The sequence below is a fragment of the Acartia tonsa genome, chromosome 11 (genome assembly GCF_053477335.1).
Source record: "Acartia tonsa isolate MP-2025a chromosome 11, ASM5347733v1, whole genome shotgun sequence".
In the NCBI taxonomy this organism is placed as follows: domain Eukaryota; kingdom Metazoa; phylum Arthropoda; class Copepoda; order Calanoida; family Acartiidae; genus Acartia; species Acartia tonsa.
This window is the reverse complement of record NC_137270.1, coordinates 12,188,607-13,342,039: the sequence shown is the minus strand read 5'-3', so window position 1 is coordinate 13,342,039 and position 1,153,433 is coordinate 12,188,607. Positions and strand designations below refer to the sequence as shown.

The 1,153,433-nt window shown below is 32.1% G+C and overlaps 38 protein-coding genes and 3 long non-coding RNA genes across 72 annotated transcripts; 15 read left to right on the top strand and 26 right to left on the bottom strand.

Moving 5' to 3' along the window:
- Positions 1-6,265: 6,265 nt before the first annotated feature.
- Sec31 (COPII coat complex component secretory 31) lies at positions 6,266-29,263 on the bottom strand. 3 transcript variants are annotated; one of them, XR_013883964.1, is made up of 37 exons: positions 29,120-29,263; positions 28,734-28,861; positions 28,288-28,351; positions 25,974-26,064; positions 25,673-25,750; positions 24,950-25,065; positions 24,515-24,625; positions 23,870-23,958; positions 22,528-22,751; positions 22,257-22,332; positions 21,923-22,133; positions 21,653-21,727; positions 21,201-21,246; positions 20,822-20,874; positions 19,898-20,045; positions 19,618-19,724; positions 18,643-18,700; positions 18,052-18,200; positions 17,515-17,632; positions 16,324-16,460; positions 16,042-16,133; positions 15,437-15,564; positions 14,313-14,390; positions 13,710-13,811; positions 13,126-13,272; positions 12,877-13,043; positions 12,331-12,466; positions 11,621-11,688; positions 11,206-11,341; positions 10,333-10,477; positions 9,937-9,986; positions 9,635-9,753; positions 9,252-9,364; positions 8,964-9,051; positions 8,414-8,491; positions 7,144-7,798; positions 6,266-6,491 (listed from the first exon to the last, which is right to left on the bottom strand). XR_013883964.1 is itself a non-coding variant. In XM_080176817.1 (36 exons), exons 1-36 carry the CDS (start codon positions 29,174-29,176, stop codon positions 7,757-7,759), a joined length of 3,825 nt encoding a protein of 1,274 aa, XP_080032943.1. In that variant the 5' UTR covers positions 29,177-29,263; the 3' UTR covers positions 6,266-7,756. The 3 variants fall into 3 exon arrangements, 1 of the variants encoding a protein (XP_080032943.1); XR_013883965.1 differs by having other exon boundaries at positions 7,538-7,798; XM_080176817.1 differs by having other exon boundaries at positions 6,266-7,798.
- twr (signal peptidase complex catalytic subunit SEC11 homolog C twr) lies at positions 29,234-34,036 on the bottom strand. Its single transcript, XM_080176819.1, has 8 exons — positions 33,893-34,036; positions 33,490-33,538; positions 32,750-32,823; positions 32,133-32,204; positions 31,655-31,726; positions 31,152-31,225; positions 30,632-30,715; positions 29,234-30,246 (listed from the first exon to the last, which is right to left on the bottom strand). The coding sequence occupies exons 1-8, from the start codon at positions 33,947-33,949 to the stop codon at positions 30,195-30,197; spliced, it is 534 nt and encodes a 177-aa protein (XP_080032945.1). The 5' UTR covers positions 33,950-34,036; the 3' UTR covers positions 29,234-30,194.
- Positions 34,037-35,789: 1,753 nt separating this feature from the next.
- LOC145331945 (glycerol-3-phosphate dehydrogenase [NAD(+)], cytoplasmic-like) lies at positions 35,790-40,802 on the bottom strand. The gene is made up of 12 exons (XM_080176818.1): positions 40,711-40,802; positions 40,117-40,234; positions 39,659-39,721; positions 39,315-39,416; positions 38,758-38,864; positions 38,447-38,541; positions 38,157-38,282; positions 37,750-37,799; positions 37,377-37,449; positions 37,041-37,122; positions 36,592-36,697; positions 35,790-36,085 (listed from the first exon to the last, which is right to left on the bottom strand). The coding sequence occupies exons 1-12, from the start codon at positions 40,795-40,797 to the stop codon at positions 36,036-36,038; spliced, it is 1,059 nt and encodes a 352-aa protein (XP_080032944.1). The 5' UTR covers positions 40,798-40,802; the 3' UTR covers positions 35,790-36,035.
- A 3,671-nt stretch (positions 40,803-44,473) lies between these two features.
- LOC145332643 (uncharacterized) lies at positions 44,474-46,537 on the top strand. Its single transcript, XM_080177653.1, has 3 exons — positions 44,474-44,678; positions 45,366-45,634; positions 46,051-46,537. Exons 1-3 carry the CDS (start codon positions 44,590-44,592, stop codon positions 46,518-46,520), a joined length of 828 nt encoding a protein of 275 aa, XP_080033779.1. The 5' UTR covers positions 44,474-44,589; the 3' UTR covers positions 46,521-46,537.
- Positions 46,520-63,882, top strand: LOC145332642 (uncharacterized). The gene is made up of 21 exons (XM_080177652.1): positions 46,520-47,118; positions 48,108-48,239; positions 48,699-48,798; positions 49,254-49,707; positions 50,523-50,618; positions 50,881-50,973; positions 53,024-53,122; positions 53,568-53,675; positions 54,191-54,279; positions 54,701-54,866; positions 55,107-55,253; positions 56,456-56,554; positions 56,929-57,035; positions 57,613-57,714; positions 58,559-58,661; positions 58,883-58,945; positions 59,475-59,542; positions 59,978-60,059; positions 60,719-60,818; positions 61,686-61,821; positions 62,227-63,882. The coding sequence occupies exons 1-21, from the start codon at positions 46,926-46,928 to the stop codon at positions 62,282-62,284; spliced, it is 2,595 nt and encodes an 864-aa protein (XP_080033778.1). The 5' UTR covers positions 46,520-46,925; the 3' UTR covers positions 62,285-63,882.
- Positions 63,883-130,078: 66,196 nt separating this feature from the next.
- Positions 130,079-132,880, bottom strand: LOC145331127 (uncharacterized). Its single transcript, XM_080175756.1, has one exon. The coding sequence runs from the start codon at positions 132,878-132,880 to the stop codon at positions 130,079-130,081; it is 2,802 nt and encodes a 933-aa protein (XP_080031882.1).
- Positions 132,881-151,883: 19,003 nt separating this feature from the next.
- On the bottom strand, positions 151,884-160,771 carry LOC145331783 (uncharacterized). The gene is made up of 19 exons (XM_080176624.1): positions 160,619-160,771; positions 160,180-160,229; positions 158,789-158,843; positions 158,458-158,519; positions 157,888-157,950; positions 157,353-157,406; positions 156,611-156,727; positions 155,978-156,052; positions 155,755-155,788; positions 155,386-155,429; positions 155,112-155,166; positions 154,864-154,913; positions 154,472-154,498; positions 154,129-154,234; positions 153,568-153,623; positions 153,389-153,427; positions 152,921-153,040; positions 152,411-152,467; positions 151,884-152,079 (listed from the first exon to the last, which is right to left on the bottom strand). The coding sequence occupies exons 1-19, from the start codon at positions 160,644-160,646 to the stop codon at positions 152,005-152,007; spliced, it is 1,167 nt and encodes a 388-aa protein (XP_080032750.1). The 5' UTR covers positions 160,647-160,771; the 3' UTR covers positions 151,884-152,004.
- Positions 160,772-274,087: 113,316 nt separating this feature from the next.
- On the top strand, positions 274,088-320,497 carry LOC145331126 (uncharacterized). Its single transcript, XM_080175754.1, has 9 exons — positions 274,088-274,305; positions 274,737-274,809; positions 281,054-281,166; positions 281,743-281,802; positions 282,320-282,385; positions 288,490-288,614; positions 289,294-289,408; positions 317,933-318,162; positions 320,389-320,497. Exons 2-9 carry the CDS (start codon positions 274,749-274,751, stop codon positions 320,495-320,497), a joined length of 879 nt encoding a protein of 292 aa, XP_080031880.1. The 5' UTR covers positions 274,088-274,305; positions 274,737-274,748.
- Positions 320,498-321,058: 561 nt separating this feature from the next.
- LOC145331048 (uncharacterized) lies at positions 321,059-777,473 on the top strand. 2 transcript variants are annotated; one of them, XM_080175663.1, is made up of 19 exons: positions 321,059-321,124; positions 321,612-321,687; positions 322,236-322,374; positions 323,583-323,695; positions 324,020-324,121; positions 324,308-324,518; positions 324,646-324,740; positions 715,718-715,792; positions 721,027-721,102; positions 725,098-725,157; positions 730,146-730,243; positions 736,234-736,334; positions 736,706-736,773; positions 742,019-742,162; positions 757,431-757,551; positions 773,575-773,931; positions 774,037-774,112; positions 774,390-774,502; positions 774,807-777,473. In XM_080175663.1, exons 3-19 carry the CDS (start codon positions 322,324-322,326, stop codon positions 774,947-774,949), a joined length of 2,004 nt encoding a protein of 667 aa, XP_080031789.1. In that variant the 5' UTR covers positions 321,059-321,124; positions 321,612-321,687; positions 322,236-322,323; the 3' UTR covers positions 774,950-777,473. The 2 variants fall into 2 exon arrangements, with proteins under 2 accessions (XP_080031789.1, XP_080031790.1); XM_080175664.1 differs by lacking the exons at positions 321,059-321,124; positions 321,612-321,687; positions 322,236-322,374; ... (2 more) ...; positions 324,308-324,518; positions 324,646-324,740 and adding an exon at positions 438,431-438,709.
- LOC145331049 (uncharacterized) lies at positions 325,362-328,172 on the bottom strand. Its single transcript, XM_080175665.1, has 2 exons — positions 327,936-328,172; positions 325,362-327,304 (listed from the first exon to the last, which is right to left on the bottom strand). The coding sequence occupies exons 1-2, from the start codon at positions 328,015-328,017 to the stop codon at positions 325,446-325,448; spliced, it is 1,941 nt and encodes a 646-aa protein (XP_080031791.1). The 5' UTR covers positions 328,018-328,172; the 3' UTR covers positions 325,362-325,445.
- On the bottom strand, positions 333,445-335,540 carry LOC145331051 (uncharacterized). The gene is made up of 2 exons (XM_080175666.1): positions 335,438-335,540; positions 333,445-335,133 (listed from the first exon to the last, which is right to left on the bottom strand). The coding sequence occupies exons 1-2, from the start codon at positions 335,472-335,474 to the stop codon at positions 333,506-333,508; spliced, it is 1,665 nt and encodes a 554-aa protein (XP_080031792.1). The 5' UTR covers positions 335,475-335,540; the 3' UTR covers positions 333,445-333,505.
- LOC145331493 (uncharacterized) lies at positions 340,402-344,350 on the bottom strand. The gene is made up of 2 exons (XM_080176185.1): positions 344,290-344,350; positions 340,402-343,877 (listed from the first exon to the last, which is right to left on the bottom strand). Exons 1-2 carry the CDS (start codon positions 344,324-344,326, stop codon positions 340,468-340,470), a joined length of 3,447 nt encoding a protein of 1,148 aa, XP_080032311.1. The 5' UTR covers positions 344,327-344,350; the 3' UTR covers positions 340,402-340,467.
- On the top strand, positions 405,418-410,718 carry LOC145332372 (uncharacterized). Its single transcript, XM_080177372.1, has 2 exons — positions 405,418-405,589; positions 410,362-410,718. The coding sequence occupies exons 1-2, from the start codon at positions 405,485-405,487 to the stop codon at positions 410,716-410,718; spliced, it is 462 nt and encodes a 153-aa protein (XP_080033498.1). The 5' UTR covers positions 405,418-405,484.
- LOC145331053 (uncharacterized) lies at positions 448,851-454,076 on the top strand. Its single transcript, XM_080175668.1, has 8 exons — positions 448,851-448,934; positions 449,760-449,816; positions 450,154-450,323; positions 450,572-450,691; positions 451,714-451,797; positions 452,738-452,809; positions 453,157-453,332; positions 453,930-454,076. Exons 3-7 carry the CDS (start codon positions 450,157-450,159, stop codon positions 453,158-453,160), a joined length of 447 nt encoding a protein of 148 aa, XP_080031794.1. The 5' UTR covers positions 448,851-448,934; positions 449,760-449,816; positions 450,154-450,156; the 3' UTR covers positions 453,161-453,332; positions 453,930-454,076.
- On the bottom strand, positions 491,573-494,407 carry LOC145332250 (uncharacterized). The gene is made up of 4 exons (XM_080177198.1): positions 494,246-494,407; positions 493,698-493,880; positions 493,256-493,405; positions 491,573-492,974 (listed from the first exon to the last, which is right to left on the bottom strand). The coding sequence occupies exons 1-4, from the start codon at positions 494,324-494,326 to the stop codon at positions 492,681-492,683; spliced, it is 708 nt and encodes a 235-aa protein (XP_080033324.1). The 5' UTR covers positions 494,327-494,407; the 3' UTR covers positions 491,573-492,680.
- LOC145332728 (uncharacterized) lies at positions 599,543-599,888 on the bottom strand. Its single transcript, XR_013884287.1, has 2 exons — positions 599,836-599,888; positions 599,543-599,598 (listed from the first exon to the last, which is right to left on the bottom strand). It is a non-coding gene; the product is annotated as an uncharacterized LOC145332728 (long non-coding RNA).
- On the bottom strand, positions 622,875-625,140 carry LOC145332020 (uncharacterized). Its single transcript, XM_080176922.1, has 2 exons — positions 624,960-625,140; positions 622,875-624,497 (listed from the first exon to the last, which is right to left on the bottom strand). Exons 1-2 carry the CDS (start codon positions 625,116-625,118, stop codon positions 623,634-623,636), a joined length of 1,023 nt encoding a protein of 340 aa, XP_080033048.1. The 5' UTR covers positions 625,119-625,140; the 3' UTR covers positions 622,875-623,633.
- On the bottom strand, positions 640,747-642,003 carry LOC145331052 (uncharacterized). The gene is made up of 3 exons (XM_080175667.1): positions 641,574-642,003; positions 641,242-641,516; positions 640,747-641,141 (listed from the first exon to the last, which is right to left on the bottom strand). The coding sequence occupies exons 1-3, from the start codon at positions 641,665-641,667 to the stop codon at positions 641,043-641,045; spliced, it is 468 nt and encodes a 155-aa protein (XP_080031793.1). The 5' UTR covers positions 641,668-642,003; the 3' UTR covers positions 640,747-641,042.
- On the top strand, positions 682,206-698,007 carry LOC145332371 (uncharacterized). The gene is made up of 3 exons (XM_080177371.1): positions 682,206-682,239; positions 682,273-684,105; positions 698,000-698,007. Exons 2-3 carry the CDS (start codon positions 682,383-682,385, stop codon positions 698,005-698,007), a joined length of 1,731 nt encoding a protein of 576 aa, XP_080033497.1. The 5' UTR covers positions 682,206-682,239; positions 682,273-682,382.
- Positions 777,474-779,717: 2,244 nt separating the features above from the next.
- Positions 779,718-786,903, top strand: LOC145331042 (putative methylcrotonoyl-CoA carboxylase beta chain, mitochondrial). The gene is made up of 14 exons (XM_080175653.1): positions 779,718-779,946; positions 780,590-780,708; positions 780,930-781,030; positions 781,168-781,284; positions 781,574-781,681; positions 782,026-782,146; positions 782,333-782,450; positions 783,062-783,202; positions 783,872-783,993; positions 784,636-784,709; positions 784,929-785,030; positions 785,152-785,222; positions 785,844-786,047; positions 786,538-786,903. Exons 1-14 carry the CDS (start codon positions 779,771-779,773, stop codon positions 786,668-786,670), a joined length of 1,707 nt encoding a protein of 568 aa, XP_080031779.1. The 5' UTR covers positions 779,718-779,770; the 3' UTR covers positions 786,671-786,903.
- Positions 786,904-788,621: 1,718 nt separating this feature from the next.
- Positions 788,622-807,348, top strand: LOC145331044 (uncharacterized). Its single transcript, XM_080175656.1, has 12 exons — positions 788,622-789,162; positions 791,239-791,340; positions 792,009-792,061; positions 792,445-792,558; positions 793,094-793,190; positions 796,774-796,809; positions 797,566-797,615; positions 798,458-798,530; positions 798,909-798,971; positions 799,641-799,733; positions 801,654-801,714; positions 806,886-807,348. Exons 1-12 carry the CDS (start codon positions 788,929-788,931, stop codon positions 806,978-806,980), a joined length of 1,071 nt encoding a protein of 356 aa, XP_080031782.1. The 5' UTR covers positions 788,622-788,928; the 3' UTR covers positions 806,981-807,348.
- On the top strand, positions 807,243-811,796 carry LOC145331046 (small ribosomal subunit protein eS12-like). Its single transcript, XM_080175662.1, has 6 exons — positions 807,243-807,380; positions 807,782-807,836; positions 809,073-809,176; positions 809,699-809,812; positions 810,166-810,306; positions 811,592-811,796. The coding sequence occupies exons 2-6, from the start codon at positions 807,791-807,793 to the stop codon at positions 811,616-811,618; spliced, it is 432 nt and encodes a 143-aa protein (XP_080031788.1). The 5' UTR covers positions 807,243-807,380; positions 807,782-807,790; the 3' UTR covers positions 811,619-811,796.
- LOC145331040 (uncharacterized) lies at positions 811,786-819,432 on the top strand. 2 transcript variants are annotated; one of them, XM_080175652.1, is made up of 12 exons: positions 811,786-811,918; positions 812,495-812,609; positions 813,099-813,178; positions 813,740-813,801; positions 814,577-814,755; positions 815,654-815,963; positions 816,272-816,360; positions 816,701-816,847; positions 817,056-817,161; positions 817,428-817,486; positions 818,298-818,386; positions 818,680-819,432. In XM_080175652.1, the coding sequence occupies exons 1-12, from the start codon at positions 811,820-811,822 to the stop codon at positions 819,388-819,390; spliced, it is 2,046 nt and encodes a 681-aa protein (XP_080031778.1). In that variant the 5' UTR covers positions 811,786-811,819; the 3' UTR covers positions 819,391-819,432. The 2 variants fall into 2 exon arrangements, with proteins under 2 accessions (XP_080031778.1, XP_080031777.1); XM_080175651.1 differs by having other exon boundaries at positions 816,701-816,850; positions 817,053-817,161.
- On the top strand, positions 819,419-837,964 carry LOC145331043 (uncharacterized). Its single transcript, XM_080175654.1, has 18 exons — positions 819,419-819,537; positions 823,098-823,235; positions 823,969-824,037; positions 824,932-825,007; positions 825,865-825,925; positions 827,115-827,166; positions 827,869-827,951; positions 828,221-828,348; positions 829,139-829,170; positions 831,370-831,418; positions 832,690-832,743; positions 833,565-833,617; positions 833,888-833,959; positions 834,964-835,019; positions 835,282-835,394; positions 835,738-836,021; positions 836,510-836,618; positions 837,805-837,964. Exons 1-18 carry the CDS (start codon positions 819,452-819,454, stop codon positions 837,874-837,876), a joined length of 1,587 nt encoding a protein of 528 aa, XP_080031780.1. The 5' UTR covers positions 819,419-819,451; the 3' UTR covers positions 837,877-837,964.
- On the bottom strand, positions 829,559-831,070 carry LOC145331047 (uncharacterized). The gene is made up of 4 exons (XR_013883630.1): positions 830,947-831,070; positions 830,510-830,554; positions 829,991-830,068; positions 829,559-829,683 (listed from the first exon to the last, which is right to left on the bottom strand). It is a non-coding gene; the product is annotated as an uncharacterized LOC145331047 (long non-coding RNA).
- A 1,128-nt stretch (positions 837,965-839,092) lies between the features above and the next one.
- On the top strand, positions 839,093-857,097 carry 14-3-3zeta (tyrosine 3-monooxygenase/tryptophan 5-monooxygenase activation protein zeta). Of its 7 annotated transcripts, XM_080175660.1 has the most exons (10): positions 839,093-839,256; positions 839,799-839,910; positions 840,630-840,702; positions 841,140-841,296; positions 841,921-842,004; positions 844,583-844,668; positions 844,944-844,981; positions 849,110-849,273; positions 854,290-854,407; positions 855,843-857,097. In XM_080175660.1, exons 3-10 carry the CDS (start codon positions 840,647-840,649, stop codon positions 855,875-855,877), a joined length of 738 nt encoding a protein of 245 aa, XP_080031786.1. In that variant the 5' UTR covers positions 839,093-839,256; positions 839,799-839,910; positions 840,630-840,646; the 3' UTR covers positions 855,878-857,097. The 7 variants fall into 7 exon arrangements, 5 of the variants coding, with proteins under 5 accessions (XP_080031786.1, XP_080031783.1, XP_080031787.1 ...); XM_080175657.1 differs by lacking the exon at positions 839,093-839,256 and having other exon boundaries at positions 839,804-839,910; positions 855,840-857,097; XR_013883627.1 differs by lacking the exon at positions 839,093-839,256 and having other exon boundaries at positions 839,809-839,910; positions 849,110-849,487.
- A 2,428-nt stretch (positions 857,098-859,525) lies between these two features.
- Positions 859,526-861,147, bottom strand: LOC145331039 (uncharacterized). The gene is made up of 3 exons (XR_013883626.1): positions 860,991-861,147; positions 860,286-860,401; positions 859,526-859,805 (listed from the first exon to the last, which is right to left on the bottom strand). It is a non-coding gene; the product is annotated as an uncharacterized LOC145331039 (long non-coding RNA).
- Positions 861,148-861,978: 831 nt separating this feature from the next.
- Positions 861,979-865,650, bottom strand: LOC145331125 (uncharacterized). Its single transcript, XM_080175753.1, has 5 exons — positions 865,528-865,650; positions 864,270-864,311; positions 863,890-863,983; positions 862,586-862,712; positions 861,979-862,075 (listed from the first exon to the last, which is right to left on the bottom strand). The coding sequence occupies exons 1-5, from the start codon at positions 865,546-865,548 to the stop codon at positions 861,979-861,981; spliced, it is 381 nt and encodes a 126-aa protein (XP_080031879.1). The 5' UTR covers positions 865,549-865,650.
- Positions 865,651-898,669: 33,019 nt separating this feature from the next.
- On the top strand, positions 898,670-903,107 carry LOC145331036 (uncharacterized). The gene is made up of 8 exons (XM_080175648.1): positions 898,670-898,702; positions 899,460-899,545; positions 899,861-899,949; positions 900,543-900,623; positions 901,297-901,374; positions 901,816-901,893; positions 902,780-902,871; positions 903,017-903,107. The coding sequence occupies exons 1-8, from the start codon at positions 898,674-898,676 to the stop codon at positions 903,105-903,107; spliced, it is 624 nt and encodes a 207-aa protein (XP_080031774.1). The 5' UTR covers positions 898,670-898,673.
- A 452-nt stretch (positions 903,108-903,559) lies between these two features.
- LOC145331034 (uncharacterized) lies at positions 903,560-906,689 on the bottom strand. Of its 3 annotated transcripts, XM_080175643.1 has the most exons (8): positions 906,449-906,689; positions 906,265-906,342; positions 905,932-906,002; positions 905,757-905,829; positions 905,614-905,646; positions 905,448-905,480; positions 904,780-904,861; positions 903,560-904,170 (listed from the first exon to the last, which is right to left on the bottom strand). In XM_080175643.1, the coding sequence occupies exons 1-8, from the start codon at positions 906,662-906,664 to the stop codon at positions 903,944-903,946; spliced, it is 813 nt and encodes a 270-aa protein (XP_080031769.1). In that variant the 5' UTR covers positions 906,665-906,689; the 3' UTR covers positions 903,560-903,943. The 3 variants fall into 3 exon arrangements, with proteins under 3 accessions (XP_080031769.1, XP_080031772.1, XP_080031771.1); XM_080175646.1 differs by lacking the exon at positions 905,448-905,480; XM_080175645.1 differs by lacking the exon at positions 905,614-905,646.
- Positions 906,690-912,180: 5,491 nt separating this feature from the next.
- On the bottom strand, positions 912,181-916,018 carry LOC145332370 (uncharacterized). Its single transcript, XM_080177370.1, has 4 exons — positions 915,972-916,018; positions 915,481-915,572; positions 913,765-914,206; positions 912,181-913,154 (listed from the first exon to the last, which is right to left on the bottom strand). The coding sequence occupies exons 2-4, from the start codon at positions 915,544-915,546 to the stop codon at positions 912,181-912,183; spliced, it is 1,482 nt and encodes a 493-aa protein (XP_080033496.1). The 5' UTR covers positions 915,547-915,572; positions 915,972-916,018.
- Positions 916,018-923,296, bottom strand: LOC145331032 (zinc metalloproteinase nas-4-like). Its single transcript, XM_080175641.1, has 14 exons — positions 923,208-923,296; positions 922,955-923,005; positions 922,669-922,731; positions 922,058-922,112; positions 921,868-921,948; positions 920,124-920,191; positions 919,819-919,914; positions 919,622-919,678; positions 919,275-919,329; positions 917,944-918,046; positions 917,734-917,862; positions 917,284-917,361; positions 916,912-917,008; positions 916,018-916,811 (listed from the first exon to the last, which is right to left on the bottom strand). The coding sequence occupies exons 1-14, from the start codon at positions 923,275-923,277 to the stop codon at positions 916,582-916,584; spliced, it is 1,233 nt and encodes a 410-aa protein (XP_080031767.1). The 5' UTR covers positions 923,278-923,296; the 3' UTR covers positions 916,018-916,581.
- A 6,583-nt stretch (positions 923,297-929,879) lies between these two features.
- Positions 929,880-934,841, bottom strand: LOC145331038 (uncharacterized). The gene is made up of 6 exons (XM_080175650.1): positions 934,754-934,841; positions 934,155-934,211; positions 932,375-932,436; positions 931,496-931,576; positions 930,763-930,820; positions 929,880-930,157 (listed from the first exon to the last, which is right to left on the bottom strand). The coding sequence occupies exons 1-6, from the start codon at positions 934,768-934,770 to the stop codon at positions 930,019-930,021; spliced, it is 414 nt and encodes a 137-aa protein (XP_080031776.1). The 5' UTR covers positions 934,771-934,841; the 3' UTR covers positions 929,880-930,018.
- A 5,089-nt stretch (positions 934,842-939,930) lies between these two features.
- On the bottom strand, positions 939,931-945,335 carry Prx2 (Peroxiredoxin 2). The gene is made up of 7 exons (XM_080175649.1): positions 945,206-945,335; positions 944,309-944,361; positions 942,921-943,000; positions 942,122-942,196; positions 941,138-941,237; positions 940,875-940,997; positions 939,931-940,467 (listed from the first exon to the last, which is right to left on the bottom strand). The coding sequence occupies exons 1-7, from the start codon at positions 945,243-945,245 to the stop codon at positions 940,351-940,353; spliced, it is 588 nt and encodes a 195-aa protein (XP_080031775.1). The 5' UTR covers positions 945,246-945,335; the 3' UTR covers positions 939,931-940,350.
- On the bottom strand, positions 945,267-964,801 carry LOC145331029 (uncharacterized). 11 transcript variants are annotated; one of them, XM_080175640.1, is made up of 17 exons: positions 964,731-964,801; positions 964,317-964,425; positions 963,929-963,975; positions 963,374-963,423; positions 962,861-962,916; positions 962,412-962,492; positions 961,445-961,542; positions 961,011-961,084; positions 957,143-957,259; positions 956,317-956,543; positions 955,869-956,015; positions 955,395-955,601; positions 954,252-954,384; positions 948,692-948,906; positions 948,144-948,425; positions 945,509-946,378; positions 945,267-945,390 (listed from the first exon to the last, which is right to left on the bottom strand). In XM_080175640.1, exons 2-14 carry the CDS (start codon positions 964,392-964,394, stop codon positions 948,854-948,856), a joined length of 1,368 nt encoding a protein of 455 aa, XP_080031766.1. In that variant the 5' UTR covers positions 964,395-964,425; positions 964,731-964,801; the 3' UTR covers positions 945,267-945,390; positions 945,509-946,378; positions 948,144-948,425; positions 948,692-948,853. The 11 variants fall into 11 exon arrangements, with proteins under 11 accessions (XP_080031766.1, XP_080031764.1, XP_080031765.1 ...); XM_080175638.1 differs by having other exon boundaries at positions 945,267-945,793; positions 946,091-946,378; XM_080175639.1 differs by having other exon boundaries at positions 945,267-945,793; positions 946,125-946,378.
- Sirt1 (Sirtuin 1) lies at positions 964,798-979,307 on the bottom strand. Of its 7 annotated transcripts, none has more exons than XR_013883624.1 (25): positions 978,939-979,306; positions 978,655-978,761; positions 978,295-978,393; positions 977,929-977,975; positions 977,391-977,501; positions 977,001-977,045; positions 976,471-976,604; positions 976,084-976,128; positions 975,591-975,653; positions 975,226-975,300; positions 974,708-974,780; positions 974,100-974,194; positions 972,818-972,878; positions 972,477-972,542; positions 971,978-972,177; positions 971,205-971,295; positions 970,373-970,456; positions 969,169-969,233; positions 968,861-968,938; positions 968,491-968,544; positions 968,024-968,189; positions 967,348-967,526; positions 966,664-966,755; positions 966,020-966,231; positions 964,798-964,949 (listed from the first exon to the last, which is right to left on the bottom strand). XR_013883624.1 is itself a non-coding variant. In XM_080175624.1 (24 exons), exons 2-24 carry the CDS (start codon positions 978,749-978,751, stop codon positions 966,077-966,079), a joined length of 2,175 nt encoding a protein of 724 aa, XP_080031750.1. In that variant the 5' UTR covers positions 978,752-978,756; positions 978,939-979,307; the 3' UTR covers positions 965,408-966,076. The 7 variants fall into 7 exon arrangements, 2 of the variants coding, with proteins under 2 accessions (XP_080031750.1, XP_080031749.1); XR_013883621.1 differs by lacking the exon at positions 964,798-964,949 and adding an exon at positions 965,408-965,628 and having other exon boundaries at positions 965,743-966,231; XR_013883622.1 differs by lacking the exon at positions 964,798-964,949 and adding an exon at positions 965,408-965,493 and having other exon boundaries at positions 965,870-966,231.
- Positions 979,308-980,084: 777 nt separating this feature from the next.
- LOC145331028 (leucine-rich repeat-containing protein 40-like) lies at positions 980,085-1,079,228 on the bottom strand. 4 transcript variants are annotated; one of them, XM_080175626.1, is made up of 16 exons: positions 1,079,199-1,079,226; positions 986,454-986,572; positions 985,766-985,861; positions 985,292-985,393; positions 984,852-984,968; positions 984,585-984,654; positions 984,230-984,385; positions 983,864-984,099; positions 983,395-983,522; positions 983,083-983,220; positions 982,820-982,918; positions 982,373-982,446; positions 982,118-982,233; positions 981,793-981,955; positions 980,741-980,887; positions 980,085-980,545 (listed from the first exon to the last, which is right to left on the bottom strand). In XM_080175626.1, the coding sequence occupies exons 2-16, from the start codon at positions 986,526-986,528 to the stop codon at positions 980,421-980,423; spliced, it is 1,842 nt and encodes a 613-aa protein (XP_080031752.1). In that variant the 5' UTR covers positions 986,529-986,572; positions 1,079,199-1,079,226; the 3' UTR covers positions 980,085-980,420. The 4 variants fall into 4 exon arrangements, with proteins under 4 accessions (XP_080031752.1, XP_080031751.1, XP_080031753.1 ...); XM_080175625.1 differs by having other exon boundaries at positions 984,852-984,975; positions 985,299-985,393; positions 1,079,199-1,079,219; XM_080175627.1 differs by lacking the exons at positions 980,085-980,545; positions 980,741-980,887; positions 981,793-981,955; ... (10 more) ...; positions 985,766-985,861; positions 986,454-986,572 and adding exons at positions 1,035,364-1,037,815; positions 1,038,722-1,038,808; positions 1,040,187-1,040,228; ... (8 more) ...; positions 1,056,174-1,056,227; positions 1,058,950-1,058,999 and having other exon boundaries at positions 1,079,199-1,079,228.
- On the bottom strand, positions 991,959-1,016,121 carry LOC145331035 (uncharacterized). The gene is made up of 11 exons (XM_080175647.1): positions 1,016,050-1,016,121; positions 1,013,824-1,013,948; positions 1,007,868-1,007,930; positions 1,007,154-1,007,201; positions 1,005,654-1,005,692; positions 1,004,136-1,004,213; positions 1,003,064-1,003,143; positions 1,002,481-1,002,529; positions 1,000,739-1,000,831; positions 998,207-998,243; positions 991,959-992,357 (listed from the first exon to the last, which is right to left on the bottom strand). Exons 2-11 carry the CDS (start codon positions 1,013,928-1,013,930, stop codon positions 992,223-992,225), a joined length of 729 nt encoding a protein of 242 aa, XP_080031773.1. The 5' UTR covers positions 1,013,931-1,013,948; positions 1,016,050-1,016,121; the 3' UTR covers positions 991,959-992,222.
- Strump (WASH complex subunit strump) lies at positions 1,068,651-1,103,601 on the bottom strand. The gene is made up of 48 exons (XM_080175622.1): positions 1,103,485-1,103,601; positions 1,102,899-1,102,931; positions 1,095,374-1,095,399; positions 1,094,959-1,095,042; positions 1,094,523-1,094,585; positions 1,092,949-1,092,987; positions 1,092,654-1,092,712; positions 1,091,374-1,091,418; positions 1,090,782-1,090,842; positions 1,090,390-1,090,473; positions 1,090,094-1,090,187; positions 1,088,904-1,088,966; positions 1,088,531-1,088,604; positions 1,088,018-1,088,091; positions 1,087,769-1,087,809; positions 1,087,581-1,087,675; positions 1,087,045-1,087,108; positions 1,086,804-1,086,901; positions 1,086,438-1,086,533; positions 1,085,877-1,085,948; positions 1,085,422-1,085,513; positions 1,085,095-1,085,145; positions 1,084,648-1,084,715; positions 1,084,129-1,084,207; positions 1,084,017-1,084,044; positions 1,083,642-1,083,690; positions 1,083,175-1,083,244; positions 1,082,847-1,082,934; positions 1,081,370-1,081,469; positions 1,080,688-1,080,750; positions 1,079,715-1,079,801; positions 1,078,779-1,078,858; positions 1,078,602-1,078,642; positions 1,078,149-1,078,186; positions 1,077,660-1,077,726; positions 1,076,831-1,076,920; positions 1,076,004-1,076,083; positions 1,075,514-1,075,589; positions 1,075,020-1,075,072; positions 1,074,312-1,074,363; positions 1,073,916-1,073,992; positions 1,073,388-1,073,497; positions 1,073,029-1,073,081; positions 1,072,497-1,072,583; positions 1,071,946-1,072,030; positions 1,071,470-1,071,545; positions 1,069,722-1,069,760; positions 1,068,651-1,068,821 (listed from the first exon to the last, which is right to left on the bottom strand). Exons 1-48 carry the CDS (start codon positions 1,103,587-1,103,589, stop codon positions 1,068,711-1,068,713), a joined length of 3,360 nt encoding a protein of 1,119 aa, XP_080031748.1. The 5' UTR covers positions 1,103,590-1,103,601; the 3' UTR covers positions 1,068,651-1,068,710.
- A 756-nt stretch (positions 1,103,602-1,104,357) lies between these two features.
- Positions 1,104,358-1,120,697, bottom strand: LOC145331033 (tropomyosin-like). The gene is made up of 13 exons (XM_080175642.1): positions 1,120,634-1,120,697; positions 1,120,142-1,120,195; positions 1,119,658-1,119,695; positions 1,116,403-1,116,488; positions 1,115,662-1,115,741; positions 1,112,510-1,112,577; positions 1,111,968-1,112,037; positions 1,110,028-1,110,125; positions 1,109,330-1,109,366; positions 1,108,476-1,108,558; positions 1,108,074-1,108,122; positions 1,107,725-1,107,796; positions 1,104,358-1,104,897 (listed from the first exon to the last, which is right to left on the bottom strand). Exons 1-13 carry the CDS (start codon positions 1,120,667-1,120,669, stop codon positions 1,104,811-1,104,813), a joined length of 858 nt encoding a protein of 285 aa, XP_080031768.1. The 5' UTR covers positions 1,120,670-1,120,697; the 3' UTR covers positions 1,104,358-1,104,810.
- Positions 1,120,698-1,126,472: 5,775 nt separating this feature from the next.
- LOC145332105 (MFS-type transporter SLC18B1-like) lies at positions 1,126,473-1,146,470 on the top strand. Its single transcript, XM_080177034.1, has 23 exons — positions 1,126,473-1,126,580; positions 1,127,532-1,127,588; positions 1,128,008-1,128,124; positions 1,128,872-1,128,959; positions 1,129,276-1,129,423; positions 1,130,358-1,130,469; positions 1,131,174-1,131,307; positions 1,131,765-1,131,863; positions 1,132,973-1,133,054; positions 1,133,922-1,134,006; positions 1,134,460-1,134,579; positions 1,134,917-1,135,012; positions 1,135,422-1,135,529; positions 1,135,791-1,135,898; positions 1,136,466-1,136,534; positions 1,137,376-1,137,445; positions 1,138,493-1,138,584; positions 1,138,837-1,138,892; positions 1,139,519-1,139,588; positions 1,140,077-1,140,150; positions 1,140,678-1,140,729; positions 1,141,739-1,141,823; positions 1,145,317-1,146,470. Exons 1-23 carry the CDS (start codon positions 1,126,504-1,126,506, stop codon positions 1,145,394-1,145,396), a joined length of 2,079 nt encoding a protein of 692 aa, XP_080033160.1. The 5' UTR covers positions 1,126,473-1,126,503; the 3' UTR covers positions 1,145,397-1,146,470.
- The last annotated feature ends 6,963 nt before the right edge of the window (positions 1,146,471-1,153,433 follow it).

The following is a 1,153,433-nucleotide window of genomic DNA, read 5'->3' as shown; positions in this document are numbered from 1 at the left end:
CTGTGCTAGAATACAAGTTTTTATGAATACAATTAACAATTCTTTTCGTCACAACTGGCTTGAAAATAAAGGCCCAGTGGTTAGATCTGAGTATATCTTTAACGCCAGAAGCCATTTACAGCCAAGAGGGCTGTTTTTACTACTACTTAAAAAATATATTTGGAACTGTAGATGTAATATAACTAACTTGGCCCTAGATGATCTTAAAAAGTTCCTTAAGAAATATCTCGAACCATATTCTAATCAAAAAGTAAGTAGAGGTTGGTCCTTTATTGACAATTTGATCTTTAAAAATGCCCTGCTGTAGGTAGTACAAACCTTTTTTTTTTTTTCTTGCTATGTACCCTGCATTTGTTCTTGGATTACTATCATGCTTATTTCACAAAGTTTACCTTATAATTCAGCCTTTTCTCCTGTAATTTCACACTAACTACCAGTGTTTCCTATTTTAGTTATATTCTGGATCTCTATGCCAACATTTCCCTGTGTTTTTTTAATACCCAAATGAATTTATTTTCTATATGGAATTATTGTCTCCTTTCTTTGTGTTTTTAAAATATAGCTTGTTTGTTATTTCTCCTGGCCTAAATCCTAAATCATAAATGTTTGTTTTTTCCCTCAATCAAAATTAGACTACTGCGGACCTGAACATACAAGCATTGTATTTTCTCTTCTATCCAACAGCTTCATTTCTTTTTTTCTCCCTTTAAAATTATACATATTGAAAGTTGTGCTGCTGAACATTATTGAAGTACTATTAGTTCTTTTTTTCACTTGTTTAAACATACGGATCTCTAATGTTCGTTACTGCCCATTTTTCACTACCCGAAATTCGTCTTTGCTTCGCTAGCTTAAGCCATAAATGGACTACTAATTATCATGGATCACTAATTTGTCTCTTATGTATCTTCAAATTAAGGGTGTCTCTTTAACTCAATCAATAGTTGGATTACTAAAGAATATGGATCACCAAACTGTCTCTATATCTGTTTTTTTTTATTTTTTGTCGCTTATATGCCTACTTCTCTTAGTTATCCTCTGTTTTTTTATTATTCTTGTTAAGGTCCTTGATGTACTGTTTACTACCTTAATTCCTCTACTGCTTCTTATTGTCTGTCTAACTATTACTCTTTAACTTCTCGGCTAAATACTTTATTTTCTTGCTTATTTGTTTTGTTTTTTTATTAGGTACAATGAGTGATATAGCCGATGAAGTTTTGCAAGGCTGGCTGAAACAAAGAGCTGTGGCTGTTCCCCCGCCTTGTGTACCAACTACCCTTCCTTCAACTGACCCAGGGTATTACAAGAATGTTCCGGCTCCTCCCCCCCTAGCATACCTTAACCCTGTCCTACTTGATCATGAGGCTATCACAAACTCCCTGATACCCACTCCTGACATGTGTCCCATCATTGCACATGCTGAGAAAAACATCATCAATTACCTTGATGCTGAAATGAGAGATAATGCCCCGGAGGATTCTGGTTGCACTATTTGTATGTCATCCCTGGGTCCAATAGAGGAGATTAATGACAAGATTAACATAAATCACACTCATGACTCCACAATTGAATTTTTCAAGAGATCCATCTTATCAAATGAAGGTATGTTTAGCTGCCCAACTTGTAAACAATCTCCTCATCTAGCTGTCTGGCCTATCCGTCATGAGGTGATTGTTAGTTCCTCAACGATTAGAGGTTGGAGGAGGTACTCGAACAATGGGGCTCAGTACCTAGGTGATGATACCCATGTATGGGAAATAAACATCCCAGGGGCTAAGATCAAGGATTTGACACATGCAATCTACGTAGAACTCCGGCCCTTTAGGAAACCTTTTAACATATATTTTATCGGTGGCTTGAATGATATAGACCAGTGCCAAGACTTGAACCTGGAGTCCATCATCAGTGACGTCAACAAACTTATTGAGGTAGTGAATGAACTCAACCCTAGCAACAACCTACGCTTCATCACAGTCCCCCTCCCTCCGAAGTTTACCTGTTTAGGGCAAGACCTTTACAGCGACATTATGTCAGCCAATGGAATTGTTGATAAAACTCAATTAGTGTTTGATCTCAACAGGAGATATCAACTTCATAATGAGGGGGACCCATTTTATGGTAGTACCAGTGCTGATAATCCAAAGTTAATTGGCTTGCATTTACGTGGTCTCAAGACTGTTAGAAGTGATGTCAGTTATGGTAGTTACATCTCTGTATATGGTGACAACGCAAGATTTTTTGCTTCCTCATATCATTCAATTAAGGAATGGCGGGTTCCTCCCTCAGATTTTGAGAAGCCAGACTGGTTTGTCAGGGTAATGCATTTAAGCAATGCAATGATCTTTAAAGCAGGTGTTGGGATCTATAGAGCTATATGTAAATCCATTGGGATCGATCCAGATAATTGGTCATCAAGCACTCTTACTTTTAACCTGGAGAGCAACCCTGCAGTCAATGCTGTACGCCATTTTTACAGCATGAAGAACCGCGGATTCCCACTTGCTACAACCTTCGAAGATTTGGTAGACAAGGAATCTCCGGCAGTAAAGGAAATTACTGGTTGGAATGGTGATACCTTTGATGACCTTGAGCCAGTTACTGTTCCTCGTTGCAGCACACCTGACATCCTTATGGAGTGTGACAATTTTTTGATGGAACTTGACCACATCACCAAAGGTTAGGTGGTCCTTGTCTAAAACTCTCCTTACCACTCTTGTCTAGGGACTTCTTATTTTTTTTGCTTATCCAATTACTTATTGTGTGTTGATAAGCTATCAGGATTACCTGTTATTTTTTTCTAATCATGATAAGCGTTATAGAAAAGGTTGTTTCTTTTTCTTTTGTTTCACGATTCTTAGTTTTATCCTGCCGTCATATCAACTCTTTCTGCTAGTGCTGTGATCAGTTTGGGTCTATAGTATGTTATCAAACTAATTTACACCTCCCTCCCCCCCCTTGCGCCCAAGCTGACAATAGTTTTATGCCCTACGCGGCTTTCTTTTTTTTATATATAATGTTTTGTTCCCTTTATTCAGGATTTCCTGGTTTGTTTTTCACACTAAATATGTTAAACTTACGCTAACTTTGTGTTCTTTTTGTCCTTGTCCGTTTTTTTTTCTATCTGTGCTACACTACTTTTCCTCTCTCTACAATGGTTTTCACCCCCTCCCCCCCCTTTTTTTTTTGGTTTGTTTTGTTTTATTTTTGTTTTTTAAAGCAAATTCCTCGTCCTAACTTTGTCTTTTAGTTTCTTTTTAAAGTGTTTTCCTCCAATTCCTACTTGATCTCATTTTAGTTGCAACTTTTGATCTATGCTGTGTTATGTTTTTCTACCTACATATTAATTACTGGCTGTGACTGCTTGCAATGTTGTCTAATGAACCTGTACCTACAGTCATTTGTATTATTGCGGATAATTGTCTCTTTGTTTTCCAGAAATGAATTGTATATATTATTGTTACCTGCTGTTTTTATTAATGTTATATTTTTTTGGAACATATAAATTATCTATGTTTTGTTTTAATAAATTATTACGTTCCTATTTTTCAGTGTTTAGGTTGTGCAAAGTTATCTCTACTAGCTAGTATTTGTCGTATTACTAATGATGCTATATCATTGACCATTGAGACCTATGCCTATTGATCCATCTCCCTCTTTTATATAAAGGCTGTACCTTCCCAGCATACCTATTGACTGGATACTATATTGTTTAATAAATGTGCCCTTTTTAAGGGCTTTAACTCTATAATCTAGGTGCTATGTTTTGTTCCCAATCTGCTGATGGTTTCATGTACACCCCTGGTTCCCAATTTGCTGTCAAGCTGCCTGCTGTCCTGTACTGCCCATGGATCCTGGCTATGAAACCATGCCTCTTATATTTTCTTTACTCCAACTCATCCTTTTCAATTATCCTTGTCCTTGTCTTACTTGTTTCCTCTATAATTGCCTTACCCTTAAAATTTCTCATTCCTCCTTTCCTGGAATCCCCCCCTCCCCGTTTTTCTTTCAACCCGTATCTTATTTTTCCTTCTATTTGATATTATCATTTTTTTGTGCTTTGTTTGTTTTTTGATGCTGCTGTTTTGTTTTTATCTTGTCTAAAAATCATTGTGTAAATTGTAATGCTATAATTTGAATAATGTCTTTTTACCTCACCTGTTCTGTTGTGCTTTATTAAAAAATGTTTATATTTGTACCCGCTGTATTTTAAAAAACCTTATAAAACCTAATAAATAATTAAATTATATATATTCTCTTCGCTCTACGTCATAGATTCGTATTATTCCTATTATTCCTCGATCCCTCTTCTCTCTCCAGTCACTTCTTTACGTTTTCTCTCTAATAAACCTTTCTAAACTTCGGGTGTGTCCTTAAGTCCATCTATAAGAGAGTAAAACACTAGAGGGGGAAGGGGTTAAATAACTGTATCACAATGACCTCGAGCCGATTCTCAATTGGGTCATTGAAAATCAACCAATATGGTGACAGTAATATTAACACAGCCAAGTAGCAGAAAACAATTGGATAGCAGACGAAAAAGGTCATTAGAGGGTAGGGGGGGGGGGGGGGGAGGAGGGATAGTTATCTGTATAAACATCTATTATAGATCTGTTGACCATCTCACCCCACGCAGGGCTCTCATATATAATTTAAAATCTTGGACAATTCAAAACTTAAATGATTATATTTTTAGTCTTTATGTCCATCCATTCTTTATAATTTTGATATGATATATAATATCTGATACATTTCATTTTTGACACATTCACATTGACAATGTCATCCTTGTATTTTATACGTTCTCTTTCTCTCTCACAAAATACGAGAACCTCTCTCTTAATAAAATACGCTCTTTACCAGGGAGGTAGGGGACAGTGGAAGTAAAAATTTCTACGGCACCATCTACGCCCTACTCAAACAAACTACCAAAGGCTGAATATATTTTTTTTGCGGTCGGGGGGAAGGATTATTTTTCTCACATTGTCTAATATCTATCCCTAACTCCCCGACTCTTTATAATTCAACAAGTGTCCTGTAAGTGAAATTATTTTCAGGAATAAAGCAATAGATATAAATCAATATTGTACAAAAATAAAAATAAAATAAACTTAATTTTTTTCAGAATACAATCCCCCACTCAAGACCAATTTCATCAATAAGTATTGCAACATCTACTTAGAAACTGTATTAGATAGTATTTTACAGTGTAAAAGAAGAAATATTGTAGGTAATTTGTTCAGTAAATAAATCATTTAAATCAATGCTAACAAGGGGGACTAAAAGCCTAGAAGGAAAGTCCCAAAATGAAATCTGTAATGGTTCGTTGATTTGGTTATGTTAAAAAATATTATAAAGAAAATCAGGTTGATATCTTTAAAAATAAGGTCAGAACTCATATTTTTAGTGTTTTTGGGGGTCTTTTGCTCCACAAGCCCCTAGAAGGAAAGTCCCAAAATGATATCTGTAATGGTTCGTTGATTCGGTTATGTTAAAAAAGCATTATAAAAAAATCAGGTTGGTATCTTTAAAAATAAGGTCAGAACTCATATTTTTAGTGTTTTGGGGGGTCTTTTGCTCCACAAGCCCCTAGAAGGAAAGTGCCGAAATTCCATTTTCAAAGAAATACGTGTATTGTATATCCAGTCATATAAGAGAGCCTACAAAAAGAATTGGGTTGATAACTTTAAAAACAAGCCCACACGGCCCTCCCAAACTTTGATACTGAATTTCATTTCCTATAAGTGTACAAACTTCCCCCCCCCCTTTTTTATCTAGTAAACTACTTTTACGGATATCATTATAAAAGTTCTTTCGTAAAATATACTAATCAAATACGCAAAAAAATTAGGTAGCTGAACTAATAGAAGAAGTATTTCAGTTGTTATTTGTCCTTGTACTCAACTAGCATACACATCCTCACAGTCCTAACTGATCATGGCGATGAGTTGCACCAGTTTATTGGCCAAGGCATTCCCCCCTAATGTAACTATTTTTGTCGCGCACCTGACAGCAGCAGTAGGAAACATTTTTAACGTCTTTAGTTGGGACGAGTGTCAGGCCGATATTCGAACTTATCACCTCCCCCACGGTCGCGGGTTACTAATCTTTATTTAGTGCATTCTGTATTTGCTAGCTGGGTAGAATGCAGTAGGACATTTTTACCAAAAATAAAAGCTTGCACATTTGAAAAAAATTATCTGAAAATAAAATAAATGATAAAGTTGATACTGAACAATAATTTTAAATATCAAATAATCACTAAGAATAATAAAATGAAAATATATTTTTAAAAACAATAAAACACAATTCTTTATTGAGAAATCACATTATCATATGATGCAAATTATATATTAATTATCATATTATACATGTAAAATAATAAATACTAATATAGTTTATAAATAAATAATAGAATAATTAGACAATATTTTATAACAACAAAGCATTTTCTATTAGCGAGGTGTGTTTTTATTTAAGCAATATTTTTTCTGCTAAAAATATACCATAATATTAAGTTAAAATGATAGGTCAAATGCAGAGAATTATTATCTTAAAGGAATTTAGATATAGTGAGAAAATATTTTGTTCCTATTGACCTATTCCTGTACCAAAAATTAAATAAATTATAAAATAAAAACAACGTAGATATAAAATAAATATAATAAATAACAGAAAAAATATGTTTTAGCATATTTAAAAAGATTAGATCACTCAGATTACTTTTTATTCAAGGTTTACATGGATAGGACAAGGGACGATAAAAAATCTCCCCCCAACGAGAAACTAAATTTGAAAATAATGGCATAGTGTTATTTCCAAGCACCCATATACAAAATTGTTATTTCTCGCATCGTATTATAACAGTTTTCCGCTGATATAAAAATGTACAATTATAAGATTAAAACCAGTTTTTTAGCCCCGAGATGCTTGATGGTTGTACATTTTTATATTCGTAGAAAACTGGATATAATACAATACTAGACATAAAATTTCAGTATAGCGGAGTACCGATTCTAATCCACCGGATATTTATCGGTTTGGAAGCTATACTGGAAAATTGATTATTTTATTTGGAGAAGATTAAATTATCGTCATCTCCCTCCCATTATAATTTTACTAAACTAGCTTACTTAAAGCACTCACCTATTATTACACTGATATCATAACGTTTCTTTATCGATCTAATATTTTTTATAAATATATAAAAATGTTAATAAGATAGATTCTTAATTATAAAGCTTAAAGTATTAATCAAGTGGGGTGTAATATAGTAAGAGGAAAAAATACATTTCGTAATAACTAAAAATAACGTAAAATATTCTATTTAAAGAATATGTAGTACCAAATCTATGGCAATATTCAACAACAAAATAAAATTTAAATGCATAAAAATAATGTTACTTTTTTATAATAAAATATTGAATAACCAGGACTTGAAATGTAATGTATTAATATGATCATAATGCAAATTTTAAATTCAATTAAAATTAAATTCTTGATTGAAAAGAAATTTTGAATTATAAAACTTACAACATACCTAAAATTTTAAATCAAAAGAAAATTTATGAATTTTTTGTCATTTTGTTGTTGTTTATCTTAATTGGGGATGGAAACATGTCACCTGAAGTATGAAAAAACTATTTTGTCTCCGACTTTCCTATCCGTTTGTTTACTTTGTTGCTTAAATTTGAATCTTGGTGGTGTGTTTTTTTGACAGTTTTATTTGAAGTGTAGCTTCTGTATTCCCGACTTGTTACTACTGCTGTTGTTCTAGGTATACTCCTGACTGCTGAGCAACCTAAATATGAAAATAAATAAATTATAAAATGGATGTAGAATATACGTGGATGATATAACAGGAGAAAAATTGTCGTGAATTTAGGTTGCATTTATTGCATTTATTGGTCGGGCCGTTTATCCAGTAGGAGGAAAGAGGATGGGGTAAAGGAGAGGGGTGGGGGGGATCGTAATTTTAGCCCGCTTCAGAGTTCACTTTATCATAGAACATGAAAATCTGGTGAAAGATGCAAGTAAATATACATCCATTGTTATGAATCCTGTTTTATTTTAAACTAAATGTTTAAGAAGTCTTTATCTGAAGACAAATTTACCCCTTCTTTAAATATATTGAATATATTCCATGAAAAGTTTGAACACTACTAGTTTTAAACCTATAAATCAAAACTCAATAAAAGTATGAATAAACGGATAAGATAACGCGGCTATAAAACTTTAGGAACCAGAATGATTAACAGTTCAATATCCCATCCCTGCTAGAATTGAAATTCATTGGTTTTAAATTATAATTAAGGAATATCACTTAAAGAAAAGACTTAAACACCCAGAAAAGTTTTACGAAATTAAACCCAAATTTTATATCATAAGAATGTTATAAATAACTAAAGTATTCTACCTGTATCAGAACTTTAATTCCAGGCATGAAATCTGCCAGTTCTGCAAATGACCCTCCAGCAATTAACCCGGAAATCACCTAAAGTAAGGATTAAAATAATATGATTAGCCTTCAAGAGAAGGTTACTTTATGTTCGTGTCAACTCATGTACAGACAGACGTACAAACAGAACAGCTGTATTTCACAAAATTTGACTGAAACACGGACAATCAGATAAAACAGTGGTTTTTAAAACTTGTCACGAAAAATAAAAAAAATATGAATTGTAAGTAAAAAGAAGTAAATGACAAAACATTTAGGTATGTGGCGCATCATCATATAAAAAATAAATGACAATCTATATTTATGATACATTTATTTATGGCTCAGAAACGTTACTAATCCAGCGGATATTAATCCGTTTCAAATCCATATTGAAAAATTAGTTTATGTTGTTGTATAATTTACTTGTATAAAAGTCTCATTATACAATGAACAGTCCAAAATCACAGAGACACATAAAAGTAAAGCGTAACAGTAATGTAGCTGCGCTGCTTTAACAAAATTCTACCTGTACGCAAGACATGTAGTCGTACTGACGTACTAACATCACAATTTGATGCAATCCTTGCAGCGTTACTTCACTCAAAGTTTCTTTCCTAAAACATAATTCTGTTACAATATGCAGGCATCTTCAGGGATAAGACAATGAACGATAGACTGTTTTACATCCCATGTGATAAAAAACAAAAATACCACGTCTGGAGATCAAAATTTTTGGTTGAAAAGTTTGAACACTTTTGCTTTGAATTAATAAAAAGAGTACATAAAGTATTTGAGTCAACGAAAAATTTAGTACCTGAGCTTATTATAAAGAATCTCTAATTTAGAGTGGACATCATCCAGTTTTCTTTTAGTCTGTGGGTGTGTTGAGGCTTGTTTACATCTGTTCAATAACGCGTCCAATACTTCCTAAAATAAAAAAAATCATCTCTAGTGAAGGAATGGTGGTGAATATAAAAATATATGATTAATTACCTACACAAAACAGAATCAAATTAAAATACAATCACTTAACATCAAAATATCTGTCGGTCTTATCATGAAAATAGTGGGACCTTAGCTGACTATCAATACATGTATATTATGTATAGTTTAATATATAAAGAGATGATAATTAATTCAGTATATTATGGCGATCAGCTATTTTTCGCCAATCGCAAAAAAATGTTTTTCTTTTACCTGTATCTCAATGTGTTGGGCTGGTATGGGGGCCAGAGGGACGGGTTCTGGAGCAGGGGCTGCAGGCTGAGGAGCTACAGGTCCACCCATCTGACCACCAGGTTGTCCTCCCATCATACCTGAGTGCAGTTTAAAATAAATTGTTGGGGGAAAACGATAAAGCTGAACAAAAAAATAAGATTAACCATTTATATTCCTACTTTTACTTTACGGTTTAAAAACGATTTGATTCTTGTAGAAAACTCAATTTAAATTCCTTATATTAAGAAAACTCTTTAAAGCTAATAAAGGTAATGCATTACCTTGACCGTAGGAAGGTTGAGGGGCTGGCTGAAATCCGGCCCAGCCATTGCTAGAAACAGATATAAAGATTAGTTTTCACAAAATTACTTAAAATTTTTTTTTTTAAATCTTACGTTTTTTGGGAATCAGATGAAAATCGACAAAATATCTTTGAAAAATAAAACAACTTTTGGTTGGATTGGATAGGTACCGCTTTCCCTTAATAAAATATTCCCCGACCGACATCGTAGTAAATACACTTTTTCCATCTTTAAATTAGGGACTTATAAAAATTCATCTGCCCGATGACAAGCTTAACTTAACCTAAAATGAGCAATAAATATCCAAAATAAAATCAAAAGCCAGTGTAAAAATACGACGAAACCCACTACTTCGTTTTGTTTCCATCATCCTACCTGGCATTAGCAGGCTGTTGATAATCAGGTGCAGCCGCAGCCACAGCTGCTACCGGCTGATGCGGCTGGAAGCCGCCGGAAGGTGGGGGAACAGCCGCGTTGCTAGAATCCGTACCAGAATTCATCAGTGGGGTGAAGATGGGCCCTGGAAAAAAAAACATAAAGTTTTAATGTTTTTTTTTACACTTTTTCTTTTTAGGTATACAATATACATACACTAGCGGTTTCGCCCCTAGCCTCTAGGGGCTTTTTTCCTAAAGGTTCAGGGGAGAATTTTTAAAATTTAGTTCCTCAAACGTCTGACTTGTGCTTGGTAGATTAAAGAAAAAACATTATTTTAAAATTATTATATTAAAAATATTAAAACATCCAAAATAGTTAAGAATAAACACTTTATGTACTTGAAGTTAAAAAAATAAAATTCATAAAAAGAACACTAAATAAAGATTAAATCTCAAGCTCAATTTTAAATATTAAATTTCATATTTGGTATTTTTAATATATGATATTATATAATGGGAATTTTAATTTTACTAATCAAAATTAACAAATTATAATGAGTGAAAATATCGTGTAGCTATGAAATGAGTTAAACACGTTAATTGCCTCTTGATGAAAGGAATCTACATAAAATAATCCAATGCATATTTCTGAAGGAAGCTAAAAATTTCATTTTTTAATAAGATACTTCGTCTAAACACTAGTTATAAAGTAGCTACACTACTAAGAATCTTAGCATAAAATAAAGAATTATGTTTTTATTTTTTCCCCTGATGATTTCATACTTAAAACTGAAATATTAATCTCTTTAAAATGATTTCTTCTTTAACTTTTTATTTTATCAGTTGTCTCGTATACTGCAAAATCTCTTACCTTGGCTCATATAGCTTGGAGTTGGAGGGTTTTCTGGAAGCTTCGGCTTGCTAATAACAGATGGTGGCGGGTCATTCCACCCGTGACTGTTCGATACAGGTGGTTTCCAACCTGGGCCTCCGTGGTCAGGGGTATACTAATATAAAAAGGGTGATAAAAGAAATTAACAAAAAGTTTGTCTACTTCACTTTAAATTATACTGGTACCCAAAGTTTGATAAAACTTTGGATACTCTTATTGAACTTTGATTGGTCGGTTTAAAACTAGTAATAGACAAACTTTTTAAGCAATAGCTTTAATCTGCGGAAGAAGAAATTTACTTCATTGAGGATGTGTATCAATTTATCGTTTATTGTCTTATCCCTTAAGATCTCTGACGATCTACCAATCTTCGAGAAAAAAACCTCCAGCCTACCTTAAATCCTTGTACAGGTGGCAGAGCACCGCCAGCAGAAACAGATTCACTTGTGTTGCGAGAACGAACTAAAATAACAAGAGAGATTGTGTCAAATGCTTTGTTGCAATCCAAAGAACACTAATGTTAGTTGTGTTAATTGAGGATTATAGAATAACGGGACAAAATTATTAAAGCAACTCAACAATGATCTAAAAGCTTTTTGGTAGAAATAAAGTTTCTGATTGAAGGAAAATACCTATGCTTTAAAATTCTAAGAGTTTTTTAACGAAGAATGTAAAAAGTCAAAGATGATATATTGTTGTAAGGACCATGGGATTGGGGAGCTTACAAAAAAATACCTCTTTCATTTAGTGTGATTATAATATAACTAGCGGCTACGGCCCTAGAGACCCCTAGAGGCACTTGAGAAGAGTCGAATTTTATAACCCAATTTAATATTTTAGATTTCAAAACGAAGTAAAATTTTTTTTTTTTTTTGGGGGGGGGGTATTTTTTTGGCGTTATCCTCTTAAACGGTTAGCGAGATCCTTCGATACGAACACACAGACACACAAACAGACAGATATCCTGTTACTTTAGTATAAGGATAATAATATGCTGCAACTGAGAAAACAATGCAGCATTTTTATTAATTCATATGATAGGTAATACAACAAAACAAGATGATTTTATCTTGTTTTGGTGGAAAAGTTTGGTGCTCTTCATACCTGGAGTGGCCATACTGCTAATAGGTTCAGGAGTGAAAATGGCGGGTTGAGGGGCCAATCCTTGGTTGTTGGCAGGAAACTGGCCTTGTTGATCTCCGTAGCTGGACACACCGTAGCTTGGCTGCTGATATCCTCCCTAAATATATTTTTGTCTTAATCTGATATCTAAAAATCAGGAAGAGGACAATTGCAAAAATATCAATATTGATTGCAAATAGCTTTCATGCAAATGTAAACATTTTGAAATGAAAGAAAAGTATCAGCCAATACCATTAAAATCCCTTCAGTTTTCAAACGGAAACAGTCTTCCTAATACTATAAATACGGACAAACCTCGTTGAATAACTATAAATCAATTTCTTAATTTTTTTAACTCAAAAAAAAACTTTAAATTCAATTATGATAAAAGGCTAAATTCAGAAATATAAAGATAAACCCCACAGAAGTATAGAAGACCAAACAAAGCTTAAAAAGAAACAACAAAAATCAACACATTAATATAGGCTTTGTAAAATGTTAATGATTAAATTTATAAAATGAAAGTACCTGTCCACCGTAATTCTGATAGCCAGGGGCACCAGCCGCAATCGACGGATCAACCGCCCTGGAACGCCTCATCAGTGGGTTGGTGCCGGCGGGAGTAAATGCGGGTAAATCTGCGGCGGGTGGCGGTGGTTGGAACCCACTTGCGGGCTGAGAAGGTTCCATATAACCTACAATAAAAGGATCATATTTAAACAGAAAAAGTTTAATCTAGAGCATGTATAAACATTTTGTCTCAATAGTAATATTTACCATAACTGCTGCTGACAGGCGGCTGTGCATATAACGGCTGTGGCTGACCATAGCTGGAAACTGGCTGCTGCATGGCTGGTGCTCCAAATCCTGCATTGCCAGCACCAGGAAGACCAGTGTTGAAGCTTGGTTGGACAGACGGAAGGCCTTAAAAAATAAATATGCTTTAAGTCTAAATTACAACTACAAATCTTTTTAACTGTCTATCAGATTAGGTATCCTTAGATACATCTATCTATCTAACTGAACCATTTATTGTATTAAATTGTCAGAATAGGTATACTTATAACCATCTATCTATCTTACTGCACCATTGCCTTTATTGAATTGTCAGAATAGCTATCCTGATATCCATCTATTAATCTAACTGAACCAGTAGGTACTTATATTAAATTGTCAGATTGATTATACTAATATCCATCTATTTATCTAACATCCCAGTACCTGTATTAAATTGTCAAGATTAGCTATCCTTATATTCATCTATCTATCTAACTAAACCAGTAGGTACTTGTATTAAATTGTCAGATTAGGTATCTAATATCTATCTATCCATCTATCTATATAACTGCACCACTCCGTACCTGTATTAAATTGTCCAGGTTGGTTGTTAGGAAGTCCATAGCTGGATTTTCTCTCAACAGGCTGATAGGATGACCGTCTGCTATCCGGTCTGGAGCCTGGTCCTGTAAATTTGTTTTAATATCATTTGAAAAGAGGAGCATGCATGAACGGGAGCAATAGATTCTAAGCACCTTCTAGCAGTATTTCTAAATGTTTTTTTTGTGAATAATATTCTAGGGTTTAAAATATTAAGCATTCTTTTGTAAAATATCAAATGTTTTGTTGAGTTCAAAGGTTCAAATAAAATAACACGCCGAAACATAATCAAATGCTGTAAATTACGAAAGTACACTTATAAAACTGTTTATTACAATATTACAAGTTACCATCCCTTTTACTAAATAAACATTTTCATTGAAAAAGTTTACTTTTATTTCACAGCAATTTGAACTCTTTTTGTAAATAAGGAAATAATGAAAATCTACCCCCTACCCTATTATTTTCTTACTGCCTGACGAATGTTACTTCAATCATTTTATCGTCCATTGTCATATCCTTTATAAATTCTAACGCATATTCCTTAACTAATACTAACACATAATTTTTTGCACTTTTTGTATTACCTGAATTATTTCTGTTGGCGTTGCTACCATAGGCAGAAGGTTGCTGGACTGGTTGTTGTCTGCCAGCATTTACTGGTCCTAAATTGATGCAATTTTTTTAGATGTATGTATTCCTTCAGAGTGACTGTTGAGCACTGAACCCCCCCCCCCTCCCCCCCTCTATTGCAATAAATTGAATAAGAGATGTGTGATGTTTCAATTGTTATTATTGAAGGGCATTTTAGGTTAGACTATCCACAGGGATTAAGCATCAGACAAAAAAATTGAAAAAGGGATGAAGGAATGTTGCAGTGCTTAAAAGGCACCGATTATGTATAATAAAGTCATTGCTTCTAGGTTATTTTCTATGGGAAGAGAAAGGGTAAAAATAGGCAAATACATTACTAACAAATATTTAAGGCTTCTCATTTTTTTTCTTCTAAAGGGGTAGTTTCACAAAATGCATTTGAACTTAATTTAGTGAACCGCATATTTTTTCCTAGTTAATTGGTTGAACTACATTTATATGGAATATATTTGAAACAATTTCAATTTTCTACCACGTAGTTTTTAAATAAATAAGACTTGAAAATCGTCTTTTTAAATTGAATTTCATTACAAAAAGATGATTTTCAAGTTTTGACATTTTTAAAACTACGTGGTAGAAAATTAAAATTCTTTCAAATATATGCCATATAAATATAGTTTAACACATTAACTAGCAAAAAATATGCGGTTCACTAAATTAAGTTCAAATGCATTTCGTGAAACTACCCCTTTTAGTTTTTAGGTATTATTTAAAGAAAACGTTGAAATATAATTTAGATAAGATATATTTGTAGAATTTAAACCTATTAAAATGATGAGATTACTAAAATAAAACTCTTACGCTTAAGAGCACTTTTATATCTTTTCATTTTAAGAAATATTTAAGTTAAATGAATTGCAAAAAGAAAACGGCATGGATACTGGATAGGTAAATTGAAGATATTTTTAATCTTCCCTCACTTTCAAAACTATACGTAAAAATTAAAGATTTACCCACAACGAAAAATTGCTTAGGGATTCTTAAAATTAAAACAAGACAGATTATGGGTGGGATGTAAGAATAATTAAGCAGCTACGCTCCCAGAAGAAAAGCTAACCTGCAACCGCCTTTTCCAGCCGTTCCTTGAGTTCCTGTAGCTGCGGGTTGGCACCTGTGTCTCCCAGGTACACCAGAGCTGACTGCAGGCAGCCTTGACTGGCCAACAGGACGGCGTAACTTGCCAATCTGTTAATAACAATATTAGTTTTAGTAGCAAAGTTACTCTATAATTTAATTTAAATGTCCGTCCGTTTGAAACAATTTTGGGGAAACGTGATTTTCTCGGCTCTTTTCCCATAATTTTTGAGCTTCGCTTCTTATGGATGTTGTCATCCTTGTTTTTTAAATATGTGTTTGAAAATAATCATGAATGACATCATCTTTAAAGAGAAGTTCTCTCATACAAAAAATTGTTGTCAAAAAGGTTAAAATCTGCATATCTTAAATGGGCGAACGTGCGGACTTTCAGTAAATAATTATAGAGTTGCAAAGCTTTCTAAACCGTACCTAACATTTACAGGAATCATCATACAAAGTTTGAAAATCATAGGACAATTCTAACAAGCTCAAATTAACAATAACAACATTGTGTTACTTACAGACATACCGTTATTTTGGAAAAGTTACGCTTACAACAGTGACCCTTCATGTTTAATAAATTACCTGGAGGCTAATTTGCTGTCAGCCCCAAGGTTAGCGTTCAGACCTTGAGCTTGAATAGCGGCGCGTAGCATCACTACAACTTCAACCATGTCCTGTATAAAACAATTTTGTTTAGAGAAATATTTAAATAGTAATCAAAAGGTATGGATCCTTTGGGTTATAACTACAAAAACAAGAGTAGTTAACATGAAAAATTCGCCGTTTTGAATTGTAAAAATAAATACAGGTGTGTTTGTATGTTCTAACAAAAAATATTGATAATCAGAAAACGGATAAGCATACCTGTAACTGGTCAGGGGTACAGGTTTCCTTGATCCAGAGCTCCAGAACCTTTTCCATGTCCATTGAGACAATATAACACAGCGTACTGGCAGTACGATATTTGGCTCCTGCCTCAGAAAGGCGAGCTGCTAAAACTCCTAAAGAACATAAGGTTACTTTATGAAAAATGCCGCGTTATTCAGCAAATACATTTAGTGGTAATAAAACACAGAAATACAATAATTTGCAATCTATAATACAAAGTAGCTTGATGTCTGTCCGTCTGAAGCTTAAGATCTCGGTAACCACTGAACCGATCGGATTCTACTCTTCAGGGAATATACCTACTGGTCCTGTGGTGGTTATAGGCTATTTTCTTGGTGGGTGGGACACCTCCAACCCCCCCAAAAATAAAAAAACCACCCCCAAAATTTTTTTTTTTACATTTTTTGTAAAATCTCAGTAACTGCTGATCAAATTGGGCTCTACCCTTCTAGGAATATACCTACTGGTCCTCTGGTGGTTTTAAGCTATTTTCTTGGGAGGGTGGGACACCCAAACCCCCGCAAAAATAAAAAAATCCCCACTTCCAAAATTTTTAATCTTTAAAAATTTTTGTAAACAAAAACCAGTAATTGGGGTGGGGGAACCCCACTGCAACATGGGCGAAGCCCCCATGAATCCTCCCCCCCCCCAAAAAAAAAAATTTTTTTCTTTAATTTTAATTTTTGTGTATGCGAACAACCTGGGTTTAATTTTACCACAGAGTAATTAAACAAAGAATAATTTTTTTGAATATTTCCATTAAGGAGGGTTGACTTCCCATAACTTTATAGGGCGAAGCCCCTAGAGGCTAGGGGCGAAGCCGCTAGTTGTATAATAAAGAAGAAATGCAGAAACTTTTAAAAATCTAGGAAGGAAGAGGACAATGGGATGTTTATTACACTAATCACCAAAGTTTTATAATAATGTTTTCTTATTCATTGGCTTAACATCCTTGGGGCCTTTTATTGAATTTGTTTATTTGTTGGTTCCATAAGTTTAGTGTCCAAACGTTTCCTTCACTATTTGCAATCTACAGAAGGGGTAATTTTGTGTATTTCTATTGGGGTTATATATCAATTTATCGGCCATTGTCTTGTCCCCTTAGATCCCTTAAAAATCTCCGCTTATTCGCAAAAATTCTTATCAAATAAAGTCAAGATATCATACCTGCCAACTTCAATCTCCTGTCCTGCTGACAATAGACAACTACAGCACACAGAACCTGTTTCCAGGACTCCAGGTCGGCATTTGTCACCAGCTTCTCCCAGCTGTCATGGGCTACAGCCTGTTAACAAATTACAGTAATATTTAGAGGGATAATTGTGGTATTAGTACGTTTAAATTATTCTTCTGATATCAGAAAGTAGGCAATATATCAGTTCAATGAATGTATCTCACCCCTATCAGGGAGGGAGGGGACATTAAGCTGTTGATTACACTAGTCCCCTAAGTTTTATAATAAAGTTTTCTTATTAGTTATCTTAAAATCTTTGGGGACTCTTATTGAATTTTGATTTTTTTAGGATGAGTGTTCACTGTTCAAACGTATCAATAACTAATTGTAATGTACAGAAGGGGTAATTTTGTGTATCATCATAAAGGATGTACATCAATTAATTAACCATCGTCTTATCCCCTTAGATCCCTGCATCCCCATACATAAGGAACTATTCTTATTTTTCAACACAACAAGTATCCGCCTACCTCCACGAGGGCTCCATTACCGCCTCCGTTGTTCTCTTGCTGGAAGTACAGAGCCTGTGTGCTGGTGAGAACAGCCTGACCGGCCTGCGCAGACAATATCAACGCGTCGGCCCAGCGACGCTGCTCAATACACAACTTAACAGCCAGCTCTGAAATATTCACAGCGTTAGAAAATCAAATAAAAAAACAATTAGATAAGGTAGTCAAAGTGGAATATGCAAAAAAAAGTCTACTGCAATTTTTGGAAGAAAAAAATACAAAATTGTAAAACGAGTTAGTTGGGTCTAGTAATCAAGGGGGTTCTGATACTTTATCGAAAACAGGGAGCGTGGGCTTTGTATTAGGAGTGAGAGAATAAGTTATTTGGCAAAATAGTTTCCTTATGGGTTGTAGTTTTCCTTTGGGGTCTCTGGACACTTAAAAATTTTAAGAAATAAGTTTGAAGAGTTAGAGGTAAAAAAATAAAACAAAATATGAAACTTTACGCTTAAAATATATAAATTAATTTCAAAATGATGCATATCTTGTTTACATACCTAGTTTTGTCATATTCATCATTTTTTCATAAAAATTTAGCAAAATAAAAATTACCTAAATTTCCAGTAAGGAGTGCAAGGTTTAATTGGCCGCTTGAGGTTTCCACGGAATCCTGCACAGGGTAATATTTATTTAACATGTTTCTCATGAGCACAAAAATGTTATTTCTCGCATCGTATTTTGTGAGAAACTGATATGTTCTTTATAGGTACCTAAGAGGAGCTGACATAGATCAAATGTGTGCCACAGCTAGGATATCAAGTTAGAAGAAGAGAATGAAGGCATAGACCGAATATGGACTCTTCTTATAACTGATGATCATTGACCAAAGCAATTTTATGTATTTTTTATATGTTGTAAGATCATAGAACAAAATCATTTAACTCGTGTTTTTATTTCTTATCTATTTTATATTTTTATATGTCCTAATTCCAGAGTGAAAAATATGTCTTTGGGGTTTTACTTATGTATCATCATTAATATTTTTATATGTATTTTAGAGAGCCCTATAATGATCAGGTTTAGCTAAATGTATGATTACACTGTGTGTGTGCACTTTTGGTGAGTCACCCGGTTTTTAGCGATTTTCTCATATTTTTAGCCCCGAGATGCCGAAGGCACTGGCTTAAAAAACTAGTTTTAATCTTTTGATTGTACATTTTTATATTCGTAGAAAGCTGGATAATATAATACGATGCTAGACATAGTTTTTTCGTATGGATGAGAACCGGTTCCTATCCACCGGATTCGAATGAATACGAGAAAGTGTTTTCTTAATTTTACAATTTAATCGTTGGCAAGTTATGAGGTAAAATTATTTATCATTAGTCTAAACATCCTTCTCTTGTACTAGCACTTGGTTAAGAGAAATATTTTTTTCAGCGACGAATTCTCTTGGGAGGTTGAAGTAACCCCCCCCCCCCTCAAAAAAAAATAATTATAAATTTTCCTTGGACCTATAAGAAGCTCCACTGCAAAGGAAAAACATGTCAGTTAATGAAACTTTCATATAAACAATATAAGCAGTACCTCAATGTCAAAACCAATGTCTAGGGCAGTAGGTTTAACTTCTAGTTCTGATGCCACGGCAGCTATCACTTCAAAATCATCAGTGGTCTGGTCAGCTATCTTCATACCTATAAAATTAATTTGGAATACCAAAACTTGGGTTATTTATTGACACAACCATAAAGATTTTACACAATTATGTTAAAACTAAGGGAGTAGCACCCAAAATAAAATTGCTGCTGTGTCGCATCACCACATTTTACTACCCCTCTTCCCACCTTTGTACCAACTAAATACTTACAAGAAATATCGGCAGCCACGCCATTTACTTCAGGTTTTAGTCCAGAACCGCCGTTAACATTGGCAGCCGGCTTTACCAGGTTTTGGAGTTGATCATTGATTTCATTGAGGTCGATGCCTAGCAGGTTCAGATATTCAGTTGCAGGATCCTAAATGCGAAGATAGATAAAAACATATCAATAAATACATCTATATATCAAAACTAGAGTTGGGCTCGATATAATTATCTCACTATTGGCTAGGTTTATTCAATGTTTTATTTACTTTCTTTTGGTTATCTGAATTCTGACTATTAACCCTATTCTTCCATTATCTTCTCCCTGACGATTTCTTTCTTTAAACTATTTTAGGATCTTAATATTTTTTTATTTCAAATTATCGTCCTGAAAGGGTTAAAATGTTTAATTAACTGTTAAATTTTAGTTCAATATCTGACCACATTATTTTAAAACTAAGTTTTCTTTTATTTACTATATTATAAATTTAAATTTTCTGTTTTAATGATAGAAATTTAATACTTCAATAGGTATAATTCAAATAGCAACATGAAATAAAAAAAAATGAATTTATTCTTCATGAAGTAAAATAATGGGTCTGTCGTTCTGGTCAATGAGAGTTTATTACGGATTATTATATAGACATTTATTTCCTATATAGATCTGTCATAGATCTTGATAGAATTGTAATTGATTAGTTCCAAACTTTGCGGCCAATAATCTTTATCTACAGAAGGGATAATTCTGTTTATCATCATTGGGATTGTTCAATAATTAATTGACTATTTCTTGTCCTTGAAGATGTAAAATATTTTCAAAGATATGACAATATTTTACATTTAGGTAAAAAAAGGCAGAAATATTCAACAAAAAAATTGGTTTGTGATATAAGCTTTATAGAACACAATTCAAAACATTTAAATAAACACCTGACTAAATGAAGCACCAATAAATTTCCAAACTTTAATTTCATCTTCGTTCTATTGAGAAAATAAGTTCTTTCAAAATTGAGATTTCCCTAGAATAGATAATTAAATTTTGAAGAAAAAAGTTGTTCAAATGAGTAGTTTTTAATTTGTAGATTTTCTTTAAGTAAATATTATCTGGGTTTTTTTTCTCTTGTATGTTTTAAAATTCCTTTAAGTAAGAACAATTTTTAATTGATCCATGTTAATCTAAGTATATTGTTAATGGTAGATATGATTTTTTTATTGCCAATAAAAAAATGTCAGATTTAAAAAAAAGAATCTGTTTTTTTTTTCACATGTAAAAAGTTGACGGCATTAGATGAAAGAAACAAATTTTCCTCTAGGTTGTCCAACTTTGCTTGAATAAATTCAGGATGATTGCCACTCTATAAGCAAACACAATGTATTAATATACGGTTTAATTTTTTTGACTTCATTAGGTAAAATCTTAGATATACTACTAAAAAAAACCGGATGAAACCCGGAAATGAAAAACAATCCGCAGCCTTAGTGGTCTGTAACTCGTACATTTGGGCTGTCCTTAAATTTGGTATAGTTTCCACCATAGTTAAAATAAACATAAACTGGAACATTCGTGTCTCACATTAATTTTTAGAAATAGTCCAAAGAAACATTATTAAAAAGATCCCAAAATTAGCAAGTTTAATATATTATCCACGTAAATTAACACGATTTTTTCCCCTCCCCTTATTTTTACAATATCATAGGCTTTAAATTGATGAATATTACCACATTTTTAAATTTGACAACCGTTTATTAACAACAGTGTGCCTGCAAGGAGGTTTCCAACTTTAGAGATCGGCCAACCAAATTTTCTTCTGTAACTACTTGGCTTACATACACCTGGTTAATTGTCAGTCTTAATATTTATAGGGATAGCCTTTATAACATCATCCATGAATTTTGTATAAAAATCACCACCTTTTCACTATTTAAAGTGATTATTAATGACAGCTGATGCCTTTAAGCTCATTTTTTTAAAGGTTTATTTTTGTCTATAAGAGACATTAGGCAAATGTAATTAAGACTGACAATTTCCTGTGGCAAATTTTTTGTCTGTTGAACACCCTGTGCATTTGTAAATGATTGTGACGGATTTTCAAATGAGACCAGTTTCCCGCCAAAACCGAAGGAGGCGCCACATGGTTTGCGCAACCATTTTGGCGGGCTTTTCAGCTGCATGGGAATTTGGGGCGCAGCTGTTTGTGGCTGTTGGAGTCCCTCCATACCAGGACCAAAGCTTTCAGTGATTCTAAAAGTAAAAACGTATTGATAAAAGTAAGATACCGTGCCCTGAAGATTATTTTTCACTTAGTCACAATTAATAGATGTATTTCAAATAATACATAAAAAGTATTATGTAGGTTAAAAATACCTGTTAGTTGGTTGTACTTGTTGTTGACCTCCCATAAGACTGTACACACTCACTCGACCGTCAAAGCTTGAACTTGCTAAAAAAATTAAGGATAAATATGTAACAAAAATACTTTCTAAAAATTCCCTTAATATTTTAAGTTTAAGACATGTGTATTTATTTGAGTGAAAGGAAAGTGTCCTTCATAAAAAGCTCTGAAAAGTAACAATTTAAATACTCTTTTTGAAAATTGCACTGCTTTTCTTTAACAAGGTTCTGTTGGAAAACTCACCAATGACGGCTGGATTTCTAGGGCACCAGGACACATCAAAACTCCATTGATTAGAGGTCGGTAATTCTGCAACTATTTCTCCCTGCGGACTGTTCGGGTTCCACACTAGAATTCTGTTATCTTTTCCACAGGACAACAATAGATCTGAATCATCCTTGCACCAAGCCAGACTAAGGATTCCTTTTGTATGGCCCTCCAATGTCTTCAATGGACTTGAAGCTGCCCTGAAAATTATCATCGCAATTGAAAACAAGATTATATGCGGCCATGACACACAATGATATTATTCAGAAAAAACATGCCATACTTAATATTATGGTGAGCTAATCAGAGTGTAAAAAATAGAAAATCCATAAAAAATGGGTTATTGAAAAAATTAGACATTAAATTAAACTTACGAACATCCATACATTACACACACACACATACAAAGTGATGAAAGCTAAGCTTTATGTAACACATGTAGCATATTAAAATAATATGAATAGTTTTTTGAAAATTCTTTTTTACATAATATTCAATTACTAGGTATTTAATCTTAGGCAAAAATATAAGAAAAATTAAATTCATTACTTTAATTTCAGCAAAGCAATTCAAACTTTATTTTGATTTAAAGATAGGTATAAATACTAAATTAAAAAGTTTTAACTTTTCTTTTAGGATACATAATCTTTCTTAATAGAAGATATAGACCAATGAATTGTAAAATAATCATTATCAATATTCCGAGATAAAATATTTTGTCTAAAACCTTTAAACTAAACTTTGACATATTAATGGAATTGATTTCTTGAGGAGTTGAGTGATTATTCTTAACTAGCGGCTACGCCCCTAGAAGCCTCTAGGGAACTTAAGGTAGAATGGGAAAATTGACCTCCTCCCTTTTTAAATTTGATTTTCAAAAGAGTAAAAAAATAGTTTTTGGAGGGAGGGGGGTAAGGACACCCTCCCCAAAAAAAGTTTAAAACCTTCCCAGGACCTATAAGAAGCTTCACTGTAAAAAAGAACAATATCGGTTCAGCGGTCAGAGAGATCCTTCGGGACAGACAAAAAACGCTTACTACTTTATATAATAGGATTAAATTTACTTATTACAAGTAATAAGGTTTTATGTCTGGAGCTTAAGATTATAATAACTACTAAATCGATTGAGTTCTTCATTTTAGGAAGCTTCATATAGGTCCCGAGATGGTTGTAGGCTAATTTATTTCTAGATTTAAGTTTTGGGGTGGTTTTAAGCTGTTTTTTTTCAATCTTCGAATACTTATCCCCCATTTATAATAAGGGCACGACATCTAGTATTATATAATTCAGTGCTGTGTTAAAAATAATAATGTATTACCTAAGATCCCAAATTTGAATGATGGGTGTGTGATCATCTTCAGATGCCAAGCACAACTGAGTGGCAACGTCCGGGTGCCAGGCAACAATCTAAACAAGGACATTACAAAGATGGGATCATGGAAAGAAAAAGAAGTTGCGGGTTTCATCGTATTTTCATTTTTCACAGTAGCTTTTGAAGGGTTATATTAGGTTAGATTAAGTAAATGTTAATTATTGCCCCGCAGGGGCTAGAAATAGCAGAAAAGCTACTGTGAAAATACGACGAAACCCGCAACTTCGTTTTCTTTTCATGATAACAAAGATGTTTGTCAATGTTCGAGTCCTATGTAATAAAATAGTTAATTGTAACGGTACTTAAAGGATAGCTTCAAAACCGATTAAAATCTGCTGGATAAGAACCGATACTAAGCCATACTGAAAAATCATGTATCGTATCGTATTAAAAACAGTTTTCTACAAAAAAGAAATGTTCAATAATATTAAAAATAATTTTGTTAGCCAGTGCCTTCGGCATTTCGGGGCTAACAAAACTGGTTTTAATCTTATATAATTGCACATTTTTACATCAGCGGAAATCTGTTTATAATACAAAGCGATTAATGACTCTTTTTCACATTGTTTTTATTATACAAATAACACTTACCTTATAACGCATCCTGGAAGTTGAATCAGAAACTTTGATGATAGGATCATTTTTCCTCAAGTCCCAAACTAGACAACGACTGGCAAATGCAGAGGCCAAAATATGCTGAACCTAAAAAAATCAAATAGATTAATACATATCTCGACAACAGGTAGATGGGCCCTAAATTTTCATAAACCTATTTTTCCAAGCAATTCATTTAAGGTTTGAGAATTTGGCAATGGATTTTAATAAAATAAATAATGGCTGGCATATTCATTTATCTCATCCTATTAAAAAGACCTTGGATTTGTATTTCTTAGAAATGCTAATAGCAACATCTTTAAAACAAAAATTTGGACCCTAGAAATTCATTTATTTACCTGCCAATACCAGGCAAAACATTACATCTAACATCAATTAAAAGTTGGTTTTGGGCCCTAAATTTTTATTTACCTGTCTGTTCCAAGAGATGCATCTAACATCATCAAGTGGCTGAGATTTGGGCCCTGGATTCATCGGGGCTGATTTCTTATTTACATCCCAGATAAAAATTTCTGACTCAGAAGCACCTGACAAAAGAAATATTGGACATTTTTATTTTAAATAACATAATATTGTCTGCTAGTTTTTTTTATAAGTAAGCTTCATCTGCTTGGATAATGACTTTTTAGCGTCACTTTGCAATTTTACGCAAAGTATTTAAAAATAGTCAAAATAAGAAAAGTTGCATTACTTCTACAGCTAAAAAATAATTTTAGATCCAATGCCCCATTCCTATATCCATGGAGGGAATACGTAGGTGGAGCCATAAAGTTGTTCGCTCTATGTATTCTTTAGAGTATAAAATATATTCTTTTATTTAGATAATTAACAAGAACACATTAACTGAATATCAAAGGCCACGAGAAAGTCAAACTATCGGTAAATAAATAATATCCTATTATTTAGTAAGTAAAACTCTCGAGACTCACAAAGTCTATGTGCGAATAAGACACTCGTAACACCCGCATTATTAGATGGCACATATTTCTTTAATTTTTCTAATGCATATTTCTATAAACTGATTATGTATTATGATTATGGAGATCTCAAATATGTTAATAATTTTAAAATAAGCTTTTAATTATGACCGTATGAGTTTTATTCTTATTTCAGCAAGAAAAAGGAAATTCTAACCTGATGCAAGTAGATTGCTCTGGAAGGGGTTAAAATCTAATGCAGCCACAGGACCAGTGTGTTTCTCTTCAGTTGAGACTACAAAAAAAACACAAGATTATTTAATGTTTTTATGTAACTTCCTGCATAATTTTCTATCATTTTTTTTAATTAGATGAAAAGCAGCTTATCTACACATTTTATAAGCAGTTTATAACAATCAAACTAAAATAATCCACCCATCATTTATTGTTTATTTGTATCATCCTTTTCAGCACGTCCGTCCGTCCATCAAAGACTGAAAGATAAAACAAAATGTTACCTAAACTATTTTCTCCTTTGATGAGTTTATGAGCATCATACATGTTAATCACACCCCTATCAGAACCTCCCACAATAAGGCCACTTGGCATCTAAATTTAGGAACTTAATTAGTGATGTTTAATAACAAATTATCCTTTATACCTAGTTATTTCAAATATCTTACCATGTGATTTTTTAGAATAATAATGCTAATAAAAAGTTTATAGAATATAAATAGAGGTTTACTAAATCTTTCTTTTTCATTGTTAAGGAAAATTTTAGGTCGTATCATTTCCAGACATTTTGGGGATAAGTAGATGATTAATTGATCAACATTTACCTATCCCCTTTCCCAAAATTATTTATCACTAAGTTGGAATAAACAACATATAAGGAACGATAGGAAGATAAAGGGGGGGGGGGGATGTGGTGACTCGTCACACGACATACCAGCAATTTTATTTTGGGTGCTACTCCCACAGTTATAGAATCTCGACCACAAAGATTTTTTTTTCCAATCTTGACAAGTGAGGTATTTTTGGAAAGAGGAATATACATAGAAAACGCCCATGTAAATTAGAAAATCCGCAGAAATCAAATTTGCAAGTTATTTGCAAAAATCTGCAATGTTAATTTGCAAAATTAATTTAATGCCTTAAATGACTTATTTAGAAAAAAATCTTTTTATGAAATGTGTTTATCTATAAGTTTAGAACATACTTAAGGCAAAAAAAATTTCTTTAGTGTTACTTTTTTCACCTTATAGATGAAAAAAGCAGTTTCTCACAATTTATGATAAAAAAAAGGTATAGGAACAAAAAATATGTTTTGTCTTGATGTAAACACAATAATTGGCATAAAATCTATCATCCTAAATATAAAAATCAGATATAGACTCCTTTTTACAGCAAATATAGAGCAAAAAGTAACCAAGACATTTTTGCAAAGTATGAAAATCTAAAGAAAATAGTTCTTTTTGATTTTGATATACATATCAGATAAATGTATATAAAATTAGTGATCAAAAACTATAAAACAAGTTATAATTTTTTTCAACCCTATCCTTGATTAAAATGCACTTTTATGTTTACTCTTTACCAAAGTTGCACATAAAAACTCTTTTAATTAGGTTATTAAACAAAATAAATTCAAATCAACAATTAGGCGTTTTTTATAATGCAGTAGACCATTTTGTAGTTGGGTTTTTGGCATTTATTTTGTTTAATTACTACATAAAAAGAGTTTTTATGCACTACTTCAGTAATTCTTAAACCTTAAAGTGCAATTTAATCAATGACAGTGTTGAAAAAACTTATAACATGTTTTATAGTTTTTGATCACTAATTTTATATACATTTATCTGATATGTATATCAAAATCAAAAAGAACTATTTTCTTTAGATTTTCATACTTTGCAAAAATGTCTTGGTTACTTTTTGCTCTATATTTGCTGTAAAAAGGAGTCTATATCTGATTTTTACATTTAGGATGATAGATTTTATGCCAATTATTGTGTTTACATCAAGACAAAACATATTTTTTGTTCCTATACCTTTTTTTTATCATAAATTGTAAGAAACTGCTTTTTCCATCTATAAGGTGAAAAAAGTAACACTAAAGAAATTTTTTTTGCCTTAAGTATGTTCTAAACTTATAGATAAACACATTTCATAAAAAGATTTTTTCTAAATAAGTCATTTAAGGGATTAAATTAATTTTGCAAATTAACATTGCAGATTTTTGCAAATAACTTGCAAATTTGATTTCTGCGGATTTTCTAATTTACATAGGCGTTTTCTATGTATATTCCTCTTTCCAAAAATACCTCACTTGTCAAGATTGGATAAAAAAATCTTCGTGGTCGAGATTCCATAACTGTGCTCCCTTAGTTTTAGAGTAATTGGGTGAAATCTTTTTGATTGTGTCACTAATTACCCCAAGTTTTGGTATCTTTAAAAAAAACGGCGGCGGGACCGCCGCTCCCGCCGCAGTTTTCCGCCGCCACCAAAATTTTTTTTTATTGCATTTCTCGCCGAATTAGGCAATTTGGAATCATTTGAGACCATGTTATTTTTTTCAAAAATTTTTCCCCTTACAAGCAACCCTGCGGGGGGAATTTTTTTCAAATTCTCGTTTATTTTGTGGCTGCAGAAAACGGCGGCGGAAGTTTTTTTTTAAAGATACCAAAACTTTGGGTAATTAGTGACACAATCAAAAAGATTTCACCCAATTATCTCTAAAACTAAGGGAGTAGCACCCAAAATAAAATTGCTGGTATGTCGTGTTACGAGTCACCACATTTCCCCCCCCCCCCCCTTTGACATTTTACTCACCGATCCGTTATCCATACCATTTCTTCCCCAGATCACTTTATGAAATCTTTGCTCTACTGGTAAACTAAAAGAAAAGAGGTCTGTTATACAAAGATCTAGGCAGTTTAAAAATAACTTGTTTATATTTATGGAGAAGATGAGATGCCTAAGCCCATAAAATTAAACAGTTGCAAATCATTACTAGCAACAGATGATTATTTTTCTTATCATGTCAAGCTTTTAAAAGTTACTACATGACTCAAGAATCAGGATTTCTGCAGAACGCTTTTTTCTATAGAGGTGATTCAACAGTACCTGGTAACGATTTGAAATTAAACTATTTTCTTAAGGGTTTAGGAAATATTACTATCAAAGTATATAAAAAAAAGACAAAGGCTGTGAAATCAAAAACTTATATGAAGTAAATGAGAACACTACTTCAAATTTAATTAAGGTTATAACCATACCTGGCAACGATTGGCATGTCATGGCCAGTTTCTGAAAGGTTCAAGGAGTACAACTCCAATGTTGAGGTGGTACTGAAGGTGGCATCCAGCTGCTGCGCGGCTGTTCCAGCCGCCAGGTAGATTGGCACCTTAAATATAATAAGCTTTGATAAAAAGGCGTCTACTTTTAGACATCACCTTTTAAAAATTCTTATGTTAATCATCGTCGATTGTTGAAATTAATTTTTGGCGGAAGCATAAGTTGAGTGTCTAAACGTTCCTTTAACTAATTGTGATCCACAAAAGGGGATAATTTTGTGTATTAATTTTGGGGATACACATCAATTTATCGGCCAATGTATTATCCCTTTAGATCCTTGGTCTGTAATGCATGAATGAATGTATACCTGTGTAGCTGGTGACCAAGCAATATTGGCTGTTCTGTCGACCTCTTTCACCTTCATCTTGCGACACCTGTTGTCAAAAACACAAACCAAAAACAAACTCTATAAGAGTTTAAATCTGAAAGTTGTATATAAACCATCAGAAATAAGACATCAACTTTTAAACAATTTTTATCTTGAGGCTCAAAAAAAAAATACCCAAATAAAACCATATTAATACAGAAAGATCAATAAATAATGTTCGCCCAAAATTAAAATTGTTCAAAGGAAATATCTGATTTCTTATAAACAAAACATTAGGAAGATAGTTATAATACTAAAATCTTTTGAAGACTACAGGCATATATAAGCTGTTAGTACTGTCTATAAAAGAATTAGTCCAAATTTTTTAATGCTTTTAAACGATTTTCACTTAAAATAGTGAAAATGTTAGGAAATATTAATCATGGATCTTTTTCAAAAACTACAGAATACAGGGATAGGGAAATTGATTATAATACTACCACTAACTAAAGTTGCTGGGAAGATTAATTTAATTTCCATTTCCCTGTCCCTGTATGCTGGTTAAAATGCACTTAACATCAATAAAATAATACATTAACGTTACAAAACATGTAAAATAACAAAAAAAAATAAATAAGAATCACATTTATAAAAAAATTACCCCTCTAACATAAAAATTCTCACTCTTTGTATAAAAAAAAATGGTCAAAACCTACATTTTTGATTACCCCTACAGATAGGTATTTAGATTTGAATCCTAAAATATTGCATTTATCCCCTCTCCATTTGATTTTAATTTTACACAAATATTACATAATTCAAATTAATTGAAGTCGCTAAATACATGTTTTTAAGTCTGATTTTACTCACAATTTTTTTGGTCCAAAAACTTGCTCTTAATTACTTAGATAGGTATATTTAACCATTTAATTCAAAGAACATTTATTTTGGCAAAGATTAGTATCTCAAGAAAGAATGAAAACTGAATGGGGGGATGAGATACACGTCACTCATGTGTGTATGTGGGGGGGGGGGAGCTCCCGGGAGGTGAGATCTTGTATAACTGATTGTGTCTCTATTCTCTGTGAATTAGAACGTAGAAGCCCAAACACGACAGAACAGCATACCTGAAAAATTCATCAATGTTAATTGTTAAAGCTAATAAGAAATACCTTTAATATTATAAAAATATCTCAAAATTAATAGAATTTGTAGCTTCGCCAATAGCCTATTGCTTTTTTTTCGGGGGGTTGTGAGGTTATATTTTTCCTCGGGGTAGGTGAGATAGGCCTCCGCGAAATAGCCTATGACTTAAAATTTTGAATTACTAGAATCTGCCCGGTCGTTTGCAATAACTTAAATTATCAAGAGTAGCTTAAAATCATGTTTCTCAGAAAATATATTCCAGAAGGAGTTTATTGAGAGTAGTTTCGATACAAAAAAAATGACGTCATGACCTTATCATGACTAATTAAAATGTACAGATATTCCTTGCTTTAAAAATATTCTTACTTGAATTTAGGATAATCATTCATAACAATGGTGACAATTCCTACGTAGGGCAAAAATCCGCGAGCCCTGCCCACCACGTCTTTCCTAAATCAGGAGAAAAGGTTAATTAGTGAGGATGAATAAACTAAGGGTTAAACTGGTTTGTAGATGTTGTATCAAAAGAAAATTGGGATTAGGGGCAAAATAAAGAAGTTGGGAGAAAAAGTTTCAATCAAAATTTGTCCATTTGGTTAAGCATTAAGGGATAGATTAATGAAAGTTTCAAAAATATTTTTAAATAGTACGTCTATTTAAAAAAAAAAGTTTTTTGGTGAACGATTTAAAATATGCAAATACTACCTTTTAATAATTCACAATTAGAAATCTAACATTTGATGAGGTATACTTTAGAGAATATATTTTCTTTGTTTATCTTTAAACGTTTGTTTAACTGGCTTTCCGTCCATAATACAAAGTCTGTACACACCACGTTCATTTCTTTAATAATATACTGTCCGTCTGTCTGTAACTGTCTGCTTACCTGTCCAACCAGAGCTGTCCAGGGGCGTACAAACCACGGTCATCTACTGAGTTGTTGTCTCCCTTTGTCAAGAACTGGAAAGAAACATCAATTTATAAAATCACAAAAAAAATTCATTAAAAATATCATTAAGTATTAATTCTTAAAATTTCTATTGGAGTAAAATTAGGTGTTTCAAAGTTTGAGGGGGTGGGGGGGGGGGGGGGGAAACATCCCTTTCCTCTTCACCCGCTTTGAACGTCTTTGCTCACAGGGATTTGAAACGGGGTTTTAAAGATAAAATTAATTTGGGGGGGGGGGGGGGGGGTTAGACAGCTTACTTTTCGAGTGATAAAACAGAAATTTCATTTTGTGTCTTAGCTTTGTGGATAATAAACTGTAGTCAAAAGAACTGAGAACTAAATTGACTTTTTTTATAATCATTTGTAATGTGCAATAACAGGAAACACACATAAATAAAATTGTTATAACATAAAAACAAGAACATAACATGATATTAATACCTTAATGCTTCCATCTTCCTTCTCGTGAACTTTGAGAACTCTGTGCACAATTGGAATATCCCTACCATCAATCTAGAAATTAAGAATAACGACAATAACATTTTCCATCCCTAACTAGTAGGACTAGGTGATAATCTTGGAATTTCCATCCCTACATTGGCGGACGGAAAATCGTAAAATATTAAATCTACTCTCTTATAAACCTAAGGGATGCGGAAAATAAATCATATTCCATCCCAAAAATATTGATAGGATCTAAGAGAAATTATAAATGCAACTCTTTGTATCTTGTCAAATGAACAAATCTAAGTACGATTTCTCATTTGAAACATTTAAGGGGTTAAAACTTTTAAAAATGGCGGGGGCAAAATAAAGCAGTTGTAAATATCATCGATTTGATAGTCTTTATAATTATCAATGTCAAAAAGAAGAGGTGATACACTGATAACCAAGCCGCAGAAGCAAACATAAATTTTACCTTAAAGACTACAATTTCTCCTACACGAATATCCTCATCTTGATAGTTAGTAAGGAATAATAGATCCCCTCTCTGAAAGTATAGGGATAGTCAAATTGGCTAGGAATCAATGAAGGACCTACTAACAATATGGCTACACATATTAAGAAGTTACTATAGTATATACTGGCGGCTACGCACCTAGGTGTCTTTGAGGCTTAGAGGGGGGGGGGGGGGGTTAATTCTACAACCATCAATTTATTTCAATTCAATTTTGATTTTAAAAAAATTTTCAGGGGGGCGGTTAGTGATTTTTTTCAAAGGGAGGGTGGTGGTACACTTCCCCAAAATAGTTATAAACCTTCATAGGACCTATAAAAAGCGATACAGGAGAACCATATCGGTTCAGCGGTTAGTAAGATCTATCAGTACAGACAGACAGAGATCCTTTTACTTTAATATAGGGATTAAAAATGTAAAAAAAAGTCTAGGTATTCTTTAACCAAATTGTTTTTGCGTTCATAATTGTAGTATCTGTGCATAATAAATAGCATTCTAACATTCCAAATTCTAATTCTAAGTTAAGGTAATGTTTCAACAGTCAAAGAAACCAAATTAATCACTCCAGTTGAACTGACCTTGAAAGCTGGTTCCATGGATCCTGAAAGTACAACAACAATTGGGGATTCAGAACCAGTTACAACCATCAGACCTGAAATATAAACAGGTTTGTCATTGTTTCATGTTGCAATCGACATATTACTTGGATGTTGCACCAGATTTTCATGTTATCTGATAAAGTAATACTCGCAGCTGGCTAAAAGAACGATACTCCCATCCTCACCCTTTACGCCATCCACTCCTACTGGATGATCGAACTGACCCAAAAAAGAGATCAGTATTAGCATGCTAAATTGACAAATTTCCAGTCAATATATCCACGTTTATCCTAAATCTATTCATGTGGTGTAAGGAGAAACATGTTTGTTAAAAACTTGACGCCATTACGAAAAATACAACTGCTTTTCTATGAGAATGAATAGATTAATTTAAAGGCACCTTAAAAAATGAGGGATATTACAAACAATACTAGTTTTCTCATAAGCTTTGCATGGATTATTCGTCAATTGTTTACAAGGCTGCATTTTCAACCCTAACTTATAAAAAATTAGGAACATTTTTTGGAACGGAATATAAAAAATTACTGTAAGAGAAAGATTGTTAATTTTTTTATTTACAGGCAAAAGCATCAGGGAAATTTAGTTTAAAAATTGGGGAACTAATGCAAACAAAAACTTTTTCAAAAATATTTCAGATTCTGATTAAATCTAAATATTCAAATCTTATTCATATGACTTTCTTAGTTTCATTTTCTTACCTTTCCAAATCATTAAAGCTGAAGACACTATCATACCAAAGCTCAAAACCTAAAAATTATAAAAAACCAGTTACCTAACTTTTTAATAGTATGAGGGAAGGGAGAAGACAATTGTCAACCCCAACACCTCCCACTCCCTCCCCCATATTCACAAGCATTCGAATATTTTTACACACAAGAATTGGAGGGGAAAAAAAATCTTTTGTCCATTGCACTATCACAGGACACTGACAACTGAAAAAATCCGCAAATGTAATAAGGGCATTTTCTAATATACGAAAGCTACAAAATAAAGTCTTTTTTAATCATGCAAATAGTGTATTTCAAAACAAGCGTCAAATTTGCAAAAGAGTAGCTTCGCTCAAAAACATTAAATTCATAGAAAAAATAGAAAATTACGCACCTGGTAGTAAAATTGTCGTTTATCCATCCGTTTGACATCATCAAATATTTGATCCATTTTTAGCGGATTTTTTTTGACCAAGTCTGCAAAATTTTATAGATTATAATTACATATAGATGTGATTAGCGGCAGGAATATTGCACCTGAAAAAAAAACTGTTAAGCTTCATAGATTCCTGCATTTTAGTGTATAATTGAAAGCTAAAGATGTTTTTTTGGCGCAGAAAATTTTTAGGGGTGTAATAAATTTTTAAATTCTGGTGCAATATCACTCCATAAATGTGATGTATATAAATTGTATAGATTATAATAGTGCGATATGTTCATTTACAATGATTAGATAGATATATATTGTATTATTAAAGATTTAGATTCATGGATTTTTATTTCTGTTAGTAGATTTTTTTTAAGAAGCATATTTTAATTTTAATATATCTGCAAATAACCTAAATGCTTTAATGGTGTTATCAAGAAAAAAATACTTGTTTATTTTAGAAAAATAAATTTGATATGAACCTAAACCTTTAATAAATGTAAGTTTATTTAGCATATTTAAAAAAAAGACTATTATATTATCATGTGTTAATAATAATAAAAATGTTTATTGGCTTTTTATTGACTATTTTTTTCTCCAGTATAGCAAAATTTTGGAAAAAGATTTAAAAGAAATGTATAATAAATTCAAAGAATAGTATAGGTACATAAATTTTAAATCTTATTCCAAAAATAAAGTAAATAAGCTACTTGTATATTTATATATATGTATTAGAGAAGCATCTTTTGTTTAATATAACATAATAAAATATAAAAACCTTAGGTATACCAATCTTAATCCTGTAAAACCAATATCAAACTTAAAAATATCAAAAGAAAACAATAAAATCTTTGAATATCAAAAAATAAAAACGATAAAATCTTTGAATATCAAAACAAATACATTTAAAATTTCGATTTGAGCAATTGAAATCACTGGTTATGTAAAAAGAAAAGAAAAACTAAAATGCTTCTAAATTAAATTTGGGAGATCTTAAAAATCTTTCTTTAACCTATCCAAGTATACATGTAAGTCTAAAACTACATATATTAATATAATTTTTTTTATATAAATTCAATCTTCTTTAGAGTCACTTTATATATTTCTTTTAATTTCTAGAATTCTAAACTACAAATAAAAGACTACATAAATCATTTCCAATATTTTTTTGGATTGTTCAAATTAATAATTAATAAATTAAAGCTAATTTTGTCTTGTATAAATTTTATATCTTTAAAGCATTTAAATTTTACTTAGTATTCTAAGACATTAGATATTAATTTTACAATATAAGGAGTAGTTCCATAAAAATATTAAGATTGAAAATTAATGATCCTATTATTTTTAAAAAAAATAATAATTTAAATTTTTAGATGAAATAACTTAGTCCGGGAAATTTTGAATAATCAGAACTTAAGTAGCTTAATTGTGTAAACATTTTTAATGGAACCACCCCATTAACTGAACTATGACTACTTTAGAGACTAATAAAGGACTACAAAATGTTATTACACCGTATCATACTTCGGAAGACTACAAAAAGTATAAAAAATATATAAAATGTATGATATATTCTATATTCAGCAGTTTTAAGTTACATTCCATTGGGCTTTAAGGAGTTCCATGTTTTGGGTCAAGACATTTATGAGAAAATTTAAGTAGATTTTTTGACACTTTCAAAAGTGGCACTATAAATGTAAGAAAAGTAAAAACGTCTTATCTTTATATGGCAACTGTAAAGGAAAACTTAGATTGTCCATCCATTCTGATTGTCGTAAAATTAAGGGTTGCTAATGTACCGAACCTAATGTGTTTGTGCTATGCAGTCAGGCTAATTCTGCTTACTTTTAATCATAACAACTGCCTTTAAGTCATTTGTCGGTATAACTTTCATTTTTTTATTTAAATGGAAAAACTATAAAGCAATATTGGTAAATGAGAGATAAATTCATTTCAACAAATTTTCTTTAAGAATTGATTTGTCTGCCATTGACCTATTTATGCATTCATGTTTAAAAGAAGTAGTCTTGGGTCTTTCAAATGATATTTTGATGTCTAAATTTCAAATTTTCCACCAGCAGTTGTTATTTGATTGCTATGCAGTATTCTATCACAAATGGGCAGGGTGATTTCTCAAGTCTTCAATCAGATGTTCAGCCTGTTAATAGGAAAGTTGCAATTCATTATTAGGCCAACTATCGGCGGTGTTATGTAATAGGTTGTCCCAACATTTAGCGTTATTTTTTAATATACAAGGGTTGGAAGATTTTTTTGTTAAAAAAGGACTAGTTATCTACAATTTTAGTTTTCTTTTAAATTAGTTTAAGAAAAACTAAGACAATTTATAAGTTAGTTAAAGGTATGAGTTATTTCTAACTATTATACTTTACAGGTAATCTTGTATGTCAGTCTGTAACAGTCAATACCACTTTTTACTTTTTGTTTGTTTTTTATAGAGCAAGTACTTTTCACTTCTAATTGTTTCAAGGTGACTAATTTGCGTTCTCTTGTTTCTACTATCTATTCTGTGGCAATGTAAATGTTAAGCCATCCTAAGTATTGTTTCTAAAATTCTTCGCTACTAATGGATACAATAGTCCTTGTATCAAATCAAACTCTAGAACTTTCGCCGAGGCTTTGCAGCAATTTTTTTGCAACACTTTCCTTCATTTTTCCAATGCAAATTTTGTGGACAGTGGTGAACAGGGGAAACTGATCCTCGGCTCCCAGCTGGCGCAGCTGATAGTTCACTTCGGCAGCTGTCTCGGGACCCTGTCAAAATTATGATTATAAGTAGCGCAGCAGTGATAGGCTAACTACATTTTGCACGAAAGAGAAAAGTAAATTAATATACAGTACATACTCTTTCGTAAAACACTCAACTGGGTTCACAGTTTTGTAAATAAAGCAGGATGCCAAGTTTATTAGTTTAATTGATCATGGGCGGGAGGGGCGAAGTATAGAATCATAGAGTAGTTACAAAAAAAAGAATAGAAACATATCATAGCTCTTACTTTTCAGAGATATAAAAATGCACTTTGTATTATGGGTTATCTTAACTTCCAATATTTGTAAAAAGTTATTACAGAGTAGCTGCGTTACAATAATGTCCTACCTGTAGCTTCTGACCATTCAGCATTTCAGCTTCTAAATCAGCCAATGGACGTCCGGTTCTGACAAAAGCCTCTGACACGCGCCTGATTCAGCAATTTCCATTTACACAACCGCAAAAAAATGCAAATGACAAGGATAAAAGTAAACATCTGCCTAGTGTACCTACAAATGCATTAAAGATATTTTACTCTTACTTTTTTCCATGCCAATAAAACAGACCTTTTTAAATTGCTAATATTTTTCGCAAATAGGCAAAAAAATAATTTTATTTGCTAAAAGAACGACAAAACTGCAACATTGATAAAATTTTCTGGTTGTAAAAATGGCAGGAACCCGCCTGTTTCTGCCACCATAGCAGGTTGTAATAAGGTCGGCCACCCCACAAGACTCAAGATAAGTTGATAAGCTACCTGAAAAAATATTCCTCATTAAATAAAATTATTTTCTTTTTTATTTGAGGGGGGGGGGGGCAGTTAAATTGCTTCTCGGGTAAATTACTCTGGAAATGTTGAGATTCCTCCCTTCTGTTGAATGCCTTTCCAGATCCCCATTTTGAATACCAATCAAATCGAAAAAAAACAGACATAGACGGACATTCTGTTATTTATAATAATAGGAAACAAAAAGTAAGGAATTCACAACAAAAATCTACCAAAACCAAAAAAATTAAGCCACAGAATAAAAAATCTTCCAAAATAAAATGTATTTACCTCCTGGATAAAATTTCTCGCCATAGGCAATCATTTCTTTCAAACCAAGCCTTAAAAAAAAAAATCTTAACATTTCACTAATTATTTTTTCCCATTATCCATTGAAGAGGATTTCCATTTATTACAACCAAATTAGAACACTTGCCATAATCAGACAAAAGTATTACTGTTTCTATGAATTTATAAAATGGGCAATAATCAAAGATTTATTACAATATCAGTGTCCTTGCTATGCTCATTATTATCAGGAGTATGACAGATGAACTAATTTTTTCTAACATCATATTCTAACAGTAATGCTTTAGGATCCAGTGAGTTAACTCGAAACATAATACTAACAGTCAATACTATCCTTCCTATTCAGCTGGGCCTCATTTAAATGAAGGAAAAAGGACAAACTGTAATACCTGATAACAGCAGCCTTGGTGTTATCACCCATGTCTAAGCCATCACAGAACCCGGCGGCGCAAGCCACAATATTCTTCAAGGCACCACAAATCTCAACAATCTCCTTATCCCCCACAACGCTTACCCTAAAGCGTACAAAAATGATGATTAAGCTAGTGTATATGTATTGTTTCTAAGTGATGTTTTTTTAATAACAAGATCTCGACTTAATCACTACACCATTTTAGACCCAAAACTACTTACCTACCTAGTCCCCATTTAAACAAAATATCAAAAAACTGATAAGTACCTAAAATTTTCAGTTTGGAAAAGTTGTTTGAAGTCTTCCCCGACTTCATTGTCAGTAGCACCAATAGTTGTTTCACAAAACTTTTCATCAGCTACCTAGGATAAACAGTATATATAAAGAAATACAAAAGGTAGATTGGTAGATTGAAAAATATGTAATATATATAAAAGATAATTTATGGAACAGGTGTATATATACCTAGACAATTAAATTAAATAGATAGAAAGATATACATACATTAGTTGTTAAAAAATAGATATATGAATCATTAGATAGATAGTTGAAAGTAATGTGGAAATGATAAAACGTACCTCATTGGCCAGATTTGCCCCCATGAGGACAGAAACAGGCACCTTCATTTCATTTTCTATAATTTGACTAATCAACTGGACACCTCCTTCTGGCAGAATAGCAAAACCTAAAAATAAATCGGGTTGCTGTTCACATGTTTAAGGATGAGATACAATAAAGGAAGACGGTCAATAGCCAGTTGTCCTTGAATTATCTTAGAATAGCGTTAGTGCCTTAGCAGCTGGGGGAAATAGAACGGTAAAAAGGCATAGAAAAGTGCCAATACTTACATTTAGAAATAAAATAGCCTAAAACCAACCGAGACCTATGTTGATCTTCCCTAAAATGTGGATAGGTGCATGTTTTCCTCCCGTATCTTATTTACACTCGCAGGTAATATACTGGTATCTACTTAAAGATCCCTTAACTTTGAACATTAAAAAAATCATAAAACCATCAAATATAAGATTTTGATAGTTTTGCCAATTAAGCATATACATTAAAAACTTAGTTTTACGGGAATCATGTTCTTCTTTTGTTAAGCTACCTGTGGACATATTTGTTTTTGTTACATTACCTTTGACTAGGGACAAAGCTTTGGCGCTACTCTTCAATTTACCCGCCAAGGGTGCACAGGAACGTTTTATAAACTGGTGAGGTAGCACAAATATTAACAAATCTAAAAAACAAAATAAGTTTAGAACTTTAACATTGAGTCTAATATGTACAGTAGGTATATCATCATTCATCATATTACCTACTTACTGATAAAATAAAAATCATATGTTCAATGTTCATTTGGAAAATGTTATATCCGAAAAGAAAATGATATGGTGATAGAGCATACAACTTTTTGAGAGATTTTACTGGACGGACAAGACACACATCCAATTACTTTTGTAATGAAATATAAATTAAAACCTGCATCAAGGGCGGCATCAGAAATATCAGGAGAGGCAACAATGTTTTCTGGCAGCTTGCGACCTTTAAAAAATAGTAGTTATGATATGATCGTTTCAAAGTGGTTTTAACAACATTGGTATTTCAAGTATATTAAAATGAATGGAAATTTTCTCTAATGTTTTGCAATGAACGTGTTATTTGTAACTTATAATCTTATATTTTTACCTTATTTTTATCTAAAATTCATCTTTTTATCATTTTTAATCTTATTATATTTTCAGATTTTATTTAAAAGTTTTTCAAAGTTTAAAAGTATTTTTTTTGTTTTTACTTTTTCACAAATTATGAATAACAAAATGTATTTTTTCTTCTAGATGCTATGCCATTGTTGTATAAGGTACCTAGTTATTTTTAAAAATATCCTTTAAAAATAAAAGAAAAATCCTCGAGGCCAAAGGATAAAAGCAACTATGTACCTGGCAAATATTTAACATTCTCGTGGTCTGTATTGATAATTTCTGTCAAGTTTCTGCCGTCCACCTTCTCCTCGAATACCCACATCTTTACTGTTGGGTCGAATTTGTCGGACAGTCTTTAGGGAGGTTTGTATTCATTATGCTCTTTCAAGGAATTAAGTTTAAATAACTAATATAGGTTTCATGTAACTGTCTACAGAAGTTTGGTTTTCCTTAAGGGCATTTATTTGGTGATACCAGTATTTTATAGATTTTCATATGATGCTTTTACCTAGGTACTTTACTTTTAAGATTATAACCCAATCCTCTATCACAAAAAACAGGACTACTATGTTAAGTAGGTAAACTTCTGAATTACTGCCCATGAAACTACTCCACAATTACTATTTGGGTGGTTAAATGCTGTTTTACTAGTGTGCTCTTGTGTAAAGGGATAATATCATTAAACAGGAAAACTAATACTTTTAATATTATTAAGACTTAAATGCTGTTTAATTTTACTAGTGGGTAGTAAATTGATGTGTTTTTGTGCATCAACCATTGCAACTTCAAGGAATGGAGTGGATCTTAAATTACCATAATGAATATTTTCCTGGCCGCATTTCTTCCGACAAGTCTGGCTATAGCAGATCCCCAGTTTCCTGAGCCTATGATGGCAACTTTCTTTAAACTAGAGGCCATTTTTATACCTGAAAAATAAAGATTTGATTAGGTTTGGTTAAGTAAGATTTATGATATCAGGATGAGGGTTTTGGGGGAACACTGGCAAATTGAAGGATTATACCAAATCTTTTAAAAGCAGGGATTATCCGGCCCGATACGGGTTCTTTTTAACCGCCCGGTTTAAACCTGGCAGTTTAAGGCCGCCTTTTATCAAACCATTAAGGCAGTACAGGGGAACTTACATTATTACATTTTTAGATCAAAATCAGAACATTTATAAAAATTCTAAAAGGGGTAACATGAACTAATATGGTAACAGATATCTAACCTACTATGGTTAATTTCACAACATTACATACGTACATATATAATATACAAAAAAAATTAGGAATAGGTACTAATTATATTTTTGAAGATTAAATGTATTTTTGTGAATATACCCCAAATGATTCCTTTACGACCTGGCCATGTCAGATTTAAAACAGTTATTCTTGAATTCAAATTAACCCTTTAATGTTAGACACTAGTTAAAGCAGATACATAGCTTAACTTGATCGAGATTATTAAAAATTCCCCCATACTAGTAAAAACAAGTTTATTCCAGCTTTCCTAATTATAAATTCAATTTTTAAAGTAATACTAAAATAAATTAAAAATGACAACAAAAATATATTTTATAAACGTGTTTATTTGATTAACAAATGATGAAATCAAAATAAGATTAACATTTTTAAAATTCTCTACAAAAAATTGAAAAAGTTAAGTCTGATGACAATTTGATTGATCTTCAATACTTTCTTTCCCCCAAATTTGCGAGCTTCAAGAGTTGGAATTTTACAATTTTATAAATCTAGATATAATATAAAAGTATCGTTTTTAACAACAAAAAACTGTTTGTTTTAAAACAAAAAAAGGTGAAAAAAACCGGCTTTGAATTATAATTCAAATTAAAAAAAAACATATATAGGTAACAAAAAATAAAAAAAACATCATAAATAAAAATTTTTAACTCTAAAAATTTAAATCTTCTATAAAAATTAATTCAATTTTGCAAATTTAAGAAAAATTTTCTTCACAATAATGAATATTTATGGCTAGCAGAAGGAAATCTTACACGTATTACACATCATCAACAGGGTTGCCAAATATCAAATGATAAAAATACATTTTCCCCATTTATTTTTGATTTATCGCAAATAGCCGTTCGGTTTCCTTCAAGTGCGTAGTCGAGCCCCCCCCCCCCTTAATTAATTATTTAAAATTAATAGATAATAAGAGGGAGGGTAGTTTTTCATGTGTATAGGTTTTACCTTAGGTTAGGTCAGGTTATAATGGGTATATCAAGTAGCTTCGCAGGGTTTGGGTTAGATATGAATCCCGTTAGTCCCTAAAGGAGTTAAGAGATAATTTTTCAAATTTATTACCCTGTATGGGTATAATGGGTTTTAGGCTATTTTTGGGGGGATGGCAAACTGAATTTCCTAAAATTCGACCCCCGACCCAGCTAGAAACGTCGTAAGGAAACTCGCATCCGATATGTAGCATATTATCGCCAAAATCTTATTTAAGATTTTATAGCAAAAATCGAAAAAAATCGCTAGAGATTAATTCGATTTTGTAGTAAAAATCGCGGCAACCACGATTTCCCTAAGATATCGTAAACAATAGCATTTTATGTGTGTCAACACACACTTACAAACAGACACACAACCAACATATAATCAACATCATTCTGTGAGAAATATAGTTTATAAATTGGCCGCTAGAAGTTCACATTATTTTAAAAAATATATTGCATTTTTTCTGTTGTCAAACAAAATAAATATAAAACTGATAACTAAAATTGTCATAATGTGTTTATGTTTAATATTACAAATAAAAGTATTTTTAAAAAGTTTTTTTTCTAAATTGCAACATTTTTAAATGTGTGTCTTTATATTCCTTAAATCATTACCATTCAGTATGATAAACAAAAAAATACCCTTTCAAAGTTAATTGAAAACTGTTGAGAGTATACATTAATTAGAAGGGCACAGAAAATGGTTTCTCTTTATACCATGTCTTTCTCTGTCTCTCACTCTCTCTTTCACTGACTGCAAGCACAGTATGAAGTGAATTCATTATGCAACCTCTTGCTTACATACAATATTTACAATCAAAACTACATGATGTTAAATATTTTTTAAATGTACTTTTTATTCACGATTTTGGCACGATATCGCTTACGAGCCTTACGATATCGCTTACGATTTCGTGGGTGTATCGCGCAGCTCTAAGTACCTTTTCGACCATTTATCGTAACATATCGTCGATGTGCATTGGACGACTATTTAGCGATATCGTAAGAACTCGTGCTCGATTGCTACACAATATCGTGCGCTATAGTAGCGCGATAGTGACGCTACTTTCTGGCTGGGGAACCAACAAAAAATTTATTTTCCAAAAGCTTGGGGCAAAATAGCCTATGTCTTAACAATTTTTAACCAACGGAATGTAAATATTTAGTCGTAAAATCCATGCAATTTTGATGCCGGCGAAAAAATGAAGAAAGAATTATATTTAGTTTGGCAACCATGAAAGCTGCCTTTTCGTGGACATAAAAATGAAAATAAAAGAAAATAGCATTTATTTAAGATAAATAAAACAGATATTGGCTTTATTGTAAATTTAAAACAAGTAATTTTCTTTGAGTTCTTAAAAAATACAATTTATTTGTTTTATGTTAATTTTAAAATTATTTTATCAAAGTTTTAAAAACGACGACATTTATTTTTTTAAAGTTTGAAGTGGCATTGTAAAAATAAAACAGTTTTTAAAAAAAAAATCTATATTTGATTATTCCTTTTTTATATAAAAGAAGTTTTTTTTCATATATTCATTTTTATTATGTTGTTATTTTAAAAAATAAAATCTTAAGTATTATTAGTTTAAGAATGGGAAATTATAAAAATTAAATTTTTTAAAACTGGTTTTCTATTGCAGCATGTACCATAACATGTGAACGTTTCCAAGGATGATTTTTCCAGAAATATTTATAAACATTCCCTACTGGCCAAACAGACCACAATTTGCAGTGAGTTTCAGTGATTGTGGACCAGCTTGGTTTTTTTTTCTTATTCATCATGTGTTTTTTTCTGAAAATATCGTTTAATTATGTTTTTAATGACGAAAAAATGATTTTCATGAAGCCGGTTTGTTCAAAAAATCCACATTTCTTGTATTTTCCTTGTTTTAATTGTTAAATATGAATTGATTTTGTATCTGAGAGATTTGTTGTATTATTTAATTAAGTAAATTTTTGGATATAAAGTGTTTATTTGACGTGACATGTCATTGGAAATTAATCTAAACACATACCTAATTGATTTATTGTATGTATAGTATATAACCTTATGTACTGAAGTTTTAGAGATTGCTGTTAGTATTTCCGTGATAACTAAAGTAAAAATATCTACTCCTAATTTAAAGGCTCAAAACTCACACCTTTTTCGGAATTCTGCTAAATCTACCTTTAATGTCGGTGAGATTTAAATTAGTATTTAGTTGATCTCTTTATTCGTTTAATCGTGGCTAAAACGGCCAAAACCCTTTTAGGTTTTTATTTTAGGATACAATGTTAAGGTAACCTATTACTTTGAACGATAATTTACAACATTTTATGACTTCTAGGCATACGATAACCTAATCATTTATAATATCATATATATTTTCAGAATTAGCAAGCATGGCTAAAGGTCATCAAAATCTCTGATTAACCCTGCAACAAACACTCACATACACACACGCACTCTCATTAACCCTTGCATTAAAATGGAGTCGGGTGGAGGTGGGAGGGAGGAGACTTTCCCTAATTTTCTGGATTTGTCTGAGGGCCTCCATCCTTTGGAGGATAATCACAGGTAAGAAAACTATTTTACGCCAGTCTGTTTAAGAGGATTTTTGGCTATTTTTAGGACAAATCTGTCATCATTTACGTAGGAATCAACTTTTTGAAACATATTTTTGCATTAAATCATGTGAAATGATACAAAAAAAACATTTTTTCGATTTCTAGTGACAGCAACTTCCGGCTAGAACCGTTAAAAAACGTTTTGGAGCGGCATAGAGTATTATGTGGAGAAAGGTTTCGTGACGGATTTGCCCTTAAAATAGCCCAAAAAAAAAATGGCTAAACGACTGAGCCGCCAGCCGTTAGCCGTTACTTTTCTAACTTTTTGTTCAATTTAGGGAAAATAGACCTATCAAGGATTACTCATGCCAAGTTTCGTAAAGAAATTCGGATTCTAAGTGCCATTTTATCATTGATTACGAGATGGTTGGCATTAACCCCCCCCCCCCCCCCCCTTTGGCATGTCATATTGTAAAACAACTAGTTTTTATTTCACAATATTGAACAATTGTATGCTTAAAATTGTTTTCATATCCATTTTAAAGATTTTGATCTTTCTGGCATTACCTTCAATGCATTAAGATACCAAGCAATTACATTTATTAAGGGTTTTCCATTTATCTTTATTAAATCTCTTGCAACCTTAAGGCGAATTGTTATATCAATTGCTTTTTTGATATTTTTATTTTATTTTTAGAAATATAATTCATTCCTTGGTGAAACCGTCTGAATTACCGTTACCGGGAGTTACAGGCCTCGTTTGGGAGACTCCTAAACGGCGGTCACCAGAATGCGAGTTTGGCGAGGCTACGGCCATTCTAAAAACGCTGAAACTCAACCCGAACGCCAGAGCGTTTGAGTTTACATCGCCCACTGGAAGTACAGGGAGTGCCAGCGGAAATGCTTCTTCAGGAGAAAATCCGCAAGTTGCGGAGAGTAGTTTCCCGCCGGCTCCAAACGTTCAAGGTGAGAAATAAATAAATGAAAAAGAAATAAAATTGTACATTTACAAAGAAAAATCAAAAACAACTAGTTTTTTTTATTATCTTTTCATGCTCCAAAAATATTTATGTAGATTGTCATACCTTTGTTATATCCTCCACACCTTATAAAGTATATTCTTACAAAATGTGCAATTAAAATTTTTTATTGTTTTCTCATAATTTTATCTTAATAATCTAAGTTGCAACTTATGATTTAAACCTTTGTTAAAAATGAATACATAACTTTACGAACTACAGAATCTTTGGATTTCAAGAAAAAATTACCTAAACTTAATTCATAGGTATCTAGTTATTTAGCTTTTTGTAGATTTTTTTTATTTTCTTAATTAATCAAAAATATTTAATGAACCGATCCCATTGATTTTGTTGTGTTTGCAGGCATGCCAAGCAGTGTGAACGAGAAGCCGCCACTCGCCAGAAAGCTGAGCGCCTCATCCGCTCCTTTTGTACCCTGCAACAATATTCCTAACATCCCTCTGCCATTCCCCAGTGCTGTCTCACATGCACAGACCATTCACATTAACCAACTAACCGCCAACATCAATTATCACGGGGCAGCGCAACATTCAGCCCCCCAACCGCCGATTATGCCGGCGGCTGCTGTGATCACAACCCAAGTTGGCAATTCTGTGCCAATGATGTCACAACCACCAGTTGGCAAGGTTGTTTCCTCGGCAGCTGTGGTGGCAGGCAGTGGGCTGCCACCACCGTCTCGTGGCTCAGGCGGCCCCTCATTGCCGTTTACCGTTAACGGCGCTTTCCCTGAGTTTATTAACCAACAGCATCATGTTTACCCCAACCCTGGACAGATGGGATTCCATCCGCCTACAGTTGTTTATCAGGAATGAAAATATGACTTAATGATAAGAACCATGGAGTTTAAACGTGATTAGATAATGCCTAAACAAACACTTTATGCATACCATGTTACCATACTTCTAAATTTTGCATAGTAATATTGAACAGCTTTATTAAAAGGCTTTACTGGATAATTTGTTCATTTCTGTAGTATATACCTAAAAATTCTAAGTTAATGCCGGGCAGAAACAGTTCATAGATTGTATTACTATTCATCATGATCAATATATAAAAAAAAGTTATCCTGGGGGGGGGGGGGGATAACTGTAAGGAATAGGTAGAAAACGAATTAATGTCAGTCATTTAGATCAAAAAAATTATCGTTCATTAACATATCCATGGTAAATTGAGTCATAGTTTGAATCCATTAGGGACCCGCAGCAATAAACCACACCATGTACCACTATCCCCTGGTATCAACAGCTCAGCACAACCTCACTCCAACTACTTACACACAACAACATCAACAACAGACTGTGGCCACAGAGCAACAGCAAACTAAGTACACAGGCCCACCAATAGTGTCAGTGAAAGAGAAGCTTGAAGCCCCCGATGCTGACGAGAATCCAAAACAATATAATAATTCAGGGGCGGAGATAAAGATTAAAAGAACAAAAAAGCAAAGAAGTTAAGTTTTTATGGTAGCAATAACAAGCTAACAAAAAACTATCTAAAGTATTTACATTTTTATCAAACATCAAATCCTAAATTACTTAAAATTCTCTACACGAGAATGTTCATTGTGATATTTTTACTCAAGGGTGGGAAGGGTAAGCGCATGTGGAAGAAGGGCATGGACAGTGGACACCTAGGGGGGGGGGGGGGGGTTTAATGCAGTATTCAATGGCACTTAGAATTTGAATTTCGATCTAAAATTCTGCAGGAGTAATCCTTGGTAGGTCTATTTTCCTTAAATCGTTGAAAAAAGTTGAATAAATTTCAGACCAAAATTCGAATTCTAAGTGCCATTTGTACAATGATTACGAGATGGTTGCATTAAAGACCCCCCCCCCTTTTCTTGAAAACAAAATAGTGTATAAATAATATAATAAACCTATACCATTTACCAAAATTTGAAAATACCTTATTTATTATGAACACCACTCTACACTTCATTCTTACCACCCTCTAAATGACCCGTGTAAACCCCAGAAATAAAAAGGGGGGGGGGGGGCGAAAGTGACACTTTTTGAAACCAAAACTAAAAGTCAAAGGAACTCAACTAAAAAAAGAGTTACAGGTCTGACATTTTGCATGGCAGTTGCTTTATAGGGGTACAATATGGAACTGTGAAGAAACGGCGTCGCAACCGCCGAAAACCGCCGAGAAAAGGCAAAAAAAATTTCGGCGGGAAACGGCGGTTTTCGGCGGTTGCGTCGCCGTTTCTTCACAGTTCCATATTTTACCCCTTTAAAGCAACTGCCATGCAAAATCTCAGACCTGTAACTCTTTTTTTAGTTGAGTTCCTTTGTTGACTTTTAGTTTTGGTTTCAAAAAGTGTCACTTTCGCCCCCCCCCCCCTTTAGTGCACCTAAATATATTTACTAACTTATAAAATCTTTACCTCAAATGAACAGACCAATACAACACGGGTGAAGTGTCGTCTCAGTACAACAGTTACCACCAAACCTCAGTGAATCAGCCTCAAATGGTCGGTCAGCAGCCAAAATTGGGCGGTCAGGCAGAAGTTCTGCACTTTATTAATCAAGGTAGATTTAATAAAAAATATTTGTAGGACCAAGTTCTATGCATTTTAAGAATATATGACACTGCAAGCACTTTGTAAAATGTCCAATAGAATCAAGTATTATAGTTAAAATATCTTAATAAATAGGTAGTTTTGGAATTTATTACAAATGTATATTACCTATTTTATTTCAATATTATGAACTACGCTTCGAGAAGCCTCTAGGGGTAGGAGGAGGAAAAGTCGACATCATCCCATTTTAAATTTGAGTTTCTAAAGATTAAAAAAACATTTTTTTTTGGGGGGGAGGGGTGTAGACACCCTCCCCAAAAATAGTTTAAAACCTTCCAAGGACCTATAAGAAGCTTCACTGTAATATCTGTTCAGCGGTTAGCGAGATCCTTCTGGACAGACAAAAAACGCTTACTACTTTATATAATAGGATAATATGTTTTTTTGTTGAATTTCTTATTTTTTTAAGGTTATCACAATACGAGTCCGAACCAAGGACAAGCTGCAGCAGATGTCGGCAATCTACAATATAACATTGTGGCAGCTGCTAGCAACTCTAAAGCCGCGAGGAATATATTTCAAACCTAAATTTTTGATTTATTCATTGCTTTTAAAGTAATCTTTTTTTTTCTCCCCTCATAAATTGAGCTGTAAAAGGCAGCATTTTACATGTTGAGGTTTTTTTTTATTCTCACATTTAGTACCTATATCTGACACGCTGCTTTTTATAGCCTGTCCTTTAGAAAAATGATGGAGGGGGGGGGGGGGAGGAGGGTTGGCGTGGATGTAGTAAAGTAAAAAAGTATATAAAGTAAAAAGGTTATTTGTCTGTAGCTTAAGCTATTATTAGATTTTAGTGTATGTAATAGCTTAAGGCTATTTTTCTGTTCTTCCCTAACCTTTCAAATACATAGCCTTAGATGATATTGGTGCAGCCGCTAGTATAATATATATTAGTAATTGATTCTTCATTGACCTATCCTTTGCAACGAAAGATTTCAAGAAGAAATATAAAACTTTTTAGTATTGATGTCTCTATAACTGGAAACAGTCAATATCCCATGAATTACAATCAAAAACCTTATCTACCACCTTTCCCATTACAACCTCAACAACAACAACAATCAGCTGTTCAACAACAACAATCAGCTGTTCAACAACATCAATCAGCTGTCCATCAACAGCAATCAGCGGTTTATGTGCATCAATCAACTGTTCGTCAGCAGCAACCCGTTGTTCATCAACAACAATCAGCTGTTCAACAGCAACAATCTGCTCCTCATCAGCAACCACAATCAGCTGTTCAACAGCAACAATCAGCTGATCGTCAGCCGCAGCAAAATCATCACCAGCAGAAACAAACAGTTGTTCAGCCACAGCCAGCTGATTATCAACAGCCACCATTTGCCTCTCCGGGCAAGGCTGTTGTTCACACTCACATGTCTCCCAAGGAGATCAGATTTAATGATGTAGACCAGGTAGGGTTCATAGATTTAACTTTAGTTTTTTTCCTTATGTCTAACTCCTGCCGGCAATATACCTGAGCTGGATCTTTAAATGTGTAGCCGTTGCCGTCGCCACTGCCAGAGCTGCCAATAAAACACTGATTTTTAAATGTTTGAAGTTTTTACGTATTATTATTACTTTTTTCTTCATATTTTTACTGAAAATTCAAAAAGTGGTTGTGATTTAAATCCGTGGCCACGCGTAGCCAATTTGATTTCAAGGTCGCTATTAGGTTAGTGGCTGTACCTCTGGCTGCGGCAACGGCTACACATTTAAAGATCCAGCTCTGCAGTGCCCTCACCCTGCAGGGCTACACATTATAAAATGACCAACAATGAGAGGGGGGTTTCAGTGATAAACAAAGCACTTTCAAAGAAATAGCCGTAAAGAGGTAGTTTCACGAAATGCATTTGAACTTAATTTAGTGAACCGCATATTTTATCCTGGTTAAATGGTTAAACTACATTTATATGACATATATTTGAAAGAATTTTAATTTTCTACCACGTAGTTTTTAAAATATCAAGACTTGAAAATCGTCACAAAAAGACAATTTTCAAGTCGTAGTAGAAAATTGAATTTATTTCAAATATATGCTACCTATATAAATGTAGTTAAACCCATAAAATAGGAAAATATATGCGGTTCACTAAATTAAGTTCAAATGCATTTCGTGAAACTACCCCTTTAACATTTTAAATTTGATAGAAGGCTAATATTATTTAAAATACCTATGCTTTTATATTTTCAAAAGTTTGTTTATAAATTACGTATGTATCGTATTTAGGATGTAATTGTTGGACTGACCAGTCCTAAATCAAGAAATGAGGAGCAGCAGCAACATTTTGATACATCCATCTCTTTTGGCAGCTATGATGAACAGGTAAAAAGGACAATCCTGATATAAATAGTTGGATCATGGAAAGAAAACGAAGTAGCGGGTTTCGTCGCATTTTCTTTTGTTAGATTATTTTAGCCTTGGTTAAGGATTGCCCTGCAGGGGCTAGAAATTGGAGTAAGGCTTCTGAAAATACTTCGTTTCCTTTCCATGATCCAAATAGTTTACAAATCTCAAATATCAAATTTTAATAGGTATTTTATTTTACTACTTTTACTATAGAAAATAATAAATATGATGGTTTCAGATGTCTCTAGAAGCCGAGCCAATGAAAGAAGACTCTTGGAGTTTACATGAACAAAATGAGGATAATCAAGATGAGAGTTATATGAAAGAACAGGTATTTTTAAAAGTCTTTTTGCATCCATTTTTGCTCGTTAACGCATCCATCTTTAAACCCTCCTGCTTGCTTTTTAAAAATAAGCTGAAATTTTAAGTGCCCTTAAGAGTCCTCTAGAAGCGTAGCCGTTAGTATTTTATAAAAGAGTCATCCTTATGTAAAAGTCTCTTTGTGTATCTGTCTGTCTGTACTAAAAGATCTCACTAACCACTGACCTCCTATTGAAAATTTTTATTGGTTCCAAACTAGAAGTGTCTTAACATATTAGAAATTCATTTATACAGATGGGGTAATTTTGTTTATCATCATTTAGGATGTTTATCATTTTAATGTCTTGCCTTATCCCTTAACATATTTAAATGAATTATTCGATTTCCAGTATATCCCTTCACCCCCCCCCCCCAAAAAAAAGGGTTATAAAAAAAAGGATAAAACCATTCATAAGAGCAAAGCTCTAAAATCTAAGGAAGGACAAACAAACAAAAACTCTTGAAGATTTGCAAAATTGCGTAAATACAGGATACTGTATTATCAGATAAATAGGATAATTGTTTCATACAAAAAGTTGTTGTCAAAAAGTTAAAAATCTTTTAATGCAGACTTTCTGATAATGATTTAGAGTTGCTACGCTATCCAACTGGTACCTAATTGTTATAGAAATCAGCATTATAAGTTTTAAATCGATGGGACAATTCTAACATGTACTAATGAACGAACAGAGCTGACTGTCAAGGACAAACGGACGTCCAACCATATTAAAAAAAGCTTCGCTCTAAAAAGCATATCGCAATAAATATAAAAGAATCCTATATACCAGAACTAGCGGCTACGCCCCTAGAGGCCTCTAGGGGGACTTGAGGAGAGTCGAATTTAATAATTAAATTAAAGAAAAGAAAAAAAAAATTTGGGGAGGCGACAATTTTTTAGGTATAGTTTTTTTTTCATGTTTTTGCGGGGGTCCTATTTCTGCAAGGTCTATGCTTGCGGTGTCTGAACTCTGCGAGGCTACCCTTACCCAATGTAACCTAATCTAATCTGACCTAAAGTAAAATACAAATACATAAAACTGCCCCCTCCCCCACAATTTAATTTTAATCAATGTTTTTGGTGATAAACTAGGCCTTATCTTCTACCTAACAAGGATGACAACATCCATAAAAGCGAAGCACTGAAACGGTAGGACAAACGGACATTAACACTTGTATAGTATCTGAACTGAATAATCAGAATTTAAAAGTATAAGAGTCGAAGCAAAATTGTAAGTAAATATGTTGAAAAACTGCTTGAAGCAGGACAGGGGTGTATATTCTACATGGGATCCCCTGCTCAGGGGGGGGGGGGGGGGAAATAAAAAGTAAGTGGTTGAAGGGGAAAAAAATGTAAAAATTAAGAAAACTGAAATTATTTTTTCCATTTCCCCCCCTCCTTGGTGAAAAAACCAAAAAAAATGTGTGGTAGGAGGGATAAAATAAATAAAATATAGAGCTCTTTAAATATTTTTCCATTTTCCCCCCTTCTTGGTGAGAAAAAACTAGGGGGGAAAAAAAATAAAAAAATTTGTAGCAGGGGAAAAAAAATAAATCTTGTGCAGAATATACACCCCTGAAGCAGGATAATATTTATGGACATACTTACATTTTTGGACTTGATTATAGAGTTGCTTCGCTTATAATATTGTTCTTTGTTGTCCCAGGAATCAATTTACCAAAAATCAGATCAAACGGATAATTAGAACACTTGAAAATTTGTTGTTAAAAAAGTAGAAAAATCAACATGTTTAAAATGGACGTACGGACATTCTGTTAATGATTATAGAGTTGCTACGCTTTCTAAATCGTACCCAACTACTACAGGAATCATCATGCAAAGTTTGAAATCGATAGGACAATTCTAACATGCCTAAATTAACGAATAAAAGCTATCTATCTCGGACGGACGTACTGACGTACGGACGGACGTACGGACCGACCCTAATTATAGAAAAGCTTCGCTTTTAAAAATACACCTTTAAATGACATTTTATCAATGTCTCAAAATTCTTTTATTTTAGACTGGTATGGATGAGCCTATGCAGCCTCAGCCAGCAGTTGTTGAAAACAAACCAGCAGCAGCTACAACTTGGGCAAACCTACTTTTTACTAAACAACAGGTCAATAAACATATATTTTCAATTTGACGTTTTTTACAGGATGATTTGGCTTATTTAGAAAGGGTAAACTTTACTTAAAGTTAAAACTAAAAGTGAAACCTTGCGATTTAATTTCATATAGTTTCACTTATTCTAACAATTAAAAAATTTTGTAGTGTCATTTGTATGTCCCTTGAAACCTCTAAAAAGATGGTCGCGAAAAAGTTTAATTGTGTTTTCCACTTTTTCACACTATCTAATTTTGGCTATAACTTAGCCAGAAAAAATTACTCTTACAGTTTAAAAATCGTTTCACTATCTCTACACAGTAAGTATTCAACAAACATGGCAATTAAAATACATTATACACACACACATGAATAAAGTTATTCTTGTAAATTTCACAATCCATTTGTCAATAATAAAATTGTCCCACAATGATTAAATATTCTTTTTTTTTCTTCAGGCTGCGTCGGATAAGCCAACTGCCAGAATCCAGCCGTTTTCAACGGCTAATGTTGGAACAGCCAGCCCGAGTGGGGCAACAGCCTCACCTGTACCTCCAGTGTCCCAGGTATCCGTGTTTGATCCAACCCATTCCCTGCGTCTCTTCTTCAATCTCCATTATTTAACACTATTATCATTAAACAGGAGATAATGTGTAATTTACAAAAGGGATATTTGTATGAAGTGCATTTATCGAGTTTGATTGCAAGCTTAAGTTACAAGAATACCATCTAACATATATAATTTTGTATTTCAATAAAAAGCTATCAATTAGGCTCCACAAAAATAGTAAGTTGTTTTTGTGAAAACAGGACAGCCATATAAGTTTCATATTTCCAAAGAATATGATATTCAAGTCTTTATTTTTATAAAAACTACCTGGTAGAAAATTTAAATTCTTTCAAATATATGTCTAATAGATGTAGTTTAAACTATTGAACAGAAAAAATATGCAGTTCACTAAATTCAATTTTAAATGCAATTCGTGCAACTACCCCTTCAAGTTTAACTGCATTTCGTGGAATTGCACCCTTACACTTCCATTCTCATTAAATTGTAATAATATTATTTGTTTTATTTCAGGATGTAGCTGACACAAAGTCTCGTGAATTTGCGGATTTTCTTATGAAATACAAGCTTAACCATCATTCTAGTCCTCTTCTACCCGCAGGAAAATATTATTTCCAGTCTCGCTTTCAAACGTATTAGATGGATTAGAACCGGTCATAAGCCATACTGAAATATTATGTATAGTATGTGTATATCCAGATTTCTACAATATAATTAAAATATGCAATCCTAAGGTTAAAACCAGTTTTTTTAGTCCGTGCTTCGGCATCTCGGGGCTAAAGAAAGTGGTTTTCATAAACACTTGTCAAGAGACTATTGCAATTTTTAAAAGTCAAGAAACTGTTTTTGTATATTGTATAAGTAACATTTATTGGATTTTTTCTTCACCATGTATCTTTTTAATTAATTCAGCCAAAATGGGATTTTCTTCATACTTTAGCAAGCTTTTTTTTGTACATTTACCAATTAGGTATTAGATACCTACACATAGTAATATAAATAATATTAATAAAACCCTGCAGGTCTGTCTAACCGCTCCAACTGGTGCTTTGTTAACGCTATCCTACAAGCCCTGGTGGCCTGTCCACCCTTTTTCAACATGTTTAAATCCATCAACCAACAGTTTGGGGTAGCGGGGCTTATCGGCACAAAGACAGCCATGATTCAGGCTATACTTAATTTTATCAAGGTAAGAATTATAGAAAAGTAGCGCAGCTACCTTCTTAAGATTTTGGCCGGCCGCATGTTTGTAATTCGATTTGTGCAGTAAGTTGTCATATTGTATTCAATTGCTTTTCAGAAAATGAAGTAATCTCTAGTGAGGAATAATACTTGTACATAAACTTTTATAACATTCTAATTAAAATCCAGAGAGATAGCTAGATATCTTATTACTTTTATGTTAGATTAACACTCTTTAATATTTAAGGAATTTTCACCACTCGAGGCCAAGACACGACCATTAATTAGCAAAGTTAAGAACAGAAAAAAGGAAGACATAAATGTAGCCCCGTGTTTGGAGCCAGCTTCGGTCTATAAAATGCTGCTCAACCTTCCTCAGAAAGATTCTTTCCAGGTTAGCTTATTTTGGTTATTTTTTTGCTTGTAGTTCTAACTTTCAATACTCAGAATGTCTTGTCAATAAATTTCATAAAATAATATATTTATTTCTCTGTAATGATCTTTATATTACCAGCGCAAATTTTAGGATACTTTTTTTGCAAGATGGGAGGGGACATTGGACTGTAAAGTTATATTACCACGTTGAGTAAAATTTTTTGGATACTTTTATTGTATTTTGATTGGTTAGTTCCAAATTAATAGTGTCCAACGTTGCAACCACTAATTTTAATCGAGAAGAAGTAGTGTTCTAATCCCTTAAGATCCCTGGCTTAAATTTTACCACTTTACATTTGTATGGGGTTACATATTGATGATATGCAATTTATGCAATTGTGAATGTGTCTTTACATTCTTTATTTTACACATCGTTTTTGACCGTGTAGTGCCATTTTATACTAGCAACAACAAGCTTTTTCTAATAAATAGTATGCCTAGTCATAACCTGCGACCTTGGCTTAACACGTAGCGTATCCGTTCGTCGTCGGGGCGATGATAGGTCTGAGACTTGGCTCAACACCGCGTCAAAACTAAAGACATTAAAAATAAAATCTACTGCTTGTCATATGACCGTCATTAATAGTTAGAATAGGGGTAATGCCTTTGCCCAAAACAGACACAACTCATTAGGACTTCTAGATAAAGGTCGTGCAATCAAAGAGTTGGTTGTCAATGTTTATTTAATGTCACCTTACTTAGTACCCTGGGTGATTGTGCGCGTTACACTGCAATTCACATGCAGAGTTAGTTTAAGTTGGCGTGGAAAGAACTGTTACCCGAAGCGTCATCGTGCCTCCAAGAGGTTATCCCTATAATCATACATGCAGAATTTTTCAGCTCCTCAGTTGCGCTAAGTGGCCCCTCTCCTCCTTTCAAAGGGGTGGCCACTCTTTTTGATTGGGTGGCCCTTTATAAGGAGGACAAAAGTTGGGTTTAACTTGGGTTGCTCTTCATAAGGAGGACAACAGTTGGTTTTTACTTAGGTTGACTTTCATAAGGAGGACAAAAGTTGGGTTTTTACTTAAGTTGGCATTCATAAGGAGGACAAAGTTGGGTTTTAATTGAGTTGGCCTTCATAAGGAGGACAAAAGTTGGGTTTAACTTGGGTTGCGCAAACCCAACTAATTCATGTATGATAATCATATGGAATATATTAAGGTTGTTGAAGGAAGGCAAGAGGATGCAGAGGAGTTCTTAACTTGTCTCCTAAATGGCCTCAGCGATGAGATGACAGAAATTATAAAACTCGTGCCAAAGGAAAATAAAGATTCTATCATATTTTTCCTTTGTTAAAAGCATTAAAGCTTCATTTTTTTCACTCTTTATTATTAAGTCAATAATATTTACTATCCTGGCTCATCGGATACATAATAAAGCAGACACACTCAAAAATTAAAAAGGAATACTTAGCAGAATAATTTATTTTTGTTTATACAGGGTGTTTTTTTTAATGGAACAAAAGTATTGCTTAATATAGCCCACTTGCCTTTCTGGTTCTCATTTCAGTGAAACTTTTAATAGGTCCAAGAAAACTCAAATTGAAAATGGGGGGTCCACTTTTCCTCTCCCAACTTAAGTGCCCCTAGAGGCAAGTTTCAATGCTATAATAAAAGAATCTGTATTGTGACTAGAAGGAGCGTATTGGAGGCGAGGGTGTGGAATGTGATGACTACGAGGCCACTGGATTTGTCCAGGATGAGGTCCACAACAGTATGGAGGAACAGGAGGACTGGAAGGAAAGAGTTTTTACATTCTGTTATTGTGAAAATTTTGTTCAGCTAAATTTTTGTGATGGAAGTAAATTATTAAAGGGCCCCTGAAAATTACAACTCTATTGGTATAGCGGAAGCAAATTCTAAAGGGACATATGGACGCACAAACATTGTTCTACTTTGTATTAAAGATAAAAATATTATATATTATTTTTCAGTGAGAGAAAAAAAGCCTCAAATGTTTTTCTTAAATCAATATAATGCTCATTTAAGATTTTGTTATGCAGGAGAAGCTTACATTTGCATACATTAAGCCTATTTTCCGGAAGCACTTGAAAGGTTTTAGAAATCATGTAAAATAAATATTACAAAATAATAACTTAAAAGATAAACTTGATAAACGAAGCTGTTGAGTTTTAACGCTTTTCAGATGTTAGATCTTGTAGGAGTCCTCCTGCAACGTTATAAATCAAAAGGACAATTATGACATACCTATATAACGTTCAAATCTACTCTTTACGGACGGACCAAACCAAAAATGGATGGAAAAGCTTTGCAAAAAAAACTTAAAACAGAATGTAAAACCTGATTATTTGAGCAGGAGGTATCTGCCCGTGGCAAGCACTGTGTAACAAGGAGGGTTGTCAGCCAGGATACCACCACTAAGGGGACACCCATTCAGAACCTAGCCCTGGGCATGTGCAGGTAAGCTTATAGATAGATAAAAAATATGGATAGATAGACACAGACATACAGACAGACGGTCTAAATAATGTATGTTGAAAATAAAAAATTGGTGTATATCCTAATAATAAAAATATTCATTATAAAATTGCGCAGGGTTAAAGTTTATTTTTTGTCTCGACTCTCGAGTCAAATAATATAATATATTAAAAAAAAAAGGTGCATGTGCGAGAAAAGGGGGAGGCGGATGTGCAACTTTTTGAAACCAAAAGTAAAACGTGCATGATCTCAGCCCATAACAGAGTTACAGCTCTAAAATTCGGCACAGCAGTTGCTTTTGTAAAGAACAATATGGAACTGTGTAGAAACGGCGGCGGAACCGCCGTTTCCGCCGAAAACCTCTTTTATGGGCTGAGATCATGCACGGTTTACTTTTGGTTTCAAAATGTGGCACATCCGCATCCCCCCTTTTCTTAGTGAATTATGGGTCAATATCCAAAGGGGACTAAGCACGAATGAAAGCAAGTGATTTTAAGAACTTTCCAGCATTAAACTTAGAGTATTTTTTGGTGATTAACTTTAAAATGATAAGCATTTCTTTATGAAATATCATTAAATGTTTTGTATGAGTATAAATTGTTGTTTCAAAAGTTTTGACAAAAAAGTATAAATTATGCCAAAAATGTCTAACATTTAAAAAAAATTCATATAAAATCATGGTGAAACTGAATCTTTTAGACTTTAGTCGATACAACACTATTAAACACAAACCGAGTATATTCACTATAAAATGCTCAGGTTCACTGCTGGAAGGTGTGTAGTCCTCTTTCAATTACAGAATTATTCATGTTTATTTTATGTTAAGATCAAGTCTAAGATGTGAAAGTGGAGAGCTTAGTGCTACTCTACAACCCTTCTTCACCCTACAATTGGACATTCAAAATCCTGACGTGAAAACCCTCGATGAGGTAATCTTCTAGTTTTTTAATATCACAGCTGCCAATTAAGCAAGAGTTTAAAGAACGTTCAATATGAGTATATAAAGGGTAATGATTATTTCTTTCACTTAAAAGATTAAAGATCGAAATCGATAGGGCAATTCTAAAGTGTCTTCCTCGCGGTTTGGACGAATTTAGACAACCTTAGTATTAAAAGGTATTTTGTTTATTATCGAATTGTCTTTTTGTAGGCATTGTTGAAAAACTTTGACTCTGAAGATATCGAGGGATATAAAAACCAGAAAACAAACCAAGTAAGTAAACTTTTAACAACAATAATATACAAAATGATATAGAACAAAAAATTGTAGCGAAGCATCTTGACTGAGAAAAAACGAGCAAATCGGTAGAAAAAGAGCAAAACATACATACAAACGGTCAATTTTATTTGTGTAGTACAGATGATCAGCGGTCATTCTAATTAGTTTACCTCGTTAGGGCGGGGGGTACTCCTTTCATTTGAAGAACACATCTGGATAACCCAGGAACAACATCAGCTTGTAATAGGATGAGATAACTATTACCCACTTAGGATATTTGCTTTACATGTTAATAGACAACCAACCCTTTGTTTGCACGCCCTTTGTTGGTAATGCAGGGTAAGAGTTTCACCTGTTTACGGGACATCCCTTCTTTTACATTTAGTGCCATACGCCCAACATATCAGTATTAGGAATCATTTTAAAGTCTCTAGTATGACCCTGTCAGCAAGCATTCACGCTATAATGTACGCAAATGCCGCGTGTTACCTCTTAACTCATTTATTTTTTCGTTTTTGCGTAGGTTGTAAAAGCTACCAGAAGCCTGAACTTGGAGGAGCTACCTGCAATCCTAATTCTACACATGAAAAGGTCAGTATTCTATTTGTTTTACTAGCGGTTACGCCCCCTAGAGGCCTCTAGGGATACTTTAGGGAAGGGGGTATGGTAGGGGATGTTAAAATGACCCCCCCCCTTTCAGACTTCAAAAAGTGAAGAATTTTATTATGGGGAGAGTAGATTTTTTTTGGGGCTCATTTCTCTTGAGAGATTTACCCTTAAGAAACTCCACTTATAAAAAGAACCATATAATTCTAGTGCTTAGTGCGATTCTAAGCTACAAACAGACACACAAACACATATTATAGACATCCTCTTTCAGACAAAAAATCCCCTCAATAAAATTCATTATTGAGTGACACTAGTATTAACTCCGTTACAATAGATTTCTGAAAGTGTGTCCAAAAAAAATAATCTTCGTTCTCAAACAATTTTTACTGGCAATATTTTAATCTTTAATTTTTTTAGATTTGTTTACGATGCCAAGACAGGGGGTGTCCAAAAAATCATGAAGCCTGTAGAGTTGAACCCTGACTTGGAGATACCCAAGGTATGTGGAAATGAACATGTGTTGGGATGTACGTACGGACAAATAATAATAAACCAACGATAGATTTATTACTATAGATAGTCAAGCAGCCATAATAGATTTATCACCTTAGATGGTCAGTCAAATCCAATAATCTTTCTAACATTACAACGTACAGATCATGCCCGCACACTGTTTTAAGCGGCATAAGAACGCCTACAAATAATCTGGAATAGCCATAAATCAATGATGCATAATTAACTCGCAGTGCAGAGAAATGCGCGAAAAGGACCTATTTTGCGCGTTGTTTCTTCAGTGAAGCTTTCCCTGTGCATCATTGGATCTTGGCTATTCCAGATTATTTGTAGGCCTTCTTATGCCGCTTAAAATGGTCCGGGTATGATCTGTACGTTCAGCCGTTTGGCAGCTAGCAGCCTTTAAAATTCATAGATTTTTGGAAATATTGATTACCAGCAATATTTTACCGTGAACTGCAGTAGATCCAAATTTTTAACATTCAACCCCAGGCATTTTTTGAGATGACCCGGGGGAGAAGATTTTGTTTCGTTTTGAAAAATTTTCTCTAAATTAGAACCTTATCGGTTCAGCGGTTACTGCAATTATGGATACAAATCAAGATATAGAAGAAGATTTGAATTACATAATACTGTTTATTTCAGACGGTTCTTTCAAACGAGACTCGGAATAAGTTCAGCCAGAAAGAGCGAAGCTACAAACTATTTGCAGTTGTCTGTCACAATGGACGCGAAGCTACTAAAGGTAACTATTGAGCATTAGCAATCAGCAGCGTTTCGGAGCCGTTTGATTTTGGTGCGGCTCCGGTTCCAGCTCCGCAAAGCCGTCTGTGATGATGGCGGCTCCGGATTTGGCTCCGGCTCCTACCTAAAAATCAAGAAAAACTCGACATATTTTTTCCCACGTCTATTTTTGACTTTTGAAGGTTTTAAAAGTTCAATTTTTGATAAAATTGGACTTGAAAAACATAAAAGGGGCATTTGCACATGAAAAAACAGAGTTACCAAATTATAATTTATAAAAAATCTCTTTATTTATCTAGTCCGGAGCCGTTTTTTAACGAAAGTTACGGCTCCAGCTCCGGCTCGAGCAAAATATGGCGGCTCCACGGCTTCCGGCTCCGCAACACTGGTAATCAGGGATCAAAGGGATAAGACAACGGTCTCAAAATTGTAGAGTAGAGTAGCTGCCGCAACTGAACCTTGATAATTGTAACTAATATTTTTTAGGCCAATCTCTAACTATATCTGAAACAAATGCTTTATTTACTCTTAAATTCCATCGAATGCTTTGTTTTTGTCATGTTTATAATAGAGTGTAACAAATTCTTTGTTAAAGTCACAATTTTAACCAATATAGGTATAACACAATGGCAAGCCACTTATCCTTTCTACATTGTAACAGGGTTGTTAACCCATAACCCAACCAAAAAACAAAACCCGTTTTAGGTAGATTATAAAACCCAGTGGGTCTTGTGGGTTTTATTCTTATTTTTTAACGTTTCTTATTAACCCACAAAAAAACGTTTGCGAACCGGCTGGTTTTGGGTGTTATTTCAAAAACCCAAAGTTTTTAAATACCCTTCAATAATGTAACAAATGGTTTGTTTAGGTCACTATGTAACTGATATCTACCACAGTGGCTTTTCAACCTGGCTGCATTGTGACGACGCACTGGTCACTGAAACCGCTATTGAGAGTGTTCTCACCCCTTCACAAACGAGCACACCTTATATCCTTTTCTACAGGTAATAAACAAAGATTAGAAGTAAAGGTAGCAAGAAAATTAAACAATAGATAGAAAACTGTTTAATGGATTTGGATAGTGTCTTAGTACTTTGATTCGAATTTTTCCACTATTAAAATGTTTTTACAATTGAAAATATTAGAAAAATTCTGTCTTAAACTAAGATCAATTTATATGGAGTTCTTAATTTTAGGCAAGCTTCACATATTCCAGGGGATGGATCTAGTGTATTATATTTTTTTATCACGACTAGGTATCGTTTTAGGCTATTTTTCTAACCATACTTGTTCAAATACAGAGCCCCTTAGTGCAATGGGTTTTACCACTAGTATATAAATAAAGTATCTAATTATAAATCAACCTTTTATAAACGGCAAACATTTATTAAAATATTATTCATTTCTAGGCGACTCGATACAACCCTCAGAAAGGACAAGAAGGATTTAAAGGAAAACACTAATTAAGTGAACAAACATAAACAAAATTGTACGAATTATTATGCCATTGATTGTTAAGTGAACTACAATAAACACTAAAAATGTGTACGTTCTGTGTACTGTCACTACCCTAAAATTGTACCCTATACAGTTTACTAAATGTAAATAATTAAAATGTGTGCTATAATTTAAAGTTTTCCTTCAAAAAGATTTAAATGGTTAACATTTGTTTGTTAAATATGATAGATAGATACTACCTAAGCAAATTTAAAAGGTTTGATTTTTAAAGATAAACCTATTATATTAATTTTGGTCAAAATCATTATTCAATTTGCATAATTGATTGTATTAAAATGTTACTAAAATGTAATAAAAAAACGTACCTGTTAAAAAAAAAAATATTAGAAAGGCCATAATATTAGCCCGAAATTTTATTGTATTTTGATGTTTTTTAGGGATACTTATAAAGCATATCTTTGATTTTAAATGCTACTTTTGCATAATTTTTAATTAGCTTTTCATGATTTTTTTTTTATATCTTATTATATTAATATTTATAATCTTAATTTAATATAAAATGTAAAAATGTAATATTTGGGAAGGTGAATATTGTAGTTATCCCATATTCTAGTGATGAAGAGCAGTTAGAATTTGAGCTTTTCATAAAGATTTATGTATTTTATGGAGTTAAAATTTGATTACGAGATGTTCACAATAGACTACCCCTTTGCTATTTGTATAAAGCCTAAGTTGCCTTAAGTTAATCTTATATTATAAACACAAGTTTTTGTATTTCTGTAAAAATGTAAAAAGAAACTTAGTCCTTAAAAGTCTCCATTAATTTTTGTTGCTAGGTATTAAAAATGTTTTTATATTAAAAATATGTTCTTCTGTTATATTTGATTTGCATATCCTACAGTTTGTGATTAATAAGCTTATTTTAAAAAAAAATACCTATGTAAATAATTCAAATTTTTACAAAGCTTCAATTATGTTCAAACAAAAAAAGAAAAAAATCTTTTTAAAAATAAATTTAAAGAAAATTTAAATTGCCTTTCAGAAAGAAATATTTTTTTACTTTTCTACTCGTATCTTCAAAATATAATTTTATAAATAAAATGGCAATTTAAAAAAAAAAGGTAATAAAGTTGTTATTTATTATAAAAAGCCAATATAAAACTGTGTGATTAACTAGTAATCAGTAATAATGTTTAATGTAACAAGTATAATGTTCATACGTAGCGCCGCAAAAGTAAGCTATAGTCTATATGACATGTAGTTGAGAAATTGCACAGCTAGTGTAAGCTTGTTTATATGTTTGTGTACCATTCTGATCAAAGTGTGTGTGTGTGTGTGTGGGTGTGTGTTCTAACTGGACACAGCAGTAATGATTTGGAAAGTATCAATACACGGATTGAATAACGTCGCGACGTACGTACAGATAACCCTAGTTATAGAGTAGCTACGCTTTCAACACCTGTAAATATATATAAAAAATGTTAAAATTAGTTATATTAGTGGTTTTCTAAATTTTATCTTAATTGAAAGAAGTCATCTTTTTTTTGAAGACAATTTTTATAATCAATATTATTATTAAGCTTATAATATATGTTTGTAATTATTAATTGTTTTAACTTTTATTAGATAGATAAAAAATTTGGGTTGCATATATGGACTTTATTTATTGGTCAGTTCGTTCAAGCTGCAAGCTGGTTAAAAAGAGTATTTCGACTCTTTTTTTTTTTTCATTTTTTTTGTTACTAATTCATTGACTGTTGCTGAACAAAACAATTTGCAATGTCTTTTGTATGACACTGAAGGTCAGCAAGTACATCTATATAAATATGCGGAAGTATAATTTTTGCAGTAACGTTATTTTACGGGTGGGAAAATATTTTTATGTTTTAGTTTTAACACGCAAAATATGTTCAATAAACCTGGGATTCTATTACTCTCACTTCATGGAAAAACTAGCTGCTTAGCCCCTAGCCACTAGGGGCTTTGCCCCAAGAGGTATAATTACATCTTTTATTACGTACCCAGCCAAAAAAAAATGCGAATGGATCTCAAATTTTTGCCATTAAATGGTGAATTCACAAAATTCGTAAAAATTCTTTTTTGTTTTTGAGTAGGTTGGGGGTGTCCCACCCTTCAAGAAAGTAGCCTAAACCACCACAGGACCAGTAGGTATATTTCCTAAAGAGTAGAATCAGATTGGTTCAGTAATTACCAAGATCTTAGGGGACAGACAGACATCGTTCTGACAAACTGCACTTATCCTTGTTTTTGTTCACAAGACTATATGACACTGCTATAGTTCTGGATGCACTTATTCTTGTTTATGTTCACAAGACTATATGACACAGCTATAGTTCTGGATGCACTTATCCTTGTTTTTGTTCACAAGACTATATGACACTGTACTATAGTTCTGGATGCACATATCCTTGTTTTTGTTCACAAGACTATATGACACTGTACTATAGTTCTGGATGCACATATCCTTGTTTTTGTTCACAAGACTATATGACACTGCTATAGTTCTGAATGCACTTATCCTTGTTTTTGTTCACAAGACTATATGACACTGCTATAGTTCTGGATGCACTTATCCTTGTTTTTGTTCACAAGACTATATGACACTGCTATAGTTCTGGATGCACTTATCCTTGTTTTTGTTCACAAGACTATATGACACTGCTATAGTTCTGGATGCACTTATCCTTGTTTTTGTTCACAAGACTATATTTATATATTATGCCTTGGGTAGCCCTATGATGGGCATAGGCTACGGACAAGGTCTCTCCAATTCTTCTTTTCCTTTGCTAAGGCAACAGCATCACTCCATTCCATCTTCAAATCAATCATCTCTTTCTCCAACTCTCTCCTCCAGGTGTTCCTTGGCCTTCCTGGTTTCCTTTTCCCCTGGTGGGGATTAAAGTGTAAGGCCTGCCTAGTAATATCTTGGGGACTTTTTCTTAGGGTATGTCCTAACCATCTCCATTTTCTTTGCTTTATCACTGATCTTATATCTTTCATGTCACTTCTCAGAAGCAAATCTTTATTTGATATGATGTTAGGCCAGAAGATTTTATGAATCCTTCTCAGGCATTTGTTGATGAAAGTCTGGAGCTTAGTCTCATGGGTTTTATTTAGAAACCATGTTTCAGCTCCATAGAGCAGAACAGACATGACATTTGAGTTAAAAAGTCTTAACTTTGTGCGAACAGAGATGGTTCTTGAGTTCCAGATATTGTTTAGGCAAGCAAAAGCTGATCTAGCTTTACATATTCTAGCCTTAACATCTGCATTTGTTCCACCATATTCATCAATTTTACTGCCTAAGTATTCAAATGTGCTAACATCTTCCAAATTAATGTCGCCAATCTTTATTGGTTCTTGAGATGTGGCATTTATTCTAAGGATTTTAGTTTTGGGAACATTTATATTTAATCCAATTTTCTTGGAAGTTTCTGCAATCCTATTCGTCCTTCTCTGCATTTGATGTCTGGTTGTAGAGAGTAAACCAATATCATCTGCATAGTCCAGATCATTAAGATGATCAGTAACGGTCCACTGAATACCATCTCTTGCTTCACACTGTCTCATGATCCAGTCTATAGCAAGGAGAAAGAGAAAAGGGGAAAGGAGACATCCTTGTCTGACCCCAGTTTTAATAACAAACAGATCAGACAGTTTCCCCTTGAACATCACTTTACCACCACCATCTTCGTACATAGATTTGATAATGTTGATGATCTTGATTGGGATGCCATAGTGTCTCAAGATCTTCCACAGTGATGTTCTGTCCAGTGAGTCAAATGCTTTTTTGTAATCTATAAAGTTTACAAAAAGCTGAGAGTTCCATTCCTTAGATTGTTCTATTATTATTCTAAGTGTTGTAATTTGATCAATTGTTGATCTATTTGATCTAAAACCAGCTTGATTTGGTCTAAGCTTTTCATCAACTTTAGTTTTGATCCTGCTTAGAATAATTCTGCTTAGAATTTTGCCGGGAACTGATAAAAGCATGATTCCTCTATGATTTCCACATTGAGTCAAATCTCCTTTTTTTGGTAAAATGGTGATGTGACCATTTTTCCAGTCCTCGGGACAAATCTCATTATTCCAGATTTTGTGTATGAGGGGTAAAAAGGACTTGGCTGAGAGTTCTATGTCGGCTTTTAATACTTCAGCAGGAATATTGTCAGGACCAGCAGCTTTGTTATTCTTGAGAGTCTTTAACGCTTCCTTGATTTCTTGCAGGCTAGGGGGCTCAGTGAGAATATCAAGTGTATCTTCAGAAGGTGGGATATCAACTTCTTCTTCAGAAGAGGGTACATTTAGGATATCATTGAAATGTTCAGCCCATCTGTTCAGATTATCTTCATCAGTTTTCAACAGATTACCTTGTTTGTCTCTGATATGTGAACTAGATTTGTTGAATTTACCAGTCAGTTTTCTGGTGATATCATAGACCTCTTTCATCCTATTTTGTCTTGCAGCATTCTCAGCTTTTGTTGCAAGTTCTTCAGTGTAGGATCTTTTATCTCTTTGAGCGCTCTTTTTAATGGCCTTGCTAAGTCTATTGTAAGAAGCTTTGTCAGCCTCATTTTCTGTATCAAGGACTTTCTTTCTCAACTCTTGTCTTTCATTCATAAGGTTGATGGTATTTTGAGAAATCCATGGTTGCTTTTCATTTTTCTTGAAACCTAGATATTCCTTACTGACTTCATTATAGACAGTTTTGATTTCTTCCCAGGATTCTTCAACAGTATCATCTTCAGTGGGTGTCAAGGCCTCAAAACGATTATGAAGGTTAAGCTTAAAGGTATTTAGCTTGTCTTGATCTTGAAGAGCACTTATGTTGTATTTAATCCTTGGGTTTTGGGCTGATTGTTGTTTTTTAAGTTTTAGCTTAACAATGGAAGAGAGTAGAAAATGATCCGAGCTTACATCTGCACCTCTTTGTACTTTTACATCAAGAAGGGATCTTCTGAACTTCTTGGAGATGCATATATGATCAATCTGGTTTAAAGTAGCTTGATCTGGTGATTTCCACGTGGCTGTATGAATCTTCTTGTGAGGGAAAAGGGTTCCACCTATCACCAACTTATGCTCTGTACAAAAACTTACAAGTCTGTCTCCATTATCATTCATGGAACCAAGTCCATGTCTACCCATTACTTCCTCCATGTTTTCATTGTTATCACCAACTTTGGCATTGAGATCACCGATGAGCATGGTAATGTCCTTCTCTTTTTGACCATCCCTGTAAACTTTGTCAAGTTGGTCATAGAAGTTGTTCTTGACATCATCAGCTTTATCCTCAGTTGGGGCATAGACTAATATTAGCCGCAGATTTATCCTCTTGTTAGAGGTTTTAAAATAAGCTTCCATTATTCTTGGGCCATGTGGTAGCCAACTTATCAGAGCCTTGGAGGCATCGGCTGTTAGGATAAGTGCTACTCCCTGGTGGTGACCTAGTGCCTCATCTTGTTGGCCAGAATATAGTATTCTCATGCCTGAGAGATGTTTGAAGTCACCACTTCCAGTCCATCGTGATTCAGTGATGCCTAGAACATCAATCTTGTACTTCGTCATTTCTCTAATAATGTTTTCTACTCTTCCTGCCTGGTACATTGTTTGTACGTTCCATGTGCAAATTTTGGTTGATCTACTAGAGTTGAGGAGCCTCGGTCTACCTGGTCTGCTAGCAGTTTGCCAGCCGGACGTCATATTGTTGTTGCCAACAGCCTCAGTCATTGGATCAGAAGAATTTCCCATACTTTCCTCTGTTACAAGGGTTGTATGAGGGGTACCTTGTTGTATTTCTGTAATAAAGTTTTTCTACGGGCAGAGTTATTAGCCCTGCGCCAACCTCCATTACTGTGGAGTTTCAGGGATGACTGTTAGACTGGAGCCTCATCACAAACCCGTCTGACATGGTAGGACCTTCTCAGCATGGCTCTGGAACTCATTGACCCTCGGGCAGGTGGAACTACGTGCAAGCCATCATCCATCTCCACCTTTCACAAGACTATATGACACTGCTATAGTTCTGAATGCACTTATCCTTGTTTTTGTTCACAAGACTATATGCCACTGCTATAGTTCTGGATGCACTTATCCTTGTTTTTGTTCACAAGACTATATGACACTGCTATAGTTCTGGATGCACTTATCCTCGTTTTTGTTCACAAGACTATATGACACTGTACTATAGTTCTGGATGCACTTATCCTTGTTTTTGTTCACAAGACTATATGACACTACTATAGTTCTGGATGCACTTATCCTTGTTTTTGTTTACAAGACTATAAGACACTGTACTATAGTTCTGGATGCACTTATCCTTGTTTTTGTTCACAAGACTATATGACACTGCTATAGTTCTGGATGCACTTATCCTCGTTTTTGTTCACAAGACTATATGACACTGTACTATAGTTCTGGATGCACTTATCCTTGTTTTTGTTCACAAGACTATATGACACTGCTATAGTTCTGGATGCACTTATCCTTGTTTTTGTTTACAAGACTATATGACACTGCTATAGTTCTGGATGCACTTATCCTTGTTTTTGTTTACAAGACTATATGACACTGTACTATAGTTCTGGATGCACTTATCCTTGTTTTTGTTCACAAGACTATATGACACTGCTATAGTTCTGGATGCACTTATCCTCGTTTTTTTTTGATAACTGTAAATCTGTTGCATATGCTTACACTTGAATTTGTCCCCCCAAAAAACCTACAATGGTTTAAAAAGTACAAGTTTTAACTCTATATTTTCCTTTCAAAAGCTAAACTAAAATAGGCTGAAACCTGCCAATTATCAATATAAAGCATCTAAAAAAAATTGGAGACTTACTTTTATATATATCTAATTCAGAGAAGGTTCTTGTAAGTTACAAAATTTCTTAAATACTAGATAATATAGTAATGACAATCTTTCATTTTTAGGATTCAATTCAAAGGTGCTTTGCCTATAGTATTGTACTTTGTTGTCCTAGAAATCATTCCAAAAATCAAACAAATTGGATAATTATAACATACAAAAAGTTGTTGACTAAATAAAAAAAACACCATGTTTGAAAAGAACGTACGCACTCTCTGGTAACGATTATAGAGTTGCTACGCTTCCTAATTTGTTCCCTACTGTTATAGGAATCATCATGATTGCAAAGTTCAAAATCAATAGGAAAATTTTTACATGTCTAAATTGACGTAACTAGCTATCCGTTACTGATTATAGGAAAGCTGCGCTATTAAAAATGTCCAAATAATGTTGAAATAGACCATTGTGTAAAATGTTCCATATGATTCAAATCTTGGGTCAATATGTCATCATATTGTCGTGATAGGGCTCAAAAACTTTCATCCCAAGTCACAAAAAGAAATTTCTTTGTTGAACATATTTTTAAAAGCGAAGTTGTTTTTCTATAATTAGGGTCCGTCCGTAACGGATAGCTTTTTTAGATAATTTAGGCATGTTAGAATTGTCCTATCAATTTTAAACTTTGAATGATGATTCCTGTGGTAGTTAGGTACGATTTAGAAAGCGTAGAAACTCAATAATCGATTATCCGATTGATGTAATTTTTGGATTACTGATTCCAATTACAACAAAGTACAATATTATGAGCGAGGCATCTCTATCAAGTCCTAAAAATGTCAGTATGTCCCTGAACAGAATTCTGTATTTAAGAAATTTTGCAACAAATTTACGTATAATTTTGTCAAAATTTGTATATTCAGTTCTTACACTCTACAAGAGTTAATGTTCAGGGAGTAAGGGAGGGGACAATGGATCAAATATTCAATTTTTAGGAGTCTCAGACTTTGGAGACTGGCTTAAAGGGAATGTGCAAGAATTTAGCAGTTTCTGACTGAGTTTGGGGACTTGCGCATAGAATGCCGCTACTCGTTATGTATGTTTTGAATATTGCAGACGGGGAGAAGGGATAAGGGAAGTGGGGGGAAGGGAAATAAACACTCGTTGTGTTAGTTTGGAATGTAGCATACGGGGAGAAGGGAAGTGGGGGGAAGGGAAATAAACACTCGTTGTGTTAGTTTGGAATGTAGCAGATGGGGAGAAGGGAGGTGGGGGCAAGGGGCAAGGAAAAAAAACAGAATAAAAAGGGGCAGTCATATTCTTGCTAGCAGCTGGCCGGGTCCAATAATCTTTTAATATAAAAACCACACCAAAAAACCTCAATATATTTCATCAAAAACAAGTTGTGATTTCACTTTACATGACGCTATGGAAATCTATTATTTAATTAACAATCCCTTTATAATTTCCTACAAATTTATTGAATTAAACTGGATTTCATGCCCTTTCTTTGATAACTCTTATATTGAATTAATTGCCCATTGTCCCCTCCCTTACTCCCTGGTTAATGTTCGTCTGTCATACCCTTTTAGAGCTTCGCTTTTATGGATGTTGTCATCCTTGTTTTTTTTTTAAATTTCTTAAGGTAGCGCAAGGACGACTAAAATGAAGGGAGGAATATGGGTCAATATCTCCTTTAGAAAAAAAATATTTACAAAAACATGTTGCATTTTACCCTTTCCCCATAAAAAATATGTAATCTCATGCTGGATGAGCCAAAGTCTTCCCAACTTTGTTGAGGGTATAATCCAGAAAGGGAAGTAAGTTCGGTATTTTTTCTATGAAAAATTAGTTGAAATGTATTAACGTTTGTAAACAAAATATGCTTAGCTAGCAATACTCTTACTGAATACTACTGGACAGTATTTATAATGTTGTTGGTCTGTCTGTATGTCAGTCATTTTGGTACATGACAGATTTACAACTAGCAAAAATACAGTGATAGTACTGTCATAAACACAGTGATTTGCTGTCATAAACAACACAGTTTTACTGTCAATATTGCCAAAAACACAGCTATAATCGAAATTGACAAAAACACACCCACTTTTTGTCAAAAACACAGTGGTTGTATTTTTGCTAGTGGTAAAAGTGGCAGCACCCCAGTCATTTTTATCAATTATAAGAATAATGCGTCATTGCTTACACAATTTAGCTATAAATCTAACCCATTTTGAGGAAAGCATTTGTTTGTCAGTAAAGGATAGACTGCATCTTAGCATGATGATTCATGTAACATTTAAGTATAAACTCAATTAGACACAATCTCATGATCAAGTTTTAAAGTAAGAGTATGTCCCTATTCAGCAACATTGTGACATAATATAATTTTTAAAAGCAAAGCTTTTCTATAATTAGGGTCGGTCCGTCCGTCCGAGATAGTTAGCTTTTATTCGTTAATTAAAGCATGTTAGAATTGTGGTGACTTCTAAAATGGTGGGTCTGGCTCTCTGACATATCTTAAATTTGGCGAACTTAAAATTTTGCAACGCATTGATAGAAACAAATAATTTCTACTTATGATATTTACATTCCATATTTAAATTTAATACAAATTATTAAAGAATTAAATTTTGTATGACAAAAGCATAGATAATAATTTTAAGAATTAGCGACGGTATCGCAGATTTCTTCGCAAGAAACTAAGTAAAAATTTTGATTAATTCTAGGATGACTTTACAGTTTATTTTTAGTAGCGAATTTACTCTATGTTTTACCTTTATCGGTTGGTCCCCTTTATTGACCTTAATAGGTCGAGGGGAGGGGGGGGGGGGATTGAACGTTCACTCTGTTATTTCGGTTTCTACTAGAGCTAGACGGCTAGAAATTTTTGTGCAAGTCCCCTGTTTGATATTAAATTTCCAACAATAAGTGGATCAAAGTAATTTTTACTTTTTTATTGAACAACCTTGTTTTTTTAGGGCCGTTTTTACTTAGAAATTTCAAAAGGCTGTAATTTCTGTACTCTTAAAGCTAGAAGAAGATTTTTTTTCAGAAAATGTTTACCTTTATGTATATACTAGCGGCTACACCCCTAGAAGCCTCTAGGGGCACTGGTAGGAGGGGGAAAAGTCGACCTTATCCCATTTTAAATTTGCGTTTAAAAAGAGTTAAAAGATATTTTTGGGGGGAGGGGGGTAAAGAAACCCTCTTCAAAAATAGTTCAAAACCTTCCCAGGACCTATAAGAAGCTTCACAGTAAAGGAGAACAATATCGGTTTAGCAGTTAGCGAGATCCTTCAGGACAGACAAAAAACGCTTACTACTTTATATAATAGGATAATATTAGAAATCCCAAATATAAATTTCGGCGGCGGCAGCTATGAAATTTAAATATGTCATGTATACATGTTAGAACAGCTTAGGTTTAAAATTTCAAGTCTCTAAGTCGAAAATTGCGGTCACAAGAGCCTTACAAAAAAAAGTTCATGAAATCAAAAGGTTTGTTGTTTGATTGATATGTGGGGGGGGGGGGGGGGGGCGGATCTGACACTTTTGCGTAAACAGGGAGTATAGGCCTTGTCTTAGGAGTGAGAGGATAGGTTATTTGGGAAAAAAGTTTAGTTTTGGGGTGTATTTTCCTTATATTTAAAATTTTTTTGATAGGTCTCCAGGTTCAGGTGCTGCAGGCTGGAAGGTCACTTCTGGACAGGTATAAATGAAAAAAAAACTAGTTTGAAGAGTTAGAGATAAACTTATTAAACCAAATATGCATCTTTTGGGATGTTATGAGCATATATGAAGAAAAAATAAAAATCAGCCTCCAGGTTCAGGTCCTGCAGGCCTCCAGGTGAAAAAAATAAAAATTTTCACTTTTAAAGTTAGAGCATAACTTCTTTAACAAAAGTTGCTACTTTATAATTAGTATCAACTAATTTAAAGAAAAATTTGAAATTGGGCTCCAGGTTCAGGTACTGCAGGCCTCCAGGTGGATCCTGGACAGGTAAAAAATAAAAATGTTAACTTTTAAAGTTTGAGCAAAACTTCTTTAACAAAAGTTGCTACTTAATGGATAGTATTAACTAATTTGAAGAAAAATTTTAAATCGGGCTCCAGGTTCAGGTACTGCAGGCCTCCAGGTGGATCCTGGACAGGTAAAACTAAAAATTTTCACTTTTAAAGTTAGAGCATAACTTCTTTAACAAAATTTGCTACTTTATGGATAGTATTATCTAACTTCAAGAAAAATTTGAAATTGGGCTTCAGGTTTAGGTACTGCAGGCCTCCAGGGGGATCCTGGATAGGTAGAAAATAAAAATTTTCCCTTTAAAGTTAGAGCATAACTTATCTAGCAAAAGTTGCTACTTTATGGATAGTATTAACTCATTTGAAGAAAAATTTTAAATCTGGCTCAAGGTTCAGGTAATGCAGGCCTCCAGGTGGATCCTGGATAGGGGAAACTAAAAATTTTCACTTTTAAAGTTAGAGCATAACTTATTAAAGAAAGTTGCTACTTTATGGATAGTATTAACTCATTTGAAGAAAAATTTGAAATCTTGCTCAAGGTTCAGGTAATGCAGGCCTCCAGGTGGACCCTGGATAGGTAAAAACTAAAAATTTTCACTTTTAAAGTTAGAGCATAACTTATTAAAGAAAGTTGCTACTTTATGGATAGTATTAACTTGTTTGAAGAAAAATTTGAAATCGAGCTCAAAGTTCATATACTGTATGCCTCCAGGTGGATTCTGGACATGTAAAAATTAAAATATTTAACTTAAGAGTTAAAACTATATCTATTTAACTAATTCAAAGAGAAATTTTAAATCGGGCTCAAGGTTCAAGTTAAATCCAACCATTTTGTTACATTTTGAATTATATCTGCAAAAAAAATAATATCAATTAACTAAAATAAAAAAAAACATATTGTCAACAGGTCAGTCACTAAAGGAAGCCTGCAGGAAATACACTGCTCTAACTGTGGTAAAATTCCAACAAGTAGACACAATACCCCTAATTTAATGAGTTAATACTATCCATAAAGTAGCAACTTTTATTAAATGAATTATTCCCTAATTTTAAAAGTGAAATTTTTAGTTTTTACCTGTCCAGGATCCACCTGGAGGCCTGCAATACCTGAACCTGGAGCCCAATTTCAAATTTTTCTTCAAATATGTTAATACTATCCATAAAGTAGCAACTTTGATTTAATAAGTTATGTTCTAAATTTAAAAGTAAAAATTTTCAGTTTTTAACCTGTCCAGAATTCACCTGGAGGCCTGCAGTACCTGAACCTGGAGCCTGATTTCCAATTTTTCTTCAGATGAGTTAATACTATCCATAAAGTAGCAACTTTTGCTAAATAAGTTATGCCCTAACCTTAAAAGTTAAAATTTTTAGTTTTTACCTGTCCATTATACACCTGGAGGCCTGCAGTACCTGAACCTGGAGTCCGATTTCAAATTTTTCTTCAAATACTATCCTTAAAGTAGCAACTTTTGTTAAATAAGTTATGCCCTAACCTTAAAAGTTAAAATTTTTAGTTTTTACCTGTCCAGAATTCACCTGGAGGCCTGCAGTACCTGAACCTGGAGCCTGATTTAAAATTTTTCTTCAAATTGGTTAATACTAGTTATATTGTAGCAACTTTTGATTAATAAGTTATACTCTAACTTTAAAAGTTAAAATTTTCAGTTTTTACCTGTCGAGAATTTATCTGGAGGACTGTAGGACCTGAACCTGGAGCCCGATTTAAAATTTTTCTTCAAATATGTCAACACTATCCATAAAGTAGCAACTTTTGTTAAATAAGTTTTGTTCTAACTTCAAAAATAAAAATTTTCAGTTTTTACCTGTCGAGAATTTATCTGGAGGCCTGTAGGACCTGAACCTGGAGCCTGATTTCAAGTTTTTCTTCAAATTAGTTCATACAATCAATAAAGTAGAAACTTTTGTTAATTAAGTTCTGTTCTAACTATAAAATTAAAAATTTTCCATTTTTACCTGTCCAGAATTCACCTGGAGAACTGCAGGACCTGAACCTGGAGGCTGATTTTTATTTTTCTTTATATATGCTCATGACATCCCAAAAGATGCATATTTGGTTGAATAAGTTGATCTCTAACTCTTAAAACTAAATTTTTTTTTCATTTATACCTGTCCAGAAGTTACCTTCCAGCCTGCAGCACCTGAACCTGGAGCCCCTTGCCACACATTTATCGGTTGGGGGTAGGGCTCAATGCGCCCCCCCCCCTTCTCTATTATCTCAGTGCATGGCCCTTGTAGGATAATGAATTTCCGACTATAACTGAACCTAAGTCAATTTTCGCTTTCTTCACCCTTTCATTTAACAACCTTTGTTTTTAAGTCCTTTTCTACTTAAAATTTTCATTTTTTATCTTTGAAGCTAGAAAAATATTTTTTTCAGAAAATGTTTATATTTATATAAATTTTATATTAGAAATCTCCAAACATAAATTTCTGCGGCCGCAGCTGTACTTGGCACCTGCCAGCCACCGCAGTCGGCGGTCAGCGGGAAAACGGCGGATCTTAATAGAATTTTGATACGTTATGTAGGCATGTAAGAAAAGCTTAAGTTTAAAATTTGAAGGCTCTATGTTAAAAATTGCGGTCACAGGAGGCTTTTAAATCATTCTGGAGACCTGGAGGATCAGGACCTGCAGGATCATACCTGGAGCCTGAAATTGACTTGAACACCTATATTTCAAATAAATTAACCAGAATAGCTAACTGTCCCATAATGATAAACTCACATACAGACGGACAGACCCTAATTATAGAAAATCTTTGCTTTTAAAAAACTAATATTTATTCACTCACTAACAAAATTCACTTCTGTAGCAAGCAAGATATCATCTAAAATAAATCCTTCTAACATTGATCCGTGTAGCTTTATACCTAATTATAATTCCAGTTTTAAAATGCATACAATAAACCCAAATATAGTTATAGATATTGTTAAAAAAATGGGAAATAAACAAAGTATGGACATTTTTGGCCTGTCAAATTCTTTTTTGAAGAAAATAATTTCTGTTATTGCCCTTCCTCTCTCTCATGTCATTAACCAAACTATTTTAACTGGAAAAATACCTTCTGAATTTAAAATCGCAAAAGTTATACCTATTTTTAAGTTAAAAGGGAATAATTCTAATGAAAAAGCTGATCCATCAAACTATAGGCCGATAAGTTTATTAGCTATTTTCTCAAAAGTTTTAGAAAAAGTCATTTATCAACAACTGTCATGCTATTTGATTAGAAATAATATCATTTTTGAACATCAGTATGGATTTCAATCAAAAAAGTCTACAATACACCCCGTGATACACCTCTTAAATTATATAGCTGAAGCAAAAAATGATAATAAAACTGTAATTGGAGTCTTCTGTGATCTTGCAAAATGTTTTGATACAATTCCACACTCTATTTTAATTAAAAAGTTGTCAAAAATTGGCATTAATGGCGTTGAACTTGAATGGTTTAAAAATTATTTAAGTAATAGACAGCAATTTGTACATGTAAACAACACTGACTCAACAAAGCTGAACATAGATAGAGGTGTCCCACAGGGCTCTATTTTAGGACCAATTCTATTTTTAATCTACATAAATGATCTTAAAAACTGTACTGATTTATTTACTTTATTATTTGCTGATGACAGTAATTTTTTAATTTCTGGTAAAAACTTTACAGAGATAAAACTGAAATTAAACAATGAACTTAAAAAGATATCTGATTGGTTTAGGAGTAATCAAATGAGCTTAAATCCTGATAAAACTAAAATCATGATATTTAATAAAAATGAAAATACTATTGATTGGAATGCTCTTAATATTAAGCTAAACTTTAACAATGAAAATGAGTTTGATCATGAGAAAATAAAAATCTTAAATTACGTCAATTCAAGTAGCAATATTCCTGCAATTAAATTCCTAGGTGTATTTATAGATCCTTCTTTAAATTTTAAATATCATGTAGAACATTTACGTAAAAAGATTTCTAGTTCCTTATTTCTTATAAATAGAGCTAAACATATACTGAATTTAGATAGCAAAAAAATGCTTTTTCACTCACTTATAAATAGTCATTTACTTTACTGTTTACCTGCCTGGAGTTGTGGTCTAAAATCTACTATGGACCCATTAATTAAATTGCAAAAAAAGGCAATAAGAATTGTTTTTAGTAAGAAACACATCTCACACACAATGCCTTTATTTAAAAAAATGAATGTCCTTCCTTTACATGAATCAGCTAATTATTTGAAATTATTATTTATGTATGATTTTATAAACAGTAAGCTACCAAGTTCCTTTCAAGGTACATGGCTTCGCCGTAATCAATTACATACCAGAAATCTTAGAAACTCTAATATGTTTGATGTTAAAAAACCGAAGTTTAAATCTATTGAAAGATTTCCTAAGTATCATTTCCAAGAATTATGGAATAACCATTGTAATAATGATTTATTAACCCACAATCAATCAAGAAAAAAATTTATGAAAAATCTAAAAGAATCTTTGTTATCAAGCTTAACTTTAGTGTGTAACAACCCATTATGTCAAGAATGTAGATAAAATTATATTTCTTTTCAATATTGTTTGAAATCTGATAAATCAATCAAAATCTATTTGTTAAAATTTTTTTTAAATTTCTATTATTGCAATATTGGTGTGAGACTTGTATGTCCTAATCAATCCTTCCTATTATCATTCTTTCCTCTCCAATATGATTTTATTTATTGCTTATTATCTTTTTTTCTATTTTTTTTTGTCTTATTTATATGGCCTGTATGAAAACAATGTGTGAATACACATTACTGCATACTTCCTAGTTTTTAGGAAACTGCCATTTGGGAAGAAAATTTTTTTATAAATTAATCATATCAATAAAATTTGACTGTATATATAAATGTATATAATATTCATTTAATTCATTTATTATTTTGTTGTTTTTTTTTCTATGTATGTACACCCAAGAATAATAAATCTAATCTAATCTAATCTAAAATGTTGGCAGATAAACACATTTTTAAAAGCAAATCTACTCTGTAACTCACTTTGTTTTTCTACCTGTTAATCTGTCACTCTGTTTCAAAAGCTCTGAGGAAAATACAAAAAAATATAAAAATTAAAAATAAAAGCAGAAAAAAAGTTACATTGACAAGCTGACAGACATTTCAAATTATAGATAAACTTCGTCAACAATTTCAAGATCCATATTTCAACTAAATTTATTCCTGTAAACATAATTCACTTTGATACAAACTTATTTAAACACATGCGAACAAATTCAAATTAATAGATACTTAATCTAAAGTTGCTTGTAACTGTTCAAATAAACGTTACTAAGGAATTAAATTTATAACATATATAAAATACATTATTATATAGATTTTTATTTTTTTTAAATCTTAATTATTGGTGGTGAATAAACCACTTTTTTGAACCGCCCCCATAAAACGTTCCCATGTATAAATTAAAGAATTATTTCTCTTAAAGAAAGTACACAAGATTAATTATTTTTTTCTTCTTAGTATTTAAATTAATTTTTGAAACAAAGTTGGAAAAGAAGAGATTTTAATAATCAACTATTATTTCTTTTTAAAAAATCAATTTAAATATCTGAAAATTTGCCGTAAGTTCTTAGTTGGTAAAAAACAAAATGATTTCTAGTAGCGGGGCTACTCTATTACTATTAATATTACAGAAATTTTACATGAGTATTAAAGTAAATATGATAAGATTAGCGCCAGTTTTGTTAGCTCAGGCATTTGGAACCTTGTTTTCACTTATTATCCACGGAAAGATGTCTATAATACGATGTGTTAAATTAATCAACTCAATTTATTTAGGATCTACAATATTTTGATATATAAAATATATTTGTTTTATTTAATGAAAAAAATATATTTCTTTTATTTCATGAAAAAAAATATTTTCTACTTTTCATCCCTTTTGTCCTTGTTAACACAGTATAAACTTTGTACAGCAGAGAAAGAGTGGGCAATGACAATAGTCCCCAAAGTTTTAAAATAACGTTTTTTCATTAGTTGGCTTAATAATTTTGGGGATTGGGTCAATTTAAATTGGTTGCTTCATTAGGTTGATTGTTCACACTTTTCAACCACAAATTTTAATCTACTGAAGGGGTTATTCTAAGTATCATCATTGGGGTATATATTAATTTATCGGCCATTGTCTTATTATCATTATCCCTTTAGATCCATTATACCCACTACTGTATCCCCCTGCTAATTTAATTTGCTTTTGTGTATTGATGAAACAATATGCTGAAGTGATAGCATGCGGAAATGAACGCCCACCGTTGAATTGGTACTTTCCCCCCCAACTAATTTGTCTAACTACGCCTCCCACAATACAAAACTGTATAAAAAGACGTAAGAAATTAAGACCGAAAAAACTCGAGATATCTGTCATGCACGTAATGCGTGGACCCACCATTTTAGGGGTCACCAGAATTGTCCTATCGATTTCAAACTTTACATGGTGATTTCTGTAGTAGTTAGGTACGATTTAGAAAGCGTAGCAACTCTATAATCATTACCAAAATGTCCGTACGTCCATTTTAAGCATGTTGATTTTTCTACTTTTTTAACAACAAATTTTTATGTGATCTAATTATCCGTTTGATCTGATATTTGGTATATTGATTCCTGGGACAACAAAGTATAATGTAATAAACGAAGCAACTCTATAATCAAGTCCTAAAAATGTAAGTATGTCCATAAACATTATCCTGTATCAAGCAGTTTTTTAACAAATTTACTTACAATTTTGCTTTGACTCTTATACATTTATATTAGGATTATTCAATTATGACACTCTACAAGTGTTAATGTCCGTTTGTCCTACCGTTTCAGTGCTTCGCTTTTATGGATGTTGTCATCCTTGTTTATATTCAAAAACATTTTTGAGGATTATCAGAGAAGACAATGGCTAATAATTTTATGTATACATCCCCAATAGTAATACACAAAATTAACCCCTTCTGTAGATTACAATTAATAGTTCAAACGTTTGGACACTCAGCTTAATGAACCAACTAATCAAAATTCAATAAAAAGTCCCCAAAGCTGTTAACCCTTACAGATCGGGCCCCAATTCCCACCTTAATAGACCGGGGGGGGGGGGGGGGCACATTGATCCCCCCCTCTATCTCGGCTCCTGTTACAGTTAGAGACATAAAAATTTTTTCTGGTGGTTCATGTGTATTTTTAGAGAAAATTACTTTTTCTAGTCATAGCGGTCAGACCGCTCCTTAGCCGTTTTTTAGCGGCCAGCCGCTAAATTTTAAAACAGCTGTAGAGCGGCCAATTTTGCAGCTAGGATGACCAAATTTTAGGACGAACTTTTATTTTTCATAACAAAAAAATTACTTTTTCTGACCATCGCCGAAAAACGGCAAATAACGGAAACCGACATTTTCGGCGGTTACGGCGGTAAAACGGCGGTTGGTGGCGCCAATTAATATTTTTATCTGTTTATTGTTGCTAAAGGATTTACCAAAAAAATTTATAGGTCTCTAGCTGTAATAGAAGCCACGATATTCATGATATATGTCTGTAGTAAAAGCCGGACAAAAATCGGTCATAAAGTCGGTCAGGGAGCGGTCAAACGGTCATAACACCACTTTTCTCAGAAGGTCATTGATATCTAAGTATTCACCAAAAAAATTTTAGGTTTCTACCTTATACACCGAAGTCATAATGTAGAAATTAAGATTTATTTATAATTTTTTCTAAATTTGGTGCCACCTAACCGACTTTGACCGGACGCCACGACCGACACAGACCAGATATCCTTATAAGATCAACTCTTACCGACGTATAATTACTAAACTTAAAAAGTCATGAAGTCACAACTCTCTATCTTACCTACAAAAAAAATGACATTGAAAAAACTAGAGGGGGGGGGTCAATATGACCCCCCCCCCGCCCGATCTGTAAGGGTTAAGCCAATGATTAAGAACGTTATTATAAAACTCTTGGGACCAGTGTAACAAACAGCCTAATGTCCCCTCTCTCCCTGAGGATAATGCTTATTATGGAAAAAACGGCTGATTTTTTGTGATGATTCCGCAGATGATTGGGTGGTTAAGGGTTGTTAACTAGTAAAATATGAGATCCTACTCTAATAACTGTTTTGTTATTGTGACCAAAAAACCAATAAAATTGCCAGAAGCTCTGAGAACAACAATTTAAACTAATTATATCTTTCAATGATAGCGATATTTATGGCAATTTCCTATCATGGGTTAAAAGAGCTGCAAATGTCTCTCCCTCCCTAATTTAAAGCTGTAAGTTTACTTTAAAATCATTGTCATGAGACAGATCCTCAGGATAAATAAATAGAAGCGAAGCTAATGTATAATATACGTTGAATAGACGTATGTCTTATTCGCCTGCTAATGTGTATTGGGCAAAACCCTATTATGATTTTTTAAGGCTAGCCTAGAAGTTAGGGTATTCTAAGTCTTACAATTCACTATAAATATATGTAAGACTATTTTATAGGATTAATCCCAATGAATAAAATCTAGCATTGAAACTTTGAATATTTTCATTGAATCTAAAATGGTTGCTTAACCATTTTAGCAAGGTTCTAACGTTTCAACCATTATTTTTAATCTACAGAAAGAAAAAGGTAATTATTAGTATTATGTTCATCAATAAAATTGGCCATTGACGATTCTTCTAAAGCTAAGTGGGGCTATTTCAAGGTATAATTATAAGTTAAAGGGAAAATGAAACTAAAAGTATTATTATTTATTTAACCAAAAACACAGCAAGAATAAATCTATTTTAATTTGTTAATATAACAATTACATGTTTTCATTTTAGCAATGTAGCTCCTCTATAACTAAGGTCTGTCCGTGCGTACGTCTGACGTTCCTTCAACACTCGTTAATGTTCTAGATTTACAGTTATGTTATTTATAGTATATAACGTTAATATGTCAGTCCAAACCACTTTTATTGCAGATCTTTTTGTCTCCATAAAAGATGATAAAAATATAAAATAATTAAAATGCTAGCTATATGACTACACTAGCGGCTACACCCCTAGAGGCCTCTAGGGGCACTTGAGGAGAGGAGAGTCGAATTTGATAACCTAATTTCTTATTTTTAATTTTAGTTGAAAAAATTATTTTGGGGGGGGGTTTCATTTTTTGGGGGGATTTGGGGTGTCCCACCCCCCAAGAAAATAGTTATAAACCCTCCCGGGACCTATGAGAAGCTACCCTGTTAAGGAGAACCCGATCGGTTCAGCGGTTAGCGAGATCCTTCGGTACAAACATACACACAGACACAAAGACATCCTGTTACTTTAGTATAAGGATTTATTTAGTGTCGATATAAAGCATTAAGTTTGTATGACGAATTCTATATAGATTTATTTATTTATTTGTATGACGAATTCTATATAGATTTATATAAGTTTTTCGACGACGTTACTAATGTACAAATGGTTCTCGTTTAAACATAACAATTATGTTACATTATAATGTCATTAAAATAACACTTTTTAGCAGCTAAGCTACTATATAATATGTTTTTTTTTTGCAATAGTCGTGCCATCAAAGGTTGGTTGACTTTTAGTCATTAGATTACATTGTTATACCCTGCTTTTAAAAGTATTCTGTCGCTTAAAGATAAGGCTACCCCCCAAAGATTTTATAAATACATACATGCTTATCTATATTATTACTAGCGGCTACGCCCCTAGAGGCCTCTAGGGGCACTTGAGGAGAGAGTTGAAATTAATAATTCAATTTCTTATTTTAGATTTTAAAAGAAAAAGTAAAAATAAATTTGGGGTGGGGGGCGAAAATTTTTTTTTTTTTGGGAGGGGGTGCCCCCCCCCCTCATTTTTCATTTTAGATAAAAAATTAAAAAAAAAAAATTTTATGGGGGGGGGAATTTTCATTTTTGGGGGGGTTGGTGGTGTCCCACCCCCCAAGAAAATAGTTATAAACCTTCCCGGGACCTATGAGAAGATACCCTGTAAAGGAGGACCCGATCGGTTCAGCGGTTAGCAAGATCCTTCGCTACAAACATACAAACACACAAACACACAGACACACAAACACACAAACATCCTGTTACTTTATTATAAGGATTGAAAGTGATTGGTTATCTTGAAATGAAAATTGAACAAACTTTTAAACAAATAATTCTATTTTAGTTTATCAACATGGAAGATTTACATTGTCTTATCCCTTAAATATCCCTGCTCTACCCTAGGTCCTTAGGTGTATAGAATAAACCCCCCCCCTCTCCTTCTTCAGTCATTGTATTATTAATAGCGTATTCGCCCCTAGCCTCTAGGGGCTTTTCCCCAAGAGATTTGATTAAACCAATTTTTCGTATTTAGATTTAAAAGAAAAATTACATAAAAAAAATTTTTTTGGGGAGGATTTTTTTTTTTGGGGGGGGGGAGTAGTCGACCCCACTATTTTAATTTTAGTTTGAAAAAGAAAAAAAAATTCAGCGGTTAGCGAGATCCTTCGCTACAAACAAACAGACAGACAGACAAACAAACAGACAGACATCGTTCTACTTTGTATTATAAATTAAGTAATTTAAGGGATAGAAAAATGGACAACAATGTACATCCCTACTTATGTTCAACAAGATTACCCCTTTTATAGATAAAAATTATTGGTTGAAAAGTCTGGACACTCCTAGTTGTGAATCAACCTATGAAAATTCAACAAAAGTGCCCAAAACTTTCGGTGGCAGTGAAATTCTCAGTCGAATGTCCCCTCCCTCCCTGAGCACTGTGGTGTGACCCCTGCAGAGATATCACTGCATTTCAACCAAAAACTATTCATTAGGTGTCATAACGTTTATATGGTGGGAACAATCACAGGTATACAGAGATAGGACAACAGATGATTAGTTAATCGTCATTTGAATTTTCATGAGTAATAGGGTGGGTCGATTTTGGACATTTTTTTCTGAGTATAATACACCTCTGAATGATTTAAAATTTATCCTAAGTCTTAAAACCGATGACGACCAGACATTTAATTGTATAGCTTTTTGTGAATGGGTGTCAAAAATATATTGAATCAGAACTCCCAGGAAAGGCATTGAGGAGTAGAATCAGGAACTTTTGACCGTTTAAAAAAATCTCATTCCTAGCCTGAGAAAATCTCAAAAAACCTCCACAAATTGAACAATTCTCAATAAACATTAAAAAATTGCCGATATATTGATGTACATCCCAGGTGATGATGCACAAAATTACCTCTTCTAAAAAACAGTGGTAAAAACGTTTAAACACTCAACCTAATAAATTAACCAATCAAAATTCACGAAAGGCCCCAAAGTTGTTAAATTGTAAAACTTTGGGGACTAGTGTAATAAACAGTTAATCCTCCCCTCTCTATATGGTTCCTTTGTCTCAATTTCTGATTTACTATGCTTCGCTTTTATGAATATTGTCATCCTCTTTCATTAACAGTTATGCGGTTTAAGCTTTTGCTCAAAAATTCATTAAGAATTTTCACTTTTTAATAGTTGTTGACAACTTATTAATTATTTATTTCTTAGAAGCAATAAGGGAAGGGGCATTGGACTAAAAATTACCTTTTTACCCAAAGTGTTATAACAACGTTAACTTATTCTTTGGCACACACACTTTTGGAACTTTTTAAAGGAACTATTATCTGTTATATTTCTTAGGAGCAGGGAGGGAGGGTACATTGGACTGTAAATTACTCTGTTACCTCCAGTTTTATAACATTATATTCTTATTCGTTGGCTCAAAAACTTTGGGTTCTATTTATAGAAATATCATTGGTTGGTCCCATACTAGTAGTGTCCAAACATTTAACTGCCAATCATTTTAACCTACAGAAGGAATAACTTTTATCGCCCATTGTCTTATTCCTTAAAATCCCTGCTTTGGAGTCTTTCAAGGTCTTTTTTCTTTCAGGGATACATATTTGGGGGAAGAGAAGGTTTAAATTGAATTACCACCACGTTCTCTCATTCGTTGCCTTTTGTTTATCGTAACTTGGGCATGCACAATAATCTCTTTATCGCAAATATTTATAGCTAAAAACCGGTTCTAATCTATCGGATATTAATCGGTTTAAAGCCATACTTGTAAAGTTTTTAAACCATAGAATGTCATAGTTTGATGTACCCTCTCTCTTTATTTATATCTGTCTATCTATCTGTATTTCTACAAATATAAAATATACAACTAGATAATATACATTCTAATTTACAAGTTATGAACAACTTCCATATCATGAAGCGAGGCTACAGTTATTTCATAACGTAGGTCAGCCTATCTAATCTTCTTTAAGTGTGCAGAGGAAAAATAGGCCATTAATATTATTTTTTGAAAGTGAAAGGTACTATACCTAAAGAATTACATTTGTTTAAGTTGCATGATCCCTATCTTCGAGCATCAATAGCCTTGTTTAAACTATAGTTACATTATATCGATAGGATTAAAGGGAGAGGTAACCACCACTTGAATTTGGGTGATGAGAGAAATACCCCCCCCCCCCTAACTTTCTCCATCCTACCCAAGAGGCCTCTAGCTCTATCAGAAGTTGAGATAATTTGAGGGGAGAGGTCAACGTTCACTCCCCCCCCCCCCCTCAACTAAAAATCTTAATCTGTTTCTGTGTTTATGTAGTATATACCCTCTAGCAACAAGTCTAATTAATGAATTATATGAATTTAATGTAACCAGAATATGTTTAGACTTTTTAGCTTACTTTTTATATCAAATGCCAGTAATTGATTGGTGATTAGTTTGGCTTTTATAAAAATACTGTTTCTACTGCTTTATAATTTGCGTTTTTTTCTTAATATGGGCATTTGAAGATTACGCAAACTATAAAGCATAATTTTAATAGAATAAGGCTAAATTTTAAATGTGAAGAGATACCTTTTTCTTTGTCTGTTTTAAGTTGATCAAAATAATTTCAATGTAATTAAAAAATGTCTGGTTTTAAATGAAGGGGCTTTGAAATGCTAAAATGTGTACCTTTATAAAAGTCAAGGCTAAAATGTAGACAAAAGATTTTGGTTAACCTATGATGGAACAGAGAAAAAATATAAAATAACTTTAAAGCAGTAAAGAAATATTTATTCAGTTTTATCAAAGTAAAAGTTTATTTTGGATTAAACTATATTCTTTTTTTTTTCAATCTAAATTTTTTTTCTTTTAAATAAAAAATTCTGCATTTAACTATAACATGAAAAATTATTTAAGACATTTCTTCAAATCTCCATATCCTTATCTTTTTGTAATTAAGATTCTCAAGAAAACTATCTAGGTACTAAGATTAAAAATAAGCTAAAAAATCAATAAATTTTTGTTGTTTTATAAAATATTTGCAATACTTATTTTGGCAATGTAAAAATACATATATTCGCGCAGATTTTTGCGTGTGGAGATCTGAATGAACCAATGGGAGACCGAGAGTTAGAGGCAACACCCAAAGTTTCAAATTTTGAAGGCGGACACCATAGCGGACTTCATGGCAGTCCTGGACCTGGAATACAGAGTTGAGATTCAACAATTGACTTGACAAGACCTTCCTCACTCGTTCCCCCATTTGTTCCAACAGCATCTCAAAATAGTTTAAGATGCCTAATTAGTATATTTAAAATGTCTTAGTAAAAATAAAAGGAATTTGGCTAAAAATAGCTCTTTAACATATTTTTTTTATGATAATTTTAATTTCTGTCTTAGTTGTTGATGAGTAGGTAATAGGATGTTTGATTAGTAGCTAAAGATTTCTCTCAAAAATAATATCAAAATGTCTTGGGTTTCAAAGATTTGTAAGTAGCAGGATGTTTGACTAGTAACTAAAGATCTCTACCAAAAATGACATCAATATGCCTTGGTTGTCATAGATTTTTCACAACAAAAAAATTAAGGTTTATTCATTCTGGTGAGAGATACACTAACTAGTGTATAGGATGAATAATAACCCAAAAATAGCCGTAGGATCTTAGGTGAGAGTGTCTGGAGGTAGCAGACAAGGATCTTATGATGCATGTGGTTCCGTTCCAAAAGGTAAGAATTTTTTTAGATTTTTTTCTTTTACTACTCTATTAGATTTTTTTCTCATTTAAAAAGGGTGAGGGCTTTTTGCAGCAATTTTATTTTTTAAACACTAATCCCCTCTCCAATCCAATCCTTTTTGTAACAGGATAACAAGTTAAAGTACAATAGTGTTTCTACAAAAACAAAATCTATGGAGTAGCAAAAAATAAAAATCACAACAAATTTATTTTAACTAAACCAGTAGACCTATCATTATTATTTTTATGTTATTCTCAACTCACAAAGCTATCTATAACATAATATAGTCATACGTCAATAAAATGGATAAAGATAATCCACCTTTTAATTCGTCCTACGGGACAACACTAGGGGCAAGAGCCCCTGAAAATAAAAATATTGAGTTAGTTCCAGCATAGGCTGGTCAAGAGTTGGTTGGGTAAACATTGATTTTTGAAGAACAAGCATATTTCTAAAATAGGGCACATTCGTCTATTTGATTAAATGATTATTGCATTTTTTGTTTTATTTTTCATAAACATATCCCCTCCTACCTTTTTTTGCAAATTGTTCTTGAAATACCAGTATCTACTAATGGTGTGCTTACAGAGTATATAACAAGTTTTATAAAATAGTAGCAATTTTAAATCTATAAAATCTTTACCTATTTTTATTTCCTACCATTTAGACCTATTATAGTAACCATCCTCTTAGACTAATTAAAATTCATTAGCAAATTCACCAACTCAAAATTACCTAAAACTTAAGTCTTAAGTATGTCTGAAACTAGGACAAAATTAAAAGTACTTGCCTAATCTAAATCTCTATTTAGATAGAATAAGTGATTTTAAAAAACTTTTATGTGTTTCCCATGATTTGTTCAATTTCTCATGATATTTTTAACTTTACTTGATAAATCAATATAAAATAATTATCTCCAGTAAAAAATATATGTCTATGTACATGAACACCTTTTTCTCAGACGCGCGTGGGCTTATGTGCAAGCGCTCGCCAGACTGGACTGGACACTTTTTGTTTCAGGGATTAGGGATAGAAAAGAAAAAATTAGTAAGATATCTTTTCATTAAAAATAATAAAATAAGTCAAAAAATTAAATAAAAAGCTTACCAAATAAGTAAGTCAAATGCCTAACATTATGGCAGTAGATTCCAGTTTTAAAGAAACTTAATCTTGTTTAATAGTTTTATAACCAATCAATCCAAAATTTAACTTGATTTATAATCCTTGTTGAATAATTTAAAGAAGCATTAAAACATCTCCAATTGACATATCCCTGTATCCGTGTTTTTTTATGGCAATAGGCTGCAAATCCAGATTTAAAAACACATACTTTGACATTGCAATACAGACACACATACACACATGCACAAACTCACAAACAAATAAATACAATAAACAACACACAAGAAAATAACATCTTTTTAAAGATTGATTTTTAATTTTTACACATGGATTATTCAGAGAAAACTTTTATAAATTCATCTCTTTGCTTGATATTTAGATAAACCATTTTTTAATCTATCACCTAATCTTGTTCATCTATCTATTATCTGTCCATTATACATATACCTACTAATCTGTCATCGAATCTTTCAAACAATCTATTTGTTTAGCTCTCGATTATCTGTCATTATAAATATATCTACTATTCGTTTTTCTAGTCTATCTATCAATCTGTTTGTTTATCTTTCTATTATTGAAATATCAAACTACAATATTCATCCAACTACTAGTTTATTTTTTGACTAAATACATATTAACCTTTTATCTATTAAGTTACAGTCCTAACTACGTGCTTATATTTTTGATTACCTATGTCTATCCAGTAATCTTTCTAGCCTTGTTTACCTCTTTGGCTATAAATCCATTAAACTACAATCTATCTTTCTAGCTACTTGTTTAACTTTTTGGTTATCTATCCAAATTATCTAATTATTCATCCTTTCATCCATTCACCTATCCATCAATCGATATATCTATTAAGCCAACAACCTATAAACAAGTCTATCTATATTTTAATTTATGTAATAACCGCACGCTTACATATCTCATATATTTTTAAGTACGTTTGTAATCTATCTATTTTCAACATTTACAGTATATGTGACTTAAAAACACATATCTTCCTTTTACAATATGCAGGCTTAATAAATTTATCTTTTAAATATTTAGGATTAGAAAATATTAACATATTATTAATTGTGATTTTTCTATTTTTTGATAATGTGAGCAAAATTTTCATTAAAAAATAATCGGCTTTAGATTCTAAACTAGTGTGGTTAATTTTTTCAACAAATAGTTTTATTTGCAGAGGAAAATGATTTGTTTAAAATAATTTAGTATGAATATCAATTTCTAGTTCTTTTATTTGATTCATAACTAAACTTTTTCATAACATAAATGGTTTTACTTTATTTAAAATAATAATGTGAGATATCTTGATAAAATTTTTGGTTTAAAATTGCTACCACTCGGGTGAGAGGCGAGTTTTTTCTCTTTAACCATTTAGATTTTTTTGTTGACCTTTTATAGAATTACTTTTTTTTCTATTACCCCAGTACGATATAATTTTTCTTAGAACAATTTCACCTACTTTCAAATTAAAACAAAAATTTCGTTTCAACATAGTTATTTAAATAAAAGTATTCTATAGACTTAAAAGTTTTTTTTTGACAGTTTTATTCTTAAATATCCTATACCTTTATTATATCTATGTTTTAACCTTTCTGTATTCTTAAAATTAAGTTTATAGTAGCAAAGATTTTCTCCCATTCTAATCATTATAAACCAAACAAATGTTTTTTTTATTCATAAAATAGTACGCACAGCTTACGTATTGAAATTTAAAAACTTTTGATTTAGAATGACCAAATTGATCATTATCTTTTGGACTAGACGGGAGAAATGGTTTTGGTTTAAATCATCAAATCAGGGATTAGGGGACAATACAATACATCAAAATTATCTTTTTAAATTCATATATTTCTATATTCTTACTTTTAATTGTAAATTAAAGCACTTATAAAATATTTTAAATATTTACTTTTTGTACTATCCCCAATATCCCTGATCACAACAGTAGCAAATGTTTTTTTTAGTCTATACAAGTCAAAACGTAGTTCAAGGAGTAAAGCAAATATTAAAATTATAATCTACTCTAAAAATATCTTTTACAACTTCTTATTCTTCCAATTATACCTAAGCCTTTTAGAATAACTTAGACAGTTAATTTTCTTACTTTATATTTCTATCTATCTAATAGTTTTTTCCTTTTCATATAATAGAAATTTTTTGTATGTTTACATCTAACTATTTCTGCTACTATTTCTATATCTAATTTTTGTCTATTTCTCATCTCTAGAGCCAACTATCTATCTATCTTTTTATCTATAAAACTTTTAATCTATCTATCTACCGATCTATCTATATATACTTTTATGCGTCTATCTATCTATCCATATTTTCGTATATCTAACTATTTATCTATCTATCTATAGATTTATCAATCTATTATCTATACTTCTTTACATCTATCTCTCTATCCATATTTCCGTTTAACTATGTACCTATCTTTTTATTGATCTATCTATCGATTTATCATTATATCTATCTATACATCTATACATGTATATCTCTTCGCCTTTCCGTATATCTATATATCTCTCCTTTTATCCATCAATCTATCTTTTTATCTATCTATCGATTTATCAATCTATATGTCTATCCATAGAATTATCAATCTATATGTCTATCCATCGAATTATCAATCTATATGTCTATCCATCGAATTATCAATCTATATGTCTATCCATCGAATTATTAATCTAAATGTCTATCCATCGAATTATCAATCTATATGTCTATCTATCGATTTAACTATCTTTCTATTTTCTTTTATCGATCTATCTATACATCTATCTATAAACTATCTAAAGATTTGTTTCCTGTTTTAAATATCTGAATATCAATGGTCAATTTTATATTTTGTCTTTCTATATGTCAAACTTTTAGCAATTAATAATCGATTTTTCTCTCCAATTTTCAATATACAAGCCTATTTTACTGGTCTATCTAACTAAAATATAAAGCTATAATCCAACTATGATGAATATCTTAAAATTTGTCAGAAAAAAAACTAACTATCTATGGCTATAATCGACACAAAGAGGTTATAATATAAATGTTTTTCATGAGAAACTAAAATTTTGCACCTTTTTATCTAAAAGTGAGTCTAATTTTTTTTCGAGTATTTCTAGTAAAAAGTCTAAACTTTTTAAAAAGTAATATAATAGTAAGTTATATGCTTTCGATAAACTCTTTTTTCCCTCAACAACAAGATCATAAACCAATAATAAGTCTCAAAAGTAAAGAAAATAATGTTTAGTTTTTACAATCATAATATCCTTCTTTTAAAAATAATTGATAACAATATAATCAAAAGATTTGAAAGTTTAAATACATGCTTTATAATTATGTGACTGTTGGGGAAAAATAGGGTTGTAGATTAAAGTTTTACTAGCGATTTACATTTCCAGAGTTATTTATAGCTTAGCTGGATCGGAAGTCAAGATTAATTTCTAGAGTTTTGTACTGTTTAACGTCAATTTATTTTCTAACATTTATGTCATGAAACTTTTAAAATGAGATAAAAATTTATAGTTTTTACAGTTATCAAAACCTTAAAGTTTCTAATCTAAATAATGTGTAAAATTAATGATTAAATCTTTTTAGTATCGAAGATACTATATTATTTCAACTGTCTTTCCGTCTGTCCGTTAGAAATGGGTAGGGAAAACATAACTTCTTTGAGACTTTGATAACATTTCCCGTCATTAAAGAGCAAATCAATTATAAACAATCATAGCGGTCAGATTACCTCTTAGCAGGTTATTGGCGCCTGTTTGTATTTTTCAACATATTTCCCCCATAATATTGGTTTTTCTTGATTCAATTCTTAAATTTTAGAATAAGATTATCAAAAATAAATTTCCTGTCGACTTAAGGGATTTTTGTGTTTGTAGATGCAATTTTAGCAGGTTTTGAGCTATATTTATATTTTTTCAGTCTTTATTCCATAACTTTGGTGATTTTAATCTGACTCACAATTTTTGTTACTATTCAGAAATTGATTTTCAGTCAGATATGATACAAGATATAAATATAAAAACTATGAAAATGATTGAAAGAGTTTTCGTAATTTTCCTCCAGAAATCTATTATTAATTTCAACAAATGCTCTCTAAATCTCTTTTTAGCTTTCTTATTCATGTTTTAATTGTGCTTCGATAGATATCCATAATGTCATCCTTGCTATTAATAAGATTGATTTCATTAATATACAACTTTTAATAAAAACTGGTTGTCTGATTTATTAATTTGAGTTTCCAAACATCTCAACCACTTATTGTGAAATACAGAAAGAAAAATTTATGTACCATCATTGGAGGTACATATATGTATCAATTTATTAGTTTTTAACTATCCCTCAAAATCCCTGCTGTTACCTTATACTATTAATTACTATTACATTTTTTTTATTTCTAGAAATTTTTCAAAATTACACACATATTCTCACAAATAAGCTAAATTCTCTCAAAGTCTTGGTTATTTCTTACAAAAATTTGCTTATTCTCACAAAATCTTGTCACAAAAATTTTGTTATTTTTCATAAAATGTTATCGAAATTCCTCATGTTTTAAAGAACATGAAGTAAAAGAATAAATCCTTCAGCTGTGACTTCAATTATAAATAAAAACTCTCTTTCTTGTGACCCAGCGTTGTCGCCCAACGGCTTGACGAACTAGTCAACAATGTAAGGGAAATACTATTGAAAATAAAAAAATCAATACAAGAAATACTATTTAGAAACCCTTAGGGGAAGGATCATATCTTTTTGCTTAAACCTCTAGTTGATATGGCAAAAGCCCATATCAACAAAATTCTCTAGGGCGTAGCCCAAAATAAATAGGCAGACTAGCTAACTGCTAATATAAAAAAAAAAATGAAACAAACTGTGAGAGAAAAAAGTAAACTCATCACACTTGTTGGGAGGTATCCTATTCTGGAGCTATCCCGGGCCCACAAAATATATCTAAACAAAAACATTATATCAGGGATAAAACATAAATCCTGCATCAAAAAAAATATATTCTTATCTTAAGCAAAAATTCAGTATCTCCTCTATAAGGCTGTTTTATCTTTTATCATCTTGTTTTGAAACATATATCAGATCCAAACTAGAATTAAATAACAAACAAATGAATCTAATCAAAATAAGTAATTCTAAGTTTGTGACACTCTTTTCTACATAAATTTTTAAAAAATAAGCCAACTGATTTATATTTTACTAGTAAACATTATAATTTTTAGAGTAATAAAAGATTTTACTCCTTTTTTCACAGATAAACATTTCAAAAGTTAAGATTTTAAATATACAAAATTTGGAATTAAATATACTGATCTTCAAAATTATGATAATATTTGTGGACAAACTCTCAAAAATCACTTTTGAATTTTTAAGCAAACATTAGAAATTTTAAAATGACGGACGGAGAGGACCCAAATAATTTTATTATAATTTAGAAAGCAACAGGTAGCCAGACACGACGACCAACAGTCAACACCCTACAAAGATGAATGCCAACCATGCAAACGAATAAATATTCTGAGATATTTTTGGAGAATAAGATGGTTAATAACACTACATTTTATTATAGGAACTTTTAAGTATCTACTTAATTATCATAGAAATTAGAACTAGTACAGGTATAATTTTTAAAGAAACAACCTAATCCATGGAAGTAATTTTGGAACTACTATTGTTGGAGTTCGGAGGGAAATAAAATAGAGAAACTATTGGGTGATTTTGTCAATAATACTGCCTTGCGCGCCCTGCCATTATTGTGGTTGGGGGATAACCTCCCCGATTGGTGAAGGATGAGTATCAATACAGACTCAGCCATCAGAAAATCTAGTTTATTCCCTCAAATATTAAATTACCACAACAATAACAAATAACTAAGGGTTTTTTTTCTGTTAAAAAATTTGGATACATTTTTTTTATTTTGATATAGGATACTAGCGGCTACGCCCCTAGAAGCCTCTAGGAACACTGCACTGGTAGGAAAAGGAAAAGTCCTATTTTTGAGTTTCCAAAGAGTAATAAAAATTATTTTTGGGGGGAGAGGGGGGTTAAGACACCCTCTCGAAAAATAGTTTAAAACCTTCCCAGGACCAGAAGAAGCTCCACTGTAAAGGATAACAATATCGGTTCAGCGGTTAGCGAGATCCTTAGGGACAGAAAAAAAAAGCTTACTACTTTATATAATAGGATATATTCAATTAATTATGCATTCTACAAGTTGAGTAATATAAGTATTAATGGGATAACTATTTTCTAGTTTTAAACATCTATTAGAGCGATAAAATTAATTATATTTTTTTTTGCCTAAACTAAATTGTAACAAATAAGAAATAGTTGTCTAAACTCATATGATAAGCATATAGGTTAAAAATATTTTTAGACAGCTATCCCTGAACCCCAACATTCATAAAAGCGAAAAATTTAAGAGAAAAAGAGAAAATACTCTTATATAAATAAAATGAATTTTTGACAATTTTAATTGTTGATAAATAAAAAAATAGCTGCCTAAAAAAGTCATGTGTGTGAGAAACATGCAGTAAGGCCTTTAGTAAACTGGGTAACTATTTTTTTAGCCCAAACATTCATAAAAGCGAAAAATATAAGAAAATAAGAGAAAATACTCTTATGTAAAATGGATTAATACCATATCTATACAATGTCAATAAGTAAATAAAAGATTATAACATTAATTAGTAGCGAAAAAATGCAAAGAATGTGTGTTAAAATTAGATGTTGTTTTTGAGATAACACATACAAAATTTTCTGCTCGATTTTTTATGCATTATTCCAAAAACAACATCAAAGGTTTCTTTTTCCAAAAAATCTCGACCCAGGGAGAAGGGAATAAGAAGGTTTGGGTCAAATGTGTGAGTGTTTTTACTAACTTTTAAGAGATGCCCATATCTTAATTCCTCAAAAAAGCTATGTAAAAGAATATATGAACAATTAAAATTTCTATGTTTATAGTAAATATTAAAAGTTAAAAATATTATTTTTTTTTGTAACTAACCTAAAGAATTTTAAGTGACATATTGACTAAAAATATATAGATATAAATGTATGTATTTGTAAATGCTTTTCATTATTATAATTCTAGTTGTGATGACCGGAAAGTTACGGATCCTGTGCAGGAAAACAGCACCTTTCCAATGGCCAACAACTGTACCATGTCATCCATCACGAGCGCCACAGAGTTTACCTGTATAGACTGCTATCCGCTGAGAGAGACCAGAGAGATTACCTGAAAAGAGTTGGCAAATACAACAGCCAACAAACAGCTGCCAATTATTCCTGGCACACCGTACCTGGATCAACTGTTACCTACTAGAACATGGGGGGTGGAAATGTACCGCCTCCTAAAACATATCTTGTTATTGGAACATCATGGTGGAAAAATTACTCCCCCTACAACAGCGAGTTGTAACTGTATCCATGATATTTCTTCCTTAACATCACCTTGGAATATCATTTCCTCCTCTATGCTGCTGTTCTATCCACCATCCAAAAAGACCTGCAAAACGAAAATCCAACATTGCAGACTTATCTAAAGCACTAGAGGGATACAGTAACCAACAACATCCTAAATCCAGGACATGTATTTTTAAATTATACAATATACCTCTATTAAAACCATGAAATCTCTTTCTCATTAAGTTCACCAGCAGTATGTCTATTTCCTGAATTATTAATCCTGTGGCCGCGAAACGTACAACTGACATGGGGCTGTTAAAATAAGAATGAAAAACTCATGACTAAAAAAGTGAAGAAAAAGGACAAAAAACATATTTTTATAAGTTAGTTATAGTAATCAATATTTCATACATTAATTTAGTGTTTTCATGATCTTTTATGTTTTTTTCTTGGCAAATATAATTAAACCTTTTTAATTTCTTTTTAAGTAATAAAAAGTAAAATTTCATAAAGTACTTCACAATTTTTCAATTCTATTTCTTAAGAAATTTTTAACTCAGCATTTAAAAATCTTAAAACAAAGACGACTTTAATTATCCTCATATTGATAATATCTCTCTCTTCTATTATTAATGTTATTGGTTGTAATGATTACAGTACATAAAGTATTTCAAAAAACTTTACAGAGCAGGACAAAAAATCATTAAAATAGTAAAAGCAAAATAAAAAATACAAAAAATATTGAAAAGAAAAAATTTATATCATTACAACCAATTATACCTTTAAGATATATATATATACATAAAAAGCCAAAAATATTCAGGGTGAAACAAAAGGCCACAATTTACTGGGAAATTGTGTCAATCATTTTAAAAGGGGGGAGCATGCTTTATAATTTGCGTTTTTTTCTTAATATGGGCATTTGAAGATTACGCAAACTATAAAGCATAATTTTAATAGAATAAGGCTAAATTTTAAATGTGAAGAGATACCTTTTTCTTTGTCTGTTTTAAGTTGATCAAAATAATTTCAATGTACTTAAAAAATGTCTGGTTTTAAATGAAGGGGCTTTGAAATGCTAAAATGTGTACCTTTATAAAAGTCAAGGCTAAAATGTAGACAAAAGATTTTGGTTAACCTATGATGGAACAGAGAAAAAATATAAAATAACTTTAAAGCAGTAAAGAAATATTTATTCAGTTTTATCAAAGTAAAAGTTTATTTTGGATTAAACTATATTCTTTTTTTTTTCAATCTAAATTTTTTTTCTTTTAAATAAAAAATTCTGCATTTAACTATAACATGAAAAATTATTTAAGACATTTCTTCAAATCTCCATATCCTTATCTTTTTGTAATTAAGATTCTCAAGAAAACTATCTAGGTACTAAGATTAAAAATAAGCTAAAAAATCAATAAATTTTTGTTGTTTTATAAAATATTTGCAATACTTATTTTGGCAATGTAAAAATACATATATTCGCGCAGATTTTTGCGTGTGGAGATCTGAATGAACCAATGGGAGACCGAGAGTTAGAGGCAACACCCAAAGTTTCAAATTTTGAAGGCGGACACCATAGCGGACTTCATGGCAGTCCTGGACCTGGAATACAGAGTTGAGATTCAACAATTGACTTGACAAGACCTTCCTCACTCGTTCCCCCATTTGTTCCAACAGCATCTCAAAATAGTTTAAGATGCCTAATTAGTATATTTAAAATGTCTTAGTAAAAATAAAAGGAATTTGGCTAAAAATAGCTCTTTAACATATTTTTTTTATGATAATTTTAATTTCTGTCTTAGTTGTTGATGAGTAGGTAATAGGATGTTTGATTAGTAGCTAAAGATTTCTCTCAAAAATAATATCAAAATGTCTTGGGTTTCAAAGATTTGTAAGTAGCAGGATGTTTGACTAGTAACTAAAGATCTCTACCAAAAATGACATCAATATGCCTTGGTTGTCATAGATTTTTCACAACAAAAAAATTAAGGTTTATTCATTCTGGTGAGAGATACACTAACTAGTGTATAGGATGAATAATAACCCAAAAATAGCCGTAGGATCTTAGGTGAGAGTGTCTGGAGGTAGCAGACAAGGATCTTATGATGCACTACCTAAAAATTAGATGTCAAATCTGAGAATTGCCGCGTAATGTTTTTTTATATTTAGATTAGAAAATATATTTATGAGTTAGCTACCTACTTTGTTTAACTGTTCTCTATTTTTTTATTAACCAGATTTAACTCCAGCAAAACAACAGAAACTGTTTAAAAAAATAAAATGGTATAAAATTACACGCTTTTCATAACTGTTAGTTTAACGATACATCCTAAAATTAATGTATCACTTTCAAGATGATTACTGTAACAGATACAACAGACGGACATACTTATAGGTCCTAGTTAAAAAGTAGCTGCACTACTAACAAGTATTAATGGGTGTTGACTAATTAAGGATAAGTACTCTTTATTACAAATACTTTTTAAAAGCGAAGCTTTTCTATAATTAGGGTCGTTCCGTCCGTCACAGTTAGCTCTTTTCGTTAATCTAAACAGGTTAGAATTGTCGTATCAATTCCAAACTTTGCATGATGATTCCTGTAGTAGTAAGGTACAATTTAGAAATCGTAGCAACTCTATAATCAATACCATAATGTCCGTACGTCGATTTAAACATATCGATTTTTCACTTTTTTGACAACAAATTTTTGTATGTTAAAATAATCCGATTTTTCTGATTTTTTGAAAACTGATTCCTATTACAACAAGGTACAATGTTATAAGCAAAGCATCTCTATAAACAAGTCCCAAAAATGTAAGTATGTCCTTAAACAGTATCATCTATTTATGCAGTTTTGCAACAAATTTACCTACAATATTGTTTGTACTGATGCATTAATATTCTGCTAATTCAGTTCTGACAATCTACAAGTGTTAATGTTCGTTGTCCTTCCTATTCAGAGCTTCGCTTTTATTGATGTTGTCATCCTTTGTTTGTCTAGAATTCAGGGAGGGAGGGGATATTAGACTGTAAATTATACTGTTACCCAAAGTTTATAAACACTTTTTACTATTCAAAATAGTGATTGGTTGGTTCAAACTTTTAGAGTCTAAATTTTTCAACTAATTTAATCTACAGTAGAAGCAATTTTGTTAGTTATTATTAGGGATGTACATCAATTTATCGTCCAATGTCTTTTCCTTTACGTTGAATGGTAACCGAATATTTTTCCCCTGAATAACCTATTACTGTATCCCTTTTACTCTTTTGAAGTTATGTATGTCAGTGTTTGGGGTTATAGCTATTTCTATAGAGCAAAGATGTTTGACTAATTACAATGTCTGTCTGTCAGTATGTACAGTTCCTTAGTGTTCTTATATAATACTTGTAGCCAAACTACTTTATAAGTGACGTATGATGGTCATAACTTGTCTACTCTATAACTAGAACATATCTGTCAGACTGACTGTCTTAAACACTATTAAAATGGATATAGAATATACCTGGATATTATGGCAGATGAAAAAGTGTCGTCTATTTAGGTTGCTAACATGGAACTCATAATTTGGTCAGTTCGTTCATCCATTATGAGGGGAGGGAACGGGGCACCGTTATTTTAGCCCTCTAAGAGTTTCACTTTTTAAGAGAACATGAAAATCTGGTGTAACATCCATTTCTGTTAAATATAAAGTGATTACTCAGTTTCTCTTTACAGCACACACATTTATTCTTTTTATTAATACTCTAGAGGCTACGCCCCTAGAGGCCTCTAGTGGCACTTTAAATGTTTGGTGTTTAAAAAAAAATACGATACCTTACAATGTTTCGAAGGAGTCTCTTTTGAATCTCTACGATACTTTGCAATGTTACGTAGGAGTCTCTATTAGAGAAGAAAAAATTTCGATCTATTGTGATTTCTCTTGGGAGGGTGGTGGTACCTTCCCCCAAAATAGTTATAAACCTTCCTGAGACCTATGAGAAGCTACCCTGTTAAGGAGAGCCCGATAGGTTCAGCGGTTAGCGATTTCCTTCGGTACAAATATACAGAGAAACATCCTGTTACTTTATTATAAGGATTTTGTAACAAATACATGTCTTTAAATTTATTTTTCGTTATGGCTTCGAAAAACACAAATATTTACTGGTTTAGAACCGATTCTCAGAAATACTAATAAATCATGGATAGCATCGTATCTCAGACAATTTCCACGAATAATAAAATCAAAACAAATATCAGTGTTTTCCCGGATCTTCGAACCCTCGGAGGAAAACAAAACTGGTTTTAATCTTATAATTTATCAGTTCTATATCCGCGGAAAGCGGGCTAAAATATGATGCGATAAATGGCTATTGTTGTTTAACCTTTTTTTTAACAAACTTATAAATATTTTTAGAGTTTTATTGCTACGCTTCTCTTGAATTTGATTGTCCTTCTTGGTGTTATACTTAGACTTTGCAAGATTAAGCTTTTAATAAAAGATAAATGTTAAAAGACCTCTGATAAAAATTAGCCTATTTTGAAAATACAAATTGCTAATCTTTTAAAACAGTTATAAAGCATTGAAGTAATAAAAACATTTTTAATAAAAGTACATTTGTCATAAAAACAATTATTTTTATAACAAATGTATTTTTTTATGACAGATGTACTTTAATGGAAAATGTACCTCTTATGAAAAATGTACCTTTTATGACAAAAATTACTGAACCCGGGAAAGGACATACTTTCATTTTTATAATTTAATTATAGAGATGTTTCGTTTATAATATTGTACATTGTTGTCCTAGGAATCATTATGCCAAAAATCAGATGTTTAGGATAATTATAACATACACAAAAAGTTGTTTTCAAAAAAAGTTACAAATAAGCATATTTTAAAGCGATTATAGATTTACTACGCTTCCTAAATCGTACCTAAATGTTATAGGAATCATCATGCAAAAATTGAAATCGAAAGGACAAATCTAAATTAATGTAAGATCTATCCGTATCTGGCGTACGAAACAACCCTAATTATAGAAAAGCCTCGCTTAAAAAAACAGGGGAAAAGTATAATTTTGATTCTCTAATTAGCAATTATCTTAATGGCCAAAAAAGCCATTTAAAAATTATCATAAATGTTTAAAAATACAGTCGGTCTAAAGGATTACTTAAAAGTATCCTCCTTGATGAGATCTCAGCGTATTAGAGACAGCTTTTCTTGGATATTAAAATGTAAAATCATAAGTTTAAAACCAGTTTTGTTAGCCCCGAGAGGCCAAGAACCGGGTTTACAAAACTGGTATTAGTATTTTATTTTAGTATTAATATTAGTAATTCATTCTATTTTTCATTTGATGATTGGAATATTACATCGGTGTCTTTACTTTGCGGTGCTACCCAGTACTCTATTTAACCTAACCTAACCTGACCTAAAATTATAAACAAACAAACGAAAAATAAGCCCCCTCCCTCCACCTTATTTTGAATTTATTTTTAAAAATAAGAAATGCTTTATGTGAAAGCATTCTTTCCATGGAAATTGATATGAAATAATGATAGAAGGGTTTTCAAATTTGCTGAAATTAAGTAAAGAAATAAAGGCGAACCAAGAATCTTTTGAACGCTCAGTCTATATTTCAGGAGCAGCTGTGCTATAAAAAATAAAAAATTAAATAAGAGGATCCTTTTACAGTTAGGGAGTTGAATCCATTTTTATAGAAGCAGAAATATAATCTATGATTATGGTTTGGACCCTCTAAAACTGTAATCTACCCTTCCACTTTCCCCTCTCTTGGTGAAGATATCTTCAACGCCGATACGATTTTTGAAATATAAGATTCCACTTTTGTCTCTCTTGTTGAAGATATCTTCACCAAGAGAGGCTATAGTGTAATCTTAAATTTCAAAAAACGTATCGGCGTTGAAGATATCTTCACCAAGAGAGGGGAAAGTGTAATCTTACATTTCAAAAATCGTATCGGCGTTAAAGATATCTTCACCAAGAGAGGGGAAAGTGGAAAGGTAGATTACAGTTTTAGAGAGTACTAACCATAATCATAGATTATATTTCTGCTTCTATAAAAATGGATTCAACTCCCTAACTGTTTTAAGATTTCATAAATAACCAAATGTGTTAAAAATACGTAAACAAATAAAGTGGATTGGCCTCTTTTTGGGATAAATAATGATGGAATGGATATAAGATATATGTGGATATATTGACAGTGGAAAATATGTCGACAGTTTAGCTTGCTAGTCTGGGCCTCATTTATTAGCTAGTTAGTTCATACAGTAGGAGGGAAGGAAAAAGAATAAAAGGAATGGGTTTATTTATTTTAGTCAGCTTCAGTATTACCTTATCAGAGTTCATGAAAATCTGGTGCAACATCCAAGAAATAGTAAATCGATTATTAATGGACATAATATTATAATTATAGAGCTACTCAATAACTCATTTTAGGACTAGATAATATTTTCAAAAATGACATGACAAAAACCTATTCCTTAAAAAAAGACCGAATTTTAAAGGATAAAATTCATGTTTATTGCCCTATCCACACAAAAAAATCCGTGATCATAGTGGCCACGACAAAGTACCCAAACGAATGAGACACCGCGTTTAAGAAACTTTGGGTACCAGAGTAATAAACAGACCAATGTCCCCATCCTCCCTAAAAAAATAGATTTTTTGAAACCAAATGAGTAGGTTGTTTGGTTAGCTTGGGAAGAGAGACATAAAGACAATACATACCTAAAAACAGACCGACATAAAATAAATCTAGAGTTGCTTTGATGGTAAAAATATCTCAAAACATTGATCTTATATTTTTCATTATGGCTTCGAAACCGATTAATATCCGCTAGAATGAAACCAGGTTTCCAGCCATATTAAAATATAATGTATAGAATCGTATTAGACAATTTTCCACGATTAAAAAGATAAAAATCATAAGATCTAACAAGTTTTAACCAAGCAAACAAAACTGATTTTAATCTTCATTCTAATATCTGCGGAAAACTGTCTGTAATACGATGCGATAAATAACTATTATTATTTTTATTCATAGCTATACAATACAAATGCTTTTATTCTAGATATATTTTTTTTCTCCAAAATGATATCAAGGAAACATAAGGAATTATTATTATCACTGACTTTATCAAGCCTTGGGATAAAGAAAAAAATGAATTGGCTAAAAATGCGAAGCTTTTCTTATGTTCACTTCAGTCTGTCTTCCAGTCTAAAATGTTGTATTCCCTACTTCCCTACTATTTTACCCAAAATATTTTAATTTTCTAGTTAATAATTGGTGCAACTACAAGACAGATCAATACATATAAAATTTGTAAGTTTCACAATCTATCGTTGGCTAATATAATCTCTTGGTCTATTGTTGGACATCTCCCCCCCCCCCCCCTCCCACCATCACTTTCTTAAAATGTGTTCTAGCATCTTATTTCGAATATATCTTAACTATAACTTAATCTAACATTAAAATAAGTTTTTAAGAATAATAAGTTTTGGTGGAAGAAAAATTTCCTTTATCCCTGACCAGAGCGGAATTGATCATTTATCCCATATTTGGTTTATCCATCAGGGATGAAGGGATAAGATAATTGATGGAAATTGCTTCCCCCCCCCTTAAATTCTTTTATGTAAAAATACTTGAAGCTTTACAATAGAGAGTTTAAAGATAAATATGTGGAAGATAACCTATCCATGTTTCCATGGTGCTAAGGAATTAAAAATTTTGATGGATTGGACTTAAAAATGGATTTTATACTTTAAGGTTCATAATTTTGGAAAGATTAATTTCAAGAAAAACTGACAAAAGAACATTTTTCCTCCCAAAACATTTACTCTTAGAAGCTTGACAAATGGTAAAGCCACTGCATACAATTAACATAAAAAGGCCGTGTTTTAAGTGTTCGGTCTGTCTGCCTGTTTGTCTGTCGGTAATGCTTTTCCTTAACTTATTTTATCCTTCCCAACTCGATACCCATCTCCTTCTACCCTTCCATTCCTCTCACTATACTATAGACTCTCTTATATTTCTCTTTCTTTAATTCTGTTCATTTACTTTCCAATTATTTCTTTTTCTGTCTCTTAATGTTAGCTTATACTGTTTTACTATTGAATGTAATCATCCTTGTTTAATTGTCATATTATTTTCTCTGACGTTATTAAAGATAGATTGCTGTTTTTGTTTCTTAAGACCACTGGATTTTTGCTTGATTTTCACTTCATCCGTTTGTTTGTTCATGATTTTTATGTGCTTCTCTACTTATGGATATTGGCATTCTTGTTTTTTTTTCAAGTGATTGACAGTTTAACTCTTATTTTTCAACTTTTTAGTATACCTTTGACATTGTGTATTACACCCCCACACTAACAAACAAATTATCAAAATAAAATAGGAATATCAGATTCCATAGTATGATATTATTTAACAGCATACTAGGTAGGGAGGGGGCTGAAAAATAGCCTAAAACCTGAAAAATAAATTAATTTGGTACGGTTAGTTACAGACGTCAAATATCTTATCTCGCCCCAATGTTTAAAATTCGTAAAACAAAATATGTCTTCCTTTTTTGAAAAGCAGAAAGTTAGTTTTGTCTATAGCTCAAGAATTTGAAAACCACTGAACCGAGTGAATTCTCCATTTTTTGGAAGCTTTATATAGGTCCCGGGAGAGTTTTAGGCTATTTCAGTTTTAGATTTAAGTATTTAAGTTATTTCTACCATTCCATACTCCTTCAAATACAGAGCCCCTAGATGCTAGGGGCGCTCAACTAGTATTTGTGAATAAGTACATATATATTACACTAAAAACAGTCTAATAATTAATCATTATATTTCAATGCATATTTATTGATAATAAATCAAATATAATTGATAGATTATCATTTTCATACCTAATTACTTATTCATTGATGTGCACAATAATTTATCTGTTTATAGAATTTTCCTTGTTTTTAAAGTTGTGTGATGGAATTACTTTTGTTTACCTAAAAATGTTAATACGGATGACGACATTTAAAAGTATTGAAGAGCCAAATAAATAAGAGGACTACCGGACAAAGTAAGTTATGGAGCAGAAGTTCAGTTGTCCTACGAAATAAAGCAAAAGAAATTATCATGCGAAGTTTGAAGACGACAAGATAATGAATAATTTAACCATAAGAGCTTTCCGTTACAGACAGACGGACTGACCCTAAATTTAAAATTCTTTACAATTACAATTTTTTCTGAATTAAGTAAAGAAATTTTATTTCAAACTCCCAACAATTGTTGGTTTTACCGTCCAATAATTTTAAATTCTATAGTTTTTATTAGATCTAATACTAAATGATTATTAGATAAGCATAAAGTGTATAAAAAGTAGATTATACTAATTTTTTTGCTTGTTACCCTTGAAATATCGCCATGTGGTTTTCTTGGCTGCTATTTAAGATACATGCCTTCAAGGGGGGGGGGGTAAAGTGGTTACCCCCCCCCATTTAAGAGAGGTTTTCAAACAATTTTGGGGGGTTAAATACCACCCCCCAAATGAATAATCCCTAAAAAAATTCCGACGCGCTTCACGTGCTTTAGTACTTACACTCTTGAGATTTTTTTCCACCACTTTAAATCAAAAGCCTATATAGGGAGTGGGGACAAAACCGCGACAAACAAAACCGCGACAGGGACAAAACCGCGACATAACAAAACCGCGACAGGGACAAAACCGCGACAGTGACAAAACCGCGACAGTGACAAAACCGCGACATTGCAAAAAAATCTATAATAAAAAAAATCTTAATGCTAGAAGGTCATGGCCGCAGAGCTCGGCCCCCTTGCCTATAACCTAACCTAACCTATATGTTTAAATGTTTAATGTACATTAACTTATTTATAGTTTAGAATTTCGTGGATTTTACAAAAAGTGGTTGGTAGATTTTTTTCAAATTTTTCAAATTTTTTTTTACAATATTTAGGTTAGGTTAGGTTATGGGCAAGGGGGCCGAGCGCCCGCGGCTAGGCAGGCCAGGGGGCTGAGCGCTGTGGCCATGTATTTCTACAAAAAAATCCTGCATAGTTATATTTTTGTTATTGTCGCGGTTTTGTCACTGTCGCGGGTTTGTTATGTCGCGGTTTTGTCCCTGTCGCGGTTTTGTTTGTCGCGGTTTTGTCCCCACTCCCTATATAGTACGTTCCACCAGATTAAAACAGTTCTGATCGAACAATACTAAAAAAAGATTACAATAGCCAGTGTTTATCTACAGTTTTTTATATGAGACAACATTCATAAAAGCGAATCTCTAAAATCAAAAGTATGAACAAACGAACAATAACTCTTGTAGAGTGTCAGAACTTAATAAGTAGAACATTAATTTGTAAGTTGAAACAAAATTGTACATGGCGTAAATACAGGATACAGTAAAAGAACATACTTTCATTTTATGATTTAATTATTGAGTTACTTCGCTGATAATATTGTTCATGTTATCCTAGGAATCATTATTTCAAAAATAAGATGAATAGAATAATCATATCATACGTAACTTTACAAATTGTCTCAAAAATCAGCCGCGTGACGTCATAAAATAAGGAAGATGACACAAGAAGTGGGAAAGAAAACTTCTAAAAAAGAGATATATAATCCCCTATTTTATGACGTCACATTTATGATGTTAAGAGTGACTTTCTCCATTTACTTTTTATTTTACTAAGATAGATCAATATTAAGGAGGTAATAAGAGTTATTTAAAAATCAGTTTGCGACGGACACCCTGTACATTAAAAGTTTTTTACAGTAAGATTCCAATTACCAAATGTCTTTTTGTTAACATTTAAGGTTGTGTATATATTTATAAGCTTAGTTGCTTATGGATGGTATCATCCTTGTTTATAAATGTTTTCACCTTCAAATGAAATGAATACATAATTTTCTTCGCGTTTTTGCTACAAATATCTGTAACACGAACATATATTCACAGTTTTTGTTCATTTTGAATTATATAACACTAGCGGCTAGGCCCCTAGAGGCCTCTAGTGGCACTTTAAATGTTTTTGTTTGTTAAAGTCTCTACAATAATTATTTATATTACGATATCTCTTTATGTTACTTTGAAGTCTCCCAAATATAAAAAAATTTCGATTTTTTTGTTATTTCTCTTGGGAGGGTGGTGGTACCCTCCCCCAAAAAAGTTATAAACCTTCCCGGGACCCATGAGAATCTACCCTGTTAAGGAGAACCCGATCGGTTCAGCGGTTAGCGAGATCCTTCGGTACAGACACACAAACACACAAACATCCTGTTACTTTAGTATAAGGATTTGCAAACAATTCTAATATGATAGTTATTATTTAATCAAGGTTTACTGTCCTTTTTGTTAGATAAAATTTAGAAATTTCACAAAAATACAGTCTTTTTAAAGTAAAGATATCTAGAAAATTTTCTTCAGATATGTCCTTTAAAAATAAGATACTAAAATCAAAAAGCTTTGTTATGCTAGTTTAAGAATTACATTTACCGATATATTTGCTGTTAAACAAAATTTTACCGAATTTACTAATTTTGATCTATAATAGTTATTTCTCACATCGTATTATAAACGGCTTTCCGCGGATATAGAATGCACAATTAAAAAACTGGTTTTAATCTTTTGATTGTACATTTTTATCTTCGTAGAAAGCTGGATATAATACGATGCTAGACATAGTTTTTTCGTATGGATGAGAACCGGTTCCTATCCACCGGATTAGAATGAATACGAGAATAGTTATTTCTCGTATCGTATTATAAACGGCTTTCCGCGGATATAGAATGTACAATTATAAGATTAAAACTTTTTTTAGCCCCGTGGTGCCGAAGGCACCGGCTAAAAAAACTAGTTTTAAAGTGATCGCGAATTTAATTTTTCAAAATGCATTTTCGTTTACCTTTTTTATATTTTAAGTAATTTTCAAAGAATTATGCCTTAAAAGTTCAGTTAAGTTAGAAAAAAATCAGTTTAAAATGCGGAGAGTGTTTCCACATGAAAATAATGTTAAAATCTGAGCATCAATTAAACTAAGAGAAAATAAGTTATTTCTTCGCTTGCAGATAAAAACAAAAAAATTGATACTTAGAAAATATTTTTGTAATATATCTCTTTTAATATTTATCTTTGAACTTTCTCTAAAATGTAATGAAAAAGTTTGGTTTATTTTAAAAAATCATTAACCAAATACCGCTTTGTTTATGCAGGTATAGTGACAAAAGAAAAATTGATTAAATCTCTAGAATCAATAACATTTAAGAATTCATTTGTTTAAAAACCAAAGATCTATTATATTTGCTATACATTTACAGCATAAAATATAGCAGTCTTTCTATAGTATTTACATAAAAAAAAGCATTTTATCATCATAAAATAATCTCGTAATGTGTCGAATTTAATTAAATACACACACACACACACACACACACACACACACACACACATACCTTACCTATCTTGCCACACACACGCACACACACACTATCGTAGTGTAGCACTAACACACACACGCAAACACACACTATCGTAGTGTAGCACTAACACACACACGCACACACACACTATCGTAGTGTAGCACTAACACACACACGCACACACACACTATCGTAGTATAACACACACACACACACACTTAACGCCCCACCCACGAACCCACTTACTACCTAAATAACCAGGGAACTAGAGGCATAAGACAATGGCCGATAAATTAATGGATATTCACAATGAAAATATACACAAATTTACCCATTTTGTAAACAATATTTGGTGGTTTAAACATTTGGACACTCAAAGTAATAAACCAACCAATTAAAATTCTATGAAAGTCCCTAAAGTTAATTAGCCAACTAACAAAATGTCATTAACTTTGGGAACTAATGTAATAAAAAGCCAAATATCCATTTCCTCCCTGCATACAATTACGTACAGAAGGGTTAGTTTTAAATGAAAAGATTTAACAATATCCTAATTTATAAAGTTGTAAGCTTTTTTTATCTGTAGAGAAGGGACCGCTGAAACGATATGGTTCACTTTTACAGTGAAGCTTTTTATAGTTTTTGGGAAAGGTTTTAGGCTATTTTATTTTTATCAAAAAAGTCGTTTGTTGGTTTTAAGCTATTTTTCTGCCCTTTTATATCACTTTGAATATTAGAAAAATATAAATTTAGATTTGGTTTCTTTTTATACATTAAATAATATTTATTTAACAACTAAACCCCCAGGTAAAAATCTGAATGTGTGAGAAAGAAAAACAGAGAGAGAGAGAGAGAGAGAGAGAGAGAGAGAGAGAGAGAGAGAGAGAGAGAGAGAGAGAGAGAGAGAGAGAGAGAGAGAGAGAGAGAGAGAGAGAGAGAGAGAGAGAGAGAGAGGTTATACTCAACAAATGCCTATCTTAGAAAACGCTTATAATAAAAACTTTGGTTCATGGAAAGAATACAAAGGATACAAATACAACAAAACCTGCAAACTTGTTTCCTTATAAATTATTTTGTGTTTTAAAGCTTATTTTGAATATCTACTATAAGTAGCCCTCTTTCTGTTTAAGTTAATAAATTATATTTAAGTAATAATACACACATCCTAAATATAAATTGTTATAATAATGTAACAGGATGTCTGTATGTTTGTCTGTTCTAAAGGATCTTGCTAACAGCTGAACCAGTATGGTTCTCCTTTACAGGGTAGCTCGTCATAAGTTCTTGAAATGTTTATAACTATTTTGGAGGAGAATACCACCACCCTCCAAAACGATTTATACATTATACATTAAAAATTTTAATTTTTAAAATTTTAATTTTTTATGGAAGTTTGAAGCTTTTTTAGCAAGTAGTAAATATTGAGATAGGATGAGGATGCTATGTTACAATCGACAACTATAAATCAGCTGACCTTATATCCATATTTGGTAATATCTTTTCGATTATCGATAAAAATCGTTTAATCTCCCCGTAAAAAGAAATTATAAACCTTTTTGGTTAGTTTGATATGTATGTAACAAAAGAATTTATTCTACTCTAAATTTGCAAGTAAACCTTAACAAAAAGATTGTTATTTGTCGATTTTGATAGGTTTTAAGATATGTATAATAAAACACAAAATACATCAATGTTTTCAAGGGAATAAATTCGTTTTTTTAAAGTTTGATTTATTTTTAAATGGGAAGTAATTAAGACTTAATTCTCAAAATAGTACTCTTAAAAAACATTAATCAGTGACATATATCAACTTTTTCCCAGCTTCGTGAACACTTTAATCTTATGATTGTACATTTCTATATTCGTAGAAAACTGGATATAATACGATGCTAGACATAGTTTTTTCGTATGGATGAGAACCGGTTCCTATCCACCGGATTCGAATGAATACGAGAAAACCATTTCTTAAAGATTTAAATAGACGAAAATTTATCCTCTTTTTAAGTCCAAATATAGACTGCAAAACGTAGCGTATTCTTTGAGTGTTTTTAAAATGTAGTAAAAAAGCTTTAAAAATATGGAAAAATAGTTATTTGAATAAATTTTACTTTAAACTAAGATTTTTATAGTAATATTATGAACTAGAGACGTTCTAAAGGTTGGCATTACGCCCCCCATGGCAAAATTAAGTGGGTGGATACCTCCCCCCTAAGGTGTCCACCCCCTTTTACAAGTATCTACAGTAAGTGCAGTCAATATTTATTTCCTTTTAATGATATTGTAGTTTCTTTATAAAAGATAGCTAAATAATAATTCATAATTAAAAAATCATTCTATCATATTAAATTGATAGGAATCGCACTTTCCTTTTCATCTTTTCTTCCCCAAATAAGACAGAATAATTCAACTTAAAAAGGAAAATATTTTTTTCTTTTTTGTCTGCTACTTTGGTAAACAATATAATAAAATATAAAATAACAGGAATAAATGTATGAAGAAAAAAGGATTAAAATATATTTCAGGAAAGCTAATTCATACTACAAAATCACTATATTAATTTTTTTTTTAGATTTACTCAGTCTTTATTCCTGGTTTATCCATAAACAATATTCAATACTATTTTTTGCGATATTATTTTTTTTTGTATTTAGTATCATTTTTATGAAAGTTGTTGAATATGAGAAGAAATTAAAACACTTTCTTACCTACATTTATTTTTTTTATTTAAACTTTTTTTTCTTTATTGGCGACAATGTCTGTTGAGACATAAAATTTATTCAAATACTTTTTTCCTGTTTTATGTCATTAAACTTAGATTTGTTGCAGTTTTTCATCATTTGTATTCTAATAAGACTAAAAGCTACTGTTTAAGTACAACTTATTACAAAAATTATTAGTTTTAAAAACCCGATGTTTTTAGAACTTTCCTTTGGAGAAAATACATTTTTCAGATAAAAGGCAATCAAAATCCTTATTTATATTATAAAAGGTTACAACTGCACTTGTATTCCAAAAATTTTATTGGTTTTAGTGAAAATTGACTGCACTTAATCTACAGCCACCTGATACACCTCCTAATATAGCCAAGGTGAGTGTCAAGTTAAAAAGCCAAACACCCCTCTCTTTGTCTGTAATACACCCCCCTGAAGCTAATTCCCCCTACACACCACAATGTTTTTGGTTCAAAAGGGGTGTACTTTTTCCGAGTAAGCCATTGAACCGAAAACGATTTATCTCTCATAAAAGTAGCCGAAATCCATAAGGGTTCCTACGTCCGTCTGTACGTCTGAGAATTTTGAGCAAAATTACACTGTTTTTTTATGTTGTTTTGTCTGCATATAAATCTAATCCTTTTATAATCGGGAATGTGAAATCTCATTTTCATATGTGTTATGTATATTCAAATTTCAGGGGTAGGGGAAAAGATATATGGCTTCGAAACCGATTTAAATCCGCTGTATTAGTACCGGTTCTTAGTCATAATGGAAAATCATGTAACAAACTGTTTTACTCTTATATTTTTCATGTTAATATCCGCGGAATACGATGTGATAAATGACTATTTTATATCTTAAATTTTAACTATTTCTTCTCCATTTTAGAAAAGCTTTATATCTCTCTCGGGATGGTTTCAGGCTATTTTATTTCAGAATATTTAGACTCTCTTTATGAAGATACATAAGGATCTTTAGCATTTTTTTGTAGCAAGTTTGTCAGCTAATTGTTGCTGCCATACTTATGATTATAATTATCCCATTATTCCTGATTCTTTATATTTAGATTTTATAGCAAAAACTTATGATAACAATTGTATCACATACAAAAAATCCTTTTATGTAAAAGCTATTTTAACCCTTAACGGTCGGGGGGGGGGGGGGCGTTGAACGCCCCCCCATCCGGTTTTTTCTATCTCATTTTCTGTGTGTGAAAGATAAAGAGCCCAAACTGCTTGACTTTTTAAGTATGGGTATGACACATAACTGAGAGTTGGAATTTTTTGAATATCTCCATCCTGGCGGGCACAGGATGCCAGCAAACCTGGCAGGGTCATCCAGGTAAAGAGCAAAAATATTTTTTTGACCAAAACAAATCATTTTATCATACCAAAATACTAAAAAATCCTCTAGTAGTACATCCTTATATGAAATACAGGTGTTCAAGTCACTTTCAGGTTCCAGGTATGATCCTGCAGGTCCTGATCCTCCAGGTCTCCAGAAATCTTTAAAAGTCTCCTGTGGCCGCAATTTTTGACTTAGAGACTTCAAATTTTAAACTTAAGCTTCTCTGACATGTCTACATAACGTATTAAAATTTCATGAAGATCCGCCGCCGTTTTCCCGCCGACCGCCGACTGCGGCGGCTGGCAGCTGCCAAGTACAGCTGCGGCCGCTGAAATTTATATTTTGATATTTCAAATGTAAAATTTACATAAAGTTAAACATTTTCTGGAAAAAAATTTTTCTTCTTGCTTCAAAAATAAGAAAATTATAGCCGTTTGAAATTTTTAAGTAAAAAAAGACCTAAAAACAAAGGTTGTTAAATAAAAGGGTGAAGGAAGCGAAAATTGACTTAGACTTATAAAAGGTCGGAAATTCATTATCAAACAAGGGACTTGCACAAAAAAATTTAGCCCTCTAGCTCTAATAGGAACTGAGATAATTAGGGGGGGCGTTGAACGCCCCCCCCCCCCCGACCGATTAAGGTGCGGCTAGGGGCCCGACTGTTAAGGGTTAAGATATGGTAAATTTGGATATGGCTTTACAGAAAGAAAAAAAACAAGAAGTGTATATGAAAAATTTCGAAGCTAGGATAAAAATATGTATTTTTCTCGTATTCATTCGAATTCGGTGGATAGGAACCGGTTCTCATCCATACGAAAAAACTATGTCTAGCATCGTATTATATCCAGCTTTCTACGAATATAAAAATGTACAATCATAAGATTAAAACCAGTTTTTTAGCCCCGAGGTGCCGAAGGCACCGGCTAAAAAACTGGTTTTGATCTTATAATTGTACATTCTATATCCGCGGAAAGCTGTTTATAATACGATGCGAGAAATAACTATTACCAGCTTGTTGTAAAACCATACGAGGAAGAAAAGGGACATTTGAATATAAATTAAACAGGTTCCCGAAATTTTCATTCGATGGCTTCAAGACGCTGACGTTTTTATTAAATGTTGATTAGTTTTTTTTGTTTTTGTCTTACATATTATTAAGACACCAAAAACAAGAGTTTTAAAGTCATCATCATCATCGCCATTTATCTCTTCTCTCCAGAGCATAGGCCACGCACAATGGTTCTCCAATATTTCTTTGGATTGGGCCTCAGTAGAGGAATCACTGATGATAGTTTCTCCTCTTCCAGTTCACTTAGGAATTCCCTCGTACAGGTTGTTATGGTCTACTTGGTTTCCTCTTTCCCGTGAAGGGGTTCCAAGTCAAGGCTTGATTTGTTAAACCATCATGCCCTTTCCTTAGAGTGTGGCCCAGCTATCTCTGTTTTATTGTCAGTTTGATGTCTGAGTTTTATAGTAGCTTTACTCATTAATAAAAATGTCTCAAAAGCAAAGAAATTGACAAATTTCCTTTTCATACCCAGTCATTAATAACATTTTTACATTAGAGTTATTATTGAGTAACCTATAATTGCACTCTTTAACTTACATTGTCCGTCAGTCCATAACGGTATAGTGATGATTTCTTAAATAATGTAAGAGGTGGAATTCTTTGATTTATTGTAGCTTTTTGTATTACTAACAGGCACCTGCTCTTTTGGATTTACTCGTTGGCTATTTGAGACAGATACAGAGCTAAGAGAATTTATTTATTTACTCTATAATTCACAATGCCCGTTTGTTTTCTGTGTTAAAAATAAGCCATAATTTAAAATTTGTCGACATTACTTTAAAAGAATAAATAAATCGAACTGGCACCTAAATTGAGCTACCCTAGAAATAAAGAACTCAATCAGTCTAATTGTTTGCAACTTTTTAACAGATAAAAAGCCTTATTTCTTTACATTATAGATGAAAGGTCTAAAAATACCTCTATACCAAAATTCACCCAAAAGAAATTCATCATTAAATAGCGGAAGACAAACCATAATAGTCCAAGTCAAAATGAAAATACTTAAATATTTCAAGTATGACTTTGAGACCGATTAATTTCCGCAGGATTAGAACCAGTTCTCTATAATACTGAAAAATCATGATTAGCATTGTATTACAGACAATTTTTCACAAATATTAAGGTATAAACTAATACCAGTTTAGTTAGGCCGGGCTATCGGCCCCGTGTGGCCAACAAAAAATAAAATAAACTTTGTATTTTTTTAGCAAATAACTGTTTTACCACCGTTTGTTAGCCACAATGGGGATATGCATTTTACTCAGCTGCTATATGAGATATGCTTTATAGGAATTCCTTGTGTTGATTCCCAGGAAACAATTTAATGGAAGCGCTAGAAAGTATCTTGTGTGACGTCATTTAAATACGTCTAAATCTATCTTCTTTAAGTGGTTTCCTTTCCCACTTCTCCTCTCATCCCTCCTTTTTAGTGTGAGATTCGTAATTTTATTTATGTTAATTAGAGTTCTTATATCACATAAAAATATTGTGAAAAGTTAAGGTTAATGACTTGATGTGTGACTTTATGTCTAATGTAAATTGTGGTTACTCACAAAACCCAGATACTTGTCGAATGACAGAAGTTCTGAAGTTCTACGTATGCTATAAAGAAAAAAACGTATCGATTGCGTTATCATAGGTAGCATTAGACATACAGACAGACAAATGAAATAGTACAGTTGCTACGCTATTAAGGAAAGAGGGTATGAAAAAATATCGTGACAAAGTATAGTATGTGTATAGTAGAGTCAACATAATTAGAATGAAGAACATTTTATAAAAAATATTTGAAATTTGCACGTACCGTAAGGCTACTGACGTACGTACATTTTTAGGACTTGATCATAAAGAAGCTTCTCTTATAACATTGTGCTATGTTGTCCTAGGAATAGGTATTTTAAACATCATATTAATAGGACAATTATATCACATGAAAATTGTCAAAAAGAAAAAAATCAGCATGTTTTTGCACGCTTTCTAAATTGTACCCAACTGTTATTGGAATCATCTTGCAAAGTATTAAATTGATTTGACAATTATAACAGGTCTAAACTGACGAAAAGAGCTAACCGTATCGGATGTAGTACGAACTTACTGACCGACCCTAATTATAGAAAAGCTTTTTAAAATTAATGAGGAAAATCAAACAATGACGATTACGCCCAGTAGTAGCGAAGCAGTTTGGTATTATTAGGCCTAAAATAATAGCATGAAAAAGTAAAAACAATAATCATGAATGACAACATCCATATGTAACGAAGCACAGAAATATAAAAAATTCTATAATCCTTATACTAAAGTTACAGGATGTTTGTGTATCTATCTGTGTGTCTGTACCGAAGGATCTCGCTAACCGCTGAACCGATCGGGTTCTCCTTAACAGGGTAGCTTCTCATTGGTCCCGGGAAGGTTTATAACTATTTTCTTGGGAGGTGGGACACCCTAAACCCCCCCAAAAATGAAAAATACCCCCCCCCAAAAAAAAAATAAAAATTCCATTCCCCAAAATATTTTTTTAACTTATTTTTAAAAATCTGAAATAAGATATTGGGTTATCAAATTCGACTCCCCCCTCCTCAAGTGCCCCTATAGGCCTCTAGGGGCGTAGCCGCTAGTATTATATAAAGTAGTAAGCGTTTTTAGTCTGTTATGAAGGATCTCGCTAACCGCTGAACCGATATTGTTCTTCTTTACAGTGAAGCTTCTTATAGGTCCTGGGAAGGTTTTAAACTATTTTTGGAGAGGGTGTCTTCACCCCCCTCCCCCCAAAAAATATTTTTAGATCTCTTTTGAAACTCAAATTTAAAATGGGATGAGGTCGACTTTTCCCCCTCCTACCAGTTCCCCTAGAGGCTTCTAGGGGGGGTGGGGTAGCCGCTAGTGATATAAATATAATATAGCTCTTTTTGTCTGTAGTGAAGGATCTTGCTAACCGCTGAATCGATATGGTACTCCTTTACAGTAGAGCTTTATAAAAGTGCAGAGATGGTTTTAACAATATTAGTTGGGGGATGGTATCTCAACCCTTCCAAAATAAATCGCCCCTAGAAAAAAATACCCCTCCAATTTTTTAAAAAATATTATTTTTAAGACTTAAACTAAAAAAGGAGGGGGGGGGGGGGGGAGTTATTTTAAGTGACCCTAGATACTTCTTGGGGCGAAACCGCTGGTATATATTAAGCAAACAAATTTCAAACAGTAACAAAAAGAGTAGGTGCTTATTATCTAGGGGAATCGTCTCTAAGAAATTCTATCGTGAGAATGAAAAGATCATTAGCGTTGTTGACAGTGAAATCAGCTTTTTGCATGTGGGCCCCATATCACGTATCCCAAGGATAGGTTACTCACATTTTTTATCCACTAACATAAAAGTTTACACATAAAATATGGGGCAGTAAAATGTATTTTAACCTTTTCTGGATCTATAAGAAGCTTCGCTGTAAAGCAGAACCATATCAGTTTAGTGGTAAGAGATTCTATTCACCAAGGGGGGGGGGGGGGTTTAATGCAACCATCTCGTAATAAGTGAGAAAATGGCACTTAGAATTCGAATTTCTATCTGAACTTTTGCATGAGTAATCCTTGGTATGTCTAGTTTCCCTAAATCGAACAAAAAGTTGGAAAAGTAACGGCTGATGGCTCTGCCGTTTAGCCGTTTTTTTTGCCTATTTTCAGGATAAATCCATCATCAATTACGTAGGAATCAACTTTTTGAAACATATTTTTGGTTTAATTCATGTTAAATGGTAGTAATAACCATTTTAAAAACTTCTAGTACCAACAACTAGAACCGTTTGCTGGCGTTTTGGAGTGATAAAGAGCATTATGTGGAGATAAGTTTCGTGACTAATTTGCACTATAGATAGCAAAAAAATGTCAAAACAGCTGAGCCGCCAGCCGTTAGCCGTTACTTTTCCAACTTTTTGTTCGATTTAGGGAAAATAGACCTACCAAGGATTACTCATGCAAAATTTCAGATGGAAATTCGAATTCCAAGTGCCATTTGCTCACTGATTACGAGATGGTTGCATTAAAAAAAAAACCTTAAACAAACACAATTAGAAACAAACATTCATTCAGTTTCTTTTTAAAAACAAACAGACAGACACACAGAAACGCTCAAACACAGGCACATCCTGTAACTTTATATGAGTTTTATGATTCCTTAATTCCCTGAAATATGCCTCATTCAGACGCATAATAGAAGGAAGGCAGATAGAAAGCGCATCCTTATTGCTTATATTTTCAACATTTAAAACATTTAGACTGTCCAACCTCCCTCCCCCTTGTGCAGGTGGTGAGAAAAATTTAAACTTCCCTAAAAAAGTTCACTCAATTAGTTTTTGGTTAGTTAGATTTTTAGTACAGATTCAATGTTCTAGGATGTCCTTCCATAAAAACAAACTGGACAGGAAGAAATGGGACATTTGAATGTTAATTATACTGGTTTTATCTCATTTGTTGGTTAAAACTGTGGTTATTTTGTTAAATCCATATTATATTGTATTGTGTTCAATTGTTTCTTGGTTTCTTAATTCTTGTGTGGAGCAAAGGGACTGAACTCATTGATGATCAATCTTGAACTAATATGCATTTGAATTAAACTTACTCGCCTTTTAAACTCACACGCACAGAAGTATGATTACTAAATATGTAAGTATTGATTTCACAAAAAGATTTCTGCTTAGAAAGTTAAGATGCATAACTTACTTTGTTGTTAAGATTAGGCTTTACTTTCAGAGAAGCTTTAAAACATATACAGGTTTTGAATATTCTAAAGGGGTGTTGTATATCAAACCCTCTAAGAATAATTTTAACTATACATTACCCCTACCCCCTATGATTTAAAAAACAATAAACTAGTTTGGGGAACCATACCCACCTCCTAAGCTAGGATGAAACCACTAGAGGTTAGGGGCACAGCCGACTGTTAAAATAGTAAAATAATAGGAAATCAAATATACCAATGTTGGTACCAATTTTACTTTTTATTGCTTAATTGTCCATAGAAATAGGAGGGGGAGGGGGGGGGGGGAGGTACATATATTCACCTATTTCAATTAATTTGAATTGTGTAAATTTTATCAATTTATTTTGACTGTAAATTATACTGTACCCAACGTTTTTTTTATAACACAATATTATTGATGGACTTACAAACTTTGGGTACTTATTATTTTCTTTCAAACTAGCATAGCAGTCTTCAAACCATTAATTTAGTCTTTAGACGAGGTAATTTTATTTATTATCATTGTGGATGTACAGTACATCTATTTATCGTTCATTGTAATATCCTTAAGAATCTCTGATAAGATAGCTTTAGTATGGGTATTTGCTTATTTCATTCAAAAGTTCATTCATTTTTAATCTAATTTTAATTTTCAAGAATATAAACTCATTTTGTTTTTGAATTTCTAATTTAATTAGTTCTATAAAAGTTTGGGAGAGAATCAATATTACCTAAAACTCTAAGAATTCTCAAGTTTTAGGTTAAATTTTTAAGGGGGGAGGGGGGGAATGGGAACCTAATTAATTTTTTAAAATTTTGGTGGAGGCATTTAGGTTTTTTAGTGTGACATTTATTAATAAATTTTGAGAGAAGATTTTATCACTTTTACAAGAGGGGGGGGGGGGGGGTTGAATTAAGTGTCCCCATAACCCTAGTAATCTTAATTTATGGTTGAGTATAAAGAAATTACACATTTTTTTGTAAGTAAAATTACTGGTTTGTGGCCATTTACCCCTCCCCCTTTATGGCCTAAAAATGGGGAACACTTTCGCTTTCATGAAAAATCTTAAAAATTGTTTCAATAAGTGGGCTCGTATTAACCCCTTAGCTGACGATAACGTGAACAGTCTTAAATAATTTATTTTAAAATTTTTTTTTAAATTTTTATTAAGGGTTTATGGTTTCTAGTCTTGTTTTTTACGATTGTAATAACTTTTTTTGTATTCATGTGATATTAATGAAATTTTATACAGAGACTACCAACTACTTTAACTAGCTATGTTTTAAATTTCATCGATCTATGTTGAAAGGCTAACGAGTTAACAACACTCAAAGACAATCAACATTTTTTATTTAACCCATTAGTGCTGAACCGGGCATTAAAACCCGGTTCCGAAAAATGGAAAAAAAACCGGTTTCCGGCTTCATAATTGCATCATTCTCAGTATGAATCCCCCCTCTACTACCCTGGCTTTCATTTCCCCCTGGCGCAGGCAGTTTAGCTTACTTCCGTTTGCCAGTATAGCTCAACAAAATTTGAAAATCATGAAAATTCAAAATACCCCTTCTAACTTTTTTGTTTTTATAGTAAAGTCGCTGATTTTTTTCGTGAAATCTAATGTTTATTGACAAGTACATCTATTTGTGAATTCGTTTTATTCAAATTATTATTTTTTATATGATTTTTTTATCGTTTTTTTACGCCCTATTATGACCCGGTTCGGCTTGGCCATAAATACCCGACAGTTTTAAAACCCGGCTCGGTTTCGGTTTTTATTACCCGGTTTTAACTTTTCAACCAATAAAAATAACAGTTTACGTCATTAGTAAGGGTTTGAGCCACCCTAATAACCCTAGTAATCTCTATAGGTGTCACCCAATAGTTTTATTCTCGTTTTCCGATATGTAACACCCAAATTTTATATGTTCTTTTTTTGTAGTGTGTGTCTTTTAAAACTTTGAGCAACGGGTTTTTTTACCCGAAAACAGCGGCACCTATAGCCGAAACACTAAATTTGAAATAAATCGCTTCGTATTATACTTGTAGCTCTATAGATTACATGAGGTTGTGTAGTTTTCAATTTCGGATCGTATCAAAGTTCTAAAAAGTGTCCATCTCACTTTTGGCGTTCAAAAATTACATTTTTTGATTTTTGGTCGAAATAACCGGGTTTTTACAGCAAAACCGGGTTTTAACGCCGGCGGAAACCGCCCAATACGGGTAATAATGCCTGGTTGGTATTTATGGCCGAGCCGAACCGGGTTTTTTTGCAACTTTCCTGTGCACGCCACTAGAGCAAAACAAAAAAATACGAATTCCGTTTTGACCATTATAAAGCTTCCCTGAAACTTTCAGCTCGATCGGCCCATAAAAGTGGCGCTCGGCACTAATGGGTTAATAGTATAAAAAAAAGACTTTTTTAAGCGTAGTACCTACGGATAAAGATTGCATAATTAAAGGGATTTAAACGTAAAAATCGATCATGAAGCATGAAAGAACGGCGATTTTCATTTGTCTAAGGAATCTACACAAAAAATTTCAGACTCCTATCTTTATTTTAAATGGTTTTTTTGCACAAAAAGTTAACGTTAATTTTGTGAAAGGAAAAAATAATTGATCTGAAATTTAAACGTAAAACCTACGGACAAAGATTACATAATTATAGGGGTTTAAACGTAAAAATCGGACACAAAGCATAAAAGAACGGCGATTTTTATTTGTCTAAGAAATCTACACAAAAAATTTCAGACTCCTATCTTTATTTTAGTGGGTTTTTTTTCGCATGAAAAGTTAATGTTAATTTTGTTACAGGAAAAAAATAATTGATCCAAAATTTAAACCTAGTAAATGAAAACTAGCATAAATCCTGCCATGTGGGTCTGCCCCCAACCCCTTACCCCTTACCAATAAATGAGGTCCATATTAACAACCTAACTATACAACATGTTCTACCTTGTAAATATGAGGGATCTTTTATTTTTTTTCAGTATGGCTTTGCAACCGATAAATATCCGCTAGATTATAATCAGTTCTCAGCCATACTGAAATGCATAATATTACAGGCAATTTTCTCTCAATTAATAAACCTTTAATAATTAAGGCAAATAATATTAATTCAGGACTAATTGGTACCCAAACTGTTATAACCATTAGTAAACATTGGACTGTAAATTACATTTGGTACCCAAAGTTTTATAACCATTTGTAAACATTGGACCTTGTACACTTGGTACACAAAGTTTCATAACCTTTAGTAAACATTGAACTGTAAATTACATTTGGTACCCAAAGTTTTATAACCATTTGTAAACATTGGACCTTGTACACTTGGTACCCAAAGTTTCATAACCTTTAGTAAACATTGGACTGTAAATTACATTTGGTACGCAAAGTTTTATAAACTTATATAGCCATATCCGCTAGATTAGAATTGGTTCTCAGCCATACTGAAATGCATCATATTACAGACAATTTAGCACAAATATTGTAAGTAATTTATAATGGCTTTAGAATAACGTTTTTTAAAATCGTTTTCACGTTGTTTATATGTTAAAAACCGTCCAATTTAACGATACTTTTCAACAAATATTATTAGTAATTTAATAGCTATAGAATAACGTTTTTTTAATCTTTTTTACATTGTCTTTATGTTAAAAACCGTCCAATTTAACGATACATTTTAAAAATATTATTAGTAATTTAATAACTATAGAATAATGGTTTTTTATATCGTTTTTTTTCATCATGTTTACGTTAAAACCGTCCAATTTAACAATACTTTTTAACAAATATTGTTAGCAATATAATGGCTATAGAATAACCGTTATTTTAATCGTTTTGTACGTCGTTTTTTCGTTACAAACCGTCCAATTTAACAATACTTTTTAACAAATATTGTTGGTAATTTAATGGCTATAGAATAGCACTTTTCACTCCGTTTTTAAGTTTTTAACTCATGTATTTTTTTTAATATCTGCGAACAGCTGTCTATAATACGATGCGATAAATAACTATTCCAGTATGGCTTCCAAACCGATTTATATCCGCTGGACAAGAACCTGTTTTAAGCCATACTGAAAAAGTCATATATAGCATTGTATTACAGACATTTTCCCACGATTACTAAAATAAAAATCCTAAAGAATAATGTCAGTTTTTTTTAGCACAGGCCTTCGGCCATTTGGGGCCAACAAAACTGGTTTCAATCTTATAATTTTCCATTTTAATATCTGTGGACAGCTGTCTATAATACAATGCAATAAATAACTATTCCAGTATGACTTCCAAACAAATTTATATCCGCTGGATAAGAACCGGCTCTATGCAATACTGAAAAATAATGTTTAGCTTCGTAATACAGTCAAATTTCTACAATTATTAAAATAAAAATCATAAAATTATTGTTAAATATTTTAGCATGGGCCTTAGGCACCTCAGGGCCCACAAAACTGGTTTGATTTGTATATTTTTTTTCATTCTTAATAACCGCGGAAAGCTGTCTATAATACAATGCGATAAATACCTATTCCAGTATGGCTTCCAAACCGATTTATATCCGCTGGATTAGAACCGGCTCTTTGCAAATCCTGAAAAATAATGTTTAGCTTGGTATTACAGTCAAATTTCCACAATTATTAAAATAAAAATCATAAAATTAATGCTAAGTTTTTTAAGCATGGACCTTAGGCACCTCAGGGCCCACAAAACTGGTTTTATTAGTATATTTTTTCATTCTAAATAACCGCGGAAAGCTGTCTATAATACAATGCGATAAATACCTATTCCAGTATGGCTTCCAAACCGATTTATATCCGCTGGATTAGAACCGGTCTAAGCAATACTGAAGAATCATGTTTAGCTTCGTATTACAGTAAAATTTCCACAATTAATAAACTAAAAATCATAAAATTAGTGTTAAATTTTTAGCATGGGTCTTAGGCACCTCAGGGCCCACAAAACTGTTTTTTTTGTATATTTTTTCATTCTAAATAACGGCGGAAAGCTGTCTATAATACGATGCAATAAATATCTTTACATCTACTACTTACTAAAAGAACCGGCTAGCTATAAAAAAAAAAGTTGATACACCTTCTTTTACATTTTTTCTTAATTGTGAATAAACTATAATAACAATAACAATTATGTCCATTAGTGGAACAAAAATAATAGAATAATATTAATTTAATTTATAACGTTAAAAACATGAAATTTTTGCCTTTTAAATAAAATTAACATGATTTATGTCATTTAGACTGAAGAGGGTGCAATGCTGTCCGAAATATATTTCAATAACTAAGAAGTATCAAAGACTTTTTCACTCTGTGAATTTATCATAGTTCCTAAAAACAGCAATTTAAATTTTATTAAATATATAGTACTAAAAATGCGCGCGAAGCGCGCAAAAATTTTTTTTATGTGAGATTTTTTATTTTGTTTTGGGGGGTAAATACCCCCTCCTAAATGGTTGGGGGTGCCTACGGCACCCCCAGGATAGGGATAAATTTTAAATGGGGGGGTAAAATGAAAAAATTTTGGGGGTGCCTACGGCACCCCCAAAATCGTTTGGGGAGGGTAATCGCCCTATTACCCCCCCCCCTTGGACGTCTATGTATGTAGCATAAAATAATAAATTAGATAAAGTAATTTTATTTTAAAAAATACTCTAGTTATAAAGTTTCTTCGCCTTTGATACCTGTAAATTTTAAAAGGATGAAAAATTCGTAAAGATAAGATAAAAACTTTGGGTACTTTTATGAAATCTTGTACAATCTTTCCGACATTAATTTAAATCATTATTAAGTACCTAATTATGTTAATTGTAATTGGGATCTTAAACAACATAACATCCATTGTCTTATCCCCTAGAATCCCTGGGAAACAAACAATAAAATTATCATCCTATTGAAGACAAAATGAAGACAAATTCGCTTAATAAAAGGCTTCAATTTTGGTTTTTAAAATTTGTTTGTCTGACTTAAATATCAGGGATATAAGGATAGGTCAGTGTAGGAAATTCTTCTCTAAATTATGTTCAGGTTTGACCGAGTTTCGATACCCTAATTTATAGCTGAAATGACAACTTAAAGGTGGGTCTTTTTCACAACACATTTATTGCACAACTTTTCTCGGAAAGTATTACATTCACAATTAAGTCGTGGAAAGTGAATGAACAAAAAATATTTCCAATATGGATTCGAAACCTATTAATATCCGCTGGATTAAAACCGGTTCTCAGCCATACTGAAAAATAGTAACAGACAGTAATCAACAAATATTAGAATAAAACTAAAAAAAAATAATCCCAGTTTTGTAAGCCCGGACCTTAAAATTTTTAATTTTATGTCTATAATATGATACGTTAATTAACTATTAAGATATTGTTTTTTTCCATTTGCCTATCCTATATCCTTGAGTTTTTCCCCGGAGCAATGTGTTGATTATTGGTCTTTATTTATGCAACAGTTATATTTAACATCCAATAAAATATGTTTATATAGAGTGTTAATAATCAAATTATAGTTATTTCTCGTATTCATTCGAATCCAGTGGATAGGAACCGGTTCTCATCCATACGATAAAACTATGTCTAGCATCGTATTATATCAAGATTTCTACGAATATAAAAATGTACAATCATAAGATTAAAACCAGTTTTTTTTAGCCGGTGCCTTCGGCATCTCGGGGCTAAAAAAACTAGTTTTAATCTTATAATTGTACATTCTATATACGCGGAAAGCCGTTTATAGTACGATGCGAGAAATAACTATTATTGTATTCTCGTAATATGGATCAATCTGGAATGGGTATTCTAAATATTCTCTTAAGTTTGGTCATATGGCAAAACTTAAAAGGGGGGGGGGGGGGTAGGTTGTGCCCAAATTCCGTAAAGGTGTGGGTCTTAAGGCTTAAAAACAGTAGAAGAACGATAAAATTTGTGCTAACTTAATTTTTTTTTGTCTATAGTTATTTTTAATAAGGAATAGACATATTCAGTTTTCATATTATCATTCTACTACTGCTTTCAAGCCTTAAAACGGAATTTTAGCACAACCTACCTCCCCTTTATACAAGATAATTAGTGCTGCTTATTGTGCTTTTATGATCACCTTCAGAATCATTGTTGATATGCTGAGGTTTTTAAAAACAATCTACAACTCTTTCTTCCCTCCCTAGTTCCTTTAAAATTTCAGATAAGAAAATTTTTACTTAGGCCTTTCAGAACATCAACTCCACAATAAAGAAATTTTTCAATTTGCTATAGGTAAAAAATTACCTACCCTCGCTTTTTACCCCAAGAAGGAACAGTCCAGATTTCAGACCAAGAAAACCTGAAATAAATTTTGTTAAATCTAAAAGGCACCTTTGTCAACCAGTGTGCAAAATATTAAGAAAACCTTAAGTCGCATACAGAAAAAATGTACAAAGCCAAATTTATTGACACGTGTCTGTGTGGGGATGAACTAGTCTGGGTTTGTGTATGTAAAAGCCTATTTTTTTACTCTGGTGGGCAACCCTTGACCTAACATAACCTAACCAAATCTGACCTTAAGTAAAACACTAACACACAAAACTTACCTCCCCTTCCCTTCTTTACAATTTTGATTCAAATTTATGGGAAGGGGGGGGGGGGGGTCAGTGATCGACTAAACTTTTTGAAGGAAACCACTCTATTTTTCCAGCTCTATTGTGTCTGACATATAAAAAACGGTGGAATTTGTTCCACTGACAAGAGTTTTTGGATTTATTGTAACTGGTTCCTACCCCATCCCTTATTCTCTACCCCACTTTCGCTTTCATTACAAAATTCTTCCATCCAAACTTAACAACGCTACTCAATAATATAGCTCACCAAATTTATACATAAGCTGACGTTAAAATAGGAAATACATATCATTCATTATGAAAATAATATATCCAAGTGCGTCTGTCGATTAAAAGAGAAAGACGCAATCGCTCATTTAGCTCTTTATTTTTAATTTTTTAAGTTTAAAAATATCGTTTTCAGCTATTCCTTGGCCAATTTAGGCTTTTAATTATATCCTGGCCGAGACAAATTTAGATCCGTTGACTAATCAAAAATCGGTTCAGTTAGAGGGATACCCAACGTCTCATTTTATTGCTGCCCAAAGTCTTATAAATAGTTGCAATTATATACAAAACTATAAATTGAGTTTACTACACATTTAAATCACGCCCCCACCGCGAGGTTTAGTTTGGCATTAGTTTGTTAACAACCATAAAAAACAAATGGACCACGGCTGGGGTGGGAGGTGTCATACACAGTAAAACATCAATGTTGATTTTGATTATATGTTTTATTCATCTGGGATGCAGGGACTGGCCAATGATGGATAAATTAATCTTCCTCCCTGGTATATTAATCACAAATCAAACATTTTATTTATTATGAATACAGTGATAGGCCAAGTGAGGAAAAGAACATTAATGTTGTTAAAAATAATACACTGTGGGCTACAATTGAATCAAGACAAAAGTAAGTGCCGAGCCCTGGGACCTATGTAGGGTGAAAATATACATAAATCCTTGATGATTCCAGGTGGAGACAAAATATTTTAGCGGGGTCTTTTGGTTTTTTTTCAATTTAAAGTTCTGAAAAAAAATTGAAAAAAATATGAAAATCTTGAATAAAAAACAAACAAAAAATGATTTGTAATATTTTTTTTTATTTAAAGATACAAACAACTTATATAAATACTATAAGCTTTAAAAAAATCACAATTTTCAAATTTAGACTTTCAATATAAAGATTTGTAGAAAAAACCTAACAACAAATTCTAACATACTTCTGTTCAACATAGCAATAAAATGTCTTTTGCAAAATCTTTATCATCAAAAATAAATAGCACTTACTAAAGACTTTTTTTCATTCAAACTTATACTTTTCACATTATTTAACTTTAAAGATTAATTTTTTTAAAAAGAAAGGTTGCGTGATTTTTTTAATCTTAATTAATTGCCTAATTTTGAGATTCAGATAAAAAAAACTTCACTACTTTATATTAATGGATAATCTTCTAGCAGCGGCTACGCCTCTAGAGGCATATGAGGCCCTTGGGTTGGGGGGGAAGTCGAACCCCTCTTACAATTACAGTTTTTTTTAAAGAATAAGTCAAAAATATTTTTTTTGGAGAGTTAATTCTCTTGGGATAGTGGTGGTACCCTTTCCTAAAATAGTTATAAACCTTACCAGGACATATGAAAAGCTACCATGTAAAGGAGAACCATAGTTCACAAAGACTCACATAGAACCTGTTACTTTATTATAAAGATACATATATACACAGAAACTCTACAATCAGAGTATGTCTGTTTGTTCATCCGTCTGTATAAAAACAATTCAGAATATATTTATTTTGCTATAGCGGCTACGCCCTTAGAGGCCTTTAGGGGCACTTAAGGGTGAAGAAGGGATTGAATTCAACAACTATATTTTTATTTTAGGCTTAAAAAGAAAAAGTTTTTTTTGTGTGTTGTGGTCCTTTTTTAAGGGGCGATTTATCTTCTCTTTCTCAAAAAAAGTTATAAACCTTCCAAGGACCAATGAGAAGCTACATAGTAAAGTAAAAAAAGAACCGTATCAGTTCTTAAGCATCAGAAAGATGGACAAACAGACATCAATCTATTTTGTATCATAAATAGTGCTTTAAAGCAGGGAGAGAAATATCATCTGGAAAAAAAAATTTTCCTATCGTTTAAAAGTTATATCCCTGTATAAAAAAGATAGGATGTCCGTGTGTTTTTTCTGTCTGTGCCTAAAGTTCTTGCTAACCGCTGGACCAATTTGGTTCTTCTTTATTGACCTATCTTTTAGACTGATAATAGGATCAACATATTAAGGAGTAGTTTAGTGTCTATTAATCCTTATATAAAAGTAACAGTTTCTGTGTCTGTCTGTTTGTGTGTGTGTGTGTGTGTGTGTGAGGGTGTCTGTCGGTACCGAAGATTCTTTGTAACCGCTTAACTGATATAGTTCTTCTTGGTTCAAGTTTTTCATGGTCCTGAGAAGTTTTGAGTTTAGAAAAAATTAGTTCCTACCCAACATTTAAAAATAACTTTTTCTTTTACATACTAAAACTGAAAGAAGGAGAGGGGTCAACAGCCCCCCACTTATCAAGGGCCCCTAGATGCCTCTTTTTCCATTTAATAAAATATAATTGTAATTATCAACCTCAAAGAATATCCAGAATTAGGTAATTGGATTTAACAAGGGAAAAAGACAACATCCATAATTAGTGAAGTTTAAAAGAATACAAATAAAGAAAATAGCAAGTGTAACGTATAGATACAAAAATATATTAATCAGAGTGAGATGGGACAATGGGCTGTTTATTAGACTAGTCCCCATAGTTTAATATAGGAGTTTGTTATTCGTTGGTTTAACCACTTAGGGGACCTGCTGCGATTTTTGTTTGGTTGGATTATTAAATTAAGTGCCCAACATTTCAACCATTAACTGAAACATTCAGAAGGATTATCCATGTATCATATTTGGGAATGTAAATCAATTTAGCGGTCATTGTCTTATCCCTTTAGATCCCTGAATAGTAATTAACAATGATCAATGGTTCTTTTTTTTCTATGTAGCTTCTCATTGGTTCTTGGAAGGTTTATAACTTATTTTGGGAGGGTACCTCCACCATCCTAGGAGAAATCAACCCCTAAAAAAGGACCCCATTTCACACACAAAAAATAACTTTTTCTTTTTAAGTCTAAAATAAAAATCTAGTTGTAGAATTCAACCACTTCTTCCCCTCTCAAGTGCCCCTAAAGGCCTCTAGGGGCGTAGCCGCTAGTACCAAATAAATATATTCTCTAATGTTTTTATACAGACAGATGAACAAACAGACATACTCTGATTGTAGAGTTTCTGTGTATATATGTATGTATCTTTATAATAAAGTAACACGTTCTATGTGAGTCTTTGTGCACCAAGGGATCTCACTAACCACTGAACCAATATGGTTCTCCTTTACATGGTAGCTTCTTATATGTCCTTGTAAGGTTTATTGCTATTTTGGGGAAGGGTACCATCACTATCCCAAGAGAATCAACTCTCCAAAATAAATGTTTTTAACTTTTTCATTAAAAAAAACTATAATTGTTCGTCTTCCCCCCCAACCTAAGGGTCCCTATATGCCTCTAGAGGCGTAGCCGCTGCTAGTAGAGTATCCAATGATATAAAGCAGTAAGGTTTTTTATCTGAATCTCAAAATTAGGCAATTAATTAAGAATAAAAAAATCACGCAACCTTTCTTTTTAAAATAATCAATCTTTAAAGTTAATTAATGTGAAAAGTATAAGTTTGAATGAAAAAAAGTCTTTAGTAAGTGCTATTTATTTTTGATGATAAAGATTTTGCAAAAGACGTTTTATTGCTATGTTGATCAGAAATATGTTAGAATTTGTTGTTAGGTTTTTTCTACAAATCTTTATATTGAAAGTCTAAATTTGAAAATTGTGATTTTTTTAAAGCTTATAGTATTTATATAAGTTGTTTGTATCTTTAAATAAAAAAAAATATTACAAATCATTTTTTGTTTGTTTTTTATTCAAGATTTTCATATTTTTTTCATTTTTTTTTCAGAACTTTAAATTGAAAAAAAACCAAAAGACCCCGCTAAAATATTTTGTCTCCACCTGGAATCATCAAGGATTTATGTATATTTTCACCCTACATAGGTCCCAGGGCTCGGCACTTACTTTTGTCTTGATTCAATTGTAGCCCACAGTATAGAACATGAATAAGACCAAGGAAAACAAATATTCTTCCCGCTATAAATCTAGTTATAATACAAAGTAGTACGATGTCTGTCTGTCTGAAGCTTAAGATCTCAGTAACCACTGAACCGATTGGGCTCTACTCTTCAGGGAATATACCTACTGGTCCTGTGATGGTTTTAAGATATTTTCTTGGGGGGTGGGACACCCCCAACCCCCCATAAAAATAAAAAATAACCCCCCAAAAAATGAAAAAAGGGTGGTCGACTCCTCCCCTCCCTTCTCACCTTCTCACCAGTACGCCAGGTAGACTACTGTCCGTCTGGTACCAGCCTCCAAATGAACTTTCTCCATTCAACTCGATCTCTTGCCAGGGTCTTGACCTCTTCAAAATCACTAATCTTCCTGCTGGTAATCTCTCTGATCTGATCAGTCCATCTCTTTCTAGGTCTTCCTGGTAATCTTTTCTCGTCTGGATTCCAATCTAACATTCTTTTAACATCTCGATTTTCCTGCATTCTTATCACATGACCAAACCATCTGAGTTGACTTCTCTCAACAATGGAAAGAACAGAGTTGACCTTCAGAGCTGCTCTGATGGTTTCATTTCTGACTCTGTCTCTCCTTGTGACCCCATAAATCAGGCGCAATATTCTCATTTCAGTGGCTTGTATTTTGCTCTGGAGCCTTTTGGTCAAAGTCCAGGTTTCTGCTCCATAAAGTAATACAGGTCTTAAGATGGTTGTGTATATACAAACTTTTACTTCTTTGGGAATTTGTCTTTCTTTGAAAAGTGGATATAGGCAGTTAAGGTTGCTTGTAAATTTAGCTATTCTATTGTTAATTTCATCTTCAATAAGGTTACTTGCAGAGAGTTTGCTACCTAAGTAAGTGAAACTGTCGGTCTCTTTCAGGACATGACCATTTATAACTACTTCACCATCCTCAGGGCATCTTCCTACTTTCATCACTTCAGTCTTCTTATAATTAAGTTTAAGTCCAGCTGCAGTTAATTCACGGTCCCACATGTTCATGACATTCTGAAGCTTGTCCATGCTATCAGCTGTTTGACCGACATCATCTGCATAACCCAGCCTTTCCAACTTGAAATTTTCTTGCTCTATTTGCAGTATAACCTGGTTCATGTACACAATGAACAACAAGGGAGAGAGAACAGATCCTTGTCGTACACCAGTGTTAACAGCAAAATAAATGGTCCCACCAATAACAGAACTTTTCTGGTTTAGGTATGTGCTTTTGATTGCTTTCAAAAGCTGCCCATCAATTCCTGATGAGAAAAGAACACTCCAGATTTTCTTTCTTGGGACTCTGTCAAAGGCTTTCTCTAGGTCAAGAAAGCATATATATTGGTTGATATTGTGCTCCCAGCTCTTATCCAAAAACAGTCTAAGGGCTGCAATCTGGTCAATGGTCCCTCTACCAGGTCTGAAACCACATTGGCTTTCTGAGAGAAGGTCCTCTACTTGTGTTCTGAGTCTTAGCTCAAGAATTCGCTCATAGAGTTTACCTACATGGCTCATTAGAGAAATACCTCTGTGATTGGCACAATCAAGTGGATCACCCTTGTTCTTGAAAATAGGACAAATAATGGACTGGTTCCATTCGTCAGGTACTGTGCTTGTCCTCCAGGCAAGATTTAAGAGCTCCAGGATTAATTTCTTCAAAGGTTCACCTCCAGCCTTTAAAGTTTCAACAGGGATCAAGTCTGGTCCAGCAGCTTTGTTATTCTTTGTTAACCTAAGTGCTTTCTCTAACTCTTCCATTCTAATTGGATCATATGCTGAATTAGTTTCAGGGTCAGTGTTATCAAGATCCTCCTCCTGTTCTTCATCTTCATTCTCGACATTAAGGAGGTCTTCAAAGTATTCTACCCATCTTGCTGCAACATTTTCTTGACCAGTGATTGTTTCACCATTTTTGTCCTTGATGGTTGCATTTTTGGGTTTATCATCATTTCGGTTTTTGAAATTTTTTGACATACTGTAGATAAGTTTCCGGGTTCCTTTCAGATCATTGTCAAGATCTTGACCAATTCTTGTCCACATGTCTGTCTTAGCTTTCTTCTTAGTGTAGTAGACTGTCTTTCTTTGATTGACATAAGATTCTCTGCTTTCTGGAGTCCGATCTTTCAACCATTTTCTGAAAAGCAGCTTTTTCTTATCAACTTCAGTTTTGACTTCTTCAGTCCACCAGCCAGTCTTTTTCTTCTTTGTTTTACCAACATTCTTCATGCCTATAATATCTTCTTGGATATTTTGGAGATGGTCACGCAGATTTTTCCAGTACTCTTCAATATCATCTGACTTGATATTATCAGCATTTTCACGAATGGATTGTTGAATTTCTTGCTCTGTATCCTTGATATTTTCAATCTTGACTCTTTTCCTCACACAGGTTTTCTCCTTTTTTGGGAGGTGGATTTTCATCTTTGCCTTGACAAGCCTGTGATCAGAGTCAAAAGATTCAGAGGGTATTACTTTAACGTCTTTAATAGTTGATTTTCTTGTGCTTAAAACAAAGTCAATTTGTGTTCTGAGGTCATAGGTTCCAAGTTGATTATTATATCTGTACCAAGTGTATTGATGAGATTCCTGGTGTTTGAAGAATGTGTTCATGACAGCAAGACTGTTTCTGATGCAGAAATCTATCAATGCTTCGCCTTCATTATTCCTTTCTCCCACTCCAAAATCACCAATAACATTTTCAACTTTTTGTTTGCCAACATGTCCATTTAGGTCACCAATAATATTTATTTCACTATCTGTAGGGAGTAAGTCAAAAGTGTCTTGTAATTGATTGTAAAAAGTTTCTTTCTCTTCTTGTGGTCGTCCTTGTTGTGGTGCATAGGCTTGTATGAAAGAAACTTTGTATGAGTGTAGGTTTAACGTTAAAGCTATTATTCTGTTATTAACATATTGAACTTTATCTACATATCTACAGAGATCTGGGTGTAGAATAATAGCTACTCCATGTCGATTACTAGCTTGGCCACCAGAATAAAATATTTCATAGTCATCATGTAAAATCTTCTGTCCATGGCCTTCATGTCTTGTTTCAGCTAGCCCAATAAGTTTTAGGTTACGTTCAGTCATAGTTTGTACAATTTCTTCTGCCTTTTCTTTAAAAGTTCCAATGTTGATTGTTCCAAAGTAGATGTAGTCGAATTTTCTTTTTAAATTTAAATAACACAAAAAAAGGTTGATCAAACTAGTTACCTAGCCGCTAGTTACCTATAAAAGAGTTAATTTTTGCTTTCATAGCTTAAAAATCTGTAGACAAATCTTTACCTGCTCATATATCCCTGGTTGCCACATTCATGTTTATCTTCTATTTACCTATCCCTGTGGTATTGTGTTTATATTGATACACATGACTTTGTTTGCCTTATATGGCCATAATAAAGCATCAACTAGTGATTTCAGACTCACAAATGTAAATCAATGATACATAATCTGATTGGGGATATCAGGGACGCCCAAGTTTTTTTTTTTAAGATGTAAAATGAAGGGTTTCAAAAGTTTTAGGAGGGGGGGGGGATCTTAAGTATTCTTTTAATTCTGAAGAGGGTAAAATGAGGGGTTTCAATGGTTTGGGGAGGGTTATATAATATATTTTTAAAAATTTTGAGAAGGTTAAATAAGGGGTAAAACTAAACACCCATTTACCCCCATTCTTGGATGTCTTTGGGGGATATTGATTATTTAGAGCTTTAGACCACATGATTCCTTTCCTCCTACTTTGATCCTTGTGCGATATGGTACAATATTGTAAGCAAAATATCTCTATAAACAAATCTTTAAAGTACCTTATTTGGCATCCTGAATTTGAAGAATCTAGTAGACTTTTTGTCAAAGGGGTAGTTTCACGAAATGCATTTGAACTTAATTTAGTGAACCGCATATTTTATCCTGGTTAAATGGTTAAACTACATTTATATGACATATATTTGAAAGAATTTCAATTTTCTACCACGTAGTTTTTAAAATATCAAGACTTGAAAATCGTCTTTTAAAATTGCATATATCACAAAAAGACAATTTTCAAGTCTTGATATTTTAAAAACTACGTGGTAGAAAATTGAATTTATTTCAAATATATGCTATATAAATGTAGTTTAACCCATTAACTAGGAAAAAAATATGTGGTTCACTAAATTAAGTTCAAATGCTTTTGTGAAATTATCCCTTTAGTTTTTTAGTAGAATTCTAAGTAATATTGAATATTAAAATTATTATATAATTGCTAGGTATAGTTATAACAAATTATAATTTGTTGAGATACGCCTTTATTATTGTTAACATCCATGTTTTTAAAAGCGAAGCTTTTTCATAATTAGGGTCGGTCCGTACGTACGTCAAACCGAGATAGATAGCTTTTATTCGTTAATTTAGGCATGTTAGAATTGTCCTATCGATTTCAAACTTTGCATTATGATTCCTGTAGTAGTTAGGTACGATTTAGAATCGTAGCAACTCTATAATCATTACCAGAATGTCCGTACGTCCATTTTAAACATGTTTTTTTTTAACTTTTTTAATAACAAATCTTTATGTGATCTAATTATCCGTTTGATTTGATTTTTGGTATACTGATTCCTTGGACAACAAAGTACAATATTTTAAGCGAAGCAACTCTATAATCAAGTCCTAAAAATGTAAGTATGTCCATAAACATTATCCTGTATCAAGCAGTTTTTCAACAAATTTAATTACAATTTTGCTTCGAATCTTTTACATTTATATTCTGATTATTCAGTTCTGAAACTATACAAGTGTTAATGTCTGTTTGTCCTACCATTTCAGTGCTTCGCTTTTATGGATGTTGTCATCCTTGTTTTTTTTATATTTATGCACTGCAGTGTAAAAAAGGGCGTTGCCTCTATTTCTTTAGGTCCAAGAATGAAAATAGCAAAATAAATGCCTATTTCATATCAGTTCTATTGCTCACAGCACCCTCAATTAGGATAATATTTCAGTTTTCCAACAATAGCATTCTTTTAAGCGAAGACTTTCTATATTAATGGTCTGTAGGTCTCTACGTAACGAATTTATCTTGTAATTAATTTAGGCAGGTTAGAATTATTTTAATATTTTAAATTCTAATTTATTTAATATTTTGCGTGATGATTCCTCTAACAGCATCGCGACTCTATAATCGTTACCTGAAAGTCCGTACGTTCATTTAAAACAAGGTTTGCTGACAACAATCTCTGTATGATATTACCATCTAATTTTTAGAATAAAGATTCATAAGAAAACAAAGTAAAATAGTATAAGCTAAGCATCTCTAAGCAACACTACTCTCAAAGATGAAAAAATAAAAGAACATATGAATTTTAAATACTTACTAAACTATATTTAAAAAGCATCTTTATTATCTAAACATAGTTAAATAATTAGATAATAAAGCTTTTAGCAAAAATAACATTACCACCCTAAAATATAAACATAGTATAGAAGAGAGATATATGTTCCAATATTTGAAAGGACAGAGCAAAGACGTCCAAGCTTTTTATTTTCTTTTCGGTGGGGGGGGGGGGAGCGTAAAAATCAAGATATAGGGTTAATTTATCCCCAAAAATCAACGTGGGGAAAAGTACCCTCTTAAATTCCTTTAAGGGAGGGGGGGGGGGGGTTAATTTCCATACATTTGAGGGCGTCAATACCCCTTTACTCCCCCTCCTTTTGGATGTTCCTTTATCCCTGAACATATAAAAGGAGATAATCAACATTTTTTTTATAGCTGCTTCTTTATATATTAAAGAGGGGCTTCAAAATTAATAAATCTTGAACATTAAACAATATTTCTTAAGAAAAATTTACAGTAAATTTTGAGATGATGTTAATCGTTAATTAGGAAAAGCTATAAAGCGTCCCTAACTGCAAAGGAATTTAGAATCTATGAATAGTTAATAATAATACACATATTGGAAATTGAAATTTTTGAATATCACCATCCTGGTGGGAACAGGTTGCCAGCAAACCTGGAAAGGTAATCTAGGTAAATGCAAAATATATCTTTACTTCACTAAATTATTGAAAACTACCAATACCCATTGATGATAAAAAACAATAAAAGAAATTGGTGTCCAAATGAAATTCTATGTTCCAGGTATGATCCTTTAGGTCCTGGTCCTCCATGTCTCCAGTTACTTCTTTCTAACAGGGTTACCACATAGTATTTCTCTAATATTGTAGCACATCCAAAATTTGCTAACCAGGTGTAAGTTGAACAAAAATATTAAAGATGTTGTGTTTGCATTCGTTGCGTGTGTGTGTTTGTGAGCCAGTGTTTATACTATAACGCTTAAAGATAGAACCACTGTTAATCCAACGATATTCTGATAGGATAATGAAAGATAAAACAATTTTTTCATTGTTTTTATGCGGGAAAATATGTTGTTGATAGTTTGTAAAATAAAAATAAAGGAATACTATCAAATTCAACAACCCGACTCTTGCACCACCTAGTAGGTATAAAGCTATTAAGCCATGACTTAAACCCCGGTCACCTTCCCGACAACCAGCGGATGTATTACACTTTCCTCTAGGCTCTTCTCATTAACTGATTTACTTTTATATAGAAACAACCTTTGGACTGTGGGGTAATACATAATTACGGACGCAGGGATAGCTCAATGGAAGATAAAATAATGTATTGCACTTTGCTCTAGGCTCTTCTCATTAACTCATTTACTTTTATACAGAAACACCCTTTGGACTGTGGGGTAACACATAATTACGGACGCAGGGAAAGCTCAATGGAAGATAAAATAATCTTTACTCCAATACTATTTTAAGTTTGGCTACTTACATATTATTAAGATGCCATTTTTATAGCTCATTTGATCGAAGATTTAATACTGACATCATACATATGTAAACAGTAATCTTTTCATTGACATATCTTTTATCCCTGGATAAAAGCACATTTTGGTCAGAGGCATGAAATCGCAAGTTTTTTTTATGGGTAGACAAGAGATTTTTGATGCCTAGCGTTTCTATAAATAAACTATTTAATTACTTTTATATTAGTTTTGAAACACCAACCCGATCAAAAGAGCAGTAAAAAGTGGACTTGGAAATTCATACATGGGTTTATATTCTTTGTTTGAGTATGAGTCATGCAATTAAATTGATATTTCATTGACGTATCATTGTATCCCCGTATCTTTGTTGCTTGCCCCATTATTTGTGTATGATTTATGCTTGTAAATTAATCTTTTATTGAGATATCCCTGTATCACTCGTTCTATGCATTTTTTTAAAAACTAACTAACCCCTTATTTGTGTATAATGTGTAATATTTGCATTGGCCTTTTCTTGTATCCTTTTTCAATTTTAAGTCATAACAGTAAATTAATCCTTCGTTGACATATCCATGAATCCTACATCATTGACCAATCACTATATCTATGTTGCTCAGCCCCTTGTTTGTGTATGATTCATGCTATTAAATTGATATTTCTTTGACATATCACTGTATCCCTGATTTCAAATTATTTATTCCATTATCCTATTAATTTAGTCCTGTCTTCTTTTCCCATTGCTTGACCTAACCATGTACCCCTTGTTCTGTACCCCTTATTTGAATGCGAGTCATGTTATGAAATTAATATTTATATCTTTGTATCCCTGATTTTTATTTATTTATTCCATTGTCCTATCCATCTATCCATGAAGCTTTACCATTTTTTGTGTAAGAGTCATGCTATTAAATTAATATTTCATTGATATTATATACTATATATCTGATTTCTAATTATTTATCTATTGATCTATCCCTGCATCCCCTTATCCCTGAATTCTTCCTCTTTTATAATCTGTGAATTAATCTTCCATTAACATATCCATTAATTCCTGATTCTATACCCCTTACTTGAGTTTGATTCATGTTGATTAATTAGTCATGTTGGTAAATAGATCTTACATCATTATAATTTTTGTTCCATTGGCCTAACCTGTGTCCCTGATTTCTACCTCTTTAATATTCCATTGACCTATCCCTGTTTTCCTGATAACCAACCCCTTATTTGTGTATGAGTCATGCTGGTAAATTAATCTAAACACTCTGTAATTTAAATTATTTAAATTGAGGCGTTCTCATATGTGGCGCATGAGTAGATCACTGTATAATAAAGCAACTTTCTTTAAGAATCTCCAGTAAGCTGTGTCCGCGGTTTTCTGTGCTGTAACGGCTGTAAGCGGCTGCTAATTTGGTGTCTGTGGCATCCGCAAGGCTGTAGGGGCCTCGCCCCTAAAAGTGGTAGTTACACCTCACCCCCCCCCCAAACCCCAACATTTTTATATATTTAAGGAGGTGTTTTTCTTGTTGAAGGAGGGGGTAGGAGGATTTGTAGCACCTCCTCTGCTCCAGCCTTAGATCAATGAAAAACTTCCCAGAAAAAAGACATACAGACATCCTGTTACTTAAGTATACATTATTCTGTAAAGTTGTCTGTATTGATGTCATTATAATATAAGATTATTTCCCTCAAAGTGCCTAGCAAGCACTAAACTCTCCCTCTTGCGGAGGGGTCCTACCCCTGCAAGGCTACCATTTATACCAAATATAACCTAACCAAAAGAAAAACACTTACACATGAAAAACTAACCTACCCCTTTATTTTCAATTTATTTAAAAATAAAGTGATTGGGTGTTTCTTTGCTCGCTAGGCACTTTAATGGAAAACGCCAATACTATAATACTTGCTAAAGTGTAGTAAAATCAACCTATGATCCATACTGCCTTAATTTATATGGAATTCATAATTTTGATAGACACCAATTTGTTTTTGTTTTGTTTTAAGGTTATGAGTGGTTATTTAGGTGTCTTATACAAGGACAATTAGACTAGCATACACGGATAGGGCAATGAAAGATTATTTAATCTTTCTCAAACTTCCAAATAAAGTACTCATTGGTTTAATAAGCAGTTAAAAATGAACAAAATTAGTGTTGATGTAGGAAAAGGACAGTAGAATCTTTTACACTTAACCTTTCTTTGTGCTCTATAATTTATCTTCCAAACTGGGATACAACAATTAACGAAAAAATTCTGTGTATGAAAATTTAGTTGATGAAAAATATTGTGAAAAAGAAAGGGTTGTAGATTAGTTTATCGAACATTGCCCCCCTCCCCAACCTACAACAGTAGAATGTATGAAGAACGGGTGTAAACTTTAATCTGAAATTTTAATTAGAATTGTAATTACAAGTAATTAAAAGTGTTATATTTACAAATTGTATTGATTTAAGAGAACAATGATGACAACACCCATAAAAGGGTCAAATAAACGAATATCAACAAACATTTGTTGTAAAAATGATTTATAATGTTTTAAAATACAAGTTACTAAAAAGGGCATATTTTTTCACATTTAGTTATGTACATAATTCGCTTTTAAAATTGTCCATAATCGAACCATAAATAAAATAAAAATCAAATGAATAAAATGATCATATCATAAAAATGCAATAAAAACTCCTAAATTAATAAAAAAAATCATTATGTCTAGTTTGAAATTAAATGAAATACAATTCTTACAAGTCTAAATTAATGATAAGAGCTATCCGTTACAGGTGGAAGGACGAATCTAGATGAAGAAAAGCTTCGCCACTAAAATTTTGTCTATAATTAACGCAGCAAAAATATATTAACTAACTTGAATAGAACTATAATATAAGTTATCAACAAAATTCTAAAACTTTACATTGAATCTTGTATAGATTATCTCTGCTAAAGCAATTAGTTGACAAAATGGCAATTTACGATTCTCATTCGTTGGCTAAAAAAAATTTAGGTCTCTAGTCAGTCTACAAAATCTTAGTCAGTACAAATATACAGAGTCTAAACTTCTCAACAATTACTTAAAAAAAGATTTATTAAAATAATTTTAAGGTAAAAAAGTAACATTAAAGCTTTATTCACGTAGGAAACTAAGAACAAAGTCTGTATAATCCCTTTAATAACCAGTGGACATTCAAATTAACCTCCTACTATGTGACTAAAGAAAATAGATAAAATAGATATTAAGCAACTCAAACCCCCAAACAAACAAAAAACTTTTAAGACATGCAGACGGAGTCAAAGAGTTGCTTTTTAACTAATAATTTAAAATTATCTTGACGATTTTTGGTGGGTCCACAAGCAGTTTGAAGAAATCTGCTGAAACAATGTGGAAAATTTTCGCATAAAATATGTTTGTTGTGATGAATATTTTATAATAGAGTTTCGTAGATAAATAAAAAAAAACATCGTTATTTGCTTAACTACCTTTTTTCTTACATTTTAAGGTTTTTCACGCAAGACATGTTAACCCAATCATTTTGATTTCAAACCTTGCATGTAGATTCCCATGACAATAAGGTACACATTTTATAAATGTAACAGATCTGTAAGTATTTTATAAATAATTTTTTAATGGTAACTCTTTGCACAACTAGGCACAATACTTTATCAAGTTTGGAAATATAATGTTAATTTTGTAATCCCAAATATTTGTTCATACTTGGATATTCTATTTCTTCAAGTCAACTCTATATTTGTTTTGTTCGCATACCCAAATCCGAGATTATAATTTATAATTAGTGTACAATTAAATGTTGCATAAAGGCTACATGATTAAAATCAATTAAAATCTGCTACATGATTAAAATCCATTAAAATCTGCTACATGATTAAATCCATTAAAATCTGCTACATGATTAAACCCATTAAAATCTGCTACATGATTAAATCCATTAAAATCTGCTACATGATTAAATCTATTATAATCTCCTAAATGATTTAATCCATTATAATCTCCTAAATAATTAAATCCATTAAAATCTGCTACATGATTAAATCCATTAAAAGCTCCTACATGATTAAATCCATTAAAATCTGCTAAATGATTAAATCCATTAAAATCTCCTACATGATTAAATCCATTAAAATCTCCTACATGATAAAATCCATTAAAATCTGCTAAATGATTAAATCCATTTAAATAACATTGAACATTCGCCATTTTCACTCGTTGTCGACGATCTAATTATTACAAATCTATTGTTTGCAAGTGTGAAAATATGCCAGCAGTAAATATGACTTAATTTAGAAACTTCCGGCCTTAGCCTGTTACACTTTTGTGCTGTTAATATATCAACAAAATATTGCAGTAATCATGTTAGATACAGGAATTGGTCAAGGGGCAATAAATTTATCTGCTTCGAATTCTTTAGTTAAAAAATCCTGCTTATTGCTTCTTTATGATTAATCTGTAATATCTGAAGTTTAAAACACGTTTTTGAGTTAGAATCTTTGAGCTCCTTTATTAAATCTTGATTCAGACTGGCTTTGTCTATTTTATTCTATAACAGATTGAGGGTAGTAATAGTTCAGTAGATTAATTACTTAGAAGAAAGATCATTTAATAGTTACTTAATTTTTAAGTTATAACCTTAATTTTATATTATGAAACACCATTTTATGAAGAATTATTTTTTGCTACTTCAATATCCGGCCGAACATCTGGTAATTTGGACGGTTATCCGGCCGGATATCCGGTAACTTGGCCTGATATCCGGTATCCGGCCAAAAAAATATCCGGCCCAACCCTAATTTAAATATACAGAAGAGATAATTCTGTTCGCCATTATTTGGGAAGTATGTTTCTTGTCCAATGTCTTATCCCTTCTGATCCCTGCATAAATAATAAGCTTGTGTACTAATAAAATATTTAAAGTTTTACCAGGGTTCATTGTTTGTAAGTTTCAAGATCGCAGCTACTTCTGAATATGTTAGTTCTTTCAACTTAAAATTATATGTTCTTCTAAGATAATACCAGGATATCTTCCTTTAGCGTAGGGTGTCGCTAACCGCTAAACCGATATAGTTCACCTTAAAATTGAAGCTTCTTATAGGTCCAATATTAATTACAATAACATACGCAATTGTTCCTTATAGAGTATATTAGTTACTAAAAATAGTAATTATTGCCAAAAATTGAGGGATATTTTAACATTCAATTATTAACCCATACATGGTAAAAGTTTTGAGTAATGCAACTCTTAATAAGCAAAAATTAGTCTGAAAGCAGGGCTTAGCAACCGCAACCGCATTCGCACATTTTTTGCAGCTGTATCCGCGTCTACCCAACTAATTGGAAAGTAAATCAAACCTCCAATAATTTATGATTTCTATGCTGACAGCTTAAAATGATATTTGATTGCTGATATAATTCACATGTTCGAAAGCAACAAATCAGCCGCCTATATTTTGATTAGTAAAAAGCCTTGAAATCCAGCTGTATTAAAATGATTTTAACTATCCGCAGTCGCAGTCAAGCTGCTAAATAAATATCCAACGGCTGACAGACTTTGTCTGAAAGGTCCGTCTCAAATATTCAGACGTAAGACTGATAGCAATTGCAAATAACAAGGGTAATGTTTTACAACTTAAATTAAAAAAAAAACTTTAAAGCACTTTTAAGATTTTAAGACAAAAATTCTGCAATCAAATGGTCTATTTTTGAATGGTTAATAAAGTAAGGTGCATGAAAATAGCCTCAAACCATCCCAATATATAAAATGAAATATCTTCAATCTAGCCCTGGTCTATGGGAGGCTTCTCAATCGGTTCAGTGGTTAGTACTTGGCGAGATCTTAACAGAGAATCAAAACATATCACTTTCTGGTGATTTCGAAACAAACGGACAAACTAAATTTATAGAGTAGCGTCGCTATAAAACAATTAGAACAGGGTGTAAGCCACACACCTTGGCGTATTTCATTTAAACAGCAAAGCTACTCTATCACTCATTTTTTAGCTGTGCAACCTTTCTTTAACTAAAAACTAAACATTGTCGAATTAAATTTTATCAATGATGCAGTATGTAAAATCATTAGCGGGGCACAAAAAGGTGTTCTACGTTGCGATAAATAACTATAATCAAATTATTTTGATATCGTGCTTCTAGTTTTGACAGGGCTTGTATCTACGCATTTTCTCTTTATTTTTATTATGATTTTTTTTATATATTATAATTGTACAACCAATTACCATACTTTTTATCTAAAATGTCGATGCCTTGTGCAAAATTGTTCTTGTTCTTTTAAGATAAGTACAAAAGTTTACTAAAGATAAAAAGCGAAGGATTGCAAAGTGTTTTTATGCATTTTTGAAAAAAAAGGTTATACTAAAGAATTTTTAAAAGATATTTGGTGCTTTCCAGTAAAGTGCATAGCGAGCAAAGAACCTTCACTCTTTATATTCTAAATACATTACTTTTTGGTAAAGATTATAGAGTTGCCACGCTTTTAAATCTTACCTAATCTTATAGGAATCATCAAGCAAAGTTTAAAATCGATAGGACAATTATAACAATGAATTGCAGTAATATATTTTTGTGTTTGTTAAATGTGACCCTTTATCTGCACTAACTTTGTCTGTAAATCCTAAGTATTGAGTTTGCTTAAAGATTGTAGGTATCATTTCTTAGTTTCAAAAGCATTACCTTCTGACAACTAGCGGTTGTTATAAAATTTTCATCTCAAAAGATTTTTAACTGTATACATATTGAAAATTATTACAAAAGATCATATTTTCAATGAACATTAATTTCCGAAAAAGGTTTTTGTTTATGATTTTAAAGTGACTTTAACGATCTAGTAAAAGGTAGCGTAAACAAAATGGTAAATAAAATCTTTTATTTAAGTTTTGTTAATTTTCATTAGTAGCCCAGCTACTCTATAATTAACGTTGTCCGTCAGTCCGTAACATTTTGGAGGAAATGTGCTTTTCACGGCTGCTTTTTAAGATAGATTGCAGAATTTTTATGAATATACCCCTTTCGAAAGTATTTATTATATGTATAACTTACTTTGTCCGTCAGTCTATCGTTTATGCCACCATAGTCATTTTCATCTCTTAAATTTATTTTGTCTGTTTTCTGACGAAGCCCATCTGTACCACTTTTGATTCCTGTGACGTCATAAAATGAGGGAGATGAGAGGAGAAGTGGGAAAGAAAACCCCTAAAAAATAGATGGATTTTTATTACGTCACAGGAATCAAAAGTGGTACAGATTGAGCTGTTTCCTTCTAATTAGATTATTTTGTTCTTGGCTATTTATGAATGCTCTCATCCTTGTTATGATATAATAAACCACAGCTGTGGTGGTTTATGCTGTTTTTAGTAGCAAAGTTTAAATTTACATTCTTCTTTGTTTGCCTGACCCTCTATTAAACATAGCAGGGTTTAAAAAAAGGTCAAGGCATTCTCCCTACTCTTATCTTTATTTGCATAACAGCAGTAGGTACTATTCTTAACGTATCTAAGAGCAACTTTAAGAGCAACCAAACCCCTTTGAAATTAAATTATACACAAGTTTTGACACCAAATATGAATTATTTTTTTGCCACCATGCAAAAATATAGGTACCCCCTTAAAGTAGGATGGGGGAGGTTACCCCATCTCTTCATTAGGAATAATTTGTGTGTATATTGAAAATAGACTAATAAATTTGTAAATAAATTAAGTTAAGTTAAGAGATTGGTATGCGAAAAATATTTATTATAAAATATTAGAAAAGGCTAGGTTAAGATATGAATATACAAATAAGCCCCCTGCATGGGTTAGGCATTTCAGAACCTATAAGATGGTTTGAAAAAGGTTAGGTTAGGTTAAGTGTACTATCTGACGTTTGTCCGCACTAAAGTTTGTCACTCCTGCGTTTGTCCTGGGACCATTTTGTTTTCTAAAGCTAAAGATCTAGGAAAACGCTAGTCAAAATTGATTGTACTTTTCAGGGGAGCTTTAAAATTGTATTTCAGCGGTTGTAAGCTTTTTTCTGACCTCCTTTGTCCTATAGGGCGAAACAACTAGATACTCTCTAACTATGTAGTGATAAGGAATTCTCTCTTTGGCTATCCTAAGAATTTTTATATGATTTGACTATATCTGCATTGAGAATCTAAAAAAATGTAATATTTCACTAATCTATTTCTATGCAGAGTAGACGGGCGTTTTCTTGCATTACCAAACTAGGAGTCTACCACCTCTGACACCCCTACACCCCTCTAAATCAACACCCCCTCCCACCCCACAATCTTACTTATCACCCCTTACCCTTGAAATTGAACTTCTAAAAAATTCAGACATTTTCCAATTTGTCTAAAATATATATTTTTTCAATCCCCCTTTTAAAGTTAAACTGTAATGGTATAGTTTAATCAGGTTATGATAAGATAATATATAGTTATTTCTTTCGTCGTATTATAAACCGCTTTCCGCAGATATAGATTGTACATATTTTTATTCGTAGAAAGCTGGATATAATACGATGCTAGACATAGTTTTTTCGTATGGATGAGAACCGGATCCTATCCACCGGATTCGAATGAATACGAGAAAGATTGCTTAAAACTTTTCTACTGTATAAAAGATTTTGTGTCTCCTACATTAATTTGTTGCAGGGGAGAAAAGTTAAAGACCATTAAGTAATTTTGTTGGGGGATTTGTGTCCACCCCCTGCAATAAGAAAATACGCCCCTCTTATTGTCTGTATTACAACCCTTCAAAGCGCACAACCCCTGTGGGGGGTTTCAAAAATCGTAAAGTGGGTGTCAATATTCTTTTTTTAGGGTGCGCCTAGTGCACCCCCTAGCAATCCGATGTGCATGAAATTGATGCTCAAAACAACCTTGTGAGAAATTGTTTAATTTTTACCCCCTCCTCCTCCCTCCAAGATTATTTCCCCATTTGTATATTTGTTACAAAGTTTTTGGGTAGATATCTCAAATGATATTACATGTAGAATATCACATAATGAATCTGTCTTACAAAGTGGTGTATTTAACTGTTACAGCTCACATTAAAAGGATTCTTTAAACCGACAAATGTCGCTAAAAATGGCTTAATAGTATTAAAAATGATCCAAAATACGATGCTTAGCTAAAAAGTTAGCTGGGACTGTATTCTACAAGAATTCAAAAGAACTAAATGATAATCATCGAAGCTTCAGTTTTTATTTTAAGAAAATAGACAAAACAAGCATTAATTGTAAAGTTGCTTTGAATGTTATATGCTTAGCCAGTTGTTTAGATGCTGAGGCAATGATATAATTCTTAATCGTCTCCGGAATCACAAATATTAAAAATAGAGCCATTGGATAATTCTTCGTTGACTAAATATGAATAAATTCAAAATGAATGTAATAAAATCTAATTTAATGCTGTACCAATGAAAATATTCCTAATCGCACAAGAAATCGCCAATATGACAAAAACATCAGGATGATATTTCGTAATAAAAATATATTTTCAATTTTGACTTTCAAATCGAGTTGCTACGCTTCCAAGATTGTACCCAGCAGAAAAAGAATCTTTGTGCTTTGTTTTAAATTGATAGGATGATTCTATGTAACATGAATAATTTAAAAAACTCATTTTAAAACATGAAATAGTTTTGCTTAAAATATCTTAGAATCTACCCCTTGAAACATGGAGGTATAGATAATTGAAAATAGGATCTACACAGAATATCATTTTTATATCAAGTAGAAAAAAATAAGCTTTTAAAAAAGACTTTCAAACGTGAAGCTTCTCTATAAATAGGTTCGTAATAGTCCATAATCTGTAACGTTTAATAAAATCAAAATATTAAATTATTAGGATTTGGCAGCCGCAAAAGTTTGACTGGAAACAAGGTTGCGGCTGCGACTTTGGCGGCCTAGGATGGCTATGTCTAAGTTATGCTGAGGGTTTCTGATTCTTCCTCCAACAAAACAGCTTTCTCGAATATGCGGCTGCAATCTTAGTTTTGTCTAAGCTGTTTAAATTATATTTACAGCGGCTACAACTGCTAAAAGGCCGCTTGATGAAGGTGGCTGTGTATTATGAGGCTCAGGTGTGCTTTAGCTGAGATACCTTTACCCCTATCTACTTCCTTTACCCCATACCCTCCCCTCCTACTGGATGAACAAATTGACCATTAAATGGGTCCATATTTTCAACCTAAATAGATGAACATTTTACCCTTGTGAAAACAACCACGTATTTATAAGCGTAGAAAAGAGTTCCTGCATTGTTTTATTTTAACAAAAAAAGGTTTCTTTAAACATTTTCCTCCTATAAATATATTGACATTACGGTTTTCTTTTGATTATCTATAAATTTGGTTTTTAATGCTATCTTAAAATGCACCTTTTTAAAAGTAGGCTATCTGCTCTATAAATAGATTTGTATTGTATCAATTTGGTAATTTTATTGGATAAACAGTTTTAATTGAGATATAAATTTTAGCAAAAATCTTCGAAACATTGAAACTTTGGATATGAAAAAATATGGGAGTTTTGTGCTTTCTCGCAAAGTGCCTATCGAGCAATGAACCCCTCCTCCATTGTTCTAAATTTAATTGCCTAACCTTTACTAGTTGCCCTGACCCTGCAGTGTCTATAGTGCAATATCCTTACTTTGCGGGGCTACCCAGTACTCAATATAACCTAACCTGTTCTAAAGAAAGAAACAGACAAAAATAATACTACCCTCCGCCCTATTTTCAATTTATATATATGCTCTGCTTTTATGTTATGCTATTTTGGAATATTTTTTTCTTTTAGCTTATCTTGAAATCAATTAAAACTGTATTTAAATATAGGATAGGCGATAAAATTAAGCAGGGATCGGCAGCCGTGTCTAAGCTTCGCATAAGACTCAAATTTAGACCTGATTGTGATACAACAAGGATGGCAACATCCATAAAAGCGAAGCACTGAAACGGTAGGACAAACGGATATTCACACTTGTATAGTGTCAGAACTGAATAATCATAATATAAATTTATAAGAGTCAAAGCAAAATTGTAAGTAAATTTGTTGAAAAACTGCTTGATTCAGGATAATATTTATGGACATACTTACATTTTTAGGACTTGATTATAGAGTTGCTTTGCTGATTACATTACACTTTGTTGTCTCAGGAATCAATATACCAAAAATCAGATCAATCGGATGATTAGATCACATAAAAATTTGTTGTTAAAAAAAGTAAAAAAATCAACATGTTTAATATGGACGTACGGACATTTTGGTGATGATTATAGAGTTGCTACGTTTTCTAAATCGTACCTAACTATTAAAGAAATCACCATGCAAAATTTGAAATCGATAGGACAATTCTAACATGCCTAAATTAACGAAAAAAGCTATCCGTTACGGACGGACGGACGGACGTACGGACGGACGTACGGACGGACCGACCCTAATTATAGAAAAGCTTCGCATTTAAAAATTTAGACCTCCATCTGAATTTAAAAGTTATGATATGACGATTTCATAGAGGCTTACATGGGGCTGACGCGCGGCTGCCGAGCCTTGAAATTAAGTTATTCTAAACAGAATAAAACTACCCTCATATATTTTACGATTTCAAACGCGCAAATCGTGTTCAGAAACAGCTTCAAACTAACCCAGAAATCATAAAAAGATAATTTAAAGGATAATTATAACACATAAAAAACTGTTATAGGAATCGGTAGGACAATTCTTACATGCCTTAATTACGAGCTAGTAAATTAAAATTGAGCGCACACACAAGATACACTTATTATGGAGAAGCTGTGCATAAAAAAAATTATTTCAGCGAAGCTTCTCTACAATTCAAGATGTGTGTTTATGTTTTTATTTGGTTTGAAAATCATATTTAGCTTATTATTTGTGTGTTCAATTATTGCCATACAAGTCATAATCTAGTAAACATTCAATATTATCAGTAAATAGAAAATTAAATTAGATTACACGTTTCTAGTTTGCTTTAAATTGACCATATTTTATATTTACCCCCTTTATTAATATTCCTAGAGTGTCCATACAAAAAGAAAAATGGCGTTAGAGAAAAATATCACTTAAATAAATCCATTAAAAGCTCTAATATGCAGACTTTATCACATGGGATGCAAGGAGATTGATTAATCGTTCACTGTCCAATTCCTGAAACCCTAAAAAATATAATAGTTATTTATCGCATCGTATTATAGACAGCTTTCCATGGATAGTAAAATAAAAATAATTCTAGTTTTGTTGGTCTAGGGCGGCTGAAGGACCAGGACAACTATACTAGTATTGATTTTATGACTTTTATTTTTATTATTCGTGGAAAATTGTCTGTAATACGAGACGAATATGATGGAGACTTTAAATTAGATATGAGAATATTTTTAAAGTAATACAGTTGGTTATTTTGAATAAACACCAGTTTTGTGATTCCCTAACCTCCCAGGCAATATATCTAAGATAAACCCCACCCTTTGATTATGATGGATATAATATTTGTTTAGACTGGTGTGCATTCATATCCCCACGTGTATTTTCACATTCGCAATAATACACAATAATAAATAGATTAAAGAGGTTATGTATCAAAAAGACACAACAGCAAATATTTTGGATCATGGAAAAACCTAAGTTGTGGGTTTCGTCGTATTTTCACAGTAGCTTTTCTTCTATTTCTAGCCCATGCGTGAGGTTCTAACCCTGTGGTGCCATTTCCTAACCCTGCAGGGCAATCATTAACATTTACCTATCCTAAAACATCATATCAAAAGCTACTGAAATACTTTTATTTGGTATTTTTATTAACGTTGTGGCCATTTGTAACCTATTGTAATAATTTCAATTTTTTAAGGAAGTGATCCGCAGTGGAAGTAAACCCACACCGTCTAGATCTCACAGCGTTTAGGCTTGTTGAGGGCACCGATTTCTGGATGATTTTTTTTGTAGTATTTAAAATATCTCCTTTCAATAAAATATATGCAATGAAATTGTTTTATTTAAACATTTTTTGCACGTTTTTTAACACCAAAGAATATAATCAAAAAGTTACAATGTCCTGAAAATATATACCTAATGTGTCCCTATATGGATTGCGATTCTTATTTAAGATAAAGCCCATAACATTTATCTAAATTTGTCCTTTAGTAATAGTTTACGATAACATATGTTGAAAATCTGAATTAAAACCTTGAGCGTAAGTGATAGGATACTAATATTGTGGCAACTAGACATTGCATTGTAATCAAAAGTATATCAGCTAAGATGGGATGGATAAAATTGAGCTTTGGCCCTGCTTAATCAGGTTGGTATCTTAAGAGATAAGACAATGGACGGTAAATTGATGTACATCCCCAAGGGTAATTAATTATCCCTTTGGAGAATAAACATTGGAAACTAAAGCAGTGTAAAAAAGTCGGTAAAGTTTTTAGTCCACCAATGAAGAGAGTGTGTTCAATGGATATAAGACTTTGGTTACCAGTATGATTTACAATTCAATTTACAATCCCTCCCTTAATTTAACAAAACAAAACTTTAAAACTTTATTATTAACTTTTTTTTGTTAGCTTGATAAAGCTATGCTACCAACGAATATATTTGTCCTTCTTTGAGCCAAAGCTTTTTGGTCCCGCCGTAATCGACATCTCAAGAAAGCATAAATAAATCAACAATAAAACTGCATCCAGAAAGAATAGTAAATTAATATTCAGGTAAAATAAACGCGGATCTATCAACACGAAAAACCTTATTTTGTTATTATTTATTATGCATCTTTCTTTCATTGTTGTTAATGGTGGAATAACTACTAACGCATTATTTTCATAAAGGGAGAGGACGAAATATTAATTTGAAAAACCAATCCTGTATCCCAATAAATGCTTCATAGACTGTCTGACATACAGACACATACTAGTTACAAAGTAGATGCACTACTTATAATGCATTAATTTCAGGGAGGCAAGGACAAAATTTGGCTAAATTAATATGCATACCATTCCTCCCACAAAATACACCATCTACTAAAGGCAGAATATTACACAAATAAATTAGCAGGGGATGATTAATTTATCATCCATTGTCTCATCCTTCTGAATCCTTGATTTTCTTGGTTACAAAATGATTTATTTGTGTCGGTCACATTGTATTTCTATTTTATTAAACATTTATAAGCGCATATTTCATCATCTATAAATTTCAAGTTATCCAAGATACTAATTTTAAAATTGATCAAAATAGATAGATGCGAAATGATCTATTTGACAAAACACATTAGGATACTCATACGTCTCTCCTATTTTATAAAGTAGTATGTTTTTTTTTGTATGTGGCTTAAGATTTCAATAACTACTAAACTGAATTAAAACTAAACTACTAAAGTCCTTGATTTTAGCGAATCTTTACATAGGCCATGGTATTAGACTTTTTTCATGCCCATTCCTTCTTCAAGTACAAAGTCAAATGTTAGGGGCGCAGCCGCTGGCATGTTTATCATAATATTTATAATTTTACATGATAATGTTTTATTTTCTATTGCACTACAAATGTCCCAGTTCAGTCCAAAGTCAAGAAAAGCAGTAAAGCAATATGTAATAAGCTAAATAAAAAAAATGTGACATACAGAAGAAGAAAAGAACAAAAATTTTATTATGGGAAATCTTTACATAAATCTACCTAAACATCAGTTAAGAGTAGATCTTATTTCCTAAATGCCATTACATACTAACAAAGTAAGTTATAGAGAAGCTTCATTAATCATTCTACAGAGCACAAAGCGTGGTACTGAAAACTTGGCAAAATCAGGAAACATATTATGATTAATTTATTTATTTTTATAACATTATAACAAAGGTGATATTTATGTGTTTTATAAGAAGCTGAAATGTTTACTTTGTAACATGAGACTTAATGATAAATTAAATGAAATAAATTACTAATAATAAATCATTTGATTGTCAATATAAATTGTTAAAACAAAAAATTTAAAAAATCACAAAAAAAAACGTAGAAATTTTAACAAACTCTTGTAATCATGTTAAAGCTATTGTAAAATTTAATTGATATCTAAAACTTCATTTTCTTAATGTTTTGGTTACCAAAGCAAAATATTAAATTAGGATGGGAATTATTGCGTATTAATAACAGTTTAAAGCACTAAAGAATTCAGTTTAACAACAGATTTGCTGAATATGATCGAATGCAAATTGGCAATTTTTTTTAATGATGAACGAAATAACAAAACAATTTTTAAAGTTGAAAATATAAAATGAAATTGATAGGTCATATAAAAACTGTTTAGTCACTATCCTTTCCGCCAATTAAAAGATATTAAAAGCACACTATCAGGCAATATTTTATTATCTTTAAGTTCGAGGTAAAATAGTTTTGTAGAGGCCCGGGCCACCATTTCTATCAAATAATTGGTTGAATACAATGGAAAGCCAGATATGCCAGGGCCAATAGAAAAGATTGTCCTACAATGTCCTGAAATCATATCAAATAATCTATTCACGCACCTCTAATTTTCAAATAAGAGGTTTACTATCTAATGGTCGGGCAAATTCGATGAAATAAATATTTAGAATAAGGGATCTATTGGGATAAGACAGTGGCCATTAAATTGATGTCCATAACTAATGATGATTCAATTATTAGTCGAAACGTTTGGACACTCAACTAAATGAATCCACTAATCAAATTTCATAAAAAGGTCTCCAAAGCCAACGAATAAGAAAAAGCCATTAAAAACTTTGGGGCTAGTGTAAAAAACAGCCAATTGTCCCCTTCCTCCCTGATTTAAAATAGATTATTTTTCCTGGAAAGCAGTTTCCAAAGGTCCAGAAACTTTTGCAGGATCAACTCCAATCATATGAGCCTGAAAACTTACTTTATTTAGTTTTTTTTTTATCAGGGCCCAGCAGCTGTGTGTTAGCAGCGACCAAGCCTCAAACTTAAATCTATTTGAATGCTTTGCTATTTAAAAAAAAAGGGATTGCCATATTTAGATTAGGTTTAGACTTCCAACTGATTTTTAAAATTGTAAATGGTTGATTTCCCTGACGATTACAGGCAGCTCCCGTGCCCTACTTTTTATTTATATTCTTAAAATTCCTACATCTACCAGTAACGGAAAGACAGTCGAACAAAGTGGGATAGATAATACTTATTGTTCATGAGAATCTTTATATCTTAAACATATATCTCTATGGCAGCGGATAAAATCTTAATTCTGAAGGGTCAATAACATATCCACCATAGTATATGTATAAAATGGACTGAGGGACAGATAACATAATAAAATATCAATTAATGTAATTAATCATATTACCAGTATAGGACAGCTGGCACCATTGACTGTAGAAATCATCATGGAGACCCAGGTTCCAATAAACACGATGCCTCCAAACAACCAAGGATTCATCTTGCCTCGCAAGTCCTTCCGCTTCCCCTGAAAGTCATTTACACTATAAGAAATATAATTTACTTTTACGAATAGGATAATTATACATTTTAGGTGTTCTCAAAGCATTATATTATGTCATAGCTGAAAATGTATAATAAAAATCACATATCAGTACTTTAACCCTAACCTTTTTGTTGGACCACCATCCCACCTTCAAATTTTAAACATATATTTGTATTCCGGCTTTTTTTCCTGAGGGGTCCCATCTTGACTATCCTAGCGGGACTCTTCTAATCTTTACTTAATTAAACTAATCCTTCATTAAGTTTTTTTTTGCTTGTGGTCCAAATGCAATATGATGGAATCCGCTCATTAAAAAATATATCATCATACCTTGTTCATTTCTTCTCTGGCATGAAGTATTATTCCCTTAAATTTGCTTTGTCTATAGAAAAATTTATAAAATAAGATCTAAAATTTAAAATTTTGGTAACCTGGAAATTTATGTTTAAAAATTTTATTTCTTGACATATATTAAATGTTATATTTGGATCAAAGAGCAAATTTTCCTTGCATAACTGTTTTGCTGATATTGAATAGACTTGTCCTTGTTTAAGTATCTCATCATCTAAAACAGTTTTTGTAGGACATTAGAGTAAAACACTAAAGAGGGAAGGGGTTGAATAACTTAAACAATTTAGCAGAAACAATTTGGTAGGGAGGAAGGTAGTTATCTGTATATACATCTAAAGCAGAAATATCTTTGTGTAGGACTACTATATTCATATTATACATATTTTAATCAGTTAATTTGTCACTGTCTGTCTGTCAGTCAGTCAGTCTGTAATGCTATGAGGGAAATTTGATTTTCTCAGTCGTTATTAAAGGTAGATGGCTGTTTTTTCTGTTAAGATTCCCTATACCAATGAGCATGCAGTAAATACAAATTATGAAAAAATGTAAATAAACTGAACTAAAAGAAATTATAATGTAAAATAAACAGGTTAAAAATTATTTAAATATCAAATAGTTTTCTTTTTTTATTTTTGATTGTAAACAACTGAAGGTAAAAGTATTTTGTTTTGAAGGTATTAAACTTAATTTTATGAAGAAAAAAAAATGATATGCAATACCGTATTGTGGAATTTTAGGATAATCTGGTATTATGGTTGTTATTTCAGTAGGCTTTCCAGTACCCGATTCTTCAGAGGATGACAATGTTATGTTTGCACAGATTTTCTGAACAGGAAAATAGGATTTTGCTATTCTTTTTAAATTATGGAAAACAACTTAATATTTAAAAATTGAAATTTAACATGAAGCTTAGCTAATTGAAGGTAATGGAACAATACAAAAAGCATTATAAAGTATTGAATTATTTTTAGACAGTTTACAAGGAAAGGCTTGGCACAATATCTTAATAATAAAAAAAACCTTGTTTTATAACTTAAATATATAAATATTAAAAGAATTTACCTCTAAAGAGTCCAAATTATCTTCAACCTATAAAATTATATAAATAGTCAAACAATTCAAATTTGAATGAGAAGGGAAAATTTAAAAAATAGCTTAAAACTTAAAATAACAATAAAGTGGCCTGAAATATTTGTAATGTAGATCTCCCTCGGTTCAATGGTTTAATATTCGTTTAAATCCTTTAGAATTTTCTGTTAGTTAGGGAAACCCTAGCCTTACATAGATATAAGACTTAGGGCACCCTACCTCATAGGCTAAAAGATCTATAGAATCCAGCTTATTATTATAATTGTTAAAAATTGATAAATTAATACATAATCCTAGTATAAAATTACAGAAGCATTATTTAAAACAGTTATTCTACTTTCAATAATGGAGAAAAAAATGAAAACCTGAGAATGTGCTTCAGCATCAACCTTTTCTATGTAAGCCCAGGTTAAACCTTGAACAAATTTAATTTCTTAATTATTTTGAATAGATATATTATAAAGTTCATACCCTAATTCAAAGATGTTTGTATCTTGTCAATATTAAATACATAAAGTCTTAGATAACAAATAAAAAGCATAAACTTGAAGCTTTATTTATTATTTATCCTTATTAACATATTTTTGATTAGATTTTTTTATGATTTGTTTACCTATCAAAGAAAGAATAATGGCTACCAATGTTGCTGAAATCAATCCTGATAAAACCTAAAAACATTATCATAAGACTCATAAATTGATATTAGATAATTTGATAATACCCTTTGGTATAAAGTAGCTTGGATGATATCAGTTTTAAGAATACTTTGAATTCCTTCTAAAATTTTTGGCCTTTTTGACAGATAATTCCCTTCAAAACAAGATAAATGTCTAATTGAGGCTATAATTTTAAGAAAGAGTAAAGACATTCATCTAAAAGTAACTAACCTCTTTTTTAATATTACTGCAGTAATTCTTTTTTGTTATATAACCTAAAATAAGTATAAAATTATCAATATCTCAATCGCAAGTTTTTCCCCTAAATTTTATAAAACAAGAGATCTATCATTTGAAAATCACTGAAACAGAGAAATGACAATTGTAAAAAATTAAATATTTTGTCAACAACTTTCCTAGTAGTCAAAAATAATTGTTTCTCTTTAATATCGGTTTTAATTGTAAGCTCATGCACTAGTACATTAAGAGTAAGAAATGGGCCATCTTTTGAAAAACATATGGAAATTCTAGAAAAGTAATAAAAAAGGTATCTTCAGGTGAACTATGCATCTAGAAAAAAATGTAACCAAAGTTAGTTACCTGTTCCAAGACCTCGAACAGTATTTGAGTTTGCCTAAATAGTTGAAGGTTGATTTTTATGTTTTCATCAGAATTTTTTTTTGGGTTATATTACTTATCTACATATATGCATTCTTTTAAAGGTAATTTCTTATTTACAGCATATGTGCTAAATTGTTCCTAACAAACCTTTGATTGATTGATAAAAATTGATAAAATTACTAAAACTTTTTAAAATTCTGACCTGGAGGCCAAGATTTCCAGAAAGAGCAGATATGGCTGGCATAAAACTCACAATCAATGTCAGAGATTGAATAACCTAAATCATTTTCAAGTATTATTTAACAACTTGGCTGGGTGCGAAATAATAATCCTAAAAAGATACAAAATATTTTCGGCTTTTTTAACAACTACTTATTGAATTCATACAGATTATGTGCTGGTCTTGAATTAACCAGGTACAAACATAGAACAGTTTGTTTGACGTATTGTTTCATTACTAATAAACAAGGTAATGATACCATTAATTTTGTCTCAATTTGGATATTATAACTAAATATTAGGAGATAATAGTTTAGGATTAAAATCATTGATTACAACCTTAATTACATATATTTGCAACAATAACCAAAAATGATATTTGTCTCAACATGATAAATAGTTTTGACTGAAAGTGAAAGTGTCATTCTATAACTTTAAAATGCAGATGGATTTATAAGCATGCCTCTAAACAGACAATCCATCTTTTCGAACTTTCTTTTTTTTTTGCACATAAGCGATTCAAATTTGAGGCTTATAAGCATCTGAGACGCTGCCGAACCCTACATAAACCTCCAGTAGAAAACAAGAGGATTATTCCTTTTTAAATCAAACCTACCTCTGCAAATTGTTTGATAACAATTCCTCCACAAATTTCCAGAACCATGGTGACTGACAGGGCTGGTAATCTCCTAACTGCCAATTCTGAAGAACCTGTTTCATAAAACTTTGCCACCTGAAACATTAGATGAGATCAGGGAGGAAATGGACATTGGAATGCAAAGTTTAGTATCCACGTTACCTTCTTCCTTGGCTCCAAAACTTTAGATACTCTAATTTTGATTGATTAGTTCCAAACTAGTAGTATCCAAACTTTTTAACTTTTATTTTTAATCTACAGAAGAATTATTTTTTTTATATCAAATTTGCGGATGTGTATCGTCCATTGTCTTATACCTTAAATTCCCTGAATGAGATATAAGTAAATTTTTACACAAAAAATAATAAAAAATATCAAAATAACATCTTTTAAAAAAGGACTGAATAAAACCTAAAAACAAACTCTTATGCCTCTAATATCTTTACAATAACATATACTAGTGGCTGCGCCCATAGCATAGAGCTTTGTATTAGAATATTGAGAAATAGCCTTAAACTATCTAAGGACTTGAACCTAAAATGTGATAGCCTAAAACCATCTTGGGACCTATGTGAAACTCCCCTAAAATGAAGAACTCAATCGGTTCAGTTTGCAATCTTAAGCTTCAGACACAACAAACTTACTTCTTTATATAATAGGATGTAATCATACAATATAATACCCCAATAAAATGAATAGCTCCAGAAATTTAACCAAATACCTGTGGATCATGTTGACTATGAACCTTGACTTCTCCTTGAAGGTGCTGGTTGTCCTGTTGGGTGATCATACAAATCAGGCAAAAATTAAAGTTTTTTTCCAAGAAGAAGGGATGAGATATGAAATCATTATCCCCTATTTATAAACTTGTGCTATATTTTAACTTTAAACTTTGAATTTTTAATAGGTTGTACAAAATGATAATTTTCAAACTTTTCCATTCAATAATTTAATCAATATGAAGAAGTAATTTGAAAATTATAATTTATGCAATGTATTTATTTATCATCCATTATCCCATCCCTTAAGATCCCTGACTTTTTAAAAAGTTAATTTCAAAGATGAAGGGGTTCTAAGATATAATTTGACTTTTTTAAGGGACAAATGGTAAAATTTGTTTACTTCAGGGTAATTGACAATTGTCCCTCTTTTCTGAAGGAAAATAAATTCAAGTCTATGTTCCATTGCTTTTATTCAGGCTTAAACACAAAATACCCAAATGCAAGCACTGTGCTTCTATTTGTTTGATCACCTACCTGGATAAGAGCATTGAATGAATCCTCACACATAGAACATCCACATTCAGCTGTGGCATTTATCTAGAATCATTATGTAAGGTAAGAAGATAACTGTATAGAATGTATTAATGTAAACTTTCCAGTAGGGCTTCGAAACCGATAAATATCCGCTGGACTACAACCGATTCTCAGCAATACTAAACAATTATATATAACGTCGTATTACAGACAATATTCTACGAATATTAAAATAAATACTGTTTTTTTTAGCCAGGGCCTCGGTGTTAACAAAACTGGTTAGATTTTAAAATTTTTCCTCTCGCGTTAACCACTGAACCTATAACCTTAAGTCAAAGGCAAAGCCTTTTTAAAAATAAAGTATTAAGGTCTTTTTTAATGTATACTCTCAAGATAGGTTTAACTACAAACAAAATATCTTTAAATTACTTTTTAAAAACCTATTAACTGTCTTTTAAGATCCTTTAGACAAACATAAAAACATGCTTAGTTTAAAGAGAATCTGCGAAATTAAAAATTACAATTTCTAATGAAAATATTATTAGCCACTCACTAAAGGAATAAAATTACCTGCTGAGAATTATTTTTAAGAAATTTGATGGTATCAATAAGCCGTTTATTGTCCTCATACCCTTTCATTTAGAATACATTTATTTCAGTTAAAATAATTAAAGGTAATAAAAAAATTAAAAGATGTCTATTCTCCTTTTATCCCATTTTCTCATACCCTATTGGATTGTACGACCATTTTGTCCTAAAGTTCATTTCCAACTACTATTACTATTTTTGCCACATTTCTGACATATCAAAAGAATAGTTTTAATATCTTTGGTAATACACGGTGTGTCTGTCACACTTTGAGCTGAAGACATGAGTTTTATTAAGAACAAATATATTCCGCCTTGAGAGAAGGTATCCTGACAATCAGCACAACTACATCCTATCTCTGTTTCTATCTAAATAAAGATATATATAAACTTTTCCAGTGTGGCTTCGAAACCGATTAATATCCGATGGATTAGAACCGGTTTTCAGCCATACTGAAAATCATGTGCAGCATCGTATTACAGACAATTTTCCAAAATTACATTAAAATAAAAATGATAAATTAATACCAGTATTGTTAGCCTGGGCCCCTCAGGGCTAAAACTAACCAGGTTTTAATATCCTTGGGAGCTGTCTATAATACGATGCGATCAATACCTATTCTAGGTGTTTTGTTGTAATACCAGATAATTTAAACTCAAATACAAAGAGATAAAGGGATTAGTAAAAGATAAGTTACTCTTACCTTATAAGGATACTAGAGGATGCGCCCTCTGCAAATAGGAGCTTTGCATTCAAAAGGAAATTAAACGCATATTTTTGATTACTGACAATGATTTAAAACAACGTTGTTTCAATCTTATCATAAATTTGATCAAAGTCACGGAACCTCACTGGCAATTAGTTTAAACCCTTGCTCTAGGATATAGGGATAGGGAATGACAATATCAAATTTAAATATTTAAGATTATGCACTATTAATGGGTCATCTCAAAAAACGCCTGTATAATACAATATTTTCTTTATTCATTTTCAAATGCTCCCAAGAACCAACATATTAGATAACAAATAAACAAATTCTCTCATAAGTTGGCTTAAAATCGTTCTGTACGCTATTTAATCTTGATTTTACTGTTTAAACTAGCAGTAACCAGACTTTTTAACCAACAATTAAAATCTACATAAGAGGTAATATTGTTTCTCAGCATTGGGGAAGTACGAACATAAATTAAAAGATTCTATTTGAACAACCTATTTATACTAAATGACATATCTACATCGATTTAATCTACTTGAAAAACAAAATGTTTGTCTTAAATTGTTTTAACTGGAAGTTGAAAATATTAAAACACGAATGCATGTTAATTGCTAATATCGAATTCCTTTATTGATCAGTACCTTTATTTCGTAAAAGGGGAGGGTCGGAGTTAAGGGGGTGAATTGATGGAATCCTTTTTTAACCAGCTGCGAGTAAATGTAAATCTGGTGCAACATCCAAGTAGTAATACATAGATTAAAACACTCCATTTATGTACATGTCCCTTGCTCTAAAATATTTGTAAGTAGCACAACAACTAAATAATCTGCACGTCCTTATTCTTGTCAATTTATTATTACTGTATAATAATTTACTGTTCCCTTTTCATTTCATTGTTGCGCTGCTTATGGACATACATTTTCTGGATTTATTTCTCAAATATGAAAAAAGGTATCTTAAATCTAAATAATATTAATAAATTGACATACCTCATCGTTGTATGAGAATATCAAGTTGCTTGATGCCGATTTTGTTGATTCTAAAAGTAACATTAATATAATAATGAATAAAAAAAACTCTCTTTTTATTATATATCATACTTTAAAGCGCATGATTTTCAAGTGTAAACTACTGGGAACCGCAACAATTTTTTGTCCGCTTTGTAAAGTCATGTTTGACAATAAATCAAAATGGTTTGGCCACGATCATATATTTCAACGTCAAAATATTCCCTTTTAGTATTCCGATATCTTTCACAAGGAATTTTTTAGTAAATATATCGTTCAGAAAGAATGAAAGTCATCGTAGCCTTTGATACAATTAAGATAAGGACATCTAATTTTTAAAGAAAATTATGGGTTATGCTTTGGAAATATATCATGTGTATGACTATGCATTTAGAAAGAAAACATGTATAAAAATATTTACTTTGAGATTTTGTTGAACGGGCTGGCATTTTCTTTTATATATTATTGTCACTTAAGCATTATATTTAATTTCACCATTTAATCAAGTAAAAAAAGAAGTAAATATGGTCTATATAACTTCCTTTTTTAAAATCACATAAAACGTACTTTTTAACTTCGAGGATTTTCAATATTTTTACTCGAAGATTTTTTTCTAAAAATTTAATTTCAAGGATTATATTTTATCAAAAGAAAAACTATATTACAATCATTTATCCTGCCTCATAAACATAATCATTATTCAGACAAAATTAATTGTTTTTCTGAAATATTTAAATTATGACAGCTAAAAATCTACCTTTTTTGACTGACTGAATTTTCTGTTGTTGATATTTCCATTTAGATGGTAGTAAATTGGCTTAAAATGAAATAAATAAACATATGATAACCATCAATTTTGTCGTGCTTCATTAGAAAAGCATGAAACTGTTTATGGTATGTGTTGATTTCTTTAGCTTTCTTTCGGAGGTCTTTTTGTGTGACATAAATGGGACTTTTTTACTGAGATCGTGTTCCACCGTCTTGTTATATTGGCATTTATATGTATTTAACATCAGGGATCTAAAGGGATAAGACAATAACCGATAAATGTAATGTACATCCCTAATAATGATATACAAAATTATTACTTCTGAAGATTACAATTAGTGGTTAAAACGTTCGGACACTTAAGTTAATGAACCAACCAATCAAAATTCAATAGGATCCCTAAAATTGTTAAGCTAACTAATAAGAAAATCTTATAATAAAACTTTGGGGACTAGTGTAAGAGAGAGAGAGAGAGAGAGAGAGAGAGAGAGAGAGAGAGAGAGAGAGAGAGAGAGAGAGAGAGAGAGAGAGAGAGAGAGAGAGAGAGAGAGAGAGAGAGAGAGAGAGAGAGAGAGAGAGAGAGAGAGAGAGAGAGAGAGAGAGAGAGAGAGAGAGAGAGAGAGAGAGAGAGAGTAAGGGAGAAAGAGTAGGCTAAAAGAGTTAAACGAGAAAGAAAAGAGAAAATGAGATAAATAAAATATCAAACATAGACATTTTTAAGGAGAAGAAGCGAAGCTACAAATTATTTTCAAAATTTTACACTTTACACATCCTTATTTATGGTAGGTTGTTGCTGCGCTACGTATGCTCTAAAATTGTTCTTGTTAAATCTGAAAGATAGACCAACATACCTTAAAAGAAGAGTATAGCTGCGCTACTAGAAAGAAATGAGTTTTGACATGCGGATATTACAGGCTGAATAAACAGGAAGGGGGAAATTTTTACTTTCAAGTCTTTCCTATGCTCGACTTTGTAAAGGATCTATGTAAGTTTTCCGGCTGTTCATAAACTCAAGAATTTTAAATACATAAATAAGTAGATTAATAGTTATTTTTCGCATCGTATTATAAACAGCTTTCCGCGGATATAGAATGTACAATTATAAGATTAAAACCAGTTTTTTAGCTCCGAGGTGCCGAAGGCACGGGCTAAAAAAACTGGTTTTGAATTTTTATATTCGTAGAAAGCTGGATATAATACGAGACTAGACATAGTTTTTTCGTATGGATGAGAACCGGTTCCTATCCGACGGATTCGAATGAATACGAGAAAAGATAATAGGTTAAATCCTATAAAACTAATGAAATTAACCTTACATAGATATAAAGAAGTAAAGATTTAAAAAAACATTTGTAAGCGTCATAACAATAAAAAAAAAAACAGATAATTGCCCAATAGATAAGAGAATCTTCTCAAAAAGTACTTTATCAAATTACAAAAAAATCTTAGTTTTATTAAGATTATTTCTAATAATTTAATTTTGATATTTTTAAAATTCAGAAAGTCGATCTTTATCTGAAGTTCAATTTTATATTAATTTAGTCACATTATGTGCACAAAATATTAAGAAGTAGGAATAAAGATTTAATAAAAGTAACACTGTTGTAATTTACTTCATTTTTTTTTTTTTGGGGGGGGCTGGGTTAAGGACGGGGTAGTTTTTGTTTGTTTGTTTATGAATGCTGGTCAGGTTTGGTTAGGTTTAAGTGGGTACTAGATAGCCCGCAGGGTTGATGCACCATGGGTAAAAGTCTTCTATGGTTAGGGTTCACCACAAGGGTTAGGAAAAAAACTTGCCCCCCCCCCCTTTATTTAAATTTTTTACAACCGCTAAATGTGTAAAAGTATAATTATAGGTGCTTTACTTAAAACCTATTTTTGAACAACCGTTTCAAGTACTTAGTAAAATATACTTTTACATATTACTTATCCCTGTTCTATGTTTATATGGTTTTATCATAATAATTTTTCTTCTTTTACCACTCGAGAATTTCTTTTGTAGTTGGTCTCAAAAGATGGTTCGGCAAGTTTCCTTTAACATAAAACGGACCAAAAACGACATGGGCTAGACCAGGGGCGTCCAAGCTTTTTATTTTGGGGGGGGTAAAATTTTTTTTAAGGGGGGGGTAATTCGTTTTTGGGGGGGGTAAAATGGCAAATTTTTTTTACCCCCCCCCAAATTTTTACCCCGGGGGTAAAATTTGCTTGGGAGGGGTAATTACCCCCCCTGAAATCTGTTGGCAGGGGTAAATTTAGTTTAACCCCCCCAAAATTTACCCCCGGGGTAAAATTTTATTAAACTAGCGGCTTCGCCCCTAGCCTCTAGGGGCTTCGCCCTATATAGTTTTGGGAAGTCAACCCTCCTTAATAGAAATATTAAAAAAATTATTCTTTGTTTAATTACTCTGTGGTAAAATTAAACCCAGGTTGTGCGCTTTATGCACAAAAATTTTAATTTGTACAAATTAAACCCAGGTTGTTTGCCGTATACACAAAAATTTCAATTCGTAAAAATTAGACCTAGGTTGTTCGCATACACAAAAATTAAAATTAAAAAAAATATTTTGATTTTTTTTTTCGGGGGGGGGGGGATTCATGGGGGCTTCGCCCCATGTTGCAGTGGGGTTCCCCCACCCCAAATACTGGTTTTTGTTTAAAAAAAAAATGAAAAAATAAAAAATATTGGGAGTCGGGATTTTTTTATTTTTGGGGGGGTTGGGGTGTCCCACTCCCCAAGAAAATAGCTTAAAACCACCAGAGGACCAGTAGGTATATTCCCAGAAGGGTAGAGCCCAATTTGTTCAGCAGTTACTGAGATTTTACAAAAAATGTAAAAAAAAAAATTTTGGGGGTTGGATTTTTTTTTATTTTTGGGGGGGGTTGGGGGTGTCCCACCCCCCAAGAAAATAGCCTAAAACCACCACCGGACCAGTAGGTATATTCCCTGAAGAGTAGAATCCGATCGGTTCAGTGGTTACCGAGATCTTAAGGGACAGACAGACAGACGGACAGACAGACGGACAGACGGTCAGACGGACAGACGGACAGACATCAAGCTACTTTGTATTATAGAAGATATATAGTATTAATATAATCGTTTGGGGGGGGGGTAATCGCCCCATTACCCCCCCCCCTTGGACGCCTATGGGCTAGACAGGGCTAGATAGATATATATATAAATTATTCTGAAAAATTTAAATGCAGAGTGGGACTTTTTATTATCTATAATACAAAGTAGAATGATGTATGTCCGTCCGTCTGTCTGTCTGTCTGTCTATCCGTCTGTCTGTCCGTCTGTCCGTCCCTTAAGATCTCGGTAACCACTAAACCGATCGGATTCTACTCTTCAGGGAATATACCTACTGGTCCTGTGGTGGTTTTAGGCTATTTTATTGGGGGGTGGGACACCCCCAACCCCCCAAAAAATGAAAAAAATCCCCCCTCATTAAAAAAAAAATTATTTAAAATTTGTGGAGCATCTCCAGAGGTAATTATTTTTTTGTCTTTAATTACCTCTTGGAGCAAAGCCCCTAGAGGCTAGGGGCGAAGCCGCTAGTATTAATTAAACGTGGGCACGTCTCACATTTTAAAAAGATATTTCTCTTTTTTTGTAGTTTGTAAAGGAAAGTATTTTTTCTCGGAAGGGGGGTGGGGATTGCACCCATTCCTCCCCCACATAATGGCCTAAAAATAGCTCTGGACCAAAAAATGTCGTACGAATGGTCAACCCGTTTACATGAAACATACAACAAACACAATCTAATTACAAAAATTGATAAGAAATTCAATTCAACTTCCATTGACTTTCCCCTGTTTCCTAGATTTTGATTGTTTAACCAGCTATGACAGAAATAAACCATATTATAAATTATGAATAATTATCTTAAACAAAGTTGATAAATTCCATAAGTAACGCAGCTTATATCAAATTATAAAAAAAGTCTCAGTCAAAGTCACATTATAAAGTAAAGACCTTAAAAATTAACTTTGCTTCCGTTTAGGGGAGTTTTCTTAGCCTTTTAAAAGCTAAATATCTTTAACAGCCAAAGTTCATGCAATCAAATGAGTAACATATAAATTAACATTCAAAATACAACAAATCTTTTAATCACACTAGCTTTATCTAGAGTTCAGTATGTTAGGTTGTCTCTGTTTATTAGCCAGGGTATTCCTACAACTGAACATGGAACTTTAAATCTCTAGTATGACACGATTTTGTCATGACTTGAGCCCGACACCTAACGAACAATAAAACTTTACCTATAATACAGAGTAGAACGATGTTTGTTTGTCTGTCTTTTTGTTTGTAGCGAAGGATCTCGCTAATCGCTGAACTGATCGGGTTCTCCTTTACAGGGTAGCTTCTCATAGGTCCCAGAAAGGTTTATAACTATTTTCTTGGGGGGTGTGACACCCCCCCCCAAAAAAAGGAAAAATACCCCCCCCCCTAAAAAAAAATTTCTTTTTCTTTTTAAAACTAAAATTAAAATTGTGGGGTCCACTACTCCCCCCCCCAAAAAAAACCTCTTGGGGCAAAGCCCCTAGAGGCTAGGGGCGAAGCCGCTAGTACAATAAAAAAGTAAAATGTGAGGTAGCTGCTCTACATCTAGACATGAATAAAACACAAATTCAAGCAGAGAAAATTATACTTTAATTTTACCGACGTTCATGGATACAGGGATGGGTCAATTGACGATAAAAAATAACTTCATGGTGCAGCAAAACTTTCCGTCTATAAACTAAAGTAAAATGATGTTTATATTTCTCTTGAGTAAATTTTCGTGAACGGCTGGTCCGATCGTTCTTACAGCTAGTTATTAGGGAATTTTTATGAGAAACTTTATAGGTTATTTGGATGAGGGGTGTTAACACCTGTCAGAAAACCAGCTCTTTGTCAGGAATTAGAGATTTTTATTTATCACTATTAGTTTCATGAGGTTAATATAGCAGCGATAGATAGAATTTCTACCATCTCTCTTATGACGAGGTGTGGTTGAGACTCGAACCCAACTCCATGCAAGCACGCTATCATTTTTGACATTGCCATGTACAATTTATCTTCCTCTAACCTATCTCTGTATTCCTGACGGCTGCCGTTACATCATTAAAAGACTCTCGGCCTATAATTTTACCTTAATTGATGATATGAAAATTGGGACAAAAAGATTTTATTTTTATGCATTCGTTTGACACTTTCTAAATTTGTACCTAATTCAGTAATATTATGACAAGTATAAAACCATCTATAAGAAACGCAAATTATAAGTATACTAACGGCTGCACTTCTTGACATCTAGGGCTCTGTATTCCAAGATAGAAATCGAAAAATAAAATAGCTTAAAACCCTCCTGGGACCTATGCATATGTGAAGCTTCCCTAAAGTGGAGATCTCAATTCGTTTAGTAGTTGAAATCTTACGCTACAGACCGACGCGACATACGAAAGTTAAAGAGGAGCTTTACTACAAAAAATAACCCTTAAAATTTAATTTATCCTAAAATCTTTTATTAAATGGAAATATAATAAAGGCCTAAAATTGTTAAATGAAAGGGTCAAAACTCAAATTATAGATAGATAAATTGTTTTAGTATCAGGGATACAGGAATAGGGCAATGGAAGATAAATTAAACTTGCTCAAAGTAAAATGTAACTGAAAAATGTCAGAATTACCAATGAATGTTGTAAATTATACGTGGATATAAGTGTAGTGAGTATAGCCTGCTCGTTTATTTACAATTTGTTCATCCAGTAGAAGGGAAGGGGATAGGTTAAAGAGGGTGGAAGGGGGTGTCATTATTTTAGCCCGCTGCAAGTTTCACTTTATTAAAGAACATGAAAATCTGGTATAATATCCAAGTAATAATTCTTAAATTTGACGGTAAATTAAATCATCTTTCATTACTTCATCCCTTTAGTTTTTCCAAACATTTGCGAAATGACGAATCATATCTTTCAATAACTTATCTCTATACCCATGCATAAAAACCATAAAAATCCAATTTACCCAAAAGCTGATGGTTTTTAAAAAAGTTTATATGTACTGTTTTAAATAACCATAGGCAGTCGTGTAAAAAGGGGAGGTGGGGCCTAAAACTATCCTATGATTTAAGTGAAGATATCATTTGGTTCAATGTTTAGCGATAGCTCGACAGAAAAAAGCAAAAAAAAACCTTACAACTATTTTGGGGAGGGTACAACCACCCTCCAAAGAGAAGTCAGTGTTATAAATTAGGACAAAATATATTAATTTCAGCTTATACTAACATAGAAATATTTTTTTAAAATCACAAAACCTATACGTGATTTTCAGCTGTCGTTGGGGGGAGGAGGTGGTAACAGTTTATAGAATATATTGACGACCTCTTTATCTGTCCCCAATTTTTTAAAAAGATTTATATCGCTTGTTGGATATACCCTATTCCTGCATTAGTTTGGATATTAGAATCTACTCTGCAGAGAATTTAATTATATAGAGAAATTTATGCTTTCATTCTTTATTTTAATCTTATGCTTTTTAAAATTGAAGCTTTTCTATAATTAGGGTCGGTCCGTTCGTACGTCCGTCCGAGACGGATAGCTTTTTCGTTAATTTAGGCATGTTAGAATTATCCCATCGATTTCAAAGTTTGCACAGTGATTCCTGTAGTAGTATGGTACGATTTAGAAAGCGTAGCAACTCTATAATCATTACCAGAATGTCCGTAAGTCCATTTTTAATATGTTGATTTTTTTACTTTTTTAACATCAAATTTTTTATGTGATCTAATTATCCGATTGTTCTGATTTTTGGTTTACTGATTCCTGGGACAACAGACAACAATGTAAGTATATTTATAAACATTATCCTGTATCAAGCAGTTTTTCAACAAATTTCCTTACAATTTTGCTTCGACTCTTATACATTTTTATTCTGATTATTCAGTTCTGACAATATACAAGTGTTTGTCCTACCGTTTCAGTGCTTTCCTTTTATGGATGTTGTCATCCTTGTTCGAATAAATTTTCCCTCTTTCTGATGACGTGTTACACCTAAACATGGCTAACAGTACACAAAATTGATAAATGTATTTGAACAATTTGAACAGTGTCTACAGAGACACAGCAAAACTGAAATATTCTTTTCCTAAACATACTAAAATTGTCATTTAATAAACAGAAAAAATCCAAAATTTTTAAAGAATTATAGTTAGTGAAAATGTTTAAACAAAAAACTTCTTTTCATAGAAGCTGAGTTTTCTTATTATTTTTTAAAAATCTTTTATTAACCTATCCCTATCTCCCTGTACATGGCGGATGTTTTTTAAGATGTGGTAAAACTGCGTTATCTTCATAAACTTAAACACAGAAAATTATGCGTAAAAAGATTTAGGTGTATATTAGGTTACACAAATATACAAAGATGAAATTGTTTAAAAAAGACTTTTGTCCCAAGGGACCTATTTGAGGCTTCATTGCAGTGGCTAATTTGGAAATCCATAATAGTGGAACTTTGAAATTTTTTAGAATTCTTTTTCTTGAAATGTAAACCTATCGCTGGATGGAATAGGAAGAAATCAAGTACAGTTTTATTCACTGTTCTCCTTTTCCCAAATGTTGATTGCTTGTTTAAAAAAGATAACAGTTCAACATTGGTCTTTCAATCTATATATTATTACTTGGATTTTGCACAAGATTTTCTTTTATTCTGATAAAGAAATACTCGTAGCTGGATAAGGTAAATTTCCACAAGTATTAAAACAAAAATCATAAAAAATGATACCATCTTTGTAAACCCGGGACTTGGGCCCTTAGAGCCCAACGAAATTGGTTTTAATCTTATATTTTTCTTTTCGGAAAAAAGTTGCGGCAGAATGTGCTTTAAAAAAAGTTGGCCGCGACTTCTGCTGCGGCTGTTAATATGTATGTTTTGGATGTATGTTTAATTGTCACTGGAGGGGGGTGAGGAGGGTGGTCAACTCATATACACTTTCAAAAGGCAACGCCTTTAAAAATAATTATTGAAACTTAAGGCGTTTTAAAAGAAAGTATCTTGTCATTAAAAAAAGATAATTAAAAATTATATTTGCTTGTCAATAGAACTTCAAAAAGTTCATTTCATCGCATTTTTAAGCGAAGCTTTTCACAATATTTGCTTTAAAATAGCAATGTAACTATTAAAGCATTCATTTGACATTAAAATTTCATACTTTCAAATTTAAGCTTTTATTTAATAGATTTTAGCTTTAATGTATGTATGTTGTCATTCTTGTGTGATAAATGAATTAAACTAACCAGTAAGTCACGAAAGACATTTTTTTTATTTGATAAATTTTAAAATTATACATATCTATTGCTGATATGACAGACGTACAAAATATTTAAAATAGTAATAATACTCAAATATAATGAACTTTTCGTAAAACGTTTTATCGAGACCAACTTAAGATTCAGTTAGGTTAAGTAAATATCAAGGAGCTCTGAAGGGAAAGGAACCCTGAACCACAGAGCCCTCTGCATGGACTAGAATTGTGATTTATAAAAACAGTTAACGCTGTTAGCTACCAAACGGCTGAGCATACATTTTATCCTCGCATTGCTATAAACGGGACAATAAAACAGACAAATAACATAAACTAGCCAAGCTCCAATAATACAGAGCTGAATCTTTAAATCATTTTAGTGGTGAGCCAGATCGGGGTGAGCCAACTTTCCACCAATAAGAGCACAGCATTTTATGAAATGCCGCACTGTGATTATCTTAAATTTGGCTCACCCCGATCTGGCTCACCACTAAAATGATTTAAAGATCCAGCTCAGGGGAAAGCATCAGGCTAAATAGTAGTAAAATAAGGCTTTGTTCAAATATTTTATTTTATCTTCTATTGACATATAACTGTACCCTTTAACAGGGAGATGTGGACATTGGACTGCGAACACCTCTTTTTTCATCTTTGGCCAATAAAATTTTCATTAAATATTGATTGACTGGTACAAGCTAGTAGTTCTTAAGGTGGAAATTTATTTATTTTTAACCAAATAAATTCAAGGGTTAGATTAGGCCTTTGGTAGTTAAAGGATATCTGAGAAAGATTTGGGGAGAAGAATCCAATTTCTCGTATTCATTCGAATCCTGTGGATAGGAACCGGTTCTCATCCATACGAAAAAACTATGTCTAGCATCGTATTATATCCAGCTTTCTACGAATATAAAAATGCACAATCATAAGATTAAAACCATTTTTTTAGCCCATGCCTTCGGCAACTCGGGACTAAAAAACTGGTTTTAATCTTATAATTGTACATTCTATATCCGCGGAAAGCTGTTTATAATACGATGCGAGAAATAACTATTATATATCAATGTTTATTGTATTGTATAAATTCACAAAAAGCCCCAGAAAGAAAATTTGTATTTTTCAAGATTTTTTTTCTAATTACAATATTGATGCTTAAATTTTTTTTTTTTTTTTTGGGGGGGGGGAGATAAAAATTAACTTTGCTATACCATAATCCCTGCAAAGTTAAAAAATGCAAAGATGCAAAAGAAAAATATTATTATTATGCATTTTTTCTGTGTAAATCCCTCGAACCAACTAGTTGACCACTGAAAATTTGGCAACCCCCTCCCCTTATTTTTATTATTAAATAAAGTTTTTATAGCCCGAAAGAGGTCCTATTAAAGAGCAGCACTAGCCCTGCAGGACTCTTTCTCTCTCTACCCTTACACAACCTAATCTGCATTTTAAGTAGATCACTTTTATTTGCAGGGAAATTGGCATTTTTCTTTAGTAATGAAATAATATTGATGCCTTTCACCTGTTTTAAACTACTGACAACGTTTAATTATATTTTAGAAGCGCAGCTATTCTATAATTTACTCTTAAAGATCCGGTATTATTTTCTGTATGTAAAACGGACGGAAAGATTACCAAACTGGAGGCCACCGGCTTTGCTTGGTCATCCATAAAGAGAGCAAGTTTTATGAATTTGACAAAGAATAATAAATTAACAGGATAATTTGATAACCAATGATAGTATTTGATTTAAGATACAATTTTCTAGGTCAATTTTAGAGAACAAGAATGATCCTACCAGGTACTAATTATCTTGATCTCCAGTAGTCTGTGTCTGTGGTTTTTATCCTTTATCTAGAGACTTGAAATTTGAAATATTGACGGATCAAACATGGCTATATTTCAGTCCGTTTATCCGTCGACCAGTTAAAGGTATTTTCTGTTAACGATTGTAGAGTTTCTACGCTTTCTAAAAATGTTACAGGAAGTCATCAGGACAATTCTAACAAGCTTAAAATAGCGATAAGAGCTAACCGTATGTACGGACAGACTCTAGTTATAGAAAAAGCTTCGCTGTTAACAAGGTAAACCACACAAAAAATGCTAAAAATCGCTCATCAAATTTTATATTTTCATTGCACCATTACTGCCAACAATGGTAATACTTTGAAATTAATCAGAATCGCAAATTATCACTACAACACAAAATGACCCTATTTTACTAAACTTTCTCGATAAAAATAGATTTGCTATTACTTGGATCTTACTCCAGATTATAATGTATTCACATATAGTGAAACTTGTAGCGTACTAAAATAACGATCTACCCATTCCCCTTCCTTCCTACTGGATGAACAAACTAACCAATAAGTGACAATAGAAATAACAACCTAAATTGACCAACATTTCCCCCTGTCCTAATATCCACGTATAATCTACATTCTTTCCAATAAACCATCTTATTTAAATTATCCTCTATTTTTGTCTGTTGTATAGTATAGATGTAACTACCTGCCCCCCTTTTCCAAGGACCTTTTTGTCTGATAGCAAATTGTGCTACTTGACTGTATTAATATTCCCGACAATATTGGTTGATTTTCAAAGACCTAATTGAGAGTCGGCACAAGGTTCTTGAGATTGGGACATACAGTTATTTAACCCTTTCCCCCTCTAGTGTTTAACTCTACTTCACGGATATGCCAATAGTATAGATGTAAATACAGATAACTACCTGCCCCCATTTTTTGTCTGATAGCAAATTGTGCTACTTGGCTGTATAAAAATTCCCGACACTATTGGTTGATTTTCAGGAACCGAATTGAGAGTCGGCACAAGGTTCTTGAGATGGGGACATACAGTTATCTAACCCTTTCTCCCTCTAGTGTTTAACTCTACTTCACGGATATGCCAACATGTGGATGTGATGGCGCTCCGATATTTTCTGATGAAAATGATCAGTAATTATTTGTGCAAAACATATCAGTGATACAGGGATAGGTATATAGAGATTAAGTAATCCCCCCCCCCCCCCCCCGTTGAATTAGAAGTACAGTCCCTATAAAAAGGAATATAATCCAATGGCAATGATAAAAAAACGTGTAATCTAACTTTCATGTTGTAATTATATCAACATAAGACTTTTTAGTGTAAAGTAACGTCATGTCGATAATATGTCAGTTATGGCCACTTTCATAACATACCCTACTGTCGACATAAGAAATATAATTTCAAAAGGGAATGACCACTTTAATGTCATAAAATGTATATAAAGATAGGTACTAATCGTATCGTATTATAGACAACTACTTTCCGTGGAGATTAAAATGAAAAATTATAAGATTAAGACCAGTTTTGTTAGCTGTATGGCTGAGAACCGGTTCTAATCTAGCGGATACCGACGGTTTCGAAGCAACACTGTGAATATATATTCTCCAATTATGTGGTGTGCAAGATTAATATTTTTTATTTCCATATCCATATATCCATGAAAAAAACTAAACAAAATATCGATGATTGGATGTTATTAAACAATTAGGGAGTTGAATCCATTTTTATAGAAGCAGAAATATAATCTATGATTATGGTTTGGACCCTCTAAAACTGTAATCTACCCTTCCACTTTCCCCTCTCTTGGTGAAGATATCTTCAACGCCGATACGATTTTTGAAATATAAGATTCCACTTTTGTCTCTCTTGTTAAAGATATCTTCACCAAGAGAGGCAAAAGTGGAATCTTAAATTTCAAAAATCGTATCGGCGTTGAAGATATCTTCACCAAGAGAGGGGAAAGTGGAATCTTACATTTCAAAAATCGTATCGGCGTTGAAGATATCTTCACCAAGAGAGGGGAAAGTGGAAAGGTAGATTACAGTTTTAGAGGGTCCAAACCATAATCATAGATTATATTTCTGCTTCTATAAAAATGGATTCAACTCCCTAACTGTTAAAGTTTCACATTAACGTCAGTTTCAGTGTATCCATTGATTTTGTTGTTGCAATAATGGATTTAAAATTCGTGGATATAATAACAAGGGAAAATTTATGTTTAATTTAGGTTGCTAATATGAACCTCATTTATTGGTAAGGCTCGTTCATTCAGTAGGAGGGGAGTGGATGAGGGAAAGAGGTGAATGGGTGTATCTTTATTTTAGCCCACCCAGATTTTTAGTTACAAAGCTACTCTATATTCCAAATATCTGTCCGTTTGTCCATCCTTAAGTAAGTGGGGGAAACGTGATTTTTTTATTCAAGATACACATCTCTGAAATGCTTTTTAAATCTTCTTTTCCGTATTTTTATCCATGAAATTTTTTGCTTTGCTATTTTTCTACTGTGATCCTTGTTTATGCTGTATTTTATATTTTAAAGAAAGCTCAAAATATGAAATTAATAAAAACGATGCCTTTTTCATGATCGTTTAAGTCTCCTACAAAACTATAAAGTATAAAATATAATAGAAAATCGGTTCAGTGGTTGCAAAATCCTAAGGTACAAAAAATCACACTTTTACGATAGGATATATTATAAATGTTGTGTGAAAATACAGGAAATTAATGTTATATGTTATATATTATTTTAAACTTTCTTTATAGCAAAAGATAAAGGCGAGTTCAATAAGCCTTAGGAAGATTTCATTTAATTTGAAATGTTTATGTTTATCATGATATAAACGGTGAACAAGTTGATTTTAAGGAACTATCACTGTGAAATAAACGAAGGACATACAGACATATTAAGCTTTTATTATAGAGATGCTTTGCTTAATACCAGATGCCTTATCGTTCTACGAATCATACTTTACAAATATCATATTATTGGACAACTACAAAATATAAAACCTAATGTCAACTAATGTATGCATGAAAAGTTTGAAATCGATAGAATTATTCTAACATGCTCAGTTTCATTATAGAATTAGAAAGGAGAAAAATAAGGAATTCCGAGAAAAATTGCATCTACTCTTTACTTTGAAAGTCTGATATAGTCGTCAATTTAGGTTGCTTTTTATTTCTGTCATTTATCGGTCAGTTCGTTTATCCAGTAGGAGGGGAGGGGATGGGGTATAGAGGATATATCGTTGTTTTAACCCGCTACAATGTTCACTTTATCAACATGAAAATCTGGTGTAAGATCCAAGTAAAAATAAATCCATTTCAGTTGTTTTAAGATTAATAAACCAGCCCGCTAAACATTTTATTTCTTACACGAAAAGTATGTTAAAGTTAACCAGTAAAATTTTATTTGTGGTTTTCAGGAATGCAGAAATAGGTCTATGGTAGATAGTTTAATAAATATAAGAGGTGAATGACAATTTAGCTTGAAACCCCCTAAGCTGGGTGGTGTATAGGGGGGGGGGGGGGAGACTCTTGTTAATAGCGGTGTATTCATCACGTTAATAATACTCTTGAGGGGTGTTATAACTTTAGGAATTTTTATTAAATATTGATTGGTTGGTGCAATTTCATAATAATTATTAGGGGCCTTGTTTGTTGTCTTATCCTTGATGATCCCTGATTTTATAAAATTTATGAAATGAGAGAAAAAATAATTTATAATTGACCTATCCATCCATGTATCCTTAAGTTTGCAGTCATCAAATTATTTTATTAGATATGTATGTGTTTGTGTGTGTGTGTCTGTCCTTACCGAAGGATCTCGCTAACAGCTAAATCAAAATGGTTCTCTTTTATAATGTAACTTCTCATGGGTCCAGGAAATTTGTATAGATATTTTGGGGGAGAGTACCAGCACATTTCCAACAGATAACAGAAAAAAGATCTATTACCTATTCTTTTTAAAGCTAAAATAGAAAATGGGCCGGTGTCGACCACACCCCCCCCCCCCTAAATAGCCTAAATCCATCTTAAAACCTAAATTGCATATTAGTTTCGATAATCAAGATAGTACAAACAACACAGTCGAGTTTCATATTTATCAGATGAGTTTTTCATGCTTAAAAATACACGATTAAAATTTATTATCTATGACATATTGACGTACAGGGCATAATTATAGAAAGATTTTTAATAAATGGTTTTTTTTATTTGTTACCACGTATAGACTATTTTAACATACATAAACATTTATCCGCGTATAGGCATGAATCCAAAGTACGATAGCACAACACCTTAATACACCAGCGACCCTCTACGTTCGTCCCACGTATTTTTTTTGCGTAAATAGTTGCGCTACGCGACTTAGGGTCTCTCTCACCCTTTCCCTTTCATTATATACTTTTACTGTCTCTCCCATTTTATCCTTATTTATTATCTGTCTCTCTATCTCTCTCTCTCTTTCTATCGCTCTCTCTCTATCTTTCTCTCTCGCTGAGTTTAAGTCAACACAACAAATAAACAGCTGGTAATTCAAGATTTTGCGTACACACATACACACACACACACACACACACACTTACGCACACACACGCACACGCACATTAACAAAATCAACGCTCAGTTGTCGTTCGACGTTCCAATCGCTGACGAAACGAAGCTACGTTCGTTTTTTCGCAATTAAAAAAAGTGAACTTAAAATACTGTGTTTGTTATTTTAATAGAAAAATCAAATAATTTTAGTGAAAAAGAGTGATTTTAATGAATTATTTAAATTGTTTTAAAGATTTATTTTAATTTTAAAAAGTGATTTGTGAATTTAAAGTTAAGTTATATAGAGAAAAACTGATATTAAAAAAGTAAGTCGAAATAATTTTTTAACATTTTAAAATACTAGCAGATGCTAAAGACTCCTAATACGAAGAGGATCAGAAAATAGCCTAAAACAATCCCAGTATCCGAGTAAAGCTTCTCCAAAATAAGGACTAATACCGTTCAGAGATCTTCGAGAACAATTCAGTAAAAAAATAATAAGTTATTAAAAATATGCCTAAAAATCAAAGGAAGCGTTGTGTATATTTAAGGTTTTATTTCTTTATCTGATTACATATTAGATTTAATTCTATGAAATATTCAAAAAGACCTATGTGTAGACCTATTTAGCTGTTTTTAAGATTTAAAGTAACACCATCAAACAACGACTTTAGAATATATATAAAACTGGCTTTCCGCCAGCCCCAATATTTTTTATGATTCAAAGATATTCGAACCCACTATAAAATAGCCTAAAACATGATAGGGACAAAACTAAACTCTAAAAACTGTGGATTTATAATTTTACTTATAAAATTAAGATTGATACATCCAATAAAGGGAAGTTACATGTACGTAGATATAAGGATGATTTAAGCTATTTCTTTTTAAAAATTAAAGCATTGGGATGGTTTAAGGCCATTATTATATCCACCATACCCCCCTTCGAATATAGAGCTCTTGAATAATAGGGGCGAAAAGTTTCATAGGCAAAATAGGTTCTGTTCCAGGTGCAATTTCCCTGTCCCTTGAATTCAACCATATTTGAATAATTTCTCTATCATAATAATAATCGCAAACATTGTTAGCAGCCTAGGGGCCTTGTCATGGATACAGGGAGCAATCAATTGAAGATAAATTATTCTTCCGAAGTTATTTCCAACTCAGGTATAGTAAGGTATAAGATATTGGCCTATAAATTAATGTATATCTCAATGATAATACACAAAATTACCCCTTCTGTAGATTACAATTATTGGTTAATTAGACACTTAACTTAATAAACCAACCAATAAAAGTTTTAAAATTGTTAAGCCAACGAATAGGAAAATGAAGACTAGTAAAGGGGACTAGTGTAATGAACAGCCCAATGTTCAATATTTCCCAGTCTCCAACTAGTGCCACTGTCTCAAGGATATTTTGTTTTGAAAAAAAGTAATTTTCCTTAAATAGCTGAGTCCTATCGATTAAGCAGTTACCAAGATCTCAAGCTTCATACACACATCTTTCTACTTTTTATACCAGATCATGTCTCTATAATGGCTCTAGGTAGGACTCGAACCAAACACTTTCAAACCACAACTAAATCCAAATATTCTCCTCAATAGCATATCCTTTATCCGTGAGTCCTAAAACTATTTGCCTATAAATGGTATCGGTAGCATTATGGAATTTACATAATATGCAAATTTAAATTTATTCAATTTAGGTTTTCAGCTATTTTGATCATGTAATATTTATGTTTATATGAAATAGCCTAAAACCATCCCAAGAATGAATCAATTCAGTGGTTAGCAAAATCTTAATGTACATAGAAATAAAGTTATTTCTTTAAAGAATAATCTTGAATCAATGAACATTTTAGTCACCAAATTTTTTTTTATCAAAAATGCATCAAATTTATTTTCAGTAGGTTTTATTTTAGTGCTTTATGCTTGTCTGTCTGTCTGTTTAATAGACTTATTATCTTAGAAGGCCAATCAGACACAATAATTTTTCCAAATTCAAACAGTCCATTTCTGGCTGAATTACTATATGGAAGAAATGAAATTAATTCCTACCCTTTTATACCAAAATGTGTCCACTTTAAATCCAATGATGGGATCGGATTATTCCTACACTGTGGTCCTATTGGTCCAATGAAACGATTAATTATCTAGATTTTCTTTATTTATTGTCTGTTTAGTCGCCTACTTAATCTTACCCCCCGTATTAAATTTAAGGATAGGTAAATAGAAGATAATTAACTATTTTAACTAAAACTTTAGTTGACAAATTAATGACTCATTTTTGTATCCTATCCTATTATATAAAATAGTAAGATTTTTTTTGTCCGCAGCGAAGGATCTCGCCAACCACTGAACATGCATAGGAATGGTTTAAAACTATTTTTGGGGTTGATACTTCTACCCTCCAAAGAGAAATCGCCCCTATAAAAATTACCACCCACTGAAAAATTATTTCTATCTTTTTAAAAATCTAATTAGAGGCCTCTCGGGGCGTAGCCACTAGTAGTCGATATAAACTAATAAAATTAAATATTGACAAAACAAAATATCCTAATCTCTCCCTTAAGTATACAATTAAAAGCTACATCTCAGAAATTGAATTTTCAAATTGTTAAATTCATCTTCTATTCACCTTTCCCTGTATTCATGTGTAAACCTTACATATCTGTCTGACTAATATTCCCATAAAAGGATTATTCGAGGGCAGGGTGATGGCACCTCAATAAAAAAAACTATTTTGATTCATACTTCAACCGAGATGTCAAAAATATTATTTTCGTAGATATATTGTTTTTTTACCTTAATATTCAAAACAGCATATTAATTTATTAAAAAATAAAAATTGAAGTGTAATTTAAATTTTTTAAATTGGAAGGTTTATATGACTTTAAATCATACTGGTACCCAAAGTTTTATGGATTCTAGGGTTGGGCCGGATACTTTTTTGGCTGGATACCGGATATACTTCTGATTTCTAATTCCAGATATCCGGTTCCGGCCGGATATCTGGCCAAAGTTCGATATCCGGCAAATTACAGGATATCCGGCCGGATAACCGGATATCCGTCGTCAAAAATCAGCCGGATATCATGTAACCGTATATTTTAATATCCGGTATCCGGCCGGATATTGAAAATGACCGGATATCCGGCCGGATAACCGTCCAGACCGGATATACGGCCCAACCCTAATAGACACATTCTCTTACTGCACTGGTTGGCCTAAACATTTAACTGCCTTTATTGAATCTTAATTGGTTGGTTTAAAGTGTCCATTGTCTATCAATAATCTTGATTTTAAAAAGCGGTTATTTTGTTTGTCGTCATTTGGGATGTATTGTATAATGTACATCAATTTATCAATCATTGTCTTATCTACAAAGAATTCTGAAGTTTAAAGACTTTCTTATGAAAAACAGCAATAATAAAATTGTAACCTAGTCTAACTAGTGCATAATATGCTGTTATTTTACAAACATAATACTAAATAATTTTTTATACTATTATACTATTAAGCGTGTCGAATGATAAATTTACTTAATCAAAAAGAGCTCTTGGCTGAGATATTATCGACACAATGATATGCTAATGACAGTATGTCTTTACACTTGGCATAATAACTTTACTGTTTTTACATCATTGTTATTATTATGTCAGCTATAATTAATTCACTTTTTTTATGGACGACAAAACCATCAACATTTCAGGTATACACTTAACACAATGCTTTGACAAATAAATAAAAAATTTTAAAAATGACGTCAATTTTCACCGTGGAGTTACAAATTGCAAAATTTACCCCGACCTAAAATTAGTTTACTATTCAAGACGTACGTTGTAAAATTAGAATTGCTACCCTGTTACATAAATTAAAGTATATAAGTAAGTAACCATTGAAAATATCAGGGATGAAGGGATAGATAAGTTGATGAAAAACTAATCCAATTCTATTTTAAGGGCGGGTTTATTCTTCTTAATAACACTTATCACTTTTGTAGCAAAATAGATTACGTATCATTATCAAAGTTCTCAGATTTAATATTAGTTATTTCTCGTATCGTATTATAAACGGCTTTCCGCGGATATAGAATGTACAATTATAAGATTAAAACTAGTTTTTTTAGCCGGTGCCTTCGGCACCTCGGGGATTGTACATTTCTATATTCGTAGAAAACTGGATATAATACGATGCTAGACATAGTTTTTTCGTATGGATGAGAACCGGTTCCTATCCACCTGATTCGAATGAATACGAGAAAAAAATGTACGTTTATTCAGTAGATAATTAATTGTAGTCAATTGACCTATCCCTTTAGTACAAGTCAAAGAACTTTCTTTCCCCTATTTAAATCATATTTTATTACTTGTTGAGTGAGCTTGCATTTGGTTTAATAAGGGACACCTCGTGATATAGACGTATTTGATACTTATTTTCTTCTTACTAACGGCTACTCCCTTAGAGGCACTCGAAGAAAGGGGAGAGTTGGGGTAAGTTGACCTTCCACAATAAATTTAAAATTAAAAAATGTTTTTGTTTTGTTTTTTAGGTGGGAAGGGGGGAAGCTTTTTTCTAGCGGCATTTGCTCTTGGGAGGGCGAGTGTGTCCTCCGTCAAAAAAGTTATAAAAATTCCCTGGACCTAAAGCTTCACTGTAAAGTAGAATAGGGTTGGGCCGGATACTTTTTTGGCCGGATACCGGATACCGGATATCCGGCTGATTTCAAACGCCGGATATCCGGTAACCGGCCGGATATCCGGCTAACGCCGGATATCCGGCAAATATCCGGTTATCCGGCCGGATAACCGGCCAAATTACCAGATACTAAGGTAGCAAAATTTTTTTTTTTCAGAAATCTTATATAAATTTACATAAAGTTAAACTTATTCAGAAAAATGTTCTTCTAGCTTCAATAATAAGAAAATTATAGCCATTTAAAATTTTAAAAAGCAGAGATTTTTGGTGTAAAGTATAAAAATTATAGAGCCGGATATCCGGCCACACCGGATATCCGGCCCAACCCTAAAGTAGAACCATAGCGTTTCAGCAGTTTGTGAGATCTTAAGCTATAGACAGACATACAGAGAAACATCCAGAGATTAGTAGCACTTATATGTGGATTTAAATGATAACTTACTGGACGTTAAATTGATATACACTCTATTAACCATTCTGTAGATTAAATTATTTGTAAAAAAAAGTTAGGAGCTTTTTTATCCTTTTAGTTGTATCCAATTTTCATACATAAGGAAACTTTGTCAACAAAATAACTTTTAAAAAGTTAAGTTGGAGTGTCTTTTTAAAGAAATATGGTTATTAGTAAAAGACCCATATAAATTTTAGTAGACTAATGAGTCTTAAAACCTAAAATTATTTTGGAATAAATCTTCGAATATTTCTATCGAAATCGTCGAAAAAAGTTACAAACTTGGAATAAGAAGCAAAACAAATCGAAAATAAAATTTGGGGATAGATCGTCATTGTCCTCTCCCTCCCTTGTTTTTTTACAAGCACAATTTTATATTGAAATGGTATAATGTTTGATTTTCATTACAATATATAAAATTAAACTGAATATGTGTAAAAATATAACGTTTTAAAAACAAGTAAAATTATTTGCACAAGTAGCTCAGCTATATTTAAATAATTACTTTTGTAATTATATCATTTATTACTTTTTAGGGTGACGAACGGACGGACAAATAAAATGTGATTGCTTTACACATAGTAGCTGCGCTACTTAAAATAACACTTGAATTAAAAAAAACATATTCAATTTTGCTCTGTTAATTTTCAATAATGTAATTTGTTGTAAAAAGTGGTTGAAGACAGTTGGCAATTTTATTTGGCAATATTCAACTTATTTCTGTTTAAAAAGCACTTTTACCCCAACCCCCCTCACTTTTTAAGAAAGTCACAGCCACTGTTCCAATAAATGACAGGCAAATTCAGAGTCCTGTTTTGTACAGTACATACTTAATTTGAAAATATAGGTCTTCATTCTGTTCAACAAATATTCCTAAAAAGAGTTTATTCACCAAAAAGTAGGTACAAAACAAAGTGATTTCTTAAACTGAATATTAACTTAACTTTTAGAAGCATTTTTTTAGTTTTTAAATTCTCGGTCTACTGGGTATCTGTCACCCTTTTATTTTGTATACCAACTAAGTGTACCCTGTTAAAGTAAATTGGATATTGTTTTTTTTTAAGAGTTATTAGAAAATAGAGTTAGCTAAAAGTAATTTTATTATGCAAAAATTGTTTCTTATTACTTCATTAATATTTTTTTTTACATTTTTTACTTGGTTTAGAAATGTTCTTTCTTTATTCAACTACCCAGCAAAAATAGTTTGACTAAGATGTATTAGAATGAAACAAAAAAAAGGATATGATTGATTTACTGTTTAGCTTTAAATGTAAAGGAAATGAAATTATTTCTTCAAGCTACATAATATATATAGCGGATTTTTTATTTGACATGGAAAGTTATTTTTATTCTATTACCTTTCAAAAAAATATTTCTTATTTGTGAAAAAACAAATTAACAAAACTCATTAAAAGCATGACCTTCGTTTAGAAGTCCTATTTTTGTTAATCAGCTGCCCTGTATATTAGACTAAAGCAATCTTAACAAAAATAGTTGCAATAGAAATAATTTCAACATCTTTAATTATGAAGGGATTTTGGCTAAGACTAGAACAAAAAAAAACCTGATAACTAGTGGACAAGTTTAAAGTTTTCAGCTGGGTGGTAAGATCTGTAGTTGACCAGGTGTGAATGTTGTGTAAACTCTTGAAATGAGATGAGCTGGGAATTATAATCAGTTCTTAAAACAGAGGTGCCACAGTTTGTCTATTCTTGCGCACATCAATTTTTGTTATGCAAAGGGTCAACATTTTTCAAAAGAGGTGTCTTTCAGGAATTTAAAGAGTCGATAAATTGATGTACATTGATATTTTACTAAACTAACCCTTTTATAGATTACAATTTGTGATTAAAACTTTTGGGCACTTAACTTATTGATCCAACCAAAAAATTCAATAAAAGTCACCAAAGTTGTTCAGCCAACAAACATTTAAAAATGTTACTTTAAAACTTTGGGGACTAGTGTAATAAAGAGTCCAATGTCTCCTCCCTCCCTGGGTGTCTCTGCTGTTTTTGATTAGTTTTTCAAACAAATTTATAATTTTCAAGTTTATATTTATATAAATTAATGGATTAAACAAATAAAGCAACAAAAATTAAATTTCAATGAAAATTATGACTTTCTCATAAAAGATTTTATCCTTATCTTTTGTTTTCAATGTCATTATATTATCATAATTAACATTTAATAACATAGGCAAAAAATATTTATTTTTCTTTCAAATTGTTTGACGCCCTTGCAAAAAATGCACCAGAATTGAAGCCCTCTTCAGTGACCATCCATTATGCATAAAACCACCCAATTACCCACCTCTTCCCTCCCCCCTTTAAACTTCTTTTATTCTCCTTATTAAAAAAACACCCCACAAACCATAGAAAATCTGTAAAAATGTTTGAACAAAAAGCTATCAAACTCTGAACAGCGGAGTAGAAGTGCATTTTCTATCTGTCTTAATGTCAATCATAGTGAGATATACTTCAATTATACCCGAGCTCATTAATTATAGAGGAATCTCTGAATGCTTTTGCACACACATTCTCATGCATGCACACATATAATGTTACGCGGCATGGCATGAAAAATGCGCAAACAAACACAGAGCACAGAGAAGATTTTGATGAAACTGCCATTTTCAATGTTTTCTTGCAAAAGATAGTGTATGATAGTGTGTATTTAAGCACAGTTAGGTATGATGCAAGCTATTTTACTTTCCTTTTAGGATTTTATAAATTATACTTGTACAATAATGTAAAAATTTTACAAGAAAACTTTTCTACAATAAAAAGGATTTGAATGTGCTTTATTTTAAATATTTTTTCTTAAAGTTGCTTACACCTTTTTGGTAAATTTTATCCTTGTTAAAGATAAAAAAGGAGCTAAACTACCAACAAATGTTAAAAGTCTTAGGTCAAAGAGTTACACCCATGTAAACCTAAATGTTTTCTTCTCTAAAAATTAATTATCACCAAAAATAAAATATACAAATGTTTTGAATTTTTTATTTGTAAATGGTGTTTGTTTAAAATATCAAAAATTCAAATATAACAAGATCCAATAAAGAAAAATTGTAAGTGACAAAATAAAAAAGAAAAATTTTAATGCTTAAATTATATGAATTTCAAATATCTTATTACTATACCCTTGTAAAAATGTTATATTATCTAGAATAAACAAGAATATTATTACATGGTGAAAATTGTCATCAATTTAGGTTGCTAAGAAGAACTTAATTCATTGGTCAGTTTAGTTATTTTAGCCAGCTACAATATGAAAAATAACAAAGATTCTACTGCAGTGTCTAATTACAACTCACACAAGAAATAATTATTATCTTTATTCTATGCACACCTAATATGTTAAAATCTAAATCCCACACTCGTAGAAAAAATGTATAAATCAAGAATTATACAAAACAGCTCGAGAATTTACCGTTTTCCTAATCTCAATAAATATTCAAAAAATGTATGAAATAAAAAAAAGTATTATTATAATTCTTATGGTATTTGATAAAAAATAAGCTGGTACATATGTGAATAAAACGGTTTTATTTTTAATTTCTACATATGTTAACAAGGAAAATAAATTCCACAGAAAAAAGCTTTTTAAATAAAATATAATAAAGGAAATATCCAGAATTCCGAGCACATAACCCCCCCCCCCTCCCCGTTTGTTTTGAAAATAGATAGAATGTTATAGGGAAGAAGAAACAATTGGTTTTAATATACTTTTCCCGATTTAAAGGAGGGCTTGGCAACCGCATACAAGTCACTGGTTTTAAATCCGTTTGGGTGCTTAAAAAGTTGTATTAGATTGCCATATAATTCACCATATAAGACAATCAATCGGTTTTAAAGTGAAAAAGTCGTTTTATTGGCGAATTATTGATACTTTATACACAGTTGCCGAGCCTTGCTTTTAAGACATTAGAATTAAATACTGAAATAAGGCCCAGGTGCGTTTACTAATTCACTACTTCTAGCGTCAACACATTCTTACAAAAAAATATCATTTCGAAACAATACTACTATTTTTTTATCGACATAAGCTCTCTTAAGTATGGTTGGTATATGTTTCTTGTAGTAATACCTAATTTCTTTCAAACTGTCTGTATCTGTTTATATCAGGCGAATACACAAATTTGTTCTCCAGTAATTGCTATAAAACCTGCAGAGCCCTACCGAACCTACCTTTATCTGGAAGTCTTGTATTGTGGACATTAGAGTAAAACACTAGAGGAAGAAAGGGATAATAAACTGTATCTCCTCATCGCAACTACCTTGTGTAACCTTTCTATAAGGTCATTGAACAACCAATGGTGTCGCTTATATTAACACAGTCAAGGAGCAGAAAATAATTTAGAAGCAGACGAAAGAAGTCTTTGAAAAAGGAGGGGAGGTAGTTGTATGTATATATGTACATCTATACTATAGATATATTTAAGGACCATAATCTTAATTTTTTGATGGATAAAATTAGCAGTTTGATGGAAACGTCCACTTGTATTGAAGCAATGATGAAGAAACCATTGATCTACCACGAGATAAAATAACGGAGACAGGGTCAGATATTCACATTTTTTAATTGTGTCCAATCATCATGCAATTGAATTAATTACATTTTGTTATTCTTATGCTCATTTTATAAAACAAGTTAAACTAAGTTTGGTTGGGTTAAACGTAAAAAAATAACACATTCATAAATTGATTAAATTCACCGAATAGCTGTTCCTAGTTAAGCATTATAAGTGGGATAGTTACAGGGAGAGAGGGGATATTGGTATCCAATATTTTATACACGTTTTCCCTCTTACATTGGCATAATACTTAAGGGGTAATTTTGTTTATCATAATTGTGGATGTACATCAATCTATCGTTTATTATTTTTCAATGGCCTATCCATGTATTCTTGACAGAACTGTTCCCTATAATTAAAACTTGTATTTGATTATTTTATCTTCCACTGATTTATCCTTATATCCTTGATAGAACTGATTACTAATTTATCTTCTATTGACTTATCCTTATATCCTTGATAGAACTGATTACTAATTTATCTTTCAATAACTTTTCCATATATTCTTGATAGAACTGATTACTAATTTATCTTCCAATGACTTATCCTTATATCCTTGATAGAACTGTTGCTCATAATTGAAACTAAACCTATGTCTCTTTTTTACAACAAGTTTGACTACTAATCTTGAATTCCAAGGTGTGCAATCCCTTCCGAACATGCATTACATTATTTCATAATCAGAATTGCGAATTGTAATAGCGGCAAAAATAACTTTGATCATTGATTAATCCATTTGATCTTGTTAATTCTTAAAATAAAGTCTAAGAATAGAGGGGGCAAAAGTAAAAGGCTGTACCTCAACAAATGGAAGCCCCTATAAAGCAATTTTGTTTGTTCCAAAATTTGTCAGCTGACACTTTTAAAAATCCGAGCTATGAAAAAAATATGACCTTTGCTTTTCCCAGCATATTGAATATATATACTTTAAATTTACTTAACCTGTGCATTTTTAGCGTTGTTTTTATAAACTTTAAAAAACTGTGGCGCTTTCTTAACTTTATAAGTGTAAGCTCACGAAACTGCATTCTTTTGGATCTTTCAAAGGAAAAAGGTGTTTTTTGGTGTATCCATCTATACTTATAAATTTATTTTTGTTAATATGAGATAATAATTTTTTTGCGGTGGTGAATTTACACCTAATTCGATTGCGTCAGACGAAAAAAAATAATACCATTACCAAAATTTGATTGTCCAAAAGTAGTGCATTAATTCTAGGTATTCAGGGATAGGCCAATGGACATGTGATTAATCCTTCCCCCAGTTTTACGTGTTAAAATTCTGTCTTAGGATGCTGGTAAATAATTTTGCGAACACGTTCTTTCATCTGTTAATACTTTTATTTGATGTTGATTAATGTGCTAAATGGTTTTATATTAATTAGGGATGTAAACTTATTTATCGTCCATTGTCTTATCCCTTAAGATCCCTGTATAATTAGTGTTTTTGAAAATAAATTTTGTTATCAAATAGAAATAAATTCGATATAGAAAGTTCTTTTTAAAAAAAGACACTTAAAATCTATATGAAGCATAACGCTTTTTTGAAATGCTATAATTATGTATTCATATCAGATTTTCATATTGTATCTAATTCTAAGCACGGAGCAACATTATAATTTTGCTAAACCAACCACTGTTGGTTCGAGCCTGTACCGCATTAAATTAATCATTTTATTATGAATTATTTTTAAATAGACAAACAAAAAAACTTACTAATTTACGATAGGGTGAGGATATTATTTAATGTTTAAATTGAACGTAAAGTTGAAATAATTAAATCCTTCATTGATAATTTGCTAAAAAAGAAAAAAAGTTTAGTCTCAGAGCAAAGGGAAAATGCTTAGATGGCAAACAGCTCTTTTATTGAATAACCTTTATCTTTTTCTTTCTGGCGGGATATTTGTTAATAGAAGTGCTTGTTTATAGGCCAAGGCATATACATTCCCCTAAAATACATTAAATATCACTCGTCTAATATAGCATTTGCATGGTACCATTGTCAGATCTTTCGACACAAAAATTTTTGGGGGAGGATAAATTTAAAATCTAATGTCCTATCCCTGTATCCCTGGTTTATGCTACGTGGGTCAGTGGGTCTGATAAATATTAACAAGAAAATCATCAAACCATAACAGCGGGGCGGAGATTCTTGAGAAAATATGATGAATTTCATTTCTTTTCAGTTTCTCTAATAGTGAAAGGAAGCAATTTCATATAAGATTTTATTTAATGTAGGGTTAATGTCTTGGCCTATATAATGCTAAACTAATTGAAATATACACTGAAAAGTAATGAAAACCTTTTAGGCGAAAATGACCAAATTTTACCTAAGCTCATGCCAGGGATCTAAAGGAATAAGACAATGTAGTATAAATTGAAAAATATCCTTTCTGAAGATAAAACTTAGTTTGTACAACCAGTAAACAAAAGTCCAAAATTTTTAATCAAGGAGAAAACGTGTTTTTATACGACTTTGGGGGACATTATAATTTACAGTCCAATGTACCCACCCTTCCTTGCCAAAACAGTAGTACATGAAATTGATTAAAATCTAATATTTCAAGAATTACCCCCCTCTCTCCTCATGTAGGAAGATTAATAGTCCGGAAAACTCATAAGAAATATAATTCATGGATTGTATACCATCCCATTTCATTTGCAGCCAAGATTCTCTATAATTTGCGAGTTGTGTTAAGTCATGGATTCTAAAAAAGCCTCAGGGATAAGACAATAGATTTTGAATCAATACCCTAATTACCTAAATTGTGTCTCTTGCCTTTTTGCTTTTAGCCATCAAACACTGTAAAAGATTAATTCAATCCAAGTTATTCTTCCCAAAAATTATTTCAAAATTAATCGGAATTATTCAAAGGCAAAGGCTAGTTCAAAGAAAGATTATCAATGTATTTTTACTTCCATTTATTTAAGCTAGACAACTTAAGTTATGTTTGTTCTTGTAAATTAACAAAAATTAAAATACAAAATATTCATTTGTAAATTGATTAATTTTCATGTATATGCAAAAATTAGCAGGGATACAGGGGTAGGACAATGGGTGATAGTTATTGCCTCTAGTAGCTCAAAAGTTAAGTGGAGAAAAATTTGAGAGGGAAAGATTAATTCAAATTAGTTTAATAAACTAAAGGCCAAATGTTCAATCTTTTTATTTGTGTGTGGGGGGTGGGGGGGGGGTTAATATTTATTGACAATTGTCTTATCCTTGTAATCCCTGGATAAATAATGAAGAATTATTAATTATTTTACATGTTTTATTTTATTTTTATGATTTGAGGATTTTTATGAAAAACCTAGGTCGAAATTTAATTTATACAGAATGTTAGTTTTTTCTTTAATAAGTATACTTTAGTTTTAGTGATTTATAAACAATACCTGCTCAAAAGTGAAGAAGGATATGTAATAAAATTTATAAATGATAAAAGCTTCATTTGCAATTTTTGATATCTAAGTTTTATTGTGTTTGAAAATGCCAGAAATTTGGCAACAATTAAAAGAAAATCTTATACTACATAGGGACAGAGACATTCATACTCATAATCTATTTGAATTATGCATTTTTTTACTGAGTACTATAAAGATAATCGCAGACATTACTGATTGTTTTCATTGGAGGATTTTTTATTTCAATGTTTTTTAGTTCGAAGATATTTTTCTTTTAATATTTTGAAAACATTGAAAAAATTTTCTGAGAAACATTAAAACATTGTAAATTTTTTTTGTTTAGTAATTTTTATTATTACCTCAATGTTTGTGATTATTTTATACTTGATTTCCTATGTTTTAAATCACACATAAACTTTAAACATATTGTATGATTTAAATTGATTATAATTGTCGAATATTATCTGCTTAAAACTTTTTCACCAGTTAAAAATTACAACGTTTGCAACAAATAAATTTTTTTTGTATCCAATTTTATCAATAGTTAAAATGTCTAATTTTTAAAGATTGGGGGCAAACAGAATTTTTTGAGTTGCCATGTCTCTGTCCCTGCAATTGCTTAGATCTTTTTTTACCAGTTTGGAATGCAAATGTATTTTTCGCCCACACTCTATGACCCAGGGATATAGGGATAGCACAATGAACGAAAAATTAATCTTTCCATAATACTTTGCTTTAAGAAATCATATTTGATAGTATATAAAGTAGTGTGTTTTTTTTGAAGCTCTCAATAATCATTTCAGGCAAGGTTCGCAAAGGTCATGCAATAGTTTAAGGCTATTTTGTTTTTAGACGGTTTTTAGCTATTTTTGCCCACATCTGCTCTTCTAATACAGAGCCCCTAGATTTTAGGGGCGCAGCCACTAGTGTCTTATAAAGTGGTAAGATAAGTAATATTTTTTGAGTATTGTTTATTCATTAATGAGATTTACAGTATGCTATTGTATATTATTTTGAAATTTTAAATTAAAAATTGTATTGCCTATAATTCAATAAAAGTAGCATATAAACTATATAATTACTTATTTTTACAGGTAAGTCCTTAGTATAAACTACGTGTTAGACTGCAAGCAGGTTATTAGCACACAGTCAAAAAATTAGTTGGTGTCGACTATATGTCATTACTTTAATAGTTATTTCTCGCATCGTATTATAAACGGCTTTCCGCGGATATAGAATGTACAATTATAAGATTAAAACTAGTTTTTTAGCTCCGAGGTGCCGAAGGCACCGGCTAAAAAGCTGGATATTTTACGATGCTAGACATAGTTTTTTCGTATGGATGAGAACCGGTTCCTATCCACCGGATTCGAATGAATACGAGAAAACTTTTTAAAAGATAAAAAATATTTTTCTGGCCCGAAAGAAAGAATTACTGCAAAAAAACTTTTCTACATTGTTGTATTTTTTGTAGTTAAAAAAACGTTATTTTTGTTAGAATTTACTTTGGTCCTTTTCTCTAAAGTCCAGAACCAACCCACCTTCCGAATTTTAAAATAAATTCAAAATTAGATTTTTTTTTTTTGGGGGGGGGGGTGGTATTTTTTTTTACAATGCCATACCTCTCTGGGGATTCTAAACCTGCGTAGACCTGCCGTACCCTAACTTTTGAATTAATGCGGGGGGGGGGGGTTCTACGTCAACAAGACACTTTATTGAAAAATGCCTTACTTTTCATTATATTATCCTTTTTTGTTTAGAGGCATTTTAGTGTTTATATATTTTATAAAATATTTTAGCCAAAAGTAAATTAAAGTAGGAAAGCTTTTTATTATTTGTTTTGCGTAACCCCTTAGATCTAAATTTACAGGATAGGGGCGTGAAGGCGACCCCACATAAGATTTTATTTCAAACAAAACAACTTTTTTAAGGCAATTTTTAAAGGGGAATTGACCTACCCCATGCAAATGACCCAAAATATGGCCTTTATAGATTAATACAGCCCTTTTCCAAGATCTTACTGGACATACAAACATCCAAATTATCAAATTTTGTTTGTTTATAAACACACTATGAACATAAAAGAGTAATTATATTTTGTTTGATAAATGAAAAAGTAAGGATATAGGGATAAGATAATGAAATATTATATTAATCTTTTGTTTCAAAACTTTAACCCTGAATGTTATTACTTGAACACACTGTACTTTTTTTTTATAAATGAGAGAAAGATAAATCTATCGTCAATTGACCTATACCTGTATCCCTAAATGAAAATTCACAGTTGCTCCAAAATAAGAAAACTGCACTTTTTTCATCTTTCAAACTAACTGAGAACGTATTTTTTAAAAATAAAAACTATTCTAAAATTTTAAAGGTTTTCAAATGTAGTGTGTCTGAGCTTTTTTGGGGAGAACTGTATTTTCTCAAACGCTATTTAAGATAGATGTCTTAAATAATTCTTGTGAATTCTGATTAACTTTTCTTTTAACAGAGGCATTTCTTTTAATTTTTTTTTAGATTTTAATTATGGAAACTAGTTCTCAGTTAAGTTACTTGAAGATTTTTCCCACACCTGGACTTAACCACGGAAAGAGACAGGTTTTCAGCCATTTATTCATGTATTGTTCGTGTATTTTTACTACTTTGTTAAATTAAGAAAAATGTTAATTTGAATTATGTCTTGTAATATTTGTTTATATTCTAACAAGGATAGCACAACGAACGATGAATAAATCACTAATCCGAGTTTCGTCTTTGGTAGCTGGTAAATATTGGCGGCAAAGGGTTATATATTATTTTATAAGCAATTTTCCTTAACTTACCTGATTATTTAAATTTCGTCAGAACTATACAATATACATACATTTTAAAAAATGTCCTGAATCTGATGAATTCTATTAAACAATACATAATTAAAATTGATTTAAAAATGTGCAGTATATTTGTCACTCTCCCTATCTCCTTTTTTCTTTCACCAAAACTTATCTTCTTTATAAAAGTGTTTCTTCAGAAAGGATAAGTTTTACTATTATGAAATGAGTAAATAATTAAATTGACAGTAATTAATAATGTTATCTGGAATCTTAAGGAATAGGACAATAAACTATTAAGAGATCTGAGGTGTACCCTTTCTGTAAATTAAATTTAGTGGTGCAAAAGTTTAAACTATGTTAATTTTATAAATCTAAATTTGAATGTCTCAAAAGTTTTTTAAGCCAGCGAATGTTAAAATGAGTTTATATAACTTAGGAGATTATATATAATTTACTGCCAATGTCCCCTTCCTCCCTTAATAGGATATGAAATATGAAAGGGCCAATGGAGAAAAAAATTAATAATTCTCCCAATTTAAAATCTGCCCATTGCCAATACTGGGAAGAAAGGTTTGTAGAACAATATAAAAGCTATTGTTCTTCCCCTTTCTTATTCTTAAAGTCCCAATACTTTGATTGCATAAACGTTGTCTGAAAGTTTTTTTTCTGTGAATGGTTAATTGATCTAACAGTGCCTGTTTCTGAGCCAAATCATTCCCCATTCACCTGCTATTAGCACCATTAGTAATTATACAAAAACACCTTTTAAAATCTAATTTTTGTTTGGAGGTAAAAAAAACAGTAAAAGGCTAACTTTTGATTTATTATTCTCCTTTATAATCAACATACAGCTATTCTATAACTCACAATGTCTGTACGTCAGGTCTTTAGGATGTGGGGGTAAATTAAGTATATTTCACTGTTAATTAAGCTAGACATGTAATATTTTTCCTTTATTCTTACGTTGGAGAAATCTTATTTTCTCGGTTGCTATATGAGATAAGCACCTAATTTTTGATAAAATGTATTTGATTTCAGAGCTTCGCTTCTTATAGTTTTTTCATCTATGTTTTTAACTTATATTGTTTGGGAAAAAAGTAAATTTTTAAAAATTTAGATAATTTAATTGATTTGAATCATGTGATGTTGTAGAAAAATTTAACTTTATTTTGTGTGTTCTACAAATATACTGTTTCCCAAAGATTTAAAAAAATGTTCTCTTATTTAGTGGCTTCAAAGCTTTTTGTGAAATCTTGATTGGGTTGAACAAACTAGTAGTGACCAAACAAATAATTTCAATGTTCACTAGTCAATCCCGAAAGGGGTAATTTTGTTTATCATAATTGTGGATTTATACAAAGACATCCAAGGGGGGGGGGGTAAAGTGGGGATTACCCCCCCATTTAAAATTTACCTCTACCGTTTAGGAGGGGGTATTTACCTCCCCCAAACAATTTTGGGGGGGTAAATACCCCCCCCCCCAAATAAGATATCCTTAAAAAAAAAATTTTACGCCCACAAAAACGAATTACCCCCCCCCCTAAAAAAATTTTACCACCCCCCCCCAAAAAAAAAGCTTGGACGCCCCTGGATGTATATCAATTTTTCGTTTATTTTCCTATGAGTTTTGTAATTTTGTTACTATTGTTTTTGTTGACTTATAAGAGCATTAAACATTTTTAAACTCTGTTAATCTAAACAATTATAGATATATTTTAAGCAAAAATGAAATGATTTAACCAGTGATTGATGCATTTTTTATACAATGAATGTCCTTATTCCTGAGAGTAACACGTTCTGAATATCTTTTAACACCAGGGATACAGGGAATGTAAATGAAAAAAAAAATTTTCCCCCAAAAATTTAAATAAAAATGATTGTTATTGTCATTGATTTATTTAAGTTACTAGAAAGATTGAAAGTAAAATTTAAAGAAAATCATTTATAGCCCCTTGACCTTTCCCTGCATCCCTGTTTATCAAGTGATACAAATCTCCGTATTGTATGTTAATGCCCCCCAAATTGGTCCATCTTGAAAAATATCTTTTATCAATACAAATTTTATTGATTCTTGGTGGATATAGGAAAAACTTTACTGTATTTAAGGGTTGAAACACTTTAGGGTAAATTAACCTTCCCCACAAAAGTCTATGCATACAATTCTGCCTTTGGTAGCGAATAAACTTTGGGGGATTGAAATGACAAAAATTGAAAAACATGAAAAAATCATTCATTTAAATCACAGCTACTTATTAGGATTGGAAAATTTTGTAATTCTTTTTGTATAACTTGATAAATTTTGTTTTTATGAATGTTGTTATCCTTATTTTTTTAAGTTGTACAGAAAAGTAAAGTCTTTCTAACATGACCACTTTTTTTTGGACAAAACTGCTTACAATAGCCGCGTCTGAATAAACTTTTGGATTTAGATAAAGTAGATATAATCAAATAAAATAGTTTAACCATTTAGATCTTCAAGGACACGACATGGGGTATCTGGTAATAGGAAGTTCGTCTGTTCTAATGTTCTTTTTCCTGGGATAAAGGGGGGGGGGGGTATATCTTCTAAAAAAAGGCATAGATAAAATAAAGGTTATTATTGAGTAAATAACAAAATTACAACGCCACTAAAAAATTAACATGATTAATTAAGTTATAATCATTTAATTTCATTTTTAGAATACGGTTACACGAGCATTTTGTTTTACATCTTAAGTCGACATAAATCATGAATACAAGTCAACAAATTACATCCTTGTTTAACAGCAATCAAATAATCTATTATCAAGTTTCGATTATGGCTATTTCTACTGAAGATAAATGGTGCTCCATTTAAAAATGATATTAAGGGCAAATATTTGTAGTGTGTATTCACTTCCGCATATGAATCAAATCATCTATTTGTGAAAACAGCACAAACTATCCTCTATTCTTTTGCGTTGCTATCAGGGATCTTAAGGGATAAGACACTGGACAAGAAAATAAACTGACTACTTAAGCAAAATTTGAACATTCAAGCTTTTGGTAGAAATGTTTGGACTTTAAATTGATAGTTTGAACTAACCAATACACAATTGTTTTAAGCCAACTAATAAGTTTTTATTTCTAACCAATCTCTTGTTTGCTTACCTACAATTTTGCAACATTTTGATTTGCGGCATTGATTACACACCATTTTCTTAGTATGTATTTGAAGGTGCTACAGCTGTTGGGTGTAAAAATGTATTTGTTATGTGTTTGTAATCATGGAGTTTTTAAGTTCTATATTGTAAGGCTTGTGAAAGAGCTTAGGCAAGGCTTTAAGCATAAGTAATTTGTATTATATGCAAAAAAAGACTTATAATAAATGCCCTACAATCAACTAGTTTAAATTTCTGTATGCTACCATTTAGTGCATATAGTCAATAGTTTAAAATCAAAGGGTTGATTGCTTCGTGACGTTAAAAAATAACCCACATTATTTTTGTTATTTTGAGATACTACCTGCTATTTTTATTCACTAATGTACATAGAGTAGTTTATCTATAAGAAACCCTGTAAAACTTATGTGCTGCAATGACATACAAGTTTAATGGTTTTTGTCATCAATAAGGCATTAAATAAAAGTGGCCGTTGCTCACAAATTTTCGACTTACAATATAAAAATTACTTTGCCTAAATCTTTTTAAATTTCCTGGCTTACATAGTTATAATTGAGTATGTAAATTTTAGGAAACCTTAATCTTAGAATATCCTTAGAATTTTTTTTGTTGGATTTGACCCGATATTGTTAATAGAATAGAGTTACATTGTAAATAAATATATCTATTGTATGTTAACTTATGCCTCTAATTCTAACACGGAAGGCGGAAATAAAATGAAAACAAAGTTTAACAAATTTGTTTCATTTTGTTTCTGTAGTTACATTTTAATAGCTTACTTATTCATTTTTTTGAGGGGGGGGGGGGGGAAATACAGGGATAGCTCAATGGGAAATAATTTATTTGTAAGATTTATCGTCCCCTAACATTTTTGTTGTTGGTAATTTTCCTCGTTGTTCCTTTTTGTTAACAAGTAGGTTACGGCCAGTTTGAATCAACCAATCAAATTTAATAAAAGTACACAAAGTTTTTAAGCAAATTGGAATGGAAATTGGAAGTTTTGAATATAAAATCAAATGATTATTATAGTCTATTTCTTCCATGGAATTAAAGATGCATTTTTTTATGCTTGAAATCTCTCTTTTTGTTTGTCATCCTCGATTTTGAATTTTTTGGGAGTTTTCTGTCATCCTTATACTAAAGTAACAGGATGTTTGTATGTGTGTCTGTCTGTACCGAAGGATCTCGCTAACCGCTGAACTGATCGGGTTCTCCTTTACAGGGTAGCTTCTCATAGGTCCCGGGAAGGTTTATAACTATTTTCTTGGGGGGGTGGGACACTCCCACCCCCCCCAAAAATGAAAAATCCCCCCCCCCCAAAAAAAAGATTTTTATCTAAAATTAAAAATGAGGGGGCCCCCCCCAAAATTTTTTTCTTTCTTTTTCTTTTAAAATCTAAAATAAGAAATTAGGTTATTAAATTCGACTCTCTCCTCCTCAAGTGCCCCTAGTATTAAATATATTAATGGACTGTAAATTATTTTGGTACCCAAAGTTTTATAAATACGTTTTTCATTCGTTAGCTTAAAAAAATTGTGTACTCTTATTGAATCTTAATTAGTTGGATAATATTAAATCATCAGTGTCCAAAATTTTGAACCAATGATTTTAAGCTCAGAAAATGCGTTTTTATTTATAATCATTGGGGATGTTCATTAAGATCTTATCAATATGTTTAAATTTGGTATTAATATATGAATTGAAAGTTTTAGATTTTAATATAAGGAAATGCTTTCAATTTTACATAATAATAAATTGATTTAAAACGTAAAATGTAACACATAATAAATGATAGAAGTACAGTAATGATTAGGATATTCGTTGCCAATTTCTAATTTTATTTGGGGCGAAGCTATTACATAACTAAGGTGTGTTTGGACGTCATGGACTGACGGACTTTTGAACGAAAGTACCGAAAATTTATAATTATAAAGTAGTTGCGATTCTTAAGATTATTTAAAATTTTTTATTGTTGCGCTTAAAATTGTTCTTTTTTTAATAAAACCGGATAGATCTGATCACTGATTTAACATGTTAGAATTGCCCTTTTAATATCAAACTTAGTATGGAAATTCCTGTACAATATAAAAAGAGTAACAACTCTACAATTATCACTAAAAAGTCCTTATTTCCATGTTAAACATGGTGGTTTTCAAGCTTTTTTTAACAAGTTTATATGATTTATTTTAGTTTTAAAATATCGATTCCTAGAACAGTTAAGACATAATTTTTAAGCGAATCATTGCTACATAAAAACATGTCTGGCGGTATGATCTGTTAAGCTTCGTTTTGATTTATGTTGTCATCCTTGTTAAAGTTAAAACGTATGTTTTAAATCATATTATAAATTAATGTTGAATTATAAATTAATCTAAAATTGATAGTTTATTGATATAATTTTAATATTTTGGATTCGCAGGAATAGATAAATGAAAGATAAATTATCTTCCCCCAAATAATAGCTAATTACAAAAGCACAAATCTCATGCATTTTACATTTTGGAGTTTAAAATAAAGAAATGGGTGTAGAATTTACGTGGATATTATGACAGGGGAAAAATTGTCGGCAATTTAGCTTCTTAACATGGTACTTGTTAATTGGTCAGTTCATCAAGTAGGAGGGGAGAGGATGGGCAAAGGGGGTGGATGGGGGGTATCGTTATTTTTGACCGCAGCAAGTTTTCCGTTATTAGAGAACATCAAAATCTAGTGTAAGATCCAAGTTATATTATATCTATTTAATTAGTCTTCCATTGTCCTGTACCTGATTTGCAATGTGTGGAGTATTTGCATTGATTTCATGATGATTGCGAATATTTCCTGTCACACCCCCCTCTTTCCCCATCCCCCAAAATACACCTCTGGGGTGGATTTCCCCCTCCCCCCCCCCAGTGATTGAAAACTATATAATTTCATATAATTTTTCCCCGGGTATGCCATTTCCTAAGTTGTACAATGATTGTGTTTCGGTACAACGGCATTTGGCTGGCCGTTTACCAGATCTTTACGTACAAACGTACGAAACCTGCTACTTCCCACAAGAATCAAAACCAGCATAGTTACTAATACAATTTATTGTATGAAAACGGTCATGCTGAAATAGAAAATAACAAAATTAATAATCAAATATTAAAATGTTAAATACATTGTAAAATAAATCTTGTAAAAGAAAATAAATCTTTTTCTTATTTGGAACAATCGTCTATTCCTTATAAAAGGTTGCGTGACTTCGAAATTATATTTCAAAATGTATAAAAAAGCTAGGGTTATTTTTTGCTTAAAATTAATCAAAATTGAATGCGAGTTTGAAATTCACAAATAAAATCATCATAGACTACTATTAAAATATTCTGGTACAAAAATAAATTAATTACTTGGTCTAATTTTAGTGAAAATGAGAAGATTAATTTGCCGTCTTAAAAAAATCACTCCACTCTATTATAAATGCTTAAAGAAAGAATTCTTACCGAGGTCATTGATCTTGTCAAGCCGGGAAGCACTCAAAGGTATTTTTCAGTACGGATAACACCACAATTTTGACTATACATGGTTTTTTATCACACAGATATTCCGCACATCTTGAAAGAAAGATTAAAGATGGCCACGCTAGCTTTGTTTTGGTTTGCGCAAGCGTTGTTTTGATTGCCGCGTTCAATTATGAACTTTATTTAAACTTGGGCGCTTTCTAAACTGCCATTAATGATAAGGAAAACAAAAGGGATAAAGGTTCGAGTTCACAAACGCATCACACTATTATACTTCCAATACAGATTGTTAAATGGGAGACAAATTAATCTGCCCCCAATCTTCATCCTATTACATTAGATTCTAGACAGTTTAATTTATTTTGCAGTGACCTATTCACGTATCGCAAGATTTTCATTTTACTCATTCTTGTTAACTATTTTAGATTGTGAGAAAAACAAAATATAATTGGGGGTGGCTATACTACCCCACCCCTTCTCAAGAAATGTGTAGGTACGCCTTTGTATAAATTAAAAATTTTTCCACTATGAAAATATTTATAAAAAGTGTGATATGCATAATTTGTTATTTTTCCCAAAATATCTGGTAGGGTGTGCCATATCTTACGCAAAGTGTTTGTTAATCCTTTTTATAAAAGAAAGAGATTGTTGTCTGTGTGTACCGAAGGATCTCGCTAATCGCTAAACCGATATATTTCTCCTTCCTCAATGTAATGTAGCTTCTCATAGGTCCTGGGAAGGTTTATAACTAAATTGGGGGAGGAGACACCTACCCTCCCAAGAGAAATTGCACATAGAAAAAAATTATCTCCCAGATTTTTATTTATTATTCTTCTGTTAAGACTAAAATTAAAAAAGGGAGAGGTTGATTTACATCCCCCCTCTGCTCTGGTGCCCCTAGAGGCCTCTAGTGGTGTAGCCAATAGTTATTGTAATAAAGTATTTGATTGGCCGTTAAGATCTTACTATCTAATAGAGTTCTCGATTTTAAAGTAGATTTTTATCTCTCTTTGGATGGTTCTAGGCTATTTCTCTGCTCCTTATATCTCACTCCAATATAGACCCCCTAGATTCTAAGGCCACAACCACTAGTAATAGTAGGTGTAAATAGGAATATAATAATTTGCAGTTCTAATGATTGATAATGTAATACATATGCGGAGGTGAATGTGCACTGTATTTTATATGAATATAGTAAAGCCTATGAAACTATTTTAACACATAAAGGGAGATTTTTTTTAATATTGGTAGCAAAGCTACTTTAAAACTAGGGTTTATATGAATGTTTTTAGCTTTACCACATATTCAAATACATGGTCCATGGTTATTTTTAGAAATATGTTACGTGAAAAAAAAATTATGAAAGAGATGCTTAGTTTTGGAAACTGTGACATTAATATGTTTACAATGTTATTATTAGACATCATGTCGACTTAATACATTAAGTCTGAATGTCAGCTCAATTATTCTAGGTTTTACAGGATACATACCCACTCTCTTTTCTTGTTCTGAAAAAAACATTGAAAATGAGGGAGGGAGTTCGTTTCCCCGAACCCTGCGTGGCCTATATCTTTGGTAACCTAACCTAACCTAACTAAAGTAAAAAACAAACGAAAAAAACTACCCCCTTAATTTTTAATTTAGGAAGGGATGTATCTGTGATCAACAGGGTTATTTGTGTAAAAGATTTTATTGGCTACACTAGAAACGAGGACACTTTTTTCCACATTTTTGTGTCAAAATTACTATCTACATATGTCACTAAATTTTTAGTAACGACACGGTCTGAAGACTTTATTCAAAAAGAAAATAATATATCTGTGTATAAGAAGCGAAGCTGCTCTGTATATGTTATCCAGACCTTTTAAATAGGATCCAAGGGACTTAGACAACTAACCCATTGATTGAATAACCTTTGTCTAAAAGTCGTTATTATGATAAGTTTTGCGCCTGTTTTAAGCCAAGGCTATCTTCCCACTATAAGTCATATGAGGTGTCACTTTTTTGACATAGCAGCAGTAGATACGACCTTTGAGTCTAAGAAGTGGCCATGATTCGAATATCTCATTTGCCTTTGACGAAATGTAATTGAACAGTATCTACACAGTCAAGACTTTACAGTCTCAACTCACTATATATAAGCAGTACCTCATATTTTTAATTAAAAATTAACAGCTCTTATATCACATATTCCTTTATAATTATCACCTATTTTGAATTTTAAATTTCCTTCATATCCCTATCCCCGTATCCCTCTGTTTTATACTATTTTGATTAAAGAAGAATCTTTTATATGATAAATAAACATCTATCTAGATTTTGAATATCTACACTACTAAAAATACATCGATTTACACCTAGAGTTAAGCATTACTTCTAGAAGGTATCTAACATTATCCACTATTCTTATAAATTCAGTATGGATTTATAAAAGCAAAGCTTCTCTCTAAATGGACTTTCTCTTTGCTTACAAACTTTGGAGACTTTTAATTAAACTTGTTAAGGTTTAACATACTAGAACATGTCCAAACTTTTCCAATAAAAGTTTTAATCTTCAGAAGGGGTTCATTAATTTACAATAATTACAATAATTTATTTAAAACAATGGCCATGCATAGTGATTGGTTGACATATTCTAATTCATTAAAATGTGTTAAGCATATAATATCTGAGGTACTTACTGACATAATTGTCCTTGTTACCATAAGTTTTTTTTACAGTGTAGCTATAAATATGAAATTTATTGCGCTATTTTATTCCATGTTAAATGTTTAACATACCCTAACATATATTTCCTCCATGTATATATAGGGATGGGTTAGTGGACGTTAAATCTACAGAATAACTTTATCATAATGTTTAAAAAGAGGAAATAATTGTTTAATGATAACACACAACTCCTGTGGCTTCACTTAAAGTTCCTTTTGAGTATGATTACACATCCCTTCATTTTTAAATACATTGAAAATAAGAGAGTTAGAAGGGTATTTTTTTTACCAATATCTAACCCATGCGGGGCCTAAAACTGTTGTGCTCTAATCCTGAGGGTTGATTAATAGGATTGTCTTTCTAATTAAGTCATGCTTTTCACTTTTTTCTTCCCACCATGGAACACACTCCTGTGGCAAATATCTGTGCACACCAATGTTATTTTCCAAAATATTTTGGCGCAAAATGGAGGAGAGTTTTGGTATATGGTCTTTTAACATTTAAAGGTATATTATAAAAAAACTTATGTTATATTTTCACAAAAATCATTAAGAAAACAATTATGATACAATATTTTTATGCTTTAATTACTTTTCTAATTTCATATGGGATTATACAAGGAAAATTATGACCAGAACTAGCGTAGAACGTCAGAGGTGCTTTCTTAAAAAAAAACAAGTATGGCTGAAACGGCTATGGTACCCTACACATTTTGTACAAATTTATCTGTAAGTAAAAGAAAAGTGTTTTAAAATCATAGAAGGTTTATTAACATAAGATTTTTTTGAAAGTTTGGGGGATTTTTTTGATATGATATAAAAATATTTTTTATTATTTGGCTCCTTGGTATTTTTAAGAATCCACCTCAGTATTAATTTCGCATAAATACAACCCTATGGTTGAAAATATTAGTTTTCAATCCCCTATTGACCATACGGACATTGAGACATACAGACAAAGTACAAATTGATCAGTAGCTTTGCTACCTGTAATACATATATAGCATGTTAACAAATATAATTAAGCTAATGATTTTTAGTAGCAATCCTACTCTTTAAGTCAGTCTTTATGGTCGTGAGAACAGTAAATTATACTGGTACCTAAAAATTAACAACCACATTATCTTATTCGTTGGCTTGAAAACTTTAGGGACTATTATTGAATCTTAATTGGGTAGTACACACTTTTCGACTAATTATCATGAGATTTTGTTTACCATAATTGGAGGTGTATGTTCACAAATTTATCATCCATTGTCTTATACCTTCAGATTCATTTTAAAATTTATTTGTAATTTCACTTATTACGTCGAATTACTTCGCTACTATTGAAGATAATCGTTCTTATTTTCTAATTGTCTGTAGGTGTATTGCTTAAATTGGCTAAAATTATTTGCCATTGTTTTTTGTTTACAAAATCTTTTTCATTTACTTGTTACAGAATAATCATGTCTAATTTTTATTTGATATAAATCATTTTAGGTAAGTTTCCTATGTGACTATTTGTGCTATTCGATCAAAGACCCTAAGGGTTAATAAAATGGAGATATAAGCACTAAAATACCTCTTCCGTGGATCAAAATTTAGGCACAAAGATTTCACAACAAAACTAATATTTAATAAAAGTTCAAAATGTTTTCATTGCAACTTTCTAGACCAAAATGATTTACATCCAATTTGCCCTCTCTGCATTAGCAAGGGATACAGGGATAGACAAATGCACGAAAAATAAGTTTTTCCTAGATTTATTATGTATAGTCCTTATTATGTGTACCGATGGACCGATATGGTTTTCCTTTACTGTGAAGCTTCTCACTGGTCCTTGGAAGGTTTATAAAAATTTTGGGAATTGTTTTGGAAGGTCGAGCCATCCACCTTCTCTAAAGTGCCCTAGAGGCTTCTAGGGGGGGGGGGGAGAGTAGCCGCTAGTGAACAAATAATTCTCTGCGACTATGTTGCACTAAAGTTTTCTGCATAAATGAAATTATCCAAGAAAATCTGACTTGATAAGCTAACAAACTTGGTCGTGGGGAAGTACAATTCCTAATTCTATAGAGTAGCTACGATACAAAAACTTTCAAAATCTCAAAAAATATATAAATTGTACATTTAATAAAATTAATGATTTTTACTAATCAAAATACAATTAAAATGATGTACCTATCACTTTGGAATCTGAAGATTTTTTTCCGCTAGGTTAATCCCTTCATTCAGGAATCAGGGATAGGGTAATTCAAGATAAATATTCTTTTTTGAAAATGGACAATTATGTCCCTAAAAAGCACAGTACCTATATACGAAAAAAATTAGCAGTATACTATAACGTTAATATGAAAAATCTTATTTTATATGTAGGCAAAATTAGTTAAACAACCCTAAGCTCTAGGGGCTCCGTATTCGAAGATACAGAGAGGAGCTAGAAAAAATCGCTTAAAACCTCCGCCAAGACTTGTATCTGAAAATGAAATAGCCTGAAACCATCACAGGACCTATGTAAAGATTATCTCAAATGGAAAACTCAATCGTTACAGTTGTTATAAAGATCATAAGCTTCAGACAAAAAAAACCCTACTACTTTTTATAATAGGATATAACGAGCATAAACAGGTTAGACTTAAACTTGTGTGTGAGTTTGTACCAGTTTGTGTGTGTGTGTGTGTGTGTGTGTGTGTGTGTGTAGTGAATTTGTGATGAGACAGGCGGACGTGCAGACAGACAATAATAAAATGTAGCTACGCTTTTAAAAATTATGGTTTCTTCCATAGCTTCTTCCTAATTCCTACAATATGTAGAGATTAATTTAATTTCCATTCACCAATCCCTTTATCTCTCTTTTTTTTTGCTAAGCTTGAGTAACGTCTAAATGTTTGTTTAGTGTTTTTAATGATTTTTTATTAATTACATCTTTCTGCTTTACTGCAATAACAATAAAAAACATACAGGAAAGGAAAAAAAATTACCAATTTTTTAATTTAAATAACTTTTTTTGTAGTGCCCCTACTCTTCTATGTCTTCATTGTTGATTTACAGATTTAAAAATAAAACAAAAAATTGGAGAGGGAGGGGATATTGGACTGTAAAAGTAATACTGTGGTACCCAAAGTTTTACAAACATAAATTTCAATTTGTTAGTTGGTTCAAACAAGCAGTGTCTAAACTTTTCAACCAATGATTTAAATCTACATGTGGAATTTTTATATTATTGCTGGGAATTACTGTTCATTGTCTTATCCCTTAAGATCCATGCAAAAATAAATCTTTAAAAGTTTTCTGTGGATATTGTTCTTGTTAGGAAATGTCTATTTTTAATACTAATTACATATAATTAAATATAATTTTCTAATAAATACCTTTCTTGATTTTAATTGTTTTTTTTATTTTTATCAATCTATTTTTAAATTTTTAGTCTATGTATCTTTCTATCTTTTATTGATTGACACCTTAAAAATGTCTATTGTATTTTAAGTTGTAATTTATAGACACGTGTTAATATTTAAAAATCTATACCAGAGGCGTGCTGGGGCATAAGGTGGGTGTCAAAACACCCTAAATATTAATAAATGAAAGGGTTGCCTTACTCCTTTTTCAAGCTTATGCTCCATTCCCAAATGTTTTAAAAGAATAATTTATCCTTCATTTACCTATACCAGTATACCTGTATTCGTAAGATAAAGACATCATATAGGTGTTAAATTTTATAAAATTATATTGCTGGTTAATAAAAAATATAGATATATTTTGTTTGTTTTTCTAGTTTTGTATTTGGTGTTAATTTTTAATAATAGCGCAGCTACTATATAAATGTGTTTCTGTCTTTATTTTGAATTGTTCACCTTTATAATTAAGGGAAGGGGGGAGGGGGACATTGGACTGTTAATTATACTTGTACTTGTAACTTTAAAAAGTCGGGTTCTCTTTTTTCAAATTTTGATTAGTTCGAATATTCAACCAATAATTTATATCTACAGAAGAGGTAATTTTGTTTAATCATCATTGAGGGTTGCACAATTTATCGTCTAATCCCTTAAGTTCGCTAAATAGAATGAAAAGTGTTCCTGTATTTGTTGCTGCATTTTTCATAGACATAGTTATCCTTTTCTCGTATTCATTCGAATCCGGTGGATAGGAACCGGTTCTCATCCATACGAAAAAACTATGTCTAGCATCGTATTATATCCAGCTTTCTACGAATATAAAAATGTACAATCCAAAGATTAAAACCAGTTTTTTCAGCCGGTGCCTTCGGCACCTCGGGGCTAAAATAACTAGTTTTAATCTTTTAATTGTACATTCTATATCCGCGGAAAGCCGTTTATAATACGAGGCGAGAAATAACTATTAACGCATACATTTTTTTTGGAGTTTTTAAAGCAATTGAAAAATATGTATGACGTAATCTTTATCGCTGATTTGTTGAATTCATATAACAACGCTATAGTATAAAAATTAACAATAACAATTTAAACAAATATTTGGAAAGAATATGTAGTATTTCCTAAGTAGCGAAGCTATCGTATACTTAGTGTATGCCAACACGTCTGTACGTCTTATATAATATATATTATTTTAGTAGCTGCACTGTAAGTAAATGGATAGTTTTTCTCTCTGTATCAAGGAGGTAGGTGGGGAGGGGATATTGAACTGTAAATTTTTACTGTTTTTTTTATATTATTTTTCATTAATTGTCTGAAATATTTTGGGGACTTAAAAATTCTTTTTTTTAGGTTGAACAGCCCTTCAATATCCAAACTTGTCCACTAATGATTTTAATATTTAAACACTTTTACTTAAGGAGCATAGAAGCATTGCAATTTTATGTCAATACAGCAGGCCTTTATTTTTATTTAAAACGCTTCGCTATTCTTAGGCTGACAGCACCAAATTGTCCTTGTTTTTTAACAACACATTGTTAAGAAATTTTCTAAGATTCTGTCTTTAAATTTAATAGACTTAGAAATTGTTGTAAATTATCTCTTAGGGGCTTGGATACAATATATTTTGACCGTAGGTTTTTTTTCTCGTCCTATTTTACTTAGGTATGCAATGATTGGTCAATAGAATGTAAATTAGTTAGCTACAAAATTTGTTTGTTTAGCTAGGTTCAAATATATTATTACAGAGTGTATCCCTAGAACAATCCACGTAGCCTCGTTTTAAATTTTATAAAATTGTTTTCGGCTGCGCTACTTTTACCATCTGAATGTATCATTCTTGTTTTATTTAGTTGGACCAAATAAAATCTCAAGTTCAAATAGTCTACTTTTTGTGATAAATATTCACAGATTTAAAAAAAATAAATCATTCAAAGTTTGTGTGCATTTGTAATAGTTCTTATACTTAGTGCACGCAAGTCTGTCCGTCCGTACGTACTTCAATCATTCTACAGTCGTTAACAACACAGTATCAATGCTGATTCTCTGAACGCACAGTTTCAGTTTTCATGGTTTAACATATTATTTTCTTTATTGTTTTTGTTTTACAACTAACTGTTCTTTTTTCTACATGATTTTCTAATTACATGATTAGATAATGATAAAAATCTCTGAAAATTTATCTCTTTCTCTGAATTAGTTAAAAATTTTACAGCAGTATTGAAATAAGACAAATTTCCATGTGAAATTTTTTTTTATCAATTTCGTTTTACATTTGATTAAACCCTTTTGATTTAAAGGTTCAACCCGACATAATTGTCTCTATTTATAATATTAGCGGGGTTAATGGAATGCATTGGCTAATGCACAGACGCTTATCGTTACCATGCATAGTAAGGACTTCTAGAAAAAGGTAGCACAATCTTATAACTAACCGATTAATCTATTGAATGGGGGGGGGGGGAGGGGAGGTGTAAGAAAAACAAAAAGGAAAATGTGAATTTGTAATTTGTCTGGCAGAATGTCCTAAGCTTTAAATCATCGATATCCTTTCAAGGATGGAGGGATAGGTCAATAAAAGTTAAATTTTCTTCACCAAAATTTAAAAAAAATATCCAATAAGGTTGTTTGCTATCCCCCTTTATTAATATTTTTATTTGGAATAACAGTAAGGTTGTGGAATCGCTCCTCAAATAGCCTTAAACCTTCCTTGGACCAATGGAAGACTCTTCTAAAAATTTAGATCGACATAATGGCCAACATAATTTTTGAAATTCTGCATCATAAAAGATGAAATATTTCAATAATAACATGATAACCAAAGTTATAAATTGTTTATAAAATAACAGCACACAAATTGATAGCAAATGATATAAATTAATTTTTAAATGTAGATTTATCTTTTATTAACTTATTCCCTTACCCCTGATGATTAAATTTCTTCCCCCTATTGCAATATAATCGAAGATTTCCTTTGTCTAGGTTTATTAGTACCAAAGCTACTCTTTAACTTAGGTATGTTAGTACGTCTATCTTTCTGTTATTTTCTTCCTTGCCCTACACATCTTTCTTGAAGTGTAAATGGAAAACAAAAAATTTCTGCCCTATAAGAAGAAAACAAAAGTTTTAGACATTTATATCAAGATTTAATCCTGAAATTTTCACAGGAGTTACAAAAGTTTTAGACATTTGTATCAAGATTTAATCCTGAATTTTTCACAGGAAGTTACAGCATAATCATGACAAGAAAAGCAAAGATCATTTATTTAAAATTTTGAACAACTTTGCTTTAATAACCTCTCATATATGATTTATTTAAAGCTGAATTTCCGTGACCTTAGCAAAGCAACTGATAAAAATAGCCATTAATTAACTCCCTTCAGGAGTGGTTTTATGAAGAGCTTTATAATAGCAAAGTTGTTCAAAATTTTAAATAAAAAATCTTAGCTTTTCTTGTCATGATTATGCGGCAACTCCTAGGGGGTGAAAACTGAACTTAAAATTTTAAATCTAATTTTCTCAAAAAGATCCTGCTGAAATATTTTGGTTTTACCTAGAATCATTATGGTTTTATGTCTAATTTCACCATACATAGGTCCCTGAGCTCGGCACTTACTTTTGTCTTGATTCAATTGCAGCCTGGCGTGGTCTAGCATCGTATTCTATCCAGTTTTCTACGAATAAAATGATATACAGTCATAAGATCAAAACCAGATTTTCTTCCTATAATTGTACATTTTATATCCGCAGAAAGGTGTTTATAATACGATGCGAAAAATAACTATTTCATTATCGTACCCCTGCATATGAACGTGCTGAAATATGTAAATATATCTCGTCCATATCAAACTATATTTAGATTCGCGCACATTTTTTCCAAGGACTTTCGCGCATTTATATTTGCCAATGTACTAAACAGGGATAGGACAATGGATGATAAACTGGAATTATTGAAAGGAGAATGGGTTGTAGATAAATTTAACAGTCATTGAATCCCGTATTATTGCATTTTACCAAAAGTGCGATTTAGATTTATTGGAATTTTACAACGTTTTTTTTTGTTCTTTATGGAGGAAGGGGATAAGACTGTTGGTAATAAAAGTTGTAAAAACATTCTCTCATTCGTGGTCATAAAAATCTTGATTGGGTTTTTACAAACTTTCATTTCAGTATCCAATCTTTTATTTTAATCTATAAAAGGGGTAATTGTGTTGTTTATAATTAGGGGTTAGCATTATTCCTAAAGATCCCTAGCATAATAAAGACAGAAAAAAGAATCATATGTTCTAAACTAAATGTAAACAAACATTTTTTCAGCCTATTTGTAAAAAACTCCCTGTGGCAGTAAAAACGTGATATCAAACTCCGTCGTAAAAATTGCAAGCAATTCAAACATCGTATACTCTCCAGGGATGAGGGGATAATCTTATTAACCTCCATTGTCTTATCCCTGGTTTTGTTGGTCCTGAAATATTGTTCAAGCTTGATTTGAATGAAGATTGTTTTCTCTTCAATTGAAATATCCCTGTAAATCCCTGAAAATCATATGAAGATACTTTTTGAAGTGATTCAAAACGTTTGATTTAATACAAACATTACATGATTTAAATCGATCAAAATAATTAAATTTCAAATTGTTGTGCTGTTATTAATAAAACATCGGGCTTTAGCTTGATATCATGATTAAGATAGCGATTAGCTTTTTTATTCCATACTTTAACTGTTGATGCCAAAAGTCTCAAATATGATGTGAACCGGTTTAGACTCGAACCCGACACCTCCCCGACAGCTGGCAACACGTTACTAGTACCGCGAGTATCTTCTTTCCGTTATAAAAAATTCTATAATTTGTAGTACTCCTCTCAGAGCAACGTTCTTATTCACCCAAATTTTGATAGCCGTACAAAATTTTCCTTCGGATATCAACTCTATTTGTAAACACTGTAAAAAGCACGTATACACACAAAAAAGTGTATTGGGAATTCTTTAGTCCATATACAGGCATAACTCAACACCAAGTTTAAAGTATTTGCCAAGTTGATACTTCTATGTGATCTAAAGGGATAATACATTGGGCAATAAAATGATGTATATAACGAATTATGAATAAACAAAATTATCCTTTTTGTACAATTAAATTATTAGTTTAAAGTATGGATAATGCTAGTCTAAAACCAACGAAAGTACCCTAAGTTGTCCCATTTCTTCCTGTTACTTTTAGACAAAGGTTATCAAATTAAAGGATTTATTTTTTGCTTGATGTAGGTAGTGGTTGACCAATGGACAACTCAATAAACCTATGATATTAATTTTACCTTCCATTATTTTTTAGAGTGTGTTTTTATGTGTGATATGTGTATAATACAATTCAAAGTCATACACACACACACACACACACACACACACACATACACATCTTATACATTTAAATAGTCTGAACTTCTTGTTACATTTTAAATAGGTTAAAAAAGACCCTTTTTGTAGCTTATCCTCTCTACAAGTCATATATATGTACGTCCGAATCTCTATAAATTAAAAAAAAACAGTATTTTACTTTTTTGAATGTTTTCATATTTTTATTTAAAGACAAATACTAAACTGATTAATCATTTACATTTGTTTATAAGCTTAAATTCTTCAAAAGTAATGTACACTTTATAATAAATTTTGATTTTTCTGCTGCGCCACAAATGGATATAATTGTCCTAGTTTTGCATTATATTGGCCCAAGCACAACGAAATATGTTCTTCTTTAAGAAAAATTGAAAATTTTTTTAGTAATGTTTACGATTTTTATTAAAAAAGCTTCAACTATAATCTATCTAGGGATAGGACAATGAACAATAATTTATTCTCCTTCCAAATTTTATTTTAACATTCTACCTTTGGTAGCTTATTAAACTCTGGGGGATGGAAGGTTTTAGATTTTTTTTACTGTCATCTCCCACCTTGGTATAAAAAGTATTAAAAGGGTCTAAAGGAGAAAAACATTAGATGATAAACGGATGTAAACGCCTATTCATGATAAACAAAATTACCTTTTCTATGGAATTAAATTTTTGACAATGCTAGTTTGTACTAACCAATCAAGATCTTATAAAAGTCCCCAAAGTTTAATACAATTACCTTGTTTAAAAAACTTTGGGTACCAGAATGTCTCAGTTGTCAAAACAAACTGAATTCTAATAATGCTATTTTGATATCTTTGATTTGTTTCTAAATAACATCACAAAATTTTTAGATTATATTAGATTTATTATTCTTGGGTGTACATGCATAGAAAAAAAACAAAATAATAAATGAATTAAATGAATATTATATACATTTATATAAACAGTCAAAATTTATTGATATAGTTAATTTATAAAAAAACTTTCTTCCCAAATGGCAGTTTACTAAAAATTAAGATAGGGTTATCCGTAATTAGACCTATGTATACAAAGCTTTCTTATGAAACGAGGAGCAAAAAAGATACAAAAATTAAATATTTCATGTTATAAAAAGATGACTTTTTAATACGCTTTTTTAGTTAAATTTGATATAATTTAAATTGCTTTATAAACGGTGAACTTTTTACGGGCGGAAATATAATATGCTGGATTAAGACCTTATTAAAATATACAAAAAAATATGTAGATAAAGGAATATGAAACTGAGCATAAATTTTGCTGAAGATTTCTGCTGTTATTTTAAAACAATGAATAATATCAATGAATTTAGGGATAAGACAATGGACAATTGATTTATGGAATTCTTAATTGTAATAAAATAAGTTTTTTAGGTATTTAATTCTATTAAAGGCCTTAGATTTCACAAAGAAAACTAATTTTCTTTAGTAACTTTTTTCTTTATCCATACCCCCAAAAAAGTAAAAAAGGGCGTTTTTCTTCTCCCTATCGTCTTGCTGTCAGATAAAAATGTGGTGGTCACGCAAAACGACAAATTATACTGAGCTGGATCTTTAAATCATTTTAGTGGTGAGCCAGATCGTGGTGAGCCGAATTTCAGCCAATCACAGCGCGGCATTTCATAAAATGCTGTGCTCTTATTGGTGGAAAGTTGGCTCATCCCGATCTGGCTCACCACCAAAATGATTTAAAGATCCAGCTCTGCTTTTTCATCAGTGTGAAATAAATAGCTAGGTTGTCTGTCTGTCTATCGATTTTTCTGTCCATAAATCTTTATTTCTGTTTATATGTCGGTTTGTCTGCCTTTCTATTAGTTATGTCTCTGTGACCGTCTATAAGTCTGTCTGGTCCTATGACAAACGCAGGAGTCCCAAACGCAGGAGTGGACAAACGCAGGAGTGGACTCTTAACCTAACCTATTTTAGACCTTCTTTTAAGTTTTTTTTTTAAATTTCTAACCACTGCGGGGGGCTTATTTGTACATTCATATCTTAACCTAACCTAATCTGTACAAAAATACTTAATTAAATTAATATTTTAACACTCCTGCGTTTGTCCACTCCTGCGTTTGGGACTTCTGCGTTTGTCCTGGAACCGTCTGTCTATCTAGTAATAAGTAGTCTGTCTGTTTGTTTTATTTAAAGGTATCCATTTGTTCCCAGTGTCTGTTTTTTATATGTCTTATTTTCTGGTTAGTGTTTTTCTGACCAACTGTCTGTCTGTCTGTTTGTTCACTTTTCTGACCAACTGTCTGTCTGTCTGTTTGTTCACTTTTCTGACCAACTGTCTGTCTGTCTGTTTGTTCACTTTTCTGACCAACTGTCTGTCTGTCTGTTTGTTCACTTTTCTGACCAACTGTCTGTCTGTCTGTTTGTTCACTTTTCTGACCAACTGTCTGTCTGTCTGTTTGTTCACTTTTCTGACCAACTGTCTGTCTGTCTGTTTGTTCACTTTTCTGACCAACTGTCTGTCTGTCTGTTTGTTCACTTTTCTGACCAACTGTCTGTCTGTCTGTTTGTTCACTTTTCTGACCAACTGTCTGTCTGTCTGTTTGTTCACTTTTCTGACCAACTGTCTGTCTGTCTGTTTGTTCACTTTTCTGACCAACTGTCTGTCTGTCTGTTTGTTCACTTTTCTGACCAACTGTCTGTCTGTCTGTTTGTTCACTTTTCTGACCAACTGTCTGTCTGTCTGTTTGTTCACTTTTCTGACCAACTGTCTGTCTGTCTGTTTGTTCACTTTTCTGACCAACTGTCTGTCTGTCTGTTTGTTCACTTTTCTGACCAACTGTCTGCCTGTCTGTTTGTTCACTTTTCTGACCAACTGTCTGTCTGTCTGTTTGTTCACTTTTCTGACCAACTGTCTGTCTGTATGTTTGTTCACTTTTCTGACCAACTGTCTGCCTGTCTGTTTGTTCACTTTTCTGACCAACTGTCTGTCTGTCTGTTTGTTCACTTTTCTGACCAACTGTCTGTCTGTATGTTTGTTCACTTTTCTGACCAACTGTCTGTCTGTCTGTTTGTTCACTTTTCTGACCAACTGTCTGGCTGTCTGTTTGTTCACTTTTCCCCCATTTCCGACCGTTTATCAGTCGGTCTTTTAATATTTCCTTCAATAAAACTGTTTATCCGTTTAAATATGAAAACACTTAACCATAAAAACGCGCGAATAGACGTACAAAGTTGACAAAAAAGCTTTTTTTTGCATAGCTGTTCGGGTCCAACAAATTAGGGTCAAACAAGAACGATGGCGTCCAATGGTTGCAAAGTTTTACAATAAAATTAGCTTACAAGTTACTAAAATAAAATAGGTTAAACATCCTTAATAATTTACTATTACTTGGATCTTATTATCATGTACTCAAATAAAAATTAAACTTGTAGCTGGCTAAAATTACGATCCCCTTCCTCCAACCCTATTACCCCATCCCCTCCCTTCCTATTGGATGAACGAACTGACCAATATTTTTTTAATTTTCATAATATCCACGTACATTCTACAACCATTTCTTTGATAGATAAATTTTGCCTTTCATGGATATTTTCTATCATTTAAGTAATCACAAAAAAGGCTAGTTAAAAGATTACAAAACAAATACCGACAGGCAGACAGGCACTACTTGTAGAACAAATGTAATATATGTACCTAAAAATTAACGAATAGTTATTTCTCTCATCGTATTATAAACAGCTTTCCGCGGATATAAGGCACGGGATAAAAAACTGGTTTTAATCTTATGATTGTACATTTTTATATTCGTAGAAAGCTGGATATAATACGATGCTAGACATTTTTTCGTATGGATGAGAACCGGTTTTATCCACCGGATTCGAATGAATACGAGAAAAAGATTTATCTTCCATTTAACAATTCCTGTAACTATATATGACTCAATACTATATTGAGAGAAAATGAATTTCATTTCTAAAATCGTGAAATGACGTTTCAAATATAGAAATGACTATATTAGAGTTTAGAAATTACCTATTTTATGGCTCTATTGGTTTATTAATGGTGGCGCCCTTAGCCTCTAATACATTTTATTCAACAGAAATCAGGTAGGAAGGTGTAAATTATACTGGTACCCAAAGTTTTATAAACACGTTCCCTTATAAAAAATTTAGGTCGTGTTTATTAGATTTTGATAGGTTGGTTGAAGCTAAAAATGTAAATTGTTTTCAACCAATTATTGTAATTGTCTTTTCCTTAAGATTCCTGGTGTATAGGTGATTCCAAGAAATTTTAATTTTATAAGAAAAGTAAAGCTACAGAAATAGACCTCCAAGGGTGGGGCTCAAACATTGAAAGCCCTAAATTTACCCCTCTAAAAATAAAGAGCTTGGACGTCCTTGATAACGACTATTTCTAAAATATTCTAAAAAACATCTTTTGACATGAGTGTCGGACGGACTAATATATGTAATGTACGGACGGATCATCATAGTTATGGAGTAGCTCAAATATGCTTTAATTTGTCCTTATGACTATATGAATAAACTCATAACAAGATATACTTTATGACAACTCTAATTTATCCAGGGATATAAGGACATATCAATAGAAGAAATTTGAGTCTTATCTCAGTTTATAATAGACAAATCAACATATTCTTTATGATGGCTTATTACTCCAGGGATAAAAGAATATATCATTGAAAAATAAAGATTCATAAACACTCTCGCTCATTTGCTGGCTTCATATTTTGGGTCCTTTTAGAAAATCTACTTTGGTTAGTTCAAAATAGCATTGTCAACACTTTTAAACCATTATTTTAATCTACAGACGTTGTAATTTTGTTTATCATCATTGTTGATGTTCATCGAATTCTGGTTCATTGTCTTATCCCTGAAGATGCCTGGGTAAAACTGACCCTAATCTGCAGCCTATTTAGCATGTTTGCAAGCAAGCAGAGAAAATCACGGGTTACCCAGGCAGAGATATATTATCTAGAGAAAAATTATTTTGTAATTAAACTTTTCTGTCTGTCAAAAGTAAAATTTTATACTGTCCTATTTCACTAGCAATTTAGTCCATGTTGATAATGAAATTTAAAATGTATCTTAATTTTTGATGATTTTATAGGCTATCAAACAAATCCCACAAAAAAAGGTTTTCATTAATTAAAGGCATATCTATTTTTATATATAGCTAAAGATTCACGTTAGAAAACATGTTTGTTGACAATTTTTGGATGAAGAAATTATATTTATTTTAGATTAAATATCCATATCGTAGGCTAGGTCAAAGAGGCCAGTTTAAGCTTGAATTCGTCCAATTTTTTAAGCCAATTCCAAACATGCATGTTTTAACAAAAGGACTCATTTAGGATTGGACACGAGAACATTTTTTCAATCTTTATCACACTATAATTAATAAGTGATTTGAGTTAATTGTAGTTTTAAACTTTTGGGCATATTACTTGAAATTTGATTTAACAATTTTATTTCTGTTGTTTGTCTTGTAATCTTAAAGCATGGATGCTAAAAATATAAATAGTTCCGTATATAAGAAAAAATGCTCCTGATTGTACATACATTTGGGTTTATGGTGAATTCATTTAAGCTATTCTTTGGGTGGCAAATTAAGGTTAGGGGCTTGCCACAGAGGTTTTTCCACCACACCGCCCTAAAGATTTCTTTACATAACCCTTTGCACTGTAAGATTTTATATCTAAAGGGAGCGTCAATTATATTCCAATAAATAAAAATTTTCATCACGTTGTGTTTATCTAATGTTTATTTTTGTGTAAGCTTCTTAAGATATCTGAACAGCCTAAAATTTCTATGCAAGCTACTTATTTATCCCGCAAGGTTTTGGGCTGTTTGTAACTTCAACGATTAGTAAGCAAGCATCGTGTTCGAGTATATTATAAATTGACCATATATAAAAGTAAAAGTATCTATGTCTGTCTGTACCGAAGTATGTCTAATCGATGAACCGACACGGTTTCTACTTTACAGTGAAGCTTCTTATAGGTCCAGGGAAGGTTTTTAACTATTTTGGGGAAGGTACCTTTACCCTCCCAAAAAAAAGATGACCCTCCCAAAATATTTTTTTTTCTTTAAAAAAAAAATCAAATTGACTTATATATGTAAAATACTTATTATATATTTTTTTTCAGGTAAGTTACTTTAATTTGTAGCTAAATATCTCAGAAACGGTTTTATGGTACTGTAAAGTAAACCTTTTTACATTGGTTTTAAGCTATTTTCTCTAGGGTAATCCCCCTTTTCTCAAAGTAAAAAAAACAAATAAATATGGGGGTAGACTAAACTAAAAACAAATTTTAAGTTTTAAATCTTGAAATTTTTGTGTATAGCTGTGTATTGTGCATGTCCTTGTTTTCCGTATGTTTTTATGTAATTGCGGTGTCGATGCGAGACAGAGTCAGCGGTGGGGTAAAACTTCTGGTACAGCGACAATGCGGCTAATATTTAGAAATAGCTATTTGTGCAATTTGATTCCCTTAGAGGTCTCAAAGTTCCTAAAGAGCACAGCATCTTCCCCAACCCTAAAATGTTATAATTTAAAATCTGTGGGGCTAGTTTTTTCACCTTTGCCTAACCCCTGCGGGGAATCCTAACCATGCGGAACTTTATCTCATAGGCTCTAACCCTGTGGGGTTACCTAGTACCTCATATGACCTAACCTAAACTATCCTAACGTAATATTGTATCTCATGTCCTCTTTTTAAAAGTAATGAATTTTGCTGTTTTTTTTGAAGCATTAAATTTCTTTAGTGTCGGCTGAGCTAAACCGCAAAACAGATATAGAATTACTTATATAGTAATGGTGTTCATTTAATTTATCATTTTTTTTGTAGATTTAAAAACAATTTTACTTTTGAAGAGGGATAGTACAATTGATAATATTTTAATATTTTCCTAATTATTAGTTAACTTCTACAATTTGCAGCATATGATTATTAAAGTTGAGAAAGGGTTTAAATGCTCGTATGTTGTGTCAACAGAAAAAAATTCTACAATGTGAAAATACCCTGAGAGTAATAATATGTTTTTAGAACTAATAATTTGGATCATAATTTTGGCTTTGAAACTAATATAATTAGAGCAGCTTTATTGCCTTTTTAAAACATATTTTGTTTATAAATATATCTTTTAAAAACTAAATTTAAGATTTGATTATCTATTGATTTTTTAAATACTAGTTTAACCTTGCTCTTAAACTATTATATAGAAGACATTTTTTTCTTATTTTAAATAATGTTATGCGCTTTCGTGAAAGTAATTATCATTTCGACGTATAAGAAATTTTCTCGTATTCATTGGAATCCGGTGGACATGAACCGGTTCTCATCAATACAAAAAAACTATGTCTAGCATCGTATTATATCCAGTTTTCTACGAATAAAGAAATGTACAATCATAAGATTAAAACCAGTTTTTTTTAGCCGGTGCCTTCGGCACCACGGGGCTAAAAAAACTAGTTTTAATCTTATAATTGTACATTCTATATCCGCAGAAAGCCGTTTATAATACGATACGAGAAATAACTATTATAATAGATTGAAATTCATCAGTTTTTTTGTCATAAGAGTCATAACTGTACCATCATCTACTTTAGGATTTTTTAATCTTTATGCTTCTTCAATTGTAAATGATTATTACAGGAATCATCATTGGGCCCGAACATCCGTTTTAAAAATGCTAATTAAAGAAAATTTTTGGTTTTAAAATATTTAGCATTAGTTTCAGCTTGTTTGAAGTTTAATTGTTAAACAAACATGTCTTGATTTCCATAAACAGTATATTAACAATCCAGGGAGGGACGGGGACATTGGACTGTAGATTTTTCTTGTTCCTAATAAAAGTTTTATAAACGTTTTCATTGCTTTACAACTTTTATTTAACATAGATTGGGTTGTACAAACTATTAGTGTCTAAACTTTCCTATCAATGAGACAGAAGATGTAGTTTTGTTTATCATAATTCGGGGTGCAAACTATACATCAATTGATCATCTATTATCTTTATCCTTTGAGACCCCTGTTTCATTTTACCCAGTTTATAAAGGGGTTAAGATTTAGTTATTTAACGTTTTAGGATGGTTAACATATCCCCCCCCCCCCCTTCCAACACTATGTTAGGGATCAGGGAAAAGACATTAGTAGATAAAATAATATATATATCACATTGATGATAAACAATATTACCATTATCTGTAGATTGAAATTATTGATTTTAGAGTTTGGACACTGATAGTTTGAACCAACCAATCCAGATTTGATGGATTTATCCAAAGTTTTCAGAGAACATTTTTATACCAATTTGGTTGACAGTATAATTTACATGTCCAATGTCTCCTTCCTTCCTGACTGTTATATGCAAATGAATTGCCATGTGGTAATATATTGGTGCGCATTCACTTCTGCATATTATCATAAACACAAAGTGTTTCATAATAGTAAAAACAAGAGGGGGAAGGACACTTTGGGGACCTTTATCGAATTTTGATTGGTTGGTTCATTAAGTTGAGTGTCCAAACGCTTCAACCACTAATTGTAATCTACAGAAGGAGTAAATTTGTGTGTCAATTTATGGGCAATTATCTTATCCCTTAACTCCCTGCGCAAAAACACACAATGGCAAAAATAGAAAGTGATGTATTGATGCTAGTAATGCTAAAGGTAAATGTGTGAATTGTGCTGTTGTAATAAAATACAGTTCTGATGATTTATAAAAATAATGCATAAGCGCGGAAATGAACGCACCCCCAAGATATTCAATAATCACTTTCAAGGCCTGTAAAGTAGTAATGACCAATAATAAGCTTCGTCATGTTGTACATTTTATCTAAAGTTTTGTTGTCATACTGCTATCATAATAATGTTATATCGATAATATGTCATTTACGACAATTTCTTTTCAATACTAAATCGTCGACATAAAAAATACCATTACAAAAAAATAATCCGGTGTCAGCCATTACTACTTTAGAAATTACTTTTTTACCTGCCAGCATCCATAAAATCGAAGCTTTAAAATCAAATGTTAGGTCGACAAAGACTGACATTTTTCACTTTCAAAAATACGATAAACTAAAGCCTTTATTGGTCATCGTTTTGTTTTAGGGAGGTTAATATAAAATATAGAAAAGAACGATAGAAGAGTAGAATGTTATATAGTAAAAGTATTATCAAAAATTAATAACGCATGAATCTAAATAACCAAAAAAGATTATGATTTTCAAGTATCCAATGATAAAATTACCGATAAAAACATCAATGCTTATTTTTGTGAATTTTCTTGCGTTACATTGCTAAAACATTCTGTCTAGATTTTGTCTACCTACAGTTTTCTTCAAATATTTAATTTTAGAATTATTTACATCGATATACCTGTTGAAGTTTTGTGCTATAATTATATCAACATAAGAATGTAGTAACAAAGTCATTATTACAACAGCGTTATTGTATTAAATAAAAAAATATTGTCATTATCATAAGGTCTGATAATAGTTATAATATTATAAACAGATTTCCTCGGATATAGAATGTACAATTATAAGATTAAAACCATTTTTTTAGCCCCGAGGTGCCGAAGGCACCAGCTAAAAAAAATGGGTTTAATCTTATGATTGTACATTTTTATTTTCGTAGAAAGCTAGATATGATACGATGCTAGACATATTTTTTCGTAAGGATGAGAACCGGTTCCTATCCACTGTATTCGAATAAATACGAGAAAACCACTTATGGTAAATTCATTAATTTTGCAAAAAAAATGGTGAGAATTGTTTTTTTGACAGTTTATTATGCAATTAAAGTAGCCCTGACTGACATATCATCGACATTATGACTATTGACTAAAGTCTTGACATAATATAATGGCGTTCTCCTCTTAGAAATAATTTTTTTTCAATTTTGAAAATTTTTATACTTTTTTCATATTTTAAACTTTGTGGACAAATGTTATTTCTAAATTGGGCTTTTCATTTTATAAATTTTAATTTACGGAAGTGGGATGAAAACTAGTTTATTGTCTATTGTCTTATCCCTGGATATTGAGAAGGGTTTCACTATTCATCTGTTACAAGTTGTGACATTGTGACGTATTATCTGATTCTTAGATTTTAACTTACTAAATAATATGAAAGTTATCTTAAACGCAGGGAAGGAGGGGACACTAGACTGTAAATTATACTGGTACACGAAGTTTTAGACACATGCTCTGTTATTCGTTGGCTTAAATACTTTAGGTATAAAATCGTGATTGGTTCTATCATAGTAGTAGTGTCAAAACTTTTAAATCAATTATATTAATCTACAGAAGGGGTAATTTTGTTTAATAGCATTGGGAATGTCAATTTCTAAATCTAACTAAGATCTTAAGGAATAAGACATTGGATATATTAAAAATTCTAATGTTATTAAACAATTACACCTTCTGGAGATTAAAATCATTGGCTTAAAAGTTTTTGACTCTACTAATGCAACCAGTCAGAACTTAATATAAGTCCCCACAGTTTTAAAGTCTAACAATATCTATAGAACTTTGGGTTACAGTGTAATTCAAAGTCCAATATCCCCTCCCGCCCTGTAATTTGTATATCTTTAATTATATTGGTGCTAACCCGAATGGGTGCAATTCTATAAAAAGTATTTCAAACAATAAAATTTTAATTTGTTGATGTTTGATGTATATTAATTTGCATTTTTTGAATAAAATAAAATAGAGAAATGCATTTATAAATGGAAAAGTAATCAAACTTAATTTGTTACTTTATATATAGAAACTTTTAGAGTTTTCTGAAATCACTTTTTTTGTTAATTTAAGACAATTTAACTACATATATAAATAGACATTTCTTAAAACTAGACAGGCTAACGCATAAGGGTATTTTGAATAGTAATGCAATCAATTAATTTAATTTAAAATATCCTATCACGACTGAACACCTAGCCATTTAAAAAAAACGGGACAGGCTAAAGCATGTGGGTATTTTGAATGGGAATGCAATCATTCCATTATTCAGTAAACTTGAGACATTCTATCATAAAAAATGGGACAGGCTAACGCATGTGGGTATTTTGAATGGGAATGCAATCAAAGTTAAGTTGGTACTCTAAATATTAGGGTCATGTAGGCCAGGGTAAAAATCCGAGGGATTATCATTGATCTTGATAGTTAGCCCACATTCTAGCAAAAAAATAGCGTGTATTTTTAGGTATATAATGAAAAACTAGTTGCTTTCTTACTAGCATCTAGGGGGAAGGTAGGCTAGGTCAGAAAAATAGCCTAAAACCACCCCAATACATCAGCATTTCCTAGTTGAAAAGTGCAACCACTAAGGACCAGCATTTACCGAGATTCTAAGCATCTGACAAAAACCTTATAATATTACGTCTAAAAGAAGCAAAGGAATTAATGAAATATAACTTTTATACCTCATTTTAGCAATGTTTTGATGTTTTAAATTCTTTAAAAGAGTAAACCATTTGTTCATCATTATTTAAAATACTTATAAAAAAACCACGACTAAATTAATTAGATAAAAACATAATTCTCAAAAACATAAACACATGTATGCAAAAAATACCTAAAATAAACATTTTCTGATTTTTTAACAGATTATTTGGCTGTTTTAAATTATTTTGATCTTTATTCATGATAAAGTTGGGAATATCATAAAATAAGATTTCAAATAGGCACACACTTATACACTCACTGTTATTTGGTTGCAGCTGGTATGTCGACATTTTAAATAGGCACACACTTAAACACTCACTGTTATTTGGTTGCATCTGGTATGTCGACATTATAAAATGGCATAAGTTTACAAGGTATTTACTAATCTTTAGCGTAGTGCTTGATTTTATTCATTTAGTCAGGCGAATTACTTTTTATAAATCAATGTCGCTGAGACATCACCCATAACTACCTTTAATGAATGCTTTAGTCGACGATAATCAATAATTTTTTATATCAAAACAATGGCTTTAGGTCTAACAGGTTGCATTTTCTGTATATGTTTTAATATTTAACTCTTTGTTCCATTAAAATGCTGTTTAAAATTTAAGGTTTTATATTTAGTTCATGCTAAAAAAGATAATAATACACAGGCCATAGATAGAAAAATTATAATCAAATCAGTTCAAAAAAGATAAAAATCCGTTAAAAAGCTGCCTAACAGAGATTGCGACTTTTTTGATTCTCCATACTGGCGGGAATGTTGACAAAAAAGTAAGAGATCCAGCTTAAGTAGCAGCTGGGAATTTCTCATTTCTCCAATATCCCGAACTTAAAGACAAAATGAATTTTAGAGGAGCTTTGTTAATACAAATAAATGTTAAGGGCCTTCATGTATAAAGCTTTATTAAAAAGGAGAATAAAAACTGTACGCAAGATCTTTAGAGACAAACAGATAGACTTACCGACATATTTAAACGTTTTTTCCCAATTGCCTAACACCTCCTATCCCTGCTGGAAGCAATGAGGAAAATTTTAAAAATTGCATTTTTATGAAATTAAAGTTTAATCAAATTACTAGTACACGTTCCAAGGAATATAGAGATAGGGTAATGCAATATCTCTATTCTAATCAATTACTATAGAAATTTCCTTTAAAAAATCATCTTAGATAACATGACAGAAACACACATTTCCCCAACAGACAGAAAAGTGAGTTATAAAGTATCTTTTTGCTTTTCCTATGTGAAATTCTGTACACATTATTCTATGTTTTAATCTATTGAAATCATGTTATTTACTCTGAGTTAATGAGTAATTTCTGGCAAGAAATTCAAATCTATATTTCTTCATACATACTTAGAACATGGTTTGTACGTTTCTATTCGCTCATTAATTAGAGTCTGTCCGTATGTCGCTTCCATTACACTTTCAATATGTACTGCTTCCTAAAGTCTTATAAATCCGTTTTTTTCATTCAGTATTTTAATATCTTAGGGGACTTTTATTAAATCTTGATTGGCTGGTTCAAACTATCCGCGTAAAAAAACAATTCTACCGACGATTTTAAGGTACAGAATGATAAATTTTATGTAACACAATTAGAAGAGTGTAAATCAATTTTCTTCCATTGTCATATCTCTTGAGACCCCTGCCTGCCTTAGAGAGTTACCACGCTAGATTATTTACTATACTATTACAGTAAATTTGAGCTAAGTTGGATGATTCTAAATAACTATAAAGGGACAAACACGAGAACACATCTAAATGTAGAAATGCCTTACGATTTTCATAAAGTAATGCAAATTTAGAGATAAAGGGCTAGACAAATCGGAGATAAATTAATCTCTCCACAACATTATCAAAAGTTATGTTAAGTATTAACTTTTTTTGTGACCGTTAAGATCTTGATAACAACGGCTACGATAATTTTAAAGAAGCTCTATATTGGTTCTAGGATGGTTTTAGGCTTTTATTTGTAGTCAAGTCAAGTGGTTTTAAGCCATTTTGTTGACCATATGTTCCACCTTTGACAACATAGTCCATTGATACTAGGAGCTCAACCGCCAATACTTGATAACTTGTGGAAAAAATTATTTTTCCCCCATTATCCTATCCCTGTATTCCTGGATCTGAGGTGCATTTAAACGTCCATTAGCCGCGACCAAAACAAGTGATCGAGAATGTATTTTGTTCGCCATTTAATCGCCAATAATGCCTGAGATATAGGGGTGTGCATATAGCTAGTGTAACCATTTAGTGTTTTTTGCACTAATCATTAATGATATCATTAATAATAATTTAATTTAATCTTATGATTGTACATTTCTATATTCGTAGAAAGCTGGATATGATACGATGCTAGACATAGTTTTTTTCGTATGGATGAGAACCGGTTCCTATCCACCGGATTCGAATGAATACGAGAAATAACATTATATTTTGCAGTAATAATACATTTCAAGTATGTTTTTTCTAAATTAATAAAATACACTATTCTAAGACATAAGGATATATTTTTATTTTGTCTAAAAATATAGGTATGAGTCATTAAATAACAACAAATATGATCAAAGATATTTAACAAAAATTTTTAAAAGATTGTCACAATTTTTAAAAAAAACTTATCAACAGGAAGTAAAAATGAAAACTTGTGAAGTTTAAAACAAAATAATTAATTTATCACTTTTTATGGGGAGGAGTTTTGGAATTTCTTTATAATAAAACAAAGGCTAGCATTTTAAATCACATAGTGATTTGAAAGAAGCAAACTTATTATTTTTACTAAAATAAAGGAACACACTGTATCTACAGTAGTGTCTCTATGTGGCTAACCTAAATTGTGTTGGTGGTGTGCATTCAACTCCCCATATGTATCACATTAATAAATCATAACAATAGCATATTATTGAAATGGAAAAAACTGCAACTTCTCCGTTTCTTCTTACTCACCAAGAAATATCCCTGGTGATTTTACACAAAGTGCTGGTTAAGCACTGATAACCCCACCATATATTTATGATAAGTAAGACGAATGGTTACGGACCTAACTTGTAAAATCCTCAGAATGAAATACTCAAGGCATCAAACTTTTAAATTTATTCAACGTTTCGAGGGCAAAACTGCCCTCATCATCAGGAACTAAACAAAAAAATAGCAATTAAAATTTATCAAAATATGCATTTTAGGTCAATTATTACTAAATATATGTTTTATAGGCATTTTTACATATAAAAAAAAGAATTAAAATTCCCTATGGTTACACATTGATAACAAATAAAGTGAATATATTTATGAAATAAATTGAAATGAAGGAGGTAAGGGTAAGTTCATTTCCTTAACCCCTGCAGGGCCCATACCTGCAGTACCCTAATATTTTAGGGGCTACATAAATCTAAACTGAAATAAGGTAATAAGAAACAAAACTTCCATCCCAACCCCCAATATTTTCAATTCATATCAAAATAAGAGGTGGAAGGGGGGGGGGCACATCCTTTCAAATTTCTTTGCTATTGTGTATAATTTTAGCGAATTCAAACTACTCTGCAGACGTGATAATATGTGGAAGTGAAAGAACATCGTTTTGTAAATGAGAATTTGGAATACCAAAATTGTCAATAATTCATACCTTTGTGATTTTTACTACTCCATGTTTGTTGAAAGATTTTGCATTTTTAAAAGCGAAGCTTTTCTATAATTAGGGTCGATCCGTCCGTACGTCCGTAACGGATAGCTTTTTTCGTTAATTTAGGCATGTTAGAATTGTCCTATCGATTTCAAATTTTGTATGGTGATTCCTTTAATAGTAAGGTACGATTTAGAAAGCGTAGCAACTCTATAGAATCACCAAAATGTCCGTACGTCCATTTTAAACATGTCGATTTTTTACTTTTTTAACAACAAATTTTTAAGTGATCTAATCATCCGATTGATCTGATTTTTGGTATATTGATTCCTGGGACAACAAAGTATAATGTAATAAGCAAAGCAACTCTATAATCAAGTCCTAAAAATGTAAGTATGTCCATATACATTATCCTGAATCAAGCTGTTTTTCAACAAATTTACTTACAATTTTGCTTTGACTCTTACACATTTATATTCTGATTATTCAGTTCTGATACTATACAAGTATTAATGTCCGTTTGTCCTACCGTTTCTGTGCTTCGCTTTTATGGATGTTGTCATCCTTGTTTTATGAAGATAATGAAATACAAAATGAACATAGGCAGCGCTGATAAACTAAACATATCTAATTAATTTGCTTTACTATACATAGTTTAAGATTTTGAAATTTGTCAATAAATAATATTAGCAGAGAAGCTACGCAACGAGATCATTTATTTGTTTTGTTTTCCAATTTCTAACAGTAAAACGTTTTATTTGCCATTGACCTATAGAAGAAACTTAAACATTATCCATTTCTTTGGAAAATAAGTGCTTTCACTCTAATCTAATTTTAAACCACCAACCTTAACCTTTGCCCATATTTAAAATTCTTGAAAAAAACTTACTTCTAGGTGTACAGCAACACTGCGGCCCTGCGGGTCACTCTCTGCAAGATTTTTCTAACCTAACCTAAAATAAGAATCAAATATGAGTTATTCTTCGAAAAAGATCGCATGTGTTCCAGATGTGAAAAGATCGCATGTGTTCCAGATAGGAAAACCGCTAGAAAAAGGATGATAAATTAATCCACCCTCCATTAAGTCTCTCAATATTCACAGAAAGTCAAAAACAGAATTATTTTCTCGTCCATTGTCCTAAACCTGTATCCCTGTACTAATGTAAGTTCTCACTTACTGAGTGCAAACACGAAAATAATTTAAAAGATAACTGGAATGAATAGTCAGGAATACGAGGATAGATTAATGAAAAATAGATTACTCTTCCATCCATTATTTACAAGTGAGGTAAAAGATAATTCAGGTTTCATTAATTTATAATAATTTTTTTCTCTACAAAATTTACCACCTTCTTAAAGCAGAATTTCTAATTTAAAATCATTTTTCTTCTTAAACCAAGGTATACTAAGTAATGAATTGATTTACAAAATATTATGCCTTTCATTAACCTTTACCTGCATCCCTGTATGCAAATAGGGATCAGAAATAATCATTTGGAAGATAACTTTAAAACTAGAACTATTCAATTTAGACAAAATAAAGCTGATTGAGAGGTCTTAAATTTGTGATAACATAAACCAAGTAGACAGAAATTGTACACAAGTTTAAAAGTACAAAGAGATTATAAAATACTGCTTTTTCAAAAAGCTCTTCGTAATAAAATTATATTTAAAGCTCGAGGTAAATCCCTTCTTAAAATAATATATTACCATACCAACTTTGTCTATTAGAAGCACACAGTGAAGTATTATACAGTAAAAATAAAAAATAATGAGGGAAAACGTATATGATAAGTAAATTTGTTGTAGATTTTTTCTATAGATTAACTCAGAGACGTCCAAGGAAGGGTGAGGGCATAGGCCTAAAGGGGTGTTTACCCGCCTCAATCTTTAAAAACACCCCATTTTACCTCACTCAAAATTTAAAAAAATACATTAGATTACGCCCCTCAAACCTTTGATTACCCCCATCAAAATAAAACGATTGGACGTCACTGTCTATATACTGAAAATTTAACACAGGATATCATCAGATCTAATGAAAAATGTATTGATATTTCACTCTCAGCAACTCGAACACAACTTTGTTATACGGTAAATGCAACCTTTACATGTTGAACTCTTATTACAGATTAAGATATAAACACAGGGATGGGGCAATGTATAATAAAAACCATCCTCCAAATGTTCAGAATTATTTAGTCTTTACTTAGAAGCTATCAAATTTATCGTCATTTAATTTTTTTCATGAAAGCTAAACTAAAACTTTTTTGGTAATTATGTTAGAGTTGCTACATTTTTTAAGTTGTACCTTACTTTAACATTGATGTTGCAAAGTTTGAAATATATAGAACAATTCTAACTTGCCTAAATTGAGGATAAGACTTATCCTTAACGGACAGACGGTACAAACCAAAATGTTAAAAGCTTTACTGTTAAAGATCTAATAATAATCTTATAGTTCATATAAACATGAACATTAGTTGCTATATAACATTTTAACCTCCTTAAAGATTATGACAACGTTTTTATGCCTTTAGTTATATGGGTGTTGCTTAAAGTAAAGCTACTCCATAATTTAATTATTATGATTTTTTTTGTCTGAAGCTATAGGTATAATAGAATGCTAGTCTGAATAGTTTGTTCTTTTCAGGGAAGCTTTTTAAATGTCTTCAGGTGGTTTTGGGCTATTTTCTTGACCACTCCGGACCTCCCCTATAGTTCTATATAAATCTTGAAAATATATTTTTATAGGAGATGTATGGATCGATGATTTTTTTGTCTCAAGTTTTATTTAATTCTTAAAAATTCTTTGTTATGCTACTTATGGACAAAATTGTTATTGTTTATTTGTTGTTTGTATATTATAGAAACATGCATAATTATTCAGTTAACCTACAAACTTCTGTGCAATCAGCGAAGCTGCTCATTGACTCGTTTGTAAATCAAAAAAGCTCAAGGATCTTAAGGGATAAGACATTGGATGATAAATTGTTGGACACTCAAAATAATGATAATAAAAGTTTAGACTCTAATAGTTCGTCCCAACTAATCAAGATTTGACAACAGCTTCAAATCCAACGAAAGAGAGAATATAACTTTGGATACCATACTAGTGTAATTTACGATCCAATGTCCCCTCCCTTCCCTGGTAAAGCTAAAGGGAAAATTTAATTTTCTCATGTGCTATTTAATATAAATCAACTATTAGTTTCTACTCCATAACTTACTTTATCCGTAGGTCCGTTTGAGTATCTATTCAAAAGTTCAGTATGTCCGTCTGTCAATTAATTGCATTTTTTATTTTGGTAAATTTTCATATGCTCATGAGCTTCGTAACTTTATGAATGATGTCATCCTTGTTTTATTGATTATTCAATAAATATATGCATAGGTTTTGATAAATATTATAGACCCACTGAAATATTTCAACAACGATATCTGTGATTGTTTATCAAGCAGGCCCTAGCCTCTTGCAAAGAATGTAAACAAACGGAATTTTCTGATTTTGATACTGTTTGATTTTTATAAAATTTAACTCTTGACCAAAAAGTTTTGAATACTATAATTATTTATGCAATTTTAGGTATGTATTATTTAAATTTTTCTGTTTCTGCACTATCGAGTTGTTGTTAAAGTAAGACGATATGAAGTTTTGTGTGATGATTCCCATATTATTTATTATCATTCTACTGCTATATGAGATAGGCTTCTAAAATTTCTATTGAAGATTCTCTGGGTTAATAATCATCTGATTTATTACCATTTAACCATTCGCATATATTCGGCAATGCTAGCTTTTTATGGAAGCTTTATACTTGTTACATTATGTTTTTAAATGTTTCTTTAAAAATATTCATATCTTTAAATTATTTTTTGAATTATAAATGGTTTAAACAAGATTGACATAAGCTAAGCTGTTAACAGTTAAACTATATTCATAGGGAGAGACTCAAAATTACAATTCAAAAGTTGTGGAATATTGCTTTGTTTGTTTCAAACACTGTGCACGCTTCTAGGCGAATCCTTTTTTAGCTTTTTTAGGACTTACTAAGACTTCCTTGTTTCTTTCATCTATATATGTAAGTCTTGCATAGAAAATTTGGTAATAATAATTCAGTCTAATTTTTATGAGTGTTAAGAGCACCCATCAACAGCCAACCTATCCTTGGATTGCGGAACCTTTTTCTATAAGTTTTAAATGACCAATTTCAATTTACTTTCTCGTATTTATTGGAATCCGGTGGATAGGAATCGGTTCTCATCCATACAAAAAAACTATGTATAGCATCGTATTATAACCAGCTTTTTACGAATATAAATATGTACAATCATAAGATTAAAACCAGTTTTATAAGCCCGTGCCTTCGGCATCTCGGGGCTAAAAAAAACTGGTCTTAATCTTATAATTGTACATACGAAAGCTGTTTATAATACGATGCGAGAAATAACTATTACCAACTTTTACTGAACCAGACATGAAGCACGCTATCGCAACGAAATGTAAATATAAAAAAAGGGACAAAAAGGTAAAGTTTGGCTACTAAAGTAAAATAGATTTAGCAATTTAGATTTCTTTGTAATTTTGTAAACTTACCGTTGCTAATGTACAATATGAGTATCTTAAAGAGAAAAAAGTGTTTATTCTACCAGAGACAAAGGGATAGAATATTGGAAAATTAATAATTAATTTTTCAAGCAGTTTAAGGCTTTGTAAAAAAATAATATACTTAGCAGTGTCATAACTAAAGACGTTGAAAATATTCTGTTTTGGCCCTTTTTCATGCGAATGAAATGTCTTGATATCTACACAGGCACAAATCATTATCATGCTTATTAGAATTTCCAGACAAAGTTGCTGTTATAAATTGATTCGTTGATTTTGTCAAATAATTTTTTTTCTCAAAATTGTTTGTATGGATGTCAGTAAATATAGTAGGTATGCTGACAAGTATACATCTTACACTGACATTTATTCATCCAAAATTGTTAAAAGTACATCTATTTCTTGCTTTATATACATCTAAACTTTAGTATGTGTCATAAACGCATCATCATTTATAGATTAAGACAAAAGTTATACAATCAAAGGACTGGTTAGATTTTCTGTAGTATATTTTAAAAAGTAGCTCAACTTCTATCGTTCAATCCCAGTATTCCTGGTTGTATAAAATGGTTTATTTGTTCAGAGGCGTTAAATGCTGAGATTTCAATTTTGATTAGAACGGTAGATTAGAACATTTTTTCTCATCAGAGCTTTTAGAATAATTTACTGTTACGCGATTCTTTTTTTGCAGGGGGTAAGGGCGCACAGGCTAAGATTATAGTTTGATTTGACCAGGGAGAAAGAGAATAATGGACTGTTAATTATACCGACAAAATCTGTTTATCAGTTAAGTTCTCGCTAATCATTGAGTTCTCTAATAAAATACATTTTCAAATACACAAATCATATGTCAATTAATAATTACCAATGTCATCAAATTCAAATTTGATTCGTCAATATTTAAAAATTTGGGACAGTTATTCTACGATTTTAATAGATTAAAATCATGTAATATGTTTGTTTGTTCTTAATTTAATATAATTTCTTTATTTAGACAAATAACAGCATGCTTTTTGTACAAAATATAATTGTACTGTACAATTTTTACGAATTGTTGACCTGCGAAAAGGTTTGGAAAAATTTTGTATGCCTGTACAATTTTTTATGAGAAATTTTAGTTTTGCTTAAGCATTACTCGTTTAGAACAATTAAAATCTCTAAACCATCATCACTATGTTTCTTTTTATTTGTACTTTTAAGCAGGGAGGGAGAGGACATTGAGCTGTTTATTACAAAGGTCCCCAAAGTTTCATGATAACTTTTTCTTATTAGTTGGGGACTTTTATTCGATTTGTATTGGTTCGTTCATGAAGTTGAGTGTCCAAACGTTTCAACCACTATTTATATTGTACAGAAGTAGTAATTTTGTGTAAATTCATTGGTGATGTACATTAATTTATCTTCCATTCTCTTATCCCTTTAGATCCCTGAATATTATATGCTTTTATTTATTGATGGACAATTTAATTTGAAATGACATTAAATACAAAAAAATATATGAAACCAAATGTAACATAAAACCATACCAATTAGCCCTTCACATAAGTAAAATGTCATCAACGAAACAATTATTTGACTAATAATTTTTGGATTGATTAAAACCCTTTTTAGAAAAAACTAATTTGATAGCGAAGCTACTATAAACTTTACCTACTACTGTATGTCTGTTAGTTTCCAAACTGTCATGTAATACTCCCTTTTTATCCCCATTTCCTTCCCTCCTTATATTATGCTGTATAATACTCTAAAAGAAGATGAAGAAAGTCCCTCAATGACGTCATAAAAATGAGGGATGAGGAGAGGAGGAGTGGGAAAGTAAACCCCTAAAAAAGAGATAGATAATCCCTCGTTTATATGATGTAACATGCTGATTTTTGAGGGACTTTCTTTGTCTTCAATTTTATTTTTAAACGACTCTAATTTTCTCCATTATTGCTTTTACCGCATTTATTTTTAAGTTTCATCCCAAAATTATTTATCTTTTAAAACTAAATACTTAATCATAGGATAAAAACCACTAATTGATCTATATTTTTAATAAAGCATAAAAAGGTACTTTTATTTCATAATTTTAGCTGTAAGATAAGCCCAAAGCCATCCATTGGCATTTATTTACAAAAAAAAAAAAATATCCTAAAATTATCAACTATTCCAGGACCTATATTAACCTTTTAAAAGTAGAACTCAATCGGTTTACGAGATCATTACGGACAAACAAAACTTTACTGCATTGTAAGAAATGATCTAAAATCAGAAAAAAATAAGTTCTATTTTTCTATGATGGATAAAAGGGACAAACCAACGTACATCTATCTATAACTATTTACACGTTATCTGCTCTTTGAAACAAAACTATAGACAAGGACTAAAACTTTTCAACTACTTTTCCCCCTGATATTAATGGCTGTGGCTTTGAAATGTCAAAGTTACACCAAAACTAGAAAAAAATGCATTTATTCCCAATGTACTATATATTTGAAGATTAATAATTATAATTGTAAGACTTTTAAAACTTTCAATTAATATACTTTCAATTGGAAAAGTTCATCTATTTAGAAAATATTTCGGGGGTTAATAATGATATATGTAAGATCCCCTCCCACAACCCAATGATAAATCAACCCTCACATGGGACAATCAAAAATCTACTTTTTTGCCGCTTTACGTAATGATTTCATTCCATCTAAATTTGATACGAGAACTAAATTTTTTTATACTGTATTAATGAATTTTAGAATAGCTGTGCTACGAAGGATGTTTTTTTTTACAAATAAATTTGCAGTATAAAATTGAAGCTTACACCAATAAAATGGAAAAGTGAAAATGTTTCAATATAAAATTAGCTTACAGTAATAGGGCAATGGGGTTAATTTTTTCCAATTTGAGTGTATATGATGAATAAGTATTAACTTGTAATATAATGCAGGGTTTAGAATGTGTTTTATACCGGGCACTTTTGTTTCAGGCTTTTTAAATTTTACTACAAAAAAACTCAGTCAAACTCGCCCCCAAAAGGGGTATTTAACCCTCAAACTTTGAAACCTGTCATTTTACCCACTATGTAAAAAAAATAAGGTTACCCTCTTCAAACCTTTGAAACCCCTTATTTTCCCCTCCTCCAAATGAAAAGCTTGTGCGTCCATGCTCCCTGTACATAATTATTTAATTTTTAAAATTTTCTGTCCTCTCCCTGGGAAATGTGTTATTTGAAAATAAGTCCATAAATCATTGAACTGCTGCATTGTTCTAAGTTTATTGGTTTTTAGCACAATGCGATGCTACATTTAAAAATGGCCTTAAAAACAACAAAAAATCAGGTATATAGAGATAGGTCAATGTAAAATAAATTAAAAATGCATTTGCTGGTAGAAATATTTCGCTATATAATTTGTGTAAAAAATATTGTTTTCAATATATCCAAAAAGACAGAATATTAAAAGGGAAAATTAATTTATATTCCACTAACTTATCACTTTGTCACTGGAAGGAAACACTTTAATTTTCAATCTACTTAAATGGATATTTTGATTTTTATAATATTTCAAATTTTAAAATCAAAAATGCTACAAAAACAAAAGCAGACAAAATAAAAGAGATAATTTATATGGTAAGTCAAATTGATCATTATTAATTAACACTTACGTTTTATTTCTTCTGTATCTTAAAGTGCAATATAATATGTTTTATTGCTTCATAAATAAACCATTTCGATTTCAAACTTTGCATGGTGATTCCTGTAATAGTTAGGTACGATTTAGCAAGCGTAGCAACTCTATAATAATTACCAAAATGTCCGTACGTCCATTTTTAACATGTTGATTTTTTACATTTTTAACAACTAATTTGTATGTGATGCAATTATCCGATTGTCCTGATTTTTTGTTTACTGATTCACAAAGTACATTATTATAAGCAAAGCAACTCTATAATCAAGTCCTAAAAATGTAAGTATGTCCATAAAAAATATTCTGTATCAAGAAGTTGTTCAACAAATTTACTCACAATTATGCTTTGACTCTTATTCACTTATATTCTGATTTTTTAGTTTTGACACTATACAAGTGTTAGTGTCTGTTTGTCCTACCGTTTTAGTGCTTCTCTTTTATGGATGTTGTCATCCTTTTATTTCTTAAGTTTCTGTGGTCAAGTGTTTAAACTTTACAGGAAAATATATAAAAAATTATTAAATTAGCGATGTTGTTATTTTTGGTTTAAAAATAATTGGCCTTTATAAAATGTTGTTTTTTGCACAATATTTTGTAGTACAATCTTTTGAACTGACTATTGGGCCACCCCCCCCCCCCCCATCTCCTCCTTAATTAGGACGTGTGTCTAGAGTGCTTCCCGGATATTGTCTCTAAATAATAAAAAATTCAACAAGACACTAAAAAGTTTGGTTTTTGTCCACTCCCAGTTGAAAGGGAAATTGCGACAATATTTTGTTGCAAAATTTAATTTAATCTTGTTAAGGCTTATTATAAACAAAATCCGCAAAGTTATTCAATGAAAGGGAAAACTATTTGGTAATTTTAATCATTTTTATAATTGTTTGGCTGACTTTTTGGTAGATAGCTGACTTATTATTAACAATATGTTTAGTGAATTATTATGATTACTAATGTCGATCATATAGTTTGAACTAGTAAATAATCATAGATATAATTTATTTATATTGATTTTATAATCGTTCTTATATCCATTTATTGTATGTTTTAAGTCAGCCCCTCACACAAAGGCGGCCACGCACACAAATATTACATAATTCAATTTGATCAAATCACAAAAACTATCCATGTTAAAGATTTTATAACATTTTCAAATTTTCCAGTTAGGAACTAAATGTCATCTTTGCACATTTTTTGCAAACATTTATGACAGGGATAAAGGGTTAGGTTCAAGAAAAACAAGAACTATTTCATCCAAAAGAATCAATGTTTATGGAATAAAGCTTAAAACAATTGAAATATTGGTCTGTTTAATTAGTCTCCAAAGTTTTTAAATAACGTTTTCTTATTCGTTGGCCTAACAACTTTGGGGACTTTTATTGAATTTTGATTAATTGTTAATTTGAGTTAAGTGACCAAACGTCTCAACCACTAATTGCAATCTACCGAAGGGGTAATTTTGTGTATGATGATTTGGGATGCAAATTAAGAAAAATTGATAAGAATAAAGTCTTTACACAATTTCTCATTTTTTATTAAATGTATTGTGCTTATAGTTGCTGATCTACTTGTTACAAAAACTGTCTTGCTTATTATTAGCTCTATGCACTTGTCCCTTGTTCTCTGACACGCCCCACACACACACACACACACACACACACACATATACACACACATATGAGAGTATTAGCCATTGTATGAAAGCATTTTTGGTTACATGGATCTATACAGAAGGGTAAGCCAATCTGACTGAGAAAAAATCAGATACATCGGAAATTTTTGGAAAAATAGTTTATAAAAAGTAAAATTATCAATGTCTAAAGCCTAAGATCTCGGTTACTACAAAAATAATTGTTTTCTGCTTTTTAGAGAATAAACCATGGTTAACCCTTAACACAAAAGTCATTTAAATTTCAATTCTTCAATATTATACAGATTTCAAATGTGAAAACATGATATAATCTTTAACTTGTGATGTATCGTACATTTCATATTATGTGATTTGTTTGCAATATCAGTCATTTTTTGTCTCTGGCAACTAATGCATTGCAAATGACTTTGTTTGCACGGAATTCACTCACACGAAAATTTTTGAAAAAATTGAGGGTTTTTCAATCCAGGATTAAACACAATTTTTAAAAAGATAATTGTATTTAAAAATGTTTATCATTCTTTTTAAATTTACACCTCTTTTCCATAATGAATTTACATATGAATTATGGGTTGATTACATGATCGTCTGTTATCCTGTATGCTCATAAATCCATGGTCGAACTTATTGGAAAATACTAGTTATGGGTAAACATATTAACTTTGAAATGGATGGAGATTGAATCATCTCTGCTCCGCGCCAATCAATAATTCCACCATGAATTATATTAAAGTTACAAGAATATGCATTTTTTGTATTTTATTGGTTATGTTTCAATTGGTTCATTGGAATACAATTATCCTTGTTAATAGCGACGATACTTTACAATTATGGTCTGTAAGTTGTTTTCCACTAAATAACAACGACAGTATTTCTTTGAAGTGTGTTAGTCACTTTGTTTGATCAATGCATTTCAGGGTTTTGGCCTAAAACCATTGTATAGCGTTCTTGAAAAGCATAACCCAAATAGTACTTCCATTTCATAGATCTTTTGCTTGTATATAATTTTTGATCTTGGCTTGATGTTTTTAAATTGTACATTCGGACTAGTAAAAGTGATTATATATTTGCTTTGTAAAAAAGATTCTAAGTAAATCAAAAAAGTAAAAAAAAAATTAAATAAAATAAAAATGATTATCTCAATATGCCAAAATTTCGGCCTACTCTTAATAAAGCAATCAATCTTTTTTTGAGAAAACAGATTTTGTTCTTTGATTTTTTGTCCAAAAAGACCTAACGAAAAAGGTACCATTCATTAAAAGATAAAGAGAATAATTAATAAGATATTATTTTTTAAAATAAACAATAATTGGCAACTACAAAGATTAACAAGGACAATCACGTTGGTAACAAATAAACATTTAGAATATGCAAATTAAGGCCAGGATAACCCTTGTTCATCCCCAATTATAATAAACAAAACAATCCCTTCTGTAGATTAGAATCATGAAAAGTATTTACACAGCCTGTTTTGAAATTAAAAATTCAATAAAAGTACCAAAAACTTTTTGATCCAACGAACAAAATAAGTTGGTTATAAATCTTTGGGCACTTTTTAATTTAACAGTCAAATATCCCCTTAAAAATGGATTTTATAGTTAAGAGGTTTTCCGACAGCTAGAACGACAGAGATAAATAATAGAGTAGCTTTACTTCTAAAAATATAAACAAAAGAACTTTTCTACTGCCACATTGCTAATCATCTTTGGCAAGTAGGAGTATTAAGCAATTGAAATTGATACTATTAACACGAATGAAGGGATAAGTCAATGGATGATCAAGTTATTTTCCCCCCAATTTTCTCCCTAAACCTGAAAAGAACATCAATTAGAGAATTAATGGAAAATTTATTATCATCATATAGGCCTATCACTGTATTCCTGACACCATACCCTAAAATTATCTCATTAGCCATTTGAGAATCTGATAGCAATTATTAAAACCAACGCCCTTCTACATCTTGCTAACTGATTAAACAAGGATGACAACAGTCAAGAACGTCGGCGTAGTTATTATCATTACAATCTATTATATCTTTTCATTGTAAGGGCGAGGACTTTTTTTGACTTCAAGTAACCTTAAAGGGAGTGTGAACGTAAATATTTCCCATCTGATTATCAAATCTTAACATTTTCTAATCACATTTCACTACACTGATCAACCAAAAACGTCCTATTAACAAAAATATCCAGGAATAATGCCTTGATTTTATGGTATTTTGGGAGGGAAAAGGGAAAAAACAGGGAAAATCTGAATGTTTTTGTTTCTTATAATGTTTGTAGGGATATTTAACTTGTCATATATAGTTGAAACAATTTACTTACTGTTAAAGATTTATTTTATGATATAAAATTGCCAATTAGATTTTTTATAACGTAGTAATTAGGTAATAAAGACCTTTTTTAAATTCGTATTATTGACAAAAAAAATACCTCACTGTCTACAAAGGGTTGAATCTCATAGGTTATTTAAAATAATAATATCCTTTTTTATTGTGTTGGACAATAAATAACCCACTTTCAATAATTAGTTTACACTTTTATCAGACTGTTTATAAAGAAATATTGCGTCTTTATTATTTACAAATTTGTAAGTAAAGGTGGGCGAGAGATGGGCCATGTAAAGTTAATTGGATACTAATAAAATAACCTGTTCTAGCTTTGTTATTGTATTTGGTTTCCAATAAAAAATACTGCTTATTTTATCAATTTCTAAGTAACTATACATTGGTTTAAAGCAAGGATTATGTTAAAAGCCAGCTTAACCGTTAGGAAAAGTCAAGAACTATGTGAAAAAGTTTAATTTTAGCTATAATGGGAGAAAAAAACAATTTAATGCACATTTTATATAATACGGAAAATTTCTTCCTTTCCCTTTACCTTATAAAAATCGTCGGATCGAAAAAGCCGTTTTTTAAGCAAACAAAAGCGCGTTTTGCTCTATCTGTGAGATATTATGAATGAGATAATGTTAAGATTTGATATTAAGATGAGAAAAATTTACGTTCACAGTCCCTTTAAGACATCGTAGTAAACTTAACGGGTTAATGAGTTCTGTCTGTTTACGGGCTAAGGTATACTCTTTCTTACTGGTGTCACGTTCCTGAAATAGCAGAGGTAGGTATAATTTTAGTCCATAGTATGACGAGATGTGGTCCAGACTCGCTCCCAAAACGGCATATTTACGCTAATGCAAAAGGTTAATTTATTTATCTTTCGTTGTTCTATACCATTAGATTTTATCTATCCATATTTAGAATGTTTTTTTTTGCCGACACTAGTCTGTGCTTTTCAGTATAAATATATGGGATGCGATAAAAAGGTGTTAGCAGATTTTTAGATGTTTAAAGCCATTCATTCCTTCGCTTTGTACGTCTCTCTGTAAAATTAACTAGCTTGCTACTTGTACAATTAACAAATACATTTCAACTTCAGAAATATAAACATGATAACTTTAGACTAAAGTAATAATGCCATTATTAGAATAAAGTTATTTTGGATAACGATTTATGGAAACTGTTTTTTTTTATAAGGAGGGAGGGGAGTTTTGACTATTGATTACACAGTTACCTAAAGTTTTGAAACTAAACCTTCTTATTCGTTGGCTGAAAACCGTTGGGTGTTAATTTTCAAATTGATTTGTTGGCTCAAAACTATTGTGTCCAAACGGTTCTACCAATAATATTAATCTACAGAAGAGGTAATTTAGAAAAAAATCATTGAGAATGTATATCAATTTATTGTCCAATGTCTTATCCCAGGTTTTTTGAACTTGTAATTTGACTTAAAAAACACATTTTTGTTCTATAATCCTAACAGTGCTTCTAAAAATAGAGAATTTGAAAACATATAGCTACACAGTCCATGGGCGATGTCATCCTTGTTTTTTTTTTCACTTAATATGTGTAACAAAGAACCATTATAAATCTGCAACAATAATTTTATACTCATGAGCTGGTGTGAATACAATTCCGCATATATTTACATCTAATTCATGTTGCATCATCTCTGGCTGTAGTAACGTAACACGTATGCGCATCCCTCACCGTTTAGAATGTGTCCAAATATCGACCCAAGCCCTGTCATAACCAGAGCGGTTAGGAAGTTCAGATAAAGATCATTCAATCAAAGTGTTGGTTTTCTGCAATACTTTATGTGCGGAAAGGGACTCACACCTCATTCGAAGTAAGACAGGTCTGATATTGAGAAAAATTCAAGGGACATAGGGAAAAGACAATGGACGATAAATCAATCCTTCCCAAAATTTGGGAAATGTAAAAGTCAGTCTTTGTTAGCTTGCAATTATTGGATGAGATTAAGAAAGTTTTCTAACCTTTTCAATTTTCTAGCAATAAACGAATAAGATGTGCTATTTTTTTAGTTTTAATTATCGTTGTCTTTAATTCGCAAAATAAAAAGCCTAGAATATAATTATATGCTATTAGATATTTTTAAAGAAAAATATTGATAAATATTTCATTTGTCTATTCCTTTACCTAAAATGTTCAGCATTGATTTTAAGAAGGCCTGCTATAAATATAAAATAAGGATAAATATGTTCATAAGTAGTGCAACTTACACAAAGGGTCTTAGGACAAACGCAGGAGTTCCAAACGTCGGAGTGGACACTTAACCTAACCTAACCTATTTTAGACCATCTTATAAGTTTTTTAATTGCCTAACCCATGCGGGGGGCTTATTCGTACATTCATATCTTAACCTAACCTAATCTGTATGGAAATACTTAATTAGATTAATATTTTAACACTCCTGCGTTTGTCCACTCCGACGTTTTGGACTCCTGCGTTTGTCCTGGAACCACACAAAGTTTATACTCAGTAAATAAGTAACAGATAGTTACACAGTAGCATAGCCTTGGTAGGGAGGGGATATTGCACTGCAATTTAAATGGTACCCAAAGTTTTATGAAAACATTTTCTCATTCGTTGACTTATAATATTTTTATATTACATCGTGATTGGTGGGTTCAAACTAGCAGCGTCCAAACTCTTCAACAAATGCTATTAATCTGCAGAAGATAAAATCTTGTTTATCATCATTGGGAATGTTTAAAAGCGTTTATATTTGTGTGTATCGTGTGAGCTCTCATAAACATTACATAACGAGTAGCTTCGCGCCTAAATATTAATCAATAGTCTATTTTATAAAGATAAAAGAAGCGAATTTACATTATCTCATTTAATTCTTATTTCTAAAGAAAGAAAGAAATTAGTTTTTGATGTTTAAAAATTAATAACGGCATTATAATCAATTCATTTCAATAAATTTTTTATTTAAAAAAGGTGTTTTGTTAATTTCGCTTTAAAATGCAAAGGAACTTTTTTTTCATTTTCTGATTATAAACCTATCAGTATAATAGTTATAAATGGATATAAGAATACTTGGATCTTACATCAGAATTTCATGTTTCTTATAAAGTCAGGGGGCTAAAATAACGATTTCTCCCATTCCAACCCTTTACCCCATCCCCTCCCCTCCATTGGATGTTCGAACTGACCAATAGATAGTTCCATAGATTTTTCTCTTGTCATAATATCCACGTATATTCTACTCCATTTATGTAGTGTGGAATCAAAATATCAGAATGGTAGGGAAATGGCAATGGATGATAAATATTCTCTTTTTTTCCCTATGTTTTTAGCTCTGTCTTAACTAGCTGAAAGGTATTAGATAGAATCTTAACCCTTTACAGTCGGGCCCCTTGCCGCACCTTAATCGGTCGGGGGGGGGGGGGGGGGGGCGTTCAACGCCCCCCCTAATTATCTCAGTTCCTATTAGAGCTAGAGGGCTAAGTTTGATAATGAATTTCCGACCTTTTATAAGTCTAAGTCAATTTTCGCTTCCTTCACCCTTTTATTTAACAACCTTTGTTTTTAGGTCTTTTTTTACTTAAAAATTTCAAATGGCTGTAATTTTTTTATTTTTGAAGCTAAAAGAAAATTTTTTTTCCAGAAAATGTTTAAATTTATGTAAATTTTACATTAGAAATATCAAAATATCAATTTCAGCGGCCGCAGCTGTACTTGGCAGCTGCCAGCCGCCGCAGTCGGCGGTCGGCGGGAAAACGGCGGCGGATCTTCATAAAATTGTAATACGTTATGTAGACATGTAAGAAAAGCTTAAGTTTAAAATTTGAAGTCTCTAAGTCAAAAATTGCGGCCACAGGAGCCTTTTAAAGATTTCTGGAGACCTGGAGGATCAGGACCTGCAGGATCATACCTGGAACCTGAAAGTGACTTGAACACCTGTATTTCATACAAGGATGTACTACTAGAGGATTTTTTAGAATTTTGCTTTGATAAAATGCTTTGTTTTAGTCAAAAAAATATTTTTGCTCTTTACCTGGATGACCCTGCCAGGTTTGCTGGCATCCTGTGCCCGCCAGGATGGAGATATTCAAAAAATTTCAACTCTCAGTTATGTGTCATACCCATACTTAAAAAGTCAAGCAGTTTGGGCTCTTTATCTTTCACACACAGAAAATGAGATAGAAAAAACTGGAGGGGGGGGGGGGGCGTTCAACGCCCCCCCCCCCCCCCGACCGTTAAGGGTTAAATTAATTTGAATGGCATTGTCCTCTCCCTTCCTGTAATGTTTATATTTTATATTTCATTTTACGAAATTACCCCCCCCCCACCACTCCAACCCCTCTGTTAAATTTTGGTAGGAACTTTACCCCCCTTCACATTTTAAAGGAGTTATTATGACCAGGGAGGGAGGGAACATTGGACTGTATATTATACTTGTCCTTATATTTATATAAACACGTTCTCTTACTGGTTGGCTTTAAATATTGATTGGATAGTATCCAAACGTTTTTTTACTAACAATTTAATCTACAGATGGGAAATTATTGTTTACCATAATTATAGGTGAATAACAATTTGTCGTCCATTGTCTTATCCCTTTAGATCCTTGATTATTATAACTAAATAAATGAGAAATGAAAGGGGGAGATATAGTTAAAAATCGTGAGACAATTGAAGTACTTCTTTTGAATACTAGAGTCTTCACATGGTATATCAAAGTTTCTAGTTGTAATAAATAAGAATTTAACTGTTAATTTCTTAAATATCAAAAAAGTTGTCTTTAATCAAATTAGAAATTAATAGAACAAAATTTGCTTCCCCTCCAAAATTATACCTAATGATAATAGGAATTATTCTGCAAAGTTTAAAATCGACAGAACATTTTCATCATACGAATAAATTAACGTTATATAAAAGCCTTTATATCGTATTTCTCGTATTCATTCGAATCCGGTGGAAAGGAACCGGTTCTCATCCATACGAAAAAACTATGTCTAGCATCGTATTAAATCCAGCTTTCTACGAATATAAAAATGTACAATTATAAGATTAAAACCAGTTTTTTTACCCCGTGCCTACGGCACCTAGGGGCTAAAAAAATGGTTTTAATCTTGTACATTCTATATCCGCGGAAAGCCGTTTATAATACGATGCGAGAAATAACTATTAAACTACACTTGAATTTTAATTAATCTTTTATCCATTCGATTCTTCTAGTACTTATTTGTCTACTAATATAAAATGTTTAGTATCAAAGCATAATACATAATAGTTTATACGGAGCAAAATATTTTTAATTATTATGAAGCTACAATATAACTTACTTTGTCTGTATGTTTGTTGTTATGTATCTATTCAAAAAGAACAACACTTATGTCCTATTTGTTTAGGACAAAAAGACATTTGTATTTTTTTCGATTTTTAATGTATAATTTGAACAAATGAATAACAAATTTTTCTAAAAGCAATCTATTACAGACAGACGAACAGACCCAACCCAAAATGTAATAATTATCATGTTATGAATTGCAAAATTGTTAAAAAAATGTAACTGTTTGGCCATTTAAGGGACACAAAAACAAGCAAACAAGCCTTTTTTCCAGGGTTACAGGGAGAGGACAATGGAAAAGATTTAATTTTTCCCCGATACCAAAATATAAATGTTTTTTTTTTATTAAAAGTTATTTATCACATCGCATAAACCGGTTTTGATATTATGATTTTAATTTCACCTTCATGGAAAATATATGTAATACGGTATGCATGATTTTTCAGTATAACTGAGAAACGGTTCCAATCCAGTTTATGTTAATTGGTTTCAAAGCGATACTGGAATAGTTATTTCTCGTATCGTATTATAAACGGCTTTCCGCGGATATAGAATGTACATTTATAAGATTAAAACTAGTTTTTTTAGCCCTGAGGTGCCGGAGGCACCGGCTAAAAAAACTGGTTTTAATCTTATGGTTGTACATTTCTATATTCGTAGAAAACTGGATATAATACGATGCTAGACATAGTTTTTTCGTATGGATGAAGACCGGTTCCTATCCACCGGATTCGAATGAATACGAGAAAATATCTTCCAATAGCACATCCCCTTACATTCCTGCATCTTGCGTGATTTAATTACTTAAGATTTGTCTGCTCCTTATATGTGCATATGTACTTAGTTTTAAGACCAGGGTTCCAGGGATAAAGTTCGGTGAAATATAAATAATTGGTTTCCCCTAAAGTGACTGGTTAAGCATAGAAACATCCCCATTTTAAAAGAGTTAAAAGTAACCCTCCAGTAATTAGTATTTTTTTCGTGGGGTGAGAAAGTCACTCAAAAATCAGCCACGTGACGGCATAAAAATGAGGGAGATGAGAGGAGAAGTGGGAAAGAAAACCCCCCAAAAAGATATGGATAATCCCTCATTTTTATGACGTCACGTGCAGGGGCGTCCAAGCTTTTTTATTTTGGGGGGTAAAAATTTTTTAAAGAGGGGGTAATTTTTTTTTTTTTAGGGGGTAAAACGTCGCGCGAAGCGCGCGAAATTTTGTTGTTGTTAGGGATTACTTATTTTCGAGGGGGTAATTACCCCCCCTCCCAAATGGTTGGGAGTGCCTAAGGCACCCCGAAGTTAGGGGTAAATTTTAAATGGAGGGGGGGGGGGGGGGGGCAAAATGATAAAAATTTTGGGGGTGCCTACGGCTATCCCCCCCCTTGGACGTCCTTGGTCACGTGGCTGATTTTTGAGTGACTTTCTCCACGTACGTTTTTTTCAGTTGTTACTTTGAGATGGGTTACTTATTTTTGGGTACTTAGGGTTAGGACATCGTAGGTATAGGCCCCGCAGTAGACTTTAGTAATAAGAACGATAGAACAACGTTGTGTCGATAATATGTATGTCAGCCACGACCACTTTTACTTCTTAACATATTGTGTGTCGACAAAATGATCATTAAATCTCCCTAAACCCTGTAAAACTTTGTGGTACAGTTGTATAATTAAGATATCGATATAATAATTGCAATCTTTGGGTTAATTAATTCATTTCAACATGCCAAATTCAACAGCATTTTTTAGTAGCTTAGCTACTCTATGATTAACTTTGTCGTCAGTTTATTATTTGGTATGAAAAAAAAATAGATTTTCTAGGCTGCTATTTAAAATAGACTGCTATTTTCTGTTTATGGACATAGTTCCATTTTTAGCACTTTTTTTTAGGAAAAAAACAAATGATAATCAATGATAGATAGATAGTTGTAAAAATATTTAAAAATTTTACTTGTCAAACTGCTAAACACTGTAACCATATGTGATAAAATATTAATTTGTATGATAAAATTCCTCCATACTTTTTCCCATAATTTTAATATTAGTTATGTCAAGCTTTTTAGACGCGAAGATACTATTAACTCTAGAGTCAAAGCTTTTGTATGTACATCCGATCAACTATTATTAGACTCTTTAGTTTATGCGAACTTAACACCACAGTATCGCAAAATGGACTCTTAATTTGTATTTTCTTATTATGTTCTATGTTAAAACAAATTTTTTCTTGTGTATTTAATATACACACATTAAAAAGCAAATTTCTTTTTCAATATATGAGGTTTACCTATTTTTAGGGAAATAAATAGATATAAAATTTAAAATTTTTACACCCCTTCTCAAAAGCCAATAAATTAAGGTGCCCCAAAGAGTCAATTTGATTAACAATGCTGATGTTTAAATAAAGACATTTCAAGGAGGGAGGGGGACGGGGGTTACTTGGTTAAGGGCATATGAGCTCAACAAATGGAAATACAGACAGACAGAGTGAGAAACTTACAAAAAAAACTTGTAGAGTACCCTTGCTTTCATTTTTCCAAGATGTTATTTATGAGTTAAACTGTTTATTGTGTTTTATTTTTATTTTGGTTGTCCTTTGAGGTTTAACCTTTAGTCTTATTGTCACATCTTTATCTATCTATCTATCTATCTATCTATCTATCTATCTATCTATCTATCTATCTATCTATCTATCTATCTATCTATCTATCTATCTATCTATCTATCTATCTATCTATCTATCTATCTATCTATCTATCTATCTATCTATCTATCTATCTATCTATCTATCTATCTATCTATCTATCTATCTATCTATCTATCTATCTATCTATCTATCTATCTATCTATCTATCTATCTATCTATCTATCTATCTATCTATCTATCTATCTATCTATCTATCTATCTATCTATCTATCCATCTATCTATCTTATCTCTTGATTAAAAATTGATTTGAAATTGAAATAATCATATACAGTTATAAATCGCTCATTTTTGGGTAACATTCCTGTTGGTCAAATTAAATTGTTTTGAGTAATTCCAGGGATGCAGGGAAAGGTCAAATTGATTGAAATCGCCGGCGATCTTTAGGGATAAGACAACGAATTATAAATTTAATTACAACCTCAATGATAATTAATAAAATTACCCCTTCTGAAGATTAAAAATATTGAATGAAAATTTAGGATACTGATAGTTTTAGAATAAATCAACCAAGTATTCAATGTTTTTGAGCCAACGAATAAGTTAAAAAGGTTATAAAACTTTGGGTATCAGTGTAATATACTGTCTAGTATCCTCTCCCTACCTGAAAATTGAAGACTATCTCTCCCTAATTCTCTTATCCTAACTAGAATCTAATTGAACAAAATAACTCAAACAATAATTAGAAATATAATAAGTAGTTTCCCAAAAAAGGAACCCTTCTTAAAAAAACCTATCTTATTTTGTTTTTTTAAGGATAATTATACATAAATAAGCAAGGACGTCAAAGCTTTTTATCATTTTTTTATGGGAAAGGATAAAATGAAGGGTTTCAAAGTAAACACCCAACCCCCCCCCCCCTCATAAATCTATTACCAGTATGGCTTCGAAAACGATTAAACTCCACTGGATAAGAACCGATTCTCAGCCATATTTAAAAGTCATGTATAGAATCGTATTACGGACAATTTTCTACGAATAACAAAATAAAACTCATAATATTGATACTTTTTAAAATGAACTTTATGGCTTCTCAAGACTAAGAAAATTGGTTTTAAACATATAATTTATCATTTTAATATCCGCAGAAAGCTGTAAAAGGGGGTATGATTTTGAAGAAAATAACCATTTTGGATAATGTTAAAGTTTGTAACTAAGCCATCCATGGCTAGCCAACATCTTTTGCCCGTAGCTATGTTGTGTGTTATAATGTAAAACAATTCCAATTTTTTATATTTGGATTTGACCTATTCCCCCCCCCCCCCTTAACTCATTTTTAAAAATACCACAGCTACTCTAAAATTATATTATGCCTGTCTGTCTGTAACGGTCAATATATTTTTCCTTTTATTTTATTTATTGTATATCTTTCATATTTTCATTTAAATTATATTTCTTTTTTTAAACCATGTATAAAAACTTACTAAAATTACATAATTGTAATTAATTAGATTTTAAAAAAGTGATTTTTTTTCTTTTTTTCTTTGGGGGGGGACTACATGACATCGACTGGGAAATTGTAATTACATAAAAGGCCTAAATATTAGATTAATATTGACTATTTTGAATTTTCGTGATACACTCACACACACAAACACACACACCACACACACACACACACACACATACACAAAACTGACCAAAAGATGATTTTCAAAGGAAATACCGCGCGTCAGCTGTCTTAACAAAACAACATATTTTTCTAGTATGATAAAACAGCTACTATTCAAAAATAGAAATGTCCTTATTTTAGCATGTATAAGTAATTTGAAAGTTCTTTTATAATATTATCCATCTATAATACAAAGTAGTATGATGTCTGTCCGTCCGTCTGTCTGTCCGTCTGGCCGTCTCTTAAGATCTTGGTAACCACTGAACAGATTCTACTCTTCAGGGAATATACCTACTGGTCCTGTGGTGGTTAAGGCTATTTTCTTGGGGGGTGGGACACCCCCAACCCCACAAAAACAAAAAAAATCCCCCCCATTTTTTTTTGCTGAATATTTCCTTGGTCCTTTTACGTATTTCGCCAAAAAAATTTTTTTATCACCTCTTGGGTCAAAGCCCCTAGAGGCTAGGGGCGAAGCCGCTAGTATTATTTAAAGTAGTATGTTGTTTTATCTGTAGCTTAGACAACTACTGAACTGGTTAAGTTCTCCATTTTATGCACGCTTACATAGGTCCCGGGTAGGTTTTAGGCTGTTTTTCCTATCCATTAAATACAGAGCTCCTTGTACTAGGGGCACAACCTTATCCATCGAAAATGTCCGTATCAGTGATTTATTAACACTACTTATCAAAAATGTATATATCATGTACTTTGTAATGTTTTCTTTTTAAGGTATGTTATTCAAGACATAGATAGAAAGGGCCATACAATATCGTATTCAGAATAGCTTGGCTATTATAAAGTTTTAGCCTTTTTATATGAACACCTATTTAAAATTAATAGAATAGATGTCTTACATGTGTATACAATTCTAATCATGTAATATTAGGAATATCATTATGCGAATGAAGATAGAATATACGTGGATATTTTGACTTGGAAAAAAATTGTCGCCAATTAAGGTTGCAAACATGGACATCATTGATTGGTCAGTTAGTTCCTCCAGTAGTTGGGGAGGAAATGGGGCAAAGGAGGTGGATAATGATAGGTGGATCGGTATTTCAGCCAGCTACAAGTTTCATAAGTACATGATAATTTGGTGTTATACCCATTTAATAATAATCCATTAATTTGAGTATTATGCTAAAATTTTTCAGCCATTTTGGAGTAATTTCACTTGCGAGCCGATAGGACAATTTTGGGTTAAAATAATTCTAATCTTTTTCTTCCCCTAATATTACAATTTATAAGGCTTTCAATACAAAGACATAATATAAACATAGACATTTTGGGGAAGTTCATATATTGTTTTGACCCTATAACGTTAACACATAGGAACAATGTATTCGAAGGGAGGGGGGTAAAAAATTGCTCTAAACCATGAAAAGTTTTTAAATTTCAGAAGACAATTAACCATTCAGTTACCTATGCAAAGCTTCTGTACAACAGAGAACTTACTCGGTTGAGTGGTTAGCGAGATCTTAACGGACAAACAGAAAACCTTGTTTTATTAAAGCAAATTATGTAGGAAATGGCCATATATAAGAGCAAAATAAAGTGGTCGATTATGAATGTATACTTACGTTGATATAAAAATCAACACTCTAGGCAAGGGGCAAAGCCACTGTAGTGCATTTTAAAAAGTCCTAAGAAGTTTAAAGCTAATCCCAGAGTATCAAATTCAAAAGTCACATTAAAAGCTTTGAAAAAATTGGGTGTTTCTTTTATGTAGCTAAAAAAAATAATCATTTTAGTTATCCGAATCAAGAAATATCAAAACGCCATTTAAGATGCTTTTTGAAGGTAAACATTAGATAAGTTCACCCATAAATGATAAGCATTTTTTGTAGTTTGCGTTTATTTTTCGGGCTTATTTATTTTTTGCTATTGATATCTTTCTGCTGTTTTTAGTGGCCACTGTTCGAAGGAAGTGACTTAGATTCCCGGGAATCTGAGCCCTTTAAAGTCATATAAACTCTAATTTTAAACATATGCAATTCCGGTATATGGGCCCCACAGGGATAGGACAATGGATAAGGAAATGATCTCTCCCCATCCCATAAAAAAGGATAATCATATGAACTCTAAATTTCAACTTCTATGCATTTTGGTGTAAGGAGATAATTGGATAAGTGAGTAAAAGTTAACTTCTTGTTTTTTTTTCCTCATATATTTAACTCTTCATTTGGCAGATTAGAATTATCGGTTGAAAAATTTCGTGTTTTTTCCCCCTATGGCCTTCGAAAGGCAGCAGCTAAAGGTGATCGTTTATAGTCAGACTGACTCTTCTTAGTATGGGTATGGGGGGGGGGGCGCAGTTAATCCTTATACTAAAGTAACAGGATGTTTGTTTGTGTGTCTGTGTGTACCGAAGGATCTCGCTAACCACTGAACCGATCGGGTTCTCCTTAACAGGGTAGATTCTCATGGGTCCCGGGAAGGTCTATAACTATTTTTGGGGAGGGTATTACAACCCTCCCAAGAGAAATGACAAAATAATAGAATTTTTAAAAAATATATGGGAGACTTCAACGTCAATTAATTAAAGAGGTATCATACGTAACAAATTATCGTAAATACTTTAACAAACAAAAACATTTAAAGTGTCACTAGAGGCCTCTAGGCCTCTAGGCGTAGCCGCTAGTGAATGAATAATGGAAGAAGAATTAAAATTAATCTTTCATATCGAACAATCATATCAGGGAGGGAGGGAACATTGGAATGAAAAGTATACTGGTCCCCAATTTTTATAAACTCGAGTTGGCTGGCTTTAAAAAATTAGAACGTTTACTAAATCTTGAATTGTTGTACAAGCCAGAAGAGTCTGAACTTTTCCACCAATAATTTTCATCTGCAGAAGGGGTAATTTGGTTTATCGAAATTTGTAATTCTTCATCCATTGGCCAATCCAATGTATAATGTATCCCTTTCATTTATAAAGTATTGTTTTTAAAAATAATTTTTGTCTTCAGAGTTCAAATCAATTTTCCTTTTTTTGCTGCTTATTACACATCGTATTTTTTGACATCTATTTCTCTCTCTCTCTCTCTCTCTCTCTCTCTCTCTCTCTCTCTCTGTCTCTCTCTCTCTGTCTCTGTCTCTCTCTCTCTCTCTCTCTGTCTCTGTCTCTCTCTGTCTCTCTCTCTCTCTCTCTCTGTCTCTCTCTCTCTGTCTCTCTGTCTCTCTCTCTCTCTATCTCTCTCTTAATTTAATCAAAAACAAATATTTTTGTAAAAACGATACCTTTATACGTACTGTTGAAGTTTCAAAAAAATATATATATTTAGTATTTTTCATAAAAAAATAATCAAAATAATTGTTTCAAATTGACATGCTGATTCATGTAACAATAAAGAAAGTTTAACAACCTTATAATTACTAACAGATAGTCCACTTATCCACTTAAAACATGTTGACATTTAAATTTCTTGACAACATTTTTTTATATGAAATAATTTTCCTATTCATCTAATTTTTGGGGAATAGTCCCTTTCGTGACATCGCACCTTAAGGGGCGATTTGTCGTATTTTTTAAATTACTTTTTATAGGTTATTTTAGGTTAGGTTAGGTGATTGCCCCACGGGGTTAGGTAATTGGCCCCGCAGGGTCAGAGCACCCCGCAGGGGCTAGAAATAGGAGAAAACCTACTGTGAAAAATACGAAGAATAACCCCTTAAGGTGCGATGTCACGAAAGGAACTATACCCGATTTTTGTAATAATGATGCCTATGAAAATTAGGCACTGTGTTGTCGGATTTGTTAAGCTTCGTCTTATGGACATTGTCATCCTTGTTTGAATGTATCTATTAAACTTATTAAAATTTGCTGAGACACACTTTTGCTAATATTTGGTTTTTGCTAATGATCAAAGTAGTTAAAACAGCAGTTAGAATAGTTATTTATCACATTATATATAAGACAACTTTCCGCGGACATTAAAATAAAAAGATATAAGATCCCGTGTGGCTAACAAAACTGGTATTAATTTTTTATTTTATTTTATCATTCCTAGAAAATTGTCTGTAATATGATGCTATACATGATTTTTCAGTATTGCTGTGAATCGGCTCTAATCCAGAGAATATTAATCGATTTCGAAGCTCAACTGAATAATTGTTCAGCGCACTTTCTAAGATTTTCTGTAGCAATTCGGAAGTTAAAATTAATTCCAAGATGATAGTTTTGTGAACTATACAGTTAATATTGTAAGGCTAATTTGTCTTTCATTGACATAGCCATGTATTTCTAATTTTTACAAAAAAAGAAAGCATCATAAAGCGGCTCTAAAAAGGGAATAGCGAAACAGAGAATTATTGGAGCTAAAAAATCAAACATAAAGATGGACTAACTTTCCAACGAAGCGCTGAACAAATGAGCAGGGATAAGACAATGGCCAATAAATTGATATACAGCGCCATTTGTGATACACAAGATTACCAGTTCAAAAGAAAACGTTATAATAAAACTTTAAAGCCTAGTGTAATGAACAGCCCAATGTCCCCTCCCTCCCTGCCAAATGAGGCTTAATTTTATTTAGGCAACTTGTATTTAAAAAACTTTGATCATGATGTAATTATTTCATCTGTTGACATGAAAAATCAATTCCTCTAAATTTTGTGCAAATTTTTCAGTTTGTCTGTCTGTTTGTTTGTATGTCTGTCTGTCTGTCTGTTTGCATGCTGTCTGTTTGTTTGTATGTATGTCTGTCTGTCTGTTTGCATGTTGTCTGTTTGTTTGTATGTATGTCTGTTTGTCTGTAAGTGTGTCTGTTTGTTTGTATGTCTGTCTGTCTGTTTGTTTGTCTGTCTGTCTGTTTGTTTGTCTGTTTGCATGCTGTCTGTTTGTTTGTCTGTCTGTCTGTTTTGTCAACCTGTAATGCCTTTCACTTAATTTCCTACTTTCAATATCTCTCGCTTATGTATTTTGCTACTTCCTTTCTGTCTAGCTATCTTCAGTGATAGGTATCTTGATGTCTAGATATCTAGTTCTAGATAGCTTTCTATCTCTCTCTTGATAGTTAGGTAGCTTGTATTTTGCTACTTTCTTTCTGTCTAGCTATCTTCAGTGATAGGTATCTTGATGTTTAGATACCTCGTTTTAGATAGCTTTCTATCTCTCTTGATAGTTAGGTAGCTTGGTGTCTAATATATTTTGTATAGTTATTTTCTATTTTATATTATTTCCACACTTTTAAGTATTTTAGACAAAATGAAAATTATGAATTTGTAATTGAATTTCTAGACTATAAACTCATTAGACCATTTGATATTTTATCATATAAAAAAGTAGGGAGAGAGGGGACATTGGGTTGTATATTACACTAGTTCCCAAAGTTTTATAACAACGTTTTCTTATTCGTTGGCTCAACAAATTTTAGTACTTTTATTGAATTTTGATTAGTTGGTTCAGTATGTAATGTGTCCAAACGTTAAAACCACTTATTGCAATCTACAGAAGGTTTTTTTTTGTGTATCATTAGTTTGGATGTACATCATTTTATCGGCCATTGTCTTATCACATTAAAAAGAATTATTTTTATTGATCAATATTAAACTTGATCCTATTATATAAAAAAAAGTTTGTCAGTTTCTCTATTGTAAGAAAGGTCTACTAAGGTTCCAAGATGGTTTGAATATAAGTTAAGGGTTAAGTTTTTTTGTCCCTCTCTTTTCCTTACAAAAAGTCCCAAGATGCACAGGTCGCAGCATCTAGTTAATCATAAATTGCTACAAAATATAACTTGGGATGAATAATAATCAACCTTTTATTGACCTATCCCCAGTGAATAGGAAATTATTTTATCTTTCTCTCGAATTTCAATAATTGAATGCTAAATATGTCAGAATACTGTAATTTCTCTTTTGGGTAAAGATCAATTTATCTTTCACTGACATATCTCTGTGTTTGTGATGAATGGGAAGTGCGAGTAAGGAAAATTAACCAAGTCTAATTGTTTAAAGGGAACAAAGTATATTTCTACGTTCAACAAAAAATAAATTTTAGCAAATTAGCGATCTGTCCGTCCATCTGTATGTTAGCTCGTTTATTCGTCAATCTTATTTAAGCTACTATGGGCTAGGGAAATTGAAGCGGCAGAAATGTAGCGTAAAACCACCCCAAGACATAAAATAAAAAAATACTGAAGCCATCATTGGACGAAAAAAATCTACTACTTTATATACTTTGACTGTCACTGTATATCTCTAAATCTTCATAAACATTATGAAATTTAGTTGTGCTTTTCCAGGAAGCTTTGTTTTATGCTGTTTTATCTTCCGACCACAAAGAAAGGAAGAGATAGTACAATAGAATATTATTGAGAGAGAGGTGTTAAAAAGGAAGTTACTTGGTAGGGTGCACTTTTATCTCAGTAGTATAGAGATAAGTGAATGGAGAATATATTTATCTCCACCCATTATTAAAAAGTTACATTTCTGTCCTTTTAAATTTTGCTGTAGACAGAAAGGAAGGTGGTTTCCCTTAAAGTGCCTAGATAAGCACATAAACCCCCCTTATTTTAAAATAAATTTGAAATAAGGGGGTTGGGTAATTTTTCGTAACACTTAAAGCAACAAATCCTAGTATTAAATTTTCAATTAATTTGGTCCTATAAGACATATTTCTATATTTAGAGATTGTCCTATCCCTATTTCTATGAAGTAGAGAACGCCCCCTGGGCAAATATTTTAATTAGGAGCACAAGAAGTAAATAATTGAAACATGAGTACGAAATATTTTGTAGCGTTGCTACACTACAATATTCTTTTTTAAATGTACGTTAATTTGTAATACAATTATATAAAGGGTGGGCCACATAAATCCGGACTTTTTTCACACGGCCATATCACTAAAACTACTTGACCAATCAGGACGTTTGACCACACTATAAAAAGCTTAGGTCATTACCTTTTTGCCCATAAAAATTTTTGGAGGATGGAGGACGTGTACTCCGAGCTGGCAGCGCTTATGTTCAACATGGCAGATTCGAAATGAGCGCTAGTTTACCCTAGATTCTCAATATGGGCCCACTAAATCTGATCTCAGCCCATCTGTAGCTGAAATAGACTTATGAAACTTGCTGGATATACTGTTAGATACTTAAAGAAGACACTAGAAAAGATTAGAGCGCTCTATCCCATCTGGTTTGGCCGTAGTACTCCGGCAAAGTGAAACGTGGCAGATTTTAGGGTGTCAAAAATGTAAAAAATCTTGAAAATTTCTCGGTTCTCGACTACATGGGCCCATTTGGAACCTTAAAAATCGTATTAGACTATGTGTTACGATGATAACCATAGCTTAATCTTCATGCCATTTTCAAAAAGGTATAAAACGTTGTTCTAGCTTAATTGTGGCCAAAATGAGAGCCGCCGTGTCGAATGGTAGCTTGAAAGATGGGTATATCTGGATCCTGCGGTTACTCACGTCCCTAAGGAGATGTGGCCTCCCAGCAGCCCCGATCTTCATACAATTGACTTATGGGCCTGGAGCACCATTAAAGCACGAACCAATAGACGCGCCTATACCACAAAGACCTCCCTCATTGCCACTATTAAGGAGAACTTCGCCATCTTGGATAGGGACATGGTGACCAGGGTCGGGGGGCGGTTTAGGGGGCGGGTAAAGGCGGTGATGGAGACTGGCGGCGATTTTATTGAATAATTTAATAGTCATATACCTAGTTTACTTCCCAGATTTTAAAATTCAATAAAATCTTTAAAATTGACGATTTTATGTTCATTTGTTTAAAAATAAGAAAAAGTCCGGATTTATCTGGCCCACCCTGTATATAATACAAATTAAAACGATGTCTGTCTCCCTGTCCGTCTGGCTGTTTTAGACTATTTTCTTTTAGGGACAGACAACCCCCCCCCCCCAAAAAAAAAAACCCCAATTTTTTAGGTGCATAATTTTTTCTCAATTACCTCTTGAGGCTAGGTGCGAAGGATTTCAGAAATAGGTGTTCTTAGGGATAAAATAAAGGGGGGTTTAAAAGCTACGCTTCTATTGGAAGTAATTGCTTTATTCTTTTTGTTTCAGCTTTTTAATCTTACAATGGCATGTGGCAATTCAATAAAAGGCAAGTAGGGCTTTGACAATGAAGTCTAAATTATTAAGTTACTAAAAGTTTTATAAACATTGGTATAAAAACTTTGGGGAAATAAATCGAATAATTTTGGGTAGGGTACATCCACCATAGATGACGGTTTGATGAACTCCCTGTCCCCCGCCATCATCAATTCAAGATGCCCCTAGAGGCATATAGCGGCATAACCGCTAGTTTACAATGTTATCACATTTTAAACTGTTTTTAACCTATTTTTGAATGGGGGGTCAAAAATATACTAGGACACCTATAGAATCAGACTGCAGAGCCCAAATTTGAATTAAGTCCCCAATAAACTTTTTTTGGGGGATTTAAAAATTAATTTTTAGTATTGCTGTAATCATTTTGACCGAAGCAAAAGCTCTTTTTTTACTTTGGGTAATATTGTGGCTTACAGAACAATTTTATATAATTCACTTTATATTGATACAATAAAAAAAAACATTACTCTGTTCACTTGAAATAATTTTTTTTCCAAAACAATTAATTTCATTGAAAAATCTAACATTTACAATAAAACAAATAATTCTGAAATCTAACCAATAAGAAGTCTTGTTTTATTTCAATTCCTAACAATTCAAAAAAAGAGTGTTTTCACAAAGTGACTTATTTCCAATGTAGTTAAATAATTTTATTTAATTAAAATGAAAAGAATGAAAACCATACACATAAAAGATACATTCTTTTAAAAATTATTTAAAAAAATAAGTTTAAATAATCTTATTTTATAACGCATTTGTATATGTGACAAAAATAAATTTGTTGTATTGCATAAACATTTGTTGTCATTTAACCCTTTACAGCCATTTTTTATGTTTTTAAAATAAGTGAGAGAACACAAACATGTTAATGTTAATTCGTTGATATATTATAAAGAATTAACTTTTTAGTGAATTTTTATAGTAAAATCATAAGACCTAATTTTACTCTATACCAGAATACAATATTTCTGAAGCAAAACACTCTAAAAGCTACGAATTTTACCCAAATAAAAAAAAACCTTTTGCTTCGGTCAAACTGATCACGGCAACAGTAAAAATTAATATTTAAATCCCCCCAAAAAAGTTTATTGGGGATTTAATTCAAATTTAGGCTCTGCAGTCTGATTCTACTGGTGTCATAGTATATTTTTTATATACGTTTTAAAAATAGGTTAAAAACAGTTTAATTTTGTCAGTTGAATTATGATATTGATTCAATGTAATTATTATATTAACATAAGTATATAGTCATAATGTTATCGTAATAACTTTATTTCAATAATATGTCAGCATCTACCTCATATAGTCGACATAAACCATTAAAAGTTCAGTTTGATAATTTTGCAGTTTTGACAAGTTATTTAAAAGAGAGATGGGGGGGGGGGGGGGGGGATAAAGTGCCCCTACCGGGAAAAGATGTATTAACCCCTAAAATAGCTGCAATAAAATTAAAATTTGAAATAAAGAGCCATAATATCTTTTGTAATATATCTCTCTATATAAGGACATGGCTATGTAACTTGAAGAAAACTTTTTAAAAGCGAAGCTTTTCTATAATTAGGGTCGGTCCGTCCGTCCGTCCGTACGTCCGTCCGTACGTCCGTCCGTCCGTCCGTCCGAGATAGATAGCTTTTATTCGTTAATTTAGGCATGTTAGAATTGTCCTATCGATTTCAAACTTTGCATGATGATTCCTGTAGTAGTTGGGTACGATTTAGAAAGCGTAGCAACTCTATAATCATTACCAGAATGTCCGTACGTCCATTTTAAACATGTTGATTTTTCTACTTTTTTAACAACAAATTTTCAAGTGTTTTAATTATCCGTTTGATCTGATTTTTGGTATATTGATTCCTGGGACAACAAAGAACAATATTATAAGCGAAGCAACTCTATAATCAAGTCCAAAAATGTAAGTATGTCCATAAACATTATCCTGTTTTTAAGCAGTTTTTCAACAATTTTACCTACAATTTTGATTCGACATTTATACATTTATGTTCCGATTTTTCAGTTCAGATACTATACAAGTGTTAATGTCCGTTTGTCCTACCGTTTCAGTGCTTCGCTTTTATGGATGTTGTCATCCTTGTTTGTCTGTAATTTTTTCGGTGGTTAAAGAAAATATGAATGTATTTCAATTCTATTATATAAAGAAGTAAGGTTTTGTGTCCCTAAAGATCTCGCTAACCATTGAACCGATTGAGATCTTCAATCTAGGTTTTAAGCTATTTTTTCTCTCTCAAATTTAAGTCTTGGGTGCAACTAGTAATTCACTAAAATATATTCAGTTTTTCAGATATAATTTTACTGTCCCTAATATGTAGTCTCTATAGCTTTCAAATAGACCATGCAAAAATAAAATTATATTGAACGGGTTTGATAGAATTGTACCATTAATTTCATACACCGGTACCGTTATGACATCATAATACGAAATTATCAGAACGGAATATTACAAAAACAGAAAGGGGGAAGAATAGTAGCCAAAAACTAACTACATGAGTTTAATTCAGAAAAAATAGCCTTAAACCATCCCTTGAGCAATAGCTTCCCTAAATTAAAACTTGGTTAGCTCAGTATTTAGAGAAAAATAAAAGAAATATTGAAATTTACTAACTAGCCTAAAACCACCTTTTAAGTTCTCAATAGACACACAGACACACGTCCTATTACTCTTATTTACCAATGAACCTCGCTTACGCAAAAAAAGATCTTTTTACAAGACATAATTTCAATAGAAAACAGAGTTTGAATTGAATTATGCTTTATTAAGATACTTTTATTACCACTGTTCTTTGTATAATGACGTTGTAACACAGTTTTTAATTATATATTTTTTTTTTTATCTATTTCAGTAATAAATTTACAGTATATACTACCAGGATCCCCCTATTAAAGAACTTTTTCGTTTTTCAAGAATTTTTGCAAACCTAATATTTTTTATATTTTCTTTTAAAAACTGAAAATGTCTCAGACGTATTCTTTTTATATTTCTATTATTAAAATCAAAAAGGCCCTAATGTCAATATCTGCGAAGATACTCTAAAAATCAATAGATACGTTAATTATATAAGTATCATAGTAAAGTTTTTGTCTTAGATAACCGGTTATTTGGATAAAAAAAGACATAACTGAACCCCCTGAACTTGACCAGATGTATCTCGAAAACTGCTGGTCATAATGGGCTGTACTTTTAAAGGAAGCTTTATAAATATGTTTGATTGGTTTTAGACCATTTTCCCAAAACTCCTCACCCTTTCTTAGAGACTAGAGGCGGCGAAGTAACTAGATTTAAATAAACCAAATTGTTTTTGTTCTTGCAAAAACTAGGATATTACAAATTAAAATAATAATGTATTTTTTGCAATCTACTGCAGCTACAGTTAGAAAAATTATCTAATTTAAAATACAATTTTTCAAAGATAATAAGAAAAAAATTGTTTTTGATTGCTGTATTTGCGTAATTTTTGCGAGGCTGTTCCTTCCCGCTTTTTTATTTGTAGCGCAGCTACTCTAGGGTGAAGGTTTGTCAGTAGTACGTCCTTGCGTTTCTACGGACTAGTATAAAAGACATAAATACTTCAATTTTTAAAACTGTTTGATGTTTCTTTTTATACTTCTACTAAGGCTGCTTCCCTGGTACCAAGATACTCTGCCATCAAAGGGGTAAAAAGGGAGCAGTTAAATAGCCTAAAACCATCCTTAGGCTGAAATCTAAATGTAAAATAGCCTAAACTATTTCGGGACCTATATGAATCTTCCTTAAGTTTTGCTGATAATGAAATCTTGATGCTACTTATATAAATAATTGTACGTGTTTGAAAGTCCAGCTACTCTACTATAAGGATTTGAGAATTTCATCCAAACTACGTACAGTACCTATACAATGATACATATTCCGAAAATTAATTTTCTTACAAATATTACATAATTCAAAATTATTAAGATAAAAACACAATAGCTGACATTTTAGTTGTAATCTAGATATTAACCTTATTAAAAAAATATTTTTGCTTTAAAACTATTGTTGGCAAAAAATCGTGGAAAAACATAAGGACAATTATGTTTATAAGTAGCTCAACTTAATTACCTAATATATTTTATTTAATAATAATGAATTAATACTTATTACTTAAAAACTCAAGAAACTTAGAGTCATTTTCCGTAAGTCACTTGACTGCCTGACAGATGGACATACTTTAGATGAATAGGGTAGAGTCGCAACTAAAAAGTAAATTATAGACTTCTGAGTTTTTTTTGGCAATGGGTTACAACCAGAGGTCTTAAAGGATAAGACAAAACACGATGTGCAACCCCAACAATGACGAACAAAGTTACCCTTATTTAAAATATTTTGGTTGATTTGTACAAACAAAAGCAAGATTTTATAGGGTTCTAAAGCCAACGAATAAAACTTTGGTGACCAGTATAATTTACTGCCCAATGTTCCCTTCCCTCCCTGGGTACAACGCATAATTAGATATTGAAATTTTTAAGTAATTCTAGTTTCATTGGGAAGAAAATGTAATTGATTTTTTTGAAAAATTTGTTGACCCTTAAACAGACAAAATTCGTCTGAATTTACAGTCAGTACTTTCTGGCAAATGTTGTGCAATTAAAGTATTTATATCTGTTTTTCAAATCATGTAATAGAAACTCTAAAATAGTTAAGGGAGGCAACGCCTCTAAAGGGGCGTTTCGTCGTATTTTAACAGAAGCTCTCCTATTTCTAGCCCATGCGGGGGGCTCTAACCTTGTGGGACAATCACCTAAAATAACCTCTCCAAAGCTATTGCGAAAATACGACGAATTGCCCCTTAAGAGGCATTGTCACAAAAGGGACTATACCCAAAAACTCTAATAAACTCGACTTTTTAAACATAGTCTTGATATTTTTATATAAAATGATATAATTATAACCCACCAAAAGTTTCTGAAAATTAAATTATCAACTTTCATTGTGAAATGCATAAAGTAATAATTTCATTCTTGAAAATAGGTTTAATCTTTGCAAAATTATTGGCTCAAAATGTTGGGTACTTTTTGTTGGTTAGTCCAAATTTTTCAAGTAATAATATTAACTTACTAAGAGTAAGAGATCTTAAGGGATAAGACAATGGACGATAAATTGATAAATATCCTTGATAATGATAAATAAGAAAACACCTTTTGTAACATTAAATTATTGGTTGAAAATTTTGGGTACTTCTAGTAAGAATCCAACCAATTAAACTTTTATTAAAGTTTTTGAGCCAACGAATAAGTTTAGATGTTTGGGTACTATAGTGTAATACCATTCCAATATCCCCTTCTTCACTGGGAATTACTTAATTCTCCTTTTTGTACTTTTTATCCACACAAAGAGAAGGCGGGGGTCTTTTGATTTATATTGTACAATATCGTACATGACCATTACTAAATTGCTATACAATATCATAAACAAAAAGGCAACAAAATGACCAATAGCAAAGACTAATAAATTATACATTTGTTTACTTCCTGATTATGTAATTGCGCATTTAATGCTTGTGAGTAACCCATTTCATTTCAGCTGATATTTCAAAGTAGTAAGTTTTTTGATTTTCTCTTAAAATCTCGATACTACATAAACCGGTCAAGCTCACCATTTTAGGGAAGCCTCACATGGGTCCTTATATGATTTTAGGCTGTATCATTTTTAATTTATATCTTGGAATATTTTTTGCCCTTTCACAGCACTTCATAGCTGCTATGGGCGTGTCCGCTAATAAATATAATAACAGTGCAAATGTATATAAGGCATGCTAAACCCAAAAAGCTTAGTATTGGTCATCACAATAAAAGGACAATTCATGTTTTTATCCGAATCATATTCTTGCGACAATAAGATATTGTATAGGGATATAAATTATAAATTATCAATACAATTGTTTCACAAAACAAGGACGATTCTTTCAAAATAAAACTTTCAACCAAAAAAAATCACGTTCTCAAACTCGTTGGCCTAAAAATATTGGTTGCTTTTGGTTGGTTAGTCTAAACTTTTCAAGTAATGAAAAGTTAGGGATCAAAATTCAATAAAAGGGCCCAAAGTTTGTTAAGCCAACAAATAAGATAAAGTGTTTATAAAAATTGAAGTACCAGTGAAATTTACTGTCCAATGTTCCCTCTCCATAAGAAAGTTAGTTTGTTACTCATCATTGGAACTGAGCATCAATTTATAGTCTATTGTCTTATGTTATCTCTAAAGATACCCCCCTTTAAACTGAAGGAAATGGACATAATGAGTTATAACGTTGCTGCGCTACGATAAATTTCCCACCAATTGATTCCAATAAGTTACTAAGGAAATAATTCTAATAGGCGTGACAATAATTTTTAATTTTCCCAACTATTTCTCAAAATCAAAGGGGACAATTTGATTTTAAAAGGACGCTCTAATTTTTTAATGCAAAGCTTTTCTACAATTAGCGTCGGTCCGTATCGGATAGGTTTTATTATTAATTAGGTGCAATCACTCTGTTTTTTTTTCTTTATGTGTGTATTATTGATTTGTTAAGCTTCGCTTTTGTAGATTTTGTCATTCTTGCTTTATGGGGTTAAGTTAATAGTGTATCAATAGATTTGTCAGTGTTGATTTGGGGACTTCAACGAAGAATTTAATGGTAGCGGGACAATGTGTCTAAAAAAATCAGCCTTGTGACGTCATAAAAATGAGGGATTATCCATATCTTTTTTAGGGGTTTTCTTTTCCACTTCTCCTCTCATCTTCCTCATTTTTATGACGTCACATGGCTGATTTTTAAGATACTTTGTCCAGCTACATAGAAAGGTAAAAAGTGGGGGGGGGGGGGGGCTAGATGGTGGTAATTGTTAGTTTTAATTTTAGAAGTATTAACGACCAACAAAAATAACTTTTAGAGAAGCTGCTTTAATAAAAAAAAACATTAAAACCAAACTATAAAAAATCCGTCAAAAATACGAAATGTTAGAAATATTCATAATTATTACTGTATTGTAATTAAAGTTTACATAAAGAGTCAGTAATTTTAATCTTATTTACTCATGTAATGTTTTTGTAATGTTCTATAGTTTTAAATTATAAATGGGTAGAGATAGGACAATGGCCGAGGTGTAGATAATTATACAATGTCATATCCCTGTATCCTTGATTCATTAAAAAAACTAAATATTAAAGTATTATGTTGTTGAGCAAATTACAAACAGGGTCAGAGGGACAGGTATATAAAATGGCCGTGATTAGGCGAATTAATTCCATTTGAAATTGTTTGTCAGAATCCTGGTTCCTTGTCTCTGAGAAAATGTAATATGAAAAAATCTTACACCCAATTGTAAAAAAACATATCAATATTATGTAATATTTATTGGTCAATCAACACAACTCATCATTATCAAAAGCAAGGACTTTCCAAAAACCAATATGGTTTTTCTTCACATTGAAGGTCCAAGAAAGGTTTATAAATATTTTGATGATTGGTACTTCCACCTTCCCGGAGAATTCAAACCACAAAGTGCCACTTAAAGACCTCTAAAGGGGTGTAAGAAAAAGATTTACTGAACCTCCATTGGCCTATCCCTCTACTCGTAAACAGCAACTAATTTTTGCCAACTATGTACAATATAAATGTAGCTGTAGCAAAAAGTTAAAATGGGAGGACTTTTTTCTCAGGCTACAACTATTTTTTTTTGCGCCAGTCAAAAGGGAAAAGTAATCTAAAAAAACAAACAAATAAAATATTAGGACAAACACATTTTTATTAAGACCCATCAATACAATTGAGAATTATCATTTCAAGTATGGCTTTGAAACCGAATAATATCTGGTTCTAAGTCATACTGAAAAATCTTGTATATCATTGAAAAAACAAATAATTTTCCATGGAAATGAAAAATCATAAGTTAACACTAGTTTTAATCAGATGATTTTTATTTTAATACCAACGTAAAGCTGTATATTATAAGATGCAATAAATAAATCTTATTGCATCGTATTATCGACAGCTTTCTGCAGATTGAAAAATGAAAAATTATAAGATTAATTCCTGTTTTGTTATATTTAGTTATAAGTTCTGTTCAGTCAATTATAATCTTTGGGATATACATATGTCCCTATCTCAACTAACACATATAATACCAGGGAGGTAGGGGGTAGGGAGGGGACATTAAGCTATTTATTACACTAGTCAACAAAGTCTTATGAAACTTTTTTTATTCGTTGGCTTCACAACTTTGTGGATTTTTTTGAAGTTTGATTGTCCTGTTCATTAAGTTGAGTGTCCAAACGTTTCAACCTCCAATTGTAATCTACAGAAGGGGTAATTTTGTGTATCATCGATGGGGATGTAAATAATTTTTTTGGCCATTGTCTTATTACTTTATATCCCTGGATAATATGATTACAATAAGAAGGGGGTCAAAAGTGTGCTAACTTCACAAAAACACAAACAATCATACAATGGCAAATGCAAAAAAAAACGCGGGGGATTTTTAACTGCAGACTGTTTCTGACTACAAAAATTAGTATACTATGGTTTGAGAGTAAGTTTATTGAAAATAATGTATTTTGTCTTAACAATGATAATTATGAAAAAAATAATTTTTTTTTCGTTGTCAATATCTGTGTATTTGACGTAATTTTTCTTGTTAATTTAAAAAAAAACGAGAATGACAACATCCATAAAAGAAAATCTCATCAAACAGAGCAGAAAAAAATTAAATGAACATTTACAGAATACATATAATAATTAATTATTAATACCTAAATAGAATACAAAAATATCATGTTAATTGGACAATTTTATATTTCTTGGATTATACCATATTATTAAAGTAATCTGACCCTGAATAAACCCCCATCAAGTACATAACATTCTAAATTGAGAAAAGCTCCGATCTTAAAAATTGTGGTTATGTATTATTTAAGTATGTCAAATTCAAAAGTTACCGTTATATAATTTCTACTGAATTTTAAAATAAAACATATGGTTGAAATTTTATAATCAAATAAAATTAAGATTACGTATTAAACAAGTAAGGATTCGTTTGATGGCAGCGTAGCTTTTTGGAGTATTTTAATGTTTCTTTTAAAAGCATAACATAACTGATTGTCAATTTGTTTTTATAGTTTCGTGCAATCATTATCATTATTTAACATATAATATATAGGTATTATCAATAGAACTTCTTTAATTTTATCAATAATTTGTCAGAAGCAAAAGATAACTTCACTTTAATGTAATGTCAATGGTTTATTTAATAATGCCGTGTCGATAAAATATCAGCAATGATCACTTTTATTACATGTCACAAACCGACAGAAATACATACATACAGACATTGCTATACAGTAGAGTGGCTACTATAAATTCTTTTATATAAACCTAGAAATAATTTCAGGGAGGGAAATGACTATGGCAATATAATTAATCTACAACCCTTTCTTCTCCTCCTATAATAAACAATACGTTATCCGCCTTAAAGAGGCGAGATCAAATTATTGACCATTGTCTTATCCCTATACCCTTCACATATGTGAAATTATTTTTACAAATCAAATTATCAGGGTGCAGGTATAGGTCATTTGGAGATAAATCATGTAGTTGATAAATTATCGACTTGGGAATGCATAAAAGTACGAATATAGGGCGATTTCACACAAAGTACCGAATTATGCAATGATTCGCCCCCCCCCCCACCGTTGTTTAAATTTACGTTTGTTTGTTTATTATTCAGGTCAGGCTAGGACTAGGTTAGATTATATTGTTGACTGGATAGCCCCACAAGGTATGGCACACCGTAACAGCATTAAGTCTTACATAAACCAAACCCTGCATCCTTGAATAGGATAAAGCCTGTGAGAAATTTAGAAAACTGTATTACACATGCCATAAAAGCGGTATGCATTAATTTCCGTACATGTACATTATCAGAACAGCATATTATTACAACAAGCACTCTTCTCCTCTCTTTATAACAAGTTCTTATTAACAAGAAGGGAGGGTAAATAGTATTGGCTTCCAAAGTTTTGCCTTATTATTCTCTTATTCGTAGGCTGAAAACATTGGTATGATTTATGATATCATGATTGGATTATATAATTAAGCAGTGTCCTAATATTTCCACCAATAATTATATCATACAAAAGGGGCGATTTTGTTTATTGTAATATAGCATTTGAATTAATGTACTGTCCTCCTGTGTCTTGTCTATTTTAAGATATCTCCAAAATTTTCGGAAGTAAATGCACACCACAATAAAAACTATTGGTCAATTGCTAATTCAAATTTCAAGCTATATCCGTTATATCAAGCAGGCATATAGGGATAGGTCAATGATAGATAAGTTTTAGTATTTGATAAATTTCATTATGGGTGTGTCGATATGTTGTGAGATTTTTTCGCTAACCACTGAACCGATATGATTCTCCTTTGCAGTGAAGCTTTTTATACTTCAAGGCAAGATTTATAACTTTTTCTTGGGAAAGAAAATTACAATAGGAATTGATACTTTTATTTTGAAAAAAATTATTTAATCTTTTATAGTTCTATTCCAATATCCCTAGTTAATCTAAACTATAACTATAATTTCACTAATAAAATCTTAAATGAAACTGAAACAGAATTTAATTAAATAAATTTTACGAAAGGAAATCAAAATAATTTTAATGTAATGAATCTTGGATATATGTCTTTTATGATAACTTTTTCCTTCCAATATTTAAAAGCTACCACAGACATAATTCAACACATGAAGAAATGTGGGGAAGATTTTAAAAAAGTCACATCTGCGATGCTAATATCATAACTGTTCTTGTTATAAAGATATATTGTTTTTTATCCTTTCTTATATCAGCAAAATGAATGAATAAAAGCAAGAACAATTATGTACATAAGTAATGCAGCTACAATATAAAGCTAACATTATTCTAGTCTAGTGGGATATGTAAACTTTTAATAAACAAATTGAAAATGATATGTTTAAACGGCACTATCAAAGGTTAGATAAGGTTAGGTAATTTAGTGAAGCCCCGCAGAAAATGGAAAAACTTTTTAAAAAATATACCACAGTTTCTTGAAAATATAAATGCGCATTTTTTGATTTATTAAATTTTTTCAGGTGTGTGACATTTGGACTGTTGGACGAACATATCCAATCCTAGAGTAGCTTCGCTACTTTAAAAATCAACATTTTTGTTAAAATATTTAGGATTTTTTCTGCGCTAAAGAATACGCATACTATTATTTATCCTCTAGGCTATCTTCTTTCTTTGTTTAATAATCATGGGATACAGGGTAGGCAATTGGATAAAATAATCTTCCCAAAGTCCAAAGAAAAGGATTTTTTTCTTCAATAGTGCTCAGCTTTGCTTTAAGCTTTCAAAAATTGTCGAATTCAGAAGCATTTTGTTAACATTCAATGTCGATTGAACGGCATTGAATAAAAGAATGACATATGCATATTTTGATATTGAACAATACTTTAAATAATGGTTTTAGCAGATATATCATTGATAATATATTGTAATGATAATTTATCTTGCGTTAACCTATCCCCGGTTCCCTGATTTTTTCAAATATTTAGTAAAATTTACCAACAAAGCTAATCAAACTGACATGAGGAACATGGATGGAGAATAACGAGGGAAGAAAGGGTTGTAGTAGATTATATCTTTCACTGTCCTCTCCCTCCTTCAAAAAAAGGGTTATGAAAATGCATAACTGACCAACAGCATTTAATTAAAATTAATATGTTATCCTAGTATTATGACTGATTATTAAATGATCTATATTAGTGGCTTGAACAGGATTTTGGAAGAAAGTTTTGAACCTTTAGGAGGTGCAAATGGTGGACCTCTAAGAAACATAAGATGGTAATAGATATACTCTTTCTACTCGCTTATGTATATCCAAAACAAAAATGTAAAATTGATTGACAGTACCAGCCAATTTTCGATAAAATTATTGTTATCTTTTGATTGCTGCGCTCGTAAACGTCCTTGCTCTTTTTCTCCAAATATTTTTTTATATAGAATTTATCTCTGTTTAAATCAGCTACTTGTTAATATTTTGCTTATTTTACATCACATTATACATTATAAAATTTTCAGTGTTTTTGAAAAGTTTTTATAAAGATTTCAAAGAAAATTTCAAAATCTAATTTAAAAGCAATAGACATTTGTTGCTTTAGATCCCTAAAATAGATATGACAGGTTACTATATTAAATAAAGAAATATTTAAAAATTTCTTTATTAATGATGAAATTGTATAAGACATTAAAATATATGACATAACTACATATTTACTAATGTTGACTAATTACTACACAATATTTTTCTAAAAATAATACAATACTGTACTAAAATATGTTTAAAATAACATTAATTACAAATTTTGCCAATCTTATGTTTGCGAATTTTTATATGTGCGAAAATTTTGCATGCTAACCATGGAACAAGGGACAAGCCTTGGCACAAAAATAGACAACACTTAATTATGATATTTTTATTAACATCTTGGTTAATTTTTTCGATCCTGATTGATTGGTTTAAAATAGCTGTGTCGAAGTTTTTAAACAATAATTAAAATTTAGAGAAGGGTAAACTTGTACACCAAACTATGTACATCAATTTATCGTCCATTATATTTTCCCTTAAGATCCCTGAATAAGAAAAGGGTCTCAAAACAACACAAACATTTGATGATTCAAATAATAATATCTGAATGTCTAGCTGTATCCTTACACACGTATAGTGACACACAAACACACACTCAACCCAACACACACACACAATCACAAAGTGCTAAGTTACATGGGAACAAACCCATGCTAATATATATCTCTAAAACTGCTAAATGGATGAAATAAACTTGCTCTAAAAAAGTTTTTGTCCTTTTTTTGGTTGGTATAGAAAAGTTATTCTTTTGCATTTCATATTTTTATTTCTAATAATAAACTAATAAGATTAATCTTTATATTGCTTACTATTTTGTTTAAAAATTTAGGAAAAAACCATTGCATTTTGCCCTGATAAAATGAGACAAAAATTATTTCAGTATTTTTGTAAGGACTGCCTGTTTAAAGATTTAGGAAGTCGTTGCGTGCATGTGTGTGTCATTGTAAGTGTGTGAGTGTGTGCGGTGCTCTCATCTTTCTTATTTTACCAGACGTTTTCATAATGTAGCAAGTTTTATTAAATGTTTCAAAAAGCTCAAAAATTTAAAACTAGCACCTACGCCCCCTAGAGGCTTTTATTGACACTTGAGGTGTGGGTTGAAAGTCGACTCCCCCGTTTTATTTTAGTTTTAAAAAAAGGTAGAAAGACATTTTGGGGTTTTTGTTAGGGTCTTCTCTCCGGAGGGTGGTTTACCCTCCCCTAAAACAGTAATTAACATTATAATATCTATAATCAGAAACTTATTGTAACAAAAAATACAGACAGACATAAACACAGACATGCATATGTTAGACTACTTCATATAATAGAATAACGACTAATTAAAGTGCTTAATTTTTTTTGGTTGCTTTAAGGTTACGTCAATGTGTGAGAGTGGTGTAATTGTGTTTGTTTCTGCTGCTGGGGGTACCGGGATAGGTCAGGTTACGATAAATTAATCCCCGCCCGCTCATATTTTCAAGTTTTCCTCTGTATATTGTAGTTCAGCTTGTTTTTTTTGGGCCAAAGCATTACCCTTACGTTTTCAACTTGGTATATAAGCAGCTAACACTGCCTGTTATTGTATTAAACTTAACATTATAATCTAAAGAAAGAGTTATTTATCATGCAATGACCTATCCCCTTACCCCTGTTTTGTTTCCATATTATGGCAAATCCCATTCAATCCTGACAGGAAAATATTTCTTGAAGATAAATCAATTTATAAAGTTTTCTAAATCTAAATCTTTTCAACAAATTAAGCGAGCAAATTTAATTATAGTAAAGACCTTCAACACAAGATACCAAAGCAATAACATTTCAACTATTGCAAACAATCCTTTGATTGCACTACTTTTGTCCGTATGTCCTAAATGTGCATGATAATGAGATGCGCCTGTTTTGGTGAAAGCCATTCCCCCCTACTGTTACTATCTATGTAGAGCAATGGACATAGTAGCAGAAGGTCTTCACTGTATTTTGTTATGACGCGGCTTTAGATGAGATTCCAACCCATCATCTCCCTAATGGCGAGCGGATACATTACGCTACAATCGTAATTTAGTTATAGAGTAGCTACGCAGTTATTTATGGGAAAAGACAATTGCCGATAATTTGATGTACATCCCCAATGGATTTACACCAATTACCACTTCAGTAGATTACAAATAGTGGTTGAAACGTTTGGACTTTCAGCTTAATGAACCAACTAATCCAAGTTTATTAAAGTTTCCAAAGTTGTTAGGAAAACTTTATCACAAAACTTTGGGGACTAGTGTAATAGTGTAATAAAAAGCCCAATTCCCCCTTCCACCATTGTAGCTACTTTACTAAAACACTGATTTAAAAAATCTCCAAAAAATTTATTAAATTTTTTGTAAAAAGTTGTAAGAAATTAGAAGTTGTAAATTACTGATATGATGATAATTGTTTAAGACAAAATTGAAACAAATCAAGAACGATTACGTTCATGGTCAGCTAACTTTGAAAACAGGAATCTTAAGGGATAAGACAATGGACAATAAATTAATGTACACCCCCAATTATAATTATGTAAATTACAAATAATGGTGCAAAAGTTTGGCACTTTGCTAGTTTGAACCAACCAATCAATATTTGCTAAAAAAGTACCCGATGTTGAAAGCGTTTCAAAACTCTTTGGATACTATTATTATTTACAGTCCAATGTCCCCTCCTCCTTGGTTTCTTTTACAAAAGCTGAACTACTGTAAACTAATTTAGGATAGGGTATAAAAGCTTTTTAGAACACTTTTTGTGCGCCAAAAAATTATTTGAAACAAATGTTGTAAAATAATTCTCTCGACATGGAGAAGGAAATTATAATTAATTGTGCAAAATAAATAATTTGCACGCGCGTAAATACGCGCACAAACACACACACACCCTTGTTGAACTACAGTGCTGTAATTATATAAACATAGGACTAAAAGTAATGTCTATATCGTAGTATAAAAGTAACAGAATGTGTGTATGTTTGTGTTGTGGGAGATCTCTCTAACCGCTGAACCTTTATGGTTCTACTTTACATTATTTACTACTTACAAGGAAAGTTTTTTCACTTATTTTGGGGAGGGTACTTACACTCTCCCAAAAAGAATTACCCTTAAATACACACACCCTCAAAAAATAGAAGCTAGTTATCAAAATAAATTATTACACAATAAAAATATATTTTAAGAAGTAATATCTAATAACGACGTCAATGTTAGACCACTTAGTTTAACAAGTACGTGTACACATACAAAGTTGAAATTATTTAAGACTAAGATTTTAAGATTTTTAAGAGCGAAGCTAGTCAATAAGTGTTCATGTTAGTCTCATTAGCAAACGTCACTATTCGAAGTATGTTTTATTATTATATCCTCGCTTTTTCACTTACTATTTTCTCATCTCCTTTTATATTTCTTCTTTCTCTTATACAATGAAAATGTTTTTTTTCAGCGTAGCTATTCTTGGACGTTTCTTGAAAATAGTATTGATGTTTAGAGAATTAAATAGATTAAAATCATTTAATGTTTGTGAGAATTTTAACTTTAAAACATCTTCTTTTGCATTATTAAAATATTCAGAAAAATATTGTAATCCTATAATATGTTTTTTTTGTGCAAGGATCTTAATGGATAAGACAATGGACGATAAATTGATCAATAAAAATATATTGTCTACAGATTAAAATTACAAGTGAAAAAGATTATACACTATGAGTTGGAGCAAACCAATCAATAAATAACAAAGTTCCTAAAGTTCTGAAGCCAACGATTAAGAGAACACATAAACATTTTATAATAGAAATTTTAATAAATTTGCCTAATATCTTTCCCTATCCTCAATATGTCATATAGTGTCTCAAATATTTAATTAAGACTTCTCCCCCCCCCCATAAAAATGTTGGGGGGGGGGGGGGGGGAGGAGATTTAATAATTGCATCTTCATATCCGCAAGGATGTCATTTTCTCCCCCCCCCCTTCTTAGAACAATTGGAAAATAACTGAAATAAAAAAATAATTTTATTCTGAAAAAAATGAAACGTCTATCTTTACTTTTTATGCATGATTGTTAAGATCTTCTAAATGGTTTGACCGATTATTCTATGTTTAAAGGAGTGAGGGGAAAAACTCGCTTGGAGATAATCCCCTTACAAACATAATTTGCAAACCAACGCCTCTTTGGGTGAAGACACTATAAAACAAAAATTAAAAAGCATTTACGTCTTTTTTTAACCGTTGCCAATTTGACCATACATAATGAAATCATCCTATTATTTTAATGCATAGATTTTATTCTAAACTCCAAGAAAAATACAAGGTGGCAATTTTGAATGAAGCTGCCAGTATAGTAATGTGTAAAAGTTTACATTTTCTGGGTTTGATTGGGATAGGGATACTCTATCAATAACATTAAGTGGTAATCATGAAAGCAATAACCATGTCAGTTATGTCCATTTTTAAAAAATACAATTTAGGAGTTTTGAGGGATAGGACAATGAACGATAGATATATATTCATCTCCAATTGTGATTGGTACATCACAATCACCCTTTAATTCTGTAGATTAAAATTATTGGCGAAAAAATGTGTATTCTGCTATTTGATTAGTAGCTTCCTATCCAGAATTATTGAAAATACTTTAAGTATCCTATCCAACATATTAGAGAACGTGTTTGATTGATTATTGATGTTAATGAGTTGTACCTGTTTACGGACCAAGACATTCTCCCACTATGACAATAATGTGACACGCAAGACAGAAATATAAATGGATATAATTTTTGATGTCTTATTATTGTTCAAGATATTTTAAAAGAATCTTTTTCACAGCAGTAGAACTTGAAGACAAAGGAAGTGAGGTGAAATAATTAAATAACTTGTTTCCTGTGTTTACACAAGGAGGAATATGTATTCTCAACAAAAAATATTTTGCTTCCCAGTTGTTTGCCAGTCAGAATAAAAATTCCCATGACTGATATCCTTATTATAGGATGGTTTTAGGATATTTATACGTCCAGGGGTAGATTAAAGCTATTTTGGCAACAGTTTTTTTTGATGATATCTTTTTTCTTTGCTTTTTGTACATTATACACAATATCTTTAAAAATTTAGCTTTTGTTGGCCAAAAAGTTTGGTTGTTTTAGAAAAAAAAAACAATGTAAAATTTTGGGGCTTTATTATGACACCTGAACAAGACTCTTATAGGGACAAATTTTTTAGAGATTTTGATGCTTACTTAAAGTGCTTTTTGGTACTTAAAAAAATTTAATATAAGAGGGGGGGGGGTAGTGTTTTTTTCTATGCCTAACACTTCGGGGGCATACAGTGACGCAGTGCAGTACATATTATAACATAACTTAACCTAACCCAACGATTAAACTGGCTAAATACCTGTCACTGTGTCCCTGGCAGCCGGCAGAAGCCATCCAATTGTCCCTGAAAAGATTGGCAGATGTAATTTTTAGGCAGGGATGAAAGGATAGGTCAGTGGAAAATAAATTAACTGGATCTATAAAAAAAAGGTATCTAGTAAGAATGTTATTAAGATAACGTTATGTCGGCCATACCACTTTAATTCAACATTTCAAAACTTTACAAAGTAGCATCAATATCCATATCAAAAGTATAATTTATCTTACAATGACCTATCTCTCTATCCCTGATGTTTAAGACATCTTATTTAGATAATTGAAGTGCCTATTTTATTCTAAAACTGAGGAAATATTTTTGTCAATTTTAGAAAAGTAGAATTAGGGAAATATGAACATAGCGAAGCTACTCAATAATTCACTTTGTATGTACGTCACTCCGTCCGTAACGCTATGGAGAAATACAGCTTTCTCGGCTGCTATAGAAGATAGACGACTAAACTTTTGATAAAGATACCCTTTATCAATGAGCATTATTAAGTGTATAATTTACTTTGTCCGTCAGTCTGTTGATTATGCATAAAAAGATATTAGAAATATTTTTCAGAAAGGATAAGTGATCTGTATCAAAACCTGTAATAACCGTCGATATTTTATCAATATACAATTAAACAAGGATGACATCATCTATAAAAGCGAAGCACTGAAACGGTAGGACAAACGGACATTAACACTTGTATATAGTGTCAGAACTGAATTATCAGAATATAAATGTATAAGAGTCGAACCAAAATTGTAAGTAGATTTGTTGAAAACCCGCTTGATACAGGATAATGTTACTAAATATACTTCCATTTTTAGGACTTGATTATAGAGTTGCTTCGCTTATAACATTATACTTTGCTGTCCTAGGAATTAATATACCAAAAATCAGATCAATCGGATGATTAGATCACATGAAAATTTGTCCTTAGAAAAGTAAAAAATCGACATGTTTAAAATGGACGTACGGACATTCTGGTAATTATTATAGAGTTGCTACGCTTTCTAAATCGTACCTAACTACTAAATGAATCACCATGCAAAGTTTTAAATTGATAGGACAATTCTAACATGCCTAAATTAACGAAAAAGCCATCCGTTACGGACGGACGGACGGATCGACCCTGATTTTAGAAAAGCTTCGCTTTTAAAAAGTTTATGTAGACTATACGACTTTAATAAAAAGAAGCCGTAGCAGAACGAATAACTCAATTATTTTTTCTTTTAATTTAACTGTTGTACATATTTATTTATCTTGCATTGGCGTATCTCTCTATCTCTATCAAGAATTGAATTCATAACCTTTTTACAGCCATTACTTTTGATCAGCAGATTAGAAAACTTTAGGGATACAGAGATAGGACGTTGGAAGTTAAAAATAAGCTGCCTTGAATTCAAAGACGTGGTTTATCTTATACATTTATTTGTCATTTACTTATCCCTGTACACCTTGAGTTGGTGGAGAGGGAGAAGTCAATGACGATAACTACCTTTTTCTAAAAACAAGCTACCCAACACAGAATTTCGCAGTTCAGTATTTGGTTAAAGAATAATTGGATCTACTGCAGTTCACGGTAAAATATTGCTGGTAACGAATATTGCCAAAAATCTATGAATTTTAAAGGCTGCGAGCTGCCAAACGGCTGAACGTACAGATCATACCCGCACACCATTTTGAGCGGCATAAGAATGCCTACAAATAATCTGGAATAGCCAAGATCCAATGATGCACAGGGAAAGCTTCACTGAAGAAAAAACGCGTAAAATAGGCCTTATCCCTTAAAATCCCTGGATAATTTATATATAAAAAAATGTTAACATTATATTTCAATTACAGAGTTATATGAAAATGAAAAAAATGACAAAATTTTAGAAAAATTATAGAAAATACTAAAATAGTGATAAAGTGAGTTTTTAGTGATTATAAAATAGAATTAGTATAGTGATTTTTTATACAAAGATATATTGAAAAATAATGAAATATATTCGGTGATAATAAATGTTGTAATAAAAGTTATTTTTGTTGTGATTTTATTTGAAAGACAGATAGGTACACAAATAGATTGCTGTGTATAAAAAAATAGTTATTACTTATTATTTCGTTTTATAGAGTCATAGACATATTTACGTGGCGAGTAGAATATAAAAGTGTAAGATTATTTCCCGTTTAGTTTACCCCTACTAGGGTAAAACAAAACTGGTATTAATTTTATGATTTTAATTTGCTGATTTTTTAAAAGTTGTCTGTAATACGATAAGATATATGATTTTTCAGTATGGCTCAGAACCGGTTCTAATCCAGGAGATATTTATGGTTTGCAAGCAATACTAGAATATTTAGTGACAATCTTTGAGATACAATTTTAATGTTAAAAGGGAACTGATTTTTTTTTGTGCTTAACAGGGCACTTTTAGGTAAAACGCCACGTTTACTATCTCAGTACACAGTAATCTATCAATGTATCTAACTGACAACAAAAGTGAGAGGCAAACATGAAGGGACGAAGAAACAAAAGTTTGGAGAGATCCCAGTATATGGATGCCAAAGCTTCAGGTAACAATTTGTATTTTATAACTGGTAGCTGCGCCACTAGAGCCTAGGGGCTCTGTATTTGAAGTGGAAGAGATCCGTAGAACATAGCAAAACTACTACCAGTGTTTGAATTTAAAAATAAAAAAAGCCTTGAACCATCCCAGGACCATTGTGAATTTTCCATAAAATTTATAATTTAATCGGTTTAGCAGATATATTAAAATAGAGGCTAGTTTTACAGGCTTTCTAAGGAAGCACAAAAGAAGTGTGGGAATAATTTCTATAGTCCGTTGACATATCCCCACATCTCTATATGGTGTCATAACATAGTACTTGCTTACACAACGCGTATGACATTATGGGATAAATGCAGGGAGGGAGGGGACATTGGACTGTAAATTATTCCCAATCTCTCATTCTTCAAAACTTTGGGTACTTTGTTTAACCATGATTGAAAATTGTGGAAACTTTCAGAGTAAAAAATTTTGGAACAATAATTAAATAAATAGAAGGGGTAACTTTGTTAATCACAATTTGGGGTTGGAAAATGTACATAAATTTTCTAGTACCTTAAAATCCCTGGTAAAATGCCTATTTTAATCGCCGTGCTAATCAAACTGTTACACAGTTAAAATCAGGGCTCGGCAGCCAACTTTTTTTGGTCGGCCTGTCTGCCTTAAAAAAAAGTCGACGTAAGTTGTAAATTTGTCGAAAATTACATCACATTGCGGTATGGCTAATGATAACCTACTGGCGTCTGTAGCTTAAAATGATGATCATTACTGCGAATTGTTTAATAACAGGCCTCGTCTGCAAATTACAACAATATACGTCCTTTTGCGGCAGTGGCTGCCGAGCCTTGCTAAAACAACTAAAACTGTTTTGGTTGATTTTAAAGTGCAAACTCAATTGCCTGTTTTGGTCATTAAACTCATCACTTAAGTACTTTTTTAGTGTAAAGAATCTTTAATTCACTACGTCTGTTTACCCGTCAGTTTGTAAGTCTATGGGGAAAATAAAATTTCTCGGCTGCTGTTTATGCTAGTCTGCATCTAGTATACATTACATAGTCCACCAGACTGTAGTTACTGCCACAGAAAACATTTACTTCAAAATTCACTTTGTTCACTTTTTTGTACTTTGCTACTAATGGTTAATATTATCCTTGTTGTTGCTAAAATCTCAAAAGCATCCGAACTTCATAGACATAAAATACTTGAACAATTAGCAGCTGAGAAAATCACAGAAAATAAATAGAACTGACTGACGGACGGACAAAAAGTGGTGTATTGTAGTTTCGCTACTTAAAAAACTAAGAAGATTCTATTGAGCATTTTTGGCGTATTAGTTTAAACAGCAGGAGCGTAATAACTACAGGGAAAAGGTGAAATGAAAATCAGAATAAAAATTAGTTTTTTGTGCCTTTTGGCACTAACTTAACTTTTACTAGCAACTACAACTCTAGCATCCAAAGCTAGAAAAAAGCTTAAAAATATCTCAAAAATTAAATATGAAAATAAAATAAAACCATCACAGGACCTATGTGTAACTTACCTAAAATAAAGAATCCAATCGGTTCAATAGTTACTGAGATATTAAGCTTTATACATTAAACTACTTTATATAATAGGATAGGATAACTATGTTGATCATAAATAGTATAATATGTTATTAGTACTATTTTCCCTGATTTATAAGTCTACGTTATGTCCAAAAAACTCACACTATTAACGAACATGACCATAGCATTAGATTTACATACGTGTGTTTTTGTGTGTTGATCTATTCCTAAATCCCTGCTACGAGTGTGTGTGTGTTCGCCCCAACGCAGCGGGTAACATGTCTTCACACAAAGATAATACCCATATTTTAACGCGCCCGACAAAACAGCATGCAAAACTTTAAATGCATTTATAATACCAACAAAAGACAGTGGTCGCTTCATTGAATGTCCTGAAACTATCTGAATAAGTCGAAAACGCGTCAGTTTTTATCCCTTTTGATACGCAGCATAGTCGACAAAAATAAGAAACCGATGATTTTTCAGTCGTAGTCATGAAAACTTTAATCAAGTGCCATATTAAAGACATCAATAAGACCATTTGAAAAACGTCATGTCGATATTGCGTCAGTTAAGGCTACTATTTAATGCGATACAGTCAATAAAAACTGTATTTACGCAGTTTTGCAGAAAAAATACCAACAATTAAATTTATGTTCTGCTTATTCAGTTCTGACACTCTACATGTGCTAATGTTCGTTTGTCCTACAGTTTCAGAGCATCGCCTTTTTCAAATAGAGGGGGTAATCTCTGTTTATTTGGAATTCATGGCATTCAATTAAAAGAAGTTATGTCTTATCCTAAAAAAAACTTAAATATTATTAAGCTAAATTACTTTTTTGGCTGAAATGAAAAAACAGCTTTAAATGTTTGTAGTAACAAAATTAGAGCAACATTGGTGGCCTTAAAAAACACCCTGTTAGCCCTAGAACACTTTTTTGATTTTGCATTTTTTTCGACCATATATCTTTAGATATAGGTACGGACGTAGCTGACATAATTCAATTCCAATATAAAAGCAACAGGATGTCTTTGTGTCTGTCTGTATGTAGCAAAGTAACTCGCTTAATGCTGAACCGATATAGTTCTCCTTTACATTAAAACTTTTTAAAGGTCCAGGTAAGGTTTATAACTTTTTTGAGACAGAATACCACCGCCCCAATAAAATGACCATCCAAAATATTTTTTTCTTTTTCTTTAAAAAAATAAAATTAACTCCAGGCCTCCTAGTTATAAATAATTTAACATGGAAATCATTGAATCAAAGATAATATATCGTCTATTGTCCTCTCCCTTTCCAAAACGAACATTTCCTTGTATTTCATATGAAATTAAGATTTTAAAAAGTATAAATTTGTAAGTGTTTGTGTTTGAAAAGGTAAATTGCTATTGTAAACAAGGATATTTGTGCCAATAAGTAGCGCACCAACATAAAAATAAGTGCATTTTGGACAGAAGACAAAACAATAAACTAATAAACAAAATTAGTTTTTGTAAAATGATGAAACGGTAAACAAACTTAAAATTTAAAAAAAAATGCCCCTTAATGACTTTACACTCAGCTCCCTTTAACGTACAGACTGACAGGCATAATCTAGCTATAGCGTAGATACGCTTCTACTAAAAGGTAAATTGGTATTGTGAAAAAATCATTGAAAATGATTATGAGGGTATGAAGTGAGAGGGGGGTGTAATATCATTTCCACATCAAATATTTTTTTTCTTCACAATGTCAAAAGTCACAGGAAAGGAGGGTAAATTGGACTGTAAATTGCTTTGGTACTCAAAGTTTTTGCAAACACGTCCTCTCATGTGTTGGAGTAATAACTTTGATGACTTTGATACAATATTGATTGGTTGGTTCAAACTGGCAGTGTCCTAACGTTTCCACTTTTCATTTTTAATTACAGAAGGGGTAACTTTGTTTGGGGTAATTGGGGTATATTTATCGCACATTTTCTTATCCTTTAAGATCCCTGCTAATATGAAACTCTTTGCAAGTTGTTACTCAATTGGGAAAGTGATAGCACACCGTTGCGAAGACTTCAAAGGGTATAGTTATTATTGTCAGGGAAAAAAGATACGAAAATTAATAGAAAAGGGTAACGGATAGATCGCTTAAATGTCGTATAAGGAAAAATTCAAATTTCAAACGTACTCTTATTTCTTACTAAATACGAGAAAAAAATATCAACATCAAAAGTTAAATTGAACTTAAAAACTTTTGTGTTAAACATTATTATTTGTTTTACTTTTTAAAAATGTTCCAAAATTTTAAGGCAGGGCTCGGCAGCCGCGACAAAGCCTCAAATTCAAAACCTTTTTTGAAGAGGGTTTGTCATATTTTGGTCAGATTTATACTTTCACCTGATTTTCAAAATTGTAAAAGACAATTTCCCTGAGGCTTAAACGCGGCTGGTGAGCCCTGGTTTCAGGGCTTTATGAGAATAAAATCCTTAAAGGGAATCCATTTCTATTCCCTTAATTCCTGTTGTAAGATTTAAGTATTCACTTAGATATGTGTGGGAATAAACGACATTCAACAATTAACAAGAACAAATAACTTGCAAAAATGCGGCGTTGTCTTACCCATAAAAAACTATCACAAAAGTTTTGTGTTGATTTAAAAAAATACGAATTTATTGAAAGTAAAAATATGTGTTTTTGCATGAAAGTGACCTTTTTTTGAACATGAAGGGTTTTGACCAATGAAAAGTTTGAAAAGGTGCTTTTAATTCAACTATTTCTAGACCACAAAACCCTGAACTCACCCCTCACCCTCCCTTAAAATTTTTATATTTTGAAGAAAAAAATATATTTCTAGCCCCTACAGATGGGTTTGTCTCTACGAAGTATTAAGCTTTCGGGGCTCTTCTAAGCTTTACTTAGTCTAACCTAACCTACATATATCATTAACATAAGTTTTTTGTCATAAATTTCTTTTATGGTTTAATTGCTACATGAAGGAAACTGGCGAAAAAAAAGATAAGAATTACTGTGGGGAGAGTTAAAAGATAAAAATACAAACAAACACTACATGATTAAAGTTAACTCTAAGAGTGGCTATAAAACTAAAAGAAAGATAATAGTGAGTAGGATGAGAAAAAGTGTTTCTGCACTGCAGTTAACAAACAAACAAAAAAAGTATCAAAAGCGGGACAGACACAAATTTTTTCATTATATTTTTTCCATCAACAGAATAAGTTGGAGAATAGTTAAAAACAGTTTAGTTAGCAACGAGTCCTCAGCTAATAAAACTGGTATTGAGTTTATGATTTTTGGTATTAATATTCATGTCTAAAATACAATGGTATACACGATTTTTCATTATAGCTAAGAACCGGTTCTAATCCAGCGGATATTAATTGGTTTTGAAGATTTACTGGAAAGATCGCTCCGAAGCTATACTGGAAAATATACTATTTAAAATCCCAAAATATAATTTATTTTTATTTTATAAGTATAAATGACAGAAAAGTATCATGAAATAGTATTTAATTAACCTTTGGTTTCCAGTAAAAAGATCAGGTTTTTGGCTATTTTCTCTTGTCAATTTTAACACCAGTGAATGAATTGTTTTGAAGATGCACATAGAAGTGTTTTTGTTCCCATAGTCTAAACCATGGATAATGGATGGGTCGATGGAGGAATAATTTAACTTCCCCCCAAAATTGAGTGTTCAAAGTTATTTTGTTGTTGTTTTGTTTATGGAAATATTTAAACAAACTACAAAGTAACAAATATGTCATTAAATTGCTTTAAAATAATGGATTAATATAAAATTATATGCAATTAATCTATCCCTCTTTCTCTGATCTAACCCAAATAGGAGAATTTGCAATTAGAGTGTGGATACGATTAAGCCAAAATCTATACGATGTGAATATGTTTGTTTGCAAGAAAGTATCTTATAATATAGAAAAAGGACAAAGACAAATCTTCCCTCTAATCTTCATGTTCTTTGCCAAAAATACAGCTAAAACGAAATTGACAAAAACACACCCAATTTTTATCAAAAACACAGTGGCTGTACATATGCTAGTGGTAAAAGTGGCAGCACCCCGTTCTTTTGTTTTATGTTCTTAATTATGCTGAATTCTAAGGCTTTGCAAATTCTTTTTAGTGGAATTGACATAACACCGCTTAACCTAAAGATTGCAGTAAGTACGATGTGCAAATAAAGTCTTTATAGTCCCTGTTAATACAAGAAGTTTAATATTGACCCACAATGTCAATTTTTTAGTCGACAGCTGTAATCATTTGGGATTTTTATATCGACTATATGGTTTTCAGGTCAGTTGAATTTAAATTGCCGAATGTGTTCACATTTTGCTCGGTGTTTCCTCATCCTATATCAATATTTACTAATAGCTAAAAAATCAAACTTCCAAAAAATTAAAATTTGAATGTATAAACGATTTATACATTATACATTCAAAATTAAATTTTTTAAAATTTAGATTTTCTTTTGAAGTTCGAAGCTTTTTTAGCTAGTAGTAAATATTGAGATAAGATGATGAAAAGACGAGGAAACTGTGTACACACTCGGGAATTCAAATTCAACTGACCGGTTGTTAATAATTTGGTCTTTTTTTATCGACATATAACCGTTTAAGCATCGTGTTAAATTATAATTTTAATGTCGACAGCTTTAAATTAAGAAGTCATAACTGACAAACGACCTTAATCAAATATTATTTTTAGATTGGGACACTGAAGGCTACACAAGCGGCTACAGTACCGGTGGTGGCGGCTATGACCGGATAAAACCGGTTTGGAGCCAGCCCGACATTACCCCTGTGGCATGGGGACATCAGGTAAACTACACAAACATTACATATGAATGTAATTAGATAGATTAAAATCACTGATGTGTGTAAAAGATGAATAGATTAAGATACATTTAGATATGGGAATGATAGGTGGATAGATAGATGGATAGATAGATGGATAGATAGATGGATAGATAGATGGATAGATAGATGGATAGATAGATGGATAGATAGATGGATAGATAGATGGATAGATAGATGGATAGATAGATGGATAGATAGATGGATAGATAAATAGATAGATAGTGGGATGATTAGATGTACAGATAAATGGAGAAATAGAGGGGTTGATAGATAGATATATAGATAGTTCGATATATGCATATATATATATGGATACATAGTTAGGTGGATACATACATGCATAGATAAATGGATGAATAGTTAATGTATAGATGAATAGATAGACAGAAAGACATAAAGACAGACAGACTGAAAGACAATCAGATAGAAAGAAAAAAAGCTAGAAAGAAAGAAAAAAGAAAGACTTACAGATAGAGAGCTAGTCTGTTCCTAAAATTATTTCTAGTATCGTATCTACTCTATATCTCACTGTTTCAGGATAGTATGTACCGCCCCCTTGGACGTGGAATTCTAGTCAACCCCTGGTTTCCTACTCAGGTAAAATTTTATTTTGAGTAGCGTAGCTACTATATAATTTAAACTATACTTTTGAATTTGTCGTTAATCATTAAGACAAAATGTTTTTGTCTTATTTCGCATTGGGTTGGTCTAAGAATTGGGATTATTAAAGAAACTACTATGATTTATATTGATTGAATAATTTCTATAAAATCATTGGATATATGGTTTTTCCATCAGGGTTCGAGTCCGGGCCTTACTATAATAGCACTGATATTAAGGGCTACGACACTGGATGATAAATTGCTGCACATCCCCAATCTTGATAAACACAATTAAACCTCCTGTATATAACAATTATTAGTAGAAATGGTTGGAGACTGCTAGTTTGTAAAACCCAATCATAGTTCATAAATATATAAGTTTTTAAGTCAAGGAATTTGAGAACGTGGTTATTAAACTTTTAAATTTGCATTTCAATGTGAATGCCCCTTTCTCCCTGGGTATTTTACAAGATTTCTAAAAAAAGGTTTATTAATATTTTTTTTAATTTTAGGAGATGATGTGGGTACCGCGCGACTTTGTGAGTTGGAACGCACCCCTGCCACAGCAGCAGCAGCAGGTAACAAAAATTTATCTTTCATTAACCTATATATCACCTATATATCCCTGAATCATTTGTTGAGTTTCTGCCCATCTGTTCGGGTTCATGACTTTACATAAGAAACAGTGTTCTTAAATTGTAACCAATTATTCAGCCATTTAGATAATACAAATATATTTGAATATATTACCAATATTTTGGCTGTTTTTAAAGGTAACCCAATAGAATTTAAAGTCTATCGGCCGTTTATATAAATAACTCATTTTTAGAATTGCAAATATTTGCTATCATATACCACTAAGTGTATTCAAAGCTAGCCTTTTAGCTAATATTTGTTACTATATTTATATTACCAAAAAATTGGCCTGTTTTTATAACTAGCTTTCCATGTAAATTTTGCTATTAAATTACCAATAACTTGGCTGTTTTTACAGATAAATTTATAGTATACAGAAGCTGGTATTTGCTACCATATTTAGCTTTATTTATGAGTCATAATTTTACATCCACCATCCAATAAAAAGGCGTTTTCTTGATACAGCAATAAAATAAGTTTAGCAACCGTGTAAATTGTTCATTATTTAACCTGATTTATAAGTGATCTTATTGGATAAGACAATTGACGATAAATTTATGACCCCAATAATGACAAACAAAATTTACTCTATTGTAAAACTATGGGTTGAAAAGTTTGAACATTTCTGTTTTTTACCACCCAATAAGATTAACCCATTGTTTCTCCCTCCCTGATACCTATAGAGTAAGAATGTGCGCTATAAAAGTAGAAAAATTTACGTTATCAAACAAACACTCTACTTTTTTCATGGCTCATAAAAACACATATGGAAAATTCGCATTACGAAAATTGCAAGTATATGATGATTTAGGTAGCCACATACTGTAAAAAACGTCTATAATAAAAGTTTAATTCATAATTAACATTTTAGTCTATTAGAAGCAGGTATGGAGGTGATATTGGACTGTAGAAAACAAGGGTACTCAAAGTATAATAAATACTTTATGTCATAGGCTTTTGTTTACTTTAAAAGTTTGGGTACTTAAAAAAAAATTTCTTCAGTTTTATGAAGGAATAGGGTGCCAATCACATCTTGGTTTTTACCAACAAACGGACGAACATTTGAATAGAATAAATTAATTTTTAAAGAAAAATTATGCTTTTTTACAGTACTAGGGTTAAGGTGTATTTTTAAGGCAGTTTTATAGTAGATGACTATAATATTCTATTATATACGCTTTCCACTTTAAGTTGTTGTAAAAACACACAAAATTTTATTCTATATACTAAAGTTATAGCTGGGTGTTTATGTGTGATTGATTCCAGTAAGATCTTAGAAACGGCTAATCGAGGTGTAAAATATTTGTTTTGCAGGTTTATCTTAAAACATGACTTATTCCTTTTAAAGTAACTAGCGACCACGGCCCTAGAGACCTATAAGGGGAATTGAAGATGGTGGGGGAATTCGATGGCCAAATTTTTATTTTAGATTTAAAAAGAAAATAGTTATAAACCTTCTCAGGACCTTTGAGAAGCTACCTTGTTAAGGAGAAACCGAACGGTTTATCGGTTATCAAGATCCTTCGGTCCAGACAAACAGACAGACATCCTGTTACTTTATTATAAAGCAAATAAAAGAAGGTTTTAAACTGTTTTAGTGCTGGGAAGATTAATTCATAGTCCATGGACCTATCCTTATATCCCTAAAATTGAAGCTTTAATGTCTAAACAGTTGTGTCGATTCTTTCATACATTTTTTTTGTAAAAACTTCTTTAGTAGCTATTCGATAACTAATTGTGATTTTTAAAAACCTATAATCTGGTTATTAGGATGACTTACTTTGTGTCTTTTGTTCAAAGTTTCTTAAATGGCTCGGCTATTTGATATATTGTCCATTTTAGATTTTAGTATTGCCCTTTTTTATTCATATGTCTATCTGTCTATTTATATGTATTTTTGTCAATCTGGCTATTTTAATCTGTCTATTATAGTCTGTCTATCTTCTTGTCATATGTCTGTCTCTCTATCTTTATGCATAGATGAATATATAAATCTAGATTTTTTTTTCAAGTCTGTCTTTACTTAAGATCTCTTAAAGGCAAATCTTGTTCTTAATAATTTATTTTTTTCCTAAGCTGCGCCTCTTTGAAAATTTCAACCGATTATTGTTTCGAAGATTTTTTGTTTTGTTCATAAAAATTAGCATTTTGCATGTGGGAACAAACTGATTAGCACAGCCCCGTGTTAGAAGAGGAGGTGTTTTGCTGAAATCTTGTGTAGTTTTATATCAACATTGGTTTGCCACATTGCAGGTGTGCACAGGGTTTTACCTGGCCTGGTGGATGTGCGAAGTACAATCGAAATTGTTGATACCCCCATTTAACCAAATTTTTAAAGTAAAGTATATAAAAATTAAATTTCCTGTCGTTTTAAGAAAACAACCATGGCAGTCAAACTGCCTTTTAGCAGGTTTTTGTCTATTTTTATATGTTTTACATATTTCCCCATATCTTTAATGATTTTTCTCGTATTCATTCGAATCCGGTGGATAGGAACCGGTTCTCATCCATACGAAAAAACTTTGTCTAGCACCGTATTATAACCAGTTTTCTACGAATATAAAAATGTACAATTATAAGATTAAAACCAGTTTTTTAGCCCGTGCCTTCGGCATCTCGGGGCTAAAAAACTGGTTTTAATCTTATAATTGTACATTTTATATCCGCGGAAAGCCGTTTATAATACGATGCGAGAAATAACTAGGTATGGTTCAATTTTAAAACTTTTTGGGATATCAGTATCAAAATAATATTTTCCATTGTTATGAGCATCTTTTATTTAATTTACTTTGACCGTCATTATTACCTATCTATAATACAAAGTAGAATGATGTCCGTCTGTCCGTCTGTCCGTCCGTCCGTCCGTCCGTCTGAAGCTTAGGATCTCGGTAACCACTGAACCGATCAGATTCTACTCTTCAGGGTATATACCTATTGGTCCTGTGGTGGTTTTAAGCTATTTTCTTGGGGGGTGGGACACCCCCAACCCCCCCAAAAACAAAAAAAAAAAAACCATTTTTTTTTTGCTGAAGATTTCCTTGGTCCTTTACGTTTTGTAGAAGATTTCCTTGGTCCTTTATGTTTTGTAGAAGATTTCCTTGGTCCTTTAACGATTAAAAAAAAAAAAAAAATTTATCACCTCTTGGTGCAAAGCCCCTAGAGGCTAGGGGCGAAGCCGCTAGTACGAAATAAAACAAGGTTTCGTGTTTATTTTTTCCAATAAAAATATTCTTGATTTTAATAAATACACTTTAAATCTACTTGTACGTATTCCCATCCATGATTTTTTGTGCTTCGCTACTTATGGATGTTGTCATCCTTGTTCAATACACAAAATATAAGTAAATATTTTTTTTATAAAATTATATCTATTGAATTACTATAGCCTGAAACATCTGTTTTAGTTGACCTCATTATGAGAATGATTTTGTCCAAAGTAATGAAAAGAATCATTTCATAGTTTTGGTTCTTTAGACTGATTATGACGTAAAAAAAATAATTAGCCAATGAGAGGCCACAATAAATTTTACCATTGGTCAATAATGGCCTCTCATTGGCTAATTTTTTTTTCTTACGTCATAATCAGTCCGACACTATTACTGGGTTCTAAAATGTTTAAATTTGAACAAAATTTTCGAGGTGGACATTTGAAATAAATGGTCTAGTTTCTTGTAAAATATTTAAAATATGAAACTTGCAGAGATGCTGCGCACCTCAAAAAAAGTTTGCTAATGTGTTTTATTGAAAAATAAAATAAAATAAGGCAAGACATATTGTAAAGTATAATCAGGTATGAATGGATAGGTCGATTGATGAAAAATTTCAATTTTCCTTATGAATAAAAGGTTTTTGACAAAGACAAGTTTTAAATTTTTACCATTTCAAGAAGTTAAAAATTGTTGACATAAGGATGTTGACATGGGAAAATTTGAAGGAAATTTAATTTACCTTTCATAGACCAATCCCTTTATCCATGAGTTTTATGTCCAAATTTCATATAAGGAAATTAATATGGGGAGGCGGTGGGGGAGTTGTTAGTCTGCTAAATTTTATATAAACACACAAGGAACATTTTTTACAAAACAATCTGAATAAAGAATTATAATCTACTTACTTTAACAGCTCTGTGTCTGTCAATCCTTATAATAAAGTAAAAGGATTTTTGTCTGTCTGTGTGTGTGTCCCAAATGATCTCGCTAACCACTAAATCGATATGGTTTTCCTTTACAGTATAGGCCCTAGGAATGTTTATACCTATTTTGGGGATGGGTACCATTCCCCCAAGAGAATTCGCCCCTATAAAAAATGACCCCACTATAATATTTTTATAGGCCTCTAGGGGCTTTTACACACAAAATTAAAACATCATATTAAACTTGCTTATTATATTTTCATAATGGCTGTTTACTTCTGAAATTTAAATGAGATAAATGAATTCTACATTGTTCTATCCTTGTTTCATTGCATGTATATATTTTGATTTAATAAGGAACGTAATTAGATTATCTTCCATAGCCCCAACCCTGTATCCCTGTGAAGGGTCAAGTATGTAGGTGGTTGATTCAAAATTTGGACATGTATTGGCACTTCCACATAGCCGCCGTCATAGACAGACAGACAGACAAACAGACACTCCATATAGACAGACAGACATCCTTATTCTAAACAGCAGAAAAACTATTACACATCGAACTTTTCTTAAAAATTTTATAATCACAGCATGCTATTAAAATTACATTCTACATAAAAAAAATATTTCGTCACAGTTATGATTATTTTAGCAAAACAGATTTTCTTCCATTGTCATATCCCTATAAGGCATAAGACAATGGACGATAAGTTTATGTAGATTCCCAATTATGATAAACAAAATTATTTCTTCTGTAGGCCAAAATCTTTGGTTATAGTGCAGCTGTAAAGAATAAGTTGAAAAATATTATAACTTTAAAATACGCCTGCTTCAAGGCTAGAGGCGAAGTCGCTATAGAGTTTTCAAATATAGATATTGGCAAAAACCTACAACCGTTGTTTGAAAGCTTTCTTCTAAAGATCCTAAATAAGAAAATAATTTCGGCCACACCCCTTTTGATTAATGAAATGTCCGACCATTTAAAAAGCTACCATAGGAAAAATGATTTGACTTTTTTTTCCTAAAGTAAAACATTTCAGTAACAGGGTTAGGACAATGACTGATAAATTATTCAATTTTGAGAAGAAGGAAGGATTGTAGATTAATTTCATAGTCAATAGAACTAAGTTCTTCTTGAATGGGCCAGAAGATCATTTTATCCTTAAGGTGCAACATCTCTGCCTTTGCCCTCCCCAAAATAAAACAGGAGGCTTGGTACAATACAGGGAGGGAGTGGACAATGTTAGATATTTACCTATAGATAAAGCTAAAGTTTTACTCTAAAGCTATTGTCCTATCCCTATATCCCTGAGTTGAATAGAAATTGATAAATTGGTGTCTTCCTAAAAAGGATTCAATAAATTTGTTTTTTTAGTAGCGTAGCTACAATTATACAAAATACATGGATAAAGCAAAAGGCTAATAACAAACCTAAATATTAAAGGATTCAAATCGTTTGAAATCTGCCCTGAAAGTATGGCCAATCTTGATGTCTGTGTCTGCTAATAACTCGCTAACCAATGGACCGATTTGGTCATCTTAAAGGTTTTAGTGCATAATTAGATTTTAATAAAAAAACAACATTACACGATTCAAATGAATTGAAATATCCAATTTTCTTCTTCTAAATAATAATCTTTATTGTAATTTAGCCAGGGAGGAAGGGAACATTGGACTGTAGATTAAACTGGGGCCTAAAGTTTTATAACCAAGCACTAAAAAACTTTGGGTACTTTTATTTAATTTTTATTTGTTGGTTCCAAACAAGAAGTCCCCAAACTTTTCAACCAATGATATCATCTACAGAAGGGGTAATTTATTTTATCATCATCAATTTATCGTCCATTGTCTTATTCCTTTAGATCCCTGGATTTAGCACACCAAAATTACAAAATTCAAATTGTTTTACTTTTTCAGGATCCGAAAGCTGGCAAAAACGGCGGGAAATCCATCAAGCGATCCAAATCCTTTTCCCAGGGGTTTCTGAATCAGACCAGCAGCAATACCGACACACTGACCAGACCGGCTAAAACTGGCACCAGGTATGCATTAATCATTGGGGGGGGGGGGGGGAGAAAGTAGTGTAGATTACTTTTTAATCATTTGTCTATTCCCTCTCTAGAATTTATATCTATGCCACACTAAATTTGTAGTTACTTAATCAACTATGGACCTACCCTTGATTCAGTTGATGGTAAAATATCTTTAAAAAGTATCTTACTACTAGAAATCAAAAGTAAGGAGTACAGAGATTATGAAAAGATCTGGATATAAACAATATACCTATGTAAATATTCGTATCATATAATTGTGTTTTAATATGTTGACTGAAATAAATATTTTTATTTAATTTGATTTGATGAAAAGATCTTACCCCCATAAAAAAAATGGTTTAGATGGAGTTAAAATTAGAATGGTCTAGACGGGACAGTACCCAATATGGAAAAATAAAATGTAATAAGAAATGGATATATTAAAAATATATATATGTAATAAAATGTCGTTATACCTACATTTTTATTTTTGAGAAAAAAATATTTATTTCCATTTGCAAAGCAATGCAATAATTTGTAAAGTACCCAAAGAATGAAAAAATGCTTTTAGAAAAAAGTGGGGGGAACCATTAGAATTTACAATAAAACAAATACCCCTTACTTGTTGGGGGCCTTCACATCCCATACATTTATGTGCACCCCCCCCCCTTAAACAGTATTTTTTAAGGTTGTCTCGCAGCAGCTCAAGCGCCCAATTGTCGAAGCCGCAAAAATTTAATTTCCAAGGAAGAAAAAATGCACCAATGATGGATAAAATGGGAAGCAGCACCAACATAACTAAGGTAGGCACTTTGATTTGTAGAAACTTTGTTAAGTGTTCTAATAGAAATATGTAGCTCAATGGAACTTATTATATTAAAGAATGTTTTGATTTGAGTACTCAAGCGGTTCAGTGGTTAGCGAGATCTTAACCGACATGCAAAATCAAACTGGTTTATTTTACTGTGAATTAATCTAAAACCCTTCTTATCCCACTATGTTATAAGGTCACTAGCGGCTACGCCCCTAGATGCCTCTAGAGGCACTTAAGGTAGGAGGGGGAAAAGTCGACTTCCTCCCATTTTAAATTTGAGTTCAAAAGAGCAAACAAAATATTTTTTGGGGGGAGGAGGGGGGTGAAGACACCCTCCCCAAAAATAGCCTAAAACCTTCTGTTTCGGAACGCATTCCTTGCCGTTCACGAATTCTTATTCTCAAGCCCTCCGAATGACCAACATGTGAAGTTTACAAATGTGTATTTATTACCATGAAAACAGTGAATCTAAAACAAAAATATAAAAATTAATTACATAATATTAATGGTTTATTATTTTTGTAGATCGAGGTTGCGTGATTTCAATTTAATTAAAAATATAAAATTTCTAAAAAACTTTAAATTGGCACGAAACATATTAAATAGCATCAGAAATTGATAATTTTAGATTCAAATGATCAATAAAATTAAGGAAAATATTCGTATGTCAAAAGTTAGCAGTTAAATGGTCTATTTGTTGAAAAATTAATGTTTTAAATTTCTTCGTAAAAATATACCATACTACACTTATTATTAAGAATTAAAGATAAATTCTTACCACATTATGATGTCAAACTAAGCAGAAGGCTTATTTGAGATATTCCACACATCAGAGCGCATGTATATTCAAGCAATACATTATTTTCAATCACGTAGCTCCTCATGTGGGACTAATCAAAGGAAAAGTGCGCGTTTCTTTTGTCCGTTTACAAGCCACGCGCCGCGCGGAGATAGTTAGGAATGCCGCGTAACACACTCATTCTCTAGGAAATTTGGTGTAAGGAAACAGGGATTAATGGGTTCGAACTTGCCAGGGAATACAAGAAAACATACCGAAACACACCCGTCTATTCACTGGGAATCGAACACAATACCTCATCTTTGCAATATGCGTGCAGACAGTGTCCACGAAATCACAATCTCACAACACATAAACCACAAGAGTTTAAAATGTTATGGCCATAAGGCCTAAAATTAATTAGGGTAACTCGCGAATACCACAATAACTCAAACCGAGTCCACTACCACATAAGGATAGGAATAAGGAATGGGAAAAGCATTCAACATTCATGAATTGCACATTTACCACTCACACATCTCATTATATCATGGCCTCATAATCTCAATAAAATTAAAATTACAGACCATGTAATTGCGAATACATGAATTAATAATCAATAGCACCTAAACTTTGATTAGGTACCTACATAATAATAGGCAAATGATTTTTATATTAAAAATCGCATCAATAATTAAATAATCAACTCAAACTTTTTCATCAAAAGAAAGAAGGATTAAATAATGACATTTTTTCTACTAAATCTTTTTGCTAGAAAAGAAAAGTAAAATTTCATAAAAAACTTCTCAATAATTAGCATTTTCCAGCGGAAAAATACTCGGGCTTACATCTAACATTTTTAAGATAAGATAGGTAAGATCCTTAAATCTAACATGTTTTAATAAAATAGATACTTAAATCTAAATAAATATGACTGTAAAAAAATCATCAAACATCGGAAAATTAAAATTTCATAATTTTAAATCTTCGTGAATCAAAATTGCGTAAAATTAAAATTGCAATTAAAATATGCAAATTAAATTTACCAAAATAAAACAAAAGCTCAATATAAGAAAAGAACTTCTCTAAATGCTGAATTTGCAATTTCTCTTTAGGTACATCAGTTCAAAGGTAAATAGTAATAATTTTAATATGCATATAATATTAAATTATTTATGTGATTGTAATAAATCATAAAGAAATATTTAAATGATGTAAAAATCTCATTTTGTTAATTTCTTATCATATCAAATTTCAATCCAACAAGGATAAAAATGTTTATATCTGTGTAGGTACCTAGGAAATTTTCCGCGAAAAAATCCCTGGTCCCGGAAAGACTTAAATCATTGAAAAAACTTACGTAAACGTATAAAAAACTTAAGTTTGCATTTCAAATGAAAAAAATCTTGCATCGATTTGAAAGTTTTAAACGAAATTGTATCAAAATTTGCGTTACTTATAAATCTTAAGAAATGGTTAATTTATTTTTACAAAAAAAAATACATTGAAGCAGTATTTTAATATATGCGATAAAAATGAAGGTAGAGTTAATTTAAAATATGCATAGTTTATCTTAAATTAATTCTGTGGCATTCAGATAAAATAATAATCAATATTTTAATAATACCATACATCGTGTTCATTATTATAAATGCTTAAACATGAACGAAAAATATATATACCTAGGAAAATAATTGCTAAAGTATTTTCTCAAGGTTTAAAATTGTCCGAAATCGCTAGGTACGTATATTACTACGAATCTCTGCTCTCGGAATGAAGAAAAAAATCTTTACGCGTGGATTAATAGGAATCCCAGCTCCCGGAGTGAACAAAAAAAAAACTTTGTACATGAATTGTTAAGAATCTCTGCCTCCGGAATGAAAGAAAATCTTTGATTTGCTTACAAATTTAAACAAATATCTTGATTTTTTGCGATAATCTTTTAAAATAATAATGAGGAATATTTTAAACATTATCATAATAATATTACATGTTGTGTTCTTTACTTTAATGCATTATTTCATATGAAAATCCGAGAAATAACATTTTTTAAGTAAACGTGAACCATAAAAAAAACTAGAAAAATAATTTGTAAATCTATTTTTCTCAATTTAAAATCTGCAAAATCATTTGGTATTTAATACGCACAAACTTTTGCTTTTCAAATCATACTTAAAGAAACAAAATCTTTTTAAAATCTGCTTTAAAAGTCTAAACAGTTTTGTAGAATTTTTGTGCTTAGGTATGAACAATAAAATTAGTTGAATAATGAATACTTATTCTTTACAGAACCGATTTAGGTTCTTTTAACAAGCTCAACATATAACTTGTAATATTTTTTCTTTGAAGATCATTTTCACATAAATAGTTTATGTTGTAGATTAGATATGTGTGGTTTGAATATTTTCAATGACTTTCTGGCGGCAACACCCGCCATATTTCCAACCGCCATTGGCAGGCCTCTTACCCTGCATCGGGCGGCCAGCTTGGCAGCAACCAAGTCGATTCTTGATTCATAACACCACCAGGGCACGTAATAAAAGTGTGGCTGTCATAAAACTTAGAATCATCTACTGTCTTTTGTCCGGCCGGAACCGAAACTCCCGTCGGCTCTTGTCCGGCCGAGACCGAATTTCTTATCGGCTCTTGCCCAGCTGGAACCGAAACTCCCGTCGGCTCTTGTCCAGCTGGAACCAAAACTCTGATCGGCTCTTGTCCAGCCGGAACCGAAACTCCCGTCGGCTCTTGTCCGGCTGGAACCGAATCATTCAGCGGCTCAACACCCGCCGTAACAAAGTTATCAACGACTACAGTATCGTTACCAATATTATCAGGAATAACTGCAGCACAACTAACATCATTATCAGTAATAACCACGGCAACACCCGCCGTAGCCAGGTTGTCAACGGCTGCAGCACTAGCAGAACCAAAATGTGCATCAGCAGCGTTACAAGCAGAACCAGCAGGTTCAATAATAGCATCACAAGCAGCACCAACAGTCGGCTGCGGCTGAACATCTGAGCTTTCTGGTTTTAAAAACCCTATAGCTTCACTTTCCAACTCGAAATCTGAGCAGACAACATACCTACTCTTTGCTAAACCATTAGCACTAACAGCAAAATATCCAGATCCAAACAGGCTGGAGTAAAGCATGGTTTCTCCTACTGAACGTTCAGAGTAGGGAAACATCGATGGGTGCAGGTGCCCTACGAGCAAATCAACCTGCCCATTAACCAAAGTAAAATCTTCAGGTTTCATATCAAACAAAACAGCTGCCTCCACAGGATTTATGGAGCAGATCGCCTCTTCAGGACCAATGAGAGGCACTACCACAGGTTCTAACATGTGATAATTCTTGTGTCGATCAACTAAACATAGCTTGACCGTCGGGAAACATTTAACTTCACCGTCAGCTAGAGAAATTCTTGCTGAACGTCCAGTAAAAGGTAACTGAAGTTTATTAACAAGTGACTGGGTTACCATTGAAGTAGTTAAACCAGTGTCCCACATGGCGTTCACTGGGACCTTCTGGCGATTAATGTCAACGACGTCCAATTGTTGTAACATTAACATTAGGTTCGCCTCAGGGGAAGTATGTACTTCATAGACGGCGGCAGCCATATCAACACTCTCATGCAAAAGGTTGTTATGGGCCTGACCACAATTGTCCACTTTGCAGCCGCCTATTACATCTGCCTTCGGGCAATCCACAGATTTATGCCCTTTCTGCAAACAAGTCCAACAGCATCCAGCACTCTCCACAATACTCTTCCTGTCTGACACTGACAGGTCATGAAATTTTGGGCACTTGTAAAGTAAGTGCATCTCACTACAGCCATTAACAAAACATGACTGCTTCATCTTAGATTTACCAGGTTTACCTACGGCGGTAGCGGCTGTCGCAGGGTTACCTTTCTTATTAGAGGGGGTGTCCATATCAGTCGAACACCTCATTAAAATGGCGCCACGCTGTTCTTCAATAATCTTTAACAGCTTTGGGACGTTTGGGACATCCATTGAGCCCAATGATAAATTGAGCTTGTCTTGAAAATCACGTGGCAACTTCTTGGATAACATCTCAAGAAGTATCACAGTCAACCACTGGCTAGTGGTAACTTCATCATCTTCATCATCTTTAGTCAGCTGCTCCAGCTGGCTAACTGCTCCGCCAAACTCTGCTAACACAGTCACAATCTGGTTAGAGTCCGACGGTTTAGACTTCTTCTCCCATTGGTTGAAAAGGCAGAGCATCTGACGTGTTTTGGACTTAAAACGTGCGTCAAGGTAGGCCCACTGAGATTCATGCGATTGAATCTGAATTAACTGGAGTCTCAGCTCTTTATTTTTACAGACCTTTTCACTGCTTAACAATAACTGTAAATACGACGGGTCTTGTCCTACAGTAAGCTTTTTAAAAGTGTCTTTAAAACTTACGTAGGATGCTTCCAGGCCGTCGAAGCTGGGAAGAAGACGTTCGTCGACACGATTCATATATCCTGGCGTGAATATAGAACCGGCGGCGAACTGTGGTGTGCCAAACGGTGACACAAATGGCGATGCTGTCGAGGCACCCGCCGACGTTGTAGGTGGCTTCACAGGTTCAAGCTTAACCTCAGCCAAACGTTTCATCAAAGCAGACAAAGTGTTTATAATTGCATCAGGTAAGGGAAAATATGGCCCTTTAATAACTTTCACAATCTTCAAACATCGATCATAAAGTTCAGCCTGATGGTTAGGCAAATTATCACCAACAACATCAACAACACTTTGAATGTCACTAAGCTCTTCTATAGCATTAAGAGCATCTTTCAAGGCACTATAGTCTTTTTGCACAGTAACTATATCAGAATAAATGTCATTAAACTCATCAAGCTCTTGGATTCTCAAACCAAGCTTGCTAAAACCGACCATGATGCTGTCAAATGTCTCGAACTTGTCATGGACAAGGATTGATTCCTTAGTGAGATGTCTAACATTAAGTTCTGAAGTATCACTGACCAACTTCATCACTCTATTTAGCTCACTGGTTAGGGCATCAACGGCTGGACGCAGCCGCTTACTCAATTGTTCACCTTTATTCTTTTTAGGACCCATAATTGTCACTAAAGTTAACTGTACTGATTATGACTATAATAATAATGTGTGGTAAGGTATCACAACCAACACATTTACAAAACTTCACAGAATGTTCTTAGCCGCATCTGTTCTGTCTTGTTTTCATTGTTTCGGAACGCATTCCTTGCCGTTCACGAATTCTTATTCTCAAGCCCTCCGAATGACCAACATGTGAAGTTTACAAATGTGTATTTATTACCATGAAAACAGTGAATCTAAAACAAAAATATAAAAATTAATTACATAATATTAATGGTTTATTATTTTTGTAGATCGAGGTTGCGTGATTTCAATTTAATTAAAAATATAAAATTTCTAAAAAACTTTAAATTGGCACGAAACATATTAAATAGCATCAGAAATTGATAATTTTAGATTCAAATGATCAATAAAATTAAGGAAAATATTCGTATGTCAAAAGTTAGCAGTTAAATGGTCTATTTGTTGAAAAATTAATGTTTTAAATTTCTTTGTAAAAATATACCATACTACACTTATTATTAAGAATTAAAGATAAATTCTTACCACATTATGATGTCAAACTAAGCAGAAGGCTTATTTGAGATATTCCACACATCAGAGCGCATGTATATTCAAGCAATACATTATTTTCAATCACGTAGCTCCTCATGTGGGACTAATCAAAGGAAAAGTGCGCGTTTCTTTTGTCCGTTTACAAGCCACGCGCCGCGCGGAGATAGTTAGGAATGCCGCGTAACACACTCATTCTCTAGGAAATTTGGTGTAAGGAAACAGGGATTAATGGGTTCGAACTTGCCAGGGAATACAAGAAAACATACCGAAACACCTTCCCTATAAAAAGATTCACTGTAAAGGAGTTTAGCGGTTAGCGAGATACTTTGGGACAGACAAAAAACGCTTACTACTTTTTATAATAGGATGTAACTATGAGAAGCCGTTAATGTTTAAACATTTTAGTGAAGATTAATATATCGGCAATTGTCCTAACCTTCTATGCCTCATACATTCTTGAAAGTCATAATATGTACGTTTATACGATAAAACAACAAAACTACCGAAAAAATAGCAAAAAATATATTTTAAAGAAACGACTTTTGACTTTCGTACATTATGGTATTATTGAGTAGCCGCGCTAATTTAAAGTATAAAATGTTAGTTTTAAGACATTTAAATAATCGCAACATTGTAAAAACATACGTTTTTGAAAATTTTGATAGAAGCCAATCTGAGGCCCGTATCTATCAAATTTTGAATATAAGGTTAATGAAATAGAATAATTAGTGTTGGAATGTAGTAGCTAAATAATTTTAGGATCAGTAAGAATTTTATATATTCGTCTTATATTATAAAGTAGTAAGCTTTTTTATCTGTATTATATAAAACAGCTCGTTTTTCCTGTAGCGTAAGTTTTAAATCTAATTTAGGATTGTTTTAGCTGTATAAAACCCACCACCACACCGTATATTGAAAGGTGGAAATTGGTCCGCTGACAGATTTTATATTAATTCTGAATTAAGAAATTATCATCCAGATCAGTAAGGGAAAGGCCAATACAATATATTTATCAAAATTTGTCCCTCATTTTCCAATGTTATTTCAAGTAAAAGCATATGATTATATCAATAGAAATTAGAAGATGAATTAATCTTTCACATAAACATATGCAAAATTTAGTCCATGTATAGCTTGAAATCATAAAAAATTAAACTTTTTTACCCTTTCCAATTCTTCTCACAATTTCCTAACCCTACATTTGATTTTAACTTCAAGCAAGGATGATAAATTTAAATAAATCAAAAATAACCCTTGAATAGATCAAAATAATTGATTAAAAGTCTTTGCATTGCTGTTAAAACACTTAATGCTGCTTTAATAAAAGTACCCAAAAGTCTAATCTCTACCATAATAATATACAGTCCAATGTCCCCGTCCTCCCTGCTTTTACGTTACTTTGATTTAAATTATATGTTAATTAGAACATGATTTATATTGAGTAAGGAATTCATTTTACAGGGATGGAAGGAAAAGACCATGTAAGTTGGATAAATCTTGTTTTTAAATTCTGGTTTAATATGAATATAGGATAACTATTTCATGAACCCCCATCATAACAAATATGATAATTTATTTCTAATTTAACTATCACTGTTTCCCCGATAAATTTACATACTTTTACTTGACCATCAATTTTAGAAATATCAATTTCAGATGTGCTGAATTTTAATTTTCAAATGTTTAATTTTAATTTTGAAAATTTTAAGCTTTTTTAGCTAGTAGTAAATATTGAGGTAGGATAAGGAAACACCGCGGAAACTGCGTACACATTTGGAAACTAGAATTCAGCACATCCTATTTCACTTATCTTATCAGAACAGAGATAGGACATAGGAGGATAAATAAATATTCATTGTGTGTAAAGCTGCTAAGATACCTGAAGTTGTTTGGAATGAGAGAAGGGGATGGGGGGAATTATTATCCTTTTAAATAAGTAAGAGAATATCTTTTTGTCTATCTGTCTGTAGCAAAGAAACTCGCAAACCACTTTACCGAAAGAAATATCACCTCAAAAAATAACCCCTGATAGTAGAGGTTCGGCTTCCCCCCCCCCCCCCCCCCTTCCCTCAATTGCCCCCAGAGGCAATGCCAAAATAACCTGCCTATACAAACTTATCAATTATTACTTTTAATAAAACCTTTTTAATGACGAATATAATAAATTTAAGTCTATAAATATTAAATTATTTATTATTTATTTATTATTTGCATGTAAAGAAACAGGTGTTTTTACTGATAGTTAGTATGTTGACTATTTTAAAAGCAAGGCTTTTCTGTTATTTGTTTGTTTATATTCTAATTAATCAAATTGATCTTCAACCTATGGACTTTATTTTCAATTAATTGATTTTGAATTAGAAGAACATTAATTTAACTACCATTGACCTAGCCGTGTAAAATATATCTATACATACATAAGGTATAGATCAATTGAAGCTAAATTATCAAGAGGCTGCTGAAACCAAACTTTAAATGATTAAATGAGTTGGGATGAAATTATCAAGAGGCTGCTGAAACCAAACTTTGAATGATTAAAATGAGTTGGGATGGTCAATTTATCGTTCAATTCAGGGATCTAAAGGGATAAGACAATAGCTGATAAATTTATGTCATCTCTAATAATGATTACCACTTCTGTAGATTACAAATACTAGTTTAAAAGTTTGGTCACTCCAATAAATAAACCAACTAATCAAAATTCAATGAAAGCATACAAAGTTTTTGAAGCCAATGAATAAGACGATGTTATTATAAAACTTTAGGGACTAGTGTTATAAACCGCCCATTATCATATGCCATATACCTAAAACAGTTATCCAAGTTTTGGACTTTTCTGTTCTGGCTTTTCAATTTGATCGATTTAAAAAATAATAATAAAACTATGTCAATAACTCTTCTATTGATCCAGGGCTGGGACAACGTTAGATAATTGATGTTCTTTCTAATTATTGTTAATAAGATTTTATTGCATTTGACCTCTTTCTTCCATTAAGGACTCATACACATAAAAAATTTAAGATTCAAATCTAATGAAATCCCTTTTTCGTTTATAAAGCATAATGGCTTACCTACATACTTACCAACAGACTTACTATAAAGTAGCTGCCCTTCTTAAATTTATTTACTTTTTTTCTTCATTTAAAAAATAGTTTTTTAGGAAAAAGTTATAATCCACCTGACTTGAATTTTTACAAGCTTCATGAGACATAGTTTTGTACTGTTAAGATATTATGGTAAATATGTACTTATTAAAACTTTTATGGATGTTGCCATCAAATTAATTGTGTAACAATTTCTTATTTTCTTTGACCAATATAATCGCATTTATGTTTTTGTTATAAATCCTCGAATTTAAAAAAAAAATCTTTAAAATTAATTCAGATGATTGAAATACAGGGATAGTTAACTGAAAAATAAAATAAAAACACTGGTATTTCGTGGGTTAGAAGGAGATTAGTATGTCTTATAATGTCCTATAGCTTTATCCCTGTTAGTAGGAAAGAAGATGAATATATGTGAGCGCAATTCATCATAATTTTGACAGCTCTTAAAAACAAGAATAAAACAAATTCATAGCTTATCCAGCTGCCTCTACCTATACCACTAAGGGGGCTTTGCTTTTTAGTAAACTTTACAGTAACAACTTCGCCCAATAAGGGGGTGGAGGTAACCCCTACTTTCAATAGATTAATACTTTTAAAAAGATTCAACATTATATCAAATTTTAGGTCATTTCTTCCTTGTTCTTTAAAAAGGATAGGGAGGGTTTTGCTTGGTCGGTGTACCACATCCTCCCCTCATTAAAATAGCATAAATCCTTGGCATAACCCTTTTGAATATTCACTATAAAGCAAAAACCAACTAAACCTGCGGTTAGCGAGATCTTATGCTTTATCTTGACAGACATTTTTCTTTTTTCTTTTATAGATAGGATAAGCAAATTTTAATTTATATATTTTTGGATGGGTCAGCTGCTAATAAATTATAAAGTAGCTACGCTCCTCTAAACCGCTGGGAGCAAAAGATCTCGATTCCTAATTTAACGCTTATTTATGTATTTTCTAGCACCATCTCGTGGACAGTACACATTCGCACTAACTTTTCCACCAATAAAAACAACATTTCTTTAAATATTACATTTTCTATAAATGTAATAGAAAGACCGATGCATTTTGGTTCCTACTAGTCCTGTTGTGGTTTTAAGCTATTTATAATAATATACCCTGAAATATAGGTTTTTAAAAAAGTTTTTGGTTATGTTTGGTATGGTTGAAATTTTAGTTGTCGTCTTTAGTTTGGACTAATATCTGATTTTTTGTTTTATTTTGGGTTAGATATTTTATAACATATGTCATTAAGACTTCGATAAATAACCATAAATAATGTCTTCTTATTTTGTCTTCCAGTGACCTATTCCTGCATTTCAATATGGGCTCCTCTAGGCAGAGTCATGCCTCGTCAGTCAAAACTGTTTACAAATAAATTCATTAGAAGCAGAATATATTACTCGGGGTGTGCACACTTTTCCGCATATCCTCATTTTTGTTCTTGATTTGGGTTCGCTAATATCAAAAAAAGAAAATTCATTCTTAATGGAAGAATCAAAATAAAAAGGCAAGGGACTTTTTTGCTATTAATAACAATCTGTTTAAAAGCTATGTAGAGGTTCACATCTAACATCTGCAATGCAGTAAAATAGCCTAAAACAATCCTCAAACTCATTTAAATCTTTAAATACTAAAGCCATTCTGGGATGTATGCGAATAATTTTTGATTTTGAAAACTCAATCATGTGATTGGTCAGCTAGATCTTAACAGAAAAATGAAAAAAATCTTACTACTTACTGTAATAGTATGGAATTTGGTACATTTGCGGAATTGAATGCATCCCAATGTTATCATTTATTAGGTTATATATACTGGGAGGGAGGGGACATTAGTGTGTTTATTACACTAGTCACCATTACTATTGGGATAGTGGTGGTGCCTGCCCCCAAAGTGGATAGAAACCTTCCCAGCACCTACGAGAGGCTACATTGCAAAGGACATCCATATCGATACAGTGGTTAGCAAGATTAATATGAAAAAAAATACGGAACACAGTAAAAGTGTCAGACTGATTATGACGTAAAAAAAATTAGCCAATGAGAGGCCATTATTGACCAATGGTAAAATTTATAGTGGCCTTTCATTGGCTAATTTTTTTTACGTCATAATCAGTCCGACACTTTTACTGTGTTCAAAATACGCTATATTATCAAAAATAACTATAATCTTCTAAAGAAATGATTTTTTTTATCTTTTAAATTACTTTTGTTAACGGGTAAACAATATAAAAAAGACGAGGTAATTTAATAGAAGCGAATAAATTTTATATAATTATCCTATAATATTAAGTAGAACGTTTTGTTGTTTGTCCAGTGAGATCTTTCCAAATACTTCATTTATGTTTTACATATTGGGTTGGATTCCTTCCCTTAGACGTCTTGACATAACCCAACGGTTCTAGGACGTGTAACTAGCAATTAAGATAAAGAACTAACATAACAATTGAGAAGGGTGGTGTTATAAAATGTTTATCATAAAAATGTTCAAGATAGACAGACGGACATTGCTATCTTTAAGAATACCTATGCTTCTTAAAACCTTTTTTCTTATTTTATCGTAATAACTGACATTACTTTGAAAATACTTTTTTTTGAAAATGTCATTCAACTCCCACTTACTAGATTAAAGCTTTGGGAGCGTAGCTGCTTTACACGTAGCTTTGTTCTTTCTTCATTCAGTCTGGTCCAGTTATTTAAATCTATTTAAAGTTTGTGTAGGATTTTAGATTTACCCATAAAGAATATCTTTTATCAACATTAGGCGTATTTTTGAGTTTTGAGAATTGAGAGAAATAATAAATGTTTTTTCATTGACCTATCATTGAATCCCTTTACAAGTCCACATTTCCTTAACAAAGAAGAATTAACATGAATTTATCTTTCACTAACATATCATTGTGTTTATATTAGACATAATAATTGCATGATATAATGATTTAATACTTAACACGTTAAACCACAAAATAATAAAAAAAAGCATGAAATAAATTATTGTTTTATCACTTTTTCGATGATTTTTAGTGACAGTATAATGATTTCTTAATTTATGGATGCTCTCAAGTATTTTATTAGTATCGTAGCTACTCTATATCTAGTTTTTTTGCTGCACTATTTATTAGAAATTTTAAGGTAAAAGACTGTGGAGGAAATAGATATATCAACCACCCTAACAAAAATAATACCACTTCGGTGGATTAAAATAATTGGTTGAATTTTTTGGACACTACAAGTTTTAAGCCAACAAATGAGAGAATCTAGACGTGTCACATACCTACAGATAGGACACCCAAAAATTAATGTGCTGAAAATGGATTGCCTATTTCTTCCCTAATTTCCAAAGTTGTACAGCAGATAACCCAATTATTGCAAACGCTATTTTCAGCTACTCCGGTCAAAGGGAAAAGCGATATAATGTATAAACGATTTATACATTCAAAATTTTAATTTTTCAAATTTAGATTTTTTTTTGGAAGTTTGAAGCTTTTTTAGCTAGTAGCAAATATTGAGATAGGTCGCGGAAGCTAGGTATACTTTCGGAAACTAAAATTCAGTACATCCAAAAATTGTAGTAATCTTCAGAGATACAGGAATGGGAAAATATAAGATAAACTAATTTTCCCGTCAATTCTAAGATTTAGAATTCTACTTGGGATAGTTGGTAGGTAGATATTAGGAAGAAAAAAAATTTATAAGTATGTAGATTTTTTTCACAGCCATTGTCTTTTCACTCTCTGAAAAGCATGACGGGAGGGGACAATGGTCCCCAAAGTTTAAAACACGTTATCTCGTTGAATTGAAACTTGCAAACTTGGTTACTTTTATTAAATCTTGTTGGGTTAGTTCAAGCTAGAGTTATTCTAAAATTCCCCTTATAATATTAATCTCAGGAAGGGGTAATTTTGTTTATACTAATTGGTGGTAATCCCTTAAGATCCGTGGTGAAAATCTAGGATTGTTGTAATGTACCCAAATAAGGTAGAAATTTGGATAACAAACAGTATGGTGTGTCCTATCAATTCTGCAATGCTGAATCATCAGAATCGCCAATTAATATAACAGCACAACTACTTCTCTCCTTTGCTTCTTTCTCAACAGCCCAACCACCTCCTGTACTTTTATTGCTATTGTGATGTTCTGCGAATAAAGGGAATTGCTGTGGTCAATTTATAGTTGCTAATATAGTCCTCAGATATTGGTCTATATGTTACTTTATGGTCATGGGAGCGAATGAGGTAAAGACATGGTATCTTTTTTTTATCCAGCTTAGAAAAACATTTCATCCGGGTATGTGAGAATCTCTTACATATCTACGTATAAATATCAACTTTTTTCAAATATTCAATATGCGGAAGGGATAGCACACCAAACAATACATGTCTAGAATATATGACAGGGATAGGTTAAAAGAAAATATAATACCCTTAAACAAAGATATCTTTTAGCAAATTTTAGGAGTAAGATATACTTATCCAACAAAAAAATAACTATCCCCAAATCTAAAAGCAATAACATACGTATTTTAGTAAAATTAAAGAAACATTAATAAACCTTTTATCGTCTATTGTCCTATCCCTGCACTGTATGGGTTACAGATACAATTGGCGTTTTAAAAGAAAAATAATAAATTTTAAGAAAACAGCAACAAAACTTTAAAATTTGCATAATGTTAGGCTATAAAGGAAAACTATTATGTCTCCAATTTTTATGAAAGCTAAAAAATAAGATAAAAGAACACAAAGTTTGTTCATTGTATTTCATTGTTGCTGCGCTATTTATGAACATGATTTTTCTCATTTTCATAGGTACACCTTTTTTGTATTTGTTGCTTCAATGCCTTTGACACCACCAACGAGAAATGCGCGCACATATGGGTTTAGTAAAGTCAGGGATGCAGTGATATGTCATGGGAGGACAAAGTAATATTGTGATGGCCTAATATTAAACACGTCTGTTACAATGATGAAGGTTGGTGTAAAGGGGGTGGATGGTGGCAATAGTTATTTTAGCCCGTTGCAAGTTCCAATTTATTAGAGAAGATGAAAATCTGGTATAAGATCCAAGTAATAATATATTCATTGTTAATATGATAATAAACTTTTCCAAAAATCTGAAATATTTGAAAAATAAAAACAAGGAAATTTTATAACTACTGTCCTATCTCTATATCCATGATAAATATAATATCAGCTTTTTATACACCTCAGATATTTGAGCTATGTCTTTGAATATAATTGTCACATATCAAGTCAAAACCTAACCTAACCTTTTATATAAAGCTTATTTTTTTAGGACTAAGATAAAGTAAGATTAAATGAAAAAAGTCTTTTTAAAAAATCGTTCTCAAAGGCTAAAATAGTTATTTGTCTGTTTTTCTGTCCTTGTGTTATAAAAAATAAAGAAAGTGACGGAGCCTGTGCTTTTTTAGTTTGCTTCTATGCCCTAGACAGGTTTAAGACTATTTTTGATCCGTACTAAACCCAAGCGCATACATATATTTTAATATGGAGAGAAATTTTAACTTTTTACATTTGTCTAATTCAAATGCCAAAGATTTATTTACAGATAAAAACTTTTAAACATTTTGTAAGCGTTTAGAAATAACAGAGGTGGATTCTTAAAAAAAATGTGCCCCACTAATCGCTTAGTGGGGCAAAATTGTTTTCGTGAAAAATCCACCAAAATCACTTAGTGGGGCAAATTTTTTTAAAAGAATCCACCTCAGATCAAGGACAACTATCTCCAGAAGTAACGCAGCAATAGCAATACAAATACTCAGGGATCTTAAGAGATAAGACAATGGGAGTTACATTGTTGTACTTTCCCAATTATGATACAATAAATTCACTCTTCTGTAGATTTATACAATTATTGATTAAATGAAACATTTGGACACTCAACTTTATGAATCAGCCAATCAAAATTCATTGGAAGTCCCCAAACGAATAAAACCAATAAGAAAACTTTAAGGACCAATGTTTAATAAACAGCTCCAAGTCTTCTTCCTTCCTGACAAATACTAAAGCATAGAAACTTTAGTTACACAGTGATGGACGTATTAACATACCTTAGTCAAAGAGTAGCTTCGTTACAAAAACAATATTCTGCACATATTTGTTATAAAATCAGCTACCAAAGGTGCTAAAATAACAATTTGCAATTTTAAAAAAAAACAAGGATGACAACATTGATTTCTGTAAACCGTTGAAAACATTGTGATAACTTTGTCTGGAAGTTTTAACATTGTCAGACATTTCTTTCATTTATCCATTTATTAAAACATTCTGTTAATATGCAATTTCATTGGTTTATACCATTTATAAAAAGTGATCATGGCTTACAAAAAATTTACATACAACGTTTCAAAGCACTTCATTGAAGATGATTAAAGTCCCTCCACAAATTATGACGTCATACGATAGAATAGCCAATGAGAGGTCAGTACACACTGTAATTGACCAATGGTAAAATTTATGCTGGCCTCTCATTGGGTATTCTATCGTATGACGTCCTAATCTGTGGAGGGACTTTAATCATCACTTCATTGATTATTTCGTCAATAGACATTTGATAAAAGTGGTAACAGCGGATATATCATCACTTAGTTTCGGGTTGTTGAATGTTATAGATGGTAATATTGTAGAGTAGCTGTGGTACAAATAAGGCTGGAGCAGGCTCACACAACCATACATGAAGTTGCTAATTACTTGATTCATTGTTTCAGCTTAGTTTAGTTCTCACCTCCTTTCATTTCTTCAAATGCACTGTGGACTTGTTGTAAAAAATTTAGTCCTTAGATTTAAGTAGTTAAAGTGATTGGGAAGCAATTTCTAACCTATCTAGTGATCAAACCTTAACATTTAATGAACAATTTTAGCTTTACCCTAACAGATTAACCAAAATTCTACTATTAACAAAATTATGAAATGATTTTGCAGCTTTGTTAAAATTGGAAAAATTTCAGTAATTTCGCAAATCTTAGATATTTAGGTTTTTTAATTTTAAACTGGGTGACGTTTGTAGGCAAATTATGATATAATCGTACTTGTTTATTTTCCCATTATTCTAGACCATTGTGTACAAAATTTAAATAATTTTCTTTTGTTTAATTGTGTTTTCATACATAAGGAACTTTTTTGCATTTTAAGTTGTTTAGCTACTCTATAATTAGGATGTGTTCAAACATTTATGAAGCTGTATGTCCCTCCGTCTGTCAGTTCATAAAGATCTGTTAAGAATTAAATGTCAAAATTATTTACATTAATATTACTAGCAGTTGCACCCCTAGTATGTGGAGGCATTTGGAGTAATATAGCCTGAAACCATTTCAAGACTTAACCATAGAAATAGAATGGTATAAATCCATCAGAAGAATTCTACCCTAAATAAAGTACTCAATTGGCATGGCGATATCTTACAACTCTTACTTTTTTTTGTGTATCCGTAAAGATGATATGTTTATATTCATATAGTTAGAATGTTGACGCTCCTATACAATTGGACAAAATTATCCTTTTTTTCAAAACCTTTACACCTTTTTTTTGAAAATCGGAAATATGCAATTTTCAACCATTATTACAAAAGTGCTTTTTTATTTATTTTTTTTTTGTTGTAAAAAATTGCAGTTCAGGGATACATCAATGAAATATTTAAACATACCCCGCATTAAATAAAAGATAAGACAATTGAAAATAAATCATACCTTTCCCCTCTAATTTAAAGACTATTAAAAGACGGTTCCAAATTGGAAGGTAATAACTTTTTCTTCCATTGTCCTCACACTGTATTATTTGAAGAAATAAAGCCAATGTGTGTAGATTATTTTATTCTACGTATACGTATACAGCAAAATAAAATCAATGAAAAAAATATAAAATTTTCCCAATAAAAGACACGTATTCAAAATCAAATATTATTGCCATACCATTTGTTTTGATGGTGATCAATTCTGGCCATTTCTGCTTTGTACAATCGGCGCATTCTTTTTTGCGCATTTATCTGAGCTGTGAGATTATTTTTCGTTTTCAAAATATCTAAAAATAACGTTTAGCCGTTTGGCTGACGGCAGCTTACAAAGTTCTTATAGGAAGGATTCATTTAGCAGGGATTTTAAGGGATAAGACGATGAATCGATATAATTATACAATTCCAATTTGATAAATAAATTTATCTCTTGTGATAATTAAGATAGATCATTGGTTAAAATTTTTAGACTCTTTTAATCAGGAACTCAACAATCAAACTTCAATAAAAGTACCTAAAGTTTTTTAGCCAACTTTGGGTACTTAAGCAATTTACCACCAGTTATACTTGGTCTAAATATACTTTACAAAAGGTACAAAACTATAGATGAAACTCAAGGTCACCAGTTTAAAAGTCCTCAACATACACAAAATAGCAGGATCACTCCAACCATTTGTAGTGCAACTTAAAAACAGGTATTCTTAACAAATGCATTTTTTCAATATAAAAGTTGTATTTCCCCCCACAAATGAAAACTTTCTGAATGTTGAAGATGACGGGTTCGAATTTCAGCTTAAATCGCGTCATAATAAAAGACGTTACAATCTGTACCTACTGCTGATATGTCAGATGTATTAAGAATAAAAGGATCGCTACGTCAAATCATGAACAGCGATGGCGTCCAGACAATGGTCGTGCATCAACGAATTTGTTGTCTTTAATCGTTGGAATGTTAGTGCTTTAGGACCTGATGTAGAGTCAGTCCCCTGAGGTATTAATAAGAGGTATAGATGAAGGAGTGTAGACACTTATAGAGAGGCTACGCATCTTTAAAAAACAAAAGCACAAAGACAGATAGGACACACATGTTTGGATATAGGTAATCACTTCCTTAAAGATGTGTAACAACCACTGCACTGGGTACAGGGATACCACAATGGATTAATAATATGAATTTAAAATCCAATTCTATACAATTTTGTTACTATCAATGAAGGATGGGGGGTGTGGGGGGAAGAAGGTATTGTAAATTAATTTCACAATTAATGGGATGTATGACAGATGAAGAAAAACTATCTCACCTCCAAAGTAAAGTCCCTGTACGTCCCTGCATTAAAGATATGTAACAATGTATATTCAACTTCACTCACTTATATTGTAATCCTTTTAAATCATATAATCTATCTATCTATCTATCTATCTATCTATCTATCTATCTATCTATCTATCTATCTATCTATCTATCTATCTATCTATCTATCTATCTATCTATCTATCTATCTATCTATCTATCTATCTATCTATCTATCTATCTATCTATCTATCTATCTATCTATCTATCTATCTATCTATATATCTATCTATCTATCTATCTATTTATCTATCTATCTATCTATCTATCTATCTATCTATCTATCTATCTATCTATCTATCTATCTATCTATCTATCTATCTATCTATCTATCTATCTATCTATCTATCTATCTATCTATCTATCTATCTATCTATCTATCTATCTATCTATCTATCTATCTATCTATCTATCTATCTATCTATCTATCTATCTATCTATCTATCTATCTATCTATCTATCTATCTATCTATCTATCTATCTATCTATCTATCTATCTATCTATCTATCTATCTATCTATCTATCTATCTATCTATCTATCTATCTATCTATCTATCTATCTATCTATCTATCTATCTATCTATCTATCTATCTATCTATCTATCTATCTATCTATCTATCTATCTATCTATCTATCTATCTATCTATCTATCTATCTATCTATCTATCTATCTATCTATCTATCTATCTATCTATCTATCTATCTATCTATCTATCTATCTATCTATCTATCTATCTATCTATCTATCTATCTATCTAACTATAAAAACAGTGCTGTATGTATGCCTAAAATGGACACTTACCCACTCTAGTTAATTATGACACCATGTATGTCAGAAAGCTATAGGGCTACATGGATAGATAAATTGAAGATGAATTAGACTTTCCAAAATCTAAAGGTTTTGTTTGTGTAAACCTTGAAGGTGTGAATTAGCAGAAAACTTTTAATTTTTTATTAAAATTCATGAAAAAATTGAACATAAATTTTATTTTAATTAAATTAGAGTTAAGATTAAAAAATCTTTCACTGACCTATCCCAGTAAGCCTGACGTTTATAGTTTTTGCGCTACTATGCTATTGATTGGAATACAATTGGATGGTCCAGGAACCTTAAGGGATAAGACAATTGACGATGAATTGATAGACATTTAATTACAGTAAAGTAATTTCTTTCATCGTATTATTAACGGCTTTCCGCGGATATAGAATGTACAATTATAAGATCTTTTGATTGTACATTTTCATATTCGTAGAAAGCTGGAAATAATACGATGCTAGACATAGTTTTTTCGTATGGATGAGAACCGGTTCCTATCCACCGGATTCGAATGAATACGAGAAAACAATATTACCACTTCTGTATGTTTCAATTATTGGTTTTATTTTTTGGAAATTTGGCTTTTATAGAAAAAATTTATTTAGAAATTTAATTTTACAAAAAGGAAGGCAAGTCCATTCAATTAGACTGACATTCTGATATTCGTAGGCTTAAAAAAAACTTTTGAGGTGAATGATAAATCTTAATTGGGTAAAACAATAAAGTTGAATCAAGTCTAAACTTTTCCACCAATAATTTTATCTAAATACATGGTAATTTTGTTTATTATAGTGATGCGAGGAGGGGGGGGGGGGTATTGTCCTTTTTTATCCTTGTATTTTGATTTTTTTTAGATGAAAGTACAAAACAATTATATAGCAGATGTTTTTGAAACAATTGTCTATGATTTTTTCCTCTTCTTTTTATCTTGAAACCTTTTGTAAGCTTCATTGCGATATTTAACCAACAAAACAACCTTTTTAAAAGTTTTTAAAAAGTATTTTTCATGTATGAGTAAGGCATGCAAAAATAGACTTACCAGTTAAAAGTTGTGCTATTAAATGGTTCCCTGTTGATAGTCGTGGCAAAGACGTCCAAGGGGGGGGGGGGTATGTGGGTATTTTTCCCACTCAAATTTTGAAAAAGGCACATTAATGACCCCTCTTAAACCTTTGAAACCACTCATTTTAATCCCCTAATAATAAGCTTAGACGTCCTTGAGTTGGGATGAGTAAATATGATATCGAGCCATTTCATCCATGAACAAAACTTGAAAGGGGTAAAATAATATAACACATTACATGATTAGATTTTAATCAAATCGCCAAAGATTGTCTACAGTCTATGAAAACTATTTTTAAAAGCATGATATGTTTATATGTAATTAATAGTGTAACATTAAAAACTAGCAATTAATATATATGTAATTATAATTAGAAGGTATAATTATAATGCTTCCTTGTTAAATCAAGAGGTTTGGAGTTGACAGTATAGACGTGCTCAGGGTTTGGCCGGGGGGGAGTGAAACCTTTGAAATGGTGAAAAAAGGGAAAATGTTTTTTTAGAATTTCTTGTTTTAAGACCTCTTCCTCACACTTAGGGTTAACAAAGTTTTTCGGGTATAGTCCCTTTCGTAACATCGCACCTTATGGGGCGATTCTTCGTATTTTTCACAGTAGCTTTTCTCCTATTTCTAGCCCCTGCGGGGGGGGCTCTAACCCTGTGGGGCAATCACCTAATCCAATATAACCTAACCTAACCTAAAATAACCCATAAAAAGCCATTTTAAAAATACGACGAATCGCCCCTTATGGGGCGATGTTACGAAAGGGACTATTCCCAGTTTTTCAAATATAGTATGTCGAATATATTTAAGTGTTCAACACTGATTTTTAAAAACTGTAAACTTATATTTTTTCGACATTACGTTTTGATCCTACTCTGTCGAAATTGCAATGGTATATGGTATTTTTTGAAAAAAGTGGTTATAACTGACATATTATCGAAATTTATGCCTTTGTTGATATAATAACAGCTTTAAAGTCCAACACTTATAGAGTTTGCTTCTAATTAATACCATGAAAAACGGCCGAACATTAATTATAATTGTAATGTAAGGCTTTTAAAAATATATTAATTTGTCCTTTTCATTTTTTATTAATAACTTGCAAGAAGTAAAATATTTTGATAGTGAAAAATAAGCATGATAGAATGGCCTTACTGTTTTTAAACCCTACATTCCTATTTTAGAAATTTTGACACCAAAATTTTACATTAAACAGTTATCAATTAAACTATATTCTAAAATGATGATCCCATGGACAATACGGTTATAAGCGAAGAATTTCTATATTGATAATTGAATAAGTCCAGACATAAAATCATAAGCTCTTTATCATTCTAAATTTATTAATTTTTTTGTCTAATTTGTTTAATTTCGCTCCATTGGATGTTGTGATTCCTATTTTGTAATAAATACTACTAATGAAACTTGTTGTATGGCCAAGAAAAAATATTATAAGTGCATATTTCAAGTTTGCAAACAATAAGTGTTTTTATAAATAAGCAAAAATATATCTAAAAAGGCGACTTTTTAAAACCTTCAATTCCAGGGTAGGACAAAGGGCAATAAAATGATCTCTCACTCTCCCTAATAAAGATAAACAAATTACCCCTTACTTTATATAAAATTAAACTACATAATAAAAGTTTGTGTAGTTTAGTATGGAAAATGTATGGGCAATATTAAACATTTAGCTTTTATATTTTTAATCAATGGTAGATGAAAAACTCCTGGGAAAGTATAATTTACAATTCATTATTTCTTTTCTTTTTGCTCATTATCACATAGATTTTCTTGCTGAAATAAATTGACATAAAAATACCTTATTTGTTAAACATAAGTTTTCACAAATATTTTCCCCATAAACAAATATGTACGTTATTTACTTTTGTCGAGAGATTTTTTGGAAAATTTCCTATGTAAAAATATTATTTTCTTACTCAAATGTAAGTTTTTTTCTTCTTAATAATCCATAGCCCGATTACTTTTTGGAAATTTTTTTTTACTGATTTGGAAACTGCCGCCGACATTTTTGTCATACAGTCAGCATATGTCAGCAGCTTATGTTTGAACCGCCAAGTTGACATATTACAATCTTTCCCGATTTTGTATTACTTTTGCGGAACATGATTCCAGTTACGTCATATTTTTCTTTCCCGAAAAAGGGAAGGGGGGAAGAAAATCTCTTCAAAAGAGATGGGCAAAAAACCCCTTTTCTCCCATCTCTTTTTTCTTCCCCCCTTCCCTTTTTTCTTCCCCCCTTCCCTTTTTCGGGAAAGAAAAATATGACGTAACTGGAATCATGTTCCGCAAAAGTAATACAAAATCGGGAAAGATTGTAATGTGTCGCCAAGTTTAACAAGCACGCGGCGACTGCCAAATTCCACCATTTTACTATAAAAAGGCATTAAACATAAATTCTTTGAATTAACCCCTTGTGTATTGTTATTTGCATTTAAATACCAAAAAATCCTTTCTTTATATTTGTACATTTAAACATTTTTTTTAAGGGAAAAATGTTTTTTACTGACCATATGAGAATTGAATAAAATTTTACTATCAATTTTGGTGGAAATAAACATTTTTATTTACAAAAATTTCAATTTGTTGTTTCCTTTTGTATTTCTGATATTTGCAGGGATCTTAAGGAATAAGACGAAGGACAATAATTTAATGTACAGCCCCAATGATGACAAACTTAATTAACACTTGTGTAGGATAAAAGTTTAGACACAAATACTTAGAATCAATTCTATGAATATATAAAGCCCCGAGGGGCCGAAGGCCATAGCTAACAATACTGGTATAAATATTATGCTTTTTATTTTATTATTCATGGACAATTGTCTGCAATACGATGCTATACATTGTTTTTCAGTATGGATGATTACTGGTTCTAATCCTGCGGATATTAATCCGTCTTGAACAATTATTAAATAAAGTAAAGATTTACATCATTTTTTTCTGTTTTGCAGATTAAATCATATTTCCTAATATTTGTTAAAAAGCAAAGCTTTTCTATAATTTACTTTTCCGGTAGTAATCAACTTTGAAAAAAAATGCTGTAATTAATTATAAGAGGAAAAGTTGTTAGTAATGTTCTTTTTAAGAGTTTTTAATATAACTCTTTTTTTATTTTCAAAATTATCTCTTTTGAGTAAACCTAAGTACAAACAATGTACATAATTCAAATGTATTTAAAATCTTAAAATTTTCCTTTTTTTCTCATTCGTTGCTTCGCCACTATTAAACAATATAATTCTTGTCAAACCAGGGAAACAGGAATAGGAAAACGAAAAATAGAATCATATTTCCAGTATGTCTTCAAAACTGATTGATATCCACTGGTTTTAGAGCTGGTTCTCAGTCATGATAAAAAATCATGAAATATTTGCCACGGATATTAAAATAAGAATTAATAACAGGTTTGTTAGCCCTCGACTCCCATATTGTCAATATAGAGTAATTTTAATGCTTTTTATTTTTGAAAAGATTGATTTATCTTCCAATAACCTATCCCCTTATCCCTACAATTTGTCAAAATGACAAATCGTAAATATTGAGATATATTGCGTATCTTCTTGGAATTCGCATTGACGCATTTTCTGACGCAAATTCTCACAAATATACGCAAATCTTATTTTTTTTGATTTTGCAGGGAGGATGGGGATGAGGGTGGTAAAATAAATTCATCACCTTTTACCCTTTAAATTTTTTTTACATATTTTTGGGGGAAGTTCATTTATCGTTCATTGTCATATCTCGATCCCTTGAAAATAATATCAATATTACAGTTCTATAGAGCTTGGGTTAGGATTTTTTAAAAATCTTTATAATGCCATCCTTGGTGCTTCCACTTTAACCTATTTGGACCACCGAACCACCCTCCCTCTACCCTAATACTTAACCTTATATTAACCTAACCTAGCCCTAAATAAGCATCGAAGTAAGTTATCAAAAAGTTGTGAAATTTTTCTTTATCAAGCCTCGATTATTAAAGATTATTTACAGGAATGGACAGTTTAAACATCTTTATCCTATCCCTGTATACCGACCTCTTGAAATCATTAAAAATAAGTTATCTTTCCCCAGGGAGGGAGTGGACATTGGACTGTAAAATATACAAGTCCCCATATTTATTTCTCTCATTCATCTATTTAAAGTCTTCGAGTGCATATCTTTAGAAGGGTTAATTTTGTTAATAATAATTTTGGGATGTACATGAATTTATCGTTCATTGTCTTATCCCTTAATTTCCCTGAATATGCATAAAAAGTATAAGCAGATGTGTGGCTAGTTTTTGGTCTTTCTTATTTATTGACGGGTGTTAATACAATGTAACAGTAGACAATAAACAAATAGCAACCTATGGAAGATAAAGATTTCATTTTTACACAGATAATTGGTTTATTATAAGTGCTTGATCTTTGACCTTGTATGTCTTTCACCTCTAAAAAAGATCACCCCTCCCCCCTTCCTTCTCTGACAAATTTCTGTAAACGCAATTGCATTTGTTAATAAAATTGTTGGAATGTAAAAACTTTTTACGGGGGCTTGTTAATGGTAAAAGTGCACCAATCTTTACATAATTTCCATCATAATGACTGAAAAACCTCTCAAAAACCCATTCAAATACAAGCTCACTATATTATAAACTAGCGGCTACGCCCCTAGAGGCCTCTAGTGGCATTTAAAATTTTTTTTATTTTAAATATCTAATTTGAGAAATAATTTGTCTATGGTCAATCAGTTGTTAAATTCATGTCTCTACGCAGCGCCACTACGCTAGCGACACTATGCGGCGGGAATATTTCATTTTTTTTTCGATTTTATTGTGATTTCTCTTGGGAGGGTGTAGGTACCCTCCCCCAAAATAGTTATAAACCTTCCCGGGACCTATGAGAAGCTACCCTGTTAAGGAGAACCCGATCGGTTCAGCGGTTAGCGAGATCCTTCGGTACAAACACAGAGACACACAAACATCATGTTACTTTAGTATAAGAATAACATATGAACATTAGTATTGACTAAATTTTGTATTAGCTTACTGTGTAAAAAAATCTTAAATTTTTTTACATTAAAATAGTAAATGTGCGGGCAGTTTCTAGCTAGAAGATGCTTAAAAATGGGTCCAGCCAGAAAATATCTGGAAATTGACCTATTCTAGTTGCATAGTTACTCTATAATTTACCTTGTCCGTCTGTCTATTTCTCTAATAAGCCAAGGTGGAAACAGAATTATTGCTGTTTTTTTAGAAAGACAGAAAATTTTGTTGAACAATGAGTACTCTATAACCTGCTAGGGCCGTAGGTCTATCTGTAATGCATTGGAGGACATTAAATCTCTTCATTGAAAATTTGTTTTTCTCGGTTGTCATTAAAGACAGATGGCTGAATTTTGTTTGGGAGATCTGCTTGCCATTTCAATGAATATCTACTTAATAACTCACTTTGTCCCTTTGTATTTAATTATGAAATTGATTGTTTTATATTTCTTGAGCATTGCTACTTATGGCTGTTGCCATCCTTGTTTGCAATACGTATTCATTGTGTTCACCGTAATAATTCCACAATAAAAGACGCAACTTTTTTACACACAAAAGTGCATTTGTAACAAGTGATAAGTCAATTGAAGGTAAATTTATCCTGCATCTAATTTTTGTAACAAATTTAGCCTCAAGTACCGATAAATCCTATGTTATAAATCCAGAAAGGATTTATAACTATGTCTCCAACCCGCCTAGAAAATTTACCAACCCCCCAAAAAGGAATTTTTTTCTCTCCTTTCCTTAAAAAAATTAAAGTAAAGGGTCGACTTCTCAAAAGCCTAAATTTCTTCAAGTTTCCCTATGTAATTAAGGGAGTTTAAAATCTCAATTGAGAGGGGATTCTAAATGCAGTTGTAATATCTTTTTATTGGCCCCTTTCCAAAATTTTAACTTTCAAAATGAAAACAGTTAAAGTGTCTGACTATGACGTCAGAAAAAATTTACAATTAACCAATAAGAAGCCAGTATTCACAATGGTAAAATATATAGCGGCCTCTCATTGGTTAATTGTTAATTTTTTCTGACGTCATAGTCAGACACTTTTACTGTTTTCTTTCAAAATCATATGGAATACACTCAAGAAAAATTTATCCTTAGAAGAAGATAAAAATGGCACATAGAATAAAAGAAACATAATAATGTCAATAGGGTTATAGTTACTTACAGAGTTATGACGCACATATTTAATTAAAGTTGTTTCTATCAAAGTATTAAAAATTTGATATGTTAACTTTTTATTCATTAAAATATTGAATACTTTTGATAAAATTTTTGATAAAAAATGTAGACTTTCAAAAGAATGTTGACTCATTAAGTCGTCAAATAAAATATGACCGAATGACGTAATTTGTTAGGAAGCCTCAAATGACAAAATCATGTATCCAGGGATAGGTAATTGGATGATAGATTTATCCTTCCTTAAATTTGAAAAAAATTGTGAGGGGGGGTGGGGGTATTTATTTTTTGGCTATTTTTCTTGTATCTCCTTTAAAATGGAAAACCCTTCCTGTGAGAAGTGTGAATGTGAAAGGAGAGGATATCGGTCAAGCAGTACTTAGAATCTTTCGGTGGTACACACATGCACGCCTCTTTTGTTTAAGAATGATAATAAATTATTCCTCCGTTGTTCTAAACCTTTTTTCCTTAATGTGTAATAAAAAGGAACAAGTGGCTAAAATTATTGAAAACAACTTGATATAGTTCATAGGTGGAACTTTGATATGTATTCTTTAAAAGAAAAACATTAGCTTTTTTTGTTTGATATAATTTTCTACACTTTTTATACTTTTTATAGTTACTTCTAAAGCCTACATGAACCATTAATAAAATGTCCATGAATTTTATCCAATTCAATTTTAAGAAATATTTCCACAAAATCAGGACAAAACAATTGCTTAAAATTTTAATCTACAATCATTCCTCCCCCCAAAAATATAACAGATACAAAAGACATAATTTTGGGAAAAATTGTCATATATCCCAGGAATCTAAAGGGATAAGACAGTGGCCGATAAATTGATGTACTGTACATGCCTATTGTTAACATACAAACTTACCCCTTATGTAGATTACAATTAGTACTTAAAACATTAAGACACTCAACTTGATAAACCAATCAATCAAAATTGATAAAAAATTTCTCAAAATTGTTGAGCCAACGAATAAAGTACTTTGGGGACTAGAGTAACAGCTCATCGTCCCCTCTCCTCTACATATATGTATCAATTGCCCTTGATGTAAAATAAAATCTTAAGAAAAAATAACATTTATCCTCCAAACAGGTGTTTCTTATTTTTCTATAGAAATAAATTCTTTAAGTCAAATTTTTAGTTGCCAAGCTACTCTATAATACGAAATATCGACCCAAAAGGAACGGAAAAATTAATTTTTGTCTGCTAAATAGCTGGCTGTTGGTCTGCCGGCCATGCTAAACATTTAAATATATTTTGTGATTTTCTATAACTATCACTAATGAACATATGTTCTTTAACTCACTTTGTCTGCTTGTCCATACATGTTTTTTTTCTACTTATGAATAATGTCATCCTTGTTTTATTAATAGAATAAACAAATATTCAAAATATCATAAAATTCATAAAAAGGAAGGTACAGAAAAAAAGGGAATGATTGATTGAAGATAAAATCTACTTCTTTACTAAGAATTTAAATTTGTGTTTAAGAGTCAAAGCTATTTTATTATATCCAAACCTAATTGCCAAATTCAGTCTTTGTAAGTATGTATATACTAGGGGGAAAAGAGAGTTGTAGATTATTTAAACTCTACCTCCCTTCGAAAATGATATGATAATAATAACTTCTATTTCAAAAACAAAATTGTCTGTATTAAGATTTAATCTATAGAAGGAAAGAAATCATAAATGTGATGCAATGATAGGTCAATAGGAGATTAAACTTAGTTTTTTGCTATTTGGATTAAATTTATAACCTTTTTCAGATTGAGGTTTCCGGCCGAAAGCTGCCCTCCTTGGACCAAGACGTAAAAAGTGGCAAGGGACCGCGCGGCCTTAGCCGCAGCAATTCATTCCTACAACAGCTGGGCTTCAACAAATCAGGTGGTAGCAGCCAGCAGCTTGGAACTGGGAAGCAGCAGCTAAGCAAGAGTCAGTTGCAGCTGTCTCAGTTTGATACCAGCATGCAGATCCCGCATTATGCGACTAATCTAAGGTAAGACAATTTAGCGTTACAGACAGATGGACAGACAAATGGACAGATAGTTGGACAGACAGCTGAACAGACAGATTAGAAAACAGTTGGACAGACAGTTGAACAGGCAGTTGAACAGACAGATTAGAAAACAGATAGACAGACAATTCGACAGACAGATTAAAAGGTAGATGGACAGACAGTTGAACAGACAGTTGAACAGACAGTTAAACAGACAGTTTAACAGACAGTTGAATAGACAGTTGAACAGACAGTTGAACAGACAGTGGAACAGACAGTTGAACAGACAGTTGAACAGACAGTGGAACAGACAGTTGAACAGACAGTTGAACAGACAGTGGAACAGACAGTTGAACAGACAGTTGAACAGACAGTTGAACAGACAGTTGAACAGACGATTAGAAAACAGTTGGACAGACAGAAGGACAGACTGATGGACAGACAGACAGACAAACAGATGGACAGACAGATGGATAGACAGATGGACAGACAGATGGATAGACAGACAAACATACATACAAGCAGACACTTGAACAAAAAAGCATGTAGATATACAATTATATAGACATACGATACAGATTGATACAGACAAATTTACAAGCTAAAATATAGCCAGACAGAAAAATAGACAGATAGATATATAAATAGACAAACAGATAAACAAACTTACAAAATGCATACATGTAGACAGACATGAAGATAGACTTTACAAACTTACAGAAAGACAGACATACTTCCAAAAAGACAAATGGACAAACATATTATACAGAGCATAAATACAAATTTTTCCTTAAAATGTTTGATTCGTTTTGGAGGAAAAATCAATAAAATAATTTATGAATATGAGTTTTATTATTTTTTCATTGAGCTATTTAATGCGTTTTAAAAGTGAAATTGTCATAAATTTCAAAATATTTTTGTTTTAATTTTAATCGTTTTACTTATAAAATATCTATTTTATAACTAGTATGATAAACTTAGTTGTCTTCATAGTTCAAGAAAGTCAAAAATGTTATATTTTTGGCAGATAAACTACTTTTTACATTAACAAAGTAAGCAGGAGCTAAAAAAGGAACATTGAACGATAAATTAAACTAGCTCCCCTAAGTTTTATAAAGCCAATCATTTGCTTAAAAACTTTGGGGACTTTTATTAAATCTTGATTTTCCAAACTTGTTGACCAGTCACGATTTGGGTTGGCAACAATTTATCATCATTGTCTTATCCCCTAAGATACCTTGTGAGCAATGACTCACAATTCTAATATTGATATTACTATCAAATGATGTGGTAAAGTCCAAAGAACAATTATAGGCAGGGTTTTTAGGCAAAAGATAATTCAAGATAAATTGATGTACACTTCCAATGATGATAATCAAAATTATTTTTTGTGTGGAAAAGTTTGGATACTGTTAGTTTGTACTAACCAATCAATATTTGATAACAGTCCTCAATCAAGAATAATTATGAAACCTTAAATACTTTAATATGCAATGACCCTAACTGCAGAATTTGCAATTAACTATGTAAGTCAGCTCCTGTGCATAAAAAGAAAAAAAATATAAACTTATCAGCCAACTAAAATTAATAAATCTGTTAGCCACCCTGTCTTGTCTTGTCTTTCTGCTGCCATCACCCAACTTCTAACCTGATAATTATAACCAAGTCATGGGTACAAAGTGTTCAGTCACAATGTGGTGCCATGATCTTCCTAACTTCCATCCACATCTGCTATCCAAATATCTTATGATATAGTTATAAAATTATTATAAGAAATAATGTTTTCTCTAAATTTGTATCTTATCATAGCATATATTTGTTGTATACTTTTTCTTGTATACCAAATGATGTTAGATAGTGGAATTTATAAATACCATACCATACCATACCATACCATACCATACCATAATATACCATATTATACCATACTATACCATACCATACCATACCATACCATACCATACCATACCATACCATACCATACCATACCATACCATACCATACCATACCATACCATACCATACCATACCATACCATACCATATCATACTATACCATACCATACCATACCATACCAAATCATACCATACCATACCATACAATACCATACCATACCATACCATGCCATACCATACCAATACTGGAGAAATTTACATTACAATGTCCCATCTCTTTTTGATAAAGGTAATTTTTTTCATAAATAAATATCTAAAATATTTTCTTTCAGGAATGGAATAACTTTACCCCAGTTATCAGTTACAAGAAATGGTAATAGTCAGATCACAATTAGTAGGAGTAACAGCCAGCTAATCAAACAAACAGGAAAGATACTTTAATACCTAAATGGGGCGGGAATATCAAGACATCATCTAGAGAACCCAAGGGCATCATCAATTTGTAATTGGATGCAATACTAACTATTATAAGATATATGGTTAAGTAACATCCAACAGACAATCAACTCTTTAAATGCATGTCTTTTGTCCGGAATTCCTTACTGTAATAAGTTGCGCCTGCTCATGGAGCATGGCATTCCCACGTGACATTACAGCATTAGGTACCATTATTAGCGCTATATTATTAGTTAATGCCACGGGTAAAGATACTTTATAAGTAAAGTGTGAGAGATAAATAGATATGCAAAACATTTATGCAAATTTTTGACGGATGGACGGATGATGAATGAGAATCGAATGCTCAAATAGTAGATGGTAAAAATTTACTCGTCTATTTATGATAGCAGCTTACAAAAATACATTTACTCTAAACTAACGCGTAGGAAAGTTACATTCTAGCTTTATAGAAAAATGTATAATCCAGATTACTACCTGGCCCATGTGGTAGAGACCTTTTTCGTCTGCTAGACAATTTTAAAGTATTTTTTCTCTGAGCAGGGCATGGTTTTGACCAATCAGCCACAGCCGCGAACCATGGATATGAACGTGTGCCAGGGGCATTATCAGGTGATGACATTTACATTTAGGGTCCCAATTTGTACAGTCCATATTTTTTACATATAGGTTTTTGTCATGTTTTACAAATACGTTGAAAAGGATTTTTTAAATGCTCAAAGAGGTTTTTAAACCCAAATAATAATTAAACTTTTAGATATAATTTTAGTGTTTAGTGGTCTTTGTACTTTTAAAACTTGTGTACACTGTCAGATAACTTATATCTGTCACCGTGTAGGGAACATAGAGAGATTAAATACGAATGCTTGGACAGCAATGTACAACATAAGCATGCTAGCACACTCTCAAAAAGAATTGATTGCTTCTACGATATTCAAGTACATATATTTCACATGCTTCGCACAATATGGGGCAAAGACAGGACAAAAATATAGTTTTGCTGGTAATGTTTACCTATTGCCCCCCACATAGTGCGTTGAAACTATCCGAAAACATCCTAGACAAAAATATCTTTTGTCTTAAAAAATTAATTTTTTAGGTTATGAACAACAATTCAAATCTAGCAACGGATACGCGGAGATAAACAATATTCATTCTACTTCCAGCCTTACCAGGTAAAAAATCAAGGAGGTTTCCCTCGAGCAATGAATATTCATTTCTTTGATTTTCATGTTGTCTAAAAAAGTGAAACTTACAGCGGGCTAAAATAATTATACCCCCCATCTATTCCCTTTACCCTATCCCCTCCCCTCCTGCTTGATAAACGAGCTAACCAATAATTAACAATGGAAATAGCAATCTAAATTGACAATTTTTCCCTGTCATAATATCCAAATATATATTATACATATTTTAGTCGTGCACATAAAATCAATTTAAATAATTAGAGGGAGGAGTTTTTCGTACGTTTGCTTTGTACTTTAGGTCAGATTAGGTTAGATTTTATCGGATACAGGTGCTCTGCAGGGTAAGGACAACACAATTATAGACCTTGCAGGGTTAATCCACCAGCAGGTTTGAATCATATAGAGAGAAAAATGACCTATTACAACGATACGACGATTGAGAGAATAAAAATTTTGGACTAACATAATTTACAGTCTTATATCGGTATCCCCTTCCTCCCTGGTAAAATCAGTAGTTAACGTCTTACATATATTAGGAGCAACTCGCAGCTGCCCGCACCCCCCAGCAGCGGATTAGCGCGCAGCAACTCTCAACTTCCCAAGGTTCCAAATGTCCAGAAGAAAATGTCCTTTCTGCGAAGGCTTGGCTCTAGGGCTACTAAGAATGTGTTTAAGGTGAGTTCAAAGTAACAAAGCTTTTCTATAATACATGTTCTGTATAAAAACACATTATGCACAAGTCTTTATCAACTAGAATGAAGTCTTGTAAAGATTTCTCTGACCAATAAGTATCTAATTTATAGACCACATTGTCAGTCTGTCTAAATATTACACTCAAGAAATATTGAATGAACTTCTTTTTACAAAAAATAGCCTAAATCCTGCACATCGAGGAATCAGGACAGACAAACAATTAGATACAACTGCACAAGAGTGAAATTCATATCATTAGATTTTTTGATAACGACTCATTATATACTTTTGGTCTATGATTAATTGACATTACCGAACAAAGTATTTGTGTCTGACTGATTATGACGTAACAAAAAAAATTAGCCAATGAGAGGCCACTATAAATTTTACCATTGGTCAATAACGGCCTCTCATTGGCTAATTTTTTTTGTTACGTCATAATCAGTCAGACACTATTACTGTGTTCACATTACCTGTTAAAATTTCGAATACTTTTTTTTCCTTTTTATATCTCTTTTCAGTCTTCACTAAATATAATTTTATCAGAGACTTCCCCCTATGTTCTAGGATCTTATTATTCGAAGGGGTAGGGGCAGGGGCGTCCAAGCTTTTTATTTTGGGGGGGGTAAAAATTTTTTTTTTGGGGGGGGTAAAATGGCGCGCGAAGCGCGCCACAAATTTTTTTTACCCCCCCCAAAATTTTTACCCCGGGGGTAAAATTTGCTTGGGGGAGGTAATTACCCCCCCTGAAATCTGTTGGCAGGGGTAAATTTAGTTTACCCCCCCCCAAATTTACCCCTGTATATATAAATATATAGTATTAAAAATGCGCGCGAAGCGCGCAAAATTTTTTTTTATTAGAGATTTTTTATTTTGGGGGGGGGGATTTACCCCCCCAAAATTGTTTGGGGGGGTAAATACCCCCTCCTAAATGGCTGGAGGTGCCTACGGCACCCCCAGGGTAGGGGTAAATTTTTAATGGGGGGGGGGGGGGGGTAATCGCCCCATTACCCCCCCCCCCCCCCCCTTGGACGCCTATGGGTAGGGGATAACAGAAAATTAGCTTAAAACCATCAAAAGACTGAAAAATAAAACAGACTAAAAACATCCAGGGACATATATGAAGATTTCCTTTTATGTAGAACTTAATTTGATACTTAAAGGATAACAATATATTTTTTTTAATTTAGGACAATGATAAACGGTTTTCCATAGTTGAGGAGGGGGGTCGCAGGATCCTGGTTGAAGAAGGAAAACAGGGCCGTAGCTTGCTCCTAGAGGACAGGGCGAGACAACAACACAGGCAAAGTGGCGCTTTTTGATATTTTATTGAAATTTGCAAGAAAGGAAAGGACCCTTTCTCCCCCCCCCCCCTCCCCATAGATTATCAGAAGGAAGATTTTATCTTGAGAATAAGAGCCAAACATTGTTCATGATTTCCTCTAATTTTTCGTCGGATTTTCAGAAAGGATTTGGTTCAGTAACACTAAGAAATACTTTTGAGGGTATATAATAACAAATCCCCCACCCCTAAAAATTGTATAAATGTAGAAAGTATAGATAGGTTTAAACAACAGTCAACAAAACAACAACAAATGAACTTAAGCGCCATTTTGTGTGTGTGCAGAGAAATGGAAATTGAGAGGGAGAGACAGGGGAGAGAGGAGACTAGGGGAGGTGGGCGTATCCTTCCATCCACCCACTCACAAGACGTCTTCTATTCTAGCAGGAACAAACAAGTTTTTCATTGTTTTTCAATTCCAGCAAAAACCTGTTTTAGAATAGATCTAAGCAAATAGCCAAAAAAGGCATAGGTCAAATTTTCAGAGTTTACATTCTGTTTTTTCTTAGATTGTCTTCTTAAGAAAATAAATCAATTTGTAAATCAATGAATAAAATTTGGTTTTTCTATCAGAGCTGACATTTACAGACGATCTGCATCAGCTGAAGATGCTTACAGAAAAACAGGCAGCCAATCAGAATCATTATATAAAAGGTCCGACAGCCAATCAGAGTCCATCTACAGAAGATCTGACCAATCAGAATCTATATACAACAAGAGATCCGATAGCCAATCAGAGTCAATTTACAAAAGATCCGACACCCAATCAGAATCACCATACAAAGTAAGATATTTTGAATTTGTAGTCTTTGAACTATTTAATAAAAAGATCTTAAATGGCTTAACTGGGTTCATAGATATAATAGAGTTGCATTAAAACTCAAGTCAAATAATATTATCTTATATTTCAGAAGGTGGATGCATCCGTGATTGGTTCCTTTAATGGAGTTGCTAGTACTGCTGAGGGAAATGACATGGAGGTGAGAGAGACTAATGGAAATAAAAGGTAAAATATATATTTTTGTGTAATAATTGCATACAGTTGTCCACGGATAGCAACAGTGAAATAATTGATTCCTCTTTTATTGGCCCTAAACGGCAAGGGGCGTTAGCTAACATGATAAAAATATGAACAATTTTTAAATTTTCATACAAAAGATTTGTTTTTAGTATGATGTACATCATTTTGAACAAGCATAACAAAGTTAAAAATCAATTTATGATCCTAGATATTTTAGTCAATGCAATGACATATTTCTATATCTAACTGATCTTAGAAACTCCCCTAGAGGCCTCTAAGAGACCTTAAGGTGGAGGGGGAGAAGTGGAGGAAAAGGTCGACACCCACTTCCAATTTTAGTTTTTGGCAACCTTGTATGAAGGGAAGCCCAGTAAGTCATACAGTGATGGTATCTAGCTGCACTTTAAAATATTTTTAATTTCTCATGGGAGGATTGTGGTACCCTCCCCCAAAATCGTTATAAACATTCCCAGGACCTAAGCCAAGCTTCATTGTAAAGGAGAACCATATCTATTCAGCAGTTAGCAAGATCCTTAAATGCAGACAGACACTAATAGATCCTGATACTTTATTATAAGGATTATTACAATAATTAATTAACAAATATTTTGCCAAAATATGTTCAAATATATTTCTATCATAAGTCTAAATTGATAAAATGGTTAACATCTGCTTTAAAGAACAACAAAATTAAGCCCAAGGTCTTCCAGAGCAGTATTTCTTATCATTCTTTAGTTGCAGTAAGAGAAGGTCGCACCTGGACTTTGGTTTTAAGAAGTTGAAAGCAATGCAGCCTTTATCCCATGCTTTTTGACATTTTTCCTGACAGTCTTCAGCAGAACTTGCTTTGGTCTTTTTTGCTTTTACACCTCTTATCATTTTGCGGCATATAATAGGTCCAACTGAAGGTGTTCCAGAAGGTGGTGGTCCAACAGTTGTCATTGTAGGTGCAGTAGTGGCTGGGGGTGCATTGGTGGCCGTAGGTGCATTGGTGGCTGTTGGTGCATTGGTGGGTGTTGGTGCATTGGTGGGTGTTGGTGCATTGGTGGCTGTTGGTGCATTGGTGGCCGGAGGTGCATTAGTGGCTGTTGGTGCATTGGTGCCAGGTGCTGAGGTAGTAGAAGAAGCATAACAACCCCCAGTTGTTTCATCTGCAATGCTAGCAAGAGTGTATCTTCTCAGTGTTAAAAGGGCAGCATTGTTGGAAAGTTCAGCAACGCCAGTAGGGGTGCCAGTAGTAGGATGGTTTACATTTGGGTTGGACCAGTAGTTAACTCTAGTAGAATGTCCAGTTGCTGAATAGGCCATGATAGTTCTTACACCAGTGTTAGCAGTACCTTGCTGAATCAAATGGCCATGAGCATAAGAAAATTGTGAGTTTGTAGATGCTTCAGGGTTGTGTTGCGCACCAATGTTGTGTCCAATTTCATGACCAAAGCTGTAATATCCTGTTGCACAAGATTTCTTGGTGACTGAAAATGTGAATCCACTTGACAGTTGGTTAAACCATGCAACACCACAATAATCAAGATTCAATGAAATGACAGCAGCAACATCAGCTCCATTTCTTGTTGTGGCAGGATCTGAGTTCCAGTAAGTAATGTTATTCAGTAGAGAGGTAGCACCAAGCTCTGGGAAGGATGATGGAAGTTGTGCAGAACAGTGTTTCTTTATTCTCAGAGGAATTTCACTGTTTTCATAACCAGCATTAGTTTCTGCAATGACTTGGTCAAAGAATCCTTCTAAGTCTGCTGTGTCAGCAGCAACTTCAGCAGTGTAGTAAAACATTACAGAGTATGTCACAACAGTTGTGTTGTCAGCAGGAGTAATTTCTGCAACAGGCTCACCTACAATACCAAGGTTAAGTGTTTGGGATTCTAACTCCTCACCTCCATCAACAGATTCAACTCCAGACAAAGGGACATATGCCATTGTTGTTGGGGCTTCAGTTTCTAGACCTCCAAGACTGAGTACTGGTAACTCAGACTCAGGTTCTCCACCACCAAGAGTAAGAGATGGGGACTCAGGCTCAAGACCTCCTAACTGAAGAGAAGGAGATTCCAGTTCTGGTTCAGATTCCAATGAGCCAAATGAGAGTTGTAGAGGTTCAGACTCCATTTCAGGAAGGGGTTCAGGTTCTCCAAAAGTAAGAGCCAACCTATTTATAGGTCCAGGAAATTCCAATCCATGATCTCCTTCCATATTTTCAGTGTCAATGGATTTCCACACATGACCAATAGCGCCACAATACTCAATAACATAAGAATCTCCATTGCTGGACAGGGCATGTCCATGTAGACCTTGTGTGTTTGGATTATAAGTAATTACAGCTTCACCATCCTTGCTGCTATACTTGAAGGAATTGGGATCATCATTGACATTTCTCTCAAAATCTAAAACAAATCCTCCTGGAAGACTGATTGATTCATCACCAAGTAAGGCAAGGTTAACAGCAGCAAGATTGCAGCTTAGAATGTGATCTCCACCACAACATTGGCTTCCAGTGTTTCTTTTCTTAGACAAGGTGATCAAGTCACCTGCAAGACTTCCTAAAAAATAGATAAAGTTATTTTTAAAGTGTATGAATTGTTTAAAAGGTATTATATCAGTTTATTCAAAAGCTAAAGCAAGTTACTATATTAAATTTAGAAAAATAACATAATCCAACTATGAACAATAGAATTTTTAAAAGTTATGAAAGAGTATTAAAAAAACAAGCAGATTTTTATGTATGCTGAGCAAATTTTACTTTAAGTTGTTGATTTATTTAAGCAGATACATTTAAAGTTCAGAATTAAAGATATGTCCTTTTTTGTAAAAATAATGTTAATTAATTATTAAAATCACTTAATAAACTAAGTAATTTTGATAAAATGACCATTCCCATATAAACAACCCCTTAAATAGTGGATGTAAATATTCATTTATTTCCCTGGTATCTCATTTATATCCCTGGTATGATTTTAGAAGATTTTTATTTTTTTTTGGAAGATTTTATAATTTTTATAAATTACTAAAAGAAAGAAAATAATCTCCTTTTTTCATATTTATAATATATATTATAATTTTCATTCCTAAACAAAAAACTGGACAGGAATACCCCATTGCATATAGAAATAAGTAATGATATACTTAACACTTAAAACTTAATAACTTTAATCAAAATATTAATGATATTACCTGCAACAAAAATAGAAAGGATTATTAGTCCCCTCATCCTAGTTGACTTTAGGCCAAAGACTGATGTGTCCATGCTACACATAGCTAAATTTTATAAAGTTTTCACACTTGTCACTTTGACCATAAATCACTTCTCTATTGTATTCTTCACAGTTGCCTGGAAGTAGATTTGAGAACACAAATTGTTCACAGTTTTTAATCATAGTCTTAATATTATCCAACTCTAAGAACAGAAAGTTGATAATAAGTTTACTTTCATGAAACATAATTTTCTTCTCAAATAGTAAATCAATATTTCACGAGAAAAATATTACTCACCCAGAAAATGAGTCAGAAAAAGTACAGGGGATGGGAGTGGGATATTGTCCCCCCCCACTCCATTTTTTATGATTGAGTAAATATAAACTAATCTATAAATATCGAGTGGTAATATTCACGATTTATATCTCTAGAGAGCTGCGTGTTTATTTTTTCATTGAATTCTATTAGTCCTATTTACAAAAAAGAAAAATTTTTCATAGGCAAAATAAGAGAGGGTCGAGTTTTAAATCATCACAAATGTAATTAGATATAGGTTTGGGTATCTATGTGTGAAAAAAGGGACCTTAAAATGGTTAGCAATACTTTCATAAATACTTTACATTTTTACTTGTTTTTGGAGAATGGAGTTTTAACAAACCCCCACAAAAAATGCGTCAATTCAATCAGAGACAACATAGTTCAACGTCATTGTTATAACCTTCCCTGAAAAAATTAAAATTACTCCTTAATTTTATTTCTTATTTATAATTATCAGAGTGGAATAATATTGATGAAAAAGTTAGTTAATTACATTTAATTTGGTATGCAATAAAATCCGCTAAAAACGGTTCAGTATTATTCATTTTGATATTTTTAACTTATTTTAAATAGAATTACACTTTTCTAAGAAAAGAAGATATATATGTTTTAGCGATCATTTTAATTCATTTTGTCTATTGTAGAAGTGAATCAAGCAATATTTGCTTAGTCATTTTTGTATCATGTTAAAAGATAATATAAGTATTTGATTATTTTTAAAAACCCGCAAAACTAAAGTTCAATATTATTATACTAGGTTTCTGTGTTTAATTGTTAGATTAGGTTAGTTAGGTTAAGCCATGCAATTCTAAAGCCTAACAAGGCAGAGTTTTTTTTGTATATATTAAAAGTTTTTATTCTTCTCTTTTTTTTCTAGTTACATTTAATTTGGTATGCAATAAAATCCGCTAAAAACGGTTCAGTATTATTCATTTTGATATTTTTAACTTATTTTAAATAGAATTACACTTTTCTAAGAAAAGAAGATATATATGTTTTAGCGATCATTTTAATTCATTTTGTCTATTGTAGAAGTGAATCAAGCAATATTTGCTTAGTCATTTTTGTATCATGTTAAAAGATAATATAAGTATTTGATTATTTTTAAAAACCCGCAAAACTAAAGTTCAATATTATTATACTAGGTTTTTGTGTTTAATTGTTAGATTAGGTTAGTTAGGTTAAGCCATGCAATTCTAAAGCCTAACAAGGCAGAGTTTTTTTTGTATATATTAAAAGTTTTTATTCTTCTCTTTTTTTTCTAGTTTGTTTCAACATTTTTAAAATTCCATAAAAAGTGAAAGGTACAGCTACAAAGTATTTTACTTTTCAAATAACTTTGCATTGTAAACTTCAGTGAACATATGATACATCTATACTGGAGCCATCTAAAATCAAACTACATTGATGAATATACCCAAAATAAATGTTCGAAGACGCCTCCAATTTGCTTACTTTAAAACACAAGACTGGTGATGTTAATAGCGGCGTAGCTATTGACGCACAGCGACGCCTGGCTACACATTATAAAAGTGTGAGCATCTATTAAATGTATATATGAATAAACCAGACAACTACCTGTCTCAAGTGATAAAGAATTGAAGACCCTTTTCGACTGCCATCAAATTGCTTAGTTTATATTTCTGACGCTATTAGACTCAATACAAAATTGGGACAGGGTCCCCGCCCTTTGGGCAGAGATATTTATAGCTTATGCGCCCTCTATTCTTTTACTTTTGCTTCTGACAGTGACCATACCGCAATACTACCCAGGGAGTAAGGGAGGGGACAATGGATCGAATATTCAATTTTTAGGAGTCTCAGACTTTGGATACTGGCTTAAAGGGAATGTGCAAGAATTTAGCAGTTTCTGACTGAGTTTGGGTACTTGCGCATGAAATGCCGCTACTCGTTACGTATGTTTTGAATATTGCAGACGGGGAGAAGGGATAAGGGAAGTGGGGGCAAGGGAAATAAACACTCGTTGTGTTAGTTTGGAATGTAGCAGACGGGGAGAAGGGAGGTGGGGGCAAGGGGCAAGGGAAATAAACAGAATAAAAAGGGGCAGTCATAATCTTGCTAGCAGCTGGCCGGGTCCAATAATCTTGTAATATAAAAATCACACCAAAAAACCTCAATATAATTCATCAAAAACAAGTTGTTATTTCACTTTACATGACGCTATGGAAATCTATTATTCAATTAACAATCCTTTTATAATTTCCTACAAATTTATTGGATTAAACTGGATTTCATTGCCTATCTTTGATAACTCTTATATTGAATTAATTGCCCATTGTCCCCTCCCTTACTCCCTGAATACTACCACCAAAACTTATACTTTTATTATTTATCCTTCTTCTCATCCAACTACTTAAGTACACAGGAGTATGAAGAAATAACTTACAGATGAGCTTTATTCTAAGAAGCATAGCTGGCTATTATATAATTAGATAATATTCACATACGTTGATACTTCCAAGAAAAAAAATTATATTTCCTTTTTTTATTGATAGATATCAAAATAGATAAAAAACTGTATTAAATATTTTTAAAAATCTAATGAGCTTTGAAAATAACATTTTCGGTTGTAGATGAAATATGGCAGTAAAGTAGACTAAAACCATTCAAGAACATATAAGAAGATTTTATTAAATGAAGAACTCCTTCGATTCAATAGTTAGAGATATATTATCGGACAAAAAAAACTTATCACTTCATAGTACTTCTCTTAAAAATTATTATCAAAGATCTATTAAAATTTACTTATAGTATTGTTTTCCTGTTCTTTAATGAAGTATAATATTGTTAGTTAGACATTGATGCGCAACTTTTGGATTTACGTGTTCTTGTAATCATTGAAAAGAATCTTTTGAATTACAAAATCACACCTGTTTGTTTCTTTAGTTAAATGATATATGTATGTATGATTGATTAGTTTAACTCTTTTCAATTAAGTTTATATTCCAAACAAAAAATAAATGCAAAATATTATAATTGATAAAAGTCCTTTAAATTACCTATCTGCTATCCACCCATTCCTCTAATAGTTCTGTATTCTAAGGGGGTGGGAGGGTGTTAATGAAATAGCCCTAAACCATTCCAACAATTAAATTCAAAAATAACTCACGGATATTTAAAAGTCTTCTCTAAAATAGAGAACTCTGATTAGTGTTGCAGATAGCGAGATCTTAACGACGAACCAAATATTACTTTAAGATTAAATCTCCTTTGTGCAGTTTCGAGCTATCTAACATCCAGTCTTTGTTTATTGCTCATTTTTATACATTGTTTTTATATAAATATTGTTGATCTTGTTTTACTTATGTTGTAAATTAAAACAATTTTTTTCAGGTAAGCTTTGTTTGAACTCTTATTATTTTGAAAGCATTGATAGACTGGTAAGTTTTTCCAAATTTTGGAACAAATGTTTTGTGCATTCTCTTTATCATTTGTTCTAATGATTGATTCAAGTTTAGTTCTATATAGTTTTGTGATGAAGTTTTTACATTGCATCAGTTTTGTCAAGGCATTCTTCCTTATATGAGAAGTAAATGATGCTCTAAATGTCTTTTGCAAGATGGGATCTATCATTTTTTCTCATATGAAATGAATGAGCCAGGTAAAAATTAACTATGGTTACATATTTTAGAAGCATATCTAAATTAGATATCAAAGATTCAAAATTTATAATTCTACATAGAGAGACAGATTTTAATCTATTTTATCCATGCAATTTTTTGTAAACACATTCTAATTTCACACAAAAAATCGATGACATGTTTAATCTTCTTCTATTTTCTAAGATATAGAAGGGAATGTTTTAGTAGTTGAAACTTTTTTTGGTACAGCTATCTTCAATTTACCTATCCCGGTATACCTACTTTTACATATCTTTATCATAATAATTAAGAATATCCTTGTGTTGATCTAGAAATCATCCAGTGTAAATTTCATTAAAACAAGAATTAGTGCATACCTAACAGCGTAGCTATTTTGAACGTAAAATCCTTATTTCATAGCCCGCATACCCTCTTCCTTGCCTTTAATGATGTTACTTCCCTATTTCTCTGCTCTTATTGTGCATGGATTGATCTGATTATTATTTTGTTATTTGTTAAAAAAAACAGTGGATAGAAAAGAACAATTGTCCCAATAACATTATTTAAATGCAAGCATTGTTTACTAAAGTTATAGAGTTGCTTTACATTAAAAAATGAAGTAAAAAGGAGTAAGTCAACTAACAAGGCGAATTCACTTATTAAAAGGACACACTTTAATTCAAATGATTTAGATGTAAACAATTTTAGTTCTTTAAAGTATCCTTAAAGATTATGAAAAAAAAGTGTAATGGGATTTCCAGTATAGCTTCAAACTAATGATTATCCACTTGAATAGAACTGGTTCTGAGCTTTACTGAAAATCATGTATCTTTTTGTATTATAGACAATTTTCTGTGAATAATAAAATAAAAAATAAAATATCAATTGTTAGCCCGGTGCTTCGGCCCCTAGGACTAACAAAATTAAAAAATATATTATAATTTTAATTTTTATATCTGTGGAATTCTGTTTATACTATGACATAATCAATATCCATAAGGTTAATGAGAGTTAATTCAGAATCATTGAAGCACTGTTAATTTTAGATATAATTGGAAAAGCTTCCTAATAGATGTTTCCTAATATATCATTATATGGGTATTGAGACAATAAAACAATGAGTTTGAACAAAAAAATTGTCATTAGAAGATTGGAAGTATTCTAAGTCAATACAAGCTGAAAGTTAATACAAAAATGGGTATTAAATCATATACAGTCAAAACAAATGAATTTAAATAGTTTCTTGAAGAACTGACCCAACTAGGTATTCTTTGTTCCATTTTACCTAACCCAAATTAAATAAAATAAAACTATATTAAACTTAATAGTCTATCTTTAAAAGAAAGTTTTACTTCTCACACACAAGAACAATAAAGTTTTTACAATTTGCAATGGAAACTTGTTCAATTAAGTTTAACAAGGACAGTTATATAATACAATACCACAACCCAAATAACTTAAATACACAAATTATTCAATCCAGTTTAGGATTCTTAATTGTTAAAATCTTTAATAGTCAGACAGCAACCGTTCATATGAAATTTAAACAAACTAAAAGAAGAAAAGTATTTCTTGCCAAAATTTATTTCTATCATATGATACAGACAGTACTATTGTATCATAATAACATTACCATTCTGGTGAAGTTGTAGATGTGTAACCATGCCAATCTGAAGAAGGCCCAGCAAATGGTATTCCATAACATGATTTTCTTTCCCTTTTTGTGGTAATGATCAACAACTCACATTGATTTCTTTTAGAATTTTCTGTAAAGTTAAAAGCAACACACCCTTTCATGAAATTGTTTTGACATTTGCGTTGACAATCATCAGGATTTTTTGCCTGTGTTTTTTTTGACTGAAAACTGGTAATTTTCCTTCTACATTTTATCTCTCCATTACTAGGTATAGTTGGTGGTTTGGTAACTGGAGGTGGGGGAGGAGGTGGAGGTGTTACAGGGGCGGGGCCAGGTGTTGTAACTGGTGAAGTATTTGTTGAGCCAGTTGTGCCTGTTGTGGTAGCATTGCAACCTCCAGTAGATTCATCTGCAATGCTAGCAAGAGTGTATCTTCTCAGTGTTAGAAGGGCAGCATTGTTGGAAAGTTCAGCAACGCCAGTAGGGGTGCCAGTAGTAGGATGGTTTACATTTGGGTTGGACCAGTAGTTAACTCTACTAGAATGTCCAGTTGCTGAATAGGCCATGATAGTTCTTGCACCAGTGTTAGCAACACCTTGCTGAATCAAATGGCCATGAGCATAAGAAAATTGTGGGTTTGTAGATGCTTCAGGGTTGTGTTGCGCACCAATGTTGTGTCCAATTTCATGGCTAAAGCTGTAATATCCTGTTGCACAAGATTTCTTAGTGACTGAAAATGTGAATCCACTTGACAGTTGGTTAAACCATGCAACACCACAATAATCAAGATTCAATGAAATGACAGCAGCAACATCAGCTCCATTTCTTGTTGTGGCAGGATCTGAATTCCAGTAAGTAATGTTATTCAGTAGAGAGGCAGCACCAAGCTCTGGGAAGGATGATGGAAGTAGTGCAGAACAGTGTTTCTTGATTCTCAGAGGAATTTCACTGTTTTCATAACCAGCATTAGTTTCTGCAATGATTTGGTCAAAGAATCCTTCTAAGTCTGCTGTGTCAGCAGCAACTTCAGCAGTGTAGTAAAACATTACAGAGTACGTCACAACAGTTGTGTTATCAGTGGGAGTAATTTCTGCTTCAGGTTCAGCAAGAATGCCAATGTTAGGGTTTATTGCTTCTAACTCCTCTCCTCCTTCATGATATTCAACACCTGTGAGAGTCGCAGAATCTAAATGTTGATGTTCAGGTTCTGATTCAAAAGTTATTGCTAGCCTATCATTAGCTCCTGGAAATGTCAAACCTAGATCCCCTTCCATATTTTTGGTGTCATAAGATTTCCAAACATGTCCATAAGCACCACAGAACTCAAGAACATAGGAACCTCCATCAGCTGTCATTGCATGACCAAAAAAGCCATTTGTGTTCGGATTAAAAGTTATTACAGCTTCACCATCATTGCTGCTAAAAAAGTAGGAGTGAGGACTATTGTTGATGTAGTTTTTGAAGGATAAGACCAAGTCTCCAGGAAGTTTGATTTCCCCATCTGTCAGACTATCTGGATGTACATCAGCAAGATTACATGAAATAATGTGATCTTCCTTACAGCAGTTGTTGACAACAGTCTTTTGCTTTGATAAGGTGACAAAATCTCCCGCCAAACAACCTAAGTATAATTATAATTTAAATAATTATAGAATCATTTCAAAAGTAGGTATATTATAGAGTATTTTAGATATCAAATTAATAATAAGTAGTCTTATTTAAAATTGGTTCAACCAATTAATATGAATTATATCTTAGTCTTACTCTTAGTCTATAATTTAAGAGATACATTTATCTTGCCAATTCTTTTTACATAAACTTGAATATTTAATTTAATATTAAACATAAATTATTCACTAATACTATTAATCTGCATTATGTAAATCATTCATAATGATTAGATGAAGAAATTAATAAAAAACTACCTGCAAAGAAAATAGCAAAAATGAAAAGTGTTGTCATCCTGATGGGAAGAGTCCAACACAACTGATGCAGCTAATCTATCATGATGCCGATATCAAAATTTTTGCACTTGTCAAAATTGACCAGTGTTCTATTAATCAATGTATTTTTAACATTAGAAAACAATCTAATTGTAGGCTTCATTGGTGTTTTTTCAAACCTAATGATATTTCACTTAAAGAAACATAAGCTTGTGCATATAACCCATTTTAAAAGTTTTTTTTATGAAATTATTTTAGCAATAGTAAAAATCATTATATTTATAATGGTTTTATTACTATATATTAAGTTAATTTCAATGTCACTATAAACATTGTTTGCTGTACTGTACTTATGAGTTGTTGTTTCACTACATTCCATATTTGACAGGAAGGGAAAAGCTATTGAAATGTAAATTACATAGGTAACCAATTTTTTTACTATGTTATTTAATTTTAATGGCCTAAAAACTTTGGTACTTTTTTAATTTTAATTGGTTGGTTCCAAACTAGAAGTATCCTAGATTTCAACCAATAATTTTGATCAGCAGAGGGTTTAATTATGTTTTTAATACTTGGGGATGTATATCAATTTGTTGTCCTATGTTCTATACCTTCAGATCCCTGGTATTGCAAATTTTTTAGTTGATATCTAGTAATAATCATAAGAAAAAAAAATCTATAAATTTTGAATATTAGATTAAATAAACAGATACAAATGTGTGGAAATCCGTTGTCAAAAATAAAAAAAAAAGGCTGGAAAAGCTCAAAAAACGAGTGTACTAGTAAAAAATAAACCACTAAACATATAAAGATTTGCATTTTATCTCTATGGAATACAAACAAAATGTATAGGTATATATGCTTTTTATCCCCTTTAGTTCAAGGCCTTTTTCAAGTATATGGGTCACTATTAAGGAAAACTGTTCATAAGCCCAATTAGTTTATATAATAATAAGATAACACTTGTTCAAGTACAAATGACCATTAAAACAGATTGCATTGTACTTTTGAAATCAAATTTTTTACAAACATTTTTTTAATGCATCGCTCATCTACATTTTGTGCCGGTTAGTACGTCAAGCAGTAAGTGACAGCCTTAGAACAAATTTTTCAGACTTTCAAATTATATTAAGTTTCTTTAAGTACTAACTCTATATTTGTCATTGCTAGTTAGTTCAACTGAAAGAATTATTAAGCTTCGCCTACAAGGATAATGTCATCCTTGTTTATATCAGTATAGTCTGAGCCTGAAGCAATTAGTACCTTTTGAACAAAGGCCTGCGGGAGGGGTGTCTACAACCTCCTGAAAATTGAAATTTGTGGCCGGCCTTCCCTTTCTTATTACCTCTTCAGATTTAGACATATCTGGCAAATCATTTTTTTAACCCGTGCCTTCGGCACCTCTGGGCTAAAAAACTGGTTTTAATCTTATAATTGTACAATCTATATCCGCGGAAAGCCGTTTATAATAAGATACGAGAAATAACTATTCTATAATTCATTTTGTCTGTTTGTCCTTTCATGAATTTCTAGTGCTTTGCTACAAATGGATTTTGTCATCCTTGTTACTTTTGAACAAATAAGGCGTGTTCTATACTTTTCGAAATTATCATTTTAGTTTCCATTGACTTGCATCCTGATTTTATAGGACCGTCAGATTTGAGAAAGGTGACTTCTAGATGGTATACCTTAACTCCCGCATTCCCCTTATTATTTTAAACACAAATACCCTTTTTTTTAAATTATTGATAGAAAAGTTTGGACTTAAACCAATCGATCAAGATTGAATAAAACCTGAAAGTATAAAGCCAATAAAAAGAATAAAATTATGGTATTGGAACTAGTATACTTTATAGTAACTCCTTGATTACTCTGGCCCCCAAGGTTGTATGACTACATTAAACTATTGGAGGCTTTAATACCATGGGTACTTCAATTGGAATTTAAATGGTTGGTTACGAGGTAGAAGTGTCCAAACTTTCCAACCATTAAACTTAAACTGCAGCAGGAGTAATTTTATTAATCACCATTGGGGATGTAAATCTATCTCTCGTCCATTGTCTCATCTATTTAAAATCCCTGGGGAGGAATTATTTGTGTTGTCGGAATTATTAGCGGTTATGATAATTCAGTATCTGTGCGGAAATGAATGCACACATACTTCTAGATATCGTGTAAATGTCAGGACAAATAAGTTCTAAAATTAGAACACCCGCAGGGTTACCCATGCACAGAAACAAATCCAACTATTTGCTTATTTGTTGGTAAAGAGGCTACTCTATAATCTACTTTGTCTGTCCATCCGGCCGACATTGTGCTATAAATTTGGATTTGATTTCAGACAATTTAGTTTTGAATTATTAAATCGACCAATAGATAAAGTTAAAAATCTAATCTAAGTTAAACCAATTGATAAAATATTCCAGAAGGTTTTTTATTTAGCACACACAGTTTTAACCAATATATATTTTAAAATTTTGAAATCCATTAATAAACCAAAAAATGCGCATGAAAGATTTAAATGATATTTTCAAGATTGAAAAATGATTTTTAAAGGGTTAATAGGGGAGATCTTCACATATAGCTTCTGTAGAGTGCTCTTAAAAAACTGCCTAAAATTTATATTAGTAGCGTAGCTACTTTCAATAGAGACATTTCCTTACGTCCGCCAGTCTATCCCTCAGGGACTGTGCATCCTGTCTATTTTTGATTGATGTTGAATTTTAAATCAATAAATATTAAGAAAAATGAATAATTAATTGTAGTTCATTTATAGTTTTATAGTTATACTAGCGGCTACGCCCCAAGAGGCCCCTAGGGGCACTCATATTGGGGGTTGTGGGGAGAGTAAAACCCCCAGCAAAAAATTTGGTATTAAATAGAAAAAGTAAAAAAAATATGTTTTTAGGAGTCCTTTTTTTATTTCTCTTTATAAGGGGTAATTTATCTTGGAAGGGTGGTGGTACCCTCCCCAACAACTCTTATATACCTTCCTAGGACCTATGTGAAGCTACACTCTAAAGGAGAACCATATCGGTTCAGCGGTTAGCGAGATCCTTCGCTACAGACAAAAAGTGTAAGTTTTTTGTTTTTTTCGTTATTATATTGCTAATCACTGTTAAATGTTCTCCATTTTAGGAAAGTTTCACTTAGGTCCTTGGAAGAATTTAAGGCTATTTTAGTTTGCAATATTGGTTTATCTGTTTTTTATGTCCATACCTCATCAAATACAGAGCCACCTAGATGCTAGGGGCACTCACTAATCTTTAAAAAGACTGACACATTCAAGAGTTTGATATAAAATGCTAATTGGTCTATCATTAGGGCTAGCTAAAAAAAAGAAGACAAGAACAATTGTAAGAGTTTTCCTTCAAAGTGCCTTGTCGAGTTAAGAACCATCCCCCCTCCCCAAACAAATAAATTAAGGTGGAACAGGAATTTTTTTGCTGTCTTTGAGCAACACCCTGTCACTTCTGAGGAAGATTTGATTTTTACACACAAACACACATATAAACACACAAACACACACATATATAATTACAGACTAACCTACACACACCAACAGACAAATGCAACACACACACAAACACACACTCACACACACACACTTGCATTTCCGTGTGCATCGTTTCTTCTGTGCTTAGTTTGGTACAGCAAATTTTAAACATTTTAAAATTTATGAAATTCTTTGCGTTACGAAAATTTAACTTTTTGTATATCTATGTGATTAGAAATTATGATAATCTCTCTACGGTATATCTCTTTATACATCAATTTATCATATGCCTTTTATCCTTTATTAAATGCTATAAAAAATAGGGATTTAAAGGGAACTTAAAATGATGATAAACGAGCATCAATAATGATCTTAAACATATTTAGAAAAAAACATATGTGACTAAAAAGTTTTGACACTGCTAGTTTAAACCTACCAATGCTGTCAATCTCGTAAAAAGTGCAGAGAGGATAAAAGTACTGGGATAATTAAAGATATTGCATCTTAAAGTTCAAGCTACATCTAAACATAATTTTATAAAGGAAAACTAAATTGTTGCTGTATAAAAATGCAAAATTTTGCATTTTTAAAGCAACACTAATATTTTAAGGCATCAAAGATGTTCTAGATTTGGGTTTCCACTGGGATCTTCAGGGATAAGACAATTGAATATAATTTCCCATCTTAGTGATGATCAAATCAATTAGCCCATATGTAGATTATAATTATTGGTCGAGATGTTTGGACACTTCTAATTTAAAAGCAACCAATTAAATTTAACTAAATGTACCCAAAGTTTTTGAATCAATGAATACAAACACTTGGTTATAAAACCTTGTGAAAATTACATTCCAATGTCTCCTCCCTCCCTGTATTTCTATGAAGAAGTACAAGAAGAGGATAATGGAAGACGACAAATGAACCTTCTCTAAAGTTAGAAGTAAGTTGCTTAATATTTTAAGGCCTTTTTATGAATTGATAGACTGTACTTATAAAATTATGTTTTCGGTCAATATGACCTCTAAGCCGCTTGGTGGCGCTTTGGGTTCTAGACCTCTCCACTCACCTTGAAAAGTATTCCCAACCTTAATCATAGTGTAAAGCATCCATTTGCCCCATATAAACAACCAACCCTTTGGTTGAGCGACCCTTGTCTTGGTAGTCCTAACTGTACACAGTAATGAGTTGCGTGCTTTTTGCGCCAAGGCATTGCTTCTTCTCTAATTATTTATGTCACGCAGTGGAAAATTGAAAGTATCTCCTTTTTCTGTATCCTGTATTTTGCAAAAAATTTATGTACAGTTGTGTTTAGACTTTTAAATTAATGTTCTGCTTATTACTTTCTGATGTTATAGATCATATGTTCTTCCTTCTGATTTCAAAGCTTGCTTTTATGGATGTCGTCTACCTTGTTTCATTAGTTAAGCTACCATACAAAATAAAAACAACAGAAAAATTACATCTTTTATTCCAATATTTAATCAAAATTTTATATTTATGACATTTGTGTTACAAATTATGTTACAATTATTTTTTCATCCTTATCAGATAGGGCTGCAAACCAGGGCCTTCCAGAGCACTTATTACTGTTATCCCTGTCCACTAATATGAACAACTCACAAATGGTGTTCTTATCCTGAAAGTTAAACCCAACACAACCCTCTTCCCAATTTTTTTGACATCTTTCTTGACATTTAGTAATACTACTTGTTTTACCTTTTTTTGACTTGACCTTAGCAAAAAAAGACTGACATTCTATTGGTCCAGGGGTGTTACTTGCATTAAAAGGTTTACCATAACAAGTATTAGCTCTCCTTCTTACTACCATTATAAGAAGTTCACATATTTTCTTTTTGAATTGAAAGTTAAACGCAACACATCCATTGTCAAATCGATTCTGACAACTTGTTTGGCAATCTTCTTTATCTGTAGCCTTGACATCCTTCTCCTTGAATTTTTTAATGTATTTGTTACATTTTACAGTTCCAGGTAAAGATTCTGTTGTTGTTGTTGTGGATGTGGTTGTGGAAGTTGAAGTAATTGTTGTAGATGTTCCTGTGGTGGTAGTGCCTGTGGTTGATGTTGTGGTAGCAGTTGTTGTAGTAGTGGTAGTAGAAGTAGTAGTTGTTGCAGTAGTAGTAGAGGTAGATGTTGTAGTTGTGGTTGTAGTAGTTGTAGTTGTGGTTGTTGTAGTAGTAGTTATTGTAGTTGTAGTAGTAGTTGTGGTAGTAGTTGTACTTGTGGTTGTTGAAGTAGTAGTTGATGTAGTTGTAGTTGTAGTTGTGGTAGTAGTTGTTGTGGTTGTAGTAGTTGTAGTTGTTGTGGTTGTAGTTGTAGTAGTAGTTGTAGTTGTTGTTGTGATAGTAGTGGTTGTTGTAGTAGTAGTTGTGGTAGTAGTTGTTGTGGTTGTAGTAGTAGTAGTTGTTGAGGTTGTGGTAGTTGTAGTTGTTGAGGTTGTAGTGGTTGTTGTTGTAGTAGTTGTAGTAGTGGTTGTTGTAGTAGTAGTTGTTGTAGTTGTAGTAGTAGTTGTTGTAGTAGTTGTTGTGGTTGTAGTTGTGGTTGTTGTTGTGGTAGTTGTTGTGGTTGTAGTAGTTGTGGTGGTGGTAGTAGTTGTAGTTGCAGTAGTAGTTGTAGAAGTGGTAGTTGTTGTGGTTGTAGTTGTTGTAGTAATAGTTGTTGTGGTTGTAGTAGAAGTTGTTGTTGTAGTGGTAGTTGTTGTAGTGGTAGTAGTTGTGGTGGTGGTGGTTGTAGAAGTAGTAGTTGTAGTGGTTGTAGTAGAAGTTGTAGTGGTCGTGGTTGTAGAAGTAGTAGTTGTAGTGGTTGTAGTAGAAGTTGTAGTGGTTGTGGTTGTAGCATAACACCCTCCTGTAGTTTCATCACCAACACTGGCAAGTGTGTATCTTCTCTGAGTTAATAAGGCTGCATTGTTGGCTGCACCAGCAGATCCTGTTGGAGTTCCAGTAACAGGATAATTAACTGAGGGATTAGACCAGTAGTTCACTCTTGTTGAATGATTCGTAGCAGTGTAGGCCATGATTGTTCTATATCCTGTGGATGTACTACCTCCGCCTATCAACCAACCTTGGGCATATGAATATGCAGAGTTAGTGTCTGATTCAATATTGTGTTGGGCACCAATATTATGAGCAACTTCATGAGCAAAGCTATAATATCCAGTGGCACAAGATTTCTTAACAACAGAAAATGTATATCCAATACTTAGAGTGTTGAACCATGCAACTCCACAATAATCCAGATCATTTGCAATTACAGTTGCAACGTCAGCTCCATTTCTTGTTGTTTGAGGATCAGAATTCCAATAGGTAAAATTAGTTATTAGATTAACTGCACCAGTGAATTCATATGGATATTCTTGAGAACAATGCTTCTTAATTCTCAAAGGAATATTACTGTTAATGTACCCAGTATTTGTTTCAGATATTATAAGATCAAGGAAACCTTCTAAATCATCTGTGTTTGCTGCAACAGAAGGAGTATAGTAGAACATAACTGTGTATATCATGATAGTTGTGTTGTCAGGAGGAGTAATTTCTGTGATGGCTTCTGCTACTAAAGGATTTTCTAATTCAAGAGCATCTCCATCTAAGTCTTCTGGTGGAGGTGTTGTTGTAGTTGTAGTTGTTGTAGGTGGCGCTGTTTCAAGTCCACCAGGTAGAACCAAATTAAACTCTGACTCTGGCTCTCCACCACCTATTGTGAAAACTGGTCCTTCTGGTTCACTACCTCCCAAGGTTAAAGTAGGTGATTCTGGCTCGGGCTCTCCACCCCCTAATGTAAGGGTTGGTGCTTCAAGTTCAGGTTCGCCCCCTCCTAATACAAGAGTGGGTGATTCTGGCTCAGGCTCTCCTCCTCCTAATGTAAAGGTCGGTGCTTCAAGTTCAGGTTCGCCCCCTTCTAATACAAGAGTGGGTGATTCTGGCTCAGGCTCTCCTCCTCCTAATGTAAGGGTTGGTGCTTCAAGTTCAGTTTCACCACCTCCTAATTCAAGAGTGGGTGATTCTGGCTCAGGCTCTCCGCCCCCAAATGTAAGGGTTTGAGCTGCAAGTTCAGTTTCACCACCTCCTAATTCAAGAGTGGGTGATTCTGGCTCAGGCTCTCCTCCTCCTAATGTAAGGGTTGGTGCTTCAAGTTCAGTTTCACCACCTCCTAATTCAAGAGTGGGTGATTCTGGCTCAGGCTCTCCTCCTCCTAATGTAAGGGTTGGTGCTTCAAGTTCAGATTCACCACCTCCTAATTCAAGAGTGGGTGATTCTGGCTCAGGCTCTCCGCCCCCAAATGTAAGGGTTTGAGCTGCAAGTTCAGTTTCACCACCTCCTAATTCAAGACTTGGAGATTCTAGCTCTCCAAAAGATAATGGTTCAGATTCAAGAGCAGGAAACAAAAGAGGTTCAGATTCTAATGCCAGAGGTTCTGATTCAAAAGAAAGTGGTTCTGATTCTAAAGAGAGTGGTTCAGATTCAAAAGATCCAAATTGTGGTTCAAAATTTAAGATAGATCTGTCCAATGCAAGAGCTCTGCTGTTGGCTATTGGAAACTCTAGTTCTCGCTCTTCTGCCATGTTGTTTACATTAATGGTCTTCCAAACATGACCATTTCTGCCACAATACTCAAGAACATATGACTTTCCATCATAAGTCATAGCATGACCATGGAGTCCATTGGTGTTTGGACTCAAAATGATAACAGCCTCTCCAAAAGTGCTGCCGTACTTAAATGCATTAGGATCATCATTGATATTGAACTCATAGTTAAAAACTAATCCTCCTGGTAACTTGATTTCTGCATTTCCAAGATTTTCTATACTAACATCAGCAAGGTCACAGCTCAAAATATGATCACCACTGCAACATTTTACATTGGTGGCCCTTTTATTGGATAAGGTAACAAAATCACCTGCCAGACATCCTGTAAAAACTAAAAACTTAGTATTCAATGCACTCATTAAGATAAATTGAATATATGCAAAAGTTAACATATTTTGGAATTCATTAGGGTTTTAGATTGATTTGCAAAGAAAACATTTCTGATTTTAAAATTACTAAACTACAAAATTATATGAAATGATAAAATGTAACCCCTATTTCTAACTGCACCCTGCAGGGGACCTGAACCTTTAGAAGCCAAAGACCTGTAATTTACTTATAATATCTGACTAAAAAAAATTAATTATCAAAACTAGATTGATTCTTTTATCATTCCTCTTTTAAGGTAAATGGCTGCTATCCTGTCGTGGTCAAATTTACGTTCCCCAAATTTAATGTAGGTTTTAATAAATAATTTTAAGAATATAAACTTAAAAACTGAAATTAATGTTTACCTGTAGCAAGGACAGCTAGGATGATTAGCCTTGTCATCCTCAAAGGTTAAGAATAAGACTAATAGATTTACGCTGAATTGAATTATGTTTTATCAAATTTTCTAATTGGCTACACATGTCAAAGTTGACCATAAGGTTGTCCCAAAAATTGTACAAACATTTATTTAAATTTGTTACAATAATATCTATAAACTTGAAATGTGTATAGAAGCAAAATGATTTTGATGTTTATGTTCTGATAATTACATTGTTTCCTGCTTATGAACTCTTTGTTATCAAAAATTATTGAACCTCTGTTGAAATAGTCATGTTAGAATCATCCTATTGTATACATAAACTTTTATGATGTCTTTGGAATGAATTAGGTAGGATTTAAAATAAGTAGCAAACTGGTCAAAAAGCTTTTTTTATGAATGTACTTCAACCTTATAATTTAGTAATATTACTGGGCACACTGTAATGAGAAAAAATATAAAATTAATTCCTTAATAATTTTTATGGCGTTTATCCTTCTTCCCTCTTTTAATATGTTACTCTTCTTTCTTTCTTTTCAGACTTTTCCTTTTTTTTGTTATCTGTCTTTTATCAGATGAAATTCATTTAATTATTTTCACATTTTTCTTTTTATCCTTTGTTTCTTTATTTTATTAGCTTAATACCCCACCCTCCAAAAAAAAAAAAAAAAAAAAAAAATTATGGAAAGAAAAAAACATATTACAAAATTTGATTGAATTCTACTATTTCTGATAAATTTTAGCTAAATTTAAATACTCTTATTGATAATATAATTGTTTAGGTTGATAAAAGAGGCCTATTAGGGTTTTATGAAAATACTAAAACAAAAAATAGCACATACTCATTAATGTTAATATTTATTCATTATTTTTTTTATTAAATTTCAATGTGCAATCTTTTTGTTGAGCTATAATATTTGTCATTTTTTGCTGATTTTAGAAATGACTTTTATATGTTGTAGTCAAAATATATGTTTAAACCTATTTTTTTTACTCTTTTATAAATATGATCATACTTTTTTTTTTAGTAGTGAAGCTACTCTATAATTGACTTCTTCCTTCAGTCTGGCATTCAGTCTGTAACACTATGAAATAAATGTGATATCAGTTAATTTATAATATATTGATCGGAAAAAAATAAAAATTTATTTGGAAGTTATTTTATTCTTTTGTATGCGTATACCTGTGGTACAACTAAATATTACATTGATAGCTTTGTCCAAAATGTTTCTTTTACATACATTTTATGTACTTATTATAAATCTACACCTGATGCAAAAAAATTATCCCCCTAAGTTTCATATTTTGTGGGTTAAGACTTTTATTAGTCTCTCTACCACTCCCCCAACCCCTTGGACGGCCTTTGAAGCGTAATAAGACAAATAAAGCAAATGAACAAATGTATACAATAAATTATGACTCTGATAATTTTATCACCTATAATTAATCAATAAAATAAATTTTATTTGACCTCAACACCTTACTAAAATTATGTTTAAAGCTGAATAAATTCTTCCATTATCAAAAAAAGTGGCCTTTTAATGAGCTTTCTAAAGCAATTACGTTTCTAAGAGAACAGATATTACTTTTTAAAAATGTACAATTAGATATCCAATGTTGATCATTGTAAAAATTTTATTCGCAAACAGCTGCAACTATGAAAATGACTCAATGAATAAGGAAAAATTAATTTTATAATTTATCATTAAAATTTCCACATTGTTTTTAATTATCTTTTTATAACCTCTAACATTCTTTTTGTTATATGATATCTTAAACTTTTTAAACACTAATGGCTGTACATATTATTATTTTAACTATTTCAAAATACATTTTTGCCCAAAATTTAAGCATTATGCAATTTTTGTACACATGTTTGTGTCAAAATTGCACTAAATATGCTTATTATTTGGTAACAAAATTGTACAATATCTCAAGGATGGGTCAGTGAAAAAGAAACAATATTTTCCTCATTTTTGAGAGATAGATTTTTATATTGTTAACCTAATTTTATATAGTTTTGCTATTTCCATAGAATTTGTAGGAAAAGATTAATTATTCTTGTGTTGTTGTATCTCTCTATCCCTGACAGAGTCTCTAATTTGGTCTCACGACCGTATACCCAAAATTGGAACCACAAAAGACCAAATATCAGGAAGGAAGGGGACATTGGACTGTAAATTTTATACACTGTTTTTGCTAATCGGTGGCATTCAATATTTGTCTTTGTTTGTTAAATGTTGATTGGGCTGTACCAGTGTACATACTAAGAGTGTTCAAACTTTTTCACCAATAATTTTATTATAATTAGGTTTATTTTGATTAAAACAATGGGTGATCCCATATCACCCCGGCTCTGTTCAGTAAATGCCTTTTGACGGGATCCAGGGATTGTGCAATGGACGATAAAATAATTCATGTTTCATTGTTCAATTGCGAAATCCTTTTTTTATAGCTTGTTATTATTTGCCCTAAAAAATTAAGACAAAGAGTGAAGAAATTAATAAAATACATTTGTAGTTTTTTTCTCCATATCTTTGGATACCTTCAAGATGGAAAGAGACAATAAAATATAACCGCCACCCTCTCCGTTTTATAAACTCTTTTTAATATTTGTTGGCTTAATACTAATTTTTGTTAGGTTTTACAAATTAATTTTAGTAATTCCAACTTATAGGGGTATTTTTGTGCATATTTATTTACCCTCCCTTCAGGTGCATGCGATTCAAACAAGCAAAAAGTGCAAGATCTATAACTACTTGATTTGTCAAATTTAATATCTTAGATCAATTGTGGAATTATCCCTCGAGTCGACGTGTAGATCACCGAACCCCCTAATAACTATCCCTTTTTGTTTTACAAGTTACAGTAGGGTGTGAGGGAGGAGAAGTAGACACTCAACTTTCAATTTCAGTTTTAGAAACAAAAATCTTTGTTGTGGGTTTTCTCCAGAAAAGGTGTAGGTACCACTTTTAAAACCGTCCTACACTGAATTCAAAGGAAGCTTTACTGTGAACGAGAACCATATCTGTTCAGTGATTATCTAAATCCTCTACCACAGACATACATACAGACATTTTGATACTTTTTTATTGAAAAATTATGTTTCTAGCTCCTATGGGAGCTTTAAAACGTTAGGCACTTAAATTGCAGGACACGTCCAATCCTTAACTAGCCTAATAAAAGTTTATTAAGCTTTAAATTTTTCATTTTGAAAGAGTTTGTGGTCCAATAACAATTAAAATAATTTTGCCAATTTTTGTGCACTAGGGCGTGGTCAAACAACCCGATACTTAATCTTAAATTTGTTTGTTAGTAAAATATTATCGTATTAATCTCTCTAATGGCTTCAATTTATGCAATATTTATTTTAATTAAGGCACCATTTTTCAGGTGCAAAGCTGTTATTATCAATATGATTGTCTGTTTGTACATTAGTTCCGAACTACTCTAAGACATATTCATGGTCATCATGTAATTAATTTAATATTAATTCCTTTATTTTTTACAGGTATGTTTAGATTTAGAGTTGAACAATTATGGTAACATTGACCTATCCCTGTATCCCTAAATAATAACCATACTAATGATTGGTTATCTTTTTTTTTGGCCAACCCCACCCCCCTACCATCTCTTTCTGGAGGTAGACTCTCTTCCCACCCCCTCGCTGTCAATTAACAAAATCAGCAAAGCTGAAAATTAAACTTATATGCAAAAAAAAAAACTGCAAAGATAATCATGTCCATAGGTAGCGCAGCACCAACAGGCTAATTAAGATGGCTAAATTATTTTAAATAACATCAACGTGTATAAATGTCTTAATTAACATATTCCGATGAAATAACTATGCAATTCTGAACTTATGATTTGCCGCTAAAATGAACCTATCATATGATTGTATGTCACAAGACATCCAAAAATACACTGGGATTTTTAAAAATGAGAGACATATGATTAGTTTATTTTAGCGGCAAATAAAGAAATTAGAAAAATCTGACTTTTTTACTTCGTCTCTGTATTCGAAAGAGATTATAAATATATTTATCATTATGGACAGATGGACGATTAGATTGTATAGAGTAGTTACAAAACACTTTTAGTAAAGATTCAGAGAAACTTTTATACACAGAATAGCATAAGATAATACATGCATTATAGAAATAATACTGTAGGACTGGAATTTACAGTAGCTTCGCTACTAATAAAGTTATCAACAATCAAATTTATAAAAAAAAAGTTGAAAAAATGATAAATTAAACTTCATAGAACAGAAGATGGATTATTAAGGAGAGATAGATAAATAGATAGATAGATAAATAGATAGATAGATAGATAGATAAATAGATAGATAGATAAATAGATAAATAGATAGATAAATAAAACAGATGAATAGATAGATAAATAACATAGATGGATAGATAAATGGATTTATGAATTATGGATGATAGGAGGATGGATGCTTGAAATAAAATAACATGGATGTATGAATGGATGCATGGAGTGATAGATGGATTAATATATGGATGACAATATGGATGGATGTTAAAATAGAGAGATAGACGATAGTAAAAGATACAAGTAGGAAGTAAATTTCATGTTAACTAATAGTTTGGCATATTATTCAATGAAAATTTCCCTGTAACCGAAAGTGGACCAAAAAAATATATGTTCGAAGGGGTGAAAAGCCCCACAGGTACAAGGACATAGATCGCCCTGGGGGCTAGACGCACTTTTCGAGGTATTACTAGTTATTTATCGAATCTTATTATAGACAGCTTTCCGCGGATAGTAAAATAAAAAATCTTACATGATATTTATTATTGCTTCGTTCAATTCCAATCCATCGGATATTTAACGGGTTCAAAGCCATGCTAGAAAAAAATATTTTATCAATTTAAAATTTTACTTTTTTAGAAACAGATGATCTTATTTGACATGTATCTTTCCCTGCATCAATAATCGATATATCATTAAATGGATGTTGCACCAAATTTTATATACTCTGATAAAGTAATACTCGCAGATGGCTAAAATAACGATTACCCCAATCATTCGCTTTACCCACTCTCCTCCCCTCCTGTATAAACGAACTGACCTATAAATGATGTCTATATTTGCGAGCTAAATTGACGAAAAATTTCCCCCTGTTAATATATCCAGGTATATCATATATCCATTGCATCAATAAACAAAATATTTAATTCTTTCTAGAATTTTTCATTGCATTTTTTTCCAATCTTTATAAACAACGCCTCAAAGGTCTCATAAATTAGATTGAAAAAGAGCTTTCAAACTAAAGTATTGTAATTTTTATTTTTTTATACGGTTTAAGGATTTACGCTTATAGAAAAAAATAATATTAATTGAAAGAATAGCCGTATTGTTATAAAATTTATATTTAAAGGTTAATTTTATTTTTAAAATAACACAAAAATATCAAAGTTCATTGGCTTAATACTTTTTTTGTGCATTATCTATTTCAAACCGCAGTTTGGATTTCTTTGCTTCTAGTTAAATATAAGAATTATGTGAATTGCAGAAAGAACATGGACAATTGTATCCACAAGAAAAGCAGAAACTATCTTTATTTTAATGAGAAGAGTAAAGTCATACACAGCAAAAACGTTGGTTTTGAGGGTACCTGCCTATAAATCCATGAACATTATAATTAACTTCAAAAAGTTTAGATGTTTTTATAAAAACAATACGATGTTATAATACAATTTTTACATTTGACTGTAAATTACACTGGTACCCAAAGTTTTAAGAACACATAATCTTACTTGTTAGCTCAAAAAACAAGGGAATATTATGTAAAATCTTGACTAGAAGGGACAGACTAACCATGTCCAAACTTATCCACCAATAATTTAATCTACAGAAGTGATAATTATGTTTATCATCATTGTTTTATCCCTTAAGATCTCTGTCACAGACAGACAATCTTCAGTTTTAGAGTAGCCGCACTACTAAAAATACATTAAAACAAAGTGTAATAAAATTATGTAATAGTAATGATTTTACTGCAAAATTTAAAAGTGAAATATGCCTTAGGTAAATTGCGCACTAATTAATTCTTCAATTTAAATCTTTCTTACGTTGATATATCTTTGACATACATACATCTTAAGAGTCATCCTTTTAAACAAAGTAGTAAGGTTTTATGTTTGTTTGTCAGTTAAGATCTTGCTTGCCAATAAACCTAAATGATTTTTATTATTTGTGAAGTTTCACATTTGCATGTAGATGGTTTTAGGCCAATCTACTTTTAAATTGGAGTCCTTGGTTGTTATTAATCGTTCACCACTTCCTTTTTCAAAAATAGAGCACCTAGTTGCTAGGGGCTCGATTTTAGACATAGGCCTTCAAATTGTAAAACAAAATCACTTCACTCTCTGTAAATTTTAATAAAAACAAAATCAATTTTGCTCTACTGCAATTTTCAACTATTATCCTTGTTCATTTGAAATGAATATTAATATTTCGGTCAATATATGATCTTTAGCTACAGGGATGCATAGATAGGTCAATGGTAATACAAGATATCGCAAACCACTGAACCGTTATGGTTCTCCTTTACAGGGTAGCTTCTCATATGTCCTGGGAAGGTTTATAACAATTTTGGGGGAGGGTACCACCACCCTCTCAAGAAAAATCGCTACTCGAAAAAAATTACTCCCCCTCCCCCATTTTTTTTCTTTTTTAAATACAAAATAAAAATTTGATTATTCAATTAAACTTCCCCCCTCCTTAAGTGCCCATAGAGGCATCTAGGGGCGTAGCCGCTAGTGATATATATAAGATTAGTCTTACCAGATGTTGATCATTATGTCAACTTAAATATTACAAAAAAAAGGATTAAAAAGGCGTCGTGAAGTAATAGTTTTTCTTCAATCTACATATCCCTCAATCCCTGCATTTACTGCAATTTATTTGATTATTGATCCCATTATTTGATTAATATTCAAATGACCCTCCACCCTTTAAGTTATGGCCTAGGGCTCGGCATCCGCAGCTAGGTTTATCCGCTATTTTTTAATGCAAGCCTTGACTAACTTAGATAATCCACAGCTGTATTTAACAATTAGCAGTTATAGTTATGCTAAACTATTGTTAACAGTACTTAGCAGCCGCCAATTAAATGAGCAATCCGCAGCAGTTTCGCCGTACTTTTTAAAAGTGAGCAGTAGAGCTAATATTAGCGGCTTCCAAGCCCTGGAATTTAGAACAGGCTAGTTTTGATTACGGACAAAAGAAGATTTATATAAGAATTAATTTACCTATCTAGTAAGATACATATTACATACAGACATATCTACCTACCTATTATAGATAGTTTACCTTCTTTAGTTTGTATTTTAACAGATTTTAGGTTAAGTAAATTATCCCCCCCCCCCCACTTCTATTTCATATTTTTATAGTTTGAAGCAACAGCTTATATTCAATTTAAATATCCTCTTTTTCTTAGGTTTCAAAATATACATTTTTAAAAATACTAGAAGTAAGTTTTTGTCTGTAGCGAAGAATCTGGCTAACTACTGAACCGGTATGGTTCTCCTTTGCAGTGAAGCTTCTTAAAGGTCCAGGGAATGTTTTTAACTATTTTGGGGGAGGTTATCTCAACCCTCATAAAAAATACCCCCAAAAAACTTATTTTTTTTAAATAGGTCGAGATCATACCCACTCTCACACATTACGTGCCCCTAGAGGCTTCTATGGGGAGTAGCCCCTAGTATAATTAAATATTATTTGCCATTTATCTATCCCTGTATCTCTCTAAGAGTGGGTGGGGTTAAAGTGAAATAAAGCACTCGCCTTGCTTTGCTTGTGTCAGGGATCTTTAGGGATAAGACAATAAGAATTACAATTGATGATAAACAAAAATACCCCTCATGTAGATTAGAATTATAATTGATTCAATCAATCAAGATTTAATAAAAGTACCAAAGTTTCAAGCCAACTCATAAAATATCGTGTTTATAGAAGTTTGGGTACTTGTTAAACTTACACCCTGGCTGGCTGGTCTTAACAATTCATTGTGCTTTTTTTATTTAGTAATAGATTTAGAAGAATTAGAAACATTCTCTCTAAATCATCCAATAGGAAAAAATGGAGGAACAATCTGGTCATATTATTGGTTAGAAAGTGTAAGATTTTTATACACCCCCCTTGGGTGTATAAACAGTTTGTAGAATCTTGTCAAGGGGGGTGAAGAGGGGTGGATACTTCCACACCCTACTTATTTTTGCAAATTCACATTCCCCTTCTGAACGACAATATAACCATAAATAAAAGTGTCAGTGGCTGACCTATCATTAACATGTTTTATTTTGACTTACTTTTTAGAAAATGTGTTATAGAATTATTTAAGATCTTTTATTAACCCATCTCTGTTTATATTTCTTGCTTTAATCTTTCTCTCTTTCAATTCATAATGCATTGATTTCATTAGACAAGAATAAGATTAACCAAAGAAGTTACTTTTTATATCCTCGTATTGCATTTAGAAAATATTTTAGATTCTTGTCACGTCCCTAACCTTTTTAAAGATGTAAGAAAATAACCTAAAACAAACTTTCTGAAAAGTACTACCATTTCGGACCAGGATATATTATAGGATATAATCACGAAACTGTGCAAGTATTTTTACATAGTATTCTACGGACATAATGACGGATGGGCGTACGGACATACCATATTTATATAATAGCTGCAGTGCCTAAAAGTCAAATCTATAGAGTAGCTTATAGCTCGTATTCAAACTCTGATAAAAATCAAATCATTAAATGGATATCGAATATATTTGGATATTATGACAGGGTAAAAATTGTCGTCAATTTAGGTTGCTAACTCACATATTGGTATGTTCGTTCATCCAGTAGGAGGGGAAGAGATTGGCTAAAAGGGGGTGGATGCAGAGTATCGTTATTTTAGCCCGATGCAAGTTTATTTTTAGTAGAGAACATGTAAATCTGGTCTAAGATCCAAGTAATAATGCATCCATTAATTTTGAAAGTATGACAAGTAAAAACAGGACCTTGTAATTTAAACCTTCGGTATTCAAAGCACATTAGACATTCAATGGGTATATAGTTTAAATAGATATTTAAAGGGTAATGCGTTTTAATGAATAGATTTTCATTTATTACAAAATATGATTGAAGGTTTTTTTTATCATATAAATCACACCTGTTTATGTCAGAGAGAGAGAGGAGACAATAGGCTGTTTATTACACTAGTCCCCAAAGTTTTCTTATTCGGTCGCTTAACAACTTTGGAAACTTTTAATGAATTAATGTCCAAAAGTTCCAACTAATAAATGTAATCTACAGAAGGGGAAATTTTGGAACACAGTAATAGTGTCTGACTAATTATGACGTAACAAAAAAAAATTAGCCAATGAGAGGCCGTTATTGACCAATGGTAAAATTTAAAGTGGCCTCTCATTGGCTAATTTTTTTTGTTACGTCATAATCAGTTAGACACTATTACTGTGTTCGAAATTTTGTATATTAACATTGGGTATGTAATGTACATCAATTTATCGGCCATTGTATTATCCCTTTAGATCACTGTGTTAATGTTCCTGTTTAGTATTGTAATAATGCGTCTTACAGTAGTTTTGCTGTTATCATGTCAAAATATGTATATTTAAAACGATAGACATGGTCGGTCGTATAAAGACATATCGATAAAATGCCAGTCTAAAGAACTACAAATACAATACTATACAAATTACAAATACCAAATAGTAATATGTGACAAAATCAATTTGAAATGTTAAATTGACAGACATCTCTTACTTTATCAGCAATTTTGAAAACTATCTTTATTTTTAATATCTTTTTCTTTAGACATTTTGTTTCAGGAATGTAGGGCTAGGTCAATGAAAGATTAGTTACTTATCGCATCATATTAAAAGGAAGCTTTCCGCGAATACTAAGAAGAAAAAAAATTATTAACCCGTTTTTTTAAGCCCCGAGGGGCCGAAGGCCGGTGATAACAAAACTGGTTTTAGAATTTATATATTACTATTAGTAGTAAATTGTCTGTAATACGATGCTATACATGATTTTTCAGTATGGGTGGAACCGGTTCTAATCCAGCGGATATTAATTGGTTTCCAAGCCATACTGGAAAGATTTTCCTTTCCCCTAATTTTACATGTTCTTCCCATTAAGACAGACATTTGACTATGTTAAATTTTTTTAATCTTCTCTTGCCCTATTCCTATATCCTTCATTTCTAAGACACCTAAGAAATCAGGCAATTTATATGCCTATATGGATAGACTTCATTATTAGATGCCAGTGTTGATACATTCTTGCTAACAAAGAATTTTTTAGCCTATCAACATTTTAAGAAAAAAAATGTAAGATACTTTTTATCTACAACAAGAAAGAAATGTGAGAGAGTAGGAGTGAGAAATAGAAAGAAAAAAGATAGAAAAAGATAACGAGAGCTTGAAATGTGTTTGATTTTTAGACTACTTCATATGCACACTGTCATTTTAGGCGTCTTAATTGTCAAGACTAAAATTAACAGACAGATTCATTTTAAACATCAGTTTTTATAATCAAAAAAAATATTCAGATATTTTTATATGATACTTAATAAAAGACATTTTATTTTTTTTGGGTTATATTATATACATTATATTAAAGGGGTTTTAATGCTAATGCTATACAAAATTCTTAAAGAAGAAAACAAGATTTTATAGAAAATGAACTGTCAATTTTAAACAACAGAAAATTGAAATGAAATTATTTATTATCAATTGTTATATTATTTAAATACTGATTGCCGTCAAGCTTCTAGGGAATTTCTTATTTTGTTTAAAAACTGTACGTTCTTAGTGTGTATTTAATCTGCATAAGAATTGGGTGCTATTAGAAATTGGAAAAAGACTCAATGGAGGGGTAGTACTTCAAAAAAACAACAACATGAAAATGGATATAAGTTATACGTGGATACGTGGGGAAAATTTGTCGTCAAGGTTTAGCATTGTTACTTCGTCCCTACTCTGATCTCGGGATGGCGGGTAGGGGGAATGTCAGGAAAATAGCCTCTAACCAATTTACGACATTTATGTAAACGCTTCCCTGAATAGTATAACAAATTTAAACCTGAAATTAAGAAATATTGAGCTTCAAAAGCCTTACTACTTTATTTTTAGAACATTTTTTGTTGGGCGTTTTTTGACCATTAAAAAGTCTGACACTAGTTTTAACCTCAGAATAAAATGGAAAATAAGACACTAAAATTTTTTTTCAAAATATTCTAAAAAGTCCAAAAAGTAAATTTGCAAGCTTCTAATTAATTTACATTTAAACCTATATTTTATATTACATATTTTAAAAATATTCTTTAATATATTTAAGTAATGTTGGTAGAGGCGTAGAAAAGGGGGCTATACTCACCAATAAAAAAGCAAATTAAATCAGTTATAAACCAATAAATTGTATTTCAATAGCTTTTTTCGACAAAAGTTGTTTATTTTTAAAATAAAATTTTTGTTAAAATAAATCTCTGATTTATATGAAATTAAAAGTGGCTATTCTATTGACAATTTGACTACAATCTCATGTTTAACTTTTTATATTATTAAAAAGCAGGATTGCGTGATTTTAAAATGTCTTAGGAGCCTAAATAACTTAATTTTGCTACAAAAAATTGGCAAATTGAAATTTATTCAAAGGATATTATTTTATATTTGATGGATTGAAATTAATTAGTATTAAAGACACATGGATAGGTAAGTAGATGTTAAATTTTATTCGCCAATATTTTTAGTTCAAGCTTTTCATAAGGGATTTCTCATTGAAGAAAACTAATTAGTCAAAGTTTATTAGCAATGCCCCTGGCACCTAGGGGCTCTATATTCGATGGGGAGAGAAGGTATACAAATAGCCTTTCCTAAACTTAAATCTAAAAATAAAACCATCCTGGGACATAAGTGAAGCATATAAGTAGTGTTAAGTTATAGTTTTTCTTTGAATTAATTATTCCTTCCTTTTATCACCATTTGACCTATCCATAGATCTCTGCTTTTTTTTATTAGTGTACACTTTTAAAACTTACACAGCGACCTTAAGGGATTCGACATCGTAAAAAAATTATGTTCTTTCCCAATAAAGATAAACAAAATTACCCCTTTTGTTAATCCCATTTTTTTCTTTCAAAATTTGGTACATACTTAAATTAAACCGAACATTCAAGATTTATAAAAGATCTAAAGTTTTTAAGTCAACTAATGAGTAAACATGTTTTTTTTTAACTTTTTGGACGGACCAGTATAATTTACAGTCCAATATCCCATTCCTCCCTGCATTTACGTCATTTGTATTTTATGATTGATCAATTTTACAAGCTATGGCAAATTTTAAAGCAATAAAGGACACTCTCTTTTTTTGGTTTTAGGCATTCAGGAAAAGGACTATCAATGTTTAGTTAATCATTCCTAAGCAACCCAAAGGACAAAAGATTTAGATTAATTTTAAGGCTTCTTACAACTACAATCAATTAATATCATACTAGCTGTTATTCCACTAGAGGCACTTAAAGCATTTGGGGATGGGGGGGGGGGGGTGGGCCCTCACATTTTAAGTTTAGTTTTAAAAAGACTTTAAAATGTTTTTGGGGCATTTTGTTCTAGAGGAGATTTATCTTGGGGGGGGGGGGCGAAATAGTTATAAACCTTCCCAGGACCTATGAGAAGCTACATTGTAAAGGAGAACCATATAGGCATATGAGAAGCTACATTGTAAAGGAGAACCATATAGGCTCAGTGATGATTTATATCCTTTGGTTCACTCAGACAGAGATCTGAGCTGGATCTTTAAATCATTTCAATGGTGCGCTAAATCGGGGTGCGCAGAATTTCAGCCAATCACAGCGGCGGATTTCGTAAAATCTTTGAATCTACAGAAGTAGTAATTTCGTTGGTCATAATTTGGGTTGTACATCAATATAACGTCTAATGTCTTATCCCTGATGCTGCTTTGAATATTTAAAAAAAGAAATTCATACAGATTCCCTTTATAAAGGATATGTTTGTTAAAGTACTACAGGTGTTTTGAAACATTCATGTAATCGATATCATTATTTCATGATTATTTTACGGATGGATCAATGAATGATATTCCTCAAAGTACAAAAGTACAACACAAAGAATTATCCATAACCATTCTTTTAATATTCAAGGCCAAATATTTTACCGAAAATGAACAGCTAAGGAAAACAAGTTTTTCGCGCCTTTACATTTTATGCGCTTTCCTTGTACGAGTTTAGTTTGTTTGCTTTTTTAGGCTTTTTTGTACTGGTTCCTAAAGGTTCTTTTGATTTTTTTTATTCCATGCATTATTGAAATATTAAAATATTCTCAGTAAAGTCGATGGAGATTAATAAAATGACTAAAATGATGACAAAAAAACTCCAAGAATTAATAAAAGTACCCAATGTTTTAAAGACAACGAAGCCGTAATGTTTTTATATTTCTTTGGATACCCATATGATTTACAGTCCACTGACCCTCCCTGGTTTTCCTGTACATAAAAAAATTGTTTTATCATACACTTTCCTATCCATGAAACTATCATAATTTTATTGACAGAAATCCTTTTTTTTCAATAAAAATATTTGTTTTTAAGTAAGTTTTTAGTCTTATAGTTTTCAATACATTCATTAAACTTGAATGTATAAATTTGTTAACTATAATTGGGGATGTATACCAATTTATTATCCATTATCTGGATCAAGTCAAGCTGAGTATGCCAATAGCCTGTTTTGGCACCCTGGATATGAATGTTTTGTTTCAGTATGTCTTTGTAACCAATTTACAACTTCTGAGCCATAATAAAAAATTATGTATTGCATCGTATTACAGACAATTTTCCGTGAATAATTAAATATAAATTATAAAATAATACTAAGTAAAATTTTACCCTTAAATGAAAAACTGACAGGGGATTTTTTTTCTTGGGAAAGCATTTCAAAATGCAAAAATATTTCGTGGGCTAGTTGCAAATTTATTTTCCAGTGACCTATCCTAAATTCTTAAACAACACATACTAATATTAAACACCTATTCCTGGTATCTAACTACTAATTTTAGCTTCCTTACTAATTTAATCAAATATTTTTGCACTTATAGATTCGTGGATTTTTTGGCATTATCTATAATACAAAGTAGTTTGATGTCCGTCTGTCTGTCCGTCTGAAGATTAAGATCTCGGTAACCACTGAACCGATTGGATTATACTCTTCAGGGTATATACCTATTGGTCCTGTGGTGGTTTTAAGCTATTTTCTTGGGGGGGTGGGACACCCCCAACCCCCCCAAAAATGAAAATTTCTCCCACCCCAAATTTTTTTCTGGGGAAACTTCACATAAAATTGGCAGCGCCAGAAATTTATATTTTTTAAAATTACCTCTAGGGGCACAGCCCCTAGAGGCTAGAGAGGATATTGCTAGTATATATTTAAAACATTGACATTTTACTTTTTACATTGATATTAAGGGAAAAGACAATTAATTATGATAAGACAACCCTATACAAGTTTTAAAATATAAAAAACAAAATCTTTCACTAGTCAAGGCAGTTATAGTTCATTTCACTAATTTACTTGGAATTTGTGACAGCGCGGCGTACGGACGGAAATATGTTTTATGATAGATGCTCCACCAAAAAATCCAGGTTTGTACAATAAAATTTCTGTCAAAGCAAAATAAAGATGAAGAGTTCTTTTTTATTCTCATGCAAATCTTAAATTTCCTACATTCTTATTTAGACACAAAAAATAGCATATTCAGTGATAGATCAATGCAAAATAAATTAATCTTTTCCCCCTTATTAATTAAAAATTAATTTCATTTGTTACATTCAAATTTTTGAGTCTTTTTTACCAACACTTTTAAGCTACCAGAGGCATAAATAGTTTGTTGGGGGGAATATTTTTTAAAATTCCAATGTCTCCTCCCTCTTATAATTATATTTAGACATACAAACATAGGGATAGGTTACTGAAAGATGGATAAGTCTTTATTCATTCTTTTGGGAATACAAATATTTACATAAATTGTTATCTTAAGCACATTATTTTAGAATTTAAAATATGAGTTTCTTTTTAACCTTACATAACATTTCATTTTGATCTTTAATTGACTTAAATCAAGTTAATAACTGTAAAAAAAAGTTATATAGAAGCTTTTTTAAGTGCCTATAAAAAATGACGTCATACTGGCCTACCATTGGTCAATTAAAATGTATCCTGGCCTGCCATTGGTAATTTAGTATGTGTATTGTCCTATTATTAGTCATTCGTATTGTATGCCGTTATTTTTTTATAGACACTATTAAGAGCTTCAGTGTTATAAATTGAAAAAGAAATGTCCACCTTTGCTTTAATATTCAAAAAGAATTGCCCTATCCTTGTATCCCATGAAAGGAAGTAATCCTAGCAAAATTTAACACAAACAGACAAATTTCGAATTAAAAACATGAAACAAGAATTTTGTAAGAAATTTTAATTCTAAGACTTTAGAATAGTAAGTGTTATTTCAGACACGTGGCATCAACAATCCTAGTCTAAAATTGTAAATGTATGTCCTGTAATATCTCCTAGGGAGTAAGTTACACATTTGAATAGCAGGAAACCTGCCCTGAACAAATACTTACTACAACAATTGGCGAACGATCAGTCCATCATTTTACTACATGAACACACACACACACATACATACAATTTACTTCTTTTTGGTATTCAAGTGCCCAGTTATTGTATTGCCATCAAGACTGCGGCAGCTGCATTTTGTTAGTTTTTTTGACTGAAAGACTTTTTCGGCTAACAATACCCTGAAAATAACATTCTATTAGAATTTACTTACCAGTTTAAAGTTGATTTATATTGATTTAATTACTTTGTTAATTAATATATCTAAACCAAGCTTATTATTTAGCGGTTAAAAAATTATATAATTAACAAGCTGTTAGTTTTATTTTTAATAGCGAAGCTACTTCATATTTAACATGTATCCGTCTATCTGAAAAGTATAACTTTAGAGGTGTTTATCTTCCTATTGTTTATAAAAGTTTAAAAGTAGATTTTAAACATTTTATATTGATGTATATTTGATATTGGTTTAGACTTTTACATTTTTTATGGATATTGTCATCCTTTAACTTCATTCATTAACCGTTAAACATAATAAATATTTTAAATTCGCTTAAAGCTTAAATCACGTAAGGCATACATAATTAATAAAGTTAACAGACTCTAAAAATACTTGCTTTAAAAGCTATTTTAAATCATTGTATTTCATCAAGATGATTTTAGGCTTTTTAAAAACAAACTTTAGAGGAAAGTAGGGATTATTGAGCCTATATTTATTTATACAGAAAAACTTGCAAAAATAATTATGAACAGACAGACAAACAAAAGGACATGCATCCTATTTCTTTTAAAAAGAACTCCAACTCTCGAACTGTTGGTACTGTTTGAAGTTACTTTGCTTTTTAAGATCTACTAATATATCTTACAATATTTGAATAGTTTCTTCCAGAATTGTAAAGGTTTTTTATCACAAATCTTATATATGTAGCTAGATTAAGTGTAAATGGGAATTTCTCAATAACAAGTCATTTATGCCCCTAGAGGCCTACAGGAGCACTTGAGGAAGTGGACATGGGGGGGGGGGGAGGAGTTAAGTAGACCCCTTATTTTTGATTATAGTTTTTAAATAAATTTCGAAGTGGTTATAATTTTCAGGAAAGATTTCTCTTGGGAGGGTTGACATACCCCCCACCCCCTTCCAATGGCTATAAATCTTCCCTGGACCCTTGAGAAACTTAAATGAGAACCATATCACTAGCAGTTAGCAAAATCCATAGCTACAGACTATGCATACATTAGTCATCGACAATTATTTCATGAAGTTTTGTGTTTACTATGCCTCCGAGAAAAACAGGGATGATAAATTATCCATCTATATTTCATTGACGTTTCCCTGACTATCTGTAATACAAAGTAGCTTGATGTCTGTCCGTCCGTCCGTATGTCCCTTAAGATCTCGGTAACCACTGAACCGATCGGATTCTACTCTTCAGGGAATATACCTACTGGTCATGTGGTGGTTTTAGGATATTTTTCTGGGGCGTGGGACACCCCCAAGGGCCAACCCCCCCAAAAATAAAAAAAACCCTCATTTTCTTTTGGATGATGGAGATCATTTAGATGAAGATCCTCAATTTTTTTTTGATGATGCAGATGATGAAGATCCACCACATGTACTACATTTTTTTACCACCTAAAGGCTAGGGGACTGTACAAATATTGAACATCAATATTGGAGATCCATGGTTTTTAATTTATAAGGGCGTTGTTTGTAATGTAGAATAGAAGCAACAACAACCATTGGTGGGTAACATCCCTTTATTCTGAATTGGATCCCCCCCCTTCCCTCTATTGCTAGGTAATATCCCTTCTTTCGACCCCCCGTCCCTGCTTTTCCTGAATGTGCTTTTTTTCTTTTTTAGGTTATTTTTCAAGTTTTTGAATAAATCATTTATAGGGAGAAGGGGTTAAAGTATGGCCCATTGTCGTAATAAGGAATTTACTACGCATATACATATGCAATACCAGCTACCTATTTGGTAATTTTACAGTCAGAGGTGTTTTCTCATTATTGTTTAAAAATTTGAATTAGCCAAATTGACATATCATCAACATATAAAGCTTGTGCTTAATTACAAAGGAGGGAAACGTCGATAAAGATAAGTAAGGGTTAAAATATTGAGAAGATGTAAGAAAACATTTAAAGAGGATATTCTTATAGAGAGCTACGATACAAGGGAAGGGGAAAGAATATAAATTATATAACTACTGACAAACCGACCATTGGACATACCTTCACATGTAACTTATAGAGTAGCCACATTGCTATGTAAATGCAACTTTGAAAAAAAATGCACAGCTAAACTTTTTTTGATTTTAGGTGTTTAGTTTGAACACTAATAATCTCAAGGTGTTTTTTGAAGGATTTTCTTCTATAACATAAATTACATTTTCTTGTTTCTAGGCCTATAATAGGGACTGATATTCGCCTATTTTAATACATTAAATCTAAGTTGTGTTTTTGTGTTTATTTGTGAAAATTTAATGGAGGGAGAGTTAATTTACAATCCTTTTTTTCTTCCTTAAATACCGGGTATTAAAGAAATAACTTTATAAATCCTAATAAGGTTTTTTTTGTCAGTGAAGCTTAGGATTTCAATAACGTGTAAACAGAATAAGTTCTTCTTTTTAAAGAAAGTGTCACATAGGTTACGGGATGGTTTTAGGCTATTTTTTTAGCATACTTCTTACTTACCATTTTGAATAATGAACCCTTAGATTCTATGTTTCTATTACATAAAATTAATTTCTGGTATGGAGCCACTTTATTAAACTTATAGATGGTCTGTATGTCCATTAAAAAGCATCATAATTATTCCCTTAAAAAGTGTCATTTTAAAGACGTTAAAATCATCCGCTGTGTGTAAAATTAAGTAATTTCAGACAGAAATATAAAACTGTTTAAGCATTAATATTAAAAAGCATTTTTCCTGTAATTAAATGTAATTATTTATTTTTTGTGATAAATTTAGCATGAAAAATATAATACAAGTGAAATTGAAAATGAAGAAATAATTTATAAGAAAAAAATGCACTCGTACTTTAATGGCATTAGACACGTAAAAAATATTTGATTTAAAAAAAAATTGGCGCCAACCTTCAGCTGTTTAACAGCTGATCATATCGTAGCGCACAACTGATTTCCAGCTGATCCTAATAATGATAGAGTAGTTTTACGGATGTAGATAAGTTCAAGTTAAATACACAAAAAAACGTAGGAGAGGTTTAAAAAAAATTTTAAAAAAATGTTTACAATGTTAATAAGTCAAGACTAGTCAACTAGTAAAAAAAATAAGTCGACAACTAGAATAACACAATTTACTAGCCTTGATATTCATTCACTCAGATAGAACTTCTAGGCAAAGAATAATAATAGAAATAATTCATATTTTTTATTTATTTTGTGTAACCACTTAAGGCCTAATAATTGCCAATGGTATCATTTCAATCTTTACTAGCTTCTACCTACGCATAATAGAGATACTCTAGAGACACATTCTTTAAATCTGCCAATAGAATAACAATGAAGGAACCTGGCCATGATATTGGGAAATATTGTGTATATATTTCGGTTTGAAAAGCATATTTATTTCATTTTGTTCGCATAATGAATCAGCTATAAATACGCGCATTTCTTAAAAAGAAACTTTTTTGTAATAATGTAATTTGTTTTCCTAGCACATTTGATAAGTTAGCTATAAATAGTTGAATTAGATTTGGATTAAGTTAGCTTTCTAGAAATTATATCAGCGAAAAATTTCGTTGCTTAGAAAACTTGATCGGGTCGTATATTACAAAAAAATAAACAATGCTTCGAATCCTATTTTTCATTTTGACGAATTTTGGGGTCAGATGAACCATCTAGATACATTATGTCTATTATACGCATTTGTTCAGGGATATGACAATAGAGGAAAGAATTCACATAATCTTTGTTACCTTTTACATACTCACTTCTTCAGGGTTACGGGGATAGGGCAATATGGAGGACAGTTTATTTTCTTTCATTCTTAACCTGCTCAAATCAGGGATAAAATGATAGGTCAATGAAAGGTTATGGCAACTAATACAATTGAAGAAGGATTATTTGTAACCCCAATCTGTTCTAGGCCTAGCCTCAAAAGAAGACAGGGATAGAGCAATAACATATAAATTTTGCTACTGCAAAAATTAACCATTGCACTGCCCCTTTCAGGGATGCGTGGATATTCTAATGTAGTATGAATTAATTTTTCCACAATTATTCAAGATTCTAACTCTTCTCTCTTTCTCTCTCTTTTTATTCACTTATCTGTCTTTCTCTTTTTACTCTTCTTTTAAAAGTTTCCAACTCCTTCCTCCAAAATGGAACAAATTACAATTTGAAAAAAGTTATGGTGTCCTAAAACAAACATTTAGGATGTGCTGAAAATGGATTGCCTATTTATTATCTAATTTCCAAATGTGTACAGCAGATAAACCAATTATTGCAAACGCTATTTTCAGCTACCCCGGTCAAAGGGAAAAGCGATATAATGTATAAACGTTTTATACATGTATACATTCAAAATTTTAATTTTTCATATTTTGATTTTTTTTTGAAGTTTGAAGCTTTTTTAGCAAGTAGTAAATTTTGAGATAGGACGCGGTACACTCTCGGAAACTAAATTCAGTACATCACATTTAGCGATTGTAAATTTTCAAAAAAGGTTTGTTTTCCTCTGGATACAGGGATAGGTTAATGTTAGATGAACAAAGTGTACAAGGTTGACATTTTCATGTTATTTAATAAATTAAAACCTACAGCAGGCTAAAATTTACTACTGGATGAACGAGCTGACCAATAAACGAGTTTCATAATAGCAAGCTAAATTTTTCCCCAGTCATAATTTCCACATATGTTTTTCCATACATTGACATTTGATAGATTTAATATCAAAGCTACTCTATTATTTCAAATGTCTGTGTGTCAGCAACGCCTTTTGGGAACGTTATTCAAGTTACACAGCTGATCTTTTTGAGCAGTTTCCTTACATTAATGAGAATATAGCATATAATTTACTTTGTCAGTCAGTTTTATTGTTATACTCTGAGATTTATTTGAATTATGTAGGAAACTTACTTGGCTGCTATTATAACTAGTTAGACGACTGAATGATTTTTATTAACTAAGTATATTTGCAATTACTTTTATTTAATGAAATCTTCCAATTTTTAACATGTACAAAACGGCCTGCTTAATTGCTTCAAGATCCATGTCAGATCTATATAGGAAATAAATGTCTATAAACGAGCTCAAGTTTTCCAAGGAATATATGATTAAAACTCATAGTGCTCCAATAATCCATAATAAACTCTCATTGCCCAGAACGATAAGACCCATTATTTTACTTTATTAAAAATAAATTCATTTTTTTCATTTCATGTTGCTATTTACCTTATATTGATGTATTTAATTTCTAATCATAAAAAAGAAAATTTAAATTTATAATATGATAAATTTAAGAAAACTATGTTTTAAAAGAATTCGATTGTGGCGACATTTTGTGTGTTCAAATATTAAACTAAAATTGTAATCATCATCATTAACCCTTTGGTGATGGTAATGTAAAGAAAAAAATATAATTAAAAAAAATCTTTTAAAAATCATTTAAATTATTAAATATTTACTTTCTTTTAGATAGTAATGCCGGGTGAGGAAAATAGATTTATTGAGAAATAGATATGCATATAGAAAACTAGCCAATAGGGAGATAATTATATTTAGCCAACTCTAGTACTTTTATATCTTAGAGCCCTTTTATCGTCCTTGTTATATATAAAATTCAATAATAAATTAGTTACAGAGACTTAGAGTTTATAGATTATTTAATATTTAAGGATATTTTAAAAGCACTTTGATTGTGTAAATTTTTGCCTGTTTATGTTCTCACCCAAAACATAATTAAATAGTTAGTAATTAAAATGGTCTAAGCTGCTAGGCAGATACAAAAAAAAAATAGGTATAGACATTCAGTGGTTTAAATCCATTTGAATCGAGTGATGCTTATATGCTTGGATCATGGAAAGAAAATGAAGTAGCGGATTTCGTCGTATTTTCACAATAGCTTTTAATAGATTATTTTAGGTTAGGTTAGTTGAATGTTAATGATTGCCTGCAGGGTTAAGATATTGGCCCCGTAGGGTTAGAGCTCCCCATAGCGTCAATAAATAGGAGAAAGGCTACTATGAAAATACGACGAAACCCGTTTTCTTTTTTTCAATGATACTTCGTTTTTTTTCAATGATACAAATACTCCAATCTTCAAACATTTTTAATTTAAGAAACTATTAAAAAAATAGTTTTGTCTAAATAATGATTATTTGCTCCCCACATCTAATTATTTAAACTTTAATTATGCAATATAACTAATGCTCATATTATCAATGATTTATTAAATATATTACAAGATTTAAATATAAGAATAAGTGTCCCAACCTCTGGGGAACGTCCGAGGGCAAAAAGTTGTTTTTGTGGGGTATTGGGGGAGTTCCATTAAGTGTGTTGGGGGTCACTCTTTCAGCTTCCTACTTGGAAAGAAACAGGGATTTAACACCTGTAAGAAATATTTTATTTCCAAATATTTTTTTAAAATGAATCTGTTATCTTTATTGGTAACCATTACAGCAGATGCCTTTAGAGAGAAGAAAAAGAAATCAACCAAATTTTGAGGAATAAGATGTATTGTAATGTCCATGTCACTATTCATTTGCTAAATCATACTAGGCTATGTATTATGGGTTGATTGTCTGTAGGATGTTTAAGATTCTGTGATCTAGTGTATCTGATTTGTCTTTAGACTCTAGGTTTATTTGCTAATTATCTAGACTATGTATTATGGGTTGATTGTCTGTAGGATGTTTAAGATTCTGTGATCTAGTGTATCTGATTTGCATATAGATTCTAGGTTTATTTGCTAATTATCTAGGCTACGTATTAAGGGTCGATTACCTGTAGAATGTTTAAGATTCTTTGATCTAGTGTATCTGATTTGTCTTTAGACTCTAGGTTTATCTGCTAAATATCTAGGCTATGTATTAAGGGTTGATTGGGTAGCTGTAATATATCTATTGTATGGTTTTAGTAATTAGACCCTAGGTTAATTTGCTAAATATCTAGGCTATGTATTACCGGTGTTATATTTTGTGGGAGCTCTGTATATTATACTGGTACCCAAAGTTTTATAAACAGATTTTCTAAACCGTTGACTTAAAAGCCTTCCATTAAATTATGATTGTTTGGCACTATCTAGCATTGTTCAATTTTTTCCACCCATAGTGATAATTTGAAGACGAAGAAAGTCCCTCAATGACGTCATAAAAAATGAGGGATGAGAAGAGAAGGAGTGGGAAAGAAAACCCCTAAAAAAGAGATGGCTAATCCCTCGTTTTTTATGACGTAACATGCTGATTTTTTAAGGGAATCTCTTCGTTTTCGATAATTTACAGACGGGATAATTTTGGTTATCATGGTTGAAGAGATGAACAAATTTGTTATCCAATGTCTTATCCCTTTAGATACCTGCATATTTTATACATTAGCCATTGATATTTTGTTTCAATACAATGCTACTGCTTTGAAAATATTGACTTTAACCTTGATTTAAACCTGAAACCTTAAAGCCAAACAATTCTACCCCTATAAATAACCGCAAAATAGCCTAAAACTCAAAAGATTGGATCTAAAATGGCACACATGTTTAAATATTTCAACCCCCCCCCCCCCCAAGTATTTGTTTTTGCGGAAAATAGATGATTATTAGTACCGAAGCTACTGTAGACAACGGTATGCCAGTCTGTAGTATGATCAAGAATAGTCAGAAATGAAAAACAAGACAAAGCCCAATCTGTCCCACTTTTGAGCAAGACGATTCCCTTTTCTCCCATCTCTTTTAAAGAGATTTTCTTCCCCCCCTTCCCTTTTTCTTTTCCCTTTATATGACGTCATATAGGAATCGTCTTGCTCAAAAGTGGGACAGATTGGGCTTCGTCGATAAACAATCTTTTTTAGTGTGTTTTATTAGTTTTTTTTATACAGGGATTTTAAGGCATAATAAGATGGACAAACAATTGTTTTACACCTCAATTATGACAAACAAAACTACACAATCTTTAGATAAAATATTATTAGTGGAAACTTTGACACTGCTATTACTAACCTATCAAGATTTAACAACAATATGTTTTAAAGTCATCAGATGAGATAATATCCTTTTAAAACTTTGGGTATCAGTATAATTTGAATTCAATATCCCCTCCCTCCCCTCAGATTACCCATGTCTCATTTATATCATTAATAACACGTTTATCCACTCCCACGCAATTTTGTAAAAGGTTTTCAATTAAAAAAGCAAAAAATATCATTTTTTAGCAAACAAAAGTGCATCATAACTAAAAACTTTATATGGTTTCTACTGCTGCTATATCAGTTCACGGCGTAATTTTATAGAACTTTACAATAAAAAGAAATAATATATAGTTATTTCGTTCATCGTATTATAAACGGCTTTCCGCGGATATAGAATGTACAATTATGAGATTAAAACTAGTTTTTTTTAGCCCCGTGGTGCCGAAAGCACCGGCTAAAAAAACTGGTTTTAATCTTATGATTGTACATTTTAATATTCGTAGAAAGCTGGATATAATACGATGTTAGACTTAGTTTTTTTCGTATGGATGAGAACCGGTTCCTATCCACCGGATTCGAATGAATACGAGAAAATAGCTTATTATCAATTTTGCTGTTGTCCAAGTTTAACTGTATCGTTAAAATATACCTCTAAAATCAACTTTATTTCCTACGGGGGCAGGGCGATGGTCATTTTGTATTAAATACATTTTTAATATAAAAACTTAAACAAGGATGAACACTTTTAAACTTTTTTTAGTTTTATAATAACGTTTTCTTATTCGTTGACTTAACAACATTGGTTTGTTGAATAAGTTGAGTGTCCAAACGTTTCAACCACTAATTGTAATTTACAGAAGTGGTGATTTTAAGAAGCATATTCATTGGGAATGTACATCGATTTATCGGCCATTGGCTTATCCATTTAGATCCTTGTAACCCTCCTATATTATAACAAATAGATATCCTATTCACGGCTGGACCCTCAGATGTCAAAACTTTATTTTAGTGTTTGGCCAAAATGACTTAGCAATTGTATCTGTAAGTACGTCTAATAACAACCTTTGCTATTTTTAAAATCCTAGAAAATTGCATAAATTCGCAACCTTTTTTAGAGCCACTACATAACTCGAGTTTTAAAACTTTTTATATAAAATCCTTTTTACAAAAAATATCAATAATTACTTAAAATTAAACCTGAAAGAAAAAAAATCTCATTACACGTGTTAATTTGCATGTTTTAGGTCTTTTTTTGAGGAAAGTATAACTTCCACATATTTGACAATAATATATTTTTTTAACATTTCAAAGTAAAATATAATAAAACTTAAACGATTTTTCTTGAATTATCAGTTGAAAATTTCATCAAACATGCAATTTAAGTGATGAAAATTTAATAAAATCATTTTTTGAATGTTTAGAATTACCAATTTTCTACATTTAAAACAAAATGTTAACAAAATTTAAAAACATTCTAATATATAACTTTAAAAATCAATAACATTTTATAAAATGATGTTTTAAAAAATAAATCATGAAAAGGTATTAAAATGCATTTTAAGTTGCTTAAAATTAAAACGAGAATATCTTTTTACACTTTATTCTTTGTAATAGAGATTAATCGTCATTTGCTGAAAATGAAACATTTAATAAACTAATTGAATCTTTTTGTGACCATGTTTAAACTTTTTAATTTTTACACTAAGGTGTTTTTTAATGAAAATCTTTGTTGAATTCTCTTTTACGACAAAAAAAAGAAAGGGATTTTTTTACTATTTCTAGGTTATCTTATGTAATTTAAACTATATAATATGAAATAATTTTTAATTGTCTTTCTTTTGAGCAACAAAACACTGTAAAATGTAACATATATGCAAAAATAACAATTTTTTTAATGAATATTATAATATCCTTATATGACATTACGTCAGAGCTTATTCTTTAGATCATATGTTTATGAAAAGTAGTCATAAACTTGGTGGGTTGCGCTATTTATTAGAATATTAAATAAACTTGAATGGTAAAAATATTAGCATAGCCTTTGTCAATTCAAATGCTTTAGGTATATTATTCGGAAAGTTAGTTAAAAAAGAGAGAATTTGCTGTGTATACTGTTGAAAGACTTTCAAAAATGTAAATTACAAAGCAATCCTAAAAGATCGAGTCGTAGGCGAGTCTTAGTCGGGGGTTTTCTGATAGCAAATATTGCGTTATTGGTATACAATGTAAAAAAAAAAACATTTTAAAGAAATTCTTTAAATAAAACCCAACGTGTATTGACAGTACAAACATCTTAATGCTAGCAGACATATGTTTATCAACATTTGCAGAAAACTATTTCCACAAGAAAAATTATTCAGGTTTCTACTTCACAATTTTAAATATTTCTTTCTGATAAAATGTTTGACATATATCGTATAATCATTTACCAAAAAAAATATTTTGATAATTTAGATTTCAGAAAAGATTAATCCTTTCAAAAAACTAAGACGACATTTTGCATCTTCTGTCATGACATTTTAGAAAAAATATAAAAAACCAAAATTTAGTATGAAAACTATTTTCATCGATTTTTCTGAAGGTATTATCGTATTCTGTGGCTTTGTTATTATCATTTACTTATATCGAAAGTGCCAAACATTGTACCCTAACTTATTCATTTAATAAAAAACCAAGCGTGTATTATATAAACTAATAAGAAATTTTGTCTGAAGCTTAAGATCTCAATAACTACTGAACCGAATAAGTTCTCCATGTAAGGGAAGCCTGACATAGGTCCTGGATGGTTTTAGGCTGTTTTATTTTGAATTTACATAGATTCCGGTACGGTTTTGGGCTATTTTGCTACCCTATCCTAATCTTTGATTATAGAGCCCCTAGATGCTAGGGGCGCAGTCACTAGTTAGTTATATAGAAGCTACGTCTCCAAAAAACATATTTTTTGCCTATTTTTGAATGGACAAACAAAAATATGTTTATTCTTTTGATTGCTTATCAATTGTACAGTTTTTTAGGTCAGTTTCCGTCCGTAGTACAGATACTCTTTATGCTTTAATTTATTATTATATGTGATTAAAAAATAATGTAATTTAATAGTTAAACCATTTTCCTTATAAGAATGTAACAGGATGTCTGTGTGTGTGTACCGAAAGATATCGCTAAACGCTTGACCGATATGGTTCTCCTTTACAATGTAGATACTCATAGATCTAATGAAACTATTATTTTGGGGAGTGTAACACCAAATTACTCCCAAATTACATCACCCCTTTTTAAAAAAATAAATTAAAGTAGGACGGACTAATTCCCTCCACCAAGAGGCTTTTATTATCTAATAAAAGTAATAATTTCTGACATAACATGTTTTCGACACGCTTAAGAGCATACTTATTACTAATTTTAAGCATTTTACTATTTTAGCATAAAAAGCTTATCTTATATAGCTGTTGTGTAGATAAAACGTTATAGAAAATGATATAATTAAAAAAAATAGAGCAAAATGACCTTTAAATTGTAGAGTGGATTCGCTGCTGCAAAATGCATTACGGCATGATTACGACAAAATGATATGGTAATACGTATTATCAAATGAATAATTCAAAATGAAAACATAGAATATCATTTTTCAAGTGTTCCGCTCTTCTAAGGCCACTGATACGACGTTTGTTAAAAACGACTAATGTTTAAAATAGCTAAACCTTCAGTCTTAAATTTTCTTAGACATAGTAAAACAATCTAGCTTGAAAGGCTTTCAAGTTCACAGAAAACTTATAAATAATTATCTTGAATCTAAACATTCAAAAGTAGGAAATTATTTCATCTATCCAGCAGCCAAAGAAACATTGTCTGTAAATTACCTGTCATTGTACCAAGAAAGTCAAAATTAAGAAAGGCAAAAGGCTGAAAAAGGGTTCAGATGACAGAACTTTAGAGTTCAATCAAAAGAAAGACTTATTTGTATATCAAATCAACAAATTAAAATCCATTGTCTAGAAACTGCCATATTGGTAAACGTCGGAAGGCCATGGTAAAGAAAGAGATATCCACCACCTATCCTGTAGCCAATAAATCATATTATTGCAATTTTCAAATAACCAGGTCAATAAAATATAATCAATCAATACTACATATTTTAAAACTATTGTCTCAAAATTGTCATTGGCAAACCTCGAAATTTGGTATTTGCATTTAAAACAAATGCTTAAATCAATAAAATAATTTGCTGAATTGAAAAAACCTGCAATAGTATGTGGTAGGTCTAACCTACGTAATATCTACAGGCAGGGAGGTGACAATAGGCTGTTACACTGGTCCCCAAAGTTTTGTAATAACGTTTTCTTATTTGTTGGCTTAAAAACTTTAGGGACTTTAGTGAATTTTGATCGGTTGGTTTTATTAAATTTAGTGTTTAAACTTTCAACCATTAATTTTAATCTACAGAAGGGGTAACTTTTTATCGTCATTTAGGATGTACATCAATATATAAGCCATTGTTTTATCCCTTTAGGTCCCTAAATATCTAGAACATTTTTAGAATAAATGGATTGCGGATTTTTAAAGTATATTAGACGCTGTGGATTTCGCAGACTTTAATAAAACTATTTCTCTTTTTTCCAAAGGCAAAATTTTGCTTACAATAAAATTTAATGGCTGGGTGGATGAAATATTCATCATGCATTGCCCTATTCCTGTATCACTGCAATCAGACATTGAAACTTTGTTTAATTAAATTTTAAAGACAATAATTAAATGTTTGAATTCTTGAAAGGTTTAGTTCAAGTTATGTGCATGTAAAATGGGTTCCTTTACTTTACAAAAAACGACGCAACCATAGAATATAAATTAAAACCACAGCACAAATTGTCCGTTTATCTCTTCTTAAAGCTCATAAATAATATCCGTTAGCCTTTTTACAAATGTTATTTGATCATTAAACCTACTAAATATTTTTCTTAAATAGATTGTTTTGCTGCGTTACTTATGAACAAATATTTTATGTTGTTTTAAATAAACAGTGTACATCAATTTTAATGCTTGATTCAATTTAAATATTTTTAAATTATGACCTACTAAATTGAATTATTTATGTATATGACTATATATCTTTCTTTTTATCTATCTGTTCATGTAAATATGTATTATCTACCCTTTTATCTATCTACCTCAATGGCTATCAAATAAAATTTCTAACTTTATAGACAATTAGAATCAATGTATTTTAGTTTTATAGTCACATTAGAAACATGCTATAAAAAGCAGGGTTTGACAGCCGCACATTTTAATCCGGATATGTGATATTGTTGTATTAGCTACATATGTCAGGTGCGCTACAGAAATAGTTAGAGCAGGGAGAATGTCTTTTGGCCCATAAACTGGAGCAACTCACTATTAGGACTTCTCAGGCAAAGAGCATCCAATCAAAGAGTTGGTTGTCTGTTGAATGTTACCTAGTCTGATATCCACCAGTAGGCTGAAGAGTATTGCATCCTGTTACAAGCAGATGATGCCCTTGGGTTCCTTAGTTGTGATGGAAACAAGAATAACGTACGAGGTTAGTCAAGTACAGGATGCTCTTTGATAAGGGTATCTTTACACAAAAAATCAATAATCAATCATAAACACCATCCTCAGAAAATCACATTTTTGCTTTAGCATTACGGACAGACAGATGCGCACACTGAATTATATAGTGGCTTCCTTAATAAAAGAAGCTTTAGCTGCAATTGAATAAGGGTTAAATTTTCGGTACTCGGCTTCGATCAACCCCAATATTTTATTCGATTGTCAAACAATTATCCGGCTATAGTTTTATAAAATGCGGCTTCAAAGTAATGGATTAAATGAAAGTAACCATATAGGCAATGAAATCAAATAATGCACAGATTCCATAGAAGGATAATGGGCCAGGATTCTGGAGTAGGTAAAGGGAAATCAATTGTATTCTGAAATTGTAAACTTAATTGGCTGCGCCCCTCGTATGTAGGGGCTCCTAGTTCGAAGTGAAAAGTCTAAACCCGTCCTGAGACTAGATAATGAAATAGCTTAAAACCATCCCAGTTTTCTTGAGCAGATTTCCATGAAGAACTCAAACTTGCTTCAAGATCATAACGGACAAACAAAAAAAACCTTACTACTTTGTATAATAAAGCAGTACGGTAAATTTCGTGGTTTTTCGGGGTAGAATCGTCAATTTAATTACAGTGACATATCCCTATACTCACGTCAAATGTAAAGGAAATAAAATTGTCCCCAAATAGGAGAAATGTAATTTCATTGAAAAATAAATAAGGTATTGACAGGCCGTACTAATTTCCTATAAACTATGGGATGTACATTGCAAGATTTTGTTTTTATTTTTTATTTATGTTTACTAATTTTAGTTTATGTACAACAAGCATATAGGAGATCAGAGCTGGATCTTTAAATCATTTTAGTGGTGAGCCAGATCGGGGTGAGCCAACTTTCCACCAATGAGAGCACAGCATTTAATGATATGCCGCGCTGTGATTGGCTGAAATTCGGCTTACCTCGATCTGGCTCACCACTAAATTGATTTAAAGATTCAGCTCTTTACTTTAATGGTAGGGAGGAGCAAAATAGCCCAAAACCATCCAAAGGCTTAAATTTAGAAACTGAATCATTAAACCTAAATTATGAAGCTTTCCTATAAAGGAAATTTTAATTTGTTTAGCGGTTCGCGAGATCTTAACGCACGGACAAAGGAAACTTTACTGCTTTGTAGAAGCCTAAAAATAACATGATTTCTATTGATTTGAATTGCTGAATAAGTATCCCCGTGCGCTGATTGTCAATGCTATATTCGCAATTCGCATCTGTATATGGAAAATTTAGCAAATAAAATGAATATTTATTGGGAAAGAAAACGAATGTTATCTTTAGCCATTGATAGTGAGCCATCACCTCTGCAAATAAACATATAATGTTTCATATAAATGGATATATTATTACTTGGATGTTTAACCAGATTATCAAGTACTTTTATAAAGACAAAATTTTAGCTGGCTAAAATTACATTACTCCACATCCACCCCTTTTACTCATCCCCTCCCCTCCCTTCCTACCAGATGAACGAAATGATGTCCATGTTAGGAATTAAAATTGACGACAATTTTATATTCTATATCCATTTTCAAATAAACAAAAAAAAAATTTAAAATTTATATTGGAGGTGTTTAATTATGATAGTCAAGCAAAGTAGTAGATACAATTTGTGCTTTTGTAATAATATGCGATTTTAGTAATTGGATGGTTTGATACAAGCGGGGGAAGTGAAAGTACACCGACATTGACCTTCAGAGGATAGATTTAATTTGATTTCTACCTTTTTTAAAATTTATCTAATACATCTGGAATTTTAAGGGATACAAGGATTCGACAATGGAAGATATTTACGTCCTACCTCGTACAGTTCTAAAATGGAAAAAGTTTGGAACTTTTTTGCCAGTCCAACTATAATAGTTACTAATCCTAAAGGCAAAAGACCCGTGCTGACACAACTGGTATTAATTTTATGGTTTTTACTTTAACATTAGTGGGAAAATGTCTGTAATACGAAGATGTACATGATTATTCAGTATGGGTGGGAACCGGTTCTAATAAAGCAGATATTAATCGGTTTCTCCATTTATTTTACACTGTCTTGAAGGGAATCAATCAATTTTGTCTTAATAATTAAGATAAGATAAGATTTATTTTCCACAATAGGTACAACATATTTTTTTATTAATTAGTGTACAATATATAAGTTACTATGCAGGATCTTTGATCTTTGATTCTTCGTAGTTCAAATTGGAGCATAATAATAGCATAATGTTTACATGTTTACAAAGGTACCCTGCATGGAATTGACTGAACTTCGTCTCCACCTAGTTGCCAAGTCAAGTTCAAACATAATATTAAAATGATATTTTACAAACAGAATTCCATGCGACATTGTACCAGATGGATGGCATAACCCTTTAAGGGTTGTGGAGCCACTGGTGTACTTTGACGCTTGCCAAGCCAGTACAATGTCCAATGTATAAAAAATATTAATCTTGATAATGGATGATAATAATACAATATATCTTGCTGTGTGTTCAGACATCCTCCTACCATTGGTTGCAACTCCTCCAAGCATAAGTTCGGAACAATTAAGGAACCGAAGCCTTCGTAAGAAGTCGCTATTCCCGTTGTGATCCTTCGGCAACCCTGCTTGACAAGTTCCTTTTTAACAAATTGTTTAATCAAGTGTGAATCATTGCCTAAACAAGGGCATATTCACACTGTATGACATCAGGATAACCGCATATATCCTGATAACGCTGGTCAAATCCCTAAATCCTTTGAAAATACATAGGAGATGGAACTTCAATTAACGAATTTAAGTAACGATTGTTGAGTATCGATAAATAAACGGCTGTTAATAATGACGATTAAATGCAGATTGATTGATTGATGATGAACAAGGAGTAGGGTGATAGTAATTTCGATTCTTACGGAATCTGATTTTTTGTTTTGAGAAAGGACATGAATCCTTTGATGTGTTGTTTTGCGATTCCTCCGGAATCTGATTTTAGTATTTTGAGAGTGGGATACAATGGGATACAATGTCCCTCAGCGTATATGGATTCGATTCCTCCGGAATCTGATTTTATAATTAATATTATCTAATTTCAAAAATGATCAAATCGACGCACACAAGTAGTGAGTAGCTGCGCTAAACAACTTTAAAAAGAATAAAAGAGTATTTATTTTAATTTATAGGTATTAATTTACATATTGTAAAATATTTTTTGGATAGAATTATTTTTGACGCTAGTGGACTAACTAAAACCCCCCAACCCCCTTCTCCCCAAAAACCATCACTTGTAAAAATGTAATACTATTTTTAATAGTTTCTTTTTAAAAAATTGTAGTTGATTTAGCTTGCTATTAAGGACCTCATTTATTGGTCAGTTCGTTAATCCAGCAAGGAGGGAAGGGGATGGGGTAAAGATGGATGGTTTCTTTATTTTAAAAATATGGGTTTGGGGGGGTTCAATTGGTAAAAAAAGGATTTATCATATATTTAGTTTACTGCCTGTAAAATCTTTCATAGGCAGTTCCTTTCTCTAGGGATAGGTAAAAAGAAGACAATTTACAACTCCCTTAATGTTAAGTATTTTTTGTGCCCTTATAATCTAATATTATTTAGTTTGGTAGACTTTCTTGCAGGGATTCTAAGGGATAAGACAATGTACGTCACATTGATAAAAACGCTGTATTACGATAAGCTTAACCTCTTCTGTAGATTGAAATGGTAGAACACTGATAATTTGGACAACCCAATCAAGGTTTAATGTAAAGTCTCAAAAAGATGATCCAACGAATTAGATTACGTTTTTGTAAAGCTTTGGGGACAAGTATAATTACACCCCTTCATCCGTCGTATTTTGAGAAGATTGATTTGCATTAACCTTTCCCTCTAGTTACAAACAGGGAAGAGATTACATATCTAAAAACAATGGACATATAATATACGTGGATATTATGACATTGGAAAAATTGTCGTTAATTTAGGTTACTAACATGGAACTCTTTTATTGGTCAGTTCGTTCAACCAGAAGAGGAAAAAGGGTAGGTAAAGGAAAGGGGGGATTCAGGATCGTTATTTTAGCCCGCTAAAATAAGAATTAGAGGGATGTATCAATTGAAGTTATGTGTGATATATATTACATATATATCGCATTTTAAGAAATACAATTTTTGTCTTTATATGTTGTATTTAATTTTGTTTTTACCATTTTAGGTATGTAAGAAACAGTTATTGCCTCGCAGCCCGTTGATATTGGATGAGAATCAGTACAAAAACTTATGTATCGCATCGTATTATAAACACTTTTCTACAAAAAAAATAAAGTATCAATTTAAGTATCCTTTTATTGGGATTTTGGCCCCGTGGACAAACAAAACTAGAATTAATTCCATACTTTATCAATAGATTATCCGCGGTAAACATTACCACGATTAGATCTTAAACTTTTTTTTCTTTAAGGAAGTGAGGGAAAATTTGACTGTAAATTTCAATGGTTCCCAAAGTTTTACAGACTTTATTTTGATTGATATGTTTCAACTTGGTTTTAAACTTTTGAACCTATAATTTTAATCTACAGGAAGTGTAGTTTTGTTTATCATCATAATTTTATCAACCATTCCCTAAAGATCTCCGTAATTCTCCATGAAGGAAATAAAAAAAATCTGTCATTTTGGCACCAAAACTAAAAGTAAAACCAGAAGCAATCAAATTAAAGAAAATTAACAAAAATCTAAAAAGTTTTGAATTCAAATCATGTCTAGACATTTCTTTTTATCAATTCTCAAATTAAACAAGAATGGCAACAGCCATCAAAGCAAAGCTCAATAAATCAAACAAAGTACAAACTAGTAAGTTTCAAATTAATAGGATTACTCCATCATTCTAAATCATTGTGTTGTTAATATTAAATATCTAAAGTAGACCCTTTTTTGATAATTAGTTTAGTTTATGCTTTCTAATATATATTGTGGTTTGATAAAATGACGATTTCCACATGTCTAAAACTCAAAATCAGAACTATCCGTGATGTAAAGGTCAGACAGAAAGACGAACATATATACTCTAAATGTAGATTAGCTTCGCTGCAATAAATGTAGCAATCAATATCTAATTAACTTATTGGGTCATGAAAATAATAATAGATTTAAATTGTTTGGAGTCTACGGGCTGTTGACCCTCCTGAATAGTAAATAGCTTAAAACCTTCTAAATAAAAAATCATATTGCCGTTTACGAGATCTTACTTGAAGCACACAAAATCATTCAAATACTTTAATAAGATTTGCTATTTAAAAAATTTGCTGTTTCGTCAAAAATCATTGAGACCAAAATACCTAATTAAAATCAAATAGACCAATTCAAATTATTCCCCACCACCCCAAAAAAATAAGGAAATGAAATATTGCGCTAATAGTTCAATTGCAAAATCGCCAAAATATTTTTGCATAGATTTTAAAAAGGAATTGGTGTGCGTACATTTGTGCAGGTATAAAGTGATATGTAAATTGAAAATATTTAGATTTTTTTTTCTTTTCTAGTTTAATAAACAACTAGTGGCTACGCCCAAAGCATTTAGATGACCTGAATTGAAAAGGGTAGGAGACCTTGGCCTAAAAATACAAATACATCAATTTGCTCTAAAAAACGAAAGCACAGATCTAAAGGGATAAGATAATCTCGATAAATTCATGTACATTCCCAATGATAGCACACAAAATTACCCCTTTTGTAAATTAAGATTAGTAATTCAAACGTTGGAGCTAAACTCAATGAAACAAGCAATCAAAATTAACTAAATACCCTAAATTTGTTATAAGACATTGAATAAGAAATCTTTATAATAAAACTTTGAGGACTAGGGTAATAAAAAGCCTATTGTCCTCCCTCTCTCACTCTGCTTCGAAAGACTGAATTTTGGTAAAGTTGAAAGAAATTATCTGCAAATGTTCTTTCCCTATATTCTTAGCGTATAACGGCCCCATGTTAATGGACTAATTAATTCGTCATTTGAACTAAATTTTGGTAATTTTGGAATAATTATATAAAACATACTATATATGAAGCATAAATGTGTTATGTACTTTTATCTTATCTCAAATTTTAAATCTTGCCTTTGATAGATTCATCTCCAATAATCTTAATATTTCAATAAATAAAACCGTTAAAATATTTAAAGCCCTTTTGGGACCTATATACAAATGTCATATTGACATACATAACTATTAGTTTTTTTCCTTTTAAAGCAACATTTTTTGTCTTAAAAGTTTTACTATTTTTTTTATTTTTACTTATCTTTTAATATGTAAATCAAATTAATATGATTTATGTCTTTTATACTGAAGTGAGTGACATGTTCACCGTAATATATTTCAATAAATAACAAAGAAGTATTAGAATTGGATGCTGTGAGTATTGGTGCAAAAAATATGACGTAACAAAAAAATTAGCCAATGAGAGGCCGTTATTGACCAATAGTAAAATTTATAGTGGACTCTCATTGGCTAATTTTTTTTGTTACGTCATATTTTTTGCACCAATACTCACAGCATCTTAGAATTGAAATAGATTAAAATCACTGAATACAAGTCTTATCATACTCGACTCATTTTCAGTGTTTTAGTATGTGTGTTTGTGTGTGTGAGTGTGCAATTCTTTGAATTGAAAAGTCGTGCAAATATTTTCTTTTCTGGTGCTAATTTTAGTATCCACATACAGGGTCATCCAAGAAAAATTTTCTAACCCCAAATTTGAAAAATTGTTCTTTTTTTAGTAAAGGTACAAAAACCAGATGTTCAGAAAGGGAGAAAACGGTCAAAGAAATAAGTATCTTAGTATTTTGAAGCATGACCGACAGACAGGCGACCAAGTAAATTATATACTAGATGTTCTTTTTTGCCGTCTATCTAAAATAGCAGCTGCTTTTTTACCCGCTATGTTACAGCCGGACGGACAGACAAAGTGAGTAACTTGAGCTTCGCTACTTTGTTTTACCATTGTGTCAGATGCAGTTTAATTATTTCACAACTTTTGCACAGAATATAAAAAAAACAGCTAAATTTTCTTTTTGCACCCTGTATACAGATAGAATTATATTCGTGTGCTAATTTTAGTGCTAATGCACTCACAATAACCAGCCGACAAAGATAATAGTAGGGTAGCAAGGATCATTATTTGGGACACCATAGAGGAAAAAGAAAGAGGAGTAGTGGGATAGCAAAGATCATTTTTGGGACACCATAGAGGAATAGAAAAGAGGAATTATAGGGTAGCAAGTATTATTATTTGGGATATGATAGAGGAATAGGAAAGAGGGGTAGCATGTATTATTATTTGGGACACCATAAAGGAATATGAAAGAGGGGTAGCATGTATTATTTGGGACAACATAGAGAATCATGAAAGATTAATAGAAGGGTAGCAAGGATCATTATTTGGGACACCATAGAGAAATAGGAAAGAGGGGTAGCATGTATTATTATTTGGGACACCATAGAGGAATAGGAAAGAGGAATAGAGTAGGGATAGCAATTATTATCATTTAGGACAACATAGAGGAATAGAAAAGAAGAATGGAAGGATAGCAAGGATCATATTTGGGACACCATAGAGGAATAGGAAAGAGGAATAGAGGGGTAGCAAGGATCATTATTTGGGACACCATAGAGGAATATGAAAGATTAATAGAAGGGTAGCAAGGATCTTTATTTGGGACACCATAGAGGAATAGGAAAGAGGAGTAGTGGGGTAGCAAAGATAATTTTTGGGACACCATAGAGGAATAGGAAAGAGGAATAGAGGGGTAGCAAGGATAATTTTTTGAACACCATAGAGGAATAGGAAAGAGGAAGAGAAGGGTAGCAAGGATCATTAGAGGAAATCACTGAGTTATAGAGCAGCAGTGGTACTAAAAGACCAGAGGAAATATAACGAATTATATCATTGTGTTTTTTAGATATTACTCTATGACATAAGAATAAAAAGAAAAATTTTGAAAGGCTACCTAAATTACCCCAACATAAGTATAACAAGAAGCTTTATGTGGCTTTACAGTAGGCTGGTTAGAAAATAAATATTTGTTCTTGTATTTTGTAGTTGATTCAATATTGTATTTGATTAAATGAATTATTGATGATAGATCTTAAAGGATAAGACAATAGAAGACAAATTTATGATAAACAATAAAATTAAGTTTAGACACAACTGGATTAATCCAAATAATCATTGTTTTATATTCACTCTCAAGGCAAGAAATGGGCAAAATTCGTTTCCTGACAGTGTCAAAAGTTTAAAAAACCTGTTTTGACATTTTTCTTGGGACACCCTGTAATTCATGATTTTTGTGATTTTAAAGACAAATTCTATATTGTATTAATTTGATATATAAAACATGTATGTAAGTTGAAAATTAATGTAAAAATTTTAAACTTGAAAATCATGAAAAAATGCCTTTTTTTCATTGTGAAAACACCACAGTGAGAAAATGCGCCAAAAATCGGACTTTAAATGTATTAAAAAGGTTAAAAATCACCCAGCCCTTAGTTTTATGACCAAATGAAGGGGACTGGAAGTTTTTATCAAAATCTGAGACCTCATGCAGAAAAATGTTTTTTTCGTAAATAATGAGCCAGTACCCAAAATTTCAAGTGGAGGCCAGCGAATGAAAGATGCATTTATAAAACTTTGGTACCATAATAATTTACAGACCAAAGTCCCCTCACTCCCTGATTACTTATAATTACAAACCTATAACTGTAATAACATCTGCAGTATGTTTGTTTATCTTTGAATTGATACATATTGTGACAGGCCATTTATATTATTCTACAGTGCTTGTAATTGTTTAAAATTTCATAGGATAACAACCCAAGAGCACGAACTAGAAAAAGTGAGACAAATTTTCTCTTACACGTATAATAATTATTATGCTGGATCTAAATTATATGTGAGGTTTATTGGTGTGTGTAAAAAGCCCCAAAAAATACATACAAAAAAAATCATAAATGACTGCCTTCCCCCTTATTCACATTTAGTGAGTTTGTCGGTAAAGCTATGACGATTCTTCTTTTTTCCCATTTACTCCCTGCATTTAATATTCAAAACGTATATTGCAACATCGAGCCTATTAAAAATATTGAGCTATTACCAATAAACAAGAATGACATTATCAACAACAAAAAACTGCCAAAGTGAAATATTATTCATTTGCGATCTTTAAAACATCTTCTCCAATAATGTATAAGGTATATTCAACAAGCGAAATAAATCTAAAGTAATATTTGGGGGGCAGATGGAAAGGTTGGTAATTTTACTATGTGTTGCCCCCCAACGACAGCTGAAAAATACGTATAGGTTTCGTGATTTTTAAAATTAATTTCGTTGTTGGTATAAGATGTTGACCAATATTAATAGATGTTTCTCTGTTATCTCTGCACTGCTTATGATTTTCTTTTAAGATTAGATTACTGTCAATGGACATATGCTAATTTGACTAATAGAGTAGCTGCGCTCCAAATAACCTTTAAAAGCGCGTGAGATTTCAAAATTGAAAATAGATCATTTAAATTGGCATATTTAATAGTAATTCATATCCAATAAACAATTTGGAGCAAAACCTTCACGGAATATTTAATTACAATTAAACTCTCAAACAATTAGAATTGAGAAGGCTTGAATAAAGCGAAATATATTTTCTACAAAGAAGTGTGTTAGTACTGTGTAGTTAGCTCTAGCCGCGCTTTTTTTTGTTAATTACAAATGAATTGTTTTTAATGAGGATATATGTATATTTATCAAGAAGGGTTACAGGGAAAGATCCACATTACAATTTACATAATAATCTCCCTCTAATCACAAAAAAATAGTTCAAAATTTAAAATATTTCACGCAACCTTGCTTCCCTTTTTTTTATCAAAGCTATTTTTTAGGATTTTTAGTTATTTCTTAGTTTTTATAATGTTAACTTTTATTTGAAAATTAATTAAAAATTCATCTAAAATGTTTATTTATAAAAATAAAACATATCTGTTTTAATTTTTATTCGCAGTCTAATAAAATTCGTTAATGTTATTTTTTTGTATTTTAGCAACATATCTCAGATATATTAAAGGTACTATTTCCTAAGAGAACGTTTTTCAATAATGAGTTGGTTTTAGGCTATTTTGTGTATAAGAAACTCTGTTATATCAATCCTTAAAAAGCTAATGACAAAGCCACGAGCTTAAATAAAAAAAAAGTTTTATTACAGATAATATTTCTGAAATAAAAGACGACATCTGATAATCCACGAGTCTACGAAATATCGTCTTCCACATTGAAAATTTTTATTATTACTATGCATTACATTGCATAATCATATAGTTTCTTTCTTAAATTTTGAACTTTAAAAAATCAAAATAAATTAGGGGAAAATTTATTTGCTCTTAACTTTACTGCCAGTCAAATTAAACATTGCTTTTGAAATGATTTAGTGATTTATAGCAATTAACACAAAAATAAATACGAAAAAATTTGAGGCATAATCTTTCTATCATTTCTCGCTATTATGATTTTAAACAATAACTTTATTCTTTGAAATTTTATTTTTAAACTTAAATAACACAATAGAACGTAAATATCCAAAAAAAATTTAACATATTTAAAAGTTTGATAACTTCCTAAAGTAGATTGAATTTATAAGCATATTATCAGAATAGAATTATGTTGTAGATTTGGGTTTTTAATTACAATATTATTGGCACATTGATCTTATGAATGACAGTCTAATAAAAAAAGAAAGTTCAGATGACTACTTCCTCAATTGGACCTATAAGAAAACTATAAGGACAATATAACCACATTTTAATTGGATAAGGATTTGCTTAGAAATATTAATTATCTTCCAAAATTTTATCACTTATATGAAAATAAATGTGACTAATTAAAAACAAAAAATGATAGAAATTCCTTTTAATTTTGACGGATTTTTGTGTCTGATTCGCCATCTAGGAAAATAAAACTATTAACAATCCAATGGTTCAATATTTCTATTTGTTTACTAAGTTTTGACTAACAGACACAAACTGTTATAGATAAGCTACGCTCCTGAAAAACAAATAAAAGGACAAAATTTTGCGAGAATTTAGAAGATTTTTGACATTTTCGTTGCTTGACATTTAACTAAAAACAAAAGAAAACTATAATTAGAAAAAAGGCATTTCAGATTTTACAATTTGTTGTGTTTTATTTAATTGTCTTCGGCCTCAGCCTTTATGAGATTTGTTTTAGGAGGTTTAATGGTAAACCCTTACTAATTCTTTTATAGATATGAGAAGAACTTATTTGTAGCTTCCTCGAATTTGATTCGAATTATGACAACTCCAAATCATTACGTATTTTAGTAAATGTTAATAGCAAATAAAGTATTAAAATAGTATTTATTGCATTATGATAATGATTTTTAAATGCAGAAAAAGTTGGAGAGAAAAAAATAATAGTTTTGGACTATTAAAACAAAATCATTTTTATATCATTTATCACTGATTTGGAAGATTGATTTATCTTCTATTGACCCACCTCTGTATCCCTACTAAGCATTATAACATAATCAATCAAGCAATCATGCTTCAATTAGCACCAACCAAAAAAACGCATTTCATCATTTCAATTAGGCAAGAAATTTATCAAAAATTCGTACAAAATCTACAAATTCTTCAAACATAGACAATTATGTCCATAACAAGCGAAGTAACAAAACCGAATTAAAATTTTTACACATCTACGGAAGACCGTAGCCATAGAGTAACTGTGTTGCTGAGGACAAAATTATCGTCTATACATATTATACATATACAAAGACGCTTGTCTATCTTTCGTTGAAGTCTCTAAAATTAAGAAATATGATAAACATTAGCAAGACTAAATGTTACATCACACGTTTGACATAGCAGTAAAAAGAACCATTTGATAGCAACATTAGTCCTGTTTGCTCTTTTTGCATAACATAAATTTGTAGTTTTATATGAAACTTAATCCTAATCCTAAAAATTGAGGTTTAAATAAAAAATCTTTGTGGTATTAAGGCGAAATTTCTTGTTATAAAATTTCACTTTCATTTGCATTAGTTTGGTAAGAGTGAAGCTACTCTTTTTATTTTTTGTCTATTTTAATCTTAAACCCTGCGGTAGAGGGATATGACCCAAATAAATCCCTACCACCCCTCCAATAATGATAACAAAATCTGTACATAAGTAGATTAAAATTGTTGCAAGAGAAATTAGGAGAATATTGTTCTTTTTAAACCTATTCCTTTCAATTTAAGCTTCATAGCTAAATGATAATATAAAAGTTTGATAAAATAAACTCTTTTATCTCCCTACAGATCTTTCTTTATCTTTCTCTCTCATTCTTTAGAACACACTAAATATAACTATAAACTTAATTTAAGACAAATTCATTGAAAATGTTTAACAAAAATCATTGTTTCATTTCATATTTAATTTTTTGTAAAAATATTATTATGTAAGTTTAAATTTCTTAATTTCAATTAATTCTTACTTCATAAATTCCAAAACTCTATCTTTTTTTTCCATGACTTTTAGAAAAAGATTTTGATTATTAACTATATATTAGTTTCTAGCCTAAAACATGACCACCACACATAAACTTGTAGAGTGATTTTACTGAACATATTTTTTTCATTTCAGGTATGAAAATTTTATAACATATACAGGCTGGAATAGATAATAACAGAATTAAGTAGAATTTTTCCATGTCGGAAGTCTATCAGTCGTGAAAACTTTTGTCCCCTAATTAACGATATTACTACTAACGTTTTTTAGAATTTTAATTGTGGGTTTGATAATTTTTTTATAACTAGCGGCTACGCCCCTAAAAGCCTCTAGGGGCACTTAAGGTAGGAGGAGGAAAAGTAGACCTCATCCCATTTTATTTTTGAGTTTCCAAAGAGTAATTTTTTTTTCTTTTTTTAGGAGGGGGGGGAGGGGAGTGAAGACATCCTCACAAGAATAGTTTAAAACCTTCACAGGACCTATAAGAAGCTTCACTCTAAATGAGAACAATATCGGTTTAGCGGTTAGCGAGATCCTTCGGGACAAACAAAAAAGTTTACTACTTTATATAATAGGATAATAATGATTCAAAGTTTAGTCTAAATGCCAAAAAGATGATGCATATGTTACCAAATACAATTTTTCATTTTTTTGGTTGCTATTTTAAAACAAAAATAACAAACTTTCTCGTCTGTTGGTAATTAAGAAATCTAATGGAAAAAAAGTATTATTGCATTCCGCGAATGCACTCAACAGTGCAATAAACAAGCACAAACATAACACAAGTAGCAGAGTGAAAAACAAAAACAAAAAATATACATCGAGAAAAAATTATTTAGTTTAGTATAACAGACAACCAAACCTAAACGACAAAGCCTTTCTACAAATTAAGAATATTTTTTAGTCTGGCATATTTCAAGGACAATACATTGATATACTTATCCAATGATGATGAATAAAACTACCCCATTGTAGATTAAATTATTGATAAAAAGTTTGGACACTGCTAGTTTGTACTAACAAATCAAGATTCAATAAAAAGTACCCAAAGTTGTAAGACATATTATGAGATATTCCAAAATAGTGTCTCCTCCCTCCCTGATTCAATTCCATTTATGATAAAAAAAAAGAGATATTAGTTAGACTTTACGTTGTGTTGCTAATATTATATAATGCTAATTTCATATTTCAATGATTTTTGAGGCAATATCATCATCCTATAATTAAACAATAGAAATAAGATGCCTAGATAATCATCATTTTTGTTGACCAACATAAAACAAGGATGACAACATCCATAAAAGCGAAGCTCTGAAACGATATAACAGACGATATAACTTTTGTTGAGTGTCAGAACTGAATATACAAAATATGAAAATAAAAGGTTTGACAAAATTACACGTAAATTTGTTGCAAAGCTTGTTAAATACAGAATTCTGTTTAAGGACATACTGACATTTTTAATACTTGATTATAGAGATGCTTCGCTCATAATATTGTACCTTATTGTAATAGGAATCAGTAATCAAAAAATCAGATCGATCGGATGATTTTATCACATAAAAAATTTTTATTAAAAAAGTACAAAAATCAACATGTTTAAAATGGACGTACGGACATTCTGGTAACGATTATAGAGTTGCTACGCTTTCTAAGTCGTACCTAGCTACTACTGGAATCACCATGCAAAGTTTGAAATCGATAGGACAATTTTAACATGCCTAAATTAACCAATAAAAGCTAACTATCTCGGACGGACGTACGGACGGACGTACGGACCAACCCTAATTATAGAAAAGCTTCGCTTTTAACAATATTATTATTTAATATGTATGCACAATTTAATCTTATTCTTCATTTGGATCATATGGTAAGAAAACAAAGTATCGCGTTTCTTTGTATTTTCACAGTAGCTTTTGATAGGTTATTTTTAGGTTAGGTTATGTAAATGTTAATGATTGTTCCTCAGAGTTAGAAAATTGGCTCCGCAAGGTTAGAGCCCCCTGAAGGGGCCAGAAATAGGAGAAAGCTACTGTAAAATACGACTAAATTCGCTACTTCGTTTTCTTTCCATGATCCCTTCATTTATATAATAGGTAAGGTATAATATTTGCATTTCTAAAGATAAAGTTTTGCTTGAGATAATTTTATCCTTAAAACATTTCTTGGTTCATTTTATGGGTAAAATCATAAGTGACTAAACATGTTGTCCGTCTATTATATTTTTGTAGTTAGACCGATTATTGTGACTGATTGACCCTCTAGATATTAGATCTATTATCAAAGTTTTTTTTTAATATTAGAAAAATTATTCTCCCTACTTTTTCTTAAGCGGGAAATACTTACTTTCGCTGATATATATATATATAGGATTAGAGTAAAACACAAGAGGGAGAAAGGGTTAAATTACTGTATTTGCCTATCCCAATTACCTTGTGCTGACTCTCAATTGGGTCTTTGAAAATCAACTAATGGTAACGGGAATATTCACATTGCCAAGTAACAGAAAACAATTTACTAGCAGACGAAAAAGGTCATTGAAAAAGTGGGAGGTAGTTATGTGTATAAACATCTATACTATAGATCTGTTTATTAAGGGATGGATTTCGAATTAGTTCATCATTGTCATACCCTTCTATCCCTAATATTAGAATTAGAAAGAACTGTAGATAAATTTATAGTTCATTGTCCTATTCCTAAAGTAAACATAAGTAATTATTACTAAAATACAGTAATCATTTTATGCTACAATTGTTTAGCTACACATTTTCCCTATAAAATTACAAAAATAATTATTTAGCAATTAATGTTACTGAAATAAGAGTTAAACTAAAATCTTTAGCCCATTTATCCCCAATTCACTTTTATTTGGGAAATTATTTGATTGTTGATTGCTCTATAATTTTTTTATCACTAGTGACTTCGGTCCTAGCATCTTGGGGTATTGGATAAGAAGGGTTAGGGAAGGGCGGAAAAAACAACCAAAGACTTTAAAAAATAGCCTGAAACTATTCCAGAACCTCTCTAATGCATACCTAAAATGGAGAACTTAATCGGTTAAGTAGATATCGAAATCCTAAGCTACAGGAAATCAACCTTAATTTATATGATCTGATGTACAATATTGGGGAATTTTTATTCATTTTAATAATGTTAGGTTTGTGTTAAACTTGTTACATGATTGCTTAATATCTATGTAAAACTAGAAAAAAATACAGATTCAAATAAATAAAAAAATATAAATGTTTTTGGTTGTTTTTTGAAAACTGCAAACAATTACTACACATACTTATGATATGGTTCTAAGGACTTTAATATACAATGACATGACAATAAACTTCTAGATAATCCTACTGGTAATTTTATAAGTATCATATAGTTGATTTATAAATCTTTAATTACATGGATTAGTTAAAAAAATCCCCCTTTAAAAAATCTAAAGTTTATAAATGGATCTTAATTTAAAATACTAATAGCAAGATTAATTTATGTTACTTTAACTTATCCCTGTATCCATGGACTAAGTACATCTAGGTTCAATAGCCTTGGCTGACTGATTTGATTATAGCCAAACTATCGGGGATATAGGCATAGGTCAATCAAAGATAATAAGTCTCTGCTCAAAAGTCTTAAAATTATGCATTTTCTTAAATTGTCAGAAATAAATATATATTTAACTTTAATTGACCTATCTCTAGATTCCTGATAAAAGTCACATAACGTATACATGATATCAATTTTATATCCTTATTACCAGGGAAGAAGGGGATGTTTTACTGTAAATTATACTGGTACCCAAAGTTATATAAACACTTGTTGGCTTGACAGCCTTAGTTATTTTATTTTATCATGATGGGTTGGGTTAAAACTAGCAGTGCCAAACTTTTCAAGCAATAATTATTATCTACAAAAGGGATAATTTAGTTTATCATAATTTTTGGACGCATATCAATATAGCTTCCATTATATCAATATACCTTGATAAGTTTGTAAAAAGTTAATGGTACAAAAAATCAGAAAGTTTTTAATTATACATCCAAAAATAATTTAGAAAACTTAATAGTAGGGTTGAATTTTAATATGTAACATATTTTGGCCAGGCATTGATTGTTCATATATTAATAAAAGCAAAGCTATTCTATAATTTTTTGGTTTACGTTTGTCTATTATGCTCTTATGAAAAATTTGTTTTCTTGGTTGCTATCAAAGATAGATGTCTGAAACTGATTTAATTACTACTCGTAAACTTAACAACCTCGAAGACTTTAATTGAATTTTAATTGGTTGGTTCGTTTTGTTGAGTGTCCAAACGTTTCAACCACAAATTGTAATTTTGCTAATTGTAATTACTAATTGGGAATGTACATCAATTTATAGGTCATTGTCTTATCCCTTTAGATCCCTGAACTGTCTCACTATGCTCGCTGGTTATGCATGTTTTAATTCTATTTTTACTATTAGCATATGCTTTTAATTTCAAATAGTTATGCAATATTAATTTAAATCTGGTTTCCATTAATATTTAATTGATTATTAAAAGCTAATCTAATTTCTTTACAAGTAGGGATGTCTGTCCGACCTATTTTGTGATTTAATGACATTAGGTGCTAAAATTAAGATTTACTGTATAAAAATAATGGTTATTTTTATCAAAAACCATGTTAGCTTTTACATTTGCTATAATTTTGAACATAAATAATAAAACTTGAAAATGTTAGTTTTAAGCTTGATTTGTTGATAAGTTTCTTATGGATATAACTGTCTTTGTTATACGTTACAATTGCATTAAATTTAATCTGCACTTAAATAAAGCTATTGAATTTTACATTTTTTACGTGAAGATTTTGTTTCATAACGCTTATAATCTCTAACTCAATCAATCAATGATCAGATCACTTTCTTAGGTATACAATGAAGGGATAATCTGACCGACCAGTACAAAGTTAAAAATTGCATTGTACACATTTTGGTACAAAAAAACAGTATTTTTCCCCCATATATTCATCTAGCTAAAGAATTATTTTATTTGTGAAAAATCATATGGTTCGAATAATGGTATTGAATCATGGTGTAGTTCACAATATGTAAAAACAAAAATCTTTCTCGTATTCATTCGAATCCGGTGGATAGGAACCGGTTCTCATTCATACGAAAAACTATGTCTAGCATCGTATTATATCCAGCTTTCTACGAATATAAAAATGTACAATCATAAGATTAAAACCAGTTTTTTTGCCAGTGCCTTCGGTACCTCGGGGCTAAAAAACTGGTTTTTATCTTATCATGGTACATTCTATATCCGCGGAAAGCTGTTTATAATACGATGCGAGAAATAACTATTACCTGCAAATAATTCCCTTTTTAGTTGAACGGGTGAATTGTGTGAATGGTAATCTATGGTATTGAATCTATTTAATCGCCAAACTTGAAGTGGCATTTTTATTGCCATTTTATCAATAGGCATTAATACAACTTAATTATGTTTTGAATATATTTGTTGTAGTTTAATCTGATATTAACAGCTTTATTTTATAACATTCTGGTTCTAATTCTTTACAATTTCTAAAATACTAAACCTAGTTGTAAAATTGGTTCTTAATTTTTTGCGATAATTTACTTTTCTAAATAGTCATCTTTACATTGGTCTGTTTTCATCATTTTTTTCTCAGGTGCTATTTAAGATAAACGCCTGATTCACTGGCACATGAGCAAGCATCTATATTATAACTTTCCCTGTTTGACTGTTTGACAACATCCATAAATGCGAAGCTCTGAAACGGTATGACAGACGGTCATTAACTCTTATAGAGTGTAAGAACTGAATTTACAAATAAAAATATATAAGTTTTGACAAAATTAAACGTATATTTGTTGCAAAACTTCTTAAATTCAAAATTCTGTTTAAGGACATAATGACATTTTTAGGACTTGATTATAGAGATGATTCGTTTGTAATATTGTACCTTATTGTAATAGGAGTTAGTACTCTAAAAATCAGATCAATCGGATAATTATATCACAAAAAAATGTTGATAAAAGAGTTAAAAATCAACATGTTTAAAATGGACGTACGGACATTCTGGCAATTTTTATAGAGTTGCTACGCTTTCTAAATCGTCCCTAACTACTGCAGGAACCATCATGCAAAGTTTGAAATCGATAGAATAATTCTAACTTGCCTAAATTAACGAAAAAAGCTATCCGTTACATACAGACGGGCGGACGTACATACCGACCCTAATTATAAAAAAGCTTTGCTTTTAAAAAGGGGGTGTAATAACTTATTAAATAGTTGTCCCTAATCCTGTGTGTATAACGTTAGCAATAGCCATCCTCTAATTAAGGAATTAAACAGGGTTGGTTAATAAAACAAGGATAAATTATCTTCATAAGTAGCGCACAGTTTATCTAAACATGCTTGATTAAGTTATTCATTGATTCTAATTAAGAAGAAAGGGATTGATTATTCGAGGAAAAAAAATTTTTTTCTTTGAAAATGATTATTATTTGCCCTTTCTAGCTTTCTAGGGAGTGAAAATAATTTATCTTTTCTGATTCCTGGATGTTAAATAATTTAAATTGTAATTGTATAGTTGCTACTCTTGTAAAACTATAGCATCATTCCATGTACTTAGCGTATTAATGGCAAATTATCAAGCTATGTAAACCGAAAGTTTGAAAGAAATAAATTTAACAAAGTTTTTTTTTAGTATCAAAAGTAACTTATGATTAGGTTTGTCTGTACACTGCACTGCTTTGCACCATAACTCCATCTGAGAATATTATTTCTCGTATTCATTCGAATCCGGTGGATAGGAACCGGTTCTCATCCATACGAAAAAACTATGTCTAGCATCGTATTATATCCAGCTTTCTACGAATATAGAAATGTACAATCATAAGATTAAAACCAGTTTTTTTAGCCCGTGCCTTCGGAACCTCGGGGCTAAAAAAACTAGTTTTAATCTTATAATTGTACATTCTATATCCGCGGAAAGCCGTTTATAATACGATGAAAGAAATAACTATTACAGTATGGCTTTAAAACCGATTAATATCCGGTGGATAAGAACCGTTTCTCAGCCAAACTTCTTATCAGGCTTTCAGCATCTAGGATATAAAAATGCTGGATTTCATCATATAATTGTACATTTTTATTCGCACGGAAAGCTGTTTATAATACGATACGATAGATAACTATTTAAATTTTCAACCTTTTAGTAAACAACCCTGTTAAATAGAGGTGTTAATGATGATATGAAAACCCTTTTTTCTACATGGTTGACTTTTCTTTGTCTAGCTGTTCAAACATATGTGGAGCTAGCGGGGATATAGGGATAGGTCAATGAAAGATAAATTAATCTTTAACCAATTTGAGAATTTATTAAAGTACGTAGGTAACATATTGGTATACACTATCTATAATACAAAGTAGATTGATGTCTGTATGTCCGTCTGTACATCTGTCTGTCCGTCCCTTAAGATCCCGGTAACCACTGAACCGATCGGATTCTACTCTTCAGGAAATATTCCTACAGGTTCTGTGGTGGTTTTAGGCTATTTTCTTGGGGGGTGGGACACCCCCAACCCCCCAAAAACAAAAAAAAATCCCAACCAATTTTTTGAAAAAGAATTTTTTTTCCGCTGGGTAGGTAATAGCCCGTAGAGGCTAGGGGCGAAGTCGCTAGTACATGATATTATATAAGAATACCAGGGGATAGATTAATTTATTTCATTAGCCTGTCCCTGTATTTCAGAATTGTCTAGCTGTTTAAGCATATATGGTGTAATTAGAGATGCATAGCATCTCTATAAATGTACTTATCCCTCCTACCATATCAGGTTTTATGCTCTTTGTTAGCAATGATTTGATTTGATTAGAATATTTAATGTCAATAATATGTTGCCTTAAACATAATTGATGGCATTTAGTTGCTGACATCAATTATACCGTTAGAGTATGTCGATGTTTTGTCATCTATGGCCACTTTTATTAATTTGTATAAATTTAGCAGAAATTTTTTGTACCCAAGGTTAAAAGAACGCTCATTCATTAGCTTAAAACTTTGGGCACCTTTATTAAATCATGATTGGTTAGTTACTACCAGTACTGTCTAAACTTTTCAAACAATAATCTTAATATAAAGATTGAGGTAATTTTGTTTATTGTCATTGGGGATACACATAAACTTATCGTTCATTGTCTTATCCCTTTAGATAACTATGTAAAGTACAGTAAAGTGTAATATAAAACCTAGTTTTATGGTTTATTGGTATAGAGTTTGAATTATACGTTAATATTTGCCAATATCGAACTTCAAGCTCCTATATCAGTATGACATAAGCAGCGCATATATTTTGATACTATGGTTTGTCTGTCCCATGGATATTTAGTATAATACAATGACGATAAATTGTCATACATTCCCAAGGTTGATATACAAAAATTCATATTTTGTGGATAAAAAAATTCTTGTTTGAAATGTAAGGACACTACCTGTTATGTGCTGACCAATCAAAATTCAATTAAAGTTACCAAAGCTTTTTGGCCAATAGATAAAAATTTGGGTACCAATTTAATTTACTGTCCAATGTCCCTCCCTCCCAAAGTTTGTCCTTATATACACTAAACTTATTGACAAATAAGTACAGTAATGTCTTTGTACAGATATCTAAATTCAATAAGGGTGGAAACAAAAACTCCTTTTTAACATTTGTTTGAATAAAAAAATTATTTATAATTTTATATTTAACTTACATTTCTCTCATCCCTGATTCAAGTATTAGAACAGGATAGACAAAGATTTAGGTTCCAAAGATCTAATGAGATGTTCAGGTTTAGTAAATCTTTTCAAACAGGGATAGTTCAATGAAAGATGAAATAGTCCTTCAGAAACTTGGGAATGTGGAGAATGCTTATAAATTTCAAACACTAAATTGAACAATTACATATAATATCATAAAACATGGATACGAGGATAAGACAATGAAAGATAAATTGACCTTGAACCCGTTAGCTTAGCAACTTAGAGGACTTTTATTTGAATTTTTAATGGTTGGTTCATTAAGTTGACTGTTCAAACTTTTATACCACAAATTGTGATCTACAGAAGCGATAATTGTGTGTATCATCATTGTGGTATATACATCAATTTATCGGCTATAGTATTATCCCTATATATTCCTGACATTTAATTATCCTTAAAAGATCTATCCCTATTTCCCTGCTTACATGTAAATATATATATTAATTAATTGCAATTATAACTGTGTTATGTGGAAAATGGTTAAATTGTAATAAAGGTTATTAGGATACACAGAAAATTATTTAAAAATTTTTAATCTTACAGGAAAATAAAATTTTCTCTTAATGATAACTATTTCTGACTAACGGAAAAGTTGCAGGAAAGCATGGATATAGGGATAAGGCAATTTACATAAATAATTTACAACCCTTTCCTCCTACTAGCATATATTAAAGGTGGAGTTTTGATTAATGAATTTAGCATCTATTGCCCCACCCCTATATTTCTGGGTAAATATTGCAAACAATATGCTTCATTAAATTGATTCATAGAAAGGAAGAGGACACTGACTCATTAATTGATTTACAGCCATTTCTTTTCCCTTAATCCAGGGCTCAGCAGCCGCACCTCAGCCACGCATAAACCTCGAATTTAACCCGCTTGTATGCAAAAAAAATTCTGAAAAAGTGGATATTCGGTTTAGGAACAAGTTAAGACATCCAGCTGAATTTTAAAGTTCTGATATGCCGATTTCACTGAGGCTTACAAGCGGCTGACGCGCCGCTGTCGAGTCCCACCTTAATTTACCACCTACCAAAGGAAAAATTTAAACACAATCCCTACTTTTGAATTATTCACTTTATTATGAAACCAATTAAAAAATTATCATTCCCATATAAACAACCCCTTAAATAGTGGATGTAAATATTCATTTATTTCCCTGAGCTGGATCTTTAAATGTGTAGCCGTTGGGGTGGCTGTAGCCGTGGCCGTAGTCATGGCTGTAGTTGTAGTTGTAGTCGTTGTCGTAGGCGTAGCTGTGGTTGTATCTGTAGCCGTAGTCGTCGCCACAGTGCTGCTAATAAAACATGGATTTTTAAATGATTTTACAGAAGTGCAATGCCGGCTATCCTAGAATTATGGATATCTAAAATCTTTTATGGCCCACCTAAAAATAAATTATTTTCATCAAAGAAATGAAATTATATTTTATACAAAATTACTATTTTAATAACACATTTTAAATGTTTGTAATATTTACATATTATTAAGGGCATGAGCCAATGTAGTTGGTACTACGGCTGGTATGGCCTATATCGTGCCGGGGCACGGCACAGCACGACATTGCACGCCCGGCCAATTGCCCAGCACGGCTGGACAGACAGCCACTACACACAAGACAAAGGGAGAGTCCAATAAATTCAATATAAATAAAAAAATACATTCAATTACTAAAATTTAAAAAATGTAATCATATTCCAACCTTATCAATAATATTGCAGTAATAAATCCCCAAAAGAATTTAATTTAATTTAAGTATATTTATAGTTTTATCATATTAATTTCCTAAAAACTGTCTCTTTATGTAACACAGGCAACATACTTTATTAGTATTACCCAATACCCATGCGTGACGGTTCAATATTAACAAATCATTCCATGCCCGTACGTTATTTTATACATCATATAAATAAACTACATCCTAACTTTTATAATTTACTTTTATTTTATTATTTATAAAAACCACAATTAAAATATTTTTATGATAGTTTTAAAATAAAATATTCCATGCCCCTACAATTATTCATACATTCATTTAACAATTATGATTTACGTTTTCAATAGTTTTACGTTAAAATTATCAAAAGCAGCTGTCTTCGTGGCTTAAGCAACGCTTTAGCCACACCAACGGACTGTGGTCACTTTTAGCGTGGTTAACCACGCTACGATTACAACTACGCGTTGCCAATATGATTTAAAGATCGCATTTTTTTTTGTGGCCAAGATTACGCGTGGTTAATATGATTTAAAGATTGCTATTAGGTTGGTGGCTGTAACTCTGACCACGACTACGGCCACGGCTACGCTTTTAAAGATCCAGCTCTGGTATCTCATTTATATCCCTGGTATGATTTTAGAAGATTTTTAATTTTTTTTGGAAGATTTTATAATTTTTATTAATTACTTAAAGAAAGAAAATAATCTCCTTTTTCATATTTATAATATTTTTTTGAAAAAAAACACTTATTTTCAATATAATTTTAGCATAAAAAATGAGTTTTTTGTTTAAATGAGAATGATATTCCTGTCCAGTTTTTTGTTTAGGAATGAATATTTCTTACCCTTGTGAATAAATGATGACCTATCGGTCCATCATTTATTCCCTTGGGTAAGAAATATTCATTCCTAAACAAAAAACTGGACAGGAATACCCCATTTTGTTAATGAGTGATTTTAAACATTTTCCTGAAAAAATGTTTAAACACATAAAATAGCTAAGCTACTAGAGAATTTCATTTTAAAAAAATAGTATGGGGGAAATACTATTAATTTTTCAGCACCTATTCAAGATATATAACTTTTTCTATTAAGAGTTTTTAGAGTAATGAACATCTATTTTGCAATTCCATTCAATTACAAAATTTCAATTGCTTTAATCATTGGACATCTGCTCTGGTTATTTTCAGTTAAAATTTTGCTTTTCTACTATGGATGATAAACACTTATTTTACTTTTCTTATCCTTCATTAAAATAAAATCATAAACTTTGAGTCATCCCAGTTAGACTTTAGAGCTCTTATTATATCGATGTTAAAACATATGGTAGATATATCTTTCTAGCAGTATTTCTCTCCCTATCTATTCAATCTAACTATCTCTCTCTCTTTCTCTTAAAAAGCTTTGCTCTTAATCGGTGAACTCGTTCTAGTATAAATGAAAGGGATGATATATTAATGATAAAATACCCTTATCCTAACTGTTAATATAATTCCAATAACCTTTTATTTTAACTGATTAAATCAAATATCTCGGGATACAGGGATGTGTTCATTGAAAAAATAAGGAGATAAAATAATCTTTTCCTAATTTAAAGAATGCAATGGCAATGCTGTGGCCCTTTAGTGGTCACAATTTCTTAATGTTTCATTGACCTGTCCCTGTTTCCCTGTTTACATAAAATCTGAGACTACAATTGATAGAAGTTTTTGATTTATTGCGGTGTTTATCCAAAAATAATATATTTTTTAGATAGCCGTTACCATATTGTCGTAGGAATTACAAACTTTGCATGAAGACTAGCATTGTCTCTTTATCAAAATGTTGTAACCCTTTTTGAGATTAAACTATTTTAGAGCGATTAATAGCAAAATGAAAAAAATACGCTGAATTTAAAATGATTGATAATTATAGATATTTTATTATAAGTTTTTTAAGACTACAAATGAGAACCCTAGTTTATAAAACATTGAGACCAGTGAAATTTACGGTCCAATATCCCCTCCTTCCTTGTTGAACTAAATCACTTCAAGGTGTTTCAAAATTTACTTACATGTGTGAACTATTTGAATGTTTAATTTTGATTATAAATTGTTTAAATGATGTTTATAATTTAATGGATGGATGGTAATTTGTCTGATTATGTGTATAAACATATCCTATCAGAAAAGTAAAAGGATGTGTGTGCGTCTATATGTACCAAAAGATCTCACTTACAACTTAACTTATATGACTCTTTTATAGTGAATCTTCTCAAGATCCTGTTAAGGTTAGAACTATTAAAAGGGAAGGGAACTTCCAACCTCCCAAGAAAATTCACCCATAACAAAACGACATCCTAAAATATTTATTTTCGATCATGGAAAGAAAATGAAGTAGCGGGTATTTTCACAATAGCTTTTGATAGGTTATTTTAGGTTAAGTTGACCTCAAATACCCCCCCCCCCCCCTTTTAAGTGAATTTACCAGCTTTTACACAGATCAGAGGAAGAAACATTTCTGTACATAAAGGCAAAAATATGTGCTTTTTGAAATTTGTGGAAAATTATATTATCTTCCATAAACCTATCCCTGTATTTTTAAATATCACTGGTACAATTAAGCCACCTTAAGGCTGGTAAATCAATATAATAAGAAAATAAGGCAAAATATCTTTATTTGCCAGCAGATAACCAACCCTTACATTTTGAAATTAGAGAAAGTATTTATGTTGTCTTTTTATGCTCCTTTGTGACATTGGGCAACATTGAGCTGTTTTGTTTATTACACATATCCCCAAAGTTTTATTTTAACGTTTTCTTAGTCATTAGCTGAATAACTTGAAGAACTTTTATTTAATTTTGATTGGTTGGTTCATTAAGTTGTGTGTCCAAACTTTTCAACCACTAATTGTAATCTACAAAAGGCTTTTATGTATCATCATTTAGAATCATTTATTGGGTATTGTCTTATCACTTTTGGATTTTCTACCCTGCTTTATAGGATATTTATTTATCATTTGTAAATCACCAGCAAAATAAGCGAATCTGCCAAAAACAATACAAAATTTTTTTTTTTTCTCGGAAAATCTGATTTTAATTGGAAACTTTAAGCTGTAATTGCTATCAAGCAGTAATTGTTTTCAATGGTGTAGAGACAAAAAGATATTGTCAACAAGCTTAATTTTCAATTATTGTAGATTTACTTTTGAGAAAAAATGGGAGGTGGGGGAAAATTGAAGATATTCCAAACTAACAAAAACAAAAACGATTATTACTACTAAAAGAAAATTAAGCTTTGCCATAACTTGATTTTTTTTGTAAATACATGCCATTTACTAAATATATAACAAGCCTTTGAAAATAAAATTTTTATGTATGTTTTGATTTAATGAAAATAATATTAGATTTTTCTTACTACGAATCTTATGCTTTAGGTTTTCTGTATAAATATTGAAACTTAGTCTTAACGGCTAGATAATTATAGACATTGGTCAAAAAGATTCTGTATAAAATAAACAAGAGTGATTACATCCAGAGGGGACATTAGTCTGTAAAAAAAGTAGTAATTAAATAGTTCTACCATTTGTGAGCTTATAAACTTTGTGGGTTAATATTTAAAATTGGTGGAGTTGTCTAAACCTAGAATATCCATACTTTTCAACTAATAACTTTAATCTACATAAGGGGTAAATAGGTTTATTATTATTAGGCTGTAAATTAATTAATAAAACATCATTTAAGATTAAGTTGATATAAAAAATGAGAATATGGAGAGGTTGAAGGTTTTTAAATATTATTTTTCTCTTTACCCCACAAATTATATGTCTATCTTACAAATAAGTAGAAATATCTATGTATATCTATAATACAAAGTAGAATGATGTCTGTCCGTCCGTCTGTCTGTCCCTTAAGATCTTGGTAACCACTGAACTGATCGGATTCTACTCTTCAGGAAATATACCTACTGGTCCTGTGGTGGGTTTAGGCTATTTTCTTGGGGCGTAGGACACCCCCAACCAGCCAAAAATATAAAAATAATTTTTTTTTAGGCAGTTACTTAAAATGTGGTAGTGGCAGCACCAGCTACATGTACTTGATTTTTTTCGAGGCTAGGGGTGAAACCGCTTATATATTATATAGAACATGAAAAGATGCTGTAAGATCCAAGAAATAATATATCCATTACTTAAACTTTGTTTTATTCCACTTAAAAACTGTTTCCTATATATTGAAAGTTTAATAACCTACTTGGACTGACGGACGTACTTTAACTAAAGAGTAGCTGCGCTGATTAAAAAGAAAAAGTGTAAAAACATTTGTGTGCAATAAAATTTTTAAAGCTTTATGTAAGTTAAAATTAAAAGAACTTTTAATTTCATACTAATTAAGAATTTATAATAACATTGGTTCATTTATTTTCTCTTTTTAATAGGAATGCATTTTTACATTTAGGATAAGTCCGTAATCCAGTCCGTTGCGTTTATTCAGATTTTTAAAATTAATTATTCCTATAAAAATAAGGTAGAATGTATAAATCGTGGCAGCATAAGTCAGTATGCACATTTTAAGATAGACATTTGCCATTAAATTATTTGATAATTAGTATTTATTTGTATTATTTTAATTTTATTTATAGGTAAGTGAAAAAATTCAAAAGGAATGTTTTTTAGAAAGGTAAGGAATACTTTTTCTTTGTTTTTTTTCTTTAACTATTAATAAATATTTTAATTAATTATGAATTATATACTTCTTTCTAATAGTTTGCTAGTTACTTTGTCACTTGCACCTAGACTTCGCTCATATTTCAGGGTAATGTCTCCTGAGAGAGTGTTTTAGTCCCTTTCTAAATAGCTTAAAACCTGATATGGACTAATACTAAAATTGTATTCATATTTAAAAAATTAATAAAAGATAAAGATATGCGGTTCTGTTTATTATACATGTGCGGATGTGAATGCACAGCGTTTTGATTTGATAGTTTATGCATGATCGAGGATATAACTAATTATCCTTTATAAATATAGAGAGAAGTCAATAACTTTTATTTTTATTAAATGATCAAAGGATACGAGGATAGGTAAATGAAAAATAAAATTAACCCCTGAATTTAAAAATTAACCCCTGAATTTAAATAATTAATACAGGGATAGGTATTGGAAGAAAAATTGAATTTCCTTGAATATTTTTGAGCTACAAAAATATTAATTGTTATAAAATGGGAGAGAGATTTATTTACATACTAGCGGCTACGCCCCCTAGAGGCCTCTAGTGGCACTTTAAATGTTTTTGTTTGTTAAAGTCTTGTTACGATAATTCTTTTTATTACGATATCTCTTTATGTTACTTTGAAGTCTCCCAATTATTTTTAAAAAGTTTCGATTTTTTGTCATTTCTCTTGGAAGGGTGGTGGTACCCTCCCCCAAAATAGTTATAAACCTTCCCGGGACCCATGAGAATCTACCCTGTTAAGGAGAACCCGATCGGTTCAGCGGTTAGCGAGATCCTTCGGTACAGACAAACAGACACACAAACATCCTGTTACTTTAGTATAAGGATTCCTTTTTATCTGCTTTAATTGAAGTCAATAACTTTTAGTTTCATCAGACACACACATGGAGATCATCAATAAAAGAGGTGTTTTGTCATTAGATATATTATTACTTGGATGTTGCACCAGATTTTCATGTACTCTAATAAAGTGATACTACCAGCTATCTAACATGATATATACCCCCATCCACCTACTCCCTAATAATTGAGAAAGAACAATGTTAGGTACCTAAATTTGGTGTAACCCTTCCCTGTCAATTTATCTATATATTGTATATCCATTGTAGTGTCACAATTTAATTCAAGTTTGATACATAAACTCTTCTATATTAACATAAAAAAAAAGAAGTTTGTTCTTATTACTTTGGACATATATGTAACTCTGTCCACAGGGTGGAGAACTTTGTATTTGGTCTTAGAGATCAGCTAATAGCGTCGAAAATATAAATACAGCCGACTCCCTACTCAAGAATAGTACGAAATGTGCACTTATAGGTTGACTGATAATATAGGGATTTTGCAGAAAAGTCTAATGGAATGATCTGGACACCCGACTGCCATCCAGCTGGGGGCAATATGGCCGGTTATATCTAAATACCTGAAAATCCGGAATATCATAAGAATTTCATTGATCGACCTCACCATACTTTTAACACATCAGGTAGCGAACTTGGCCCTGCCAGTTGACCTGGATAGCAAACTGGACATCCATGACACTCCATCAGGTTGGATAGGTAGAGATACTAGTCAGTCAACATGAAAACTCCAGCACAAGCCAAATGACTTCATGTCCAGTGTCTTGTCACGTCTTGTTACGTAAATACAGGATTCTTTTCAAGGACATACTTAGAACTTGATTATAGAGTAGCTTTGCTTATATAATGTACCATGATGCCTTGATGTAATGACTAAAATAAATATCCTATTTTATAAGGTAGTACGTTATTTTCAATAAGATCTCTTCTGCTAAATTGAAAAAGGTCTTCACTTCAAGAAGGGGTCACATAGATCCTAGGATTGTTTTATGCTATTTTTTCTTTGTATTTTCTGTCCCCTCCCTTCTCCGTCGAATAAAGCGGAATTTTAAAAAGAATTTTTATTCCATTGAACATGGAATTTATAATGTCTGACTGTTGGCAAAACCTAAAGTATAAAATATCTTCGCTAAGAACCGTCTTTTTTTCTTTAAGATAAATTATCTAAATAAAATGATTTAAAATAACGCTGCTTGATATATTAATAAAATCTCGATATGGCGTAATCTTAAATAAATGTTCAAATACATTTATCTTATTTTCAATTAAAAGATTTTAACAATTATAAGATAGAGAGAAAGGTGGGGGGGGGGGGGTAAATAGACTAAAAATGCGAAGCTGCTCTATTATTCGAAATGTCCGTCCACTTCTCCGTCCGTCTGTCTGTAACAATAACAAAACTTAAAATCTTAATGGATATAAATAAACACCTGTAGACAGACACACACCGTGTTACTTTATTATAAAGTTTATATTGCGTTGTTTTCCTAAAGAATAAGCGTAGACACTGTATAAATAAAGATCATGGAGTAAAGGTTGGACAAACGTACTGCATGTCCCACTCCCATATGTGAAGTAGCTGTCAACAGAAAATAATAAAAAAGATCAAATTCTATAAAAAAAAATTTGCAGGGGTGGGGGCAAGGACGTCCAAGCTTTTTTATTTGGGGACGGGGGGGGATAAAAAAATGGGGGTGTCTTTAGCCTAAACATCCCCTCTTGGACGTCCCTGGGTGGGGGGAATGTTTTGGCGTTTTTCATAGGATGATAAGTTTAACCAGAATTTGCCTGGATCACACTTTAACATTTTTCTTAAAGTTGGTGACCATTTTAATTATCTATAGAACCTAATAAGCCTAAAACCAAATTAAACAAAGTAAGATCCATTACAAAAAAAGGTTAATAATGTTACAACCGTTTTTTTTCGTATGGTTAGTAAAATAATTACAAAATGTATTAGCTTCATATATCGTATAACGTTTTCCAGATAATACATAAAAATGAGAAATTGGTTATAGAGCACATGCTGATAGATAAAAAGTCTTAGCATCTATTAAAGTTCTTATCAAAAATAGATAAATAGATTTAAAACCAAAATACCAAATTTTGGGGAAATAGTATTGAGGTTACATTAAACCTCTTTTGTATAAAAAATCATAATTTATCCAAGATTAAAAGATTTAGTCTTGGTTTATTAAATCTATTGAAGATTTTACACAATAAAACAAGACATTGTTAAGATAGCAAATGTTGTTAGATAAAAAGTGTTGGCATCTAGATAGCAAGATCTGTATATCTTAGATATTGGTCCTGTTACTCATGAATTGTTCTGCTTCAGATGCTCCAACTTCCCACGGACCAACAACAGAGTTCTGAACAGAAGTTGTGCGCCCACAAAACCGTCGTTTTTTGTGTGAAATTAGCCATACTTATTATCAAGCCATTAAAACTGTATCTACCTTCTGTGTCTTTATTAAATCAATATAAAAGTCAAAGTCATATCCTATGTCGGTTAATGGTCAACCATGACCACTTATTTTACCAGATATTAGACATAGTAATATAAATCATGTCTCATTAAGATAAAAACTTGTCGATAATATGTCAGTCAGAACCACTCATACTCAAAGCAACGACCTCTTTTAATTATCTCCATATTGTCAATAGAAACCTTCGCTAAATATTAATACTTGTCAACATTTTAAAAACGCCTAAGGTAGGATAACAGAGTACGGGATGGGAGGCAGGGGGTAGGGGGGATTTTGGATGGTTTAATTAAGGAGGTGATTTACCCCTGCTTGCTTCTGTAACCATTGGTAGAATATTTAAAACAACTACGGAGACGGAGGGGGGGATGGGGGGAGTGAGGGGTTCAGTGGGATATAGTTTAATATTTCAAGGGTAAGGGTTGTTGAGGGGGGGGGGGAATTCAACGGAGATTGGGGGAATGATTCTGGGAGGGGGGTTGTAATTGAAGCAATAACAATGCTTAATTAGTACTGATTTTACTCTCAATTGTTTAACTTTTAAAAAAACATCTTATTTGAATTTTTTATACAGTGAAATGAGTGATAAAAATATTTTGTGATTTTTTGGTTTTCTCCGATTTTTGTGAAATTTTAAGTGAATTTTATTGGGGGTCTTCAATCAGAATGATGAGTTATTTTTCCAACCCTGATTTAGTTTATGGGGGGAGAAGAGGGGAGGATGATAACGTTATGTTGCAGAGCATGATCACCTACAACTCTGAACTTAAGGTTTTTGTCGTTCTTGTTTAAAAAACATTAATTAAATACTTGATATTTGAAAGTTATCTATAAAAAATGTTATATGAACAAATTAGGGGTATAGTCCCTTTCGTGGCAACGCATCTTAAGGGGCGATTCTTCGTATTTTTCACAGTAGCGTTTCTCCTATTTCTAGCCCCTGCGGTGGGGGGGGGGGGCTCTAACCCTGCGGGGCAATCGCCTAACCCAAAATAACCTAACATAACCTATAAAAAGCCATAATAAAGATGCGACGTACCGCCCCTTAAGGGGCGTTGCCACGAAAGGGACTATTCTCAGAAATAAGAAAGTTGATAAAAAATTTATGAGTACCCTTAATTTGATTAAAATTATCGGTGGAAAAGTTTGGATACTACTCGCTTGTCCCACACAACGAATTAACCTGTTAATAAAACATTGGGTACCAGAATGAATTACAGTCAAATGTCATATATCTTCCTGAATATCTGTACCTAATGATAAATATATTCTAAATATTGCTACACTCTTAACTTAAATAACTGTCATCGTCATGGCTTATAACAAATTTTGATAATAAATTCTTGAGGAAAAACAAATTATAAAATAATATCAATAAATTAATCAATAAGCTTGCATTATATTTTCATGAGAAAAATGTTATGGGTGAGTTTGTAAATCAACATACAGTTTTATTGACGAGGGAGGGAAAGAGCAATTGCGGTTAAAATGATCTAAAACCACTTTCTTATTTTTAAAAATGGTTTTATATCAGTTAACGCTTGTCTTACAATGATAGGTCATTGGACGATTAATTTATCTTCTAAATTAAAAGATATTTAGTTTTGTCTTTATGTAACTTCAGATGTGTCAAAAGTATGAGAAAAAATCTGCATATATTTCATTGACTTATCCCTAGAAACCTAAAATCAATAAGACAAAACTGTTCCTTACTAAGATCATACAAAACGATAATTTATATTAAAAAATAAGATTTATTTGATATTAGCGTATTTAAAGCTTTTTTCTTCTTTTTAATCAACTAAGCTTAATCCTCTAGCTGAAGGTGGAGAAATAATAAAAATAGCCTAGAACCCACCAAATACATTTAAAAGCTTCCCTAAAAAGAACAACCAATTTGGACTTGCAATTTCCGAGATCATTAGTTTTAGTCTAAAAAACCTTACTACTCTATATACCTATCATAAGATTTTTTTTGTTTTCAATTTGTTAATTAACTTTTAGATGGAGAAAAAAGTTTTAAATTTATAAAAAAAATCATAGCGTTAAAAATTTGGACACATGATCAAATTATCTTTGAATGACCTATCTCTGTATATAAGGAGAAATAATGCAATGATTTAAATAAATCAACGAAGCATATTAAAACAGTATACATTGATAAAAAAAACAATAACATCTTCATAAGTAGCATACAAAAAATGATTGTTAAAAACTATCTAACCCCACCAAGTAAGGGATAGGACAATAGACTATAAACTAAACTACTTCTCTTGGAGATTAAAATTAATATGCTAAAAAAAATTTAAAATTATATGTCCAGTTGTTCTCTTACCACCTTTTAAAAAGTTTAAGATACCATAGGCAAAAGCTAACATATTTATTTATAGTCCATTAGCCACTCATTTACAAATCCATATGTAATAATCTTGTTGTACTGACATTGGCAAGATATAGGGTAGCTTTGCTACAACGAACACACAAAAAAACGGGAAATTCGCATATTTTTCTACAAAAATTTCAATATTTTTTTATTCGTGTTATAAGATTGGTATTTCCTATGATTCGATGATTTTTAGATACGTTTAATAGAAGCAGAACTAAATATTTAACAAAAAAATATTACAAGTGATAAAAGTAATAAAAAATATGGAAATCTAAGTTGAATACCAAGTTGTTCAAAAGTTCATACATAGAGCCAAACATACATATCCGATAACTGCGTAGATATACTAGAATAGAAATTATTAAAGGAACTTGGATACATACTTTTAAAAATCAAGTAAAAGTTTAAACACAATCGATGACGTTTTATTTAGTGCATGTGTTTATCTGATTTAAAAAATGTATTAATATTGCTTCTTAATGTTAAAACAAACCTTATAACATTATAATAAAAGACATTTTAAAACTTTAAAAACAGGAACTGATGTAATAGCGCAACTACTCTATAAATGCAATTTAATGAGAATACAATACATTGATAGGTAAATTGAAGACATAATTAATTATCCTTGTTTTTTATTATGTATAATTGGTCACTTTTTACTTAAGCTGTTTTATATCGTAAAAAGTGTCAATATTTTTAGAAGCGAAGCTATATACAATTGGGATATGTATGGCATAACGTTAAGTTAAGTGAGGCTCTTAAGGATAAGACATCTGACGATAAATTGAAGTAAAGTCCTAATTATGATACACAAAATTACCCTTAGATTATTGGTAGAAAAAGTTGGATTCTGCTAGTTTGCAAACCCTATCAAGATTTGACGAAACTTTTTTAGGTTTCTGAACCATATTTGAGTTTATAAAACTTTGGGGAACAGTCCCCATTCTTTTTGTTTCTACTTCACATTTGGTTTTGGGTTTGAAAGGGGGGGAGGGGGTGTATGGTATAACCTAATCCTTCCCCCTAATGGACCAGGCAATTTCTGAGATATATGCTTCATAAAGTTATGATATTGAAGACAATCGCTTCACTTTTTTAATGTTATTTTCCTTGTTTTTCAATAAAAATGAATAAACGAAACATTGAACTTTAATTTAATTTGACTAAAAACGCTGACAGGGACAATTTAGAAAATGTTACCAGGGATAGGTTAATAAAAGATAAACTCACATAAAAAGGTGTTTTACTATGTTAAGATGTCAAAATTTTATCGATGATATATCAGCCATGATAACTTTTATGGCTACTACTTTTAGACAAATATTGTTTACTTTAAGAAACATCATTTATTTTACATTGATCTATCCCTGTATAAAGTTTGACTGGTTACAAAAACGTATTTAGGCGACTAAATATTTTTATATCATTTTATTAAAATGATTTACTATTGAACGCTTTGTGAAATAGTTGCTTAAAGCCTGACTGGGATTAATATTAACCCCTTACAGTCGGGCCCCTTGCCGCACCTTAATCAGTCGGGGGGGGGGGGGGGGGGGCGTTCAACGCCCCCCCTTATTATCTCAGTTCCTATTAGAGCTAGAGGGCTAAAAATTTTTGTGCAAGTCCCCTGTGTTATGATGAATTTCCGACCTCAAGTAAGTCAAGGTCAACGTTCGCTTCCTTCACCCTTTTATTTAACAACCTTTGTTTTTAGGTCCTTTTTTACTTAAAAATTTCAAACGGCTGTAATTTTTTTTTTTTTTGAAGCTAGAATAAAAAATTTTTTTGCAGAAAATGTTTATCTTTATGTAAATTTTATATTTGAAATATCAAATTATAAATTTCATCGGTCGCAGCTGTACTTGGCAGCTGCCAGCCGCCGCAGTCGGCGGTCGGCGGGAAAACGGCGGCGGATCTTTATGAAATTTTAATACGTTATGTAGACATATAAGAAAAGCTTAAGTTTGAAATTTGAAGTCTCTAAGTCAAAAATTGCGGCCACAGGAGCCTTTTAAAGATTTCTGGAGACCTGGAGGATCAGGACCTGCAGGATCATACCTGGAACCTAAAATTGACTTGAACACCTGTATTTAATATAAGGATGTACTACTAGAGGATATTTTAGTATTTTGGTAAGATAAAATGCTTTGTTTTAGTCAAAAAAATATTTTTGCTCTTTACCTGGATGACCCTGCCAGGTTTGCTGGCATCCTGTGCCCGCCAGGATGGGGATATTCAAAAAATTTCAACTCTCTGTTATGTCTCATACCTACACTTAAAAAGTCAAGCAGTTTGGGCTCTTTATCTTTCACACACAGAAAACGAGATAGAAAAAACCGGATGGGGGGGCGTTCAACGCCCCCCCCCCCCCCGACCGTTAAGGGTTAAGAGTTCTGTAAATTTTAGACTAATCCAATCAGTAGTTTTAGAGACTTTTTTGAACAGACATACATTACAAACATCTAATGAAGTATATTTGATATATGTAAATTTTAAAAATTTTAAATATCAATTTAAAATGATAAAAGTTGACATCTAAAGATAATTTATTAAAATGATTAACACAATTATAGTTATCAATTAAAAATCAATCACACACATATAAAATATTTTTTTCCGCCTTGTTGTTTGTAGCGAAGCTATTTTATAATTAACTTTGTATGTCCATCAGTCAGTCCGTAACACTATGTGGTATATGTGAAATTCTCGGCTGCTATTTGATATGTTCTTTCCCAGTAGGGTTTTTAGAACGGGATGGTATGTAAAAATAGCCCTTTTAATCCTTTTATTAAAGTAACAGGATGTGTGTTTGTCCGTCTGTTTGTTTTTACCGAAGACTCTCATCTCGCTAACTGCTGAACCGAGCGGGTTCTTCTTACCAGGGTAGCTTCGCACAGGTCCCGGGAAGGTTTATAACTATTTTGGGGAGATTAACCACCACCCTCCCAAGACAAATCACAAAAAAATCGATTTAAAAAAAAAAATTTCTCGATTTTACGTAGAGAGTTCAACGCAACATAGACATGTTTGAAATATAAAAAAAATATTAAAAGTTCCAATATAATTTAGTCTAGTACCCTTTCCCTCCTGAAAGTAGTAAATAAAAGCCATGCAATCAAATGGTTATAAAAACAAGAACGAATAAACTGCCTAGCAGCAGCGTCAGAGCCCAGAGAAAGCTCCGCACCGTCACTCCACCCTGCGCTTCCAGGACGAGCTGCAGCAACAGCAAGAACTGCCAAAATTTACCGACTACATACCCAAAAGCATGTCACCGTCGCCTCCGGCAGCAGCTAACGGCGAGTCTGGCAACGGTGAAGTGTTTGCGCCACACGGCGGCGTCGAAAAATTTCGGCGGTTTTCGAACCAGGTTGGCCGCGTCGGGTCGCCATTGATGGATCCGCGCAAAGGGCGGGATTTTGGCGGCCTGCAGTCGTTGGACCCGATGATTATGGACTATTACGGCGAAGGCGGCAGACGGCGAACAGGAAATGTTTCATTCTTTATCTAGATACGGACGTACCCTGTTGTATATTTGTCTTGCTTTTGAAAGTAATATGCAAAGATTGGTATATAAAGAATTAATAAATTTCTCCATTAATATTTTGAATGTACACAATGAGTCAAAAAGCTTCCAGATTTTGCTGGCTATATATGATTACCTTTATTTGAATTTGCATATTTTTGCGTGTTTGGGATAAATTTTCCTTGATATAGACGAACGGATCTTTTGGACTTTTAAAGTAGCTATGAAAGCATCTTGGGCTAAGAAAGGTCTAGTCTGTGAGCTTTTTAAAGGTAATGTCAAATTCATAATAAAATGTATATCAATGAACCGCACTTATAAATTTTCTAAGCTTCTTATAAAAATCTTTTAATAAAGGAAAATTTTCCTCATAAGTTAATTTATATATTTTTTTTTATAATTTATATCAATTGACAACTGTTAATTTTTATGGCCTTTTTTCATAAATTTTTCTAGCGTAGCTATTCCATAAATAGTTTTTGTACGTCTTATAATCGTAGCCAGCAAAAAGTTATAAAATCATATGTTCTATGTTTTTTTATGATTTTTGATTTTTTACATAAAAAAGTATAGGCTTGACACTTTTTATTGTTGCGCTATTATGAATAAAATTGTCCTTATCTTAATGTTTAATTGCAAAAACATAATTCTTTATGTAAAAGTAAAAAACACACAATGAAAAATAATTTTTTAACTTTTTAAATCATGTTATATATGTGTAAAATTAATAATTGAAAAAGGGATAAGAATGAACATAATGTTACATTAGGGAGCCTTAGTACCCTATCTGGAGGGGGCTTCAGACCCGACACCCCCCGTGTCGTCTGGGATGGTACCAGTCACCCAATCTACATTCATGCTAAAAAGGGATGATTAATAAAAACCATTTTTTTTAGTTTTGGGGTGGAAGAGCGAGAGAGAAAGTGGGAAAGAGAGTTTAAATTAAGAGAGAGGGAGAGAGAGAGGGGAAGGTGTTGTTGAGAAAGAGATATAGGGATAAATAGATAGTTAGATAGTTTCAGAGAGAGAGAGAGAAGGGGGAGAGAGAGAGAGAGATAGAGAGAGAGAGAGAGAGAGAGAGAGAGAGAGAGAGAGAGAGAGAGAGAGAGAGAGAGAGAGAGAGAGAGAGAGAGAGAGAGCGAGCGAGAGAGAGAGAGAGAGCGAGAGAGAGAGAGAGAGAGAGAGAGAGAGAGAGAGAATGGGAGAGAAATAGAAGATAAATAGAATAATAAACAGGCACAGACACTAAAAGAATAGCTTCACCACATAAAAACTGAATTAAAAAGATGTTTTTTAATATTAATCATTCCATAAAGGAACTACCAAGAGGAACCAAGAGAAAAGAGAAATTCTTGAAGTTTTTTAAGTTTAAGGCAGGAGTATTTTTGGTTAAGTTGAATTTTAGAATAACTTCTATTCTAAAATTTAATTGATTTTAACAAAAACAATTATAATTAAATCTCTATTCGATTAAAAGTCCAAAAAAGTTGTAATACACAAAAAAAATAAGAGAAACTTGGGTACAAGTATAATTTACAATGTCCCCTCCCTCTTTAGTGTCAGTATAACTGTGCAAACAAACGTACAGACAGACAGACATGCCCAATTTATGAAAAAAATCTCCCAGACAATGCATGTGTATTTTTTCATATGCTTTCAAATAAATTTCGTAATATAAAGGTAATTATTAAAGGTGCTTCAGGCCTTAGACAGCTTTTTTTGTCAAAGTGCAAGGAGGCCTACAAAATAAGTCTGTTGTTATAATAGCGATATATGCAGAAAACAATTTGCTAGCAGATGAAAAAGGTCATTGAAAAAGGAGGGGAGGGAGTTATCTTTACTGAAGATATGTTTCCGCAGGTTTAGCTAGACTTTAGGGACAAATTGTGAATCAAGTAATGCAAAAATCCGCGGCATCCATTAATAGAAATGCACAATAATAAAATGTAAACAATAGGATATATAAGTTAGAAGAAATTTTAATGTTAGAGGGAGATTTGAAATCTTCATCAAATTGTAAGGATTTTTTTAATAAAATTCGTTTTTTGTATAATTCTTTATTTAAAAGCGGAAATACAATTTAAGTTCATAAATTTTGACCATTAGGATAGGTGGATTGGAAACTACCTGCGCTCTAATTGGTTGAATGATGTGCGACACTTAAGCTTTTCCAATCAGAGCGCAGATAATTTTCAATCCACCAATCACAGAGGTCAAAATTTATGAACTTAAATTTTATTTCCGCTTTTAAATAAACAATTATACAAAAACCAAATTTTATAAAAAAAAAATCCTTAAAATGTTATGCAGATTTCAAATCTCCCTGTATAAAATTCTTTCCAACTTATATATCTTAGTAAACAATCAGACCATTTTTATTTAGAAACATTCTCATGAGTAATCTTAAAATTAAATATTTATTTTCTTATTTAGAATTGTAGCACCATTTAATAAGCTTTTTAATAATTACCAATAGTGGCTACACAAAGAAACACGAGGCCAGTTCAAAAGATATTTTCTTTCAATAATGTTACAACTGAGATTTGGAGAGTTTTAAAGTTTTCATTACAATTCCCTTTCTTTTGTAAATTGTTATAAGAAATATTAGCCTTCATAGACGTCCAAGGGTGGGGGTAAAGGGGTGTTTATCCGCCTCAAACGCTGAAACCCCTCATTTTCCCCCTAAAAAAAATTTTAAAATAAATTAGATTACCCCCCTTTAGCCATTTAAGAATTTTATTGTGACGATTCCCTATATTAATTAAAATTGAATTTTTAATTTTCTCGTTTGGAAAAATTTATTTCCTCGGCTGCTATTTTAGATAGACGCAAAACAGGGAAAAAAATGCTTCAAATTTATTGTGATTTGTTGATAATATTTACTGTAATACAATTAGAAAAAATGACTTCATAATCCGCGAAGCATGGTTAATGAGGTGTTTTAAAGTGGCTGATATTACAGCATTGTTTTGTATCTAAACCACACAAGTCATTTCTAAAGGACAGTCCAAATGTTTAGGCTTTATTTCTATCAACATTTGTTGTTTTAAATTGATTTGACATGGTATGTATTAATTAAATGAATTAGCGTCTGAAAGCTAAAGAAGATTAATTTATATTTTCAGTATTATTCATACATTCTTATGGTTTTGAGGAAAAAATCTTTGCATGATTTTTTAAAACGATTATCGCATCGTATTGTGAATTTTTTAGTGGATAATAACATAATTTTTTTATTTTCATTTTAATATGCGTGATTAATTTTCTGTAATAAAATGCTATACATGATTTTTCAGTATTGCTGAGAATCGGTTCTAATTCAGCGGATATTAACTGATTTCGAAGCCACACTGAAAAATAAATTACAATCTCCCAAACTTTAAAGTTTATCGAATCAATATTATTTAAAGGAAAAGGAGATGAGCGTCCCTTTAACAGTTTTTCTATAATAAGAACAAATAAAAGAATAATTGTTGTAAAAAAAGACATTATGCCAAATCCTATAAGATTTCTAGCCTATAGAAGATTTTAGTATTTAAACTACTAGGCGGCTTCGCCCCTAGCCTCTAGGGGCATTCCCCAAGAAGTATAATTACATCTTTTATTACCTGTTGATCCCCCACTCCACCACCATTTTAAATAATTAAAAAATAAATGGCGGGGGGATTTTTTGTTTTTTGGGGGGTTGGGGGTGTCCCACCCCTCCAAGAAAAAAACCTAAAACCACCACAGGACTAGTAGGTATATTCCCTGAAGAGTAGAATCCGATCGGTACAGACAGACAGGACAGACGAACGGACAGACATCTCTACTTAGTATAATAGATTATGAAAACAAAAAGCATCGTGCTGCTATCTTAAAAATTTCTAGCCTATAGAAGATTCTAGGATTTAACTATTATTAAAACAAAAATCATCGTACTGTTATATCAGATTGTATCTAAGGGGGTATAAAAATAACGTCATTAAAGTCGATAATAGTACAGCTTTTACCTCTTTTATTAAAAGTTGGATGCAAAACGGGTTTTTTTACAGATGCTACAACCTTAATATTTGTAGCATGTATCAAATCATAAAAACCAAGGGCTCTTGAGGGGTAAGACAATGGATGATATATTGATGTTCATCACATATAACCGTAAATAGATTAATCCTTATTTAGATCAAAATTATTGATTAAAAAGATTGAACCAACTAATGAAAATTCAATAAAAGTACCCATAGATTTAAAACCAACAAAAAGGGGACGTGTCTATAAACCTTGGGTTCCAGTATAATTTACAGTCAAATGTCCTCTCCCTCCAAGATCAAAATCATTAAATCAGCACAAACTACCCCCTCCGTTTAGCTATCCTGTAATCTTTAAACATCCCTAATTAGTTGATTCTATTGTGTCTTTTTGCGATTATGAAACATTTAAATGTTATAATGTGCGGCAATCAATTCACATCCCGTATACATATACATCTATCTCTATCGTGTTAAAAATGATAATTCTATCAATTTAATAGTCATAAATGTACTTATTTTTTATGGGATCAACGGAAAAATAAATGATATTATAGGTTTAAATAAAATTTATTTAAGTGGTTCTTGTGACCATTGATGGTAGTTTAAAGTTCAAATTAAACTACTAATTGCTTTTTTTGTCCGCCAAGATCTAGCTAACGATTGAAGATTTCTATTTGTAGGAAAGCATTTTTTTAGCTCTTGTAATGGTTTTAGGATATAAAATTTCTAAATTAAAGTCTTGCAGTAGTTTATTAGCTATTTTTCTTTACCAGATATTATCGGCGAAGCCTTTTGTGTTTTTTAAAATAAAATGTTAATAAAAAATAGATTAAAGCAACTTCTGTAAATAGAAAACAAAAATAGGCCATTACAGAAGATTTTTATAGTGCCTATTAAAATGACATCATACTTGCCCACCATTGGTCAATTAAAATGTTTACTGGCCTGCCATTTGTAATTTAGTCTCTGTATTGGGCTATCATTGGTAATTTGTATTGTATGACTTCATTTTTTTATTATCTTCCCTTTTCCATTTTTGGACTCGATTACTGATTCTTAAGTTCCTGAAAGTATATTGTGTGAAAATATGACCGTTATGAATTACTGAATTACATTCACTCTGGTCTCTTGATCTAAACATTGCATGATTCAAATTAATATCAATTCTATTCCTTGGTTATTCAAATTAGGAAGGAGTTAGCTGCACAACCTAGGGATCTAAAGGGATAAGACAATGGCCGATCTGACTCTCCAAAGCAAAAATATCTATAGAAACGGTAATTTTTGCTATCATCATTGGGAATGATATTAATCGTCCATTATTTTATCCCTTTAAACCCCCTGCTAATATTGGAATTACAAAATGGTATGTTTTTCTTCTGTCATCGCTGTAATTGAAAAATACTGACGTTCTAAAGGTACTTACGTACAGATACTAATTAAAGAAAATCTTATGCTTAATGATTAATTTATAATATATATTATCATTTTATCAATATTTATAAGTCTAGACTGCTGAAAATGTTAAAATTATTGACACTTGTTTTAATAGATTTTTTCAAATCAAATTGTAATAATCCATAACTCATAGTTATATTATTAGCATTTCCATAATTGCTTCGAAAACGATTAATATTCTCATCTATACTGAAAAATCATGAATAACATCTTATTAAAGACAATCTTCCACGAATATTAAAACAAAAATCAGAAAATTAATACCCGTTTTATTAGCACGGGCCTTCCGGCTACCAAAACTGGTTTTAATCTTATATTTTTTCAATTCAAAACCTGCGGTAAGCTGTATAAAATTCGATACGATAAATAAATGTTTTAAAATATCAATATTAATTTAGAAGTCTGCACAAAAATTTTATCGAAAACCATCTGATAGATGCTTCAAATGCAGGATGGTTATATTTGAACTTTTGAAGTACTTACATGTAAGACTGAATTATAGAGATGGTACGTATAAAATATTATACCTAATCTTCCTAGAAATCAATATCTAAACTTGACTTTCTGTTAACAATAATAGCTTATTATTTATTGTAACGAAAATTTTAAAGGTTTTGATTCAATTTGATGATTCCAACAGATTATGTACAGTCGAACACACTTATATATAGCTTTGCTTTAACAATACTATAATGACTTTAAAAAAACATAACTTATGTTTTTCTATGAACTAATTTGCAAATAGCTATTTAGGTCAAAATTTATAGACCAAAGTTATTCATATCCTAGTTTTAAATACATCAAAAAGATATAAAGGAAAGAGGGATAGATATTTAAAAAATAAATGTCTCTGCTGTAATTATATCAACTTATAATAAATAGCTTTTTTATAATAAAGAAATTTTTCCAGGCTGGCTTCGGAACAGATTAACATCCGGTTGATTAGAACCGATTCTAATTCACACTGAAAATTCATGTATAGCATAGTATTACATAAAATTTTTCATCAATATAATAAAATTATAAAAATGATAACAATTTTATTAGCCTGGTACTAACAAAACTGGTTTTAATCCTATTTTTTTATATTAATATCTGCGGAAAGCTGTCTAGAATATGTTGCAGTAATTAACTATTCCAGTATGTTTATCTATTTCCTTGATTACATTTAAAACAGACGGCCATAATGATTTTTTTTGATTTATAGAAAACAGGGATAAGTCCATGGAAGTTATTGTAAATCTAAAAGAACAATCTTAGTAAAGTAGTAAGGTTTTTAATTGTACACTACAATCTAGTTAACCACTGAACTGATTGAGATCTCCATTGTAAAGAAACTTAATGTAGGTCCTTATTTTAATTGTAAGATTTAAATCTTTACATAGTTTGGGGCTTTTTTCTTGCACCTTCCATCCTCCAATAAATACAGATAATTAAAATACGATTACAGTGTGACTATCAGTACTATACGTCTAAATAGTAAGATATTTTTTTTCTCCATTGTCCTACCCCTGACTCCCTGGACAAAGTTGCATATTTATCGCAAATCTATCTGAAAATTTAAATACTTTATCCCATGGTTGAGGTTTTACTTCGGAATTTAAATGTTATGTAGAGAAGGTACTTTACAACAATCGATATGTAGAGCACCAGATTTTTATGCACTCTAATAAAGTGATAATCGCAGCTGGCAAAAATAACGATACCTCCCAACCACCTCTTTACCCTATCCCCTCCCCTCCTACTGGATGAACAAACTGACCAGTAAATGTTGGCAATAAAAATATTCAACTTTGCAAAAAATTGCGACCATTTTAGCGAATTAACGCGCGGTGCGAAGATTCGAAAGACTATAATTATGATAGCATACTTTCAAAATATAGTTTTATAATTACCATTGAATAATTTGCCATTTATCTTATTTTTACTTCATCAATAAAGATTAAATTTATGAACCTTTGAAATATAAAACAATGTTTATTAAACTAAAAGCTGTAAAATAATATAAAAAAAACTAAAAAGTCAAGAAAATCTGCAAAAAAATTCCAGACCAAATTAAACGCTGAATTAACACGGGTTTTAAAGTTTATTGTCACAACATGAAACTACGGTTTCAAAGGCTTACAAAGGCTATAAAATGCAGTTTTAAACAATAAAAAACTGTCCTAAACCCGACCTAAAAAGCCGCTAGGTTATATAACATTTTCGGCAAACAATTTTCAGACATTACATGTGAAATTTTTACTCTTTGTAAGATTTACACACAAAAATCTTTTTTTTTTCATTTTTTTTGTATAAAATCAAAATAATTTAAACGTGGACTTATGTTAAATATAAATTTTAAGAGCTTCTAAGATTTTGGCACTATTATTTAATACTACTTAGACGTATATCTACCATGCAAAATTAACGCTAATATAATAATATGGAAGCACACAAAATTGAAATATTGTATTTGTATTGTATATAGTCATAATTTCTACATCGATAATATGTCAATCATGACCACTTTTCTTTATCATCAGCAATAGAGTCGACATAATCATTGAAATTGCATATCATGTTAGAAGTTTTAGCTACAATTTCTAAGGCCATATGAAATATTATAAGAATTAGCTATCCTAGCCCAAAAATATTTGTTAACGTATTTGAACATATGTATTAAAAGTTCTCATGTATGATAATTTCATGACAATGTTCTAAGAGAGTAACTGTCCCTCTGACCATACATACTGATACACACAAATTATAGCGGCACAGAGACATACATTAATTGATTAGATTCGCTTTGAAAGCATCTTAAGCTTTTCAATTGGTTTTGGTTTTACATCATATTTTTAAAGATCATTTTAAAACTCAAGTTTACATAGAAATTCTATAATTTTACGTATATAAAACAAATTGCTTTGTACCTAGCATCTAGGGGACAGCGGATTAGATCAGGGAAATAGCCTAAAACCACCCCAAGACATTTATAAAGCTACCTTGAAAAGTATACCCCATTCAGACCAGTATTTTGTGAGATCTTTAGCTTTTGACCTAATAATCCTATTACGTTATATTGTAGAAATAGAATAATAGTTTTGAAAAATATCAAAATGTTTAAAAATAGTTTTGCTACGCTTCCAAGATTATACCTAATCGTTACAGGAATCACAAGAGATCCTGAAATGTTTGAATTAGATAGGACGATCATGACATTATTAAAAAAAATACCAGGCAAGAAAGTCCTCACAAACACAAAACGAATGAATTAAAATCCCTGTCCTCCTGACCGTGTTATATAGTTAAGAAATAAAGCTTCCATACATACTATTTTTGTATAAGAATAGGACAATGGACAATAAAATAATATTTCCCTCAATAATCACTAGCTTTGTAATACATAAGGTACACCCTGAATTATGATAAACTAAGTTACAATTTCTGAGAATCATTGGTGGAAGAGTTTGAACACAGATTAAATAATGGGTAACAAAAATAGTCAATAAATGGTTGTGTACTCCTAATTAAAGTTATTATGAACCGCTTTGTAGAATAGAATCATTGGTTGGAAAGTTTGGCAACTGCTAGCGTGTATATATATAATATATGTAGATTCAATAAAAGTCCCCAAAAGTTATTTGAAAGCATGTTGATAGTAAAAAATTCTAAATATTAAAAAATGCTGTAGGGCAATTTAAATTAACTTTTTACTGTTGTCACATTGTCTTTTTGTTAAGCAGCCTTTTTTCTTTGTATGTTTGTTTTTAGATTTAAATTAAAAATAAAAAAAAGTATTAGGTATACCGACCCCCCCCCCCCTTCAAAAAAAAAGATAGATAACTGAAACTTACATACGACTAATCTGAAGCTTCCATGAATAAACAAACAAATCTTTCCATTTGATTTCACCCTTAGATGTAGAGCAATTTAAAACAAGCGAATTCATTATATGTTTTTGTTAATTTCTGGTTTTATTTTCTCTTTCATTTCTATGTTTTATCAACTTTATTGGCAAGGGAAAATTTCTCTAGAATCAAAAAATAAAATTCAACAAAAGCATTACATAATTTAAATTAATTATCTGTTGTATAATTACTTATCTATAGTTTAAAAATCAATATGATTTTTAAAAAAATATATTGATATATTTGGGCATAAGCCAAAAATAAAATATCATTGCTTTTTTGTTTATTTAAAAAAATATCTTTTTAGAAATTAAATCTACTTTATAACTTTTAACTGTTTGTAAGTTTTCTTTTTATATTAATAAGGCATAAATTTAAATACAAAGCCAGTTATAGGTATTGGAAGATAAAATTTTTTTTTTCCAATTATAGTTTGGAAGATTTTTTAAAAGTCCATTAACCTTTCTCTGTTATTAAGACAATCAATCAGTAAAATGATAAAGGATTAGTAAAACAATAGTTATGCTGCAATTTATGTAATCGTCCTTGTCTACATTATTAATCTAGTTTCAGAGGAAATTGTTATTAACCCTTGAAGTTATCTAAGAAAAGGATAGATGTTCAACAATTCAAATCGATATAAATCATGTAATGCTTTTTTTGATTGTTTTTTTTTTTATTTCTTGTATAGAGGAGTGGGGGGAGGGGTCTAAGTTAGCTTGGGGTGAAGTTACAACATCCAGTTAGTTTGCAAGCTGCTTTTGACTAGTATTTAGTTTTTTTTGTAACTAAAGGTCAACTGGTTTACAAGATATTAATGGATCATACATGTAGTAATTTATTCTATAAGTCCTAGCAAGATATATCTAAACTCATTCTTTTAGGTATATTTGACTTTGGGTACTAGAACAAATTCAACTTTCCAAATTTAAATAAATTTTTTGAATGCATGTCCATGTACATTAAAATGCCCTAGAGTCACTTTCTTTGCAAAAAATTGCCAATACAAGTCTTCTTTACTGGCTCCAGGCCTTCTTTTATTTGTTTATCAAGTACCAGCTGATCTATAATTAATTTTCTCGTATTCATTCGAATCCGGTGGATAGGAACCGGTTCTCATCCATATGAAAAAACTATGTCTTGCATCGTATTATATTCAGCTTTTTACGAATATAAAAATGTACAATCATAAGATGAAACCAGTTTTTTTAGCCGGTGCCTTCGGCACCTCGGGGCTAAAAAAACTAGTTTTAATCTTATAATTGTACATTCTATATCCGCGGAAAGCCGTTTATAATACGATGCGATAAATAACTATTAAAAATTTTGTTGCTTATTTTACTATTATATGTTTAGAGTTAAAATACAATTTCAATAGTTTGTGTTGACTATAAAATGTTTTGTAAAAAGCTTTTTAAGAAATATAATTAGATATTTAACCTCTTTCCCCTCTATTATTTAACTCTAATAGAATAACATCATAAAAACTCAACAAGGAAAATAAAGAAAAAAACAAATTACTGCTTAAGTTTATTTATATAACTGAAATAAGGTCAAAAAATAAATAGTATACAATTAAGTAATAAAATGCATTTAAAATAATCAGATGTTTCAAAATCAAAAGAAAAAAAAACAAGGATTATTATATCCATTTGTAGGGCAGAGGTATGACATTTCATATAAAATGTTTAATTCATCTTTACTAAGAAATCTAAAGAAATAAATCAATTCGACAAAAAATCTTATACAACCCCAATTATTATGAAAGTACTAAAAGTATTTAGGAAAATAAATGAGAGAGCGTTTTTTTTGTAAAACTATATTTTTGTGATTAATTTTGACATTATTTTTAACAGTTTTTATGAAAACTAATCTTGTGGTGTAAACAGATCTATAGTACAGATGTATATACATATAACTACCTCCCGTCCGTTTCCAAGGACCTTTTTCGTCTGCTAGCAATTTGTTTTCTGCTACTTGGCTGTGTCAATATTTTCACAGTATAGGTTGATTTTCAAAGACCCAATTGAGAATCGACGCAAGGTCTTTGGGATAGGGATAGATAGTTATTTAACCCCTTCCCCCTGTAGTGTTTTGCTATAATGTCGTGTATAATTCAAAAGATAAAAAAACAATAGTAACAACCAAAGCAACATATTTATTACCCCGTCCCGGATTTGAAAAATTTTGTTAAAATTTTTGCCCCCAGCCAAAATATGGTTGGTTTATGCATAAAAATGACCCATGCAAAATATTTTTTCTGTAATGCAAAAATTGCGACGGTACAAGCACTGCAAAGTTTTTAAAATCTGCAAAAAACACTGTTTTTATGGCTTTTTTGGGGCTCTTGTACCATCCCAATTTTAAAGATTTTTACAAAATTTCAATTCAAGTGTGTTGATATATACCTGAAATTTACCAAAAAAAATGGGGGCAGTCTCAATTTATAACATATGAAGGTGTAGCAAGTAATCTTCCAATTACAAAATTGTCAAATTGCATACATATATAATAGGATTGGCCCGGATACTTTTTTTTGAGGGATACTGGATATCTGGCTGATTTATAATGCCGGATATCCGGCAAATATATGTTATTTGGCCGGATATCCAGTTATTCGACCGGATATCCGGTTATTTGGCCGGATATCCGGTTATCCGGCCAGATATCCGGTTATTCGGCCGATGTTCTTTTATTCGGCCAGATATCCGGTAATTTGCCCTATAACGATTATCTGTCATTAGAAATCAACCGGATATCCGGTATCCAGCCAAAAAAGTATCGGCCCAACCCTATTATATATGTATGCAATTGTTTCTTCTTTACAGCAAAGTTTCTGATAGATCCAGGGAATGTTTTAGCTATTACCAATTAAATAAAATTAGAGGATCGACCCTTCTCTCAGGTGCCCAAGAGTCCTTTAGGAGCGTTACCGCTAGAAAGTACTATGGAGAAGCTCTTCTTGTGAAAATTAGATAATTTTTAACATTATCTTTTTATGTGTCATTATTCATTGTTTATCTCTGTTAATTTTGTATTGACTTAATGGAAAAAGATGTCTTAGCTTATAAATGATGTTCGGTGCTTTCCCTCAAAGTGTCTTTTGATCACTGACAACCCCTCCCTCCTTATAATAACTTGCAAGGGTCCCTGGTACCCAATATAAACTATCCTAACCTGACCTTATATAATTAAGAAACAAACTAGAAAGTATCCCTTCCTTTTTTCAAGGACGGGAGATGGGGGTGGGGGGGTATGTGCTCGACTTGGCACTTGGGAAACTGGCAATAATTTGCATTAAACTTACGTCTTCAATATATCAAAAACGAAAGCTATAAAGCAGAAGTACCGATTGCAGAGTTGCTACACTTTCTAAACCCTTATTGTTACAGGAATCATCAACCAAAGTTTTAAATCAAAAAATTTAAACTTGCTTAGATTAAATAAAAGAGCTAACCTTTACGGAGTTTGTTCAGACTCGTATTATAGAAAAGATTTGCATTTAATAAGTATCAGAAATAGATGGGACAAAATAGGCCGTTTAATACACTAGTCCCAAAAGTTTGAAAATAACCTTTTCTTATTCGTTGACTTAATAACTTTGGGGACTCTCAATAAATTTTGATGGATTGGTTTATTAATTTGAGTGTTCAATCGTTTCTACCACTAATTTTAATCTACAGAAGGGTTAATTTTGTGTATTATTAATTGGGATGTACATCCATTCATTAGCCATAGTCTTATCCCTTATATCCTTCAGTAACATGTTATTTCTTGTTATGTAATAAAAATAAGACTTTGGGTACAGGGATCTAGAGGGAAAAGACAATGGCTGATAAATTTATTTGTATATCCCATGATGATACACAAACTGACCCTTTTTTGTTGATTACATAGTGGTTGAAACGTTTGATCACTAAACCTAATGAACCAACCAATTAAAATTCAATAAAAGTCTCCAAAGTTGTTGAGCCAAGAAATAAAAAAATGTTATTATAAACCTTCCGGGACTAGTGTATTAAACAGCCCAATGACCCCTCCCTCCCTAGTTATTATTAGACTTGTGATACACTCTTGTATAGTTCAGGGAGGGAGGGGACATTGAGCTGTTTATTAGATTAGTCCCCAAAGTGTTATAACGGTGTTTTCTTACATTTGGGTTAAAACATTGGGGAAATTCAGTAAATTTTATTTGGTTGATTTATTAAGTTGAGTGTTTAAAAGTTTCAACTTCTAGTTTTAATCTATAGAAGTGATAATTTTTTGTATCATTATTGGGGATGTACATCAATTATTAGACATTGTCTTATCCCTTTAGATTCTTGAATAACATGTTATTTCTTGTTATGTAATAAAAATGAAAGTGTTTGGGTACAGGGATCTAGATAGAGAAGACAATGGCTGATAAATGGACGTATAATTATATACCCCATGATTATACACAAACTTACCCTTTATGTTGATTACAATAGGTGGTTGGAACGTCTTATTAAAACAATTAAAATTTCAAACAATCTAAAAAGTTGTTGAGCAAACAAATGAAAAAGTTTTTAAAACTTCGGGGACTAGTGTAATTAACAGCCTATTGTGCTCTGCCTCCCTAGTTATTATTAGACTTTTGGTACACTCTGGTATAATTCAGAGAGGGAGGGGAAATTGGACTGTTTATTTCACTCGTCCCTAAAGTTTTATAATTGTTTTTCTAATTCATTAGGTTAACAACTTTTGAGAGTTTTATTGAATTTTGATTGGTTGGTTTATTAAGTAAAGTTTATAAACGTTTCAACCACCAAGTTTAATCTACAGAAGGGATAGTTTTGTGTATCAAACAAATTTCATACTTATATAATAGAGGTAGGCCAGATACTTTTTTGGCCGGATACCAGATATCCGGCCGAATAACCAGATATCCGGCCAAATTACCGGATATTTGCTAGATATCTGGCTAGATGCCGGATATCCGGCATTATAAATCAGCCAGATATCCAATATCTGTCCAAAAAAGTATCCGGCCCAACCCTATTATATATGTATGCAATTTGACAATTTTGTATTTAGTAGATAACTTGCTACACCTTCATATGTTATAAATTGAGACTGCCCCCATTTTTTTTGGTAAATTTCAGGTATATATCAACACACTTGAATTGAAATTTTGTAAAAATCTTTAAAATTGGGATGGTACAAGAGCCCCAAAAAAGCCATAAAAACAGTGTTTTTTGCAGATTTTAAAAACTTTGCAGTGCTTGTACCGTCGCAATTTTTGCATTACAGAAAAAATATTTTGCATGGGTCATTTTTATGCATAAACCAACCATATTTTGGCTGGGGGCAAAAATTTTAACAAAATTTTTCAAATCCGGGACGGGGTAATATTTATATACAGAAAAAACTAATTGAAAAATAAAACATAGCTATTTAGGTTAAATTTATTGACCAGCTTAATATATATCTTATTTTTTGGATTAGTAACATTTTTAAAGCAATTTTAGACCATTTGAATTGTACAATATTTGTTTGATACTCACCAAATATGCTTTCCCCCACAAAACACAAAGGAAGGAAGAAGATATTGGATGGCAAATTATACTGGTACCCAAAGTTATATAAATATTATATTTTATTCGTTGGCTTAAATACCTTGGGTATATTTATTTATGTCCAAAATTTTCCACCAATAAATAGATCTACTGGAGTTTAATTTATCATTATGAGTGTATAATTTATCGTCCATTGTCTTATTCCTTAAGCGTATCAGGTAAATTTATTATTTAATTTAGGGGAGAGAGAAAGTACTTCTTATGTTATATACAAACATTGTAATGTTTAAAATTTAAAATAGAATAAACTCTTACATACATATGTCCCTATCTTATGATAAAATATGAAGTAATCTTAATAATTGACAAAAAATCAAATTTAAAATTATTTAAATATACTTATAATTGCTATATTATTTGTTGTTTATTGATATTATAAAGTGGATGATAAAATCCACGAAAGCGGGGATTAGTAAATCAGGAGGCAAACGAACATTATCATCAAATATATCTTTTGAAATTTGAGCAAAATATTATATAAATATGTTAAATAGATTGAATATAGGATATTTGTTCTTTTAAACCATAAAAAAACTGCATGCATAATTTAAAATTTTACCAAAAAATTGACTTAAATTGCGTATAAATGAAATTATAGAGTTACTACGCCCCTTATAAAACAATCCAAAATAAAATTAATTCCAATAAAACGTCAAACATTATTTCCCATCTATATGATAGATTAATGGAAGATATATTGATCTTCCTTTAATTAAACTATGTCAAGAGCAATTATATCCCTAATTCATGGAGCAAAAAGCTCATCTTAACCAAAAAATCCGCAACCTTTAGAAAAACTCAACATCAGACCGTTACACAGATTCTGACACAAGCCCCTACTCGTTGTATGGTTCGAATCCCTGCTTTTCCAGTCAAATTGGCGGCTACCACTCTACAATTGGGGCCGGGTATCATTCGGACAGCAGTCTCTTTTCTTCTGATGATTACAGGAAGGCGTTAATATCTTTAATTATAAATGTAGTCTGTTTGTTTGTCTTTCTGTCAGTTTCTTCTAATTTTTTCTGCCAGTTTGTATGTCCTGACTATCTTTTGTTAGTCGTTTTTTTACATAGGTCTGTTTGTCAATTTGACTCTTTCCACGTCTGTTTTTTTCTGTTCATTTGTCTTTTTGTCTATCTGTTTTATTTTGTTTGTCTGTCACTCTGTTTGTCTGTCTGTCTTTAGTTTGTCGATTTGATCGTTTGTTTGTCTGTCTGATTACCTATTTGTAATTTGTATTTCTATTTATGTGTCATTTCGTATTAATTTTCATTTGTCTGTATGTAATTTATTATGCATTTTGACTCTTAGTAAACCTGTCTTTATGTTTATCTTATTTAGCTATAAATCTATTTATTGACGCCCTAAAAATTGTAGATCCTCTGATAATGATGGCGACTACAAGCTTCACTATAAGCTGACCCATGCTAATAGCTTTGATACAGGACAGTTTTATATAATCAATAGTATATGGTGTAATGATATTGGACTTGAAGCGTTACGATTGGCACTTCGTCGTTTGGGAGCTAATTTTTTCAAAAATCAACCGCGTCATAACTAAAGACTTTTTTGTTGTTCCTCTTGCAGCTAGACAGTAATAGTAGGAGTAGGGAGTATGTCTTGGCTTAAAACCTGCGCAACTCATTACCATGCACAATTAAGACTTCAAGACAATGGTCGTGTAGTCAAATAAATAGTTGTCGGCAATATTTGGGTAGTAAAATAATCTAACTTTATTTTCTTTCAATTTTAATTTGAACATTGCTCCAAAATGAAAAATACCTTGCCCCTACAACAGGCAAACCCCAATATACTTATCCTTAGGACTTCCAGACAAATGTCATTAAATAAAACTATCATGAATGCAGGGTTTACAAGTTCTGACCCCAGTTTCCCAGCGACATCTGATGATGAGAATAGCGACGACACGGACAAACAGAGTCAACTGACAGGCATATTCACAGTCGAAGAGCGATTTTAAAAAAAAACCTAAGTCGGTCCCTGCAAAAAAACTACCAACATGTTATTTTAATAATTTATTTTTACATCTGCGTCTACATCCCTATAGGCCTGTAGGGGCACTTGAGGAAGTGGGGGAGTTAAAGTGATTTTTTATTAGTAATGATTTCTTTTGGGAGTGTTGTGGTACCATTACCCAATATATTCATAAATCTTCCCAAGGACCAATGAGAAGCTTCTCTGTAAAGGAGAATCATAGAGGTACAACAGTTAGTTATATTACTTTTATGTAAGGATAAAGTGGTGTTTTCCACTTCTTTACTGTGAATTCTCTTCTCTTTACAGAAATAGAAATCCCCTACAGGGTGTCCAAAAAACATCGCAGAAACCAAGGATAATATTATTTAAAATTGAAAGATCTTTAAGAACTTTTATTTCAGGCAAAAAGCAATCAATTAAAGATATTTAAATAGAAAGAAAAAAAAAATTTAATAAACTTTAAAAATCCTCAAACAAAATAATATAAAAATGTTCAGAACACATTAATGAGGCAATGAAAAGAAAAATATCAGACCCTGATTATTTACCTATGGATATGGTTAAAGCTATTGCAGGAAATTTTAAATAAATATAACATCTTTAATATCTCTTAAACAGCGTGTCTACAATAAAAACTCTTAAAGAAGTGCAGAAATATGAATATAAATTTTATAAGTAACCAATATATGTATGTGTCTAATATTAATCAAATATTATTAGACCACCACAGAGCCTATGTTATGTTTCCAAAAACAGAAAACACAATCGTATCAGCGTTTATTGAGATCTTAAGCTTCAGACAAAAAACTTTACTACCTTCGACATGGAAGATTTACTTTAAATAAAGAAGGGTTTTAATATTTTAAAGTCATTTGACATTAAGAGAGATTAATAAAATAGAACCATGAAATCTTCTTCATAAACAGTCTATTTTAATCCAATTAATAGTCTCTAAGGAACGACCTCCGAGGTCAGTAAAATAGCTTAAAACCACCACTAGACATTTATAAACTTTCCTTAAAGTACAACAAGTTTGGAACCACATTTTCAAATTTCAGAAATGTTTAAATTCAGAAAAAAAAACTTCTATCTATAATACAAAGTAGAACGATGTCTGTCTGTCCGTCTGTCCGTCTGACCGTCTGTCCGTCCGTCTGTCTGTCTGTCCCTTAAGATCTCGGTAACCACTGAACCGATCGGATTCTACTCTTCAGGGTATCTACCTATTGGTCCTGTGGTGGTTTTAAGCTATTTTCTCGGGGGGTGAGACACCCACAACCCCCCCAAAAACCAAAAAATCCCCCCCCCATTTTTTTTTTTTTTTTTTTTTTTTTTTTTTTGAAGGAGTTTCCATGGTCCTTTATGGTCTCTCGCAATAATTTTTTTTTATCACCTCTTGGGCAAAGCCCCTAGAGGCTAGGGGCGAAGCCGCTAGTACTTTATATAATAGGATATAATATTTGTTAAATGAGTTAAAATATGGGTGAAATTTTAGGAACTGTTACCCCACTATTAACATTCTGAAAGTAATTTTGCCTTTTTATGATCACTTTTGTAATTAAAACTTATGTATTGTCATTATATCGTTAGCCATTAAGTTATAACAAGAACAATTATATAAAAAAATAGCCTAACGATTTTTAAAAACTAAATCGAATATTATATGGCGTTGATCGCAAATTTTAAAAACATTTTTTATTGCTTGGATTTTGATCATTAAAAGGCCCAAAACTATTTTTTTCACAGTTAAACGAATCATACAGACAAAATATATAATATTATATATAATAGCTTCGCTACTTAAAATAGAAACGTTATATATTATGTAAAGGTCTTAACGTGACATTCGATTTTTCCCTGTTTTTTTTGTTAATTTTCATTAATTAGTGTTATCCGTATTGATTTTGAAGTTAAGTGCGCAGCTACTCTAGAATTATTTGTGTAAGACTAATTTAAAAACTTAATCAGGGAGGGAGGGAATATTGAAATGCATAATACTGAGGTGGATTCTTAAATCTAATCGATTAGTGGGGCAATTTTTTTAAAGAATCCACCTAGGTCTCAAAGCTTTTAATACGTTACTTTAACCTTTTTTAGAATATTAATTGGTCTTAGTAATTAGAAGTTTCCTCCATTAAGTTAATCTAGTTAAGGGGTAATTTTGTTTATCATGTATGTAAGGGTATGTAAAATGTACAGCAATTTATCTTACGTTGTCTTATTCAGCTTGATACCCTTAGTTTGAATAGACATTTGTCAATCTTGATTATTTAAAAGATTTAATGACTTTTATGAAATATGAAAATAATAATCTTGTCGCTTCAAGCAAAAAGTAAAACAGTTAAAAATTTAAAGTATTATTATCAATTAGCATAATTTGTGGAGATAAATGAAGTTAAAGGGATCGTAACGTGTTTTTTTAAAAGCACTTAAAATTTTTTTGTGGAGGAGGGATTGTTGACCTTATCCTCCCCCCTCTCCCCTTCAAACAAACTAATACCTGCCTTGGACCAATACTAAGCTTTCATTACAATTATAAAATGATCATTCAAGCTGTTTGTTGAATATTTTTTTAAATGCCTTGGTACTTTTTCACATTAAACAATATTTTTAAAAACATGCTTTTCTTAAAATGTTCTAGTTTAAAATAAGGAATATTCATTTTTTTCATGTATAATTGAGAATTTTCAAAATTAACTAGATGATGTGCTATTGTTTGAAATCAAGGCAAAGGGGATTCAAATTCACTTTAAAAGATACACTTGTAGGTTTGGGATCATTTGGAGCATTGGACCATTTTAGAATTTTAGAAGAAATAGCAATTAAAAAATAATTTTTGATAATTTTTATATTACAAAGATTTCTTTAATTCCATAAGATCTCTAAAATTCTCAGATCTCAAAATTCTCAAAAATGTTTGTCCCTGTGGCTGGCTTTGTGCTCCAATTATTGTTGTAATCATTCTAGATCTAGTAGCAGTGTAGCCACCTTTTTAACTGCACACTATAATCACTGTGTTACACAAATCAACAAAAATTTAAGATAAAGATATTATTGACTCGCGACTTTAGCCCATCTGTAGCAATGGTAACATTCATATTCTTACCTAAGACTTAGTTTAGTTTAGTAGCACACAGTGTACCACTAAAGCTATGATAACATTCATATTCTTACCTAAGACTTAGTTTAGTTTAGTAGCACACAGTGTACTACTAGAGTTATGGTAACATTCATATTCTTACCTTAGACTTGTTTAGTTTAGTAGCAAATAGTGTACTACTAGAGCTATGGGAACATTCATATTCTTACCTTAGACTTATTCAGTTTAGTAGCACACAGTGTACTACTAGAGCTATGATAACATTCATATACTTACCTTAGACTTGTTTAGTTTAGTAGCACATAGTGTACTACTAGAGCTATGGGAACATTCATAACAAAACAATGAAAGACATAAACAATTTAGGGATTTAGGAATTAGAAGTTGAACCAAAAATTGGTTTTAATTAAGTTGTCTGTCATAATGGTCTATATTTTAGTTTGATATAAATGTTAGATTAAATGCCAATATTTAAATTTTAGTATAATAAGTATTTTTTTCAAATCTAAAATACCTTTGACTTTTGTCCACTTTAAATTTTAAATATTACTTTTCTTTTAACTTCTGGTGGAAGAAATAAAAAGTAAAAATTTTCGTGAATGCTAAAAAATCTTGTTGGTCACACAAAAAATGCGAAAATGACCATCTTGGATAGCTGGCTAGCAGGATAGCAAGATAGAAATCTGGATAGCAAGATAGAAAGCTAGGGAAAATTTAACACAATCAAGTATATTAATTGGATAATTGAAGAACAAAGAAGAAAGTGTTTAGTGGATTTTTTATTCTTTGCAAATTAAAAAACATGTTCTTTAATTTTTAAGATCAATCAAATTTAACAATTCTTACAATTATTGATAGGAGAATTTGTACAACCCATTTAAGATTTAATATTAAATAGAGGCCAACTAATAAAAAAAACGTGTTATATAGTTTTAAGAGACCAGTATGACCTACAACAGCCCCTTCCCACCCCACTGCTAATGTAAAACAAAAATCAAAGTTGGCGTATTTTTTTTCGTAAATCATCATGATTTTTCTAGATTTTAGATTTTTAATTACATTCTGAAAGGTTATTTAAAAAAAAAACAGATTAAAAGTCAGTAATCCACCATGTTTTCTCTTTTGTTGGTTTAAAAACTTTGGATACATTTATGACATCATTATATCGTCCTTTGTCTTATCACTTAAGATCCCGGGTAAATACTTTAATTTATTGATTATATTTATCCCTATATTTTTGTGCCATTTTCTCTTTTTAAAGAAAATAAGTGAGAAATTTATTTATATTATTTCTTTGTTGAAGCCTGTATAATTTCCTTTATAAAAGTGCCAATTTTCAAGCCTAGAAATTTCATTTTTTGTGCTTTCTCTCAATTCACTTCATGATAACAAAAATGCCCCCCCCCCCCCTTCTTTTTGTTTTGTAAAATAGATTATACATAAAGGGGACGTTTCTATAACCCTGTAAATAATATAACCTAACCTAACCTAACCCAACCTAGGGTAAAACACTAATACGATTACTTTCACTAAACTTACCCCTTTTTAAATTTTCCAAAATAATGGGATCGAGGTTTCTGTGATCACCTGGCACTTTAGGGAAAACCACCCTTTTAAAATTTTCTTTTGTTACTTTAAAATTTAAAAATAAACCAACAATGATAGCAAAATGAGCAAGGTTAAAGGGATTGAACAATAGAAGAAATATAATCACCCAACTTAGTCTAGTATTTAAACTGAAACTTTTTAAGTGGTTTGGTAAAGAATTGGTTATAGATTAACCAAATTAGTCCTCTCCTTCCCTGTAAAGTATATATTTTTTCCATCAATAAATAAATTCATAAGCTAGATATTTCTATTTATATATATGAAATTTTAAAATTGTTAAAAACAGAGGAAATATTATATCAGACAGGGTTATGCAGGCTTGTAAACCTATAGGGACTAAGTATTGCCGAATTTATTGACAACTTTTTTTTGTTGAATTTCTAAAGATTTTTAGTAGCGAAGCTACTCTATAATTCACTTTGTCCGTCCGTCAGTCCGTCAGTCCGTAACGCTATGGGGGAAATGGGATTTACTCAGCTCCTATAAAAGATAGAAAGCTGAAATTTTTTGACAACATTCCCATCATTAAGGAGCACAATTAAGTATAAAACATCGATGGCAGTAGGACCGCTTTTTAGCAGGTTTTATGCTATTTTTGTATTTTTCTCATTTTTCTCCATATCTTCAGTGTTTATGGTGCGATTTTCAAAATTTTTTCAGTTATATATATCTAAATTAAATTTCCAGTCGTTTAAAGAAAACATCTATGAAGGTCAGACTACCTTTAAGCAGGTTTTAGGCTATTTTTGTATTTTTCACATTTTTCTCCATATCTTTGGTGTTTATGGTCCGATTTTCAAAAATTTTTTAGTTATAGATATCAAAATTAAATTTCCTGTCCTTTAAAGAAAACAACTATGACGGTCAGACTGCCTTTCAGCAATTTTTAGGCTATTTTTGTATTTTTCACATTTTTCTCCATATCTTTGGTGTTTATGGTACGATTTCCAAATTTTTTTCAGTTATACATATCAAAATTAAATTTCTTGTTGTTTAAAGAAAACAACCATGACGGTCAGACTTCCTTTTTGCAGGTTTTTGGCTATTTTTATATTTTTTTAAAATTTTCCCCCATATCTTTGGTGTTTTTGGTCCAGTTTTAAAACTTTTTTGGGATATCATTATCAAAGTAATTTTTCCCATTGTTATGAGCATCTTTTATGTAATTTACTTTGACCGTCATCATTATACAAATAAAACAGGGTTTCGTGTTTGTTTTCTCCAATAAATCAATCAATAAATACACTTCAAATCTACTTGTACATATTACCATCCATGATTTTATTTTTTATGCTTCGCTACTTATGGATGTTGTCATACTTGTTATTTTCTATTTTGATGTTGCTTAAAACCATACCATAGCAATAAATAAGGATTATTTAAAAGTGAAGCTACTCTATAATAAGGTTAAAAGTCCCTTTATAAAATCAAATTACATTTTACAATTACGTCTTTTCTTTTTTTAATTCATCACAAGCATTAAACGGTTATAATCAATTGTAATAGATGAATATATTTTTTTATTTAATATTCTTCTATGATTAGTTATGGATGAAATTGTTCTTGTTGTATCTCCATCCTTTGCTCTAAAATTAGAATTTAATTGTAACCGCTAATAATTACTCAAAAAATGCAATTGTTGGAGCGCTTCTACTAGATAACTAGGATATTTTAATGTTTTAGTTCTTGTGTCTGATTTAAGAATATGAGAATAGTTATTTCTCGCATCGTATTATAAACGGCTTTCCGCGGATATAGAATGTACAATTATAAGATTAAAACTAGTTTCTTTAGCCCCGAGGTGCCAAAGGCACCGGCTAAAAAAAACTGGTTTTGATCTTATGATTGTACATTTTTATATTTGTAGAAAGCTGGTTATAATACGATGATAGACATAGTTTTTTCGTATGGATGAGAACCGGTTCCTATCCACCGGATTCGAATGAATACGAGAAAATTTAGTATATCAACACAAGATTGGAATAAATTTCGATATGTCAACATTAACTACTTTTGTATAATCTCAATTAGTCGACCAATTTTTACAAGGACTAAGCAGTACCGTATAACAGTTACTGTTTTTTCCTCTAAAATTTTGAAGATTTGTTGTTATGGCTACGCTATTCAACGTCAGAATCATCCTTGTTTATTTTCTATTATGCAACTTAAAGTAATAAGAAAAGTTTCCTAAAAATAAATTTTCTAAAATTTTAAATAAATTTCTTAATTTAGATATCCTTTTCTACAGGCTTACAGGAATTAATCAATGATGGATAAATTAATCTTCCTCCAAAACAAAAGATAAAAACTGTGATTATCATGTTTTAAAAAAGTAATTGTTCTTATAACACTAAAGGACAGAAAAAAATGAATGTTTACATTTTCTGAGAATATTTTTCAATGCTAAATAAGGAAAAAAAGAAATGAAGAAAAAAAGAGAGAAATAGACATAGAGAGAATGATTTTAAAATTGATTATTATAAGCAATTAAAAAATAGTTGAGAAATTTTGCAGCTGTACTAATGATCTTAGAAAAAGGGTTATGTCAATGAAAGTTTAATTAATCAATCCTCTAATTTCTAATTAAAAATTGCTTAAAGATATTTTCATAATTATATATAAGAAAATCTGATTTTTTCCCATCCATAAATAAATATTATATCATAAAAGTTCTATCTCAAAAAGTTAAATATAATAAAGTAAAAGGATCTCTGTCTGTCTGTCTGTCTGTTTGTGTGTCTATCTGTCATTTTGGTTTATAACTAATTACTATTTTTTTAAAATCTAACAAAAAATAATCCCCAAACCTCTCTACCATATATCTTACATCACGAAACCTTTTAAAACTAACAAATATAAACGACGATATTTGAAAATTAAATCATATGTTAATACTGTGGCGTTCACAGAGTTTTGTCATTGTGTGAGAAAAAAACTATTTATTAACAAACCCCTAATCCCCTTCCGCACGCTTATGTTTTAAACGATGTTATATTTATTTAAATTATTTTAGAAGAAGTTTCAGCAAACACAGGAAAATTAAACTTAATGATTTAATATTTTTTACAGTATGGCTTTGAAACAGATTCATATCCGCAGAATTAGAACCTATTACTATATAGCTAGTTATATCTTCACTATTTTCTTCGCCTTTAGCTCAAGGGAGGGCGGAGAAGAAAATAGCCTAAAACCACCTTAGGACATGCTTAATGCTTTCCTGAAAAGTAAAATACATTCGAACCAGCATTTCTCGAGATATTTTGTATCAGACAAAATAATCTATTTTATATGCTAGGATATAAAATCAATACGATGTTTGTTTATCTGACGTTAAAGTCTTAAAAGTGACTTGACTGACCGATGTGTTCTTTTATGAAAAGCTTATTGAATTCTTTGAATAAACGGTAAAATTTAACCCAATAATTGACCCCGTATACCCTGCTAGACTTGTATGTATTGTATTGACATACATTAGCGTCGACAACATGGGATTTACCTACGTAATACATTGCTTTTAAACCTATAAAAGAAGAATGGATTTAGTATTACTTAAATCTTCTTACACCAGGTCATCACATACTTTAACAAAGTGAAACTTACAGCTGGCTAAAATGTCGATCCCCTTCATCCACTCTATTTACCCCATCACCTCCTCTCCTACTGTATGAACGAACTGACCAATAAGTGATATCCATGTTAGCAACCTAAATTGACGACACGAAGACCAAAATACATAACTTTTGCACCACGTCGTTTCCCTGTGACGTCATATTCTTCATCTCTTTTTTAGGGATTTCCTCCTCTCGTATCCCTCATTTTATGACGTCACAGGAAGACGACGTGGTGCAAAAGTTATGTATTTTGGGCTTCGTCAATTGACGACAATTTCCCCCCTGTCATAATATCCACGTATATTCTATTTCCATTAAATAAAGCTTATTAACATAATATTATAAGTATATGTTCATATAATATAATAATACCGACGTGTAAGCTAAACTGGGAAGTGTGCAGAGGTCAATATGTGTTGCCCCAATTATCTCTGAAAATGGCCGCACTGCCTTTGATTAAAGCGAATCTGCTCTACAAAAATTAAGTCCGTTTGTCTACGTGTTTAATTTAACTATAGATTTGTCATATAGACATAAATATAGATAATAATAATTTTAAACCTAATCAAATGTAAAATAATAATTATTGATACAAAAGTATTGCTATTCTGTTATACTGTAATTACCAGGGATATAAAGGGAAAGTACAATGGAGATACATTTCTCTTCTGTACAATGAATAGTAAAGTGAATACGGGATTAGTCCCTTTCGTAACATCGCCCCATAAGGGGCGATTCGTCGTATTTTTTAAAATGCCTTTTTATAGGTTATTTTAGGTAAGGGTTAGGTTATATTGGGTTAGGTGATTGCCCTACAGGGTTAGGTTATTGGCCCCGCAGGGTTAGAGCCCCCCGCAGGGGCTAGAAATAGGAGAAAAGCTACTGTGAAAAATACGAAGAATCGCCCCATAATGTGCGATGTTACGAAATGGACTATACCCGTGAATACTCTTTTATAGTTTATAATTATTAGATTTTAAAGGGAATTAATAAGAAACCGTGTCTACAAAACTTTTTGTAAAAAAGAATAATTTAAAGTTAATGTCTTCTTCCTCCCTTTCTGTAAATAAAACGTATGTAAGAATAGTTTCGCCTAAACTTGATATTATAGTCCTTGTTTTTTGGTCCGTCTTTGATGATTTTTCATGGAAAAAATTGTGTAAATGCGTGAATAATAATATTCAAAGAAGTTTATATGAAACTGTAAAAAATAAACTCTTATATAGTATTTAATATTCTAATTAGCTGATATGTGATCGATAGAACATTACGATTACTATACATAATAATAAATGACATTGTGTTAAAAAAATAACTAATCAAAATTATCATAATTAATATATTTTGTAATTATCAGATAATTCAAACGTTTTTTTAAAAGAATACCTAAGTTTAGCTAAATTGATGATTAATTTCTGTTATGTTTTAACTCTATTACACAATTAGGGAATCTCATTTTTTGTTTGTCTGACTCAATTTTGTAAATAATGGTTCTACAAAATGGGACAGTACTAAAGTAACTGAACCAGTTAGGGAGTTGAATCCATTTTTATAGAAGCAGAAATATAATCTATGATTATGGTTTGGACCCTCTAAAACTGTAATCTACCCTTCCACTTTCCCCTCTCTTGGTGAAGATATCTTCAACGCTGATACGATTTTTGAAATATAAGATTCCACTTTTGTCTCTCTTGTTGAAGATATCTTCACCAAGAGAGGCAAAAGTGGAATCTTAAATTTCAAAAATCGTATCGGCGTTGAAGATATCTTCACCAAGAGAGGGGAAAGTGGAATCTTACATTTCAAAAATCGTATCGGCGTTGAAGATATCTTCACCAAGAGAAGGGAAAGTAGAATCTTACATTTCAAAAATCGTATCGGCGTTGAAGATATCTTCACCAAGAGAGGGGAAAGTGGAAAGGTAGATTACAGTTTAAAGGGTCCAAACCATAATCATAGTTTATATTTCTGCTTCTATAAAAATGAAATCAACTCCCTAACTGTGAACATACGTGTAAATGTGTGACAATTATATTGCACCAGGCTTTCTCACCTAGATATCATTAACCTTTTAGGTAGGTTTAATTGACTAGCAGCTGCGCTTAAAGCCTCTAGGAATCTACTTAAAAGCAAACATTATGTCCAAATAAACTTCATAATAACGAACTTACAATAATTTATATATACGGCTGCTTCACTTATAAAATTACGACCACTTGTCTTAGGAATCATCATTAAAGTATTTGAATAATGGAATGATATTCTCTAAAATTATGCCTAAAGTTTGCAAAAATACTCAAGCAGGGTATAAACTGCTTTTACGGTTACGCATATAAATTCGGTCAGACGACACAACTTCATCAATTTAGCTTTTAAAAGAAAGTTTAAAATAAAGTTTTATTTTCGCTATAGAACTGGAAAAAATCCCCGAAATCACCGATTCAAATCAAGAAACCGGCAATGGCGGCAAAAAAGATAAGAAAAAGCTTGGCAGCAGCAGCGAAAACAGCCACAAACGTTCAACAGCCGAAATTGAGGGAAAAAACGGGCGGCGGGCTAATTCAGAGTCGGCGACGGCTGCACCAGGGCCTGAGATAACTGGGGAAGGAAAGGCTAATCGCCAGAGCGCCGATATGGAGAGTGAGATTGAGTCGGCACTGTCCGAGCTTAACTTTGAGGAGATAGATGCATCAACTGAAAGGTATTGTCTATAAATCAACACTAAACCCAATGATTGAATAAATTGATCTGCTTGTTCAGATTTTTTTTCCGTTGCAGGGTTAGAAATTTTGTGTTGTTCAACCACTACTTATGTGTAATTTACTATAACTTGTTACTAAAAATATCTAAAACTACTCGAGTTTAATCCTGCAATCCTCTACAGGTTTTAGGCTGTTTTTGTTTAAAAGTATTATTATGAACTAATTAAAATCACAAAACTTCTACCACATAAAAAATTCACGAAACCTTTCTAATTGAAAAATTGAAAATTTATATTCAAAACTGAAAATTGATCTTATAATAAAATGCAATAAGCTTTTCTGAAGCAAATTATTTCATACTAATTATTTATTATTATTTTTAGGTAAGTTTACTATTGGTCCTGGGATGGTTTCTAACTATTTATTCACTAGAAAATGTAAACATCAAAAAAGGTTTTAAAGACATCTGTTTGCTGATATTGAAATATTTTTTTTATGTTTCTGTGGAAAATTTATAATCAAACATTTACGATACATGTGTTGTTAAAATGGTTTTATCCAACGGAAAGAGTTAAATTATTGGCCAAAAAGAAAAAATGTAATTCAACGCTTTAAAAATATTAACAATTTGATATTTAAAGATTTTACAGCTAGATTTTTAAAAAATAGCGCAGCTACTCTGTAATTAGGGTCTATCCGGTAGTCCGTTGTTTTGGGGTGCAGAAAAGGGCAAGTAAGGACGCCCATGAAATAAGGGTTTCAAAGATATGTGGGGGGTAAATATCCATTTACTCCCCCGCCCCCCCCCCCCCCCTCCTCTTGAACATCTAGGATGGAAGGCCTACCTAAATTCAATGTTTAAGTTTGTGTTGATACCCCTTTGCATCAACATCTTGTTTATTTAGGGATTTCTAAAAAAAGTTAATTAGTTATATAAAAATTACAGTAAATTTAATTTAACAACCTTAATGTCATTTTATTCATCCTACCAAAATTTTTCAATGTATACCGTTTTCTATCGAAAATTGTATAACGGTGCTTTGTTGTTGTTTTTTTCTTCATATAAATTTTTGCATTGTTTTGCTACTAATGGATATACTTGTCATAGTTTTCTTATTAAAATTTTTATTATGATTACGAATTTAGTATTTCATGCTATTGTGCGATAATTTGTAGATTTGTGAGCAATAATTGCATCTAAATTTTCGTACATTTTGTATCTTTTGATAAGATTTTTAGGATCATTGGTGCTTTCACTCAAACCTTTTACTCGATGCTGTGAGTATTGGTGCAAAAAATATGACGTAACAAAAAAAAATTAGCCAATGAGAGTCCACTATAAATTTTACCATTGGTCAATAACGGCCTCTCATTGGCTATTTTTTTGTTACGTCATATTTTTTGCACCAATACTCACAGCATCCTTTTACTCAAACTACAGCCCCCTTGCCATATCTTTTTATTCTATAAATATATTCTAACCTCATAGGGGGAAACTAACCCTTCCTTGCCGTATCTCTACGGGATACTATCCCTGTGGGGCTGTTCTACTTTAAAAAAAACCTAACCTGTAAAAGGCATCGCAAAATTTCCACTTCGATCCAAATGCGATATGAGGGAAACATCAGTAATTATGGTTAATGAAATAAAAACTATTTATAAGAAAAAAGATATAATTTGATTATATTGTACAAATATTTTGTGTTCATTATTGGTCATCATTTTATAATAATTCGTAATAGGTCACCTTAACATTAAAGCTACAAGGATAGGACAACGGACAAATAAATAATTTCTCCAAATTAATTTGTTTAAAATTTTTCTATGGAATATGTTAAACATTGAGAGGAAGAAGGGTTTGTAAATCTAGTAAACTATCATTGTACTGTAAGCACTGACTAAAGAGATAATAAATAATAAATATACATTCTCATTTTGCACATAAAACTTGTACGCTTCTAAAGACAGAATTGTACAAACAATAGTTAATTTTCAGTTTACCTAACCCTCTATCCCTAACTTTTATAAATAATAACAAATCAGTTATTATGTTTGACTTTTATTACAAAGATTTTTGGACTGGGTTCAAAAAATATTTTAAATTCTATTTATTATTTTTATTAAAACTATTAACCCTTAACAGTCGGGGGGGGGGGGGGCGTTGAACGCCCCCCCCATCCGGTTTTTTCTATCTCATTTTCTGTGTGTGAAAGATAAAGAGCCCAAACTGCTTGAATTTTTAAGTATGGGTATGACACATAACTGAGAGTTGGAATTTTTTGAATATCTCCATCCTGGCGGGCACAGGATGCCAGCAAACCTGGCAGGGTCATCCAGGTAAAGAGCAAAAATATTTTTTTCACTAAAACAAATCATTTTATCATACCAAATTACTAAAAAATCCTCTAGTAGTACATCCTTATATAAAATACAGGTGTTCAAGTCACTTTCGGGTTCCAGGTATGATCCTCCAGGTCCTGATCCTCCAGGTCTCCAGAAATCTTTAAAAGGCTCCTGTGGCCGCAATTTTTGATCTAGAGACTTCAAATTTTAAACTTAAGCTTTTCTGACATGTCTACATAACGTATTAAAATTTCATGAAGATCCGCCGCCGTTTTCCCGCCGACCGCCGACTGCGGCGGCTGGCAGCTGCCAAGTACAGCTGCGGCCGCTGAAATTTATATTTTGATACTTCTAATGTAAAATTTACATAAAGATAAACATTTTCTGGAAAAAAATTTTTCTTCTAGCTTCAAAAATAAGAAAAATAAGCCGTTTGAAATTTTTAAGTAAAAAAAGACCTAAAACAAAGGTTGTTAAATAAAAGGGTGAAGGAAGCGAAAATTGACTTAGACCTATGAAAGGTCGGAAATTCATTATCAAACAGGGGACTTGCACAAAAAAAAATTAGCCCTCTAGCTCTAATAGGAACTGAGATAATAAGGGGGGGCGTTGAACGCCCCCCCCCCCCCCCGACCGATTAAGGTGCGGTTAGGGGCCCGACTGTAAAGGGTTAAGCTTTCTTTAACAGAACGTTATATAAAGATCTTGATTAATTTTATTATGTCTATATTATCGCCAAGAGAGATTTTAAAAGGGGTCATTGGAAAAGCTATTGGAAATTTTATTTTTAATTGGGGGTAAAATTAATTAATGTATGTATGTATTTCTGACTACTATCATCGCCCGTTAGACCTTGCGTGAAGTCATAACTTCTTAATTCGGTTACCTTAAAAAATAGCGAATAAATTGTTGTTAAAAAATCAACTCTTATTGGTTTTACTCAAAAAGTTAAAGGTTTATGTTAATTAAAATGTTAAAAACGGCTGCGCTAATATAGTTTCTTTTTACTGTATTTCTGATGTGATTTGTGAAAGATTTAGGCTATTTTAAAGTCTTTTTGCTAACATTTAATATTTGCAGTTTTGTGTTTTAACTTTGAATATACTATTGATTGATTTGTCCATCAAGTTTCAGAAAGGTTAACCTTTCAGTGTATGGAGCGAAGCTACTCTATAAGTTATGCCTTTATTCAAGACAATTAGTCTTAAATCAAAATTAGCGAGCACTGTCAATAGAAATTTGACTATAAATAAACTTTAAAACAAACCCCAAACATATTCTACAGGTTCAGTTCAGTTCAGTCGCGTCTCTCTTTTGGACTGTGGAGTCCAGAGAATACGGCCACCCTGCTCCTCCATGAATTCCTCCATTCTACAGGTTATTAGTCTTTTAATTTTAAAAAGCAGGAACCTTTAGACAATGGACGAAAAATTTATATATAAAACTTTGGATACCATATAATTTACATATCAATGTCCATTTCTTCTCTGTACAAGAAGTCATGTAATAAGCTTTTTTTAAGAACTTCTTAAAAGATTGAAATACTAAAACTATAGATTAGGTATACATCAATGGAGAATAAATAAGTCTTCCAATCAATAAAAGTCATACCTTAGCTGTAGTTTGGTAATGCACTTCAACCTATGTCGACAGAATACAGAATATTTGTAAGACTTAATTGTACTATTAATTGGTAAAAAATCACCAAACCTATACATTTAAAAATTTGTTAGAGGTTTCGTGTAAAAAAAATAGTTGTTCAATGTTCATGTATTATTTTTCTATCTATCCACCTATAAATTCAATAATATACAGGGTGGGGCAAATAAGACCGGACAAACTTTAAACGGCCATAGCGCCAAAACTACTTTACCAATCAGGACGTTTGACCACACTATAAAAAGCTTAGGTGATAATCTTTTAGCACAAAAAAAATCTTTGGACGAAGATGGACGTGTACAATGAGCTGGCCGCGCATATGTTAAACAAGGCAGATTCCAAATGCGCCGGTGGTTTAATCTGGATTCTCGACTAGGGCCCACTAAATCTGACCTCAGCCTATCTTTAGGTGAGGTAGAGTTATGCAACTTGCTGGGGTTACTGTTAGATACATAAGTAAGACACTAGAAAAGACTAGAGCTCTCTATCTGAAATTGCTTGGCCGTAGTACTCTAGCAAAGTGAAACGGCGCAGATTTTTAGATGTAAAAAAAGTCAAAAACCGTGAAAATTCGTGGAAATTTCTCGGTTCTTGACTCCAGGGTCCCATATTGAACATTAAAACTCATTTTAGAATATGGGTTGCGCTTATAACCCTAGCTGAAACTTCATGCCATTTCCAAAAGGGTAAAGAACGTCGTTCTAGCTCAACTGTGGTCCAAATAAGAGCCTCCGTGTATTAGGGTTTCTTGAAAGTTGGGTGAATTTGGATCCTGCGGTTACTCACGTTCCTAAGGAAATGTGGCCTCCCAGCAGCCCGATCTTAATTTAATGAACTTTTGGGCCTAGGCTACTTTGAAGCATGCACCAATAGACGTGCCCATACCACAAAGACCTCCCTCATTGCCACTATCATGGAGAACTATGCCAGCTTGGACAGGTACATTTTGACCTGGACCTGCCGGCGGTTGAGGAGGCGGGTAGAGGCGGTGATTAAGGCTGGCGGCGATTTTATTAAATAATCTACTAGTCATATACCCATTTTGCTTGTCAGTTTTTAAAATTCAATAAAATCTTTAAAATTGACGATTTTATGTTCATTTCTTTAGATGTTAGAATTTGTCCGGTCTTATTTGCCCCACCCTGTATGTATATATTATATATTTCTGTTTGTCTAGCTGTCTGTCTGTATGTGTGTGTGTTTGTCTTTGTATCTGTTTATCTGTCTGTCTGTCTGTAATGAGTAATTCCATCTTTCTATATTTGTATCTATCTATCTTTCTTTCAATCATAATAGCTATCTTTCTATCATGTCAATAATCTGGCTGTCTATTTTGTGTGATTCTATATAGGTATATGAATATTTATTTATCTTTCAAATATTTCTATCTATCTACCTATCTAATAATCTATCTATTTATCTGATATAATGATAAAAAGTGTACTTTTTGATAAGGTTAAAGTTGCTTTTTATAACTTGCTATGTGTCATTCATGAATAAATTTGTAATTTAAAAGTACATTTGATACCACGGAGAGGTCAATGGATGCTATCTTTTCTTTCCTAACCTCAACTTGTATGTTTGACTTCTGTCTTTTGTAGCATTGGCAGTTGAATATTAGAGAGACGAAAGTAATCAATTATAGTCTTATAATGTTTCTCATATTTTTATACATTAAAGAGGGACCTATTTAATTTCAAGAAAATATGTTTTTTTTTAATTCTTCTCTTTTAAGACACAATCTTCTGCTTTTCTGCATTTGATTTTATAAAAGTTTTCAAAGATTACATGATTTAAATGGATTAAGATTACCGAATTTATGTCCGTATTGAAGGATTTTTATAACATTTACACTACATAACAATGAATAAAGCGTCTAGCCCTTTTTAGTTATCATGTAAAATAGCAAGAAAATATTTAAATTATATAGACCAATTCTGATCGATAAAGTGATTAGGTTTTTTTGTTTGTCAACAACCACTCCACAACCCCTGGACAGGTCTAATACTCATTTTAGATGACCTTTATATAGTTCATGGGATGGTTTTAGGCTATTATTATGTTAAATGTTTTTATTTCGGAAAGTTAGTCGTTCGGACATACCTACCTTTATAAGTTGTTGATAAGGTATGATAATAAAAATAAGTTTGCTATTTTAACCTCTAAATGTTCTATTGAGTTATGTGGACGTTTTTCTTTTTATATGAGTAAGATGTGTGTTCTATATAGCACATATCCCCTCCCTAGTTTTGACCTTTATATAATTCACAGTTAAATAAAACCAGGGGTGAAGGGATAAGTGACTGGAGGATAAATTATACCTCCTATTATTTCTTTTGTTGTATATTATACCTTTGAGAAATAAGAAGAGAGTTTTCTTGACTTTTTTTTAGATGCCAATATCATTTTCTTCCCAAAATTTTTTTTTCAGGGTAAAGAAAATTTCAGATACAGGACCCTTCCACAATTAAATTACTGCAATTAGAATACTGCCTTTGGTAGAAAGAAAATTTTTGGACGGCAGTGTATTTAGTATACAAATATCTTTCTGTATATAAAGTATTCCTGCCATTTTTCGGTAAATGAATGTTTTTAATATTATTGGGAAGGTGGGGGATTGTTTATTCCAATAAATTCAATATCATTTTCGATGTTGGAGTGGTTATAATTACTATTTGGGGGAAGAAAGAGATGTAGACCCAGGTTCTACGAAATACCAGAAAAAAAAATCGTTTTACCAGAAAAGTGGTAAAGCTGGTCAACCTGGTAAAATATACCAGTTTCGTGGTAAATTTTACCAGCAAAAATTTTAGCCAAAAAATTAGTCAAATTTTACCATTTTTTTTGTAAAATTTGACGAAACAAAAAAACCCGTTTTTGGTGTTTTAAATAAAAAACAGCTCTTCATAATCAGTTGTAGTACTTTAAAATAATGACTTCTATACAATGAAGCCTAAATTTAAATTTTTTTTTTTTTTTTTAATTTTACCACTTTTGGAAGTTTTACCAAAAATGTGGTCAATTTTACAACTCTATTTTTCAGGTTAAGTCCGAATTTTCGGACTTAGACAAAAAAACGCAATTTGGTCAATTTTTACCAAAAAATTGGTAAAATTTGACAAGGTATTTTTTTAGGCTAAGTCCAGATTTTTGGACTTTGCCAAAAAAAATGAACTTGGTAAAATTTGACCAACTTTTTGGTAAAAATTGACAAGGTAAATTTTTAGGCTAAGTCCAAATTTTTGGACTTTGCCAAAAAAAAAAACTTTGTAAAATTTGACCAACTTTTTGGTAAAAATTGACAAGGTAAATTTTTAGGCTAAGTCCAGATTTTTGGACTTTGCCAAAAAAAAAAACTTGGTAAAATTTGACCAACTTTTTGGTAAAAATTGACAAGGTAAATTTTTAGGCTAAGTCCAAATTTTTGGACTTTAACAAAAAAAAAAACTTGGTAAAATTTGACCAACTTTTTGGTAAAAATTTTTACTTTTTATTGAATTTTTTCGCATAAAAGAAGCTAACTTTTTTTTAAAACCTTGAAAATTATTTCATCATTTCTTTTAAAACATCCTCCCGCATCATCAAAAATATATCAAATTTAATATTTACTTATTTGAGCTAGCTTCATACGAATTAAAATTAAAAGAAAAAAAATCCAGGGTGTGTTTACGCAGATGTGCCGTGTGCATTTGAATTTATCGACTTTTCATCTTTAATATAAATATAAGCTTTCGTATATTCCCCTGAATGTTTCTAAAAGAAAGACAGAGATTTCGAATTATAGAGTAATTAATTTCGCTACAAAACTTATTTTTTAAGTTTTGAAATTTATGGCACCTCTGTGCGCGCATGCGCACTATGGATAAGCTTATGATTATTTGAATATAGAGTGCCAAAAATAATTATTAGTTTTGATTCAATTTAATCAAATATTTTGAATCAAGAAGTAAATTACTACTCAATTTTCTCTAAATATTTAAATTTGTAGAATTTACAAGGAAGATTTTTTTTAAGCAAGATGTTTAAAAATGTGGCAAAATTGTGGAACAACAATGTTTCATGATTTCTATATTTATGTTGTCTTTGCCAACCGGAAATACCACCGAGATGGGTTTTTAAAAGATGAATGCCACATTTTTTCGGCGTTTTTTAGACATTGATTGATTGAACGTTGACGATAGAATTTCAAACAGAGTATATAACATAAAAATACTGAATTTTAAATTATTTTTTTAGCAATTTTTCTAATGTCTAACACAGCTCTAAAAAGATGCATTAATTAATATGCAGCAAAAATGGATTGAAGATAATCTTTTTTTTTCTATGAAGGCCGTACCATCAAAAGCGAAATAATTAAATAAATCATTGTATACTCTTTTAGATTTCGCGAATGTCGCGCTTGTTATTCATAGCTTAAAAAATGTCGAAAAAACGCGGCAATATCTTTTAAGAACCCGGCCGGAAATAGATTCTTATATGGATCATATATGGTTAACAACTATATATATATTTAAATATTTTTTTTAATATTGAATGCACTATATTTTTTTATATTCTATCGAATATATATTTTATATGTCATTACAAAACTATATTACATTTAATATTAACATTAAAAAAAAAAAACATCAATTTAAACTTTCGTAACCCTGTATTGGCTTCAGAAGAACAGTTCTACAGAAACCACGGTACACGTTTGAGCTAACCAGCATTGCTCTGCCTAGGCTTTAATTAGAAAGGCCAGGGTATTATTAGTGGTTGAAAAGTTTGTACATTATTATTACAGGTATTGTGTCTTTAAAGGGACTGTGAACGTAAATTTTTCTCATCTTAACATTATCTTATTCATAATATCTCACAGATAGAGCAAAACGCGCTTTTGTTTGCTTAAAAAACGGCTTTTTCCGACGATTTTTATAAGGTACAGGGAAAGGAAGAAATTTTTCGTATTATATAAAATGTCCATTAAATTGTTTTTTTGGTATTATCCTCTTAGAAATTTTTTTTTCAATATTGAAAAATTTGAAAACAAAGAGTTTCCAGTATGGCTTTGAAACCGATAAATATCCCCTGGATTAAAAATGGTTCTGGGCCATACTGAAAAATTACGTATTACAGACAATTTTCTATGAACAATAGTCTAGAAATTATATTATCAATACCAGCTTTGTTAGGCCAGTCCTTTGGCCCCTCGGGGCTAACAAAATTGCTATTGATCTGAAAATTTCTCATTTTACCAGTCGCGGAAAGCTGTCTATAATACGACGCGATAAATAAAATCAGAGACAAAAATACCATTTTTAGATAAAAAGTATACTTTATACCTACCTACACACTTAAATAAAAATAGCCTATTTATATTTAATTTGTTCTTAGATCTTTAGTTAATAGTTATCTATGCTTATCAGGGAGGACACCCTTGGAGGAAGGTTGACCCAGGCCATCTTCCAGACCCTCATTGTCACATGGATCAAGGCTAATCTCTATGTTGTTGTGTCCTGTGAACTTTGGGATCAGTTTCTAGAGGTAATGTTAGCTATACTATAATTAAGATAACCTGCAGAAATAGATATTTTATTACTTGGATGTTACACTAGATTTTTATTTTCTCTAATAAAGTAAAACTCCCAGTGGGCTAAAATGACGATAACCCTAATTCGCCCCCTTTACTCCATTCCGTCCCGTCCTACTGGATAAACAAACTGACCATTGAATGAGTTTCATGTTAGCAACCTAAATTGACTTCAATTTTTCCACTGTCATCAATATCCACGTATATTCTATATTCCATAATGTTTTATTTGTTCTACAGTACAGGAATCAGATCTATTTGCCAATCGTCCTAAAGACAACCAATGGTTGATTGTACGTCAAGCTTTTAATTTTAAGAGGGATAAAATGAGGGATTTCAAAGGTTTGAGGTTGGTAATCTAATATATTTTTTTTTAATTTTGAAGGGAAACAAATAAGGGGTTTTACGGGTTGAGTGGAGTTAACACCCTTTAAGCCCCACCCTTTAAAATCTGTATCAAGAATTAAAAATGAAGTTTGGGGACGAATTTTTGCTTCATTAATTTAGATGAATTATTTTTCCACCAACTTTTCTACTTGTCAAAATAAGTTCGTTTGTTTTAGGTTTTGAGTGGACTAACTTTATGGGAAGAATTAATCCGGGAGTGGTTTAAGACTATGGAAACCCTTACCAGAGTGTTAGCTAGACAGGTATATTATTTTTTTAATGTTTTTTCCATTAAAGTTTATAAAAATAATCGATATATTATTACTGGGATGTTGTACCACATTTTCATTTACTCTGATAAGGAGATGCTCACAGCTGGCTAAAATAAAGATACCCCCCTTCTTTAAACCCAATCCTTACCCTACTACTGGTTGAACAAACTGACCAATAAACGAATTTCATGTTAGCAAGCTAAAATAACGACAATTTTTTCCCCCTGTCGTAATATCCACGTATATTCTACATTCATTAGAGTAGGTGGTATTATCCTTGCCTGCCTAGCCGCAGCGCTCGGCTCCCTAGCCTAAAACCTAACCTAACCTAAAATACTTGTTCGTCGGTAGTCGGGGGGGGGGGGGGGGGGGGTACAAAATTGAAAAAAATTGAAAAAAAAATTATAATTATAAAGATGTAATTTTGTTAATAATCATTAATGATGTGGATCAATTTATCGGGGATTGCCTTATCCCTTAAAATCCTTGAAGTTTTACCAACAAAATTCCGTTTGTCCCACTGTCTTATTTGAGAGCTTTACTCTCATAAACGTTATCATTGTTATTTTGTGGAAGGGAATTATGTTTTTTGTAAACGCGAAGCTTTTCTATAATTAGTGTTGGATGGCCGGTCTGTATGGACGAAACTCATAGCTATTATCATTAATTCAAGCATGTAGGAATTGTCCTATCTATTTCAAACTTGTTACCTACTGATTATTTTGGTCTAGCTAAAAAGTATAAGGTTTCTACTTTTGTCGTATTTTTTTAGTTTCATACCTATAGTTTTTGATTATAACAAATTCTTTTATTTAGATTGTAAAGAAACAAGACCTCAGATCAGCATTTGAAACATAGGGGGCAGTTGAAGAAGTAAGTTACAGAAAAGTTTCGCAGCTTATATTTATCTTTGTAGATCTGTATAATAATACAAACAATATTTTGGTTTCTTTACAACAAAATGGCTGGGTGTTGCCACCCCCTTAAAAGTCAAGGCTTGCCTTCACCTTTTCATTACTTGAATTTTTTGTTTGAAACTTTCACTACTGCTTTTAGTTAGGTTTAGGGAGATCAAGAAGGGTTTAGAATATTCCACAAGGGTAGGAGGTATTTTTAAGTTATAGGGAATTGTTTTGATTTATTTTTACCTTATTGTTATTAAACAAACTTCAGGTCTTGAAGTTATTTTTACTTCACTTTATTTTTTAAGGAAATGAACGGTACATTATATGCCGGTGAACGGCTGAGAGTGGAAATATCCCGGGGACGAGGCAGGGAACGTGGAGGCGGAGGTGATAGGGGGCGCAGTTCTTACAGAGGTAGAGGCCGGGGTGGGGGCGGGGATAGGTATGAAAGACGCAGCCCCCCACATTACTCTAGGAAAGTTTTTGTTTTAAAAAGTAAAAGTTAGAAAATCTTTAGGTAGGCCTATTTATTAAATGTAACGTTTAAAAGCAATGCATTTTTTGTAATTTCGCCATGGACTGACGTACAGTTTTGTTATAAAGTTGCTGCGCTAATAAAACAGCAGTACCTAAGATAAAAAAATTTAAAATTAATCTTCCAAAATACTTACTAAAAATCATCGAATTTTTTTTTTTCAAAATGAAAACATTTAAAAATAACAGAGGTGGCTCTAGAGGAAGGGGAGGTGATAAGGGTGGCTTTAGAGGCAGAGACCGTGGAGGGGACAGGGGTGGTTTCAGAGGACGTGGTGGCAGAGGGGGTGGTAGATCCCCTCCACCAAGGTAAAATTTTAAATTTTAAGATTAGTTTAGATATTGCTAGCGGCTGCGGCCCTAGCATTTAGGGGCTCTGTATTAAAAAGGATAGATAGGGGACAGAAATATAGTCTAAAACCATTCCGTGTCATATGAGAAGCTTTCCTACCTATAAAGGAGAACTCAATCGGTTTAGTAGTTATCGAAATCTTAAGCTAAAGACAAAGAACCTTTTTACTTTAAACAATTTAGTATATAAACAAAATATATTAGTGTAATTTCCAAATTTGCTAACTTTAAATGCCTACCATCTCTTTTATTGCTTTATTAAAGATTTTCTTATCCCTTTATATCTCTGACATTATACTGTTAGGTATTAGTTTTAGATGGACATTACAAGAATTGATTGATTAAAATAATCCTTAAATAAAAGTAACAGGATGTTTGTTTGTCTTCGTTTGTAGCGAAATATCTAGCGTACGTACACGTCTCTCCTCTACATTGAAGCTTATTGTATGTCTCGGAAAGGTTTTAATTTATACATGGATTTTTTTATAGGCCTAAGAAAAATTACCCCAAAAATTTTATTTTTTAAAAACTTTGAAAAATTAAAATTCAAGGTAGTGGGTCGGCTCTTTCCCAGCCCCCCCCCCCCTCCCCACACCTTTCACATTGCAAAAAAAATGGGTGTTGTTTTTTGCTTAATGGTGTGATTGATAATTTAAATTGAAACTTGGAAGAATCTACCTATTAAGATTTAAAATAACTCTTATATGCATCATCCTATTATATAAAGCAGTAAGACTTTTTTTCTAAATAACTACTGATCCGATTGGGTTCTCTATTTTAGGTAGGCATCACATAGGTCCTGAGTTGGTTTTATTCTATTTTCTGATCATATTTAAGCCTTAAGATGGATTTTTTTTACTTTTTCTATTGAAACTAAAATAAAAAAATGTTGGGATCTATTTCAACTCACCACTAACTCAAGTGCCCCTAGAGGCCTCTAGGGGCTTAGTTACTATTGACCATACACTGTATTATCTTAGGTTGCGGCGGAAACCGGCTCCGATGCTGTACATCCTGGCTATGGATTTCTCTCCGAGAATGTCGAGTTTGCTAATCTTTGCCAGGTAAATGCAGGGAGGGAGGGGACAATGGGCTGTTAACTACACGTGTCCCCAAACTTTTATAATAACGTATTCTTATTCGTTGGCTTAACAACTTTGGGGATTAAGTGATCCCTGATTGGTTGGTACATTAAGTTGAGTGTCCAAACGTATCAACCACAAAAGGTAATCTATGTACGGGGTAATTTTGTGTATCATCAATGGGGTTGTACATGTACAGTACATCAATTTGTCGACCATTGTCTTATCCCTTAAGATTCTTGGGTAAATGGATATATTATTACCTGGATGTTACACCAGTTTTTCATGTACTCTAATAAAGCGGTACTCACAGCGGGCTAAAATAAAGATACACCCTTATTCCTCCCTTACAACACCCCCTTACCTCCTTCTGGGTAAACGATCTGACCAATATATGAAGTCCATGTTAGGAACCTAAATTCATGACAACAAATTTCCATGATATGTCATTAATAATATCCACGTGTATTTTATATCCCTGGACAGGTAATATTTTCCATTTGACTGCAGGGAGGGAGTGGATATTAGACTGGAAGTTATACTGGTACCCAAAGTTTTATAAACACGTTAGCTCACAACTTTAAATCTTGATTGGTTCATTCAAACTAGCAGTGTCTGAACTAATCTAAGGTGTTGTTTTGTTCAATATATTTGGGGATTTATATATGTATATTTCGTTCATTATCTTGTCCACGGTCATTAGTGTGAGGAATGGGGTTGACAACACACCCCTTAAAATTAAAATTATGTAGATTCCCCCCCCCCCCGTTTTTTAAAAACCTCTAAGATTACATCCCTTCCCGTAAAAACCCTGTGCACGCCACTGTACTGCTTACGTTTTTTTCTGGTTAATTTCAAGAATGTAATATTATATTAATAAGAATGATACCTACCTTTTAATTTAAATTTTTTTTTTTATCAGGAGAAAGGAGTTATATTTGTTGGTCCACCGTCCACTGCCATTAGAGATATGGGTATCAAGTCTACATCTAAGGTAAATGATAGAGTAGCTACTCAGGAACTTATTTTGGTTGATTTCAAGTAGAAAAAAATAACACTCTATACTATACCGGAGTAACAGGATGTCTGTTCATTTGTCCTGTACGATCTCAATCTTCTGGTCTTCCATAATTTTCAGGGAATGTTTATGCTGTTTTTTTGGCGGGGGGGGGGGGGGTATGACACCGCTTCTTGGAAAAATGACCTCGAATATTTTCATTGGTAAAAACCCTCCAACCATCCTCTTTTAAGACGAAACACAAGTAGGCTCTAGGAAAAGCAACTGTGTATTTAAAAGAAGTCTGTCGTTACAATTTTTCTAATATTTAACCTGTTTTTTAGATGATCATGGAAGCCGCTAACGTACCTGTAATCCACGGTTACCACGGAGAGGACCAGAGCCTGGACACCTTGAAGGCGGAGGCAGACAAGATCGGGTTCCCTGTTATGATGCCGAGTAGTATGGACACAGCATGTTCTTGTTAGCCAGGGATGTTGTTACTGCTTATGTTTTCCAGGTAAGCTTTCCCTTTATTTTTTCTCGTTCTGCGTTTTCAAAGATGTTTAGTTAGATAAGTTTGCTGATTTTTTTGCCACGTGTCAAGATGCCTGTAGGAAATGAATGAGGGGGGAGAGGGGGAGTCGAACCTACACACTTTTATTTTTGCTTTCAAAAGAAAAAATTTAGGTGTGAGAGTAAGGGGGGGGGGGGAAGTTCTGACACATTTGCGTAAACAGCGAGTATAGGCTTTATCTTTGGGACGGACGGACGGACGGACGGACAGACGGACGGACAGACATCGTTCTACTTTGTATTATAGATTAGATATTTAGTAGGGAGGGATGGGACATTGGGCTGTAAATTACACTAGCCCCCAAAGTTTTCAAATAACATTTTCTTATTCTTTGGCCTAACAACCTTGGGTACTTTTATTGATTTTTTATTGGTTGGTTCATTAAGTTGAGTGTCCTAACATTTCAATCACTTATTGTAATCTACAGAAGGGGTAACGATGTGTATCATCATTAGAGATGAACATCAATTTATCAGCCATTGTCTTATCCCTTTATATCCCTGTAATTATCTAATTAACTAATGAGCAATTTTATTCCAGGTTGAATATCAGTGATACCGAGGTCGAATGGGGCCGGTGCCCAGCAAATCCAGGAGGTTGCGCAACAGTTTTCGCGGCCAGAGCAGTAGAATCAAGAAAAATATGTTTAAGTGTTGTTTCAATCAATAAAGATAATAATGAAAACAATTTTTTTTTTATTTTTGCGTTTTGTGTACAAGCGAGGTTTTTCTATAATTAAGGTCGTTTTTTACCACTTTCTCGTGATTTTTACCACCCGTTTTTACCACAATTATTGGTAAATTTTTACCATATTTACCCTATTTCTGGTAAAATTTTACCAGTTTAGGGCAAAAATATTACCAGGTGTTGAACAGTTTTACCACTTTTTCGGTAAAATCTACCAGAAATTTGCGGTAAATTTTACCAAAAAAGTGGTAAAAATTGGTCAAAATCTGGTATAAATTTGCGTCCTAAAATGGTAATATTTTACCGGAAATCTGGTAAAATTTTACCGATAATTGTGGTAAAAATCGATGGTAAAAAGCGTCTCGCTATACCACAAAAAGTGTTTTTACCACGGTTACGGTAAAATTTTACCACCTTTTAAATCGTATAGGCTGGTAAAATTTTACCATAAAAGTGGTAAAAACTAGGTTTTTTTATGGTATTAATTCCGTCCTGGGGATTGTTTTTTTTTATCCCACAATATTCTATAGTTTCAATCAAAGAGTGGGGAGGGGGATGTGTTTTAATATAATAAATTAATAACATTTTTATTAAATACAAGTTTTAATTTTTGAGTGCTAAGCTTAGATATTGTTGGGGGAAGGAAAGTTGTGTAGATTGTCCTAACCTTTCCTTGCGTATTGTAAAGCCTCAATAATTGATTGTTTTAATATTATTGGGGAGGGTATATTTATTCAAACCCATGTTCTTTCCATCGCTATAGGTTTGAATATATGATAGTTTTTAATATTATTGTATATAGGAATTACATTCCCTGCTGTTTATTTCCTTATATGAATGCTAAAAGTGGATAAATTTTCTATAATAAAAAAAAACAAGCTAAAAATGTAATACAATGATGAACGGTATTTTAATGCGAATCCCCTAATTATAAAAAGAATATCTTTTTTGAAAACTAGAATTATTGGAAACTGTTAGTTTGTACAACCCAGTCAAAATTCAATAAGATGTTATTATATTTTTCTTCCTTCATATAAGATGCCTAGCTGTAATACTCATTGATAGATATGTCAGCTAATTTAAGTTCTGTTCCTTTTTTCTTACTAAAATTTTCCAATCTAAAAGAAACATTTTTGTATGATTTTTACAAAAGGAAATATTTTAAGGATCTTTTACTATGTCCATGGTTTGAATCCTGATATACAAGGCGTAGTCTGTAACATTTAGTAGCTAATAACAAATATTCATATGCTATTTCCTATTTAGATAGGTATAGATAGATAGATAGATAAATAGATAAATAGGTAGATAGATAGGCAGGCAGGAAGGCAGGCCTGAAGACAGATATACAGACAGACAAATAGACAGACAGACAGACAAAAAGACAGATAGATAGACAGAAAGACAGACAGACAGAAAAACAGAAAGAAAGACAAACATAAATACAGACAGAAAGACAGACAGAAAAGCAGAAAGATAGACAGACAGAAAGACAGATAGACAGAAAAACAGAAAGAAAGACAGAAATAAATACAGACAGAAAGACAGACAGAAAAGCAGAAAGAAAGACAGACAGATGGACAGACAGATGGACAGACAGAAAGAAAGATAGACAGAAAGACAGACAGAAAGACAGACAGAAAGACAGACAGACAGACAGAAAGACAGACAGAAAGACAGACAGACAGAAAGACAGACAGAAAGACAGACAGAAAGACAGACAGAAAGACAGACAGAAAGACAGAAAGAAAGACAAGTCAGAAAGACATTAACCTAACCCTATAGTGTTTAAAACTGATTAATTTATGACATAATCTGTGCTAATTTTAGGTAAGTTTGTCAGCAATGCTATAAATTCATCAAGTAAAGGTGTCCCTTAGAAATTGCAACAAAATATATTAAAAACATGCAAATTAAAATATTTTTGGTACAAAATAATATTTTTTTTTATACAACGAAAAACAAATTTGCCTCAAAAAAGGAAAGAGAAATGCTATATTAATTAACTTTTACTCCCCCTTTGACTTTTGTATTTATAAAATGATCATTATTTAGACAAATGTATCGCTTATCGCTAAAAGTACAATATTTTACAAAGATTAAGGCCAGAAATTACTAAAAGTTTTTCTTTAAAAAGATATTCTAAGTAATTATAAAAAGATTTAATGTTTATAACTAACTATATTTTACAAAACAGGTGTTCCGTTAAATCCGCAGAATTCATCACAATATCAAATCATCACAAATGAAAATGACAGATTGTCACTTGAACTTTCATACATTCTAATCATTAAACATCGCACAAATTTTTTTGAGATTATAATTTATGGAAGTTTTTCTTAGGAGGCTGGAGTTACTCTCCTCCAAAATATTTAAAAACCTATTATGTATCAATAGGAAGCTTCTTTTAAACAATGAGCATATCAAATTAGCATTTTATGAGATTAATTTGCTACAGACAGATGGAAATCCTATGCGAATATGACATTATGTGGATGTAATGGCCCACCTATAAAAGACTATAAAAACTAACAGATAACTATAACTATAAAGTTCACAATAATGCAGGAATAGGACAATTGATATTCAAATAATCTTTCCTTATCCAGAAGAAGAATCTAGGTTCATTGAGTAAAAGAAAATAAGTATTTTAGGCAAATTGTTTTATTTTCTGCATACTTGATTAACGCTAATGCCAAATACATTGAGAAAGAAAATTATAGTTACTGTTAATTTGATTTTTACACACAAAAAAAATATTTTTAATCTTTTATTGACTCATCTATGTATCCCTGGTTTCGTAATGGTAAAATTGTTAAAATGGCATTTGCGAAAATAATTTAAGCTTAATATTGCAAAAGTTATAATCTTAAAAACAGCTAATTTTGGGACTTGAAGAAAATTTGCAAAAATAAAGTTATTTACTTTTTTTATTGATATTATTAAATTACACCTTAAATAGATTATGAAAAAAGGTATACTATTAAATATTACAAATATAAAAAAGTTACCACTTTTTCTCGACAACCTTTGCAAATTATCGATGCATCGTCAATGCAGCCCAACTGAGCTGATTAGTAATTTCAATTTTGGCACCTTTAGTTAGTGCTAACAACTTGTACATTTTAAGTAGCAAAGCAATTCTAAAATTTGCCTGTAAATCCATCTGTAATGCGCTTTGTGATATATGTGATTTCTCGGCTAATATATAAGATAGACTGCTATTATACCCTGTTGGGTTTAGTTAGTTTTTGATAACATAAATTTTTCTATCTAGCTGTCTATAGTGCCCTAGCAAAATGGGGAGAGATGTCACCGCGTTTAACTAACATGTTCTATTGACGTCATAGCAGAGGGAAAGAGAAAGGTTAGGGGAGAAGAAACCCCCTAGAAAAGACAATCTTAATTATATAACATCACAAGAGTAAAACAGTAAAATGTACACTTCATAGGTTCAAAGTGTTGTTCATTATTTTAATTTCACATTAAAGAGAACTAGGACATTTAGGTTCATAAATACAAAAACAATCTTAATTTACAAAAGTTTCAGTTGTATTAATTAAGGGATTAAACAATGGACGTACATGCAAAAGTTGCCACTTCTGCAAGTCAAAATTATTGTTGTGAAACTTTTAACTTTGAAGCCAAGAAAAAAGATTTAATGAAAATACCCAAGGTTTCTAACCCAACTTATTAATCGAATTCATAAAACTTTGGGTACCCTTATGATTAGCAGTCCAACGACCCCTCCCTGCCCAATTGATAAATATCTTAATCAATTTGTATCATGTAAGTCATTTGTAAAAGAATATGATATCTCATTCGTTGGCTTCAAAACGTTGGATACTTTGGGTCTGGTCCCTTTCGTAACATCGCACCTTATACAGCGATTCTTCGTATTTTTCACAGTAGCTTTTCTCCTATTTCTAGCCCCTGCGGGGGGGGGGGCTTTAACCCTGTGGGGCAAACACCTAACCCAATGTAACCTAACCTATAAAAAGCCATTTTAAAAATACGACGAATCGCCCCTTATGGGGCGATGTTACGAAAGGGACTATTTCCGGTACTTTTACTAATTCTTGATTAGTTGGTTTAAAATGAAACCAAAAGTTTTAATCAGGATTGAGGATGAACACCAATTTATTGTCCATTGTCTTATTTCTTTAGATCCCTTGTGAAACATGGTATTTGGTCAAACCTAAAATATACACAAACGAACCAATCAACTTTCAGAGAAGCAATGCTTACACTATTTAACGAATTTGTTGATAAATTGAGGCAGAATTTCCTGTTAGCCTGCAGTTCTAAAATTATATCAACACATGACTGGGGTTAATATGTTATTTATATATATGTTAATAGTTTATTTGGATATTAGTTTTAAAAGTTATAGACAAAATTCGATAATATTTTATTAAATGCCAAATATATGAATATTTTATGTCAACACTATGCCATTATAGTTAACAGAAGATTTCGACAACCTATTAATCAACCAATTGCAATTATGACAATTAATATTTGTCATCATTTTAATTACTTTTCAATGACATAGTTTTAGGACAGAGGCAAATATTATGACTTACATCTTCCCTAGTTAAAAGATTAACTTCTATTCATTGCAAAACTAGCCTAAAACCTTCCAAGGAAAAACATGGTACTCAATAATTAGAACTGTGTATGAAGAGTGACTTCTCGGGACCTAGAAGAAGCTTCATTGTAAGGGACAGAGAGCCATATTGGTCCAGTGGAAACTTTACAAAGTGTCTAAACAATGTGGAGTCATAAAATGAGGGATTTTCTACCACTTTTTTTATGGGTTTTCTTTACCACGTCTCCTCTCATCCCTCATTTTTATGACGTAGCATGGCTGATTTTTTAGACACTTTGTAAATCTTCGTCCAACTTTTACCAAGATCATTTGATACATACATACGGATACTTGTCCCTCTACCTGATTTCTCTTGACTATCTTATTAATTATTTATCATTGGCATCTTTTGTTTCTTTTTCTTATCAATTATTATCAAACTCTTTCAATTGGGACAGTGTTACATCAATTTGAATCATGTAATGTTTTCACATTTTCTATTGCATATTTAATCCTACTTCATTATTAATTAATCAGATTGACCTAAAACTACCTTAATCCTAGTCTACCCCATATAATTGATAAATGTCTCATTCCCCAATGTCTTACCTGAAAAGGTACGTTCAGCATTTGTATTCCTTTTTAGGGGGAGGTTGTATCCCCTCCCCCACATTCCGTAAATTAAACAAAAACCTTTGAAAGACCAGTATTGATATTCCATTAAAAGCGACGACCTATCGGTTCAGCTGTTAGCGATGTATTAAGCTTTATCCAGACAGAAGGACATACATCGTTCTATTTGTATTCTAGATTAATTGTTTATTAAATTGATATAAATTGTGTTACGCAAAATACCAATTATTTTAATAATTAGCGCTGCAAGAGTAAATAATTAAAATTAGGTAACGATGAAAGTAAACTTTATACTTTAATCCTATTGCAAAACTTATCACTTATTATTGGCAATTAAAATTAAACATAACCCTCCAAAATTCTAAGATGTTTTTTACAATTCAAAATTTTTGTCACGTCGTCTTTTCTTTTGAAAGTTTTTTTTGTTACTTTTTAAGAATGATGTTTAATTTTTTTACCTAAAATAGATGGGCTGTTTCTTGAAGATTCCCTAACCCAATAGGCATCTACTGTATAACTATGTATGTTTTATGTTTCTGATAATTCATGATATTATTCTCATCTAAAAGTTTCGCTGTGTTGAGACGTTTTCATTCTCTTTTAAACATTCAAATACAAGAAATTCATTAAAAGATGTATTATTGTCATTTTTGGCTATCTGAAGAAATATTTTAAATTTCAATAATGTACAAAAACAAAAATCTTTTGTCTGTTTCGCCGCGCGTGACGTAATAACGTAAGGGATACAGGGATAGGACAATGGAGGATAAATTAAAACACCCCCCTTCCTCAACCTCCAATAACTTTGTTGTTTTAGCTGATAAATATTTTGAGATTTAAATGGTAGTAGATTAGTCACCAATGCCCCCCTCCCTCAAAGCGTTACAATATTTTATGAGGTGTAGCAACTTTTCAATTTACACATGTTCGTCTATTAAAATTTTTAAGTTCTTAATATAAAAAGAGGTTAAAAATAAATAAATTTAAATGTTTTCTGTTATATTCATTTGTCTGATATTTAAGTTTACATGTTGAACATTAATTATTAATGCCTACTATAATCATTTATAGACTATATAACGCTATTCTCATAATGCCATTTTGACGACTGTTTTTTGTTAATTTAATATCAGCATTCGATTTCACCAAGAACTATACTTTGTACTTTCTTCAATATTATGCTCCGCTTGATATGGACAAGCCAGCCCTTATTTGAATATTGCTCTATTCATTGATTGGTAAATATGTAATTATCTTTGTGTGTGTGTGCTATATATAGGCCGCGGTGTTAGGCTACGGCCCAATACTTAAAAATATTTCAATTGCACATAAATCAATAAACTTAAGACATTTAACAATATAAACATGTTAACAAATTATTTATAAAAACAAAACAGAAACTGCATTGATGTTTTTAAAACTGTATCCTTATACAAAAGTAACAGGATGTCTGTTTATATGTTTGTATGTAATTACACTAGTCTGAACAGGTTCATGTATGTACAGGACAAAGTTTAAGTGTGTTGGAATGCATAGAGCAATGTACTTGGTAAATAATTAAAAATATATAAGAAAATGTCATGTTTGTGAGAAGAGAAAGTCGCTCAAAAAAATAAGGGATTATCCATCTCTTTTTTAGGGGTTTTCTTTCCCACTCCTCCTCTCCTCATCCCTCATTTTTATGACGTCAGAATTCTTTTGAGCGACTTTCTCCCCACACTCATGTTTAAAAAGCAGTTACGATACTTTAAAAAAAACATAATTATAAGCCCAAAATTAATGTGTTTTAAGATTTTAAAGGATGGAACCCATGTCTATGATTTATTATGCCTGTTTTACTGTAATATTTGGCATACTAGCTCACTCGCACAGTAGGCCATAATATCGTAGACAATAATAAAGAGAACGAGCCATGAAGCAAAAATTTTGCAAATATGCTATACTAAAATTGGTTTGAAACTGTATTATTACAATAAATGATACATACTGCTTCTATGTCAGCCTCATGATAGAGTAACATTAGGATGATAATTAAATAAATGTTTCAGCGTATGATCACAGGAGTTAGAACCTATAGGTAAAGTTTGTTAAATCAAGTGGTTGGTTTCTGTGAGAAATATCATCTAAAATGTATGTTTTAATAGTCATATAAGGGGGATAAATGTCAAAACATGAATTTTGCTATTTAGCTTTATTTGCTGTTTTAGAAAGCTCCCCTTTGCTATTTTAGCCCAAATATAGCAGAAAAATATGACTAATATTATATTATTCAATATTATTACTGTTTTAAAATTTGCTTTCAAAATTTGTACTTTTTTAAGTAGGTCTTTTAATTTTAAGGCTCTAGCTTTCAGTGATTGATCAATAATAATAATAATAATAATAATAATAATGTTTATTTGGTGCTGCCAGGTACCCCCTAGCTTAGTAGATAGCACATACAGTACTCTAAATTGCTGCTATCTATCGACAATTTAGAAATTACATTATGATGTTTAGTCTCATACAAAAAATAAAATAATATATACTAAGAGTTTAATTATTAACTAAATATAAATTGGTGGAAAAGAAGGAAAATTTTCAGGATATGCACCAGGAGCTACAGGAGTACTATCTTGACAAAAATGGGGATAGTGTATTTGATTTCTGAAGCCCATTTTTAAGGAAGACGAGAAGAAAAAAAAAGAATATAAAAACAAATTAAATGTGAAAGGGAAAATTTAAACTTTAATTTAGTTAAATTGAGTTGTGAGGATGGTAAAAAAAATAGAAAAAAAAACACAAATAAACATTTATATTATGTTAGAGAATATTATTTTTCATCTGAGTCAGATTGGCAAAACTGGAAAATTTAAAATATTGCTATTTTGTACAATCCAATCAAGATTTTAAAAAGGCCAAATTTTTAAGCCAATCAATGAGAGACCAGATTATCATGTCATCTAATTAAGTAAACTTTTAGATGGCTAAAATAACGAACCCCTAATCCATCCCGTTTACCCATCTCCTCCCTACTATAGGATGAACGAACGGACCAATAAAGGATGTCCATGTTAGCAACCTAAATTGACGATAATTTCTCCCCTGTCATATTATCAACTTATATTTAATTTACCTGGATAACAATATAATTCACAGTTAAATGTTTTACCCACTTTCCACTCTGAAAATAAAAGATTTTGCCTAAGTTTTGTGTTTAACTTTATATAATAGCAAAGATTTAAACGGTAATGTAAACAAACATTGTTTTTTTACCATGTAATGTAATTTAGAAGAAAAACAAGATCCTTATACAGCATATCAGCGAAAATAGGTAAAGAAAGATCATACCTAAATAAGCTTATACCAACAACAAATTTTTTTAAATCACGAATCCTTTTCATGTCGTTGGGTGGAGGACACATAGTAGAATTTACGACCTTTGCATTTGCCCCCCAATTATTATTTTAGATTTATTTCGCTTGTTGGATATGCCTTAATTCTGTACATAAACATTAGATGATTTAATCGATTTTAACTGCAAAATTTATCTTTTAGCTGTAAAAATCATAAAAATGGGCAATTTTCCTTAAAGTATTAAGTCGAGCCCCTCTTTTCCCTTATTTTAAAATAAATTGAAAGAATTTTAAAATATAGAGTAGCTAAAATTTGTTGAGAAAAAGAGATTTTGTTTGATCATCTTTTCTTCTCATTTTTCAAGGGATACAGAGATAGGCAAACAATATTAATAGTAGGGGCAATGCAAGGACACATAAATAGGCGCATTTTAAAGATTAGAACTATAGGAAAATGTCATCCAATTAAAGAGTAAATTGTCTTTTATGTGTTAATTTATCTATTAAGAGCCTCTTTGAAAAGACGCAAAAGGAGACTTTGCTCCCCTTAGTTGTCTTTGGCTCTTAGACATGACGTTTCATTGACAATTTTGAGGTAGAGGGAAGACTTGTACAGATATTAATCTTTCATCCATGTAAAAATATACCTGTATCCCTGGTTTGTTTGAGTCATTTTCTTGCCATTTATTTGTTCTTTCTTTTCATAGAACTCATGGCAAATTGTGTTACAGCGCAGGAATACAGGGAAAGGTCGATGGAGAATTTTAAAATATTTTTCAATCTCTATCCTAAATATCTTAAAATATATGTATAACATTGATTTTTTTACTATTTAGCTATCCATGTAGTCCATGTAAAAAAACATTTTTTATAACTAATTTAACCATTTAAAAAATAAAGATTTTATTGTGACATCTATTTCATTCGTACTTACCGGTGGTTTTTTGTTTGTCAGACAGCCTAAAGTTATAGAAAGGTAGTGCTCCTAAGATTATTATTGATGAAATTTAATAATTAATGAAATAAGAATTAAATTTTCAATCTTTTATTTTTTTTTAATGATTCATTTGAATTAAGCTTCATAAGTTATTTGAAAACACCTTTTATTTTAAGGCGAAAAGATGATTATTTTAATCGCTTCTGAGGAAAGGCATAAATATATGACTCCCCCCCCCTCTCATTCTTTAAAGTTTATATGAAAGACTTTAAAAGGTTAAACAAATAACAAATTACGGATCTTTAAAGATCTATACAGAATTCTCTATGTAAATCTTTAATTTATAGTTTTTTAACATTTAGAGCATCTAAAACATTTGCTTCTAGTTTTTATTAACTTCAATATTGAATCAGTCTGTAACTTTAGATCTCGCTAACCTCTGGATCGACATTTTTATCCCTTTAAATAAGAATAAAGAGAAATCACCCCCCCCCCCGCCTCAATAAAAAGAAAGATTACCGCTTCCAAAACATCATTTTCTCATATTCATTCGAATCCGGTGGATAGGAACCGGTTCTCACCCATACAAAAAAAACTATGTCTAGCATCGTATTATATCCAGCTTTCTACGAATATAAAAATGTACAATCTAAGATTAAAACCCGAGGTGCCGAAGGCACGGGCTAAAAAAACTGGTTTTAATCTTATAATTGTACATCCTATATCCGCGGTAATCTGTTTATAATACGATGAAAGAAATAACTATTAAACTATTCTTTTTCTTGTCACTGATATAAAATAAGGGATCTACAAAAAAATTACATATATATATATATTTCTCTCCCTAATCCGTTTTATTAATATTTGTAATTAGTTAAAACAACAACGTCTTTTGTTACTATTAATTCTTTTAAGGGATGCAGGGAAAGGGCAGTGGATGCTATGTTGTTTTTTAACCATCCCTTAAATTGGGGCTCTAATAACAATTTCATTTAAATATTAAATCTTAAAAACACAAGTATCATAAGAAAATAGTTATTTCTTTCATCGTATTATAAACGGCTTTCCGCGGATATATAATGTACAATTATAAGATTAAACCAGTTTTTTAGCCCCAAGGTGCCGAAGGCACGGGCTAAAAAATGGGTTTTATTCTTATAATTGTACATTTTTATATTCATAGAAAGCTGGATATAATACGAAGCTAGACATAGTTTTTTCGTATGGATGAGAACCGGTTCCTATCCACCGGATTCGAATGAATACGAGAAAAAGCTATACAAATCGGTGAATATATGTCTCTAAATCCTCTAATGTTTAATTACTTGTTTTGTAATTAGTATTTTTATAGCACATAAATCAAGTATTTAAATATGTCATGCATATAGAGATAGTACAAGGAAAGATAATTTTTACTTTGTGAATAAAATAAGATTTAATTTACCTCAACTGAGGGTTTCCTAAGTAAATTAATTGAAAATAAGGGGGATATTTTTTTCATATGCCTAATTGAAGCGGGAGTCCTAACCATGTGGGCCTGCCCAGTACATAATATAATCTAACCTAACCTGAATCAAAGTAATAAACATACAAAAGAAAACTACCCCTCCTATTTTTTAACAAAGATCTTTGTGTGTGAAATCCTTATTTTTTTATCGGAGGGAAGATTAAGTTATTTTCTAATGGCCAATCCCTGTACTTTTTAATGTCGTCAGCACAAATACGAACTCATCTAAGTAGTTATTGAGATGACAGTCACCTATTGGCCCGATAATGTATACAAGTTTTAAAAATACAAGTGCAACTACTCATTAAATATTAAAATAAAAGTTTTATTAATTTTTGTTATTTAAAAAAAACTCATTTCGTTGTAAAAGAAGAAAATCTCACGTGTTCAAAATACATACTGTACAAAATCCGACCCTGAATTAACCTCAAATCGTTATTGACTTTTTTTCAATGCTTTATCTTTTTTAGTAGCGCAGATACTTTACAATATATTGTGTCTGTTTGTCACTGTTATTACATTTTTGCCTGTCTCTTAATTTTCCTAGCTTAAAAACCTTTAGAATATTAGGGTATATTCCCTTTCGTAACAACGCCTCTTAAGGGGCGTTGCGTCATATTTTCAAAGTAGCTTTTGATAGAAATAGGAGAAAATCTACTGTAAAAATACGACGAAACGTCCCTTAAGAGGGGTTGTCAAGAAAGGGACTATACCAGAATATTGACATACAGACACACGTATACACTTTTGTTTGTTTATTGCTGCGCTACTTATGAATACCAATTACCCTGTCAAAAAGAGCTTAGCATTTTTTAGTACATATTTAAAAAATTGTCTATTGCATAAAAGAATTCGTTCACCTTTTAAGAAAATATTTTTATAATCGCTTAAAATATTAGCAAAAAAATCGGAACATTAATCAACCAAAAAACTGCTTTATTGGTTTTGAAGACTTTTTATGTAACTTCAAAATATGTCTTATACAGGATGTAAAAATCCATAAAAGAGAAAAAAATAAAGTAATATAATGTACATTGTACATACCTTATTATAATATACAAATTATCCCTTCTATAAATTGAAATTAAAGGTTTAAAAATGTTTGAATTTTGTTAGTTTTTGCCAACCAATCAAAATTTTTGAAAAGTTTAAGCAAATGAAAAAAAAGTGTTTATAATACTTTGGGAACCAGATTAATTGACAGTCCAACATCTCCACCCTTTACGATATAAAGCATGCCATCTGTATTCTGTACGTCTTTTTTGACGAACTTACATATTATATTTATAAAAGTCTTCGCTTATTGGAAATTTCTCTGGAAAAATGTCAAAAAACGCGGCAACGCGCTTTGACGCGTGGTTTTAGAAAATACAGGAAACCCAAAATTTGGAATAAAAACAAATAACCGTAATAAGTTATAGCACCACAAATATTTTAATGTCTTATTGGCGTTCATGAATAGAGGGATTGGTAAATGGAATATAAATCAAACTTGCAATGAAGATTATGGCACCTAAAAAAATTGTGTATAACTTTTCCTTAATTCAAGTAAGACAATATTTTGATTTTTAAAAAGCTAGCCCGGGAGTTCGGCTTTAGGGGTTGACAAAGCTAGAATTGTTTTTCATGTTACTATTCGCGGAAATTTGTCTAAAATAACTATTCCAATTACCTATCCCTGTATTTACTCTAATAACTATACTATAATTGTCAGGTATTTAGGGATAGTACAATAAACAATAAATTAATCTTCCATCCAATTCTTATTGGTATAAATGCGGTAAATTTGTGGAAAACGAAAAGAGTTGTTACTCTCACTGTCCTATCCCTGACTAATAATTGAAGTGATTGGCAGTTTTATATATTTTCGGCAACAAAACAAACAATAAACAAGGATAATAAAATCCATGAAAACAAATCAAAATTAACAATTATAGAGTAACTGTGTCCATAGGGTTAGGCAATTTGCCATGCATGGTTAGAACCACCCGCAGGGGCTAGAAATAGAAAAAAAGCTAATGTGAAAATACGAATAATCGCCCCATAAGGTGCGTTGTTACGAAAGGGACTATACCCAAATGTTGTTTAAAAGTCTAAATTTAATGTATATCTTAGCAGGACTTAAAAGGTAAAAGCTAAATAGTAGTTGCACAATAAAAAAAAACTATACCATATTTAACTTAAAATCAATAAAAATTCCTTATGGGTTGTCATCCATGATTTTTTTAGTTGCCACAAAAAATAGAAGTTTCTACAGTTCTTTGGGTGGTTTTAGGCTGTTTTATTAGAAGATCCAATCCATCCCTTGGAGCGTAGCCACTTTAATCAATCCTATTATATAAAAGTTAAGGTTTTTTGTGCTTATAACTAAGTTAAGATCCCAAAACTCCCCGGGTGGTTTTAGGCTTTTTTTTTGTCTAATTCAAAGTATTGGGATGGTTTTATTTTTTCCTTCTCATCAAACCACCTTTCAATACAGAGCCTTTGGATGCTAGATGAATAGTAACATCATAAAACTAGTGTTATAATATTTAAATATTTGTTTTATATTATTGGATATTTTAATTTTGTTAAGAAAGTCTATGGGTTTTAATTTTAATGTATCTAATAAAACATATATTTGTTGAAGACTTGAAGGAAATTTTTCACGCTCAAATTCTAAACAACCCCCCCCCCCCCCCCTCCCTCTCCTCCCTTATAAAAATAAAATTACTCTATTATCTCTTTTTCTCTATTTTTTTCTTTTCTCCTTTCTAATGAACCTTAATAGGTAGACAATTCAGGGAAGGAAAGGACCATACAAATTATTTATATAACATTATTTGCATTCTCAAAATAAAAAAATAAAAAAGAATGAACTAACAATGAATGGGTTGGAATAGGAATTACCATCCATTATCCTATCCCTGTACCCCTGCAGTCAAACAAACATACCACAATATTGAACTAGAGCAAAAGCATGTGAGTTTCATCAAATTGGCATAGAGGGGTAGCTGTGAGGGGGGGGGGCACATTGGGATGCGCGGTGTGGGCCTGTGCGAGAGAGAGGCGGTAACTGGTTCTTTATTTTGTAGCAGGAGGGCGTCGCCGCAAACATCTCCACCCTCCGGTGTTGTTGGTCTACTGCAAGCAGTGGATACGCTGTCTGTTCTATCCCCGTCTATATATTTAACCCAGCCCCGCTCAAATTACCCCCCCCCCCCCTTCCCACCTAAGCACATTGCTTTCTGTTGCTTTTTTTTTGACAGCTTCACGTTTCTCTTGGAATCAGAAATATCAAGGATATGACAATAGAATACAATCCAATCTACCCCCCAAAATTTACAAAAATCTGCCTTTTATAGCTGGTAAATATTGTGGGGTAGCAAGTTTGTCCATTAATTTAGTCGTTATTGAACAATCCGTCCCTGATTTTATAATGTATATTACGTGCATGTGGTTGCTGAGTTTTCCCCCCGAAGCCAAAAATACATAAGTATCAGGGAGGTGGGGGTGGGGGGGGGGGGAATTGGACCCAAGATTTTATGAAAATGTTTTCTAATTCGTTGGTTTACAAACTTTAGTTACTTTTATTTAATCTTTATTGGTTTAATCAAAACTAGCGGCTTCGCCCCTAGCCTCTATGAGCTTTTCCCCATGAGGTAGTTTAAAAAAAAAAAAAAAAAAAAAATTTCGGGTGCTGAGAACAATACTCCCCCCCCCTTTTTTGAGGATGGGAAATTTCATTTTTAGAGAGGTTGGTGGTGTCCCACCCCCGAAGAAAATAGCTAAAAACAACCACAGGACCAATAGGTATATACCCTGAAGATTTGAATCCGTTCGGTTCAGTGGTCACCGAGATCTTAAGGGACAGACAGACGGACAGATATCAAGCTACTTTGTATTATAGATAACAGCTATTTATTTAAATCTACAGAAAGGGTAACTTTGTTTATCATTGTTAGGGGTGCATATCTGCTTATCGTCCATTGTCTTATCCCTTAAGATCCCTGATAAATACGCTATTGCCACCCAACAATAAAGCTATACTCCAAAAAAAATGGTATGTTTTCCCTTTAAAACTGTTTTATAAATCCGTATTTTTTTATCATCATTTCATAAATATTGAGAAAAAATGAATTTAAATATTTATAAAATTAAGTGTAGATTTTGTTTTAATGAATTATTGGTAAGGATAAATTTTGTCTTTAACTAACCTTTCCCCCCTACTTGTATCAATTTGACGTATAGACAAGCGACTAAAATAAACAATAGAATAGCGGCGTTTTATTAAAATATTTAACCTTTTTATAATGGCTCATATTTTTCTATATATCAAGAATGGGGGGGATACATTTTCTTACATAAAAAAGAAAGACAAAGATTTAAATAAATCTCTAAGCAAAATTAAAGAAAGAGGGACAGGTCAAGGAAACAAAATCACTACTACTTCGGAAAACAAACTATTGGTTAAAAGTTTGGACTCTGATAACTTCAACCAACCAATTAATATGGAATAAAAGTACACAATTAGGGCATGTGACAAAACTTTGCATACCAATAAAATTTACAGTCCAATGTCCCCTCCCTTCCTCCCTGAAATCTCCTACTGTTTGATGAAATATTACTTATGCTTTATATCTCAACTTTTTATCAACAAACATAAAAAATTTCAATAAAAACCATCGTTTCAAATTTCAATTTTAATATGACCTGAAAGTCATAAAAAAAACTTAAATGTTGTTTTTTATCATGTTGAATTTTGTTGCTGTTATTAGACTAACATAGCCATATTTTTAATTGTCAGGGAAAATTGTAAATTATACTGGTACCCAGTGTTTTATAAACACGTTGTTTCATTTGTTGGTAACTAAAAACTTTGGAACCTTTATTAAATCTCTATGAAGTTGCAAATTCCCTCAATCTTCAAACTTTTCGACCAGTGATTTTAATCTACAGAAGGAATAATTTTGTTTATCATAATTGAAGGTATACAAATATTTATCTTTCATTGTCTTATCCCTAATCTATATAGGTTTCTTGTATTAATGCTAAAATAGAAATATAACTTAAAATCTCTCCAATAAGCCATGGACCACTTTTCTAAATATTATATAATCGACATGTATACGCAATTAGAATTGTATGTTAACATTAAGACAACAGATTAACAGGGGATATTTGAATACTATTTCAGATTTAATTTTATAAATTATGTAAAATATAATTTAGACAATTTTAAATAATATTCAAATTAGCAAAAAACGAAGGAAAAAGCAAAAAAATAAGTAGTTTCCAAAAAAGGAACTTTCAGAATTTTTAATAAGTTGATTTCCATAAAAAATCTTGGAGGAATAATTCATCTAAAGAAAATATTTTTATACTCAGCTCGAAGAGTGTAATGATTACATTTGAAATTTTGAAATAGAACCAAACTTTTTTTCATTACATAACTTACTAGCAATTTAATTATTTTTTTTTTTAGCGATTATAAACAATTTTGAAATTTTAATTCCACAAAAAATGTATTATTACATAAACAAGGAAAACTAAATTTGTGATTGCGAGGCCAGACATATCAGTAATCAAAGAAACGTAAAATTTATATCCACAATTGTAGGATGTTGATTGTGGATTTTCTTGAATTTAATAGAGGTTGTGTGCTAATAAGTAATAGCATGTTGCTAAATCTTTTCAGTAATTACGGGCATTAGGACAGATTCTAACTAAAAGTTGTGAAAGCTTCGCACTAAAAAGAATATTAGTGCTGAAAAACTTAAGATTATTTTTCTTCAAAGCTTTTTAATCAACCATGTATAATTTTAATCTGATTTTTAAAGGATGTTTTTCTAAAGATTTATCTTTAATCTTTTTAAAATTCCATTAACTTGGTGTGACCTTTTATTTTTTATCTAGTTAACCTATCACAATCAAAATGGCCAAAAACCTGCGATAGATGGAAAAGACATTAAATTTTTAATCTACAACACTTTCTTCCCTAGAGCTATTTTTTGTTCATTATCCTATGACTTGGTGTTAATGTCTGTTTTATTGGCTCCTGTTCGGTGAAGGCCCTGGATAATAAAACGTGGATAAATTATATACTTTTCTTAGATTGTTCATGGAAAGTTGCCTGTAATTTAATAAGTTACATGCTTTTTCAGTACTAGTTCTTATACAGCGAAGAATAATCAGATTGGAATACATACTGTAAATTATGCTTTAAATTACTTTTTCAAATCATTCTTTAATTCTTTTATGCAGTTTTTTTTTCTGGTTTCTAAATTTAAATAAGATGATATTAATATGATAAAAGCATTGGTGTTTTATAAAAGTGACAACGGCTGACATACTAGCAACATGCTAATTTTGCTGTTATTGACAATGATATTAGGACAAACATAAAGCAGGACTACTTGAAACCAATTACAATAATTACAATATAACAAAATGAAAAAGAAATACTTCCTATCTAAAGTTTTTAGTGGTAAAGCAGAAGCACCAAGAAGCTTCTACGGCCAACAACCAGTGCTGCCTATAGTAGCACATCTCTGTTTATCTATCTATCCAACTATCTAGCTATCTAACTATCTATCTCTATCCTGTTCTAAAAAGGAGACAAACTATGATGACTCCACCCTTCAAACAATTTCGAGAAACGTTCCATCATCTAAACCAACCAAAAATTTAAGATAGCATAATTTAATTTAAAATGATGTTTCAAATTTACTTATTAGAGCAACGATACGCTATACTTAAGATTTATCTGTACTTTCGAGTAATTTTACTAAATGTAACGAAATAGGTTATTATTTAACTTTATTGTCTATTTATGAATATAATTATACTTGTTACATAGTTTTTGATACAGCGAGATAATCCTTTAGAAGATAAATTAATATCCAATAATAAAAAAAATCATCAATTTCAAAGAATTTTGGTAGAAGATTAATGAACCATCCTTTAATAATACTTAGCTAAATATTATATTTTATAAAAACGTCAACATAGAGAGTTAGAGGCATACCACCGAAGTTTCTTCCAAAGATCTTTAGGCGTTGTCTTTTGGTGTTTTTTCCATACCGCTGATTTTTAAATATTTTTGAAAATTCTAAAAGAAACATAGCAACTCTTAAGATATTTACTAAAGTATTTGGAAGTAATGTTAATGTACATTTTTGTGTATGTTTCCATTAAGATCTCAACAACAGTTTGACGGACAAGTGAACAATTTTTATGGATGCTTTTTATAGGTCCTAGCCAAGTTTTATGTTTATTTTGAGTTAATTTAATTTCTTGGTGGAGCGGCGGGCTGGTTACTAAGTCTACATCTTATTAAACAGGTCCTCACTTAAAAATTGCTAATTATTAATATCAACAATTTCGTTGAAACTCCAATGCCTTATAAAATGTGTAGCAATTTTTAACCAACTTTTTTATTTTCCCTTTTATATGTGGTTTGTTTTTCTCCTGTTGTGGTGGCTACTTAGAAAGCAAACAGATAGATAGATAGACAGACAGAATCAAATATAAATTGATGCTAAGACAGTTTGGAAATAATGGGAGATCAAAGACATTCTTTTGGTTACAATTTCAAAGTTAAAATGTACGACTTTCAATTTGCTTTCCTTTTAGATATTCAGGGAGCAAGGGGACATTTAAATGTAAATTATACTGGTTACTAAAGTATTATAAAAATTATATTTTATTAGTTTTGGGTACTTGATTCAGAATAGTGTGTAAAAACCTGGAATGTCCAATTTCTCTACAAATGATTAAATAAAAGCTATCATCATATAATATAAAAGTTATTTAAATTTTCAAATTTTTTTATAGGTATGTACAAAAGAAAAAAATTGTATGAAAAAAAGGTTTGGGAAGGAAAAAAAATAAATGGAAAGACATAGAAAAAAAAAGAAAGAGAGAGAGAGAGAGAAAAAAAAAGAGAGAGAGAGCGAAAGAGAGAGAGAGCGAGAGAGAAGAGAGAGAGAGAGAGCGCGAGAGAGAGAGAAAAAGAGAGAGAGAGAGAGAGAGAGAGGGGGGAGGGAGAAAAAAAGAAAAAAGGCAGCTACTGACATTTTCAAAAATGTTTATCAAGCATGATTGGAAATTTGTTTTCTTTTTTTGCATTCTGTCAAATTCACAAAAGTTCTTTGAAGATCTTTTAGAAATATTTTGAAGATTTTGTTGTGTTAAAATCAAATTGGATTTAATTTAATAATTTTCACGATTTTTTAAACATGTAACATTTGTGTTATGCCTTCAGAATTATGAGGCTTTATTATAACTTGTAATTAGTCTTTAATAACCGAAAAATATTAAAACAATATTTTAAAATCTTTCAAGAATTCGGCCATTGGCTACTAAGCATGCTGTGCTTGTAAGTTGGGTGTCTGCGAAATTATTGGATGTTTTCAAAACTTATTTTGTTTCTTAACATAACAGTATAGTTAAGGTTTAAACTAAGCTGTTACACTGTGACATTTATGATTTTAGGAACGGCGTTTAGGCAATATAAAATTTGCAATATATTTATCTGCTTTCTGATCTATCTCTCTATGCATTTATAGATATATTTATCTATTAATAAATTATATATCTTTCTATTGTTGTATATCTATATGTTTTTTAGTAAATTTCTTTATTATTGAACTAGCAGCTACGCAGGGGCGATTTCACTTGGGAGGGTGGAGGAAACCTATCCCAAAATAATTATCAACCTTCCCTGGACTTATAAAAAGCTTCACTGTGAATTTAAACCATATGGGTCCAGATGTGAGTGAGATTCTTCCGTTCAGACAGACAGTTGTCACTTTTATATAACAATTGTTTTCTAACTATCTATCCAATAATATTTAGTTTCAATTTCGATCAATCCATCTATCTACCTTTTTATTAAAATATCTTTTTTTTCCAATATCAACTTTTAAATTTATTTATTCATCTATCCAACAGTCCATCTATTTATACTTCATTCTATGATGAATATTAATCAATGAATCCATGCATAATCTATCCATTAATCTATTCATCCATTTATCTGTCTGTAGAACAATTTATTCTGAGTTGAATCTATTTTTAAAATTAGTTAATCAATTTAAAAGTCATGGACTATTACCGGATGCCTTAAATTTCAAACGAAGTGTGTCCCCAATCTTAAAAATTTAACAATTAGAAAGCTCGTTTTTCTTGAAATAACTATATTTAATTCTAATATATGAAGTTATGATTTTGCTAACCATAAGCCGATTGAGTTCTTCATTGTAGAAAACCTTCACACAGGTTCCGGCATGGTTTGGAGCTATTTTATGTTTGGTTTAATCCTTAAGATAATTTTAGTCTATTTTCAATCCTTCCCTTCGTCTTGTAGTATTTCATTATTGTCATACATAGTAACTTCTCGTAAAATTAGTAATTTAGAAAACATTCATCGGCTGTAAATACATTTGGTGGCTTTTGAAAAACACCCCATGCCAAAAATTAGCCCGCAATGCTATATATGCTTTCTTTTTGCATAGCTTTCTAATTTAGGATCCTGTTTAGGGAAGATTAATGTGGAATAGGACCCCGCCCTGATGGCCTGCAATACTGGGCATAGGGTTTATTTCACAAAGTATTTCAATTATTTTTTATCACGTGTTTGCCTTATATTGGAACATCCGTGCAGTCAAGATAGGATGTTTATTTGTCTGTCTGTTTGTAAATTGTTTTCTGTTATGAAAGATCTAACTAAGTGTTGGGCCAATTTGGCTCTACTTTACAGAGAAGCTTGTTCATGGAGGTTTTTTGTATTATATTTTAGGTAGAGTATCTCCAACTTAACTCCTGAAATCACCTCTAGAAAAAAAAGGCTAACTGTTATTTATTTTTACTAATCTCAATATATAAATTTTTTTCTATCTATTTTAAAAAAACTGCCTTTTATTTTACTTTTCACACCTTTAAGCATTATATAGCATAATTATTGAAAACTCGGCACCGGAGCGGCAAACAAAAGAACGTTGGGCACATCTATCATCAGGGTTGGGTACATTTCTTAGGTGGTTTGTTACAAATTCAATTTTAAAGGTTCACAGAGGTTTTATTACCTGAAAGTGAGTATTAATAACCTTTTAATTGCACCACATTAATCGGGAAGTCACGTGCCATGGGAATAAGGCCAAGACATTTCACTGATTATAAGTAGTAATTTCAGAGTAATTTTCAAAAAATTAACGTCTTTAGTTTTGCTGCAGTATTAGGACCAGGGCTTGAACCTGTCACTTTCCCATCTACATTCACTGAAACCTTTAAAGCGCAAAAAATCATCGCATGTTTTAAATTGATTGAAATTCTGTATACATATCCAGTGTCTAGGAATAGAATAGGGAGGGGGGCCGGGGGGGGGGGGGGGGTACGGTGTCTATTACTTAACGAAAAAAAACTAATCATCCCTATTTAAAAATAAATGAGTTGAAACTTATCATAATACCTATAGTCAAGGAGCGAATCTTCTATACACATCTTTCTACAGTATAGTAGACTGCATTTATCGCTTCTAATGTATTAATAAAAATAAGAGCACATAATTAGATTATATATTAAGTGATATATAACTGCCATAAAATAGTTATTAATCGCATCGTATTATAGACAGCTTTCCGCGAATAGTAAAAGTAAAAATTTTATAATAATTCTAGTTTTGTTATCTCCGAGGTGCTGAAGCAATGCTGGAAAATGTTTTCCTTGTTTTAAAAATGTATGGACGGTGTTGGATCTATTGCTTAATGATTGGCAGCTTTAGACAAATGAAATGTAGAACATCTTCGCTAGATTTTATTATCTCAATTTTTTTCAAGTTTCCACTTCGAACTTTACTTCTAATTTGTGTATTTATTTAAATCATACACATGTACGCGACAAATGTAACAATATTATATTTATTTGCCTCCAAGCAAAGTAGACAAAAGAGTTAAATGATATCTCTAAAGATACCTCAATTACTATGCTTGAAAACCATGCGTAATTCTCTATCTTTTTATCTCTTTCTCTCCCCTTCTACTATATTTTCTCTATTTCTTTCTACAAGGATATTCATATACATTAGCAAAGCTTTTAGAAGATTTTCTTGTCAACCAATAGATAGGTAAGAGTAAAAAGGGGCACAGCAATTAATAGTTTAAAAATTGAATAAAAACCAGAGATCTTAAGGAATAATTCAATTGGCGGTTAAATTGATGTACATTCCCAATAATAATAAACAAAGATACTCCTTATGTCGAATAAAATTATTGGTTAAAAGTTTGGAACCAACCAATCAAAAGGCAATAAAAAGTACCCAAAGTTTTTATGCCTACGAATAAGATAGCGTGTTTGTAAAACTTTGGTTACCATTGTATTTTGCTGTCCAGTGTTCCTTTCCTTCAAAAATGAATGTTTGTTCAGTAAAAAGGAGAGGCTAACATATTGAGAAGACTTTTAGAGTATCTTCGCTACTAAAAAATGCCTAACTCATTTTCAGTGTAAAACAACGCCCAATTTTTACACTCTGTTTTCATCTCATAAAGAAAAATGGTCGGACAATTTCCCATTTTTTTCTTGTTGGAACTACGACAATTTCCCCCTCCCCCATAAAATAAAAGAGTATAGAAACAGTAATGATATATATATTTATTATCGGCTACGCCCCTAGAGGCCCCTAGGGGTACTTTACAGACAGACACACTGACACAGACGTCCTGTTACTTTTATACATTACTACAAATTTCTTTGCTTGATTCATTAAGTGACCCGACAAAATTGTATAGAAATTCTACACCATTCTAAAAATGCCTAAAGAACCATTTTAAAACAATAAGAATGTAAAAATACACTTCATATGCCTAAAAAAGTACACCATAGATAGATCATTAAGTTTATGACTTTAAATTGCATTTTTATAATAGCTTTTATAATAAAAAAAAATACATGAATGCTAAAAAAAGTAAAAATCAACAATTTGATGAAAAATACACATTATAGTAAATTATAAAGTAGTATGGGTTTTCGTTTGTGCTTTAAGATCATTTTAACTACTAAAACCGATTGAGTTCTCCATATTAGAAAAGTTTGTTTTTATTTTATTTTATTTTTATAATTAAGTCTTGAGATGGTTTTAGGCTAATTTTTGTTTTCCTTCAAATGTAAAGTCTTTAGACAGATGCAATCAATATAGTCCTTAATAGTTGGGTGGGGGTGGGAGGGTGAAGATACATTCTCATATAAACGACCCCTTAAATAGTGGATGTAAATATTCATTCCATTGCAAAAAACGCGATCTTTGGTTTGTTTAAATGTCCATTTATTTAGCATTTTTCAAGAATGTCAAGCGTGGGAAAATTTTTAGAATGTGGGAACCATTTATTTTGATTTAAATGGTACATATGATTTTCATTTAAATTCATTTTTTGGACCCGTGAGAAAATTTTTTTAACGTGGGAACCATTTAATTTTCATTGAATTTCATTTTTTGGAAGTGTGGGAAAAAATGGGAGAAAAAATATGTTTTAGTATAAAGAAATGTTCTATCAGTTTCAAACCTTTTTCATTTGATAGATCATACTGACTTTGGAAAAACTGTCAGACCGATTTTTGAAATTCAATCTGTGAAAAAAGATATTCAAGTTTTAATTTTTTGTTTTGAAAATATTATTTTACATGTATTGACGCCATCTTGGATTATGATAATTTTTTTTTGTTAGAAGATTTTTTTTCTAAAATATTTTTAAAAAATTAACTTTTTACAATAAAAAAATCTTTGAACTTAAATTGACCAATAATTCAAAGATTTTTTCTCTTTGATTTGGAAGATTTTTTATGATTTTTATTTTTAATGTCAAATAAAAACAAACAGTGAAAAAAATGAAAATTAAATGAAAAAACGTTTTATGATTTTATTCAAGAAATTATTTGCTAACATCACCTTTTTGTTGCAATAGAATGTTATTTATTTCCCGGGTATGATCATTTATATCCCGGGTATCATTTTTAGAAGATTTTTAATTTTTTTTGGAAGATTTTAGAATTTTTATTAATTACTAAAAGAAAAAAAAATTATACCAGGGAAATAAATGAAATTTAAAAACCAAAATTAAACCACATTTTACTAGCATAAAAATGAGTTTTTGTTTAAATGAGAATGATATTCCTGTCCAGTTTTTTGTTTAAGAATGAATATTTCTTACCCTCGTGAATAAATGATGACCTATCGGTCCATCATTTATTCCCTCGGGTAAGAAATATTCATTAAATAATAATAATAATAATGAATAAATGATGACCTATCTTTCAATCATTTATTCCCTTGGGTAAGAAATATTCATTCCTCAAAAAAAAACTGGACAGGAATACCCCATTTATCTCCCATTGTCCTAACCATTTTATACCTGCATATTATGTATGTGTCTGCATATAAGATTAATGGACTATGATTAATAGTCAGGAATACAGGTATATCATGGAGATGCGATCCTCAATTTTCAAATTCTTTGAACGTACATATGAGACTTTTACAGAAATGCTTCGCATCCACAACTATCTATCTATGCTTGATATAAAATCAACACTATATAGATCATATTATAAACCTTTGATTGACACGTGCCCTGCAAGTAACTAGTAGCACTCAGGGGCAAGACACAATTACTTTAGCTAGGCCCAAGGCATTATTTGTATCAATTTATGCATTCATAGGCCTTTCTCTACCTATATGACACCATATATGGGTAACGAAAGCCTATTCATGGTAATCTGTATGTGATTTGCTAATAGTATATGTTTATTAAAGATATTATGTTTATAGTTAATGTAATCATATAAACAACCAGTACATATATGTATGCCTACAACTATGCCTGATTTACGTCACATATTAACACACAGATATTTAATTGCACAGACAAACACTAAAATCCTGGTCCAGAGCTAATGTTATAGCATGTACCTCTTGAATTTATTCAGTTATTTACTAACTCTCCTACCATCAACTTCTCTTTCTGGCTTTAAAAAGGTAATGACTTAGTTGTTTGGCATGCATTGTAGTTTAAATTTAGGCCCCTTAGTACTTAGCATGAATTGAGCTCAGGCCTTATGTTAGAACTCTAACACTTAGCACAATTCACTGCTTGGGACTTAGGGCACATTTCTGTCCTACTCTACTTATAATTTTTACACTTATCCTGTAAATATTTCCATACGTAACTTATGCACTTGTGATATAAATACACTTTATAAAAACATTTTCCTTCCTTAATACTCAATATACTTATATGATTCCGATCGAATATCAAAACCAACCATTTATTCTTAGGTTAAAGCAACATAATACTTCGCGTGGGTCTTTTGTTGAGCTTCCACCAGCTCAACCAAATTCGTATTATACTTGTGGGAATAGAGGGTTAAGCATTCTAAATAAGCGAACCGACGATGAGAATGTCTATGTGTATTGCATTAAAATTAGGTTTTAGTAGTACTCATAGAAGAGCGGTCTCCATACCTAAATATGGACAAACGCCCCATTCGCACACACAATGGTGCAACTTACCGGTTGTATCTTAGAAAAATTTTACTTCATAAATTTTTTTTTCCTTACCGTACCCGAACCGCCTAAGGCAGGTATTTTTACCAAAATCGAATAATTGTAGCTATGGCAAAATCGGATTTACCAAAACCTGTGATACTATTTGAGAGCAAGGTTAGGACTATGAGGCGTTTGAAGAGATAGGGACTGAAAGGCACGACACAAATGCAATTGAGAGCCTCGTGTACGAGCAGTTGCACTAGCTGACACTCTAGAGGCCCTAGAGAATGCTAGCATATTTGTGGTCATTGGTCGCCGCCCTATAAGGACACTCGCACTGGTTGACACTCTAGAGGCCCTAGAGAATACCAGCACACCGGCACCTCCATGTCCGCCTCTCTTTAGTAAAACACTTGGGTTGGAATAATCTATGATTGAGCTATGTGCAAAAATTTGATTTTTGGACTTAGTCAGAGTTTTGAAATTTGGGAGTTGTGCTAGGTGGCGGAGTATATATAAATCTTCGGACTTAGTATGATTTTTACTTATTCGAAAATTCTCTAAGTGTTGAAATACTTGAATCTTTGATATTTAAACCAGAACTTATTAAGAATCAAGCATGGAGTAACTTTTCATTTATAAGCTATCAAAATACTATTTGTAAAGGACCATTTTGAACTGCCTTATTAAATGAAAACTTAGGAGCAAATCCTATAGAACACGGGAAACGCTGTTAGTTGGGATACATATTGTCTTTGGAGCCATGTTTCTGAAACAATATGCCGAAAGCAGTTAGTACTCTTGAGTCGTAGTAAAGGGCCAAAAGATTATTACAAACTTGTAGCATTTATACTCAAGTTAAACTGTACTAATACTTTGGTGCCGTTAGAACCGATTTTCTGAGATTTGCACTTACTTATACATGCCTAGGACTTATATTCTTAATGCAATTCTGATTTATACGCGGATGTATCAAAATAACTATTGCCTCTAAAAATTTTGAGTTAAACAAAATATTTCAAAGTCTCAAAGATATTCTCAACATCGATCGGTTGGAATGATATAAGTGTAGACAAATTGCTGTATGCAATCAGAGAAATAACTCCAGAGACTTCCTGAGACTCTGAGCAAAATATTCCACTTTTGGACTTAGCACCGTTTCTATTTCTTTTGTTACAGAGAATCTCGAATTTCTGGACTTATAATAATTTCTATGAAATTGTGAACTTGGTTGGAAATTTACCAAAATTCGGACTTGTAATAATTACGATTTTTCCAACTAGATTAACAAATTTCACTTTCCACACTTAATAGAAAATTTTGTCTTAGAGTATTTTTGTCTTAGCCAAAATATTCCAATTATGGACTTAGAGAGATTCTATTTCTTTTGGTGAAGGATAATTTTAACACTCTAATACTTTATAATTTTAAAATCCTTAACTTAGCGAGATTTGCATTTAGTCAAAATATTCCAACAGTGGACTTAGAGTGACTCTATTTCTTTTGACTTATAGGCAATCTCTAAAGTAGAGTTGTGAATGAACTGTTAGGAAATTTCATCTCGGACAAAATATTCCACGTCTGGACTTAGAGTAATTCTATTTCTTTTGTCTCAAGAAAAATTCACCAATTTTGTACTTGGCATAATTTCATTGAAAAGTTATGGACTTGGTCAAAATTCACTAATTTTGTACTTGGCATAATTTCATTGAAAAGTTATGGACTTGGTCAAAATTCACTAACTTTGTACTTGGTATAATTTCAATAAGAAAAATTTTTTTTTCTTAGTCAAAATTTGCTAATTTTTGTACTTAAGATATTTAGATTTTTTTTCAAGCCAAAATTTATTGATTTTGTACTTAGAATAATTTCATTAGAAACTTTTTGGACTTAGTCAAAATTTTCCAACTTTGGACTTAGTCAAAATTTTCCAACTTTGGACTTAGAGTGATTCTATTTTATTTTGACTTAGAAAGTTTTAATTCAATCTTAACTTAGAAAATCTTTTTGTTTGTATGTTCCTTACAAACACATACATAAATACAATAAGCAGTTCACTCAACAATAAGTAGGACATGAAAACTAAATTTTTACTTACTTTGCTAATGCTAACATTTCTATTTCATGTACCACCAGGATTCAGCAGTGAAAGTGAAGACAAGTTAATTACTAGTGATAGTGACCATTAGTGATATAAAAGTATAGTCAACAATATAGGCCCTATATGTACTGAATAGCACACTTTAAGAGACAAAGTTCTATACACCAAACGCAGCAGGAGGTTGCAGCAGCCTACCTTGGGAGAGTAGGACGTCTCTAAAAGAAGTAGCAGAAGTACTACGGAAAAGTACCCTACTGTCTTTAAATATCCGGAATCATAAAATTTTATATCGAGAAACGTATGTTTACTTAGGCTTACTAGCACATAGACTATAACCAAGTAACATAAAAGTGTGTCTACATATAGCCCAGAATTTTTATAACCTAACAAATTACTTTTAGATAAGTTAAAAAAAAAAAAAAAAAGTGCACTAAGATCAGTCAGATTAGTTTTCAGAAAAAAAAGTATAAGTATTGCTTAATTCAAAGTTGATAGGCTCCTTTGAAGTTTGATTGACAACCTCCACATTATAGGTTGGCCACCTAGTGTAGGATCTCACACTTCCTCAGAGTAAACTTGCACTTGAATATTGTAATACTACTAATTATAATTAGATTACATCCGGTCAGATAAGTTTGAAAACAATCTTTACATACATAAATATAGGTATATCTAAATTGTATATCCCACTACAGTTATAAGAATTGAAGTCATAAGTGAAGCCCCAATTTTGCGCAAATTACATTATAGGATTGGAAGGAAACCCCTAATACAACTATAAGTAAGAGGTGGCGAGATCTTTGACATTCAGGCAAAATTGTTGCAATATTATTAGAATATAGACGATCCTTTGGGAGTGAACCTTAGTAAGTTATATTCATAATAGCCTTACAGGAATAAGTAGATCGTAAGCTATAAACACATATCCTTGAAGTGAAGTAAGAGTTCAACAAGGATTATAAATTGCTGTTTCTTTTCTCGACAACCATAATTTGCTAGGAAAGTCGACTCCTGAGCAAACTAAAAGTTAATTTGTGATAGTATATAAGCATACCCAAATTAACTCCGCTGCAAACATTACTTAACTTAACAACCAATTTGAATAGCTAACTAGCTCAAATTGACTCCATAAATAAAACTATATAAAAGTTAAGTAGGAGTGTTTCTACAGTTGAGCCTAATTAAGGATAAGGGTGCATTAGCGCACATCTTTAGAATATCAATCAAAAGCTCACACGTACGTATATACGACGTAGAAACAACTATAGGTGAAGCATATATCATACCCATCTATAGCTAAACACAATTTAAAGCAAAGAACTGTTAACTTAAACAAATTCTTGATTGTTTTAAACTATAACCATTATTTGTACTCCTCTCGAACTTCCGCTATTTTTATCATAAAAATAGTACAACATTCCACTGGCATCTAAAAGAACTTATAATTAGTTCCAAGACTTTACAACTATTATCATGTCATCTGCCTGCAAGCAAGGCCAGCAGGATGATGAAGCTGGTAAGGAAACCACTCCTTGTCGGGGACGCTCGACAACACCTGGTATGAACACCCCTTCAGCTAATACAGACATTAGAGACTCCGATGCTTATGAGGAAATACAAATATCCAATTTAGAAGAGTCAGAACAAATTGACAAAAGGAATATGAGCCCTGAGGTGAATGCGATATCTCTGACCTCACTAGCAACACAAGCTAACTTATCAGACTCATGGAAAACTGTTTCCCACAGGCGGACAAAAGTAGCAGAACCAGCAGAAGAACTTCTACTCTCGCAGAAACTGAACACAATACAACTTGGTAGACCTAATACGAGTGGTTCACTTGAAGTTGGAAGGCATCTCTGCACAAACTGTACAACGAGTATAGAACACAAGAGAATCCACACCACCAACACTTCGAAATCTAAAGAGAGAAGAGCTAACTATAGAGACAGACAAATTGCCAAAATAGAGGCCATCTCAAATTATCATAGAAGAAAATCCACCGTTAAAGAAATGGCTACAAAGTCACCCAATCCCAAACCTCATCACAGGGATAACAGGGACAGGCATTCACAGAGGAATACCAAACGGGATTATCAGGCTTCTTATAGGTTATCACCGGGACGCTACTGTGTAGCATGTGGACAATATTCTCACGACATATCTGATGGATGTAGATTATTATGTGATGATACAGGGCGATTATACCCAACTGTAATGACATCAGCTTTCTGTACAAACTGTTATAAGACATATGGTAAAGAGTTATACCATTCTCGACACTTATGTCCTGGAAGGCCAGCCATGATGGAATTATACCATAGTGGTAAGGTGAGACCTAGTGGTGTCTTCAGGCAAACATATGAAGACTGGGCTAAAGCCAATGCTGAGGAATCATCTAGAGATTGTAACCTCAGTGGAATCACAGCTGCCACAGCAGAAATAGTTCCCAATGAGCCTAAAGATCAAGTAGGAGATAACATTACACCAGCAAAAGAGGAAGAAAGAAAATTGTATCTTCATTGCTCTGGTTGTATGCCAGAGGAAATAGACTGTAAATACGACTATGATGTACGCATGACAGCTTTACTTGACTCAGCAACAGATAAAAACATCATATCAGCCAGGTACTATAGCAAGTTGTTCGGCATAGTAATGAACGATGATGAAAATCAGCTGGAAGAAAGTCATGATCTACCAGTTACACGTGCAGATCACAAGATCCCCGAACCCAGAGAAATAACTCTCATGATTCGCCCCACCTCATTCTCAAGCCGTCACTACCCAATTCCCTTCTCAATTGTAGCTGAAAACCATGAGGATGTCGCACCTATGACAATTGGACTAAACGGTATTAGAAGCCTACAGCTAACATGGACGCCTGTCACAGACAAATACCGGTTAGCACCGTGTTTGTATTCCATTCTTCACCCTGAAGGACCGCTGAGCAGTATCTTCTGTTCTGAACTTGAGCTCCAGCTCTGTACAGGAGTAGTTAAAAAGATCAAAGCTAAAGAAACCCAAGTGATAGTAATGAATATCAACCACTTTTTCAACCTAGCACCTGGAACACAAGTAATCCTCAGCGACGATCATATTTCAAACGAAAATGCAGGCATCAAAATCTTACCTGGACAAACACAACTCATTATCAATGATGATGGACAACTCAGTGGCAGAGCTTTAATAATCAACAACTCCGATCACACTATCACCAACACAGTTATCACTGGTTACATAGAGTCCAGCGACCAATCTATTGTCAGAGAGGTAGTCGTTGATTTTGACTTCTCAGGATCATTCATATATGGACTACCTATGCTACCAGAAGTAGACGAATCTGATGATGAATTGGATCAACTTGCCATAGCACGAAACACGCCAGCTATTAATTAGATTACTCTAGTTACTAGTAGCCAACCCAATAATACTCTTATACCAATCTGAAACACAAAATCAATTATTACATTGATTAACTTATTAAGCTGATAGATACACTTTAATTCATACAGCTATCAAACAGGGCACTCACATATCATGAGTGATCTTAATCTGATTATCATCTTAATGCTAAATAAAAACTCCAGTCTCATCTACTCCTGAATATAGTAAATTCATTGAACATATAGATGATGATGTAGAAATTAGGTTAAGGTGTATGGTCAAGATTGAAAATTTCACACAATACTATTTTAAAAAAAAAAAAAGAGAGAGAAACTTGAATAATAATATAGCTAATATTTTATGGCATAATTCTAAAATCTTCATACATTCACGTGTAGACAAAAGAAAAGGTCCTGAACAATCAACAGTGCCAAAATACCACTGGGACTTTGTCTAAAAGACTATCATTACTTGTGAAGCAAACTTTCACTAAGACTCACCCTAAGACAGACAAGACAAAATTGTAAAACAAAAATATATATTAAGGACATGACCTAGATAGTACACTCCACCCCAGGAGCCCAGAGCTGGATCTTTAAAAGCGTAGCCGTGGCCGTAGTTGTGGTCAGAGTTACAGCCACCAACCTAATAGCGATCTTTAAATCATATTAACCACGCGTAATCGTTGCCTAAAAAAAAAATGCGATCTTTAAATCATATTGACAACGCGTAGTTGTAATCATAGCGTGGTTAACCACGCTAAAATTGACCACAGTCTGTTGGTGTGGCTAAAGCGTTGCTAAAGCCACGAAGACAGCTGCTTTTGATAATTTTAACGTAAAACTATTGAAAACTAAATTATAATTGTTAAATGAATGTATGAATAATTGTACGGGCATGGAATATTTTATTTAAAAACTATCATAAAAATATTTTAATTGTGGTTTTTATAAATAATAAAATAAAAGTAAATTATAAAAGTTAGGATGTAGTTTATTTATATGATGTATAAAATAACGTACGGGCATGGAATGATTTGTTAATATTGAACCGTCACGTATGGGTATTGGGTAATACTAATAAAGTATGTTGCCTGTGTTACATAAAGAGACAGTTTTTAGGAAATTAATATGATAAAACTATAAATATACTTAAATTAAATTAAATTCTTTTGTGGATTTATTACTGCAATATTATTGATAAGGTTGGAATATGATTACATTTTTTAAATTTTAGTAATTGAATGTATTTTTTTATTTATATTGAATTTATTGGACTCTCCCTTTGTCTTGTGTGTAGTGGCTGTCTGTCCAGCCGTGCTGGGCAATTGGCCGGGCGTGCAATGTCGTGCTGTGCCGTGCCCCGGCACGATATAGGCCATACCAGCCGTAGTACCAACTACATTGGCTCATGACCTTAATAATATGTAAATATTACAAACATTTAAAATGTGTTATTAAAATAGTAATTTTGTATAAAATATAATTTCATTTCTCTGATGAAAATAATTTATTTTTAGGTGGGCCATAAAAGATTTTAGATATCCATAATTCTAGGATAGCCGGCATTGCACTTCTGTAAAATCATTTAAAAATCCATGTTTTATTAGCAGCACTGTGGCGACGACTACGGCTACAGCTACAACCACAGCTACGCCTACGACAACGACTACAACTACAACTACAGCCATGACTACGGCCACGGCTACAGCCACGCCAACGGCTACACATTTAAAGATCCAGCTCAGTATACTTAGGGAGTATCATTAAATTGATTGAACTATCTAAAAACAAAGTCAGAATTACTGAACATATATTTTGAATATTCTGAAGAAAGTTGTGGAGAATACGCACATAAAAGACAGAAAATTTAGTTTGAGAAAATTTCACTTACTTTGAAAAGTTGTAATTTCTCCTTGACTCTAGATTTACAGGTCTATTGCAGTATAAATTGAAACACGCCTAGCAGTTTTCAAAAGATATGTGAACTTACAGTTTTTACAAAAAAAACTTTTTATGTGCATATTCATAACAATAGGCATAAATGAACCAATAGCACATTCGATCTCACTTATACCTTCGGGTTGGATGAACTTTTGTCTCAATCCTAGCACAACGGTGAAACTTAGAGGATACTATAAAAGTTTGGCATTTGAACCAATTTTGGTAGAATTAACTAGCACATTGACACGTAAAATAACCCTGTCAAATAAAGCTAGTACCACCTCTAGCTTTTATGTAATAGTCTTATTATATACTGCATTATTAGAACTCACAAACCACTTTTACCACCTGATCTAATCTTTATATAAGCATACAATACTATATCACCCCTGGTGATAAGATACCAAACTTATCATTGCATTTGCAAGCAAGGAAAAACAGTATTGAATCGCTTGAATTTTGATTATCTCGAAAACCCTATGAATTATAATTCCCCAGTAACCTTGCAGTTAACATTAAGTCTAAGAAACACATCTCAGATACTTAACCCATCAGCCTTTAATAATGCCTGAAACATGTACCCAAAACCATACTGTGGCAAAAGTGCATCTAATTTGTATATAATTGTGATACAGACAAAAACTATCGATTAGGATCTGTACGAACAAAACTATATCTTTAATGCTCTTATTTAAGAGCACAGCAACAGTATACATTGTGATATGCCACAATTTCGCCCGTCAATGATTTTATTTAAAAATCTAGTAATTAAGCAAAAACCATTGCCTACCCTCAAAGAGAATTTCAATCAAACAGGCTTAAGTTTTCTTTCTTACATATTGTACTCAGACTTCTTTAAAACTTTAAACTTCAGAACTATAATATAACCCAAATAACAATGCATCTTGTCAACAAATGATTAACAAGTATGTTACAGTTCTAACCAAATTATATTTAAACTGCTACAACAACAACACAACTAATAATGAGGCCATAAAATATTTAAGTTATAAACCATATGAACTAATTATAGCTCATACTATAAGAAGGGAACACTATTGCTCTTCTTTCCTTACGCAACATTATATGCTGTACGCAATTTTTGATAAAACAGGGATATTTAAAAGTTTAAATAATAAAACTCCCCTATATCTATTTTAAAAGATGCCAAAACCTGTTTTAATTGCTAATTAAAGATAAGATTACAACTAAAAATCACATAAAAAAAAATATATGAAGGTAAACTTACAGAAAATTCATGGAATTAACTAAATACTTTCCACGTGAGACCAATCCTAATATCACACATACCCTCTCACATATTAATAAATTGCAAGTGTTCAAAATAAACATGGTTGAAAGGAGATCTGATATAAATACAGACAAGTTAAATACCCTTTCAAAATCAAAGAGTTTCAAACCAATTGGCTAATATTTTGACACTTTCATAGAGAATACAAAAGAGTAATTATAAAGTCTTACAATAAAGTCATGGACTAAAAGATAATTAACTAAGCGAGACCCTTCCGCTTATAAGTTTGGCCAAAGCAAAATCTGCGACTAAAAATAAAATATGTGCACAAGTCATTCCTTTATGCACAAATAAGCAACATAATGACTATCATCATAACAAAATGCAAACTTAATTAATACAAAGCCTATAATTCTGCACACGTACAGAATTCATATCTATAAAACATTAAACATAAATTATAATATCAAATTTCGAGAGATATAAATCAAATCCAATAACAATCACTTGCATTTCCGTTTACCCTGTAAACTCGGGAACAATATAATAGTATGTTATTCTAATCTGATAACAGAGATATCATAATTTATGTAGAATTTTCCCACTCAAGGTTATATATCCAGTGGTAAAATATTTACGTCTTCTCTCTTGACAGGGGGAGACCAACCATATACAATACATGTCGACTAAATGAGTCGATCCCTTCAAAAATTTTTATACACAAAAATATATAAAAAAGGAAAATTGTATATGTATAAGTTTTGAATCTGTATAATCTAAACAGAGTCAAACGAGTAATACAAACTGTACAAATATACGCATGTCACTGCGTAACCCAAAATATACAAAATTGAGTTAAAAGTTAAAATATCTAATACTTCTATGTAAATCACACAAGCATAAAAACATTATTAGACAACCTATATATAAATGCCTTGAATTGAGATGAACTTGATTAGTTATTAAGCTTATAACCAATCTACATACAAAAAAAATATGTCAAAAACTTTAATTATAGTTTGAAACCGGAAACGCCCACTCAGGATCTAGCAGTAGCGAAAGTGGGATAATAAATAGATTTTGGAAAAATAAGTCAGTTTATCATAGAACTCCAAGCAGTGAAGACCTTAACTATTAGTGTAAGTGTACCAGTCAGAAAAGTAACTTTTGATTGTGGATATAAGCATCTATTAAATAAACTTAACTGTTTAACAATGTATTCTAAGATAATATTAATAATACTAAGTATGTACTACTATAGTACAACAGCAGACACAATGACAGACTTGATACCCACTCACTGTCAAAGTGGAGAATATATAGGCTACACAGCTGTAGCAATTCGATCCATTCAAGTTGATATATCTGTAGACAATACAGCGCCTGAAATAGCAATCTATGATGGCCTGAAGAATCAATTAGACATTAGCTACGATGGACGCACATTCACTTCAGCACAAACTAAACTTATAGGCAAGTTATATACCAAAAAGATTAAGGACTTGCTTAATGAAGTAATAAAACTTATTCGCAACATCAAGGAAGCTATTGAAACAGTAACTCCTTTAATAAGTTCTAACCGCATTGAAGTGACTAATAACGTGAATAAGCTTTCTTATAAGCTAGATCATGATAAGTTTGACTTTACACAGTTATTGCTTGCGGAGATAGTACCACAAATTGTAAGTGGTATAATCCTTCATGCCAAAGCAGCTAACTTTGTGCAAACAGCAGAATACTCTTATGTTGATAGCTTGAGCAACTTAGCCATCACGAACTTAGAAGATCTTAAAGCAGACTTGAACTTCAGACTTACTCTAATTCAAGATCTTGCAAAGACAGACATCACAGACTCTATTAAAACTTTTGTAAGGCAAGAACTTAACTTGGACTATACTCATAATCTTGGATTGGAAGTCCAAAGTCGTTTAAGTGGTGGTACCACATCATTCACCACTATCCTATCCATGGAATTAAGTTCTGAGCCAATAAAAATCTACAGATACGCACCAATTCCTTTTGATGAGTGCTATATCGATTCCATTTATTACTTGGATAAAACCAAAAGAGTTTACAGACAATCTTATTATAACGCTTATCTACCGGTTGAAGCTGACCAGTGCCTTAAAGGACTACTTAGCGTTAATGAAACATTGATAACCAAGCACTGCCCTTTGGCAAAACAGACTTATCCCTACACTCATGTGCAAGATGGAATTGTCTTTACTAGCTTGAGCGAAAATACTAATCGCAGTTTAGAGAATGCATCAATAACTATTACATCCACTCCTTTTATTATAACAGGAGGATCATATAATCTCACATTAGGAGATACAATAGCACAGTTCGCATTAGGATATGACCGACAGACCACGGCACGAACTTTACCATTTGCGTCAGAAGCACTGTGCCCACCAAAACCTAAAGAACCATTGACCATTAGAACTATCTTCGCTCATATAGAAGAAATAGCTATATACGTATCAATAACAATTATCATGGTTATAATATTAGACAGGATCACTACATTCCTAGTCAGACTCTTGAAAAGAATATTAAGAGTATTTCAGAGGAGTTTGCGTATACGCGGTAGAACGCTTGTCCCTCAACGACCAGATGCACATCATCATAACCTAACGGTAATCTACGGCAGGAGAGGTCACCCCGCCGCGCATACCGCTAGTTATCGACCTAGAAACTCAAACAGAATAGTTAGATAAATATACAAGTTAACATGTTTCCTATGACTTAACTTCTAAGGCATTCAGATGGAAAGACTAACGGACATTCCCAATGATATAAAAGACCTTGCCAAACGGAAAATATAATACTCTCGTAGTTACCTATACAATATTGTACTTGTATTCTTGTATGTTTCTTATAAAAATCTCCACGTTATTATTATATGAGTTATCTAAAAGGGTAATGATAGAAACGGTAAGAAAATAAACCACATATATAGTAACTATGACACCAAAAGAACATAGTAGGTAATATTATTACTCATTTTAATTGTTATAAAATAAGCAAGCTTTAAAAAACTAGGCTAAACGCTTCCTAAAGGTAACAATTTAATTTAATTATTATCACTACTAACGTGACAAACAAACAAGTAACGCTTATAGAGTAAGCTACGTAATTTTATACAACATATGTTAAACCAGTAATTAACAAATTATGTATGTTACTTAAAAATCTCTATATTTATTTTTAACAAAAGTAGATAATCTTTAGAAAAGGTATAAAAATTTGACAAATATTTCTCTTTGGTGAAAATTATACTGTTAAGACAATTTTGAAAACAGAATATAAACTTTCATTTAACAAAAATCGTTGGAAAACAAAATTGTGATAATAAGAAAGATTTCTGACAAGTTTTAACAAATTTAGTTAATAATTTTTGGACTTAAGCTGTATATTGGCACATAAGAAAAATTCCGAGATCATTAAAAATAATTGAGCAATAAATGCAAAAACTTATATACATATATATAGGCACACAGCCTATCAACGACTCTACTTGAATTAGGAAAATTCTATTTAGTGGAAATAAAAAAATTTTAGATTTAACTTTAATGACAGGCCTAAGAAAATTTTACCCCGAAACTTAAGTTTTACGGTTATTGTAGTAAGAATTAAAGGGATGTAAAGTTCTATAGTTTTGAAGAGGAATGATATATATTCTAAACCTTAATAAGTTAAATAATCTTCCTTAATAAAATTACCCGATCAATGAAACTACTCTAATTGCTCAAATATTAAAATTTACAGACAGTCTTTACATATCTCTCTTATAAGTACTTGAATAAGCATATTTGAATAAGCTTTGTCTAACGTCAGTCCTTCAGTCTACTTAGATATTGGTTACAAAAAAAAATATACGCTATTTACAGGTCCTCTATATATATCACAGCACAATTAAAATTCACGATTAATGCACAGGGATGGATATAAATGAAAGATCAGAGAAAAGGTACTGAGGCGCAAGTTCGATTAAAATATCTATATACATAACCCTTAAAGCTAACAAGAATGAATAAATTGTGATATAAGGCTGAAAATTAAAATTGTAAATATAATATTGAGAAAAGAAATTTAGTTCGACTATGACGAAAGTAATTGAGATTACACGAAGTTTTAAATTAGGGGAAAGAAAATACAACCTTATACCATTATTTCCTTACATACTAAGTTCCTTACAAGCTAACATGTAATGATATAACAAAATAACAATGGTGTAAATTATTTGGTCTTGTACAGTATGAAAGTCATAACGTCTAATATTTTACTGAATAGTAATCACTATTTTGACTAGTTACATAGATTAAGAATTTTGTCACACGTGTCTGAGCAGTCTTTGTCTAATAAAATTTACAATGTCTATGACCAAGCTAACATTCGCCACTTCAACGCGTACGCTTAGGGCCAGCAGAACCCCGTCGCCGAGGGACACCTTCAGCATCGGACTCCTCTCTGCTGTTATCCGACGAACGCGCAACTGAGGTCAGGCTAGCAGTCTCTGAGGCAGTCTCTGGTGGAAGAGATGGGGTGGGAGTCTCGACTGTAAGACGCAGCCGCTCTAAACCTCCAACCACTCTCTCTGGCAATGGGAACCGAATCTCACTACCCATGGAACCGAACTGGCTGGATGGTATATCGATCTCGAACACGTTCACCAGAGGAAGGGTATTTTCCGCTTCCTAAAATAGGGAAGTAAATATTAGTGAAAATAGAAAATCTTAACAAATAATCAGGGAGAAATATAATAATGTCTACCCATATAGATAATTGAGCAGCCTTGATACTTTTAGAAAATTTTTATTAATTCTGCTAAAGTCATGATGCTAACCAATGGAACGGAAATAGCACCATGATTAAAATAACTTATTGTAAATACGCATAGCTAAAAGTCACCAACTTCTTTACCTCACGTCACGTAGTTTTGGCGACTAATAATATTAAACGAATGTAGCAAACTCACCGCTGAAAGGTCCGCTGCAGATGGGGAATCAATTCGACTCAAGCATAGGGATGAACTATAGCTGGATCCTTCTGCAGACCCTCCAGAATTGGGTGGGCTAAACCTTAGCATGTTTGTATAGTGTTCCTCCAGATTGACTGAGTTGGTCGCCTAAAATATAATAAATCTTATTAGTTTAATCGCAATATTAACAATGAATCTAGGAAAATCAGGAAATGAGAATGCCTAAAATCCTGTAAAGCTATATGACTAGGTAGCAATTCAACCCACTTTATACTAGAATTAAAATCTTAGATCGGTTCAAAAATGCTTATGCAACCATACATTTTAAGATTAATATTCTACCAATAAAAGAATTTTAGTTGCAAATACCTCTAGATACGTGTACAAATATACAGCCTCTTTCTGAAAATTAATAGAAAACTAAAGCATGGATACTTACATGTAAACGCTCTGTTTGATCAACAATCAACGGACGGAAGCCAGGACTTCCCGTCGAGGTTTCCAAGCCCACAGGCACACTTCTTCCAGTAATCCGATCCTCAGTGGCAGACAAACAGTGTACGGCAAACAGGCCAATTCTGGACCTTACTTCTGCTGGAGTCGATGGACTAGCAGAGGGAGCCTAAAACAAAAGGAAAACATTAAAGTCTTGATCTAACATTTAAACCCCAATGAGAAACGTACGGCACGAGCAAACTCTTAACTTTCCCAGAGGGAAATAATATTAGGTTGCTACTTAAGATTTTAGTAAATGTTAACTGGTATCTCAACTTAATTGCGGTAACCGAGCGGATTTCTCTGGCGACATAAAACGACGACAAACGGTGAGCGATATATATGGAAGAGCCGAAAGTCAACGTTGAGGAAGTGAGAATAGGACAGAACAACCCTGCCCCAACATGATGCTTTATTAGACAAATCGGGTGGCTAGAAAAAAAAAATTTTTTACAAAACAAAAAAAGAAATATACAACAGAAGAAAACTCACCTGTGTATCCGACAGAATATCATCAATCTCAGAGGACGCGGCTTCATACATGGTGTCCGACGGCTCCGCAGTTGGCGACATAGCCCCAGCTCTAGTCCTGTTGGTCCTGTTACTGCAGTGGAGAAGCTCAATGGTCCTGACGCCTATGTTTCGGAGGCGCGTACATACATCTCTTATCCAGCGAGCCAGCGACCTGTCTGAGGTGTTGTCAATACGTGTAAGAGTCTCAAGCCCTACAGCGCCGAAGAAGACCACTATAAGAGCACATGAAAACAAGCCAAACCCCAACAACATGTTAATTAAGCCATCCATGTTGAAGGTGTCCAGACTCGTCTTCTGGTCTCTCCCCAACTCGGCAGACCCAGAATCACCTCCGGCAACATCGTCACCAATGTCACCGCAGGAGTTCTGCATCACCAAATTGAGGAGAGACCAGATGATTTGTATCGTTCTACTAAGCATCAGTGAGAGATGCTCGTTGCCGAACATCTCCCCTTGATCCCTTTCGGACTCTACAGTACTTGTGCCCCCATAGTTATCGACATCAGCAAGGCTTGGCATCCCAGACTGGTCGCTGTACACTGAACTCGAGTCGTCTAAGGAGTTTTCAAGAAACGAGGAATTGGCAAGAGTGGCCGCAGCCGCCCTCATTGATTCCTCGAATCTTTCCTTAATATTCTGATGCGCGTCCAGGCTGTCAGGCACATACATTATGAGCGAATGTAAATTTAAAATAGAGGACTAGTGATTCTGAAATGCAATATAGTAAAGTTGATTTTATGAAAAAGACTGTACACACGAATATTTCTTTTTGTATTTTAAGCAACTATGGTTGAACCTCCTAACCATTAAACTTTGATTTATCATCTAAAAGTAAAATTCTTTAAGTTAAAGAATATGTAATTAATTTTACATGATTCAACGCTTGAAAATAGCTATCGTTAAGCTATTCAAACATTAAAACTTTGTTTTATTAGATTCAATTAAGTTAAAGAATATGTAATTAATTTTACATGATCCAACGCTTGAAAATAGCTATCGTTAAGCTATTTAAACATTAAAACTTTGTTTTATTAGATTCAATTAAGTTAAAGAATATGTAATTAATTTTACATGATTCAACGCTTAAAAATAGCTATCGCTGAGCTATCAAAAACATATTCATTATGATGTATCAAGCAATTAAAAACTTATGTACTAGCTAAATCTGAATATCTTCAATGATGTTTTAAAAACACTTTAGATAAAGCTAGCTAAATATAATTTTTGTAAGCGACCATTTTTTTTATAATATGGTTGAGTTACTCGTAACGTAAATAATTTATCGATTAGCGTCATTATAATTGAATTAAGTAAAAAGAAAATCTTATATTAAAACCTATAGTAAAATTGTTTTAGAAGATTTGAATCAGGACTCAAATAAGTTTTGATTATAAAAAGGGAACGCTGTAGTCAAAAGTTAAAACAAATAGAATGATGGAACATATCTGTGTCAATATAAGCTTTGTTTACGATGAACGAATTTAACTTTTGCAGACGGAAAACGTAAACAAAACAAGGTACGTCAATTTACTTGCTGACTCAGATATGTCCTATCAAAACTACAAATATTATATAGAACAAAATTGTCATATATTGAAGATGTACCCATATTGCTTCAAACCCACTTTCGTTTAAAAATACAGTGATAAAGGTCTTATCAACGAAGAAAAATAAGATTCTTGGGTCTTAAATAATGGCTAACGAATGCAATAATGAGCACATCAACAATCTATAACATAAAAACATTCATATAAAACAAACGGGTTACTATATTTTATCACTTTTATATAAATTCTCTTGGAATTTAGCGGTAAAATTAAACACTCGAACGCAAGCTCCGCTCGCAAAGACAATTATTATATAAATGAGCATAATTACTGGGCCGCCAGCTTTTTATAACCTCGCTCAAATCCAACCCCTATCACTTTTGACCGCCCAAACATAAACAAAGGGTTGACAACTTATTGTTACGTAAAATTTAATTACGGACGTCGAACGATATATTTTATAGATATTAAGTTTAAAAGGTACACTTAATAGCGACGTAATGTAAGATATTAGTCTTTAAAATGATTAAAATTTATTCATGTTAGAAATAACATAAATACAGCTAATACCAACAATGGTATAAACCATATGTACATATACAAAATATACAAACAAAGGGTTACCAACTTTTGTTAGTAAAATCTTATATTTTTACATATATACGAGTAATGTAACCAAAGAAAATAATACGATATGTAAATACTAATTGTACTTATACATTTTTATATAAACTATTGTTTATATTCAGGAAACAGTTATATTTAACAGAAATAGAGATAACTAACCAATCCATTATAGGTCTATCTGTAACGAAAGAATTTCTAGAATATCCCAGGGATAAAAGGATTAATAAAAGATTATTAAAACTTCTTTTGTTTAGATTACCATAGCCAGGATACCCCAAGGAACCGGTTGGAGCACGCGCACTAACTCTTTTTAGGATCTACCATGGACCAGCCTGGAGATAACCTAGATGATCATGGAGTATTGGAGCCCTACCACCACCCTACCTTGGACGGATTGCGGTTGTGTTCCTGTCAACACCTTGACACAATAGACGAGAACAACAACATCATCACCACACCTGAGTACGATGGATTCTCAGAGAACCTGTCCATCACCATCAGGAATTTCCTGTTAAATACAGCCCTGACTACCAGAGAAGATAGTAGAGTGGAGACCGATAGTGACACCAGCTCCAGCAGCACACTGTCCCTCTCTACCGATGACCTCAACCAACTCTACTATGACCTGGAAAATCACTCAATCACCTTGGACGAGAATGGAAACGAGGTAGCACAAGTGGACGCCCTTGGCTACATATCTACCTCACCCCCAACCTCAACCTACACTTCGAACGAGAGCACTTCACCACCTAGTTCATCATCAGAAGAAGCTGAACTATCCAGAACAACCAACGCAAAAACATTTATTGATGTGACAAAGTTAGATAAAACTAAACCCCTCAAGAAAAGAATGTATTCTATTTGGGAGGTTTATCATCTTGTATACCCAGCTATGAAGATACGCAAATCATACTTTCTTAATGGAAAGCGTATTTAACTTAGCTTGGAATACATTTATAGTTTAATATATATGCCTATATACTGGGACTACTAAACTTTTTCTTTTTCTCTTTTTTCTTTTTTAACAACTTACCCCCATTGGAGATGCGATCCTCAATTTTCAAATTCTTTGAACGTACATATGAGACTTTTACAGAAATGCTTCGCATCCACAACTATCTATCTATGCTTGATATAAAATCAACACTATATAGATCATATTATAAACCTTTGATTGACACGTGCCCTGCAATTAACTAGTAGCACTCAGGGGCAAGACACAATTACTTTAGCTAGGCCCAAGGCATTATTTGTATCAATTTATGCATTCATAGGCCTGTCTCTACCTATATGACACCATATATGGGTAACGAAAGCCTATTCATGGTAATCTGTATGTGATTTGCTAATAGTATATGTTTATTAAAGATATTATGTTTATAGTTAATGTAATCATATAAACAACCAGTACATATATGTATGCCTACAACTATGCCTGATTTACGTCACATATTAACACACAGATATTTAATTGCACAGACAAACACTAAAATCCTGGTCCAGAGCTAATGTTATAGCATGTACCTCTTGAATTTATTCAGTTATTTACTAACTCTCCTACCATCAACTTCTCTTTCTGGCTTTAAAAAGGTAATGACTTAGTTGTTTGGCATGCATTGTAGTTTAAATTTAGGCCCCTTAGTACTTAGCATGAATTGAGCTCAGGCCTTATGTTAGAACTCTAACACTTAGCACAATTCACTGCTTGGGACTTAGGGCACATTTCTGTCCTACTCTACTTATAATTTTTACACTTATCCTGTAAATATTTCCATACGTAACTTATGCACTTGTGATATAAATACACTTTATAAAAACATTTTCCTTCCTTAATACTCAATATACTTATATGATTCCGATCGAATATCAAAACCAACCATTTATTCTTAGGTTAAAGCAACATAATACTTCGCGTGGGTCTTTTGTTGAGCTTCCACCAGCTCAACCAAATTCGTATTATACTTGTGGGAATAGAGGGTTAAGCATTCTAAATAAGCGAACCGACGATGAGAATGTCTATGTGTATTGCATTAAAATTAGGTTTTAGTAGTACTCATAGAAGAGCGGTCTCCATACCTAAATATGGACAAACGCCCCATTCGCACACACAATCACATGAGATGATGAATTATTCTTTGCCTAAATACCAATATATGTAATCCTTTATTTTGCACTTATTAATTGTTAGGTTGCAAAATTATTTAATCGTCTTTAAACTCTCCCTCCATACATTAAGTTATACTTTGGTAGGCTTACAAATACAAATATTTAGTATTTTTTAACATCTTCATATATCCTAAAGTTAAAAATAATTTCAAAGTCTAATTATATTCCCATATTGTTATTTTATAAATTTTTTGTAAAAAAAATCAGTTACCCCGCAATTGTGCGAATTATAATTTTGCTATGGTTAAAAATAAATAATTGACAACAATATTAGAACACTATGTATGTGTGGGCTAATATTGAAGGTGGTATCCTGTGTATTAACCACACATAGTAGCAAAACATATTCTTGAAATTTAGCAAATTATTTTTATTGCATTCAGAAGTGGGCCAATGATAGAAAAATTAGCATTTAACAATAAAAATATTTTCTTTGTAGCTTAAAAGAACTAGAATGGAAATCAGTTTATCTTCAACTGAGTTACTCCTGTGGCTAAATAATAATTTAGTGGGAATGTAAGTATGTCCTGTCAATTGATCATGCATAGGGCCCGTTATATTGAGTAGCAGTGTTATAAAGTCAGTTTAATACGTAGACGTTAAGGGTTCGAGTCCAAAATTTGTATAGAACTGAAAGTGTACTTTTAAAAAAATTTGTTCGGGCTTTATTGGAATGTTAAGATTTCGCTTAGAACTGAACCCATTTAGTTCTATTTCTTAGGAAAGCTCAACCAAGGTCCAGAGTTGGTTTGAGGATATTTCTTTTTAAAATTTCAGCCTTTTTGTTGAATTCAGTTTTTCTCCACCATTCCTACTGTTTAGAAAAACTGAGCTCTTAAACATTAGGGGCGCAACTGCTATTTTTTTTTATATTGTAGAGTCTTCTAAAATCCGTTCATACGAAGAGTAAGGTTCTTGTCTATCCGCTAGGATCTAGCTAACCACTGTACCGATTAAATTCTTCATTTCGAGGAAGTTTTAACTTGGTCCTTGGCCAGTTTGTATATATTCTTTAAATTAAAAAACGTTCAACTATCTATCTATCTATCATTATAAAGTACATGAAAAGTATAAACCACGAAAAGTAATCTTGCTGACTTTACTATAAAGATATGTAAAATTTAATAAAAGTCTTACAATATATAAAACAAGGATGACATTATCCATAATATCAAGGCTTATTACGCAGTAAATATTAGATGTGGAGTAACAGCACTTTTAATATTCATTATTATTTAGAACTATTTAAAAATCATATCAATAAAGATTTTGCATTTGGACAAACTTACATTTTAAGACTTGATTGTGGAGATCCTTTACTTGCATAAGATATGAAAGTTTTAAATTGTAACACGTCTTAGGGGCTGCGATTCAGCCAATTAATTACATTTGAAATTAAATATTTTGTTGGCGTCGAGTTGGCATAAAACTTGGTTTTTATGTAGCTAAAGGGAAGTGGATAAGAAGGCGAGAAATGAGGGAAGAGGGTTGTGGGGATATTACAATTAGAATTGTTTGTCTGAATAACATTCCCTTCGGCACCTCGGGGCTAAAAAAATCTAGTTTTTTCTTATAATTGTACATTTTATATCCGCGGAAAGCTGTTTATAATACGATGCGAGAAATAACTATTAATCTACTGAAGGAAAAAATATCTAGCGATTTTAATCCATTTGAATAATGTAATGTTTTTTTCTATTTCAGGTATGTGTGTTAAAACTTAAATACATGGATAGATTAATAGAAGAATTTTTAATCGTCAAACAAATATTCATATATAAAAGTATCAGTATATCTAAACCATAATAATGAAGCTTCTTATGGGTACATCTTTATATCTTTTTCCAAAAGACGGACATACGACATTTTCTCGTTTTAAAGTAGCTTCGATAAAAAATTTCATTTTTAAAGCCTAGTCTAATAATAATGGTTATTTAATAAACGTGGATATTATGACAGTGGAAAATTGACGCCAATTTAGGTTGTTGACATTTATTGGTCAGGTCTTTTATTCAATAGGAGAGGAAAGGATGGGGTAAAGGATGTGATTGGATGGTATCGTCCTATTAGCCCGCTGCGAGTTTCACTTTATTAGAGAAAATAAAAATCTGGTGGTAACATCCAAGTAATAATATATCCATTCTAATAACTATATGCACATAAATAGCGACCACACACAACATTTTTAATTCAGGGATACAGGGATAGGGCAATAGAACATATATTAATCTACCCCCCCCCCTTAATATTGAAGATATGAAGATAAATCATATTTAAAATTTATTATTCTATCCCTGCAATCCTGACATGTGCCCAATTTAAATCCAATTTACGCTGAATTTTTGAATGAATTTTCTTTTGTGTTAAAAAACCTCACACATGCACACACAGACACACACACACACACACACACAGTATAAGGGTTGCCAAGTGTAAAACGAGCATACATATTAACTATTGTTTACTGTTTAATAATGTACTGTTTATTATACATTCAAAAGTGTTATGCTACGCTTTTAATGGATATTTTCGTCTTTGTTAGTAGCGCAGCTACTCTTGAATTTGGATAAATCCCAATGTTCGGCCAGCCGATTCTTTTTTCTCAGACAAACTTTCATTACGCAGTTCATTTAATAAAAGCTTCCCATAGTTTAAATTTGATAATTTTTAGCCTTATACAATTCTATTTACAATACAGCCTAGTTTTTCTTTCGTTTTTTTGGCAACCATTAATTTGAAATAAAACATTATAAAGAGGTGATTTAATGTATGAAAGTATCTTTAAAACAGATTTAGGCCTTGTAATTTCATTGTTGTTCATTGTTTTCTTTTCATAGTCGAGTGGTAGAAATAAATTTTAAATAAATATTAGTTATATTTATTAAATTCTATAGAACCTGAAATTTCATGTTGTTTGGTGCTTTATAATAGTTATGGGTTCTAGAATTAATGCAAGATGTGGTCATGTTTTTAGTGAGGGAGGGATTATTAAACTCTAAATTAACTTATACCCAAAGTTTTATCAACACAATCTCTTATTTTTGGGCTTTAAAACTTTGGGTACTTTTAATAAATATTAGGGAGTTTCAAATCTTTTCCAATAAATTAAATTTACAGAAGGGGTAATTTTGTTTATCATGATTTAGTTTGCACATTAAGATTTTATCCGCCGAAAGCTGTCTATAAATACTAAGCGATAAAAAAAAACTATTCTACCTCCCAACCGTTAATGTGATGTGATAAGATGTCAAGCGAAAATATATTTATCATTTTAAATTAAATTGATACCATACCCCATTAGAAATTGTTGAAATCATGAAGACTGTACAGTTTTGGTAGCGCAGCTACTCTATAACTATGTTGTGTTTGTTCTTATGTTAACCAAAATTACTTTTTCTTGGCTTTTGTTTAAGATAAACGAATGATTTTTTAAAGATTATTGTGACTATTCAACATATTTCCACAGGGATATAAAGGGATAAGACAATGGACGTTATATTGGTTTTGATCCTCATTCAAGATAAAAGGAATTACCTATCCTTAGTGGAAAAGTTTTAACATTACTAGCTTGTACCAACTTATAAGCCAACAAATAAGAAACCGTGCACTTTGGGTGCTAGTATAATTTACAGTGTAATGTCCTCTCCCTTCCAGCTTTTCTGAGATGTAAATTACTAGAAAGACACTCTTATGTCTTAAAACTCAACTTACTACTAATGCCTAGTGACATAGAGTTATTTTTTAATTAAGGTTTAAATAAAAATCTTAATAGCCATTTCAAAATTATTAAAATTCCCACTTCCCTTTCAACCCTTTAATTAGAATGCAGGGATAGCCTAATGAAAGATAAATTGACTTTTTCTAAAATCAGATTGCACATGCACATTACTTTGTAGATTAAAATGTAGGGGGTATAGGTTAATTAATCCTACATGTTCCTATCCCTTATGTAGTTACAGGTAGGGATGAGACAATGTAATGTAAATTTTACTGTACCTAAAGTTTTATAAACAAATTCTCTAATTCGTGTTCACATTAGCCAATCGTACATTATCTTATCAATCAAGATACCTCAATGATTGATACATATGTTTTTCCCCAATAAAATACATCATTTAAAAGATATATTTATATTAACTTTCAATGTCTTATCCTTGTATGACTGAATGTTTGGACGTAATTTTGATGAATGAATAGTTTGGGGACAGAGAAAATTATTCAGAGATTTTATTCGATACGAATCACCCTCAAAAACTTAGATAATACAAAAATACATCCCCAATGATATTAATCAAAATTACCTCTTCTCTAGGTGAAAGTTTTTGGTTGAAAAGTTTGGACATTTCTAGTTTTGAACCAAACAATTAAAAATCTATAAAAAGTACAAACAGGATTACGTGGTTATAAACTATGGGTACTGGAGTAATTAACATTCCAATGTCCCGTCCCTCCCTCATAATTTATTGCAAGTCGAAACAAAGCACCAAGGATTGAAGTAGATACAGAGAGAAAACTAGATAAATTTTTTTTACATGATTAAAACGGCCTAATATCTATCCCTATTCCTTATCCCTAATTTGTGACTAATTTTTCAACCTAATCTTTATAATTAGGCTATTCATATGTCCCTATACATTTTATAGTAGATTTTTTATAATAGACAATTTTTCGAACAAAACAACAAATACTTGGCTTTAATGTCCCTATTTTAGTTTTTTTAATGGCTTAACTCATGTATGATGCTATTTTAATCGCTTATCATAATGTTTCTGTATAATTTTAATGATACGATACTTTTTTATTACATTTTTAAATTGGAGCGTTGTGGTAAGGGGTAAAATGCAGGATTTTACATGAAAGAAGGTGTATTAACTTTTTTACTTTTTGTTGAAGATAGCTAGCCGGTTCTTTTAGTAAGTAGTAGATGTAAATTTTTTCATAGAATTCAGATATGCAATCGGTTTTTTTGTAGACCTCTTATTTTTTAAGTAATTTAAGTTTTTAAAAAAAAATTAAGTCGATTTTAAGGTACTAAAACGCAACAAAAAAAAGGAAAAAAATGGCTATTATGAACAAAAATAGTAAGATCTTTAATTTGACACCTTACTTTTTGAATTTTGTCAGGTAATTATTGAAAAAATTGATTTTTTTAAACCCACGAGAATAAAAACTTTGAACTTAATTTTATCATTTCATAGGTAAAAAAAACATGCGTTCATATATACCTTTAGAATCAGAAAAATATTACGAATCCATTGTAAGCAAAATTGAAAAAAAGTAAAAAAATACAAAATGAAAAAATGGCCTATTGTATTTTGTTGTACAGGCAACACTTTTGTCATCCCCTAGTTACCCCCTTTTTACCCCCTTCCCATTTTCATTCTCAATTCAAAAAATAAGGTGGTTGCCTGTATAATATAATATAATATTTTCATATAATTCCTTTTATTGTAGTTTATAAACTATATTGTAAACTTTTTATTTCAATTTTGCTTAGAATGGATTTGTAATATTTTTCTCATTCTAACAGTATATATAACGCCTATTTCTTATACCTTGGTAATGATAAAATTTAGTTCAAAGTTTTTATTCTCGTGGGTTTAAACAATTACTTGACAGAATTGAAAAAGTAAGGTGTCAAATTAAAGATCTTACTATTTTTGTTCATAATGGCCATTTTCTTTCTTTTTTTTGTTGCATTTTAGTACCTTAAAATCGACTTAATTTTAAAAAAAAAACTTAAATTACTTAAAAAATAAGAGGTCTACAAAAAACCGATTGCGTATCTGAATTCTATGAAAAATTTTACATCTACTACTTACTAAAAGAACCGGCTAGCTATCTTAAATAAAAAGTAAAAAAGTTAATACACCTTCTTTGAATAACTATTCCTTTCATTACTGAAAACTTTATTAGGCCAATGGAATAATTGCTTTTTATAATACAATCTATAAAATCCTCTCTGTAGTCCGTCTTTTGTCATGTAGATAATTTTAGTCAAAAATCAAAACTGGGATGATTATGTACAAAGGCAACTTAGCAAACATGCTAGATAAATATGAGCAAGAATTGACAAAAGCCCCCAAAGTTATTAAGTTAACAAACAAGAGAAAATGTTTATAAAAAGCTTTGAGGACAAATATATTTAATTTACAGTCCTTTTTTTATTTGAGCTACACAAAATCATAAGAAAATCGTCTTGTCGAAAATGCCAGCGACAACTAATTTTATTAGATGAAATAGTTCAATGATTCTTATAATGTTATAAAGATGTTAGAATGTCGATTTCATATCAACAATAAACACTTATTAAAAACCCATACAGTCGACAGAATGCTTTCAGTTTGTATATGAGAGAAACCAACACACGGACAAATTAAGTTAAAAAAATGCTACGCTACGAAAAAAGTGAACAAAGGGCATTGAAAAACGGTAATATCCTAAATACCAAAACTACCCTGAAATTTTTCAAAATCCTATAATTAGTCAAAATAGATAGAATGGGGTAAGGTCAATGAAAAATAAATAAATCTCCCTCAGAAAGCATGAGAAAAGTCTAATTTATTATAATAAATATTTCCTATTTGAAAATTTAAACATTAAAAGAAATAATTTTGTGTAAAAATTGGTAAAATATTGAAATACTTGAAATTTTACATTTTCTGTGAAATTCTCGACAAAGGAAGTTTTTTTTTCCAAGGGTCGGGGGAATATGTGATCGCTTTGAATAAGAGGCGTGCAGATGGGGGCGGGGGCTTCATATGGTTGAATTCAGCCCCTTAAGTGTCATACCTCTTACACCCCTTTCATAGACGTCCAAGGGGGGGAGGGGGGGGGGGGTAATGGGGTAATTACCTCCCCCCCAAAAAAAAATTTTGGATTTTTAATTTTTACCCCTCCCCCCCCAAATAAAAAAAAAATGCCTCTATGAAATAAAGATTACCCCCCCCAAAATGAGCTTCGGCACCCCCAAAATTTTTATTTTCAAAATTTTACCCCCCCTAAATAAAAAATCTTGGACGCCCCTGACTCCCTTATTTCACCTACACCCCTATAATACACCCTCATAAACAGCCATTGAGAGGGTGTCATTTTACCAATAATAGAACGCTTTTTTACTTTTCTGTTTATGTCATCATCATCATTGCCTTTTAGTTCTCGGCAGAACATAGGCCATGCACAATGGTTCTCCAATCTTCCTTTTTTTGGGCACGTTTTGAGGCATTGCTGAAAGATGAAATTTTCTTTTCTTTCAGTTCACTTAAGAGTTCCCTCCTCCAGGTTGTTTTTGGTCTACCTGGTTTCCTCTTTCCTACGTGGGGGTTCCAAGTCAAGGCTTGATTGGTTATGTCATCATGCCCTTTCCTTAGAGTGTGCCCCAGCCATCTCCATTTTCTCTGTTTTATTGTCAGTTTAATGTCTGACATATCAATGCGCTCTAGAAGCTCAGCATTTGTGATCTTATTTGGCCAAAAGATCTTGTGGATTCTCCTTAGACATTTATTGACATATGTCTGTAGCTTGGAGACCACTGCTGTGTTTAGGAACCAAGTTTCAGCCCCATACAGCAAAACAGAGAGAACATTTGACTTGAACAGTCTTAACTTGGTCTTTATGGAGATGTTGTTGGAATTCCAAATTTTGTTCAGGCTGGCAAAGGCTGTCCTAGATTTGTTAATTCTAGCTTTAACATCTGTTAAAGTGCCTCCAGCTTCATCAATTTTACTTCCAAGATACTCAAAACAATCTACATCCTCAAGAATTTGGTCACCAATAGTAATTGGTTCTTGGGAATTTGCATTTAATCTGAGTATTTTGGTTTTAGGAACATTTATTTCTAGTCCAACTTTCTTGGAAGTTTCAGCTATCCTGTTAGTCCTTCTTTGCATTTGACTTCTATTGCTTGTTAACAAAGCGATATCATCAGCAAAGTCCAGATCTCCTAAATATTTGGGATTGCCAAATAGCTCCCAACGAATGCCATCATTACTTTCACAGTTCTTCATGATCCAGTCAATGGCAAGGAGGAAAAGGAAGGGAGAAAGAAGGCATCCTTGTCTGACGCCTGTAACAATCTCAAAAAAGGTTGATAGTTTACCTTTATACATTACATTTCCACCTCCTTTATGATAGATAGCTTTAATGATATTGATTATCTTTTCTGGAATGCCATAGTGTCGGCAGATTTTCCAGAGAGATCTTCTGTCTAAAGAATCAAATGCTTTTTTGTAGTCAATGAAGTTTACAAAAAGCTCAGAGTTCCATTCCTTGGATTACTCTATGATGATTCTTAGAGAGGTTATCTGATCAATAGTGGAACGGTTTGGTCTAAATCCAGCCTGATTAGGTCTTAGCTTTTCATTAACCTTCTTCTTTATTCTATTAAGAAGAATCTTACTAAGGATACGGCCAGGTACTGAAAGGAGCATTATCCCTCTGTAGTTTCCACATTGGGTCAAGTCTCCTTTTTTGGCTAGTATTGAGATATGTCCATTCTTCCAGTCCTCTGGGCATAACTCATCATTCCATATCTTTGTGATCAGAGGTAGGAATGCCTCAGCAGATGTATCTAGGTCTGCTTTTATGACCTCAGCTGGGATGTTATCAGGTCCAGCGGCCTTGTTATTTTTCAAACTTTTAATGGCCTCCTTGATTTCCAATAGATTTGGCGCTCGACAGTCAATGTCAAGTGCATCTGAGGGTGGAATCTCAGTTTCTTCCTCTGGAACTGGAAGATTCAGCAGTTCAGTGAAGTGCTCTGCCCATCTATTTAGAATATCTTCATCAGTTTTAAGGAGTGAACCATCCTTGTCCCTGATGTGTGATCCTGATTTGTGTACTTTACCTGCAATGCTCTTAGTAATCTCATAGACATCTTTCATTCTATTTTGATTAAAAGCATTTTCTGCTTGCATAGCAAGTTTTTCCAAGTGTTCTTTTTTGTCAATTCTGACACTTCTTTGGATTTCCCTGCTGAGCATTTTATACAGGTCTTTATCTTCTGGAGAGTTTCTGGAGAGTGTCTTTTGTCTTACCTCTCTTCTTTGATCCATGAGATCAATGGATCTTTGAGTTATCCACGGCTTTTGGTTAGCCTTTTTAAAACCTAATTTTTCTTGGCTAGTATCATTATAAACTTTTTTGATACCTTGCCAAATATCTTCAACTCCATCATCCTCTTGAAGAGTCAACAACTCAAATCTGTTCTTTAGAGTGAGCTTAAACTCTTGTAGCTTTTCAGAGTTTTGAAGGGTTGTTAAATTATACTTTTTCCTGGGGTTAGGCTTTGTGTCCTGCTTTTTAAATCTAAGCCGAACTTTAGAAGATAGAAGATAATGGTCTGAATTAACATCAGGTCCTCTTTCAACCCTGACATCAAGGAGAGAACCTTTAAAACGTCTAGATATACAGATGTGATCTATCTGATTAAAGGTTCTTTGATCTGGTGATCTCCAGGTGGCAGTATGAATCTTCTTGTGTTTAAAGATGGTTCCACCAATGACAAGTTTGTTTTCAGTACAAAAACTTACAAGTCTATCACCATTGTCATTTTCCTTGCCATTACTTAAGCCTAGGCCATATCTGCCCATGACTTCTTCTAAATTCTCATTATTACTCCCCACTTGAGCATTGAAATCACCTAGGAGCATGGTCAGGTCCTTTTCTTTATGACCATTCTTAAATACAGAGTCAAGCTGGTCATAAAATTCGTTTTTGACCTCTGTATCTGCTTGTTCTGTAGGAGCATATGCTACTATTATTCTCAGATTGATGTTTTTATCTGAGGATTTGAAGTAAGCCTCCATGATTCTTGGACCATGGGGTTGCCAACTGATCATGGCCTGCTCTGCTTGCTTGGTCAGCATAAGAGCCACCCCTTGGTTATGTCCTAGATCCTCATTCATATGGCCTGAGTAAAGTATTTTCAAGCCAGAATGATGTTTAAACTCTCCATTATTTGTCCACCTTGATTCGGTGATAGCCAGGATATCAACCTTGGCTTTAAGCATTTCTCGGCAAATGTTTTCTGTCTGGCCTGACTGAAACATTGTCCGAACATTCCAGGTGCAAATTTTTGCTGGTCTGCGGGAATTCAGAATCATCCGCCTGACTGGTCCTTTAGCGGTTTCCCAGCCAAACATCATATTGTTGTTTCCAACCTCTACTTCGTTCCCGAGCCCAAAGTTAAATTGGTCTTTACTTTGTGCAGATTGAACGTGAGCAGATTTTTTCTAGGGAAGGATTGTTAGCCCCACCCAAACCCCCTGAACTGGGGGAAGTGACCAGAATTCAGTCTGGCATCTACCCTATGTTTATGTAGGTAAGAAGATCTATGCCCCCCTTGTCCTTAAAATAACACCCCTCTTGTTTGTTATAAGTGTTACACCCCCTCCCCTAAAGCTTGTAAGTATCAAAACTTTGGCGAAACCCTGTGCACACAACTGAGTTGAATAATTTTACATTTATGTGTTTTTTCATGTGTTTATTATCTTTCTATCAACTTTTAAATTTTTTTCTAGTAAGAAGAGTGGAGTGTGGTGGGAGGTTAAAACATTACAAAAAGTCGATATTTAGATTAAATTCTATTTGAATTGTCTAATATTTCTATAAGTTTCTAGTTTGTTTTACTCTTTTCTATACATTCCACCTTAAAACATTTCTCACTTTTTATCCGTTTTCATAAATTTACCGATTCCTTTACCCAATAGATTTTGAAATTTCGTTGAAATGATCATTTTATTTAATTTTTCCCTCATTTAAATCTCATTTTTTTATATTCATTGTGAACTTTTTTCTTTTGAGTAGAGCAACTTCAATACTAATAGGGTCTATTTGTTCTTCTTGGTGATTTTAAATAATTATTGATATGTTTTTTTTCATTAGAATATTGTTAGATTTTATTGGTTTAATTATTAAATTAAAAAGAAAATATATTGAGTTTATTGTTTTATCAACATACGACTAAATTAAGTTATTATGCCATTTTATATTGTAGATATAGTATTCTAATAGCAATCCTTACAGTTTTAACTGTTTTGAAGTAATTGTTACTATATTTCCCACTCAAAAATGAATTGTGATTTTTAAATCATTATGTATATGTTTTTTCGCTCTTTAATTTTTTCACTTTTGATATAAGACAGGACAGGACATATACTCAAAGATTTTAATTGAATGTAATCAAGAAATATTGTCTACATATTTATGATGGAAGGGGAGGGGAGGACTGGACTGTAAACTCGTTCTGTCATTAGTAGGCTGATAAGTACTGATAACCTAACCTAACCTGACCTAAAGCAAAAAGATACTTTGTTCGAAGGCTCAGATATAATTCCATATTTCATTATTTAATCCCTGTATATCTGGTTAGTTTGGCCTGTGAGCATACATTCTCTAAATAGGTAAACAAACATTACATGATTAAAATTAATTCAAATTGCCCCAAAAAAGTTCCTTGCCCTAATGTTTCAGTGTATAATAGATGATAATGACTATTATCTCAATATGTCGACAGGGAAGCAAGGGTTGACCATTTGGAAATAAATGGCATTTTATAATAAAAATAATCTTTCAAACCACTTAAAATTGTAATCACCAAAGAAAAAAGCACAAAATATTTTTGATGGTAAATAAGTAAAAAGTACAGTTTTATACAGAAAACGTCTGTAAAAACTCTCCTAATGTGGGGGGGGGGGAGATTGATTTATCTTCCTATTATTTATCCTTCCATCTCTGGTCAATATTTTTGCACCCATAGGCTAACCCTTTCGACACACTAGCTAAACAAGAACAAACTTTCATCGTTTTAGGACAGACTATTTTGTTTATATGTTTTAAAGATAAAACTAAATCTATCCTTTTTATACTTTTATGGTTTGCATTTATCTTTGGTAGATGATTAATATTGGAGGGAGAAAGGGTTGTAAAAACAACTGTAATATCTTCTTCTTTTATATTATTCACAAAAGTGGAAGGATATCGGATTTCGATTAAATTTAGAACTACAGGGTGTTTCAATAGAAACGTTTTTTTTTCAAATCTTAATTATGCATAGAAAATATAACAATTATATAAAATGCTTTATATATTTGGAAAACCTATTTTGGGACATTTATGTTTCAAATATTTGAAAATAATTTTTTTCAATAAATCATGCCTTAAAAACCGGTTTTTCCAAGGGCCTTATTTTTGAAGATTTAGGGATTTCAGGTTGTGGAAAAAATGTTCACATTTTTAAAATTAAAATTGCGCGGCTTGTATTAAGAGTAGAAAAACGCCATGCATATCGTTAGAATTGTCATAAACTCTATTTTTTGGAAATATAAGTGCCATTTTTGTGCTATTTGTAGTTTAGGAGCTACGTTGAAAATTGTGAGAAAGGTTGAAAAGTTTTAAGTAAGTTGGAACATTTTATCACGTAGCTCCTAAACTACAAATAGCACAAAAATGGGAATAGAGGGAATTATGAAATAAAAATTTAAATTACATCTGTTTTTAGTGCTCAGGAATAGAGAGAATTATGAAATAAAAATTTAAATTACATCTGTTTTCAGTGCTCAGGAATGGAGGGATTTGTCAATAGGGGATAGATTAGGTTTTATTTTTTTTTTGTTGTTTTTAACATATCAACATATGTAAAAGATGTTGCCTTAAATATTAAGAAACGATAAATGGATGTGAAATATTCGAAACACAAAGCTTTAGGAAATACTTTCAATTTAGAAAATTTATCTTTAAATGACCTATCCCTGTATCCCTGATTTTACTAGATGAATTAGGACAAATGCAACTCTATAATTCACATACGGAAATGAATTAAAACATAGACTAAAAGTCTATTTAGATTACAATCACGATAATGTCTTAAATCAAGAAAAAGCTTATGTCCCGTCTCAGTTGGAAGCTTAAATATTGTGGTGAACTAGCCCTATGGGCCTCTCTTAACTCAACCTTAACCTAACCTAACCTAAGTAACCTATGATAAGAACCAAAATTACGTGGAGATACTATAAAACCTAAGTTAATTATCCAATAAAAATTTCTAAATTTCACCTTTAAAAAATCTTGGAAAATAAATTCAAAAAAATCCTCTAAGTGAAATTTAATCTGTGGCAATGTTGAAAAATATTATGAATATGCACTTCATAATCAAACGTACATATAAACACATTATTTTTTATGCAATTTTTTATGAGAATACAGGGAAAGGTGATATGAAGATTTTTAGGCAATTATACTATTAAATCAGGTAGAGATGGGACATTAGAATGTTGATTATACTGGTTCCCATAGTTTTATGAATAAATTATCTTATCTATTGTCTTAAAAACTTTGGGTACTTTTATGATTCATTGATTGGTTGATGTTAAAACTTATCAACCAATAATTTCAGTAAACATAAAGTGTTATGTTTGATTTTGGAGGTATTCGTTCTCTTTTTACTTTTTTTTAATAATGACATATTTCGACTTTGGCATGTTATCAATTTATGTCAGAAATTTAAGGATAGGTCATTGTAAGTATAAAATGATCATTTTCTAATTTTTAATGGACGTAAAAGAATGAAGAAAGAGCATTGAAAAACTAAGAAATTTTGTTTATGGGGTGGCGGAGGAGAATTAATTTATCTTTCATTATCCTATTCCTGCCTCCCAGAATTTTATGTAAATGATTTGGCAGCATATAGTTCTAAATTAAGATATCAACAATAAACAAAAAATTCTTAGTTTTTGAAAATCAAATGCATTTGGCGATTTGAATCTATTTAAATTTAGTAATGTTTGTGTAGAATTTATATATTTATTTCATCAATTTCAATCCACTTTTTGTCATCTTTGTTTTAATTTATCCAAAATGTTAAATATTTTATAAGATATCCACAACAGTTTTATACTTTTGAGGAAAGTCGATCGCAAAATATTGATATTTAAAACACGTATTATCGTATTGATTAAGAATTCAGTAGCAAGGCTTATTATGAGGCTACCCACTGGGAGACATACAGAACCCATACCATTAATAGCGAGCTTCAACAACCTATAAGTAGGCCATTATTAGCAGCGATACTACTTTTAAACACCTAGTTTGTCTGTATGTCTTACCAAAATAGCTATACCGACTTTTAAACTACCTTATAGACATAGGGACCCTATACCATTCAACAACCTGAAAGTAGGCCATTATTAGCTGCGATATTACATCAAAACAACTAGTTTGTCTGTATGTTTTGCTTGAAAAAACTTTGGTAACTGGACAAAGTGCCTTAAAAATCAACCATGTGTCGTCATAAAAATGAGTGATTGTCCATCTCTTTTTTAGGGGTTTTCTTTCCCACTTCTCCTCTCATCTTCCTCATTTTTATAACATCAAATGGCTGATTTTTGAGACACTTTGTAATTGAAGCAAAAACGGCTTGAAAAAGAATGCGTTTCAGTATTTTTTAGGCACCTCTCAAAATGCATCTGGATTTACCTAAATTTAGATGGCTTCTGGTGCCCGCCAGGATCGATGGAGCCAAAAAAATTGAAACTAAAAGTTGCAAAGTTTTGACATTGAAAAGTCAATGCCCCGCCCGGAATATGGTCAAAAATCATTAATCATGGATTTTTGTATTTACAATTTGCTTCTCATGTGAAATATCATCCTTGTTAGATGAAAAGGTTGGGTTATTAAAAGTGAAAAATGTTTTGAGCTTAGCCACCTACGTGGCCAGGAATTATGTTTTTTTTTATTTCCTATAATTAGCAGGGATACAGGGATAGGCCAATGAAAGGATAAAACATAAGGGTAGTCTTAGTTGTATATAAAAGAAGGGGAAATATTAACTTTAAAAAATATTCGAAACCTGAAAAAGAGGAGATATGAATACTTCTTGTATTAACATTACTTTAATTCTTAGGACGAATAATTTTTATTTTTCACTTACCTATCCCTCTATCTCTGAATATTACTACATTTGATTGGATGTTTTGGTTGTTTCCTTTAATTAAAAGCCTTGTTAATTCTTAAATGATGCTATTGGCTTTGGCCCTTGCATCTAGTAGCGAGTATGGCAATTAACAAGGGTGGTCATGACCAACACAATATCAATATGCCGTTAAAAAAGTTAATTTGCCTTATTTTTGCGTGGATAAAATGACCAGTATTATTAGGTATTAGTACCAGTATCAACCCTACAAGGTTGTCGACGGGAGATGGCTAAAGAAGTATTTACCCCTACCCAAAAACAAATTTGAATTTGAAAAAATAAATTAAAAAAATTGGGGGGGGGGCAAGGAAAATTTTTTTGGGGTGGGGGATTGTGCTCGACTATGCACTGTGAAGGAAACCGCAAAAAACATTGATTTAATAAAAAATTTAAATTAATCTCTGAAAAATATTTGACAGATTTCACTATCCTGTCACAGGAGTTTATGTTGACAAACAAGGAGGGTTATGGTCATAAGTAGCGGAGCTTAGATTTTACAAGATAATACTATAATACCAGGCATTTTAAGTGACAAAAACAATAAATTTTTGTTCACCCCCAATTAGGCTAAGTAAAGTTACTCCTTCTGTAGATTGAAATTATTGTTAGAAAAGGCATGATACTGCTAGTCTTAAAGTCAACGAATGAGAGAACGTGCAAAGTATTTGGCAGAAGATTATTTTTTTCTGCCATTGCCCTAGTTAAAACATACTCATAGGAATGTGTCAATATGAAATAATTTAAACTTTCTTCCATTTTTAAATTTTAAAAGAAACCTTACTTTGTATTAATCTAACCATAAGAACAACGAATGTCCGTTTTTTTAGGAAGAATATTATAGAGTAGCTTCTTTAAAGAGAAAAAAAATTTGGTATGACCAAAGCAATGGCGACTTAGTTATTTAATGCAAATATTTGACAAATTCTTTGCAATCCCGCAGGGTTTAAAGGGTTAGGTAAATTAGTAATAAAAGTACATGTTAACCATACAAAACCTTAGCAATACAATTAGATTGTTAATTCTTTTATTTTATGCCCTTAATCTGAAATAAATATGTTAAAATATATATTATTGTTTTTCTGATACATAAGAAACCTAATATTGCAGCACTTAAGATTTAACTAGGGGGAAAGGGGACAATGGCTAAAAAATTGCGGATTCTTTTATCAAATCATGATTGGTTGGTTTAAACTTTTCCACGAATGATTGTTTTGATACAGATATTATTTAATTTTAATTAGGATTGTACATCAATTCATCGCCCTTTGCCTTATCCAATAAGATCCTTGGGTTTAAAACAAGGTTTAGGCTAGGACTCAAACTCATTTACCTCCCTGATAATTATATAAGAGTTCCTTTATTCCATAAAATCCATCAAATGACATTTTATCATGGGGTATAAATGCCAAATTATTGGGTGGATCAACTATTTAGCCAGAGAGACGTTAAGATCAGTAAAAACTCGTTGATTTTTCCTTGTTAAATCTCTCTCTCCTTCTCATTAATAATTCAATATAAATTATACTTTTTCGGATCGATGTCTATCCATATCCATTACCTTTACCTACCCTCAATTTAAATTAAAGAGTAGCTATGCTTTTTGAAAATGTCATATCTTTGAAAAGTTACTCTTTTTTGCAATATTTATTACAGGGAAGTAAGTGATAATTCAATTGACAACCACATCCCTTCCTAACATTTACGAACTACCAGAGGCATAACTTTACCAATAAATATCAATGAGAGGGAAAACTAAACACCCATTGTCCCATCCCTGTGTACATGCTTTTTATTTGCATTGACTATTTCTAATCCGCAGCAGATTAAACCTAATCTTTTGCTTCCCCTAATATTTCCATGACAATATTGCCGTTAAAATCAGGGCTCGGCAGCCGCCTGTAAGCCTCAAGGAAGTCAACTTTTTACAAAATTGACATAAGTATGGAAATACCTCTTTTCAAAAAAAAAATTCAAAGCATCCAAACGAGTTTAAGTTTAAGGCTAAGTTGGGGGTGACGCACGGCTGCCGAGCCTTGGTTAAAATGCAAAATAGTCTTTAAGAAACTAGACGTTTGTATGCTAATCTTTTTTTTTTTCATCGGAAAAAGATCAGGTCGATAAAATTTCAGTAGTCGATATAATTGATTTAATTGATTTTTTCTAACATAGCATATCATACTAGTTATTTCTCGTATCGTATTATAAACGGCTTTCCGCGGATATTGAATGTACAATTATAAGATTAAAACTAGTTGATTTTATGATTGTACATTTCTATATTCGTAGAAAACTGGATATAATACGATGCTAGACATAGTTTTTTCGTATTCATGAGAACCGGTTCCTATCCACAGGATTCAAATGAATACGAGAAAATAAATTCTTTGATTACAGTACCTTTCTCTTTTGGTCCTGGTTTACTTCTCTAGTATTATTGTCACATGCCTGAAAGAGTAGCAGTAGAAACTTAGAATTAGACAATTAGACAATTGAATTATTATAGCTATAGGTGAGCTTCGCTGATAAAAATCAAAATTGTAAGCAGGATTTAAAAATCTAAATTTTATATTGTGCTACATTACAATAAATACCAGGGACAGAGGAACACCACTATGGATAATATTTTTGACAGTCTGTATGATTTTTTATAATTTGTCAGGAGTTTCAATATTTTTGTCTTAAATTTAGTTGGCTATAAATACATCCATATTTTTTTAAGCGCTGATGAAAATACATCTACTGTACTTTTACCGGATATACAAATGACTATATTTAATTGTTCTATCCCTGTATCCCTGTTCAATACAAAATAACACACGCTCTTATTCAAACACATGTATGAGCATTTTGTATATCTGCTATAAAATAACAAGAACGCCATTTTCCAAAGATCCTAATGGGGTAAATGGCGGTTACACTCAAAGTTCCTAGGCGAGCCCTGAAACTGCCTACTTGAATTTTAATAAATTGAAAAAAGAGGGGGGGGGGGAATTATTATGGAGTTTTTTTAACCGGTTTAGTCAGGTTACATGGTAGCCTCGTAGGGTAAAGCAGGTATCCCTCTGGGTTAAGGCACTTCGCAGGGGTTAGCCAGGAGATTTTTTGAGGGGGGAGGCGGATTGAATTAAGATTTTTAAAAAGAAATATGTTTTTTTACTATGCTTATTTTTATTGTCTTGCTTATATGAGTTAGGTTTAAAGAAGCTTTGCTCCTTAAAATCTCTTGTAGGAAAGGATCACAAAAAACAGGTGAAGGACAGTTATTCAAGGATTTCATTCTAGTCTAATTGTGAAATGTTTTTGTGTAAGAACACAATTAACCAACTTCCAAGAACTAAAAAATCTTATTGAATAAAATTACTTGCTTAGAATAGATTAATTTTACTTTTCATAAAGCCAGGAAAGAAATTACGAGGATTTTTCAAACTACAACATTTCATCCTCTCAATATTAACCAGCTACCAAAAGCAATAATTTAAATATGATGTCACGAGAAGATATATTTGTAATCCATTGTTCTATCCCTCTGTTTTCCTGCTGAAATCAGACAACAATTGGCAAAATTTTGAAATGATATTCAAAATGCTTTCAGATTGTGTTTAGGAAGAATTGGGGAGTTAAAAAGTATTGGGCTTTGAAAAGGACAGTCTGAAACTTGTCTTATTGTTCATTTAACTTTCCGACCACTCAGAAATAGCATAATTAAGATCTGTGTCGACCTATGGCAGCAATAAAAAGTGGACATGACTGACCTATTAGTGTTATAAAGGATTTAATTCGACTAACTTAACATCGCCATTATGACAAAGATTTCAACATATCTATTCAAATTTCCTGTCTATATTTCACATCCTATTAAGCTATTCCTATAAACTATAGAAAGGTTGACTCATAAAGATTCAATTGATGAAACTTATGTAGAGTATACCTTTTTCAAAAGGGACAAGCTAATATTTTTTTTATATTTGTTGGGGTGTATGTTTGTATGCTTTGCAGGGATGGAGGGGAAATGGGGCTGTAAATTATATTTGTCTCCAAAGTTTTGAAGCTAGTAAAAGTGGCTGACTCAGATTATGACGTCAAAAAAAATTAACTAATAAAAGGCCACCATAAATTTTACCATTAGTCAATTACAGTGTATACTGGCCACTCATTGGTAAATTTTTTTTGACGTCATAATTTGAGTCAGCCACTTTTACTAGCTTCCAAAGTTTTAAAAACACATTTTCTCCTTCATTGGATCAAAACTTTATAACCAATTATTTGAGGGATAATTTTTAGTATCATTAGGGATTCATCGTCCATTGTCTTATCCCGCAATATCCCTGATATATTTTTTTAAATCTAGGACAGTAATAATTGTTTTGAAAAAAAATATAATTTAATAGTTACAAAACCAAAAAACGTCCATAACACGAAAAAGAAAACGCATTTACATCATATAAAATCAAACATACAAACAAAATTTGGTTTACCTTAAAAAATTGTGAATTGGTTGGAAAAAGTATGGTTTTTAATATTTTCCTTGAGTTAAAATTTAGGGAAAAAACACAAACATTTCATAATGATAATGGATTAAAATTGCTGAATGTCTATCCCTTTTAAATAATACTTATATGCTACACAACACAATAACATGTTTGATTATAATACTACTATGGTTATGTTTATTTGCTCAATCAGATATTTGAATCATGTAATGTTTGCATGTCCTTTTGTCCTTTTATATCACTCTTGTTTGGCCGTTGTGATCTCACTGTTATTTTAGCAAAGCTTTGTATAAGTCCTTTGTTTTATTAATAAATTCGAATCATTGGGTAGTTTTATGCTATTTTTTCTGGACACCCATTTGGAATGGAGAGTACGTAGGTGATAGGGCTGCTACCGCTAGTATTAGCACAACAATTTTCATAATATCCTCGTTGTTTAATAGATATACTATTATAAAAGTATTAGTTAATTATAATCATAATATCGTCGTAGATATCAGGAAAATTTGCTTTTTAACGGCATGTCAATGTTGACCACTTTTTCATAACTGTCATATAGTCGACATAAACTAAAATTTTATTACAATTTTTCTTTTTTTCAGGTAAGGCAAATTGAATGATCTAGATATAGAGGTTCAGTTTAAAGGCCAAAAATGATAAGTTTGACTAACCCCTCTCTCCTACAACACACCGAAATTGGTGGTTAAAACGTTTGTACACTCAACTTAATGAACCAACCAGTAAAAATTCAATGCAAGTCCCCAGAGTTGTTACATGTTATTTTAATACTTTGTGGACTGGTGTAATAAAAAGCTCAATGTCACCTCCCTCTCAGATCCGAAAAAGTCTTGCGTGCGGAGTGACATACATACGGACAGACATATACTAATCATAGAGTTGCTGCACTGATAAAGTTGCCATTGCGAATTTAACTTCTTGTTGATTATGCAATAAGAATCAAAATTTTGCAAATAAAAATAACATGGAATTAAAACAAGGATGATTGTGTTAAAAACAATAAAGTGTATGATTACGTAATAAAATAACATATCTAAATATTTGGGAATAGTCCCTTTCGTAACATCGCCCCATAAGGGGCGATTCGTCGTATTTTTAAAATGGCTTTTTATAGGTTATTTTAGGTTAGGTTAGGTTAGGTTATATTGGGTTAGGTGATTGCCCCACAGGGTTAGGTAATTGACCCCGCAGGGTTAAAGCCCCCCGCAGGGGCTAGAAATAGGAGAAAAGCTACTGTGAAAAATACGAAGAATCGCCCCATAAGGTGCGATGTTACGAAAGGGGCAATACCGAATTGATGTACATCTCCAATGATGTTTTTACAAATTACTCTTTCTGTAGATTTAAGTTATTGGTTGAAAGGTGTGAAAAGAACGCTGCCAAAGCTAAATCTTTGGGTATCAGTGTAATTTACAGTCCAATGTCCCCTCACTCCCTTATCAAATATTTAACTAAGGACAACTACAAACATACAACATTGTTGAGTTGCTACGCTTACACAATAGCATCAAAGTAAATATTACATTTACAGCCATAAAATATCATTATGCCACTGCTGGAATTTCATGTCCCCATTTTTTTTGAAGATTTTTTCGAATTTTTTTCACGGATTTTTGAAAAATTCTTTTATTTGATTTGTTAATCTTAAAAAATGTTTTTTTAAAGATAATATTAAAACGGTTAGGACTAGTTGTTAAAACTGAAAAAATATTTAAAGAATTTTTAATGTATTTTGCTAATAAAAGAATTACAACCCGTTAAAGATTAAACTGCTTAATGCTTAAAAGTCTACCGCTAAAAACAGCAAAAAAACATGGACCCGTAGATTTATTTTTTGTAGTTTCACAATTGACCAATTCATACGCTAATATAGATTAGGAATTTTTGTATGAATGCATAAGATAAATGCATCTTTTTTGCTATTTTTGTTATCATACTATGTGGTAACATTTTGAAAACGTTTTCATAGTGGCGTTTGTTGTCATAATATGTCAATCCCTTTAACATTTAAGGCATTTACTATGACACAACCAAATTTTAAAGTCATGCTAGCTGAGAAATAAAAAAGTAACAAGAATAAAAACATTCTATGGTTGGATAGTTTTTGAAGAAAAAAAATTACTAGCATCACTTTTTAGCCTCTTTGTTTGCTCCGTTAAGATATCGCTAACCACTAACCTGATTGGTATTTGATTACATAGCACCTTGATGCTTGGGGCGTAGCAGCTTATAAACAAAAAGTAGAAAAATGACAAACAATGAAAGGCTATGTGACTAACAAATGCCTGTTTTAGACAGACAGACAGACTTAATGATAATTAGAGTAGATTCGCTAAGAAAAAAAAACAGTTATGGACATTTAGGATAAAGGATACTTTTTCACTAGAGAATCTACTCCAAAACTTGTAAGTGTATGTCTTTTAGGTGTAAAAATTCCTTGAAATGGCGCGAAGATGTTTAAAAGTAATTATAAGGGGGAAAAGGATTTAATTCTAATATTTAGTATCGTATTTTTCTTAATTTGCTTAGCTACTACTAGTAATACAATGGTCTATATGTTTATAAATTATTTATTTTGTTTATTTTTTTAACAATGTTTTATAGTTAAAAGATACAGTATTTATCTTTATTTCTTTATCCTTGGACAAAATCGTCATTCTTACTTATATAAAAATGTGTTTTTATTTGATTTAAATGTTTTACCTAGCTCATATTTATTCACATAAGGGTTAATAACATTAATATTATCACGGAAGCATTACTAACTATTTGACCTCATATTATGAAGCACAGCTACTATATGATAAGTGTTTTTGTTTGTCCATTCGGCCACTGAAACGAGAATACGTTGATTGTGTAGATTCTACTAAATAAAATGCATGTTTATTTAACGCCATTCTAATCATTTTAGGGATAGTTCAATAGAAGATAAACAAATCTTCCTCCATTTCTTGAGCAAAAAAATAGTCTTTTATTACTCTCGCTATATAAAACAATTCCTTAAATACTTTCCTATTTATTAATGTTATCGTGCTTGTAAGTTCTTACATTTTATATCATTTTCAGAAGCATAATTTTATTGCAGGTGTACTTTCACTGTCGCTTATGTATCACATTTTAATTTAATCAAAACTGCATATTATTAAAACAGGACAACTTTGTTAAACTTTTTTTCATTTTATAATGTATGTTTTTTTGCGATAATAACTATTTTATGTGATAATATGCAGTAGTGAATTCTCACCTCTCAGGAAGGAAGGGGATATTGTACTTTAATAATAGCCATGTTTTCTTGTTCAATGACATAAATCTTTGGTACTTTTATTAAATCTTGAATGGTTAGTTCAAACAAAAAGTGTCCAAACTTTTTATCTACAGAATTTATGTGCATTAATTTATTGTTCATTGTCCTTTCTCTGAAGATCCCTGAATATTTTACTCTGTTAAACGGGGTCATTATTTGGGCTTTTGGTTACTTTATAGTATAGAGATTACAATACAAATAGAGAGTCAAGTTTTGCTTTCTTAATTTAAATAGAAAAAAAAGATAAAAATTGTGTTCATTTTCGGGACTATTTCACTTTGAGAGAATTTTTTTAATCTTTCATAAAATAGGCCAAAACCTGCAATGCACATATCAAAAGATGGAATTTTTCACCTTTTTTAAAATTTTATTTTCCTTTGCAGGAAAGCTTATCAAAGATCCAGCATATGTTTTTATTAATATTGGGGGAGGTTCAGACAACACTCCCAAGAGAAAGGATCCCTTTAGGGTTAGGTGGTTGGACATACTTTTATTTCAAATTGATTTTGATTCTCTAAACATTTATACATTTCTGACTTTTATAATCAAATTCTAATGTTTAAATATTCAGAACACGTAAAATATTCTACTTATCTTTTTCATATACACATTAAATACAACAATGGTGTGCATTTAGTTCCGCGTTTGTATAACATCAATAATTTTCTCCCTTCCCTTCACTCTTTCTTACAACTCTACTTTATTTTGTTACTATTTTCCTAAAGCATCTAGGTTTAATTAAGGTGAAGGGTGAGGGAGTCGAAAAAGAAAAAGTTAAAATAAAAAAAATTTTGTGGGAGGAGAGATTTTTCCCTTGGAATGGTAGTATTATCATTGCCCCTATTATTTATAAACCTTCCCAGGACCAATTATAAGCTACACTGTAAATTAGAATCTTATAGGTAGAGCAGTTAGCGGGTTCTTTGGTACTAAAAGAAAGACAGAAAGAACCAGAGACATCCTGTTAATATTACAGGATGATTATATTTATTCGTGAATAAAGAAACTTAATATTACATTATGTGGACGTGAATGGACACTCATCATACAAAATAATAAGCATTATGAGGATCAAAAATGTACATAGAATAACTTCCCTATTCACTATCAGTTTTTTTGGGGAGCAAAGCTACTCTACAAGAATAATATCTTTTTTACCCTTTTTAAGCATTTTCCCTTTCCCTTTTCTCTCTTTTTTTTCTCTTTCTTTCCAGGGTCTATTTTTCTCCTTGGAAAAAAGTTTCCAATTTTAATCTACGTAGGGGTTATGTTTGTTTATCATCAACGGGAATTGACATCAAATGTCTTATCCCATAAGATTCTCGTTATTATCTTATAATATATTTTCATTCCCTTGTCGAAGTAAACCTTTTGAATTAAATAATTGTCAGAGCTAGGGGGGGGGGGGGCGAAAGAGTTGTAAATTAATTTAGCCAACATTGTCCTCATCCTCCCTATATTTGAATGCAGTTTATACATTTGGAAATAACTTTTGGAAAATTTCTAATTAAGTTTTTACGACTGGTTTTAATTTCTAGCTCGAACATTTTTCTTTCCATTTTTTCTACTATAACGTTCATACGATGATGGTATAGTTTTAGACAGTTTTATTTTTTGGATAGTTTAATGGGAGGTAAATTAAAATGTAATATATATTAAGTTATATACAGACTTCTAAAAAACTGAAATATTGCAACCAAATTTGTATCATATTTGTAAACAATAATCAATCAACTTTTTTTACGTTTCACCACCTAAATTATAAGAAAATTTGTTAAACTTACATTTTTAAAACTGTTTTGTTAGAGCTATAAACCAACTCATTAAAAGGCCTTCTTTGATTACAAGAAGGAGTTGAGATTTAAATTCTAAAATTTATTCTTCACTCCATACATATAAACTAGCGGCTGTGCCCTTAACATCTAGGGTCTCTTGAATTTAAAATGAGATGGGGGAGGGGGAGGAAGCGTTTAGAAAAATATCCTAAAATCAACATTAAGCCTAAATCTAAAATTAAATAGCAAGAACCACAACAGGACATATGTTAAGCTTCTCTAAATAAGGAGAACTCAATTGGTTACGAGATTAGGTTACGAGATCATAACGGACCAAGAAAACAAACCTTTACAAACTACTTTACATATATTATAGGATTAATCACCTAATGATATTAGGACTTTAACAAGTTTATAATGAGTAAAGATTAATCAAAAACTATATTTCTATCCCTGTATTGATTTTACATTTTCAACTAAGAAGAAGATCATATTATCTGCCATTGACCTATCAATATATATTTAAAATATTCCTCCTCCCTCTCTCTGTGCTAGTACGGGGTATGCAAAGAAAAATTTCTTTTCTTTTAAAAGTCGTAACAAAGTTCATTAGTAATTATTGAATATTAAAAAATTTATTGAATTTATTATCGCTATCTTATTATATTTTTATGTGTTTAAAATAGGCTAAAATTCCATAATAAACCACCCAAATCTATCCTCTAATCTATATAAAGTTTCCCTTTTAGAGGAGAACTCTCTTGGTTCACAGTGGATAGCGAGTTCTGAAATTAAACCTCCTGATTTTAAATGTAATTAAATTTTTTTAAAGAATATTAAATTGTAAAACATTTTGTCCAATGAACTCAACTCTTGCATTATGACTGTTCGTGAAAATATTAAAATTATGCTCAGCATTTGCCTGTCTGTTTGTCTGTTTGTCTGTCTGTCTGTCCGTCTGTCTGTAGCGTTTATGAGGGTGCCCATAATTTGATGTCTATGGTTAATTTAGCTTGAAAAGCAAATATCTTTCCAGCCTTTATTTTTATGGATGATATGCATAGATTAATCTAAAATAAGTCAGAAATTTTAGGTTATTTTCTATTGATTAATCCTTATGTAAAAATAGTAGGATGTATGTATGTGGCATTACCACTTGACCAATATGATTCTCTTTTAAAGTGAATCATCCTACAAGTCCAATAAAGGTTTATAACTATTTTTTGGGGAAGATACCTCAAATCTCCCAAGATATAACGTCTCCGTAAAAAAGTAATATCCACTAATACCTTTTTAAAATAAAATTTAAATGAAGGGTCGTCTTACCCAATCTCGCCACTAGCTTTAAATATTTTGGTATTTTTAGGCTATTTCTATTGATTTCTATAATTTTCGAATAGTGGATCTTGATATTTTTGTATAATCTTGCAACTTATCAGCAATATAAGTAAAATAGTTGATCTTTGAAAGTTTGAAAAGGTTTGAATTAGAATTTTCTCTCTTACTATACTTAATGATATTGCCTCAGAATAGTCAGAATAGTCTTTTTACTAAAGTTGGGCCACGAAAAACCCTGAACTTTTCCGCAAATCAAGAAAATTTGTTTTAATTATTTCGATCATGTAGTATTTGTATTAAATTCCAGCATGGCATCGTATTACAGACAATTTTCACGAATTTTGAAAACAAATCATAGAATTAAAACTGGTTTATTCTTATTATTTTTTATTTTCAAATCCGCGGCAAGCTGTCTTTAATACGATGCGACAAATAAATATTCTAGTTGTTATACCAAAAAACTAAAATTGAACTACAAAAGACTATATTATTTTCATGTTTTATATAGACAATCTAACAATAAATATAAGTGGTCTCTGATGACAAATAATCGACCTTACTTTATAGATATCATGTTCGAAAATTGAATAATCACATACACAAAATTCTATGAATTTTTCTAATTTTCTGGGGCTGCTAATTCGTGGCCCAACCCAGCAATACTTATACTATTTACTGAACCTGGCTTTTTTGAATGCTAAAGGTCAAACGCCCATGAAAAGTATAGCCAAGGATCGGGGACAGGTTTTCAGCTATTTTAATCAATTCAAACAGATTATTGTTAGTTTAAAATCTAGCAATGCACCGAGAAAAATAAGAAATGGGAATTATGAATTGAATTTAACATAAACATTACACGATTCAAATTAATAGAATTGCTAATTATTTTTCCTTATAAAAAACAGTAATCAATATTTATGAGTTTTAAATGTCTATTTTAACTATTGGTTTACCATATCATTTAAATAAGAAATTTTAATAAGAAAATCTTTAAACCTTTTATAATGATTTGCTTTATACAGGTCACGCCAGTTTTTTTTCTTTTTGAATATTTTCGATGTCATTTGGGTTAAAATTACCTTTCACATAAATCTAGTAGAACGTATTTTCAAAACATAGGCAATATTTATCTTATGTACAAAAGCAACGTCTGCGTGTCTTTTTGCCGCTAAGAACTCGTAAACGGCTGGATTGATCGTTCCAGATTTGGAAGATGTAACTTGGTATAGGAAAGGTTTTAGGCTATTTGAAGAAGGGTTAAAATATCCTCTAGAGATGTACTGAAAATTTGTATGAGGTTAAGGTAAATGCAAAAAGATTACATAAATTATACAAATTAAAAATTTCATGTTTAAAATCGGCTAAAATCGCTTGCTTAAATTAAAATCTAAAATATATACTTGTGACTTGAGTTACTACACTCTTTGTAAACTCATAATTTACCCCTATAGTAACAAGGACGACGAGGACTAGTTTGTACTTATCAACAGATTATTTTCACACCAGAGCAAACGTTAGCTGCAATCAAGAAAGCCAAGAACTCAAAAGCTCTTGGCCCGGATGATCTGTCACCTGTTACCTTAAAACATCTTGGACCCAACGGCATCAGGTTTCTCACAGAGATTTTTAACAACTGTATGAAGCAATCGATCATCCCAAGCATCTGGAAGACGGCCAAGATCATACCTTTACTGAAACCAGGCAAGCAATCCAACCTCGGACCGAGCTACAGACCAGTCTCATTACTGTCACCTGCCATCAAGATTCTCGAAGCTCTACTCCTCCCCCATGTCACGGAGGCCGTCCAACTTGCTGACCACCAACACGGTTTCAGAAAAGGTAGATCCACATGTACTGCTCTATTTTCAATCATAGACCACGTACATAAAGGTTTAAACAGAAAGAAACCATCACATAGAACCGTGTCAGTTGCCATAGACCTGTCCAAGGCATTTGACACAGTAGATCACCAGCTCCTCCTTGATGATATCAATCAACTCCATCTTAATGACTACATCAAGAAATTTCTATGTGCATACCTAAGAGGCAGGCAGACCTATGTTGTATTTAGAAATTCTAAATGCAAATATAGGAAGGTAAAACAGGGTGTCCCGCAAGGTGGCGTCCTGTCTCCAGTCCTGTTTAACCTTTACATGGCCTCCATGCCGCAACCCCCGGGAGACATCAAACTCGTCACATACGCGGACGACGGCAACATTCTCAACTCTGGCCCGGTAATTGAACCAATTGTCAAAGAGATAAACTCTTACCTCTCGGTCCTGGACACCTGGTTCAAAAGCCGTAATTTGTTCATCTCTCCATCAAAATCATCTGCCACAGTTTTTACTACATTCTCCAATGAAGTAAGTATGGAACTTGGGGTTGAAATAGCTGGAGAGAAAGTTCCCACAGTGAAAAAACCAAAAATCCTTGGGATCACTTTCGATGGCCTCCTTTCCTTCAGGGAACACACCAAGAACCTGAAATCCAATATCCAGTCCAGGAATAACATCCTTAAAGCTCTCACTGGAACTTCTTGGGGAAAGGACAAGGAAGTCATTGTTAACACCTACAAGGCAACAGGTCAATCCTTGCTCAACTACTGTTGCCCAATCTGGACACCAGCCCTCAGCAAAACCTCCTGGGAAGACCTCCAGACAGCCCAGAACACAGCCCTCAGAGTGGCCACTGGCTGTCACACCATGTCTGATTCTGACCACCTACACTCAGAGACAAAGGTTATGCAGGTGCGCCAGCATTGTGAAATGTTGAGCAAGCAATTTCTACTCGCAACTCAAAAATCGGGACACCCTCATAGAGTGGACCTGATTTCCCCACCCCCAGCCAGGCAGATGAAACAGACCTTGAAGTCCAAATTTGGCAACGAAATAAGGAGTATCTCCAGACCCAACTTGCCAGAGGAGGACTACAAATCCAAGTTGAAGCTGATTCACACCAAAACTGTGAAAAATGTCATCAACAACACCACCAACAAGGTCCTAAATGCCCGTCCTCCAGAGATAAACAGAACGGAGCTCTCCCTGCCCAGAACAAGCAGATCTACTCTGGCACAGCTGAGATCTGGATACAGCACTTATCTAAACAGTTACAAGGCCCGTATAGATAAGACTGGTTCCATAGTGGATAAATGCCCCAACTGTGACAGTTCTCACACTACGCCGCATTTATTCAACTGTCAACAAAATCCGACCAGCCTCACAGTTAAAGATCTATGGAAAAACCCTGTCAAAACTGCCAGATTCCTAAATCTGGCAACAGATGTTGATGATCACGGTTAGAAGGACCTGGGCTACAGAAAGAAAGAAACTAGTTTGTACTTCCCAATCAAGATTTATAAAGCTCCCATAGCTTTGTAAGCAAAGAATAAGATAATGTTTTCATACAACTTTTGGAATCAGTATAATTTACAATCCATTGTCCCCTCCCTCCACCTCCATGGCTAAACTTGATAGGTCTTTGGAAAAGTTCAAATTTCCAATAACTTTTTGCCCATGTAACTAATCTGCAAATAGGTTTTTTTACCGCCATTTGAAGGTGCGAAAATTTGGGTGGTATTTGAATAAGAAAAAAAAGAAAATATACTTCGGAAATGGCTAGCTTTTTCCCAGTAGGACAGCTTTCTATGGGTGTATTAGGCTTTCTATCTCATTAATAATCATTTGTTATAAATTATAAGCGGCTCTGCCCCTTGAGAGGTCTAGGGAATCTAGAAGATAGGGGGGCTATACTGAGCCTGGTAGATTCAATTCAAGTCGAATCAAGCTACAATCCTTTTTAAAAAATCTCTCAAGGCCTATAACAAGCTTCACTGTAAAGTAAACCAATTATTTCCAATGGTCCTTTCTCACAGTCAGATACATATAGACTTTCCTGCTCATAATATAATACATTTATATTTTTAAAAATCTCCAAACCTTTCCAGAATATTTTGAATTGTATGATACAAAGAAATATAATTTATCCTTACACTAAAGTAACAGGATGTTTGTGTTTCTATGTGTCTGTGTGTTTGTTTGTACCGAAGGATCTCGCTAACCGCTGAACCGATCGGGTTCTCCTTAACAGGGTAGCTTCTCATAGGTCAAGGAAAGGTTTATAACTATTTTGGGGGAGGGTACCACCACCCTCCCAAGAGAAATAATAATAAATCGAAATTTTTATTTCAAGTATAGAGACTCCTACGTAACATTGAGAGGTATCGTATAAAGATACTCTTACGCAACATATCGTAGAAACTTGAACGCAACATAAAGCAAAACATTTAAAGTGCCACTAGAGGCTTCTAGGGGCGAAGCCGCTACTATTATATAAAAGATTAACTTAATTATTTTATGTATTTTAGGTAAGGAAATATATATTTATCAGCAACGAAAAGTAAATATCAAAGAACCAAAAGGTAAATAAAAAAAAATTATTTAGAATCAATTCCAATATAGCTACGAATTTTTCTGCTGGATTTAAAATGATTTTGAACTATAATTAAGAAATATTTACTATCATTTGACTTAAATAAATTAAATTTGACGTAAATAAAAATATAAAAAAACATTTTCGTATCTGTGGACAACTGTCTGAAACATATTAGAAAAATCTGTCTTTTCTACAAATGAAGAAAGGAGAAATATTAATTTTTCTTCCATTGATATTTCCCTGACGATTTTTGACTTATAGCAGTTTGTATGTAAGAAATAATATACTGAGCTTCATTCCTCCCATGATAATCATTAGTTACCAAAGTCAAAATTTTGATCATTCCATCACTATCCAAATCCAAATCCTAACATATAAAGTAATAGTTTTTTTTGTATGTTTGCTAAAGTCTTTTCAGCCACTGATCTGTTGATTCTTTGGGTAGCTTACTTAAAGTCCCAAGATGTTTTTTGTCTTTTTTTCTTCCCTGAGATTCTAAAAGAGAATATGTAAAATTAACCAAAATTGTAGATAATAATACATAAATACAATACAATAGATTAAGAACTAAATGTTATATAATTTAAATTGATTAAAATCGATTATTTAAATCATGTAATGCTTGTTGTATCGCAAAAACTCTTTTCCGTTGCAGAAAAGCTTCCTAGATGATGAGCCTTTTCTAATTATTATATCTTTTAGCGCAGCTACTTAATAATATTTATTTATCTGTCAGCCTGTATGCTTTACCATAGCTTAGAGTTAGTTGAAAATAGAAAACAACTTCATTTCATTATTAAAACTATGTGTTTAATTGGAAGGAAGATTGTTAAATCTTATGTTGAACTTTCCATATACCCATCAATTCTACAGCTTTAGGTTACCAAGTTGCCTGTGGTTCTCATAGGTACTGGGAAGTCTCATAACTAATTTGGGAGAGGGTACCACCGTTCTCCCAAGATAAATCGCCCCAAGAATGTAACCTCTAAATATTCTTCAGATTTTTTCTTTTTAAAAACAAAATTGAATACGGAGTTTGGAAAATTCGACTCACACCCCACCCCCCCCCCCTTCCCACCAACCCCCACAAGGCTCAAGGGTTGTAGTTTGTTATATACCAGCTTCGCTCCCAAGAGCTAGTGAAAATATTTGAAAGAATTATGTTGGCAAAACCTATCTAGGAAGAAGGAAACTGAGGGTTCATTTGAAACTGTGAATGAAAACATAACAAAAATAGCAAACAAAATATATATCAGACTACCAAGTCAAGGTATTACTTCTGCATATTATCTTTGTATGTCACGCGTTCTACTGAACAGTAGAGACCATCTAGTATGACACATACTAGCGTAATTTTTTAGTATCATGCGATGATTTAGCGTGTATATATTTTCGCTGTTTTCTATAAACACTTGCGGAAGGAAAGGAAGAGAGAAATGGGTGAACCACAATTTTGCACATTGTTTATCTATTGCGCCAAAAAATTGCAAAACCAACTAGTCAAACTTGGAAGCTTTTGTTGACATACAATTATCTGTCAAAGAGTGGCTATGACATCGACATGCTATTCTTGGAATAATTTATTGAAACTTTTGGTAAAAAGTGTTTATAGTTAGCAAACTATCGATGTGTTATTTCGACATAGTAACGACACAGTCTTTTTACAGGATCTCAATTGTTTATGTCGACTGTATCAAATTTTTTGATAACTGAAATAAAATCAACATCTAGTCATTCGACTAGCATTGTAAAGTGTAACATTGGAGATTTTGTATATAGCATAAAGTGGTCACAGCTGACATATTATCGATTCCAACGACATTATCAATGTTGAAAATATCTATCTAAAAAAATATATAATTTTATAGACATAAATTAAATTTACAAAAAAAAACATAAAAACTGTTAATTTAATGGCCTAAAAAATTAAAGAAAACTTTGGCAAAATTTAAATTTGCGATTGTCTTTCTGTTTATGGATTTTCGACAAGGACAATTATGGTCATACGTTGCGGATTAATAATTGAAATAATGTTTTACAAAAAAGAACAGTTAACTGTGTAACAGTTATTTCAGTAGCCAGTCACTTGAAGTTACTTTAACTTACGGACGAACGGATTGACATACAGTCGCTAACATAAGGTAGCTGCACTACTAATTACCTTTTTGTTTTCGTCTAGGCCGTAAAGACATGTTAATAACATAATAGGATAATCACATCTTGCAAGAATCTTAGGGAATAAGCCATTGGTCGATAATTTATGATTGACAAAATAACCCTGTAGATAAGATTATTGGTCGAAAAGTTTGGAACCTGCTGGATTGCACAACGTTATCAAGTTTTTATAAAGGTACCCAAAAATTTGAAGTCAACCATGAGACAGTGCATTAAAAAAACTTTGGGTGCCAGTATAATTTACAGTCCAATGTCCCCTCCCTACCTGACATTTAGTAATACAGGGATAAGTCAATGAATTTTAAAATTATGTTTTATCACTATATACAATTTTTTGTTTTCAAATATAGACGTTTCCTGTAATATTTTCAAGTGAAAGATCAAGCTTTCTTCCATTGGCCTACCCATCAATCCTTGCACACATATTAATTCTGCCATTTTTCCAGGAAGGGACTCTAAATTTAACTAGTATCCAAAGTTTTAGAACCACTATATCTTATTCATTAAATTAAAAACTTAAGATACATTTGTTAAATTTTCCATTGTCAATTTCAATCTACAGAAGTGGTAATTATGTTTATCTTCATTAGGAGGGTACATAAAATTATGGTCCATTGACTTATCCCTTGAGATCCCTGTATTTTTCCTTAGGCTACCAATTATTTTTACATAAAATATGATTTACATGATTTTTAGCAAACTTGTATGTGTGTGTTTATGTGTTGTGTGTTTACTGTTTATAATATTAAAGAGATAAGATAATGACCGATAAATTGATGTACTTCTCAAATAATGATACACAAAATTACTCTCTATGTACTCTCATTTTAAAGGAAAACGATATCGGTTCAGCGGTTAGCGAGATTCTTCGCTACAGACAAAAATAGCTTACTACTTTATATAATAGGATACCTTGGCCGTTAAACAGGCACAATTCAATTAAACAATGTTTTTGAAAGTAACTTTAACGCTTGAATAGAAAGACATCGTAAAAATTCTATTAATAATTGTTTTATAATAATAATAATCTTTTGATTGTTGGTACAAACCATTCGAGTAAAACACTAGAGGGAGAAAGGGTTAAATAACTGTATCTCCCCATCGCATCAACCTTGTGCAACCTTTCTATTGGTTCATTAAGGGAAGGGAGGTAGTTGTCTGAATCTATACTTTAGATCTGTTTTCCACCAAAAAATATGATCTATAGTAGAGGTAATTGTGTATATCTTTGTTGAGAATGTACAATAAATTTGGAGTTCATTGTCTTATTCCTTTAGATCCTTGCAATGTGTAAATTGTGCTATTCTCGTGGAACTATTTAAAAGTTAATCTCTCTATCACTTCCGCCCATTCTCTGCTCCAATTATACATTGGTGTGCATTCATTGCCGCCTATTTTCTTACAGTATCATAAAAACCGCAAATTATTAAAGCAGCACAAAATGATTCCCCCCTTTTTCCGTCTCTTATTTAATAAAAACTCTTAAAATTACTTTTTAGTGTATTTTCGTGATGAACGTCATAGGGATTATCTTACTTAACTCAACCTAAAAATTATGCTGTTTTGGTCGAATTCCTTTCATGCGGTTTCTTAACCCTAGAATTAGTTTGATATGAGGGGTGTTATAGTATGGAATAGGGACAGACTTTCAGCAATTGTATTCGATTTTAATCATTCTATATTTTTTTTTGAGGTTTTTCAACCAACTTTCAATATGATTTTTTTGTTATTATTCATTTCTTTAAAAACAAATACAAAAAGCTTAAATTAAAGATTCTAATTTTACACAAATATAGCATACAAATGAAAGATATTTTCTTTTTAATTCATCCCTTATCCTTGGTGATGGGGGGGGGGGGGGATGAGTTGTAAGTTATATATGGATTAATGTATGTATAACCAATTACATTATTCAGTAGTGCGATTATAATTTTAACCCTCTATAGATAAGAAAGGTATAATAAGATTACATATGATAGAAAATAGAATGTTTTGGCCATAAAACAGACACAAAAATCTACAGTAAAGGTCTCTTATATCAAATATTATTTCTATATATTAAGTATATAAGTATTATAGATCAATTCCAGAAAAATTGGGAGAATAATTACTGTAGTGCTTACTTACCTAACCCTTTAAATTCTATTTTATTTCTCATGTTTAGTTGCTGTTTTAAATTGATATAAAAACACAAATTGTAATATAGTTTTCTTGTCTTCAAAGGGTTAAATAAACCTATAAATAATTATATAAGACTTGTGCGTCAATTTTATATTCCAAGTGTCATTTCCTTTCCAGGGATACAGGAACAGGACTATTTGAAATAATTCAATCTTTCTCATTTTTCTTATTTATGACAATTCTGCTATAAATAAATTATAATAAATTTACTTAAAAGCTTTTTCCTTCCATTTTATTATGTATTAAAACTACTCTACAATACAATATAATCGCCTGTTTTGCTAATTGTCAGCTAATTTGGAGGCAAACGTGAATTGCCAGCTTTTTTGTCAAGACACTTATTATCAATGACATCCATGAGCATATACACTCGGTCCGTGGGTCTGTCGATAATTCGTTTATAAGGTTTTGGTAGCCAGTCAATTTTCTCCTCTCTTTCTAAGTAAATGCGCAAAATAATTACATCAGCCTTTTTATTTTTTATTTCATTTAAATCACTATTTTGTTTTTGCAATTGAATGACTTTTTAATTCTAATTCTAAAACAATAAATTTAAACATTCAAGAATATTTATTTTTATTTTCTCAAAGAATAGAATAAATTCACACCTCTCATGGAGTAAGGGGATAGATATGTTCTTTTAAAGCTTTAAAACCAAGCATAGAATTTTTTTATTTTAAAATTAGTTAATTTACGTTTTCAAATTTTCAATTTTATATCGATTGTTGGCATTAAAAATGGTTATAGCTGAAAAAATATGAAAATGCGTTGAGGTTTTTCTTAAGTTTTTTCCATCTGTATGTCTGCCTGAATGAATAACTAAACTAAAATGTTATGTATTTCATATAGAATTTAGTATATTGGATATTGATTTTTAAACCCCACTAAATGTTTAACACCTAAACGTACACAGCCGCCTTACTATAAAGGTGTCCTTAGGGTGCACTTCGCAGAAACTTCCACCCAAAAAAATCTTCTGCACGCCCTTGGGCCAATAAAATAGCACCCAAAAAATGAAAAATCTATAGATTACAAAAACAAATTCCCATTTAGCGTGTCCTGTATCCCTGAAAATAATAGTGGCGTTTAGAATTTTTGCATAATTACAAGATGCATTTTTAAAAAGCTGCGCTTCTCTATAACTAGTTTAGTTGGTCTGTACGTCACATTTTAATTACTTCTGTATGTTCTTAGAGGGTAGTAAACTTATGAATGTTAGAACGTCCTATTAATTAAAAACGTTGCATAATGAATCGGACTCCTATAACGAACTCGACACCTCCTTGACAGCAAACTGACTTACATGCCATGCATATTGTAATACTTAGAAGAACGTATCTTCTTACAGCAAAGAGCTATGTTTTCATGGATGTTATCAACCTTATTTAACAATAAGTTGTTAAATATTACATTACATATATTTTTTTGACCATAAGAATTTTGTGGTTTTCTATAAGATATATTTTTATACGTTAAATCAGATCCGCAAAAGTGTAATTGCTGCATTTTAATAATTTAATAAATAACACAATAGCTTTTTTCATTGATTCCATTTAGTCATTTTTTGTAAAATTATAAAATTTGAAACTTTTAACATTGTGAAAAAATATGAGGTTTTGCGAACGTTATTGCACATTGTATTTTGTAACCTATATATTTATTAAAATACGTTTCATTATTACTTAATTTTGTTCCCTAACTTTATTTCTTTATTGGTCCGAACTTGAAAATAAGAGAGGGAGGGAACACTAGACTGATAAGTTTACTGGTCCCAAGGTTTATAAAAACATTATCTTATACGTTTCCTGAAGAAAAACTTGGGGTAAGTATACTAAATCTAATTCTAATCTACTAAAGTTGTTTTTTTCATCATAAGGAATGTACATCAATTAATCGTCTTACCTCTTTAGATATCGGATGAATTTATGACGATGAACTTATCTTCAAACAATATTACACAATCGTATTACACATTATATTCTGGAATCTTAAAGGATAAGGCAATAGCGGATAAATCTATGCACATCCGAAATTGTGTTTTGCAAATTACCTCTTCTTTAAATTAAAATTATATTGGTTGAAAAGTTTGAGTACTGCTTGCTTGCACGAGTCGGGATTCAGTAATAGTACCCAAAGTTTCTTATGCCAACTCACAGACTTACTTATCATAGTTATATAGTAGCTACAATAAACAAATATCTACAAATACATCCGTAAAAAAAACATCCTGCAATGCCAATGTTAAAAAAATGTATCAGGAATCCTAAAAAATGTAGTAGCCCATACTTTAACTTTTGGTTACTTTCATACTTCTTGCATACAGGGTTGTGTTAATTGAAGATCTTTTATCCTTTTCATAATAACTTGATTATTGGAAGAAATGATGTAACTGGACAAAGTGTCTCAAAAATTGGCCATGTGAGATGAAGGAAGAAGTGGGAAAGAAACCCTAATTATAGAAAAACTTTACTTTTAAAAAAGAAAATTTTGAAGTGTATAAATAAATAAGTGGGTGGCTAGATTATCGTTAGATTAAGATACTTAACTTTTAGCGTGCTTTTATAACAGCAAAATTAATTGTTTGTTTTTATAGCTAATTTGCTTTTACATGTTTGTATTTTCTTAACAAACACAAGGCTACTAGCATTCTAAAACATTTTATATTTCTATTGCTGATGACTATAATAACGACTTTAATTAAATGGGTGATCTGTTCGGGTAAAAAATAGTCTATAAACACTTGGAAATAAAATAGACTAGTCACAGTAGATTAATGGCAGTAAACCATGTCCACGGCTGACTTATTAACGATGTTATTAAATAATTGTTATTCATAATGTTATTTCCTTCGGCTTTATTTCCACAATTAGTCATTACTACTAAAAAATAATATCTACACAATATTCAAAATTATGTTTAACGAGTGAATAGTCCAAAATTTGCATGGTATTGAATAAAGCTTGTCTATGAACCAAGGCATTCTCCCTACCCTTACTATTACGTCTTAGTTTTGACTGCATTATCAGAACAGCGATTTAAAGATTACATCTTTATGCAAACTTGCGACTTATAAGGTAAGCAATGCGCTTATCAGGGATACAGGGATAGGTCATTTCAAGATAAAATAAAGTTCCTAGAAATGCACGGGTATGTCCATACAAAATAGTTTATTTTTTCATATATTTCGATAAGTTGAAATAACTTTTTTAAATAGAGGTAAATTAATGAATATACTTTCGTTGACCTATTCCTTTCTTTATAGCGATTTACAAAGCGTCTAGATTGGAGTAGTTAAGTTTTATAACGCAACATTTCTTTAACTATTTTGCTGTTTCGCTTTCTCGCATTTTCTCTACCTAACTTTTTATTTATTTATATCTCTTACTAACTCTTTATATGTATCTATCTTTCTCTATTTCTCTCTCTCTATCTCAATCTTTATTTCGCCTATTATTTCATTATTGTTATAACTTTATAATACTTACTTTTTTTAAAAACTTTGTCAAAACTATTAATACAACATAGAATCATTATTCAAATTTTACACAAATTTCGTGAATCGATTGCTCTTTGAATTTTTAAATTTTTCTTATTTTATTAATTCAAAACATTGCTTTGTTTTCATATTAACATGAATTAATTGAAGTTTTTATTAGTAGCGAAGCTTCTCTTTAAAGTAAACATGACTTACCTCCCTTCATCCTCCATCCATCCACCAATTTATGCTAAACAAAATTCATAGAGGATGAAAGGGTCAGAAAAATATCCCATAACCATCCTAAGACATTGTTTCAAAATAAATAGCTGAAAACTATTCCAAGACTTTAATTTTTAAATATAGCCTAAACCCATCCGGAGAACCGTATGAAGCTAACCTAAAATTGAGAATCGATTTAGTTGTATGCAAGATCTTAACAGACAGACATAAATACTACTTTATGTGAAGAAAAAAACAGTAAAGAGTTTAGGCCTTTTCTTACTTTGCCGGATTTATTCATCGACAGACAGACGTACAGATATTCTTCTTGTAGCTATGCTATCAAAAATATTTTTTTATCAAATTTCTCTTCTTTGGGATTAATCGGACAATAACCTTTAAAGTTAAGTTTTTGTTGTTCGAGTTCTAAAAGAAAAACGAATCTAAGTTATATTTTGCTGTATTTATATGCCATTTATCTATCCCCGATCGATATGATCTAACAATTTAAGTTTAGATTTCACCCTCCAATTATTATGGGTTATGCTGACATTAAAGTTGTGTACTTAAAAGTGGTAAAATAAGAGGAGTATTTTTTATGGATCTTAAATGATAAGACAATGTTTAAATTAATGTACATCCCCAATAATGATACACAAAATTATCCCGTCTGAATATTAATATTAGTGGTTGAAACGTCTTCACACTCAACTTAATAAATCAACTAATCAAAAATCCCAAAAGTCCCCAAAGTTGTCAAGCCAACGAATAAGAAAAACGTTATTATAAGACTTTGGAGACTAATGTAATAAACAGCCAATTGACCCCTTTCTCTCTCTGGGTTTTCAGTGATCTTAAGTGGTAAGACAATGGATGATAAATAAATATAAATTATCAAAAGTTTGTACTACCCAATCAAAATGAATAGTATTCAAGGTTTTGGAACTTAACTACTGGAAGAATGTGTTTTCTAACCTTTTGTTATGAAAACCTTTGTATCAAAGTCCTTAAATACAATGTCCCTGGGTCAAATATTTGCCCGATCTATGCGATAATTATCTGAATGACCAGGGGTCATAGGGGATAAGACACTGTAAGATAAATTCAATTATTTTCTTAATATTGATAAACATATTTACCCATGTATGTAGATTGATACTATTGGATTAAAAGTTTGGATACTTCTAGGTCTAATTAAATTAAAGGTTTTTGTGCCAACGAATAAGAAACGTGGTTGTAAAACTTTTGGTACCAGTGTATTTTACGGTCCATTATCCCTTCCCTCCCTGCGAATACCACATTATTTGAAAAACAAGGGGACAGATATTAGATAAATCGATTTGAATCATGTTATGTTTGTGCGGTTTTTGTTCATTCCTTGTCGTTTTTTTTTGTGTTTAGCTATCAACATAAAGCTACGTCATGACGATAATATGTCAGTCATAACCAAATTATTTAATGCCTACTAGTCGACATAAAAAAAATTAATGTCGATGAAATGTCAGCCATTGCCATCATATTTTTTACATCATATAGATTATTTTATTGTCGACATATCTGAAAATAAGTCTCTGTTCCTAACTAAATGAAGTCATCATACATACACCATTGGTTAACCCTTAGGCGTGTTAGCAGGGAGAGGACATGAGAGTGTAAATTATTACAGTCCCCAAAGTTTTCTCATATGTTGACTAAAAACTTTGGGTACTTTTTATTAAATCTTTAGATTTCGTTCAATTTAGCAGTGTTCTAATTTGTCAAATGAAAATTTCAATTAAGATACAGGGTAATTTTGTTTATCAACAACGGGGATGTACACATTTTATAGAAATAACCTCTTTTGTAAAACAAAATTATTTGAGGAAAAAGTTTGTATACTGCAAGTTTATACCAATCAATCAAGATTCAAGGTGTTTTAGCCAATAAATGAGAAAATAGGTTAATAAAACTATGGGGAAAAGTATTATTTACAGTCCAATGTCCCCTTCCTCCCTAAGTATACTTCATTATCACAAAAAATTGACAGGCAAATCGATTCTTAGAGTAAGAAATCTTTACTAGAGGTCTACGATCTACCTTTAATAGAAGACGAAAAAATAATTTTTCCGACGTATAGACGAACATTCAAAACTATAGAGTAGATTGAACTATTGTTAAACTTAATTCAAATAAAACTAGAACGTAATCAAAGTATCAAAAACTCACTAATTCTATGAGAATTTATTAATAAAAGTTTTCCATATTTTAATATTTATAAAACTTAATAATGTTCTAATAAAGAAACTATTTTTTTTTCATTTCAAAATAGCAGTTTTTTTAAATTATTTAATTGATATGGACCATTGAAGATAAATGAAAAAATTCTCAACTTTATATGTATAAGATTTTGTCATTCTGTTGTATATGAATATTGGGAAAAGATAATTTTTTTCTTCCATTGACGTATACCTGCAATTAGCTTCGTGGTTCGTTTCCGTAGCTTCCCCGCAGGGATACAGGGATAGGACAATGGCAGATAAATTATTCTTTCCCCTCTAGCGCCTATATCCTATTATATAAAGTAGTAAACGTTTTTTGTCTGTCCCAAAGGATCTCGCTAACCGCTGAACCGATAATGTTCTCCTTTACAGTGAAGCTTCTTACAGGTCATGGGAAGGTTTTTAACTATTTTTTGGGAGGGTTCTACACCCCCCTCCCCCAAAAAAATATTTTTTTAACTCTTATGAAACTCGAATTTAAAATGGGATAAGGTCAACTTTTCCCCCTAGTGTCTAATTAAAGCGTTTAATACCTTGTTTAATATTTTCGGAGTGAAGATGAATTTATCTATCATTGTCCTATGACTCCCTGAAAGCTTCCCTAAACATCTTTCTATAGTGTGGGAGAAATTCAACACATTGAAAAACAGCGAAAATATAAAACACATTTTTTGATTTATCGGGTAACTGGTAAATAAGATATTTGGTTCATTTACCACCGAAAAACCTCCCCTCTAACCCTAACTGAACCTAACCTAATCTTTTTCTAATATATTTAAGCTGAAAAAAATGCACGTACTTGCTACATATCGATAAAAAAATGATATGTATTCATTGGAATTTTTTATATCCTCTATGAATACCAAATTAAATTGACTGTATGCATCTTTATGTGTTCAATTAGCTACTTTGGAAGGTTTTGAGCTATTTTAAAGATTAGTAAGATAGGAGCAGGGCAAAGTCTAATACTTCGCTAAAATTGCGTTGCTGGATTGAACCCGTTTCCGCAGCAATCCCGCACCAATTTCACGACCTTCAGTGTTTGCGGTGAGAAGTTGAGAGAACTTCCGAAACTGACGTCTCTGCCAACTCGCGAAAATAACCGCCACGATTTACCTTTTCTACGAATTTTTCTTTTATGGATTATTTGTCAACTTTTTATTTAACATTATTTAGTCGACTTTAAAAATGTTATTATTATTAAAAATCTATTTAGATTTGTATAATAATGGCTTTAAGCATAAATACTTATGTTAAAAGGACTAACTTTTTGAAACATAAACTTTAGCGAAAAATGCAAAATTTTTCGAACATTTTTTGGCTAAAAAGTCTTATTGGCTTTTGTAGTTACAGATGAGTGTTTTGATATTATCGCAGAATTTACAAAGTAGCAAATATAAGATATATGGGAATAAAATCAAAAATAGAAATCATCCTTAAGGATTAATTTATTCGAAGTGGATTTTCTCTGTATCCCAAGTCACTTATGTTGATGGATTATTAATTTTATTTTATAGGTATGTTTTGACTTATAGCAGTTTGTATGTAAGAAATAATATACTGAGCTTCATTCCTCCCATGATAATCATTAGTTACCAAAGTCAAAATTTTGATCATTCCATCACTATCCAAATCCAAATCCTAACATATAAAGTAATAGTTTTTTTTGTATGTTTGCTAAAGTCTTTTCAGCCACTGATCTGTTGATTCTTTGGGTAGCTTACTTAAAGTCCCAAGATGTTTTTTGTCTTTTTTTCTTCCCTGAGATTCTAAAAGAGAATATGTAAAATTAACCAAAATTGTAGATAATAATACATAAATACAATACAATAGATTAAGAACTAAATGTTATATAATTTAAATTGATTAAAATCGATTATTTAAATCATGTAATGCTTGTTGTATCGCAAAAACTCTTTTCCGTTGCAGAAAAGCTTCCTAGATGATGAGCCTTTTCTAATTATTATATCTTTTAGCGCAGCTACTTAATAATATTTATTTATCTGTCAGCCTGTATGCTTTACCATAGCTTAGAGTTAGTTGAAAATAGAAAACAACTTCATTTCATTATTAAAACTATGTGTTTAATTGGAAGGAAGATTGTTAAATCTTATGTTGAACTTTCCATATACCCATCAATTCTACAGCTTTAGGTTACCAAGTTGCCTGTGGTTCTCATAGGTACTGGGAAGTCTCATAACTAATTTGGGAGAGGGTACCACCGTTCTCCCAAGATAAATCGCCCCAAGAATGTAACCTCTAAATATTCTTCAGATTTTTTCTTTTTAAAAACAAAATTGAATACGGAGTTTGGAAAATTCGACTCACACCCCACCCCCCCCCCTTCCCACCAACCCCCACAAGGCTCAAGGGTTGTAGTTTGTTATATACCAGCTTCGCTCCCAAGAGCTAGTGAAAATATTTGAAAGAATTATGTTGGCAAAACCTATCTAGGAAGAAGGAAACTGAGGGTTCATTTGAAACTGTGAATGAAAACATAACAAAAATAGCAAACAAAATATATATCAGACTACCAAGTCAAGGTATTACTTCTGCATATTATCTTTGTATGTCACGCGTTCTACTGAACAGTAGAGACCATCTAGTATGACACATACTAGCGTAATTTTTTAGTATCATGCGATGATTTAGCGTGTATATATTTTCGCTGTTTTCTATAAACACTTGCGGAAGGAAAGGAAGAGAGAAATGGGTGAACCACAATTTTGCACATTGTTTATCTATTGCGCCAAAAAATTGCAAAACCAACTAGTCAAACTTGGAAGCTTTTGTTGACATACAATTATCTGTCAAAGAGTGGCTATGACATCGACATGCTATTCTTGGAATAATTTATTGAAACTTTTGGTAAAAAGTGTTTATAGTTAGCAAACTATCGATGTGTTATTTCGACATAGTAACGACACAGTCTTTTTACAGGATCTCAATTGTTTATGTCGACTGTATCAAATTTTTTGATAACTGAAATAAAATCAACATCTAGTCATTCGACTAGCATTGTAAAGTGTAACATTGGAGATTTTGTATATAGCATAAAGTGGTCACAGCTGACATATTATCGATTCCAACGACATTATCAATGTTGAAAATATCTATCTAAAAAAATATATAATTTTATAGACATAAATTAAATTTACAAAAAAAAACATAAAAACTGTTAATTTAATGGCCTAAAAAATTAAAGAAAACTTTGGCAAAATTTAAATTTGCGATTGTCTTTCTGTTTATGGATTTTCGACAAGGACAATTATGGTCATACGTTGCGGATTAATAATTGAAATAATGTTTTACAAAAAAGAACAGTTAACTGTGTAACAGTTATTTCAGTAGCCAGTCACTTGAAGTTACTTTAACTTACGGACGAACGGATTGACATACAGTCGCTAACATAAGGTAGCTGCACTACTAATTACCTTTTTGTTTTCGTCTAGGCCGTAAAGACATGTTAATAACATAATAGGATAATCACATCTTGCAAGAATCTTAGGGAATAAGCCATTGGTCGATAATTTATGATTGACAAAATAACCCTGTAGATAAGATTATTGGTCGAAAAGTTTGGAACCTGCTGGATTGCACAACGTTATCAAGTTTTTATAAAGGTACCCAAAAATTTGAAGTCAACCATGAGACAGTGCATTAAAAAAACTTTGGGTGCCAGTATAATTTACAGTCCAATGTCCCCTCCCTACCTGACATTTAGTAATACAGGGATAAGTCAATGAATTTTAAAATTATGTTTTATCACTATATACAATTTTTTGTTTTCAAATATAGACGTTTCCTGTAATATTTTCAAGTGAAAGATCAAGCTTTCTTCCATTGGCCTACCCATCAATCCTTGCACACATATTAATTCTGCCATTTTTCCAGGAAGGGACTCTAAATTTAACTAGTATCCAAAGTTTTAGAACCACTATATCTTATTCATTAAATTAAAAACTTAAGATACATTTGTTAAATTTTCCATTGTCAATTTCAATCTACAGAAGTGGTAATTATGTTTATCTTCATTAGGAGGGTACATAAAATTATGGTCCATTGACTTATCCCTTGAGATCCCTGTATTTTTCCTTAGGCTACCAATTATTTTTACATAAAATATGATTTACATGATTTTTAGCAAACTTGTATGTGTGTGTTTATGTGTTGTGTGTTTACTGTTTATAATATTAAAGAGATAAGATAATGACCGATAAATTGATGTACTTCTCAAATAATGATACACAAAATTACTCTCTATGTACTCTCATTTTAAAGGAAAACGATATCGGTTCAGCGGTTAGCGAGATTCTTCGCTACAGACAAAAATAGCTTACTACTTTATATAATAGGATACCTTGGCCGTTAAACAGGCACAATTCAATTAAACAATGTTTTTGAAAGTAACTTTAACGCTTGAATAGAAAGACATCGTAAAAATTCTATTAATAATTGTTTTATAATAATAATAATCTTTTGATTGTTGGTACAAACCATTCGAGTAAAACACTAGAGGGAGAAAGGGTTAAATAACTGTATCTCCCCATCGCATCAACCTTGTGCAACCTTTCTATTGGTTCATTAAGGGAAGGGAGGTAGTTGTCTGAATCTATACTTTAGATCTGTTTTCCACCAAAAAATATGATCTATAGTAGAGGTAATTGTGTATATCTTTGTTGAGAATGTACAATAAATTTGGAGTTCATTGTCTTATTCCTTTAGATCCTTGCAATGTGTAAATTGTGCTATTCTCGTGGAACTATTTAAAAGTTAATCTCTCTATCACTTCCGCCCATTCTCTGCTCCAATTATACATTGGTGTGCATTCATTGCCGCCTATTTTCTTACAGTATCATAAAAACCGCAAATTATTAAAGCAGCACAAAATGATTCCCCCCTTTTTCCGTCTCTTATTTAATAAAAACTCTTAAAATTACTTTTTAGTGTATTTTCGTGATGAACGTCATAGGGATTATCTTACTTAACTCAACCTAAAAATTATGCTGTTTTGGTCGAATTCCTTTCATGCGGTTTCTTAACCCTAGAATTAGTTTGATATGAGGGGTGTTATAGTATGGAATAGGGACAGACTTTCAGCAATTGTATTCGATTTTAATCATTCTATATTTTTTTTTGAGGTTTTTCAACCAACTTTCAATATGATTTTTTTGTTATTATTCATTTCTTTAAAAACAAATACAAAAAGCTTAAATTAAAGATTCTAATTTTACACAAATATAGCATACAAATGAAAGATATTTTCTTTTTAATTCATCCCTTATCCTTGGTGATGGGGGGGGGGGGGGGATGAGTTGTAAGTTATATATGGATTAATGTATGTATAACCAATTACATTATTCAGTAGTGCGATTATAATTTTAACCCTCTATAGATAAGAAAGGTATAATAAGATTACATATGATAGAAAATAGAATGTTTTGGCCATAAAACAGACACAAAAATCTACAGTAAAGGTCTCTTATATCAAATATTATTTCTATATATTAAGTATATAAGTATTATAGATCAATTCCAGAAAAATTGGGAGAATAATTACTGTAGTGCTTACTTACCTAACCCTTTAAATTCTATTTTATTTCTCATGTTTAGTTGCTGTTTTAAATTGATATAAAAACACAAATTGTAATATAGTTTTCTTGTCTTCAAAGGGTTAAATAAACCTATAAATAATTATATAAGACTTGTGCGTCAATTTTATATTCCAAGTGTCATTTCCTTTCCAGGGATACAGGAACAGGACTATTTGAAATAATTCAATCTTTCTCATTTTTCTTATTTATGACAATTCTGCTATAAATAAATTATAATAAATTTACTTAAAAGCTTTTTCCTTCCATTTTATTATGTATTAAAACTACTCTACAATACAATATAATCGCCTGTTTTGCTAATTGTCAGCTAATTTGGAGGCAAACGTGAATTGCCAGCTTTTTTGTCAAGACACTTATTATCAATGACATCCATGAGCATATACACTCGGTCCGTGGGTCTGTCGATAATTCGTTTATAAGGTTTTGGTAGCCAGTCAATTTTCTCCTCTCTTTCTAAGTAAATGCGCAAAATAATTACATCAGCCTTTTTATTTTTTATTTCATTTAAATCACTATTTTGTTTTTGCAATTGAATGACTTTTTAATTCTAATTCTAAAACAATAAATTTAAACATTCAAGAATATTTATTTTTATTTTCTCAAAGAATAGAATAAATTCACACCTCTCATGGAGTAAGGGGATAGATATGTTCTTTTAAAGCTTTAAAACCAAGCATAGAATTTTTTTATTTTAAAATTAGTTAATTTACGTTTTCAAATTTTCAATTTTATATCGATTGTTGGCATTAAAAATGGTTATAGCTGAAAAAATATGAAAATGCGTTGAGGTTTTTCTTAAGTTTTTTCCATCTGTATGTCTGCCTGAATGAATAACTAAACTAAAATGTTATGTATTTCATATAGAATTTAGTATATTGGATATTGATTTTTAAACCCCACTAAATGTTTAACACCTAAACGTACACAGCCGCCTTACTATAAAGGTGTCCTTAGGGTGCACTTCGCAGAAACTTCCACCCAAAAAAATCTTCTGCACGCCCTTGGGCCAATAAAATAGCACCCAAAAAATGAAAAATCTATAGATTACAAAAACAAATTCCCATTTAGCGTGTCCTGTATCCCTGAAAATGATAGTGGCGTTTAGAATTTTTGCATAATTACAAGATGCATTTTTAAAAAGCTGCGCTTCTCTATAACTAGTTTAGTTGGTCTGTACGTCACATTTTAATTACTTCTGTATGTTCTTAGAGGGTAGTAAACTTATGAATGTTAGAACGTCCTATTAATTAAAAACGTTGCATAATGAATCGGACTCCTATAACGAACTCGACACCTCCTTGACAGCAAACTGACTTACATGCCATGCATATTGTAATACTTAGAAGAACGTATCTTCTTACAGCAAAGAGCTATGTTTTCATGGATGTTATCAACCTTATTTAACAATAAGTTGTTAAATATTACATTACATATATTTTTTTGACCATAAGAATTTTGTGGTTTTCTATAAGATATATTTTTATACGTTAAATCAGATCCGCAAAAGTGTAATTGCTGCATTTTAATAATTTAATAAATAACACAATAGCTTTTTTCATTGATTCCATTTAGTCATTTTTTGTAAAATTATAAAATTTGAAACTTTTAACATTGTGAAAAAATATGAGGTTTTGCGAACGTTATTGCACATTGTATTTTGTAACCTATATATTTATTAAAATACGTTTCATTATTACTTAATTTTGTTCCCTAACTTTATTTCTTTATTGGTCCGAACTTGAAAATAAGAGAGGGAGGGAACACTAGACTGATAAGTTTACTGGTCCCAAGGTTTATAAAAACATTATCTTATACGTTTCCTGAAGAAAAACTTGGGGTAAGTATACTAAATCTAATTCTAATCTACTAAAGTTGTTTTTTTCATCATAAGGAATGTACATCAATTAATCGTCTTACCTCTTTAGATATCGGATGAATTTATGACGATGAACTTATCTTCAAACAATATTACACAATCGTATTACACATTATATTCTGGAATCTTAAAGGATAAGGCAATAGCGGATAAATCTATGCACATCCGAAATTGTGTTTTGCAAATTACCTCTTCTTTAAATTAAAATTATATTGGTTGAAAAGTTTGAGTACTGCTTGCTTGCACGAGTCGGGATTCAGTAATAGTACCCAAAGTTTCTTATGCCAACTCACAGACTTACTTATCATAGTTATATAGTAGCTACAATAAACAAATATCTACAAATACATCCGTAAAAAAAACATCCTGCAATGCCAATGTTAAAAAAATGTATCAGGAATCCTAAAAAATGTAGTAGCCCATACTTTAACTTTTGGTTACTTTCATACTTCTTGCATACAGGGTTGTGTTAATTGAAGATCTTTTATCCTTTTCATAATAACTTGATTATTGGAAGAAATGATGTAACTGGACAAAGTGTCTCAAAAATTGGCCATGTGAGATGAAGGAAGAAGTGGGAAAGAAACCCTAATTATAGAAAAACTTTACTTTTAAAAAAGAAAATTTTGAAGTGTATAAATAAATAAGTGGGTGGCTAGATTATCGTTAGATTAAGATACTTAACTTTTAGCGTGCTTTTATAACAGCAAAATTAATTGTTTGTTTTTATAGCTAATTTGCTTTTACATGTTTGTATTTTCTTAACAAACACAAGGCTACTAGCATTCTAAAACATTTTATATTTCTATTGCTGATGACTATAATAACGACTTTAATTAAATGGGTGATCTGTTCGGGTAAAAAATAGTCTATAAACACTTGGAAATAAAATAGACTAGTCACAGTAGATTAATGGCAGTAAACCATGTCCACGGCTGACTTATTAACGATGTTATTAAATAATTGTTATTCATAATGTTATTTCCTTCGGCTTTATTTCCACAATTAGTCATTACTACTAAAAAATAATATCTACACAATATTCAAAATTATGTTTAACGAGTGAATAGTCCAAAATTTGCATGGTATTGAATAAAGCTTGTCTATGAACCAAGGCATTCTCCCTACCCTTACTATTACGTCTTAGTTTTGACTGCATTATCAGAACAGCGATTTAAAGATTACATCTTTATGCAAACTTGCGACTTATAAGGTAAGCAATGCGCTTATCAGGGATACAGGGATAGGTCATTTCAAGATAAAATAAAGTTCCTAGAAATGCACGGGTATGTCCATACAAAATAGTTTATTTTTTCATATATTTCGATAAGTTGAAATAACTTTTTTAAATAGAGGTAAATTAATGAATATACTTCCGTTGACCTATTCCTTTCTTTATAGCGATTTACAAAGCGTCTAGATTGGAGTAGTTAAGTTTTATAACGCAACATTTCTTTAACTATTTTGCTGTTTCGCTTTCTCGCATTTTCTCTACCTAACTTTTTATTTATTTATATCTCTTACTAACTCTTTATATGTATCTATCTTTCTCTATTTCTCTCTCTCTATCTCAATCTTTATTTCGCCTATTATTTCATTATTGTTATAACTTTATAATACTTACTTTTTTTAAAAACTTTGTCAAAACTATTAATACAACATAGAATCATTATTCAAATTTTACACAAATTTCGTGAATCGATTGCTCTTTGAATTTTTAAATTTTTCTTATTTTATTAATTCAAAACATTGCTTTGTTTTCATATTAACATGAATTAATTGAAGTTTTTATTAGTAGCGAAGCTTCTCTTTAAAGTAAACATGACTTACCTCCCTTCATCCTCCATCCATCCACCAATTTATGCTAAACAAAATTCATAGAGGATGAAAGGGTCAGAAAAATATCCCATAACCATCCTAAGACATTGTTTCAAAATAAATAGCTGAAAACTATTCCAAGACTTTAATTTTTAAATATAGCCTAAACCCATCCGGAGAACCGTATGAAGCTAACCTAAAATTGAGAATCGATTTAGTTGTATGCAAGATCTTAACAGACAGACATAAATACTACTTTATGTGAAGAAAAAAACAGTAAAGAGTTTAGGCCTTTTCTTACTTTGCCGGATTTATTCATCGACAGACAGACGTACAGATATTCTTCTTGTAGCTATGCTATCAAAAATATTTTTTTATCAAATTTCTCTTCTTTGGGATTAATCGGACAATAACCTTTAAAGTTAAGTTTTTGTTGTTCGAGTTCTAAAAGAAAAACGAATCTAAGTTATATTTTGCTGTATTTATATGCCATTTATCTATCCCCGATCGATATGATCTAACAATTTAAGTTTAGATTTCACCCTCCAATTATTATGGGTTATGCTGACATTAAAGTTGTGTACTTAAAAGTGGTAAAATAAGAGGAGTATTTTTTATGGATCTTAAATGATAAGACAATGTTTAAATTAATGTACATCCCCAATAATGATACACAAAATTATCCCGTCTGAATATTAATATTAGTGGTTGAAACGTCTTCACACTCAACTTAATAAATCAACTAATCAAAAATCCCAAAAGTCCCCAAAGTTGTCAAGCCAACGAATAAGAAAAACGTTATTATAAGACTTTGGAGACTAATGTAATAAACAGCCAATTGACCCCTTTCTCTCTCTGGGTTTTCAGTGATCTTAAGTGGTAAGACAATGGATGATAAATAAATATAAATTATCAAAAGTTTGTACTACCCAATCAAAATGAATAGTATTCAAGGTTTTGGAACTTAACTACTGGAAGAATGTGTTTTCTAACCTTTTGTTATGAAAACCTTTGTATCAAAGTCCTTAAATACAATGTCCCTGGGTCAAATATTTGCCCGATCTATGCGATAATTATCTGAATGACCAGGGATCATAGGGGATAAGACACTGTAAGATAAATTCAATTATTTTCTTAATATTGATAAACATATTTACCCATGTATGTAGATTGATACTATTGGATTAAAAGTTTGGATACTTCTAGGTCTAATTAAATTAAAGGTTTTTGTGCCAACGAATAAGAAACGTGGTTGTAAAACTTTTGGTACCAGTGTATTTTACGGTCCATTATCCCTTCCCTCCCTGCGAATACCACATTATTTGAAAAACAAGGGGACAGATATTAGATAAATCGATTTGAATCATGTTATGTTTGTGCGGTTTTTGTTCATTCCTTGTCGTATTTTTGTTTTAGCTATCAACATAAAACTACGTCATGGCGATAATATAACAGGCATAACCAAATTATTTAATACCGTCTAGTCGACATAAAAAATGAATGTCGACTTTTTTACATCATATAGATTATTTCGTTGTCGACATATCTGAAAATAAGTCTCTGCTCCCATCTAAATGAAGTCATCATACATACACCATTGGTTAACCCTTAGGCGATTAGGGAGAGGACATTAGAGTGTAAATTTATACAGTCCATAAAGTTTTCTCATATGTTGACTTAAAACTTTGGGTACTTTTTATTAAATCTTGAGATCAGGTTCAAATTAGCAGTGTTCTAATTTGTCAAATGAAAATTTCAATCAAGATATAGAGTAATTTTATTTATCAACAACGGGGATGTACACATTTTATAGAAATAACCCCTTTTGTAAAACAAAATTATTTGAGGAAAAAGTTTGTATACTGCAAGTTTATGCCAATCAATCAAGATTCAAGGTGTTTTAGCCAATAAATAAGAAAATAGGTTAATAAAACTATGGGGAAAAGTATTATTTACAGTCCAATGTCCCATTCCTCCCTAAGTATATTTATTATTACAGAAAATTGACGGACGGGACGACTCAATTCTTAGAGTAAGAAATCTTTACTAGAGGTCTACGGTCTACCTTTAACAGAAGACGAAAAAATGATGTTTCCGACGTACAGACGAACATTCAGAATTATAGAGTGGATTGAACTATTGTTAAACTTACTTCAAATAAAACTAGAACGTAATCAAATTATTAAAAAACTCACTCATTCTATGAGAATTTATTAATAAAATTTTCCATATTTTAATATTTATAAAACTTAATAATGTTCTAATAAATAAACAAATTTTATTTTATTTTAAAATAGCAGTTTTTTTCTAAATAATTTTATATATACTAGCGGCTTCGCCCCTAGCCTCTAGGGGCTTTGACCCAAGAGGTGATCAAAAAAAAGTTTGTAAAAGGACCAAGGAAATCTTCAGCAAAAAAAAAAAATGGGGGGGATTATTTTTGTTTTTTGGTGGGTTGGGGGTGTCCCACCCCCCAAGAAAATAGCCTAAAACCACCACAGGACCAGTAGGTATATTCCCTGAAGAGTAGAATCCAATCGGTTCAGTGGTTACCGAGATCTTAAGGGACGGACAGACGGACGGACAGACAGACAGACAGACGGACGGACAGACATCATTCTACTTTGTATTATAGTTAGGCAATTGAAGATAAATGAAGGAATTCTTCACTTTACATACAGAATTTATCATTCTGTAGTATATGAATATTGGGAAAATGTTAATTTTATCTTCCATTGACTAATCCCTGTAATTTTCTTACCCATGGTTCGTGGTTCGTTTCCGCAGCTTCCCCGCAGGGGTACAGGGATAGGACAATGGCAGATAAATTATTCTCCCCTCAACCCCAGTGCCTATATATCTAATTAAAGCGTTTAATACCTTGTTTAATATTTTCGGAGTGAAGATGAATTTATATAACATTGTCCTATGACTCCCTGAAAGCTTCCCTAAACATCTTTCTATGGTGTGGAAGAAATTCAACATATTGAAGAACAGCGAAAATATAAAACACTTTTTTTGATTTATCGGGGAACTGGCAAATAAGTTCATTTACCACCGAAACAACTCCCCTCTAACCCTAACTGAACCTAACCTAATTTTTTTCTAATATATTTAAGCTAAAAAATGCTCGTACTTGCTACATATCGATAAAAAAATTATTTGTATTCATTGGAATTTTTTGTATCCTCTATTAATACCAAATTAAATTGACTGTATGCATCTTTATGTGTTCAATTAGCTACTTTGGAAGGTTTTGAGCTATTTTAAAAATTAGTAAGATAGGAGCAGGGCAAAGTCTAATATTTCGCTAAAATGGGTTTTGCTGGATTGAACCCGTGTCCGCAGCAATCCCGCACCTATTTCACGACCTTCAGTGTTTGCGGTGAGAAGTTGAGAGAACTTCCGAAACTGACGCCCCTGCCAACTCGCGAAAATAACCGCCACAATTTACCTTTTCTACGAATTTTCCTTTTAAGCTATGTGCTGTTTTAACATTCAAATACGATAAGCTTCATGTTTTTGGATTATTTGTCAACTTTTTAAAAGCGAAGCTTTTCTATAATTAGGGTCGGTCCGTCCGTCCGTAACGGATAGCTTTTTTATTTGTAAATTTAGGCATGATAGAATTGTCCTATCGATTTCAAATTTTGCATGGTGATTCCTTTAATAGTTAGGAACGATTTAGAAAGCGTAGCAACTCTATAATCATTACTAAAATGTCCGTACATCCATTTTAAACATGTTTAATTTTTTTACTTTTTTAACAACAAATTTTTATGGGATCTAATCATCCGATTGATCTGATTTTTGGTATATTGATTCCTGGGACAACAAAGTATAATGTTATAAGCGAAGCAACTCTATAATCAAGTCCTAAAAATGTAAGTATATCCATAAAGCATTTTTTTAACAAATTTACTTACAATTTTGCTTCGACTTTTATACATTTATATTCTGATTATTCAGTTCTGACACTATATAGGTGTTAATGTCCGTTTGTCCTACCGTTTCAGTGCTTCGCTTTTATGGATGTTGTCATCCTTGTTATTTAACACCATTTAGTCGACTTTAAAAATGTTATTGTTATTTAAAATCTATTTAGATTTGTATAATAATTAGGCTATAAAAGTTTTCCGGAATTTTAATAAATATAATAGATTTGAAATCTGCATAAAATTTTAAGGAAATTTTATAAAATTCGTTTTTTGTATAATTCTTTATCTATAAGCGCAAATACAAATTAAGTTAAATAATTTTGACATCTGTGATTGGTGGATTGAAAACTATCTGCGCTCTGATTGGAGAAGCTTAAGTGACGTACATCATTCAACCAATTAGAGCGCAGGTAGTTTCCAATCCACCTATCCTATTGGTCAAAATTTATTAACTAAAATTGGATTTGCGCTTTTAAATAATGAATTATATAAAAAACGAATTTTATAAAAAATCCTTAAAATTTTATGCAGATTTCAAATCTATTATATTTATTAAAATTCCGGAAAACTTTTATAGCCTAATAATAATGGCTTTAAGAATAAATACTTATGTTGACATCATAATTGATAGGACTAGCTTTTTGAAACATAAACTTTAGCGAAAAATGCAAAATTTTGCGAACATTTTTTGGCTAAAAAGTCTTATTGGCTTTTGTAGTTACAGTTGAGTGTTTTAATATTACCGCAGAATTTTTAAAAAAAGTAGCAAAAATAAAATATATATTGGAACATACTAATGCATGATCAACTAAATGATTATTCTTAAGGATAAATTGTATCTTAAAGTGAACTATCTCTGTATTCCAAGTTATTTCCTATGAAGGATAACAAATTATTTATTAATTTTATTTTATAGGTATGTTTTGACTAATAGCAGTTTAAAGTTAAGAAATAATCTACTGAGCTTTATTCCTCCCATGATAATGATTTGCTACTCTAGTCAAAATTTCATCAATGAAAATTGGGGAGAATATTACATTTTCGTTCATTGTAACACTTAATAGAATTAGAAATCCCATTTTATTAGGTTATGATTTTTTGTCTGTTTGTTAAGATCTTGTTAATCAATAAACTTATTGGATTCTCTAATTTTGAATGGTTTTAGGCTATTTTTATATCCTGAGATAATACGGGAGAAGCAACTACTAGAATAAATAAAGCAAAATTGGAGATAAAAACAAATGTATACAATACTACATGTATGTATATTGAAGACTATTAAACATAATTCAAATTGATTAAATCGATTATTTGAATTATGGAAACATGTAATATTTGTGGTATCGCAAAAACTCTTTTCCGTTGCAGAAAAGCTTCCTAGATGATGAGCCTTTTCTAATTATTATATCTTTTAGCGCAGCTACTTAATAATTATAATTTATCTGTCAGCCTGTATGCTTTACCATAAATAAGTTAGATGAATAATGATTTCATTATTTAAACTATGTGTTTAATTGGAAGGAAGATTGTTAAATCTTATATTGAACTCTCCATAAGCCCATAAATTCTACAGCTTTAGGTTACCAAGTTGCCTGTAGTTCTGGGAAGTCCTGGGAAGTCGAATAACTAATTTGGGAGAGGGCACCACCCCTCTCCCAAGATAAATCACCCCAAGAATGTAACCCCTAACAATTCTTCAGATTTTTTTCTTTTTAAAAACAAAATTGAATACGGAGGTTGAGAGATTCGACTCACACCCCACCCCCCACCTTCCCACCACCCCCCACAAGGCTCAAGGGTTGTAGTTTGTTATATACCAGCTTCGCTCCTAAGAGCTAGTGAAAATATTTGAAAGAATTATGTTGGCAAAACCTATCTAGGAAGAAGGAAACTGAGTGTTCATTTGAAACTGTAAATGAAAACATAACAAAATTAGTCACGCGTTCTACTTAACAGCAGAGACTATCTAGTATGGCACATACCAGCGTAATTTTTTAGTATTATCCGATGATTTAGCGTGTATATATTTTCGCTGTTTTCGGAAAACACTTGCGGAAGGAAAGGAAGAGAGAAATGGGTGAACCACAATTTTGCACATTGTTTATCTATTGCGCCAACAAAATTGCAAAACCAACCAGTCAAACTTGGAACCATTTTTTGACATTTTCACTGTCAAAGAGTGGCTATGACATCGACATACTTTTCTTGAAGTAATTTATTGAAACTTTTAGTAAAAAGTGTTTATGGCTGGCAAAATATCGATGTGTCGATAGTCCAATGCCACAGTCTTTTTTTACAGGATCTCAATTGTTTATGTCGACTGTATCAAATTTTATGATAACTGAAATAAAATCAACATCTAGTCATTCGACTACCATTGTAAAGTGTTAAATTGGAGATTTTGTATATAGCATAAAGTGGTAACAGCTGACATATTATCGATTCCAACGACATTATCAATGTTGAAAATATCTATCTAAAAAAAGATATAATTTAGACTTAAATTAAATTTACAAAAAAAAACACATAAAAACTGTTATTTTAATGGCCTAAAAATTAAAGAAAAATTTGGCAAAATTTAAATTTGCAATTGTCTTTCTGTTTATGGATTTTCGACAAGGACAATTATGGTCATAAGTTGCGGAGCAATAACTGAAAATAATGTTTTTCAAAAAAGAACAGTTAACTGAGTAACAGTTATTTCAGTAGGCAGTCATTTGAAGTTACTTTAACTTACGGACGAACGGATTGACTTACAGTCACCAACTATAAGGTAGCTGCGCTACTAATTATCCTTTTGTTTTCGTCTAGGCCGTAAAGACATGTTAATAACATAATAGGATAATCACATCTTGCAGGCCTCTTCAAGGATGAGACAATGGTCGATAATTTATGATTAACAAAATAATCCTATAGATAAGATTATTTGTAGAAAAGTTTGGAACCTACTGGATTGCACAAATTATCAAGTATTTATAAAGGTACCCAAACAATTTTAAGTCTACCATGAGACAGTGCATTAATTAAACTTTGAGTACCAGTAAAATTTACAGTCCGATGTCCCCTCCCTACCTGAAATTTAGTAATACAGGGATAAGTCAATGAATTTTAAGATGATGTTTTCTCGCTATATACAATTTTTTGTTTTCAAACATAGACGTTTCCTGTAATATTTTCAAGTGAAAGATCAAGCTTTCTTCCATTGGCCTACCCATGAATCCTTGCACACATATTAATTCTGCCATTTTTCCAGGAAGGGACTCTAAATTTATCTAGTATCCAAAGTTTTATAACCACTATATCTTATTCATTAAATTAAAAACTTAAGGTACATTTGTTGAACTTTCCATTTTTAATTTCAATCTACCGAAGGGTTGATTTTGTTTATCTTCATTAGGAAGGTATATAAATGTATGGTATATTGACTTATTCCTTGAGATCCCTGTATTTTTTCTTAGGCTACCAATTATTTTTACATAAAATATGATTTACATGATTTTTAGCAAAGCTTTTGTCTGTGTGTGTTTATGTGTTGTGTGTTTACTGTTTATAATATTAAAGAGATAAGATAATGGCCGATAAATTGATGTACTTCTCAAATAATGATACACAAAATTACTCTTTATGTAGATTACAATTCGTGGTTGAAACGTTTCGACACTTAACTTAATGAACCAACCAATCAAAGTTCAATAAAAGTCCCAAAAGTAGCGAAGTCAACGAATAAGAAAATTGTATTACAAAACTTTGGGGACAAGTGTAATAAACAGCCCAATTAAAATAACAACATTTTTCTTGTCTTTTGATAAACTAGCGGCTGCGCCCTAGCATCATTGGGGCTCTGTATTCAAAGGGGTATATTATAGGAGACAGAAAAATATCCTCAAATAATCCCAAGTTTTAGATCTACAATCAAAATAGCCTAAAACCATTCCGTGAACCATGTGAAGCTCCTATTTAAAGGCTTATTAAACCAGGTTAGAAGTTATAGAAATCTTAAGCTTCAGGCAAAAAAACCTTAGACTTAATACAATAGGATTTCAAAAACTTCAAAAACACAAATTTTCAGTATTTACTTTACTCTTTTTCATTTAAATTGTTAAAAGTGCAAATGTTTGTTCTTGTTATCAGAATTGAATTAAATAAAGAGTACAAGTAAAAACAAAGAAATTTTTAATTTATATTTTTTTATACAGGGGAGTTCAGAGGTGGATTCTTAAAAAAATTTGTCCCGCTAATCGCTTAGTGGGGCAAATTTGTTTTTGTGAAAAATGTGATTTTGGAGGATTTTTCACGAAAATAGTTTTGCCCCACTAAGCGATTATTGGGGCAAATTTTTTTAAAGAATCCACCTCAGCTTTAGGTTTTACCCATTTAACAATCTTGTCTTATTTATCTTTTGTAAAATGTTTTTTTTCTTTCAATTAACCTATCACTGTATTCTTTTCACAAGTAGAATAAATTCTTATCCAAAAGTAACAGGATGCATGTCTGTTTGTATGTTTGCTGTATGGACCAATATGGTTCTAATTTATAGGGAAGCTTCTCAAAGTTTCAGGAAAGATTTATAACTATTTTAGGGTATGGTACCTCCACCCTCCAAAAAGAAATCGCCCCTGCACTCTTCCCCTCCCCCTTAAAATATGAAGGGTTAATCCCCCCCACCCATTTTTCCCTCAAGTGCTCCTAGATACCTCTAGGGGCTCAGCCGATTGTAGTATAATAAATTGTCCGACAAAAAGCAAGCATGTTCTCCGTACCCTCTGAAATTTCTTATAAATGAAATGTCAAAATTTTAATACTTTTTGGACCATTTATAGGAGCTATTATTTATAGCGAGTTTATTGAAAAGATTATTCGCTCTTTTGTTTGCTTTAAGTGAAAAAATAATAAATTTCTTTTTTGTCTGATTAAATTGGCACAAAAAAGCAAGGCTCGGGAGCTGCAGTTTGGATCTTCAATAATCTACAGCCGCCAGTAAGTCATCAAAATCCAAATGCAATATTTTTGGACAATCTGTAAAAGTAGCTGCATATGCAGCCAGTATCCATTTTTTAATTGCTTTCATTTCAATAAATAAAATAGAATGTTCGTGGATATTATGACAGGTGAAAAATTGTCATTAATTAAGGTTGCTATTTCCCTTGGCATTTATTGGTGAATTCGTTGATCAAGTAGGAGGTTTGAGGTAAAGGGTGGGGATGGTGTAGATCGTATTAAGCCCGCTAAAAGTTTCACTTATTAAGGTACATGATAACCTGGTGTAAAATCCATCTTTTTATTATTAGCAGCTATACCTCTAGCATCTAGGAGTAGAGCCTAAAACCATTACACGAGTTCTACTTAAAATATAAAATAGCTCAAAACTATCCCAAGACCTGTATGAAGCCTCCCTAAAATTGAGAACCTGGTCGGTTCAGTAATTATCGAAATCTTGCGCTACAGACAAAACAAACCTTACTACTTTATGAATGTGTATGTGGTAATCTGTAAATAAACAAGCTAGTTTAATCTATTCCTTATTGTGTCGGATTTAACATTTTAAGCTACCCAAAACATACATAAATAACGTGACTTCTATGTTTTTATGTTTAGTTTAAAATTCAAAATAGCGAAAGACTAAAAGGAAGTTAAAATTTGCAAACTTATGTGCTATTATTAAATGAATTTAAGATTGTTGTCATAATGCCATTAGAATAAAGACATATCGATGATGCGTCAGCTACTAACACTTTAGCATAACGCTATGCATACGAAATTCATATGTCTAATGTCAGTAAAATAGTTGGAAGTCAGTTATACGTCAGCAATGACAACTTTTAGTTTAAAAAGCCATATAACGTCGACATGAACTATTCAACCTATATTTCGCCTTTGTTAAAACTAACTTAATTTAGTTCAATGAAAGTTTGGCTGTTTTGAAAAGTATATTTTGCTGTATTATATGAGTTTACATTATTCGATTGGGGTGAACTGAATTTAGTTTCCGAAAGTGTGCGTAGCTTCTGCGTCCTATCTCAATATTTGCTACTAGCTAAAAAAGCTTCAAACTTCAAAAAAAATAAAAATTTGAAAAATAAAAATTTTTGACTGTATAATGTATAAATCGTTTATAAATTAAATCGTTTTTCCATTTGACTGGAGTCGCTGAAAATAGGGTCTGCAATAATTGGGTTATCTGCTGTACACTTTAGGAAACTAGGGCTCGAATAGGAAATTTATTTCAGCTGATCTTGATTGGTAGTATATGCAATATTCTAATTGGATACAGGAACAGGTCGATGGAAGAAAAAAATAATCCTTCCCACAAATTTATGTGTCATATTTGTTTTAGGTATGTTGTATGTATTAGGAGGAAGAAAGAGTTGTTGATTAATCATCCCGCCTCTCCTTCTAACTCTCTCTCTCTCTCTCTCTCCCTCTCAGCCGCATTAAACCTTCATTGACTTATCCCATCATCTCTGAAATTAAGGTTCTAACTGTTGATAACTTCCGTCAGATTTCCGCAATCTGCGACTAGTTCATTAAGTCTTAAGTGAATCTTTCTTTAAAAGTTCTATGAAAAAAGATATAATGATATCTATTTAATGCTACTGTGCTTTATTACCTATCATCTAGTAGCTCTTTATTCAAAGGGGTAGGAAAGGGCAAAAAATAGCCTAATCCAATCAGTAAACATTAGTTTCGTGCACAGTAATCAACTAGGGGTGTCTGAGGTGAATAAAGGGGGGAAGTGTCGAAACTTCCCTACTGCATACTGCTGCATAGCTTGCATTGGACCATTCAATTGTGACTTTTATTTTAGGTTGAGACTCAAACTTATCACCTAATGGACAATTAGCAGATGCATTTTCAATTCTTGTGACATGATCAAAAGCATTGTCAATATATATAAAAAGTTTGATGTGGCATTTTTAGGTTTGGTATTGCACTTAATTTCCATTAATGCGCATTAGCAAATAAGACTTAATGAACTCGCCATCTGCATGTAAAATTTTGAGATGATCCAAATCCAATAACACAATTCTAATATTGGGGAATTGGGGTGTTTCATAAAAATCCGCTAAATAATAATGAAAACAGCTAATTCTACCCCGGTTAGCCGAGCAGTTTTGTGTTGATATAAATGTTTAGTTAAATTATTTCTAAGTTTTAAGAAAATTACGCCTATATAATAAAATTCCAAAATTAAACATGGTAACCATTAGGTACTTAATATCTATAAACAGATCTTTTAAGATACCTTTAAAGAGATAGAGTTCTTCTTATTGTAACAGGTTTAGTATTTTGCTTTTGTGTATAGAATTTTGGTTAGTTTGAAAAAAACCCAAAAACAGTCTCATTCTATATGATTGTAAATAGACATATAAATAGTGACATGCTGTCTGTCTGTTTGTCTGTTTGTGTTTCTGTTTGTCTGTCTGTCCGTCTGTCATTCTTCATTTATAATAAGGAAGTAGTAACATGTATATAAGTAGTTAAAACTATATTTTTAATGGAATTATTTTTTTTAAATTTTAAAATGTATTTCATATGAAACAAAATTTTCTATTTTTGCAGATATTGCTAAATCAACGAAAATGGCTGATTTGTAAGATTTTAGTTTTTTATTGTGATTATTTCTTGAAAATCTGGCTCTAAATTATGAAGATTCTTTTTTCTATTTATTTTGTGACGTACTGACAGACCTTAATTTTAGAATAGTTACCATACCCTTCCAATAATAATTAAATAATTCTGAAATCAACTTTTTAAAGACAAAGAAAGTAATTTTGATCTTTTTATTGATAAGAAAAAAAATTAATTGATTCGTATTTTTAGTAGCGAAGCTACTCTATGGCTACTAACTTTTATCTTAATTAAACCTTACTCCATATGTGTTACTTGTTTCATGTTTCTTTTAATTGTTACATTTTCTGTTCTCTTTTCTATCAGTTATTGTTGCTACGCTGCATATGGACATAATTGTTCTTGTTATAGAAATCAATATTTTAATTACTGTTTTAATTAAAATTATAAATAATTTTTTGTTGAAAAAAATTATTAAGCGATTTAAGTTTATTTAAATCATTGTAATATTTGTGTAAAGTTTAACCTAACAAATATGATACTTTCATTATGTCTACCTTGTACATGTTCAGCTTGGAGGTATTATGCTGACATGCATTTTCCATGACTTTGGCGTCTAATGCACATTGACGTCGACATTATGGCAAACAGTCGTAAACCCAATTATAAAAACGACATTATGACGAGTAGTTAATACAATAACAGCATACTAGTTCAACAGAGAAAAGTATTTGAAAAGTACACTTTTTCAATAATAAAGCACGAAATTGATGCCAAAAAAGCTTTGAAAAATCAATTGTTTTTACACAGATTTAGATCAGGCCTAAGGGGGAAATTTTAAAAATAAAGACAAATAAAAACAGACTTAATGCCAAAGACATTCATTAGACCTCAAATTTTCTAACAGACAAAACTTTATGAAAAATATAAACAGATAAAACAGCCTAAAACCATGTCAACATTCCTAACTCAATCTGTTTAGTGGTTTTAGAAATCTTGACTGACAGAAAAAAACCTTACAGTTAAGTAGAAACTGTCGTTGTTTGCTTAAAATGAGTCGAAAACGGATTTTTTTATTAAACAATTAAAATTATCTAAATTATGTAAATTTTTCTATAAGTTTAGTTTAAAAGCAAGATTTTCTTTATTTAATCTTATTTCCTTCCCCGATTTAAATAGCTGTCTTTTGTTGATGTTTGATTTCATCAGATTTGACGGATTTTTTTTTCTTGAAGCGACAGAGAGCAATTACACTTAAAATAAGTCATTTACGAAGCCAACTTATTTAGTACAAAAAAGTGAAACTAAAACGAGTATTTCCTATAGAAGCGAAGCTTGAAAATTTAATTTAGCCATAAGGGATAAGAGATTAGACATTGGAAGATACATTGATTTGCATCACCAATAAAATTACCACTTCTGTGGATCAAAATCATTAGTTGAAAAAAGCTTATTTTTGAACTAGACAATTAAAAGTACCGATTGTTTTTGAGCGAAAGAAAATGATACCGTGGTTATAAAACTTAAGATAGCCGTTTCTTTTATATTCCAATATCTTCTCCCTGCCTTCGTCCCCTGAAGCAAACAACAAAAGATTAAGAGGAAGGGAAAATAGGAGAGGTCAAAACTAAATCTATGAACGTCATAGACGCACGAATAGACAGACAGACAATGGTAACTTGTGGAGTAGCTTCGCTATAAAAAAAAAATTCTGAACAGAAATGTCAATAAATTGTTTTTGTAAAGTTTTGACTGATGAAAACAATATTCATGGAAATTTTTAAAATATTTTTTCGGTGCGGTCACAAAATTTTCTTTTCTTTTTCACGTGTTTTTTTTGTACAAATTTAGTAGCGAAGCTGTTCTATACTTTACATTTCTATTTTTTTCGTTCTTTTATCCGAATGTTATTAAATAGTTGGCCAAAAACACCATGGGGGCTAAATGAAGCTTCCGTGAAATGAGAAATTAACGGGTTCGGTGGTTACAGAGATTTTAAAGGACAAACCAAAAGAAAGGACAAGTTAATAAACAAATAATTGATGTACATCCCCAATGAGAATAAACAAAATTACCCTTTCTTTAGATTTTAATTATTGGGTAAAAAGTTTGGAAACTACTTGTTTGGAACCAAAAATCAATAATTGTATAAGTGCCCAAATTTTTAGCCAACGAATAAGACAACGCAGTATTGGTTAAAAGTGTAATCCAAAGTCCAATGTTCATTTGCTCCCTAGTAATTGATTGCTGCTGCGCTTCTTTTCACCAAATCATTCTAGTCCATTCATTTTGCATGGAAACAATGACGTACCCACGACGTATATCATTTTTCTTTACAACAGGAGAAAGCATCAGGGAAAGAGGGATATATCAATGTTATATAAACTTTTCAAGTATACTGCAAATAACAAAATGACCTTTGGCTCTGTTTTAAGATTCTTGCGGCTACGCCCCTACAGGCCTCTAGGGGCACTGGAGTTGGTGAGTGGAGGTGGGTAATGAAGTCCTTCCCAATTCTTATCTTAGTATTAAAATTTTGGGGAGTAGTCCTTTTATATCTGTGATTTCTTTTTGAAGTGCGGTTGAACCATCACCCAAAAATATTTGTAAACCATCACAAAACTTATGAGAAGCTACACCATATCGGTTCAGCGGTTAGCGAGATCTTTTAGTACACACAAGCAGACAGATAGACTCACACAGATCCGGTTACGTTTACATAAGGATTGAGGTGGATATTGATTTATATTCCTGCATTGTTTTATCCCTATATCCCTGAGCTGGATCTTTAAATCATTTTAGTGGTGAGCCAGATCGGGGTGAGCCAACTTTCCACCAATGAGAGCACAGCATTTACTGAAATGCCGCGCTGTGATTGGCTGAAATTCGGCTCACCACTAAAATGATTTAAAGATCCAGCTCTGGATTCATATTTAATATTAAACAATTAAATGTTAAAGTCAATGACCTTGCGCTAAGTAAATATCACATGATATTAAGTAGTAAGGTTTTTGGTCTGAAGAAAAAAGATCTCGGAAAGTGTAAGTTCTAATGGGTTTATTTTTCAAGGAAGCTTTATAAATGTCTTGAAGTGGTTAGGGGTGGGGAAACTAGATTTTAAAAATCAATTTTGGAATTTTGGAAGGTTCTACACAAACATTACATGATTTAGATTGATTAAAATAACTGAATAACTATCTCTAACTCTATTTCTAATTAAAACTTGATCAAGATTTAATTTTAATTGAGCTATAAGAGGAGATTAAATATAATTTGTTGTAAATTAGGCAAGTTACTATAAGCAGTGCATTTTGGTCTGTCCGTCGATCTGTAAGTTTTTTTTGTAATGTATTTCTTATGCTATTTATTGTTTGCCTGTTGAGATCTCGCTAACCGTTGAACCGATTAGCTCTTAATTTAAAGGAAGATTTAAATTGGTTCCCTCCCCAGATATGTTTTAGGCTATTTTCTACGCCATATAGACAACAAAGTCTGAGACTCCTAAATATTGAATATTCGATCCATTGTCCCCTCCCTTACTCCCTGGGGGATTATACACCAATTGATCGTCAATTGTCTTATTCCTTACAATCCCTAAACATATAAATTATAAACTATCATCTTTACTAATATTTAAAGTTCACGTTCCTGTTTTTGAAGAAAATCAACAAAAACTAGATAAAAAGAAAATTTAACGATGCTCAAAAAAAAGTTAAAATATTAATGGGAGAAATTTTGAATTGACTGGGTGATAAATGAAGCAATATTAAAGCTTCCCTTTGTACTTTTGTTAGATGGGTAATGAGATTTTTATAACCATGTTTTCTTGCCCATCATAAAGGGATATGTAAATAGAAGATAATAGTTATTTCTCGCATCGTATTATAAACGGCTTTCCGCAATATAGAATGTACAATTATAAGATTAAAACTAGTTTTTTTAGCCCCGAGGTGCCGAAGAACTGGTTTTAATCTTATGATTGTACATTTTTATATTCGTAGAAAGCTGGATATAATACGATGCTAGACATAGTTTTTTCGTATGGATGAGAACCGGTTCCTATCCACCGGATTCGAATGAATACGAGAAATAGATTATAAAAAATCATTATTGTAAGGATGATCTTAGAGGATAAGACAATGGAAAATAAATTGATGTACATACCCAATGATGATAGATAGACAGTATCATCCCTTCTGTAGAATCAGATCATTAATCAAAGTGCTTGGGAACTGCATTTTTGAACCAACCAATCATGACTTTACAAAAAGTACTCAGAGCTGGATCTTTAAATCACTTTAGTTGTGAGCCAGATCGGGGTGAGCCAACTTTCCACCAATGAGATCACAGCATTTATGAAATGCCGCGCTGCGATTGGCTGAAATTCGGCTCACCACTAAAATGATTTAAATATCCAGCTCAGTTTTTAAGTACGAATGAGACAACATGTTTACAATCTAATGGCACCTCCCTCCTTGTACATGTGTTAAGATCTGATTATTGCCTGAGCTGGATCTTTAAATCATTTCAATGGTGCTCCAAATCGGGGTGAACTTTCCACCAATAAGAGCACAGCATTTTACGAAATGCCGCGCTGTGATTGGCTGAAATTCGGCGCACCCCGATTTGGCTCACCACTAAAATGATTTAAAGATCCAGCTCTGCTATTGACCTATTCCTGTATCCCTGATTACAAAACTACCCCTACAGGAAGATAAATGATTTTGTAAGGTTATAAAAGGGTTAGCCCCACGAATAAAAGGATAGGACAACGGACGATAAATTAAATTTTTACCTAAACCTTATGTTTATCAGTCTGTCTGAAGTATTTCTTGAGTATTGGGGGGAGAGGTTGATTAAGTTTACCATCAATGCTCCCTTACTCCCTGATTCTTATAAAGTTATTATGGGGTTAAAGTTTGAAAAATGAAATTATGGCAACGTTTGACATGTATAGAGGATATTTTTAATGCCAACAATTTGGGGTTAGAAAGTAAAATGCATCCGCTAGTTGTCTGGGAGGTGATGGTTTTAAGTCACGGCTTAACAGCATTTTAACAATATGTTTTTTTTGCGATTATTTTACGATAAAAATCAGAGTGATATTGGATGGATTGAAATTGAAAACAGAATGAGATATTTTTTAGGTGTAACTCATTTTTAAATCCTCATAAAGGTCGTGCAATCAAAGCGTTGATTTTGATGCTTAGCAACTCTTTCCTTTGAACTAAAAAAAGGTCATCGGCCCGAGAAAATACATCCCCCTATAACAAAAAAATCATTTTCGAAGTACAAAGTTTCATAACCTGATTGCTTTCTAAAAAAAAGTTGAAAGGGTTGGTTTCATGTTACAAGAATTTCCTTTCTGGTGTTGCTTAAAAGGAAAAGAGGAAAATACAAGTCTTTCAAGTATTTAATTTCTTCCCGTCTGGAACCAGGCTTTTAAATAAATTTATCTCTTTTTTATCTACTTTATTTCAGTGATCTAAAGGAATAAGACAATGGATGATACATTGATATACATCTCCAATGATGATACACAAAATTATCCCTTCCGTAGATTACAATTACTGGTTGAAATGTTTTGATACTATATAATATATCCAATTCAAATTCAATAAAAGTCGTCAAGGTTGTTAAGCTAACGAATAAAAAACGTTATAATACGACTTTGGGGACTAGTGTAATAAACAGCCAAGTAAGTTTTTTAATCAACATCATTAAAATGTACTTTCTGGTAACGATTTTAGATTTGCTACACTTTTAAAATTTTACCTAACTGTTACAGGAATCATCATGCGAAGTTTTAGAAGATTAACGATAAGAGCTCACGTACAGATTGTTAAACCCAAATTATAGAAAAGCCTCTAAAAATGTTTAAAAACTGTTACTCTTTTAACATTTGTATAACCATCCTAGGGCGCTTCTTAGGTCATGTCTTATAATTCAGAACTATATGTTGCCAACTAAACCCTACAGTGTTCTTGCAAAGTCACAATTTTTTTTACAATTTCACAATGGGGGAAATAAGAAATAATTAGGAATTGATTATTGGCGTATATTGTGTTCAATTTAACATTTGATTGTAAATTAATTTAGTACCCAAGGTTATACATTCTCATTTGTTAGATAAATAACTTTGGGTACTTTTCAAATGTTGCATTTTGGGGATGTTCATCAATTTATAGTTCAGTGTCTTATCCATTAAGATCCCTCCTTTTTTCTTTAAATATCTATCAAAATATTAAATTTAACAGTTTTGTAAGACAACCTGGAAACGAAGAAGAGTAGACGGTGTACTTAATAATTAAGAAATTAGACGCCAGTAAAAACTTAAAATGTCAAATCAATTAAAGTTTCACATGACCAATTTTGGGCAACAATTAATTTAACATCTTAATTTTCTCCATTAACTCTTCTACCCCCCCCCTCAAAGAAAAAAGAAGGAAGGAATATGGACTAACATTACAATTAATTTGAATCATATGATGTTTGTTTGTTATTTTCTGGGATAAGACAATGAACTATGAATTAGATGAACAAATTTTGATTACCCCATCTGTGGATTATAGCTATTAGTAATATTTTGGAAACAGATACATTGTACCAACCAATTAAGACTAGTCAAAAGTACCATTATTTTCACAGTTTAAATATCTTGAATCTACAGAAGTGTCAATGATTTAATTCCATTTATATATCCCTAAAACCCTGGGGTTTAATTGGGGATTTGGATGTATAACATTTAAATCAATGATTATATTTCATTTATATATCCCTATATATATATCTATGGGGGGGGGGGGTATTAAATGATTTTGATAACATTTATGTCAATGATTATCTTTCATTGATATATCCCTGTATTCATTGAGGGGTATAAAATGATTTTGATAACATTTATATGATTATATTTCATTGATCTATCCCTACATTCCTGTCAGAGTTATTAAATGATTTTGATAACATTTATGTCAATGATTATATTCCATTGATCTCACCCTACATTCCTGGCAGAGTTATTAAATGATTTTGATAACATTTATGTCAATGATTATATTCCATTGATCTATCCCTACATTCCTGTCAGAGTTATTAAATGATTTTGATAACATTTATGTCAATGATTATATTCCATTGATATATCCCTACATTCCTGTCAGAGTTATTAAATGATTTTGATAACATTTATGTCAATGATTACCGTTATTCATAATTCAAATGGGCCAAATATGCATACGAGTCAAAATTGCACTTTTGCTCCGAGCATGATTGAATTTGAATAACATAAAATTTATGCAACAATGCACCTAAATAGCTACTTCTAAACTTTTTCTAAACTTACAGGGCTTTTTATCATTTGACCTAGCTTAATTGAAAACCCAGTTATATATTTGCACTGTTATTGCATAACCTCAGTAAAAAAAAACGAGAAAAATGTATGTTGATTTGAATATTATTCAAATTAGTTTATATGGTGATATTGCAATAGTAAGCCATCCACGACCATATTGTTAATTGTCATAGGGTCGATATAAACGGAATATTTTAAAATTTGATAGTGGTGTGCTTTCCCTCAATGCCAACCCCAACCCTTTAGTTTCAATTTAATACTGAATAAGGGTTTTCTATGCTGAACTATGCACATTGAATAAAACCGCTGACAGTGGCATTAACCCTGTGTAGTCTTTTGATTCTTATTAACCTAACCTAACCTAATTCTCACAAATAATGCAACGCTATCACAATTATCAAATAATTCCTCCTACATATACCTACGTGTTTGGGTACGCTATAAGTACACCAATTTATCAAGGGATGCAGGGATAGGTGAATGGGTTTAAAAAATAAGCTTTCCCCCAATTTTTCCATTAGACTTTAAATCTAATCAAATGCATTATTTTGGGTATTTTGTTTGTTTGATTAATTTGTCTTCTGTTGACATATCCCTTTATCACTGATAATTTCTAGATACATGGAAATGGATTATTGTCAAATTCATTACACTATTCCCGCATTTCAGCCCCAAAAAAGGTTGAAATTAGTGCCAAATATAATATTTTAGAGGTCTTAAGGATTTAGATAGTGGATGATAAATTGATATGCTATCAACGTTTAACAAAATTACCACTTCTGTAGAGTAAAACTTTTGTCGGAAAATTTTGGATACTGCTAGCTGTTACAACCCAATCAAGATTTAGTAGCTTTCAAAGTATTTAAGTCAACTAATAGGAAATCGTTCATTCAAAGATAACTTCTTCAATTATGATTAGACAAAATTTTTCTTGTCATTATTTTTGGGGAAGATTAATTTAGAGTTTATTATCCTATCCCTTTAACCCTTGTATTTTATAACTACAAAAAAAACAGAAATTTAGCTATTATTCAGATGTTTTTGTCGTTTTATAGGACCATACTTTTTAAGATTGGCAACATTCATAGAATTTAATAATTTTTACATTTTTCTCGACCCCCCGTCTCGTTACAGTTTAGTAAGAATTTTAAGTTTGACAGGGGTAGTTTAATTGAAGATAAATTAACCTTTACATTTTACAAAAGATACAGAGATATATCAACAGAAGATTCTTCAGCCTAAAGCCACTAAAATTTAATAACAAACAAAGAAAAATCATAATTGTATTCTGCATATTTTGGATTCTTTTTTATTCTGTATCAGCGTAGGATTCGCCATTTCAAAAATCAGTCAAGTAAATAGAACAAATATTTTAGAAATGTTGATTGAATGTACGAATTTGTTTATAAGTTGCTTCACTAAATATGCTTTATTTTTATAGGAATATTCATAGTTCGATTTTAAGAATTATTTCATTAGTTTTACTTTTTTTTTAGATATTTTTCCTTAGTAAAATGAAGGTTAATCAATCTTTCATTTAATGATATTTTAAAGCTTCAAAAGAGAGAATCTAATCAATAGAGGTTATTCTAATTCAAACATAATATGATTTAATTAAATTTAAACAGCGGAAAACCGTTTCCTTAAAATTCTTAAAACGAATTATTACAAAATAAGAATTTCTAAAACTTACATATTAAAGGATAATAGGGGGGAGGGAGGCAAATTTAATCTACATTGACCTATCCCCCATATTCTTAATTGAAATCGCACTTACAAACAAAATGCTCCAAGCAATGATCAATACAGTTTTAAATTCAACAAGGATGACAACATCCACAGAGGGGAACCACTATATAAAAATGTAACACATGTGACTTTATGCCTAATCAACATTGTAATTATCATTTAAAACATTTAGCTAAAAATAAAAATGGCCATAACAACCTTTTAAATCTTAAGGAATAAAACAACGGACAATAAATTAATGTTCATTTTTAAAAAATATTGAATATTTTATACCAATTTTACCTTTCAATGAAAACTCATGTAAGAATTTGTATGTATTTGATAATTTTGACATTAATGGATCCACGATGAAAGATTTAATCATGACATACGGACATATTATAATTGCAGAGTAGCTTCGCTTTTTAATTCAATTATGAAATTAAATTAAATGAATAAATTTATTACAGAACTTTGATTGAAATATTAATACATATATGCTTAATTCATTTTCAATCAGAAATTTAAACAATTTATATTTAACAGGGAGGGAAGAACATTGGACTGTAATTTACACTAATACCCAAAGTTTAATCAAAACGTTCCCTTATTTGTTAGCTTGATTGGTACGTTCAAAGTCAAACTAGCAAAGACCAAACTATTAAATTAAAAATCAGAATGGGTAATTTTTTTTTGTTTATCATCATTGGAGATGAACATTTATGTATCGAATATTAAGGAAAAAGAGGGAGAAAAAGAGGAGAAAGAAAGAGAAAAAGGTGTGACTTTTAGAAAGATTTAAAAATAAAAATTAAAAATATTAAAAGTATTTCAAAGGGAAATAATTATATTATAAGAATCTTACAATTAAATGTAAAGATAAAATCTATTTCATACAAATTTTAACAAATGGTGACAAAATAAAAGTACTGATTTTTATTGCTGATAACATTTTTTCTTTGTTTTCAATTTTTAATTTTGTATTTAGTAGCGTAGCTACTCTTTAAGTAGAAAATGTTTGTACTTCCGTCTTTTTATCGTGTATATTATCTTGATTGCTGAGCTACTTATCAGGGCCGGGGGGATCTAAAGGGATAAGACAATGGCCGATAAATTGATGTACATCCCCAATGATAATACACAAAATGACCCCTTTTTTAGATTACAATTAGTGGTTGAATCGTATGGAATAAATGAACCAACTAATCAAAATACAATAAATGTCCCCGAAATTTTTAAGCCAACGAATAAGAAAATGTTTTTTTTAACTTTGGGGACTTGTGTAATAAAAAGCAAAATGTCTCCCTCCCCCCCTTTCCTTGTCTACTTGTGGAGATAATTATTCTTGTTTGATTGTTCATTTTATGATATTTTTATTCAATTTTTCCTTATTATTAATGTTTTTCCTTTTATTTTTAGGTATGTTATTATTTCAATTGAAGAATTTACTAAACAAGGATTACAACATTGACGAGTGTCAAAGCACAAAAACGAAAAAATCATGGATGGACAAAGTGAATCATAGAGTAAATGCTCATCAGTAGAATGTTTACAAAAATTTAACAATATATCTTCAATAACAGCTGAAAAAACACACCCTCAAATGAAAGTTTCTTTCAGAGAATTACAGACCGACTGAACGACCATATGAGGCAGCGTAAAGTGTCTCCAAAAAAAATCACGTAATCGGATAAATTTGGCTAATGAGAGGCCAGTATAAATTTTGCCATTGGTCAATTACAGTGTATACTGACCTCTCATTGGTCAATTTTATTGTATAATGTAAATTTTTGGCGGCACTTTACGCTGTCTCCGACCATAATAGTTTTAATTAGGTCTTTTTCGATGGTTTGGGCCAATTTTCAGCCTGCATTAGAAAACAAACCCCCTAGATGCAATGAGCTTATCCGATAGTAAAATATACCCTACAGATAGACAGACAAGTAAGCATGCTATTACTTAATCATCTACTAGCGGCTATGCCCCTAGAGGCCTCCAGGGGCCCTTAAGGCGGGGGGAGTTGAATTTGATAACCCAATTTCTAATTTTAGACTTTAAAAGAAAAAGTAAAAAAAAATTAATATGGGGGGTAGAATTTTTCCTAGAGGCGATTTCTCTTTGGAGGGTGGTGTTACCCTCCCCAAAAATAGTTATAAACCTTCCCGGGACCTATGAAAAGCTACCCTGTTAAGGAGAACCTGATCGGTTTAGTGGTTAGCGAGATCCTTTGGTACAGACACACAGACAAACACACATCCTGTTACTTTATTATAAGGATAGGAAATATATATTGTTCATTAACTATGTTATTGAAATTTTAAATGATCAATCAAAAAAATTTAGAATTCATGGGCGGTAGTTTTATAACACATTGGGAGGGATAGATCAACTAAAAAGGAATTGATATAGCAAAAATTAACTAACGATAATTACACGACCTTTGTTTGTAAGTCCAAAGTGTGTATGTTAAAAAGTTCTGCTTGTTTTGGCCCAAGGCACAACACCTATTTTTATTATTTATGCGTGCATCTGACATAACAGCAGCAGGTAAAAAATTATAACATCTTAAGTTTTGGCCAGGATTCGAACCTACCACTTATAGTATTTTAAGTAAATAATTTTTTTTATGTTAATTCTTTTTTCAGAATTTTTTTCTATTATTTTTTAGGTAGTTATTATATCAAAGCTTTTATTCGCCTGTTTCCTTAAAAACAGTTATGAAAAGCGCAGCTACTCTATAATAAGCTTGGTCCATACGATTCTTTTGTATTTTCGTTTTATAGATATAGAAATATATTGAAAGTAAAAGCAGATCAATAGATTTTTTTCAAATTTTCTGTATATCTCAAAATATCTGTAGTGACTTTAACGAAAAGAAAGAATAGTATCGTTTTGAAAATTACAAATTCAGCTATTTTAATAAATTAAAATCATGTATTATTTGTCTGAAATTAAACATTAAAAAAGGATTTTAATGGAAAATTACATAGGATTACAAACACAGCTTCGCCCCTTCTGTATATAAGTTATACTTGTTTTTCCCCAACAGAATACAATGATAGCTTCATGAAAGGGAGCGAAATGAATTTTAAATGATTATTTAAAATTAATGTAAACGGGGGCAATTATTCGGTGATTTTATTCGATTTGAATCGTGTTATGTTGGTACGTAATTCAAGCAGCAAAACTTACGTTTAACAACAATTTTGCAATTAATTTTTGCGCATGTAAAAAAAAGTATGATTATTTACTACTGACGCGATCAAAGCATACTTTAGAAATCTTAACAATGATCACTTTTGAATGGCAGAAAAGTAAAGAGGTGAAATATTTCATTTAAGTTGTCATATTCCTCCCTGATTTTTAGGAGATTTCAACTCAAAAGGGGGAAGTTTAGAAATAAACACAATGTTTATAAAATCAAATTGATTAAAATCTCTATATATTTATTCCGTATCTTTGAATAAAACTCAATAAAACGTAAATCGCCTTTTCATTAGATTGACCTATTTCATGCATTTTTGAAAATACAACAAAATTATTATAAACAGCTAAAATCTAAAAGATTGTCCATTACGTTTAATATTAAGTAGTACCCATACTCATAAAAACACCATCTCTTATTGGCTGGTTAAAAAGTTATAACTTTTGGAACTTTTCATAAATTTTGATTGGTTAGTTCAAAGAATCAGTGTTCAAACCTTTACAGCCTTTATTCCAAGGGATACTTTTGCATATCATCATTGAGGACGTACATCTAATAATCAATTATTATCTGTTTTACTTACACAACTTAGAACTTCGGCTTTTTTGAGTTTTTGAAGAAACACTTCCTTAATAGCTGTTTAATAAATACAACTCCCTTTATTGTTATGTTTCTACAATCCAGTATACAAAATATATTTTTATAAACATTAGAATATCATATTATTATTAAAATAAATTTCTTAGTTTAGATTAGATTTCTTATATTAGATAATTTTTTATGATTATCTCGGACATTCGTTTATTTTAAATGTTATTTTCAAGAAACGTCTTTTTCAATAAAATATGTAAAACCGTCCGATCATTGTGTATCTTTTCATTTTGATACACTTCCCTATACCTTTCAGGGATTTAGAGATAGGACAATTGACAAAAAAATCCTGGTTAGTAATTATGGGGGGAAAGGGTTGTAAATTTATTAAACCACTTTTTTAAAAACCTATATCAGTCTAAAAAGAGGGGTATGAACATTAAACAAAGATTTTTTTACCTTCCCACTAATAAATTTATTCTTATTATTTGCATGGCCTTCAAGATCTCTAAAACAGTTTTCCCTTAATAGGTTGTTTATCGATGTACGTTCCACATTATAAACTTTTGCATATCTTAACCTTTTATCAACATTTTGTAAAATTTTTGGCTAAATTTGAAAGAATATATTTCTAATTCGTTTTATGGGGGATGTAGTCCACACATGATAAGAACAATTAGATAAAAAAAATAATCTTGTTTCCAATTTTTTCCATTGACGTTTCCCTTTATCCCTGTAAAAGTTAAAATGTCAGTGTTATAACGTAACTATTCAAGTGATAAATATTTTATATTGATTAGAAGGGCGTTCTGAAAAAAGTATAAGAAATGGAGAGATATAAAGATTAGGAAAAAATATTTTAACTACTGCTGCTATATCAGACGTGTAAGGTTTAATTTCAAAGATAACGCAATAAAAGAGTTGGTTGTCTTAGAGGCAATAACTTAATAAAAAGATATAAAGTAGTAAGTTTTATCATGTTTAATTATGTTATTATCTTAATAACCACCAAACCGATTAAGTTCTCCATTTTAGGGAAATTTGCCATTGTTCCTGGATGGATTTCAGTTTATCATATTTACAATTTTAAATTATAGGGTGGTTTTATGCTATTATTCAGCCCATCCCTCACTTTTCGAATTCAAAGCACTTGGATGCAGGAGTTGAAACTGCCAAGTGATAAAATTAGAAAATAGACAAATTTACTACAAAAAAATACATAAATAAAATAGATTTAAATCGCTGAATACAACTCCCTTTCCTTTTTTCTAAGATAGGGGGAGTGATGTTAATTAAACTTATAAATCATTTAACAAAAATAACGCTACATTTTTTTGCTATATATCATTTTAAAGGAATTTAGGTGAAAAATGTCAATATACTAAAAATACAGTTATTAAATACATAGTTTATCATACATTTTATGTTATTTTGACATATTTATTTTAATCTGTAAATATTAGATATATACTACAACATTGATAGGCGGCTGCGCCATTAAAGGCCTCTAGAAGCACCTTTAAGGGATAACCTAATCGTTTCAGTTATTGAGATCTTTTAGTACACACACACATACATATCTGAGGATAAATTTTGTTTTCACTGACTTAAATATATCTTAAACTTAAAATGTAAAATTTTAAAATAATAAATCACGACTCCCATTTAATAATAAAATTACTTATGTCCAGTCTTATGTTAATATGATATAATATGACATAAATTTCTGGTACCCAAAGTTTTATAATAATGTTCTCTCATTCGTTAGCATAAAACTTGGAGTACTTTAGTTCATTTAATTTGTATGGATGGTTTTAACTTTCAGTTCGACCTTTTCCACTAATCATATTGCTCTACATTGGTATTTTTGTTTAACATGGTTAGGTAACATCAATTTGATTTCCAGTGTCTTATCCCTTAAGAAAGCTGGATAAAAGCAACGATAATTCACTAGTTCACTGTACAATATGGCCAATCAGTTTGGTTAATCTTTACTTCCGCAAAAATTTATCATTCTAACAATTCATTATCAAAACCGCAATTATTACTACAGCCAAAAAAAACATTTGCTTCACTTTTTTCCCAATTTAGAAATCCCCCTTCTTATATATTTGCTATTGTGTCTTTTTGCGATTATCAAACAATTAGATTTTACAATATGTTGATTTGCGGAAGCGATAGTGCAATCTGATTTTTCCCATAGAAATTGTAATTTTATGCTTAATAACTTTATACATCTGATAAACATGGAAGTCAAGAATTATTTCTCATATTTGTATACTTTATTTCCTGTTAATATATCAACATAATGAAATTAGTTAGTTGCAGAGATCTGAAGGAATAATTCGAAAGATGATACATTACTGTTTACTCCAATTATGATTCTCAAAATTACCCTTTCTGTATTGTTGGAAAAGTTTAGACACTACACAATTTGTAAAATACAATCAGTTAAATATTGTTTTAAAGTTTAATTAAAATCTGTACAAAAACTGGAAATTAATCTAGAGAAAAAATCAATACTATATTTAGCTAGTTAATATTGTGTTAATGATATCGTTTCAAGTTCATTTCATATCACATCTCTTAGCAATAAGAAAATGCCATTTCATTTTGTTATAAGTTATCATTAAGTTATCGTTATGTCGATAATATATGTTATTCTTATTTATACCTAGAGCTGCGCTCATAGTTCTGTAATCAAAGAGGGACGGAGGATTGAAGAAAATAGCCTTAAACCATCCCGTGACTAAATTGTAGAACTCAATAGTACAAACAAATCAACATTACTACTTTATATATTAGTACTAGCAGAATCTTCCCTAGTCGAGATAGCTAAAAATAGCCTAAAACCACCCAAAGACATGTTTTAAATAAAAGGATAGTTGAAATTGTTAATGGCATAACAAAAGTGCTATGTTAATAATATCTGAGAAATGGCTACTAATACAAAAAAATTTATTATAATGTAGTTTAACATCGACCTCTATGTTTAACTCATATGAAATTAAGAAACCATTTAGTAAAACTAATTGCATAGCCATATATCCATTAATTTATGAACATTATGTGTGTAAGAATACTATAATCACTGATTTATTATTTTTGTGTTTTGTTATTCTTAATCTTTTCCTTTTTTATTAGCCTAGCTATTTTATAAATAGGTTCGGCCGTACGTCGCTACGTCAGAGTGAAATAAGGAGGTTATATTTTATTGTAGACTTGTAGACAAATAGACCGCTTATAATTGGTTACCAATTAATTCACATCATTCTAATGACATTAGGCTAAATCCTATATAGTTTGGCATGCTTGTAATTCTTAGAAAACTCTAACTCCTAGCCTAAATTAAAAATTTATATGATTTGGCCAATAACGACTTTTCTTTTGATAAATTAACAGCACTAAACTTGCACTAAGGGTCTTACATTTTGATGGCTTCGCTACTAGGTTTTTTTTGTTTTCCAAACTTGTAAAGAAATATTATAAATTTTCTTTTCTTAGACCTATTTGTTTTCTTTTTGTTCTATTTAAACAAGGATAACTATGTTTTCATAGGAAGCGTAGCAAAAATAAGATACATATTAGATGAAAAACAATAGTAAACTGTTAAACAACAACTATGGAAATTGAGTCAATAGGTAGCTCAGCAATAACAAGCGAGAAACATTTTGCTTTTTGCAACAAAAATATATTTTACTGACAGACGGAAGGACATAAACTAGATGCAAAAGATAAGCTGTGCTGGTGAAAAAGACTGACAAACGGACGGACACAACCTAGTTATAGAGTAGCTTCGCTACTAAAAAGTACATTATGTTAAAAAATATTGCATAATTAAATTTTCACCATAGTGTTAATAGCTTAAGTCAGACTATATGGTAGGACCATATTCTTTAAAATCTTTATAAACAAAGACGATTATTTTAAAGAGTATTTTATTGACCTGAAATCATTATGTTTAAATTAATCATATATAAGTGATAAGACAATGGACGAAATTGATGTACATATCCAAACTATGATAAACTAAATTACCCCATCTCTAGATTAGTTATATTGGGAATAGTCCTTTTCGTGACATCGCTTCTTATGGGGCGATTTGTTGTATTTTTTAAAATGGCTTTTTTAGGTTATTTTAGGTTAGGTTAGGTTATATTGGGTTAGGTGATTGCCCTACAGGGTTAGGTAATTGGCCCCGCAGGGTTAGAGCCCCCCGCAGGGGCTAGAAATAGGAGAAAATCTACTGTGAAAAATACGACAAATCGCCCCATAAGAAGCGATGTCACGAAAGGGACTATACCCGTTATATTTGATAAAAGTTTGAACACTGATTCTTTGTATCGAAAAATAAGATGCAATCCAATATAAATCTTCAAAGTTATTAAGCCAACAATTGAAATAACGTCTTATAAAATTTCAGATACAAGTATACTTTACAGCCCAATGTCACCTCCCTCTATGGTTAACATAGTATCGAAATGATGGCGTTTTAATATAATAATGACTACTCTCTTTTAATGATAAAATAACAGCAAAGAAAAGCTAATTTGCTTTATATTTACACTTACATTATTACCAACAGTAAGATATACTACCTAAAACCTTTATCTACATCAAATTTAAAGAATTTGGTCTTAAAAACCAAAGATTTCTATTTCCATATTTGAAGCAAGAAATTATGGTTGCAAAAATTATTTCAACTTTTTATCTTGGAAATTATAAATTTACACTTAAAAAGTTATTATAAAAAGTAGTAAGGTTTTGTGTTGGTCCATTAAGATTTCGCCAACCACAGATACTATTTTAAGAAGGCTTCTTAGAGATCCTTCGATGGTTTAAGGCTATTTTCTGCCTACTAACTTTCCTTGCGAATACAGAGCCTCTAGATTAAAAATCCATAGGCATATTCTGGTAAGCCGAGCGTACTCGGCCCACGGGGTAACGAGTTCGGATTCAACGGGCCCTAGCCTTTAAGTATTCTACCAAACAAACAAGCAGGATTCAATCATACAGAATTATATATTTAAACTGAATAATATTTACAAGTTATGTTTACTATATATATACAACAAAGATATGACAATAGTTAGGTTTGAAGGGGGTGTGGGGCGCTAGGGCTTAGCGCCCGACGGTAGACAGGCTGTGGGGGCAGCGGTGGTAAAAGGGGAGGCAGTGCCTCCCGATTATATAAGTGCCTGATGGACTCGTGATAGTTGCATGTTCAAGTCCCCTCCCCACATTTAGGCAGGCTTAGTTTGACCGCCGGGTGCGGGGTTAACAGCGGTCATGAGATGGATAGTGATATAATAGGATTAGTGCGGTGGGTTTGTTATCATAAGTCACAGCGAAGCAACTCTGTATTCGGCCTGTCCGTATGGGTGTCGTATTACCACAACCTCCCCTTCAAGGGTTGCGTGGCTCCTGAGCCACCAGGCCTTGAACCTGGGGATACGACAGCCGGCTCCTGCGCCGGACAGGCAGTTCCTGGGGCACAGCTCGATGGAGGACAGCTCGGGCTACACAGGCTCCTTGGGACACTCGTTGCTCGGTCTGACTGTGGTTGGTGATCAGCATTGTCAGCTCCTGGTTGGCTTCTAGGCGTGGGTTGGCCACGGCCAGGCCTCGCCGCTGGAAATTTTGCCTCGTCTGCAGGATTAGTTCTGTCGCGGCTGGTAACTGGACACGGAGGCCTAGGCAGATTCTGGTGGTTCCTAAGGGTGGAATGGTGATGGCAAAGGGCGCATAGAATTCCATGGGGGCGCCTGCTTGGTTCAGGTTGCTTGGCCTTCTAGCTCCTACCCGGATGGGGATGGCTGTCATCAGCAGGGGGCACATGGCTTCTTCTTCTTCTTCTGGGGCGGCTTCTTCCATCGCAGTGGCTGGCTCTTCTCCTACAGGTCCGCTGCTGGCTGGCAGGTTCTCCATGTCTGCGTCAGGGTTCCAGATGGCATCTCTGAGTGGCTCTGGAGCGGGCGGCGGCGGCGGTGGTTCGTTGGGTTGCTCCTGCAGGTTTTCCTCCACTGGGTCACGATCTTGGCCGCTAGGCTGTGGGGCGGCTGCGGCTGGCTGGTGCACTGGGAACTCTCCTGGGTTGCTAGCTGCGGGCGCCGCCGCTCCAACTGGCAGCTCGGTGGCATCCTCGTCGCCGTCCACATCCACTTGGATGTCTTCTGGGATCTGGTGGGCAGTCACATCTCCAGTGTATTTGCGCAGTCGGCCTACATGCGCGGTAACTTCTGAGATCCTGGCTACTGGAGAGGCAGGTTTGATGACATAATGGACTTCGGTAGCTTTCCTCACTACTTTCCAGGGGCCAGTCCATCTCTTGGTAATCTTGGCTGCTTTTCCTGGCACCAGGCGAGGGGCCAGGTACCAGACCAAGTCTCCAACCTCATACTTGGCCGTGCCTTCGTAAGCTGCCGCGCTCCTCCTGATGGCTCCCTCCTCCTTCTGCTGGATGGCATCATAAACTGCATAGTAGCGCTGCAACAGAGCTTGGACGTTGGCTGGAACTGAAGCATATTCGGTCTCTGGCAGCCGTAGCACCATGTCCACCGGAAGTTTGGCCTCTCTCCCAAAGAAGGCCAGGAACGGGGTCACACCAGTGGATCTACAGGCCTTGGTGTTGTAGGCAAAGGCGATGGCAGGCAGGTGGGGCTCCCAGTTGTTATCGTCTCTATCTAGGAACAGGCGCATGCCTGTGTTGAGCGTCCTATGAAACCTCTCCACTCGGTTGGACTGCGGATTGTAGGGTGGTGGATGTGTCAGGCCAATCTCGAGCCGGGAGGCCAGTTCCTGGAATACCTGGCCGGTAAATTCCATTCCATTGTCGGAGTGGATCTTCAGGGGGCATCCGAACGTGGCCAGGTGGCGGTGCAACAGGGCTTCAGCCACCGTGAGGGTGCGCTTGTTGGGGATGGCGTAGAGGCTGACAAACCGGCTAAATCCATCTTGGCAGGTGAGGATGTAGCGGTTCCCAGCTGGGGTCTCTGGCAGTGGCCCCACCAGGTCGATGAATAGGACTTGCTGTGGATACCCCTGGCGGGAGGGCACGTGGATCCCCTGCTTCAGCCTCTCCTTGGTAACTTTCTGGACACACTCAGGGCAGGTTTGTACCATCAGGCGGACGTCACGGGCCAGGTTGGGCCACCAGAAGTGCATGGCAACGCGGGCGATAGTTGCGTCCATCCCAAAGTGCCCAGCCATGGGGGTCCCATGGGCTAGAAAGAACGCATCCTGCTGGAGGGCCGAAGGCAGCAGGTATCTTGTCCTCTCTCCTGTCAGAGTCTGGTCAGTGGTGGTGAGGCAGCCATGCTCGTCGAGCCCCAGGGCTGAGAAGCGGCTGGCGTACTGCTGCTCGTCTCGTTCCTTGCCTCGCAGCTCAGCCTTGGTTGGGGCCTTGCCATCAGCCACCCATTGGCGGACACGGAGCAGGAGGGGGTCCTGTGTCTGGGCTTCCAATACTCTAGCTGAATCCAGTCGGGCGGCAGGAGGCCGGCTAGCTGCGGGCTCCCCTAGCTGGGCCAGGTTGTGGATATACTCAGCCTGCTCTGCTAATTCTTCGGCGCTAGCCGTTGGCATGTTGGCATCTTCCCGGCGGCTGAGGGCGTCGGCGTTGGTGTTCTGGGTGCCAGGCCTGTGGCAGACGGTAAAGTCTAAGGCCGCTAGCTCCTCCTGCCAGCGGGCCACCATCCCTGTGGATGTGTTCAGTGATTTCATCTGTAGCAGGGCAGAGGAATCAGTGTTGATCTGGAAGCTGCGGTAGGACAAGATGCCGTGGAATTTTCGGATCCCATAGATAATGGCGGCCATCTCTCCCTTCCCGGACGGGTAGCGCGTCTCAGGGTCGGTTGTCTTGCGCCCCACGGCGGCAATCAGCCTCTCCTTGCCCTCCTGGCACTGACTCAGTATGGCAGAGATGGCGCGGCTGCTGAAATCTGTGGTGAGCTGGAACACTGCTGGTAAATCAAACCTGGGCGGCGCTCGGATGGGGGCCTGTCGGAACTTGTCCTTGAGTTGCAGCAGCTGGGCTTCCATCTCAGGCGTCCAGGTTAGGGCCTTGGCCGTCTTCTGCCGATTCATCTCGTAGGTGAGGTCTGCATACTCTGGGATGAACAGGCGGTAGTATCCAAAGAAGCCCAGCAACGCCAGCAAATCCTTGGGGGTGCTAGGGGCTGGCCAGTCCAAGATGCGGTCAATATAGTCCTCTTGCATGGCTATCCCCTCTCGGCTGAGGGTGTGACCCAGATAATCCACCTTGGACCGGAACAGCTTGGTCTTGGCTGGCTTGAGGCGGATCCCTCCCCTGCGGTGGGCTTCCAAGACCTCTCGGAGCCTGGCCAGGTGGGCCCAGGTATCCTGGTGGAAGGTCAGGACGTCGTCAAGGTATGACTGGAGGTTGGCGGTGCCTAGTGGGTTTAGGACCCCTGCAATAAACCTGGAATAGACAGACGGTGCCGTAGCCAGGCCAAAGGGCATCCTTTTCCATTGATACAAGCCCCTGGGGGTGGTGAAGGCGGTGCAGGGCCGGCTATCTTCAGACACACGGATGGTGTAGTATGCGGCCACCGCGTCTAGAGCACTGTAGACACGGTGCCCGCCAGCTCGTTCCACCAATTGCTGGATCCTAGGCAGGGGGTAGCTGTCCAGCTCCAGACACTTGTTGAGGGCCCTGTAGTCGACGGCCCAGCGGGTGCTCCCGTCCTTCTTCTTGATGGGCACCAGGGGGCTGCTCCAGGCGGAGTCCGACGGCTCTATGACTCCTTCCTGCAGCCAAGTGTCCAGTTGTTTCTCCAGTTCAGCCTCTTGCCGCGGGTTCAGATCCCTAAATCTCTGGCGGATCGGCTGGGTCCCTGGCTTGAGGCGCAGCTGCAATTCAACCACATCTGTGCAGCCGGGGGTAGAATTGGAGAAGACGTCCCTGTACTCTGACAACGTAGTCCAGACCTCCTTCTTGAGCAAGGGGTCCTTGCGTAGGAACTCATTGTCTTCCATCTCCAAGGCCTCCCACAACTCTTGCATGTCTATAGGCTCAGCAGGTTCTTGGACCGAGTGAAGACGCGGGGGAGGCGTATCAGAGACCTCCAGAATGTCAGGTTTGACCAGCTCCCCTGCCACTGGGAGGCCAGCATCCAGCAAGAGGGGCACCTCCCCCTCATTGACCACCAGTACTCTAAACACAGTGGCAGAGCCAGGCCTGTGGGCATACAGGCCCTCTGGAATAACAAGGTCCTCCCCAAACCTCTGTTCTGGGGCAGCTAGTTGAATGGCATCCTTGGTGCGATGGCCTACTAGCTCAACAGGGACTGCCATAACCCCGCGGCCAGGCAGGACCACCCGCTTGGCTGTGCGGAGCTGGGGTGGTTGACCGTCAGTTGGAGTGACAGCGCTCAGCCTATACGTGGCTGGTGAGGGGTCAGCCTTGGCTCCGGGACCCACCGACCGCGACTTGACGGGCTCGGCTTCTGGAGAGGCTGACGGGTCGGAGCCAGGCTTGGCTCCGGGGGCGTCCGGCCACGATTTGACGGGCTCGGCGCTGGGAGAGGCCAAAATGCTGGGTCCAGCTTTGGCTCCGTGGGCGTCCGGCCGCGACTTGACGGGCACGGCGCCGGGAGAGGCTGGGGCCTGAGAGTTGAGTGTGGCTCCGGGTACATCAGACCGCGACTTGACGGGTCTGGACTCGGGCTTGGCTGGTGGACTGGCTGGAGGTCCCAGGTAGAGGGGGCCAGGTGGACACGGCTGGCCGTTGATAAAAATGTCGGAGGAGAAGATTGGTTCTGGAGGGCTGGCAATCTCAGGAAACGTTGTTGGCAGGCTCTCCCTTGGCACCTTGGGCACTGGGGGCAACCCCATGGCTAGCAGGTTAGCGCCCTTGTGTGCGTTGAGCTCAGCGTCCACCCAGTGTGTGCCTTTCTCAACCACACGCGGCTGCTCAGGCAGGGGGCCTGGCAGAGGCCCCTCATAGCTTAGCTCTCTCTCGGCTGTCTCCCGGTCAATGGGGACGCCACGGAGTGGGATAAACTCCCCACGCGCCCACAAGCAAGGTGGTTGCATGTCGAAACAGAGCCTAGTTCCGAACTCCTTGAGAAAGTACCCTCCTAAGTTCAGAGGGTGGGAGAGATTTCGGACCACAGTCACGTGGTATAGATGGAGTATAAGAGTGTGTGAAACTGCCATATATAACTCTTTTAATTTTCCAATTACCTGGAGGGGCTGGCCTTCCTCATTAGCAGTCAGGATCTGGGTGTTGTCCGGAATCAACATGCGTTGCACGCCCATCGCGTGCATGAGGTGCTCAGAAATTACAGCAGACCCTGGTACACGGTTGCCAGAATCAACCATGGCATCAACCTGTACATGCTGGGCAGGGTCAGGAGTAGGAAACCTCACCCTGATATGGCAGGGGAAGTGGAGGTCCTGCCCTTGAGACAAGGGGGCCTCTCGTTCGGCTGGGGTTGGCAGAAACTTTGGTGGTGGTCGCACCGCAGCTATGGTGGTATCGCTTACCATGGTGGCTTAGACTGTAGCTTCGAATCACTAGAGCTTATTAATTATCACTTGGTCAACAATTTTATATTTATTTTTATCACTTGGTTGACTTTTTATACACAATGATGTGTTGTTATCACTAGGAGCTCTAGGTGTGATTCTGGAAGCACTGGCAGCAGGGAATGTCCGTCCTGCAAGGTTCAGAGGGGTGACGGCGGTAGGGAATGACCCGTCCTACAGCGCCGCTGGTTCGAATCCCGACAAATGGCGGCAGGGAATGGCCCGTCCTACAGCGCCTCGGGTTCGAATCCTGGGGGGCAGCGGCAGGGAATGTCCCGTCCTGCCGTGCCTGTGGCTCAAAATCTGCTATCCGTCGCAGTGGTAGGGCTTACTTGTGTGCTGAAGCTTCGCAGCCACACATTGCCTTCTTAGGGAGACCAGCACACAGCTGTCTGTCTCGTAGGTTTGGCCTGGGTGTCCTGGGGCTTGTCCCAGCTACACTTGCCAATTTAGACTCAGTTTTGTAGCCGTCTGAGCTAAATTATCCGGTTGCCGTGGCTGCGCACCTAGCGCTACTCCTACACGACACGGAAAAAGCGTCTTAACTGGCGCTTTTAGCAGGCTAAATCTGCTTGCCGTAGGCCAGAGGCCCACATATTGCGTTCAAATTGATGGAAATTCGACCTAAAAAGGCCGTCTCACGGGTCAGTTGGCGGCTGATTGTCCCCTTACTTGCCAAAGGGTCCAATCAGAGGTAGAATAGGCTAGTTTCTGTAAGGCTCGATTGAAACACGCTGACACCAAGTTCTGGTAAGCCGAGCGTACTCGGCCCACGGGGTAACGAGTTCGGATTCAACGGGCCCTAGCCTTTAAGTATTCTACCAAACAAACAAGCAGGATTCAATCATACAGAATTATATATTTAAACTGAATAATATTTACAAGTTATGTTTACTATATATATACAACAAAGATATGACAATAGTTAGGTTTGAAGGGGGTGTGGGGCGCTAGGGCTTAGCGCCCGACGGTAGACAGGCTGTGGGGGCAGCGGTGGTAAAAGGGGAGGCAGTGCCTCCCGATTATATAAGTGCCTGATGGACTCGTGATAGTTGCATGTTCAAGTCCCCTCCCCACATTTAGGCAGGCTTAGTTTGACCGCCGGGTGCGGGGTTAACAGCGGTCATGAGATGGATAGTGATATAATAGGATTAGTGCGGTGGGTTTGTTATCATAAGTCACAGCGAAGCAACTCTGTATTCGGCCTGTCCGTATGGGTGTCGTATTACCACAATATATTAAGTTTCACATTTAAGAAGATTAATTTATCGTCTCTTGTTCTTTCCCCTCATAAGTTATAACATGTACACTATGTGTTATGCTGTACAAAAATTTTAAATAATCTTTTAAATTTTAATAATTATTATTGTATTGTTCTTCTTTAATACTGCAAATTTCACCAACAGGGAATAAAGGTATAGGTCATTGACGAATAAGCAACAGGCAGATACGTTTAAGCTTTTTATTTTGAGGGGGTTAAATGAGGGGTTTCAAAGTTTAAACCCCTTTCCTTTGACGTCTATGCCAACAAACATGTAAACCATGCACATAGATTGACTTTATTTGAAATATCAATTTATCTTTCTTTGGCGTATCCATGTAACTGATATGATTTTTATTTTGATATTCGTGGAAAATTTTCTGTGATACGATGCTATGTATGATTTTTAAGCATGACTGAAAACCGGTTTTTATTCAGCGGATTATCGGTTTCGAAGCCGTACTGCAAATTAAAATTAATATTATTTTGTTAAAAAAAGTAAAAGTGTATTTGTTGTAGTCTATAGATAGATATATGTTTGTTTAGATATTTATGGCATATTAGGTATTTATGTATTGGGAGTGTTCATAAAAGGGATATAGGGACATGTATTATTTATATAAAAACAACATGATGTCTGTGTGTTTATATGTGTATACCAAAGGAATTCGCTAACCGCTGAACCGAAATGATTTCCCTTTATTGAGTGTTGCTTCTCACTGGAGAAATCGACCACAGAAAAAAATGCCTGCCTCCCTTCATAACTAAAATTGAAAGATAGTTAGTGTTGGCTAATCCTTGATGGGGGATTTAACCTGTCAAAGCTTTGCCTGCGGTGCTCTACCGTGCAGGGCTACCCTGTAAACAGTATAACCTAACCTAAATCTAATATATACCACACAATTAACTAATTTTAAATACGGAAGGGGAAAGTTCTGCCCTCGACTAGAAAACCGCCAACTTATTTAACCCTTTACTGCTGATTGTGTGTTATTATGTTTAAGGATACAAAATGAGCGTTCACAATTGTTAAGAATGGGCAAACAAGAGGAAAAACTTATGTTGATAGCTTTACATAGAAAAATTTTGCTTAGAACATATGTTATGTACTTATTTTTGTAGAAATTCATAGAAAATGATAAATAGATAGACATTATGATACATCTTCTATTATATTCTTATCTTATACAGACTTTTAACATGAAAAGTCTATAGAATTTTTCTTAAGTTTAATAAGTTTTCCTTAAACATAAAACAAAGATTATATAATGATTTTGTGAAATCAAAGAATATGTGTAAGCAAAGGAAGTAGATTTAAAACTTTCACATACTCTTCATGATTTAAAATAAATACCTAGCGTAAATTCTAATTGGAGTATTATAAGTAGTAAATGTTAAGATAATAGCTGGTACAAAAATTTCATGACCAGCGGAAATGAATTTTCATGGACCATACATATGAGGTGTTCATGGCTTGCAGTAAAATTTAGTTATGCTTACATAATAATATTACATTTATTTGGTCAGGTTTTGAAACTTCAACCTAAAATTTAAAAGCAACTGCAAATAATAAAAACTATAAAATAAAATATTTAAAGAAGATAGACAGCCATACGGAGTTGGATATAGGATATACGAGGATATTTTGACAGGGTAAATTGTCGTCAAATTAGCTTGGTAATATGGACCTCATTTATTGGTAAGTTCGTTCATTCAGTAGGAATAGAGGTAATGGGCCAAAGGAGTTGGAATGGGGTTATAGTTATTTTAGCAAGCTTCGAGCAAAATCCGAGTAATAATATATCGATTTGAGTAAGGTAACATTAGCTTTAAAGAACATACGTTTATTGACCAATAAAGTGTTTATATGCTTTCAATTACTAACAATAAATCAGCCTTATTTATAAAATTAAACAGTTTTTCATAAACATAATCATATAATAGATAGATAGATATAAAGGCCTATCCCATATACTTTATCTCTTTCAATACATAAGAGGATCTCAAAACTAGCTATCTATTAATTTGACTTACATTGTATTTTAAAAAACATTCTTACACTATATTGCTTAATTTCAGAGTATTTATGTACAGTCTACCCGTACTCTGATAGGTTAATGTACAAATTATTGCTTGTATCTTACACCATGTTCTCTAATAAAGTGAAACTTGTGGCGGCCTAAATAATGAATCGCCTCTCCACCATCTTTACCCTATCCCCTCCAACTGGATTAACGAAATGTCCATGATAGTAAGCTACATTGACGACAATTTTCCCCCCGTCATAATATCCACGTATATTTTACATCCATTGGTAGATTTTATTATTTTATCTTATTGATTTAAGTTTGTAAAACTCGAGTATAACTCTTCAATAACGAAAGATAAAACACGCTGTAACTAAAAGCCATTTTTGAATTAGCAAAAATTGAGTCATACTCTCAATTTATTTATACTTACTTAACAATAGAAGTATGTAGAAATACAATTGGCCACATTCCTTTCAGTAATGGCCACACAATGATGCTAAAATTTTTTCTTTTTCCTGCAAATGAATCTTCCCCCAAAACTTAAGAACTCATTCTCCAATTGGTTGCTTAAAGTTTATGGTGAAGAATAGAACACAAAATAATATTCTCAAAATTATCCTATATTAATATTCAATAAATATAACACCTAATTTTAAAGCTAAATAATCATTTGAAAAAACTTGAATTTATTGTATAATTTAACATGATTAAAATCAGATGACCTATGCTTGATAAAAATAAAAAAATATTTAGTTTTATAAAAACACCAATTTCTAAGGATAGGTGGGGTAGGTGCTTTAAAACTTGTTTTTCCCTGTATCCCTGAGATCGATCCTTAAAAGTTTTAGTCGATTTTTTGTTTTAAAAACTGGAAATTTAATCTGTAGGGGTTATTTCTATTTGGAGAGTGGATGTACCATACCAAGATAGTTATAAAACTTCCCCAATCTTAAAAGAATCTTAACTACAAAGAAGATACATATCGGTTCAGCGATTACCGGTTACCTGTTTATTCATAGATTATAACCTCTGAAAGGGTAAGTCATAAATGCATATGTTTTAAGGTTTGGACTTTAAGGCTCCTCATTAATAATATCCTTAGTTGGGATGGTTGCAATTTTGATGATCAAACTTAGTATTCAATTTTCCATACATTATCTCCATTAGGGTAATAGAAAAGCTACGTTCTTTCTCTGGGTGTCCTAACTAAGAATGTAATACCTGTGTATAGGCCAAGGCATATCCCTATTCAAATATTTAGTCACTGTATTAGTCATATGACAATCTGTTTTGCCCCTAACTTTTCTGTTAAAAATTACAGTTTCTTTTTATTATCGTATTACCCTGGTATGCATTTATCAATATAATATAATATAATCTTATTATGAAATTTAATAAATTTTGAAATAATTTCAGGTATGTTTTTCAAGAGAGTTAAGGCTAAATAGACGTTTCAATGTAGCTATAGGTTTTTAGTATTTAGATTTCTAAATACGATACGACATTTCAAGTGTTAGGTATGACCTTTTTAATGCTTGATGTACAAATGTTTAATGTCAAATGTTTGTCATCGCAATGTATCTCTATGGTTGATTAATGATCAACCCTTCCAATCACTTATTATTCATTACAATTTCCCTTTCAAATATATGTATACCCTTCCGTGTTGAACTTGTTATATGTAAGATGACATAGATACAATTGCAAGTGGTATGTCGACTAACATGTCAATTAAAATACTGAAATTTTGTGCTAATGTGATTTAAATCGTCTATAATAGAGTTTTCGTGGCTGTCATCATGAACTTTTACTTTAGTCGACAATAAAAGTGGTAATCGTTGACATATTATCAACATTCCATTATTCTAATAACTATTATTCAGGTCGACTATTTGTAAAATTATAGTAGTCATGGCTGACATCTTTACGACAAACAATTATCTTAATAACAATTATTTATGCGACTATATGTCAATAAAAAAGGGATCAAAAATGACGTAATTTCGACATAACGATAGATTACATTTGTCAAATTTATTAATTTTCAACACTTTGGCTGCATTTCTAGAATTTAAAAGTAAAAATAACCCTACACCATCCCAAGACTTAAATCTAAAAGTTATAATAGCCTAAAATTGAAACCTTAATCGTTTCAGTAGTTATCATGAAATCTTAGCTTCAGACAGAATTGTTTTACATATAATTTAGTTATAGGGTTTAATACAAAAGAAATTTCCAATTATAGCCAACTTTATGATTGGCTATTTCTAAAATAGTGGTTATGCGAAAATATCTTTTTGGGAGGATAGCGAGTTATTTGGGAAAAGTCAATAAGATTGACCCAGGGCGATGAAAGTTTTAAGTAGCAGTAGGTATACAGGGATAGGACAATTGATGCAAAATTAACCCTCCTGCAAGTTAAAAATTCTTGATGATTATTGGGTGTTGGGGGATAGGGATTATTACCTTTTACTACCTAATAGGGGTGGGATTCTCCAACGATTTCAAGTGATCATCTAGACAACCCAATGGCATCAACCGCTTGCAATGGGTTACAATACTCTAAGGTTAAGTAATAATAGATAACCAACCCTTTGATTACACGATCTTTGCCTGAAAGTCTTAACTGTGCATGGTAATGGGTTGCGCCAGTTCATGGGCCAAGGCATTCTCCCTACTCTAACTATTTATATCGCGCACCTGACATAGGAACATTAGGAACCATTTATAACATCTTTACTTATGACGCGGTGTCGAACCGAGATTCGAACTTATCACATCCCTGGCGACAAGGGGATGCGCTACGAGTATTTAGATTATCTTATATGTCATTGACCTATCGTTTTATCCCTAATTGACCATATGTATACATATTTATATTAGGTCCTACTGTTCTTATTAACAGAGTTGGTGATTCAAAATTCGAATCTAACTAAACTCAATCGGTTCAGTGGTTAGCGAGATCTTAACAGACAAACAAATAAACCTTAGCTGGATCTTTAAATCATTTCAAGGAAGATTTAGCGCATCATTGAAATGATTTAAAGATCCAGCTCTTGTAAACCTTAAATAAACTAGCCTATATTTATTTACCAATTATGATAAGAAGTATTTCATGTATAAAGAATAGTATGATTTTATTAAAAATCAAAACAAAAGTTCTGAGAAAATAAAATTTATTGCAATTTTTTATCTTAAAAATTTGTATTTAAAATAATTTAAAACTTTGACTTTTGAGTCTCCCCGCTTTTTAAAAAATTTTGACCTTTATCGATTCATCAAATCTTAATTTAGTATTTCTTAATATAAATAATGTGAGCTTAAAAGCATCTATTTAAAATATAAACAAGGGTTCATATGTTCATAAAAAACGAAGCTAATGACAAAATTCAATATTTTGAAAACAAGGCCAGAATTTCTACTATAATGGCTTTCCCTTCCCTTACCCTACTCTTCCCTTATCTTTCCCTTTCTTTCCTCTTGCTTTCCCTTTGCCTTTTCCATTGCCTTACCATAACCTTTCTCTTGCCTTTCCCTTCCCTTTCTCTTCCCTTTCTCTTACTTTTCTGTTTCTTTCCCTTTGCCTTCCCTTAACCTGGCCTTTTCCTTGCCTTAACCTGACATTCCCCCTACATGTCTTCTGTTTTTTCCTTGGCCTCCCCTTCCCTTTTCCTTGGTTTTTTTTTGCCATTCCCTTCTCTTTTCCTTCACTTATTCTTGCCTTCCCCCTCCCTTTTCCTAACTCATCTTAGCCTTCCCCTTGCCTTCTGCTTACCTTTACCACCTGCAGGACAACAAGGCGAAATTAAAATTGATGAAAAAGAAATGGGTAGAAGACATACGGACAAAGTAAACTGTATAGTTGTTTTTTTTACTATAAAATAAGAGAAACCCTAACTATTGGTAAAGCCCACCTATATGGCTTTAGGCTATAATTTCTAAAATTGACCTTTTTCCAGGGACATTTAATAGGAGGAAAACAAATAACTAATTATCTATGAAACAAAGTAGAATGATGTCTGTCCGTCCGTCTGAAGCTTAAGATCTCGGTAACCACTGAACCGATCGGATTCTACTCTTCAGGGAATATAACTACTGGTTCTGTTGTGGTTTTAGGCTATTGGGACACCCCCAACCCCCCCAAAAACAAAACAATCCCTACCCATTTTTTTGCTGAAGATTTCCTAGTTCCTTTTTTTTGCTGAAGATTTCCTTGGTCCTTTTATGAATTTTGCCTTAATTTTTTTGATCACCTCTTGGGGCACAGCCCCTAGAGGCTAGAGGTGAAGCCGATAGTATAGTTATAAAGTACAATGTACATTTATATAATTTTCATTAAAATCTTAGGCGTGATGAAACACATTAAATAGATAAACGTATGCAGGAATGAGGGGATAAGTTTAAAAAAGATTAATTAAATTTTCAATTTAACCTTCTTGTAATTAAAAGATGCCTGAGACTATAAGTTTATACAGTGTTATTAGGGTAGAAAATAAATTTATCTCCTACTAACCATACCTGTGTCCATGGATAAAAAGATGCGATTCTTGTTTCTTAATTGGAAATTAAATTGCAGGGATAGTAGGGATTGGTCAATGAAATATATGTTGATCTTCTCACAATTCAATCTTAATAAGCTTCTTTTCGGAAAACATGGAAAGGTTTATGGAAGATAAAGTGTAAAGTTCAACCTTAAATATGTCAAGTGACTGTTAGGAAGAGGGTAAATTAATATATTTTCATTGACCTTTCCATTTATCTCTGGTTCTTATCAGATCAAGACTGGCAATCCTTTTGATTTGAAATTCTATTGACAAGGATGAAATTATTATTTTTTGACTTCATTCTTCTGGCATTTAAACTAAATAAAACAATAGATTATTAAGATAGGCTATTACAATACTAAAGATTACTATTATTATGAAAAATTGTTATATCAACTTAATACTTGTCTGTCTATTTTTCAGGGATTTAAAGGAATTAGACAATGGCCGATAAATAGATGTATATCAATAGGAATTTTTTAAAAATTCCCCAAAGAAGTTAAGACAACTAATAAGAAAACGTTATCATAAAACTTTTTTTCTTTCTCTCTCTATCTATTCTTTAATTTATTTACAGAAATTGACAGCAACAAAAAACTTAAATGTTTTTTAAAAGATTTATTTCTGGTAATTTGGACGATTTTTCCGCTTATTTCCGATTCAATGAAGTAGAAAAAAGTACAATTTTTCATTTTTCAATTTGCTTTTTATGTGATTTTTGAATCTACAAATTTCTTCAAAGTTTGTCTTTTATAAAGTTTGATATAAAAACTTCTGGACATTTAATATGGTAATAAATTACCCTAATCGCTTTTATTTAAATTCCTGACTCGATTTTCTACTTTTTTATTCAAATTTTCACTGGTCTTAAATTTTAATAGATAGAAAAGCTGTTCTATATTATATGTTTGTTCGTAGGTATGTCCATTTTTAAATATTCAAGTTTTTTCTAACGTTTTGTCGCTAATTTTAATTGTGAAAGGTACAACATTTTCTGGTTTGTTTTCAAATGGCACAAACATGCAACTTTTAGTGAAATCATGTTTTGGCCACAGGTACTATTAAAGATCCAGGTAAATGATTGCAGACATGCCTTTGACAGGTATACACTAGGCACCAGAAGTACCCTGAAACTGATGCGTCCTGTTAACTTTAAATCTTCCCATCTATTTATATCTTTCTTTCTCTCTCTCTCTCTCTCTCTCTCTCTCTCTCTCTCTCTCTCTCTCTCTCTATCTCTCTCTCTCTCTCTCTCTATCTATCTATCTATCTATCTATCTATCTATCTGTCTCTCTCTCTCTTTCTCTCTGTCTCTTTCTCTCTCTCTCTCTCTTTCTATCTTTGCTACTATTGGACTAACTGTATCTAGTTTCTAATTATATAATCGAATTGTGACAGTACTTCTAAACGTGCGATGACCTTTTTATGTCAGCAGCAAGTTATAATTGGATTAAAAATTAATGGAGATGGGTTTTTTAAGAAGATTACATCGAATTTTCACCCAATTAGCTGGAATGTACTTAGTTTATTTAATTTTTTATCAATTTATGTCGATTTTATATGCCATTTTTGTATAAAGCAGTAGGTTTTTATTGTTTTCCGTTATATCTAACCACTGAACTGTTTTTAGGGATTCTTTACATAGATTACAGGATTGTTTTCAGTCATTTAATTTTCAAGGCTATTTTTTCAAATACGGAGTCTTTAGATGCTAGGGAAGCAGACTTTAGGTTTTTTCGTTTATCTTTAAAAATCTGGCTAACCGATTTCGAATAGGTTGCCTATCTTCAGGAAGCCTTACATGGGTCTTTGAAATAGCCTAAAACCATCTCGAGACCTATGGGAATTTAAAATCTCAATTGGTTCAGTGGTTAGAGAAATCTTAATGGACGGCTAGAAATCTTTTCTGCTTTATGTGCTGTCCACTTTTAAACTATCTATAGACAATTTTAATGCCATTACATTTTGCCGACCTTACATTGCTAATTTTTATTTTAAGCAAATCTTGTTTTTACTAAGGGCTTTCTTTTTTCAACTCTTGATGTAATACTAGATTTTTCATTATTAGACAACTGATAAAGGGTTTAAATACCCATGTGGTTTATTTAGGGGGGAATATTGCATTAAAAGTTAAATATTTTTACCCTCTAAATTCTTTTGTAAGTCACAAAATTTCTGAAGGGATATGACAACTGACGATGAATTAATATCCAATGAATAAAAACAAAATTGCCATTTCTTTAGATTGAAATTATTGTTGGGAAAGTTTGGACATTTTGTACAAAATAATTAATGAAGTATCCAACTTTTTTAAGGTAACTAATAAGAAAAATTTTGATACATACCAGTATAATTTACAGTCGTATGTCCCTTCCCTCACTTGAATATATATTGAATCGTACTTTTAGGAATCTAAAGGGATAAGACATTACCAATGATGATCCACAAAATTACTCATTCTATAGATTATATTTAGTAGTTGTACAGTTTTAACATTCCTTAACTAACCGAAAAATCAAATTCAATAAAATTCCCCAAAATTGTTAAGCCAACAAATAAGCAAATGTTATTTTAAACTTCTGCGACTAGTGTATTAAAAGTAAAGTCCTCCCTGACTTTTGATAAATTATCATAGAAATTAAATCTTCCATTGATATATCAGCTGAGACATTGGTGCATTAATCCAGGTTTTTTGCTGTTTTAGAAACTCTTCTATAGAGGGAAGTTGACCTTTTCAAGGCATCAACAAATTTGGTTTCAGGGCAACTCTTCATACTCATAGTACACAAACACGGACATATATTCAACAATTAAAATCAATTCAAATCATACAATATTTGTATAAGATTACCCGAAATTACACTTTATGGATGTAACGGCTGTTTGTGGTACATAAATACTCCCAACCCCCTTTCTGAATAAATTGTAAAAGAAAGGTGGGTATTTTTGCTGTTTATATTAGGTTAGGTCATATTTGATACATGATATCCGTGCAGTGTTAGAAAACCGCAGTTAGATGTCTAAGGGTTACAGCCCCTCGCGGGGATTAGGCATAAGAAAACAATTACCTCCTCCCCATTTGGTTTTTAAATTTATTTTAAAACTAAGGAGTGGGGTTCTGTGTTCGCTAGGCTCTTTGAGGGGAAATCATCTTACTTACAAACAAGACAAGATTAAAATGGATGGATAATATAAACTGTCCCAGACCTTATATAAATATATCCAGATTTTAGAAAGCTCTGTTTTAGTATTTACCAGCTGTGTACTCAATGTGCATTAAGATATATAAGTTTTCCGGAATTTTAAAGTTAGGGGGAGATTTGAAATCTGCATCAAATTTTGAGGATTTTTTATAAAATTCGTTTTTTCTATAATTCTTTATCTAAAAGCGGAAATGCAATTTAAGTTAATTAATTTTGGCATCTGTGATTGGTGGATTTAAAAAATCTGCGCTCTGATTGAATGGCGTACATCATTCAACCAATTAGAGCGCAGGTAGTTTAAAATCCACCTATCCTATTGGTCAAAATTAATTAACTTAAAATGCATTTCCGCTTTTAGATAAAGAGTTATACAAAAAACGAATTTTATAAAAAAAATCCTTAAAATTTGATGCAGATTTCAAATCTCCCCCTAACATTAAAATTCCGGAAAACTTATATATCTTAATGTGCATGTAAAACAAAAAGAGTTTCTGCGGTAGAGTAATTATAAACCAAAACATTACATAATTTAAATAGATTCAGATATTAAATTTGTCTAGTGCCATAAATGTTTAATAAAATTAAAAATTGTGAAAAAATATGGATTTAATTTTTTTCTCTAAATAGTGTTTTTTAAGGTTTCAAAATACACTAGAGGAGCATTTTGATTGGGTGGATATTTATTTATAACCCATTGGCATAACCCTGTATTCATATGTATTGTTTTGACAATTTTTAAAGAAACATAATTTTCTAGAAAGAAAGCTTCTTCCTCTTTTTAAAAGCAAAGCTTATCTTTGTTTAGGGTCGGTCAGTCCGTCAGTATGTCCGTAACGAATGTTTAACGTCATGTCGTTTTCAAACTATGCATAATGATTCCTAAGACGATTACTTTCACTTTGATTTTTTAATTGATGATTCATAGTACGATAGTGCACTACAGTGCTATAAGCAAAGCTTTGGTCAAGTCTAAAACCGCAAATACGTCGTTTGTCCGACTGTGTGATCTGTTGAGCCTCGCGTCTATGGATATTGTTGAAGCTCTACAAAGTGTCCTAAAAGATGAGCCCTGTGACGTCAATAGATCAATCTCTTTTTTAAGGGGGTTTCCTTTCCCATCCCTCATTTTTATGACGGCACATATTTTAGGACATATTTTGTAAAGCTCCATCCTTGTTTTCTACTTTCCAGTACTATCTACGTTGCCGCAATAACCTTTCAGACGAAAATAATTTGCCACACAATGAGATAAAATCAAATTTTGGATAAAGATATAATTTTTTAGCAGCACAGCTATTGCATTATTGCACACGTCCGCCATTCTTTTAAGCAATACAATCTACACAGTCTATAGTCTAACTCTTTTCTTCTACACTCCAACTAACAGAACTACTTTGCTACTTTTTCAATTTTTTCTTGAAAGTTTCGCTATTGTTGGACGAATCATTGGCCAAGTTCACAAACAACTTTTAGAGGTCGACCGATTTATTCTGTAGGTCAACCTAAACAAGTACAACTAACTAATGCCTTTATAAAATCGGTCAACCTCAAGCTTCTTTAAGTCGACCAAAGATTTCCAGAGGTCGGCCTATATCTTTTGTGAACTAGGCTATTCTGTTTCACATCTTTGGACTAAGAAGATTTAAATTCCGAGAGGAAGTGGACATTGTATTTTAAATTATACTGTTTGGAACCCAAAGTTTTATAGTCACGTTATTTCATTCGTTGCTTTAAAAATTTTGCTAATTCTTGATTAGACAACAACTAACTTAAAACTTTCTATAAAACATTGATTTTAGCAGGGATTTTAAGGGATAAGACAATGGTGTTATTCTCAATAACGATAAACAAACTTATCCCATACTACTAGTTTTAAAATAGTACAACAAGTTTCTGAGCCAGTAATAAAAGAAAGAAGTTTTAAACTTTGGGTACCAGTAAATTTACAGTCCAATGGATTTTAAAGATTTATACCACACACACAAACAATGTATAATTCACAGCGATTAAAATTGATTAGCACTTTTCTTCTTTCTTTTTTTCTTTTCCTTAATATCCACCGAAATATATTTCAATAAATAACTAAGAAGTATCAAAGACTTTTTCACTCAGTGAATTTATCACTAGATTTTTTTAGTTGAGAAGGTTAACTTCATGTCCATTATCCTATCCCTGATTTCTTAACTAATTATCCAATTTTTCACATAATTAAGGTCCAACTACAAAATTGTTCAAGGTTCATCTCAAGAAATAGTAAGTAAAAGTTGCAAAATAACGAGTTTCATTACACGAGTTTTATATTTAGCTTATACACCAAGCATAAAACTATTCTTAAAGATTTTGGAAAGATCGAATTTATATTCCATTTACTTATCCCTGTATGTAAAAAAGTCCTTGCATCCAATAATCAACTTCTGGCAAAAAAAGCTGATAATTACTGATAGATTGGTTATAAAGAAAATAGTTTAATTTTATGTACTCTATTGTACAAAGATACTTACAGTAAGTATGTATAACATTTTACCAAAAAAAGCTGATAATTACTGATAGGTTGATTATAGGCAAAATGGTTATATATTATGTACTGTGTTATACAAAGATACGCACAGTAAGTTTGTAAAATATTGTACTGAAAAGCTGATAATTACAGCATCCGATTAATACTTATTATGTTACAAATGGTTTTATTTTGTACTTTGTTACTATAGATTGAATTGTTTATTTTGCACAGAGAAAAATATATTTGTTTTAATTAACATTGGTCAAAATTGCTTCCATAACAATATTTTGAGTTGTACAAAAATAGTAACCAATTGCCCACTACCAAGTAACGTAGTGAAACATACTTAAATGATTTTTTTAATTGGCAAAGAAAATACAGTACATTGCAAAAACAGGGACAATTATGTGTATTAGTAGCGTAGGCTTAATCATTTTTAAAAGAAGGGCAATTAAGTTCTTTAATAGTGCAGCATATACGCTGAACACATTTTATATAACTAAAAGGAACAGTAAATGTATCTTTTTTAATGGAAACAATCTAGTCTTTGACAGAAAGAAAAGCCATGTCTTTTATTATGTTTCATAGTCCAAAAAACTTAATTAAAAATTGAAGGGGCAACACAGAAGGGTTTAAACCTATCTGTATTAATATCATTCTTCAGTATTCATGTACGTACAGAGGAGAAAAATAGTTGTTTATCGCATTGTATTATAGACAGCTTTCCGCGAATATAAAAATGAAGAGAAAAAATAAGATTGGGCCAGTTTTGCTAGCGCCGAGGGGCCGAAATCCTGTGCAGGCAAAATTGGTATAATTTTTATGTTTTTTTACTTTAATATTTGTGTAAAATTGTCTGTAATACGATCAATAATTTTTCAGTTTGGAAAAGAATCTGTTCTTATCCAGCGGATATTATCGGTTTTGAAGCCATATTGAGGAGAAAATTCCTTCATATGAAATTGATGCCTAAAAATTCACAAAAATGATGAACAAATGTTCTTAAAAGCGTAAAAGTTCAACCAACCCGTTTGGCATTTTGAAAAAAATCCAAAATTAGAAATTTGTAATTGAACTCCATTAAGTACAGGGACAAAGGGATTGGATGCTAATGGTGGATAAATGATATTCTACTCAATAAGTTTAAGCTATTAAAGCTACTATACTATGAAAAAAAGGGGTGGAAATTAGTTTAACCTCCATTGTCTTTATATCCTATAATTCCTATTAAAGTGATGGTATTAAAATTAGGTTTTAAGTACAAGCAGAAAAAAAGGGGATATGTGATCAGCAATTTTAATCGATTTAAATTATGTTACATTTGTGTAAATTATCTTTCAGAATATATTATCTTATGATTTTCCATAAAAAAAAGAAAAAGGGAAAATAAAAAAATTAGGTTGATTGTAACAATGGATATATTATTACTTGGATGTTGCACCAGATTTTTATATAAAGCAATACTCGCTGTTGGCTAAATTAACGACACCCTTTACCCTATGGATGAACGAACTGACCTATAAATTATGTGCATATTAGAAAGCTAAATTGAAATTTACTTTTTTATTTAATTTCCCTATCCTTTATTGTATCCAGCTATTTTCTCGTTTTCGCACGTTTTTCTATTATTTTGATTAGATTACATCTTTTTTTAATCGACCAATTTTATTTTAAAATTTGTACTTAACCAATTAAACATTTTTGATATAGAAATAGATAAATTAATAATAAAAGAAACACTTAATAGGAACAATCTGATCTCATTATTGCTTCGAAATTAATTTTGATTACTAGATGAAAAGTTTGGACACTGCTAGTTTGGACCAAACAATCAAAATTCAATGAAAGTTCCCAAATCTAACCTAACAAATTAAAACTTAAATTTAAAACTTTGAGTACCAGTAAAATTGCAGTTCAATGTCCCCACCCTCCCTGAATATTATGTAATAGATAGCATAAAAAGAATTCGCAAATCACTCTGCGCGGATTTTTTGCAAATATTAATACAAACAATTGTAAACAACATGGATGATAATGTCCAAAAGTTACGATGAAAGCAAAAAAAATAAAATGAAAACAGGAATGCATAGGCTTTGTTCTTGAAAATAGCCTAAAACCTGCAGAGGGCATATTTTTTGTATTAATATTGCTCAAATTATTTAAAAACAAACAAACAAACACATAAAATCAAAATTTTATTTAGGAGCTATTTAAGACATTTAACATAAAAACAAAAAATTAGGTGGAGGGGGGGGGGTTCTTGGCTTGACAAGGAACTTTGAAGGAAATTGCAGGATTTATTTATCATCTATTGTCCTATCCCTTCATTAATGATACTACTAAAGAAAAACAATAGATATATTATTACTTGGATATTAGACAAGATTTTCATATTCTCTAATATAGTGAAACTCGCAACAGTCTAAAATAACTAAGTAAGACGAATGGTTAACGGACCCAACATGTAAAATCCTCAGAATGAAAAACTCAAGGCATCAAACTTTTAAATTTATTCAACGTTTCGAGGGCAAAACTGCCCTCATCATCAGGAACTAAACAAAAAAATAGCAATTAAAATTTATCAAAATATGCATTTTAAGTCAATTATTACTTAATATATGTTTTATAGGCATTTTTACATATAAAAAAAAGAATTAAAATTTCCTATGGTTACACATTGATAACAAATAAAGTGAATAAATAGGATATATGTTTATACAAGGTTAATTAAATGCAAAGTAGGGCAGTTTAAATAACAAAATAGAATTAAATTTTAAATAAAATCTTACTTTTTTTCGTCCATGTACATTATTAACAAAACACAAATTGAAACTGGCAAATTTTTGATTGTTTTTTTGTAAGTTTTTTGAAAGTTGGACGGTCAAATTAAACAAGTTATTAAACAAGATAAAAAAAAACAATATCCAACATTCACCCCCTTTACCTCATGGCTTCCATCGTTCTGGATGAACGCACTAACTAAAAAATTATGTACATATTAACAATCTAAATTAACGACAATTTTTCCACTGTTAATATATCCACGTATATTTTGAATCCAATATAAAAACCTTGGATATGTTTACAAGATTTCGAAATAGTCTACACATATGAAGATAATGTTATTTGCGAAGATGTTACTTAAATTTCAGGGATACAGCGATAGGACAATGCAAGATTATTTGTCGTTTCTTAATTTAAAGAATGGCGTCGGTGCCCCAAGTATCTTGCGGCTCTATCTTTATTCAAGGTATATGGAATGGCATAAAAATAACCTAATACCACCTATATACCTAAAAATGTAAATGAAACCATGTCGGATTAGCGGTCAGCGAGATCCTTCGCTACAGACAAAAAAAATCTCACTACTTTATATAATAGAATTTTTGCCTTTTAGTAGAACACCTAATTGAGTAGTGGATCAGCTAAACACCCTTGTTTAAACATTAATGTGTCATAAAAAGTATGTAGTTTTGATGATATTGTATTGCAGATTTTATGAGGAATAGTTAGTTATCGCATCGTATTATAGGCAGCTTTACGCGGAAATTAAAATTAAAGATTAAAACAAGTTTTAATATCCCAAAGGCCCCTGCCTAACAAAACTTAATTTTTATGAATTTTTTTATTTTATGAAATTTGTCTATAATAAGATGCTATACATGATTTTTCAGTATGGCTGAGAATCGGTTCTAATCCAGCGGATATTAATCGGTTTCGAGGGCAAACTGGTAAATTCAGTTACCTATTCCTTTACAGCTTGATGAATTGTTAACCTTACACGTTGGCTATAAATTAGATAATAACTACATTTTTATTACAGAAATTTCTATTAATACTTTTTTGTACAGATTGTAGATGCGTATCAGCTATATAAATGTCACCTTTCCTCACTCACTGACTCACTAACTCACATCATAAATACTCTCTTAAATTTTGATTGGTTAATCAGTAAGTTGAGTGTCCAGACGTTTTAACCACTACTTGTAATCTACAGATGGGGTAAAAAAAATCATAGGGGATTTACATCAATTTATCGGCAATTGTCTTAACCCTCCAGATCATATGATTTTAATTGTCATATAGTCTACTTACAACATGGATATTTTTCAAAATAAAAATATAAAATAAAAATTACAAAATAAAGAAAAAGAATTTCAGACTGTTATCTAATGCTGGATGATATCATTTTTCCGCCAGTAATTGCTGTTGTTATCCACGGTTACAGGGAAAGTGAAATGGAAGATAATTTAATCCCTTTCTTTACTTCGTTGAACGCAATTTTTGAATACATAAAGTATTAAAATTTCATAAAGATCCGCCACTGTTTTTCCGCCTACCGCCGACTGCTGCGGCTGGCAGCTGCCAATTAATTTATGTTTTGAGATTTATCTTATAAAATTGACATAAAGTTAAACATTTTTTGAAAATATTGTTTTTCTGGCTTCAAAAATAAGATAATAACTACCTTCTGAAATTTTTAAGTAAAAAAGGACCTAAAACAAAGGTTGTTAAATAAAAGGGTGAAGGAAGCGAAATTGACTTTGACTCACTTTTAGTCGGAAATTTATTATCAAACAGGGGACACGCACAAAAATGTCTAACCCTCTAGCTCTAGTAGAAGCTGATATAGTAGGGGGGGGGGGGGGGCGTTGAACGCCCACTCACTTCCCCTCCCCCCGACCGATGAAGGTGCGGCAAGGGGCCGAACACTTAAAGGTTAGTGGATATTGGTGATTATTTTATTTACAATTGACTTATCCCTGTATTCTTTTTTATTTTTTAAAAATATTAAGTTTCTTAAAATTGTTATTTGAAGTACATGATTACTTTTAGATATTTAGTAGCAAAACTACTCTTTAATTGTGTGTTTCTGCCTGTTCTTTATTCAGTAATGATGTTTTCCGTTTAAAAACATTGTGCTTATCAATCTATGTATGCTCTTTTGTTTAGCTTATAATTTCATATTTCTTCTACGCTACCATTGGAAGTTATCATACTTGTGCAGTAGTGCATAGCCACTTTATAATTTACTTATTTTTTATAGGTAAGTCAAACTTGGAGGAATTAGAGAAATAATGAATTTAGAATATACATTATGGATATTATGACAGGTGAAAAATTTTCGTCAATTTAGGTTGCAAGCATGGATCTCATTTATTGGTCAGTTCGTTCTTCTATTAGTAGGGAACGGGTTAATGTAAAGTATATGAATTGGGGTTATCGTTATTTTTAGCCTGCTACGAATTTCACTGTAACAAACAAATATATGGGGGACTGCCATTTACACATCCAGCAAATTTACAGTGGATGTGTTTATGCCAGTACAGTGGATGTATTTATGACAAACTGAATTTTTACTGTATAAATGACAGTAAAATCGATTCTCATGCCATAAATACATCCAACACTGGCAAAAATACATCCAACATTTTTAAACGTATGTCAAAAATACATCTGACACTGGCATTTACACATCCATACTTTTTCAATTATTTGTCATAAATACTATATACATAATACAATATTATGATATTATTATATAGTTGTAAAGTAGCGAGCATATATGTACTGTTTCGTTAAACACTTTTTTAGTAGCGAAGCTACTCTATAATTTGGAATATCCGTTTTTAAAAAGAAATATTATGATATTATTATATAGTTGTTAAGTAGCGAGCATATATGTACTGTTTAGTTAAACACTTTTTTAGTAGGGACACCGCAACCTCCCAAGATTTAAAAAATCCCCACTTTTTCGCTTAAAGTAAAAACGATGACATTGTTTTATATACTACGCTGATAATGACACACAAAACAACAATAAGGGGAGGGGATTGGACTTTGAAGCCCCTATGATGCTAGTGTCGAACCCGCTAGTATATTCTATAGCAATAATTTGACCACATGCGCAAATGTATCGATGATGTTTTGTTGGGAGCATCTTGAGAAAAAGGGAAGTAAATAGGCGGAGAGTAACTAAAATAGGGTAAAAAGTTTAAAACCTATACGTACTGTACAAAATTTAATTAATTGTAAACAAATATTCCTATAAATTAATCTAGATGTGTATTTGCCAGTGTTGGATGTATTTATGACATATAATTGAAAAAGTATGGATGTGTAAATGCCAGTGTCAGATGTATTTATGGCATGAGAAAAAGGAAGAAAACATTTTGCCAAAAATACATCAACTGTAAATTTGCTGGATGTGTAAGTGCTATAGCCCCAAATATATGACTCAAACGTAACTTACAAATTACTCAAAAAAAAAATTGCATTACAACAAGAAAAGAATTATGCTTTTAAAATAGAGTAGGCGGATTTTATATTGTTCATACGAAACTGTAAACAAATCTTCCACCAAATATACGGGATTGGATAAATGCAGGAATCTAAAGGGATTAGACAATAGCCGAAAATTTAATGTACATCCCAATGATGGTACACAAAATTACCCCTTCTGTAGATAACAATTAGTGATTGAAACGTATTGACACTTAATTTAATTAACCAATAACTCAATCAAACGTCAAGTCCCCAAAGTTTTAGCCAATGAAGAAAACTTTATCATAATACTTTGGGGCCCAATGTCCCCTCCCTCCCTGGATAAATAGACGATTTTTATATTAATCAGCTCTTATTTGTAAAATTCTGCATTAGATAACTGAAAGAGTTGCTGATTACTTTAATTGTCATTTTTAAGATTGCTAAATTTGAGATTTTAAAAGTAGCATTGAATAAACACCTATTGGTTTTGTATAAATATCGCTTGATATCAAACTGATTGGATATTTATACAAGCACACCCTTTAAAACCATTTATTTGGTATAAAATAGTAATAACATTGAGTTTTTTTTCTAGCAGCGAGGCTACTCTATAGTTTTCAATTGTCCGTTTGTCTGACTGTGAAGGTTTTTCAATTTTCTATCCCCTTTTCTTTTATAGCCTACACTTCCCACTACTTCCCATTTTTTGAGGTGTGATAAGTGATGGGGAAGACAAAGACATTCTCAGAGGGGTAAAAGTTAGATTAAGTTATTTAAATTGTGTTTCACATCATAGACGTCCAAGGGTGGTGGTAAAGAGGTTATTCTCTCCTTGAAACCTAAAAATCCCTCTTTTCCCCCTCCAAAATAAAAAGCTTGGGGCCGTCCTTGTTTTACATGATAAAAGAATAGGACAATGGTTATTTAATTAATCTACAACCCCTACCTCCCCCCTAGGGAAAAATTTTCTGATCTTCCCTTGTTTTTTCCCTGTATTTCAGAACGACTTACTTTTCTCTGCTGTTCTGTTAGTACTAATAAATAGACGAACAGACCATAAGTACAGAAAAAAAGCTTCGCTTTGAACAAGAAGTTCAGTAAAATTCTGACCCACATTATAATTATGGGACAAATTAACCTAACCTAACCCCGAGAATTAACAAGTAGTTTTTGCTCATTTATTATTAAAATTATGAAGGATACTGGGATAGTTCAATTTAAGACAAAACTAATACTCACTAGGACTTCCTATGGAGAAAAATAGCCCTTAATCGACTTACAGAGACGCTATGCACCTAAGAAAGGCTTAAGCAACGTTTTATCGGATTAAATAAGTAGAAAAATTTTAAACAAGAAATTCTAGACGATTATTTTTATAAATTTTCTGGCAGTTTTTTAGTCGCGAAGCTTCTTCACAAGTTTTGTTTGTCTTTCTGTATTAATCCCCAATCTCATTATTCTTTCTTTGATTGTGTATTATATAAACGTAATAGGATATCTGGCTGTGTGTACCGAAGGATCCCTCTGACCATCGCAGCTATATGATTCTCCTTTAAGGCGGGAGGGTACCACAACTCCCTTTAGAGAAATCTCCCCTAGAAAAAAAAGTATAAAACCCCTCCCACCTAGAGTTCCCAAGGGGCGTAGCTCCTAGTAAAAAATATAAAAAGTGATAAAGTTTTTTTCTGTCAGAAGCTAAAGATCTCGGAAATGTTGGGTCTGTAAAGATTATGCTTTTCTGTGATCAATTATAAAGGCCATGTGGACTGGTTTTAGGCTATTTTCTTTTACTTCCCCCTTGTTTCCTTAGAGTCGTGGTGCGAAGTAAATAGTGTTGTTAAAAGCCAATATGATTATAAATAAAGTCATAATTCGTTGTTTTTATCTTTAATTTACCTCATTTATTAGAATCAAATGTTTTGAGTTGTCTATTCAATTTATTAAAGGCTTCGCTATTATTGGATGAAAATCGTTTTTATGTCTAAACAATTTTGAAGCTACACTTAGCATTAAAAAAGGTGCATTTAAAGATTATGTTTTAAAAAATGCAGTCAAACTCAAAAAAAGGAAAATCAATTGAAAAATAATTATTATTACAAAGGATACAGGGAAATGTCAATGAAAGAAAAATTTACATAAAAAATTTTATGTCTATATCTTGAAAATGCTTGGGAGTGATATTTTTGTGAAGATTATTTTATCTATCATTTACATTTCCCTGTATCCCTGCCCTAAAAAATTCTAGTTATAATTTTAAAAATTCATCATTTAAGCTTTTTAAGCAACAAAGGTCCTTCTTAAAGGGATAAGAAAAAAAATTGCTGTATTTCCCCAATGATGATCAACAAATTAACCCCTTTTGTAGATTAGCATTATTTGTTTATCTGTTAGGATTTATGAACCTACCAAAATCCCCCAAAATTTTTGAAGCAAGCGAATGAGAAAACGTGTTTTTAAAATTTTCGGTATAAGTGTTATTTACTGTCAAAGTTCCCCTCCATGAGAAAGATTTGAGATAGACTCATAATCTTAATGGCTCAAACCTAAGGTGGATTCTTAAAAAAAATTTGCCCCACTAATCGCTTAGTGAGGCAAAATTGTTTTAATGAAAAATCCTCCAAAATCACATAGAAATCTACAAAAATTAAATAAAATCTTATGTTCATAACCCTTCTATGATTTTGTTTAATTTAACATCTTTGGAGATTTTTACTGAATTTTAATCCAAACGTTTCAAATACAATTTGTTATCCACTTAAGGAGTAACTTTGTATATCATCATTGGGGACATACAACAATTTATTGGCCATAGTCTTATCCCTTTAGATTCCTGATTAATATGAAGTAGATGCAAAACAAGAAATATGTTAAGCAACAATTTTTTTCAGGATTATAGGGATAGCATAAATTCAAAATGGAGGATGAATAAATCTTCCCCCAATTACGATATACAAAATTCTTTAGAAACTCAGTAAAGGGGGGGAAATGGTTGTAGAATAATTTAGCGCGACTGTCTTATCCCTCTTTATGATGAGATTCGACTTTACCCTTGACCATCCTATTGTCTCCCCCTCTCTCTCTCTCTCTCTCTCTCTTTCTCTCTCTCTTCATAATTTCTCTCTTCCTTCTTGTTAAGATTCAAATCTTAACAAGAATTTCTTGGCCATAGTTGCCAAAGAAGTTGTATCAACTTTTTTTTTTATAGCTAGCCGGTCCTTTTAGTAAGTAGTAGATGTAAAATTTTTCATAGAATTCAGATATGCAATCGGTTTTTTTGTAGACCTCTTATTTTTTAAGTAATTTAAGTTTAAAAAAAAAAAAAATTAAGTCGATTTTAAGGTACTAAAATGCAACAAAAAAAAAAAAGAAAATGGCCATTATGAACAAAAATAGTAAGATCTTTAATTTGACACCTTACTTTTTCAATTCTGTCAGGTAATTATTGAAAAAATCGATTTTTTTAAACCCACGAGAATAAAAACTTTGAACTCAATTTTATCATTTCACAAGTAAAAAAATATGGGTTCATATATACCTTTAGAATCAGAAAAATATTACGAATCCATTGTAAGCAAAATTGAAAAAAAAAGTTTACAATATAGTATATAAACTACAATAAAAGGAATTATATGAAAATATCAAATTATATTGTACAGGCAACGTCTTAACTTTTGAATTGAGTATAAAAATGGGAAGGGGGTATAGAGGGGGTAAAGAGGGGGTAAAAAAGGGAAGACGATAGTGTTGCCAGAACAAAAAATACAATTGGCCATTTTTTAATTTTTATATTTTTTTACTTTTTTTCAATTTTGCTTACAATGGATTCGTAATATTTTTCTGATTCTAAAGGTATATATGAACCCATGTTTTTTATGTCTGTTTGAGAAAATATTTAGGTCTAAAGTTTTTATTAAACCGTGGTTAAAAAAATAGATTTTTTCAATAATTACTCAACAGAATTTTAAAATGTAAGGTGTCAAATTAAAGATCTTACTATTTTTGTCCTTACTGACCATTTTCTCCTTTTATTTTGTTGCGTTTTAGTACCTTAAAACCGACTTAATTATTTTTTTTAAAAACTTAAATTACTTAAAAAATAAGAGGTCTACAAAAATACCGATTGCATATCTGAATTCTATGAAAAAATTTACATCTACTACTTACTAAAAGAACCGGCTAGCTATAAAAAAAAAAGTTGATACACCTTCTTTAGAAATAATTCTATATTTTTTTTCTTAATTATAACAAAGGACGTAATTTCTGCTGTAATGACCGATGCATGACATTTTAAAAGGGAGAATAGAAGGAATTCCATGGCCAAACCATTTGCATAAACAGTTATAATTTCTTGACAAAGGTCGTGCAATCAAAGGTTGGTTGTTTATAAAGTAAAAATATTGGTAGTTATATGTAAAATGATATTGTTATGTTATTGATGCGCTATTTAAGGGGTTAATTGTACTTCTTTTACAGCAATATCAGCATTACAACCATTAACTACTACGCATTTAGCATCTAGTCATGTTTATTCAATCAATTCATATTTATAAATATTCTCTAAAATTGAGAACACAATCGTTTAATGCTGTTATTGAGATCTTAGGGAAAAAATAAATCAAACTGGAAAAAAATTTCTTTATATAAGTTTTGGCAGCCATGGAATGTGGAGAGATTTTTAGCCATGGGCAAAACAGGCAACTTATATACAACTACACAACTCTTACAACAGCCCAGCTTATATAGTGTTGCTGCGCTACGGCTAAATTATTATATTTGTCTGTGTGTCTGCTAAGATCTCGTAAAATGCTAGACTCATTTTCAGGGAAATAGATTATTGGTTCAGGGCAGGTTTTAGACCATTTATAGGGGAAGTACAGTACCTCTCCTCATAAAAAAGGTCCTACATCACTATCCTCCAAAATAAAGATAGCTTTTTTAAATAGAAATGTTGGGTGGGGAGAGGTAAAGCACCCTCTTACTTATCAAGAAAGGATTGATTAAAATTCTAAAAGTTCACAAATTCAGCCAAATTAATGCTTAATTCTGGACATAAAAGATCAACATACAAAACATGTCGATGATATGACAGTCTAGCCTAGCCATTTAGTCAATAAAATAAATACAGTTTGTGCTGATCAAATAACTCCAATACAATGGTTTGTTAAAATGACCATTTTTGTATGAACACCCGACAGATAAACGGCAGTGTATGTATAGGACTAGTCTAGGAAATTTTTAAAGGTCAAACTTTATTAGCTAATCATATGGTGTTCATTCGTTGCCGCAAAATATTACATTCCTTAATAAAAGACAATTTGGTAAATAACTAAGGAAAAGTGGAACTGAACGCCTCCCACTTATTTCAAAATTAAAAATTTAAATAGTACGTTTCTTATACCACAACCCCTAAGAGAAGTTGCAAAAAAAGATAACACGAAATAATTGATAAAAAAACAGTAGATTGCAATACATTGAAAAAAAACTTCGATATTTGGTAAATAGGAACTAATTCTAAACATTACATTTTCGTTAACGAGCCTATATTTAATTTTTATTAGATCATGGTACTAAAATATTAAAGATAAGCTAATAAACAAGGGTAATACTACCAACTAATGAAAACAAATTGCCAAGTCATAAATAAAATCAGCTTAAAGACCTTAAAATTAGCAAATTTCATAACGACTAACGCTGTATAGGGAACGATGATCCTAGATTTTAATTTTGTAATATTTGTATGTTTTTTTTTCTCTCATTTTAAAGGGAGAGTTGTCCTAGTTTTCAATTTAAATTTGGCTAACCAACCCTTAGCAGATTCAGTTCTTCCTTCATAGCATTGGATATCTTCACATTTGTCTCAGGATAGTTTTAGATTTGAATCTTTGGATAGTTTTAGGCTATTTTATACCCCTGCTCTGTCCCATAGAATACAGAGCCCATTTAAGCTAAGGGTACAGCCGCTAATTGGATCATGAATTATCTTATATTGTATAGGGATTTATCAAAAAATTAACACAAACCTAAAACACAATTAAAATGATTAAAATCTTTGAATACCTATCCCTTAGATTTTCAACCAACAAAAACAAATTAAAACGTTTGTAAAAAATTTGAAAATTTCTCACACAAAAATTTCCAAGACAAAATTGAAATTGTAATAAACAATTTAATTTCGACTGCTTGGAAATTTTGCTATTAGGGGATTTATCCACAACAGAAATGACGATAATGTCCAAAAGCAGCCAAACTTTGCCATTCTTTTAAATGCACTGTCTGCACATGTAACTATTGAACTTCATGCACCTTTTTCTGTTTTTTTTCTTTTAAGTCCTTTTTTTTCTTTCTCTACCCATCTATCTCTTTCTCTCTCTCTCTCTCTCTCTCTCTCTCTCTCTCTCTCTCTCTCTCTCTCTCTCTCTCTCTCTCTCTCTCTCTCTCTCTCTCTCTCTCTCTCTCTCTTGTTTTTCTTTCTCTACATATCTATATCTTCTCTTTCTCTCTCTTTTTTTCTCCCCTACCCCATCCCCCAACTCACTCTCTCTTTCTGTACCAAATAAAGGGCGAGGAAAGATTTTTGGCTCATTACTTTGGACATGATTTTCCTTGATTAATTAAAATTATTATATATTGTTTGCAGGGGTATTAAGGGATAAGACAATGGACAATAGAATCATTCTTGATTTTGAAAAAAATGGGTCTACTGCAGTTTAAGGTAAAATATTGCTGGTAACAAATATTGCCAAAAATTTATGAATTTTAAAGGCTGCTAGCTGCCAAACGACTGAATGTACAGATCATGGCCGCACACTGTTTTAAGCGGCATAAGAAGGTCTACAAATAATCTGGAATAGCCATAAATCAATAATGCATAATTATCTAGTAGTGCAGAAAAATGCGCGAAAAAGACCTATTTTAAGCGTTTTTTCTTCAGTGAAGCTTTCCCTGTGCATCATTGGATCTTGGCTATTCCAGATTATCTATAGGCCTTCTTATACCGCTTAAAATGGTGTGCGGGTATGATCTGTAGGTTCAGCCGTTTGGCAGCTAGCAGCCTTTAAAATTCAGAATTTTTTGGCAATATTCGTTACCAGCAATATTTTACCGTGAACTGCAGTAGATCCAAAAAAATTATTAAAAACGTTGGCTTGAAGGTTAAATTGGACGCTGCTAGTTTGAACTAACCAATCAATACTAAATAATAAACATTTTTAAGCCAAAAAATGAGAGTTTTAAAGAAAACTTTGGGTACCTGTATAATTATGTCCCCTACCTCCCTGAAGTTATGACGTTTCATATTTTGTTATCTAAAATTAAAACATAGATTTTATGTCAAAATAGAAATTTAAATCACGCTAATTTTATCTTAATTAAGAAATTTGTCAAAATAAATCAATTCAAGAATATATATGAATAGAAAATTATTCACATCTTTAAAAATGTATTAATTAATGGAAAATATTTACAAAAATGCACAGATTAACATTTTAATTTAGCTTGATAACGATCTTTTAAGAATATTTATTTATAAGAATTTAGTAATATAGTTATTTCTCGCTTCGTATTTTTGGCCCCGAGGTAGATATTTTATATTCGTAGAAAGCTGGATAAAATACGATGCTAGACATAGTTTTTTCGTATGGATGAGAACCGGTTCCTATCCACCGGATTCGAATGAATACGAGAAATAGATATAAAACGTTTTAAGATTCTTTAAAGTAATTTTTTATTTTTGATATATGTATATAAATTTTTTAATCAAAAATAACCATAATCTTATGTATGACAGAAAAGCATGTACTATCTAAATACTTTGATGTACAGGCATAGATCAAACGAGAATTATTTTCAAAGAGAATTATCTAATAAACTATCCCTAGTAATCATTATATTGACAGGAAAAAAACAATTGAAGATAGATTAATCGTTACCCAATTCTTATTAACAATTATACCCTTTGACATATTGAAACTGTCATACCTCCTTAATTTACGGAATACTACGGACTAATGCACTAGTATGATTATATACAGTAGCTTCGCTTCTAATGCCATCACGTGTTTGAATGTCTCTCATCATTAAAAGCAGAAGAAATTTATAAGATGACCTAGGAGTATTAGAGTTGCATTAATTAGAATCATAGAAACCTGGGAGTGGAGTTAAATCGCTATATTATTGCTTGGATGTTGCACCATATTTTCATGGTGCTTAATAAAGTGATACTTGAGCTGGCTAAAATAATGATATCTCTATCCAATTCTTTACCAAATTCCAACCCCTTCTGTTGGATGAACGAACTGACCAATAAATGAGGTTCATACTAGCAAATTAGAAGTCAAATTTGCACATGTCAATATATATATGATATATATTTATCCTAAATCCATCCCCTTCCCCTCTGCCAATAATGCTATGCTACCAAATGTAGAATCTATTTACCAAAAAATAAAAAAGGTTACTGGCTGGTGCATTCACTTAACAAAAACAGAACTCCCTTCCCATCTTATTTTTTTAATCAATAGAAACTAAGGGGGGAGGGTAGTTTTTCCAATGCCTCACCCATGCGGGAACAACTAGCCTGTACAACATAAATCATAACCTAACCTGACATAAAGTAAAAAAAACACTCCAAATACTTCCCACCCCCTTATATCTTAAAATTAGGTGGGTTGGGGTTTCTTTATTGATAGCAATCACATTATTTTATTATACGGTGAACATAGAAAAACAATATGTTTTGTCTTAGTAATGAATATCTTTTACTGCAGAATAGGTACTATGTTACATTAACAATATAATCCTTCGATTTTAAGCATTCTATGAAATAGAATTTCTATTTATTTTTAAAGAATAGAATTTTTCTAAATCCGGGAGCTAATGATTTAAGTTTTGATAAAATCAGGGATTTCAAGGGATAAAACAATGGACGAGAAATTGAGTTTCATATCGAATGATGATAAACTATGTAACCCTTTATCTAGATCCAAGTTGTTAGTTGAAAAGTTTGGAAACTGCTCTTGGTACCATGATAAGTTACAGTCCAAAAAAACTTTAAATTATACTGGCACTCAAAGTTTTTTTTAATATGCTCGTATAATCGTTGGCTTAGAATTTTAGAAACTTTTTAAAACAAACTTATTTCTTGTTTTGTTTTTATATAATTTATTTCGAGTTAAACATGAAACAAACTATGAATTTATGTATTTTTAAATGTTTATAATAGATAAATTACGAATTACGGAATATAAATCATGTACATTTGAAGTATGAGATATTATTTTTTTGTTTTAATAGAAACTCAAGAAAATCATTAAGAAAATCAGAATTTAGACCCATATTATTTAAAATTGATAAAGCAGATTTTACAACAAACAATGATTGAGAGAAACAGTTTAGAATGGTCCATCTTGATAAACATTCATCTTTACTAATTTTTAATGAGCGATCTTTGGCAATTAGAATTTGCAATGATAGTTGAAAAAATATTTCATTTTTAGCAAATATAGGGTACCAAACATTAAAAAGATAAAAATTTTCTTTGAGATAAATGAATTCAGGGGTGTCATTATTAAAATAATAGTCTAAATATAAAGCAAGAGCATTTATAAAGAATTTTGGGTAAAGGCAAAAAAATAATGAATGTTCTATACTACTTTCTACATTACATAGATTACATTTGGTAGAGTCACTATGACCAAAAAGACCTAGTTTTCGTTTTGATACAAGAGTGCGGCATATTTGTTCAAAAAAGAAACTTTTAAAATATAGGGGTAGAGGAAGAGAGAATAATTTATTGAAACTCAATTCAAAAGACTCAGTGTCAGGGAAAAATAGACCATCTCTCAAACGAGTTTTTATTGCAGGATGTTGTTTTTTGAATTTATTTCTTAACATGATTTTGAAGTGTAGAGAAAATATTTGTGGATTAAAATTGTTTAGGTTAATGAGGGGTTTTCCTAAATTCATAAACTCTTTTATTTCTATCAATAATTTTCTAATACATTTAAATCAAAATAAAGCATAATATAAAGTTTATAAATAAATCAAAATTTATATTTCTCTTTGTGTTTAGTCTTGTAATATTGCATGTACAATATACGTGGATATTATGACAGGAGAAAAATTGTCGTCAATTTAGCTTCCCAGCTCATACCAATAACGAAATTAATTCGGAAGAAAATCACGAAACCTATACGTGTTTTTCAGCTGTCGTTGGGGGGCAACACATCGTAAAATTGACGACCTCTCCATTTGCCCCCCAAATATTATTTTAGATTTATTTTGCTTGTTGGTTATACCTTATTCCTGTTAGCTTCCTAACATGGAACTCGTTTATTGGTCAGTTCTTTCATCCTGTAAGTGGGGAGTCGAAGGGAGGATTGTTATTTTAGCCCGCTGTGAGTTTCACTTTATTAGAGAACACGAAAATTTGGTGTAAGATCCATGTAATAATAATTCCATTCTTATGATTTAAAGCATTTAATAAGTTTTGATGTATAAAATCAGAATAATGTGAAAAATGACCATTTTTAAAAAGGAGCGATACTACTTCTGTAAGTTACTCTTGTCCAGTCTATAATAACGTCCTTAAGAGTCATATCACATTTTCTTCTTATCACTTCCCTTTTATATACTTCCTACTTTTCCCCTTTAAGAGAATCCCCCTACCTCTAATGTAAAGAGGGGGTATAGGTGAAGGGATTTTTAAAGTAGAAACTGCAAAATGAATTTTTTTTCTATGATTTTAGCAGCTTTATGACGTTATCGTCCTTTTTTTTCATAAAAAAAGTTGTTAAAAATTAGCATTTAAATGAGGTGAAACATTGGGGTACAGGGATAGGCCAATGGAAGGTAATAGCCAATTCCCCCAGGAAACAACTAACTTTCTGAATTTAAAAGTATTAGAGGATGGATTGGGAATTAAGATTCTTAATTTGTAATCCAACAAAATATCCCTGTATTATAAAACTAAAAAGTATGACAACGATTTTTTGAAAGAATGATCGCGTCCAAAAATAAAAGCATAATGAAAAATAAATAGAACTTACTTATAACTCAAAATGTACAATTAGCCTGCCCCCAATGTTCGCACCCCCTTGCTAAACTCTGTGCCCGCCACAGCCTGACAGGGAGAGATTAAAAATAGAAAATCCACTAAAAGACAACGCCTAATGGTTATCTAATTTTTTAATTGTGTTTTCCTAAAATTTCTAGATATTACGTCGTAGTTTTTTACAACAAGGATCAATACATCCGAAATAAGCGAAAAAAGAGAGAGAGAAAAAAGAAAGACAGGAAAAAGAAGGAAGATAAAAAGAGAGAACGAGAGAGGAAGAGTAAGGAAATACACACAAACAAAAAGGTGGGGAAATAGAGAGAGAGAGAGAGAGAGAGAGAGAGAGAGAGAGAGAGAGAGAGAGAGAGAGAGAGAGAGAGAGAGAGAGAGAGAGAGAGAGAGAGAGAGAGAGAGAGAGAGAGAGAGAGAGAGAGAGAGAGAGAGAGAGAGAGAGAGAGAGAGAGAGAGAGAGAGAGAGAGAGAGAAGAGAGAGAGAGAGAGAGAGAGAGAGAGAGAGAGAGAGAGAGAGAGAGAGAGAGAGAGAGAGAGAGAGAGAGAGAGAGAGAGAGAGAGAGAGAGAGAGAGAGAGAGAGAGAGAGAGAGAGAGAGAGAGTGAGAGAGAGAGAGAGAGAGAGAGAGGAGAGAGAGAGAGAGAGAGAGAGAGAGAGAGAGAGAGAGAGAGAGAGAGAGAGAGAGAATAGATAGAAAAAGAAAGAAAAAACAAACAAACGTAAAAAGAAGAGGAAACATGGTACCATAACAGGCCTAGATAAAAGAAAAAAAATAAGAACAAATTGTAAACTATCCTTTATTCCTGAAATTAAAAAAAGAATAAAAAATCCGCCAATCTCATTTGAATAATTTCAATTTCACAAAGAGATAGCCATTAACCTAAAAAACTGCATAATTATCATTTTTAACACCTTTTTTTTATATTCTTATTAAAAAAGTGAAGTTTATGGTAAAAAAAAGTTGTTTTATGTTTCTTGTGTAAAAAAATTCAAACAAAACATAAGGTTGCAATAATCATTTTCATTTCCGTAGTTTTCTGATTACCAAGAAATCAATACAAAGTTTTATTATTTTTATTGCATTTTGGATAGATTTTTAAATCTGAGTATTTTTCCTTCAAGGAAAAACATAACTTATTTTGAATACTAAAATAAACCAGCGATCTAAATGGATAAGACAATGCAATGGCTGATAAATTGATGTACGTTCCAAATGATGATTACTGTAGATGACAAATTTTAGTTGAAACGAAGCCAGTAAAAGTGGCTGACTCAGATTATGACGTCAAAAAAATTAAATAATGAGAGGCCACTATAAATATTACCATTGGTCAATTACAGTGTATACTGGCCTCTCATTGGTTAATTTTTTTTGACGTCCTAATCTGAGTCAGCCACTTTTACTAGCTTCGTTGAAACGTTTAAGCACTCAAATTAATGAACCAACCAAACAAAAATGAATAAAAGTCCCCAAAGTTTATAAGCCAACGAAAACGCCATTATAACTTTGGGGACTAGTATAATAAACAGCACAATAGCTCCTCTCTCCCTGAAAAAAAAATGAAAGGATCATTGAACAATAAATAAAAAAACGCTCTATTTCATTTTCTCTTTAATTTTATTAGAAGTAACATAAGGACAACTAATAAAGATTTAAAACGTTTTAGATTTTAATTTTATCTTGAAAATCAAAATATATGAAATTGTACTTTTATCTTTTATCGAAGGAAAGGTCTCAATCTTTCATTGCCATGTATCTTTTAAAATTTCACTAAAATAACTAGTTTAGATTTAAGATAGAAATCAAAAATAAATATGGTCATAGATTTTTATCTAATATGTATAGAAATATGAAAGATAGGTATAGGAAAATGTGTAAACAAAAATATTGTTTGATGCACGGCCAGAAATCTATTTATCCACCGGATTCAAACCGGTTCTGAACAGTGGATGAAAATCATGGCATTGATATTGTCCATTAAGACGTGCAACATTAATTGTTATCAAAATGTAAATTTTTACTTTGATTAAAATGTGTTTTTTTTTTGTAGAAATAGACAAATAATTTTCTTCTGATAATAATTCCCTGCTATTTTTTGATGAATTTTTAGAAATTTTTAGCGTTCCAATTACTGCCCATCCCAATAACCAAAAAAGTTCAAGAAATTTGATTTAACGAGATCTCAAAAATACCAAAGAAACTCCTTTAAAATAAGGATGACAACATCCATAAAAGCGAAGCACTAAAACGGTGGGACAAACGGACATTAACACTTATATAGTGTCAGAACTGAATAATCAGAATATAAATATATAAGCTAATCGGAGCAAAATTGTTAGTAAATTTGTTGAAAAACTGCTTGAAACAGGATAATGTTTATGGACATACTTAGATTTTTAGGTCTTGATTATAGAGTTGCTTTGCTTATAACATTATACTTTGTTGTCCCAGGAATCAACATACAAAAAATCAGATCAATCGGATGATTAAATCACATAAAAATTTGTTGTTAAAAAAGTAAAAAATTCAACATGTTTAAAATGGACGTACGGTCACTCTTGTTATGATTATAGAGTTGCTACGCTTTCTAAATCGTACCTAACTACTAAAGGAATCACCATGCAAAGTTTGAAATCGAAAGGACAATTATAACATGCCTAAATTAACGAAAAAAGCTATCCGTTTGTGACGGACGTACGGACGGACCAACCCTAAATATAGAAAAGCTTCGCTTTTAAAAATTGTGGGTAAAAACCGAGATGGAGGGGACAGTGGATTGTAGATAATGCTGCCACCCATAGTTGATGAAATCGATCAGCTCAAAATCTTTGGGGTTTTTATTCTATCTTGATTAGACGGTACAAAGTAACAGTGTAGAAACTTCTTCACCAATTATTTAATCTACACTTTTGTTTTTTGGGAGATTTCCATTGTCCATTGTCCAATTGCTTAGGATTCTTTGAAAAAATAAAGAAAGCAGAACCAAACAGAAATAAAAATGCCTTTATCAGGAATTATACACATAATGTTGTACATGTTGTCGACGCAAATATTAGGAAAATTAATTCTCAAATAAGCATTAAATGCCCTGTAAAAAAATTTCAACATTCATTTACTTCAAAGAAAATGTTTATTGTTTTTAATTATAACTTTTTAAAGATAGACCATATAATAGTCCAAAACTAATTTTTTAAACATAGAAATTTCAAAATTATACCTAGTTGCCAAATCTTTTTAAAAATATATCCAATTTTAAACAATTAAAATTATTTTCTGCTACTTGGCTGTGTTAATGTAAGCGACACCATTGGTTGATTTTCAATTACCCAATAGAAAGGTTGCACAAGGTTGATGCGATGGGGAGATACAGTTATTTAACCCTTTCTCCCTCTAGTGTTTTACTCGAATGTTTTATTCACTTATTTCATATTTTGGTCTCCATGGGTCAGTCTTTATTTGGTTGGGAGATGAAGGGGTCTAAAATTGGCCACAAAAACCCCACCCAATCTGCCACCAAATAAAAAAGTAATCAAAATGAAATCAGTCTGAGAGATTTGTAATGCTTCTAGATTATGTCATGAGAAGAGCATAATCAATTCATTCAAGTATAGCAATATTACTAATAGATCAAAAATTTTCCAGCCCATTTTGCAGAATATGTTATATTTTTAGTAGTGAAGCTACTCTATAAATCACAATGTCCATCTGTTTGTCCGTAAGAGACACTTTAGGGGAAACGTAAGTTTGGTTGCTATGGCTTATAAGTCAGAAGCTTAATACAAATAGTCAAAGTAGTTTGAAGGCCTTGGCCAAAAAAGGACCCAATTTACTACTAAACACAATTGATATCTCAAAAATGTAATTATGTACTTTCTTAGTAAAATTTGGTTCTAATGGTATACCTGGAAAATACCTCTTGGGGGCGAGGTGCTGCCTTAGGCTAGTCTCCTTCAGCAGCGACCTTGATCCGTTCCTCGCTTGTGAATGACTGCGGGGAAATCTGTTCATGCGCCCAATGAAATATCCTAAATATTCATGTTATAGCGGCAGTATTTAATTTATTACATTTATATTTTATTAGATTGTTAAGATATTAATTCTTCATCTCCGGCTGTTATCGCTTCTGCTCAGATTACTTATTTGTCCTTTTTTCTCTGTAACTGAAAGTGGTTTTTAGAAGATTAATTATATGGTTGGTTGGTTAAGCTGAGTTTGCCCGTGGTGGTTGACTGTTTGTTTGCCACACCTAGTTGTGGGAAACTGGTTTCAGTTGCTAAATAGAGAGTTAGATATAAACGGTTCACTAGTAAAGAGCTAAAATGTCTTTTGCCGCCAATGAGGAGTTGTACAATGTTTTGGAAAGTCGTATGGATCTAATAAAGGAGGAAATGATTAGTAGAGCTACAAATACTGATGATATCGAATTGAAGAGGGCACTGACCAGGTGCCTCTACCACCATGGTTGGGTGGAGGCTAACCTGCGTCACTGTCGCCCTACTGCTGAGAGGTCAGCTGCCGCCCAGGCTGCCGAGCTGTCTACTATGCTTCAGGAGATCAATCAGCACGTGGAGGAGTATCGTGCCATCTAGATGTGTCACCTCATAAATTATTAACTAGTATCAGACATTTGTTATATTTCTAGTTTAATAAAGTTTATGAATATCCTTCCTAAAATAAATTGTTTATTTTCGTATCCAGAGTAGTTGAATGTGTGTCTGTTAAATCTTAACCTATATTGTTTTAACATGTGTTTTAAGGTTCTTCCCCGTTCCGACTAGAGAAGTTCTTTACCTAGGTAATAAGATATATTAGTTTTGTCATGCAGTTTTGGAAGATATTTCTTCTTTCCGGTGGGAAATGACTCTGCTCTAGTTAAATTTTCTTCATTCCGGCAGGAAAAGACTCTGCCTAGTGTTAAAGATATCTTAAATATTATGAATACTTCTTTCCGGCGCATGTGAACTCTGCCTAGCTAAAGAAAATATATAAATGTTAAGTTTTATCTTCATTCCGGCGTAGGTGACTCTCCCTAACTGTAAAAGGTAAATAAAAGTATTGAAAGTGTAGGTTTAAGAGATATTTCGTCTCTGCTTGGTCCTAGATATGAAAAATATTAAACGTATTACTTCATTCCGGTGAGAAGAGACTCTGCTCTGGTCTATTTCTAAATTGTAATAAATATTATTAAGATTTCTTCATTCCGGTGAGGTTAGACTCTGCCTAGGTTTAAGAAATATATTAGTTAGTCATGCAGTTTTGAGATATTACTTCTTTCCGGCGGTGACGATCTCTGCTCCTAGATTCAAGAAGGGTTTAGTTACATTTAATAAACTGTTTCCTATCTAATTTTCTTTTGCTACCTATCTATATCTTGAAATAAAACTCTAGTCTATCCATTTTTGATTATACGCTACTTATGTATGTTTTCATTCTTTATGTCTTTTGGCTACTTATGATTTATTAAGATCCTTCACTTAAGAAAAAAGGTGTTTTTTGCAAAGATTTGAGAACTTCCCTTATTCGAAGTACTCAAATCTTTGCGTTTGTTTGACAAATTTTAAAATACGCTTAATATTAATTTTGTTAAGTTCTTCTGTTTTAAGAAAGAAACTTCCTAGTGTGTTTCTTCTGTTTCTTGCAAAGGCTGGGCATTGACCTAAAAAGTGTTCCATGCTTTCAATTGTGTCCTCCTCCTCACATTGTTCACACTGGTTTACGTTTGCCAGTTTCATGTTCTTGAGGTGTTTGTTCAGGGTTGTGTGACCTGTTAATATCTGCGCTATCATATTCATGTTTCTCTTGGGTTGGTTTGCTACCTGCCTCCAGATTTTTGTGTTAGCTATGGGCATCATTAGCTTTGATTGTCTGCAGTTACTTAATCCTTCCCATTGTTTCTGCCACAGTGTCATCCCCCAGTTCTTGATTTCAGCTTTTATATTTGATTCTGCCATAGGTATGTGTGTCCAGGTTCCCTGAACTTCCATATTTGCTCCTTCTCGTGCTTTCCTATCAGCGATCTCATTTCCATTGTGTCCCTGGTGTCCTGGTACCCAATTTATTGTTATATTGTTTGTTTCTGCTAATCTGTTAACCATCTTTTTTGTTTCTGATGCCAGATTTTCTTTTAATCTGTATTTTCCCAGGGTTTTTATCACAGCTTGATTATCCACGTAGAAACTTATATTCCTGCCTGTTGTACCTGTGTTGACCAGTGTGAAAGCTGCTTCTTGTATTCCTAGTAGTTCAGTTTGATACACAGTGGCTAGTGGTCCGCTGTTATTGCATCCGTAGAGTCTAAGTCCTGCTCCACTAATGACATATCCATATCCAGTTTTTTGTTCGCTTTTTGATCCATCTGTGAAGACCATTATGTCTTCATTGTCTATTTTTCCAGGTTTTAGTCGTTGTTGGTTGATAGTCTCTCTCCTTTCTATGATGGTTTCAAAGTTTGTTGGTATGCTGATTGTATGGTTCATCTTGTCTCTAGGGGCATGTATTAGTTTCAGGTTCTTTGCCATGTCCATGAGTGTTACAGCATGGCTTTTTTTGCTAAGGAGTTGTCCTGGTTGAATTTTCCAGCTTCCGTTGACAGCAAGTCTTTTATATGTCACCATAGCTTGCGTCTTGATAAAGATGTCTATAGGTTGAATGCCCAACAGGACCTCTAGCCCAGCTGTGGGCGTCGAGGTCATGGCATTTGATATTGCAATGAGTGCTTTCCTTTGGACTTTCTTTAGTATGTTGATTATTTCTGTTGTGTTAATTGCTGTTATCCATGCAAAACATCCGTATGTGAGTGTTGGTCTAATGATGCTGCGGTAAAGCCAGCGTCCTATTTTCTGGTTGACTCCCCAGGTTCTGTTTAGCATGCGGTTACAATGTACCCATGTGTTGTTGGCTTTTTCTGCTGCTTTTTCAACATGTTTCCTCCAGCTCAGGTTGTTTCTTATGGTTACTCCTAAGTATACATACTCATCCACCCACTGAAGTTTCTGTCCGTTCATTGTTATGTCCAGGTATTTTGGTTTCATGCCTTTCCTGCAAAAAAGCATGACTTTTGTCTTGGCTGGACTGAAGCTTAATCCGTGTTCTCCAGCCCATTCTTCTAATGTGTAAATGTCATTTTGAAGGTTTCTTACACAGTCCTCTTCAGTTTTTCCTACACTGATTACATGTGTGTCATCTGCATAGATGTTTCTTTTGCAGGGATGTATTTTTGGAAATCTGTGGTCTAGATTATTTTTGGCCATGTTCCATAGGTCCACTGATGCGACCCCTCCCTGCGGGGTTCCTCTGGTGGTTTGTTTACTCGCTGATTCTCCATTTATTGTTGCTGTGACTGTTCGTCCTCTGAGCATTTGTTCTGTCCAGGCACATGTTTCCCTGTCTGCACCAATATCTGTCAGATTTTTAATCATGCTTTTAACTGTCAGCATGTTAAAGGCTGCGCTCATGTCGCAAAAGAGCACAGCAACAAAGTTGTTGTGCTCTAGCCCTTTTTCAACTGTGGCGAGAAGAGAGTGTATTGCATCCTCTGTTCCTACTGATTCTTTGTAACTGTAAATATTCCTAGAAATTTCCTTTCTTAAAACTTTTTCATTAAGGTTCCAATATAGACATCTTTCTAATCCTTTTAGTAGAAAGGATGATAACGATAGTGGTCTCTTAGATTTAGGGTCCGTATAGTCTTTCTTACCAGGTTTGTCAAGGAAACAAACTTTTGTGTCCAGCCAACACTTAGGACTATAACTTAATCTTACACTATGTCTGTACAGTCTAACAATGTCTCCTAAGATTGAGTCAAGTCCTTTTTTTAACAGAACAGGATAAATACCATCTCCCCCGGGGGATTTGAAATTACCAAAACTGTTAATGGCAGCTCTAACTGATTCTTCATTTATCACACTATCCATATCTATCCTTTTATTATTACTTGAATGATCTATGGGTACATCATTGTCACCTTCTGGTTCCTCCGGAAAGTGTTCCTCAAGCAGTACCTGCAGAGACTCACTTACAGTCTTAGTGAATTGTCCGTCTTTCTTTTTAATTGTTCCCATTTGTTGTTTTTTACCCCTTTTGAAGATTTTTTGCACTTTTGCTGCCGTGTCCAGTTTTGTCATTTCTGCACAGAATTTTTTCCAGTCTTTACTCTTTTCTTTTTGTATTAGTCTGGCATGTCTGTTTCTTAACTGTCTATACTCTTCCCACCTTTCTTCTGTTTTTTCCCTTCTTACCCTTCTCCTCAGCTTTTCAACTTCTTTTTTTGATTTTTCTAAAGTCTTACCCCACCATCTTGGTTTCTCTTTTCCCTTTTTCTCTGACTCTCTACAGCTCTCTTCAAACGCTTCTATTATGTCTTTCCTTAAGTCTTCTGCTTCATTATCTAATCTATCTATATCTATTTCTTCGCTATCTATTCTCTGTCTACCATTTCTCTTACTTTGTAATGCTTGTTTATAGTTTTGCCAGTTGGTCTTCTTGACATTTCTGAAAATACTAGTATTAATATTTGGTAGTGACTCAATCATGAAATCTATGTATTTGTGATCGGAGTGGCTGTCATATTCACTTACATGCCAACTTACTATTTTATTTGCAATCTCAGGTGTGGCTATCGTAATATCAAGAACTTCTTCTCGAGATTTAGTTACAAAAGTAGGTTTACCTATCTCGTTCATAATCATGAGTTGGTTGTCTAGAATATAGTCCAATAGGGCTATACCCCTTGGATTTATATCCGTAGATCCCCAGGCTGTGTTGTGGCTGTTGGCATCTGTGCCTACTACTATACCTATACCATTGTCTCTGGCATACCTTATGACCTCCTTGGTAATTTTCTCTGGAGGTAGTTTTACCGGTCTTACCCTTTCATCGCTGGCCATATATGTTGAAACAAGAATAGTATCCTTACCGTTAAGATTAAAAAGTACTGCTGCCTGATCTCTGTTGGTGAACTGTGTTAAAATTATACCTGTGACGTTTTTGTTTGTTATAATACATGCTCTATTACCTGCCTCTTTACTTTCGTAAATATTAACATTATGAAACATTTTTACCTTATTTTTAATTAGATAGGGTTCTTGCACTAGGGCAATTGCCCGCGCCCATCCTTTCCGTGAAGCTTGATCGTCTTGTCCAGTCCAGTCCGTTATTCGTTCTCCTAGTGTTAGGCTTGCTTGACAGCAGTGGTGGAGATTTATCTGAGTCAAGCTGGTGACCCTGACTTGATTGTCAGGGCTTGTCTGCTGTTGATTAGTGCCTGCTGTTTCCTGGGGCTAAGGCTATAGCCTTAAAACCAGTTCTGACAGTCTCGATTTCATCAACTATTCTTTGTCTTATAGCTGCCTTGACCTCCTGCTCCACATTCGACCCGTGAAGAAGTAGGTCACTAAAACCTAATTTCAGCTTGCCGTTGATGGCAGGGTTTTTCAGCTTGTTGATTATCCTCTCATCTACCTGGAGTCCAATCTTGAAGAAACCAGCAGAGTTCAGAGGTCCTATTTCGTGCACCTTGAAGTGGTAGAAGCGAGTTACCCCATCCTCCTTGTATTTGAGAATAGGGTTGCATACCTTTATCCTCATTGTCAGCTGCTCCAGCGTGTAGTTGGTCCACTTACCGTGGACAGATGTCCACATGTTCCTGTAGACACGGTCCTCCGCCAGGTATATGTAATATTCCAGGGGATCTACCTCGTCATCTTGTTCTGGTGGCTTCAGGGTTTTGGCTACATTTATAATGAATTCCGCCATATCTTTTGTGCCAGCTGAGAGCCAGCCTACTCCTGTTTCTTTGGAATAGCCTGCAACCGCATCATATTCAAAGTTATCGCCAAACTGCTGGATATGTTCCATGTATGCTCCAAGGAGTTGGAGATCCAGCTCATCCAACTGTGCTTGTGTGAGTTTTGCTTCTTCCATGGCATAGGTAGATCGCACTTTGACTTCAAACATGAATCTTTCTTTCTTGCGGACTATGTCCGAGAAAGATTCCTTACTTAGGTAGGTATCGATGACTTCCTGCTGGAGTGGATCCTCGGCTCTCACTTCCATCTCCCTTGAGGTCTTAGCCTTCTTGAGTCTCATACGTCTCTCATATCCTATGGATCTTTTACTGCCCTTAAAAATATCAAAATCATCATTATTAATATCATCATTATTTACCTCTTGTGTCCTATTCTCTGTCATTTTTCTCTTTGCTTCTCTACTAAGTATATCTGTCCATTCTCCTTCATTGTCTTTCATTTTCTCCCATATCTCTGCGCACGTCTGTCTTTTCTTTTTGGTCTCAGTTTCCTTGTCTCCTATCCAAGTTCTGTCCATTGTCTTGCCTGTCGTTTCCAAATCTTCAAGTACACTTTCATTAGCTGTCGGTTCTTTGTCCGTTTCTGTCATTGTCAAGTCATTTTCGTCATCTGCATCTAATAGCTCTTCACCAAAATTTAATTTATTTAGGCTCTCATTGATGTAAATCTTGGATTTGGCGTCCAGGTTTCCCCGGTCTCTGCCGTCTCCATTCAAAGTGCATCTTGTCGTGTCCTGGTCGAAAGATTTCGATAGGTCTCTACGACAATCGGTTACCTGACTATTCGCCGTTACATTGGGGCCCCCATAGCCAGGTCCAAGGGGCGTTCCATGGCCAACGGTAGCTGAGGCTCCGTCCTTGACGGGCCCGAGAGTTCCAGCGCCATTAGCTCCACTGGCACTCCCATCACTAGTTCCTTCGGGTGTAGCGTACATGGTAAAAAAAAGGTCTGTAAGAGATCAGAAAAATTAATAATAGGCTATTAAAGAATCTATCTCTTATGGAAGTAGAGAAAAAGGTCCTAAAATTTACATTGTAGGTCAAAATTTTACTGTTAAAGGTGAAAGTTAAAAAGGTGAGAGACAACCAGATAAAAGTCCTAATAAAAGATGAACTGTCAAAAAGTAAAAATTATAGATGTAGCATCAGTCAGGGTTGCTAAAAGCTGTGTTAGTTTAAAAATTTTTAATAGTTTTAGGCTGCTACTAGCCTCGGCAGAAACTATTAAAACCTAAAAGAAAGTAAAAATGATTAAAAGAATATACGCTTCACACATTTGGAAAATTATTCACTTGTTGTATAGAAAAATATGATGTTTGAAATTGGTGTACACTACCGACAGACAAACAACTAGTTCTGACACACACACATGCGTGTTTCATACAGACACGTATGCATAAGACACACACACTCATACACTCAACCCAGCTGATTATATTATACGGGAAAATCACGCAACCTCATATAAGTATAATAGATTAATATGGATCACGCAACCTCCCATCAAAAATATATCAACTTTTCACATTTCCCTCCCTTTGTCATTGACCCTTTTTGAGTGGACTTTAAGTAATAAAAACCCTTGCATTTGCTCGTATCCTACGTTCTTTAGTTTGTGGTCTGTGTGAAACTGGTCCTATTATCCCTTTACATGAAAACACTATTAAAACAACAACACTTTGTAGGTTCATGATTAGTTCAGGCAGGTTTAGGTTCAATCCTGGGATCTCCCCCTCCTTCCCTATCCAGTCTCGCGTGGAGAGATTGAATTTTTGACTGGTTCACATCACAATCTTGTTGTGATCTGACCCAGCCCCTCCTCCAAAAACTCCGGACGCCCATGATACCTGGTTGTTGCAAAATCCTCAGTTTACCCGCTGATTTTACCCCAACCTGAGACCTGGTTCTAATGGTAAGACCAAATGGTAATTCCGATCCTCTATATATTATCCAAATTAAAGATGATTAATATTTATATGTTATTTTATTATTTTAGGTATGTCTTAATTCTATGTACTATAACATCATATACATAATGGTATTCACTGTTTAAAAGTTAAAGAAAAGTTAAAATTTCCTTATAATTGTAAGAGCATCTTTTTGTTAAAAAGTAAAAAATAGTGCAACTTACTATAAATTAATTATGGAGCTAATTTCTGGGTTCTCATTTTTAAGGCTGGTATTTCTCAATTTTTATATATTGGATACAGATGGATTGATGTCGTTCTAGTGTTTCCACATTCAGGTCATTTTTAGAATAGCGTTAATATATCTAAGTAGGTATCAAAAGTAATACTTTTAAAAATGCTAAAGGATGTTTAAAGTTATCTTTATATAACAGAAAGCTTTTTTAAACAAAAAATCCGCAATTTTCAATTAACACCCCGCCAATAAATGTCTCAATCGTATCATATTAAAAATCAATGTTTTTCTATAGAAAACGTCTTTGGGAATTAAAACAGGGTTAGGGGATGTGTGTATAGTCGGTTTGACAGTAATGCATAAAAATGATTAAATTTAGGTAGGGCAGCAAAAACAATTCAACAATGTTCTAGATAATTGAAAAAGAAAAGTAAACTACAGTACTTATAGGACTGCAATATTTTGATCATGTTTTGAGACATTAGAAACATTTTTTTCTAGTATTGCTTTGAAACTGATTAATATCAGTTGAATTTGAACCTATTCTCAGCCATACTTAAAAATCATGTATAGCATTATAATATTATTTATTGTTTGTAAGTATACTATTGAACATAAACGTCCTTGTATTGAAATGTTATGCCTAATCCCTGAAATTTTGGGAGAGAAAATTGTTTTCCTATCCGTCTCAAGAATCTAATCGATTCAAACATTTGAATTTGAATTAAACAAGGAAGACAAAAATCATAGGTAGCTTATATCTAAGTCATTGATTTTAATCAATTTGAATTCTATAATAATTCTGTGAATTTGGGGTTTATACCACTTTTACGAGCAAAAAAATAAAATCACTGTATTTCGCAAATTTAGACTTCAAAACACCGATTATGGTTATCTATTTCCTGAAAAAGTTGCGTTTTACAATTGAAAGTTTGTTTGTAATCGAAAAGAAAATTAAAAACATTCAAACTCAATAATAACTATATTTTGGACTTACGTACAAAAAGTTTTAGAGTAACTGTGCTCCTAAAATATACAAAATGATACCAATTTGAACGAGGTTTTTATAGGGGGGAGGCATGGGATGTGTGAAAAAGACCCCCTTTGTCGCCTCACAAAGGAAACTTATTTGTCACATTTTTTGTAACTTTCATACATTGCTCAATAAATAGTAAAGATGTAATTTTTATTTTTAAAATCATTTAATGAATAGACGTCCTATTGGGAGGGGATGGGGTTAAAGGGGTGTTTACCCCCCTCAAACTTTAAAAAAATCTTAAGATTACTCTCCTCAATCTATTCAAATATCTCATTTTACCCCCCTCAAAAAAAAAGCTTGGATGTTCTAAAAAACTTAAAAACTGTATTATGTATTTATGAAGTACTGTTTGTATGCCTGTATGCCTGTTTATGTTTTAAAGAATAACGTGTTTTTTTTTCTTTAAAAAATGACAAATCTATATCCATACATATAATACATAAAAAAAATATTTGTTAAGTTCACGAAAAAATCATTTATATTGAACAAACAAAAATGCTCATATGTATTTCCTTTCAAAACTACCAAAAAGGCAATTATGTAAAAATTCAAAACTTTAAATGAATAAAATATATTAAGATAAAAATATTTTCTTATTTTTCATTATCATATATAAAATGTACAAAAAAAAAGGTTTTTAATTGGCTGATTTTAAGAAAAAAAATATTAAGATACTACATATATGTAAGCAAAGAATTTGTCAATTTTTCACCAAAAAAAAAATCACGAATTGTCAATTGGTAATCTACCAAATGGGGGTTTTAAAAATGATGCCGCCAAAAAATATATTTTAACTTTCTTAACTGTATAGCAAGGGTTTATAAATTATTCTTAGAACATAACAATAACATTTAATCAATTAAAATCATAGAATATCAAAAAATAATTTTTCGGTTACCTTTTTTAGGGAGGGGTGAGGGTGGGGGGGTGGCGAAAGTTTTTTAATTTAATACCTTACTTTTTTAATTCTGTTGAGTAATTATTTTAGGAGATATAATCGTTCTGTCCATAACAAATTAAATGAATTTCAATGTTGTACTTAATATTTTATTAACGCTATCTTTATTATAAATAATACATTCTGTCTTGAATATTAATTTAGATTAACAAGGGCAATTGTGTCCAAAGCTAAGTTTTGTGTTTTTAATAATAATAATAATTGCAGCAAACTAATTTTAGAGAAGAAAAAGAACATTAACTGTTATATAGGTAGATAATCCTATTTTGTAATGCTTTAAGATTTCTGTTATCCAAAGTGCCTTGTGATGGTTTTAAGCTATTTTACTGCCCTCCTTTCACTTCAGATTGGGTTTTTGATTTTTGGTGTATCTTCGTGTAGCCCTTTAAGCTCGTTTAGACTCCAGTAAGTAAACCCCTAGTAGCAGCTACAAGTAGTAATAATTCGCAGACAGAAGTGTAATTTATACTACCTCGTTGGGGCGTATTTCTTCTTCGATTTCAAGTAAGCCAGAGTATCATCCGCTTGTATTGATATTATGTTCAGTAACACCTGACAGTCAACCAACCCTGTGATTGCACTACACTTGTCTGTTAATGGGCCAAGACAATCCCCCTATTCTCAATTGTCACGTGCCATCCTGCAGTATGTAACATTTTATCGTCTCTATTATGACGCGCGGTGTGGGCCAGACTCGAACCCGACACCTCCCTGACGGCAAAAAGGCACGCTAACATTTACGCTACTGCCGTGAGTTTTATTTACATACAATTCAACAACAGAGTAGATGCGCAAGGAAACATTAGAAATTAGAAATTTAATATTCAGGCCCCAACTAAACAAAAAATAAAGATAAGTCACAGATTGTAGAGCTTTATAATTAGAAGGTCTGAATCAACAAGAGTTTTTAAAATTATTAGCTATTTAAAAACACAAATGCTAAATAACAATGTCTTTACACTAATTCTACATATCAGGGAGGGTCGAGGGTACTTTATACTGTTAACCAATTATCTCATTAGTTAGCTAAAATCTTGATTGGATAGTACAAACTAGCAGAGTCCAAAAGCGCTTTCAGTATTAGAAATGTAAAGTACATACTTTATTTCATTATAATATAGCATGTTGAAATAGTGTTCATCAAAGAAAATGTATTCTTTTTTAAAGCGAAGATTTCTATAATTAAGGTCGGTCCGTTCGTCCGTACGTCTGAGACAGATAGCTTTTTTCGTTAATTTAGGCATGTTAGAATTATCCTATCGATTTCAAACTTTGCATGGTGATTCCTGTAGTAGTTAGGTATGATTTAGAAAGTTTAGCAACTCTATAATCATTACCAGAATGTTCGTACGTCCATTTTAAACATGTTGATTTTTTACATGTTGACATCAAAGTACAATATTACAAGCAAGCGACTCTATAATCAAGTCATAAAAATGTAAGTATGTCCATAAAGATTATCCTGTATACATCAAGAAGTTTTTCAACAAATTTGCTCACAATTTTGCTTTGACTCTTATTCATTTATATTCTGATTATTCAGTTCTGACACTATACAAGTCCGTTTGTCCTACCGTTTCAGAGCATCGCTTTTATCGATGTTGTCATCCTTGTTACAGGGGGAATAAACAAGTGTTTTTTTTACTCTAAGTAATAGGAATCTATGATTTTAAAATAAATTTATTATACCCATAAATAAACAAAGCATGAAAAGGTGTTTTGGAATAAATCATACTGCTTATGATTTGATTTTCTCGCGTGAAATAATGATCTGATTAAAATAAAACATGGCATAATTTTTTATTTGGTAATTTTGCAAAATCTATGGTGTAAAGAAATAATAGTTATTTCTCGCATCGTATTATAAACAGCTTTCCGCGGATATAGAATGTACAATTATAAGATTAAAACCAGTTTTTTTAGCCCCGAGGTGTCGAAGGCACAGGCTGAAAACCTGGTTTTAGTTTTATAATTGTATATTTTTATATTCGTAGAAAGCTGGATATAATACGGTGCTAGACATAGTTTTTTCGTATGGATGCAAACCAGTTCCTAACCACCGGATTCGAATGAATACGAGAAATTCAAATTCCATGATTAAAATAAATCCAAATTGTTAGGGATCTAAAGGGATAAGATGATGGCATCCCTAATACAAAAATACCCCTTCAATTGGTTGAAACGTTTCCACACTAAACTTAATGAACCATCCAATCTAAATTTATTAAAAGTCTCCAAAGTTGATAAGTAAATGAATAGGAAAACATTATTATGAAACTTTGGGGACTTGTGTAAAAAAAACAGCCCAATGGCCCCTCCCCCCCTCCCTGCAAATCAATGAATTTTCTTCTAGGCCATATAAAAATTTTCCTTGACGCCAAAATTGGAGTATGAAAAATACTTTACAGCGCGTTGTATAAAAGAAGTAAATACCCGGGATGAATGGGACACTGGTCCCCAAAGTTTTATAAACACGATCTCTCATTTATTGGTTTAAAAATTTGGGGATTTTTGTATCTTATTTGTGTTGTTAAAACTAGAAGTGTCCAAACTTTTCAACCAATAACTTAGATCTACAGAAGGGATGACTTGTTGTCGTCATTGTTGATGTATATAAATTTATCGCCCATTGTTAATCCATTAGAATCTCTGATATCAGCTGAACAACTGGCGATTTTTTGTCCAATCAAATATTTATGGGTTTTCTCAGGAGATACAAGGATATGTAAACGGATGATTTAATATTTATCACACCGTATTATATACAGCCTTTCGCGGATATTAGAATGAAAAAATATAAGAACCAGTTTTGTTAGCCCCGAGGGGCCGAGTGCCCAGAAGAAAAAAAAAACTGGCACAAATTTTATGAATTTTATTTTAGTATTCGTGGAAAATTGATTTTTCAGTATGGCTGAGAACCGGTTCTAATCCAACGGATATTCATTGGTTTCCAAGCCGTGCTGGAAAAGCTTTTCTTAATGTTTTTCAAGCAACACTAAGATATATCTAACTACAAATACCCACCCGTGAAACTTACTAAATCAGTTTAATCAGAAGCGAAACTAAAAAAAAACCTTACTTTTGTTTTTAATAGAAGAAAATCCTTGTTTTATAATGATATTTTAATTGTCTTTTTTCATTTTAGGTAATGTTATATGTTATTTCTACGGTTCATTTATTAAGTTAGGTTAGGTAAGTCTAGGTACAAATTCAGATTTCCAACAATTTTAACAATTTAAATCATTTTTTATGTTTTTTACAGTTTTTAACCACTTTTCAAAACTATATTCACTTAAATTTATAAATGTCTTGGGGTGGTTTTATGCTATTTTGCTGACCTCCTGCCACCGCCCCTAGAGCTAGGGGCTAAGCAATTAGTAAATTTATATTTATGAATATAATTCCACGTCTTATTTAGTATAATTATAAGATATTAAAATAAATTTATTTTATTTTAAAATAGGTCCGCTTAAAATTAAGTAATATTTTAGTTTTAATGTTTTATCTAATGTTATAGGTCAATAGCAGATAAATAAATCTTCCCCCTTGAATGACTGTAAAAACATACTTAGGGTAGGGGTCAGGAATGGATGTCAAATTTTTTTGCTAATATTAAATCTAGGGATGGCAATCCCTTAAATTTTTGGACCGGATTCGGATTCTTACAAGAATCCGTCAAAAAAAGGCGGATTCCCGCGGATTCCGGATTCTTATTTTTGGCGGATTCCGGATTCGGATTCCGGATTCTAGCAATATTTTAAATTAAAAAAGTTAAGTGCTACATATGCCCTAAAAATTAATGTTCTTGTTGTTATCTATAATTCACTTCCGAGAATCGAACCAGATTTCAAAAGATATTATATATAATACATGATAATCTTAGTCTTCAAAAAGGCGGAGTTAAAAGAAAAACCTCAAGACGCTAATTTAAGCCTACCAATTAAGAATCCGAATCCGCTATTAAAAAACGGATTCCGGATTCGGATCCGGATTCCAAAATTAGCCAAAATAGGCGGATTCCGGATCCCGGATTCGGATACGGATTGCCAACCCTAATTAAATCAACTTAAGACGACGTAGTCAATATCCCATAAGAATATACAATCAAAGACCTCTTTCATGTAAATACCATAGAGTCAAAATTCCTTATGAAGAGTAAAAAAAGTCACTAATATGTCAGTAATTACCACTTTTATGTATTATCCGACAGTCGATGTAAATTATTACAATTATCGTTGTCAGATTACATAGAACTTGTAAACGGTAAAGACAAACTCAAGTTCCTAACTTTAGAGAAAAGAAGAAAACATTAAAAAAAAATTATGTAGAAAACCAATTATGTAGTATTAGCGTGAAATATATTATATATGTTCGTTTTCACTGTGGGGCTACGATTGAGTTTTTAATTTTGGAAAAGATTCACATTGGTCATAGGATGGTTTAAAGCTATGGAACTGTGTTAAGCTATTTTTCTGTCTTCCCCCTTCCGATGCTAGGTGCGCAGGCAAAAATGGATGAAATGAGTTATATTGTAGATTGGACGCTGTAAAATCTTCATAAGTAATTTCAGAAGTATATCTCTTAAGGATCAATTTTATTTTGTCTATAGCGTTTTAATAGCACAAATTTAAAGAAACTAAAAATAGGTACTCGTTGATATGCCGAATTTTCACAATAACATAAAATCACATTTTTGTATCCCAACCCTTTTTGAGTATCTATGAATACTTAGAATAAAATAAATAAGCGGGGTGTGGGAGGGATTTACCCCTCCTTGACCCTGGCCCAAGGATGACCACTTAGAGAGTTGCCAACCCATTTATTAATCCAAAGTTTCATATTTCTTTCAAGATAAAAATACAAAATTCTGCCTCAGTATATATAGATTTACATAAAAATTTTCTACTTTATTATAAAAACAAGGATGACAACATCCATAAAAGCGTAGCACTGAAACGGTAGGACAAACGGACATTAACACTTGTATAGTGTCAGAACTGAATAATCAGCATTTAAATGTATAAGAGTCAAAGCAAAATTGTATGTAAATTTGTTGAAAAACTGCTGGATACAGGATAATGTTTATAGACATACTTACATTTTTAGGACATTATACTTTGTTGTCCCAGTAATCATTATACCAAAATTCAGATCAATCGGATGATTAGATCACATAAAAGTTAGTTGTTAAAAAAGTAAATAAATCAACATGTTTAAAATGGACGTACGGACATTTTGGTAATGATTATAGAGTTGCTACGTTTTCTAAATCGTACCTAACTACTAAAGGAATCACCATGCAAAGTTTGAAATCGATAGGACAATTCTAACATGCCTAAATTAAGGAAAAAAGCTATCCGTTACGCACGTACGGACGTACGGACGGACGGACCGACCCTAATTATAGAAAAGCTTCGCTTTTAAAATGCCTTAAACAATAAATCAATAAAATGACAATTTTGGTCATAATTAATAAGTACAACATTAAACATTGAGAATTCTCAACATAGAGATTTATAGGTACATTAAATTCCAGGAATCGTTAACGACAACGTATGGTGAATTGATATACATCCCCAATGATAAACAACAATGCCCCTTCCCTCCCTTGTAAATTTTCCGACGTTATTGGTACCCATTAAAAGCCATGGGTTGGCAGATTTGCAGCCACTCCTGGGTTTATGAAAAATTCCGGGGAGAAAATTGATAGAAGTAATTTTACAGTGGGGAGGATGGGTATTTGAACCATCCCTTAAAATAAAAAAATTTGCAGGGATTTTAAGGGATAAGATAATTTACAATAGATTAATCAACTGATCTATAATTTAGATGTATATACAGATAACTACCTCCCCCCTTTTCCAATGACCTTTTTCGTCTACTGTTTTCTGCTAGTTGTCTGTGTTAATATTCCCGACACCATTGGTTGATTTTCATAAATCCAATTGAGAGTCGACACAAGGTACATCCCCGATGATGACAAACAAAATTGCCACTTCTGTAGATTAAAGGGCTCATGATTGGACCAACTTATTAAGGATTAGTTAAGTATCAAAAGAATATGTCTATAAAATTGTAGAATTTAAGAAACTATAAATTTTTCAAAGACCTGATAATATTTACCAAACATAAAAGGACAATTTTTATTCATCTACATATGTATGTAAAATAATTACAAGGCTGAAAATATATGGAATTTCTAGAAAATGCGGAGTTAAAATTAGCCTAAAACCATCCAGGGAACAATGCAAAACATCCGCAAAAATGATAAATCAATCGATAAAGTGGTTACCGAGATTTTAACTTACAAAAAAAAAAAGCTTTATGTACAGTAGCATTTGAAAGCTGCAGTGAAATCGAAAATGCAGAATTCTTTGACATTTCTTATCATCACTCCCATTAAAACTTAAATACAAACGTTCTGTAATTAAAGGGTTTAATGTACAAACAAATAAAATGATTAATCTCTTTTTTTTTATGGTAAAAAAGTAAAAATACCTAAAATATAATTTCTAAGTCATTACTTATGATTTAGTGTGCATTATTAGCTATTCTCTTTGACCTGTGGGTCAACAAACAAAGAAGAAGCAAACATATATCAGTGCAGCGCACTTTTAAATAAATATAACTTGTTTGGATCAGGAAATAAGTGGACATTGGACTGTGAATTATTCTGGTACCTGAAGTTTTATTTAGGGTTGGGCCGGATACTTTTTTGGCCGGATACCGGATATCCGGCTGATTTCAAATGCCGGATATCTGGTAACCGGCCGGATATCCGGCCAACGCCGGATATCCGGCAAATATCCGGTTATCCGGCCAAATTACCGGATATCCGGCCGGATAACCGCCCAAATTACCAGATATTAAAGTAGTAAAAAAAAATTTCTTCAGAAATCTTATATAAATTTACATAAAGTTAAACTTATTCAAAAAAAATGTTCTTCTAGCTTCAATAATAAGAAAATTATAGCCATTTAAGATTTTAAAAAGCAGAGATTTTTGGTGTAAAGTATAAAAAATTATAGAGCCGGATATCCGGCCGGATAGTTTCAATATCCGGTATCCGGCCGGATATTGAAAATGGCCGGATATCCGGCCCAACCCTAGTTTTATCAACAACCTCTCTCATTTGTTGGAGACATATCGAATTTGAATTCATTCTATAAAAGGGTTATTTTATTTATCACAACAGGTTATGTAGTCAATTTATACATTGTCTTATCATTATCTAAAAAGTTCTCAGCTAATAAAGGTTACAGAAAGCAGGGAATGGACAATCTCGGTTTAATTAATCTACATCCATTTTTTACCCATTGAAAATAAGTAGAATTTTACAGGGAAGATTAACTTGTTTGCCACTGACATATCCCTGTAACTCCGAAATTCTATTGAATTGAGGAAGAGAAATTATCTTTTAAAACTTTTTGGTGGGAGATAATTTCCGCATTAGATCAATAAATGGATGTAGAATATACGAGCATATATTGACAGCGGGAAAAAATTGTCCCAAGTTTATATTGCTAACATAAACCTTATTTATTGGTTAGTTCGTTCATCCTGTATGAAGGGAGGGGATGGAGTAAAAGGGGTATTGTTAATTTAGCAAATTTCACTCTATTAGAGTTCATGAAAATCTGGTGCAACATTTAAATAATAACATATTGATGGAGTCCCTATATTTTTTTTAGATTTTCAATAAGTTAAGAAATAGTTAATTCTATAAGTGAAGTAAATGTAAAAAGACATTATGTGATGCTGTATTAATATGAGGTGCAGATTATTTGCTAACATGAAACATTTGCGGATGGGAATGCACATAAAATAATTTATTTCTCCTTTTCAAATAAAATAACTCCGCCCATATTTTAAGAATCATTATTTATTTAAAAAACAGGGTAGATTTTGTCCATATAAGTAAAGCGAAGTTACAACAAATTGAAATAAATGATCAAAAAGATTATTATGAAACATCAAGGCTACTTTAATCATATAAAGAAGCAAAAGTTATTTTTTTATTTGTCAGATTTTTCTATCTATTTCTTTGTTATATACTAGCGGCTGCGCCCCTAGCATCTAGAGGCTCTATATTTGAAGGAATATGATGGGCAGAAAAATGGTCTAAAACCCCATACCCGGTACACTTATTTATAAAAATGAAATAGCCTAAAACCCCCTCTGCACCTTCAAGAAGCCTCACTGTTAAGGAGAACCATATCGTTTCAGCGGTTAGCGATATACTTCGCTACAGACAAAAAAAGCTTACTACTTTATTTAATAGGATATTAGTCTTTTATGTATCAAATATTTATATATATAATCTATCTTTTGTTCTGTCTTTCTATTTATTTACATAGCTATCTTTCCGTCTGTCTGACTATCTGTCCATTATTCTATCTTTCGGCCTGTCTTTATATCTGTATGTTTGTCTGTCAGTTGTATTTCTGTCTATCTTTCTATCTATCTTTCTATCTATCTCGCTCGGTAGCAATTGCTTTCTCTTTGTTTATCTATTTATCTACAAATGTACCTGTCTCTTTTATCAATTTATCTATTCCCTCTCTCCCTCTCTTTCTCTCTCGCTTAGTTATCTATAATCTACAAGACTTTATTTGGTGCAGTTTTACTTTATGGGGGTGATTCAAAAATACAATTTTTTTCAATATTCAACACTTTAAAATTGGTGGGGAGGGATTGATTTATTGTGAAAAAAAAACATACATAATCCCCCTATTTTTATCGTAAATAAAAAGCTTCATTTTGACGTACTATTATTGCAATTTGATATTTTGTAAAACCATTTTAAAAGTTTTATAAGCGCTAAAATGATTTATATATACAACTTTATAAAGCAAACTATACAAAATCGTATGTCCATTTAAAATAACTTAAGAAATCTTCCAAATAATTAGCAAAAATCGTCTAAATAGTTGGTAAAGAAAATCTATGGCTACAAGTAGATTATTCAATTCACATATTATAAATTATACTTTTCGTTCAGCTTTTAAGTATTTATGTAAACAATTTCGGATCTAATTATTTGCTAAATCAAATGCACACCACTATTTGTTTTGATTTTAGTAGCCAAGTTTATGACAACAATGCATAATAGATACTCTTGTTTTCAGAGAAGCTTCTCTATGATTAGGATTCTATATTGTCCGTACGACCATAATTCGTTAGCTTGAACTTTATGGGTAAATTAACACTTGATTGAGTTGCACAAAATGACTTTTCTAACAATAATTTTATGTTTAAAAAGTAATTTTGTATATAATTATTTGAGGATATATCAATTAATTGGCCATTGTCCCATCTCTTTATTTCTGCAATGGCCATAATCGTTCTTGTTTTAGCTTTCTAGCACAGGCAGGGATCCAAAGGGATAAGACAATGGACGATAAATTTATCTACATCTCTAATGGTAAATAACAAAATTACCCCCTCTGTAGATCTAAATTATCGGTTGAAACGTTTAGACAATGCTAGTTCAGAACTAATCAATAAAAATTCATTAAAGTTACCCAAAGATGTTGAGCCTTGAATAAGATAAAACTTTGGGTACCAGTATAATTAACAGTCTAATGTCCCCTCCCTCTCTGATCACGGGTGACAAATGTGCTTGTTTTTCAGGCTTTCTAAAATTTGTATCAGATAACCAGTGCTGTCAAAAGTAGCGCAGCTAATATATAACTTGGGTCTGCACGTTCGGATTTTATAGACCTCTGTAATCTGAAGGGAAAAGACAATGGACAATAAAGTGATGTACACCAACAATTATGAAAAATACTACTTCCAAAGCTAAATTATGTGAGAAAAAGTTTAAACCTACCAATGAAGATTTTATAAAAGTGTCAACAAATAAGAGAACCTATATATAAAACTATAGATACAAATCAATATAAAGTCCCTTTCTTCCGAGTAGGCAAGGCACGTAGGGCGGCTATGAAAGATAAAGTTCAAATTTTTCTGTGTATAATAGTTCAAACTAATAGATGTCTAATTGCTAGAAAAATGTATAGAAATAAGATTAAAATGGGGCGGATTAGAATTAATTTTAATCAAAATTCAGATTGTATATAAATCTATGGCGATACCTTCTCCTATCTTTCATTTAAAGAAGTATTGCTACTCTATATTTTACTCAATCGGTACATCAAGTATTTATTAATTTCATCATCATAAAAATGAGATAGAATAATGTGTTTATAAAATATACACATTTATACGTCCGCATATGTTTAATCTTTTAGTCTATTATTTAAAACATTTCTCAAAATGAAAGCTTTAAAAGTAAGAAATATTAAAAATCATAAAAAATGCATTTGAATTTAAAAGAAGTAACAAACAACTCTTTCAAGTTTATATGAGATGAAAAAACAAGGATGACACTAATCTATAAGAAGCGCAGCTAAGCAAATCAATTTAAATATTGGAGTGCGGAGTAAGGGGCTACTCAACAACCCCATCATAATAAAATTAGGCCACAAGGACGACCAAGTGAGAGAGTTAAAGTTGACCCCCCCCTCAAAAAAAAATTTTAATCCCCCCCCCCCCCTATAAAAACAAATGCATCTGACAAAACCCTGTTTACGCCACTGTATTACACTATGACTTAATTAAATACCAAAGTATGAAAAAAATGTGATCTTAAATTTTTTTAGATCAATACTTTTGGTCTGTACAGACGAACAGACAAAGTGTATTGAATTAAAGCTACGCGCGCTCACACAACATCAAGAAAGGAAGAAAGAAGAATTATTAGATAACATTAAAGATATAAATACCTTAGATTTTATCATAAAAACGGGGAAAACGAAAAATAATATTTTAAAACAATAGATTTCGTACCAATATGATTCCAGAATAGTTAATTATGGCATCGTATTATAAACAGATTTTCCCGGATATTGAAAGATATTCCAGTTTTGTTAGACCCGAGGGGCAAAGGCCCAGCATAACAAAGCTGGATTATTTCTATTATATTATTTTAATATACGTGGAAAATTGTCTGTAATGGGATGCTGTACAGGATTCTCAGTTGTAACATAAATTGAATCTGGCTGTTAAAGTAATCATCATGCCAAGTTTGAAATCGATAGGACAACTCTAACAATAACCTGCCTCCATGTAATTTGTTCAATTATTTATTACTTTTTCCCTGTTAAAAAAAGATGTCTTAAAATGATATATTACAATTCTTTCATTTATTCAACATTCACATTTTTCCTCTTAACCAAAAAAATACTTGATTTTAAGAAACATTGACAAAGTAATAGATTTTATGTATGTTTGACCAGATGTATCTCGAGAACAGATACTTGTCTTTAATAAATTTTCTTTGAAAAATCAGACTGTTAGGTAAATAGTTAATAATCAAAAAAAAATCAAATGTTAAAAATTAAACAATTTTAATCATTAATTAATTTATCCTGCTTTATTAACAAATTTTGACAAATTTAACTTCCTTAAATATTTTTTTTGTGATTAATGGTTTTAAAATTGGGTAAATATTTTGAAACCCTTAAATTGAATGGTTAGGTTTTCTTGCAGCAATGATTTGTTTAGCTAAAATCTATGAAGGTTAGGCTTTTACCTTTTTGGCTTAGAAAACTATTGTTTGATATGTAACCCAATTATTTATTGACTATTGTCTAAAAGTCCTTGATCAATAGGGTGATAGTTTTCACCTGTTCTGAGGCTAATATGTTCCCCTACAGTGTTTTTGTAATCCTGATTTAGAAGTAAAAATTACAGGTAATGAGTAGTCCCTGTTAATGGCCATCAGATATAATTTATTTCTGTCTAACATATTTGAAATGTAAAAAATATAATGTCATTAGCCTGACATACTAACAGTAGTTATCATGCTCAAATTTAACAATTGTTGATGCAAGTCTTAAGACATAATAAGAATATAATTTGTAGAATGGCCACAAAAATTTGAGTAAAAAAACACACTCTCACTCACACACTTTTTTGACCTATCTTCCTAACAACAGCATGAAAAACAATTCATTTTTCTTTTTTCATCTCTTTCAGAAAAAGGTCAGTTCCTAGTAGTTGGGCAGTAATAGTCTTCCGTAACATTGATAATAGGCTCAGTGGTAGTTTTTAATAGATAGCAAAGATACTCTTAATTTACTTTTTTTATTTAGTTATCTTATTCTCTTTTGTGGTTTTTCTTATTTAATTTTTTCCATGATCACTTTATTTTATTCCTTCTCTACATCTTAGTTTCCCTCTTTCTATTTTCTCTTTATTCATCATCCTATTCTATCTTTGTTTTTTCCTAATTAAGCTAAATTTTTCCACTGTGTTAGATGATTTAGTTAATGTTATTGTTGACCACCGTACTAGTTGCATAAATCTGGAATCATCACGAGAGAGCAGTTCAACATGCCGGCACAGATCAACACAGATGAACATGAACATCTAATTTATTGTGCAGATTTACAGATAGACAAATTGATAAAGGACAAAACAAAATATGTTTATTCTAAAGTTCAACCTATATTTATTGTTTAACAATGTAGCACTCAGTGATAAAAATAAAAATATTGCATTGATCTGCAGATAAGAGATGAGTAATCTAGATTTTAATATGTTTAAAGGTTACCTTTGTGCATAATTTTTATTATTTCAAATAAAGACTAGTTTACGCCAGCCTTATCTGATTGTAAAAAGATTACGAAATCAAGTATTTAGCATAATGCCTATTTAAACACATTGACATCCCTTTCTGATGCTTTTAATTTGTCCAGCAACAGGTCCAAGAGCATCTTGATCAGCAAGGAGAAGGGGGAAGCATGGTACAACCTGAAATTTAATTAGACAAAACAGTTATTTGATCATTGTAAGATTTTGTGTTAATGAATAATTAGAAAGCATTAAAAAGTTAGTATATTTGAAATGGTACCTGGCTAAAATTGATAAGGCAAGCACACTCTCCACCATAGTTCTCCTCAGTGAAAACAGACCATGGGGAACATCCATTGATGATCACAGATCCACCAGTAGCAGGCATAGAAGGCATATCAGTTACTGCATTTTGGTAGGTGAGACCAGCAAAGTTTCTGTTGGTAAAGATGTTGATTCCTTCAGTTCCTACACTGGTGGGGTTACCAATAAAGCGGGCGCTGGAGATTTTGTTGTCCAGTGGTGTGTCCATGATCAGTCCAAACTCATCAATTCCTAAATAAAAGATAATTTATTGATGGTTTTCATTTAGAATTAAAGACATTCTGTCACCTGCGCATAGGTACCCAGATTCAGGGTTCTGAATATTGTATGCCTCATCCTCATAGAAGCACCAGAGTCCAAATCCTTTAACAGATGAGGCCATATCGTCAAAGTTGCGGGAAGCCAGACTTGGTTCACCTAACTGAATTTTATGAGTTTATATCATAATCTCCTTTAGATTCCTGTTGCTGCTATGTAAGTTACATGATATTAATTGAAAAAGTATTTGGAATGACTATTGAATATATTTTACCCTTTACCATACATTTTTAGAACATTCTGGCCAATGTTGAGCTAAAATTTAGTTGTTTGTCTGCTCTCCCTGGCAGATGACCCTGGCTTTGATAATTATAATTTTGCTGGGATATATGCACACTCCTGAATAGTAACAGAGGGACCATTGGAGGCATCATTGTCAAACAGAGTAGCATTGGGTACCACAAACTAAGCAATAATAGGATATTCAGCTATTTCAATCAATTGAATTATACAATGTTTGTCTTTGTTAACACTTCCATGAACCTAAATTACCCTCTAAATACTAAAAAATAGATTAATTTTCATTCAACCCCAACCTCTGCCAAGAAAATCATGCTTGTGATGAGACAATTAAAGTGTAATAATGAATAAAAGCGTAATATTATGAGTAATTGTTATCATAAAGAAAAATAAAAGATGTCAGTTACCATAGAGTGTCTAGTTAAGCACTTAAACCCCCAAACCTCTTTTGTTTGAAATAAATTGAAAACAAGGTTTGGTTTCTGTGCCCCCCAGGCAATTGAGGGGAAGCACCAAATAATCTATAGTAATGTTACATAACACAAACATTAGATTATTCAAATTGGTGAATAACCTTTCCTGTTTTGCCTTTGGAAGAATAACTTTAGCTTGGGTAAAAGCTGACAAGAATGTCAAAATTACTATAGCCGCCAACATTTTATTGCTTACTGATTCTTCACTTATTTTTTTATCTTTTTTGTTGTTTTTCTGTATTTTAGTGTACAAAAGATAAGGTTTTAATATAAATAAACATTTTTTATTAAAAATACGTCAATTTGATGAGAATTAAGTAGCTCATATCACAAATTAAGACGAAAATCTTAACTTAAAACCTACTTTTATGAAAAAGATCTACTCAATTGGAGTTTTCTATGTTATTTCTGTAATTCAATTTACTGTATATGTTTAAACTTTTTTTAAGTTTATTATTTATCATTGCTGTGTTTTTATGTACATAATTGTAATGTTAGTATTATCTTTCATTTTAAAATGATAATTTTTAGAAACAAACTTATCATTAATTATAAAGATTGATGTTAAACTTAACAATAACAATTATGTCCATAAGAAGCGCAGCATTTAAGAGCTTAGATTATTCTAGGCAGGGTTGATTGGAAATGTAAATATATTAATAATAATTTTATTTTTCTTAAATTATTTCTCTCTTTAAAACATTTATAACCTTTATTGATGGTAGGTAAATAAACAGTGTCCTAACTTTTCCACCAATAATTTCAATCTATAAAAGTAGTAGTTTTGTTTATCATAATTGGGGGTGTACATAATTTTGCTGTCTATTGTCTTATGCCTTAAGATCCCTGTTTTTAGGGGAACATAGTTGAATCTGCTATAATAGACTACAAACGGAAGGACGTACGGCCTTGATTTTCTTGTGTAGTAGCCCTGATTCTAAAAAATAAGAGTAATAGCCATTTTCCTTACTTTTTAACCATTGCTGGTATTTTTAAAGATCAAGTGCGATTTTAGAAGTTTTAGCGATTCTAATCAAAGTTAATCCTTTAATGTTTGTGGATTTTTTGTTTATTTTTTTTACTTTTTTATCCAACTACCCTTTTCCTAACCCTAAACTTTAAAAGTTAATTTATGACTTCCCCATCTTTTAAAAATTGAGAATTGTTAATTAGCTAGATCAATAAACTAAAGAAACACAAACATTGAAAAATCAAAAATGACTAAAAATCACCAAAATTCCCCCAAAACGCATTTGATCCTTAATATTTTTTTTGTTTCACTTGTTCTACATTTATATCTTGGAATGTGGTCGATTATAGGATACAGGGATAGGTTAATAGAAGATAAATTGATCTACCTATGTCTAATGAATATATTATTACTTGGATGTTACACCAGATTTTTATGTTTTCTAATAAAGTGAAAATTAATGTAAAATTGTCTATAATGCAATACTATACATGATTTTTCATTATAGCTGAGAACCGGTTCTATTTGGTTTCGGAGCCATACTGAAAACCCATTTTTAACAACTAACTAAGAAAAATCCATATGAATACAGGCTTATGTTGTTATAATAACAGTAAAAAAGTTTGTCAATCAATAATAAAATCAACTCAAATTAGTTTTTTTATGATTTAATTTGAGGAAAGATTAATTTATCTTCCAATGACCTACTCCTGTATTCCTGAGAGTGAAGTAAATGTAAAGCTATTCTAATGATTTATTTTGGTTTCGTATTTCCTTGTTTTTTATGCCATTCTTATTTCATGAAAGTTGATACTTGGCTGGGTGGTGTGCAGGGAGGAAGGGAGGGGACATTGGAATGTAAATTAAATTTTTACTTAAATTTTTTCATTATTTGGCGCATTTTTTATATCTGTATTGGGTTGTTGAAATAAGCAGTGTCCAAATGTTTTTATAAGTAGTTTTATTGTTTTTTTTAAGGAGTAATTTTGTTTATCATCATTGGAGATGTACCTCAGTTTATAATTCATTGTCCTATCCCTTAAGTTTCCTGACTAGGCGGCGTGTGATAATAATTTATAATTCTATCTTTCAAATATGCAGATATATAAATATGGCTTGGCTTATCAGATATGCTTCATATAGATCATATGGATGGTTTTAGGCGATTTCATAAAACACAACTTCTGAAGTGAATAGGCCTATAAAATGAATCTGAGCTGAATCTTTAAATCCTTTTAGTGGTGTGCCAGATCGGGGTGAGCCAACTTTCCACCAATGAGAGCACAGCATTTTATGAAATGCCGCGCTGTGATTGGCTGAAATTCGGCTCACCCCGAAATGGCTCACCACTAAAATGATTTAAAGATCCAGCTCTGGTATTTTTTCGCAGTTTTAGTATTATTTTGGTTGGTACTTTTTAAAGGAATGCCTAAAAATGTTAAAGGAAATAAGGCACAGTTAAAATACATTTTCTAAAGAATGTTTTACTTAAAAGTTAAAAAGAAGTTTGATATTTCATTTCGATTTTGTATGCTACTTAATGTATCTGAAACGGCTTCACTTGATGGGGAGTTCTAATTCTTATCTAAAATAACGACGAAAAAACCTTTTTTCATAGTATCATTTTCTCACTTTACATTATATGAATATTATATTATTATCGCATCGTTTTCAAGCCCCGAGGTGCTTACAAAACTGGTATGAATTTAATTTTTATTTTAATATTCGTGAAATTATTTTCTGCGATACGATACTATACATGATTTTTCAGTATAGCTAAGAACCGGTTCTAATCCAGCGGATATTAATCAGTTTCGAGTTTCGAAGCCATACTGGAAAAGAATATCTAGACATAATATGAGGTTTGTACTTATATAAACGAAAGGGCAGTAATCTTTTTTCATTTTAAAAACGCATAAGCTTTCATAAGAATTAATAAACCTTCAATGTTGGCAGTTAATGTAGTAAAATCTTTTTATTTCTCCACTTTTAAGTGATAGGAAAAAAGGAAGAGATAAGAAAAAACGGTCTCATCTCTTTTAGGGACATTCCTCTTGGGTGGATTTTAAAACATCTTTTATTAGCGGACATAACAGGGAATCAAGGATAGGTCATTTTAAGATAAATTTAACTTACATAAAATCAAAATAGCTCAGTTGTGTCCTCTATAAACTGAAAATATCATGAGTTTTAATATGTCTGTCGTTGACATATCCCTTTATCCCTGTTTACATTCTAAAATGGACTTTCACTCTTAAGATAGCAAAATCTGACCATAATGTAAGCTATAAAAAAAATTCCAGTGGCTTTGAAACCGATTAATATTTGCCGGATTAGACCCTCAGCCATACTGAAAAATAATGTATATGATCATATTACAGATAATTTTCGGTCCATAAGAGCTAACAAAGCTGGTTTTCATCCTTTATTTTTGTTAAATTTGATAACCGCAGAAAGCTGTCTATAATAATATGCGAAGCTTACTTTCATAAATAACAACTTTATTGCTAAATAGTAACTTTGGCTTTAAGTAATATTATGAAAACACCGGCAATAAAAAATGACCCAAGTAGTTTTTGTAGGAAGAATTTTTTGTAATTTATTTCCTGCTAGGTATGTAAGTAAAAAAAATGGGTCATATGGTGGTTTCCCGTAAAGTGCCTAGTCGAGCGCAGAACCCCCTCTAGTTGTTTTTAGATAAATTTGAAATAAGAGGTAGTTTTTTGTGTGTTTATACTTTAGGCTAGATTAGGTTAGTTTATATTAGTTACCCCGAAATCCCTCAGTGCTTACAAAAAATTTTTAAAAAATATCTCCCTCCCCTCTTATTTTTGATATTTTTTAAATGTTGGGAGGGGGGGGGGTGGAGGGCGGATAACCATGGATGGAGGGACCAAAATACTATAAATTATACTGGTCCTGTAAAAAATCAAATAAAAGTTCTCTTATTCATTGGCTCCTAAACCGTACGGACTTTTTAAAACAAAATTGGGTGGAACAAACCAACATTGTCCAATTTTTCCACAAATAATTATAAACTACAAAAGGCATTATTTTGTTTAACACAATTGTGGGTGTATATGAATTTATCACCAATTGTCTTATTCTATAAAAGTAAATGGTAAAAATTGATTCAAAATAGCTCTTCCTTTAGAATTTGTTTTACAGTAATTCTCTTATTTTAATTTTCTTTTGAAATAGTGACCTACTTACCCGTTTACAGCTTTTTAAGTATTTTAATTAATTTCAATAGAAGAAAAGTAAAAGAGAAGTAATTCAAATTAAATTATACGTTTTAAATTTTTTAAACTTTTTAAACTGTTTTAGGTATGTCAAATTTTTATCAATAAAAAGTAAGAAAAAATTAGGTAAAATACATGAATAATTTGATAGATAGATAGATAGATGGATAGTGAAATATGAAAATAAGGTAAAGGGACAAATAAACTTTACTTTACTTTACCAGACATGCGTACAAGACTATCTAATAGAGTAGTTTTGCTATAAGCATAAACTTTCTATAAAAGCATTAAAATTTATTAGTTATTGTGACCGAACGATGAAATATAATTAAAGAACATTAAATAAATCATTTTATGGGTGTTTTGTGCGATTATGTGTGTGTGTGTGTAAGTGTGTGTGTGTATGTGTGTGCGGCTGTTTGTGTGTGTGTGCGGCTGTGTGTGTGTGTGTGTGTGTGTGTGTGCGTGTTCATGTTGACATACAATGGGCAAATTTAATCTTATTGCAAATATTCTGTGGGTTTCAAAAATTTTACTTCTAGATGTTCTTGTAAAATCACAAAAAAAAACATTTTATAAAATTATGATGCTATAGGCAGAATTCTAAATAACAGAGAAGCAGTTTATAGTGACTAATAAAAAATGACGTCATACAATACAAACAATCAATGATATACGTCAGTATACACTGTAATTTACCAATGGTAAAATGTATACTGGCCTATTATTGGTCAATTGTACTGTATGACGTCATTTTTTATTAGCCACTACAAGCTGCTTCCATATTAGAGTTCAGTGAAGATAATTTAATCCATCAATGTTCATATTTGATGTTATTTTGTAACTGAACTTTGTTATGCTAAAGATGTCAGCTGCTATGTCAGTCGCGTAATAATAATAGTAACTGTAGGAGGAATGCATAGGCTTTAGGCCAAGCGACTATTTTTGCCAAGGCATTTTCACTTCTTCATTAATTATTTTCAGCTATATTAAATATCAGCAGTAGAAACCATTTTAAGGTCTTCAGTTATAAAGCAGTTCTGGCCCATATATTTTTTGCTGTTTGGTTTTCCGTTTGTCAGGTCACAGAAATTATACACATACACACACACACACATACATACATACACACACACACAAAATTTTACCCATTGTTATGGAAAATTGACGACCAAACAGGGATAATTATTCTGAAGAAAATAAAAACTCCCATCAAATTCTTATGGGGTGTGTGTGTCAACACCCCCTGAAAGATAGCAGGGGGGTAAAATAGTATCAACATACAATTATTTATGTAGATTACACGACAATAATTAAAGTAACCATTGCTGACATTATTTGAATTTTGTTATTCTATGACTTAACAATAAAAATTGAAATAATCAAATAATGTAGGAGCTTTTTAAATACTATTATTATTATTTCTAAAGTATTTTCCAGTATGAATTCAAAACCGATCAAAATCCACTGAAAAGAACCAGTTTATTAGAGTTTTACTTAAAAATCATGTATCGTTTCGTATTACAGACAATTTTTACGAAATTTGTTTAAAAATTCTAAAAACCCTTGGGTAAAAATATTTACCATTTTACTTTCCGCGGAAAACAGTCTATAACACTCATATTCATTCGAAAAAAAAACTATGTCTAGCATCGGATTATATGCGATAAATAACTATTGCCCAATTTTTATGCCTGTCCGTGGCCACAACCGCCCAAGGCCTAAGGAAGGGCAGTTTCGCTGCCATTTTTTGCCATCTTGTCCTTAAATTTTACATGGAAAATGGTCAAGGATAGGTCAATGAGGGATATATAACTCTTCCTCCAATAAATATACAGCATTATAAGTTTGTCTTTGTTGCATTAAATTTGGAGAAAAGAAAAAAGTTAAGAAGAATAAGTTATCTGCCATGGACCTATCCTAGAACACCCTGTATAATTTTACATGCAAGATTTTACATTATTTTTTATGTATTTTAATGTCTGTCTATTTTCTATCTGTTCTTTTGAAATTTTACTCTTATGGATGAATATTGAATATACATATGGTGAGGGGAAAATTTGTTGTAAATTTAGCTTGCTGATATGATCCTCATTTATTGGTCAGTTCTTTCATCCAGTAGGACGGGATAGATGGAGGGTTTCCCATTTTAGCCAGCTACCTGCGTCATTCTATCAGAGTTCATGAAAATTTGTTATTTGGTGCAACATCCAAGTATTAATATATCGTATTAAATTATGCTATTAACTCAAATTAGCATTTTCTTTTTTTTTTTTCAAGAAGTCAATTAATCCAATATAAAAAAATTTATGACATAAAAATATTATCAATTAAATTTCTAAAATCAAACACGTCTAAAAATAAAATAAAAAATAATGGCGAAAATTTTTTTATTTTTTTTTCAGATTTTTTTCCATTCTAAAACTAATAGAGAAAATGCCATTAATAAGCAAAAAATTATGACTAAGGGGGAGAATGGTCAAACATCCTCCCCCTTAAAAGGTATGTTTGGAGTAGATACTAACCCCCTCTCTCTTTCTGCTGGAATCGACATTCCAGACATACCGATGCCTCAAAATTTATATGGGGGAAAATTGGGAGGAATTTCATTACAAAATTTTTTTAATTTTATAAAGATGAAAATAATAAAGGTCTAATTTTAATATAATTATTAATATTTACTAGACAGATAGACCTAATATCTTGGGGGGATTTGATAATTTTATAAGGATGTGGGACGTTTGGTTTCCCCCACCCCCTCCTATTTTTCCCATGATAGTTATATGTATATTAACTATGTTAGCCCAGGGCGGAAGGGGACGATGGGGGTTAAATTAATTTAGGATCCAATCTTCTACTTAACAAATAGTTACTAGCTATTAAAAACACAATTTGGTGTATTAAAATTTAGGAAAGATTAATTTATTATTCATTGTCCTATCTTTGTATCCCTGTATATTAGCTACAACACTACAGCTGTTGTTTCACTCCAGTCTCCCTCCCCACCCCCATAACCAACAGCGCAACAGAACCTAGACATTGATTCTTTAAATTAGGGAGGTATATTTCAATCCACCCTTCCCCCCCCCCCCCTCCTTCACTAAAATTTTAAAGATAGACCAGATGTCTTGGAACGGAGGGGTACCTGCCTACGGAGCGCCCCACACCCCATGCCCTCCACCCCAAATGGTGTTTCTCGGTGGCGCGGAGCGCCCCAACCACCCCATCCCCCCCATGTCTAACCATCAGTCGTATGGTAGTGCCTACCAAAGCCATATCTCTCTGTCCCTACATATTTTTGAATTTTTGAAAAAATTCATGTTATGACATAAAATTAATATAAACATACATTTAAAAGTGTAATAAACAGTGATTTTTTGCAATTGTAGTGATTTTTTTTAATTAAAGTGATTTCATAACTAAAAACAAGAAATAGTGAAGGTTTTTTTAGCATTTAATTGCTCAAAAAAAAGATTCTTTTTGTGTGTGAACCAATTTTGGAATTTTTGGGGATTGTTTCAAGAAAAAAAAACGAGAATTGTGACCTATAAAAAGAGTGAAAAATTATGTCTTTATGAAAATAGACATATAAATCTAAAGATGATGTCAATGAAACGGGTCGCCCTTAGGACCTCCCCTGCGCCCCTAGCTTGCTGATATTGGCATATTTTCATAAGGTAGGAGAAATAATAATGGTTTACATTAAGAAGAACTAGATTAAATCAGGGATCTTAAGGGATAAGACTATACTTGATGTACATATCAGATGAAGACAAACAGTATTATCAAAATTATTGGTTGAAAAATTTAAGTCAACAGCAAATTTGAGCCAACTATTAAAGATTTAATAAAAGTGTCTTAGCTTCAAGTCAACGGCAACGACTTAGAGGACTAGTTTATAAAACTTTGGGTTTCAGTGTAATTTACAGATGAATGTCCCCTCTCGTCTTTTTTTTAAGGAGGATTTTAATCTTATTGATAAAAGTACTTATACAATGAAAATTAATCAAAATGTAATGTTTTATGATATTGTCATAAAAATCAATACAATAAAGAAACTTTTGACTGTCAGAAAATAATTTTCTTTAAATTAAAATATTACCCTTAATCTTACGAGTAAAATTCTGTCTTTAAATAGATTTAACGCCATTTTTACCTTATTAAATAAAATGAATATAACTATAATTACAGAAAAATGAAGAAAAATAGTTGAATTTTAAAATGTCAAAATTTGATATTTCTATTTCTATAGTACAATTTCATAGTGAATAATCTTATATAAACGGAAACTTCAAAGTTTTAATACAGAGATAAAACAGTGGATAATAGCATAATATTAATGGATATTTTTTCCAGTATGGCTTCGATACCAATTAATATCCACTGGATTAGAATCGGTTCTAAGCCATAATTAAAATATTGCATCTTATTACTGACGAATATTAAAGTTAAAATCCTTGTAAGTCCGGGCTTTCGGTACCTCAGGGCTAACAAAACTGGTTTTAATCTTATAATTTTCCTTTTAATATACGCGGAAAGCTGTCTGTAATACGATGCTATTAATAAAAAAAATTCCTTAAACTAAACGTTTTTAAAAATGAACAAAAATTTAATTGTACCTTTATTACTAAGATTCTGCCTTTGCTAGTTGATATATATTAGAGGGGACGACAGTGTTGTAGATTAAATTAATCCAAAGTGTCCTCTCCTTCCATGGCCCTTAAGGCAATATTGGGTTAACAAAACATATGGGATGGCTAAACTTCAAAATATTTCAAGGTTTAGTTGGCTTTTGGAACTACATTTTTATGACGTTTGATTGGTTTATTAGGCTAGTTTTAGAAGCGAAGCTACTCAATAATTAAGTTATATCTGTATGTTATTTTTAGAATTGTATCAATTAGGCATCCCCAGAAAATGTCTTTTTAGTATGGAAAGTGTTTTTTATGATTTTCAATCCTAATGTTTTAAAAATGTAAAGAAAAATAATTTACGATGGCTCTCCATTGCTGATTGAAGTCTCTATTTTTTAAGTTAAAAAAATATCTTGAAATTGAAACGGTCAAATGATCTTTGTATACTCTATTTCTATTTCAAAAACAAGGATGACAACATCCATATAAGCTGAGTTTAACAAAGCATATATATATACAAACGAAATTTTCTTTCAAGTAATAATGTAGTGGCGTGCGGTAGAGGGGTGTTCTAAAAATTAAGTTATGCTGGGCATTTTTCACCTTCAAATGGTGTAACTTACCCTGGCGAATCTCTGTGCATGACACTGTAACAATGTATTCAATATTCGACATATCTAGAAGTCATAAAAAAAACTTCAGTGTAAATTTACTTAAAAATTACTCCTTAACAGGATGCTAAATATGGACATATTATATTTTCAGGCTAAACTATAGAAATCCTTCGTTCTAGGAATCTTTATTTTCAAAACAAAAGAATATTATCAAAATTTTTGTTGAAAGAATCAACATGTTTGAAATTAACTTTTAAGTAGAAATGAAAGAGTTGCTACGCCTTTTAAATTGTACAGAATTGTTTTAGAGAATGATAGAAGCTATCCATTTTGTACGGACGGACGTGCGGACCTAATTATATAAAAGCTTCGCTAAAAAATGGGATAGCTTTTTGAAGTGTTTTAATTCTTTGGTGTCATTTTTACACCCTTCCACCCCTCCCCCCTTGAAAAAATATTTTTCAAAGTGCACGATCCAAGTAAGTAGGGATAAGGACAGATTTTAATCTATTTGAATCATGTAATTCTTGTGCGGGGGGAAGTCAGTATAGCTTAAAATGACCCAAGGGCAATCACAGAGGTTATTGAAAGGTACAAACAATTTGGATCGGTATATTCCGAGATTTATAGCTTTAGACAAAAAACTTACTACTTTATATTAAACTAGCAGCTTCGCCCCTAGCCTCTAGGTGCTTTGCCCCAAGAGGTTTGATAATTTTTAAGAGAAAAAGACAAATTTTTTTTGCGGGATTTTTTTTTTGGGGGGGGGGCTAGTCGACCCTCCTTTTTTAATTTTAAAAAGAATTTTTATTTGGGGTAGTTTTTCGATAGTTTCATAGATACCAGCAGCGTAAATAACTTGGACTTACTTTCATTTAGTTAAAGTAAAAAAGTAGGTATGCTATAACAAAAACTCAGCTGTAAATTTTATGTTAAAAATAATCCAACAAAAAGTTATAATTTTACAATGAAATAAACTGTATAACAGTGTATTGTATGTCTTGATTAGTTCAATTGACCCTTAATATCTCTTTAATGGCGCAAATCCTTTTCTTGTGTGTAAATTGGGGACAAAATGCGGTGACTGGAAATTCAGACTACGATTTTGTACAGTTCATAATATGTATATAGGTTTTTCTTAGGGAGGTTGGAGACATTAGACTGTAAATTACACTGGTACCCAAAGTTTTCCAAACTTGTCAACCAATAATTTTAATCTACAGAAGGGGAAATTATGTTAATCATCACTGGGGACGAAAAACACTAAAATTTGTTTATTTGATTTTGTACTTTTTTTATTTTAATACATTCTCAAACTAATGGGTAACTATCACTAAAAATACATTTTTGAAGCTCATATATGTTGCTATTTTGTACCCTTAAAGATACCCTCTAAAATTTCATGTTATTTTAACTACAACAACCATGTACATTACTACATTAGCAGTACAGTAAAAAAAAGGGTGGTGTTTAAAAAAATTGGATTTTGTTAAAAAATAGATTTAATCAATTTCTCCGAATTTCAAGCAAAATATAATTTTGAATTATAATGAAGTATTGTCGATAAACAATGACACTCATTTAAAAATATTATGTATTTTATTCAACTCAATTAAGCCAACGTATATATTTAGTAATAAGATATTTCGGAGGAAAAATAGTTTTATTTGGAAGGTCCTTTTAAAGCAACAAAAGGCATGATTCAAAAATTTTTGAGTACCCGCTCGTGCCTATAGTGTTTCCGTGAAATTGTACATAAATTATAAATAGCAAATCTACATTATGTGATAAGATTTTAATGACCATATTATCAGTTTAAAATTCACAAAATAATTTTTTTTTTAAATATCAGCAATGTCCTATTGTCGAAAAGCAAAACAAATTTTATTATGTCGACTATAAGTGGGCATACCTGACATGATTTTTGTTCTCTATTGTCCAAACTAGCATTGGGGCAAGGTTATCGTCCATTGTTAAATCCCTGTCTTATGTACCTTAAACTTGGAATGTAGTGCGTTTTTTTGCATTTTTGTGCTGCTTTTTATGAACACGTGTTCTATATTCGTGACAGAGGATAGAGAATTGGACGGGGGAATACAAAAGAGGATAAAAAGGGATTAAAATCATCTTTCTATCTATTTTTTATCATATTTTTTATAATCTACTTTAAGATTTTGGCTTTTGGTTTATCTAATTTTTTGTGTTCCTCCTTTGGTGTTGATATTATTTAAAGATAAGACTTTATTCATTATCAAAATTACGTTTTTTGGAAAATTTTGGTCTGCCCTTAAGGAAAGGGCTGCCTGACTGTCATACATGCTACACAAGACGTTAAATTTTATATATTGAAAGTTTCTTGATTCTATTCTGTGTATTTTTGACAACAGAACATTTACATGCTTTATAACTGACTCTGTCCGTTTGTCCAACCATGATTTTTGTGCTGTCTTACATAAAGGCTCTTGCAATAATAAGTGAGCCGTCAAAAAAAGAGTATGTAAAAGTTCTAAGGAAAGTTTATTTATATTCCATTGTTATATTACTGTATTCCCTACAAGGGGCGTCCATTTTAACCCCCCCCCCCAAAAAAAAAAAAAAAAGATTGGACGTCCTTATTCCCTGCAGAGTAAAGATAATCAAATCATGATTCAGATTAATCAGAAGTATTAATAATTGTCCTATCCCCTCCCTCCCCCTTTATTTTTTTTATTTTCAGGGATACAGGGATAGGTCAATGGCCTTTCATCATAAAATTATATTTTCCAATGGCTTATATCCAGTTTGAATCTGTATTTATTGTTATGACGACAACATTTACCTCGACATTGTGTATATCATAAACCAATACAAGCATGATCTTGAAAAGAAGGGACCCTCAGGCGGGCTCTAAATTATACTGGTACCCAAAGTCTTATAAACAAGTCCTCATTCGAAGACTTAAAACCTTTAGATATTTTTTATTAGATCTTGATTGGTTGGTTCAAAATATCAGAATCAAAATTTTTCTAAAAACTTAATAATCCTTTGTAGATTTTATGGAAGTAAATATCTATTTATCTTCCATTGCCCTATTCCTGTATCCCTGACTGAACTGCAAGCGAAAAAAAGTTAGATTGATCATTTAAGATGTTTATTAGAAGCACATCTACTCTATATTTAAAGTATGTCCGTATATGTTAATATGTCACAACGTTTAAGTAAATTAAGAGATTGACAAAGTCCCGTACTAATTTTAGTAAGCTATCTAATTAATTTGACATTTTTAGGAATTTGTCTACAATACCTGCCAAACTTTAGTCTTTTAGCTTAATATTGCTACGCCTCTGACTGTACTTTATTTTCTTGTTATTTGCTACGCTTCTTGTGGACTTAACTGCCCTTGTTTGAAACTGCATAGAACTATAATAAATTTTCATTCGTCAAAGTGATAACGAAAATTATGACTCGAAAAAATTATAAAAGGGAGAGAGGCCAATGGCAGATAAAATTAATCTTAAAACCAATCTACCCACTGATCTACCAAAGCAGAATTTATCAACTTATACGTAGGAGTAAGATTACTTTTATAGAGACGGCGCATCTTGCATCTAGGGGATTAGTAATCGAAGGGGTAGAAAGCCTAAGACTATCACAAGACCTAATTTCAAAAATGTAATAGCCTAAAACCATGCAAAGATCTTTACGGTCAACCAAATAAAATTTAAATTAAAAACTGACAAATTTATAAAATAGTATATTACATACATTAACATTTAATGGTATATTTAACTTTTTTTTAAATATTACAAAAAAATATTTATTAAAAAAAGGAGAATAGGAAAAACCAAATTTGAATTCTACTTTATGTGAAAGTGTTTTGGTGGTTATTTGCTCTTTGCTTGCGTACATTCTCGTACTACTGCGTGTCTGTAACCTAGTATACCTATTTAAGATAGACATAACTATTCTATCTTTTATACAGCCATACTCAAGGACAGAGTAATGACACTAAAAATGTGAAAAAAAGTTGATTTAATGCTTTTTCTAAAATAGTATAATACAACTTTTGAACAAAGCAAAGTGTATATTCACTTCTGCAATCACATTATTTAATAATCAAAACCGCATTTTATTATGACAACACAAACTGCCCTTAATTTTAAATAACTCTCATGATTAAACAACCGGGAGGGAGGGAACATTAGACTGTTTATTACACTAGTCCACAACTTTGGAGACATTTTGAATTTTGATTGGTTTGTTCATTATATATAGTGTCCAAACTTTTAAATCTCGAATTGTAATCTACAGAAGAAGTAACTTTGTGTATCATTATTAGGGATGTACATCAATTTATCGTTCATTGTCTTATCCCTTAAGATTCCTATTAAACTTATATATTTTTGTATTTTTTTATAAAGACTATGCCAATTTTATATTATGCGGAATTGTCGGCACACCAGAGAAAATTTCCTTCTATAAATTATCCTAAGACATAAAACAACAAGTATATTTATGTCCATATAAAAAGTGTGTGCAATAATGAAAATATAACAGTAAACTTTTGCACAACTATTTTGTAATGGAAAATGTAATTTTTGTAGAATTAAACACATTTCTACGGACCTTAGTAAGCCGAGATTATAACGGACGGGCGGACAAACGAACAGACACGCCATCGTTATTGAATAGCCGCGCTACGAAAACAAAGTATAGACAATAGCCATGTGCGCAATTTAAAAACAAGAATGACAATATCCACAACATAAAACCCTATTTTAAAGAAAGGAGGAGACATTGGACTTTAATTTATACTAGTCCCCAATGTTTTGTTAACATGTTCTCTCATACTTTGGCCAAAATAACTTCAGCTTTTATTAAATCATAATTGAGTAATTTAGTTAGTAATCTTAATTGAGTAACTTAGAAGTGTACAATATTTTACATTAATAATTATAATTCTCAGAAGGCGCACTTTTGTTTATTATAATAGGGAATTTACTTTAGTTTGTCCAATACCCATTAACCTTAGCTTTGTAAAACTTAAATATATAGAGTTGGTACGCTTTTTAGCCCTCATTTCTCTCAAATTACCATAAAAATAAAAACAACTAAATTACCCCCCAAAAAAATCTTAGGCTCATTCCATATAAAATAAAGAATGAACATTTGACTGTATGTAACGGGATGAAAAAGCGAGCAGTCGCAGGGATACAAAGGGATAAGACAATGGGAGATGAATTAATATGTTTCACTGTTCTTGAGTGTGATTGTGATACTTTTAATAACTTGTTAAATTGGGGAAGAATATTAATTTAACATCATTAACATTTCCCTCCCTCCTTGATAATACATTAAAGAAACATTTCTACTACCATATTTGATGACTACAATAAAATTTCAGCTTGTTTTAGGCTACTTTTGAGCTGTTACACCATCCAAGAAATATATCCTCTAAACTAGCTTTTTTCCTAAATACTAAGATTTCAAAAAACCTATGATTTAAAAGATATTAGAATAGACAATAAATTCATGTACGTCTCCAATTATGATAAACCAAAGTACACTGTCTGTAGATCAAAATTATTGGTGTGAAAGTTTGGACAATGTTAGTTTTTAAACAAAATTAATAAAAGTTTATAAGCCAAAAAAATAAGGGAGGGCAATATAGAAATTTTAGGGACTAGTATATTTTATATGCCAGTGCCCCCTCCTCCCTTAGGATATGGCTCATAAATAGGTTTTATTTTGTCTCTAACTTTTCAACCAATTAAATATATCAAATTAATTGTATTTTGGCACTGTGAAAAATTTAATTATTTTCTTTTTTATGACAATTTTTTGGTTACATGCTTGAAAAAAATGTAATATAACCATAATCTGGTTATTTATTTGTTTATAAGTGGACTTTTTCAAACGTAAAAATACTTTTTATTAAGATTTATTAGTTCATTATGTCTGAAAGTTTTTTTTTTAAAAAGGACTACAGAGATTGTTCAATGATATATAAAATAATCTTCCTTTAAATCAATTATTATGTATCCCCAATGATGATTCACAACTTAACCCTTCTGTAGGTCAAAAAGTTTGAAATAACTAATTAAGATTTGATAACAGTTTACAAAGTATTTTAAACCAACAAATGAAATAACTTGTTTATAAAACCTTTGTTATCAGTAAAATTTAATGTTCATTTTCTCCTCCCTCCCTGGTCAAATCTACCCCCCCCCCTTCCCGTGTCCCAATAACATATGTTTAATCATAAATAATTAAGTTATTATAATTATTCTAGGAAAGGTGTAGTTATTCCAGAAATGTTTAATATCAAAAAAAATTTAGAATATAAGAAAAATTTTTAAACTGTAGGCTCTGTATTAAATGGGGTAAAAATTGCCAAAAACCTCCCGAAGGAATAAATCTAAAAATGAAATAGCGTAAAACCATTCTAGAATAAATGTAAAGCTTCCCTAAAATGAAAAGGATTCCATGATCGAATTTCAATAATATCTGTCTAAATTCCAAAATTTTGACATTATAATTATTATTATTCTAATATATTGTATATGTCATAGAATTTATGTTCGGTAGTGGCTGCGCCCCTAGTCTCTAAAATTATCGACAAAACGATTTTCTTGTGATACTATAAATACACAAAATTTATTTTATTATTTACTTATTGGTTTTATTTTTTCTAGGTATGTTAATCAGATGCTTCTGGCCGTTAATCATAAAATAAAGCTTAATTGTAGAGCAGTCCCTTTTGGATACTTGCATCTTCATTGGTTTGTTTTAACAAGTAGTGTATACACTTTTCAACCAATAAATTTAATCAACAGAGTTTTTTTTGTTAAACATCATTGGGGATGGACATTGTACATCTATTTATCGTCCATTGTCTTTTCTCCTATAATCCATAGTACTTACATTGATATTATAACCATCCAAAGCGGAAGCGACAATTTGTGCTTTAGTAATAAAATACAGTTTTGCTAATAAGATATTTTTGCAGAATTGAATGCACACCTAAAGAATAGTTATTTGTCGCATCGTATTATAAACAGCTTTCCATGGATATAAAGATGAAAAATTATAAGATTAAAATAAGTTATGTGAGACACGAGGGGCCGAAGGCTCGGTCTAACAAAACGGAAATTAATTTTATGATTTTATATGAATATTCGTAAAAAATTGTCTGTATTACGATGCTATACATGATTTTTGATTATGGCTGAGAACCGGTTCTAATCCTGCAGATATTCATCGGTTTGGAAGCCATGCTGGAAAAAGAATTATTATTCCTTATGTGTTATCTATGTACAAATCTGACCTATTCTAAAACTACCGCCAAAATTTATCTCCTTTTTTTGTATATTTTAATTTACGTTTATTTTTACATTTTATGTTTTATTAAGACTGTTTAGCAACTTAAATCGATATGATTCATGTATTTTTTATGTTGTTTAACATATTTTTTCTCCTTTTGTTCTTTAAAATAACATTAAATTACATGATGTAAATTGATTAGAAAAACAGAACAAATTTTAAAATTAACTTTGGCGATATTTAAGAATTATTATAAATAACTCTTAAACAGTTAGAAAAACATATAAAAACAAGGATATTGTGTACATAAGTAGCGTAACAATATCAAGGAGTTTTCTGATTTTGATTTAATCAAGTAATGTTTTTTTTGTTAGTTAATAATCCCCTAGTTCTAAATTTAAAGTAAAATTATTTTGATTCTCCCTATCCTTCAATCCTATAAAATCAACAGGAATGCTGTCTGTCTGTGGCGAAGGATCTTGATATGGTTCTACTTTACACTGAATCTTCTTACAGGTCCAAGAAAGGGTTTGGGTGAGGGTACCGCCACCGACCAAAGAGTGCCCTTAAAAAAACATCATATTAAATAAATTAAACGTACATACTAAGCAAATTACAAAGTAACTTCGCTTCTAAATTGCAATATTTATTTTTTATAAAAAATATGCTTTAACTAAAGCATTCAAGCCAATTGAGGGTGGGGGGAAGAAAGGGGTGAGGATTATCTTTTTAATTTCGCTATGAAGTGCAAAAAAATGTTCAAATGAAACAGCAAAAAATCTTCCGATTTTGTGATTTTTTTTATAAAATTAACGAGTTTAAAAGTTTAAAACCATAGATCACTTAAAAATTTTAAGGATACAAATATAAAATTTCTTTATAATCAGCCTATAAGACAATATTCATTTTAAAATAAGATATAATTATAATTTACGTACGAACACCTCATAAGAATTAACACTTATTTAAGAGCTAGGGCTTTTAGATAATCTAAATTCCTTTTAAATCGCTTTTCCAAAAGTTCTTTTTAGTTATGACTAACTTTTAGTATAGCAATATAGAGATTGGACAATGATAGTTAAATGTGCTTACTTAAAATGTAAAATTACTGAGAAATCCAAAAAAGGAAACCCCAAAAAAGGGATGGATTTTTATCACGTCACACGTGACATTTTAGCAGCATTTTAGGCTTTCTCAAAATTACTAATTAGGTGTTGTTTTTTTAGGGGGGGAGGGTGGTAAAACAATGGACAAAAAATTTTTGAAAATCCCCAAATTGAACCATTCCTTCTGTAGATTAAATTATTTGTGGAAAAGTTCAAACATTAAAAGTTCTCACCTTTTTTTTTAGGTTTAGTAAAAGTATCCAAAGTTTTTATGCAAACAAACTTTGGGTACCAGTAAAATTAACAGTCAAATGTTCCCTCCTGCCCTAAATTTCTCAGTAGTTGATGCACTAACGGTGTGGGGGGGAAGTTGGGACACATATGCCCCCCCCCCCCCCCTACCTATATACAACTAATATTCATAATACACACACACTCTTGTACTTTCTTTGTTTAGTTCCATACATTAAAAAATATGAATATTAGAGAATAGGGATAAATATTCAGAAAATTCAAACAAAATTTTGTTTTTGTGTATAATGTTTTCTCCCCCCTAAATTCTAAAAGAGTTTTGTTTTAGATTTAAGTAACACTGCCTCTAAAATCACTTCGAATATAGAACTCCTAAATGCTAGGGGCGCAGCTATTAACTAATAAAACTATTAAACCCTTAACAAAAACATTTCATAAATAAAATTGATTTAAAGTATATAATATATGTCTCTGTCTTTCGTTAACATTAAATCATCATTTATGACGAAATGGCTTTAATCACCGTTTTTTGTTGCTACAGGGAAGCAGGTATAGGCCAATGGAATATAAATTAATATTCTAACACATATAATCAGATTATATAATCGAAATAGTTTCAAAATATTTAATTTTCTTAGCCATTGAGCTATTCCTGTATCCGAAAGAAACAATATTGGGGGAAATTAATTCATCCACCAATGACCTATCTCTTTATCCCTGCGAGTGACGTCATTCCCAAATATTACGGATTTTACAAAATTTTGATTTTGGGCATTTTATTTCAGGGATTTAAGACAGTTGGCGAGAAATGATAATAAACAAAATTACCCCTTTTGTTATTTATTGGAGGAAAAAAAATAACTACTGAATCATTATTTATCAAATCTCCCAAAAGGCTTTAAGCCAACTAAGAAGAGAAGAGCATTATAAATAAGAATCTATTGTCCCTTTCCTCCCGGATTTTTAAAGTTTTTTTTCGAAGAATCGGTCGTGACACTAAGATTAAGAAGGGGGGGGGATAGGTTATCTCAAGATAAACTAATAGAATAGGCTAAATAATTTTTGATGTCATTTTCTGCCAATAGTAGGTCTTCAAATTAGTTCTCTCCATATGATATGAAAATTTATTGGGGACTTTTAATAGATCCTAGTTGGGTAGTGTAAACTTGTCCAAACTTTTACACAAATGAATCTAATCTACAAAATTGGTTATTTTGTTTATCAGAATTTATGGGTGTAGATCATTTTATTGTCCATTGTCTTATCCCTTAAGATTTCTGCCTTTTACACATGTATCTAAAACACATCATACATTAAAAAAAAGTACTTGATGACCCATAATTTCAATTCATATTTGTACATTTTAAGTCAATATTCTTAGATATTTATATACTAAAAATAAAAATGGGTGACATAAAATGATGATAAACAATTTTACCCCTTCTGTAAAGTAAAAATACATATGGAAAGAAAAAGATTAAACAATGTAGTTGGAACCAACCAATCAACATTTAATAAAAAGTACCCAAGGTTTTGAAGTCAACAAACGAAAGAGTGTATTTACAAAGCTTTGGGTTTTAACATAATAATTTACTGTCTGCCGTCCCCTCCCTATCTGGATTTTAGGCTTTAGATTATACTTTTTAAAAGCGAAGCTTTTCTATAATTAGAATCGGTCCGTCCGTCCGTCCGAGATAGTTAGCTTTTATTCGTTAATTTAGGCATGTTAGAATTGTCCTATCGATTTCAAACTTTGCATTGTGATTTCTGTAGTAGTTAGGTACGATTTAGAAAGCGTAGCAACTCTATAATATTTACCAGAATGTCCGTACGTCCATTTTAAACATGTTGATGTTTTTACTTTTTTAATAACAATTTTTTATGTGATAAAATCATCCGATTGATCAAATTTTTTGATTACTGATTCCTATTACAATAAGGTACAATATTATGAGCGAAGCATCTCTATAATCAAGTATTAAAAATGTCAGTATGTCCTTAAACAGAATTTGTATTTAAGAAGTTTTGCAACAAATTTGCGTATAATTTTGTCAAACCTTATATTTTCATATTTTGTATATTCAGTTCTGACACTTAACAAAAGTTAATGTTCGTCTGTCATATCGTTTCAGAGCTTCGCTTGTATGGATGTTGTCATCCTTGTTCTCTCATATCTAAGTTATATCTTAAAATGGACGCTATTTTAATGCCAAATATTGATCCTAAACGCACGTACGTCCATCTATGAAAAAATGCATACGAACACATATACGTAGATAAATGCGATACCTCACAGCAAAAAGGTAAATGATAAAGTAACATAAAAATATTAAATTAAATCATAAATGCCCTGCGTCTACATGATATCAGTTTATGAAGATGGCCATAGCTGACAAAATATTGCCATTTATTTTGATTTATAATTTTTTTTAACGTCGAATTTTGACTTTTTCTTTAACTATCGCTGTTTTAATAATGACATAAGGGGCTGTGTATGGTAAGGTTTGAATATTTTCTACAATCAATGCTGTCTGTTAGTCTGTTTTTTCCGTCCATCCGTCTGTCTGTCTGTCCGTACATCCCTGGTACGTGCATCTAGCAATACATATGTTTAACATGAACGGGCTTATATTATGGGGTGTTGCTTTATTTCAGCAAGTTTTGGGGGAATTTTAAATAGTTAATTTTTAAGTTGATAGTGACAACAATTACATTAAATACTCATTCCTTTAACTGTATTTTGCTCTTCATATCCCGTTTAACACACATTTACCGAGTAGAGTAGAACTTTGGTCTCTTTGTTTTTAAATGTTTATAATTTCTAAAGTTAGTAATTCAAACTTTAAACAAAAGCAGACAAACAGACATAAGGCATTAAGGATATAGACGTACACAAACACTTATAGTGAAGCTTTGCACCTGTAAATTTGCTATGACGTGGAAACACCCCCAAAAAGGAATTGAGCACACACACACACACAACCCACCACAACGTAACACAAAATGTTGAAAAACCGTTCGGATTTGCATCATGCGAGATTTTTAGATGATCTGGTAACATCCCATTAGATTAACAGTAGTCCAAAAAGACCTCCCCCTTCACAACTTATTTTAAGTACTCTCAAACCACGTAAAACTTTTTCTGTTGTTCCTATATCAACAAAACTGCCTATAGTTCTTGTAAAACATACTGTCGATAATATGTCAGCCATTTCCACTATTGTAAATAATTCAATAGTGTCGACATAAACTATGAATTAATGGGTCCTACGACAAACGCAGGAGTCCCAAACGTCGGAGTGGAGAAACGTCGGATTGGACACTTAACCTAACCTAACCTATTTTAGACCATCTTATAGGTTTTTTAAATGCCTAACCCCTTTGGGAGGCTTAATTGTTCATTTATTTCTTAACCTAACCTAATATGTATAGAACTACTTAATAAAATTAATATTTTAACACTCCTGCGTTTGTCCACTCCGACGTTTGGGACTCCTGCGTTTGTCCTGGAACCAATTAATGAAGTAGTATGTTGACAAAATGCATGACGGTGCAAGATGGGAGAAGATTGATTGACACTGCTTGTTTTTACAATCAAGATTTATAAAACTTTGGGGACTAGTCTAATCTAAAGTCCAACGACTCCTCCCGCCCTGAAACCAACATTGAATACTTTTATTTTTATTTTGGGGGGGGAGTGGGTGGGAAGTTGATTCGTGGGTAAAATAAAGAATTTTGGCGTCGATCTCTCCTTCATATGTATGTATGTGTGCTATACCCGTTTGCACTTTAAGCTCAGTACCTATTGCATAACTCACAAATTCTAAAACGCAGGGATAAAAAGGGATAAGATAATGGAAGATTAATTAATTTTAATCTCCAAAGGATGCTGTGAGTATTGGTGCAAAAAATGGGAACATGATTCCAGTGACGTCATATTTTTCTTTCCCGAAAAAGGGAAGGGGGGAAGAAAAAAAGAGATGGGAGAAAAGGGGGTTTTCCCCATCTCTTTTGAAGAGATTTTCTTCCCCCCATCCCTTTTTGGGGAAAGAAAAATATGAGGATGAACTTAAAGTTTTAGCATTGCTTGTTTGAACCAACCAATCAAGATTTATAGAGGTAGTAAGTACCCAAGGTTTTACAACCAATTCCTGTTTATAAAACATTGGATACTAGTGTAATTTACAGTTCCAAGAGACTTAGAACTTTTGAGATTCACGCCTTGCTTATAAAAATCAAATAAAACGTAATATACGTTACTCAATAATGTATATCGCTCTCTCTTCTTTCTTTCTTTCTATCTCTCTCTCTCTCTCTCTCTCTCTCTCTCTCTCTCTCTCTCTCTCTCTCTCTCTCTTTCCCCTATCTCTCTCTCTCTCTCTCTCTCTCTCTCTCTCTTTCTCTCTCTCTCTCTCTCTCTCTCTCTTTCCCCTATCTCTGAATGAATCTCCGTTCATTTCCAAGGTTCACGTTATGATGTTATAAGATCAATTCATCTACCAAAATTTCTGTAAAATTTGAATATCTTACATCATAATGATGTGTGTGTGTGTGTGTGTGTGTGTGTGTGTGTGTGTGTATACTTTTGTGTGATATGGGTTATAAGGTTGTCATAAGAGAGCTTTTCACAGTTTTTTTTCGCTTTTTTCCTAAAATTTATTCGTAGAAAGCATTTGATTTTGATTAATGACTATATATCTAACGCTCAGTCATTCATCCTTTTGGATAAATGTATTTCTATCAATTGTATGAAGCAGCAGTAGTTACTAATTTTTAAATGTTATGGTTGAGATAGATTTATTATTATACCTGTTAAAAGTGCTATCAATATACATTTTATTAGTTTAAGTCTTTGGTTTCCCAATATTTTATCTGGACCACAAAATAACTTGTTAAAAATGTAGTTTTAATGCTTAGGTTAGGTTAGGTTAAGTAAATTGTCACGTAAGAATAGGACCCCGCAGGGGTACTTTTATTATATCTTGGTTTGTTTAATCTTTAAGTTTCCAATCTAGAAAAGCAGTAATTTTGTTTATCATCAATGGGTATAAACATTAATTTAGCAATAACTGTCGTTTGATATACACCAAACTAAATATTTATAAAATCATCTGTCTATCTATGTCAAAATATTTTATATATAACGAACCCGAATAATTAAATAAATTACGACGCTTAATATGATGGGCTAACTACACCCCCCCCCCCCCCCAACTTAATTCTTGATGGTTTATAATCACATAATTACAGGGATACAGGTAAATTGCAATGGAATTTAAATTAATTTTCCTCAAAAAAACTTTGTATTTCAAACAACAAAACCATAATCTGTCTATTCTGTGAGATCTGTCATCTGTCATCTGCCATTGACCTATCCCTGGATCCCTGGGTGTATAATAATGTATATTGATAATGCTCAATTATGCCTGCGCTACTTGGGGCCTATAAAAGTTACCAGGGACATGGGGATAGGTCAATGTGATATAAATTTAAATTTCCAAAATCTCCAATTAATTATATTTTGTATTACTACAATTTTGTAATTGTATTTGGGAAATTTAATTTTTCTATAATTGACCTAACCCTCTTTCCCTGCTAGGATAGGCAGATTGTCCTTAATACAAATTTTCATGGTCACCTATATAAAAAATTGTGTTCCATCATTTTTACTAGAAATATATATCTACAATATAACAACATTTTTAAATGGGATTATGAATTCTGTTGATTCAATGACAGCACTAAATTTTAGTAGTTTATTTGTATTTGGACGGATTTTGATAATAATTTTAACTTTTAATTTAGTTGTTTAATAGGATACAAAAGTAAGTTAGAATACAGACAGACATATATGCAAGAAAAGAGTTGTAGAGTAGTTTTGCTCATGGGCATTAAACTGTAAATTAAACTGGAGCCCAAAGTTTTATAAATACGTTATAGCAATTGTAAGCTCTAAAACTTTGGGTACTTTTATTGAATCTTGATTTGGTGTTTCTAATCTAGCATTGTCCAAACTTTTCAACCAATAATTTTATTATACAGAGGACAAATATCAATTTATTGCCCATTGTCTTATCCTTTACATACTTACGTTTCTTAAACATACACACACACACATACACACACACACACACACACACACACACAGAAAAGCATAGAATAATTGTATTAAATTTATAAAGATAAACTGATAAGTGTGCATTAAAAACCGTATATGTATCATATTATCAAGTCTTTAGAATCGCAAATCATTACTACAAAACTATTTTCTACTTTGCCTGGGAGGGTGGGGACTTGTAACCAAATTTTTAAAATCATACTTTCTCCTTTTTGTTTGAACAACAGCAGGGGTAATTTTGTAAATCATAATAAATTTTTCCATCTTTGTCTTATTCCTTTCCTGATATATTTGCTATTGTTTATGCATTCCAAATATAAAGTAACTAGCGGCTTCGCCCCTAGCCTCTAGGGGCTGTGCCCCAAGAGGTTTGATCAACCTATTTTTTCGTATTTTAGATTTAAAAAGAAAAAGTAAAAAAAAAAATTTTTTTTTGGGGGGGGTATTTTTCATTTTTTGGGGGGGTTGGGAAATAGCTTAAAACCATCACAGGACCAGTAGGTATATTCCCTGAAGAGTAGAGCCCAATCGGTTCAGTGGTTACTGAGATCTTAAGCTTCAGACGGACAGACAGACGGACAGACAGACATCGTTCTACTTTGTATTATAGATATGCGGTTGTGTATTCCCACTCTCTGCTGATTATGTTATTCAAGTAAACTATTTCAATCGATATATTATTACTTGGATGTTGCACCAGATTTCCATGTGCTCTAATAAAGAGATACTCGCAGCTGGTGAAAATAACGATAACCCCCAACTACCTCCTGTCCACTGTCCACTGAATAAGGTCTGTGTTAACAACCTAGATTATGCCTTTTTGTAGCATTTCGTCAATCAGGTCAATTTATTTTTAATTCATTGATGGAAAAGATATATTTACCGTCCATTGTTATTTCCCTGCATCCCCAAGTACTTCCCTATGATGAATTGGGGCAAATTTTACACCCCTTTGATCAAAAATTGATCACCTATCGCCCAAGTGATCTGTTATTATATTCAAATCACTTATAGATGGATAGATAGAATGCAGGGATCTTAAGGGATAAGACAATGGATGTACGTACCCATCGATAATTATCCAAATTAATTCTTAGTAACAATATGTTGTTATAAAACTTTGGGTACCAGATAAATTTTTAATCCATTGTCCCCTCCATCCCTGGATAAAAGGACAGATAATTCAAATCGATTTAAATCTTGTAATATATGTACATATATGTTGGAAGTTCTAGGATTATGTCCAACATTTGCGAATTATTAACCAAATAAACAGTAATCCTAAAGGAAGCCTGCAAAAATAAAAACCTAACTTCTGAAAGACTGTCACAAGGCGACCCAATACATCAAATTTGAAGCTTTCAGCTTCAATAACAAAAAAGTTATAGGCAGTTTAAAATTACATTGAAAGCGGTGTATTTCTTGCAGGCTTTCTTTAATACATTTTTGAAAAGTAAAGTTGTTTATAATACGTAAAATAACCACCTTAAGAAATAATGTAATCAAATAGCCTAAAATCATCCTGGACCTATGTGTTACTCTCCTGTAAGAAAGAACTCAATCAGTTAAGTTGTTATTTAGATCTTAGCGGACAAACAAATAAACCCTACTACTTTACACAATAGGATACAACCTTGAAATGATAAAAGAAAATTACTTAATAAAATATTATGACCAAAAAAACCTAAACTGTCAAATTATGTTTTTATAGAGTTAAAGAAATTTTGTTTATTTAACTATTTTTTATCATACAATAAAGTTAAAAATATAAAAAGTAGCAAAAAATAAATTGGTTGTAGCTGACGTATTGCATAAAACGGTCTGAAATATCATCGAAATTGCAAGATTCATATGGCATTAAAATGACTGATTAGTATTTTTGGGTCCTAGGAAACGCTCTAGTAACCTTTTAAAACCATACTTATAGGTTTTTTAAATGCCTAACCCCTGCGGGGGGCTTATTTATATATTCATATCTGAACTTGACCTAATCTGTACAATTACATAGAAATACTGAATAAACTTAATATTTTGACACTCCTGCGTTTGTCCACTCCTACGTTTGTCACTCTTGCATTTGTCCTGAAAACATATTTTGATATAGTAACAAATTATTCAACTTTTTCGTTGGGACATTTTTGTTTTTCTATTTGTTATTTATTTAGCCTTCAAAAAGGTTATTTTTGGTTACGTATATAATATGTGTCTTCTTTTTCAGCAAAAAATAAGTATACTTAAGTAGATCCTAAAAATAGTCTTAGTTAATGTGTTTAAAAACCTATATCTACCTTATAATGCTGTTCTAACCCTGAAATGATGGCTACAAATGTATTTCTTTCGTTGAGCTTTCCCTGTGAAAACCGACCGAACTGCATTCCTAAACTGAATAACAACGCCAATATTAAAGTGGCACAGCTGCTCTACATGTGCTAGTCAATCCGTTAGTTTGTCAGATGGAATGTTATGTAAAAGTAATTATCTACCATTTACCTATCACTGTAAAGCTTTCAATTGAGAAAAAATATTTTTACAACCCTTTCTGTCCCCAAATTACTAAAAAAGTTACCTAAGGCAAAACTTTACATATAATTTTCGGGGGAAAGCTTCATATATCATCCATTGTCCTATCCCCCCGGTATCTCTACTTTGCATAGTTCATTTTTTTCTTACCCATAAAAAGATGAAAGTTAAATTTAATAGGTAAAAAAAAATTAAGAAAGCAAAAAATTCCAAGGCCTTGTAAATTCTAATTTGCTACAAGGAGGGGACAATGGATGGTAAATTAGTTTTCTCTCCTAGATGTATGTGATTAATTTATTAATTTGATTAATGTCATAGTCCACTTCCTGATGTTAATTACTTTATTTAGAGATACAGAGACAAATTTGGTGATTTTAAGAACACATAATCCCATTATACAATTCAAATGGATTAAATTGGCTGAATACATACCCCTCTCCATAAGTACATTTTAGGATGAAGCAATTTCAAAGTTAATTTCATTTTTTGCCCCAATTAATTTGGTCCTAATTATGTAAAATTACTTTTTAGGCCCAAAAATGGTTTTATCCTAACCATAGGTCAATTTATGATGATTGAACTAAAATGAGATAATTAATTGGAATATAAGGATGAAATATTATTTTGTTCTCCATTTCCCTATCCAATCGATAAAAGAAGGTTTATTATGATAGAAAAGGCGATAGCACGAGTTTTAAATGGATCTTTAAATTTTATTTTATGTTCAGGGTTGTCAAAATAAAAGTTATGACTTATTCAATATATTTTAATTTAATTGCACTTCATAGCAATTAATCTAAGATCAAAGTCAAAATTTAAATTTAAAAAAATTATATCATATTAAAGTTGGCAACTCTCTTTGCGCGCGCAAATTCATCTGCTCACCATGAATTGGCGGATTTTGTTATCACGAGCAGAGCGCAGTGCACAAATTCAAGATGGCGCTGTAATTTTATAATCAGATTGTTTTAGACAATTCTGGCATTTAAAAACTGGATTAATCAAATATAAATAGTAAAAGGATAATACATTACCTTATAAAAAGTGGTACTTTACTAGAAGGACTATCAGACTAAGGGCAACCAAAGAATGGGTTAGCTGTCTGATGTTTTTTTTTTAAATCTTCATAACAAGTGGTCATCTAACAAAGATGAAACAATCATATTGTTATTTAGGTAGATATAGGTTTCATTATTTGATGTTAGCTTAAAGTTATACATGGCTTCTTTTAGTAAAAGTTATTCAATTTAGAGTTAATTATGTATCTAAGGGTTGTGTCGATCAACAGAAATGACATGTATTGTCCTAATATAAAAACATTGCTAATTTTCTGCAGCCCCGCCCTCTTTTACCCATCCTTTCATAAAGACCAAAATCTTGCTATCATTCAAAAGCTGATTCGCACAGGGATAGGACGATTGAAGTTTTTTACCCAGGATCTAGAAGTATGGAATCTTCTCACATATGGAAGCGAATGCAATTAGTTTTACTAGAGGCTACGTCCATAGCATCTAAGGACTTTGTAATCAAAGGGCTTAGAAAAAAAGCTTAAATCTGAAATAAAATAGCTTAAAACCATCATAGGACCTATGTGAAGCTTACCTGAAACAGAAAATTCAATCGCTTCATTTGTTATTGACCTTAAGCTTCAGACAAAAATCCCTTACTACTGTGTTTAATAGGATTATGTAATGTTGAAGTGCTTAAAAACTTTTCCTTTTTTGAAAAGGATTCCAGATTTGTATCTTTTGAATTTTTTATTAATTTCATTTACCCATCCCATTATCCCTGGAAGTTTTAATGCAAATTTGATCTATAGCTGTTATTTTGCTATTTTCTTCTAATTTTCATTGAGTTTTTCACTTTTTCATCATATTATTATAGTTGCCTTTTTTTATACGCTTCACACTTAATAGTTAATTTTAAATTTAACTAAAACAATAAGATGTTTATAACACTTATAGTAAAAAATAAACCTTTAGAATAAAATGAAAATTAAATTATTACTTTTTAACTATATAATTGTTTTATTTTTTTAGGTAAGGTTTTAAAGAAAATTTATGTGTAAAATTCTGCCATCTGTAGATGGTAAATATAAGAGTTTTACGAATTAAATGGTAAAATAGTCTAATAAAGCCTAAACTTTTTGTTTTTAAAAAAATCGACGTCTAACAATCTTCTTGTAAAAAAAATGAGTCCGTTATGTTGTTCATATATTGAACCAAAACCCCTCATTTCTTCGGCGAAAACAATTCTTATATGTATTGTATAACAAAGTAAAATGCACGTTTTTGTAAAACTATAAAAAAAAGTTTTCGAATAAATGTGTCTATCTATCTATGTGTTTGTTATTTTTTGTGTCTATATATCTGCCTACAAAATTTGTTTGTTTTTCTTTTTTCTATCTCCAAATCTATCTAACTATCTATATACCTGACTATCTATCTATCTTCTAAGTGTCTATCTATCAATTAATTCTTTTACAATGGCTAATTCTTTTTATACAATTTCAGGCCAATTTATCTATCTTTCGATTTATTTATCTAAAAATTGATTTTTCCTGACAAATTTTCTGTATTTATATTTTTATCTATTTGACTACTCTTTCTTTATTGTTGTCAATTGATTTAAGCTATTTAACAAGAATATTCACAATGTAGTAACACCATTAAAAATCCCATAAAACTGAGGATATTTCTATAAAACCAAGATTTCATGTAAAGGGGGTATATCTATAATACAAAGTAGAACGATGTCTGTCTGTCTGTTTGTCTGTTTGTTTGTCTGTCTGTTTGTTTGTAGCGAAGGATCTCGCTAACCGCTGAACCGATCGGGTTCTCCTTTACAGAGTAGCTTCTCATAGGTCCCGGGAAGGTTTATAACTATTTAGGGACACCCCTAACCCCCCCCCCTAAAACATGAAAAATTATTTTGATCAAACCTCTTGGGGCAAAGCCCCTAGAGGCTAGGGGCGAAACCGCTAGTAATATATCTAGAGGGGACAACTCCCATCCTTTAAAATAAAAATTGGGAAGATCTGCCATCCCCAAATGGTTTCTACCCCCCCCCCCCTGTGCACGCCACAGGAGAGGACAATGACAGATAGATTAATATTTCTCCTCTACTTTTGGGAGTATATTAATTTATCTTCAAATGTCTTATCACTGTTTCCCCTAAGATTTAATGTGAATCAAAACCCTTTGTACCACCCAAATTCTAAGAATCACCAAATTGCAGGGATAAGACTATGGACGATAAATAATTGTACAAATTTAACCTCTGAGAAAGACTAAACTACATAACTTTTGTGTCACTTTTGAGGAAAACTATTCATATGACGTCATATAAATGGAAAAGAAAAAGGGAAGGGGGGAAGAAAATCTCTTCAAAAGAGATGGGAGAAAAGGGAATCGTCTTCCTCAAAAGTCTTTCTCATAGAAGTCAACAAAGTTTTTAAGCCAACGAATGTTGAGAGAGAATGTTTTTTAAAAATGTGGGTACCATTATAATTAATATTTCACTGTCCACTCCCTCCCTGAAAAGTACATAAGAATATTGCATATAAAGAAAAACTATTTTTCCTTCAGTGAAAGCAAAATTGCTTCTTTCAAAAAGCTTCTTATTAAAAAATGTTAAAATTTTTGTTTAGAAAAGAAAGCAGTGAATGATTTTCTAAATTCCTTTCCCATGAAATTTCTAGAATTTTACTGAAAATTGTTTTAAAAATACCTCTAAATACCTAAAAATCATTCTTCATTTTTATCATACCATGAAAAGAAACTTTTTTTGTAGCAAAGCAACTCTACAAATTACACAAGCATTTCTGTCTATCATAAGCTGTTCCCACTTTTATATTTACCCTTTTCTCTTCCATATTATATCATATTGGACATTTCACTATAAATTATATTTGGTACCCAAAGTTGTGTAACTACGATATCTTTTTCGTTTTCCTCAAAACTTTGAGTACTTTTATTAAATTTTGATTTAAACTATAGTATTGTTTATTATCATTTTGAAAATGCATAATTTCATCGTCCATTGTCTTATCCCTTAAGATCTCAAATTTAACCAATAATATGTCTGGTTTCCCTAAATTATTTTATTGATTTTTTTGTGCTATATTTTCTTCTTTTTGAGATGCTTTGCTTTGTTTATATTGGGCCTAATCATCCTTGTTAGCAAAAAAATAAAGCAAGATCAAGATATTATCAGTAAACGATTTTTGCCGATATTTAGCGGATTTTTTTGCGCCAGGTGAAAAATAAAAATTTTGCAAATAGAGTGAAAATTGATTATTTTTAGATGATTTTAGATTCTAATCTTTGTAATTTAAATTATGACATAACATCCTGATTCTATTTTTTGCTAAAACCTAGGATAGGGGCAGGTATTAGGCTATTTTATTCGATTTAAATAATGTTTTGTTTTTTACGAAGAATATAGTTATAAAACACAAAAACATTAAATGGATTAAATCATTTATTTTGTACCGATTAAAATAAAACTTATCTTAATATAGAACTAAAACAAGGATGACAACATCCATAAGTAGCGAAGCACAAAAAATTGTGGATGGGAATACGTAGAAGTAGATTTAAAGTGTATTTATTAAAATCAAAAATAGATTTATTGGAGAAAATAAACACGAAACCTTGTTTTATTTTGCATGATAAAAACGGTTAAGGTAAATTACATACTAGATGCACATAACAATGGGAAAAAATAATTTGAAACTGTTAATGCAAAAAAGTTTTAAAATTGAACCAAAAATACCAAAGATATGGGGAAATGTGTCAAACATATAAAAATAGCCAAAAACCTGCTAAAAGGCAGTTTGGTCGCCATTGTTTCTTTACTTAAAACGTCAGAAATTTAATTTTAATATCTTTAACTGAAAATTTTTTGAAAATTAGACCATAAACACCAAAGATATGGGGGAAAATGTGAAAAATATAAAAATAGCCAAAAACCTGCGAAAAGGAAGTTTGACCGTCATTGTTGTTTTCTTCAAATGACAGGAAATTTAATTTTGATATCTATAAGTGAAAAAATTTCGAAAATTGGACCATAAACACCAAAGATATGGGGGAAAATGTAAAAAATAAAAAAATAGCCAAAAACCTGCAAAAAGGAAGTTTGACCGTCATTGTTGTTTTCTTCAAATGACGGGAAATTTAATTTTGATATCTTTAACTGAAAAAATTTTGAAAATCGGACCACAAACATCCAAGTTATAAGGATAATTTGAAAAAATATAAAAATAGCCTAAAACCTGCTAAAAAGCGGTCCGACCGCCATTGATGTTTTATAGTTAATTGTGCTCCTTAATGATAGGAATGTTGTCAAAAAATTTCAGCTCTCTATCTTTTATAGGAGCCGAGAAAATCACGTTTCCCCCAATTCATTAATTACGGACGGACGGACAGACGGACGGACGGACGGACAGACGGACAGACGGACAGACGGACAGACGGACGGACGGACGGACATTGTGAATTATAGAGTAGCTTCGCTACTAAGAAGTAGATTTAAAGTGTATTTATTAAAATCAAAAATAGATTTATTGGAGAAAATAAACACGAAACCTTGTTTTATTTTGCATGATAAAAACGGTTAAGGTAAATTACATACTAGATGCACATAACAATGGGAAAAAATAATTTGAAACTGTTAATGCAAAAAAGTTTTAAAATTGAACCAAAAATACCAAAGATATGGGGAAATGTGTCAAACATATAAAAATAGCCAAAAACCTGCTAAAAGGCAGTTTGGTCGCCATTGTTTCTTTACTTAAAACGTCAGAAATTTAATTTTAATATCTTTAACTGAAAATTTTTTGAAAATTAGACCATAAACACCAAAGATATGGGGGAAAATGTGAAAAATATAAAAATAGCCAAAAACCTGCAAAAAGGAAGTTTGACCGTCATTGTTGTTTTCTTCAAATGACAGGAAATTTAATTTTGATATCTATAAGTGAAAAAATTTCGAAAATTGGACCATAAACACCAAAGATATGGGGGAAAATGTAAAAAATAAAAAAATAGCCAAAAACCTGCAAAAAGGAAGTTTGACCGTCATTGTTGTTCTCTTCAAATGACGGGAAATTTAATTTTGATATCTTTAACTGAAAAAATTTTGAAAATCGGATCACAAACATCCAAGTTATAAGGATAATTTGAAAAAATATAAAAATAGCCTAAAACCTGCTAAAAAGCGGTCTGACCGCCATTGATGTTTTATAGTTAATTGTGCTCCTTAATGATAGGAATGTTGTCAAAAAATTTCAGCTCTCTATCTTTTATAGGAGCCGAGAAAATCACGTTTCCCCCAATTCATTAATTACGGACGGACGGACAGACGGACGGACGGACGGACGGACAGACGGACAGACGGACGGACGGACGGACGGACGGACATTGTGAATTATAGAGTAGCTTCGCTACTAAAAATCCTTGTATTTCCATATATGAATCTAGAATTGTTTGTTGACGAAATTATAGTTGAAAACAGAGCTTTCACGTTCATTAGCAGCGAAGCTTTGTAAAAAGTATTTATCGTAGTACAACAAGATATTGTAATTTTAGTTGGTTTAGCTTTTTACTCTCAATTTTATTAAAATTTATTTTGAAAGTAACGAAAGATCTCGCTAATTTTTCTTTTACAGAGAAGCTTCTTACATGACGAGGTAAGATTTAAAACTATTTTGGGCAGGGTAACGCAACCCTCACTAGAGAATTCTGCCCTGGTAAATAAATTACCTACAAAGTCTAGGGTTGATCTTCCCTCAAATGCCCCTAGAGGCCTCTAAGGAAATAGTCGCTATTATTTCAGAAACCAAAAGAGGGAAGAAGGGAAAGGATAAAAAAGGAAGGGGAGTATCAGGTAGAACTAGACCGACGAACAGACTCGGGTTAACAGCAGAGTAGCTGCGCTACAAAAATATCCATCTGCAATTTTTCTAAAAATGTTTGTCTTACGATTAGTTAACATGACGCCTAAGAAAATTTGTCAAGGTTGAGATCATTAAAATTTGTGTAGGGGGATGATAAAGATAGATAAATTCATCTTCAAGCACTGGGAGGTAGGATCATCGGACTGTAAATTACAATGGTACCCATAGTTTTGTAACCAAACCATGTTAGCTTATTCTTTGGCTCAAAAACTTTGGGTACTTTTTGGATTTTGATTGGTTAGTTTCAAACTAGCAGTGTCCAAACTTTCAACCAATAAGTTTAATCTACAGAAGGGATAACTTTGTGCATTGAGGATGTAACAAATTTATCGACCATTGCATTATCCCTGTTTTAAGTGGGGTATATTCATTTATATTCCATTGTACTATCTCCATCCTTGTTAATCAATTATGAATATTATTGACTTGATTTTAACTTAGAATTTAAGAAAATAAACATTTTAATTTTAAAAATAAAAGAAAGACGTTTCGATTCGCAATGACAATTTAAGATAATTGAAAGAAAAATAACAAGAACGATTATGTCTATAATTAGCGCAGCAACATTAAGCTAAAATTCATTAAAATCACGTGGGGGGGGGGAGGACCATTAGACTGTAAGTTTTATGAACACGTTGGCTTAAATCCTTTAGGAACTTTTCCATTTTCCCTTAAAATCCATGAATTTAAAATATAAAAAATTTTAATCATCATGTAGAATAGTTATTTCTCGCATCGTATTATAAACGGCTTTCCGCGGATATAAAATGTACAATTATAAGATTAAAACCATTTTTTTATTCCTAGAAATCTGGATATAATACTATGCTAGTCATAGTTTTTTCGTATGGATGAGAACCGGTTCTTATCCACCGGATTCGAATGAATACGAGAAATATATTTCATGACAGACAGTCGGACGATGTAATCCTAGTTACAGAAAAGCGTCGCTATTAAAAAATCCGCAAACAAAGATCTTTTAGTTTCTTTAAGTTTAACTTAATTTAATTTTAAACCATAAAGAAAAACGTAGAACAATGATAGATAATCGGAGATTTTAATTAATTCTAATTATGTTATGTTTGTGTGTATTTAAACTACTTTATTTCTCCTTCATTTCAATCTTTTTTAATCTTACTAAATAATAAACTCAAAAGTATAATAACACACAAACATTAGATATTTTAAAGAGATTAAAATCCTTTTCCCTTTCCCCTTTACAGAAAAAAAATGACAAAAAATTTGTTAGTCATTTTTCTAACCTTTAGTTTAGCAGCGCAGCTGCTCTATATTATACTTAGACTGTTTACACTATATAATATTGTTCAAAAAGTTTCCATGTCCTTGGACGTTAACATCCTTGTTAAATCTGATGTTGCTGCAATGGATATATCTTTACTTGGATATTACTCCGGATTTTCATGGTCTTTAATAAAGTGAAACTTGCAGCGGGCTAAAATAACGATTCCCCCCTACCACCCACTTTACTCCATCCCCTTCTTTCCTACTAAATGAACGAACTGACCGAGTTCCATGTTAGCTAGTTAAATTAACGACACTTTTTCCACTGTCATAATATCCACGGATATTAAACATCCATTATTGCTGAGCTTACCTTACCTCGTAAGGGTGGTATTCTCCTTCGAATTTAAAGTGATCATCTAGAGAAACCTGAGCGTCATCTGCTTGTAATGGGATGCGATATTCTAACACCCAAGGATGTTAGGTTTAGTAACATCCAACAGACAACCAACCCTTTGATTGCACGACCTTTGTCTGAGAAGAGCATGGTAATGAGTTGCGCCTATTTATGGGCCATGGCATTCTTCCTACTCGCGGGTTTATATTATTGCCGCGCTACTCAAGAAAACAGCTGTCCTTGGCGTTTTGCTTCCAATTATCGGTTCGTGATATTGTCAAAGTTTTGGGCGAAAAAATGGGACAAATAGTTTTTTGACAATTTTCATGGATCCAGGCGTAGGGTAATGAAAGATTATTTACTCTTTCCCTCAATATTTTGAAAGTATACAATTTATCCTAATGATAAAGAAACAAGATGTTAGTCTTTTTGTTCCGAAAGATCTCGCTAACCGCTGAACCAATATAGTTCTCCTTTACAGAGTAGCTTCTCATAGGTCCTGGGAAGGTATATAACTATCTTGGGCGTAGGTACAACCACCCTTCCAAGAGATTTCGCCCCTAGAAAAAAAATTATCCTCCTCAACCCCCCAAAAAATCTATAAAAAAATTGCTGTAGCGAATTCAACTCCTCCACTCCTTCAGTTACTCTAGAGGCCTCTAGGGGCGTAGCCGCTAGCAACTGTATACTTGGGTTTAGATTAATGAAATTTTCATTGTTCTTTCCTATAGCCCTGGCAAAAATAGTTTTGTAAAAAATTGGGACAGATAAAAGGACAGTATTTATTTATTTTTATTTATCCATGCATTTATCTCTCTATTTATTCTTAAATACATCTATCCATTTATCTATCTATCCATCTATCTATATATTACACTTAAAATCAACCTTTCACTTTTCTCTCTTTCTATCTATCTATCTATTTGTGGTAAATGTCTAAATATTTCCATTTATGAATAAGGGAAGCTTCCTAAGTGTCCCTTTTTATAACCCCACCTTCTTTTCACCAACAATTTTAAGAGTTGTCAAACATTTTAGCAAACAAAGATTTTTGCATATTTTAATGATAATTTTCTTTAAATAAAACTTCTTTGGAGCTTTTTTCCTACTCTTATCCTTAATATATTAATATGTCGATAGTAAGCTTTTTAGTTTATATACGCATGTTTAAATAACACTATTGTTTGTTTTTTTACTACAAGTTTTTGGTTGTTTCGCATGGAAATAAATTTTTTTGTGGCATTTGACATCCTAATTCAGTCGACTATCCCATTTTTTATCATGGTATTTTTTATCAACAATTTTTTCAATCATATCAAAAAAGGCTAACAAGGACTAGAAACATGGTTAATTTTAACTATAAGTAGCGCAGCAATAAATATTAATCTTAATTGATTATTCTTTTTTGCAACTATACATTATAGTAAATGTAGTACGGTTATACCCTATTTATAAAGTAGCTTAGCTACTAAAAAAAACTTAAATCAGGATTTAATCATGAAAAAAAACATACATAAAAAAGGCATTATTAAACATTTTTTGGCAATAAGCTGATCATTTTTAGGCTTTATGGAACTTTAAATGGATGCAGGGATGAGAATATGGATGATAAACTATAATCTTTCCCCAAAAAACATTAAAAAGAAAGAAGTGTAATTCGTTATACAACGAATAAAAGTGGCCATAGCTTACTTATTTTCGATATTCTTTATTCTAATAGCATTACAAAAGTTTAAATAACTGACTTACTGAATTTCTATGATGAATTTCGGTTCCAAGACAAACGCAGGAGTTCCAAACGTCGGAGTGGACAAACGCAGGAGTGTTAAAATATTAATTGTATTAAGTATTTCTATACAGATTAGGTTAGGTTAAGATATGAATGAACAAATAAGCCCCCCGCAGGGGTTAGGCATCTAAAAACCCATAAGATGGTCTAAAATAGGTTAGGTTAGGTTAAGTGTCCACTCCGACGTTTGGGAGAAATGCAAGAAAAATATTGTTTAAACCTTTTCGAAAAAAGACATTTTGTGTTCACTTCTTCCACCAATTCAAAAAAAATAATGAATAATTTGACTGGAGGAAAAGCAATTTATCTTCAGATTTAATATCCCCTACCCTGCTAACATGGGTGGTGAACACTGAACAGTAGGGGGGATATGTTAAATTAAAACAATTACATTCAATTCGTGGAATAAAATTCAAACTTTTTTGGAATTAATACGGAATTAAATTTTGGATTTAATCAAAAGAATAATGATGGGGTCTTGGGGGTAGGAGGGGTGGTTATTAATCATTTTATAACTTAATTGAACATTTTTTAGGGGGGGTAATGAGTATCATATGCCAAATTGGAATTCGATAACCTGTTAGACGTTTATATTATCATTATTTCGACATTGTTAGTGGCCATGATGTCATTTTTAATTTCATTTACATGAGAGGTTTGTTTTTTTTAATAAAATATATTATTTTGAAAAAAAATCGAATGAAAGTCAATTTACCTTTCAATTTAGTAAAGCGTGTCGAAATTATGTCAATTAATAATCATTTAGTCTATATAATAACTAAAGAAACTGTACTGTCAGTAAACTTCAGATTTTGGCTTTATATGTATATATTTTTAATTCCTTAAAAAACAATTAACGAATAAGCAATACCTTATACAGTTAGGGAGTTGAATCCATTTTTATAGAAGCAGAAATATAATCTATGATTATGGTTTGGACCCTCTAAAACTGTAATCTACCCTTCCACTTTCCCCTCTCTTGGTGAAGATATCTTCAACGCCGATACGATTTTTGAAATGTAAGATTCTAATTTCCCCTCTCTTGGTGAAGATATCTTCAACGCCGATACGATTTTTGAAATGTAAGATTCCACTTTCCCCTCTCTTGGTGAAGATATCTTCAACGCCGATATGATTTTTGAAATTTAAGATTCCACTTTTGCCTCTCTTGGTGAAGATATCATTAACAAGAGAGACAAAAGTGGAATCTTATATTTCAAAAATCGTATCGGCGTTGAAGATATCTTCACCAAGAGAGGGGAAAGTGGAAGGGTAGATTACAGTTTTAGAGGGTCCAAACCATATTCATAGATTATATTTCTGCTTCTATAAAAATGGATTCAACTCCCTAACTGTTATATGATTTTTTTTTAATCTTCAAAGACAAATTTATCATCTCTTTGAGATTTAGTCTACCTAACATTTAGTTATAGGGGACTATAAAAAAATCCTTCTCTCAAAGGTTTATGTTTGTAATAAGGGCTTTAGTAGCTTTTGAATTATATAGAAATAAGGGTTTTCATTTATTCAATTAACTTTGTCCATTAAACCCCGAGAGCGTCTAAACATGATATCTCAATCGTTGGCCTAAACATTTTGGGTAGTTTCATTTAATCTTGATGTAGTACACCTTTAAGTGCCACAACTTTTCTACCTTTAATTCGAAGGGATAATTTTGTTTATCGTAATTTTATCACTCTTTGTCGCCTTATCCCTAAATACCCATGTATCATTTGTTAAAGACATTATATTATACAGAGTGAGGGAACCAAAATTATATTACAAGCTGCGCCAATTACAAATGTTGTCATGCTTGTTTTATTGAGTTTCCTAGGCCCACTATATGTCTTTCCTGTCTTATATATGCACTCTAAAATTGTCTTAACCTCTTTTCGAGGAAGCTTTGTGTTTATCAAGTGCAAAATTAATTCCTTATCATTAATCCAAAAACTAAGCGCAAATGTCGTCTTTTTTGACTTTCCCTTCATAAAGTGACGCAGCATGGATTGTTTATATGCGCCCACGTTTTTTACTTTTGAATGAGATATGAGAGTGTGAAGATTTCGGAGAACAAAATTGGGCCTATCATTGGTCTCATTGTGTGTGAACGACCCTAGTATATCAGGGATTTGAAACCATAAGAGCTTCAGGTAGAATTTGTTAATTTTATAAGGAAGAATGGTGTATAGGACGATTATATGTAGTTTTAAAAAGGCTTTAGCCAGCTAAGCATGAAACTTAATTATGATTAATATATGTTTTAGTAATTTTTATGTGCCTTATTGTTGCATTTAACAATGATTTATTAAACCAAATAATTTTCCTTTAAAGCCACAGTTTCCAAAGATTTTTTACCGTAGAGAAAAATGATTTTTAAAAAGCAAATAAGATTACGTGGTTATAAATAACTGGAATTATGAACTAATTGATATTGTAATTTCAGGTCTTTGAAATAATTTCATCAATAAATCTATATTCAAACCTGCTGTTGAAACTTGATGGTTCCTGGTATTGGGGGTTTGTATGTTCGCCAACTGATCTCGTGAACTTCCCGCTAATTCGGAAGTCAAGCTCAACCAAAGTGTCATGGTTGAGACAATTTCAAAGTATCTGATGAATAGGCGTTAGCATTCATCAAGAGATCAATAGCATCTAGATTATTGTTGCAAAAAAGAAAGAGCTGCACAAGCAATTTCAAAGGAATGGAGTTTGAAGGAGCTGCACAAGCGAATTTCAAATAACCTGATGGTTGAAGGCGCTGCACAAGCAATTTCAAATGGTTCTGAGGAATAGGCATTAGCATTCTTCAAAGAATCTGAAGAATAGGCGTTAGCATTCTTCAATAAATCAATAGCATATAGTGTATTGATGAAAAAAAAACATTGACAATTTTTCTGTGAAATAATTACCTAGTGAATCAATATGGTGCTCACTAAAAAGCAGAAAATTGAGCGAGCTATCGCTATTGGCAATGAAAGGCTAGAGGTGTTTGACGAACAGATAAAAGTGTTTTATGAAAATCTAAAAGCCTGCCAAAGTTTTAGTTCATGTGAAAATGTGAATTTAAAATCAATTTGTGACATTTTTAGTGAGGTCAAGGACCAATCTGACCTAATAAAAAGTCTAAAACCTGCCGTGGATACTAGTGAGCTGCGCGAGTTCAAGCGTGATTTGGATGAAGCTAGTGAGCAGAAAACTGTTGCTGATAAAGTTTATGCGTCGTTGGAGCAGTGTACAAAAATTCTGTACTGGCTTGACAATGATTCAGACGACGCGAGGTCAAGCACTGTCGCCAGGAACCTCGACGTCATTGAGAAGGTGAAGATGGACATGGGAGTGCTTAAAATTTCCGTGGAGTTGCGCCAAGAAGTACGTGATATGTACCGAAGGCTTAGAGAGATGGAACGTCGTTCATCTAATCTGGATGAGAGTGGGACACCTGCCATGCTCTCCAGAAGTATGTCTGCCGTGGATATTCGGAGTTCCAACCCGCAGTATGGGCGCTGGGACAACAGTTTGTTGCCGTCGTTCGACGGTACTGACACGGATTACCCAAACTTTAAACAGGTCTTTAAAGATCTATGTTCTGGTTATGGATTTGCTGACCAGAGGTTAAGTCTGATGTTGTGTATGGAGAAGGTGATAACCAACCCGGAACTACGCAAGCAAGTGTCAGCGATTAGAGATCATAATGAACAATGGGCGTTTCTTGATCAGATGTTTTTATCAAACACTCGCCGGTTCATGAGGATTTTAACTAAGTTGAACAAGATGAAACCTGTGGATAAACCTGTGGACGTGGTTAGCGCAATTGCTACCTTCAAGAGCATGATGCAGGAGGTAGAAGCCATCGTTGGTTCTGCAGCTAAGGATTACAATCACCTAACTCTTATTCATATTTTTAAAGACAAGTGCCCTGAAAATTTGAGAGACAAAATTATGATGGAGCTAGGTAGCATGAACCAACCAAACATCCAGAAGATTGTAGAACTGCTGGAGAGGACCAGGGGTGCCATGTTGGCCGGTGATATGTCCTATGACAATGGCGCCGGCAAGAGAAATCGTGATAGAGCTGCCGCCGCGCAAGTGTCTGGCCGCAGTGACAATGAGAATGGAAAGGCTGGAAAGGACAAGGCTTCCAAGTGGAACAGTGCATGTCCTGTTGAAAATTGCGAGGATAAACATCCTATTTTCCGTTGTCCCACATTTAAGAAGATGGATGTTGTTGACCGAAAAAAAGTTGTCCAGCAGAATAAGTTGTGTGAACTCTGCTTGTGTGATGGTCATGCTGCTGACAATTGTAATAAATCGGATAAGCTTGGTGTCTGTGGCACCAATAATTGCGACGGTTATCATAGTCGTATGTTGCATGAGGCTAGTGCTAGTGTGAATACAGTCTACAAATCAAGTTCTGCGCCTAGCACCTGTACCTTCCTGCTGCAAATAGTTCCAGTTGTAGCACCTGGCGGCGGCGCCTGCCATGCCGCCGTCATGTTTGATTCTGGTGCGAGTCTACCACTTATATCTGAGAAGATGTCCCACAAGTTGAAGCTGAAATCTACCGGCAGATATACAAACATTTCTGTTGCTGACGGTAGTGAATCATCCTGCCGCAATGTGGTGTTCTATCTGAAGGACAGGGATGGTAATTTGAGAGAATTTGAGGCAGCTGTTATGCCTAACCTCGGAGGTGGCAACGAGATGCGCTCGGTCCATCCGGAAACCGCCGCCAAAATATTTAAGATGCCGCCAGAAAGATTTACATATATCAGTGGAGGCTTAGATATCATCATTGGGAATACACATCCTGACGTGTTTCCATCAACCTACCAGAAAGTGGGCCAGTCTATGTTGTGGCGAACCATTTTTGGTAGTGGTTTTATCTGTACAAGTGCTGACTATGGAGCTGGTCAGCAGAAATCTGCATATAAAGCTGCCGTAGCTGTTGATAATGAGCCGGTTGGTACTGCCGTAGCTGTTGATGAGAGTGCGTGGCCGGTTGGGTCTGCCGTAGCTGCTGTTATTGAACCTGTTGGTTCTGCTTGTAACGCTGCTGATGAACCTTTTGGTTCTGCTAGTGCCGCAGCCGTTGACAATATGGCTACGGTGGGTGTTGCCGTGGCTAATATTGATAATGATGTTAGTTGTGCTGCAGTTATTCCTGATGATATTGGTAACGATACTGTAGCCGTTGAGAATATTGTTACGGCGGGTATTGAGCCGCTGAATGATTCGGTTCCAGCCGGACAAGAGCCGACGGGAGTTTCGGTTCCGGCTGGACAAGAGCCGATCAGAGTTTTGGTTCCAGCTGGACAAGAGCCGACGGGAGTTTCGGTTCCAGCTGGGCAAGAGCCAATAAGAAATTCGGTTCTGGCCGGACAAGAGCCGACGGGAGTTTCGGTTCCGGCCGGACAAAAGCCGGTAGATGATTCTAAATTTTATGACAGTCACACTTTTATTACTTGCCCTGGTGCTGTCATGAATCAAGAATCGACTTGGCTGCTGCCAACCTTGCCGCCCGACACAGGGTAAGAGGCCTGCAAATGGCGGGTGGAAATATGGCGGGTGTTGCCGCCAGAAAGTCATTGAAAAATTTCAAACCACACCTATCTAATCTACAACATAAACTATCTATGTGAAAATGATCTTTAAAGAAAAAATATTACAAGTTATATATTAAGCTTGTGAAGGGAACCTAAAAAGGTTCTGCAAAGAATAAGTATTCATTATTCAACTAATTTTATTGTTCATATTTAAGCACAAAAATTCTACAAAATTGTTTAGACTTTTAAAGCAGATTTTAAAAGATTTTGTTTCTTTAAGTATGATTTTGAAAAGCAAAAGTTCGTGTGTTAACTACCAAATGATTTTTGCAGAATTTAAAATACCTCGAAAAGTATTTTTTTCATGGTTCACGTTTGCTTAAAAAAATGTTATTTCTCAGATTCTCGTATGAGATAATGCATTAAAGTAAAGAACACAACATGTAAAATTATTATGATAATGTTTAAAATATTTCTTATTATTATTTTAAAAAGATTATCGCAAAAAATCAAGATATTTGTTTTAATTTGTAAGCAAATAAAGTTTTTTCTTTCACTCCGGAGGCAAGGATTCCTAATAATCCACGCGTAAAGATTTTTCTTCATTCCGAGAGCAGAGATTCGTAGTAATATATGTACCTAGCGACTTCGGACAATTTTAAACCTTGAGAAAGTATTTTATAGCAATTATTTCCTAGGTACATATATTTTCGTTCATGGTTAAAAATGTAACTCTATTTTCTATGAGATAAGCATTTATAATAATGAACACGATGTATGATATTATTAAATTATTGATTATTATTTATATGAATATCACAGAATTAATTTAAGATAAACTATGCATATTTTAAATTAACCTTTCCTTCATTTTTATCGCAGATATTAAAATAAAAGCAGTTGTTAAAAATTATGATTAACAATTGATTCTTATTTTATGGAAATTGAGATTTTTTTAGTAAAAAAAAGCCACATTTTTCATATGCCTATTTTTATGCCTAAAATAAGAATCAAATGAAATGCGATTAAAGTTTATTCTATTTCATATGCTCAAATTTAATTTTATTGAGTTTAAATTCTTTTCAAAAGTACAATTCATCAAATAAAACTTACCTGAAAAGTTTACCAAAAAGGAATAAATGTGTCGAGGTTGCGTGATTCGATATTTATTCTAAGAGAAAAAATCAAGTATTTTTTAGCAGATTTTTTTTAAAAAAAATTATATATGAATTTCAATCAAGTATAACATTTTTTATTCAGATCAAGGAATGATTGAAAATTCATATTTAAAGTCTCATATTTTTTACAAAGAAAAATTGGTATTTTTTCATAATTTCAATGAAAATTCTAACGAAGATATTATTATTTTGCTATTCTTTAAGTATTAAAAAGTTTTATTGTTGATTAAGATATTACAGTTCTTATTCATTAAGTTTGAAAAACTTTCTGCCCAAGGATTTTGAAAAATTTTTTCTTACTACTCTTTTTGATGCTTAACAAATTTAGTTTTAAGTACCTATAAATCTTAATTTTCTTGTCTAAGATTTATTTCGTTTATTTTACCATTATTGTTTACATTTCAACCTGATTTCGTAGGTACTTATTGATTTATTAATAATGATTTATTACCTATTGATTATGAAATGATTATTATTTAGTATAGTTGTTATATTTACAACATCATGATTAATAGGATTGTCTATTTTAGGATTTGTATATGTGATCTTGTGATTGTCATGTGCATGGAATGTTGTATGGTACAAACCAATCCCCATCCTTCTATCCTAAAATGTGAGGTATATTGAGTCCTAGTGAGGAGTATAATATTGTGTATGCATTTCACGGGGTTTCATTTAGTTAGGAGCAAAATTGTCACGTTTTCGGGATGTGGCCATTCTCATGTGATTATGGTGAGTTGAGTTTAGTGAGAAATGTTGCTAGTGCTCAGCGCAAAAAAACCTTGAATCTCGTTAAGGAAGTTAATTTGACTTTCAAACGGGGGGTGTGTCTTAACCTCTTTTCGAGGAAGCTTTGTGTTTATCAAGTGCAAAATTAATTCCTTATCATTAATCCAAAAACTAAGCGCAAATGTCGTCTTTTTTGACTTTCCCTTCATAAAGTGACGCAGCATGGATTGTTTATATGCGCCCACGTTTTTTACTTTTGAATGAGATATGAGAGTGTGAAGATTTCGGAGAACAAAATTGGGCCTATCATTGGTCTCATTGTGTGTGAACGACCCTAGTATATCAGGGATTTGAAACCATAAGAGCTTCAGGTAGAATTTGTTAATTTTATAAGGAAGAATGGTGTATAGGACGATTATATGTAGTTTTAAAAAGGCTTTAGCCAGCTAAGCATGAAACTTAATTATGATTAATATATGTTTTAGTAATTTTTATGTGCCTTATTGTTGCATTTAACAATGATTTATTAAACCAAATAATTTTCCTTTAAAGCCAAAGTTTCCAAAGATTTTTTACCGTAGAGAAAAATGATTTTTAAAAAGCAAATAAGATTACGTGGTTATAAATAACTGGAATTATGAACTAATTGATATTGTAATTTCAGGTCTTTGAAATAATTTCATCAATAAATCTATATTCAAACCTGCTGTTGAAACTTGATGGTTCCTGGTATTGGGGGTTTGTATGTTCGCCAACTGATCTCGTGAACTTCCCGCTAATTCGGAAGTCAAGCTCAACCAAAGTGTCATGGTTGAGACAAAAATCCATAAAACTTTAATTCTAAATATTACTAAAAAAGCTTATTACCGATTTTTTGCGCGATTTCTGTGAGTGAATTATTGAATTTATTGAGATCTTAAGTCGGTTCTAATGTGGTGCGATCAGCTGTTCGGCTGCTAACCGTCGTTATTAAGAACAATTTAAAATTTTGTATGTGAATTTTTAAGAGTTTGTTATACCATACATACTTTGGAGTCATCTGTTGTTCATTTAGTTCATTTTTAAGCTTCCTATTTTTTTAAAGTAGCGCAGCTACTCTATAATTAAGGCCAGTCCGTAGGTCAATGTATTTATTGGTACACATTTAGGATTTGTAATCAAAGGACCTATCCTATGATATAAAGTAGTAAGATTTTTTGTCCGAAGATAAAGATCTCGGAAAATACTGAACCGATTGAGTTCTCCATTTTAGTTAAGCTTCACCTAGGTTATTGGGTGGTTTTAGGCAATTTTAGGTTTAAGTCGTGGAATGGGTTAAGGCTATTTTTCTCCCAATTATCTCCCCCCTACGAATATGATAGGCTCTAGATGCTAGGGGTGAAGCTGCAAGTTTATTATATTTTATTTTCTATTTACTTATCCATTCATCTAAGATCTATCTATCTATTTATCTATTTATTTATCCATCTATCTATATTAACAAACATCCCATGGCAGTTTTTAGGCAATAGTGTTCACTTCATGTCGACATTTTTTTGTTTTTCTCCTGTTAAGCTTTGGTGCTCGTATTGTGTCGACACAAAACCACTATTAACATAATGAATTATAATAGGGTGTTTACAGGTTTTTAATAGCAATGCTTAATAATGCAGATAGTGTCCAGTTAGCTGATTTATCATCAAGTCAATATTATGTCAGTTTTGGTCACTTTTATTTCTAGATGTTAAACAAATATCAGTAATTGTAAATGTCAGCAATAAGTATCCATGTTTAGCTTGATTTACTCCCCCACCCCCCTAAAAAAATCCACTGTTTCGCGGGAACGAAATTTAAAGGCCTTGAGAAGCGAAAAATATCGGCCCATATTTTACGGATGACTTAGGAAGTTTAAATTTATAGTATGGTTCCATCAATACAGTAAAATATAGATAATTTTGGCTGTAAGTTTAGGGGTTATAAAGCTGATAGTGTACTATAATTCTCCTGTTAAATGAGGAAGGGGAAGGGGATATTAAACTTTAAATCATAATAGTACCCAAAGTTTTAAGCAAGTTTTCACTTTTGTTAGCTTAAAAACTTTGGGCGCTACGTGGCTTCATATTCGAAGAGATATAGGTGTTCAGAAAAGTAGCCTAAAACCAAAACTAGACTTATTTATAAATTGAAAAGCTTATAACCATCTCAGGAACTTATAATCCTTCGCTTCAGACAAAAAAGGCTTACTACTTTTTTATAATTAAATGGACTAAACAATAACAAGTTAGCTATTTCTAAAAAGTTGGTTGTTTTTTATAAATATCCTAAATTTAGTACATATTAACTATAACTATAGAATATAGATCTTTGGTTGTGCCTTCACCATCGCACATGTCTTACATTATTAAAACCTAAAAACCGCATGTAATTACAATAGCATGAACTGCTATTACTTTGTTGTTATCAGCAGCTGCGCTACTGGCATTGGCGGACTCTGAAATCTAAGGGGAGAAAATTAGCCTAACACCATCTCGGAACCAATGTGAAGCTCAATCGAGTAATTGGTTAGCTAAATCTCAATTTACAAACAAAAATCTTACTACTATCTAGTTGCTTAGTCTCTTGCCACGATGGGAGGGCGGGTTAGGTTAGGAAAATATCCTAAGTCAATTATAAATCTTCCCTGAAAAGTATAACCCATTCGGAGATCTTTAGTTTCAGACAAAAACCTCTAATTACTTTAGTAATAGGCTAGGATTATATCTTTTTTGGTGATTATGAAGCACTTTGCATATATGAAAACATTCGATTGTGAACGCACACAAGATCTTTGTGTATTGGTATTATGTAGTTTACTGTAAGAAGAGATTACGCTTCCAAAATAAAATAAACTTACTAAAAGCCACGGGAACTTTTACACATTGAAAAAGGACATTAGATAGGATGAATTAAAAGTACTACCTTCGATAAATTTCTTTTGAAAAAAAAATAAACTTTAATAATTGTTTTATGCTTTAAATTAATCAGAAATAATGAGTTATATAATTCGTTAAGAAAAAAAAATGCCTTTGATATCGAGTTAAAGGTTTTGAATCATCACTTTCATCACTTTCATTCCTGAAATTTGTATGCAGTTATTTTTTTAGGAGGTGGATGTTTCAAATTTTAGTTCTGGGGATTTTACACGGCAAAATAGCACATTAGAACTGGGTCCTATGCTAGCACGGTACTCTGCTGTAAAACTATTGTGTTAGAATCGTCCTATATATTAACAACACTCTTAGATAATATGAATTTAAGCAAGAATTACAACAGTACACTTCTAATAGGAATAGAAAAATTAAAATTCAGCCTTTTTTTAGATCAGTTAGGTTAGGGAAAGATAAATATAATTCAAAACTCTTTTTCTTTCATTTACCACTCTGTCCGTCCGTCTGTCTGTCTCTTTGTCTATTTGTCTATCTTCCCTTTTTTAATTTAATCGGTTTGTCAGTTTGTCTTGTCTATCCATCTGTCTTTCTGTTAGTCTAGTCATGTCTATCCATCTGTATGTTTGTCTCTCAATCTGTATGTTTGTCTGTCTGTCTGTATGTATGTGACAAGTCTCCATAATTACCCTATTAGATAATATATGCAATATTAGCCCCTTCCCTCCCCCCCCGTTATTATTTCTAAATTCAATATCAGGGTTAAATATCCAGGGTGTGCTAATTATTTTATTTTACAAAATAGACGTTTACATCTTTCTCAAATTCTTTATTTTGATAGCATTAAAATACAGGGGGGAAGATAAATCTTTCTTCCATTTACCTATCCTTGTATAAGGACTATCCTATTATAGAAAATAGTAAGGTTTTTTTGTTTCTTATATATTTCGGTAGAGCTTTACATAGGTTCTTGGTGGTTTTAGGCTACTTAACTTTTATTCGTCTGATGGTTTTAGGCTATTTTACTACTTTATCTGCCCTAGATTTTAGGGGCGCAACCGCCAGTATGCAATAAGCCATCAAATCACGAAAAGTCATCCCCATTATAATACAGCATTATTCATCTAATAGGCTGAATATATAGTTATCCATAATAGTTTTAATTATACACAGTTATCTATTTAGCCATTCTTAACAATTTTGTCATTTTTAGGCATATTTAAGGCTATTATCAGTTTCAAATTGACACTTAGATAGATAGATAGATAGGTATGAGGAGACATTGGACTGTAAATTACACTGGTACCCAAAGTTTTAAGCCACCTTATTATATCAATTGGCTTTAAAACTTTGGTGACGTTTATGAAATCTGATTGGTTTGTTCAAAACTATTATTGTTTAAACTTTTTGAAAAATACTTTAAATCTACAGAAGGTGTAATTTGTTTATTATCATTTGGGATATGTACCAATTTATCATGCATTGTCTTATCCCTTATATCCCTGTTGGAACCAGATATCTATTTAATTCCGCATGACTGCATATTCTAATTGTTACGGTACCTAAGTCCTATATATGTAATATGTGTCCCCAAAAATATTCATAGGGTTTGCGCGGATGTAATTTTTTGTAACAAATTGGTGCCTTGCGAGAAACCTCCTTGATGTATAAAAAAGAATTAAATAAGAGTCGGGGTATTGCCCTTTGCTCAATATTATCAAACCTTGAGAAAAAAAACCTCAAAATAAATCATGGGAGTATTGTTGGACAACATAGCAGTGTTTTGATTAATTATTTTAATCTAAAGAAGGGGTAATTTTGTTGATTTTAATAGTGGGTGTACATCAATTTAACGTCCATTGTCTTATCCCGGTAGGTAACTCTTTTTTTAAAGAAATCTAAGTGAATTTCTTCTTTTGTATAAAATGTTTTCTTTATTCTAGGTATGTTAACCATTTTCGAGATCACAATAGACAAACACACAAACACTCTACTACTTTTAAAACATTTCAAAATTCCGGCAAAACCCTAACATTTCAGGCCCCCCGTTTATGCCTATTGAATAGCCTAATATACTTAAACATATATCCATACATTTGGTGTAGTTTTGAAAACAGTTAATTTTGATATTAGCCAATTGTTATAGATAAAAAGTCAAGCAGCTTTAAGCATCACTTAGATTTGGATAAGAAAAATTCATATTATTAATGAAATCGTAATGGAGTTTTTGCCTGTAGAAATAGAAAAAGTATTTTTGCTGTTTTAGAGCCATACAAACTTAGCTGTAATGAAAGAGCACTAACACATATATTGAAATTTAACCTGACATAACGTGGGTTCTAAAATGGCTTTTTACTATGTAATAACAGCACATTAATTCACTATAATGTGCTGTAATTTATCGTCATACTGAGGTAACAAGAACGAGTCCTAGCCTAGCCAGGCGGAAGCGATAACTTAATTTTGACACATTTATGAATAGTCAACACTTTGTCAATTTACAGTTTTGTGGTTGAAACTATTTTTACTATGTTAACATTTGACTAGTCATAATGATATCAAAAGAATATCGTTTTAAAAGTTTTCCCAAGTTATCATGTCTTCAATTCTAATATTCGTGGAAAATTGTCTGTAATACGATGTAATACATGATTGTTCAGTATGGCTTTGAACAGGTTCTAATCTAGCGAATATGAATCAGTTTCGAAGCCACACTGAAAAAAATAATAATTTACATTTTTTGAGAAGGTAAAATTATCTCACATGCCCAACTTTAAAACTTGACATATATAAGAGTACGTGCATATATAGATAGATAGATATATATGGATGGATGGCTAGATTGATGGATGTATTGGTTGATGAATATATAACCTATTTAACAGCATAATCGCTCAAAATTTCGGTTCATCTGTCAGAATTTTCCGAGTTACCTAACTGTTCCGTGACTGATACACTTCAGGAGGAACTACAGTTAATTGAAAATAGATAGGTAGATAGACAGATGGATGGATTTTTAGTGGTAAGGATAGACAGAAGGACAGTTAGAAAGACAGACTCACAGACTAAAGGATAGTTAGATATATATTGATAGAAAGACAGTTAGATAGGATGGCAGTCAGACTAATAGACATATATTAAGGTAGGTAGATAGAAAGATAGATGAGTGAGATGAACAGATAGACAGACAGTTAGATATATCGAGAAAGATATCCATATTTTTAAAGACAGAAAGCTAGATAGAGAGTTAGTTGAGATATAAAGATAGATAGAAAGGTAGACAGACACATGGACTGATTTAAAGATAGCTATTTTAATTGTAATTTATATAGACAGATAAACAGATAGATAGACATAAGATATATCGATGAATAAAAACAATTTTGAAACCAAGTATATGTTATTAAAAGTCGTTTATAGCTATGAATTTTTAAGGGGGTTCCGCCCCAACCAACTAAAATTAATACATTAAATTTTGGTAAAAGCTGTATTCATAAATTAACAAGAACAATTATGTAAGAACTGAAGGCAATATTTCTACAAATGTACAATTACATTAACACTAACAATAGTATTAGTGGTTTAAGACAAGCCTTTTATAAACGTAAAGGGATGTATGTCAGTTTTTTGCGCCTAGGATCTAGCTAACCGCTGAACCGATATGGTTCTCCTTTAGAATGTATTTTCTCATTGATCCTGGGAAGGTTTATAACGACTATTACTCCTTTTTAAAACTGAAATTAAAATTGAGAGGTGGAGGTTTGAGCCTACCCTTCCCGCAAACTAGAGACCCCCCTTAAGGCCTCTAGGAGCGTAGCCGCTAGTTTCTTAATAAAGTACTATTAGCTGTGCCCTAATCATTAAGCTTGGAAAGTACAGTAAAAAGCCTAAAACCATTGTATAACTTAAATTAATATTATTTAATTCAATGACCTAAAATCATACTGGAACCTCTATGAAGCTTTAAATGTTGAACTCTATCAGTTCAGTGATAAGCAACAGGAAAACAATAATAGTTATTTCTTTTATCGTATTGTAAACGGCTTTCCGCGGATATAGAATGTACAATTATAAGATTAAAACTAGTTTTAATTTTATAATTGTACATTTCTATATTCGTAGAAAACTGGATATAATACGATGCTAGACATAGTTTTTTCGTATGGATGAGAACCGGTTCCTATCCACCGGATTCGAATGAATACGAGAAAAATCTTACTGCTTTATATAATAGGATTGTTTGCTTTGTTTCTACTGCGTCATTTATGGCTATTATCATACTTGTTAACAGTAAATTTCATTAAAATTTACATAAAACTCATTTTTTTCGAATAATATCTTCGTTAGACATGGAAATCTTGTGTTAACATACATTTGCCATGATCTTGTTGACTAATATGTAGGGGGACTAAGTGTCTCAAAAATCAGCTATGTGACGTCACAAAAATCAGGAATTGTCCATATCTTTTTAGGTTATCTTTCCTTCTTTCTCTCATCTCCCTCATTTTTATGACGTCACATGATTTTAGAAACACTTTGCCCCCCTACACTAATATGGAATTTTATAAATGGATAATTTGCCCTATATCAAGTTATTTTTTTCATTAATAATATAATGACTAGAGTTGTATGTCGATATAATAACAGCAAAAAAGTTTAATATGAATGTATTATGATAAAATGATTCTGCTTAATGAAGATTCCTGTTTGAATATGAATAAATTAAGAGTTTAAAATGCCTTGTTTGTAAAGAGCGAGTTGGATCCTTAACATTTTTTTAAAAGTGTGTTTAGACATTTAGTTCCCTCTAAAAAACACATTGATAAGTTTATTCTCTCTTATACCATCTTTTTAAAAATATTTTGACTTCGTTGACTTCATTGATATCCTAACCTACCCGTCAAGTAACCATGGATTTAAAGGGATAAGACAGTAGCCGACAAATTGATGTACATCTTCAATGATAATTACCCCTTCTGCAGATTAGTGGTTGAAATGTTTGGACACTCAAAATTAAGAAAAGTCCTCAAATTTGCTAGGCCAACTAATAAGAAAACGTTATTACAAAACTTTGGGGACTATTGTAATTAACAGCCCAATGTCTCCTTTCTCCATGCAAGTAACAGACGCGTTGCCATAGGCCTACTTGGTAAATATTTTTTAAGGATCGGACTTTGATGAGTTTTGATGATGGATTCCCTTATTTGTAAAATCCTTTTGCGTCCAGGGAGTCAGGGATGGATGGACATTCAGCAACTTTAATCAATTTCAACCATGTAATGTATTGTATGAAATATATGAAACTATTAATAGATATTTATTGACTAATATTGTAATAACCTTTCCGCGGATATTAAAATAAAAAATTATGAATTATGAATATTATTTCAATATTCTTGGAAAATGGTCTGTAACACGATAAAATACAAGGTTTATCAGTATGGCTGAGAACTGTTTCTAATCCAGCGAATATTTATCGGTTTCGAAGCCATGGATTTCGCCATTAAAGTTAGGCAGTACTGTAACTTTTTGAACCTCTTTTATCGATTATTGGGTTAAAAATGATTCCTAAAAAGTGTTCATGATAATGAAATGTTAAGGAGATTTTCCACTCCTCCTTTCTTTTTGTTGATTAAGGTAGATCAGTCTTTGGAATTTTATTAATTTTAAATTATTTAGCTTTTTTACCACATTGTTTGTTCCTTTTGGGATTTTTTAATCTATTGCATTTTTAAGGAGTCCTTTGCACCATTAAGCACTAGTAAAGTTTCTAAAATATTGAGAGGAAAGTAAATTTTTCTTCCATTGACTAATCAATAATTTAATAATACTGTTACCATACGTGGCTACTATTAATATTACCCTTATACGTCTTAAGTATCATTTTCATTAGTGATACAGGCAGGAGCGTGCAGAAGGGGGGCGTATTTACCCCTCTGGAAAAAATAAATGGGGTAGGATACATTTTCAAAAGATTCTACCCCCTCAAAATGGTTAAAAATGTAAAAAAAAAACGTCGTGCAACCCCCTGGCAAAACAATTTGCACGCCTCTGAATACAGGGATATGTTATTTAAAGATAAATTTAATTTCCCACATTTACTAAGCTTATACATATTTTCCTACCATAAATATATAAGGGTGGGGTAAACGGGTGTTTTTACCAGCCTTAAACTTTTAAACCCCTCATTTATACCCCCATGATTTTTTTAAAAATACATTAAATTAGTCTCAAATGCTTAAAAACCCTTCATTTTATCCCACTCAAAATAAAAAAGCTTTAACTCCCCTGAGCCTTACCCTTTCTTTTTTTGTTCTGGGGAATTATTTATTTTTCTTCAGTTCATCCCTCCCTGGATGTCTAATTATCAATTTAATTGACATTTATTTCCGCTTTTCAGGTATGGACCAGAGGGGCAGAGACAATAAGATATTATCTTTAAATCAAGCATATACATATACAATATACACAATAATTATGTCCATACGTAGCGCAGCAATAACAAGTTTGTCTCCATCATATATATATTTCCATATAAAAGTTGGTCGAAATCATATAATTAGCAGGGTTCTCTAGTGGACAATGAATTGATGTACAATTGTGATAAACAAAATTACCCCTTCTGTAGAATATAATTTTGGCTGAAAAAGACTTTCATTTAATTTAAGATTTAATAAAGTACCCAAAGTTTTGAAGCCAACAAATAAGAGAACGTGTCCAATATACATAATCTTTAAATGTTATTTACATTCTAATGTCCCCTCAATCCTTGCATCTACAATGCAAACGAACATACGGATGGACAACACTTATTATAGAGTAGCTAGCCACGCGCCTTATAATGTCAATGTAATAATTAAAAGATTTGATGATCATTAGATCGTGTAATAAAACATACTAATGGTCATTTCTTAAAATCCTAATGGGACTAGGAATAGAATCTCAGCAATTTAATCAGTTTATATCATTTAGTAGACCCTTAAAAGAGTTGATGGGTTAAGATTAAGAAATATAAACTCAAACAAAACATGATTCAAATCACGTTTGAAATGTATGAAATTAACACTTTTATTAAAATCTTGCATTTGTCTATAATAAAAAAAATTCCCATACACACACACACAATCACTCACACACACCACACACACACACATACACACACAAACATGCACACACACACACACACACACACACACACACACACACACACACACACACACACACAAACAAACACATGGTCACGTGATGTTGTCCAAGAAACAAAAATGGCGTAGAAATAGTTTTGTCAGTGGTCCTTCAAAATTGTAAATTTTTGGAAAAAGTTTTATCCCCCAAAACGGTGCCAATACACCTACTTAACCCAACCTAAACAACACCTAGAGATGCTTTTTAAAGGTATACAGGGTTAGGTCAATTGAATAAAGGTAATGTTCTGCTCAAGATGGCCATATTTTGTGAGAGTATGAAAGGTTGTGGATTTTGCAGAGTAAGAGGAGACAATGGGCTGTTTATTACTCTAGTCCTTAAAGTTCTATAATAACGTTTTCATATTCATAAGCTTCACAACTTTGGGTGAATTTTAATTGGTTTGTTCATTAAGATGAGTGTTCAAATGTTTTAACCACTAATTTTAATCTACATAATGGGTAATTTGTGTATCATCATTGGGGATGTATATCAATTTATCGGCTATTGTCTTATCCCTTTAGATCGCTGGGATTTTGTGAGAACGCCAAAGAGATATTTATAACAAACCTTGAAGGTCGTTTCTCAACTAAACGTAATCAGTTGTTACTTCAGAGAGGGTTTAGTACAGCAAACCCTCTGGTTTTTGTTATATTTTCATCAAATAACATCGACATTATAAATGACTTAAACTTGTACATTGATGACCTTTATGAATTAGAGGCGGTAACGCTTCTTTAAGCCTCTAGAATCACTAAAAGAGTAATCAACCTAATAAATAATTTTCAGTTTTAAAAAATGCCTAAAGAAAACTTGAGTATGGTGATTTTTCTTGTCAAAATTATGTACCCTTCCAAAAATAGACTAAAACCTGCGGGTTGTAACGCTGATATTAAATGAATATTGTGTTCTGCCGATAAAATATCAGCACCAAAAAAGTTTTAATCTGTTTTTTAATTGAATATCATGAATTGTTTTGAATATGATTATTTAATTTGTAGGTATTTAAAAAAAATTGATTCATTGCAAAAATTTCAAAAAAACTAAACATTTACTTTGCTGTCTAATACCCTTACTGTCAAACCTCTCCGTAGCCCCCCCATCCCTTAAAATTCAGCGGGGGGTTGGGAAAAAAATGGCTGGAAGATTTTATTATAACATCTGGGAGATTTTTATATCTACATGGGTGTTTCATCAATGTAAAAAAAAGGCAGACTTATGTTAATATAGGAAAGACATAATATATACAACTTGACGACAAACATAGGTCAATAAAAGAAAAAATAACCCACCACCAAAATTTCAATAAATCAAAAAACATTAAAAATGCCTTTTGCTATAAAATATTTTTCCCCGTTTTTGAAAAACACTTTTTTGATATGATATAGCTTTAATACTTTTTTTACCTTTAAAACCAAATATTACTTGATTTTATACAAATAAATTATGACATTTTTCGTCTTAAATGCTAAAGCGATTTTTTGCTGTTATTAATTTTAAAATTTGCTTATATATTAATTGTAAGTTTGGACGTAGTTAGCGAAGCATCTCTAAAAGTAAAGTGGTGTAAAATTTAATTATTACTTGATAAGAATATCCTTTTGACTTTACATTTGATTGGTGCTTTCCTTGACGATTAGACACAATATAAAATGTGTAACATTTATATAAATATGGTATAATCAGAGGCTGCTATACAAGCCAATTAATTCCAATTGAAAATGCCACAAAATTTGATATTTTGTTGGAGTAAAGTTGGAGTAAAACTTGTTTCACGTAACTGAAGGGAAGTGGGTAAGAAGGGAATATAAAAAGAGAAGGGGGTTTTGGTGAAATTTTCCTTTGGAATTGTTTGCCAGAATCACATTTCCTCTTTTCCTGGGTATAATTTGTAATTTTAAATAACCTATAACCTGATTTGCTTTCATGGATGTTGTTATCCTTGTTATAGACTATTGATCGGTGGTAGGTAATGAACAGTAATTAATATTACCTTCCAATAATAGTAATAATAATAATAGTCTCAAAACAATACATCGATTCTTTTTTATAACAATGTACTTTTTTGATACATTATGTAATTAATATGTCAAGAAAAAAAAAACAGAAGTTTAAAGGGGGGGAAAAATTTAAACAGTTTTTTTATAACAAGAGCCCTTCCGTTTTTTTGTTAGCAAAAATTACTGAAAATTCCTTGTTTATAAATAGATTTAGATATTTTTTTAAAAAATTTATTAGCTATCCAAAATTAGGGATTTATTGAAATATTTATAGTTCTTATTTTACAAAAAAAATATATATTTCTTTATGAATACTAATTCAAATTTAATCTAAATTTGAAATAAAACAATAGTTATATAACAATTAAGTTTTTTTTAGAGAATTAAATAATATAATTCTGACACGTTTTATAGTTATGTTATGAGAGTCTCGCTCTTAGTAGCGAAGCTACTCTTTTAGTGATTGTGTGTGTCTGTCCATCTGTCGGTAGTGCTTCTGTCTATAACGATGCTCTCTCTAGCCGGGGAGGGAGGGGACATTGGATAATAATTAATATTGGTACTCAAAGTTATAAACCACTTTTCTAATTCGTTGACTTAAATTTTTAAATTTTAATCTAAAGAAGGTGTAATTTTGTTTATCATGATTGGGAATGAACATCAATTTATCGTTTATTGTCTTATCCCTTAAGATTCCTGCATTTTAGTTCAATTTACTTCATTATTTCAAATAATGCATAAAGAGAGTAAATTGTAATCAATTTGAATAATGCTTTGATGTTTGTTTTATTTCTAGCCTGAGCCAAAATTTACATTATACATATTCCCCTTTTTTTTATAGACACATATTTTAAAATTTAACATCGATTTAAAATATTCCTTTGAAACTTCTTTCTTTTTTTTGAAGATTTTGTTTTTAATGCTGCGCTTCTTTCTGATTTATTTATTCTTGTTTTTTATTATTATTATTATATATCTGACACGTGCATATTATAACTGACCAAACTATCTATCTATATAGCTAGACATCCATTATCTATCTATGTCTTACTGTTAAATCTTCTTGCTGTTAATGAATCAACATAAGACTACATGTCATAAAATTTATTATTAGGATAGCGATGCATGGTATATATAGATTTCTAGAAGTAATGGTTTGTTTATGTTGGACTACATATATGTAAGCAGCTATTAGTGCTAATAAAAATGGATGGGGGATTGTTTTCTTAGACTGTTACAAATTTCACTTTATTAGAGTACATGAATATCTTGTGTAAGATCCAAGTAATAATAAATCCATAACAGCGTGTCAGTCTTCATCACTTTTAAAAATTGATATAATCTCGACATTAATGATTAAAATTATATGTCAACACATTACTTCTAGCCTAACAGGGGAAGAATGTGACTAATTGAATTAGTAGTTATTGTATAACCAGTGTCGAACTATGTAAGAAATACTTAGATTATTTCTTTAGCAGGGATAAGGGGACCAAAACTGACATTAATAATATTGTCATCCTGTTCGACCATATAGCATTTAATGAAAGTGGTCGTGACTGACATGCTCTTAACTAACATAATATTTATATTCAACATGAAAGCTGTTTTTACGATGGAAAGATGTCGGTAATATGTAAGCCATGACCACTTTTGGTTAACACACAGGACGTACAAGCTTTTAATTTTTAGATGGGTAAAATGAGCGGTTGCAAGGTTTCGAGGGGGGTGATCTGATATGTTTTTATTTTATTTTTAGGAAATAAAATGAGGGGTTTCAACGTTTGAGGGGGTGAACACCCCTATACCCATCCTGACATATGCCATATCAAAATAGATACATGTCAGGCTTGATGCTATTCTAATAATGATGCTAAAACAATGACAATATGTTGATATAAAATCAGCAGGGATTGTCCCTAAAGGCCTGGTAAACAACATACGGAAGTATGTATATAACTATGTGAGTGTTATATATGTATAATGGAATCAAGTAAGAAATATGCTGGGATCTTAAGGGATAAGACTATGGACTTTAGATCATACACTTCCCTAATGATGATATACAAAATTACCCTACTGTAAATTGAAATTATTGGTTGAAAAGTTTAAATGCTAGTTTCTAGTTGTAATAAAAATTTCAGCTAATCACAGCGCGGCATTTCATAAAATGATGTGCTCTCATTGGTGGAAAGTTGGCTCACCCCGATCTGGCTCACCACTAAAAGATCCAGCTCAGTATAATTTACAATCCAATGTCCACTCCCTCCTGCATGCATACACATGACCATACCTTTCTACCAAAAGTCTAATTTCTTGCACATTTTCTCTAGCCGTGGGTTTTCCGTGCATTATTTGTTAATGATTATTTCAGTTTATTTCTTGGCTATATTTTATTGCTTTTTATGGTTTGCTAATTTTTTGTTGTCGGCTGTTGACTCGTTTAGCTGCTTTAAAATTGACCGGAAGAAAATAATTTGTTTGGTATATATTGAGCTTGATCCGTAAATTGTCTTATTCTTTAAGATTATGTAATAATAGGAAACATAGATATATATTCAACGATTTTATTCATCTTCAATAATTGGATGTTTTGATTTAAACGTGAATATGTCTTCATATATTTATAGTGCGATGTCATACATTGAATCCAATATAATATGTCAGTAAAGACCTTTATTATTATTAAAATTAAAGGTGAACCTAAAACACCTTCAAATATTGGAGCCTGTAAAGATAGGATATGATACAGTAACTTATCCAAAGTACATAATTCTAATGGATAATAACTTCAACATCCACTCCCCACCCCCCTTCCACCACTGTTTTTTGTTAATCATGCATTGTTTGCCCTATTATTTATCGCCTTATATAATAAGTAAAACATGTGTAGCTTTATTCAATTAGTAACGCAGCTACTATATAATTAAGTTTTGTCTGTACGTCCGTTTGTTAAATGTTTGTTATTTTGTTGTTTGTAAAACTAAAATAGCGCAAACAACATTAAATAAAAAGTGATAATGCCTTCCAAAATTTAGTCTATTTTTACTGCTTAATAATTCACTGTTCTTTTTATTGGCTTGTTATTCCTGCACTACTTTTGGATATAATTGTCATTTTTTATTAAATATAAATAACTTTGATATTTTGAATTTTTTTTTGTAAATTTTAATTTTTATAAATAAAGAAAAATGCTTTTAAATTAACAAAAACCTAGGACAATTTATTGATTAAATATACCCAAAAATGATTAAACAAAATTAACCCCTTCTATAGTTTAGAATTATTTATCAAAAACTTGAATATAAGTAACCAAACGTTTTTATAAAACTTCGGGTACCAAAATAATTTACAGTCAAATGTCCCCTTCCTCCTGTATTCACGCAAGCAACCCAATATTCTTTTCTTATTTAATAATTTATTCCTTTAAGAACAAACTATACATAATTAAATAACCTAGTCTTGAAGTATTAATATATACAGTTTAAAAAATAGCACATAAATTGTTAATAACAAGAGATATTAAATATTCTTACTACCATTAAAAACCTTTCAGGAGTAAATATTTACACATAAGAATTGAGGGGAAGATAAATTTCTCCATCGTTGTCAAATCCCTGTGTTCAATACCGAGATTGTGCAATTTTTACTAGCGCCAAACAGACGTGTCTACAATCAGAAGAATATAGAGAAAGGACAAAAGTAGATACACAAATCTTCTTTACGAATAGAGGAAATTGGCGGGTTTCCCTCATCCTGATATCGCAAATGGGCCATAGGGCCCCACAGGGATAGTGTCCTCCAAGAGCTTTTGAACAACAATGTTTTTTTTAACAAACATAAAAAATCAAGGTGGTCCAAAAATAGGAGCAAATGGAAGCATCAAAAATTTTCTAAAATTTTATGTCTATAAATTTAGTAATTTTGCACGGACATCTAATTTGGAAGTATCTAGATATCCACTTCTAGATATCTTTAGCCATATGGTCAGACAAATTTTATGTCAGGCACACAGGTAAAGGTCAATGGAGGATTAAATTAACATTTTCTCTGTAACTGAAAAGTAGAAATTAATGTAGTACACCGTTTTTAAAAAGGAAATGAGGAATATATTTCAATAGACCTATCATCCCTGCCTGTACTTTTTTGTGAGTTTGCTTTAAGAATTGAAATGATTTAAAATTGCCGAGAAAAAAAAAATCAAGGATACCCTTGTCAAAATACCAGCGTATTCTTGGAAGTAACAAAAATTAAATAGTGATCTATTTGTGTGTGCGTTTATTTCTTTTCCTAACCATAAACCTTTGACACTTATAATTTTAAAATTGGTAAAAACCTCTATTATTCTACTTTTTTGCTTGTGATTGGAGAAGATGAATTTATATTCTCTTGACCTATGCAGTAATGCTTATTTTCAGTAGGGTGTGTAATACATAGTACATAGATGTTGCATTTTTGTGGACATTATAATATAAGGAACGAGCAACTTATTAGAAAGAAAAAAAAAATTATCAATTTAAATATCTAAACCATTTAATGTTTTCCTCAGTTCAAAAAGTTTTCGATTTCTTCAAAATTATGGTATTCTTAAAACAATCAAGCACAACATGTAGACATGCAATAAATTGTGTCTTAATAATAATTAATATCAAGTAGCAGAATAGTTCGGGCAAAATAGTTTTTCTGTAGTTGAAATCTATATCCCTCTCTTATCCCAGGGGATTAGGGGGAAATTTTCATTTATCGTCCATTGTCCTGTCCCTATATCCCTGCGGTCCATTACACAATTTCCATGTTTTATTGTATGCAACAAAAATTTGCAACAAAAGTTGAATAAAACATACACAAATTCAAGGATATAAGGATAGATCTATGCAAGATAAATTAATCCTGCCCCCAAAATATAAAATATATACAAAATATTGTTAATAAAGCTTTAAAATTCGTTTGAGAGAAGATTTTATTGTCTTTCAGTAGTAACCTATCGCTGTGGGAGGGGAAGGGGATGTTGTGTCATGAAAATGATGTATTGGAAGAGAGGAAGGGGGGGGGGGATTTCCCACTATCCGAGAAAACCTTATGTTGACATAAATTGTCGATTGTTTATCATGTCATTACTATTTTCAATGTTAGAGATTTGCTTTCATAAACGCCTTTGTATTAATGACTACAAAACACTGTTTACATGTCGATATAATTTCAGCATCAAAGTTTAGCATGGGAGTGTTTGCAAAAAGTATTGGTTTGTGATGACATCTGCCATTCTTTGCAATTATTTTGCACACATAACACCATAGGCGTAAATAGTGGGGGAGGGGGTTAGTGGGGGGGGGGGGGGTTCTAACTCTAAACATAATTTTATTCCCTCCACCAAAAATGACTGTGGTGGAGGGGTTTTCAATTTTTAGTTAAGAACTAAATAATTTGCTTATTTTTACCCCCTCCCCCTCATACAAATTATCTAAATGCCCCTGGTGTAACAAAAACATAGAATACCGGAAATGATAAAAAGAGATAAAAAATTTTCCTGCCCAATTTTTATGCTAGATTAATGAGATTGATTAAGACAAGAAAAAAAATTGGTTTTCTGTATCTTAATTTAATGTTGTGATAGTTAAGAAAAAGGGTGAGAATAGTTGTTTTTAAATTTAATAAGAAAAAAAAAGATGAACAAAAATTACACCTTTCATTAAGACATAGAAATATTTTAATTGGTTAAATAAAAGTCATGAAAATGCATAAAAATGATTTATTTCAAGAAAATAAAATTCCAATGTTTTTATTTTCGTGTGAAAAAGACAGAAATTTAGCGATTTTAATAGAATTGATTTTTTAATGTTTGTGTGAAATTAGGCATTTGAATGTGTAATCTTTATACATTAAAAAAACATAGTTTAAAAACAATGGAAACACAAATATTACATGATTCAAAATGATAAAATTCACTGAAAATATCTCCTATTTTCCTAAAGTTTTTTTTTAAACGCCTTTTTCGTTGTTTTACTTTCCTTCTTCTATCTGATTTTTAAAAAGAAATTATTAAAATGTTTCAAAAACTAAAAGTGTAATTTTTTATATTGCTTCAAGTTAAAAATGCACTTGTGTAATTATGTAATGGAAAAACGATAACTTCTTGTAGGAGTGTGTTATTTTAGTTGGCTTTTTTAAAGACTGTTAAATCTTATAGTGCAACACAACGATGGAAAGGAGAGAGGAGAATAAAAAAGAAAGGGAGTAGGCGACGGAAAACAAACAAACAGACATAGAACGTACAAAGAGTAGCTTCGCTACTAAAAATGCAGCTTTTGTAATTATGTATATTATATTACCTAACCAAAGTAAAAAATGTGAAAAAATTTAAAATTGACCACACACCTATAATTTTAATATTTTAATTATGTAAACGATTCTTTTCATCTTTTCAACTGAAGGTGTGCACAGGGACGTCCGGCGGCGAAGGGAAGGCGTTTACCCCCAAGCTTGGACGTCTTTTAGTGTGCATTAACTTATATTATCAATCAATAGACAAAATAGTAAATAAATAATAGTAAATAAATAAATAGTGCTGTTATAATAACTCGCTACTGTTCTGATAATTTAGAAAAAAGAAAACAGTAAATTGTAATGCAGTAATTTTGTCATCAAAAAAGCATAGATTTTTAATACTTTTATATACATATATGAATTATTTGTTTTATAATTTTTTTTTCATTATAGGTATGTCTTGGAAAATTTATCAGTACAGGCGTGCAGTAATTAAGGGGGGAGTCAACAACCCCCCCCCCCCCCTAAAAAGTATGGGGCTGTATACACCCCTATGCTTAAATTCCAAGAGAAAATATTAAAGGGAGTGTCGAAAGTTTTTATGTACTTCGGGCAAATTTGAAATAAATCTCAAACTTGGGTAAAATATTTTTATTTATCTTCCATTACCCTATCCCTACATCCCTGACAGGGAAGACACCTGTGCAAAGATTTAAAATAAAAACAAGGATGATAACATGTTTAACAGCGAAGCTCATCATATAATCTAACAAACGTATATTTGTTAGTAATTGTACTTTCTGGTAAAGATTTTACAGTTGCTTCGCTTATAATATTCTCTTATCGTAGAAAAATCGTAAAAAGTTTTAAATAGAATAGACGATTAAATCGTCATAGAATATTAGCTATCCGTTACGGACATGTAGACGTTGTGACGTAAAGACGGTGATTATAGAGTAGCTGCGCCACTAAAAATAATCAACCTAATTCATTTTCTCAGTAGTTGTTTAATTTTAAATATTCCATTTTGGGAACTAGAACAATTTCAATTTAGGCACTACAGGGATATGACTATGGATGTATAAATAATCATCTTCCAATATTGAATATTTTCTCATTTACAAGGGATAAGACAATGAACAATAAATTGATTGCATTAATATTAAACAAAAACACACCTTTTGATTGAAAATTATCGGTTGAAAAGTTTGGACACTACTAGTTTGATTCAACCAATCAATATTTGATTTACAGGGATTTGACAATGGATGCTTATTTTATCTTCACCCAAGCCTCTAAGTGCTGTGTATTTTTGGGAATATATTTCAGCAAAATAGCATAAAACCACCTAATTACTTTCAAGAAACTTCTCTAAAAAGCAAAACTATTTTTGAGATAATTTTAAAAAATAATATAAAAATACTTTATATTGTAGACATAATTTAAGCAATCTACCTTTCATAATTGCTACATGACTGTTTGTCTATAGTTAAACATATTTAGACTCTTTTTGATTAGCGGAAATGAAGTTGAAAAGTAACCTACACATTTGCCCCCCCCCCCCCCTCCCCTAAACTAATTCCCAGAAAAAAAATTACAAATTGAAATTCATGGGTAGAAAAAATGTAATTTAAACCAAAAAAAATGATGCATATCTAATACAGAACTCAGCGGTAAATGGTTGTCATTTTTTATGCTTCAGACTACTTATATGCAGGGAGAAAGCGATAGGTATATGAAATATAAATTATTATATCTAACAATGTAAGAGTCTACTGGTACTTCTGAATTTGTGCGATGTTTTTATCTCGTTAATTTCTCGTTAAAAATTCTCGTTATTTTTGAAATTGTATCTTTCATTTATATATCCCTTTTTCTCCGATTTTTATGGACAAGACTACTAACATTCACGGATATGGGCATAGGTCAATAAAAGATAAAATTAATCTATCCTATATTTATAAAAAAAAAGGCTTTAACTTTAACTTTTTCTGGCTTTTACACTATCCCACAAAAATTACGATGTAATATATTAAAACTATCCAAGTATTTCTGTTTTAAATTTAAGGCTACTACGATATTCCAAAAATTAAGGTTCTTTAGTTATGGTAGCAATTTAAAAAGAAATATTTGACTAGTGACTGTCTTTCAAATAAGGAATGAAGGGGAAAATTAAGTTATTTTACATTCCTTTTTTCCTTGATATTTAAAAGCTATCTAAGGCAGAATTTTCTTCCTTCTTTGTTTCATATTTACGATGTTGTTCTTACTTTCGTTGAATTCTTAAATTTGATATTATAAAAAAATTCTTTTGAATAGTTATTTCTCGCATCGTATTATAAACAGCTTTCCGCGATTATAGAATGTACAATTGCCTTCGGCACCTCGAGGCTAAAAAAACTGGTTTTAATCTTATGATTGTACATTTTTATATTCGTAGAAAGCTGGATATAATACGATGCTAGACATAGTTTTTTTTGTATGGATGAGAACCGGTTCCTATCCACCGGATTCGAATAAATACTAGAAATATCATTTCTATATTAATATTTTAATTTAAGTGGTTATAAAGGTAAGGAGGAAAAATTAGACTGCAAAATCCACTGGTACCCACTGTTAAAAATTTTGGCTTAAAAACTTTTTTTTTATAGTAATTGGGGTTGTACTTCGATTTATCATTTATTGCCTTATCCCTTTAGATCCTTGGTATCAACTCATTATATTATTCTAACATTTTAAAATTATGTAAAATAGGGAAATAAACAAACATACAGAGATAATTGTAGAGATTATACATGATAATGACTGTCCAAGTAAATGAGGAAATAGGGTACTCAATTCTCAATTTTAAACTATTTGGGTCATGTTTTAAGCAGGGAGAATAAGGAATAAGACATTTTTGGAGAAATTAATGTGCATCCCCAATGATGCCAAACAAAGTTACACCTTATCAAGATTAAAATTATTGCTTTGGATCAAAATAACAAAAAAATACCCAACGTTTTTAAGCAAACGAATGAGAAAAGTGTTGATAAAACCTTGGGTACCAGTGTATGTAACAAACAAATGTCCCTTCCCTTCCTGAATAAGTTTAAACGACAAATTTTCAAGTTTTATCGAAGTTTTTGCAAATGGTAAGGGGAAATTTGTTAGAAAACTGCTTAAAATATTAAAACCCAATTTAATTAAATCAATAAAAAATCGCCGAATGATTGTCCCTTTCTGTTGGTCAGTAAGGAAACACATCTCTCAAAATTACGTACAGATATGCACAGAAATTATCAATATTGCAAGCAAGTACAAGAATCTGCAAATGTAGCCCTTCATGTCACTTTGAGCAAATTAATCAGGGTTGACTTATCGTTAGGGATAAGACAATAGACGAGGAATTGATAAACAACTCCAATGAAAGTAAACTAATAAACCCATTATGTAGATTATTTTTTGAAAAGTTTGGGCACTGCCAATTTGGAAAGAAACAATCAAAGTTTGTGAGCCAACGAATAAGATAACGTGATTATAAAACTTTGGGTACCAGTGTAATTTATAGTTCAATATCCCATCCCTCCCTCATTTGCCACCCGCAAATGCGTCATAAATAGAGGTACATACAGACAAACAGACAGTACTTTAAAGTAAAGAAGCTACGCTGCAATAATTTTTGCGCTTACACACACACTTATATACAATGAGCGCGTGTTTATAATTTTAGATTGGTCACACACACAGAAATGGATGTAATTGTACAATATTAATGGATATTATGACAGGGGAAAAAGTTGTCGTCAATTTAACTTGCTAACATAGAACTAGTTTATTGGTCAATAGTCAGTTCTTTCATCCATGGATAGAATCGGATAAAGGGAGTGGAAGGGGTAATCGTTATTTTAGCCAGCTACAAGTTTTACTTTTTTAGAGAACATGAAAATCTGGTGTAGGATCCAAGTAATAATATATCCAGGAACAAAGATGTTGGTTTGTTTGTGTGTATTTTATAAAAAATAAGAGTTTATTAGAGATACAGGGTTAGGTTGATATGGCGGTTCCCCTAAAAGTGCCTAGTCGAGCACTGAAACCCCTTACCTTATTTTTAAACTAGCCTCTAGTGGCACTTTAAATGTTTTTTTTATATTTAAAATATGTGTATGTTGCGTTTGACGTTTATGTTTACGTTAAACTCTCTTTCTAAAATCAAGAAAGGTAAAAAAATTGAGATTTTTTGTAATTTCTCTTGGGAGGGTGTTGGTACCCTCCCCCAAAATAGTTATAAACCTTCCCGGGACCTATGAGAAGCTACCCTGTTAAGGAGAACCTGATCGGTTCAGCAGTTAACGAGATCCTTCGATACAAGCAAACAGACAGACAAACACACATCCTGTTACTTTATTATAAGGATAGGATATTGGGATTATTGGATACATAATAGCCCCAAAGCTATAGTCCAATTTATTACAAAAGTGAGAAGCAGTCTTTGCTCGTTATTAATTTTCTTCCCTACAAATTTTCAATCTATAGTGAGATAAAATATTGTATTAACTGAAGAGAAAGGATATTTTTTAGTATTTAATTAACCTATATCTTTATCCCTTCATATTTAATTCGAGGATGATTTTTTAGATGATGCAAAAGTGTATAAAATACTTTTTTCGTCCTAATTTGAGTAAATAAAACACGACAAACCAACAGACTAACATCGCTCTCAGGAAGGGAGGGAATGTTCGACTGTAAATTACACAGGTCTTAAAAAAGTTTCATTCTGTGGTTAAAAATCTTATGGCGACTTTATATGACATTCAAATATAGTTGTCATGACTGACGTAATATTGACATGCCAATTTTAAGATCTGTACATCATTTTGTAAATAAAAATATACGACAAAATGATGAAATCCTTGTATACTTATATTGATATAATAATACACAAAATCTCGATACGAGAAAAGGTAAAATATTTTTCTCCATTTGAAATATTTCTCTGTTAACTTAAATGTTTTAAAACGCCATAATATAACGTGTCAAAATAATTCATAAAAAAGCCTCAAAAACGCCCCAAATTATGTAATAGACCTTTTTAGCAGTGTAGCCACTCTGTAATTCGTCTGTATGTATCTTTTGAAATAGTTAGAGGATAGTTTGGACTTTTAAACTGTGGTTATTAAAGTTAAGCAGTGCACTGATAACCCCGCACGATAATGGCACCACAGGTATAAATATCCCCGCAAGGTTTAGGCATAGAAGGAAAATCCCCCAATATTTTAATTTAGTGTTTTGGGATGGGGGGGGGGGTATTGGTGTTCAAGAAGATATTTTGAGTGAAAGCACAAAACAACAAATCCTTTAATTGAAGAACCTTAGCCTGGAAATCTAAACCCTGTGGTAAAGTTGTCGTTTCAAATGCTTCGCTGATTATGGATATAATTTTCCCTGTTAAACTTAACTTTTAAGACTGACTCAAATTACCATATATTTGTCAGCTACGCCCTCCCCTCACCCCCTCTAAATGTCGACAATTAACAGCTTATTTGCCCTGTTAGATGTTAGTACTGTTGTTATATCAACACAATAATTCGTCAATTGGTCGATAAAGGTTTTTGGAAGTAATACTTGCCGTCGACGTATAACAGGCATACCTGACATATTATCGATATAACTTTAGTATTAATAGCAATATGACTCAGAGAAGGCGGGGACAATAAGACGTTTATTACCCTAGTCCCCAAAGTTCTATCATAACGTTTTCTTATTCGTTAGCTTAAAAACTTTGGGGTCTTTTATTGAATTTTTATATTAGGTTCCTTAAGTTCAGTGTCTAAAAGTTTCAACTTTTAATTGTAATCTAAAGAATCTAATTTTGTGAATCATCATTGGGGTTGCACATAAATTTATCACCCATTGTCTTGTCCCTAGAATTTGATTACAATATCATTTTGATATAATAGCAACACAAATGTTTAACTGGGAATATAATTCTTTAATTGCAACTTTTAATTTAATTTTAGGTTCCTTTTTAAAATGCGAAATATTCGTTTAAAACCCTTTAAAAATGCCCTTTAATAGTAAATACTAAATAGGTATAGAGTATTATATGTATTCTTAAAAGTTAATAGGTTTAATTTAAATTGAAAAAAATCTTAGGATTGGTATTTCCGTAATTTATTGGGATCTTAGGAGATAAGACAGTTGATGTTAAATTAGAACATCCAATTATGATAAACAGAATTACCCCTTTTTTAGATTGGTTTAAAAGAATGGAGACTACTGGGTTGTACCAACCAATCTATATTTAATACAAGTACCCAAAGTTTTTAAGCCAACACATCAGAGAACGTCACTGGTATAACTTTAAGATATTTTAATTTATTTGAATCATTTAATGTTTGTGATTTTTTTCGGGTCATGGAAAGAAAACAAAGTTGCGGGTTTCATCATATTTTCACAGTAGCTTTTGAAAGGTTGTTTTAGCTTAGGTTAGGTTAAGTAAATGTTAATGATTGCCCCGAATGGTTAGAATATATACCCCGCAGGGCTAGAGCCCCCCGAAGGGGCTAGAAATAGGAGTAAAGCTACTATGAAAATGCGACGAAACCTGCTACTTCGTTTTCTTTCCATAATCCTTTTTTCTCTTTGCAAACCCACATTTTTAATAGTGCTTATTTAATCATTACATAATTTAAATTGAATAAAATCTGTAAAAACATATTTTCTATCCCGTTCCTTTTATTAGTTGCCACATAAGGCTATAATCGTCCTTATTAAATCGAAGCAGGAAATCAAAATTTTGGCGACTACAAAAACGGTGGGCATACATTTGCGCATGGTGTTTCATATTCGCATAATATCACAATAGCATATGAATAAATTAAGAGTAGTTTTATTTTGTGTAATTTGTGAATATTTAGTAATAGCTAGCGATTACGCCTCTAGGAGTAATTAGGGGCTCTTAATAGAAGGGAGGGAGGCAAATTCAATGCTCCATTTTCAATCTTAGTTTTAAAAGAAGCAAAATATAATAAAAAAGATTTGGGGGTAATGTTTTTTAGAAGCTATTTTTTTCAGGTTGGGGGTGGAGGTTCCCACCCCTAAAATAGCTAAAAAACTGCCGTGCACCTATAAAAAGCTTTACTGTAAAATAGAACGATATCAGTTCTGCGTTTCGGTACAATCAAACAGACACACATATACACAGACAAACATCTTCATACTTTTATATAAGAATATGAGTAGTAATGTGATAAAAATGTGGAAATGATTACCCACCACAAAAACTCATAGTAGTAACGGTATAGTAACTATTTCTAGGGGGAAATAACTACATCATAATCACAATACAGTAGCAACCTAGACTCCACAAAAATCCTATTGTAATATTAGCAATTAAGATAGACAAAGGGTCTGTAATCAAAGAACCCATCTATGTATATAAAACAAGAACATAACATGCTAAGCAGTCGCCTGTATGTTTATCTAAAAAAGCAAACAAAAAAGTGTCGGTTAGCCGTTTATGAGATCTTGACAAACGCATGTTGTGATATTATCACTCCTAATAAATGTCAAATAGTTCATTTAAATTATTAATGCAATTATAAGTCGGCATAACAAAATAGCTTAAAACCTACCCAGAACTATGTAAATGCTGCAGTTTTACAACTCTTACCAGCGAATAGACAGATTGACAAACAACCAACTACTTCAGTAAATCAGATTTTTTGCTGTTTTTTTATTTTATCCCTTTTTATAAGCATTTAATATGTATGTATTTATGTATTCAAGAACTAGTTACTTGTATGTTCTATTTAAATTAGGCCTTAGCTAGGATACAGGGAAAATACAATGGAGTATGATTTTTTATACAATGAAAATCTATTTATTTTGATGGCTTATAAATATAAGAGGAAGATTATTTTAGCAACAATTTTACACAATCTCCCTGTGTTTTGGGAATATTTTTTATAAACTTAAAGTTGTACCCAGAGAGCTTTTTAGGTCTGATTAAGTTAGGTTAATTTGGGTCACTATACTTAGAGGGATAGATAGGCAGGGAGGGGACATTGGACTGTAAATTATACTGGTACGTAAATTTTTTTGTAAACACATTCTCTCATTCTCTGACCTCATTAAACCAGCAGTGTCAACACTTTTTCCACAACTAATTTTAATTTACAGAAGGGGTGGTATTGTTTATCATAATTGAGGGTACAAATCAATTATTCTCCCATTGTCTTTTCCCTTAATATCCGTGGAGATAAAACAATCAAAGATGAACTTTTCTTCCAATTCTTATGTTTAAAGTTCTGCATTTTGGTTCCCTTATTGCAAGTTTAAATTTTTTAATACTGCCAAATGGCGACGCTACTATAAATATTAATTTTAACCTTTCCTGTCTATCACATTCCATATTCAAAAACCAGGGGTCCAGGGATGGACCAATTGATGTGAAATTTATCTTCCTATTAAAATTTAAAAGTTCTTAAAATTTTATCTGGAAAATATATAAAATATTTTGTTTGTCTGTGTTAAATTTAGATCATTGTAAATGGGGGGGGAAGATTAATTTATATATCATTGGCCTATCCCTGTAAATCCCTGAATATGCAAACCCAACCTAGTTATACCCTTTTTATCAAAGGCTACACGGTGTGGTCAAAAAGCTGCAAGTTTGCTTTTAAACTAGAAATGTCATTTTTTTCTTAAGTGAGAGGACATAAAAGTTTTTTAAAACCTACAAACATTTTTAGTTTATTTTTGTCCAATGTCCAAATGCTCTTAATCTATAACTGTTTTATTACTTAAAATTAGTTAGTTTGCTATTTATTACTCCAATTGTTCTTGTTTTTACACATTTTTTTGAGCATTTTTTAAGCCACACCAAATTCTTTGGTACAAAAGATGTCCTGGGGTATTTTATACATACAATGGTCAAAGCATTTTTTGTGTATGTGTGGTGTGTGGATATTTTGAAAGAGATATTTAGTGCATATAATTTGACTGACTGCCATTCAAAACAAGGATGACAACATTTATAGCAGCAAAGTAATATAAAAGATTTAAAATAAATTTAGTCTATCTTAAATAGCAGCCGAGTTAATCCTTTCCCCAACGGTTTTGTTGTCCACAAAGAGCCGAAGTCGCAAGGCAAACGTGGATTACTTTTATCATTTTAATTTTATTTTCCGTGGAAAAAAACTCTATAATACGAGACGCCATTTTTTTTATTACGGCTCGGAACCGGTTTAACCTAGCGGAAATTAATCGGATTCGGAGCCATACTGGAAAAATAATTGATGTTTACATGATTATAATTCTAGATGCCAATTTTTCAAATCAAATTTATTGTAAAGAAAAATACCAAGTGCATTTTTTGGCAATTTCCAAACTTTTTTGGTTTGGTGTTACCCCCCCCCCCCCCTCAGCTCTAAAAAAGGGAAATATGTTCTTCGATCTTTGTTTAGTTAAATCGTGTTATCCTATTAGATAAAGTAGTAAGGTTTTTTGTCTGTAGCTTAAGATTTCGATAACTTCTGAACCGATTGAGTTCTCCATTTTATGGAACCTTCAAATGGTCCTGAAATTGTTTTGGGTTATTTAAATTTTAGCTTTGAGTTTTGAGATTGTTTTAGGATATTTTTTGCTCTACCTGCCCCTTTACAGTTCTACTAGATGAAAGTGGCGCAGCCGCTAGTGATTTTTTCAAAATGAATTTTAAAAACTAAAAATTATTACAAAATTTATATTATTATTACAAACTTCGTGGAGGTTTTTTTACACTACATTTTAGTATTAACTGGGGAAATTAAGCATTTTTTCTCGCCTACAGCCACTCCTGTAACAACATTTTAATATTTTGATTAATTAATAAAATTATAGGAACAATTTCAGTAAGTAAAGAAAATAATAAATTAAAAACAATCTTCAATGATAGTAATCTTGAAAAATTAAAAATAATTATAAAATTCCTAAAAATATATTTTTTATTTGGACACAATACCTGCAAAATTTCCATATAATACCAGGGAGGTAGGGGACATAAGACTGTACGTATATATGACTGGTTTTATATATAAAGTTTTATCAACCCTTTATTTAAACGTTGATAACTTTTATTAATTTATTCTAGCAGTGTCCAAACTTTTAAACCAATGATTTAAATCTACATAACGGATAATTTGATACTTTTTTTTCTGGTGTGGATTCAAAACCAATTAATATCCGCTGGATTAGAACCGGTTCCTATTCATACTGACAAATCACGTATAGCATCGTATTACAGACAATTTTACGCTGATATTAAAAAAATATCTAAGAAATAATACCAGTTTTGTTAGCCCGATTCTACGTGGCTAACAAAACTGGTTTTAACTTACAATTTTTCATTTTTATATCCGCGAAAAGCTGTATATAATACGATGCGATTAATAAATATTCTTATGATTATTAATATATTCTTTTTTATTTCAGTTTAACAGAAAGCCTGCCCTGGCCTGAGGGAGAAGCCAAGATGGTCTCCAGACGGGCTATACTCTCCAGATCCAGGTACACATTTTCTCGGCAGTTATTTGAGATAAAATATATTTTTTTCTGTAAAGATATACATTTTTACAGAAAAATTTTTTTTTGAATTTTATTATATTGAATGATACAATTTGAATCTTCATGTAGAAGAATAGATGGATATAAAACAGTAGATTTAGCTTTTCTAAGAAGACAATATCTCAGCAATTATTTGAGATAGAAATACATTTTTTATATTCATTTTTGAGAGAAGCATTTTGGTCAATCTATTATCATATTATGTTAAATCTTTATGTAGCAGATAGATGGATAGAAGCTATGCAATCTAAAAAGACAATATCTTGGCAATTATTTGAGAAAGAAATACATATTTAGATGTCTTTTTATAGGATCTATTTCGGTCAATCTATTACTTATAATCTTCATGTAGTATACTAAATGGGTAGAAAACAGTAGATCTAAAAATTCTAAAACAATAATATAGTGGTAATCATTTAAGAAATTATTTTTTTCTGGAAAGATGTATATTTTACAGAAATTTTTTTTGGTTGACTTTAATATATTGAATCTACATGTAGTAGATAGATAGATAGGAAAAAATTGTATTAAAATAAAATAAGAATATAAATTTTCTTGGAAAATGCATTTTTTACAGGAAAAATCATATTTAAAGATATGTAATAATTAGAAATATAAATAAAGAGTTGGTTAGATTAATAAATTGATAGATCTTACATGATAGATAGATAGGCATACATATACAATGATAGTCAAACTGGCATAATTAAAGAAAATTAAATAAATAGCCTGAGGTTTTATGAAGACATTATAGTAATTGCTGATTTAATTTAAAAACCATTTTCCCGCAATTTTTGGGGAGAAAACGATTGGAAAAAAAACGCACCGCCCCTAATTTAAAATTTCTCCCCCTCAAGTAAAATATGATTAGTTTTAGAGATTTCTTTTTTTTCAATTTCAACTTTAAGGTTTTTAGTAGCGGAGCTACTCTATATGTTTACGTGTCCGTCCGTCCGTATATCGCCATTTCTCCCTTATATTTCCCCATACTTCTTCCAGTTTCTCTTACCTTTTCTACATCATCTTTCTTCTACCCCTTTCTTCTTCCATTATTTCCTTCCCTTTTGTTTTTTCCTTAGCTCACTATTTTGCTATCTTGCTGACTATCTTTTTACTTTGCTACCTCGCTTTCTATCTCTTTACTATCAATGTATGTAATCATCCTTGTCGAAACCTAAATTATTGAAACAAAGACATGATCCTATACTTTCAATTGGGAATGAAATAGTTATTTCTCGCATCGTATTATAAACAGCTTTCCGCGGATATAGAATGTACAATTATAAGATTAAAACCATTTTTTAAGCCCCGAGGTGCCGAAGGCACCTGCTAAAAAACTGGTATTAATCTTATGATTGTACATTTTTATATTCGTAGAAAGCTGGATATAATACGATGCTACATATAGTTTTTTCGTATGGATAAGAACCGTTTCCTATCCACCGGATTCGAATGAATACGAGAAATATATTTATTTTCTATTAACGTCTCCCTGACTTTAAAAAGACAATTTATCTCTCTAATAAAGGGATTTAAAAGGTATTTAAGTTAATAATTCAAAAACTGTTTTGTCATCGAAAATAACTATGTTATAAAAATTAGCCAAAATAATTACGTTGACCGGACGTGTGTTTTTTATATAAAGGCATTTTTAAAGCGATAAAATGTACACTGAAAGTTATAGCTGACATATTATCGGCTATCTGCTTTTATGGCATTATCAGTGTCGACTATATATTAGGGTAAAACACTAGAGGGGGAAGGGGTTTAATAACTGTATTTTTCTATCTCAATGACTTTATGCCGACTCTTTTAATTGGGTCTTTGAAAATCAACCAATGGCGTCGGGAATATTAACACAGCCAAATAGCAGAAAACAACTTGCCAGCAGACGAAAAAGGTCATTGGAAAAAGGGTAGTTATCTGCATATACATCTATACTATAGATTTGTTGACTATATTGCTAGAAATAGACATTGCTGACACATCAGTGACATTGATAAGCATTATATCTAAGTCTTATATTGATAATACAACAGCACAATGTTTTTACAGGGTTGGCAACCTCCAAAGGCAGAATTTTGTACTTTTCACAACTAGAGCAAAGTGCCAATCATTGATGGATATTCAAATAAGAATTATGAAGCCTAATATCTCTTGAATGACTTGACAATTCAAATACTATTCAAACAAACTAATGCAATCAAAATCATTTTTTGCAGAATCTTCAAAAATGTACTAAAGTACTTGGTTGTCCGTTTATCTGTCTGTGTTACTTAAGTTCTCTAAAATGGAAGTTCAAATGGGTCTATAATGTAAAGAAGATTTATATTAGTTCGGAGCTGGTTTTAGGCTATTTTAATGCTCTCCCCAACCATTTTGAAAGGCTAGAAACGGTGAAAAGTTAGTATTTATAGGGCATAAATAAGATTTTCACACACTCACACTATATGATTAAAATTGGAAAAACGATTAAATCTTATCAATTTATGAAAATGTATGTGTTTCTATCGCAATCAGAATTATTTGTCTTGTTGGGGGAGGAGGCTGGTGAGCATTCCACTGGACCTGCCATTATTGCAAACCGCACCGTGCACTAAATTGGCAAATATGGGTGCCGGATTTTTTATGTAAAATCCGTAAATTATGAAAATATACTTTTTGAGCTTTATTGTAATTGATGAACTAAAAATATTACATTTTAAAATCATTATATTTTTAAATATTTACGAAAATTCACCCAATTTACGAAAAAGGTAAACAAAACAAAAATGGCACCCTTAAACAGGTGACACAAAAATATTGACCATGACTTTGAGGGGTTGTAATGTAGAGGGTGGTGTGGGGAGGTATTTATATCACGACAAAACTATAAGGAAATAATCAGACTTTTATTATTTATAAAAATTTAATAAACTAACATATTTTCCGCCTTTTATTGACTTAAAATCATAAAAAAAGGACAAGAGTTTAAGTTCTGAACGTTTAAGAAAAAAGACGTTTTGAAATTAAGTCAGTCTTGGCCACTTTATCGATGATTACGATGCCTTCCTATTGTCCATTGAAGACCTTTGGATAAAATTATACTGATTTCCAAAGTTTTATAAACTCGACCTCTCATTCGTTGGCTTAAAACCTTTTGTTTGAAATAAATAAGATAACTGATAGATATAGAATTGTAAATAATACTAGTACCTAAAGTATTGTATTTGCTAAAACTTTGGGTACTTTTATTAAATTTTAATTGTTTGGTACAAACTATTAATGTCTTAACTTTTTCACCAATAATTTTATCTACATAAGAGGTATTTTTTATATTATTATTGAGGATGCACTGCTCAAATTTATTTTCCATTGATGTATCCCTTAAAGTCATTGATAGATTAGTGGGAAGATTGATTTATTGTCCATTGTGCTATCCCTGTAACCCTGAGCGTTGCAGCAGCATAACCTTATATTGCCAATTAGGCAAATTCGTTTTTTAACATTTTTTTAAAGAGATGGGTTTTTAGCGGCATAAAGATTCTGTAGAAAAAGACAATAACGTCTATAAGTAGCGCAGCTATAATCTAAGAACTTTTGTTAAGTTTCCCTAAAATTGGAGAACTTAATCAGTTGGTGAGATAAAAGTAAGACTGATAAAAAACTGACTTCTTTATATTACAGAATTTAGGTTTTAGTCTTAAATTCTTTTTAAATCCGTCTATAAACAAAGAATTTTTAGCCGTATTACCTAACGTCTTCGGTAGGACATACGGACGTACGGACGTACATAGTAGCTGCATTACGGACAAAATGTTAAAATTCTTTGCACAAATTTTAAAAACAATGTTCCTTTCTTTTTAGAAGGGGGGGGGAGGAGATATTCCCATCGTTATTGAGTTTTATATGCGGAAGGGGGAGGTAACCTAACCCCATAGAGGGTAATGAGTAGCTATTAATCACAAACAAGGGATACCAGAAAATCTACAACACTTTTTTCTCCAAAAAAACGAACTTTCTTGCTATGAAAGTCATAATATAATAAATAAAATTTGAAGGGAAGTTCAATTTATCACACATTGTCTTATCCCTGTATTCGTGATAAAATTATAAGCTCTAGCCAATTAAAGTGCATTTGTTGACAGGGAAACAAGGATAGGTCAATGATAGATAAATAATTCTTGACCCCAAAATATTTAAATTACTCCCTCACCCTTTCAATTTAGAGAGTATAAAGTTTAGTTTAAGATTAATTTTATTTTCTAATGCCCACCCCCTGTTATCTGTATAACTAAAAAGGCTAATGAAAAATTTTTACAATTCAAACTTTTATTATAGTCAATAAATATCTATTTTTTTATCTCTCTATTATCTACTTTTTATTTGAGGAGTGGGGTGAGGGGAATGTCTGTCCTAGTGTCTTATCCCTCTTTCCCTGATTTTATTGGGTATCTTTAAATTTAAATTTTTAAATGATGAATTTAGATATTTTTCTCGTATTCATTCGAATCCGGTGGATAGGAACCGGTTCATATCCATACGAAAAAACTATGTCTAGCATCGTATTATATCCAGTTTTCTACGAATATGGAAATGTACAATCATAAGATTAAAACTAGTTTTAATCTTATAATTGTACATTCTATATCCGCGTAAAGCCGTTTATAATACGATACGAGAAATAACTATTCTCGTATTCATTCGAATCCGGTGGATAGGAACCGGTTCTCATCCATACGAAAAAAACTATGTCTAGCATCGTATTATATCCAGTTTTCTCCGAATTTTTTCGGCACCTCGGGGCTATAAAAACTGGTTTTAATCTTATTATTGTACATTCTATATCCACGGAAAGCTGTTTATAATACGATGCGAGAAATAACTATTCTTTAATAAATCTTTTTAATCTTTCGACTATCCAGCTATGGCTATCTATTTATCAAACTATTTTGTTATCTATCTATCTACCAAATTATCTATTTATCTATTGATCCGACTATTTTTCTATCTATCCTTTTCTTAATATGTATAAGTCATTTTTCATCAGATTTTCAATTTTTTTAGCTTAAGAACCAGAAAATAATTTCTAGACGTTATATCTATGGGGTGTGTTTTTTTCAAAAAAGCATAATTTTTTATAAAAACTAATATTATTTTATTTTTTTTATTTTGATTAATATTTTTTTTCTTTTCAGGGATGATTTAAACCTAGAGGATGCGCGTGTCCAGGGAAGCGAGGATCAATGGTTCAGCAAGGAAAAATTATACAAGGTAAAAATGGATATAAAACATACGTGGATATTTGTCTTCAAGTTAGGTTGCTAACATTGTCAGCTTATTAGTCAGTTCGATCATTCAGTAGGGGAAGAATGGGTTTTTAAAAGGGGGTGTATAGGGGTATCGTTATTTTAGCCAGCTGCGAGTATCATTTATAGTTCCCCCAGGGATCTAAGGGATAAGACAATAAATAATAAATGTACATTCCCTAGTTCTACATATTACAAACAAAGATCCCCCTTCTGTAGATTAAAATTATTGGTTTAAAAGTTTAATCACTGCAAATTAAGATTTGAAAAGATTGTCATGAAATAACACTTTTTTAAAACTTTGGAACGTCCCTCTTTGCACATTAAATAATTCAAATTAATTAAAATCAATATTAGTTTCTAAAATTTACCAGGGAGTGAAAAGACAATGAAGTATAAAGTTTATAAACTCGTTTTGCAATTTGCTAGCTTAACAAAAACTTTTGGGTTAATATCGAATCTTGATTGGATTGTACAAAATTACAGTATCCAAACTGTTCCACCAATATTTTAAATCAACAAAAGGGGTAATTTTGTTTAATATATATCCCATCCCTTAGTTTTACTGAAATTAACTAAACAACCATCTAATTTGAAGAAATTAATTTCTCAAAAATTTGTTTTGTCTTGTCGTATTATTTTCTTTATGTCTTTTTCTTTTTTTTCTACATGTAACAGACACATTGCTTTAAGCAAAAACGATATTTAATACCTTCAAATTATCCCTCCCCCCCCCCCCCTCCCCCACACTCCATCTCTAAAAAGTACGTTTCCCTTTAATTTTCATTGTCTTTGACCATAGGATGAAATTAGTTGTGCTTAATCAATTTGGTTCAATCTTTTAAATCTCGAGTTTAATCTCCCCACCCCCACTTAATCTAGAATCAAACCAAATTTTTTGTCAATGTTAATAACGCTAATAACATTATTCCCAATTATCTTGGGAATCACAATATCAATCATCTTGAAAATAGTATACAGCAATTAAATTTTAAAAAAATGTTATAAAAAAGTTTTATTTGTATAATAATTTTTACACAATTCATAAAAAAAGTTTGATGTTGGAGTGACGATTTAAACTATCAACTAACTATCCACTGGCAAAAAAAAGGATTCTACCAATTCTCTTTTTTTTCATTAAAAATTTAAACAAAGATTTTCAACAAAAAATTTTCTCCATCGATCTTTATCTCATATCTATTGATATTCATAAAGATGTGGCTACTCTATAACTTGCTTTGTCAGTATGTATGTACATTGTGGTTTGCTAGTTTAAACAGTTTAAATGATAACAATTACAGCATGCTATTGTACAATAAGATTAAAAAGTACAAACATTTTTAGCGACGAAAAAGTTGAAGGCTTAAAAGTGTTCCTAACTTCCTCTAAATGAAAAACTGATTTTAAAATTCAGTTTTTAATATGCTTACTTTTATGGATGTTGTCATCCTTGTTTTTTTTCAAATATAATAACAGTACTAATCAATAGATCGAACAAATTGATAATGAAATTGATTTAGAATTTGAAGAAAAAAGAAAAATATTTTAAATTTTAAATTTTAAAGAACAGTAAACTATAATACATGATGACAAATACCCAGCTGTCCGAATATGTGTACAAGTTTTAAGTACTATTGGTTTTTAAAAAACTTTTTAGAATAAACCTTTCTAAAACTATTTGTAAAACTCGAGAAAAACCCACATGTACACTGTACAGTGTATGCATACTGTATAAAATCAGACCCTGAATATGCCAGTCTTCCAAAACTTTAGTAGGCGTTGTACTTTTTTGTAGAAAAATTTTAACAAATTGATTATGTAATTTGATTCGCTGGTCATATATTACGTATTTGAGTATTTTTTAAAGAAGATATGATTTTTTTACAGACAATTTGAATTAGTCATGCTGCCAAATAGACTGACTGACAGACGGATTTTTGAAATTATAGGGTAGCATCTCTTTCAAAAACATTTGAAACCACAACCAATTAATAAAATGGTAATTCTAAAGCCCTTTAAAATGTTAAAAAATACACACTAAAAAACATGTGTTATGTAATTCAAATTTTAAATGTTTGGGAAAAAACAAGGACAATTAGATTAATGGGTGGTTAAGCTAAATTATTTGAATAAATATGATATTTTTAATGATTTATTATTGGATTGTCAGTATTTTTGTTCAATAGCTGTCATTGATATCCATGAAAAACAAACAATCTATAATACAAAGTAGAACGATGTCTGTCTGTTTGTCTTTCTGATTGTTTGTAGCGAAGGATCTCGCTAACCGCTGAACCGATCGGGTTCACCTTTACAGGGTAGCTTCTCATAGGTCCCGGGAAGGTTTATAACTTTTTTCTTGGGGGGTGGGACACCCCCCAACCCCCCTAAAAAAGGAAAAATAACCCCCCCCCAAAAAAAAAAAAAAACTCTTGGGGCCCAAGCCCCTAGAGGCTAGGGCCGAAGCCGCTAGTACAACTTTAAAGAAAGACAAACTAAAGTTTCTTCTACTTAATCTTATTTGTGGACTCCCCCAATGAAAAAAAAAAATATTAATTTCATTGATTTAAAGCAGCGAACTTTTTACTTGCGTTCACTAGCCAAGCGGGTCGCTATAGGGAGCTTTTTTACTTAACCTAACATAAAAATAAGCATCAATGATAGGTTTTTCAAAACTTCGTTTGGGGGTCCATTTGAGATTTGTGGGAAATAATAAATTTAAATTATCCTTCCCAGGAATCAAAAACTGACCAAAAACGAAAGAGAAGCTTCACTCATTTCAAAGAAACAACAATCTTGTAAGAAAATTGCCGAAAAAAAAACTGTTTTAATTAGTTTGACCTTCAACGATTATCGATTGAAAAATTTGCCATTTGGTATTTTGCAAACTTTGGTAATTTTTTAGTAGCGCAGCTACTCTAAAATTACTTATTTGCATAGTGGATCATTGCATTCATTGCATCCGCTGAATATCTGAAAGACAATAGGATCGAATTTTGGGCCAATACCACGTTAAAAATAGTTTCGACTTCTGCTATGTCAGATACAGGACATAATAGTTATTGCCCAAATCATCACCATTCACACTTAGGACTCCCAGATAAAGGTCCTTCAATCAAAAGACTGAAGGGCGTTTAACTGTTTAATCAAGCACTTAATATCGTAATCGATATGACATAATTAAAATGAGACACGACATAAATAATTGAAATTGCTATGTCAACACGTCCACGTCCAACACGGACTACACTGTGTTAAAGGCCTATTCAAAACACTTTTTTAACACTTTACCATTCGCCAAAAGTGTTTATTGGCGGCTGTATAAAGCATTATTTTCACTAACGAAAAAAATCTTTGAAATTAAAGAAGCAGGAATGTAGGGAAAGGTCATTAAAAGATAAATTGATATTTCCCTGTCTTAACAACATTATTAAACTCTTTCCCTATATTTTTTACCATATGTATCGCGTGAAAGATTAATTTATCTCACAATTGACCTATCACTGTATCCCTAAGGTCAGAAGGAAATGAATGAGGGTCGAACTTTGTTACTCGACACAACGGTGTTTCCTCAGTCTAGCAGGGAATTGTCAATAGAAGTTAAATTAATAGTTCCCATTGTAAAAATGTCGTCTTAATTGGATTCATAATAAAGGGAAGGAAGAAAGGGTCGTAAATAAATTTGACTATAACTTTCCCCTCTCTCTATCTACCTATTTTATCAAACTAATGTATTATGTTGTTTTGATAAAACGTCGCCATTAATAAATTTTTTCTTTTGATTTTTTTTGGCAATAACATTTTTATTACAACTTTACAGATGTTTTTTTTTCATGTTTAAGTTCGATGATTATAGTGATATACAACCCTTTTTTCCTCATATATAATTTATAAGTCCTTAATGTACACCTAAGAAATGGAAGATAAAAAAAATAATATTAATTTTTCTTTTTAATTTAGGATCACGTTATTGAAGTTTTGGAGAAATGGGACAATATTGACGACGAGATTTGGGCCAAGGTAAGAGTTTATTGTTTAGTTGCTTCGCGCCTCATATAATATTAGGTATGTAAGTCAGTTCTTTCTCTTCAAACCCAGAATAAAAATCAACATGTTGCTCTAGTGAATTTAAAGAAAAATCGCTGGTCAAAAATAGTGATCTTATAAAATTGTATATTTTTCTTTTTAAGTAGCAATATCGTAAAAAGCAATTAATTAATCCTTACGTTCTCGAGATCTAACTGGACACAAACACATAAACATCCATCTACTTCAATTTGAATACAAATATATGTAAAACTGTATGTAAAAATTGGTATAATTTAACCTACATGTCAACTGCAATGTCAATATTAAAATACAACGGTAAAAATATAACCCCAACCAATAACCCCGCTCATAAACAAAATTCCCGAAAAATTACTCATAAGCTTTTACAGTTTTTATTTGGAGGAATTTTTATATGAAAAAGTATTTGGATGTGTGTTTGTGTGTTGTTTATATTCTCCTATACGGCTGACACTGTCAAAATTTGATGCCTTAAGCCCTAAAAATACAAATTTAATGGTTTATATTGAAATATAAAATAAAAGAGGCATTTTCTGACATGTTATCAACCCTTTTTATGTCTACTAAATGATATTAGTTTTCATCTTGGTAACTGTCTTATGTTGATATGATAAGAGCAAAAACGTTTAACAGATTCTTGAGAAGCTTTAAATTGGTCATGTGCAGATTTTAGGCTATTTTTTGGGAGGAAACTTTAATGCCACATACATTTAGGTAGCACTAAAGAGACATAGGGGTTGAGATTAATTTGTCATGTAATAATCTATCCCTGTATTTCTTTAAAACTCTAAATATTTTATATCACACACACACATACACACACACCACACACACACACATACACACACATCACACACACACACACACACATACAGAATTTGACCCTCACGACCTTTATTGTAGTTTAAACGGGGCCCCCCAAATTACTATAAAGTTGTTGTCCACAGGAATACAGGAATAGAACAATAGAATATAAAATAATCGCCTTCAAATTTTACCCCCCCCCCCCCCCCCCAAAGATGTAAGTGATAAGTTATATTATTGAGGGATTGATTAATTTGTCTTCCAATTGACCTATCCCTGCATCCCTGAGTATAAACGGAGGCCCTCCAATTACTATAAAGTTGTTGTGGGGAATCCAGCAGGGATTTGGGGGATATGACAATGAGGGACAAATTAAACCTTCCCATAATCAAAAGTCGAAAACCACGTATTTTTCATTTTAAAAAACGAACCTTTTCTATAATTAGGATCGGTCCGTCCGTACGTCCGTCCGTAACGGTTAGCTTTTTACGTTGATTTAGGCATGTTAGAATTGTCCTATCGATTTTAAACTTTGCATGGTGATTCCTGTAGTAGTTAGGTACGATTTAGAAAGCGTAGCAACTCTATAATCATTACCAAAATGTCCATTTTTAACATGTTGATTTTTTCCTTTTTTATTAACAAATTTTTATGTGATCTAATTTTCCGATTGATCTGATTTTTTGTATACTGATTCCTGGGAAAACAAAGTACAATATTATAAGCGAAACAACTCTATGTTGTCATCCTTGTTTATATATTTTAACATCATTTTTTTAATAGGCCCAATAAGATTGGATTTTTTTTCATTGGTCTGTCCCTGCATTCATGGGGGTTAGAACATTAAAAAGTAGTTTAGAATTAGTAAATTTAGTAAATTTGATGTTAATAGTGCTTATTAACATATAATATATGCTAGAAATCTTAAATTGAGATTGATAACTTTTTTTAAAAAGCAGGATGTCATTAAGCATTTAAAATATTTATTTTAAAATTATTCTCCCATTAACCCTGCCTTGAACGTCAAAATTAAATCACATTTGATTTTTCAACAAAAAAAACGTATTGAGCTAAATTTTCTTTATGTCCAAAAGTGTCAAAAATCGTCGAAAATGACCAAAATTTTCTACGATGATTCTACAAAAGAAACAATTTTTTTTAAAGATCTAAAACCAAGAACAAATATTTTCATGGCTAGCGTAGCTAACAGTTTAGATAAAAAAAAAACAGAAATATAGGACTAAAACTAACTAGATAGATTGATAATTGTATTAACTAGGTAGGTATTGTAAATAAATCACAATTAGTATAGTAATTCGATACGTAGCTCATTTCAGGCAATGCAATGTAAGGTTTAAATTTTAAAAATATGGAAATGATAGTCTTTTTTTAAACTTACTCTGACAGATTGACGTACAGACATCATCCTAACTATAGAGTAGCTCCGCTTCTTAAAAAAGTTAAGATAAAGGTTTTTGTGAAGGCTAAAGCGAGCGAAGGTTAAGGTGAAAAGGAATGAATTTTATCAATAATGAATAGTAGTCCCAACTTTGGGTACTTTTATTGAATTTAGATTAGTGGGTTCATTAAGTTGAGTGTTTAAACGTGTCAACCCCTTACAGTAAACTACAGAAGGGATAATTTGTGTATCATTATTGGGGATCTACATCAATTTATGGGCCATTGTCTTATCCCTTTAGATCTCTGAGAACAGTGCAGACAAAGTTCTAGATACAGAATGATACAGCTAGGGATACAGTAATAGGAAAATGGACAATAATTTAATCTTTTTCCTGATTTTTACAAATTTTCTGTGTCCAGATCTCGTATTTTTTTGAAGAAAACTTTTCTCTGTCTTTCGGATTAAGATTTAAAAATCGTAAAATCATTATCTGCTTAAGCTCTATAATAGTTCACGTACGCCTGTCTTTTCAAGGAGCGCAGCTGTTCTATAATTTGGTTTGTATGTACGTCAGTTTGTCCGCTTTTTAGAGGTAGATATTAAAGGATTTTATTAATTTCGAATCAATCAACAGCAAAAAAATTACTTCAAGGTAATGACAAACTTACCCTAGTTGTAGAGTAGCTCTGCTACTAAAAATGACGAAACATGAAAAATAATTATTGAACAAAAAAAGCGTAGCTCGATGACAAAATACATTTTTTCTTATACCTTTTACACAAAAAAATGTGAAGGAAAAGGAATCAAGGAAAGTACAATAAATATGCCCCCCCCCCCCCAACCCTCCCTCAAAAAAAACTATAACTTAATAATAGTCCTTTCATAAACCTTACTACTTTAAAGGCACTAAAACAGTGCAATTTTATAATTAAAAGCAAAAAAGGAAAAAAATATTACAAGTTTTAATTTCTTTTGACGTTTCCAGCTGTTATGAAAAAAAAGTGTTCGTTTGGCGTTATAATTTTTTATCTTCTGCTACGTGATTAAATTTAAAACAATGCTACTGGTTAAAATTTTTAGTTCAATGTTTTTTGATTAAAGTATTTTTAGTTTTATGGTGTGATTATTCTGAGAGGGAGGGGACATTAGACTGTAAATTACTTTAATAATATTTTGATTGATTGATTCAAACTACCAATGTCAATAATTGTCACCCAATAATTTAAATCTACAGAAGGGGTAACTATTTTGTTTATCATCATTGGGGATGTACATTAATTTGACGACCACTATCTTATCCCTTATAAGTAAAATGTAAGTCACATATCAGCAATGAATACTTTAATTAAATGTAATTTTGTCGACGTAAAGATATCAAATCAAACAAATTTTTTGCGATTTTGGTTTAACAAACTTTTATATTATTAATTTTGATTCAGAGTCAGATTGAATATTTTTTGTATTTAAAATAGACTTGAGCTTAAAAGGAAAACCGCAAGGGTTCTTTCTGCATTTTCAATTAGGACCGAGAATTGCCCCGATAAAACATTTAAAAAATACACTTTCATTTGGTTTATGTTCATCCCCAACGTTGTTAAACAAAATTACCCTATCTGTAGATTAAGATAATTAATTGAAATCAAGGTCTAATAAAAATACCCAAAGTTTTTTTAGCCAATGAATAAGAAAAAGTGCTTATAAAACTTTGGGTACAGTCCAATGTCCCCTCCCCTCCCTTGATCTAAAAGAAACTTTAAACAGAATTTTCAAATGGGGCGGTTCCATCCTTCTCTAAGACGCATGAAGTAAAAATCTTATTGCATTTGAGATGGTTTTGAAGTTAAGCAATAATGAAAAGCATGCTTTTTTAGTAGCGAAGCTACTCTGTAATTAAGCAAAGGCTACAAAAATTCGTTTACTGAAAGTCTTGTAAACACCTTTTCTCATTCGTTGGCTTAAAACTTTAAGTACTTGTTTGGTTGGTACTAAAGTAAATCGTAGTGTCAAAACTTTTCAACCAAATATTGCAATCTCCAGAAAATGTACTTTTGTTTATCATAATTGGAGGATATACAACAATTTATGTCAATTGTCTTTTTCTCTTTTGCAATCCTATGCTATTAATAAGTCTAAGTCGACATAATTTAATGAATTGTTTGTCAACCAGTGGCGTCCACAGAGTTTTCATAGAGGAGCGTATTTCTTTCAAAATAGGAACTAAGACTTTTGGTTTAAAGAGGGGGTGGGAGGAGTACGTGATTTTGACATTTGGTCTTGACGTTTATGTTCCTATCCCTTCAATGCAACAAATAAAGATATGTCTATTGTCTAGTTAGTAAATAAGCTTGTAAAGGCTGCACTACTTTTAACCATAATAGTCCTTGTTAATTATCTTACTGGCTAATTGAATGCTTTAATTACATATACCATTTTCAGTTAAACCCCCAAATTTAGCTATTAATGTTTTTTATTTAAGAGAGGGTATTCCGTTGATACTACTATACTAGAAATCCGTAGTGCAATAATATCTATAGTAATTCTATTTGAAATAAATAAATTATTATACAAATAAAATACAACATTTACACTATAATAAAATTGATTGTAAAATATAGATAAAACTACTCACTATTTCAATTTTATGTTTTAGAACCTAAATTGTTTTAATAGTCTGCTTTAGTTTCTATAAAACTTAGCTTCCCTCGCTCTCAAACTAACTCTCATATTTTTTCAGGTTATCGTATTGGAGAGGAACCGCCGTATCGCCAAGGCGTATGCCAGAGCCCCCGTTTTAACCGTTAACGGTTCAGAAGATGGTTTTGATGGTTTCAGGTTGGTTTTTAACGATTTTTTTGAACATTCTATTCGGTCGTACAAGTATGCTTTAAAAATTAGAAATAGACAGATAGACCGACAGACCTTCATACATACGAATGACAGACATACCATCAGATTTGCAGACAAAAAAATGACAGATAGACATACATACATACTCTCAGACATGCAGACACTTAAAGAGACCTAAATGCATACACAGGCATACATACAGATATACATACATACACACGTGCAGACAGACAAAAAGACAAACAGACAGTCAGAAATACAGACAGACATACAGGCAGACAGACATACAGACAGACATACAGACATACATACAGACAGACAGACATACAGACAGACAGACATACAGACAGACATACATACACACATGCAGACAGACATACAGTCAAAAATACAGACAGACATACAGTTAGACATACAGACATACAGACAGACATACATACAGACAGACATACAGACAGACATACAGACAGACATACAGACAGACAGACATACAGACTGACATACAGACAAACATACATACAGACATACATACAGACAGACATACAGACTGACATACAGACAAACATACAGACAGACATACAGTCAGAAATACAGACAGGCATACAGACAGACATACAGACAAACATACATACAGACATACATACAGACAGACATACAGACAGACATACAGACAGACATACAGACAGACAGACATACAGTCAGTAATACATACAGACAGACATACAAACAGAAATACAGACAGACATACAGACATACATACAAACAGAAATACAGACAGACATACAGACAGACATAAAGACAGACATACAGATAGACAGATAGACATACAGACATACAGACAGATTGGCATACAGACAGACATACAGACAGACACACAGACAGACACACAGACAGACATACAGACAGACATACAGACAGACAGACATACAGACAGACATAAAGACAGATATACATATTGACAAACAGACAGACATACAGACAAATAGACAAATATAGAGCAAGTAAAAGAACACTTTTTGAACTTGCTTTGCTTGTTAAAAAATAGGTTTGTCAAATTTTTATACATTTTATATTTAGCCCAAAATTTCTCTATTATTTGATATAATCGCTAATCATCGTAAATTACAACAATCAAAAAAAAACGTCCACAAACATTAGGAAGTGTTTTGTCGCGTCAGCAAATGAAATTTAGGAGTACTTTTCTCATTTTACACTAATATACGGTTTTTTGCCCTTGCTAATTTATTGCCATAGCACAAAAAATACCCCTTCACTTACACGTTTAACTAATGTGTCCAAAAAAATTAGGCTTCTATCAAACAGTTTGGTAAAAACACTTTCTTAATGAATAAAAACCCCACCTTAAACCTTAAATTTCTACCCCTTGAAATAAACAGGGTACATCAATATCTCCCCTCCCCCATCCCCCCTTTAAAAAAAGAATAAGGGTATGCCAAAATAGTTTTTCAATTATCAGAAGTAATTTATTTACTTACCAAATAGGATTTTTATTCAATTTATCAAATGAATAAAACATTTTATTTTGGTGTAATGAAATTTATCAATTTCTGATCTTCAATGAAAAAAATCTAATCTTCGAAATTCGAGAGAGAAAAAAGTCAGAGATAGATCAATTGTAGATAAATCATAATCCCCCCCCCCCCCCACCCATCTAAATTGTGTAGCTTGAAATTTTTGGAAGTAATATATTTCTTCAAGTTACTTATCCCCACATCTAAAACCAACAAAAAATACTTTTTTTATTGGGGAAAAAATAGAATGATTTGGTTTGTTAAAAATATAATAATCTTCTTCTAATAGCTGCGCCCTGTTTTAATTGTGATTCCTTTAGTTCCTTGTTATTGGAATATAACAGTAGACTGTAAGCATTACCTACCCTAATACAATACTGTCATAATATGACTAAGAACCCCGCATTTATTTTAATGGCTGAGAAAAAAGCTACCACAAAAATATTAAGACAAAAGGCAAAAACATTTGGGGTTCAAACTTTTCAACAAAAATATATTTAGCCATTGACAAACTAAGAAGCATTGTATCATCATTCTTTCTTTATAGCTGATGTCGACTATTTGGATTTATGTAGTAAAAGTGATCCTAACTGACCTAGGTGATCCTAGGTTGATGTACATGGTAATTTTGTCGACATTACTACAATTATTTAGAATATCAATTATTATATATCTGCTATATAATTCACTCAAATAATGGCATAAATCCAGCCTAACGTTGTTTTGATAACATCACTAAAACAACATTATAAGAAGGTTTTTTTGTATTAATCATTGGCGGTTTTCAGAAAACGTCAAAAAACATAGTCATTATTTTATTGAGCCCAAATTAGCTCTAATTTAGAAGAAAAACCAACAGACATTTTTATATACAAACAAATCAAAACAAAAAAAGAAATTTTCATGAAACAAATTATTGATTTTGGTTTCTGATCAATAAAAATTTTATTTTAAATATTATTTTGAAATAATTGTAAATGACTGTAAAAATTATGAATATTATGATATTCCTTTCAATACAAATTTTATCTCGACTAGATAGCATTTAGTAAACTTCGACATTTTGTTCTATATAAGATTTACTTATTGAAACGTATATCCACCATTGGCAGTTTCTCATATTGCATTTGGACCTAAAATCTTTTTTTAAAGAAATCATTGTTTTTAGGTTAGGTTTAGTAAGTTAAGTAAGATTAATGGTTGGAGCCCCCAAAAAAGGCTTACAAATTTGTCTTAAGAAAAATAGGTTGGGGTTGTGGTTTGATTGAAAGCTTTCATTAACCATCTAACCATTAAAAAGTGATCAAAAAAGACACTTGATTTACACGTCGACATTACGTGTCCAGCAATAGCTTTACTTATAGAAACTTATATCCACCATTAGCAGTTTTATCTATATTACATCTGGACCACAAAACAAAATTTTAATGATCATTTTAGGTTAGGTTATAGTTAGAGCCCCTGCAGGGTTGGAGCCCTGCAGAGCTAAAGCCTCTAGCATAGTCTTAAAAATAAAAGAAAATTAAATTTGGGGTACACATTTGAGTAAAAGCACTCCATTTTATACGTTTTTTTTTTGTTGATATTTAAAACAGCACTTAAGCGAAACACTGGTCTATATATTTTTTTGAATGTATTATTTTAAAATCGTAAATAACAACACATGAACAACATTTGATATTAGCAAATGCCAAAATATACCAAATTTTCGACATTTAAAAATCTAGAAATGCCCAATTTTGACCTATTTCCCATGGAGGAAGGGGATAATGAACTGTAAATTATTCTGGTACTCAAAGTTTTATAAATATTTTCACTTATTCGTTAGCTTAAAACATTTGGGTACTTTTCTCGTTTGGTTGGTTCAAAGTAGCACTGTCCAAACTTTTCAATAATTTTTTTGACAGAAGTTGTAACTTTGTTTATTATCATTGGGATAGAACATCAATTTATCTTCCATTGTCTTATCCCTTAGGATCCCTGCCAGTTTTCCGTACGTGTGGAGCAAATCCAAATCCAAATAATTTTTAAAGTTCAGCTGTAAATCCCTTTCGAGATAAAGGATTAGGACAATGGCTGATAATTTAATATTCACTAAAAGTTATGCAGGGATTTTATGGTATTTGAAAGTGGAGATAAATAATCTATCTTCTATTGGACTTTCCCTGGTTAGACAAATATTGTTTTATCTTCATTGACATATTCTTATATCCATGAGTATAAAGTAAACCACATAAGATAACCTCCCCTAGTTGTTACAATTCATTGTTGCAAAATTAAAAATTAGCAAAAAATCGAATTTTAACAATTATGTCGAATATAAGGAAATGGCCACAGTTGACATGATTTCGATATGCTTGATAATTACGTCGACTTTAGGACTGCTTTTATGCTTCTTTTCCTTTTTATGCCTTAAATATTCTGCACATTTTCTTTTTGTCTATTTTTTCTATATTTCCACTGAAAAGGGTGGACACTCTCCCCTAATCTAGTTCCGGTAAATTTTTTGATGCAAAAAAATAATTGCAATCACCAGGGAAGTAGGGAACGAATATTTGATCCAATATTCAATATTATGGTTGAATAAAATAATGCATCTTTTCTTATTTAAGGCAGTTTGAAAAGTGTTTAGGTAAAGGGGGGGTTAATTACTTATATCATGCTAGCTGACATAATAATTTAAAATATTTTTTTCTTCTTACTTTAGAGAGTTTTGCCCTCTCCATTGGACATTGTAGGACATTCTATGAAAAATGCTTTTCTAAAACTAGAATTTAAATAATCATCGATTGTCTTAACCCTACATTCATGGAGATCTGGCAAAAGTTTTTATGCAAAGCCCGCAAAGGGCCAGGAGGATCAAAGCTAAATGCTGCAATTTTCGAACCATCCACTTCCAGGGATTCAGGGTTGGGTAATAATTTTCAAAATTGGGACTTAATTCATCAAAATAAAATTATAATAAAAAATCAGGGATCGGCAGCCGCGCGTAAGCCGCGTGTAAGCCTCAGTGAAATCTTCATTTTTCCACTATAAAATTCAGCTGTATATATAAAACTGCTCTTTAGAAGACTATCCTGCTTTGTGAAATTTCCTTTTCAGCTCACAAGCAGGTTTAAAACTGAGGCTTATGCGCGGCTGAGGCGCGGCTGCCGAACCCTGAAAAAAATTCTCCTTTTGAATATAATGAATTATCAAGAAAATTATTAATATGTTTTTCATTGACCTATCCCTTTGTCCCCCGAATAACAAACATATGCATAATCCACACTATTAACACCTTTCTAGATTAAATTCCCTCTCAATTGGGGAAAGGGGGACTATAACCTCTCCCCCATTTAATCTGATACACATTGCTAATATGTTCCTATACGATTATATATGATTTTTTGAAAATAATATCAATCATTTCTTTAGTGAAAAAATTAAAGAATATTTTATCAAATGTAAGAAAAAGAAGAATATGTAGATCAAGAATGTGGAAATTTTTCAACAAACCAATCATTAGATAACTTCAATATGAATTAGGAAAACATGAGGTTTTATAAAAACAACTTTTTAAAATTCAATAGAACAATAAAGTATTACAGCAAAATTTGCTGTTTTGCTAAAACTCTATTTGAAGATGTGTGGAGAATAAACATTTACTCCCCTTGCAAAAAAGGGGTGGTGTCTCAAAAAAACAAATTTGCTCAAAAAGGTTTTTAAATCTAAGGGCCTAAAATAATTATAAACATCAGGACTGTAAATACACTAGTACCTTCAAATTATAAGCACATTACTTCATTCGTTATCTAAAAACCTTGGAGAACTAGTAGTGTCTAAACATTGCCGCCAATAAATTTATTGACTATGATATTTTTCGGGGTGTGGGTCAATTAATCGTTCTTTATCTCTGGAGGCAAAATTCCTGTTATTTTATAAATATAAAACTATATTCAAAGTCAACGCAATACTTTTAGTTGTAAAGTTTTGTATTTTTTGTTAATTTGTAGCCCACCTTCATTGCAATTCTGCTTATAACACTTTAGTTTGCACGGCTAAAAACTGATTTTAATTCCATTAATTTTCTTTATAAAACACATTAAGGTCAAGAAGGAAGCATTTTTAATTTATTTAAAACTAGCGGCTGCGCTCCTAGCATCTTTGTTTATTCAAGGGTGAGGAGGGTCAGTAAAATGGACTGAAGACAAATACATGAAGAACAAATAGCATAAAACCATCCCAAAAAGGGCAGTTTTCCTAATATAGAGAACTCAATTGGGTCAGTTATTAGCAGGATGTTTGTTATCTACCAAGGACAGACTTTTACAGGGATATTGCAAAGAATATCAGTTTATTATCCATTAAATATCACTGCATCCATTTCAATGTATATAAAACGCCCTGCGGGAACCCTACTTCAAAGAAAAACCTAACCTAACAATTGTTCTTTTTGTTCAGAATTGGTGTAAATGGATTTGAAAATCCGCTGCGGGACCCTAAAACCGAGGAATTTAAGAAACAAATTGGCTCCGGCTGCAAACTAAAGATGGACGATACAGGTAACTGTTGTTATGTCAAATGTGTGACAGGAATTCATTGACTCAAATACAGACACATTTTATTTCATACAAAGTTTGGAAAAGTCGAGCAATAAAGGAGTTGATTGTCTGTATATAATGTTAAATAATAAGTGCTTTCTTCTTTATATCTATAAATGTTTTTTTATCTGACCGTCTGATTTGAAGAGCCTCGTTTTCAGGACGACATCATCTTTGTGTATTAGTGTTTTAAAAATTCAATATATACTATCTGTGATTTATTGACCATACCTTCAAAAAAACACCTATTTTACTGTTAACTACTTAAAATACCTCTCGTTTTTTAAACTGCGCTTCCCTGGGTATAATTCATAATCGTTCTTGTTTTTTAGGGAATATTTTGGTAAAACGGTTGGCCAAGTCACACATATACGTCAAGAATACTCTGGAAGAAAATGCGGTAAGTTTTTTTTCCAGTCTGACTTTGAAACCGACTAATATCCGTAGGATTAGAACCGGTTGTGATTCATATTGTAAAATCAGGTATAGCACCGTATTACAGAAACTTTTACACGAATCTTAAAATAAAATCATGAAATGAATAACAGTTTTGCCACTCAAAACTAGTTTTAATCTTATATTTTTTTATTTCATTTCCGCAGAAAGTTGTAAATAATAAGATGCAATTAAGAATTTTATTTTTTGTTGCTGGTTTTATTACGCTTATCTTTGTTTCTTGTTTAATAAGAATTATAATTCTACAAATTATGAGGTTCCTTATTTAAAAGTTCCTATAGAGTACTGAGACTTACCACCTCCTCCCACAATTTTAAAATTAATTCAAATGGTTTTGTCTATGCCTGTGGGGCCCTATCCTGCTTTTAGTTTCAATAAATCAAGTAATAAGTTATTCTTATATAGTTGCTGCGCTAACAAAGTTGTGGGAACCCGTTTTGACACTTTTTCTTGCTTACACAACCAACTTGGCACAAGTGTCTGGGAATCAAAAACATTTTTTCTTGGAATTTTTCATTTTTTATGCTATCTCGTAATAATCGCAAAAAAACGCTGGTTTTATACAAATTCCTTAAATTTTTGTCAACTCTTGGTAGCGAAGCTACTTTGTAACTCACTTTTCTGTACGTCCTCAAGGGTAAATTGATTTAATGATTCTTTGGTGTACATTCCGTTTGCCAATGGACATCTACTCTATTACTGAATAGGTCTGTCTAACTTGTTCTAATGGATGTTTTCATTCTTGTTTTCATTAAAATCCTCTTTATTTTTGTAAAATGTTACGCTTTAAAGTAATTTTTGAATTTAATTTGATATTTCCTAAAACTCATTTAGACGACACTTTAGAATTTAGTCTATCGCCAGATGTATATTATCAGCATTAATATCTTAAATTTGGGAGGGGCGGTACCCTTAAAATTATTAATTTTAAGTACAAGTGTTTGAATAAAGGGATAAGACAATGGATGATCTATTAAGCCAGCCGCTAATTGCTTTTAATTATATTTTTTTTTGAGGGGTGGGGGAGAAATGGTTGTAAATTCATATAGATAGCACTATCCTTTTCTTATATAATAATTACCCAAAGATATTTATGGGGTGCAGGGCAGGAGGTACTTCTTGAAGTACTGGGGGATATTGACGTCCCTCCTCTACCAGTCACCCTTCCTTCCAGGGATATGGAAGGTTTGCGTAGGACTAACTATCCTACCTGTAAAAATCTCCACAGTTAGCGAAAACACCCACAGAACCTCAAACACTTATGGCTTTCACACAGCCAGAGGTGTACATGAAACAAGAACCGTTGGAACTGATGCTCAGTTTACTGAGAATATGAAAGATGATGGTCAAATCCGAAAGGAAGCTATCAACTTGATGACAGGACCAATAAGTTCTAAGCAAAGCTGTAAGATAGGAACCTGGAATGTTAGAACAATGTATGAGTCAACTAAAACAGCCCAAGTAGTTAAAGAAATGACAAGTTACAATATTGGAATACTTGGAATTGCGGAATGTAGATGGACAGGACAAGGACAAACTACAACCAAAGATGGCCACCTAATACTTTATTCTGGTCATGAAAGCCAACATATGTATGGTGTTGCTATAATTATTCAAAAACGACATGTCAATTCACTAATAGACTGGAAACCTATATCAGACAGAATAATTATGGCTAGATTCCAATCAAGGCATTGCAAGTTGACTATTATCCAATGCTACGCCCCAACAAATGACAAAGATGGAGAAGTAAAACAAGAGTTTTATGATCAACTGCAATCAATCAGAAACTCAGTACCCAAACATGACATGTGCCTAGTTCTTGGAGATATGAATGCTAAAGTAGGAACTGACAGGACTGGAGTGGAGAACGCAATGGGACACTTTGGTATAGGTACAAGAAATGAAAATGGAGAACTTTTACTTGAATTCTGTTTAAATAATGATATGGTTGTAGGAGGTACACTATTCCAACACAAAAACATTCACAAATATACCTGGACAACGCCTGATGGACAAACAAGAAACATGATTGACCACATTATGATCAATAGAAAATGGGTCAAGTCAATGCAAGACTGTAGGAGTTACAGAGGAGCCGACATATTTAGTGACCATGAACTAGTTGTCAGTAAGATTAAATTAAAGCTGAAGCGTACTGGCCATGATAAAAAGAGTGAGATTGGTAGACAATATGATTCTTCAAGATTAAAGGACCCTGTGATAAAGAATGAATTTGTCTTAAAACTCAGAAATAGATTTCAGGTCTTAGAGAACCTAAATGACGAGACTGAGATCACATGGACTTCAATTAAAGAAAACTTTCAATCTACTGCTAAGGAAATCCTAGGACACAAGAAACCAGAGAAAAAGGACTGGATCTCTGATGAAACATGGAACAAAATAGAAGAGAGAAAGAAGCTTAAAAATAAAATTCATAGTGCTCAAGACTGGGCTGACATGAGCAATTTAAGAACTGAATATACTGCTAAAGATAAAGAGGTCAAAAAGTGCACAAGGAAAGACAAGAGAGATTACATTGACAATCTGGCTGAAAAGGCCCAAAGAGCAGCTGACTTCGGTAACATGAAAACAGTATACAACATAACCAGGCAACTAAGTGGAAAATGTAACAAAAAGATTGGTGAGACTATCAAGGCTAAAGATGGTAAATTACTCACTACAGAAAAAGAAGTTGCTGAAAGGTGGAAATCGCATTTTGAAGAAGTGTTGAACAGACCTGAACCAGAAATTACTGCTGAACCAGAACCAGGACATGAAATAGACATAGACACACGACCACCAACTATTCAAGAAGTTAAAGCTGCTATACATAGTCTAAAGAATGACAAAGCACCTGGACCTGACTTAATAACTGCCGAAATGCTTAAGGCAGACATAGATCTTTCTGCTAGGACTCTAACTGATCTCTTTGATAAAATTTGGAGGCAAGAAAAGATACCAACGGACTGGTCTAAAGGTATAATCATAAAACTTCCTAAGAAGGGAGATTTGAACAATTGTGATAATTGGAGAGGAATTATGCTGCTTTCTATCCCAAGCAAGGTCCTATGTAAAATTATTTTAAACAGAATTGATGAGAAAATTGACAATAAACTAAGAGAAGAACAAGCTGGATTCCGTGCTGGAAGGGGCTGTGTTGACCAAATTTTCACCCTTAGGACGGTTATTGAACAATGTGTTGAATTTAACAAGCCACTCCATGTAAATTTTGTTGATTTCTCTAAGGCCTTTGACTCCATACACAGACAAACACTCTGGAAAATACTAAGAAGTTATGGTATACCTGAAAAGATGATAATTATGATAACTAAATTCTATGACAACTTCCAAGCCTGTGTTTCAGTTGGAAACAATAAGACATCTGATTTCTTTAGAATAAGCACTGGAGTTAGACAGGGATGCATTTTATCACCTATTCTATTTATATTGGTCATTGACTGGGTGATGAAGAAAACCACAGAGGACAAAAAACGTGGTCTCCAGCTGGGCATACTAGGACACCTAGAGGATCTGGACTTTGCTGATGACCTGGCACTGATTTCAGAAACAATCAAGCATCTACAAGCTAAAACAGATAGACTAGTCAAATATGCAGGACAAGTCGGGCTCCTTGTTAATGTCAAGAAGACCGAAATTATGAATATACCTACAAACCCTGATCAAAATATAACAATAAATGGTGAAAAATTGAAACAAAGCAACAAATTCACCTATCTGGGGAGTGTTATCAGCAGCGAAAATGGCTCAAAAGCTGATATTAAGACCAGGATTGATAAGGCTAGGGTTGCTTTCAACAGTCTACACAACGTTTGGAATTCAAAGAAACTTGCTCTGAAAACAAAAATCAGACTTTACAACAGTAATGTGAAATCAGTTCTTCTTTATGGAGCTGAATGCTGGAGAACTGTGAAAACTGAAACAAATCAACTTAATGCATTTCACAATAGCTGCCTAAGAAGAATTTGCAAAATATTCTGGCCAAACAAAATATCAAACATTGATCTGTATGCTAAGACCAAGTGCAATAGTATTGAAGCAGAAGTGAAATATAAAAGACTAAGGTGGCTAGGACATGTGCTCAGAATGGAACAAAATAGGTTTCCAAAAAAGTGCTTAAAATGGAACCCCACCACTGGTAAACGTAAACGGGGACAACCAAAAATGACCTGGAGGCGGAGCACTGAAAAGGACCTCTTTAATTTGGAATTAACATGGGGAGAAGCTGAAGCACTTGCCAAAAAAAGGAATTCATGGAGGAACAAGGTGTCCGTATTCTCTGGACTTAACAGTCAAAAAGAGAGATGCGCCTGATGATGATGATTTATGGGGTGTATTAATCTATCGTCAATTGACCTATCCCTGAACCATAGCGGAATTGTTATCCTGGGTTGATAAAGGAATCAGATACTCGATTAAAAGTTTTTGACCCCCTAAATAATATCAATAATTTTCAAGCTATCTAGGGGATCTTAACGACACATGAAAAGACGCACAAAAATCCTATATTTACAATTCCCGCAAATTCTTACTTTTGACTTTGGTAGTTAAAAATTTTAAGGAATAATTTGTGTTCTAATGACCTAAATAACTTTATATCAAAGGCGAAATTTGAGCTTCAAAATGCAGAAAAGCAATACTTTTATCTCAATTACGATTATTATAATATTCCAGAGGTAGATTCTTTAAAAAAATTTTGGCTCACTGCCTCACTAAAATTAGTGAGGCTGGCTAAAATTTTTTGTAAAAAATCCTCCAAAATCTACAAAAACTAAACAAAATCTTATGTTAATAATCCTTTTTACGATTTTATTTAATTTTTGTAGACTTTTTATGCGATTTTGGAGGATTTTTCACAAAATTTTTATTGAGTCTCACTAATTTTAGTGAGGCAGTGAGCCAAAAAGTTGTTTAAGAATCCACCTCAGGTATCGAGCAGCATCCCAAAGTTTCTTTGATAACAATTATAGCATGCAAAAGGACCATAAGTTTAAAAAAAAAACATTTGGCCTTGATAATGATTATTCAATCATTGTGATATACTGATAACAATATTAGAATAACTTTTGTGTCCATTATAATCATTTATAATTTCCTTATTCAAATAAGGCAGCGATTATATAATTCACAAAAACAAAACATTTTATCTCAATACTGATCTTTTTTAGGTATCCAACGACATCCTGAAGCTGCCCAACGGCTTGCTGGAGGCAGAGAAACCCTTCAAGCTCTTCGACATGAAGAAGTTCCAACAGAATGTGAACAGAGAGCTCAAGCGCCAGTACCCAGAGCGTCAGAAGCTGGAAACACAGGTAGAGTTACAAATTGGCAGACCGAACGACAGACAGACAGCTATTTTTTAATGTTAAAAGAAGTAATTAAAATAAATTGTACGAATGACAAAGATAAGCTACTCTGAAATTGAAAACAGTTGTTTTATTAATTGCACCGATTTTAGGGTTGTTAATTTGTCATATATATTTTTATCTAAGATAAGACATTAATTATGTTAAATTAAATTACCCTTTCTGCAATTAAAAATTGTTTATTAAAAAGTTTGAACACAATTAGTTTGAACCAACCAAGATATATTTTTTTTAAACTTTGGGTACAAGTATAATTTACAGTCCAATGTCCTCTCCCACCCTGCTAAAACTCCTTTTAAATGACCTCGTAATAAACATAAATTATCCCTTTTTTGACCCAAAAATTGGTCACTCAAATTATGGCTGGAGGCGAGACAATATAAAATGCGGAACAGAGATTTAAATTAGTTTCATCAAAATGAAGGTTTATTTTATACATGCACAAAGATTACAAAATTCAAACCGAATAAAATAGCTGCACAGTGCGTATGAAGGTGCTTTGACTTTAGTGTCAGAACCTAAATTGGGACAAATCCACTAGGAGTTACCGCATAATCATGACAAGAAAAGCAAAGATTATTTATTTAAAATTTTGAACAAATTTAGATTTTATTGAAAAGTGAAATGAAGTTACCTAACCTAGGGTAATGAAATGCACTATGTCCTAATTTAGGTTCTGACACTAAAGTCAAAGCGTCTTTAAACGCACTGTGGGCTGAATTTCAGTCAGTGTCTAACCTTAGGTATCCTAATGACATTAGTTCAGGACACATAACCGTTTTTTTTCCTACGTTAAAATATGGTTTCTAACATTTTTGTCAAATCGTAGTGGTTTATATAAAAGGTGAATCTTTTCTACATTAGATTTATATGTAAGTGGATTAAAACCTTTAACTTTTAAGGGCGAAAGGGAGAGTTTCCTTCAAAAAAAAAATTGAAATCAATCATTTTACCCTCCTAAAACATTAGAATTTCTGTAACAATATGGAATAATTCCACAATTATTGTTTCATATTCGCGAAAAAAATAGAAAGACAATAAGATTTGGGGGATTTTTGCGAAAGTGATAACTTACCGCTAAAACCTTTTTCTAATAGCTTCCTTAAAATATTTGATAAACAGCAAATTACAGGGAGGGGGAGGATAATAGCTGTAAAATTGATTAACAACTATTTCTTCTTCTTGGTATTACTACCTACAAAGTGATAAATTTCCTTTCATGTGATTGGAGGTAATATCTAATTACCTCCAATTTTTCTATCCCCTTATCCCTGATAAATTCCAATTAATTTTATTGGTATACCAAATGACGGTGAATCCTAAAATGGTGGGTCCGGCTCTCTGGCATATCTCAATTTTGGCGAACTTAAAATTTTGCAACGCCTTAGTAGAAACAAAATTAATTTATATTTAGAATATATACATTCTGTATTAAAAAGCAATTAAAATTATCAAGAAATTTAATTTTGTATAACAAAAATATCAATTTGATTTTAAAAATTAGCGATGACATCGCAGACAACTTCGTATGAAACTAATGTAAAAATGCGAGTTACTTCTAGGATGTCATGACACTTTTTTTTAGTAGCGAAGCTACTCTATTTCCAAAATATCCATCTATACTTAACTTTGTCATAAATGGAGTAGGGGAAAGGTGATTTTCTCAGCTACTATTCAAGATAGACACCTGAAACTTCTTGACACCATTCATATAATCATTTTTGAAAACAATGGCAGTTGTAGGTAGCTTTACCCCTTCCGTTTTTGAGTGGGGAGGAGGGGGACGGGCATTGAACGCTTCCTTTAACCTTTTATATCATCCTCTATTACAGCAAGAAGGTTGTGTGCATATTCCCTGGTTGTTAAAAAATTTCCGACCGTAAGTCGTTACCTTGATAAAACAAACAAATAAACTATTAGGAAACCATTGTTCTAGAGTTCCTCAGGTGTTTTCTATCTAATTTTATGTGTGAGAGTCCACATCTCCATCCTTGGGGTTACAGGATGCGAACAAACAAGGCAGGATCATGCAGGTGAAGAACAAAAATATTTTTTTTTACTTAAACAAAGCTTTTTACATTACCAATGTATTAAAAGATCCTATAGTAGTCCATATCAATTTAAAATATAGGGTTTAAAGTCATTTTCAGGTTTTGGGTATGACCTGCATAAAACTTTAAATGGCTCCTATGAAAGCACTTTTAGACTAAGATAATTTTATTTTTAAACTCCAAGCTTAAACTAACATGTTAACATGACATATTAAAATGTCATAAAAATCTGCCGCTATTTTCCCACCAACCGCTAACTGCAGTGACAGACAAATTCCAAGTACACCACTGAAGTTTATATTTTGAGAATTCTAATACAAAATAAACTTTTTTTTTGGAAAAATTGCTCTTCTACCCTCAAAAATAAAGAAAACTACAGCAGCTTAAAATCTTTAAAAAGGGCCTAACAAGGATGACAACATCCATAAGTAGCGTGGCACAAAAATCGTGGATGGGAATACATACAAATAGAATGAAAGAGTAATCTTTAAAATCAAGAAAAGATTCACTGGAAAAAATAAACACAAAACCTTATTTTATTTTCTATAATGATTGACATACCAACGGCCAAAGTAAATTATATGCTGGATTTAATTTAGATATCAATAACTAAAAAAGATTTGAAAATCGGACCATAAACACCAAAGTTATGGTGAAAAATTTGAAAAATACAAATATAGCCTAAAACCTGCTAAAAAGCAGTCCGACCGCTATGAATGTGTTAAAGTTAATTATGCTCGTTAGTGTTGGGAATGTTGACAAAAAGTTTCAGCCTTCTATCTGTCATAGGAGCCGAGAAAATCACGTTCCCCCCACTTTGTCTCCAACCGAAATACGGACATTTTGAATTATAGAGTAGCTTCGATACTAAAGTAAAAGGGTAGGAAATACAGAAATTCTTTATAAAACAAACACTCTTTTAGACGGACTAAAAGACATTTTAAATTATAGAGTAAATTGCAAACAAATAAAAGATTCATTTTTCAGCTCAATTTGTTCCTGCAAACATTTAAAAAAAAGCCTTTCTATAATTTTCATCGGTCCCCCCGCCCGTACGTCCGTCCATACGAATTAGAAAGTGTAGCAACTCTACCAAGAAAGTCTGTACGTTCATTTAACCCTTAACGGTCGGAGAGGGGGGGGGCGTTGAACGCCCCCCCATCCGTTTTTTTCTATCTCATTTTCTGTGTGTGAAAGATAAAGAGCCCATACTGCTTGACTTTTTAAGTGTGGGTAAGACACATAACTGAGAGTTGGAATTTTTTGAATATCTCCATCCTGGCGGGCACAGGATGCCAGCAAACCTGGCAGAGTCATCCAGGTAAAGAACAAAAATATTTTTTTAATTAAACAAAGCATTTTATCTTACCAAAATACTAAAATATCCTTTAGTAGTACATCCTCATATTAAATACAGGTGTTCAAGTCAATTTCAGGTTCCAGGTATGATCCTGCAGGTCCTGATCCTCCAGGTCTCCAGAAATCTTTAAAAGGCTCCTGTGGCCGCAATTTTTGACTTAGAGACTTCAAACTTTAAACTTAAGCTTTTCTTACATGTCTACATAATGTATAATGTATAAAGATCCGCCGCCGTTTTCCCGCCGACCGCCGACTGCGGCGGCTGGCAGCTGCCAAATATAGCTGCTGCCGCTGAAATTTATGTTTTGATATTTCAAATATAAAATTTACATAAAAATAAACATTTTCTGCAAAAAAATTTTCTTCTGGCTTCAAAAATAAAAAAGTTACAGCCGTTTAAAATTTTTAAGTAAAAAAGGACCTAAAAACAAAGGTTGTTAAATAAAAGGGTGAAGGAAGCAAAAATTGACTTTGACTTACTTAAGGTCGGAAATTCATCATAACACAGGGGACTTGCACCAAAAAATATAGCCCTCTAGCTCTAATAGGAACTGAGATAATAAGGGGGAGCGTTGAACGCCCCCCCCCCCCCCCGACTGATTAAGGTGCGGTAAGGGGCCCGACTGTTAAGGGTTAAAACATGCTGATTTGTAACTTTTTTGACAACATTTTTTGTATGAAATAATAATTAAAATCGACATTTTAGAATTGTCATATCAATTTCGAATTTTTCATAATGATTCCTATGACAGTTAGGCACAATTTAGAACAGTTTTGTACGAATAAGAAAGCGTAGCAACTCTATATTATCTATCAGAAAGTCAGTAACTCCATTAAAAGATGCTGTTTATCCTTTTTATCTGGTTTTTGGAATAATGATTCCTAGGAAAATAAGTTAAAGTATTATAAGCAAGGCATCCTTATAATCAAATCCTAAATATGAAAGTATGTCCTTTTACTGATTCCTATATTCATGCAATTTTACAAAAAATGTATGTACAATTTTGTTTAGACTTGGAAATTAATGTTCGTAATTTATTGTTTGACTGTTCTTCCTTCTGATTTTAGAACTTTGATTTTATGGATGTTGTCATCCTCGTTTTACTTTAAAGTGAACACATTTTATATTCTGCGAATAAATTGACGCCTAAGCTAAAGTCACCCGTTACTGTTGAAATGAAAGATAATCAGAAATAAAATATGATACATGTATAAAAAATCAATATTTTTTATATTTTTATTCTCAAAACTGTTTAATTAATGGTGGTGAATTAACCACTTTTTTGTACGCCCCCCTTGAAACGCCTCTATTATTCTACATTCAAATTGATAATAGTACACAATGTTATAAGGTACATTGTTGTATTGATTTTTTAAAAGAAAAAAGAAATTTAATTTTAAAAGATAATTTAATAACAACCGTTCGAGATTATATTAATCAATAATAATTTTTAGATTTTTTCGTTTAATTAAATTCTTTGAAATTTTGGCGATAGTTCTCAGTGAGTAAACATACAAAATGAATGTTGTTATATATTTTTGACTTTAAACAAATGCTTTAGTTAAGACAAATTAGTTGTACCAAATGATTTTTTTAGTAGAAGAACTACTCTATAACTCAAAATTTTAATGTGTTCGTCTGTAAGAATTGGTATTTGAAAAAGCTAAAGATTTTAACTGCTATATAATAAAGATGGCTAAATTTTTATGGAAAAATTATGGTTTCCTCAAAGGGACTAGTTTAGCAAAGAACACCGCAAACAATCTAAATTACAAATAAATTGAAAATAATGAATTCGGAAATTTTTAAAGTGAAGCTTCTCTATAATTATGGTCGATCGGTCAGTCTGTCTGTCCGGCCGTGACGGTTAGCTCTTTTTGTTAATTTAGACATTTTTTCTTATCAATTAAATAATTTTGTATGTTGATTCCTATATAAGTCAAATACGATTTAGGAAGCATAGCATCTGTTAAGTAAATGTTACTAGAATTTCTGTATGTCCATTTCAAACATGTTGATTTTAAATTTTTTTTTGCGATAGTTGGCACTAATTGAAATAATGATTCCTAAGACAACATTGTACAGTGTTTTAGCCGAAGCTTCTCTATAATTAAGTCCTAAAAATGTAAGTATGTCCTTAAACAGTATCCTATATTTAAGCAGTTTTACACTCTACAAATGTTGATGTGCGTTTGACCTACCACTTCAGATCTTTGCATTTATAGATGTTGTTTATGAATGTTTTCATAAAATCATAATGTTATTATAATTTACTGTATATGCACAAATTTATATCCAATAATATTAACCGTTCCTAACCTCTCTGGAGGGCCTTAACCCTGTCAGGATTATTTAATATTTCCTAAACTAATCTAACTCAACCTAACCTAACCTAACCCCTGGGAAGGGGGGTAAATCCTGGAGGGTTTCTGTTATAACTAACATAACTAAACCTAACCTAACCTAATTTTACTGAGCCAAAGTGAATCTAACCCCTGCGGAGGTTTCAAACCCATTAGGCTACTCAATATTATCTGACCTTACCTAACCTTACCTAAACCCTGCAGGGAGCCCTAATCCTGCGAAGCTACTCTATATTATCTATTCCTATCTAAATAAACCTAACTTAACCTAAACTAACCAATGCAGGGGACCCTAACCTTTTTGGGATACTCAATATTAATTAAACTAGCCTAACCTTACCTAATTGAATCTAAAATAGCCTGACTCCTGGAGGCAGCTCTAACCCTGCAGGGTTACCCAAGATTATCTTACTAAACCTACCCTACCTAACTCTATACTAACCCCTAACATAACGGGTCTACTCAATATTACCTAACATAACCTAGCCTAGCTTAGCCTAACCTAATCTGACTTGATCTATCATAACCTAACCCCTATGGATGTGCTAACCCTTCAAGGGTACTTAACATTACCTAAACTAACTTAACATAGCCTAACCTAACCTAACCCAACCCATGTGGAGGGCCCTATTTCAGCGGGACAACTCAATATAACCTAACCTAATTTAATTTAACCTTGTTTAACCTAATCTAAACCCTGTGGGAGGCCCTGACCCTATGGGGCTACTCAATTTCATCTAAACTAACCTAACTAAACGTAACTCAATCTCTGGAGGAGGCCCTAACCCTGTGGAGCTACTTAATTTTACCTAAACTAATCCCTGTGGAGGAGAGCCCTTACCTTGTTTAACCTAACCTTACCCGTGCAGGGGGCCCTAACTCAGCGGGGCTACTAAACTTTACCTCACCACTGCACTGTGGAGGGCCTCCAGGGCTTTAATCTGATAATTTTTCATTTTTAATATCCGAGGAAAGCTGTCTATAATACGATGCGTTAAATAATTATTACTCAGCTTTAAAAGAAATCAGATTTCAAGTCTTTAACTTCCCTCATGTCCAATTGTTGAAATTTTGAAAGTTTTTTAAATCTGCCGTTTGAATCATATTGTTTGTTACATCTATATTTAAACCTTTAAAGATTTTACTTTTCTATAAACCATTTCAAAATTAATTTATGATATACATTATTTAATATACAACATTCAAATATAATTTTTTTATTTCATAAATAACATTTTCTACTTTTCATCCCTATTGTCCTTAAAGTGTTAACTCAGTATAAACTTTGTACTTTCCCCCCAACTAATTTGTCTAACTACGCCTCCCACAATACAAAACTGTATAAAAGTCGTAAGAAATTAAGACGGAAAAAACTCGAGATATTTGTCATGCACGTAATACGTGGACCCACCATTTTAGGGGTCACCCAAATGACAGATAGAATACTGGGAAAGGTTAATGGAAGATTAATTTATCTTTCTTAACAATATTAAAGTTAATGTTGTATAAGTTTGGGGTTAGGTTGATTTTAAGCAACTTATTCATTTAATACCTATATTTGCGACAACTTTTATTCTATAAATTCTTCCAATTTTTGACATCAACAAAAACCCCGCCCCTCTCGGAGAGAATCGAACCCGGTACTCACGGATAAGGAAACCAACATTCTATAATTAAGCTATGAAAGAATCCAATTATCAGAGGTGAAAAAAGACATAGTAAACAAAAACTTATTTCTTATAGTATACTTTAAAATTTCATGGATTTTCATGTCTGTCATTTTGGCTCAGGGGTAGAGGTGAGGTTCCAGTTGGAAGGTTGTGTGTTCGAATCTACCCAACCTCAAAATATAATTTTCAATGTCTGAGATAACAAGTAATATTTGGTAAAAGTAATAATATTTTTAAAAACTACATTATAACAACATTCACTTAAAATATAAAAAAAGCTTTTTTATAATTTGCTTAGAGAGTAGATATCATGACAATTGATAAAATAGTAAAACTTTAACATTGGTGGATTTGAACCTGCAATCTTCCTATCCATACCTTAGCGCGATAACCCCTACACTAAAGAAGATAAGATATTATACAAGAAAATTTAGGTATAGAATACAATACTCTCTCTCCCGTACTCTGCACATAATTTTTCAGTATGGCTGAGAACCGGTTATAATCCAACGAACATAAATCAGTTTCGAAGCACTACTGTTATATGTTATTTTTAAAGGAAGAACAACTTGATGTCTATTATCCCATAATCAAATAATAATTTTTCCTGCACAGTCTAGATCCTGCAACCATTGTAATACAACACTTTGACGCTAACCACAAGACTAAAAAAGAAAAGAATTTTTCCAAAAAACGTTGACTATCCAGTTATGCATTGTATTATAAACAGCTTTTCACGGAGATAAATATGTACAATTACACGATCAAAGCCAGTTAAATTAGTCACAAAATGCTAAAGGCAAGGGCTCAAAAATTGGTTTTAATTTATTCTTAGGAGGGTGGTGGAACCCTCACTCAAAATAGTTACAAACCTTCCCAGGAACTATGATAAGCTAACCTGTAAAGGAGAACTATATTGTTTCAGTAGTTAGTGAGATTCTTTGGTACAAATAAATGAACAGAGAGCCAAACAAACATCCTGCTACTTTATTATATGGATGATAGCTACAATCTTTTAAGTTACTTGCCGGGATTTGAACTGGAATTCTTAGATAAGTTACGTAAAAATTTGCCCCAAGACTACAGCGGCACAATTAATTTAATGTGATTTTTATATAAGTATAGCGAAAAAAGACAACATAATCATTTTCATAACATTTCTCTCTCTAATCAAAAAAAATATTAGCTGACATGGAGTTAAAACCTTCCAACTAGCACGATAACCTCTAAAAGAAGAATAGGTATAAAACAGTAAAATTTAAGTCAATGAGCTATGAAAACAACCGAACATTCTTGGTGAAAAAGACAAAGTAGACAACATTTTCAACACTCATTGTTTAAATTCACTCATTGTAATCTACTCTGTAGCTCAGTGGATAAGTTCAAATTAAAGTTTTAATCCCAGCAGTCTGAAGCATATCGGATTAAAACCACCTCAGTGAACAAAAATATTATTTTTTAACATTGATAACATCGTAAGTAAAAAAAAATAAAACCAATTTTAAAAAGTCACTTAAAATCTTGGAAAAAGCAATTAAAAAAAGAGAAAGAGAGAGAGAGAGAGAGAGAGAGAGAGAGAGAGAGAGAGAGAGAGAGAGAGAGAGAGAGAGAGAGAGAGAGAGAGAGAGAGAGAGAGAGAGAGAGAGAAGAGAGAGAGAAAATTTCAGAAAATAAAAAAAAATAATTTTGTTCTTTGACCGCGGAGATTTGAACACGCGACCTACAGATAAAGTAAAATCTAAAAGAAAAATTTTACTGTAACTCTACCACAGAGCTACGACGGCGCTTAAATGCGAGGAGAAAATAGACATATTTAATGCCAAGAAACACAAATTTTTTGAAGATTTCCACGGATATAAAAATGTACAGAAGTAAGATTAAAAATAATATTTTTTTCAACGATGTCAACAAAAACTGAATAGAATATGATCCCAAATAATTTATCAGTATGACTGATATCCGCTTCTTATCCACCAGAAGCGATACTAGAAAAAGAAGAACTCAATTAAATTAATATTAAAACACAGTAGACAATATTTTATTTATATAGTCATTGTTTACAATTAGACCAATTTTCAAAATAAAATTTAGTGGTGCCAATAGCCCTGAGGTTAAACACCGGTAACGTAAGATCTAGAGTTCCGGTTCAAACCCCCAATCTTTCATCAAATTTTTGGGGGAGTTGTGATTTTATTGGGTGGGGTGGAGGGGGGGGGGGGGAAAGGCCAATTAACCTCCATTTTTAATTTAAGTTTTTAATTTTGGGGTGGATTGTAATTTTTTTCTAACGTGATTTTTTTGGCAGTGTGATAATACCCTCCCCCAAAATAGTTATAAACCTTCCGAGGGCCCATAAGAAACTATCCTGTATAAGAGCACCATATCGGTTTAGTGGTTAGCAAGATTCTTTTGGTACCAACAGATAGACAAACAAATGGACATCATATTTTATTTACTGATGTAAGAATAGGACAGATTTTCCACTAAAACAATTTAGTTCTAATAGTTCTTTGGTACAGTGACTGCAGAGAACCATCTATCATCCAGGTTCTAATCCCCGAAGTGTTTTTTGGGGGTAGGGTGATTTTAGTTATTTTTTGGTGGGAAAAGAGAGGGGAGGTCAAGCAACCACCAGTTATAATTTTAGTTTTTTTAAAAAAATTCAAAAATTTGGATTTAAAAGAAGAATTAAATCAGTTCAGTTGTTATCGAATTCTTAATCTACAATCAAAATAACCCTTCATACTTACTACAAGGTTTTAAAAATATTCGGTTTCAACACTTGGAGGAATAGAACCGAAAACCTTTCTAACATGAGACTGCCGCTTTAAGCCCTAGACAGTAGGTATAAAGATATGTTAGACAAAAATTTAGGTGATAATAATAAAAATAAAGTAAGTTTTGCTAGAGCAAATCTATTTAACAGAGAAATAGGAATTTCTACAATACCCCCTCTCTCTCTCTCTCTCTCTCTCTCTCTCTCTCTCTCTCTCTCTCTCTCTCTCTCTCTCTCTCTCTCTCTCTCTCTCTCTCTCTCTCTCTCTCTCTCTCTCTCTCTCTCTCTCTCTCTCTCTCTCTCTCTCTCTCTCTCTCTCTCTCTCTCTCTCTCTCTCTCTCTCTCTCTCTCGCTCTCTCTCTCATGCTGTGTTAAAAACGGAGGTTTGGTGGGCATAATTTTTGCATAATGGAAATAATAAACAAGGATATTATTACAATAATTTTTTGTGTGTAAAATCTTATATATTGTAAAACCAAAAGAAAGTAAATAAAACATTGAATAAATCTAGCCAATCGCGTGATAATTTTAGAACGCGGCCTCTAATAGTTATATAAGCAGACGCCTTAGCCCTCAAAATCACTCAGCCAATGCAATAGAAGAAGGAATCTTTTAGAATACTGAAATTGTTATAGATTTGTGTTTTGAAAAGAAAAGTTTTATCAGGGAGGGATGAGACATTATAATATAAACTTAAAATCCCACTAATTAATTTTGAATGCTTCGTACACTAAAAAAAATATAGAAATCTTCCTTGAAGGGTAAATAAAAACAGGGGGGTTGCGTGATTTTAAATTTAACATTTTGGGAGTTGCGTGATTATCGCAACACAACATTTTGAGTTTTATAACATGTTTCCTTTTTCTAAAAAAAAAATTTTAAAAATATAGTAGGATCCCATACCTAATATTTTTTTAAAAAGAGAGGCAAAATTATAAATATGTTTTTAAATAAAATAATGAAACTAATAAAGAGACGGAAGAAAAGGGATGATAGAGAGGGACATTAAATCTTTTAAAAATATGAATATTTGTAGTTTGATTTTTTTCTTACTTTCTTAGTCAGAGATAAGACAATGGAAGAAAAAGTTTAATATTCAGGGATAATACAATGAAAGAAAAGATTTAAAAGGCAGTGATAAGACATTGGAAGAAAAGAGTTAATAGTCAGGTATACGACAATGAAAGTAAAGGGTTAATAGTCAGGGATAAATAGCTATTAGTTGGGGATAAGACAATAAAAGAATTGAATTTTTTAGGTGGTGCCTGCACCACGATTTTTCTTGAAAAATTTCAAGAGTAAGATCATCAGAAAATTTGAAAATTGCATTAATTGATGATTATGTAAATAACATTGTATTCAAGGATGTATTAATTTGAATTAATATTTGTAATATACAATAATTGAAATACAAAATAATATTTTGATCCTACAAATAATATATCAGAAGATAGTAAAGAAACGCGCAGCCAATAGCGCGCTCATAGCGCGCTCTTGGCTAGTTAAGGTATAAAGGAGAGAGTAAAAGGACAATGGCGATTAAAATTAATCTACATTCACTTTGTAATTACAGAATTTGTACATAAATATTAGAGGAAAGATCAATTTATCGTTCATTGTCCTATCCTATGGATATATTTTATAATGAGAGACAGTAGAAGGAAAAAATTCGCACACCAAATTTTGCGGGTAGTGAGTGGGGGGGTGGGGGGGGGTGGAGGGTAACCTCACCCGTTATCCTAAAATGTTTAACAAATGGATTCAGGGAAATGTCAATGGACAATGATATAACATTTCTAACAAAAAAGTATAATATTCTGTGTCAGGTTTAATTTTGATAATTTAATTAAACATTCTATGAAAAAATATGATATAATAACAGCACAAAAGTTTGTATCCTTAATATTCGCGGATTTTCTTTAAATTAAATTTTTGTGGCAACTGTTTAAAAATAAAAAAAATTCTTATCATGTTTGTTTATATTTTCCAAATAAATTATATTAAAAAGAGGCAGGGAAACGCGGATACGCCTTTGGAAGATAAAAAAGATCTTTCGAGTATCTTTAGTTTGAAATATTTCCTTTAATAGCTGATAAATATAAGGGTTAATGAAGATTAATTTAGCTGCCATTATCTTTTCCCTCCCTGAAAAACAGAAACCTTAACCTTCTTCTTCATAAGATTTCAAGTCATTTCCAAAGTATTTGTACGGAAAATCATAAAAAGAGTGGCGCTTCTCTATAGTTTGTTTTTGTAACTTGTCTTTTATTAAAATTGATGAATAGGGTGTTACTATATCTATAATACAAAGTAGAACGATGTCTGTCTGTCTGTCTGTCTGTCTGTCTGTCTGTCCGTCTGTCTGTCCGTCTGAAGCTTAAGATCTCAGTAACCACTGAACCGATTGGGCTCTACTCTTCAGGGAATATACCTACTGGTCCCGTGATGGTTTTAAGCTATTTTCTTGGGGGGTGGGACACCCCCAACCCCCCTAAAAATGAAAAATACCTCCCCCCCCAAAAAAAAATCTAAAATACGAAAAATTAGGTTGATCAAACCTCTTGGGGCAAAGCCCCTAGAGGCTAGGGGCGAAGCCGCTAGTGTATACTAAAGTAACAGGATGTCTGTTTCTCTGTGTGTGTGTTTGTACCAAAGGATCTCGCTAACCGCTGAACCGATCGGGTTCTCCTTAACAGGGTAGCTTCTCATAGGTCCCGGGAAGGTTCATAACTATTTTGGGGGAGGGTACCACCACCCTCCCAAGAGAAATCGCCCCTAGAAAAAAATTACCCTTCCCAAAAAAGAGACTTCAACGAAACAAAGACCAATTATTTCTGCAATTAGATATTTGAAATAAAAAAGGAATTCAAAGTGCCACTAGAGGCCTCTAGGGGCGAAGCTGCTAGTGTATACTAAAGTAACAAGATGTCTGTGTGTCTGTAGCAAAGGATCTCGCTAAACTATATGGTTCTCCTTTATATTGGACTGTAGATTACACAGACCCCCGATCTGCCATACGTTGGCTTAACACTTTTGGGTCTAGGTTATTGTAAGATTGGTTGCTTTGTTGTCCTTTGTACCAATTCTGATGTCTACTCAACTTACGAAATTTTAGTTGTTAGCTGCGCTACTTATTGCTAGAATCATCCTTGTTTTCTTCTTCAAATAAACACTCTCAGATTTCAAATTAAAGGTCTTTAATATGATTTTACAGAAATTTTAATGATAAATTTTGGAAAAGTTTCAAAGCAATTATTTAGCTAAAATGAATGTCTTTCTTCATGAACACTTTCTTTCCCAAGAGCTTTGAGTGTTCAGAAGTACGGACTGATCCTAGTTATAGAGCAGTTGCACTCATCAAGAAATGGGACTAGTCCCCAAACTTTTCTTATTCGTTGATTTATCAACTTTGGGGGCTTTTATTACATTGATTGGTTGGTTCATTAAGTTGAGTAACATAACATTTTAACCACTAGTTGAAATCTACAGGAGAGAGAATTTTATGTATTATCATTGGGGATGTACATCAATTTATCGGCCATTGTCTTATCCCTTTAGAACCCTGAGCTGCACTAATAAAAACTATCTTGGAAATTGGAGAGAGAAAAAGAGCAAAATATGTAAAAATACATTAAGAAAATTCTTTTAAAAATATGTAGAAATGCATTTGAAAATGCAAATTAAAAAGCTAAGATTTTCTACCGTTAGAGGCTACCCGTCGTCCGTAACGGATAGCTCTAGCCGTTAATTTAGACATGTTAAAACCGCACTATAGTTTTCAAACTTTGCGTGATGATTACTTAAACAGTTCGACACAATTAAGAAAGTGTAGTAACTCTTTAAGCATTTCTTGAAAGTATGATCTTCCATTTTCAACATTGTCGACTTTACACATGATTTATTTAATCATCTCTTATTACTTTGAGTTTTGGTATATGGATTCCAAGGTTGATTGGGTATAATTTAATTAGCAATGCAAACCTATAATAAGTTATTGGACGTAATGGTTCTTGTTTAAACATTTTCTTAATTGGCTTTTCTTTTCATTTCCTCAATTAAAGCTTTTTAACGGTTTTAATATTCTTATATAAAATAGTTTATAAACTAAAAAAATACAATTTTAAATAACTGACAATTCTTAATAAAATAAAATTAGCCTTTCTTCGTGGATTTTTAATTATTTTTCTTTGTCGATTAAGAAAATGTAATAATGTTTAAACAAGGACAATTGCTTCCATGCTATTATATATTTCAAACCACTCAATATATTAAGACAATATATCTTATTGGGTTAGGTTAGGTTAAATTGGATAGTATAGGTTAACTCAAGGCAGTGGTGATGCTACCGCAAGGTTTTAAGGATAAAATCCCGAGAGGGTTGAACCGAATAAAACAGATTTTTGACAGGCAGATTGGCGGATAAAACCTATTTTAATTTTACAGTAGCTTTGCTACTAAAATATTTTTTATCTCCTTTATTTGACAACATTACAACCTTGAAATAAAATCATTTTAACCAAAATAAAGAGATAAAAGTTAAAGATCATGTTGCTTGTAAGAAAACCATAATTTTTTTCTTGTCAAATAATCCAAGGACAATTTTGTTTACCAGTTCGTCGGATTTCCGACCGTACGTACATACGTACGTGTTGAAATATTTTTATACTAGCGGCTACGCCACCACCACCCTCCTAAGAGAAATCACAAAAAAAAAGAATTTTTTTTACGTACTCGATTTTAGAAAGAGAGTTCAACGCCAACATAAACGTCAAACGTAAAATAGACACATTTTAATTATAAAAAAAAACATTTAAAGTGCCACTAGAGGCATCTAGTGGCGTAGGTACCCTCCCACAAAATAGTTATAAACCTTCCCGGGACTTATGAGAATTTACCCTGTTAAGGAGAATCCAATCCTGTTACTTTTGGTACAAGTGTAATTTACATTTCACTGACCCCTCCCTCCCTGATTTGACTCTATGTTTATATTTCAGTGTATCTCAACGGTGAGCCTGGTGAAGAACGAGGAGGAGCTGTTGGACTCTCCCATCTGGATCATGCTCATCAACATCGTTGCCCTCGAGATGCTCAAGGCCAAGATGCCCAGAGTTACTGGTAGGATTTCATATCTTTTATTTTCCATTAAAGCTTGATATCCGCTGGATTAGAACCAGTTCTCAGTCATACTATTAAAATCATGTTTAGCATCGTATTACAGACAATTTTCCACAAGTATATAATAAAAATCATAAAATTAATGTAATTTTTGTTAGACCAGGCTCCAGCACATAGAGGCTAACAAAATAGGTTTTAATCTTTTTTTATTTTTTCATTTTATAACCGCGAAAAGTTGTCTATAATACGATTCGATGAATAACTATAGTATATTGCTATCTAACTATCTTAGTGTATATCCTTTCTATCTCAAAATAATAATCTTTCTTTAAAATTAAATCTATCTATCAACTGGCTGATATGTCATTAATCTATTTTAATACTCGTCAATCTTTCTAAGAATCTATCTTTTAATGTGTTAACCTATCTATAAATCTATTGATCTAACAACCAATCTTTTAAACTAATTGTCTATCTGTTAATTACTTATCTATTTATGCACTTTTAAATAAAACTTAGTTAAATATTAGCAAGTTCATTTAAATTTTCAAGTTTTTCAAAACAAGTTATAATGATAAAAGATAGGATTAGAAACATCGCAATTTTTATCATCAAATATTTGTTAATGCATTTAAAACTATATAAATACTAACGGCTTCGCCCCTAGAGGCATCTTTGAAGATCTTAAGCTGCAGACAATATGGCAGATAGACATCCTGTTACTTTTATATAAGACTATGTTAAAATCTTTAAACTCTGTATTCAAAAATTCAAATTGATACAAACATTACATGATTAAAATATCAGAATATCAACCCGCATGAAATCCTTGAAGATGCTAGCCGCAGAAAGATCTATTCAATAATATCCATACAATATTGTAAAAAATATTAAATCTTTAAAAAATGTTCAAAAAACTTGAAAAAAATCGTCGAAAATTTGAAGAAAAATTATTCGAAGATTTTTTATAAAAATTAATTTTTTGTGTGGGGGAAATGTTGCTATTTTTTTCTTGTGTAAACTTTTGCAGCTTGTCAGGGACGCTCTTTTGGGAAATTACCCCTATTTTGGTTTAGCCACAATGACTTAGTTTTGGGCTGCTGATTGAGCAATAAGGTTTTTAGAAAACGTCTTCAAGAGAAAGTATTTTACTTACTTTTTGTAAGATTTTTTCTAAAATACAAACACACATAATTTCTTTTGCTCTTTCCTTCATCCTTTCTTTTGAATGAGTTAAAAAAATTGAAGGGTAGCTCATAAAAGTAGAAGATTAAAAAATAACAAAGCTTAGCTTTTAAACAAATTGTTATAAAATTAACTATGAAATCACCTTTTGCTCTTTTGCAATGCAATGTTTAAGGTTTTTAAAGCAATACAATTTGAATAAATAATCCCTCAATTTTACCTTCACCAAAAAAAGGATGCATAAAAAAAGTAAAATATCTCCAGAGATAGAGGGGTATTGTCTCAGGAAAAAAATATATTTACTAGTTAGATGAATCAAATTTTCAGAATAAGTAATGGCAACTCTTTGCCAAAGGGGTATGGAGTAAAGGAGTGTTTACTCCCTTCTTCCCCCACTGATTTAACCCCCGCCCAATTAATGAAAAGCTTGGACGTTCATGCTTTTTTGCTATAATAGAATTTTTGGATCTACTGCAGTTCACGGTAAAATATTGCTGGTAAGCAATATTTTCAAAAATCTATGAATTTTAAAGGCTGCTAGCTGCCAAACGGCTATACGTACAGATCATGCCCGCACACTGTTTTAAGCGGCATAAGAAGGCCTACAAATAATCTGGAATAGCCATAAATCAATAATGCATAATTATCTTGCAGTGCAGAGAAATGCGCTAAAAAGACCTGTTTTACGCGTTTTTTCTTCAGTGAAGCTTTCCCTGTGCATAATTGGATCTTAACTATTCCAGATTATTTGTAGGCCTTCTTAAGGCTTAAAATGGTGTGCGGGTATGATCTGTACGTTCAGCCGTTTGGCAGCTAGCAGCCATTAAAATTCATAGAGTTTTAGAAATATTGCTTACCAGCAATATTTTACCGTGAACTGCAGTAGATCCGAATTTTTAAATCCTCTATCCTGTAATATTCGTGAAATAACTCTATTTATCTTTATTTACTGATTTCTAGATAGATAAAGATATAAAAAAGGAAAATTGCACAAATATTTTAAATAGAGACATAAATAGATAAATAAGTAGATAGAAAAATAGATAAATAGAAGGTTAGGCTAAGGATTTCAATGTGGATTAAATCATTCAGATTTTTCTCAAATATGATGACAAATCTTGCTTCTTTATTGACATTAACTGCCATGAAGCTGTTTAGCATAGCTAAGAAGTTTAGTTTTTACAGTTTAATAATTCAATGATATTCTGAGCTGGATTTTTAAATCATTTTAGTGGTGAGCCACATCGGGGTGAGCCAACTTTCCACCAATGAGAGCACAGCCTTTTATGAAATGCCGCGCTGAGATTGGCTGAAATTCGGCGCACCCCGATCCGACTCACCTCTAAAAAGATTTAAAGATCCAGATCTGTTCTCAAAAGGTTTTAGTAAGTTTTAGCTGCACCACTTAGAACATGAGTAAAAGAATTTAAAAGTACTTTAAACAAAATTTAAATAAATTGCTTATTACATTTTTTTAAAAACTGGTTGTTTATATTTTTATAGATTGATTTTTTTGATAAGTCTAATCAAGTTATAAAAACTTTCAACGAAACCAAAATAAAATATGTCAAATCTAATTAAACAAAATATGTCTTAAAAGTTAAATCTGACATTTTAAAATTTTTAAAACTATTTTGAAAAAAATCATCAAAAGTTTTAGGAGTATTTTCTTAAAAATTTGTCACGGTTATTATAGATTATTAATTAGATTTTAAAAATCACTTTGAAAATAGCCAACACCCAATAGAAAACAAGCTTTTTAAAGACATACAAAAAAAATATTGTAAAGCCAACGCCTAAACCCGGATCGATTTTTGTTTTCTCTATGAAATTATTATATATTGTCGTCTTTTTTTTAGTAGCAAAGCTACCCTATAACTTACTTTGTCTGTCTGTATTTCTGTATCGGATTTTTGTAAAGATCCCATGATTCAAAACAAGCTTCTTACCTTAATTTAGCTTACTCATTTCATAACCACAAAATTTTAAAAATATTTATTTTTAAAAAAGTATTTCATATGTATTCAAAGATGATTTGTATGAATTTAAATGGAAAAGAAAGAGAGAAAAAAGGCAAAATTTGTATGAATGTATATAAATATGCCCATAGGGCCTATATATAATTTCCCTCAGTTTAAACAAGGCCTACTCACAGGCATAAGGCCCAACCACTAGCCTCAGGGAAATAGGAATAGGATAATTTAATATAATCTTATTCCAATTTACAAATCAGAAAAGGATACATTGTTAAATTAATAAATAAAGTAAGGTAAAGAGAATTTAATATATTATTGATCTATACCTGTTTCCTTGTGAAGCGTAAAGTTCACACAAAATTCTTTGTTTATGAAGATAGATAGAAAGATAGTTATTCCCTCCCCCTTCCCCTTTTCACCAGCTATCTTGGGAGATAGAAAGAAGATAGAGAGAGAATATCATCCCTTTTTTGCCTTTTAAGTTTAATCTAAAAATTCCTACTGCTCTTTTTTGTTCCCTTTATGAAACCTTGCCCCCTTTTTTTTCTTTATGTTCTTAAAGTAGATCTAATGCAATTTTTAGCTTTCTCCCCACCCCCTCCATTGAATACATGTTTTTATGATGAAAATAATAGTTTTAATAAGCGAAAGATATAAGAAAAAATATTTTACAATAAAAACTTATTGATTCTAAGTTTTCTGTGTGTCTATTCTAATTATTGTTGAGATAATACGTATTTTTTTCTGCTTTATATGCAATTGACATGTATTTATTATCTGAAATAGGTAACCTTACTCCGGGATTTAGGCCCTTCGGGGCTAACAAAACTGCTTTTAATCTTAAAATGTTTCATTTTATTATCAGCGAAAAGTTGTCTATAATACGATGCGATAAATAACTATTATGCACTTTTTGTTTTGCGCGCACACCACGTGCGCCTGTCTCTCTCTTAGTGTGTCAATTTGAAGTGTCTCCCCCTCCCTAACGCCCCCTTCTTATATATACTTTTAGCTTTTGTGTATTACATAATGTTGTAATCTGTTTAAAAAGGTGTTTGTTCATTAATTATAAAATAAGAAACATTAAAAACTAACCTATAACCCTTCCCCATAACTTTTTTTAGCCTACCAAAGATAGATTTTTATATAAGAATTCTTTATTATTATTATCTATTATTTTTTATTTTTTATGATCATTGTTCCTTTCCTTAACCAAATATCAATACTAGAATGTAAGGTTTTAAATGATAGTAAACATAAGGTTTTATTAATCATACTGCAAGCGCATAGCACTTTTTCAAATACATACTTTTGTGAAATTTTGTCACAATGGAAAAACGTCGTTAGAAAGAATATTATTAGCCCTAATTTAGAGGCTTGAGGGGCTATATATGTTTTTATAAAAACTTTAAAATTTTACCTATTTAATTGAAGTGTATTGAAATATTTTTTTAATAAGTTATGTGTTAACAATACGACATCCTATCCTATTTTATAAAGTAGTAAGTTTTTTTTTATCGGAAGCTAAAGATCTCAGAAAATGCTGGTGCGAATTGTTTGAACTTATAAGGGATGCTGTATAAATGTCTTGGGTTTTTTAGGCGGTTTTCTCTATCTATCCCTACCTCCCTTGAGGTAAGGAGCGAAGCAGCTAGTTTAAATAACAAGTATAATATGCATTAACTTGTTGCATTATTACCTAAAACCTATATCTACAAAAGTCAAAGACTTATTATTGATTATAGAATTATGTTGAATATAATACCAGTAAACAAGTTTTAATGGAAATTTTCGCTAATTTAATAATTTTGCTGTAATTTTAAAGATATTTTGGGGGAAGGGGGAAGGGTGGTGAAGTTCTTTCTAATAAAGCAATTTTAAGTTGTTGCAGGGAAAAAGGAAAGGACAACAGACATTAAATTATTCTTCCCCCAAATTGAATGTGTAAAATTATCTGCCTTTAGTGTATATTGGATGGGGGGGAGGGGGAATACATGTAGATTTAATTGGCGCCATAGTTTTATATCTTTGTCCCTGGGAGTTTTTTTTACAACAAAAATTTCTGTTTCTTTCTTTTTTTGTAGACAGAGTTAATAAGCATGTTTTACCTTATAAGTAAATATAATTAGGGGGGTTACACACCCTGATAACCTTTAGTCTCTTGTTATATCAACATATTGCTATCGTCATAATGTCATTAGAATCGCGTTTTATGATATTATCATAAGGGATAGGTCATTGGTAGAAAAATTTATTTACATCCAAAATTCCTTTAGGTTGAAAAGTTTGGATACCCTAGTTTGAATTAACTAATCAAATTTCGACAAAAGTACCCAAAGTGTTTGAGTCAAGGAATAAGATAACGTGGCTATAAAACTTTGGGTACAAGTATAATTTACAGTCCAATGTCCCCAATCCTATTGTAGGTCATTTTGTAAACGTAAATTTGTGGCAAAACCATGTTAAAACTGCATGTCGATAATATGTCAGAAAGGGCCACTTTACAAGTTGATAACAGCCGACATTCACCATTAATCTATAATACAAAGTAGAACGATGTTTGTTTGACTGTCTGTCTGTCTGTTTGTTTGTAGCGAAGTATCTCGCTAACCGCTGAACCGATCGGGTTCTCCTTTACAGGGTAGCTTCTCATAGGTCCCGGTAAGGTTTTTAACTATTTTCTTTGGGGGTGGGACACCCCCAACAAATGAAAAATACACCCCCCCCAAAAAAAAAATTTCTTTTTAAAACTAAAATTAAATAGTGGGGTCGACTACCCCGCCCCCCCAAAGATATTTTTTTTTTCAATTTTTCTTTTAAAACTAAATACGAAAAATTGGTTTGATCAACCCTCTTGGGGCAAAGCCCCTAGAGGCTAGGGGCGAAGCCGCTAGTATTACATATTAACACAAAGTCTTTAGGTTTAACAGGATAATAAGACATACACACATACAAAAGAAACATGAAAGAAAGGTCTTTATCTAAAAGGTTATTATTCCCAGGGTATAGTGGATAGGACAATGCGAGATAAATTAATCTTACCCCTAACCCTGCCAAATTCTTCATTATAACTAAAGGGCAAGGAAGGTTGCGGGTAAAATCCGTAAAAGTGTGTGTTTTAAGGATTAAAAATATTAGTAGAACGATAATATTCACTAAATATGTGTATTTCTTATTGAAAAGAACAATAGACAACAATTTTTTTTTATAAGTTAACATACATTTTTATTGTTCTACTACTGTTTTTAACACAACACACAACCTTTACGGATTTTACCCGCAACCTACCTTTCCCTTTTTTAGTGGATATATTAATTTATGTTTCTTTGCCCTATCTCTGTATCCCTTAGATATATGAATGATTTTCTTTATAACTGTTCATTTCTAAACTTTGAAAAACATTTTCGATAACAAGAGAAAAAGGGTTTTCAATTGATGGAATTTAAAATTATTATTCTAATTACGATGCCTTTATACTGCCCGTTAAACGTCTTGACCAGAGGTGGATTCTTAAAAAAAGTTTGCCCCACTAATCGCTTTGTGGGGCAAAATTGTTTTGTGATAAATCCAACAAAATCACATTTAAAATTTACAAAAAATAAACAAAATCATAGAAGGGTTATGAACATAAGATTTTATTTATTTTTTTGTAAATTTTTAATGTGATTTTGGTGGATTTATCACAAACAAATTTTTTTAAGAATCCACCTCTGTTCTCTCATTAGTTGGCTTGAAAACTTTGGAGAGCTTTTTCTTGATTCAGCAGTGTCAGAACTTTTTCTAATAATTTTAATCTACAGAAGAAGTAACTTTGTTTATCACAATTGGGGTCGTACATTTATTTATCGTTCACTGTCTTATCCCTTAAGATCACTAGAAAAGCTAGTAATACAGGAATATAACTATGGATGATATTTTAATATTTTTCCAATATTAATATGTAATTCACCCTCTGGTAGATAGGTAATATTTGGGGAGAAAAGGGTTGTATATTAAAAAATAGATGCCATTGTTCCCACTGTTTTAAATCAGAAAAGTAGAAAAGTTTAATTTATTTTTCATAAAATTGTAATTAAATCAATTTTCTAGAAGGAGGTAACAATGAAAAATAAAATGTAACAAGCATGTTGATCGGGAAGGGAGTGGACATTTGGATGTTTATTAAACTAGTCCCCAAAGTTTTATAATAACGTTTTATTATTCGTTTGCTTAAAAACATAAGGGACTTTAATGAATTTAAACTTGTTGGTTCATTAAGTTAAGTGTCTATAGATGGGGAAATTTGGTGTTTTATCATTAAGAATTACACCAATTTATTGGCCATTGTCTTATCCCTTTAGATCCCTGATTTTTAAGAGAATTGTGTCCCAGAAATAAAATTTTTTTCTAATAATCATGGTCTGAAGGACAAACGGACATTACGTAGTTATAGAGTAGCTGTTCTACTTACAAGAAACAAGAATTATCAAATTTTATTGGTTTTCATTTCACAAAATTTAATCAATTTTCTGAAAAAAATTACTGAAATGCTTTTTAACAATGGAGCCTTTGAACACAAAGATTTCATTAAATTTTATGATTCTTTTAAATTTTTAAAATCTTATTATAAAAGGTTAACGATCAGTTTTATGCATTAATTAGAAAAATATAACAATTTGACCAGTTAGGGCCAGCAGGTAGGGATAGTTCAATGTTGGATAAATTAATCTTTTTCTAAATTATGTCTTGTGTAGCATAATTTCAAAATAATAAATGAACTATTTACTGGAAGGGAGGGGTCATTGGGCTATTTATTACACAAGTCCCAAAAGTTTTATAATAACGTTTTCTTATTCTATGGCTAAATAACTTTTGGGACTATTATTGAATTTTGATTAGTTGGTTCATTAAGTGGAGTGTCTAAAGTTTCAATCCCATTTGCAAGTATCACTTTATCAGAGTACATGAAAATCTGGTGCAACATTTAAGTGATAATATATCGATTTATAATAAATACACTTTGGGTTATGTCGGTGTAATAGGAGCAACTACGTCTAACAGGTCTGAGTAATTTTCAATTGACAAATGTGGACTTAATGTGACATATGGTCAGCTAGATAATCATTTGGGTGTACCTTTGCCTCCGCATATTATCACATACGCTTGCAATTTTATATTCGCATATTTTTAAGTTGGATAATAGAGGGGCAATAATTAAACACAGGGCTCGGCAGCCGTGCCTCATTCATAAGCCTCAAATTTAATCCCACTTGTGTGCATAAAAAAAATCCAAAGAGATGGATTGTCTATTCAAGAACAGGTTTAGACATCCAGCTTAATTCTAAAGTTATAAAAAGACGAACTCACTTACAAACGGCAGACGCGGGGTTGCCGAGCAATAGTTTTTTAAACAACTTTTTATTTTTAGAAACAATGCTTAATGTTGATAAGCCCCTAAGGTACACTTATAATCAATGCTTATAAATTTATTTTCGTATAATGATAAAATTAAAGATAACTAAAAGGGTGTGTTGTATAGTATGTAACACATTGTGCTTTTGAAATAATATACTGTTCTAATGTTTTGATACATTTGGGGAAGTTAATGTACACTAATGATTTCATATTTCCTTAAACTTCTTTTTATTATTTTTATACTTTAATAAGAAACAAAGATGACAACATCCATAAGTAGCGCAGCAATAACAAGCTAACAATAGGTTAGATATAAAAAACTCAACTTTATAAAGAATTACTTGTTTAAAATTTTTCTTGGGTACCCATATATGCAAGCTGCAAGAGACATATTAGGTTTTGAATAGGTGGGAAGATTAAATTAACTTCCAATGTCCCATCTTTGCATTGCAAGGCAGGGAGGGGACATTGGGCTGTTTATTGCACTAGTTCCCAAAGTCTTATAATAACGCTTTCTTATTTGTTGGCTTAACATCCTTGGGGACTTTCATTGAATTTTGATTGGTTGGTTTATATAGTTGAGTGTCTAAACGTTTCAACTACTTATTAATCTACAGAAGAGGTAATTTTATGTATCATCATTGGGGATGTACACCAATTTAACGAACATTGTCTTATCCATTTAGATCCCTGTATTGCAAGGCCTAGTTAAAAACCCTTTGTAATGGTTTATTAAATGGAATCTAGATGGTAGAATTGATAAATCCAGGGAATCCAGGGAAATTACAATAACGAATAATTAACTCTCCACCCATATTAGGAAGCTAATAATAATTATTTCTTCCCTCTAATTATTTAGCATTATCCAATTGCAGAATATTATACTGAACAATTAGGGAAATATAAAATTTATTGCCTATTGCCCTATCCCTATATCCAAAAAGATAACTAATCTAGAATCACTATTTTTAATGCAATAGCAAAGAAATTTCTCGTTCTCTCATTCTCTCTCTCTCTCTCTCTCTCTCTCTCTCTCTCTCTCTCTCTCTCTCTCTCTCTCTCTCTCTCTCTCTCTCTCTCTCTCTCACACACACTCTCTCTTTCTCTCTCTCTCTCTCACACTCTCTCTTTCTCTCTCTCTCAAATAATTCTCCCCAAATCTTTTCTATGTATCCATTTATCTTTTATTTGCAGTTTAAGAGATTTTACTGCACACTATGTTATCAGTAGTATTTCTGGACCTAAATTATTCTTGTTAGCTAAATCCGTGCAAAAATTTTGATTGCACTTTTTTTTCATAGATAAAGGGAAAGTTCAGTGGCGCTTAAATTGATATACATTATACAACCCTCTCCCGTATGGCCTCGAAACCGATTAATATCCGTTGAATTATAACCGGTTCTCAGCCATACTGAAAATAATGTATGGCATTTTATTACAGACAATTTTCCACGAACATTAGATAAAAATCATAAAATTAATACAAGTTTTGTTAGCCCGGGATCTCGGCCCCTCGTGTCTAACAAAACTAATTTAATCTAATAATTTTTCCATATAATATTAGCGGAAAGGTGTCTATAACACTGTGCGATAAATAACCAACAAAGATGTTGAAGATAAATTTCTCGTCCATTGTCTTATCCCCGTATACCTGAGTTTTCTCCTTTGTAATGCGTTTGAATGATGTCTCTTCTAATGAGATCAATTTGGTGGTACGCCTCCAGCAGAGAGGCTGCTCTATATATATAAGTTTGGAGGTACACCGGTATGTCTGTCTTTCTATCCTTTTTATAGCACAAATTCTCTAGATTTTGTTGGTATTTACCAAGGATTTTGAGAGTTTAGACAGTGGAAAGAACACTCCAAATAATAATTACAAATTTATAACTAATAGGTGTAAAAGTTTGAACACTGCTTGTTTGTACAACCCAATCAAGATTTTTGTACTTAAAATCTTTAAGCCAGCAAATATGAGAACTACATTTCCAAATTTTTAGAGACTATTAAAAGTTTAAGTCCATTTCCTATTCCCTTCTAACTATTGTAATTGTTAATTTTCTTGTTGCGACTTTACTTAGTACCTATGTACAAAATTGTTCTTGTTTGCATCTAATTTCTATCTATCTTTATATTAATCATTCTCAGCCAACTTATTTTATACATAATGACATACATTAGTTTTTCTCCTCCTATTTATCTATATCTATCCATCCATCCATCCATCCATCCATCCATCCATCTATCCATCCATCCATCCATTCATCTATCCATATATCCAAATCCAACCATCCTTCAATTCATCCACCCATCCTTCCGTCCATCAATACATCCTTTCATCCATTCATTCATCCATCCATCCATCCTTTCATCCATCCATCCATCCACCCATCCTTCCGTCCATCAATACATCATTTCATCCATCCATCCATCCATCCATCCATCCATCCATCCATCCATCCATCCATCCATCCATCCATCCATCCATCCATCCATCCATCCATTTATCCATATATCCATCCATCCATCCATCCATCCATCCATCCATCCATCCATCCATCCATCCATCCATCCATCAATCCATCTATTCATCCATCCATCCATCCATTCATTCATTCATTCATTTATCCATCAAACCATCCATTAATCCATCTATTAATTTATCCACCCATTTTTCCTTCCATCAATACATGCATCTATCTATTCATCCATCCATCCATCCATCCATCCATCCATCCATCCATCCATCCATCCATCCATCCATCCATCCATCCATCCATCCATCCATCCATCCATCCATCCATATATCCATCCATCCATATATCCATCCATATATCCATCCATCCATCCATCCATCTATCCATCCATCCATCCATCCATCCATCCATCTATCCATTTATCCATCCATCTATCCATCCATCCATCCATCTTTTCATTCGTCCGTCCATCTATCCATCCATCCATCCATCCATCCACCCATCCATTCATCCACCTATCCATCCATCAATTAATCCATCCGTCCATCAATCAATCTTTCAATCTATATCTATCTATTTAAGGGAATATAAATTTACCTTTCATTGTCCTATGATTGGATCATTTTTTTGTGATAAACCCGTCTATTTTTAAGCTGCCAAAAATATATCACTAAGTTTAAAAGGCCATTTTCAAAGTTATGTGCTACAATAAATTACAGTAGGGATATAACATCAATAGCAGCTGTTATTGTGAAGCTATTTTATTCCTTTTTTAGGACCATTCTAAAGTGTTTAAAACGGTGTTTATTAAATGACCCTTAATAACCCTAATAGTGTTCTGTTTATACAGCCTAAATTGCGGCTAAAACAGGCGCGTGACAGTAGTTGTAGATAATAGTAATAGAGAAATTCATTGTGTTGTCCAGCAATGACTTTCAAACAAAAATCCTGCAATCAAATCAAATGATAGATAGTTGATACTGTGTGTAAACACTTATATTATTAACCCTTTATTATTCCTTTAGGTTACATTAGAAATATAGAGATAAGTCAATGGAAGCCAATATTTTTTTTTAAAGTAGTAAGGTTATTTGGTTTGTAGCTTAATATTTGATAACTATTTAACCGATAGAGTTCTCCATTTTATGGAAGCTTCCTATAGTTCCCTGGATGTTTTTAGACTATTTATTTCTTTTAACTAAGTTTAGTCTTAGACAAATTTTCTACTTTCCTTACCTCTTTGAATACATAACTGGAAAATTTGGGTATGATAATAATATATCTTCAATTGACCTATTCCTTCATCACTGCTGAACTATTAGTCCAAAATTATCCTTTTTCGCTGCCAATATTTTGAAGTAAATTTCTTTTGTTCCATCCTCAGCTTGTAATTGTAAATAATTTATAACATTTTTTCAAAATAATTTATCTAGAAAACTAATTTTGGCTCTCTTATTATATCCTATTAATTCTAAAGATGCAATTGAGTCTCGTGCACAGGTTATAGCAAACGGGGTGGTTGTGGGGGGGGGGGGAGTTAACAGCCCTCTAACAACATTCAATTTCAGGCCCACAGCACTCTTTCTCTATCCAACTAGCATCTAGAGGCTCTATATTTAAAGGGAGAGGAAGGTGCAGAAAAAAATATAAAACCATCCCAAGAATTACATCTAAAAATATCTTACTTAAAATTGAGAACCTAATCGGTTCAGTGGTTGGCGTGATCTTAACTGACAAACAAGAAACCTTAAAATATGATTGATTAATTTACAAAAAAAAATATAGATCATAAAACGTAGAAAGTAACATACATATATAGTAGCTGCGCTACTTTAACTGCCAAACTTGTCTGTCTGTCTATCCGTTGCATTTTGTGAGAAATATAGAGCAAACATAATTTGGCAAAAGGAGGAAAAATATAGAAAACAAGGATGACAACATCCATAAAAGCGAAGCACTAAAACGGTAGGTCAAACGGACATTAACACTTGAATAGTGTCAGAACTGAATAATCATAATATAAAATCATGAGGGTCAAAGCAAAATTGTAAGTAAATTTGTTAAAAACTGCTTGATTCAGGATAATGTTTATGGACATACTTACATTTTTAGGACTTAATTATAGAGTTGCTTCGCTTATTACATTATACTTTGTTGTCCCAGGAATCAATATACCAAAAATCAGATCAATCAGATGATTAGTTCACATAAAAATTTGTTGTTAAAAAAGTAAAAAAATCAACAGGTTTAAAATGGACGTACGGACATTTTGGTAATGATTATAGAGTTGCTACGCTTTCTAAATCGTACCTAACTACTAAAGGAATCACCGTGCAAAATTTGAAATGGATAGGACAATTCTAACATGCCTAAATTAATGAAAAAAGCTATCCGTTACGGACGGACGGACGTACGGACGGACTGACCCTAATTATAAAAGCTTCGCTTTTAATAATTATAGAAAAGCTTCGCTTTTAAAAATCTTTCAAAATATGTTTCTTCTAAAAGGTAAAACTTAGCAAACGAATACAATTTCTTAAGCAAGGTAGCAATCTTTAATCAATTGAATATCCAATAATTGCTGGCTTAGTCAGCGATCTTAAGGGATAGAACAATGGGCGTTATATTGACACACTCTCCCAATTATTACCCCCTCTGTAGAGTAAAACTATAGCTGGAGTAGTTTGTACATTGCTTGTTTAAACCAACCAATCAAATCTTAATGTTTTTAAGCTAACTCAAGTTATCACTCTGAAAATATATGCAGAAATGACCGAACACCAAATGTATATATAATGGATGTATAATATACGTGGATATTATGACAGGGGGAGAATTGTGGTCTATTGGGGTTGCTAAAATCTAACATAGACATCATTTATTGGTCATTCATCCAGTAGGAAGGGGATGGATTTTGAGGATCGTTATCTTAGCCAGCTACAAAGTTTCCCTTCAATAGAGTACATGATAATCTGGTGTAAGATCCATGTAATAATAAATCCATTATTATATATATATTTCTTAATGTGTTTAACAAATTACATAAAACAATAAAGAATAGAAGAATGCATGTAAAGACATTTAAAAATTACGAGAATAGCTTCCTAGTCAGGGAGGGGAGAGGACAATGATATATAAATTGATCATCAACCCTTTCTTTCTCTAAATATTTACCAAAACTATAAAATAACACTTAAAGATTTGGAGAAGATTAATTTATTTGCCATTATTGTATCCCTGCATTCGTAATAATTTATCAAGAACTAGATAAGGAAGGGACAATATGATAATTTAGTGGCTCGAAGTAAGAGTTCTTAAAAATCCGAAAATTCCAAAAATCGGTTAAAATTCCTAAAAATGGCCATTGCTTTAATTTGCCATTTTGCTTTGAAGTCTAATATAAGCTTAAGATTGTGTTTGTGTGTGTGTTCCAAGAAAATATTTAGGGTTTTTAGACGCACAGCTACTCTATAACTTCGCAATGTTAGTATGTCCGTAATCAATCTACCTTAATCATAGACATTTAAAACAAAAACTTATAAATCTTAGTTGACATGAATTCAAGGAATATTATAACAAATTTAATTGTCACTTATTGCAAATTGCTGTGTTTGTTGCAACAAATATGTCGCTGAATTGTTTTAGCTAGTTTGGGACATGATTATCCTTGTTTTATCAACACTTAAAACATATGATCTTTAGGTGTTTTAACTTCAAACAAATTTTTGTTTTGCTTTTGTGTAAGTGTTGATTCTTAGATATATATTTTTTTTACATTTTTTGTGTTTGTGAGGAGGGGGGGGGGGGGATAGTTATTCAGTAGTTAAATATATTTGAATCTTAAAATATTTGTGCAAATTTGAACCTTTGAATATAGATAGGCCTTAACAGCTAAAAATAAAACTCAAACTTTACATGAACCAAAAATTTTAAGGAAAAGCCAAAATAGGTAAAAGTTTTGTTTGTTTTTATAACATGCAAATATGTAAATAAAAAGCTTTAAGAAAAGTTACAGCAAAAAAAATTAAACTCCCAAACTGACTCCATACATTTTGTATATTAAACGTGAATTTTCTAATTTCTATCTAAATGCATTACTTCTTTAATAAATAATTTTGACGGACAGACAAACAGAATGTGTTTTATAGATGCTGCGCCCCTGAGAATAGGATATTCTTAACCACGTATGTATAGGAAGATGCAAAAAATGTGTTATTATGAATTGCTAGGGGCACTAAGAGATTTATGGACATACCCTCATACCAATGAAGTTTAGCAACTAACCAAACATGCATGTTTCAAAACAGTCTACCTCACCCTCCCCTTTGCCTTCTTTTATTTCTACCCATTCCCCTCATCTTCCCCCCTTCTCTTTCTCTCTCCCTTAAAGCATCACTCTACCCCTCCTTATCATAATCTGTTTTTATGACAGACTTTAGACTTAAAAGTGGCAAAGTTAAGGGAAAAGCAAAGAAACATCTTATTCATAGACTAACTCTTCACTACTCCACTACTCAAGAAGCTTTTTTGTTAGAATGCCTTGCAAAGTTGAAACTTACATTCTTCACTGGCTATGGCAAGGGTGGCAATGCAAAGGGAAGTGCAAAGAAACCTCCTTCAATACAAAGTTAACTTATTGGTTTTTTTCTCTGTTTGGAAAAACATGCATGTCCATTTTGTGAAAAATTGCCCAAAACAATTCAAAGGCAGCCGCAAGGGGGATATTTATCATTAGGATGCTTTTTATTCTCATTATCCCTCATATTATTACTATGCTAGCAAGCTAAAAAAGTATATAGAACTACATAAATATGTATCCTTCCGAAATTTGAAAATCATCCTACTTATATTTTTATTTATCATTTATTAATATGATTATATATCTGTATATAGGATGTATCTTTCTATCTATTATTATATCTATCTTTCCATTTATATCTCTCTGTACATATCTTTTTAATTTATATACATTCCTAACTATCTATGTATTTCAGGTCCCGGCCGAATGTTGGTCCCTAACGGCCAATTCCAAAACGGCGGCGTGGTGGCGGTTAAAAAACCAGCTGGCAGCGGCTCAAGCGACGAGGACCCCTACAGTTTAACGCCGTCCGGCAGCTCGGGCAGCTCCGGGAAGGAGGGCACCGGCGGCCGAACTGGCGGCAACGCTCCCACGGGACGCGGCAAAGAGAAGGAATACTATCCGCCGCAGAACTGGGTGCAGAGGGGAGGTGTCAACGACCTGTCAGATGATTACATCGAAGAGGAGATGAATGTTGCTCTGAAGGGCCGCGGTGGAACCAGAGGACAAAGGTTTAGAAATAAAAAAGGAGAGGAGAAGAGAGAAAGGCTTGGTAAGTTTTTATATTCTACAAATTTACAAAATTACAAAAAAAATGCAAAATTATTCTTTAAGACACTCTATCCCCAACTCACTCACATTGATATGTTTATTTCAGATGATCCTTACTACCATGGACTGAGTGCTAGAGTAACTGCCTTCACACACAAAAATAGGGAAAAGAATTTTTCAAGGTAAGTAGATCAATAAGCATACTCTCTCATTTGTTGGCTCAAAAACTTTGGGTGATATTATCTAATCTTGATTGGTTGGTTCAAACTAGCAGCGTCCAAACTTTTCAACAAATTATTTTAATCTACAGATTTACAAAATGGGTAATTTTGGTAATCATCATTGTGGATTTACAACAACTTATCTCCCTTTGTCTTATACCTTAAAATCCCTGTGTACTAAACAATTATGTACCTTGAAGTTAAAGGTTCAGAATCTAGAAAATTGTAAACATTGCAGGATGAAGAGTCCTAGCCGTATGAACGGAGGACCCCCCGGGGGGCTGCACATGGCAGGAGGAGGAGGTATCCCTGCAGGACAGGCGTGGTGGCACAGCAGACTTTATCCTGAAGGTAAATATATTCCCTAGTTGGGTGGTGGGGGGATGGGGAGTGGTTTGGTTCCGGTTAAGCTGGGCTTATACTTGAAATTTTAAACGTTACGATATGTGCTGTTGCAGGTTGCATATAAGAGATACATTAGCCCTTACTTATTAGTACATTTAGGACTTACAGACAAAGGCTTGCAATTAAAGGGCGACTAATTTTTCACTTACAGACAAATTTTGTTTTTATGTTACAGAGACAATTTAATTGATATTAAGATCAACTGACAGGCAAATCGAATTTTAATATTTTAAACATTTCCTTTTTTTAGAAATGGCTGGTTTTCCTGAGGGCCGTGGCAACAATGTTGCCAGAAATAGAATAGCTTCGCCGACAAGAAATGGCGGCCCACCTGCCGGCGGCAAAAACGGGCGCCCCAACCCCGCCAATATCTTTAGAACCGGCTGGGAATAATGTGGCTGGAGCGGCCCAAGTTTGGACCTGCATATAAACTTTAGCTGCTAGCCGCTAACTGCTGTTCAGTAGCCGCTAGACTCGTTTTCTGGTGATCTAAAAATGCTATATGATAATGTGGCATTTTTGTACAGTTATCTATTGTTGTATTTGCATTAGAACTTGAAGAAAAAAACTTTTTTATTTTGTAGATGGATAGTCTATAATAGACAGCCAGTCTATATAGATAGATAATCTATAGACATATATAGATAGATAGCATATTCAAGCTAGTCTTCAATGAAATTAAAAGCTACCTGTAAATCCATTTTTATGGATTTGTAAAACAAAAGTTACTAGTAAAAAAGCTCTCATTTTTGCCTCATAATAAAAAGGGTAATTTTCACAGCCTAAGCCATATTTTTAAAATGGTTTCAATGGCTGCTATTAATAATCCATTTTATTATCTTTTAGCAAGGATGAGGGCAATTATGTTGAGCGTAGCTAGTCTGCATTAATATTATGAACTAGTCTGTGGGTGAACATAACACTGCCATGTTAATGTTACAACTAAAATCTGAAGAGAAATCAATCAATCACTGCCATGCCACTTTGTGTAAGAAGTGGATTTTTAGTAATTTCAAATTTAAACTATGTAGTTTTCCAGTAAAAATGAGTTTTATGTATATTTTTTTTATTGTATATGTAATATGTATGTAAAATGTAAAACAAACAAAATATGTTTTTTTTCTAACACTAAGCATATTTCGAGAGGCATTTCATAAATAGTCAATGTAAAAACATATCTTTATTACAAACAAAAACGATGTAATGAAAAAAAGTCAATTTTAAAAGGATTCTCTTATCTACTAAGTCAATATTTATCAAAATAATCACAAAGTTTTCAATCCAGTATTGATTTGTAAAATCAGTTTTTTTTAGTATATGTTTTCATAGCTAGCTTAGACCTTTTTGTTATATTTTATTTTGTAACTTATTGTGAAAAAATGTCCTTTTTTAAAGGAAATAATATTTTAATTTTATCAACTTTTTTTAGAAACTATTTTTGGTACAGGATATTAAAAATGATTAAATTTATTATCAATTCTTTATTTTTTGTCTATATGAACTTAAGAGTGAAAAAATGCGAATATGTTTGTTTAAAAATTATCTTTTATTAACAAAAAAGTTTTTAAAATTATGATTTTTAACATTTTTCATGTTAATTAAAGATAATTTTTTGATTGAATGTGTCATTGAATGAATTAATGAATGATATGATTTTATTATCTTTGTGATTCGGTAACATGTTGTATTAAAATTATTTCTTTTTGCACACTGGTCTAACTTTATTTTTAAATTTACTTAAGTATTTAAATTTGCCGTATATTTTAAATTTTGTCAATTTTAATATTTCGGTGGTTTTAATTTTTAAAATTTTTTTTTGTTGTTGGCAGTTTTGGGCCAGTGTGTGTCGGCAGAGTGTATAGGAAGCAATGTGATAACCCGAGTTGGCTGTGACAAATATACAACAACAACAACATTAACAATTCTGTTGAGGAAGTTGGGGTTCTGGCAATTTTGCAACCGACAAAGATTTACCCAATTTTTTTTGCCAAAAAAGTATTGTAATCTACATTCTACATATTTTTCAACTAATAAAAAAACAATATAATAATAACTTTCATACATCTATTGGCGTTTAAATGAAAAGTTTTTCAACTTAAAATCTTTATAAATTTGATGATTCTAAATTTGCCAGCACCCCATCTGCCAAACAGACAAATCTTTGTTTTGATTGCGGTTTTTTTCAACACTCCAAATTATTCTTTTTAATTCTTTTTGGTTTTTTAACTTCTTCAGCATTTTTTTCTTTGTTTGCTATAAACAGTTTTATAATCAAATAATTTAGTTAAAAAATATTTTCTTCATGGTATTATGTTATTAAATTAAATGATTTTGTCATTTGAGAATGAGTTTTATATGATTATTTTTTTTGTAAATGATAAATATTTTTATCTTCAATTTTAGTTTAAATTTTCAAGTTTTCATTGCCCTTTTAATGTCAATTTTATATGTGTTTTTGTATGAGTTAAATATGTATGTTAGAAAAAGGCTTAAAATGTTAACAGTAAAAGTAAAAACATTTTATCAATTGATTTTATTTTTTTGTTTTTAACATTTTATAATGCCTTGAATGAGCTAATTGTGTTAAAATTATTTTAATTATCTAAACTAAGATTTTGATATTAAAATCTTATATTAAAAGTATGTTAAAATAGTATATTTCATAAATTTTAAGCTTAAATTTATATTATTTTAATCAGCTATCTGTAATTGCCTGAAATATTACTTTGAATTTTAAAAAAAAGTATTAATCCCCACTGGCAATGTTATTGAAAAGATTTTGAAATGTAAAGCGTTGCAATATTTTGCTATATTTTGTATTGATGCTATGAGAATTTTTCATATTTTTGTAGCTTTTTTCAATCTTTTGTACATATAGTTTTTCCTGTATTGAAATGAAATAAAATATAATTAAAAACTATTTTTTTTGTATAAAAGATCCTCTACAACTTTAACTGTGTGTATGTCTTTCTGTCTATCAGAAATGGAGAAAATTATGTACTAGATGGGTTAAAAATAAAAATAATTTTGATGTTTTTCCTCAAGTAACTTTCTTATCTATGACTATAACTAAGCACTAAATCCAACTTCTTTTTAGTAGCGAAGCTACTCCATAATTCACTTTGTCTGTCCGTAAGTCCGTCAGTCAGTCAGTCTGTCAGTAAGTCCGTAGTGCTATGGGGGAAACGTGATTTTCTCGGCTCCTATTAAAGATAGACGTTCTTTTTTTGAAGATTCCTGTGACATATGCTCATCTAGTCTATACATTGTTTTGTCCGTATGTCTGTTAACTGGGGTGCTAGATCGATTCCTAGATTTTTAAGTTTTCATGATTTTTTCGATCCCTATACAAGATAGACAACCGAAATTTTTAGGGATTGAATAAGTTTACACTCTACATTAAGTTTTATTAAGATACCCTTATTGGTTGGGGTGCTAGGTCGATTTCTAGTTTTTCAAGTTTTTGTGATTTTCTCAACTCCTGTTTAAGTTAAACGATTGGATTTTTTAGTGATGAATTAAGTCAACATTCTACTTATATTGCCCAAGTTTTATAAAGACTTACTATTAGTTGGGATGCTAAATCGATTTTTTAGATCTTAACGTTTTTATATTAGCTTAATGCTTGAAAAGACCATTATACAATATACATTTATAAAAGGTTTCGTGATTTTTATTATTGAATTTTTTTTGACATACTCTAAAGATCATTTTTTCCAGATGTCTATTCATAATTTTTGAGCTTCGCTACTTATGGATGTTGTCATCCTTGTTTTAAAATAAATTGAAAAAAATATGAGTGGAAGTAGTTTTTCCATTATGCCCTAAAGTAATAATCAAACAAACGAAAAACTATCTACCTCTTCTTATTTTGAACTTATATCAAAATAAGGGTGTTCTGTGCTTGTGTTTGACTAGCCACTTACAGGGAAATCGCAGTTATTTTTCATGCTTCCACATCACTTGAGTAAACACTACAGGCGATGCAATATAAAAGATCTTACAAACGGCTGGACCGATCATTGCCCAATTTTTAGGTAATTTTTTCTGAAGAAAATATCTAAAAGCGCTAATATAACGTAAATGGTTGCGTGACTGCTTGATGTAGGGTTCGAGACTGGACCACTCTGAGTAATATTATAAATATTAGAAATTGAATCTTCTGCTGCTTAGTCAGGCGCGTGAAACTAATAGTGATGGTAGGGGGAATGCCTTTGCCCATAAATAGGAGCAACTTAAATTACCATACACCTTTAGGACTTTCAGACATAGGTTGTGCAATCGAACCTCGGCCCAGCAACGCGTCATATTTGAAGACGTTAAAATGGTTCATACTGATTCTAAGTCAGGTGCATAACATTGGTAGAGTACAAGGGATATAAAATTTTGGATCATACTACTAATAGGTTAAGCGCTTAACCTATTAGTAACATGTTTAACTTTGCCTAACCTATTGGTAACATGTTAAAGGGAAAAAAAGGAATAGGCAGACAGCGTTAGTTATATTTTTATTGAAAATGAGCTTTTTTGTCATTTCTAAAGAACTTCAAAACCCCAAACAACCTTCTTTATCTTGAACCAAATTAAACCAGGAAATTCTTTAATTTTCTAGGAAAAAATCTCATAAACTCCGCCCAATTTTTTCAGCAGATGTAACTTCAACTAATTGAATTCCACCAATTTCATATACCCTCCACCCCCTTGTTCCAACCATGCATCCTTTCATAGAGCAGCTGAGTATGTAATATTTAAACTCTTAAAAAAATATTTATCTTTATCGTATTATGGATTGACAGACATTCGGACGGACAAAGGGAGTTGTAAGCAAATATTCATCTGACAACAAGTTTCTGCCAAATGTAAAAGAAACTTATTTAATAATTGTAAAAATAATGGAACTTTCATGTTATGAAGTTGATAAATGACAGTAAATTTCAGTGCCAAAAAAAACTTAATGTTTTTAAGCAAATATTCTTACGATATCGATTAAAAAGTATTGTAGATCATTTAAGGGTTATTTCTATATTTTATCAACTATGGTGTATATTATAAATATGTTAATGAATTATTTAAAAACTGGTAAATTAAGTTTTTGTACCGGGGAATTTTTGTCATTAAAGTTTTTGTCCCAAAATGTTTACATAATAAACCGCGGCACAGTGCGCACCAACCAAAACACATGCGGAGAAGATTTCTGCAACTTCTAGAAAAACAATGTCAATAAGCACGCCGTTCTGCAGGCTCTCCAGGATCGTCACGCCATGGAAAACGGTTGGAAATCTACGATGTCTAAGCACCCAGTCCCGCCGTCCGTTTCCCGTTATAAAAGATGAATTAAACGGTTGTGAGGAAAGTGTTAAGAAAGGAGAAAATTTGGTTAATGAATTGAGGTAATTTTTTTAAATGTAGCTTTTATTACAATAAAGGGTATGTCATTACATACGTAAGTCTGCCCTTGAATTAAAACTTAATAATTCTTACTATCACCATCTTGTTTATTGTCATTTTTAAAGGTTTATTTCATTTAAATAATTTATTTATAATGTGATGTAATATATTTTACTGTTTTTATCTAAAAAGCTTTATTAATATTGCTGCATAAACTATAAATATAGAAATCTAGCTTTATATTTAGACCAGTATGTTCGCCAAAATAAAGCACATTATTTGAGTGTTGTTGTTTTTAAGAATGTTGCTTGTTTAGAGGATTAATTCTTTAATAAAATTGTGATTTATCTTACTCTAAATTTATTCGATAGGTATATCATGTAAGATATTTAAATTTCAGTTTAACGACTAAGATTTATTCAAGCAGACACACATGTACGTGTATGGTAACTAATATAAATGTTATTTAAATTAATTTGTCCACACCTCCTTTATTAAAATGGGGTGTATATTTATAAAATAGTAAACTTTATTGTCCCCCCGAACCTCTTTTCCCAATTTTACAGTTAAAATTCGAAATACTTCCTTACTTTTAATAGTTTATTTAGAAACTGAAATAAGTGAGATGAACTTTTTTATTTTAAGGAGCTTGGTGAATGTTTGCCACGAAGGTGGGGGTCCCAAGGGGATGGAGCGCCATGTTAAAGTCAACAAGAAAGTTTTTGTCCGTGAGAGGATAAATAGAATACTGGACAAAGACACAGGTATGGTGTTTTTAAAGTTTGCAATGAGTTTCATTTTTTAATAGCTCCTCCTAGGACATTGATTATCCTCTCTCATCGGATTTTTGCAAATGGATAGTTGTCCTACATCAAATCATCTCTAGTAACTTTAACCGTATAAAACCAAATAAAATTTTGATACAGGGAAAGAACATAACGAAGCAATCACCTCTAAAATCTTTGACTATGGTGTTTGTTTTTAGAGTTCTGGGAGTTAGGAACAACAGCTGGGTTGGGTCTTGAATATGGAGATGTGCCCTGCGGGGGCTCTGTCTGTGGGGTTGGCATTATTAATGGAACACAGGTGATAAATCCTTATTAAAATATATAATATCCCACTTTGTATATGATTCTAACTTGTATAAATTAACAGTCAGAATTATCCTTTACAGTTGGATCCTAAAAGCTTCTTTTGTGATCAGCTATACGTATTTATTTCAGGTTATGATAATGGCAAACGACGGAACAGTGAAAGGCGGAACTTTTTACCCAATAACCATTACAAAACAACTCAGAATCCAAGAAATCGCTGCTCAAAATAGATTACCTACATTACAGGAATTTTAGCTTTATAAAATTAGCGTTTCCATCAGACAACTACTCATTTTTAGGCTAAGGAAATCTAATTCCTAGGCATGAATGGAATTTAATATTGAATAAAATCTCACTCCAAAACTACCTATAATTCCACGACTGATTATTTTTAGGCTATATGATCTAACAAACCCCCTCTCACTCATGCCAAAACTACAGAAATGAAGTATGCCATAAACCCTTCGATCAAAATATTTAAATATCTATCGATTACTTACACTTTGACAAGTTAAAAAAATATTTGAAACAACAGATAGTGGACACTGGCGGTGCTTTCTTGCCCTTGCAGGCCGACATATTCTTGCGCGGAGGCCGCGGTTTTGCCAACCAGGCTTTAATGTCCAGTCAGGGTATTCAACAGGTAATTAAATATTTAAATAATGTTGCCTATTAAGTTTAAGACTGAGATTAAACAATAGGCTGTGAAGCAACATGTTTAGTATAAGCTATAAGCTCTCCTCTTCTCAACAAATGAATTATTCAATATCATACCATCTCATACCTGCTTCTCTCATAGTAGCTTAGTCAATTTAACCAATTCTTGCCCTAAGAATGAATGTTGTCTCACCTTAATCCATCCTATTGAATTGAACTTTACAGTAAGGCTTAGGCGAGATTTAGATAAAAAATATTTTTCTTAGTTCCCTTTCGCCTAATTTTTTAATTTGAAATGTCCTAGATAAATAAAAATAATATTTATTCCAGGTTGCCTTGGTGTCCGGACTGTGTACAGCCGGGGGTGCGTACGCCCCCACTATGTCAGATGTAGCAATAATCACACATAAGATTGGAAATATTTATTTGGGAGGCCCTCCCTTGGTCAAGGAATTAATCTTGCTGTATATCGGGACAACTTCATTTTGATGTTCTCAAAGATCCCTAGAATGGTGATCCGAAAATTATAGTAATTTGTCCAACCTCAAATTTTAAAAGATTTTGACATTTAATCTAATTTTCAACAATTTCTAACGATTTATTGGACTGCAAAAACAAGATTCAAAATTTTAAAAGGCGGCAACAGGAGAAGTAATTTCGGGAGAAGAATTGGGTGGGGCAACCATGCATTGCAGTGTCAGTGGCATTACTGACCATTTTGCTCAAAATGAAGAGGAAAGCTTTGAAATAACTAGGTAGGTTACATATTTTAGAAATAGATCCAGTAATGAGGCAATGTTCTCAAATTGTTATCTCTTTCCAATAAAAAGCAAAATTAATTTTTACGATAGGTACCTATAGATGTCTAGAATATGGCATTGTGGGAGTGGATGGATATAAAAGCTATCAAACTTTTATTAATGGATTTATTATTATTTTGATCTTGCACCAGAATATCATGTACTCTAATAAAGTAAAACTTGTAGTTGGCTTAAATAACAATCCCTCAATCCACCACCTTTACATCATCCCCTACCCTACCTACTGGATGAACAAACTGACTAATAAGAGAGGTCCATGTTAACAATCTAAATTGACAATAATTTTTTCTGTCATATCCTCGTATTTTCTATTCTTGTATTCCTCCACTTTAAGTAACTTATAAATTCTCATACATATTACAGTAAGATTAGTAGTTGTAACTACGGTTGCATATATAATATGTCATTAACGATTAAATGTAAGTTCGATTAGATTAACATTTACAGTAAAATCCTATGTTTTAATATTTTTCTTTTTCTTATATCTAAGGCTATGGAAAAATCTTGGAACTTACCTCACAATAAACTATTTTATTTTCCTTTAGAGATGTGATAGCCTCCCTAAACCTTCCAGAAAGCGGCCACCTGGAGGATGTTAATCCACCGCTGTACAATGAGCAGGGACTGCTACAGCTGGCAGGATCAGACTGGCTCCAGAAATCGGATGTCTATTCTGTCATAGCCAGGTAAGGCTATTAGATATTTCAAGGTGAATATTTTTGCTTGTAATGGTTTCTGATATCGAGGGACTTTGGATTGTAATTTATGATAATATATAAACATTTTCTCATATACGTTGGCTTACAAATTTTAGGTACATTTATTAAATCTTGAAAAATGTGGTACAATACTTTTGTGTTCAAATTACATAATGGCACGGGTAATTTTGTTGATATAATTGGATATTTTTATCAATTCATCGTCTATTGTCTTATCACTCAAGATCCTTATATATCTGATGCTTTATTATCCACCCAAAAAATCAAATATTTACATCTTCAAAATTACATCACCTGCTTTCCTATGGTGGATTTTCATCTTATTCTCAATATAAAACAATATAGCAGGGGTGTATGTTCTGCACAAGAATAATTTTTTTCTCCCGCTGCAAAATTTTTAATTTATTCCCCTCCTAGTTTTTTTCCACCAAGGTGGGGGGAAAAATGGAAAAATATTTAAAGAACTATATATTTTTCCCTCAACCACATATTTTTTATTCCCCCCCCCCCCTCTTTAGAGAGTCAATTATGCAGAAAATACACTCTTGCAATATAGTCAACATAACTACTACTCGTGAAAAGAGATAAAATACATATTTTTAAGTTACTTACTTACCTACTCTTTTTACTTTTTAGAATTGTCGATGGAAGCAGATTTTTGGAGTTCAAAAAGATGTTTGGTGGCAATTTAATTTGCGGATTTTCCTACATAATGGGCCGACCAGTTGGAATTCTAGCAAATTCGGGCCCTATAACAGGTAGGTCTGCTATTCTATTGATTTTAAATTAATTTAAGAATAGGGGTGGAGATTTCTGTGCTCGACTAGGCACTTGTGAAACAAGGTGGGGGGGGGGGGGGGGAGTTCTGACACATTTGCGTAAACGGTGATTATAGGCTTTATCTTTGGACTGAGAGGATAGGTTATTTGGGATAAAATCATTCTTATATGATGAATTTCCCCCAGATTTAAGATTTTTTGGATAGGCCTCCAGGTTCCGGAGCTCCAGGCCTCCAGGTGGTCTCTGTACACGTAAAAATGAAAAAAAAAATTTTAAAGAGTGAGATGTCAGCTTATGAGACAAAATATGTATGTTTTTTACTTCAAATATGTGAATAACAATTAAAAAGAAGCATATTTTGGTTATAAATTAATCTCTAACTCATCAAAAAAAATCTAATTTTTAATTTTTACCTGTACAGAGACCACCTGGAGGCCTATCCAAAAAATCTTAAATCTGGGGGAAATTCATCATATAAGAATGATTTTATCCCTAATAACCTATCCTCTCAGTCCAAAGATAAAGCCTATAATCACCGTTTACGCAAATGTGTCAGAACTCCCCCCCCCCCCCTTATTACGTTGCAGCTTTTGCGCCAATATAAAAAATCTTAATTTTAGGTGCCGATGCGCAGAAAGGTGGCCATTTTGTCCAGCTGTGTGATAATAGAGACATTCCAATTCTATTTCTTCAGGAATCAATTTCATTTTGAGGTCATCATAGAGGGGTTGGTATTAATCTACCTGACACCTCCGCATCGTTTTAAAAAAATAGATTCTTGTAATAACTAAAAGAAAGAAGGTTAGATGTTGAATCTAGTCACTCAATTTTTGGCTATCAGTTTGATTCCATGTTTTAAAGGTTTGATGTAAAATCTGTATTTAATTTTCTGAAATGAAATTATTTCATACAGAACAGCAATTCTTCTGAAGAAAATAGCCTATCCGTGGATGCGACAGTTCTGAAGGAACGTGCCAAATTAATCCAGTGCCTTTCAGTTGTCAGAGTTCCTAAGGTACCAATTCGATTTTTTTAACCTTTGTAATTGTATGACCGATGGAAAGACATACGGACTGACTCAAGTAATAGAATAGCTTCACTATTTAATAGACATTTTACCTAACGTCTTACTTTAGGTAACATTGAACCTAACCGGAGCCTACGGGGATGAAAATTATACCATGTGTGGCCCTTCCTTTCAACCTAGGTATGTATTTTTAGATCTATGTCTGTGACATTTGAGGGTTCTGCAAAATCCATCAATTGTGGGTTTAATGCAGGGGGAAGGGAGCATTGGGTTGTTTATTACACTAGTCCCTGAAGTTTTATGTTATCTCATTCCTTGGATGAACAACATTGGGGACTTTTATTGAATTTTGTTTGGTTGGTTCATTAGGTTAAGTGTTCAAGCGTTTCAAACACTAATATTAACATAAGATCCTTGGGTTTGATTGATGTAAAAAGAAAATAACAAGGATAATAACATCCGTAAAGAAAAAGCTTTAAAGTCAGATAGTAGGATTAACGATCATTAATAGTACCTGTAGACTCATAAAGTCAGCATTTGACAAGAACACATCAATATGTTTACACATAAATTGATTGAAAAATTGCTTAAATACAGGTTATGGTTTAGAGTATACTTTGATTTTTATGACCTGATTAATTTTAGATGCTTTGCTTCTAACATATTACCTTATCGTAATTATTATTAAGTTTGAAACTGATATGTCAACTTTAACATGCCCAAATTAACGATAAAAGCTATCCGTTACGGACCGACCTTAATTATAGAAATGCATCGATTTTTTTAAATATAATCTTTTAGGTTTTATCTAATGTGGCCTGGTGCCAGAATTCATCCTGCAGAGCTTGCAATCCAACAAGCAGCAGCAGCCGCTAAAAAAGCGGCCAGAGAGGCTGCCAAAGCAGCTGCAGCCGCTTCTGAAAATAAGCCGCCGGCCAAAGCACCCAGGAAGCCGTTGAGCAAGTTCAGTTTTGAGCCGGGCAGTGCACAATGGGCTGCGTCAAGGTGGGTAGCATTATAGGGATAGGACAATGGAAGATAAATTAATCCACCACCCTCAATATTCACAAATTTTCCTATATTGCCTTCCTTATTTTAGGCCTGCTTATTTTAAGAATGTATTTTGTTTCTTGCTCTCAATGCTTATATAACCTTTTTGTTATCTTCTAAAATATGTTTTTAAATCTATTGCCCTCTTCGTAATTGAATTGTCTAGCTTGGGAAAGTTTACATAAGTACCTATAACATAACTTGAAACGTTTATTTTGAAAATTAACTTCTATTTTTAGATGTTTCCCTCTAAAGTGGTATTTATTCCGAGTAAAACAAAAACATTTAATTATTGAATGTGATTAAAATGTTCTTTAGAGGAAACTTAGTTTTGAAATGGGAATGATGATGATTAGAGGTATTAAATTTTGAACGGATAACTACAACCTAGAAAAATTTTCTTAAAAATATCTACGATATTGAGAACTTTCCTTATTTTTTTCAGGGGTATCTGTGATGAAATAGTGAATCCTGTGGACACCCGGAGGGTTCTGGCCAAAGCCCTGCAGGTCTCCATGCTTAACCACGTACCCCTGCGGGACACCAGGGGGCAGCATAGATCCGTTATTAGAATGTAATCCGAAGGGGTTGAAGCAATGCGTTGAGTTGAAAAAATCTTGAAGGATATTTTCAACTTAGTTTATATAAACTAGTGCAATTTTATATTGTGCCATTACTTCCACAAAGTACCAAATCTGCTAAGTGTTTCATATACCGCCCCCCTCCCCCTCAAAAAAAAACACACACACAATATAACATTATTGGATCATTAAACAAAAGAATGTATCAAGGGGACGAAGCAGTTTTAACTGTAGTAACAATTTGCTGTTCTGATAATTGTTGGAAGTGATAGCACACTTGATTATATTTTTAATATTTAATTTTTTAGGGATACAGGGATAGTAAATGAAAGATGGGTCCAATATTTCTAAATGTAAGCATTGATTTGTTGCCTAAAGCAAAATTAAAAAAAAAAAAAATTAACGACTTTTCCTGTCATTCATGAAAATTAGTACGCTATGTCTCAATGATGATTATTTTGATTGGCGAAGAGGAGTTTTATTACACTTTATTGTGTTAAGTTTTTTGAGGAAAATTAATTTAGCGCTTAGATTGGGGAAATTGGAATATCATCCATTTAACTATCCAAGTTCCCTGATTTACCATATTATTAACAAAAAAATCACAATACTCAAAATAAAACAGATTTTAGTTATTATTACCTATTGTTTTACATTCATATGATTATAATTAGCTTTAAGATTTTATGTAACAGATATTTGAGATTTCAATCAAATATAATAATGTGTTTTTTTTTCACACACTTCAAACATTGAATGATATGAGTTGATTAAAAATCCATATCAAAAAGTGCCTTATTGTCATATATATTAACCATTTAAATTAGAATATTTCATTTATATTGCTGTTAAATATTTTCTTGACGGCGCGGTTAAGAACCGGTTTAAATTCATCGGAAATTAATCGGATTCTTAAGCTGTACTGAAAAGATATTTATTTTATTTTATAACTTATATGTGATAGTTCAATATAGTATAGGTATTGTATTCATATTTTAAATGCTTAAAAATTTTTTATTTAACAATTAGGAATTAAGGGTAGGTATATTTAATTTGAGGAAAAACTATTGTACCGTTTCTTTTCTTTCTTAAAACTGCATACAAAAGATTTCTTTGGATTAAATGCCTATTTTATACCTAATATATTCCTATAATTAACCAAAATAAAATTTACAATTTATTTAATTATAAAAATTTTATATATGGAAAGCAATCCAAGGATTTTTTTGTTCCAAATTCTTTATTCAGATTACCATTCTTATTTAATGTAAGTTAGTTTTAAAAAATCTTGGGATCATATAATTGTTTAGGGGAATTGTTTACAAGATTTATAGGGATAGGTGATTGAAGATTAAGGGGGGGGGGGGAGTTCTGACACTTTTGCGTAAACGGTGATTATAGGCTTTGTCTTTGGACTGAGAGGATAGGTTATTAGGGATAAAATCATTCTTATATGATGAATTTCCCCCAGATTTAAGATTTTTTGGATAGGCCTCCAGGTTCCGGAGCTCCAGGCCTCCAGGTGGTCTCTCTACAGGTAAAAATGAAAAAAAAAATTTTTTTTAAGAGTTAGATGTCAGCTTATGAGACAAAATATGTTTGTTTTTTCTTCAAATATGTGAATAACAATCAAAAAGAAGTATATTTTGTTTTATAAGTTAACTTCTAACTCTTCAAAAAAAAAATCTTATTTTCAATTTTTACCTGTACAGAGACCACCTGGAGGCCTGGAGCTCCGGAACCTGGAGTCCTATCCAAAAAATCTTAAATCTGGGGGAAATCTTATTAGTATTTTAAACTAAATATAGATTTAATTTTAATCTTGTTTTGAGAAAAGATTTATCTTCAATTAACATATCCTTGTATTCTTATTGCCCTTGAAAGAATTATTAATGAAAGAGATTCTATAGATTTTCTATTTATTCTTATTAATTGAGCAGGGGTGTATATTCTGCACAAGATTCATTTTAAGTTTATTCACCAAGGAGGGGAGAAAAATGGAAAAATGTTTTCAGTTCTCTTAATTTTTACTGACCACATATGTTTTATTACTTCCACCCCCCCCCCCCCCCCCCCTAGCAGTGTCAACCATGCAGAATATACACCCCTGTAATTGAGTCAATTTGAAATAAATTCTGTTAGAACCTCTGTCAAGAAAGACCCCCTTTCTTAGGTAGCGCAGCTATTCTATATATAATAAATATATATATAACTATTTATTAGAGAATATATTTTTGCATTTCAGTTGTGTGAAAATGGGCGGTATGAAATTTAAGAAGAAATCCCAAGAAGATGATTCAAATGGATATTTTGAAAAGATGCGCCAAGAGAAAGAAGATAAAAAGAAAAGGATTGAGGAGAAAAAACAAATGATTGCTAAGAAAAGAGCAAAATATCAGAGGCAGAAGCTCAACAGGCGGCTAGATCATGAGCTCAACCCCGAGGAACTTAAAGAGAGATTAGAGAGGAGAGAGCTCGTAGGAAAAGAGGTATGATTACTAAGAAAATGCTTTATATTAAATTAACTTGCAGTGGTGTATACATTAAGAGATATAAGTTTTCCGGAATTGTAATGTAGGGAGTAGATTTGAAATCTGCATCAAATTTTAAGGATTTTTTATAAAATTCGTTTTTTGTATAATTCTTTATCTAAAAGCGGAAATACAAATTAAGTTAATTAATTTTGGCATCCGTGATTGGTGGATTGAAAAAATCTGCGCTCTGATCGGATGTCGTACATCATTCAACCAATTAGAGCGCAGGTAGTTTAAAATCCACCTATCCTCAGGGGTGTATATTCTGCACAAGATTTATTTTTTTTCCCCGGCGACAAATTTTTTTATTTTTTTTCCCCCCCTTGTTTTTTCTCACCTAGTAGGGGGGAAAATGGAAAAATATTTAAAGAACTCTATATTTTATTTATTTTTTCCCTCCTACCACACATTTTTTTTAGGTTTTTTTTCACCAAGGAGGGGGGAAATGGAAAAAATGTTTTCAGTTTTCTTAAATTTTACATTTTTTTTCCCTCCAACCACTTATTTTTTATTTTTTTTCCCCCCCCCTGAGCCGGGGATCCCATGTAGAATATATACCCCTGCCTATCCTATTGGTCAAAATTAATTAACTTAAAATGTATTTCCGCTTTTAGATAAAGAATTTTACAAAAATACGAATTTAAAAAAAAATCCTTAAAATTTGATGCAGATTTCAAATCTACTCCCTACATTAAAATTCCGGAAAACTTATATCTCTTAGTATACATACAGGGGTGTATATTCTGCACAAGATTCATTTTTTCCCCTGCTGCAAATTTTTTTAACTTTTTTCCCTGCTGCAAATTTTTAAAACTTTTTTCCCCTGCTGCAAAGTTTTTTAAATTTTTTTCCCCTCTCAAGTTTTTTTTTCCAGCGGGGAAAGGAGAAAAATTAATTCAGAACTCTTTATTTTATTCATATTTATTCGCCTCCCATATATTCTTTTAGTTTTTTTTCACCAAGGAGGGAAGAAAAATGGAAAAAAAAATTTCAGTGTTAAATTTTTACCTTAATTTTCTCTTTATTTTTACTTTTTTTCCCCTAACCAAATACTTTTTATTTTTATTTATCCCCAGCGTGTCTGAGCCGTTTAATTTTGATGCGGCTCCGGCTCCGCTGAGCCGTATCTGGAAATACGGCTCCGGCTCCTGCTCTGGCTCCTACCTTAAAATTAATATAAAAATTTTTGTTCATTATTGAATTTGATAAAAGTAAAAGGATGTGTGTCTATTTGTTAAGTAACAATAGTTTTTCAGTTTATTACATGGAAATAGACCGTTGCCAAATTATAATATTACTTTAAAAATCATTTTTAGCAAATCTGAAGCCGGAGCCGTTTTTAACGAAAAATACGGCCTTGGCTCCACCAAAAATGTTGCTGCTCCGGCTTCGAAACGCTGCCCTTCCCCTCCTCCCTTAGCAGAGTCAAAAAAATAAAAAAATATTTGGTTTAAAAGAACTAAAAACATTTTTTTTATTTTTCTCCCCTCGTTGATAAAAACTAAAAGAATTTGTGGGAGGGGGATACCTAATCAGAATAAAATGAAGAGTTTTGAAAATATTTTTCCATTTTTTTCCACCTTGTTGCTGGAAAAATTTAGGATAAAAATTTTTAAAAAATTGCAGCAGGGTATGAAAAATGAATCTTGTGCGTGCAGAATATACACCCCTGTATTATAGTAATAGGATGTCTGTTAATGTGGGTGTAGCAAAGGATCTAGCTATCAAAAGGTCCAAGGAAGTTCTATAACTATTTTGATGGAGGATACTGCTATCCTTTCAAGAGAAATCCCACCTAGAAAAAATGATTACTCAACACCAAAATCTTGTTTTTTTTTAAAAAAAATAAAGGGTTCCAGTTATACTCTAAAGTTTAAACTCAAAATTTCTTATTCATTGACTCAAAAACTTTTATTAAATTGTGAAGGGTCGGTTCCAAACTATTAATATCCAAACTTACAGAATGGCTATTATTGTTTAGCATCATTGTATTTATATTCATGTTCCTTATGATTTTTATTTTGTTTATAGACTCGCGAAATAATGGAAAAGGCCCTAAAAGAAAGACATGCGAGAATGTTGTTCGTAAAATTTTTTGGCCAAAAATTTCCTGAAACAGTTGAAGAAATAATGGTAAGTCATTTAATTTCAATTTCTTTACATTCAAATGTTGATTACATTGCATTCAGAAGATCAACATAATATACATTTTCTTAGGGGACAGGGTGTTCCATAAGGTAGTGTTTTGTGCACTACGCTCTGGTTTGTGAAATCAGAGTTCAAGTCCTCTGTCAGACATTGCACTTGGCTACATAGTACATACAATGTACTTGTACATACTTCAACTATTTGCAATCGTACTTGTTTTAATAGTGCAGCTAATCTATAGATATTAACTATGTCAGTTCAGCTGACCGTTACTAGATTAAGCTTAGATTGAAGTAGCTTTAAAAAAATTTCAATTTTTTATACGTAGTTATAAGGTGTGTATTTGACAAACTAGTAAAATGTATGTAATGTTACGTATGTGTGTTTGCACTTTTTGAAATTAAGCTTATTATGAAAATTTTCAGAAGATTTAAATTTTTATTACTCTGATATTATCTAAATATAATTTCCAGACGTTTTATGGAATTTGTATGTTTAAAATCAGTGGGTAATAAGTATTCCTTATATTTTCCAACCGGCGCAAGTATTCATAAAAATAATAGTCATGTTTATAATAACAGATTACTGTTCTTTTTCATTTGACATCTTATGCTGTGGTACTTTATAATAATTGTCTTGTATTTATTTCCTAGGCCCTTGACCCGTTGATTAAGAGTTTACATTTTTCTGCCGGATATTCCAAAGGGTAAATCATTCTTTTATTGGTTGGACCTTACCTGAATGTCTTCAAACAGTTTCACTCTCATGGTTTACTTCTCCCCCCAGGGGTGTATAATTATATTCTGTAGATGAATTTTTTCAGAATTCTTTAGTTCATTCATATTATCCCCCCACCCACACATTCTTTTAGTTTTTTCCGCCAGGGAGGGGAGAAAAATGGAAAAATATTTAAAGAACTCAAGGTATATTTTATTTATTTTATCTCCCCTACCACACATTTTTTAGTTTTTTTCACCAAGGTGGGGGGGGGGGGATATGGAAAAATCTTTTCAGTTTTCTTAATTTCCCCCCCCCCCAACCACATATTATTTTTTTTTATATAATATAAACAAGAACAATAATTTTCAGAGTTCTAGATCCCAAAAAATACCCGAACAAGACTGGCAAGTTTCCAGCCGCCATTATTTACATGGAATCAGAGGAGGCAGCCGAAACTGTCAAGAAAAATCTTGAGAAAAAAAAGTAAGTTGTTTTCAACATTTTTAAATATATTTGAAATTACATTCTGCATGGTATACCCTGATATTGGTGGGAGGGGAAATAGAATATGTCTGGGAGGGGGGAAAGTGATAAAATAAAGAGTAGGTAGGTAGTGAATACATTTTGTCCCCTGAATATTTTCACAGTAGCTTTTCTTTCTTATTTTAGGCTAGGTAAGTCTAAGTAAGGTTTACAAAATAGCCGCTGTAGGGGCTAATTTTTATTTGTAAAAAGACCTTTAGAAATATTGCTAGAATCTGCTATCTTCAATCTAAAAATCCACAAAAAAACAAGAATTCGCAATACACAGATTAATCCGCTATTCTTTGGAGAATCCGACCCAAATATTGATTGGGCAGATTGCCAACCCTATGTTAAACTTATTTATTTTGATACTGTACTAGTTACATTATTAATTTAATAGTAGGACCCAATATTATTATAATGGTCTGTCCGTCCGTACTACCGACCGTACAAACATCCCTGACAGCTAAGATATTAATCTCTAAAAATCTAGGTTTAATGGTGGAGAAATGGTTGTTGGTTACTCGGGTGAAAAGGCTGGAAGAACTGTTAAAGAACTAAAAGATACAAATGTGCTTGAAGATAGGAGGGACGTTAACAGTATTTTTTTTATTTTTAAATTGATTGGACGTAATTGGACATCCGCTAGTTCACATTGCATAATGGATATAATTGTTGTACCTTTTTCTACTTTGGGATCAAAATCTACGAGTTGGGTGTCTAGTGCTATGGATTGGATGTAGATTACGTGGATATTGTGAGAGATTCTCGCATACCCTGATAAAATGTTTATTTGTTAATTTGTTTGTTTCTCCCAGCTGGCTTGTATAACGATACTCCTCAAACTTCCATTTTTACTTTACCCCATCGCCTCCCAGGACCATGGAGGTACATAGTGACCAATATCTGAGGACTATATTGGCAACCCAAATTATTTACTAAATTCCCCTGACCCAAAATCCACGTGTTTTATATCCATTTCTGGTTCATGCTGATATTTAACGCCATTTTCCTTATAATTAAATACTACTTTTTATCTTGTATATGCAGGGCGACCACTGCATACTATATATACTATTTATACTATATAGGATGAATTTGGATACTATATCATACTATATGACCAAAATTTACTATATATACTATATATTATTACCTTTACTTGACCAAAATTTACTATATATACTATATAATATTACAATTATATAACAAAAAACAAATATTGTCAGTTTTGTGACAACGCCTCTTAAGGAGCGTTTTGGTTTATTTTCACAGTAGGTCTTCTCCTATTTCTAGCCCCTGCGGGGGGCTCAAAAGATACTGTGATACGACAAAAATGCATAAAGCTCTAGGTACAGTAAAAAAGAGATGAAGAAAATCCTTTAAAATATATTTTTGTTTCTGATTATGATTTAAATGTCAGTTTTTTTTCATAGAATTAACTTAAGAGTGAGGGGGAAATTTTACCACTTTCGCTTACTCCGTGAATATTAGGCTAGGTATCAATGTGGGACTATAGGTTATTTGGGATAAAAGTTTACTTTTGGGTAGTAGTTCACTTATATTTAATAATTTTTTTGGATAAGTTTCCAGGTTCAGGTGCTGCAGGCTAAATGGTGGTTTCTGGACAGGTAAAAAAATTGTAAAATTTATAGATCAACTTATTAAACAGAATATGCATCTTTCAGCATGTTATTAACATATCTGAAGAAAAAAATTAAAATTGGCCTCCAAGTTCTGGTCCTGCAGGCCACCAGGTCCAGGTAAAAAATAAAATTTCTTATTTTAAGAGTTAGAGGTCAACTTATAAAACAGAATATGTATTTTTTTGGATCTTATTATCATATCTGAAGAAAATATATAAATCGGCCTCCAAGTTCAGGTCCTGCAGGCCTTTAGGTCCACTCTGAACAGTAAACAATCAAATTTCTTATATAAAGAGTTAGAGGTCTATTTATATAACAGAATATGTATTTACTTGGATAATATTAACAATCGGGATCCAAGTTCAGGTTCATTTTTAAGTTGACCTCTAACTCTTCAAATAAGAAATTTAAATTTTTTACCTGTTCAGAGTGGACATGGAGGCCTATAGGACCAGAACTTGGAGGCCGATTTAAATTATTTCTTCAGATATGTTAATAGCATTCAAAAGGATGCATATTCTGTTTTATTAGTTGGCCTCTAACTCTTCAAATAAAAAAAAAACTAACTTGTCCAGAGTGGACCTGGAGGCCTGCAAGTTCAGAACTTGAAGGCCTATTTTAATTTTTTCTTCATTTATGTTAATAACATCCAAAAAGATGCATATTTTGTTTTATAAGTTGATCTCTAACTCTTCAAACAGAACTTTAAATTTTTTACTTGTCCAGAAACCACCTTCCAGATAGCCTGCAGCACCTGAACCTGAGACCTATGAAAACTGATTAAATATATGTGAAATACTAACCAAAAGTAAACTTTTATCCTAAATAACCTATAGTCTTACATTAATACCTAGCCTAATAATCACAGAGTAAGCACCTTCTATTTGAAATTGCTTTGATAACAGCTATACTTTGAGTTATTATTGTTGATGTATACTATGTATTACTTAATAATTCTAAGTCCGATACTATATCATACTATATGAGTTTTAAAAAATATACTATATATACTATATGGATTTAAAAAATATACTATAAAAATACTATATTTTTTTTGTTTTGGAGTGGTCGCCCTGTATATGCCATGCAATGCTTGGGTAGAGGAAGGGAACATTGGACTGTAAATTGTACTGGTTCCCAAAGTTTTAAAGAAAGGGGGGGGGGGGGGTTAATGCAACCATCTCGTAATCAATGTATAAATGGCACTTAAAATTCGAATTTCGATCTGAAATTTTGCATGAGTAATCCTTGGTAGGTCTATTTTCCCTAAATCGAACAAAAAGTTTGAAAAGTAACGGCTAACGGCGGGCGGGTCAGCCGTTTAGCCATTTTTGGGCTATTTTCAATGCAAATCCATCACAAAACCTATCTCCACATAATACTCTTTGCTGCTCCAAAACGTTTTCAAATGATTCTAGTCGGTAGTTGCTGGTACTATAAATCTAAAAAAAAATGTTTTTTGTATCATTTCACATGATTTAAAGCAAAAATATGTTTCATAAAGTTGATTTTTACGTAATTTATGACAGATGTGCCCTAAAAATAGCCAAAAATAAAACGGCTAAACGTTACTTTTTCAACCTTTTGTTCGATTTAGGGAAAATAGACCTACCAAGGATTACTCATGCAAAAGAGGACTATCCACGAACAAGAGCACGTGATTCTAAGTACCTTCCAGCATTGATCCTGAGTATTTTCTTCCAGAATATAATAGGTCACTATTAATAATTAATATATTGACGAGAAAATTTATGTTTCACCACTTCAAGTTGAAGAAAAGTAAAAAAATGTCCACCATTTTTCGTTAAAATTCTATCAAACGTTTTGTTGAGTTCGGGGTGTCTTTAATTGTCCATGTTGTCAAATGACAAAAATTTAAAAAAGTCAAAAGCACATTTACTATATCTTATATGTTATGTTTAAATTAATGCTAATATGGATTAATTTACAATCAAAAGTTTTCAAAATCAATTAAAATACCTAAAAAAACATGGTGAAACATAAATTTTCTCGTCAATATATTAATAATATATGGTGACCTATTATATTCTGAAAGAAAATACTTAGGATCAATGCTGGAAGGTACTTAGAATCATGTGCTCTCGTTCGTGGATAGTCCTCTTTCAGATCGAAATTCGAATTCTAAGTGCCATTTATACATTGATTACGAGATGGTTGCATTAACCCCCCCCCCCCTTATCTCATTCTTTGGCTTTTAAAATGTGGGTATTTATTTGAATCATAATGATTGGTTCAAATGTAACGGTGCTTTAACTTTACAATAATAATTTCAGCTATAGAAGAACTTTTGTTTTTAGTTATTGGGGATGTACATTAATTTATTATCTAGGTATTGTTTTCATTAATATATGTAAAATATGAAAATAGAATTGCACTAAAACATTTTTTTGGGGGGTGGGGCTGTAAAAAAAGATTGTCTCAAGAAAACGGGGATAGGTCAGTAAAACTTATGAAATCCTCCTAAATGAAGAAGTATAAAAAAATACTAGTTTCAAATTTTCACAGGTTACGCATTTTTGGATTGATACCTGAAATTGATTCGGTAAATATAACAATTGTTTAGTAGCAGTGCTACTCAATAACCAAGATATTTCCGTACGTCATTTGGTTCTATAATTCCTAATTCTGACTAGGTATGTTAGAAAGAGTGTAAAATAAATTGATTAAAGAAATTTTATCGCTTTATTTTAATTTTAAGTTATTTTTGATCTAAATCAAATGTTGCTTTTTTTATTCGTTAATAATAGTCCCTTGATCTGTCAGAAGCCAGAGCAATTAAAATACTTGGCGTTCTCCTATTAGAATTTTTTTCAATTTTTAAAATTTTGGTACCTTCCTCCCCCTCCCGACAGAACTCTGACCAAGAACGATAATTTAGGTTAGGTTATAGGCTAGGGGGCCGAGCGTTTCGGTTAGGCAGGCTAGGGGGCCGAGCGCTGTGGTTAGGCAATCCAAGGGGCCGAGCTCCACGGTCAGAGTCTCATAGGACTGTTGGGGGGGGGGGGGGGGGGGGGGAGACAAATATTTTCAAAATTGAAAAAAAAAATCCTAAAAGGAAAATACTTAAAATTGTGCTTTCACACTAAGTACCCTGGCGAGCACTGATAATTTTTAATATACGGTGGAAGGTGGTTAGGGTGGTTGGGTACTGTTTAGCCCCGTATGGGTTAGACATAGGGGGGAAAACTAACCCTTCTCCATATTTTCAATTTAATTTTAAAATGATAAGGGAAAGGGGGGAATAAAGGTGCTCAACTGGCACTTTGAATGAAAGCACCCAAAAATTATTTCTGCTCAGGCGATGATAAGAAAGATGTTTCCACGTGCTTGCCATGTCCAAAAAGCCAAGTAAGATTATTAGATGTACTCTCATAGTTAAAGTAGTAAGGTTTTTTATTTGTCTGAAGCTTAAGATTTCACCAATTACTGAACCAAGTGTTGTTTTGTTTTAAGGGGCCGAAGGCTTGGGGTAGCAAAACTTTTAATGGAATGATGTTTTTTTTATTTTGGCTCAGAACCGGTTCTAATCTAGCGGACATTAAACTGTCAAGAAGCCATATTGGAAACAAGGATGACAACATCTATAAGTAGCGAAGCACAAAATTCATGGATGGATATCCGGCAAAAATGAACTATGGAGCATTTGCATAAAAAAACATTAAACTAAAAAATCACGAAACCCCGTAAGAATTATAACTTGAAAATCTAGGAATCGATCTAGCTCCTCTACTAATATCAATGCAAATCTGAATGAAACTTTGGGGATATGTAAATTGTTAACTTATTTAATCCCTATAAATATCAGCCGTCTATCTTAATTATGAGTAAAGAAAATCATGAAAACTTAAAAATCTAGGAATCGAACTAGCACCCCAACCAATAAGCAAATCTCGAAAAAACTTGATAAAATTATGCAGAATATGAGAGTATTTAATCCCTGAAAATTTCAGCTGTCTATCCAGGAGTTGAAAAAATCATGAAAATTTTAAAATGTAGGAATCGATCTAGCACCTCAAACAATTGACGAATCTTAATGAAACTTGGTGTAAATATTAAAAATATTAACAAAAGTATTCCCCAATAATTTCAGCTCTCTATCATTTATATTTTGTCTATTTTTGTTTTAGACGGACGGCCATTTCGAATATATTTTTTATTAGTAGGTAATGCATGTAAGCTTCTTTATCTAGGAAGGGGAGACCCAGCGCCGTTATTCATTTTTCCACTATAGATGACGCCAGAGCCGCCTTCCATGCAGCACAGGTACAAGTTATACAGTCACTGCGCTTCTCATAATTTACCAGGGGTGTATATTTTGCATGGTTGATCCTCCTAAAGGATTCGTCGTATTTTCACAGTAGCTTTTCTCCTATTTCTAAATCTTCGGGTCCAATTTTCTAAATCTGCGGGGCAATCATTAACATTTACTTAACCTATTAAAAGCAACTATAAAAATATGAGTGACGAAACCCTATACCTACTTCGTTTTTTTCCAGGATCCAATTTTCTTACCACCCAACACTAAATATTTTGTTCTGTAAAGAAAATTCTTCGCTAGGTTATAATATATTAAATACTGGGAAGCCCAGCAGAGTCGAGGCACCGTATAAATCTTCAACTAAAATTTTTTTATATTTCTAGAACCTTCAGGTTGGCCATTTTGCTTTGGATGTCAATTTTGCCACCGTAAACAATGAAGCCAAGGTCAATAGCATATATTATAAAACATGTCGATTTTATATTGTTGAATTTCCCTGGGGATGGGGCAGGACACTCGCATTGATCTACAACCCCTTTCATCCCAAACATTTATCATACGGCAGTCTGAACCGACTAAAAGCTGAGTTGTTTTTAGGGAATATCTTCACAATAAAAAAGTGTCGAGCATTCTTATCTTCTCTGTTATAGTTATTTTTTGCATTGTATTGGTGAAAGTTTTGCGCAGATAATTGAATATTTACAGTTTTGTTAGCCCTGAAAATTGTTACAATTTTTTTTTAGATTTAAAGAAGTTCCCTAATATTTTAACTTAACACTAAAAATATTTGTCACATGTAACCACTCAACAACAAAAAAGTGTCAAGTGCAAATATAAAAGATTCTTTTGAAATTAAATTGTCTCAAATGAATCAAAATTTGGCGAGAAGAAAAAGATTTTTTTTTTCTGTGGTATATGACGATGCGATTCCGCCGCTTTCTTCATAGCTTTACCTTGTACCTAATTAAAACAATGGCTCTGTCATTTTTTTTGGTTAAGTTCCTTTGTATTTGGTGTAACTACCCCTTTGGTTACAAAAAGTGTCTCACCACCAACCTACCCTGCTTATAAAGAAGCTTTGCTAATATTCAATTATATGCTAAACACAATTACAGGAAGCAAATAGGAAGCGGGTTGAGCAGAAAAGGAATGCAAGAATAGACTATGCCAAGAAAAAACGCTTGGAGTACAGAGAACAAATGATCAAGGTATGAGTTGGCCTTTAGCATTACTTACAGGGTTAAGTCATTGGAGGATGGCAATAATTGGAAGGAGGGGGGGGGGGGGGGGATGTGGGACACCGTAGCCCCGTGGTAACACACTGAGAACGGTGGTGAGATTTCGAGTTCAAATCCAATAGTTTTGTCTCAAATTCTTCTATCAATTCACGCAACCTCCCCCTAGTTGCGACAGAAGGGAGATTGTAAGTTCGGATGCCTAACAATCAAGTGTATATTACTAAAAAATCCGTTAATCACAGGCTCCATTGAGGAGAGTCTCATTCATTACGGTTGTTTGAAATAGGACACCTGTCATACTCAAAATAGGCGTGGTTAATAACGAGAACTCTCATGAGATATCGTGTCAAGTTAGGATATTTAAAGTCTGTCGCAACAGCCTCTCAACAAGAAAAATCAAAGCATCTAAACGGGTTTAAAGAGGACTATCCACGAACCAGAGCAAGTGATTCTAAGTATCTTCCAGCATTGACCCATAGTATTTTTTTAGTGAATATACTAGGTTTATGTTTAATATTTATCGACTAAAAAGTTAGGTTTCACCATGATTTTATATGAAAAAACTTTGAAATGTAAATAAATTTTTAAAGCAATATCATCAAATGCTTTGTTGAGTTCAAAGGACAAAATAAAATAACACTGCAGAAAAGCATCAAATATTGTAAATTGCAAAAGTACATTAATTAAACTGTTTACAAGTTACCAACCCTTTTTCTAAATATACATTTTATTCACAATAATATACTTTTGTGTCAAAGCTTTTAAACAACAGTTTGAACTCATCAAAACATTCGATGATATTGCACCAAATAGTGCTTAACATTTCAAAGTTTTTTTCATATAAAACCATGGTGAAATCTAACTTTTTAGTCGATAAAGCAAATATTAAACATAAACCTAGTATATTTACTAAAAAAATACTATGGGTCAATGCTGGAAGATGCTTAGAATCACTTGCTCTTGTTTGTGGATAGTCCTCTTTGAGGCCTAGTCGTGGCTGACGCGCGACTGCTGACCCCTAAAGTATATCTTCGTATTACTAAGGGGGGAGGCGGATGTGCCACTTTTTAAAACTAAAAGTAAAACGTGCATGATCTCAGCCCATAAAAGAGTTACAGCTCTAAAATTCAGCACAGCAGTTGCTTTTGTGGAGAACAATATGAAACAGTGAAGAAACGGCGATGGAACCGCTGAATTATTTTTTGCCTTTATTCGCCAAATTAGACAGTTCTCAATTATCTAAGATAAACTTTTTTTCTCATTAAAATTTCCCTTATATTTTCATGTGACACTTGTAATATTTCAAACATGTCAATATTAAAAAAAGTGTCAAGTAAAAATATAAGCGAAAATTTTATGGAAAAAAAAGTTTATCTCAGATGATTGAAAATTGTCTATTATGGCGAGAAAAGGCAAAAAAGAAATTTTGATGCTTTTCGGCGGGAGCGGCGGTTCCGCCGCTGTTTCTTTACAGTTCCATATTGTTCTCCACAACAGCAACTGCTGTGCCGAATTTTAGAGCTGTAACTCTTTTATGGGCTGAGATTATGCACGTTTAACTTTTGGTTTCAAAAAGTGGCACATCCGCCTCCCCCCTTTTTAATAGCATTACTAGTACTACGCTACTGTTCGAGAAGGTCGTACGAAAGGAAAAAGTTTTTAATAAAACATAATAACTTTTGTAAACACGATATCAATAGGATTATTCTATTCTTGCAGCGGGCTAAATAACGATTCCCCCTTCCCCTCCTACTGGATGAAAGAACTGACCAATAAACTGATAAATTGAAAATAATTTTTCCCTGTCATAAATTATAATATCCACGTATATTCTGCATCCATATTATATTTTATTCATTAACTGTTACTTATACCTGTTTATTTTTATAGAGAAATCTTGGAGAAGACTCAGAGGATGAAGTTGAATCTCCGAGAAAAAAGAAAAAGACAGGTTGGTTTGGTATTTATTAAGATTAATCGGTTTATTAGTGCCAGAAGCTTTGATTAGTTTAAGGCTATTTTGTAACTAGAGAAACCACTCATAATTCACGTCGTTTGTCCGTGAGTTAAGCTATGGGGAAATGTGATTTTCTCGGCTGCTATTTATGATAGATAGCTGAAACTTTGTCGGTTGGTCATGGTCTTGGTCATGCTTTAATAGTATTTTATTATTGACCATCTAAATAAGTAAATTAATTTCAAATGCAATTTTAATTGTTTCACCTTGTAAAATGCTCCTTTTGGAACTTTCCCCTTTATTATTCTATCACAACCAAATTGTTCCTTAGCAGGGTTGTCATATTGGGCATTTTTCTTCTCTCTTTTTTCACCCCCTCCCCTTTTTTCACCCCCCAAAACGGGGGGTGCCAAAATCTGCCCGATATGACAACCCTGTTCCTTAGGGAAACTACCATTTTTAATTGGCCTATGCTATAATATGCCTATCCCTATGCTAATATAAAAAGTAGGGTTGGCAATCCGAATCGGATCCGGAATCTGCCCAATTTTTGGCCAATTTTGGAATCTGAATTCTTAATTGGTAGGCTAAAATTAGCATCTTGAGTTTTTTCTTTCAACTCCCCCTTTTTTAAGGCAAAGATTATCATCATTATATATAATATCTTTTCTCGTATTCATTCGAATCCGGTGGATAGGAACCGGTTCTCATCCATACGAAAAAACTATGTCTAGCATCGTATTATATCCAGCTTTCTACGAATATAGAAATTTACAATTTTAAGATTAAAACCAGTTTTTTTAGCCGGTGCCTCCGGCACCTCGGGGCTAAAAAAACTAGTTTTAATCTCATATTTGTACTTTCTATATCCGCGGAAAGCCGTTTATAATACGATGCGAGAAATAACTATTCTCGTATTCATTCGAATCCGGTGGATAGGAACCGGTTCTCATCCATACGAAAAAACTATGTCTAGCATCGTATTATATCCAGCTTTCTACGAATATAGAAATGTACAATCATAAGATTAAAACCAGTTTTTTTAGCCGGTGCCTCCGGCACCTCGGGGCTAAAAAAACTAGTTTTAATCTCATATTTGTACTTTCTATATCCGCGGAAAGCCGTTTATAATACGATGCGAGAAATAACTATTCTCGTATTTATTCGAATCCGGTGGATAGGAACCGGTTCTCATCCATACGAAAAAAACTATGTCTAGCATCGTATTATATCCACACACTTTTCCTCAACAGTTTAGCGGATTTAAAATCAACACGCAACAAGCGGTCAATGGATCCTATAAATAGACACATTTGCTGAATCAAAACTGGTTTTATCTAAATTGTATCTGTTCCTTCTTCAGGATTATAGAATTTCAAAGATTTTAACCAAAAATGTGCGATGATTTGACTTTAAAATAGCATTTAATCTTAATGTTCATGGCTTATTAATATAAGTTTGTCATATTTGTTGAGGTTTTAAAACAATATTTCTATAGACAATTCAACACTGCATATTTAGGATTTATAACAATGATTATTTTATGCATTATGAGTGATATAAAAAGTCATATCAAAAGTACTTTTTAATTATTAATTCTAATTGTTTAGATCCTTTGCCGTTTATTACACAAAAGTAAATATTTTTGTTCTAAACCATTTTGAATTTTATATGGATAAAATAATTGATATAATGAACAAGGATGACAACATCCATAAAAGCGAAGCAATGAAACGGTAGGACAAACGGACATAAACACTTGTAAGTGTCAGAACTCAATAATCAGAATATAAAAGTACAAGAGTCGAAGCAAAATTGTAAGTAAATTTGTTTTAAAAAATCTGCTTGATACAGGATAATGTTTATGGACATACTTACATTTTTAGGACTTGATTATAGAGTTGCATCGCTTATTATATTGTACTTTGTTGTCCCAGGAATCTATATACCAAAAATCAGATCAAACGGAGAATTAGATCACATAAAAATTTGTTGTTAAAAAAGTTGTTAAGTTATCAACATGTTTTAAATGAACGTACGTACATTCTGGTAATGTTTATAGAGTTGCTACGCTTTATAATCGTACCAAACTTCTACAGGAATGACCATGCAAAGTTTAAAATCGATAGGCACAATCGCTATTTTTTATATTGAGCTAGTATATCTTAATTAAACACCAAATTATTGTATTGTGTATTTAAGATTATTTAGCAATTGAAAACAATTATTATTTAATTTTGTATTTTATTTAAGACATGGCAAAACCTTTTTCAAAATGTGATCATAATCTAAATAGGTCAAAGCTTTTGGTCCTTGTTGATCTATAATTATATTTTTTTTAAACAAGACTCTTTTAAGATAAAGAATAAAGGATAGAAGCATATACATACAACAAGTATTTTTAATAATGCAGGAGTTTACGTTAACAAACTAATAAAGGTTAGTCTTTAGGTTAGATTAGAAAACCTTTACATCTCATTTCTGCTGCTTGATTTTAATTTCTTTTAAAATCAAGCAGCTGAAATGAGATGTAAAGGTTTTCTATATTTATTGTTCGTCTGTCTATCCATAAAGGATAAATCTTATCGTTAATTTAGGCATTTTATAATTGTCCTATTGATTTTATACTTGGCATGGTTGGTTATTTCTGTAGTAATAGTAAGGTACGATTTAGAAAGCATAGCAATTCTACAATCGTTGTCTATTTACAAAAAGTTGATTTGAAACATTTTTTTATATTCCTACTACAAAAAGGTAGAATGTTATAAACAAAGCATATCAAAAATGTAGGAATGTCCTTAAACAGTATCCTTAATCAACTATTAAGTTGTTAACTAATTTGACTAAGTATACTTATTAATAACAGTCCTTTAATGTAATCAATTAAAGGCCTAATGTCTTCAACAATCTATTGTTTATGTGGTTGATAACTTAATACTATCGTGTCTTTTTTACTTACAAAATTCGAGTGTCAATGCTAATTGTTTCTATATAAACAAGGATGACAACATCTATAAAAGCGAAGCTATGAAACCGTAGGACAAACTGACATTATCATTGTACAGTTTTAAAACTGAATAATCAGAATATAAAGTTATAAAAGTCGGAACAAATGTGTAAGTAAATTTGTTTAATTGTTTGTAATTAAAAAAACTGTTTAAATACAGGATATGTTAAAGGACATAATTACATTTTAGGACTTGATTATAAAGATGCTTTGCTTTAAATATTAAACTTTGTTGTCCTAGGAATCAGTATTCCAAAAATCAGATCAATTAGATAATTTTTACACATAAAAATTTGTTGTTAAAAAAAGTTAAAATCAACATATTAAAAATGGGCGTATGGAGATTCTGGTAATGATTATAGAATTGATACGCTTTCTAAACCGTATCTAATTAGTACAGGAATAACCTTGCAAAGTTTGAAATCGATAGGAAAATTCTAACATGTCCAAGTTAATGAAAAAGGTAATTGTTCCACCTAAAAAGCTAACTGTTACTGACGGACGGACAGACTAACCAACCCCAATTGTAGAAAAGCTTCAATTTAAAAAAAGTATATGTTGTAAATCAATTGTGCCAGTATTTTTAGTTAAATGATATATTTATTTTTTATTACTGTTTTTTACTTTCTAAGTTTTAAATTTTAAGGTAATTTGAAGAAAAACAAGCATTAATTAAAGTCAGAAGTTACCCCGTCGACAATTTTATAAGTTATAATTAATCTACAAAAAAAGGTTTTTAAAACAACTACTGCTTTCATGTGTTAAGGGTAATATACAGCATATATATTTTACATCAAAGGCCATTTTAAAGTCAAATCATCACACATTTTTTGTTAAAATCTTTGAAATTCTATAATCGCAAAGAAGGAACAGATACAATTTAGGTAAAACCAGTTTTGATTCAGCAAATGTGTCTATTTAAAGGATCCATTGGCCGCTAGTTGCGTGTCGGTTTTAAATCCGCTAAACTGTTGAGGAAAAGCGTGTCCAGCTTTCTACGAATATAGAAATGTACAATCATAAGATTAAAACTAGTTTTTTTAGCCGGTTACTTCGTCACCTCGGGGCTAAAAAAAACTAGTTTTAATCTCATAATTGTACATTCTTTATCCGCGGAAAGCCGTGCGAGAAATAACTATTAAAATCTGGTTCGATTCTCGGAAGTGAATTATACACCAAGAATATTAATTTTTAGGACATATGTAGCACTTAAATTTTTTATAAAAAAATTTTAAAGCCTTTTAAAATATTGACAGAATCCGAATCCAAAAATAAGAATCCGAATCCGCCATATTTTTGGACGGATTCTTGTAAGAATCCAAATCCTATCAAAAAATTTGACGGGATTGCCACCCCTAATAAAAAGATAAGATTTTTGTGAGCTTTTTTAGGTCCTACGACAAACGCAGGAGTTCCAAACGTCGGAGTAGATACTTTACCTAACCTAACCTATTTTAGACCATCTTATAGGTTTTTTAAATGCCTAACCCCTGCGGAGGGCTTATTTGTTCTTTCATATCTTAACCTAACCTAATATGTATAGAAATACTTAATCAAATTAATATTTTAACACTCCTACGTTTGTCCACTCCGACGTTTGGGACTTCTGCGTTTGTCCTGGAACCTTTTTTAATACAAAAATTAAAGCTGGAGTTGATCCCCCAACCTCCCTCTTTTTTTTAGTATCAGTCGTTAGTTCAGTGGTGTGCAGGGATTGTATTTCTAGAGGGTGGAAAATAAGGAGGGGGGGGGGGGGTGAGTTCTGACACTTTTGCTTAAAAAGTGATTTTAGGCTATGTCTTAGAAGTTAGAGGAAAAAATTTGGATTTGGCCTCCAGGTTCAGGTGTTGCAGGCCTCCAGGTTGTCTCTGGACAGATAAAAATAAGTTTTTTTGGAAGAGAGTTATGAAACAAAACATCCATGTTTTGTATTTTATTTACATATTTAAAGAAAAAAGATGCATATTTTGTTTTATATGTTGACCAATAACTCTTCAAAAAAAAAAAAAAATATTCCCATCCATAAACAACCTTGAGGCCTGCACCACCTGAACCTGGAGGCCAAAATTTAAATATTTAAATATAGGGAAACTACATCCCAAAAGGAAACTTTTTTTGTCAACTTTTTAAAGGTAAATAATGAATAACAATTATTTAGAAGATGATCCCAAGGATGAGGATGGTTCTGATGCGGAGAACGATGATGGTGATTCTGGAGACGATTATGAAAATGATGACAGTGATGATGAATAAATCAGCACACAAAAATCTTCAAAATAAAAAAAATCCTTTAAATTGTTATTTCCTCAAATGATATTAAGTTGCTTGTAAAAAATGCGCATTTATTTTGCATTATTTTTAAACATCATAAAAAATCTTTTTATACTTTTCAGCAACTTAAAAAATCTGTGTGTACCTGTTATTTCATATGCCCATTCGAATCAGGGATATAGGGATCAAGCGATGGATGATAAAATAATCTTCCTCCTTATTCTTAAATTTATTGTAAGGAAGGTTAATTTATCCCACATTGTCCTATCTCTTCACGATTAATGTCAAGCAACATTTTTGTTGAAAAATGATATTTTTTTGGTCGTTACTCATATTTTTTTTATTTCAGATTTTTCTCTTTTGACTGTTATAACTCATCAAGGCAAGGACGTTGTTAGGATTTATTAGTTAAGATATATTAATACATATTAATTGAATTTTATTAAATGAATATAAAAAAATTTATGTTAACTTAAAAAAGATTGTCCATAGTTCTTTTCAATAGGAATTACTCATATTTAGTGAATATTATCGTTCTACTACTATTTTTAAGCCCTAAAACTCACACCTTTACGGATTTTTAGCGCAACCTCCTACTCCTCCCTTTATTAAAAACAAAGGCAGAAGACTCTTTCACACTTTCTTGCAAGTGCCTTATTTTAGCTCCATAAAGCTTTAAACATGCCAAATCCTTGAACACATAGCACAACCCGCTCCAACCCCCCCCCCCCCCCCCTCTCTTATTATTCCCAAATTATTGTCCTGCAATATCCTTGACTGCAGGAACTCAACATGTCTGATGTCGAGGGAGATGATGTTACCCCCGCCCCTGCCCCAGGTTAGTTTTTTTTATATAGCTTGAATTTTGTGTGTGGGGTCAGGTGGGTTACAATTTTTCCGATTGATATTGGTTACAGTAAAGCTTCTGTGATAGGCATTATTATTTAACCCAGACAACCAACTTTCTGATAATAGACTCTTTAACTGGAAGTCCTAACTGCGTGGGGTAATGAGTTGTCCCTTAAAAATTCATGGCATTTCTCCATTAATGTTCTTTAATAATACAAATTGTACATAAAGGGGGGGGGGGGGAAGTTCTGACACATTTGCGTAAACCTGGTGTATAGGCTTTATCTTTGGACTGAGAGGATAGGTTATTAGGGATAAAATCATTCTTATATGCAGGGTTTCGGATCCGGATCCGCAAGGATCCGCATATTTTTGGGTCCAAGGATCCTGATCCTTGGACTCAAAAAAATGCGGAAAAAATGGAAAAATCTACCTAAATTTATATAAAATCTCAGACATTCTCTTGATGAGAGCCAATCTTTAAGGTTTAGGGTCAGACTTGAAAATTAAAAGTAATTTTGACTTCGAATTAAAGAATAAATATTTTTGAAAAATTTGGTGATTTTATTTTTATTGTCAAGGATCCGGAACCGGATCCGGATCCGCAAAAAATCAATGCGGATCCGAAACCCTGCTTATATGATGAATTTCCCCCAGATTTAAGATTTTTTGGATAGGCCTCTAGGTTCCGGAGCTCCAGGCCTCCAGGTGGTCTCAGTACAGGTAAAAATAAAAAATAAGATTTTTTTTTGAAGAGTTAGAGGTTAACTTATAAAACAAAATATGCCTCTTTTTGATTGTTATTCACATATTTGAAGAAAAAAACATACTTATTTTGTCTCATAAGCTGACATCTAACTCTTTAAAAAATTTATTTTTTTCATTTTTACCCGTACAAAGACCCCTTGGAGGCCTGGAGCTCCGGAACCTGGAGGCCTATCCAAAAAATCTTAAATCTGGGGGAAATTCATCATATAAGAATGATTTTATCCCTAATAACCTATCCTCTCAGTCCAAAGATAAAGCCTATACACCAGGTTTACGCAAATGTGTCAGAACTCCCCCCCCCCCCCCCCCTTAAATTCTATTAAATGTATCTTTGATTGTATCTCCTTCGATCCCTTTAACCAAAAATATTTGGTACAACTACATAGTTGTTAATCTGGACACTCTATACATTTCTACATCAATATTAAAAAAGTGTTTCTACGTTTTTTTCTTTTAGTTGCAGTTGACGGACCAATGGACATCAATAGCGCTATTGCTGAAGTCCTAAAGCAGGCTCTCATCGCTGACGGCCTGTCTCGCGGCATTAGGGAATGCGCTAAGGTATGATATTTTAGTAAATCTATACTTTTACATAGGGAACAATTCTATATTATAAGACAAGGATGACAACATACATAAAAGCGAAGTTCTGAAACGGTAGAATAAACAAACATTAACACTTGTAGAGTGCCATAACTGAAACAAGCCTAAATTAACGAAAAGATCTAACAGTTACGGACTGACGGACGGACGGACTGACCGACCCAAATATTAGAAAAGCTTCGCTTTTAAAAAAGAATGTTGTTCGGCTCAGTATCGAATTTTAAAGAAGGTTTAGTAATGATTCCAGTTTTGTTTTTAAAAACAAATGGTGATTTTATGAAACTTTATGAAACATGAAACCACACCACCACAGAAAAAAAATAGCGAATGCGAAATGAAACATGCACAGCTGAGCTCCTATCCTACATAATTCAACAGTCAAAAGACTAAAAACCAAAGAATTTTTTTTGTATTAATGTCTTAATATCCTTATTCTACATGATACATTTTTAGTTAAATTGGAATGCTATTATGATTTAGTCTCTGGACAAACGCGAGGCCCTATTGTGCGTGCTCAGCGAGAACTGCGACGAGCCCATGTACAAGAAGTTGGTCTCGGCTCTCTGCATGGAGCATAACATTCCCCTGATCAAGGTATTAATGCAGGACACATGTCATGCCATACTAAAGCTTTGGTGAGATAATTGTAATGTTGTATCCTTGCTTCGAAAACCCGTTTTCGTTTTGGCTTTTGAACAAAGACCTACTGTTCTTGTACTTTTAACCCTTTTCCCCCAAAAATATTGGTCTATCATATTTTTTTCTATACATGAAGAACGGAACATCAGCTTCATTACATCATTAAGATCAAACTAATATTACTTCTTACATGAAGATGGGGTAATGGTTTGGTCTAAGTGAAAAGAGGGGGAAAATGTCAATCTTTTATTCAAGATTTGTGGGTAATTATTACATTTTATTTTGGATGATTTTATACTTGATTTTAGGTCGACTCTAACATGAAGTTGGGTGAATGGGTTGGCCTGTGCAAGATTGACCAGGAGGGCAAGGCCAGAAAGGTGGTCAAGTGTTCCTGCGCCGTTATCAAGAACTGGGGAACTACGGGCGCTGCTCATGATGTTGTCCAGGTGTGTTGATTGAAAATTAAGGGGAGGGGGGGGGGGGGGTAATTTTTGTAAAGCTCATACCCTTGAGTATTCAGAATCAAAACTTTATTATATCAAAATATTTTATAGTTTAAATAAGATTTTTACTCCATGCATATTGCGTAAGGATCATTTAATGACTGCCAGACTGACGGCATGAAGCAAACATTTTGGGATCACGGAAAGAAAACGAAGTAACGAGATTTGTCGTATTTTAACAGTAGCTTTTGGTAGGTCCCTTTAGGTTAGGTAAATGTTAATGATTTCCCCGCAGTGTTGGAGCCCACGCAGAAGCTAGAAATAGGAGAAAAGCTACTGTGAAATTGCGACGAAACCCGCTAATTCGTTTTCTTTCCATGATCCACATTTTGATATCAACTATAATTAATATTTAAATTTGATTATTTTTAAAAGCGAAGCTTTTCTATAATTAGGGTCGGTCCGTCCGTCCGAGATAGATAGCTTTTATTCGTTAATTTAGGCATGTTAGAATTGTCCTATCGATTGTCCTTTGCATGATGGTTCCTGTAGTAGTTGGGTACGATTTAGAAAGCGTAGCAACTCTATAATCATTACCAGAATGTCCGTACGTCCATTTTAAACATGTCGATTTTCTACTTTTTTAACAACAAATTTTTAAGTGATCTAATTATCCGTTTGATCTGATTTTTGGTATATTGATTCCTGGAACAACAAATAACAATATTATAAGCGAAGCAACTCTATGATTAAGTCCTAAAAATGTAAGTATGTCCATAAACATTATCCTGTATCAAGCATTTTTTCAACAAATATACTTACAATTTTGCTTCGACCCTTATACTTTTATGTTCTGATTATTCAATTCAGACACTACACAAGTGTTAATGTCCGTTTGTCCTACCGTTTCGGTGCTTCGCTTTTATGGATGTTGTCATCCTTGCAGGGGTGTATATTCTGCACAAGATTTATTTTTTTTCCCCTGCTACAAAATTTTTTATTTTTCTTCCCCCCCCCCCTAGTTTTTTCTCACCAAGTAGGGGGGAAATGGAAAAATATTGAAAGAACTCTATAATTTATTTATTTTATCCCTCCTACCACACATTTTTTAAAGTTTTTTTCACCAAGGACGGGGGGGAAATGGAAAAAATGTTTTCAGTTTTCTTAATTTTTACATTTTTTCCCCTCCAACCACTTATTTTTTATTTCCCCCCCCCCCCCCCTGAGCAGGGGATCCCATGTAGAATATACACCCCTACATCCTTGTTAAGATAAATTCTTTTTTCAGAACTACATCAAGTCCCAGCGCAACTGAAGAAAAACCAACGCGGCATGCGGGCAACAGTTCAAGTTTTGGCGCCTTTTTATAATCAATTAATCAAATAATTGCGTGCCATGTTTGTTTAGCAGATTTTACATCAAAATAAATATCTCATACTGCCAACTTATGAAACTTGAATTGATTTATTGACAATTTTCTGAATTATTTTCAGGTGTAAATAAATAAGTATTCAAAATGGACACAGAAATTTTAAGAGATTTTGTCATCAGTCTAAAACCCACAGTAATTTCAGCAAAGGCAAAATTAAAAGCCAAACTTTGTCACCATATTCAGGAATGCTTTATTTTGTCAAAAAAGTTAAACCAAAACGATTTTGTTCTATTATATCTAAACCAATGCATCGGAAACAAATCACATATTAATTTTTTTTAGCCCCATGATCTAGTCATAAGCCATCTAGGGATCTTTCATAGCCTTAATAACCTTACCTGTCGTTGAAGTAGGATGACCATGCGATTTTAATTCTAAGAAAAATAAAGAAAGTTAAAATTAGACCAGTCTGGTTACTTTCTAAGTTTAGTTAATGGATGTAATAGATTATACGTGGATATTATAACCGGGGATAAATTGTCGTCTATTTAGGTTTCTAACTACATAGAACTAGGATCCAGTGATAGGTAAGGGTACATGGGTGAAAGGTGGGATTATTATGTTAGCCCACTGCGTGTTTCACTTTATTAGAGAACATGAAAATCTGGTGTAAAATCCAAAAAATAATATATCCATTGTTTAGTCAGTGTCATCAATAAAATTTGAACTGATCAATATCATATAGCAACCGTTTAAGGACCAAGGCATTTTTTTTTACTCTTAAAATATTATTTTGACAAAAAAAAAACATTTTCGCAGACGTTAAAAAGATGCAAAACTAAAAGCGAAGAGGAAAAATTGAAAAATGAGAAGAAAATGGGAAGACTTAGAGTAGAAGTTGATTATATTAGCAATGCGGATTTAAAAGAATTAGGTCTGTAAAATTATAGAGTTATTACCCTAGATGATTTATCGAACACAACAGCCGTCTCTTATTAATTGTATTAATCGTATAATTATATTTCCAGTAACGCTAAGAAATCGATTAATATCCGCTGGATTAGAACCGGTTCTACGCCACATTGCAAAATCATGTATTATATCCACTTTTCTACGAATATAAAAATGTAAAATTTTAATTTCAAAACCAGTTTTGTTTGTCCGTGCCTGCGGCATCTCAGTGCCAAGAAACTGGTTTTAATTTTATAATTGTACAATGTACATTTTTACATCCGCGGAGAGACGTTTATAATACGATGGGATAAATAACTATTCCACTATGGCTTCGAATTAATTTCCGCTGGATTAGAACAGGTTCTCAGCAATACTAAAAAATCATGTATAGCATCTTATTAAAGACAATTTTACAGAATGTATTTATGAAAATAAAGGTTAATTTTTTATTAATTCAAATCTATTTTAGTTAAGTTTGTATTAACTTCTGAATTAACCTTTGATCAAGTGTTACAGCAAGAAACAGGGGATGAAACTTTGAACGTTGAGGTAAGTTGTATGTTAGCTGCGCAAATGGATATAGAATATACGTCGTGGATATTATGAATTGTAGTCGGTTTGAGTTGCAAACATGGAACTCATTTTTTGGTCAGTTTCTTCATCCAGTAGGAGAGGATCTTTAGTTTCACTTTATTAGAGAACATGAAAATCTTGTGTAATATTCAAGTTAAATATTCCATTGTTGTTAGCGGCGAAGCCATTCTTTATCGTGTCAACGGGTTTAGAATAAATACTTTACCTTGAAATTTATTATATTTGTTTATTCTAGTGGCTACGCCCCTAGAGCACTGGGGGGGGGGGGGGGGGTGATCCCTGTCTAAATAAAATTTTGGTTTTAGAAAGCAGAAATAATTTGTGATATGTCATTTTTTAAGGCCATTTTCTCAGGGTGTTGATACTCTCCTCAAAATTATTTATTTGCCTTTCCTGGTCTTGTGAGAAGCTACATTGCAAAGGAGAATCATATTGGTCTAGACTAGCAGTTGGCGAGATTCTACGCCACAGACAAAATAAATATTTTACTAATTTTTTATAACAATTACTGTTTAGATGAGAGGCAAAGCAAGAATATCCGAACATAAACCAGTTTCCAACAAAATTAAACAATTTAGGTATAATTTAAAATTTACCTACGGCTCTAGCTTAATTGGATATGTACCGTCTTTTTGATAATGACCTCTTTGGGGATTGGTGACGCTTTTCCTCGCCACTGTAAACATTCTCTGCGTTTGAATTGCAGTGTAACGCGCTCAATCGCCAAGGGTATTAGTTTGGTAACACTCAATAGACAACCAACTTGTCTAGAAATCCTAACTCTGTATTGTATTGAGCTGCGCCTGTTTTGAGCCAAGGCATTCCACCCACTCTAACTAATCATGTCGCGCCCCTGACATAGCAACAGTAGGAACCATTTTTAACGTCCTATAGTTTTGTAGTGGTGATGGGCCGAGATTCGAACCTATCACCTTCCCGACCTGCGTTGTCGGGTTCGAGTTAGGAATATGTCGCTTCTAATGAGAGACGTTTTCACCACCATGCACAGTTAGGATTTCGAGATAAAGGTCTCTAAATTAAAAGGTGTTAGGTAAAAAGTAATACATGGATGTTGAATATACGTGGATATTATGATAGGGGAAAACTTGTCTATTTTGCTTTCTAATATCGTTTATTGGTTAGTTCGTTTATCCAGTAGGAGGGGGGGGGGGTAAAGGTGGTGGAAGGGAGAAAACGATATTTTAGCCCGTTGCAAGTTTCACTTTATTAGAGAACATGAAAATATGGAGTAAGAACCAAGTAATAATTTATCCACAGCTCTTGAAGTAACAGTTAGCTTTTTATTATTTGAAAAGGCCCAAGTTTTCATAATCAAAACTTGTTTTCATTTAGACTAGAAAATGAAGATTGGAAAACAGAAATCCCTAAACTATTATCGAGCAGCGATATACTTGAAAAAATTGATTCCTATGAAATTATTAAACCTGAAATTGTTCCTTCTGAAAATTCCTCCAAAAAGAAATGGAAGAAAAAGAAGAAACAAGGGGATGATAAAGAAAATTTAGAGCAAGGTTAGTTCCATGAAGACGATTAGCATTTAAGGGGACTATGCACGAACGAGAGCAAGTGGCTTTAAGAACCTTCCAGCAGTGGGTTTCAGTATTTTTTTGTGTGAATAATATACTAGGTTTATCCTATCCTAAAATATAATTATGTTAGGCTTTTTAATTTATTAGATCTAAGTCGAGGGTTGGGTTTATGCTATTTTTAATAACTTTTATCTATCCCTTTAAATTCAAAGACCCTAGAGATGCTATGGGCGCAACCGCTAGTGTTTAATAGTTAAATCGACTAAAGAATTTAGTTTTTCCATGATTTTATATAAAAAAAATTAAATGATAGTTAAGCATTTTCTGATGAAATATCATCAAGTCTTTTGTTGAGTTCATACTGATAAACTGATGTTTGAAAACTTTTTACACAAATTGACAAAAGTAAAATTTTTTTGATGAAAAATGTTTATTTAGAAATAGGGTCGATAACTTTAAATATTGTAAATAGTTTAATTATTGTACTTTTTAGCATTTGTCGTGTTATTTTACTTTGTTGTTTGAACTCAACAAAAGTTTTGTTGATATTGCGCTAATAAATGCTTATTATTTCAAAGTTTTTTTTTATGCAAAACAATGGTGAAACTATTTTTTGGCAGTTTATGTAACTATATTAAACATACACCTAGTATACTCAATAAAACAATACTCGAGTTAACTGCTGAATTAAAATGACTTGCTCTTGTTCGTGCATAGTCCCTTTTTATTTCTAGATCACATGGTAGGGGTAAAGCTACTGTAAAAATGCTGTTATTTTGAAAATTTTTTATTCTATTCACATTTACATATTTCAAATTTGATTCTATTGTAATAAGCTGAAAAAGTTAATTTAAATTACCCTTATGTAATTACTCTTTAGAAACTAAAACGCCCAAGGAGAAAAAGGAAATTAAAAAGAAGGCCAAAAATGAAGTAGTCGTCGGAAAATATGTTAAAAATCCTCAAATATTAAATCTTGAAAACACTGAAATCCACGAAAACGAAATTGCCAATGAAACTCTAGAACAAGTGCACAAAGAAAATGATGAGCCAGAAAGTGATAAGGATCAGGACAATGAGAGTGAGACTGACAACGAAAATGAGGATGTCCATGGTGATGAGTTTGAGAATGTGATTGAGGATGAAGAAAGTGATATAGATGAGAATGAAAATGAAGACAGTGAAAATAGGTATTTTTTTTTTATAATGATAAATGGTTGGAAGAGTTTATTTTTGTCAAACTCTCGTAATGGAGTTTGGGCTTCATTGAAATATTTTGCCATGCAATGCTATATAAAACCTATCCACCAATGATATAATATTTTATTCATAATATAAATTTTTTATGCTCATGACTGCTACAATGAAATATAACACAGAGTAAGGTACATTATTTTTAACTGGTGGAAAAGTTTAATGTCAAATAGTTTTTCTTTGAAATTAAAACTCCATTTGAATCTTTCAACTAAAATATACCTAATTAACAACCTGTACTTAGTAATGAGGACAATGCTGGTGCTGACGAAGATTCTGACGATAATTCTGACCAAGAAGCCTTTGCCAACTCTCTGAAATCATTACTTACAGGTTTCTAGTCATATTTTACCCGCCAAAACATTTGGCTTTAAATTCCCGCTAAAAATCTGGTTCTACTTCGGACGATAAATAACAATGGTTTCATAGCAAACTATGTTGGCTTAAAAACTTTGGGTACTTGTTTGGTTAATGGATATTATAATTTTGATCATCTGTGGGGGTGAATCGTGCACATCATTTTATCGTCCATTGTCTTAGACCCTTGCATTTGTCAGAATTAGCATCTACAGTAATATTAATGGTTTTATTTATGATGCAATTTTAATGAAATTAAGAACCCATAAGCTCTCTGACAACTAGCGAATGTAAATATGATTGCTCAACCTAAAAGGTATGAAAAACAAGAATGAGCCTAGTGCAAAGGACTCCGCGGTAGCTGAGAAACAGAAAGCTGGTTCCATGAAAAAGAAAGCTGATTCTATGAAAAAGATTGAGAAAAAATCTGGAACTACAGTCGTCAAAGTGTTTGACATGAAAGGTACTTTTTTAACCGCTTGAATTTCTTGAGAAACGAAGTTACTTTAAAAAGTTAATGCCAATGAATTACAACTGCTTGTTTATTAATACTTAAAAGGCGGAAGTGCCACTTTTTCAAACAATCACAAAGGAAGTTTTTTTTAGGTTAGAAAATTATTCTCATTGCAATCATAATAAATTCTTGTAAAACTGATGTATTACAATTATAGGAGGTAAAAAAGAATTATCAGAAAACATTGAAGACTCTGATTCTGACAACAGTGATAGTAATGATGATTCTGACCAAGATGAAAGTTTTGATGAGGCTGAAGAGAGGTACTTTTTTCGATGGACAGTAATAATATATAATATCTTTTAAAATCTGGTCAATTCTCGGAAGTGAATTATAGAGAACACCAAGAACATTAATGTTTAGGACATGTGTAGCACTTAAATTTTTTAATTTAAAAAAAAGCCTTAAGATATTGCGAGAATCCGGAATCCGCCTTTTTTTGACGGATTCTTGTAAGAATCCGAATCCGGTCAAAAAATTTGACGGATTGCCATCCCTATTTTTTATTTATTTTTTGTTTTGTTTATAGTGAAACTGTGAATGGACCAAAACTATCTTCATTTTTCATTGGTGGGGTTAGCGATGAAGGTAAGCTTATTTTTTTCAATTGCTTCCTGTAAATGACAGGTACAATTTGTTAATGTAGCAGTCCTTTGTTTATTACAAGAAATACAAAGGTCTACACACAAACAAGGATGACAACATCCATAAAAGCGAAGCACTGAAACGGTAGGACAAACGGACATTAACACCTGTATAGTGTCTGAACTGAATAATCAGAATATAAAAGTATAAGAGTCGACGCAAAATTGTATGTAAATTTGTTGAAAAACTGCTTGATACAGGATAATGTTTATGGACATACTTACATTTTTAGGACTTGATTGTAGAGTTGCTTCGCTTATAATATTGTTCTTTGTTGTCACAGGAATCAATATACCAAAAATCAGATCAAACGGATAATTAGTTCACATAAAAATTTGCCTTTAAAAAAGTAGAAAAATCAACATGTTTAAAATGGACGTACGGACATTCTGGTAATGATTATAGAGTTGCTACGCTTTCTAAATCGTACCTAACTACTACAGGAATCATCATGCAAAGTTTGAAATCGATAGGACAATTATAACATGCCTAAATTAACGAATAAAAGCTATCTATCTCGGACGTACGGACGGACCGACCCTAATTATAGAAAAGCTTCGCTTTTAAAAATGCACTTCATTAAGTTATTTTTGAATATTTTTTATTATTAGTTATCTTGATGTTTGGAATACTTATTCCTATAAAGATTAGCCGTAGCTACGCCTAGACACCACAGTTAGAGAAACTACGGTTATGCGGATATGACCTAATAAAAGACTTGCTTGTAAAAATCTCCATGATTTTTTTATTTTAGAAGAAAACGACAAAGAAGGCGAAAATGATAACGAGAAAAATCACCATCGCGTGTATAGAGATGACGAGAGCTATTTCTCTAATTATAAGGCAAGGAATAGACTGATAGTTAATAAGAAGGTATACAGGGAGTTTCCCTCAAAGAAATCTGTCGACTCATTTTAATATAACTATAATTGGCCATGGCCATAGTCCAATGTCCTTGCATTTTTAGCAAAATCATTATTAAAATATCGGAAGCTGAAATACAGAAAAACGCACTGTTGTCTCAATAAGGATTAATTTTGACTGGTGAAAAAGTATTGTATTTTACCAATTTTCTTGTTTTGTCTTCAGAATTAAAAGTATGCAAGAAATGTAACTATCCTTTTTATTTAATCCAGAATGATTTCAACGCACAAGGCCGTGGTAGATGGGCAGATAGAGGTGGCAGGGGTTCAGATAGGGGCGGCAGAGGGGGCTTTAATCGTGGAGGTCGTGGAAGAGATAATGGCGGCGACTGGTCCAGCAGCAACAACAATACATTTGGCGGGAAACGAGAATCAGCTGATGACGAACAGTTGCATCCCTCGTGGGCGGCGAAAAAACGCGCCAAAATGCAATCAGTCGCTGGATTTCAGGGAAAGAAAACTGTGTTCGGCGATGACGGCGGAGAAAGTAAAGTTGTTGAGACGCGTAACTATTCTGCCCCCCAGGTTGATAGAAACGTTCATCCCTCATGGGCCGCTAAGCAAAATCAGAAAACTTCAATAGAGCCGTTTGCCGGCAAAAAGACAGTGTTTGGTGATGATGATGATGATGGTGATAGCAAAGTTGTTAAATCCCATTTTAATGCCCCTAAATCGGTTGATAAAGATGTACATCCATCTTGGGCTGCCAAACAGAACCAAAAAACTTCTATTAAACCGTTTGCTGGCAAAAAGACAGTTTTCGGTGATGATGCCAGTGAAAGGAACTCTTTTAAATTCGCCCCGAAAGCATCAAAACCTGCAGTTGATGAAAACGTCCACCCGTCTTGGGCAGCCAAACAAAACCAAAAAACATCCATTAAGCCGTTTGAAGGAAAGAAGGTGGTTTTTGACGACGATGATTAAAAAGGCCAAATTGCATTTAAATTTATTTTAAATATTTTCAGATATTGTTAAGTGAATAACAATGGTGGAAGGGGGCAGTAAACGGTTATATGTGGGGAATCTTTTTCCTGAAGTAACTTCTGATGAACTTAAAGCAAGATTTGAAAGGTTTGTTTAATGAATTCAAATTTTAAGCATAACAGACATTAGGATAGAGATGGATAGACAAGAGATAAAAATGAAGGATTTTTATTTAAAAGGAAAAGGGATAGTATCACGAAGTGCATGTAAAAAAAAGTTTTTCTATTTTAAATAACGTAGTAGTGCATAATATAAAGTTATTGATTAAAATTAAAAGGTTTGACCAGGGATTTTCCTTAATAAATGAGTTTTTCATTTTTATTTTCAACTTCGTTGCATGTTATATATGGCAAAAACTTTTTTGTCTTAAATATGTACAACTTTAGATAGCATTTACTATTTATTAGAACTTCAAACTTTTTATACAACAACTATTTTTTTTAAAAGAATCTATAGAAAACCTGTCCTATAATGAACCAGACGTTATATTTTATGTTTTTTAAGTAACTTGTCCCAAGGGGAATCCCTGTTCAATTTTTTTATGACTCTTGTGAAATATGTGGAAAAAGATTCTCTGATATTGGTGTTTTGGCTATACATATTTGGAAAAAATAGACCATTCTCATGTAATTTATGTGGCAAATCACTTTAACTTTTTAAAATATTGTCAAATAAAAAAAGTTTGGTCTGGTCAATGTTAAAAATTCTTTAACATATAATCATATCTATCCAATGCCTAATATATTCTACTAAGACATATAAAAGTTCTCTACTCTAAGTACCTTAACTCTTTAAATACACTTCGTAAATAAAGGTACTAAGAAAGAGAGGGAATGTCTGATTGAGCCAATAGGAGAATCGCATCGGTACATACATTTAATTTCATTGGTTGAAATTTTGTACACATCTTGTTAAGAATGCATGTTTTTTTTCATTTCATACATAGTTAAAAGTCAGCTGTAAACAGTATATTTTCTTAGTAGAAAGCTTTGCGGAATCACAATTAATTGCCCAAAAATTTCGTTTAAATTTGAAAGCTTAGTAACGAGGTGGATTCTTTAAAAAAAAGTTAGGCTGGCTACTCGCTGGTGAGGCAAAATTATTTTTGTGAAAAATCCTCCAAAATCGAATAAAAAATTTACAAAAATTAAATAAAATCTTAAAAGGGTTATTAACATATGATTTTGTTTAATTTTTGTAGATTTTTAATGTGCTTTTGGATGATTTTTCACAAAAATAATATTGCCTCACTATCGAGTAGCGAGTCTATAATTTCTTAAGAATCCACATCAGCTTGAGTCGAAAGTAAACAATACTTTTGTCTGCTAGAAATGTTCCTTCTTAGATTTGACGAAAAAAGGGTTCAGAATATGCTTCTATTCTTCTATTTCTATTACTTCGTAGAACTATCCCTTTATATTTAGACATTTCCAACCCATTTCTTTCCCCTACTTATATAATATATTCCGCAAAAAGGGGGGGGGGGGAGGGGATTAAAGACATGAAGGGGTGTATACTCTGCACAAGATTCATTTTTTCCACTGCAGCCAATTTTTCTATATTTTTCCCCTCCTATTTTTTTTTAGCAAGGAAGGGGGAAAATATTTTCAGAACTCTTTATTTTATTCATATTATTCCCCCTCCCACATATTCTTGTTTTTTTTTACCAAGGAAAGGGATGAAATGTAAAAAAGTGTTTTAAGTTCTCTTAATTTTGCATTTTCTTCCCGATTCTCCATTTAGCAGGGGCAACCATGCTTAATATACACCCCTGAAGACATGTGAAAGGGGGGTATTATAAAAAAGAGGGAAGTCATTTTCTAGTAAATCCCGTAAAGGTGTGTGTTATAAGGCCTAAGAATAGTAGTAGAACAATAAGGTGCTCTATATATTTGTATTCCCTATTGAATAGAACAATAGGGAAATTTTTTTTTGATAACCGTACCTGGAATATCTTTAAAAAAATAAGAAATTTCTATCAAACGCTTTGTTTGGCTCAAACTGACTAAAATTAAAAAAAAATATAATTATAATAATAATGTTTTCTATAGGTACAAGGTAAAGGATAAGAACAATCTATACCATTAAACTAAGGAAGAAACCATTCTTTACAGGTTGATTTATTCAGGGTGACAAAAATTAGTTTTATGTTTGTGGAATTTCATGTTTGTTTGCTTTGAAGTAGAAGGTTTCAATGTGCATTGTTTCATTTCAATTTCACTACAGCGAACAACTACATTTTAGAACATTTTTTTCTGTAAATTAAACTTTCATTATCAAAAAACTAACTTGTTTTTAAAAGCGAAGCTTTTCTATAATTAGGGTCGGTCCGTCCGTACGTCCGTCCGTACGTCCGTAACGGATAGCTTTTTCCGTTAATTTAGGCATGTTAGAATTGTCCTATCGATTTCAAATTTTGCATGGTGATTCCTTTAGTAGTTAGGTACGATTTAGAAAGCATAGCAACTCTATAATCATTACCAAAATGTCCGTACGTCCATTTTAAACATGTTGATTTTTTTTTACTTTTTTAAATAGCTTTTTTCGTTAATTTAGGCATGTTAGAATTGTCCTATCGATTTCAAATTGTGCATGGTGATTCCTTTAATAGTTAGGTACGATTTAGAAAGCGTAGCAACTCTATAATCATCACCAAAATGTCCGTACGTCCATTTTAAACATTTTGATTATTTTACTTTTTTAACAACAAATTTTTATGTGATCTGATCATCCGATTGATTTGGTTTTTGGTGTATTGATTCCGGGACAACAAAGTATAATGTAATAAGCGAAGCAACTCTATAATCAAGTCCTAAAAATGTAAGTATGTCCATAAACATTATCCTGAATCAAGCTGTTTTTCAACAAATTTACTTACAAGTTTGCGTTGACTCTTATAAATTTATATTCTGATTATTCAGTTCTGACACTATACAAGTATTAATGTCCGTTTGTCTTACCGTTTCTGTGCTTCGCTTTTATGGATGTTGTCATCCTTGTTCAACTATATTTTGGTCAATCTTTATTATAAAAAAAATATTCTGGCTTTAAAATAGGATTTGAAACTAAAAATGACATACTACACAACAAGCAAAGAAAGAATATGACATGCAACCTCCACTTTGAATCTCTTACCTTCTTATATAGATTGTATATCTGAATGTTTTCAAAATTGTCTGTATGTAACTTGTTGTGTTGGTTTGTTTCACTAAGTCATTGTATTAATGATTTGTTAAAGTTTCATTTTAATGTTCACTGCTCGTACAACCTGTAAAGAATGGCTTCTTCCTTTATTTAATGGTATAGATTGTTCTTAACCTTTACCTTGTACCTATAGAAAACATTATTATTATAATTATATATTTTTTTAATTTTTGTCAGTTTGAGCCAAACAAAGCGTTTGATAGAAATTTCTTATGATAGATATTCCAGGTACGGTTATCAAAAAAAAAAAATTTCCCTATTGTTCTATTCAATAGGGAATACCACTATATAGAGCACCTTATCGTTCTACTACTATTTTTAGGCCTTATAACACACACCTTTACGGGATTTACTAGAAAATGACTTCCCTCTTTGTAGAAAATAAAAAGACTTGAACGAATTTTCATTTGTTAATTGAATGATTGATTGATTTTTTTTCTCAGGTTTGGAGCGGTGGAAAGCGCCGAAGTTAAGCATAAAACAGATATTGATGGAAATCCAATCCAAACATTTGCTTTTGTCAACATTGTCGCATCAGCTGACTCTATCGACCAGTGTATTAACGCTATTTCAAATTCAAAGTGAGTATTCTTTTTACTACTGGGTTCCTAACAGGAAAAAGTAAATAAAAGATTCTAAATTTTCCCCCAATTCTTAAATTACAAAAAAAAGGAAGTACAGTAAATTGGTTCCAAATAGGGAAAGGTATTTAAAATGATTTATTTTGATATGACATCATACATACAAGTGAAAATTTGAAAATCTCCACCCCCTTGAAAAAGGACAAGAAAAAATACATCTATGGGGGGATGGATGTGTCACTTTTAGTAGCCAAACTTATTACAAAGTACAAGTGAATGTTTATTAAAATATGTTTTTCTCCATTAGATTATCATCTTGTCATTATCAAAAGCTTGATTTTTGAAAGCATGATATGTTGAATTAAGATCTTTGTGATTCATCCAATGAAACATTTGACAGGCAAATAGATTAACATTATGACGTCCTATATTATCTAGATTATCTTTGTACATGACTATATAAATTGCACACTGACAGCTACTTTATTTTTGTATATTAAACTTTATAATCTTGATGATTCACCTAAACATGGACATTATTAACGTTAGTGGGCGATTCCGCAGACGATTCTTCATAGTTCCACCTTATTAAAGCAACTGCCATACCAAATTTCAGCATTTTTACTTTTTTTATTGTTGTGTTCTTTAGATGTGTGTTTTAGATTTAGTAGCAAAAAGTGGCACAACCACCCCCTCCCCCTTCTTTTTAGAGATATTAAATATTATCTTTTAGATGGAAAGGCTATGCAGTAAAAGTTCAGCAGGCGAAAGAGAGTTTTATGTCAAGATTACAGAGAGAAAGGTAAAAGCAAACTTTTTCTTCCAGGGATGACAATCGGATCAACTGCAGTTCACGGTGAAATATTCCTGGTAACTAATATTTCCAAAAATCGATGAATTTTAAAGGCTGCTATCTGCCAAACGGCTGAACGAACAGATCATACCCGCAAACCATTTTATGCGGCATAAGAAGGCCTACAATTAATCTGGAATAGCCAAGATCTAATGATGCATAGGGAAAGCTTCACTGAAGAAAAAACGCGTAAAATAGGTCTTTTTCGCGCATTTCTCTGCACTGCGAGTTAATCATGCATTTTTGAGTTATTGTTATTTCAGATTATTTGTAGGCCTTCTTATGCCGCTTAAAACAGTGTGCGAGCATGATCTGTACGTTCAGCCGTTTGGCAGCTAGAAACCTTTAAAATTCATAGCTTTTTGGAAATATTCGTTACTAGTAATATTTACCGTGAACTGCAGTAGATCCGAACAATCCATACATTTTTCGGGATATCGTATTATAGAGCTTTCCGGATATTATTTATTAATAGAAAAATTATAAGATTAAAACCAGTTTTAGTTGCTTCTAGGGACCAAAGGTAAATATTCTTGGAAAATTGTCTGTAATACGATGCTGCACATGAGTTTTCAATATGGCTGAGAATCGGTTCTAATCCAGCGGATTAATCGGTTTCGAAGCCATACTGGAAAAAAAAATTCTTGATTTGAGCTAGTTTACAGTTGTTTTTTCCCTTCTTTGACCTATTGCAACATCGTTCTTATTTGAATGCTCTTTATGGTCTTAAGTTCATTATTTGAATACCATTGACAAGCATAAGTCCAAATATAGCTCTATTTTATTTTAAAAAGATATAATACAATGTTTAGTTAACTTTGTAGATTAATGTATTCAATTAAGACAAAATAAAGAGAATTGGTCCCAGAAACCTCCACCAAAACCTTCCGACAGCTATGATCCTATAGCCTTGTTTAAGGTACGTACTTTAATCATTTTAATTTTGCTTTGCCACATCATAAACTTTATATCTATAAGGCTAAATTCTTATATTTGACACTTAGAAAGCAATGTTCTTACTTTGTACTATTCATACGATGCTATTCTGACTATAGACGTCCAAGGGAAGGGGGGAGAGAAGTGTTTATTCCCTCAAAATTATTTATAATGCGTTAGATTACCCCCTTTAAAATTCCTTATTTTACACCCTAAGAATAAAAAGCTTAAACGTCACTGAATTCTTTACTTTACTTAGTTTGACCTAAACTTAGCATAAAAATGCGATTTTCTAAGGGAAAACGCTTATTTTTCAGTTATCCTAAAAGACTTAAAGTCTGCTTATAATCTCATTATTAACTTACTATATTTCAGGAATAAGGTATAACCAACAAGGGAATTAAATCTAAAATAATATTTGGGGGGCAAATGGAGAGGTCGTCAATTTTACGATGTGTTGCCCCCCAACAGCTGAAAAAAACGTATAGGTTTCGTGATTTTTTCCCGAATTATTTTCGTTATTGGTATGAGCTGACTATATTTATCATTTTGAACCTATCTAACTAATTGTTAGATTATTTATCCTGTTAATAACTAATCATTATATGCTATTTGTATTCTTTGTTTTTTTCTTATTTTATATGTATGATTGTTCTGTAAGATGAATAAATCAGTTTAACACCAACAACTAGTTCCTATATGAAGATTTAAATTTTTTTTTCAATGCGACTAATTTTATCCTTCATTTACTCAACCCTAAGACACCTGAATTTAAGCATATAGATTAGAATATATATTAAAAAAATATGTTATTTTATTTAAAAATGATAATATGTTTAGTCAAATATACCAGCAGAAGGAGAAAATGAAGGAGAGAATAATAAAACTATTAAACAGCCAGGTTTGAACTTTCATTAAGTTCTCTAGTTCAGCTACTCTACAATCCTAATATACTGGGTTAGTCCAACTGAAGTTATTTGTGATCTTTTAGTTACGTTTTTTTTTGCAAATGTATTATTTCATAATATGATCAGAACGCATATTATTTCGAAGCTCTTTACAGTGCCAAATAAATGAGGTTAAGTAAAAAAAATGACCAATGTTAGGCCAATACATAAATTGCATTACCAATAGCATGCCAGTATACATTTTAATTGTCGAATGGTAGGCCAGTATGACGTCATTTTCATAGGCACTGTAAAAAGCTTCTATTATTTTAACAGCGCAAACTGCCTCTCCTTTCTTTAATATGACTCACAAAATACTTGTTTATTTGCAATTGTGTCTTTTTTTGTGAATATTTAAAACTTTGCGGAAATGATGTCACACAATTTTATCCCCAATTAAACTTTACTAATAATAAATGCTTTGTCAAAAAAAAGGCGCGAAGTTTTTAGGGAAGCTTTACATAGATTTCAGGATGATTTTAGGCTATTAATTATGCAAGAATATTTTATTCCCCTTTTACCTAGATGCTTGAGAGCAATCGCTATATAGTATTAAATAATTTAGTAGTATATTAAGTTTTTTTTAAAAGCGAAGATTTTCTATAATTAGGGTCGGTCCGTCCGTAAGTCCGTCCGTAACGGATAGCTTTTTTTGTTAATTTATGCATGTTAGAATTGTCCTATCGATTTCAAATTTTGCATGGTGATTCCTTTAATAGTTAGGTACGATTTAGAAAGCAACTCTATAATCATCACCAAAATGTCCGTACGTCCATTTTAAACATCTTGATTTTTTTTACTTTTTTAACAACAAATTTTTATGTGATCATCCGATTGATCTGATTTTTGGTATATTGATTCCTGGGACAACAAAGTATAATGTAATAAGCGAAGCAACTCTATAATCAAGTCCTAAAAATGTAAGTATGTCCATAAACATTATCCTGAATCAAGCAGTTTTTCAACAAATTTACTTACAATTTTGCTTTGACTCTTATACATTTATATTATGATTATTCCGTTCTGACACTATACAAGTGTTAATGTCCGTTTGTCCTACCGTTTCAGTGCTTCGCTTTTATGGATGTTGTCATCCTTGTTTTCTCAATATTTTGATGTATGATTAACAGTTCATTGTTTTAGTGCAAACTAAAGTACCTAAAGGAATTAAGAAGAGTTCTGCAAATTACGAAAAGTAAGTCATTTTTTTATTCTAGAGCTTTCATGGTTACGGTGATAGGTAAATCCTTATACTAAAGTAACAGGATGTTTGTCTGTCTGTGTGTCTGTCTGTGTGTACCGAAGGATCTCGCTAACCGCTGAACCGATCGGGTTCTCCTTAACAGGGTAGCTTCTCATAAGTCCCGGGAAGGTTTATAACTATTTTGGGGGAGGGTACCACCACCCTCCCAAGAGAAATGACAAAAAAATCGAATTTTTTCAAAATTTAGGGGAGACTTCAACGTCAAATAAGGTGGTATCGTACATAAAAAATTAACTTTAACAAACAAAAACATTTAAAGTGCCACTAGAGGTCTCTAGGGGCGTAGCCGCTAGTGAAAGATATTGTATAAACCTTTCTCATGAACAAAATTTAATAACAATCCATCAATAAAAACTTTTAAGTATTTTCAAACAACTTCTAAGGCAACTGATTTCCAGTTTGGCCCACAAAACGATTAATATCCGCTGGATTTAGCAATACTGAAAAATCATGATAGTGTTTTGTTATAGATTTTATTTCCACTAATTTTAAAATAAAAATCATAAAATTGATATCAGTTTTGTTAGCCAAGGCCTTTTGGTCCTCGGGGCTAAAAAACTGGTTTTAATTAAATTTTTCAATTTTATTTCCGCGGAAAGTTGATCAGTTAAAAATTACCTATTTTTTATTTAGATTGGGAAGTAGTGACATAGGAAAGGAAGAAAATGGTGTTATAGATTTTTCTGGCGCTTCCAACAAAAAGAATCAACCGAAAAGTAAGATGATTTACTTGTAGAGTAGCTTTGCCTTAGATATGTCGGTTTTGAGCATCCTTTTACTTAAAGAAGTAATGTTTTTTGTTTGTTTTTTCGTTCAATTCTCGCTAATCACGCAACTGATTTAGTTCTCTATTTTTCTCATAGGTCTCGTGATGGTTCTAGGCCATTTTGATTTTGGGCCTTGGGTGGTTTTAGGCTATTTGCTTTTCTTTCCAATCGCCACTTTCTTTAGGCGCAGCCATTCGTGATTATTATTTTTATTTAAGGTTTGAAAAGAAAACTACAAGCATATCACTCTAGCGATGAGGAGGAGGGGGGAGAGGACGCTCCAATTAAAAAGAAGAAAAAGCCCCCCGTAATTGGGGAGGGTTATGACCCTCTGGCTTTGTTAAAGGTTTGTATTACGCTTTTAATGCCTAAAAAAGGCATTCAGTCTTTACTGTATTTAACCACAGGGGTATATATTCTGCATGCATGGAAACCCCATGCCACAGGGGGGGGGGGGAGGAAATATATGAGGAGTGGAAAATGGAAAAAAATTACAAAAACGTTTAGCCATGTGTGTAATAATATTATAATTAAATAAAGAATAAAACTTTAATTACTGAGGGTGGGGGATTCTTAGCTACTTTATTTATTTTTCGCCCTCTTTGAGAAAAAAATTGGGGGCGGGGGGGGGGAATTGTGTACCTTGTCTTAACAATTCAAAAGATTTTTGTTATGTTTTCTCATTATATGAATGGTACTTAGAAACTTCAAAAAGTTTGTCTGTTTGTATTTTTTAAGTTTGGCAATTCTTGGTCGATTTTTATCGAATTAGCTAAACTAAGATAGAAAATATGTTTTAGAACATCTTTGCTGAAATCTCCCAAAGTAGTAAGATGTATGCATGTCTGTCTATATGAAACTTTGCGTAAAAAGGCATTATACTTGATGAAAACTAATCTACCTAGTTAGATATGATTTGTATGTAGTAGAATTTCTTCTAGTCTTTTTATTTTAAAATAGTGGGAGGAAGGGAATGTTTGGGATATTCAGCTCTTTACCTTCCCCTTTTTATATTTTTCTTTAATATAAAAAATCATTAAAAATATTATCAAGATTTTTACCTTCGATTCTCGCCGCTTTAGAAAGAAAAATCGGACAAGCTACTTCTTATTAAATGTTTCTTGTTCTTTTTACAGGGAAAGAAACCTGGAGACTCGCCTAGTAAAAGGTAAATATACTTTTAAGCAGGACATTATAGGATAAGACATTATACATAAATTGAAGTACATCTCCAATGATGATCAACAAAATTATTTGTGGAAAAGTTTGAATATTGCAAGTTAGAACCAACTAATCAAGAACTAATGAAAAGTTTTTAAGCTCACAAATAAGAGAAAGTGGTAATAAAACTTTGGGTACCAAGCAGCACTATTTACAGTTTAATTTACTTCCTTCTCAGCTGTTCAGATAATTAGTTGAATATTCAAATAGATTTAAATATATTGATAGTTAGATAGTTTTTAGTTAATAGTATTTAGGATTTAGAAAATAGATCATATAATGATTCCATACTTTTATATTATATCATCCATGCAAACATTAAAGCAATGCATATAATTTGAATCTAATATCTATTTCATAAACAAATAGTTAATTATATACAATTTATTATAAAAACTGTTTGACTGTTCTGGTTTATTTTATGGACAATCGCCAGCTACCACTGCGCAATGGGCATTATCTAAAAAAAAAGACAAGAATGATAACATACATAAGTAGTATAAACAGCAGCAAATTACCAAAATAATATGTGGACGTACAAAGTAAGTTTAGTAGTAAATGGTCACATTTTCCTAGTAAAATATATTTGCAAAATGAAATAGATTTTTTTCAATGGGAAAGTGAATCTATACAAAAAACTTTAACTTTTATAACAGCCGAGTAAAGCCGAAAAAACAAATTGAACACGTTGTTTTTAAACATGTATTTAGCAGATTTTCTGGCTTTTTGCTATTTTTTCTAAATAATTTTAAACATCTGTCTGATACCTGGACAACAGTACCAGTTCTCTTCTGGACAGCAACCAGCAGGACATTCTGTTTCTCCGGGCCCACAATCTTTCAAGCCTTATATATGGAGTGTATGTCAAAAACAGGGATCTACAGGGATAAGACAAAAGTACTTTTATCGCTTAGGGAGGGAGGAACCATTACTCTGTTGATTACAAGAATACCCAAAGGTTTGATTTTTATTTGTAGGCCTAAAAACTGTTATTAAATTTTCACAAGTTGGTTAATTAAAAGCAGTGTCCAAACTTTCCAACTAATATAATTATACAAAAGGGGTAATTTTGATGAGCATATTTGGGGATGGTTATCAATTTCTCGTCCAGTGCGTTATCCCTTTAGATCCCATTATTTGCAACTTTGAGGGAAATAAAGTACAAATTAAATTGCGCCATTTTAAGAATAAACCAACCATGAATTCTTGGATAGGTAAATGATCGGTAAAATAATCTTCCTTTTAATGATATAAAAAAAAAAAAATAATTCTATAAATTTCCTTACCTTGTTTGAGCACTTGGAATGGTAAAAACTCACTGTTTACTATTCCTGAACAAAATCATAATTGAGGAATCAGCCTTAGAAAAAAATAATCTCCCCCTACTCCCCTAAGTAACTATGATATAAAGTTTTTAAAAGCCTCTAGGGGCGTATTCGCTACTAATTGTATAATGGATTTTGTAATGGAGTAAGTTTTTGTAGAGATCTTGCTAAAAACTTATCCGATAAATTACTACCTCTTATGGAAGCGTGATTACTGATTTTAAAATGTTTTTTTTTCAATATTCTATTTTATAATGTATTTTGCCAGTTGATAAGGATCTCGATAATTACCAAACCGGTTGAGTTCTTCATTATATGAATTCTTCACATAGGTCCCAGGATGGTTTTAGGCTATTTAATTTTTAGATTTAATGTTTGGAATTGTTATTGAATTTAACCTGCGCAAAAGAGCACGGCTAGAATTAGCAGAATACTTCTTAATGTTAGCATTGTTCTCTGTAGACTAATCTTTTCTTATCTTTATTTCATTATTTTTATCTCAAATAAGCAATGGAATAGTTTACTTTAGCTACTAATGTTATTTTTACAACAACAAAAAATTAGTTGCTTCTCCTCTAGCCTTTAGTTATTTATTCCAAAGAGGGTAAAGGGGTACTCATTCCCTTAGAAAAATTTATTAAATATTTTTCTTTACGGTTTTTTCCCTCTTGAGCCATACCTCGTCTCAAAGTGGCCTGTGTGACACTAGAACTGATTATCTGCTCTTTAAATAACTTTGTCCATATTTCCATCCATGATTTTTTGTGCTTCGGTACTGACATATTTTGTCATCCTTGTTGACTTCTAAGTATTTTTTGTAGAAAGAAGAAATTTAAGGAGGATGGGAATAAGAAAGAAGAAAAAGAACAGGTATAATATACTACAGTACTGGAAAAACTAATTTGGGAGAGGGTATCACAACTTTCCCAATAGAAATTAGCCCCCCGAAAAAATGACCCCCTCGCCTCCTGAAAAAAACATTTTTCTACGTTAAAACTTTAAACTAAAATTGAAAGTTAAGGGTCGACTTACCCACCCCCACATTTCCCTAGGTGTTTCTAGGTGCCTCTAGGGGCATAGCTGCTAGTTAAGGATAAGACAATGGACGATACATGATGTACAATGTACATCTACCATGGTTACAAGGGGGGGGGGGGGAGTTTTGACACATTTGCGTAAACAGGGAGCATAGGCTTTATCTTTGGACTGAGAGGATAGGTTATTAGGGATAAAATCATTCTCATATGATGAATTTTCCCAAGTTTTAAGATTTTTTGGATAGGCCTCCAGGTTCCGGAGCTCCAGGCCTCCAGGTCCTCTCTGTACAGGTAAAAATTAAAAAAATAATTTTTTTTTTTAAGAGTTAAAAGTCAACCTATGAAACAAAATATGCATATTTTTTAATGTTATTCACATATTTAAAGAAAAAAATGCAAATTTTGTTTCATAAGTTGACTTCTAACTCTTCAAAAAAAAAAAATTTTTTTTCATTTTTACCTGTACAGAGAGGACCTGGAGGCCTGGAGCTCCGGAACCTGGTGGCCTATCCAAAAAATCTTAAAACTTGGGAAAATTCATCATATAAGAATGATTTTATCCCTAATAACCTATCCTCTCAGTCCAAAGATAAAGCCTATGCTCCCTGTTTACGCAAATGTGTCAAAACTCCCCCCCCCCCCCTTATTGGTTGAAATGATTAGAAAATGATATTCTATAATAACCAAGTATTTTTTCTCAATTTTACCAACAGTTTTTTGAAGACAAGTTACTGTTCTATTTTCATCAGCGTTGCGGAGCCGTTTGATTTTGGTGCGGGTCCGCGGAGCCGCATGTGAAAACGGCTCCGGATTTGGCTCCGGCCTAAAATCAAGAAAAACTCAACATATTTTTTTAAAAATTAAATTTTTTATAAAAATTTACTTGAAAAATAAGGGGCATTTTCACACGACACAACAGAATTTTAACTAATAATTTTTTAGCTAACCCGGAGCCGTTTTTTAACGAAAATTACGGCTCCAGCAAAATATGGCGGCTCTGGCTCCACAACGCTGATTTTCATGCAATCCATTGTCAAATTACAATGCCTCGCTCTTTGACATAATTGTTCTTGTTTTAAGATTATAATATTGATAATATTTTAGGTGAAAGAAAGTATGGAGGAAGAGAGGCAAAGGAATTTAGATATGATAAATAAGGTGGGCCTTGAGAAACGTCCTACATCCATGGTTGTTTAAGGGGGGGGGGAGTTTTGACACATTTGTGTAAACCTGGCACCCAGGCTTTATCTTTGGACTGAGAGGATAGGTTATTAATGATAAAACCATTCTTATATGATGAATTTCACGAAGTTTCAAGATTTTTTGGATAGGCCTCCAGGTTCCGGAGCTCCAGGCCTCCAGGTGGTCTCTGTACAGGTAAAAATGAATAAAAAAAAAATTTTTAAGTTACAGGTCAACTTATAAAACAAAATATGCATCTTTTTTAATATTATTCACATATTTAAAGAAAAAAGATTCATATTTTGTTTTATAAGTTGATTTGTAACTTAAAAATTTTTTTTTTTTTCATTTTTACCTGTACAGAGACCACCTAGAGGCCTGGAGCTCCGGAACCTGGAGGCCTATCAAAAAAATCTTTAAACTTCGTGAAATTCATCATATAAGAATGATTTTATCAAAATAACCTATCCTCTCAGTCCAAAGATAAAGCCTTGGTGCCAGGTTTACGCAAATGTGTGTCAAAACTCCCCCCCCCCCCCTTGTATTCAGTTTGTTTATCTATAACGTTATGGAGGAAATGTATTAAGCATTTGAGTTTTGCTACTTATGAGTGTCGATTCAAGGTAATTATCGGCACATCTACTAAAAATCAAGCCATCCTAGCATTACTGATTAATAGACAAGGACACACACACACAGTCAAACACAAACACCTTTAGAGTAGCTTCTCTACTTTAGAAAGTTCCCTTTAATTGAACCTTATTATTTCTAAAAATGAATTTAAATTTTCACATTAGATTGGAAAGAATGAAGAAGAGAAGCACAAAAAACAAGAAAACTTCAAATCTAGGTAATAAATAAATATATTGAGACAAAGCCACTCTTTCATACAGGCATTTTTCATACTTTATTGTTGGCAGACTTTCCCAAATTTGTATGTGATTTTGGAACAGACTTACATAATTATAGGTACTAAACTACCTTTTTAAAAATTGTTCAGTGATTTTTTACAGCACTTGCAAAAATTTTACCGTTTTGTCTTGTAAAATCTAAAGTATATTAATATTAGTTTGTTATTTATTTTTGTTATAATGATACAAGTTTTATTATATGTATTTAGAAAAGAAAACTACGACAGGGAGAAACCAAGAAAGAAATTTGAAAATAAATCTACTAAAAATTTTATGCCAAGGTACATTTTTTTTATCACTGCAGCTGAAAAAAAACTGACTATGTCCAATAATAGCGAAGCTGTTTGAAGATACACAGAAAATATATGGAGATATCCTTATACTAAAGTAACAGGATGTTTGTCTGTGTGTCTGTCTGTGTGTACCGAAGGATCTCGCTAACCGCTGAACCGATCGGGTTCTCCTTAACAGGGTAGATTCTCATATGTCCTGGGAAGGTTTTTAACTATTTTGGGGGAGGGTACTACCACCCTCCCAAAAGAAATGACAAAAAAATCGAAAATATTTGTTGAATACTGGAGACTTCTACGTAAAATAAAGTGGTATCGTACTAAAGAATTATCGTAGCAAACAAAAACATTTAAAGTGCCACTAGAGGCCTCTAGGGGCGTAGCCGCTAGTTAAGAAAAAAGTAGTAAGTTAAAGCAAGATTGAGAAAAATGAAAGAAGAAAAAATATTGAAAGTTGCATCATTTGTGTACTTATGTATAGATATGAAAAAGTCTTTTTTCTTTAAACATTTGTTTATAATAATGATAAAGTGAAGGATTAGTGAAGGCTTTTTATGGTTGGAAAAAAGAAAGGCATTGAAAAGTAAAGGGAGAGTAAGAAAAGTGAATTATTTGCATTCCAAAAAATAAAATAAAATATTACAGGAGGACAGACCAAACCTGGAGTGACATGCGTAAAGAATGAAGCTCACTTTTCTTGGAGCATTACAAGCTTGATCCATTCTGAAACATATCAGACCATTAGTATTTGTATTGGATTGCACATTGACATAGACAGCATGATAACATCACAGAAATTAGATATTTATGACTTTATATCCAGCAGTCTTATTAATCTTCTTATTTATCTTCAATTAACATATCCTTCTTAGTGTCTTCATTAACATATAAATCATCTTCTTATCCTAAAATAGGGAGAAGGTAGATTGGCGATATGAGTATTCTACTTTGCACAGAACTGTTGACTTTCAATCCAGTTTTATAATATTTTTTAGATTTGATCCTGAGGCTGATACCCCTGAAGAATTTAATGCTAAGCTTGATGGACAAGGTAGAATTGTATATTACGTTTTTAAATGCTATTGATACATCTCGATCAACCCAAGGCTAATTTATCAAACTAACATCTTTGTACAGCGCCAAAAATTTATTTCAAAAACAATGGTTTTCATTCTCAATCGTTCTGAAATTACTCTGAATTTTTTAGTACTTCAAACCTATCACATTCCGAAAATTATCATGTTTATGATGCAGTAGGTAGTTTCAAGGAACCTATATTTCAATAATAAAAATGTACGAATAACTAATTTTAGGAGGGACTGCGCCGAAGTATGAAACTATTTCAAATCTAAGAGAAATTTTTGGAAAATCTTCGGTTGCACACAGTTCTGGGTTCTCCTTCTCCTTCGGATTTGGCAGTCAACAGGAAACCACATGCACTATTGTCTGCCTAGTAGCGAAGCTATTATATAACTAGTCAGTGTCAGTACGACCATCCGCAATTGAATGTATATTAAGACTGGATTATTTAAGCTGTAATAACATCATTATATTGTCATCAATGGCACCAGAACTAATTTATAGCTCTTATTTCCAATGGTCGTAAACCATCAATGGCAGTGTTTTACACTAAAATAAATTCAGCGTTACAATTCCTAATTATAAACTGAATTTGAAGGGATTGGCGAAATAGTGCTGCGCGCAGTCGTTTTTATGGATGTTTTGCTTCTTGTAAAATTTATGATAAAATAATGCATGATTTTAATCAGAATGATACGGAGAATAACCATCAAACGATTAATCAGAATGATGTTGAGAATAACCACCAAACGAGCAAGCCTAAAGCTGCCAAGCTGTTCCAACTTGAAAATAACGACCTAGAGAATGAAGATCAGCCAGCAAACCACACTGTTAATAAGTTTGCCAGAAAATTTCAGAGCAAACCCGACTTGACAAATAAATTTGGCGACCAGCTGTCTGTTAAATCTAAAAGTGCAGAAAGTACTGCAGTTGAACCATTTTTTGTCACTTCAGATGATGTGAGATTAAAGGAACAAACCAAATTAAGCAATAAATATTAGAGTAAAACACTCAAGGGAGAAAGGGTTAAATAACATCACAGTGTACTTGTGCCGACTCTCAATTGGGTCATTGAAAATATTAACACAGTCTAGTAGCAGAAAACAATTTAATAGCAGACGAAAAGGGAGGGGAGGTAGTTATATGTATATACATCTATACTATAGATCTGTTGCAAAAATCATTTTATAAAAGTAATAGAATGTCAAGCGTGTGTTTTTGTCTGTCTGTACCAATGAATCTTACCAGCTGCTGAACCGATATTTTTCTCCTTTACAATGTAGCTTATCATAGATCCTAGGGTGGATTATAACTATTTTTGGGATGTTACCACTACTCATACAAGAGACTAGAAAAAATTAGCCCCCAAATGAAAAAATGCGGAAAATATATTGTGATTGTACTCGTTAGAGGGGTTAAGAGTAAATAGATCTTGAATAAATTTGGTGTATGTATGAAGGATGCTGCTAACTTGTTTTACAACGATGAAGTTGATGTGGAGAATGTCAAAAATGAATTCAGAGGTTTCAAACGACAAAGTTTGTTACAAGCTTTTCATAGAATGAGTCGGGTAAGTTATTTTTGTACGATTCCAACATCCTGAAAAGCGCCTAGTCTACTAATTCTACAGGACGCGTCGCGGAGCCGTATGATGTTAGTGCGGCTCCGGCTCCGACCTAAAATCATGAAAAACTCGACATATTTTTTCCCCATGTCTATTTTTTACTTTTGAAGATCTTACAGGTTCAATTTTTGATAAAAATGGACTTGAAAAACTTAAAAGGGGCATTTGCACATGACAAAACAGAGTAACCAAATTATCTCTTCATTTATCTAGTCCGGAGCCGTTTTTTAACGAAAATTACGGCTCCGGCTCCAGCAAAATATGACGGCTCCCGGCACCGCAACACTACAATTATTCTTGCACGGCTTCAGGGGTGTATATTCTGCATAATTGACTATACTAAAGGTGGAGGGGGGGGGGGGGGGGGAATAAAAAATATGTGGTGGGGGGGATTTAAAAATTAAGAGAACTGAAAATATTTTTTCCATTCCCCCTCCTCCTCTCATTGGTGAAAATAAAACTAAAAAAAAAGTGGGAAGGGGGATAAAATATGCCTAGAGTTATTTAAATATTTTTCTTTGGTGGAAAAAACTATGGGGAGAAAAAATTAATCTGGTGCAGAATATAATACACCCCCTGCGGCTCTTGTAACCTTACCTTATTCTGTCTCGAAGTTCGTTTATGGTCCAAGTTTGAAGTTTATTTTTGTGCCTTATTGTCTGAGATATCGCCCTCATGGTAAAGGGTTATTTTTCTATCGAGTCGTATTTGTTTCAAAAACAGATTTTATGATAATTAAAATAAATGATCTAGATATGAAACCAACTCTTAACAAGAATCTCTTTAATGAATTTTCTCGTATTCATTCGAATCCGGTGGATAGGAACCAGTTCTCATCCATACGAAAAAACTATGTCTAGCATCGTATTATATCCAGCTTTCTACGAATATAAAAATGTACAAACAAACATTCTATATCCGCGAAAGCCGGTAATAATACGATGCTAGAAATAACTATTAATTTATTTTTCTTTGCCTGAAAGTTTGGAAGCTGCATATTTCTCAAATCCGTATTGCTTCGTTTGAGTTAGGCATAACAAGATGAATGCGGTCCCTTTTCCCTTAACTTCACGGCTGTGTATACACAAAACGAATAGTATTAATATATAGAACCTATATTATTTATTTTCAGGCTAAAAAGAGACCGCAGCCTGGTCAAGAGCCTAAACAAAGAGGACGTCGTAACAAATATGAACGACATTAAATTAAAAGGGGGGAGGCGGATGTGCCACTTTTTGAAACCAAAACTAAAAGTCAACAAAGGAACTCAACTAAAAAAAGAGTTACAGGTCTGAGATTTTGCATGGCAGTTGCTTTATAGAGGTACAATATGGAACTGTGAGGAAACGGCGGCGCAACCGATTTTTTTTTTGCAATTTCTCGGCGGTTTTCGGCGGATGCGCCGCCGTTTCTTCACTGTTCCATATTGTAACCCTATAAAGCAACTGCCATGCAAAATCTCAGACCTGTAACTCTTTTTTTAGTTGAGTTCCTTTGACTTTTAGTTTTGGTTTCAAAAAGTGGCACATTCGCCTCCCCCCTTTGTTTCAATCTTCAAATAAAGTTTGTTAAAAATATAAGGTACTTGAATCAAACAATTTGCCCACTTTATTAAGATTAAATGCTTCAGTACTATTGCCATTGGGAGTAAACAAAATTGTCCCCTCCCCCCCCTCCCTCCTATAAGATATTTATAAGCATTTACTTTAAAAGTCTAGGCTTATTGTGAGGAAGATATTTTATTCATCAAATGCGGGATTTCTTAGGGGTAATAGTTTTTCTTCTGCTGTTCTTTCCCCACCTCTTTATTTGTTGATTGATATATGTAAGCATTGTAAGCTTTTTGTATTTTTGTTAAAAATATATTTTTTCATCATTTGTATTTTTTATTTATTTTGATTTATGTTTGGTTGACTTGTGCTCTTTTTAGGATGTTAGTTTAAAACTTATTTAGACATTTCAGGGTTAAGAGGAAATACCTTAATTATTCTTTGTTTGATAAAAATGTAACTAATTCATTTGTAATCAAGAAAGTAGAATTTATATAAAAAAAATCTGTCGAAGAATTGTTCAATTTTGAGTCGTATATTAATTAATCATTTTTTACAAGCGCCTATAATTTGGAATAATATTTGAAACATCTAAGCAAAGCCTTTAGAAAATCTTTTAGTTTAAGCATATTTGGTATCAAACTAATAAATAACTTTTAATTCAGAGCATAATGTGTCTATTTCCTACTCAATAATTTGATCGGATTGTTCTTAAAAACTTCGTTCATATGGACGTCCTACATTTATTTTCAGATAGAAATTTCTAGAATATTTATAATAGACTAAAGGTTTGGAGATAAAAAAAATATTAGAATTTCTCGTTATTATTAATTTCTTTGTGATACAGCACATTGCAATTTCATTTAAATGTCAATCAATCAAAGTTCCGTTATCTTCCACAAAAAAAAGTATTTGCTGCTTCACCTGTTGGGCGCAACAGCCTAGCAACTTCATTCAGTGAAGCAGATGACTAATTTTGCGCCAAAAGTTTAGAATGCCCGGCGACCGGATTGCTTCACTATTTCCGTGATCAAGTTAGGGTCCGCGAACTACTTTGGTCATTATTAGTTTTAATCCTTTGCTGGGCAGTTTTTTAAAGTGTTTCGTAGAAAAAAATTTTTAGGGCATATTTTGTAAAATCATCAATTCTATGAAAATACTAAAATATTGCAGAAAGATATAACAATTTTAAAATATATAAACAACTAAAATTTCATATTTAACATAAACTGTTTTTTTTTAACTTTATAAATGACAAGTAAAATTTAAACATCAATTTTTGGTTTTCAAGAGAACTGAAATTTAATTCTAAAATGAATTTTCATAATAACAAAGCACAATACTTTCAAGTCCAAAAAATCTTAAATGATAATAAACAAAACATAAAAAATGCGCCAAATGTAAAACATAAAACATGTAAAAAAATATTTCTAAAAATGCGCAAAATAAAAAAATAAAAATTGTATAAATGCGCAATAATTTTTTTTGAAAATGCGCCAAAAAAAAATATAAAGGTCGTCTGACAAGGGGTTAAATAGTGTTTCCTGTGATGCGCGGACTCTAACTTGACTCTGAGTTGAGAATCCCTGAATCTAGTGTTGACTACAGAGGAAACTATTCACACCCCACAGTTACAAGCTCATAGGCTACCTGATTCTTTTACACATATTTTAGCAACATATTTATAGGTAATTTTATTAATAATTTACATCTATTCTCCTATTTTTAAGTTTTTCATAACATTTTTAAGGTAATCCAATATTATTTTACTTAATTGTTACAATAACAAAGTGCTTATAAAGTCTTTAAAAGTGATATGTGAAAAAATGTGAATTTTCAAAGTTTTATTTTTAGTGAGATCAAAAATTTTCCATTAAGTTTTCATGTGACTTAATATTTAAAATGAATATGAGTTGAATTTTAATTGTTTTTAATATGGCTGATATTTTTTTATTACTGTTTAAAATAGTAATAATGTATTTTGAAGTTGTAACCTAACTTCGTGGTGTTAATTTTTAAAGAATCAATATAAGGAAAGATATTGTATTAAATTCTCTAATTTAACTATGGCTAAATCTTGCCTATTGTTTTATAAATATGTTATAGTTGAAAATTATCAAAAGATTATTAATATTTGCCTTGTAGATCATGGAACTTTAACGTTACCTGATGTGGGACTGTAAGGGGGTGAACACGCCCTTAAAATGAAACTTTGTGTTCTATTTTATTTTTTAGTCTTAAACCTCCCCCTTTTAGTTGTACATTCCCCTGACAAAATCCTGTGCATGCTTTTATTTGAAAGGACTTATTTTATCAGAATACATTATTTATCTTATTAAATGACTGTTAGAAATAATTTTTTTTTGTTATTAGTGATAAATGAAATCGTTTATTTTGTATAATTTAGGTAACCCCACAGACAAAATGGCCGATAAGGAAGAACTAGTTTCACGGGCCAAGCTCGCTGAGCAGGCTGAAAGGTGAGGCTAATTTGGTTATTTACAAGTTCTGAGTAGAGATTTCAAGTTTCTAATTCATACATGTCTATATTATTGAAATCCTATTTTAACTTTTCTGTCAGTTAAAATCCATAGGTTAATGAAAGTCGATGATCGTATATATGTTGATTTTAATTAATAATTTTATTCTGTTAATGATTGCAAGTGATGTACGATGTTTTAAGCAATTAAATACTGAAGGATTTTTGTTTCTGCTGAACTGATATGGTTCTTTACAGTGTAGCTTTTCCCAGATCTTGGGAAGGTGTATAGCTACTTTTGGGGAGGGTACCACCACCCTTCTAGGAGAAATCGCTCCTAGAATAATATAAACTCCACAAACAAAATTTCTCCCCCTCCCTGTCTCATCCTTATACAAGAGTCTCTACGGGTAGTGAACACAACCTTATCGTGTTTAGGTACGACGACATGGCCGCCAGTATGAAGGCAGTAACAGAGACCGGTATCGAGCTCTCCAACGAGGAGAGAAACCTTCTGTCCGTAGCTTACAAGAATGTTGTCGGAGCCAGGAGGTCCTCCTGGAGAGTTATCTCTTCCATTGAACAAAAAACAGAGGTAGGAATATTTGTTTTTAGTAGCACAGCTTCTCTATATCAGCTTGGCTGTCCGTCACACAATGATTCTGCTTAACCTAACTGCGAATTATTAAAGTTTTGTGTAAAACTTTAATCCTATTCGTATTACAAATCAAAGTTGGAGAGAAATTCTAGAAAATGAATTAGTCATACTAAATTCTGAGTAAGACAATCAGCTGATTTATAGATAACAGGGGAGAGGCTAATAGCATATAAACTAATATATCCTAGTTTAATCAGTTTTTATTCAATTCCAAAGTAATATTTCGTTTATTGTTAATTGGTGGAGGTTAGTTTTTGTCCATTTTCATATCCCTGTATACCAATGTATAGTGACTAAGAAAGCTTGTAAAATCTACTTTAAGACACAATTTGTCACCTTTTCTGTTGCTAAACTACTCTGGTTTTTAAATTTTGTTAATATATTGTTGGGTAGGTAATTCGTTTGTAGTCGAGAAAACTTGGAACATTTTTAAATTACACTGTTTGTCAATTTAAACCCCCAACTCGTATATAAATAATATTCCTTTAATCTAACTATATTTCTACGTAGTGCCGAAATGATGATTTATGGGACGTAAGTCAAAAATATCTTGCTTTTCAGGGAAGCGAAAGGAAACAACAAATGGCCAAGGAATACAGAGAAAAGGTTGAGAAGGAATTGAGAGATATTTGCCACGATGTTTTGGTAAGTTTTTTTGACATTGGGGTGGGGGCGGGGGGTTAACCCCCACATTTGGGGGTTTGTATGTGATAATTTACCTGATTTGCAACGTCCAAGGGCTTTGAACCCCCATGGCGCTTAAAATTGATAATATCCATCAAAGAGATAAGGGAGGGGTGGGTTAAAATCTAATAATTCTTGTTATTTGGGGTTATTTACTCCTTTACCCACCCTCCTCCCTTTGACGTCACTGATCGTAAGTTATACGGACAGACTAAAGAAAAGTCTTCAGTTAAAGAGTAGTTACGCTCTAGTAATAAAAGTTTATTATAAAGTAACAAGGAACAACATTATTATAATTAGCAAACCTATTATGACCTTAATTATGTTTATACACGTAAAGGAAAGTAACATTGATAGTGAGAAAATAGTAAAATATTTTTTGGATTTTTTGTGAAATTATTTTACTGTAAAGGCATCTCATTTTTAAATAGCGCAGCAATGTTTAAGATAAATGTAAAGCGTTTACATTACAGTCCTTGCTTTAAAACACGTAGACGTTTAAAAATATTGAATTTATTGAGTAGGTACGTTTTGGATATCACTAACAACATTTTAAAGTTTATTTGATGTATTGAAGGGTAGCTTACTATCACAAAATTCTTAAAAATTAATTCGCTAAAAATATCTCATCGTATTGTTTTCAAGATTATTTGTTTCTGCCCCTCCACATGTAAATACTTAGGTATATATTTTGCACGTTAATGCAATATTGTTTATAATAGTTTAATCACATTTTCGTCAAGTTTTACAATACTGTTATTGTTATTATGAAAAAGGAAAAGTAAAGGATTTAACTAAATTTTAGAAGTACCTTTATATCATACTAGCGGCTTCGCCCCTAGCCTCTAGGGGCTTTGCCCCAAGTAGTTTTAACAAACTAATTTTTGGTTTTTTAGATTTTAAAGAAAATTTTTTTAAAAATTTTGAGGGGATTATCCTTATTTTTTTGGGGATTAGGGGTGTCCCCACCCCCTAAGAAAATAGTTATAAAGCTTCCCGGGACCTATGAATAGCTACCCTGTAAAGGAGAACCCGATCGATTCAGCGGTTAGCGAGATCCTTCGCTACAAACAGACAGACAGACATCGTTCTACTTTGTATTATAGATGAAAAACCATTCTAATGCTTCTCAGGGATCTAAAGGGATAAGAAAATGGCGGATGAATTGATGTACGGAATGATGTAAAAAAAATCCTTACTGTAGATTACAATTAGTGGTTGAAATGTTTTGACTTTCAACTGAAGGGACCAACCAATAAAATTTCATTTCTCCTACGTTATTAACCTTATGAATAAAAAAAGGAAGTTTAAAATGTTAGGGACTAGTGTAATGAACACTTAAATACCCCCTCTGACTACTCCCCCCCCCCCCCCCCCCACATTATTATACACTGAGAAAAACTTTGCTTTTGTTACTCTTATTTTTCATGGACCTATCCTTAACCTAGAGAAAGTCCTTTAATGTAGAAAAAGCTATGATTTTACAAAGTACAAATAATAAAGTCTTATTGCCGAAATATTGTTATATTGTCTAGGCTTCATATTTTAATGATCATTGGTAGTGTTATCACTGACTTGTGGACTATTATTCAATTATTTTAATCATGTAATGGTTTTGTGAAAAGTTAGGTTAGATTTTTTATTTTATCTTGTCTTATTGTGATCTTTGTAAAGGGGAAATTTAAAGACATAGTTTTTATTGTATACATAACAATGCAAGATGAAAATAGATTAAGATTTCTGAATATCTGTCCCTATGGGTGGATGTAGCTGTTTGTCTGCTAATGGCATTATTACCAATATTCAGACGTCAATTTTATATATTTTGAAGACATTTTAATTGATATGAATCGTTTAATGCAAGATAATGAACCCTGTTTAAATCTTTACAAGATTTAAATAATAATAAAAAGTCTGAATTTCATAAAAAAAAATGAAGATTTAAATTTTGTCGTCTGAACGTGCGTTTGATGTTCAATGAAGCTTGAATGCAACGCGCACATAGTTTGCAAAAGTTTCGCGCGCTCTCCTGCGCTTAAATTATGCCAGGGTTGGGCCAAATATTCGATTAATGTTTCTAATGATTGATTTGTATGTTTTCAATCTATTTGAATCGGGTAGTGTTATTTTTTGTGTGATATTGAAGTTAAGGATTTGACATTGTGCAATATCTCTTAAGGAGGGAAAGGGCACTGGTGCTTAATAAAATCTACTCCTTTAATTAAAGGTGTAATAGATATTATGGGTATGAATTATGCCCTGAAGGATTCAAATCAAATAATTCAATTAAGATATAAATCACTTGAAATCATACCGATTAACGTTTCGCCTTTGTCTTCTTATATTCAAATAATCGTAAGCACCCGACAGATGTGAATTAGTCGGAAGTATATCTGCAATTATTTTAATTTTCCTATAATCAACCAACTACCTACCATTCTCATTCCTAAAGTTTTGACAGTAATCAATTTTTAGTAGCGAAGCTACATAATTTGTGGGTCTACTGCTTTCTTCTAAATTCGCCTTTTTAATGTTTCAGGCCCTTCTAGACGAGTATTTAATTGCCAAAGCCAGTAATGCCGAAAGTAAAGTTTTCTATCTCAAAATGAAGGGTGATTACTACAGGTAAGAATTTGTTAGTTACACACGGGTTTCATAGTAATGAGTAGAGTAATAGGATGTTTGTTTGTATTTTTATTAGGATCAAGAATTTTTTTTTAGATATATACTTCAGTTTGGCCTCTTAAAAACCAATTCACAGTTAATTTTAGGTGTTGTTAAACCTTAATTTTTTATTACGAATTGGACTTTACTTTATATCAATATTATGGTTTAGGTTTTCTAAATGTATCAATTTAAAGTCTTTTGTGCAAGTTTTTGAAATTTATGTTTTATTTTAGATATCTAGCAGAAGTCGCTATTGGTGATGCTAAAACCGGTAAGTTTGTTTTCCAACTATTCCCTTCTCTTTTTTTCAGGGGTGTATATTCTGCACAAGATTCATTTTTTTTCCTGCAGTAATTTTTTATTTTTTTTCACTCCTAGTTTTTTCCAGCAAGGAAGGGGATAAAATGGAAAAATATTTTCAGAATTCTATATTCTATTCATATTTTGCCCCCTTCCACATATTTTTTAGTTTTTTTTTCACCAAAGAGGGGAGAAAAATAGAAAAAAAATTATATCAGTCCTCTTAATTTTTACATTTTTTCCCCCCAACCACATATTTTTTTATTTTTTCAGCCGGGTTAAAATTGCAGAATATACACCCCTGTCTTGTTTTTTAGCCTGCTAATATATAACAATTTAAGTCATTGATTATTATCCCTTATAAGCTCTTTATCATCTTTAATTGGCTTTTTATTTTTCTATAAAGGTATAGATGTATATACAGATAATCTCTCCTACCTTTTTCTGGGACTTTTTTCGTCCGCTTGCAAATTTATTTTCTGCTACTTGGCTGGGTTAATATTTCCGTTACTATTGGTTAATTTTCAAAGACCCAATTGAGAGTAGACACAAGGTCTTTGCGATAGGGAAATGCAGTTATTAAACTCTTTCTCCCTCTAGTGTTTTACTTTAATGTTCAATACTTATTCGCTGCCCATGGTTCTCGTCAATTCTGTTCGTGGTGTTAAAATTAAAGCTAAATGATTATGCACGGCTTTTGGCTGCAGTTTGGTGGTGTGCTCTCATTACCGCGCATATCATATTGCGTTTTCTCGTTGGTCTTCGCCCCTCCTTTTAATGCTAACCCTTAATTTCCCTCGGTAGTTTGAAGCAATAAAAAATTATTTGTTCTTTTGTTTTCTTGTGGAAGTGAACGCTATGCGGAATTGAATGCACACCCAACACATTTGGAAATTGGGGGAGGGGTGTTGCAATTATAAATGGATACGCAAGGGCGCAAGAAATATCTTGTTATGAGGGAGGGGTCAAATCTTAAATGCCTAGTTGTTAAGTGTTTATTTGATGAAGCATATTTTAATTAGAAAGTTTTGCAAACCGTTGACATGACTGTTTATTGTATCATTTTTTAGATTATTTTTGGTTTCCACTAACCTTAATTTTAACTAGTTTTATTAAAATGTTGTGTTTTTGTGCGAATGTTTTGTCAGGGAGGGCGAGAACATTTGTTGAAATCTAATCCATATTCTGACCCCCCCCCCCCTTAACACACACACACACTCTTATATACTTATCTGCTATTAAAGACAGAATTTGTTATAAAAACACTGTTCATTGACAAATCCCTGTATCTCTGTTGAGTGTGTGTGGGTGGGACTTGGAATGTATTCATTTATTTCAATTTGATATCCTAAGCTGTTCTACCTTTTAAATACACTAGTCATTCAATCCAGCTAAAGAACTTGGTTTTGAAATAGTGAAGCTACGCTATAATTCCTAACATCCTTCTTTATGTTATGTGATTTTCTCTGCTGATATTAAAGATGCCCATCTAAAAATATTACAATTCCACAGCTTTTTTCTGTTTGTCCATTTTGCAGTTTTGTAATCTGATTACTAAGGAGAAAATGTTATTTATTGGCTGATGTCAAAAACCTCCAAGAATTTTTTTTTCTATAGAAAAGCATTTTATACTATAAGTAAAGTAAAAAAATCTTAATTCTTATTTTCATATCAATAATCTAGTATTTGAGGGTGGGGGTTGGGCAGGTATTTAAGAGAAATATCCTGAAAATCCACGAAGCAATTTTCATTACCTTATTGCATGAACACTTGGATATGAAATAAAGTGGGAGTGCAATGTTTCTATGTATTAATATAGGTGTGTGTGTGCGATCATTTCCTCATATGTATCACATATTAGGCATATTATGAATTTGCTGGGAGGGAAGACATTGGTTTGTAAATTATACTGGTACTCATATTTTTTTTTAAACAAGATATCTCATTCGTTGGCTTTGTAACTTTAAATTATAGTTTTTTTTTAATATTGATTGGTTGGTTAAAATACTTTGTCCAAACTTTTCAACTAATATTTTTTATACCTATTATTGAGGATAATTAAGATCCCTATAAAAACGGCCATTTTCCTTATTTAAACATCAAGGTAATTACTTAACTGATGTGATTCAATGCAGAAGTGATTTCACATCATAAAATATCTGAAACAAGTGTGGGTAGAGAGTGGTTATTTAGGACCTTGACAATCATCCCAGTGACCTTTATCAATAGGTTCTTAATGCATATAATTCATTGATAATTTGGATTGTAATCATTTTATTTGCATTTATTATCGGGGTGTCCTTACACCTTTCGGCTACTTATTAGTTTTCGAATATTTTACCATGTAGCCTTAGACGTCCAAGGTTGGGGGTAAAGGAGTTTTTACCCCCCTTAAGATAAAGGTGTTTAATTTTTGTAACAATTTCTTTGTGTACTTTTACTGGATGTTGTCATCCTTGTTATTTTCCTTAAAAGAAAGCTCCTACACTTAGCTTTCAAATTATAAAAAAAAGTTTTCTCAATGTTTGTATTTTGTGACCTGAATTTTCAACTTTTTTAAGTGCAAAAAAATCTTAGATGTATTACATCTAGGGCAATTGTTTCCACAAGTAGCAATAATAAATTAAATCTTTTCCTATATTAGTATAATATTTCAATACCTTCTAAAATTTAAATGGTTGCTGCCAAAGTAAAAAAGAAGATCGAAGTCAATTCTTTAGCAATTATTTTTAAGTTCGTAAAGAAAAAAAGTATCACGTCTCTGAAAATAAGGGCTTCACGGCCTTATATTGAATTAGGGGGTTCTCCCCCCCCCCCCTCCCTGCCTGTATGAATACTTCTGGAAAGATATTTTTATGCAAAGTCTTCATTTACATTAATCCGGAAGCAAAGCGGTAATCTGATACAATTTTTAAGCTCTTGTGGACAGAGATACGTTTTCTCAAGAAAAAATATTCTTTTAGGGTGTTTTGTTTTATCATACTTGGTACAAAATGTTTTGTTTCTTTTATGTGCAGTGTAGATCACTAACTTCTAAATAAATAATCTATAATAGTTTATTATCGCATCGTATTATGAACAGCTTTCAATAGAGATAAAAATTTGTAATTATGAGATTAAACCCAATGTTAGCCCCATGATGCCAAAGATATTTTTATATTCGTCGAAAACTGGATGTAATACGATACATGATTTTTCAGTGTGGTTTAGAACCAGTTCTTATCCACCGGACAATACTGAAAGCCATACTGAAAAAGCTATTTTATATTCCCTTTAATATACTTCTTATTCCTACCACCGCTATATGTAAGTACACCCACTTAAGAATAGATTTTAACTTGTTAGACATTCAAGAACGCGCTTAAAAATGAATTATCATTTGAATATTTGGTTGCGTTACATATATCGACAGTGGATTGACCAAACCCTTCTTGATTAGTTATCTGAAATACTTTTTCCTTATGGACTAGACTATTCAGGTCTTTTGGTGGGAAATCTGGCTATAGAAACTTGAAAATATTTTCCAGTATGGCTTCGAAACCGATGAATATCCGGTGGATAGGAACTAGTTCTCAGCCACACTTAAAAATCATGCATCATATCGTATTATATCTAGTTTTCTAAGAATATAAAATGTAGTCATAATATTAAAATTAGTTCTGTTAGCCCGTGCCTTCGGCATCTCGAGGTTAACAAAACTGAGGTGGATTCTTAAAAAAAATTTGCCCTACTAATCGCTTAGTGGGGCAATTTTGTTTTCGTGAAAAATCCACCAAAATCACATTAAAAATCTACAAAAATTGAACAAAATCATAGAAGGGTTATTAACATAAGATTTTATTTTATTTTTGTAGATTTTTTATGTGATTTTAGAGGAATTTTTGCGAAAACAATTTTGCTCCACCAAGCTATTAGTGGGGCAAATTTTTTTTAAGAATCCACCTCTGGTTTAAATCTTATAATTGAACATTTGTATATCTACAGAAAACTGTTTATAATACGATGCGATAAATAAGTATTCCTTTCCCTGCGTTTTTATTGACAGATTTGAATTTAAACTAATTTATTTGATGTGTGAAATTAACCCTTCTATTTTCAGCTGTCATTGATGATTCTCAGAAGGCTTACCAGGAGGCCTTCGACATCTCTAAGCCCAAGCTGCAACCCACCCATCCCATCAGGCTCGGCCTGGCCCTCAATTTTTCAGTCTTTTACTATGAAATCCTAAACAGCCCGGACAAGGCGTGCCAACTAGCAAAACAGGTATTTTACTCACGGATCAATGTTTATTAATGTCTTTATTATTTTTCTAGCCGTCACAGAAGACTCTAAGAAAAGTTATCAGGAAGCATTTGACATCTCGAAGGCAAAGATGCAACCCACCCACCCCATTCGTTTGGGCCTGGCCCTCAATTTCTCTGTTTTCTACTACGAAATCTTAAATTCCCCCGACAGGGCGTGCCATTTGGCAAAACAGGTCAGGAGCGAAGCGAGAGTGTTACGTGTGATCGGGTTTTGTTTTGGGATTTTTTTGATGCTATGTTTGATATTAGAGCTAACAATTATCTTTGTGTTTAGTATTTTAACGTGTGATTTAATGCTAACATTTAAGTAGGTTTACTTTTATAAACCTCATTCTTTCCGCTACCCAAAAATAACCTAGAAAATGCTGTTTAAAACTAAACTGTTATTTTTGACTAGCGGAATAGTAATGTGTATGATTTAGAGATAAAAAATCTTTATCATATAGATTAATTTGAGTAGTTTCTTTAAATAGATTATAATTAAATCTTTTCCGAATGAATTACATGAATGGGAAAGATTAATAATCTATCTTCAATTGAAAATTAATATATTAAGCACATTAATTAAAAAAATACTAATATTTATTTTGTGTTTTTTTTGTGGGATGTGTGATTTGCTTGGATTTAGTAGCGAATCTACTCTTGAACATAGTTTGTTCTTTTACTAACACATGGGGTTTAAATGCACTTGTTATGTACAGGGATTGGTACTTGCAAGATAATTTACTTTAATTATAAAAGTACTTCTTTTTATCCTAAAAATCTTCCACTAAAAAACTACGACTAATTTTTATCAAATTATTTGTTTTCATACGTCAAAAGTGTGATTTTTTTATGTTTAGTTTTTTAATTAAGACGGTTATTTACATAAAAGCGCAGCAGTAAAAATCAGTTTTCTGATACTCTAAATCAGCTGATTAGGATTAATTGGTCGACGACGATTTATAGGAAATGCTTCGTATGATCGGACAAAATAAAACTATAGATATAAAAGCTTGATACTTTATATAATAGGATTTACAAGTTCATAAATATTGAAATTCAGTATTTGATTTTTTCCTTTTTAATTAATGTCCTTAAAGATTCTTGTTAACGAATTTCAATTGTTTTTTGGCATACATATTTATTTAAAATTTACTTTTTTTGTCATGCAGGTATTTTTATCAGTTACAGGGATAGCACAATGAATCCGGTGGATAAGAACCGGTTCTCATCCATACGAAAAAACTATGTCTAGCATCGCATTATATTCAGCTTTCTACGAATATAAAAATTTACAATTATAAGATTAAAACCAGTTTTTTTAGCCCGTGCACCTCGGGGCTAAAAAAAACTGGTTATAATCTTTATAATTGTACATTCTATATCCGCGGAAAGCTGTTTATAATACGATGCGAGAAATAACTATTCCATCATTCTTTTGTACAATGTATCTTGAAATTATTTGGAGGAAGTATTGGTTGTAAATTAGTAGAGGGTAGAAATTGAAATAGCTATTTTATTTTTTTTTTTACTTAAAGGGGTAGTTGCACGAAGTGCATTTAAACTTAAATTTAGTGAACTGCATATTTTTTACGTTCATTAGTTTAAACTACATCTATAGGAACTACAACTACAACTATTTGAAAGAATTTAAATTTTCTATCTGGTAGTTTTTCAAAAATTAGGGCTTAAAAATCATATATTTTGGATTTATGTAACCTACCGGGTGTTTTTTTTTTAATGGAACAAATGTATTGCTTTATATAACCCACTTGCCATTGACAGAAATTAATAATCTATATCTTAATTTCTTCATTGGGTTGGGGAGTTTTGTATAAGAAAAAAATACTTGTCGATTTTCAACAAAGTATGGTTTTTAAGGCATAATTTGTTGAAAATCGCTAAATATTTTTTTTTTGTCAAAACTCTCCAACTAAAAGAAGAAATTAAGATATAGATTATTAGTTTATGTTATGGCTAGTGGGTTATATTAAGCAATACTTTTGTTCCATTAAAAAATAAAACGCCCTGTATATGGCTGTCCTGTTCCCAGTATGATGACCATTTTGGTAGATTTTAAAAAAAGGTTCTAATTGTCTTTCTGTTTGTGAGATTCGAAGTAAAGACTTAATATTCAACGAATAAAATGCATAGGATTTCAGTTGCTCTTATTACTTTTTTTTGTAACTTCTAATTCCTTGAATGTAGACTTTCTATTGAATTCCTTTAGGAAAAGTTTAGAATTAAATATTTCAAATTAGTATTTTCAATTTACTTGCTTTTAAATACTAACACTATGGTCTGACAAAGATTTTAAGTTGTCAAAACAAAAATTTATTTTGAAGTTTGCGTTTTGTAGAAATCTATTATAATTATCGGTTAACCTTCCTTAAATCATTTTTAGAATAACTTACAAAATTCGAATAAATGAAATAATTTTATAATTGTAGTGTACTTATATCTTGCACCAATTTAATTCATTGTGGCATGTGTTTTGAGGTCTGTAGGGCAACGCTTTTGCTGGATTTTTGCCAAAATTGTCCAAATATGTGTAACTGTCTGTCCGCCTGTGTGTATATGTGTGTTTGTCTGTGCTTTTGTGAAATTAGCAAAACGTTGGGTGTAAGGTTTTCATGGATTGGACATCTGAGAAAAACTATTTTTGTGTTAAAAATATTAATATAGGGATAGGTCAATAGAAGAAAAATCAACCATTCTTTGGCTCTGCTTTCAGTGGCTAAGGAATATTAGGACGATGATTTCTCTTTGAAATTTACATAATAGTATATTGATTTTAAGAGTAATATTAGTTGAAAATGTTCCTTTAAAAAAATAAATCTCCATTTTCTTATCCCTGGTATGCCTGACCCTGTCCTGTTACTAGCAGTCACTCATTAGATTGGCAAAATGAAAGAGAATTCAGACTATCACTAAAGTTCCTACAGGTTGTCTCAAAATATTCCAGGCTATCCTAAAATTTTTAATTAATTTTCTTTTAAATAGTTTTCATAAAAGAGGGGTTGTTCTGTAAAACCTTATTAACCTTTCAATGACCTATCACTTATATGTTATATCAAAAAGTAAAAAGTTTTTTTTGGGGAGGGGGGTAATCACCCTTTTATTCCAGGGTTTCGGATCCGGATCCGCAAGGATCCGCATATTTTCGAGTCCAAGGATCCGGATCCGCAAAAAAATGCGGATCCGGATCCTTGGACTCAAAAAAATGCAGAAAAAAGGGGAAAATCTACCTAAATTTATACAATCTCAGACATTCTCTTGATGAGAGCCAATCTTTAAGGTTTAGGGTCAGACTTGAAAATTAAAAGTATTTTTGACTTCGAATTAAAGAATAAATATTTTTGAAAGGTTTGGTGATTTTATTTTTATTGTCAAGGATCCGGAACCGGATCCGGTAGGATCCGGATCCGCACTGACTAAATTTTGAGGATCCGGATCCGCAAAAAATCAATGCGGATCCGAAACCCTGATTCCCCTCCTACATTGTAAAGGAGAACCATATCTGTTCATAGACATAGACAATAACATGGCCATCCCTTTACTTTTGAGGTTAATTATAAGTGTATGTTTTCGTTGGACACCCTTGTGATAGTGTGTGTGTGTGTGTGTGTGTGTGTGTGTCAAAGCCGGGTCAATGACTGACGTCACAGAATAAAGTTTGGGACAGGGAGGACAAAGTTAAAAACGTGCTGTCCCCGCAGGGATAGGGATACAGAAAATAAAAACATATTTTTAGTTTTTGTTATGGTTGGACTCTTGCAATGATTTTAATTTGCCAAAATCGCCTAAAATATGACCATTTTTCCTAATTTGCATTACTTTTAAAGAAAACTTTTCTCTAATCTACATTGATGTACACGACTTTTTGGCGCGGTCATACGAATTCTTTAAATTTTTAGTCCCTCTACGTTAATATGTATTAAGAGGGGTTGGTGTTTTTATGATAACACTAATTTTGCGGGTTTCTTTTTGCAAAATTACTTACCCTAGTATGTAACTTTTAGCGGGTTTTTACCTTTGATTTTTCAAATGCTTCCATTACTAACTCTACATTAGTACATTGATATTTTGTATTTTTGTTTTTAGGTTCTCAAAATTTTGTTTATTATGATCTTATTTAAAGCCTATTTCTTTTAATCTCGCAAAAATATTATGGTAGCAAAATTAATCTACAATAGTTTTATTATAGACTGCTTTCCGATGATATTAAAATGAAAAATTACAAGTAAACTATTTTTGTTAGCCTCGAGGGGCCGAAGGCCTGGGCTATCCAAACTGGTTTTATGAAGATTTTTCATTTTGATATTCGTTGAAAATTGTCTGTTATACGTTGCCTTACATGATTTTTCAGTACAGTTTATAACCGGTTCTAATCCAGCGGATATTAATCGGTTTCGAACCCATACTGGATTAGCAATTTTCCCTTTTATCGTCTAGTTCTCTACTCTTTATATTTCTTGGCTGGTATCGGCTATTATGTAGAAAACTTAATTTTGAATATTTTGCTACACATGAATTTTAAGGCCTGTCTATTAAATTACAATGTAATAGTTTAGTTATTTCTCGCATCGTATTATAAACAGCTTTCCGCGGATATATTTTTTTATATTCGTAGAAAGCTTGATATAATACGAATACGATGCTAGACATAGTTTTTTCGTATGGATGTGAACCGGTTCTTATCCACCGGATTCGAATGAAAACGAGAATTGTTATTTCTCGCATCTCGTATTATAAACGGCTTTCCGCGGATATAGAATGTACAATTATGAGATTAAAACAAGTTTTTTTTTGCCCCGAGGTGCCGAAGGTACCGGCTAAAAAAACTGGTTTTAATCTTATGATTGTACATTTTTATATTCGTAGAAAGCTGGATATAATTCGATGCTAGACATAGTTTTTTCGTATGGATGAGAACCGGTTCCTTTCCACCGGATTCGAATTAATACGAGAAAATAATTTACTTATTTTTCAGGCGTTTGACGACGCTATCGCCGAGTTGGACACGTTGAATGAGGATTCCTACAAAGACTCGACACTCATCATGCAACTACTCAGAGATAACCTGACACTTTGGACCAGTGATACAACAGGTGACGTTAACTGACTCGCCAACGACTTGAGCGTAAAACCAGAGGGGATTAACACAGGGGTGTCTATTCTGCACGAGATTCCCTATTTTAAGGGGGGTGGATTAAAAATATGTAGTAGGGGGGGGGGAAAATAAAGATTACTGGAAAAAAAAATACTTTTCTTTTTGGGGATAAAAACAGAAATAAGGGGGTGGGGTAAAAAAACATTTTTACCCTTCCTTAGGTGAAGGAAATAAAATATTTTGTAGCCTGGGAAAAAAATAATCTTGTGCAGAATATACACCTCTGTTAGGCTATAAACCATACTGGTTAAAGTGAATAAATAAACATATTTTATTCGTTTGCCTCCACACTAATTTTTCATTTATGGTAATCCAATAAATGTTATTTTTTGTAATATATTTATTCTATGTTAACCATTGGACAGATAATATTAACGTTAAATTTTCAATTTACCTTATGAAACTCTAAATAAAGAAAAATTTATCTAAAATTGATCTATCCCTGTATTTCTTAAACTGCACATCTAATGTTTATTTAAAAATGCCTAGCTATCATGTGCTTAATAATAAATATAGGGCGCCACGTTTTGAAACTCAAATTTGCAATTTTTGTCATTTAAGGGAGATAAGCATATTTTAAAATGTTTTATTCATAAAAAAAATCGCATTTTTTTTCTTTATTAAACAATTAAAACATTGTAATACAGCGCTCGGCCCCCTTGTCTGCCTAACCGAAGTGCTCGGCTCCCTAGCCTAAAACCTAACCTAAAATAGTTGTTCTGTCGGGGGGGGGGGGAATAGAAAAATTTTCAAAATTGAAAGAAATATTTCTAAGGAGAACGCAGAGATTTGAATTTAACATTGCGTCATAACTAAATACGTTAGAAATGGTTTTCTACTGCTATGTCAGTTGTGTGACATTAACAAGTAAAGTAAGAGAAATGCCTTGGCTCAAGACAGGCGTATGTTCTTACTATGCACAGTTAGAACTACCAGACAAAGGTCGTGTAATTAAAGAGTTGTTTGTCTTTTGGATGTAACTCAACATAATAGCCTGGGTTTAGACAGAAAGGAGATTAGCTCCCCTGGGTTAACTTGATGAACTTAACGTTAGACTGTCATGGATAGCAGCCTTGCCCTAATAAAGAGAGGGGTAGGTTTCTGGTAGAATCCGTAAAGGTGTGTGTGTTTTAAGGCTTAAAAATAGTAGTAGAACGATAATATTCACTAAATATGTGTATTTCTTATTGAAAAGAACTATAGACAAAAAAAATGTTTTAAAAGGTTAACATAAATTTGTATCGTTCTACTACTGTTTTTTACTTTTAACACAAATCCTACGGATTTTATCAGAAACCTACCCCTTTCTTGGTCGATACTAATTTTATGGGGGCTAAATTTTCCAATACTTTGAGTGTTACTTTTTTCAGGAGAAGGTGAAGATGGTGCGGAGGGGGGAGATAACTAGAGTCAACACAACCAGTCTTATTATTATTATTATTATACATAATATACCAACACCAAGCATTTTCACCATTCAACATTCCCGCCGCCGCCGTAATATAAAAGAACGCCGTTGTATTTGCTGACTGGCGGCTCAAATCTTGACCATCTCGGCTACTCAAATCTACAACCATCCATAAATGTGTTATAATACATGACGGGCCACCAATAAAAATGTTGTTTCACTGCTTTTTGATGAAAACTGGCCTTTTTAGACCATCCCTAACACCTTTGTCATGGAAACTCCTAAAAACAAGGACGATTAGATTTGTAATGTCGGCGGGATGTAATCATTAATAAATCTTCCATTATTATTAAATCTGAGACTTAATTACTTCCCTTCATCATATTATTATTAAAAGAAAACTAATTCCTCTCTCTATCTCTCTCAATCCTTTCCAGTGATTTGATGAATTCTCAACAACTATTGTGATGTTTTAAATTTTTTAACCATTTTAACATGGTTTTATTATTATTGAAGAAAAAGTGGCTGAAGTGTCAATTTTTTTTTAAATGAAAAAAAAAATCCATTTTTACCATCTTATGAGAACCTATATTATGATGTACTTACTAGTTTGTTAATATTTTTGGTTGTACTACAAAATTGTCCTGTATTTGTACAGTCGGCTAAATGTGTACTATTCGCAATTGGTGGACTTTTTAATGTTGTCTTTTTTTTCTGTTAAATATAATTTTTAGATTTTTGATTTATTTATAAAAATAAGACTTGACATTTTTCTAAACCCCCTTTTTAAAATCTGGAATTTTTGGTAGATTTGTAATTTAACAACCAAAAAACTGAATATTGTTAACTTTTTTCAAACTTGTAATAATCTTAACTTATTTATTAATTAGAATTGTTTATCTTCTATTTGAAAATAGTTGCTCTTATTACTTCATGCTAGTTATTTACATTTTGTTAATAAAAAATACATCTAATGCTTTCAAAAATCTTCAAGATTCATTTTATGTAGTTTTTTTTAAAGCTTGAATTTGAACAGCTAAAAAAGTACTTTATTTAGTAGAGCTAAGAAATAAAAAAACAGAAAATGGAATTTTTGTGGATTTTTTTTGTGTGGAAGCATTACATGATTTGTAAGGACCTGTCAAATTTGTAGGATTTTGTCAACAACTTCTGTTGTGTATGTAATTTGGAAATTTAAGAATATACGCTGTGAATCGGGATACATTATGTTTTTTTTTCATTAGCGGAGCTATGTTATAAACAACTTTGTCAGTCTGTCGGATCATTAAGGGGGGGGGGGGAGGCTCTTTTTTAAATTTTTTTTTCATTTTTACCTGTAGAGACCGCCTGGAGGCCTGGAGCTCCGGAACCTGGAGGCCTATCCAAAAATTCTTAAATCTGGGGGAAATTCATCATATAAGAATGATTTTATCCATAATAACCTATCCTCTCAGTCCAAAGATAAAGCATATACACCAGGTTTACGCAAATGTGTCAGAACTTCCCCCCCCCCCCTTGGTTTTCCATGATACAAAATAATTTTAAAAACCATCAAATATTTTTGTGGATTTCATCTAAATAGTCTAATAAGCGATATATTTATACATAAATGTTGCATAAGATTTGATTGTATTCTTAAAAATGTGATGATCGCAGCAGGCTAAAACAACGATAACTCAACATACTCTACCCTACTCCCTCGCCTCCTACTAGATAAATCTAACAGTAAATCTTACTGTGGGGTTTCTAAAAGAAGTTGTAGGGTAGCAATAAAATGGTAATTTACAACCTTTGTTCTGCTTACATACAGGGGTAGATTTTCTAACAATAAATTCTACAAAAAATCACGAAACCTTTTAAAGTTTTCTACCAAAAAATCACTAAGCCTTTTATAGTGTTTCATTTAACTGCAGAGGGGTGGGTAAGATAAGGCGGAAAAGAGGGTTGTGGGAAACTTTTCCATTAGAATTGTTTGTCAGAGTATCATTCTCTTGTCCCTGGCTTACATAGTGAAACTTAAAGACAAGTTAGAGTATGGTTATCAAGCCATTATTATTGGTCATCTTTTAGCAACAGGATGTTTGTCGTGCCTATTTTTACCGAAGGATCTTTCTAACCGATATAATTCTCCTTTACAATGTAACCACCTTCCCAAAAGAAACTGCACTTAAAAAATATTCTTGTTAAAAATTGTGTGGGGGGGGGGGGAATTACCCCCCACATCTTAAGTGCCATTGAAGCTTTTCGACAGTGAAAATCAATGAGCTAAGAAAAAATTGAGAAAAATAATAAAATTAGGAAATATTTCATTTTTTATAGCATGACTAACGAACCAGCAGGGTAGCTATTCTAACCAACAATTCTACAAAAAATCACGAAACCTTATAAAGTATCTGGTGGTATATTTTGTTTTTGTCATGAAACTGAAGAGGGATGGGAAAGAAGGGGGTTATGGGCAATTTTTGTTTGTCAGAATATCATTTCCTTGTCCCTGCGAACATGGAAGTTGTTTCAGAAGGTAATTCCACAAGACAAAATCATCAAAATAAAAAAAAGATGAGCTGAAAATGGATTGCTTTTTTCTTCAATAATTTCAAAATGTGTACAGCAGATAACCCAATTATTGCAAACGCTATTTTCGGCTACTCCGGTCAAAAGAAAAAGCGATATAATGTATAAATGATTTATACATTCAAAATTTCAAATATTAAATTTGGATTTTTTTTGGATGTTTGAAGCTTTTTTAGCTAGTAGCAAATATTGAGATAGGACGCGGATGCTAAGTACACTTTCGGAAACTAAAATTCAGTACATCAAAAAAAAGGCTTATTTAAATTAATTTATTTGACATATTTACAATTTTAATATCACAGCAATTAATTCAAATCATTAGCACTAAAGGATAAAGTATCCTGCAAGGGGAGGGGTAATTCATTCCAACAAAAAAACTAAGGGCACCCCAAAATTTTCAAACATAAAATAGGGGATAGTTGCATGAAGTAGTTCAAACTATTGAATTATAGAAAAAATATGCAATTCACTAAATTCAAGTTTAAATGCACTTCGTGCAGCTACCCCCTTTTACCCAAAAATTTGGAGCGGAACAGTATCCCCCAAGATTTGTTAAAACCCACCAAAAAAAAGGGGATCATGGAAAGAAAACGAAGTAGCGGTTCTCGTCGTATTTTCACAGTTATCATATGATAGGTTATTTTAGTTAGGTAAATATTAATGATTGACCCGCAGGGGCTAGAAATACCACGAAACCCACTACTTCGTTTCCTTTTCATTATTTAAAGGGGTAGTTTCACGAAATGCATTTGAACTTAATTTAGTGAACCGCATATTTTTTGCTGGTTAATTGGTTAAACTATGTTTATATGGCATATATTTGAAAGAATTTTAATTTTCTACCACGTATTTTTGAAAATATCAAGTTTGGAAAATCACCTTTTTGTGATATATGCAATTTAAAAAGACTATTTTCAAATCTGGATATTTTAAAAACTACGTGGTAGAAAATTGAAATTCTTTCAAATATATGCCATATTAATGTAATCTTTAAATCATTTCAGTGGTGAGCCAGATCGGGGTAAGTTAACTTTCCACCAATAAGAGCACAGCATTTTATGAAATGCCGCGCTGTGATTGGCTGTAATTTGGCGCACCCCGATCTGGCTCACCACTAAAATGATTTAAAGATCCAGCTTAGGAAAAAATATGCGGTTCACTAAATTAAATTCAAATGCATTTCGTTTTTATCTAATGATTATTGAGTGAAGTGAAAGGGTGTAGGTAGATTAGATAAAATTTTGCTAAATCTGTTTGACATTTCTATCCCTGACAACATCGTTTCTGACAAACATTGTATTGATATCAGTTCTTGTAAGCTCATCATAATTGTTTCTGTGCTTGAATCTTGTATAGCCTTCAGTAAGAGTATCTTTAGAGACTGTAGTAAAGTAAAAAAGAATAGAGTGGGCGTAGTCGCTAAAAAAGCAATTGGCTAGCAGACGAAAAAGTTCCCCACCACTGGAACCGTTAGTTGTCTGGGTTAAACATTTATTGACTTCGAAACCGATTGATATTCGCTGGATTAGATAACCGATAAGCCACCATACTGAAAAGTCATGTATATCATCGTATTACAGACCATTTTCCAATAATATTAAAATAAAAATCTTAAAACTGGATTTTATCTATTAATTTTTTATTTTAATCAAAGCGGACAGCTGTCTATAATACGATGCAATGAATAACTATACTATATTTTTGGGGAGGTCCCTCCTCGACAAATAAAGTCGCTCGTAAAGTTAGTAATAGCAAGAGGTAAGTTGTGACTTTATATCATAGAGTAGTTTTGCTAATAAAAATAATAGGAAATCTACAATCTCTGAAGATCCTCTGCCTTTATCCTCCAAGAACTTGAATATAATTTCAGGTGAAGAATCCTTTTGAACTAAGCCAGCAATGTTAGTTTCTACAGAGAGCACCTCTATATCAACCTTGTCCCAGGGTATAGACCTATACACAAGGATGTCAACACAGTGATCTAAAGGGATAAGACAATGGCCGATAAATTGATGTACATCCCCAATACTGACACACAAAAATACCCCTACTGTAGATCAAAAAATGTGGTTAAAACGTTTGAACACTCAGCTTAATAAACAACCAATCAAAGTCCCCACAAAAACACACAAAAATACCCCTACTGTAGATCAAAAAATGTGGTTAAAACGTTTGAACACTCAGCTTAATAAACAACCAATCAAAGTCCCCAAAGTTGTTAAGCCAACGAATAAGGGAAAGTGATTGTAAAACTTTGCCATCATCAAGTAGCGTAACACAAAAAAATCATGGTTTGATAAACAGACAAAGTGAGTTGTAAAGGAGATGTCAAGTGGTCATAGAATAAATAATAGAAAATCACACTACTCTTAACAAAATGAAAGTTAACTGTTAACTTTAGGGACTAGTGTAATAATCAACCAATTGTCACCCTCTCTCTCTCTCTCTCTCTCTCAGCCTATCCCATAAGATCCTGTTTAGTAAGACATACATATGGACATACCCTAGGTATAGAGAAGCTACGCTACTAAAAAATATATACCTTAAAATATTGAGCTCCCAACCCTCGACATCAAGGACGAACAGATGCACCTTGGGATTACCAATGGCCAACAGCAGGGAATACAGGGGGAAACACTGGCGAGCAGTAAGAATGATTCTTTATTTGGATCAATTCCAGTTCACGGTAAAATATTCCTGGTAGCGAATATTTCCAAAAATCTATGAATTTTAAAGGCTGCTAGCTGCCAACCGGCTGAACGTACAGATCATACCCAAACACCATTTTAAGCGACATAAGAAGGCCTACAAATAATCTGGAATAGCCAAGATCCAATTATGCACAGGGAAAGCTTGCCTGAAGAAAAAACGCGTAAAAAAGGTCATTTTCACGCATTTCTCTGCACTGCGAGATAATTATGCATTATTGATTTATGGCTTTCTAGATTATTTGTAGGCCTTTATATGCTGCTTAAAACAGTGTGCGGGCATGATCTGTACGTTCAGCCGTTTGGCAGCTAGCAGCCTTAAAAATTCATAGAGTTTTGGAAATATTTGTTACCAGGAATATTTTACCTTGAACTGCAGTTGATCCCTTAATTTTGATTGTCAATAATCCAAATCTTACAAAAACTTATGACTATTTATATTGGACAATTTTCTGAAAGTTTATAATAGTTATTTCTTGCATCGTATTATAAACAGCTTTCCGCGGACATACAATCAAATTATAAAATCAAAACCTGTTTTTAGCCAGCTCCGAGATTTCAGAGGCTCAGGCTAAAAAATTTGTTTTATTCTTATGATTGTGCATTTTTATATTCGTAGAAAATTGGATATAATAGAAGTTAGACATAATTTTTCGGTATGGCTGAGAACCGCTTTTAATTTACCAGATATTAATCGGTTTCTCCAAGCGATACGGGGGAAAAAATAAGTTGCTTGAATTTCTAGGCTACTATAATTTTTGTGAATTAAAAATCACAAAACCTTTCAAATGGAAATTTATACAAAATCTAAAAAAATCATTTTTATGCCTGAACTGTAAATGCATTGTTTGAATGATTTTCCATGGCAAAACCTGACATGGTACGTCTTGAGGAGTACTCAGTTTTTACATGCGACACACTATATTAGTACATTATTGTCTGTTTTGTTAAACGATACATTATTACTTTGATGTTGCACCAGATTTTCATGTATTCTGGTAAAGGGTTGCTCGCAGCTGGCTAAAATAAGAATAACCTTCATTCTCTCCACTCCTACAGGATGAACCCACAGGTTAAAAAAAAGGTATATATATTCTATATTAGCAAGCTAAATTGACGACACATTTTTCCCTGTCAATATATCTGTAAAATCTTAAATCCTATATCAATTGTTTTATTATATTAAAACAACCCAAAATATAAACATTTTTGGTACTATGTGAAACTTCCCTTTTCTTAAGAACTCAATTTAACAGAGCTTATTCAAAACCCAAAATATTAAAATACTTTCATATTAGTCCAGGTAGGTTTTAAGCTGTTTCAGCAGGTTTTAAACCATTCTGCAAAAGGTAAATTAACTTATATTTCTTAATGGGTCCTTTAAGCACAAAATTTTAGGAACGATTTATTCAAATCAGACAACAATAACCTTTCAAAGTCAAAATTAATGTAATGGGGCTTGTCCTGTGTTCCAATACACGTGTTGATTGTGTAAGATTTGCGTCCCACGCGTAGACACTGTAGGTAATGATCTGGTAACATTTCCACTAACAAACCTGCAGAAATAAACATCATTATTTTGGGGAAGTGAGGGTTCAACTTTCCAGTGTGGCTTCGAAACCGATTGATATCCGTTGGATTAAAACCGGTTCTGAGCCCTACCGAAAAACCATGTATAGCCTCGTGTTACAGAAAAATATTACGAATCCATTGTAAGCAAAATTGAAAAAAAAGTAAAAAAATAAGCAAATGGCCAATTATATTTTTTGTTCAGGCAACACTTTTGTCTTCCCTTTTTTACCCCCTCTTTACCCCCTCTTTACCCCCTTCCCATTTTTATACTCAATTCAAGAATTAAGACGTTGCCTGTATAATATAATATGATATTTTCATATAATTCCTTTTATTGTAGTTTATATACTATATTGTAAACTTTTTTTTTCAATTTTGCTTACAATGGATTCGTAATATTTTTCTGATTCTAAAGGTATATATGAACCCATATTTTTTTACCTGTGAAATGATAAAATTAAGTTCAAAGTTTTTATTCTTGTGGGTTTAAAAAAATCGATTTTTTCAATAATTACCTGACAGAATTGAAAAAGTAAGGTGTCAAATTAAAGATCTTACTATTTTTGTTCATAATGGCCATTTTCTTTCTTTTTTTGTTGCATTTTAGTATCTTAAAATTGACTTAATTTTTTTTTTTAAACTTAAATTACTTAAAAAATAAGAAGTCTACAAAAAAAACGATTGCATATCTGAATTCTATGAAAAATTTTACATCTACTACTTACTAAAAGAACCGGCTAGCTATAAAAAAAAGTTGATACACCTTTTTTTGCATTTTAATATCCACGGAAAGCTGTATATAATACTATTCTTTGTAATTCACTTTGACTGTCCGTAATGCTCTGGGGAAATGTCATTTTCAAGGCTGCTATATAAGATAGACAACTGAGTCATTTAAAGAAGATTCCCTCTACCAATGAACATTCTTCAAATATTTTAATTGTCGGTGATGCTTCAAATTAAAATTTGTTTTCTTTTTAAAACTAAAATTTCCACGGGCTTAATCAATTGCCCCTAGAGTCCTTAATAATTTACCTAGAGATGCTAATTAAAATACTATTATTAGAAATGATTACTATACATTTAGAGAAAAACTGATTATCTTTTTTTTAAAAATTAATTCACATTTGAAAAATACGTGGTAAAAAACACTCTTTCTACCTCTCCAACCAAAGTATGCCTCCAGGGGGAGTGTTATTGATGTCTCGCAGTCTTGGGCACCCGCCTCCACGAAAAATCCGTTGGTCAGGTTATTCTGATTTATCATTTACTTTCTTTCTCTTCAATTATGATATACCAGCGGCTACTTGAAAAAAAAAGATTGTCATTTATTCCAGGGCCCTATTTTCTTTGGGGGGGAGGGGGGAGGGGGGTTTTCGGTACCCTCTCCCATAATAGTTATAAACTTCACAGGACTTATTATAAGAAGCTTATCGGTTTAGCAGTTTGTGAGATCTTTCGGGACTGAGAGACACACATCCTGTTAGTTATATATCAGTATTTCTGACAATCTGAGATGTTGATGAAAGTAAAAAAAATGCCTTGTAAACCATTTCCATAACATCTAAAGCTTGCTGCTGACTCTAAAAAGAAATAATAAATAATACATGCCTAAGTCTAAAACAATATACCCTTTATAATTTACTAGCGGCTTCGCCCCTAGCCTCTAGGGGCTTTGCCCCAAGAAGTAATTTTTAAAAAATGTAGTACATGTGGTGGTTCTTCATCTTCATCATATGCATTATCAAAAAAAAAATTTAGGATCCTCATCTTCATCATATTATGTTTATACATCATCAAAAAAAAAAAAGAAAATGAGGGGGAAATTTTCATTTTTTGGGAGGTTGGGTGTGTCCCCCCCCCCCCCCCCCCAAGAAAATAGCTTAAAACCACCACAGGATCAATAGGAATATACCGTGAAGAGTAGAATTCCATCGGTTCTCTGGTTACTGAGATCTTATAAGCTTCAGACGGACGGACAGACAGACAGACGGACATCAAGCTACTTTGTATTATAGATGGAAGAGTTATTTATCTCGCGTCGTATTATTAACAGCTTTCCGTGGATATAAAATGTACAACTGTAAGATTAAAACAAGTTTTTTAGCCCCGAGATGCCTATATTCGAAGAAAACTGGATATAAAACGATGCTAGACATAATTTTGCAGTATGGCTGAGAACCGGTTCTAATCCACAGGATATAAATCGATTTCGAAGCGATACGGGAAAAGCTTTTCTACATATGGGGTTAATTTTTGTATGTTTGAATTATCCTAAAAACATCCGATCAGTATGTGCAATTTAGTAAGCGTAGCAACTCTGTCATTAGTAAAGGAAAGTCCGTGTGTCTATTTTTATTTTTTTTAAAACTTATTCATTATCTAGTTTGTATTTTTGTCAGACACCTGGCATAGCTGCAGTAAAAATCAATTTTAACGTCTTTAGCTATGGCGCGGTGTTGGGCCAAGATTCAATCCCATCACCTTCCCGACAACGAGTGGATGTGCTACGTTTTACGCCACAGTCGCGGGTACATGGAGAATTTAATAAAATTTACCCAGGGATCTAAAGGGATAAGACAATGGCCGATTAATCGGCGTATATCCCCTATGATGATACGAAGAATTACCCCTTCTGTAGATTGAAATTAGTTGTTGAAACGTTAGAACACTCAACTTAATTAACCAACCAATCAAAAGTCACTAAAGTCACCAAAACTAATAAGAAAACTTTATCATAAAACTTTGGGGACTAGTGTAATAAACAGTCCATTGTCCCCTTCCTTACTCTGAATTTACCTCTAATTTTATTGCATCCATATCCAATAGTGTATAGGGTACTGGTGGCTCTTCTGGAGGCTCCAGGTATGATTTCTTAGGTCAAAGGAATTTAACAAACATGCACGGAAAGTTTAATCAAAGATAATAAATCATTTTCTCGTATTGAAGTCTATAGGTCTAAAATTGCGGTCTCGAGAGCTGTTGAAAGATTTCTGAGGGATCAGGACCTGCTGGATCATACCTGGAGCCTAAAATTGACTTAAACACTTAAATTTCATATTGGTATTTACTAGTATAGGATATTTTAGTATTTGGTAACTTAAAATGCTTAGTTTAAGGCAAACAAAATATTTTTGCTCTTTACCTGTATGACCCTGCCAGGTTTGCTGGCATCCTGTGCCAGCCAGGATGGAGATATTTAAAATTTCGCCATTATATTGAAAGATATATGGATACTTATTGCTATTTAAATAAAATTTCATCAAAATTTTAAAATATACACTCTCTATGATTTTTTGTCATTTTTTGGATTTTCTGGAACACGGTGCGGTGGATAGGAACCGGTTCTCATGAATACGAAAAAACTATGTCTAGCATTGTATTATATCCAGTTTTCTACCAATATAGAAATGTACAATCATAAGATTAAAACTAGCTTTTTTAGCCGGTGCCTTCGGCACCACGGGGCTAAAAAAACTAGTTTTAATCTTATAATTGTACATTCTATATCCGCGGAAAGCCGTTTATAATACGATGCGATAAATAACTATTCTCGTATTCATTCGAATCCGGTGGATAGGAACCGGTTCTCATCCATACGAAAAAACTATGTCTAGCATCATATTATATCCAGTTTTCTACGAATATAGAAATGTACAATCATAAGATTAAAACTAGTTTTAATCTTTTAATTGTACATTCTATATCCGCGGAAAGCCGTTTATAATACGATGAAAGAAATAACTATTCTTGTATTCATTTGAATCCGGTGGATAGGAACCGGTTCTCATCAATACGAAAAAACTATGTCTAGTAGATCTTTTCATGAAAATACCCTTTTTCGAATTTCAATCTTCTGCTAACCTAAAAAGTTACTTTAGGGGCCTAGAAATATATGTACAAAATTTCAGCTCTCTATCTCTACTGGCGACCTAGCGCCAGGCATGTAAAATATCAACAGATAACGGTAGCACGGCGGTTTTAACAATATCTCAGTAATGTGCAGGTTTTCAAATCTTCTGCATATTTCAATTTAAACACATAAGGCCAAAGATATTATATCCAAAAAATCTTTTGTCAAAGTCTACTCTAGACCTAGCGCCAGTCAGTTTTCTAAAATCATGCATTTTATCCCTGTGAAAAATGAAATCGCCAGCGCTAGGTGTAGAGTAGACTTGGACAAAAGATTTTTGGGATATCATATCTTAGGCCTTATGTGTGTAAGTTGAAATATGCAGAACACCTAAATTCACCTTCCAAGCCATTCTCTAACCATTTTAATTTTATTTTGAAATAACGGGATTTCAAAACTGCCTTTTGAAAAGGCCTAAAAAATATTTTTTTTTGTCCCTTTTTTCACTGTATATAGTTACAACTTATTAAGATATTATTCTCAGGTAAAAAAAAATTGGCGCTTCCAGCACCAAAACCGGCAAAAACAGGCAGTTAAACTTCTGAACCCCTACTTAACCCCCTGACACACCCCCCCCTCTATCTCGGCTCCTGTTACAGATAGAGATGTAAAACTTTTTTCTGGTTGGTCATGTGTATTTTTAGAGAATTACTTTTTCTAGTCATAGCGGTCAGACCGCTCCTTATCCGCTTTTTAGCGGCCAGCAGCTAAATATTAAAACAGCTGTAAAGCAGCCAATTTTAAAGCTAAGAAAACCAAATTTTATGACAAACTATTTTTTTTTATAATAAAAAAATACCTTTTCTGACCATCGCCGACAAATAACGGAAACCGCCAATTTTGGCGGTAAAACGGCGGTTTTGCGGCGCTAAATAATATTTTTGTCTGTTTAAAGTTACAACAAATTAAGATATTATTCTCAGTTAAAAAAAATTGGCGCTTCCAGCACCCAAACCGGCAAAAACAGGCAGTTAAACGTCTGTATCCCTACTTAACCCCATAACAGACCCCCTTCTATCTCGGCTCCTGTTACAGATAGAGACGTAAAAGTTTTTCTGGTTCATGTGTATTTTTAGAGAAAATTACTTTTTCTAGTCATAGCGGCCAGACTGCTCCTTATCCACTTTTTAGCAGCCAGCCGCTAAATATTAAAAATGCTGTAGATCGGCCAATTTAAAAGCTAGGAAAACCAAATTTTTTGATGAGCAATTGTTTTTCATAACAAAAAAAATGCTTTTTCTGACCATCCCCAAAAAACGACAAATAACAGAAAACGCCAATTTCGACGGTAAAACAGGGGGGTGACTTCTCAACCAAAAGTTACTTTATATCCATAAAAGCTTAAGTTTAAGAAATCATCTCTATTGGTCCTTGTTTTTTAATAAACTCTCATTTATACACATTTGGTTGATCCATATTTTTTTGTTATACTTCAGAAGTTTTTGTTGTCCCTCATTTTTAGTAGCGAAGCTACTCTATAATTTGAAATGTCCGTCTATCCATCTTAGTTTGGGGGAAGCGTGATTTTCTCGGTTCCTGTAAAAGATAAAGGATAAAAATTTTTGACAACATTCTCATTATTAAGGATAGTGTGGCGGATCTGGATCCGCAAGGATCCGCATTATTTTGAGTCCAAGGATCCAGATCTGGATCCTGGGGTATAAATTTAGGGAAAATATACCTAAAGAAGGCGTCTTAACTTTTTTTTTATAGCTAGCCGGTTCTTTTAGTAAGTAGTAGATGCAAATTTTTCCATAGAATTCAGATATGCAATCGGTTTTTTTGTAGACCTCTTATTTTTTAAGTAGTTTAAGTTTTTTTTTTAAATTAAGTTGATTTTAAGGTACTAAAATGCAACAAAAAAAACAAAGAAAATGGCCAATATGAACAAAAATAGTAAGATCTTTAATTTGACACCTTACTTTTTCAAGTAGTAGATGTAAAATTTTTCATAGAATTCAGATATGCAATCGGTTTTTTTGTAGACCTCTTATTTTTTTAGTAATTTAAGTTTAAAAAAAAAATTAAGTCGATTTTAAGGTACTAAAACGCAACAAAAAAAAGGAAGAAAATGGCCATTATGAACAAAAATAGTAAGATCTTTAATTTGACCCCTTATTTTTTTAATTTTGTCAGGTAATTATTGAAAAAATTGATTTTTTAAACTCACGAGAATAAAAACTTTGAACTTAATTTTACCATTACACAGATACAAAAATATGGGTTCACATATACCTTTAGAATCAGAAAAATATTACGAATCCATTGTAAGCAAAATTGAAAAAAAGTAAAAAAATAAAAAAATGGCCTTTTATAATTTGTTGTACAGGCAACACTTTCTTCACCCCCTATTTACCCTTCCCATTTTTATTCTCAATTCAAAAATAAAATGGTTGCCTGTAAAATATAATATAATATTTTCATATAATTTTTTTTTATTGTAGTTTATATACTATATTGTAAACTTTTAATTTCAATTTTGCTTAGAATGGATTTGTAATATTTTTCTCATTCTAACAGTATATATAATGCCTATTTCTTATGCCTGGGTAATGATAAAATTTAGTTCAAAGTTTTTATTCTCGTGGGTTTAAAAAAATTTTTTCAATAATTACCTGACAGAATTGAAAAAGTAAGGTGTCAAATTAAAGATCTTACTATTTTTGTTCATAATGGCCATTTTCTTTCTTTTTTTTGTTGCATTTTAGTACCTTAAAATCGACTTAATTTTTTTTTTTTAAACTTAAATTACTTAAAAAATAAGAGGTCTACAAAAAAACCGATTTTTTCAATAATACCTGACAGAATTGAAAAAGTAAGGTGTCAAATTAAAGATCTTACTATTTTTGTTCATAATGGCCATTTTCTTTCTTTTTTTTTGTTGCATTTTAGTACCTTAAAATTGACTTAATTTAAAAAAAAAAACTTAAATTACTTAAAATATAAAAGGTCTACAAAAAAACCGATTGCATATCTGGAAAAATTTACATCTACTACTTACTAAAAGAACCGGCTAGCTATAAAAAAAGTTAAGACGCCTTCTTTAGGTATATTTTCCATAAATTTATACCCCAGGATCCAGAACTGGATCCTTGGACTCAAAATAATGCGGATCCTTGCGGATCCAGATCCACCACACTATCCTTAATAATGAGAATGTTGTCAAAAAATTTTATCCTTTATCTTTTACAGGAACCGAGAAAATCACGCTTCCCCCAAACTAAGATGGACAGACGGACATTTCAAATTAAAGAGTAGCTTCGCTACTAAAAATGAGGGACAACAAAAACTTCTGAAGTATAACAAAAAAATATGGATCAACCAAATGTGTATAAATGAGAGTTTATTAAAAAACAAGGACCAATAGAGATGATTTCTTAAACTTAAGCTTTTATGGATATAAAGTAACTTTTGGTTGAGAAGTCACCCCCACCGAAATTGACGTTTTCCGTTATTTGTCGTTTTTTGGCGATGGTCAAAAAATCATTTTTTTGTTATGAAAAACAATTGCTCATCAAAAAATTTGGTTTTCCTAGCTTTAAAATTGGCCGCTCTACAGCTTTTTTAATATTTAGCGGCTGGCTGCTAAAAAGTGGATAAGGAGCAGTCTGGCCGCTATGACTAGAAAAAGTAATTTTCTCTAAAAATACACATGAACCAACAGAAAAAACCTTTATGTCTCTATCTGTAACAGGAGCCAAGATAGAGGGGGGTCTGTTATGGGGTTAAGTAGGGATACAGAACTTTAACTGCCTGTTTTTGCCGGTTTGGGTGCTGGAAGCGCCAATTTTTTTTAACTGAGAATAATATTTTAATTTGTTGTAACTAAGTCGATTTTAAGGTACTAAAATGCAACAAAAAAAAGAAAGAAAATGGCCATTATGAACAAAAATAGTAAGATCTTTAATTTGACACCTTACTTTTTCAATTCTGTCAGGTATTATTGAAAAAATCGGTTTTTTTGTAGACCTCTTATTTTTTAAGTAATTTAAGTTTTAAAAAAAAAAATTAAGTCGATTTTAAGGTACTAAAATGCAACAAAAAAAAGAAAGAAAATGGCCATTATGAACAAAAATAGTAAGATCTTTAATTTGACACCTTACTTTTTCAATTCTGTCAGGTAATTATTGAAAAAAATTTTTTAAACCCACGAGAATAAAAACTTTGAACTAAATTTTATCATTACCCAGGCATAAGAAATAGGCATTATATATACTGTTAGAATGAGAAAAATATTACAAATCCATTCTAAGCAAAATTGAAATTAAAAGTTTACAATATAGTATATAAACTACAATAAAAAAAAATTATATGAAAATATTATATTATATTTTACAGGCAACCATTTTATTTTTGAATTGAGAATAAAAATGGGAAGGGTAAATAGGGGGTGAAGAAAGTGTTGCCTGTACAACAAATTATAAAAGGCCATTTTTTTATTTTTTTACTTTTTTTCAATTTTGCTTACAATGGATTCGTAATATTTTTCTGATTCTAAAGGTATATGTGAACCCATATTTTTGTATCTGTGTAATGGTAAAATTAAGTTCAAAGTTTTTATTCTCGTGAGTTTAAAAAATCAATTTTTTCAATAATTACCTGACAAAATTAAAAAAATAAGGGGTCAAATTAAAGATCTTACTATTTTTGTTCATAATGGCCATTTTCTTCCTTTTTTTTGTTGCGTTTTAGTACCTTAAAATCGACTTAATTTTTTTTTTTTAAACTTAAATTACTAAAAAAATAAGAGGTCTACAAAAAAACCGATTGCATATCTGAATTCTATGAAAAATTTTACATCTACTACTTGAAAAAGTAAGGTGTCAAATTAAAGATCTTACTATTTTTGTTCATATTGGCCATTTTCTTTGTTTTTTTTGTTGCATTTTAGTACCTTAAAATCAACTTAATTTAAAAAAAAAACTTAAACTACTTAAAAAATAAGAGGTCTACAAAAAAACCGATTGCATATCTGAATTCTATGGAAAAATTTGCATCTACTACTTACTAAAAGAACCGGCTAGCTATAAAAAAAAAGTTAAGACGCCTTCTTTAGGTATATTTTCCCTAAATTTATACCCCAGGATCCAGATCTGGATCCTTGGACTCAAAATAATGCGGATCCTTGCGGATCCAGATCCGCCACACTATCCTTAATAATGAGAATGTTGTCAAAAATTTTTATCCTTTATCTTTTACAGGAACCGAGAAAATCACGCTTCCCCCAAACTAAGATGGATAGACGGACATTTCAAATTATAGAGTAGCTTCGCTACTAAAAATGAGGGACAACAAAAACTTCTGAAGTATAACAAAAAAATATGGATCAACCAAATGTGTATAAATGAGAGTTTATTAAAAAACAAGGACCAATAGAGATGATTTCTTAAACTTAAGCTTTTATGGATATAAAGTAACTTTTGGTTGAGAAGTCACCCCCCTGTTTTACCGTCGAAATTGGCGTTTTCTGTTATTTGTCGTTTTTTGGGGATGGTCAGAAAAAGCATTTTTTTTTGTTATGAAAAACAATTGCTCATCAAAAAATTTGGTTTTCCTAGCTTTTAAATTGGCCGATCTACAGCATTTTTAATATTTAGCGGCTGGCTGCTAAAAAGTGGATAAGGAGCAGTCTGGCCGCTATGACTAGAAAAAGTAATTTTCTCTAAAAATACACATGAACCAACAGAAAAAACCTTTATGTCTCTATCTGTAACAGGAGCCAAGATAGAGGGGGGTCTGTTATGGGGTTAAGTAGGGATACAGAACTTTAACTGCCTGTTTTTGCCGGTTTGGGTGCTGGAAGCGCCAATTTTTTTTAACTGAGAATAATATTTTAATTTGTTGTAACTATAAACAGATAAAAATATTATTTAGCGCCGCCAACCACCATTTCACCGCCAAAATTGGCGGTTTCCGTTATTTGTCATTTGTCGGCGATGGTCAGAAAAGGTATTTGTTTGTTATAAAAAATAATAGTTCGTCATAAAATTTGGTTTTCTTAGCTTTAAAATTGGCCGCTTTACAGCTGTTTTAATATTTAGCGGCTGGCCGCTAAAAAACGGATAAGGAGCGGTCTGACCGCTATGACTAGAAAAAGTAATTCTCTAAAAATACACATAACCACCAGAAAAAGTTTTACCTCTCTATCTGTAACAGGAGCCGAGATAGAGGGGGGGTGTGTCAGGGGGTTAAGTAGGGGTTCAGAAGTTTAACTGCCTGTTTTTGCCGGTTTTGGTGCTGGAAGCGCCAATTTTTTTTACCTGAGAATAATATCTTAATAAGTTGTAACTATAAACAGTGAAAAAAGGGACAAAAAAAGATATTTTTTAGGCCTTTTCAAAAGGCAGTTTTGAAATCCCGTTATTTCATAAAAAAATTTAAAATGCATAGAGAATGGCTTGGAAGATGAATTTAGGTGTTCTGCATATTTCAACTTACACACATAAGGCCTAAGATATGATATCCCAAAAATCTTTTGTCCAAGTCTACTCTGCACCTAGCGCTGGCGATTTCTTTTTTCACAGGCATAAAATGCATGATTTTAGAAAACTGACTGGCGCTAGGTCTAGAGTAGACTTTGACAAAAGATTTTTTTGATATAATATCTTTGGTCTTATGTGTTTAAATTGAAATATGCAGAAGAGCTGAAAACCTGCACATTACTGAGATATTGTTAAAACCGCCGTGCTACCGTTATCTGTTGATATTTTACATGCCTGGCGCTAGGTCACCAGTAGAGATAGAGAGCTGAAATTTTGTACATATATTTCTAGGCCCCTAAAGTAACTTTTTAGGTTAGCAGAAGATTGAAATTCGAAAAAGGGTATTTTCATGAAAAGATCTAATGTCTAGCATCGAATTATGTCCAAATTTCTATGAAATGAAATGTACCATCATAAGATTAAAACCAGTTTTTTTAGCCCCGAGATGCCGAAGTTTTAATCTTATAATTGTACATTTTATATTTGCAGAAAGCTGTTTATAATATGATGCGAGAAATAACTAATCCCGTATCGCTTGAAACCGAATAAAGATAAATGATTTAGTTAGGTCGGTTGAATGGATACAGATTACATGGATATTGGGAAATGGGAATTTTAGTCGTCAATTTAGGTTGATAATATAGCCCTCAGATATTGGTTAATACTTTCCTCCAGGGTCAGGAAAGGGGTAAAGTCAAAGAGGGTTATCATAAAAATTAACTAGCTGAGAATAATTATTTCTCGCATCGTACTATAAACGGCTTTCCGCGGACATAGAACTGGTTTTAATCTTATGATTGTACATTTTTGTATTCGTAGAAAGCTGGATATAATTCGATGCTAGACATAGTTTTTTCGTATGAATGAGAACCGGTTCCTATCCACAGGATTTGAATGAATACGAGAATAGTTATTTCTTGTATTGTATTATAAACGGCTTTCCGCGGATATAGAATGTACAATTATAAGATTAAAACTAGTTTTTTTAGCCCCGTGGTGCCGAAGGCACTGGCTAAAAAACTAGTTTTAATCTTATGATTGTACATTTCTAAATTCGTAGAAAACTGGATATAATACGATGCTAGACATAGTTATTTCGTATGGATGAGAACTGGTTCCTATCCACCGGATTCGAATGAATACGAGAAAACATTTTATCAGTAAATGTGAGAATCTCTCACAATATCCACGTATTCTATATCCATTGTTGGTCTTACATAACAAAAATTTCCAATGTAAGTAGCACAGCTACTCTTTAACCAATTAAATTACTTTTCCTGTAGTGTTGTTATTAGAAAAGCGTTATCTGGTTCAAGACAATTTAATAATGGTCTAAAAATTATTCAAATATTCTTAAATTATATTCAATAAAATCTTTTCATTAATTCCATGATAACTAAAAACCCTAAAAACTTGAATTGCACATGTTTGGTTAATTTTTTTTTCAGCTTTTGCAATGGCCATACCAGTCTGTGTTACCTCAAAACTATGCATGAAGTACCAGCACATTTGTTGGAGTATCATTCTATTACTCTAAGACATATTGAGAATCTGTGCACACAAAAAGATCAGGATGAAGTTTTGGACGTACTGACACAGATAGAGAAACCCAATGATAGCGTAGCTACACTACTGAATAGAATATTTGAAATTTCCTTCTTTTTAAATCAACAGTATCTTTTGAAATTGTTGTTATAACCATTCTATATAGGATATTTCATCAGAATTAATAACTATTTTGCTTCTATCCATTCAACTAGACAAGACAAGGACAATTATGTTTAAACGTGCAGTAAAGAAATATTGGTAAAATACAACTTACAACAAATTTTGCATTTTAAAGCTCAAAGGATGAAATTTTATCTACAATGAATGTAGTAGAATTTTTGAAATAATTCTATAAAATAAAAATCCTTGAACTTTAGCACTAATAGGAGCCGAGATGCTTCCACCCCCCCCCCCCCCCAACCAACTCAGGTCCGGAAGTGGAACAGACCATTAAGGGTTAATTAAGGAGCAATAACTTATACAATAATGTTTTTTTAATATCTTTCTTTATTTTGCGTATCATATTGTTGGAACTGTTATGAATTAATAATTTCGAAAAATCTACATTTTACAGAATCTGTCTCTGCGAAAAATCTATGCATAACCATAATATAGATATTTAATCCTAATGAATAAATATTTTTGACAAGCAGACAGGGAAATTAGTTTTTCTATGGATGAAATATCCTTTCCTATGAGTAACATCTGGGTATTTTTGGTCGAGTTCTTGATAATTTTTTTCTTGTAATAATCTGATGTTTACAGCAGTTTAGTTATTGTATAATAGTTACTAGCGGCTTCGCCCCTAGCCTCTAAGGGCTTTGCCCCAAGAGGTGATAAAAAAATGAAGGCGAAATTCGTGAAAGGACCAGGGAAATCTTCAGGAAATGTTCTGCAACAACAACAACAAAAATGGGGGGAGGGGATTTTTTTTTGTTTTTTAGGGGGTTGGAGGTGTCCCACCCCCCAAGAAAATAGCAAATAGCCTAAAACTACCACAGGATCTGTAGGTATATTCCCTGAAGAGTAGAATCCGATCGGTTCAGTGGTTACCGAGATCTTAAGCTTCAGACGGACGGACGGACGGACAGACAGACATCAAGCTACTTTGTATTATAGATATACCGCATGGCATAGTAGTATAAAATTTACAGATTTGGTTGCCAAGGCCTAAGCAAACAACACAGGAATCAATTGTGTGATTTTCCTTTTGTATTTGTGTTACAAATAAAAAATAAAAATATGACGACCTTTAATAAAAAATGCTCAACCAATCAGACAAAATTTATCGTACCAGTGCTTTTACAATTTTTTTCATGTGTTTGTGATTAGCAAAAACAAGAAGTGTCCTAACCTTTCCACCAATAATTATAATCTATAGGGGGTTGGGGGGGGGGGGGGACTTTTGTTCATCGTATTTTGAGCTGAATATCCATTAATCTGCTTTTGTCTTGTCCCCTAAGATCCCTTGAAGTTACAAGGTCACAAATAAGAGAACGTGTTTTTAAACTTTGAGTATTAGTATAATTTATTATCCAATTCCCCCAACCCCCCTCCAAAAGTGAAGATAATTGACGGAATTGATGTTGATATTGGAAGATGATTAAAGTCCTTCAACAGAATATGACGTCATACGATAAAGTAACCAATGAGTGGCCAGCATAAATTTTATCATTGCATTGTTCAATTACAGTTTATACTGGCCTCTTATTGGCTATTCTATCGTATGACGTCATATAATCTATAGAGGGATTTTAAACATCTTCTCGATAATGACTAAAAAAATGACCAAAATATTGTCAAACATAACAGGTAAGCCTTTTTGGCACATAATTTCATATTTAATATCTTAATGCTGTTGGACGATTTTAACAGACGGACGGACGGACATCCTAAACGTGGAAAAGCTTCGCAGCAAACATTATATATAACTAAATTCCTGCCTATTAAGATCTGTGCAGTTATACAATTCTCGAGAAAAATTATACTTTTCTTCCTGCATTTTTACTATTTCATTATATCTAGGTTGATACAGATTTCATAATTTGGCTTTTTCATGGGATATGACAATAGACGATAAATGAACTTTTTCGCAAAATTTATGTTTGAAAGGTTCTGCCTTTAAATTCTTGTTTTTTTTTAAAGGAGAAACAAAGGTTTACATTTGTATTGTCCATTCCATTTTCTTCCTCAATTTTTCTGTCAATACGTAATGCTAAGCCTCAAAGAACCCACTTGAATGCTTTGAATATTTTTGAAAAGAGGAAATGTTATATATTGGTCAGGTATAGACTTATAGGTAATAGGAATAAAGGTACTAAGAAAGAGAGGGAATGTCTGATTGAGCCAATAGGAGAATCGCATCGGAATTTACATTGGATCTCATTGGTTGAAATTATGTACACATTTTCCTACGAAGGCATGTTTTTTTTCATTTCATACATACATAAAAGTCAGCTGTTAACAGTATATTTTCTTAGTAGAAAGCTTTGCGGAATCAGAATTAATTGCCCAAAAATTTCGTTTACAATTTGAAAGCTTGAAACAAAGTTGGATTCTTAAAAAAAAAAGTTAGGCTGGCAACTCGCTGGTGAGGCAAAATCATTTTTGTGAAAAATCCTCCAAAATCGAATAAAAAAATTTACAAAAATGAAATAAAATCTTAAGAGGGTTATTAACATATGATTTTGTTTAATTTTTGTAGATTTTTAATGTGCTTTTGGATGATTTTTCACAAAAATAATTTTGCCTCACTATAGAATAGCGAGTCTATCATTTTTTAAGAATCCACATCAGCTTGAGTCGAAAGTAAACAATACTTTTGTCTGCTAGGAATGTTCTCTCTTAGATTTGACGAAAAAAGGGTTCAGAATATTCTTCTACTCTTCTATTTCTATTGTAATAGGTTGATCCTCCACGTTAAATCATAGTTTTAAAAAGAAAAAGAAAGCAATTTTTTTGAGAGTGGGTCATTTTTTCCAAGTGCAATTTCTCTTTGTTGGGTGGAGGTATCCTCCAACCTTAAAGGGCGAATATAGGTTGAATATAATATGGGCTCAAAAAAAACGTGCAATTCCATAGATTATAAGTAACTTTAAGATATTGACATATCCAAATGTATAAGTCAGTTATAGCTTAAAACCTGAACATTCTCAGGATAAATTTATGTAATAAGTGTGGTTCCCTAAGAACTCCAAACACCCTAGCATCTCACAAGGCTTCGGTTTAAGGTTGAATTAAAAAGCTTTCGTTAAATGATAGTCGTAATAAAAGTGGAAACCAGTTATCAATCTATTTTTTTTGTATTGTGGATTGTTTCTTCCTTGACAATATTCCCCAACAAAGTGTAAAGTATATGAATTTTATTTTTAAAAAAAAACCTTTACAGGAGAAATTTTATTTCATGTAAGTATGAAAATTATATGGTAATTGTTATAATTAATTTAAAGAGGACAAAAATAATAGGTGAATATTTTTTTTTTTTCTTATATTTTTTTCTGGAGAAAATCTGGCGATCGGTGCGTTTGTGTGTGTGTGTTGAAAAATGCGTACTAGGGTAATTATATCATCAAGAATTAATCATTGATCTTTATACAGAAAAAAAAACTTTAAAACGTATTATTTACCCTAGTAATTACTCCGGACGCAAATTGACGCAAATTATTTTATGCTTTTTAAAAAATCAATAAAATAGTATATAATATAAAAAAAAATAAACACTTTAATTATCAATTAAGATGCATGCCAATGTAATAATCAATTAAACTTAAGAAAACTAGTCAAAAAAAGTCTTGTAAAGGGGTAAAATAAACGATTTTGTTGACTTTCTCATTTATCATATGTTGAAGTAAAAGCAAAAATTGCAAAATCTACTTAAGGATTTTTTTGATTTTTAAAATTTAACATAGATATTTTAAAAGTATGTAATGGCACCTTTCATATAAGCTCATATCATATTGAAACTATATTCGCCCTATAAATGGTCATAAACCTTCCACGAGAAGCTTCACTGTAAAGGATAACCATATCAGTCGCGCAGTTAGCGAAATCTTTTGCTACACACTGAAAGACAGACACACAACCTGTTACTTTTATATAAGAATGCCTAAAATCATTTTACATGTTACAGGGATAGGTTTGTTGGCCAATATGAAAACCTGAGATCCTGTTGAACAGAGAGAAATGTAAATGTTGATATTATTGTACATGCAAGTAAAAACTGAAAAAAGATTCCATTTCTATTGTTAAAATGAATTAATTGTCATTCTATCTTTCTATCTATATATGTCTTTCTGATTGTTTGTCTGATTGTCTGTCTAATTGTCTGTCTAATTGCCTGTCTAATTGCCTGTCTAATTGTCTGTCTAATTGTCTGTATAATTGTCTGTCTAATTGTCATTCTGATTGTCTGTCTAATTGTCTGTCTGATTGTCTGTCTGATTGTCTGTCTGATTATCTGTCTGATTGTCTGTCTGATTGTCTGTCTAATTGCCTGTTTAATTGCCTGTCTAATTGTCTGTCTAATTGTCTGTCTGATTATCTGTCTGATTGTCTGTCTGATTGTCTGTCTAATTGTCTGTCTAATTGCCTGTCTAATTGTCTGTCTAATTGTCTGTCTAATTGTCTGTCTAATTGTCTGTCTTATTGTCTGTTTAATTTTCTGTCTGATTGTCTGTTTAATTGTCTGTCTAATTGTCTGTCTAATTGTCTGTCCAATTGTCTGTCTAATTGTCTGTCTAATTGTCTGTCTAATTGTCTGTCTAATTGTCTGTCTAATTGTCTGTCTAATTGTCTGTCTAATTGTCTGTCCAATTGTCTGTCCAATTGTCTGTCTAATTGTCTGTCTAATTGTCTGTCTAATTGTCTGTCTAATTGTCTGTCTAATTGTCTGTCTAATTGTCTGTCTAATTATCTGTCTAATTATCTGTCTAATTGTCTGTCTAATTGTCTGTCTAATTGTCTGTCTAATTGTCTGTCTAATTGTCTGTCTAATTGTCTGTCTAATTGTCTGTCTAATTGTCTGTCTAATTGTCTGTCTAATTGTCTGTCTAATTGTCTGTCTAATTGTATGTCTAATTGTCTGTCTAATTGTCTATCTAATTGTCTGTCTAATTGTCTGTCTAATTGTCTGTCAAATTGTATGTCTAATTGTCTGTCTAATTGTCTGTCTAATAGCTGTTTAAAGGACGCCTGCAAGAAATACCACGCTTTAACTGCTGAAAGACTGCCACAAGTAGACCCAATACCCCAAATTTAAAGCCTTCAGCTTCAATAACAAAAAATAGCATTTTATGTACAATGAAATCTTTAAAAGGTTTCCAATGCTCAAAAAAGAAAAAACAATATTAAATTACGTCGCCTAGAAAAAAAATTATAACCTTATCTTTGTCAGAAACTTAGATTGCCGGTAACTGATTACATTTTTACAATAAAAACACAACATTTCATAGTCAAAATTGCATTTTTAAACGAAAATCATAGCGGAAACAATTGGGAAAATAATACAAGCTTAGCTGTGATTGGTTGTTAAGCTGATTCAGCCTTCTGATTGGCTACAGTACACTCGGTACAACGCAAGTTAAACTTAATTTTTTTAATGATTTTGACTATAAAAATGGGTAATTTTCTTGTAAAAATATAATAAGTTACTGGAAACCTAAATTTATGACAAAAATAAGCTTAAATTTTTTTGTCTAGGCCACGTAGTTTAATTTCAAAGTTTTCAACATGAGCATTGCAATTCTTTCAAAATTTTCATTGTACATAAAATGTCATTTTAAAATGCCTAGAACTTTTTTGTTATAGAAGCTAAGGGCTCAAATTTGCGGTATTTGGTCTACTTGTGGCAGTCTTTCAGCAGTTAAAGCGTGGTATTTCTTGCAGGCTTCCTTTAAATACATTCTGAAATGTTTTTAATTTGTCTGTATTGATATCTGTCTTTCTATTTGTATTTTTTACTACTTAATGTTTGTTTGTCTTGATATATGTCTATCTGTTTGTCTTTCTTACTACTTGATGTCTGTCAGTTTTTTTTATAATCTATTTTTAGTTTGTCTGTGTGTCTACTTAGTCTTTGGTATGTCTGTCTGTCTGTACAATTACTTTCTTGAGTCATTACATCCCTCTCTCACTAGAACCCTTTACTTCTCTAGTCATCATCTATCTATTTATCTACTTCTTATTCTATCTTTTCATGTTATATCTATTTATCTATTAAATGGATTTTTTCCTGAAGATAATTTTTCATCCGCCGGGATGAAAATTCCATGTTCTGGAATAAACTGGGGAGCTTGGTATCCAGGTATTGTTGTAACCGGCTTTTGTCCGACATTTTTTTTGTATTTATCTTTTTTTCTGAAATAACTATATGAGACTAGCCTACAGCTCACGTTGTTCGCTGGTCTGTAATGCTCTTGAGAATATTAAATATCCGTACTGGAAAGGTAGAAGGCTAATGCATTATATTATTATATTATAAATTATAGAGTAGCTTCTCTTCTAAAAAATATTTTAGCAGAAAATCTTACTTAAACTTTGTATGTCTGTCTGGTACAAAATCAGAATTATGATTTACATAAAATTAAAAATGAAAAGCAAATTTGTCTGTGAGGATTTCGCTGACTAAAAAGCATCATATATATTTAATTAACTTTGTCAGTCAGTCCAGTCCGTCCACTATGATAAAGTTTTAGTAATTATATTTTATGGTATTTTATGTTTTAAGTTTACTGTATTTATTTCTATTGACATCTAATGTTTTAACCATATTGTCCGTCTATTTTATTAGATTTTTATGAACTTCACAAAGTTTATGGATGTTATCATATGTTTCTTGGTACTCTAATTGAAATGTCTGTCTGTCTGTCTGAAAGAAACCGTAAAGAAGTAAACGTCAATTTCTCTTCAGTTATAAAAGATCAATGGCTGGAATTAAAAACATCCCCATACTGATGAACTTACTTTGTCCGTCCGTCTGTTGGAATGCTTTGATATGCATCTACTATCAAAGATATTATATAAATTCTATTGTAAAGATTTCCATGTTTATTAGCTTTACTAAGGACTTATAAATGATGTCATCCTTGTTTAGCTTTAAAATTTCTAAGAAATTTTATATGTTCTATAATTAATATCTTATCAAGAGTAAAGACACATCAAGTTTAAACCTCAGTGGGTTAGGGCCCCCTGCAAGAGTTAGGCTTATGTGAAAAAAAACTATCCCTTCTAATTTACAATTTATTTATAAAATATGGAAGTGTATTTCCAATGCTCGATATGCACTCGATATGGAAAAGCACCCTAATCCTCACTTTGGCTGACCTTGCTTTTTTATTAAATATAATATTTTTTACGCGAAGCCCCACTTTAATTAGAAATGTCCGTCTGAGGGTAAAACATAATTCACCATCTGCTTTTAAAGATAGACGGTTTTAATTTTTGAGAATATACCCTATACCTTTAAGCATCCAATATGTGATTTACTTATTCCGTCAGCCTGTCGGAAATACCCTGCAAGGCATTTAATTTAAAATGTAAAAAATTTATTTATCAAATTCTAAATTAGATAGACGATCACTACTGATTTTTTCTAGAGAAGATTTTCCTGATAGATGAATATCTACTCTCTACCTTATTTAGTCGGTGAATCTGTCTGTAACCCTCCAGATGACATCAATTTCTGTAGGGAAATGTGCATTTTCTTCTATTGAAAATAAAAGTCTAGCCTATAGTCCTTAAAATAAAGTAAAAGGATCTCGGTGTGTGTGTGTGTCTGTCTGTACTAAAAGATCTCTATAAACGCAGAATCGATATGGTTCTCCTTTACAAATAAGCATCCATTATATAATTTACCTGGACTGTCAGTCTATCGGTAATTCTCTGATTGTCATTTGATTGATAGAAAGATGAATTTTCCCTGGTAAAAGTTTACAGGGTTTATGAGCATCTACTCTGCATTCCAATTGGCCCGTCAGTCTGTCTGCAAAAATATGTTTTTCCACTTTTTTATGAAGGTTAAGATCTCAATAACTACTGAAGCAATTGGGTTCTCTATTTTAGGTAAGCTTTAAATAGGTCCCATGATGGTATTAGGCTATTTCATTTTCAGATGGTTTTGAGCTATTTTTTCTAGCCTGTTTCTGCCCCTTTTAATTGAGAGCCCCTGGATGCTAGGTACACATCCGCTAGTTTAAAATATTCTTATGCATTTAGAATAGAAAGAGATAAATATATTAACTTACACATAAAGGTTACTTCAAGTTCAACTACTTACGATAGAATTTCTGTCCGGCTGATTTTAGTTATTTATTTTAAAATAAAAGCCTTTGATACTATAAACGTATTAACATTCTGCCTTAGCGTTTTCTTGTTTTTAAAAAAAACCTCTCTCTAACTTGCTTTTTCTTCCATTTTCTTTTGATTTCTTAATTTAATCTTCAAATACGTACTTATAATAAAGCCATTTTCATTCTTTCAAAAATGCAATTCAAATTACGGAATTTATTTTCCAATATATATTTTTTTATAACCGTCAGGAAAGGGTTAAAATGTTTTTAATTTTTGTTTCAAAATTTGGACACATTAGGGAGAGGCGCTAGAATCAACTCATTTTAAAACTAAGTTTTCTTAAATTTACTATATTATGAATTTAAATTTTCTTTTTTAAGAATAGTAATAAAATACTTCAATATTATGTAAATAGCAAGATGAAATAAAAAAAATTAATTTATTCTTAATAAAGTAAAATATTGGGTTTTATTGTTCTGGGCAATGAGAGTTTATTATGGATTATTGGAGCACTATGAGTTTTAAACATTTATTCCTTGGAAAACTTGAGCTCGTTTATAGACATTTATTTCCTACATAGATCTGACATGTATCTTGAAGCAATAAAGCAGGCCCTTTTGTAAATGTTAAAAATTAGAAAAATCTATTAAATAAAAGTAATCGCAAATATACTTAGTAAATAATAACAGTTACGCCCCTAAAAGCCTCTTGATAAGGAAGGGGGGGGGGGGGGAGGGGTGATACCAACCTTCACTTTTAAATAATTTAAGAACGACAAAATGTTTTTTAATTTAAAAATAAAATAGCCTAAAACCATTCCTGAAGCTGTTAATGAACTTTCCTAAGATTTCCTAAACTTGAAACCTTCAAAGAATTAAATAGTTTTTAGTGGTTTGAAAGATCTTAATGGCAAAACAAAAAAGATAAAACTTTATACAACTATTGGCTACACCCGTAGCATTTATGGAATTTGAAGAGATGGGAAGAAAAATAGCCTAAAACCACCATCAATTAATTAAAAAATAAAATAGCTAAATAACATCCAAGGACAGAAGTGCAGATCCCAAAAAAATGTAGAACTCAATCGATTGGCATCTGCAAAAGTTATATCATGTCAAAAAATTTCCATACAATTTCAATGGTTTATATCAACAATGGATTTATTATTACTTGGATCTTACACCAGATTATCATGTGTACTCTAAAAAGTGAAACTTGTAGCTGGCCAAAATAACGACCTCCCCCAACTCCATGCAGACCCTTAACCACATCCTTGCCTCTCCTACTGTATGAACGAACTGGCCAATAAATGTTAGCAACCTAAATTGATGACAATTTTTCCCTTGTCATAATATCCACATGTATTCTATATCCTTATAATATAGTAACAGGATGTTTGTGTGTTTGTGTGTTTGTCTGTGTGTTTGTATGTTTGTACCGAAGGATCTCGCTAACCGCTGAACCGATCTGGTTCTCCCTAACAGGGTAGATTCTCATATGTCCCGGGAAGGTTTATAACTATTTCGGGGGAGGGTACCACCACCCTCCCTAGAGAAATAAAATTTTTTTTAAATTTCTCGATTTTAGAAAGAGAGTTCAACGAAAACAAAACGTCAAACGCAAAATAGCCATTTTTTAAATATAAAAAAAATATTCAAAGTGCCACTAGAGGCCTCTAGGGGCGTATCCGCTAGTTCATTGATATAGGGCCAGTACCCCCTCATGCATAAGTGAAAACTTTTACTAGGGTTTGGTCAAAATGACATAGCATTTCTGTATTATAATTGCAAATTTCTGCAACCTTTTTTATGCAAAACTACTTATGTTGAGTTTTAGAGCATTTTACAAAAAATATTAATAATAATTACCTAAAATTAGGGTATAAGAAAAACTGACTTAATATATTATCGACACATAACGTTATACTAATTAGAATTTTGTAAAAAATTTCTTAACTATTCACCACCTTACTTGAAATTTGAACTAAACTAAATTATTGGATAGTGTTAATAAAAAAAAACTCATTATCATTTTGTCAAACTTTCTCTCTCTAAAAAGTGTAATGAGATAATTTGGTACCCTGTGACAGTGGGGAATAGAATTATTTAGATGCATACTCTCTAAATCAGGCAATAGAAAAATATTGGAGCAACAATACGGCCATATTATTAGGCGTTATTTTTTTGGTTCGCAAAATGAGTCAGCTATACATTTCTTATGATAAAGCTTTTCTTGGGTAAATTATATTATGTAACAAGGATGACAACATCCATAAAAGCGAAGCTCTGAAACGATATGACAGACGAACATTAACTTTTGTTGAGTGCCATGACTGAATATACAAAATATGAAAATATAAGGTTTGACAAAATTATACGTAAATTTGTTGCAAAACTTCTTAAATACAGAATTCTGTTTAAGGACATACTGACATTTTAATACTTGATTATAGAGATGCTTCGCTCATAATATTGTACCTTGTTGTAATAGGAAGCAGTAATAAAAAAATCAGACTAATCGGATGATTTTATCACATGAAAAATTGTTATTAAAAAAGTAAAAAAATCAACATGTTTAAAATGGACATACGGACATTCTGGTAACGATTATAGAGTTGCTACGCTTTCTAAATCGTACCTAACTACTACAGGAATCACCATGCAAAGTTTGAAATCGATAGGACAATTCTAAAATGCCTAAATTAACGAATAAAAGCTAACTATCTCGGACAGACGTACGGACGGACGTACGGACGGACGGACCGACCCTAATTATAGAAAAGCTTCGCTTTTAAAAATGGTATAAGGTTAAGCATATGACAAAACACAGCTTATACCAATAACAAAATTAATTCGGAAAAAAATCACGAAACCTATACGTTGTTTTCAGTTGTCGTTGGGGGCAACACATCGTATAATTGACGATCTCTCCATTTGCCCCCCAAATATTATTTTAGATTTATTTCACTTGTTGGTTATTCCTTATACCTGGACAAAACACGTATAATAAATTAGTAGAATTTCTTAGGATAAGGTAAGCTTTGAGGAAAAATTTTACAGATGAAAAATTTCGTCACTTGAAAAATTGTAATATATCGTATAAAACAAAAAATAACCACAGGTGTTAGAATTTTCGGGTATTGTCCCTTTCGTGATATATAGCTTTTGATATGTTATTTTAGGATAGGTTAGGTGATTGCCCTGCAGGGTTAGATCCCCCCCCCCCCCGCAAGGGCTAGAAATAGGAGGAATAGGAAACGCTAATGTGAAAAGACGACGAAAAGCCCGTTAAGAGGCAATATCACAAAAGGGACTATACCAGAATTTTCTTCTTTTAAAGTTATACTGAGTATGGAGCCAGATTGACCATCTAGATCTACTTTATCTATTAGTTGGAGATGACTAGCAAAAACATTTCTCTCTCGTAGCGCACCACATATACACATACACAGACTCACACACACATACACATACACACACACACTGACATTTGAACAAGCTTGCAGCAGAGATTTTCAATTCATAAATAACTTCAATATTATAACCATGTACGTACAATGTACATATATCTATAATACAAAGTAGAACGATGTTTGTTTGTCTGTCTGTTCGTTTGTACCGAAGTATCTCGCTAACCGCTAAACCAATCGGGTTCTCCTTAACAGGGTAGCTTTTCATAGGTCTCATTTTCATGTTTTTAAAAATTTTGTGGGAGAGTACCACCAACCTCCCAAGAGAAATCGCCCCTAGAAAAAATCATCCCCCCTCAAAAAAAACTTAAAGGAAATAAGGTAGGAGAGGGACGAATATCCTCCCCCCACCAAATTTTTTCTCTACTTTTTTAAACATCCAAATTAAAAAAGAGGTTTTGGGATTCAACTCCCTCCTCCTCAAGTGCACCTAGAGGCCTCTAGGAGCGAAGCCGCTAGTCTTATACATTTTAAAGTATAATTCCAATATTATCAAGCAATATAAATATTAATATAATTTTATAATATTCAACTAATATTTTTATCCACCTCAAAACATCAAAATTTAAAATTAACAAGATATCTGTATGTTTAATTAAGTGTCTCTGTTTTTTTTATTAAGAACAAATTTTCTGGTCAAAATTTTTAAAATCCAAAAATAACTTTGATGTAACCAAATATGAGTAAAAAGTAAAACTGTTCCAAAAATGGAAAGTGTTTAAAAGTCGAAAGTATGACATGACAAGTTTAGGATTGAGTCTAATATAATGCCTTTTCTCGCGGTCGTACGCGGTCATGCGTCATGTTGAAAGGGTGACACAAATTTCAGATCTCAGTTTTTGTTATTTGATTTACAATTTTTCTCTATAAGATAAAAGCTATGCTTGCAAGATTATTTAATTTGCTATAATGTAAAGATAAAATTTTCTCAAGTCGCGAAATCTGAGATTTGAAATTTGCGTAACCCTTCTAACATGACGCGTGACTATAAGATAGAAGTGATGCTTTAAAGATTATTTAATTCCCTATGACATAAAGATAGATTTTTTTCAAGTCTTGAAATCTGAGATCTGAAATTTGTGTCACCCTTTTAACATGACGCATGACTATAAAAGTGATGCTTTAAAGATTATTTAATTCCCTATGACATAAAGATAGATTTTTTTCAAGTCTTGAAATCTGAGATCTGAAATTTGTGTCACCCTTTTAACATGACGCATGACTATAAAAGTGATGCTTTAAAGATTATTTAATTCCCTATGACAAAAAGATAGATTTTTTTCAAGTCTTGAAATCTGAGATCTGAAATTTGTGTCACCCTTTTAACATGACGCATGACTATAAAAGTGATGCTTTAAAGATTATTTAATTCCCTATGACATAAAGATAGATTTTTTTCAAGTCTTGAAATCTGAGATCTGAAATTTGTGTCACCCTTTTAACATGACGCATGACTATAAAAGTGATGCTTTAAAGATTATTTAATTCCCTATGACATAAAGATAGATTTTTTTCAAGTCTTGAAATCTGAGATCTGAAATTTGTGTCACCCTTTTAACATGACGCATGACTATAAAAGTGATGCTTTAAAGATTATTTAATTCCCTATGACATAAAGATAGATTTTTTTCAAGTCTTGAAATCTGAGATCTGAAATTTGTGTCACCCTTTTAACATGACGCATGACTATAAAAGTGATGCTTTAAAGATTATTTAATTCCCTATGACATAAAGATAGATTTTTTTCAAGTCTTGAAATCTGAGATCTGAAATTTGTGTCACCCTTTTAACATGACGCATGACTATAAAAGTGATGCTTTAAAGATTATTTAATTCCCTATGACATAAAGATAGATTTCTTTCAAGTCTTGAAATCTGAGATCTGAAATTTGTGTCACCCTTTTAACATGACGCATGACTATAAAAGTGATGCTTTAAAGATTATTTAATTCCCTATGACATAAAGATAGATTTTTTTCAAGTCTTGAAATCTGAGATCTGAAATTTGTGTCACCCTTTTAACATGACGCATGACTATAAAAGTGATGCTTTAAAGATTATTTAATTCCCTATGACATAAAGATAGATTTTTTTCAAGTCTTGAAATCTGAGATCTGAAATTTGTGTCACCCTTTTAACATGACGCATGACTATAAAAGTGATGCTTTAAAGATTATTTAATTCCCTATGACATAAAGATAGATTTTTTTCAAGTCTTGAAATCTGAGATCTGAAATTTGTGTCACCCTTTTAACATGACGCATGACTATAAAAGTGATGCTTTAAAGATTATTTAATTCCCTATGACATAAAGATAGATTTTTTTCAAGTCTTGAAATCTGAGATCTGAAATTTGTGTCACCCTTTTAACATGACGCATGACTATAAAAGTGATGCTTTAAAGATTATTTAATTCCCTATGACATAAAGATAGATTTTTTTCAAGTCTTGAAATCTGAGATCTGAAATTTGTGTCACCCTTTTAACATGACGCATGACTATAAAAGTGATGCTTTAAAGATTATTTAATTCCCTATGACATAAAGATAGATTTTTTTCAAGTCTTGAAATCTGAGATCTGAAATTTGCGTCACCCTTCAAACATGACGCACGACCGCGAGAAATGGCATTTTCTAAGACTCCATCTGACTTTGCAGCTTTTTTAATAATTCGTTTCGCCTGAGGGCGTGGGGTAGAAATTTTGGCAAGTGTAAACTCTAAACCCCAGAGGTAAGGGATGGGAAACTTGCCCATAAATTAGGTTCGGCCTAGTTTTGAAAGAGATAGTGCAACTTTTATCATTTCCTAATTATATCAATTAATTTTAGGCTTGAAACATATCTATGTGAATATGTGAAGATTAATAAAAATGGAAAGTTTGATGGTTAGCGGGTTTTCGTCGACTCTCCACACACATATAATTTTGTTTCAAAAGGAAAGTTTAGGAGATTTTTTTAGGGGGGGGGGGGGGCGGGGAGCTAGATTTTTTCCATGTGTATTTTCTCTCGGAAGGGTGTAGGTACCCTCCCCACAAATAGTTAAAAACCTTCCCTGGATAAGAAGCTTCACTGTACAGGAGAACCATATCAGTCCAGTGATTAGCGAGCTCTTTTGGTACACACAAACATCCTGTTACTTTTATATAAGGATTGTATAAATATAAATTTATCTTCCTATAATATAAAGTAGTTTTTTTTGTTTAAAGCTTAGGATCTCAGAAATCGCTGATCTAAATGGTTTTTACTTTTCAGGAAAGTTTTACGAATGTCTTGGGGTTATATTAGGATATTTATTTCTAACATTTGCCTTGAGACTATGGTGAAGTTGACACGTATACTCAAATGATAATAATGTTTTTAGTAGCAAAGCTACTCTATAATTCACTTTTTCTGTCCGTCAGTCCGTCCGTCCGTAACGCAATGGGGGAAATGGGATTTACTCAGCTCCTATTAAAGATAGAATTCTGAAATTTTTTGACAACATTCCAATCTTTAACGAGCACAATTAACTAAGAAACATCAATGGCGGTCGGACGGCCTTTTAGCAGGTTTTAGGCTATTTTTTAATTTTTCACATTTGCCCCTATATCTTTGGTGTTTATGGTCCGATTTTCAAAATTTTTTCAGTTATATGTAGATATCAAAATTAAATTTTCCGTTGTTTTAAGAAAACAACTATGAAGGTCAGACTGCCTTTTTGCAGGTTTTTGGCTATTTTATATTGTTTACATTTTCCCCCATATCTTTGGTGTTTTTAGTCCGATTTTCAAAATTTTTTCAGTTGAAGTTATCAAAATTAAATTTCCCGTTGTTTGAAGAAAACAACCATGACGGTCAGTCCCATCCACAAAATTTTGTGCTTCGCTACTTATGGATGTTGTCATCCTTGTTATGTTGTAAATAACCTGTCACAAGCCCGACTTCTAGCTGTTGCAGATTTTTACATATTGCAGCATTTCTACAATTTAAGTTAACTGTGCATATGTATGTCATTGTCAATGCCTCACTTTCTTCATTTTTCCTGGCAAATTTTTATAATATTGCTTAAAATCGACTAATTATGTCTTAATCAATAGATTTCTTTACAATACTGGCTAAAAATAAAAAAATAAAGGCATATTTTATGTTTGATCTATTTTATGCGTGTTTCCAATTATCACTAATAGAAAGTAACTACTGTCCTAATTTTCCACAATTTTAATATAAAATTTTTGAAAATCATAAATACTTTATAAACACTTTTTTCTCAAGGAGATATTTTTCTACCAAACAAAGCTATGACAGCACACATTAAAGCAAAGCCTAACAAATTAGACGTACAAAATTTTAATATTTTAAAAATATTAATATCATTTCAAAATTTTGCCCAAGGGGGGGGGGGGGATAATTTTTTTATCATATAGGCAAGGACGTCCAAGCTTTTTGAATTTTTGACTTCAAACCTCCAAATTCATTTTTTTTTTTGGGGAGGTGGGTAACCACTTCTTTACCCCCACCCCCCATTAGACATTCTTGATGGGCCAAAAAAAAATTTAAAATTTACCCCTACCTTGGGGGTAACGTAGGCACCTCCAACCATTTAGGAGGGGGTATTTCCCCCCCCCCAAATAATTTTAGGGGGGAAATACCCCCCCCCAACAAAAAAAAAAATAAAAGCTTGAACGCCCCTTAACATGCCATGTAAGATATATACTAAATGTTCTTGGGTTATGGATGTCCCCATTAAAAGAACAGGCAAACGAGAAAATCCCATAAAGTTACGGATTGACAGTCTAAAAGACAGACGGACGGACTGACGTACAAACAAATATAGAATACCTTCGCTACTATAAAGGGGAGAATAGTTATTTCTCGCATCGTATTATAAACGGCTTTCCACGGATAAAGAATGTACAATTATGAGATTAAAACTAGATTTTTTAGCCCCGAGGTGCCGAAGGAACCGGCTAAAAAAACTGTTTTAAATCTTATGATTGTACATTTTTATATTCAAAGAAAGCTGGATATAATACAATGCTAGACATAGTTTTTTCGTATGGATGAGAACCGGTTCCTATCCACCGGATTCGAATGAATACGAGAAAGTATTCTATTAAAAACTTTACGTTCCCAGATCGCGATTACAATGTAAGATAAAAGCCCTATTGAACTTTGTTGTGTTATTATATCCGACTACACACAAGACTGTAGTCATAATGTCGACATAATGACATATTGACGACAAAATTATTACCTGTTTCTTTGTAATATCAGACAAAGAACGTGTCCTAACTTTTGTGATTTAAAAAAAGTAGCTAGTCGGTGCTTTTAGTAAGTAGTAAATGTAAAATGATCCATAGAAGTTAGATATGCAATCGTTTTTTTTGTAGACCTCTTATTTAAGAAGTAATTTAAGTTTTTAAATAATCAAATTGGTTTCAATGTACTAAAACGCAACAAAAAAGAAGAAAATTGCCGTCATAAACAAAAATAGTAAGATCTTTAATTTGACACCTTACTTTTTCAATTTTGTCGAGTAATTATTGAAAAAATCTATTTTGTTGAACCCCAGTAAATCAAAACTTTGAACTTTGGGAGCTCGTCACGAATGGGTTAAAACAAAATCACAAAAGTTAGGACACGTTCTTTAGAAAAATACGTAAAAAGAAAGAAAAAAGTTGCTAAAATATGGCGTGTATTTTTTTCATATAATTCCCCCCGTCTCAAATGTATAATTAACTAATATTAACAAGAACAAAAATTTCCATAAATAGGTTAGAATTTTTTAAAAATAAATATCTTTCTTATTAAGTATTAGGTTTTGTTGTCTGAGGCCAAAGATTTTGGAAATTGTTGATCAAATTTATATTTTTTATTTTTAGATTTGCCTTTTATTACAAAACATTTTAAAAAAAATAAAAATAACATGGATAGAATTTCCGTTTTTTTCTGTGGGGGCGAAGCCACTAGTAAAACATAAAAAAGCGAAGCTTTTATATAATTAGGGTGTTTCCGTCCGTACGCGAGTCCGTCCGTTAGTTTTTTCCCGTTAATTTAAACAAGTTAGAATTGTACTATCGATTGCTTGATGATTCCTATTAGAAAGCGTAGCAACTCAATATTCGTTATAAGAAAGTCCTTAAGTCTATTTAAAACATATTAAAAAGTTTTGTATGCTATAAACAATTCATCTGGTTTTTGGAATACTAATCTTATAAGCGAAGCATATCTGTAATCAAGTCCTAAAAATGTAAGTATGTTCTTAAATAGTATCCCGTATTTAGGAAGTTTTACAACAAATTTAATACACTTTTGTTTCGACTTATGCATTAATATTCAGCTTTTTCAGTTCTGACAGTCAACAAGTGTTTATGTTCATTTATCCTACCGCTTCAGAGCTTCGCTTTATGGATGTTGTCATTCTTAGTTATAAATAAGTTTGTAATGCATTAACCCTTACAGATTGGGGGGGGGGTGTCATATTGACCCCCTTACTACTACCCCTCCCCCCCTAGTTTTTTCAATGTCATTTTTTTGTAGGTAAGATAGAGAGTTGTGACTTCATGACTTTTTAAGTTTAGTAATTATACGTCGGCAAGAGTTGATCTTATAAGGATATATGTTCTGTGTCGGTCGTGGCGTCCGGTCAAAGTCGGTTAGGTGGCACCAAATTTAGAAAAAAATCTAAATAAATCTTAATTTCTACATTATGACTTTTGTGTATAAGGTAGAAACCTAAATTTTTTTTGGTGAATACTTAGATATCAATGACCTTCTGAGAAAAGTGGTGTTATGACCGTTTGACCGCTTCCTGACCGACTTTATGACCGATTTTTGTCCGGCTTTTACTACAGACATATATCATGAATATCGTGGCTTCTATTACAGCTAGAGACCTATAAATTTTTTGGTAAAATATTAATTGGCGCCGCCAACCGCCGTTTTACCGCCGTAACCGCCGAAAATGGCGGTTTCCGTTATTTGCCGTTTTTCAGCGATGATCAGAAAAAGTAATTTTTTTGTTATGAAAAATAAAAGTTCGTCCTAAAATTTGGTCATCCTAGCTGCAAAATTGGCCGCTCTACAGCTGTTTTAATATTTAGCGGCTGGCTGCTAAAAAGCGGCTAAGGAGCGGTCTGACCGCTATGACTAGAAAAAGTAATTTTCTCTAAAAATACAAATGACCCCCCCCCCCCCCCCCCTCCGATCTATTAAGGTGGGAATTGGGGCCCGATCTGTAAGGGTTAAAATGAGAGATTGTGGTATAATTATGAGTATAAGCTGTTTAGAATAATCGTTGCGTGTTGAAACGAAAAATCAACTTGTTTAATGACTATTAGTGTTTGGTCATTCCAGCAAAGAAAAGTATCTTTTTATTCCCTTACATTATTAATTTTAGCCAATAACTTCGCTAAAACCCAAAATAAAATCAATAAATTTTTTTTAAATATACACAAAGACGTATATAAAAGGACGAAGCCCAATCTGTCCAACTTTTGAACAAGACGATTCCCTTTTCTCCTATTTCTTTTGAAGAGATTTTCTCCCCCCCCCTTCCTTTTTTCTTTTCCCTTTACATGACGTCATATAAGAATCGTCTTGCTCCAAAGTGGGACAGATTGGGCTTCGTCATATAAAAGTATAAAATATTTTTTTTTATGCAGATTTATCGATCTTATTTCAGTGATTTTTATCAAAGATATATGAGTCGACAAAAATGCTTAAAATTGCACTCAATAGAATACCAATGTTTTTAGTATGACTCGCCGTTTAGAGATCTTATTTAACTTTGTAAAAGATATAATCTACATAATCTCAAAATCATCCAATAGGAAACCAGCGGAGGAACAATCTGTCCTTAGTATTGGAACAAAAGCGTACATTTTTTGTACCGAATAAAGTAGTGAGCTTTTTTTGTCTGTAGCGAAGGATCTCGCTAAACCCTAAACCGATATGGTACTCCTTTATAGTAGCCGCAAGTAAAACAAAAAGTAAAAAGGCTTTTGACTGCTAGAATTTCATTTTAATTTTGACGGAATATGCAGCCAGTTTAACCATCTAGATCTGCTATATCTATTAACTTTGTGCAGGTTTATGTGAACATTTATTACTTTGACTAAGAGGAATATCCAATTTTGGATCGTTTTCCAATTTATTCACTGACATGGAAATATTTTTAAAAAATCAATTACGTAAATAGAAGCAAAACGAAGCTGCTTTAAGATAACCTGAGGATCGCGCTTAGGAAGGTAGGGGGATATTTCAACCCCTCACTCTCATTTTAAATTTCAAAAGAATCTTTTTTGACAGGGGTGATTTCTCGACAAAGACCAAATTATGTTAAAATTGTGACAAAAATGATTCATGTGACGTAATAAAATGAGGGAGATGAGAGGAGAAGGGGGAAAGAAAACCCCTAAAAAAGAGATTGATAATCCCTCATTTTTATTACGTCACATGGATCATTTTGACACAATTTGGGCTTCGTCCGATTTTTCTTGTGATGGTTTGAAACTAGTTATCAAACTTCCCGGTATCATGTAGCTTTACGGTAATTAAAATAATATCGGTCTAACGGTTAGCAAGATCATACGCTACAGACGCACAGATACACGACAGAAAAACATTCTGTTACTTTTATGTAAGGATAAGAAATTTTTTATAAATATTCTTTCTTGTTTGTTGGACGTTATTTAAAGGTTCACACATAGTGTTTCTTAATCCTATTATATAAAGTGTTAAGCCTTTTTTTGTCTGTAGCGAAGGATCTCGCTAACCGCAGAACAGATATTGTTCTCCTTCACAGTGAATCTTCTTATAGGTCTCAGGATGGTTTTAGGCTATTTTTTTCTAAAAAAAAGTCTGAATATTGTTTTAGGCTATTTTTCTGTCCTTCTATATCAATTCAAATACAGAGCCCCTAGATACTAGGTGCACAGCCGCTAGTTTGTTATAAAGCAAGGATAAAAACAAGTTAACCGTTTCTAAATTGCAATTCATTGTTACAAAAATAATATTGTGAAGTTTAAAATCGATGTGACAATTCTAACGTGCCTTAATTAATGTTATACTGACTACCTGGCCATAGGTAAAGAAAAGCTTCACTTTAAAAAAAATATTTTAAAACTTTCTTTTATGAATTTTTATTTCTATTTCTGTATTTATAGGCTCTCACTCTCTTATAACAGAGGATAATTTCTTAATTTTGATTCCAGGATTTATATTTTCCGTTAAATTAAAATCATTACCTCTTATTGAATTTGAACTACAATTTAAAGATCAATAAAGCATTACCTAAATTTTGTATATCTATGGCAACATAAAAAAATCATGGGTCAGATATAAAATTATACCAAATTAAAAGGCTTATTTTTGTTTATGCAAAATATCTCTGAAACAGTTGATTTATGATTAAGTTGTGCTTTTGTTATTGTATTTGTATTGTGTTTGTAGGACTTCTACTAGTCAAAGGTTGTGTAATATAAAAAATGGTTGTCAGTTGGATCTTACTTTACTGGGATCTTATGCATAAGATCCTGGTTGATTTGACAGAAAATTAGTCATTGAAGTAAACGAAGAGTGGGCATGAGCTATATATAAGGAGAGGGAACCTGTCCTTACTTTGTATTGGATCCTTGAAATTAACTAAAAGCCGCGAATTCCTACAAAAGAACAAAAAGCAATTTTCTAGCAGACAAAAAAGTCTCAGCCACTGACAGACATGACATAACAATGTTATAGACAGCAGTCTCGCCCCGGCCCTGGAGGTAATAAATACAAGTTCTAATTTGTAGGAATTGACCCTCCAATTCCATTTTAGTGTTTAGGTTATTTTTTCTATGACTAATGTCTCCCGGAGGGGGGGCCGGGGGGGGGGGTGTAGGGGGAAAAACCTTCCATTAAAATAGTTATAAATCTGGATCTATGAGCAGCTTCATTGTACAGGAGAACTATATCTGTTTAATGATTAGTGGCATCCTTTGCTATAGACACTTAGACTAGGTACATCTTGTTACTTTAGTATAAGGATTACTAGCCGAAGCGCCCCCAGCACCTAGGGGCTCTGTATAAGAAGCGGAGGGTGAGGTCAAAATAAGCCCAAAACTAAAATCCTAGATTAACCCTCTAAAAAGTTTTCGCATTTAATGTTTAATTGTTGAGTAAAAGGAATGAATATTATTTTACTACTACTTATTATTAGCACAGCTACTATATAGTAAACTTTGACCGTAAAGAATATCAAGAGATAATGGAACTTTTAATGCCCTTAGTTTAAATTTATATCGGTTCAGACACAAAATATTTTTTATTTTACAACCCCCCCCCCCCCCCCACACGTCCAAAAAAAGGAAGAATTTAGGGGTACGTGTAAATTTTACCTCCGAGTTAATTTTTCAGCCCCAATAATGAAAAGCTTTGAAGTTAATGCCTATAACATCTCTCGTTTGTCTTTTTATCAAAACAACAATTCTTTCAAACCGTTAATGTATATACCTAGCAAAAACAAACCAATTTGGAAAAAACGTATTTTTATGATATTCTAGGTTAGGTTAAGTAGAGATAGCCCCGAAGGGATAGTTTCACATAGGAATTCACAAGGGCTAGACACATACATTTTTCAAAATTTTAAGTGAGTTGATTAGATGATTCATTTATATATAGTATTAAGTGAAAGCACAATTTAAAAAAAAAGAACTGGTAGTGCTGTTGTATTTAGTGTTAAAGGAACTCATAATACTGCGCTACTCATGGACATAATTGTGAACATAATCTTCCTTGTTGTTCGTCTTCTTACTTTCAATGGTTCTAATTGTTGTTATGATTGTAATTTAGTTTGTGTTGAAACACAGCAGTGCTTTGTATGAAGGAAATATCCAAACAGTAAAGCAATAATTAATACAATTTGCGGATCTGGTGGTGCAATTCACATTTTACCGTGAACTGTACCAGAGATTAAAAATCATGGATGACGACCAAAGAAGATAAAGTATAGAATAGAATCCAGGTAGAAGATTCTGCCTGGCTAGCCTGAAATAAAATTGGAACTTTTGAAAGCCCTAAATGGCTACAAGGCTTGTAGTAAAATCATATGATTTCAGATATTATCGAGAAATGATATGAAAAATAAATGCCTTTTTTAATAGTATACTAAAAGCCATACAGCCAATCGTCCAGCCATATTTGTCCTATTCACAATGAATTAAAACCTTATAGTATTAGCAAAACTTTAAACAAAAATTCATTTCAACATGAATTTAGTAAAAAAATGACTTAAAAAATATTTGGTTAAGAAATAATGATCACGGCATTTGTATTAGGGTTGCGCATGAATTTGTTTACAAAAAATCCTTAGCAGCTGATTTTTAATTCTTTCAAGGTCTGAGAGTAAAAGATGTTTATATCCAATTATATATTTTTAAGTATTTTAATTTCAATTCTTATCATAAATTATTTTATTAATTGTTGAGTTATACACAAGTTACGTTTACATTTCGTAATCGAGTGATTACGCAAGTTGCGTCATAAAGTACATTGACAGTGGTGAAATGTAAACAATATAAGATAAACATAAATTTAATTTCTATGCAGTAGAGACATAAAGTTAGAGGAAAAATCTAATACTTTTCGATATATTTTAATTAAAAAAATATAATTTCAGTTTTGTCCCAACTTGACATGTGTACCGTTCAAGTTTCATATTATGTTTTTATTGCGCAAGCGCAACTTTTCTTCAATATTCCCTAAAATATTTGAGGTTTTCATTTCTATTCCTCCTTATTCTATGATGACGACATCCATAAAAGCGAAGCTCTGAAACGGTAGAATAAACAAAGATTAACACATCGAATAATCAGATTATAAATGCATAAAGGTCAAAACTAAATTGTAAGTAAATTTGTTGAAAAAACTGCTTAAATACATGATATTTTTTAAGGACATACTTACATTTTTCTAACTATACAGATGCGTCACTTATAATATTGTACTTTATTGAAGGAATCAGTATTTCCAAAATCAGATCAATTGGTTAATTTTATCACAAAAAAATTAATTGTTAAAAAGGTTAAAATTCAACATGTTTAAAATGGACATACGGACATTCTGGCAACGATTATAGAGTTGCTATGCCTCTCAAATCATTCTTAATACCGCAGGAATCACTATGCAAAGTTTGGAATCGATAGGACAATTCTAACCTGTTTGAATTAACAAAAAGTGATAACTGTTAAAAAATTGTTTATGATCCACTCTTTTTTGCAGATACAAAAATGGCTGGAGAAGAGTATACACAAATTAAGTAAAGGCTTTTCTCGTATTCATTCGAATCCGGTGGATAAAAACCGGTTCTCATCCATACGAAAAAAAATATGTCTAAGCATTGTACTATATCCAGCTTTCTACGAATATAAAAATGTACAATCATGAGATTAAAACCAGTTTTTTACCCCGTGCCTTCGGCACCTCGGGGATAAAAAAATTGGTTTTAATCTTAAAATTGTTCATTCTATATCCGCGGAAAATTGTTTATAATACGACGCAAGAAATAACTATTAATTCGTCCCTAAATAAAGTAACAAGATGTGTGTCTGTGGGTTTGTACCCTCTATACCGATATGGCTAATCTATCCATACCATAATAAAATATTCTAATTTAATTGAACTGAGGATAAAAATCAGGGAGGAAGGGACAAAAAAAATTGTAAAGAAACATTATTTGGAGCATTACATAGCCAATATTATCCAAATTTATACACTTTTTTAATGCAAAGCATTTTTGTAATTAGAGTCGGTCCGACCGTCCGCAACGGCTAGCTCTTATAAAATAATCATCCTATGATGATTTTGTAACTGGTTTTAGAAGGCGTTGCAACTCTATAACTATTTCTAAAAAGTCTATTACAAACATGTTAATTAATAAAACTTTTTTTTACAACATTATTAAATGACTTTATTGTCCAATTCATTCAATTTTTTAATAATGATTTCCCAGGTAAAACCTATCTACTATGGTCATTTAGGTTAGATTTTGGCTCGAACTAACTTTAATATTCTAGAAAATTTGACGTGGTACGAGAGGAATTGACGGGGATGTTGTTAAACCATCCCCCAGCCCTGTTCAGATGGGAGGTCGACTATTCAGGTTATATCTATCCATCCATCTATTTAACTACAAGCGGGGTGTTTAACCCCCCCCCCCCCATTGTCATTGGAGAGTAAATCAGATAAATTTTTGATGTTTCAACCCGAAATTGGAGTTTTACCCCCCCCCCCCCCCCCGACACAAAGTTTAAATACTCCCCCCCCCTTGAAGCTACCTACCATTCTATCTATTTCTCTATCTTTCTGAATACTTTTCAACCCTTCATCAACCTATGTATAGCAATGATTTCAATAACGTTTTTTTTTTAAATGACCAATTAAATATCACGCAACCTTAAAATGATAATTTGTAAAGCAACAGAATTGGTTGGAATACCCAAGGAGTATATCAGAGCTATCACTGAGAAAATGACTACAGAAGATATTGAAAAGAGTAGTAAACAGGTATAAATAACCATTCTAATATGCCTGTAAAACTAGTTAATAGACGATGGATTAGAACCGGTTCTCAACCCTACAGAAAAATCATGTATAGCATCGTATTATAGAAGACAATTTACCACGAATATTATAATAAGAACCATAAAATCTAATCTTTGACCTCCCGTCAATTTTGTCGTCAATTTAGGTTGTTATAGTGGTCCTCCTTTATTGGTCAATTAATTCTTCCTAAGAGAGAGGATAGGATAAAGAGTTTGAATGGTTATATTAGCCAGCTGGAATAAGCAATATAATAATATCTCCCAATATCCATGTATCCTATATCCATTTATATAACTATAAACTAATGTACATTGTACATACAATTACACAATGGTAATAAACAAAAATACCCCTTAAGTAAATTAAAACATTTTGATGAAAAATACCCAAAGTTTTTAATCTATTATGAAGTAGCATGTTTAAATACATTGGATAGCAGTGTAATTTACGATCCAAAATCAATATTTTTAAATTATCAATATCTATCCCCTAAAATTGGAAGATTTTTTTTAAACAATGGATTTAAAAGAATATTGAATTTTTATGATTTTTAGGAATTATTGAATGCAAATATAACAAACCGTTTACTACAATTCCCAGTTATCAAACATATAAATCTGGCTCCCAAAATAAAGGTATTTTTTAGTTGAATGGCTCCCCGCAAGAAAGAACAAGCCAAAAAATACATAAATAAATTAAGATCTCGGTAACCACTGAACTGATTGGATTCTACTCTTTAGGGAATATACCTACTGGTCCTGTGGTGGTTTTAGGCTATTATCTTAGGGGGTGGGACACCCTTAACCCCCCCCAAAAACAAAAAATCCCCCCCCATTTATTTTTGCTGAAGATTTCCTTGGTCCTTTTACGAATTTCGCCAAATAATTTTTTTTATCACATCTTGGGTCAAAGCCAAGAGTGTGTAGAGTGTGTATGTTCCTTTCAATGTCTATAGTAAACGGCTGAATTGACCGATTAACAATTTTCAATAAAGTCTTATAATGGTCCTGGCAAAATTACCCCCATACCCCTCCCCACATTTAACAGACAAAAGATGTGGAATACGGATTCCTATAACAGCAATGTACAATTTTATAAGCAAAGCATCTTCATAATAATGTCCCAAAAATGTAAGTATGTCCTTAAACAGTATCATGTATTTAAGCAATTTTGCAACTAAATTAATTAGATAATTTTAACTTATTCATTTATATTTCAGTTCTATATACAGGTGATAATGTTCGATAGTCCTACAGTTTTACAGCTTTGCTTTTTTAGATGTTGTCATCCTTTTTATTTAACCTTTAGGAGGAGGTTTTGGATCTAATAACTTTGGCTCTTGATAAATTTCCTTGGAAAAATTTGGAAATGAGCCATTTCTTGAAGGTAAGACTGGAACAAATATGTGCAGCAATTTAAGACACAAAAGCATAAAAGAACAGTGCAGGATTGACCTGATGACTTGTGTTATTTCATGGCGTTATAACCATAAAATGAAGAAAAGTGCTGTGAAATAAAGCAGCTCAAAAACAGTTATGGCGTAGCCTGACTTCTTTTAACACAAAATACATTCACATATTCTTTGCGGGACGAGCCTACATGAAATAGTTAGTCGTAAGTCTTTTAAAGTCACTCAGAAGTAAACTATTTTTTAATGGCACATGTACTCTATAATTGTTACTCCGTCGTACAAGGTTTTGTGATTTTTCATATTTTCTACCAACCTCATAATATGCTTAAAAAAATATTTCACAGTTCTTTTTTCAACCAAGATATTGGTCACCTTGAATACTTCGCTACTTATGGACAGAATTCTCCTTGTTTCAGATAGAATTGGATAAAAGATTTGGTTGCATGTGGCATGTTGTAGTGGGGGAAGATTTTGGCTTCCAAATAACAAATGAGGTATTTTGCATTATCACTCTGTCCAAGATTGGAGAATAAGGGGTGTGCGCTTTGAAACTCTGAAAACCCCCCCAAAAAACTTTTTCTCCTAATTTATTAAAAATCATGTAAATTTTTACTAAAAAAATAAGTTTTTATCCTCCTTTTAAAGAATTCATAGGTTTTTTTAAAATGTAAATCTTACCTTAGGGGTAAATATTTTGGGGCAATAAAAACGTTTAGGCCTTTTTACCATATATATTTTATATTTATATAATCTTTCAATTAGTATCAATTAATATGCTATACTTTATCATTTTTTATGTTAGTAGCGCAGTTACTCTATAACTAGTCACAAAGTAGAAGTATTATTGCTTACTGGCTTTTGTGATGTTTTAATATTTTTATTTAAATATATTATAATTTCTTCATTTCTCTGCTATTTTTTTTATTTCAGTTTACTGGTCTTTTTTTCTTTTAAGCTATCTTTACCTTCCAATGCTAAGTGCTACTTTTGGTGACAATTGTCCTTGTTAACTTGTTAAAACATGATCTTTTATAAATTTATTCTTTTTGAATAAAAGAGGTAGTTGCACGAAATGCATTTAAACTTGAATTTTGTGAACTGCATATTTTTTTCTGTTCGATGGCTTAAACTACATTTATAGGGCCTATATTTGAAATAATTTTTAATTTTCTACCATGTTTTTAAATATATCAAGAATTGAAAATCGCATATTTGATAATATTCTATTAAAATAGCGGGCTTATTTTCACAAAAAAAAAACATGATGACTAATTTAGTGATGTCTAATCGTTTGTTATTTATTGTAATACCAAATTATACATGTTTGATGGCATGCATAAAATTCATCCACAAATCTAATAGACAATCTATCAATTTCAGATAGGATTTGTAGTTCATTTATATTTTGGAAGTGTTGGAATATTGGCCTGGAAATGTGGGCAACAGCTAATTAAGGAGGTTGAATATAATAGGTAATGTTCATTGTTCATTGTATAATCAAATCCATTTACCTATCAATCTATTAAGTTGTTTTAAATATTTTATCTGCCTAAATCTTTAATTGTTTCTAATAATCAATCTTTTAAAGAATGTTAACCACTGTATCTATCTATTAAGTATTGATGACAGTATCCTGACAAAGTTGGAAAGGAAGATGAAGCAAGGAAGAGAACAGAGATCTCGCTCTGTCAGAAGAATTATGCCTTAAATTAAATAAAGTTCATTTTGTTTAAGAAAAAGATGTCATATATTTAGTTCTTAGATAAGTTTCACTATTTCAAATTCTTTTTTTTTAAATAAAAGGTTTTTGCTATGTTTCTTTTCAATCCTCATATAAAAGTAACAGGATTTGTGTGTGTCTGCCTATTTGTATGTTCCTAAGGTTCTCGCTAACCGCTGAACTTGTTCTCCTTTAAAGTGAAGGTACAGTTAAATATTTTTTTTTGAAAAGGTACTACCATCAGCCAAAGAGAATACGTCCCTAAAAACAAGGACTCCCCTAAAAACATTTTAGAAAGTTAGAGTCCTGAAGTGTTGAAAAATAATGGATTATGACTGTCCCACTGAAAAACTATGTAAAGCAATTTTTCTATAAAAATGATGTGTCTTGAGAATAAGAAATAATATTAATAATTATAGTATTTATTTGTCTTTTCTATAGTTAAAAAATAAAAATAATAACAAGCTTATGTAAGATAATATAGATAAACCACAATCACTTGTATTTAATATCAATTCTAGTGTTTCTAACCCAGCCATTTGGATTGTTGCACATGACCGATGTGTTATCAGTAAAAAAAACCTTGCTTTTAACTTGTAAAAGAAATACAAATTTTCATATTTTAATACCTATATGTGTGACAACTTTTACGTCAAAGTAACTAAAATATAATATTAGTTTTCATTTACTGTAAATTTTTTACAATTACACTAAAAAAGGAGATTCCAATCCAACCATAAGTTATCAGATCTTAATCTTAAGACAATTGGATGGACATACATCAGCAACCACTTTTTGTCAAAAACACAGTGGCTGTGTTTTTGCTAGTGACAATGGCAGCATTGCAATTCTCCTTTTTCTCCTTTTTCACCGCCATATCCTCTAGGTCCTTGGCTTCCAGTATAGCCCCTATCACCTCTGCTTCCCTGAGAACCAGTATAACCCCTATCACCTTTACTTCCCTGTGAACCAGTGTATCCTCTCGGACCTTGACTTCCTGGAGAACCTGTGTAACCTTTGGGACCCTCAGGTCCTTGTAAACCTTGATCACCTAAAAATTTTATTCTTACATAAAAGAAACATGATGTCTGTGGGTGTGTGTCTGTTTATAGCTATTTTGGGTGGGGTACCACCACCCTTAGAAAAAATGACCCCCACAATAAAATTACTTTTTTTACATATTAACAACATTATTAAAACTTGGCAATATCAAAATAACCAATTTAAAGATAGCATTAAGTTCTAATTATTTATGACAAGTAAATTATCCTTAGAAACGCTAAAATAAACAAAAAAAAGATCAGATTTTTTGTGTTTTTTCCTAATTTCCCTTCAAAAGCCGAAAAACGGGTCAATAATCTTTACAGGAAGCCCGCAAGAAATAAAACGCTCTAACAGCTGAAAGACTGACACAAGTGGACCAAGTATCCCAAATTTGAAGCCTTCAGCTTTAGTAACAAAAAAGTTGTTGGCATTTAAAATAACATTTTTATGAAAATTTTGGGGTCTTAGGTATTTCTTGCAGGGTTCCTTAAATACTTTTGGTAATAGTAATTTTTTGTTGCTTAGTAATATAGCTGAAGGTGCTTATAAAATGTGCTTCTATCCAGGTTTTAAGTTTAAAAAATACTTTGCAGCTCCTGAATGAAATGCTGAATACCTTTTGGTCCAGGAAGACCTGGTGGTCCCCTTTTTTCATCCAAATGATTATTTAACAGGTTCTCCATATTTTGAAGCTTATTCTAATAACAATCACTTTATTATTTTAGGTTAACCAAAAAAGTAAATTTTGTAAAACTTTCTACCCTATAATTAGGGTCGGTCTGTTCATACGTCCAAGATAGATAGCTTTATTCGTTAATTTAGGCATGTTAGAATTGTCCTATCGATAGTGGGTAGGTACCATTTAGAAAGCGTAGCAACTCTATAATCATTACAAGAATGTCCGTACGTCCATTTAAAACATGTTGATTTTTCTACTTTGTTAACAATTTTTTATGTGATTTAAATATTCGTTTGATCTGATTTTTGGTATATTGATTCCTGGGACAACAAAGAACAATATTATAAGCAAAGCAATTCTATAATTAAGTCCTAAGAATGTAAGTATGTCCATAAACATTATCCTATATCAAGCAGTTTTTCAACAAATTTACTTACAATTTTGCTTCGACTATTATACTTTTATATTCTGATTATTCAGTTCAGACATTATACAAGTGTTAATGTCCGTTTGTCCAACCATTTCAGTGCTTCGCTTTTATGGATGTTGTCATCCTTGTTCAATAAATTTTAAAATTTCAATAACGAAAAACAATATAAAATTACCTTTGTATCATTAACCAATTTTTCAAATTCATTCTTAAAAATAAAATAGTCTAAATCAAAAAATTCTTGGTAAAAAATAATCATTTTAAAGATAATATTAATATATTAGTTGTAATACTTTTCAATAAAGTTTAAAATTTTAATAGCAAAAAATAATTTAAATTACCTTAGTATAATTAACCAATTTTTCAAATTCATTCTGAAAAATAAAATAGTCTAAATAAAAAAAAAAATTCTTGGTAAAAAAATCATTTTAAAGATAATATTAATATATTAGTTGTCATACTTTTGGGAAAAGGTAGAAATCACCTGTAATCTAAAGTTACTTTTACATAGACTTGCAAAAGCATAGCAATCAGTCAGCTGATTAACAAATCGTACACTATAATACAGATGTTAAAATATAATCTTGAAGTACATCAAATATTGAAACACTTCTATGATGAGAATATTTTATAATAATATTCAATTGAATATCACTTACTACACTGGAATATTGTTGGATATATCGTAGCAGTACTTTGGAACAGTGATGAATCTTGTAATACATCTGTCCTAAGAAAAAAATAAATTTTTTAATTTAAACCATATAATTGTAGTTTTACATTTAGCAACTTAGTGCTTTAATTTAGTGCTCTTTTAATTAATTCAAAACATTGTATTTGTTTGTCTTTGAAAGTCTGACAATTAACTTGACAAATGGGCCTCAGAATCTAAAACTCTCCTAATTTTTAACTTTTAAAAATTTCCTAGCAATATAAGATGAAGAGAAACTCAAATATTCAAATTAACAAATAAAGACAAAACAAACTCAAACCTGACAGTTTATTTCCTTTTCCTTCTCAATGTTAATATTTGGAATAAACTTGAAAAGCTTGCATGTTGAAGTTAAAAACTGAAAAAAAAAGATGTTTAAAACAAACTTCTACTAGATAGTATAAAAATTTAGTTTTCTATGAATTATCATGTCGTCTTATTAGATAAGTAACATTGAAAATTACCTCATAAGTCATTCCAATACATTCAAACATATCAAGACAGTTATCAAGACATTTATCATAACCTATAGTTTCTGGGGTTTCTGAATTTGGAAATTTAGCCCCCACAATCCCTTCAGTATGTTCAAATGTCTTATTCTTTATTTCTTGAAAACAGTTTCCATTTGCATAGGCTGCACTCATTTTTAGAAATAAAATTGTGAGATTTTTAACTTTCATGGTTCTGAAACAAGAATAGAAGATAATTATTAGTTTGAATGGATTAATGTAAAACCTAGTTATTTGGATATTTTTACAAAGATTTTAATGTTTTTATTGTTGTTAATATCAAAATATCATAAAGTTATCAAGTGCAGCAAATCATTTACCAAAAAATTAATATTATCTTCCATTATTGTACTTTAAACATTCAAACATGCACAGAACTGAAATAATTGATATATAATGTAATAAGTTTTCAAAAAGCTTATAATTACTCATAAATTTAAAGTTTACTCTAAAAGTCATATTACTTGTATTCACATAGTAAATTAATATTGTTGTGTTTATTATGAAATGATTTTCCTTTTATACAAGTAGACCCAATACCCCAAATTTGAAGCCTTCAGCTTCTATAACAAAAAAGTTCTTGGCATTTTAAAATGCCATTTTATGTACAATGAAAATTTTGAAAGAATCTCAAAACTAATGTTAGAAATTTTGAAATTAAACTACGTGTCCTAGAAACAAATTTATAAGCTTATTTTCGCCATAAATTTCGGTTGCCAGTAACTAATTATATTTTTACAATAAAAATACCCATTTTTATAGTCAAAATCATTGAAAAAAATTAAGTTTAACTTGCATTGTACTGAGTGTACTGTAGCCAATCAGAAGGCTGAATCAGCTAAGCAACCAATCACAGCTGAGCTTGTTTTAGTTTTCCTCTTTGTTTCCGCTATGATTTTCGTTCACAGATGCAATTTAAATCGAATTTTTTTCATAGATTTTGACTATGAAATGTGGTGTTTTTATTTTAAATTGTAATCTAAATTTCTGACAAAGATAAGGTTATAATTTTATGTCTAGGCAACGTAATTTAATATTGTTTTTTCTTTTATGAGTATTGTAAATCTTTAAAATTTTCATTGTACATGAAATGCTATTTTGAAATGCCTAGAACTTTATTGTTATTAAAGCTGAAGGCTTTAAATTTGGGGTATTGGGTCTACGTGTGGCAGTCTTTCAGTAGTTAAAGCGTGGTATTTCTTGCATGCAGGCGTCCTTTAATAATATGTGTATTACCCCGTCCCGGATTTGAAAAATTTTGTTAAAATTTTTGCCCCCAGCCAAAATATGGTTGATTTATGCATAAAAATGACCCATGCAAAATATTTTTTCTGTAATGCAAAAATTGCGACGGTACAAGCACTGCAAAGTTTTTAAAATCTGCAAAAAACCCTGTTTTTATGGCTTTTTTGGGGCTTTTGTACCATCCCAATTTTAAAGATTTTTACAAAATTTCAATTCAAGTGTGTCAATATATACCTGAAATTTACCAAAAAAAATGGGGGCAGTCTCAATTATAACATATGAAGGTGTAGCAAGTAATCTTCCAAATACAAAATTGTCAAATTGCATACAGATATAATAGGATTGGGCCAGATACTTTTTTGGACGGATATTGGATATCTGGCTGATTTATAATGCAGGATATCCGGCATCTGGCCAGATATCTAGCAAATATCCATTAATTTGGCCGGATATCTGGTTATTCGGTCGGATATCCGGTAATTTGCCGGATACCAAATATCTTGCATTATAAATCATCCGGATATCCGGTATCCGGCCAAAAAAGTATCTGGCCCACCTCTATTATATAAGTATGAAATTTGTTTGATACACAAAAGTATCCCTTCTGTAGATTAAACTTAGCAGTTGAAACGTTTATACACTAAACTTAATAAACCAACTAATCAAAATTCGATAAAATTCTCAAAAGTTGTTAACCTAATGAATTAGAAAAACAATTATAATACTTTGGGGACAAGTGAAATAAACAGTCCAATTTCCCATCTCTCTCTGAATTATACCAGAGTGTACCAAAAGTCTAATAATAACTAGGGAGGCAGAGCACAATGGGCTGTTAATTACACTAGTCCCCGAAGTTTTAAAAACTTTTTCATTTGTTTGCTCAACAACATTTTAGATTGATTGAAATTTTAATTGGTTTAATAAGACGTTCCAACCACCTATTGTAATCAACAGAAAGGGTAAGTTTGTGTATAATCATGGGGTATACACATCCATTTATCAGCCATTGTCTTCTCTATCTAGATCCCTGTACCCAAAGTCTAATAATAACTGGAACTTTTTCATTTTTATTACATAACAAGAAATAACATGTTATTCAAGAATCTAAAAGGATAAGACAATGTCTAATAAATTGATGTACATCCCCAATAATGATACAAAAAATTATCCCTTCTGTAGATTAAGACTAGAAGTTGAAACTTTTAAACACTCAACTTAATAAATCAACCAAATAAAATTTACTGAATTTCCCCAATGTTTTAACCCAAATGTAAGAAAACACCGTTATAACACTTTGGGGACTAATTTAATAAACAGCTCAATGTCCCCTCCCTCCCTGAACTATGCAAGAGTGTATCACAAGTCTAATAATAACTAGGGAGGGAGGGGACATTGGGCGTGTTTATTACACTAGTCCCGGAAGGTTTATAATAACATTTTTTTTATTTCTTGGCTCAACAACTTTGGACTTTTATTGAATTTTAATTGGTTTGTTCATTAGGTTTAGTGATCAAACGTTTCAACCACTATGTAATCAACAAAAAAGGGTCAGTTTGTGTATCACCATGGGATATACAAATAAATTTATCAGCCATTGTCTTATCCCTCTAGATCCCTGTACCCAAAGTCTAATAATAACTGGAACTTTTTCCTTTTTCATTTTTATTACATAACAAGAAATAACATGTTATTCAAGAATCTAAAGAGATAAGACTATGGCTAATGAATTGATGTACATCCCCATTAATAATACACAAAATTAACCCTTCTGTAGATTAAAATTAGTGGTAGAAACGATTGAACACTCAAATTAATAAACCAATCTACAAAATTTATTGAAAGTCCCCAAAGTTATTAAGTCAACGAATAAGAAAAGGTTATTAACTTTTGGGACTAGTATATTAAACAGCCTATTTTGTCCCATCTATTTCTGATACTTATTAAATGCAAATCTTTTCTATAATATGAGTCTGAACGAACTCTTTTATTTAATCTAAGCAAGTTGAAATTTTTTGATTGAAAACTTTGGTGGATGATTCCTGTAACAATAAGGGTTTAGAAAGTGTAGCAACTCTGCAATCGGTACTTCTGCTTTATAGCATTAGTTTTTGATATATAGAAGACGTAAGTTTAATGCAAATTATTGTCAGTGCCAAGTCAAGCACATACCCCCCCCCCCATCTTCCGACCTTGAAAAAAGGAAGGGATACTTTCTAGTTTGTTTCTTAATTATATAAGGTCAGGTTAGGATAGTTTATATTGGGTACCAGGAACCCTTGCAAGTTAATATAAGGAGGGAGGGGTTGTCAGAGATCAAAAGACACTCTGAGGGAAAGCACCGAACATCTTTAATAAGCTAAGACATCTTTTTCCATTAAGTCAATAAAAAATTAACAGAGATAAACAATGAATAATGACACATAAAAAGATAATGTTAAAAATTATCTAATTTTCACAAGAAGAGCTTCTCCATAGTACTTTCTAGCAGTAACGCTCCTAAAGGACTCTTGGGCACCTGAGAGAAGGGTCGATCCTCTAATTTTATTTAAGTGGTAATAACTGAAACATTCCCTGGATCTATCATAAACTTTACTGTAAAGAAGAAACAATTGCATACATATATAATAGGGTTGGGCCGATACTTTTTTGGCTGGATACCGGATATCCGGTTGATTTCTAATGACAGATAATCGTTATATGGCAAATTACCGGATATCTGGCCGAATAAAAGAACATTGGCCGAATAACCAGATATCTGGCCGAATAACCGGATATCCGGCCAAATTACCGAATATCCGGTCAAATAACTGGATATCCGGCCAAATAACATATATTTGCCGGATATCTGGCATTATAAATCAGCCAGATATCCAGTATCCATCCAAAAAAGTATCCGGCCCAATCCTATTATATATGTATGCAATTTGACAATTTTGTATTTGGAAGATTACTTGCTACACCTTCATATGTTATAATTGAGACTGCCCCCATTTTTTTTGGTAAATTTCAGGTATATATAAACACACTAGAATTGAAATTTTGTAAAAATCTTTAAAATTGGGATGGTACAAAAGCCCCAAAAAAGCCATAAAAACAGGGTTTTTTGCAGATTTTAAAAACTTTGCAGTGCTTGTACCGTCACAATTTTTGCATTACAGAAAAAATATTTTGCATGGGTCATTTTTATGCATAAATCAACCATATTTTGGCTGGGGGCAAAACTTTTAACAAAATTTTTCAAATCCGGGACGGGGTAATGTGTATAGTAGGGATAAAATTATATTTTAAAGAAACATATGTAAAAATCTAAAAATATATTACTATCAGCAATAGCATATCTTTCTGTTAGTTTCATCATCTATTTTAATATTTTCAAGTTTTTTAGTTACTAGCTTCTTCAAAAATGATTTGTTGTCTTCTTGGATGTGTATGGATTTTTCTTCATTTGTCTTTGCAACAATTTTGAAATTGCCTAAAATGGTCCAATCCTTGTGGATTATTATTCCTGGTCCATCCATTCTTCCTAACTTCCAGAATCCAATAGACAATGATTTGATATTGTTGGAGGAATGAATTATTCTGACACCTGCACCATACAATTTGTTCTTATAAAAGCTTCCAACATAAATAGGATCATACTCTGACCATAAGTATCCCCAACCTGTATAATTATTTGACTTTACTAATTGTCCAGAGTAAGCCACTGTTTGTCCTTCATGTCTAAACTCTTCATAACCAAATCCATTGTGATTCTTATCTCCAAAATATACATAATTAGTATTTTCTTCTTTAGGCTTTGGTTTATTCATGAAACAATCATTACGTCCCCTAAAAAAGTGGCTCTTTTCTTCAATTTAAATTTCTTTAACAAATACAAATATTGTTCAAAATACATTCTAAAAAAGAAAAAAAGAATTATCTATGAGGTATACAAACATTACCAACAATTTATTATTGTTCAATTTCTTCCTTAATTACCAAAAATATCTGTTTTCATTTCAAGATAATCTTACCCTGTTCAAATACCCTGTTCCTTTTTTTCTTTATATCCTTAAAAGAGGCAGGTCCCTATGATTTAGGGGCTTTTAATTAGAAGGTATAGGAAAGGGTTTAAAATATAGCCTAAAAACCTTCTCAGGGCCTATGTTAAGGTTCCTTGAAATTATTTCAGTAGTTATTGAAATCTTAAGCTTCAGGTGAAAAAACTTACTACTTTACATAATATGATATTGTCACTACCAAGTAAATAGAAAAGGCTTCCCTGTTTTTGTGTGTGTGTAAGCATTGGACACTACCAGATCCAATATCAAAGTGAAAAACTTGAAATCCATCTAATCAGAAAGTCTAATTATACTATTGTCAATTGTAAAACCAGAGTTAAATCCCATGTATTTCAAATTTGTTTTAAAATCTAAGTAGGTAATTATAATTAAAACATATATTTAGACTTTTCCTGAAAGTTTTTGATTAGCGATAACAGTCAAATTTGAAACCAGTTGTATGCCTTGTAGAAATTTGCCAAAGCTAAAGTGGCCACTTTCCAATTTCTCATGTTTGAATTTGGTAACACCTCTTCCATGCATTTGGTCATACAGAAAATCTCCATAGTAAAATTTTCCATCTTTGAATTTCAGATAACCTGTATCATTCCTTTCACTCCTTTCATTTAAAGAACCATAAAACATAATTTCTTGATTACAATGTCTACCTTTTAAGTCATTGCAATGGTTGACATTATATTCTGTTACATTTCCTTCAACGTCAATCACATCATTATGGTATCTTGTTGCATCAATGCCATCTAAATTGTCACAAATATAAATTTCTTTTAACTTTTTGTACGTTTTCTTGCCCAGAATTTCATAACTACAAAAACTTTTGTTACTGGATAGGAAATTATATTCATCAATAATACTGTTCTTAATTGTTACTTTTGAACAAGATCCATCACTCATCATCATTAAACCTTCTTCATGTAAAGAATCATTCTTAAACTTTCCATAATAAACACTTTTGTCATTATAAAATTGTTGACCTTGTCCATTCTTCTTTCCTTTAAACCAATTACCAACATATTTCATTAAATCAGAGTTGTGCCTCCTATCATACACCATCCAACCATATCCATGAGGCTCATCATCCAGACATTCTCCACTATACAGAGTACCATCATCATACAGCATGAAACAATTTGAATCTTTGTAATCATTACAACACTTGCTTCCACTAAATAGCCGTTTGTTCTTTACTTTAGAAGGTAAAAATTTACCATTAACAACATAAGGATCAGGATAAGAATTTATTATAAGGGTTCCATTTCCTGTTAGCATATTCTGTTTCCAATTTCCTGTAAAATTGTATCCTTCAGTCCAATAGATTGTACCTTCACCATCTTTAACATCAAGCTTCCAGTTACCTAAACAATCATAAATATTATCTTTAAAACTACAATTTCAAAAGTTTAACTTTAACTTAATTACAATGAATATATGTAAAGGCTTCACATTGATAATTATCTCCCAGAATAAAAAAATTATAACAAGCATAGATAAGACACATCAATTTTTATTTAGACAGATAAACATACATCATACTACTTCAGTATAAAGATAGCAATTACCATATACAACTATTGGAAATTATTCTGTAATGCTTTTAAGCTGAATGAAAATCTAAATTCTGAGGAATAATGAATAAGTAACACAATGTTTCAAGTAGACATAGACAAACATACATTATACTACTTTGTCAGATAAAATTAAATTACTGCATCAAATAAAAGGAAATGACTTCCAAATAATTGTAGCTGATCAGTTGAGATTTGTAATAAACAGGGCACATAACAGAAACGAGGTACCATAAGAAAATATTTCATTCGTAAAGACAAACTTCTTGGAGATCTCTGTTTTTGAGGTCTCTAGTGGCTTACAAATTGCAAAATTTAAATAAGTAACTTGAGAAAGAGGTAAAAGCTAAATGATTTCTTTCCAAAAGGCAAAATAAGTCAAATGTAACAAAAATGTCACCTTTGTATACCCTTCCATCTGAGTAATCATATGTACCAAAGCCTGTCATATAGCCTTCAACTATATCACCTTCATAAACATCATCCTTTTTATAACCTGTAAAGTATTTAATATTGCCAGGACCATTTGGGGTTCCTCTTTTAAATCTCCCATCAAGTCTCATATCATCAGTAGCTAATACACCAGTTCCATGCATGTCACCATCACTAAATTCCCCAATGTATTTATTATGTGGGTTCCAGGTTACGGTTCCATTGCCATTAAATTTTCCATTCTTCCAGGTTCCATTGTAATTGATTCCATAGGCCCAAGTTAACACTCCTTGTCCAGATGGATTTCCATTAACATCTACATTACCAGTATAATTTCTGAAGTGAATACTTGTCACATTTTCAATGTTAGGAATAATAGTTTGTGTAACACTAAGTGTGTGATCTCTTGCCTGAAAATTTGAATTGATTTTAGATATTAATAATTCTAATTGATACTGTCTTGGTAGTAATGAGGTGTATGTCTGCCTATCTGGATTCGATCCCAGGTTCCCCTTTTCCTAATATGAAACGCACGAAGACGACTTTTGTGCTGATTGATTACGTGGCATCTCCCTTGAGAAGCGCGCACCCAAACATGAACAAAGCCATTGTTTGTTTATACTACGCACGATCTGTTGTTATGATAATGAAAACTCATGTTTTGTATGAAATGTGTGGTTAGACGTGCTTTATTTTTCCCTCATATGCTTCCTGGCTTGACGTGTTCAATATCTAGGTAATTTTCTTTTACGTAGGAAACTGGATGTTGGTATGTTTAGATTTTTTTTTGTTTAAATAAAATAAGAATTTATTTTCCTTTAATTTTCAAAGAAAGACCAATTATTCTTAAACTTATTATGCATGCGATTATTTTTAAATGCATTTATGATAATTTTATTTGTTTGCCAATTAAATCTATTATATTTTTATATGGATTTATGCAAATTTGAATTATTTTAAAATTCTTTCTTTGTGCTCATTTCAAAATCACGAAACCTTTTGTTCGGATTTTTTAAAACTTAAATATTTTTTTTTGAATCATTTTTTGTCTAAAAACAATATATAAAATTATGTATTAATTTTAATATTATCTTAGGTACATCTGTTTCATAGTTAGTTCAATAAACAACTATTCGTAACACTGCCTAGTTCACTGGGGAAGTAGAGGATGTCTGCTCTGTGTAGAGCTTAAAATCTCGGAAATGGTTATTGTCTATCCATATTCCTTGACAGATACATATCCCCCAAATAGTAGATGATCATTGATCATAGCATTTTTTTCATTTTTTTGCTTTAAGTTTATACTTTAAACATGTTTCTAAAATTGTGCCTAAGACTTTTTTTGATGAAAATTCATAAATCAATGTTGCATACACCTCATTTGAGTTTAAGAGGCTTATCTTTTAAAATTTTAACCATCTAGAACTTGATTAATGGAAGGACATACATTAAGCTATTTTTTAGCTTCAGTAATAGCAAGCAAATGAATTAGATACTAATTCTACAGTGTGTTTTTTTAAGATAGCTGAAGGTATTTCCTTCCAGCAATAAAGTTCTAGATGGTCAAAATTTGAAAGGATAAACCTCTTCACTTTAAATGAGGTGTATGCAACATTGATTTATGAATTTTTATCAAAAAAAGTCTTCTGAACAATTTAAAAACTTATTTCAAGTAGAAATTTACCTGGCAAGAGCAGAGATGGCAGGTCAAGAGTAGAACTATCAATCTTTTTAGCATGGGCAAAATCATAGTTAGTGTTTCTGTTAAAACCTAGTCTAAAAAAAGGCAAGTTAAACTGTAAAATGGGGTATTCCTGTCATTTATTCAAGAGGGTAAGAAATATTCATTCCTAAACAAAAAACTGGACAGGAATATCATTCTCATTTAAACAAAAAACTCATTTTTATGCTAAAATGTGGTTTAATTTTGGTTTTTAATTTTCATTAATTTCCCGGCTATGATCATTTATATCCCTTTTATATAGGAATTAAGTAATTAATAAAAATTATAAAATCTTTCAAAAAAAATTAAAAATCTTCTAAAATCATACCAGGGATATAAATGAGATACCAGGGAAATAAATGAATATTTACATCCACTATTTAAGGGGTTGTTTATATGGGAATGAATATTTTAAGAATAATAGTTTGAATAATATCAAATGCTCAAATTACCTAAAATTATTCATGAATTAGTAAATCAATGAGTGAACATTATCTCTGAAATAAATAAGAAGATTATTCTAACTCTCAACTTTCAAAATGGTAATTAAGTGGTAGTTTTTTTAAAGTGAAAAACTTGTCTTATCTTACCAACTTAACACTAAATACAAATAATCATTAAATTATTGATAGATCAAGACAAATTTACAATTTCATTTTATCACCGTAAGTAATAAAACTGAAATTTAAAGTCTATATGATATTTTAAATAATTATTTACTAAAAATACACAGCAAGTGCGTAGCACACAGAGACATGCTAAAAATTAAAAACATTTTAACTGTTCAAATATGTTGCATAATCACTTAAATTTTAGAGAATGGCTATTTGTTATTTTTTGACCTTTTAATGATTAGTTTTTGTTGGTGGTAAGTGGGTTAAATTAAGCAATACTTTTGATTAAAAAAAATATTGGAACAGTGGGAAAAAGACCGTATTATTAGTATTTTATTGTTATTGAACTATATAAAAACTTAATTTATGATTGACCACAGACATAAGTCAATTGACAGTGCTGTATTTATGCATGATAAGCAATAAAGTGTTTCAAATTGGAGTTAATTTAACTATTCCAGCAGTTTGATTCATATTTTCTTCTTTTTTCTATGAAAGTTGCTTGGTTCATTCTTTTTACCATTGTCATATTAGCATCTTTGTTAGGACAATTATTGGTCCACTCTTCAAGGTAGCAGTATCTTGACTTATATTCTTTGGTGTAGACTATATCATAATGCAAACCCAAGTCAGTGACAATATCATGGATTTCATACTTTGCTGTCTCACAGTCATAACCTTGAAATTGGTAAGAATTAAATAGTAATAAGTTATTGGATGCTTAAAACTACTTTTGCCAGAATTTGATACTTTTTTTGAGGTTGAAATTTATACTCACTACATTCGTTTTCATCATTTGAGGATTTTATGCAAGCTTCACTGCAGATACCAGCCATAATTTCCATCATTTGTAATGTGTAATCAACATAGGCTTTCTAAAAAATTACAAAATATAAAGAATAATTTATTTTATGTTTCTTTATATAAATAACAAAACCTAGGAATGTTCTTACTTGCAATTTGATATAACTTACATTATAATGCAAAATTTCTGGAATTCTAGAAAATTACTCTATATTCTTTTCTCGTATTCATTCGAATCCGGTGTTTAGGAACCGGTTCTCATCCACACGAAAAAACTATTTCTACTCTTTTACTGTTCACAAGTTTATATCTTATCAAAAAGCACAATTTAAGATTTAAAATTTACCTTAATATCAGGGCTAGGTAACTCTAAACATTTGTATTTGTTGGATAAAGCAATAATGTCAACTGGGGAAAGTTCTGTCTAAATAAAAATGTAAACTATCTTAAAATTAACTAGGACAAAATCTAATAGCTTTTATTAGGAATAATACAGGTCTTTACATCATTACTAGCAACTTGTATAGTTCCATACATTTCTTTTAAGAAGTTGGCTTATTTTGACAAGTGGCTAAGATGACTAAATTTTTAATTGTTTGTGTAACAACTTAAAAAATATTTTTTTAAATAACCATAGAAATATTCAGAATCAAAGCTAAAGCTGGCTCAAATCAAATCAAGGCACAAGTCGCATTGTAAATTAAATATAAATTATTTTTAAAAATTATCAAATTCCAATAAAATAAACTTTATCAATTAAATTTAACATTTTCCAAAAAAATTCATTGTAACTTACTATTTCTTTTTCTAATGGCTTAAACCCATCCTTCTTGAATTTATTTTTATAATGTTCATCCACTGTCATTGTTGTTTTCCCGTCATATATTCCAGTATACATCATGATGGAGAAGAAATCAAATGGTTTCTGCAATATTATAAAGTTTTTGGAAACTTTTAAAAGACTTTTCAAAAATATAATCTATTAACAAAAAAACAATTACACTACCTTCATATTCATATCATAGTCTGTAACATTTTTTATTTCCAAATTTTTTACAATTATTTCTGGGTTGTTCTTAGATATGTTCAGGAATAAATGGCGATCAGGTCTAAATAAATTTTTTTTGTTAGGAATAATTTTAAATGGAGCAAAAACATATAAACAGAGTAGGTGAGGAGGAGAGAGAGAAAAATACAGATACAGTGTGGCAGGAATTCAGCATTTTATTTGATATCCTTATACTAAAGTAACAGGATGTTTGTCTGTGTGTCTGTACCGAAGCTAACCGCTGAACTGATCGGGTTCTCCTTAAAAGGTTAGCTTCTCATAAGTCCCGGGAAGGTTTATAACTATTTTCTTGGGGGGTAGGACACCCCCAACCCCCCAAAAAATTAAAAATCCTACCCCCCAATTTTTAAAAAAAAAAAATTTTTAAACTAAAATTAAAAATGAGGTGGGGCATCCCCCCCCAAAAAATTTTTTTTTTACTTTTTCTTTTAAAATCTAAAACAAGAAATTGGGTTATTAAATTCGACTCTCTCCTCCTCAATTGCCCCTAGAGGCCTCTAGGGGCGTAGCCGCTAGTTTATAATAATACTAGCAGCTTCGCCCCTAGCCTAAAGGGGCTTTGCGCCAAGAGGTGATAAAAAAAAAATTAAGGCAAAAATCGTAAAAAAAAATAACGGACAAAGGAAATCTTCAGAAAAAAAAAAAAAATAGGGGGGGGATTTTTTGGTTTTTGGGGGGGTTGGGGGTGTCCCACCCCCCAAAAAAATAGCTTAAAACCACCACAGGACCAATAGGTAGATACCCTGAAGAGTAGAATCCGATCGGTTCAGTGGTTACCGAGATCTTAAGGGACAGACAGACGGACAGACAGACATCGTTCTACTTTGTATTATAGACTAGCGGCTACGCCCCTAGAAGCCTCTAGGTGCACTTAAGGTAGGAGGGGGAAAAGTCGACCTCATCACATTTTAAAATTTGAGTTTCAACAGAGTAAAAAAATATTTTTTTGGGGGGGAAGGGGGTTGAAGACACCCTCCCCAAAAATAGTTTAAAACCTTCCCAGGGCCTATAAGAAGATTCACTGTAAAGGAGAACAATATCGGTTTAGCGGTTAGCGAGATCCTTCGGGACAGACAAAAAACACTTACTACTTTATATAATAGGATATCAGAGTAAAAGAAAAGTAAAACATGTTTAGAGAAGAAGATATAAAGAAAATAAGGAGGCCTTTCAATGATAGTGTTTTTCAAACTAAAGGATAAAATATATGTTCCACTAAAAATGATTGACAAACTATGATCAATTTTAGTTGATATTTGTTTTCTAACCTATTCATTTGATGATAAACTCCAAGAGCATGTAAAAGCTCGTGGATTACAGTACCTAAAAGTTTAAATTTAAATTAAATGCATAATAAATAGCTTTGATTATTTATACTTTATTTAGGCACGCTGGAACTGTTCTATTGATTTTAAACAAAAATTTGATCACATTTATATGTATATGTATAATATTCTGTATTTTAGGCATTTAAATTAAGTGTATGTTTTGTGCTGTAAGATATATAATTTGTAGTCTAAAAAAATTAAAAATAAATGAAAATAGGAAATAAATGGTTTTTATTGTGGTTTTTGTTTAGTTTTGTTTGAATTCTAAGAATATTGGATCAGAAAACCTTTCTTTTCAAAGCAATTTGAGCCAAGTCTCATTACATTGCCTTCATGTTGAAAACCTAAGCAAAAAAAATCAAAATAAATATATTTCAACAATCAACATGCAAAAAAATAATATTAAAACATATATCCACATAATTTTATGCAATGTTTGGCACTTTCATAACCTGGGTTATACAATCTAAAGTTAAACATTTACCAACATCTGAACTGCAGTCAATCCCATCTTTTATGATTCTAATGGTTCTGTTTGTTACATGGTCAAATTTTGGAAGTTCAACAAAATCAAGACAAGCTAAGAGGAATACAATTTGTTAGGAAAAATTAAGTTTTACTGTATATTTTTAATTAATTAACAAAATATTAATTATCAAATTGATATATATATATATAATTATATATATGTAATGTATATTTATTGATCTGTAATGCTGAAATGAAAATTTAAAAAAATTTGCTAATATTATTTATGAAAATATTTTCTAAATAGTTCTTCTGTCCAACCTGAACCAAGGGTAACAATGATTGTGTCCATTGCCACTCTAACAGCCCTTCTTTCCTCTTTGGAAAAACTGCAATAATAAAGGATTTAGACAAAACATTTGATAAGTGCTTGCAATGTTTGTTAAAGGGACTGTAAACGAAAAAATTTCTCATCAGATTATCAAACCTTAACAGTATCTCATTTTCATTTTCTCAAAGTTAGATCAAAACGGGCTTCTATTTCCTTAAAAAACGGCTTTTTCCGCCGATTTTTACTATGTCCAAGATTAGGGGAAAAAAATTCCGTACTGTATAAATGTGCAGTTAATTATCTTTTTTACCTTCTATAGCTAAAACTAAACTTTTTGACATAGTTCTCTATTTTTCCTAATGGTTAAGCCTACTTTTAACATAATCCTTCCTTTAAACCAATGTATAGTTACTTAGAAATTGATAAAATAAGCAATATTTTTTATTGAAAATCAAATACAATAACAAAGCTAGAAACAGGTTTTTTATTAGTATCCAAGTAACTTAAGATGGCCCAACTCTCGCCCATCTTTAATTACAAATTTGTAAATAATACAGGTGCAATATTTCTTTATAAACAGTCTGATAAAAGTGTAAACTAATTCTCCAAAGTGGGTTATTTATTGTCCGACACAATAAAAAAAGGATATTATCATTTCAAATAATCTCTGAGATTCAACCCTTTGTAAACAGTTAGGTATTTTTTTGTCATTAATACGAATTTAAAATAAATCTTTATTACTTAATTTCTACATTATTACAGCATGAATTAACAATTTTATGTCATAAAATAAATGCTTAACAGTAAGTAAATAGTTTAAACTACATGTGACAAGTTAAATATCCCTAGAAACATTTTAATAAAGAAAAACGTTCAGATTTTCCCTGTTTTTCCAGTAAAATACCGAAAAATCAAGGCTTAAATCCTTTATATTTTTGCTAATAGGACGTTTTTGGTTGATCAGTTTATTGAAAGGTGCTTAGAAAATGTTAAGATTTGATAATATGATTAGAAATTTTTACCTTTACACTCCCTTTAATTTCTATCTTTGTAGTGAATGTCTGTCCGTCCGTCTGTCTTTCCGTCTGTCAGAGACAAAAAGGAGGAAACGTGATTTTATCAGCTCCTATAAAAGATAGAAGACTAAAACTTCATGTCAACATTCCCGTCAATATATATTGAGCATAATTAAGTAAAAAAAATCTGTAGCGGTTGGACTGCATTTGTACAGCTTTTTAGCCAATTTTATTTTTAACAACTGATTTTCTCGACTTCTGTAAAATATATTAGGCTGAATCTTCTTGTCACTATTCCCAACAGTGTGTAGCATAATTAAGTATAAAACATCCATAGCAGTCAGACTGCTTTTAAGCAGCTTTTTAGCCGCTTTTACTTATTACAAACGATTTTCTTTGATCCTACAAAAGTTACACGCCTGAAATTTCTTGCCAATATTCTTTTCATTATGTACTATAATTAGGCATAAAAAATCTATGGTAGTCTGCTTTTAACCAACTTTTTAGATGCTTTTCTTTTTACATTTTTCAAAGACATAACCTTATTTTTCTAAGGTTTCGTGATTTTAAGTTTTTGCTTTTTCTCTGTCTTTTCTTTGTTATGAAAACATATAATCTGCTCTATAACCAACTTTGTCCGTTTGTCTATTTCATAATAAATTTTGTGCTTCGCTACTAATGGATGTTGTCATTCTTGTTAGCTTATATAAATACTTACGGTTCAATTGCTGCAATATGTTCAAATGTATAAAATATTATATTTTCTTTCCATAAACGTGTTGCATTTGCCACATAATCCCTTAAAAAAAGGTATATTGTTACTCTTTTATTTTCAATCTATAAATCTTAAATTTATAATTATTGACTTTTCAAAATCCACTTTTCTATTCTAGGAAAAAAAACCTTACTGTGTATTTTTTGTTTCATCTTTGTTTTCATCTATTCTTTCTTTTGGATTTTCAACTAAAATTTTTAACTGCTGTTAAATAGTAATAAATGATTTTTTAAAAACATAAATTTGTGTCCTTTTTAGTAGCAAAGCTACTCTATAATTCACTTTGTCTGTCCGTCAGTCCGCCCGTCCGTCAGTCCGTCCGTAACGCTATGGGGGAAATGGGATTTACTCAGCTTCTATAAAAGATAGAATGCTGAAATTTTTTGACAACATTCCCATCATTAAGGAGCATTTAGGCTATTTTTTTATTTTCTACATTTTTCCCCATATCTTTGGTGTTTATGGTTCGATTTTCAAAATTTTTTCAGTTAAAGATATCAAAAATTAAATTTCCCGTCGTTTGAAGAAAACAACTATTAAAGTCAGGCTGCCTTTTTGCAGGTTTTTGGCTATTTTTAAATTTTTTACATTTTCTCCCATATCTTTGGTGTTTTAGTCCGATTTTCAAAACTTAAATTTCCCGTCATTTGAAGAAAACAACAATGATGGTCAGTCCCAACCCATGAATTTTTGTGCTTCGCTACTTATGGATGTTGTCATCCTTGTTTAAAAGTTGTAAGTTACCACATGTGTCATGTTCTTCAATATACAATTGACCACCAGGACAAAGATCAAAAGAAATAGCATCTAAATATTAAGGATACAAAATAGATATAAAAGTGAAACAATAAATAAGTAAAGTAAACTGAGGAGAAAAAAAGTTAAAAGTTGTGTTAGTTGACAAGAGTGAAGATTTAAGCATTCTTTCTTTAAATAATAAAATTTTTGGTTCTTTTCAATCTAACTAATAATCTTTAGCATGATTTTCTCAACCTAATGTCTATACTTTACTTTAAAAATTAGACTTTACCACAATATTTTTCTTCTTCATTGTATTTGAATCCAACAGGGCACATATTTTCTAAATAAAATTAATTTGAATAGGTATATATATTGAATACAGCACATAATGCAATAGAAATTTAAGTGTATGGCTCAGATGCAGTTTTGATCAAATGGTAGGTAATGTAAATGATCTTTATTCTTACATCTACTAAGAATTTCTTATTATAATGAAAGTTCTATGTAAAATTTAGAAGGATATAAAATATTTTAGAAATTACCACACAATCCATATTCCACATTGTAGATTTCACCAGTTAGACAAGTTGGGATGGAAGTTAAACCATACATACAGACTAATACACTTATAACACCTTACATTTTTAAAAGAATTTTAAATAATACATCTATTTTTTTATTTGTCATACCTGCCTTGTTATTGAAGTTATTTTAAGTTCCTCAAATTTTTTTTAAAAATTACAATAAGGACATGAATATCACTGCTAAAATTGATTCAGGGGGGGGGGAGTTCTTTAAAGTTTCTGTTATTTGAAGAAAAAAAAATTCCTTTTGGTAAGTAGTTTCCTTATATTTGAAAGAATTTGTGATTTGGCCTCCAGGTTTAGGTGCTGCAGGCCTCCAGGTGGTCTCTAGACATGTAAAACAAATTTTAAAAAAGTTTGCATGAAGAATTTGAGGAAAACTTAAAAAACGAAATATGCATCTTTTTTAATGTTCTTTACGTATTTGAAGGAAAAAAATCTATATTTTGTTTATAAGTTGACCTCTAACTCTTCAAGGTGATTTTTTTTTCATTTTTACCTGTCCAGAGACTACCTGGAGGCCAGCAGCACTTAAACCTGGAGGCCAAATCATTTTTTTGATATAAGTAAACTACATCCCAAAAGGAAACTTTTTTGCCAAATAATCTAGCCTCTCACTCCTAAGACAAAGGCTATGCTCCCTGTTTACATGCCCCCCCCCCCTCCTCAATTACAATAAAAAGTACTACTTTAAAATCACGATTATTCATATTCTTTTCCTATTATGGATGACACAGTAACAGCTAGTAGAAATTTCAGTGTTCTTTTTCGGATAGAGAACATTACATAATCTTATTTTTGAAGTGAAATCAATTTTAAAGATTTTATTTAATATTAAAGGCTGATTTAGAAAAAAAAAATTATAAATAGATTTAAAATAGTGTTCTACAAAATAAAGCTTAAGGAAACAAATGAAGGTTTCAAAAAATAAGAAATTTGGGTTAAAAACCAATTCATTTTGATTTAAGTAGATAATTAGTTTGGGAAAAATCTGTATTTTATTTTGAAATTTAGGCAAATCTAGAGAGCCGTGTATTTAAGACGATGCTGTACGTATTGGTGCAAAAAATGGGGACAATTTTTAAATTGATTTGACGGGGCTGTTTATTTACGTCACAAGTGAGGGGAAAGAAAAGGGAAGAAGGAAAGAAACACCCTAGAAAAGAGATGGGGGTATGACGTCACACGCCAAAACAATTTGAAATTTGTCCCCATTTTTTGCACCAATACGTACAGCATCATTTAAGACATGGGAAATAGTAGATAAAGGTTCAATCTTTAAAAAAGTTGATATCCCTGAATTGTTAGTTTTATTGACCGGAGGAGCAAGTCTTCCAATAAATGGTATATCTTCCATTTCCATTTTTCCTAGAAATGAAAAAACTTTTTTATACTTAGAAAGCACAGAGTTTTGGAATTTTAAAAGTATCGTTTTAGAATTGAATAACACAGCCCATATGACTCCAAATTCATCTCAATTGAAAGGCAGAACTGATAGACCAATAGTCAATTTGGTTTATGAGATAAATTTTCACCAAAAATCAGCTCAAGTCCATCTTCTTAAGTATTAGAAGAAATAAAGCATCTTCCTTATAGAAATATGATTAAATCTAGACCATTACAGACAGACTGACTGACAAGGTATAGAGAAGATGGTCAAAGCAGCCAGGTTGATGGAATTTTTTCTGATATAATTCAATTGGAATATACACAAAAAATAGCCATCTATTTTGAATAGCAGCAAAGAAAATCATGTTCCCCCAAATGTAGAAGACATACATACATTCCAGATTATGGAACAGCTTTGTAACTAAAGATATTTGTATTTTTAACATTCACTACACATTTAGATATGTCTTCACTACATGAAATACTCCGACGTACTGAATAACCATAGACTGTGATTAGTGAATCATACCAATTACCATTGACAAAAAATCCAGATCAAAGGGGGAAAAGGGGAGGCGAAGAGCGTGAGAGACAAAGAAAGGGGTTATTTCCAATTTAGTTGTAAATTTGTTTATCAGGAGTATCATAGTATTTTAATATAAATTTGCCATTAAGAAAAGTTGGCATCCATGTCATCTTGTGCTTTTTTTTCGTTCATACGCCTGTTTAAGCGGTATGTGGGAAACATAATTTACTTGGCCCGTCTGTGTGTCATGCTACGATTATATAGAAGGGTTTTTAGCTTATACATATTTTTTGACACTGCACAACTGCTCTATTATCTACTTTGTCCATATGTCTAATCATGATTTTTTTGGTGTTGTCTTGTGTTTTTAAGTAAGCATATTTGAATTGAAAACATCGAACATTACATAAACTTTACTAAGTTACTCTCCTACATTACTATAAACCTTGTAAAAAATTTTAAAAGCGAGGCTTTTCTATAAATAGGGCCGGTCCGTTCATACGTCCGTTAATCACGGACAGTCAGCTCTTTTCGTTAATTGAAAACTTTGTATGGTGATTACTGTAGCAGTTAGGTACAAATTAGAAAGCGTAACAACTGTAAAGTCATTTTAAACATGTTGATCTTTACCTTTTTTAACAACAAAATTTTATGGCATCAATTTTCTGATCTTATTTTTGGAATACTGATTCCAAGGACAACAAAGTACAATGTTATAAGCGAAGCATCTCTATAATCAAGTCCTAAAATGTAAGTATGTCCTTAAACTATATCCTGTATCTAAGCAGTTTTTCAACAAATTTACTTTTCGTTTCTACGTTTAGACATTTATATTCTGATTATTCAATTCTGACACTCTACAAGTGTTAATGTTAGTTTGTCTTACCATTTCAGAGCTTCGCTTTTAAGGATGTAAAAGTCTTTAATAATTTTCATAAATTTCAGTAAAACTACACAAAATCTTTATTTACCGCTAAAATGATTGCAAATATTGTCGCAATGATGTACTTAAATTTTTAATTTCAGGAGAGACAAAAGTTTGCTAGGATAAATAGAAAGATAATTATAGACATGAGTAACTCTCTACCGTTTCTATTACATCCTTTCTTAACAACAGTTAATATCAGAAATTTTGTGTTTTACAAAAGTCTACAAGAAAAGTACGCTTAATGCGTATAATATTATTATTAAGCGCGCGCACCAACAAACAATATCAATCATTTTCCAGTGGATGTAGAATATACGTGGATATTATGACAGGAGAAAAATTTCGCCAATTTAGGTTGCTAACATTATTTATTGGTCAGCTCGTTCAAGGATGGGAGGGGAGAGGTTAAAGGGGGAGGTTGAGGGATATCGTTATACAGTTTCACTATATTAGAATACATGAATATCTGGTGCAAGATCCAAGTAATAATAGATCCATTCGTTTCCCGCTCTTTCTTGTCTCACACTCTTGACGTCATCATTTTATTTTATTTCATGTCTATGAGGTAAAATTTTAAGAATTTTATTTTCAAATTTAAACTTCCCTAAAGTCATAAATAGTAATAATTTATTATTTTTTACAAAATTTGTCATAATATAAAGGAGTTAGGATGCATGTCTGTCTGTCTTAAAAAAATCTAATTTTTAAAAGCGAAGCTTTTCTATAATTAAAGTCCGTACGTCCGTCTGAGATAAATAGCTTTTATTCGTTAATTTAGACATGTTAGAATTGTCCTATCGATTTCAAACTTTGCATGGTGATTCATGTAGTAGTTAGGTACGATTTAGAAAGCGTAGCAACTCTATAATCAATACCAGAATGTCCGTACGTCCATTTTAAACATTTTGATTTTTCTACTTTTTTAACAACAAATTTTTATGTGATCTCTTTATCCGTTTGATCTGATTTTTGGTATATTGATTCCTGGGAAAACAAAGAACAATATCATAAGCGAAGCAACTCTATAATCAAGTCCTAAAAATGCAAGTATGTCCATAAACATTATCCTGTATCAAGCAGTTTTTTAACAAATTTACTTACAATTTTGCTTCGACTCTTATACTTTTATATCCTAATTATTCAGTTCAGACACTATACAAGCGTTAATGTCCGTTTGTCCTACCGTTTCATTGCTTCGCTTTTATGAATGTTGTCATCCTTGTTAAAACAAAAATTGTCAGGTAAAAAAAATCTCATCAACCAAATTGGCTTAACCCGCAGATAGAAAAAAATACCCCACTCCCTCAAAAAATATGGGCAAAACCGCTAGTATTATCTAAAGTAAATTTATCGTCTAAAACACACAAATTCTGGTTGTGTTTTTGGCTACTTCTAATAGGGTTGGGATATGATTTACTTCTGTAGTAAGTTTTTTTTGTCTGTAGCTCAAGATCTGAAGAACTACTGAGCTGTATGAGTTTTATATTTCAGGGAAGCTTCACTTCATGCCCTAGGATAGTTTAACTTTAAGGATATTTTGTATTTTATTGGGATTAAATATGGGATGGTTTTATGCCATTTTTCTGTCCACATCTTTCCCTTTAATTACGGAGGCCCTAAATGCTAGAGGTACCTTCACTAGTTAATAATATTTTATTAACAAAATATTAGAAGATATTACAGAAACTGTTGCAATAGTTGGTAAAATATCATTCTTGAAACGATTATTAGTTCAGTTATTATGACTCAGAAACTCTCTTTATCTCTCTATCTATCTCTTCCTTTTTCTTTCTCTCTCTCTTTTCTCCCTTACTATCTATTTTCTTAATGTTGAAATGATTATCAGTGCAGTGATTATGACTCACATACACAATAACTATTTCTTTCTCTCTCTCTCTCTCTCTTTCCATCTCTCTTTCTCTCTCTCTCTCACTTCCTCTCTCTCTTTCTCTCTCTCTCAATCACTCTACCTTACTCTCAATTTATCTCTCTCTATCTCGCTCTTACACTCTCTCTCGCTATTACACTCTCTCTCTCTTAATCGTACTATCTTTCTGTCAAAATTAGAGGGCCCAGTCGGACTTACAAAATGCCTTAGGGAAAATTTAAAAAAAGAGGGTTATTGTTTTTTAAAAATTTATTTAAGATTAAAAAAACAAGGATGACAACATCCATAAAAGCGAAGCACTGAAACGGTAGAACAAACGGACATGAACACTTATATAGTGTCAGAACTGAATAAACAGAATATAAATGTATAAGAGTCGAAGCAAAATTGTAAGTAAATTTGTTGAAAAACTTCTTTATACAGGATAATGTTTATGGACATACTTACATATTTAGGACTTAATTATAGAGTTGCTTCTCTTAAAACATTATACTTTGTTGTCCCAGGAATCAATATACAAAAAAACAGATCAATCATATGATTAAATCACATAAAAATTAGTTGTTAAAAAAGTAAAAAAATCAACATGTTTAAAATGGACGTACGGAAATTTTGGTAATGATTATTGAGTTGCTACGCTTTCTAAATCGTACCTAACTACTAAAGGAAACACCATGCAAAATTTGAAATCGATAGGACAATTCTAACATGCCCAAATTAACGAAAAAAGCTAACCGTTACGAACGGACGGACCGACCCTAATTATAGAAAAGCTTTGCTTTTAAAAAAACCTGATTCATAGGTGATTAGGTACATTGTTGTCAGTGATGCATCTCTATACTCAAGTTTTAAAATGTATGTTTATACTATATTCAAGTAATTTTGGGATACACTTTTAAAGGATTATTTTCAGCCTTTTAAATAATGTTTAACAATAAATGTATTTGTTATAGGTTCCTATGTTTGACTGTTAGATTAGTAAAGCTTCAATTTTATTTTATTTTTGCTATCCTTAGTAACACAATCATGTGTATTTTTCCGTATAAGAATAACAATTAACCAACTAAAAAGAAACTTGTTTTAAATTTTCTTTATGAACTTTATTTTCTGCTAATTTTAGCATTGATTATATTCAGTAAGCTTTATCTGTTAGTAGAATAACTTTTTAGTGGCATTGCATGCGCTCAGGGAGTAAGGAAGGGAGGGGACAATGGGCAATTAATTCAATTTAAGAGTTTCCTTGAAAGGCTATGAAATCCAGATTTATCCGGAAAATTTTAAGCAAATTCTAAAGGGGTGTTGATAAATTTAGAAAACGATAAAATAAGAAAACAAGTTCCAAGAAAAAAAGCATTCATTTGAAAATTAGATTAATTGTACATCAGACTGACATAACCATTCTGTAATTAATTACTAGAAAAATCTCTATGAAACTCGTTCAACCCAAATTACTAATGTTTATGTGCCACTATAAATTTAGGGGTTCTTAGAATTTTTATTACATAAATATAACAATAATGTTTTTATCTATGAAATGATATTTTTTGGAGAAATTTTTTTTATTAAACCAGCCAAATATATTCGTCTGCAATATATAAAACTAACACAGTGAGTAGCGGCATTCCTTGCGCAAGTACCCAAACTCAGTCAGAAACTGATAAATTCTTGCGCATTCCCTTTAAGCCAGTACCCAAAGTCTGAGACTCCTAAAAATTGAATATTCGAACCATTGTCCCCTCCCTTACTCCCTGGCATGCGCTAGTATCCAAAGTCTTAATAGTTAGCTGGAATATGAAAATTTAATTGGTTCTAGTGCCCAAAGTTCAAGAAACCCAAAAATGAATTTTAGATCCATTGTCCCAGTCCTATATGCATAGAAAATAAGGATAACAAAAAATATATGAAACATTAAAAAGGATTTATTGTTATTTATTTAAACATTTTTCCACAAAACAATTTAAACAAAAAAACATCAATTGTTTTTCTGCAAGTCTCAAAACTTCCATATACCCACAAAATCCATCTCATAGTTACGTGACTAGGCGCAGGGCACATCCACAGCAGCATCATGGTCCACCATGGTGGGGGAGTGGTTTGTGCAGGTCACCAGCGAGTCGTCATCAAAGAAGACCCGGATCCAGTCAAACGTCCAGGCATCTGCTCCAGAATGATTCACACTGAAAGCATTGTAGCTGGACAAAGTGTCTCATCCATTTGACGTCATAAAAATGAGAGAGATGAGATGAGAAGTAGGAAAGAAAACCCTTAAAAAAGAGAAGGATAATCACTCATTTTTATGACGTCACAATGCTGATTTTTTTAGACACTTTGTCCAGCTACAGAGTATTGATTTAATGAGAGAAAGATGAACATGAAAATATGGTAGTTTCAATTCTGGATGACATCATTGATTTGTAGATTGATAGAGAGATAGATGTAAATATGCAAATTATAAGATGGATATATAGATCAATCATTTGAAATTAATATTTGGAGGGTTAAGTAAACTAATAGATAAGAAAAGATGGATTGATGGAAAATATGGAAGATTAATATAGATAGATAGATTAATTGAAAAATAGTTTGATACAAGACTGTTGATGGATAGAATAGTGACAGATTTAAGTTTGATAGATTGTTTATAAGTTGCAGTTTTCAAAAAAATAATGAAGAAAATTAAGGAAAAAGAAAGAAAAAAAGTTTATTTTGAGATATCTTTTTAAAAAAAACCTCTTTACTGTAGAATAGCATAATCCTTACTCTTAATTCTTAAAATTTGTACCTGGCAAACGCTACCTCTCCTTGGAAGTCATAAATTTCACAGGCCATCAGCTGAACACCTATAATCATTTTAATGACAAGCTCATAATTCTTTTCTTATAAAAAAAGAGGCGGGATTTCTGTCTGTTTGTTTGTCTGGCTGTATGCACTGAAAAAAATCGCTGGACTGATATGGCTACCCAAACGGCGGGTCCCTATACGGCGTTAAGTCCGAACGACGGCGACCGCAGCTACTGATAATAAGCGGCTCGTTTAGCAGGGAAGAATGATAAGCAGTTGCTATCAGTTTGGCAGCATTATATTTACTGAATCAACTGAACAAAACAATATAACTTATATACAGAATTTTACAGAGATAGGTGAATAGTAGGAGGTTATAAATAGATTTATGGTAGGCCGCAGTTGGTTGGGTGGTTCTGTGATGAAGGGGGTGTTGGCTAGGCTGGTTCACCTGGCTGGTGGTGTCCAATGGGGGCGAAGGTAGAGGGGAAGGTCAGGTCAGTTGGAAGGGGACCCGCGTCCCCCTCCCCCTTGCCGTGGTTACACAATACCACACATGCATTGACTAAAGGTTTTAAGTAGTGACATACAGACCCTAATTGTAGAGACTTCACCAAATCCCCTCCCCTAGCCATCGAGGAATGTATTTACTAATATCTAAGAACTGTATTAGCAACCCAAATTAACAACAAAAATTCCCCTGTCATTACATTCACGTATTCTGTATCCATTACCTGTAAAAACATCAGTGTGTCCAGGTTCAAAATCATCTGCTTGACTGTCCAAATATTGGATTCTACAGTGATCTGCAAATTCTGCATGGAAAAGTAGATATATAGATTTATTCTCCTAGATGGTCAATCAGACACAATAACATAATATTATTCACTGAATATTCTACTTCAGTAGTGTTGGAAGATCGGAAAAAATAAGTCTATTTCTCGTATTCATTCGAATCCGGTGGATAGGAACCGGTTCTCATCAATACGAAAAAACTATGTCTAGCATCTTATTATAAACCGCTTTCTACGAATATAAAATGTACAATCATAAGATAAAAACCAGTTTTTTTAGACCCGCGGTGTAGAAATATAATTTTACATTCTATATCCGCGGAAAGCGGTTTATAATACGATGAAAGAAATAACAATTCCTGCAATCGAAAAAAAACGTTCTGTTCTGCAACATGGAAGAGGATGTAATATTTAAATTTCGGCAAAGGGTAACTCCACCCTCCAAAACCCCTAAGATTTATTTTAGCTTTTTTAAATTTTAAATTTAAGTACCACAAGAGTCCTTTAAGGACGAAGCCTATAGTATGTATGTAGATATTCATAATTAATGAACTTATATATATAATAAAAAATTTAGTTTATCCATACAAAATAGTCTAATTGGTGGTATCTTAATGATCGATTAGAGTATATTAAGAATTATTAGAGTTATGAGTGTTTAACACTCTATGATTGGAAAACTCACTCATAGCGTTTCTTTCCTATATGGATCTTGATATAACAAAACAAGCTGGTCTGTGAATGTTTAAAATTGGCAGTTTAAGTGAAAGAAAAGTTGTCGTAAATATAGGTATTAAATAACTCGAGGATATATTATACCTGCAGCAAAGAATCCAACTCCAATCCAATCATTTGTGCCAGTCCACTGCCCTTCGCTAGTTCTAAAACAAAGACGACAAAAAAAAACAATGGAAAAACAAGAACCCAATCGTGCATTGAGGAATAACAATGGATATAGAATACGTGGATATTGTGACGTGGGAATTTATGCTGGAAATTTAGTTTGCTAATATAGTCGTCAGATATCTGCCAATATGATCCTCCATGTTCATTAAGATATATAAGTTTGAAGGAATTTTAATGTCAGGGGGAGATTTTTTATAAAATTCGTTTTTTGTATAATTCTTTATCTAAAAGCGGAAATACAACTTAAGTTACTTAATTTTGACATCTGTGATTGGTGGATTGAAAACTATCTGCGCTCTGATTGGAGAAGCTTGAGTGTCGTACCAATTAGAGCTCAGGTAGCTTTCAATCCATCTATCCTATTGATCAAAATTTATTAACTTAAATTGTAATTCCGCTTTTAGATAAAGAATTATACAAAAAAAAAACAAATATTATAAAAAATCCTTAAAATTTGATGCAGATTTCAAATCTCCCCCTAACATTAAAATTCCTTCCAACTTATACATATATCTTAATGTTCATGGGTGAAGTCATAAGAAGGGGTGGATGTGGTAATATTGGGGATATATTAGCCAGCTGGAAAAAATCATATTTTCAGGGTATGTGAGAATCTCTCACAATATCCACAAACTCTATATTTATTCCTAAAACAAAAATGACTATAAAAAAGCAAGAACTTTTAGCGGGCTAAAATAACGATTTCCCTTATCCCTCCCATTACCCGATCCCCTCCCATCCTTCTGCATAAAGAACTGACCAATAAACATATTATATCTATCTATTTCAAGATTATTGGACATTTGAAATGGTAAATATTGCTGCTATATTAGGCGCAAGGTGTAGGAGAAATACATTGACACATAAACATGAGCAAATCATTACCATGCACAGGTATAACTTCCAGACAAAGGTCTTTCAATCAACGCGTCCATGGTCTGTTGGGTGTTACTTTTACAATAACCTGTTTGGACAGAAAAGAAGACATTATTATCCTTGACTGTTATACCTGACAGTTTAGCCTCACCCAAACGAGATAACTTGTAGGATAATATTTAGTTTCAAGGTTACAAACAACATTGTGCGGGAGTAAGCCCTATAGAACAAGTATTTGCGTGGTAAAGATTAAAATAATTTTAAATAAGCTGATGCCAATCATGAAGGCAGGGCTCGGCAGCGGCGCGTCAACCACCTGTAAGCCTCAGGGAAATCAACCTTTTACTATTTTAAAAATCAGCTGGAAGTCTAAACCTAAACTAAACATGGCAATCCCGATTTTAAAAAATTTCCCAAACATTTAAAGGGGTTTCAAATTGAGGTTTAGTTGCAGCTGACGCGTGGCTGCCGACTCCCTGCAAGAAAGTAACTTCCAACACGTCAAAGCTTGTAAAAACTCGCTGCAATTTTAATGGTTCTCATCCATAAGAAAAACTATGTCTCGTATCGGATTATTAACAGCTTTCCGCGGATATAAAATGTACAACTATAAGATTCAAACCAATTTTTTTAGCCCCGAGGTGCCAAGGGCACGTGATATAAAGCTGGTTTTAACCTAATGATTATACATTTTTATATTCGTAGAAAACTGGAGATAATACGATGCAAGAAATAGTTTTTCTTAAAGAAGAGAACCAGTTATAATCCACCGGATTAAAATCGGTTTCGAATGAATACGAGAAAAATCAAATCTTACTTTGTTTGAACTTCAATAATTCTCTTGCCATGGACGGCAACAACCAAAACCAACAAACTAAAATTAATGTAAACTAATTAATTCAAGTTAATTTAACTTTTTTTTAAACGAAGCTTTTCTATAATTAGTGTCTTGCGTCCTTTCGCATGTACTTCAGTCCGTACATAACGGTTAGCTCTTTATGCTTGTTAGAATTGTCGATTTAAAACTTTGAACAATTATCTCCAAATCTATGAGCTTTAAAGGATGCTAGCGGCCAAACGGCTCATCGTATATATCGCCAAAAGAAGGCCTAGAAATGATTGAAAATAGCAATTAATCCAAAATGTACAGTTTTTTTTTCGTAGCACATATAAATGGTCGAAAAAGACTAATTTTACGCGTGTTTGCTTCAGTCAAGCTTTTCCTGTACATCATTGTATCTTGGCTATTCCAGATTATCTATAGACCGTATCATGTACGATCAGCCGTTTGGCCGCAAGCATCCATCGATTTTTAAGATTATCGATCCCTTGAACATTTTAGAGCTCGTGAACTGCACCTAGTAATATATAAATACACTACACTTAAAATAAATTGTATTGATAATAATATTTTACCCCAAGATAATTTTCATGTTGAATTAGTAAAAATTATCTCTTAACTACATATATTTGATATAATATTGTTATCTTTATTGTTGCAGCCAGGGTGTCGGAGCCGTTTAATTTTGATGCGGCTCCGGCGAGCCGTATCTGGAAATACGGCTCCTGCTCCTACCTTAAAATTAATATATCAATTTTTGTTCATTATTGAATTTGATAAAATAAAATAAATAATATAAAATATTTTGCTTTTATTTGATTAAAACTATATAAAAGTAGAAGGATGAGTGTCTATTTGTTAAGTAACAATAGTTTTTCAGTTTTTTATATGGAAATAGACCGTTGCCAAATTATAATATTACTTTAAAAAATAATTTTTAGCTAATCTGGAGCCGAAGCCGTTTTTAACAAAAATACGGCTCCGGATCCACCAAAAATGTTGCTGCTCCCGGCTCCGAAACTCTGGTTGCAGCTGCTTTTTAATATACACCAGCGCCCCTAGCCTTAACGGGATTTATCCCTAAAGGTTCAGGGGAGAATTTTTTGAAATAATTTTTAAATTAAGATATTTTTTAGGGTGAGGCGGGGCATTACCGGTAATTTTTTCGGTTTTTTGAAAAAAAAATGGGGTAAATATTAATATTTTTAAATGGGACCAAGACCATTAGAAAGCTTACGGAAAGGACTATCAGGTCCTAATAGGACGTTATCCTAGGACTTTTAGAAGTTTGTCATAACTGGACTCAAAGAAATTACTGATAAATGCCCCATGGTGGGGCATTGTGGGTAACGTCTTTTCAACCTAAAAAATATCGATGAAAAACGGCCAAACGGCCAGTCAAACATAAATAATCATAATTAGTATAGGTTATAGGGATTATCCACAAAAATTTTCATAAAGATCGGACTATTCCTTCTATGTCAAAAATAATTTTTTTTATAAGACGAGAAATTTCGATTTTTTTTTCACAAAAATTTTCTTTCAAAATAAAATTTGAATTTTTTTATATAAAAAAATCTGTTCTATTCACTTTTTGGCCTAATTCTTAAAAAGCCCATATTGAATTTTAGATTTTACTAAAGAAAACCTGAAAATTGATATTAAAAATCGAATTTGAATTTTTTTTTCGACGTTACCGAAAAATACCCCGCGCGAACTTTGGTCATTTTTGAAAAAAATATTAACTCTACATTTAAGCTCTCCACGGATTTGGAAAGAGCGGGCAATTCTTAGTTCAAAAGGTTTTACGGATCACTTCTAGGTCTTACCAATTTTTGTGTAGGTCGATCTTTATACACATAGGTGAAAAAATTTTTGAACAAAAATTTTTTTCGTCCGACTTTGAGACCCCAAAAGTACCCTTAAAATTTATCTCACAAAAATTTCATTTTATACTTTTTTGTAGGCAATTTAATAAAAAACAAATTTGCTTTCATGTTTTTTTCTGTCAGTCGATTAGAACATGGAGAAAAATGTCATTTTCTGAAGGTGGGTAAAAAATTACCGGTAATGCCCCTTACCGGTTAATGCCCCGCTTGACCCTAGTTTATAATCTTTTATAATTTTTTCTAACTTTTTATACCTATTTATTTATACTTTTAAAACCTTCAAATTTACTTTTCTCACCTTTCTCACCAGTACGCCAGGTAGACTATGGTCCGTCTGGTATCAGCCTCCATATGAACCTTCTCCATTCATCTCTCTCTCTGGCTAGACTTAAGACCTCCTCAAAGTTGGCAATTTTTCTGCTAGTTATCTCTTTAATCTGGTCTAGCCATCTCTTTCTCGGTCTTCCTATCGGTCTAGGTTGATTTGGTTTCCATTCTAACATTCTCTTTACATCTCTGTCCTCTGACATTCTTATGATGTGGCCAAACCATCTCAGCTGGCTTTTCTCAATAATCAATAAAATTGATTTCACTTTGAGAATGTCTCTAATGACGTCATTTCTTAGCCTGTCTCTTCTAGTTACACCATGGATTAAACGTAGAACTCTCATTTCAGTAGCTTGGATTTTACTCTTTAGCTTTGTAGTTAGAATCCAAGTTTCACATCCATACAAAAGTACAGGCCTCAGGATAGTTGAATAAATACAAACTTTGACACTTTTTGGTATAGATTTTTCTTTCATAAGTGGGTAAAGGCAGTTCAGATTTTTTGTAAATTTTGATATCCTGTTGTTGATTTCTTCTTCAATTAGGTTGTTTGAGGTCAGTTTACTGCCCAGATAGATAAAATTATCAGTCTCCTTGAGAGTATGGCCGTTAATAATAATTTCACCCTCCTCTGGAGATCTACCAACCTTCATAACCTCAGTCTTCTTGTAGTTTAATTTTAAGCCAGCAGCAGCAAGTTCTCTGTCCCAGGTAGTCATCACTTCCTGAAGTCGTTGCATGCTGTCAGCTGCCTGTCCAACATCATCAGCATAGCCAAGCCTCTCCAGCATAAAATTTTCCCGTTCAATTTTAAGAATCACATGATTCATGTAAACAATGAACAGGAGGGGGGAGAGAACTGATCCTTGTCGGACACCAGTGTTTACTGTAAAGTAGATTTTGCCATTAATAACAGAGCTTTTCTGGTTCACATAAGCACTTTTAATAGCTCTTAAAAGTTTAGTGTCCACACCAGATTCATATAGAACATCCCATATTTTATGCCTGGGCACTCTGTCAAAGGCTTTTTCCAAGTCCAAAAAGCAAATATACTGGTTAATATTATGTTCCCAGCTTTTGTCCAGGAAAAGTCTCAGGGCAGCAATCTGGTCAACTGTACCACGTCCAGGTCTAAAGCCACATTGACTTTCTGAAAGAAGATCTTCCACCTGGGCTCTGAGTCTGATTTCAAGGATTCTCTCATAAAGTTTACCAACATGACTCATAAGTGATATTCCACGATGATTGGAGCATTCTAGAGGATCCCCCTTGTTTTTGAAAATAGGACAGATAATTGAATGATTCCACTCCTCTGGAACTGTACCTGTATTCCAAGCTAAGTTCAAGAGTTCTAGGATCAGATTCTTCAATGGTTCGCCTCCTGCTTTAATGGTTTCAATTGGGATAAGGTCTGGCCCAGCAGCTTTGTTACTTTTGGTTAACCTCAAAGACTTTTCCAACTCCTCCATTGTGATTGGGTTAGCAGAATTGTCAATTTCAGGTTCAGCATGGCTCTCATTAACATGTTCACCACCCTCTACACTATCCTCAATTTCTACATTTAGCAGGTCTTCAAAATACTCCACCCATCTTGCAGCAACATTTTCTTCGCCTGTTACAATGTCTCCATCCTTGTCTTTAATAGTAGCATTCTTTGGTTTATCTTCGTTTCTGTTTTTGTAATTCTTGGACATACTGTATATGAGTTTTCTTGTGCCTTTAAGATCATTTTCAAGATCTTTGCCAATACTCGTCCACATATTAGCTTTGGCTTTCTTTTTAGTATAATAGACAGTTTTTCTTTGATGTTCATAAGATTCTCTGCTTTCTGGTGTACGTTCCTTTAGCCATTTTCTAAAGAGCAGTTTCTTCTTATCAACCTCCAATTTAACTTCATCTGTCCACCAACCAGTTTTCTTTTTCTTTGTCTTTCCAACATTTTTCATACCAATGATGTTTTCTTGAATATCCTGGAGATGGTCACGAAGATTCTTCCAATATTCTTCAACATCATTACTTTTAATACTATCAGCATTTTCTCTGATAGCTTGCTGGATGTCATCAGCGGCTTCTTTAATATTTCCAATTTTCACTCTCTTTCTAACAGATGTTTTTTCAATCTTAGGAAGGTGTATTTTCATTTTACCCTTCACCAGTCTATGGTCTGAATCCAGAGATTCTGATGGTATTGACTTAACATCTTTGATAATTGATTTTCTGGTGCTGAGAACAAAATCAATTTGAGTTTTAATATCATAGGTACCAACGTGAGAATTGTACCTGTACCAAGTGTACTGGTGGGCTTCCTTGTGCTTGAAAAACGTGTTCATAACAGAAAGGCCATTTCTAATACAGAAATCAATTATTGCTTCACCTTCCACGTTTTTCTCACCAACTCCAAAGTCCCCTATGACATTCTCCACCTTGATACTTCCAACATGTCCATTTAGATCTCCAATGATGATAATTTCACTTTCAGTAGGTAGTGTGTCAAAAGTGTCTTGCAATTGTTCATAGAATAACTCCTTCTCTTCTTGTGGGCGTCCTTGTTGTGGAGCATAAGCTTGTATAAAGGAGATTTTATAACTCTTGAAGTTTAAAGTAATAGCTATTATTCGGTTATTTACATAAATAACTTTCTCCACTAATCTGCTGACTTCAGGATGTAAAATAATAGCTACACCATGTCTTGTGTTTAAGTGGTCACCAGAGTAAAATAATTCATAATCATCATGAAGTCTTCTTTGTCCGCTGCCTGCATGTCTTGTTTCAGCAAGTCCAAGTATATGTAAATTTCTTTGTGTCATGCTATGTACAATTTCTTCTGCCTTATCTTTAAAAGTGCCAATGTTGATAGTTCCAAAAAACATGTAGTCGTAGGTCTTGGTCCGGTCCGGGTTCGTTGTCCTGTAGGTCTGTCCATAATTTCGAGGCTGATTGCGTAAATCTTGAGCATATAGTTATCCACTGCTGGCTTGCTAGACCTATCACAGCTTCACGGCCATCGTCAGTTGGTTATCCAGGGTGCACCAGGCTTGGAGGTGATGGTCCGACTTTACACCCCCCTTCAAATTTACTAACGGAATTAATTCGGAAAAAATTAACGAAACCTATACGTGTTTTTCAGCTGTCGTTAGGGAGCAACACATCGTAAAATTGACGACATCTCCATTTGCCCCCCCCCCCCCCTCCAAATATTATTTTAGATTATTTTCGCTTGTTGGTTATACCTTATACCTGGAAAGAAGGATTTTGTTTTAAATAAAATCATGGAATATAGGTATGACTTTATGTTATTGCCAAACTTTTCAGTTTCTTACAGCAAAGTGAAGAAGGTGTCTTTAAAAACTGAGGTTATGTGGAGTGTATTTAAACGCTGGATTACAGAGATATTGCACATATAATTTTTTATTTTAATATCCGCGGAAAGGATGTGATAAATAACTATTAATGTACGACTGATAAGCATAAGCAACAAACGATCAAACACATGATATACACAAAGAAAGCTATAATATTAAAACAAAACACAATCATGAAAATTAAACCTTTATTCAGTGATAAAAATAAAACTTAAAATAAATCTTACGAGTACAATATATCATTGGTGTTAAGTTGAGGATTATTTGGTTCTTTTAAGTATTTATAAATAATTCTATGATGTTACATTATTTCTTAATTTGTACCCTTTATAAAAATTAACTTCAAAATACATTTCAACATTTTTTGTCTTTTTTAGGACCTAACGATATTGCAATTCGTTACAAGAGGATAAAAAGTGCTATGAGGTATTAAAATGTGTAAGAACAAAAATTACTCAATTCTAGTTAAGAATTTTATTTTGAAATTATTAAAATTAAATGCTTTGTTTTATTTGTAAACAATTAGGTACAAAGAAAAACAAACTAATTCAAAATAAAACTTTCTTCTTCACATTTAGCGTTTGATGGAGGTTTTTAGTTGTTGGACTCAAAGTATGTTTTGCTGGCCTCGGGGTCAGGCTTCATGGTGGCCTTACCGGGCTTCCATCCTGCAGGGCACACCTCTCCGTGCTCGTCTGTGAACTGGAAAGCCTGAAATAATATAATATTACTTGGAAGTTGCACTAGATTTTTATGTACTCTGGTAAAGTGATAATTGCAGCTGGCTAAAATAAAAGTACCCTCCATCCTACCTCTTAATTTAAAGACTAACGAAATAATCTGATAAAAAGATCCGATCAATTGCTAAATACCTGTAACCAACATAAAATGCTTTAATATTAAGAACAATGAACTACGATTATGGCAAATGATTAAATATTTTTACCAACCCACTTAATTCGTTCATACCTATTTCCCATTGGTAACTTCCAAATGCCAATTTTAACACAAGTTTGCCTCAACAAAATACCCTTTTGTTTGAGAATTTATATTGCTGCAGAAAGTTTCCCTTTTAAATTCCACTGAGTTTGAAAATAAACAACCCTGTGCAACTATACCTGAACAAGACGTAGAGTCTCGTCGACATCTCTACCCACAGGAAGATCATTAACAGTAATCTGTCTGAGAACCTGGTCTTTGTCGATGATGAACAGGCCACGGAAGCTGATGCCATCAGATTCCTAAAAAATATAGTATTTAAGGATGATTATCTGTCTGTCTTTTACTTATCATGTATAGAAATGAGATACAACATTAGAGAAAAGCCACTAAAGGGGGAAAGGGTTCCCAAGATGCTGGAGGCTGCGCTATAACTCATTACCTTGAGAACGCCATAGGCACGGCTGATGACCATAGATTTATCAGCCAGGAGAGGAATGTTCATTTCACCGAGACCTCCGGCCTTTCTTGACTTCTCAATCCTATAAAGACAAGGATGTTCACAAACAGAGAAGTAATGAAAAAAAAGGGGGGGGGGGGGGGGGGTTAATGCAACCATCTCGTAATCAGTAAGCAAATGGCACTTGAAATTCGAATTTCGATCTGAACTTCTGCATGAGTAATCCTTGGTAGGTCTATTTTCCCTAAATCGAACAAAAAGTTAGAACGTTAATATTTTCAGGGTAAATCCATCATCAATTACGTAGGAATCAACTTTTTAAAACATATTTTTGGTTTAATTCATGTTAAATGATAGCAATAACCATTTTCAAAACTTCTAGTACCAACAGCTACTGTCTAGAACTGTTTGATAGCGTTTTGGAGTGGAAAAGAGTATTATGTGAAGATAGGTTTCGTGACTAATTTGCAATATAGATATCCAAAAAATGGGAAAACGGCTGAGCCGCCAGCCGTTACTTTTCCAACTTTTTGTTCGATTTAGGGAAAATAGACCTACCAAGGATTACTCATGCAAAATTTCAGATGGAAATTCGAATTCTAAGTGCCATTTGCTCACTGATTAAGAGATGGTTGCATTAATCCCCCCCCCCCCCATAGTTAAAGGGTGGTAAGAGTTAGATATTGGTTGTCATTTCATTAAAATAACATTGAATGTAAAAAAGAGATTTGAAGGGATATGACAATGATAAATTGATGTACATCCACAATAACAATGATCAATGATACACATTCTATAGATTAAAGTTAGGGGTGGAAAAATTTTGACGATGCGAATTTGTATAACCCAATCAAAATCAACCAAAGTTTTATATGCCAACGAATGTTTACAGAACTTTTGGAGAGCAGATGATTTTCAGTCCAATGTCCCATCCCTCCCTCCCTCCTTAAAAAAAAACTGACTTACCAAGCCAAATGGGAGAAGTGAGAATCAGTTGAGCAGGCGATAACTTCACAGCCGATCTTGCGGAATTCCTCAGCTCTTAACAGAAATAATCCTTTTATAATACAATAGTAACTGGATGTCTGTAAGTGTGTCTGTTTTTGTACTGAAGGAACTCGTTAACCACTTGACCGATATGGTTCTCCTTTACAATGTATCTTCTCATTGGACTTTGGAAGGTTTATAAATATTTTGGATATGGTAACACCACCCTAGTGTAAAAAAGTGTTTTGATTGTGTGTAATAAAAAAAATCAACCATCAAATAGAAGAACATGGAGGGGAGGGGATGGGGTAAAGGGAGTGTCGTTATTTAAGCCAGCTGCTAATACTTTATCAGAGTACATTAGAATCAGGTCCAAAATCCAATTATTATTAAAGTGAAAATTTATTGAAAACCACATTTCCATTCTCCTGCAGTAGCAGCCTTTCACTTTCCTGTCGTTCCTTATATTTGAATTTGGCGCGAAAAAGCAAAAAATAAATTCGGCGGGAAACGGTGGTTTTCGGCGGGAGCGGCGGTTCCGGTGCCATTTCTTCAAAGTTCCATATTGTACCTCTTTAAAGCAACTGCCATGTCAAATCTAAGAGATGTGACTCTTTATTTAGTTGAGTTCATTTGACTTTTAGTTTTGGTTTTAAAAAGTGTCACTTCCGCCTCCCCTTTTTTTATATCCGCCTTCTACTCTACATACATCAACCAACAAAGGCATATTCCTGACCAACCAGCAGTCCGAAATTTAAGCCTGAATATATTACTGTACCTGTCAGAGAAGGCAATGATCTCAGTGGGACAAACAAAGGTGAAGTCCAATGGATAAAAGAACAGGACAACATACTTGCCCTGAAAATAAAAAAAAAACTTAGAAAAAATTCTTGTGAAATCTTTTAGTATAGCTTCGAACACGATTTTTATCGCTAGATTAGTTCTGGTTCTCTGTCATACTGAAAAATCATGTAAAGCATCGACTTATAGACAATTTTTACACGAATATTTAAATAAAAATCATTAAATCAAAACCAGTTTTATTAACCCAGGAAAAAAAAGTTTATCTCAGATGATTAAAATTGTCTATTATGGTAGAAAAGGCAAAATAAGTTCAGCGGTTTTCATCGGAAGCGGCGGTTCCGCCGCCGTTTCTTCAGTTTTATATAGATATATAATATTAGAGTTGTAACTCTTTTATGGGCTGAGATCATGCACGTTTTACTTTTGGTTTCAATAAGTGGCATATCCGCCTCCCCCCTTTAATGATATTTGTATATTTATAATGTATGATTCATTATTTGTATCGTAATATTTGTTTTTAGAATAATGTAGGTACAGAGGTGAGTTTTCAAGTGACTAAAAAATGTTAAATTTTTTCTTTCTGTAGGTAATCTTTGATATGATTTACCAGTAACCAAAACAGCGTGAAAATGCCGCGTGTACTATACAGGGGTGTATATTCTGCATGGGATCCCCGGCTCAGGGGGCGGGGGGGGGGGGAAATTAAAAATAAGTGGTTGGAGGGAAAAAAATGTAAAAATTTAGAAAACTGAAAACATTTTTTCCATTTCGCCCCCCTCCTTGGTTAAAAAAAATGTGTGGTAGGAGGGATAAAATAAATAAAATACCTATAGAGTTCTTTAAATATTTTCCTATTTCCCCCCCTACTTTTAAAGAAAAATCTAGGGGGGAAAAAAAATAAAAAATTTTGTAGCAGGGGAAAAAAAATAAATTTTGTGCAGAATATACACCCCTGGTACTATATAATATATTCAAAATACAAAGTCGTCGTTGTTATCTTAAGCGAAAATGCCGTGAAATTATTTATGTTAGGTAGGTATGTAATTTAAAAACTCACTTCAGTGCAATTATGCAATAAGATGAGTAACTTTTTATTCAATAGATAAGATTACACAAGCTAAAAGTAAATAAGATTTTTTTTTGAAACCATTTTGTATTTCTAAAAAATTATACTATACTAAAAACCTTCTTATGATTTTATTTAATTTGTGTAGATTTTTTATGCGATATTGGAGTATTTTTTACAAAAATAATTTTGCCTCAAAAGCGAGCAGCGACCCTAAATTAAAAAAAAAGAACCCACCTCAGTTTAAGATATGTATCAGAGTTGTATAGAGGTTACTATGTAACAAGTTTACTCACCTTATAGTCTTCAAGATCAATGTCAACAAACTGACCGTTGACGACAGCGGTTCCTGAATAAAATAATCTTTAGTTAAATTGTTGCACTCTTAATATTAGGAATTCTTGTGAAGTCAATTTGACCTATTAATATAGGACATACATGGATTTGATATATTGACAGGTGATGGGGGGGGGGGGGGGGGGGGGGGGGGAATGTCGTGACTCGTGCCACGACATACCAGCAATTTTATTTTGGGTGCTACTCCCTTAGTTTTAGAGATATTTGGTTAAAATCTTTTGGGCTGGGTCACTAATTACCCCAAGTTTTGGTATCTTTAAAAAAAACGGCGGCGGGAACGCCGCTCCCGCCGTTCACCGCCATTTTCCGCCGCCGCCCCAAAAATTTTTTTATTGCATTTCTCGCCGAATTAGGCAATTTGGAATCATTTAAGACAATGTTATTTTTTTCAAAAATTTTTCCCCTTAAAACCAATCCCCAAATATCTCTAAAACTAAGGGAGTAGCACCCAAAATAAAATTGCTGGTATGTCGTGGCAAGAGTCACCACTTTCCCCCCCCCCCCCCTTTGACATCAATTAGGCTTACTAATAAAATATGGACCTCATTTATTAGTAAGTTCGTTTATCCAGTAGGAGGGGAAGGAGTAAAGGGAGTGGATGGGGGGTATAGTTATTTTGGCTAGCTGCCAGCATCACTTTATCAGAGTACTTGAAAATCTGGTACAACATCCAAGTAATATATCGATTGCAATGCCCTAGTAAAATCATAAAAATACTTTTTCATAGACATAATTATGATCATAATTAATTAATCAATGGTAAGCGTAAACAAATTGTTTACGAATATGGTAATTATCGAGAAGTTGCGTTATTCAAATAAAACAAAAACACTTACCCTTGAAGTGGGGTGCGGGCATAGCGGGTTGCAGAGCCATTTTTTATTATTAAGGAAGGAGTTTTGTTTATCTGGAAATTATTATTAAATGCAGTAAAAGTATGAAAAATCCATACAAATAGGGGTAACTACTGCTGCTAGGCTAGGTATATAACACACAGGAATAGAGACATATATTCAACAATCTAAATCGATTACAATCTTGTAAGGTTTGTGTAAAAAGAACTCTTTTGACAAGATAATTGCATATGGAAGGAAATTGTATCAAAATAAAAGAATAAGATTGTAATCGATTGAAGTTACTGAATATAAGTCCTTATTCCCATTAACACATTAATTAAGTTTATATTAAAGTTATCCCTGGCCCACTAGAAAACATTTTTTTTTTATAAAATACTTTAAATTGGATTGTTTTTCTTCTATTTTTCTCTGTGAAAATTCACCCAAATAATGTGTTACAAATAAAACTAAAGATAGAAAAAGAAAGATTACATGAAAGAAGGCAATGTTAACATAAAAACCAGGTTTATTTTTGTAATTGAAGTATTTACACATTATAAATTATCATCATGAACAGGGAACGCTTCTCTGATAATCATAAACAATAGAACAATTAAATATTAAGATGTATATTTAGAAAATGTTATAAGAGGATCAGATCTTAATTGAAATGATTTTTATGACCAAATAATGCTAAGTGATACGAAGCAGCTTATAGTACCTAATAAAAATGACGCCATAAAATACAAATGATCAATGATAGGCCAATATACATTTTACCATTGGTTAACTGACCTAACATTGGTTATTTGTATTATATGGCGTCATATTTCAATTGGAATTGTGAGCTGTTTCTGTGTCACAATCAAAAAAAATTCCCTTTACCTCAGTAAATGAATCTTATTGTTCTTTTTATAACCAATTATTTTGAAGAAGCTTGCTCCCTGTGCCGAGATAATAATATATAGAAATGAAATAATAATAATAATTGGGAGAGGAGCACTATACAAAATGTTTAAACAACTGACAATGGATTACAAAAACACAATAAACATATCAGAATTATTATTATTATTATTTTAAGTAATAATATACAACGATTATAATGCCAATTTTTTTTCATGTTTTTTTTTATGTTTTATGAGGATAAATATGCCTTAGGTTTATAAGTGTCTAAATTAAAAATACAAAAAAATCATAAATACCTTACTAAAAATCTATAGGCGTGGTTAAAAAAATTATTGAAACCACTTTAATGAGAAAAAAAATGTATTATGGATTTTTCCTATCCTAAACATTGAGTATATAGTAAGAAAAAGCCAGTACAACGAAAAGCCAAAAATAAGGCAACTAAAAAAATTACATCTCCACTTCTTTGGTAAAAAAAAGTTAATTTACAATTTGTTTTGAAGAATAAAATTGTTTGATGATTGCCTTATTTTAAGCTGGATTCTGTACTTGGCTGTATAGAAGTTAGTAAAAAACTAGTAAAAAACTCATCTAGATATTACAAAATAGATAGAACCTAAATATGCCCAAATAAAGTTACAGGGTAATTTCTCTTAAAGTTTGCTTACAAGCAATCATAAATCACGCTATAGATTGCTTAAGAAATGATAAAATGATGACCCGGAATTTTTCTTTTGTTGAAATCGGGGCACATTTTGGCAGAATCTATAATTGTTTATTGTTTTGTCACGCGACACCATTAAGTTATTAATAATCTATTTTTTTTCTATTAACATTTTATTTTAGTTTCTTTATGATTTATTATTTTTCATGTGGTATACTTAAAAAATCTATTGATTCCTTATTTAAAAATGTGCAGAAATTGGTGTCACTTTATTTTTTTTGTAGATTTATTTTTTATTTTTTAGAGAATCTCATGTTAAGTATTTTTTTTGTTAGTACATTTATAAATAAGATTAATATAATACATTATTTATAGAGATTCTCATAACTTAAAAATTCAAATAACTCAACTATTTCCTTTATTAAAGCTAAGAAATTTAAAGTTGACATTTGATTGATAAAAATTGCGGTTAAGTATTTATTTTTGTATGATAAAAGAATAAGCTCTTAACATTTAGCTTGATTCTTTAATACTTTGACACAAACTGGCAAAATTATATTTTTATGATCATAAGATGCCTTGAAAAAGGTTATTGAAAGTTTTATTTTTACAATTAGAGGCATTTTAGCAATAATCCTTATTCTAAAAGTAAAAAAAATAAAAGCCCTCATTTTTTCTTTAAGTCTGAGGATTCTTGCAGAAAAGTCATTTTTTGCTACTAGTTACTTACATAAGGACAGAATTAGAAAAAAAGGACGTCAGAGGTTAGTATTCATTGCCTTACTTGTAGAATACAGGATTATGCCGCATTTTTCATTAAAAATGTACAAAAATCAAAAAAGGGTTCATTTTTGAAAGAAAATGAAATAATACTTTGGTAAAATCACGACGTACTGCCAAGAAAAAAAAAATGTTGGCAAAATACTTATTTTGAGTTCGTGTAGCATTTTTTTTATATAAAATTAATAAGTTGTTACATATCATATCACCAAACAAAAAATTGCACTTTGATCTCAGGGGGGAGGGGTAACTTTTTATTCCTGGGGTCATTAAATTAGTTTTGGATCATTTTTCCTATCAAAATATGTAGATTAGAAAATAGGGCAGTAAAATGGATTATGCTGTTTTAATTGTTTAAAAAGCTTTTTTAATTAGGATCATAAATAAAGATTTCTCCTTACATAAATTGTAGTCCAATAACCATTAAATTTACAAAAATAAAAAATACAAATTGGTATCCATTAATACCCAGATAAATTACAAAGTTGATCATATCTGTAGGATAGTTTCATTTCAGTAAAACTGGGGGCAATTTATCCTTGAAAGAAATGTCCTTACACAAAAGGTACAAAACGCCATACACACCTGCTCAAGTATACCATACACAATTCTTTCATTTTAGTTTATGTAAAAAAAAAACTTAAGGCATACACAAAAATTATTTTTCTTCATAATACAGGTACAAAATTCAAGATGATTGGTAATAAAATGATAGATTTTTTTTTCAAGGTACAAAAATAAGGGCCGAAAGATTTAAAATATATATTAATATGATATATATTGATTTTCAACTAAACATACATATAAAACAGACACTGTTAGTAATATTTTCTCATGTATACACAAATATAGAAAAATGTATCAACTCTAAAAAATGTCCCTATAAATATAAAAAGGCATTTATTACTAGTTTCTTCCCATTTCTGTTTTTTATTAAAATTAAAATAAATTAAGAATTTTTACTTGAACTTAGTTCAATCAGCTGACAAATTGAAATGTTTTACATTTCAATTCCGTAAACAAAAATGCAACCTTATAAAAAGACCCTCAAAAAGTTGAATAAAATCATTGCATAAGACTATTACTTAGCATATTAAACATGTTTTTAATCAGAAAAGTCTTTAAAATTGTACTTTGAGTTGAGAACATTTTAATTTTTTTTTATCAATAATTCCTGATTATTCTTGCTACTATCCAATCATGTAAAAAAAAAGACGGATTGTTGGGCATAGAAAAATTTGCGGATTTTTATGCTGCGAGGGTTGATTTTATTTTTTTTCTTCTGTCGCTTGTCTTCAATTTGATCCAATTTCTCGTGGCGAAGAATAATTATGGCAGTTAATACACTAATAACATTATATATTCACTTTTTGATTTCTTTCATGTAGCGTAGGAAAAGCTTTTATGATAAATACCAGGTTGTTTTTTACTTGAAATATATCTAACTAGCGGCCTAGAAGCCTCTAGGGGCACTGGTAGGAGGGGGAAAATTCGACCTTATCCCATTTAAATTTTAGTTTCAAAAGAGTTAAAAAAAATATTTGGGGGGGGGGAAGGGGAGTGAAGACACCCTCTCTAAAAATAGTTTAAAACCTTCCCAGGACCTATAAGAAGCTTCCTGTAAAGGAAAACAATTTTGGTTAAGCGGTTAGCGAGATCCTTCGGTGCAGACAAAAAAAAACGCTTACTACTTTATATAATAGAATTACAATTCACACTTTACTTAAGTGTAAGTTCAAAATAATATTATAATCAATTCAGAACTTAGGAAAAACTAACAAATCTAGTTTCAAATCCTAATATCTAATTTAATATCAAAACATACAAGGGAAAATAATATTATAATCAATTCAGAAATTAAGTAAGTAAAAATATAATGGAAATAGAATATACGTGGATATTATGACAGGGGAAAAATTGTAGTCAATTTAGGTTTCTAATATAGAAATCACTTATTATTGTTCATCCGGTAAGAGGGGAGGGGTATAGATGGGCGAATCGTTATTCTAGCAAGCTTCAAGTTTCACTATATTAGAGTACATGATAATCTAGTGAGATCCAAGTAATATAAATCCATAAAAACTATACAAGCCAAGTTTCAAATTATAATATCTAATTTAAAATCACAAGAGACATAAATTTTAAAAGATTTTTAATAAGCTTCAAAAAGTATTTCATATTTTAAATTTAGTATTAATATTAAATGATGAAAAAAACTTAATTGTATTTTGTTATTAAGAATAACTATTCCTCCTCTGTAAAAGTACACCGACTCAATATTAAGATAACCAACTAGTTTTCATGTACAATAATAATGAAAGTGGGTAGAAAACTATTCATTTTATCTTTAAGATGATAATAAAGAGGAAGTGGAAATTTTAAGAATAAGACTATTTTGTCAATAAGTTAGCACAGTAATTTATATAAAATCAACAAAATTACTTCAAAAGGTAACAGTGGAATGCGACGTAAAGATAAACAAACTGACAAACCCTAATTACTCAGTAAAACCGCTTTATACAAAAAATGGTAGGTATAAAGACAGACATTTTCTGGAAGAGTTATGAAAAAAAAATAAAACACCAATTCTTTTAAAATAATCGTATTTACTTGATCAACATCTACTAATATTCGTAACAAGACTAAGAAAGTGCTCTTAGGAAATGTACCAGAGCCGGTAAAATAAGAGAGAATATGTTGTACTCTTGCTATTGTTATAGCAACTAACTAGCATGTACTCTTATACGCGGGTTCTTGACTTAATTCAAGCTGAAAATCACAGTAAAATTTCAGATGTGATGTGCTATAGTATAATGTAATTAGAGTGTATCTTAAAACTTTAAAAACAGCGTCTTCTTTCTAGACTTTGTGAAAATTTTGGCGTCTCATAGAAGTAACAAAAAAGTTTTATGAGTAAAGTTATATTTAAAATAAATCATTTTAAGCTATAAGTTGAAAGTATAAATACATTTATACGACTATTAGGTGTTAACTTATTTTTTTTTAATTAAAACATCTTAAAATGTAAATATTTTTTATGAACACTAAATAAGTCTACATACATAATATCAACACTCTAAAGTCAAATTCCATGACAACTGAATAAGTTGCCAATACAAAAGCAAAGTTTCTTATACCAAAATACATAATTGCTATTTGGTTTGTAAAAAGAACTATTTTGTGTTCAGTACCTTAATATTTTAATTCTAATTTTGAAAACTATAAGAAGCTTACGATATAAAAATTAAGTGTTATAAAATGATAAAAGTCAGATAACCTTTCTCACAAACTGACCAAACTAGACTAATGAAACCGTACATGAATGTACGAGAAGTATTGTTTAAATTGCGGCATTATGCGCATCGTCCATAGACAACACATTTACTTAGATAAGAATTTTTTTTTGGCATTATCTAAACTTTGTTGGTAGATCAATTTCCTATTCTTAAAACAAAACAAATGTTTACAATAGAACTCGCTTATGTAAAATGGAACATTAAGACATAAGATCCAGGGATCCAAAGGGATAAGACAATGGCCGATAAATGTACAATGATGACACACAAAATTACCCTTTCTGTAGATCAAAATTAACGGGTGAAACGTTTGAACACTTAACTTAATAAACCAACTAATAAAAAAATTCTGTAAAATCCCTAAAGTTGTTAAGCAAACAAATAAGAAAACATTATTATAAAACTTTGGGGACTAGTATAATAATCAGCCTATTGTCCCGTCTCTCTCTGGTTAAGATCTTACATTTATAATCCATTTTTGAAGTAGTAAGTTTTTTTACGTTTGTCTAAACCACTGAACCGATCAATTAAAATATTTTAGAAAAGCTTCACTTAGGCCTTTGGGTGGTTTTAGTCTATTTTCCTGTCTCTCCCTACCCCCCCCCCCCCCCCACGAATACAGGTACCCTAGATTCTATGGGTGTAAAAAATAGTAGTAAAATATAACGCCATTGTGAAAGTTTTTCATTAGTTAACTATACAAAAAACACCAAGCATAACTCATTTGATTTACATTTACTTCAGATTTAAATCATTGAATTTGTTTTGTTGTAAACTTGTCGCTGTAAGAATGATGTCATTCTTGTTTTTTTTTAATGCCTGATTCGTGATAAATGCGCCCCAAGCATTCATGAAAAAATACACCCACACTTACACACAATGAGAGGGACAATAATAAACAATTTTAATCGTTTAACTTCTATAGGTAATGTTTAGGTTTTTAATGACTTCATTGTTTTCCCTTATCCACCAAACTAGAAGACGGTGTTTGCTTCATAAGACCTAATTAATATAAGACCTTATGAGGGCAAGCAACACCTATTTAGGAACCTTCTTATATGTCAAAAGAAATAGTTTATGTTTTTTTTAATATACAGGGAGGGATGAACAGGACTTTGCGCAATAAATTACTATGGTACCCAAAGTTTAATGAGTTGGCTAAAAAACTTGAATTTAAGTAACTTGATCCGTCACATACAGTATGACCCACGAAAAAGTATCTTTTAGGGTTTAAAGCCCTTATTTCTCAATGTATCAGCATAAATAGCATATATCCGTGTTCTCTGTACATTTCCACACAAGCATATATAAAAAGATTAATTTTACCTCCATTAACACCGGAGATTTTTAGAGCTAAAGTTTTGAAAAGTGACTGAGAAAAAAATTTTTTTTTGTTTCTCATAATTTTTGGATGGTTATATTATGTCTTTCTGATATCTGAAGAATGACATACAAAGAAAAACAAGTTAACTAATTATTTCTTTTTTATTCCACCAAAAACTATCAATTTTTAATGGCAAAAAATTAGTGATGGCAATCCATCGAATTTTTGGGCCGGATTCGGGTTCCGGATTCTTTAAGAATCCGTCAAAAAAAGTGGCGGATTCCCGCGGATTCCGGATTCTTATTTTTGGCGGATTCCGGATTCTAGCAATATTTTAAAAGGATTTTTAAATTTTTTTTTTTAAAATTAAGTGCTACATATGTCCTAAAAATCAATGTTCTTGGGGTTCTCTATAATACACTTCCGAGAATCGAACCAGATTTTAAAAGATATTGTATATAATGATGAAAATCTTTGCCTTCAAAGAGGAGGAGTTGAAAGAAAAAACTCAAGAAGCTAATTTTATATGTGTAAAAAAATCCTTTCAACTTAAAATCTAAATTTTTTATTTCATTTTTTGTATAAAGTTTCAGCTAGTAACAAAAATAATAGGATTTCTATCTTAATTTTGCTGAAAATACATTTCATGTTAAAAGTTACTTTTTGCTCAGTCACTTTTTCAAAACTTTAGCTCTAAAAATCGCTGGTGTTAATGGAGGTAAAATTAATTTTTTTATATATGCTTGTGTGGAAATGTACAGAGAACACGGATATATGCTATTTTTGATGATACATTGAGAAATTAGGGCTGTAAACCCTAAAAAATACTTTTTCGTGGGTCCTACTGTATGAATATAAGTAAAAATCTCTGAAAAAATGTCGGGCAATACATATTTTGTAAAGTTCTCCTAAAAATTGCACAATTGAGAACATTAGCTCAAAATTCGGGAAGCGTGAAAAACATGGGTAAAATAATATCCTAAGCGGTGCAACCTCCCTAATACATCTAAAATTTATTAAAAAATTCATTTTGAATTTTACTTATAACTTTTTTAAATGAAAAAAATGTTCCAAATAAATTGATAAAAAAATGTAAATGTTTATGTATGACTTTGCTATGCATATAAAACACTATTTCGTGATGAAGTAAATTGATGGATTTTCCTAATGGGAATTTTCAAAATTTTTCCATAGAAACGGAATTTCATATTTTTAGGCTTTTTTTGGCGCGACAAAAAATAAAAAACTTCCTATCTATAATAAGAGGCGTATCTATATTTGAACATTTTTCAATTAAATCGTTTTTTTTATTGTCTTATAGCTGCTCCACTAAAGGCCATAATTGTCTTTGTTAAAAAAATGTTTTGATTTTTTAAAAATATTTCTATAATACAAAGTAGAATGATGTCTGTCCGTCCGTCTGTCTGTCTGTCCGTCCGTCCCTTGAGATCTCGGTAACCACTGAACCGATCGGATTCTACTCTTCAGGGTATAAACCTATTGGTCCTGTGGTGGTTTTAGGCTATTTTCTTGGAGGGTGGGACAACCCCGACCCCCCAAAAAACAAAAAAAATCCCCCCCATTTTTTTTTGATCACCTCAAGGGGCACAGCCCCTACAGGCTAAGGGCGAAGCCGCTAGTATTACATAAAGAAATAATATATTGTCACGCGTATGTTGTAATTGAAACTAAACTTATGATTTTATAAAAAACATAAGTAATTTTCTTCACCACAAAATGCAAATGTTAAAAATATGACGTAATCGTATTAAACAACAAAATGTTTTGAAGTTTTGTTTTTGCATTAAATAAGTATACGACAAACCTTTCCAGAATAGACACGTCCCGGGGGGAAGGGGGCTAAAGAGGTGTTAATCCCCCCCTCTCCAAACACAAATTATGGGGTCCCGTTGCTAACCCCAAAATTTTAGAAAATACATAAGATTTACCCCACTTCTAATTAAAAGCTTGGACGTCCTTGAACGAGAATGGGAAACTACATAGCGTTTATGCGTGAAGATGCGATCAGAAACCAAAAAATGAAAGAAATCAATGTAAAGTGAATAAATTCCTTAGAGTTGAGGGTGCAGAACTGACAGAAGCCTCTGTAGAGATTATTGAATGGTTGCTCCGTACCTGTGTACGGACTCTCCTCGTATTCCAACAGCTTACAAGTTCCCAGCTCCAAGTCAGTGTCATCATAGTCCTATTACAGATATACATGGTTCTAAGCTATTTTCTTGGAGAAATGTCACAATACTATAATTTCTCAGAGATATAGGTATAAGGCAATGGTCGATAAATTGATGTAAACAAAATTAACCCTTCTGTAGATTAATATTAATTATTAGTGGTTAAAACTTTAACACTCATCTTAATAAAAATTCACCAAATCCCCTTAAAAGGACTCTCCACAGAAAAATCAACTTTAGATTTTTGAAAATCTAACCTGAAATTATTATTCTCTGTTCAATTTTAGGCATTTTTTGTTTTTGTGGCATCGCGATCGAAGCCCTTTGAAATTTTTTACCTCCTTTAAGTGAATCCTCCCGCCATTTAATTTGTGCTGCTTTAGTGATTTTTAGCTTCTATTTTTGCCGCCGTTGCCGCATTCATCGCCCTTCTCCGCCGCTACTCCGCTGTACGTCGCTTTTTAATACATGCTCCCCTCTCCCTTGTTCAGAAATTAAATGGAGGCTGGGGGTGTTGTGTATAGCTACGTACGCAATGTATAGCGGAGTAGTGGCGGAGAAGGGCGATGAATGCGGCAACTGCGGCAAAAGATGGTTATATTTGGCGGAGGCGAACACAAAATGGAGGCGGCAGGATTGTCCAGTCAAGGAAGAGGATAAATCGTAGAGCGGCCGGTTGCAATGGAGCAAATGTTCTTTAGCGGCGAACACATATTGAGTGGAGGAAAGTGTAGTATATATTGTTATAGCGGCAGTACAAATAGGCGGCGGACAAAATTTTCAAAGGGCTTCGATCGCGATGCCACAAAAACAAAAAATGCCTAAAATTGAACAGAGAATACCTAATAGTTTCAGGTTAGATTTTCAAAAATCCAAAGTTGATTTTTCTGTGGAGAGTCCTTTTAAGTTGTTTAGCAGAATTTATTACGCAAGAGAGAGAGAGAGAGAGATAGAGGGGGGGGGGTTGAAGATCAATTTATCGCCAATTGCCAGATCCCTGTGTTTATGGATGTAAATTGCTTACCTTCCACCTGGTATCCCCCGAGTCTGATGAGCTGTCCCACGCGGAGGATGCTCCCTCCCCCCAGAAAGAATCGCACCCGCCGCCGCTGGGATGGAACTTGATGTCTGCAATCACCTCCAGCCCGAATTCCTCCAGGTTCTCGTCGTCCAGGTAACTTGATCCGCCCATGGAGCCGCTCCCCACGCTCGTTTGGTCCTCATAATACACCTAGAGTTTACAAGATCAGATTTTATTCACACTTGAAATAATAAATATATAAGTATAGATGGATAATCCAGACTACTAGTACTCAACATGGTTCCAGTAGTGGTGGAGACCATTTTCGTCTGCTACTAAATTGCTTTCTGCTTTTTGAAGATATTTGGCTCTGTTAATAATAATATATGTTCAATAATATTATTTGGCTGATATTCAAAAAAACAAAATTGAAAAAACATTTTGAAAACATGATATTTGGGATTTATTTTATTTTACCTTCAGATACTTATTGACAAAATCGTCAATATCCAGATTAGCAGCCTGTTCTACCACGTCCGTAGGCGTGGTTGGAGCGCCGTAGCCGCCATTAACCACCGACTCCTCATCTTCACGCCGCCGTTTTACCGCCGCGCTTAAGTTCACCTTGGATAAAATAATCTTATTTTCAGCCTTATTTTTATTATATAAGGTTAAGATTAGTATTTCTTAGAAAAAGTATTATATATTAAAGTATTGCTACAGTTTGTATTACAATTTACTGTTTCATTTTATCATAAAAAGCAATTTACGAACAAAAATGTGGTAGTATCCCTCAAAGTCGGGGACTCCAAGGCCCTGTTTTAGAGAAAAATAAAAATTATACCCATATTTTTCTCGTATTTTTTTTACTTATACAGATCAGGTTAGATTGGGATACATTTTGTTTATAAATATTTCAACTCACCGTGGGCTTGTTTATCAAACCGCCATTACTCGCCGACGCCAATCTTGCCGTGTTGATTGCATTCGCCGTCGACAAAGTTTGTCCCGCTCCACTGGTGCTAATATTACTTGCTATTAGAGAGTTGTTACGTTGTTGTTGTTGTACTGTTTGTATGTTGTTTGAGGCGGTGGTTGGGTGGCTGGTGTTGGAGGCAAGCGTACAGGTGTACACCTTTTCCAAGGGTTTTCCTGGAAAGAAGAAAGTAATAAAGTCTGTCTTAATTTTGCATCTACCTAGGTGCCCTATTGTTCTTCTAACAAATCTATATCATCTATTATATCTTTCCATATGATTTATTTTGTTGACTATCTACCTACTTCATCTGTTACAAACCTATATGCCTGCATTGGTTACTGTCAATTTTTAAGCTAGAAAATACTAGAAAAAAATTGCTAACCGTAACAGTTGGGGCTGGATAGATTTATTTTATTTCTCCCTGTCTAATTCAATGTATCTAAATTAGCTAGATCTATTTTCATATCAATATTAGCTACAATTATTGACATTGCTTAGGAATAAGATATGCCTTTGCATAAAACCTTTTTCTCGTGACAAATCTTTAACCAGATTCTTTCAATCTATCTGCTAATTCTATTTTCTATCGATCTAGTTTAAAGTCCTAAATGAGTCAGGGGTGTTTAACTGTATAACCTTTAAGAAGATTTTCTACCAATAAGGTCCTGTGCCGTCATTAGCAATGTCAGATCTTGCTTTGGGTTTAACCAACCACCGAATTATCTTAAAGTTATCTATCTATCTGTCTAACTGCCAGAAAAATTAGGTATACCTGTTCCGGCATAGGCAATGCCAATGCTGGATGGTTTTGGCTTCATGTCTCTGGTTGTATTACTGGAAGCTGTGGCAAGACTTGTGGGAATTGTTTTCAGTATTGTACCAACACCTCCTACAATGGATGTAGAATATGCGTGGATATTATGACAGGAGAAAAAATGTCGTCAATTAGGGTTGCAATATCTCCTCGCATTTTTGGGCAGGCCGTTTATCCAGTAAAAAGGAAGGGGATGGGGAAGATCTTTATTTTAGCCCGCTACAGAGTTAACTTTTTTATAGAACATAAAAAATCTGGTGCAAGATCAAAAGTAATAATTAATAATAAATCCATTCCGCCTACAGACTAGTAATATAATGGTTTATGCAGGGATCTAAAGGGATAAGACAATGGCCGATAAATAGATATACATCCGCAAAGATAATACACAAAATTAACCCCTTCTGTAAATTACAATGAAATAAACTTAATGAAACAACCTATCAAAGTTCAATAAAAGTTGTAAAACCAATAAAAAAAAGCTATCATAAAACTTTGGAGTCTAGTGTAATAAACAGCCAATTGTCTCTCTCTCCCTTGGTTTATGATAAAGACGGGTACCTATCTACAACAGTCAACGATTTACGCCTGTTATAATCTAAGACATTTCCCTCTACATTATGGGGGGGGGGGGGAAGTTTTGCCACTTTCGCGTAAACAGTGTGCTGTGGACTAGGAATTGATTTTAGATTATAGGTTATTTAGGATAAAAGTTTACTTTTGGGTATTAGTTCACGTATATTTAATCATTTTTTGAATAGGTCTCCAGGTTCAGGTGCTGCAGGCTGGAAGGTCGTTTCTGGACAGGTAAAAAGATTAAATTTTTTTTGTTTGAAGAGTTAGAGAGCAACTTATAAAACAAAATATGCTTCTTTTTGAATGTTATTAACATATCTGCAGAAAAAATTAAATTCGGCCTCCAGGTTCAGGTGCTGCAGGCCTCCAGGTACACTCTGGACAGGTAAAAATTAAAAAAATTTATTTGAAGAGTTAGAGGTACACTTATTAAACCAAATATGCATCTTTTTGAATGTTATTACCATATTAGAAGAAAAAATGACAATCGGCCTCCAGGTTCAGGTGCTGCAGGCCTCCAGGTACACTCTGGACAGGTAAAAATTAAGTTTTCTTATTTTAAGAGTTAGAGGTACACTTATTTAACCAAATATGCATCTTTATGGATGTTATCATCATATCTGCAGAAAAATTTAAAATCGGCCTCCAGGTTCAGGTGCTGCAGGCCTCCAGGTACACTCTGGACAGGTAAAAATTAAAATTTCTTATTTGACGAGTTAGATGTACACTTATCAAACAAAATATGCATCTTTTTGGATGTTATTACCATATTTGAAGAAAAAATGACAATCGGCCTCCAGGTTCAGGTGCTGCAGGCCTCCAGGTACACTCTGGACAGGTAAAAATTAAAATTTCTTATTTCAAGAGTTAGATGTACACTTATAAAACAAAATATGCATCTTTTTGGATGTTATTACCATATTTGAGGAAAAAATGACAATCGGCCTCCAGGTTCAGGTGCTGCAGGCCTCCAGGTACACTCTGGACAGGTAGAAATTAAAATTTCTTATTTGAAGAGTTAGAGGTACACTTATAAAACAAAATATGCATCTTTTTGGATGTTATTACCATATTTGAAGGTTTAGGTGCTACAGGCCTCCAGGTACACTCTGGACAGGCAGTTATAATATTTTTTGATACTTTTTGATTTGGACACCTTACCTGGATCCTGGTGACCACTGGTGACTGCTTGTGGCCGCTGGCAAGGTAAATTCCAATAAAGGTAATATTTGATATTAGAGGAAAGGTTTCTAAATAGAAAATTATTAACATATAATAATATGACAAAATTTATTAAGTAAGTCTTCTATTTTTGTTCCAGGAGCTCTAGGTAGCCTCCAGGAGCCTGCTGGACAGGTTTAAAAAATCAATTTTATAATTTGTTTTATTTAGATGAAAGGTTTGAGTTGTGCTCCAGATAGGGTCAAGGTGGCCTCCAGGAGCCAGCTAGATAGATCTGTATTTATTACTTTTTGTTTATGTATGGTTTTCCACACATATGCAAAATATAATTCTGTCTAAGATATAATATTACAGATACTCAGAATGGGGAATGCAATTTCAATAGGATTCAGATTATAAAGTATAGATGCTAGTGAAATAATTTTAAAATTACTACTGAGAGAGGTTAATTTTATCCAGATGTCATCTAGAGCTACAGATTCTCCATCCAGGTTAGTAAAATATAAAGAAATTCTTAGATTGTATATTCAATCCACGTCTAAAGAAAAAGGCAGGAATGCCTGACACTTTCTGGCAAAAATTGTATTTATTTTTATATTTTATATTTGTTAAAAGTTCCTCTGATATTCTAAATGGCCGACTGTTTGTCTGTGCATATGTAAGAAATATTATGGAATAAATGTAAATTTCTTGGCCTGGAGGCTTGCAGCACCTGAAACTAGAGTCCAATTTGAATTTTTTCGGTAAATATGATAATAACATCCAAAAAGATGCATATTTGGTTTTATAAGTGTACCTGTAACCCTTTAAATAATTTTTTTTAATTTTTACCTGTCTAGAATGGATCTGGAGGCCTGCAGCACCTGTACCTGGAGGCCGAATATCAATTTACCTTCAAATATGATAATAACATCCAAAAATATGCATATTTGGTTTAATAAGTTTACCTCTAACTCTTTAAATAATTTTTTTTAAATTTTTACCTGTCCAGAATTTACCTACAATAACATCCAAAAAGATGCATATTTGGTTTTATAAGTGTACCTGTAACCCTTTAAATAATTTTTTTTAATTTTTACCTGTCCAGAGTGTACCTGGAGGCCTGCAGCACCTGAACCTGGTGGCCGATTGTCATTTTTTCTTCAAATATGGTAATAACATCCAAAAAGATGCATATTTTGTTTTATAAGTGTACATCTAACTCTTCAAATAAGAAATTTTAATTTTTACCTGTCCAGAGTGTACCTGGAGGCCTGCAGCACCTAAACCTGGAGGCCGATTTTAAATTTTTCTGCAAATATGATGATAACATCCATAAAGATGCATATTTGGTTAAATAAGTGTACCTCTAACTCTTCAAATAAGAAAACTTAATTTTTACCTGTCCAGAGTATACCTGGAGGCCTGCAGCACCTTAACCTGGAGGCCGATTTTAAATTTTTCTGCAAATATGATGATAACATCCATAAAGATGCATATTTGGTTAAATAAGTGTACCTCTAACTCTTCAAATAAGAAAACTTAATTTTTACCTGTCCAGAGTGTACCTGGAGGCCTGCAGCACCTGAACCTGGAGGCCGATTGTCATTTTTTCTTCTAATATGGTAATAACATTCAAAAAGATGCATATTTGGTTTAATAAGTGTACCTCTAACTCTTTAAATAAATTTTTTTAATTTTTACCTGTCCAGAGTGTACCTGGAGGCCTGCAGCACCTGAACCTGGAGGCCGAATTTAATTTTTTCTGCAGATATGTTAATAACATTCAAAAAGAAGCATATTTTGTTTTAGAAGTTGCTCTCTAACTCTTCAAACAAAATTTTTAAATTTTTTTACCTGTCCAGAAACGACCTTCCAGCCTGCAGCACCTGAACCTGGAGACCTATTCAAAAAATGATTAAATATACGTGAACTAATACCCAAAAGTAAACTTTTATCCTAAATAACCTATAATCTAAAATCAATACCTAGTCCACAGCACACTGTTTACGCGAAAGTGGCAAAACTTCCCCCCCCCTTAATTTAATAGATTATTGATTGGATCGACAGATAGACAAACAATGAATACCTGAAATCCTTGCAGAAGAACTTAATTGATGTTGTCCATTTGGAAAAGATTGCAGCTGATAAATTTCACCAGATCTAAAGAAAAAAAATATTAAAAGTTACCTACAAAAGTTATTTTAAATGTGCTATTTCATAAAACTAGTGATTATGCCACTAGCACTGTTTTAAAATTGGCAGAGAGGGGCTAGAAAAAAGCTTAAAACCATCCCAAGACTTAAATAGGAAAAAATAGACTAAACACATCACAGGACCTATGTGAAGCTTATTAAAAAAGATAGCCACAATAATATATATTTATTGAGAACTTAAGCTTTAGACAAAAAAAACCCTAACTACTTTAAATAAAAAGATAAAAATCCTAAATCACAATCTTAAAATCATATATATCTATAGTAGCGAAGCTAATGTACAACAAGTTTTAAAATTAAATCTTACCCATTAGGTATAATGTAGTATTTTCCTTTATTCTGAGCAGTTACTTGTGAAGCTGTCGTTGAGTTTCTATCAGAGTGGGTCTGCTGTACTCTTCCTCCCTAGATACAAAGAAAGATAATAATATAGGGAAATTGATTTATAATTACCTGGATCTTACATCACATTATTATGTAATCTAATATTGAAACTTGTAGCTGGCTAAAATAACGATCCTCCCCTCCTACTAGATGAACGAACTAACCAATAAATGATGTCCATGTTAGAACCTAAATTGAGACATTTTTTCCCTGTCATAATATCTACGTATAAAATATTCTATATCCATTAATAGGGATGACGATCAGACAAAAGATAAAAAGTCAGAATCCGAATCCATAATAATGTAGAATCCGTGTCAGTGTCGAATGAGATCGCAAATATTTTGACAATCCGATTAGAACAAACTATTCTAAACAGACTGAGGTGGATTCTTAAAAAAAACTTTTTGGCTCAATGCCTCACTAAAATTAGTGAGGCTCGCAAAATTTTTTTTTGTGAAAAATCCTCAAAAATCGCATAAAAAATCTACAAAAATTAAATAAAATCATAAAAGGGTTATTACCATAAGATTTTATACATTTTTGTAGATTTCTAATGCGATTTTAGATGATTTTTCACAAAAATTTTTAGCGAGCCTCACTAACTAGTGAGACAGTAAGCCAAAAAGTTGTTTAAGAATCCACCTATGATTTCTTTTCATAACTTTAACTAAACTTGGTAGTAAAATACTTACAATTAGTCAGGAGTCTTAAAATTAATATACATTCACAATAATGATAAAAAGTAACTCCTCTTGGTTGGAAAGTTTGGAAACTACTAGTTTGGGTCCAACCAAGAGTTTTTGAACCAAAACGATTTTTTAAAAAGTGGTTAATGTCACATCCCTCTCTGCAAATAGTAGAACAAGGTAGACAAAGATTAAACTCACCTTATTTTGGTTTCTGTTGACTCCCACTCCAACATTGTTGCCCCCTCTCCCTCGGTTATTTCCTGACATACCATTTGAGTCCTGAAGAAATATATATAGAGTTGTTTCGCTTTTAAAATCTTTGTTTCTTTTTATTTAATTATAAAGCATGTTAAACTAGGAATCTTAGGGGGTGAGGAAATGGACGATAAATTGATGTACAACTACAATTAAGATTAACAAAATAGACCCTTCATGTAAATTAAATCTAATGGATTAAGAGTTTTGCAAACCAATGAAATACCCATTTTTTTCAACAAATGAAAGTTCGTTTTTAAGAAACTTTGGGGGACAATTTTGATTTACGGTTCAATGTAAAAATTGAATTGTAAAGAAAAAGATATTGAACAATTTTCATTAAAAAAAGAAATGTATGAAAATATAAAAAATATAATAAACTTTGTGGGTACCTGTTTAGATCTGACACATTCTCTGTCCACACATGCCTTCTTCAGTTTATAGCTCCCTAAATAGCATTAATTTTTTTTTCAACCAAGTGTTTCATTTTTGTTTACTTATAAATTAAATTAATATGATTTATGTCATTTAGACTGAAGAGGGTGCCATATCAACCGAAATATATTTTAAATAAACAACTAAGAAAAGACTTTTTCACTCAGTGAATTTATCATGAGGATTGAGGGTTTGTTAACACCTTACTAACGGCTACAAAATATATCACCACCGCGAACTTTTTGTCAAACTGTCAATGTTTCTTTAAGAGTACGGTTGTCAAAAGCATATCTCAATAAAAACATTCAATGCAAAGAGAAGCAAAAACTACAGTTAAGTGGATTTTTTTTCAAGCGAAAAGACAAGAAACATTCAAATATTTGTGGGTTACGGTTTGAGTTAAAGTTTATTTTGATCTGGTACATATGACAAGATTAATGAGAATGTTTCATTTGCAATGACTATTTTACCTCCGAATTTAGGCATGTCCAAACAATGCTTGCACTGTCCACATTCAACCCTAAATTAAAAAATATTAATCGTAAAGGAATGTGGTTAATAATAATTCAAAACACTTTTTGTCATAACCATATAAAAACAAGATAAAATTAAAACTTGTTTTATGTCTTTTCAGGGGTGTATATTCTGCACAAGATTTATTTTTTTTCCCCGGCTACAAATTTTTTCTCACCAAGTAGGGGGGAAAATGGAAAAATATTTCAAGAACTCTATATTTTATTTATTTTATCCCTCCTACCACACATTCTTTTAGTTTTTTTTTACCAAGGAGGGGGGGGGGAATAGAAAAAATGTTTTCAGTTTTCTTAATTTTTTATTCCCCCCCCCTGAGCCGGGGATCCCATGTAGAATATACACCCCTGTGTCTTTTTTTCTTTGACTGACAACCCTTTTTTCCTTTAGCTGCAGGTATAATGCATAAATGTCTTTGTCAATCAACCTTTATTTGCAACCGCTTACAACAAGCCGTTCCTAGAATCTTAATTAACAAACTATTAAAGAATTACCTCTTGCAGTTAACACATTCATTGCAGCGTCGAAAAAACTTTCGTTCCTAAAATATCCTCAAATTAATTTTATGAATCCAACTTTTTAACAACATTCTGATTTATAAATTCACATTTAAAAAAATTAAAATATCTTTCTTTCTAGTTTACATAATTACATCTAGCCTTTACAGATAACCCCTTAACTTACCCTGCAGGGTTCTCCCTTTCCAATATTAGTAACACGTTTAAATTAGGATAAAGATTATTACTAAAGCACAAATGCTTAAATTCATAGAAGGAAAAAAAATATTTTTTTTTGTAATATATGGTATAAATAACAAATTACAACTTTAAAGTAATTAAACAACTAACAAGAACAATTGTATCCAAAGGCGGCGCAACAAACCTGTTTGTTTGGATCAGATTTCCTTCTTTTGGTAATTTTTCCACCCCCTGTGTGAGTTTGGGTTTCCAGTTTCAACATTTTTTTATTTCTTATTTAACCTTGCTTGCACCTAAACATACACAAAGTTTCAATAAAAAAAACTATGGAGTAATCTCGATTGTTTTTTGGGAAAGGCGGTTAGTTTGCATTTTAAAACACTGACTTAAATTAAATATCGATTGGGTTGTACAAACCTTTTGTGTCTACAAAGATAATTTAGATTCACAAAAATGATAATTTTGTTTATCATAATAGTTTATACTTTATAGTCCATCGGGTTTTCCCTATAGATCCTTAGAAAAATTCATAAAAAAATAAACGTAGAGACAAAACAAATATAGAGTAGCTACCCTCTTAGAAATAACAAATTCTTACCTTATAAACACAAAAATATGTACAAATGGTAGTATCAAAGTTTTCAAACGACCAAAAACATACTTAATTCTGAAAATAGAATATTAGTATTAGTAGGTATACCAATATAAACAGTATAGATGCATTTTATGTAAAAACAAACAACTTGCATAATTTCTTAAGATATTTTGAAAAACAAACAAATAAAAGGAGCAGACAAGAATTAAAATTTAGGTTGACCTAATGAAAAGAAAATAAATTTTTTTTCATTAGCCTTTTGTCATTATATTTATAATTAAATCATTGTCTGACCTATGTTACCATCTGTTTTCAAAATGTCAATTTCCTCATTATATTGAAATAGTTTTGATTTGAGTAAGATACTAATGCAAATGAAAAAAAATCTGCTAAAACAGGGGTGTATACTTTCACTTTTTCTCCCCGCCACTCGTGGGGAGGCGGGGGGGGGGGGGGGGAGGGGCATAAGAAATAGAGAGGGGTGGGGGGAAAGAAATTTAATTAGGTTGGAAAATATACACCCCTTAATAAAAATCAAATAAAAAAAATAGAAAAAGTAAGAAACATAAACAGTATAAATAGGCATTTTTTGGTAATTGATTTACCATCAATACCTTTTTTGAACTAGAAGAAACAAACTAGGTAGGTAGGTATAAATTGTAACAAAAAACTGAAAAATGTTTCCTTTTTATGAACTGAAATAACTGTATACTTTAGATTAAAATATTTTTTGTACTTTTATAGAAATATATAGATATATTAGAGCCTTTAAATACTTTATAAACTTGCTTGAATAAAAAAAAATAATTGATTAAAATAGTAAAAATTTTATCCGGTGGATAAGAACCGGTTCTCAGCCATACAGAAAAAATATGTATAGCATCGTATTATATCCAGTTTTCTACGAATATAAAAATGTATAATCATAAGATTAAAACTAGTCTTTTTAGCCCGTGCTTTCGTCATCTCGGGGCTAAAAAACTGGTTTGATTCTTATTATTGTATATTTTATAACCGCGGAAAGATGTTTATAACACGATGCGAGAACTAACTATTATTGCACGACTTCATTTTAAAATAATTGCTTTTTATGATTTTTTGTTTGCATAATAATAATTTTGAATATTAAGCTAATATTTTACCAGTCTCATAATATTTTGGTTTAGTTCTTTCAATGCTCTTATCATTAGTTTACAATAATCACTCAAAATGTAAATAAATATGCTTGTAGTAAAAAATCAAAATAAAAACGTTTACAGGGTAGAAAAATAGAAAAAAAAACTCAAAATAACCCTATTGAATAAAACCTGTAAATTAAACTAAATTAAAGATAGAGATGCAGCTTCTGCTCAGGATTGTTGTCCGCTGATTCCAGCTTCTCCATCACCAGGATGACCGTCCATAGGTTGGTCTTGAACCTGCTGCTGGCCGGCAGCTGATGGACCCTCCTGCATAGGTTGACTACTAGAAGGTAAACTTTCATCATGGCTCGTTTCAAGTTCATCTAGACAAAATAAAGTATTTGTATTATGTTGAATATATTTTATTTTATAGTAGCGAAGCTACTCAATTTTGCAAATACATTAATATTCAATTTCCTTTTTTGATTTCTGTCAGTTCGCCTGCTAATAAAGATTTAAGTATAGAGGTAAAACTCACACAACTACCTGTATCCTATTTTGGGGACCGTCTTGTCATCTAGCAAATTGCTTTATGCTCTTTTGTAGCGACTTGGCCACGATAATATTTTCTTACGCTATTAGTTGATATTTAATGACCCAATTGAAAGTTTTATTAAAAACTGGTTTGAATATTAAAATTTAGAAGTGTAATATCAGCGGAAAGCTGATATATAATACAATGCGATAAATAACTATTATCTATTTTTATGATTAAGGACTGTCGGTTAGTTACTATGGTCTGTATGTCTGTTTACCTTGTTCCTGGTCCGACTCTTCCTCATCTCCCATCTCATCTTCAGAATCACTCAGATCCTCCGCATACACTTCTGCACCATGGAATATATACCTAGATAAATAAGACATCAAATTGATTTCTATAAAGATACTTATACTTATATTAAACATTGATTGATAATTATCAGAAATAACCAGGAAAAATAAGGATGACAACATCTATAAAAGCAAAGCTCTGAAACGGTAGGACAAACAATCAATAAAACTTGTAGAGTATGAGTCTAAACAAAATTGTATGTAAATTTGTTGCAATATTGCGTAAATACTCAATGCTGCTTAAGAACATAGTTACAATTTTAGGACTTGATTTCAGAGATGTTTCGCTAATTATAGTGTACCTTATGATGATAGGAATCAGTATTCCCAAAATCAGATGAATCGGATAATCATAAAATACAAAACTTTGTTGTAAAAAAGTAAGAAATCAGCAAGTTTTAAATGAACGTATAGACTTTCTGGTAACGATTTTAGAATTGCTAAGTTCCTAAATCGTACCAAATTTTTATAAGATTCATCATGCAAAATGTGAAATCGATAGTACAATTCTAACCTGTTTAAATTAACGAAAAGGACTGACTGTGCTTGAAGGACGGGACGTCCCTAATTATAGAAAAGCTTCGCTTTGAAAAAGAATAGATTGGAACCTGTGCGGAGGAATATGCAAGAATTGATGTGCGGGCAAGGATTGAGCCAGTGATTTTGGCTTCCAGTCTCCACCTTCTCCGTCTTCAGAATTATCATTGTCATTGTCACCATTTGTACTATCTTTGTCCCCATCGGCAGCAGAAGCAGATAAGTCGTTACCAGATTTGTCATCTTTCTCCTTAAAAATATGTCTATTAATAACAAAACTCTTATCCTAAAAAGTAACAGGATATCTATCTGTGTTTACCGAAGGATGTCGCTGACCGCTGACACGATATTGTTCTCCTTTACAATGTAGCTAATCATAGGTTTATAACTATAGGTGTATATTCTACATGGGATTCACGGCTCAGGGGGGGAGGGGGGGGGGGGGAATAAGTAGTTGGAGGGAAAAAAATATAAAAATTAAGAAAACTTAAAACATTTTTCCATTCCCCTCCCCCCTCCTTGGTGAAAAAAAAACTAAAAAAAATGTGTGGTAGGAGGGAAAAAATAAATAAAATATAGAGTTCTTTAAACATTTTTCCATTTCCCCCCCTACTTGGTGAAACAAAAAACTGGGGGGGGGGGGGGGGGAAATAAAAAAAATTTGTCGCCGGGGAAAAAAATAAATTTTGTGCAGAATATACACCCCTGAATCCCCCCACCCACAAATTTTTTAAGGAGAATCCTTACCTTATCATTACTCTCAGCAGCTGAAGTTTCTTTGGGGGATTTTTCATTTGCAACACTAGCAGATTTTTCTTCAGCAGTGACTACTTTATTCTCTGATGTATCTTTAGCCTCCTTTGCCGATTTTTCAGAAGTATCTTCTTTGTTAATAGTAGGTGGGGGTAACACTAAAGTAATCAAATCTATTATATTTTATCATTAAATAATATCTTCCAAATTCCAAATCTTCCAAATTAGGTAGTTAATATCCGCTGAATGAAAACTGGTTCTCAGCCATACTGAAATATTATGTATAGCATTGTATGACAGACAATTCTCCACGAATATCAAAATAAAAATAATAAGATTAATACAAGTTTTGTAAGCCCAGGCCTTTAGCCCCTCGGGGCTAGAAAGACTGGTTTTAATCTCATATTTTTTCATTTTAATATCCGCGGAAAGATAGGAGAGTAAATATGGATTTAATTCCTTGTGTTTGTTCTAAGATGGGTTTATGAATGCCGGGTGACCAATCTCCTTCCAACCTTAAACATAAAAACAATCCTTAGTTTTTACTACATTAATAACCATTGAGGACTACTTCATGACTACTTAGGTCCAAACACTTAGAAAAAAATGGCTAAACTGTACATACACACACATACACACACACACACACACACACACACACACACACACACACACACACACACAAGAATGTTGTGCAGAAATTTTTTAAAGTCTACAATTTATACTAAATTAATTTTAACATGCCAGAATTAACTTTAATAGCTATCCGTTTCGGACGGACGGACCAACCCTAAATATAGTAAGCATAGCTTACTCTACTAATATACTTACATATGACAAAGTTGGTTAATAACAACATCACAATCACCCAGAAGCTCTATATCAAACGTCATATGGGATAACCGTTCTCTGAAAGTAAAAAAAAATATTTGAAACAAGGATGACAACATCCATAAGTAGTGATGTGCTAAGACACACAACAATTTGCTTTGATACAAGCATATGAATGACATTTTCCGAATAAAAATGAATCTCCCAAGTACCCGTGTAAACGGACAATTTCATTAAGAGTTATGAAAAAAGCTATGAAATGTAGGTAGGTAAGACACAATTATACATTTATCTAAATGGAATTGTACCTGTTAATTAAAACTTGAGGAATATGCTTTGGGATTGAGGATGGAATGAGAGCAACAGGACGAACCTAAAATATAAAAAAAATCCAATTAATGCTAATCGTAAGTTTGGTTAATTCAATAAACTATTTAATCCCTCTAACTACCCTACCCCCTCCACTTTCTTCCTTTCCCCAAAACAGGGATGCTAAACATGATTTTTCAATATGGCTCAGAACCGGTTCTAATCCATCGGATATTAATCGATTCCGAAGCCATACCGGAAAAAATGTTTAACTCTTAATCTCGTCTCGAAACTGTTCTTACGCCAGTGTAAATCTTGAAAAGGCGGGAGGGGAAAAGTAGATCTCCTTAAAAGGACTCTCCACAGAAAAATCAACTTTGGATTTTTGAAAATCTAACCTGAAACTATTATTCTCTGTTCAATTTTAGGCATTTTTTGTTTTTGTGGCATTACGATCGAAGCCCTTTGAAAATTTTGTCCGCCGCCTATTTGTACTGCAGCTATAACAATATATACTACACTTTCCTCCACTCAATATATGTTTGCCGCTAAAGAACATTTGCTCCATTGCAACCGGCCGCTCTACGATTTATCCTCTTCCTTGACTGGACAATCCTGCCGCCTCCATTTTGTGTTCGCCTCCGCCAAATATAACCATCTTTTGCTGCAGTTGCCGCATTCATCGCCCTTCTCCGCCGCTACTCCGCTATACATTGCGTACGTCGCTATACACAACACCCCCAGCCTCCATTTAATTTCTGAACAAGGGAGAGGGGAGCATGTATTGAAACGCGACGTACAGCAATGAATAGCGGAGTAGCGGCGGAGAAGGGCGATGCATGCGGCAACATAGAAGCTAAAAATCACTAAAGCAGCACAAATTGAATGGCGGGAGGATTCACTTAAAGGAGGTAAAAAATTTCAAAGGGCTTCGATCGCGATGCCACAAAAACAAAAAATGCTTAAAATTGAACAGAGAATAATAATTTCAGGTTAGATTTTCAAAAATCCAAAGTTAATTTTTCTGTGGAGAGTCCTTTTAATTTCAAATAAAGGGGGTTGATGACACCCACTTCAACACCCTTCTGCACACTAATGAATTCCTATCTTTGTATAATAATAAGTTACATAATCAAACTATAATTGATTTTTTTTCAAGAGTGTAGTATAGCTCTTTAAAATATCATAAAATGAGAGACATACCTTAAGACTGGATCCAACAACTATAAGCAGGTCAACTTCGTCTTTATCTTCGGCGATTGTTTTGTGAAACTGGTCTGATAAGCCCTAAATATTTGGCACAAATATAACAATTTTTCTTCCTAAAAGCAAACTCTTATGTGTCTGTTTTTCACTATTGTGATGAATTATTATGTATCAGATCATTGTTGTACTAAAGGGCACCTTTAGACCTTAAAATGAGAATAATTTGGTTTATTTGCTCTAAAAATCAGTTCTTCAACATCAAAAATATTTATGAGAATCTATTGTAAAATGATAAACAATTTTGAAAGTGTAGATAGATATTTCCAGTATGGTAAAAATTAGGGTTGGGCCGGATATCCGGTGTGGCCGGATATCCGGCCATTTTCAATATCCGGCCGGATACCGGATATTGAAACTGTCCGGCCGGATATCCGGCTATAACTTTTTTTATATTTTACACCAAAAATCTCTGCTTTTTAAAATTTTATATGGCTATAATTTTCTTATTATTGAAGCTAGAAGAACATTTTTTGAATATGTTTATCTTTATGTAAATTTTATATATGAAATCTCAAAAGTTTATTAATAAATTTTTTTTGCTACTTTAATATCTGGTAATTTAGCCGGTTATCCGGCCGGATATCCGGTAATTTGGCCAAATAACCGGATATTTGCCGGATATCCGGCATTTGAAATCAGCCGGATATCCGGTATCCGGCCAAAAAAGTATCCGGCCCAACCCTAGTAAAAATTGCTATAATAAATACCTACCTAGTCAATATAAATTTTTTTTTGGAAAATGATTAATAAGTAAACTAATATACCCTACCTCTCCAAAGAATACAATATCAGGCTTCATAATAGGTACATTTGAGAAGGGACTTACTGGCTCCAACAGAGGCATTGATTTTCCAGGTAAACTAAAAATATATATTCATACTAAAGATGTGTCGGGGATCTAAAGGGATAAGACAATGGACGATAACTTGATCTACATCCCTAATAATTATTCCTTCTGAAGATTTTTTGTTGAAAAGTTTAGACAGTGACCAAACAATCAAATTCAATTAAAGTTTTTGAGACAAGGAATAATATGTGGTTATAATTAGGGATGGCAATCCGTCAAATTTTTGGACCGGATCCGGATTGGGATTCTTACAAGAATCCGTCCAAAAAAAGGCGGATTTCCGCGGATTCCGGATTCTTATTTTTGGCGGATTCCGGATTCTAGCAATATTATTAAAGGCTTTTTTTAAATTAAAAAATTTAAGTGCTACATATGTCCTAAAAATTAATGTTCTTGGTGTTCTCTATAATTCACTTCCGAGAATAGAACCAAATTTTAAAAGATATTATATATAATGCTGACAACCTTTCCCTTCAAAAAGGAGGAGTTAAAAGAAAAAACTAAAGACGCTAATTTTAGCCTACCAATTAAGAATCCGAATCCGCTATTAAAAAACGGATTCCGGATACGGATTCCAAAATTGACCGAAAATTGGGCGGAATCCGGATCCCGATTGCCAACCCTAGTTATAATACATCGCGTACCAGTGTAATTAACACTTCAATGAAAATAAACACTAAGATAAGTATTTCTACCTATTGGACGGATTTGTAGATGAAGGTTTATTTTCACCCCCCTCCACAGAAGATGTCGGGGTAGGGGTAGCTTCTGCCCCACCTACAGATGGTGCAGGGGTGGGGGTGGGACTCGAACTCTCGCTGGTATTGGGCATGGTACTTGAACTTGTACTGGATTCACCATCCGCCACTGTACTACTTGTACTCTCTGTTGTACCCTATGAGATATATTAGATTAATATCAGGGATAGGACAATGAACGATAAATAAACTTGATGTACCCCAAAATTAATAAAATCGTTTGAAGATTAAAATTATTGGTTGAAAAAATGAGATATTCGATATTTTCAAGAAAAAATATAATTCATAATCTGAAGAAGTAAAAGCAACGTTTTCTAAGATGATATATCTAAAATGACGGACGGAAGAATATAAAAAATATACCCAGTTAACGTATAATTAGTTAATAAATGATACGGACGCAGCCGTTAGTGCGCTAAAGAATAATAAGACCTACCTCTCTTCTTTTCCTTTCTGCTTCTTTTCTCTCTTCTTGTTGTTTCTCTAATCGTTCTAAAATTTCCTAAAATATTTATAAACTAAACATGATAATACACAAAGTAAAACTTATTTTAATTGCTGTAAATCACAAACATGAATTAAGCAAATTATTGGATTCCCAATCCATTATGTTACGTAATTGAAACTAGTGTTTCATTAAGTGTGTTTGTTTAATCTTGAATCATTCGATCTATCTAGCCGACTTCACTGTAAAGCACCAATTTACTTTGATTGTATAAGTCAGTTAATAAGTCCTTCCATGTGTCTATCTTTTCAACTATCTGTCTGTGTGTCTACCTGTAAATCTGGACTTGGACAGGTAGTACACAAAGGTATCTTTTGTTCCATTATATCTTCCCTGAAAAATAATTGAAATCAATCAATAATCAAATCATCAACCAATATTTTTATTAAAGTAACAGGATGTGTGTGCGAGTTTGTGTATCTGTTTGTTGACGTTGTAGCCATAATTCTCTGAAGTTAGGACTCAGATGCACACGGAGACTGGAAGTGAGAATCCTTTGGCCAATCTTAGATTGATAAGCCTCGCGCACAGCTGATTGTATTCTATGTTACATTACAAGCTGACCCGCAATTCTTGTGGAAGCTACTCAATTTTTACATCACCCTGGACTAGAGTTTTGGCAGGTATTCCATATTAAGCCACCCTAATTAATGGCACTCTCATACGAGGAGCATGGATAAGGGAAAGCATGGTTAAGAGCTGCTTGATTTGTAGAATCCTAACTTCCTACAAATCTCCCCCCTTACAACCCTAAGGCATCTTAGGGAAGGTTGCGTGATCATAATCTGACAAATTGCGACAGCATTTGTCAACCAAGTGCCAAGTCTATGTGGGGACTTGAACTCGATTTCTCCTAAACACAGCGTAGTGCGCTAACCACTACACTATGGGACACTATGTATCTGTTTGTACTTAAGAATCTCGCTAACCGCTAAACCGATATGGAGCTTCTCATAGGTCCTGATCAGAGATGGTAAAAAAACAGGTTTTTTCTTAAAAAAAAGAACAAACCAGTTTTTTTTTTTATATAAAAACCAGGTTTTTTTTGTTTTTTTTTTAATAATATCCAAATTATAGTCCTCCCCCCTCTTTTTTCACAGCCTTCCCTTTTTTCTCAACCCGCTGGGGGGTGCCCAAATCTGCCCGAAAAGACCCAAAAAAGGGCAGCCCAAAACCGCCCGCCCGATTTGACAACCCTGGCTGATAATGTAATTTAGATTTTTGACAGTTATTTACTGTATTGTTTACGTTATGAAAAGATATAACTGGAAAGATAGGCCTTTGTAGAAATATTTTAAAAAAACCATCCCCACCTTGGTTTTTAAAGCTTTTTTTTGGTTTAAACCAAGTGGTTTTTTTATGCCATCTCTGGTCCTGGTAGTGGTAAGTTTTGTAACTATTTTTACGGAGGGGTCCAACACCGTTCCAAGAGAAAACGCTCCCTAACAAAAATGCCCAACCAAAATGCTCATATTGTTTTTGTTTTGCAGTGGATGTTGTAAACTTATAGTCCATATGTCTGCCTGTCATCTGTCTATCTATCTATCTATGTACCTGATGGTATGAGCCTCTTGTTTTTGTTTACACAGTGTACACGTAGCTGTGGCAAAAGAACCGTGACATTGAACTACCCTTGAAATTCCAGCAACCTAAAAAAGGTGATCTTATTTCAGATGATATGCAGGGGTGTATATTTCCTGAAATAGTTGAATTTCTTTCCCCCACCGACCCTTTTCTATTTCTTTTCCAAATCTATATAGTAAAAATAAGGAACATCTTTATTAATATATATATTGAATTTCTCCCTCCCCCCACCCCTGATAGGTTATATATTCTCCCTACGATTTTCTGCTAAATTGAAGGGTGTATTAAAGCATACCTAACACTTAAAATACTCAAGAAAGGGTTAGATAAGAATAAGAAAGCTAAGATTAAGAATTCAAATCAGGACATATTTTATCACCCCTTTAACATCCAACGATTAAATCTCATTAATGTACATGATAATCCTCCCCTCTCCCTAATTTTTTGAAAATAAGGGGAGGTATTTTATCCTATGCGTACCCCTGCGAGGCTGGGCTACTCAGGTTCCAATATAACCTAACCTGACTATGTAATAATGTAACGAACGACAAACCAATAAATTAAACTTTATAATGTACCTGTTCTAAAGTATCAATATTTTGAGTGTAGTTTCGTAATAATTTTCCTTCCCTCTCTAGGCACTGAATAAACCTAAATTAAAAATAATTTAATTCATTGTGAAAAAAAACAACAATAGATACTATGCCTTGGCCTCAAACAGGCGACAGTCGATACTAGGTATAAAATACAATACTGAGATACAATAGATTTATTATTACTTGGATCTTACACCAGAATATCATGTACTCTAATTTATATAGTGAAACTCGTATCTAGTCAAAATAACTATACCCCCTTTACTCCATCCCCTCCTACTGGATGAACGAACTGAACAATAAATGATGTATATGTTAGCAACCTAAATTGACGACTATTTATCCCCTGTCATAATATTCACGTTTATACCAATTTAAAATACTGACTATGATGCATTCGAAGAATTAGTTAGCTCAATTGATAGACCACCCCAATGATAATGTAAAAAATTACCCCATAATCCGAATTTTTATAGTCAACAAAACAACAACAATGTTACCTATGGCAGGGGGAAGGTGTAAATTGACCGGGATAAATCTCTTTTGCAAACTTGAAAAATGGACGAGGATCTTTCCTGAAAAAATATATAAATCTTAATTAATGTAAAACTTAAATTAAAGTTTAATAAAATTGAACAAGTGCAAACAATGGTTAAGACATATTATTTGTACTAAGAGGAATGTGTGTTTGTCAAAACATGGCACTTTGTGATTTTATTAGTTTGAAATTGTAAACAAAAGCAATTAAAGTAGGTAATAAACGTAATACAAAATGAAGCGTGCATACATCAAAAAATAGCTAAGACTCTAAATGCACCTAAAGCTTTTATTCAATGAATAATAGGAAATTACATTACGAAGTTACCTAAAGTATTGTATATCAAACATGGCTTGAGGATCGGGTAAGTCAGGAAAATCTACAGCCAATCTAAAAACCACAAATATTTATTAATACCACGTTTATTTTCTAAAAAACATTTTATAACAAGATATTAAAAGTAGTGATTCAAAAAGCTAATTCAAAAAATTACGTGAATTTTGATAATTTGTCGGGGTGAGTTTGGGGTAACACCAGTTATGGAAATTAAATTAGAAATGAAAGGGAAATATTAAAGAAGTAAGTTATAAGAAAATTTGGAAAGAAAACGAAGTACCGGGTTTCGTCATATTTTCACGGTAGCTTTTCTCTTTTTTCTAGGGCAATCATTAACATTTACATAACCTAACCCAACCTAAAATAACTATCAAAAGCTATTGTGAAAATACGACGAAACCCGCTACTTCGTTTTCTTTCCATGATCCGAAATTATTACAATTTTTATCTGATCCCTTATCCCTAATAAAATACTAAAACATACCTTGCATAGACACCATCCTTAGAACGAAAATCAGGTATTCCACAACTGAAAAAATACTTCAATTGAAATTTTTTATGGTAAATTATGATATTTTTAATAGGTATTTAAGATACATCTATGCAAAACACACTAGGTACATAGAGTAATTTTTTTTGGCATTTGTTTGAGGAAAATAAAAGGATAGCAGGGGGCCTCAGGCCATGAATAAAAATAAGACTAAATCGTGTAAATAAATGGTGGTTTGTCCGTAAATGTCAGAGTAAATGTTGCAATTGAATTTATTTTGATCAGGCCTAAAATATATAAAATCCTATTCGCAAATATTATTCTTATTCATTTTTTCAAAATTAATATTTTATTACTTCAATTTATATTTTTATGTTTTACCTGACTGAAACGCCGGCTCCCGTAAGGACCAAAATTTTTCTAGCCTCTTTGATATGTCTCGCTAGGTCTTCGATAGTGTTAAAATCTTTCAGCTTTTGTCGTTTGGGCGGCTGGGCAAACATTTTGAATAAAATCTAAACAAGAACAATCCTTTTATATAAAGTAGTAAGGTTTTTTTTCTGTAGCTTAAGATTCCGATAACTACTAAATAGATTAAGTTCTCCATTTTATAAAAGCTTCTTATAGGTCCCTGAATAGTTTTAGGCTATTTAATTCTTATATAAGCCTGGATTTAGGCCATTTTCTTACTTTCCTTACTTTCAAATACATAGTTCCTAGATGCTAGGAGCGCAGCCGCTAGTTATGTATAAAGAAGGATACCAATGTACAAAAGGAAAAAAGAAATACCATACCCCAAGATTTATTTTCTAATAAATATAATATTTTACTGGGTATAAATCCTAAAAAAGAACCTAATTAGAAATTACGAACAAATTGTAGAGTAGATGCGCTATTTAAAGTAAACTCACCATCCAAATTGTGCTATCATCCATAGACTCCAACATGGCAGTATCCTAAAAATAACTTATTAATAATAAAAAATATTTGTGTACAGAAACACAAACTGACAATACATATAATGATGAGGAAGGAGGTCAAGAGCGCGTGGAGAAAAAAAAATTACCTAAAAATGTTACAGCACTGATATTTGGCATGGTGGTTGCTTTACTGGATTAATATGAGACACAAAAAAGCAAATGCCCTCACAAATACAATTACTGTAACTCTTTTTAGGTTTTGTTTAATTCATTTGTGATATTGAGTTAGAGGTTCAAATAATGGAATACCCATCTCTTTTCTCCTAAACATCAATAGATTACAAGTTAATCATAACAAAATGTATATTATATTATACTTACCCCTCCTTGCATAAGATCTGCAATGATGTCCCTGGGATTAATTCCCCTGGACCTAGCCCTGGCTAACCAGGCCAACTCACCGGTCATGTCGGGCTTCCAACCTTTCCCTGAACCAAAAGAATATTTTACTCTTAAATCCTATTATAAAAAGAAAAAATGATTCTTTGTTTGTCCGTTAAGATCTTGCAAATTTCTCAAATTAAGGAAAAATTTTCATAAGTCCAAGGGTTCTTTTAGGCTTAATGAAAGATATTCAAAGTTCCAGGGGTGCTGTTAGCCTATTTCATTCTTATCTTTTCAGATAATATATATTAAACTCTTTACCACTTCATGTTATCTTTCTCGAAGTTTTCTTATGTTTACTTTTTAACTATCTTGGTGTTTTTTTTATTAAAAAAAAGAGGAAATTTCTATTGATGAAAAGATACTTATACATGAACATTCTCAAGACTTGTTTTATTACATAATTTCAGGTGTTTACTTCAAATAAGAATCGTCAAATTAAGAATACTATTTTAAGTAAAATATTCTTTCCTGACATGTCTGAAATTCCACTCAAAATTGATATATTGTCATCATCATCTTCTAAATCAAAATCAATAATATCATTTAGCTATTAAGAGCAAAAAAAAACAAAACATTCATAGTTAAATAACCTTCTTAATTTCATTAGTTATCTTAAAGATACAGGATGTCTGTCTAAAGCTGAAGTTAATGAAAAGGTTTTGATTTATTGAAAAGGAAATCGCCCATAAAAATGAGAGGATTTTTCATCCACCACCTCTATTCCTTAAATTCTACTTATAGGAAGCTGTGTATTTTCTTTGCGAGGTTTTAAGCTATTTTCAGAGTTCGTTACATCTATCTCATACTACAGGACAGAAGCAGTTACTAGTGAAATTACCTGGCTCTGCAGTCGAGGTACCGCCAGGTACATCAAATGGTCCATTACTGCTGCTACTGGAGGGCCCCGGAACATCGTGTACACCATTTGTACTGGCACCTGAACATACGGTTTTTTCCCCCTGCTTTTTTTGAAATTCAAGCTTTTTTTAGAGGTTTTCTCAAGCTAGGAAAGAGATATTTTCAAAATTTCAAAAAATTCCTGATTCTACTCCTCAAGGCCTATTCAGGAAGCACCAGGAAGCCATAGTTCTGATGCATTGATTTTTCATACTTGCAAAAAAAATAGTCTGAAAGGGACAAACTATTGGTATAACAAGTGCTTGAAAAAGGCATTTTTGCTCACGTCAAAAAACTATACCTGTATCTAACTGGTTGTCTGCAAGGGTGTCATGGCCGCTCACATCCTGACCAGGACCAAGTTTTGCCTTTTTGGTGGGGGGTACTATGTCTTCCATTCTTGCTACACTAGTAGATATATATTTATTTAGGGTAAGGTTTAGATATTTTGCTGTATTTGTTATAAAGAATACACTTTAATAAATGCTGAAATAAAAATTTTTATTCAATTTTTTCTTCAGGAAAAGGTAAAATGGCATCTTTACTGGACATGAAAATTATGAAATTGACCCTAAATAAATATACCCTTAGTAGTTTCAGCTACAAACTACAAAACATTATAAAAAGTAAGTCTGTAATATTGAGTTGCATTAATATATCACATGTGTACAGTTGTGCAGATAGATGAAGAATTTATGAACCAAGGGAAAGGAAGGGGAAGGGATATATTGTAAAGATCTCGTAATCTAGGACTGTTAATTCATTTGTAGCTGCTTATTAAGAGATATTGGATTTAAATCGAGATAAGAAATTCTTCATGTCCAATAATTCTTAATTACGAGATGAACAATATCCCTTTCCCCCACTTTTCATAAACTCCTTATCTAAAACATAAATATTGTAGTTTTAAAACATAAAACTATAGATATCATAGCAAGAGTAAAGCGTTTAAATTTATCACTTTAATTTAGATATTCTAAAAATGTCAAAAAGTTGAAAATCACAAAAACTTTTATGGATGGACTAGAATCATGGACTTAAATTTCAAAATATAATTGGGTTAGGAAACCATAAGACAGGGGTGTATATTCTGCACAAGATTTATTTTTTTTCCCCTGCTACAAATTTTTTTATTTTTTTCCCCCCCTAGTTTTTTCTTACCAAGTAGGGAGGAAAATGGAAAAATATTTTAAGAACTCTATATTTTATTTATTTTATCCCTCCTACCACTCATTTTTTTAGTTTTTTTTTCACCAAGGAAAGGAGAGAAATAGAAAAAATGTTTTCAGTTTTCTTAATTTTTACATTTTTCCCCCCCCTCCAACCACTTATTTCTTATTTTTTATTCCCCCCCCCCCCCCTGAGCAGGGGATCCCATGTAGAATATACACCCCTGCCATAAGATTGATAAAAATATGCATAACTATGATAATCCTATTATATAAAGCAGTAAGCGTTTTTTGTCTGTCCCGAAGGATCTTGCTAATCGCTGAACCGATATTGTTCTCCTTTACAGTGAAGCTTCTTATAGGTCCTGGGAAGGTTTTAAACTATTTTTGGGCAGGGTGGCTTTACCCCCTTCCCCCCCCCAAAAAAAATAATATTTTTTTACCTTTTTGAAACTCTAATTTAAAATGGGATACTATAAAAAGTTTTCAAAAGAAAGCTTCAAGTAACAATTTATTAATAATAAAAATCGATTTCAACTCAAAGAATTATTTAAATTCTGAAAATTTTGCTTTATAAATATGAACAATATGTTTAATATAAACTAATATTGCAAATTAAATACAATAAAAAGAATTGTCGGTCTTATGTGGAAATATTTGTGCATGATAGGTTGAGTTCAGACAGAGATAAACTCAAGATTAACAATTTAACAAAGATAAAATTAAAATATTAAAAAGTAAGAATTAATAAATGAAAATATAGGAGAAGGTAAATGGAAGACAAAAAAAAATCCTACCCCCAATCAAACAAACATATCTATAACTTATATTAACATAAAATTAGCAAACCTTCCATTGACCTGTCCCTGTCAACTTAACCCAATTACTTATTAAAACTCTATTTAGGTATTCTATCTCTGAGATAAGCTAGGATAGCCTGTGTTCCTTGTGTAAGAATATTAGGTCGTGGCACTCGGAATAAATTTCCCTCCAAAAGTAAACTTCGCAATTGGGTCAGGTTTCCTAAATAAAGAATGTCTAATTTTTAAAGAACTCTTTAAAGTCTTATACAAAATGACTTATTATGGAAAAAAATATAGCATCTTTTTTTTACACCTACTACATAAATTTCAAAAATAAAGAAGAATTACTCTTGAAATATGTAGAGACAAAAAATGTTCAAAAATATTTTCTTAATTCTTGTAATTGTTTAGTTACCTAATTCTGGTGGAACTTGGCTAATGGCATTATTTTGAATATCCAAAATTGCCAACATGGATAGTGGTTTCAATTCTTCCACGGGGATTTTATCCACTCTATTACTGGCTACACGTATAGTCTCGATCGCAGGACATTGAAACAAACCTAAAAGAAAACAGAAATTAATACTCTAATTTATTTCAAATCTTCTAGTGAAAGGGCAATAGCATTTCTCTATCACCACATGAGTGACAATTTACAAACATACTATTTGTATGCAAAATGAACAAATATCCTCAAAACATTTCTGGTCCAATAGCTGTTATAACATTTTCAAAATTAAATCTGCATCATAGACTAATAACAAATACTATTAGTATTAAATTTTGGCAGGGTAGGGGGCATTGAACTGTAAATTACACTGGTACCCAAAGTTTTATCACCACGTTATCTAATTCGTTAGCTTAAAATTTTTCGATTGGTTGGTTCAACCAATAATTGTCATCTTACGTTTATCATCATTCGGGATGTTTATAAATTACCGTCCGTCCATTGTCTAGTCCCTTAAGATCCCTGTTTAAAGTTTTAAAAATTCTAAAAAGAGAAGCAGAGATGAAAAAAAAACAGGTTTTTTTTATAAAAGAACAAACCAGTTTTTTTTTTTTTTGGTTTAAACCAGTTTTTTTTTTGATAAAAACCAGTTTTTTTTGTAATAATATACAAATTATAGGCCTGCCCCGCCCTCTTTTTCACCCCCTCCCCCTTTTTCTCACCCCCGATACGGGGGGTGCCCAAATCTGCCCAAATGGACCCGAAAAAGGGCAGCCCAAAAGCGCCCGCCCGATTTGACAACCCTAACTGACAGTTATTTACTGTATTATTTACGTTATGAAAAGATATAACTGGCAAGATAGGCCTTTGTATAAATATTTTAAAAAAACATTTAAACCATCCCACCTTGTTTTTTTTTTGTTTTTTTTTAAGCTTGTTTTTTTTTGGTTTAAACCACTTGATTTAAACCACGTGGTTTTTTTACCATCTCTGAAGAGAAGTGTTCAAAAACTTCCTACCTGGGGGTATTTCAGTGAGACAATTGTAGCTCATATCTATTTCTTTCAGCTGTTTACATTGTCCTATCTCTGTGGGCAGGCTGGTTAGCTTATTGTTACTTAGATTTATGTACAGTAATTTGTCTGCTATGGATATCCAACTAGGTAGCTCCATAATTTTATTCTAAAATAAAATTAGATAATTTGATGAAAGAATATCTTATGTACCCTTTAGTTTACTCAAATCAGAATTTAAAACTTTGTTTACCCTCTACTATTGTTATATCAAAAATATTTTAACTGTTGTAAAGCAAATAATAGTCTAATAGCATACAAATATTCTTACATGGGAAAAATCTAAGTCGGCAATTTTGGGAAGAACAATTTTCAAAGTATCAGGAAGATTTGTAAACTGATTCTTGCTGGCGTTGATTGCATTGACCCCAGCATCCGATGCTTCCTATTTACATTGTTCTTGTTATTTTAACAGAAAAAAAGTTTAAAAAAACGAAGCAGTTCAAAAGAAAGAAAAAAGCATCATATTAAAATGTAAATATTTCAAACATTAGTGATTGTTAATAAAAATAAGAAGAATGTTCCTGAACAGTTGTCTCTGGAATTTCAGTTAAATCTTTGCCCGCTAACATCATTGTTTTACTTGTGCCCATTGTAAACCTAAATAACAATTCAATTTTAGCCTGACTGTGATTTTCTTGTTAGTACATATGCAAGGGTGTATATTCTGCACAAGATTCATTTCAGCAAGGGGAAAAATGGAAAAATATTTTCAGAACACTTTATTTTATTCAAATAATCCACCCTCCCACATATTCTTTTATTTTTTTACCAAGGTAGGGGGGGGGGGATGGAAAAAAAATTCTCTTAATTTTTATACCCCCCCCCCCCCCAAACCACATATTTGTAACCCCCCCCCCCCCTTTAAACAATACATAATACACACCACTGTAAATATGTACAAAACATCTGGATTATAAAAAAAATTCTCTATTAGGCTGTTATTAAGTCATTCATATACTATTACACTTACTTATCAGGAAGGGGAGGAGTGGAAGGAGGTGGCAGGGGTGATGTAGCCCCCCTACCCTCACTTTGAAGCTCAGTCAGAGTATTTTCATCCAGGCGAGATCTAAAAATATTAATAAAGAAAGAGTTAAAGATTCAACTAACAATAAAATATTTTTTTAATATGTTGAAAAGTAGCCGCAGTTTTATGGCCTTTTATAAATTAACGAGATATCTATTAAAGAAACTGACAATTTTTTATGCCATAACGTTTAAATAATAACTTACCTCAAGTATTTAAGCAGTCCAACGGTACCTCTGGCTATAATATCTCTTCTGATTGATTTCATTGGATTTCCATCGACTTGAACACTTTTCAATAAAGGCATCAGACCCATTGTAAATGGAAGATTTGTTAGGTCATTCCTAAAAAAAATATATAATATAATATAGTTTGCGTTCATGTGCATATACGTGTTTGTATGAATGTACTGTGAACCCAAAAGCATTTAGCTATGTAGCATGTAATTAAGGGTTTATCCTCAATATATAGTAGTTAGCTGTGCAACTAAAAAAGATAATTTTAAAACAAAATATTACCTTGACACATCTAATCTTTCAAGTTGGGACAGAACATCAATATTTTGTGGTAGGCTGGTGAGCTTGTTTTCTCTCAAATCTATTATTTTTATATTCTTTATGCTTTCCAATTCCTCCTCACAAATAACCTTAATGTATGAATAATATATAACATGAAAAAAATTAGGAATGGGAAAATAATTCTGCTCTTCGTTTGTTTCTATCAGTTTCTTAAATACTAGCGGTTGCGCCCCCATCATCTAGGAGCTCTAAATTCAAAGGGGGCATAGAAGGGCAGACAGATAGCATAATCCCAATCCCAAGACTTAATGCAAAAAAAAATTCAGAAAACCATCGAGGGACATAAGTGAAACTATATACTGTAGTATGTATTATAGAGAGCTTTATATATTAACATAAACAATAACATAGGATAAAATTGAGTGCTACTATCTAATATATTTGTTTATGTTTTAAATTAGAAAAATACCTGAATGAAATTATTTCCTAGTTGAAGCTCCTTGATATTAATACAACTTGTAAGCTTTGGTAGCCGTGTCAGTTGGTTATGTCTCAAATACAACAGTTCCAAATTTCCCAAATCTTTGAGTTCAATAGTTTTCAACTTGTTAGAACACAAGTCCAGCGTTTGTAGACCGCGGAGGAAGTCCATTTCTTTCGGAAGATTTTCTAGTTGGTTTTTACTTGCAATTATTGAGCTAACCTACATGAGAAAAAGAATTTTCTATTTCTTTGAAACGTCTTATGACATTGTTTTTATGGTCTTTGTCTGGCTAGGTACCTATTATTTTTAATAATAGTTTTCTAAATTAGTGCAACAAAATTCTTCTTTCCTGTGTTAAAAATCCAATATTTGAATGTAAACTTGTAATTTGATTGTTAGAAATATCCAGAGATACTAACATATTAAGCTCGCTAATTTTCTCTCCAATGGATTCTATGCTATTATTGTTCAATGATAGGTTTCGTAATTCTTTTAAACAGAAAACACCTTTAAACAAATACATAGAATTATGTACCTACAATATTAAAACAATAAAAACATTTTTGTCCCTATTCAACAATATCTTCTAGATTCATCAATTCACACAAAATTTTAAAAAATATCTACGATGTTCTTACTTATATTCATAATGTAACAATACTTATTAACGAAATAAAAATTTGTTATTTGATTCGAAATGATTTACCTTCTGGGACGGCTTTCAGTTTATTATGACTAAGATTAAGTTTTGTAAGAGAAGACAGATTACCAATTGCCTAAAATATTTGAATATACATCAATACAAGACTTATTAATCATCAGAGCCCCTAGAGGCCCTTATGGGCGTAGTCTCTAGAAGCAAATAATAGAAGAGAACAAATAAAGGTTGTAACACACTGCAAAACCAAATTGAATATGTGAATAAAGTTTTTCCTTTTCTATTATTTGCTGTCTGAATACTCTGCATTATTACCTCGGGAAGAGTTTCTAGCTGATTATCATGAAGATCCAAGACTGTAAGGGAAACAAGGTTAGAAATCTTGTCTGGTATCAACGAGATTTTGTTGCAAGCTAGTATCAATTTTGTAAGGTCCTGAGTGTCAATATTATATATTGTTTAGTGAAAGAAAATCCTCATCAGATAAACTAATTGACCATACAGAAATATGAATTTAATCAAATATTAATCATTTATTTCTAAGATGAACAAATGAGAAAAATATTTTGTACTTAAAGAAGCAGGAAACAAGACATTTTATACAAAAAAAAAGGAAGTTTTAAATAAGAAAAGGTTGAAGTTCAAACAGTTTTTCTATATACGAAATATGTATTCTAACAAGATATTCTAAAAATTGTCATAACTGTAATTAAATTCTTATTTGTTGACACATTCTAAATTGAAGGTATATAATATTCCTGATAATCCCACCAAGCGTCCTCCTGAGCTCCATGAATGCTTGGACCTGCAGATTGTTTCTTAACTTCTTCCTCTGTAGGTTCCATAATTGTCCAAACCTTAAAATTATTACATTTCAAAAAGGTAAGGTATAGGCTTATCAATAATATTTGATAATATTTTATTTTTAATAATCTAACGGTGGGCTAGTTATGGTAACAATCTCGCAATACAAGTTTCTAAATATCATATTTATATGAAATCTCAAAAATGTATATCATAAGGAAATCAAAAAGTCACTTTGTATTTTTGGAATCAACACTATGGTGATATAGAAACTAATAAAATGTCTCTAATGGTACCATCTACTTAGATAAGGAGTTCAATTCAAAATTCCACTTTCCCGATATTTTGAATATTAAATCAAATATGATGAAATAAAGAGAATAATCACATCTCTTTTTCTGTTTATAATCAAATAGAAACCTTACCTTTTCAGGCACAACTACAAGGCCTCTGTTGGACAGGTTGAGTTGTCCAGATTTTCTGGCAGCTGCCAGCATTTTTGGGTGCAATTCTTCTTCCTCCTTGAAAGGAAAAGTAAACATATTAATATTAGTGAGAAAAATAGTCATAACTAAATTAGAGTAAGATTTTATATTTAAAATATTTCATTTAACAATAATAGAAATACGCAAAACGATTGTGAACTTATACAACGAATCATTTTAGTCTGCAAACGATTTAATATTCGGTACTATTTAGACTTTTACGTTAAAAATTCAATCAATAAAATTATCTTATTTATCAATAATAATTATTAATATTCTATAATACAAAAAAATTGTATAAAACGAATGTGAACTATTACAACGAATCATGTTAGGCTGCAAACGATTTAATATTCGGTACTATTTAGACTTTTACGTTAAAAATTCAATCAATAAAATTATCTTCTTTATCAATAATAAATATTAATATTCTATAATACAAAAAAAATGTATAAAACGATTGTAAACTATTTAAACGAATAAATTTAGGCTGTAAACGATTTATTAATAGATACCTTTATAAGTACGTTAGAAAACAAACCAAAAATTAATCTGAATACTTCTGTTAATATTCAATGAAAATAACCCTAGATAATCTTTATATTTGACCTAAGAAGTGATTTTTTACCTGTAAATGATAAACAGAATCAGGATACATATTAAACTTGTTATTTGGAGATTTTCGTAACTGTCGCGAAGTCATTTTGATCACAGATTTAGTTTTAATACAACATCAAGATTTCGTCTAAAATAAACAAAATCATTACTGTACGTAACGTACGTACTAACAAGTGTTATTAGTACTGAATAACATGATCAAACAAGCAGAAATAGATACAAATAAATACTTTGTGAATTATTCAAATGTCCCTTTCATATAATTAGGTTGGATACGAACACTGCATAAATATTAAATCGATAATAGCATAATTTACACTAACTAAACGTAAAAAATACAATTTGGTACTTATATCTTATATATGTAGTGAACATTGTGTGTTTTAGCTGAATTTTAAGCACTTTTAGAAAATAGTCTAAATAAATTCAAATTTAGCACCAAAAAAAGCCGGTATAGGGAGATTTTGAATGCCAAATTTTCAATAAAAATGAATCTATGTGGAGATAAAAAGTACCCAAAATCGCGGATATAACATTTAAAAATAATATTCACTAATAATATAGCATTGTCACTCAGTAATTACAGAGAAAAAAGCGTTAATGTAATTAGAATAATATTGAAAAAAGGGGGGAGCGTGTTTTTGTTTATAGGTCTAGGAAATGCCGCGTCACGTGCACCCTCACAGACAACACAAATATAGAAATCCGCAAACAAATTGTTTGTTCGATATTTTCCCCGCATTTTTTAAACATCGTGTATCAAAAAATCTTCCAAACTTATTGAATTTCTGAACACTGTGAATATTAGGGGATAATTTAGCAGTCTCATAAACTTCGAGTAAAAATATTCGAATTAAAACTAACAAAAAATTGAAAATTTGGTGTTCTATAATTTAAACCGTCGCTGAAATGCTTTCTTCGAAGACGACATTTGCTAAATTTGCAATCGATCAATAACATAATTGGGAATTTCATGAATAATTAAAATACTTTTGTTTGCTTTTTTGCGTACTTTTATCGTATAAAATTTAAAAATTGAAACAAAATTGTTAAATTATTTAATATTCCCAGCTAACTTTTAGATATATTCATTTTTGAAAGAGTCTTTTTAGAGGCCTAGAAACAGGGGGGGAAATTTAAAGATCAATGACCTTCCCTTAGGCCATTGATGTCTGTGAGAGAGTTTGGAGAGCATTTGTGCATGGTGTTATAACAATATAACAAATATTTTAACAATATTAATAGCCAAACAATAATAAACTTTTCTTTAAATCTCTTTCATTTCAAAAATGTTATTACATTTCTCTGCAATCGAGTAAATTTCAAGAAAAATATTGCTGTTTTTAGACTCAAATTGTTCGTCGTTTTGAATGAGAGTTAGAACACCTTACTGCAACACTAGACTAGGTCTAAGACTACGTAACTTATAATAAGCCTTGCCTTTGCGTACACACAGTACGGTAGACGAAAATACGCACACACACACATGCACGCACACTCAGACGCGTGCACGCACTAGAAATTCTTAGACACAACATAAAGATTATGTATATTATGAATGTTGCAACGCAAACTAAAGATGCTTTTGTTTGTTTGGGCAATTTGGTTCTTACACTAGTAATTCCATCTATCTAATCAGGGGATTTATACAAGAAAATATGTAAAGTAAATGCGATTTCTTCTTCTGACGGATATGCAATGGACATCAAATACTTATTCTAGACGTGCATAGCGAGCCGCAAAAAGATTGGTTGGGCTTTTTCTTTAACCTAACATCCCCTTGAAAGTTTTTTAGAGAGTTAGTTCAAGGGAGTGTATACTAATGCAAATGGAGTGGAGATCGGACACCTTTTGTTGTTTAATTAACCTACTTAATTTTTGCAGGGGGTTGATGAGTTTTTCCTCTAGAACAGCAGCCTTGCTGACAAAGAGAGGTATAGAGTAGGTTCTCTGATAAGAAAGAAAGAAAAACAACATTACACAATTGAAACGTTAGTTGAAAGTGTTTGGTAATAAATTCTTCATGAACGGAAACTTTTGTCTAAAAGTTTTCCTTTTTGTACTAAATCTACTCTATAATTCTCTTTGTCTGTCTGTAAATCCGTCCGCGAATATGTAACTCTAAAGGGAAAATGTGACTTTCTATGCTGCCATTTCAGATTTCATACTGTTGATTTTTGTTGTTGTTGAGAATCTCCCATATCCGAAGACCATCCTGATATAAATTACTTGTTGCATCGGTCTGTCATTTATGCTACAAAAAATATAAATATCAAAACATATATGTAAATTACATAATTAAAGTTTAATTTTCATCCATTAAATATCCTTTTTATTTTTGACCATTTGACATTTGCTCTTTAAATAATTCCTCTGTATTTTCATCCATAATTTTTGTGCTTTGCTATACTGATGGATGTTGCCATTCTTGTTCATATTTAAACTGCGCGATTTATAAATATTATGTAACAGAAGACCAAATTTAACAAACCCTTTCAAGATATACAGAATAATATAACCTCGTCCCTAAGTAAAATAAATGATAAACAACCGGATTAAGTAAAATATGGAGCAGATGTTCAGTTGCCATAAAAAGGAGAGAGAGAGAGAGAGAGACAAACGGACATAGCAAATTATATACTGGATGCTCAATTGTATAGGAAACGCCATAAAAGGCATTGGAGAAGAGAAAATTACGTTACCCCCCGAAAAGACTGAAATTTTTAATTATTAAGTAGCTTCACTTTTTTGCTGCTTCGATATAACCATTAGAAAGGACAGAGAAACAAATTCAAAATATAAAAAAAAACCACAATCACATTTTTCATTTATTTCATATTACATTGCATTAAAACATGATAAAAATAATATTTAAGTTGTATAAACATCTTTATAACAAAAACATATTAATTATACTTGCCATGTATTGTATATTGTATAGGGGGGATTTGGCATGTAGAAATATAATGGATATATCATTACTTGGATTTTACACAAGATTTTCATGTTATCTAATAAAAAGAAACTCGCAGTGGACTGAAACAACGATACCCCCCAATTTAACCTTTTCACCTCATCCCCTACCTTCCTACTAGAACGAAACGATCAATAAATGAGTTCCACGTCAGCAATCTAAATTGACGACAATTTTTCCCCTGTCATAATATCCATATTCCATAGTCTATATCCACTAGAAAGACACGGAGAAAATAACATTTTATCCTGATATATTTGACTGACAGAAAAGTTGGATAAGAATTAGAGAAAGCAAGTGGTCCCCTAATTTTTTCCTTTGAGTATTTAAAAGTATTTCATTGCAATAGATTTTGCAATTATTGTTCAAGTTATTATGCACTGGGTTGAAATAACACTCAAACGACAAATCCCTTGAATCATTGAATAGTTATTTATCGCATCGTATTGTAGACAGCTTTCCACGGATTTTAAAATGATAAAATATAATAGAAAAACCAACAAAATGAATTTACTAATTATTATTTTTATGTTCGTGGAAAATCCTATGCAATACGATACTATACATGATTTTTCAGTATGGTTAAGAACTGGTTATAATCCAGCGGATATTAACCGGTTTCTAATCCATATTGTAAAATATCTTATTTTTACAATAGATTTTTTGAACAGGTACTCACATTTAAACATCAAACATAGTTTATTTTTTGATTTTTCTCAAAAAAATATAAAAAAGTTTAATTCATTTTGTTGCAAATATATTTTATAGGTCATAGCATCTAATATTTTTGTTTGTCAGTAAAACGTATCAAAGGCAAATTTAAAATTGTATTTGAACATAACATTGAAAGGATTAACTCTATTTTTGTGACTGTCCATTTCATCAGGAATCTAAAGGGATAAGACAATAAAGGATAAATTGATGTACACCTCAAATGATAATACACATAATTTTACACCTTCTGTAGATTAAGATTAGTGGTGAAACATTTAAACGCTCAACTAAATAAAGCAACCAATTATAATTAACTTAAGTCCCCAAAGTTGTTAATCTAACGAATAAGAAAACGTTGTTATAAAACTTTGGGAACTAAACACCCAATTGTCCCCTCTCTTCCTAGTGCACATGACCCCTTGATCAAACACTGCACGAAAGAATAAATTCTGAATTTAACTTTTTTAGACTCATTTATCCCCTCTTTTAAAGAGTAATCTCACGTTTTTATAATGTACAAAAAGACCAAAAAATAAACCAAAAAAACTTGAATAAATATTATTGTTGATTTTAAACCAAAACCTATGAAAACACACGTTGAAAGTAAATACACACATTTTTTCCCTAAATAATCTATAAAAATCCATATAAGGAGGGGGAAAAAATACGCATTTATGCATATGTATAGTATGACATTGGCATAGCCTCTAGGGGAGGGCTGGAAAAGTCAGGAAAGTAGCCTAATCCAGCTCAAGATATTTATAAAGCTTCCTTGAACAGTACAACCCTTTCGAACTAGCAATTTCAAAGATATTAAGCTTTAGATAAAAAATCTTACTATTTTGTATTATACTAGCGACTTCGCCCCTAGCCTCTAGGGGCTTTGCCCCAAGAGGTTGGATCAACCTATTTTTGTGTTATTTAGACTTTAAAAGAAAAAGTAAAAAATTTTTTTTTTTTTGGGGGGGGGGGGGAGGGGAGGGTGGAAGGTTAGACCCCTCTTTTTAAATTTTAGTTTTAAAAAGAAAAAAAAAATTTAAGGGGGGGTTTTCATTTTTTGAGTGGGGTTGGGGGTGTTCTACCCCCCAAAAAATAGCTTAAAACCATCACAGGACCCAATCGGTAGTGGTTACTGAGATCTTAATCTTCAGACAGACGGACAGATAGACAGACAGACAGATAGACATCGTACTACTTTGTATTATAGATGATACAAAATTGTTGTTTGTTTATTTTGCATCTTTAAATTTGCATTGTTTTTAAGCAGAGCTAATTTTATTTTTTCGCAGATTTCAGCGTTCTAATACTTCCGCATATATATCATATTGTCAAATCAACAAAGCAGCATATTATTACAGCAGCACAGACAGCCCTATGTAATTGTAAGCGCTATTACTTGTAAAAAACACTCTAATTTATTTACAATTGTCACCTAATTGCGAATATGTAATCTATGCAGATGTTATAATATGCGGAAATGAATGGACACCGCAAGAAAAACAAGAGTGAAATAGTTATTGATCACATCGTATTATAGACAGCTTTTCGCGGATATTAAAATGAAAAATTAAAATATTAACACCAGTTTTGTTGGCCCCGAGGAGCTAAGGCCCGGGCTAACAAAACTAGTATTAAATTAATAATTTTTATTATATTATTAGTGGAATAATACGATGCCACACATGCTTTTTTAGTATGGCTGAGAACCGGTTCTAATCCAATGGATATTATAATCGGTTTCGAAGTCAACCTGGAAAATAAACTCTTTAATTGAATAAAACAGTAAATTTTTTACACTAAACATTTTTTAAAAAAATTTTCGGTGCTTTCACACATTATTCTTGTTGAGCATTGATACCCCCCTCCTCCTGAAAAAAAGTAAATAAGTAGGAAATGTCTAACCCCTACACGGTGCTCTAACCCTGCGGGGCTAACAAGAAACCCATTATAACCTAACCTGATCTATAATAAAGTATTAAAAAACTATCCTCCCCCTTATTTTCCATTTAGTTAAAATTAGGGGAGGGCTGGTGTTTATGCTTAACAAGGAACATTGTGTGAAAGCGCCAATATTTCATCTTTTTCTTCACATTAAACTTGGGTAACTTTGTTATTTCTTTTCCCTGTCCAACTGGCCAGCACTTCTGTAAGCAGCCGTATTTCTCGCGGCCCGTTGGCGGCTGGCGCAACCGCCAAATTTGCAGCTGTCGTTCGAGATTTTGGCACCTGAAACAATGTAAATAATTTAAATAAGTTTTTATTTATTAATTTGATAGCGGCCACGCCCCTAGAGGCATCTAGGGCACCTGAAGTTTAATTGAAGGGAGTCAACCATCGCTTATTTTCAATTTTACTTTGTTAGAAAAGTTTTAAGAAAATATTGGGAGAAGCTTCTTTTTGGGGACGATTTCTCTTAGGAGGGTAGAGATACCCTGCCCCAAAATATATTTCAACCTTTCCTGGACCCTTAATCTTTACTGTAAATGTGAACCATGTCGGATCAGTGGTTACCAAGATCCCTCGCTACAGAAAAAAAAGCTTACTACTTTATATAATAGAATAGCTTTTAATAAAACTTTAACGTTTTATAGCAAATCAATTCAGGATTAATATTTTCTATAATAAGTCGTCTATCTCAAATATTAGATAGTTATTATAGAGGCGTTTATATAATATTTTTCTTACAAATATATTATCTTGAAATTAGATTCTAATTTTTTCTTTGTTTTTAACCACTTCTACAAATCTTGATGAAAAATATAAATACTTAGAAAGAAACACATAAAAGAGTAAATTATAAGGGAGAGAGAGGGAAAACTATTCTGATTAAGTAAGGAGGGACATTGGCAGATAGAGATGGGACAATGGGCTGTTTATTACACTAGTCCCCAAAGATTTCTTATTCGTTGGCTTAGCAAGTTTGGTGACTTCTGATTGGTTGGTTAATTAAGTTGAGTGTAGAAAACGTTTCAACCACTAATTTAAATCTGCAGAAAGGGTAATTCTGTGTATCATTATTAGGGATATACATCAACGTATGGGCCATTATCTTATCCCTTTGGATCACTGGAACCGATCCCAAAAGTTATATAAACATGATATCTCATTCGTTGGCTAAAAAATTATGAGGACTTTTAGAAATCCTTGATTGGGCTGTATAATCATATTTTTGTCAAAACTTTCCACCAGTAATTTTAATCAACGAAAGGGGCAATTTAGTTTATCATGATTGGTGATGAACATTAATTTATAATTCTTTATTTTATATCTAGGGATACTATGGTATAATTCCTAAAGCATAGCAACTCTGTAATCGTTATCAGCAAGTCAGTAGGTCCATATTAAACAGTTTTTACATCTCTTATAATATGCTTTAAATACAATACTAGCGGCTACGCCCTTAGTTTTTTTCTAGGGGCGATTTCTCTCGGGAGGGTGGTGGTACCCTCCCCTAAAATAGTTAAAAACCTTCCCGGGACCTATGATAAGCTACCCTGTTAAGGAGAACCCGATCGGTTCAGCGGTTAGCGAGATCCTTCGGTACAGACACACAGACAAACATCCTGTTACTTTATTATATGGATTATCCTAACTTTAACAACTAAAATCTATCACAACTAATAACCATTAACATTTGAAAATTAGTAACTACAGTCTACTGCTGCTTCATAACGAAATATATTTCAAAGAAAAAATCAATCGCATCTTTTAGTGAAGTGAATCAAGCAAATTTAGCTTGGTTTATAGTATTGTAATACATTGGCGATTCTTTTAAAGGAAATTATTCCCTATCCTCCTAATTTTTATGGATTCAGCAATTAAATTACATAGAAACATTTCTTTCAGTACAAAAAAGTATTTTTATTAGAAAAAATGTATTTTCTTGATTAAAACAAAGGAATTGTATCCATAAGTAGCTCAGTAATTATTTTTAGTAGCGAAGCTACTCTATAATTCGAAATGTCCGTCCGTCCGTCCGTCCGTCTGAGACAGAATAGGGGAAACGTGATTTTCTCGGCTCCTAAGTATAAAGCATGGATGCCAGTCGGACCCCTTTTTAGCAGGTTTTAGGCTATTTTTTATATTTTTCTAATTTTTCTCCACATCTTTGATGTTTATGGTCCGATTTCCAAAATTTTTTCAGTTATAGATATCAAAATTAAATTTCCTCTCGTTAAAAAAAAAAAACATTGCAGTCAGACTGCCTTTAGCAGGTTTTGGGCTATTTTTATATGTTTTACATATTTCCCCATATCTTTGGTGTTTTTGATCCAATTTTCAAACTTTTTTGGGATATCAGAATCAAAATAATTTTTCCCATTGTTATAAGCATCTTTTATGTTGTCATCTTACAAAATAAAACAAGGTTTCGTGTTTATTTTCTCCGGTAAATCTATTCTTGATTTTTAAAAATACATTTTAAATCTACTTGTACATTCCCATCCACGATTTTTTGTGCTTCGCTACTTATGGATGTTGTCATCCTTGTTAAAATTTAGTTTGGTCTTGTCTTTAAAAAAAGAGATATGGAATTTATTAAACGAAATAAACACACATTTCTAGTAGCAAAGTTACTCTTTAAGTGTTTGTGTCTGAATTTAATGGCCGCCCTATTGTAAAATTTGACTTTTTGGGGGGTTTTCTTATTGCAGGTAATTTGATTTCCCTTAATTTTTTTCTAATAGTTTTCGTTTCCTTTTTGCTCTTTCACTAAAAAATATAACATCTAAACATTTAATAAAACACTCTAATGAGTCATAATTTTTGTGAAGTGTACACTTTTTAGATTTAAAATTTTGGATATAGTCCTTTTCGTGACAACGCACCTTAAGGGACGATTGTTCGTATTTTTCACAGTAGCTTTTCTCCTATTTCTACCCCCTGCGGGGCCAATTGCCTAACCCTGTGGGGCAATCACCTAACCCAATATAATCTAACCTAACCTATAATATCCTATACAAAGCCATTTTAAAAATACGACGAATCGCCCCTTAAGGGGAGTTGCCACGAAAGGGACTATTGCCAAAATTTTATATTTTTAAAACCCTCTGTTTAATTTTTGACAACAATCCTTTGCACGCCGCGAATATAAATAATCTTGTGGGTTTACATCATCATAAAACTATTAGTAATTAAGATATTGTTATGTCCACTTCGACACAAGAACTAATAAGAACCTTTGGAAATTAATCTAATTTTCTTATTGAATATGTTTATATTCGTGCGTACATTTTGTATATTAATAGTACATAAAAATATTAATCCTTTTCAATTTTCTCATTTGCTTTTCCTTTATTTTTGTAGTAGCAAAAACCAGGGAGTAAAGAAGGGGACAATGGATCGAATATTCAATTTTTAGGAGTCTCAAACTTTGGGTACTGGCTTAAAGGGAATGTGCAAGAATTTAGTAGTTTCTGACTGAATTTGGGTACTAGCGCACAAAATGCTGCTAACTCGTTAGTTTTGAATATTGCAGACAAGTTTCAATAAACTTAATTTGTTATGATGTGGCTGGTTTTAACAATTTTTGTCTCTCCAGAAAATATCATTTCATAGATAAAAACTTTATTGTGATATTTGTTTAATAAAAAATATAAGAATCAAATTAAATTTTGGATGAACTGAAATTAGTTTCCGAATGTGAACACATTTTCCTGGGTGTTTCCCAATCCTATCTCAATATTTGCTACTAACTAAAAAACCTTCAAACTTCAAAAAAAAAAAATCAAAATTTGAATGTATTAACGATTTATACATTATACATTCAAAGTTTTAATTTTTCAAATTTAGATTTTTTTTTTGGAAGTTTGAAGGTTTTTTAGCTAGTAGCAAATATTGAGATAGGATTGGGAAACACCTAGGAAAATGTGTTCACATTCGGAAACTAATTTCAGTTCACCAAATTTTGGGTTATGGGGCTATGGGTTCCAGGGAGATTTTCTAGTTATTAATTACAGAATGGTTATGTCAGTCTGATGTGCTGGTAATATAATTTTCAAATGAATGCTTTTTTCTTGGAACTTTCTTCTTATTTTATAGTTTTCTGTAATGTATTAACTCTCCCTTTACAATTTCCTACATATTTTCTGGATTAATCTGGATTTCTCGTCTTTATCTATCTATATATCTATCTGTCTATCTATCTATCTATCTATCTATCTATCTATCTATCTATCTATCTATCTATCTATCTATCTATCTATCTATCTATCTATCTATCTATCTATCTATCTATCTATCTATCTATCTATCTATCTATCTATCTATCTATCTATCTATCTATCTATCTATCTATCTATCTATCTATCTATCTATCTATCTATCTATCTATCTATCTATCTATCTATCTATCTATCTATCTATCTATCTATCTATCTATCTATCTATCTATCTATCTATCTATCTATCTATCTATCTATCTATCTATCTATCTATCTATCTATCTATCTATCTATCTATTTATCTATCTATCTATCTATCTATCTATCTATCTATCTATTTAACCATAATAAATTTTCTTTTTTACCATATCACTTTCTAGATCTAATTATATAGAGTATTAAATAGGAAATTGAAATATTTCTTGCCACCTTGACAAAATAAATTGATATAGTTCATAGCTTCTCTCTTTCTCTCTCAAACTATATTTTATTTCAGTTTTTAGAGGCGAAGTTACTCTTTAACAGTCCCATGTCGTGCTATCTGTTAGTGGGTAAAAGGCATGTCACGCCAGGCTACAATTGAATCAAGACAAAAGTAAGTGCCGAGCTCTGGAACCTATGTATGGTGAAATTAGACATAAAACCATTATGATTCCAGGTAAAACCAAAATATTTTAGCGGGGTCCTTTTGAGAAAATTAGATTTGAAAATTTCAAATTCAATTTTCACCCCCTAGGAGTTGCCGCATAATCATGACAAGGAAAGCAAAGATTATATATTTAAAATTTTGAACAACTTTGCTTTTATGAAGTCATAAAACCTCTCTATATATGATTTATTTAAGGCTTAATTTCCGTGACCTTAGCAAAGCAATTAATAAAAATGGCATTTAATTAACTCCCTTCAGGAGTGGTTTTATGAAAAACTTTATAAAAGCAAAGTTGTTCAAAATTTTAAATAAATATTTTTTGCTTTTCTTGTTATGATTATGCGGCAACTCTTAGGGGTGAAAAGAGTATCTTCGCCTCTAAAAACTGAAATAAAATATAGTTTGAGAGAGAAAGAGAGAAGCTATGAACTATATCAATTTATTTTGTCTTGATTCAATTGTAGCTTGGCGTGATGTGTTTATTCTTTTTTATCTTCATATCTATTTTGTAGTTAACCATCATTAGACATAATAGATCTAGAAGGTCAAACTGGAATTACATTTCATCAAACTTGAAGAGGAAATTGAAGCAGATGAACCCATTGGTTTATTTATACGATGAATTATAATAATGCAGCAACGAATTTTTGTTTAAAGATATGAATTAATTAGAGCCAACTTTATCCTAAAAAATGCATTTATTCAAAGCTGACTTTATTTATATGTTTTCTCATATGCTTGACATTATACGCTTTTATCCAATAATATTGCCGGATTTTTTTTACACTCTTTTTTTTCATTGGCACTATAGTTTATTTCTATTATATAGTGTAATAAAACATATATCAAATTTGTTCCTAAAGTCAAAACACACAAATTTCTTTTTACAATATTTAAAATAATATATCCGGTTCTTTAATGAAACAGGATGTTTGTCTGTCTGTTTGCATGTCAGCCAAGATCTTTAAAAATGTCTGGAATTTTCGTTTTAAAATTTTAGAAAATATTAGTATTAGTCCACGGAAGGTTTTTGGGTAGAGGAAAGGATCTCGAATTAAATTAATCAAATAAATTAATTTGGGGTAACTCTCTTCCCACTCCTTGAAATAAGGCAAAGGCACGTACCCTAAAGAAAAGATGTCTGTGTGTCTGTTTGTAAAACACAAGAAAATTCCATTTGTACAAAATAAGTACTAAACATAATCTGATCTAGAATTAACCCCCAATCAACTTAATACAAAAATAATTAGACATTTAAAAGTTACCTTAAGTGATTTTGTTCTTGACAAGTCCTGATTTGATCTGAAATAAATAAAAATATAAAAGTAATTAAATTTCTTGTCTACTTTTAATTGACTTACTTGGTAAGGAAGGGGGGGGGGGGTGCGGGTGATTGATGAAAATTGGTTTTTCAATTAAGATTTTTCTTGGGAGGATGTAGTTCTCTTTCTGAAGATGAATATTATTGGCAAAAAAGTTTTGATACTGCTGATTTGCACAACCCAATCAATATTATAACGCCCAAAAAATTGAGCCAACTATTGGGAGAATGTGATTATATAGTTTTGGGTGATCACATGATTAACAGTCCAATGTCCTCTCCCTCTTATAGATTTTAAATTCATCGTTTAAAATTTAGAAAAATAAATGCCATATTCAGTGATTTATTGACCATGCTAATTTTTCTTTAATATACCTTTTTCTTTAATGTCATTAAAAAAAATTGATTTTATTGGAATAAATCGCCAATATAAAAATACTAAATAGACTTTGGGATGACCTATGGTAAAATTGCATTCTTTCTTAATATATTTATGTTTATATAGGAATTCACAGCAATTTCCTTATATTTTAAGTGGATTATTTTTACCCCCTCTACCAGCTGAAAACTTAAATATATTTATCGCATAGTAATTTATGTAGACAGTAAAACGAATAAATTTATAATTCATTTTGGTGGCCCCTTGGGTCTAAGTTTGGGGCCATCCAAACTCCATAATTTTAATTTCAATGTTATGCAAAATTGTCTAAAACACGAATCGGTCAATAAACTTATGGTATGGCTCAGAACAAGTTTTTATCCTGTGTAAATTAATTGAATCCGGTACCATGCTGTAAAGAAAATCAAAGGGTTTCTAAGCTTTTTGTTTTGAGTTGGGTATAATGAGGGGTTTTAAAGGTTTGAGTGAGGGGGGAGGGGTAATTAAGGCAAGTTTTAAAAATTTTTGAGGGGTAAAATGGGATTTCAAAGTTTGAGGGTGTCAAATAAATACCCCCTACCCCCCCCGCCCCTCCCTTGGATGTCTATGGTAGCTTTAAAGCAAAACCTAAAAATAAAACAACAACAATTGAGCTTAAAGAATATCAGATGTTATTTTTTAAAAACAAAAAAAAATCTTCGAATTTGACCAAATGAAACCCTTACATTTCTCCTTGAAACACTTAAATAGAAAAGTAATTCAAAGAAAAATTGGTAAATATGACAGCTTACGATTACTACCTCTCTTGGGGCGTAACAAAGTTAACCTATGAGCGAAGCCAAAAGAAAAAATAAAATGACCGAAAAAGCTAATCAACCTGTAAAACATATTTTTCTAATGCGACTGTTTCTAGATGAAGATTAATTTAAAATTTTGTATTTACACATCTCAAAAATGTACAGGATAATATGGACCTCATTTATTAGTCAGTTCGTTCATCTAGATGAAGGGGAGGGAATAGAGTAAAGGGGGTAATGTCATTTTAGCCAGCCGCGAGCATCATTTTATTAAAATCTGGTACACCATCCACGTATATTATATCGATTATTATAAATGTCTTTTTTTTACATTTCCTTATTTTATATATTTTACATATCTCCTTATTTCAGAAAGTCATTACAGATTCTAAACAAGTAAATTCAATTTCCCCGAAATAGAATAGAAAAACAAATATATCGTATAATAGAAAGTAATGGTGTTTTCTTTGTCCTTTAAGATCTATATATATAATTAATTAAATATATCATTGTCTACTCGTCTAGTAGCAAATTGCTTTCTGTTCTTTTGTAGCGACTCAGTTGTGTTTATATTTCCGAGACGCTATTGGCTAATATTCAAAGACCCAATTGAAAGTCACTGATCCCAACCCGTGGGTTGGGTTACATAATGCTCGCGCCCCTCTCTATTCTTTAACTTTAATGTAATAGTTGTTATTTTTTATCCTACTTTTGTGTTACCTGTGCACAGTGGGGATATAATTGCTATTTATCCTACTTTTGTGTTATCTATGCACATTGCATTGGGGATGTAATTAGTATTTTTCCTACTTTATGTTACCTGTGCACAGTGAGGATATAATTGCTATTTATCCTACTTTTGTGTTACCTGTGCACAGTGGGGATGTAATTGTTGTTTAACCTACTTTTAGTTACCTGTGCACAGTGGGGATGTAATTGCTATTCATCCTACTTTTGTGTTATCTGTGCACAGTGGGGATGTAATTAGTATTTTTCCTACTTTATGTTACCTGTGCACAGTGGGGATTTTAATGCAATTTATCCTACTTTTGTGTTACCTGTGCCCACCGGGGATGCAATTGTTATTTATCCTACTTTTTTGTTACTTATGCACAGTGAGGATATAATTGTTATTTATCCATATTTGGTGTTACCTGTGCTGCACAGTGGGGATGTAATTGTTGTTTATCCTACTTTTAGTTACCTCTGCACAGTGGGGATGTAATTATTATTTATCCATATTTGGCGTTACCTGTGCACAGTGGGGATGTAATTGTTATTTATCCATATTTGGCGTTACCTGTGCACAGTGGGGATGCCGTTGTCATCATCATTTTCATTAACAACACTTCCTCTCCGCGACCCACATATAGATATCAACTCACTCCGACTTCTATAAAATTATAATTATTTTATTAGTGACTACAAAGATTTTAAAAGCGAAGATTTCTACAATTAGGGTCAGTCAGAATGATGATTTTTAGATGATTTATTCCCTTGACTTTTGTAACTTAGTTTCCAAGATCGGTATGGGACAATCTTATAAACGAAGGATCTCTATAATCAAACTTTAAATGTGAGTATGTACAGGCTGAGTCAGAAAAAACTGAGATTTACAGAAAAAAAATTATATGTCTTTGTTCTCTGAACAAAAGCACATCAAACTTGTAAAAGGTATTTTTCATTATCTCTAAAAATGCGGCCTTTATGATAGGTGTATGGTGTCAAAAAATGCCTTGTGTGAAAAATGTTGATCAAGAATAATTAAAATAACTCATCTATTTTGTATAAAAAAATCCTAAAATTTCAATATTTATTTAGAAAAAGGTCTAAGAAAAGTACTTTAATGAGTTTTAAAGGTGAAATGCTTTTTGGCTCTTCACAAAAGCATTTTTAGAATACTGCAATTTGTCATTTTTTCATATTTCTTGATTGTGATGATTGTGGTTTAAAAGAATCTTCTATAATAACGTAGCTTATAGTAAAAAGAAAAAAAACCTTTTTATTTGACAACAAAATCTCTTAAGATAAAAAAATTATCAAGGTTTGAATTTTTAAAATAAAAATGCCTTTTAGAAACCCTACCCTATTTAAATGAAGTTATTATGATGGATTATAACACACAAGTATAATTTGTCAAAAGGGGGCGGAGATTTTGTAGATTAAATCCAGTCTTGCACCAAATATAGAGGAAATTCAGAAGAGGGGGTAGGAATTTAGGTAACAAGATGAAATATTTCCGGTCATGGGGTATTAAATCTTAACAATAGATTGCAACAAAGCGTTTGATTTATAATGTGATATTTTAATTTAAATAAATTGTATTTTTAAGATGTTAAATATTTACAATCTGTTGAAAAAATTTTAATAAACAAAAAAATATGCTTGTTTATCTTTTTAGAATGGTAGACATTTTTTATTTTAAATAAATCTACCTAAAAAGTACAAAATAATGGCTATAAAAGTCATCACACACACGTTTTGAATTTTTTTTGCTCTAAAAAGCGCCGATGTTTTCAGAGATATTAAAAAACACCTTTTCTAAGTAAATGTATATTTTTATAGAGAACAAGAACCTATAATTGATTTTTTCATATTCCTACTGGTTGTATCAGAAAATCGGAAAACTCAGTTTTGTCTGACTCACCCTGTATGTTTGTCCGTGTTATGCATCCAGTATATAAGTAACTTTGTAGTAGATTTACACGGATTTTTTGTTTGAACTATATAGATAATTTTGAATATTAAATGAATTATGAACAATAAACATGCATCATTTTATTTCCCCTTTCAATTTATTCCGCCCTATTCTCCACCCCCCCTCCCCCGTACAAATAGCGTTTCTACTCCATAAAATGGTCAAACCGTTCATTTAAAGCTTCTTCTGTACATTCGATTTATTTTCTCTTGTTCCTTTTTATCTGTCAAAGTTTGTTTGTCTGACTGGTTTGTTGAGCTTGGCTATAATGGTTGTTGTCACCCTTGTATTATTCTTAATTAAGACAATTTTTCTTTGTTATCTTAAAAGATACTAAAATTGACCTGTGCATTTGATGTTGAGGGAAAAGAATTGGTGTAATACTTCGCTGTTCTAAAACAAAACTTTTGATAAAATATTTACTTACCAAAGAAACAAACTAATAGGTAAATACAGCCTAGCCTATATCAAAACCCTCCCATTAAGGTATCTTCCATAGACGTCCAAGCTTTTTTTTTTTTTTTTGGGGGGGGGGGGGTAATTCTTTTTTTTTTTTTTGGGGGGGGGTAAAATTGCAAATTTTTTTTACCCCCCCCAAAAAATTTTTTTTATTAGAGATTTTTATTTTTTTGGGGGGGGTATTTACCCCCAGGGTAGGGGTAAATTTTAATGGGGGGGGAGGTAAAATGAAAAAAATTTTGGACCCCCAAAATCGTTTGGGGGGGGGGTAATCGCCCCATTAATCCCCCCCCCTTGGACGTCTATGGTATCTTCTAACCTAATGGATATAGAATACGTGGATATTGTAATTCTCGAATACCCTGATAAAGTTTTCTCTCAGCTGGCTAATATAACAATACCATAAAGTTTATGGATAGTTTTAGGCTATTTTTTTCTGCCCCTCTTCCTTCGAATATTTTTTTTTACCTGGCACAATGAAAGGATTTAGATAAGAGCGGGTTTGTTTTGGACTTTGAGGCTCTCGGGGTAACTGACAGTTTGACCTTCTAAATAAAAACAAGGATGACAAATTTAATAAGTTGCGAAGCTCTTAAATTAAAGTTAATTTAATTTCTGATAACACGGACATAGTGAGTTACTGAGAAGAATCAGGGACAGCAAAATGCAACTATCTATCTTGAACAACAGCTGAGAAAAATAAATAAGTTTGAAATTCCAGCGAGCATTGCGAATAGGACACAGACAAGGATAGATGAAGTGGGATGAATAGTCAAAAAATTTTTACCACGTCAAATATGTTGCCTATGTTATATAGCAGCCGAGTTAATTCCTTAATTAGGGTCAGTCGGTCAGTCCGTCTGTAACGGATAGCTTTTTTCGTCAATTTAGGCATATTAAAATTGTCCTATCGATTTCAAACTTTGCATGATGATTCCTGTAGTAGCCTGACTTTTGGATTACTGATTCCAATTACAATAAGGTACAATACTATGAGCGAAGTATCTCTATAATCAAGTCCTAAACATGTCAGTATGTCCTTAAACAGAATTCTGTATTTAAGAAATTTCGCAACAAATTTAAGTATATTTTTGTCAAAACTTCAATATTCTGATTTTTTACATTCAGCTCCGACACTCTACACGAGTTGATATTAGTCTGTCATACCGTTTTAGAGCTTCGCTTTTATGGATGTTGTCATCCTTCATCCTTGTTACACTATGAATTTCAATGTGAAAAGCTGGACCGATAAACAAAGTAAGTTGTACATACTGGATGCTTTATTTTAAGGGCAATCTTCAAGCAGAATTAATCTGACTATTTTAAATAGTAGCCAAGAAAATCAAATTTTCCCCAAAGCGTTACGGACATACAGCCTGATGGGTGGACAGACAAAGTTAGTTATAAAAAAAGCTTCGCACTATAAAGGTGAAAGTTGTTTATAAGACCAAAGAACTACAAAAAAGTTATGTTACATTAAACGGTTAAATTTTATAGTTAAATCAATTTTATTGGTATAATTGGTGATAAAAATACTTACCCCAGATCATTAGAACCCAGGCTGAGATTTGATGGAAGGCGACTTTCCAACCGTATACTGCAGGATCTATCATCATCCCTGCAAATAAAAAAAAATATTTCAAGCATCCCGTATTAGAGTAATGTTGGGATAGACTAGTAATTCTTAATTTTTAAATAATAGTGAATATTCTGTATTTGTTAATGGTCGCATGTCTGAATTTATGATTTTTTAAGCCTCGCTATTATTGTTGTTGTCATCCATGTTTATTTAATGATACCTATGACACAATTAAAAATAATATTTGTACTTCTTTGTACTTTGTCATATAAATGTCCTCAACAATGTTAATATAAAATTAAAAGATATTGTGTTAAAGTGTGATAATAAACCTTGCAAATTTTGGTTTTTATTTGCTAAAAATTTGTTAATTTGCAAATTTTTGAAAATCTTTTAATATATATTGCGTATGTAAATTAAACAATAAGTTTCTAAAGTAAAATTACAGTTTTCAGTAATCTAACCCTTTTTTGCACAATTTTTGTCTGGTAGTCAAAATGCAATAGAATAAGCCTGTTAAATGCTAAAGGGGGCAATTTAATGTTATCAAAAGGTTATAGAATATGAAAAATCCAAAGGTACACAATAAATAAATAATTTATAATTCGAAAATAAGCCTATTAAACTATTCTTAAACTTATTATCCACTTGGATAATTAACAAGGACACCTTTGTTAAATAGGAGCAAAAAATTGTATAGGTAATAAGAGGTTTGATGTCCTTTAGGCAATGGACATCACTTATTGATCACTTCGTTTATGCATTAGGATGGGATAAGAGGTAAAGGGAGTGAATAGTGGCGTGAGGGGTCGTTATTTTAGCCAGCTACACGTTTCAGTTTATTATAGTACATATTAATCTGGTGTAAGATCCAACTAATATTTAATTCATTTGTCCAGCAAAGAATCTTTATAAATAGTTCAGCCATCTATCTCTATAAACAGCTAAGTAAATCATATTTGTTACAAGAACTTTACTTGGAGCATAACCGACGCGACGGACCTAATAATTATAATTGTATAACTATACACTTTACACAAAATGCAGCAGTCTATTTGAAATAGCAACTACGTATTGCCTTGCCTCATTAGCGTGACGGAATTAGCGAAGGATGGACAGACTTAGTTAGTTATAGAGATGACTTGCTACTGTAAATAGTTTAATTACCTCTTAACACTTGCTCTTGTGATGCAAATACTTGGTTGCAGGGAGGGAGAGGACATTGGGCTGTTTATTACATTAGTCCCCAAAGTTTTATAATAAAGTTTTCTTATTCGTTGGCTTGACAACTTTAGGGACTTTTATTACATTTTAATTGATTGGTTTATTAAGTTGAGTGTCCAAACGTTTCTAACATTAATAGTAATCTACAGAAGTCGTAATTTTGTGTATTATCAATAGAGATGTACATAAATTTATCGGCTATTGTCCTATCCCTTTAGATCCGTGACTTGGTTATCTAAATAACAAAATAATTACCTCTCAACACTTGCTCTTGTGATGCATATACTTGGTTGTCTGAATAACAAAAAAAACAGATTAATTAAACAACGGCAATAACATCCGTAAATACTGGAATAAAAACCTAAAAAATCCTTTTACTCTGTACACTTCCACACCATTTATAAAAAAAGAATTTGATTTATGTGCAATAATTAAGCCAATTTTAATATAAAGTATTTTTAGAAATAAACTAATTATTTCTAAATTAAACTTATAAAGGAATTGTTTTATAATATAAATACATTAATACTACAAATTTTTTTTTTGAATTCAGGATTTTGAAATCAAAAGTTTATTTAAAATCTAGAAAATTTAATGTTTATAAACGTATTTTGTCATAAAGATAATTTAATCTTAAAAATGAAATTTAAAAGATATCTAATTAATCTTTAAAAATAATGATCTTGATTTTTTTACTGGCGTCATCAGACTTTTATTAATTTTAATTAGAAGATTATGAAATTGTTATTATGTCAAAAACATTGAAAAATTTATCAAAATTTCTCTAAAAAAAGTAATTTTAATTGATTTAATCTAGTTTAATGTTCAAAATTCAAGTTAACATTTTGATGAAATTCTATGTCTAAATATTAAAAAAAACTTTACTCTAAAATGCTTCCTATAAAAATCACAATAAAACTCCTTAAAATAAATGTAGTTCTTTTTTAGTCAATCATTTATTGTCCAAACTTAAATTGATAAAAAATTCTTTATTCCAACAAATAAAAAAAGAAAAAATGAATATTAATGAAGTAAAAGCCACAACAGATTTTTTTTCTACCTCATACATCGCTTATTATCGTTTGACAAGAAAAATTAACATAATTTTTCATTAACCCCTACATCTGACCTTGCATTGATTGATATGCATTGGGGGCTAATTCCCCTTTTTCTTTACAGATAATCTGACGGTCGCCCCCACTCCTTCACCGTTCAATATTAAAAACAAAAGAGAGTAACAATACAATACAAACCCAGGAACATTTTCAAAAAATCACCTGAAGGTTAATACACAAAGTATGACTATAGAATTATAGCCAAAAGAAAATGTTAAACAAGTAATTGTGCAGTTGGCAGGTATTGTTAATAAATCAAATATCCAACATCCCACACAAAATTAAAGAGTGGAGAGAGGAAGAGGATGTCTTCTGGTACATTAAAAAAATAAGGAATAATCTCGTCGCTTTCACACAAAGTACTATAATGTAAGCCCCCCCCTCCCCCCATATAATTTTGAAATAAATCGAAAATAGGGGAGGGGGGGGGGGGAGTTTTTGGTCTGTTTGTTTATTACTTTAGGTTATAATATTGGGTATACATGGTAATGTAACAGGATGGGCCCCCTTCAGGGGTTAGGCACAAGGAAAAAACTACACTAACATTTTTATTTTAAAAATATGCGGGGTAGGGGGGGGGGGGTAAAAGTTACACCCGCACTTTGTGATAAAGCACCCTGATCTCTAATATAATAATTACCTGTTTCTACTGTAGCCATTAATTGAGATATTTGGCTCAGAATCTGATCTAAATTATTAGAAATATGATAACTTCGGCTGCAAAGGGTTCAGTATTCTTAACAATATTTAATAGAACAGACAAAGATAAATCTAGAAAGATAAATAGGGTTATCCAAGCTTTTCTCTATTCTTAAGGGGGAACTTTTTGATAAAAAGATTTTAGTTCGCCTTTGAGGCATGGCTGCCTGCCGAGCCCTGGTAATTTGTTCTACTTTTAATTGTTTCAAGAAAACATAGACCCTTATATCTGTAATCTAAAAATAAATACAATTAATTCGTATATTTCTATATTTATAAAAGCAAAGATACTTTACAATAGTTTTTTTTCTGAGGGGGAGGGATGAAAATATGATGAAATACATTCCCTAATTTCCCATCCCCAACTTTAAGTTTTCCCTACTAAGTAAAAATCCAATTGGTCCAGCTGAATCTGAATCTCTCTAATTTCCTGTTTTTGACTTATCTAATTGCCAAAAAAGCTTTGCTAATTTAAGATTTAATCGAACTTTTATCTAAATCAAAACATATACACAAAACAAATAGTAATTAGGGTAAATAATGACTTATTCAGATATTTCTTTGATCTAGGGACGTGCGAAAAGAAGGACATTTATGTAGACATATCCTAGTTTTCGAGCATCTGTGCTCTTCTAAAAATAAACAAGGATCTCACCTGTACGAGGTAGCTGGGAAAAATGATTTGAAAGAACCCCTCATAGAGGGCAGTGACGGAGACCTAAAATATAAAGAAATCTGTCTAAAACATTTCACGACAATACAGCTTTGCATATTTCAACACCCTTCTGATTAAATTCTCACTTGCATATCTTATTATATTGAGAAAAACTATGATAATAAGTACAGTACTAGCGGCTGCGTCCCTAGCGTCTAGAGATTCTGTGTTAAAAGGGTTAATTAATAACAGCCAAAAAATGGCCTAAAACCATCTTTAGCTATACGAACGGACGGACGGACGTGCGGACATACCTTAAATTTAGTAGCTAGCTACTGAGCAACATTTAAACCCATAAAATATCTTTCATAAGACTATTTCTCTAAAAAACTAAATAATTTCTAAAAGTATGAGTTCATAATTTATTTACCAATTTTGTAGAGTGGTATGTGGGAGTTGTTATATAATAATATGCTTTTTTCCTTTCTAAATCTTTCAAATTTAAATTAGACGAAAAATTACGCATCATAAACTTACATTATTTTAATTAAAAAAATCTCTATTAACAAAGCCAGGGAGAAAGGGATATTATCTTGTATAGAATTGTTATCAGCCATACTGACCATGAACCCTTGTATTACATATAATTTTCCATTGATATTGAATACCTTCGCCCCCCCCCCCTGGGGCTAACAAAACTGGTTTAAATATTTAATTTTTCATTTTATTATCCGCGGAAAGCTGTCTATAATACGATATGATAAATAAATATTTCAAGTTCCGCTACTATGTATGTTTACAATTACATTCTTGTTTTTATTTTTAACAAAAGTAAAAAGAAAGTTTTGGAAAAGGAAAAAAATATTTAAAATCTGTGCATTTACACGTCAATGTAAATATGTTTGGAAATCACTATATATATGTGTCAAACTGTATATTTTTTCTTGAACAAGTTTTAAAATTTACATATAGAAACTTATTTTAATTTATCACAGAATTATCGACATTAGTCATAAAATAATATAACGTATCTTGTATTATCGCATAAAAGTATTAGCATGTATCTCTGTCTTTATGCCTGTTTGTTGTTTGTCGTTCTGTGTGTAGCTAAGGATTTCGCTACCCGCTGAACCGATATGCTATCCCCTCTGAGCCTTTAGAGTGAAGCTTCTTATGGACGCCAAGAAGCTTTAAACTTTTTTTCTTGAGGTTGTCTCCACTCTCCCCAAAAAATCACCTCACGGACATGACAATGGAACCCAGTAAAAGTGTCTGACTATGACGTCAGAAAAAATTAACAATTAACCAATGAGAGATCGCTATATATTTTACCATTGGTCAATTACAGTGAATACTGGCTTCTCATTGGTTAATTGTTATTTTTTTCTGACGTCATAGTTCGACACTTTTACGAGGTTCATGACAATGTAAAGTTGGGTGCTAGCTTCCAATCAAATGCGCTTATTAGGTCAAACTAATATTAATTATAACCAAACGCGAAAAACATTACCCTCTTTGTAATGAAGCGTTGACACTAAAATCTAAAATTTATTTTATAATAGAAAATCTGTAAATTTCAAAACTTCTCAGTTTTAATAGGTTTAAATGGAGAGAAAAAAGGGATAGATGTACAAAAAATCAAACCAATTTGAGTTAAATTTTAGTGGAATGCAAAAAGTGGAATGTCTCACTTTTCGATCAAAAGTTCTTACCAATCAAATTGCAGATTTAATTTAAGGGGGTATTTTAGTCGGTTATGGGTAGATTTTTGTCTATTCAGGGATTTAACATCCAGCTAAACTACACAAGACTGAATAAATTTCAAATAAATAATTATGATGAAAAAGTCTTTTTCCGTGAACTTATTATTAAAAGCTTCATTTTAAGAACATTATACAAAGAAAAAGATCAATTAAAACCCTGAATATATGTTTCTGTTCCGGTTTCGGAATACAATTTGAGAATAATGCATATTCATCATTATTAGAATAGTGTAGTTACTCTATAACTATATGTATATCAATAAGGAAGTCTAAAACCTCAATCCCTTAATTAATCCAAAAGGAAGACAGTGTAGGAACAACCCGACAATATTATTGGTTAAAAGTGAACACATATGGGTAAAAAAGACAGTTATGTTTTTTTCATTTCATCCATATAATAAGTCAGTGTCGCTATTCTAGCCAGCTACAAGTTTTACTTTATTAGAGTACATGATAATCTTGTGAAAGATCCAAGTAATAATATATCCATTAGTAAAGACATTCTATATTGATTAGCGTACTTTATTAATTTAAAAATAATATTAATTAGATTATCTTTTCTATTTATATAATTTATGATTTATTGATAATTCATGTTATTATGTTGATATTTATGTTATTGCTGCGCTACTTATAAACATTATTGATCTTGTTGAAATTAACAATAAAACCATTTAGATAAATGTCAGAACAATTTCAGTTAAATTCTAATGAAAATAATAATTCAATATTTTAATTTCTCACATTTAAAGTACAAAAATATCAAAATGATAAGATCATATTTAACTGCATTCCAAATTTCTGTAACATGTAACTTAAACCAAATCATATTATCAAAACAAAATACATTTGGTATTAGTTCTTGCTTACTTAAAATTTTAATTTTTTACTTTAATCATTCCTTTTATGATTAAAATTATTAGTAGCACAGCTACTTTATAACTGCGGAATATTTAAACCTAATCAATTACCTTGGCACTCTAAAAATGTACGTTGATTTAAGTGTAAAGTAAACAAGGATGACAACATCCATAAAAGCGAAGCTATGAAACGGTTGGACAAACGCACATTGACACTTGTATAGTGTCAGAACTGAATAATCAGAATATAAAAGAATAAGAGACAAAGCAAAATTGTGAGTATATTTGTTGAAAAACTTCTTGATACAGGATAATGTTTATGGACATAATTACATTTTAGGACTAGATCATAGAGTTGCTTTGCTTATAATATTGTACTTTATAGCAGAACATTCGGATGATTAGTTCACATAAAAATTTGTTGTTAAAAAGTAAAAAAAAACATGTTTAAAATGGACGTACGGACATTCTGGTAACGATTATAGAGTTGCTAAGCTTTCTAACTACTAAAGTGTGTTACCTTTTTTTTATGTTTTATTATTATTTGGCCACAACTTGGTCAAAAATGCTCACAAATCAGACCTTTTTCGACTAAAGATACTCAAATGGTTCCTTTACAAGCCCAATAAATCAGTTTTAAGAAATCTTTATATTTCAAGAAAAAATCATGAAAATACTAAAAAACAGCAAATTTGGGTGTTACCTTTTTTATGCACAGATACCATAAAATCAACAGAAAAAATACTTATTTTTACTTTTCTGTTATTTTTAAAGTTTGATTCTGTAAAATTGGCTATTCTTGAAGGGATTTATGCATTGAAATATACTGAAACATAATATTGGGCAGAAATTAGTGTATTACAAAGAAAGAAAATTTGGAAAATAAGAAATTCGACCACTATCACTTCAGAGGACAGCTGCCAACCTCCAGTTGACAGGATGTAGTTAAATACTTGTTAGCAATAATAATTAGCCCAAAAAGTAAAACAAAAAGTGTTTTAATATGGTAAAAAAAATGATAATCTAAATCTTAATTTTGGGGATGATGATTAGCCTGTCCCGGATTTGAAAAATTTTGTTAAAATTTTTGCCCCCAGCCATAATATAGTTGATTTATGCAAAATATTGACCCATGCAAAATATTTTTTCTGTAATGCAAAAATTGCGATGGTACAAGCACTGCAAAGTTTTTAAAATTTGCAAAAAAGACCTGTTTTTAAAGCTCTTGTACCATCTCAATTTTAAAGATTTTTACAAAATTTCAATTCTAGTGTGTCTATATAAACCTGAAATTTACCAAAAAAAATGAAGGCAGTCTCAATTCTAACATATAATGGAAGAAGGTGTAGCAAGTAATTTTCCAAAGTAAAAATTGCCAGATTTCATACATAAATAATGGGGTTGGGCTGGAATCGATAGATACAGATATACGGCTGATTCATAATTCTGGATATCAAGTATTTAGGGTTATATTGACACACTAGAATTGAAATTTCGTAAAAATCTTTAAAATTGAGAAGGTACAAACTTTTTAAAATCTGCAAAAAGACCGTTTTTAAAGCTTTTGTTTCATCTCAATTTTAAAGATTTTTATGAAATTTCAATTCTAGTGTGTCAATATAAACCTAAATACTTGATATCCAGAATTATAGATCAGCCGGATATCTGTATCCATCCAATCCGGCCTAACCCTATTATTTGTGTATGAAATCTGGCAATTTTTACTTTGGAAAATTACTTGCTACACCTTTGTCCTTCATATGTTAGAATTGAGACTGCCCCCATTTTTTTTGGTAAATTTCTGGTTTATTTTGACACACTAGAATTGAAATTTTGTAAAAATCTTTAAAATTGAGATGGTACAAGAGCTTTAAAAACAGGTCTTTTTTGCAAATTTTAAAAATTTTGCAGTGCTTGTACCATCGCAATTTTTGCATTACAGAAAAAATATTTTGCATGGGTCATTATTTTGCATAAATCAACCATATTATGGCTGGGGGCAAAAATTTTAACAAATTTTTTCTAAAACGGGACAGGGTAATGATGATCTAAAGGACGCTCTTACTGGTGGTGATGATGACCCAGATGGTATCCAAGTACATGAGCGTTATGACAACTCGTCTATTGAACTAGGGTCCAATTTTTTAATTTGTAGCAGCCTCCAATTAAAAGTTGTAACAAGAAATATAACCATCTTTTAAAATCTACTATATTTACCTTATGAATTGGAGAATTTAAAAACCATGATTGTATGTTTTGGGATTTCTCTTGATTGGAGAATGCTACAAATACAAAAATCGGACAATAGTTTAATAGATAAGTTGTCATAATGCTCATGTATTTGGATACCATCTGGGTCATCATCACCAACAGCAAGAGCGTCTTTAAGATCATCATCCCCAAAATTAGGATTTAGATTATCATTTTTTTGCCATATTAAAAAACTTTTTGTTTTACTTTTTGGGCTAATTATTATTGCTAACAAGTATTTAACTACATCCTGTCAACTGGAGGTTGGCAGCTGTCCTCTGAAGTGATTGAGGTCTAATTTCTTATTTTCAAAATTTTCTTTCTTTGAAATACATTAATTTCTGCCCAATATTATGTTTCAGTATAATCAATGCATAAATCCCTTCAAGAATAGCCAATTTAACAGAATCATACTTTAAAAATGACAGAAAAGTAAAAATAAGTATTTTTTCTGTTGATTTTATGGTATCTGTGCATATAAAAGGTAACACCCAAATTTGCCGTTTTTTTAGTATTTTTATCAATTTTCCTTGAAATATAAAGATATCTTAAAACTGATTGATTGGGCTTGTAAAGGAACCATTTGAGTATCTTTGGTCGAAAAAAATCTGATTTGTGAGCATTTTTGACCAAGTTGTGGCCAAATAATAATAAAACATAAAAAAAGGTAACACACTTTACAGTGATCACCATGCAAAATTTGAAATCGATAGGACAATTCTAACATGCCTAAATTAACAAAAAAAGGCTATCTGTCTCGGACGGACGGACCGACCTAATTATAGAAAAGCTTCACTTTTAATACGGTATATTTTCACTGAAAAGATTTAATGATATATTCTAAAATGTTCTATTTTGAAATTCAAAAAAAAGTAGAATTAAAGTAAGAATCCTAGTATCTTTCGCATTGTATTATAGACAACTTTCCGTAGATATTAAAATGAAAATTTTTGAAATTAAACCATTTTTGTTAGCCCCTCGAGACAGAAATTTAATGTACTTACATGAACTAATGGGGGGAAGGGGGGGGGCTTAGACATTTCTGTTTCCCCTCCTTCCCTGAACTTTAAATTTGAACATTACCTAGAAGTTTTGGAATCAGGTACTGTGAGATGAATGATAGGATTAGTCTGTGGGTACAGGGGTAGAGAAACTAGGCTTGGAAACCTCCAGGGCTGACGCAACTTCATGTCGTCTTTGCCTCCGTACTGAAATTAAAAGGGTTAGAAATATTATCTTTTAAGGGCTCCGTATTAAAACCTGATTAAAACCATCCCAAGACTTTAGATAATAAAATAGCCTAAAACTATCACAGGACCCATGTAAAGCTTACTTAGATTAGAGAAACCAATCGACTCAATAGTTATTAAGAGCTTGAGCTTAAGACAAAAAAACTCTCACTAGTTTATTTACAAGGATAAAAATTTCTTTAGCCTCAGATAGAGGACAAGAGAACTAGATCTTATTTTGTGGTATCTCTGAACCAAATCTTGATTTTATAGACAATCTACCCTTTGATAGCTCCTCCTTAACTGACATTTTTAATGAGTTTCGCCTCATCGACAAAAAAATTATTACTTTTTAATTCGGGAAAAACTTATAATTTCGACATTTCTGATATTTTTTCCTTTCATAACCATAATGCAAAATTGTTATTGATCACTGGCTCCAATATTACTCAACAAAAATCATATTTCTCACTATCATATACATAAGTAATAAAACCAACAAACATTCATGAAAAGTAGATAATAGTTATTTCTCGCATCGTATTATAAACGGCTTTCCGCGGATATAGAAAGTACAAATATGAGATTAAAACTAGTTTTTTAGCCTCGAGGTGCCGAAGGCACCGACTAAAAAATTTGGTTTTAATCTTATGATTGTACATTTCTATATTCGTAGAAATCTGGATATAATACGATGCTAGACATAGTTTTTTCGTAGGGATGAGAACCGGTTCCTATCCACCGGATTCGATGAATACGAGAAAAATAAATATAATGCACTCTAAACCTACAAATGTAAACAGATTTAAGTACGTAATACAAAAAACAGCATGTCTTACATCATAAATATAAATGTATTGTTTTCTTTATACAAAAAAAAACAAGTAAAATGATAGTCATAAGTAGCGCAGTACTAACACACATACAAACACACAATACTAGTCTAAATTTCATTGTTAAATTGGGCAAAAAATGACTCATTGCAAAAATCAGACGTCCATCTTACAATAAATGTCCCCCTAAGCGAAGCGCTGGAAAGTGCCATGTGTGACGTCATAAAAATACGCCTAAATCCATCTCTTTTTTAGGGCTTTCCTTTCCCACATCTCCTCTTATCCCTCCTTTTTAGACGTATTTTAATGACGTCAAACTTGACACTTTTCAGCGCTTCTTCTAAGCAAATTCAATGTTAATAACTTACTATTACAGACGGAAATACTTATGGACAGACAGACATAAGGACGGACACACAATATGTATAGGTTAACGATAATCCTTATACTAAAGTCTGTGTGTCTGTACCGAAGGATCTCGCTATAACCGCTGAACCGATCGGGTTCTCCTTAACAGGGTAGCTTCTCATAGGTCCCGGGAAAGTTTATAACTATTTTCTTGGGGGGTGGGACACCCCCAACCCTCCCAAAAAATGAAAAATCCCCCCCCCCAAATTTTTTAAAAAATTTTTTAAACTAAAATTAAAAATGAGGGGGGAGGGCAACCCCCCCCTCAAAAAAAATTTTTCGCCCCCCCAAAATTATTTTTTACTTTTTCTTTTAAAATCTAAAATAAAAATTTAATTATTAAATTCGACTCTCTCCTCCTCAAGTGCCCCTAGAGGCCTCTAGGGGCGTAGCCGCTAGTAACTTATATACCAAAAATGAAAAAAGACTGGTCCTTAATTCTATCTATTGTTTTCCTCAAATTGGCTAGTGCCCCACCCTTTATTTAGAAATAAATTATAATAAAGGATAGTTTTTCGAGTGTTTTGTTTTACTTCAAGTCAGGTAAGGTTAGGTTATTTAGAGAACAGGGTAACCCCGCAGAGTTGGGGCAACAACAGGGATTAGGCATACAGAAAATAACTTACTCCCTTTTACTTTCAATTTATTTCAAAAATAGGGGATGGAAAGGGTCTTGTGTTCAAAAGGCACTTTATGTAAAGGCACCAATCGTTCTCAATTCTTTAGTAAATGTAACAAGTAGTAAGACTAAGATATCACTGAAACTGATAGGCCGGTTGGGGTTTGCTTTTCAGGCAAGCTTCCTTAACGTGGAGCTTCAAAATTTACTAAAACTTTACCTGGCTTACTGATTGCTCTAAACACAAAACAAATCATTCTACATTTATTAAACACTATTTTACATTTATAAGGTCATTTAATAAAGCTTATACATGATGCAATGGTTTTTATAATCAGTTTTAGAGATTTTTAATAGATATTTATATCACCGAACTTGAAAATAAGAAAAGAATCCCATATTGAATTTATAAAGAAATTCTAAAAACAAATTCTGTGGGGAAAGTAGATACTTACAGAGATGTTTAGGATCTAAAAGTAGAAAGTTTTATTTTCAACAAAACTAATTACAATGGGCTTAAATAAGTTTTCTATAAAATCAAATCAAATTATTATGATTTATTCTTTTCCTGAAGTGCCAAGATGAAGCAAAGGAAAATAAGATTCTCCAGGAGCTGGTATCAACCAAATCCACCAGTATCTACAATAAATTAGTACTATAGTCAGTACTATTTTTTAAAAGCGGAGATTTTCTATAATCAGAGTCGGTCCGCCCATACTTACGTCAGTACGTCCGTACGTCACAGACTTTTAGCTCTATGCTTTAATTTAAAAAGGTTAGAATTGTCCTATCGTTTCGAAACTTTGCATGGTGATTCCTGTAGTATTTAGGTACGATTTAGAAAGCGTATTAACTCTATGATCGTTAGTTTAATGTCCGTACGTCCATTTTAAACATGTTGCTTTTTTAACTTTTTTTAAACAAATCTTTTTGTGATAAAATTATCCTGGTTCCTAGGACAACAAAGTACATATCATAAGCCAGGTACTCTATAATAAAGTCCTAAATGTATTTTTTACAACAAATTTACTTACCATTTTGATTTGACTTTTATACATTTATATTTTGATTATTCAGTACTCACACTCTACAAGTGTTAACGTTCGCTTTTATCCTTGTTATCCTTTTTTATATATAAAAGTTGTCATTAATTAAAAGTTTAAAACGTTGCTTTACAAAAAAATGATTGATTGTATTGCTTAGGATAGCAAAGAAAATGTTACATAACGACGACTAAATACATAAATTTAAATATGAAATTAAATTATAAAATTATAATACCTCAGAAATTTAAGAATTGAGAAAATCCAGATTCCTAGTAATTTTACATTTGAAGATATTATTTAGTTTTTATGTGTGTGTAATGATGATTAAGCACAGGTGTTAAGTTACATCACAAAATGTCCTTAAGTTTTTGTAAGATAAAACATAAAAATGTCAAAAGAGGCTTAGTTACACTTATTATAAAACCAATTGGTCCTTTTGTGGTTTATTGCTATTTTTCTAAGATTTTATAACCCCCCCCCCCTAAACGTCGAAGCCTCTATTAACTACTATAGGAATAAATCAACCCTTTCAATGACACTTTTAATATTATCAATATTATTGATTTTCTATTAGAATATATTTAAAAAAATGTTGATTTGTATTGTCATGACATTTAATTGAATATAAAATAAAGAATAACAACGTACATAAAAGCGAAGCTAAAAAATCAAGTAATTAATGTACAACATTTTTTATGGCTACTATTGTAAATTAGTTGATTTTTATGTATTTAGTTGAAAATTAAATCAACATTTTTTGCTTTTGCTTTTTGGTTAAATAAACGAAATTAAATCGTAGTTCAACGAAAAATAGTAAGTTGGCAAGAGAATTACAAAAAGAAGGTGTATCAACTTTTTTTTTATAGCTAGCCGGTTCTATTAGTAAGTAGTAGATGTAAAATTTTTCATAGAATTCAGATATGCAATCGGTTTTTTTTTAGACCTTTTTTTTTTTAAGTAATTTAAGTTTTTTAAAAAAATAATTAAGTCGGTTTTAAGGTACTAAAACGCAACAAAATAAAAGAAGAAAATGGCCAGTAAGAACAAAAATAGTAAGATCTTTAATTTGACACCTTACTTTTAAAATTCTGTTGAGTAATTATTGAAAAAATCTATTTTTTAACCTCGGTTTAATAAAAACTTTAGACCTAAATATTTTCTCAAACAGATATAAAAAACATGGGTTCATATATACCTTTAGAATCAGAAAAATATTACGAATCCATTGTAAGCAAAATTGAAAAAAAGTAAAAAAATAAACAAATGGCCAATTATATTTTTTGTTCAGGCAACACTATCGTCTTCCCTTTTTTACCCCCTCTTTACCCCCTCTTTACCCCCTTCCCATTTTTATACTCAATTCAAGAATTAAGACGTTGCCTGTACAATATAATATGATATTTTCATAGTTTCATATTGTAGTTTATATACTATATTGTAAACTTTTTTTTTCAATTTTGCTTACAATGGATTCGTAATATTTTTCTGATTCTAAAGGTATATATGAACCCATATTTTTTTACCTGTGAAATAATAAAATTAACTTCAAAGTTTTTATTCTTGTGGGTTTAAAAAAATTTATTTTTTCAATAATTACCTGACAGAATTGAAAAAGTAAGGTGTCAAATTAAAGATCTTACTATTTTTGTTCATAATGGCCATTTTCTTTCTTTTTTTTGTTGCATTTTAGTACCTTAACCCATTAGTGCCGAGCGCCACTTTTATGGGCCGATCGAGCTGAAATTTTCAGGGAAGCTTTATAATGGTCAAAACGGAATTCGTATTTTTTTGTTTTGCTCTAGTGGCGTGCACAGGAAAGTTGCAAAAAAACCCGGTTCGGCTCGGCCATAAATACCAACCAGGCATTATTACCCATTTTGGGCGGTTTCCGCCGCGTTAAAACCCGGTTTTGCTGTAAAAACCCGGTTATTTCGACCAAAAATCGAAAAATGTAATTTTTGAACGCCAAAAGCGAGATGAACACTTTTTAGAACTATGATACGATCCGAAATTGAAAACTACACAACCTCATGTAATCTATAGAGCTACAAGTATAATACGAAGCGATTTATTTCAAATCTAGTGTTTCGGCTATAGGTGCCGCCGTTTTCGGGTAAAAAAACCCGTTGGTCGAAGTTTTAAAAGACACACACTACAAAAAAAGAACATATAAAATTTGGGTGTTACATATCAGAAAACAAGAATAAAACTATTGGGTGACACCTATAGAGATTACTAGGGTTATTAGGGTGGCTCAAACCCTTACTAATGACATAAACTGTTATTTTTATTGGTTGAAAAGTTAAAACCGGGTAATAAAAACCGAAACCGAGCCGGGTTTTAAAACTGTTGGGTATTTATGGCCAAGCCGAACCGAGTCATAATAGGGCGTAAAAAATCGATTAAAAAATCATATAAAAAATAATAATTTGAATAAAACAAATTCACAAATAGATGTACTTGTCAATAAACATTAGATTTCACGAAAAAAATCAGCGACTTTACTATAAAAACAAAAAAGTTAGAAGGGGTATTTTGAATTTTCATGATTTTCAAATTTTGTTGAGCTATACCGACAAACGGAAGTAAGCTAAACTGCCTGCTCCAGGGGGAAATGAAAGCCAGGGTAGTAGTGGGGGGATTCAAACTGAGAATGATGCAATTATGAAGCCGGAAACCGTTTTTTTTTCTCCATTTTTTGGAACCGGGTTTTAATGCCCGGTTCGGCACTAATGGGTTAAAATCGACTTAATTTTTTTTTTAAAACTTAAATTACTTAAAAAATAAGAGGTCTACAAAAAAACCGATTGCATATCTGAATTCTATGAAAAATTTTACATCTACTACTTACTAAAAGAACCGGCTAGCTATAAAAAAAAGTTGATACACCTTCTTTGGAAAAAATTGTTTAATTTTTTTCTTCTTAAAACTTTTACAACAAAGGCTTAGTGTAGTTTAAATGCTTAAAAAGGTCTTTAATTATCAAACGCAAAGGTAGGGGTTTTCATCAATTTATGACTTACGAAGGAAAAGGATCGAGTTCCCTGATTTAATTTGTTTCTCAGAAGACCTGTCCCTAATAGTAAATATTCGGTAGAATACCCCTTTATCATTTTTTCAATTTCCTGTCCCCACTGTCAATAATATATATATACAATGACAGTATTACTATTCAGGGATTTAAAGGGATAATAGAATGGCCGACAAATTGATGTACATCCCCAATGATGATACATAAAATTGCCCCTTCTGTAGATTTCAATTAGTGGCTGAAAACTTTAAACACTAGACCTAATGAACCAACCGATCAAAATTCAATAAAGTCCCCTTAAAGTTCTTAACCCTTACAGATCGGGCCCCAATTCCCACCTTAATAGATCGGGGAGATTGACCCCCCTCTCTATCTCGGCTCCTGTTACACTTAGAGACATAAAATTTTTTATAATAAAATTACTTTTTCTAGTCATAGCGGTCAGACCGCTCCTTAGCCGCTTTTTAGCGGCCAGCTGCTAAATATTAAAACATCTGTAGAGCGGCCAATTTTGCAGCTAGGATGACTAAATTTTAGGACGAACTTTTATTTTACCTAACAAAAACTTTTTCTGATCATCGCCGAAAAACGGCAAATAACGGAAACCGCCATTTTCGGCGGTTACGGCGGTAAAACGGCGGTTGGCGGCGCCAATTAATATTTTTATCTGTTTATTGTTGCTCAAGGATTTACCAACTAAATTTATAGGTTTCTAGCTGTAATAGAAGCCACGATATTCATGATATATGTCTGTAGTAAAAGCCGGACAAAAATCGGTCATAAAGTCGGTCAGGGAGCGGTCAAACGTTCATAACACCACTTTTCTCAGAAGGTCATTGATATCTAAGTATTCACCAAAAAAATTTTAGGTTTCTACCTTATACACAAAAGTCATAATGTAGAAATTAAGATTTATTTAGAATTTTTTCTAAATTTGGTGCCACCTAACGGACTTTGACCGGACGCCACGACCGACACAGATATGCTAATGCTAATGTCGTTTGGGTGAGTTGCACCTGGACTGAACAGTCAACTTGTCAACTCAAGGCCAGACTCTTGGTCCTTCACCTCATACCCGTAGTACAGTACATTACAGACAACCAACTCTCTGTGATGCACGACCTTTGTCTGAGAAGTCCTAACTGTGCATGGTAACAAGTTGCGCCTGTTTTGGGCCAAGGCATTCCCCCCACTCTAACTATTTACGTCGCGCATTTGACATAGTAGCAGTGGGAACCATTTTTAACGTCTTTAGTTTTGACGCGGTGTCGGACCGAGATTCGAGAACCTATCACCTTCCCGACGACGAGCGAATGCGCTACGTGTTGAGCCACGGTCGCGGGGACACAGACCAGATAAGATCAACTCTTGCCGACGTGTAATTACTAAACTTAAAAAGTCATGAAGTAACAACTCTCTAACTTACCTACAAAAAAAATGACATTGAAAAAACTAGAGGGGGGGGGGCAATATGACCTCCCCCCCCGATCTGTAAGGGTTAAGCTAACGAAAACGTTATAATAAAACTTCTTAGGGGACTAGTGTAATAAACAGCCCAATGTCCCCTCCCTCCCTGATTACTGTGCAGTATTTGTATATTAGAGGGATTCTAAATAGTAGGAAATTGGAGATTTTATGTTTTCTAAAAATATCCTATTATTTAAAGTAGAAAGTTTTTTGTCTAAAGCTAAATATCTCGGAAAATGCTGGTCAGAATGGGATTTACTTAATGTCTTATGGTATTTGGCTATTTTTCTTACCTCCCCCGCACTTTCCTAAAAGTTTGGGGCGAAGGAACTAGTACAAAAAAGATGCAAAAAAGAATTACTGATTACTATAGAATAAAGAATTTTTGATTTATGGATATGCATTGATATTTTTTTCATTTTTTACTTCAAATTACTTTTAAAGTTTAAAAAATCGGAACTGGTGATCTATTTCATAAGTGAAAAAATGCATTCTATGAACAAGGATGACAACATTCGTAAGTAGTTTTAACAGTTATAAATCTATCTTAACCATAATATTTATAAATTAGTAACTACTGCTGCTTCATAACGATTCGTAAGTAGTAAAGCACAAGAAAGCTACTAAAAATATAAGTTGTGTTTCTAGCAATATTATTTTATTTGCAGAGGAGAAAATAAAAACGCAAATGTGGACAGTTTTCCAAAAACTTGACAAGTTTTGAAACACTTTAGTATGTATGTAAGTATGCATCATATTCCATAGGAGAAAAAGGAATAGATAGACAAATAAAATAAAAACTTTTTAAAAATTTAAAAGTCAATTGGTCTAATATGCTAATTAATTTTTGAATGGTGAAACAAAAATTTACTGCAAAAAAGAGGAATAGAAATTAGTAAGACAAAACTTTTCCTTTAATTAATCAAGCAGTAGGAATGTTACCTTTTAAACTATTTTTTAAACTAAAGAACGCCATTCAAAGCAATATGTCAACCATGACTACTTTTATTTGTACAATTTAGGCGATAAGTTGATGAAAGAACAGCTTAGATCACTCTTATTTAATATAATACTGTGGAATAAATGATAAAAACCCTTATTTTTTAATCATAAAATCTAAAAAATAGATATATTATTACTCGGATCTTGAACAAGATTTCCATGTTCTCAAATTAAGTAAAACTCACAGCGGGATAAAAAAATGAAACCCCTCATCCAACCCCTTTACCCCATCCCCTCCCTTTCTACTGGACGGACGAAATGACTAATGAATGATTTCCATGTTAATAACGGATGAAATTGACAAAAACATTTCCCCTATCATAAAATCCAGGTGTATTATATATCCAATGTCGAAGAACAGTCAAAAACTTGCTTACTTAATCTTTGTCCACGATTTCACGAAAGTATTGAGTAACTCACATATGTAAAAAAAAATATTTTCTACAAGGAAATGAAAAAGAAAAGAAAATACGTTGAAGGAAAACGAAAAATCATTATTATAATATAAAACTTAATTACAAATTTTGTAAAAAATGATCTAATATCTTAGTTCTTTATTAGTCGGTCCGTCCATAATTTTAGACATGTCCGTTATTATAAACATGTTAGAATTTTCCTATCTGTTTCAAACTTTGCATGATGATTGAAGTGTAGCAACTCTATAACCGATACCAGAATGTCCGTATATACACCCATTTAACTTTTTGTATTATACATATAACTAGCGGCTACGCCCCTAGAGGCCTCTAGTGGCACTTTAAATGTTTTTGTTTGTTAAAGTTAATTTTTTATGTACGATACCACCTTATTTGACGTTGAAGTCTCCCCTTTTGTCATTTCTCTTGGGAGGGTGGTGGTACACTCCCCCAAAATAGTTATAAACCTTCCCGGGACTTATGAGAAGCTACCCTGTTAAGGAGAACCCGATCGGTTCAGCGGTTAGCGAGATCCTTCGGTACAGACACACAGACAGACACACAGACAGACAAACATCCTGTTACTTTAGTATAAGGATTATCATATTCATATGTTTTTTGGAATAATAATTCTTACTGCTGCTATGTCAGGTGCGCGGCATAAAAGAGTAGGGGAATGCATTGACCCAAAACAGGCGCAATACATTCTCAGACAAAGGTCGTGCAATCAAAGGGATGGCTGTCTGTAGGAAGTTTGGCTGTGTAGTCATACACTTCAGTATCAAGATTTGGTTTAGAAATATACCAAAACAACATCCCGTCCCATCCAGCAGCAGAACAACGTAATATACGCAGACAAATTTTACTTATATTGGAAATAATCATCCTTGTTAAAAACAATATCTTCATAAATTTCCTAAAACAATGAGAACCACAATAATTTCTGTTATCATAACAAATTTTTGAACAACTCTATCACAGCAAAATCCACATTTTCTAGTAGTAAATGTACATTTTATCACTTTTTTCTCTTAATAATTCTGAAAAATAATTATTATTAATTATTTTTGAAAGCGAATCTCTTCTATAATTAGGGTTGGTCCATCCGTACGTTCGTTACAGCTCTTTTCGTTAATTTAAACAGGTTAGAATTGTCCAATCGATTTCAAAATTTGCATGCTGATTCCTATAACAGTTAGGTACTCTCTAATCGTTACCAGAAATTCAGTACGTCCATTTAAAACAAGCTGATTTTTGCCTTTTTAACAACAAATTTTTGAATGTTAAAATTATCCTATTCATCTGATTTTTTTAATACTGATTAATTCCTATTACAACAAGGTATATTGTTATAAGCGAAGCATCTCTATGATCAAATCATAAAAACGTAAATATGTCCTTAAACAGTAACTTGTATTTTATCACTTTTGCAACAAATTTACTTACAATTTTGTATAGACATATGCATAAAAAATTCAGTTTATTCAGTTCTGCTGACACTCAACTAGTGTTAATGTTCGTTTGTCTTTCCATTTCAGAGCTTCGCTTTTATGGATGTTGTCATCCTTGTTTTTATAGCAAAGCTTCTCTAAATTTCATTGAATAAAACTACTGCCATCACAATTTCAGACTTTCAGTCCACCAACCACCCTCGCCTTCCTTTTTGATTTACATACATATATTGTCTCATCTTGTAAATTATTATCCATGCAAGGTTTATAATAGATAGGACGGTTCTATCCTACATAAATATGGACGGGGTGACACATCCAATATCACTAATTTAGAATTGTTCTACTTAAAAAACTGAAAATAATTAAATCTATTAATTAAGTTACAAAAAGTTTCATTAAAAATTAATTAATTGGTTGATCTTAAGTTTGATGATTTTGGATGTTCTCTACATTTTTGTAGTAGAAGGTACTCTATTATTACTTGAGGAACTATCCGTTTGAATTTAAGTTCAAAATAGACTCTAGAATCTATTACAAATGCAGTTGAGAATGTTATTTATTTTGAAGATTTATCCAAATAGTAAGCAGCTAATCTACAACTAACTTTGTACGCATAACTATTCCCTAATATTATCATAAAATATATTTGTTTACGCCTTTATTGATGTTGTCATTGTGTATTAACATTTCTAAAGAGAATAATATTCTTTTGGATTAGTAGTAACCTTTAATTAACAAATTATTATATGTTAATATCATCTTATATTGACTTATTATGTACTAGCGGCTTCGCCCCTAGCCTCTAGGGGCTTTGCCCCAAGAGGTGATAAAAAAAATTAATATTTATTGTTTTTAGTGAGAGAATGTTGCTATTCTTTCATTCAAAATAAATGCTTGAATAAAAAATATTTTTTAACAAAGGACCTAGGAAATCTTCAGCAAATAAAAAAAAAAAAAAAAAAAAAAAAAATGGGGGGGGATTTTTTGTTTTTGGGGGGGTTGGGGGTGTCCCACCCCCCAAGAAAATAGCTTAAAACCACCACAGGACCAATAGGTATTTACCCTGAAGAGTAGAATCCGATCGGTTCAGTGGTTACCGAGAACATAAGCTTCAGACGGACGGACGGACAGACGGACGGACGGACGGACGGACAGACATCATTCTACTTTGTATTATAGATAAATAATGTACATTTTATTTAACATTTATTTATCAATTAACAAGGACAGCAACACAAATAAAAGCGAAAAGTTAGAAACAGTATGGTATCGTACTATGGACAATTTTCCTGGAATGATAGGAAATTCCCTTTTACAATTCGGGGAATACTGTTCATAATACGATGTAATACAATATATCTATTTCAATGAAATATTAACAAATTAACCAACAACTTTTATTTAATTAAATTGCGCACATTCGAAAGTAAAGGGCATTTTGTTGAAAAGTAAGTGAAGAAAGTCGCTCAAAAAATCAACATGTAACGTCATAAAAATGAGGGATTATCTTTTCCACTCCTCCTCTCCTCATTCCTCATTTTTAAGACGTCAGAATTTTTTTGAGCGACTTTCTTCACTCACGTTGAAAAGCCCCGCTTTAGAGAGTAATGACATAATAATGTCATTTTAAGTGAAGGAAAATTAATTATTTTGCTATATAGAACCACCAAACGCCCACCCCCCCCCCCCACCTCACAAACATTAGTTGTAGCCATAGCGGGTTAACGATAATTTTCTTCTAAATCTAACTTATTTATAGATAAAACTTGTAAACAAGGTTGACAAAATCAATAATCGCGAAGCGGAAGCAAAGCCAATTTACAAACGATAATAATTAAATGACAATTTATTATTGAAGAAACCTAAAAAGAGAAAAAAGGTTAAAATGAAAATATTTACATTTGAGATTTAATTATTTAAGTAGCATCTGTTAAACTATTCCGTTTGAGGCATTATTAGGAGAGAAAATGACGCCAAGCTGGGTACTTCGGCCAAACGTAGTAACATTTGTTCACTTCTTTTTGAGACACTATTACCAGCTTCAAGGACTGTTCCAAATCGAACCAGAAATCACCTTCTCAAAATTAAGGTTATAGAGTGAATATAATATACCCAAATTAGTTGTCAAAAACTTAAATTAACATTTAACAAGGATGACAACATCCATAAAAGAGAAGCACTGAAACGGTAAGTCAAACGGATATTAACACTTGTATAGTGTCAGAACTGAATAATCATAATATAAATGTACAAGAGTCAAAGCAAAATTGTAAGTAAATTTGTTAAAAAACTGCTTGATTCAGGATAATGTTTATGTACATACTTACATTTTTAGGACTTGATTATAGAGATGCTTCGCGTATAACATTATAATTTGTTGTCCCAGGAATCAATATACCAAAAATCAGATCAATCGGATGATTAGATCACATAAAAATTTGTTGTTAAAAAAGTAAAAAATGCACATGTTTAAAATGGACGTACGGACATTTTTGTGATGATTATAGAGTTGCTATGCTTTCTAAATCGTACTTAACTACCAAAGAAATCACCATGCAAAATTTGAAATCGATAGGACAATTCTAACATGCCTAAATTAACGAAAAAAACTATCCGTTACGGACGGACGTACGGACGGACGGACCGACCTTAATTATAGAAAAGCTTCGCTTTTAAAAATAACAAGGATGACAACATCCATACAAGCGAAGCACTGATACGGTAGGACAAACGGACATTAACACCTGTATAGTGTCTGAACAGAATAATCAGAATATAAAAGTATAAAAGTCGAAGCAAAATTGTAAGTAAATTTGTTGAAAAACTGCTTGATATGGGATAATGTTTGTGGACATACTTACATTTTTAGGACTTAATTATAGAGTTGCTTCGCTTATAATATTGTTCTTTGTTGTCCCAGGAATCAATATACCAAAAATCTATACAAACGGATAATTAGATCAGGGGCGTCCAAGCTTTTTTTTTTGGGGGGGGTAAAAAATTTTAGGGGGGGGGGTAATTCGTGTTTGGGGGGGGTAAAATGGCGCGCGAAGCGCGCCGAAATTTTTTTTTACCCCCCCCAAAATTTTTACCCCGGGGGTAAAATTTGATTGGGGGGGGTAATTACCCCCCCTAAAGTCTGTTGGGGGGGGTAAATACTCCCCCCAAATCTGTTGGGGGGGGTAATTACCCCCCCAAACTAATTTACCCCGGGGGTAAAATTTTTGGGGGGGGTAATTTAATTATGTAAAAAAAGCACCTACCTAATCTATTAAGTTAATAAGTACTATCCTATAACATAAAGTAGTAAGTAAGGTTTATTTGACTATAGCTTCAGATTTCATTACTTTTAATACTGAGTTCTCCTTTTTAGGAAAGCTTCACATAGATCCCATGATGGTTCCACACTATTATAGGTCAATCCTTTGAGTGGTTTTAGGCTATTTTTCTCCTCCCTTTTTACCCTTTAGAAAACACGAGTTCTTAGATGCTAAGGGCGCCACTACTATTCAAATATATAGTAGTATCTCATTCTTTAGAACATAAAAATACAATAATTAACTCACTAACCAATGAACCAATATGATTATACTTTAAAGTGAAGCGTCTTATAGGTCCTGGTAAGTTTTATAACTAGTTTTGAGACACCCTGACATCCTCCCAAAAGAAATCGCCTATAGAAATTCTTTTTCATTATTTAATGAAATATTTAATTTAGTTAGGTATCTATTTTATGGAATCTTCAGTGCTTTAGAATTACATCATAGATCCCCCCCCCCAAAAAAAAAATTTCAGTAAAATTTTTTTTTTAAGAACATTCAATTTGGGGGGGGTAAATACCCCCCCCAAAAAATTTTTTTTAAAGAACATTTATTTTGGGGGGGGGTAATTACCCCCCCCAAAATGGTTTGGGGGGGTAAATACCCCCCCCAAAATCGTTGGGGGTGCCTACGGCACCCCCAAGGTAGGGGTAATTTTTTTTTGGGGGGGGTATTGTTCAAAAAATTTTGGGGGTGCCTACGGCACCCCCAAAATCGTTTGGGGGTGCCAAATGGCCCATTACCCCCCCCCTTGGACGCCTATGAATTAGATCACATAAAAATTATTTGTTAAAAAGTAGAAAAATCAACATCTTTAAAATGGACGTACGGACATTCTGGTAATGATCATAGAGTTGCTAAATCTAAATCGTACCTTAACTACTATAGGAATCATCATGCAAAGTTTGAAATTGATAGGACAATTCCAACATGCCTAAATTAACGAATAAAAGCTATCTATCTCGGACGGACGGACGGACGGACCGACCCTAATTATAGAAAAGCTTCGCTTTTAATAAGATTATAGTGTTACCACCTTTTAAAATTGTACACAAATTCAGAAATGTGTTTAACTTGGAAAATAAAGGAATTAGTCGATAAGTGAAACTTGATGAAACTGAAATTCCCCTTTGAAAAGTAGATTAGTTCATGAATAAGGGAGACAAAACGGCTGATTTTTTTTGTAAAACTGTAAGTTTACCGTACGTCAGTAGCGGATAGCTATAAATTTTGAAAGCATAGCAAATCTATAATTTATAACAGAAATTCCATAAGTCAACTAAATATGTTGATTTAAAGCACTCAATAATAAATCAAAGATTTGATCTCCTTACTTAATCATTGAATTTGTGATTCTTAGGACGATTAAACAAATAGTTGTAAGCGTGAAATATGTATAATTAAATCCTTATATCTCTCGATCTTAACCAATTTGATAAATCAAACAATTAATTTTTATATCTTTAATTAAAGGACAATATCTTTAAATATATTTGCTTGCATGTCAAGATATCTTTTCAGGTGAGATATCCCTACCTACTTTACTGGCTACCAATGAACCTAAACCTCTAAATCCTCTGATTTCCCTCCCTTAACCCTGGGATTTGTGGAATTTTAGATTTACTTATGTATCATGATATTCAAAATATTTAATATCTTCTGAATCTGCAGAAAAAGTCCGAGGGGGGAGGGGTGGGGGGGGGGGGGAACATGTAATTAACCCCTCCCCCCTCACAGAAATTAGTTTGATACTTTCGATTGCTCCATGTTTCAAAGCTTATACATATTTCTTAAAAATCAGGTGAATCTTAACATTTTCCCCCTGGGGTGAAAATTGTAATTACTCCCAATAGGTAGACCCCCCCCACACACAAAAAAGCTTGGAAGTTCTTAAGTCTGCCTGTACCAAAGGATTTGAAAGGTTCTTATTATTAGGTATTTTTTTTACATTTTGAGTATCCGATTACTTGAACAATACGGTATAAACTTAAAAGCGTAGCAAGTCTGTAATCCGTGTTATAAAGTCGGTCTGCTTGTTTTAGCCTTACTTTTATATCAATTTTGGACATGTTAGAATTGTTCTATTGTTTTATTTCTAAAATTAGTAATAAAACAATTCTAAAATATTTTGATGCACAAATATTTTTGTCGTATTCATTCGAATCCGGTGGATAAGAACCGGTTCTCATCCATACGAAAAATCTATGTCTAGCATCGTATTATATCCAGCTTTCTACGAATATAAAAATCTACAATCATAAGAGTAAAGCCAGTTTTTTTTAGCCCGTACCGTCATTCTATATCCGCGGAAAGCTGTTTATAATACGATGCGAGAAATAACTATTACAGTATAGCTTCCAAACCGATTAATATCCGTTGGATTAGAACCGGTTCTAAGCCAAACTGAAAAAAAACATGTATCGTATCGTATTATAGACAATTTTCTACGATTAATAAAATAAAAATGGAATAAGGTCCGGGCTAACAAAACTGGATTAATCTTTTAGTTATATTTCATTTCCGCGGAAAGGATGTAATAAATGACCCTTATTCCACTTTATCTCACTAAGGGTAAATTAAAACTGAACCAAAAAATATTTCCTCCGAAAACGGTGATACACTTACGACGGCGGATTTTACAGTTTTTTTGGAGCATTATTACACTAGCGTTGAAGTAAAAATTTGTCCTCTTATAGTAGATTGGAATGCTCTTAGAATCAAATATGTATGGTTGTAGATTTATAGAGAAAGAGAAAAATAAAAGAGTTGAGAGAGAGAGAGATAGATAGATACATAGAGAGAGAGAGAGAGAGAGAGAGAGAGAGAGAGAGAGAGGAATAGAGAGAGATAGAGAGAGAGAATTAAAGAGAAATAAAAGGAAGAGAAAAATAGAGAAAAGTATAAAAAGAAGGGAAAGGGTTATATAAAGAGAGTGAGTGAGAGAGAGATAGAGATAGATAGATAGATAGATAGAGAGAGAGAGAGAGAGAGAGAGAGAGAGAGAGAGAGAGAGAGAGAGAGATAGAGAGAGAGAGATAGAGAGAGAGAGAGAGAGAGAGAGAGAGAGAGAGAGAGAGAGAGAGAGAGAGAGAGAGAGAGAGAGAGAGAGAGAGAGAGAGAGAGAGAGAAGGAGAGAGAATTGTGGTGAAAATGTTAGATGACCAAGGATGACTACTTGCACAATCAGCAAAGTATACAAATTATGTTGACATATCAAGAGAATCAAAAAGACAGAGTAAGTTATAGAGTTGATAGCTATGGGGCGAGGAAATCTTCACAAATAATCACTCAACTATCTATTGGAAAGATAGAATATACTATGGATATACAAAAAAATCATAATATTGGATAGATAGGTTAGTTCTATGATAGCCTCGCGGGAGAGAGAGAGACATTAAGAGTGTGTAAGAAGGGGGGGGGGGGGGGGGTTACAGTAGAGAGAAAGAGAGACAGAAAAGAGACAGAATAAATAGGAGGGAAAGAGAAATGAAACAATTTGTTGAATTCAATAAATTTTATTGTTTTACAGAGAGAGAAAAATTACATTGTCCTTTAGGAACGGGGAGGGGGGTGTGGGAATGGTTCTTTTTCCCCTCACAAATCTATTTGATTTCGAGTTGGTTATTTAGTTTTTAAAAGCGAAGCTTTTCTATAATTAGGGTCGGTCCGTCCGTCCGTCCGTCCGTCCGCCCGTCCGAGATAGATAGCTTTTATTCGTTAATTTAGGCATGTTAGAATTGTCCTATCGATTTCAAACTTTGCATGATGTTTCCTGTAATAGTTAGGTACAATTTAGAAAGCGTAGCAACTCTATAATCATTACCAGAATGTCCGTAAGTCCATTTTAAACATGTTGATTTCTCTACTTTTTTAACAACAAATTTTTATGTGATCTAATTATCTGTTTGATCTGATTTTTGGTATATTGATTCCTGGGACAACAAAGTACAATATTATTAGCAACTCTATAATCAAGTCCTAAAAATGTAATTGTGTCCATAAGCATTATCCTGTATCAAGCAGTTTTTCAACAAATTTACTTACAAATTTGCTTCGACTCTTATACTTTTATATTCTGATTATTCAGTTCTGACACTATACAAGTGTTAATGTCCGTTTGTCTTACCGTTGCAGTGCTTCGCTTTTATGGATGTTGTCATCCTTGTTATGTATAGGAATGAGATACTATTATGTATTTTTAATAATACCAGATACATATATTAAAACTTCATCAGTTATGTACTTTTTTACCTAATTAAGTTATTCCCCCCCCCCCCCTATAATATCTCGCTGACGGCTGGACGGTTACAGTTCTTTTAGGTCCAGAGAGGGTCGCAAGAGAAATTGCCCTCTGAAAAAAGTACCACCCTATTTTTCACCCCAACAAAGTCTCAAAGTAGCATCCTATTCCTCACCCCAAAAAAGCCTCAAAGTAGCATCCTATTCCTCACCCCAACAAAGCCTCAAAGTAGCATCCTATTCCTCACCCCAACAAAGCCTTAAAGTAGCATCCTATTCCTCACCCCAACAAAGCCTTAAAGTAGCATCCTATTCCTCACCCCAACAAAGCCTCTAAGTAGCATCCTATTCCTCACCCCAACAAAGCCTTAAAGTAGCATCCTATTCCTCACCCGAACAAAGCCTCAAAGTACCTTCCTATTCCTCACCCCAACAAAGAGTCAAAAGGGCGTATGCCCTTGTATGAAGTATGGAAATGATTTGCTATTCATTTGAACTGTACATATTATGCTGTATATGTAATTCATCTAGGATTGAAAATAAAAATAGAAACTTTGTCAAGAAAACAAGTTATATAACCTCTGTACAGGTAAGGACAATTGCAGTCAAATTAATTTTCAACTTAATATTCTTCTAAATATTATTCGTACGCCCGTGAAGAAAGTACCAAGAGCTTCGATCATAGCCTCTAGTCAATTTAACCTGATAGAAATTGGCATTCCCTACAAGAAAATATATAGCCATTTTATCGATATAATGTTCAATAAATCGATATATTATCACTTCATGCACTCTGATAAAGTGATACTCGCAGCTGGCTAAAATAACGATATCCCCAATCAACCCTCTTTATGGATGTACGAACTGAGCAATATATGAGGTCCAATTAACAATTTAAAGTGACGACAAATTTTCTTCAGTCAATATATCCACGTATATCATATATCCATTATTTTATTTGATGTTATGTTTATTACTTTAATTACGATACTAGCGGCTGCGCCCCTAGCATCTTGGGACTCTATATTCGAAGGGAAACGGAAGGGTAGAAAAATAGCTTAAAACCATACCCAGACTTTTTAAAAAAAATAGCCTAAAACCATTATAGGGCCTATACAAAGCTTCCCTCAAAAGGAGAACCATATTGATTTAGCGGTTAGCGAGATTCTTTCCTAAAAACAAAACAAATTAGTACTTTATATTATAGGATAAAAAGCAACCTAATTTTTATGTTAAGATACAGTGCTTTTGTAAAAAGTTCTATACTTGTTTTGTTACAAAATGACATAAATAAAATTTTATTTCCTTTATAGCTCTTTGAAGAAAAATTTGTAATATATGAATATGTAATACTAATTTTGTTGCATTTTAGATGTAGACATAAATATTACAATGAAACAAAATTTTATAATAATGAATGTACGTAGAATATACGTGGATATTATGACAGGAGAAAGATTGTCGTTAATTTAGCTTGCTAACATGGAACTCATTTATTGGTAATTTTGTTCATCCAGTAGGAGGCTAGGGGATTGGGCAAAAGAATTTAGGAGGGGGAATCGTTACTTTAGCCCGCTGCGTGTTTCAAATTATTAAAGAACATGAAAATCTAGTGTAAGATCAAAGTAATTATATATACATTTATGTAAAAATGTGCTCTTATGAACATAATATTTCTAACTTATCACCACTACGCCACCTGCGGTCAAATTTGCTCTTGTCGACAATTGAGTAAAAAAGAAAATAAAGTTTTCGAGTAATGTAGAAATAAGAACTCATAAAAATTTCAAGAACTAAGAAAAAAAATGTACGAAAACAAAAATATAAAATGAATTTTTTTCTACAACAAGAACTTCATATGTTATAAAAAATGTAATAGGTATTGTATAATGTATAGTGATATATGTAATAAACGATATTTTAGTGGATGCGCTGCTAACAACACAAAATGTGCTTTCCCACCAAGTGTACCGGTTGAGCACTACTATCCCACCAATTTATTTAGAAATAAATAAGGGAGGGGGGGTAGTATTTTTCCTTATACCTGACCCCAGGGTAGGGGGGTGACCTAGGCCATCAGTATCTAATATTACCTAACCCAACCTGACCTTATAAACTATTTAAAAAAATGAAAAACTACCTTACCCCTTATTTTCAATTTATTAAAAATAAAGTGGGGTTATCAATGTTCAAACAGGTATTTTGTGGGAAAGTGCCTAAAAAACAAAACAATTTGTCTTAGAATAAATAAAATTCAAATCCTTTAATTTACCAAAAGAATCATTTATCTCACTTTTCTATGTATTTGTTAGAATAATATAATTTCGTCTCCAAACAAGGATGATAAAATCACAAGCTGTAAAGGGGTCTATGGTCCCCAAACTTTAATAAACACTTTTCTCATATGTTGGTTTCAACATTTTGGGGACCCTCATTGAATCTTGCTTGGTTTGTACACTCTATAAACTGCATAATGGGTAATTTTGTTTATCATAATTAAGATTGTACATAAATTATTAACGATTCCCTGGATATTTACCACTTCTATCTAGGCGTTCGTCAACTTGTAGGATATAACTAAGCTTAAATACGGGGATGGGGGATTCAAACTTATCGTCCATTTGCCTATCCCTAGTAAAAATAACAGCAGTGTAAAAAGAGCTACTTGGCCAGTAAGATATTATCCAACAAGGATGACAACATCCATAAAAGTGAAGCGCTGAAACGGTAGGACAAACGGACATTAACACTTGTATAGTGTCAGAACTGAATAATCAGAATATAAATGTAAAGAGTCGATGCAAAATTGTAAGTAAATTTGTTGAAAAACTGCTTGATACAGAATAATGTTTATGAACATACTTACATTTCTAGGACTTGATTATAGACTTGCTTCGCTTATAATATTATACTTTGTTGTTCCAGGAATCAGTATATCAAAAATCAGATCAATCGGATTATTAGATCCTATAAAAATTAGTTGTTAAAAAAGTAAAAAAATCGACATGTTTAAAATGGACGTACGGACATTCTGGTAATGATTATAGAGTTGCTACGCTTTCTAAATCGTACCTAACTAGTAAAGGAATCACCATGCAAAGTTTGATATCGATAGGACAATTCTAACATGCCTAAATTAACGAAAAAACCTATCCGTTACTGACGGACCGACCCTAATTATAGAAAAGCTTCGCTTTTAAAAATTTAAGTCGTAAATTCTAAATAGATATACCAAAAAATCTCATAGCAATATAATTATCAATGGTTTTACTGGCATACAAAGTAATTTATATGAGATGCTCCTTAATAAGGAAATTAAAAAAAAATAGTCCAGCCATCCATCTAATATAAAAATTGCAACCTTTTATCTTTTAAAAAACTAGCGGATGCGCCATTCTGTATTTGAAAGAGTAGGAAAGAGCAGATAATAGCCTGAAACCATCCTAAGACTTCAGTTTAGAATTGGTCTCTATTGCTTATTAGCATTTATAAACGAACGATCTATTAGACAACGTAAGTTTTATCGTAGCTTTGCTATTAAAAATAAAAAAAATAAATATAAAAAAGAAAAATTTATTAAAAAGACTAGACAATTTTTATACATACTATATCAAAAATCGGCAATTCTTAGAATAGCCAAATCCATTTTTTTGCAAGTGGAGATCCCAATTGTCCTCCTTGTTCAAGCTTTAGTTTAAAATCATAAATATAGAAAACATGGAAGGGGGGGGGGTGGGTGGTCGAGCTCTACTTATCAAATAATGGAATTTAGCCAACAGGAAATGCAAAAAATCACAATTTCAAAGATAATAAAAAAAATACTAAATTATCTAAAATAATGAAAAATAATAACTTCTTTATTTTACGATTACAAGATTCTTTGGTTTCATATAAGGCACATGGTTAAGAGAAGCTTTTAAAAGAATAGTGTATATTTTTATGCTACTTTTTGAAGGATGCATTTTTTCAATAAAATTAAACTAAAAGAAAAAGAAAAACGTAATAATTACGATTACAAGATTCTTTGGTTTCATTTAAGGCACATGGTTAAGCGAAGCTTTTTAAAAGAATTGTGTATATTTTTATGCTACTTTTTGAAGGATGGATTTTTCAATGTAATTTTCAATAAAATTAAACTAAAAGAAAAAGAAAAACGCAATAATTACGATTACAAGATTATTTGGTTTCATTTAAGGCACATGGTTAAGCGAAGCTTTTTTCTTTAAATGTGTTTATTTGTTCTTATGATACTTTTGGAAGGGTGTATTTTTTTATATAATTTTCATATATAGGCGTGTCATAATGTTAACATTAGACCTAAGAATATTTTTCATTAAAAAAAAGATATTAATTCTTTGTTTTTTGTTCTTTTCATGGAAGTTGTATTCGTGTTTTATCTAATAAAAAAAATATCTTTGGTAAAATCAAATCACAATACAATTATACAAAAAATATGAAATATAATATCTGATCTTTTTTTATTTCATTTTATGCATGTTAAATAAAGTCATCAATATCATCAACAAAAGATTTGCAGCTACGTTGCTGATTAATATTATGTTACTTCAAGTTGTTTTAGATGACTAGAGAAAAATCTTGAACATGAACTTTTACTTTAGGGCTAAATAAAAGAATTTAAAAAAAAATTGTAATGAAAAAAGCTTTTTAAAACTAAAAAACTAAAATTGTAAGACTCAAAGCAATGATATTGAGATATTATTTTGCTTGTTGCATATCAAGATTTATTTTTATGGTAAAATTTTGTATAATGCCCTTATACAGTAAACAAAGGGACAAAAATAATTATATTAATAATATAATAATTATTATACAACTTTGGATTTCTTCTTTGGTATAGTTAGAACTTTTAACAAATTTAAATAATAAATCTACAATACAATTTAAATACAATTTGTATAAATGCAAATAATAATATAACAAATAGTTTTTCCCATTTATTTTGGTCAGAGCTCGGCAGCCGCGCGTATACATTATGTAAGCTTCAGTGAAATTGTCATATAATATCTTTAAAATTCAGATGGATTTCTAAACCTGTTACTGATCAGACAATCAGTTTTCCATTTTTTCAGAATTTTTTTCTCCACACATGTGGGTTTTAAATTTGAGGCTTAGGCGCGGCTGACGCGCGGCCGACAGGCTCTGATTTTGATACATATGTTCTCAAAAAACGTCTGTCCTTATGCAGAATCATATGTATGTCAATTGTCTTTTTATTTGTCAATTGTCTTTTTGTTTGTCAATTGTCTTTTTGTTTGTCAATTGTCTTTTTGCTTGTCAATTGTCTTTTTGTTTGTCAATTGTCTTTTTGTTTGTCAATTGTCTTTTTATTTGTCAATTGTCTTTTTATTTGTCAATTGTCTTTTTATTTGTCAATTGTCTTTTTATTTGTCAATTGTCTTTTTATTTGTCAATTGTCTTTTTATTTGTCAATTGTCTTTTTATTTGTCAATTGTCTTTTTATTTGTCAATTGTCTTTTTATTTGTCAATTGTCTTTTTATTTGTCAATTATCTTTTTATTTGTCAATTGTCTTTTTATTTGTCAATTGTCTTTTTATTTGTCAATTGTCTTTTTATTTGTCAATTGGCTTTTTATTTGTCAATTATCTTTTTGTTTGTCAATTGTCTTTTTATTTGTCAATTGTCTTTTTATTTGTCAATTGTCTTTTTATTTGTCAATTGTCTTTTTGTTTGTCAATTGTATTTTTGTTTGTCTATTTTTCAATTTCATCTGTCTGTTTCTTTGTCTGTCAAGAATAAGTTCTGTCTATTTCTTACTTTATATATGTCTTTCTGATTTCGTTCTGATTTTTCATGTTAGATATTTGTCTATCTTTTTGTCTTTCCTTATCTGTCTTTGTTTACTTTGTTTACAGGTTGTCTGTATGTTTATCAGTCTGTCTGTTAGTCTGTAATGTTTGTTTATCTTGAAAACTGATGGATGGGATAATTTTCATTCCAAGCCGCAGAGCAAGCAATCAAGTCTTTCCTCCTTAAAAAAAAAACGATGAACATAAAACCAAGGCGTCCAAGCTTTTTTTTAAGGGGGGGTAAAATTTGTTAAGAGGGGGGGGGGTAATTCTTTTTTTAGGTGGGGGGGCAAATTTTTTTTACCCACCCCAAATTTTTACCCCTGGTGTAAAATTTGCTTGGGGGGGGGGTGGTAATTACCCCCCCTTAAATCTGTTGGCAGGGGTAAATTTTGTTTACCCCCCCAAAATTTACCCCCGGGGTAAAATTTTTTGGGGGGGTAATTTAAATTTTATTAAATATTTAGTATTAAAAATACCCCCTCCTAAATGGTTGGGGGTGCCTACGGCACCCCAAGGTAGGGGTAAATTTTAAATAGGGGGGGTAAAATGAAAAAAATTCGTTTGGGGGGGTAATCCCCACTTTACCCCCCCCCCTTGGACGTCTATGCATAAAACAATGTAAATTAATGTAAAAAGTATGTAAGAAAAGTTTCCAAAGACTTCAAATAGTTCTATAGCTATAGTAAAATTTTTTATCAAAAATAAAATTTTCCATATAGTAACCTGTATAAAAATAGTACTTAACTGAATACTTTTGCTTTACTTTTACTTCTGTTGAAGCTTTGAATTGTTTTAATTTTCGACTGCGTGTAAAAAAATATTTATCGCATCGATTTTAGACAGTTTTCCATCGATAGTAAAAAAATGTAAAATTAATTACTGTTTTGCTGGCCCTCAAGGATGGAAAATTGTCTAAAATACGAAAATATGTCTTTTTGTTTAACTCCGACCTGGTTTTATTATAGCGTAAATTAATTGGATTAGTAGCCATACAAACATGTACCGAATAATCATTATACCATTTCAATTTAAAATGACACGTTTTAGGTACCTCATGACAAAGGCCATGCAATCAAATGAATTACCTGGCTCCCCTGGGAAGGCGGTTCCAAGCCTCTAGGTTTGGATCAAATTGAACTATTTCTTGGGGAATCCGTGTGTCCGGGGGAAAACTGAAAAATAAATGGGTAATATTAATATTAAGACAAAAAATAAATAGATAAATAGATAGATAGGGAGAGAGTTTAAAGGAAAGAGAGAAAAAACCTGTAACGAATGTTAAAAGAGAAAAACTGAGAATAACAAAAACTATAAAAGAGTATAGAAGAGATAAACAAAAAAGTTATATCTTTAAAATCATAAAATCAAATTTTGTACAAAATTTAATTTCTAATTTCAAAGTTTAAATATTTGAAAGAGTTAAAGTGAAAAAGAAATATTTAAGTTTTAAAATTTTATTAGAAGAAATGCCATTCTACAATTTGGCTGAAAGTAGTTATTTTTTCTTTCATAATTCTCCTCTTTTTTCTTTCCTTTTCCCATTCATTTGATTGTTTGTACCCTCCCCTTTCTTCCCCACTGATGATAATCATTTTAACCCTTCTTTAGATTAAGATTAATGCTGCTGGTTTGTACAACCCAATAAAGATGAAACAAAAGTCACAAAAATAAATGAGATAACTTTTTAAAAAGACTCTGAGGACCAGTAAAATTTACAAGCTAATATCCCCTCCTTCCCTACTACAAATGTACTTAATTATATTATTTAAAACTGATTTATTTTTCTGTATATTCCTGCGTATTTGTTGAGTCAAATGAACAGATTAAAAATTTAAATATTGTCAATTTTGCAAGATTTTTATATAATATCAAAAAAGTGTTAAGCAAGTAAATTTTTGTAATTAATAAGCGCAGCGTCCTCAATATAAGAAAATACATTGCATTGTAAAACAGAAATAATTCTAGAAAATAAGTGATATATTCAGTAAATGATTAAACATATTGATTTTTTTGCAATTATGTTTGTTTGTAGAGCGCCAGTACAGTCATCAGTACAGTGCAATGAATTAGAACTCTTTGAGAGCATCGTTAATTTTATCCAGGAAAATTAAGTATTCAAACAGTGGACTATAGATTAATGTACATCTCCAGAAATGATTTCAAATTACCCTTTCTTTAGATTCTAATTATTGGTTGAAATGTTTAGACTCAGCTAGATTTAATAGAAGTATGTTTTTAAGCATGTGTATAATTTATAGTATAATATAATTTATACAGGCCATTTGAAACTTTTATGGTATATAGACGATGTACGAACAAGCCCTTATTATACACTAGATATACTACAAAATCTCGGAATACCAGGGAGGAGAAATTGTAAAGTAATCTATACTGGTACCCAAAGTTTTATAAAACACTCTTTCATTTGTTGGTTTAAAGACTTACTCTTTTAGAAAATGGGTCTATAAAAGTCTAGTCGAAAAAAAACTATTTCCATAGTAGCGAAGCTACTTTATAAATAGAGTATTTATGTATATATGAAAAGCTTACCTGAGCAAATATTTCAAATGCATGATATACTTTATGGCCAGCCTAAAATAATAAAGTCATAATTAATAGAAATATTTGATTAGATCATAAAAGGCTCCTGAGAAAAAATTAGATATCCCATATAATGATAAACGCAGGTATAAGGCATAACCAACAAGCGAAATAATTCTAAAATACCATATTGGGGACAGTTGTAGACCCCCAACGACAGATGAAATGATAGATTTCGTGATTTTTTTCCCCGAATTAATTTCGTTATTTGTATAAGGTGATAATTGTTCTATAGCTATGCCAAAGTGAGTTATTGTAGATTTACTCAATGCAGGAATTCTTCACAAAAATTTCAGCCGTCTGTCTTAAATATCAGCTGAGAAAATTACATATTACCCTAAGCGTTGACGTCGCCGACAGATTTCTGCCTATTATGTAAATTTTAAATAAATTACATTTAGAGTAACTACGTTCATACAAAAGTTGGTATCATGACTATAAATCGTGCCTAATATATATCCCATTATATAAAGTAGTAAGCTTTGTCTCTAGCAAAGGATCTAGCTTACCGCTGAACCGATGTGGTTTTCCTTTACAGTGAAGCTTCTTTTAAGTCACTAGGAAAGTTTTTTGTAAGAGTATTTCCATCTTCCTAAAAAAAAATTAACCCCTCCCCCCCCAAAAAAAAGCTCAAATTTAAAATGTTGAGTCAGTCGAATATCCCCATCCCACCATCCCTATAGGCTTATAGGGGATGTAGCCGCTAGTATACATATTTAGACGAGGATATAATGAAGTATTTGTATTATTTGTTTGACTAATAATACTTTGTTTGCTAGATTTTTTAGTAAAAAAATAAATGCTTATAATAACTGTCTTAATATCATGTAATAACATAAGATAAAGATAACAAGGATGGCATCATGAATGTGTAACGAAGCATGACATAGAAAAGATCCACCCCACCCACCAAGCATTATTATATTACATAAAATTACCCCTAATAATATCATTATTTCTTATTTTTTCCTCAGATTGTCTATCTCCCCCCCCCCCCCATACATCTTGCTAAACTGTTGGTCAAATATTTGCCAACACATAACTTTACATTTTTTTACGGATTTTTACACGAAGATGAGAAAATTGGAGATAGAAAGTACATAGAAATGCCTTAGTTAAAAAAAAGAAATTAGTTAGATGCACAAATAAATATCTAGGCAATGGTCTTATATTTAAAAAGATTACTTTAGATTACCTAGATTACCTCGTACGGGCGGGATTACAGTCCAGGACCTTTTCGACTCGGTGTACTGTCTAGGTTCTGATCCAGCAATCCAGGAGAACTAAGGATGACTGTCACGCACCCTTCTCTGTCCAAACACCCAAGGATATTAGGTTAAGTAACATCCAACAGACAACCAACTCTCTGTGATGCACGACCTTTGTCTGAGAAGTCCCAACTGTGCATGGTAACGAGTTGCGCCTGTTTTTTGGGCCAAGGCATTCCCCCTACTCTAACTATTTATGTCACGCATCTGACATAGCAGCAGTAGGAACCATTTTTAACGTCTTTAGTTATGACGCGGTGTCGGCCCGAGATTCGAACCTATCACCTTCCCGACGATGAGCGGATGCGCTACGTGTTGAGCCACGGTCGCGGGTAAAAAGATTACTTATTAACTGATGTAAAACCATAATCTTTTTTTTAAAGATTTTAAACACAATAAAACTACAAATTTAATGTAGACTTGACTTTAACATAGTATTTGATATAACTTAAAAGAAAGTCATTTGAATATTTTTTTCATTTTTTTCTCTTATTCGCCCATAATTGTGTGTCTGTTAGTCTGAAAACGCTATAATAAGTTTTGCAATTTTCTTTTATTCAATAAATAAAATCAAAGCTTAAGTTAAAAGATCTGTAGAAAAAATTAAGATCTTTATAGTGCCTTTAAAAACGGGAAAAATTTAAAAGCTTTCGAATGATTTTAATCATCCCATACTAATCACGTAAATCAGGATACTTCGGCCAAAGTTTTTTTTAATAAGGGCACTATAAAGAGCTTCATGAAAAAAGCCATAATTAGTATATCCACCAACTAATTTTGAAAATCTACATCACTTGATCAACTTTAAGTATAAAAGCAAGAATTTGTTTTCTCCCGAACTACAAATCACGGAAGAACATTATAACACTGTACAAATAAAATTAATACAGGGATGGATAATTTTTCAAAGTAATGTGTATATCATAGTAACATGATGTCTGTCTGTCTGTACCTTAAGATTTCTTGACCACTGGACCATTATGCTTGAAATCAGCAAGACCGACCAGTTAACTATTTGCATTATATCATAGTATATGAATAACTTTTTAGGGAAGCTTCAAATAGAAACGGGATGGTACTAGGCTATTATATTTTTAAATTTTGATCTTTGGGTGGTTTAAGGCTATTTTTGACCCTTTCTTCCCTTCCCTAAAATTAAAAGCCCCTAGATGCTTAGCCGATGGAATACAATATATAGACGTACAGACATTAAAACAGCCAATGGGTAATGTTGACTTGAAGAGTTGCTTTGCTATTGAATAAACAGCTTACTTTAAAGAGTCAATTTTTGACATTCTTTTTCCAGAAGGTTTAGTAGAAGGCAGGCGGTCACGTAGCATAGAATACGATTTATTCATATCTTTCATTCGTGCTCTAGATAGATAGATAGATGGATGGATAGATGGATAGGTAGATAGATAGATGAATGGATATATGATAGGTAGATATATACAGTATGACCCACGAAAAAGTGTTTTTTAGGGTGTACAGACTTTATTTCTTAATGTATCATCAAAAGCAGCATATGTTCTTGTTCTCTATACAATTTTACACTAGACAAAGAAGAAAAATTTAATTTTAAGAATATATCAACAGAGATTTTTAAGGCCAAAGTTTCTGAAAAGCTCTTTAGAAAAAGAATTTTTTATTGTTTTTCATATTTTTTAATGAAAGTATAATGTATTTCTGTTAACTGAAAAATAATATTCAAAGAAAAACAAGCTTACTAATTATTTCTTTTTTCTTCCACAAAAAAATATTAACTTTTTATGGCAAAAAATACAATATATTGAAGTGGTTATTTGCGAATTTAAGGCTGTTTTTATCTTGTTTCTCACCATTTCATCCCATAAATCAATTATAGGTATTAATTATGACAGTTACTCCTCCCACTTTTTTACTTGTCAATCATTTGGGAAATGACTTATTATGCTTTTTAGAATAGAAAAATCATTATTTTGATATTTTATTTTAGTGATAACTTTTTTGTTTTTAAAGTTAGGATTATGAAACAAAAATAATTTTCTTGCTTTTTTCCTACTTATTTATTTGGTTGTTTTATCTAATATAAATTAGCTCGAAAAGTATATTTTCCAAAATATCATTAACCTAAAAAGACTCAAAAAATATGTGAAAAAAATACTTTGAACTTAAAACCTAAATTTCTTACTACACTATTGTATAAAGTTTCTCTTTGTAACAAAAATAAAGGTGTTTCTACATTTATTTTGCTAAAAACGACGTTTTATGTAAAAAATGACTTTTTGCTCAGTCACTTTTTCAAAACTTTAGGTCTAAAAATCTCCGTTGTTAATGAAGGTAAAATTTTAATTTTTAAATAGTCTTATGTGGAAATGTATACAGAAGAAGAATATATACAACTTTTGATAATATATTAGGAAATATAGGCTCTACAACCTAAAATATACTTTTTCGTGGGTCTTACTGTAGATAGATAGATAGAGAGATAGATAGGTAGTTAAAAAACTAATATTGAAAGTATAATAGATATAAATGGTAGATAACTACCTCTCTCTATCACAAGCAGATCTCTTGTATTGCTCTCTCTTCTGTTCATCATCAAATCTATTGGCACCTGTTTTACCATCATGCATGCGACGGCCTCCTCTATAAATAATAATTATACACTACACAGGTATATTAGTTTTAAAACATAATTTTAGTAAAATCAAGTATAACAAGTATAAAAATTGTGGATTGACAAGCTGACAAAGTGAGTTTTAGGGTAGATATTAACTGTCATAAATAAATAAATGTAAACAATAAACCTTTTTGCATACGATTGGTCTTTGGTATTGGTCTTTTAAAGCATTCCAGTCTTATATCTTGAATAAGTGTCGATAAATTGACTGGCAGACGGACATTTCGAATTATAGAGTAACTTCACTATTAAACAAGGATGACAACATCCATAAAAGCGAAGCAATGAAATGGTAGGACAAACGGACATTAACGCTTGTATAGGACTTGATTATAGAGTTGCTTAGCTTATAATATTGTTCTTTGTTGTCCCAGGAATCAATATAACAAAAATCAGATCAAAGGGATAATTGGATCATATAAAAATTTGTTGTTAAAAAAGTAGAAAAATCAACATGTTTAAAATGGACGTCCGGATATTCTGGTAATGATTATAGAGTTGCTACGCTTTCTAAATCATACCTAACTACTACAGGAATTACCATGCAAAGTTTGAAATCGATAGGACAATTCTAACATGCCTAAATTAACGAATAAAAGCGATCAATCTCGGACGGACGATTGTACGGACGGACCGACCCTAATTATAGAAAAGCTTCACGATTAAAAAACAAACAACAATTTGTATTTGAATGGAGAAGTTGGAGGTTTATCTACAGCAGAAAAGGAGGAGAAAGGTAACGACCGGTTTTTATAAAATAAAAAAGAAAGCACTTATGAACGTACGGGCGGGCACACAGACAGACTCTTGTATAGAAAAGCTATACTGCTAATAGTACCTGGATGGAATTCTTTGAATAAGAATGTTATGATTCTGTGAAGTTTCTGCTGAGGGGGGTGGGGGATATTCCTCTACCTCTCTATAAGGAATAATGGGCCCACCTTCACATCCCATAGAATCCTGAAAATTATAGAAAATGCTATTTTACATCTTGGCATTTTTAGAGTTAATATCAAAAAGAAATAGGGTTTACCTCATACGGGTGACACGTACAACAACCAGAGCTTGATATTTAAATCATTTTAGTGGTGAGCCAGATCGGGGTGAGCCAACTTTCCACCAATGAGAGCACAGCATTTTATGAAATGCCGCGCTGTGATTAGCTGAAATTCGGCTCACCACTAGGGTACCCAATCTTTTTATATATAAACAACCATTGTATTATAAACAAACCCCAACAGAAAAAAAACTCTTTCAATTGCACTGACATAGCAGCAGTAGGAACCTTTTAAACGTATGAATTTTTATTTTTTATTAAGAATAAATTTGATACTTCTATTCTATTCTTAACCTTTTTGATGATTTTTTTGTCAAGCCCTCTCAAGTTTATTTTTATACCTGTGGAAGAAAGAATTCTTGGTGGTAGGCATACTTGCCATCAGGACCAGGTATAGCCTGTCACAATATTTGTCTTTGCAAACATTTATATAAGCGAAGCTACTCTATATTTTTCTTTGTCCGTAACGCTATGGAATTTTTAATACAGATTCCTATCACATATACGTACCTAATCTTTTTAATTATGTATTGGCGCTTTTCCTAATCAATCAATTCATTGGATTATCTTATTTTCAAATTCTTCTAAAATTTTTATTTTAAAGAAATCAATTCAGAAGAAGGATGACAACATCCATAAGTAGCGAAGCTCAAAAATTATGAATGGATGTCGAGGAAAAAATTTACTATAATTAAAATCGTGCAACCTTTACAATCACAAAACCTTAAAAATCTAGGAATAGACAAATCTGAATGAAACTTAGTAAAAATATGTAGAATGTAAGATTAATTAATCCCTAAAAATTTGAGCCCCCTATCTTGAAAAGCAGGTGAGAAAATCACGAAAACTTGAAAATCTAGGAATCGATATATCGATATAGCACCCGAAATAACACACAGATGGACAAAACAATGTGTAGATTAGATGGGCATATGTCATAGAAATCTCCATTGAAAATTTCAGCTGTCTATCTTGAGTAGGAGCCGAAAAAATCACGTTTCCCCCATGGCATCACGGACTGACGGACAGACAAAGTGAATTATAGAGTAGCTTCGCTACTAAAAAGTTTGATAATGATATTTATTATGAAAACTAATTAGTAGCAGGATAAGGTAGACTAAGATGCTAGGTTTATATGTAATTGTATACTGATGGCTTTGTGAGCTGACAGATAGGTAGACAGACAGACAGACATCGTTCTACTTTGTACCATAGGCTTTTAATCTATTTTTTCGTTTACTTTTCCTTGCCTCCTATTTCTTTGAATGGAAGTTAATTGACCAGCAGAAGCTATTCTTTTAACTTCTTAATTGTTGTTTCTGACACATTTGATAAAATAAAAATTTTCCATGGAATTTTGCAATTAATTACAAATAAGTTCATAAAATACTTGTAATAAATCATTAAAAATAAATTGCGAAGCAATATAAAAGTAAAATAATAATCGATATGTTATTACTTGGATGTTGGACCAGATTTTCATGTACTTTGGTAAAGTAATATTCGCTAAAATAACGATTTCCCCTTTCCACTTCATTTACCCCCCTTCCCCTCCTACTGGATGAACGAACTAACAAAAAATGAGGTCCGTATTAGCAAGCTAAATTGACGACAATTTCCCCCCTGTCATAATATCAACGTCTATTCTATATCCATTGGTCCATACAAGAGTATATATCCAATCGATCTATTTGATGCTAAATAATATATTTCTTTATGAAAAAAATATTTAAAAAAAATATCATGATTTTAAGAATGTACAAATTAAGTCGCAGGAGTATCTACGCTTGAGAAAGTGCTAATTTAGCAAAACATACAAAAATTAGAAAGAACAAGGATCATAACTGTAAAGAAACGCGAAACTAATATATCAAATATTTATATTAGATAAATGTTTTTTTTTAGTATTTTATTATCAACCAGAGGCTACAACCCTAGCATGTAGGTGCTATGTATTCGAAGGACAGTGTTGGGGTTAAAAAACAGCTTAAAACCATCCCAAGACTTGAATTTCAAAAAATATAGTCTAAAATAATCAGAAGATCTAATCGGTTCAGTAGTTATCGAGATCGTAAGCTTCAAACAAAAAACACTTACTGCTTTATATGATGGGATATGTCAAATAAGTTATACAAATCATCTTAAATTATCCTAAAATATTATTAGGTAGGGGAGGGAAAGGTGAAAGAAAGAGAGAATAAGAAAGAAAAAGAGAGTGACGGAGAGGGAGTTTAAGACGTGTAGAGCAGCTTTGCTACTAAAACCTAATTTGTTCAATATATGTGTATTCTATAGAAATAACTAGATTATCACTAATCAATCTAGATAAGTTGTGCTAGAAACATCTTTATTTAGTAGCATTGCTACTCAATATTCAAAGTAGGTACTTACATCTGATGTACGTCATTCGATAAGACTCTACTCTAAAGATTCGAATGCACCATATAAAATCCATGAACAAGGGTGCATTAGTGTAAAAAGGTGACTCTTCTCCCGAAAAAACCACAACCAACATAAACCTTTGGAACCCCCATTAATTTTATTGGCGCTTAAATTTTTTTACCCCAAACCCTAAAATTAAAAGTCAACAAGGATGACAACATCCATAAAAGCGAAGCTCGAAACGATAGGACAAACGAACATTAACACTTGTTTAGTGTCAGAACTGAATAATCAGAATATAAATGTATAAAAGTCGAACGAAATAAAATTGTAAGTAAATCGGCTGAAAAAACTGCTTAAATACAGGATATTGTTTAAGAACATACATACATTTTTAGGACTTGATTATAGAGATGCTTTGATTATAACAATGTACTTTGTTGTCCTAGGAATCAGTATTCCAAAAATCAGAGCAATCGGATAATTTCATCACATAAAAATTTGATGTTAAAAAAGTTAAAAAGCAACATTTTAAAAATGGACGTACGGACTTTCTGGTAACGATTATAGAGTTGCTTTACTTTCTAACTCGTACCTAAATGTTATAGTAATCATCATGCAAAGTTGAAATCGATAGGACAATTCTAACATGCCTAAATTAACGAAAAGAGCTATCCGTTACGTACGGATAAAACCTCATTACATTAACTGAACTATAATAATACTTCTCATTAATTACTGTATCACAGGTTACTGTTTTTTTTGGATGAGCCATATATATTTTTAAAAATCTGGCAACTATTATCAATAATCGTTCTTGTTTTCAATACTGTAGTCCTTAGGTTATTTGCATTTATTCCCAAAAGGATATTTTAATTAATTAGAAGGTTTAAGAAAATTGTTCCTGTTAATTTAGTATTTACTAACGGCTTCACACAAACAAAGATAAATCCTATTAATGTAGAAATAATTTTATGAAGTTTCACGATAAATTAGAACCATAATGGTTCACAGGTTAGCGAGTTTCTGCCGCAGGTTTCTGCCACACACATACAAACTTGCTATTATATATATAAGGCTTATTTAAGAAGCGAGCTTCTCTTTAACAATATCATCTGTTAAAATCTAATGTAGATATCATATCAACATAAGCATATAGTTATGATGTTAGACATTTTTAAATAATTGATTTTTGGAAAATATTCAAATTAAATCTTTTAATATGCAATATAGTCGACAAAAAAACCCATAGATATGGCATGTCGACGAAGTGTTAAGGTGAACGATATTTGACAAGGAGGGTTTACTTAGTCATAATTAAAGAAGTTAACTCCCGTTAGACAATAACAAAAATAGTGAAATGCCTTGGCCCATAAAAAAGCGCAACTCATCATCATAGAGCTATATAAAAAAACTTCCGCCTATTCTCTCGCATTTATCAAGACGTCTAGTGAACAAGTCAAGGAATCAAACAAGCTTCTTTCCTTTGGCTAAAAAAAGATTGCATACATGATTTACGTTACCCTGCTAATAAAAAAATTGCAATGACGAATATTCCTGGAACGAGAAATGTGTAGGTTGCGTGTGATGCCAGCTGATACCGTCCAGTGGTTCCAGGATCTCCATGTTGTACAGCTGCTGCGGCGGTGAGCTCAAAGATTCTTCGCCGTTCTAAAGATGATTTTGGGGCAAATGTTAAATAATGAAAATAAAATGTTTTTAGATGCTATAAATCGTAATTTTTCTTCGTATTAAACCTAACAACACCCCGCTCCCAAGTGGCTGATTTCAACTATTCAAACAGCAATTTAAAGTGAAATTAAAAAAAGGAGGGTTATATATATTTTGATACCTTTTTAAGAATGTTGGGTGTATTTTTGTCACTTGATATATTTGAAGATGTAAAAATATAAAATATTTTGGGAAAAAAATATTCGTCTGCCGGTTGCAAAAATTGCTGCAAAAAAGATATCTTTGTTATTATAAAGTAAAGTCATATTTCATACCTGGCATTGATCAGAAATTTTGTTGAATGATGGCAGACTGGGGGTAGCATCCGGGGCAGGACCCAGCTCAACAATACTGTAATCTTGATCCTGATTCTGGATGGTGAATACCTAAAATATGATACTGGTCAATATAAAGTTTAATTTTATACATATAATACCTCTGGGTGCAGTTGATCAAAACGGAGGACGAGACGGAGCAGGTTTTTCCCTTCAATACCATAAAATAAGTACAAAAAAATATATAAAGAACAAAAAGCTATCAATTACTCATTTTAGGTTAGGCTAAGTAAGATTTAGGACAGAAGGGGAAAGGCGGATTCAATATATGTTGATATTATTTTTTTAAAATTATGTGAACATAGTATTATTGCATTTTTCATTTTGTTAAAAAAAATGTTTTAAATCAAATAAAAGTGGAATAAAGTTTGGACTAGCCTCTTACCAAGGCATTATTAAAGTTAAGGCATTTTCTCTTTAAGTTCTACTGTATTATATATCAACCCCCCAACAAACTTTCCGAAATTATTTAAAGATGTAGATAAAGAGCTTTGAAGTAAGATCACATTAAATTCTGGACAAATACTGCTTCTTCGCTATTCGTAATTTGGAGGTTTTTTTCCCATTGCTTCGCTTTTTATAGACATAATTGTCCTTGTTCTAATTAAGAAGACGGTTAATTTAACTTGGATTTACACTCATCTCTCTCTTTAGCTCTGTCTGCAAAGTTTTTTTTTCTGCACATTTTTGGCAGCGCAGCAACTCTATAATTGGCGTCATTCGTTCGTTCCTTTACATGTTTTACTCAAATAAAGAGACAGTATAGAAAGAGCAACCATGCAAATCTAAGTCTACATCATACAGCCCAATACACACTGATGCATATTTTTTCTCTTTTTTTGTGGACATTTCTTTACTAGCGCTTTTCTTATTTTTAAGAAAATAGTTTCATAGATTTAACATGAAAAAGACAGATATTTAGATGAAATAAATTGGAGAAAGATTGAATCATCATACATATATATACAAGAGGCAGAATGTCTGTAAGATTTCGCTAACTTCGCTTTACCAATTTGATACAACTTTGCGGTGATGCGTTTAATGAATCCCTGAAAAGTTCATGAACTATTTTTAAGGGAGGGGGGTAACGCAGAATTTATTTTATAATTATGATTAATTTTTCTTTCTTTAACAAAAAATTAAAAATGATATGAAGAAACAAATGAAAATATTGAAAAGTAGAAAAAACAGAAAAGTAAAAGCGAAAAAGGTAAAAAATAAAATACGAGACGTAATTGTTAGATGTTAAGAAAAAAACTTTTTTTCTCAGCTGTTCATTTTATTAGAAACCAATAGTTCTGACAAAAGTTTAACTTATGATATAGTGCGATACGTGCAATATCCCAGAAATGAGGATATGGCCCATTGTTGAAATAAAACAAGAAGTTGCTTTTTCTCGAAGTGCCTAGCGAGCTCAGAAACCCAACCCACATATTTTGAGAAGAAAAAAATTTACTATTTTTAACCTTTTGAATACCCCCTGCGGGAAACTCTAACCCCGAAGGACCTAAACTTGCGGAGCTGCCGTGTAACTAGTATGAAGCTAACCAAAGAAGGTAAAAGACTAACACACTATCATGTAACGGGACAAAGTGTCTCAAAAATCAGCCATGTGACGTCATAAAAATAAGGGAGATGAAAGGAGAAGTTGGACAGAAAATCCCTAAAAAAGAGATGGATAATCACTCATTTTTATGACGTCACGTGGCTGATTTTTGAGACACTTTGTCCCGCTACCCCTATCATTATTTTAAATTCACTTCAAAATAGGTAGGTGTTTTCTGTGGTCGCTAAGCGCTATAATAAAAAACACAAGCATAGCTTTTTGTAACGATTTTCTATTTTTTTTTGTAAAAATATTAATATGTCCACGTATAGTATGTCATGTAGGAAGTGGTGCAAACAAACGGTCCAAAATTAAAATTAAGACTTTGCAGAATAGTTTGAGGAAAAGTTAAATTGGTTCTTGATAAGGTGCTAGAAATTATAATCTTTTCCATTACTTTACAAAATCAGAACAGAACAGTCAAAGATCTAATGAAATATTATAACCATTAAAAAACGTTGGGTACATTTGAGTTGATAAAAAAAACGTTCGCATTCCTCCTTAAAAGTACATTCTCACTTAAAAGTAGTAGAATGTCTATCTGTTAAGATTTTGCCAGCTTATACCAATAACGAAATTAATTCTGGGGAAAATCACGAAACCTATACGTGTTTTTCATCTGTCGTTGGGGGGCAACACATCGTAAAATTGACGACCTCTCCATTTGCCCCCCAAATATTATTTTAAATTTATTTCACTTGTTGGTTATACCTTATACCTGAGATTTTGCTAACCGCTGGACCAATATGGTTCTCCAGAAAAGCTGCTTATAGGTCCAGGGTTTATAACTATTTTAGGGCCTAGAAGACTCTAGGGGGCTTATCTGCTAGTATAAGACTATGGAATAGTGCAATAGACGACAATCAAACTTATTTCAATACTGGTTAGAATAGTTTCTTTCTGCACCATACATATATAAGTATATATATATAACAATGTATTGTTCAGTATTTGACATGATGAAGAAAATATGGGAAAAATAACGCTAATACCGGAATGCCGTTAATATGTCATTAATTAACTTTCAAGTATCTTTTTGAAAGCGCTGGAAAGGGTCATGTTTGACGTCATAAAAATACGTCTAAAAAGGAGGGATAAGAGGAGGAGTGGAAAAGGAGACTCATAAAAATAGATGGATTTAGACGTATTTTTATGACGTCACACATGACACTTCCAGAGCTTCGACTTTTTGAATTGATAAAAAAACTTTATTGTAAAAAAGGATAATTTTTGGTTTAATTTGATTAATAGTTTTGATTAATATTTTGATTTGATTTACAGTTGATAACCCTTTTCTACTGCTTCCTGTTTACCTGGATTTTTCCATCAACTTCTACTTCAGCTACATGACCTGCACCAGGCACCTCTTTCACCTGCCCGACCTAGCATCAAGTTTTAATTAGATATATCCTGATCTAAGATGATAAGATACAAGTATAAAATGTAAAAGTATAGATGTGTAACCCCGGCAACCTGGTTCCAGTAGTGGGGACCTTTTTTGCCTGCCAGCAAATTTATTTCTGCTCTTTTGTAGTGACTTGGCTGTGTTAATATTTCCGACGCAATTGCCTGATATTCAAAGACCCAATTAGATATCCCGGCAGAGAAAGTAACATAATAATGCCACAGCAAGTAATTTAATCCTTTCCCTAAATTTGATTATTTGGTATCTCAAGAGATTAATATCTGGTATAGTATATTAAGTTTTTTCTATGCTTATTACTAAAGTTAGGACCAAAAAGATTAAATAAAAGTTTTTCTTCAATGCAATGTATAATGTATATAGATTTTTCATAGAATTGATTGAATTAAACATATCTTTCAATAAAATTTATACATAGAACATCAATGTTTTGCTTAATATTTTTAGTTTCTGTATATCATTATCAATCAAAATCATATAATCATTAGCTTGAACAGAATTTCTTTTTTGTTGTCCAAAATGTAGGTTGTACGTTAATATCTATTTAGTAGTTATACTTATTGTTTCTAGAATATTATTTTTATTTATTTGAAAATAGCAGTAGGTAATATTATTTTATAAGCAAAAACAAAAAAAATAAAATAAAATATTAACATTAGCAATTTCATTTGTATCTTTTACAATTTGTTTTATTTGAGGAAAAGGTTGAACCTCTTGAGTTATTCATAAGAAGATATGAAATTGCTCTCTTTGAGATAAATACAGAAGAACTTTACTGAGAGGATGAGGTTTATCTACATCTGCCCCTTTATATAGGCACTTGCATCAGGAAGTTATAACGGGTGATTATCACTACATAAAACAGATTAAAATATTTTGAAAATTAATAAAAATCATAAATTAAACTTAGATATTAAAATTATCTAACAAATTGTACATTACAGTAAATTTATAATGTTTACTACTTTTAAAATAAATGTTTAATAAGACTCTACTTTATAATTCAACAATTACAAAAGTAAGAAATTTAAAAAATAAAAAATTAAAATTTTTTTAAAAAGTCTACAAAAAAACAAATTAATAACTACATTTATAAAACAAATTTTCAGGACAAAAAATTATAAAATAAAACAGAAAAATCAGCACCTATCAGGGAGTAAGGGAGGGGACAATGGGCAGTTAATTCAATTTTATAGTTGTGACCCTTTAAGGTTGAAAACCCAGATATTTCCAGATAAAACAAGTATTTGCAATATAGCAACCTTTAGTGGAAATTTTTGACTTTTTGAATTGTTTTTAATTCGAAATGCACCATCCTTAAACTGATGCTTTACTACAAGCCTTTGATTCTAGAGATCAAAACCCTTGTTTACAATTCATTTCCATAATTGTTATTATTTAAACTTCGGAAAATTAAGGAAACATACCATTTTACTTTTACAACATCTTTTACCCAAATTTTTTTATTGTATTTATTATAAAACTTAGACATGAAAAAGCCTTTAAATAATTATATTACAAAATTTACTAAAACAATTACCTTCCTACAGAACTTTTAACTCAAGTTATTTCATTTACCGAAATAAAAATGAGATACCTTGCGTCAAAATTTCATACTACATAAATAAAATAGTTGAGAACATAAGTACATCTTAATTTTAAAGATCTTAAGGTTTAAGTAACATATCTTAGGATAACTGGTAGCTGCGCTCCTAGCATCCAGGTCAGAAAAATAAAATAACACCATCTTGAGATTTTAATGATAAACAAACCTTGAACAACTCAGGACTTCGTGAATTTTCCCTAAAATTTTGAAATTAATCGGATCATTAATTACAGAAATATAAAGCTAAAGACAAAAATCTTTTGCCTTTACATTAAATCAATAAGAAACATCTAACATGTCTAAAGTAACGAAAAGAGCTAACCGTTACGGACGTACAAATGTGCGGGACCTAATTATAAGAAGGCTTTGCTCATAATATCTATTAATCTTGATAAAATTTCTTTCTACAACGCACTAATTGGAATGAATTAACATTAAACAAGAATTAGATATAAAAATGTAATGATTCAATTTACAAAATAATTTTCAAAATCAAAATATTCTGTCTGCTTGTTATTGTTTATCTTTTTGTTGACGCGCTAGTTTGCCGCGAGATTATGCATGATTTTGCGTGACGTCATTCATAATTGGTCCCCAAGATTGGTTAGAAACTGCTAAATTCTTGCATGTTCCCTTTAAGCCAGTCCCCAAAGTCTGAGACTCCTAAAAATTGAATATTCGATCCATTGTCCCCTCCCTTACTCCCTGAGCACCTATCCTCCAAAATCTGCCTAAAATATTTGTAGCTGAAAAACTGTCATCAAATACATTTAATTTTTTTTGTAATTTAATTTGGGACACCTGTCAATTACAAAAGTAGCTTAAGGTATAAAAGGCTTTTAAGAAATGATGATAGAAGTTTTAAAACATCTAAAAATTTCATAAAATAAAGTATCATCATCTTTTAGAGCTGTTCTATTGAGAAGCTGTACCATACCTTGGGAAGTTGACCAGCTTTCAGAACACTTAGGTCACCAGAGGACCTGACACCTTTAGCAGCTGAGTCAACATGGCTTTACAATACCTGACTTACTGCTCCTGTAACTTACTAAACCTTACCTGTAGAAGAAGTCCAGCTTTCAGGACTCTGAGGTCACCAGAAGAACTGTAACCTACGCCAGTTTGGTACACAGGTCATTACAATACCTGAGTTATTGTTCCTGTAACTTAATATAACTTACCTGGCCAAGAAGTCCAGCTTTCAAGACACCAAGGTCACCAGAAAATCTGTCACCTACACCAGGTAGGTCCACAGGGCATTACAATACCCGAGTTACTATTCCTGTAACGTAAGATACCATACCTGGGTAAGTAGTACAGCTTTAAGAAAATCTGTCCCATACCATCTGGGTCAAAATTACGTTACAAAATATGAATTAATGTTCCTGTAACTCACAAAACCTTACCTGGGGAAGAAGTCCAGCTTTCAGGACACTTAGATCACCAGAAGTTCTGTCACCTACATCAGTAAGGTCCATAGGGCTGTTACGGTAGTCTACTAAATCAAAGAAAATCTTTTTTTTTTCATAATTGTTTTATTGTTTATAAAGGGAGACATGTAATTATTTGAAATGTAATATAGCTTTGGATATTGAAATGCTTTTAGAATTTGGGATACATATATTTCTATGAGTCAGTATACCTTAAGTTGAAAATATGGGGTAAGGAATATTTATTTGTTAATTTAGGTCAGGTTAGGTTAGGTTAAATTAAGTACTGGGTCACCCTGCAGACTAAGGTCTCCCGCAGGGGTTAGGTATAGGTAATAAAACTATCCCAACTTATTAGTTCGAAAGGTACATTAGGGGGAAAATAAAAAATATTAAAATTTTTTTAGCGGCCTAGCTCAAAAAAATAAATATGCACCTGAATCTCTAATGTGAAGGACACCCACTCTGTTTCCAATTTCATCATTAGCGCCTAAAAGTTTAGAAGTCTTGTTTTATGCAAAGTTTCAAAGCAATAGAACAATTTTATCATTGAATTTACAATTGCATATTGACCCAGGGATCTCAAGGGATAAGACAATTGTCGATGAGCAGATACATATCCCATCGGTTCTGAAGGTTCCAGGACAAACGCAAGAGTCCCAAACGTAGGAGTGGACAAACGCAGGAGTGTTAAAATATTAATTTAAGTAAATATATTTACCTATACAGGTTAGGTTAGGTTAAGATATGAATATACAAATAAGCCCCCCGCAGGGGTTAGGCATTTAAAAATCTAAAATATGGTTTAAAATAGGTTAGGTTAGGTTAAGTGCCCGCTCCTGCATTTGTCCACTCCGACGTTTGGGACTCCTGCGTTTGTCCTAGGACCTTTCTGAAAATTAAAATTGTGATGAAAAGTCTTTAAAACTGTAATTTACAGCCCAAATTCCCCCCCCCCCCTCCCATCGCTGACAAAAGCCACAATGAAATCTAAGCGAAAACCTATTTTGAATTCTTAGAAGCTATGGGCGAAGACACTTATTTGTTAATATAGCGCATTTTCCTATAATTCTGAGCTGTAATTAAATGATTATCTCCCCTCAATACACTTCTTGAAATAACCTTCACTTTCTCCGTCATTTGATTCAAATAAAAGATGGGAACAAAAACTTTAAAAAGGCAAATAAATTTTTCAGGGGGAGGGTGGGTGGAAGGTTGTCAGTTCTTAATCGGCCGCTTTGGGAAAGCACCACAAAACTATTTTCTCTAATATATTTGCAATTGTTTCGTTTTGCGAATATGAAACTCTATGCGGTTGTGAATGCATACTGTATTGAATATTGGCTGCTGTGATAAATTACATTCTAGATTAATTTTCTCTACAAATTAAATAGAAAATTACCTTTCCATTAGTAGCGAAGCTACTCCAAACATAATTCCAAATGTCTGTCCGTCTGTACATGTAAGTTATTGAGAAACATATCTTTTTTTACGGCTGCTAATACGTATAGACTGACATTTTTTAGTTTCTTTGACGATTTGGTATTTGCTCTATATAATACTTTGTCTGTCAGCCCGTCTATTAATCTGCGAGGGGAGTTCCGCCGAAAAAGTTAAATTTTTCCAGCTGCTATTAAAGATAAATTATGGCTTTGAATTTGTATGACAAATAAGATTGAGCATCCGCTCTATGATTCCTGTCCGTCTGTTTGTTATAAAAGCACATTGTTTTATACTTATGAGCTTCGCTAATTCTGGATATTTGTCATCCTTGTTAGTTTATTATTCTAGACAAAAATAAACAAGGATAAAAATCAGCGATGTAGCACAGAGAGAGAGAGAGAGAGAGAGAGAGAGAGAGAGAGAGAGAGAGAGAGAGAGAGAGAGAGAGAGAGAGAGAGAGAGAGAGAGAGAGAGAGAGAGAGAGAGAGAGAGAGAGAGAGAGAGAGAGAGAGAGAGAGAGAGAGAGAGAGAGAGAGAGAGAGAGAGAGAGAGAGAGAGAGAGAGAGAGAGAGAGAGAGAGAGAGAGAGAGAGAGAGAGAGAGAGAGAGAGAGAGAGAGAGAGAGAGAGAGAGAGAGAGAGAGAGAGAGAGAGAGAGAGAGAGAGAGAGAGAGAGAGAGAGAGAGAGTGGACAAAAGGCGGTTTATTATACTAGTCCCCAATTTTAAATAGCTTGTTCTTAATCGTTGTCCTAACAACTTTCGGGACTTTTTGTGAATTTTGTTTGACTGGATCAATTAATTAAGTGTCCAAACGTTTCAACCATTAATTGCAATATACAGAAGGGGTAATTCTATGTATTATCATTTATTGGCCATTGACTTATCCCTTAAACCTAACGAGTTTACTTTCATTAGGCAGTATGTTTATCGTCCATTGTCATATAATCATGATTAAAATTGTCATTTGCAGTTGAGCTTTGGATTGTTTACATTAATTGTTCCGCGTTAGCGAAACTCCATAAATTACTACTTAAGTTAGGGCGAAGCCGCCAATATAATTATTAAATTAATAATAAAGTAGTAGGATGTTTGTCTGTCGCGTTAAGATCTCGTATTCAATGTTTGTCATTTTAAAACTTAATATATAGAATAACTTGAACCTTTACTATTTACAATTAAAAAGCATCATAAAATATATTTTTAAAGAAAATAAATCTTTGTTTTTGTTTAAATAACAATTTTTTTATAAAATTTTTCTGCAATGATTTATGTTTTGAAAAGAACACGAGCTTTAAAAAAATATTTGAGACTCCTAGCGTCAAAAGTTTTAACTACATATAATACAAATTCTGGATAAGAATCATAATTTGACCAAAAGAATCGCGGAAATGCAACTCAATAATTATTGTTTGTACATCTGTCTGTCCGTTAGAGTTGCTTACATAAATTAACTGTTTCTATTATTTTATATATTATTTTTTTACAATGTAAAACCAAAATACTATATCAATTAATATAACATTAACTGAATATTACTCAAGATTTTTTTTATATCGTATCAGGCTAATGTACTTGTTCCAACACAATAAATCAACTACGCGATTCGTATTGGGAATCTTCACTAAAATTTCAGAAAATCACGTTTCCCCCAAAATTTCTATGACAGGCATACAGACAGACATTTCTAATTTTAGTATAGCTGTTCTACTAAAACTTATGTCAACCAATGATATATTTGTAGAAAAGCTTTGCTCCAAAAAAACAATTACCTATTTCTTCCAGTTGTTGTCTGCGTCTAAATTTCTTTGACATTTTATCTTTAAAAATATATAAATTTAAATATTTGAAATTGTTATTGTTTAGTAAATTTGATCTAAGGAACAACTTAATATAGCTCCTAAGGTATTAGGAACTAGCGGCTGCGCCCCTAGCATCCAGGGGCACTATAATCCAAGAAGATGAATAGGGAAGCAAATAGCCTAAAAGCATACCAATACTAAACTCTAAAAATAAAATAGCCTGAAACCATCCCAAAACCTATCTGAATCTTAACTAGAGTGGAAAACCCAATCTGATGAGAATTTATCAAAATATTAAGCAACAGACAAAAAACCTTACTACTTTATATAATAGCATAAATATTTGGCTGAAAATTCAATAGTTTAATCATGTTACGGATATTATATTGTGTGTGATAGCTAAAAGGGATGCTTTTCTACCAGGGAGTAAGGGAGGGGACAATGGATCGAATATTCAATCTTTAGGAGTCTCAGACTTTGGGTACTGGCTTAAAGGGAATGTGCAAGAATTTAGCAGTTTCTGACTGAGTTTGGGTACTTGCGCAAGAAATGCCGCTACTCACTGTGTTAGTTTTGAATATATATAGTTTTGCAGACAGAGAGTAGTTTAAATATAAATACACGGCCCCCCTCCCATACTCTATTTCACTCCCTTCTCCCCCACCTCCTTTTTTAAAGTAGACACGAAAGGGAAATGGAGAAGGGAGGTGGAGAAATAAACAGGATAAAAAGGGGCAGGAAGGCATGTGGGTCATATTCTTGCCCAACCAGCTAGCAGTTACCCTACACGCCTGCCTGCCCCTTTTTTCCGTGTTCACATCACTTGCCCCAAAATCTCTTTTCTCTTTCCCTCTTTCCAGGGAGATTTTTCTAGTAATTAATTACAGAATGGTTATGTCAGTCTGTAATACTGGTCATCTAATTTTCAAATGATTGCTTTTTTTCTTGGAACTTTTTTCTTAGTTTATGGTTTTCTAGATTGAATTAACAATCACTTTACAATTTCCACCAAATTTTCTGGATTATTCTGGATTTCATGGCCTTTCTTCAAAAACTCTTAAATTGAATTAATTGCCCATTGTCCCCTTCCTTACTCCCTGTTAGAGTCGTATATCTGTCCTCATTAATTTAAGCATGCTACAATCGTCCAAACAATAAGGCAATTAATTACATAAAGTTTTTAAGCCGACCATAAAAGTTCGTATTAATCAGTATGCTCTACAGTATAATGTTCCCTTTCACCCTGGAATATATCAAATGGCCTACAAATTAGGTCAAATCCTCTTAATGGTGCCACGCCCACAAAGAATGTCACTTCCTTGTTTTATCTTTGTATGGCACATGCCATAACTATCACAAACAAGCCCCGCCCATTTTTGGCGCAAAACAAGATCTATCTGTAACTTTATTTTGGAGGGGTTGGGGGTGAGTCTTTCTCTACAAACCACATCATACCAAAGACGTTAAAAATAGTACAGCTACCAATTTAAGGTGCAGGGTAAATATTTTGGCCTTTAAGTAGGTACAATAACAATAATTCTGCATTCGTTTTCAATTTTAAACTTTTCATATTTACAATTTATCATATTCACTAATCTACTTAAATGAAAATAAAATTAAAATATAGAACTTTTTTTACCTAGGTTATATTTTACTATGTAATTTTACTTTTTCTAAAACACTTGTTTGGAACATTTAATCCTTCAGAGGACATTACGGATTTTTATTTTATGACATTTTTTCTTTTACACAAATGGATGAAGAATATATGTACTTGGGTATTATGACTGGGAAAAATTGTCGTTAATTTTGTATTCTATCATGGAGCTCGTTTAGCTAGTGGTCAGTTCGTTCATCCAGAAAAAGGGGAGGGGATGGGATAAACGTGGTGGAAGGGAGGAGTCGTTATTTTGGTCGCTGTAATTCACTTTATTAGAGAACATGAAAATCTGGTGTAATATATCGATCCATTTTTGCATAATACTTTTAGGTTACATATTGCTGTTTAAGCCTTAGATTTAAGTTTTCTTTTTTTTTCATTTTTAAGTGAGACTTTTCTACTATCAGGGTCCGTCCTTCCGTAACGGAGAGTTCGTTAATTAAGGCTTGTTATATTTTAATTCAAACTTGGCATGCTGATTCCTTATAGTCAGAATTAGACTTAAAACACCCATCACGCCTATAATCTATACTTGGAGCTTTTGTGTTCAAAATAAAATTAAGTTTAAAAAGTTTGTATTTCAGACGGTACTTTAAATACGTATATGCTATTATATATATAACATTATCTATTTCTATACATATTGTACATATAATAATATATCTATTCAGATATTTAAAATTTTTATTTAAAATTGTCTAGAATCTAGTACAGTTGACGATAAAATGTTCAAGTATCTATAAACTTTAAAGGCTTATTAGCTTATTCTGGAAGATCCAATGTTGCACAGGGAAAGCCTGGCTGAAGAAACAAGCGTAAACGGTGACCTTTTCGCGCATTTATGTGCGCTGCAAGATAACTTGCATTATTGAGTAATGTTTCCGATTATATGTAGGCATTCTTTTTGTTGGTTAAAATTTTGTGCAAGCATAAAACACTCGTTCTGCTGTTTAGCCGCTAGAAGCCGTGAAAGTTTATAGATTTTTTTAGAGATAATAGATTTCAGGAAACTTTTACCGTGAACTGCAAATGATCCATTGTCTAAACGCTAAGAGATCTTAAAGGATAAAACATTGAACGATAAAATTTCTGTAGATTTAAATTTTTAGTCAGGATAGGTTCTCGTCAGGGTTAGAGCTCCCCGCAGTGGCTAGCAATGAAAATTGAAAATAAAGAGAGGGGAGGGAGGGGGTTTTCTGGTTAATCTAATTAATTTGTAAGATGTCATTTTTTCAATTTTTTTCTCAAAACATATCACTTAAAAATAAAGCTTTGCATATGTTACTAAAACACCTATAAATTCCAAGCACTATTCTATTACTGGTAATACATATTATCTATCATAATGAAAATCTATTTTTTCGCGGATTTTAGAGCCTTTAAAGTGTCGTTTATCACAGTACAATTTTTGTCTCGCTTATATCATTGATGTAATATTAGATAACTTTAACTAAACGACTCCAGAACCCAACTTAAAAGAAATACATACGAGTTCTTCCAATGCAGTAACATAACAAAACTATAGTAGGATAACCAGGTATAAATTCTACTGTAATATTGCAATAATATAACTATAGAACCAATCATATAGTAATCTATTCAAAAGAGTTCTATATTTGTTAGTTTTTAAAAATATTTATCTTTTTACATTTGAGATCTAAACGATATTTTTTAGTATGATTTAAATTCATAATTTGATTCTATGTCTTAGTTATTAGACAATATTCATTTGTCAGTAAATCACAGAATATGTCATTTTTTTATTTAAAAAGATGTTGACAAAGAATGAAGTTTTTCTTTAAATCATCAGACGTATGGACATATTTATAATACTTATAGAGTAGCTTTGTGTTTGTTTTCGTGAAATCATTTATGTCTAGAAATTACTGCAATATTTGATTTTTTTTGGGAAAAATAACATGTTTTAGACTGTTTACGGGGTAAGGTATAAGATATTTTATGGAAAACTGATGGTTTTGAATGGTGAAGTCTCAGTCCTCACCCCACCCCTATCCTAATAAAATAAACTTTTAATCTACCAAAAGTAAAAATTAAAATATGAAAAAATATTTATTTTAAAACCCGACACCTAGGGTTTATTTACTGATGTCACCACCTGTTGATGCTTTTAACACGGACACGGTCAGGTTATAAGCTATTTTATAATATAAATTTATTTCCTATTCTTACCCGTGATTGTGCTACCCGACACATAGCGCCTTCGTACGTTGTCGAGTATGTGATAGGTTCGAATCTTGGCTCAACTGTTAGTTTTTAATACGTTAAAATGGTCCCTACTTCTGCTATGTCTGTTTCACAATAGTAATAGTTAAAGTATTGGGGAATGCCTTGGTATAAACTCATAACCATGAGCTGTTAGGACATCCAGGTAAAGGTCGTGCTATCAAAGGGATTTGATGCTTTTAGGACCTTTGGCCGCGTTTCAATGGCTTTGGTAAAGAGAACTTGCCATTGGTGTGTCCTGTCCGCTTGAGGTTCTCAAGATTTTGGTATCTTCAGTTCATACCCAATTAACACCTAAGTTACTACCGAAATTCATATCAAAATCAGTTTTTCCACAATTCTGAAGAATTTGAGGTTAAGAATTGAATGAACTATAATAAACATTTGTGTAGTATTTATTATTATGTATGTCAGTCTTTTACAGAGTGCTAATAAAGACGATAATGTTTAAAAGTAGCTGGATAATAAAATGATAGAGTTTTGAGGTAAACAGTAAAAGAAGTCAGACCGCGATGGACGACTTATAGATTATTGTGCCTCATAATGATTGGAATGTTATCAAAAAGTTTGAGTTGTCTATCTTAAATAGGAGCCGAGAAAATCACGTTACCCCTAAACGTTTCTGGCGGACGGACCAATGTATGGAAATGTCAAATTATAGAGTAGCTTCGTATTTTTAAGATAAAGTGCTCATAAACCTCAGACAATTTACTAAAATAACGGCGAAGCAGACAAACGGACAACTAAGTTAGTGAGCAAAATTCAGACATCTAAAACAGATAAGACTGTCCTAAGAAATTAGACAATTAATTGATTTCACACCCAATTATAATAAATAAATTCATACCTCATCTGTAGATTAAAATTAAACATTGTAAATTTTTACACTTATATCATGAAAGATAACAAGAATAAATGAAACGCACCCAAAGTTTTTAACGAAAACTTGTTTTTATAAAAGTTTAAAAGTAATATACAGATTATTAACTGCTTCGTGACTGCAGACTCCAAAACGTACGATATCCTATTTATTGCAGAGATCTAAAGATATTGGCCAATAAATTGATGTGCATCCCCAGTAATGATACACAAAATTACCCCTTCTGTAGACTTATACATTGAAACGTTTGGATACTAAACTAAATGAACCAATCAATCAAAATTCAAAAAAAGTCCCCAAGATTGTTAAGCTAAAGAATAAGAAAGCGTTATCATAAGACATTAAGGACTAGTGTGATAAACAGCCCAATGTCCCATCCCTCCATACATTTATTGAGTATCAACGCTGATAAAAATAAATATTGACCAGGTGGTCTAATTGGTTGAGGTTTATTTCAGGTCCCCGCCATACTACCTTAAACTATACTAAGTATTTTAAGCAGCTGCTTAATCTTAATAGATGTCCAGATGTCCGTCCGTATGTCAAAGAGTCTCCCCCTTATCCCATAATATGTAAATGCAGATTATCATCTACTCTAATTAAGTAAAAAAAACTTGTAGCGGGTTAAAATAACGATCTCATCCCAATTAATTTATCCCATCGCCTCCCATTCTATTGGATGAACGAACTGACCAATAAATGACAGGGAAAATAGCAATCTAAATTGACGACAATTTTCTCCATGTCACAATATTCCTGTATATTTTACATCCATTAATGTCATGTTATTTCATTGATATCCGTATATGATGACACTACTTTAAAATTTTTAAATTTGTAATTTGCCGCTAAAAATGAACCAATCATGTGTCATCTTTGTTAAATTGTATCTATTATTTTGAAAAAAGACACATGATTGGTTTAATTTTAGCGGCAAATAATAAATTAAAAAACTTAAAATTGTGTCTTGTTGTTTTATGGGGTTTTGTAGAGGAGACTTTTATGCAAGGTGTTGCTTCATATGTTGTTTCCTTTATAGGAGCGAAGTTACTCATATTCCATTTTGTCTGTGAGTCCGTCCGTTCATCCGTCAGTTCTGCTTTGGGGATATGGGATTCTTTCGGCTGCTATTGAAGATAACCTGCTGCTTTTTTGTGTCAAGATATTTTCGTATACAATTTACTCGGTCTGTCGGACATGATATTTATGCAGTGCACATGTTGATATAAATATAACAGTTTTTTTTAAATATCTATCTTATATCCTTTCATTTTTTATCTCTCCATTTCTAAGAACACTGAATATCTACTCTTTAAATCATTTCACAAGTTTGTTTATAAGTAATTGTTTTGTGCTTCGCCACTTATGGTTTTTATCCTTGTTTAATATCTACTCTATTTACATCCATCACTTATATTTAATTTTGGTGTTTTTACAAAGAAGCAGATTTTAAGAAGTAGCAAGGCAAATAAAGAAGGTGTCAGAAAGAAAAAAAGAAAACATAGGAAACTTTATCACGCTAGCCACTGAATCCATTTCGATCTCCATCTTAAAGGACAATTCTAATGGGAATGGATGGTTTAACACTATTTGATTATCAAATTTTCTTACCCGTATTGCCTTACTTGCAATGCAAATATTGCAACCTTCTGAAAATGGAAAGGGGTGACCTAAACTCCCCATCCCCACATCAGACGAATTATAAAGTTTAAGAGAGTGACACTTTGATACAAAATACAAAGCAAGGATGACAACATCCACAGAAGCAAAGCACTAAAATTAATATTGTACCTTGTTGCCCCTTTAATTATTATTTTATCCTAAAAAAGTTGCTTTAAATGGACGTACGGACTTTTTGGTAACGGTTATAAAGTTACTAACTCTTTAACCAAACTGTTAAAGAAATCATTAAAGTTAAAGTTTGCATTAATTCTAACATGTCTAGTTTATCAGAGTACTATCCGTTACAAACGTGCGGCCGGAAGGGCAAATTGACCCTAATTTTAGTAAAGCTTTGATTTAAAAAAATGGTTAAAATTGTTGTTTTGAGGCAATACTATTAGTAAAAATTTTATAAATCTACAGGGAGTAAGGGAGGGGACAATGAACAAGTAATTTAAATTAAGAGTTTTCAAAGAAAAGCAATGAAAACTAGATTTATCCAGAAAACTTGACTAAAATTGTTAAAGGGATCATGGTAATATAATTTAGAACCAAATTAGTTCTAAGAAAAAAAATCATTTACTTGAAAATTAAATTACCAGTACATCACAATGTGGTAAACATTCTTTAATTAATCACAAGAAAAATCACCCGTACAACTTTGTCAGCCCTTCTCATATATTTTTACCAGCTACCTAAATTCAAGCAGTTCTTAGATTGTTTAATACATATATATCACAGTAAAGTTTCTATACATGAAATGACATTTTCTTGGGGAAAAAATTTGTTAAAACCAGTCATCTAATAACAAATTTTTCTGTCTGCTATATTCAAAACTAACTCAGCTAGTTAACGAGGCATTGATGTGCTAGTACCCAAAGTCAGCCAGAACCTGCTAAATTCTTGCACATTCCCTTTAAGCCAGTACCCAAAGTCTGAGACTCTTAAAAATTGAATATTCGATCCATTGTCCCCTCTCTTACTCCCTGATAAATCTATCTATGAATGAAGTAGAGGGGGTGTTTGGAAAAGGAGGGGAGGAGGCGGAAATATTATAAGCAGATTAATATTGATTTAGAAATTAAATACAATTAATAGAATGCTTTTCTTTATCAGTTTGAAAAATGACACGACTTTGAATTTTCGAAGTTTTAAATTTGCCGCTAAATAAACCAATCACACGTCTTCTTGTCAAATCTATCCATCTGTCCTTATATTTAACGTTATGGAAAAAAGGCACTTTATAATTTTAAGATTTTGGGTGCTATCACACGAAGTTCCCTGTTAAGCACGGATTCCCTCTAATTCACTTTATTTGACAAAATCGACTGTAATTATGATTAATAAAAACTTATTAATAAATATTTTAAATATCTTAATTATAAAATTTCTATGCATATTATTTTAAACTCCTAATGACAGATGTATAGTTGCCAATATTATGTTTTAATATATCGTTTTCTTAACTTGATATTGCCGCGTTGCCTTTTAACGAAATTATCTTAACTGCTAAGTATTTTAATACGTGATTAAACACAAGTGTTTTTTTTATAATCATTACTCATATTTGTATATATTAAGTTAAATATTAAAAAATTATATCATCCTATGTGTTGTTGTAGTACATGGATGTGTGTGTGTGCATGTCAGTGTGGTTAATAAAATATCCGGATTCTAGGCGAGTTTTGTGTACGCGCAAAGTATATCCCACCAACCATTAAAAAATTTCTTAAAAAGTCATACTTGCTACTTTTAAGTAGAGAAACAAATCTATAACTCGCCTTGTTTTGTCTATGTCTTACTCTTTCCAACACTATAGGGGAAATGTAATCTTCTTAACCGCTTTTAAGATAAATTTAGATGTGCTGAAATGGAATGCCTATTTCTTCCCTAATTTCCAAAGTTGTACAGCAGATAACCCAATTGTTGCAAACGCTATTATTGCAATTATTTTCAGCTACTCCGGTTAAAGAGAAAAGCGATATAATGAACGAATTATACAGTATGACCCTCGAAAAAGTATTTTTAAGCATCTGCAGCCCTTATTTCTCAATGAATTATTAAAAAATGTATATGTCCTTGTTTTCTATAGATTTTCACATAAGTAGATATAAAAATTTTAATTTTACCTCCATTAACTCCGGAGATTTTTAGAGCTAAAGTTTTGAAAATGTAACTGAGAAAAAGAATTTTTTTTTGTTTCTCATAATTTTTGGATAGTTATATTATGTTTTTCTGGCAACTGAATAATAATACACAAAGAAAAACAAGTTAACTAATTATTTCTTTTTTATTCCACCAAAAAATATCAATTTTATATGGCAAAAAATACTACTGAATGAATTGATTATTTGCAAATTTTAGGTTATTTTTTATGAAAAGGATTAATTATGACAGTTGCTCCGCCCCCTTTTCTGACATCTCAATCATTTAATAGGGGGTTAATTAAGTTTTTTAGACTAAAAAATCATTATGTTCTAATTTTGTTTTCTTTATAACTTTTTTGTTATTAAAGTTAGGATTATGAAACAAAAATAATTTTCCTGCTATATTCATAAAGATTTATTTGGTTTTTTAATCTAAAACAAATTTGCCTAATAAGTAAGTTTTTCAAAATATCATCAAACTAAAAAGACTCAAAAAATATGTGTAAAAAAATGCTTTTTACTCAAAGCCTAAATTTTTTTTTTCATTTTTGTATAAAGTTTCTGCTAGTAACAAAAATAAAAGGACTTCTACCTTAATTTTGCTAAAAAAAGTCGTTTCATGTTAAAAGTTACTTTTTCCTCAGTCACTTGTTCAAAACTTTAGCTCTAAAAATTTCCGGTGTTAATGGAGGTAAAAAAAAAAAATTTATAACTACTTATGTGGAAATCTATAGAGAACAAGGACATATACATTTTTTAAATATTCATTGAGAAATAAGGGCTGCAGATGCTTAAAAATACTTTTTCGAGGGTCATACTGTACATTATACATTTAAAACTTAAATTTTTCAATTTTTGATTTTTATTTTGGAAGTTTAAAGCTTTTTTTAGATAGCAGTAAATATTGAGATAGGACGCGGAAGCTAGGTACACTTTCGGAAACTGAAATTCAGTACATCTAAATTTATTATCTTTAATGACAGTCGCTGTATGTTTGTTAATGTTCGTTTGTTTGTCTGATTTGTTAAGCTTCGCTTTTATGGATAATTTCATTCTTGTTAAGAAATAAATAACGAAATAATATCTTATTATATATTTCAACCTTGAAGCAAAGTTTAAATATCTTCTACATCAAATATTAAAATAAAACATTTAGAACAGCTTCGATATTTTGAGTTTGTGCATGGTTCTTCTCAATTTTAAACATCTCAGTAAATTTCTCCAAATAAGTTCTTAATTCCTCAGATATCTAAACAATTATTGATCTACTAGCGGCTTCGCCCCTAGCCTCTAGGGGATTTGCCCCAAGAGGTTTGATCAAACCAATTTTTCGTATTTTAGATTTAAAGGAAAATTTTAAAAAAATTGGGGGGGGGGGAGAAATTTTTCTTTGGGGGGTTGGGGGTGTCCCACCCCCCCAAGAAAATAGTTATAAACCTTCCCAGGACCTATGAGAAGCTACCCTGTAAAGGAGAGCCCGATCGGGTCAGAGGTTAGCGAGATCCTTCGCTACAAACAAACAGACAGACAGACAAACAAACAGACAGACATCGTTCTACTTTGTATTATAGATTGTTAGATAAACAGATCTATAGTATAGATGTATATACAGATCAATACCTCCCTCCGTTTTTCAAATAACTTTTTCGTCTGCTACCAAATTGTTTTCTGCTATTTGGCTGTGTTAATATTAATATAATACCATTGGTAAATTTTTAATGACCCAATTGAGAGTTGGCACAAGGACATTGTGATGGGTAGATACAGTTATTTAACATTGTCTCCCTGTATAATTTTTTACACTAATGTTAAATATAAACAAGGCTTTGGTTTAAAAAATGTATTAGGCATTTTATAAGATAGGCATTTTATGAGATAAGCATTTTTTGATATAGTCGTGTTTTGAGATGACCCATTACAGTAACACCCATCAGACAACTCTTTGATTGCACAACCTTTGTCTGAGAAGTCTTAACTGTGCATGGAAATTAGTTGCGCCTGTTTTGGGCCAAGGCATTCCCCCCTACACATGACATAGTAGCAGCAGGAACCGTCTTTACTTATGACGCGGGGTTATGATATCATGTTTAAATGATAATAAGCCATTTATCATAGCTTTTCAAAAGACTTAAGTAGGATAAAAAAATACCTGATTCGAGGAGTAATGATTTAGAACTGAACTCAATCCCTGAAAAAATTAAAGTTGTTTATTAATTTTGGAAAGGTTTCGTGATTTGTAAAGTTCTGAAAAACTAAATTCAGTAATAGTTATTTCTCGCATCGTATTATAAACGGCTTTCCGCGGATATAAAATGAACGTACAATTATAAGATTAAAACCAGATTTTTTAGACCCGAGGTGCCGAAGGCACGGGCTATGTACATTTTATATTCGTAGAAAGCTGGATATAATACGATGCTAGACATAGGTTTTTCGTATGGATGAGAACCAGTTCCTATCCACCGGATTCGAATGAATACGAGAAATTGGTATATCATTACTTATATGTTGCTTCAGATTTTTATGTAAAAATAAAGTAATACTTCCAGCTGACTAAAATAATGATCGTGGACATTATTGTTCTTTTTATAGTTCTATTTATATCAGATCTAATAAACAAATGATTTAGCATAAACTATTCGTAAATAATATTAATGATAATAAAATTATCTTATTTTTATTATTTTTCCTTATCCATAAAAGAAAATATTCATAGGGGATTACTTTCAGTGCACAAATAAATAACAATGAGAATTATATTCACAAGTAGCGCAGCAATAACATAATTGTACTTAAATAAAATTGTCTTTTGATTCTTTATTTAAAACTAGCAACTTCGCCCCTAACCTCTAGGGGCTTTGTCTTAAGAGGTAATTAAAAAAATGTAGTACATGTGGTGCAGAACCAAATAGTTGGTATCATCTGCATTATCAAAAAAAGATTGATGGGGAATTTTTTTTATTTTTGTTGGGAGGTTGGGGGTGTACCACCCCCCATAAAAAATAGCCTAACCACGACAGAACCAATAGGTATATTCCCTGAAGAGTAGAATCCAATCGGTTCAGTGGTTACCGAGATCTTAAGGGACGGACAGACGGACAGACATCAAGCTACTTTGTATTATAGATTTGATTGACTGATGTTTCACTACAACGATTTGGTAAAAAACGAGCAAATTTCAATTTCCTGTTTAATACAAAATAGATATTCGGGCTGGCAATTTCTGAGATCTTTTGCTTTATACAAATAACCCTACTACTTCTACTTTATATTATAGAAAAACAAACATAGAGAAGCTTTCATGGTAATTAGTGTACATAATTGACAGTTTTATTACCATATTATATTTTTGTACAACACAATGATACAAATATCATAAACAAGGAGGACCTTTTCCACAGTTTGTAGTATCACTAGGAAGGGAAAGAACACTGGACTATAAAATTGTAATCTCATCCCTTAAATGTTCCCAGCGAGTTACAGAAAAAAAGTCATTTAACAGAAGCAGCTTATAGTGTCTCTAAACAAGAATAGTTATATTGTACATTTCTATATTCGTAGAAAACTGGATATAATACGATGCTAGACATAGTTTTTTCGTATGGATGAGAACCGGTTCCTATCCACCGAATTCGAATGAATACGAGAAAACAAATTTTACAATGCTTGGCCGAATTATCACGATTGATATCATATTGGTAGGGTATATGACGTCAATTGGCATAGATCTGCCAAATCTTGTAACATTTGTAAATTGTCCCCTTTTTTGATGAGACAACATAAGCTGCTTTTATTTCACATAATGGACTATTTCACATAGTGGAAATGTGATATGATAAAAGTGTATCATGTTAGAAAGATTTTTAGAAAACCTAATTTTTTAAGTGAAAGATTTACCTGTATAAATGCCATACCGTCCATTTCTCCTGATTTTTTGCTGATCAAAAATCCTGTATTTACTGATAATTCTCTCCTTAAAAAAATGCATGATGAAAAAACACTAAAGCTACATGTAAGACTTTATTTAAAGAAATATTTTTGTAGGTTTCGTGATTTTCTAAGTTTAATTTGGAAGTCTGCCTTAATAGTAACTAATGGCTACGCCCCTATTGGCTTCTAAAGTGCACTTGAGGTACCTCCATTTCTATCTTAATGTCAATTTTTAGGGGTTGTTTTATCTATTTTCTCCTGGGTAGTTGGAATTCCCCCCCCCCCCCCAAAAAAAAATAACTTTACTATGTAGGAAAACCATATCGGTTATACGGTTAGCGAGACCTATCACAACTTACAGACAGACATTCTGTTACTTGTATATAAGGTTGATACAAGGATAAATTGTATAGTAGCTTCATCACTAAAATAGAATTAAGTACCTGGATGAAAAGTAAAGGATGACAACAATCAAAAGATTTTGAATAGCATGGGTTGGTAACTTTGGTTGGTTATACAAATCTTCAACTAAAACAGTAAATGTTTTACGGCCATAAATCTCGTATTTGAAGGTTTTTTATAATTCATGATTTTTAGCAAAAGATATTTTTTTTCCAACTTAAATAATATCATGTCATACAATCAGATGATTAAATTCAATGGGATAGAGTATAGAATTAGGTTTTATAAAAGGGGGGTGGGGGAGTTGCACTTCCCATCATTTCTTTAGGTGAACCCCTAAAGGCATGTGGCGAAGTCACTAGTATAGACATAAAGGACTATGTAAGACTTAGGAAATCCTAACTCCAAGGCAAGTCTAGGAACTTTATAGGATATAGCCCAAAAAACCATAGATCAGCTAAAAAAAATTGTACCACAACGCCAAGACATACAGAACACATGCATTGCATTGTAAGAAATAAAAGTATGATTGGGGAGATTGTAATGATTAGTCGAGTCCACTTGGGGTTAAAAATGTTTCAGAACAAATTACCTGGATTATCATAACCAATCCATGAACAATGCAAGCTTGTACTTGTTATAAGAGTGGTTACACTTTCAGCAGATAGTTCAACATTATCTAAAAATTTGGAATATTTTTGTTATGAAAATATTAATAGTTATTTATCGCATCGTATTATAGAGAGCTCTCCACGGTTATCAAAATAAAGACAGTTAAGATTAAAAACCCTCGGGGCTAACAAAACTGGTTTTGATTTTATGATTTTTATTTTATCATTCGCGGGAAATTGTCTGTAATACGATGCTATACATGATTTTTCAGTTTGGGTGTTTTAATCCAGCGGATGTTAATCGGTTTCCAAGCCATATTGAAAAAGATAAATATTGGAAGTCATTGGAGGATTTATTTTTGAAAACATAAAAATATTTTTAAAAAATATAGACCAGGTTCTGCTTCCTTAAACAGGGTATTAATAATGTCCTTGAAATAAAACTGTTTGGCCGTTTCAAAGATCCTAAGTAACAGATATACATCTTCCCATCTATTGTAGAATTCATACTACCTTTGCTATTAAATGCTGCCATTAGTGATGTTTGCAAATTTGTGATGAGTGATCTAAAGATAAAATCTTAATCATTATCATAAAAAGGACAATTATAGTAATTAATTTCTTAAATTAAGAAAACTTACTTTTAAAAATAAATAAATCATTTGATTTATAGTACCTTATTTTTAAAAAAAATTCGAAGAGTAAAATATATTTTTGGTTAAAATTTCCGATGTTTATCATTTATTAACATTGAATTTGACTACTTGAAACCTATATCTACAGTATGTGTTTGCTTATATAATAATAAAACTTAATCTAAAAACTTTTATTGGTTTAATAATAGCAGTAAAATTTAAATTGGCCCACCCTACCTGAGTGTTTTAGCTTGCAAAGCGGATGATCTAGAAAGAGAAAATGACACCATGGCTCTTAGTAGGATCAATTGTCCAATGCCAGCCAGCTTCTCTATTATACTGTTTATCTAAATAATGGAAGGATAATTAACTTTTTAAACAACAAGGATTATTACGTCCCATTGTTGCTTGTTTGAAAAATGAATTCAAACTTTCTCTATCTTGGGTAAAGGATTTCCATAAAACAACTAAACTGAGGTGAATTCTTAAAAACCTTTTTTGGCTCACTGCCTCACTAAAATAGTTAAACAAAATTATCCCCTCTAACTTTTTAGCGAGCCACACTGATTTTAGTAAGGCAAAGAATTTTTACTGAGGCAAAAGTAAGAATCAACCTCTGATTATTTTCGGCTTTTTATACATATGATGAAAAAAACTTATTTGTTTTTATTAGTCCTCCAAAAGAATGTTTTTTTCTTCCAGTTTTCAACCCAATTGTTGTTGATTTCAACATGGAATAAAAACAAAGAATAATTAAAAATTTACCTGCCCATTTTTGTTTACCGCTCCATAAATTGAATTCATTTGTTTGGTAACTTGAAGAGTAACGGAACCTGCAGCACCTTAAGCATGTTATTCATATTTGAATTAGAAAATAATTAAGATTTAGATTGTATAGTGTTCATTAATTAAGAATAAAATTAGCTGAAAAAATCACGAAACCTTTCACATGTATTTTTATGTTTTAATATTTATATTTTTGTAGCATGTCTGACAGACCAAGTAAATCAAATATCAAATGCTCACTGCTAGAAGAAATCTTCACAAAAAAATCAACTGCCAATATTTTCCCCAAAGCGTTACTGACTGAAAGACGGAAAGACAGACAAAGTTAATTTTAGAGCATCTTAACTACTAAAAATTCTAAGTTAAGAAACCTACCAAAACTTTGTTGAAATATCTCCATTTGTTTCTGCATCTCAATACTTTCCATCTAAAAGAAAACATTTGGATAGCTTTGTGAAGCTTCCTATTAGTCCGAATAATAAATCTAAACTAATTTAGCCCAAATTTTCTCCTTTCCCACATTTAAAAATAACCCATTCTACTGAATATTCTGTACCCTAACCCTGAGGGGAAACCCTTTATCAAATATGATCCTTATACTAAAGTAACAGGATGTCTGTTTGTCTGTGTGTTTGTTTGTCTGTGTGTTTGTACCGAAGGATCTCGCTAACCGCTGAACCGATCGGGTTCTCCTTAACAGGGTAGTTTCTCATAGGTCCCGGGAAGGTTTATAACTATTTTGGGGGAGGGTACCACCACCCTCCCAAGAGAAATCACAATAAATCGAATTTTTTTTCTCGAATAGAGACTCCTACGTAACATTACAAAGTATAGTAGCAATTTGATAGAGACTTCTTCGCAACATTGCAATGTATCGTATTATTTTTTCAAACACCAAACATTTAAAGTTCCACTAGAGGCCTCTAGGGGCGTAGCCGCTAGTCTAACCTAAAGTGATAAACAAACAAACCAAAATCATCTCTCAACACGGTAACATACATCAATTCACTTAAACTATTATAGGGGGGGGGGGTGATTCTTGCTCTACTAGGCAATTTGAGGGAGTATGCCCTAATTAATTACCTGTTTCTGTAAAAACTCCAATGTTTCCTCAATTCTTGCACTTATCATCAAACCTATTGACAATATTAGTTTCATCAAATCTTTGCCTCTTTACAGTGACCGTTCTTTCGTCTTTTGCAACGTTTAGAGATTTTTTTCTGATATAAAAGCTAAAATTTGTTAATTAGATGAAAAATGACAAAGAAATTTTAAATACACAAATATGACTACTTTGGCAGATAAACCTCCAATTACTGCAAAGAACGACTGGAAATTACTTTCTTAGAAAAATTTCAATCCTAAGAAAATGGTGGAAAAAGAGAAATTATTATACATATGTCTTTTTTTCAATAAGACATATAAAAAGATATTCTCTATTTTAGGCGAGCTGTCTTGTAATGGTTTTAGGCTATTTTTTTTTTTTAGACACTCGATGCTATGGGGAAGACCCTAGTAAATTTATAAAGACATGTTGGAGATTCAAGAGTTAGAGATATTCCATAAAAAAAAATTACCTGCAATTTTAGAAATTCCATGTATACCCACAATTCCAATGCCAGCGCTTAGCCCACTTATTAGTTTTTCATTTATCTTAATAATTATATAATTAAATGGTTGTTAAACATTTCAGAGTTTACCTTGTTTTGAAATAGATATAATGTAATGTGGATGGTAGTTTTATTTTGTTCGTTTCTTTATTACTGTAGTTCAGGTTAGGTTAAAAAAGGTACTGTATAACTCCACAGGGTTAGGGCAAACCAGGTAAATCCAAGAGGGGTTAGGCAAACCACCGTGGTCAGGTATAAATAATAAACCAACCTTTAATTATTATTAATTTTATTTTAAAACTAAGAGTGCGTTTTAGTACTCGATAGGCATTTTTCACAATACAATACAATCTTGTTTTAGCTCTATTATAATATAGGGATACATTCTTCAAAGTTCAGAGTCCCAAAAGTCTGGGTGAGATTTATGTAATAACTTTGCTACCAATGAAAATCTTACAATAACATTATTTGGTGGTTTGTTGATGTACCAAGATTCATCATTTTCTACATAAACAGCACTCTCATGCTCAATTATACCTGCAAAAATCATTATGATAAAGTGGAAGCGCTGGAAAGTATCATGTGTGACGTCATAAAAATACATATAAAAAGGAGGGATGAGAGGAGAAGTGGGAAAGAAAAATTCCTAAAAAAGAGATGGATTTAAACGTATTTTTATAACACTTTCCAGCGCTTTGATAAAGTGTACTTCATGGGCTAAGAACAGTTTTAGTTGTGTCATATGGCTTGGATTATTCACTCACCCATCAAATATACGCTTATTTTTGGGTAGGAGTTGGGTTCGAATATTAGCCCAATACCGTGTCATAACTAAAGAGGTTAAAAATGTTCCTACTAATTCGCGACATAAATAGTTAGAGAATGACTCAGCCAAAAAAAACCCGCTCAATTCATCACCATAAAAAGTTAGGACTTCAAGACAAAAATAGTGAAATCAAAGGGCTAGTCGTCTGTAGGACATTTAAATGTTCAAAGGTAAACCAAAATAAGCGTATAAATCCTCTCCTTTATGGTATATTTTCTTAAATGATAAGGGTTCCAGGACAAACGCAGTAGTCCCAAACGTCGGAGTAGACAAACGCAGGAATATTATTTAATTTAGACATGTCTGGTATTTTTAAATCCTTACTTTAATATTCTTATATTATATCATTCTTTTAATTTGAAAACTTAAAACTAATTAGTTAGGTATTATGATGATATAACTAACATTAGTATCATAATGTAATCCATTTTTATGATACAATTAAAAATTTAAAGTACCAATAATTTCTCTGGCAATTCTTCCAAGAAAAGTGACAGGTTCCAGGCTAGAGTTTTGTTTCCATCTCAGCCTAGCGGTTTCTTTCTCAACTAAATTAATTTAATTTTAAGAAATATCAGTTTTGAGCAGAATAGACGCGCTTTATATTTCTGACTTATGATCAACGTTACTTATTATATGAGTAAGGATGACAACATCCAAAAGTAGCAAGCCAAAATAAATCATAGTTGGACAAACTGACAAAGCTATTTATACAGTGTGTTTTTTATGAGAACTTTTTTAAAAGCAATTTTACCCCACTTATAGTTAACTATAAGTGTGGAAAAATTGCTTTCAAAAAAGTTCTCATAAAAAACACACTGTAGAAAAGAGGTTTTGAGGTTACATAATAAAAAAAATAAGCAGTTAATCATCAGAAAAGAGAATTATTTTCGTTCCTTATGATAACAGACAGACAAACGGACAAATTGAAATAGTATTATCTATAATACAAAGTAGCTTAATGTCTGTCTTTCCGTCCCTTAAGATCTTGGTAACCACTGAACCAATCTTATTCTACTCTTAAGGGATTATATCTACTGGTCCTGTTGTGGTTTTAGTCTATCCCCCCCCCCCCCCCCCAATTTTTTTTCTTTTAAGAATTTTTACGAATTTTGTGAATTTGCTTTTTTTCGCGAAAATTTGCGATTCATTCGCATTTTTTTCTGTAATAGAAGATGTAATTATACCTATTGGGGTAAAGCCCCTGGAGGCTAGGGGCGAAGCCAAACAAAAATATCTACAAGAACAATCATGAACAATAAGCGCGTAGGATAAACATGTCCTTACCAGCTTCAGAATATAGTGCAACCATTTCCTCCTGCCAAATATTCATTGTTGGAATACCAATGTAGTCCTGAAATTTATCAAAATGTACATTCTTAATCTATGATATTTAGTAGTTTTTCTGTATAAAAAAATGATCCTATCAAATTTGGATTTTCTTTTATGCAGCAGAAGTAAAACTTCAAAAATATACACGCAGCTTCTATTTATAATGAACGAAAGTGTGCATGGTATATTTGACAGCTAGAAGAAACAGTCTTGTACTTCAAGAAAAGCTAAGAAAGGAAAGGTTTTAAGATAGCGAGTTAAACGAGATTTCACAAAACTTTTAATAAATCTTGACTGCAGTGTCCAAACGTTTCTATCAATAATTTAATGCAAAAATGGGGTATGATTGATTATCATTGGGGCTTAACATCAATTAATTGTCTATTATCTTACTCCTTAAATCCCCGACTAAAATATTTGAGAAAAAAAGACATAATTCTTCACCTGTATGTACTCAAAAGACTGTTTAAAAGTAGCCAAATCTAAAATAGTTACAAATGACGAATAAAATTTAGCAACAATAATAAAAATTTTAGATAATCTTTTATCATATTTAAAACAAAAATGAACACAGTAATAGTGTCTGACTGATTATGACGTAACAAAAAAAATTAGCCAATGAGAGGCCGTTATTGACCAATGGTAAAATTTATAGTGGCCTCTCATTGGCTAATTTTTTTTGTTACGTCATAATCAGTCAGACACTATTACTGTGTTCAACAAAAATGTATCAACTTCAGTGTGAAGAAAAATACGAAAACTGACAGATTAATACTCTCGGAGCCAACAAAACTGGTTTTAATCTAATAATTTTTCATTTCGATATCCGCGGAAAGCTGTCTATAATATGAAGCGATATTTAAATTTTATTACAAGTGTGTTTAATATACTATTTACCCTTTCTTGCTTTAGTTATCTTTTCTTTCAAATCAGCAGCTCTAAAATTGAAAATGTTTTCAATAGCAATTGATATAAAACTGAATTTGTAATAACGACAAAAGAAGTAGAGTTCATATAACTTTTGTTATTGTTTATGAAATTTTAATGGACAATACAATAACTTTAAGGATATACCTATCCTTGGTTTTAGGGTTAAAAGTAAAAACAGAATCCAATAGGAGCTTCACTCTTCTTATTAACTCGATTCTCATACCCTTAAAAAAGGTAGATATTTAGATAGATATTAAAATTGATGGATAAAAATTTGTAGGGGAACAAAGTGTCTAAAAAATCAGCCATGTGACGTCATACAAATGAAGAAGTTGAGAGAAAAGTGGGAAAGAAACCACTTGAAAAAGTGAAGGAGAATCCCTCATTATCATGACGGCACATGGCTGATTTTTGAGACACTTTGTCTCCCTACGTAAGATTGGATATGAAAATAGTTTTATTTTAAAGTTAGTATGTTTTTCAACCTATTTTTAAAAAAATATACTATTCTAAGACATGAAGATATATTTCGATTTTAGCAATCATTTTCAATTCATTTTGTCTCTTGTAGAAGTGAATCAAGCAATATTAGCTTGGTCGTTTTATGAAAATAACTAAAAAGTTTATTAGATATATTATTCAATAAATATGTATATGGTTGAAAGATACATAGATATAATTATAAATTTAAAAAATGATGCAAGAATGTATTGTAAAATCTATGAATCTAACTTTTAATTCTGAATGCAAAAAGTATATATTAAGATTATAAGTTAATGGGAGATTTAATGAAAATAAGACCAACTAAAATGGCGTTGCTACAAATGATTCAAAAGGTCTAACCCTACAAAAGGTCTAATCGTACAAATGTTCTAATGTTACAAAAGCATTAATTTACAAAAGGTCTAACTCATACAACAGACCTAATCCTACAAAAGGTCTAATTAAATCTTTTGTAAATTAGACCTTATGTAATTAGACCTTGTGTAGCAAATCCACTAAAATGTGTCTTTACAGTCAGATTCAGAATAATATTTTAGCTATATCAATCATATAATTTTAAGGATTTGTTGACAATACCTCTTGAAGAAGCTTTTTAGGATCAATTTCCACGACTCCAAGTAAAGTTTTTCCAAGGGCCAGAATTCCTCTACTTAGAACGGATACCTAAATTTAAAGATAAACAAGGATGACAACATCCATAAGTAAGGAAGCACAAATAAAATCTTGAAACTGATAATCAGACAAAGTGAGTTACAGAGCAGATGTTTAGTTGTCATAACAAAACAAAGAAAGAGAGAGAATATGCAAAAACTCAAAGAAAATTACGACACCTTACGTTTACGTCTTTTGAAGCATGACCGACGATGCTGTGAGTATTGGTGCAAAAAATATGACGTAACAAAAAAAATTAGCCAATGAGAGTCCACTATAAATTTTACCATTGGTCAATAACGGCCTCTCATTGGCTAATTTTTTTTTGTTACGTCATATTTTTTGCACCAATACTCACAGCATCATGACCGACAGACAGACTGACAAAACAATGCAATGTATAGACTTGATGCGTACACGTCATAGGAATATTTTAGCTACCTTTCTTCAAAAGCAGCCGAGAAAATTACGTTTCTCCCATAACGTTACAGGCTGACGTACAGGCAAATAAAATTATAGAGTACCTTCGCTACTAATAAAGATTTATGTAATATTACTATTCATCGGTCTAGCTTTACTGACTTGTTTAGCAATGTTTACTGAGGGTTTTTAAGGTTTAAGAAATTGAATGATACCCTCCCAAAATTAACCCTTCTGTAGATCAAAAATATTAGTGGAAAAGTTTGTTCCTGGCAATGAAGATTTAATGCAACGAATGAGAGAATTTACATACAGAATTTTATTTACATAATGTATCATATTTATCGATTCTATCATAAATTGTAATACGCTATACAAACAGACCAACTGAATAAAGCCGAAGTCGACCGACAGTGAGACAAAGCTTATATATAGAGCAACTTTTCTACAATAATGTTTATTAATACAAAATTGTAACCTGATGGGTAAGACTAGCAATCTCGAATCTTTGATCAAGTTGAGACAGAGCTCGGAAATTATCCTATTAACAACATTATTAATAAACATAAAACAGAATTATAAACAAAGTAGCAGATGCGCTTCTAGCATCTAGGGGCTCTAGATTCGAAGGAGTATATATGTCCTAAAACCCTCCTAAGTCTTAATTTTTAAAACAAAATAACCTAAATACATCCCAGGACCTATGTGAAACTTCCTTAAAATGAAGAATTCAATCGTTTCAGTGGTTATGAAATCTTGAACTACAGACAAAAACTCTCACTACTGTTTATAATAGAACTAGCGGCTACGCCCCTAGAGGCCTCTAATGGCACTTTAAATGTTTTTGTTTGATAAAGTCACTACGATAATTTTTTACTTTCGATACCTCTTTATTTGACGTTAAAGTCTCCCATAAATTTTTAAAAATTTCGATTTTTTTGTCATTTCTCTTGGGAGGGTGGTGGTACCCTCCCCCAAAATAGTTATAAACCTTCCCGGGACCCATGAGAATCTACCCTGTTAAGGAGAACCCGATCGGTTCAGCGGTTAGCGAGATCCTTCGGTACAGACAGACACACAGACACACAAACAAACATCCTGTTACTTTAGTATAAGGATATATAAGATATAATTATATACCCCTGAATTGTTATCCCTACCTTTTCAAGTCTAGTTGGTAGTTCAATCATGTTACTTTTGGTGGCCAGAATTCTATCCAACAGATTGAACATTGTATCTGGTATTACTTGCAGAATATTCCTAAATTACTTTTATATTGAAAACAGTAATAGTTATTTATCAAATCGTATTATAGACAGATTTCCTTGGATAGAAAATAATAAGAATACAAGATACAAGTCCATTTTTGTTAATTTATTTAAATGGGCGATTTTAATTGGGAGGGATTTATCCAGAAATAATTATTAATCTTTTCAGGACTAATGAGAAGCTATATTGTAAAGGAGAAACATATCGGATTAAGTTGTTCAGACATAGACATCTTATGTTTTCTAAATCTAAAAAAAATCGCAAAGAAACAAAATTATGCATAAAATTAATTGTTTTGATAAAAAAATCTTTAAGTACAATATATTTTGCTACTTAACACCTTATGCAAATTTACATTTCAATAAACTATTTAATACAATTATTCAATTGAACTATTTATATATACAGTTTGATAACAACAATGCATTTGATAATTTTTTTTTTTGAAGATACAGTCTGTTACTTTTTTATTTATTCCATCATAACATGACATATATTTGGCCAAAAGTCTGTCAAAAATGCAATGCTTACAAAACAGACCCTTTTCGACCTTAAATACTGAAACAGTTTCTTTACATGCCCAAGAAATCAGTTTTGAAATATCTTTCTACTTCATGGAAAATTAATGAAAATACTAAAAAATATATAAATTTGGGTGTAACTTTTTACATGTATCAAGACCATAAAATTAATAGAAAAATCTCCTTTTTGTGTTTTTCTCTCATTTTTAATTTTGTTTCTGTTAGATAAACTTATTCTTTAATAGGATTTATGCATTGATTGTTATATAAAATAATTTTAAGTAGATATTGTGATATTTCAAAGAGAGATATTTAAGAAAATAAAGAATTCGACTGCTATCACTTTAGAGGACAGCTGCCAACCTCCAATTTTTTGGATGTACTTAAATGCTTGTTAGAGATAATAATTGATTGGAGACAGCTACAAAAACAAAAAATGGACTAAAATTCAACATATAAGTTGTCATAATGATCATGTACTTCGGTACCATCTTGGTCATCATCACCACCAGTCAGAGTATCTTTAAGATCATTAACCCTAAAATTGAGATTCAGAATACCATTTTTTTACCATATCAAAAACATTTGTAAACTTTTAGGGCTATCTTTGATCTCTAACAAGTATTTAAGTACATCCTGAAGACTGGAGGTTGGCAGCTGTCCTCTAAAGTGATGGTATACCTCTATCAAATATTTACTTGATTCTGACCTAATAAAAACTAGTAGGGTAAATGAATAATAATGAGATACTTCAATCAAATATTTACTTGATTCTGACATTATAAAAACTAGTAGGGTAGATGAATAGTAATGAGATACCTCTATCAAATATTTACTTGATTCTAACCTTATAAAAACTAGTAGGGTAGATGAATAATAATGAGATACATCAATCAAATCTTCACTGTTACATTCTCCTAATCGCAGCATGGCCCCTGAAGAAAGAATATAGTTTTTAAAAGTCATCTCCTTGTTTTAATCTTTGATGTTTAAACTAATCTTTTTTTTCAGATTTCATTTAATTTCCCTTAACTCATTTTTTATTGACTTTGACTTCCAGTTTTATTTTGTCTATTTTGATCTTCCTTTTTCTTCCTCTATAAAACCTTAAACTTCAACTAGAATACAAATGCTGTTGTTATACTTATAAATATAATCGTTCTAAGTTGATTTACCTTCCATAGCATTTGATTGTTTGATGAATATTGCCTTAATTTGAGATACAACAACAGGATTCTTCTTGATCTAAATTTATAAAATCCAGGACAAATTACCAGGATTTTGTCATTATGATTGTAAGTGAAATATTTCTTCTATTACACTATTTTTCCACTTCTTGTCCATTTCCCTTTGGCTAGGTATCATAACCTGGCTTATCCCGAGTCATCCAGATTTTTGAGAATTTCTGAAAGTTAATGCCAATGCCATGGTTGTTAAACAAATCCTTGCAAAGAAGTAAATGACCTTTAAAGGCCCAATTACATTTTGTTTTTAGCAATTACTTTCTGTGTTTTTTTTTTAAATGAAAAAAATATTTTGAAAAACTAACTGTAAAAATCAAACAATTTCTAATTGCATAAGATAATTAATGACTGTTAGAGATGGAAAAATATTTTCTCTTGTATGTCTCTGTCAAGATCACCTGTTTTTGCATAAGAGAAGAAAACTGCTTTATCAGCTGCCATCCATAACTAGTTAAAGAAAATTTTTATAGCAGGGACGTCCAAGGGGCAAAATGATGAGTTTGAAAGATCTAAGAGGGGTAAAACGAGGGGCTTCGAAGGTTGAGGGGGGTAAATACCCCATTACCCCTAGACATCTATGTTTGATAGCATTACTTGAATACTGTTACACAATTTACAAAGTTTTTACATTTTTCATCTTTTTATACTTAATGACGTACTTGGGGATTTTCCATGATCAAGAAAGCGGTAAATCAATTAATTTTCATAACAAACTAAATCTATAAATTGTAATAATTTTATAAAATAATGATAATTTAACAATTATAAATTACCTAAAGTCACTCAGCATCTGGACCTTTACTAAAAAAAGATAAAATACCGTTTTTAAATAATACGAAACTAAGTATATTAATTTTAATTTAAATTTCATTATGGTACAATTACCTAAAGATTGATCTTTGGCAGATACTAATTGGATCATCTGAAGCAAATTTTTCTCTACATCTCCAAGATATTGCACGACCTAGACAAATGTAAGTCTTAGCAACTAAATCAAATAAAATTTGTCAAAGGACTAAGAGAAAAGTTTTGGTGTCAGCAATTCAGCTTTAAACTGCGAACCAAAAAATTAGGCAAATCTAATTTTCAGAATAGCAGCTTTATTATTCATTACTATTCATTTAGGTTTTAGGTATCAATGTTCAATTTTTTAAAGTTAAAGTTACAGATGCAAGAAGTAAGGAACAGAGGTGATTTCTTTAAAAAAAATTGCCTCACTAAAATCAGTTTGCCTCACTAAAATTTTAGTAAAACAAACTGATTTTAGTGAGGCAAAAGTTTTTTTTTAAGAATTCATCTCAGGTTGTATATCCAATTAGATATCAATTATTAGGTAACAAAGCATAACTCACTAAGCAGACATTTAGGTATATTTTAGATATAATTTCAAGTTTATTATCTTACTTGAAGATTAGAAGCAATCTGGTTAAAGTTCTGGGCCTCATGTAGAGCTTCAGTTATTCTGACAGCCTACCAAGTTACCAACCAATATATTAAAGAAGCAATGTTGCCCTTAAATTAAAGTCAGTAAGTCTGTATGCTGTCTTAAAGTAAAAGTATGAGTAAGGTACAAAATGACAAAGCTTTTGATTTTTAATTACTTTAAAAATTAGGAGATTAATATTGTTTATTTTAAAATTTTGCTTCTTTGAGCCTCTTTATTGTCTGCCATTTTTTGTTTCTAGAATATTTGTTCATATATATGTATATACTTCTTCTATATGGACTAAATAAATATTTGTCAGACCACAGTCCATGTCTCTCATGCTCACTTTCCTTTTTCTTTCCACTTTTCTAAGCCTTCAGTGATATTCTTTCAAAGGGGTTGAAGTTTTAAATATATTAGTTCCTGTCTGGCAGAAAGTTCTCCATCTTCCAATTGCAAGCCTTTGATTTGTTCACCTAAAATCATTTTTCATTTATATAGTCAGCTTTTTAGATTTCGCTAATCTAAGAAAAATCATTTAAAGCAAACATTTTACATGTTATTTAATACAATTGATACAATATGATATGAAAAGAGTTCATTTTAGGGCAGTGATGTATCAGGATTGAGTCTACTTAACATAAACGTAAAAATATTCAACTTCTAATGCGATTTTGAACTTTGCATAAATGCTTTGTATTAGAACTTCCTTCACAAAAGAAAAAGATAAAACCATTTATGTATATTTATACTTCTTTGAGTGAGCCACTTTTGTAGCTTCTTGTTGGGTTGGATTTTACTCAACTTCTGTTCACCACCAAATACTGAAGCAAGTTCTTCTAATCTGTAAAAGATAAAAGAGTCATAGTATAGGTTTAATTTGTTTACTACAAGAAAAAGAAAATTAGGTGCAAAAAATTTTAGTATGAGAATGTAATACAATCATTGAAAGTTAAAGATTTATTAGCACTAGGTTTCAGGATTGTATTCCTATTTTGAAACTTATAACCATTGTGTGAGTATTACTCAACATAGCACATATTTTTGATATAATATAAAGGCAAATCATCTGGTTATTGAAACATGAAATCATCAGTAATACTTTGCTAGACACAGACCATTTAACTATAGAATTTAAAGTTCAGACTTTTACATTAAATTTGATTTGAAGTAATTCAAGTGATCAACAAGTTTAATTAAGGTTCACCTTATGCTTGAATCTTCTTTGAGTTCCTGCCAGGATTTAGCTCTCAACTCCATTACATCCTCCAACAAGGTCCTAAAAACAACTAAATTAGAAAAAGATTTCTTTTTGAATAGCAATAATAATTAGTAATTAAAAAATATATTATCAAGGCTTTAACCCAATTTATTATTATTTTATTAACTTTCTCATATTGGTATCTTAAGATATAATTATAAAAAGGGGAATCACAAAACGATTTTTAGGGACCCCTAAAAATAAGGGGTTCTTCAGCTTTACTTTGATAAAGGGAGTATAGACTAGCCCTAAATTTAGTAATGTCAAGCTTAAGTATGTTTATCAATTTGATTTAATTGACTTAGATTGGAGTCATCTTCACCCAATAGTAGTATATAGAAATCTTTGTAGAAAGAGACGTAAACAGACTTGTTTTTCACACATCTGACCTATACCTGTATGATACATATAGCTATACCTATACCAATACTCCTATAGTATGACAAAATATGTAGGAAAATACTTGAACTTGGCACTTCCTGATAAACTAGAAGCAATAAGGTATACCTGACATGCTGTTCAAGTTGTGCAGTTTTTAGAAGAAGATCAAACAAGTTATGTACAGTAACTCTACTCTCTTTCACACAAATCTCATTCAGTTGTCTTAAAATAAATATGATTTTTATATTTCATAGGTTTTCTAGTGTAATTTAATTTCTATTGGTTCAAGTGTTAGCAAACTATTGATATGGTATCAAATGCTCCATAGTCAGATAAGTAATATCATAGGTAAAAAGTTAGAGATTTAAAAGTTAGGGGATTTAAAGTATTTGATATGCTAACATTTTTGAGGGCAAGATATTGCAAGCAGTTAAAAGTACCATAAAATCAGCTGGTGGGTATAACTAACTATAAAAGTGTAAAATTATATACCTGGATTTCTTATGAAGCATAGCAGAGGCACTTGGTTGAGTGATATGTAGTAAACACCATCTTAGACAAACATTACTCTCTCTTATTACACTTATCAACTAAAACAACAAGGGACTTTAAAACAAAAATGTAATCAGTGTTTTTTTTTATTGATTGAGCATTATATTTCAAAAGACATGTCCTACACTTTTAAATTTTGGGTCACAAAAAAAACTTTAGAAACATAAAAAAGAAAGATTACTTGAGTAGATGATTGTAGGATTCCTTCAGTTGTAACAGCACCTTCTAAAAGCAATTCTTCAAGCCTAAAATTTACATTGTAAAACAGAATAGTATTTTGTCCTGATTTTTCCTTTGTCTAACCCTTGTGGGGGCACTAGCTCTGCGAAACTACTAACCTAACTAACCTAACATAACCCAACATAACCCAAAGCAATTATTCAAAGTAGAAAACGGAATTTCATAATTCAATACGGTTTTCATGCTGACAAAGCATAAGTCTTGATATGGTTTTAGGTAATGTTCTTACACTCCATCTTATTCTGAAGCAAATTCCTGAGGGGGAAGCTATATAGTCATTGTATTTCAAGCATTAAACACTAAGCTCAATTCACTGGTTAACCTTTTAACAATCCAAGTTAGTTTTTCTTGTAGGTGAGGTAATTAAGCAACCTATTCCAGTAAGTACCTTTCTGAAGCCATTAAAATTTATTTTTAAAACTTAGAGACCTTTATGACAGACTTTACCATTAGCATACATTGTAGATATAAACAAACCTTGGAATTAAGGATCTGACTGAGTTTCCCTGCAGAGCTGCCAAATTCTTGACATCCTGGCTTCCAGTTACATTTGCCAGGGCGGATTTAGCTGCCTATCAATTAAAGTTAAGGTAAGTGTATTGAAGCCTATGTATAAAAAGTTATAATTTATCAGAATCATATTCTGCTAACAAAGAGAATAATACCTTAAAATTTTCCCATGCTTCTGGCAGACAAACTGTTATGCCTGAAAAAAGTAATCTATAAATCTAAAATTACTCATAAAAATCCAGCTCAATTAATCTGACAAACAATATTACTTTCATAAATAGAACAATTCTGATTTGGAATTCTGTCTTGTCACCATATCAATTTTCATATAATCTTTGACAATGATCAATGACATCCAAGCTTTTTCATTGGAGGGGGGGGGGGGGGTAAAAATTCAAAATTACCTAAATAGATGGAGACAATCCAATTGTCAGGGAAGTATTTATCAACTATTTCTCTCATTGTCGCCGTTTCTTGTCTAAATACCAAATGTTTACAAAAATTTTTTTTATTAATTTTACCCTCTGTAAAAAGTTGTGTCTTCTTACATATGTTACTGCAAGACTTTTTTTTAACATATTAAAAATGTTTTTGATAAAGCTTGCAGCTTATTAATAATCAAAGCTAGTTGATAGTAGTTACTAATCCCAAAAATCTCAAAGACACATCATCTGCAGCTGAAATCTTAGCCGCTCATGGAAGGAGGAAGTTTAAGTTTCAGAATTGAGTGACTTTGAGGAGGTTGCAGTTATAACAACTTCAGCTGTTTTCACTCTGGACTGACTTAGCTGCATAGCTGTTGCAGCTTTAATGAATCCAAAGTTGTAAATAGAGCTGCTTGGCTTTTATTTCAACAGAATTACTGAGCCAAAATTTCTTAATTAATAATTTCATTACTCATTTCAAATTAAACTTACTTGAGAATAGAGGTATCAAAATAGAGGAGCACAACCAATATTCCAGCCTGTACTGAGAGAGCTGTACTTCTCTCCTATAAATTATTTGTGGTATAAAACAGAGGTATGAAAAAAGAGGAGTTTAACAAATATTTCTGTTTTCCATCATAACTCTAAATATGATTTATTTCTTCTGCATAAAAATTCGTTCTGTTTTGCTAAATTCGTTTAGTATATATACTATTATATTTTAAATCATAATAAATCCTTCTAGTTTTGCTTCATTATCTGTGGATAAATGAAAAGAAACCTATACACATAATAAAAAATATCAAATAATGAAAACCAACTATTCTGCGCTAAAAGTGGGCATAATTGTCCTTGTTAAGCCTACCTCTGGTTTTGGATAGTACTGGACCATGCTGTAAATATCTTCAGATCTCAGCATACCAACCAACTATAACAATATAACTATAACAGACCATATATGATTATATATCTGCCTTTGGTGGTCTTTTAGAAGGATATATCAAAAGTTAAGAAATTTGGATCAAAGCAATCATTGAACAGCAAATAAGGCAATTTTACATTAAGATAGTGGACTTTAAAAGCTTTGTTCAAATAAGGGGGCACCTTTTTCGGCATTAAAAATATAAAAAAAATTTTGACTGAGGAGGAATTATTTTTCTAGTTTAGGATAATTAAGCAAAATTTTCTAAAATAGATAAAGCCTTCCCAGGACGGACCCATAAGGATTTTTGATAATCGTTTCAGCAGTTAGAGAAATATTTCGAAACAAAAAGGAAAAAACATTTTCTATGAGTACTAGTAAAGTTCTTTTCCTTTCAAACCTTTCTGGGACCTTTAAAAAGCTACATTTTTATAACAAGAACAATAACAGTTCATCGGTTAACGAGATCCTTCAGTACATATACAGTGTGTTTTTTTTTATGAGAACTTTTTTGAAAGCAATTTTACCCCACTTATAGTTATCAGAATTTAATCATTAATGGCTTATTTTCTTTGTTTTTTAAGGCAATTAATAGAACAACAAAAATATATTTCAGTTTTCATTTAAAAAGTACACTAAAATCTAAATTTCAAAACTTAGGTGTCAACATATAAAAATGGTTTTAGCGCATTTTTCTTTAAAAAATGGATTTTCTGTAGTCGACTTTGGGGGGCCAGTACTGGTTGAGATATGACCTTCAAACTTTGATATGTTCTAGTACATGTCCCTAATAGTATCTTTATACATTTTTAGCTCTATATCTCAACTTTGAAGTGTTTAGCAGCCATTCTTGCAAAAGGTTGAAAAATGCGCTAAAACCATTTTTAGATGTTGACACCTAAGTTTTGAATTTTAGATTTTACTGTACTTTTTAAATAAAAACTGAAATATTTTTTTGTTGTTCTATTAATTGCCTTAAAAAACGAAGAAAATAAGCCATTAATCATTAATTTCTGATAACTATAAGTGGGGTAAAATTGCTTTCAAAAAGTTCTCATAAAAAAAAACACACTGTATAATGTAACTTTTATACAAGAATAAAAATGAAGAAATTAAAAATGATATTTATTTACCTGTTTTACCAGGGGTTTAGAGATAGATACTCTGGCAAACAAATTTTCCGGATAATTAGCCAATCTCTTCTGGCCTGGCTGATACCCAGTAGATCTAAAAAGGTTTAGGTCAGTGGAAGATTAATAACAAGGATACAAATGTCTGAAGAAAGTACAGTTAAAATGGTAAATTATATACCGCTAAAAATACTCCTACGTTATTATTATTTATTTTTATTGGAGGGGAGAGGTGAGAGCCTAACATTTTTTCACTTTTACTCCCCATCCCCCTTACACGTTTTTGATCCATAGTTTACCTTAGAAGCTGACAGACAGCATCAATGCTGGAATTCGAACTTGTTTCTCCACAATAACGATAATAGGATACTAAGATCCTCTCACTAAAAGGATAGAAAACAATATATTTAAACCATATATTTTCCAAAATTGTTTTTTTTTCTCACAGCTAAGTGTTCTGTAATGCTTAGATCCCCCGCCCAATCTATATGTCTGTAGCTGTAAAGCTTTATTTTAATTGAATATTTTGTTGTATTTTGATAAAATTGAGTGATCTTTTAGCAAAGTTACGCCATGTAAGAACATATTTTTAGAATTTTAGATCCTTCAAATTTAGCCCATTATCTAAAATAATGTACAAAATGTAAACAGCTTGTAATGAAGCTAAGCCATTTTAAAAATCTTTATATACCGGATGACTCCTGGTAGGTAGATATCAACAGCTAGAAGCATTACTCCCACCAAATAAATTCCTAAAAGTAAAAAAAAACATTGACAAATATGGGAAAGCTCGATTAAGTTTTCTGAACATTATCAAGTCTATGCTATTCCAGTTTATTAAATTTCTATGCATTGGTACACCAGTTTTAATTTAATTAAATGGTTGGCTGTTTGTCTGTAATTGTTTTCTGTTAGCAGTCTTTAAAGTTAAATAAAAGTCATTGTATTTATTATTATCATATTTTATTATATAATCTAATTGGTGTTTGAAATTCCTAACCCCAAATACAATCATCCTTTTGTCGAGTAGTCCTAGCTTTGCAACTGTTTATTTGCAAAGATATTCCTTTGAGTGTCACACACCTGAGATGGTAGCGGTTGGTACTGTTTTAATATCTGGCATGTAAAAACGTTTTGAAAAACAACTGAAAAACTTTACCACACGACCGGCCCTTAAGAGTAAAACTTATTTATATTTCAAATATAATGGAAAAAATGTTAGAACTTTATTATCATTTTATATTCTAAATTTCTTGAACTCTTTTTCCCTAAAAAAATGTTACCTTCAGCTAAAAGCTGTTTGCCATTTGAAGATTCCAACAAAACATCTGAAAAGTGTTTTTTTTAATTATGATTTTATAATTAAAATTAAATTTATAGAAAATCACGCAACCTTTTATTATTATCACCAAAATTAAATTCAGTTGAAATAATAGAATTAGATATTCAAGGCAATTTCAAAGAATAGGACGTAGTCATAGTAGAATATATGGCTCAATACCAGCTGAGTATCCACGTGGATATTCAGCTACTATTGGGGTCGTTTTTGGATACTCAGCTACCATTGGGAAAATGTGTGGATATTCAACTACCATAGGGGGGAAACAGTTTTTAAACAATTATTTTGGTTAGCTTTTTTGTTAATTTATAGATGTTAGAATTGTCCTATCGATTTAATACAAAAGGTACTATTTAGGAAGCGTAGCAACTCTATAATAGAAATTCCGTAGGTCAATTTTAAACATGTTGCTTTTTAACCTTTTTAACAATTTTTTTTTCATATAATGTAATAAATGAAAGCAAAGTTTTTCTACACTTCTAGGAAATAACAAATCAAATTGATTATTGTATGCCCAACTACGCTTTTAATGATTTTTTCATCTTTGTTTTAAAGTTCACGGTGCAATAAGTGGGTGGAGATTTTTCGGCTTCTTTGTACAACTTAAATTCAAGACAAAAATATACGATGATTTATTTATATCTAAATGGTATTTATTATTTATAAGTTCAAGGATATATAATTTATGGAATACTGATTCTTATTACGATAAGGTACAATGTTAAAAGCGAAGCATCTCAATAATCCTTATCATAGTATACCCTTAAACAGTAGCATATACTTAAGCAAATTTGCAACAAATTTACTATAATTACAATAATTTTATATAGACTTATGCATTCTTATCCTGTTAATGTTAGTTTGTCCTTTCATTTCAGAGCTTCGCTTTTATGGTTTTTCAATATTTGGTTCCTAAATCTGTATTAAAGTTAAATGATAGTTTTGAATTGCTTGCATTAATGTGCTTTATTGCCATGGGAATCAGCATTATGAAAGAATATAATGAAAATACCAATAGGAAACTATTGTGGATATTCAACTACCATAGGGGAAAAGTGTGGATATTCAACTACTCATGGGAAATATGTGTGGATACTCAGCTACGTTTGGGGAATTTGTGGATACTCAGCTGGTATTGAGCCGAATATATTTATATAAGATATGCAGATAAACATAGTTATATATATAGTTATATAGTGGCTGCGCTACTACAAGATTACTTGCCTATGTTCTGCTGAATATATTTCCCTTCCTCTAAATCAGAAGTGAATTGGCAGATGTCTAAATATTTTTATATATTTTCTTTGTATTTTGAGTTCTTCATTTTAGGGAAGCATCACACGTATTTTTTGACTCTTTGATCTTTTACTTTAAAAACCCATCTTTTTACAAAATTTTATAATGTTAGGATTTTTTTATCATACTTACAGACATTTAAGTTTTACTTATAAAACAATTTTGTGCTAAATTTTAGAAGTATAGGATTGTTGTATCATAAAAAGTAAATATTTTTTTTCCTGAAGCATAGCGTTCAATACTTTCAAAACATCCATAAAACCTAAACAATGATGATCACTTTAAATATTATAAATAGATATAGAAAAGCCTAAAGGTAAGACAGGTATGAATTCTTTGTATGAATTTTTATACACCTGAACTACAAACAAAAGTTTACTCGAAACTTAGAGAATCATACATGGAACCTGAAATCCAACCTTTTATCTATAATACAAAGTAGGACGATGTCTGTCTGTCTGTCTGTCTGTCCGTCTGTCTGTCCGTCTGAAGCTTAAGATCTCAGTAACCACTGAACCGATTGGGTTCTACTCTTCAGGGAATATACCTACTGGTCCTGTGATGGTTTTAAGCTATTTTCTTGGGGAGTGGAACACCCCCAACCCCCCAAAAAATGAAAAATACCCTCCCCCAAAAGAAAAAAAAAATTTTTTTTTTACTTTTTCTTTTAAATCTAAAGTACGAAAAATTAGGTTGATCAAACCTCTTGGGGCAAAGCCCCTAGAGGCTAGGGGCGAAGCCGCTAGTAATTTATAAGATATTAAAGGTATTTTGGTTATATTAAATGCTTTGTTTACGTCGAAAAATACATTTGCTCTCCACCTGGATGACCCTGCCAGGTTTGCTGGCGACCTAGGCCCGTCAAGATGATGATTTAAAACAAAAGAAAAAAATTGTCACGTGTGTCAAACTAATAAATAAGTTATGGTCCTCAATATTTAAAGAAAATAACAAGGATGACAACATCCATAAGTAGCGAAGCACAAAAAATTGTGGATGGGAATACGTAGAAGTAGATTTAAAGTGTATTTATTAAAATCAAGAATAGATTTCTTGGAGAAAATAAACACGAAACCTTGTTTTATTTTGTATGATGAAGACGGTTAAAGTAAATTAAAAACTAGATGCACATAACGATGGGAAACAATATTTTGAAACTGTTTTAAAATTGGACCAAAAATACCAAATATATGGGCAAATATGTCAAACATATAAAAATAGCCAAAAACCTGCTAAAAGACAGTCTGAATGTCATTGTTGTTTTCTTCAAACGACAGGAAATTTAATTTTGATATCTTTAACTGAAAAAATTTCGAAAATCGGACTATAAACACCAAAGATATGGGGAAAAATGTGAAAAATATAAAAATAGTAAAAAACCTGCAAAAAGGCAGTCTGACCGTCATTGTTGTTTTCTTCAAATGACGGGAAATTTAATTTTGATATCTTTAACTGAAAAAATTTTGAAAATCGGACCATAAATACCAAAGATATGGGGAAAATTTGGAAAATATAAAAAATAGCCTAAAACCTGCTAAAAAGCAGTCCGACCGCAATTGATGTTTTATAGTTAATTGTGCTCCTTATTGATGGGAATGTTGTCAAAAAATTTCAGCTCTCTATCTTTTATAGGAGCCGAGAAAATCACGTTTCCCCCAATTCATTAATTACGGACGGACAGACGGACGGTCGGATAGACGGACGGACAGACGGACGGACATTGTGAATTATAGAGTAGCTTCGCTACTAATAAAAAAGGTCGGGGGGGGGGGGGGATTGTTAAATATAAAAAATTACCTTGATAAGACTGGAAGAAATTCCTCTTTCAATCTTCGGTCATAGTCTTGAAGTCTTTCATTTCTAGAAATATTGTAAATAAATAGATAACTGCCGATTAAAAGAAAAAGGTTTATTTAGCTTTTTTTAACTTGAATATTAAACTACAATTATTGTGTAAAATGAAAGAAATAATTCTTTAATGATATCTAAAGCTTTTAACATATTTTACGATTCTATTATAAGATTTTATTTGTTGTTCGTGATATTTTTAGGTGATTATCTTATATCTTATTTTTCTCCCCCCCCCCTCATCCGTGTCATATATCTAATTATATTTTAATGTAACAGACAGAAATATATTCTTGAATTTTGGCTGTGTTTTTTAACAATAGTTTTTTTTTCAACACTAGTACCGAGTATTGTTCCATATGTATCATAAATAAAATTCACTTACCTATCAATAAGTGAATCAAAAGTTGCTTGATTTTTGAAGTAAGAAAAATCTTGAATTAGTTCTTTCTCTAATCCTTTAGGGTCTCTAATAATGTGGTTTTTAAAAAAAATTATACCTATAGTGTACTAAATAAATTATGTTATGTTTATTATTTCTACCAATCAATGAACTACTTAAGATCTCAGTAACTGTAAGATCCACAACTTCTTAGTATTAACGGAATGTAGTCATATGGGCAATTTCATAAACATATTTTCGACAGCAGTTATTTGCAAATATCGGAAGACGTGAATTTTTATAAAATAGCTTTAAATCATCCTGGGACCTTTGTAAATTCATCTGGATCAGTGGCTATCGAGATCTTAATGGGCAAACAGACAATCTTGTACTTTTACATAATAGTATAAACTATTACCTAAATGCTGATGGTATTTGCTCGCTAAAGAAATACATGCATCATACATACAAATTATTTGTTTTGGTTGTTGTGTGGTAATACGACACCCATACGGACAGGCCGAATACAGAGTTGCTTCGCTGTGACTTATGATAACAAACCCCCCGCACTAATCCTATTATATCACTATCCATCTCATGACCGCTGTTAACCCCGCACCCGGCGGTCAAACTAAGCCTGCCTAAATGTGGGGAGGGGACTTGAACATGCAACTATCACGAGTCCATCATGCACTTATATAATCGGGAGGCACTGCCTCCCCCTTTTACCACCGCTGCCCCCACAGCCTGTCTACCGTCGGGCGCTAAGCCCTAGCGCCCCACACCCCCTTCAAACCTAACTATTGTCATATTTTTGTTGTATATATATAGTAAACATAACTTGTAAATATTATTCAGTTTAAATATATAATTCTGTATGATTGAATCCTGCTTGTTTGTTTGGTAGAATACTTAAAGGCTAGGGCCCGTTGAATCCGAACTCGTTACCCCGTGGGCCGAGTACGCTCGGCTTACCAGAACTTGGTGTCAGCGTGTTTCAATCGAGCCTTACAGAAACTAGCCTATTCTACCTCTGATTGGACCCTTTGGCAAGTAAGGGGACAATCAGCCGCCAACTGACCCGTGAGACGGCCTTTTTAGGTCGAATTTCCATCATTTTGAACGCAATATGTGGGCCTCTGGCCTACGGCAAGCAGATTTAGCCTGCTAAAAGCGCCAGTTAAGACGCTTTTTCCGTGTCGTGTAGGAGTAGCGCTAGGTGCGCAGCCACGGCAACCGGATAATTTAGCTCAGACGGCTACAAAACTGAGTCTAAATTGGCAAGTGTAGCTGGGACAAGCCCCAGGACACCCAGGCCAAACCTACGAGACAGACAGCTGTGGGCTGGTCTCCCTAAGAAGGCAATGTGTGGCTGCGCAGCTTCAGCACACAAGTAAGCCCTACCACTGCGACGGATAGCAGATTTTGAGCCACAGGCACGGCAGGACGGGACATTCCCTGCCGCTGCCTCCCAGGATTCGAACCCGAGGCGCTGCAGGACGGGCCATTCCCTGCCGCCATTTGTCGGGATTCGAACCAGCGGCGCTGTAGGACGGGTCATTCCCTACCGCCGTCACCCCTCTGAACCTTGCAGGACGGACATTCCCTGCTGCCAGTGCTTCCAGAATCACACCTAGAGCTCCTAGTGATAACAACACATCATTGTGTATAAAATGTCAACCAAGTGATAAAAATAAATATAAAATTGTTGACCAAGTGATAATTAATAAGCTCTAGTGATTCGAAGCTACAGTCTAAGCCACCATGGTAAGCGATACCACCATAGCTGCGGTGCGGCCACCACCAAAGTTTCTGCCAACCCCAGCCGAACGAGAGGCCCCCTTGTCTCAAGGGCAGGACCTCCACTTCCCCTGCCATATCAGGGTGAGGTTTCCTACTCCTGACCCTGCCCAGCATGTACAGGTTGATGCCATGGTTGATTCTGGCAACCGTGTACCAGGGTCTGCTGTAATTTCTGAGCACCTCATGCACGCGATGGGCGTGCAACGCATGTTGATTCCGGACAACACCCAGATCCTGACTGCTAATGAGGAAGGCCAGCCCCTCCAGGTAATTGGAAAATTAAAAGAGTTATATATGGCAGTTTCACACACTCTTATACTCCATCTATACCACGTGACTGTGGTCCGGAATCTCTCCCACCCTCTGAACTTAGGAGGGTATTTTCTCAAGGAGTTCGGAACTAGGCTCTGTTTCGACATGCAACCACCTTGCTTGTGGGCGCGTGGGGAGTTTATCCCACTCCGTGGCGTCCCCATTGACCGGGAGACAGCCGAGAGAGAGCTAAGCTATGAGGGGCCTCTGCCAGGCCCCCTGCCTGAGCAGCCGCGTGTGGTTGAGAAAGGCACACACTGGGTGGACGCTGAGCTCAACGCACACAAGGGAGCTAACCTGCTAGCCATGGGGTTGCCCCCAGTGCCCAAGGTGCCAAGGGAGAGCCTGCCAACAACGTTTCCTGAGATTGCCAGCCCTCCAGAACCAATCTTCTCCTCCGACATTTTTATCAACGGCCAGCCGTGTCCACCTGGCCCCCTCTACCTGGGACCTCCAGCCAGTCCACCAGCCAAGCCCGAGTCCAGACCCGTCAAGTCGCAGTCTGATGTACCCGGAGCCACACTCAACTCTCAGGCCCCAGCCTCTCCCGGCGCCGTGCCCGTCAAGTCGCGGCCGGACGCCCACGGAGCCAAAGCTGGACCCAGCATTGTGGCCTCTCCCAGCGCCGAGCCCGTCAAATCGTGGCCGGACGCCCCCGGAGCCAAGCCTGGCTCCGACACGTCAGCCTCTCCAGAAGCCGAGCCCGTCAAGTCGCGGCCGGTGGGTCCCGGAGCCAAGGCTGACCCCTCACCAGCCACGTATAGGCTGAGCGCTGTCACTCCAACTGACGGTCAACCACCCCAGCTCCGCACAGCCAAGCGAGTGGTCCTGCCTGGCCGCGGGGTTATGGCAGTCCCTGTTGAGCTAGTAGGCCATCGCACCAAGGATGCCATTCAACTAGCTGCCCCAGAACAGAGGTTTGGGGAGGACCTTGTTATTCCAGAGGGCCTGTATGCCCACAGGCCTGGCTCTGCCACTGTGTTTAGAGTACTGGTGGTCAATGAGGGGGAGGTGCCCCTCTTGCTGGATGCTGGCCTCCCAGTGGCAGGGGAGCTGGTCAAACCTGACATTCTGGAGGTCTCTGATACGCCTCCCCCGCGTCCCCACTCGGTCCAAGAACCTGCTGAGCCCATAGACATGCAAGAGTTGTGGGAGGCCTTGGAGATGGAAGACAATGAGTTCCTACGCAAGGACCCCTTGCTCAAGAAGGAGGTCTGGACTACGTTGTCAGAATACAGGGACGTCTTCTCCAATTCTACCCCCGGCTGCACAGATGTGGTTGAATTGCAGCTGCGCCTCAAGCCAGGGACCCAGCCGATCCGCCAGAGATTTAGGGATCTGAACCCGCGGCAAGAGGCTGAACTGGAGAAACAACTGGACACTTGGCTGCAGGAAGGAGTCATAGAGCCGTCGGACTCCGCCTGGAGCAGCCCCCTGGTGCCCATCAAGAAGAAGGACGGGAGCACCCGCTGGGCCGTCGACTACAGGGCCCTCAACAAGTGTCTGGAGCTGGACAGCTACCCCCTGCCTAGGATCCAGCAATTGGTGGAACGAGCTGGCGGGCACCGTGTCTACAGTGCTCTAGACGCGGTGGCCGCATACTACACCATCCGTGTGTCTGAGGATAGCCGGCCCTGCACCGCCTTCACCACCCCCAGGGGCTTGTATCAATGGAAAAGGATGCCCTTTGGCCTGGCTACGGCACCGTCTGTCTATTCCAGGTTTATTGCAGGGGTCCTAAACCCACTAGGCACAGCCAACCTCCAGTCCTACCTTGACGACGTCCTGACCTTCCACCAGGATACCTGGGCCCACCTGGCCAGGCTCCGAGAGGTCTTGGAAGCCCACCGCAGGGGAGGGATCCGCCTCAAGCCAGCCAAGACCAAGTTGTTCCGGTCCAAGGTGGATTATCTGGGTCACACCCTCAGCCGGGAGGGGATAGCCATGCAAGAGGACTATATTGACCGCATCTTGGACTGGCCAGCCCCTAGCACCCCCAAGGATTTGCTGGCGTTGCTGGGCTTCTTTGGATACTACCGCCTGTTCATCCCAGAGTATGCAGACCTCACCTACGAGATGAATCGGCAGAAGACGGCCAAGGCCCTAACCTGGACGCCTGAGATGGAAGCCCAGCTGCTGCAACTCAAGGACAAGTTCCGACAGGCCCCCATCCGAGCGCCGCCCAGGTTTGATTTACCAGCAGTGTTCCAGCTCACCACAGATTTCAGCAGCCGCGCCATCTCTGCCATACTGAGTCAATGCCAGGAGGGCAAGGAGAGGCTGATTGCCGCCGTGGGACGCAAGACAACCGACCCTGAGACGCGCTACCCGTCCTGGAAGGGAGAGATGGCCGCCATTATCTATGGGATCCGAAAATTCCACGGCATCTTGTCCTACCGCAGCTTCCAGATCAACACTGATTCCTCTGCCCTGCTACAGATGAAATCACTGAACACATCCACAGGGATGGTGGCCCGCTGGCAGGAGGAGCTAGCGGCCTTAGACTTTACCGTCTGCCACAGGCCTGGCACCCAGAATACCAACGCCGACGCCCTCAGCCGCCGGGAAGATGCCAACATTCCAACGGCTAGCGCCGAAGAATTAGCAGAGCAGGCTGAGTATATCCACAACCTGGCCCAGCTAGGGGAGCCCGCAGCTAGCCGGCCTCCTGCCGCCCGACTGGATTCAGCTAGAGTGTTGGAAGCCCAGACACAGGACCCCCTCCTGCTCCGTGTCCGCCAATGGGTGGCTGATGGCAAGGCCCCAACCAAGGCTGAGCTGCGCGGCAAGGAACGAGACGAGCAGCAGTACGCCAGCCGCTTCTCAGCCCTGGGGCTTGACGAGCATGGCTGCCTCACCACCACTGACCAGACTCTGACAGGAGAGAGGACAAGATACCTGCTGCCTTCGGCCCTCCAGCAGGATGCGTTCTTCCTAGCCCATGGAACCCCCATGGCTGGGCACTTTGGGATGGACGCAACTATCGCCCGCGTTGCCATGCACTTCTGGTGGCCCAACCTGGCCCGTGACGTCCGCCTGATGGTACAAACCTGCCCTGAGTGTGTCCAGAAAGTTACCAAGGAGAGGCTGAAGCAGGGGATCCACGTGCCCTCCCGCCAGGGGTATCCACAGCAAGTCCTATTCATCGACCTGGTGGGGCCACTGCCAGAGACCCCAGCAGGAAACCGCTACATCCTCACCTGCCAAGATGGATTTAGCCGGTTTGTCAGCCTCTACGCCATCCCCAACAAGCGCACCCTCACGGTGGCTGAAGCCCTGTTGCACCGCCACCTGGCCACGTTCGGATGCCCCTTGAAGATCCATTCCGACAATGGAATGGAATTTACCGGCCAGGTATTCCAGGAACTGGCCTCCCGGCTCGAAATTGGCCTGACACATCCACCACCCTACAATCCGCAGTCCAACCGAGTGGAGAGGTTTCATAGGACGCTCAACACAGGCATGCGCCTGTTCCTAGACAGAGACGATAACAACTGGGAGCCCCACCTGCCTGCCATTGCCTTTGCCTACAACACCAAGGCCTGTAGATCCACTGGTGTGACCCCGTTCCTGGCCTTCTTTGGGAGAGAGGCCAAACTTCCGGTGGACATGGTGCTCCGGCTGCCAGAGACCGAATATGCTTCAGTTCCAGCCAACGTCCAAGCTCTGTTGCAGCGCTACTATGCAGTTTATGATGCCATCCAGCAGAAGGAGGAGGGAACCATCAGGAGGAGCGCGGTAGCTTACGAAGGCACGGCCAAGTATGAGGTTGGAGACTTGGTCTGGTACCTGGCCCCTCGCCTGGTGCCAGGAAAGGCAGCCAAGATTACCAAGAGATGGACTGGCCCCTGGAAAGTAGTGAGGAAAGCTACAGAAGTCCATTATGTCATCAAACCTGCCTCTCCAGTAGCCAGGATCTCAGAAGTTACCGCGCATGTAGGCCGACTGCGCAAATACACTGGAGATGTGACTGCCCACCAGATCCCAGAAGACATCCAAGTTGACGTGGACGGCGACGAGGATGCCACCGAGCTGCCAGTTGGAGCGGCGGCGCCCGCAGCTAGCAACCCAGGAGAGTTCCCAGTGCACCAGCCAGCCGCAGCCGCCCCACAGCCTAGCGGCCCAGATCGTGACCCAGTGGAGGAAAACCTGCAGGAGCAACCCAACGAACCACCGCCGCCGCCGCCCGCTCCAGAGCCACTCAGAGATGCCATCTGGAACCCTGACGCAGACATGGAGAACCTGCCAGCCGGCAGCGGACCTGTAGGAGAAGAGCCAGCCACTGCGATGGAAGAAGCCGCCCCAGAAGAAGAAGAAGAAGCCATGTGCCCCCTGCTGATGACAGCCATCCCCATCCGGGTAGGAGCTAGGAGGCCCAGCAACCTGAATCAAGCAGGCGCCCCCATGGAATTCTATGCGCCCTTTGCCATCACCATTCCACCCTTAGGAACCACCAGAATCTGCCTAGGCCTCCGTGTCCAGTTACCAGCCGAGACAGAACTGATCCTGCAGACGAGGCAAAATTTCCAGCGGCGAGGCTTGGCCGTGGCCAACCCACGCCTAGAAGCCAACCAGGAGCTGACAATGCTGATCACCAACCACAGTCAGACCGAGCAACGAGTGTCCCGAGGAGCCTGTGTAGCCCGAGCTGTCCTCCATCGAGCTGTGCCCCAGGAACTGCCTGTCCGGCGCAGGAGCCGGCTGTCGTATCCCCAGGTTCAAGGCCTGGTGGCTCAGGAGCCACGCAACCCTTGAAGGGGAGGTTGTGGTAATACGACACCCATACGGACAGGCCGAATACAGAGTTGCTTCGCTGTGACTTATGATAACAAACCCCCCGCACTAATCCTATTATATCACTATCCATCTCATGACCGCTGTTAACCCCGCACCCGGCGGTCAAACTAAGCCTGCCTAAATGTGGGGAGGGGACTTGAACATGCAACTATCACGAGTCCATCATGCACTTATATAATCGGGAGGCACTGCCTCCCCCTTTTACCACCGCTGCCCCCACAGCCTGTCTACCGTCGGGCGCTAAGCCCTAGCGCCCCACACCCCCTTCAAACCTAACTATTGTCATATTTTTGTTGTATATATATAGTAAACATAACTTGTAAATATTATTCAGTTTAAATATATAATTCTGTATGATTGAATCCTGCTTGTTTGTTTGGTAGAATACTTAAAGGCTAGGGCCCGTTGAATCCGAACTCGTTACCCCGTGGGCCGAGTACGCTCGGCTTACCAGAGTTGATCAGATTATCAGTAATGATTCATGAACTTATCAAGATTTTTCAGTAATTTAAACATTAAACATATCGCAAGAAAACTAAAATACTTAAAAATATGTTTGGACGTAATCATCTTTTGGGTTCACATTACACAAGTTATTATTTAACAAGGATGACAACATCAGCAAGTAGAGAACTGTTTTTTAATTACAAAACAGACGAGCAAAATATATATTTTTGCATAAGTTTGATATTCAGATACACCGACGAACAGAGAAGGTAGAAGAGTAGATACTAATTGCCTTAAAAAATACAAAAGAATTAGCCGTCTATATCTGATAACAACTGAGTATATCACATGTTCCTTTTAGAATTTAAATATTTTTAAGGGTATAACCGACAGATAAACAGCCAAGTGAGTTGAAAACACCAAAAAAAACAGCAAAATTGACGGTCATACAAAGTGAGTCATATAGTAGCTTAGCTTCTAAAAAATTAGCTGAAAAAAACATAAGCATATAGACCGCACTCACACCACACAAGGAAAAAAATAAAAATCTAACATAAAGATGATAATAATGCATTAATTTTCCTTAAAGCAGAGATGGCACAGATTATAGAGTTCCCCTAAAAAGTTTATTTTTTTTTAGTAGCGAAGTTACTTAATAATGCACTAAGTAAGTCTGTTATACTGTAATTCCGTCGGTCCGTAACGCTTCGTCATGTTTTCTGATTTTCTATGAATCTTGATATCTTCTATTCCTTTTTCCTATTTCCACTTTCTTTTCTTACTCTATTTTTATGGCCACTAAACATTTGCTTGATAATTAACTGTCTTTTTATTAACCTATGTTATGTTTTGCTACTTATGTATGTATGTATGTCATCCTTATTAAGATCTTTCTTGATCATTTTTCTTATTACGAGATACCAATCATTATCAAATGCCTGTAAGATATCAAAATATAGCCCTAAAATTTTAAATATGCTTTAGTTAAGACTTATTTGATAGATTATAACTTTCCATATAGAACCTATAGACAATATTTCTTCTATAGACAACTTTACTATAGGCAAATACGTAAAACATGCAAATGGCTACAAGTTACATTTACAATAGAAAACATGTCTAGAATGAAACATTAATATCTACTATACTATATTTATAAGGTTCACCAACCTTAGCCACAAGCTGTAAAAGTGCGTCCTCTGCCCTACCCCTGCTGCGACTATGCCCCACCCTTGAGGACTTTTTCATGCTAACCTTCTTCTTTTTTAAACTCATAATAATTCTGAAAATTCTAAAACAAGAATAATTCTCCTTTATAATGTAGCTTCTCATAGGTCCTAAAAAGGTTTTACTATTTGGGGGTAGGTAACACCTCCCTCCCAAGAGAAATCGTCCCTAGAAACAAAATGCATCAACTCCCAAATTTTTTAAACTTTTTCTTTAAAACTACAATTGAAAGTAGGGGGTCTACTCCCCCCCCCCCCATTCTCAAGGGCCCCTGGGGGCCTAGCACAATGTATATCTAAATGATAATAAAAGCAGGGATCGGAAGCCTCACGTAAGCCGCGTGTAAGCCTCAGTGAAATTTTGATTTTATCACTATAAAATTCAGCTGGATGTATAAAACGGCTCTTTAGCAGACAATCCTTCTTTCTTAAATTTTTTTTTCTGCTCACAAGCAGGTTTAAAACTGAGGCTTATGCGCGGCTTACGTGAGGCTTCCGATCCCTGAATAAAAGACACTACTGCAAGACACTTCACAAACTAACTATAATTCTAACCACTTTTTCAAATGATAAATAAGTAAATGAAATTTTAATGATAAAACATGTAAACTCCCATATAAAAACATATTACGACGACTTTTTAACACAATTTCTAAAGGAAAATTTGAATAATCATTATTCAAATAGGTAGTAAAATATAACTAAAGAATATAAATTAGAGTACCAAAATGTGTTAGATATTGTTTTGACCTACTAAAACACTTGCACATATTTTATTTAAATAAAGTTACTCTGGGAAGTTAAATAATAAAGACTATTTTATTGGCAGTTTTATTGTACAAATAAGCAAATACAATAATACAATTAATCAAATTAACAATCAAAATTACAAAAAATACGTTTTGATGGCCTATGAATTGTTTGTCTGTTTGTCCTTTTGTTATACATGTAACATAAGTAAATTTTCTTATCTGGTAAAGCAAAAAGAATTATAAAAATAAGTCGAAATGAAAATAAGCTGCTGGACTTTTGCTTAATTGAAATAAAGAAATATGCATTTGAAAGATGAATGAACAAAATATAAACAAGAACAGTTGTTTCTGTAAGTAGCGCAGCAATAACGGGAATAATAAATTTTATAGGAGTAAGAAGTTATTCAGTTTAAATGCCAGTGTTAGTCACTGGTTTCATAAAACATTAATGTTTGTGTTAGTGAAAGCAAGATGAACATACATTAGTTATAGAGTAACTACGATACCAAAAATAAAATTTAATATTTTGTCATCATATCGTTGAAAGTATCGCTCAATTCTCCAGCCAAGCCTTCTATCTTGATTTTCTCTCGGATAATATCATCCTGAAAATAATAGTTTGTATCGCATCGTATTGTAGACAGCTTTACTCGGATAGTAAAATAAAAGATTATATCCAGCTTTTTTTGCGGGACGGAGACCTTGATCAACAAACCAGGAATTAGGATTTTTTATTTCGTTGTTCATGGAACATGTCCTGTGATACAATACAACACATTATTTTTCAGTATGTCTAAGAACCTTTTCTAATCCAGCTGAAATTAACCGGATCCAAAGACATTTTTTATTTCAGATTATTTACATTTTCTCCCGAAGCCGCACACCAATTGTAAAACACAAGAAATTTCAAACAGCATCCATAATAGCAAAGCATAAAAAATCTTGCATGGACAAAAATTAAGAAAGTGAGTTAAAGAGCAGATTTTCAGTTCCTAAACATAAAGAAAAATAAATCACGAAACCTTTATATAAACCACTGAACATCTGCTGCTCTAGCTCACTTAATTAAATTTTTGATTTTTGTGTTTTTACTACTTATGAATATTATCATCCTTTTTAGATTAGGAATATCAAGTCTTTAAAAATTGACCTTTCCTGTAAATAAATTCATGGCCATGCATTGTTTTTAAGTTAAATGAGACATTCATGTATTTAACGGGTTATATTTTTCAAATCTTTTATTCTTTCCCCTTTTAAAATTACATCTTTCTCCAGTTATTTACTGCTCTGCAGTTTGAAAAGCAAAGCTTTTCTATATTTAGGGTTGGTCCATCCGTCTGTTCGTTATATTAGTCTTATTAATTTTAAACTTTGTATGGCGATTCCTGTAGCTTTATAATTATTATTTATAACATAATAAAATTAGTTTTTGTTTTGGAAATTCTTATTATTAGCCTATTAACTTGAGTTTTGGAATATTGATTCCTAGGACGATCTACAGCTTCTCTATACTCGAGTCTTAAAATGTAAGTTTGTCCTATTAGCAATCGAAAAAAGGTTTTTATTCTCCTCAAACTTTGAAACCCCTCATTTTGACCCCTCAAAATTTTATGATTAGCACCCTCAAACCTTTGAAAGCACTAATTTTACCCCCTCAAAATAAAAAGCTTTGACGTCCCAAGTTCGTATATATGACTTTGGGATTTGCGAGCTACGCTTCTATGCATGTTATCATCCTTGTTTTGCTGTGCTCCGTTTGCAACTAAATCACCAACCCAACTTGCATTATGAAATAGAACGTCTCAAGAAAGTTTTCTCTCAAAAATACAGAAATAGGAATTTTGTAAGAAGTGCAAGTCTATGAGTATTTTTTTTGTGGTATGCAAGTCTTTAAAGGTAATATACATCCAACTCTATGTGGAAAAATAACAAAATAGAAGAAATGAAACGAAAAGGCGAAGAAAACTTAGTAGCAAAACATGGAAAATTACAAAAATAATAGCCCAATGAAAAGGGTTTTGGGCGGTTTTGCTATCCAAAAAAAGTAAAAACAAATGGAATGGGGTAGTTCATCTAAAAAATCCTTATATAGAAGTTGTTAAAAAAGACAAATATTATTGTCCAAAAAATAGTCAACAGACAGACAGACACAAACCCTTATACAACAGCTTCTACTAACAAGGGACATTAAAAAAAAATACAAATACAAATTAAGAAATCACGTAATGAACAAACATATATAAAACTATAAGATAATATTAATAGAAAGTCTATTTTGTCTGTCTAAATTGTATTGTAAAAGTAAAAATGCATTCTTAATTTGACCCTAAAAAGATAATTCATTGTTAAAAAATATTCAACACATTAAAGCTATAAAAATACACCATGTTGACGTTTTTAAATATAATTTTTGACATTTTTGCTTACTAGGCTTATTTACGGTTACACAACTTTTTCCTATCCATCTGTTTGTTATATATCTGTCTATCTGTTTATCTATCTATTCATATTTTTGTCTACTTATGTTTCTTCTAGTTCTACCTAAATATATTTTTTTTATCTATTTATATATCTGTCTATCTGTTTGTTTATCTATTTTTCTATCTGCCCGTCTGTATCTATTTATCTACATTTTCATATTTTTGTCTATCTATTTGTGTTTCTTCTATTTCTACCTAAATATGTTTTTTTTATCTATTTATATATCTGTCTATCTATCTATTTATCTATCTATCTATCTATCTATCTATCTATCTATCTATCTATCTATCTATCTATCTATCTATCTATCTATCTATCTATCTATCTATCTATCTATCTATCTATCTATCTATCTATCTATCTATCTATCTATCTATCTATCTATCTATCTATCTATCTTTCTATCTATCTATCTATCTATCTAGATTTATCTATTTATATATCTGTCTATCTATCTATTTATCTATCTGTCTATCTGTTTAGCTATCTATTTATATATCTGTCTATCAAACTATCTATCTATCTATCTATCTATCTATCTATCTATCTATCTATCTATCTATCTATCTATCTATCTATCTATCTATCTATCTATCTATCTATCTATCTATCTATCTATCTATCTATCTATCTATCTATCTATCTATCTATCTATCTATCTATCTATCTATCTATCTATCTATCTATCTATCTATCTATCTATCTATCTATCTATCTATCTATCTATCTATCTATCTATCTATCTATCTATCTATCTATCTATCTATCTATCTATCTATCTATCTATCTATCTATCTATCTATCTATCTATCTATCTATCTATCTATCTATCTATCTATCTATCTATCTATCTATCTATCTATCTATCTATCTATCTATCTATCTATCTATCTATCTATCTATCTATCTATCTATCTATCTATCTATCTATCTATCTATCTATCTACTGACCTCAATAGAATCTATCCGTTGGTTTAGTTTTGTAATATTCATCTCACCGTACTCGGCCCTAGCATCTGCCATCTATATATAATTATCAACAATAGTTTTATTCAAAGCAAGGGAAATTACAGATAAGACAATGGTCTATAAATAAAAATACAGCTAAATTTGATTGTGGACCAAATCACCTCTTCTACAAGTTGAGGAAATGGAAGTAAACATTTTGGCCGAGGTATTCCGAATTGCGTCATGATATAATGATCTATTACTCTAATATGACGTCATACGAGATACTTCGGCCAAAAGCTAGGCATTATAAAGAGCTTCGAAGGCTAACATTACAACTATTTTGGTTTACCTTCAATCTCTGCAGAATATTGTCAATCTGTTCTTTGTATTTCTCTTCTCTATTAAATAATAATATTGTTTTTATTCAATTAATTTTTTTTAGATTTTCTTTATTATTCGAAAAAAAAACTAAAAATTAATATTTACAATACATCTAAGGAATAAATTTATTATTACTAGTTTGAAGTGATATGACTCAAAAACTATGAGCTGTGGCCGCGGCGCTCTTGCCTGCCTAGCCGCAGCGCCTGGCTCCCTAGCCTGCATAGCCGCGGGCGCTCGGCTCCCTATCATATAACCTAACCTAACCTTATTGTCAAAACAATTGTTCTTCTCTGCCAGAGTCATAACTCTGTCGGGAATTGAAATAAAAAAAATATTTTTTAAAGAGGATAACGCCCAGATGTCATACCTTCCAAGAGCTTTTTCCTCTGCCTTTTCCAGATGAATCATGTTTTCTCCAACAACTCTCAACTCGTCATCAATTTCGCTCGTCTAGATAAATTTATATCTAAGTATTTAGATGTGCGTGTCAAATAAGATCTCTTAAATAGCTATATCACCAGTGAAACAATTTAAGAATATCTAATGTTTTAGACAAAAAGTAAACAGAAATCTTACGGACGTTAAATTGATGTACACCCCAAATCATATTAAACAAAATTATTCCTTATGTAGATCTAAATCATTGCTTGGGTAAGTTTGGAAATTGTTGGTTTGAACACAGTAATAGTGTCTGACTGATTATGACGTAACAAAAAAAATTAGCCAATGAGAGGCCACTATAAATTTTACCATAGGTCAATAACGGCCTCTCATTGGCTAATTTTTTTTTGTTATGTCATAATCAGTCAGACACTATTACTGTGTTCGTTGGTTTGTACAACCCAATCATCATATAATACAAGATGATTAGTTTAAATTCCTACTCTTCTCTTAACAATTTCCACCTACCAAAGTCAAAATTCTAAAAGCTTTTGTGGTAAAATTTTTACCACAAAAGCTTTTAGAATTTTACCGTAAAATTAACAGTCCGTTGTCTCATCCCTTGCTCCCATTAATTTAAAAAGGCTTATTTTCGAAGCTAGTAAAAGTGGCTGACTCAGATTATGACGTCAAAAAAAATTAACTAATTAGAGGCCACTATAAATTTCACCATTGGTCAATTACAGTGTATACTGGCATCTCATTGGTTAATTTTTTTGACGTCATAATCTGAGTCAGCCACTTTTAATAGCTTCCTTATTTTCTATTAAAAAAACTTACTCGTTTTTCAGCATTATCTACACGTTCTACAGCCTTCCTAAGGAAATAAAAAATGTTTGAAAGAAGAAGATAAGTTTAAATTTTAGTTTAAGTAATTAAATTGAGAGACTCTGAAATAGAGAAAATCTTGCTTTATAGTCGAAATTCCTGAATTAGTTTTAAATAGTAGAATAGTTGTTTTTTTTGCATTGCATTATAAACAGCCTTCCGCGAATATAAAACTGGTTTTAATATTTGTTTGTACATTTTTATTTTCGTAGAAAACTGGATTTAATACGAAGCTATGCATAGGTTTTCAGTATGGCTGAAACCCGTTCAAATCCACCGGATATTAATCGGTTTCGAAGTGATACTGGAAAAAAGAATAGATAATAAAAAAATATCTAAATTACTGAGATCTAGACATTCAAAAAGATGTTTGTGGCAAGGTGAAAAATAAAAGTTTTATTGATTTGGTTTTGCTTTTGAAAACTAAGTAGAAAGGTCTTCTTGAAATCCAGTTATTGCTAAACATTTTGTATAATTGCCATTAAATCTTATCTCCTAGCCCTCTACAAGATTGATTTCCTTATAATTTATCATATCATATCATATTTTAAATAATATTATTTTCTTTTATGATTATTAATCAAAAGGTTGCGTGATTATATTTATACCCTTAATTATGTATCTCTATCCCTATCTAATACTGTATATACCTAAGTTCTTCTTCCATAACTCCGACCCTTCTGTTGATTTCATCATATTTCCTCTCAGAGTCCATCCACATGGCTTTGGCCTCCCGTTCTTGTCGACTCTATAATAAACAAGGACTTTTATCAGGGACGTCCATGCTTTTTATTTTAAGGGAGGGTAAAATGAGGAGTAAAAAAGGTTCGAGGAGGTAACATAATTAGTAGAGGTAAGCACCCTTTTACCCCCACTCTTGGTCGTTTATTACTATTATCCTGAGCTGGATCTTTAAATCATTTTAGTGGTGAGCCAGATCGGGGTGGCTCACCTCGATCTGGCTCACCACTAAATGATTTAAAGATCTAGCTCTATATTCTAACGCAATATGATGTCTGTTGTATGTCCGTATGTCATTATGTCTGTATGTCTCCTTGCAAACAGCTTGATCGATCTTTCAAAAACTTTCAGAGAAGTGTTCATTGGTCCATGAATGCTTTTAGGCTCTTTGGTAAGACCCCACTCTCCTTATTTATAAAAAAATATGATCATAAATCTTTTAAAATAAACTATTTTGGTGGCGTAGCATACCATATATCGTTTGTTCAGTTCAATCTTTTGTTTAAATTATAAATAATAAACCTCAAATAATTCCTTCTCTATTGTTTCATAGAAAATAAAATGGGTGCTTGCTTACATGTGAAGACCGGAGCACCGAAAACCCCCCCCCCCCCCGCTTAGTTTTGACAAAAATCAAAAATAAGGGGGGGGGGTAGTTTTTTAATGTCTGGAAAACGGCAAGGAGGAAAAAAGCACCGCAAGGCAAAGAATTAACCCCCCCCTTAATTTTGAAGAAAATCAAAAATAAGGGGGGGGGGGTAGTTTTTTCACGCCAGAAAGTTGAGTGAGGTAAATCAAGAAAATCCAGTATACCAGAGGGGAAACCTTATTACAGGGATATTCATGTTTTGGGGCATAATTTCCTTATTTATTGACTTTGGCCAGTAAAAGGTTTTAATTTTGCGCAAAATTAAAACCTTTTACTGGCCAAAGTCAATAAATAAGGAAATTACGCCCCAAAACATGAATATCTCGTAATAAGGTTTCCCCTCTGGTATACTGGATTTTCTTGATTTACCTCACTCAACTTTCTGGCGTGTTGTACAGTGAAAAAACTACCCCCCCCCTTATTTTTGATTTTCTTCAAAATTAAGGGGGGGGGTTAATTCTTTGCCTTGCGGTGCTTTTTGCCTCCTTGCCGTTTTCCAGACATTAAAAAACTACCCCCCCCTTATTTTTGATTTTTGTCAAAACTAAGCGGGGGGGGGGGGGGTTTCGGTGCTCCAGTCTACCACATGTAAGCAAGTACCATAAAATGTACTATATTCATTTTTTATTGATATAATTAGTCTATGTTTCTGTCTGCTTCTAAATATTTTTAAATATTTGACACTGCAATCTTAAAACAAAATCTACTCATGACACACTGTAAAAAATAAAAAAAAACCAATATTTAAAAACTTTTTTCATGGACACAGATATAATTATAGCTAAAAGTGAAATTTCGTAAAAGTAATTTCTATAGGGTTTTAGATTAGGTTGAATTTCATAGTGGGTATCCCACAGGGTTAGGAGACCACAGGTATAGTCCCTGCAAGGCCTTAAGAAAACAATAATGATTCCTAATATTGGAAATAACTATCCTTTTTACAGTGTGCTTTGAGACAACTCATTTCTCGAGAATGATTACGTCAACAACAAAAAAAAAAAAAACACAAGCACATATTTGCACATTAATTTACAGGGTGGCGACAATTTACCAAACCGCCGTTTTTTATATTGCAACGGGAAAGTATCTTATTCCATTATCGCCGTTATCAATCTTCCTGATATCTTTAATAGTTTCTGAGATAGAATAGTGAAAAATGAATGAATTTGTATTTTTAAAAACTTCTCCAGGAAAACTTACCAATTCTTCAATTTCCACTTCAGCAGTCATGGCCTTTGAGTTGAGTGTGTTGACAGCTTTCAAAACCTTGACAAATCACCAACATTCGTAATATCATTATATTTTAATTTACTTGATTTGATTGTATAACAATCTTATATTTTTACATATTTTGTATGTAACTTTAGGTACTTAACAAATGAAAACCTCTATAACAGTGGTATGCACAGAATTTTGCCTGAGGAATGCTTGAAATGCACCTTAAAATTTGACAACCCCAATAAAGGAAGCCTTCAAAAAATACACCACAAGTAGTTAGTTTTCTTTTTTTCCTGCCAGGGTTTATGCTTACAAACAGAACAAATTTTGTTTGAAAGATTTTGAGTATAAAAAGGGGTGTTTTTATTGTAAAAATGTAATTAGTTACTGGTATTCTAACTTTATGCTCAAATTCATAGATCTCTAAGGGTAAGAATAAAATAGTTTTTACCCTCCTCAAACTATGAAACCCCTCTTAAACTCTTTTCACCAATTATTCCTATATAGAAGTTGGTAATTCCTTGTCTGCTCTCTTGCTCTCCAGAGCAAGGTCCAATGTGGTGCTGGCCAATTTGATCTCAGATTTTTTCACCTGAAAAAAATATTATGAAACTTCATAAAGATAAATGTTACACCTAAGTGTACGCTACTTGGCTGTGACTGCGGTTTGTTAAAAAGGAAAATTTAACTGTAGCTGCGAATTGACAACACATAGTATGTTCATCATGGCAATCTAATTCGGTGGCTTTAAACAGAAATTTTTAGCTAAGCTGTTAATGCAGATTGTTTTTTAGTATTTTACAGCTTTTGATTATTTTTATTTGATTTGAGAAGTGAAAAAAAAAACTTTTTGTGGACAACCTGAATATAAAACAGAAACTAGTGTATGATAAAACATAATACAATTAAAAGTTTTTTAATGTTACATTTTCATTCAAAAGTTGAATTTAAAAGTTTTTTTCATTAAGTTTTTAAATTTGAAAAGAGAACTTTTAAATTATGGTAGATAATTAAAATTTTTAGCAAATGTAATCTCAGACATTTACAGTTTTGTGTGTACGTTATTTTGAAAAGCTTATATGACATTGCAAACAATTTATAGATAGATATGCAAATTAAGCGTAAACATTTCATGCGGGAAAGTAGACCAATGTTTTATCCTTATAAAAACTAACAGGATGTCTGTGTGTCTCTGTTGATACTCCAGGCTCTCGCTAATAGCTGAATCTATATCTCCTTTACAATGTAACTTCTCATAGGTCCGGGAAGGTTTATAACCATGTTATGAGAGAGTACCACAATCCACCCAAGGGGATAATCCCTAAAAAAGTTACACCCCTTTAAAAAAGTTTTTTTTACTGATTCATTTTAAAACTAGAATTGAAAATAAGAGGGTGGGGCGACTCCCCCACCTACCACATCAAGTGTCCCAAGAGAACACTCTAGGGGCGTATCCACAAGTTTGTACTTTAATAACATAAGGGAGGGGGAGGTAAAAGAACGTTGTTTTAAACTTACTTTATATAGCGATCTGACATCTGTAAAACAAAGTAGAATGCTGCCTGTCCGTCTGTCCGTTCCATAAGATCTCGGTAACTACTGAACCGATCGGATTCTACTCTTCAGGGAATATACCTACTGGTTCTGTGGTGATTTTATGCTGTTTTCATGGGGGTTGGGACACCTCCAACCCCTCCAAAAACAAAAAAAATCCCCCCAATTTTATTTGTTTTTTTTGCTGAAGATTTCCTTGGTCCTTTTACGAATTTCGCCAAAAAATTTTTGTTTGATCACCTCTTTGGGCAAAGCCCCTAGAGGCTATGGGCGAAGCCGCTAGCAAGTATCTATAACTATAAAGAGTATATGTAGAATAGCTTTAAGAAAATTTTTCCATTATCCTACAAGTAATATTTTAGTATTTATGATAGAGGTCAACGTGTAATATTGTTGATGTAAAAAAACAACAACATATAATTTTTTGCATTTTTAAGTTAGTTTTTCTTCGGATTTTCACCCTAAAATAGATAAACTAATAAACAGAACTAATATAAAGCTTTCATATAAGCTCTAATGCACATTTTTAAAAGAAAGTTGAAATACTTATGAAGAAAAAAGAATGATAGATAGATACATTTTCACACAAAAATATTGAAACAAAACAGTAAAACAAAGACAATATTATCCATAGAAACGTGGCAATGTATAGAAAGTGAATAATATTTGATAATATAAATATTATCAGGCACTCATAATCAAAGCCTTGCCTAAACCTATTGAACTTAACCTTGACGCAACTATTTGTAACGGAGGACTATTAAGATAATCGTAAACATTAGTGGATGTTTTTATTGGAGGATTTTTTCTCTATTTTTTAAAGTTCAAAGATTTTTTTTGACAGCGATTTTTTTGGGGGGGGTTTAACATTATCAATGATTTTGTTAGTAATGGAAACATTACATCATTATTTAATGTGCATAAAGGTTAGGTAGGACGTAATGACCGACAAACATAAATTTTAAAATATCTGTGCAACTAAAAAACGGATAGCTGGATAGTTTTTCATTATGTTTGCAAAAAAAAATATTAGGAGGACGTGCAAATTATTGTAAATTTCAGATTGATGACTATTTTACTTTGACAAAAATGCAGGCAGAAATGAAAGTTAAAGCTACAAGGACAATTGTAGCCATATGTAGTGCACTGGTGCAGCTACAAAAAAATCGTAACAGAAAACTTTTCTAAATTGGTAAAATATATATAAAAGGAGGGGATTTTCTTGATTTATTTGTGATAAGCGGAAACGCTTCCAAGAGGCATTTAAGGACACTTAAGGATGGGGGCGTGGAAGTTAAGTCAGTCACACCCCATTTTAATTTACTTTTAAAATAAAATAAAAATTTGGGAAAGGATTTTTTTATAGGTACGATTTCTCTCTTCCCATTACCCATGAGAAAGGAGAACCATCGGCTAAGCGGTTAGTGAGATCCTTCGTTATTGAATATCTTTTAAAACCTATGTTGCTTGTCTCTATATCCTATTAAAAGTAAGTTTTGTCTTAATAACTTTAGAAGTTAGTAATTTTCCTAAGTATCGCGTTAGCGGGCATTTCACAATATTTGGATTATTGAAACTCTATTTTAGTCGCTTATGTTTAATGTTTAGAAACACGCAGTTTGTTTGCTATATATCAATGGTTCACTTATCCTCTCAGTTATAACATTAAAAATGGTTCCTACTGTTGCTGTGTCACATTAATAATTAGAATAGGTAGAATGCCTTGGCACAAAACAGTCGCAACTCATTACCATGCATAGTTAGAATTTATAGACAATCACAGTTGTCCAATCAAAGTGTTGGTTGTCTTATGGATGATACTTAACCTAATATCACGGGTGATTGGACAGAAAAGGAGATATTTAGCTCCCTTTAGTTATCCTTGGTTGTTGGACCTGTCGTTAAAGTGTCATGGACAGCAGTCACAAATACATATAGAGTAGCCTCGTTGTAGCTGGACAAAGATTCTCAAAAAACTACCATGTTACTTCATAAAAATAAGGGAGAATTGGGAAAGAAAACCCCTAAAACAGAGAATGATAATCCCTTATTTTTATGACGTCACAAGGCTGACTTATAAGTCACTTTGTCAAGCTACAGCTTTGTTACTTATAAATTGTACCTCATCCTCTAAAAGAATAACTCTTCTGGAAAGTGTGGACAAATCTTCCTCCTTCTCTTTCATATCTTTCTCTTTCTCCTCTTAATACATATAAAGTTTCTATAGGGGACTGACATTGGAAAACAGATCTATGGTATAGATAATATACAGATAACTTCCACCCCATTTTTCCAAGGAATTATTTCGTCTGATATCAAATTGTTTTCTGCTACTAGGCTGTGTTAATATTCCCGATACTATTGGTTGATTTTCAAATACCCAATTGAGAGTCGGCACAAAGTCCTTTGGATGGGGACAGACAGTTAATTAACCCCTTTCCCCTCTAGTGTTTTACTCTAATCATTAGAACACCCGTCAAAAGTAAAGATGTTGTATTTTTAACAGTGCATTTAAAAAAAGTAAGGATGTACATTTATGTCAAATTAAAGTTTAGATGAATTATTGACCAAAAAATTAAACCCTTGGCAAATATACAGTTAATATATTGTTTATACATTCTTTCAAAAATACATTGTTGATGGCAAAAGATATATCTAACGATGGGTGTCAGGGAAGGATGGGTCTATGGACTGTAATTTGTACCTTATTAAATCTTCATTGGTTGGTACAAACTCGCAGTGTTTCAAATTCCTCCATAAAATTTAATCTTAAGTGGAGTAACTTTGTTTAATTTATGTTTGGGTAAACATCAAATTAACGTCTCTTGTCTTATCCCTTAAAACCCCTGCTTGAAAAGTTTACCTAATTTTGTGTTTGCTTTGATTAGTCCTTCGTGGGTTTCCTCAAAAGTTCCCTCCATCTTGGATATCTTCTTTGTAAGGTCTCTGTTCCACAGATTTTATTGAAAAATCATCATGAAAATTATGATAAATCTTCGTCAGAGATGTTACCGAAACTTTATTTGAAAGGCAAATTTGAAAGTGAAATCTGCTAAATCTATTGAATTGATCTTTTTAGGGAAGCTTTACATAAATGCCCCTTATTTTCTCTATAATGCCTGAACAGAATAGACTGTTCTTTTCAGGGAATTTCTTGTCATTTTAATAAGGTTTTTAATTATTTTGAGACTACAGCCACTTCTAGAAAATGTATTGTGGGGTCATATTACCCCTACCCGCTTCCCCTGTAAAAAGTAGATTTTTATAAAAAGACGAATTTACAAAATAAGGTTTAGATTATATGTTTATTAACTACAGACAGACAGACTTTTTAAACTTTTGAGTGTCATTTTAATTTTCAAATTAGATGTCTCTATCTTACTTTGTTTATCTTATTGTCTATCTTTCAGTCATAGAGGCTAAAATCCTTGAAATGTGAGCTATATGACATGCTAAAATACAGAAAGAAATTAGGGACAAGAAATAATGATTTTTATAAAAATTACAAAATTAAAAGCAATTTAATTCTAATAAATCTAAATGTAAAGCTTCTTTTAACTTTTACTCGTGGCTATCGCTTAAAGTTCATTGCTTTTAGGCTTTATTATTTTTTCAAATTTTTTTTTTAGTTAAAAAAAAAAAGATGGGGGGGGGGTTGTAACTAAAACCGCAAAATATGCAAAAGACCTGACTATGGAAAGTTGAAAACTTGGCAGATCTTAATAGACACATACGCACAATTAGATAATATTACTATTAAAATAAATTTTATTTTCTGCTTCGAGGTATTTTTACCCAGCTTACTTTAAAATGTATCTTTAAATCCCCTAAAATAGTATAACTATCTTAAAAGAACAGACGAACGGATTGTGTGTATCTATAAATTCTTTGTCTTTACAAGAAATTTTGTCTTTCATCTTTTATATAAGAAACAAGATATCTAGAATAAAAACAGTTATACTTACAAACAGACATACAACGACAAAGTTCAATAACCAAATGTTTTTCTTAATCATAGTCTCCATCCAATTTCACTTAAACATACAAAAAAAAAACACATTCAAAGCCCAACTTGGCAAAAAGTGAATTTTTTGTTGCAAAAGGTAAACAATATCTCATTGTCTAGCACTCTCATAGGGAAACAAATATGTATTTGAAGAAACTTATCTATTTAAATCATATAATTTTTTTATTGCTTTAGCTTACTTATTATAGGTTATAAAGAAGCGACAATAACAGAACAAACGAACATTTATGAAGCTTTACAAAGTATCTCAAAAATCATAGATGTGACGTCATAGAAATGAGGGATTGTCCATCTCTTTATTAGGATTTGATGCATAAAGATGAGGTAAAAATTAACCCATCTACTCAAATTTTAGTTTCTTATTTATTTCAGTCTAGAAATTTGTACTTTAGGATTTTTAATCATGTTATTTTTTAACACATATCAAAGGATTCACAGAAGTCAAACTGTTAAAATTTAATTATACCAAGGACGATAATGGTAAGCATTGTAAAGCCAATAATAATTATCCAACAATTATATAAAGAGCAGTAAGCTAAAATCATCTAAATTTTGTAATGATATCTAAATCCAAATTTAAATCAGGCCCAAATGTTTTTAAAAGTCTTTAATTCAAAATAAAATCCTCTATTTCCCAATCCTAATAGATTTTTAAATGATTAATTTTTTAATGATTTTAAGTGATTAATTTTTAAATAAATTATAAGATGATTTTTATAAAGAATTTACTTATAGACAAATTATGGTATTTGTAGATGCCATATTATTTTTTTTACACTTAAAAATGAGCAGAAATTTTGCAAATATAAACGCTTTCCTTTAATTAAATTACTTTTTACGAGCTAACTTTGTTCTAATTCTAAGGATTTTTCTGTCCTTTTAAATTAATACAAAAAGTTTCTTTAAAATTACATTTCTTTGGGTATTGTTTTTGTAATTAAACCCGTATTTTCCAATGTTTTTGCTAAAATAATTCAGATTTCTTATGAAAGTAACCCGAAGTTAATATTTACTTAACTATTGTATTGTAAAAAAACAATTCTGACCATAAGAAGCAAAACAATAACTTACATTCATTGTGCTACAAATAAAAATGTTCTTCTAAAGTCCTTTAGGGGTAAATTATAATGGAGATAAATTGATGTACACATCCAATGATGATAAACAATATTGTCCTTTTCTGTATATTAGGAACGACTGGTGGAAAAGTTTGAACACTGCTATTTTGTACTAACTAATCAAGAATGAATAATAGTTCCCAATGATTTTAAGTCACAAATGGCAGAGCAGTTATACAAAACTTTGGTTGGGTACTGTATAATTACAGTCCAATATCCCCTCCCTTCCTAAATTTTATTGTAATTATAGGTATTTGTTTTGTTTTAATCTTATAATGCTTGGACATATTTGCCCTTGTTTAAACTTTAAATGAGAATAAAAAGTTGCGGATTATTTATTTTTGATATTTAAACTGCATTTTAAACGTGTCCGTTTTTATGCAGCTCAATAATCAAAGAGGGATGGAAACATCCATAAAAAGCATAAATGCATTAAAAGTATGGAAATTTTATAAATATTATTATCTTCAAACATTGTGTTCCTAATTGTTCTAAAGATCACCATTTTAAAAATTATCTTTGTAAGTTAATTCATGTTAATATCTAATTTGGATAGAAATTTCAAATTTAAGAATTTTGGCGTTTGAATACATTTCTATGCATTTTCTGGCATCAATAATTGTTTTTATGTTGCTTTAATCGATTTTTGATCACATAATTTAACGTAAGAAAATGTGCAAAATTTTGCATGAAAATCTTGGTGCTTTCACGCAAACCTACTTTTGGACCACCAAATACAACCCCCCCCCCCCCTCGTATAATCTCATATTATCCCTAGGTGCACAAGTTCGTTTGTGGTCTATGTTCAATATGAAGGAAACAGCCTAATTCTTCGATTGTATATTTCATTTGCTAAGGTTTTCAAAGTATATTTGTTTGCCATAGCTCCACACTCAAGAATTTAGATAGAGAATAGTAATTACGAATTAGACCAAGCTTTTGAGCTTTATTCATGTTTTTCAATAATTTCCTGATTTCAACATCATATTGGTCGGCTCTTTCATTATATTTCTAAATATAATATAAACTAATTAAATAAAAGTTTAAAGAGTAACTGGTATATACATATATTTAAACATAGTATAAAAAAATAAAGATAAATATATATTTTAGCAGAAAATCTTTTCTACGATTAACATATCCATCTGTATCTGTTTTTTATTTTTATTCCTCCTTTTCATTTGCATTTACCATAATTTCTATACTTCAAATACATAATATATGACTTTCATTTTGTAATCGTACTTGTTTACAAGGGCGTCCAAGATTTTTCATTGGGGGGGGGGGGGGGGGGAGGGGGTAATCACCCATTTAACACCCACCCTCCTTTGGACGTCCTTGCTTGGTTAAAATAGCTAGCTAGCTTTCTTGATTCTTGCAAAAATTTTTAATTCTTCAATAAACCAGACCTACGGACTTATCCTAATTATAAAGTAGCTACGCTACTAACAAATTACCCTTGTCAGTTCTTCATTTTCTTGACAAGATTGTAGCATCGCATCTGTTTCATACTAAAACAATAAATAGATAAATTCTTAGGGATCTAAAGGGTGCGATATTGGCCGATAAATTGATGTTATTGTTCAACCCCCTTGATGATGCAAAAAATTACTTCTTCTGTAGAATAAAATTAGGGGTTAAAACGTTTAAACACTCAACTTAATAAACTAACGAATCAAATTCAGTTAAAGTCCCAAAAGTTTGAAAGCCAAAGAGTAAGAAAACGTTATTTTAAAATTTTGGGGACTAGTGTAGTAAACACTAAACAGCCCATTGTCCCCTCTCTCTCTGTAAAATATACTTAAATTAATTTTCTGATGATTGAAAACAAAATCTTTAAATAAATATGAATAATATTTTTTTTGCGTATTTTAACTAATATTAAAAGTGTTGGTAAATTTAAGCTTTAGAAAATAAAAACGCTTGTTGCGTGCAGATAAATTTTTTACCTTAAGGGTCTGCATCTTTTTCCGTATATTATCCATTTTTCAAAACTTAGGAAGGCTGTTCTGAAAAGTAATAAATATATATTAATTCATTCTACTATTAATAAGACTAATAGCTGCGCTCCTAGATGCCTCTAGGGGCACTTGAGGTTATAAAAAGCCAAAGTAAATTTATTGGCGATTTCTCTTTGGATGATAGTGGTATCCTCCCCAAAAATAGTTATAATCCTTCCCAGGACCTATGAGAAGCTACATTGTATGGAGAACCAAATCAGTTCAGCGGTTTACGAGATCCTTCGGTATACACAGACGGACATCCTGTTACTTTAATATAAAGATGATAATGTCCAAAACTAGCGCAGCAATAACAAACAAAAGAATTCGAAAGAGTTGCGTAGCTTCTAATTAGGGTATATGTATGTCTGTGTGTGTGTAGTTTCGTTGAATGACTCTTGAGGGCATAGAGGTTCGAAACTACTTATTAACCCTTACAGATCGGGCCCCAATTCCCACCTTAATAGATCGGGGGGGGGGGGGGCTCAAAGAGCCCCCCCTCTATCTCGGCTCCTGGTACAGATAAAGACGTAAAATTTTTTTCTGGTGGTTCATGTGTATTTTTAGAGAAAATTACTTTTTCTAGTCATAGCAGTCAGACCGCTCCTTAGCCGCTTTTTAGCGGCCAGCCGCTAAATTTTAAAACAGCTGTAGAGCGGCCAATTTTGCAGCTAGGATGACCAAATTTTAGGACGAACTTTTATTTTTCATAACAAAAAAATTACTTTTTCTGATCATCGCCGAAAAACGGCAAATAACGGAAACCGCCATTTTCGGCGGTTACGGCGGTAAAACGGCGATTGGCGGCGCAAATTAATATTTTTATCTGTTTATTATTGCTCAAGGATTTACCAAAAAAAATTATAGGTCTCTACCTGTAATAGAAGCCACGATATTCATGATATATGTCTGTAGTAAAAGCCGGACAAAAATCGGTCATAAAGTCGGTCAGGGAGCGGTCAAACGGTCATAACACCACTTTTCTCAGATGGTCATTGATATCTAAGTATTCACCAAAAAAATTTTAGGTTTCTACCTTATACACAAAAGTCATAATGTAGAAATTAAGATTTATTTAGAATTTTTTCTAATTTTTTTTGCTACCCAACCGACTTTGACCGGACACCACGACCGACACAGACCAGATATCCTAATAAAATCAACTCTTGCCGATGTATAATTACTAAACTTAAAAAGTCATGAAGTTACAGCTCTCCATCTTACCTACAAAAAAAATGAGATTGAAAAAACTAGAGGGGGGGGCTCTTTGAGCCCCCCCCCCCCAGATCTGTAAGGGTTAAGAAGCTGTCAAAAACAAGGATAACGATATCCATAAACTCGAAGCTTTACTTATCAGACAGTCAGACAGTGAATATTAACAAATACAGAGGGGCTAGATATTATTTATATTTACTGCAAAACATCTTAGATGCATTATGCTTAATAGACATACTTTCATGTTCAAAATAGACATTCGGACTTTCAAGTATTGATTAAATGTTTGCTACGCTTTCTGAATTGTACCTAACTATTTCAGTAATCAAAGTTTGATACAATTACAGGTAGCAAAGTTGGATATCATTAGGACGATTCTAAAATGCCTAAATTATCGATCAGAACAATCTGTAGGACAGACGAACGAACAACACCCTAAATGCAGAAAATGCTCGCTTTTAAAAGAAAAAATCTTTTTGAATTGGAAACAGGCGCCAAAAAAATTTGCCGAAATACGCAGTAAAAAATGTTTTACATTCTTAAATCTCGTAAAATTTTAAAAACTTTTTATAGACATTCTTAGACACTCTAAAAAGACGCGCATTGCACAGTTCTTGGCACGTACTAAAACGTTTTAAATTATTTAAATTGCTTAATTATTGATATAAAAGTATTTTCCCTATCTATAATACAAAGTAGCTTGATGTCTGTCCGTCTGACCGTCTGTCCGTCTGTCTGTCCGTCTGTCTGTCTGTCCCTTAAGATCTCGGTAACCACTGAACCGATCGGATTCTACTCTTCAGGAAATATACCTACTGGTCCTGTGGTGGTTTTAGGCTATTTTCTTGGAAGGTGGGACACCCCCAACCCCCCAAAAAATAAAAAAAATCCAACCCCCCAAATTTTTTTTTTACATTTTTTGTAAAATCTCAGTAACTGCTGATCAAATTGGGCTCTACCCTTCTGGGAATATACCTACTGGTCCTCTGGTGGTTTTAAGCTATTTTCTTGGGAGGTGGGACACCCCAACCCCCACAAAAATAAAAAAATCCCCACTTCAAAAATTTTTTTTTTTCATTTTTTTAAAACAAAAACCAGTAACTGGGGTGAGGGAACCCCACTGCAACATGGGGCGAAGCCCCCATGAATCCCCCCCCCCAAAAAAAATCAAAATAATTTTTTTTTTAATTTTAATTTTTGTGTATGCGAACAAACTAGGTCTAATATTTACAAATTGAAATTTTTGTGTATATGGCAAACAACCTGGGTTTAATTTGTACAAATTAAAATTTTTGTGCATAAAGCGCACAACCTGGGTTTAATTTTACCACAGAGTAATTAAACAAAGAATAATTTTTTGAATATTTCTATTAAGGAGGGTTGACTTCCCAAAACTATATAGGGCCAAGCCCCTAGAGGCTAGGGGCGAAGCCGCTAGTAATTTACATAACATACACACAAAAGGAAGCTATTTTAGTAAGGATAACATCCTTATAATAAAGTAACAGGATGTTTGTGTGTTTGTGTGTTTGTCTGTACCGAAGGATCTCGCTAACCGCTGAACCGATCGGGTTCTCCTTAACAGGGTAGCTTCTCATAGGTCCCGGAAAGGTTTATAACTATTTTCTTGGGGGGTGGGACACTCCTAACCCCCCCGAAAACTGAAAAATCCCCCCCTAAAAAATTTTTATTTTTTATTTTTTTAACTAAAATTTAAAATGAGGGGAGGCACCCCCCCCCTCCCCCCCCCAAAAAAAAAATGTTTCGCCCCCCCCCAATTTTTTTTTAAATTTTTCTTTTAACATCTAAAATAAGAAGTTGAATTATTAAATTCGACTCTCTCCTCCTTAAGTGCCCCCTAGAGGCCTCTAGGGGCGTAGCCGCTAGTTATTAAAAAAGTAAAGTCCAACTAATCATCATTTGAAGAGCTTTAAATATAAAGACAATCTTGAATTGTTTTTTTTATAGTTTTATAAAAGTCTTTGCTTCTAAAATCTAATATTTTTAAAAATGTATAATGCAAAGAACGCACAACGTACTAACAATTTGATTTGTTATGAAAAATGTCTTTAATATAACGTGACGCACTAAAAATCTATGTTTCCACGCAAGCAAATATTGAAAAATACATATTAAAACAAGGATAATCATGTTCATAACCAGCAAAACAATAACCATAAAACTATAAATATATTTCAAGATAAGGCGCTTTGGAAAAACCAGTTTTGAAGGTATAATTTTTGGAAAATTATAAAAAAAATTCTAGTGTAAATCTCCCCATGTTAATTAAATAAATTGAGAAATTAAAGATTCATTTTTTTCAACAGCTTAAAAACTCTAAAGCCTTTAATTTAAACAAAACTTAATTCTCATTTGTCTTGACTTATTTTAACGTACAGACGATGCTATCCTAAATGGAGAGTATAGCTGCGCTACTAAAAATACTAATTTTGAAACAATGTATTTGTGTGCTCCGTCTTTGTAAACCTTTGACTGACATAATATGTCACAATATTTTTACCAGGTGGGCCCGGGACACGGTCATAATTTCTTAATAATAATTCACTATGAACTTATGGGATCTTAAGGGATAAGACAATGGACGATAAATTTATAGAAATCCCTATCAATTTATACTGTAGTTAAAAAGTTTGTATACTACTTTGAGTGTACAAAAAAATAAGATTTAGGAAAGGTATCTAAAGTCTACGAATAAGAAAACGTTCATATAACTTTGGGTACAAGTGAAATGACCAAAAAATTATCCTACCCCAAGATGACTATAAAGCTTACCTTAAAAGTACAACAAAATTATTTCAGATCTTTAGGTTCACACAAAAAGTTTTACTACTTTATTTCATATATTTATTATATGTAATTAAGTGTCTATGTTAAACTTTTTCTTTTTCATTATACTAGTCTTTGCTTTTGACAATAGCAAAATTTTTATGAAAAGGGAAGGGTTGGGGGGTCAAGGGTTTTGTATTTTAGTGGAGAGAGAAGGGGGCGGAGGGTGGTAGGTGCATTTTTTGTGCTACCTTTTGACCGGAGGCCGACCGACGCAGCGAGCGGGTTAAAAAGGGGCGTGGAGGACTGGGGTTAGCGCTTTTGGCTTATTCTTTCCAAATATAGCTTTATGATGTACATTGTTTTTCAATAATATAGATTATACATACATGTTTACATAGGAATATAGAGATAGTTCATTAGCCGTTAAATTATAATCTTTCTTCCAATTCCCAGTGATTATTTAGCTAGATAATCTAATGATCTGTTTTATCAAAACGTATTGTTCATGCTAATTTTGTGTTAGGGTAGGTTAAGTAAAGGTTATAATAGCCCTGTATGGATAAAAACTCGCAAGGTTAGAGCGTCGGGGGGCTAGAAATAAGTTTTGTAAAATGAAAATATGGTGGGGGATTTCGGTTGCCACAAAAATGGATTTAAGTTAATTATAATATTCAAAATGGAGGGTTAGGTAAATTTTTTATAAAAATTTTCTGTCTGTATCAGTTGTTTAAGATCTATGAAACGGCCATGTGTTTTCAAATTTAGTTAGTATGTAAAGATTTATTTGAATATTTATTTGTTATTCAGCGAACAAAAGTTTCCCTTGACTGTAGAATGTGTTGACATTCTATCTATCTATCAAACTATGTATCTATCTTTCTATGTATCTATCTTTCTGTCTATCTATCTATCTGTAGATTGTGTATTTTTACGGCCCGTTTTAATTTTACATCATTATTTTAAGAAAATATCTAGGGATAATTATTATGAAAAAAAAAACATAAAGACAGACAATAGATGTCCAAGCTTTTTTTATAGTGGGGGTATAAAATTTCAATTTTCAATTTCGACCTCTTTAATTTGTCTTTTTTTGTGGGGGAGGGGGGTAATGTCAGAACTTTTAAAAGTGAAAGGAAACTCTTCCTTCCATAGTGTTCTTTAGAATAAATAGTCTTGACTATTAATTGCGTTTATACTCTATGTTTGTATATATTTGTATGTTTAACAGAGTTTTCTGAACTTCTGATGAGCATCGCTTAAAAGGATGTTGTCATCCTTGTTATATACAAAAGTGTCAGTCTTCTTTAACTATTTGTTTTGAGAATAGCCATTAATACATTAGCAATGCAAGGTTAAAAAAAAAATAGCCCAAAACCATCCTAATGCTTAAATTAAAAAAACAGAAGATCTTAAAAATCATATTAAATAGTATAAGTAATTTACTTTTTTTTAAATAAAGAATTTGTCACAAAAGGGTAAAATGTAAATAATAACAAAAAATAGTATTAGGCTGCGTCAATCTTTTTTTGGTTGACCTTCAATTTAAAAAAAAGTAATATTTAAATTATAATGCAAATAATTTAAATTAAAATATTTATCAAATCTTTCAATCAATAAATAATAAAAAAGTAAAAAAAATATAAACTGCATTTTTATATTATAGGTTTATCGTATTATCTATATTGTTAAATAGAATAAGTGTATTTAAGTCATGATAAAAATTAACAAAATCTTTCAAATTCTAAGAATAAAAGATAATAATATTGGATATTTTTTATTTTAAAATATCAATGCATCCTACCGAAGAAAAGTGAATGGAAACCAGAAATGTTAGATATTTTGTACAGCAGTTTGGTACGTCGGCTCGTACACATCGCTACAGTTTTACACGGTGACTATTTTTTATCAATATTTGTGTTTAGTTATAAGTTAGATTTCGAATTAACAGTTAATGTAATAATAACCTTAAATTATTTTTATTTTACATGTTTGATAATTGTTTTTTTTGCAGTGAGGTTATTATATATTTAACTTTGTCTACCGTTAGTCCGGCTGCTATTGAAAATGGATAAATTATACTAACTGTGGATTTCTATTATTTGTGCGCATCTATTTTATCCATTTTCTATTCAGTCTGTTGTTCATACTTTAAATACCTCCTTTATAATAGGCTTTAAGATTTTTTTTAATGAGTTTTAGCATATTATTTCTCTTTTTTTTTTTCAAAACATAAGCTCTGTTTCTCACATATGCCCAGTTCATAAATAACTTTTAGAGGTCGACCGATTTTTTCTGTTGGTCAACTTAAACAAGTACAACCCACAAATACCTTTTTAAAATCTGTCAACCTAAAGCTTCTATAGGTCGACCTAAAATTTCCAGAGGTCAACCTTTGTCTTTTGTGAACTGGGCTTTAGTCTGTTTGTCCATTCAATGATATTTTTGTGTTCGCTTCTTGTGGATGTCGTCATCCTTGTTATTATAAATTTAAAGTTTAGTTCTATTCTTTTTTATCCTTCTACTAATTTTAACAAGAATGTGTGCGAGTTGCGAAGGATCTTTCAAACCGTTGAATTTTATGGTTCTCTTTTATTGTGAAGCTATTCATAGGTCCAGTGATCTTTTTATTGTAGGATAGGGAGAGCATAGAAAAAAAGCCTTAAATTTTGAGTTAATTAAAAATATACTAGCCTGGAACCGTCCGGAGATCAAACATTGAACGGATTGACTTTTCGATTTCATGGATAGTTTAAGGAGGTCTTTAATGAAGTAAGGTTATTTGATTAGAGATTCTAGCCAAGTTATCTACATTGTTGGCTATATAAATCATTTTTTAATTCAGATTTTATGAACTTGACATCCTGGCAGGGTCTTCCGTCAGGGCATCTACTGTTTACAGGCAAGTATTGTCATAGTTCAGAGTACATTCATTTCTTTTTTGTTTTAATTGTATTATTTTATGGTAATAATAGCCTACATATTTTTTCTTCAATTTTTTAGAATCAATAAATATTATCTAATTTTTAATTATATTTAACTTTAATTGTGCCCATGGGATTCAAATTGGCTAAAGCAAGAAAAGTTTCAATAGACTGGTTTTATCCTTTTTGTGTAAGGACTAGCTTCCCTCAGTTGGAATTTAGGGGTTCTTATCTTCTTAAAATTCATATGTTTTGAAAGTTTGTTGATAGTAAACCTATCTTTTTGAAAAGGTGCTTCTCTTTTATAGGATCTCAATTTTCGTACATGTATCTATAGGATCATAAGCTACCTATTCTCATAAATATTGGCAATCTTGCCTAAACATATCTGTTACAGGTACAGCCTAGTTGAGGGTGGAGGAGCTGAACACAAAAAGCCGTCACTACTTGGTCAAGCAAAAACAGTTTCTACAAAATACAAGAAGTCTCTGCATCCAGCTGACAAAATGCCAAAGTAAGTGCAAAGTACTCTAAACTAATATTCCTACCAATATCCAAAACTGTTAGAACTATCCTATCCAACTTAAACATAAAGTAATGTCCTTTGTTAAAATAAGTCACTACGTTAATTTATGAGGTTTAGATATCGGGTTACTACATTTTCATTGGATTTACAATTATTTGGCTGATTGTATAAAGGGGTGGTTTTACGAAAGGCATTTAAACTTAGTGAACCGAATATCTTTTCCTAGTTAATTCGTTAAACTACATTTATAGGGCTTATATTAGAAAAACTTAATTTTTCTACCATGTAGTTTTTAAAATATCAAGACTTTAAATTCGTCTTTTTAAATTGCATATATCACAAAAAGACAATTTTCAAGTCTTGATATTTTCAAAACTACGTGATAGAAAATTGAAATTTTAAATATATGCCATATAAATATAGTTTAACCCATTAACTAGCAAAAAATATGCGGTTCACTAAATTAAGTTCAAATGCATTTCTCGAAACTACCCCTTTGGAGTCTTTCTAAGCATAACTGGATGTCTTCTAGTCAGAAGTCTGAGGTTTTATGTTTATGTAGATGAAAGTATTTTAACCTTTTTGTTATTCAAATATCTTTAATACTAATTTTCGTTTAATTTATTTGTCTTCCAAACTTTATATTTAGAAATAATTATTTCTAGTATAGAAGTTGGAAAGCTTCTTCAACTTTATAAATAGAAATCTGTTTACACAAATTCCTAATTATTTTAGGAGTGTAACCCTACCACCCTCGACCCAAGCAACAATCATTGAAGTGGCTGAAAATGATGACCCACCTGGGCCTCGGCCTATAGAGAAGGTAAATTTCGGAGCTTTCCCCTAAAGTGCGGAGTTTGCACAGTAAACCCCCCCATCCCCCCTTTTAAAAAATAAATGGGAAGAAGGCAGGTAGTTTGTATCTTAACCCTCATTGGGAAACCTTGTACGCAATATAACATAATCTGATGTAAAATTAAACAAAAATATAAGAAAAATTACTTAATAATAAAGCATCTAAAATATGCCAACAAACGGTTTAAGGGAGATTGCAGTATATTTTTTGGCTAACTCGTTTTATTGTCTTTTTAGGTCTTATTTTTATTTTCAGTTGTTAAAAATAATTTTTTTTTATTTAGCCAACGGAGTATTCAAGCCTGCTGCCACGTCGTAACAGCAAGTGCAATGGCCGCCGCCCCATTATCAAGAAGTACAAATCCACGGAAAAATCGTGCGACCATCATCACAAGTTCTGTAGCTGTACTTACAACAGAGTTGGCTCTTCAGGTACACCCGCAGGGTTTGGGTTTTGTCAAAAAGTTATCAATTTTAGTAGCTTATTCTATCAATCCATTTTTTGTCTTGTTCACGATTATTTCTTTACATTATAAAACAAACTTTTAAGATTTTAAGATGAAAGCATATAAAGTTGAATCAGGCTGCCATTTGTTAGCTTGAACTTTGTGGGTATGATAGATATATAGATGAGTTGTAATGTACAAAGAAAAAGTTCAAACTTCCCACTAATAGTTTTGATATATTAAGTTCAATTGGAGCGCATTATAATTTACACTAGTTTATCCTTCATTGCACCATCCATGAAGGCTCCCTTAGATTGATAAAAGGAATGTGATTTCATTTTAATAAGAGGGGGGGGGGGGTTGATGCAACCATCTCGTAATCAGTGAGCAAATGGCACTTAGATTTCGAATTTCGATCTGAACTTTCGCATGAGTAATCCTTGGTAGGTCTATTTTCCCTAAATCGAACAAAAAGTTGGAAAAGTAACGGCTGGCGGCTCAGCCGTTTAGCCGTTTTTTTGTCTAATTTCAGGGTAAATTCATCATTAATTACGTAGGAATCAACTTTTTAAAACATATTTTTGGTTCAATTCATGTTAATGATAGCAATAACAATTTTAAAAACTTTTAGTACCAACAGCTACCGTCTAGAACCGTTTGATAGCGTTTTGGAGTGGAAAAGAGTATTATGTGGAGATAGGTTTCGTGACTAATTTGTAATATAGATATCCAAAAAATGGCATTTTGGCTGAGCCGCCAGCCGTTAGCCGTTCCTTTTTCAACTTTTTGTTCGATTTAGGGAAAATAGACCTACCAAAGATTACTCATGCAAAAGTTCAGATCGAAATTCGAATTGTAAGTGCCATTTGCTCACTGATTACAAGATGGTTGCATTAAAAAAAAAAACCCTTATTTTGTAGGTGAAGAGAGTAATACAGAAGAAAGTACTGCTACCAGTGATGAAATAAGTTCAAATAATTCTACTAACAGTAATTCTACAAATACTAGCTTCACTAGCTCGCTAACGAGGAGGTATGTTTGGCTTTCTCTTAAATTGCCTAGCGAGCATAGAACCTTTTTTCTCGTATTCATTCGAGTCCGGTGGATAGGAACCAATTTTCATCCATACGAAAAAACTATGTCTAGCATCGTATTATATCCAGCTTTCTACGAATATAAAAATGTACAATTATGAGATTAAAACCAGTTTTTTTAGCCGGTGCCTTCGGCACCTCTGGGCTAAAAAAAAACTAGTTTTAATCTCATAATTGTACATTCTATATCCGCGGAAAGCCGTTTATAATACGTTGCGAGAAATAACTATTATTCATATAAGAAAATGGTTATTATTTGAACGTTTTTCTTTTTTTGTATTATTTTCTGTTTTGTTCGTGCGTCTGTTGAGACTTTCTTGACATTTTATTTTCTGACCTTCCTGTGGCTTTAACTACTGTGTCCTAACCTTGCTTGACACTTCGGGGAAACCACGGGTATGCTTGACTGTAAAATAGTCCTTCTTCAAATAGGTCTCTAATAAATTGTAAGGTTTATTTTGAATTAATTTACCTTGGCACTCACCATTTTAAATATCTATTTCTTAATTTTCTTTATCGAATGCCTTACTTGGAATAGAATGAGTATACGGAATATAAAATTATTATTAATATTTTACACAATTTAAGTTTCTAGCAAATATGCACTACTCGATAAACTATGAACCTAATTTTTAATTTTAGGCAGTTGAAAATCTTCTGTTTGGTTATGATGTCTACGTGTGCCTCAAGCCTGACTGTTTGTCTTTTCCCGCCATTTTTCCCAGCTGTTGCTGAAAGCAAGGGAGTGTCCGCTACTGGCTATGGTCTTATTATAGGTAATTTAGTAGCGAAGCTATTCGATACTTCAACATGTCTTATACTATCCGTAAGTACTTAAGTAGCATGGATTTTTAATCTGCTATCAATGTCTTTATTTTAGGGTTTTTTTCCTATATATAAAGGATCATTCATTATTTAATCTTTCTTTGTCAGTCTGTCTGTAAAGCTGTACGTGTTATTATATAGTCTGTAGGAAAAGTTTGATCACTCTAGACTTAGACTGCTGCAAAATATTTTCTCAGTTCTTATTAAAGATAGACAGAGAGTTTGTATGATTAATTGGACCACTCAGCATTTGCTCTTCAATAAGATATGTTACATTTTCGGAAGTAGTAGTCCATTGTTTTATTTATCAAAATTGTTTTAAATACTAAATGCATTTGTACTCCATATTTGTAAATATTCGTTTTTCTTACCCTAAGACGTGTTAAACTTTGCTTTTTTTTATTCTAGGTACAAACTGTCTTGTGGCATTCCTGGTAACACCTTTCATTGGAAATAATCTCAACAATTTTGGAGTTAAACTGGCTTACATTGGAGGATTAATTATGGGTAAGCTGTATGTCTCAGATTTAGAAATAAAGGTTTATTCCAGTTTTCTGCAGATTTCTTTCCGACATATCAGTTTTAAAGGGAAAGGTAGGTTGCGGGTAAAATCCGTAAAGGTTGTGTTTTAAGTTAAAAACAGTAGTAGAACGATAAAAATTTGTTAACCCAAAAAAAATTTTGTCTAAAGTTCTTTTTAATAAGATTTACACATATTTAGTGAATATTATCGTTTTACTACTATTTTTAAGCCTTAAAACACACACTTTTTTATGAATTTTACCCGCAACCTACCTTTTCCTTTATGAAGTACATTATGCACTAGTAACTCATTTGAATTAAACTTTTAAGTTGAGTTATTAACTTCTAATAATCATTTCTTTATTAATATGTAAACTAGATAAAGTTTATTCATGGCTGTTCATTGTCATCTATAATACAAAGTAGAACGATGTCTGTCCGTCTGTCCGTCCGTCCCTTAAGATCTCGGTAACCACTGAACCCCCCCAAAAACAAAAAAAAAACCCTTTTTTTTTTGATATACAGTTTGAAGAAGATGAGGATCCAAATTTTTTTTTATGTATAATTGATATACAGTTTGAAGAAGATGAGGATCCAAATTTTTTTTTTTGATGTATAATTATAATATGATGAAGATGAAGATTCACCACATGTACTACCTTATTTTTTTAATTACCTCTTGGGGCAAAGCCCCTAGAGGCTAGTGGCGAAGCCGCTAGTAAGGTAAAAAGGGGCAGTTGCACGAAATGTTTTGAACTTAATTTAGTACTTCGCATATTTTTTCCTGATTAATAGGTTAAACTACATTTATATGGCATATATTTGAAAGAATTTCAGTTTTCTACCACGTAGTTTTTCGGGCAACTACCCCTTTATACCTTATACCCTTTTAAGTCTTAATATTTATTAAGACTTAAATAGCTTTTTTTAAATTGCATATATCACAAAAAGACGATTTTCAAGTCTTGATATTTTAAAAACTATGTGGTAAAAAATTGAAATTCTTACTGCTTATGTATTATGCCATTTTTGTTCTGATGAAGTTCTTATGATGTCCTAGTGTTTTTGATATAAACTAAAATTGTATTACCTAGGTGGTGTTTGCTGTATACTATCTGGCTTACTCGAGTATATTCAACCTGGTCCTGCTTTTATAGCTGTTGCTATCGCTATCAGGAAATTTAATATTAAAAAAATTTAATGGCCAGTATAAGAACTTTTATACTGTAGGAATTTTCAAATTTTTTATTTTCTTCATTATGTTGATAGTGTATATGTAAAATTTTCGCCTTTTTATTTAAACAAGGATGACAACATCCATAAGTAGCGAGGCTAAAAAAATATAAATGGATATTGGGAAAAAATTTACTGTAGAGCAGTTTCATACATTAAACATGATCAAATAGGTATAACAGGAAACCTTTAAAATCAAGCAACCTTTAAAATCACGAAAAGTCTAGGAATCTATCTAGCACTCCAATTAATAGACAAATCTTAATGAAACTTTATGGAAATATGTAAAATATGAGCATATTCAATTCCTGATAATTTCAGCAGTCATTCCTGAATTAGCGAGAAAATCACGAAAACCTAAAAATGTAGGAATCGATCTAGCACCTTAATAAATAGACAAATATTATCAAAACTTTGTGAAAATAATAAGTAAAATCTAAAATTGATTCACCCCTGAAAATTTAAGACCTCTATCTTAAAAATGAAATGAGAAAATCATAAACTTAAATCTAGGAATCGATCTAGCACCCCAAATAACAGACAGATGGACGAAACAATGTATAGATGGGCATACGTCATAGGAATCTTCACTAAAAATTTCAGCTGTCTATCTTGTATAGAAGTCGAGGAAATCACGTTTCCCCCAACATCGTTATAGACTGACGGACAAAGTGAATTATAGAGTAGCTTCGCAATCACAAACTATCAACTTTCCATATTTAAGACATTGACTTATTAGCTTTTGTTGGTCTCGTTTATTGAAATTCTAATTAATCTTGGTCCTTGTATTAAAATAGTATTTGTTTGAAGAGTTGTACATGCCATCAGTAATGCCTTTGTGATAACCTCTTCATTTACCTACAATGCCTGCGAATTTCCTAATGATATGGCAAAGGTAATTATTTTTTAAGGTTCACATATGACTTAGATTAACCAATTCTTCCTCCAACCCCCCCCCCCCCTCCCCCTCATCCTTTACTTATTAATTTGAAAGTGTTGCCACCAAATGATACATGATCCATGCATATTATCTGAATTATCTTGTAATGTTAAGGCCGACTCAATGATTCGGGCATCGTTTTGAGTGTATGCTTTTTTCTCACCTGGGGCCATTTGGAGAAAAAAACAGCAGACAAACCATTTGATTGTACAACCTCCTGTGTCTTGTCTAATTTTGGGGAAGGATATTAACCCACTATTTAATTAATATTGCTCCAGTTATTAATATCCCTTTAATTTTTATCTAAACCTTAAAGTAGCATTACTGTTTAGGGTTTTCCAGAAATTATATTTTGTGGGCTTTGGATTATCGAGAAAATAACCATTGCATTCAATTTATTTTGTTTAGATTTTCTCACTGACTCGTACAGCTATGAATGTTGCCCAACTTGGAGGTCCCTGGCTTGGAGGTGTTCTTCTGGAGGTTGATGGATTCTACCTGCCTTTCCTGGTAATGGGATCATTACAGGTATTAATTTATATTTCCTGTTAGTTCCATGAAATATTTACAAAGGTGGTGTTTTTTTTTGAGAAAGGTTGGAGTCTTATCAATTCTAAAATATTTTAAGTTGGTATGTATGTCTGTTTAAACTTATTCATAGTTTAAATTTTTTATTCAAATGTACGATTTTAGGTTCCTGATAGCCTAAAAATGGTTTATTGCTAAATTGAAACTGAAAAGTATTTTTTTTATTTTCATGTAGTGATAAAGTGATACTCCCAGCTGGTATTAATAACTATGCTTATCTTACCCAATGTATCAACTTATTCTATTTATTTTGATAAAGCTGATGATTTTATTTTAGATTTTTGTTGCCATAATTTCCACATGTGCCATGCCACACCCGGACCCTGTAAGTGAAAGAGAACACATGATGCATACAAAAAAGAAAAAGGGCAAGGTAGGAATTTTGTGGGATTTGCTTGCATCATTTTTTTTGTAGCAGGGTCGTTTTTTGATCTGTTTGGATATAATACTTAATTTGCTGCTGTTTTTTTCAAATTAAAAAAATTGTAACTTGCAGAGCTACTCAAAAATTAGAAAAATCTGTTTTAATATATTTCGTCATTTAAAAAGATATTTATTTGTGTAGTTTTTGATAATTCATTTTTCTCCTTTGTTATCTTACTTTTCTTAATTTTTTTTATTATGATCACCAAACATCTGCCCCTTAACTTTTTTCTTTTGGTCTTTTCATGAATGATATTCTTTTGTCTTTGTACTTCAGGATGATGTCATCCTTTTTTGTTTACCTTATTATTAAACTAAAGGTATCTTTTGATGCCCTATTCATAAACATTTTCTTATAGGCATCAGTATGCAAGATTCTGAGTATTCCATCAGTATGGCTGAGCTTCATCGCTTTCATTGTTGCAACTATGTGTAATGGTTTCTTATCGGTCAACTTGGAACCTCAGGTAAACACTTTGTATCATCAATATTCATATTTCAGTTCTAAAGAATCAGGGGGTTAAATTTGTAAGGGGTCAGAGGGGAGATTAAACTCAGTAAAACTTTAAAAAAATAATAAAATTATTTGAATATAATATAAATTATTTTTAGTTTTGTAATTTTCATAAAATTCTTCATGACAATATTCATGTAAATATAAATATTTTCATTGTCAATTCACTCAAATCTTAACTTTAATTTTAACCATCCAGTTACATATATATTAGGTTATCAGAAACTTTAGTCTAAGTGCATCCAACGTTGGTCTGTTGTATGGTTTGAGAGATGGAGCTAACAGCTTGGCCAGTCCTGTTTGGGGATGGTTGTGTGATAGGGTAAGTATTATATTTTATTATGAAAATTCTTCAATGTAGTTAAAATGAAGACTTATCTTATTCCTTGAACTAATCTTTATAATAAAATAAGTTGAAGTTAAAAAAGAAATTATTTTTTTTTTCAAGAAGGCTGCAAAGTTAAAGAAAAATTATATTATTTATTTACTTATTGATCGAGTTTGTAAAAAATGACCTAAGACCATTTTCAGTCTTTAAATCTGCCTTACCCTGCTTTTTTTGTTAATAGAGGGGGATGGGGGGTTGTACACTTAAAGGAAATTAAATTTTTCTATAAAATTTGCCCTGGGCGTATGGGCTTGTTTTATATTTAAGTTCTTAACTTATTTTTAAAGATATCTAGCTGATTTTTTTTTATTGAAAACTATTTTCACATAACTGAAATAAGTAGTAGCAACATATTTAATTTACACGCTATCCTTCTAGGGGCTATTGGGGTAAAACAATCCCCCCCCCCAAAAAAAAAAAAATTACAAGTTTTGAGCTTACAAGTCCCTAAAATGAAATATGTGGTGGCTAATTATCTCGCTACATTAATAATACTTTCAGAAAAGATCAGTGAAGCCCTACTTGGTCATAAGCTCCCTACTGGTAGCTAGTTCATTCTTCTTAATGAAGGTAAACATTGTTAGATTATAATTTATGGCATGTTACTCCAAGTTTGTCAGTTTGTTTTAAAGCCAATACAAAGGGGGGAGGGGGGGCGAAAGTGACACTTTTTGAAACCAAAACTAAGAGTCAACAAAGGAACTGAACTAAAAAAAGGGTTACAGGTCTGAGATTTTGCATGGCAGTTGCTTTATAGGGGTACAAAATGGAACTGTGAAGAAACGGCGGCGCAACCGCCGAAAACCGCCGTTTCCCGCCGTAATTTTTGTTGCCTTTTCTCGGCGGTTTTCGGCGGTTGCGCCGCCGTTTATTCACAGTTCCATATTGTACCCCTATAAAGCAACTGCCATGCAAAATGTCAGACCTGTAACACTTTTTTTAGTTGAGTTCCTTTGACTTTAAGTTTTGGTTTCAAAAAGTGTCACTTTCGCCCCCCCCCCCCCCCTTTGTATTTTTTAGCATATGTATTAAAGATAGAAACAAGGTCAACATCCTTAAGTAGCGAAGTAAAAAAAAACAATTATGGATAGACAAACTGTGGATTGAGATACAGAGCATATATTCAGAGGTCATAAAAAGGGAAGGGGAGAGAAAGGGATTAAATTAATAAATAAGGAAACTATCTTATTTTGGGTAAAATAGACAAATAAACCAAGAAGTTATGCTAAAACTTGTTATAGGGAATCTTCGCAAAATTATCTTTTATAGAAGCCGAGAAATATTTTTTTTTATATTTAAGGACATTCAGATTGACACTAGAATAGCGTTGCATCTATAAAAAAATTATTGTTTTAGATGTTATGATTCATATCTTGATACTTAAATTTATTTAAAATTATCTATTTTTTAGGCATATGAAGTGGTTGGAATCTATGTTGATTTGAATATGTATGTCCTTGTTCTGGCACTTTGTATCAATGGTTAGTTTTTATTTTAATATGCATATCTCAAGATATCAGTGGTTGCTCTTGGTATCTGTACGACAGACTTATATTTGGAACATATTTTTGATGTTTATTTTAAGTTTGGTTAGGGTTATAATAGCGCTTTAGGTATAGGGTTCGAAAGGGTTGGAGCCTCTCACAGATGCTAGAAATTTAAGTTATTATTGCCCATCTCTACCCTCGTTCTTTATTAAATAGAAAGGTTTATCTATAATACAAAGTAGAACGATGTCTGTCCGTTTGTCTGTCTGTCTGTCCGTCCCTTAAGATCTCGGTAACCACTGAACCGATCGGATTCTACTCTTCAGGGAATATACCTACTGGTCCTGTGGTGGTTTTAGGCTATTTTCTTGGGGGGGGGGGGTGGGACACCCCCAACCCCCCAAAAACAAAAAATCGCCCCCCCAATTATTTTTTTTTTGTAGGGGATTTCCTTTGTCCTTTTTTAGAGGATTTTCTTGGTCCTTTTACGCATTTCGCCCAATTTTTTTTATCATCTCTTGGGGCAAAGTCCCTAGAAGCTAGGGGCGAAGCCGCTAGTATACATATATTCCAAGATGTCTCCAATTTAGTTCTCTATTTTAGTAAAACCGTTTCACTTGTGTCACAAGATGGTTTAAGGCTATTTTATGTCTAAACTCTATTATCGAGTTTTCGGATAATTTTGATAATCTCTCACCTCCCCCCCCCCCCCCATAAAAGTACATGGGGCCATACAACTAATAACTCTTTGAAAGTGTTTATATGATTTTCATTAAAAACATGATTAAAACCTTTTCACTAGGATTTTCATAGTCTATAGAAAAAACTAATTGCTGCTCCACTAGCATCTAGAGGCTCCATATTTCAAGGGGTGGGATGGGCAGAAACAGAGCCTCGAATTATCTCAATACATGAATCTAAAAGTAGCCTAAAACCGTAATTGGAGAACATAATCGGTTCAGTAGTTTCAGAAATCTTTACACACAAATAAACCTTCTACTTTACATGATATTAAATAACTAAATCTTAAAAAACTTTCAGGTATGGGAGTGGGTGGTCAACAGATAGCCGGTGTCATTGATGCCCTCCATGAGGCTGTTGGAGCTGGATTTCCGGATGATCCTTCAACACAGGTTATTATTTTGCAATAAACAATTGTAGTAAAGAAATATTATTATTTTAAGAAATGATAGATCTAGTTCGTGCTTAGTCCAAATTTTACTTTACCAATAACAATCTACTTCCTTTTAATTTTTACTCTGCTCATAACGATTAAAGAAACAGTTGTGACTGTTGTACATTTGTAATTTTTCAACCTTGTTAAAGGATCTCTATGAAATGAATATTGAAAGCATTGAATTAATATTGCGAATATATCCTTTTAGGGATTAGTTGCCGGTTTGTGGTCAAGTCTTTCTGGTATGGGAAGATTCATCTCCAGGTATCAATTTGACAGTTAGTAGGAAGGGAGGGAGGTGGCATTGGAATGTAAATTATATTGATGCCTTCGTTGGCCTATTAACTCTTGAAACTTAATAAATCATTAAGTTGTATAAACTTGCGTTCTAACTTTTCCACTATAAGTTTTATTTACAGAAATTGTAATTTGTTTACATATTAATTCTTAATATCTTTGACAGTTTTAATTAATGAGGAAATAAACTCTGAAGGGTTTAAACTGACAAAAATTAACAATTGCAATGAATGAATTCTACCTGTACTTTAAATATTCAATACTTAAGTTTTATTCAATGCACAAACTAATACAATATTTTGAATTTTATAGAAAAGTAGGTTGAAATAATATTATAATTTATTTTCTCGTATTCATTCGAATCCGGTGGATAGGAACCGGTTCTCATCCATACGAAAAACTATGTCTAGCATCGTATTATATCCAGCTTTCTACGAATATAGAAATGTACAATCATAAGATTAAAACCACGGGGCTAAAAAACTAGTTTTAATCTTATATTTGTACTTACTATATCCGCGGAAAGACGTTTATAATAAGATGCGAGAAATAACTAATATAGCTGTAATATATTAAAAAATAAAATCTTATAGAGCTGGATCTGGTTATTTGGTTGATCAATTTGGCTTTGCTGTTGTATCATTTTTGTTCTGTATTTTACAGGTAATTCAATTTATTTAAACTAAGCAAATAAGTTGTTTTTACTTTTTACCTCTGTCTTTTGTACTTACACTCAAACTTGTTTCTTTATCATTGACTCCACCCCCTCCCCCGTAATATTTCTTGAAAAATCATATTTTTTCCCCTTACCCACTGAGTACTATCCTTTCAGGGCTTTTTCTAACCTAACTCTTTACTTAACCTAACATATATATTTTTTTTGTTTCACCGTATATAGAAAATCACGAAATCTTAATTTAAAAACATAGAAATTAATATCAGAATATTGCTGTAGTTTTTTTCGTTTCACAAAGGAATACTTTAGCCATTTTTCAAGACCCTCTTAAAAGTTTATTTGGAAAACATGCATTATCTTTTTTACCCCCTCATGGTTTCACACCTCATTGTAGTAAATCACTAAGCACGCTATTGGATTGGATGGGTTGTTGGTCCTTTTGAATATTTGATTAAAAGCACCTATTTTATTTTAGTTGACTTGCTCAGTTGTAACTTTCCTGTATCTTATCATGTGTGAGTGTCACCTCCAGAAAAGAGAATATGCCAGGTATGAATAGATATATTATCACTTCGATGTTCCACAAGATTTTGATGTACTCTAATAAAGTAATACTCGCAGCTGGTTAAAATAGCTATACCTTCCACTCACTCCCTGTACCCCACCTCTTCCCTTTTACTTTGGGAGTTTATTTTCCAATATATGAGGTTTATTTTAGCAACATAAATTGACAAATTTTCCCTAGTAAATATATCCACGTATATTTTTTATTCATTATTTTATAATTGAAATGTTTAGGAATGGATATTTCTCTGAAATAAAATTTGTTCAATTTTTTCGTAAGTCTACCTGCATTTGTCACAAAATGCTTTAGAGCAAATAAATTTAATAATCCTAAGTGTCTGTCCGTCCTTTAGAAACTGAATGTGGAAAAACTTTCATTTTCAAACAATTTGAAAGAGGAAGGTTGACTTACTCGTATCCCGTTCCTTCAGCTGACTCTAGAGGCCTTTAGGGACGTAGGTCTTCTAGTTCTTTAATTAAAGAATGAAGTTTCTTTTAAGTATCTTGTTTAGATGGGACGATGTAACTGTAGTGGATGGTAATGGTCGTGGCAGAGATGACAAGGTAAACTTCTTTCTTATTACCAGCAAAGATCTGACATTGCAGAGTGCGGCTAAGACAATTAGTGGTTTTATGGGTCGCCTCGGGCAAAGATTATAACTTTTGTGTTACCAAAGTAATTCTATTTTATCTATTTTAAAAGTTGTATGTTTTTTCTTTGTCTAAATTTTGAACTGATTGAGATCTCCTTTTTAGGCTAGCTTCATATAGATCCCATTTTTTTGTCCCCTTATCACTTTGAAAACAGAGCCTTTAGATGCTAGTTGCGTATTCGTTAGTAATGATATTGCATGACAAGTTTGGATTTATGTAATAAAAGGTGGGGGGGGGGGGGGGGTTAATGCAACCATCTCGTAATCAGTGAGCAAATGGCTCTTACAATTCGAATTTCGATCTGAAATTTTGCATGAGTAATCCTTGGTAGGTCTATTTTCCCTAAATCGAACAAAAAGTTGAAAAAGTAACGGCTAACGGCTCAGCCGTTTAGCCGTTTTTTGGCTATTTTTAGGGCAAATCTGCCATAAATTATGTAGGAATCAACATTTTGAAACATATTTTTGCTTTAAATCATGTGAAATGATAAAAAAAATTTTTTTTTAGATTTCTAGTACCAGCAACTAGCGGCTAGAACCGTTTGAAAACGTTTTGGAGCAGCATAGAGTATTATGTGGAGATAGGTTTTGTGATGTTTTCCCTTGAAAATAGTTTTAAAAATGGCTAAACTGCTGAGCCGCCAGCCGTTAGCTGTTACTTTTCCAACTTTTTTGTTCAATTTAGGGAAAATAGACCTACTAAGGATTACTCATGCAAAATTCCAGATCAAAATTTGAATTTTAAGTGCCATTTGCTCACTGATTACGAGATGGTTGCATTAAACCCCCCCCCCCCCCTTTAAACATTCAATTTGATGAAGTAAAATCCCCTTTCTTAGGTATGTCTATTTGGTTAAAATTACTTGATCTAACTACATTTTCTTTTTTTTGCTACTTATGGTTATTATCATTTATTTCAGGTTGTGTTTACAGAAAGTTACAGTCCCTCCGAGTCCCTGATGACAAGATCTATTTACATTGGCCTTCCCCATAGTTACAGCTCAGGTGATTGCAGGCATATAGGAATAGATTTTGGGTAGGACTTCTTATATTCTATTCCCATATCCCTGGAATAACTGTTCTTTGTCAATTTTAGTTTTAAAGCAAAAAATATATAGGTATTTTTATAGGGGTTATTTCTCTTGTGGAGGGGTTTCCCAAAATAGTTTTGGCCTCTCCAGGACCTCTCAGAGGGTAACCTTTCTTTTCAGTGGAAATTAATATTTCTCATAGACATGCATCCTGTTACTTTTATATAAGGATAATTTTGAAGTATAGCTCCTATATTTTTACTCATAGTTCATGTTTATGGCTATTATCGTTACTTTTATAGAAATAATCTTTTTAATTAAAAATTAAGGGGGGGGGGAAGTTTGTACACTTATAGGAAATGAAATTCAGTATCAAATTTTGGGAGGGACGTGTGGGCTTGTGTTTATAGTTATCAACCTAATTCTTTTTGTAAAAGCTCTTATATGACTGGATGTACACGGAAAACTTTTAAAATTGAATTTCGGGACTTTCCTTCTAGGGGATAGTGGAGCAAAAGACCCCCCAAAACACTAAAAATATGAGTTCTGAGCTTATTTTTAGAGATATCAACCTGATTTTTTTAATGAAAACATTTTAAAAATAACTGAACTTAGTAACCATTACACATTTCATTTTGGGACTTTCCTTTTAGGGGCTTGTGGAGCAAGAGACCCCCCAAAACTAAGAATAGGAGTTCTGAGCTTATTTTTGAAGATATCAACCTGATTTTTTTAAAAGAAAACTTTATTAAAATAACTGAATAAAGTAACCATTACACATTTCATTTTGGGAATTTCCTTCTACGGTCTTGTGGAGCAAGAGACCCCCCAAAACTAAGAACAGGAATTCTGAGCTTATTTTTGAAGAAAACAACCTGATTTTTTTAAAAGAAATCTTTTTTAAAACAACTGAACTAAGTAACCATTACACATTTCATTTTGGGACTTTCCTTCTAAGGGCTTGTGGAGCAAGAGACCCCTCAAAACTAAAAATACGAGTTCTGAGCTTGTTTTTTAAGATATCAACCTGATTTTTTTTAAAGAAAACTTTTTAAAAATAACTGAACTAAGTAATCATTACACATTTTTATTTTGGGACTTTCCTTCTAGGGGCTTGTGGAGCAAAAGACCCTCAAAACTAAGAATAGGAGTTCTGAGCTTATTTTTAAAGATATCAACCTAATTTTTTATAGAAAACTTTATTAAAATAACTGATCTAAGTGACCATAACACATTTCATTTTGGAACTTACCTTTTAGGGGCTTGTGGAGCAAAAGACCCCCCAAAACACTAAAGATATGAGTTCTGAGCTTATTTTTAAAGATATTAACCTGATTTTTTTCAAATAAAACTTTTTTAACACAATTGAACAAGTAACCATTACACATTTTATTTTTGAGCTTTACTTTTAGGGGCTTGTGGAGCAAAAGACCCCCAAAACTAAAAATATTTGTTCTGAGCTTATTTATTAAGATATCAACTAGATTCTTTAAAGAAAACTTTATTAAAATAACTGATATAAGTAACCATTACATATTTAATTTTGGGACTTTCCTTCTAGCGGCTTGTGGAGCAAAAGACCCCCAAAAACTAAAAAAAGAAGTTATGAGCTTATTTTTAAAATATCAGCCTGATTTTTTTAAGAAAACTTTTTTGACATAACCAAACTAAGTAACCATTACACATTTCATTTTGTAACTTTCCTTCTAGGGGCTTGTGGAGCAAATAACCCCCAAAACTAAAAATATTATTTCTGAGCTTATTTTTAAAGATATCAACCTGATTTTAAAAAAAAACTTTTTAAAATAACTGAACTAAGTAACCATTACACATTAGGTATTGATATCTTTAAAAATAAGCTCAGAACTCATATTTTCAGCGTTTTGGAGGTCTTTTGCCCAACCAGCCCCCAGAAGGAAAGACCCAAAATGAAACCTGATTTTTTTTAAAGAAAACTTTTTTAACATAACTGTACTAAGTAACTATTACACATTTCATTTTGGGACTTTCCTCTTAGCGGCTTGTGGAGCAAAAGACCTCCCTAAACACTTAAAATATTTTTAAGAGCTTATTTTTAAAGATATCAACCTGATTTTTAAAAAAATCTGTTGTGGCTACGTAGTTTAGTTATGTGAAAAAAGTTTTCCTCATAAAATCAGGATGATAGATATCTTTTAAAATAAGGTCAGAACTAATATTTTTAGTGTTTAGGGGGTCTTTTGCCCCACTAGCCCCTAGAAAGAAAGTCCCAAAAATAAATCTGTAAAGGTTACTTAGTTCGTTTATTTTTAAAAAGTTCTTTGAAAAAATCAGGTTGATATCTTTAAAAATAAGCTCAAAACTCCTTTTTATAGTTTTGTGGGGTCTTTTATTCCACAAGCCCCTAGAAGGAAAGTTACAAAATTAAATGTGTAATGGTTACTTAGATCAGTTATTTTTAAAAAGATTTCTTTAAAATTCAGGTTGATGTCTTCAAAAATAAGCTAAGAAATTTTATTTTTAGTTTTGAGGGGTCTCTTGCTCCACAAGCCCCTAGAAGGAAAGTCCCAAAATGAAATGTGTAATGGTTACTTAGTTCAGTTGTTTTACAAAAGATTTCTTTAAAAAAAATCAGGTTGATATCTTCAAAAATAAGCTCAGAATTCCTGTTCTTAGTTTTGGGGGGTCTCTTGCTCCACAAGACCCTAGAAGGAAAGTCCCAAAATAAAATGTGTAATGGTTACTTAGTTCAGTTATTTTAATAAAGTTTACTTTTAAAAAATCAGGTTGATATATTCAAAAATAAGCTCAGAACTCCTATTCTTAGTTTTGGGGGGTCTCTTGCTCCACAAGCCCCTAGAAGGAAAGTCCCAAAATGAAATGTGTAATGGTTACTTTGTTCAGTTATTTTAATAAAGTTTTCTTTTTAAAAAATCAGGTTGATATCTTCAAAAATAAACTCAGAACTCCTATTCTTAGTTTTGGGGGGTCTCTTGCTCCACAAGCCCATAGAAGGAAAGTCCCAAAATGAAATGTGTAATGGCTACTAAGTTCAGTTATTTTTAAAAAGTTTTCATTAAAAAAATCAGGTTGATATCTCTAAAAATAAGCTCAGAACTCATATTTTTAGTGTTTTGGGGGGTCTTTTGCTCCACTAGCCCCTAGAAGGAAAGTCCCGAAATTCATTTTTATAAGTTTTCCGTGTACATCCAGTCATATAAGAGCTTTTACAAAAAGAATTAGGTTGATAACTATAAACACAAGCCCACACGTCCCTCCCAAAATTTGATACTGAATTTCATTTCCTATAAGTGTACAAACTTCCCCCCCCCCTTATCTTACTTTAATGCAGGGAAAGGATTGTGCAAGATAAACTTTATAAATTCTGCTATCTTCATCTTGTAAAATATTATTTAAAGTTGTATTACATGAAAAACAACTTCATTTTGATATTGGGATGAACTTATTTCATATTTAAATGTTTTCAGGCATGAGAATTGCTAACTCCATGCCACCAAAGATGTTGATCGACAGCAATCCAAGAAACCGGTCCAGGTCTATTCGGTAACAGAACAACATCACAACAGTACAATATTTGCAGTACATTATGTACAAATCTGTACAAATGTTACAATACAAATTTAAAAGCTATTATACAAATGTGTGTAAACCGTACAAAGTGTATTAGCTGTACAATTGTATGTTACTGTACATATGTACAGTAAACCTGTTCTGTCAATCTGTCAAGGTCATGCAATAAAAGAACCTTTTCTTTCTGTACAAATAATAACATGAAATATCTGTTATACAACTGTTACATGAAGTTACTGGGATCTCATGAATGACCAAGGACCACGTCTGGTACTAGTTCCTGTTCAAGGTTTGGATCTTGAATAATATGTCCATGGAAATAAGAAAATCTCCGAACCTTGCATAAATTTTGTAAATATGTATTTTAAGGTTTTTAGTAATTTTATCTATTTTAATTAATTTAACAAATATTGTATTTTTTCTTTAATGTAACTTCAAGAAACTTTAAAAGTTTATATACAGATTAGATTAGAGTTTTTTTTAAATTAATAAAACTAATGTAGATTTTTCAATTTTATGATAATGTCATTTGAAGTAAATGCTTTTTTAATTGTATGAAAACAATTTAACTATTTTTGGCAATTTATCTCACAACAATCAAACTGTAATCAATCAAGTTAAAAGCGTTAAATTCACCTACTTTCTCATTGGATTTTCAAATATGAAATGATTGATTTCATTCAACTTGTGGGATGCTTTGAATTTAGATAGCGTAGCAATTTCGTGGCTTTTGATAAATTAAGACTATTTAACATTTTCTTAACTTTTAATGAATTTTTATTTTTTCATTAATTTTTTCCATTGAATTTAATTAACATTTAATTATAATAGCCTTTTTGAATCTTTATTTTCTTAGCATAATTGTGATATTGTAATAGTAAATAGAAATTTACTTTTTAAATATGTGATAAACTTAATTTTAGTACAAGTATTATTGTAAAGAGACTGATTTTATTTTTACTGTATGGCATAATATTTATATTTAATTATTATTTATTTATTTATTTATCTATGTATGTATTTACTTAGTCAAATACAAAATTGTAATATGAATTTTTTAATATTTTTTTCAGCTGATTTATTGAAAAGGTAAATAAATTGATTTGATTATTTTTTTTCTGATCATTAATTTGGGTTTAAATCATTTTATCCTAAAACCCTCCTGAGCTGAACTTTTTTTATAAGTGTGGTAAATTGTAATCTTTTCGCGTTGACTCAAATCTTCAAGTATTTTTCCAATAAAGTTTCATTAGTGCTTTATTGTATGTCCATATTTCTTTAGATATATTTTTTGTCCTTGTTCAATGCTTCAGAACTATTATATTCTAACCATGAATATATTCTAAGCCTTTTTTGGGGGGGAAATATGTACTTACTAAGTACTTAAATTTAATGTATCCTAAAATTAAACACTTGTAATTCCATAAGAAAGTGTTTAAATCTCGTCTTAAACATTATCAAGGATGTGTTATTACAAAGAAATATTTTAGTCAGCAATTATGAAGTCATTCCCTCAAAATCACTGTCGCAAAGGGAATCCTTAAAAAAAATATTTAGTGTTTTTTTCTATAACCAGCCCTTCAGGGAGTTCTAAACTTGTGGGACTTATACCTGCTGTGACCTAACCCTGCGTGGCTACCTAGTAACAAGTATGGCCTGACCTAACCTTAAATAATTAAGAAACCAACGCTAAACTACCACCCACCCTTCACTTCTTCCATATTGTCATATTGGGTCATATTGTCATAAGTATTAACAGTCTAAAAATTATTTGAGATGGATAACTATTTTATTACAAAAGAGAACAAAAAATTTATTTACTAAGTGTTTCTTAATTGTACAGATTACTATAGGAATCTTCATGTCAAGTTTCAAATAAATTTAGCTATTTAAACATGCATAAACTCGCTATCAGATACAATTGATCAATCTTAAATACTGACTGATTGACCAACCCACCAATATTATTGTGTATAGAGTATCCGCGCTTCTAAAAATACGCACAATAATGAAAGGGAAAACTATTTTGACCACAAACCCGACAGCAAGAGTTAAACGGGTTTTAGGGATTGTGAAAATAGTAAATTCACAGCAAAATTACATCATGTTTTTTTTTTATACATATATGGTAATATTTTTTCATCTCTATAATCTTGGAAACAGTGCGAGATATTTTTAGCGGAGAGAGGGTAAGAAAGAAGAAAATATATGTGTAAGGTGCTTTTTGAAAGTAAGAGTGGTCGACACAGTGGAATAAACTATTTAAAAATGGATGTTGTTATAATCATATAATATGAATGAGTGCATAGACGTCCAATGGGGGGGGGGGGGGGGGTTAAAGTGGGGATTATCTTCCCCCAAACGAAATTGGGAGTGCCGTAGACACCACTAAATTTTTTTTCATTTTACCCCTCTCCATTTAAAATTTACCCCTAACCACCTAGGAGGAGTATTTACCCCCCCAAAAAATAAAAAATCTCTAACCAAAAAAATCTTTGTGCGATTTGCGCGCTTTTTTAATACTAAATGTTTAATAAAATATAAATTTCCCCCCCCTCCCAAGCAAATTTTACCCCCGGGGTAAAAATTTTGGGGAGGATAAAAAAAACGAATTACCCCCCTTTCAAAAATTTTTACCCCCCCCCCCCCAAAAAAAAAAGCTTGGACGGCCTTGAATGAGTTGCATCGATCCTTCAGAACTATTTGAAAACCATTTCATATTCATCGAGATTATATGAAAATTAATGAAATAAAACTTTATTGTATCTAAAAATCTCTCGCAAACCACATATCCTACTAATTTACCCTTTTCAGGAAAACTTTACATAGGTCCTTTGTTTGACTTATTTCATTTATTTTTGAAATTTTATGGTATGGGATTGTTTAATACTTATTTCACCCCCCCCCCCCCCCCCCACACGATGCAAGTGGTGCTGTCGTTAGTAGTTAAGTTGTAAGATTGAGCAAAATTTCTCAAGAAGTTTCAAAATTGTACATAAAAAACAATATTGACATATCAGCTTTGTGAAAACTATACATATAAAGAGGCTTCGATATTATTTTTAAAAATCTAAACTGACTTTGTATTTATTTATTTTTTAGGCTTTATTGTATTATAGTAATTTACATAAAGTAAACAATTTTGTATTATATCTAGAAGCTAAAATACCTTTTTTAATGTGATTAATAGTTATTTCTCGCATCGTATTATAAACAGCTTTCCGCAGATGTAGAATGTACAATTATAAGATTAAAACCAGTTTTTATCCCCGAGGAGCCGAAGGCACGGGCGAAAAAAAACTGGTTTTGATCTTATGATTGTACATTTTTATATTCGTTTTTATAATAGAAATATGAGAATAGAAGCATATTCTGAACCCTTTTTCGTCAAATCTAAGAAGAAACATTTCTAGCAGACAAAAGTATTGTTTACTTTCGACTCAAGCTGATGTGGATTCTTAAAAAATTATAGACTCGCTACTCGATAGTGAGGCAAAATTATTTTTGCAAAAAATCATCCAAAAGCACATTAAAAATCTACAAAAATTAAACAAAATCATATGTTAATAACCCTTGATTTTATTTAATTTTTGTAAATTTTTTTATTTGATTTTGGAGGATTTTTCACAAAAATAATTTTGCCTCACCAGCGAGTAGCCAGCCTAACTTTTTTTAAGAATCTACCTTGTTTCGAAGCTTTCAAATTTAAACGAAATTTTTTGGCAATTAATTCTAATTCCGTAAAGCTTTCTACTAAGAAAATATACTGTTTACAGACTTTTATATATGTATGAAATGAAAAAAAAACATGCATTCGTAACAAGATGTGTACACAATTTCAACCAATGAAATTAAATGTATGTACTGATGCGATTCTCCTATTGGCTCAATCAGACATTCCCTCTCTTTCTTAGTACCTTTATTGATTTTATATAATACGATGCTAGACATAGTTTTTTTCGTATGGATGAGAACCGGTTCCTATCCACCGGATTCGAATGAATACGAGAAAATTCTTTTCTAATTCCCAAAATATTCGACTGTGTAAAAAAGATATGTATTGATGCATTTCAATTTTACATCAGAAAGATGCGCGGGTCAGCGAGAGAGATACATAGGGAGATAGTGAGAGATAAGAGAGAGAGAGAGAGAGAGGAGGAGGAGGGGGTGAGGGATAATTTTTACTGATCTCCGTAAGGTGTAAGTGTAAGTATATTTTTAGTAGTGAAAAACCAAAGCAAGTGATTTCTTGAAACTTTTACACAACATATGTTATCTCACACAAATATTAAGTTTCCTTCCTTCATTGTGTCCATGCAATTTCGCGCATTTATTGTTTACAAACTTTAGCGAATATTGTCTTTAGGGTATCAGGTTTGAGTCTATTCCAAGAATAAATATATTATTTAATTTATAAATCTGTTAATGTTACGTCAAGTGCGTGACACTAATTTAAAGACCTATGCCGGTTATTCATAAGATTTGATTGAATGTATGATTTACTAAGAGGATGTCACAATTTGGTAGCTTCCCTCTAAGTGCCTAGTCGAGTACAGAACCTCATTGACTTTTTTTTTATGAAAAAAAGAGAAAAGGAAGTTTTTATCTGTAGGTAATTACTTCAGGTCAGTTTAGGTTAGGTTATATTTGGTACAGGTTAGCCACGAAGTGTTGGGTGACTCTGTAGGGGTTAAACACAAAGAAACAATAACTACCCTTCCTTCTTTCTTCTGAGCAATTTGGTAAATCACACTAGACTGACCTATGATCTGTTATTTGGTGGCTTAAATGCTTCTTATATCATTAGAACTAGAGTTGGCTCGATATAATTATCTCCCTATTGGCTAGTTTTCTATATGCATATCTATTTCTCAATAAATCTATTTTCCTCACCCGGCATTACTATCTAAAAGAAAGTAAATATTTAATAATCTAAATGATTTTAAAAAGATTTTTTAAATTATATTTTTTTCTTTACATTACCATCACCAAAGGGTTAATGATGATGATTACAATTTTAGTTTAATATTTGAACACACAAAGTGTCGCCACAATCGAATTCTTTTAAAATAGAGTTTTCTTAAATTTATTATATTATAAATCTAAATTTTCTTTTTTATGATTAGAAATTAAATACATTGATATAAGGTAAATAGCAACATGAAATTAAAAAAAAGAATTTATTTTTAATAAAGTAAAATAATGGGTCTTATCGTTCTGGGCAATGAGAGTTTATTATGGATTATTTGAGCACTATGAGTTTTAAACAAATATTCCTTGGAAAACTTGAGCTCGTTTATAGACATTTATTTCCTATATAGATCTGACATGGATCTTGAAGCAATATAGCAGGCCGTTTTGTACATGTTAAAAATTGGAAGATTTCATTAAATAAAAGTAATCGCAAATATACTTAGTAAATAATACATGCTTGTATATGGCCATATTATTACGGCTAATATGGTATATTTATCCTATTCGATTTCAAAGATTGAAAATAATTTTTCACCAGTTTAAGTCAAATGACCTTTAAGTTTGAATTATCTATTATCTATATTACAAAGTAGAACGATGTCTGTCTGTCCGTCTGTCCGTCTGTCCGTCTGTCCGTCTGTCCGTCTGTCCGTCTGTCCGTCTGTCTGTCTGTCCCTTAAGATCTCGGTAACCACTGAACCGATCGGATTCTACTCTTCAGGGTATCTACCTATTGGTGCTGTGGTGGTTTTAAGCTATTTTCTTGGGGGGTGGGACACCCCCAACCCCCCAAAAAAACAAAAAATCCCCCCCCATTTTTTTTTTTTTTTTTTTTTGGAAGGAGATTTCCATGGTCCTTTACGATTTTCGCCATAATTTTTTTATCACCTCTTGGGGCAAAGCCCCTAGAGGCTAGGGGCGAAGCCGCTAGTTTTAAATAAATTGTAACCGTTAATAATATTATCTTCAGAACCTTTTCATATAATCTATGTATATCAGTTTTGATCAAAAAGCTATGATCATTGTACACTTATATTTTTGGGAAAATACAGCTTTAGTAACATATGAAAATTTAAATTGTTTAATATCTTTTATAAAATTATGCTGTCAAATCCAAATTTGTTGGATTTTGGGAACACAATAAATTTTCTTAAGATTTTGTGAAAATATCTGAGAAAAATTGATGTTTTGATACGGATTTTAGATTTAATTTGATACACTTATTATTTTATCATTTTTAGTGATTTATTTTTAAAATTTTATAATATAAACATTTAATATTTTTCAAATTCAAATATTTATTGGGACAAAACAACAAATACATTTAATATTCAACATTCATGAATGGTAATTACATTGCATTAATAATTTATTAATAAACTATTTTTTTATATAAACAATGAATACTATAGGATTAACACAATATAATACAAGTATCCAAGGACTGAAAAACGCCTGAGGGCGGTGTTGAAATTGAAAATATGTAATTTTTTAAATTACAAATTGATTTGGTTTGAAATTAGCAGTTTAAGAAATGGTTAGCTTATTAGATTGTGATTATTTGTATCAGAAACTTCTCGGAGGGTTTATCTGAGAAGCTTTCATTAGATAATATAAATTATCCACGATTAAACACATAATAATGAAGATATTTTAAGAGACCAAAATTTAAACATACTAGTCTCTTCTGAAAAAAAGTTTATAACAAAATTTTTGGCTAAAAAGGTAATCAACTAAGGAAATCTTGATTTTTATTTTTTTATTTATAAATTTGTTCGTCCTTCCATTAGAGTAAAACACTACAGGGAGAAAAGATTACATAACTGTACTTCACTATTGCAATGCCGACTCTCAATTTGGTCTTGAAAATCAATTAATGTTAACGGGAATATTAACACAGCCAAGTAGCAGAAAACAATTTGCTAGCAGACGAAAGAGGTCATTGACAAAGGGGGGGAGGTAGTAATCTGTATATACATCTGTACTATAGGTCTGTTTTTCGTCCGACAGTCCATGATTTGTTTGTGCTTCGCTACTTGTGGATGTTGTCATCCTTGCCAAGATTTCCTACGATGTCTGTTTGAAGTTGCGTTAAAATCTTTCATTTTAATGGTATAATCAGGAAAAGGGACATTTCTTTAGAAATATAATTAATTGATAGATTTCTTTTAGAAACGTCAGAGTGGACAAACGCAAGAGTCCCAAACGCAAGAGTCCCAAACGTCAGAGTGGACAAACGTCAGAGTGGGACAAACGTCGGAGTGGACAAACGTCAGAGTGGACATTGCTTAAGTAAAACATCAGAGTCTATGCTATTTTAATTATATGACAAAAAATCTTCTAATTTTTTGCAAAAAATCTTTCAAATATTTTATAAAAATCTTCCAATTTTGAATGACATCTTATTCGTGTTTTGTCTTTGGTAACAAGCCGATAGCCATGCAGCCGCCGTACCCTGCCAGGTACTACCAGCAGCGCTCGGCCCCCTAGCCTGCCTAGCCGCGGGCGCTCGGCCCCCTAGCCTATAACCTAACCTAACCTAATCATAAAGAAAATGACTCTGGCTGCAGCACTCAGCACCCTGGCCTACCTAGCCGCAGCGCTCGGCCCCCTAGCCTGCCTAGCCGCGGGCGCTCGGCCCCCTAGCCTATAACCTAACCTAACCTAATTATAAAGAAAATATTGTGCTTGTCCAGAGTCATTGTTATGTTTGGGGGGGGGGGGGCGCAAAACAATGTTAGGCATAACCAATAAGATAGTTTTAAATTTACATTTAATTTTTTTTCTCAAATTTATATTTATTTAGATTCGTGATACTGTTGTAGAGAAGAAGATTAAAGAACTTGAACCAGCTTGGCCAGAAGAAAAAGACGAAGTTGATGAATTTATTGAGTACTTTGACAAGAATTTCGTTGGAGCCATAAATGGGAGTAATGAGTAATATTCCACTGCACAAAAATTATGTTTGTTAAAAATTTGGGTATGCCAATATTTAAACTTTATAATATATATGTGATATATTTGAAAGGGTGTAAAATTT

What these genes read in the sequence shown, in the direction of transcription:
- LOC145331040 (XM_080175651.1), top strand. Translation starts at nt 811,820, where the DNA reads ATGGACACAGAAATTTTAAGAGATTTTGTCATCAGTCTAAAACCCACA. An exon ending in AACTTTGTCACCATATTCAG is followed by an intron (nt 811,919 to 812,494) that starts GAATGCTTTATT and finishes ACATTTTCGCAG; the next exon opens with ACGTTAAAAAGATGCAAAAC. An exon ending in TGGTGGGGTTAGCGATGAAG is followed by an intron (nt 817,487 to 818,297) that starts GTAAGCTTATTT and finishes TTTTTATTTTAG; the next exon opens with AAGAAAACGACAAAGAAGGC.
- LOC145332371 (XM_080177371.1), top strand. Translation starts at nt 682,383, where the DNA reads ATGGTGCTCACTAAAAAGCAGAAAATTGAGCGAGCTATCGCTATTGGC.
- LOC145332105 (XM_080177034.1), top strand. Translation starts at nt 1,126,504, where the DNA reads ATGGAAACCAGAAATGTTAGATATTTTGTACAGCAGTTTGGTACGTCG. An exon ending in CAACAGAGTTGGCTCTTCAG is followed by an intron (nt 1,129,424 to 1,130,357) that starts GTACACCCGCAG and finishes CTTATTTTGTAG; the next exon opens with GTGAAGAGAGTAATACAGAA. An exon ending in TCCCCATAGTTACAGCTCAG is followed by an intron (nt 1,141,824 to 1,145,316) that starts GTGATTGCAGGC and finishes AAATGTTTTCAG; the next exon opens with GCATGAGAATTGCTAACTCC.
- LOC145331053 (XM_080175668.1), top strand. Translation starts at nt 450,157, where the DNA reads ATGAACGGTACATTATATGCCGGTGAACGGCTGAGAGTGGAAATATCC. An exon ending in AGCCCCCCACATTACTCTAG is followed by an intron (nt 450,324 to 450,571) that starts GAAAGTTTTTGT and finishes TAAAAATAACAG; the next exon opens with AGGTGGCTCTAGAGGAAGGG. An exon ending in AGTTTGCTAATCTTTGCCAG is followed by an intron (nt 451,798 to 452,737) that starts GTAAATGCAGGG and finishes TTTTTTTATCAG; the next exon opens with GAGAAAGGAGTTATATTTGT.
- LOC145331493 (XM_080176185.1), bottom strand. Translation starts at nt 344,326, where the DNA reads ATGACAAGGCTAATCATCCTAGCTGTCCTTGCTACAG. An exon ending in CCTAGCTGTCCTTGCTACAG is followed by an intron (nt 343,878 to 344,289) that starts GTAAACATTAAT and finishes TAGTTTTTACAG; the next exon opens with GATGTCTGGCAGGTGATTTT.
- LOC145332372 (XM_080177372.1), top strand. Translation starts at nt 405,485, where the DNA reads ATGATGAGTTATTTTTCCAACCCTGATTTAGTTTATGGGGGGAGAAGA. An exon ending in CCTACAACTCTGAACTTAAG is followed by an intron (nt 405,590 to 410,361) that starts GTTTTTGTCGTT and finishes TAAACTGCCTAG; the next exon opens with CAGCAGCGTCAGAGCCCAGA.
- LOC145331125 (XM_080175753.1), bottom strand. Translation starts at nt 865,548, where the DNA reads ATGGATGCAATAAAATTAGAG. An exon ending in TGGATGCAATAAAATTAGAG is followed by an intron (nt 864,312 to 865,527) that starts GTAAATTCAGAG and finishes ATTTCTTTTTAG; the next exon opens with AGTCAGCAGCAAGCTTTAGA. An exon ending in ATTAATTTTGACTTTGAAAG is followed by an intron (nt 862,076 to 862,585) that starts GTTATTGTTGTC and finishes GTACTAATATAG; the next exon opens with TGTGTCGCATGTAAAAACTG.
- LOC145331049 (XM_080175665.1), bottom strand. Translation starts at nt 328,017, where the DNA reads ATGTGTAGCATGGACACATCAGTCTTTGGCCTAAAGTCAACTAGGATG. An exon ending in CCTTTCTATTTTTGTTGCAG is followed by an intron (nt 327,305 to 327,935) that starts GTAATATCATTA and finishes TCTATTTTTTAG; the next exon opens with GAAGTCTTGCAGGTGACTTG.
- LOC145331038 (XM_080175650.1), bottom strand. An exon ending in AGTTGGATTCTTTGCTGCAG is followed by an intron (nt 931,577 to 932,374) that starts GTATAATATATC and finishes TTTTCCATGCAG; the next exon opens with AATTTGCAGATCACTGTAGA. An exon ending in GGAGAGGTAGCGTTTGCCAG is followed by an intron (nt 930,158 to 930,762) that starts GTACAAATTTTA and finishes CAATGCTTTCAG; the next exon opens with TGTGAATCATTCTGGAGCAG.
- LOC145331945 (XM_080176818.1), bottom strand. Translation starts at nt 40,797, where the DNA reads ATGGCCTCTAGTTTAAAGAAAGTTGCCATCATAGGCTCAGGAAACTGG. An exon ending in GGGCAAATCTGGCCAATGAG is followed by an intron (nt 38,542 to 38,757) that starts GTACGTTTTATC and finishes TGTTTATCCTAG; the next exon opens with GTAGCTGATGAAAAGTTTTG. An exon ending in TGAATGGTCAGAAGCTACAG is followed by an intron (nt 36,698 to 37,040) that starts GTAGGACATTAT and finishes TAATTTTGACAG; the next exon opens with GGTCCCGAGACAGCTGCCGA.
- LOC145331048 (XM_080175663.1), top strand. Translation starts at nt 322,324, where the DNA reads ATGTCCTTTCTGCGAAGGCTTGGCTCTAGGGCTACTAAGAATGTGTTT. An exon ending in ATACTCTGGAAGAAAATGCG is followed by an intron (nt 736,774 to 742,018) that starts GTAAGTTTTTTT and finishes GATCTTTTTTAG; the next exon opens with GTATCCAACGACATCCTGAA. An exon ending in GTCAGAAGCTGGAAACACAG is followed by an intron (nt 742,163 to 757,430) that starts GTAGAGTTACAA and finishes TTTATATTTCAG; the next exon opens with TGTATCTCAACGGTGAGCCT.
- LOC145331034 (XM_080175643.1), bottom strand. Translation starts at nt 906,664, where the DNA reads ATGAAAGTTAAAAATCTCACAATTTTATTTCTAAAAATGAGTGCAGCC. An exon ending in GTATTGGAATGACTTATGAG is followed by an intron (nt 906,343 to 906,448) that starts GTAATTTTCAAT and finishes TTTTTTTTTCAG; the next exon opens with TTTTTAACTTCAACATGCAA. An exon ending in TCCAACAATATTCCAGTGTA is followed by an intron (nt 905,830 to 905,931) that starts GTAAGTGATATT and finishes TCTGTATTATAG; the next exon opens with TGTACGATTTGTTAATCAGC.
- LOC145331783 (XM_080176624.1), bottom strand. Translation starts at nt 160,646, where the DNA reads ATGCCAGCCCGTTCAACAAAATCTCAAA. An exon ending in TGTTCGAGGTCTTGGAACAG is followed by an intron (nt 155,430 to 155,754) that starts GTAACTAACTTT and finishes TACTTATTTTAG; the next exon opens with GTTATATAACAAAAAAGAAT. An exon ending in GTGCCAGCTGTCCTATACTG is followed by an intron (nt 152,468 to 152,920) that starts GTAATATGATTA and finishes GTAAGTTTTCAG; the next exon opens with GCTCATATGATTGGAGTTGA.
- LOC145331029 (XM_080175631.1), bottom strand. Translation starts at nt 964,394, where the DNA reads ATGTTGAAACTGGAAACCCAAACTCACACAGGGGGTGGAAAAATTACC. An exon ending in AATGTGTCAGATCTAAACAG is followed by an intron (nt 962,493 to 962,860) that starts GTACCCACAAAG and finishes ATATTTCTTCAG; the next exon opens with GACTCAAATGGTATGTCAGG. An exon ending in CATTGCCTATGCCGGAACAG is followed by an intron (nt 956,544 to 957,142) that starts GTATACCTAATT and finishes TCTTCTTTCCAG; the next exon opens with GAAAACCCTTGGAAAAGGTG.
- LOC145331033 (XM_080175642.1), bottom strand. Translation starts at nt 1,120,669, where the DNA reads ATGGATAATATACGGAAAAAGATGCAGACCCTTAAG. An exon ending in AAGTGGAAATTGAAGAATTG is followed by an intron (nt 1,110,126 to 1,111,967) that starts GTAAGTTTTCCT and finishes TGTTTATTATAG; the next exon opens with AGTCGACAAGAACGGGAGGC. An exon ending in GAGGAAAAAGCTCTTGGAAG is followed by an intron (nt 1,108,123 to 1,108,475) that starts GTATGACATCTG and finishes ATTATTTAATAG; the next exon opens with AGAAGAGAAATACAAAGAAC.
- LOC145331051 (XM_080175666.1), bottom strand. Translation starts at nt 335,474, where the DNA reads ATGACAACACTTTTCATTTTTGCTATTTTCTTTGCAG. An exon ending in TTTTGCTATTTTCTTTGCAG is followed by an intron (nt 335,134 to 335,437) that starts GTAGTTTTTTAT and finishes AATTATACTTAG; the next exon opens with GTTGTTTGGCGGGAGATTTT.
- Prx2 (XM_080175649.1), bottom strand. Translation starts at nt 945,245, where the DNA reads ATGGCTCTGCAACCCGCTATGCCCGCACCCCACTTCAAGG. An exon ending in GCCCGCACCCCACTTCAAGG is followed by an intron (nt 944,362 to 945,205) that starts GTAAGTGTTTTT and finishes TATTTTATTCAG; the next exon opens with GAACCGCTGTCGTCAACGGT. An exon ending in TTGATCTTGAAGACTATAAG is followed by an intron (nt 943,001 to 944,308) that starts GTGAGTAAACTT and finishes TTTTATTTTCAG; the next exon opens with GGCAAGTATGTTGTCCTGTT.
- LOC145332642 (XM_080177652.1), top strand. Translation starts at nt 46,926, where the DNA reads ATGTACCACTATCCCCTGGTATCAACAGCTCAGCACAACCTCACTCCA. An exon ending in TCTGCACTTTATTAATCAAG is followed by an intron (nt 48,240 to 48,698) that starts GTAGATTTAATA and finishes TATTTTTTTAAG; the next exon opens with GTTATCACAATACGAGTCCG. An exon ending in CTAGCCCTGGGCATGTGCAG is followed by an intron (nt 57,715 to 58,558) that starts GTAAGCTTATAG and finishes TTTTATGTTAAG; the next exon opens with ATCAAGTCTAAGATGTGAAA.
- LOC145332250 (XM_080177198.1), bottom strand. Translation starts at nt 494,326, where the DNA reads ATGTCGCCAACTGCGGAGCCGTCGGACACCATGTATGAAGCCGCGTCC. An exon ending in ATATTCTGTCGGATACACAG is followed by an intron (nt 493,881 to 494,245) that starts GTGAGTTTTCTT and finishes CTTTTGTTTTAG; the next exon opens with GCTCCCTCTGCTAGTCCATC. An exon ending in ATCAAACAGAGCGTTTACAT is followed by an intron (nt 493,406 to 493,697) that starts GTAAGTATCCAT and finishes ATTATATTTTAG; the next exon opens with GCGACCAACTCAGTCAATCT.
- LOC145331042 (XM_080175653.1), top strand. Translation starts at nt 779,771, where the DNA reads ATGTCAATAAGCACGCCGTTCTGCAGGCTCTCCAGGATCGTCACGCCA. An exon ending in AATTTGGTTAATGAATTGAG is followed by an intron (nt 779,947 to 780,589) that starts GTAATTTTTTTA and finishes TTTTATTTTAAG; the next exon opens with GAGCTTGGTGAATGTTTGCC. An exon ending in TTCCAATTCTATTTCTTCAG is followed by an intron (nt 784,710 to 784,928) that starts GAATCAATTTCA and finishes TATTTCATACAG; the next exon opens with AACAGCAATTCTTCTGAAGA.
- LOC145331046 (XM_080175662.1), top strand. Translation starts at nt 807,791, where the DNA reads ATGTCTGATGTCGAGGGAGATGATGTTACCCCCGCCCCTGCCCCAG. An exon ending in GCATTAGGGAATGCGCTAAG is followed by an intron (nt 809,177 to 809,698) that starts GTATGATATTTT and finishes ATTATGATTTAG; the next exon opens with TCTCTGGACAAACGCGAGGC. An exon ending in ATAACATTCCCCTGATCAAG is followed by an intron (nt 809,813 to 810,165) that starts GTATTAATGCAG and finishes ACTTGATTTTAG; the next exon opens with GTCGACTCTAACATGAAGTT.
- Sirt1 (XM_080175624.1), bottom strand. Translation starts at nt 978,751, where the DNA reads ATGGAAGACATAGTACCCCCCACCAAAAAGGCAAAACTTGGTCCTGGT. An exon ending in TACCTCGACTGCAGAGCCAG is followed by an intron (nt 977,976 to 978,294) that starts GTAATTTCACTA and finishes ATTTTGATTTAG; the next exon opens with AAGATGATGATGACAATATA. An exon ending in TTTGATATACAATACTTTAG is followed by an intron (nt 975,301 to 975,590) that starts GTAACTTCGTAA and finishes ATATTTTTTCAG; the next exon opens with GAAAGATCCTCGTCCATTTT.
- LOC145332643 (XM_080177653.1), top strand. Translation starts at nt 44,590, where the DNA reads ATGGAGTCGGGTGGAGGTGGGAGGGAGGAGACTTTCCCTAATTTTCTG. An exon ending in CCTTTGGAGGATAATCACAG is followed by an intron (nt 44,679 to 45,365) that starts GTAAGAAAACTA and finishes TTTTATTTTTAG; the next exon opens with AAATATAATTCATTCCTTGG. An exon ending in GCCGGCTCCAAACGTTCAAG is followed by an intron (nt 45,635 to 46,050) that starts GTGAGAAATAAA and finishes TTGTGTTTGCAG; the next exon opens with GCATGCCAAGCAGTGTGAAC.
- LOC145331126 (XM_080175754.1), top strand. Translation starts at nt 274,749, where the DNA reads ATGAAGGGACGAAGAAACAAAAGTTTGGAGAGATCCCAGTATATGGAT. An exon ending in ACCCCTGGTTTCCTACTCAG is followed by an intron (nt 281,803 to 282,319) that starts GTAAAATTTTAT and finishes TTTTAATTTTAG; the next exon opens with GAGATGATGTGGGTACCGCG. An exon ending in TGCCACAGCAGCAGCAGCAG is followed by an intron (nt 282,386 to 288,489) that starts GTAACAAAAATT and finishes TTACTTTTTCAG; the next exon opens with GATCCGAAAGCTGGCAAAAA.
- twr (XM_080176819.1), bottom strand. Translation starts at nt 33,949, where the DNA reads ATGGATCAAATATTTGATGATGTCAAACGGATGGATAAACGACAATTT. An exon ending in AGCTTTAATGATTTGGAAAG is followed by an intron (nt 32,824 to 33,489) that starts GTAAGAAAATGA and finishes TTTATATTTCAG; the next exon opens with GTCTGATGGTTGTAACTGGT. An exon ending in AGGAAGATGGAAGCATTAAG is followed by an intron (nt 31,226 to 31,654) that starts GTATTAATATCA and finishes GTTTCTTTCCAG; the next exon opens with TTCTTGACAAAGGGAGACAA.
- LOC145331028 (XM_080175626.1), bottom strand. Translation starts at nt 986,528, where the DNA reads ATGACTTCGCGACAGTTACGAAAATCTCCAAATAACAAGTTTAATATG. An exon ending in AGCTAGAAACTCTTCCCGAG is followed by an intron (nt 984,655 to 984,851) that starts GTAATAATGCAG and finishes CAAATATTTTAG; the next exon opens with GCAATTGGTAATCTGTCTTC. An exon ending in GAAAGATTAGATGTGTCAAG is followed by an intron (nt 983,221 to 983,394) that starts GTAATATTTTGT and finishes TATTTTTTTTAG; the next exon opens with GAATGACCTAACAAATCTTC.
- LOC145331052 (XM_080175667.1), bottom strand. Translation starts at nt 641,667, where the DNA reads ATGGCCTCATCTGTTAAAGGATTTGGACTCTGGTGCTTCTATGAGGAT. An exon ending in ATCTGGGTACCTATGCGCAG is followed by an intron (nt 641,517 to 641,573) that starts GTGACAGAATGT and finishes TCTTTTATTTAG; the next exon opens with GAATTGATGAGTTTGGACTG. An exon ending in GCCTTATCAATTTTAGCCAG is followed by an intron (nt 641,142 to 641,241) that starts GTACCATTTCAA and finishes ATTAAATTTCAG; the next exon opens with GTTGTACCATGCTTCCCCCT.
- Strump (XM_080175622.1), bottom strand. Translation starts at nt 1,103,589, where the DNA reads ATGAGTTTAAAAAAGAAGAAGGTTAGCATGAAAAAGTCCTCAAGGGTG. An exon ending in AGTCTTTTGAGTACATACAG is followed by an intron (nt 1,077,727 to 1,078,148) that starts GTGAAGAATTAT and finishes GATAAATTTCAG; the next exon opens with GACTACATTGGTATTCCAAC. An exon ending in GATATTTCAACAAAGTTTTG is followed by an intron (nt 1,073,993 to 1,074,311) that starts GTAGGTTTCTTA and finishes AACATGCTTAAG; the next exon opens with GTGCTGCAGGTTCCGTTACT.
- LOC145331127 (XM_080175756.1), bottom strand. Translation starts at nt 132,880, where the DNA reads ATGACTGAACGTAACCTAAAACTTATTGGGCTAGCTGAAACAAGACAT.
- LOC145332370 (XM_080177370.1), bottom strand. Translation starts at nt 915,546, where the DNA reads ATGATTTTGCCCATGCTAAAAAGATTGATAGTTCTACTCTTGACCTGC. An exon ending in GCCATCTCTGCTCTTGCCAG is followed by an intron (nt 914,207 to 915,480) that starts GTAAATTTCTAC and finishes TCAAATTTTCAG; the next exon opens with GCAAGAGATCACACACTTAG. An exon ending in AGATGGAAGGGTATACAAAG is followed by an intron (nt 913,155 to 913,764) that starts GTGACATTTTTG and finishes ATGATTGTTTAG; the next exon opens with GTAACTGGAAGCTTGATGTT.
- LOC145331043 (XM_080175654.1), top strand. Translation starts at nt 819,452, where the DNA reads ATGGTGGAAGGGGGCAGTAAACGGTTATATGTGGGGAATCTTTTTCCT. An exon ending in AGAAAGAAGAAAAAGAACAG is followed by an intron (nt 831,419 to 832,689) that starts GTATAATATACT and finishes ATAATATTTTAG; the next exon opens with GTGAAAGAAAGTATGGAGGA. An exon ending in CTTTTCATAGAATGAGTCGG is followed by an intron (nt 836,619 to 837,804) that starts GTAAGTTATTTT and finishes ATTTATTTTCAG; the next exon opens with GCTAAAAAGAGACCGCAGCC.
- LOC145331044 (XM_080175656.1), top strand. Translation starts at nt 788,929, where the DNA reads ATGGGCGGTATGAAATTTAAGAAGAAATCCCAAGAAGATGATTCAAAT. An exon ending in TGATACCTGAAATTGATTCG is followed by an intron (nt 796,810 to 797,565) that starts GTAAATATAACA and finishes ATTTCTGCTCAG; the next exon opens with GCGATGATAAGAAAGATGTT. An exon ending in ACAGAGAACAAATGATCAAG is followed by an intron (nt 799,734 to 801,653) that starts GTATGAGTTGGC and finishes TTATTTTTATAG; the next exon opens with AGAAATCTTGGAGAAGACTC.
- LOC145331036 (XM_080175648.1), top strand. Translation starts at nt 898,674, where the DNA reads ATGGCTGGAGAAGAGTATACACAAATTAA. An exon ending in ATGGGAGGTCGACTATTCAG is followed by an intron (nt 899,546 to 899,860) that starts GTTATATCTATC and finishes TAATTTGTAAAG; the next exon opens with CAACAGAATTGGTTGGAATA. An exon ending in TTGAAAAGAGTAGTAAACAG is followed by an intron (nt 899,950 to 900,542) that starts GTATAAATAACC and finishes TATGATTTTTAG; the next exon opens with GAATTATTGAATGCAAATAT.
- LOC145331032 (XM_080175641.1), bottom strand. Translation starts at nt 923,277, where the DNA reads ATGTATGGTTTAACTTCCATCCCAACTTGTCTAACTGGTGAAATCTAC. An exon ending in TGAAGAACATGACACATGTG is followed by an intron (nt 922,113 to 922,668) that starts GTAACTTACAAC and finishes TAAAAATTTTAG; the next exon opens with TTGAAAATCCAAAAGAAAGA. An exon ending in AAATGATGAAAACGAATGTA is followed by an intron (nt 916,812 to 916,911) that starts GTGAGTATAAAT and finishes ACCAATTTCAAG; the next exon opens with GTTATGACTGTGAGACAGCA.
- LOC145332020 (XM_080176922.1), bottom strand. Translation starts at nt 625,118, where the DNA reads ATGTACGCTACACCCGAAGGAACTAGTGATGGGAGTGCCAGTGGAGCT. An exon ending in ATGTAACGGCGAATAGTCAG is followed by an intron (nt 624,498 to 624,959) that starts GTAACCGATTGT and finishes GATATTTTTAAG; the next exon opens with GGCAGTAAAAGATCCATAGG.
- 14-3-3zeta (XM_080175657.1), top strand. Translation starts at nt 840,647, where the DNA reads ATGGCCGATAAGGAAGAACTAGTTTCACGGGCCAAGCTCGCTGAGCAG. An exon ending in ATATTTGCCACGATGTTTTG is followed by an intron (nt 842,005 to 844,582) that starts GTAAGTTTTTTT and finishes TTAATGTTTCAG; the next exon opens with GCCCTTCTAGACGAGTATTT. An exon ending in ATGAAGGGTGATTACTACAG is followed by an intron (nt 844,669 to 844,943) that starts GTAAGAATTTGT and finishes GTTTTATTTTAG; the next exon opens with ATATCTAGCAGAAGTCGCTA.
- LOC145331035 (XM_080175647.1), bottom strand. Translation starts at nt 1,013,930, where the DNA reads ATGAAGTTGCGTCAGCCCTGGAGGTTTCCAAGCCTAGTTTCTCTACCC. An exon ending in ACAAGAGCAAGTGTTGAGAG is followed by an intron (nt 1,004,214 to 1,005,653) that starts GTAATTATTTTG and finishes TTTTATTTGCAG; the next exon opens with GGATGATGATAGATCCTGCA. An exon ending in CAAGAACAAAATCACTTAAG is followed by an intron (nt 992,358 to 998,206) that starts GTAACTTTTAAA and finishes ACATTGTTTCAG; the next exon opens with GTGCCAAAATCTCGAACGAC.
- Sec31 (XM_080176817.1), bottom strand. Translation starts at nt 29,176, where the DNA reads ATGAAGGTGAAAGAGGTCGACAGAACAGCCAATATTGCTTGGTCACCA. An exon ending in ACTCCTTACTGGAAATTTAG is followed by an intron (nt 18,201 to 18,642) that starts GTAATTTTTATT and finishes TGAATATTTCAG; the next exon opens with AGCTGGCTGTTAAGTTGTGT. An exon ending in CAACAGCCTGCTAATGCCAG is followed by an intron (nt 9,987 to 10,332) that starts GTAGGATGATGG and finishes ATCTGTTTCTAG; the next exon opens with CAATGGCTGGGCCGGATTTC.